This window comes from Pongo abelii, chromosome 8 (assembly GCF_028885655.2).
Source record: "Pongo abelii isolate AG06213 chromosome 8, NHGRI_mPonAbe1-v2.0_pri, whole genome shotgun sequence".
Lineage (NCBI taxonomy): Eukaryota > Metazoa > Chordata > Mammalia > Primates > Hominidae > Pongo > Pongo abelii.
In genome coordinates this window covers 69,207,206-70,327,287 of record NC_071993.2, presented here as the reverse complement: position 1 = coordinate 70,327,287, position 1,120,082 = coordinate 69,207,206, and the positions used below count along the sequence as shown (strand labels likewise).

General features: G+C 41.6%; 13 protein-coding genes, 4 long non-coding RNA genes, 1 other non-coding gene and 5 pseudogenes across 111 annotated transcripts; 10 read left to right on the top strand and 13 right to left on the bottom strand.

Annotated features, from left to right (window-relative positions):
- Positions 1-4,693: 4,693 nt before the first annotated feature.
- On the bottom strand, positions 4,694-20,401 carry MYOZ1 (myozenin 1). Of its 2 annotated transcripts, none has more exons than XM_024253308.3 (6): positions 20,292-20,401; positions 12,978-13,068; positions 10,804-10,982; positions 7,536-7,785; positions 6,953-7,118; positions 4,694-5,201 (listed from the first exon to the last, which is right to left on the bottom strand). In XM_024253308.3, exons 2-6 carry the CDS (start codon positions 13,048-13,050, stop codon positions 4,970-4,972), a joined length of 900 nt encoding a protein of 299 aa, XP_024109076.1. In that variant the 5' UTR covers positions 13,051-13,068; positions 20,292-20,401; the 3' UTR covers positions 4,694-4,969. The 2 variants fall into 2 exon arrangements, with proteins under 2 accessions (XP_024109076.1, XP_002820863.1); XM_002820817.5 differs by lacking the exon at positions 20,292-20,401 and adding an exon at positions 14,447-14,536.
- SYNPO2L (synaptopodin 2 like) lies at positions 17,843-36,654 on the bottom strand. Of its 6 annotated transcripts, none has more exons than XM_063727306.1 (4): positions 36,537-36,567; positions 27,036-27,187; positions 26,064-26,578; positions 17,843-21,831 (listed from the first exon to the last, which is right to left on the bottom strand). In XM_063727306.1, the coding sequence occupies exons 2-4, from the start codon at positions 27,083-27,085 to the stop codon at positions 19,670-19,672; spliced, it is 2,727 nt and encodes a 908-aa protein (XP_063583376.1). In that variant the 5' UTR covers positions 27,086-27,187; positions 36,537-36,567; the 3' UTR covers positions 17,843-19,669. The 6 variants fall into 6 exon arrangements, 3 of the variants coding, with proteins under 3 accessions (XP_063583376.1, XP_024109064.1, XP_024109065.1); XM_024253296.3 differs by lacking the exon at positions 36,537-36,567 and adding an exon at positions 29,630-29,734; XM_024253297.3 differs by lacking the exons at positions 26,064-26,578; positions 27,036-27,187; positions 36,537-36,567 and adding an exon at positions 23,834-24,978.
- Positions 36,655-36,731: 77 nt separating this feature from the next.
- On the top strand, positions 36,732-64,305 carry SEC24C (SEC24 homolog C, COPII coat complex component; the record flags this gene model as incomplete). The annotated part of the gene is given in 24 exon segments (NM_001133256.1): positions 36,732-36,757; positions 38,932-39,018; positions 39,106-39,305; positions 43,208-43,343; positions 51,744-51,916; positions 52,140-52,511; positions 52,834-52,970; positions 55,641-55,752; positions 55,999-56,126; positions 57,595-57,733; positions 57,944-58,059; positions 58,230-58,354; positions 58,494-58,685; positions 58,904-58,997; positions 59,196-59,312; positions 59,991-60,161; positions 60,964-61,060; positions 61,161-61,306; positions 61,501-61,639; positions 61,769-61,887; positions 61,990-62,169; positions 62,429-62,620; positions 62,858-62,947; positions 63,101-64,305. Coding segments are annotated over 22 exon segments (3,288 nt in total). The 3' UTR covers positions 63,242-64,305.
- A 66-nt stretch (positions 64,306-64,371) lies between these two features.
- On the top strand, positions 64,372-72,403 carry FUT11 (fucosyltransferase 11). 5 transcript variants are annotated; one of them, XM_054522485.2, is made up of 3 exons: positions 64,372-65,186; positions 65,307-65,928; positions 70,909-72,403. In XM_054522485.2, the coding sequence occupies exons 1-3, from the start codon at positions 64,379-64,381 to the stop codon at positions 71,003-71,005; spliced, it is 1,527 nt and encodes a 508-aa protein (XP_054378460.2). In that variant the 5' UTR covers positions 64,372-64,378; the 3' UTR covers positions 71,006-72,403. The 5 variants fall into 5 exon arrangements, with proteins under 5 accessions (XP_054378460.2, XP_054378461.2, XP_054378459.2 ...); XM_054522486.2 differs by having other exon boundaries at positions 65,303-65,928; positions 70,909-71,223; XM_054522484.2 differs by lacking the exon at positions 70,909-72,403 and adding an exon at positions 67,613-69,427.
- A 1,766-nt stretch (positions 72,404-74,169) lies between these two features.
- On the top strand, positions 74,170-75,505 carry CHCHD1 (coiled-coil-helix-coiled-coil-helix domain containing 1). The gene is made up of 3 exons (XM_002820814.5): positions 74,170-74,338; positions 74,462-74,580; positions 75,206-75,505. The coding sequence occupies exons 1-3, from the start codon at positions 74,215-74,217 to the stop codon at positions 75,317-75,319; spliced, it is 357 nt and encodes a 118-aa protein (XP_002820860.1). The 5' UTR covers positions 74,170-74,214; the 3' UTR covers positions 75,320-75,505.
- A 1,673-nt stretch (positions 75,506-77,178) lies between these two features.
- Positions 77,179-93,955, top strand: ZSWIM8 (zinc finger SWIM-type containing 8). Of its 14 annotated transcripts, none has more exons than XM_054522439.2 (27): positions 77,888-78,213; positions 80,825-80,978; positions 81,250-81,344; positions 81,521-81,693; positions 81,871-81,978; positions 82,110-82,191; positions 82,326-82,446; positions 83,130-83,331; positions 83,479-83,654; positions 84,015-84,712; positions 84,815-85,011; positions 85,745-85,855; positions 86,024-86,203; positions 86,306-86,489; positions 86,715-86,798; positions 87,714-87,838; positions 88,945-89,185; positions 89,284-89,442; positions 89,547-89,775; positions 89,951-90,240; positions 90,398-90,621; positions 91,170-91,658; positions 92,177-92,360; positions 92,458-92,634; positions 92,798-92,917; positions 93,242-93,352; positions 93,478-93,955. In XM_054522439.2, the coding sequence occupies exons 1-27, from the start codon at positions 78,006-78,008 to the stop codon at positions 93,936-93,938; spliced, it is 5,583 nt and encodes a 1,860-aa protein (XP_054378414.1). In that variant the 5' UTR covers positions 77,888-78,005; the 3' UTR covers positions 93,939-93,955. The 14 variants fall into 14 exon arrangements, with proteins under 14 accessions (XP_024109967.2, XP_024109969.2, XP_024109970.2 ...); XM_024254200.3 differs by having other exon boundaries at positions 77,889-78,213; positions 85,745-85,876; positions 86,700-86,798; XM_024254199.3 differs by having other exon boundaries at positions 77,179-78,213; positions 84,015-85,011; positions 85,745-85,876; positions 92,177-92,336.
- Positions 88,685-90,232, bottom strand: LOC129048273 (uncharacterized). Its single transcript, XR_008510487.1, has 2 exons — positions 89,992-90,232; positions 88,685-89,759 (listed from the first exon to the last, which is right to left on the bottom strand). It is a non-coding gene; the product is annotated as an uncharacterized LOC129048273 (long non-coding RNA).
- Positions 93,956-94,077: 122 nt separating the features above from the next.
- NDST2 (N-deacetylase and N-sulfotransferase 2) lies at positions 94,078-104,014 on the bottom strand. 5 transcript variants are annotated; one of them, XM_063727307.1, is made up of 15 exons: positions 103,621-104,014; positions 102,819-103,051; positions 99,549-100,889; positions 99,273-99,360; positions 98,822-98,976; positions 98,454-98,639; positions 98,065-98,193; positions 97,751-97,933; positions 96,933-97,029; positions 96,060-96,183; positions 95,710-95,917; positions 95,365-95,535; positions 95,148-95,257; positions 94,850-94,952; positions 94,078-94,741 (listed from the first exon to the last, which is right to left on the bottom strand). In XM_063727307.1, exons 3-15 carry the CDS (start codon positions 100,551-100,553, stop codon positions 94,616-94,618), a joined length of 2,685 nt encoding a protein of 894 aa, XP_063583377.1. In that variant the 5' UTR covers positions 100,554-100,889; positions 102,819-103,051; positions 103,621-104,014; the 3' UTR covers positions 94,078-94,615. The 5 variants fall into 5 exon arrangements, with proteins under 5 accessions (XP_063583377.1, XP_054378420.1, XP_054378418.1 ...); XM_054522445.2 differs by having other exon boundaries at positions 95,743-95,917; XM_054522443.2 differs by having other exon boundaries at positions 99,549-100,885; positions 102,948-103,051.
- Positions 104,015-104,628: 614 nt separating this feature from the next.
- On the bottom strand, positions 104,629-166,822 carry CAMK2G (calcium/calmodulin dependent protein kinase II gamma). Of its 50 annotated transcripts, none has more exons than XR_008510480.2 (23): positions 165,395-165,760; positions 165,183-165,277; positions 153,059-153,118; positions 145,408-145,462; positions 144,470-144,535; positions 141,500-141,572; positions 141,252-141,354; positions 140,735-140,818; positions 140,197-140,291; positions 139,434-139,556; positions 134,689-134,772; positions 134,400-134,442; positions 131,769-131,831; positions 129,697-129,740; positions 120,195-120,227; positions 117,389-117,457; positions 116,149-116,193; positions 113,787-113,835; positions 111,658-111,771; positions 109,605-109,680; positions 109,146-109,248; positions 107,133-107,377; positions 104,629-106,639 (listed from the first exon to the last, which is right to left on the bottom strand). XR_008510480.2 is itself a non-coding variant. In XM_054522450.2 (23 exons), exons 1-22 carry the CDS (start codon positions 166,653-166,655, stop codon positions 107,145-107,147), a joined length of 1,767 nt encoding a protein of 588 aa, XP_054378425.1. In that variant the 5' UTR covers positions 166,656-166,771; the 3' UTR covers positions 104,629-106,639; positions 107,133-107,144. The 50 variants fall into 50 exon arrangements, 46 of the variants coding, with proteins under 46 accessions (XP_054378425.1, XP_054378430.1, XP_054378428.1 ...); XM_054522450.2 differs by lacking the exon at positions 165,395-165,760 and adding an exon at positions 166,591-166,771 and having other exon boundaries at positions 109,154-109,248; XM_054522455.2 differs by lacking the exon at positions 165,395-165,760 and adding an exon at positions 166,591-166,771 and having other exon boundaries at positions 109,154-109,248; positions 117,431-117,457.
- Positions 166,823-202,510: 35,688 nt separating this feature from the next.
- On the top strand, positions 202,511-210,816 carry PLAU (plasminogen activator, urokinase). Of its 2 annotated transcripts, none has more exons than XM_024252942.3 (11): positions 202,511-202,593; positions 204,816-204,903; positions 205,331-205,358; positions 205,505-205,612; positions 206,234-206,408; positions 206,600-206,691; positions 206,849-207,068; positions 207,290-207,438; positions 208,086-208,226; positions 208,557-208,705; positions 209,705-210,816. In XM_024252942.3, exons 2-11 carry the CDS (start codon positions 204,847-204,849, stop codon positions 209,879-209,881), a joined length of 1,296 nt encoding a protein of 431 aa, XP_024108710.2. In that variant the 5' UTR covers positions 202,511-202,593; positions 204,816-204,846; the 3' UTR covers positions 209,882-210,816.
- Positions 210,817-290,957: 80,141 nt separating this feature from the next.
- On the top strand, positions 290,958-412,458 carry VCL (vinculin). Of its 2 annotated transcripts, XM_024254070.3 has the most exons (22): positions 291,086-291,449; positions 335,589-335,659; positions 363,616-363,766; positions 363,921-364,029; positions 365,681-365,803; positions 367,703-367,863; positions 375,414-375,504; positions 376,331-376,478; positions 381,811-381,964; positions 382,647-382,822; positions 386,850-387,040; positions 388,257-388,456; positions 389,813-389,941; positions 393,555-393,704; positions 396,181-396,289; positions 397,413-397,715; positions 399,520-399,644; positions 401,274-401,459; positions 404,224-404,427; positions 406,503-406,706; positions 407,115-407,219; positions 410,315-412,458. In XM_024254070.3, exons 1-22 carry the CDS (start codon positions 291,282-291,284, stop codon positions 410,459-410,461), a joined length of 3,405 nt encoding a protein of 1,134 aa, XP_024109838.1. In that variant the 5' UTR covers positions 291,086-291,281; the 3' UTR covers positions 410,462-412,458. The 2 variants fall into 2 exon arrangements, with proteins under 2 accessions (XP_024109837.1, XP_024109838.1); XM_024254069.3 differs by lacking the exon at positions 404,224-404,427 and having other exon boundaries at positions 290,958-291,449.
- LOC129048270 (uncharacterized) lies at positions 313,732-329,659 on the bottom strand. Its single transcript, XR_008510477.2, has 3 exons — positions 329,478-329,659; positions 328,318-328,370; positions 313,732-313,796 (listed from the first exon to the last, which is right to left on the bottom strand). It is a non-coding gene; the product is annotated as an uncharacterized LOC129048270 (long non-coding RNA).
- LOC129048272 (uncharacterized) lies at positions 321,578-324,670 on the top strand. Its single transcript, XR_008510479.2, has 2 exons — positions 321,578-322,337; positions 322,507-324,670. It is a non-coding gene; the product is annotated as an uncharacterized LOC129048272 (long non-coding RNA).
- On the bottom strand, positions 370,019-382,675 carry LOC129048271 (uncharacterized). Its single transcript, XR_008510478.1, has 3 exons — positions 382,556-382,675; positions 370,631-370,688; positions 370,019-370,099 (listed from the first exon to the last, which is right to left on the bottom strand). It is a non-coding gene; the product is annotated as an uncharacterized LOC129048271 (long non-coding RNA).
- A 1,602-nt stretch (positions 412,459-414,060) lies between the features above and the next one.
- On the bottom strand, positions 414,061-443,381 carry AP3M1 (adaptor related protein complex 3 subunit mu 1). 6 transcript variants are annotated; one of them, XM_024253129.3, is made up of 11 exons: positions 443,050-443,273; positions 442,630-442,790; positions 431,099-431,224; positions 430,404-430,679; positions 428,917-429,088; positions 426,301-426,438; positions 422,175-422,260; positions 421,377-421,510; positions 418,447-418,654; positions 416,678-416,822; positions 414,061-416,208 (listed from the first exon to the last, which is right to left on the bottom strand). In XM_024253129.3, exons 4-11 carry the CDS (start codon positions 430,674-430,676, stop codon positions 416,108-416,110), a joined length of 1,257 nt encoding a protein of 418 aa, XP_024108897.2. In that variant the 5' UTR covers positions 430,677-430,679; positions 431,099-431,224; positions 442,630-442,790; positions 443,050-443,273; the 3' UTR covers positions 414,061-416,107.
- Positions 443,382-443,472: 91 nt separating this feature from the next.
- Positions 443,473-1,007,963, top strand: ADK (adenosine kinase). 11 transcript variants are annotated; one of them, XM_024253824.3, is made up of 12 exons: positions 443,486-443,638; positions 493,198-493,272; positions 510,815-510,868; positions 553,640-553,783; positions 606,526-606,604; positions 689,663-689,835; positions 693,986-694,094; positions 815,344-815,514; positions 887,630-887,665; positions 898,752-898,866; positions 968,685-968,771; positions 1,006,992-1,007,963. In XM_024253824.3, the coding sequence occupies exons 1-12, from the start codon at positions 443,574-443,576 to the stop codon at positions 1,007,114-1,007,116; spliced, it is 1,233 nt and encodes a 410-aa protein (XP_024109592.1). In that variant the 5' UTR covers positions 443,486-443,573; the 3' UTR covers positions 1,007,117-1,007,963. The 11 variants fall into 11 exon arrangements, with proteins under 11 accessions (XP_024109597.1, XP_024109594.1, XP_024109592.1 ...); XM_024253825.3 differs by lacking the exon at positions 443,486-443,638 and adding an exon at positions 468,237-469,240; XM_024253826.3 differs by lacking the exon at positions 553,640-553,783 and having other exon boundaries at positions 443,474-443,638.
- On the bottom strand, positions 634,919-635,342 carry LOC112135185 (mitochondrial import inner membrane translocase subunit Tim9-like; annotated as a pseudogene).
- LOC112135381 (U6 spliceosomal RNA) lies at positions 638,123-638,229 on the bottom strand. The gene has a single exon (XR_002916662.2). It is a non-coding gene; the product is annotated as a U6 spliceosomal RNA (small nuclear RNA).
- On the bottom strand, positions 720,312-734,352 carry LOC103891657 (ras-related protein Rab-5C-like; annotated as a pseudogene).
- LOC129048269 (large ribosomal subunit protein bL35m-like) lies at positions 816,390-818,410 on the top strand (annotated as a pseudogene).
- LOC129048268 (DNA-directed RNA polymerase III subunit RPC4-like) lies at positions 951,959-958,899 on the top strand (annotated as a pseudogene).
- Positions 1,007,964-1,040,677: 32,714 nt separating the features above from the next.
- On the bottom strand, positions 1,040,678-1,045,188 carry LOC100457964 (protein FAM32A-like; annotated as a pseudogene).
- Positions 1,045,189-1,071,398: 26,210 nt separating this feature from the next.
- On the bottom strand, positions 1,071,399-1,072,060 carry LOC134762056 (large ribosomal subunit protein uL11-like). Its single transcript, XM_063727606.1, has one exon. The coding sequence runs from the start codon at positions 1,071,971-1,071,973 to the stop codon at positions 1,071,476-1,071,478; it is 498 nt and encodes a 165-aa protein (XP_063583676.1). The 5' UTR covers positions 1,071,974-1,072,060; the 3' UTR covers positions 1,071,399-1,071,475.
- Between the last annotated feature and the right edge of the window lie 48,022 nt (positions 1,072,061-1,120,082).

The window sequence follows — 1,120,082 nt, the reverse complement described above, 5'->3', positions numbered from 1 at the left end:
CCCCATCTCTACTAAAAATACAAAAATTAGCTGGGCGTGGTGGCGTGTGCCTGTAATCCCAGCTACTCGGGAGGCTGAGGCAGGAGAATGGCTTGAACCAGGGAGTTGGCGGCTGCAGTGAGCCAAGATCACGCCACTGCACTCCAGCCTAGCGACAGAGCGAGACTTCGTCTCAAAAAAGAAAAAAAAAAAAAAAAAAGAGCCGGGCGTAGTGGCGCGCGTCTGTAGTCCCAGCAACTCGGGAGGATAAAGTGGGAGAATCCCTTATGCTGGGAGGTGAAGGTTGCAGTGAGCTATGATCACACCACTGCACTCCAACAAACAGAGCCAGACTCTGCCTCAAGAAAGAGTGTGAGAGAGATCAAAATATCATTTCAACATATAACCAATGTTATTAGCAAGATAGCTTACATTCTTTTTTTCGTATTAAGTTTTCAAAATTTGGTGTTTATACTTGGAGCACATCTCATTAAGGACTGGGAGCATTTAAAGAGCTCAAGAGCCACATGCAACTAGTGACGACAGTATCGGATAGCGCAGACCTAGACTCTAGAGTAATGAATGAGCTCTCTAGATGTCTGGGGGGTGGTATCATGGGTGTGTGGTGTATGTAAAAGAAACCCTTGAAATAGCTAACTCAAATGGCTGCAGAGGCTAGGCAAGTGACAATAAAAGATGACCTGACATAGGGACTAGGACCCACTGGAGACTACAAACTCCTATCTAAAAGAGCCACTTTTCCTGAGTTTTAAAATACAGTGATGCCAAACAAGATGTCTGTGAGTAGGACACACAGCTAACTCTGCGGCCAATGTACTGCCTCAGTGAACCGTGGTACTCAAATGTATGAAACACAAGGATTTTTTGTTGTTGTTGTTGTTTATTTTTTTTTGAGACAGGGTCTCTCTAGTCATCCGTGATCTCGGCTCACTACAACTTCCACCTCTCCCACTCAAGCGATCCTCCCACCTTACCTCCCAAGTAGCAGGGACTACAGACACCTACCACTACACCTGGCTAATTCTTGTAGAAAGGGTATTTTAATAGAAGAATAGTAATTAGGCAAAGGGATGGCAAACCTTGAAAATCTGACCAGATTTCTTGCTGGGTCCTGTACAAGTGTGTGCACTTTAAGTCACCATTGCAATTTAGGATTATAATTTGACTTCTAAGTAGAGTTTCCTACTGAGGAGATAATTTTACAACCAACCTGGGCTCCCTATAAATTAATAAGCTGATATCATGATTTTTATTATAGTTAAAATTTTAGACATTCTGAGCTTGAAAAAATTATTTCCAGGTTTTCAAAGCTGTTCACTAGCAGACTCCAGACATTTTTTTTCTCCAACTTTAAGAGAAGGCATATACATATATATATATATATATATTTTTTTTTTTTTTTTTTTTTTTTGAGACAAGGTCTCACTCACACCCAGGCTGGAGTTCAGTGGCATGATCTCGGTTCAATACAACCTCCACCTCCCAGTTTCAAGCGATTCTTTTGCCTCAGTCTCCAAAGTAGCTGGGATTACAGTCACGTGCCACTGTGCCCGACTAATTTTTTTTTGCATTTTTAGTAGAGACAGGGTTTCGACATGTTGGCCAGGCTGGTCTCGAATTTCTGGCTTCAAGTGACCCGCCCACCTTGGCCTTCCAAAGTGCTGGGATTAGGAGCGTGAGCCAGCATACCTGGCCTACGAGAAGGCATTTAATTATTTTATGGTTGACTGTGAAAGCTCTTTGTCACAGGAAAGTTATTTGTCTTTGTACTGCTTTTGCCTGATACAGTACCTGGTATACAGAAGGCACATAATAAACCTTTGTTAAAGGGATATAGTCCTTAAAACTTTTGAGGGGCTCACAGACTTAAAACCTGAGAATCTGATGAAGGCTAAGGCTTATTCAGATCTTAACTGTGCCCTATCCATATTCCCTCAAACTACCCCAGAGTTCACCTCAACTTTGGTAGACAGATCTTGTACAGGCCCAGAACTTCTTACCTCAAACACCTGAGTACCTCTATCTGGAAGTGCTAGCGGAGTTAACATTATGAGAGACAATCTACAATCAATGAGAGATGGGATTTGGTAGCTAAATATTCCAGTTCCTCATCCCCTCATTCAGAATGGCTTCAGAATGGAGCCATCCTGAAGCATATTCTACTGTAATGTTTCTCAAAATTTTCTAGCATATGATAATCACCTAGAGAGATTAATATGACACAGATTCCAGCCAGGCTCAGTGGCTTACACCTGTAATCGCAGCACTTTGGGAGGTTGAGGCAGAAGGATCACTTGAGCCCAGGAGTTCGAGACCAGCCTGGGCAATATGGTGGGACTTTGTGAGCACGGTGGCACACATCTGTGGTCCCAGCTACCTCAGAGGCTGAGGTGGGAGGATCACTTGAGCTTGGGAGGTTGAGGCTACAGTGAGCCAAGATTGCGTCACTGCGCATCAGCCTGAGTGACAGAAGAGTCTGTCTCCAAAAAAAAAAAAAACAAAAGAAAAACAATAGAGATTCTTGGGCCCAAGAGTTTGCATTCTAACCACGCTCCTAGGAATACTGATGCTGCTGCCAATCCATGGACCACATTTTGTTTTTTGTTTTTTTTTGAGATGGCATTTCACTCTTCTTGCTCAGGCTGGAGTGCAATGGCGCGATCTCGGCTCACTGCAACCTCCACCTCCCAGGTTCAAGTGATTCTCCTGCCTCAGCCTCCCAAGTACAAGTAGGTGGGATTATACGCGTGTGCCACCACACCTGGCTAATTTTGTACTTTTCGTAGAGATGGGGTTTCGCCATGCTGGTCATGCTGGTCTCGAACTCCTGACCTCAGGCGATCTGCCCACCTCAGCCTCCCAAAGTTCTGGGATTACAGGCGTGAGCCACCGCACCCAGCCTAGACCACGTTTTGAGTAGCATTGTTTATAAGACTCCCTAGTGGGATTCAGCCCCAATAGCTCAAAGGGACTTTTGGCTTTCCTCTCACGCCCTTATACTGTTTGGATTTCTTTGGATCATATTCCAAATGAACTGGTCTTGCATCCAAATCTTTCTTTCAGGGTCTGTTTAGGGTGGGTGGGAGAATACAAACTATGACAACCCTCTCCTTAGGAAAAGGTACAGAGGGGTGGGCGTGGTGGCTCACGCTTGTAAGCCCAGCGCTTTTAGGAGGCTGAGGTGGGTGGATCACAAGGTCAAGAGGTCAAGACCAGCCTGGCCAACATGGTGAAACCCCGGCTCTACTAAAAATACAAAAAATTAGGTGGGCGTGGTGATGGGCGCCTGCAATCCCAGCTACTCGGGAGGCTGGAGCAGGAGAATCGCTTGAACCCAGGAGGCGGGGACTGCAGTAAACTGAGACGCGCCACTGCACTCCAGCCTGGGTGACAGAGCAAGACTCCATTTAAAAAAAAAAAAAAAAAAAGGAAAAGGTACAGAGTTTTGTATACACATTTAAAGGAGGTAGGCCAGGCACGATGGCTCGCGCCTGTAATCCTAGCACTTTGAGAGGCCGAGGCAGGCAGATTGCTTGAGCTCAGGAGTTCAGGACCAGCCTGGGCAACATGGCAAAACCCCATCTCTACAAAAAAATACAGAAAATTAGCCAGGTGTGGTGGCGAGCTCCTGTAGTGCCACCTACTTGGGGGTCTGAAGTGGGAGGATCACTTGCACCTGAGAGGTGGAGACCGCAGTGAGCTAAGATTACACCACTGCACTCCACTCTGTCGCCCATGACAGAGTGAGGCCCTATCTCAAAAAAAAAAAAAGAAAGAAAAAATTCTTAGAGGGGGTATGAATTCTCTGGAATTTGCTCATTAGATTTTAAGTGAAGATGACCAGGGTAAATGCCATTTGACCCAAAGTGCACTAAAATATGATCCATCTAATGCAGATTCTGGCAAACTTAATCTAACCATTAGCAGCTCATGGAGTTAGAAGTTATTTTCTGAGAATCTTATTGCCATCTTTTCATTCTTCCTGATCTGCATTATTCTTACTTTGTGGAACATGGCAGTAAGCCTGGGACTCTTAGAGAGTCCGCATCCTTGAAATGAGCAAAAAGAATATTGTTGCGCATTCCTATCGGGCTCTTAAGATTTCTTCCCAACCATACTGCTTTCTAGGTACCACTGTAGTGCCCTTGTAACCCTTAGATCTTTTCTTGCTGTGTTCAACACAGAGCCTGGCATACTATAACTGCAGCTGGTTTCTCCCATTTCCTTCTGGATTCTACATGGCCCCCTATTCTATTTCATCCTTTTGGGAATGTGTAACCTTTGAGACATATATTCCTAAACCCACTTTGGTGTAATCTGGAAACTTTATGGCATGCTGTAGTCTGTGACAATCAGGATAACCCTGATTATACCAGCTTCTAATCAACTACATAAAGAGGGTGAACACCAGGGTCACCAACACCTATTTCCCAACTGCGGTGCACAGCAGCTTTTTAGCTTTGCCGGCACGTGTGTTTGTGCGTGATTATTTGTCTCATGTACTATTGAATAAACATCTTTGTAAGTAACTATGAATGTGGTTTTGTGCGTAAGGGTGTAGGTGTGTAAGCAACTGGAGCTCAGGTCTGTCTTAAAGTTTGCATAATTAATGTTTAGTATTTGGCTTTAATTAGTCTCTGTGCATTGTTAGCCTCAGCTTTCATGTGCCCTCAAATATCAGAGGAAGAATGAGTTCATTTTCCTTGAAGTTTATTGACTGTTACTGGTGGCAGAGCAAATTCCATAAACGAGCAGGTTCCATATGGAGCAAGTAGAAGGGGAGCTCTGAGTTGGTGAGGAAGGATGCGTGGAGTGGGGACTTTTAATAAAGGATGGAAAGGTAGATCTCTCCTTTTTCCCTCCATTCCCATAAGGATACTGGATTAACAGTGGGGGCTATCTGCTCAGCATTCCCTCTCCAAATTGGAGCCAGAGAGGGGAAATGATGCAAATCAGAGGAGGAAACACCTCACAGCTCCTCTGTTTCTCCATCCAAGGGGATGCCAATATCCACGTTGTAGTCTACAGGCTCCCCAGAGCTCAGCCAGGGAATAGGGGTTCGATTGAAAGAAGGCCTGTTGGAGAGGTTTTGGTTGTAGAGGACCAGGGGTTCACTCAGCAAGGGCCCCAGGTCAAACTTGGGCATCTGGAAGGTCATGCGTTTGGAGGCCTTCTCATATCCACCATAGGGCATTGCCGTCCTGAGAAGGGGACACATTATTTAATTAAGAATCAGAATAAAAGAAACAGAGCCTTATCATGAGATGCTGCCCTCTTTGAGAATAGGGAAGTCTGTGAATTCTAGTTTGGGATTGCATCTGTACTCCTTCTTCCTTAGCATCCCATTTTGCCTTCCTGGTTAGCTTGTTTCCCCAAAGCTAATAATGAGAAAAGAAGTCTAGTGTGTACTAAATAGAGACTCTTGGATAGCTGTGACCCAGACCAGCATTTCAGAGAAAGTGACCCCAAATACTATAGACCCAAGGGTCTGAGGTCACCTTACATGACAATGTAGAAAGGCCAGGTGTGGTTCAGTGGCTCATGCCTGTAATCCCAGCATTTTGGGAGGCCAAGGTGGGCGGATCACTTGAGACCAGGAGTTTGAGACTAGCCTGGCCAACGTGGTGAAACGCCGTCTCTACTAAAAATACAAAAAAAAAAAAACAAAAAAAATTAGCTGGGCATGGTGGCGCACCCCTGTCATCCCAGCTACTCAGGTGGCTGAGGTATAGGAATTGCTTGAACCCAGGAGGTGGAGGTTGCAGTGAGCCGAGATTGCACCACTGCACTCCAGCCTGGGCGACAGAGCAAGACTCTGTCTCAAAAAAAAAAAAAAAAAAAAAATTGCAATGTAGAGACCCCCTCCCTCCAACCCTAGTGGACAGTGGATATCCTGGCTAAGAGTAATTATTGTTGCCTGGAAAATCCAGGCTCCTTAGGACCAAATACAAGAGCACCTTTCTAGCTCTTCCCTATCCTTTCACACAGACCTCCTCTCCATGGGCTAGAGAAGCCTAATTCCAAAAGAACAGATACTTAGAGCCATCTAAAGCAGGGTGGCCAGGCATGGTGGTTCACGCCTGTAATCTCAGCACTTTGGGAGACTGAGGCGGGCAGATCACCTGAGGTCAGGAGTTCGAGACCAGCCTGGCCAACATGGTGAAACCCCCATCTCTACTAAAAATACAAAAATTAGGTGGGCGTGGTGGCAGGCGTCTGTAATCCCAGCTACTAGGGAGGCTAAGGCAGGAAAATCACTTGAACTCAGGAGGCGGAGGTTGCAGTGAGCCAAGATCATGCCACTGCACTCCAACCTGGGCAACAAGAGCAAAACTGAGTCAAAGAAAAAGAAGAAGGAAAGAAACAAAGGAAAAGAAAAGAGTATAAGGAAATAGAACCATATTACAGGGAGAATAATGGCATCCTAACCTTGAATGGAAGAGAGCCTCAAGAGGCCTTCAGACATGTAAAATGTTATTCCCATTTAACATTCAAAGCAGGCCGAGCGCAGTGGCTCACGCCTATAATCCCAGCTCTCAGGGAGGCAGAGGTGGGAGGATAGCTTGAGCCCAGGAGTTCGAGACCTGCCTGGGCAATATAGCGAGACCCCATTCTCCACAAAAAGGAAGGAAAAAAAAGACAAAAAATAAATAAGTGTAACATTCAAAGCAACCCAGGCTCAGAGGTAGAGTGATTTTCCTATGCCTACACAGCTAATAAATGACCATTGAGCTAGAATTCAAATCCTGCCTCCCAGAAAATTTTTTCCTTCATCACACTGCTATGATGAAGCTGAGATAGAGTGAAAAGAACAGGGCCTTTGATTAGGGCCCCCATATCCCTGCCATCTCTCCTTAGCCTCCTTCTGAAACATTTGAATTAGTCTCCATCCTAACTAAAGACACAGTGCCTCACACTAGAATGCATCTGGTTCCTTCCTCACCACCCCTACCTGTTGAAGGACTTATATTTGGGAAGTTCAGCTTTGGCCCCATAGGCCAGCAGGTCAATGCCAAGTTCCACTTTTTGCTGGGGGTCAACCCCCATGGCTCGCTCCCATGGGGAAATATAGGTCTTGAACACAGTGATATGTTTTCCTTCTCCGCCTGCCTGGTCTCCTGGTAGCCATGGGAGAGAAAAGTTAGTCAAATAATAGCAGTTAGTAGCCAATGAAAGGTAATCCCATGCCCCTACACTAGGGAAATTGCAAGAGCCAGGGACTAAAGATATAATATCCTGGTAATTGTATAAGGTTTGTGGCATAATGATAGTCTGTGGGCAGATCTGTGACTGAATCCAAAAAGCCAGGAAAGTAACTGAAAAACAAGGCTTCTGGTAGAATAGACACATCTCTATATACTCCTGGACCCAGGTAATTCACCAAGATATTTATGATATTTAAACTGATATTATTATATTTAATATTAAGATATTTAAACTGGCCTCCTCTGCTCAACACACTCAGTGTAGACATCATTCCTGGGACAACTCTGCTCTAGGGACCAAACACATTACTCTCGGGTGAGTGTACTTGCCTGTTCCTGTCTCAACAACCCCTGCTGTGCCAGCAGCTCCTCCTCTGCCAGCCTGGCCCGCAGGACCACCTGTACCCCCAGCTCCAGACCCAGAGCCCAGATGGTGCTGCTGATCAGAGCCATACTGTCCGGCAGAGCCACTGCCCCCTGCCTGGCTGCCGCCTCTGCCGTTGCTCTTGCTGTAGGAGAATCCCTGACCAGCTGTGCCCAGCTGTCCCCCCACTGTCGGAAGGAACTTCTGGAAGTGATCCTGAAAAGAAGACAAAGTGAGGGGAAGGTTAGCAATGGGTATTGAAAATATACAAAAACAGAGGTATGTTTAGCAAAGGCAGAAACAGTGGCTAACCAGAAGACCATGTATTTTCTGAGATTTCCCCCTCCAGTTGATGGGTAGTACTTGGGCTGACTAAGAGAATTAAACTCTTCTTTTTGTTTGTTTGATTTTTTTATTGTTTTTTTAGACAGAGTTTCGCTCTTGTTGCCCAGGCTGGAGTGTGATGGCACGATCTCGGCTCACCGCAACCTCCACCTTCCGGGTTCAAGCAATTCCCAGCCTCAGCCTCCCGAGTAGCTGGGATTACAGGCATGCACCATCACACCCGGCTAATTTTATATGTTTTTATTAGAGATGGGGTTTCTCCACGTTGTTCAGGCTGGTCTCAAACTCCCGACCTTAGATGATCCGCCCACCTCAGCCTCCCAAAGTGCTGGGATTACAGGCGTGAGGCACCGCACCCAGCCCGAATTAAACTCTTCTTAAGAGGTAGGACCCCCTTGGTTCGTTTCCTCCAGTTATACCTAGGGTAAGGGCAGCGTGTTCTCCACTCTCCCCTTTCTCATCTTTAACAAGTCAAAAAAGACCAAGACTCCTACCCAGCTTTAAAAAAAAAAAAATGAAAAAAATTATTTTGCTTTTTGAGACAGAATCTGGCTCTGTCACCCAGGTTGGAGTGCAGTGGCACAATCTCGGCTCACTGCAACTCCACCTCCCTGGCTCAGGCAATCCTCCCACCTCAGCCTCTCAAGTAGCTGGGACTACTGGCATGCCACCACACTCAGCTAAATTTTGTATTTTTTTTTCCTAGAGACAGGGTTTGCCATGTGCCCAGGCTGGTCTCAAACTCCTGGGCTCAAGTGATCCATCTGCCTCAGACTCCCAAAGTGCTGAGATAACAGGCATGAGCTGTGCCCAGCCCCAACTAAAATTTGGGAGGATGGGGTTGCCATGGAGAACCCAGTCTTAATTACAAGGACTAGAGAAATTCTGCCTCCTCCCTTCCTCAGCTTGTCCAACAGTCAGAACTCCCTTCTCTCTCCTTCTTTCTCTCCCTCTCTCCTCTTGGTGCCTGTTGGACCAGGACTTCCTGACAGTGAAACTGTAGCAGGTGGGGGGAAGTGTGGCCAAAAGGGCAACATTAGATGCAAACCCAAAGCCTAAAAATAACCCCACCAACTTCTTCAGGAGGCTCTTCTGGCCATCCCACCACGTACACCCCAATGCTCCCCCCAGTGTAACCAGACCCAGGCAGAGAAGAGGGCTTTTGGCCTCCTAAAGTTAGATATGAGCAGCTCAGCACTTTTACTCTGCTCCTATATGAGGACCAATGACAGACACTTCTGCCCCCGGCCCCATGCAGGCATCTATTTCCACTCTCCCCCAGCCACTCAGAGAGGGTGGAGGAGGAAGAAAGGAAATGGAGAAGGCCCTTCTTCCTCAGCTATACCATCCTGTGCCTGGCCCCTCTCCAGTCTCCTCTTTCTTTGGAGAAGGAGCCTGACTAGAATATATCTTGAAGGACCGTTTCAGTCTCCACACCTGGGGCTTCTTAGGGAATAGACTGACCCTTTAAATGAAAGAATGGCTCAAATGGGAGATGGCTGTAAAAACTCAATTAACTCTTTCCAGGATTGCCAGATTTAGCAAATCAAAGATAGGATACCACTTAAATTTGAATTTCAGATGCACAACAAATTTTTTTTTTTTTTTTGAGATGGGGTCTCTGTCACCCAGGCTGGAGTGCAGTGGCGTGAATATGGCTCATGTTCATGCAGCCTCTACCTTCCAGGCTCAAGCCATCCTCCCACCTCACCCTCCAGAGTAGCTGGGATTACAGGTGTGCACCACCACACCCAGCTAACTTTTTAATTTTTTGTAGAAACAGTCTTGCCATGTTGCCATGGTGCCAGGCTGGTCTCCAACTCCTGGACTCAAGCACTCCTCTTGCCTTGGCATCCCAAAGTGCTGGGATTACAGGTGTGAGCTACCACACTTGACCCAAATACTTTTTTAGTATAGATATGCCCCCAAATATTGCTTGGGACTTACTTATACTAAAAAATTATTCATTTGCATCTGAAATTCAAATTTAAGTGGACATCCTTTATTTTTATTTTAATGTCCCAAATATTGCATGGGACATATTTAAAAAAGAATTCATTGTGCATCTGAAACTCAAATTTAATTGGATATTCTGTATTTTAAAATTTCAATTTTATTCTTTGCCTTATCTTCTTCCTTTTTTCTTTTTCTTTTCTTTTTTTTTTTTTTTTTTTTTGAGACAGAGTTTCACTCTTGTTGCCCAGGCTGGAGTGCAATGGCACAATCTGGGCTCACTGCAACTCCGCCTCCTGAGTTCAAGTGATTCTCCTGCCTCAGCCTCCTGAGTAGCTGGGATCACAGGAACCCATGACCATGCCCAGCTAATTTTTTGTATTTTTAGTAGAGATGGGGGTTTCACCATGTTGGCCAGGCTGGTCTCAAACTCCTGACCTCAGGTGACCCACCTGCCTTGGCCTTCCAAAGTGCTGGAATTACAGGTGTGAGCCCCCATGCCCGGCTGCCTTATCTTCTTTCTAAAATTTTTTTAAATTTTTATCTTTATGTCCCAAATATTGCATAGAGCATACTTCACTAAAAAATTATTCATTGTGTATCTCAACTTCAAAATACAAGACTGGACTGCCCCACTGGGCATCCTGTGTTTTATCTGGCAACCTATCTTTAACACTTACCTTTACTGGGAAGGAGTTTTCTCCCTAAGGGTGTGGTATTCGCCAACCCTTCAGTGGCTCTATGACGGAAACTAGGTTTCAGAGGTGGGCTGGAACTCACCCTGGAGCTGCTGGGGGCTCAATATATCTGGGGGTTTAACAAATTTATAAATTTTCAGGGAGGGGATGTTGACCGCATTTTGGAGCTTCAGGGCCTACTAACAAGCTGTCAGAACAGGCACCAGGCTTTGAGATAGTGATAAAGTTCCAGACTCACCATTGAGCTGTCAGAGAAAACATCAGGGTGGTTCTCATAAATAAACTTCTCCACCCTCATCTGCCGCAGTTTGAACATCTTGGAGCCCCGGTTGGTAAGCAGCGACAGTTCCTCCAACATCACATCCCTTGGGACACTGATCTTTTTGCCCAGGTTCAAGCCTGAGCTCTCCTGTCCACCTTTCAGGGAGGCAAAGAAGAAGAATCAAGGGAAAGAGGAAAGTAGGGTTTTCTGGGCTCAGAATGCAGACTTCATCCACAACTAAGTGTGTATGTGTGTCCTGGCAGAGGTCATTTAGGGGAACAAATGCTGTCTAGTTTGTGAGGGATTTTGATTTCCTGGGACTTGGAGAGAATGCATGGGAACTGGGGTGCACTGTGGAGATAATGGGAATACTAGAGTGGAGAGGCCAATGGGGTAAAAGAGGCATGGGCATGGGGTACAGAGCAAAAGGAGTAAAGGAACATCATAGATGGAGGCCATTGGAGAAACCATGGCATCAGGAAAAGCCCAGAGGCCAATCTTGTGTGGAGTCCAAATACAGATGCCATATATATATATGTTTGTTTTTATTTTTTATTCTTTTTTTTTATTTTTTTGAGACAGAGTCCTGCTCTGTCATCCAGGCTGGAGTGCAATGGCGCAATCTCAGCTCACTGCAGCCTCCGCCTCCCAGGTTCAAGCAATTCTCCTGCCTCATCCTCCCAGGTTGCTGGGATTGCAGGCCCGCACCACCATCCCTGGCTAATTTTTATATTTTTTGGTAGGGATGGGGTTTCACCATGTTGGCCAGGCCGGTCTCAAACTCCTGAGCTCAACTGACCTACCAGCCACGGCCTCCCAAAATGCTGGGATGACAGGCGTGAGCCATGGTGCCCAGCCTACATTTTATTTATTTATTTATTTATTTATTTATTTATTGAGTCAGAGACTTGCTCTGTCGCCCAGGCTGAAGTGCAATGGCGTGATCGCAGCTCACTGCAACCTCCATCTCCTGGGTTCAAGTGATTCTCCTCCCTCAGTCTCCCAAGTAGCCAGGATTACAGGCACCCGGCACCATGCCCAGCTAATTTTTCTATTTTTGTAGAGACAGGGTTTCACCATGTTGGCCAGGTTGGTCTTGAACTTCTGACCTCAGATGATTGGCCCACCTCAGCCTCCCAAAGTGCTGGGATTACAGGCATGAGCCACCACGCCTGGACTTTTTTTTTTTTTTTTTTTTTTAATGGAAATGAGGTCTCATTATGTTGTCCAGGCTGGTCTTGAACTCCTGGGCTCAAGTGATCCTCTCACCTCAGCCTCCCAAAGTGCTGGGATTACAGGTATGAGACACAGCCCCAGCCCTATTTGTATTATTTATTTTGAGACAAAATAAATATATCTTAGGGTGAACTCTGTCACCCAGGCTGGAGTGTAGTGTCACAATCACGGCTCACGGCAGCCTCCACCTCCCGGGTTCAAGCGATCGTCTCACCTCAGCTTCTGGAGTAGCTGGGACTCTAGGCACATGCCACTACACCTGGCTAATTATTGTACTTTTTGTAGAGACGAGGTTTTACCATGTGCCTAGGCCAGTCTCAAACCCCTGAGTTCAAGCAATCCACCAGCCTTGGCCTCCCAAAGTTCTGGGATTACAGGCGTGAGCCACTGCACCTGGCCCAGACTTGTCTTAACTACTTTCCCTTTTCTTTCCCTCAGTGAGCTCAGAAGAGTCTCTAGGTATTGAAGAGCTCTTCACATGCATGCACTCCTGCCCACCCCCAGGAAACATGCCTGTGCAGTTTTCCATTTTAAGTACTTACACAAGCTCCCTAGCTCTGGGGAAAGAAGTAAGGGAAATTAACCACTTATTGAGACCTGAGTCTGTGCCAGTCTCCATTATATTTTCTTCCTCAAATTTACCTCACTGACTCATGGGTCCTGTGGTCCTGGACCTGTGCAGGTAACATGGCAGGGTATTGTCTCAGATTATGAAGTGAAAAGGGTAGAAGGTGTTAAATCTTTTCTCTCTTTCTCCTTACCCTTCTTACCCTTCCCTCTCCCACTCCCCATCACCCGCCTTCCCACCACTTAATTTCTCTTGTTTGTTCACCCTAAGATATATATTTCTGGGACTCTTGGGTTAGGGATGCTCTTAATAAATCCCACACTAGGGAGATGCAAACATGTCCTACCTCCAGTGAGTTCCATGATCAGCTTGCTGGATTTCCTCTTCTTATTAGGGGCCGGGGTTCCTGAGAGTGGCATTGTGGAGGTGGATTCAGCCTGGACAGGGTGGGAAGGAGGAGTTGGTGGATGGACAGGGACTGGGAAGAGTGAGTGTCTGTAGGAGAGCACTACTTCTTAACCTGGGTTTAAGGGCTTGAGGGGACAAAAAAATTTTTTTTTTCTTTTTTAGAGACAGGATCTCACTCTGTAGCCCAGGCTGGAGTGCAATGGCACAATCATGCCTCACTGCAGCCTCAACCTCCCTGGGCTCAGGTGATCCTCCAACTTCAGCCTCCCAAGTAGCTGGGACTATAGGTGCGCACCATCATGCCTGGCTAATTTTTGTATTTTTTGTAGAAATGTGGTTTTGCCATGTTGCCCAGGCTGGTCTCAAACTCCTAGGCTCAAGCAGTCCTCCTGCCTCCCAAAGTGCTGAGATTACAGGGGTGAGCCACTTCACCTGACCCAGATTTTCAAAGAAGCATGTATTTCCCCAAAAGGTGAAAACTTGCGCTTTAGGGCTTCTCTTTTCTTGGGATACAGGAAAGGAAGTATAGATGCACACCAGCCCCTGTTGTCTACCAACCTGTTGTGAGCTGTTTTTCATAGAGTCAGTGCAGGAATTAGGAACATAGCTAGGGGTGGGGAGTGTTTAAAAAACAATAACGCAAGCAGGGCAATGCACCCAGGTTTCATCAGCTTGGCATGATTTGAAGTTTTTATTTCAGACTGGGATATCAGACTGGGGCTGTGATTCCAGGCTCTGGTCTCTCCTCAGTCTTCCCCTAGTCCCCAGGAGGACAGAGAAATGTTCTGCCAGGGTTGAGGAGATTCAGCCAAAAACACTCTCCATAGGAAAGAGAGGTTGTTGCTCCTTCATCAGGCCAGCTGGAACATGGCCTGGGAAGTCATGGCCCTGCTCCTGCAATCACTCCCGCCACAGACCCCAGAGTGGAGGCAGGTGTGGAATTGGGACGGGTAGGGAGCATTCAAATCCCGACACATGTCAATTCAGCAATATCATAGCAGTGGGGAATTGAGGTGGGGCAGAAACATAGTAATAGGATCTGGCAATGGAAAGCGACAAACTGGAATAAGATAGACTCCAGTCCCTTCTTAAGAGAAGTTGGCACTCAGTGAAATGCTGTCCTCTTCTAAGTCCTGTCTCAAAAAATACATCTGCAACTCTACTGACTTAGTGGGGTCTCCCTTCCCATTCTTCCAGTGCCTCCCCTGACATCTCCATTCCCCCCAACCTCCTGGGCCCCTCTCCTTCCAACTCTCCTTCCCCTCTCCTTCCAACTGGACAGCTGGGAGCTGAGCATAGATGAGGAGAGGGGAGACTCCCCCAGGATCAAGAATCACATTGTAGACACAGACACAGAAGTCAACAGAGTGGGCTCCAGCCTTTCTAACGATAGAGCTGGAGACTTACCGGCTGCTCAGGCAGTGGTCAGCTCTCCCTGGGGTCCAGCAGCTTTGGAGGACTGAGCTGCTGTGACCGGAGAACACGAGCTGGGCAGGCGTGGGGGCAGCACTGGCAGTGGGGGAGGGAAGTTGGTTATTAATAGAGATGATGAGCGCAAGCAGCTCAAGTGGCACAGGGGGTACTGAGACCTGGAACCAAGATCCCTCCCTCCTTGTCCAGAGGCTCAGGAAGGAGGGAAAAGGCCTTTGGGATTCTCCCACTGAACTGTCTGAGCCAGGGATCAGTCTGCCCAGGGACTCCCCTTCACATTGCACCTAGAGCCTGAGATCCAAAGAAGCAATTAGGGAGAAATTGAAGACTGAGAGGGAGACAGGAAGTAGACAGCAAGTATTGGATAGGAATTCAGTCAGAGAGAGTCTGGGGAACATGCCCTGAGGGCCACACAGAGCCAGTCCAGGGCAGAGTGGAGAGACCTGTGGGTGCATTTGGAGCAGGGAGGGCTTAAAGTGCTATATTTGTGGACAAAAAGGGAAGTCTTCATCGTGGAACTGCTCTTTTAAAGTTCCTGGATAGGTTGGTCTTTTCTTGGTGAGGGCTAGATCTTGGTAGGTTAAGGGACCAAATTAACCAAACCCAGTACCTCCTACAAAGGAATGATGTGGGGAAGACTTGACAATTACTCTGTCTGCCTTACTCTCTATTCTTTCCTCTTGAGCTCTGGCAGTTTTAAGAAAAGGCAAACACTTGCATCTGCCTTTTTTTTTTTTTTTTTTTGAGATGGAGTTTCACTCTTGTTGCCCAGGCTGGAGTGCAGTGGTGCAGTGGTGCGATCTCGGCTCACTGCAACCTCCACCTCCTGGGTTCAAGCAATTCTCCTGCCTCAGCCTACTGAGTAGCTGGGATTACAGGTGTCCACCACCATGCCCAGCTAATTGTTGTATTTTTAGTAGAGACAGGGTTTCACCACGTTGGCCAGGCTGGTCTCAAACTCCTGACCTCAGGTGATCCACCCGTCTTGGCCTCTCAAAATGTTGGAATTACAGGCGTGAGCCACCGCCAGGATCTGGTCTCTAAGGAGTTATTCTCTAGCCACCACGCCCAGCCAGGATCTGCCTTTTAACCTCCATTTGCTGTTGAGATGCTCAGTTCAACCTGCTGTGCGGGATAGACATCGATGTCTCCCTGAGAAGCACATATAGGCTCTCTGAGGTTTCTTTTTTTTTTTCAGATGGAGGCTCGCTCTGTTGCCCAGGCTGGAGTGCAGAGGCGCAATCTCGGCTCACTGCAAGCTCCGCCTCCCAGGTTCACGCCATTCTCCTGCCTCAGCCTCCCAAGTAGCTGGGACTACAGGCGCCCGCCACCACTCCCGGCTAATTTTTTTTTGTATTTTTAGTAGAGACGGGGTTTCACCGTGTTAGCCAGGATGGTCTCAATCTCCTGACTTCGTGATCCACCCATCTCGGCCTCCCAAAGTGCTGGGATTACAGGCTCTCTGAGGTTTCTACTTGAGATTTCCTTCAAAGGGAGCACATACCACATAGGATCTGGACTGTGCCATTTGTACTGTTCCAGCAGAGTCTCTGGGCAGGGCCACAAGCTCGAGAGCCCCCCTGGGGAAAGCCTATCATTTGCCCAGCCCCCTCTTCAGTAGCTGCATGATCTTCCTCCACCTTCTGCTTAGATTCTGGAACCAGTTGCTGCAGCACTTCTGCTGCAGCCACCACAACCCTGTTGCTGCTACCTGAGGAAGTGGCTTTATTTATTTATTTATTTATTTGAGACAGTGCCTCAAATAAATTATTATTCTGTTGCCTGTGCAGAAGTACAGTGGCACAATTTCGGCTCACTGCAACCTCAGCCTCCCCAGGCTCAGGTAATCCTTCGACCTCAGCCTCCCAGGTAGCTAGGACTGCTGGTACATGCCACCACGCCCAGCTAATTTTCATATGTTTTGTAGAGACGGGGTTTCGCTATGTTGCCCAGGCTGGTCTCAAACACCTGGGCTCAAGCAATCCTCCTGTCTTAGCTTCCCAAAGTGCTAGGATTACAGGCGTGAGCCTCTGTGCCTAGCTGGCTTTTTAAAACATTATTTATTTCCTACCTCAGCCTCTGAGTAGCTGGGACTACACGTACACACCAGGAAGTGGCTTTTGTAGCTTCCTTTGGCCCTTTCTGAGCTCTTTACTCTTCCTGACCATGTCCTTTTTCCATCCTGTGGAGACCCTAAAAGGTATCCCCTCCCAGTTGGCTTCTGCCCAGGCCAGTTATGCCTCCAGACCCCTCATCTTTTGTCCTCCTCCATCCCCTCCCAACCCAAGGAAGCAATTAGAAGAAAAAATGGGCCGGGCACGGTGGCTCATGCCTGTAATCACAGCACTTTGGGAGGCCAAGGTGGGTGGATCACTTGAGGTCAGGAGTTCAAGACCAGTCTGGCCAACATGGTGAAACCCAGTCTCTACTAAAAATACAAAACTTAGTAAGGCATGGTGGTGCGTGCCTGTAATCCCAGCTACTTGGGAGGCTGAGGCAGGAGAATCACTTGAACCCAGGAGGCAGAGGTTGCAGTGAGCTGGGATCGCACCACTGCACTCCAGCCTGGGCCACAGAGGGCAACTCCATCTCAAAAAAAAAAAAAGAAGAAGAAATATAAATGGCAAAAGGTGACTTCATCATCACTACCACCCCCACCCTCAAAAACAAAAACAAACTAGAAGTTTGATCTCCTTCAACTGAGAACCCAAAACGACTCAGTGGGTGAAGACAGGCTATTTAGCCTATGGTCTCTGAGATCTTTCTTTGGAATTCTAAGTGCACTTGGAAGAGTCTGTGGCCTGGGTCTGATTATTGGCACAAATGTGCCCTCTGCTGGCAGAATCAGAGCAATGGCACTTTCCTTCTCTGAAGTCTTTAATTCTCACCTACCTCCAATGCCCTCCCTTCTTTAGTAGTCTCAATTCAGCTTTCTTCTTCCCTCTCCCATCCCACCTTCCCCTCCAGCTGTTGCTTTCTCTTCATTTACTTCCCAGAGACTGTTTAATATGGTTGCTTCCTCTAAGGAGCGAGGAAATGTTGATAGCAAAGGGCTCAGAAGGCCTTTCCAACTTCTCTGAGTTCTATGAACTGAAGCCTTACCTAGAAAGTATGAGGCAAGGGAAGGAAAGGGGAGAACTTGGATGAAGACTGTGGGGAGAGGGAACCAAGAAGAGTGAGGGAGGTGGCTAAATCAGAGCAGGACAGAATTTGTAGAAAAGAGCAAAAGACCTGGGAACAAAGGGCAAAAGGATGAAAAATGGGAGGGCAGGAATAGAGACAGATCAGAAATCAGATCAGGGGAATGGGTTAAAGAAGATCAAGGAGAGATCAGGATTTAGGTATAAAACTAGAAGATAACAGCAACAGAAGGCATGCGGCATAAATTTATTCTTGTGCACAAACCAAAGTATTGTGACTTACACCCAACAAGCAAAGGAAATTATCACTTTCCAGATTACACAGCAAACGTAGCTGGTGGTGGTCTTGGTGAGAAGGGAGTCCATACTGAGATTGGAGATCAGGACCTGAAGCTGAAAAGAAGCAATAGCTGGGGTTTTGACGGATGGGGTGGGACTGAAAAGAGGTTTTGGCTCTGGGTATTTCCCTGCTCTGTCCCAGGTAGTCATGGCAAGCTGCAGAAGACACACTGAAGAACAGACTCAAGGAAAGTCACACAGACACCAACCGTTCTTTCAACACTCAGCACACACCCTCACACCTCCCTTCCACCATCATCCCCTTCCATTCTAACATTCTTCTCCCTCAAATTTTTTTCCAATCCCCCTCTCACACACGGTTGGTTTCTTGTTACTCAACTTTACTTTCTCCCAATATGGCATTGTCCCTCACCATACTTCTGTCTGTGGCTCAATCACACTCATTTCTGCCATGCTTCTGGTTTTGGCCTCACTTTCCACACTCTGGCTCTTTTCTCCTTTCTCTCAAGCTCATGAGGCAATGAAGCCAATGATCTGTTCATTCTCGGAGGGAATTTTCTTTCTTTTTTTCATTTCCTGGGTACTGGGTTGCTCAGCACTGGCCTCTCAAGTTGCTAACTTTTTGAAATCCTGAGGAATAGAATTCTTTCTTCTATTCCTGGTCTAGCTGGTATAACTCAGCCCATGCAAACTGTCCTGGCCCTTCAGTCTTTTCATGCTCCATAACTTTCACAAGATGCTGTACACCTGCTACAGACATTGGTCTCTAAGGAGTTATTCTCTAGTGAATCTCTTTCTCCCACTCAACTCCATGTGGGGATATCTGACCCTTCTATCAGTACAATGATAAGACTCAGATTGGGTCTTTTGTTTGTTTGTTTTGAGACAGAGTCTCGCTCTGTCACCCAGGCTGGAGTGCAGTGGCACAATCTCGGCTCACTACAAGCTCTGCCTCCCGGGTTCACGCCATTCTCCTGCTTCAGCTTCCCTAGTAGCTCGGACTACAGGTGCTCGCCACCATGCCCAGCTAATTTTTTGTATTTTTAGTAGAGACGGGGTTTCACCGTGTTAGCCAGGATGGTCTCGATCTCCTGACCTCGTGATCCGCCCGCCTCGGCCTCCCAAAGTGCTGGGATTACCGGCGTGAGCCACCGTGCCCGGCCTCAGATTGGGTCTTTACTTTGACCTCCCCTCTTACTCATGCCTTAGACGGAAGAGCACACACACACACACACACACACACACACACACACACACACGCCTAGGTATATGCCAGCCAAGCTTGGGAAAGCAGAGTGGGGGGTGGGGGTGGCTTAGTGCAAACAGGGGTCAGTTCAGTCCCTTTGCTGTGTGCCTGGTGGTGAGCTTCTTGCCTGAGGTCCCAGTGGTCACTTCTGCTCTGTTTACTTCTCACTGAACATTAAAATGAGGCCCAGGGAGAAAAGCACAAATGTCAAGGAAGAGAGACCTGTGGAGGAATATGGGTGGAGAAGCCTGGAAATAAAGACAGCGATCCAGGCAAGGAAATGCAGAGACAAAGAGAGGCAAAGATACCAAAGCAGACATAGTTGGTTGGAAAGTGGCAGGGAGGTAGAGAGTGAGGAGGAAGGTGGGGGATGGGGACATCAACTTGGAAACCATCTCTGGCAGGAGGCAATTTAGCTTCCAGATGCCAGTGACAGGGGGTAGGATAGGGTAGGAGATGCAACTTTAGGAACTGGATGTTCCACCTCTCCTTGGTCCTGGGACCTGTGCTTGTTCACTGGTGCCCTGCCCCAGGCCTCCACACATGAGCTTGCAATCCTGTTCTGGTGGCTGAAAATCGGGGCCTGGCTACCTGGAAACCACAGGAGCTGGGAGAAGCCCCAAGGCCCCTGGGAGCCTCTGGAGGAGGGGCTGGGCTAGGAACAGGGGCTGAGGCCAGTTCTGTTCTCCAGATGGGCTCATCCAGTGTAGTGGCTGCTCGGGGGGCAAGCACAGTGGGAGCCAGGGGTTCTGCAGTGGGCTGGGGCGCCGGAGTGGAAAACCGGCGAATCTCCTGGACTCGGGCAGTTTTGGGGGGCCCTGAGGCGGTAGGGCCAGGAGTCGGGGGAACCTCATCAAAACAGAACATGGCAGTTTTAAGTTGATAGGGCTGATGACGCATAAAATCTAGAGCCCTGATGCCCTGCTTGGGTGTTGCCCGAGGCCCCTGGGATTGGGCCTTAGGGAGAGTTCGGGCCGCCTGGGGGAAAAAGGGAGAGAGCAGTGGGTTGTAAGCAATAGGAGGCGGGGCACGGATGTTGGGTGAATATTTCCAGGAAGAGGGCAGAGACGGGGTAGGAGAAGGACTTCTAGGCCGAGGGCCAAGACGAGGACCAGGTGTACCTTCCACCACATACCTGTCCGCACGGCTCTGCCGCTTAGCAAATAGCTCCCCACCCCTGCCCTGCAGCCTTGGTGGCTCAGGGATTCCAGCCGAAGGGGCTGCCCCATTCACGAGCCCATCAAGGAGCCCTCGAGATGGGGGCTTAGGAGCCACTGGGGGTGGAGCCTTAGGAGTCAAAGGGGGCGGGGTCTTGGGAGCCATTGGAGGGGGGGTCTTAGGTGTCACGTGAGGCAGGGTCTTGTAACTCTTGGCCCCTACTGGCTGCATGAAGTTGCAGGCTTCAGCCCCGAGGCTCAGAGCATCCTCTTCAGGACCAGATTCTGCACCCCCGGCCCGGGGCTTTTCATCCAGGTTCTGTACCAGCGACAGCAGCTCGGGGTTGGGCGAGTTCTTCGTCTCCTCCTTTCCCGGCCGAAACATCTGCTTCCGGGTCCCCCGGCGCCGGGCCTCCTGCAGGATACCCGTGCGGGCAGCTGGCACAGAGATGCGCTGCTCGCGAGCGCTGGGGGGCTCAGGAGCCCCTGGGCCTGGGGCAGGCGCCTCTGGGTGCGCAGAGGGTCGCAAAGGCGCAGATAGGAAGATAGAAGCCGTGGAGGTCATGGCAGCTGCGCTAGGAGGAGCGGGGGGCTCTGGGGCTCCGCCTGGGGTGACAGGCCGACTAGGGGCTGGGATGTACAGGGAGCTGGTGGCTGTCACAGGGCCCGAGGAGCGTGGGGTGCTGGGGGAACCAGAGACTGGCGCGTGGCTGGGAACCCCCGAAGTGAAGCTGGGCAGAGGGGTGGGCCCCTGCGAAGACAAGAAGGGGGGTGGGGCGGGGCTGAGGCCCCCCAGGCTGTCGTTCGCCCTCTTGGGGGCTAAAGGCCGGAAAATAACCGAGGTGGTAGTTGGCCGCTGCCCTTGTAGGCCCGGGGTAAAGGGCCTGGCTGACCGGTTAAAAATGCTTGGAGCTGGGGTCGGGGCTTCACCACCTGGTTGGAAGGGTCTGGGGCTGGCTACAGGGGCCGGCAAGGGGCTGGGTGGGAGCACAGCTGCCTCTGGGGGAGCACTCTGGGCCCGAGGTGGTGACTGCAGGCCCTCTCCGTTGAGCATAGCTGCTGGTTCGGCCCGCGCCAGTTCCTGGGTGCTGGAGTCTGCGCGCTGGCGCTGCTGTTCAAAGAGCTGCACCCCTCGCCCAGAGACCTCACTCAGCTGCCTTCCCAGCCCAGAGCCCTGGCCGTCTGATGCTCTTGAGCCCGCCCTGGCAAGCTCCATGTCCAGATAGGGGCTGTCCCAGTCAGATTGATTGGTGAGGCTGCGGGCGTCAGAGAAGGCTTCTTCGTCCAGCTCGGACTCACTCGTGGGGGGAACACCGTCCTCCTCCTCAGCGCCTGTCCCAGCAGCAGCCCCGAAGCTCACCAGGGTGTACTTCTTGGCTCTCTGCCGCCGTTTCTTAAACATAAGCACCCCTTTGGAGTGGGGGTTGGGGGCTGCAGTGAGCAGGGAGGCAATTGTCCTGCATTTGGTCTTGGCCTCTTTTATGCTCTTCTCTTGGAGGCTCTCTGCACGTTGCAGTTCTGGGGAGGCCAAGAGGTAAAATGGTCAGTGGGGCTTCCCAGCCTCTTTTAGTCCTATTCCCCAAGGCTTTCACCCCCCATCCCAGCAAGCTCCCTCTTGCACTGACCCGACCCACAATGTCCCCTGTGACAAAGTCCTCTGACTTAGGGGCAGAGTGGAGCGTGAAAGGTGAAACCAAGGACAGTTAAAGATAAGGCAGAGTCCAGTTGGCTGCCCTGACACTGCTCTGACCACAGCTCTTCCACCCCATTTTACTGCTATTCTGCTCCTATCTTCCAAGAGATGTGCTCTTATCCACCCCACACACATTCCTCACCTGCCTCCCATTCCTGACTGGCAATGGGAGGGGGAGGAGAAGGATGTCACTCTCCATGGCAGACAGGGAGATAAGCAGGTCCCAGGGAGAGGAAAGATGAGAAGGATCACTTTCCAGCCATCATAGGGACCATGTCAGGAGGCTTCTCATGAAGCTTAGGACGCATCCTCTCCGCTACCCCTTACCCCTGATATGGACACAAAGAACCCTTAGCAATGAGGATCTTCATTCACAATTCCACCCTCCTCCTGCAATCCACATCATACACATTCACAGAAATAACTCCCACCACACAGCACTTCAACAAGAATATCCATCTAGTGAAAGCCAACTGTAGGCGTACTTTCTATTTACTTTTCTCTCTCATTCACATATACCCCAGCTTACATACAGCTCCATTCACATACACATATGTAAATACACATGTGCACACATCAAAACACCATCACTCAAATACATTCACACACCTTACATGCTCTAGGTGGCCCTTCTTCCCAGAGACCTCCCTGCAGAGACCCTGTTACTAACAGTTTAGACAGAATTTAAAGTTTATCTCGGCCTTCCAACTGCCAGGGCAGTCCTCTGGGCTTCACACTCCTGCTACTCACAGTCAGGGGTAGTCTCCATCCAAGATGCAGGAAAAGTTAGAGTGTTGTGTTCCCCAAGGCAACACTCCAAATCTTTAGAATACCTCAAGGTCACCAGGTAAATATATTATTTACCCCAAGCTGGGGATGGTAGTGGGGTGGGCTTCTTCAGGGGTCAGAACTGTCTCTACGTAGAGAGCTCAGGCAGCCACTGCCAGCCAGGCACACAAAGACTATGTGCTAAAGGGAACCAGAGCAGGGCTTTCCATGCCATGTGGGGCCTGGGTAGGTGGGGCCAGGAAATGGGAGAGGCTACCCTGCTGCGAGGACCCCGCCTTGCACATGGATACTCTCTGGTCCATGGTCCCCAGTTCCTCCTGAAAAATTATTGAGATTCCATCTACTTTCCATTCAAGGTACCATGCTCCTTTGTAATGAGCTCCTTTGTAATGAGCGTGGTATCTTGAGTGGAAAGTAGATGGAATTTTTTCATTTTTGTCATTCCTCTCATCCCAGCGTTTATACCACAGAATAGTGCTATGGATGAGACAACAGGCCCTAGAGTCAGAGTTCAGTTCAGGTTTTTGGTTTTTGGGATAGTTACCTCACCTCATTAAAGTTTGGTTTCCTCATCTGTAAATGAGGGTAGACAATGGCTACCTCATAGGATTGCTGTAAGGATTAACTGAGATAATATAGTAAATTTAGCACTTAACACAGTGTGAAGGCCCACTATAACCATTACTATTGAAGTCTTCTTGACACTATACTTTCTTGATATATATGGATACTTTCTTGTTCACACACATCTTCTCCCACGACTCACACACACATGCCTTCATGTATTCATAATGTACTCACACACGCTCTGTTCCCATGAGTTTTCTACAGCTCTTGTGGTCACAAACCCCTTTGACATGTGACCACAGCATCACTGAGAAAGGGGCAGTGAAACTCTCCTGAGAAAAGGAGGAAGAGGACAGCAAAAAGGAAGGAACAAGAGAGTAAGACCTTTCCCAAAGACTGCCCTTCCTAAACTGTTGACATCTTCCCCTCCACTCTAGACCCCAGACTCTCATAGATATGGGAGGGTAGTACCTGCATAGAACGAGTCTTGGAGCTCAGGAACTGGGTCTGGGGCTTTGTCGTAGCTGGCTTGGCTGAGGGGCTCTTGGCTGATGGGCTCAAAGGTCTCCATGCTGAGAAAGGCGGTGTTGGCTGGAGCAGGACCAGCTTGAGCCACCCCCCATGCCTTTTAAAGCCCCTTTGTCTTGTCCCCAGAGCTGGCAGCTGAATGAGCTCACTGTGCTATTTTTGGAGCCTGGCCCTCTCCCTTCTCTGGGCTGCCCCACAAGTGCTGGTGTGATGGACGTGGGCACCTGCCTTCCCTTCCCCCAACCCCACCCCAGTAGACAATGAGGTCTGCTTGACTAAAAATATCTCTGAGCCAGTAGTTACAGTCTCATCCAGCCTTATGGGAAGGGAGGGGGAGATAAGTGGAGAATTGAGGAAAGCATGGGATCCTAGGCACGCATCTGGAATTCCTGGGATATTGGACACTCAGGGATGTCAGACTCTCAACTCTCATGTCCTTAGCCTCCACTCCAAACTCAGACACAAAGTTCTACGGATCAGGAATCAAAATGGTGGAGGAGAGGGAAGAAATATAACTACAGGGGGAATCCTGAGATTTTGGAGGTAACAAGAACGGTCTCTGGGAAAGCACAGGAGGCACAGAGCAGGGAAAAAGTTTACCCTTAGACCTTGTTCTGTAGCTCACATCAAAAATAGCAAAGCCTGAGATAAGTGGAATGGGCTTTTTCTGCCCAGGCCAACATTCTTGCCTGAGATAAGGAGCCAAAGCTCCCTCCCTCTGCCACTTCCTCGGGATCTCATGATCATCCCATAGCCTCTCAGTCCCCAGGAATCCTAACTGAACTTGCAAATGTCAAAGGTGCCTGCAATTAATACTATAAAGAACCCCTTGGCCAGTGGCTCATGCCTGTAATCCCAGCACTTTGGGAGGCCGAGGCGGGTGGATCACAAGGTCAGGAGTTCGAGACCAGCCTGGCCAACATAGTGAAACCCCGTCTCTACTAAAAATACAAAAAATTAGCCAGGTGTGGTGGCGGGCACCTGTAATCCCAGCTACTCGGGAGGCTGAGGCAGGAGAATCGCTTGAGCCCAGGAGGTGGAGGGTGCAGTGAGCCAAGATTGCACTCCAGCCCAGGTGACAGTGCAAGACTCTGTCTCAAAAAAAAAAAAAAAAAAAAAAAAAAAAAAAAAAAAAAAAAGAACCTCTGTAGCTTTGACCCACTTTTATTTATTAATTTTTATTATTTATTTATTTATTTATTTTTAAGACAGGGTCTTGGTCTGTTGCTCACGCTGGAGTGCAGTAGCGCAAACATGGCTCACTGCAGCCTAAACCTCTCAGGCTCAAGCAATCCTCTTGCCTCAGCCTCCCAAGTAGCTGGGACCATAGACATGTGCCACAGTGTTTGGCTAATTTTAAAATTTTTCCTGGAGATGAAGTCTCACGATGTTGTCCAGGCTGGTCTCAAACTTCTGGCTTCTGCCGGGCATGGTGGCTCACGCCTGTAATCCCAGCACTTTGGGAGGCCGAGGTAGGCAGATCACCTGAGGTCAGGAGTTCGAGACCAGCCTGACCAATATGGTGAAACCCCATCTCTACTAAAAATACAAAAAATTAGCCAGGTGTGGTGGCAGGTGCCTGTAATCCCAGCTACTTGGGAGGCAGAGGCTGCAGAATCGCTTGAACCCGGGAGGCGGAGGTTGCAATGAGCTGAGATCATGCCATTGCATTCCAGCCTAGGCACAAGAGCCAAACTCCATCTCAAAAAAACAAAAAACAAAACAAAACAAAAATCCTGGGTTCATGCTATCCTCCCACCTCAGCCTCCCAAAGTGCTGGGATTACAGGTATGAGCCACGTTGCCCAACCTTCAACCTGCTTTTAAATACTCCCCTGTCCTGTGTCTGTACTCTGCTTTCATCCAATCATGACACACAATAACGATTATCACTACCACCAAACCCTTCATCTATTTGTGTCCCTTTCCAATTTCTCTACTTACCCTGTTCCTGGGTTGAACTGAATCACCTTATCCTTTTGCCACATTGGTTCAAACAGCAAAAATAATGGGGGCCATGAGAATAATTATGCTCCCCTTCTACTCATTACTCCTCCTGTCCCCAAGACTGTATCCAAGGGTCCCAAGGTAGGGAGAATGTATGGCTATAGAAGGGTGGATTTAAGGCTCAGATTGAAGGATCCTGGCTGGGGAAAAGGGGTTCAGGCACTCACTGGCTTGCTTGGCCTTCTGAGTGTAGGTGGTAGTAAGATCTTCTGCCACTGGGTGGGGAACAGGCCCCACCATAGGGATGAGATGAGGACCAGGTCGGAGGGGGCCATGGGGTAACAGCAGAGCCTCAGCTGGGGGTGGCTGAAGGGCTGCCCCATCCTCCCAAGACGGGGAGCTCACACGGCTGTCACCCTGGCTGGGAGGGCCAGGGATAGTAGGTGCTGGCTCTGCAGGGCTGTCAGACAGGTAGACCTCATCAGGTGGGGCACCCGGAGGGGTGGGCCTTGTGGGGCCTCGGCGGCGAGGTCGGCGTGGCTTCTCCTGGGTGGCAGGGCCATCAGCATCACTGTCAGTCTCTCCGTAGTAAGCCTCACTATCAGGAGGTGAACGAAGGCTCCCAGGCTGAAGAGGCTGAGAAATTGGAGCACCAGGGGGCTCAGGACTCAGTGGAGATAAGGGTGATAGCACCTGAAGCTCATGGGGAGATGGAGATTGCACAGGACCCTCGTCTGCTAACCTGGATAGGAAAGATGATAGAGCTTGAGAGATGGGCTGGGTACTGACAGCTAGAGAGATCTGGAAGGGATGGAGGGAAGAGGTAAGGGAGAGAGAAGGCTGTCATACAGTTGGAATGGGTGGGCCGGGAAGAGTGGAGATATGAAGACAAACTGGGAGGCCAATGTGTTTGAAGGGCTGTGAGTGGAAATAGGCTTAGAGGAAGATGTGATGAGGAGGAGACAGGCCAGAGGTTGAAGTAGGCCCATCAGTCAAATACCCACTGACATCCCCATCCCTTAATTGCAGATATGTTCAAGCCTTCTGGGAGGCAGACACAAACCATCTGCACTCCAGCAGAAACGCACGAGCAGAAATAGGTACCTGTTAGTTGCTAAAGCCAGGCCAGTGAGACACAGAGCTGAGACAGGCAATGGGAGCCCTGGATTAGGGGAAGAGAAGAGGAGGGAGGTCCATACCGCTGCACAGTGAGGACAAGCTGATTTCCTGAGGCATCGATGAGGCTCATGGCACTGGCATGGGAGAGGTTGGTGCAAGAGACCCCATTGATTGCCAAGAGCTGGTCCCTCTCTCGGAGTCCTGCTCTGCCAGCCTGGCTCCGTCTTCGAATCTGAGATGTTAAAGGAGACACTGTAGGTAAGAGAGGGCTCCAAAGGGAATAGAATGAAAGGAAAAGATGGGAAGGACCCACAGGAGGGGATTTTACTTTGCAGGGTAAGAAGGGTGGGGAGATGCATGGAAGTTGCTGCAGTTGAAGTGGCCTGTCTAGAGGGAAGAAAATATACAGACTGGAGAAAGAAATACATCATATGGTGGGAAATAGGGTAACCATTGAATGAAAGAGGCTTGGGAAGAACTGCATGGGGTAGGTAACTAGAAATGGATGTTATTGGCTGGGCGCAGTGGCTCATGCCTGTAAGCCCAGTGCTTTGGGAGGCCTAGGCGGGTGGATCACTTGAGATCAGGAGTTCAAGACCAGCCTGGCCAATGGGTGAAACGCTGTCTCTACTAAAAGTACAAAAATCAGCCGGCCGTGGTGGTGCGCGCCTGTAATCCCAGATACTTAGGAGGCTGAGGCAGGAGAATTGCTTGAACCCAAGAAGCAGAGGTTGCAGTGAGCCATCGTGTCACTGTACTCCAGCCTGGGCAACAGAGTAAGACTCTGTCGCAAAAAAGAAAAAAGAAAAACGGAAAGAAATGGTGGTTATCTCCACAAGCTTTTTCTCCAAGGGCAATATCTATATTGGCTGGTAATTCTCTACTAGGCCTTGGAACCCCAGGTGCCATTACACAGTCAAGATTTTAGAAGAGTACTCCGGGTTGGAGGGAGTCCAGTGGTATTCTGGAAGATTGTGATTATTTGGGTATATGTGTGCCATGTGTACACACAAATGTATATATGCCAAAGTAATAATAGTAGTAGTGGCTACCATTTATTGAGTTCTTACTAAGTGTTGGGCACTGTGCTACATGTATTATTGCATTTAATCCTTAGAATGGTTCCATGAAGTAGGTATAAGTACTATTATTACCCACATTTTACAGTTCGGAAAACTAAGCCTGTAGGGTGAAACCAAAAGGGTAATGACTTCATCTGTGAGGCCAGATCTTGCCATAACCCTCCTAGCACCTAAAAAGTCTTGCCTAGTGGGAGAAAGGATCTGACCTAGGGAAAGAGCACTGAAGGCATGGGCAGGGCAGGGTGAGGCAGGGTAGGGCTGGGCTGGGCTAGGCTGTGCGAGGCAGTTTCAGTTCATCACATATCAGTTTAGTCAGAGAGAAATTAGAACCTTCCCCGTATTTCTGGAGTTTGGAGTAGTGGCACATACCCAAGAGAACAAACACTGGATGACCAGAGCTGGGCCTCTGATACCACAGTGCTGCAGGGAACTGAAATAGAGCATTTCTTTTTCCTCTGCTCCCTGGAAACCACGAATTCTCTTTTCTAATAGACCCCCACAAGAAGCCTGTGGTCAGACGCTACTCCCACTATGAGACTTGAGCATACTTCACTGCCCACCACCCACCCCATCTTCACAGCCTCCCACCCCCCCAACGCCTACCACACCACCCCCCCAACCCCCACCACACCACCCCCCAACCCCCACCCTACCACCCCCCCAACCCCCACCCTACCACCCCCCCCACTCCCCCACCCCCCCACCCCCACAACACCACCCCCCAACCCCCACCACACCACCCCCCCAACCCCCCCAACCCCCACCACACCACCCCCCACCAACCCCCACCACACCACCCCCCAACCCCCACCACACCACCCCCCACCCCCCACCCCCCACCACACCACCCCCCACCCCCCACCACACCACCCCCCCCAACCCCCACCACACCACCCCCCCAACCCCCACCACACCACCCCCCAACCCCCACCATACCACCCCCCAACCCCCACCACACCACCCCCCACCCCCCACCACACCACCCCCCAACCCCCACCACACCAACCCTCAACCCCCACCACACCACCCCCCCAACCCCCACCACACCACCCCCCCAACCCCCACCACACCACCCCCCAACCCCCACCACACCACCCCCCCAACCCCCACCACACCACCCCCCCAACCCCCACACCACCCCCCAACCCCCACCACCCCCACACCACACCACCCCCCCAACCCCCACCACACCACCCCCCAACCCCCACCACACCACCCCCCCAACCCCCACCACACCACCCCCCAACCCCCACCACACCACCCCCCCAACCCCCACCACACCACCCCCCAACCCCCACCACACCACCCCCCCAACCCCCACCACACCACCCCCCAACCCCCACCATACCACCCCCAACCCCCCCAACCCCCACCACACCACCCCCCCAACCCCCACCCCCCCACCCCCACACCACCCCCCCAACCCCCACCACACCCCCCCCAACCCCCACCACACCATCCCCCCAACCCCCACCCCCCCCAACCCCCACCATACCACCCCCCCAACCCCCACCACATGACACCACACATCTCTTCCCAGGATCCCTTGGGTTCCCTTTCCCTGAAGCTTCATTTCAGGGGCTCTCCCTTACCTTAGACACCTGTAAGGGTTTCCTCTGCTCGGCCCCCCCCTGAAGTCGGAAGCCCCAGGGGGCCCCCCCTGATAGTGTGACCAGCACCTCCTCCTCAGCACCCATCGCTCAGCTTGGCCTATGGCCCCCGGAGTTTGAACAGTGTCCCAGGAAGAGAAGTTGAGGTGCTCGAACCCCGTCCGGCCTTCCTGTCCGGCTGTCCTGCTCCTGCTGCCCCAGGCCTCCCCCCCACACCACACACCACAGGCAGGCAACTTGGCCCTGGGATCATTACAGTCCAGCACACGTGTCCCGTCAATCGCAGATGTGCTCAAAATAGATGCCGCTTGTACTCCCCTCCCTCCCCCTTCTGTGTTACTCCTAGAGCTAATTATAGTACAAACTTCTGCCCTCCATGTTCCCCATTCTCCTGCATGGGCCTTTTATTCAGGACTCAGAATACAAACTCTCTGGGCTCTATAACCAATGTACACCCTTTCAGGAACTGTGCCTTCTCTAATAGGACCATGGGCTAATCTCAACTGCTTTCCTCCAAAGACCCTTTCAAAGTGGCAGCAGCAGGGGCTTCAATTCCATAGCTGGCAAAGAATGGCTGGGCTTGCTCCAAGATCCCAGGAAAGAATGCATTCTCGCTGTATAAATTTATGTTAATTAATAAATGGTGGGCCAGGCATGGTGGCTCACGCCTATAATCCTAGCACTTTGGGAGGCCAAGGTTGGTGGATTGCTTGAGTCTAGGAATTTGAGACCAGCCTGGGCAACATTGTGAGACGCCCCCCATCTCTATTTTCTTATTATTAAAAAAAGTAAAAAAAAAAAATTAAAAAAACAAAAAAAAACTATAGGCTGGGCACGGTGGCTCACGCCTGTAAACCCAGCACTTTGGGAGGCCAAGGCGGGCGGATCATGAGGTCAGGAGATCGAGACCATCCTGACTAACACGGTGAAACCCCATCTCTACCACAAATACAAAAAATTAGCTGGGCTTGGTGGCAGTTGCCTGTAGTCCCAGCTACTCGGGAGGCTGAGGCAGGAGAATGGCGTGAACCCGGGAGGCGGAGCTTGTGGTGAGCCGAGGTCGTGCCACTGCACTCCAGCCTGGGTGACAGAGTGAGACTCCGTCTCAAAAAAAAAAAAAAAAAACAAAAACAAACAAACAAAAAACTGTAAGAAAATAAATTACCTATTACAATACATACGTGGTCACGGAAAGGTGTGTAGGTGTGCGTAAACATACCAACCCATGTTAATACAATCTCTACTTGTCTCTAGGTTTCCATTACGAGAATGTCTCTGTTACAAGGCATAACATTATGGTGCTGTAACTGTGATTATCAAAGGCTACAGAGTTTCATGAAATAGCTTCCCACCTAGTGTATGCTAAATACTGTTTGCCTTGGCATATGCCTCTATGTCCTAGAGACACTTGGACTGGGTGCAGTGGCTCATGCCTATAATCCCAGCACTTTGAGAGGCTGAGGCAGGTGGATCGCTTGAGCCCAGGAGTTCAAGACTAGCCTAGATAACATGGTGAGACCCTGTTTCTACAAAAAATACAAAAAAGTTTAGCCAGGCCTGCCTGGTCACATGCTCCTATAGTCCCAGCTACTTGGGATATTGATGTGGGAGGGTTGCTTGAGCCCTGGAGGTCGAAGCTGCAGTGAGTCATGATCCTGCCACTGCACTCTAGCCTGGGTGACAGAGTGAGACCCTGTCTCCAAAAAAAAAAAGAAAGAAAGAAAAAGGGGAGAAAACACTTGGAGGCAACAGAGGGAGACTCGATCTCCAAAAAGAAAATACTTGGGATTTTGGTGTCAGAAGAATTGAACTTGGGTTTTTTTGAGACGGAGTCTCGCCCTGTCGCCCAGGCTGGAGTGTAATGGAGATCTTGGCTCACTGCGACCTCCGCTTCCCAGGTTCAAACGATTCTCCTGCCTCAGCCTGAGTAGCTGGGACTACAGGCATGTGCCACCACACTTAGTTAGCTTTTTGTATTTTTAGTAGAGACGGGGTTTCGCCATGTTGGCCAGGCTGGTCTCAAACGCCTGACCTCATGATCTGCCCATCTTGGCTTCCCAAAGTGCTGGGATTACAGGTGTAAGCCACCGCGCCTGGCCCCCCCCCTTTTTTTTTAGACAGAGTTTCGCTCTTGTTGCCCAGGCTGGAGTGCAATGGCGTGGTCTCAGCTCACTGCTACCTCCACCTCCCAGGTTCAAGCGATTCTCCTGTCTCAGCCTCCCAAGTAGCTGACACTACAGGCACCTGCCACCATGCCCAGCTAATTTTTGTATTTTTAGTAGAGACGGGGTTTCACCATGTTGGCCAGGGTGGTCTCGAACTGCTGACCTCAGGTGATCCGCCCACCTCGGCCTCCCAAAGTGCTGGGATTACAGGCATGAGCCACCGTGCCCGGCTTGAATTTGGGTTCTTCCATCACTTACTAGCTGTGTGACCTCAGGCAGGGCAGTCACTTGGCCTCACCAGTAAAAAGAGGATTTAGGCCAGGCTCGGTGGCTCACGCCTGTAATCCCAGCACATTGGCAGGCCAAGGTGGGTGGATCACCTGAGGTCAGGAGTTCAAGACCAGCCTGATCAACATGGAGAAACCCCGTCTCTACTACAAATACAAAAATTAGCCAGGCGTGGTGGCACATGCCTGTTATCCCAGCTACTTGGGAGGCTGAGGCAGGAAAATCGCTTGAACCCGGGAGGCGGAGGTTGTGGTGAGCTAAGATGGGGCCATTGCACTCCAGCCTGGGTAAAAAGAGCAAAACTCTGTCTCAAAAAAAAAAAAAAAAAAAAAAAAAAGAGGATCTAAATATCTATTCATTCACTATTCAAACATTTATTGAGCGTTAGCTACATGTCAGCCATTGTGCTATACCAATGGATTTCAATTAACCCTCAGTGCATATTAAAATCACCTAGAAAACGTTTACAGCTACTGAGTCCCTAAAAAAAGACAGCATATCAGCATATAGGATTAAATGATGATGCAATGAAGTTTTACACACACACATATCCAGGTCTCATCCTTAGGGACAGATTTTATTGGTCTGGTACCTGGTAGTGGCATTTTAAAAAGCACCACAAGGCCGAGTGCAGTGGCTCACGCCTGTAATCCTAGCGCTTTGGGAGGCTAAGGCAGGTGGATCACCTGAGGTCAGGAGTTTGAGACCATCCTGGCCAACATGGTGAAACTCCATCTCTACTCAAAATACAAAAATTAGCCAGGCATGGTGGCGCATGCCAGTAATACCAGCTACTTGGGAGGCTGAGGCAGAAGAATCGCTTGAACGCGTGAGGGAGAGGTTGCAGTGAGCCGAGATCACACCACTGCACTCCAGCCTGGGCAACAAGAGCGAAACTCTGTCTCAAAAAGAAAAATAAAAAGCGCCACAGATGATTCTAATGTGTAACCGAGATTGAGAACCACTGAGTGCAGATACAGAAACCAATAAATTGTAACACATTAGTCTCTAACCTCAAGAAACTATGGTACCGAGCTGGGCATGGTGGCTCATGCCTGTAATCCCAGCACTTTGGGAGGCCGAGGCAGGCGTATCACTTGAGGCCAGGAGTTTGAGACCAGCCTGGCCAACATGGTAAGACCCTGTCTCTACTAAAAATACAAAAATTAGCCAGGTGTGGTGGCACACATTTGTAATCCCAGCTACTTGGGTGGCTGAGGCAGGTGAATCGCTTGAACCCAGGAGACAGAGGCTGCAGTGAGGAAAGATAGTGCCACTGCACTCCAGCCTGGGCAACAGAGTGAGACTCTCAAAAAAAAAAAAAAAAAAAGAAAGAAACTATGAACTATGGTCCGGGCATGATGGTTTATGCCTGTAATCCCAGCACTTTGGAAGGCCGAGGCGGGCAGATTGCTTGAGCCCAGGAGTTTGAGACCAGCCTGGGTAACATGGTGAAACCCCATCTCTACAAAAAATACAAAACTTAGCTAGCTAAGAGTGGTGGCACATGCCTGTAGTCCCAGCTACTAGGGAGGCTGGGTGGGGAGGATCACTTTAGCCTGGGAGGCGGAGGGTGAAAGGAGCCAAGATCATGCTACTGCACTCCAGCCTGGGTGACAGAGATCGTCTCAAATAGAAAAAAAAAAGGTGGGGGAAGGGGGAAGAAAGAAACTGAATCTAGGATCTACCACTTACCAGGGGTGCAACCTTTTTTTTAAGACGGAGTCTGGCTCTGTGTCCCAGGCTGGAGTGCAGTGGTGCAATCTTGGTTCACTGCAACCTCCGTCCCCTGGGTTCAAGCGATTCTCCTGCCTCAGCCTCCTGAGTAGTTGGGATTACAGGCATGCGCCATGACATCCAGCTAATTTTTGTATTTTTAGTAGAGACAGGGTTGGCCAGGCTGCTCTCAAACTCCTGACTTCAGGTGATCCGCCTGTCTCGGCCTCCCAAAGTGCTGGGATTACAGGCATGAGCCACCATGCCGGGCCCTAGGGGGTGCAACCTTAAGCAAGACAGAAGATATTTACTTTCCTATATCGATATGAGGCAAGTGGGATGAATCATGTGAAAATGCTTAGCAGAGGACCAGTTTAGGTCAGGTGCTCAACATATGTTAGTTGAATTAGGCAAATTATTCATCTAGACTAGTGGTTCTCAAATCAGCAATGGAATCACCTGGAGGGCCTTAAACCATAGCTTGCTGGGTCCCACTTCCAGAATTTCTGGCTCTTATCTATGTAAAGTGGGTCTGAAATTTGCATTTCAAGCAAGTTTCCAGGTGATACTGATACTGCTGATCACACTTTAATCACTGACTATAAACTAACAGGTCAGGTGTGGTGGCTTCACACCTGTAATCTCAGCAATTTGGAAGGCTGAGGTGGGAGGAATTTGAGACCACCCTGGGCAACACAGGGAGACCTCACCTCTACAAAAAATTAGCCAGATGTGGTGGCACATACCTGTAGCCCTAGCTACTCAACTACCCAGCTACTCCTGCTGAGGTAGGAGGACCACTTGAGCCCAGCCTGAGCAACATAGCAAAATCGTCTTTAAAACAAAACAACAGGCTGGGCGCGGTGGCTCACACCTGTAATCCCAGCACTTTGGGAGGCCAAGGGGGGCGAATCACAACGTCAGGAGATCAAGACCATCCTGGCCAATATGGTGAAACCCTGTCTATACTAAACATACAAAAATTAGCTGGGGTGGTGGCGTGTGCCTGTAATCCCAGCTACTCGGGAGTCTGAGGCATGAGAATCACTTGAACCCAAGAGGCGGAAGTTGCAGTGAGCCAAGATTGGGCCACTGCACTCCAGCCTGGAGACAGAACAAGACTCTGTCTCAAAACAAAAGAGAGGACAAGAACAATCTGCTTGTTTAGTAAAGCATGCTCAATGCCTAATATATAGTTTCCAGCACAGCCTAATGTGCAAATTTTTCAGTGAATAAACCACTCTGTGCCTCAGAATAACTGATATTTACTGTCCATAATATGAGAACAAACACTTTTGTTCACTGCTCTATTTCCAGAACCAAGAACATGGCTTGGCACACAATGTAAGCGCTCAATGGGTTCACCCTGCCTGCTGCCTTGACAGAGCTGATTTATCAAGACCGGGGAATTGCAATGGAGAAAGAGTAATTCACAGAGAGCCAGCTGTGTGGGAAACCAGAGTTTTATTATTACACAAATTAGTCTCCCTGAGCATTTGAGGATCAGCGTTCTTAAAGAAAATTTGGCGAGTAGGAGCTTGGGAAGCGGGGAGTGCTGATTGGTCAGGTTGAAGATGGAATCACAGGGAGTCGAAGTGATGTTTTCTTGCTGTTTTCTGTTTCTGGGTGGAATGGCAGAACTGATTGAGCCAGGTTACCGGTCTAGGTAGTCAGCTGATCCAATGAGTGCAGGGTCTGCAAAATATCTCAAGCACTAATCTTAGGTTTTACAATAGTGATGTTATTCCTAAAAGCAATTTGGGGAGGTTCAGACTCTTGGAGCCAGAGGCTGCATGACCCCTAAAGTGTAATTTGTAATCTTGTAGCCAATTTGTTAGTCCTGTAAAGACAGACTGGTCCCCAGGCAAGAAGGGGGTCTTTTCGGGAAGGGGCTATTATCAATTTTGTTTCAGAGTCAAACCATAAACTGAATTCCTCCCCAAAGTTAGTTCCACCTACACCCAGGAATGAATAAGGACAGCTTAAAGGTTAGAAGCAAGATGGAGTCGGTTAAGTCTGATTTCTTCCACTATCATAATTTCCTCAGTTGTAATTTTGCAAAGGCAGTTTCAACAGCAGTGCTCGAAAAATTATTAAATCAATAAATAGTAAAGTTCAAATGAAGTCATATATATGAAAAAGAAATGCTAGCATTGTTAACTATAATTACTTAGCCATTAAACGGGGTACTAATAATTACTGCAGGAACTATAACTTTTCCAAGAGAGCTGAGATCTTTTGGCTCTGATAAAGCTCTGCACCTAAACGAAGGCACTGTATAAAAATGGTTAATAACAACTGACCTTTACTGAGTGCTTACTATGATGCCAAGCGGCCTGTGTGGCCTAATTTCATCCTCTCAAGTTCTTATACGGGCATTATTATTATTTCCATTTTACAAGCTGTAGAGCCAGACCTCTGATCCCCACATGCAGGTTGACAACAGTTGGTGCCCTTTACCACCACCACACGTTCCGCAAATCTCATGACCAGCAAAGGCCATGGGTGAGATCAACCTAGCCGACGGAAATCAACGGGGTCAAGGGTCAGCAGGAAGTGACTACAAGACTCTAGCTCAGAGGTCACTAATACGTCACAGGCAGAGTGAAGGGGCATTATTAAAGATAGTTTGACAAATTCTTTTTAATCTCATTTCTATTGGTGAGGCCATAAAGTGACCGGAACATCTGAAAAAAAAATGTCAGGAGGGAAATACATACGACTCAGCAGAAGCGCCCAGGCGGCGGCCATGATGGGAAGATGAAAGAAGCGCATGCGCCGCATCCGGGTCCCCGAAATGCAGACGTGGCAGAAGGAGTGGCCCGGCCCTAAAGCGTGGAGGAGGAACTTCCGGGGGTGACGCGACGGCCCCCTCGGAACCGGAAGTGGAGCCTGGGAGCCTTGACGTTAGGAACGAAGTCTAACCTGGATCTGGAGCCGGGTAAGGAGTGGCATCGGGAGGTTGGCGGGTAGGAAAGCAAAGGAGAGGTCAGGGTATTACTGGCCAGATTGGGGTCCGGTTTCAGAAAGAAGGGAGGAGCCTGGGGGCGGGGCCTGGGAAGAGACCCTCACCTCACGCATCCACCATCCAGGAGCAGGTCCTAGACCATCCCTTCGTCTCCCGGCCCAGATTCCGGCTCCTGCTTCCTGCCCCAAGCGTGTTAAAAGGTGCAAGACGCTTGGTCTCTGTGCTTAACAGAGCAGCCCCTTCTCTTAACGTGGCCCTAGAAGCCGACTTGGCTTCTCGGTTTTGATCCTCGGCTCTCCGAGGCTCCATGGCTTGACTACTTGCAGAGTTCTAGGAAGCTTGCCCCGCCCCCTTGGGTTGTCACCCTCGACTATCCACCCAGAATAGAGTCGAGACTTCAGTCTGACTCCAAGCTCTTGAATGTGTTTGAGGGGATTATTTTCTGGAGAAGAAGCTCCTTTCTTTACCCCTCCCCCCGGCTTTGGAAACATAAAGGGAGGGGACATATTTTAAACTTAGTGTCAGTGACCTGTGTGAGGTTTAGGGTTTGGAAGAACAGCTACTGAGATAACTTTGAGTTTAAAGAGTTTTAGACCAGGAATCAGCTCCTTTTCAATAGTCAAGGTGGCCCTTCTAGCAAAGGGGGAGAGGCCCATTGTTCCCTTTGCAGCAACTCTTGAGTGCTCCTGCTTCCTGGGCCCCTTCTGTCTATAGGATAATTGGAATGATACAGCTGTTGAAAGTAGATGTGATGAGATAGTTTTCTTGGAAAGACCCTATTTAGAAAAGGCCCTCTAATTCATCCCTGTGTTGGTGAGCAAGGTTGTAATACTTTTGATGGTGGCTGAGATTCATAACAATCGTAAGGGGAGCAGAAACAGGAGAGTTGGAGAAGTGCATTGGAATTTAGAATATTCATAGTCTTCTGCTTGAGGGATGAGGTGAATGATTTTTTCCATGAAATCTAACTCTAACTTTGCCCCTGATTCTTGAACTGTTTCCTCAGATTACGTGAAGAAGTTTTGGTGCCTGTTCTGCACTCGATTTTAATCTGTTACCTTGCTAGAGTTTTCAGGTGTCCTTTATTTTTTATTGAAAGGGAGTCTTGCTCTATTGCTCAGGCTGGAGTGCGGTGGCGCGATCTCGGCTTATTGCAACCTCCGCCTCCTGGGTTCAAGCGATTCTCCTGCCTCAGCCTCCCAAGTAGCTGGGATTACAGGCGCGTACCACCATGCCCGGCTAGTTTTTGTATTTTTAGTAGAGACTGGGTTTCACCGTGTTGGCCAGGCTGGTCACCAACTCCTGACCTCAAGTGATCTGCCCGACTCGGCCTTCCAAAGTGCTGGGATTACAGGCGTGAGCCACTGTGCCCAGCCAACTTTTATTGATTTTAATGCTTCGGTTTTGGCCGGGCGTGGTGGCTCACACCTGTGATCCCAGCACTTTGAGAGGCCAAGGTGGGTGGATCACGAGGTCAGGAGATCGAGACCAGCCTGGCTAACAGGGTGAAAACCCATCTCTACTAAAAATACAAAAACTAGCTGGCTGTGGTGGCACGCGCCTGTAATCCCAGCTACTCGGGAGGCTGAGGCAGGAGAATCGTTTGAACCCAGGAGGTGGAGGTTGCAGTGAGCCGAGATTGCGCCGCTGCACTCCAGCCTGGCAACAGTGAGACTCCGTCTCAAAAAAAAAAAAAAACCTTCAGTTTTAAGGTCCATACACTCTTTTGGTGGAAAGACTCGGGTTGGAGTATCATTTGTATTATGGCAGTTTAGCTAAAGAATGTCATTTCTGTAACTCAGCCTAAATTTTGTCAATGAGGGGGAAGGATTTTAGCAGATCTGTTTTAGATTTTTAGCCTGATTGATTTTAAATCAGTTGTTTGGCACACTAGAGGGTACTCGATGTTTGCTGAATGAATGGATGCTAGAGTGAATGAATGGAAAGTGGGAACATTGTTTCTTTTACCTGTAACATCAAGGTAGTTCATCAGCCACAAGACTCTGTGTGACTAGACACTAGAAATCATACCACTGGGGAATGGAGGCTGCTGCTCCATTTCAGTGGGTCTGTCTGAAGTTGAAATTTATACTATTTAGACAGTGACAAAGGGTGGGTGGTCAGAATAACAAAATCCTTGCTTTTAGGAGATAACCTGAATGCTGGCTGGGGCAGAAAATGACTAAGATCCTGTGGAAGTGTGAGGATTATTAAACTGATCACTGTCTGATAAGGTCAATTTCTTTTTATCTCTACTTCTGCCCTGAATAGTTGCTCTCTTTGGAAAGTTCATTTTGACTAATTTCTCTTCTCTCTAACAGGTGAGACCAAATTGGGAATGCTTTCATAATGAACGTCAACCAGTCAGTTCCACCTGTGCCACCATTTGGGCAGCCCCAGCCCATCTACCCAGGCTATCATCAGTCCAGCTACGGTGGGCAATCAGGGTCCACAGCCCCCGCCATTCCCTATGGAGCCTACAATGGCCCAGTACCAGGCTATCAGCAAACACCTCCCCAAGGTATGTTTCTGTTTCTGTTTCCTTTGAGCTAGGGAAGGAAATCAGCAGAGTCTTCAGGTTGGGTTGTATTGCTCTAGCTAAGCTACCTGAGAAGTTTGGGTGACTGGGATTGAGGACATAAATCTGGCCCTGTGTAGCTGAGAGCCCCGTGGGTGCCCTTCCCTTCCCTTTTTTTATTATTATTTTAATTTTTTTTTGAGACAGAGTCTTGCTCTATCACCCATGCTGGAATACAGTGGCACGATCTCAACTCATTGCAACCTCTGCCTCCTGGGCTTAAGCACTTCCCCTGCCTCAGCCTCCCCAGTAGCTGGGATTACAGGCATGCACCACCGCGTCCAGCTAATTTTTGTATTTTTAAAATTTATTTTGAGATGGAGTCTCTCTCTGTCGCCCAGGCTGGAGTGCAGTGGCACCATCTTGGCTCACTGCAACCTCCACCTCCCAGGTTCAAGCAGTTCTCTGCCTCAGCCTCCTGAGTAGGTAGGATTACAGGCACCCGCCACCACACCAGCTAATTTTTTTGTATTTTTAGTAGAGAGGGGGGTTTCACCATCTTGGCCAGGCTGGTCTTGAACTCCTGACCTTGTGATCCGCCCGCCTCAGCCTCCCAAAGTGCTGGGATTATAGGCGTGAGCTACCATGCCTGGCCTGTTTTTTTTTTTTTTTTTTGAGACAGAGTCTCACTCTTGTTGCCCAGGCTGGAGTGCAGTGGCACGATCTCGGCTCACCACAACCTCCACCTCCTGGATTCAAGTGATTCTCCTGCCTCAGCCTCCTGAGTAGCTGGGATTACAGGCATGCACCACCACACCCCGCTAATTTTGTATCTTTAGTAGAGACGGGGTTTCTTCATGTTGGTCAGGCTGGTCTTGAACTCCCAACCTCAAGTGATCCACCCACCTCGGCTTCCCAAAATGCTGGGATTATTTTATTTTTTATTTATTTATTTTTTATTTTTTGAGACAGTCTTGCTCTGTTGCCCAGGCTGGAGTGCAGTGGCACAATCTCGGCTCACTGCAACCTCCGCCTCCCAGATTCAAACAATTCTCCTGCCTCAGCCTCCAGAGTAGCTGTGATCACAGGCGCCTGCCACCATGCCTGGCTATTTTTTGTATTTTTAGTAGAGACGGTGTTACACCATGTTGGCCAGGCTGGTCTCGAACTCCTGACCTCAAATGATTCGCCCATCTCGGCTTCCCAAAGTGCTGACATTACAGGCATGAGCCATCACCTTTGGCCTTATTTTTAATTTTTTTTGAGATGGAATTTTGCTCTTGTTGCCCAGGCTGGAGTGCAATGGCACAATCTCAGCTTACTATAACCTCCGCCTCCTAGGTTCAAGCGATTCTCCTGCCTCAGCCTCCCAAGTAGCTGGGATTACAGGCATGTGCCACTACACCCGGCTAATGTTTTGTATTTTTAGTAGAGATGGGGTTTCACCATGTTGGCCAGGCTGGTCTCAAACTCCTGGCCTCAGGTGATCCATCCGCCTCAGCCTCCCAAATGCTGGGATTACAGATGTGAGCCACCACACCTGGCCTTATTTTTTTTCTTTTTTATTTTTGAGCCGGAGTTTGGCTCTTGTTACCCAGGCTGGAGTGCAATGGCACAATCTCAGCTCACTGCAACCTCTGCCTCCCAGGTTCAAGTGATTCTTGTGCCTCAGCCTCCTGAGTAGCTGGGATACAGGCGCCCACCACCACACCTGGCTAATTTTTCTATTTTTAGTAGAGACAGGATTTCGCCATGTTGGCCAGGCTGGTCTCGAACTCCTGACCTCAGGTGATCCACTTGCCTCGGCCTCTCAAAGTGCTAGGATTACAAACGTAAGCCACCGCGCCCAGCTGTCTTCCCTGTTTTTAGATAAGGTACTGTGTTTCTGCCTTAAGCCATCTAGTGGGAACACATCTCCCAGGTTCACTGACCGCTCACTTCCTGTGGGTATCACCTTGTGCAGCCTTACCTGGTCACATTGTTCAGAGCTAAATGGAAGGGTTGTGGTCCACACCCCTCTAGATCCTGTGACCAGGACCGAATATTTCCTGTTGACTTGTAGTCTCCTTGAAATAATTTATTCCTCATATATGTTGAGAAAGCCTCTTGTTGCACTGCTGATTCTTATGTATAAATGACCCTGGGACAGTGTAGTTTATGGGGACGAAAAGTGTGATATTTGTGTGCCTGACTTTTGGTGCCTCTCATGTCTTTCTTCTGATATCCATCCTTTTCCTTTGCTTGAGTTTCCTCTGCTTTTTAGATGCTCTGTAATGTCATGGTAATAAGAGAATACTAATCTGATGCTGCTCTAGGTTCAATGTTTGGCTTTTAACCTTACTTTTTCTTTTTCTTTTTTGAGACAGAGTCTTACTCTGTCACCCAGGCTGGAGTGCAGTGGCACGATCTTGGCTCATTGTAACCTCTGTCTCCTGGGTTCAAGCAGTTCTCCTGCCTCAGCCTCCCGAATAGCTGGGATTACAGGCACATGCCACCAGGCCTGGCTAATTTTTATATTTTTAGTAGAGACAGGGTTTCACCATGTTGGCCAGGCTGGTCTCGAACTCCTGACCTCGTGATCCACCCGCCTTGGCCTCCCAAAGTGCTGGGATTACAGGAGTGAGCCACCATGTCCGGCCTTACCTTACTTTCTCAAGAAGAGCAGCTAGTACTCTACAGATTCTCCAGAGGGGCTTTTTGGAAATAGTTAACAATAGATCTTTGCTTAGGCTAGCCGATGATTTAGGGTATGCCAAACTCTATGCTTTCATAAAGGGATATGGAAAAAAGGCATCAAGGAGGTACTGGTAAGATTTGGGAAATAATGAAGTATGATGATTTTAACTGTGGGGAAAAAAATATTGTGATGAGATTAGGCCCCAGGTCTTTGGAAGAAGCTTAATTCTAAGGTGAGACTTTGGCTGGACAGAGTCCACCTCCGCTTTGTCAAGTGCTCGATTTTGGCATTCTCTCACGAGAAAGCTTTGTTAGAGGAAAACATATCTGATTCTGTCACGGTTGGTGAGCAAGTTTAGGTTAATCATGTTCCTGTAGGCAGGTTCTATAATGTCTAATCTCTACTGAGGGCAGAGCAAAAGAAAAACATTCTTTGAACAGAGGTCATCCACGTTTCAAAAGTGATGTGCCAAGTAACTAATTGCTCTCTCCCTGAACTTCATATTTGAAGAATGGCTAAGGGTAGTGTAAGTAGCTTTGGTGGTCGTTCTAAGGAATAGGAAGGATGGAGTACAGCTTTTGTGAGGACATAGGTGGCAATGCTGATGAGAGGACAGGCCAGCTGTCCTTACTGAACTGTTGGGCAGAAACAAGGTCTCCGACCTATAGGAACACGTTCCTGAATCATGTGCTGTTTGACGTTTTCACACTTAGAGGTGGATGAAAGGATATAGTTAGTATAAGCAGAGTGAATGAAGAAGAAGGTGGCAGAATAATCTCCCCAAGAGGTGCCTTTCTTTGCAGCCTAGTTCAGTATATTACTTGGTCATCTTCGGAGTCTCCTTTTTCATATATGCTCCAAGTTTCTGAGTTCTGGAGTAAGATCTTTTCCTTAAAAGGGTTGGCTTGTTGTGTAGGGTAAGAATATTAGGCAGTCTTGGATTGACTGAGAGTATGGTGATCAAAGGAAGGCCCTACATTCTTGTGCCTCTGGCTACAGCTTCACCCCTAGTATGCTTGTTTAGGGGAGTGTAGGCCCCCTGTTGGGAATCTGTGTTTAGAATACTGCTGTAGCTACAGTTGTATGCTGGTAGTGTCCTTTTCACTGCCTAAACTGTGGTATTGGGCCAGTGAAGGTCTGAGTTTATTGATCCTTGCTTTGCATTCCTGACTCAGGGTGGAGAAGAAAGTTATTTCCCAATCACTTAGTTTCTGTCCTTTACCCTCAGGTATGTCAAGAGCCCCACCTTCCTCGGGGGCACCTCCAGCCTCAACAGCACAGGCTCCTTGTGGCCAGGCTGCATATGGCCAGTTTGGCCAAGGAGATGTACAGAATGGGCCAAGCTCCACGGTTCAGATGCAAAGGTAGGTACTTGGTCAATCTAAAATTGGTCTGATGAGGCTGAGTGCGGTGGCTCATGCCTGTAATCCCAGCACTTTGGGAGGCCGAGGTGGGTGGATCACCTGAGGTCAGGAGTTCGAGACCAGCCTGGCCAACATGGCGAAACCCCGTCTCTTTTCTAAAATAAAAAATTAGCCGGGTGTGGTGGTGTGCACTTGAAATCCCAGACTTGGGAGGCTGAGGCAGAGGAATCATGAGGCAGAGGTTGCCGTGAGCCAAGATCGTGCCATTGCATTCCAGCCTGGGCGATAGAGTGAGACTCCGTCTCATAAATAAATAAATAAATAAATAAATAAATAAAATAAATTGATCTGATGAAAGTAGAAAGGTTAGGAATCTATGGGGGTTTGTGTTTTGTTTTGTTTTTTCTCTCCTTTGCCTTTCTTGTAGATCACTTTTTCTCTTCCCTCTACCCTTTTGTACTTTGTCTTCTTTTTTCCAGGTTACAGGTACTGCTGACGTCCAGCCCTGTGGATTATTGACCCATCTTAGTACCTGGGTTCCTTTGCATATTCTTCATTTTCTGTGAACTTGAGTTTCTTGCTTTACTAGACATACATCTTCAATAATGGTTGCAGTCCTATTGAGCCTACCCTAAGGGAGAAATGGGAAGAGGGAACCTCAGGATTATTTGCATCTCTTTTGACTTGCCCCTTTCCTTTAGATCAGGCACTTAGTAAGACTGACTGGTTAAGTTTGGGCATGGTGAGTTATGAACTGAAAGATACTAAAAGGGAAACCACATAAATGGTGAAAACTTCAGTGGTACAATGACCCAATAAACCCATCTTAGCATGAAAGTCCATTAAAGGAGGGCAGTCATCTGTATTAGAGTGCTTTTTTAAATTTTTTAAGTTTTTTTGAGACAGGGTCTCACTCTGTGGCCCAAGCTAGAGTGCAGTGGCAGGATCACAACTCCCTGGAGCCTGGACGTCTCAGGCTCAGGTGACCCTCCCACCTCAGTTTCCCAGGTAGCTGGGACTACAGGCATGAGCCACCACACCCAGCTAATTTTTTGTATTTTTAGTAGAGATGGGGTTTCGCTGTGTTGCCCAGGCTGATCTCAAACTCCTGAGCTCAAGCAATCTGCCCACCTTGGCCTCCCAAAGCGCTGGGATTACAGGCATGAGCCACTGCACTTGGTCAGGAGTGTTGTTTGTTTTTGGTAAATAAAGAGTAAAATATAACTGTGGGAAAGGGGTATGATAATAGAAAAGTCACTTTCTGACACTTTAACTGGGTGTCCAGAATACACATTTTTAGCGTTGAATGTAAGCCTGGGTAAGTCAAACAAGTGGGGTACATAGAAGATAACAAGTACACAGATGTACATAAAGTTATAAAACAGGGTGAGGATATAGTGAGGCGGTAGGGAGCTGTTTTAAATACATTGGTCCGTGCTGGGTGCAGTGGCTCACTCCTTTAATACCAGCACTTGGGGAGGCTGAGATGGGAGGATTGCTTGAGCCCACAAGTTGAAGGCTGCAGTGAGCCATGATTGTAGTGCTGCACTCCAATCTAGGTGACAAAGCAAGACCCTGTCACAAAAAAAAAAAAAAAAAAGCCCATACAAAACAAGTGTATGCCTTAGTAAATTATTATATAGCAAACTCTTTTGTAACTACAACTATGACCCAGATGAAGAAATAGAACTTTGCCACTCACCCCAAAAGCCTTTTCCATGTGCCCCAATTCAAACATTATTCCCTCCCTCCCCTCATAAATAACAGTTATCCTGCATTATCCTGACTCTTACAGTAATTACTTTCTTTTTCTTTTTTTTGAGTCCTGCCCTGTTGCCCATGCTAGAGTGCAGTGGTATGATCTCAGTTCACTACAATCTCCAGCTCCCGGGTTCAGGCGATTCTCCAGCCTCAGCCTCCCGGGTAGCTGGGATTGCAGGTGCATGCCATCACGCATGGCTAATTTTTTTATATTTTTAGTAGAGACAGGGTTTTGCCATGTTGGCCAGGCTGGTCTTGAACTCCTGACCTCAATTGATCCACCTGCCTCAGCCTTCCAAAGTGCTGGGATTACAGGTGTGAGCCACCATGCCCAGCTGACTTTGTTGTGGTTTTTTTAAAAATAGTTTACACTTGGCTGGGTGAGGTGGCTCATGCCTATAATCCCAGCACTTTGGGAGGCCAAGGTGAGAGGATTGCTTCAGCCCAGAATTTTGAGACCAGCCTGTGCAATGTAGGGAGACCCCCATCTCTACAAAAAATAAAATGTTAGCTGGGCATGGTGGCATGCTTGTTGTCCTAGCTACTTTGGGAGGCTGAAGTGGAGGTATCGTTTGGACCCAAAAGGTTGAGGCTACACTGAGTGTGATCTCGCCACTGCACTCCAGAGCTTGAGAAACAGCGAGACTGTGTCTCAAAAAAAAAAAAAAAAAGTTTACACTCAAATGTACAACCCCACATACCACAATTTAGTTTTACCCACAGGAAAAACACTTGGTGTGTCTTAAGTCTATAAGCTCCACCTCTGTCTTCTTTTTCTTAGTATTTATCTGTTGAAGAAAACAGTTAACCCAAAGAATTTCCCACAGTTTGGACTCTTCATATATAACATTTACATCACACTTGTCCAACTCGTGGCCCACAGTCTGCATGCCCCAGGACGGCTTTGAATGTGGCGCAACACAAATTCATAAACTTTCTTAAAACATTATGAGTTTTTTTTTTTTTTTGAAAGTTCATGACCTGTCATTAGTGTAGTGTTAGTGTATTTTATGTGTGGCCCAAGACACTTCTTCCAATGTAGCCCAGGGAAGCCAAAAGATTGGACACCCCTGATTTACATTGTATTAGGTATTATAAGTAAACTAGAGATGATTTACAGTACATGGGAGGAGGCCGGGTGTGGTGGCTTATACCTGTAATTCCAGCACTTTGGGAGGCCAAGGTGAGTGGATCACCTGAGGTCAGGAGTTTAAGACAAGCCTGGCCAACATGGTGAAACCCCATCTCTACTAAAAATACAAATATTAGCTGGGTATGGTGGCGGGCACCTATAATCTCAGCTACTTGGGAGGCTGAGGAAGGAGAATTGCTTGAACCCGGGAGGCAGAGGTTGCAATGAGCCAAGATTGCGCCACTGCACTCCATCCTGGGCAACAGAGTGAGACTTTATCTCAGGAAAAAAAAAGTATATGGGAGTTTATATGCAAATATGATGCCGTATAACCCACATCCAATTCTATTGATTCCACCTTCAAAATGTATCCCAAATCTCACTACAGGCATTCCTCAGGATCCATGGGGGAATGGTTCCAGGACCTCCCCTGACCAACAGATACCAAGATCCACAAATGCTCAAGTCCCTCATATAAACTTTATGCAAGTAGAGATGTTAGGCAGGCAGGTGCATATACATATATGCAACTCAAGACTGATGCTAGGACTGGAGATAAAAATTTGGGAGTCCTCAGTCTATAGATATTTAAAGCCATGGGACTAGATGAAATCATTTAAAAAGTGAGTATTGAGATTAAAGAATGGAATTGAGGACTGAGACTTGGAGCTTACCAACATTTAAAAGTAAAGAGGAGCAGCCATTAAAAGACAATGAGGGGCCTGGTACGGTGGCTCACGCCTGTAATCCCAGCACTTTGGGAGGCTGAAGCAGGCAGATTGCTTGAGCTCAGGAGTTCGAGACAAGCCTGGGCAACATGGCGAAACCCTGTCTCTACCAAAATACTAAAGTTAGCCGGGTGTGGTGGCACATGCCTGTGGTCCCAGCTTCTTGGGAGACTGAGGTGGGAGGATGGCTTGAAACCAAGAGGCGGAGGTTGCAGTGAGCCGAAATTGCACCGCTGCACTCCAACCTGAGTGACAGAGTAAGACTCCATCTCAAACAAAAAAAACAAAAACAAAAGATAATGAGAAAGAGCAGTAGTGAGGTGGGAGATAAGCCAGAAGAGTGTGGTGTCCTGAAATCAGGTGAAGAGAGTATTTCAAGAAGGTGAGAGAGTAATCAGTTGTGTCAGGTCCTGCCAAATTGTAAGATGAAGACTGAGAATTGACCATTGAATTCGGCAAGGTTGGCGTCATTGGTCATTGGTAAAGGCAGTTTCAGTGTAGAGATAAAGAAAACTACCCAGTTGGAGTGAGTCAGAGTTTCAGGCCAGGCGCGGTGGCTCACGCCTGTAATTCCAGCACTTTGGGAGGCCAAGGCGGGTGGATTACAAGGTCAGGAGATCGAGACCATCCTGGCTAACACGGTGAAACCCCATCTCTACTAAAAATACAAAAAATTAGCCGGGCGCGGTGGTGGGCGCCTGTAGTCACAGCTACTCGGGAGGGTGAGGCAGGAGAATGGCGTGAACCCGGGAGGCGGAGCTTGCAGTGAGCCGAGATCGCGCCACTGCACTCCAGCCTGGGCGACAGACAGCGAGACTGTCTCAGAAAAAAAAAAAAAAGGAGTTTCAACTGGGTGGTGGATTGACATAATCTGAAAACCCTCTGCTACCAAAGTCTAGAAAGGAGAGAGAAAATAGAAACAAAAAAAATTTTTAAGTGGAAAGTTAAGCTTAAAAGAGAATGTGAAATTCTTAAGTTTTAGAGACCAAGGGAGGACTGAAAATCTTTTTTTTTTTTTTTTTTAAATACAGAGTCTTGCTCTGTCACCCAGGCTGGAGTGCAGTGGCGTGATCTCTGCTCACTGCAACCTCCACCTCCCAGGTTCAAGCGATTCCCCTGCCTCAGCCTCCCGAGTAGCTGGGACTACAGATGTGGGCCACCATGCCTGGCTAATTTTTGTATTTTTAGTAGAGACGAGGTTTCACCATGTTGGCCAGGCTGGTCTCGAACTCCTCGCCTCAGGTGAACTGCCCACCTTGGCCTCCCAAAGTGGTGGGATTACAGGCATGGGCCACTGTGCCTGGCCATCAAGTGAGGACTGAAAATCAGAGTGGTAAATTGACTCTGGGGCTGCCTGTAGATTGGGTGGATTCATTATCTTGAGAAGCCAGGGCCTTAAATTTAAACAGGTACTGGGGAAGACAGATGAGTCCTTGGGCTTTCCTGAGAGTAGTTGTGGAACTGAGACATTGTTTATAAAGTTTGGACCTGGGCTGTACCTTCATTGAACAAGCCGACTAGGGGAAAAAAAGTCTGCAGTCTGGAAGAGGGAGATAAGGAGTCCTGTTTCTCTCAGGCTGGTTGTGGATGGGTGAAAAAAAAAGTTCTTGGGACTGCAAATGGACGTGACATCTTTTTGGAATGATGAAAATGTTTTAAAATTTGATTCTAGTGATGGCTGCATAACTATAAATTTACTAAAAATCATTGAATTGTTCACTTAAAAGAAGTGAATTTAGTGGTATGGAAATTACATCTCAATAATAGTTTTTTTTTTTGAGACAGAGTTTTGCTCTTATTGCCCAGGTTGGAGTGCAATGGCACGATCTCAGCTCACTGCAGCCTCTCTGCCTCCTGAGTTCAAGTGATTCTCCTGCCTCAGCCTCCCAAGTAGCTGGGATTCCAGGCATGACCACCATGCCAGGCTAATTTTTTGTATTTTTAGTAGAGACAGGGTTTCACCATGTTGGCCAGGCTGGTCTTGAACTGACCTCAAGTGATTCACCTGTGTTGGCCTCCCAAAGTGCTGGGATTACAGGTGTGAGTCACTGTTCCTGGCCAATTTTTTTTTTTTTTGAGACGAAGTCTCACTCTGTCGCCCAGGCTGGAGTGAAGTGGTGTGACCTTGGCTCACTGCACCCTCCACCTCCCAGGTTCCAGTGAATCTCCTGTCTGAACCTCTTGAGTAGCTGGGATTACAGGTGTGCACCACCACGCCTGGGCTAATTTCTGTATTTTTTTAGTAGAGATGGGGTTTCACCATGTTGGTCAGGCTGGTCTTGAACTCCTTAACTCAAATGATCCATCTGCCTCGGCCTCCCAAAGTACTGGGATTACAGGCATGAGCCACTGCACCTGGCCTAATTTTTTTTTTTTTTTTAAATTAGAGGCCAGGTGCAGTGGCTCATGCCTGTAGTAATCTCAACAACTTGGGAGGCTGAGACAGGAGGATCACTTGAGGCCAGAAGTTTTAGACCAGCCTGGGCAACATAGGGAGATCCTGTCGCTATCAAAAAAAAAAAAAAAAATAGCTGAGCATTGTTAGTGTGCCTGGGAAGCAGAGGTGGAGGCAGGAGGATTGCTAGAGCCCTGGAGGTTGAGGCTACAGTGAGCCATGATGGCTTTACTGCACTGTAGCCTGGGTGACAGAGTGACACCCTGTCTCAAAAACCAAAAAAAAAAAAAAAATCAATCTAGGGTGACACTGTCATTATTGGAGTACCTTCTGGAAACAAATGTAGAACAACTACACCTCAGTCCGGGCTGGAAGGGATTATCAGAGAAAGGCATTTTGATTAGAGTTGGGCCAGGTACAGTGCTCATGTTTGTAATCCCAGCACTTTGTGAAGCCAAGGCGAGAGGACTGATTGAGCCCAGGAGTTCAAGACTATCCTGGGCAGCATAGCAAGACCCTGTCTCTACAAAAAATAAAAAAATTAGCTAGGTGTGGTGGTGCGTGCCTGTGGTCTCAGATACTTGGGAGGGGAGGCTTAGGTGGGAGGATTCCTTGAGCCCAGGAGGTCAAGGCTGCAGTGAGCCACAGATAGTGAGTGCCACTGTACTCCAGCCTGGGTGACAGCGAGACCCTGTCTCAAAAAAAAAAAAAAAGTAAGGCTGGGCATGGTGGCTCATGCCTGTAATCCCAGCACTTTGGGAGGTTGAGGCGGGCGAATCACGAGGTCAGGAGTTCCGAGACCAGCCCGGCCAACATAGTGAAACCCCGTCTCTACTAAAAATACAAAAATTAGCCAGGCATGATGGTGGACACCTATAGTCCCAGCTACTCGGGAGGCTAAGGCAGGAGAATCGCTTGAACCCAGGAGGCGGAGGTTGTGATGAGCCGAGATCGCACCACTGCACTCCAGCCTGGGCGAGAGAGCAAGACTCCGTCTCAAAAGAAAAGGAAAAAAAAAAAAAAAGTAGAGACAGAGTATAGACCTATTCTTTTGTAATGTTTGGCCAAAAGGGGAGCAAAAGTTTGAGGGGGCTGTGAGGTAATTTGGTTGGATTTTTTAAAAGTTTTTTGAGATATAATTCATATACTGTGCAATTCACCTATTTAAAGTGTTTTTGTATATTTAGTGGTTTTTAATATATTGACAGATATGTGCTGTCACAATTTAGTATATTGACATATCACTACAGTCAGTTTTAGAACATTTTCATCATCTGAAGAAGAAATACTGCATTCTTTAGCTACCCCTGTTTAGCTATTCCCTCATTCCCCTATTCTTCCAACCTTAAGCAACTCCTGATCTACTTTCTGTCTCTAAAGATTTCCCTATTCTGGACTTAGAATAGAATCATATACTATGTGATATTTTATAACTGACTTCTTTAATTTAGCATAATATTTTCAAAGTTCAACTGTGTTGTAGCGTATATTAGTACTCCATTCCTTTTTGTGGTTAAGTGGTTTTTCATTGTATAGCTACATGCCACATTTTGTTTATCCATTCTTCTGTTGATAGACATTTGGGATGTTTCCACTATAGTTGGTTTTTGGTTTTTTTGTGTGTGAGAGATGTTTGTATGTTTTTGTGCTGATGGGAATAATCAGAGAGGGAGACACTGAATGGAAAGTATATTGGAAAGACACTGTGGTAGACTGAGGCCGGCAGATTCGTTGAGCTCAGGAGTTTGAGACCAGCCTAGGCAACATGGCAAGACTCCGTATCTATAAAAAATACAAAAACTAGCCAGGCATGGTGGCGTGTGCCTTTGGTTTCAGCTACTTGAGAGGCTGAGGTGGGAGGATCACCTGAGCCTGGAAAGTTGAGGCTGCAATGAGCCGTGATCACACCACTGCACTTCAGCCTGGGTGGCAGAGTGAGACCCTGTCTCAAAAAAAAAAAAAAAAAAAAAAAAAGCTGGACAATTAATCTGCATTTGTTTGATTTCATATTTATTAAGGTTCATGCATGCTTATGCGTGCCTTCCCTTTCAGTGCTTTCATGGCTTCAGATTACAAAACTGAAGAGGTTTGTCAAAGAATTGAAGCAGAGGAAGCGGTAATTTAGTTAGCAGAGTAAATAGTACTTGACCTGAAGGTGCTTGGTTTATGTTTGTGGAGTGAGCCTAATGGAAAACAAGATTTGCCATGAATAATCAGGAATATAATTTACCCACAAATATACAAAAGTATGAAGCCATAAAAGAACTCAGGGTGAGAGTAAGATGTCACAAAACAATGTAGCTTCCTGTATGATGCGACGCTTCTGCAGACTTCAAAGGGTGTTCTGGCCCCACTAGTCACCTCTGCTTGCTTTCTTTTCACAGACTGCCTGGGTCTCAGCCATTTGGGTCCCCATTGGCCCCTGTGGGCAACCAGCCAGCTGTGCTTCAGCCCTATGGCCCTCCCCTGACAACTGCACAGGTGACTACGCAGCTGTCTGGAATGCAGATCAGCGGTGCTGTGGCCCCAGCCCCTCCTTCTTCAGGGCTGGGCTATGGTGAGTGGCTGTGAACACAGGAATGTTACTGTCCCCTGTTGAGAGGCATCAGACTCTGGGGTTACACCTGAATCTCTTTTATTTCTCTTGTATTTCCTGTGCCTCTGAGCCTCAGAAGATGGGACAGTCATATTTGCCCCTCTTGTGTGGAAAGGGAAGTGATTTACCGAACAAGGAGGCAGAATGACTGGGCTTTTGACTCTACCTTTATTCTACTTCTCAGGCCCACCAACATCGCTGGCTTCAGCCTCAGGAAGTTTCCCTAACTCTGGTCTGTATGGCTCCTATCCTCAGGGCCAGGCTCCTCCCCTTAGCCAGGCCCAAGGTCATCCTGGGATCCAGACTCCCCAGCGATCTGCCCCATCACAGGCCTCCAGCTTCACACCCCCAGCTTCAGGAGGTCCTCGGCTGCCTTCGATGACTGGTCCACTCCTGCCTGGACAGAGTTTTGGAGGGCCCTCAGTGAGCCAGCCCAACCATGTGTCTTCACCTCCTCCTCAAGCTCTGCCCCCTGGCACTCAGATGAGTGGGCCCCTGGGACCACTGCCACCTATGCACTCCCCGCAGCAGCCAGGCTATCAGCCCCAACAAAATGGTGAGTCTTTCCCAAGGTCTATCTAGAAGCTAGAGGCTTCAGCTACTCAGGTGGTTTTTGATGTTTTTTATTTGTTTGTTTTTAATATTATTTGCTAAGTGGTGAATTAGATGGGCAGCTTCAGGGTATTATTCCTAGGATATGGGGTTTATAAGACATTTTTTCTTGTAGTTCAGATAACATGGTATTTTTCTGAATGGCTTGGCCAGGCATTAGTGTACGTCATAGTTCTATGTTTGTAGGAGTCTAGTCATTTTCCTGAGGCCTTAAGAAGAGATAGGGATGGGATTTTGAGTTCATCAACCTTGTGTCCTTGTTTCAGGTTCCTTCGGACCAGCCCGGGGCCCTCAACCTAATTATGGAAGCCCCTACCCAGCAGCACCCACCTTTGGCAGTCAGCCTGGGCCTCCTCAGCCACTGCCTCCTAAGCGCCTGGACCCTGATGCCATCCCAAGCCCTGTAAGTAGAAACTTACATGGTCCTGAGGAAGGGTTTGTGTCTGCCAGATAGGCAGGTCAATCTAGATGAAATGTTTGCCTAGCATTTTCTGATAATTTTCCCTTTTTGTTCGTCTTCTTGGAGAACTTACATACAATTTGATTCTGAACTGGAACTTGAGGTTCTAGGAGTCTTTGGGGGGGCTGTTTTACTCTATAGCTGGGCAGAGAAGGAAGGGAAACCAAGAGTGAGCAGCAGCACCAGTAGATGTCTGAGTTGAGGGCTGCACTCTGTCACTACTGTACATACATAGTATAGTAGCCTTTGTCTTTCTGTGGAGCAGTGACTGGGTCTTGTCCCCTTAGATCTAGAAGGATGGCATTCTTCCTAATGGGTAGAGCAGGTGGGAATTCTCTGATGTTAGATGTTAAGAGAAGGAAAGCCTCACTGGTTTCTCTGCTCTTACTTGGACAGTTTTAGGAGGAAGTCCCCAGTACTTTTGTTTGGTAGGCTTCTGTTGTGTGGATGGGGAAGAGTGAATGACAGTTTATGAGGGCAGTGGGTATCTAAAGTCCCACTGGAGAGCTGCTTTTCCCAGGAAGAGGGTGAATTGCACCCTTGGAGCCATCAGAATCCTCAGGCCCTCCTTATCAGACTCAGAATAGAGACTAGGATTGTACTGCCAAGTAGGGGCCACTTTATAGTTCCGTCTGTAACATTTGCTATGTCAGTTACCTTGCCATGCTTAGCCATTGTCATATTCCATTCTGTTCTCTTCCCTCTTCCTCCTTTGGGTAACCAACACAGTGAGGGAGCCTGTTGGCCAAGGAGAACTCAAGAGGATTAAGCAGCCCCTCCTTCTTTCCCACTCCTTCAGTGAGAAGGAGAGTCTGGTTGAACATGAAGGGAGGCTTCTTTCAGCATAAGATAGTCCTTAGAATGGGAGGTTTGGCCTTTTAGGGGGAACACTCCTCTTCTTCTTCCTTAAGGTTTCTTCCATTCAGCCTCAGCTCCTCCCTGTATAACTCCTGCTTGCCTCCTGTTTGCCCCTTTCCTTATCTTTCTACATCATAGTCTGAGCCATTAAAGCCTCTGTGTTGGGCCAGAAAGACTTGGAATTTCATATCTAGAGGGGGCTTGATTTCAGCAATATGAGCTGGGCTCCAGCTGTTCATGTCTAACTCAACAGGGTTGAGAGAAGTAACATCTGCCTCTTGTTCTTTTGTCTCCCTCCTTGTATTCCCCTGCTGCCTTTATTATTAAAACACTAAAAGCAACTCAGTGAGCTGCCTCCTCAGCAGAAAACCAGGCACAGAATAGACCCCGATGCCATTCCTAGTCCAGTAAGTTCAGGGGGTGGGTGTTTGTGCATGTCATTCCTGTGTTAGTGCCATCCATGCATGCCTGTGACCTCACCTTCACCTCATCTACCATGTCCATTCCTCTCCATTCTCTTCCTTTAGCCCTAGCCCTTCTAGATACTCACTTATACAAGCTAAAAGGATATGCATGCCTCAAGTAACCAGGTAATGAAAAGGTAGCAAGCTGTTTGCCTTGAGTATGGGGTGGTGGTGGAAGGTCAGGCTCTAAGGGTGGGGTCAGGTGGCATGTCAAACTTTGGCTTTAGTTCTGCTGGCTCCTCCAGGAGCCTGCAGGTGATGTGTGATGGAAGAGGACAAAGTTGAACAGTAGATCATTCCCCTTTGGATTTGATTTGTCTGTAGCCTGTTGTGGAGAAATATTGGGGTAGGAACGTACAGATTCATAGTATCCCAAACTGGCATTTCTTACAGGAGAAGGGACTGCTGGTTTGGGAAAGTGTGGGTACTTTCTCATCTGAAGAGTCTTTTTGACTCTGATATATTTCTAAGCTTCCACCTTTCTGCTATAGGATACAGAGTCTTATTTGCCCTTTGCTTTTTCTGGTTTTCCAAACCCATCTTGAAGTAACTGACCAAAGGTCATGAGCCTGCATAAAGGTCTGAATACCAGCTTTGCAGGTCCTTTATTTTCCTTTGCTGAGTCTGTCAAAATGTGGAGGACTGAGGATTGAGCTATAAGGATTGGATACTTCTCATCTCCTCCTATATATACACATTGATGCTTACCTGAAAGTAAGGCAGCATCTGCTTCCTCACCTTACTTGATCATTTCTGGCTGTTTAAATCTCTCCTCACCCTGTCCCTTGTAATTTCATTGAGTGTAGAGTCATTCCAGGTAGATTCATTTTTACGTGGTTACTGTTGTCTGTTTTCCTGCTCTGACTCAGAATGTGTCTTGGGGAGAGGATCGGGGAAGGCATGATGGGGGAGGGGAATGGAATCTAATCATGTTTGAAGTTTTGTGATCAGAGCTGGGGCTTTTCCTGGAATGGGAGCAATGAGAGGGTGTTCACCATTGATGGGGGGTAGGGGGCAATTCATAAAGAAGCCCATTCTCATGTTGCCTGCCCAGCAGGCTGCTGGGAGTGAAAGATTGGCTGCTGTAGAGTGACAGATTGGCTGCTGTAGAGTGAAAGATTGGCATTGCAGCATTTTATATGATCTCCAGGAGAATAGGCCTGGTGCATGAGGTGTTCCTTGGCAAATTTTTAGTTTTTGTGTTACAGCTCTAGCCTTTTTTTCTCTTGGCACTCTGGGACCTCACACTTCCTGTTTCTTCTGTCACATCACTCATTGCACTTCTCTGCAGATTCAGGTCATTGAAGATGACAGGAACAACCGGGGTACAGAGCCATTTGTTACTGGAGTACGGGGCCAGGTGCCACCCTTAGTCACTACCAACTTCCTGGTGAAAGACCAAGGTGAGAATGGAATTAGCTCCTCCCACAGGGGCTTTTTCTTCAAGATTATCAGCTTATGGTTGGGGCTTTTTTTTTTTTTTTTTTTTTTTAAGTTTTTAACCAGAGACAAGTTCCCTCTAGTCCCTCTGGGGGAAAAAGCCACCATCACCTCTAGCTTTGTGGAGTTGATGGTGTGGATCACCAATGGAGAGCTGGTGTCTGGAAGAATTCTGTGATCTGACTCGGGTCTTCTGCCTCCTTCTTCAGGGAATGCAAGTCCCCGATACATCCGATGTACATCCTATAATATCCCTTGCACATCTGACATGGCTAAGCAGGCTCAGGTGCCCCTGGCAGCAGTCATCAAACCACTGGCAAGGCTGCCCCCAGAGGAGGTGAGTCAGGGAAGGGGCTAGAGTGTAATGAAAGGGAGGGAGGTAGAGAGGGGACTAAAGCGTCTTCCTGGATGTGATTCCAGCTTCACAATGGAAGATATTTTAGTTAGGCAGGAGAGGAGACTATCTTTAGTGGCTTTCTATCCCAGGGCCCATGCCTGGAGAGGGGATGGTAGGCATGAGAGCAAAAGCCCAAGACATTGCTGGGAAGGAACAGAGTCCCTAGAGGGAACAAGTGGGATGAAAAGAGGTAGGGCCAGGCCGGGCGCGGTGGCTCACGCCTGTAATCCCACCACTTTGGGAGGCTGAGGTGGGCAGATCATGAGGACAGGAGATCAAGACCACCCTGGCTAACATGGTGAAACCCCGTCTCTATGAAAAATACAAAAAAATTAGCCGGGCATGGTGGCGGGCGCGTGTAGTCCCAGCTACTTGGGAGACTGAGGCAGGAGAATGGCGTGAACCCGGGAGGCGGAGCTTGCAGTGAGCCGAGATCGTGCCACTGCACTCCAGCCTGGGCAACAGAGCGAGACTCTGTCTCAAAAAAAAAAAAAAAAAAAGAGGTAGGGCCAAATTGTAGGGGAGAAGACAGCTGAATGTAGGAACCTCTCGTATCATGGTCATCTCCAGATGATGAGAAAGGACATCATTCCATGTTTTCCTGACTGTCCTGTCATCCCAGGTTAGGGCTGTTAGAATAGCATATAAGAGAAAAGGGAGATTAGGATCCAGTGATCCTTCTGTCACCTGTTTTGGGACCTGATCTGTCACCCCAGTACCTGATACCAGCATGAAGAGAGCGAGCTAGGCAGCTGCTCCACCAGGCCTTGGTAGGATACTCATATTCAGCCTTGCTTATCTTACGATAGGGTTCTCTATTACTAGAAGCCCAAGGCTCAGTTTATATTCTGCTTATCTCTCCGTCTTTCTCTGTGTGTTTGTCTATTTCTATCTGGGTCCCATTGGGGATAGTTGGGCACTGGTCTCTTATGTGTAGGGTGACATTTGCCTGGGGCATCAGTAGCTGGCACAGAATCCCAGGGATAGGGGAGGAGGTGTTATAGATATTTGGTTAGGGAAGGAGCTGGAGTCCAGATTCTTAGAGCAAGAGTGAAGGGCATTAGAGATGGGGCCAGAAAGGAGAATCCTAGATAATCTTGGCTTTCTCCCTCATATGCCCATGGCAGCCCCTGGTCTGATATGGCCGGTTTTGCATTTCCTCTTCTCTTTCAGTGAGAAATGCAGCTCTGGGGGTGGGATGTAGGAAGAGGGAACTATATAATTTTTACTCATAGGAACATTTTCCTGTGATTTGTCTTTACTCCCTTTCATCATTGTGCTCCCTACTCCCTCTGCAGACAGAATATCTGCGCCATACGCCTTCTCCCTCCGGTTTTTCTTCCTCATCTCCTGGCTGAACCTACTGTAGTTTTCCTTTATGTCTGATCTCCTCCCCTTTGTGCCTTAGGCTTCACCGTATGTTGTGGACCATGGGGAATCTGGCCCTTTGCGCTGCAACCGCTGCAAAGCATACATGTGTCCCTTCATGCAGTTCGTTGAAGGAGGGAGGCGTTTCCAGTGCTGTTTTTGCAGCTGTATCAATGATGGTATGTTCATGGAAGCTGGGATTTGGGGGAAGGTCTTGATTGTATCTTCCTTGTTCTCTATTAAATAGTTAGAGAGATGAGGGTCCATCTTTCAGGAGCTGGGGAAGTAGGGCACATGGGAATGAGGGATAGTGGCGTGAGCTCAGCTAGGGCCAGAATACTAAGATTGAAACTGGATCTTCGAGTAACACACTGCCATGCTTCCCACAGTTCCCCCCCAGTATTTTCAGCACCTGGATCATACCGGCAAACGTGTGGATGCTTATGACCGCCCTGAGCTATCCCTGGGCTCTTATGAATTCTTGGCCACTGTAGATTACTGCAAGGTGAGGGAAGGTAGCATGGGAGGAGCAGTGAGTGGAGGATAATGAGACAGCTGAGAATGGCTGTTATCATTTCCCTCACCCCTTTTTTGTCCCTTTTTGATGCTGACTTCTCTATAGTCAACTGGCCTGCTTACCATTACCCCTCTCCCCAACATTTTCTTCCTCTGCAGAACAATAAGTTCCCCAGCCCTCCTGCCTTTATCTTCATGATTGATGTCTCCTACAATGCCATCAGGACTGGTCTTGTTAGGCTCCTCTGTGAGGAGCTCAAGTCACTGTTAGACTTTCTACCTAGGTGAGAGTTACAGAACTGAGGTGTTTCCTGGGGTTAATGATAGGGTGTCTGGGTTGACTGAAGAGATGTAGCTTGATGTCATGAAGTTGTGGGTGGTGGAAAAGGTGGCAAGTCTAGGTAACAATGTCACCTTCTACAGGGAGGGTGGGGCAGAAGAGTCAGCAATCCGCGTTGGCTTTGTCACCTACAATAAGGTGCTCCACTTCTATAATGTGAAGAGCTCATTGGCCCAGCCACAGATGATGGTTGTGTCTGATGTGGCTGACATGTTTGTGCCACTGCTGGATGGCTTCCTGGTCAACGTCAATGAGTCTCGGGCAGTTATCAGCAGGTAAGAGTCAGATTGTGGAGGTAAAGGTTGGGGGTGGCATGGGTACCACCATACAAGGTCATGGAGTTGAGCAGAGGTGTTGGACAGTAGATGGAAAGGGGTTGTGGCCCAGGAGTTGTCAGATTCTAGAGGCTTGATGACTCTTCAGGGAATCGAGAACTGAGGTATCTGGAATCTGGATAGCAATTTTGGTTGTTTTCCGTCACCTATCTCTTTAGCTTATTGGATCAGATTCCAGAAATGTTTGCAGACACAAGGGAAACAGAGACAGTATTTGTCCCAGTTATCCAGGCTGGGATGGAGGCTCTGAAGGTAAGGCTGGAGTATCGGGCAACCTTCTCTAACTCATTTTCCTCTGACCATCTTATCCCCTGGGATACAACCTCTCTTTCTTCATTGTGGGTGACTGTCCAGTATGTTAGACTGTCTGACATAGTTGGTGCTTAATAAATGACAAGGGAAGGGATGGATGAATAAAGAATAAACAAGTAGTCCTCTCTTTTTTCCTAGGCTGCTGAGTGTGCAGGGAAGCTCTTTCTATTCCATACATCCCTGCCCATTGCAGAGGCCCCAGGGAAACTGAAGAACAGAGATGACAGGAAGCTGATCAATACAGACAAGGAGAAGGTGTGGGACTGGAAAATGGGGGAGGGGAAGGATTTTTCATTACAGAGGAAGTGGGGACTACTTTCTTGATGGGGGCTAGGACCAGACACTCCACCCTTTCAAATACCATATCTGTGACTGCCAACCTCCACTGCTGCCATACTTCTCTACTCCATCCGATGCCACAGCTGTTGGTAGACTCTTGTATTTATTTATTTTTTAAAGAAGAACTTTTGGCTGGGCATGGTGGCTTATGCCTGTAATCCGAGCACTTTGGGAGGCCAAGGTGGGCGGATTTTTGAGGCCAGAAGTTTGAGACCAGCCTGACTAACATGGCAAAACCCTGTCTCTACTAAAAATACAAAAATTAGCCAGGTGTGGTGGCACACACCTGTAATCCCAGCTACTTGGGAGGCTGAGGTAGGAGAAGAGGCAGAGGTTGTAGTGGGGAGGCACTGGGAGGCAGAGGTTGCAGTGAGCTGAGATCATGCCACTCTATGCCAGCCTGGGTGACAGAGTGAGACCCTGTCTCAAAAAAATAAAAATAATATAAAAGAATGTTTTACTATTGGAAAATCCTTGGAAGTAGATCTGAAGTCTTCCATGAATTTGAATATCCCATGCTAGATATACAGTTTTCAAATAGGACGGAGCTGAGATATTTGAACATTTTCTTCTCCCCATTTTTTTTCCCCCTAGACTCTGTTCCAGCCTCAGACAGGTGCCTATCAGACGCTGGCCAAAGAGTGTGTGGCCCAAGGCTGCTGTGTAGATCTCTTTCTCTTCCCTAACCAGTATGTGGATGTGGCCACGCTCTCTGTTGTGCCCCAGCTCACCGGTGGCTCTGTCTACAAATATGCTTGCTTTCAGGTATGGTGTGGGATTTGGGGTGGCAGGTGGCAGCAGGGCTGGGAATATCTGCTTATAGATGGAGTGGCTGACTCATTAATAGAAATAGTGTTGGGGCCGGGCACGGTGCCTCACACCTGTAATCCCAGCACTTTGGGAGGCTGAGGCAGGCAGATCACCTGAGGTCAGGAGTTCAAGACCAGCCTGGCCAACATGGCAAAACCCCATCTCTACTAAGAATACAAAAATTAATTGGGTGTGGTGGCGGGCGCCTGTAATCCCAGCTACTCAGGAGGCTAAGAATCCCTTGAACCCGGGAGGCGGAGGTTGCAGTAAGCCGAGATTGCACCACTGCACTCCAGCCAGGGCGACAGAGTAAGACTCCATCTCCAAAAAAGAAGAAATAGGGTTGGAAAAGAAGACTGCATAGTCTGAAGAAGTGAGCCCGAGAGTGTGGCAGTTAGTAACATGGGTCTTGTAATCAGTCCTGCATTGATATTCTGGCCCCACCACTTACTAGCTACGTGACCTAGGATAAATTTCTTAAGTACTTCCTCTTTTGTTCCTTCATCTGCAAAATGGGGTTAAAATACTTAAGTAGGATTTGTCTGCAGAATTAAATAATTACATGTAAAGCACTCTGTGTGGTACCTGGCATGCAGTCTAAGTGTTTAAAAGCTATTATTGTCATCATCATTATCATCTTCACTGTTAATGATGATGATAATTAGGTGGCCTTGTAGAGTGGAAGGGTACAGGGAGATTGTCTGCAGGATGAGCTATGTCTAGTCAGTGACATGACTCTGGGCCTGGGGGCCTGCAGGTGGAGAATGACCAGGAACGGTTCCTGAGTGACCTGCGTCGTGATGTCCAGAAGGTTGTTGGCTTTGATGCTGTGATGCGGGTCCGGACAAGCACTGGTCAGTCCTGGTCGAAGAGCAGGTGGGGGTGCTAAATCTGGAAGGGAGGCATGTGGCACTTGTCATACCTTTTGCCCTGACCCTGTCCATGTGGCCTCAGGTATCCGTGCTGTAGATTTTTTTGGAGCTTTCTACATGAGCAACACGACAGATGTGGAGCTGGCTGGGCTAGATGGGGACAAAACAGTGACTGTGGAGTTCAAGCATGATGATCGGCTCAATGAAGACAGCGGAGCCCTCCTACAGGTGGCAGGCGGGAGGCGGGGCTGGGCAGGAAGTGTTTCATTCACTTGGTATAGAAGAGGGTGAGGAGTGGGTAGAGAGCACTGGAAGAAGAGACTGGGCAGGGGAGTGGCTTATTTCTCTCTTCTAGTTTAATGATGTAGCAAAGGGCCTTTGTGAGGGAGGGGTGTGAGTTCCCCCTTTCTCCTTTCCCCTAGTGTGCCCTGCTTTACACCAGCTGTGCAGGGCAGCGTCGGCTCCGCATCCATAATCTGGCCCTGAACTGCTGCACCCAGCTGGCTGATCTGTATCGAAACTGTGAGACTGACACGCTCATCAACTACATGGCCAAGTTTGGTGAGGGTAGAGGCAGGGCAGGGTGGGATTGGGGCTGAGAGGTCCAGGATGGTGAGTGGGTAGTTGTGATGGTGGGAATGCGCACATGATGGGCAGCTGACCAGTGACTATCTTTGCTTTCCCATCCAGCATATCGGGGAGTCCTGAATAGCCCTGTGAAGGCTGTTCGTGACACTCTCGTCACCCAGTGTGCCCAGATCCTGGCCTGTTACAGAAAGAACTGTGCTAGCCCCTCCTCTGCAGGACAGGTGGGGCAAGTATATTAGTGGAAGGTGGGGTTGTTGGGACAAATGTTTGCATTTGGGAGGGATTTCTCATGATCATCGACTTTATTTTGATAATCCCCTCAGTTGATCCTTCCTGAGTGCATGAAGCTACTCCCAGTTTACCTGAACTGTGTGTTGAAGAGTGATGTCCTGCAGCCTGGAGCTGAAGTCACTACTGATGACCGTGCCTATGTCCGACAGCTAGTTACCTCCATGGATGTGGCTGAGACCAATGTCTTCTTCTACCCTCGGCTCTTACCTTTGGTGCGATTGAGGGTTGGAGTATGATATCTTGCACAGAGCAAAGGGCCTCTTAGGAGGAGGAAAGGATAGGCTAGTATCAGTCTGACACTAGAGGAATTTGTTTTTATGTATTTTAGCTGATGTAATTTTCACACTGAGTTACTGTGACCCCAGAAGGAGTGGTGTCTGAGGACTTAGCTTTCAGAATTTTGTGTGTGGTGAGGGGGGCAGACTTGTCTTATGGTCCTTGGTAACCTTTTGCTCCCTTCCTTTTGTCTAGACAAAGTCTCCCATTGAGAGTACCACCGAACCACCAGCAGTTCGAGCCTCTGAAGAGCGTCTAAGCAATGGGGATATATATTTACTGGAGAATGGGCTCAACCTCTTCCTCTGGGTGGGAGCAAGCATCCAACAGGGTGTTGTCCAGAGCCTTTTCAGCGTCTCCTCCTTCAGTCAGATCACCAGTGGTTTGGTGAGGGCAGGGAGTCAAGGAGAATATGGGTGTGGAAGTATACTTTGTGAAACAATTGGGAGCCAATAAAGTTAGTGTGCTAGTCCCCTCAAATATCAGGGAACACTTGGGGACAAAGGCAGTTGCTGTCATTCTTCCCAGGCTTCCCTGTTTCAGATGATGCATACATGTATGCTGCCCCACCTTGACTGAACTCAGAGTGCCTTACCATAAGGATAAATGAATTTTGTGTTCTAGGGTGTTCTGCCAGTTCTGGATAATCCACTGTCCAAGAAGGTTCGAGGCCTCATTGATAGCTTACGGGCACAGAGATCCCGGTACATGAAGGTAACACTGATGTGAACCCTGGATTTACCTTGTCAAGTCCTCACCTAGAAGTGGGGGTTGGGTGGGGAATGAGTAAGTGACTGCCTAATGAGATTTCTGGGCATGTTTAATTTCCTTTGGCCTTGCCTTATGAACCCTGAATTCTGGCCATAGCTTATCGTGGTGAAACAGGAGGACAAGCTGGAGATGCTGTTCAAGCACTTCCTGGTGGAAGACAAGAGTCTGAGTGGGGGAGCATCTTATGTGGACTTTCTCTGTCATATGCACAAGGAGATTCGGCAGCTACTGAGCTAAAGCAAGTGGGTAAATGGCATAGGGCCCAGGCCAGCTTCCAGAAAGCACCCCAGGATGTCAGAGAAATTGGGACAGTAACATATCTTATGTAAGCTGACCTCAGTCTCTTTGGGGGGAGGGGGAGATATAAGGAGACACCTTCTTTCTGGGCTCAAGTATCCTGCCACTCTGTCATGTCCTGCTGATGGAAGGTGCCCCTGTTCCCTCACTCTACCCTCTTTTTCCTGCTAATCCTGTCATAATGAATGTAGTTTCTCAGTTCACTGTATATGATTTGGTATTGGGGGTTTGGAGGCACCCAGACCCTGGCAATATTATGTGTCCCTTTGGACCAGTCTCCCAAGAGGAGAGGAGCAGGCAGGAAAAAGTGGGGATCCTAAGGTTACTACAGGGGGGCTCAGTGTCATCCACAACTTCCTATATTAGGGATAAAACATACAGGTGCACAAGAGCTGGGGTATAGCCCATAGGTGGTGGAGAGAAAAGTGGTCAGTCCTTGGGCCTGGAGGTTAGCAGTCAAGTTTCTCTGCTTTCACTGCTCGCTCGCTCTCTCCTGCAATGATTGATGATCACTCCGTGGATAGAGAGGCACACTGTCAGAGATGACCTGGGAACTGAGTTGCAAAATATATTAGGATCTGGTAGAGGTACCAGCCTCCTTTCCAGCTGGAGAGGCCCCAACACTGGATGGTTCTGTAGGGAGCCTAGGGAGCCTGGTCATCAACTTGCAATACCTCACAGAGCCAGTTCACATCCCACTCTGAGCTCCCACGAGAAACACTGCTTCTCCAGGCCTGGGGTTGTTGGGGAGAGAGGCAGAGGCAGCTGGAGCGCCGTTCTCTCCTGCCGGGACACCGCTTGGGCTTTGGTATTGACTGAGTGGCTGACAGTTATCTTCCAACCCCAACTGGCTTGGGGGCAGGACAAGGGCTAGGCTTAATGGTGGCCAGGCTTGCCTGCTTCCCGCCTGGGATGCCCCTACTCTGGACCTCTCATTTCTCTTCATTGGTTTATTTTTCAATGCATCTTTAATTTGTAAAGAAATAAAATAAATTAAGATGTAACCATTAGCCTCATCTTTACTCCCGAAAGCTCACTTTACTTTTAGTCCTGGCCGTCGGCTGAGCGGAGCTGCGCATGCGCCGCGTGCCCCCGTGGCGTAGAGCCTCGTCCCGTCACGACTATCCGCTGGGCGGGGTCCGTGCTGGCCGAGGGTGCGCCGGCTGCCGGAGTGGATATGGCGGCCTGCCCCACTGGGGCGGTGCTGGTCCTTCTGGGGGTGCTCAGTGTCTGTGCAGCCAGCGGATATGGGCCCGTGGCGGAGACGGAGGCTGGCGGGGAGGCGGAGTGGGCGGAACCGTGGGATGGCGCGGTTTTCCGGCCGCCCTCGGCGCTGGGCGCAGTGGGTGTGACGCGCAGCTCCGGGACGCCGCGGCCAGGGAGGGAGGAGGTGGGGGACTTGCCGGTGCTGCTGTGGTGGAGCCCAGGGCTATTCCCCCACTTCCCGGGAGACTCGGAGCGTATCGAGTGTGCGCGCGGCGCGTGTGTGGCGTCCCGGAACCGCCGAGCGCTGAGGGACTCGCGGACGCGCGCGCTGCTCTTCTACGGCACAGACTTCCGCGCGTCGGACACGCCGCTTCCGCGCCTGGCGCACCAGAGCTGGGCGCTCCTCCACGAGGAGTCACCCCTCAACAACTTCTTGCTGAGCCACGGCCCGGGCATCCGCCTCTTCAATCTTACCTCCACCTTCAGTCGCCACTCAGATTACCCGCTGTCGCTGCAGTGGCTGCCTGGGACCGCCTATCTGCGCCGCCCGGTGCCTCCGCTCCGGGAACGCGCGGAGTGGCGCCGCCGCGGCTACGCGCCGCTGCTGTATCTGCAGTCACACTGCGACGTGCCCGCGGACCGGGACCGCTACGTGCGCGAGCTCATGCGCCACATCCCGGTGAGTGAGGGCGGGCCAGAGGGGAGGGAAAGGAGAGGGCGGGCTGAGGCCAGGACTCCAGGTGTCCAGGCCTCCAGGGCCGCACCCTCATGACAGCCTTACTCTACCCGGTCTAGGTAGATTCCTACGGGAAATGCCTGCAGAATCGGGAGCTGCCCACCGCGCGGCTACAGGACACAGCCACGGCCACCACCGAGGATCCAGAGCTCTTGGCTTTCTTGTCCCGCTATAAGTTCCACTTGGCCCTGGAAAATGCCGTCTGTAACGACTACATGACGGAAAAACTGTGGCGTCCCATGCACCTGGGCGCTGTGCCCGTGTACCGCGGCTCTCCCTCTGTGAGGGACTGGATGCCGAACAATCACTCCGTCATCCTGATTGATGATTTTGAGTCTCCTCAGAAGCTGGCAGAGTTTATTGACTTTCTGGACAAGAATGATGAGGAGTATATGAAATACCTGGCATACAAGCAACCTGGGGGCATCACCAACCAATTCCTTCTGGATAGTCTGAAGCATCGGGAGTGGGGAGTGAATGATCCTTTGCTGCCTAACTACCTCAACGGCTTCGAGTGTTTCGTCTGTGACTACGAACTGGCTCGGCTGGATGCCGAGAAAGCCCACGCGGCCTCTCCCGGGGACAGCCCCATCCTTGAGCCCCACATTGCCCAGCCCTCACACATGGACTGCCCAGTGCCCACACCTGGCTTTGGCAATGTGGAAGAGATTCCTGAGAATGACAGGTAAGAGTGCTGGGGTCCCCTGCAGCCATCAAATCATTTACTTACTTGCTTACTGTGGGCAATTAAGTAGCACTAGGTGCTGAGTAGGTGCAGGAGGAAATTATCACATGGCCTCACTGTCTTTAAGGTGTCAAGTCTAGTTGGGGGGATAAGACAAGCTGAAAAAGCTGAATAGATGTAAAATATAATTCGAGGCAACATATGAAAATCAGCTTATGTGAACAATGTTTCCAGTAGTGGTTCAAAAAGATTGAACCAGAGCACAGGGCCTGTGCGGACAGGGGAGAGAGAAAATGGGGCAAATAAATAGGCACAAGGCTATAAATATCATTAATACCAGGCTCAGGAGTTTGCACTGCACTAAAAATCAACTCAGCTATTTGAGCACCTTTTATAGAGTGGAAATGGGGGTGGGCAGTAGAGAAGAGCATTTTGAGGGCGGCTTTTCTGCAATAGTCAGGGGTTATACCTGTTAACCAGCCATTTTTTTTAAGCGGCTGTACTGAGGATGAGCCCCATGTAGTTGGTGCATGTGGGGACACACTGCCTGTATAACTAGAAAAACTAGGCATGGCCGGGCACGGCGGCTCACACCTGTAATCCCAGCACTTTGGGAGGTCAAGGTGGGAGGAACACTTGAGGCCAGGGGTTCCAGACCAGCCGGGACAATATAATAAGACCCTCTCTGTACAATTTAAAAACTAAAAGCCTGGGATGGTGGCACATGCCTGTAGTCCTGGCTACTTGGGAGGCTGTGGCGGGTGGATTGCTTGAACCTAGGAGTTCAATGCTGTAGTGAGCTAGGATCGTGCGACTGCATTCCAGCCTGGGTTGGAGTAAGACCCTGTCACACACACACACAAATAACAATGCAATGTGCATCAGAAGGGAAGCGAATAGGCTACTGTCGTAGGTGGCAAAAGGTGGTGGTATTGGGAAAAAAGGCCAGCATGAGGTGTGGGGTGGGAAAATGTTGAAACCACTTGTAGCAAGCCACACCCGTTGGGGGAGAGGTGATAAGATTATTAAGCTGAAGTAAGGCTGCTAGAATGGCCTATAGAAACCGACTTGGACAGTGGATGGCAGCAGAAGGCCATTTATTAATACATGCTGCTGGCAGTTTTGTCCAGGTGGTTGGAATCCTTCACCGAGTAATTTGTATCTAATTACAAATTGTTTGTCTCTGAACATAATATGATTTACTAGAGGAAAAGTATGAAAAAATATGAAACATTAAGAAAATATTCAGGTTATGTCTTTTCTAGATACTGGATGCTACTTCATTTTGATGCACCTTCATTTTGATTATTGGTATAAAGGTGAAACTTAAAAGATAATCATCTAAAGACCCCTGCCCCCTTGCTTTCCTTATGGAGACTGCCACTTCCAGTCTGGCCTCTGCTTTGCCTGCCTCTGAACCCCCTCCACATTTTGGAGCCAGAAGCAGGCAAGTCAGGAATCGTAATTGATTGGGTTGTCTGTGTGATGTCTTTGTGTTTGTGGCTTACTGCCTGTCGCTTGGGCTAATATTGGATTTACTTCACGTTGTCTTCCCTTTGCAGCAGTCTTGTCCAAGTTAGAGACCACTGTATCTGCTTAAGATTTCTTTGGCCCCACTCAGAAAAAGGCAGGACTTATAACTATGCTGCAGTTTCATAATCCAACCCCCATTTTGGTATTTCAGTTGGAAAGAGATGTGGCTGCAAGATTATTGGCAAGGTCTGGACCAGGGGGAAGCTCTCACTGCCATGATCCACAACAATGAAACAGAGCAGAGGAAATTTTGGGATTACCTACATGAAATCTTCATGAAAAGGCAGCATCTCTAAGTGCCCTTGCAAGAGTCTTTACCTTGGCGGAGCTAAGGAGATCTTATTCTACCATGGGACATAAGGAGCATCCACTGCACAAACCCTTAACGAACACTGTCTTTTCATGGATTCAAGGAATTCCAGTTTTATCTATTAAGATTTTATCTTAATGATGAGTAGCCAAGGTCTAACATAGGGCCTCTCCTCAAGGAGAGATGGAGGCATACAATTCTTCGTTCAGTGGGAAACAGAACCCTAAAACATCCATTTGATTCAAGGTGCTGGTCCAACAGAGTTTTTAAATTACTCACTTCTTTATTTCATCCTTTCAACTGTACTTGATTACCAGTGAAGTAAGATGGGTCAGGTTACGATTTACAACTTTTGTTCTATTCCCCAAACTCCTCATTATTCAGTACGTTTCCCAATAATTGCTTTTTCTCATCTCTTGCTTTATAAATTGTTATGTTGGTGGAGAAGCAAAACATTTGGTGAGTTGTATTCTGCTTTTCCGGAGTTGGATTTTTTATATTATATACTTTGCTTTCATGTCAAACTTCTATTTTAATTATTATTATTATTTTTTGTATTTTTTGTAGAGATGAGGTTTTGCCACGTTGCCCAGGTTGGTCTCCAACTCTTGGATCAAGCAATCCATCCACCTTGACCTCCCAGAGTGCTGGGTTTACAGGCATCAGCCACCTCACCCAGCCCTAATTTTTTTTTTTGGCTTTTTCTGGCCAGGCGTAGTGGCTTATGCCTGTAATCCCAACACTTTGGGAGGCCGAGGAGGGGCGACTGCTTGAAGCCAGGAGTTTGAGACCATCCTAGCAAGACCTTGTCTCTAAAAAAAATAAAAGAATTAGCAGGGCATGGTGGTGCACACCTGTAGCCCTAGATACTTGGGAGGTTGAGGCAGGAGGATCGCTTGAGTCCAGGAATTTAAGGCTGCAGTGAGCTATGATCATGATCACTGCACTCCAGCCTGGGTGACAGAGCGAGACACCGTCTCAAATTATATATATATTTTGAGATGGAGTCTCGCTCTGTCACCAGGCTGGAGTGCAATGGCATGATCTCGGCTCACTGCAACCTTCACCTCCCTGGTTCAAGCGATTCTCCTGCCTCAGCCTCCTGAGTAGCTGGGACTGCAGGCATGCACCACCACGCCCAGCTAATTTTTTGTATTTTTAGTAGAGACGGGGTTTTGCCATGTTGGCAAGGATAGTCTCGATCTCTTTACTTTGTGATCCGCCTGCCTTGGCCTCCCAAAGTGCTGGGATTACAGGTGTGAGCCACTGCACCTGGCCTCAAATACATTTTTTAAATGGCCTTGTCTTTACTGGTTTTAGGCCCTTTTCCACAATTTCTGATGGAAATACAGAAACCTTGCCATCATTCTTACTGCTGGTTTGCATCTTATTTATGGTGTATCTGGGATTCCTTCTCATGAACAGAAAGATTCAGTGGCTGTTATATGCCTTGTCAATTTAATGTATTGCCCTGTCCTCTTTTTGATCAAAGATGGAGAGTAAGACTGGGAATCATGACAGAAAAAGTCATATTTTTCGTTAAATGATTTTGAAATGTTAAAATAGGCCAATATGAGTCAAAGTGCAAATTTTTCGGTGAGAAGGTTGACAAAAAAAAAAAAATCCAGGAAAAAAAGTGCAAATTTTTATAGGTCCTAATTCTTCTGTTTGCCTAATGAAGTGTTCCCTCTATTTTATTGTTTTTATATGCTACAAAGTCCCATCTTCTGCAGTTATGGAAACAGTGTAGCAGTATGTTTTAGTAATTATTTCATAATCTGTAGCACTTTTCACTTCAAGTGCAATGAATAGTCCAGCTTCATTCACTGTATTACTAATAGGCTTCCCTATGACTTTTTTTTTTTTTTTTTGAGATGGAATTTCGCTCTTGTTGCCCAGGCTGGAGTGCAATGGCGAGATCTCAGCTTACTAGAATCTCTGCCTCCCCAGTTCAAGTGATTCTCCTGCCTCAGCCTCCCGAGTAGTGGGGATTACAGGCGCCTGTCACCACGTCTAGCTAATTTTTGTATTTTTAGTAGAGATGGGGTTTCACCATGTTGGCCAGTCTGGTCTCGAACTCCTGAGCTCAGGTGATTCACTTGCCTTGGCCTCCCAAAGTCCTGGGATTACAGGTGTGAGCCACCGTGCCCAGGTGCCCCCACCTTTTTTTTTTTTTTTTGAGGCAGAGTCTCACTCCATCACCAAGGCTAGAGTGCAGTGGCGTGATTTTGGCTCACTGCAGCCTCTGCCTCCCAGGTTCAAGCAATTCTCCTCGTGCCTCAGCCTCCAGAGTGGTGGGATTACAGGCACACACCACCACGCCTGGCTAATTTTTTTGTATTTGTTTTAGTAGAAACAGGGTTTTGCCATGCTGGCCAGGCTGGTCTCAGACTCCTGAGCTCAAGTGACCCACTGGCCTCGGCCTCCCAAAGTGCTGGGATTACAGGAGTGACCCATCGTGCCCAGCCTGAGGCTACTTTTTGATGGAGCCCACTCAAGGGGATGAGGAGGTTTAAGCCACAAGTGGCTGGCTAAATAAAAGCTTAGTCAGAGCCGGGCGCGGTGGCTCACACCTGTAATCCCAGCTACTTGGGAGGCTGAGGCAGGAGAATTGCTTGAACCTGGGAGGCAGAGGTTGCAGTAAGCCGAGATCGCGCCATCGCACTCCAGCCTGGGCGACGAACGAAACTCCATCCCCTCCGCCCAAAAAAAAAGAAGCTTAGTCAGATTTGGGGATGCAGCCAAACCCTTCTATTGCTGTGATTTGAACATACAGTCTAATGAGCAGGGAGACCATTAGCTCTTTCTGGGGCAGTGGGACAGGAAAGAATACCTTGGACCTTAGAGCTACTCTAGTTGTAATGTATTAATGAGTTATCACTAGAGAAGTTCCACAGTTTATCAATATATTATCTATACCTATATCTACATATCTATCTATATAGATAGATATATGTTAGATGCTTCAACAACTAGGGTCTACACTTAATATACTGACATCTAAGGATGTGGCCAAGAAAAGCTGTAATTAGGCTGAATTTTATTGCCAAAGTTGTTCTTTTTTCATTTAGTCCTTTAATAAAAGATGATCTTCATAAATTACAGAAAGTTTGCTTACCCTGTTTGACCTTTTGCAGAAAAGAACAAGAGGGAAGACAGACCTTCAGGCTGGGTGCAGTGGCTCATGCCTGTGATCCCAGCACTTTGGGAGGCCAAGGTAGGAGGATCGCTTGAGCCCAGGGATTCAAGACCAGCTTGGGTAACATGGCAAAACCCTATCTCTACAAAAAACAGAAAAAATTAGCTGGGCATGGTGTGTGTGCCTGTAGATCCAGCTACTTGGGAGGCTGAAGTGGGAGGAGCGCCACTGCACTCCAGCGTGGGTGACAGAGTGACACCCTGTCTCAAAAACAGAAACTAAAAAAAAAAAAAACCTTCAAAAATATATCTAAGCCAGATGTGATGGCATGGGTCTGCAGTTCCAGCTACTCAGAAGGCTAAGGCAGGAAGATCGCTTGAGCCCAAGAGTTTGAGGCTGTAGTACGCTGTGAGTACGCCTATGAGTACCAACTGGGCAACACAGTGAGACCCCTGTCTTTAAAAAAAAAAAAAAAAATCTGTTGGGCTGGGTGAGGTGGCTTATGCCTGTAATCCCAGCACTCTGGGAGGCCAAGGCGGGTGGATCACCTGAAGTCGGGAGTTCGAGACCAGCCTGACCAACATGGAGAAACCTCATCTCTACTAAACATACAAAATTAGCTGGGCGTGGTGGCATATGACTATAATCCCAGCTACTCAGGAGGCTGAGGCAGAAGAATTGCTTGAACCCAGGAGGCAGAGGTGGTGGTGAACCGAGATCACGCCATTGCACTCCAGCCTGGACAACAAGAGCAAAACTCCATCTCAAAAAAAAAAAAAAAATCTGTTAAAATTTGATATAGTAGACACTGACAAAAGAGGTCAAATGCAGGACTGATTTCTAAGCTTGCAATCTATCTAAATGCAGATGCTAATTTAGAGTGCATAATACATATTACACAAGTACAGACCTAGATTAGGGCTTAAATTTCATTATGTGCAATAAAAAGGTTAAGTGATGGTTAAACAAGGTGTAGATTATCGTTACCTCTCCTAATGACATGAGCTCACACTGGCATTCCTTTGGTACTTTTACATATAAAGTGGGCAGTTGTTTCTGAATGACTGTTGCTGGAGCCTCAGGCCTGCTTTGTGCTTGGTGCTGTCCAGACTTTCTCCTTTATTCCTATCACCATATACATACTCACAAAAGAGCAGTGTAAACCAGGTGTTACATTTCCACAAGGTAAAGTAGAACCCACAAGGGAAAGTAGAACCAGGAATAGTCACATGATACTTACTGAAAGCTTCACTTTCCCTATAGAGAAAGCAAGCAACATGAATCTTCTGATTTGGGGCCCAGCCTGCTCTGTATACAGCAGCAGGCTCACTCACTGTAGGTTGGCGTTATTGGTGATAGAAATGTCTGATAGGAGTCTTTTAATTATACTCTGGAGTGTGGAGGTGGAGTGCAAGGCTGCTTCCTTTATTACTGCAAGTGTTATTTTCTATTATCTCAGGTTTCGTTTTGTGTAATAAACTGCTTCTTGTTAATGTCTTCTGCTTCATTATTTTTTTGGGGGTGGGTGTAATAAAGTTGGAGATTTGTAAAAAAGTTTCAGGTCGGGTGTGGTGGCTCATGCCTGTAATCCCCGCACTTTGGGAGGCCAAGGAGGGAAGCTCACGTGAGCCCAGGAGTTCAAGAGTAGCCTGGGCAACATACTGAGACCCCATCTCTACAAAAAATAAACCAAGCCAGTCGGGTTTGGTGGTGTGAGCCTGTGGTCGCAGCTACTCCAGCAGCTGAGGCAGGAGGATCACTGGAGTGAGGCCAAGGCTGCAGTGAGCTAATCATTCCACTGCACTCCAACCTGGGTGACAGAACAAGACCCCAAATCCAAAAATAAATAAATAAAACATTTGCTCATTTAACAAGTATTTATTGGTACTATTCTAGGCACTGGGGATTCAGCAATGAACAAGATAGACAACGTTCCTTTCATGCTTACGTTTTTAAATGGGTGTTAGGGATAGGTAAGGCCATAAACAATAAATAAGACAATTCAGACTGTGATAGGTGCTATGGAGAAAACAGGTTGATGGTGGTGGGGTGTGAGAGGTCAGGGAAGCCCTCTGTGACATGAACTGAGACTTAAGGGAAGAAAAATAACCAGCCATACAGAAATCAGTGGGAAGATTCAAACATCTGTGATAAGTGATTTTTTAACACACTAAATTTACAAATCCAAATAAATGTTCCTCCCCCAAAGCAGTCATGAAGTACAGGCTTGTTTCTGCTTCCATTACCAAAAACATTTCTTGGAGCTTATTTGGAAATGCTTTGAGAATACGCTGCACATCTTTGGAATGAGTTTTGTAAATAGCCAGAAGTCACTTGAGAAACAAGTCTGGCTGGGCGCAGAGGCTCACTCATGTAAAGCACTTTGGGAGGGCGAGGCAGGAAGATCGCTTGAGCCCAGGAGTTCGAGACCAGCCCGGGCAACATGACAAAACCCCGTCTCTACAAAAAATAATTAGCTGGGCGTGGTGTCTTGCACCTGTGTTCTCAGCTACTCAGGAGGCAGAGGCGGGAGGATCGTTTGAGTTCAGGAGTTTAAAGCTGCAGTGAGCTATGAACGTGCCACTTACACTCCAGTCTGGGCAACCAAGAGAGACCCTGTCTCAAAAAAAATTTTGATTAAGCATCACAACTGAAGGTCCAAGTCTATAAGACTGGCGAGAGGACTAAAAAAGACGATGAATGCCAAGTGTTTAGGCTTCATCCTACCAACTGAAATTGTTATAAATGAGCAAACGGTATCTAACTAGTAGCAGTAGTAGCAGTTGTTGTTATAAAATGAAACAAGTCTAATTTTTCTTTGCGGCTTTGTAGTGGTCCTATAGGTAGTGAAAAACGACAGTTCTTGCAGGTTTATTAAAGTAAAACACGAATCTTTCCCAACCCAACATCTTAAAGTCTCAAATTTTGATTCGCCACCCCCCCCCCCCACCCCGCCCTATGCTAATCGCCCCTAGACCAAGCCGGCTACCACCAGAGCAGTGTCCACTTACCAGGGCCCTTTCCTGCATGTCCCCGGCCCCGTACTGCCCCCAGACTTCGGGGCCCGGAGCCCATCAAGGAGAAGCCTCAGTTGGCGTACGAATCCAGAGTCTCCCCCTAATCTGCTGACAAGTACGACCCCGCCGCTGTTCGAACCCAGCGTCGCCGCAGCCCCGGCCAAGAAAGAGGTGGCTGCCAGCAAGCCAACAAGCCTTCCCCGAGCTCCGCGCCGATTGGTCCAGCCCGTAGGGGTTACGCGAGGTCACGCACGGAACCGCAAAGCCTGCCGGGAGCTTAGTGCGCTATGGCGACACCCAGCCTGCGGGGTCGCCTGGCGCGGTTTGGGAACCCGCGGAAGCCTGTGCTGAAGCCCAATAAACCTCTCATTCTAGCTAACCGCGTCGGGGAGCGGCGCCGGGAGAAGGGCGGTGAGCAGTCGGAGTCAGGACGGCCCCGGAGCGGAAGCCGGAGCATGAGCAGGGGCGGGTGGGTAGGAGGGCGGGAAGGTGGGTCTTCTTGTGACTGAAGGTTCCCCGGATCTGCCCCTCCAGAGGCGACTTGCATCACGGAGATGTCGGTGATGATGGCTTGCTGGAAGCAGAATGAATTCCGCGACGATGCGTGCAGAAAAGAGATCCAGGGCTTCCTCGATTGTGCCGCGAGGGCTCAGGTGACCGATGGCTCCTGGGGTGCTTTCTCAGGAAAAGAATGGGGGAGATAGAAGTAATGATTCTCCCTGCCTTTTGCTAGGAAAGGCCCTTTCATTCATTTGGGAGGCATATTATTTACGCCAAAGTGGGAAAAGTTACAGTTTTGAAGGCTGTGTGATCTTGACGGATTTATTCATTGCTCTGAACTTTAGAGTTACTATACGTAAAATGAGGCTAATACCACCTTAAAGAATGTTGTGAGTGTCAGATGAAGTAATGAATGGGAAAACCATTTTGAAAAATGTAAATTGCTGCTCAAGTAGACATTATTGTCTGAAATAGAACTAAAGAGACTAAAACTAAATAATGACAATTGTTTGGTTTACAGCCTAGGCTTAATTGCTAGCTGAGATAGTAGCTTCTGAACATAGTCTCATTTGTAGGTCCCAACGCCCTTTTGTTGAAAAGAGGCTGACATAGATCTCTCCAGGCTGGTTAACATCTTCATGTGCTTTAGGGCATTGTGAGAACTATGGGCCTACGTCAGGACAAACTTGATTGATTGATTGATTTTTTTGGGTTAGATCTTAAAAGTCTGGACTAGACAAACTGTAGAGCTGTCATTCTTGTATTCTGTGTTTTCAGGAAGCCCGAAAGATGAGATCAATACAGGAAACCCTGGGAGAGTCTGGGAGTTTACTTCCAAATAAATTGAATAAGTTGTTACGGAGGTTTCCTAACAAACCGCACCTCAGCTGAAAATGGACAAGTATTTTCAATGACTGAAATATAGCTTCTGACAACTATGCAGAGGCATTTTAGAGACATTGGCATTGCCATGCCCTCTTTGGAGGGTAGAAGAGGCAAAACACTTTTTTCACTCTTTGAAATCATAGTATGGGTAGAAGTTGTGATTTATCTTGAAATAAAATCCTCTGAAGAGAACTTGGCCTTTTATTGTGAATTAGGTACTCTCTTCATTCTTGAGCCGTTTCCTCCCCTAGACCCTGGAAATTCTTTCCTTCCTGATTTGCCCTAGGAGCCGGATAAATACCGTTGTCTTGTCTTTCCCTGCATTTGAAGTCTTTTACACCATTTAGTGCCCTTGCTTTTGGATGCAATAAGGAAGTTGAAGTTGCCATCGTCTGTAAATACTTAGTGATTGCCTGTTTTGTGCGTAGTCCCTGCAAGGTGCTCTCTGAATAATCAAGTTAACAAACTGGTGACCTAGAGGTTCTGCAGATGTGTTTTATTTGACCCATGCAGTTAAAAAAAGTTTTAAAATTAGCTGGTCACGTTCAAAAATAGGAAAAAAAGTCATTACAATTTCACATTTTAGCGTTATTTATTTGTTTAAGATGGAGTCTCGCTCTGTTGCCCAGGCTGGAGTGCAATGGCACTATCTCAGCTCACTGCAACCTCTGCCTCCAAGGTTCAAGTGATTCTCCTGCCTCAGCTTTCCGAGTAGCTGGGATTACAGGCACCCACCATCATGACGGGCTAATTTTTCTATTTTCAGTAGAGACGGGGTTTCACCATGTTGGCCAGACTGGTCTCGAACTCCTGACCTCAAGTGGACCACCCGCCTTGGCCTCCCAAAGTGCTGGGATTACAGGCATGAGCCACTGTGCCCAGCCACTTATTTTTTTTTAATAAAAAAAATTAAAAGCTCTGGCAGCCCTATTTTCTTATTTCCACCTGGCAGTAATTAGGTAGAGCTGGTTATCATTTGTCTGCATTCTCCAGTGACCTCACCACTGGACTCTACAAAATGGTGAAACAGAATTAACAAATGTCTACTTTGTTTATTACCTGTTTACTTCTCTCAAGTTATCTGCCTAGTTGCTGAAGGCATTCGCTTTTCTGATTCCCCTGATATTAGGAAAAATTGCATAGCATTTTATGTATACTCTGCCCTTTCAGGCATAATTCAGTTAGCTTTTTTTTTTTTGAGACGGAGTCTCGCTGTCGCCCATGCTAGAGTGCAGTGGCGCGATCTTGGCTCACTGCAAGCTTCCCAGGTTCACGCCATTCTCCTGCCTCAGCCTCCCAAGTAGCTGGGACTACAGGCGCCCACCATCACGCCCGGCTAATTCTTTGTATTTTTAGTAGAGACGGGGTTTCACCGTGTTAGCCAGGATGGTCTCCATCTCCTGACCTTGTGATCTGCCCACCTCAGCCTCCCAAAGTGCTGGGATTACAGGTATGAGCCACCGCGGCTGGCCTTAGGAGTTCTTAACCTAGGTCAATAGACTCCAGTTAAGACGTCTGTGAACTTGGGAGAAAATTTATATTTCTAACTCCGACTGAAATTTAGCATTTCAGTCAGGGTTATGGAAAACAAACCACAGTAACATTATCAAAACCTATATGAAATCATGGTATTTTCATATCATGTTACAGTTGGTTGCAAATATGTCAAAAAGCATTTATACTCATCACTAGCTTCAAAATTGTGATAGTTACTACACTTCCTCCTAGATCTTGTCATTTAATGTGTAAATAAAGGAGCACTATTACATTACAGATTTGTTCTATTAATAGTTTAATAATTGTATTTAAACAACTGGTTTCCTTTGTAATTCTTGGTATTTTGTGCATTTGTAAACAATCTGAGAAGGGGGTCCAGAAACCTACCTAGACTGCTAAAGGGTCCATGGCACAAAAAAAGGTTGAGTTACTAGACCCAAAGGCCGTATGGACAAACAGTACAACCATTTCCTGAAATCAAATGCATTCTTTTGTGATGTTTCCCCAGTTAGACCCTATAAAAAGGTCGGCTGGATTGCAGACTTCTGGACTACGATTCCCAGAAGGTGGTGCGGACCTGGGACCTATCCAGAGTTAAGACAATAACTCCATCCAATAGTTCCTGTCCTCTCCTGACAGCCTACAATTCCCAACATGCACGGCGGCTGTTTATTCCTTGGGGACATTATGGACTCCGAGTTATTGCTGGGATCTGTAGTTGCTTCGTATAACGTTGGGGGTTGGCTTCTTCTTATGGTGTCTGAGGGTGGGCTCGAGAGAAAAAAAGCAAATGCAGCAGTTAAATAAACGTGTCCCCTACATCCGCCCGTACCCGATCCGGATCCCGAGCGCGCGAGGGCGGAAGTGGTGGTGGCCCGCGCGGCCGGAAGTCCAGATCAGCTGATGGGGGAGGCGGCTCCGCAGCCGCCTAGAGGCCCCAGCCGCTGAGCGCTTCGTCCCGGCCTTAAGTCTCGGAGACTGGCCAAGATCACCGCTTGCACCGCGCTGTTGGGCGAGGCCCGGTCCTGTCTCTTTCCCAGGCCTGAGATTCTCGCCCGGCACGGCCGCCCTGAGCGCCCCGGCCACCCCCAGCCCCGGCTCGCCCCTCAGGCCCCGGGCCTCCCCTCAACCCCCGGCCGGCGGCCCAGGCCCCGGATCCGCGGGGGGGGACCCGGCCCCGGGGGGTGCGGGCCCCATGGAGCTGATGTTTGCAGAGTGGGAGGACGGAGAGCGCTTCTCATTCGAGGATTCGGACCGTTTTGAGGAGGATTCGCTCTGTTCCTTCATCTCTGAGGCCGAGAGCCTCTGCCAGAACTGGCGGGGATGGCGCAAACAGTCAGCGGGGCCCAATTCCCCCACTGGCGGCGGTGGCGGAGGTGGCAGTGGCGGTACCAGAATGCGAGGTGAGAGTGAGCTGGGGGGAAGAGGAGCGGCAGGCCTTGCTTGGGCCTAGCTTAGGAGCTGTCCGGGACCAGGAGCTGTCCCCGACCAAGAGCTCTCTTCAACTAGGGGAAGAACGGGGAGCTGTCCCCGGCCGGGAGCTGTCCCCGACTGGGAGCTGTCCCAAGCTTAGAACAGACTTCAGAACTCGCTTTTCCGGCCTTCCTGGGGTGGGCTGGCTTCTCCACACCTCTCTGTGTGTGTGTGTGTGTGTGTGTGTGTGTGTGTGTGTGTGCGCGCGCGCGCGCGCGCTGTGGCAGGGAGATCCTATGGACAGAAAGTAAATCTTTCGTCACTCCTTTGCCTTAGAGATGGGATAAGGCATCCCATCTCTAAGGGAGAATAATCTTGTCTTTGACTTGGGAATACTTAAGTGCGTTCAGTCGGAGGCATACTGGAAAGTAGAGAGAAGAGAATGTGGGTAGGGGGCTGATTGTGAAGAAGTGACCACTTGTGGCTTGTCACCGCATTGCAAAGTGCATTGGGAGCTTTTTGCTTCTGGGTGATGATCTCTGATCCCAGAAACACCAAGAAGGGATCCCACCCAGAGGAAAATAGAGGTGAACTGGCCTGCCAGAGATTCCATAGTTCATAGGTTTAGATCATAGACTTTGCTTCTGGCCATGTCAAATATCTGTCAGAAGCCAAGGCTGGGACTTGCCTGCTGTGCCTTCCTCATGGCACAGTTTTTGTCCTGGTCCTCAGTGGAAGCTGGCTTTTTTCAGCAGTTGAGATGTTTAATTTGTGTGATTCTACTCAGGCCTTTTCAAGAGTCCTGTTTTCCAAACTGGCTTGTGGAGATTTCTGGTGCTCCTTTGGGAAAGAGAGAAATTTACATATATCACTTTTTTTTTTTTTTTTTTTGAGACGGAGTTTTGCTCTTGTTGCCCAGGCTGGAGTGCAATGGCACAATCTCGGCTCACCGCAACCTCCGACTACCCAGTTCAAGCGATTCTCCTGCCTCAGCCTCCCGAGTAGCTGGGATTACAGGCATGTGTCACCACGCCCGGCTAATTTTTGTATTTTTAGTGGAGACCGGGTTTCTCCATGTTGGTCAGGCTGGTCTTGAACTCCCGACCTTAGGTGATCTGCCTGCCTCGGCCTCCCAAAGTGCTGGGATTACAGGCGTGAGCCACCGCGCCCGGCATATATATCACTTTTTAGGAGTGGCGGAGTGGTGGCATTCAGCCTCAGTTGGAGAGAGGATATGTCCTGTGTACATACACACAAACACACACAGATCATAGGCAGTTTTACCGTGGGTCTTCTGTGGCCTTCCGGCTTCTTTCATATTTGAGTATGTGGATGGTCTTGGGGCTTAGTGCTCCCTCACTTTGAGGGAAGTAACTGAAGTCATAGTGATGAAGATTGTTAACATATTGGTATCTTCCTGGTCAGGTTAAAATCTGGGAAAACATGCCATATTACCCCAATCCCCCCACTTCAGTCACTCACTTGTAAAATAAAGGGGTTGGCCGGGTGCGGTGGCTCGTGCCTGTAATCCCAGTACTTTGGGAGGCCGAGTCGGGTGGATCACTTGTGGTCAGGAGTTTGAGACCAGCTTGGCCAACATAGTGAAACCCCGTCTCTACTAAAAATACAAAAGATTTGCTGGGTGTGTTGGCATCCGCTTGTAATCTCAGCTACTTGGGAGGCTGAGGTGGGAGGAAAGTTTGAACCCAGGAGGGAGAGGTTGTGGTGAGCCAAGATGGCACCAGTGCACTCCAGCCTGGGTGACAGAGTGAGACTTCATCTCAAAATAAACAAATAAAAATCAAAAAAATAAAATAAAGGGATTAACTTTTTAAAAAAGGTTCTTTTTAATTCTATGATTTTCTGATCTATCAATGTGACTAGCAATTTTGTGAGATGTACAGTTTGTCATGTTATCACTACTTTTTGATTAAAACACTGTGGAAAACCTTGAGTGGTAACTTTATCTTAGTCCAGGTGATTCCAGTTGCAGCAGTAGCTAGGTCCCTTGCGATAACTCTCTCCCCTTGAGGGTTTCCAGTGTGGGAAGTTGTCATTTAGGTGTGCCAAAAGTGGTCTGGCCTCTCGTGCTTCTTGAGACCCCTTCTGGGCTCTGGTCTATCTTTTCTCCTTAGCTGGGGGCCTACAGTCATCTAGAGTTAAAGGGATGGTTAAAAAAAAAAAAAAAGGCAATCAGAGGCAAGAATGCCAGAGGAGAGACATTAACCATGTAATTTGAATTTAAAATGCTCATGGAATATGGGAAATTCAGTGCTGAGCCATGTGAGCAGGGTTACTTGCTAGGGTCCTGGAACGCACCTGTCTGGCCAGGAGTTTCTTAAGATATGTCTGGTATCTTCTGTTCTAGACCTTAGGTGTCGCTGGCTGTGGGCTGGGGATTGTCCATCTCCCCTTTCCCATATGGAGCCTTAAGGCTTAGTGTATCCTGATAGGGGGATCTCTAGGACCTTCATCCAGGTCTCCTCTTTCTTTCATAGTGAAGGTGAGACCCAGGATGTTGCACTGGCATGAGTGCCAAGAAACCATGGCCCTTTTCATTTCCTATTCTCTTTCCCCTGATCCCAACCATTGTTTGCAAAGATGGACTGGTGATCCCATTGGTGGAGCTGTCAGCAAAGCAGGTGGCATTTCATATCCCATTTGAAGTGGTGGAGAAAGTTTACCCACCGGTGCCTGAGCAGCTACAGCTCCGAATTGCTTTTTGGAGCTTCCCTGAGAATGAAGAGGACATTCGGTGAGGCCAAAGGACTGATGATGGGGAGTGGGGTCCTGATACTCCACACTGTCTGCTGGGTTTCCCATAGAACAAAGGAGACATTGTATTTGGGGCAGTGGTAAGAGGAAGACAAGGGAGGGATTGCCTGGGATTCCACTCCCTCCCCCTACCCCCCGCCCCGGGGAAGGAGTGAGGCTGGGGAGAGAGTGCCTAGGGCATTGTGGTCTCTGACAGGATCTGCCAAAGGTTATTTGCTGAGTTGTGACTGTGTCCTCTTCTTCACCCCCAGGCTGTATTCGTGCCTGGCCAATGGCAGTGCGGATGAGTTTCAGCGAGGGGATCAGCTCTTCCGCATGAGGGCTGTGAAGGACCCATTGCAGATAGGTGAGTGGGCCATCATGCCATGTGGCACATCCTACTCCTCCCACCCCCTGGCTTATGAAGTAAGAACACACCGCAAGAAGCTGGAGCATGTTGTCTGAATAACTGCAGGGCCAGGGTCAAGGGCAGAGACCCAGGTCTTGACAGCACTCCCTGACCACGCCCCCATTTCTCCCCAGGGTTCCACCTGAGTGCTACAGTGGTGCCACCTCAGATGGTCCCTCCTAAAGGGGCCTACAACGTGGCTGTGATGTTTGACCGCTGCCGGGTCACTTCCTGCAGCTGTACCTGTGGGGCTGGGGCCAAATGGTGCACCCACGTCGTGGCACTGTGTCTCTTCCGCATCCACAATGTGAGGCCCTCCCAATTTATCCCGGCCCTATCCTACACTCCATCCCCCCCTTCTCTGCTGCATGCCTGGCTACAATGTGAGCCTCCTCACCTCCCCTACTCTGCCTGTCTATCCCCCAGCTCCAGCTCCAGCAAGCCTGTTCTCAGATTGTTCCATTTTTCTCTGTGTCCCCTTCAGGCTTCTGCAGTCTGCCTGCGAGCCCCAGTCTCAGAGTCCCTGTCCCGGCTACAGAGGGACCAGCTGCAGAAGTTTGCTCAGTACCTCATCAGTGAGCTCCCTCAGCAGGTGGGTGAGGTTGGCACCCCTTCCTGCAATTAGCTCCGGGCCAGGCCGCATAGCAGCCTTCCTGTTAGGCCCAGGCCTCCATGGGTTCACCTAGGCCGTGTTCTGCCTGCCTCTGTCTCTTTCTCCCTCAGATCCTCCCCACAGCTCAGCGTCTCCTGGACGAACTCCTGTCTTCCCAGTCAACAGCCATCAATACAGTGTGTGGAGCTCCGGGTGAGTGTGGTGAGAAAGATTGGCCGTAGGAAGAAAGCAAGCTGGTAGTGCAGAGCGCCATTTACTCAAGGCTTGCTGTTGTCAGGCGAATCCAGGCCCCTATCTCTAGGTGACTGACTGCCTGTCATCCTCAGACCCCACAGCAGGGCCCTCAGCATCGGACCAGAGTACTTGGTATCTGGATGAATCGACACTCACTGACAACATCAAGAAGACACTGCACAAGTTCTGTGGCCCCTCGCCTGTGGTCTTCAGGTAAATCGGATCTCTGCATACCTGTGTCTGTGGTGGAGGGGGAGCGTCCCTCAGACTGATGACAGATCCTTTCTTCTATTCATGCTTGTGACCCCTACCTTTTATTCCCTGAACTGGCACAGTGCCTGACACACAGTTGTCACTAACGAATTAATGGAAGATGATGACCTTGTACAGTCACAGAGTGGTCTGCTCTTAGCTAGCAAGAGTTCCTTTTCTTCCTTTGATAGATCAGGAAATGGAGGCAGAGAAAGATTTAAAGAGTTTTTGTGGCTGGGGGTGGTGGCTCATACCTGTAATCCCAGCACTTTGTGAGGCTGACGTGGGCAGATCACCTGAGGTCAGGAGTTTGAGACCAGCCTGGCCAACATGGCGAAACTCCATCTCTACTAAAAATACAAAAATTAGCCAGGTGTGGTGGCGGGCGCCTGTAATCTCAGCTACTTGGGAGGCTGAGGCTGGAGAATCGCTTGAACCCGGGAGGCGGAGGTTGCAGTGAGGTGAGATCGCACCATTGCACTCAAGCCTGGGCGACAGAGCAAGACTTGGTCTCAAAAAAAAAAAAAAAAATTGTTACAGATGTCCTTTTCCCTCTATCTTCTGTATTTTGGGGCCAGAAGCCCTTTTAGGTTTCATTCAACCCCGTCTTACTGTCATGGTTTTCTGTTCCTCTGCTTTTACAGTGATGTGAACTCCATGTATCTATCTTCCACGGAGCCGCCAGCCGCTGCTGAATGGGCATGTCTGCTGCGCCCTCTGAGGGGCCGTGAGCCAGAGGGCGTCTGGAACCTGCTAAGCATCGTGCGGGAGATGTTCAAGCGGAGGGACAGCAATGCTGCCCCCTTGTTGGAAATCCTCACTGACCAGTGCCTCACCTATGAACAGGTAATCACCCAGCATTGGGGAGACCCATGGTGGCTCATTCTCTCCCTCCCCCTGCCTCATCCTCCTCTTGCTGAAATGGACTCTGGGAGGGCTACTCTGCCTTTCTCTGAGCTCTCAGGTGTAGCTCACAGCCTTCTTTGTCTCCAGATAACAGGTTGGTGGTATAGCGTACGTACCTCAGCCTCACACAGCAGTGCCAGTGGGCACACGGGCCGTAGCAACGGGCAGTCAGAGGTGGCAGCCCATGCCTGTGCCAGCATGTGTGACGAGATGGTCACACTGTGGAGGCTGGCCGTGCTGGACCCTGCCCTCAGCCCCCAGCGGTGAGTCTCCCCTGAGGCTCACCACAGAACTGAGCCTGGGCCAGCTCAGGACAGACTGAGCCTTCATCTCCTTGTTTGCAGAGACATACCATGATTTTAGTCCTCGGGAAACGGGAGGTGCTGAGCGCTGGTGTTAGCAGTGATTTATGAGTCCTTTTTCTGAGAGGCTTTCATCCTTCTCTCCCCTAAATAACACCCACTTTTCAAAATTCTCCAGTGTTTCAGTGATGCTTATGGGGCTGGGTCAAGAAGTACTTTCCTGTGTCCTTTCCCCGTGCCCCTCTTTGGGGTGTATACCTACTCTATGCCCATCCTTTCCCAGTAGCCCCTCAGCAGCCTCCTTGCCCCTTGTTCCCACAGGCGCCGGGAACTGTGTACGCAGCTGCGGCAGTGGCAACTGAAGGTGATTGAGAACGTCAAGCGGGGCCAACACAAGAAGACGCTGGAGCGGCTCTTCCCTGGCTTCCGGCCAGCGGTGGAGGCCTGCTACTTCAACTGGGAAGAGGCCTACCCACTTCCTGGTGTCACCTACAGCGGCACTGACAGGAAGCTGGCACTGTGCTGGGCCCGGGCCCTGCCCTCTCGGCCAGGTGCCTCCCGCTCTGGGGGCCTGGAGGAATCCCGGGACCGGCCCCGACCCCTTCCTGCTGAGCCAGCTGTGCGGCCCAAGGAGCCTGGGACCAAGCGAAAGGGCTTGGGTGACGGGGTCCCCTCATCACAGCGGGGTCCCCGCCGCCTCTCAGCTGAAGGGGGAGATAAAGCTCTACATAAGATGGGTCCAGGTGGGGGCAAAGCCAAGGCACTGGGTGGGGCTGGCAGTGGGAGCCAGGGCTCAGCAGGTGGCGGAAGCAAGCGACGGCTGAGCAGCGAAGACAGCTCCCTGGAGCCGGACCTGGCCGAGATGAGCCTGGATGACAGCAGCCTGGCCCTGGGTGCAGAGGCCAGCACCTTCGGGGGATTCCCTGAGAGCCCTCCTCCACCCTGTCCTCTCCACGGTGGCTCCCGAGGCCCTTCCACTTTCCTTCCTGAGCCCCCAGATACTTATGAAGAAGATGGTGGTGTGTACTTCTCAGAAGGGCCTGAGCCTCCCACAGCCTCTGTTGGCCCCCCTGGCCTACTGCCTGGGGATGTCTGTACCCAGGACGACCTCCCTTCTACAGACGAGAGTGGCAATGGGCTTCCCAAAACCAAAGAGGCAGCCCCTGCAGTTGGAGAGGAGGATGATGACTACCAGGCGTACTATCTCAATGCCCAGGATGGGGCTGGGGGCGAGGAAGAGAAGGCCGAGGGCGGGGCTGGGGAGGAGCACGACCTGTTTGCTGGGCTGAAGCCACTGGAACAGGAGAGTCGCATGGAGGTGAGGGGATGGAAGGAGGGAGGGCTGGGTGCTCCTTAGCCACAGCTGGGAGGGGCTATCTAGCTCTAGTTGGGAGTGTCAGGACCATCAGCAGGACTGTGAGAACCCTCTTGCAGGTGCCGAACTGGCCTCCCTGCTTTCAGTCTACTCACTTTACTGCTTCCACGTGATTTTCCTGAAATGTGATGGTGTCACTCTGCTGCTTAAAACCCTTCAATGGGTTCCTGTTGCCCTTACGATAAAATGAAAGTACTTGGCATGACCTATGAGGGTCCACTTGATCTGGTCTTTGCCTGCTTTGCCAGCCTTACTTGGCTGCTCTGTCCTTTGCACTCCAGTCAGCTGAACCACTCATGTATCTGCCATGCTCTCTCTTGCCTCCAGGATTTTGGACAGATTGACCTTTCTGCCTGGAATGCTCTTCCCCATTAGCCCGTGTTTCTCCTTCAGGTCTCAGGGATCTTAAAGATCACTTCCTCTAGGGAGTCTCTCTGATACTGTCCCTGTGCCCCAAGATATCCCACCTGCTTCCCCTTGACCTTTCCCTGTAATAGCTGGCATCATGGTGGCGTGTGTGTTTATGTATCTGTGTCTCTAACCAGAGCTCCTATGGAGCGGCACAGGGCCTGGCATGTAGCAAGCGTTCAAGGAATGTTGGCTGCATGAGTGAGCATGATGTCCTGCTCCTGGAAGTTGGGACTTTAACCTTTCTGGTCCCATGTCCTCCCTCCAGGTACTGTTTGCCTGTGCTGAGGCCCTGCATGCGCATGGCTATAGCAATGAGGCCTCCCGTCTCACTGTGGAGCTTGCCCAGGATCTGCTAGCCAACCCACCCGACCTCAAGGTAGAGCCGCCCCCTGCCAAGGTGAGACAGACCCCCTTCCTCTACCTTCCCCTCCTCCACTTACCCCCAACCTGCTCCCATGCCCCACCCCAAGTGAGAGCCTCCTTCTACCTCCACCAAGGTAAGTCAGAATCATCTGCCTGTCTCCTGTGTTTCTTCCCTTTCTAGGGCAAGAAGAACAAGGTATCCACGAGCCGTCAGACCTGGGTGGCTACCAACACCCTGAGCAAGGCAGCCTTCCTGTTGACAGTGCTAAGTGAGCGTCCAGAGCACCACAACCTGGCCTTCCGAGTTGGCATGTTTGCCTTGGAGCTACAGAGGCCTCCAGCTTCTACCAAGGCCTTGGAGGTCAGAGGCTCCATCTTAGCCTTGTACTTCAGTCTCTTTAGAGCCTTGCACCTTGATCTCTATTGACACACCAGAGGTCTGAGCTCCTTCCTGTGCCCTCAGGTGAAGCTGGCATACCAAGAGTCTGAGGTGGCTGCCCTGCTCAAGAAGATCCCTCTGGGTCCGAGCGAGATGAGTACCATGCGGTGCCGGGCAGAGGAGCTTCGGGAGGGGACACTCTGTGACTATCGGCCTGTGTTGCCTCTCATGTTGGCCAGTTTCATCTTTGACGTTCTCTGTGCTCCAGGTATGGTGCCTGACCCTACAGTAAGTGGGGAACTGGGGTAGGGGTAGCTTTCTCTAAGAAAAACCAAGAGCGCCAAGGTTCTGAATCACCTTTAGGACCCATCAGGCAGCTTCATGGGTAGGTCTGTGATGATGAGGATTTTGGGTTCCCTTGCATTTTTTCCTGTGCATGATACTTCTGTCTGCCTGACTTACCCCAACTTTTATACAGTGGTTTCTCCCACAGGTTCCCGGCCCCCAAGTCGCAACTGGAACAGCGAGACACCTGGGGATGAGGAGCTGGGATTTGAAGCAGCAGTTGCTGCCTTGGGTGAGTCTTAAGCACATCAACGAGCTAAGCCTGGTTCAGGTCTTGAGGGACATGAGACCTGTGCCTTGTTCTGAAAGGCTGTATGGTAATGGAAAGGTCAGGATGACATGTGTGAGCCAACTAGTGCCTGTAAGACAGGAATTCAGGGCAAAAATGTGTGCTATATGGCTGGGCATGGTGGCCCATGCTTGTAATCCCAGCACTTTGGGAGGCTGAAGCAGGAGGATCATTTGAGCTCAGGAGTTCAAGACCAGCCTGGGCAACCTAGCAAGACCTCATCTCTACTAAAAAAAAAAAAAAAAAAAAAAAATTAGCCAGGTGTGGTGGCACATGCCTTGTGCTGCCAGCTACTCCAGAGGCTGAAGTGGGAGAATTGCTTTAGCCTGGAGATTGAAGCTGCAGTGAACCGTGATTGTACCACTGCCCTCCAGCCTGGGCAACAGAGTGAAACCTTGTCTCAAACAAAGAAAAAGAAAATTGTTTGCTATGAGTTTTGGGTATTGTAAGGGCAGCAAAACAAAAATCTAGGGAAAGGCCTAAGGGAAGTGGTAGAATATGGAATGTGGGTTAAAAGATCAGTAGGTCCTAGACCAGTGAACACCATGAGTAAATACACAATGCAATCAAGTTTTCATGAGAATGAGAAGGCCAGCTTCCCTAAAATGATAAGTACATGCTGGGTAAGCAGATTGGACCTGGTTATGAAGGTTTTGAAAAGCACACCAGAGCTTAGGCTGGATACACCAGAGCTTAGGCTGGATATAATAGGCAACGAGGATTTCTATAGGTGATGTGGGTTGGACCAAGGGAACCCCTTACTTCATATGCTGATGGCTTGGGAACCCTGGCCTCTCACCTTTGCTGTCTTGGGAATTATGACTACTCTCAATCCCCATAAGGTCCTCTTTCTCACAGGCATGAAGACAACAGTGAGCGAGGCAGAACATCCCCTCTTATGTGAAGGCACACGTCGGGAGAAGGGTGACCTGGCATTAGCACTAATGATCACTTACAAGGACGACCAGGCCAAGCTTAAGAAGGTAAGAGACTGGGGCTGGGTGCGGTGGCTCACGCCTGTAATCCCAGCAGTTTGGGAGGTAGAGGCGGGTGGATGGCTTGAGCCCAGGAGTTTGAGACAAGCCTGGGCAACATGGCGAAACCCTGTCTCTACCAAAAAATACAAAAAATTAGCAGCTGGGTGTGGTGGCACATGCCTGTAGTCCCAGCTACTCGGGAGGCTGAGGTGGGAGGATTGCTTGAACCCAGTAGGCAGAGGTTGCAATGAGCTGGGTTCACGCCACTGCACTCCAGCCTGGGTGACAGAGCGAGACCCTGTCTCAAAAAAAAAAAAAAAAAAGGTAAGGTACTGGGGCCTTTGACAGGCAGAGAAAGAGAGAACATTTTACTACCTTTCTCAGGGAGTTTCCAGTACAATGAGAAAAGTGCTATTTTAGGCTGGGTGCAGTGGCTCATGCCTGTAATCTCAGCACTTTGGGAAGCAGAGGCGGGAGGATCGTTTGAGACCAACCTGGCCAACATAGTGAGACCCTGTCTCTACAAAAAATTAGAAAATTAGCCGGGCATGGTGGCGCGCGCCTGTAGTCCCAGCTACTCGGGAGGCTGAGGTGGGAGAATTGCTTGAGCCCAGGAGTTTGAGGCTACAGTGAGCTATAATCATACCACTGCACTCCAGCCTGGGCAACAGAGCGAGACCCTGTCTCTTAAAAAAAAAAGAAGAAGAAGAAAAAAAGAAAAGTGCTCTTCTGCCCATAGGAGGTAAGTAGGGAATCTTGGGGACATCTCATAAAGAATAAGAGAAGACCAATGGTTCTTATAGGAGTGCTTGGGCATGGGGTGGAAGAAGAGAAGCAGAGGGCATAAAGTCATTCATTCACTTATTTCAGTATTTATTGACTATCAGTATATTCTGCCCTGTGGTGTTAATGGAGGATACCAAGATATGTTGGGGTTGAATAAGTTACAAAAAGACATGTAAACCAGGAGGTCATCCTGTGGTTGTAACTGGGGAAGGCTCCCTGAGGATGTAGCAATTGGCCGTTTCAAGGAGAAAGGAAGGTAATAGAAGTCAGGAGCTAAAGGGCATCCTGTCACTGCTTCTCTGGAGGTCACTGCTTCTGTCTTCCAGATCTTAGACAAACTCTTGGACCGAGAGAGCCAGACACATAAGCCACAGACGCTGAGTTCTTTCTACTCATCTAGCCGCCCAACCACAGCCAGCCAGAGGTCTCCTTCAAAGCACGGGGGCCCATCTGCCCCAGGGGCCCTGCAACCACTGACCTCAGGCTCTGCAGGGCCTGCTCAACCAGGGAGTGTGGCAGGGGCTGGGCCAGGCCCCACTGAGGGCTTCACAGAGAAGAATGTGCCTGGTGAGGTGGGGGCACTGGGCAGGGGGGATGAATGGTGTGGACCTATGTTGAGGTCCCCTTTCCTGGGCTCATTCCAGCGTCCTGTTTTCCTCACCTAGAGAGTTCCCCACATTCCCCCTGTGAGGGTCTTCCATCTGAGGCAGCTTTGACCCCAAGGCCAGAAGGGAAGGTTCCTAGCCGCTTGGCACTTGGCAGTCGTGGAGGCTATAATGGACGGGGATGGGGGTCCCCAGGACGGCCTAAGAAGAAGCACACAGGTAGGACAGCCTGTGGGCTAGCATAGAGGGAAGGATAATCCTGAAGGTTGGAGTCTAACATCTGGGACTCCTGACTTCTGAGACTGACTTCTCTTGGGGGTTAGGCATGGCCAGCATTGACAGCAGTGCCCCTGAAACAACATCGGATAGTTCCCCCACCTTAAGCCGGAGACCACTTCGAGGGGGCTGGGCCCCCACCTCCTGGGGTCGAGGTCAGGACAGTGACAGCATTAGCAGCTCTTCTTCGGACTCCCTGGGCTCCTCATCCTCCAGTGGAAGTCGCCGGGCCAGTACCAGTGGAGGAGCCCGGGCGAAGACTGTTGAAGTTGGCAGGTCAGTGGGAAGAACTCCCCATCTTCCCTGATCTGGCCCACCCTCAGAGCCACACCCCTAGTGCAATCCAACCATTGTCTCCCAGCATCCTCACTTTCCCTGGTCCTTCCCAACGTACCTGGATACCCATTTCAAAGAAACCCCAACCCCCGTCCCTACCCCATTGCCCCTTCAGGTACAAGGGCCGCCGCCCCGAGAGTCATGCCCCTCATGTACCCAATCAGCCATCAGAGGCAGCTGCACACTTCTACTTCGAGCTGGCGAAGACAGTGCTGATCAAGGCAGGGGGCAACAGCAGCACTTCCATTTTCACACATCCATCTTCCTCAGGGGGCCACCAGGGTCCTCACCGCAACCTGCACCTTTGCGCCTTCGAGATTGGGCTTTATGCCCTTGGCCTGCACAACTTTGTTTCTCCCAACTGGCTCTCACGTACTTATTCTTCCCACGTTTCCTGGATTACAGGTAAATCATGTGACCTGACTTGGGTATGGGAGGGGGATTAATTGGTGGGGATAAGAGCCTTATCTTTGTGGGGTTACTGATCTGATAAAGACATTATTCTCACACCCCAGTGGTGCCCACACTAACCCAACTCTGCCCTTCTCTCCTTTCCCCTAAGGCCAGGCCATGGAGATAGGCAGCGCAGCCCTGACTATACTAGTAGAATGCTGGGATGGGCACCTGACACCCCCTGAGGTTGCATCCCTGGCTGACAGGGCATCACGGGCAAGAGACTCCAATATGGTGAGGGCAGCAGCAGAGCTGGCCCTGAGCTGCCTGCCTCATGCCCATGCATTGAACCCTAATGAGATCCAGCGGGCCCTGGTGCAGTGCAAGGAACAGGTATTTCTATGGGCAATCTGGGAACAACTTCTGGGGCATCTGGGCAGGGAGGTTGGGCATGGGAAAGCTAAGGGCCCAGCTCTTGATTCCCATATCCTGGAGTTTACAGATGATTGTTGGTCCTCTCATGGCGACATTTTCCCCATTAATGTGCTTTCACACCCATCTTTCCTTTACCTTACAACTCAAAGGTTAGGTTTATTTCTATTTTACAGATAAGGAAATGGAGGCCTACAGTTTAGGGACCAAGATGATCACTCAGGATAGAAAACTTAGGGAAGGCCTCATACATGTAAGACTTGAATGGGAGGGGGCTGTTAAATTAGTTTGAAACTGGGACTATAACCTGGGTCTTGACTCATTTTGGTCAGTATTTATTCAGTGTGTGAAGCACTCACTGCTCTGATAACGGACTCTAAGCATTGACACTGACCTCTGATGCCTCCCTGGGAATGAGACAGCTCTGAGGGAGACACTGGAATCTCATTTAACACCATCCATGTGGTAAAGGCCTTTCCACCTTAACACTCTGTGCCCCTCTCTTCCAGGACAACCTGATGTTGGAGAAGGCCTGCATGGCAGTGGAAGAGGCAGCTAAGGGTGGGGGCGTGTACCCTGAAGTGTTGTTTGAGGTTGCTCACCAGTGGTTCTGGCTATATGAGCAAACTGCAGGTGGCTCATCCACAGCCCGTGAAGGGGCTACAAGCTGTAGTGCCAGTGGGATCAGGGCAGCTGGGGAGGCTGGGCGGGGTATGCCTGAGGGTAGAGGGGCCCCAGGGACTGAGCCGGTTACAGTGGCAGCGGCAGCAGTGACAGCAGCAGCCACAGTGGTGCCTGTCATCTCGGTGGGGTCTAGTTTGTACCCGGGTCCAGGACTGGGGCATGGCCACTCCCCTGGCCTGCACCCCTACACTGCTCTACAGCCCCACCTGCCCTGTAGCCCTCAGTATCTCACTCACCCAGCTCACCCCGCCCACCCCATGCCTCACATGCCCCGGCCTGCCGTCTTCCCTGTGCCCAGCTCTGCATACCCACAGGTGAGACCAGTGTTCTGCTGGGGGGGTAAGGCATGGGAAAATACTGGGAATTCATAGGGGGTTGGAGTGGGGTACTCTGGGAATATAATTGGGGAGTCAGAGAGTCCTGGTGAGGTGGTGGGAGTCTGGGGGACTCAGCCCAACTAAAATAAGAAATGACGGCTGGGCATGCTGGCTCATGCCTGTAATTCCAGCACTCTGGGAGGCCGATGTGGGTGGATCACTTGAGGTCAGGAGTTCGAGACCAGCCTGGCCAACATGGGGAAACCCCGTCTCTACTAAAAATTAGCGAGTGCACGCCTGTAATCCCAGCTTCTTGGAAGGCTGAGATGGGAATCACTTGAATCTGGGAGGCAGAGGTTGCAGTGAGCAGATATCGTGCCACTGCACTCCAGCCTCGAGGACAGAGTGAGACTGTCTAAAAAAAAGTCAGGATAGCAGCTTGTGGGGGGTGAAGCAGGAGAGCAACATCCTAATCAAATTTGGCATCTTCCCCCTGTTCTTCTCCCTGCCCCTAGGGTGTGCATCCTGCATTCCTGGGGGCTCAGTACCCTTATTCAGTGACTCCTCCCTCACTTGCTGCCACTGCTGTGTCTTTCCCCGTCCCTTCCATGGCACCCATCACAGTACATCCCTACCACACAGAGCCAGGGCTTCCACTGCCCACCAGTGTGGCCTGTGAGTTGTGGGGCCAGGGAACAGGTGAATGAAGGGGAGGCACACTGGGCAGGGGAGGTGGGGAGGGAATGTTCTGTCTCTTTGGGCTCTGAGTTCCTCACATGGCTCTCACCCCACTTAGTGAGCAGTGTCCATCCAGCATCCACGTTTCCAGCCATCCAGGGTGCCTCACTGCCTGCCCTGACCACACAGCCCAGCCCTCTGGTGAGCGGAGGTTTTCCACCGCCCGAGGAGGAGACACACAGTCAGCCAGTCAATCCCCACAGCCTGCACCACCTGCATGCTGCCTACCGTGTCGGTGAGAGGACATCCCTTTCTGTGCTCCTACCTGCAGTTGTGCCAGTGGCTCTTCAGAGGACCCTTCCTCTAGCTCTTCATTTGTTTACTGTGGGGTCAGGTGGCAGGTTGGGGTAAAGGGTGAAGAGGATACACCCTACCATGTGCCCACCCTTATCTCCCAGGAATGCTGGCACTGGAGATGCTGGGTCGCCGGGCACACAACGATCACCCCAACAACTTCTCCCGCTCCCCCCCCTACACTGATGATGTCAAATGGTTGCTGGGGCTGGCAGCAAAGCTGGGTAACACCTCCCCTCCCTAGGACCATTGCCCCCCCCCACCTGCTCTCCCCACCTTCCTTATCCCAGACCTCCTTCCTAGCTCTTGCTCAGAGTTGAGGCCTTGGTCGGGTATGTGTGCGTGCGCGGGGGGCGGAGGGTTACCTCAGCTCCTGGGGTGGAGGGAGGCTCTCTGCCAGGCCAGAGCTGAGATCTGTAAGTTGGGTCCCTAGGGCAGAGGTGGCCACCCCCGTCTCATGCCCCTCCCCCTGCCCCCCAGGAGTGAACTACGTGCACCAGTTCTGTGTGGGGGCAGCCAAGGGGGTGCTGAGCCCGTTTGTGCTGCAGGAGATCGTCATGGAGACGCTGCAGCGGCTGAGTCCCGCTCATGCCCACAACCACCTGCGTGCCCCGGCCTTCCACCAACTGGTGCAGCGCTGCCAGCAGGCATACATGCAGGTGACAACCTAGAATTATGGAGCAGGGTGGAGCACTTCCTGGGTGGTCTTGGACCAGAGGGAAGGGAGGCAGGGCCTGGTTCTGTGCTTTGTACTAAGGCTCATCCTGCACACATCCTCCTCCAGTACATCCACCACCGCTTGATTCACCTGACTCCTGCGGACTACGACGACTTTGTGAATGCGATCCGGAGCGCCCGCAGCGCCTTCTGCCTGACGCCCATGGGCATGATGCAGTTCAACGACATCCTACAGAACCTCAAGCGCAGCAAACAGACCAAGGAGCTGTGGCAGCGGGTCTCACTCGAGATGGCCACCTTCTCCCCCTGAGTCTTTCACCCTTAGGGTCCTATACAGGGACTCAGGCCTGTGGCTATGGGGGCCCCTCACACAGGGGGAGTGAAACTTGGCTGGACAGATCATCCTCACTCGGTTCCCTGGTAGCCCAGACTGACAGCTGCTCTTGGGCTGTAGCTTGGGGCCAAGATGTCTCAGACCCTAGAAGCCTAGGGCTGGGGGAGACAGCCCTATCTGGGAGGGGGCGTTGGGTGGCCTCTGGTATTTATTTGGCATTTATAAATATATAAACTCCTTTTTTACTCTAGTCGACCTGGGCCTTTCCCTTCTTTCCAAACTCCATGTGCAGATGAACCTTGAACTGCGGGGGAAACTTCTGACACTTGCTTTAGTCTAGGTTTTTCCCACTCCAGGGAGGCAGACAAAACAGAAAAATAAGGATGTTTATTAAGGACATTTCTAGCCCACAGCTAGGGCTCATACTTAGCTCTGTGAGCCACTGTCCGACCTCATCCCCATTCAATGTGAATGACATTAGGGAGGCCGGGCCACAGGTAGATCCCACTGCCTGGCTAAAGGGGCCATAGCAAGGGGTCCCTCCCATGCAAGGGGTCTCTCCCATAGCCAGGTATAGATAGACAGATACACTGCTGTGGATGAAGAGGGAAATCTCACTGGACTAATACATTCCCCTACACCCTGCTTGGACCCTTTCATTCCTCCCCACCTCCCAAGATGATGGGTCAAAGGTACCTAGTACTATTATGTGGGGTACCAAAGGAAGCCCCTTTATTTGCCCCAGAACTATGGGAAAAGGATACCCTTCCCTTCTCAGCCATCTCAGGCCTGGGGGCTACTGAGGTAGAGGGGGAGGGGCCAGGCCACTCTAATCCCCCTTGTGGGCCCTGCTCTCAACCTGCCCCTTAGGGAAGCAGGGGGCATTTTGCTGGTACGGGAGGCTGGGACATCAGCCCAGACTGGAATGCTGCAGTTCTTCCCGAAGCCATGAGGGCACTGGCTGTCCAAGCCGGCTCAGCAGCTTCGACAACTCCAAATTATGGTTCCGGAAAAAATCCATAAGGAAAAGACGGGACTGACAGGAGAAAATGAAGGCAGAAATGGTAAGAAGTGGGACACTAGAGGGACACAGAATCAGATCCTGGAAGTGGAGAGGGATTCCCCTGCCCCTGGCTTTACTTACCTCAGTGTCCATATCTGGATACCTCCGGCCTTTGCTCCGGCCTAGACAGCGAGTCTTACCACCTTCAAGTCCCTGGCACCAAAATCCCTTATCGTCATCAAACCTGCTCAACAGGAAGAGGCCATGAGGTGGCAGGGAAAAGAGAAACTCAAGTTCCATAAATGCACAATGCCCCTCACTGCCCACAGGGACATGTCTCTCCTTGTGAGACAGAGTAAATCTATGTCTCTAACAGACATGGTCAACCTGCTTCCCCATTTCCCATACAGTACTCCGCCCCTGGGTCATGCTCTCCCACCTGAGGGTCCGTGTGTAGTTCAGAAAGGGTGTGATACCCAGGAACTTCTGGATGCTCTCCATTGAGGCTGCTGGGTTGGTACGCAGCTCTTGCCCATCCACAATCAGCAACTAAAGGGACAGGGATGTGGTTCCCTCTATATTCCTAAGAAGCCTCTGGGCTGAAGGGAAGAAGAGGGGAAGGGGAACCCCACTGAGGGCTCTTGTGGGGATTATACCTGTCCAGAGGGGTAGTAAGTCAGCCAGCGTTGTAGATGGGTAGAATAGTAGCCAGGGACAAGACAGCGGTTCTGCAGGGAGCGTAGTGCCAGAGGGGTCTGGGAGGAGGCTGAAATCACCTGATAGAAGGTATAGTTCAGAGCAACTGGGTCTCCATGGGCTCGCTGATGCTGAAGGACAAAGAGAAGGAAGGTGAAGGTCTGGTGATTTGACAGTATTCTGCCCTTACGCTTGGTCTAGTGACAGACAGCACAGCATGGGTACCCGTCCCCAAGGCACTAGTTAAGTTTCTCTACCCTCACTCCTTTCTCCCTCTCTAGCAGTCACTGTCCCCTCCCACCAACCTTTAGCCTGTGTGTCCCTAGCTTCAGGCAGACCTGGTACCAGGAGTAGGCCCTGTCAGCAGGGTTGGTGAGCACTGTGATGATCTTGGCTCGTGGCAGGAGGGCAGCCCCCCGCCGTGGTACAACCTCTGAGTCAAAGTAGGTGGCACTTTTTTCAAACAGGAAATCAGTGCTGGCATTGGAAGGAACAGGGAAGAAATCCATGTACCTAGAAAGTATCACAGAAGAGAGAAGCAGAAAAATATGCAGAGTGAAGTGACCAGAAGTCTGTGCTGAGGGAAGCTGGAATGGGGTATTTTGGGGGAAGGGAGTGTTGCTCTGAGAAACATTCAAATGGGGCCCAGTCTCACCAGTCAATACCCTTGTGGTAATTAGGGCCGTTGAAGAACTGAATCTCCTCAAATGTGCTGGGGCTAGGGAAGCTGCTAGTTACAGCTGGGTGCAGGCTCAGGAAGAAGTGAATAGCTGTAGTCCCTAAATGGGAGAGAAAGACCAGGCCATTGTGGGAGGGAAGCCAGCTCAACAGCATAAGCTTGAAGGAAGTGAAAAAATAACCACTCTGGGTAGGAAAATCCCCTATAGCCAAACTACAATGATAGGAGGCAAGTCTGAGAGAGGCCTAGGGAAGGGCTAAACCAGTGGTTCTCTGCTTTAACTGCAACAGAATGACTTGTGGATCTTGTAAAAACACCACAGATGATTCTGATATACAACCAGGGTCAGGAATCACTGCCTCAAGAGACTGGATCAATGAGGGGCGGGTATAAAAGGAGTTCCTTTTTTTCTCTCTTAAAAATTCAAATTAAGCCCGGGTGCGGTGGCTCATGCCTGTAATCCCAGCACTTTGGGAGGCCAAGGCAGGCAGATCACTTGAGGTCAGGAGTTCGAAACCAGGCTGGCCAACATGGTGAAACCCCGTCTCTACTAAAAATACAAAAATTAGCCAGGCGTGGTGGCACCTGCCTGTAATCCCAGCTACTGGGGAAGCTGAGCAGAATTGCCTGAACCCGGGAGGTGGAGGTTGTAGTGAGCTGAGATTGTGCCACTGCGCTCCAGCCTGGGCGAAGAAGTAAGACTCTTATCTCAAAAAAAAAAAAATTTTTATTAAAATTAAAAATACTTTTTTCATTCCTGTGATTACCTGGAGAGAGAAGAGAGTTCCCTGACAAAAGGATCCTTTGGGTTTACGGCAGGGCAAGAGAAGTTAGCTAAGGATACTTCACCTGTTTTCTGGGGTCCCACAATGAGGAACTTCGGGAGACGATCACAGGTTTTCTCCTTGGACCAGATATCTTTGTGCCTCTTGTCATCACAGGGATTCTGAAGCCAGGGCCAATAATCAGATAAGGCCTAGTATTTTTTTTTTTTTTTTTTGAGACGGAGTTTCGTTCTTGTTGCCCAGGCTGGAGTGCAATGCATGATCTCGGCTCACTGCAACCTCCGCCTCCTGGATTCAAGCAATTCTCCTGCCTCAGCCTTCTGAGTAGCTGGGATTATAGGCATGTGCCACCATGTCCAGCTAATTTTGTGTTTTTAGTAGAGATGGGGTTTCTCCAAGTTGGTCAGGTTGGTCTCAAACTCCTGACCTCAGGTGATCTGCCTGCCTCGGCCTCCCAGAGTGCTGGGATTACAGGCATGAGCCACCGTGCCTGGCCTGGCCTAGTCTTTTCTTAAACCCCCACCCCGGCTGGGCGCAGTGGCTCACATATGTAATCCCAGCACTTTGGGAGGCTGCGGCGGGCGGATCACCTGCAGTCAGGAGTTCGAGACCAGCCTGGCCAACATGGTGAAACCCGTCTCTACTAAAAATACAAAAAATTAACTGGGCGTGGTGGTGGGTGCGTGTAATCCCAGCTATTGGGGAGGCTGAGGCAGGAGAATCGCTTGAACCTGGGAGGTGGAGGTTGCAATGAGCAGAGATTGTGCCATTGTACTCTAGCTTGGGTGACAGAGCGAGATTCTGTCTCAAAAACAACAACAACAACAACAACAAACACCCCACCCCTATCATGTCTCTCATCAGACTGAGCTCCACCTTTACCTGCCAAAGGGGGCTTCGCTCCTGAGGGAAAAGTTCAAAGTACTTCTGTGCAAGCGGGACAGGAGGAAGGGTCTGTAGGCGCAGCCGTGTCCAACACTGGAGGAAGCGCACCAAGCTCTCAAAGGTGTACAGGCCCAGCCGGTCATTTCCATAATTGGACAGATGTGTCATAAAGATGCTGATCTGTCAGGGGGTACCTGCATGTCAGATATGGAGAGCCTACCCCACCTCTGAATTAGCCTTGGTGAGTAAAGGTCCCAGCCTGCAAACACCTTGGCTCTCCAATCTTCTAGCCCTTCCTCTCAGCACCTTACCGGATTAAGCAGCACCGTCAGAAAGAGCTCTCCACCTCGGATGCTCCGGTCTAGTTCACGAGAGCCTCCAGGATACTCATTATAGAAGATTGTGTGAGTGAAGAGGCCACATGTCTGCCGGGGCAGCACCTGGAGGGAAAAGAAAAAACAGATGAGATTTGAAAGATAGAATGAGAAGTAGATGTAGGACACTGGGATTTATAGAGGACTGAGTCTGAAGTTATAGCAATGAAGCTCTTACTGAGGGTGTTAAAATTTCTTCACCTTTCTACCCCCAATTATGCACCCCCATACTTGGACTGGCAGTTGATAGAGAACATAGGTCAATGCATGTTGAAAGCTGTCTAAATGTGAGCGTTTGATTCAAGCCTGTATTGGGAGTCCCTTACCATAATGCCATTGTGAATGAAGCCACGGCGGTAGCGGGCAGGGCGGAGATGGGGATACTCCTCAGTGCTGGTCACCTGGATGCCCCACACGGATTTCCAGGCCTCATAGAGCTGCGTGTGGATGGGGTACACGCCCGAGTGGTGGGGGGCCACGGCATACCCCAGGTCCGTGGGAATCCCATGCTCCTGGAAATGGCATAGACTTTCACCAGGACCTGGTGAGGTTTGGGGAGTAGAGGGTAAAGAGGGTGGGGAAGCCTCCAAATAAAGAAAAATGCAAAGGATAGGAAAAGGGTAGCCCATTAGGGGAAGGTAGAAAAGGAAGCATGGCTGGGAGAAAGTATGGGGAAGAGATCCAAGGGTCTCACCAGAGCAAACTGTTTGTTGAGCCTCATCTGGTCAGCCAGCACGGAGCGATTGTGGAACAGGTGTGGCTGCATGTGGCTCCACATGTGGGGGAACCACCAGAACTCTTTGCGGTGCTTCAGCAGCATGTCGTCCCCTGCATCCTCCTCCTCTGTCCCTATGACCACACGCTGACCACTGACCACAGCCAGTCAGCCCCTGTTCCCTCCTTTATTTTGTAACAACACTGATCACCTTCCATCCCTGATCCTTGCCTAAGACTTTCTATTTGCCCCACTGCCAACTTGCCATCCAGCCACCCATGCGAACCTAAATTCATGCCCACCACTAGCTCCTCATAGCAGTCTGACCCCAAACCTTGACCCTTTTCTCCAACTTGTCTGCCCAGGGAGGTGGACAGTGAAGGGACAGGTCAAGCTATGATATGCCAAAGGAGTAGGGGAATAAGCTCACCAGTATGATAGAACTTGCCCGAGAAGCCCAAGTTGAAGGTGAAGTTGGGAACTAAGGTCCTGAGTTTGTTCTGGGTGGTCAACAGAGCCTGGGAAGAGTAGCAGGGACAAGAGAAATCAGGAGAGCAGACTGAACAGGAAATACATGAGAAGTAGCATTCTTCCTGCCTGGAAAGGCAGGGAGTGTACCTATGACAAGCTCAGAATCAAGGAAGGGAGTCTGACAGGCCAGAGTGTGAATAGCTTCTAAGAAAAAAATTTAAGTAACAAGACTGACCTCAACATCAGCCACCTTCATGCGGGTCCCTTCCTTGCCCACAAAGATGTCATCGATGTCTACCAAGATGTAGCGGTCAAGGTCCAGGCAGAGGCGCTTGCCAGTGAGGTATGCAACAGCGTCAACGAAGATAAGTTTGTGGAGCCAGAAGGAAAGGCCATGACCAAAGAGCACCCGCTGGATGCCATCATGAAGCCCCAGGTCCTGTACCACAGTGGGAAGCCGGGCCCGACGAAGAACTGGTCCTGGCACTGGGGGCTCAGCTGGCCGAAGGCTGGCAAGAAGCACTGGTTCATATGTACTATGATTGGATTGGAAGATGGTCCAGTCATCACCAGGCAGTGGCCCTGGTTCTAGGCGGCTGGGGCGTGTGAGATGCAGTAGCGGGGCAGAAGGATTCACTTGGTAGTCCCGGAGCCCCAAGTTTGAGTGTAAAAAAAGGGGAAAGCCCTTGAGCTGGGCACTCAGTAGGCTGTGCTCGTGGGCTCGGAAAAAGCCAATGATGCCCACACCATACTCCACGCAGTACCGGTCTAGCAGTTCCCGACTCCAGGCATCCAGGTTGACATACTTGAGCAGGTTCTCATAAATGACCAAGACATAGCGGCCATGGGTATTATCAGTCAATGTGGGCATGTCCCCTCGGCCAGGTGCCAACTCAGTGCTATAACGAAAACGACTAGACTCCAGGATGGCCACAATTTCCTGCCCCAGCTGTGAGTATGCACTCTCCACAAACACAAGGACCACGGGTTCAGTTCGAGCTGTCTCTGGAGGCCTGGGGGGCCGAGGTGGAACTGGAGGCCGTGCAGGGCCAGGACCAGCTGCCCCACCGCTGCTGCAGTCTCCCAAGGGCAGGGGCAAGGGTTCCTTGGCCTTAGGGCTGGTGGACACATAATAAGCCAGGAAGCCCATGGAGCCCAGGCTGAAAGCGATCAGCAGCAGTATGAGGCGGTGCAGTTCCAGCTGCCGAGCTGGGCGTACCACCTTCCACAACTGGAGCATGGCGGGGGGAGGAAGGGAGGGAGGAATGGGGGCCACCTCAGGGGATGGGAGGTAGGAGTTCTATAGGCTAGGACTGTCTTGGAAGGGTACAAGGATAGGAAAATAGGGGACAGGGATTCCCTCGGGGAGTTTTTGAGGTGGAGACGAGTCCCCTTAGCATAGGGTAGGGGAGGTAGAAGGGGAAGCAGGGGGCAACTATACAGAGTCCACTAGTCTCAGGTCACCATGGCCCCCTGGCCCATGGCTTCAGGCTGCAAATCTTGCCAGGCTCTCCCCTTGGCCCTGGCTGAGCGCCTCACATCAAAGGTCAGCAAAGTTCAATCTCTTCCTCTCTACCTGTAAGACAGAGAAATCAGTGGGTTACTCCTCCCTCTGAAATTGTCATTAATCCATTCTCCTCCCCATCCCATCTCTCTTACCTCCTGCTTACTGGATAATCTGTTCTCAAAAAAAAAAAAAAAAGTTTCCTGTAGGAGAATCTACAAGCTGAGTCCTATACCTTAGCTTCACAGCTTGTTCCCTTTCCCTTTCTTAGAATACCCAAATGAACGTCCAAATTCTCCTCTCTAAGCAAAGCTCAGAGATGGAGCAGTATATGCAAATGATAGAAAGGAACAAATCTCCCATCAACAAGAGGCTAAATATCCTAGGAGGCTATAAACAGGCCCGCTCTGAAAGGAGTTCCTAGCCCATGACTGAGCAGCTGGCAGCCAGCAACAGCTCTGATCTTTCTGTGAGCAAGGGATGGAAAGCCCCAGAAGTCTTCAGAAGTCCCATGCTCCAACGAAATATCAGATAAGGAACTCATGAGTCTGTTAATCTTCCTCATCAATCAAACCCAATATCACAGCCAACAGCGTTAACGAACTTGCAGTCAGGTGGACACTATGGTGGGGGAGTTCAAAAGGAAAGAGCAATCCTCATGATAGGTAATCATTCTACCAGTTTCCAAACCCAGAACTCAGGGACTCCCTTACCCGTTGCTTGTGAAACATTACCTGCCCCTGACCTTCACCTCAACTTTGCCAGTCAGGAGATAAAAATGTAACCCCTGAGCAGGCCACACACTGGGTGTTGAGAAAAGCCATACAGCTGAGTCCACTCTACTTCTCCTTCCTAACTTAGCCTAAGTGGTTCTACAACCCTATTCCTAAACAGCTCAGAAGAGTCCCTGAGCTAGCCTGGAGAGACATGAGGTATTGAGTCCAGTTACACAAACAGAACAACTTGAGTAAGGACTGGATGACAGAGAGCAACAGGAGCTTAAGTCACATCCAACCAATGACAGAAGGAAAGAGGACAGTGTGATCAGAAAACAGTTTTAAGGAGGTCTAATTTTGGGGATCTCTTTTATTATTTTTAGATGGAGTCTTGCTCTGTCACCCAGGATACAGTGTGCTGGTGTGATCATAGCCTACTGCAGCCTCAAACTCCTGGGCTCAAGTGATCCTCCCACCTCAGCCTCCCATGTAGCTGGGACTACAGCTTTGCACCACCATGCCCTACTAATTTTTAATTTTTTTTAGAGATGGGGGTCTTGTTATGTTGCCCAGGCTGGTCTTGAACTCCTGGGGTCAGACAATCCTCCGGCCTCAGCCTCCTGAGTCTGTTCTTTTTCTTAAATCGACTGCTTCTGTAAGCTTTATTGTCACTATCCCCACTCAGCCTCCTTGTAAGGCTGGCAATCCCTCTCTACCACCCACCCCCAAACACACACATCTCAGGGGTGATAAGGCAGAGCCGAGGTCCTTCAGAATTGACAAAGATGATTTAAAAACAGTTCAGGACAGGTGTGGTGCCTCATGCCTGTAATTCCAGCACTGTGAAAGGCTGAGGTGGGTGATCACTTGAGGTCAGGAGTTCGAGACCAGCCTGGCCAACATGGTGGAACCCCGTCTCTACTAAAAATACAAAAATTAGATGGGCATGGTGGTGGGCGCCTGTAGTCCCAGCTACTCAGGAGGCTGAGGCAGGAGAATCACTTGAACCTGGGAGGCGGAAATTGCAGTGAGCTGAGATTGTGCCACTGTACTCCAGCCTGGGTGACAGAGCGAGACTCCGGCTCAAAAAAAAAAAAAAAAAAACAGTTCAGCTTTGGCCTAGGTAAAACGACACGAGAAGAGAGCTGGGGGAGAGGATCAAAATGGTGACGGGAAGGGGTGAATGCTAAGAATTTGATGCAACTTTAGAGAAAACATTGTAGTGAGGAGGTCACTGACGGGAAGCTGATAATCAGGGTGTATTACCCCGTATTTGAGAACTTACAACTTGCCAGCCATTCTTCTAAGAGCTTCACATATATTTAATCTTCACACCAGCCCTAAGAGGTAGGGAAAAGGTACATGCTCCATTATCCCCATTTCACATATGAGTAACTCAGAGAAGCTTAGAAACTTGCCCAGGATCACACAGCTCAGTTGGTGGGAGTGCTGGGATTCGACGTCAGGCCTGTCAAGCTCCAGAGCCGCGTTCTTAGCCGCTGCATTTTAGCTTCATACCTGGAAGCAGCAGCAAGGTTTAGGGAAGGGGCGCCGGGAGCGCCGCAGGCCGGATCAGTGAACACTGAGGGCCAGCAGGGCTGGGCTGGGAGGGGTGGGTGTGTGCGGGAGGTCTCTGAGGACGGCGAACCCAGACGGGGGCCGGGCCCGGGTTTGGGGAGGCCGGGACGGCCGGAGCAGCGGCGCGGAAGCTGCGGGCGCCGAGGGGGCCCGGGGCTGGCGGGTGGAGGGGCCCCGCCGAGAGGAGACGGGGGCACAGGTGGATGCGAAGAGCGCACCGGATGTGGGACACCAAAGGGGAAGGGGCCACGGGCGCGCGGCGGCGACTCCGGGGTGACATCGAGACAGCCTCTGGGCTGGGAGAGCCCTGCGGGAAGAAGGGAGCCCGCCCGGTCCGGAGGGGAGCGAGGCGGTTCTGAGGGAGGCCGGCGGAAAGGACCCGGGGCGCGGCGCACGCTGGGCCGCCCGGGACGACCCCGCGGGTGGTGATGGTGGCAACATCCAGGGGAGTCTGTTGGGGGGGCCTGAGCGCGACCGTGGGCGGGGGGGTCTCCTCAGGGGCTGCTCACCCGGAGGACTGGGCGGCGTCCCCGCTGTCCCCGGGCTCCGCCGCGTCCCGGGGCTGCCCGGCTTCCCTGCTTTCGGCGCCACGGGCCGCGTCGCGGCTGCTCCGCCATCTCCGAGCGAACGCTCTGCCGCAGCCTGGCCCAACCACCGCTCCCACCGGGGGAGGCGGCGCGCCGCCGCTGGTGGCACCCGCTCGGATCCACCGGCTCCGGCCCTAGCAGCCGCGCGACCTGGGTGCCGGGAAATCAAGCGGCCCTCCGCAGTGCCGGGCCGAGCCGCGGCCTCCGAGACGGCGGGCTCCGCGCCCCGCCCGCGGAAGCGCACCCCCTCCTCCCCGCGCGATGGCACCGCCGGCCGAGCGTCGGGGACCACGACTTCGGAGCAGGGGCGGGCTCAGGCCTGGGCTCATCCACTCAGCCCCGCGGAGGGGGAGCCGGACCGGCCCACTCGGGGGAGGAGAGGGGAAGAGGCGGAGCGGCCTAACCGGAGCCGGGACCAGGGGCGGGGAGAGGCCCTCAGCCGGCTCCCAGGGAGGGCACTCACCCTCCCTCCCCGCCTCGCCTCCACAGCACCGAGCGCTGGTTGGAAGCTGTTTATGAGGAAGTTTTTTTTTTTTTTTTTTGAGACGGAGTCTCACTCTGTCGCCTGGGCTGGAGTGCAGTGGCGCGACCTCAGCTCACTGCAACCTCCCCCTCCCAGGTTCAAGCGATTCTCCTGCCTCAGCCTTCCGAATGGCTGGGATTACAGGCGCCCGCCACTATGCCCAGCTAAATTTTTTGTATTTTTTAGTAGAGACGGGGTTTCACCATGTTAGCCAGGCTGGTCTCGAACTCCTGACCTCGTGATTCGCCCGTCTCGGGCTCCCAAAGTACTGGGATTACAGGCATGAGGAAGTTTTATTCTCAAAAGGACCCAAAGGGAGTAGGAGGAGGTACTCTCTCCAACCTGGTAACCCAGGCTGCTAAAATCTACGCCTCTGGCCGTAAACCTCCAACAGCAGTAACACAATGGACTGTTTAAAGGTTATTTTATTAAATATCTTCAGTTCAAGGTTTCATTGTAACAAAGCTATGAAGGGTCTACCAACATTTGGAACAAACACTATTTTTAAATTATTTCTATGTTGTCATGCAAAAATTCTGCATCAAATGCCTTCCATTTCTTGTTTAAAAGGTGATTTTTTTTTTAATAGTCTATTGTCTATAGATGCTGACATTAGCCCCAGAAAAGGAGTGAAGAATGCTAAGAAGTGGGGCTGGAGCAGCCATATGAAGCTATGGGTCTCAATGAATTCTAAGACCATTTGTCTTCAAGCCAGCAAAACGAAACCCTGTGGTGAAGGGATCTGCGTGCTGGCACTGCAGACTGCAGGGCAGGAAAGGGCTAGGGCCCAGGGGCTGGGACATGCATGAGGTGCTCGGAGGAGCCTGGCTAAATCCAAGCACCAGCACCTGTGAGTCTGCTCTCTTCTCAGCTGGCTCCCAAGTAAACCTGTAGCTTTGCCTCTTCTCCCAGCTCTCGTGCCTCCTGAAGGTAGTCCAGGGAACTGGAATCTACCCACCTTTCCCCCAAAAGTGGAGATGTTTGTGCAGATAAATCTGCAGCGTTGTTTTGAGGGAAACCAAGGCCCATGACCAATTTCTCCTCCATTATCTTCTTTGCTATCTGCTTAGGGTATAGATCTCTTCCTCCTGGAATGGAACTCCTTGAGCACAGAGAGGGACAATGAAGGTAGAAGCCTTGGCTCTGGATACCTCTTTTGGGTTACATGCGGGGAGGGGTGATGCCCATGCAGATTGTCCAGCAGTAAGTCTATACTTCAGTTGGTCAGTAAAGAGGCCTCTGTAAGGACACCTCTTCTTCTTGCCAGAGCAGTCAGGTCAATCTCAAAGACAGGAAAAGAGATGGACGTGCAGCAAGGAAGAGTAAGAAGGGAGGCAGCCCCAAAGGCAGCCTGAATGCATAGAAACGACCACCACCTCTTCTCCCACTGCCTCACTCCTCCCATCCCACAGGGGCACTTGGCAGAGGGCCCAGGCCCAGATGAGGGTCAGCATGGGGACCACTACCGTGAAAAGGCAAGACAAAGATGGTCCAAATCAGCACAGAAACAGAACTGCCAAAGGCGGCACGGGAGCCCTGACCAGGGCCCGGCTCTCTCCTTGCCGAGTTAGAAGAAAACACGAAGCAAAGCAGCAACAACCCCTCCCCCTTCTAGCTGCAGGTATAAGGCCTCAATATCAGGGCCCACATGCATTGTGCATCCTATAGAAATGGATGAGTGAGTGCATGTCAGACTAACACGAGGTTTCTCATCGGCTTCATGGCGGGTACACTTCTGCAGCACCAATTCTCTTCCCTTCTACACTAAACAAGACAGTACAGCAACGTCCAGGCCCTCAGTCCTGAGGCCACCACTTCTCAGCTGCCTCCACAGCAGGCTGGGAGCTCTGCGTTCTCTCCCAAGTAGGTCTGATGGTCACGATGTTCTCATCAGCCCCATTCTAGGCGCCTATGCAAGTTCCAAAGAAGTCCATTCCTAGACCTGGGGTAAGCAGGCCACCTCAGGAGCTGCAATCACATCACGGCCCCCAAAGCTCTGTCAGAGTTCTTGCCTGGTCCCCCTGAGTCCATGGGGACCAGAGAGGCCAAGCTCACCTCTTCAAGGCCGGTGGGTGAGCCGCTGCTCATGCCAGGATGGACCTCATACATACTCCTGCCTTCTTGCCAACCCAAGGGCTGTCGGTGGTTTTAAAACGCATCATGGTACGGATTCCTTTTTTTTTAAACAATCTTTTTTTCTTTTTCTTTTTTTCTTAAATGTAAAAAACACCTCGGTACAGCAGAGACAGACACGAAGGGCGGGCGGGAGGGCTGCATGCAGGGGCGTGCATTGGCTGCTGCCGCTTTTGTAATTGAATTGTTTTAAACCTCAAACAAACAGGACTGCCGCTGTCACTCAGGCCCTCCAGAGCCACTGGCTGCGAAGGTTCGACCTCTGGCTGGAATCTCCTAATGCCCCTGTCAAACAGGACAGAATGTGGTAACAGAACAGAGGACAATGAGCACACAGATGAGTTTCAGCGACTTTAGCACGCTAAACACATGGCCAAGTCGGCCTGAGAAAGTGGGGAAAGTGGGTGAAGCTAATGCTTAAATACAAAACTGCCTCCCATTTGCTGAACACTAAGTGCTTTACTTATAGTATCTTACTTAATCCTCACAATGATTAAATGAGGTAGGCACCACTCTCTGCCTTTCTTTGACAGCTAAGGAAACAGTTTAGAGAGGGGAAGTAACCTGTCTGAGGTCATCCAATTTGGAGTCACGGAGCCAGACCCCAGTCTGTCTGATTTCCAAGCATAACTTATTGCAACCATTCTGCCAGGCTTTGCCAGTCCTCTGGGACGGCCCACACCTCCTCTCCCAGGACCACCTCCCAGCCTTCTCTTCTTCCTCTGACCCCACCTATCCCAGGCCCTCCCAGCCCCTCTCCCCCGTCAACCAGGTGCACCTGTGGCTGAGCTCACTGCAGCGGTGCGGCAGGGGCCCCTGAGCAGTGATAGTGGACATTGAGCCACTTGCCATCCCGACGGTGCCAGACCCGGGTCTCTTCTGACTGGCTGGTGCGAGGCCGACCCTGCCCGTCGATGTACTGGGTGAGGCGGATGTAGGCGATGCACGCTGCGTCCTCCCCAATCACGTGGACGTGTGGGTTTAGGATGGTGGTATGGATAGGCTTGCTGTTCTTGGACAGGACTGCAGGGCAGGGTGGGGTAGGTAAGAGGACATCAGGCCTGGGCACCTGCATTTTCCTCCCAGCCTGCACTTCCAAGTCTTACCATCTCCCGAGCAACCACTCCCAGAATCTCCAAGTACCCCACCCCCCGAATCCCCGAACGCCCTCCAGGGGCCAGGATGCCACATTACATTAGTCTCCTTTATCCAAAAGGAACAGAACGATGGGTAACAATGACAGTACCTGCTGCTCTTTTAATCAGGCATTGTGCTGGGGTTTTACATGACCGAGCTGTATTTCTTGGTGGATAATATTTTCTTCATTATAAGATGAGGAAATAGGCTCAAGGAATAATTTGCTCAAATCACACACCTGAACTCAGGACCATGTGACTCTTAACTAAAGCCTATAGACTTTCTATTCTGTTAGGCTAAGTTTAGATTTCATAAGGCTCGGCTCACCCCTAGCTAGGGCTGCAGAACAAAATCATGAACTTAAACCATTCAAAATTGATTTGTAATTTTTTTTTAAGGCACCAAAGCTGAAACAGAATCATCAAACCACCAAGCTCAGGATATTCCCAGGATTCTCTGGGGAAAAGGCAAAAGAAGTTGGATTGCCATTATCAGCATATGCTGTGAAAACTGTGTTGCTTTTATTGAGATTCACATTTTAGTTCAATTCAAATGTTAGGGGCTACATGACACCTTCCTAGTACTAATATAAACTCTGGAATTGCTTCTGGCTAATAGCATTACTTAGATAACAGAGAGTTTATATATGTAGCTGAGATGTGATAAGGGTGGGAGTCAGCGGAGAAGTTAGTGACTAACTATAACTCAGGGCAGGATAGGGAAGGCCCAGCATAAAGTGGGAAGAGATAAAAATAAGGAGGGGGAGGGTCTCATAGAGCAGAGGGAAAGATGGGAGGGGGTGATGATTCAGCTTCTTATCCCCTTATTTTCCACAAACTGTCCAGAATGTACACCCCACCCCCCATACAAGACGTCTGCCTTCCTCCATAGTCAGGAAGATTCTAGCCACAACTTCCGATCTCACAAATCACCAACAGTGCCCTGGTTTGCACATTCTTATCCTGGTTTTAATTTCCTCTATTGTGAAACCTGCAGACACAGAGCTTAGTTCTTATGTGCTGAGATCATCTCAACCTAATCTCAAAGGGTTTCCTTCCAATCTGTCTTGGAAAGAGGTGAGGCTTAAAGAAATAATTTTTTTTTTTTTTTTTTTTTTTGAGATGGAGTCTCGCTTTGTTGCCCAGGCTGGAGTGCAGTGGCCTGATCTTGGCTCACTGCAAGCTCTGCCTCCCAGGTTCACACCATTCTCCTGCCTCAGCCTCCCGAGTAGCTGGGACTACAGGCACCGCCACCACGCCCGGCTAATTTTTTGTATTTTTAGTAGAGATGGGGTTTCACCGTGTTAGCCAGGATGGCCTCGATCTCCTGACCTCGTGATCCGCCAGCCTCAGCCTCCCAAAGTGCTGGGATTACAGGCGTAAGCCACCGCGCCCAGCAAGAAATAAGTGAGCTTGACTGTGGTGACTGGCACTGCCACAAGGCAGCTGCAGAATGAATGGCACTTGGAGCTCAGGAGCAGGGCCTTCAAAGGTGCCTGTTTACAACCATCGGGGCACAAGGGGGCAAGCATACAGAGTAGGAGTGCAGCACGAAGGTCAAATAAGGGAAAAGTGGGCAACTGGGATGAGAAGGTGAGCAGGAGACAGAGGCAAAGGGGTGAAGGGGCAGGCAGGAGTATATCAGCAGCACGAACCCACTCACGATTCTCAAAGTAAAACTTATGGAAATCCATCCCCTCCACGAGGTTACCAAGGGCCTCAGGCTCAAAGGAAGTGAGGCCTGGATCACAAATCTTCCTACAGGGAGAAAAAAAAAAGCAGCCTATCAGGCTTCTATGGAGTGACTCGTCTTCCTTATCAGCGGTGTCTATCCAGTAGCAGCAGGCTAGCTGTGGCCATGCCAGACAAGACAGCAAAGATCTTCCAGGCCTGCCTGCTGGGCCACTCAGCCCTGTGCTTTCGGCCCACGGCCAGGACACCATGGGTGAGCTCAGGGAATCTACCTGGAAGGGCTCCCAGCTTAGGAGAGGGTTTAACTCAGATACTTTGCCCAAGGTCCAACCTCCCTTTTCCCAGGGTCCTAATTGTTGTCTGGAAGCAGAGAAGGCCTTGGGAGATGACTTAGGTCACAAAAAAAATGGGTCTCTACATACGTGTAGGCCTCAAAGTCCCCATTGTTGATGGCTTCAATCAGCTGTTCTGTAATCTTAATGATCTCCTGTTTTCGCACTGTGGGGGAGAAAAATCCATCAATTTACCTATTGGGGAACCTCCCAAGTGACACAGAGCCCTCCCCAGTCCTCAGGAGTCCCCTGTGATCGCTTACGACAAAGACATCCCTCTTCTCTGTCTCTAGGGCCCTTGGCAGGAAGAGCGAACACACCTTCCCTTCCATCTCCCTCTCCGCAGTCTGCAGAGACAACGACCACTTCCTCCTGAAGCCCAGCCATTAGTTATGGTTCTTTGGCCTTTGCCTCCCTCTCCATCAATAACCAGGTTGCAGAAAACACGCTTGCCTTTAACAGGTGAGGAGCCTGGTACATCGTGAATGCTGTGAGCCCCTCCCCTGTATGAGCAGCCACTCTCACAAGCATCTCCCAATAAGGCTGCTTCCACCCCCAATTTACTTCTCTCACCTGAAGGGGCTCAGTCAGGTCTCAATCACCATCCCCACTTGTAGCCCTCATTCAGTGGCCAGGACCCAGCCCCGGGCGACAGGTAGCCTGACAGCAGAATCCAGCTAGGACTGGGGTGCCAAAGGACCATCAGAACCCTAGGATGGATGCTTCCCACTGCTCATCAACTCCACAGGGCTTTTCTGGGAGAAATGATCCCAGAATTGTAAAAACTTGGGACAGCCTGTACCAGAGAGGCTGCTCCGTTTACGTCTCGAGGCTTGGGAAAGCTGCACATTTCATGCCAGCTCTCATGCCAGGACGTGTTCCTCAGGAAAACCAGACAGGGCTCAGACTGACAGGCAGGCAGAGGTGGTGCCCTCCAGAGCCCTCCTCCCCAACCCATCCCAAGCCAAGAGACAGCTGGTGATGTCCTGCCGGCATAGGCTTCTCTTATAGGGAATGCCACTATCAGCAGGGGCTGCCACCAGGGTAAGGGAGAGCTTGGGTTGAGCTTGGACTTACCCTAACCCGAGCCCTGGGCTGGGCCAGGCCACAACCCTTTCCTCACAGGAGCAAAAGGCTGCAAGACAACTGCAAGCATTAGAACAGCACCACCACGGCCTGGCCGGGCCAGCACAGCCAAGCAGCACAGTAGGAACAGGGCAGTGCAGCCAAAGGCACGTCCAGGAGGGGGCCCCACAGCCATCAGCCCCGCTAGGCCACAGCTCCAGGTGAGCAAGCAGCAGGTTAAGGGAAGCAAGGAGTTCGATCAGCTTCCTAAAGCAGCAGGCAGGTGTGCACCCACAACACACACACCCTCTCCAACCCCACCAGACCCATCTGGATGACCTGACTGGGGCCCCACGGGCGAAGAGGGTTGTGCTTAGAAACTCTGCAAGGATAGATGGTGGGAGGAAAAACAGCAGACAAAGGCATCCTCCAGCACAGATGTAACTAGAAATATGAGGATGAGCCACTGATAACCCAGCGAGGCACCGTATCAAGACTTCCTACTGCCTCGTCTTTTATCTAACAAGGCTCTGAGGTGCGTGCCATTTTATTTCCACGTTACAGATAAGGAACCTGCAGCTCTGGGAGGTTAAACTTCACGCTCTTGAAGGCAGCATAGCTGGGATTTAAACTCAGATCTATCTTGCCTCTGACCCCATGCTCTTAATATGTTATGCTGAGACTCAGGAAGCACTACATCCCCAACACAGTTCCTCGCTGTCACGATTTCCCCATCACCCCACTCCCACCCCCACAGACCTGACTTCCGACTCTGCCCTTCTTCCTGGCTCGGCGCTGAGGCAAGGCCCACTGCACATCCTGGGGGCTTTCTACTCCCCCCATCCCAGGCCATGTTCTTCCACCCACTCTTCTCATATTTCTTTGGGCCCCAGACTCAGGGGCCCCTGCCTGGTCTCAACAGCACCTCCAATCTACCCCCACCCCTAGCAGAGGCCATGCTCCCGGAGCTTACTACCACGGGCAGCTGGGTGGGACTGACAGCTGTGGTGGGGGTCCCTGAGGGGCTTCAGGACGAGCCAGGGAGACGGAAGCCAGAATGTGCCTCCCTCACACTTACTGGCTGAGGAGCAGAGAGAAGGCTGGGGCTGCATGCCTGCAGAGGGGGCTGTTCTGTCCCGGGAGCTCCGTCCTTCAGGCACCGAGTTGCCATTCCCAGTGCGGAGCGGGGCAGCTAGCCAGCCAGGGCAGGGCAGGGCAGGGCAAGGCAGAGCAGCCAAAACAAACAGAACAAGGCAGGTGAGCGAGCAAGCCGGACAGGACCCGAGCCCATGGCGCTGCAGAGCCGGGGCAAGGGGACGCCTCGCCTCAGGCTGCTGTGGACACTGGACGACATCCCACGCCGCCGCCTCTGCCGGAGAGGCCTCCCAGCTGAGGGCACCAGGCAGATGCCCAGACCTGGGCTGTGGCTTCCAGACGAGCCTTACAACAGCCTGTCCAAGGACCCCTGATCCTGAGGAAGATGTTCCAGGGGGCCAGGCCACAGGGTCCAGAGCCCAGCAGTGACAGCGCTCCTATGTTGCCAGCAGTGCCGGAATCAAAACTGATCTGACCTCACTCACAGGGGCCTGGAGCTACTATGATTCACTTCCTCGCAGCTTTCTGCTATTTTTTTGTTTCCAAAAGGTTTGGTGCCCCCTTGCCACCCAGGGCATGCTTTCTCAGCTCTGTCCTAGAGTGTTCCTCTGTCTTTTCTGATGGCCTGGCCCAAGGTCACTTACTGAATTCAGGCAAAGGGAGCAATTCCAGGAGGCCCAACCAAAGAGCAGGACAGAGATTCCCAGGGGTCCGGCCTGCCATGCCCTCCCACCGCCCTGGCACTCTAGCCAGGCCCAAGCTTAGGCTAGTGGTCCTTATAGGCCCACCAGGACATGACCAAATGTGGCCTCATGGTTGTCAGATTGGTTCCAACTCCATCATTCAGGCCAAAATCTTAGGACTAGAGTGACCAACTCATCCCAGTGTTCCCAGGACTATCTGGGTTTTATATTTATTTATATATTTGTCCTTTTTCTTTTTTTCCTTGAGACAGAGTCTCACTCTGTCACCCAGGCTGGAGTGCAGTGGTGCGATCTCAGCTCACTGCAACCGCCACCTCCCGGGTTCAAGCCATTTTCATGCCTCAGCCTCCCGAGTGGCTGGGATTACAGGACCCCGCCACCATGCCCAGCTAATTTTTTTTTTTTTTTTTTTTTTGAGAAGAAGTTTCGCTCTTGTTGCCCAGGCTGGAGTGCAATGGGGTGATCTTGGCTCACTGCAACCTCCACCTCCCAAGTTCAAGCGATTCTCCCACCTCAGCCTCCCGAGTAGCTAGGATTACAGGCACCTGCCACCACACCTGGCTAATTTTTTATCTTTTTAGTAGAGATGGGGTTTCACCATGTTGGCCAGGCTGGTCTTGAACTCCTGACCTTCAGGTGATCCACCCACCTTGGCCTCCCAAAGTGTTGGGATTACAGGCGTGAGCCACTATGCCCGGCCTTTTTTTTGTATTTTTAGTAGAGACGGGGTTTCATCATGTTGGCCAGGCTGGTTTTGAACTCCTGACCTCAAGTGATCCGCTTGCCTCAGCCTCCCAAAGTGCTGGGATTACAGGTGTGAGTCACTGCACCTGGCCTATTTATTTGTTCCTAAATTCTTTTTTTTTTTTTTTTTTAATAGAGACAAAGTCTTGCTATGTTGCCCAAGCTTGTCTCAAACTCCTGGTCTCAGGCAATCCTTCTGCCCTGGCCCTCCCAAAGTTCTGGGTATTACAGGTGTGAGCCAGCACTCCTGGCCCATCACAGTCTTAAAACCAAAAGTTCTGTGTCCGAGGAAAACCAGGACGATTGGTCACTCTATTTATGACTCATGGCACTTACAGGCTACTTCGGCAGGGACTTGGGGTACCCCTGTTCTGGGATGGCACATCATTATCAGCAACAGGAACAGTTCTCTGAGCCCTGGCCCCTGGAGAATCTCTAGCTTAGCTATTTTAGACTTGGGGTCAAAGAAGAGAAGCCTCTTGCCCAGCTCAGCAGCGCCAGACATATCTTGGCTCGTGGAAAGTAGCTTTTATACCAAGCCCTCTCCTAGGGGCATAGGAGCCAGCATTCCCAGTTCTGGGGACAGAAAAGGCAGGTGCCCCATTGGAGCCCAGGTACCTGGGTCACTGCTGGAGTCCTTCCCCCTCCAAGGACCAGCACCTACCTTTGAGGTCCTCATCTTCTGTGGTTGTGTTGCAGCTCTCTGTGGAGCCCTGTAGGCCAAAAAGAACATGTTTCTATATGCTCCATCCCTTGGAAATCAGAGGAGCAAAGCAGAACAAAAGCAGAGTTTGTGCTCCTACAAGAGGTGCAGGGAGGAATTGTGGAAGGTTCTGCTTCCACCCTGGCTGTCGGACTCTTCCCAAATCCCCTCCCTAGTCTTCCCCCAGTTGGTAAATGCCACCATCTACCCAGTTACTCAGGCTAAAACCTGGAGTCATCCTCAATCCTTCTCTTTCTCCCTTATATTCAGATCACCCAATCTAAAATAAAATCTTTTGGTTCTGCCTCCAAAGTAAACCCCATGTCTTACCTCTTCACTTCCAATGCACAGCTACAACCTGACTCCAGGCCACCAGCATCTCACACCTGAACCATGATAACAGCTTCATGGTCTCCCTAACTTCCACGCTTACCTCCTCCCTAGAGTTTTTCTTTTTTTTTGGAAACAGAGTTTTGCTCTTGTTGCACAGGCTGGAGTGCAATGGCGTGATCTCGGCTCACTGCAACCTCTGCCTCCCAGGTTCAAGTGATTCTCCTGTCTCAGCCTCCTGAGTAGCTGGGATTACAGGTGCCCGCCACCACGCCTGGCTAATTTTTGTATTTTTATTAGAGATGGGGTTTCATCATGTTGGCCAGGCTGGTCTCGAGCTCCTGACCTCTGCTGATCCACTTGCCTTGGCCTTCCAAAGTGCAGGGATTACAGGCGTGAGGCACCGCGCCCGGCCCTCCCTAGAGTTCTTGATCATGAGGCCAGAGTAGTGTTTTAAAGAGTCAACTAGATTCTATTACTCCTGCTAAGAACTCCCAATAGCTTCTCCTTGCCGCTGGAAGAAAATGCAAACTCATACAAGGGCCTCTGCAGCAGGCCCTGCTGCTTCTCCAACCTCATCACTCTCCTATGGTTCTCCCTGTCTCACTCTGCTCTTCCCTCTGCTTGATTACACAGGCCACATCTGAGCTTCAGTTCCTTCTGCCTAGGGCACTCAGCCTCAGAGCTGGCCTGGCTGCCTCCTTCCCACCCACCATTCAGTTTCTAGCTCAGATATCACCTCCTGAAAGAGGCCCTCTCCTGACTACTTAATTCAAGGCCCTGTTCTCTCTCTCTCTCTCTCTAGTTTGGTGAGGTTTTTCTGTTCTTCATTTTTTAGATGGAGTCTTGCTCTGTCGCCCAGGCTGAAGTGCAGTGGCATGATTTCAGCTCACTGCAACCTCCGCCTCCCAGGTTCAAGCGATTCTCCTGCCTCACCCTCCCAGGTAGCTGGGATTACAGGCATGTGCCACCATCCCCAACTAATTTTTGTATCTTTAGTAGAGATGGGGTTTTGCCATGTTGGCCAGGCTAGTTTTGAACTTCTGACCTCAACTGATCCGCCCGCCTTGGCCTCCCAAAATGCTAGGATTACAAGTGTGAGCCACCGCACCTGGCCCTCTCTCTACTTTGCCATTTTCTTCAGATTACCTATCGACGTTAGATTTTATCTTATTTATTTTTTTTGAGAGATTAAGTCTCACTCTGTAGCCCAAGCTGGAGTGCAGTGGCGTGATCTCAGCTCACTGCAACCTCTGCCTCCCAGGCTCAAGCAATTATCGTGCCTCAGCCTCCCAAGTAGCTGGGACTACAGGCACGCGCCACCACACCTGGCTACTTTTTCGTATTTTAGTAGAAACAGGGTTTTACCATGTTGCCCAGGGTGGTCTCTAACTCCTGAGCTCAGGCGATCTGCCCACCTTGGCCTCCCAAAGTGTGAGGATTACAGGTGTGAGCCACAGTGCCCGCCTTATCTCATCTGTTTGCTTAATGGTTTTTTATCTGCCTCCCATCCCACCCACCATTTGAACAGGTAATTTGTCTTGTCACCTCTGTAAACCAGAGCCATGGATGGTATCTGGGCTTAACAGATGTTCAGGAATGCTGGTGAAAACATCAAGGGCACAAAGGGGTCAGGCCATGGAGAACGCTCCAGGGTCTGGAGATGCTCTTGCCTGTTTTTTCAGTGAACGTTTACTCTCATTTAAACTTCCGACATATGGAGGAAGATTCTATTATTATCATCCCTAATTTGCAGATAAAGGATACTAAGGTGCAGGGCCAGGATTCAGACCAGGTCTGTCTGACTGCAAAGCCTGGGCTCCGTAAGGTATAACGCCCTTCCTCAGCATGGAGCAACTGTGGGCACAGGCTATATTCAGCTGAGCCTCTGCAAACACCTTGGCCTCAGGGTGCAGCCTGTAGACCCCTGGGACCCAGCCCACCTGTCTCCTGCTGACCTGGAAAGCAGGAGGCAGGCTCAGGAGCCACTCACCTTGATCCCATCTGTAGCGTTGTGTACCACAGTGGTTTGTGGCTCCTGTGAGAGAAGATGAAAATTACCCTTCCGACTTGGGGACAGACTATGGCTCTTCCCTGAGGAGCCCCACCTGCACCCCAGGACCCCCACAGACCCTATGATGACCACTGAGGCCTGCCCACCAGCCATCTCCAGAAGACAAAATGTCCCGGCTCCACTGGGGTCCCGGGCAGCTGGGATAGCCCTGGATTTTGGCAGCGGCACTGGCCGGTAAGAAAAAGAGGCCTGGCAGGTGCAGATGCCCAGGAGGCTGAGACAGCAAGGGCCTCTGTCCCTGATTCCTGTCAGTGCTGAGGGCTCTTTCCACATGGGGTTCCCACAGGGCAGGTACACTGGAGGAGCTGTGGGACTGAGGGCACAGGCCGGGCCCCGCCCACAGCGTTCATCACGGGGAACGTGTGAGGCAGGAACATGGGCAGAAGAATGAGGTCTCCCAGAAAGAGCCAGGACGGGAGGCCCCCTCAGCAAGCTGAGCCCAGAGAGCCGCCCACTGCGCCCACCTTCTGCCTTCCCTAGGTCCTGGCCCCATGCTGCCACGTCAGGTGGCACGAGGGTCCACAAGAAGGAGGGGAGTAGCAGGCAACATCACCTCTCCCTCTTTCCCAGTCACCCCTCTGCTGACTCTCTAGCCACCACTAAAAGAGGGAGCTCCAAGAGCACACAGAACCCCTGGAGGAGCCTAGAGAGAACTTAGCCAGCACGAGGCACTGCAGGAGCCTGGAGACCTCAGCACCATCCAGAGGTGGGGACCCCAGCCCTCTTTCCTGTTTCTGGCTTTGCAAAGGAGAGGCTGAGGCAGGTTTTACAAGGGGGCCTCCAAGAACTGATGTTCAGGTCCCAAGAAAGCTCCTACCCTCTCCTTTCCTAAGCAACTCACCTTCCCAGCCCCCACAGCAGACCCACTAGGGGTCCTGGGCTGGGCCTGGGAGGTTCAGCTGAGAGCCCTGATCACTCTTCCCCCCACCAGCGAAAGGAGCAGGAGCAGGAGCAGCAGTTCTGCCATGCAGGACGGAGCGCGGCCAGGCGGGACAATGAAGGGGAAGGGGCATACGGGGCGGCACACAAAGCAGTCAGTTCTATGGGGACCAAGAAAGGAACAGGCCCAGGAGGCCAGGGAGGGGGCACAAGAGGAGGAAGAGGGAAGGGGCAGGAGGCAGCCAGGGTCAGAGGCGGAGAAGCTGTAGTCAGGAGGTACCATGGCCGTCTGCAAGGGCGCGGGCTCTTGGGCTGGGCTTACGAGACTGTTTTTGTTGTTGCTCTGTGGCTGAGACAAGAAAACAGATGGTTTAGTTCCTCCAGAGTCCCCAAGGCCACTCAGGTTCAACTCCCAGACCTCCCTTGCCCCCTGGCCTGGCCTGGAGGAGATAGGCCTGAGGTGGCCTCCGTAACGCTGTGTAGATGGGAGCGATGGCTAGAGAGACGATCGGAGGAAGTATTTGTGGGGCCCAGAGACCTAGCTCTGGGGGCACCCTCAAGGTGGGACCAGCCCAAAGCCTTGTTTTAAAGCATCCCTCCAGAAATCTCTACTTATGCCAGGTGCCAGGTCATTGCAAAATCCACACCTGACCCAAAGAAGTTCAAGATCTTCTTCCCACTGTACGGGGAAAAGGGGGGTAGTTTATAAGAAAGCAGAACAAAATTCAGAAACTCTGGTCCCCTATCTGTGGGCAGTCTCCTGCTGCACTTTCAACCCAGCACCTGTATTTCCTTCTTACAACACCAGCTCGAAGCCTGAAACAAAGAGGAAGGAGAAAAGAAAAGTATGCCTGGCCTAAGAGATGGTGTCCAGAGGATGGGGGTGGAAGTCCCTTTCAGACACAAAATGCATTCACTGACCTCAGGGAGCAGAGTCAGGATGTGCTGTTCACCTTTTTGCCTGACAAATCTTAGGCCTGATCAGCTAGAAGGGCAGTGTTCTGGGGAGGGGCAGATGAAACCCAGCGGGGCTGTAGCTGTAGTCCCAGAATCCAGCCCCCAGGACAGAGTAGGCCACACACAGGCCAACATTCCCAACAGCACCATGACCACCAGGGATATCTCCTTGCCTTTCAAAACTACACGGTGGTGGGCGGGCACGGTGGCTCATGCCTGTAATCCCAGCACTTTGGGAGGCCAAGGCGGGTGGATCACCTGAGTTCAGGAGTTCAAGACCAGCCTGGCCAACATGGTGAAACCCCGTCTCTACTAAAAATACAAAAATTAGCCGGGCATGGTGGCGCATGCCTGTAATCCCAGCTACTCGGGAGGCTGAGGCAGGAGAATTGCTTGAACCTGGGAGGCAGAGATTGCAGTGCGCCAAGATTGCGCCACTGCACTCCAGCCTGGGCAACAGAGCAAGACTCCATCTCAAAAAAACAAAAACAAACGAACAAACAAAAACATTACATGGAGGGGCACAGCAAGGGAGGGGGAAGGGGAAGATGGAAGGAAGGAAGAAGGCTGATCTCCAGGGCAGGGAACCATATCCATGTCACGTTCTTTGCCTCTGATAGTTCCCTAACCAGCGTACTCAATCTCACTGAGTTCCAGTGGGGTTGGGGGCCACTGAGGAGCAGCCTGATGCCTGCAAGCTCTTCGATAGGCAGTGAGACAAATGTGTGGCTACCATCCCTGCACAGGGCACAGATGATACATCGACAGCTAGAATGTGTGTCTTCTCTCCTAGGACATACACAGAAAGCATCCTGACTGTCCTGCTTCTTGCCTGGAGGCCTCTTGGACCAGACCTGAAGCCGTCCACTGCCAGCTTGCTGTCAATGGCTCAGACATCCCCAAACCCAGGGCTAGGCATGGAACCTCAAGCCAGGCACCAAGTGACTCCACTGAACCAGACTCCACAGACTGCGACAGCTAGAGAAGAGGGGTCCCAGGAGTAGTGAGACGGTGGGTCTAAACTCACAGGGGCTCTGCTGTCTCTCATTCCCACCAAGAAGCAAAGCCCACCTAGCTGAGTGAATGATGCTGACCTGTTCGGGGTTGATTAGAGAGGGCTGCCCTACCTGTAAATCCCAGCTGAGGCCAAGACCCTTATAGGGGGCAAGGACTCCAGGGTGCCCATAAAACCTGCAGAGGGCTGGGATGTCACCCAAGTGGCCCCACCTCTGGTTTATATATTTTTTGAGACGGAGTCTTGCTCTGTTGCCCAGGCTGGAGTGCAGTGGCGCGATCTCGGCTCACTGCAAGCTCCGCCTCCTGGGTTCACGCCATTCTCCTGCCTCAGCCAGCCGAGTAGCTGGGACTACAGGTGCCCTCCACCACGCCTGGCTAATTTTTTGTATTTTTAGTAGAGACAGGGTTTCACCGCGTTATGATCTTGATCTCCTGACCTCGTGATCCACCCGCCTCGGCCTCCCAAAGTGCTAGGATTACAGGCGTGAGCCACCGCGCCTGGCCCCCACCTCTGGTTTTAATGGATGGTTTCATAATGACTCAGGCTGCTGTGTTGCCCTTGGTGCCCAGTGTCCCATGAGAAAGATGAGTTAGCTGTCCCCCCGAGGGCTGGGTGGGCAGGATGAACCACTGGGCACAGCTAGAGAGAATGGGATTTGCACGGGAGCAGAGCCAGGAGAGCAAGACTCACAAGTGGGAGCCTGCAACCAGCTCCTCTGCCCACCACACAGTTGCCCTCCAGCTGCCAGTCTGTAGGAAGCAGCTGCTCATGCCTGGGAAGCAGGGCCTCTCCTTCTGGGTGACAGAGTGAGGGTCTCTCCCTTGCTTGCCCCAAGTCCCTACCAGCTTCACATCCTACCCTGGGCCGCTGGAGTCTGTCCAAGCTCCACAGCAGGGGGTGCCGTACCACCCCTTCCAATGCCCACTTTTTAGGCTACTGGGTGACCTTGGGCAATGGCCCCCGCCTGGCAGGACAGGCCACACCTGCCCACACAGCACAGACATGCAGTGAGGATGAGTGAGGCACACGCACGTGGCAGAACAGGTTTGCGTGGCTGGCAGGCGGGCACAGGCAGCATGGAGCGGGCGATGGGTGGGCAGGCAAGGCTCACCATTAGGTGCACGCTGGAACTCGACTTCCTTTTCTGGACACACCACAGCAAGAGGGAAAGAGAAGGGGAAAGAGGAGGTAAGAAGAGAAGCACAGAGATGCTGCAGGTTAGCGCACCAGCGTGGGCTCTGCATCGGGGAGAAAAGAGCGGAGGGAGACCCGGAGTCCAGCACCAGAGGGTTAAACAGCACATGGACCGACAGGCACTCACACCCTCCAGACCCTGGGAGGGAAGAACTCTTTTGTGGTCAGGTTCATAGACACAGATTTAGTATCTTCTGAGACGTCTCAGCCTTGCTCAAAAAAAGCCTCTTAAGGCGATTAAGTCACAAGTCTGTGAGGGTAAGTATCATTTTGCTACAAATTTACAGGTCTGGGTTCATAGGGTTAGCTCACCCTGTAATGTTATTTATTTTCTCTCATTACTAGAACTGTCTGAAATTCAAGTGAGCAGCCACCAGGGAAAAAGCAAAAGCTACTATAGGCTGTCCTCAGCTCTAATAAAATTTGACTTCTGACTTCGCTGCACCCCTACTATGCTTTTTACATAAAGATGCTGAGCTTTTGAAAATCACCTAGCAGTTAAATGTTGGCCTTCCTTTGTCAGTATAGCCATGCTTGTTTACAATATTTGAATTTTTTATTGCATTTTGCAATTCGTGGAAAATGGAAACACAGGAGTGCCAGTGATTAAAACTACAGTGATCATACAAATGCAGGGATGTAAGCCACAGGGAATGTTGAAAGCAGTGATTCCTCAGCCTCAACTAGATGCTCACGAACTTTACGTTCACATGTGAAACAGACGCATCAACATGAAGACCACATGGAACACTGAAAATATATCCCAGAAGACTGTGTCTAAAAAATGAAGAGTAATTATCAATGTCATCATTAGCTCACTAGGGGTAAGGTCCCCCTGTAATATGTCCGTTTGTCATTCAACTTTTGCACATTCATTTAACAATGCCCAGCAAACGCTGAGGGCTGTTTCAGGTACAGTAAACACAGCTGATAAACTGCTCCTGCCCTCAAGGGGCCAGCATTCTTTAGAAGGCATTTTCAGGGATTATTATTATAATCAACGAAAGAGGCTACAAATATTGACAATGGTCCATAATTTAGAATTAGATTTAAAGGAAAAGAAAAACCTATAGTTAGGCCTCTTTTACATTGGCCTTTTATTTATTTATTTATTATTATTATTTTTTTTTAGGGAGTCTTGCTCTGTTGCCCAGGCTGGAGTGCAGTGCCACCATCTCGGCTCACTGAAACCTCCACCTCCCGGGTTCAAGCAATTCTCCTGCCTTAGCCTCCTGAGTAGCTGGGATTACAGGCGCCTGCCACCACGCCCCGCTAATTTTTTTTTGTATTTTTAGTAGAGATGGGGTTTCGCCATGTTGGCCAGGCTGGTCTCGAACTCCTGACCTCAGGTGATCCACCTGCCTTGGCCTCTCAAAGTGCGGGGATTACAAGCGTAGGCCACCGCGCCCAGCCTTACAGTGGCCTTTTAAATATGCTCAAATATGAGATTTTACTTCTAAAATTATCCCTCAAAAAGAGGGAGCTCTCTTATATTCATATATATAATATAGGTAGCGGGGGGTGTGTGTGTGTGTCTCCGGTAGCGGGGGTGTGTGTGTGTGTGTGTGTGTGTGTGTGTGTGTGTGTGTGTGTGTGTGTGTGTGTGTGTGTGTGTGTGTGTGTGTGTGTGTGTGTGTGTGTGTGTGTGTGTGTGTGTGTGTGTGTGTGTGTGTGTGTGTGTCCTTATCCCAAAGAGGGAGCTCCCTTATATTCATATATATAATATAGGCAGTGGGGTGTGTGTGTGTATCTCCTTATCCCTTTACCCAACTAAAGTGTTACTGCTTTCAGGAAGGTTCCTATCTTATGTATCTTTACACTTTCCACAGTACCTAGCAACATGCCTTATAGTTAGCATACAGGCGACGAAAGTTTGCTGAGTTGAGCTGGGTTTGCTGACTTTGTTTTTTCCCCAGGCTAAAGAAGAGCACAGGTTTCTAACTTGCACTGAATCACAGCAGCGAGAACTCTGCGCAGGCACTCACTCACCCGGCCCAGTCTTGGTTCTGGTGATTTTCAGGGGCTCGTTGTCAAAGGCCATTGCAGGATCTTGACTTAAAGCAGACTTCTGACTAATGGGGAGTAAGTTCTCAGCCTTCTCCTGGCTTGCTCTCTTTTTCCTAAATTGTCCTGCATGAGAACCTGAGATCACCCTTTTCCAAAGACTGTTTCTCAGGTTAGTGAACATTTTTCAATTTCCTTCTCCATTCAGGGATTTGCCCTTAGCCATGCATAGCTGGGCTCCTTCTGAACCAGCACACTACCACATTGTCTAAATGTGAGGTCTTTTTATTATTTTTTTAGAGATAAGGTCTTGCACTATTGCCCAGGCTGAGGTACTGGCATGATCATGGCTCACTGCAGCCTCAACCTCCTGGGCTCAAGGGATCCTCCTGCCTCAGCCTCCTGAGTAGCTAGGACTACAGGTGCACACCACCATGCCTGGCTAAATGCCAGATGATTTCTAAAGAATCATATCTCACTTTTACTTAAAAACTGTATATTTATTTAAAATTTTAAGCTGGAAAAGGGTTCAAACCTCTTTCCATACTTAATTTAACAAAATAATTCAAATAGTACTTAGGGAAATAACTATAACCTTTTGTTTTTCTTGCTTGCTTTCTTTTTTAAAGATATGATGGCCATTCTGGCCTGGGACTAGCAGGAGGCACAAGTTGTCCTACACTCTCAGGATCTGAGAGTTTGTGGCCTCTTCAGTCATCCTCACAAGTGGCTCTTACTCTTCCACAGATCCTGGGTCACTGGCATCCAGCTTCAAAGAAATCTAAATAGAAGCTAAGTCCCCCAAATCAAGAACACAAGACAGAGTAGCTGCTCAAACCAACGCTAGTATTTTGAACATCTTGCAGAAAGCTTCTGAACAGTGAAAAAGAAATCGCCCTATGGGCACTTAAGCGGTAGGAATTGAGGAAGGGGGAGTTGGGAAGGGAAGATCGGATCTAAAAGAAGAATCCATGATGCTGAAAGCTCAAGACGATCTGAGCTACTTCACAGGCCTCCCTCATAACATTGATCAAAACCTTGACTTTCAGAGAGCCTGGAAAGGTCGAACTCCGCACATCTTGCTTTGTCCTCTCCTTTTCATTTCTCAGCCCTTTGATGCAGCCACAACATAAGTTGTTATTTACCTGTTTCATATTATAAAAGGACTGCAGCCACAATACAAGCAATTTGGAAAACACAGAAGGGGCATGGGAAAACCACTCATACTCCTAGCAATCTTCCAGTCTTTTTAAAAAATGCAATTGGCCGGGCACGGTGGTTCATGCCTGTAATCCCAGCACTTTGGGAGGCCGAGGTGGGCGGATCACAAGGTCAGGAGATCGAGACCAGCCTAGCCAACATAGCAAAACCCCGTCTCTACTAAAAATACAAAAATTAGCCGGGTGTGGTGGCACGCGCCTGTAGTCCCAGCTGCTTGGGAGGTTGAGGTTGGAGAATTGTTTGAACCCAGGAGGCGGAGGTTGCAGTAAGCCAAGACCGTGCCATCGCACTCCAGCCTGGGTGAGAGTGAGACTCCGTCTAAAAAAAAAGCAATCTTTTAAGATATCATTATAGGCCAGGTGTGGTGGCTCATGCCTGTAACCCCAGCACTTCGGGAAGTCAAGGCGGGCAGATCACCTGAGCTCAGGAGTTCAAGACTAGCCTGGGCAACCCCGTCTCTACTAAAAATACAAAAATCAGCCGGGCGTGGTGGCACATGCCTGTATTCCCAGCTACTCAGGAGGCTGAGGTGGAAGAATCACTTGAGCCTGGGAGGCGGAGGTTGTAATGAGCCGAGATCACACCACTACACTCCAGCCAGGGGAACAGAGTGAGACCCGGTCTCAAAAAACAAAAAAAAAGATACCATTATAAGATATAATAATACAAGCACATGCCTTACCTCTTTTCTTTTTTTTTTAATTGAGATGGAGTCTTGCTTATGTTGCCCAGGCTGAACCTCCTGGGATCAAGCGATCCTCCCACCTCAGCCTCCCAAGTAGCTGGGATTAACAGGCATGAGTTGCCACACCTGGTATTATGCTTTACTTTAAAAAAAAATAGTATTAAAAAAAATTCTGATAACAGTAGTGCACAATCTAGATGAAAAATATAGAATACAGAAAAATGTATAAGAAAAAAAGTTTCTCAAATTCCCATCACCTGGTGAAGTTACTGTTGACACTTCAGTGGGCTTTCTTCCAGTCTCTTTTTTATCCACATATTATATACTGAATAAATATCTACAAACACGTTTCTTCAAACCAAATTTAGAATGATAGTGTATGTACCCCCTTTTTTTTTTTATTTTTTGAGACAGAATCTTGCTCTGTCACCAGGCTGGAGTGCAGTGGCGCGCTTGGCTCACCGCAACCTCTGACTCCCTAGTTCAAGAGATTCTCCTGCCTCAGGCTTCCGAGTAGCTGGGATTACAGGCACGCACCACCACGCCCAGCTAATTTTTGTATTTTTAGTAGAGACAGGGTTTCACCATGTTGGCCAGGCTGGTCTCGATCTCCTGACCTCGTGATCTGTCTGCCTCGGACTCCCAAAGTGCTGGGATTACAGGCGTGAGCCACCGTGCCTGGCTTGTCTGTACTCCTTTATGTACCACTTCCTTCACTTAATATAAAACATTTCTGCACTTTATTTTTCACTTAAAACATCCCTACGGTCATGAAAATTAATAACTTTTTAATAGTTTATTAAATAGATTTCCCATAAGTATTTAGTCATTTATTGGCTTTTAAAAAATCTTTTTATTTTTAAATTTAAAAACATTTTTAAGGTTGGGGGTCTCACTATGTTGCCCAGCTGGCCTCGAATTCCTGGGCTCAAGCAATTCTCTCCTGCTACAGCCTCCTAAGTAGCTGGGACTATAGGTACGCACCACTGTGTCTGGCTCCTTATTGGCTTTTCAAATTGTCTCCAATCTTTTTTTTCTTCTCTAGACAGAGCCTCACTCTGTCACCCAGGCTGGAGTGCAGTGGTGTGATCCTGGCTGTAACCTTAGCCTCCTGGGCTCAAGCAGTCCTCCCACCTCAGCCTCCCAAGTAGCTGGGACTACAGGCACATTCCACCACGCTCGGCTAAATTTTTTTTTTTTTTTTTTTTTTAAGAGATGGGGGTCTCACTACATTTCCCAGGCTAGTCTCAAACTCTTGGGTTCAAGCAATCCTCCCAACTTGGCCTCACAAAGTGCTGAGATTACAGGCATAAGCCACTGTGCCCAGCCTCCAATCTTCCCACAGCTATAAATAATGTCATGTTCAACATTTTTCTGCTTTTAGCTTTTTCCTATTTTGAATTATTTCTTTAGGAAAAACTCTCAGAAGTAGAATTAACAGGGTAAAAGAGGTAGAAGCATTTTTATGGTTTTGACACACAGGCTGTTTTAGAAAGGACCATTCTGGTTTTCACTACCATCACTAACTAGAGTCCAAAAATGGCACCTTGTTTCAATTTGCATTTCTCTGATACTGGTGAGGCTAGAAATTTTTCCACATTTGTTATCCAGTTCTACTTCCTTGTTTTCAGGTTGTCAGTTTATTTTCTTTGATCATCTATCTTCCTTTTTTTTTTTTTTGAGACGGAGTCTTGCTCTGTCCCCCAGGCTGGAATGCAGTGGCGCAATCCTGGCTCACAGCAACCTCTGCCCCCCAGGTTCAAGTGATTCTCCTAACTCAGCCTCCTGAGTAGCTGGGACTACAGGCGTGCACCACCACACCTGGCTACTTTTTGTATTTTTAGTAGAAAGGAGGTTTCACCAAGTTGGCCAGGCTGGTCTCGAACTCCTGGCCTCAAGTGATCAGCTCACCTCGGCCTCCCAAAGTGCTGGGATTACAGATGTGAGCCACTGCACCTAGCCTATCTACTGGGTTTTTTTTTTTGAGACGGAGTCTCGCTCTGTCGCCCAGGATGGAGTGCAGTGGCACAATCTCAGCTCACTGCAAGCTCCGCCTTCCGGGTTCATGCCATTCTCCTGCCTCAGCCTCCTGAGTAGCTGGGACTACAGGCACCCGCCACCACGCCCAGCTAATTTTTTGTATTTTCAGTAGAGACGGGGTTTCACCATGTTAGCCAGGATGGTCTCGATCTCCTGACCTCGTGATCTGCCCGCCTCAGCCTCCCAAAGTGCTGGGATTACAGGCGTGAGCCACCACGCCCAGCCTCTACTGGGTTTTAAGAGGGATTATTTGTTACAGAAACTCTTTCAATAAAAATATTAACCCCTCCCATCACAACTGCTGTGAATATGCGGTTGGCCTTTTAATTTTGGGTGATAATTGGCCTCTGGTTCCCACCATGATATTGAAGCTCTTTTCTCAAAAGAATGTGGCATAAAACTCATTTACTGAGCACATATCAGGGTCAGACACACAACACATTGCAGGGCTAGGTTCCCCACGCATGTCTTCATTTAAAGCCCTTACCTAATGATGTGTCTGCCCAGCCCTCATCCTCAGGGTTCCTGGAAGAGCTGCTGCTGCTGCACACGTCTGTTTTTCCCCTACCTCTCTGTCCTTCTTCTGTTTCCTTTGCCGACTCTTGTTCCAGCCCTTTCTTAACACATAACCCCGAAATTTTGCCTTTACCAGACTCTTAAACCTTCATGTGCTTTGGATTCATGAAAGTGTTTTTAAAATTCAGATTCTGCCTCCCAGCCAAGGCCTCCAGAATATGAATTCCAAGCTGGGCCCTGGATGTGCATGGTTTGAGCTGGCTCCTTGGGCTAATCTTACATGGCTGCACATGACCTTCATCTTTGAGACCAGTAGTATCTAGAAAGTTTGGCTAGAAACCTGTTCTGTAATGGTGTCTTTTCCATCCTCTCCTCTCCACCTCAGCAGTCACTGCTTTATTTCAGGTCTCATTTTATGCAATTGCTCTTCCCTTCAGCCATAAAGAAGATACTGAAGTTCCCAGAATCATCATGCTGTTTCAACCTCGTGTATCTTCACATGCGCTCTTCCCTCTGCCTGGAATATCCCTCCCCTCCTGTCTCCTCCTTAACCCAGCAAAATCCAGCTACTCCCTCAAACTCAATTCCTGGCCGTCTCCTTCCAGAAGATTCCTGTCCTGGTTTGGATGTTTATCTGTCTGCTCCCCCAGCACCTGCCAGGTGCACACCTCCCTGAGACCTTAGCAGACTCCATAGAACCAGTAGCTGCCTTGTGTCTCTCCCACTGTAAACACCTTAAAAGGTAGATTAAGTTTTGCCTTCCCAACTCCTAGGGGCACAGCAGGTATCTTTTTTTTTTTTTTTTTTTTTTTTGAGGAAGGGTTTCACTCTGTCACCCAGGCTGGAGAGTGCAGTGGCTTGATCTTGGCTCACCTCAGGCTCGAACTCCCTGGGCTTAGGCAATTCTCTCACCTCAGCCTCCCAAGTAGCTGTGACTACAGATGCACACCACTATGCCCGGTTAATTTTTTTTTTTTTTTTTTCCACAGACAAGGTTTTGCCCAGGCTGGTCTCAAACTCCTGGACTCAAGCAATCCTTTTGCCTCAGCATCCCAAAATGCTGGGATTACAAGAGTGAAGCCACCGCACCCGGCTTGCCAAATCATTTCTATCAGCACTCTCACCATAGCTTCCCTGCTCAGTGGCAGGGTATTTCCCATGGTCTGCCACAGAAACTTCCAATTCTGCCTGATAAGACTGATCCAACCATATTTTTGACATCAATCTACCACACACCCTGTGTTCTCACTGGGCAGAGAACATCAATATGTATAAAAGAACTCATACAAATATAATTTGTTGTTTTTAAGTTATAGAAATGGCATGTTGTTTTCTTTTCTCTTTTCTTTATTTTCAGACGGAGTCTTGCTCTGTCGCCCAGGCTGGAGTGCAATGGCGCAATCTTGGCTCACTGCAACCTCCACCTCCCGGGTTCAAGCCATTCTCCTGCCTCAGCCTCCCGAGTAGCTGGGACTACAGGCACCGGTCATTATGACTGGCTAATTTTTGTATTTTTGTGGAGACGGAGTTTCACCAGGTTGGCCAGGCTGGTCTTGAATTCCTGACCTCAGGTGATCCACCCACCTTAGCCTCCCAAAGTGCTGGGATTACAGGAGTGAGCCACCAAGCCTGACCCATATTTTCAATTTAAAGAAAACATATAGCAGAAAGTAAAACTGCAAAGTGAGTCTCACCTATGTCCCTGCAGCTTTCTCCAGTACGCTCTCTCCTATGAGCTTCCTGGACTAAACCGTCTCACATGGGTCCACTAGCAGCGCTCAGCCGCCAGGTGCGGCCCCCTTCCTATGGCGACTGAAAGCCACACCCCCTCTTACACCTCTGTTGTGTACCCCTCAGAACAGAATGCTGCGTGGACATCTGACTGACAGGTACTTATTAAACACTCTCTCCAACTAAACCTGCCCCTTCTCCTCACCTGGCTGCATCCATGTAGCTCAGGGCAGAGCTTGGGACTGCACGATGCCCCCAGCTCCATGTCAGAGGGTGTGCGCGGAGCCCAAGCTCCTCTGCGAGGGGCGGAAGGACACAGAAGCAGGCATGCAGAGAATGAGGGAAAGAGGAGGGAGTGGGGAGGGAACGGGGCATGTGTGTGTATCTCAGCTGTTGACGCAAGATCTTGGGAAAAGGCCCAGTGAAAATCTAGTCTAGAGTGTAAGCTGGGAGGCTTCAAAATAGCATGAGCTCCTACCCAATGCCCTAGCCCCAGGATCCTTTCTGCCCCCAAAGCATCTACAGAATGTCTTGGGCCCTGTGGGTAGCCCCAGTCACCTCTCCTCTACCTTGGCTAAGCAGCCATTCCCAGCAGGGCTCCTGGTGGGTCCCAGGTCCCTCCTCTTGCCCCAGTCCCATGGGAAAAGCTCCCTCACCCAGTGGGAACAAGCCGTGATCCACCATGGCCTTTGCCTTTTTCTGAGGAGCCTATGTGTCAAGAAAGCTCGAGGCTGTTGCACTCAGTGGGATCTGAAAGTGTTGTAGAGAGAAGGAAAAAGACCAAAAGGAGAGTGGTTTCAGGTTCCAAGCCCTATACCCTGCCTGAATCACTCAGGCAAACTTGGCTTTCATTTGATTAAAAGGATTTGCGCTCTAAAAAGGAAAAAAAGAAAGATAACCAAATGACCTAAAAAACCCAGAGTCAAGCCCTGGAGATGAAGCATCCTTGTGGAAGTCAGGTTCCGGATTCAGCTCTGGTATAAACTATGATTTGGATCACTTCCCCTGAGTCATTCCCATCCAGCGAGGGCCAGGAAAAATACCTCCCTACTTCCCTCTCAGGCCAGCGGAACCTTCTGTTCTGAGCACAAAGGCATCTTGTTTAAAGCAGACCAGCAAGGATAGGAAGATTCCCTGGGAAAGGGGGAACCAGGTGCCAAGAATTCCCATAGTGACTGCGGGGAGAAAGAGGCCAGTCTGTTCAGAGGCTGGAGACACTTACCTTGACACCGCCATCCGACTTCTTGTTCAATAGGCTTTTGGCAGCTGTGAAAACAAAGAGGAAAATCAAGTCTCCTGCATTGTACCCTCTCCCCAACCTGAAGTCCGGCAGCCAGATCCACAAGAGAGTGCTGTGTCTGACAAGGGGGCCAAGGGTCTCCCGAAACCCCCAAAAGAGGCACTTCCTATAGCCTCTCAGCAAGGGGATCTCGAGTGGCGTCAGAGCCCTCAGGGTGGCACCTCAGGATCTCCTCTGCGTGGAAGAGGGCATGGATGCACGACACTTAGAGGAGAAACCATGCTCAGTACTGGAGCTGCCTGGGGCACTGGGGATTCTGCCTTTGACAGCTTCCACCCAGGCCTGGAAGCAGAGTGCCAGGGTGAAAGAGTGAGGGCTCCATCCCTAGGTGCCGTGGAAGTTCTCTGGATGGCCAAACTGCAAGGATGCAAGACATCTCCTGAGTGTTCTCAAGAAGCAGAGTGTCACAGTTCACACAGGAGACCAGAGGACAGACAGACACAGACACAGAAACCAGGACCACCTACAGGAGGGTTTTGCCAGGGGGTTGAAGCCTTCACTGAGCAGGTCCTCACCAGGTTCACTGGGTCCTAGCTGCCACCCTTTCCCCAGTGTCCACTCTCTGGACCTGTGAGCAGGAAGGACTCGGCAGAATAATGAGCTGTCAAACAGATTCTAGCCAGGCATGGGGTGACGCTCCAGGCTGACGAGCTCTGTGCCAGAAGGCTGGTGACACCAGCTGGCCACAAAAGGCCACAGGAAGGCAGCAGACAGTGGGGAGGAGAGTCTAGGAGGCACAGGGAGATGGAATCAGCCCAACTGTCTGATACACCTGGACTGCCTGCTCTGGGTTTGTATCTTGGTTCCACCACTTGCCAGCTGTGTGACCTTTGGTGAGTTACTTAACCTTTCTGAGCCTCAATTTCTTTATCTATAAAATGGGATAAAGTAGGGCCGACATCAAAAAACAGTGGTGGGAATCCAGTGGGATTATGCATGAAAAGCACTTAGCAGAGTGCCTGGCATATAGCAAGTACTCAGTAAGTGTCCACCATCGTTGTCACTATTGCTGCCACCCTCCTGCCCTTTGGGTAGCCATTCTTCCCCAAGCTGTGTTCCATCTCTCTCCAGTGAGAACAGGGGTCCTTCCATTACAAGAATTCTGACTCCAGAAAAAGACCTTTGATCTTATCTTGTCGTGCTGGGTTTGAATGTTGTTTTTTAAATGTGCTGACTCCTGTGCCTGACCTCCTACTGTCTAAGTGCTTTCCATTCACCAGCCAGCTCTCAATGCCGGTTGCCCATTAGGATCACCTGGGAGCTTAAAAAAAGCGTACTACCTATCCTACCCCCGAGGGTCTGATTTTATTGTCTGGGGTGGGGTCCTGGCATTAGGACTTCTTACGAGCTCCCAGGTAACGGCTGTACTGCACAGGCAGGGCTGAGAGCCTTTGACAGGGTGATCTTAAGCACCACCATGTTATTTATCATCCCCATTGGAGAGGTGAGGACATTAAGGCTGGGAGAGCTGGTGTGACTCGCTCAGGGTGTGGCAGGGCTAGGATATGAACCCAGAAACAGCTGGCTTTGAGGCTTCTGCACTCTGGAGCCTTTCAGACCTGGAGGCCAGCAAGCGCCAGACTTCACAATTTTGAGGAGCGTGGCTCCTCTGTGGGGTCTTAAACAGTGCTGCAGAAATCTAGTCCTAGCACCGGGCAGCTCACGGCAATGCCCAGCACTGTCTCTGAGGGCCCACTGTTGGCTGCAGCCCTCCCAGGGCATCGGGCTCTTGGCAAGGCTCCCGCTGCCCGGCTCCATGCCCCCAGGCTACTGCCCCCTGAGAGTTGGCAAGCGCCCAGCATGCATGGCTGGTTAGGGGGCTCTGTAACAACGATGCGCTCGCAGATGCCAAGTTAGGTAGTCTGTCTGGCATGCCCATCTCAGCCCGCAAGCATGGGACTCGCCTCCCTGGTGAGTGGGCCCGGCATGCTGGCCCTCCTGGTGGGGTGGCAGGGGGCCGAGGCAGGCGGTCGGGGAGGACTCATGCCACGTACCTTGCCCGGCCAGGCCGGCGGCGCTCGCGGCAGGCGAGGCGGGGGCGGAGCTCTGCCTGCCAACTGAGGGGATACAGTCTCTCAGTGCACAGAGCCCCGCAAAGCCACGGGGCCATCAGCAGCGAGCATGCCCCAGCGCGAGGCGCAGCCCAGGCGGCGTGGCCAAGCCAGCCGAGCTGGGGGAGCGGAGCGCCAGGGGCAGGCTGAGGAAGTAGGCGCAGCCAGCCCTGCAGCAGTCTGGGGGCCTGGGAGGACCAGGCTGGGCCAGGGCATAGGGAACACTGCGTCCCCACCAGATGGAGAGGGCTGCAGTGCCTGTCTCATGACCCCCTCCGGAGGAGGGTCCACAGCGAAATGCCTGAGCCGGTGAGAGGCAGGTGCCCCTTCTGAGGTAGCCCGGCCCTAGCTTAAGGCTGTGATGAAATGCCCTCCCTTCTAGTCCTTCCCTCCCTAGAAGCTAAATGAGCCCACGATGAGAGAGCCGGGGGCGCAGAGCAGCCCTCTCCCCTCTCCACATCCCACACACTAGAGGGACTGGCGTGGGGGGCCCAGGGAGGGTCTGTGGCCCTTGTGCAGCTAAGTTTACTGGTGGGCCCCAGCTCCACGCCCCCCAGCCTCTCAGAGACACAGGTCCCTGTCTTAAGGGAGGTAGCCGGGAGAGGCAGCGTTCTCAGTCTGTGTGTCACAGTGTGCTGAGGTGAAAGGTGCCCAAGAAATAAGCCCCGAGAAAGAAAACAAAGGCTGCTGAAGCAATATACTCTGGAGGCCCCGATTCGCTGCTAGCCAAACTGCTAGAGTCCAGGATAAGCCACATCTCCTATTGGGGGTCAACTCAAAAAACAGCCCTAGAGAAACACACAGATGCCCTTCCTTCTTGATTGCATCCATAGACACCTCTTTCTGCAGAAGCTTCCGGACAGACTCTGTCCTCACCTGTCCCAGAGTCAGGGCAGAAGAGGCCATCCTGGAATGCTTGCAGCATTGTTTGTCTCCTCTGACCCAAGGCAAAGTGAGCTCAAAGGCCAGTCTAGGTCTGGCCAATAAGAACAGGAGGCTCTACAGGGATGAATAAAATGCTTTGTCCTAACACCCGATTTCCTGAAACCAGGAGGCCAGTTTCCTGAAATGGAGGGGGAGGATGACGTGGAGGCCCAGGGCCGCAAGACAGGGCCCTTGCTATTGACTGGCTGGGCTAAAAGAGAAGCAGCAGCCTGTCTTCACATTTCTTCAACTCAGAGGGGAGAGAGGACAGAGCTTCGCTCTAGGAGCAGCACAGAAACGCCGTTAAATGTCCTCTGGAAAGGCTCGTAGACCCAAAAAGTAGAAGCTGCGTCATTAAAGCACAAGAAGCAAGCGTGGGACTACAGTTGCAACTCCACCAGAGGCAGCCAGCCACGCTTCCCCGTTCTCATCTGCGAGAGGTGGATCCACACCACAGTATGCCCGTCGTGGGTACCCATGACACAAGATCAAGCCCCAAACCAAGGTCAAAGGAGAAGGCCTGAGGCAGGGCACCACCAGCCCCGGGCTCACTATCCAGCCCTGGCCTTCCGGAGCTCCATGGCTCTCACGTTACACCATGAAGCCCTAGGCTCCCTGCCTGCAGCATCCTCACAGCCAAGGCCCTGGGGTTACCTAGAGCCAGCGCAGGCAAGCCCATCAGGACGGGTACTCAGAAGCGGCTCCCACTGAGTGGTGGCTTAGGCTCCCATACAACCCCCTTTCCATGGTGGTGCAGAGGGGAAGCAAGGGAGGGAGTCTTATTATGGGAAGGAGAAGGGGGGTCTTGAACCAAAACAGTGAGGCAAGGGGTTTGAGGGAGGGAGGACCGGGGGAGATGGCAAGCTGGGCAGAGCCCTCTCTGTCTTCAGTCTCGACATTAATCTTTTCCTCACAAAAAAGCCACTGTGCTTCCCAATTGAAGGCAAACAATAATAGGGTCTGGGGTGAGGGTGGGGGCAAGGGGGGAGTGGAGTGTCTTGCATCTTAAAAAGAAATGTCAAGTGTGATTTACAAATTATTGGTCCCACCTCTCCCAATTCTTTATACAAATTTAAGCAAGTTCCTTTCCCTCTCTCCTGCTGGTCTTTATTTCTTCACTTTTATAGCTAGTATCACAGGGAATATTTTAAGCACAAGTCACCGCAAAAGGTTTAAACATCTGGAATAATTTCTATTAGTCATCTCCACTTGGACAAAATGAAGTAAGAGATCGTCCCAGCAGGCAAATGAATGGTGGCAATTTGGCAATTGAGAAGACTCGCTGTACCTCATCTCTCTTTTCTTCCCCCAGCACATTCTCCAAGATCCTAGAATGACTAAAATCTGTAAAGTGCTGAGAGTCTTCAGAGAGTTAAATAAGAATCCAGAGAAACAAGGTACATAGCAAGCTGGGCAGGCTACTCCTTGGGAAGTTCTAGGAAACAGAATTCACAAATGTGAGTCCAGCCCCCTGAACCTCAGGAGCAGGACTCAGCAGCAGCAGCAGCCCCTCAAAACAGGATCCTCACTCGCCCTGGTCAAGGTGTGGCCCAGGACGCCGAGGAAACCCAGCGGTGCCCAGGATGGCAACAGCCCATTCCTGACCCACCCACCTCGGCATAATCAAAGTACACAGCCGGGAAAACATACCTGAGAAGTTCCTGGAGACAAGCATGGTCGTGAGGATGGCACCCTGGGGAAAGAGGAAGGTCCTGTGAATTCACTGAGACCCTAGAAAAGGGCAGGCTGGTCTCAGGCAAAGGCAGGTCCTGGCTAGAGCCTGAAGACATCAGACCTCTGGGCCCCCTCCCCTGCGACATGTACAACTTTCAGAGCCCAGCTCCAGCCAGGAGGGGAGCTTCCTTCTGAAATGGGGCAGGAGCCACGCTGGTGCAAGGCATGATGTTAAGTAGGCTGGCAGCCCAGAAACGACACTCACCTTCAGTTTTCTCCGGGCATTGAACTTGCGCAAACACTCCACAGTCTCCTGACGATGCATCATGGATGCCACCGTGGATCGTTGCTAGAAACCAAACAGACAGGCTGTGAGCTCCAGCCCAGATCCTCTGCGCCTCCCACAGTCCTGGCACCAATACCATGCCCAGGACAGGGTCATGCACTCAGCCACCCCAGAGTTGCTCTGAAGATGAAATGAGGTCACACATGTGAAAACACTTTTAGAATAAAAGCACTACCCCAAACTCAAGGTTACATAAGGACAACATGAACGTGAGAACACCATAACGGATGCTAGACGGGCTGCTGACAGACTGTCCTATTCTTCCTTGGGAAACAGAGGCTACGGAACAGAAGAGTACCCTGGGGGCTGTGATCCTCATTCAGTCACTCCTTAGGCAGCTGTTTACTGAGCACCTACTGCGTTCCAGATGCTCGGCAGTGAGAGAATGGCAGGGTTCCTGCTCTCTACAGAGGACGTTCCTTCCTTCCAAGAGCCCCTCTCCACACACCCCCAGCAAGGTCCTGAATGAAGCCATGATCCCAGAAGCTAAGGATCGTCACCTTGAAGCATCAATTCTTTTCATCAATCTGGATGTAATTTTTTTTTTTTTTTTTCAACAGAGTCTTGCTTTGTTGGTCAGGCTGGAGTGCAGTGGTGCGATCTCGGCTCACCGTAGCCTCTGCCTCCCAGGTTCTCCTGTCTTGGCCTCCCGAGTAGCTGGGATTACAGGCACATCCCACCACACCCAGCTAATTTTTGTATTTTTAGTAGAGACGGGGTTGGCCATGTTGGCCAGGCTGGTGGTCTCAAACTCCTGACCTCAAGTGATCTGCTCACTTCAGCCTCCCAGAGTCCTGGGATTACAGGTGTGAGCCACTGTGCCCGGCCTTTTTTGGATGGAAATTTGTCTTCAATGTATTTACTGCCAACTTCCTGGCCTCCTTCAACAGAGTCCACAGGACATAGTCTATACTTCCTCAATGACTCAGTTGTCAATACCAGCATCATTATGTAATTTCAGAATATAGTGATGTCCTCAGGGGCTCGAGACACACAGGACTGCAGAGGGTAGGGCCCGCAAAAATGACCCCAGAACAGAGTATTTTCCTCATTCTTGGGTGCCTGTTTCAGGCTGTTTGCCCTCTCCCCTTGCTGTTGCTGTCTTCACCAGCCTGTCAGAAAAATCCTGGCACCTGCAGCCAGGTGCCCACAACACTACGGGACCTCCTCGCATCCTTTCCCTCAGCCTTGGCCCACTCCTTCCAGGTCCGGAGGCAACTCTCCCCACCTTCTCTACCTTCCCCAAGTCTCTCATTTCACCTCCTCCTTGGTGTAAATTTCTCCAAAAGCAAAATGAGAGGTCATCAGCAAGAACACCTTTCAGCTCAGACTTCCACTCACAAGCCGATCTTCACCTGCCTCCACCCTAATAGAAGTCTCAGGGGGATCATGCCTCATCCCTGGGGTGGACCCCTTGCCCTTGGCTCAGGAGCCCCCTCTCTTTTTCTGCTGTCCAAACCTTTGCTTCCTCAATTAGCCAGGATCTTCAACTCTTTCTCCTGGACTAGATTATTCTCTATAGATTATAGTTAAGCCTCTCCTTAAACAAAACAAAAATTTTTTTTTTGAAACAGCATCTCACTCTGCTGCCCAGGCTGGAGTGCAGTAGCACAATCATGGCTTACTGCAGCCTCCACCTCTCTAGGCTCAGGTGATCCCCTCACCTCAGCCTCCCAAGTAGCTAAGGCACACGCTACCACAACCAGCTAATTTTTAAAGTTTTTTTTTGTAGAGATGGGGTTTTGCCATGTTGCTCAGGCTGGTCTCAAACTTCCGGGCTCAAGTGATCTACCCATCCTAGTCTCCCAAAGTGCTGGGACTACAGGTGTGAGCCACCGCTCCTGACCAATATAATCTTTAAAAAGAAGTTTTTTTTTTTTTTTTAGAGGCAGAGTCTCCCTCTGCCACCCAGGCTGGAATGCAGTGTCATTATCTCGGCTCACTGCAACCTCCACCTCCGGGGTTCTAGTGATTCTCATGCCTCAACCTCCCAAGTAGCTGGGATTATAGGTGTGTACCAACATACCCAGCTAATTTTTTTGTATTTTTAGTAGAGGTGGAGTTTCACTATGTTGGCCAGGCTGGTCTCAAACTCCTGGCCTCAAGTGATCGCCCGCCTTGGCCTCCCAAAGTGCTGGGATTACAGGTGTGAGTCTTACATTAAAAGCTCCCCTGGCCCATCCTAATCTAAGTAGCACCATTTATTTCCTACCTCAATGCCTAGCTCCCCATGCCTCTCCTCACCCTCACTCCCTCTTCGTCTCACTGAAAACAGGGTTTCATCTTTCTCTCCACTCTCAGTAAAATGATGAAACAATGGCATCTAATGGTCAGAGCCAGGGGATTCTTCCCCAACTTAATCAGGGACTCTTCTGCATCTGATTCCCGATGCTCCCTTACTGAGACCCCCTGTTTCTTAGCTTCTGGGTCTTCTGGAAGGTCTCACTCTCAGTGCCCTTTGCTGGGCCCCCTAACTCTCCCTGTCATTAAATGCTGGTGTGTAGTGGCCGTCTCTTCTCTACTACAGCCAATACAAGCTCACTGTAAGAACTCAACCAGCATAGGAACAGGCCCATCTATAGCATAGGAAGAGGCTATTTCTACAGCCTCACTACCAACTACACAGAAATGACTACAACCTGGATTTCCAATTTTTAGCTTCTTTTCTAATCTCTAGGACCATATTTCTAACCACCCACTGAATGTGTCTGGCTGGAGGTTGCCAGACACCATACTCAGCAGGCACAAAATGAAAACCATCATCTTGGCTGGGCGTGGTGGCTCACGCCTGTAATCCCAGCACTTTGGGAAGCCGAGGCGGGTGGATCATGAGATCAGGAGATCAAGACCATCCTGACTAACACGGTGAAACCCCATCTCTACTAAAAATACAAAAAATTAGCTGGGCGTGGTGGCGGGCACCTGTAGTCCCAGCTACTCGGGAGGCTGAGGCAGGAGAATGGCGTGAACCCGGGAGGCGGAGCTTGCAGTGAGACCGCGCCACTGCACTCCAGCCTGGGTGACAGAGCGAGACTCCATCTCAAAAAAAAAAAAAAAAAAACAAACAAGCTCCTCCTCTGGTTTTCTTCTGGGTCAGTGAGGGTACAACTCTCCACTCAGGGACCAACTTGAAACCTGGCCTCTCTCTTTGCTCCCCCAAATCCAACTGGAGAGAATTAAATCCTTTAGGTTCTCTCAAATATCTCTTGAATTTCAACACACTGCACATTGCCCCATCCTTACCCTCTGCTGAGACCTCACCTGGTCTTGCTTAGACTATTACAACTATTAAAAAAGCTCCCTGAGCTCTCTGTCTCCGACCCTTTTCTTTTAAAAATTTTCAATTCCCTTCCTTTTTTTTTTTTTTTTAAAGAGGTGGGGTCTGACCATATTTCCCAGGCTGGAGTACAGTGACTATTCACAGGTGCAGTCATAGCTCACTGCAGCCTCAAACTCCTGGGCTTATGATCCTCCTGCCTCAGCATCCCCAGCAGCTGAGACTACAGGCACATGCCACCATGCCTGGCAGTTCATTTTCTACACAACTTCCAAAGTGTTCTTACATGCAAATTTCATTCCTTCTTTAAAACCCTTAAATGATTCCCTATCAGAATAAAATCCAAACTCCTTAGGCAGAAACTTGTATGTCAGAGAATCTTTTGCCTCATTCTCTTGCATTCTGATATTTGCAGCCTCATCGACAACCAAACAACTCAACATTCCTTCAACTCACCACAGTTTCCCATAACCTCTCGCTGTGCTAAATGTAAACCTGCAGGTTAACGTTCTGAAGACCACGTTATTTGCCAAGAACAAGGACAGGGGTGTCACCTCCTCCATGCAGCCTTCAGTAACCCCACCACCCACCAGGAACAGTAGGAGCTCCTGTACTCTCATTAGATTCTTGTACCTACTTGTCACATTGTAACATGACTGCCTGTTTGAGTGCCTGTCTCCCTAGATGATCTTTGGGGGCAGGGACCACGCCTCATTCATCTTTGTATCTCCAGCACCCAGACGGTGACCAGCACCAAAAGGTATTCAATAAACACAGAATGGACAGATAAATAATGCCTCGTGGCTGTCAAGATGCCTAACTCTACCAAATCCTCTTCTTTGTCTGAAAGTAGATATTTCAGCTTGAAAGAATTGTGTATGAAAACAGAGTATGTCGACCCACACTGAGAGCCTAGAGGACTCTCCTAGGACTTTAGCACAGAAGCTTTATGCCTCAGCTTTTATGCTTTTAATGACTCAGAGACCCCTTCTGTTGATTTGCTGGATCTTGGTCACCACTCCAGTGGAGTTGAGATCTGAGTATGAACCCCAGCTTGGGAATTCACTTTGGGTTTTGCCAGCTGCTTTCTATCACCGGCTACCTGGAGTCCACAAGGGTCAACCTGAGCCCTCATCCAAGAACAGAACCAATCCCAGACTGACAGCCATGAGTGGGGGAGAGAGGAGCAGCGGCCCACCAGCCCCATCAGCCTCCCAAGCCTCCCTGGTGACATTTATTGACCCTAGCCCTCAACAGTCCTCTGCCCGCCTGCTCAGTTACTGCTTGGGGCCCAAAATGAATCTCTGCTGGTAAGGAGGGGGTGGTGCCGAGGGCACACAGAAGGCTGACACCCCTGAGCTCCTTGGCCACTGGCAAAGACACTTACACAGACCCACGGGTGCTTGAGAGCCTGGTCAGCCGTGATGCGCTTTGCTGGGTTTATGGTCAGCATCTGGTTGATCAAGTTCTTGGCTTCAGGAGTTACCGTGTCCCATTCTGGTGATGGGAACTAAGGAGCAGGAATAGGGAGAAGAATATGGTATTGGTGAGCTTCACACCCTGAAACACTGGCTCTGTCTTCAACTCAACTCCTGTAATTGGGATACTCTGTGGTACCTAAAGCTGTGACTGGCAGAGTTGGAGAAGCCCTGGGGCTATCCCAGAACCTGTGTCAACTTAAAGACTGGGAAAGACACACAGAACAGTCATGTTCAGAATGACAGAACATCAGATCAGAGCAGGAAGGGGACTCCAACATTCTCTGGTTTAAGCCCAGCTCTCTACTTAGGAGGGAACAGAGGCTCAGCAATGTGTCCAAGGTGCCACTGCAGTGAAGGGAGTCTCCAGGCCTTTTGTCCCTGTGTTACACAGCACACCAATGAGGCTGCTCCATTCTTTGCAAGTAAAGATCAAAGTACTTCAGTGGGCTCCTCAATTTTAGTTATGAAGAAGGCTGTGCAAAAGAAAGTTGCTCCCTGGGACATAGAGTGGCAAGAATTGGGCCCTGGATGCCCATTCCTGGGTCCTCAAAGTCCCCTAACACCCCCTGTATCACGTGACACACTAAACAAGCCTGCTCCCTTGGACAGAGCCCGAGGAGCAGGACATCTGCCCTTCCTGGCCTGGCTGCCCGGCTCTCTGGTCCTTACATCATAGGCTCCAGCCTTGATCTGCTGATACAGCTTGTGCTGATCCTCATCCCAGAAGGGAGGATAGCCCACCAGGAGGATATACAGGATGACCCCTACGAGACAGAACACACAGGTCATGGGGGTCAGTCGCCTACTTCCCTGAGGAACCAAGAAAAACCATGCAGGGCTCAGAGCCACCTAGAAAGGCAGGGGCCACACCAGAGTCAGAAGTGGATGCCAGCCGATAATGCTATGCTACCAGCCCCTCCTGCTATGCCTCACACTTCACGTCACCAAGTCACACCAGGGATTTCTTTAGGCACAACCCATCCTCTAAGGCGTGGGCAAATCCCTCTTCAAGAAGGATACAATGTCATCCCAGAAGTATGCAGGGAGGAGGGTGTGATGGGAACAGCTATCCCAGGGGCAAACACCATAATTTCACATACACCAGGCACGTGTGTGACCCGCAAGGAATAGCGATGCCTCTTTCTTGCCATCATCGCAAGTTGAGGGCCCTTAACAGCGAAAAGCTGAGAGCGTGGAATGGGCTTACCGCAGGCCCAGATATCCACAGGTTTTCCATAGGGATCTTTCCTCAAGACCTCAGGGGACAAGTAACCTGGGGTGCCAGCAAAACCTGTAGCAGAAGAGAGGGCAGAGGCATACTGAACCCACTTTCTCTCTCGTTAAATCCACACCAGCCATTTCCCCCAAGTCCCATCTCATTCCTGCTGCTTTTTCTACATAAACTCTCAGCACATGGGCAGCAAGAGCTGACAGGCTGGGCTTCTTGTAGCACCTGGAATCTGAGCCAGAGGGCAAAGCCGTATGCCTACCAGGAACTCCAGCTCCTTCCCAGAGGCAGCAAGAAAGCAGTGCTGACAACAGCTAGACTTGCTGTACTGAGTCACATATGGCCAAGAGAGATCTCTGCACCCTCCCACCCTCCGTCAGTCTCTGAGGAGGTGGGGACCATTAAGGGTCTGGCTTCTAGTTCTAATAGAGGAAGGCAGATCAGGAAGGGGAGGAAGGGCGGGGGCTGCATTCCGGGAAGACAGGGTCACCCTTACCAAACCAAGCCTGCTGCTCTCCCTGTACTTCGATGGCTAGGCCAAAATCAGCCAGCTTGACGGCAGCACCCTTGCATTTACTCGCCAGCAGCAGGTTCTCAGGCTGCAGAAGAAACACAGAGAACCTTGTGAGCACCCACCCTGCAGCCCAGAGGGAGCCTAGTTTGGGCCTACGCAGTACCACTATCTGGCACCAGGTGGCGCCAACACTTCACGAGCAGAGGCAAGGAGGGGAGCTTGGGTAGTACCTTCAGGTCCCTGTGGACGATGTCATGCTGGTGGATGTGGTTAACACTCTCCAGAATCTGATGTATACAGTGGCTAAAAAAGCAGAAGGAAAAGAAATGTTAGCGCAGGGTTAAACCACCTCATCCACATCCACGACCACATGCTGCAGACTAAGGCATGTGACAAGGGGCCACGGATTCACAGAGAATCACTTAACGGCCACTGGAACCTTAGACTCTGCACATCATCTTGTTCAACCTATTTAAAGAAAGAGGAAGCTGAGGCCCAGGCAGATTCAATGGTTTTTCTAGGATCACCGCTAGAACGGGTTCACCTCTTTTGACTGGAAAGGCCTAACACAACCAATTCATTTCCAAGAGATCAGGAGACAGCTCAGAATCCTGAGGACGAAGAGACCATCCAATCCCTTCCTTCTTTCTCTTTCTCCATATAGTAATTTTGTTCTTGGAGAAGAGGCTTGTGCTGGCAACTTAGGAAGGAGAGTCCAACTAAACAACCTAAGCTACTTTGGCGGTGGGTGTACTCATTCATTTCCCTAAATGTTTATTGAGTGCCTAGGATATGAAGATGGACAAGACCCAATAGCTGCCCTGAGGTCTGGCATCCAGTAAGGCAGCTAAAACAAGTGCAAAGATACCTTTAAGAAACAATGTACTTAAGAGCTTCCAAACAGGGCATTTGAGGAGCACTTCTGATGATTTTGCATAGAGAAAAAAACCCAAAGTTATTTTATTATTTTATTTTTGAGACAGGGTCTCACTCTGTTGCCTGGGTTAGAGTGCAATGTTGTGAACACAGCTCACCGCAGCCTTGACCTCCTGGGCTCAAGCAATCCTCCCACTTCAGCCTCCCCAGTAGCTGGGACCACAAGCATGAGGCACCGTGCCCAGCTAATTTTTGTATTTTTTTGTAGAGACAAGGTCTCACCATGTTGCCCAGGCTGGTCTTGAACTCCTGAGCTCAAGTGATCCACCCACCTTGGCCTCTCAGTGTTGGGATTACAGGCGTGAGCCACTGCGCCCAGCCACAGTCACACATGTAAATCAGACTGTCCACATTGCAAACCATCCTGCCATCCCTGTCATCAAACTCCTGACAGGGAGTGGGGGCAGTCTAGAGCAGTGGTTTTCAACTGGGAATGAATTTGCCGCCCCCCCCAACCCCCAGCAGGGGACATTTGGCAATGCCTAGGGAAATTTCTGGTTGTCACAACTGGAGGAGGGGTGCTCCCAGCATTTGGTGGGCAGAGGCCAAGGATGCTTCTAAATGTCTGCCACAATGCACAGGAGAGGCCTCACAACAAGGAAGTACCTAGCCTAAAACGTTAGTAGCACCAAGGCTGAGGAACTTGGCCTAGAGTATAGATCCCCGTCATCAGGCACTATCTGGTATACTGAGCACATCTGCAGAGCATCCCAGTGTATTCGGCTGGGTGGCCTGGACTTACTATTCCTAAAATCTGATGCTGGGGATCCCACAAGAACCAAGGGGTCGTACTGGGTCCCTGGGGGCTGAAACTCGGGCCTCCCCATAGGACACAGCCCAGGAGTGTCTTTAAGACTGAGCTATAGAGGCAAGTCTCCACAGAGATGTATAATTAGAACAGAGCCGGGCTAGCAGGGAGCGCCTTCTGGCCAAAAATGGCAAAAGTGCAAAGTGTCCCAGCAGAGCCAGGCCAAGCCCACTGGTACAGTCACCCCCCTCAGGGCCCCCTCCCTACAGCTCTCCCTCCTCCCCGCAGGCTCCCTGAGCCATCACTGCCTCCTCCGTCCCACAGCCTGGTCCTCCCCTGCTGGCACTGGAATTCATCTCCCCACTTGAGAATTCTTCCCGAGGCTGAAGCATCTGAAGTTGATCAGCAAACATTGGCCTCTCAGGGTTGAGAAATTCGTGAGGAAGCTGCACTCCCCCACTCTCCAGAAGCAGCCAGAGCTGCCACGTAAGCCAGATAAGCTGCAGGCAGGATGATCAAAACCAGGTTGTAGGGACATCACCCCCCGAGAAAAGCAAGGCTGGGGGAAGAGCCAAGGCGGGAAAGGCAGGCTGAACAGGCTCCTGAGAGCGTGGGTGAGGGAGGCACCAGGGATTCCAGGCAGGGCAGAGGCTGAGGCATGTGGCCGGGGAACGGTCCTCAAGTTGGAGGAGCCCCACGGCGAGGCTGGTCTTGGTGGTCTAGGGACAAGGTGACAGAGGCTGAAAGCTCCTGGGGCTCTATGGTTGGATTATTAGCCCAGAACTCTCCACTCCCTCAGGACAGAAACCATGTCTTCTGCACTTCTGCATCATGCCAGAGCCTCAGCACAGTGGCTTGAGCACACTAGAATTTGTCAAAGGAAAGAAAAGGGCAGAGGGGGACATTGGGCATGGTGGTGAGTACACAGTAGTGCAAAAAGAAGTATTTCTGGGGTCACAGGGTAAAGGAGACTTGGAAAAGCTTTGTAAAACATTCATTTGGGAGTGATTTTTTTTGTGGGGGGAGGGGGACACAGTCTCACTCTGTTATGCAGGCTGGAGTGCAGTGGCATGATCTTGGCTCACTGCAACCTTCGCTTGCAGGTTCAAGTGATTCTCCTGCCTCAGCCGCCCAAGTAGCTGGGATTACAGACACACGCCACCACACCCAGCTAATTTTTTTGTATTTGTAGTAGAGACAGGGTTTCACCATGTTGGCCAGGATGGTCTCGAACTTCTGGCCTCAGGTGATCCAACTGCCTCAGCCTCCCAAAGTGCTGGGATTACAGGCATGAGCCACTGTGCCTGGTTAGGAAGTGCTGAATTTTTAACTTCTAATATCACCCACAGTATGCAGCCCTAGCCCAGGTCAACAGAATCTTTCTCCAGACGAGAGCTATTCTGATCTTCCCCAAAGACTATTCAAACAGGTACAATGCTGGCCCCCGAAGGTGGCCAAGACTTCCTTCAGTCCTAAACTCCAGAGCTACATTTGAACTCTTGGGCCCTCATCCTACCTGGCATCTGCTTCACTGTAGTACTCTCTGGCCACAATGTCTTCAAACAGCTCCCCGCCGGTAACACTGCAACCAACGGGAAGAAGAGGGTCAGAGGCAGAAAGCGTCCTTTGCCTAACCCCAATGTCCAAGAAGAAACAGGGTCACCCTGTAGAATGGCTTTCAGAGAAATCCCAACTCCCCATGCATTTCATCTGAGAGCTCAGAACACACTCGATCCTTCAGTGACACCTGGATTCTCCTTGAGGTATCATGGACCCTCCCTTCCTTCCGGACATTTCTTTTTCCAAAATCCACAGATTCACTAATAGTCAGGCAGAGATGAAGATACAGGGATCTAAGAGAAAACAATCAACTACCCCAAAAGTCACAGCTTTGAGACCAACATAAACACTAAAATATCGCTGCCCGGGAAGGACAGAGCTACTACTGAAGTTGAAGAGTAATGAGACCAATGACACAGAGACCCAACCCTGAGAATCCTGGAGAGGAGTGTCCAGGAGGTAAGAGCCACTTTTAAGACATTAAACCACAACCAACGTGGAGGAGAGACCCAATCCAATGGAGCCTGGTTTCCGACTAATGAAAGCTACCTCTGATTTCTCAGGATTTTTAAGGTCATGCAAAGAGCTGTATTTTATTTCCTCACTAAGGACAGCACACTGAGAAACAAGACAAAGGCATCTGTGCAAGGTGTGCTGCTGAACAGAAGTGCGAGAGGAATGCTGTCCTGGGGTTCAGAGCCCTGGGGGGACACTGGGGGAACATGGAGACCCCCTTGGTGGGGGCAGCAATCTGCCCCAGTCAAATCCTTTCCCTCGGACAAAGGAGGGGGCCCTGGGCAGAGGCTGGAGAGCCTGTTTTAGGCCTCTTCCTGAGCCTTTATTTTGAGTCAGCTGGAGGGAAAGGCCCCCACACCCTCAGAAAGTGGCACTTACAGGTCAAACACGAGGTAGTGAAACCCTTCTTCAGAAATACTGTCATGGAGGCGCACTGCAAGAGAGGAGATGGGGACAGAGATTAACAGAGAGAAAACTCGGAAATCCTAGGCTTCTCCTCCTCAGCAGCCCCACCCCTGCCCCATCCTGTCGGGCTCACAGGGCTCTCCAGAAGGAGCAGTGGGGGGAAGTGGCGACGTGCCCAGTGCCCCCCAGTGCAAGGCTATGCAGCCTGGGAGCCAGAGCCTGGCGCTCTGGTTGCCACCTCAGACTCAGGCAAGAGAGAAAAGCTTCATGGCTAAGAAGTCAAGATGGAGAAAAGCCGGAACCTTCCCAGAGGGCTGGGATATGATGCACAATGGTGAGATGCAGCGTGAGCAGCACCTAGCAATGTTGACGGCAGGGGACAACAATGACCAGATGGGAAAGCCAGAGAGCTCTTCCAGAGCAGTAAATGGGAGCAGAACTAAGGGATGGGGAAGAAGGTGGAAAGGCAGAGCTCAGCAGGAAGGCACGTGGTGCAGGATAATGGATGGCGAGCCTGGAAGGCCACGTACACATTCAGGCAATGACAACAATAACAGCTTATTAAGTGCTTACTATGCCAGGCCTTGTGCTAGGCTCTTGCATACATTACTGATTCTGCAAGCATTTATCCAGCACCTACTATGTGCTGGAACCCATGCTAGGCAGTGGGATTCAGGAGGAACAGACAGAGTGCCTGCCTTTGAGGAGTTTATTATTCCTTTCGACCACCTGAGATGAATGTTATTCCTATTCTACAGATGAGGGCACCAGAAGCTCAGGGACACAGTCTCTCAACAAAGGCCAAAGAGCTTCTAAGTGGTGGGTCAAGATGTGAATCCAGTGCTACCTGACTCCAAAGACTGTGGTCTACACCACTGCTTCCCATAAGAAACGTGGGGCAGCCCCCATATTCAGGCAACAAAGCACTGGCGTCCAAAAGAAAGACTGCTTACAAATGTCCCTAAAGCAGCATCGCAGACAGGTCCGGGAGGGTGCCACAGGAAGAAGACTCGGGCGATGCACCAGCTGCGAGAAAAGGCTGGCAGGCGGAATCCCTCCCTGCTCCTCGCCTCCAAAGCTCTTGGGCAAAAAACCAACCTGAAGTCTTCTGAGGTCTCCTCTTCAAGTTTCTGCCCACAAAGCCACCTCTGGGTTAAATGCCAACCCCTGAGCATCATTCTAATGCAGACATGACTCCGCTTTGGCTGACTGTCCTGTCCCTCCCCTCACCTGAACTCTCTTGATGGGGAACCTCTGTTCCAAAGGCCTCCCTCGGTTTGACCTTTGCTCCAAGCCTTGGCAGTTACAGGCGCACCTCATGGAGCACTTCAGGAATGGCCTGACACCAAACTAACCAGTTCAGTGCTAGGAGACAAAGAAACGGCCATGTCTCTTCCTGGGTGGGCCCTGGCTGCTTCCGTTTCCAGTGTCACACATTTCCTCAGGGCTGAGGTGCTTCCCTATGTCCCCTCCCCACGGAGCAAGATCATTCAGAAAGCAAAATATACAACCCAGCCGGCACAGTTCCGAGGCACTGAACCACCACTATAGCCCCCTTGTTCTCCTCCCTTGATGACTGAGGACTCCAAAGCCTGCCAGGGCCGGAGCCAGGGCCTCAAGACTGTTTCCGCATCCCATTACCTACACTATTTGATCTGATCTAGTGACTCAACCCCAAAAATCCCATCCCAATCTCAGTATTTCTGCGAACAGGATCAAAGGCAGGTGATACTTCCAATATCCCTCCCATTATTGGATATAATGTATATATCCAATATACATTCTCTCCTGGGCAAACAAGATGCTTCCCTAGGCCTGCAGATGACAGAGGGGGCTTTTAGGACAGGAGGAAGGAGCCAGCGCCAGGCCCCTGCCTTCCTCCCATAAAAACTAGCCTGGGCACACTCCATATAGACTCAATCAAGTCCTCTCGAAGTCCTGCCATTGCCTCCGCCCCACTCACTTGCGCACCTCTGGTCTAAGTCGGTGCCTCACGCTGAGTCTTGCTGCAGCTGCTGCTCCCTCGCTTCCAAAAGGACTTTCCATTTAATTAAAAATTTGCTATTAAAAAGCATTAAAGTGTGTAATACAAATAATCCCCTGGAAATCAGCTGTCCCAGAAGCTACAGACCAGCTCCATTAGGGAGGTGACTAACAGCAGCAGCATGGGGAATTAACGGGACAGCAGCAGGTATGATGCTGACAACCATCTCAGAGAAGTGGAGCCACTCAGCTCTGCCTGGGCCTGGCCCTGAGCTCTGTCAGTCAGAACCCCACCCCATGCCCAACACCACCCCATGACCCACACCACCCTGCCCCCGCCCAGCACAGCAAGGCCAAGAACAGGGCAAGAAGTGCAGGCACCCAGGCCTCTGCCTAGACACGGAGTCATTGGCATCTGCCCTTCTCCAGGAAGGCCACACACACAGCCCAGGTGGGAGGAAGCCGGGGAAGGGAATTAGAAGAAAGGAGCAGCAAAGGAAGACTAATCCTTCTAGGCCACCCAACGGAGAGAACAGCTTCGATGTGTGCCCCAGAGCAAGGCACCTGCCAAGACAAGGAGGGATGGAGGAAGCTGTATCTGAATAAGACTGCTATCGACATTTTTTTAATTTGTAAAGAAATTAACAGGACACTGAAGACAAGAGGAGAAATGACTGTGCCATTCTAAGTGCCTATTTAGCAACAGCAGATTCATTATTTCTTTTTTTTTTAAGAGACAGGGTCTCACTATGTAACAGCCCAGGCTGGGCTGGAGATCCTGATCTTGAGCCATCTCCTGTCTCAGCCTCCTGAGAGGCTGGGACTATAGCTGTGAGCCACCGTACCCCATTAGATTCTGATAATAACAATCTAAATCTAACAACTAACACTTAGTTGAGCTGTCCGTGTGCTAGCATCATTCCATGGGCTCCACGTGCATTACTGTATTGAACCCTCACACCAGCTCTGCAGGGTAGCTACTTACATATAAATAACTCCATCTGACAGGAGAGGAAACTGAGGCTCCATAAGAAACCTGCCCAAAATCACACTAAGTGGCAGAACCGGGACTTGAAGCCAAGACAAACCAACATCAAGATTCCTGATATTGCAGAGTTGCTTGGGAGTCACCTTCTCAAACTCTTAGGCAAAGGAGCTCCAATTGCTCCCCACTACCTCTGGACATTCTGACTGGCTCGACAATGTCCACTGGGCAGCTACCCTGGAGCAGGCGAGGCTGTACATGCCATGAATGTGGCTGTGAAGAAGAGGAGCCGGCCCTGCCACCTGGAGCTGCCAGGCGAAGAGGGAAGACAGGCTTTAAACCAGCAATTACACAAATGTGTTAACTAAGCACAACTGTGTCATGCTGTGAGGCAGGAGCAGAGGGACTATGGATGCGTGGAATAAAATAATCTGCCACCCAGCCCGTTCCAGAGTAAAGACAGGGCATGAAGGCCAACAAGGGCCAGGCCATGTCCATAGACAGGAAGATCTGGGGAAAGGAGTATAAAGCATTTACTGCATTTCAGCAACAAACCTAATTGCTGTTCTTTAAAAACCATGGAAGACAGAACAGGCCAAAACACCTACAAACCTTTACTTGATATTTCATGTCTTCAAGGACTGAGATAGCCACAACCCAAATGTTGTGGCTATTTCCAATTCTTTAAAAACCACCCAACAATATGCCACATTTTAACTAACAAATCTTTCTCCAAAAAGCACTGAAAAAGTGTTGCTGTTAAAAATATCTGCAGCAATAACACAGTGGGAAGGAGGTCCTGTTGCCATGGGGGCTTGTGGGGGACTGAGCTGCCCCCCAAGAGCTTGCTGTGACAGGGCTCCCCCCACCCCCACGCTGGGGGCAGGGATGTAGGAACTGCTCAGTCATGATTCAATGTTTCTTTTTATTTGCAACCGTTTCTTTGCTACACTCACTGTTAGCTGAATGGGTACTGGGCTCAAGGGTAAATGGTCAGGCTTGAATAACTTGTGAACTGAGTCAAGGCTGGGGGTCTTGAAGAGATCACTTCTAGGGGCTGGAATCTCCGTTTTCATCATCTCCCTCCTAGCCTCCTTTCCTGGCTGAACCCTTTCATAACAACTCCACGAAGGGACCCAGATAACAAAACAGAGGCAGGCACAGAGGAGTTAAATAACTTGCCAGAGGTCACAGTTACTAATTAGCAAATCCCAGATTCAAACCCCAAATCTGGATGCGACTCCAAAGCTGCAAAACTTGGCTTCTCCAAGTATTGACCAGCATGCGGACCAGTAGCATGAGCATCAGCTGGAGACTCAGGTCCTAACCCAGACCCCCTGAATCGGAATCTGAATTTTAACATGATCCCTGGGTGAGTCATAAGCACATAAAAGTTTGAGAAGCGCTGCTCTAAACCACAATGCTAGACTATGATCGAAACTGCTGGGGCAGCTCAGCACGAAGGAAGACAGAGTCTATTCATTAGAGGACTTGAGAGCAGGGAGCAGGCAGATCACAGGTAGAACGGACTTCATTCAGACCTCACACTTCACACCAGCGTCTCCTCCTCTCAACCCCCCACCACTGGCCACACTCCCAGCGCTGTTTGGAGTTCGGCAGTGTGCCTTACACCCAAACAGGCATTTTGTTGTTTGTTTGTTTGTTTTTAATTAATAAACTTTATTTTCAGAGCAGTTTTAGGTTCACAGCAAAATTGAGCGGAAAGTACAGGGTGTTCCCAAATACCCGAGAACATTCCCAAATACCCCATGTCCCCCACATGCACAGCCTCCCCCACCATCAACATCTCCCACTAGAGTGGTAGATTTGTTACTGTCTATGAACCCACACTGACTCATCATCATTACCCAAAGTCCAGAGTTTATATCAGGGTTCACTCTTCCAACAGGCTTTTAACTCCTGGGACAGAATATCTAGCTATTAAGGGGAAACTGGGCATGGCTGGCCCCTAGCACCAAATGCTCCATCTGAATTCAGTGCCTCCGAGTCTGACCACAGCCAGGGCTGACCACATGCTCTCTGCTCTAGCTTCCTCGACTGTGCACTGTTCTTGGGCTGGCCCATTTGTTTCCCTTTGGGATGGAGTTCAAGAGGCCAGAGCCAAAAGGGTCACAGTTCTGAAGGACAGCGCAGTGGAGAGAGGAGAGGAATAGTGAATTAGGGGCACAAAATTGCCTCCTCTCCTGCCACAAGCCAGGTCCAGATCCATGGCAACCACAGCCTCCTGGACCTGCAGTTCCGCCACATCTTCAACAGCCCTGGTTCCCACCGGATGCCGGAGCTCCCGGGACACAGTCTTGACTCCCCCTTCCCTCTGCCCACCCTCAACCCCAGAATCGGTCCTCGGACCAACCTCCTTAGGACCTGGGAGCAGTCATGAAACGGAAGCACAGTTCTAGGAAATCAGAGGCCAAAAGAGTGACTGTGCCCCACCTGGCCTCTGAGCAGACGGCCAGGATATATGGTCCCTCTGCCTGCCTCCGTTCTGAGCCGAGGGCAGATGGTGAAAGCAAAGGGCTACCAAACAGAGTGAAATCTAAGAGGTAAAAAAGTATGTATTTAATTCTAGAAATAAATAAAAAGACGCCTAGTGCTTTTTTCAGCTAGAATTCTATTTTTGTTCTTCCTGCTCATTTCTCAATTGTCTTCATTATACCCTGACCCATCCGTGGTCAACCCATCCATGGTCAACCCATCCGTGGTCAACCCATCCGTGGTCAACCTGCCGCCCATGGTCAACCCGCCCGCGTCGCGGGTGATGCGGACGTGGTTCTGCTTCCTGCATCACTGACCCCTAGCTGCTGTTCTCCTGCCTACATGAGGACAAATTATCACTGCTGTACCAGTTGGTCACAAGGAGCATAAAGGAAAGGAAGTTACCCTCCTCAGATATTGAGACCCGGGTCTGGAACATCAAAATGCTTCTGTGCTTATGGGTGGCTTTAGTCACGCACATGCTTTTTCTTCCTGTTCTGGAACTTCTAGGTTAGAGGTCACAAGCTTGCAAGGCCTACAGGGGCCCAGGTGGGTAATGCAAATGTGAGCTCATAGTGGGTGACAAGGACAGTGGCCAGCGGGCTGCAGGGGCAGCCACCGCTCCTCACAGCTCCTTCTGGCCATGCAAGGTGGGGGCTCAGCGGAGCCGAGCCTTCTGACTGGAAAGGTGGGGGAATAGATTTTTTTTTTTTCAAAATGTGAAATCTCGTTTTTAAATATTGGCAAATAATAAAAATATTTTTAGACCACTGAGTCAGCCAAGCAAAACATGCCTGAATCTGTGACTGCTGTTCTAGGTGTTTCCCTCTGTGGGCCCTCTCCTACCAAAGGCAACATGTCAGTCCCCACTGCGCTGTTTTCAGGTGAAGGCCTAACCTCAGAAACCACCTAGGAGCTCCAGTAGTTCTGAGGCCAGGAACCCATCAGCTGAGAGGTGCTGGCTCTGCAGAACACACTGCATCAGGCAGAGCCGATCGCCACCGGCCACACCAATCTGCTTCGGGTGTAATCAAAGCTGCTGATTGCCATCTAGAAAGCCCTGCACAGCTGACGTTCTGACTACCTCAGAGCTGCTCCTCTCCCAGAGGGCTAGAGCAGGACCTCAGCCCTTCCACGACAGAGCTCACTTTGAGTGTTCTAGCCCGACACCTGGGAGGCCAGGAGCTGGGTAGCTCTGAAGGAAGCATTAGGCTTCAGCAAGTCACCTCACAGCCCTGGCCGCAAACAGAGCAGAGCAGGCGGCCTCCGGGGCACGGTGGGAGCCCCGACATTTAGGCCATGCCTGAGGAGCACAGAACACGTATTGTCTTTTGTGATGACTCAGGGCTTTCAGGGAAAACCTAGGAGATGCTCCTTGCTCTGTCTCATGTCAACACTGGGGCTTCTGCTCAGACACTGCAGCCAGCCCAGTTTCTGTCCCTTCTGCAAGGAGCACCAAATCAGGGCCAATGCTTTTGGCAAAGACGCTTTCAGCTGAACAAAGTAAAACTGAGCCAGAGTGGGTTGAGGCAGGCGAACCTCCTCAGGCTTTAGCACAACCAACAATGTGCTCTTGTCCCCCCAGTCAGGGTGGGAGCAGGGAGAAATCCTCTTTTTTCTCCTTCCCCATCTGAGTGGTTCCTGCCATCCCTTCTCCAGAGAAGCCAGGCAGGGGGGCAGCTTGCTTTCCTGGCTCTGGGGAATACAAATGGGAGCACCATGGAAACCCCCAGAGTGTGCAGGACACTGCAGCAGGAACAAAACTCTTTCAGGTCCACAAACAAAATCCTGACCCTTTCATGAGGGCTGTGGATGGCCCCTGGTGAGGGACGCTGGCAGGCCAGGAGCCCGGAACCTCACACGCTGAGGACCCTGGACCTCAGCCCAAAGACAAAAGGAGAAAGGGAAGAAATAGCATCTGAAACCTATTCTGATGCCTCACACCCCAGCCCTGAGAAGGTGCTGCAGTGATGCAGATACTCAGGTCTCTAAACTAGAATGCCCCAGAATTCTGAGACACAGTTGCTATCCTGCTCATGTAAAAACAGACACCAGGTGAAGGTCCACAGACAGAGGTGATCCCACACACAAAAGCAGTGGATATCTGTTATGCCTGCTTCTACAAAATACCCACAAAATGCTCCATGCCCAGGAACTCACCGATGTTTGGATGTTTCAGAAGTCGACATATCCGAGCCTCACGTTCTAGTTTCTGGTGATCTAAAAGCAGAAGAGAAAAAACAAAAGCCATCAACCATCCATTCTCCTTGTGGTCACCTTGTCATTCATATTCCCACAGTTCAGGTACTAACTATGCACTTGTGATGATTTGCTGAAGTAATGCAGCAAGTCATGGCAATCCTGGGGACAACTTGTTTTCCTTTCATTTTAGGGTCTCACTCTGTCCCTCAGGCAGGAGTGCAGTGGCATGATCGCAGCCTCAAACTCCTGGGCTCAAGCGATCCTCCCACCTCAGCCTCCTGAATAGCTGGAACTATAGGCACCAGCCACCAGGCCTGGGCCAGATAGTTATGACCACCTTTTCCAGATGAGGAAATGACTTGAGGGTTTGCACATTTTGAGCCAGTGAGCAGCAGAGCTGGGATTTGAATCCAGGTGCTCCTTCCACCACAACAGGGTTTCAGTGGTCCAGGGTGTCCAGAATCTCTTTTTCTTTTTGAGACGGAATCTCATTCTGTTGCCCAGGCTGGGGTGCAGTGGTGCGATCTCAGCTCACTGCAACCTTCGCCTCCTGGGTTCAAGCAATTCTACTGCCTCAGCCTCCCGAGTAGCTGGGATTACAGGCACACACCATCACGCCTGGCTAATTTTTGTATTTTTAGTAGAGACGGGGTTTCACCACGTTGGCCAGGTTGGTCTCGAACTCCTGACCTCAGGTGATCCACCCGCCTCGGCCTCCCCAAATGCTGGGATTATAGGCGTAAGCCACCATGCCTGGCCCAGAATCTCTTTCTTGTTAGGAATACTAATAATAGCTAAGTTATACTGAGCACCTAATATATACTTGGCACTGGCTAGGGGTTTTGCATATATTCTCTACATAGTCCTGATGGCAAGCCTGAAACATAATGATGCTGATAATAAAGAGGTTAATCATCAAGATAATGACGACTTAAAATAATAATAGCTAACATTTATTGAGAGCTTACTTCTACACCAGGCAGCTGCCTCTTTTAATTTATCCTCATAACAACTCTAGGAGGTTGGCATTAGTATGATGCCCATTTTATAGAAAGAGAAACCAGGACACAAATCTTGCTTCTCCCCAGGGTCCTCCTGGCCACCACCGCTGTGAGCTTTGACCTCTTCAAATTCAGACTCCAGGATTACTTGGTTTTGGTGGAATAACCAGAAATCCACAAGTCCCCAGATCCAAGTGAGCTGCGTGGGTCAATTCCTTCCACAGGAAGGCAGAGCTCCAGTACGTGGGAAGAGAGGATGCTACTCACAGCACGGAGGCCTCACAGCCCTCCCCCACTGTCCTTCCCTCTTTCTACTTGCTGAAATCCTGCCAAAAGTCACCTCCTTCATGAAGTCTTCCCTGCTCCTCTCGGTAGACTGTGACTTCTCCCTCCTACTCCACCCCTCCAATTTCCCAATGCACTTCTCACGATTCTCACATCATATATTACATCAGTTATCTTTCAGTTGCAAGCTCTTCGAAGGGCGGGGGTACCTTTCCAGGTAGTGCTTTCTAGAGTTCTTTCTGTAACAGGGGCTTAATAAGGGTTTACTAATAACAACAGTAGTAGCCATAACAATCGCTTACTATGCATTGACTACATGTCAGGCAGAGGCATGGATTACCATATTTCATACCTACAGAAACTCTGTGAAGTAGGGATCTGATTAGCTCTATTATATTACAGAGGAAACAGGTTTAAAAAGGTAGAGTAATCTGCCTAAGGTAACACGAACAGGCAGTGATGCAGGTGATCTGAGCCTAGAGCCCTCTTTCTCCACCCCTGTGCTATTATGGCCAGATAAAGAATGGTGAGAGTTAAGACTCCAGGCTTTGGAGGGGGTACAAAAGGAAGAGAGTCCAGTTCACCCTGAATTATCCAGGCCCAGGCAGGGGCCTTCACATCCATAGCTGCCAAGCTATTCCTGTCTCCCTGCCTCTACCCTAAACAGCAAAAAGCTTCTGTAAATCTTCCCGTGGCCCTCACAATGATCCCATCAGGTGAATGCTGTGATTGTCCACATTTCCAGATGATGGAAGAAAGCCCAGGGAAGTTAAGTAACTTGCCCAAGATCCCACAGCAGGAAATGGATAAAAGGGGGATTCAAACTCAGGCCTGTCAGTGTGAGATAATGTAGGGATTATGGACTAGAAGAAATTCACATTTATTGTTTCACTAACCAAACCCAGCTTTGTCCTAAACTTTCCCTCTAGCAACAGCTCTACTTTGTGGAAGGAGGTGGGGACAGACAGAGATTAGTTCCTGCTGCCCAGCTAATCCGTCCCAGCTGCCCAAAGATCTGGGTCAGGCCTTCCTTCCTGTGCCTGGGTTCAGCATGACCACTGACCAGGATGCAGCCAGGAGAACCCCAAGTAACTCCCAACTCCCAGATCACCTGGCATCCCTTGGTCCCAGGCACAGGGATGTGGCCAGTGACCTCCAGAAGCAAGGCACTCAAGGAGGCTGTAACAGCCTTGCCTGGTGGCTGGGGGCTTGCTTCTTCCAGATCTGGCAGGATGTTGACATGACCCCGCCTTCCTTCCATCCCTGGACTTGAGATGGAGGTACCAAGCTAGCCAGCCCCAAAGCTACAGACCCATGGCCCTCTCTCTGGGCACACACCTCACCACCCTCCAGCCCATAACTCTCAGGCTTGGTTGCCTGGGCAGGTGCAGGAGAACAGCATCTTGCAATGCGGAGGTGGCAGCTGAGGGAAGGCCCAGAAGATTAATGTTTATCTCCTTCCTTAAGTCTCTTACTAGCTAATGGTTACAGTCGCACAACAGCAACAGCACTAAAAATAAGGGCACTCTGGTTTACCAGTGACTTCATGTGGAGAGAAGACACACAGACTCAGGCTCCCAGCTCCTCAAAGGAGCTGCCCAGCATCCAGAGGGTCCTTTTTAGCCTCTTAGTTCAGCCTTAACTCCAAGGAGCTGAGCCCTGTGTTCCCAGCAAGGCCCAGGTCTTCTCTGAACCCCAGGACTGCACCTTGATCCTCATTCTGATTCTAAGCTGTAGAGTATGGCAATTAACAACACATTGGTTTTGGAGTCAGACAGCCCTGGATTGAGCCCAACACTGCCACATCCAGCAAGCTATTAAACCCACCTGAGCTTCATTCATTCCTTCAAGAAATATGTGTCGTGGCTGGGAGTGGTGGGTCATGCCTGTAATCCCAGTCCAGTACTTTGGGAGGCCAAGGTGGGTGGATCACTTGAGGTCAGGAGTTCAAGACCAGCCTGGCCAACATGGCAAAACCCCATCTCTACTAAAAATACAAAATTTAGCCAAACGTGCTCACTGGAACCCAGGAGGTGGAGGCTGCAGTGAGCCAAGATTGGGCCACTGCACTCCAGCTTGGGGTGACAGAGCGAGTCTGTCTCAAAAAAAAAAAAAAAAAAAAGAAATATTTACTGAGGCCTACTATGTGACAGACAGTATTCGAGATGCTAGGAAGACAGTGGTGAACAAAACAGACAAAAATCCCTGCCCTCATGGAGCTGACACTCTAGTGGGTTGTGTATGGGGGAGGGACAGACAGTAAGAAAACTCAACAGCACGTTAGATGTCACGGCAAGTGCTGCGTAGAAAAAGCAGAGAAAGTGTGGAGTGCAGATTTAAGTAGGGCAGTCTAGGAAAGCCTCAGTAAGGAGGTGACATTTGATTAGGACCCAAAGGAGGTGAGACAGTGAGCCAGGCACATTATCTTGGGAATGAGGTTCCTCACCTCTTTTTTTTGTTTGTTTTTTTTGCTTTTTTTTGAGACGGAGTCTTACTCTGTTGCCCAGGCTGGAGTGCAGTGGCACGATCTCGGCTCACTGCAAGCTCCGCCTCCCAGGTTCACACCATTCTCCTGCCTCAGCCTCCCGAGTAGCTGGGACTACAGGCGCCCACCACCATGCCCGGCTAATTTTTTTGTATTTTTCAGTAGAGACGTGGTTTCACTGTGTTAGCCAGGATGGTCTCGATCTCCTGACCTCATGATCTGCCCGCCTCGGCCTCCCAAAGTGCTGGGATTACAGGCATGAGCCACGGCAGCCGGCCAAGAGGTTCCTCACTTCTAAAATAGAGACAGCAAGATCTGAGGTTTAACTGAGGTGGTACAGGTCAAGAGTTTTGCATAAGGTCTGGCATATAGCTGCTTTCCAAGGGCCCAGTGAGAAGCCTGACAGGGTCTCCTGGGCTGGGCTTATGGCCACAGCTGTCACCAGAGACACTGTGAATGGGACCCACTGTCCCCTCAGCCCAGGCAGATGCAGGGTCTGCAACACAGCAACTAAGCCCTCCTGCCTGGCTTCTGGGCTCCCCACATGGTCCTCCATTGCAGTCCTGGGGGTGGAGTGTCCCTCCCTGTTTTGGCGGGGCCCACCCATGTCTACAGTCTGCAGGTGATGGGCAGCAACAGGGGCTCCTCAGAGAGAGGGGAACGCTGCATGAAGCGCCACTGTCTGCTTCCCTCCTCTTCCTCGCAGCCGTGGCACCCTGCCATCCACAAGTTCTCCTCAATGAACAGAGCGGTTTCTACCTGCCCCGCTCTCCCCGTTCCTGCTGCCACACACTGCCCGGCCACCACCCAGCCTCTCCAGCTGTTGTTTCCTGTCTCTTCCCCCGACACTTCCTGTCCTGTAGTCACATCCAGGGCTGGCCCATGGCTGCAAAAAAGCAGAGGGTCCATCCCAGCAGCAGCGGCAGCAGAGGGGTTCCAGGATGGAGTAGTGGTTTCTAGATCATCTTTCCCAAAAGCAAGGGCATCCCAGCTGGACGCAGCATCCCCAACCCCAAAAAGGGCGAGGCCACTGAATGGGCTTGGTCCACAGTGGGAGGGCCCTGGCTCGGCATCTCAAGGTGCTGCAAAGGTGTCTCCCCTTAAGACACCCCTCCTTCCAGTAACCACTAGGGAGAGGCTCAGACCTTCCAAGGTGGACCCTCCTCCACGCACCTTTCTACCAGGCTCATCCCCGCCCCTCCCACAGCCCAGCCCCCCCTTCCTGTTTGACAACTGCCACTTCCCGCTTTTGCACAGGGCCACTTCCTGCCTGCCTGTGTGCTACTGCCATGGAGAGACCCACCCCTGCCGGCCTTCAGCCCAGCTCCAACCACAGCCCTCTACAGGTTTTCCCCATCATGAGCAGAGGTGGCAACAGGAGCAGAAAGCAGAAGCAGCTCCAGCCTTTCCCCAGCAGCCTGCCTAGACCAGAGTGGTCTGAGCCCAGGCCAGAGCCAGGCCCTGGGAAACAAGGATCCTAGAAACCCAGCCTCTCCCGCCTTCTGCCCAAGTGCTTCAGGACTTGGTCCAAGGTGCCACGATTTCACAGGAAGGGAAGCAAGAAGTGACCAGATGCACCGAGGGAGGCAGAAAAGAGGAAGCAGATAGGGAGGTGATAGCTTGCAGCCAAGGGGTGCACCAAGCCTGCCCTTGAACCACCTCCCCCTCTGGCCTGAAGACAGAAGCCTACTCCAATGCCCTTTCCTTCCTCTGCTGGGTCAGGGGGCCAGGGAGGGCTGGCCACAGACTCTCCATGGCCCTCTCAGGGATGGGCCTGCTTGACTTAGTGACATTTTCCTAAAAAAAACACACAAATGCCAGCACTAGCTTCAAATAAGATCCTGCTGCCACCTAAACATACAACCCTCTGTATGTGGGAAAGGAGGCACATTCCTACTCTGACTGAGGACTCTCCCAAGTTCCAATCTCAAAGACATTCTTAACTTTGCAAAGGGTATTTTGCCGGTCTGTGCCTGTGACCCTAAACATGGATGTGAGAAACTTCCTGCAGCCCCACTGATTTCAGGGCTCGATGGGAGGCGGCCTCACTTGCTGCCCTCCTGAGTGCCTTTCATCTTCTTCCCAAGCAGCAGAGGCCCCCGTCTGGCCCCCTTGGCACTCTGAGGAGCAGAAACAAGGACATCGCAGGGATTTGGTGTCATAATCCACCTTCCCCAGCTGCTTATGCACAGCCCTGGGCCTGGGGCACTGACCAGTGGGAATCCCAAGCCACGATCCCACCGACCTCACCCTCACACTGTGATGCCACATCCCTTCCTCTTTGAATCTCACTCTAAAGCTGCAAAGTCTCCAATTAAAAGCAAAGTCCATCCACCACACAAGAGTAGGACCATGGTTTCTAATGCCCTCACACATGTATACCTGGTGACTAGCTGGGGGCTGTGATACAGAGGGACGGGGCCTGAAATGTGCCCACGTGACCCCCACCAAGGCTCTGTGCATGTACCCAGCATCCTCCCCTTATCTTCAACCCTCACTCAAGCAGTTTTAACTTGGTGACACAAAGACCTGGGCCCCACTTTGGCCTCTGAATCTCAAGGCAAGGGAAGCTCTAAGGAGAGAGAGAGGCTCCAAGAAATGCCCTACAGCGAAAAGGCCCTAAATCAGCTTTGACGGAGAAAATCCCCAGGGGGTCAGTAGCAAGCCCCAAGAAGGCAAGGCTCTGCCTGGAGGCACTCTGGCTGCTCTCAAGGGCCAGAAAAGGGTCAGCCGTCGTGTTCTCCATGCCGCCCGGCAGGGCTCCTGGTGCCTGCAGCCTTTGCCCACTGTTTTGGTGGCATTTCCTTCATGGTAACCAGCCCCAAGTAAAACATCCCAGGAAGCAGCCCCTAAAAATAGCTCCTCCCAGGGCAGCAGCAAGCAGGGGGGAGGGGAAAGAAAGGGAGGAGAAAAGAGGGGAGCAGATGGGAAGCTGCGGCTGCTGCTGATAGGGCCCAGGAAGCGGAGATGGTGTTGGGGAGGAGTGGCTGGAAATCTCCCCACCGCACAGCCCAGAGAGGTGGGTACAGACGGGAATGGGGCCTCAGCCAGCAACGAGGAGGGATTTGCTCCACCAGGCTTGGAGCTTGGGGCCTAGATGGAGAGGTGTGAGGTGATATGCCAAGATTCATCACAGGAACAAAGTATCCAGAACCTGTGCTTTAAAGAAAGGCGCCAAGGAGTGGGTGGAGGCCACACGGCCTGAGGACACTGGGTCTGTGGCACCTGCAGCGCAAAACCAAAAAAGAAAAAAGAGACCCCAGACAAAGCTTTTGTGCTTTGGTTTCCCCAGCGGTCCTGCGGCAGATCTGTCTGGCCATGGGTAGGTGACAAAGGGGCTCTGCAGAGAGGCATTCAAGAGGTGCAAAGTGCCCATCTCCTCCTGTCACCACCCTTTTGGCACCCATGGGATCAGGCCCTTGTTGCTCTGCCAAAGCTGTTCAGAGAGCAGCAAGCATAGAGATGGGAACAGGAATGGTCACAACCAGCCTCCCCTTCCCTGTCTCCAGCCTCAGCAGAGAATGGGGTCAGCCACTCACCTCTAGGGTTTCAGCACAGCTTCTAACAAGGGTATGGTGACAAGGGACCAGAGGAAGCAGCAGGAAGAAGGCAGGGGCCTCCCTGACAGGACAGCGCAACCTTCCCACCTCCATCCCCACACTGTGATGCAGTACCCCAAGTCACTCTAGGAAGACAGGTGGGAGGGGAGGGGAACAGGCCAGTATTGTGTGCGCTAAGGCCCACAGCTCAACGTGACCGCATGACAAAAGCCGCCTGGCAGAAGCCTTCGCACAGAGGGACCTGCAGTCGGCTTCCATCCCTTCAGGAGAGAAGGTAGAGGCGTTCCATCACTGATATGCAGGATGCCCATTTCTCTGTTTACAGAAATTGGCCTGTTTTATCTTCAGGAGGAAAGCATGGTTTCACACACAGCCTCCTTAAATGCTTCCTCGAGGCCTGTGTTCCAGTGCTGTGTGGATTTCTCTTCCTTCTCCCACTCCCTGCATTGCTGCTTCCCCCTCCCTTCTCTTTCCCTCACTTCACCCAGATCCTTAACAGGAAAGTCTCACTTGGAGATACCACAGGGGACACAAATGTCATGGGGGCTACTCAGGCCAACACTAAGGGGGCAGGGACTCTCAGCTGGCACCATCCAGGGGATCCCATTTCAGTCCCCAGGGCCAGCTGGACCCAGAAAGGGACAGCCTTTACCCTTCTGGTGGCCAACATGCCACAACCCCAGCCACCCAGCTTGCCGCAGCCTCAGACACAGACACCCCAATCCCGAGGCCCAGAACGAGGCCCCTAATCACAGAACAGCCCATGTGCACAGATGGCCACATAGCAGCAGACACACAATCTGGAGAAGGCTGGGCCAAGGTGTGTCTGTTGAATTCCAGAGGGCATGGCAAGAGCAACTGTTGTTGCAGATTTTAGGTGGCATCTCTTAAAGAGTGGCTCATGCCTCACCTGCATGAAATTCACTGGAGCATGTGTTAAAAATGCAGATTCTGCAGCTCCACCCTAGACCTCCTAAAGCAGAATCTCTGTGGCTAAAGCCCAGAAATCTGCATTTTTTAAACTAGTACTCAGGGTGATCCTTATGCACACTAAAATTGAAAATCACTACCTGGAAGAGATCCCAACAGTGGCCCTATAGTGCCATTTAGTGACAAGGAAGGAGGAATCATCAGCTAAATGTCTGCCTACATCTCCCACTCTGCCTTATGCCCCAAGCACGGGTCTTTATCCTCATCTGTCCTCTCTTCCAGCAGCCGTATCAGGTCTGCAGCCTGGCTCCCTGGATCAGAAAGGGAGGACCCAAGTCTGTAGCAGGGTACAAGGGCTCTGGCAACTTGACTCTGAGTTTCCCAGGAGCCAAAGCCAAAAGGCAACCATGATTGGTTACACAGTCCTCTTGACCCATTCATTTAATGCGTATGTGGCTGGCATACGTCAGGCTCTTTGCTAGGGCCTGCCCATGCAGAAGTAAAGAAACACATAAGGACCCTTCCCTCACCTCTCAGGTCCTCACAAAGAGGAAAGCCTTTGCTTACATTTAGCTTCAAAAGAAATTTCTTCACATGGAATGTACAGATTAAATAAATATGTTGAAGTATTACAACAGATTTCAAAACACTGTTTCCGGTAGCATCTCTTAGTAAGGCCAAGGGCATTACCCCCGTATCCGTCTCAGTGAAAGCAACTGGAATCCAGATAAATGGTACATATACAGAAGTTTCTTGTGATGCTGATTGTTCTAGGGATAAATCCTAAACGACATAGAAGAAAGGACCATTTGCCCTTCAACTGTAGCAATATGGGGGAAATGCTTTGGATATAAGCAAAGAGAGCAGGATATAAAATGTTATGCTCCGCGAGGTGAAAATCTGTATGCACATGAATAAAGATAAGAAGGGAATATGAAGATTTAAAAATAAAAAAAGACATAAGGGCTCAGGCTCCTTGAGGGGGGTGCTCTTAAATCTTAAAATAACGACTTATCATTGCCATCACCTGGCCCACTAGCTCCTGCATCCGCCTATTTTAAATGCCTCCTTCGGCCTAGTGGAGCTAAGCTTGGAACCATGGGCTGCCTTAAGAGCCCAGCTCCACTCCTATCACGGTTCTGAAGCAAACGGAGTGACGTTATGTGACTTTCAGTGACTTTATGTAGACAGGCCCACAGACGAAGACAGTGCTCAATGCATATCTGCATGAACTCCCCACCTTGCAACCTAGCCGCCAATGTGGGCCTCTGAGGCCACAGTGACAAGACATAACAGCCCAAAAGAAGGCTTCCTGTCTCGATAGGACCCCCCTAGAAGACCAGGTGATCCCTCTCCCTGCCTCCTAGCCACCTCACCAAGGATGCCAAGGAGAAACAGCTCTATACCCTCTTTTTATCTTTTCAGTTTGTAGCCCAGAGGATCACAAACAAGAAACATAGCAGGCAGGAAGACCCAGTGAACACAGCAAGCCCCTTCAGACCTTCACAGATGACCCTGGTGGGCCCGACATTCCCAGACACAGAAATCCAACACCTGCGGAGGCCTAGACAGACAGTGATGAGTGAAACCCAGCCCCAGTGGCTGCACCTTTATAAAATATATAGTGTAAACTGAGAGTCTGCAGGAAAGCCATGGCCCTCACTCCCTAAACCCATGGGCACCAGCCCTTGGCTACCCTGGCCCAGCTCTCTCCAGGAGTTCACATCTCCCATGCCCACACCTATAGTCCAGCCCCACCTTGTTCCCTCCATCTCCAAGACAGCCCCTTTCCACTTTCCCACCTCCACACAGTACTGGCTGGCACTTACACATTCTGACCCCTCTGGCTGGCATCTGTGCCTATCATCTGTGCCTCTGTCTCAAAGTCAACCTGGCATATGAGGCCACACAACAGAGCCCAGTCTTGGCATATCCATCTTGGGAGAGGGGGAGTTGCTGTCTGAAGCATATACTTTTACTTTTCTTGAGGGGAAAAAAAAATCAAAGAGAAATGAAGTCTCATCCAGTTTGGCCAGGGAAAGATATCCGTTGGGAAAGATGGGACAAGGTTAAAAGGAGATGAGGAAGGGAAAAGGATGCTATCACACAGATCATGGAAGTTTAGGCAGGTAGGGAAGGAGTAGGAAATGAAAGCCCCAGTCAGACAGCTGTAGGAAGTCACCACATCACCTATCCTCACATCCCAGAATTCGGCTCCCAGCCATCTCTCCTTCCCTTACCCGTGGGTCAGAGGACACTGGTGAGATGAAGAGAGCAAAGCATTGCGTCATCAACTGGAGACACGAGACGCCAGCCCTGTTTCTGATGCACCAGGGCTCTGCTGTGTGGGCAAGAGAGGTATCCAGCCTCAAGCCATCGTTCCTGCCTGCACCTTCCATCCTTGGCCAGAAGATGTCTGCCAGAGAGCCCAGCCCCTGTTGTCCCCCGCACCCCCACTCCAGGGGATCTGATTGCCCACATATCTCTATGGCAACCATCCTCAGACTCGAGGTACCCAGAGAGAAAGAAAACAAGCAAGTCCAACTTTATAGGCAATGCACACGAACAGCAAGAGATGGAGCTGGATGGGAGTCAGCAATTAGTGCCCTACTAGGGGGATGGAGAGAGAGTCCCCAGTCAGGGGGCGGACACGGCCCTGCTAAACAGGTCCCAGAACAACTGCCAACATGACAGAAGCCCAATGTCATCTCCGTGGAATTGTAGAGCTTCTCTGAGCATTTGAGACATCTATTATGTCTCTTATCCTAGAGAAACCCGCGTCATTATTGGCCAAAGCCCATGTCTTCCCCAGGGCATGTGTCCTGGCTCCTAATATATTTATGGCATCCTACTGCCCAGCCCTAATTCCTTTCTCTGAGTCTCACAACCTTTGTCCCCCAGCTGCACCCTGCAGCCCTCCAAGATCTGACCTCTGTACTCACCAGACCTGTTCACAGAGCACTTCACACATTGCTAGGTCTACACCTATCAGATGAGGTGAGTTTGGCAAGCACCCAATAGGAGGTTCGGAGAGCGTAGGTTCAAGGTGTGAAAGACAGGCCCTGACCCTCTAAGCCTCAGGTACTTGGGAGGATCTCACAAGTGAGGCCCCAAGGCCTTGGCCTTTATGCTCCACGGACTCGGAGGCAGTGCAGTTCCTACCCAAACTGGGCCTTTGGGATTTCTAGACCATGAGCCATCACCCTCCACCCAGGACAGACTACATCTGCTGCTGCACCACCAACTTTGTAATTTGATCAAAAAAGCAATCAAGTTCATCTGGCAGAATTTGTTCCTGAGAAGCCCTCGCCAGTAGCAGCCTCCCCTGATGTTTACAGATTCCCTTCCCTTGGGAGTCTGTTCTGCCGCCTGGTGGGCAGGGGAGGTGGCTTTGTCAGAGCTGCTCACTTACTGCATTTCCAACCTAAGTCACCACTGGGGCACAGGGACCAGGAAAGGCCTGCAGTAGCCACCACTGCCCCAAAGGGAGAGGCTCCAAATGCCCCAAATTAAGAGCTCCCCATTCCATACCACCCACTACCCCCATATCCTCCACCTTCCTGAAGACCGAACTCCCTTGAGCCTTTGGGGGCCACTGCAGCTACCTGCATCTCTTCCTTCATTCTTTTGTACCTGCGCGCTTCCAGTCCCCCATGCAACTCCTTTTCTGGCTTCAGCCTGACACAAAGTCTAACCAGTCTGAAATTCCAACTCCTCTCCAAGTGCTAAAACGCACAACCCCCAATTCCTGGGGCTTCCTCAAAAGAAACCATGGCCCCTGGAGGCACCCTCAGGAAGAGGTCAAGACAGGGAACACTCACCCCGGGCAGACAACTTCTTGGTATTGATGATTTTTGCTGCGTACTCCTGGGTGGAGGTTTTCTTCACACACCTGCGGACCACAGAGAAAGCACCCCTGGAGGGAGAAGGGGGAAAGAACTGGGACACGGAGCAGGGCAGAGTGACACAGACACACTTCAAGTCTGGGGACGATGATGCTCCCACCACCAGACCTCTAGTCACACTCACGTACATGCACACACACCGGCGCTGCGACCACCACCATCCAACATGAAGCAAAAGGACGCGGCCACCGCAGGACACTGAACAGATGTGGGTGGCGTGCCGCGCTCCCATCCCCTCATCCAGTCCCTGGGCAAGGCAACAGCCTCCACCTCAGGCTGCACATCAGGAACGGGTGGGCGACGCTGAAAACACACACCTGCTGCATCTCAGACAGCCCTGCGGTCCCGGCCAAGGGAACCAGGGCAGAAGGGAGCAGAGAGACCCTGCCCTTCTCTCAGCAGGAACAGTTGAAGGTCGGGGAAGGAAAGATTAAAAAGAGGGTATCATCCCCTGAAAGAGAAATCTCCCTCAACCATGGGGCAAAGTGAGGCTCAAACCCCCCCCCCCAACCGGTTTCATCTCACTGCATCCCGGCTCAACTGACAGCAAGGGAAGAGAGGACACAGTCAGACATCAAGAACTCCCCTTCCCATGCTATTTTCCTTGACGTTCCCCTCAAATGGGAGCTCGCACTCTCAGCTCTGGAAACGTCTAGGGGGGCGGGCGGGGCGGGGGCTGCAGTGGCCGGGCTCGGCGCCGCGGGTGGGGGTGGGGGGCCGGGGCTGCTGCAGCGGCCAGCTCAGTGCGGAGGGGAGGGGGATGCTGCGGCTGCGGCGCGGCTCCCGGGACCACTGCAGGGGTAGGGGGAGGGGACGGGGGTGCCGCAGCACTGCCCAGCCGCTGGGCTGGGAGCCTGGAGCGGCACTCGCTGGGGGCGGGGCCGGGCGCCAAACAGCCCCCCCACGCCCGGGCTCCGCAGCGGAGCTAGGGCTGCAGGGCCGGGGAGGGTCCTGAGTTGAGGCGCGTGGGACCTGGGTTCAGGTTGCGGAGTGAGCAACCGGGCAGCATTGGGAGGTGGTCGGGAGGGGGGCGCCTGAAGGGTGCGGAGGGGCGGGGCTGGTGGGCACCCGGGAGCGGTTCGGGGTCTGCGGTGTCCGCGGCGGCGCGCGGGGAGCAGCGGCCCCGCCAGTTGCTGCAGGGCGCGGAGGCGGATGCGGGGCAGTGCGCGGGGGCGCGGGGACCGAAGGCGGCGGGCGGGAAAGGCGGGGGTGGGGCGGCCGAGGGGGCGCCGCAGCGGCCGGTGCAGGGCCGGGGGGCGGGGCGAGGAGCCGCATAGCGCCCGGGCGGCAGGGCAGGCAGGGGACCGCGGCGGGCGGGCCGTACTTGCCAAGCTCCTCGAAGAGCTGGTAGTCGTCGGTGAAGCGGGTGCAGGTGGCGGTGGTGGCCATGCTGGCGGGCGTGCGGACGCGGCGGTGCAGCCCGCGCCGACGTCGGTGCACAGTCACCGCCGCCCGGCCGAGGGAGCAAGAGGAGGAGACGGGGCTGAGCCCGGCAGCACCGCGAGACTTTACCGGGGAGAGCGAGGGAGGGAGGGACACCCCCGCGCCTCCCGCCCCGCCCCGCCCCCAGCCCCGCCGGCCCCCCTCCCGCCCGGCCCCCGGCCCGCCCCCGGGGAGGGGCCTCCCGCCGCCGGCCCCGCCCCGCCCCGGATCCGCCAGCTCTGGGCCAGGCGCGCGGGGCAGCCGAGGGGAGGGGGTCTCCGCTCCGGGCCACCCGTCTGGGCAGACGGAGCTGGAAGGTTCGCGACTTATGGGCTCGTCCCGCAGCGGACCCCGCGCGGGCTCGGGAATGTGCATGCGAGGGTGCGTGTGTTAGGAGTGTAGGAGTCAGGACCACTGAGCTCTCTGGACGGGTCCTACACGCGGGTCCCGAGCCCCCAACCGGGCTCCTAGCACGTGGGGAGAGAGCCAAGGTCAAGGAGCCTGTGCCAGGCTGCACGCCCGGGAGGCGCCCCCAGCCTGCGCAGAGCCAGCTGCCAGCCGCCTTCCCTCTGGGAGCTGACAGTCTAGACTTGCGCAAGCACCAGGGCCATTATTAGAAAGAAACCCTTCAGGCGCGGGTTGATCAGGGAGACCAGGCCAAGGGCAAGGATACAGGTAGGACTCTGCGTTCCTGCACCATAACTGCAGAGATGAAAGGGTATTCTCTATCCGGCCAGAAATGAAAGGGGTGAAGTGGGAAGACTTGAAAAGGCTTTGTGCAGTGGGGGCTAGAAGAGAAAGTGGAAGAAAGGGGAAGTCCCCATTTTCTTGCAAGGCACCCTCGTACTTTTATTTTCTGGCACCTACCACATTTTGTAGTGATGCATTGACTGGTATAAGGGGCAGTAGAGCTATCTCATAGCTGTCTAAGAGTGAACTTACATCAAACTGCCTGGCTTGGATTTCTGGGTAACTCACTGATCAGCTCTGTGACCTTGGGTAAGTCACTGAATCTTTTTTTTTTTTTTTTGAGACGGAGTCTTGCGCTGTCGCCCGGGCTGGAGTGCAGTGGTGTGATCTTGGCTGACTGCAGCCTCCACCTCCCGGGTTCAAGCGATTCTCCTGCCTCAGCCTCCCGAGTAGCTAGGATTACAGGCGTGCGCCACCACGCTCGGCTAATTTTTTTGTATTTTTAGTAGAGACGGGGCTTCATTATGTTGACCAGGCTGGTCTTGAACGCCTGACCTTGTAATCCACCCACCTCAGCCTCCCAAAGTGCTGGGATTACAAGCGTGAGCCACCTCACCCGGCTGGGAACAATAATATTACCTACCTCATAGGCCTGTGAGCATTAAATGGGCTAAGGCACTTAGAATAGTACTTGGTACCTAATTAGAACTACGTTTGCTGGGCTGGGCATGGTGGCTGATGCCTGTAATCCCAGCACTTTGGGAGGCCGAGGCGGGTGGATCACGAGGTCAGGAGTTCGAGACCAGCCTGGCCAACATGGTGAAATCCTGTCTCTACTAAAAATACAAAAACTAGCTTCCCACTGAATTGTAGGCTCCAATAAAGCAGGGCCTCTGCACCTTTTGTTCACCATTGTACACTCAGCCCCTGACCCTCAGTAAATATTTGTGGGATGGCAGAGGGAGATACCATCCCTTCTCTTGTCCCCACCATCACAAGTTGGTGGGACAGAGGCACATAACTGTCTCGATGGGGGACAAACAGGCTGGGCAGGTTCCTGACCTGCCTGGGCAGCTGTCCCCTGAGGCTGAGGCCAGCCCCAACTGGGCAGGGTGGAGCTCAGCCAGAGGCTGCTGCTCAGTCTTGATTACAGCAGGATGCCCACTGGGAGTCGGGCCTCCGTCCCCAGCAGGCTCGCTCTGCCAGAGGAGGGAGCTGAGAGGTGTCCCAGCCTCCCAAGCTGCCTCCCTGAGGAGTGGGTGGGGCAGAGCTCTCCAGGAGTGCTCCCCTCCTGTCCTGACCCAACAGCCCTGGGAGCTGCTTTGGGAACCAGACTGCCCAGTAGGGGTGATTAGGGAATGAGAGGGCCTGAAGCCCTAAAGGAAAAGCATTAGCAGTTCTCTTGGGAGAAGGGTAGAGAGGGCCAAAGGAAAGGGTAGCAGTGCCAGAGCACCATGCCCCACCCCTCCCCCGGGCAACAGGAAGTAAAGTGGAGAGTAAGGCCACTTCCTATCTCAAAGCACTTGGGTGAGAGCCAGGTCCCAAGTCCCAGTGTGGGGTAGGGCAATGAGATTGCATACATGGGGATGCCAGTAAGTGTTGAGTTTCTGTCATCCATCTTCAAAGCAGAAGCAACCTCGAATATCAGTTGGTCATCAATGTGCCCTTCCCAAGTGCTCAAGGCAACTTGCTTCCTGACCTCCAGGCTGATACTTGAAACTTTCTATTCATGAATGGAAGGTGGAGTGAGGAGACCTGGAGAGGTCAGAACAAGCACAGAGGAGGGCTGCCATGGAGTCCCCTAGGAGTATCCTGGGGCAAATGTAAAACAGGACTACAACCCTGACCAGTCTCATGTGCCTGCTGTGAGAGGAACATCATCCCGACTGAGGGGAGGGTTCAACACTAGGTGTTTCGGGGTAACCATATAAAGCATTTTGCATTGTGTCTCTAGGTAAAAGGAAGAGTGATGAGAAAAATATTGGGGTGAAGCCTCAGGGGTGACTCATAGTACTATATAAGTGGAGCTAGCTGCCTTTCAACAAATATCACTCCCTACCACAGGTTTGTCACTGCCTTTTACTTTTTGAAACATTCAAATAAAGTAAAAAATTAGAATTCACACAATTAGAAGAATCAGTCCATCGTCTTTTTTTTTTCCCCCTCAGACAGGGTCTCGCTCTGTCGCCCAGGCTGGGGTACAGTGGTGCCGTCACGGCTCACTGCAGCTTCAGCCTCCCAAGTAGCTAGGACTACAGGCATGTGCCACCACACTCAGCTAGTTTTACATTTTTTTGTAGAGATGAGGTCTCACAATTTTGACCAGGCTGGTCTCAAACTCCTAGACTCAGGCAATCATCCTGTCTTGGCCTCCAAAAGTGCTAGGATTACAGGCATGAGCCACCTTGTCCAGCCTCCTTTTTCCTTTGTATCTCTACTTCACTTCTCCTTTCCTCCCTCACTACTTCTCTCAACAGCGCAGCCTCTGACGCATCCACGGTGGTGGTTTGGAGCCTATAGACACTTCTGTGTGCACACACAAACACACACCCTCGCACATACACCCTCCTCTATCCCCACTGCTGTAGCGCCCACACAACCTCCAGCTACCCCACAGCAATTAGAGGGAAGATACACACAAATAATAACAAGCTCACCAGCTCCCTCCACTCCAGTGTCTATGGCAACCTCCCGGGGTCTTCGGGCTGGGTTGCTCTGGTTGCAGCCAGTCCCCTGGGCAGCACCAGCACTCAGGCTGTGCTCAGAGCTCAGAGAACGGGGAATGACAAAGATATCAATACCCTGATATCACCAGAGGCATCCCACTGGGTGGGACCTTCCATCATTCAGATCTTTCTCTTTGAAGCCTGCAAAGTCTCATGTCCATGAGGGGTTTTCAATCCATATTCTAAGCAGAATCCATGGGGTTACGAGGCCAGGCCGCAACAGCTAGTCAACATATATATTGACGTTCCACATAAGATTTGGTTGCAGTTAAGAGTCCCTGACTAAAAAGAAGTTTGGAACCCATTAGACTTCTGGATCCTTTCCAACTCTGAGATTCTATGATTAGTTTTGGAGAATTAGGAGTGATGAGATCATGACCTCTCTCCAAGGAACTCTGAGAGAATTATTAATGGTGCGGCATTTAAAACTGGAGAGAAGATGTGATCATGGAGATAGGAAAGAGTGAGAAAGCAAATACAACATTTGTTTTGTTTTGAGACAGTGTCTCACTCTGTCACCCAGGCTGTGGTGCAGTGGTGTGATCCTAACTTACTGCAGCCTCGAACTCCTGGGCTCAAGCCATTCTCCTGCCTCAGCCTACTGAATGGCTGGGACTACAGGTCCATGCCACTACACCCAGCTTAATTAAATTTTTTTTTGGTAGAAATGAGGGTCTTGCTATGTTGCCCAGGCTGGTCTTGAACTCCTGGCCTTAGGCTGTCCTCCTGCTTTGGCCTCTCAAAGTGCTGTGATTACAGGCATCAGCCACTGTAAATACAGTATTTAAATAAGCAATCCTCACACTGGGAGGGAGTGAAGGATGCCCCTCTTTGCCCTGGAAGATACATCAGAAAAAGCCTACCAGTGGGCTTCTCCAAATCACTACTTTTTCCCATCCCTCCTGAGTCTAAAAGCTGGAAAAAAAAAAAACAAAAAACTGAAACCACAGATTATGTCAATGACTGCAGCATTTTTCTTTTCTTTTTTTTTTTTTTAAGATAGAGTCTTGCCGTGTCGCCTAGACTGGAGTTCAGTGGCGTGATCCTAGCTCACTGCAGCTTCTATCTCCTGGGCTCAAGTGATCCTCCCACCTCAGTCTCCTGAGTAGCTGGGACTACAGGCACGGGCCACCATGTCCAGCTAAATTTTTTTTATTTTTAGTAGAGACGAGGTCTTGCTGTGTTGCCTGGGCTGGTCTTGAACTCCTGAACTCAAGCAGTCCTCCTGCCTCAGCCTCCCTAAGTGCTGGGGTTACAGACATGAGCCACAGCACCTGGCCTGACTGCAGTATTTCTTAGAGGAGGGGCTGAGATATTTGAGGTGAGTGGCTGAGATCCTGAAGTTTGGGACATAGGAGATTTTGGAATGAGAGGCTGAGATGTTTGGGGCGAGGGCTACAGCATCTGGTGTAAGGAACTGAGGTGTCTGGAATAGAGTTTGAGGCACTAGGGATGAAGAGCTGAGCTGAGAAATTCAGGTAAGTGTAGAAATGTGTAACGTGAGGAACTGAGGGCCTGATAGGGGGGAACTTCCTTACATTTTCCAGCCATTGGGTTAGTTCCAAAGAGCAATGTGATCCTGATCTTCTCATCCATCAAGTCCAGGGCATGGCCCCCTCTGCCTCTTGACCCCTCTGCCATCCTCCTATAGACTGTGAGCTTCTTGAAGGCAGCACACTGCTGATCTTTCTGCTTGTATCCCCAACACCTACCATTGAAGCCTGGCACATAGTAGGTGCTCAGTCATTTATGGAATGAATGAAGTATTGGGTGCAAGGGGCTGAGATATTTGCAGTGAAGAGGCAGAACCAGTGGACAAATCTGTCATCAGAGACAGTGACAGAGCTGTCATCAGAGGCACAAGGGAGGTACTGATGCGACGACAGGCGGGCGGCATGCGTCAGCATGGACGACCTGGGCAGGAAGAGCGGCATGTGGGGCCCCCTGGTGGGCAAGTGTGAGGGGCGCAGGGAGGGACGGGAAGGGGAGCGTCAAAAAAAATGACAAAGGGAGGTGTGGTGAGGATGACAAAACTCACCAGGGTAGCTAACGTCTACAGAAAGCTTGCTACTTACAAGGCACATGCACTAAGCACTCTAAATAAGCTACTCCATTTAACCCTCACCATCACCCTGCAAGTGTGGGAGTTTTACAGAGGAGGAAACTGAAGTTTAGAAAGGTGAAGTAGCATGCCCCAGGGCAAATAGCTAACACAGTTTATGGTGGAGCTGTGAGAATATGATTGAAGGGCAGTGAAAAGAAAGAGATAGGGAGGTCAGTAAATTGTATGGGGAGCAATCCAGATAGGCTGACACCACCAATACCATCTAGATTGGAATCTTAAACTCAGTGTGGATTTATCTCAATCTAGTCCCAGCCCCCTGAATCCAGGCATGTACCCACAGGGGACATTTGTTCATTCATTCATTCATTCATTTATTTTATTGAGTAGCTCCTCTGTTACAGTCATTTAGGAAACAGAAGAGGAGATTCCAGCAAAACTCTGCCTCTTGTAGCTTACATCCTTGTAGGCAGGCAGTGTAACTGGAAAGAGGTCATTTTGGACTGGAGTTAGGTCCTACTGCAGAGAAAGTAAAATCAAGTAATGGGGATAGAAAGTGATGGGGTAGGGAACATAGAGGGCGCCTTTAACTGAGGTGCTCAGACCTGGGTGCTCTCTGAACGCAACTTTTAAGGGAGACATTTAGGAATAACATTTAGAAATGATGATAAGGAGGTAGTTGTTTGAAGAGCCAAACAAGAGCATTCCTGGTGGAAGGGGCAGTGACAAAGTCCTGAGATAAAAAATGGTCATGGTCCCAGCTACTCGGGAGGCTGAGGCCTGAGGATCACTTAAGCCTGGGAGGCAGAGGATGCAGTGAGCCGTGATCATGCCACTGCACTCCAGCCTGGACAACAAAGTGAGACCCTGTCTCAAAAAAAAAAAAAAAAGGTCATGGCCTATTTGAGGGGTGGAAAGAAGACTGGCGTGGCCAGAGTGGGCCAGGGGGCAGCAGGAGGAGAATAGGGCCCAGAGGCCCTAATAAACCCCACATCCTGGTACAACCACCCTGATGTTCCTTCTGTGGCCCCAAACTCTGTAACTCGCAGGGAGCCCACAAAGACAGGCTACCTCCATGCTCACAAGCAAAGGAGACCTGAAATCCCAGCTCAGTGCAAGAAGACACCTTTATCAAGGACAGACATCAATCTGGGTCTGGAGCTAGAAGTGATGCTGTTCCTTGGCCCCTGGCCACCACAAAGAAGGGTGGTAGAGATGGCCACAGGATGACCTGTCTGCACTCCAGGGACTCTGGGGGTGATGCACTGGGGGTCTCTGCGGAAACAGGCAGTGTCCCCTTAGTCCATTCAAACAACTGTCTCCCTGCCCTGGGCAAGCTTTAGTCTTAACCCCTGCAGCAGACAGCAAGAGGCCAGAAACAGGCCCTGCCTTAAAGAGCTTTACTCACTGGGGACAAGAAGATAAACATGATAATAAAACAAGGATACAAGGCCCAAGATTAATACCACAGGCAGCCTCTGGGTCTTTGCACAAGTGGCTGCCTGACTCACTCTTCCCTCCCCTCTTTGCCTGTCTGTCCTCCAGTTCTCTGCCCAAGCAGCATTTTCTCAGGGTAACTTTCCTTGGCCTCTTGACCAGATCAAATTTGTGTCTTGACAGCCCCAAAACTACCACCTGCCACTTCTTCAAAGCACTTGTCCCAAGTGTATACAGGTGTTTCTATGACTACAGGCCTAACGAGGGTAGGGTCTATTCCTGTTTATGTTCATCCTGGCATCCGCAGGATCTAAAGTGCCTCGGCTGTAGTAGGTACTCAATAAATGCTTGCAAAGTAAAAGCAAAGTGTGATGTAAATGGGAGTAATGGAATCAGTTGGAACCATCAGAAGTGACTTAACAGAGAGGAAGGAGAGGAAGGATGTTGGTGGATAGAGGTGGAGTTGAGGTGGCAATGCCAGTGGAAAACACAGTGTTGAGGTGCTGAGGGCTTGGCAGGTGTTTGGGACACGGGGTGGTCAGGAGAAATGGAGGGGAGGGGGTGAAGAGGGGAGAAACAGGCCATAAAGCTGGGACCAGCCATGTGGAAATCGTGCCTGGCTGTGGGTGGGCCAACAGGCCAGGCAGGGACCTGCCTCAGGAAGGACCCATGTCAGGCCGGGCATGGTGGCTCACGCCTGTAATCCCAGCACTTTGGGAGGCCCAGGCAAGAGGATCACCTGAGAGGTCAGGAGTTCGAGACCAGCCTGGCCAATATGGCGAAACCCTGTCTGTACTAAAAATACAAAAATTAGCCAGGTGTGCGGGTGCACGCCTGTAATCCCAGCTACCTGGGAGGCTGAGACAGGAGAATCACTTGAACCTGGAAGGCGGAGATTGCGGTGGGCCTAGATTGTGCCAGTGCCCTTTAGCCTGGGTGACAGAGCGAGACTCCATCTCAAAAAAAAAAAAAAAAAAGAAGGAAAGACCCATGTCCGTCCAACTCTCTGGACTCCAGGCAAGGTCCAGAGGCTGCTAGGTCCCAGACCTGAGCTACAGATGATCCCCTTCCAGACATTCCCACTTGAATGTCCCACTATCCACCCAAATTCAACATGATCCCCGTCCAAATTAACCACATTGAGAAGCTGGATAACATGGTGGTTAAGAACACACTAGCTATGGGAGCCTGTGAGCATTTCTTTTGTTTTTTGTTTTCGAGACATGGTCTCGTTCTGTTGCCCAGGCTGGAGTGTAGTGGTGCAATCACAGCTCACTGCAGCCTAGACTTCCCAAGCTCAATCTGTCCACCTACCTTGGCCTCCTGAGTAACTGGTTCTACAGGTGTGTGCCACCATACCCAGCTATTTTCTTTTTGTATTTTTTGTAGACACGGGGTTTCACCATGTTGCCCAGGCTGGTCTCAAACTCCTGACCTCAGTGATCTGTCCGCCTTGGCCTCCCAAAGTGCTGGGATTACAGGCGTGAACCACTGTGCCTGGCCTGTATTTTATGATTTGTCTGCGCCTCAGTTTTCTTACTGGCAAAATAGGAATAATAATAGTACTTACTTCATAGACTTTTTTTTTAAATTAGCATCTTATTTATTTTCACTGGCAAAAAGATGTATATATTTATCATATACGACATGTTGTTTTGAAATATGTATACATTATGGAATGGCTAAATCCAGCTGATTAACATATGCATTACCTCACATACTGTTTTTTGTATTGAGAACACTTTAGAATCTACTTTCTTAGTTATTTTCAAGAATACAGTACATTGTTATTAACTATAGTCACCATGCTAACTTATTTTTTTTTTGAGACAAGGTCTCGCTCTGTCGCCCAGGCTGGAGTGCAGCAGCATGATCTTGGCTCACTGCAACCTCTGCCTCCCATGTTCAAGTTGGTATTACAGGTACGTACCACCAGACTCAGCTAATATATATATATTTATTGTAATTTTAGTGGAGACAGGGTTTTGCTATGTTGGCCAAGCTGGTCTCAAACTCCTGACCTCAAATGATCCACCCACCCCAGCCTCCCAAAGTGCTAGGATTACAGGCCACTGCACCCAGCCAATCATTGTGCTATATCTCCTGATAGATCTCTTGAACTTGTTCCTCGTATCTATTGATAGGATTTTATGAGGAATAAATTATCAGTATAAGTGAAGGGCAAAACAGTGCCTGGAATAGTCAGGGCTCAATAAATGTTAGCCATTAGAACTATACCCCTTGCCACCCTTGACCGGTTTTCTTCTCAGGATCCCTTGGCTCTGACAATGACATGACTAGTCTGCTGATGACCTAGGTTCAGAATCTTGGGAGTCAATCTTGACTCATCTCTTATCTCACTTAGGGGGCAGAGCTGGATTTGAATTCTGGGACTGCTGCTTACTATTAATACTTGTGCGACCTGGGCAAGGTAACTAATCTCCCTGAGCTTCATGTTCCTCATTGGTAAAATAAAGATGTTGTAACTTTCACTGTAGGGTTGTTATAATAATTTAATGATAGCATTTGTAGGTGAATGGCTCGATGCCTGATGCTAAATAAATGGTACTTGTTATCATTATCATCCTGTATATCATTAGGAAGTGACACCTATATATCTTTCCCTTTACATGTCCTTGTATCCATCTCTTCTTTTTTATTTCCCTCCCACCATCCTGGACTAGGCCTTCCTCAGCCTCCCGAGTTTCTGCAGTAGCCCTCCTTCTAACTTTGCTGACCCATTTTATTCATTTTCCTCTTTCTTTCTCTACCTTTTTTTCTTTCCTCCCTCCCTCCCTCCTTTCCTTCCTTTCCTTCCCTTCCTTCCCTTCCTTCCCTTCCTTCCCTTCCTTCCCTTCCTTCCCTTCCTTCCCTTCCTTCCCTTCCTTCCTTCCTTCCTTCCTTCCCTATCTCTTTTTCTTTCTTTCTAAGAAATATTGGCCGAGCGCAGTGGCTTATGCCTGTAATCCCAGCACTTTGAGAGGCCGAGGTGGGTGGATCACCTGAGGTTAGGAGTTCAAGACCAGTCTGACCAACACGGAGAAAACCTGTCTCTACTAAAAATACAAAATTAGCCGGGCACGGTAGCGCATGCCTGTAATCCCAGTTACTCAGGAGGCTGAGGCAGGAGAATCGCTTGAACACAAGAGGTGGAGGTTGCAGTGAGTTGAGATTGCGCCATTGCACTCCAGCTTGGGCAAGAAGAGCAAAACTCCGTCTCAAAAAAAAAAAGAAATATTAATGGGACATTGTCTCAGTGCTGGGGATAGAGTAGTGAACAAGGCTGGTCACGGTGGCTCACGCCTGTAATTCCAGCACTTTAGGAGGCTGAGGCAGGTGGATCACCTGAGGTCAGGAGTTTGAGACCACCCTGACCAATATGGTGAAACCCCGTCTCTACTAAAAATACAAAAATTAGCCGGGTATGGTGGCGTGCGCCTGCAGTCTCAGCTATTCGGCTGAGACAGGAGAATTGCTTGAACCCAGGAGGTGGAGGTTGCAGTGAGCAGAGATCACGCTAGTGCACTCCAGCCTGGGTGACAGAGCAAAACTCTGTCTCAAAAAAAAAAGTAGTCAACAAAAGAGGTGATGTCCCTGCCCTCAGGAAGCCACTTTGGGAGGCACTTGAGGTCCCAGCACTTGAGGTCAGGAGTTTGAGAGCAGCCTTGCCAACATGGTGAAACCCCATCTCTAATAAAGATACGAAAATTAGCAGCAGGGCACAGTGGCTTATGCCTGTAATCCCAGCACTTTGGGAGGCCGAGGTGGGAGGATCACGAGGCCAAGAGATTGAGACTAGCCTGACCAACATGGTGAAACCTCGTCTCTACTAAAAATACAAAAATTAGCCGGGCATGGTAGCACATGCCTGTAATCCCAGTTACTTAGGAGGCTGAGGCAGGAGAATCGCTTGAACCAGGGAGGTGGAGGTTGCAGTGAGCTGAGATTGCAACACTGCACTCCAGCCTGGCAACAGAGCCAGACTCCGTCTCAAAAAACAACAGCAACAAACAGAAACAAACAAACACAAATAATAAATTTCTTTTTTTTTTTTTTTTTTGACACAGAATCTCGCTCTGTCACCCAGGCTGGAGTGCAGTGGCGTGATCTCAGCTCACTGCAAGCTCTGCCTCCTGGGTTCATGCCATTCTCCTGCCTCAGCCTCCCGAGTAGCTGGGACTGCAGGCGCCCACCACCACGCCCGGCTAATTTTTTTGTATTTTTGGTAGAGACGGGGTTTCACTGTGTTAGCCAGAATGGTTTCTATCTCCTGACCTCGTGATCGCCCCACCTCGGCCTCCCAAAGTGCTGGGATTACAGGCGTGAGCCACTGTGCCTGGCCACAAATAATAAATTTCTTATGTTGAACATAGATTGCTTGAACAACAACAACAATAATGCCATATTTTCTCCCTACTGTCTCATTTTAATCATCATAATAACCCTAAAGGGTAAGTTTTGGTATTCTCATTTTACAGATGAGAAAACTGAGGCACAGAGAGATTGCACTGATTCTCTGAACTCATCCCTTGAAATGGTTGGCACCTAATTATGGGCTTGCTGTTTGCTTTCTTAAAATTTTTGTTTTGACTTCTCATTTAGATCATAGGTTCCTTAAAAGCAGAGCCCTAGTCTTCTCCTCCTTATATCTCCTTCTCCTCTTATCTTGTGGCCAAGCACTGTGTGCTACACACAGTGAGTGCTTTTTAATGGGTCTGTCCGTTGGATGGATCCTGTTGTTCTGATATGGGCCGCTTATATTGTTGGTGGTGCCATCTTGAATGCTTTCCACTCTGGGCCCAAGGATGGAGAAGCTGGAGATGGTGCAGGCCACAGAAGTGAGGAGGCTGGGCCTCCACCCCAAACGGGCAGTGATTCTGCTTGTCCACTAGAGGCCGCCTTAGACCCAGTTTTAGAGAGCCAGAGAGCTACCAGATTACTCAGCCCACTCCACCCCAGGGGTCATTTCCAGCACCAAGTCTGTCTTAGAACCCAAGGCCCCACAGTCCATAATTAGTGCCTCCAGCTTTGGTTTCTTCCAGTAGATCACTAGATCTCAGACATGGAATGTGCTCCAGAATAAAAGTTGCTGATGCCAGCTAGATAACAGGAGTGTTCTGGCAGGTTCCAGGTGCCCCTCAATGAGCCAAATCAACAAATGTATATGGGGCACCCAACTGAGCACCTTCTGTGTACTAGGCAGAGTGCTATAGTCTGGGACTAGTTTGGTGAACAAGACCTGCCTTCCTACTCTCCCAGCTCTTATGATCTAATGAGGTACACAGACAAATCTAAAATCAATGCATTGTGTGATAAACTGCTGACATGATTTCTCCTCCAGGGTTAGTTCTCTCTATGTCTCATTTCACTGTGAATTATCCCTTGGACACCTACTTGCTTTAGGGCAAGGAAGTAAGGCCAGAAGCAGAGAAAAGAAAATCATCCACATTTGGAGAATCACTGCAGAACCCCTCCTTTCTGGAGGTAGAAGGATCTCCAGTGTCTTCTGGTAGATCTGAGGGCATCTGGGGCTGGAGTGGGTGCTGGGGACAAGGAAGTACCAGGCCACCTCGACACAGCCTTCCTGCTCTCCCTTCTCCAGGTGGCCTGGGAGCTTTGCTTGGGGAGTGAAGCAGATTCCCCAGACTTTGGGTTGCGATCTGCCTGCTTACTTTCTCACTGATTTCTCTTTGCCTCTTTTTGTTTATTTCTTCCTTTTTCTCAGATTATCTGTCAGTCAACATGTTTGTCAAATGAATGTGATATTCAGGGCACTCTTTTTCCCTCAGAAGCATGAGGTCAAGGAAGTCCCAGAGTTGGGAAGAGAAGATACAGAGGGATAGAGACAGACTCCCATGCAGTGCCGCATTTTTGTAAGTGCAAGTTGTGACTGCCTGTGGCCATTTCTAGGAATAGATCCCTGGGGTCTGAGGGGGTCCGGGAAGGCTTCCTTCCTGGAGGAGCTCTCAGCCTGCCCAGTGGTGGGTTTCTGTGTGTGGGTGTTTTCAGAAAAGACAGAGAAGAGTGAAACATCCCTTCCACCCAGTTGTTCATTCCACTGTGCCTGGACAAGGGTCTCAGAGGCCCCAGTGCTCCACATTCCTGAGAAGCAGCTTCTGAGTCAGAGCCCCAGAAACAGCCGAGGCAGCTTCAGGCTGGAGTCTTGGCTCTGTTTTCCTCCATTCTGTCCAAAAGCAACTCCCTCCGTAGCTATTTGGATGTGACCAGAAACCCAAGCAGGGCCCTGGGGTGGGAGCCTGGCTCAGCCAAAGTCTATAAGATGGATTTGTTCCCTGCATTCCCTCCAGGGCTGCAGCTGTCAGGTAAAGGTGGGTGCCCAGTGACACCTGTGCCAGAAAGCCCAAGGGGCAGGGGAGACTCACCCTGTGACTACAAGTTACAGCCCCCAATGCAGCTATTATTGGGTTGCCTCTGGGAAGGGGGTCGTAATTAGGATTTGGCTTAAGTTAAGACAGCAGCATTCCCCGGGCAATCTGCCAGCGCCTCCTCACTGCCTGGGCGTGGGGCCCAGGACATGCCAGGGCAATGCCAGAGAGCTGACTCAGGGGGCGGCATTAGGGGAACAGAAAAACCCTTCCCACCCGCCAGCCAAGAGAGGAGATGAAGCTGCCTGGGGGCCCACTGTGATGGCCCTGCATGCCCAGACCACCAGCAGGCTGTGTATGGGGTCACTTCTCAGGCCACAGAGCCATGAAGCCCCATATTTCCCGGGGCCATCAGCAGAAGGCCAGGGCTCCCCATTCATTCTCTGAGTTCCTTTCTTCCTGCAAAGACCTCTAGCTATGCAGGTATAGGTTCCCCAAACCCCCTTCTACATTGATGCAGGCCCTGCCATTGCCGCTTTCTTAAGACTGTGACCTTGGGCAAGTCACTTACTTGGGTGAGATTTAGATTCCTTATATTTAAGGTGGGATGAAGAATATCTGCCTGCCTCATAGGGCTGCAGTAAGGATCAAATGAGATAATGTCTATGAAGGTATCTTGTATATTATAAAGCACATTTATAAGGGTATTATTGTTGTCATCATTATTCCTGAGACAGAAATTATAGCCTCTGGCTCCTGAAGCTCAAAGTCCTCCTCTTTGCCTCCTTTATTCTGGCAAGTTGCTCTGAAACCCAATGCCGTAATCTTAACCCAGTCTTGAGCCTCGGAAGCATTGACACCCGCTCTTCTGCCTGGTGCTATGGTGCCAGCTCCGGGAAGCAACCCCCATCACCCTAGCTCTGTTAAACCGGTTCTTTCTCTTCTAATCAGACTCCTCCAGTCCAGTTTGCCTGCAGTGATGACAAAGAAACCTAAAATAGCACAGGCTCTGCAAACACCGCTAGAAACTGGGCTTGGGGCATAAGGTGCTGTCTGTCACCCATGGGCCTGTCTGGGCATCCCAGCCAGGTGCAGCCCTCTGCCCTCCAGGGTCTGGCCTGTATTCCTTTATGCAGCCCCAGGATGACAGTTCCTCCTGTCAGCACTTTGTGTGGCTGAATTGGATGACTACCTAGAAAGCTGGCTTGGCTAGAGATGCCAGAGGAGGGGGCTTACTGCTCCCTCGACAAGGTCCTCACCCCTGCGCTCTTGGGAACTTCCCTCGTGCCAAGAGGCCAGTGATATTAGCTGAGCTAATATCACAGGGAACAACAGCTGCAACTGTGGCCCCAGGGAAGGTTGTGGACTGGGTACCGGAAAAGCCTGATTCTGAGGACTCTGTGACCAGCAGGCCCTGGCTTGTCACTGTAACTACAGAACCAGTTTAGTGTGCAGCTGCTGGAGTGTCTGCCTGTGGGCCACTGGGCCTAGCTAGGCTCTGGGATTTCCCATGGGGCCTTCACACTCCCTGGTGGGAGTGGTGGCTGCCAAGGCCTGATTCAAATGAGGAAGCTTGCAGCGGGGAGCCACGGGCAAGAAATGCTGTTCTAGCAGAACACTCATCATTACCGAGCTCTTCTCTAATTGACCACATGTTAAGTCGCCATTTGCATGTGGCACGAGTCTCTACCTTTAGAACTTTCTCATCCAGCTCTTTTCTTTTCTTTTCTTTCCTTCTTTCTTTCTTTCTCTCTCTTTTTCTTTTCTTTTCCTTTCCTTTCCTTCCCTTCCCTTCGCTCCCCTTCTCCTCCCCTCCCCTCCCCTCCCTTCTCCTCCCCTTCCCTTCCCTTCCCTTCCCTTTTTTTTTTGTCTCATCATCTCACTCTCTCGCCCCGACTGGAATGCAGTGGCATGATCTTGGCTCACTGCAACCTCCGCTTCCCAGGCCCAAGCGATTCTTGTGATTCTCCTCAGCCTCTTGAGGAGCTGGGATTACAGGCATGCGCCACCATGCCTGGCTAATTTTTTGTATTTTTAGTAGAGACAGGGTTTCACCATGTTGGCCAGGCTGATCTTGAACTCCTGACCTCAAATGATCTTCCTGCTTTGTCCTACCAAAGTGCTGGGATTACAGGTGTGAGCCACCACACCTGGCCTCATCCAGCTCTTTCTTTCTTTCTTTTTTTTTTTTTTTGAGACAGAGTCTCACTCTGTTGCCCAGGCTGGAGTGCAGTGGCCTGACCTTGGCTCACTGCAATCTCCTTCTCCTAGGCTCAAGCGATTCTCATGCTTCAGCCTCTTGAGTAGCTAAGACTACAGGCGCCCACCACCACACCCAGCTAATATTTGTATTTTTTAGTAAAAGCGGGGTTTCACCATGTTGGCCAGGCTGGTCTTGAACTCCTGACCTCAGATGATCCACCTACCTCAGGCTCCCAAATTGCTGGGATTACTGGTGTGAGCCACTGCACCCGGCCTCCTCCAGGTTTTTCTAAAACACCTTCTTTAGTACGTGTGTTCCTTTGCTGGGTGGTTACTATAAGAAAGACAGATGAAGTCTTAGCTTATGTCAGAATCCCAAACTGATGGTCTGTTGGTCAAATGTAGCCCCCAGACCTGATTTTGTTAACATGTACTATTTTAATTGGGAAAATTTAACATTAAAAAATCCAGGTTTCAGCTGGGCATGGTGGCTCATACCTGCACTTCCAGCACTTTGGGAGGCCGAGGCAGAAATATTGCTTGAGGTGAGGAGTTCAAGACCAGCCTGGGCAACACAGCAAGACCCCACCTCTACCAAAAAAAAAAAAAAAATTAGCCAAGTGCAGTAGTGCGTGCCTATAATTCTAGCTACTCAGGAGGAGCATCTCTTGAGCTGGGACGTCGAGGCTGCTGTGAGCTGTGATTGTGCCACTACACTCCAGCCTTCGTGACAGAATGAGACCCTGTCTCTAACAAAACCAAAATCAAAACAAAACAAACCCAGATTTCAAATATCTTAACATTTGGTGTCCTTAGGTTGGTTTTTCTCAGAAGCAGACCCTGCTACAAGGCTTTAGTACCAAGTAGTTTATTTGGGAGTTAATTCCAGGAAACTGCAGTAAGGGAGTGGGGAAATGAGACAGAGAAAGGAAGCAGGAGCTGGGTGCAGAGGTTCATGCCTGCAATCCCAGCACTTTGAGAGGCCAAGGCAGAAGGCTCGCTTGAGCCCAGAAGTTTGAGACCAGCTGGGCAACATAGTGAGACCGTGTCTCTACAGAAACATTTAAAAATTAGCTGGACGTGGTAGCGCATGCTTGTAGTTCCAGCTACTTGGGAGGCTGAGGTAGGAGAATTGCTTGAGCCTGGGAGCTGTGATTGCACCACTGCACTCCAGCCTGGGCAACAGAGTGAGAATGTGCCTCAAAAAAAAAAAAAAAAGGCCAAGTGCAGTGGCTCACTCCTGTAATCCCAGCACTTTGGGAGACCAAGGTGGGCAGATCATTTGAGGTCAGGAGTTTGAGTGCAGCCCGGCCAACATGGCAAAACACTGTCTCTACAAAATATACAAAAATTAGCCAGGCATGGTGGCGGGCACCTGTAATCCCAGCTACTTCGGAGGCTGAGACAGGAGAATCGCTCAAATCCGGGAGACGGAGGTGGCAGTGAGCTGAGATCACGCCACTGCACTCCAGTCTGGATGACAGAGCAAGACTCTGTCTCAAGAAAAAAAAAATTACAGAAAGGAATTGAGACAGTCAATAAGGGTGAGGTTTCAAGGAAGGACTATATGGGCAGCTGGAGCTTAATTTTCCTGGAGAACTCTGGGAAAAGTGTCCAACATGTATCTCAAAGCTTTCTCACCTGAGAGGCAAGGGCATTAGGGTATTTATCCACCAAACTCATCAGTCACTGGTTGGGCGCTGATGTGGTGTAGGGGAGGAAGGGTAATGGCAGTGGTAACTCCTGGGGAACTTCCAGCCTACTGTGCAGGAGGGAAGAGTGGGCTCCAGAGGCCAGAGGAAGCTGGCACTGACAGGATCTGCTACAATACACAAAATCTAGCAAAACTGGTCTTCAGTTCCTACGTGGCAATAATCAGTGAGAGCTGAGCAGCAGTTGCTCCTTTAGGAAAGTCAAGAACTGCACTCAGCCTGCTTTCCTCTTTATATTACCTGTACAGCTTCGTGGGTGCGCACGTTCACGACTCCTGGTTTATGTCTGTGTGTAGTCTACTCCACTACAGCTCTGAATCCCGCTGTCTCTGTTTCCAATAGTTTGTTTCCTATTCTTCTATGCATTACATGATACAGCTAGCCCAGTGGTTCCAAAATATGTTGCCTTGCTGGGCACGGTGGCTCATGCCTGTAATCCCAGCACTTTGGGAGGCTAATTCGGAGGATTGCTTGAGTCCAGAAGTTCAAGACCAGCCTGCGCAATGTGGTGAAACCATCTCTTCAAAAGGAAGAAGAAAAAAATACAAAACTAGCCAGTCATAGTGGTGCGTTCCTGTAGTCCCAGCTACTCGGGAGGCTGAGGTGGGAGGATCACCTGCCTGGGAGGTCGAGGCTGCTGTGAGCTGAGATTATACTCTAGCCTGGGTGACACAGTGTGACCCTGTCTCCAAAAAAAAAAAAAAAAAAAGAAGAAAAGAAAAAATTTTGACTGATTATTTCTGTTTCTCTAGCCCTGCAACTGAATTATTTAACTCCCTGAATCTCAGACTGCCTTCCCTCTATGCAGTTAAGTGCACTGTGTCAGAGCATGTGAAATAGAGCCTCACTTTGAGGACTGATGAGGGGAGGCCCTTCGTTATCTCTTTGATGTCTTGTACCTGACTGGCTTTCAGTTCCTACAATGCTCCGAGTTCCTTTCTGCCTCAACTCCTCTGCCTGGGAAGTTCCTTTTCCCCTTAGGACAGGCTCCCTCATGGCCATTCTTCAGGATTCAGTGTCAATGTCACCTCCTCAGTGGGATCTTCCACTTCATCCGCTCCTCCGCCCCTCACCAGGTTATGTCCCTCTGCTGTACATTCGCACAGGCCATTGTATTCCTTCTTAGCATATTCACAATCATTACTTACATAGTGGTTTAATTTGTATTTACACTGTGGTTCCATCATGAATGCAGTTCACTTACTCAAACCCGACCACACACTCAGCTGAAAAAGCCCAAAACAAAGAAAATCCTTTATTTAGAGTCACATGCCACAATTAAAGCCAGATCTTGACAGCTACTGCCCCAGGGTCACAACCAAAGTACAAAGAGAAATAGATGTTGTTTCTCGGCTTTTGTGCTTCTGAATGCCTAGGTCCTGGTAATGTAAGGGATTTTCAGGAATAAGTTGGCAATCTTTATCTCCCAGACTGATTTTAGAATCTGCCACTATTCCCATAAATGCAGAAGGTGGAAATCCATTGTATTATCTGGCTCCCCTCTGGATTGAAGCTCCACGAGGACAGGTTATGGGCTTGCCTTTATCATTGCTGGATCCCCAGAGTCTAGCACAGTGCTGGACACATAGTAAGTACTCAGTACATCTTGGGTTGATGGATAAATGATGCTAGGTGGATGACGGATGATGGATGGAAGAGGGATGGTCAGAGCCATGAGGACCAGCACAGTGCAGGATGTCCCTGGAGATAGGCTAATACTTGATCCGACTTAACTACTGGGGGTGGGGAAGGAGGATGAAGGAAATGAGATGGTTGCACTACTCCAGTGGAACTGACTTGCCAAAGGCCTGTACTTTTGCAGATCTCCAAGGATTTTTTAAATCCCACGCTCTACTTTCCCCCAAACTAAGATCATCGGATTAGAGCCTTAACCAAGGCAGTGTAGCCGCCTCTGAGTCACTGCACAGCACTACTGTACCCCCTCAGGGCTCAGACAGTGTGCACCTCCCAGCTTGGATTCCTATCCGGACCCAAAAACCCCACCCAACCCCCTGCTGTGACCTTCCTCCTTATACTTTCCCTGTCCTCGTCCAAAGCTTTGTTTTACCCCAGTGCCAACCCTGATCTTGATCACAATTGCTTTTACAGCCCTGGTGCCAATCCCAGCAATCCCAACCTTGATTCCCATACATACATATTTTTAAAAAATGTTTGGAGACTGGATCTTGCTGTGTTACCCAAGCCAGTCTCAAACTCCTGTCCTCAAGTGATCCTCCTGCCTCAGCCTCCTGAGTAGCTGGGACTACAGATGTGCCACCATGCCTGGCTTTGATTCCCATCTTGACCCTAACCTTGGCCCAGATATGTCTTTGCTTCTGATCCTGAGTACCTTGTACATCTGTGCATCTATGCCTTTTTTTATTATTATTTTTGGCTATTTATAAAGCTTTTGCACACATTATTTCATTTGACATTTACAACTTTACATAATCATCCTATTTTATCCATGAGAAAACTGAGACTTGTGAAAAATGCCCAAGGCTGCACAGCTAGTAAATGGGGGAACCTAGATCAGATTCAGGTCTTCCAGCTTTAAACCCAGCACTACAGGAGCCTGGGTGGCTGAAGCTCCCCATATATAGGTCTCCGTTGCCCTTGTGAAGCCATGAGTTCAAAACTAGCATGGGTAACAGAGTGAGCAAAACAAAGGATCTCAGAGTCCTAATAGTAGTGGTGATAACAATAACCTTAGCTTACTGGGGAATTCCTTCGTGACAAGCAGAGTGCCAAGAAGCTCTTCATGCACTATCTATCTTATCCCCACAGCAATGCTATGGAGCTTGGTAGCCCCATCTCACAGAGGAAACCATGGCTTATGGAGGTTAATGACTTATGCGTTTAAGGTAGCACAGCTAACAAGAGTTTGAGCCAGAGCTTCAACCCAAGTCTCTCTGACTTTAATTGCAGTTCACTCCAATCTTTATAAAGCAATGGGATGGGGCAACAGGAAGTAGCTGGAGCCCGGTCTTCTAACCATGGGCCCGCCATACCTTTTGAACTGTAGTGCCAAATTCCAGGGTATTGTGTTTGATCACCAAAACTGGGTTAAAAATGAGTCAAGCCTTGGCAGAACTGACTCACTGTGGTGTCTGTCAGCTCTAAAAGGAGACAGGAAGCCTCAGAGGGCAACTGCGGACTGACCAGTGGCCAGTGGATGAAGGTCTCAGAAGCATCCTACCGCAAGCCCTGTGGGCAATAAACACAGAAATCCATATGCCTGTTAAAGAAAAAAAGACTCAGACTCAAAGTTCATTTTTAAAATTAGACCTGCCAGTGCCCATTTCTTTCTCCATACTCAATGTTAAATTGTATTAGATGTGATATTATTGTGGTTATTTATGAGAACATTTTTGTTCTTAACAGATATAAGCTGAAGTGTTTGGGGTGAAGTGTCTCAATGTCTTGCTTTCAAATTGTTAAAGAAAAAATAATTAAAATGAGGTGCATACACATGGCCACCCCGTGTGGAGGGGACAGGAGAGAGAGAATGCAATTATGAAAAAAGGTGAAAATTGTCAGCCCTATCTGCAGCAGAACTCCATCTGAGTCAACTTCTCTTTCTTTTTTTTTTTTTTTTTTTTTTGAGACGAAGTCTTGTTCTGTCCCCCAGACTGGAATGCAGTGGTGCAATCTCGGCTCACTGCAAGCTCCATCTCCCGGGTTCACGCCATTCTCCTGGCTCAGCCTCCCAAGTAGCTGGGACTACAGGTGCCCGCCACCACGCCCGGCTAATTTTTTGCTTTTTTGGTAGAGACAGGGTTTCACCGTGTTAGCCAGGATAGTCTCGATCTCCTGACCTCGTGATCCGCCCGCCTTGGCCTCCCAAAGTGCTAGGATTACAGGTGTGAGCCATAGTGCCCAGCTAGGTCAACTTCTCTTTCATCTCTAACACTCACACTTGATCTTTGTCCCTTGCCAGCAGGTTCTTTATCTCCATCCCAGTCCCCACCCCCATCTCAGTTCACATCACTGAATGTTGTTGCTGCTGTCTTCTCATGTCTCTGAGTCTCAGTCTCAAGAGTCTGCTAGATCCTTCTGTTGTGGGATCCTTTTGTTTTGGGCAACTTTTTTTGTAGCAAAATATGTGCAACATAAAATTTACCATTTTAATTTATTTTATTTTATTTTATTTTAATTTTTTGAGATGAAGTCTCAGGCGCTGTCGCCCAGGCTGGAGCATAGTGGCACCATCTTGACTCATTGCAACCTCCGCCTCCCAGGTTCAAGCGATTCTCCTGCCTCAGCCTCCCAAGTAGCTGGAATTACAGGCATCCACCACCATGCTTGGCTAATTTTTGTATTTTTAGTAGATACAGGGGTTTCACCATGTTGGCCAGGCTAGTCTTGAACTCCTGACCTTAGGTGATCTACCCACCTCGGCCTCCCAAAGTGCTGGGATTACAGGCATGAGCCATTGTACCCAGCCAAAATTTACCATTTTAAAAATTATTATTTATTTTATTGTGGTAAATTATACATAACATAAAATTTACTTTTTTTTGAGACAGATTCTCACTCTGTCAACCAGGCTGGAGTGCAATGGCATGATCATGGCTCACTGAAGCCTCAGCCTCCGGGAGTCAAGTGATCCTCCCACTTCTGTCTCCTGGGTAGCTAGGACCACAGGCATGTGCCACCATGCCTGGCTAATTTTTTGTAGAAATGGAGTTTCACTATGTTGCCCAGGCTGGTCTAGAACTCCTGGGCTCAAGCAACCCACCTACCTCGGCCTCCCAAAGTGCTGGGATTACAGGGGTGAGCCACCGTGCCTGCCACCCACCCTGCCCTACTTTTTATTTATTTATTTTTATTTATTATTATTATTTTTTAGACAGAGTCTCACTCTGTTGCCTAGGTTGGAGTGCAGTGGCACAATCAAGCCTCAAACTCCTGGGCTTGGCCGGGCGTAGTGGCCCACACCTTAATCCCAGCACTTTGGGAGGCCAAGGTGGGTGGATCGCCTGAGCGCAGGAGTTCGAGACCACCCTGGGCAACATGGTGAACCATGTATTTCTCTACTAAAATACAAAAAATTAGCCGGGCATGGTGGCATGCATCTGTAGTCCCAGCTACTCGGGAGGCTGAGGCACAAGAATTGCTTGAGCCCAGGAGGTGGAGGTTGCAGTGAGACGAGATCGTGCCACTGCAGTCCAGCTTGGGCTACAGAATGAGACTCTGTCTCAAAAACAAAACAAAACAAAACAAAAACCAACCAACCAACCAAACAAACAAAGAAAACTCCCGGGCTCAAACAATCCTCCACATCTGGCTAATTTTTTTAATTTTTTGTAAAGAGAGGGTTTTCCTCACTATGTTGCCCAGGCTGGTTTTGAACTCATGGCCTCAAGCAATCCTCCCACCTCAGCCTCCCAAAGTGCTGGGATTACATGTGTAAGCCACCACACCTAGCCAAAATTTACCTTTTTAACTATTTTAAAATTTATAGTTCAGTAACATTAAATACATTCATATTATTGTGTAAAAATCACTGATACACATTTCCAGAACTTTTTCATTATCCCAAACAGAACCTCCACCTGTAAGTAATAACTTCCATTCCCCTTAATCCTCACCCCCTCTAACCACCATTCTATTTTCTGTCTCTATAAATTTGCCTATGTTAAGTACCTCATGTAAGTGGAATTATACAATATGTGGCCTTCTGTGTCTGGCTTATTGCACTGAGCATAATGTTTTCAAGGGTCATCCATGTTGTAGCAGGTATCAGCAGGTATCAAAATTTCCTGTTTTTTTTTTTTTTTTTGAGACAGAGTCTTGCTCTGTCACCCAGACTGAAGTGCCATGGCATGATCTTGGCTCACTGCAACCTCTGCCTCCCAGGTTCAAGCTGTTCTCCTGCCTCAGCCTCCCGAGTAGCTGGGATTACAGGTGTGTACCACCATGGCCAGCTAAATTTTGTATTTTTAGTAGAGACAGGGTTTTACCATGTTGGCCAGGCTGGTCTTGAACTCCTGACCTCAAGTGATCTGCCTGCCTTGGCTTCCCGAAGTGCTGGGATTACAGGAACGAGCCACTGTGCCCAGCCCAGAATTTCGTTCCTTTTTAAGACTAAATAATATTTCATGTACGTATATGCCAAGCTTTGTTTATCCATTCATCCATCGATGGGCACTTGGGTTGCTTCCACCTTTTGGCTGTTGTGAATAATGCTGCTATGAACATGGGTATAAAAATATCTGTTTGAGTTCCTGCTTTCAATTCTTTTGGGTAGATACCTAGGAGCAGAATTGCTTGATCATATGGTAATTCTATGTTTAACTTTTTTAGGAACTACCAAAATGTTTTCAACAGTGGATGCATCATTTTACATTTCCACCAGCAATGCACAAGAGTTCCAATGTCTCCATATTCTCACCAGTGCCCTTTTTTTTTTTTTTTTTTTGAGACAGAGTCTCTGTCACCCAAGCCGGAGTGCAGTGGCATGATCATAGTTCACTGCAGCTTCAAACTCCTAGGCTCAAGTGACCCTCCCACCTTAGCCTCCTCAAGTACTGGGATTGAGGCCAGGCATGGTGGTGCACACCTGTAATCCCAGCACTTTGGGAGGCCAAGGTGGCCGGATGACTTGAGGTCAGGAGCTCAAGACCAGCCTGGCCAACATGGTGAAACCCCGTCTCTATTAAAAATCCAAAAATTAGCTGCGTATGGTGGTGTGCATCTGTAATCCCAGCTACTTGGGAGGCTGAGGCATGAGAATCAATTGAACCTGGGAGGCGGAGGTTCTGATTAGCTGAGACTGTGTCACTGCACTCCAGCCTGGGTGACAGAGCGAGACTCCGTCTCAAAAATAAAGTACTGGGATTACAGGTGTGAGCCACTAAGCCCGACCACCAACACTTTTTCTTTTCTTTTTTCTTTTGATAATAGCCATCCTAATGGGTGAGCAGTCATATGTGAGATCGTTTTTGAACACAATACTCCAGATGCCTGAGTGTTTCAGGCTGCAGGGTCTGCTTCTCCCCCTAAGACCCCACCTCTCCCAGCTCTGAGAACTGGCGTTTCCCTGTGGTGGCAAAATCACCCTTGCAGCTGAGCAGCCAACATGGTTCTTTCTCCTGCACCCTCCGGTTTCTTCCAAGCTCTGAAGAACTGGCTATCTCTCTGCCTTTCACTTATGTAGGGTTGGACTGAGAAATAATACAGGCTCTAGGGAGAATACTAACTCTATTTCTGAGCCCACAATCTTCTGAACTTCTTTTTCCACATAGTCTTCCAGACCAGAGGCAACTGTGCTGACTCCATGGAGGCCAGCTATGGCTTTGACCTGCCACTGACCTCAGAACTAGAACAGCATCCAAAGTCTTGGGCAAAACTGTTTCTTGGTCCCATCAGGACCCAGGGGAACATCTTATATTGCTCTGGCTACAACCCCCATGCTATTTGAATCAGCCCCTTCCTTTGCTGAAGCTCATATCTGGGTTTAGGTCTCCAAGACAGACACTGGGTGTGGTGATTCACCCTGTCTAATCCTCATGACTCCTCAAGGGGAACTTGGAGACCTGGAATTTTGGTCAGGAGTCCCTGTTCATATTCCCAGAACCCAGGCTCTCTGGGGTAACATTTGTTTATGTTGTTTAATAGTTACATCCTCTCCATGGCCTTCTGATGTCAAGAGCAGGCCACGTCAAACCTGGCCCCCATGTCCATGTCAAAGCTGGCCCCCATGGGCTACAGACGTCCCAGGCTTTGCTTCAGCCCAGGCCTCACCCCTTTGCTTACAAGTACCTGATGAAAATTTCTTTTTCTTTTAGCTGATTCTGTCTTCTGTGAAAGCAGGTGGAAAAGACGTTCTGCTGCATTCCACAGAAGGGAAAACAGGCATATGGAGGGAAGTGACTCAGCCAGGTTCATGGATGGAGTCAGCCACCAAGCCAGGAATGGAGCTCTGTCCTCTGACTCTGAAACCACAGCCTTCACCACGGCAGTCACTCCTTTCCTCAAGAGGAAGCTTCAGCTCATGCTCGCAGATATGGCCTTTGGACTCAACAGGTGCTACTGGCATTGGGCAGTGGGGCTTTCTACCCCCGGTTCTTCCCACTCCAATCCAGACTACTGGCCTTCAAATATGGATTTCATGGTACAGCCCTTTAAAGAAACTTTCTAAGACTCTTCCTTTTTTTTTTTTTTTAGACAGAGTCTTGCTCTGTTTCCCAGGCTGAAGTGCAGTGGCACCATCTCAGCTCATTGCAACCTCCGCCTCCCCGTTTCAAGTAATTCTCATGTCTCAGCCTCCCAAGTAGCTGGGAATACAGCCACCTGCCACCATGGCTGGCTAATTTTTTGTATTTTTAGTAGAGATGGGGTTTCACCATGTTGGTCAGGCTGGTCTCGAGCTCCTGACCTCAGGTGATCTGCCTGCCTTGGCCTCCCACAGTGCTGGGATTATAGGCATGAGCTACCGTGCCTGGCCTTGAAGACTCTTTCTAAAGCAAAGCACATGACTTTCCAAGTTTGGAAAATCAAAAGCCCCTAAAGATAGGAAAGATGACAGCTGTACAAGTCCTCATGCCTTCCCTTGCATTCTCACTTCCTCTCTCGGAGTCCTCTCATTTCAATTCCCAATTCCATCACTGCACCAAGCTTCTGGGGTTCATGCCCCCACAGCCCAAGCACAGACAAATTTCAAATCACTGTCTTTTGCTTCCTATATTTCAACTGAGATTGATGGGGATTTTCAGTTTTACTAAACTTAAGCACACCCTTGCTCAAGAACCTGCAGTACCTTTCTGGAGTCTATGGAATCAAGTGCACACTTCTAGCTGCAGTAAGACCTTTTATAATCTGACCTCACTCTATTTGTACTTAGCTCTCATGCAATATAAACCTTCCCTAATCAAGCCAGACTTCTCACTGCTTGTGCATACATCTACACACACACACACACACACACACACACACACACAAAGATACTTAAATACATACAGGTTTATTCTCCACAACATGTAAAAATGTTTATTCCTAGCTCCTGTCTCTTTCCAGGGGTCTTACCTGGAATTCTTGTTTCCTGCCCTCTGCCAATCCCAACCTCACCCATCTTTTAAGATTTGTTCATGGGTGAGCACGGTGGCTCACACCTGTAATCCCAGCACTTTGGGAGGCTGAGGTGGGTGAATTACTTGAGGTCAGGAGTTTGAGACCAGCCTGGCCAACATGGTGAATCCCCTGTCTCTACTAAAAATACAAAAATAGGCTGGATGTGGTGGTGTAAGCCTGTAACTCCAGCTACTCTGGAGGCTGAGGCAGGAGAAATGCTTGAACCTGGAGGTGGAGGTTGCAGTGAGCTGAGATCATGCTACTGCACTCCAGCCTGGGCGACAGAGCAAGACTCTGTCTCAAAAAAAAAAAAAAAGATTTGTTCAGGAAGCCAGGCACGGTGGTTCATGCCTATAATCCCAGCACTTTGAGAGGCCAAGGTGGGCAGATTGCTTGAGCTCAGGAGTTCAAGACCAGCCTGGGCAACATGGTGAAACCCCTTGGTCTCTACCAAAAATAGAAAAACTAGCCAGGTATGGTGGTGGATGCCTGTAGTCCCAGCTACTCAAGAGGCTAAGCAGGAGAATTGCTTGATCCTGGGAGGCAGAGGTTGCAATGAGCCAAGATAGCACCATTGCACACCAACCTGGGTGACAGTGTGAGACCCTGTTCCCCTCCCCCCACAAAAAAAAGATTAGTTCGGGAAATCTCTAACTTTAGTGTCTCCAGTCTCTAAACTTCTGCTGCGTTTGTGGCTGATAGGCTGCTTAATGATTAACAACTTTTACAAAAATCTTGGTAAAAATTACATAATATTTACCATCTTTACAATTTTTTTATGTGTGCAGTTCAGTAGTGTTTAGTACATTTCGCTTGTTGTGCAACCAATCTCCAGAACTTTTTTTTTTTTTAAGACGGGGTCTCACTCTGCCTCCCAAAGTGCTGGGATTACAGGCGTGAGCCACCGCATCTGGTCCAGAACTTTTACATTTTGTAAAACTGAAGCTGTATACCCACCCATTGAACAATAACTCATCGTTTCCCCCTTCCTCAGCCTCTGGCAACCACCATTCTACTTTCTGTTTGTATGAATTTGACTATTATATAAAATATAAGTAGATTTAAGTGGAATTATACAGTATTTGCCTTTTTGTGACTGGCTTATTTCACTTACTATGCTGTCTTCAGGGTTTATTGAAGTTTTAGCATGTGATAGGATTTCCTTCCTTTTTAAGACTGACTAATATTCCATGTGTAGATATGCTGCATTTTGTTTATCCATTTATCTTCGTGGACATTTGGGTTGTTTCCCCCTCTTGGCTATTGTGAACAGTGCTGCTATGAACAAAGGTATGCAAATCTCTCATCAAGACCCTGCTTTTACTTATATATCTAGAAGTGGAGTTGCTGGATCATCTGGTAGTTCTGATTTTTTGAGGAACTGCCATATATCAGCTGCACAATTTTACAATCCCACCAACAGTGCACAAGGATTCCACTCTCTCCACATTGTCACCAACACTTGTTATTTTCTGTTTATTTTTTTCTTTATAGTTGCCATCCTGTTTAAAGACTTTTTCATTGTTTCATGTAAATTCATTTTGTCTTCCTAACAGATTTCAGGTGTCTTCAGGGCAGGAATCTTGCCCTGTTCTCCTGTGTACCCTCAGTGCCTAGCACAGTATGAGGCATGTCCTTAGGTGTCTGAAGGTCCTTTCTGGTTGATTGGATGAAATGAACAGTTTGAGTTGAGCTTAATCCTTTTGAGAACTTAGGGTAGAATTCCCTTTAGAAACAGAACAAGCTGACTGCTATGATACAGACTGAATGAATCTTCAGGACACTGCTGCACTGTGGAGCAAAGTCTGCGTGGGGACAGTGTCCCTGTCGCTTCCTCTTTGACTGAAGATGCAATATTGTGGTCATCACACAAGCTGCTGGGTCTACTCTCCCTGCAAAGCATAATGCTCTGGAAACCCAATTCTATGCAGGTAGAACCAGAAGACCTTAAAAATAAAAACAAAACCAAAAACTGACCTTGAGAAGCTCAGAGGAGGGCCAGTACGGGAACTGAGAGGAAACATCACAGATAGACAGATACTAGTAGGTACAGCTATTCTCAACTCTGCTTTGTTCTAATTGCTACTTAATTTCCCTTCGTCTTCCCGAGGTCTTGGGGAGCCAATTTTTTATTCACTGCTATGACTTTGAGGGTTCCTCTGGGTCTCCAAGCTCTTTTTTTTTTTTTTTTTTTTTTTGGAGACAGTCTCACTATGTCACCCAGGCTAGAGTGCAATGGCATGCTCTTGGCTCACTGCAACCTCTGCCTTCCGGGTTCAAGCAATTCTTGTGCCTCAGCCTCCTAAGTAGCTGGGACTACAGACGCATACCACCATGCCCAGCTGATTTTTTTTTTTTTTTAATTTTAGTAGAGACAGGGTTTCACCATGTTGCCCAGGTGGTCTTGAACTCCTGAGCTCAGGCGATCCACCTGCCTTGGCCTCCCAAAGTGCTAGGATTACAGTTGAGCCACTGCACCTGGCCTCCAAGCTCTTTTAGTCTATGTGGAAAAGTCCCTCCATTTAGCCATTTGTTTGGCATTTAAAAAATAAAACTATCACTTGGAATCTAAAAAAAGAACAAGGACAAAAGTGCTGAAGCAATTAACTTTCTGAGAACAGATTCTCTAGAAAAGTCGCCTCGGGGTGGCTTGGTTGGCACAAGGCTCTCAGGTATACATCCCTTTCCTTGATTCATCCCTGTCTGGGGAATGCTGCCCAAAGACCTGCCTTGTAGTCCCGGGCCATCCCCACCTCTGTGTTCTCCTCCGGCCCCCATCTCAAAGGATGGGGTTGAAGTAGAAGCCCCAGTAGATAGACAGTTTGTAGTTTAGTTGGGTGAAAAAAATAAAACAACACTCCCTAGATATATGATGCATTGGCTGACATTTTCCCCACTTGTTTGGTGATGAGAATCCTCTGGGTCACCTATTAAGGTTCCTTCAGATTCCCTCCTATCAGATTCCTTCACTTGAGGCCAGGAGTTCAAGACCAGCCTGGACAACATAGAGAGACCTCATCTCTACAAAAATTAAAAAATTAGCAGGGCATAATGGCGCATACCTGTGGTCCCAGCTACTAGGGAGGCTGAGGTAGGGGGACTGCTTGAGCCTAGGGGTTTAAGGCTGCAGCAAGGTATGATTGCATCACTGCACTCTAGTCTGGGTAACAGACTGACACCCTGTCTCTCTTTAAAAACAATCAGATTTCTAGGCCCCATCTAAAGAATCAGAATTTACAAAGGGGTAACCTGAAAATCTGTACTTCTTCAACCTTCAAGCCAGGTGACTCATCATCAGACAAGTTTGGCAACAATAACATTACTGAGTATTTATTATTTCAGACACCTGGATCTACTCAACAAGGCTTTTTTTTTTTTTTTTCTTTTTTCCCCTTCAAGGAAGGGTAAAGAGACAACGCCATCTTAGTGATGATTATCAACACAGGCTTTGGAGCAGGAAACCTGGGTTTGACTTGTCAGGTATTGGCTGTGTGATCTTGGGCAAGTTATTTAACCTCTCAGTGCCTCAGTTTCTTTATCCATAAAGTGGGGATGATATTGCATCTCCTTCATTGAGGACAAATGAAATAATGTATACAGAACTGTTAGCCCAGTGCCTGCTAAATAAAAGCCATGGTCAATAAATAGATGCTATTGTTATTTCCCCATAGAAGAACCCTAGAGTATCCCCATCATATAAATATGGGTGAATAATTGTGGAAAAGGAAGACTGGCTATGGGTGGTTCCAGGGGCCCACACAGATATATAAGCACAGCCAGAAGGCCCAGTGATCACTACTCTGACTAGACCCAGCAGACACAACTGTGGCTGGCTACATTAGACAAATGGAAGAACACTTTAATCAAAGTCTGGTTCGAGGTGGGCAGGCAGAAATCAAGGCAGACATGACTTGGACGGACATCTGGAGCTATCCTGGGATGTCACCATGGGTTAGAAGTAGGAAGATTCCCAGTTATAAGGACAAGCACCTCCACTTGCCTGATTGAATTTGATACCGTGTCATAGTTCTCCAAACCCTGGAGTCAACCAGGTCTGCATGTGAGTCTCAGTGCTTCCATTTCCCTGGAGTTTAACCTTGTGGAAATTGCTTAAGCCCAGTGAACCTTCATTTTCTCATCCATAAAATGGTGACATTAATAGTACCTTCCCTAAAGGTGTTAAGATGTAAAAAGAAAATGAATGTAATGCAAATAAAAGTTGGTTATTATTATTATTATCTATCTTTAACAAGGGATGAATTGTAAGATTGTATTGTCCCCTTGGAGACAACAGACTTCTTTTTTATTTTTATTTTTTGAGATAGGGTCTCATTGCCCAGGCTGGAGTGCAGTGGTGTGATCAAGGTTCATCGCCACCTCAACCTCCCAAGCTCAAGTAATCCTCCCACCTCAGCCTTCTGAGTAGTTGGGACCACAGGTGTGTGCCACCACGTCTGGCTAATTTTTAAAAAATATTTTATAGAGATGAGGTCTCACTATGTTGCCCAAACTGGTCTGATACTCCTGGGCTCAAGCCATCCTCCCGCCTCGGCCTCCCACAATGTTGAGATTACAGGTGTGAGCCACTGCATCTGGCACTCTTCCTTTTCTTTAGTCCCTGCCACATTCCCCACCATCACTGTCTCCAGAGTAAACAAGGAACACCCATGTAGGAGATTACCCACATACTGTTCCTCCCACTCACTCTGCACACACACCTGCCTCCAGGGATCCCTGCTCCCTCTTCCCACAGATATGCATACATTTAGTCCTCTAGCAGCCTTCTCAAAGGAGACTGTCCCCTCTGCAGGATGTGGCTGCCTCCAAACCCTCCTCAGAGGCTCAGCAAACCAGAGAAAAGAAGCACCTTCTGCAGGAGGGTAGGCGAGACAGATTGAGGATGGGGATGGATGGTGATCGGGAAAAGGGAGGAGCTGAGGATTCAGAATAAGAAAGGAGAGGGTGGAAATGTGTCATGAAGTTCCTCAAAATCTGTGAATCCTGAATCTCATCATTTTTAGTGAATAAACTCAGATGATTCACTTCCCTTCATTAGCCTCTATTTTCCTCTCTGTGTAATGGAAGGGGAAGTGCTTGCTTTGAGGACAGAGATGCATATAGAATCCAGCATATAGAATCCAGCTTGGGAGAGCCATGAACGTGTGGAATTAGACATCATATGGGTTATGAATATTATGTTAGTTTTCTTCTGAATAGGATTTTTTCAGTATTTCAGCTTCTGGCTGAACATATATCCCTAAATATTATTGACTTTTTGGCAGTCTTCAGCAAGCCCACCATTTGCTGGTTAGTCATCCCAGTCCTTTGTTCCTGGGCATGCCCCTTTGCTTCTAGTTAAGCATCTATTGCCACCCAACATGGTAACCTGAACTCTGAGCAGAAGTTTTAGGACCAGGGCCTAACTTTGGTTCCCGGTGAGGGGCTCAGAATCCAGAAGGTCTGGTAAGCCATGACCAACACTACTTTTTTTTTTTTTATGGAGTCTCGCTTTGTCACCCAGGCTGGAGTGCAGTGGCCGGATCTCGGCTCACTGCACCTCTGCCTCCCGGGTTCAAGCGAGTCTTCCGCCTCAGCCTCCTGAGGAGATGGGATTACAGGCGTGAGACACCACACTGGCTAATGTTTGTATTTTTAGTAGAGACGGGGTTTCACCATGTTGGCCAGGCCAGTCTCGAACTCCTGACCTCAAGTGATCCAGCCACCTCAGCCTCCCAAAGTGCTGGGATTACAGGCGTGAGCCACCGCACCTGGCAAACTACTTTAAAGCAGTAAGTTCCTGACTTAGGTAATAACTGGGTTTGGGTCAGGGAGGGACAAAGAAAAATTTGGCCAAGACTCATGACATACATGCAGAAGTCTGAGCTGACTGGCCTGGGTAGGCCTAGGAAGCAGGCCAGAGCTGGTAAGGCAGAAAAAGAGTAAGGAAGATTAGGGGGGTCATAGCCTGATGCTGGAGGGACCAGCTTTAGTTCCCCTTTCATGGTGCTACTGACGACAGTGTAACCTCAGGGTTCAGCCCCTGGACTCTTTGCTTTCCATGAGTAAGGAAGCAAGAATGCTGCCTCCCTCCACCCCTTCCACAGCCCGCTGGGGGCCTGCAGCTCCAGCAATCCCCCTATCATGTTACAGGCCCAAAAGCGGCTTTCAGTGCCTGCTGTGGCCGGCCGGCTTCACCCTTCATGCTAGACACTCAGGAAGAAGGGGTCCCTAGACTCAAGGAAGCTATGTGACCAGCATTCCGTACCTCCTTCCCAGAACTGCTGAAGAGTCCGTCTGCCCCGTGTGTAGGAGGGAAAGAGGCGCTTCAGGCCACACAGGGACACAGACAAGAGGGAGAGGGAGTAAGCATAGGCAATGTGGGAGTGAACAGCACATGCAGCTGTGGGCCCAGCTGCCTGGTTGCTGGGAACTGCTGGCCAAGGATACAGCATCCCCATTAGCCTGGAATCCTGGAAAGGACTCCAGCCTGACTTGGTCTTCTGAGTCAATCCAGCCACAGTCAAAAAGGGGAGGCAGGCACTCGATGTAGGAATTATAGTTTACACAGTTCCTCTTCCTATCTCTAGCATCCAGAACTGTGCCCAGCACACAGTAGGTCCATGATAAATATGGAATGAATGAATACTTTCACATGAATGCATGATCTCAGCCAATCTGCAGAGTGAGGCACAGGCTGGACAGCTGTTGCTTCATTTTGCAGATGGGAGAACTAGATAAAAGAGTTAAGCATAATACCAGCACTTTGGGAGGCCAAGGGAGGTGGATCACCTGAGGTCAGGAGTTCGAGACCAGCCTGGACAAAATAGTGAAACCCCATCTCTACTAAAACTATAAAATTAGCCCGGCATGGTGGCAGACACCTGTAATCCCAGCTACTTGGGAGGCTGAGGCAGGAGAATTGCTTGAACCCAGAAGGTGGAGGGTGCAGTGAGCCAAGATTGTACCATTGCACTCCAGCCTGGGTGACAAGAGCGAGACTCCATGTCAAAAAAAAAAAGAGTTAAGCAACTTGCCTAAGATCATTCAACTTTGATGTAGCAGACTGAAGGCTAGACACTGTGGTCTTTCTATAGTGCCATGCTGAGCATTCTTCATATACAACACAGAATTGCATCCTATGACTCCATGGGAACTTCCTTTTGGGTCAGAAAATAGTCCTTAGGGGCTGAGTTTCCTGGACTTAGTCTCAGGGCCAGGTTTGGATACCCTGCCCCTCCCTGCGCATCTGGCATCAGCCTTCCCTTTTATGAGAATCTCCTGGAAAGGGCTTCTCCATCAGTCTGTGTTGCCACATCTGACTCAGGAGCTCTGTACCCTTGAGACACAGAGGCAGGGGTTGGTGGCTTCACTCTAGGAGTCAGGAAAAGAATGAAATCATACACATTCAGTTCCTTATTCTCTTACCCTCAACAGAAATTTCAGACAGCCTAGACCACAGAGGCAGTTCTTGGAATTCAGGCAAACAACTAATTTGTATTACAGCGGGTGCAGCTTAAGAGCTCAGAGTCCATAGTATGAGCAGTCTTTCTGGAAGGAGGTTTCCAAAGTCAGGAGGAGGGCTCCCCTGAGCTGGATCATCTTAGCTCACTGGCCCCTCCCTTCACAGCGTTCTGTCTTTTATGGAGACAGTGAGGTATAGCGCATAGGAACAAGGATCAGAAGACGCTGGGTTTTAGTGCTGGCTTTGCCGCTCATCAACTGTGTATCTTCTCTCCACTTCATTTTCCATATGTGCAAAATGGGAACAACAATACCAGTCTATATCACAAAGCAGTTATGAGTTTAAAGAGAAATGGTTTACATTAATGTGCCTTGAAGCACAAGACAGAAATACAATATCAAAAATATGGCTGGGGCCGGGCGCGGTGGCTCACGCCTGTAATCCCAGCACTTTGGGAGGCCGAGGCGGGCGGATCACGAGGTCAGGAGATCGAGACCATCCTGGCTAACACGGTGAAACCCCATCTCTACTAAAAATACAAAAAATTAGCCAGGCGTGGTGGCAGGTGCCTGTAGTCCCAGCTAGTCAGGAGGCTGAGGCAGGAGAATGGCGTGAACCCACGAGGCAGAGCTTGCAGTGAGCTGAGATCACGCCACTGCACTCCAGCCTCGGTGACAGAGCGAGACTCTGTCTCAAAAAAAAAAAATATGGCTGGGCGTGGTGGCTCATGCCTGTAATCCCAGCACTTTGGAAGGCTGGGGCAGGAGGATCACCTCACGTCAGGAGTTTGAGACCAGCCTGACCAAGATGGTGAAACACCGTCTTTACTAAAAATACAAAAAAAATTAGCTGGGCGTTGTGGTGCATGCCTGTAATCCCAGCTACTCGGGAGGCTGAGGCAGGAGAATCGCTTGAACCCTGGAGGTGGTGGTCACAGTGAGCCGAGATTGCACTATTGCACTCCAGTCTAGGTGACAAGAGTGAAACTCCGTCTCAAAAAAAAAAGGGCATGCCTGTAGTGGCTCATGCCTATAATCCCAGCACTTTGGGAGGCAGAGGTGGATGGATTGCTTGAGCTCAGGAGCTTGAGATCAGCATGGACAACATAGTGAGACCCCGTCTCTACAAAAAATACAAAAATTAGCTGGGTGCAGTGGCTCACGCCTATAATCCTAGCACTTTGGGAGGTTGAGGTGGGTGGATTGCTTGAATCCAGGAGCTCCAGACCAGCCTGGGCAACATGGCAAAACCCTGTCTCTACTAAAAATACAAAAATATTAGCCAGGCGTGGTTGCACATGCCTATAGTCCCAGCTATTCGGGAGGCTGAAGTGGAAGGATCACCTGAGCTTGGGGAGGTCAAGGCTGCAGTGAGCCAAAATTGTGCCACTGAACTCCAGCCTGGACAATCAGAGTGAGACCCTGTCTAAAAAAAAAAAAAAAAAAAAAAAAGCTGGGTATGATCACACATACCTGTAGTCCCAGCTACTCAGGAGGATCACTTATAAGCTGGGAAGTGGAGGCTGCAGTGAGCCACGATCATATCACTGTACTCTTGCCTGGGTGACAGAATGAGACTCTGTTTCAAAAAAAAAGTACAAGCTGGTACTATTTTTTAAATGACAAGAAAAAAAAGAGGAGGGAAATTTCCAGGGTGCCCCAAAGCTCTTGTTCCTACTCATTCATTAATTCAGTCACAATAAAGCACCTACGTGAATAAGGCACGTACCAAGTGCTGAGGGAGAGACAAAGATATTTAAGATGTGATCTTTGCTCTCAAATGACTGAAAGTCACTGGGCACAGTGGCTCCTGCCTGTAATACCAGCACTTTGGAAGGATGAGGTGGGAGGACCCCTTGAACTCAGAAGCCTAGCAAAACCTTCTCTTTAAAAAAAAAAAAAAAGAACTTTGCACAAAGATTTCAGAGAGTGCTAAAGATTAGCGCATGGATAAGGAAGTTCTGTGAAGAGTTGGAAGTGCTAGGTGAAGAGGTGGCAGCGGGGAGGAGGGGGCGGAAGGGGAGGAGAAAGGGTGTCACGCTTCATAACGGTCTCCAAACCTCTTTGTCCAGGAGGAAATGAAGTCATCTGCTCTCAACAATCAGCATGACAGCCTCCAGCCAAGTAATCTGGAGTCATGAGAGCTGCTAGGGGAGCAACATGAATCATGACGGCCCCTGGGAATTTCCTGATAACTAACCTAGCAGTTTCGGGGTAAGTCCTCAGGCTGCAACATCTCTGTTTACGTTCTGGTCACGTTTATTTACAATTAATGGGTTCTCAAATGCAAACAAAACTGACCACAGTCTTCTAGAGGAAGTAGCAAGGTTGGCTCTGAGGTCTATAGCATCTCTGACTCAGTCTGTCCCCTGGAATGCTGGCAGCTCAACAAGCACAGAAGTCTCTCCAGAAGACAGTGGGTCATCTGCCTCCCAAAAGCTGAAAGGCTAACTTGTACTTTCCCCAGCCGGCAGCTGGCATCCTGAGCCCTCGGCTGGGGCAGAGCAAAGGAGCCTTCCTCCTTCCTACCTTCCTGGCACTCTCCCTGCCTTCCTTCTGTCACTCTCAAGTGGACCCAGACCCAAGGTCCAGATTTGCAAGGCAGGAAAATGCTGCAGGCCTAGGCTGGGAAAGGGACCAAAGCCCCTAGTGGATTGCTGGGACTCAGCCTCCTCCCTCTCACTAAGAACGCGAGTCCTACTGGGTTCAAAATGACCCCAAGCCCTGGTTCCTGACACTAGGGGAAAGAGATGGGGGTGACAGAATCACAGAATCCCTGCTATGTTCCTCCAAGTGTGCCCAGAGATGCGTGTGTGTGTGTATACACAAATGTCTGCTTATCCTCAGGCAGGAAGGGTGGATGGAATCATTTACACATGGTCTGTTTTTCTGGAGGACAATTTTATTTGATAAACAATTGTTTCTATCTGAATAGAATAAACAAGGCTCTATGATGAAGTAAAACACTAAATACACATGCATTAAAAAATGTGTAATTATCTTTTTGGAATGGGCTATACAGGGATGTGCTTTTTAAAATGTTAAGAGTGTAAAATGACAAACAGTGAAAAATAAATCTTCCTCTTATTTTGTCCTCCAGTCTCCCAATTCCTCTACTCAGAGGTGAGAACAGAACTTCCACACCCTCCAAAACCTCCACAGTTAACTGTCTACATGTTTCCATTGTCTTTACTTTTATTCTTGCCTGCACAAATAAATGAATTGCTCATTATGGAAACTTCCCAAAAGACCCGTTAACACTTCAATAGGAAGCACCAACAGTTTATGCCCTAGGACTTTGTTCCCACAATCCTGTAACATCATATCACGACACCTAACCCAATCCTTATCAAGCCCTGTCAAAAACGGACTTTAAACCAAGCTGCAAATTTTCAGTAATCTGGCCTTGCCTTTCCCCCTCTGATAGCACCATCAAACAAACTCCCTTACTGCCGAAAGCAATAAGCCCGGCTTTGTTCCATCCACTGGTTGTGTTGGTGATATCTGGGGACTGCCACTGAACAGAGGCACAGAAGAAGCCCCTACAGGCAGGGGTTTTTGTGTCTGTGTTTCTGGGAGAGTATGTCTCGTACATTTGTCGCGTTGATGAAGACTTCACAGCTCCATCAGCTGCGGGCAAGGGGGTTTGAGGCAGTCTTAGGCAAGTTGGGGCCCAGCGGGGAGAGGTTGGAGAAGAACTGATTAGAGGACCCCAGGAGGCTTCAGAGCTGGGCGAGTAGAGAGTCTCCCGTGCGCCTTCTCTCCTCTTTGCAATTCGGGGACTCCTTGCACTGGGGCAGGCCCCCGGCCAGGTGCATAGGAGGAAGCACGGAGAATTTACAAGCCTCTCGATTCCTCAGTCCAGACGCTGTTGGGTCCCCTCCGCTGGAGATCGCGCTGCCCCCAAATCTTTGTGAGCGTTGCGGAAGCACGCGGGGTCCGGGTCGCCGAGCGCTGCAAGGCAGGGGAGGGAGCCCGGCGGGAGAGGGCGGGGCGGCGCCGGGGCGGGCCTTGATATAGAGCAGGCGCCGCGGGTCGCAGCACAGTGTGGAGACCGCAGCCCTAGATCCCGGGCCAGGGTCCACCTGTCCCCGCAGCGCCGGCTCGTGCCCTCCTGCCTCAGCCACCGGTGAGTGCTGCGGTCCTGAGATCCCCGGGCCGGATGCGCGGCGGCCCCAGCTCCCGAGCGTCTGCCTACCCCGCCCTGGGCTGCCCGGGCTCCCCGGGCTCCCCGGCGGCTGCACGCAGTCACGGCGCCCCGTCCCAGGCGTCCCCCGCGGGTGCCGGTCCAGGCTGCCCGGGAGTCCGGAGCCCAGAGAGGAGAGAGACAGCTGGGGAGCTTGGTCACCGCGGGCACCTCCCCTGCGCTGCAGTCGCCCGCCTGGCCTGCCTTCCCGCTCCTCCGCCTCTTGCCCTGACTTCTCCTTCCCTTGCAGAGCCGCCGTCTAGCGCCCCGACCTCGCCACTATGAGAGCCCTGCTGGCGCGCCTGCTTCTCTGCGTCCTGGTCGTGAGCGACTCCAAAGTGAGTGCGCTCTTGCTTTAACTGATGCTGCCCAAGGACCTCTGATCAGCACCAGGGGAGAGGAGGGGCTGCTCAGGGAGCGGGGGTCCTCCGAATTACATCCACAGCAGGGCCAGGCTCTCCCCAGGAAATGGGACAGGGTGGCAGCGGAGGCTTGAGAACCACGGGGGCTGGCACTGGCTGGCAAGGGAGGAAGAGGCCGCCGGGACTGCCCCAGCCTGCGGGCATCTGGTAGATGAAGCTTGCTTGGGTCAATCCATTTCTCCTGGCTGGAAACCCATGGTCTTCCATTGAGAACTAGATACGAACAGGGTGAGGCGAGAGGGAGAGGGAAGAGTGGGTTTTAGGATTGGGGCCAGTTTACCCTCACCCTGGAGTCCCTGGAGCATGGGACCTTTGATGAAGCCTCCTCCCGAATCTCTTCCAGGGCAGCAATGAACTTCATCAAGTTCCATGTGAGTATCCACCCCTACAACAGCTGGCTGCACAGACATGTTGGGAAGGCTTCAGGGGACATCCCCTCCCTGCCCTCTGCTGCAGGGCTGCCCCAGACCTTACCACTTCCACTCCCCCTCGCTTACCCCCCCTTTGTTCTCTCCAGCGAACTGTGACTGTCTAAATGGAGGAACATGTGTGTCCAACAAGTACTTCTCCAACATTCACTGGTGCAACTGCCCAAAGAAATTCGGAGGGCAGCACTGTGAAATAGGTATGGGGATCTCCACTGCAACTGGGAGGGAGGGGGTACCAGAAATTTGGGGACAGGGAGGGATGGGTGGGAGGCAAGAGCAGGCAGGAGTTAGGAGCTGGAGGTAGGGTGGGTGACATCTTCATCCCTATGTGACAGGCATAAGCACACACACGCTCATGAAACAGTGGCCACACAAATGTGAGGTGGGGTTGGAAGGAGACCCTGTCCACTCTTCTGGCAGGTCTGAAACCACACCTTTAAAATGTCCGTTGGCAGCCGGGCATGGTGGCTCACACTTGTAATCTCAGCATTTTGGGAGGTCAAGGTGAGTGGATCATTTGAGGTCAGGAGTTCAAGACCAGCCTGGACAAAATGGTGTAACCCTGCCTCTACTAAAAATGCAAAAATCAGCCCGGCATGGTGGTGGATGCCTGTAGTCCCAGCTACTTAGGAGGCTGAGGCAGGAAAATCGCTTGAACCTAGGAGGCAGGGATCTCAGTGAGCTGAGATCACACCACTGCACTCCAACTGGGCGACAGAGCGAGACTCCATCTCAAAAAAAAAAAAAAAAAAAAAAAAAAAGCTAGTTGGAATGTTCTTCTCTTTCTCATATTCTCTCATCCTCCTGTACCCTTGTAGATAAGTCAAAAACCTGCTATGAGGGGAATGGTCACTTTTACCGAGGAAAGGCCAGCACTGACACCATGGGCCGGCCCTGCCTGGCCTGGAACTCTGCCACTGTCCTTCAGCAAACATACCATGCCCACAGATCTGATGCTCTTCAGCTGGGCCTGGGGAAACACAATTACTGCAGGTGAGGTGGGGGCAACAAGGACCAAGAGCCCTCCCTACAGCTTCCCAGAAACCTTGTTACCATCTCCTTTTCCCAGAGGGCCAGCCATAGCAGGAGAGAAGCGCGGCCTCTGGTTGAGTCTTCCCTGAGGGGAGGAGGCAAGGAAGGCCCTCTGGGTTGGAATGACATCCCCTATCTTTCTTTGTTGCCAGGAACCCAGACAACCGGTGGCGACCCTGGTGCTATGTGCAGGTGGGCCTAAAGCCGCTTGTCCAAGAGTGCATGGTGCATGACTGCGCAGATGGTGAGCATCACTGACCTGCTGATGACAGTGGGGTGGAAGGGGACAAACTCGCATGTCCCCTTATTCCATCACAGGAGGACTGAGGAGGTGGGGGGCACCCAAGAGGGATGCTTTCTCCTACCTGCCTCCCTAAGACATCCCTCTGTTTGTCCTCCAGGAAAAAAGCCCTCCTCTCCTCCAGAAGAATTAAAATTTCAGTGTGGCCAAAAGACTCTGAGGCCCCGCTTTAAGATTGTTGGGGGAGAATTCACCACCATCGAGAACCAGCCCTGGTTTGCGGCCATCTACAGGAGGCACCGGGGGGGCTCTGTCACCTATGTGTGTGGAGGCAGCCTCATCAGCCCTTGCTGGGTGGTCAGCGCCACACACTGCTTCATGTACGGCCCTGGGTTTCTCCTCTTCAACTCTTCTGCCCCACCCCAAGCACATCCCTTTCTCCTTCCCAGCAAAGGGTTCTGCCTCATTTCTCCCTCATCTGCCCCTCTCCATGCAGCCTGTGGCCTTGCGGACAAGTCACGCTTTGAGGCCTCTAGGGAGGGAAGGAAGAAGTGGCAGATTTCATGGGACTAAGCTGTTTGATGGGTTTCTTCTCCCACAGTGATTACCCAAAGAAGGAGGACTACATCGTCTACCTGGGTCGCTCAAGGCTTAACTCCCACACGCAAGGGGAGATGAAGTTTGAGGTGGAAAACCTCATCCTACACAAGGACTACAGCGCTGACACGCTCGCTCACCACAACGACATTGGTGAGAGGGAACCCCGCGACTGCTGTGGCCATAATGGCTTGGGGAGAGTGGGACCCAGGGAGAGACCGGAGCTGAGGTTGAAGCTGCCCGGTGGGGCAGGGGTGGGGTGGGGGACCTTGAAGCCTCTATATACATGACAAAGGGAGTGGCAGGGAAGAGTTCCATGAAGTCTGAGGGGCCCGGTGCTCCCCTGGAGAGACCCTGAATCTCCCCAACAAGTAGCCTCTTGCGAGTGGAAACAGCCCTGTGGGTATATGGCTTGGGCTGGGAATTCCCTGTTTATATGAATTAGAAAAAGACACACCTTCCTTTGTGGGGTGCAGCCTCTGTCTGTGCTAGGATATAGAACTTGGAGAATGGAGCCTTGGGCTGGATTCCAGCCTAACTACCTCAGCCGGGAGTTTTTGCAGAAATGACCTGTACAGCTGTATGCAGCGGCTCTGGCCATCCAAGCCTTTTTCAACATCTGGAACAAAGCCCTTGGGGCACGGGGCAGGGGAGGTTTCCAGGTGATAAGCGACCAGCAGACCTCCCTGGATGACTGACCTAGGGATAGACATAGCTACTTCCTCAGCACTTGGAGGGGACAGATGGGGACCACCTAACCAGTAGTGATCTTTCTCCTCTGACCCTCTGTCCTCCCCCAGCCTTGCTGAAGATCCATTCCAAGGAGGGCAGGTGTGCGCAGCCATCCCGGACTATACAGACCATCTGCCTGCCCTCGATGTATAACGATCCCCCGTTTGGCACAAGCTGTGAGATCACTGGCTTTGGAAAAGAGAATTCTAGTAAGTGACAATTGGGACTTAGAAGGTCCTGAGGAGTGTTTTGACCTGAAAGTGAGCCCAGCATGATCAAGGGAAGACTGCAGAGTTAGAGGTGGGAGCACTGAGGAGGTGGCAGTTGGGTCCAGGGATGGATGAGGAGTGTTGTTTAGGGAGCGATAGGCTGCAAAGGTAAATAGATGGTAGGGGCTATAGGTGGAGTAAAGGCTCAGATTTGCATGGAAGAGAATAAGGGCCTTCCCTGGTAGAGATACTTTATGGTTCCCCTCCCTGGCAGACTCCCAGTGGACAGATAAATCTTGGTGCAAACGCCTCCCTGTTTTCTCCACCTAGCTGACTATCTCTATCCGGAGCAGCTGAAAATGACTGTTGTGAAGCTGATTTCCCACCGGGAGTGTCAGCAGCCCCACTACTACGGCTCTGAGGTCACCACCAAAATGCTGTGTGCTGCCGACCCACAGTGGAAAACAGATTCCTGCCAGGTGAGTGTTCCAAGCATCTCTCTCCACCTCTTCCATATCTCCCCAGAGCTCCTGGGCTTGTCCCAGCCAGCTTTAGTGTGTCTCTCTCTAGCCAAAGCCCTAAGTAGCCAGAACCAGGAGCTCAGGTCTTTGAGGGTTTAAACCAATCCTTATGTGTTTGCCAAACATTACAAAAAAATCCCAGCTCTGCGCAAGTCACTTCAGACTGGGGGCACGAGATCCTAGAAAGAGGAAACAGTAAAAGACAATGTAACTCAGTGCCCAGGGTGCGTTGTGAATGATAAATGATCAGGTGTTCAGGAGAGGGAGGTGAGTGCCAACCTGAGGGTCAGGGAGGGGAGGCTTTAAAGGAAATGTGACTTGATAGGCATTTGAAGAGGCAGAGGGAAGAAAGGAGGGTGTTTCAGCTGAAAGATACAAAACTGAGAAGGAGGCTGGCATATTCCGGGTGGGGAGGAGAACTAGGGTCTGGGAATGTGGATGGAATAGTGGCAGACGACAGGGCTTTTAAAGCCAAGCAGGGGATTTTAAACTTGATGTGGTAGAAAATGGGGCTGCGTCAGGCACAGTGGCTCACGCCTGTAATCCCAGCACTTTGGGAGGCCGAGGTGGGTGAATCACTTGAGGCCAGGAGTTTGAGACCAGCCTGGCCAACATGGTGAAACCCTGTGTCTACTAAAAATACAAAAAAAAAAAAAAAAAAAAATTAGCCAGGTGTGGTGGTGCATGCCTGTAATTCCAGCTAATCAGGAGGCTGAGACATGGGAATCACATGAGCACAGGAAGCAAGTTTGCAGTGAGCTGAGATCACATCATTGCATGCCAGCACGGGCAACAGAGCGAGATTCTGTCCTCCCCGCCAAAAAAGAAAGTAAATGGGAAGTCGCTAAGGACTTTGACTGGGAAACTCTTCCCTCTCTCTGATATGGTTGGGTAGTGGGATCAGAAATCCCCTCCTCACTTCTCCAGGGCTCATCTTTTGTGTCTTTGGCTTCACAGGGAGACTCAGGGGGACCCCTCGTCTGTTCCCTCCAAGGCCGCATGACTTTGACTGGAATTGTGAGCTGGGGCCGTGGATGTGCTCTGAAGGACAAGCCAGGCGTCTACACGAGAGTCTCATACTTCTTGCCCTGGATCCGCAGTCACACCAAGGAAGAGAATGGCCTAGCCCTCTGAGGGTCCCCAGGGAGGAAACGGGCACCACCCGCTTTCTTGCTGGCTGTCATTTTTGCAGTAGAGTCATCTCCATCAGCTGTAAGAAGAGACTGGGAAGATAGGCTCTGCACAGATGGATTTGCCCGTGCCACCCACCAGGGCGAACGACAATAGCTTTACCCTCAGGCATAGGCCTGGGTGCTGGCTGCCCAGACCCCTCTGGCCAGGATGGAGGGGTGGTCCTGACTCAACATGTTACTGACCAGCAACTTGTCTTTTTCTGGACTGAAGTCTGCAGGAGTTAAAAAGGGCGGAGCATCTCCTGTGCATGGGTGAAGGGAGAGCCAGCTCCCCCGACAGTGGGCATTTATGAGGCCCATGGTTGAGAAATGAATAATTTCCCAATTAGGAAGTGTAACAGCTGAGGTCTCTTGAGGGAGCTTAGCCAATGTGGGAGCAGCGGTTTGGGGAGCAGAGACACTAATGACTTCAGGGCAGGGCTCTGACATTCCATGAATGTATCAGGAAATATATATGTGTGTGTATGTTTGCACACTTGTGTGTGGGCTGTGAGTGTAAGTGTGAGTAAGAGCTGGTGTCTGACTGTAAGTCTAGATATTTCCTTAAATTGTGTGGACTGTGATGCCACACAGAGTGGTCTTTCTGGAGAGGTTATAGGTCACTCCTGGGGCCTCTTGGGTCCCCCACATGATAGTGCCTGGGAATGTATTATTCTGCAGCATGACCTGTGACCAGCACTGTCTCAGTTTCACTTTCACATAGATGTCCCTTTCTTGGCCAGTTATCCCTTCCTTTTAGCCTAGTTCATCCAATCCTCACTGGGTGGGGTGAGGACCACTCCTGTACACTGAATATTTATATTTCACTATTTTTATTTATATTTTTGTAATTTTAAATAAAAGTGATCAATAAAATGTGATTTTTCTGATTACAAATCTCCCTGGTGCTTGTATGGGAAGGAGTTGGAGTACATAAAAAGGAGAAAATAACAAAGATGGACTGCACCCCAGAGTTTCTTGTGGGACTGCATCTCTGGACTTAATGGAGCTTTGGGAGGTAGAGGTTAGGAGAGCTGTAGGACAGGGCCACCACAGCACTTAACGTATACAAAGTTTCCCCAAACCACAATCCCATGGCTGTGTAAGTAGTGTACAGGCTTAGTGTCAGCTCCCAATTGCCTCCTTAGCCTGATGCCTTTATGCAGTGCACATCTTATACAGCTGTACATGGTGGTCTTCTTTAGGGTTAACTCCACAACATTCTCTTCACTCTGCCCACAATCCTTGAGCTGACCTCAAGCAAGAAGAACACCTGTGGCCAGGTGTAGTGGCTCATGCCTGTAATCCCAACATTTTGAGAGGCTGAGGTGGGAGAATCGCTTGAGCCCAGGAGTTTGAGACCAGCCTGAGAAACTTAGGGAGACCCTGTCTCTGCAAAGAATAAAAAAATTAGCCAGGTGTGGTAGCACATATCTGTAGTCCTAGCTACTTGGGAGGCTGAGGCAGGAGGATCATAATAAGCCAAGGAGTTCAAGTTTACAGTCAGCTGATTGTGCCACTGCACTTCAGCCTAGGTGACAGAGCAAGACCCTGTCTCAAAAAAAAAAAAAAAAAAGAAGAAGAAGAAGAAGACCTGTAAGTGAAAATTGCTGGCCGAGCTCGGTGGCTCACGCCTGTAATCCAGCACTTTGGAAAGCCGAGGTGTGTGGATCACCTGAGGTCAGGAGTTTGAGACCAGCCTGACCAACATAGTGAAACCCCATCTCTACTAAAAATACAAAAAAATTAGCCGGGTGTAGGGGTGGGCGCCTGTAATCCAAGCTACTCGGGAGGCTGAGGCAGGAGAATCATTTGAACCCGGGAGGCAGAGGTTGCAGTGAGCCGAGATTGCGCCACTGCACTCCAGCCTGGGTGACAGAGGGAAGACTTCACCTCAAATAAATTAAAAAAAAAAAAAGAAAGAAAGAAAATTGCTTATCCAGAATGCCAGCTTGAGTCTGTGGCATTCAGGAAACAAAAAACATAATTTCTCATCATCTGTGTGTGGGACTGATGCTGGAATTTTCTCAGTGTGTTAACAGAGCTTGTGACCAGCAATTGCTATGCCTATGATTAGGGGGCCCAGAATCTCAAAGCTGGATGATGTCCTAATGGGGGTGACTATATATTTTGAACAAAACATCAAGTTCTGAAAAGCTGGGGTGTAGAAGGCAGGTTGGGAGATAATTGGGTATCAAAAATTAGAATTTCCAAGCTGTGTTAATGGGTTGGGGCAGTGTTTCTTAATCGAGTCATCTGAGGACCTTTTAAAATATGCACACCTACACTCCACCTGTAGAGATTGTGATTCAGGTCAGGGCTGGCTCCAGGTCTTGTGGTTTTAGAAAAGCTCCCTCAGTGTTACTGACATGCACCACTGATTGACAGCCTTTGGGTACAATTGGTCAGAATATATGAAGTGCCCAGAAAAATTCAAGATATGGTCAGCATGAGTTCTCTGCACGAACAGCCAGTTTTCTGCGTGGGGTTTGGTGGCACAAGGTCTCCTGGATTTCCTGGTTAAAGGCTTTCTGGACCGTGCTTCCCTAGAGGGCAAGAACTCCAAGTATTCGGCTTTTTCTTTTTTTTGAGGCAGGGTTTCACTCTGTCGCCCAGGCTGGAGTGCAGTGGCGCAATCTTAGCTCACTGCAGCTTCTGCCTCCCAGGTTCAAGCGATTCTCCTGCCTCCGCCTCCCAAGTAGCCGGGATTACAAGCATGCACTACCACTACCCAGCTCATTTTTGTGTTTTCGGTAGAGATGGGGTTTCACCGTGTTGGCCAGGCTGGTCTCAAACTCCCGACCTCAGGTGATCTGCCTGCCTTGGTCTCCCAAAGTACTGGGATTAGTATTCGGCTTTTGATCCCCATCATCTAGTGTGCTGTTTTACACAGGTTGATGCAGTAGTTTAGAGCACGGATTTTGGAGTCCGGTGGCCTGAACTACAATCTAACACCAGCTGTGTGACTTGAGAAGGATTATTAGCCTCTCTGCACCTAAGTTTCCTCATCTGTACAAAAGAGATGATACAATCTACCTCCCTGGGTTGTTATAAGGATTCATGAAGGCTGGACGCAGTGGCTCAGCCTGTAATCCCAATGCTTCAGGACGCCAAGGTGGCCGGATCACCTGAGGTCAGGAATTCGAGACCAGCCTGACCAACAAGGTGAAACCCTGTCTCTACTAAAAAAAAAACAAAAAACAAAAATTAGCCAGGCGTGGTGGCATATGCCTGTAATCCCAGCTACTTGGGAGTCTGAGGCACGAGAATTACTTGAACCTGGGAGGTGGAATTTGCAGTGAGCCGAGATCACACCACTGCACTCTATCCTGGGTAACAGAGCAAGACTTCGTCTCAACAACAACAAAAACAACAGAAAGGATTCATGAGTTCATAAGTACCTTAGCATAATACTGGCACCTAATAAAAGCATAAAAACGGTGGTTATTATTACAAAGCTAAGTAAATTCTTGTAGCATCAGATCAGATGGGAACCCTCTCCCTTCTCCCACCTCAGAACTGCACTATTTTGTGGGATTGGAAACCAGCTAGGAAGCTGCCCAAGCCGAGTGGCTGCTCAGTTTCTGCCTTCCCCTCAGGGTCCAAGAAAGATCTTGTTCAAACTTGAGAAGCTCCAGCATCAGGACTCAGAGACACTGAAAACAGGAAGTATGAGCCCTACTGGCAGGGTTAAGCAATGAGGCTGTTAACAATCTTCAGGCCATTTCCCAGCCAACACCCCGACCCCCAGCCAGCTGCTGTCTCTTTGCCTAATATTAGATCTCACCCCAGGCTAGCAGGCATCAGCCGCTTCTCCAGCAACCAGTTTCGCAGCTCCAGATTCTCACTCCAGAGACTGCCTCCTACTAGTGCCTCCATGATCAAGCACTATGCTTTTTCCGTTTTTTTTTTTTTTTTTTTTTTTTTTTTTTTTTTTTTGAGATGGAGTATTGCTCTGTCGCCCAGGCTGGAGTGCAGTGGTGTGATCTTGGCTCACTGCAACCTCCACCTCCCAGGTTCAAGTGATTCTCTTGCCTCAGGCTCCTGAATAGCTGGGATTACAGGCGCCCACCACCATGCCCGGCTACTTTTTGTATTTTTTTTAGTAGAGATGGGGTTTCACCATGTTGGCCAGGATGGTCTCGATTTCCTGACTTCGTGATCCGCCTGCCTCGGCCTCCCAAAATGTTGGGATTACAGACGTGAGCCACCGTGCCCGGCCTTTTTTTTTTTTTTTTTTTTTGAGTTGGAGTCTTGCTCTGTCCCCCAGTTTGGAGTGTAGTGGCTCAATCTCAGCTCACTGTGCAACCTCTGCCTCCCGGGTTCAAGCAGTTCTCCTGCCTCAGCCTCCCAAGTAGCTGAGATTACAGGCGCCCGCCACTACGCCTGGCTAATTTTTTGTACTTTCAATAGAGATGGGGTTTCACCATGTTGGCCAGGTTAGTCTCAAACTCCTAACCTCAAGTGATCCACCCACCTCAGCCTCCCAAAGTGCTGGGATTACAAGCATGAGCCACCATGCCAGACCAACACTGTGCTGAATTATTCATGTGTTGTCTGAATTAATCCTCCCAACAATCCTATGAGGAAGGTAGTATCATTAGCCCCATTTAACAGTATAGAAAATGGAGGCACAGACAGATTGAGTGACTTGCACGAGGCAATGCAGCTCCAAATGCAAAGAGTCAGGGTTCGAACCCAGGCAGCCATCTCCAGAGTCCTCATGTGCGGCACTAGGATTTATCACCTCTCAGGAGGGCCCAACTGGGGGAAAAGGAGAGCAGCCCCCCTTTCAAGCTTTCTACTTTATGGTTGCTGGGTTTCTAGGCAACATCTATCAGAATTTTTTTTTTTTTTTTTTTTTTTTTTGAGACAGAGTCTCACTCTGTTGCCAGGCTGGAGTGCAGTGGTGTAATCCTGGCTCACTGCAACCTCCGCCTCCCGAGTTCAAGTGATCCGCCTGCCTCAGCCTCCTGAGTAGCTGAGATTACAGGCACACGCCACCATGCCTGGCTAACTTTTGTATTTTTAGTAGAGACGGGGTTTCACCATGTTGGCCAGGATGGTCTCGGTCTCTTGACCTTGTGATCCACCCGCTTTGGCCTCCCAAAGTGCTGGGATTACAGGTGTAAGCCACCTGCCCGGCCCAGAATTTTTTTTTTTCTTCATACACAGTCTTGCTCTGTCGCCCAGGCTGGAGTGCAGTGGCCAATCTCGGCCCACTGCAACCTCTGCTTCCCAGGTTCAAGCAATTATCCTGCCTTAGCCTCCTGAGTAGCTGGGATTACAGGCATGCACCACCACACCCGGCTAATTTTTGTATTTTTAGTAGAGACGAGGGTTTCACCATGTTGACCAGGCTGGTCTCAAACTCCTGACCTTGTGGTTCACCCACCTCGGCCTCCCAAAGTGCTGGGATTACAGGCGTGAGCCACCGCGCCCAGCCTCGTCTATCAGAATTTTAATCCTCTCCTAAATAACAATTCTTTCCTCCTAGAAGATTCCCAGGCCAGGTGAGGAGACCACACTCAGCCATTGGTTTCAAAGTAAAACTTCACTGTTCTCACGGTAACCTCAGCCTTTCTGCTGCAATCTGGTTTCATTGAAGTGGTTTCCGTTTTCACCAGAACCCCTCTTTCTGAAGTATTCTCAGCCCATTATATTAACAGGACTCAGCCTGCTTTCCAAATATGCCCTATCTTTCCCAAGCCGGCCACAGCAGCACCCCTGCATATACCCCTCCATACTCACTCCCACTGGGTCCACCTTCCTTCCCAGAAGGAAACATTTAAGCCCTCCCTTTGAGTTAGATGAAGTAAGAGGAGTTGCTGAGGTGTTTTTTAAAAATCAATTCTGGGCCAGGTGCAATAGCTCACACCTGTAATCCTAATACTGTGGGAGGCCTAGACGGGAGGATTGCTTGAGCCCAGGAGCTCGAGGCTGCAGTGAGCTATGATTGCACTACTGTACTCCAGCCTGGGTGACAGAGCAAGACCCTGTCTCTAAAGAAAAAAAATCAGTTCTATTGAGATATATTTCATATATCATACAACTTACCCATTTATTCTTTCTCTTTTCTAGAGACAGGGTCTTGCTCTGTCACCCAGGCTGATCTCAAGCTCCTAGGCCAGAGTGATCCTCCCACCTCAGCCTTCTGAATAGCTGGAATTACAGGCTCATACCACCACGTCTGGCACCATTTGAAGTGTACAATGCAATGGTTTTTAGTAGATTCACAGAATTGTGAGACATCACAATCAATTTTAGAACACTTCATCACCTCACAAAGAAATCCTGTACCCACTCACAATCACTCCCTTTTTCTCCCCAACCCCCTCAGCCCTAGGCAATCACTAATGTACTTTCTGTCCTCTCTGTGGGTTTGCCATTTCTGGGCATTTCATATCAATAGAATCCTATAATACGTGGTTCTTTGTGACTGGCCTCTTTCACTTAACATGATGTTTTCAAGTTTTATCCATGTCATAGCATGTGTCAGTGAGGTTGCTGAGTTTTAATAACAAATTGAGGAAAAAGATGGTTTAGGCGAGGTGCAGTGGCTCACATCTGTAAATTCCAGCACTTTGGGAGGCCAAAGTGGGAGGATTCCTTGAGTTCAGGAGTTCCAGACCAGCCTGGGCAACATAAAGAGGCCCTATCTCAAAAAAAAAAAAAAAAAAAAAAAAAAAAAGGATGTTCTAGGTCTCTTTTTGAGGTTGCAGTCACATTGAGATTCATTCAACAACCTTTGTCATTTCTTTCTTTTTTTTTTTTTTTTTTTTGAGATGGAATCTCGCTCTGTTGCCCAGGCTGGAGTGCAGTGGCATGATCTTGGCTCACTGCAATCTCTGCCTCTCAGGTTCAAGCAATTCTCTGCCTCAGCCTCCCGAGTAGCTGGCATTACAGGTGCTTGCCATCATGCCCCACTAATTTTTTTCTATTTTTAGTAGAGACGAGGTTTCACCGTCTTGGCCAGGCTGATCTTAAATTCCTGACCTCATGATCCACCTGCTTCGGCCTCCCAAAGTGCCGGGATTACAGGCATGAGCCATTGCACCTGGCCCTTTGTCATTTTTTTGAAGTACCCATACACAGGACATTATTTTAGATACAAATGAGGCAGTCCTAGTCCTCAAGGAGTTCACCACTTTGCAAAGTCCTATACTAAGTCTGCATAAAATGCATGGAAAAATAATTAAGAAGAAATTGATTCTGCCTGGTGAAGTCAATGACGACTTTACAGAAGAGGTGATATTTTACCTGGACATTCAAATATACACAGAAATTTGCCAAACTAGAAGAAAGGCATTGTAGGCGTAGGGAAGTTCATGGAGGCATGAAAAGGTGAGATGTTCTAAGGAAATGAGGAATAGTCCATTGTGCTGGAGAACTCTGGGGGGCAATGAGTAGGTGGAGATGGTGGGGAAGGATCTGGTGGGATCCAGCTGGTAAGGACCCTGCTGCAGGACTGATTCTCAGCAGCAGGCACCGGTTCTGCTCAATGACTAAACAGATGCTGTCCTGAGATCCTCTCTGCGTGGCCCCTGCCGTTAGCCTCTCTCCACTTCTTCATGATCCAGCAACCACAGGGTTAATGCCTGTGGCACAGCAAAGGCCTCTGAGACCCTCCCTCCTCCAGCTGGCTCAGGTGAAAGTGTCCTACTGGCGTATCTTGCTAGTTAAATATTTTGACTATCACCTCTTGCCCTCAGGCACTATTTTTCAAAATCCAGAAAGTGAATTAAGTTCTAGAAGCCATAAAAAGTTTGGCTTTTTAAACTAAACATTTTTATTCAATTGTAAAAGTAGCTACAAATGTAAAATACTTTCATAGCATTCCACAGCCATTGTTAACATCTCTGGCTTCTTGGGTTTCCTTTGTAATCTCAGCCTCTTTTACTCGGTCTTAAATGTTAGGTTTCCCAAAGCCTGATCTTAAACTTCCTATTCCCACCCTAAGCTTTCTCCCTTAGGATCTCGTTAGCACCCAGGCTTAAATGACCACCAATAAACAGATGACTTACAAAGCTGATCTCTAGCCAGACCTCTCTTCTGCACTCCAGACTCTTATTTTCTGTTGTCTACTTGACACCCCTTTTGGTTGTCACTCACAGGGGACCTCAAAGTCAACCTGCCCCAAACTGGCCAAGTCTTCATGCCCCAGTGTGGAGACATCTCCCATCACTTTCTGTCTCAGATGATGGCACCACATCCATTCAATTATGAAAGCCAGAAACCTGGGGGCCATCCTGATGCTTCTCTCCTGGTTTCCTTCATCCCCTCCATCACCAAATCCTGGGGATTTGACTGATATCTCTTGAAGTCATCCATTTCTCTCCCTCCCTACCATTAGTTGAGCCCAGTCTACCCTACAATAGCTTCCCAGTTTGGCGCCACTGCACTGCAGCCTGGGCGACAAGAGCAAAACTCAGTCTCAGAAAAAAAAAAAAAAAGGACCAAAGGACCACTAAAAGAAGAGCACTCTTTTTTTCTTTTTTGAAGCAGAGTCTTGCTCTGTTGCCCAGGCTGGAGTGCAGTGGCACGATCCTAGTTCACGGCAGTCTCGACCTCCTGGGTTTAAATGATCCTCCTGCCTTAGCCTTCCAAGTAACTGGAACCACAGTTATGTGCCACCACACCCGGCTAATTTTTTTTTTTTAATTCTTTTGTAGAGACAGGGTCTTACCATATTGCCCAGGCTGTCTGGTCTCAAACTCCTAGGCTCAAGTGATCCTCCTGCCTTGGCCTTCCAGTGTGCTGAGATTATAGGCATGAGCCACCATGGCTGGCCTAAGAAGGGCATTCTTAGCACAGGTTGGTGAGGATTAGGGGCTAGAAGAGAACCCAAAAGTTTCATTTATTCACTGATTCATCCTCCACTCATTAATATAACAAACACTTATTGGGAGTTGGCCATGGGCCTGGCATTGTGCTGTGTATTGGGTATAAAGACGAGAGCCCCAGTCTCAACCCCAGTGAGATAAGGGTCAAGTAGGGGAAGAGACACATTGCAAATGAATAGAGTACAGGGTGAGGAAAATTTACAAGATGGGCAGGGAGGGCTAAGACAGCAAGGTGGAGGAGGTGACCTTGGGGAGAATCTTGAAGGGCAAATACAGGAGGAAGAAATGCTTCTCTGAGCAGAGGACATAGCACATGCAAATGTGAAGAGGAGGGAGGAAGCCCAGAGCACCGGAGGGACTGCAGGTGGTTCCAGCTGCTGGGGTAGGGGCTGGCATTGAAGTGATTTGACTGGAGGGATTGGCAACAGCTGGAACCTACGGGCCTAGAGGACTCTGCCTGCCACATGAAGGACTTTGAACTTTCTTGTGATGTGGAATTGTTAAAGATTTTGGAGCAGTGTGAAAAATTGATCAAAGGAAGATTCTTGGGCCTGGGTGAGACTACCAGCAGGGAAAACCAGTTTGGAGACTATTGCAATCAGCGAGGTAGGAGCTGAAGAGTGTCTGAGCCAGGGCTATGGCAGCGGGATGTGAGCAGAGGATACAGATGTGGGAGATTGGTGGGGATAGAATAGACTTGGTGCCTGGCTTGGGGTGGGAAGAAAAGGAGGTATCACTTGGTTTAGTCTCCTGCCTTCGGGTAGATAAGGCAACAGCATAATTTTACAGGTGAGAAACTGAGGCTGCAAGTGATTTATAGTAGGTAGCTGACCAAGCTAGAGTTACCACTTGTAGAACCTTGGGGATCAGTACCTCAGGGCCGCTAGTCCTGCTAATGACCTCCCTGACTCTGTCCACCCAACTGGAGAACTTCCCTATCACAATAATCACCACTCAGTGCTGATATCCAAGCCTGCACAGGCTGATGCTTGTTTCCTAAATACCCCAGGCCTGTTCAGCCCCGTGACTGTGGTTCTAACACCTGGAATTTCTCCCGAACCTGCTGGTCATGTGATGCACTGGCAGTGAGTTAGTGGATAGGTCGGTGGCATGTATACGGAAATCAGCAGATGCTGGATCTAGCCGTCTGCCTTCTGACTTCCTAAAAATGTGACTTCTGGTGTTTCAGCAGATCACATGCCCTTAGCACATCACCAAGTTCTGGCACGAGGTTGAGGAGATGGAGCAGATTTTGTAAGGACTCCAGCTGGTGGGCTTCCTAGCCCAGTCTCTGCTTCCCTCTTTTTGGTGGCTCTCCAGTTGCCCTTAATTTCCCATTCCCTTTTCATATAAAGGGAAGAAAATGACTTTCTCCCTCACCTGGCTCTTCCCATCCTCACCCTACTGTCTTTTTAGCTCTCTCTCCAGAGCATTGTACAAGCTGGGGTTAATGCCATTGGAGGGAGGACTCTGTAGCTCCAGCTTGGCTTTTCCATTTAATTGTCTTGGTGAAGCCAGCCATGGTGGTGCACGCCTGTAATCCCACCTACTTGGGAGGCTCAGGGGTGAGGATTGCTAGAGGCCAGGAGTTCAAGACCAGCCTGGGCAACATAGTGAGACCTTATTTCTAAACGAACGAATGAATGAATGAATGTAACAAGTGTCAGCCCCAGCTTCAAATTTTCTTTTCCTTTTCTTTTCTTTTTTTTTCTTTTTTGAGATGGAGTCTTGCTGTGTCACCCAGGCTAGAGTGCAGTGGCATGATCTCGGCTCACTGCAACCTCCGCCTCCTGGGTTCAAGTGATTCTTCTGCCTCAGCCTCCCGAGTAGCTGGGACTACAGGCATGCACCACCACGCCCAGCTAATTTTTGTATTTTTAGTAGAGACGGGGTTTCACCATATTGGGCAGGCTGGTCTCGAACTCCTGACCTCGTGATCTGCCCGCCTCAGCCTCCCAAAGTGCTGGGATTACAGGCGTGAGCCACTGTGCCTGGCCCCCCAGCCTCAAACTTTCTCTGATTTCTCACTATACCTACACACTCCTCACCACCACAGGCTGAGAGATTCTGCCAGAGAAGCTCTAAGCTCTTGAGTCCCATTGGAACTGGACATATCTGTGAAGTTAACAGCTATTGATCAGGTTACTTCTATTTCCCACTGGAATTTGGCCACCATCTTTGGCTATAGAGAGTTACTAGAATTTTGCCAGTTTCCCTAGTGGTGAGCTCACCAGGAGTCCTTCTCTCAAAGTCCCTTCAAGTCAAGACCTCTTTGAGTGCTTCCCTCTGTCCTTTCTGTCTCCTCGACTGAATTCTGTGCTGGCTGAGGGAATGAGGAGAAATGATGAACTGGAGACAGAGTGGGATAAACACTTTGCTTAGAACATCAATCTTTGATTTTTTGAGACGGAGTCTTGTTCTGTCACCCAGGCTGGAGTTTAGTGGCACGATCTTGGTTCACTGCAACCTCCGCCTCCTAGTTCAAGCGATTCTTCTGCCTTAGCCGCCCAAGTAGCTGGGATTACAGGTGTGCACCACCATGCCCAGCTAAATTTTTGTATTTTTAGTACAGACGGGGTTTCACCATGTTGGCCAGGCTGGTCTTGAACTCCTGACCTCAAGTGATCTGTCCACCTTGGTCTCCCAAAGTGCTGGCATTACAGGTGTGAGCCACCACACCCGGCCCAGAACATCAATCTAAAGAAATTAGGGTCCCCAAAGCAGCAACTCTGTATTACCTGGCACTTGTTAGGAGTTGCAAATTCTCAGGCCCAACCCCAGATAGACTGAATCAGAAATTCTAGAGGTGGGGCCTAGCAATCTGTGTTTTAACAAGCTCCCCAGGGGATTACATTGCCTGCTCAGGTTTGAGGACCACTGTTCTAGGTGTTGATTCTCAAACTTCAGGATGCATCCTAACACCCGGGGCAGCTGGTTATGTAGGATCTGGTTAAACAAACCGGACTGGTGTCTGGGCAACTGTATTTTTAGTAAGCTCCCTAGATGATTCTGATATTCATTGAAGATTGAGGATCATTGATCTAAGGAACTCATCTAATTAGCTGAGTTTCCCGGGAAGGGAGCAGACAGAGGGCAATGGAAGTGTCTCTTAACATTCCAAATGTTACCTGCATCTGAACCTCTGGAGAGCTTGTTAGAAAAGCAGGATCTTGAGCCCCCATCAGAGGTATTGACCCAGACTCTCTGGGCATGGGGCCCTGGCATCTACATTCAGAGTTCTCCAGGTGATTCTTGTGCATACTAAAGTGTGATTACTGCGTAGCAACACGTTGGCAGGTGTTCTCAATGCTGGATGCACATTAGAATCACCTGAGGAGCTTTATAAAATTATGTGATAACTTGAGCTCCACCTCCATAGAGTCTGACTTAATTGGTCTGGGCTGGGACCTCAATGTTTTTTAAATGTCTCACACTGGATTATTTTAATAGGTAGAGTTAAAGACTATCAGGTTTGGTTGGATGTGGGGCTCATGCCTTAATCCCATGGCTTTGAGAAGCTGAGATGGGAGGATCACTTGAGCCCAGGAGGTCGAAACCAGCCTGGGCAACAGAATGAGACCCCCGTTTCTACAAAATAAAATTGTTTTAAAAATTAGCTGAGCACTGTGGTGCACACCAGTAGTCCCAGCTACTTGGGAGGCTAAGGTAGGAGGATTGCTTGAGGCCAGGAGGTCAAGGTTGCAGTGAGCTATGACCACTCCAGCCTGAGCTCTTAAAAAACAAAATGAAACAAAAAACCTATCAGGTTAGGCTGGGCGTGGTGGTACACACCTGTAGTCCCAGCTACTCGGGAGGTTGAGGCACGAGGGTCACTTGAATGTGGGAAGTGGAGGTTGTAGTGTGCTGAAATCGCACCACTGCACTCCAGCCTGGGCAACAGAGCAAGACTCTGTCTCAAAACAAAATACAAAAAACAAAAAAACCTATCACGTTAAAGGGAGATGCAGATCTGGGAAGGGTCAGGAAACAGGAGAAGGCGAAGGAATGCCAAAGAAACAATTTGGTGGAAGCCTGAGGGCAAGGCTAGTTATGGTTTCCATGTGGGAAATCCAGGGGAGATTGATTGGGAAGGTGGAAGGGGCCTCAGGTGGGAGAGTAGGCAGGGTGGCTTGGGTGGTGTGAAGCTCACTGTAGAAAGAGGTTAATGTATTAATTTCCTGCTGCTACTGTAACAAACTTAACGGCTTAAAATAACATATGGGTCAGAAATGTAAAATGGGTCAGCAAGGCTGGGTTCCTTCCGAAGGCTCCAAGGAAGAATCCATTTCCCTGCTTTTCTAGTCTAGAGGCTGCCTGCATTTCTTGGCTCATGACCCCACATCACTCTGACCTCTGCCTCCCTCATGACATCCTCTTCACCCACTCTGGTCCTTCCGTTTCCCTCTCAGAAGGACCCTGAGGATTGCATTGGGTCCATCAGGATAATCTTCCCATCTCAAGATCCTTAACTTAGGCCAGGTCTGGTGGCTTAAGCCTGTAATCCCAGCACTTTGGGAGGCCAAGGCGGGCGTGAGGTCAGGAGTTTGAAACCAGCCTGGACAACAAGGTGAAACCTCATCTCTACTAAAAATACAAAAAAAAAAAATTAGCCGGGTGTGGTGGCGCATGCCTGTAGTCCTAACTGCTCGGGAGGCTGAGGCAGGAGAATCACTTGAACCTGGGAAGTGGAGATTGCAGTCAGCCGAGATCATGCCACTGCACTCCAGCTTGGGTGACAGAGACTCTGTCTCAAAAAAAAAAAAAAAAATCCTTAATCACATCTGCAAAGTCATCTTTGCCATGTAAAGGAGCAGAATCGTTGGCCCCAGGGATTAGGATGTGGACATCTTTGGAAGGATATTATTTAGCCTTCCACAGTTAGCATGGTTTAACTAATGAGAATGGAAACAGTGGCTTGAGGGACCATGAAAGTCAAGCAGTAGGGGTGGAAGGGTAAAGGGGAGGCAGTCAATAGGTCAAAGTTACAGTTAGATAAGAAGAAAAGCTCTTGTGTTCTACTGCACAGCACAGTGACTAGAGTTCATAAGAAGGTATTGTATATTTCAAAATAGCTAAAACAGAGAGAAATAATAAATACTTGAGATGAGGTGATAGTATGCTAATTAGGCTGATATAATCATTCCACAACTTATGCATTATTGAAATATGACATTGTACCCCATAAATATATACATTTATTTTTTGTCAATTAAAAATAAAGCTACAAGTCCAGGTGGCTCATGCCTGTATGTAGAGTCCAGCCCTACGGGGCTTAGTGGGTGTTCTCCCCATGTGCGGAGACGAAAAATTGTAATAAAGACACAAGACAAAGAGATAAAGAGAAAGCAGCTGGGCCCTGGGGACAACTACCATCAAGACGTGGAGACCGGTAGTGGCCCCGAACGGCTGGGCTCACTGATATTTATTGCATACGAGACAAGGGGGCAGGGTAAGGAGGGTGAATCTTCTAAGTGATGGACAAGGTGAAGCAAGTCACGTGATTACAGGATAGGGGGCCCTTCCCTTTTAGGTAGCAGAAGCAGAGAGAAGGCAGTATACGTCAGCATTTTCTTCTCTGCACTTATAAGAAAGATCAAAGACTTTAAAATTTTCACTATTTCTTCTACTGCTATCTACTAGGAACTTCAAAGAGGAACCAGGAGTGCGGGAGGAGCATGAAAGTGGACAAGGAGCGTGACTATTGAAGCACAGCACCACAGGGAGGGGTTTAGGCCTCCGGATGACTGAGGGCAGGCCTGGATAATATCCAGCCTTCTACAAGAAGCTGGTGGAGCAGAGTGTTCCCTGACTCCTCCAAGGAAAGGAGACTCCCTTTCGCAGTCTGCTAAGTAACGGGTGCCTTCCCAGACACTGGTGTTACCACTTGACCAACGAGCCCTCAAGCAGCCCTTATGCGGGCGTTGACAGAAGGCTCACCTCTTGCCTTCTAGGTCACTTCTCACAATGTCCCTTCAGCACCTGACCCTATACCCGCCGGTTATTCCTAGGTGATATTAGTAATGCAACAAAGAGTAATATTAAAAGCTGATGATTAATAATGTTTATAATAATGATTGATAATTGTCCATGATCATCTCTAGATCTAATCTGTATTATGACTATTCTTATTCTAACTATTTTCTTTATTACACTGAAACAGTTTGTGCCTTCAGTCTCTTGCCTCAGCACCTAGGTAATCTTTCGCCCACACCTGTAATCCCAGCACTTTGGGCGGCCAGGGTGGGTAGACCACTTGAGCTCAGGAGTTTGACATCAGCCTGGCCAACATGATGAAACCCCGTCTCTACTAAAAATACAAAAATTTGCTTGGCGTGGTGGCGGGCACCTGTAGTCCCAGCTACCTGGGAGGCTGAGGCAGGAGAATCACTTGAACCAGGAGGTGGAGGTTGCAGTGAGCTGAGATTGTGCCATTGCACCACTCCAGCCTGGGTGACAGAGCAAGACTCTGTCTCAAAAAAAAGAAAGTCAGGTGGGGATCCCCCATCTAGAGTCCAGCCTCCTGGGGTTGGGCTGGTCAGCTCCAGGAAGCCCCTGGTGTGGCTAAAAGGTTTGGGCAGCCCCTGAAGCTGCCTTGGGATCAGACTCTCATTGGTGCTCGTCAGGTCTGGGATTTTCTTCCCAACTCAGATGGGAGAAGGGAAATGACGTTGTTTATTGTGTCTGGAGCTGTGGGGCCTTTACCTAAGCCCTGTCAGGAGGGTTGTGTTTTCGCCAGCTGAGATGCTGGGAGATGCACCACAGGATGGCTGGGTGCCTGCGGGTTGGAGGGGACAAAGCAGAGCGAAGGGAAGAGGTGTTAGACAAGCAAAGGAGCCCTGGGCTCTTGATTTTCACCCCTAAGGCCTTGGTTTTGGCCTGGGACTGTACAACCCCTCACAGAGCAGTAGGGGTTCTTAGCCCCAGGATCAGACATGGAGTGGTCCCTGGAACCCTCAGTGCCTTACCCCCAGTGGCTAACCTCCTTCCTGAACAGGCAGATGTGTCATGCTGGGCAGCACCTCTCCCTCCCTGACACCTGCATGGTGACTCAAACTCCCAGGTAAAGCCCAACCCAATGGGAAATGACTCAGCATTGAAGTTCTCTTCCCTTCATCGGGGAGGGAGCAGGAAGCCCGAAGCTGGGCCTGACGCTCCCCTTTGATTTCTCAAGGTAGTGACGGGGGAAGGGGAGCTTTGCAGGGGAGTTTTGTCTGGCCAACATGGTGAAACCCCGTCTCTACTAAAAATACAAAAACTTGCTGGGCGTGGTGGCGGGCGTCTGTAATCCCAGCTACTCAGGAGGCTGAGGCAGGAGAATCGCTTGAACCAGGAGGTGGAGGTTGCAATGAGCCGAGATTGTGCCATTGCACCACTCCAGCCTGGGCGACACAGCGAGACTCCCTCTCATAAAAAAGAAAGTTGGGGTGGAGTGTTCCCCTAGAGCATCTTCTTCCTACAGCTTCTGCTTTTACACACACTCTCTCTGTGTATGTGTGTGTGTGTGTGTGTGTATGTGTAGACAGTCTAGGACACTTGATGGTGGGCATGCTGGGATCTACAAGACTTCCCCCTTGCCTTCACCCCTGTTGCCTGCCACTTCCTACCCTGCTGCCCTTTAGGGAGAGTTGAAAGTTTATTTCCTGCCCCAGTGAATTATTATTATTATTATTATTGACTAGCGAAGGTGGGATTTGGGCAATAGGGAGGACTTTTGCTGATTGCCCAGATTGGAGACCTGACAGTGGGGTAATGCTTAGGACAGCCCAGTCACTAGATCACAAAAGCGCCATTTAAAATGCACAGTTGGGGCTAGGTGTGGTGGCTCATGCCTGTAATCCCAGCATTCTGGGAGGCCTAGGCGATGGATCCCTTGAGGCCAGGAGTTAGAGACCAGCCTGGCCAACATGGCAAAACCCCGTCTTTACTAAAAACACAAAAATTATCTGGGCGTGGTGGCGTGCAACTGTAATCCCAGCTACTCAGGAGGCTGAGGCACGAGAATCACTTGAACTTAAGAGGCAGAGTTTGCAGCGAGCTGAGATCGTGCCACTGCACTCCAGCCTGGGTGACAGAGTGGGACTCCATCTCAAATAAATAAATAAAAATAAAAATAAAATGCACAGTTGGACTCTCTCTGGAAGGTTGCGGGAGAACCAGAAATGTAGTGACCTCCAGGAAGGAAAATCGCTACTACTCTTTTCCACATATCCTTTGATCACTTTTAAATTGTGTTCCATTTGCAAGTAGTACCTACTCAAATGGAAAGAATAAAACATGGTTACCTGGGAAGGAAGATAAAAAGAGAGTCCTTTTTCATATTAGTGCTAAGCACTTCGTACAGTTAGTCATTAACTGGACAAGAATTATGGAATCTCTATAGGATGATGTCAGGAGCTGTGCTGGATTCTGGAGACTCAGCATTCACAAAACAGCATCCCTTGCCTCACAGTGATCCCAGTTGGGAGAGCAATTCAGACAGACAGCAAGGCAATGACCACGCCGTGTCAGAAGCATGATGATGAGAAGTGCAGACACCAGGGAATTGCAAAGGAGGCTCCTCTGCCCAGACCTGGGGAGACAAGACCTTTCTGGACCCAGTGATATCCAAGCTGAGACCAGGAGTTAGTCGGAGGGGAAGAGAGCTCCAGGCACAGGGAACAGCACAACATACGCAAAGACTGCAGGAGCTGTATAAAACTTGACTGCTTCCTTGGAACTGCAAGCAGTCAACATGTCTGGGGTATTGAGTTTGGAGAGGGTGTGTGGAAGAATGAACCCACAGAGGTAAGGTCAGATCATGGAGTATTTTATAAGCTAGTGTAAGGTCAGTTAGTGGTCACCTTGAACAGGTGTGGAGCCCTGGGGGACAGGGGTTAATAATCTACCCGTATTGGAATGCTCTGTTTTGCCAAGCACTGTAATCTTTTTATGCATTAGCTCATTTAATACTTCCAAAAAGTGCCTGAGATTTTTACCATCATTTTTTTCTTTTCTTTTTTTTTTTTTTTTTGTTTTTTTTTGTTGTTGTTGTTTAGACGAAGTCTCACTCTGTAGCCCAGGCTGGAGTGCAGTGGTGTTATCTCGGCTCACCACAACCTCCACCTCCCGGGTTCAAGCAATTCTCCTGCCTCAGCCTCCAGAGCAGCTGGGATTGTAGGTACGTGCCACTGCACCCGGCTAATGTTTTATTTAGTAGAGACAGGGTTTCGCCATGTTGGCCAGGCTAGTCTTGAACTCCCGACCTCAGGTAATCCACCTGCCTCGGCCTCCCAAAGTGCTAGGATTACAGGCATGAGCCACCGTGCCTGGCCTACTATCATTTTTTTCTATTTAATGTTTTGTAAGTAAGTGAGGAAACTGAGGCTCAAAGAGGTTAAATTTAGTAGAAAATCTTACAGGGTCACAAATGGAATAATATAAATGTCTAGGGGCACAGCTAGCCCAGGGAGAGTAGGGATCTCACCCAGACATGCACTGTCTGCCACGCGACCTCCCCATTCAGATAGAGCACTGGTTGTTGTCAATGAGGGTGGTGATTTTACCCTCAGGAGACATTTGAAAGTGTCTGGAAACATTTTTGGTTGTCACAACTGGGAAGATGCTACTGGCATCTCATAGGTAACTAACATCCTACAATGTAGGATGCTCAAAATATCAACAATGTCACAACTGAGAAATCCTAGAGAATAAGTTGTAGAGGGCAGGCACAGAGAGGTAGTCAAGGGGTGAGCATGAGAATTTTGGAAGGGAGTTTTTTCTTTTTTCTTTCTTTTTTTTTTTTGAGATGGGGTCTTGCCTGTTTGTTGCCCAGGCTGGAGTGCAGTGCTGCAATCATAGCTTACTGCAGCCTTGATCTCCTGGGCTGGAGCAATCCTCCCATGTCAGCCTCTTGAGTAGCTAGGACCACAGGTGTGTGCCACCACGTCTGGCTAATTTTTATATTTTTAATAGAGACAACAGGGTCTCACTATATTGCCCAGGCTGGTCTCAAACTCCTAGGCTCAAGTGATCTACTCACCTTGGCCTCCCAAAAAGAGTGCTGGGATTACAGATGTGAGCTGCCATGCCCCGGCAGGAAGAGACATTTTTTAAAGGCCTTGTAAATACTGTACTTATAGCAGCAAGAGACAGGAGTCAGCTCCAGCAAAGCCTGGGATGGACACAGCACATCCTTTCCTGTTGTGTTCCTGCTGCTTCCAAGCACCAGCCTTAAGAGCTCAGAGGAAACTGCTAATGAATTACCCTAGAGTTACCCAGAACTAACTCTGAAGGGTTTCCTGCCACCTCTCAGGTCCAGGACTGTTAAGGGGTACCAGCCAAGATGTCCAACTCCTCACCAGCATATTCTGCCAGGCCAGGGCACCCGGCTCTGATCATGCTGAGACATGGGACCCAAGCCCAACATGTTTGGTCAATGCATGATTTCAAAGAATTGTAACACCAGCAGCAGAGAAACCGGAGACCCAAAGAATGGATTCAAATGCTTGTTGCCTGAATCTGCTCTTCTCACAATCCCTCAATATCGTACCTGAATATAATACCTTTGCCTGTGTCAAGAGAGGACATTAGGTGGGTCCCAGCTGCCTCTTCAGGGATTTAACAGGCTAACCAGGAGCTCTCGCTTGTCTTTCTACCTGCAAACTACAGAATGGGTGCAGATCTTTCCAGGAAGCTTACAAAAGCTCACAGGGTGAGGGGAAAGTTGGCTTAGTCTCAGAGATTCATTGTTGTTGGGAACGTAGAGCCCTGAGCGCTTTAAGTCCTGAAAATCTTCTAGTTTCAGATCTTTAGCTCAACTTTTAACTGTTTTCCTCCTGATTTTTGTTTGGCTTTCTGATTTGATTCTCTGGTTTGACATATGTATCTGTCTTAACTAGGTTTTCTAGCAGGTCATGGCCCTGTCCCGGGCCCATGTAAACCATCAAAGGCTTGCCTTAGTCATCCCTATACCAGCTTCTCACCTTGCCCAGTCTTAGGGCCTGGGATCTAAGATCCCTCTGGAAGATCTACCCTTTTTCTACATCTGAAAACTCACTATTAGAGAGTTAAAGTCTTCGAAACATTCCATGTTTCCCAAGGGTCCACATGGCAATTTTGTGATATATTAATAGGTAGCAAGTGGAACAAAGGGGTTTGTAACCAAATAAATTTGGAGAATGTTATGTGAGGTTAGTTTCTTGTCTACAACAAGGCTTAATATGCTTTGAACAAGTTAAACGTCCATACAATGAACTTATTCAGCTCACAATCCAGTACCCAAAACCCTTGGAACAAGATGTATTTGGATTTCAGAATATTTCAGGTTTTAATAAGGTAAATGGTGAATATGCTATTTATTCCACTATTTATTCCATTGCACCCAGAAGAGCTGGCAGGCCCTGTAATCAAGCACATACTTCTGCAGCAAAACATATGCATCTTCATACTAAGTAGGCTAAGTAAAAAATCTGAAAAGCCACAACATCAATTTAGGTCAGGTTTTACCCCTAAGTTTTATTTTGATTTTTGAGACGGAGTCTTGCTCTGTTGCCCAGGCTGGAGTGCAGTGGCGTGATCTCGGCTTACTGCAACCTTCACCTCCTGGATTCAAGCGATTCTCCCATCTCAGCCCCCCTAGTAACTGGGATTATAGGCACACACCACCACACTCGGCTAATTTTTGTATTCTTAGTAGACATGGCATTTTACCATGTTGGCCAGGCTGGTCTCAAACTTCTGACCTCAAGTGATCCATCCACATCGGCCTCCCAAAGTACTGGGATTACTGGCATAAGCCACAGCACCCAGCCTGTTATTTTTTAAAACTTAGTTTTTAGCATTTTTTGGACATCAACCTGGTGGATATGGGATGGGGCCATGTAGATGGTGTTCCCAACATAGATGATCTCAGAACTCCCTCTTCCAGGAGCATCTAGCAGGACAGGTATTTCATGGACTCCAAGGATACCCTGAGCTGTTAGTCTATAACACAGGAGAGTGAACACAGTCGGCCATTCTCACTTTAGCCTTATCCTCTCCCACACCAACTAGATGAGGTGAGGATTCTGACAGCCAAACAAGGAGGAGAAGCTGGAGAGCCTGTGCATGTGTGCAGATGTGGTTGGGGAGTCATGGTTCAGCCGTCAGCTTCTGGTGGAAAAGGGACACCAAAAAGAGCGGTATAGTGAACATCCAGGTTATGGTGGTTTTCTTCTGTGTACACTTCTGTGTTTTGCACATTTCCTTTAGAAATGACGAGCTTTTTCTCCCTTATTGCTGTTTTCTACTGCAGGGAGTTGCTACTCTTAGTGTTGCAGTGTGGGGAGGCAGGATGGGGCTGACGCAGAGCCTGAGGGCAAGGCAGGGTTCCTGGGAAGATGGATTCCTGTGATTCTGGCCTTGTGCCTCAGCCAGAGCTGAGGTGGGGTGGGGTGCACGCCTAAGGCCAGGGTCCCCTGGGGAAGGAGGAGGATGTTGGATTTCTGGTGGATTTCCAGGAAGACTTCCTGCTCTGACAAAAACAACACAAACACAGGAAAAGGCTCTGGGGCCTAAGGAGAGGGGATAATGGACTAAGATGGAGACTTCTGGGGTGGAGGCTGATGCAGAGAGCAGCCCAGGAACAGAGAAGCTGCCCCCTCGCTGTCCAACTGTGTTCCCCAAGCCAGCTGAGAGTCTTTATCCACTGCGGTGGCAGGTTGGGAACTAGAGGCAGAGGCCCAGTAACTTTGGACTCCCTGGCTTCTTCTCTACTTTTCATTGAGTATAATATTTCTTGGTGGCCTGGACCATGAGGATGGGGGTGGAGAGTAGGCAGTGGACCAGGGGGGCATTTGGCTAAGGCCTCAGATTATGTAGGGCCTCAGATACAGACCTTAAATGTGCGGGGTCACACACCTGTCAGAGCTACATTCAGCCTCACTGTGCGGGATCAGGTGAAGACATGCATCCTAAACGTGTTCCCATTACCAGCCCTATGGTGTGCTATAAACTCATTATCTTCATATGGCTTGTGAATTGCTGTTATGTTGCATTATATATGTATATATACACATATGTGTGTATAGGACTCTGTGTGTGTGTTTGTTGTAAACCAAAAATAAAAATCTAAGGCTCCCCCCACCATCTGAATAGACTCCCTCCTCTTGGCCAGGGCACTCCAAAGTTAACCTGAACAACTGTTTCAGGCCATGAGGGGAAGTGGGGGTTGAACTTGCCTCATAATGCCCTCCTGCCTTTTAGAATTCAGGAAAAGCTGACCAGCATTAACATCAACATAGACCTTAAGTCTGATAAATAACCTTTACAATCTATTCTCTCCTGAAGCCTGCTACCTGGAGGCTTCATTTGCATGATAAAACTTTGGTCTCCATAACCTCTTATCATAACCTAGATATTTCATTCTAGTGATAACTCTTTTAACCATTGCCAATGAGAATTTTGTTTGTTTGTTTGAGATGGAGTCTTGAGTGCAGGCTGGAATGCAGTGGTGCAATCTTGGCTCACTGCAACCTCTGCCTCCCAGCTTCAAATGATTCTCCTGCCTCAGCCTCCTGAGTAGCTAGGATTACAGGTGCCTGACACTACTCCCGGCTAATTTTTGTATTTTTTAGTAGAGACAGGGTTTTGCCATGTTGGCCAGGCTGGTCTCAAACTCCTGACCTCAGGTGATCTGTCCACCTCAGCCTCCCCAAGTGCTGGAATTACAGGCATGAGCCACTGCACCCGGCCCAGAAAATTTTTTAATCTATCTATAACCTTGAAGCCCTCTGTACCCCATTCCCCATTTTGAGTTGTCCCCCCTTTCTGGATCTAACCGATGTACATCTTAAATGTGTTGACTGATGTCTCATGCCTCCCTAAAATGTATAAAACCAAGCTGTGCCCCAACCACCTTGGGCACATGTTCTCAGGGTCTCCTGAGGGCTGTATCACAAGCTATGGTCACCCATATTTGGCTCAGAATAAATCTCTTCAAATATTTTACACAGTTTGACTCTTTTCGTTCTCTCTCTCTCTTTCTCTGTGTGTGTGTGTGTGTGTGTGAGCTACCGCGCCCAGCCAACATTTTTTAAAATAATAAATAATAATAAATAAAAATAATAATAAAATAATAAAACGGGGCCAGGCGCGGTGGCTCATGCCTGTAATCCCAGCAATTTGGGAGGCGGACGCGGGAAGATCGCTTGAGCCCAGGAGTTCGAGACCAGCCTGGGCAACAAAGTGAGACTTTTTCTCTACAAAAAATACAAAACACAGCTTTGGGTATTTTTTTTTCTTTTTGAGATAGGGCCTGGCTTTGTTACCCAGGCTGGAGTGCAGTGGGTCATCACCACTCACTGCGGCCTGGAGCTACTGGGCTGAAGTGATCCTCCCACCTCAGCCTCCCAAGTAGCTGAGACTACAGGCATGCGCCACCATGCCCAGCTAATTTTTGTATTTTTTGTGGAGATGGTGTCTCATTTTGTTGCCCAGGTTGGTCTCGAACTCCCGAGCTCAAGTGATCCTCCTGCCTCAGCCTCCCCAAGTGCTGGGATTATAGGCGTGAGCCACCATGCCTGGCTTTCTTTTACTCATTTATTTATTTATTTGGGTGTGGGGGTCACAGCTTTGACTTGCTAAGTATACACATTTGAGATATACCCCACTTTCAGTAACTTTCTTTTGGCATTAAAAATCTGTATCTATCTATATCTAGAGCTTTGAAAGGGAAGTAATAAACTTTTTTTTTTTTTTTTTGAGACAGAGTCTTGCTCTGTCGCCCAGGCTGGAGTGCAGTAGCTAGATCTCGGCTCACTGCAAGCTCTGCCTCCCAGGTTCACGCCATTCTCCTGCCTCAGCCTCCCGAGGAGCTGGAACTACAGGTGCTCGCCACCACGCCTGGCTAATTTTTTGTATTTTTTAATAGATACGAGGTTTCACCATGTTAGCCAGGATGGTCTCGATCTCCTGACCTCGTGATCTGCCTGCCTTGGCCTCCCAAAGTGCTGGGATTACAGGCGTCAGCCACTGCGCCCGGCCAACATTTTTTAAAATAATAAAACGGGGCCAGGTGCGGTGGCTCAGGCCTGTAATCCCAGCACTTTGGGAGGCCGACGCAGGAAGATTGCTTGAGCCCAGGAGTTCGAGACCAGCCTGGGCAACAAAGTGAGACTGTCTACAAAAAATACAAAATAAAAATAAATTAAAAATAAAACGGAAGGAGTCTGGCTCAGTCTTCACCTCTGAGAAGGGTAAGGAGAGCTCCAAACCGGAGCCTGAGAGCGCCTGTCCCCACTGGGCACTTGGACCGAGAGTCAAGTACCGAGCACGGCCCGTGGGAGCCTTCCTTCCGCGGCCCGGGCGCGGTTCTGGCTTCATCTGCATCGCTCTGGCGGCCCCTGCTGGGCTGGCGGTGAAAGGCGACCGGGGATGGGGCGGTGCCCCGAGCTCTTGCTGGAGTAGGAGACACTGCATGGGGTGGCCTGGTGGGCAGCACGAAGACGTTGGGCTTGAGGGGACTCAAAGAAGACAAGCTCTGTTTACCGCCGGTTGTTTATGCCACGCTGTGGGCTAAGGGATTGTTCTGAAAGTGCTGCTGAGGAAGGGGGCAAGTCCAGGTCTGAGGGCAAGACTGCTGAGCCCAGGGAGGGAAATGTCTGATTGCTGGGTGGGAATTCATGACCCCATTTCTTCTCTTCTCCTTCCCGGCTCCACGTGGTGACCATAAAGCGCCTGGCCTCTCTGAGCAGGGCAGCCATCCTTCTCCGTGCAGCTGGCTGGCGTCATGAACTCTCAGATTCAGAAAGCGGGAGCAGGATTTCTTGCTAAGACCTCCTGGCCAAAGTCAAGTTCTCTGACCTGCTTTTACTGAAAAACCTTGTTCTGAGGGCATGCAGGAGCCTCAATCAACCATTTAATAAAAATGCTTCCTCACCGTCCTCATGGTCTTTATCCCTCTAGGGTGGAAGGTAGGATTCAGGGCCGCAAACCTTTCCCTGAGCATACTGGTTACCCAGTGGGTCCTAGTGAGTATTTGAGATAAAAATAGCTTATGGGGAGCCTGTGGCTTAGTGCAGCTGCCATGGCTAGTGCCTTGACCAAAGGTGGTATCAGGCGATTGGGAAAATAAGTGCCTTTTGGGTCTGGCAAAGGCTCACTTCAAATAGACAGAGGTTTTAGTCACCATGAGTCAAGCAGTTTATGCCGCTGCAGCTTGCTGGTGCCCATTCACCCATTCTCATCCAACGTATTGCAAATGGAAACTTTAAACTGGAAAAAGCAGCTTCTTTATATACGACCACTTTGTTTTTTAATTCTTTTTTGAGACAGGGTCTTCCTCTGTCACCCAGGCTGGAGTGCCGTGGCACCATCTCGGCTCACTTCAACCTCCGCCTCCTGGGCACAGGTGATCCTCCCACCTCAGCCTCCCGAGTAGCTGGGATTACAGGTGTGTGCCACCACACCTGGCTAATATTTGCTACTTTTAGCAGAGGCGGGGTTTCACCATGTTGCCCAGGCTGGTCCTGAACTCCTGGGCTCAAGTGATCTACCCACCTCAGCCTCCCAAAGTGCTGGGATTATAGGCGTGAGCCACCACTCCCAGCCATAGCCACTTCTTTATATATGGTTCTTCATATTTGTGTGTGAAGTTTTGAGTCCTTAGGTCGCCAGTGGTAGCAGCCTTCCCAGATTCTGTCATCTTTCTCTTGTTTTGTACATGACCCAGAGCCTATCAATAGGGAACTGTGGCCAAGCTAAGCCCTTAGGCTCATGAAGCAGGTTCAGAGGTTCCTGAGTCCTACCCTCCTCCACTCTCAGGCCCAGCATTGGCCTGACAGGTTGACTGCACAGACCCTTGCCATGGCTGTGGATTCAGCCACCAGAGGGTGGTCAGTTTTATCGGTGGACAACAAAGAGGAATATCCGATTTGTAGTAATTGAAAAAGCCCATTTTCAGAGCAGTCTATGTCTGGGAATCAGGTTTGCTTTGACTCAGGGAGAAACTAGATTGTTTTGAAAAATGAATTTTAGGACCGGGCACGGTGGCTCACGCCTGTAATCCTAGCACTTTGGGAGGCTGAGGCGGGTGGATCACGAGGTCAGGAGTTCAAGACCAGCCTGACCAACATGGTGAAACCCCATCTCTACTAAAAATACAAAAATTAGGCGGGTGTGGTGGTGTGCACCTGTAATCCCAGGTACTTGGGAGGCTGAGGCAGGAGAATCACTTGAACCTGGGAGTCAGAGGTTGCAGTGAGCCGAGATCGCACCACTGCACGCCAGCCTGGGTGACACAGCGAGACTCTGTCTCAAAAAGAAAAATGAATTTTAGTCTTGCAAACTGAAGAGCAGTGGAAAATGAAAGGTAACTGAGGGACATATATTTTAATCTTTTATTGTAAAACATGGCATAGAAAAGAAAACCACACAAATCAAATGTATAGCTTAATTTATTATTATAAGGTAAAACCACCCAGATTAAGAAATAAGGCCAGGCGCGGTGGCTCATGGCTCTAATCCCAGCACTTTGGGAAGCCGAGGCGGGTGGATCACTTGAGTCCAGGAGTTTGAGACCAGCCTGGGCAACATGGCGAAACCCCATCTTTACTAAAAATATAAAAAACTAGCCCGGCGTGGTGGTGTGCACCTGTAGTCCCAGCTACTCAGGAGGCTGAGGTAGGAGGATCATCTGAGCTCGGGAGATTGAGGCCGTGGTGAGCCGAGATTGTGCCATTGCACTCCAGCTTGGGCAACTGGAGTGAGACCCTGTCTCAAAGAAGAAAAAAATAAAAAAATTTTCCAGCCTCCCCAGAAAACCTTCTGTGTGCACTGTTCAAATCACAACCCTCCCTCCTCCCACAAACCATCACTATCCTGAGTAATACAGCAATCAAGATGGATATTTTGGAGAACAGCTTAGACATATAAACCCAAACTAACTACTTTTATTTTATTTTATTTTTTAGACTGAGTCTCATTCTGTCACCCAGGCTGGAGTGCAGTGGCCCAATCTTGGCTCACTGCAACCTCCATCTCCCAGGTTCAAGCAATTCTCCTGCCTCAGCCTGCCAAAGTAGCTGGGATTACAGGTGTGTGCCACCATGCCTGGCTAATTTTTGTACTTTTAGTAGAGGTGGGGTTTCACCATGTTGGCCAGGCTGGTCTCGAATTCCTGACCTCAGGAGATCTCCCTGCCTCAGCCTCCCAAAGTGCTGGGATTACAGGTGTGAGCCACCACACCTGGCCCCAAACACTACTTTCCATAAATGGGTTAGAAAAATGGGGAATAGCTTAATTGTTCTTAGATTAGGGAGGGTGATTAGGACTCCAGATTTAGCAGGAGAGGCTGGATCTCAGCAAATGAATTATATTAATTTCCTGACAGTGAGCTCAAACCCCCTCCAAGCAGACTTCTTCCATATAGAAGAAGAGATTTGCAATGTCTAAAGCTACACAAGATTAATATTTGGAATGCTCAAGAAACTCTTGGGGATCAACAAGAAAAAGGCCAGAAATCCAATGGAAAAGTGAGCAAAGAATAAAGTCAGAAATCACAGAAGGGAAATTAGAATGGCTGGCAAGTGTGTGAAGAGATGCCCAACCTTGGCTGGGCACAGCGGCTCACACCTGTTAATTCCAGCATTTTGAGAGGCTGAGGCAGGATTGCTTGAGCCCAGGACATCCAGACCAGCCTCAACAACATAACAAGACCCCGCGTCCACAAAAAAAAGAAAAAAAAAAAAAAAAAAAAAGAAAAAAAAAGCCAGGCCTAGTGATGTGCACATGCAGTCTCAGCTACTCAGAAGGCTGAGGTGGGAGGCTTACTTGGGCCTAGGAGGTGAAGGCTGCACTCCAGCCTGGGTGACAGAGTGAGACCCTGTCTCAAAAAAAGAAAGCTCAATCTTAGAAGTACCCTGAGCAATGCAAATTAAAACATGATATCACTTGGTGTCACCTCAATTGATGAAAGTTAGGCAAGTCAGATAATGCCTTCCAAGTGTTGGAAAGGATGTGGGGAAAAGGGGACAATTGTTGGTGGGATTATAAACTTGTAGAGCTATTCTGGAAGCCATCTGACTCTATTTTGAGAAGTGACAGCATGCTGGCAGCCCTCGCTTGCTCTCAGTGCCTCCTCGGCCTCGGCACCCACTCTGGCCGTGCTTGAGGAGCCCTTCAGCCCGCTGCTGCACTTCGGGAGCCCCTCTCTGGGCTGGCTGAGGTCAGAGCCGGCTCCCTCTGCTTGCAGCGAGGTGTGGAGGGAGAGGCGCGGGAGGGAACCAGGGCTGGGCGCAGCTCTAGAGGGCCAGCACGAGTTCTGGGTGGGCATGGGCTCCGCGGCCCCGCACTCTGAGCGGCCTGCCGGTGCCACCGGCCCCGGGCAGTGAGGGGCTTCGCACCCGGGCCAGCAGCAGCGGAGGGTGCGCTGGGTCCCCCAGCAGTGCTGGCCCGCGGGCACTGCACTGGAATTCCCACCGAACCTTAGCTGTCTCCCCTCAGGGCAGGGCTCGGGACCTGCAGCCTGCCATGCCCGAGACTTACCCTGCCGCCGTGGGCTCCTGGGCGCCCAAGCCTCCCCAATGAGCGCCACCCCCTGCTCTGCAGCACCTGGTCCCATGGACCGCCCAAGGGCTGAGGGGTGCAGGCCCATGGCGCGGGACTGGCAGGCAGCTCCGACTGCGGCGGCGCGGGCGCAGGGTCCAGTAGGTGAAGCCAGGTGGGCTCCTCCATCTAGTGGGGACTTGGAGAACCTTTATGTCTAGCTAAGGGATTGTAGCTACACCAATCAGCACTCTGTGTCTAGCTCAAGGTTTGTAAATGCACCAATCAACACTCTGTATCTAGCTAATCTGGTAAGGAATTGGAGAACCTTTATGTCTAGCTAAGGGATTGTAAATACACCAATCAGCACCCTTGTGTCTAGCTCAAGGTTTGTAAACACACCAATCAGCACCCTGTGTCTAGCTCAAGGTTTGTAAATGCATCAATCAGTGCTCTGTGTCTAGCTAATCTCGTCGGGACTTGGAGAACTTTTGTGTCTAGCTCAGGGATTGTAAACGCACCAATCAGCACCCTGTCAAAACGGACCAATCAGCTCTCTGTAAAACAGACCAATCAGTTCTTTGTAAAATGGACCAATCAGCAGGATGTGGGTGGGGCCAGATAAGGGAATAAAAGCAGGCTGCAGGAACCAGCAGTAGCAACCTCCTTGGGTCTGCTTCAACGCTTTGGAAGCTTTGGTTTTTGCTATTTGCAGTAAATCTTGTTGCTGCTCACTGTGGGTCTGTACTGTTTTTATGAGCTGTAACGCTCACGGCGAAAGTTTGCAGCCTCACTCCTGAGCCAGCAAGAGCACGAACCCACCAGAAGGAAGAAACTCCAAACATCAGAAGGAACAAACTCTGGACACGCTGCATTTAAGAACTGTAGCACTCTCCGCCAGGGTCTGCGGCTTCATTCTTGAAGTCAGTGAGACCAAGAACCCACCAATTCTGGACACAATTTCATGAATTTAAATATACATATAGCCAATGAGCCAGCAATCTCATGTCCCCAGAGGAACATAAACAAGCACATTCATCAGAGGATTATACGTGGAGGCAACCTAGGGGGCCATCACTAGAGAAATGGGGAAGCAAAATGTATAAACGCATACTTCGCTGTACTGTGCAGCAGGCAGCCACAGTGAACTAAAGGTTGTTAGACCCCCATAACAAGCTTAAAAACAGGTGTCACATAGAAAAGAAATACAATAAGATCTAGGGTATAACACCATTTATGTAGGCTAAAGTCACACCTACCCATAAAAGAGCACTGTATATCTTTCAGTAATGTCTAAATACCCAAGGACATGCATTAAACACATGATAGTGAATCTCTTATGGGATAAGGAGAAGGATGAATAGATATGGCATGAATGGGGGAAAAAAATAAAAGAGGATACCTCTTTACCAGAGATGGAAAATGGTATACCTGAGCTGAAGATATTTCTCCAGCTCTCTCTCTATTGGAGGGAAGGAAAATTGCCCTTGAAAAGTTTCACACAGATGGTCAATATAAGGACATCAGGAGAGTACCCTTAATGACTGGAATAGTTGGTGGCTATATAAAACTTGGGTAGCCATTTCAAAAGAAGGACCACAAAGATGCTTCAGGCAATTTAGGGGAATTTCAAGGTGGCACAGGAAATTATGTGGATGAGATAACAGGTAAAGGCTTAGGCTCCCAGAGGACAGGTCCGGGCGTTGTGGGGCTGGAATTACAGTGGCAAGTACAGGGCAGACCCACACTGAAAGGAAGCAGAATGCAGTGGATCCTGTCGAGTCCTGGGGGAAGTGTCCCATGATGGTCAAACCTCCTGACTAGAATGACCCTACCCGGAGAGGGGACCGGGAGCAGGGTTCGTTTGATCAAAGGAGTTTTTAGCGAGACTTGACACTGATGGGTCCCAAAAGCAGTATGTGGAGAAACATGCAGGGAGAGCAAACATTTGGCCCGAAGGCAAGGAGATGGAAAAATGTAGGAAGGCACTCTGATGCATGTGGTGGGGAAAGAAAAGAAACAAAGAAACAGTTGAAATTGGTAAGAACGCATGTGTCTAGGCCGGGTGCGGTGGCTCATGCCTGTAATCCCAGCACTTTGGGAGGCCGAGTTGGGCGGATCGTCTGAGGTCAGGAGTTCAAGACCAGCCTGGCCAAGATGGTGAAACCCCGTCTCTACTAAAAATACAAAAAAATTAGCGGGGCATGGTGGCAGGCGCCTGTAATCAGCTACTCGAGAGGCTGAGGCAGAGAATTGCTTGAAGCCGGGAGGCAGAGGTTGCAGTGAGCCCAGATCACGCCACTGCCCTCCAGCCTGGGTGAAAGAGTGAGACTCTGTCTCAAAAAACAAAACAAAAGTATGTGTCTAAACACAATGCGTGGTATCTTGGAACAGAAACAGGACATAGACGAGGTGCAGTGGCTTACACTATAATCCCAGCACTTTGGGAGGCCAAGGCAGGTGGATTACCTGAGGTCAGAAGTTTGAGACCAGCCTGGACAACATGGCAAAAACCCATCTCTACTAAAAATACAAAACGTTAGCCAGGCATGTTGGTGGGTGCCTGTAATCCCAGCTACCTGGGAGGCTGAGGCACGAGAATTGCTTGAACCTGGGAGGCGGAGGTTGCAGTGAGCAGAGATCATGCCACTACACTCCAGCCTGGGAGACAGAATGAGATTCCGTCTCCAAAAAAAAAAAAAAAAAAAAAAAAGAAAAGAAAAAATAAACAGGACATAAGTGGAAAACTGGTAGAATCTGAATAATGTCTGTAGTTTAGTTAATAGTACTGTAACACCGTTAATTTCTTAGTTTTGACAAATGTGCTACAGTATGTCATGTGTTAATATTAAGGCAAGCTGAGTGAAAGGTATACAATAACTCTCTTTCCTATCTCTGCAACTTTTCTGTAAACTTAAACTTATTCCAAAAGAAAAAGAAAAAAAAAAAAAAAGGCCTGGCATGGTGGCTCATGCCTGTAACCCCAGCACTTTGGGAGGGCGAGGAAGGCGGATCAGGAGGTTAGGAGATCAAGACCATACTGGCCAACATGGTGAAACCGCGTCTCTATTAAAATACAAAAAATTAGCCGGCCTGTAGTCCCGGCTACTCAGGAGGCTGAGGCAGGGGAATCGCTTGAACCCGGAAGACGGAGACTGCAGTGAGCCGAGATCACGCCACTGTACTCCAGCCTGGCGACAGAGCAAGACTCTGTCTCAAAAAAAAAAAAAAAAGAAAGAAAAAGAAAACGAAAAAGAAAAGTAAAAGCTCCAGCTGAAAAGTGTATAAAATAAATGAAAATAGGCAAATACATCAGTCAGGCATCTTATATATTAACATAGATGTGTGTGTACATATGTGTTTCTATGCGTGTGAATTTTAAAGTTTGAAAGAACTTATACCAAAGTGCTATTATCTCTAGATCATATTATTCCTAGGATATAGAACTATAGGTGATTGATTCTCTTCTTTGTGCTTTTCTGTATTGTTTGAATATTCACTATAAAAATGTGTAAATTTTTTTAATTAGAAGAAAAAAACTGTCCTGGCACAGTGGCTCACACCTGTAATCCCAGCACTTTGGGAGGCTGAGGCAGGCGGATCACTTGAGGTCAAGGGTTCAAGACCAGCCTGGCCAACATGGCGAAACCCCATCTCTACTAAAAATACAAAAATTAGCCGGGCGTGGTGGCGGGCGCCTATAATCCCAGCTACTTGGGAGGCTGAGGCAGGAGAATCGCCTGAACTCAGGAGGCAGAGGTTGCAGTGAGCCAAGATCCTACCACTGCACTCCAGCCTGGGCCATCGAGCGAGACTTAATCTCAAAAAAAAAAAAAAAAAAGAAAAGAAAAAAGAAAAAACTCATTTGGGCCTGCCTGAAAGAATAGAGTGTCATGCTCAGAAGAGACTTCTCTGGATGTCTTGCAAATATTCTGACACCCACTGGGTCCTAGGCTCACCTTCTCCCGAGGTCAGGTTTGAGCAAATTTCTTGGAGACAAGCAACTTTCTTCTCCTGCAGCAAGATCCACAAGTCAAAGGAAAAGTGGGGGTGTTCAGGGGAAAGTGTGTATGCTCTTATTGTTGGTCAGAGAGCTATGAACATGTTTACATGTCTACCTGTTACTGTGCATGTATTCACATGTACAGTATGAACTTTATGTGTGGTCCAACAATATTTGTATTTATTCTTATTTATTCTTCCTTTCTTTTCGGTCTTTAGTATTTCTCTCTCTCTCTCTTTTTTTTTTTTTTTTTTTTTTTTTTTGTTGAGACAGTCTTGCTCTGTCGCCCAGGCTGGTGGAGTGCAGTGGCACGATCTCGGCTCACTGCAACCTCTGCCTCCGGGGTTCAAGTGATTCTCATGCCTCAGCCTCTCAAATAGTTGGGATTATAGACGTGAACCACTGCACCTTTTATTTATTTATTTATTTTAAGACAGGGTCTCACTCTGTCACCCAGGCTGAAGTACAATGGCATAATCATGGCTCACTGCAGCCTCGACCTCCCAGGCTCAGGTGGTCCTTCCATTTTAGCATTCTGGGCAGCTGAGACTACAGGTGCGCGCCACCATGCCTGGCTAATATTTGTATTTTTTGTAGAGACAAGGTTTCACCATGTCACCCAGGCTGATCTCGAATTCCTGGGCTCATGTGATCCACCTGCCTCAGCCTCCTAAAGTGCTGGGATTACCGGTATAAACCACCGCACCCAGCCTAGTATTTCTTTTTTTTTCTTTTTGAGATGGAGTCTCACTCTGTCTCCCAGGCTGGAGTGCAGTGGTGCCATCTAGGCTCACTGCAACCTCCGCTTCCAGAGTTCAAGCGATTCTCCTGCCTCAGTCTCCCGAGTAGCTGGGACTACAGGCGCATGCCACCAAGCCCGACTAATTTTTGTATTTTTAGTAGAGACAGGGTTTTGCCATGTTGGCCAGGCTGGTCTTGAACTCCTGACCTCAGGTAATCCACCCGCCTCGGCCTCCCAAAGTGCTGGGATTACAGGCATGAGCCACTGCACCCAGCCCCAGCCTAGTATTTCTTAATTACAAAAGTAATGGGCCCAGCGTGGTGGCTCACACCTGTAATCCCAACACTTTGGGAGGCAAGTGGATCATTTGAGGTCAGGAGTTTGAGACCAGCATGACCAACATGGTGAAACTCCATCTCTACTAAATACAAAATAAAATTAGTTGTGCGTGGTCTAGACAAGGAAGACTGGGGGCCTGGGGGGAAGACTGAGGGGGAAAGAGCCTTCCAGACAAAGGGTAGGTCTGTGTGGAGGCCCTGAGGTGGGACAGAGTGTGCTGAGGTGGAGGAGTATTGGGACCAGTGTGCAGGGAGAGAATTTGGGAAGCCAGACTGAAGAGGAAGGCTGGGTCAGGCCAAGCTCAGCCCTGTAGGCTACAGATTTAGCTTCCCCAACAGTGAACGAAGGGACCTGCACCTTTGGGACCAGCAATATTTAGAGGTGTTTTCTTTGTTCCATTTTATCACTGTGTGAACACTCCTTGATTTTCGATGAAAGCCTTTTTTGAGAAGAATGTAACAACTCACATTAAGATGATCAGATTCGAAAGGCACATCAAATTTACTTTACGATGTTAACCTAATTCCCCAGATCCCTGTGCATCCCAGCATATTTCTTCTATTTTAGGACCTAAAGTATGAGAGAAATTTCCTGCTTCTGCAAAACTAGTTTGTTCTTGTAAAGCAAACTGTGCTTGCTCTGTTCAGCTTGCGTTCCTGGATGCTCCCTCTGGGGGTCCTGGATCCTGCCTTGTCCTGGCCAATGAAATGCAAGTCCTGGTGGGAGGCAGAGCACTGGGCTGGGCAGCTGGTCTTTCCAGCCATGCCAGTTCTGTCTGCAGTGCTGCAGATGCTGCCAAACACAGGCCCCCCAGTCTGTGTCTCCTCTGGGCTCCCATAGCATCCTCGGGTAAACTTGTTATTGCAAGCCCCATACTGTCATTTGATTTCTCCTATTGGTGCTCAATAAGTACTTATTTAATGGATATATTGTATTAGCATAGGGTTAGATGACATCTAAATTATAGTACATTATTCAGTGAAATACTAGGCAACCATAAAAAGAACAATGTATATTGTTCTTTTGATATATATTTGATATATAATTATAATTGATAAATATTTGCAGATATAGAAAGATGCCCATGAGAGCTGGGCATGGTGGCTCATGCCTGTAATTCCAGCCCTTCGGGAGGCTGAAATAGGAGGATTGCTTGAGCCCAGGAGTTTGAGACCAGTCTGAGCAATATAGTGAGATTCTGTCTCTACAAAAAATAAAAAATAAAAAAAATTAGCCAGGCGTGGTGGTGCATGCATGTTGTCCTAGATACTCAAAAGGCTGAGGTGGGAGGATTGTTTGAACCCAAGAGTTCGAGGATGCAGTGAGCTATGATGATGCCACTGCACTCCAGCCTGGGTGACAGAGTGAGACTCCAACTCTAAAAAAGAAAGAGAGATGTCCATGAGTTATTAAGTAAAAAAAGAAAGTTATAGAACATATATAGTACAGTGTTCTTTTTCTTTTTTAAAAGTATGTATATGGCCAGGCGCAGTGGCTCACGCTTGTAATCCCAGCACTTTGGGAGGCTAAGGTGGGCGGATCACAAGGTCAGGTGTTCAAGACCAGCCTAGCCAACATTGTGAAACCCCATCTCTACTAAAGATACAAAAAAAAAATTAACCGGGTGTGGTCGTGGGCGCCTGTAATCCCAGCTACTTGGGAGGCTGAGGCAGGAGAATCGCTTGAACCTGAGAGGCAGGGCTTGCAGTGAGCCGAGATCGCACCATTGAACTCCAGACTGGGCAACAGGGCAAGACTCCATCTCAAAAAACAAAAAAGTATATATATATATATATAATATATACACACACACACGCATATGCTATATGAGAGACATCTACTTTTTAATTTACACATTTCTGTGGTATTTGAATTTGTCACAGTACACAGGCATAACCTCTGTAATTAAAAAGAATAAATGAGTGAATGAATTAATAAATAAATAAGGGATTTTTTTTTTTAGGTTTCTCAGAATGGTGAATTGAGAAGAAAATTCAGTCCTTAAGTTTTTCACTCCAACCTATTTACCAAGTTTTGGACGTGTTCTTTCAACTTTTTATTTTATTTTTATTTTTGAGACAGGGTCTCACTCTGTTACCCAGGCTGGAGTGCAGTGGCACCATCTCAACTCACTGCAGCCTCTATCTCCCAGGTTCAAGCAATGTTCCTGCCTCAGTCCCCCAAGTAGCTGGGACTACAGGCACATGCCACCACAGGCTGCTAATTTTTGTATTTTTAGTAAAGATGGGGTTTTGTTATGTTGCCCAGGTTGGTCATATTTTATTTTATTTTGAGACAGGGTCTTGCTCTGTCACCCAGGCTGGAGTGCAGTGGTGCAATCAGAGCTCACTGCAACCTTGAATTCTTGGGCTCAAGCAATCCTCCTTTCTCAGCCTCCCAAGCAGTTAGAATTACAGGCATGCACCACCATGCCCAGCTAATTTTTTTATTTTTGTAGAGACGGGGTCTTGCTATGTTGCCCAGGCTAGTCTAGAATACCTGATCTCAAGCAATCTTTCTGCCTTGGCCTCCCAAATTACTGGGATTGTAGGAATAATCCACCATGCCAGACCTCAATTTATTTTTGAAAAGATGTTTATGATATAATAAAAAAATAGATTCAGAACAGTATAACCCCAGTTATGGGAAAAATGTATATATATTTATATTTTGGGCAAAAATGTGTGTGTGTGTATATATATATATATGTGTGTATATATATGTGTGTATATATATTATATATATGTATATATATAAAATATATATTTTTTGAGATGGAGTTTCACTCTATTGCCCAGGCTGGAGTACAGTGGCAGGATCTTGGCTTGGCTCACTGCAACCTCCACCTCCCATGTTCAAGCAGTTCACCTGCCTCAGCCTCCCAAGTAGCTGGTACTACAGGCACGCCACATCACGCCTGGCTAATTTTTGTGTTTTTAGCAGAAATAGTGTTTCACCATATTAGCCAGGCTGGTCTCGAACTCCTAGCCTCAAGTGATCTGCCCACCTGGGCCTCCCAAAATGCTGGGATTATAAGTGTGAGCTACCACGCCCGGCCCTACAATATGTACGTATTTCTTTAATTATCAGAGACAATAATAATGGTTTAATTTTCCTTTTTGACTATTTCCATATTTCTTTTTATTTAAGATTCACTCATGCTTCAATAAATGTTCATTGAGCATCTGCTATGTGCCTGAGATGGTGCTTCTTCTTAAGCTCATAGTCTGGGGGGAAGACTCACAAGAAAATAATGTAGTTTGTGAGGATGTATAATACCAAATATTATGGGGTCATCCATCTGCCAGGAGGGTCCAGGGATGACCAGGGAAGGCTTCATAGAGGAGGTGCTGCTTAAGCTGAGTCTTGAGGAATGAGGAGGAGTTTGCCAGTTGGACTGGGTGAGAAAGGGCATTGCAGAAAAAAGAGACCATCTTGCATAAAGTACCTTTTATAACAATACAGAGGAGTGAAAGAGGACATCCTTTTCATGAACATTCAGTTGGTCAATGAGGCAGAAGCACAGTGGACATGGGGGGAAGATGAGCTGAGAAACAGACACTCTAGAAACAGTAAGGAGCCTTTGAGAGACCTTGTATGGAATGGAGTGCAGGCATTGTTGCCCCATTTAAGAGTTGAGAAAACTGAGTCACAGGTTAAATGACTTGCCTAAGGTCATGTTAGGAGATGAGGCCAAGCTGGAATGTAACTTGAGGGTTTTTATGCTTCCAACCACAGTGCTGGGCCAGGCCTCGTCCTCAAGATCCCTCTGATGTTCTGGCTTGAACCACTTCAAAGCTGTTAGGAAAGAAGAAGAGGGCTTACGCCACTAGGCTTTGACCACACTGGCCACACACTTGGCACACCCTTGTATCCAAAGCCACAAGAGAGCATTTTCTGAGAGTCTTTCCCAGAAAATGGCATGTACACATCCAACCTTGAAGTTGGGTGGGTACCCTTCAGAAATGATGAAGGAGGTGGATTTCCACGGCATCCTGCCATGCTGGGGAGCTGCTTTCCATCCTTGCTGCCAGGATTAAGTGGCACTTAGGCCTCTTATTCCTCAGGACAGGGAGTCATGGATGTGGCAGGAGCTCAGATTGAGTGATTTATTTATTATTTTATTTTATTATTTATGTATTTATTGAGACAGAGTCTTGCTCTGTCACCCAGGCTGCAGTGCAGTGGCTCGATCTCGGCTCACTGCAACCTTCACCTCCTGGGTTCAAGCATTTCTCCTATCTCAGCCTCCTGAGTAGCTGGGATTACAGGCACCTGCCACCACGCCCAATTAATTTTTGTAATTTTAGTAGAGATGAAGTTTCACCATGTTGGCCGGGCTGGTCACTCCTGACCTCAGGTGGTCCACCCACCTCAGCCTCCCAAAGTGTTGGGATTACAGGCATGAGCCACTACGTCCAGACTTATTTATTTATTTGAGACAGAGTCTCGCTCTGTTGCCCAGGCTGGAGTGCAGTGGTGCAATCTTGGCTTACTGCAACCTCACCTTCCAGGTTCAAGCGATTCTTTTGCCTCAGTAGGGATTACAGGTGTGCACCACCACGCTTGGCTTTTTTTTTTTTTTTTTTTTGGTATTTTTAGTAGAGACAGGGCTTCACCATGTTGGCCAGGCTGGTCTCGAACTCCTGACCTCAGGTGATCCACCCTCCCGCCTTGGCCTCACAAAGTGCTGGGATTACGGACATGAGCCACCATGCCCAGCCAGATTGAGTGTTTTATGATGCTGCATAGGCTTTGGAATAAGAAAGACCTGATTTCTCACCCTCACTCTAATGGCTAAAATGAAAAGACTGACAATTCCATGTGTTAACAAGGATGTAGAACAACTAGAACTCTTGTACAGAGCTGTTGGGAATATAAAATGGCGCAATCTCTTTGGAAAATTGTTTGGTGTACTTAATAAAGTTAAACATATTTTCCCCTAATAAGAATGTTCATGGCAGTGTTATTCAAAATAGCCTAAAACTGGAAAGAAAAATCTAAGTATTCAACAGGAGGATGGATAAATAAATTGGGTGGTAGATTCATAAAATGTAATACAATTCAGCATAAAAAAGGAACATACTGCTGGTACAGCAATGTGGGAAAATCCACAGACATACTATATGGAACAGAAGAAACCACATACAAGAAGATGATTCTATTTTTTCTTTTTCTTTTTTTTTTGGGAGACAGAGTCTAGCTCTGTTGCCCAGGCTGGAGTGCAGTGGTGCAATCTCAGCTCACTGCAACCTCCGTCTCCTGGGTTCAAGTGATTCTCATGCCTTAACCTCCTGAGTAGCTGGCACTACAGGTGTGTGCCACCATGCCCAGCTAATTTTTTGTATTTTTGGTAGAGATGGGGTTTCACCATGTTGGCCAGGCTGGTCTCGAACTCCTGACCTCAGGCAATCTGCCTGCCTCGGCTTCCCAAAGTGTTAGGATTACAGGCGTGAGCCATCACTCCTGGACAAGAATATGATTCTATTTATACGAAGTTCAAGAATAGGTAAAATTAATCTATGAGAATAGAGGTCAGAATATTGGTTACATTGGAGGCTAGGGGGAGTGAGTATTTGCTGGAAAGGGGAATGAAGGAACTCTGGAGTGTTTTGATCTGGGTGGTGGCTACATGGACATATATGGTATAAGTGTGTACCACATATTATGTGGACAATTATGTGGACATGGCCTAATATATTATATAGTAGGTATATGTAAGTTATAGTTCAATAAAGTACTATGTGAGAGAGAAAGGAGAAGGAGGAGGAAGAGGAGAAAGAAAGAAAAGAAAGAAAGGAAGAAAGAAAGAGAGGGAAAGAAAGAAAGTAAAAAAAAAATCCTGATTTTGATTTTGGTTTCCAGTTCTGCGCCTGTGACCCTTGGACAACTGACAACATTTCTGAGCCCCTTTCCTCACCCATAAAATGAGGATCACAGGCCGGGCTAGGTGACTCACACGTATAATCCCAGCAATTTGGGAGGCCAAGGCGGGAGGATTGCTCGAAGCCAAGAGTTTGAGACCAGCCTGGGCAACAAAGTGAGGCCTGTCTCTACAAAACAAAAAAAATTTTAAATTACCCAGGTGTGGTGGCATAAGCCTATAGTCCTAGCTACTCAGGAGGCTGGGGTGGGAGGATCCCTTAAGCCCAGGAGGTCGAGGCTGCAGTGAGCCCTGATTGCCTCGTTGGACCCCAGTCTGGGCAACAGAGCAAGTCCCTGTCTCTAAAATAAAATAAAATAAAAAATAAATAAATAAATAAATAAATAAATAAATAAATAAATAAAGGATCCTAATAGTACCTCTCTCATAGGGTGGTTTGAGAGTCAAATGAGATAATGCACAAAAATCTCTTAGCCCAAGATCCTGAAGCACCCTAAAAGTTTGGGAAAATGTATTCTTACTGTTGGCCCCTTACCTACCATCTCCTCCACCATGAGCTGGCCCCTGAAGCCTCACCCCAAAAGAATGGTTTCTGCCCCCGGGTTATGTCAGGTCCTTAGGTGGAACTCTGAGCCCCACATCACTAAATGCTGTCATGCCTGCAGAATCCAGGAGGCTCCAGTGACTAGAAAGAAGTTTCATCAAATTTGAACAGGAAGCAGCAGTGGCAGCTGATAATCTGTGACCTGAATATAGCTATCCATTATCTCACTGTGGTTTCTGGTTTCCCTGACAGAGAAAACGCCCACAACTTTCTTAAAGTTATTCTAAACACTCAGTTCCTTGTTTGGCTTTGGCAGGATAATGTTACCCCTGGGTGCCCCTGTGCTTTGGGCTGTGGCCTCCCTGCCAGCCTGAGGCTCCATCTCTTCAGCCAAGCTGTGGGGCAACCGTCCCTTCCACTCAGAGGGCAGTGACAAGAGCAGACCAGGAAAGAGGCCGCCAGTATCTGCAGCCATTGGAAAGGGGGGGGAAAAAAGCAAGAAACCTTAAATACAGCATTCTTGTTCCTCTTCAAGAAACCAGCCAGGCAGGACTGACGTGCCGGGAGTGAGCCACCAGTTGCTTCTCACCATCACTGGTTTCTAAGTTACGCTCCATCCCCAATTGCTTCTCTCTGGTTCTGTTCTCAGGAAAGCAAATCTGCCCTCCTAGTTCCTCCACCTCCAAATGAGGAGCTGACCCCAGGCCCAGGACACAGGTTTGGCAGAAAAGCCCTGTTAACTCTTGTTATTGTAAAACCCAGAGTCCAAGAGGCTCCCAGCCAATGGGCAAAGTAGGCAGTTTGTTTTTGCCTTCTCTTCCCCAGCCAACCCCTGCTCACTGTTGTCTACCAAAGCTTTGATGACACCGTATCACTTATCACTGCATCTTCTGAATTATTCATTCTGAAGAATTCAGGATTTCTTGTGTTCCCCCTCTCAGGAGTACTTATAGGTTAAGAGAAACCTTGAGATAGTAATGCTTACTTAGAGGACCGTGTCTCTAACTGACACCTGTGTTTGGTAGGGAGGGGAGGGCTTTGGGCTCTCTCTGGCCCCCTGGTGGCCACCACTTCTTGGTTAGTGCTCCAGATGTGGATATGTGGATGACATGGCATGACTTTTAAAATATATATATATATATATATATTTATTTATTTATTTATTTTATTATTATTTTTTTTCTGAGATGGAGTCTTGCTCTGTCACCCAGGCTGGAGTACAGTGGTGTGATCTTGGCTCACTGCAACCTCCACCTCAGCCTCCCCAGTAGCTGGGACTACAGGTGCACCACCACGCCTGGCTAATTTTTGTATTTTTAGTAGAGACAAGGTTTCTCCATGTTGGCCAGGCTGGCCTCGAACTCCTGACCTCGTGATCTGCTCACCTCGGCCTCCCAAAGTGCTGGGATTACAGGCGTGAGCCACCATGCCTGGCCAGAATTTTTTTTTTTTTTTGAGACAAGATCTCACTCTTACTCTGTTGGCCAGGCTCGAGTGCAGTAGCACCATCACGGCTCACTGCAGCCTCAACCTCCAGGGCTCAGGTGATCCTCCTGCCTCAGCCTCCCAAGTAACTGGGACTACAGGCACACACACACACCGGCTGATTTTTTTTGTATGTTTTGTAGAGACGGGGTCTCAGTATGTTGCCCAGGCTGGTCTTGAACTCCTGAGCTCAAGCAGTTTGCCTGTCTCGGCCTCCCAAAATGCTGGGATTACAGATGTGAGCCACCGCACCCACCTAAAATCTTGTAAAGATCTTTTTTTTTTATGGCTGGGAGGGGTGGCTCATACCTGTAATCCCAGCACTTTGGGAGGCCAAGGTGGGTGGATCACCTGAGGTCAGGAGTTCGAGACCAGCCTGGCCAATATGGTGAAACTCCATCTCTACTAAAAATACAAAAATTAGCTGAGCGTGGCGGTGGGCGCCTGTAATCCCAGCTACTCAGGAGGCTGAGGCAGGAGACTAGCTTGAACCCAGGGTGGGGCACGGAGGTTGCAGTAAGCCATTGTGCCACTGCATCTTCAGCCTGGGCAACAGAGTGAGACTCTGTCTGAAAAAAAAAAAAAAAAAAGAGAGATAGTTTTTGTTTGTTTCCTGAAGAGGAACAGGAAGGTGAAACTCCTGCAGTTTGGTTAGAACAAAATGGGGAAGCTGTCAAAGCAGGTGGCTGCAGAGCTCGGGAAGATACGGATAATGGCTGCTTTCACATGCCCCAGAGCTTGTGCTCAGAGCAAGAAGGCCTCCCAGGAAGGTCAGAGGAGTAAAGGGTCACTTACGGATTCTGAGGCACAGTGGAAGTGATGCTAGTTGAGCAGGGATGAAACCAGACTTCTGAAGGCACAGCTCTGCTGCCAGCTAGTTGAAAGCTGAGCAGTCATCTAACCTGTCTCAGGCTCATTCTCTTCACTTAAAATACCGCAGGCAGGAAGAAGCACACTAAGATGTCGATAGTGGTCCTCTCTGGGTGTAGAATTACAGGTGAGTTTGGTTTACTTTTTTTGGAGTGGGGGACAGGGTCTTGCTCTGTTGTCCAGGCTGGAGTTCAGCGGTGTGATCACAGCTCACTGCAGCCTTGACCTCCTGGGCTCAAGTGAACCTTCCACCTCAGCCTTCCAAGTGGCTGGGACTAGAAGCATATGTCACTATGCCTGGCTAATTTTTTCACTTTTCGTAGATATAGGGTATTGCTATATTGCCAGGCTGGTCTTGAACTCATAGGCTCAGGTGATCCTCCCTCCTCGGCCTCCCAGAGTGCTGGAAATACAGATGTGAGCCACTGTGACTGGCCTGGTTTCCTTTTCTTTGAGACAGATTCTGGCTCTGTCACCCCAGAGGAGAGTGCAGTGGTATGATCTCAGCTCACTGCAGCCTCTGCCTCCTGGGTTCAAGCCATTCTTCTGCCTCAGCCTCTTGAGCAGCTGGGACTACAGGCGTGTACCACCACACCTGGCTAATTTTTGTATTTTTAGTAGAGATGGGGTTTCACCATGTTGATCAGGCTGGTCTCAAACTCCTGACCTCAGGTGATCCACCCGCCTTGGTCTCCCAAAGTGCTGGGATTCCAGCCGTGAGTCACTGCACTTGGCCATGGTTTACTTCTTAACGCCTATTATTGGTCAAGGCTTAATTAGAGAAGCAGAACTACCAGGCACAGCATAGAGTTAGATGTTTCTTGTGGGGTTTTGATGTTATGCAATGTGGGAACTGGTTAAGCAGTTTGTATACAACTGTTGCTTCTGTTTCTGGTGCTGGGACTGAAGTCAGAAAGAACAGGTGGACATGAAGTATGGGAGAGTAAGGACCAGTGGGAGTCCGAAAGAACCAGGGGGCACCCACAGGATGAATTGGAACCTGTATCAATGTCTCACTGCCTCTAAAACCTCCTACTTCAATTATGTGGGCGACCTGCAGGAATTGCTGAACGTTCGTCATAAAGCTGAACACAGACCTGACTCAGGGACTGAAAATGCTGAAGGAAGAGCTGTCATGGGAGCCGAAAGAGATGTAGGCTCGTCTATCCCATGGCCACAGGGTGAGCTAGCAGATCTGAGATACCATAAGTTAGAACGGTGCCTGCCTCTACACTGACCTTCTGAGCATAAGCATGTTTGCTTCACCTCTGCCCTCCAATCTTGTGCAAATTTTCTGTGGCCAACCCTAGCCCAGAACCATACAGAGAAAGAAATTCTGAAAAACATAGTTTCAGTTTAGCTAAACTGACGTAGTACAAAGCCACTATGTATTTGCCAAAACTTCTTCAATTAGCATGGTTTTGTTTGTTTGTTTGTTTGAGACAGAATCTCACTCTGTCACCCAGGCTGGAGTGCAGTGGCACTATCTGGGCTCCCTGCAACCTCCACCTCCCGGGTTCCAGTGATTCTCCTGCCTCAGCCTCCTGGGTAGCTGGGATTACAGGTGCACGCCACCACACCTGGCTAATTTTTGTATTTTTTAGTAGAGATGGGGTTTCACCATGTGGGCCAGGCTCATCTCAAACTCCTGACCTCAAGTGATTCGCCTGCCTCAGCATGTATTATTTTCATAACAAGGAGAAAGAACACCCTTTAAAACATCTCAAAATACCCAAATGGCTAATAAACATACACAAAGACACCAATTCATTAATTGGCAAGAAAATGCAAATTAAAATACAATAAGATATCCTTGTACATTCACCAGAATGGCTAAAATGAAAAAGACAGACAACACTGAGTATTGATGAGGACATAGAGCAACTGGAACTTTCACATGTGGCTAGTGAGAATGTAAATTGCCAGTTTAGAAAACCATTTGGCAACAACTATCAAAGTGGAACATACGCAAAAAGTGTGATAACTACGTTTCTAAAAAAAATGCATGTTCATATACATAAAAACATCTATAGGAATGTTTGGCTGGGTGTGGTGGCTCACGCCTGTAATCCCAGCACTTTGGGAGGCCGAGGCGGGCAGATCACGAGGTCAGGAGATCGAGACCATCCTGGCTAACACGGTGAAACCCTGTCTCTACTAAAAATACAAAAAATTAGCCAGATGTGGTGGCAGGCGCCTGTAGTCCCAGCTACTCAGGAGGCTGAGGCGAGAGAATGGCGTGAACCCAGGAGGTGGAGCTTGCAGTGAGCGGAGATCGTGCCACTGCACTCTAGCCTGGGCAACAGAGCGAGACTCTGTCTCAAAAAAAAAAAAAAAAAAAAAGAATGTTCATAGTGGCACTATTTGTAAAAGCTAAGAACAGAAACAATTCAAATGTCCACCAGCAATAGAATGGATAAATAAATCATGGTGAATTCATACAATGGAGTGCTACACAGCAACGGGAATAAATAATGTATCACTAAGCACAACCACATGGAAGACTATCACAACCATAATATTACGTGGAAGATATCAGACACAGAAGAGCATATACTGATGGTTCCATTTATGTCAAGTTCAAAAATAGGTAAAATTAATCTATGCTGTTCACCCATGGATAAGAATTACCCTTGGGAGATTAGTGACTAGAAGGGGTCAAGAGGGGGCTTTTGGGGTGCTCGTGATGTTCTATTCCTTCCTTTAGGTATTAGTCACTCGGGAGTGTTTTGCCTTTTGCAAATTTATAGATATTTATGTAATTTGTATATGGTTTGTGCACTTTTCTGTATATATGTTATACCAACAAAAAGTTAATTAAAAGAAAAAACTAGTAGTCCCTGGTTCCAGTAACTAATAATAACTACTCATTATATCACAAGTTGAGGGGATCAAATACAAAAATGTGTATTACAGTGTTTGGAAAAACAGCTGGGGAATACATAGATGTAGGGACAAGGAAAGAGAATAGAATATTGAACCTGGTTTGGTATTGAACCTGGTTTTTTGAGTTTTTTTTTTTTTTTTGAGACAGAGTCTTGCTCTGTCGCCCAGGCTGGAGTGCCATGGCATGATCTCAGCTCACTGCAACTTCTGCCTCCTGGGTTCAAGTAATTCTTCTGCCTCACCCTCCTGAGTAGCTGGGACTACAGGCATGTGCCACCATGCCTGGCTAATTTTTTTGTATTTTTTAGTACAGACGGGGTTTCACCACATTGCCCAGGCTGGTCTCGAACTCCTGACCTCATGGTCTGCCCACCTCGGCCTCCCAAAGTGCTGTGATTACAGGCGTGAGCCACTGCAGCCTACCTTGAACCTGGTTTTTACAAATTGTAGTAAAATACACATAAAAAAATTTACCATTTTGTGGTATCTTTTTTTTTTTTCCAGAGAAAGTATGTGGTTGTGTGTGTGTGGCAGGGAAGTGCTGGTTAGTGGGAAGTGGGAAGGAAAGATGGGTTTCCCTGAGTCCCTAACTAGCTTCTGTCATGGCCTGCCTTGATGTGACAAGCATTCACTCTGCTTGCTCAGCTAAGGTTTCATGACCAGGCACGGAAATGCCACTGCCCTTTAAAGTCAGCCCCTCCATTAGCTACGGGTGGTTCTCCATTCCCCTGAAGCTAGGCTGGCCCAGATGACAGGTGCTCCTGTGAGGTCCAGAAGTGCCACTGAATCCAGGTTTTGCTACAGTAACTTCGCTCCCCCCACTCCCAGAATAAACATATACAACCTGGCCTGTGTCCATCTTTGTCCCCAAAGCTTCCCTCCTCATCAGCAGCCGTGAGAAAGATAGGATTATAAATGCAGCAAGGGCTTTAAATGGGACCACAGTAGTAGAATCAGTTTTGCTCTCTGAGTGATGGCATGCCTGTGTCTTCTAGGCTCACTGGGGCAAGTGGTTCTTTACTTGGCTCCAGCACCAGCACCATCTGGAGGGGCAAAAGAACCCACAACTCTTTTTTTTTTGAGACGGAGTCTCGCTCTTTCCCCCAGGCCAGAGTGCAGTGGTGTGATCTCGGCTCACTGCAAGCTCTGCCTCCCGGGTTCACACCATTCTCCTGCCTCAGCCTCCCAAGTAGCTGGGACTACAGGTGCCCGCCACCACGCCCGGCTAATTTTTTGTATTTTTAGTAGAGACGGGGTTTCACCGTGTTGACCAAGATGGTCTCGATCTCCTGACCTCGTGATCTGCTGTCTTGGCCTCCCAAAGTGCTGGGATTACAGGTGTGAGCCACTGTGCCCGGCCTTTTTTTTTGAGACAGAGTCTCACTTTGTTGCGCAGGCTGGAGTGCAGTAGCACCATCTGGGCTCACTGCAACCTCCGCCTCCTGGGTTCAAGCGATTCTCATGCCTCAGCCTCCCAAGTAGCTGGGATTACAGGTATGTGCCCCCACACCTGGCTAATTTTTGTTTTTTGTTTGTTTGTTTGTTTTGTTTGTTTGTTTGTTTTTGAGATGGCGTTTCACTCTTGTCGCCCAGGCTGGAATGCAATGGTGTGATCTTGGCTCACCGCAGCCTCCGCCTCCCAGGTTCAAGCCATTCTCCTGCCTCAATCTGCCAAGTAGCTGGGATTACAGGCATGCACCACCACGCCCTGCTAATTTTGTATTTTTAGTAGAGACAGGGTTTCTCCATGTTGGTCAGGCTGGTCTGGAATTCCCGACCTCAGGCGATCCGCCCGTCTCAGCCTCCCAAAGTGATGGGATTACAGGTGTGAGCCACTGTGCCCAGCCAATTTTTGTATTTTTAGTAGAGATGGGGTTTCACCATGTTGGCCAGGCTGATCTCGAATTCCCGACCTCAGGTGATCCGCCCACCTCGGCCTCCCAGAGTACTGGGATTACAAGTGTGAGCCATCGTATCCAGCCTTACAACTCTTAAGTATGCTCGTGGGAGCAGAAGCTATGCTCCCTGACAGAAGAACCTGTCCCTGACAATGCAATTGGAGAGAATTTATTGAGTGCTTACTGTGTGCTTGGGATGATGCACCCAGCAAGACACCTGAGCCTCTTGGAGACCAGGAGAGTGGACTCAGTCCCAAGTGCAGATTCCTTGAGCTAGAGCTTCTAAAGGAGAAGAGAAATCGGATAAATTGCACTGGACAGTTCATTCACTCTCTTTCCAGAAGTTTAACCAACCCTAGATTTTATTCTACTGAAATCAGGATAAAACCAGTCATATGTGTATAAAGACAGGTCTGGAAGCATGATAACAATGATTATCTTTAAGTGGTGGGTTGCAGTTGATATTTTTCTATTTCTTGTACCTCTCAAGGCAGCACATGTAGCTGACGCACACAACCTTTGGAAAGCAACCACCGGGGTTTATTTTTTATTTTTATTTTTTATTGAGACGCAGTCTTGCTCTGTCACCCAGGCTAGAGTACAGTGGCATGATTTCAGCTCACTGCAACCTCCACCTCCTGGGTTCAAGCAATTCTCGAACCTCAGCCTCCTGAGTAGCAGAGATTACAGTCACCCACCACCATGCCCGGCTAATTTTTTTGTATTTTTAGTAGAGACAGGGTTTCACCACGTTGGCCAGGTTGGTCTTAAACCCCTGACCTCGAGTGATCTGCCCACCTTGGCCTCCCAAAGTGCTGGGATTACAGGCGTGAGCCACCGCGCCCGGCCTACCACCTGGGTTTAAATCTCAGCTTTGCATGTACTAGCTGTGTGGTCTTGGGCAACTTACTTCACCCGTATGAATTTTAATGTTCTTACCTGTAAATGAGGATGATAATATACTTACTTCGTAGGGATATTGAGAAGTTTGAATTAAATTATGCATTTTTTTTTTAAGAGTCAGGGTCTGGCTCTGTCACCCAGGCTTGAGTGGTGTGCCCCTGTCATAGCTCACTGCAGTCCTGAATTCCTGGGTTCAAGCAATCCTCCTGCTTCATCCTCTTCAGTAGCTGAGACTATAGACATGTGCCACTACGCCTGGCTAATTTTTTCTGCTTTTTGTAGGGATGGGGTCTCACTATGTTGCCCAGGCTGGTTTCAACCTCCTAGCCTAAAGCCATCCTCTTGCCTTGGCCTCCTAAAGCTTTGGGATTATAGACATAAGCCATGGCCCCTGGCCAAAATGATGCACATTAAGTGCTTTAGTATGGTGTCTGATGCAAAGAAAATGCTTTAAATGGGAATGATTATTATTATATTTTTATATCATTGGGTTGTTTTTCTTTTCTTTTCTTTTTGAGATGGAGTTTTGTTCTTGTTGCCCAGGCTGGAGTGCAATGGAGCAATCTCGGCTCAACGCAACCTCCACCTCTGGGGTTCAAGTGATTCTCCTGCCTTGCTTCCCAAGAAGCTGGGATTACAGCCATGCGCCATCACGCCCTGCTAATTTTGTATTTTTAGTAGGTGCGGGGTTTCTCCATGTTGGTCAGGCTGGTCTCGAACTCCCGAACTCAGGTGATCCGTCGCCTCGGCCTCCTAAAGTGCTGGGATTACAGGCATGAGCCACTGAGCCCAGCCTTTTTTTTTTTTTTTTTTTTTTTTTTTTTTTGAGACAGAGTCTCGCTCTGTGGCCTAGGCTGGAGTGCACAATCTTGGCTCACTGCAACCTCCGCCTCCCGGGTTCAAGCAATTCTCCTGCCCCACCCTCCCGAGTAGCTGGGATTATAGGCAACCGCACCACCATGCCCGGCTAATTTTTGTATTTTTAGTAGAGGCAGGGTTTCACCATGTTGGCCAGGCTGGTCTCAAACTCCTGACCTCAGGTGATCCACCTGCCTCAGCCTCCCAAAGTGCTGGGATTACAGACATGAGCCACTGTGCCCAGCCCCAATAAAGGTTTTTTAAGGAGAAGAAGCACAAGGACGGTACAGAAGGGAAGAGAGTTTGCGGGGGTGGAGGGGCTCAGCCATAGCAGGAGGTGGGGAGGTGGAATACTGCCCCCTCCTTCCTGGCTCAGACACAAGAAAAATGACCCCAATCGCTGTGCCCTGGGACAGCTCTATTTCTTAGAGAATCCTGGGGCACCCTGGCTACCAGGAGGTTTCTCACCTGGTTCAGGGTGACCCAGCTGGCCCAGTACAAGGCTTGTATCATCTCATCCAATTCAGAAGTGCTGTGCCTGTGAGGACTGCTCTAAACGCCTCTAAAGGTCAGCCCCTCTTTGGCCCCTGATGCTGGGGATACGTTTTACTTTCAATAAGACATTCACTACCATGACATAATCAAGCTAACTCTAGAAAAGGGCCTTGGGATATTGGCCTCCCTTCCCTTCCCTGCAGTTGTTCCTTCTCCTTTAAGTGGCTGCTGGCTCTGGCCTTCCCCGCACACACCGCAGGTTTTGCCTTTTGTCACACTGAGCATGCCTCCTGCACCCTTGCTGGGGCACAGATTCTCCCATATTTGGGAGTAAGCCGGAGACTCGGCGGCATGTGGGTTTCTGTTTAAAATTCCAAAGCCAGCGGGGCGTATATTATCCATTTCCTCAAATCCAACATGCTGTAAAGCATGAGTCAGAGTCGGATAAGCTTCTTCCCAGGGGAAGTTGTGTCAGTTGGTTAGCGAATGTAATTAAACACAGATAATGTTCACTGGCATTAGCTGCAGATTAATGCAGAGGAAAACAAAATCTCCATCTTGATTTTGCAATATTCCTGCCAAGATAACACAACTTCTCCAAGTCTCCCTGATCAGAGAAAGCAGCCTAAACTTCACGCAATTTGAGGGGCACAGGAAGCCCATTCAATCAACACTCTCCTTCCCACAGAAATGAAGAATGCAGGCCGGGCGCAGTAGCTCATGCCTGTAATCCCAGCACTTTGGGAGGCCGAGGCGGGTGGGATCACATGAGGTCGGGAGTTCGAGACCAGCCTGACCAATATGGTGAAATCCCGTCTCTACTAAAAATACAAAAATTCGCTGGGCTGTGGTGGTACTCAGGAGGCTGAGGTGGGAGAATCATTTGAACCCAGGAGGCATACGTTGCAGTGAGCCAAGATCGTCCCACTACACTCCAGCCTGGGCCACAGAGGGAGACCCCATCTCAAAAAAAAAAAAAAAGAAAAAAGAAACAAAGAATGCAGATTTTAGGACCTTTCACGGGGAAGCACATATATTCAAATTATTCTTAGGGTATTTTTGTGGGGAGGGGGGTTACGTGTTAGCTAATATCAATAAGAGTTATTTTATCTGATTTAATTCATCATCACCCGGGGCCAGGTGGTGACAGCAGACTTCAGGTATGGAGGGTATTAGGCTTCTTATGCTTTGCATACCAATGGGGCTTTTAGGGGTTCGCTCCAGGACCCAGGAAGGGCTGAGGGAGCAAAAGGACCAAGAGGCAAGTCAGAGTGGGTCTAGAGGGCACTGGAAACCTATGTGTTCTATTGCACACCCAAGCCTAGACAAGCCGTTTCCACAATCATGGAAATCACAAAATAGAATGCCCATACTGGGAAGGGGCCAGGCGTAGTGACTCATACCTGTAATCCCAGCATTTTGGGAGGCCGAGGCAGGCAGGTTGCCTGAGCTCAGGGTTTGAGACCAGCCTGGGCAACATGGTGAAACCCCATCTCTACTAAAAAAAAAAAAAAAAAAAAATACAAAAATTAAACAGGTATGGTGGTGCACGCCTGAATCCCAGCTACTCAGGAGGCTGAGGCAGGAGAATTGCCTGAACCCAGGAGGCAGAGGTTAGAGTAAGACGAGATTGCACCACTACACTCCAGCCTGGGTGAGATGCCGTTTCAAAAAAAAAAGAATGCCCCGATACAGGGAAGGCCCTTGGAGGTCATTTAGTCAACTCTTCTTCAGACACCAGCACACTGAGGCCCAGAGAGGTTAAGTCATTTGCCCAAGTTCACCCTGCAAGGGGAGAGTTGAGACTTAAGTTTTCTCTTTTCATCTTTCTAACAAGCTGCTGCTGGGCACAGTTTCCAAGAGTGACAGGAGTGGACACTCAGGTCGACCCCACTGGCCCACCCTGCAAATACCTACTTGGTCTTGTATTTTCAAATGTAACCTCTCCTCAGGGTATTGAAAGCAACGCTAAATCACACCTGAGGAAGTATACTGTCCTGCCACTCAGGCCTCTTCCAACTTCAACAATATGAACAATCTAAAAATGTATATTTTCTTAATTCTAGTAAAAAGTGTGCTAAATTCCATATGACTGAGATTCTAAGCTTATTGCTAACTAGAACAGCTTCTGGGGTTAAAGAAAAAGGAATTCGTGAATGTTCTTTTAACTCTCTGAGCATTCCCCTGCCCCCACCACCTTCCACTTGAAGGGAAGTAGCTAGGAATATACTGGATCTTTTTGGTGTTTGGCTGTGTTTTAGTGTTTTCGAGTGCCCCTTCTGATGTAGGTCAAGGCATTTTGTTTATCTTAAATGTGAGACTGTATTCTTTCTGCCCAAATAGGATGGAAAAGACTTTTCCAAATAAGGAAGTTTTGCCGGAGTGTGTGTGGCCCAGTTAGCAACTGTTGCCGCTGTCCTCACTTAGGGGAGTACAGTAGCTCCACTAAGCTGGAAAGCATTTAGGGACTTATTAGCACTTCTGCACAGCCAAACCATTGAGGGGCGGGGGTGCTGCCAGCAAGTGGTTGTGACAACCAGGGACATGAAAAAAAATGTGTAGAGAAGACAAAGTTTGGCTTCTGCATACAGCCCTACCCTCTCCACCTCCTTCCCAGCCCGAGTCGGCTCTCAATTCAGGATAGAAGGAGGATGCTCTGATTCTCTAGAATCAAGTAAATTTAGGGTAAAATCCCAGCACTACACATACAATCTGCTAAATGGCCTTCAGTAAGTTACTTTTTGAGCCTTTTCCTTTCTTTCTGAGTAGAAATAATAGTGCTTAGCTCATGTAGTTGTTATGAGGAGTAAATAACCTAATCAAAGTAATGCATGTAGCACATTCTAGATTGACCCTAAAATTACTCCTTTCCTATCCTTTTTCAGTATCTCTACATCAGAACCCCTTAGTTTGTGCTGATTTTACTTAAACAGAGATTAAGAGGAAGAGGAAAGCTTGTATTAATTTATGCTCAGAGGCCAGGTGCGGTGGCTCACGCCTGTAATCCTGGCACTTTGGGAGGCTGAGGTGGGTAGATCAACAGAGGTCAAGAGTTCAAGACCAGCCTGGCCAACATGGTGAAACCCCGTCTTTACTAAAAATACAAAAGATTAGCTGGTCATGGTGGCGGGTGCCTGTAATCCCAGCTACTTGGGAGGCTGAAGCAGGAGAATCACTTGAACCTGGGAGGCGGAGGTTGCAGTGAACCAAGATCACGCCGTTGCACTCTAGCCTGGGCAACAAGAGTGAAACTCCATCTCAAAAAAAGAAAAAAAAAAAAAAAAAGAAAGAAAACTAATTTATGCTTAGGTGTGAGTGACTAAAATAAGACATTTATTGGCCCGTCTGCACTTCTAACTGCTGTGAACAGGGATGCTGTTTCAAGTGAAATGGAAAACTTTGTTGCAACATGGAGGGATTATGGACTAAATGTTTATGTTTCCTCAAAATTCATCTGTCAAAGCCCTAACCCTCATTGTGATGGTATTTGGTTGGAGGTGAGGCTTTTTGGTGGTAATTAGGTTTAGAAGAGATCATGAAGATAGGGCTCCCATGATGAGATTAGTGTCCTTATAAGAAGAGGAAGAGAGAACAGAGCTTGCTCCCTGGCAGTCGCTCCCTCCAGCCCACAACATGTGAGGATACATTGAGAAGGTGGACGTCTGTAAGAGGCAAGGAAGAGAGCCCTCACCAGGGAACCGAATTAGCCAACACCTTGATGGTGGACTTCCCCACCTCTAGAAGTATGATAAATAAGTTCCTATTGCTTAAGCCACCCAGTCTTTGGTATTGTGTTATGGCAGGCAGCCAGGGACTGCATAGGTCTACGACGGGAGGACATATTGCAGTCTCCTTTCATTTATACCACTGTGCCTAACTCCATCTACCCCTGAGGCCTACACAGTCACTTAGGGTGAGAAGAGGCAAGTGTTCCATAAGAGGCTAAAGAAATCTGGAAACTTGATAAGCAGAATTACTCTTTTTCTTTCTAGACAGAATACTAATAGTCTTATTTTTTAAAACTGTGGAAAAACACATACTCTTTTAGATTGTTAAATTTGGATCGTGATATAGAGAGAAACTTTGACTTTGACAGAAGTTTCTTACCTGAACAGCAAACCTGTTCCCAAGTCCATAGCCAAATGGAACATCAATTAACCCCAGACCAAGTAAATGTTATAAGTAGCCTTGATGTAAAATGGTGCAGCCATTTTTGAAAACAGTCTGACAGTTCTTCAAAAGGTTAAATGTAAAGTTACCATGTAACTCAACAATTCTACTCCTACATATATACCCAAAGGAAATGAAAACATGTCCACACAAAAATTTTTACACAAATGTTCATACCAGCCTTATTAACAATAGCCAAAAATAGAAACATCCAACTAAATGCCCATCAACTGATGAACAGATAAACAAAATGTGATCCATCCATACAATGGAATATTATTCAGTCTTTTTTTTTTTTTTTTTTTGAGATGGAGTCTCACTCTGTTGCCTAGGTGCAATGGTGTGATCTTGGCTCATTGCAACCTCCGCCTCCTGGGTTCAAGTGATTCTCCTGCCTGAGCCTCCTGAGTAGCTGGGATTACAGGCACGTGCCACCATGCCCGGCTAATTTTTGTATTTTTAGTAGAGATGGGGTTTCACCATGTTGGTTAGGCTGGTCTCGAACTCCTGACCTCATGATCTGCCCACCTTGGCCTCCCAAAGTGCTGGGATTACAGGCGTGAGCCACTACGCCCAGCCTTTATTCAGTCTTAAGACCGATGAAGTACTGATTATGTGCTACAATATGGACAATCCTTGAAAACTTCATGCTAAGTGAAAGAAGTCTGGCACAAAAAGCCACTTAGCATATAATGCCATGTATATGAAATGTCCAGAATAGGTGAATTCAAAGACACAGAAAATAGATTAGTGACTGTAGGGGCTGGGAAGAAAAGGGGAATTATTGCTAATGGGTATGAAATTTCTGTTGCTGGGTAGTGAAAATATTTTAAAATCGTGATGTTGGTTGCACAACTCTGTGAATATACTAAAAATCATTAAACTGTATACTTTAAATGGATGAATTATAGGGCATATAAACTATATCTCAATAAAGCTGTTACACACACATATAACACACAAAGATAATCTGGAACATAGTACTTATTACCTTGTAGGTACTTACAAGTTGATTGGTTAAAAGGCTGCAGGTCTCCCTAGGAATGGAAAATGGCCCCGGTACCCCGTTTGGAGCTCCTGGTGAGTGGCCACTGCTGGGGCTAAGCATGGGTGGGAAGAGCCAGGGCAAGGGCCTCACATGCTCATCATTTGTACTCCTGTTGTTTTGGCCAGAAATATAAATAAAGCATGAGAAAACAGGCCAGAAAATAGATTTGAGTATATTTTAATAGTTATTTCCAGTATTTCTGCCGTTTCTTCTTAACAATCTAATTTCTCTCTAAGCCCTATAAATAGAACAAGCCTTATTAGAAGGATATCATTATTTAAGATTGGAGTCACTAGAGAAATCATATAATTACTAATTCCACAGGCAGTGAATTAAAATGGAATACTCAAATCAGCCATAGAGAAATGAGACAGAATCTTTGGCAAGATGCTAGATTATTAACAGATTTCTTTTGCATGAAAACAAAAAGGCTTAAGGGTCAGAAAGGAGTTCGGTTAGAATTTCTTCACTTCAAAGGTCCAAACTATCAATGGAAAAATAAAATTAACTCTTTGTAGACTACACAATTAATATTCATCTCAGGATCAATTTTTGTGAAAAATGGCACCACTACTTCATGAACTATTTTTTGCCCAGAAAATTCTCCCTCCTGATTTGTAAAATGGAAAAGAATAACTAAAGCATGATACAGGCTTTAAGTAAGCAGTCCCCATTTCCTCAGTAAATCTAAAACACAGACAGCAAGGAAACAGGGTCAAAACACTATTTTCCAGCTTAAAGCACGATTTCATAATGTAAGAATGCATTTACATTAGTAAACACACAGAATTAAGGTTGATTTCATGCATCTTAAAATTATTTTTTAAATTACAAAAGCAATGTATGCTCATTATAAAAATGCAGCAGTGTGTAAATTATTAATAATAATTACTTTTTTTTTTTTTGAGACAAGGTCTTGCTCTGTTGCCCATGCTGAAGTGCAGTGGTGCAATCATGTCTCATGGCAGCCTTGAACTCTACGACTCAAGCAGTTCTCCCACCTCAGCCTCTCAGTGTTGGGATTACAGGCATGAGCCACTGCGGCTGGTCAATAATTACTAACTATTAGTGAACATTACAATGTGCTGGTCACTGGGTTTAGTGCTATCTGATTCAATCCTCACAACAGTCTTATGAGGTAGTTATATTTTTCTCCATTTTATAGACAAAGAAACTGAAGCTCAGAGAGTTAAATAAATTGCCTAAGGCAAACATCTTGTAAGAGGTAGAATCAGGATTTGTTTTGTTTTGTTTTGTTTGAGACAGAGTCTCACTCTGTCACCCAGGCTGTAGTGCAGTGGCGCGATCTTGGCTCACTGCAACCTCTGCCTCCCGGGTCAAGCGATTCTCCTGTCTCTGCCTCCCAAGTAGCTGGGACTACAGGTGCGTGCCACCACACCGGCAAATTTTTGTATTTTTAGTAGAGACAGGGTTTCACCATATTGGCCAGGCTGGTCTTGAACTCCTGACCTTGTGATCCACCTGCCTCGGCCTCCCAAAGTAGAATCAGGATTTCAAACCATGCAGTTTCACTTCACCATCTAAGCTCTTAAATTCCTTTATGCCTTGAGTGAAAGTTCCTATTAACTTCTCCACTTTCCTCACCCCACATTAACTATCACTTACTGTTCTCCATATATCAGAAAGAAAAAGTTTAATGATTGGAAAATAATCATTGACTTTCTCATAAAAATATCAATTTGGCTGGTCGCAGTGGCTCACACCTGTAATCCCAGCACTTTGGGAGGCCTAGGCAGGCAGATCACCTGAGGTCGGGAGTTGGAGACTAGCCTGTCTAATATGGAGGAACCCCATCTCTACTAAAAATACAAAATTAGCAGGGCGTGGTGGCACATGCCCGTAATCTCAGCTACCCAGGAAGCTGAGGCAGGAGAATCTCTTGAACCCGGGAGGTGGAGGTTGCGGTGAGCTGAGATCACGCCATTGCACTCCAGCCTGGGCAACAAGAGTGAAATTCTGTCTCAAAAAAAAAAAAAAATCAATTCATGGACCTATGTACATACCCAAGAGGAATGAAAACACATGTCCATACAAAAACGTGTACATGAATGGCCAGGTACGGTGGCTCACGCCTGTAATCCCAGCACTTTGGGAGGGCAAGGTGGGTGGATCACGATGTCAGGAGATTGAGACCATCCTGGCCAACATGGTGAAACCCCATCGCTACTAAAAATACAAAAATTAGCTGGGTGTGGTGGCACATGCCTGTAATCCCAGTTACTCAGGAGGCTGAGGCACATGAATTGCTTGAACCCGGGAGGTGGAGGTTGCAGTGAGCCAAGATCAAGCCATACACTCCAGCCTGGGCCACAGAGTGAGAGTCTGTCTCAAAAAACAAACAAACAAAAAACATGAATTTTCATAGTAACATTTTTCATAATAGCCAAAAAGTAGAAACCATCCAAATGCCCCATTAACTGGTGATGAATCAGCAAAATGCAATGTAGTCAGATATGGAATATTATTTGGCCATAAAAAGGAATGAAGTACTGATAAATGCTACAACATTAATAACCTTGAAAACATTTTGCTAAGTGAAAGAAGCTGGTCACAAAGGACCACATAGTGCATGATTCCATTTATATGAAATGTCCAGAGTATGCAAATCTATTGTCACAGAAAGTAGATTAGTGGTACCTAGGACAAGGGGTAGGGATGGTGCAAATGAGTAGGAGGACTGCAAATGAGTAGGAGGTTTCTTTTGGGGTGATAAAAATATTCCAAAATTGGCTGGGCATGGTGACTCATGCCTGTAATCCCAGCACTTTGGGAGGCTGAGGTGGGCAGATTGCTTGAAGCCAGGCGTCAAGACCAGCCTGGATAACATGGTGAAACCCCAACTCTAGAAAAAATACAAAAAATTACTGTGGTGTGGTGACGCAGTCCTGTAGTCCCAGCTACTCAGGAGGCTGAGGTAGGAGGATTGCTTGAGCCCAGGATGCAGAGGTTGCAGTGAGCCATGATTGCACCACTGCACTCCAGCCTGTGTAACAGAGTGAGACCCTGTCAAAAAAAAAAAAAAAAAAAAAATTCCCAAATTGATTGTGATGATGGTTGCAACACTCTGTAAACATACTAAAAATCACTGAACCTTGTATTTTAAATGTATACATTTTATAGTATATAAATTATATCTCAATAAAGCTGTTAAAATTTCAATTCATGATAGTGAAAGAACATGATTAAAATACATTTGATTATTTCAACCAGTCTTTGAAATCTAAAGAAATAATACACATGTAAACAAGAAAACTTCATAAATCAAGGTAGGTAGTTTGCTGCTCAGAAATGACAAGGTTATAATAAGAAGAGAAAGCAGATTTTTGAAAACCACAAGAAACAACCACAAAGTTACATGCTGGTCAGATAGAGGGTAGAAGAGATAATTTGAGTAAGAATCTATAGCATGCCTCTAAAAAAATCTTTATTTTGCTATGATCCATATTTGGCTTTTAAAGACTACGTATTTAACATGATTTTGGAATATAACATATTTCTGGCAAGGAGACAAGCAAATTAGCTACAACGGTATGGTAGCTAATCTTTGAAAATGGCCCTGGTACCTGATATACTTCCTGTTGTTTATGTCTTTATGTAATCCTCTCCCATATAGACTTTGGATTGATCCTGTAACTCATTTTTAAAAATTACTAAGAATCGTAATGAGATTTAAGATATCACACAAAATTTGGAGCTATGTACATACAAAAGGCTTATGCACTTTTTGTATGTTTGAACATTTTTGTATGCTTTTGCTTTGTTTTAACCAATAGAATACACTGAAAGTGACACAGTACAAGTTCTGGACCCAAGCTTTAGGACTACCTAACAATTTTGGCTTTTGTACTTCTGAAAACAGTCCTGAACTGCCATGTAAGAAGTCTGGCTGCCGGGCATGGTGGCTCACGCCTGTAATCCCAGAACTTTGGGAGGCTGAGGCAGGAGGATCAAGAGGTCAGGAGTTCAAGACCAGCCTGGCCAACATGGTGAAACCCCATCTCTACTAAGAATACAAAAAAAATTAGTCAGATGTGGTGGCGAACGCCTGTAATTCCAGCTACTCAGTAGGCTGAGGCAGAAGAATTGCTTGAACCCGGGAGGCGGAGGTTGCAGTGCGCCAAGATCACGCCATTGCACTCCAGCCTGGGCGAAAAAAGTTAGACTCCATCTAAAAAAAAAAAGTCTGGCTATTCTACTGGAGAGATCATGTGAAGAAGTGACTTGGAGAAGCAATGCAAAATGGAAGAGGCCCCGAGACTGCATGGGGAAAGACCCAGGCATCCCAGCAGCCCAGCCTTCCAGTCATCCTCACCAAGACACCAGATGTGGGAGTGTGCCATCATGTATGTTCCCCCAGATGACTGCAGCCCCATCTGGCATCACCCGGAACAGAAGAACTGCCCAGCTGAGCCCAATCAATCCAGAGAATCATGAGAGACAATACAATGGTGCTGTTTTAAGCCACTGAATTTTGGAGTGGTTTGTTATGCAGCTATAAATAACTGAAATGTATATTTTTGTTTTGTTTTCTCTAAATCTCCTAATCCACAGGTGTTTGTGGGCTTTGCTATTCTTAGGGCTCTTCAATGAAGAAATTGTCACAATTTTTTATCCTCAAAACTTTTTATTTGGAAATAATTTCAAACTTACAAAAAAAGTTGCAAAATAGAACACAGACCTTCTATATGCCCTTCACCTAGATCCTCCACTTATTATTTTTTCTGAATCATTGGAGAATAATTTGTGATGCCTTATTACCTTTTAATATTTCAATTTGGATTTCTTGAGTGCAAGGATATAGTACAACAATTCAGATTGATAAATTAACATTGATCTAATAATGCCACCTAATCTACAGACCCAATTTAAATCTCACCCATTGTCCGAAAAGAGTCCCTTACAGGTCCAGGATCCAGTCTAGGATCACGCGTTGCATTTAGTTGTCACATCTCTTTAGTCTTCCTCAGTCTGGAACTGTTTCTCATTTTCTTTCTTTCTTTCTTTTTTTTTTTTTTTTGAGAAGAGTCTCGCTCTGTCACCCAGGCTGGAGTGCAGTGGCGCGATCTCGGCTCACTGCAAGCTCCGCCTCCCGGGTTCACGCTATTCTCTTGCCTCAGCCTCCCGAGTAGCCGGGACTACCTGCGCCCGCCACCACGCCCAGCTGATTTTTTGTATTTTCAGTAGAGACGGGGTTTCACCGTGTTAGCCAGGATGGTCTCGATCTCCTGACCTCGTGATCCGCCCGCCTCGGCCTCCCAAAGTGCTGGAATTACAGACGTGAGCCACTGCGCCCTGCCCTTTTTCTTTTGAGACGGAGTTTCGCTCTTGTTGCCCAGGCCGGAGTGCAGTGAGGCGATCTTGGCTCACTGCAACCTCCACCTCCCGAGTTCAAGCGATTCTCCTACCTCAGCCTCCCAAGTAGCTGGGATTACAGGCATGCACCACCACGCCTGGCTAATTTTGTATTTAGTAGAGACGGGGTTTCACCATGTTGGTCAGGCTGGTCTCGAACCCCTGACCTCAGGTGATTCACCCACCTCGGCCTCCCAAAGTGCTGTGATTACAGGTGTGAGCCACTGTGCCCAGCCGTTTCTCATTTTCTGAGTTCTCTTTCATGACCTTGATAGTTTTGAAGAGCCCAGACCAGTTACTTTTGAGAATTTCCTTCAATTTGGCAGGTGGGGATTGTTTAATGTTTATAATTTATGCATTTGGCAGGAATATCACAGGAATAATGCTGTGCTAGTCTCAGTGCAGCATACCAGAAGGCACATGATGTAGACTTGTTCCATTAATGGTGATGTTAACGTTTATCATTTAGATAAGATGGTGTTCGCCAGGTTCTCCATTTTAAAGTAATTAGTAATTATTTTGTGGCAAGAATCTTTGAATGCTATCATGTAAATCTTGTTTCTCATCAAACATTGACCAGTTTTAGCATTGATTAATGATTCTAACCTGAATATTGTTACTCTGATGATTACCAAATGGGAATTTTCTGTCTTATTCCTTCTAGATTTATTAGGTGGGATAGAGTTTCCTTTCTCTCCTATTAATTATTGATATCAGTATGGACTCAAGAATCCTTTTTTATTCACAGAGTTACAATCTGTTATTATCATTATTTATCTTGATATTGAAATTGTCCCAGGCTTGGCCAGTGGGAGTCCCTTTAAGCTGGTTACTGTCTCACAGACGTGTGCCCTTCATTCCTTGAGCATTTCTTTACTTTCTGATGTCATAAAATGTTCCAAGCCCATCCTTGTATTCTCCCTACTTCAGCCCTGGAGTCAGCCATTTCTTTAAGGAGCCCTGGTTCCTTTTAGCAGATAATGGTATTTAGAAACCAAGATCTTAATATGTTTGTTGTTATCAGAATGTCATTGCTTCTAGTCCATCTCAGTGGACAGAACTAGCATGTGCGCGCGCGTGCGTGCGCGCACACACACACACACACACACACACACACACACACCCCCCATATTTGTTGTCTACCTAATCAGACTCTGATACTGATACCTCTAATCCCTATGCAACACTAGAGGGTATTTTCTAGGCTTCCCAGTTTCCATATTTGTACCTCCTTTCTTTGACAGTGAGAAATGTGTATTCATTTATTTGCTTCATCCTGGACATGCTGACCTCCATCCCTCACTGGGCACCAAGGGAAAGCTCAGCACCAGTGAAGGGGAAGAGGGAAAAAAGGCTTTTTCCCCCTTCAATGTGTCAGAAACTTAAGCAGTATATGTTGGCAAACATTTCTGTTTATTCAACTATTTTGACCAAGTTGTTTGCAGACCATTTTTTTTTTTTTGAGACGGAGTCTTGCTCTGTCACCCAGGCTGGAGTGCAGTGGCATGATCTTGGCTCACTGCAACCTCTGCCTCTGGTTTAAGCGATTTTCCTGCCTCAGCCTCCTGAGTGGGTGGGATTACAGGCACCCGCCACCACGCCCGGCTAATTTTTGTATTTTTAGTAGAGACGGGGTTTCCCCATGTTGGCCAGGCTGGTCTTGAACTCCTGACCTCGTGATCCACCTGCCTCGGCCTCCGAAAGTGCTGGGATTACAGGCCTGAGCCACCTCACCCGGCCCATTCATTCTTAAGTAATCGTAGGCCGGGTGCGGTGGCTCACGCCTGTAATCCCAGCATTTTGGGAGGCCGAGGCGGGTGGATCATGAGGTCAGGAGATTGAGACCATCCTGACTAACATGGTGAAACCCCGTTTTTACTAAAAATACAAAAAAATTAGCCGGGCCTGGTGGCGGGCGCCTGTAGTCCCAGCTATTCCAGAGGCTGAGGCAGGAGAATGGCTTGAACCCGGGAGGCGGAGCTTGCAGTGAGCCAAGATGGTGCCACTGCACTCCAGCCTGGGCAACAGAGCAAGACTCCGTCTAAAAAAAAAAAAAAAAAAAGGCCGAGCGCGGTGGCTCACGCCTGTAATCCCAGCACTTTTGAAGGCCAAGGCGGGCAGATCACGAGGTCAGGAGATTGAGACCATCCTGGCTAACATGGTGAAACCCCGTCTCTACTAAAAATACAAAAAATTAGCCGGGCGTGGTGGCAGGCGCCTGTAGTCCCAGCTACTCAGGAGGCTGAGGCAGGAGAATGGCGTGAACCCGGGAGGCGGAGCTTGCAGTGAGTCGAGATCGCGTCACTGCACTCCAGCCTGGGTGATAGAGCCAGACTCCGTCTCAAAAAAAAAAAAAAAAAAAAGAAAAAGTAGAAGCAAGTTTGTTTAAATGCTCTGTATATTATCGTTTACTAAAAGCTTAGCAAACTAGATTTCCAGCAGCATCTCTGAAAGCAGCGGAAAGATGTGATTACGAGTTGGAAAGAGCTGGCTTTAATTTCTATGTCTAACACTTCGGGTATCAACCTTGGGCAAATTTCCTAATTTCTCTGAAATACAGTTTCCTTTTGGAAAATGGAGATTAATGAAAGACATAATTGTTTTCAGGATTAAATGAGACCATGTATGTGCAATGGATTGTTTTTGATAGACACTGGACCTTGAGATTTTAAAAGCAGAATAAAAACTGTTATTTAGAAGTTACAAGCAGTTCCTCCCTGCTAAGTGAAGATTTGGATACACATCAAAAGTCCACTGTTCTCTGTTCTGGGAGAGCCACCACTTTGTGTTTAAATTATGCAAATATACATGAAGTGTCCACCCATTGTTCTTGAGAGAAAATTGAGTACGGTAAAATAACTGAAATACAGTTGTTTTAGGTCAAGAAATTATGTGTTTGATCATATAAATTGGGTGTATCTTTTCACAACTTTGAAGGGGAATCTGTTCTTTCCTTTATGAATTTAGGCTGTGTTATGCCCCTACATTGTTGCTTCTTCTTGGAGAGATTTTTTCCCCCTATTGTTTATGAAGGAACCCTGAGGACTGTAGGAGGGGCCACAGGCATGAATTTTACTTCATGGTGGAGGGAGGCTGTACACAGTGACTGCTCTGGGCTATTCCCTTCGCGTGGTATTTTTTTTTTTAAGACTAAATAATCCAGAATGTATTGATGCTGAATGTGTTAGTCTGAGTCCTCTTAAAAGACAGAATCAAGATGGCGTTAAATGTGCAAGGAATGTATTAGGGAATATGCCTGTGAGAGAAAATGGGGAGGGAACCAAGACAGACCGAGATAGTCATTTTTCATGCTGTGGATGAAAAAATAAAGACAGCTGGACTCTAGAGACAGGGAATGAAGCAAGTGCCCATGAGAGCAAGAGGCCCCAGCAGAAGATGCCGAAATAGAAGGTATTTTCCTTAGCACTTGACCACTTCCTTTTTCTTTTTGTTCTGACTCTTATGAGGCTGGGCTGCAACTCCTTGAATGGTGCGAGATACTCTTCTCTCTGTGCAATACATGGCTTTTTGTTTAAAGTCATCTGATTTCTAAGACGGCCACATGTGGGACAGAGTAGCTATGGGGAGAGCAACACCCCGTTTCCTGACACTAGAGTGTGGGTAACCATGGAGAGAACCAGTGGGAAACAGTAGGGTCTCCTGCAGTGGTCATCTCATGAGGGTCCCTGAGAGAGTCCACAGGGAGAGGAGGCCAGAGCGGCAGAGTCTTACAGATCTATTCCTGACACCTCAATAGATAACTTCTCCCAGCAGGTCACACTGAGAGGTGACTTCTGGCAATTAGAGGAATGAGTATTGAGTCATTGTTTTAGTATTAATGGAAATATGACTGAAATTTGTGGTACGGTACTAGGCTAAAGCCAGGCATTTTGGTTGCCCAGGTAAAATACTTGCTTCACAACAAGACTACAGTCAACACTGATTACTTCTTGCCCACTTTCCAAGATTCTCTGTCATTCCATAAAATACCATGTTCCAGAGTCACTTTATTTATAAATCCACTCGAATTTTTGGAGCAATCATTCCTGAGCACACTTAGTGTAATGCAAAGGTCCCCCTTGCTTGGAAGAATAAATCACATTTTAGAAATATTGCTAGGTGGATTATGGTCTGTCATTATTAGATCATGGGGCTCTAAAGCACTCTAATTATAAATATATTTAGAAGATGTAATAAAATAAAAATAAAACCTTTTTTAAAAAAGCAAATTTTGTATAGATCACATACTGAAAGGAAAACAAAAACTCCTTTGAGCTGGTTTTAATTTCTCTGTCTAACACTTAGGGCAGCAACCTTGGGCAAATTTCCTAATTTCTCTGAAATACAGTTTCCTTTTGGAAAATGGAGATTAATGAAATACATAATTGTCTTCAGGATTAAATGAGACCATGTATGTGCAATGGATTGTTTTTGATAGACACTGGACCTTGAGATTTTAAAAGCAGAATAAAAACTGTTATTTAGAGTTACAAGCAGTTCCTCTCTACTAAGAAGTGAAGATTTGGATGCACATCAAAAGTCCACTGTTATTTAGAAAATTAGAAAATTTTGTAACATATTTATCATAATATCCCAAATTACAGTGCTGTGTTATCCTCAAAATGAGTTCCCAAATACAAATACTAGATGTGTACCTGATGCCAGAGGGGGTGTGTTGTGGTGATGGGTAAAAGGAAGCAATAGCCCTCTTTCTTGGGTGATTTTAATGCCTTTCTCTTCTTCCTAAGCTGGTACAAACCATCTAGTATACTCTGGATTTTCTTTTTCTTCTTCTTTTTAAAAATTTAATTTAATTTAAAAATTTTTTTCCTTTTCCTCCTCTTCCTAATTTTTGTTTATTATTTATTTATTTTTAGAGATAGAGTCTCACTATATTGCCCAGGCTGGTTTCAAACTCCTAGGCTCAAGCAATACTCCCACCTCAGCCTCCCAAGTAGCTGGGACTACAGGTACCTGCCACCATGCCCAGTTCTAGATACTCAGGTGAGGGACATAGCTAAGACTGGGAAATAGCAACATGCATTAACCAGAGCTCTTTAGACTGCAGATGGGGGAATCCTAACTTAACCTAATTAAAGCCAAAGGGAATTTATTGGTTTCTATATTTGGGTGGTTCAGGGTAGTCTCTGACTTTGAGTATAACTGGACTCAGGAGCTCAAACAATTGTTCAAATCTAACCCTCTCTCCCAATCTTTGTGCCATGCTTCTCACAGTGATTTGGTCTCATTTTTTTCTTACTCCAGACTTCTGGGGAAAATGGCTCCAACAGTTCCAGTTTCACATCTTTCAAGGTTAGTAACTCCAATGGAGAATTGTTCTTTCTTAATACCCGTATATTAATTTCTGGGCAGGATTCTGATGGGCTCTTCTAGGGTTACATGTCTATTCTTGAATGGTTGACTGTCACCAAGGAGGTAGGATACAATGATTGGCTAATCCTGGGTCATATTCATTTCACTTTGATAATGTTGCAGGGGAGGCGGTTAGAGAAAAGAGATTCCTGTATTTAGGAGCCCTACAAAGTCGTATGAAGTATGAGAGGATGTCTGTCCTACTGCCTTAGCCTCCCTAGTAGCAAGGAACACAGGCATGCACCACCACACCTGGCTAATTTTTAAATTGTTTTGTACCGATGGGGTCTCACTACGTTATCCAGGCTGTTTTCGAACTGCTGGCCTCAAATGATCCTCCTGCTTCGGCTTTGCAACGCATCAATCTAGAATTGTTTACCTTTGGCCTTTTCTATGCCTCAGTTTATTGGGCTAATAACTATAATTTGTTCAAGTTTGTGAGTATTTTTTGTTTAGCCCCAAATTTCATGATAACATCGTCTTGCTTTTTCTTTCCACAGCATTTGAACTTGCTTTCTAGACCCCTTTGCTCAGTAATATTTATGCAAATATTATACCTATACCTCACTGGCCCATGAATAGAACAGTTTTAAGATAAGACCTCTTTGAAGCAACACACATGCCAATGAAAAGCCCAATTTGGCAGAATGAAGATTAAAAAGAGCTAGAATCCTTGAAGACCAATCAGTTGAATTAAAGTCACCCATTGTCAATCTCCAACCTTTCGCCTATGTAAGGACAATAAATCTTTATTTGTTTATACTTTCATGCATATTTCCCATTTACAATAGAGTTCATTCCTTTGCGTAGATATCATTTTCCTTCTGTTTGAAAGATTTCCTTTAACATTACTTATAATGCATGCACACTAGTTACAAAGTTTTTTAGCTTTCTGCATCTGAAAAAGTTTTCTTTGCCTTCATTTTTCTTCCCTTCTTTTTCACAGGTGTTGATATCTTCATTTTTGAAAGGTAAAATGTTCATGGAATTCTAGGTTAACAGCTTTGTTTTGTTTTGTTTCTGTTTTTTCTTTGAGTACAGTCATGCACTGCAAGACAACATTTCAGTCAATGACAAACCTCATATACAACAATCGTCCCATAAGATTAGATTATAATACAATATTTTCACTGTACCTTTTCTATGTTTAGATATGCTTAGATACACAAATATTTATCATTGTCTTATACTTGCCTGCAGTATTCAGTACAGTAACATGCTATACAGGTTTGTAGCCTAGGAGTAATGGCCATACTGTAAAGCCTAGATGTATAGTAGACTATACCATCCAGATTTGTGTAAGTACACTTTATAATGTTTGCACAATGAAGAAATTGCCTACGAAGTATTTCTCAAAACATGTCCCCATTGTTAAGTGATGCATGCCTGTACTTGTAAAGATGTCACTCCACTGACTTCTTGGTTTCATCGTTTCCCATGAGAAGCCTGCTGTTACTCTTACCTTCTTGGCTTTTATAATTACGTAAGCCAATTCTCATAAGAAACCTCTCTCTATATATGTGTACAGATATATACCTATATAATAATAATCTATCTATCTATCTATCTATCTATCTATCTCCTATTTGTTCTGCTTCTCTAGAGAACTATCACTGGTACAAATATGCTGCTTGATCCCCCATGTATTAAAAGTTTTTTTCCATTCTGGCTCTAGAGAACATGAACTATTTCCACTGCCATCTGATCTCTGTGAGTTATCCCACCTGCTCCTTTCAGATGGTTCTTTTTCCAGCCTTGGGTAGTTTTCTCACATGCATATTCTAAGGAGTGGTCAGTTGAAAATCCAGTGTGATCCTCTGAAAATCTTCAGAGCTCTCTTCATGTGCAGCACTCGGAGCCTCCTTCTGGTACTCTTTATTGTGAATTATACTCTCGTTGAATGCTTAGTACTTTCAGCAACACCTCGTCAGCTCAGGAAGACTGTGGACTCCGGGTTCCTCTTCTCTGAGCTGATGGTAAGTCAGGGCAAACTGAATGCTTGCTTCACTAGCTTCCCTCTCCTCAGGGATCAACATCATGCACTGCCTGTTGACCAATGTTTGTTGGTGTATTTGCCTTTTTTAAAGTTTTTAGACAAGAGGATAAATCTAGTTTCTGTTACTCTGTCTTGGTCAAGATTGGAAGTCAAATTCCTATTTGATTACGCCAGTTTTAGTTAGATTATCTGCTATTTGCAGCTAAAAACATTCTTTTTTTTTTTTTTTTTTTAAGACAGAGTCTTGCTCTGTCACTCAGGCTGGAATGCAATGGTGTGATCTCAGCTCACTGTAACCTCCACCTCCTGGGTTCTAGCGATTTTCCTGCCTCAGCCTCTGAGTAGCTGGAACTACAGGTGCGCACCATCACATCCAGCTAATTTTTTTCTTTCTTTCTTTTTTTTTTTTGAGACAGAGTCTCGCTCTGTGGCCCAGGCTGGAGTGCAGTGGCGCAATCAGGGCTCACCGCAACCTCTGCCTCCTGGGTTCAAGCAATTCCCTGCCTCAGCCTCCGGAGTAGCTGGGATTACAGGCACCTGACACCACGCCTGGCTAATGTTTGTATTTTTAGTAGAGATGGGGTTTCACCATCTTGGCCAGGCTGGTCTTGAACTCTTGACCTCATGATCCACCCGCCTTGGCCCCCCAAAGTTCTGGGATTACAGGCATGAGCCACCACGCCTGGCCAAAATGATATTATCCAATGATTTCTTTTATTATTTTCTTTCTTTCTTTTTTTTTTTTTTGAGACAGAGTTTTGCTCTGTCTCCCAGGCTGGAGTGCAATGGTGCAATTTTGGCTCACTTCAACTTCCGCCTCCTGGGTTCAAGCGATTCTCCTGTCTTAGCCTCCTGAGTAGCTGGGGTTACAGGTGCATGCCACCACATCCGGCTAATTTTTGTACTTTTAGTAGAGACGGGGTTTCATCATATTAGTCAGGCTGGTCTCGAACTCCTGACCTCAGGTGATCTGCCTGCCTTGGCCTCTCAAAGTGCTGAAATTACAGGCATGAGCCACCGTGCCCGGCTGATTAAGCCACCGCGCCTGGCCAATAATTTTTATATTTTTAGTAGAGACAGGTTTTGCCATGTTGGCCAGGCTGGTCTTAAACTCCTAACCTCAAGCAATCTGCCCGCCTTGGCCTCTCAAAGTGCTGGGATTACAGGCATAAGCCACCACACCTGGCCTGCAGATAAAAACATTCTTAATGGATATATGCCATCTTTGCAGTCATTTAGGTAACTCATATGTGTTTTGACTAAAATGTAATCTTTATGAAGAATAAAATTATTTTAAATGGTGATATACTAAAATCATCAGTAAAAAAGATGACTATAATCATCACTGTATTTGACATTAAAGGTTGCAGTTAATGCAATAAGAAAACAAAACATATGGAAAAAAATATTGGAAATCAAGTGGCAAAGTAAATGTGATTTTTCAGATTATATAATTGTATAACAAGAAAACTTAAGATACTCTACCAAAAATAAAACTTTATGTATAATTAATAAGATAATTTATCTTATGGCAAATTTTAAAATAGCTTTTCTTTAAATCAGAAATAACTTCCTGGAAAGAGGAATGGAAAAAAACCGATTTCAGTTATCAGTAAAGTATGAATACCAACAAATAAACTTATTTTATTGTTATTTTTTGAGACAGAGTCTCACTCTGTCACTCAGGCTGGAGAGCAGTGGCACAATAATGGCTCACTGCAGCCTCGCCCTCCTGGGCTCAGATGATCCTCCTGCTTCAGCCTCCCAAGTATCCGAGACCACAGGTGTGCACCACCACACCTGGCTAATTTTTTATGTTTATTTTTATAGAGACAGGGTCTTCCTATGCTACTGAGGTTAGTCTCAAACTCCTGGGCTCAAGCAATCCTCCCACCTCAGCCTCTCAAAGTGCTGGGATTATAGGCATGAGCCACCATGCCTGATCCAAATAAATTTAATAAGATAGGTACATATCGGCTGGGCACAGTGGCTCATGCCTGTAATCCCAGCACTTTGGGAGGCTGAGGTGGGCGGATCACCTGAAATCAGGAGTTTGAGACCAGCCTGGCTAACAAAGTGAAACCTCGTATCTACTAAAAAAAAAAATACAAAAATTAGCCGGGCATGGTGGCGCACTCCTGTAATCCCAGCTACTTGGGAGGCTGAGGCAAGAGAATTGCTTGAGACTGAAAGGCAGAGGTTGCAGTGAGCCAAGAATGCACCGCTACACTCCAGCCTGTGTGACAGAGTGAGACTCAGCCTCCAAAAAAAAAAAAAAAGGCTGGGCGCGGTGGCTAACGCCTGTAATCCCAGCATTTTGGGAAGCTGAGGTGTGAGGATTACCTGAGGTCAGGAGTTTGAGGCCAGCCTGGCCAACTTGGTGAAACCCTGTCTCTACTGAAAATACAAAAATTAAGCCGGGTGTGGTGGCACATGCCTGTAATCCCAGCTACTTGGGAGGCTGAGGCAGGAGAATTGCTTGAGCCTGGAAGATGGAGGTTGCAGTGAGCCAAGGTCATGCCACTGCACTCCAGCCTGGCCAACAGAGCGAGACTCTGTCTAAAAAAAAAAAAAAAAAAAAAAGGTACATATCTAGTGAAAAGAGCAATAACATTTTATATTGAAGGAATGCAAAACAAAATCTTTATAATCTTCATATATAATGTCCATATTTGGAAACACTATTTCCAAACATTTCCTAGAAAGAGATCTTGATTTTCTTTCAAAAGCCACCCAATCACAAAACTAATCAACTAAAATCTGACAAAGATCAATTAATTAGAAAGTTCTGCTGGGTACAGTGGCTCATAATCCCAGCACTTCGGAAAGCAAAGGCGGGCAGGTTGCTTGAGCCAAGGAATTTAAGACCAGTCCGGGCAACATGGTGAAACCCTGTCTGTACCAAAAATACAAAAATTAGCCAGGTATGGTGGCATACACCTGTGGTTCCAGCTACTGGGGAGGAGGCTGAAGTGGGAGGATTGCTTGAGCCTGGGAGGTGGAGTCTACAGTGAATTATGATCACGTCACTGCACTCTGGCCTAGGCAACCGGAGTTGCCTAAAAAAAAAAAAAGAAAAAAGAAAGTTCTGCTGGGCACAATGGCTCACACCTGTAATTCCAATGCTTTGGAAGCCTCAGGCAGGAGGATCTCTTGAGGCCAACTGTTCAAGACCAGCCTGGGCAGCATAGCAAGACTCTGTCTCTACAAAAATTTTTGAAAAAATTAGCCAAGTGCCCGGCGCAGTGGCTCACGCCTGTAATCCCAGCACTTTGGGAGGCTGGGGAGGGCAAATCACCTGAGGTCGGGAGTTCTACACCAGCCTGACCAACATGGAGAAACCCCGTCTCTACTAAAAACACAAAATTAGCCAGGCTTGGTGGCACGTGCCTGTAATCCCAGCTACTTGGGAGGCTGAGGCAGGAGAATCGCTTGAACCCTGGAGGCAGAGGTTGTGGTGAGCCAATATTGTGCCATTGCACTCTGGCCTGGGCAACAAGAGTGAAACTCCGTCTCAAAAAAAAAAAAAAAAAAAAAAATTAGCCACGCATGGTGGCATATACCTATAGTCCTAGCTGCTCAGGAAGCTGAGACAGACAGGAGGACTGCTTGAGCCCAGGAGTTGGAGGTTGCACTGAACTGTGATCATACCACTGCATTCCAGCCTGGAAACAGAGTGAGACCCTGTCTCTAAACAAAAAAAAAAAAAAAAAAAAAAAAAGAAGAAAGAGAAAAAGAGAGAGAGAAAAGAAAAGAAAATTGTGCCTGGATTTCCTAGGTTTTTCTTTTCTTTTCTCTCTTTCTTCTTTTTTTTTGGGGGGGGGTCCCCTTTGTCCCCCAGGCTGGAGTGTAGTAGTAGGATCTTGGCTTACTGCAACTTCCACCTCCCAACCTCAGGTGATCCTCCCACCTCAGCCTCCCAAGAAGCTGGGACTATAGGCGTGAGCCACCACACTCAGCTAATTTTTGTATTGTTAGTATAAATGGGGTTTTGCCATATTGCCCAGGCTGCTCTCAAACTCCTGAGCTCAAGTAATCTGCCCACCTTGGCCTCCCAAACTGCTGGGATTACAGGTGTGAACCACCACACCTGGCCTAGGTTTTTCTTTGGTGATCAAGATAGTGATATTCAACTTGATGCTGTCATTAGCAGTTATTAGCACATTTGAATGATGTCTGTTATGGTTGGCAAAATGCTGAGTTGCTAGATGCTCTGTAGAGTCAAGAGTCAGACTATGAGATACACACAGTTAACGATTTGGTTGGCAAAGATGTGGACAAGATAGAAAGTTGAAGATGATAATGAGAAATTCCTAAATAATATAGGCTGAAAGCTGATGGGAGATAAATGGGTACTATGCCTTGTGGGAACATTTTACTAAATTTACAAACTTCAGGATTTCTTTCAAGTAAATTTTGGAAAATCTTGGAATTCCTGTGCCAGTTAAAGATTTTTTTTTTTTTTTTCTAGAAAGAGTCTTGCTCTGTTGCCCAGGCTGGAGTGCAGTGGTAAGATCTCGGCTCACTGAAACCTCCGTCTCCCAGGGTCAAGCAATTCTCGTGCCTCAGCCTGCGGAGTACCTGGAATTACAAGGGAATTTTTAAAATAGAGGCATAGGAATCCACACAATATCAAGAATTGTACTTGTAGATGGAGTTAGTAACTTCCTAAGTCAGTGTTTATCAGATGCCAGATCTTGGATTGATTTCTTCAGGTTCATGAAGGAACTTTATTGATAATACATATTCTTTGTCCTCACCAAAGACACTTTAAATAAGACTATTCTGGGCAAGGCCTACAATTTGTTGTTGTTTTTGTTTTTTTTGAGACACAGTCTCGCCCTGTCACCCAGGCTGGAGTGCAGTGGCGCAATCTCGGCTCACTGCAACCTCCGCCTACTGGGTTCAAGCAATTCTCCTGCCTCAGCCTCCCGAGTAGCTGGAATTACAGGCACCTGCCATCATGCCTGGCTAATTTTTGTAGAGACGGGGTTTCACCATGTTGGCCAGGTTGGTCTTGAACTCCTGACCTCAGGTGATCTGCCCGTCCTGGCCTCCCAAAGTGCTGGGATTATAGGTGTGAACCACTGCGCCTGGCCTGTTGTGGTTTTTTAATTGTTACAGGGACTTGTTCTGTTGCCTAGGCTGGAGTGCAGTGGCGCGATCTTGGCTCACTGCAACCTCAGCCTCCGGGTTCAAGTGATTCTCCCTGCCTCAGCCTCCCGAGTAGCTGGGACTACAGGTGCTTGCCACCATGCCTGGCTAATTTTTATATTTTTTGGTAGAGACACGGTTTCATCATGTTAGCCAGGCTGGTCTTGAACTCCTGACCTAAGGTGATCCACCTGCCTTGGCCTCCCAAAGCAGAGGGATTACAGGCGTGAGCCACTGTGCCTGGCCACGTGTTACTCTTAAAGTTTTGAAGGTTACAAATGGTGTGCAAATGTTAGTGAAGTGTATTAATCAGAGCTCATTCAGTTGCCAGTGGCAGAAACCCAACTTGAGCAAACTGGCTCACACAACTGAGGAGAGGAAGGAGAGATTTTTCAGTCATGGCATGCTCCAGTGACTCAAATTATATCTCTAAGAATTGGGTCTTCCCATTTCTTAGAAGGTTCTCTCTCTACTTAATGGGCAAGAAAGCCATTGTTGGCCCAAGATTCACAAACCTGCTGGGTGGTTGGAGGCAGAGAGCAAGAGCAAGAGCACGTGCTCCTGAGAGAGAATTTGCTAATAGCCCAGCATAAGAATTCCAGAAAAAACTGGCCAATCATTGGTCACATGCTTACTGCTGAGTTGGAAAAGGGTTGTAGTCAGCCTCATCTGAACCATCTCACATGGATTCTTTTTAAGAAAGAAGAATTTTGTCACTACACAAAGATAGGAGTGATTCTGCGAAGTCAAAATAAGAGATGATTGCTAAAAATGATAAGCATGATAAGGGCAAGGAACTCATCAGCATGTAACTGTGGCTTTCAAGGGGTGGTCCAGGCCACTCTCAGGGTCTCTGAGACAGTTTTACAGGGTTCACATTATCTTCTTTTTTCTTTCTTTCTTTTTTTTTTTTTTTTTTGAGACGGAGTTTTGCTCTTGTTGCCCAGGCTGGAGTACAATGGCTCAATCTCGGCTCACCACAACCTCCGCCTCCTGGGTTCAAGCGATTCTCCTGCCTCAGCCTCCCAAGTAGCTGGAATTACAGGCATGCGCCACTACCCCCGGCTAATTTTGTATTTTCAGTAGAGACGGGGTTTCCTCCATGTTGGTCAGGCTGGCCTCAACTCTTGACCTCAGGTGATCTGCCCACCTCGGCCTCCCAAAGTGCTGGGATTACAGGCGTGAGCCACCGCGCCCGGCCGGGTTCACATTATTTTTATAAAAATATGTTATGTTGGCCGGGCGCGGTGGCTCACGCCTGTAATCCCAGCACTTTGGGAGGCCGAGGCGGGCAGATCACCTGAGGTCAAGAGTTGAGGCCAGCCTGACCAACATGGTGAAATCTCGTCTCTACTAAAAGTACAAAATTAGCCGGGCGTGGTGGTGCATGCCTGTAATCCCAGCTACTTGGGAGGCTGAGGCAGGAGAATCACTTGAACCCGGGAGGCGGAGGTTTCGGTGAGTGGGGATTGCGCCACTGCACTCCAGCCTGGGCAACGAGCGAAACTCCATCTCAAAAAAAAATGTTATGTTAAAATGTGATGGTTTTATTATTTTCAAATAATTTAATCAATATGTTTTTAAATTATCATTTTTTTCTAAAACAGGAAATATTGATTTCTATTTTGTCATACATAATATATACTTGTATTATCATAAAAATCATACATAATTTTATCAACATAATCAATTATGTCTCTTTGGCCAGCAAGTGAAGGAAAACCCAAGCCAAACTGGCCTTAACCATAGGAGGATTTATTTGCTCAGTGTGCTGGTTAATTTTGTGTTAACTGGGCTATGGGGTGCCCACATATTTGGTCAAACATTATTCTGGGTGTTTCTGTGAGTGTATTCTTGAATAAGACTAATTAGGTTGATAGACTGAGTAAATAAGATGGTCCTCGCTCCTTAGTGTGGGTGGGCCTCACTGAATAATTTAAAAAGCCTGAATATAAGGAAAAGAGTGAACTTCCCGCAAGTAAGATAATTCTTTCCTGCCTGATTGTGTATGTTTGAATTGGGTTTTTTCTCCACCTTCAGACTTGAACTGAAACACCAGCTTTTCTTTATTCTTGACGCTGCTCGCCTTCAGACTGGAACTAAATCTCTGTTCTCCTGGGGCTCCACCTTGCCAACTCACCTTTCAGGTCTAGGGCTTGCCTGCCTCCATAATTGTGTACGTCAATTCCTTATTTTACACACACACACACACACATATACACACACACACGCACAATTCAATAGGATAGATGTAATCGCCAATTGATTCTGTTTCTCTGGAGAACCCTGACTACCATGCAATCCTCCTGCCTCAACCTCCCAAGTAGCTGCAATTACAGGATATGCTCTTGATATATTTAGGTGAAAATAGCAAGAATAAAAATTGAACACTATACTTCTAAGGGGTGAATTTTATGGTATGTAAAAGATCTCAATAAAAATCACATGGGGAAAAAAGTTGAACACACACACAAAATACAGATGAACAGGAAAAAGGCTGAAAGAGAACAGATTAAAATGCTAATAGTAGTCATCTCTAGGAGCTGGAATTTTGCATAATGTTAATAGTCTTGTTTGTAGTTTGTCACACAACACAGATTAAAATACAATAAAAAAGTGTACAATTAAAAAAATTGGAAAATGTATAAAGTTGAAAATTACTTAAATCCATGTTGAATTTAAAAAAATTGGTCAAGAAAAGAGAAGAACCACAATTCAAAGTGATGGGGGAAATGGTTGTGGTTTTGGGTGGAGGTGGAGGGTGGGGCGTGGTGTACACGTCAGCATTCGGAGAGAGGAAGGAAGAGCTACTAACGAAGCCGCTGTGTGGTTCACGTGGAGAAGAGGCTGCCATAGTGGTCTAGATAGAGAAGGTTCATCTGTGATGAGCTGGAGAATGCAGTGTGTGTGTGTGTGTGTGTCTGTGTGTGTGTGTTACAGGTTCACTCATGCGGGCCCAAAGTGTATTGGAGTGTATGGACAGATGTAAGTAAATCTAGCCATACAACTGATACTCAGCAGTCCAAAAACGAGGCAAAAGGAGAGCCCCAAAACCTGGAGAGACACTGAGCATCCCAACTAAATATAGAAGTCTCAGGTTTTATAACCAGCTCTATCCTGGATTAAAATTTTCACAAATTGGACTGGGCCCAGTGGCTCACGCCTGTAATCCCAGCACTTTGGGAAGCGGAGGTGGGCAGATCACCTGAGGTCAAGAGTTCAAGACCAGTCTGGCCAATATGGTGAAACCCTGTCCCTACAAAAATACAAAAATTAGCCGGGCATGATGGCGGGTGCCTGTAATCCCAGCTACTCAAGAGGTGAGTCATGAGAATTGCTTGAACCCGGGAGGCGGAGGTTGCAGTGAGCCGAGATCATGTCATTGCACTCAAGCCTGGGCGACAGAGCAAGATTCCATTTCAAAGAAAAAAAAATTCACAAATTGTACTTATAACTGACAGTGGCTGCTTGTCTCAGTTTCCCAGTCTGTATATGAAAGAGCTGTACTTCTTGTTTTCTACATACCTCAGAGAATTGCTGCAGACTAAAACAATAGAAAGTTACCCATGTCATGAAGCCTTGTGTAATAGAGTTGCTACCATCAAAAATTCTTCCCCAATGATTTCTAATTTAGAAATGCTAAATTTAGTGGCTCACACCTATAATCCCAACACTTTGGGAGGCTTGGATGGAAGGATTGCTTGAGCCCAGGAGTTTGAGACCAGCCTGGGCAACATAGGGGACCTTTGTCTCTATTGAAAAAAAAAATTGGCTGGGTGTGATGGCGGCACACACCTGTAGTCCCAGCTACTCGGGAGGCTGAGGTGGGAGGATTGCTTAAGCCCAGGAGGTCGAGGCTGCAATGAGCTGTGGTCACACCACTGTTTACTCCAGCCTGGGTGACAGAGCTAGACCTTGTCTCAAAAAAAGAAGAAAAGAAATGCGAATTTTTTTTTTACATATCTAAAAACATTCCCTATCATTAGTGGTCTCCAAACTAATTACATGGTAAAGAGTAATATCGAGCTAGCCACAATCAAGAGTAAAGGTCACACAGTCCTTTACCTCTGTAGCTTATAATCCTGTAGCAATTTCCCTTTTCTTCCTTATCTTTGAGTTGCATGAACATTCACTTCAGTCTGACTAATCACTCACTGATCTGGAACATTCGCCCACCTCCTGCCTTGTTCATTCTGAAATGTCTGCCCTCTTGCCTGCCTAACCAAACATTATTCTTCCTTTGAGGGCAGATTTAGTTCCACTGTCCCATAGACTCTTTTTTACCCTTAGGCCCATGGGGATCTCCTCCTGCTTGGAATTTGAGCATCACACCCTCTTTGCCACATATTTGCAACTTAGTTTCATGATGATTCCTTAGTCTAGCCCATGCAATGAACTGACCTCTCTTTTTCTATGGTAACATTTCAGTCCTTAATAATCTGTGCTATGTTTAGTGAGACTGAAAACTTTATTATCCCCATTTTAGACATTAGAAACCAGATTTGTAATTTTTCAAGTGTCAAATGAGAACCATGTGGCTAAGTGCCCACATACATCTGGGGTTCTATTACTATGGAGGAAGAGCAGAACAGATATATTGGAGGACATCTAGCAGCCTGTGTCATAGGAGAGAAATGTAAAATGATCATGTCAGAAAAGGACAATTAAAAGGATTAGTACAAACAGCTCATGCCAGGGCCTTGTTGTGGGAAATCATAAAGAACTGAAAGTGGACCTTGAAGGTAGGTGTATTAGTGATCTATTGTTATGAACAAATCACCACAAACATAGAGGCTTAAAACAACACTCATTTATTTTTATTTATTTTATTATTATTATTATTTTTGAGACGGAGTCTCGCTCTATCGCCCAGGCTGGAGTGCAGTGGCGCGATCTCTGCTCACTGCAAGCTCCGCCTCCCAGGTTCACGCCATTCTCCTTCCTCAGCCTCCCGAGTAGCTGGGACTACAGGTGCCCGCAACCACATCCAGCGAATTTTTTGTATTTTTAGTAGAGACGGGGTTTCACCGTGTTAGCCAGGATGGTCTCGATCTCCCGACCTCGTGATCCACCCGCCTCAGCCTCCAAAAGTGCTGGGATTACAGGCGTAAGCCACCGCGCCCGGCCTTATTATTACTGTTTTTTGAGACAGAGTCTTGCTCTGTCACCAGGCTGGAGTACAGTGGCATGATCTCGGCTCACTGCAACCTCTGCCTCCTGGGTTCAAGCGATTCTCCTGCCTCAGCCTCCCGAGTAGCTGGGACTACAGGCATGCACCACCATGCCCAGCTAATTTTTGTATTTTTAGTAGAGACGGAGTTTCACCATGTTGGCCAGGATGGTCTCGATCTTTTGACCTCATGATCCACCTGCCTTAGCCTCCCAAAGTGCTGGGATTACAGGCGTGAGCCACTGTGCCTGGCCACAACACTCATTTATTATCTCACAACTGTGTAGGTCGGAAGTCCTGCATGGTGTGACTGGGTTCTCTGCTCAGTGTCGCAAAGCTGAAATAAAGGTGTCTACTGGACTGAAAACAAGGTGTCCACTGAAGCTCTCAGCTGGAGGAAAAATCTGTTTCCGAGATCATTCTTCTTGTTGGTAGAGTTCAGTTCCTTGTAACTGTGCGACCAAGTTCCCTGTTTCCTTGCTGGCTGTCAGGGGCCACTCTCAGCTCCTAGGAGCTGCCCACATTCCTTGACCCATGGCCTCCCACGTCTTTAATCTAGCAACAGCTCATCAAATCCTCTTGTGCTTTTGAGTTCATTTGTTGTAACTGGCCAGAGAAAACTCTCTGCTTTAAAAGAGCTCATGTGATTAGGTCAAACCCACTTGGATAATCTCCCTATTTTAAGACCAACTGTGCTATATAATGTAATCTGATTATGAAAGTAAAATCCCTTATAGCCACAGCCTGGGGATTATGGAGAGTGTGTATATTTGGAGTGAGAAATCCTGGGGGACATCTTAGAATTCTGTCTACCGCAATAGGTAAGAGTTACACAAGTACAGATAGCTTTCTAGGTGGGAAAGAAATGTGGAGAAAAGCTCAAAAGTGAAACTCTACCAGGAATTTCTGGAGACTGTGAATATGTCAGTTTGTGACTGCTCTAATAATGATAATGGTTTCTTTTACTGAAGGTCTCTTAGGTGCTTTACAAATTCATTCACCAATCCTTACATCAGCTCTATGACGGTGTTATTATCCCACTTTTATAAAGAAAGAAGTTCCAGCAGAGAGAAGAAAAACCACTTGCCAGAGTTATACCTCCATCAAGTTGTGAAGCTGGGGTTCTGGCTTGAGCTCTGGATGGCTCTGAATTTATGCTGTTTGCACTGTTTAACCTGCCTGTCTGTGGGTCTAGGTGGGGAAGCTGAAGGCAGTAAGGTTGGTCTGGACCCAGATTGTGGAGGGCATTGGTATTAACACATGCTAACAGGCACCAAGAAAGATTTTAGAGGGAGCCAGTGAATGTGGAAATGAGGGGGATGGAAGTGGGTATGATTATGGATGTGGGGGAGCACATGGGCTAGATGTGCAATGTGATATTCTTTTTGGGAGGTTAATATGGCCAGTCAGGCATTAAAGATGATTACATGATCAAGTCTCTGAGTCTTCCTGCCAATCTGTAGGAAATACATAGTTCAGAAGAACAAGTTAAACTACACATAAATATACAATCAGCAAAGTGGGGACAGGGTGAGGATTTAAAAAAAATCATACACTTTTTGGGAGGCCATATATACTTTGGGAGGCCAAGGCAGGTGGATTTCTTGAGTCCAGGAGTTTGAGATCAGCCTGGACAACATGGTGAAACCTTGTCTCTACCAAAAATACAAAAATTAGCCGGGTGTGGTGGCATGCACCTGTGGTCCCAGCTACGTGGGATGCTGAGGTGGGAGAATCACCTGAGCCTGGGGAGGTCAACGCTGCAGTGAGCCGAAATCACACCACTGCACTCCAGCCTGGGCAATCGGAGTGAGACCCTATCTCAAAAAATAAAAAATAAATAAAAATAAATAAAATAAAATAATTTTTAAAATAAAAAAATCATATAGTTCCATCACTCAACTTTTTTTTTTTTTTTGAAGAGGGAGTCTCACTCTGTTGCTCAGGCTAGAGTGCAGTGGCACGATATCAGCTCACTGCAACCTCCACCTCCCAGGTCAAGCAAGTCTCCTGCCTCAGCCTCCCGAGTAGCTGGGATTACAGGCGCCTGCCACCACGCCTGGCTAATTTTTGTATTTTTAGTTGAGACGGGGTTTCACCAGGTTGGCCAGGCGGGTCTTGAACTCCTGACCTCAGGTGACCTGCCTGCCTTAGCCTCCCAAAGTGCTGGGATTACAGGCGTGAGCCACCGTGCCTGGCCCCATCACCCAAATATTTATACTATTAACACAAAGTAATGGGCAGAGAAAACAGCTGTGGTGGTTGTGGTAGGACTAGACAAAAATTTTCATTTGATGTGAGGATCTTTTGCTTGGAGGCATTACTGAAAGTGTTTGCCTCAGAATGAGAAAGCTTGGGCAAAAGCGAATTTGAAGTAAGTAAGACGTTTGGAAGATGTCTTTTTTTTTTTTTTTTTTGAGACAGAGTCTTGCTCTGTCGCCCAGGCTGGAGTGCAGTGGCGCGGTCTCGGCTCACTGCAAGCTCCGCCTCCCGGGTTCACGCCATTCTCCTGCCTCAGCCTCCTGAGTAGCTGGGACTACAGGCGCCCGCCACCACGCCTGGCTAATTTTTTTGTATTTTTAGTAGATATGGGGTTTCACCGTGTTAGCCAGGATGACCTAGATCTCCTGACCTCGTGATCCACCCGCCTCAGCCTCCCAAAGTGCTGGGATTACAGGCGTGAGCCATCGCGCCCGGCCTGGAAGATGTCCTATACAAAGCGTGAGGGAACTGGATAATTTGGTCTTACCTATCAAAATATAAAATGCACATACTTTCGGGTTTTTCTCTTTCCTGGTAGGCATTTGCCCTAGATAAATGCACAGATGCACAGCACAGGGGCAAGTACAATTCATGCAGAATTGTTTTTTAATAGTGAAAACCAGAACCCAACCCAAGTCCATGAGTAGGAAATCGGTTCTGTAAATAGTTTTATTTCATGCAATGGAATATCATGCAGTCATTAAGAAGAATGAGGTAGACCTTTACCAACAGTGAAAGATAAGGGCATTTTAATCAAGGGCAGTCATACCTAGTTCCAGGAAAATGTTTACTAATCTCATTTACTTAGAAAAGATATATGTAGAAGTGAATCTATAGACAAGTCTAGAAGGCTACACACCCAGCTGTTGAACAGAATGTCTCTGAGGAGGGCAGGGGGCGGAGTCTGCGTTTACGTGAATGGGACGCTGCTGTTTCTCAGTGCACCTCTACTGTTTGAATCTTTTACTAAAAACCTTCCCACGCATTGCTGGGAGGGAATGGAAGGAGTATTTTGAGGGTTTCGTGTGAAGGGAAAAGTTGAGGAGGGGACGTGGGAGACCCCTTGGTCTCATCAAACTCCAGCGCCGCCTGAGGTGAGGAGACCCCGCCCCGCTGAGGTGATTCTGCAGAGGGGCGGAGCTCCCCAGATCCGAGGCGGGAGGCGGCCCGGGGGCGGGGCCAGCGGGCTCCAGCCGCCCGCTCCGCTCCCACCATGCCCTTATAAGGAGCGGCCGGCGTTAGGGCTCGGGAATCCGGTAGCAATCCCGGCGGCTCAGCCCCAATCCCAGGCCCCTCCCTTGGGAATGGGGGAGGGGCGGGGTTTGGCGGCGCGGTGGCTGGGGCGGAGCATGCCGAAAAGGGACCAGTAGGAGTGGCGGCCCAGGTCTGAGCGGCGCTGCCATTGGGCGCGGCGACGAGAGGGGGCGGGGAGCCCATGAGGCTGGTTACGCCGAGGGAAGCCCCGACTCCGTAGTCGCTGCACAGAGTCTGTCTCTTCGCCGGTTCCCGATCCCGTGGATCCTACTTCTCTGTCGCCCGCGGTTCGCCGCCCCGCTCGCCGCCGCGATGCCAGTGTTTCATACGCGCACGATCGAGAGCATCCTGGAGCCGGTGGCACAGCAGATCTCCCACCTGGTGATAATGCACGAGGAGGGCGAGGTGGACGGCAAAGCCATTCCTGACCTCACAGCGCCCGTGGCCGCCGTGCAGGCGGCCGTCAGCAACCTCGTCCGGGTGAGCGCGCAGGGCCTGGCGCGGGAGCGGGCGCGGGAGGTATCCCCGGGGCCCCGGCCCGCGTCGCGGCTGCCTGTGGCCGGCTCGCTGGCCGTGGCTTTCCGCGTGGGTTCCGGAGCCAGGCGCCGAGGGTTCGAATGGCCTCTTCTCCGCCCTGTGACCTTGAGCGAGTCCTGAGCCTCTCCGGGTCTCAGTGTCCTCATCTATAAAATGGGAGCAGTCATGAAAAAGGCTGCCTTGCGGGCTTGTCATGAAGATCTGGCGAGGTATTATTTGGGGAGTGCCTCGCGCGGCGTGTGGCCCACAGCAGGCACCCAATAAATGAGAGTTGCTGGGATGTCCGAGGGTCCCTGCCTCGCGCAGGCTTCGCCCCCACGTTGACTTCCTCGCTCTCAGCGCCTTTTTAGGCCTCCTGGATCTGGCTGTGCGGGGGAGGGAGAGCGGGCCTTCCCACGGATCCTTTGCCTTCTCTTCTAGGGATCCTTATTTGAGCCACGTTGTCCTCCTTTCTAATACTTCTGCCCCTTACCCTGAGACCCGCCTCGCCCACCCCCGCTCCCCAGAGCTCCCTGTATTCCGCCCTTTTATTCACTTGCCTCACTCTCTGTTGCCTCCTCCTCCCTCCTGAGCATTTTACTTATGCTCACTCCTCTGGCACTCTAACACCTTTATGCAGTCATTCGTGACCACAAGCCCGGTTTTTCCTTCCGCTCAGCCCTGCTGCCCTTCCTTTCATTCCCTCCTGTGGACATTTCCACCTGGCTTTACCTGCTGTCAAACGGCCTCCTCCCACTGGGGCCTTTCTAGACTCGGGGGCCCTCCTTGGCCCCTCCTCCTGGCAGGAAGCAAGATGGAGCTGTTGGGAGAGGCCTGTGGAATCTGGGATCTGCCGCCCCTGCCGGAGAGAAGGCTGGGGCATCCGCTCCCCATCCACAACTTCCCTGGTGGCTCTGCAGACCCCTGTAACCCACAGCTGTGACTCATAACCGAGGTGATTCCTGGAAGAGGTGGAGCCCACGTCTGAAATGGGAAAAAAAGAGGTGCTGAGACCAGTCTCCCAACACTCCTCTGGCTAATGTCACACTTTTTTTTCCCACCCTGGGTGGGTGACTCAGACTGGTCCTGCTTGTGAGGAACAACTTTGGAAAAAGTTCATACTGCTCCCCCACTGAGCTGTGTAAATAGTGTGTGTCAGGGCAGTTGGGCGGCAACTGTGGGTCTGTCTGGGTGGGGCTTGGGTTACTTTTCTGATTTGAGCACTTTAGTGCACTTGGAGGCTCTTTAGCAGCTGAAAGTCTTCCTCAGTCTTCAGGGGTCCCTGGACTGTCTCAAGCAATTTAGGAGACTGGTAGCTACGAAGACAGGGTGACACCACCGACCAAATTCCTGATCTTTCTTCTCTGTAGCTTTAGTAAGAATGTATTCATTCAGTAAGAATGCTGTATTCATTCACAATGTGTACTTGTACATTGTTCTTCTTTTTATAACTAATTTGAACAGAACACTCCAGAGTACATTCTTATGTAGTGTTGTCTAACATGGCTGCATTCCAGGCCTCCATTTTTCAACAAATAGGAAACAATGTAAAGAGACAAGGTAATAGTGTCTCTCCATGTAGTACTTCAGGAAATGAAATCTTAAAACCACATGTTGCACTTGGAACAGAGCTAGTGTAGTCTAGGGGTTGATATCTGGTTAGGCTATTTAGAGAAAAGTTATTTATGGGCTTCCATGCCATGAATTAATAAGCACTGAATGTCTGCTATATGGAAAACACTGCAATAAATCAGTGCTTCTCAGCTTAGAGTGTTCATGAAAATCATCAGTGGGGCTTTTTAGAAATAAAGATGTCCAGCTCCCACCGGTCAAGGCCTTTGTATTTTGCTTTTTTTTTTTTTTTGTGAGCCTGGGTCTCGCTCTGTCACGCAGGCGCTGGAGTGCAGTGGCGTGATCATAGCTCACTGCAGCCTCCATCTCCTGGACTGAGAAAAACCCTCCCACCTCAGCCTCCCAAGTAGCTGAAGGCCTTTGTTTGTTTTTGAGACGGAGTCTTCCTCTGTCACGAGGCTGGAGTGCACTGACACGATCTGGGCTCACTGCAACGTCCTCCTCCCAGGTTCAAGCGATTCTCCTGCCTCAGCCTCCCGAGTAGCTGGGACTACGGGTTCGCACCACCGTGCCCAGCTAATTTTTGTATTTTTAGTAGAGACAGGGTTTCACCATGTTGGCCAGGATGCTCTCTGTCTCTTGACCTTGTGATTTGCCCGCCTCGGCCTCCCAAAGTGCTGAGATTACATGCATGTGCCACCGTGCCCGGCCAGGCCTTTGTATTTTTTAAGAAGCTCCATAGGTGATCGTGATATACCCCCTTAGTTAGGAAACACTGTAATACACACTGTGAGACAAATACAAAAGAAATAAGGTTATAAGATGAAAACAATTATATGTAGTTAAGTTATATACTTTCCAACACATACAAAAGAGGGGACTTGAGATTGGTGGTAGCTATGGGTTAGCAGAGACAAAGTAGGGAGGATTGTGCTGATAAACAGTTAATCATGAACAAAGGTACTTGTGAGTAAGTCACTTCCAGGTTACAGCAAGTAGATTATCTTGATTGCAGTTCAGGAGACAAGTTGGAGAGAAATTGGAGATGAAGTTGGTGCGTGACATATGGGCAGTGTAACATAGGCCTTATCCAAAAGGATGAACAAAGAGAGCAGGAGGGGAAGGAGGATGAGAATAGTGTGTGAGAAAGACTGCGTGAGAATGGTATGTGAGAATAGTATAGTGTGTTTTGGGGAGGCCAGAGGACCCACCCATTGCTTCACATTCTCCGTGCCAATTGTGACCGTTAAATATGTGGATTCTGTACATGCTTCAAGATTGTTCCTGGAGGTCAGGCCTTGTCTGATATTCCTCTCTTTTTAAAAAATTTTATTTTGATTTTAAATAGAGACAGGGTCTGTATGTTGCCCAGGCTAGTCTCGAATCCCTGGGCTCAAGCAATCCTCCCGCCTTGGCCTCTCAAAGTGCTGGATCACAGTTGTAAGCTACTGTGCCTGGTCTGATATTTCTTTACATGGTCCTCAGTTCCTGCCCTCAAAATTGGCACATAGGATCACTCAATAAATATTGTTGAAGGAACTATGGGAAGGGAGACAAATTGGGAAGCTTTTAAAATTGGTTGGTTATGAAGAAAATGAAGGCCTGGACTTGGGAGTGGCAGGGAAAATGGAAAAGGAATTAATCAGAAATATATTAGAAGAAGAAATAATAGAACTGGATAATTGAACTCTGAATTTGCTAGAAAAGAAACATGGTATTAGGGTAAAATAATGAAACTGATTTTAGAACAAATCTTCTGGAATTTATGTAATCTGGGTGAGTATTTCTTGGGAGTTACTTTGGGAGGTTATATCCTTATTCCAGTGCTTTTCTTTGGGAATTTCTTTCAGATTATTTACATACGTATGCCAAATTAGTCTTATTTTGGTCAAGAAAATGAACATTTTGACTGAAGTAGGCATTCTTGAGCTCAACTACTTCATTTACTGTTCTTGAGCCTAAATGACTTTCAGATATTTCCATAATTAAAATTTACTAGATGAAGATGAAATTCTCAATTGTTGTACATAGTCATTCACTTATCAAGCAGGTATTTATTGAGACCCCTTCAAATGTCAAAGCAATAAGTGTGATGCCTGGCACAATCAGTATGATACTGAATTGGAAGTTTTTTTTTTTCTGAGATGGAGTTTCGCTCTTATTGCCTAGGTTGGAGTGCAGTGGCATGATCTTGGCTCACTGCAACCTCCGCCTCCCAGGTTCAAGTGATTCTCCTGCCTCAGCCTCCCTAGTAGCTGGGATTACAGGCATGTGCCACCACGCCCGGCTAATTTTGTATTTTTAGTAGAGACGGGGTTTCTCCATGTTGGTCAGGCTGGTCTTGAACTCCTGACCTCAGGTTATCCGCCTGCCTCGGCCTTCCAAAGTGCTGGGATTACAGGCATGAGCCATCACGCCTGGCTGAATTGGAAGTCTTAAGTGGCACTGAGGAAACAGAGTATGATGGAAAGTCAGAGGAAGATGAGATTACTTTTGATTGGAGAATCAGGGAAGGCTTCATGGAGGATATAACATTGAGTTGGGTCTTAAAGACAGATGGGATTTGAATATTTAGAGATGTGGTAAGAAAGGTATTACTTGGCCAAGCGTGGTGGCTCATGCCTGTAATCCCAGCACTTTGGGAGGCCGAGGTGGGCCGATCATGAGGTCAAGGGATGGAGACCATCCTGGCCAACATGGTGAAACCTTGTCTCTACTAAAAATACAAAAATTAACTGGGCATGATGGCACGCGCCTGTAGTCCCAGCTACTCGGGAGGCGGAGGCAGGAGAATCACTTGAACCCGGGAGGTGGAGGTTGCACTGAGCTGAGATCTTGCCACTGCACTCCAGCCTGGCGACAGAGGGAGACTGTCTCAGAAAAAAAAGAAAGACATTACTTACTTTTATGGGGGCAGGACTCATTAGGATTTGTAATTTCATGTATATTTGCTAAGCAAAGTGGTCTGGTCACTGATATATAGATATATATATATATAAAATTTGCAACTGGGTCATCACTTTTACTCCACGGTTAGGGAGGGGGTAGGGTGGGAGTATTTATTTATTTTGAGATAGAGTCTCACTCTGTAGCCCAAGCTGGAGTGCAGTGGCGTGACCTCAGCTCACTGCAACTTCTGCCTCCCGGGTTCAAGTGATTCTCCTGCCTCAGCCTCCCAGGTAGCAGGGATTACAGGCATGTACCACTTAAAACTCTATTTAAGGCAGTTTTAAACACAGAGAGTGAGTCCAATTCAATAATGAAACAAGGAAGAGGAGGTAGTCAAGGGAAGGGTGAGAAAGGAAAAATAGGTGAGGGGCACAAGAAATTCTAAGAAGGCTTGGATTCAGCAGGCAGTGTGAAAAAGTCACAAGTCTTAGACTGAGTACTTTGTAGCATGGTATATAAATTTTTCTTGTTTTCATTAAAATGGCCCATAGAAATGTGTCAGTCTGTGATGTGACATTACAGTCATGCCAGTTTTGTTAATGGGGCTTCAGATACTTTGCTTTCTCCATTGCATCTGACAGCATGTGTTGTAAGTACTCCTTGGGCTCATGAAATATTTATTTTGGGAGTTTTTTGTGGCCTTGACTTTTATGGGCCTCACTCGTAAATCATATGCTCTTGGGACCAGCTCTGGGACAAATAGCAGTATTATCTTCACTTTACACTGATAAATGGGAAAGACTGCTCTGCTCTTGTTTTGTTGTTGTTTAGAGATGGAGTCTTGCTCTGTCGCCCAGGCTGGAGTACAGTGGTGTGATCATAGCTCACTGCAGCCTCGAACTCCTGGACCCAACAGATCCTCCTACCTCAGCCTCCTTAGTAGCTGGGACTACAGGGGTGCACCTCCACGCCTGGCTAATTTAAAATTTTTTTTGTAGAGATAGGGTTTCACTATATTTCCAAGGCTGGTCTTGAACTCCTGGCCTCAAACAATACTCCTGCCTCAGCCTCCCAAAGTGCTGGGATTATAGGCATGAGCCACTGTGTCCAGCCTACTCTGGTCTTAAAAGGAGATCAGCAGTTAATTTTGTGATTTGTAATTATCAGTATTAACATCTGAAAATATTTTTGCTTTAAAATTTGGTTGATATTAGACTTTATTTCAGTTAAGTAAATAACAATGTTTGGGTGGGTGATTTTTTTCTTCTTAATATTTTTCTGTATTTTCCAATTTTTGAAAATTAATATATAATTCCTATGCTAAGGAAAAAATAGAGTAAATAAAAAGAATATTTATGTGATCATTTATAGCTCATAAAATACTTTAATATTTATAATCTCATGGCAATCTGTGGGTAGGTATAGTGGTGGTCTCTGTTTTACAGATGAGGGAGGATACTGTAGTTCAGATAAATTAAGTAACCTGCCCACAGTGGCACACCTAGTTAACCTGGACTTGAACTGTGGTCTGTTGTTCCAGATCCTCTTTTTTTCACACCACCATTCCACATCTACTTAGAGCAAAGTTGTTAAATATCAGGGGAGGTTTCCCACCTAGAATCAGAAGCAACAGGAATGCTGTTAGTCATAGAAGTTCCATTTGTCCTGGGTTTGGCAACAGTATCTGTTTAGAGCCTGGCTTTAGCATAGCCTGCATGAATGGCCTATATGAGAAGAATGATGTGAAGGTAAGCTTGTTTCATAGCCACACCCAATTTCGTAGCATTTCTTTTCTTTTCTTTTTTTGAGAGGGAGTCTCACTCTCTTGCCCAGGCTGGAGTGCAGTGGTGCGATCTCGACTCACCGCAACCTCCGCCTCCTGGGTTCAAGTGATTCTCCTGTCTCAGCTTCCCGAGTAGCTGGGATTACAGGCATGCGCCACCATGCCCGGCTAATTTTTGTATTTTTAGTGGACAGTAGGTTTCACCATGTTGGCCAGGGTGGTCTTGATTTCCTGACCTCAGGCCATCCACCCTCCTCGGCCTCCCAAAGTGCTGCGGTTACAGATGTGAGCCACTGCGCCTGACCCACAGCATTTCTTTTTTGAGAAATTAGAGTAGATACAGATCAACACAAAAGTATGCCTGCAAAACAGATGAAGAGTTTTTGTGGTATATGTGACTGCTTAGCTTGAAACCTATTAGAATGAAATCATATTTAAAATAACTTTGTAGATTCCTTGGGGAATCATGAAGTTTCATTTGTAAAGCTGTTCCTACATCAAAAGAGAGGTAAGAATGAGACAGATATCTCTATCTATATATAGATATAGATATTTTTCTTTTTTTTCTTTTTTGAGATGCAGTCTCGCTCTGTTGCCCAGGCTGGAGTGCAGTGGTGCGATCTTGGCTCACGGCAACCTCTGCCTCCCAGGTTCAAGCGATTTTCCTGTCTCAGCCTCCTGAGTAGCTGGAATTACAGTCGTGTGCCACCATGTCTGGCTAATTTTTTGTATTTTTAGTAGAGATGGGGTTTCACCATGTTGGCCAGGCTAGTCTCAAACTCCTGACCTCATGTTATCCACCCACCTTGGCCTCCCAAAGTGCTGGGATTACAGGTGTGAGCCACTGCACCCAGCCAGAGACAGGTATATATTTTGTTCCAATCATTTTTAACATTTACTCATGTGGCTGAGAGAACAGAAGATTTTTGGAGATGGGCAGTTATCCGTCAGTATCCATGGGGGATTGGTTGCAGGACCCCCCCTCGGATACCAAAATCTGCAGATACTCAAGTTACTTATATAAAGTGGTGTGGTATTTGAATATAACCTATGCACATCCTCCTGTATACTTGTCATCTCTAGATTACTTATACTGTAATACCTAATATGATGTAAGTGTTATAGTAATACTGTTTTTTGAATTTTTATTTTTATTGTTGTATTGTTTTTTATTTTTATTTTTATTTATTTATTTTTTTGAGACAGAGTCTTGCTCTTTCATCCAGGCTGGAGTGCAATTGCACGATCTCGGCTCACTGCAACCTCTGCCTCCCAGGTTCAAGAGATTCTCTCACCTCAGCCTCCTGAGTAGCTGGGATTACAGGCACCCACCATAATGCCTGGCTAATTTTTGTATTTTTAGTAGAGATGGGGTTTCACCTTGTTAGCCAGGCTGCTCTTGAACTCCTGACCTCAGGTGATCCGCTCGCCTTGGCCTCCCAAAGTGCTGGGATTACAGGTGTGAGCCACTGTGCCCGGCCTAGTTTTATTTTTATTTGTATATTTTTGATCTCCAGTTGGTTGAATCCATAGATGTGGAACTCAAGGATATGCAGGGCTACAGCTATGTTTAAATTTTAATGGAACCACAACTTAAATGTTTGTTTACATCCACACAGTGGAAAATTGGGTTTTTCCAAAGCTGTTTTATAAATAGAGCTGGTATAACTCTAAATGGGCAAAGTAAGAGGGCAAAAGTCCTCTGGTATCAGCAACAGTAGCTTAGATTGGGTCCTCCTGTTACAGTCCTGGAGTAAGGACAACAGTAGGACAAACTACTTTTATAGGACTCATTTGAATTTTACTATTTCTTAGATATTTGTTTAAAAACAAACTAGCCTGGTTATTTCATATACAGGTTGAGTATCTCTAATCTGAAAATCTGAAATCTGAAATGCTCCAAAATCTGACTTTCTGAGTATTGACATGATGCCACTCGTGGAAAATTCCACATCTGACCTCATACGATGGGTAGAAGTCAAAACTTTGTTTCATGCACAGATTATTACAACTATTATGTAAAATTACCTTCATGCTATGTGTATAAGGTGTATGTGAAACATAAATGAATTTTGGGTTTAACCTTTGGTCCTATCTCCAATATAGCTTATGATATATATGCAAAAATTCCCAAATCCAAAAAAATGTGAAATATGAGATACTTCTGATCTGAAGCATTTCAGATAAGGGGTATTTAACCCGTACTTATTTAATGACTCATCATTTATATAGTTATGAAGTGTTTATGTTTTATATATAGTCATTTTATTTCTATTTATTTATTTTGAGACAGGGTCTTGCTCTGCTGCCCAGGCTGGAGTGCAGTGGCACAATCTGGGCTCACTGCAGCATCGACCTACTGGGCATTGATCCTCCCACCGCAGCCTCCCGAGTAGTTGGGACTACAGGCTTACACCATCATGCCCAACTATTTTTGTATTTTTAGTAGTATTTAAACAAATATCCAAATGGGGTTTTGCCATGTTGCCCAGGCTGTTCTTGAACTCCTGGGCTCAAGTAATCCACCTGCCTTGGCCTCCCAAAGTGCTGCGATTACAGATGTGAGCCAGTGTGCCTGGCCAGGATTGTCATTTTAAGAGCCTTCTGACAACTTCCCAGTCTTTCACTACACCCTTAGGAAATGGGTAGGATAGGAATATCCTCATTATCCGCAGCCTATAGTTCAGCATAGCATGGAGATGCTCTGTTATTACACTCATACTTGTTCAGTGTTTGTCATCTTACTAAGTTGTAGGTTCCTCAGTGGCAGGGATGATATGCCTGTCCGGATTATAGGTATGCAATATACTTTTTTTTGAGACGGAGTTTCGCTCTGTTGCTCAGGCTGGAGTGCAGTGGGACAATCTTGGCTTACTGCAACCTCCGCCTCCTGGGTTCAAGTGATTCTCCTGCCTCAGACTCCTGAGTACCTGGGATTACAGGCATGCGCCACCACACCCAGCTAATTTTTGTATTTTTAGTAGAGACAGGGTTTTACCTTGTTGGTCAGGTTGGTCTCGACCTCCTGACCTCAAGTGATCCACCTGCCTTGGCCTCCCAAAGTGCTGGGATTACAGGCATGAGCCACTTTGCTCAGCCAAAATTTTTTTTTTTTTTTTTTTTTTTTGAGATGGAGTTTCACTCTTGTTGCCCAGGCTGGAGTGCAGTGGCACAATCTCCGCCCACTGCAACCTCTGTCTCCTGGGTTCAAGTGATTCTCCTGCCTCAGCCTCCCAAGTAGCTGGGATTACAGGCACCCACTACCACGGACAGCTAATTTTTTGTATTTTTAGTAGAGATGGGGTTTCACCATGTTGTCCAGTCTGGTCTTGAAGTCCTGACCTCAGGTGATCTACCCACCTTAGCTTCCCAAAGTGCTGGGATAGGCATGAGCCACCGCGCCCGGCCTAAATTTTTAAATTAAGTGAACATATGCATAGCATTTATTTTTATTTATAACATATAGTATTAGGAATTATTGTACAATGAATATTTCCCATCCCCAGCTTTCAAATATCTGGTATAGCCAAATTTGAGCCATCTCATGGAATTTATAATGGGCTTTGACTGAAACAAGTGAAATATATACTAAGAGAGAGGAATGAATGGCTAACTGCCCATTGTTTGAGATAACAAAAGTGTTCAGGCTATTTTGGGTTGTAGTTTTTCTGTTTCAGAGTCATTTCAGCTATGCAGATCACTTACTAAATTCATAACGTGAGAGTATGTTGCCTTCTATCTGAAAGTGGCGTTGGGATTTTGCATTCTCTTCTTGGGAGTGCCTTTTTAAAATTTAATGATTTAGACCAGATGTTGATATATTATTTGGAGCCCTGCTGGTTACAATGTAGTCTCATACTATGAGTCAGAATTCCTTATTAAAGGATCTTTATTTCCCTGAACCATATGGCAAGAGACAAAGATATCACAAAGTTGATCTGCTGCTTTTTTGCTTTCTGGCTGATTTGGGCCCAGCCTTTTCATTAAACCTTTAGGTCATGGTTCTGACAGTGGGGTGTATTTTTACATAATAAACCAGCATTAGGGCAGTATCAAAAGAAGTAGCAGTCTTTAATGAGCAAATATCAGAGATTAGCTGCTTTCTTTGTAGAGGTTTCTTTCTAGAATATGCTGTTTGGTCAGAATTCTTGATGAGGAAGGTCCATTCAGTCAGTTCTTGTTGCTCTCAGGCAGGTCAGCCCTTAAACCTTTCCATATAGATAGGAGTAGAATAAAAAACAAACTTCTGCTTTGGCATTTTTAAGCTTCAACAACTTTCAGTGCTATATAATGTAAATCCTTCAGCGTTAACTTTTGGGGGAGGAAAATTCAAGTCTGTAATACGACTGAAAGATAGAGAAGAAATTTGATATATTGGAGGAAGGACCTCCCATTGAAAGCTTTCATGTGTCTTTCTTTTCCTTGTACCTTGGATCTGTAGAAGTCTTGCAGTATATGTTTGAATATAGTGGGCCACATAAGTTCAGGTAACATAATTTTCAAATTGTCTAGGTGGCTGTTGCTTTTTTTTTTCCCCCCAGCCATTTTAGTATTTAATTCTGTTTTTTATTTTTTATTTTTTTTGAAACGGAGTCTCGCTTTGTTGCCCAGGCTGGAGTGCAGTGGCGCGATCTCGGCTCACTGCAAGCTCCGCCTCCCGGGTTCGCGCCATTCTCCCGCCTCAGCCTCCCGAGTAGCTGGGACTACAGGCGCCTGCCACCACGCCCGGCTAATTTTTTTGTAATTTTAGTAGAGATGGAGTTTCACCATGTTAGCCATGATAGTCTCGATCTCCTGACCTCGTGATCTGCCTGCCTCAGCCTCCCAAAGTGCTGGGATTACAGGCGTGAGCCACCGCACCCGGCTTTAATTTTGTTTCTATTGGGAATTGTTATGGAAAGGAAAGCCGTCTTACCTTATTTATTTATTTATTATTATTATTATTATTATTTTGAGACAGAGTCTCAACTCTGTTGCCCAGGCTATGGCATGATCTTGACTCACTGCAACCTCCACCTCACGGGTTCAAGCAATTCTCCTGTTTCAGCCTCCCAAGTAGCTGGGACTACAGGCATGTGTCACCACACCTGGCTGATTTTTGTATTTTTAGTAGAGATGGGGTTTCACCTATTGGCCAGGCTGGTCTTGAACTCCTGGCCTCAAATGAACCACCCCCTCAGCCTCCCAAAGTGTTAGGATTACAGGCGTGAACCGCACCCAGCCACCTTTTTCTTTTTTTAATTTTTCTTTACTTTTTTGAGATGGAGTCTTGCTCTGTTGCCCAGCCTGGAGTGCAGTGGTGAGATCTCAGCTCACTGCAACCTCCGCCTCCTGGGTTCAAGTGATCCTCCCTCTTCAGCCTCCCAAGTAGCTGAGATTACAAGCATGCACCACACACCTGGCTAATTTTTTGTATTTTTAGTAGAGACAGAGTTTTACCATGTTGGCCAGGCAGGTCTCAAACTCCTGACTTCAAGTGATCCATCTGCCTCGGATTCCCAAAGTGTTGGGATTACAGGCTGTGAGCCACTGCACCAGCCTACCTTTTTCTTCTTAACAAGTTAAAAACAGATTTATTAGGGAAGGAAGTTGAGAATATGTAAGTAGGGAATTTTGTTCTTTTGTATTTTTATCATAATTATTTTAGTTTTCATATCGCACTAAAAAATTATACTATTGAACAGTATACTATTAGTAATCACTTTTTATCATGCTGTGTCTTCATATAGCCTGAAAGAATAATTTTTCTTGTTACAAAGTAATGCATTTTTATTGTTGAAACTTTCGAAAATCTATCTTTATTCGCAATCTTCTCTCAGTATTTCTCAGCCTTTTTCACTTCTGTCTACTTGAACTTGATTTACATCCTTTTTTCTTGTTACTCCAAACCAATTTATGTTTCTCTGGGTATAAATACAAATTTAACTGTATATAGATGGACCAGCTCTTATTCTTTTCACCGTTTAAAAAAAAAAACCAAACAAAAACAAAACCCATCTCTAGTTCACTTTCCTGCTCATGAATTTTCAAACCAAGGTGAGGAAACCCACTGTCTTAAAATACCCCAAGACTTTCTCTGCCATTTGGGGAGCTGTGCTCTAGATAGGAAACTGCTGCTTCAGAAAATATGAAATGAAATAACTTCAAGATAATGAACCTCATCCTGAAAGAACTTCTGGTCTCAACATACTTATTAAGACATGGGGGCTGGGCATGGTGGCTCACGCCTGTAATCCCAGCACTGTGGGATGCTGAGGTGGGTGGATCACCTGAGGTCAGGAGTTCGAGACCAGCCTGGCCACCATGGTGAAACCCCATCTCTACTAAAAATTCAAAAAATTGGCTGGGCATGGTGGCAGGTGCCTGTAATCCCAGCTACTTGGGAGGCTGAGGCAGGAGAATCGTTTGAACCCAGGAGGCAGAGGTTGCAGTTAGCTGCGCCATTGCACTCCAGCATGGGCAACAAGAGTGAAACTCTGTCTCAAAAAAAAAAAAAAAGACATGGGGTCAAATAACCATTGATTAAATTAAGTATGTACGTTGCATGTATGCAAAGAGGTAGAGTGGGATAGAGTGTTGGGTAAAAAGGAACTTGTATAATTAGACATAGGAAATGGGGAACTCACTGCCTTCTTTCAAGTCCTTGGTAAATCTGTAGATTCTGTATCCTCATACACTGGATCATCAGTCCTTGGATGATGGATTTCATATCAAATTTTCTTCCTCTTCTCCTCCCTACTCTCCTAGGGTGTCTCCCTTTAGACTGTTGGTTTCTGGAGGGCAAGGACTGGGTTTTATTCTTCATATTATTGGTTCTGTGTTTACCATAGTCCCCTGCTCATCGTAGTTCTTCAATTAAGTGTGTTATGTTCTGATATTTAATATACCAGCTAGTCATTTTAGGTTATTTTATGATAATAAGGATAGCTGATTATCTCTTGCCTCCACTGGAAGGCATGATGTTTCTCTTTTCCTGCCCTCAAATGTTGCTATGTATCAAATATTTATAGTCTTAAAGAGAAACAAAGATTCATAAATGATACTATATTGTGTTGGGTACATATTTTGAACTTTTAGATTCCAAAAAATTCCATGTCACTTCTATCAGAAGTTAGCACACTAGATTGGCATAAGTGTGGGGTGTGTGTATAGAGGAGAGAGGTGGTGAATCTTAGAACTCAGAATGTTTTACAAATGTTGTTAAGCTGCAGAAAATAGAGTCTTTGGCCCTTAGAGAATTTCCCACTGATAAAATTTCCAGTTGAATGACTTTTAAGGGGAAAGTGGCTGAATTTCACTGCACTTCTTACCACAGCTGGTCACCATCCAAGTCAAAGTCATTCCTTCTTTTGAAATAAGCTTAAGTTATTCCCATGAGTAAGCTTTCTGTGAAGAAAGAAATGGCACAGTTGTTAGAGTTGAGAGTTGAGGGACCTTTGTTATATAGCTTCCTTGTGTTTCCAGCCTTCTCTTTGTCCTCTTTCCATCCCTGGAGAACTGGCTCCTCTTTTATCTACCAAGTGGATAACATGTTTTTATTCTTGCAATTAAAATAGATAAGGATATATGAATAGGCTAGTAAATCTTATATAAGAAAAAATGTAGATCAGCAACACTTAAATTTCTCATTCTACAATTCTCCCCAAATAGTAAAATTACTTGTCAAACTCCAGCTATGCACATTGCTAGGTGTTGGGATATATAAGATATGGTCTCTAGCCTCAAGTTGCCTAAAACACAGATGAAATCAATAATCTTAAAAAAGATTTATTCACATTTTCTCCACCAATATAATTATTGCAGAATTTATATATTCTTCTTAAAGAGTCGTGTGTTAACTACTACAAATACAGTGGTTTTTCTTCTTTGGAGTCATGGAGAAGATGTTAAGTGGTAGTGACGTGGGGGAAGAGTGACACACACACAGTGGGCCAGCAGCAGATCGAAACTGGTATGGTATGAGAGGAGTGAGGAGGTGGTGGGCCACCTAGTTAGGAAGAGACCTTTGAGCATTGGCCTCAGCTGCTTTCTGCTTGTGGCTGCCCAGACTCACTGGGTTTTTGTTTCCTCCAAAGCACAGTGCTTCCTGTTGGCTTTCCTTCTGCCTGATGTACTCTTCTGTACTTCTTTACTTGGATAATTTCTACTAATTCTCAGTCTTCATAGTACATGTCCATTTTTCAGGGACACTTTCCCTGACTACCTCTAAGCTAGGTTAGGCCTATCATGTACTTTCTATATTTTTTCCTTATTATGCTTATCACAATTGTAATTAATTATTTGTGTGATTATTCACTGTTTAACATCTCTCCCCACCAGAGCCTCAGGGGCAAATATTGGCTCTGCTATGTTTGTCTCTGAATTTTTAGTGTCCATCATGGTGCTTAGCATATAGTAGGATCTTGCCTTGTGGAGTAAAGTATTTGTTGAATAAACAAATAGGAAGGCCATTTTCTGCTCCGAGCAAAAACTGTTTTAAGCTTCTTTGGAGAAATATATATCAGGCTGTGGTTGAATCTTGGTGAAATTTAACTGCCAATTAGGAAAGTAGCTGTAAATAATTGCTTAACACAGGGCATTACATGCAAAAGGACCATCTAATTCGTGTTCTCTGAGTGAAAAAAATCTAGGCACAGAGTCCTGGGGTGCAGATGGGGATAATCCTGCACAGCCCAGCACAGGATTATACAGAATATGTAAGTGTAAATAAAAAAATAAACATGGATGTAGAATTCTCTATTAGTTTTGATCTTTTGCAAATGAGCAGAATAGCCATCTTTGGCAAAATGCGGTAGTATGAGTTAGCAAATACCAAAGTCACACTTTAGATATAGATACTAGATAAATCAGCATATGATAATCAGCACATGATAAAAATTTTGGGAAGCAGTACAGTAGTATAATGGTTAAGCATTAAACTCCTTGTTTTTAAATTCCATTGTTGACAACTTCGAGATAGGTAACATTGGGGAAGTTATTTAATCTCCATTTCTCACGATCCTCCTGTGTAAAACAAAGCTAAACATAGTACCTGGCTGATAATGTTGTTGTTGTGTGCGTTAAATTAGTTCAGTAAAATGTTTATAGCTATTCCTGACACAGAGCTAAGAGCTTTATGAGTGTTAGATTTTATCATTACTATATTTTCCCATGATTTTAAGTCATATTTTAAACGTTAGTCTAATGAAAAGGCAGTGTTGATTTAAAAAAAAAATGTCTAAGCATAGCTTCTAACTTTTATTCAACAAGGCAAAATGCCAATGAAAGCTTTCAGTAGAATTCCATATGTTGTGGAATATACAGTTTTACCAACTGTGGGGAAAATATCACTCACAGTTTTAGGTGCTTGAACCTTTGATTGCCAGTTTACCATGATTAAAGATAGACATCTAAATTTTTAATTTATATTTATTTTGTTAGAAGCAATAGTGAGGGAAAAAGTATATATATATTTTCCAATTTGAAGCAAGAATTAGGGTTTAGGATTTAGGGTTTTAACTCAAGCATTCATTGTCTTTTCTTTTCTTTCTTTTCTTTTCTTTTTTTGGAGACAGGGTCTCACTCTGTCACCCAGGCTGGAGTGCAATGGCTCGATCTCGGCTCACTGCAGCCTCAACCTCCTGAGTTCAGGTGCTTCTCCCACATCAGCCTCCCCAGTAGCTAGGACTACAAGCAGGTGCAGCCATGCCTGGCTAATTTTTTTGTATTTTTAGCAGAGACGGGGTTTTGCTATGTTACCCAGACTGGTCTTGAACTCCTTGACTTAAGCAATCCACCCTCCTCAGCCTCCCAAATTGCTGGGATTACAGGCGTGAGCCACCATGCCCGGCCAGTGTCCTATTTTCTTTAAAAAAAAAAAGAAAAAAAGCAAAACAAAAATCCCAAAGAGGTACCCAGGCCATTCACTGAAATAATAAGATAGAACCAGCTTTCCAGGTAGAGTTGAGAAATATTATGCATTTGTGAAATACAATTCATCATTCTGGAACACCCAATTTAGTTTTGAGACAGGGTCTCACTCTGTTGTTCAGGCTGAAGTGCAGTGGTGTGATTTCAGCCCACTGCAACCTCCACCTCCCAGGCTCAAGCCTGCATTAGTCTCCTGAGTAGTTGGGACTACATGCGTGAGTAGTTGGGACTACATGCGTGCACTACCATACCTGGCTAATTTTTGTATTTTTTGTGGAGATGGGGTTTCTGCCATGTTGCCCAAGCTGGTCTTGAACTCCTGGGCTCAAGCGATTCTCCCACCTCAGCCTCCCAGAGTGCTGGGATTACAGGTGTGTCACCATGCCCAGCAGCTTATCAAATATTTAATGAGTACATTCTATTCCGGATACTAGACTAACTTAATATCTCTTGCCTGAAAAAAGGGATAGAATCGCTTTCAGATTCCTACCAAATATAGGAGTAATAGAGTTGAAAAGTGAGATTAGGAGACCTTAACTACTAGTTTAGAGGTTATACTCAGTATTTCTAGTCTTTCAAGAAGTTTTTTGCCATGCATATTTAATTTCAAAGTCTTAAATTAATTAGCATCTTTACTATTCTCCTGAGTAATAAAAGGATATTAAAACAATTTTTGGCCAGGCCCTGTGGCTCACGCCTGTAATCCCAGCACTTTGGGGGGCCAAGGCGGGTGGATCACTTGAGGTCAGGAGTTTGAGACCAGCCTGGCCAACATGGTGAAACCCCATCTCTACTAAAAACACGAAAAATTAGCCAGGTGTGGTGGTTTGCGCCTGTAATCCCAGCTACTCGGGAGGCTGAGGCGGGAGAATCGCTGGAACGTGGGAGGTGGAGGTTGCAGTGCCTCTGCACTCCAGCCTGGGTGACAGAGAGAAACTCTGTCTCCAAAAAAAAAAGTTTGTATTTCCCACTTGGTAATTTCTTCAGTTCTTCCAGTTTGCTAATTCTTGTGTAGTAGTTTCTAATATGCCATTTAATCCATTCACTGAATTTTTAATTTAAATGACAGTCTTTTCCTTTTCTTCTTCCTTTCTTTTTCTTTTTTTTTTTTTGAGAGGAAGTGTCACTCTATTGCCCAGGCTGGAGTGCAGTGGTGCGATCTTGGCTCACTGCAACCTCCACCTCCCAGGTGCAAGCGATTCTCCTGCCTCAGCCTCCCAAGTATCTGGGATTACAGTCATCCAGCACTACATCAGGCTAATTTTTGTAGTTTTAATAGAGATAGGGTTTTACCATGTTGGTCAGGCTGATCTTGAACTCCTGACCTCAAGTGACCTGCCCACCTCAGCCTCCCAATGTGTTGGGATTATAGGCATGAGCCACTACGCTCAGGCTTTTTTCTTTTTATTTATTTGCTTTTGTAAATAATGGGGTCTCCCTGTGTTTCCCAGGCTGGTCTTGGAACTCTTGAGCTCAAGGGATCCTCCTGCCTGGGCCTCCCAAAGTCTTGGGATTACAGGCACGAGCCACCACATCCGGCCTAAATGACAGTCTTTTTCCCTTCTATGATTCCCTTTGGATCGTTTTCAAAATCTGCTTCAGTTTTGATAGTCTCTTGTTCTTTTATTATACTTAAAATTGTCATTTCTTGTTCTTGTTGTTTATCTTGGAGTATAGAAACTATAAGAGCTTAATACCAGAGTGAGAATAGCAAGGCACCTTTAAAATCTGGTGAAGTCTGGGTAAGGTGGCTCATGCCTGTAATCCCAGCACTTTGGGAGGCTGAGGCAGGCAGATTGCTTGAGCGTGGAAGTCCGAGACCAGCCTGGGCAACACGACAAAACTCCTTCTCTACAAAAAGTACAAAAATTAACTAGGCGTGGTGGTGTATGCCTTTAGTCCCAGCTACTTGGGAGGCTGAGGTGGGAGGATTGCATGAGCTGGAGATTGTGCCACTGCCCTCTAGCCTGGGCAACAGAGCAAGACTCTGTCTCAAGAAAAAAAAATCTGGTGAAATGTCAGGATAATCTTATTGTTTTGAGACTGCAGGAGTCTCTCACTCCTTTTTAATTTTGGTAAAATGTACATAATATTAGCTTTACAATTTTAACCATTTTTAAATGTATAGATCTGTGGCATTAAGTACATTCACATTGTTGTGCAACCATTACCATCACATACCTCCAGAACCTTTTTATTTTCCCCAACTAAACTCCCCATTTCTCATTCCTCCTAGCCCAGCAACCACCATTCCTTTCTGTCTCTGTGAATTTGACTGCTCTATGTAAATGGAATCATACAGTGTTTGTATATACTGTATAACATACAGTATATGATATGCTCTATGTAAGTGAAATCATATAGTATTTGTCCTTTTGTGATTGGCTTATTTCACTTAGAATAATGTCTTCAAGGTTCATCCAAGTGGTAGCATGTGTCAGAGTTTCCTTCCTTTTTAAGGCTGAATTATATTCCACTGTATGTGCATACCACATTTGTTTACCCATTCATCCATTGATGGAGATTTGGATTGCTTCCACCTTTTGGCTATTGTGAATAATGCTGCTATTATGCTGCCATTTCATCATACGTTTAATACCTTAAGAGGCCTGAACTCTGTCTCTGAAGGGTGTAAGCTGCTGCTGCTTCTTTTTCTTTTTTTTTTTTTTTTTTTTTTTTTGAGACAGGGTCTGGTTTTGTTGCCCAGGCTGGAGTGCAGTGGCATGATCTCAGCTCATTACAACCTCAGCCTCCCAGGCTCAAGCCATCCTCCCACCTCAGCCTCCCAAGTAGCTGGGACTACTACAGGTGCATGCCACCATGTCTGGCTAATTTTTGTGTATATAGGCCATCCTCCCACCTCAGCCTCCCAAGTAGCTGGGACTACTACAGGTGCATGCCACCATGTCTGGCTAATTTGTGTGTGTGTGTGTATATATATATATATATATATATATATATATATATATTTTTTTTTTTTTTTTTTTTTTTTTTTTAATAGAATGGGGTTTTACCATGTTGCTCAGGCTGGTCTTGAACTCCTGGGCTTATGTGATCTACCCACCTGGGCCTCCCAAAGTGCTAGGATTACAGGTGTAAGCCACCGTGCCCAGCTGGAATGTAAGCTTCTGATGGACTTGGGCTAGGACTGTGAACTTAGCCTCTGATGCCAAGGAGCAAACATGGAATGAAAGCAGGCCAAAGGCCCTTTTGCATAATGTGGCAGTAAGGCAGGAAGGGAAGTTCTTTCCACTTTAGAGAGGCAGTGTTTGAAGCATGAGGAAGTTTGCCAGCCAGAGAAAATGGGAATACCTTCTGTGCAGAGTGAATACAAAGTTACAAGGGTGTGAATGTGCAGTTAGGGAATGGGGAAGCTTTAGTAATGAGACTGTTAAGGTGGATTGTGTCCCTTGTGAAGGGACTCAGATGCATAAATCAGTTAAAAAAAAAAACAACTAACTTCAGTTTTTGAATAGGTATAGGATTCACCTGGTTCAAAATTTAAAAGGTAAAAGCATACAGTGAAAAGTCTCCCTTTCCCCCTTGAACTCCAGCCACCCAGTTTCCCTCCTCATAGGAAACCGATGCACTTAAGAAACCCAATGTCTTGGATATGCTTCTAGAGATAGTTTGTGCACAATCTGGCAGTAACTAGTCCCCTTTCATACAAATGAAGACCTGTTATACTGTCTTGTCCTGTTTCTTGATTTTTTTTTTCATCCTTTGCATGTTTTGGGGAACATTTCTTGTTTGTATCTACAGAACTTTCTCTTCTTTTGACAGTTAAATAATAGTCCTTTGATGGTTGTAGATAATTTATTAAACTAGACCCTTATGGAAGGATCTTCGGTTATTTGTGATCTGTTGCTGTTTCAGACAATATGGCAAAGAATGACACAAATATGTCATTTTATGTATGTGTAAGTACATTTACAGGATAATTTCTAGAAGAGGAACATACTAAGCATTGGATGTTAGAAAACAGAAATCTTTTATTATTATTATTTTTACTTTATTTTAAGTTCTGGGATACACGTGCAGAACGTGCGGGTTTGTTACATAGGTATACATGTGCCATGGTAGTTTGCTGTACCTATCAACTCATCATCTAGGTTTTAAGCCCCGCATGCATTAGGTATTTGTCCTAATGCTCTCCCTCCCCTTGTCCCCCATCCCCCTACAGGCCCCAGTGTGTGATGTTCCCTTCCCGAAACAGAGGTGTTTAAGCTGATGTATAAAATTTTGGTAAAATAATCCTGGTAGCAGTGAGGAAGATAGATTGGAGCGTTGGTAAGACACTGGAGTTGGAGAGCCATCCATTCAAGCAAGAGGTAGTAAAAGCTGCCTTCAGGCAGTGGTAGGAGTGCAGATAGAGAAAAAACACATCTGCAGCGTGTGTAGAATACAAGAGGGAGAGGGAGAAAAAAAAAAGATCAATTCTAGAGATAGACTCATTATTACTTAATTGATATTTGGATTCATAGTGTTCTCGATTTTGAAAATGAATCAGTAAAGTAACTGTTTTAAAAATAACTAATTGGCCCGGTGTGGTGGCTCACGCCTGTAATCCCTGCACTTTAGGAGGTTGAGATGGTCAGATCACCTGAGGTCAGGAGTTCGAGACCAGCCTGGCCAAAATGGTGAAACCCTTTCTCTACTAAAAATACAAAAATTAGCCGGGTGTGGTGGTGGGCGCCTGTAATCCCAGCTACTCAGGAGGCTGAGGCTGGAGAATCGCTTGAACCCAGGAGGTGGAGGTTGCAGTGAGCCAAGATCGTGACATTGCACTCCAACCTGGGCAACAAGAGTGAAACTCCGTCTCAAAAAAAAAAAAAAAGAAAAACATTACTAATTTATTTTCAGGGGAGCACTATGTGGTTATTATCTCTATTTTACAGGTAAGGAAACTAAGCTGAAAGAATTTGAGTAACTTGTCCCGAGCCAGTAATTGGTGGTGTCGGAGTGCAAATATTTTTATTATGCAAATGAGCTTACTTTGAGATGCAGGGCAGAAAACCTAGAATTCTTATTAAATCTAAAAGATCTCATCAATGATTTTATTGAAGTTGAATATGAAAGAAGTCATGCCTTAACCTTTTTGATCTCACTTGGAAAAAGAAAAACTAAATACAATAGCTAGTAGCATGGATCCACCTAGAGAGATGCTGCAAGAAAACACAATCTAGTTGAAGTGAGAGCTCAAAGGATGGCACGTAAGGAAAGGGCTTGAATTCAGGAATGCCAGTGTTTTTTAATGACTCTGATATGTATTCCAAGCTGGGAGGGACAGATATCTATGCTGGTGAGAAAAAACAGGGTCAATCACTTGATGGCTCATGCCTGTAATCCCAACACCTTGGGAGACCGAGGTGGGTGGATCACTTGAGCCCAGGAGTTTGAGAGCAGCCTGGGCAACATGGCGAAACCCTGTCTCTACAAAAAATACAAAAATTAGGTGGGCATGGTGGTGCACACCTGTAGTCCCAGCTACTCAGGAGGCTGAGGCAGAAGGGTCACTTGAGCCCTGGAGGTTGAGGCTGCAGTGAACCATGATCGCCCCACTGCATTCTGGCCTGGGCAACAGAACAAGACCTTGTCTCAAGAAAAAAAAAAAAAAAGAGAGAGAGAGAGATAAAACAGTAGGGTAATCTGTTTATGATATTTGTGTGGAAGATGCATACTAAAATGGTGGCGGGATTGAATGTAGGATTTCAGGTTAAAGAATTGTTTTAATGAAAAACTTTTTCTTACCATAGTTTGTGCTTTTACCCTAACAATGAACATGTGCCACTTTGGAAATAAGAGAAATAAGTTCCGTATTTCCCCCCCATCTTTTTGTTGTTATTGTTTGTACTCTTCCCACTGCCTGGAGTTGCCCTTCCTCTCTCATTAGAATGGGCCCAGTGCAGATGTCACTCTCTTCATGAAGCTCTTCCCAGGCTGCTTAGTTGAAATAAATCTCTCCCTTTGCTGTGTTCCTAAAATATTTGACTATGGTTGTTATCATGAATTGGAGCTAATTGTGTTCATGTCTGTTTCCTCCCCTCCTTTCTCTGACCCCCCTACCCAGCTTCCAAATTTGAGTCTGTAGAATAGAGTAGTTACATACTTTAATGTTGAATTGGTTGCATTTTCAGCACTGCAGTTTTTTTTTTTCCCTGTCAGAACAAGAAAAGATAGATAAAAATTCTGAGTCATAGAAGAATGACTTAAAACTTCTGAAGGCAATGATATATCTGTGCAAGCCATATGAATACTCTCCTAATTTGGGAAATCTCTGGAGTAAAAAGGGCCATAAATAAATAAACCGTCTCTGAAACTATCATACCTATTACATCTGTAAAACCAAAACATGATTGCCACATTTCAACTGACATATACCAGAAGACTCTGTCTCTGAACTGGAAGCTCCAACTTGGGCTGTTCTAAAGCTTCCGTAAAAAGGGAAATTCCTCAGTTAGTCTGCTGAAGTTATTATATACTATAATGATGGCACTAGAGAATGAGAATGCAAAAATCTCCTTTTTTCTCCTTCTTGTCTAGAAATTGAACCTTTTACTTATTCTTGCCAGATAAATAAACCATTCCTGTTCTTTTTTTTTTTCCAACAAATGTTCTGTTGATCGTTCCTTTCATGTCTTTTTTCTTCTTTTCGTTTCTCAAAGCAACCAGTCTGGATTAGGCTGATTGTTATCTTCTAATCTTTCCTTCCTTTCCATTACTGCCAAGTAAATCTTTCTTAAGCATAGCTCTGATCTCAAAAGGTTCTTGCTCAGAAACCTATGCCTTGTCCCCATTGTCTTCCAGATTAATTTAAATTCCTTATTCTAGCTCTTCAGGGCTATCACATCCCTAACCCCTTTCTGATTGTATTATTTCTCTATGGAGAGCAGAAGTCAGCAAACTATAGCCTGTGTTTTTAACTGTCCAGGAGCTAAGAATAGTGTTTGCATTTAAAAATATTTGGGGAAAAAAACAGAAGATGAATATTTTGAGACACAAGAAGTTATTCAAAATTAAAACTTCAGGCCAGGCACGGTGGCTCATGCCTGTAATCCCAGCACTTTGGGAGGCTGAGATGGGTGGATCACCTGAGGTCGGGAGTTCAAGACCAGCCTGGTCAACATGGTGAAACCCCATCTCTACTAAAAATACAAAAATTAACCGGGCATGGTGGCATGCACCTGTAGTTACAGCTACTCTGGAGGCTAAGGCAGGAGAAGTGCTTGAACCCAGGAGGTGGCAGTTGCAGTGAGCCAAGATTGTGCCATTGCACTCCAGCTTGGGTGACAGAGCGAGACTCTGTCTCAAGAAAAAATAAAATACAATAAAAATAAATTAATAAATTAATAAAAATAAATTAATAAATAAATAAAACTTCAGTGTCCATAACGTCTTTTTTTTTTTTTTTTTGAGACGGAGTTTCATTCTTGTTGCCCAGGCTGGAGTGCAATGACACGATCTTGGCTCACTGCAACCTCTGCCTCCCGGGTTCAAGCAGTTCACCTGCCTCAGCCTCCCTAGTAGCTGGGGTTACAGGTGCGTGCCACCACACCTGGCTAATTTTTTTTTGTATTTTTAGTAGAGATGGGGTTTCGCCGTGTTGGCCGGGCTGGTCTTAAACTCCTGACCCCAGGTGATCCACCTGCCTCGGCCTCCCAAAGTGCTGGGATTACAGATGTAAGCCACTGTGCCTGGCCCACATTGTCTCTAGATCTCCAGGGACTCTCTGCTGTTATATATCTTACACCTAAACTCTTAGTTTCAGATGGTTTTCATTTATGAACCAAATATAGACTTGTGTTGTTTTTTAATGAATCATTAGAAGTGAACTTGATATTTATTGAGGAATGAAGATAAAAGGATTGTAGCTTAGTGTGTAGGTGCTTTGCCAGCACTGTCTTTAATGCAGTTATGCATAATGAGGTTTCAACAAAAGGCTGCATATGTGATGATGGTACCATAAGATAATAATATATTTTCACTGTACCTTTTCTATGTTTAGATATACCAATACTTAAAATGTGTTACAGATGCCTACAGTATTCAGAACAGTAACATGCTATACAGGTTTGTAGCCTAGGAGCAGTGGCTATGCCATAAAGCCTCGGCATGTAGTAGGCTATACCGTCTAGGTTTGTGTAAGTGTACTCTATGATGTTCACACAATGACAAAATTGTCTAAAAGCACATTTCTCAGAACATATCCCTGTCATTAAGCAAAGCATGACTGTAGTTAAAACAGTAACAAACTAGATAAACCAATGAACTCTCTAGTCTCAATTCTGACTAATTCTGATTATTCCTTTGCCTAACTGGGAATAAGGTATCTGAGATGGTATAGCCTAATTTACTAATGAGTTTGGTTGTCTGTGGCAACTGTTCAATATCTAGGCTGCACTATTGATGTTTTATATTGGTAAGCAAGTGAAACAAAAGGAAATGAAGTTAACATTTCTATAAAAGTCTTTTTCTTGTTTTAGACCAAAGGCTGTGTCTAATCTGTTAATGTTCTATGAAGAGCAGTGATGAAATACAATCTGCAAAAGGCACAAACACAAGCAGTATTGCGGGAGCTGGTTTACAGCTTATTTTCTATCAATACATCTCAGCCAGCATGCTCTGGAAGTGCTGCAGCTCTTCTCTTCTTTCACTTTTCAGCAACTTTAGAACTGAGTCCATGCCCAGCTCATGTGTAGTCACACTAAATTGTGTTTGCAGTAGTTGAAAAGGAAAGATAAAAACATTAAAAAAAAAGCCTAAAGGTATAACTTTGGAAGTATAGATATCATAAAGGTTACTCTTTTCTATGAGCATTTTAATTGGAGGTCTTGCCATTTGACACATGAATATTATAAAACTTATAATATTCTGCCTGTGGCTGCCTGTGAGAAATGTGTTTGTAGCTTGAGCAAAGGAATAGAGTGATTTTGCTTGTAGTCTTAATTTAATGGCTCAGAATGTTTATTATGGCCTGGAGCCAAATTCAATTACTATATTGTAAAAGTGACTGAATAATCTCCAATTAGCAAGCAGGATGGTTAACGTTAGTAAATGCATTTAAAGACTTTTGCCGGCTGGGGTGCAGTGGCTCATGCCTGTAATCCCAGCATTTTGGGAGGCCAAGGTGGGAGGATCACCTGAGGTCAGGAGGTCAGCCTGGCCAACGTGGTGCAACCCTGTCTCTACTAAAAATGCAAAAATTAGCCGGGAATGGTGGAAGGCGCCTGTAGTACCAGGTACTCGGGAGGCTGAGGCAGGAGAACCGCTTGAACTCGGGAGGCAGAGGTTGCAGTGAGCTGAGATTGCGCCATTGCACTCCAGGCGACAAGAGCAACGTGACACTCCATCTCAAAAAAAAAAAAAAAAAGACTTTTGCCATTGTGTTTCCATTTTTCATCACACCTGTAATTTAAAAAAAATGGAGGGTCTACGTTGTTGGTCAGTACTGGTTCAATTTTAAAAGTTACTTAAGGCCAGGCTGGCTCAGTTGATCATGCCTAAGCAAATAACAGTTAAGGAGCTGAAGCCCTAGTTAAGCCTAACTGATCTTGGCTGTGGAAACCTTCTAGCTTCTGGGAAGAACCAGGACAATGGGACATCAGTTGGTTAGACTGCATCTTGATGGTTTATATGTGCCCATTGTGTACTTGAAGTTTTTCTTGTCCTTCTTGCCATCTGATAGTGCTGTAGAGTTATAGAATCACACAATATAACAGCCAAAAATATTAGACATAATTGAATCCTGCTCTCTTATTTTATTTTATTTTATTTCTTTTTTGAGACAAAGTCTTGCTGTGTCACCCAGGCATGGCATGATCTCAGCTCACTGCAACCTCTGCCTCCTAGGTTCAAGCGATTCTCCTGTCTCAGCCTCCCACGTAGCTGGGATTACAGGTGTGCACCACCACGCCTGGCTAATTTTTTGTATTTTTACTAGAGACGGGGATTCACCATGTTGGCCTAGCTGGTTCAAACTCCTGACCTCAGGTGATCCGCCCACCTCAGCATCCCAAAATACTGGGAATACAGGCGTAGCCACGGTGCCCAGCCCCACTCTTCTTATTTTAAAAAGACACAGTATGGCTGGGTGTGGTGGCTCACGCCTGTAATCTTAGCACTTTGGGAGGCTGAGGTGGGAGGATTGCTTGAAGCCAGGAGTTTGAGACCAGCCTAGGCAACATGATGAAACCCCACCTCTACTGAAAATACAAAAATTAGCTGAGTGTGGTGGTGTGCGTCTATACTTCCAGCTACTCGGGAGGCTGAAGTGGGAGGATTGATTGAGCCCGGAAGGTCAAGGTTGCAGTGAGCTGAGATTGCCCCACTGCAGTCCAGTCTGGGTGACAGAGCAAAACCCTGTCAAAAAAAAAGAAAGGGAAGGGAAGGGGAAGGGAGGGGGAAAGAAAGAAAGAAGGGAGGGAGAGAGGGAAGGAGGGAGGGAGGAAGGAAGGAAGGAAGGGAGGGAGAGAGGGAAGGAGGGAGGAAGGAAGGAAGGAAGGAAGGAAGGAGGGTGCAGTATAGTGGTTTAGGATTAGAGTATAGGTGTGCTGAGGTCATCATCACTATTTGAGTGGTAATTGAAGCAATGTCACTTATCTCGGGTAATACCCGAGGTTCGTTGCTGGAGTGGAAGTTTAATAGGCAAAAGAAAGAGAAGAGCTCTCAGCCCAGAGAGGGATGCTGGAGAAAAATGGGTTGCCAGTTCCATGATGAAATGCACGAAGTTTTATAAATGAGCTTGAGGAGGCAGTGTCTGATTTACATAGGGCCCAAAAGATTGGTCGGACCAGGTGTGTCATTTACATAGCATGCAAAGAAGCTGGCCACCCCAACCTAATCTTTTATTATGCAGATGGTTCTCTACCTGGCCTGCATCATGTTGCCTGTTTCTTTATTGTACACATGGTTGAAAAAGAAAAGGGAAGATGGAGCCTCCATGTTGAACATGCCTGGTCCCCAGGTAGCCTTTTCCTATTGGCATAGCTGCTGGCATTCACCCATGCAAGTTTTAGCATGCTTTTCTATGTCTGCAGCTCGATTTTTCAGGGTCATCTTTGTTAGAAAAGAAATGATTTGGGGGCTGCTTTTTATTAAAAGGGAAACCTTGCCGAGAACTCTTTTACCCTCACTAACTGCCTAAATAATTTCTTTCTAGCTTCTGCATCAATATTAGGCAAATTGACAAACTTCTCTGTGACTCTGTTCCTCATCTGTGGCATGGGATAGTAAATGGAACCCACCGCATGGGGGAGTTGTAAAGATTTAATGAGGTCATAAAGAGCTCCTGACTTACAGCATGTGCTGAATGAAAAATAATTTTTTTTTGAAGGAGAAAACTGAAATCACAAATGAATATTGCAATGGCAGAGAGAAGGAAAAAGGGACTAATGTTTATTTAGCCCTTGTTATCTACCAGGCCCTATTCTAGGTGATTTACATATGTATTACATCATTTAGCTCTGAGAGAGATGTTACTTTTTCCATTTTACTGATAAGGAGAGTGAGGCTCAAAGAGATTAAGTTACTTGCCAGAGGACACAGATCTGGTAACAGCAGAGTGAGGTGAGATTCAGATTGCTGCATTCCAAAGCCCCAGTTCTTTTTCCACTATTGCATTACCTTCCAAGATGAGGAGTAGGACCTCATTTTCCTAACATGAAAATGGGTTGCATTTCAAAAATTCGTTTACAAGTTGGTTGTTTGGAGTTACTTTTCCATGGAGACAATGTTACATGGTTACATGCCCAGGCTTATCTGCAAAAGCTATAATGTAATTAAATTCTGCACATTTGTGAACTGAAACTATTAAGGAAAAAATGCATTTGCAGTTCTAGCTATAAGCAGAGAAAGAAAAAATAAGAACGCATTTTAAATTCTGTGGAATGAGAAAAGCGGGTTCGGTTAGAGGGCAGTGAGGGAGAAGATGGGGACTGTTTTGATTCTGATGGGGCTCTGGGATACTTTCATGGACTAGGTATTCACACATATTTCCTTTTAAAAAATAATTACATATGAGAGCGATAGGACATGTGGTAGTGTTGACCTAATTTCTGTTGGCAATATTTAGCTTTCCTTTTTATATATATTTACCCTTTTTTTTTTGTAATGACATGTGGGAGCCCAGCTAGTCACCCTATATAGTCATAGAGTAGTAAAGTTTATAGATGTCATGCCTGTAATCCCAGCACTTTAGGAGGCCGAGGTAGGTGAATCATTTGAGGTCAGGAGTTCAAGACTAGCCTGGCCAACATGGTGAAAACCCGCCTCTGTTAAAAATACAAAAACTAGCCAGGTGTGGTGGCGGGCACCTGTAGTCCCAGCTACTCAGGAGGCTGAGGCAGGAGAATCGCTTGAATCCGGGGGGCGGAGGTTGCAGCCACTGCACTCCAGCCTGGGCGACAGAGCAAGACTGTCTCAAAAAAAATAAAATAAATAAAATAAAAAATAAATGAAGTTTATGAATGTGTTGAAGAAAGAATGAAGATAAAAGAATGTTTTCCTGAGTGAATTGTATAGGAATTTGAAGGAATTGAGGAGCTAAAGAGCATGTGCGCACAGATATGAAAATGATAAAATTAAATTTTCATTTCATCTTAAATCTTCATCATTTTACTTCAGTTGGCACTTAATTTCTGAGCATATGCTATGTGCCAGTCACCATGTGTCATGGCTATGAGGGAAAAAACACTCACAGACCCTTAGTCACAAATTTGCAAAAGAATTTGCTTTGTACTTGAAGCATCTACTAGAGATTATATTCAGATCATCCAGTGATGTTTTCCTCTTCATCAGTATTTATGAATATGTAAAGGTTACTTAATTATAACTAGTGGGAATAAGACTGAGGTTTTGTTTGTTTGTTTGTTTTTGTTTTTTAAGACAGGATCTCTCCCTGTTGCCCAGGCCAGAGTGCAGTGGTGCAATCATAGCTTGCTACAGCCTCGATCTCCTCGGCTCAAGTGATTCTCCTGCATCACCCTCCCAAGTAGCTAGGACTACAGGCAAGAGCCACCACATCTGGTTAATTTTTTATTTTTTGTAGAGACAGGGTCTTGCTATGTTGCCCAGGCTGGTCTCAAACTCCTGGCTTCAAGTGATCTTCCAGCCTTGGCTTCCCAAAATGCTGGAATTATAGGTGTGAGCTACTGCTCCCAGCCTTAAGTAATCTTTTTTTTTTTTTTGAGACAGGGTTTCACTCTTGTCACCCAGGCTGGAGTGCAATGGCGTCTTGGCTCACTACAACCTCTGCCTCCCGGGTTCAAGCAATTCTCCTGCCTCAGCCTCCCAAGTAGCTGGGATTACAAGCATCCACCACCATGCCCAACTAATTTTTGTATTTTTAGTAGAGATGGGGTTTTACCACGTTGGCCAGGCTGGTCTCGAACTCCTGACCTCAGGTGATCCACTCACCTTGGCCTCCCAAAGTGCTGGGATTAAAGGCGTGAGCTACCGCGCCTGGCAAGTAATCTTTTTAATAACTAAGAACACTGGAAAAACTAGAGGAGATTATTAGTAAAAAGTGTTCATTTTATTTTCCCATAATTATTGCTTGATTTCCTGTCACTAGTCAGGACTAAAAGATGGGAGATGTGGGACCTTTGAGTTCTGTTACATAGCATTTGCTTATGTATGTTTGCAACTAAAATGGAAACTTTAGGCTGGGCACAGTGGCTGATGCCTGTAATCCCAGCATTTTGGGAGGCCCCTGGAGTAGTTGGGACTACAGCAGGTGCCACCACGCCCAGTCGATTTTTGTATTTTGCGTAGAGATGGGGTTTCACCATGTTGGCTAGGCTGGTCTCAAACTCTTGGCCTCAAGTGATCCACCCACTTCGGCCTCCCAAAGTGCTGGGATTACAGGCGTGCCTCCATACAGAAGAATTTTTTTTTTTTTTGAGACGGAATCTGGCTCTATCACCCAGGCTGGAGAGCTATCTCGGCTCACTGCAAGCTCCGCCTCCTGGGTTCATGCCATTCTCCTGCCTCAGCCTCCCGAGCAGCTGGGACTACAGGCGCCCACCATCACGCCCGGCTAATTTTTTGTATTTTTAGTAGAGACGGGGTTTCACTGTGTTAGCCAGGATGGTCTTGATCTCCTGACCTCGTGACCCACCCGCCTCAGCCTCCCAAAGTGCTGGGATTACAGGCGCGAGCCACCGCGCCCGGCTCAGAAGAATCTTGAGTTGAGGGGGAGGATGAAGTGTTTGCACATTGGAAGCTTAGTCATGGTACCTTCATAAATGGGGATCTGGTGAGCAAGGCTGCTCTGCTAACATTTATGTAGCCTTAACTGACAGACTGAGTCTCATATTGGGTTAGAATAAACAGCTGCTGCCAAGGAAGCTTAACAGTGGTTCTAAGGAAACTATGTGACATCAGATAAGCTTGCTTGACATCAGAACTTGCCACTGACATAGTTCATCTGCTGCGTAGCCTATGTGATTGTGTTCTCATTGATGCACATTTAAATTAATATTTTGGGCAATTGGTTAAAATTTTGACCTTTAGGCCCTAGAGGTTTCTCATGACTTTATAGATTATTTATGAAGAATATTGTTGAGGCATTTTAGAATTTAATCTGTGTTTTTTTCTGATTATGAAGGCAATACATAGTTGATTTAAAAAAAATACTCTGGAAAAAGTATAGAAAAGGATTAAGAAGAAAATAAAAATCACCTGAAATTCTACTTCCCATGGTATGTTTGCTTCCAGTTATTTTTTCAATGTGGATATATGTTTGGGAGAGAGTGGGATGTTTCCTTATTAGTGAAATAGCTGAGGCTTCAGTAAAATTTCACTTAACACTCATGATATTGAGATGTTTGCCTAATGCACTGTACTAATTAAGGTTGTTTGTTTAATCAGGTGGTACAAATTCTGATGCCTTAGGAGCCAAATAGGCAATGAGCGAATCAGACCAGTTATAAGCACTGGGGAGTGATGGCAACTGTGGTTAACTGGAAAATGCCGGCCGTAACAGAAGAAGTTACTACCATCTTCAACTTACTGTTGTCACATGGAAACAGGGGCTAATGTTACCAAATCTTCCTAATTGTCAAGAAAGTCCCAGAAGTCTGTTTCTTTTTAATGTGAAATTTGTCATGTTAAAAAATACGTGCAGGTCAAACAAAATAGTCTGTGTGTTGCACTTGGCCCATACACTGCCATTTTTTGTCACTCCTGACATAAATGCTTCTCAATCTTTCTCATAGCTCTCACAAGAAGAGCACATTTATTAAAGAAAACGTTGGGAGAGGAGTTTATGCATAAGGAGTTTCTGAGAATGGCTTCAGGAACTTTTCCCTCTGAGAGGGTTGCTTAGTATAGAAATGATAAACTCAGTTACAGGAATCAGGTGGTGACATAAATGAGTAAAATGAATTGGGATTAAGATTATGAGTGTGGACATGGTGCAAATGCCCTGTTTGGGACATTTGGGTTCCAGTAATGTTTTTCCTTCATGGAATGCAGATCCAAATTGCTGCCAGACCTTCTAAGATTTAAGAGATGTCAGAAATTTGGATCTTTGTGAAATTTCTTGATTTTTAACTCATTTATGCATAGTGTTCCATTATTGGAACGCTAAGCTTGTGGGAGTTATTTATATCCTACTGCTCAAGGTCATTGCCAAGGTCTAATTTGTCATACAAAAAATTTGCAACCTCTGGCATAAATGGGTTAAAAATACTGTGTGGACCAAACAAAAACCATCCTTGCCCCAAATTCTACACAAAGTCCACTAATTTGCAGCTCTTGGCCTAGATCACTGTTTCCTACATATGTCCTAGAAATCCTAATTCCATCATATATTAATAGGTGCTAAGAAATAAGGAATTCTTGGTCAAATGAATTTGGAAAATGATGGATTAAACAAAACTGAACACATTTCCTGACTGAAGGTTATCATAGATCCTCAATTATGCTAATGTGCCTTGTAAATTCCTAAGAAGATATAGCCCATTACCCCACAGTTACAGTTAGGTCACCATCTCCACTTGCTTCCCCCACCACCCCCCTTGTCTAGGGTAAGAGTGGCCTTCCTCCTGGTTAAGGTTAGTCTCTGTATCTCTCTCCAGATTCTTATCCTGTCTCTTCAGGGATCTGACTTCAGAAGAAACCTATTTCCTTTCTCTTTTCCTGTAGCCTATCAGTGTGCTTGGTTTTCTCTAGCTTAAAAAAAATGACAACCTTTTCTTATACCATACACAAAAATTGACTCCAAATGGATCACAGACCTAACTATAAGAGCTAAAACTATAAAATTCTTAGAATAAAATATGGGAGTAAATCTTCATGACCTCAGGTTAGATGAAGACTTCTTAGGTGTTACACCAAAAGCACAAGTAGCAAAAGACAAAACAAAACAACAGGAAAAAAGCACAAGCAACCAAAATCACAAGCAACAAAAGAAGACAAGCTGGGCTGCAGTCCCAGCAGTTTGGGAGGCCCCGCGGGCAGATTACTTGAGCCCAGAAGTTCGAGATCAGCCTGGCCACCATGGTGAAACCCTGTCTCTACAAAAAATACTAAAAATTAGCTGGGTGTGGCCCGGCGCGGTGGCTCATGCCTGTAATCCCAGCACTTTGGGAGGCCGAGGCGGGCGAATCACCTGTGGTCAAGGAGTTCCAGAGCAGCCTGACCAACGTGGAGAAACCCAGTCTCTACTAAAAATATAAAATTAGCCAAGCATGGTGGTGTGTGCCTGTAATCCCAGCTACTTGGGAGGCTGAGGCAGGAGAATCACTTGAGCCTGGGAGGCAGAGGTTGCAGTGAACCAAGATCATACCATTGCACTCCAACCTGGGCGATAAGACCGAAACTCCATCTCAAAAAAAAAGCCGGGTGTGTTTGTATACACCTGTACTTCCAGCTACTCAGGGGGCTGAGGTGGGAGGATCACCTGAGCCTGAAGAGGTAGAGGCTGTAGCGAGTTGTGATCATGCCACTGCACTCTAGTCTGGGCAACAGAGACTCTGTTTCAGAATAAAAAAAAAAAAAAAAGAAAAGAAAAAGAAAAAGACAAGCTATATTTTAGTCTTAAATTGGCCTTTATCAAAATTAAAAGCTTGTGCTGCAAAGGACACTATCAAGAAAGGGAAAGACAACCCACAGACTGGGAAAAATATTTGCAAAAGATAAATAACTCAAAATATTGGCAAGGGCAATGAGCCCTTGGCAAGGGCAAGGGCAACGAGCCAGGCACAGTGGCTCATGCCTATGATCCCAGCACTTTGGGAGGCCGAAGTAGGCAGATTACCTGAGGTCAGGAGTTCGAGACCAGCCTGGCCAACATGATGAAACCCCGTCTCTACCAAAAAAATACAAAAATTAGCCAGGCGTGGTGGCTCATGCCTGTAGTCCCAGCTGCTTGGGAGGCTGAAGCAGGAGAATCGCTTGAACCCAGGAGGCGGAGGTTGCAGTGAGCCCAGATTGCACCACTGCACTCCGGCCTGGGTAACAGAGTAAGGCTCAGTCTCAAAAAAAAAAAAAAAAAAAAAAAAAAAAAAAAATTGGCAAGGGATCTGAATAGACATTTCTCAAAAGTAGATATATAAATGGTCAATAAACCCATAAAAAGATGCTCAGCATCATTAGCCATCAGGTCAAAACCACAATGAGATACCACTTCAGTAGGTGGGCTGTAATTAAAAAGATAATAACGGCCGGGCACGGTGGCTCACGCCTGTAATCCCAGCACTTTGGGAGGCCAAGGCGGGTGGATCACAAGGTCAGGAGATCGAGACCATCCTGGCTAACACGGTGAAACCCCATCTCTACTAAAAATACAAAAAGTTAGCTGGGCGCGATGGCAGGCGCCTGTAGTCCCAGCTACTCGGGAAGCTGAGGCAGGAGAATAGCATGAACCCGGGAGGCAGAATTTGCAGTGAGTCGAGATCGCGCCGCTGCACTCCAGCCTGGGCGATAGAGTGAGACTCCATCTCAAAAAAAAAAAAAAAAAAAAAGATAATAACAAGTGTTGCCAGGGATGTTGAGAAGTTGGAACCCTCTCATGTAGCTGCTGCGAATGTTAAATGGTTTAGCCTCTTTGGAAAACAGTCTGGCATTTCCTCAAATGGTTAAACATAGAGATACCGTATGACCCAGCAATTGAATACCTAGATTTATAACCAAGAGAAATGAAAACATGTTCGTACAAAACCTTGTACGCTAATGTTTATAGCAGCATGATTCATAATAGCCCAAAAATGAAAACAATTCAGGTGCCCGTCAACTGATGAATGGACAGACAAAATGTGGTGTAACCATACAATGAAATATGATTTGGCAATAAAAAGAAATGAAGTACTGATACATAGCACACATGAAAGAAGCTAGTCACTAAAGAGCACATCTTATGTGATTCTATTTATATCAGATATTTAGAATAAGTAAATCTGTAGAGAAAAAGTAGATTAGTGTTTACCTAAGATTAGGTGGTGGTGAGGATGGGTTAGGGCTAAATGGGGGTGGTGTTGACTGCTAGTAGTTACTAAGTCTCTTTCTGGAGTGATGAAAATGTTCACAAATCAATTGTGATGGTTGCACAACTCTGTGAATATCTTAACGACACCATTAACTACCCTCTGTGGCAGTTGACACTATTGACTGTTCCTGAAATTCTTCTGGCTTTTATGACACAGTTCTATTGATCCCCCGGCCCCTATCTCTGACATTTTCTTTCCAGCTCTTTTCACCAGCTTGTTCTTCCACCAGCTACTTATCTGTTGGTGGTGTTGGGTCGTGATTTCATTCATTATCCATGGCTTTTAGAACGTCTGATTTGCCTGTTACTTGTGAATCAGTTTTTCTAGTCCAGGTAAGTGAACTGAGGAACCATCTTTTCAGTTGCTTATTGGACAACTCCCTCTGAATATCCCAGTGCTAATTACTTTCCCTCTCAGACCTGGTTTTCTTCCTATGTTACCAATTGACCCAGTCACTTGAGCCAGGGGCTGGGAGCCACCCTAGATTTCTGTCTCACCCTCCACATGGAGTATCATGTAGCTGCCTTTTTTACACCTGCCCTCTCATCTCCATTCACACTGCTGCTGCTTCTGCTACAGTTAATCTGTAGTTTGTCTTTCACTAAGACTGTAAGCTCCATGAGATCTGGGGCCATGTGTGTTTTCTTCATCACTGTCTGTAATGCTTGCTACATTGCATGTTATGTAAGTAATATTTGTTGATTGAATAAATGAATTCACAAATGAGCTTGTCTTCCTAGTTTTCTTCACTCTGATCCATTCTTGCTGCTGAATTTTTCTGTTTGAAATGCAGACCTAACAATGTCTTTTACTTAGAATAATTAAATAATTCCCCATTGTTTGGAGGATAAGTCTATTGCGTTGCATACAAGGCCCTCCATGATGTGGCCCCTTTCTGCTTTTCCAATTTCCTGTCCTCTCCACACCTCCTCTCTACCCAGTACCCCGTTTTCCAGCTATGTTTCCTGAACTGGCCATGCTTTCCCATATCTTGCCCTATTAACTAGAAAGCCCTCCTTTTTACCTTGAATCCCATTACTTCTGGAGAACTCTTATTCTGCCTTCCTAGAGTTTCTCTTCCTCTGTGAAACTTCCTGTACCTCACCTACGCAGAGCAGAAACTTGGATGTAACTCTACTAGAGCATGCATTACACTGCATTGCATTATTTGTTTAAGCATTTGTCAATGAACAACAAGGACTGAGTCTCACTTTTGTATCCCCATCACACAGTGACAGACACAGTGCCTCCCACATGGGAAGTACTCATTAAGTGCTTGATTAAATGAATAAGTTGGAAATCAGAGTAGATTAGAGAGTTTTAGTTTTTCTGGATGTGGCCTCAAACACTGAACTCTGGCTGGCCATCTGTGAATGATGTGCAAAGGATATCAGTGAGGGGTGGATGGATCACAAGTCCATCACCACCCCAGAAAAACAATCAAAAGCATTGCTGATGATGGGTCACATACATTATTATTCTTGTATGACTGAGGCCTGGTACTGGGCACAGCTGCAATCAGAATGGTTGTTCAGTATAATGGATTGATCAGGCTAACTGTTATGCCATGACATTGATTTGAGCCACAGTCTAAGTACAGGCAAATGGGTACACATTCTTAAGTCTGGTCACAATCAGTTGGTCACAACCTATTGTCTAAATACATTAAGAACATCTTCCTACCACCTTTTTAATGTAATGCTCTTTAGTTACGACTTACATTGTACAAATCAGTAACACAAGTCTTCTCAGCTTTGTTTTGTCTTTGTTTTCTTGTACTTAGTCTAGCTAAGGGAGACATCTACATTAACATATTTTTTAGTCTAGGTAGTGACTTGAACCAGCCAACCTTTTTTTTTTCTTTTGCTGGAAAGAAACCAAATCTCTCTACATTACTAAACCAAATTGAGTAGATTGTGATGAAAGGAGTAATAATAACAACAGCAGAAGACAAAAGCCCTCTCACATAGAATTTTGAACTAAAGTCACATATTGAACAAAGGATATTTAAATTAACTACTGAACAAAGTAAGAGCTCTTCAAAAGAAACAGAGCTTCCTGCCAAGCCCCCTAAAAATGCTCCCAGGCCTCTTATTCATTCACTACCATTATTTCAGTTTATATCTAAAGATGTTTTATTTCTTATCTCATTCTCTTCCCACCACCTAGTGGACACATAGTTGGCACTTACTGCTTGTTTATTGAGTTGAATGGAATCAAGCTCCAAGAGTTAAAGGCTATTCTCTGAAGAAGAAAATAAAAGAGAAATAATTTTGTCAGCGAATAGAACTAACAAGTCTGAGTTTCTCTCAGCAATGGAATAAAGTTAGGAAGGGATAACACGTGCAATTGGCTGTCTGTATCTGTGGGTTCCACACTTGTGCATTTAGCCAACTGTGGATTGAAAATATTCAGAAAACAAGGATAGTTGCATCTGTGTTAAACATGTACAGATTTTTTTCCTTGTCTTTATTCCCTAAACAATACAGTATAACAACTATTTACATAGCATTTATATTAGGTATTATAAATAATCCAGAGATAATTTAAAGTATGTGGGAGGATGTGTGTAAGCTATATTCAAATACTATGCTGTTTTATATAAGAGACAAGCATCTGTGGGTTTTGGTATTTGAAGGGGGTCATGGAACCAATTCTCCATAGATACCAAGAGACATGACTATATTTATTATAAAGTTAGATTATGCCAAAAGGGTTGTTTTTAAATACTGACCCAGAGAAACCTAATTAGACTATAACTAAGATCTGTTTGTTCTTTTCTCTGTTTTTGTTTTTGTTTTTTGTATTTTTTAGACGGCATTTTGCTTTTGTCGCCCAGGCTGGAGTGCCATGGCACGATCTCGGCTCACTGCAACCCCCGCCTCCCAGGTTCAAGTGATTCTCCTGTCTCAGCCTCCCGAGTAGCTGGGATTACAGGCGCCCACCATCACGCCCAGTCAATTTTTGTATATTTAGTAGAGACGGGGTTTCACCATGTTGGCCAGTCTGGTCTCAAACTTCTGATCTCAGGTGATCCACCTGCCTCGGCCTCCCAAAGTGCTGGATTACAGGTGTGAGCCACCGTGCCCAGCCACTCTGTTTTTTTTTTTTTTTTTTAACCCTTTAATCCATAGGACTTTTTTCAGAAGGAGTAAGATTTATTTTAAGGCATAAAAAAAATCAGGCATCAGACAGATGTGGTGGCATGCAGCCGTATTCCCAGCTACTTGGGAGGCTGAGGTGGGAGGATTCCTTAGCCCCAGCAGTTTGAGTCCAGCCTGGGCAATATAGCAAGACCCCATCTTAAAAAAAAAAAAAGTAAAAAAGAAGCATTTGTTGATTCTTACTGACCTGTTTGTAAAGTTGTAGTCTACATTGGGAATCATATTTCCCCATACTAAGTTGACCTCGAAGAATAACATTTTCCCACCAGCTATGAAGATTCCTGTTAGTTAACAAAAGACATTTTGTGAATTAATCCCTTTCTTGTTTGTTCTACTTTTTTTTCTTTTTTTTTGATTTTTTTTTGAGATGGAGTCACTTGCTCTGTCGCCTAGGCTGGAGTGCAGTGGCCCGATCTCGGCTCACTGCAAGCTCTGCCTCCCGGGTTTGCGCCATTGTCTTGCCTCAGCCTCCCGAGTAGCTGGGACTACAGGCGCCCGCCACCACGCCCGGCCAGTTTTTTGTATTTTTAGTCGAGACAGGGTTTCACCGTGTTAGCCAGGATGGTCTCGATCTCCTGAACTTGTGATCTACCCACCTCGGCCTCCCAAAGTGCTGGGATTACAGGCGTGAGCCACCACGCCTGGCCATTCTACTCTATTTTTATTTGGAAAAGATGGGTGCTATGGAAATTTTCTGTTTTGATGGTGACAGGAGAGTGCAGGAAAATGCATTTTCTGTCATCAATGGGTTAATGGCTTAAAAATAAAAGATTTGTCTTTGGTTCTCCTAGACAGGCTTTGCCAGTTGTTCTCAAACAGGACATACATTTCTGCTTCTGTAGATCTTTAGAAACTGGTTCTTTGGAAGTTCTCGACTTGTTACTTTGGTGATAGAACACTGAATTGTAAAGATATAGAACAGAGGATGACAATCTTTGAATAAATGGGCAGGTCAAGGTAACATAATCCTCTCTGCCTTCACTTAGCATACAAAGTCCTGAACTAACTGAGCTTTCCTTTCTAGCCTCATTTCCTCTGCTGAAGCCACACTAGCCTGTCTTTCTAGTCCTGGCCTCCTTGTACTCGCATATCTGACTGAACCTTCTTTGCCTGTGCTCTTCTCTTTGGTTGGGCTGTCTGATTCTTCTCTAGTGGGCAGCTTCTCCTTTCCAGGCCTGGCTCCTTTTTTCTAAAAGACCACATAGCAAAGGAATAAATGAAGGTTAATCTAGTAGCTGTGTGAAGAATGAATTGGAAGAGTCTGGAGCAACAAGACCAGTTTTAGGAGACAGTGAAGGTCTCATGGATCTGTGCTGCCTGATATGGTAGCCACTAGCTGCAGGTGGCAATTGCAGGTGCCTGCCACACCCCCGGCTAATTTTTGTATTTTTAGTAGAGACAGGGTTTCGCCATGTTGGCCAGAGTGGTCTCGAATTCCTGATGTCAGATGATTCACCCGCCTTGGCCTCTCAAAGTGCTGGGATTACAGGCATGAGCCATTGCACCGGGCCTATGCTGGGAACATTTCAAGTGGTCAGTACTCACAGGTGGCTAATGGGTACTGTATTGGGCAGCACAGATTAAATAGAATATTTCCATCATAACAGAAAATTATTTGGACAGCACTGCCAAAAATCAATTCCCCAAGAAAAAATGGCATTCATTCTACATAGTCATGTTTTATGTGTTGTACCTTAAAAACAGGGCCATTTGTTGTCCCTAATCTAATTCTGGCCAGAGTATATTGAGCAATCATGGATACTATTGCTTCAAGTATGAATGCAGCTTAGAATAACAAAATCACATTTAGTGTTTATCACTTAAGTATTCAAAAATAGCATTTAAATAAATGCCCTTGAATATATTTTTAATTATCTATTTATCTTTCCTTACCTACTCCTGCTCTTACATAGAGGCATCAATTAATTACATGCCATTCAGTTTTTAGTAATTACCTCTACTGGGGTCAGGATATTTGCTATTTGCAAAACTTTTAATGTTTTTGCCTGGTGTAGCCATGATTGCTTTATCTTTGGATAATAACTGTTTGCCATGTATCAGCCTTCTAGCATTGCTACCTTTGAAGGCTTTTTATTTCATTGATTTAGAAGTGATTTTTTTTTATCTTTTCCTTTTTTTGAGACGGTGTTTTGCTCTTGTCGCCCAGGCTGGAGTACAGTGGCGCGCTTTTGGCTCACTGCAACCTCTGCCTCCCAGGTTCAAGTGATTCTCTTGCCTCAGCCTCCGGAGAAGCTGGGATTATAGGCATCCGCCACCACGCCCAGCTAATTTTTGTATTTTTAGTAGAGACAGGATTTCGCCATGTTGGCCAGGCTAGTCGTGAACTCCCGACCTCAGGTGATCTGCTCTCCTCAGCCTCCCAAAGTGCTGGGATTTATAGGCATGAGCCACCATGCCCGGCCACGTGGTTTTATTTCTTTACCTCAGTCTAGTCTTCATCCCCCACCCCACCCCACCCAGTCCAAGAACAAGTCCTAATAATATTTCTTCCGTAAAAAGGTAATGCAATTCTGTTCTTTTCTCCATTTCTATTTTCACTACTTAAGTAGTGAAACCTTAAGTCACTACTATCACTCTCCCGGCTGACTGCAGTAGCCTCCCTGCAATCATCTAGGAGAGTGATACTGGTTACCCTGCTTTTCCCTCACCACCTAAAAATAGGCAAAATGACCTTTTAAAAAGAAAATCAGGCCAGGCGTGGTGGCTCATGACTGTAATCCCAGCAGTTAGGGAGGCCAAGGCAGGAAGATTGCTTGAGCATGGGAGTTTGAGACCAGCCTGGGAAACATAGTGAGACCCCATCTCTACAAAATAAAAAAAAAAAAAATTAGCTAGGCGTGGTGCCTCATGCCTGGAGTCCTAGCTGCTCCGGACGGAGGATCACTTGAGCTCCGAATCACTTGAGCTATGATTGCGCCACTGCACTCAAGTCTGGGATATGGGGCCAGATCATGTCTCTTAAAAAAAAAAAAAAGAAAATAAAAAGTCAGATTAATCTCTTGTTTAGAACTCCTGCCTCCTATTGTACTGATAAATGATTCCAAATATTTCAAGCTGGCCTAAAAGGCTCTTTATGATGTGGCCATTGCCTTCTTACCCAACCTCATCACCACACCATATTTCCCTCCCTCCCTGAGCTTCAGCCACTCTGGCCTCTTTCCAGTTCCTAAAATACACCCAATCTTTTCCTGCGTTAGGGCCTTTTTCTGGCTGCTCCCCCTAGATTGTTCTTGCCTAGCTCTTTCATGAGTGGCTCCTTCTTAGTTTCAAAGTCTCAGCTCCAATGTTGCTTCTTTGTCTACCCTTTCCAAAGCAGGTTCCTTTGTTTCCAGCCCGTACTCTTTATTATAGCATCATTCTTACCATTATCTGGAATCATACTTGTTTATTTACTTGACTCTCTGTCTCTCCCTAGTAGACCAAAAGTTCCGTGAAGGCAGGAAACTTTTTTTTATTCTCTACTCCATCTCTACTACCTAAACAGTACCTGGCTCATGTTGTTGTGCTAAAAACAATGTTTAATAGCACTGAATAACTTACTATTTTCTAAAGGAGATATAAGAGGAACTCACCTAGTTCTCCCTCCCACCCTTGCTCTCTGTGTCTGTGTTCTTCCTTCCCCCCACATATATAAAAGGAATCTCTCTGTGTCTTAAATGTGAATATCTTTCTAGGCCCTTTATACTGAATGTGAACCAGGAACTTTGTGGCTGAACTTCATCTTTTACTTCATGAAGTCATGGCCATAGCTTTTTGAATGGTTAGTTTCAGTTGGAAAACATAGTGAACAATACATCTGGAAATACTCTGTCATGTTTTGAGCTGAGAAACTCTAGAGAACCAGCTGCTGATTTAAAAGCCTTTTATTATGATACAGACAGTCTATTGTTTATAGAAGCATTGGCTATTACACAGTGGTAGATATGTGTTGCTTTTTCTAGCTATTAACTTGAGAGAAAAAACTTGTATTCATAATTTATGCATGACTTATATTCCCTGAGAATAGTTTATTGTGTTATTTTCTTTAGCTGATTTACTGTGCATTTAGAGATTTTTTGAGACAGGGTCTTGCCCTATTGTCCAGGCTGGAGTGCAGTGGTGAAAACACTGCTCACCACAGCCTTGACCTCCTGGGCTTAAGTGATCCTTCCACCTCAGCCTCCCAAGCAGCTGGGACCACAGGTGTGAGCCACCACACCCGACTAATTTTATGTAGAGACAAGGTCTCACTATGTTGCCCAGGCTGGTCCCAAACTCCTGGTTTCAAGTAATTCTCTCACCTTGGTCTCCCAAAGTGCTGGGAATGATAAGTGTGCACCACTGTGCCAGCCAGGATTTTTCTTACTCCATTTTTTTTTCCTTTAAACTCAATCAAAAGTTAAATGGTTAAATAGTAGGACTGACATATTTTCCATTCTGGGTTTTTTTAATTTCGCAGATTTCTACATTAAAATATGGTTTATAAATATGGTTTAGTACTCTTAGGTGGCTTTATATTGTTAAAATGGGTGAATTTCACCATTTACTATATTAAAGTTTACTCTTATACTTTATAATACATGAATATAGTGGAAGAAAAATTGACATTCAAGACCTGCATAGAGATAATTTTGAAGAAAGTGAGTATGTGTATGATTAGTGGTATAATACACACATAATTTGGTAGTGTGACATTTAATATTTTGATAATTTAAATAATTTCTGACCATTACTATTTGGAAGATCTATATAAAATGACAGATAATTATGTACTGAGATTATTAGGTAGGAAATAATTACAACTAAATAACTTAGGCTGGGAGTGGTGGCTCATGCCTGTAATCCCAGCAATTTGGGAGGCCAAGGTGGGTGGATCACTTGAGGTCAGGAGTTCGAGACCAGCCTGGCCAACATGGTGAAACCCCATCTCTGCTAAAAATCCAAAAAAAAAAAAAGATTAGCTGGGTGTGGTGGCACATGCCTGTAGTCCCAGCTACTTGGGAAGCTGAGGCGAGAATCACTTGAACCTGGGAGGCCAAGGTTTCAGTGAGCCGAGACTGCATCTCTGCACTTCAGCCTGGGCGACAGAGTGAGACTCTATTTCAAAAGCACAAACAAAAAATAACAGAACAACTTACAGTAACATTTTTGTGTTTTTAAATTACAAAAATTACTTTAAAATTTACATTTCAGGAAATTAGAAAATAGGAAATGCAGATACAAATTCATTCAATTTCCTAAGCATTAGTACAACCACTAGAATATTTTAAAAATATTCTTTCAGTGTTGTTGCTTTATTTATACATGTGGTTTTTTTTTTTTGGTGTTGTACTCATAATGTACTTGTTATTTACATTTCTTCTTTTAAGTGAAATATAATGTCATAAACATTTTCCTATAATGCTAAGTTTTTATAACCATTGTTTTAATGGCCCACATAGTACTCAACCTAACAATATATCTTAATTTACTTAACTATTCCTCTTTGTTGGAGGAGTTATTTATGAAGTGTTTTAGCTTTTATAACTGTCATCATGGTGACTACTTTTGTGAATATTGTTTTTATTATCACATTTGGTATTACTGCTTATAAGGTATATTCTCATAAGTGGAATTCCTAGGTATGACTTTTTTTATGTCCCCTAACAAATTCTAGCAAGTGATTTTCCAGAGAGAATACGTCAGTTTATATCACCACCTGCAGGGTGTAAAACTACCTATTCCATTGTTGCATTCAGCATAATATATTCTTTCTTTTTAACTTGCACTATAATTAGGGGAAAATATCATGTTGTTTTAATTTCAATTTTTTTGATTACTAGTGAAGTTGCATATTTTCATGTTTGGTTTCTAGTGTCAGAATCATAATAGCTTCAAATATTTTTCCCAGTTCCAATAACTTCATTTTTTTCTATATAGATATTTTTGTCTGTCTAACTTGATTCATGTACTTCATGTAACATTTTAGAGACGTGGCAGAGTTTTTTGGCTTAAATACACACACTTATATTCTCAATGATGAATTTCTCCTATTATGCTCAATAATGCTTTCAAATTAGTTATTCTGAAGAAGGAGTAATACAACATTATGTTTGTATTCCATATTGTTATTCTAGTATATTGTGAAGGCATATTATGTGAGTAATCCTAAAAAATTTTTTAAATCCAGAAATCTCCCTTAAATCTAGAAACTTTCATGATAGATTATGTTTAAGTATATGTTTCAAATATGCTTAAGTAATAGTTTTTTAAAGTCTGAGAATTTATATTTGAATTATGATTTTTTTTCCTCTTGTAGGTTGGAAAAGAGACTGTTCAAACCACTGAGGATCAGATTTTGAAGAGAGATATGCCACCAGCATTTATTAAGTGAGTAATTAAAATATTCTTCTGTTGCTAAGCAGAATAATACTCTTGTTAGGAAGAAGAAGTAGCTGATTTCAGTAACAACTTTTTTTTTTGGTATAAAACTTTTGTTTACAATTGAAATTTCAACCTTTTGTCTTCTAACTTTTTTAAAAAAACTGTTCATTTTAGTTTTTGATATTAGGCATTTTTGATATAATAATTTTTTTTTTTTTTTGAGACGGAGTTTCACCCTCGTCACCCAGTTTGGAGTGCAATGGTGCGATGTCGGCTCACTGCAACCTCTGCCTCTTGGGTTCAAATGATTTGCCTGTCTCAGCCTCTGGAATAGCTTGGATTATAGGCATGTGCCGCCATCCCTGGCTAATTTTTGTGTTTTTAGTAGAGATGGGGTTTTATCATGTTGGCCAAGCTGGTCTTGAACTTCTGACCTCAGGTGATCCACCCACCTTGGCCTCCCAAAGTGCTGGGATTACAGGTGTGAGCCACTGTACCTGGCCAATTTTTGACATAATAATTTTTAATAAGACCATGAGTTTTGAGTTTTTCTTTCCAAAATGAAAAGTATTCAGAGACCCACTGTGACTATAGCATGCATGAATCTGCATTGTATACTAGGCACCTTTGCTTGGAGATAAGGGAATAATGGTAGATAAAAACTTTAAAAAATTATTGTTTTGGCCGGGCGTGGTGGCTCATGCCTGTAATCCCAGCACTTTGGGAGGCTGAGGCGGGTGGATCACCTGAGGTCAGGAGATTGAGACCATCCTGGCTAGCATGGTGAAACCCTGTCTCTACTAAAAATATAAAAAAAATTAGCCAGGCGTGGTGGTGGGCGCCTGTAGTCCCAGCTATTTGGGAGGCTGAGGCAGGAGAATGGCATGAACTTGGGAGGCGGAGCTTGCAGTGAGTGGAGATCACGCCACTGCACTCCAGTCTGGGTGACAGAGTGGGACTCTGTCTCAAAAAATAAAAAATTATTGTTTCATATTTTCAGTTGCATTTTAAATTTAAGTTATATTTATATATCTCCTAGTATTCCTAAAAATAATTTCCAGGCTTTTTGGGCTATTCTGCATAAAACAAACAGACATACTAATTTTTGAATACTTAAAACTTCTTAGGTTCTTATATTGTCTTTGATTAGTGGTTTTGTTCTATATGGCAGTCAAGTTGTAAGCAAAAGTAAAAGCTGATGTGTAGGACAAAAAAAGTAGAACTCATAGAAGTCAGTAAGAATAACATAAGACTTTCCAAAAAGGTGTGTGAAGGACTTGAATAGGCACCTCAAAAGAGGAAATTTAAGTGGCCAATAAATATTTTATTTCAGTCATCAGAGAAGTGCAAATTATTCTATTATACACCCCAAATTAAGAACCCTGATAATATTAGTTGTTGATAAGATGTGGAGCAACTGGAATGTTCTTACACTGCTGTTGGGAATGTAAATTGGTGCAGCCACTTTGGAAAACAACATGACATCAGTAAAGTAGAAGATAAGCAGTTCCACTCTCAGGTATGTTCCCTAAAGATACTCATCCACATGCACACCAGCATCCATATAAAAAACATTTCTATCAGCATTGCTCATGATGACCCCACGGGTCTATCTAGAGTAGAATGGATAAAACAATCATGGTATAGTCAGAAATTGTAATATTAATCAGTAATGAAAAGGAGTGAGAAATTTTCACTTAAAAATGGTTAATTTTATGCCATATGAGTTTCATTTCAATTGAAAAAAACAATGAGGCCAGGTGCAGTGGCTCATACCTGTAATCCTGGCACTTTGGGAGGCCGAGGAGGGAAGATCACTTGAGCCTAGGAGTTTGAGACCAGCCTGGGCAACATGGTGAAAACTCATCTCTACAAAACATGAGCTGTGTGTGGTGGTGTGAGCCGGTAGTCCCAGCCACCCAGGAGGCTGAAGTGGGAGGATCACCTGAGCTGGGGAAGTTGAGGCTGCAGTGAGCTGTGATTGCACCACTGCACTCCAGCCTGGGTGACAGATGAAACCCTGTATCTAAAAATAAATAAATAAATAAAAAGACAAAAAAAGAGAAATGAATGAATCTCAAAAATAATTGAGGGAAATGAAAGACAGACAGACAGAGAGATGGATAGATAGATAGATAGATAGATAGATAGATAGATATGTAGGTTCCACTTATTTAAAGTTCAAAAATGGCCAGGTGTGGTGACTCACACCTGTAATCCCAGTACTTTGGGAGGCCAAGGCAGGTGGATCACTTGAGGTCAGGAGTTCGAGATCAGCCTGGCCAACATGGAGAAACCCCATCTGTACTAAAAATATAAAAATTAGCCAGGCGTGGTGGCTCACCCTTGTAATCCCAGCTACTTGGGAGGCTGAGGCGGGAGAATCACTTGAACCCGGGAGGTGGAGGTTGCAGTGAGCCAAGATCAAGCCACTGTACTCCAGCCTGGGTGACAGAGTGAGACTCTGTCTCAAAAAAAAAAAAAACACGCAGAAATAAACTATGTTGTTTAGACATGCCTATTTATATGGTAAAAAGATGAAGATGAGTAAGTAATAATGGTCACCACAGCCAGGGTAGTCCTATCTCTAAGAGGGAGGAAGAGGTTTATACTCAGGAAGAGGTACACAGGGGCATCTAAAAGTGATAATAATGTTCTATTTTTGATTTAAGTGATGAGTTACATGGGTGGTTGTTTTATATTTATTCATTATATTATACGTATGTTTATTTTCTCTATGTATGTTATATATCACAACTTTGAATAAAGCTAAAAGTGTTCCTTTATTTTTATCCTCCTTATGTTCTATTATTTTCATTGAACAGATGTGAAATTCTCACCCATATTGAAGTCTTCTTATTTCTACCTAACTTGAGTGGGTGCTTTATGCAACTGTGTTTCTGTTAATTCCATAAAATGTCTTAAATGTCAGGAAGTAAGGTGCTGGAAGCATCTGTTTTTTTGTAGAGCCTGTTTTGTGGGAGTATCTTTTGTGCCCTACCTTCATTGGACTTGGTGATCTCAAGGTTTCTTCCAGCTCTGACCAACATGAGCCTATTTTGTTTACATGCCATCCGATCAGCCTAGTAATATATATATATTTTTGAGACAGGCTCTCACTCTGTCACCCAGGTTGAAGTGCAGTGGTGCGATCCTGGCTCACTGCAGCCTCGATCGCCCAGGCTTAAGTGATCCTCCTGCCTCACCTCCCGAGTAGCTGAGACTACAGGTGTGTGCCACCATGCCCGGACAATTTTTAAGTCATTTGTAGAGGCAAGGTCTCCCTGTTGCCCAGGCTGGTCTTGAAGTCCTGGGCTCAAGCAATCCTCCTGCATTGGCCTCCCAAAGTGTTGGGAGTACAGGCATGAGCCACTGTGCCCCGGCCTTAGCCTGGTAATATTAAGAGGAATCTTATGCTGTCAACTAAACATATTATAATTAAACTTGCATTTACCTTACATTAAAAACATAGCTCTAGCTTGTAGCAGGTTGCCCCTCACCCCTTGGAAGATACAGAGCACGGGGAATGAGTGAGTAGGGATTTCACTATCGGGTGGGTAGTTGGACTAGAAGACCCTACAAACAATTGCTTCCAACCCTGACATTGTAGTCTATGAATATGATTTGATTGGTAAGTGGATTTTGTCAGGAAACTTATTTTTGCTCATTCCCAGAGACATATTCTGAAATATGCTATGTGCTCTCACAGACTTCTTTGGGGACTTAGAAAAATTAAAAATGAGCACACCCTAGTTGTGATAAAAATTTCAAAAAATTTGGTCACTTTAAAACAAAATAAAACTTTATTGATCACCCTGTGTGGTAACTAGGGCATCAACCCCTTACTCTAATAATTGGTAATTTAAAGGAAATTAAGCATTTATCTTGCCTTTCCTGTACAAAATTTTTAGAGTAGCCCAATAGCCCTAGATGTAAGGTGAATTCTAACCAATAAATGTGGAAGACATGACAGACTTAAAAAATCATTGATCGCTGGGCATGGTGGCTCACGCCTGTAATCCCAGCACTTTGGGAGGCCGAGGTGGGCAGATCACCTGAGGTCGGGAGTTCGAGACCAGCCTGACCAACATGGAGAAACCCCGTCTCTACTAAAAATACAAAATTAGCCAGGTGTGGTGGCACATGCCTGTAATCCCAGCTACTCAGGAGGCTGAGGCGGGAGAATCGCTTGAACCTGGGAAGCAGAGGTTGCAGTGAGCTGAGATCACGCCATTGCACTCCAGCCTGGGCAACAAGAACGAAACTCTATCTCAAGAAAAAAAAAAAAACATTGATCATGTAATTGTTGATTTAGGTAAGGATAGTCAATGGATGAAACCATTCAGAGGTTTGAACTTTTATTGTGCCATGGGGAAAAACTCTGGTCTCCATGGTTAATCAGGGAAAAGTCATACGTTATGACCAACTGAAAACTTTACTGAGCAATTTTTTAAAAGTATATAATTTAATATGCCACACTCTGAAATGTTACTTGAAAATAGCCTTGAGTACAAACAACAATACGACTGTGGTTGTCCAGCAAATTTGGGGGCAAATAAATATTCTGTAATTGAAAACATGGTGGAGGGCTAGGCATGATGGCTCACACTTGTAATCACAGCACTTTGGGAGGCCGAGGTGGGAGGATTGCTTAAGCCCAGGAGGTCGAGGCTACAGTGAGCTGTCATTATGCCACTGCACTCCAGCCTGGGTGACAGAGTGAGACCCTGTGTAAAACAAAACAAAATAAAACAAACTGTGATGGATTTTTATGTTTGCTTTTCTTGTTTTTCTATAGAATGCAAAATGAAGCAGAAAATAGTAGATGCCTTGACTTGGAAAAGACAGGGACAGAGAAGGGGGAAACAGATGGAAGCAATTAATGACATCCTTGGAACTATTGAGCAGGACATTCTTTTGAGCTGCTTGGTTGATGTTTAGAAATTTCTAGGGCATGACCGACTGAAACTTCCTCTGTAGTCTACTTTTGCAAGAATTTCTCAAGTGACTGCTTAAGCAACACTAAAGGCTAAAATATTTAAAAATTTATTGTTAGGTCAGTCTGTACTCCTAGAATGTTAAGATGTCAAGGCTAGAGAAAACAGAAGATACTTGGCCTGTAGATAGATTTATACCTAAGCTATCTGATATATATTTAAAGATTTTTCAGGGAAAGATATGATACTTGTAGGATTTGGGGATCTCAAGATCCTATCATAGGCTATTTGTGTGATTGGCAATTAAGGGCATATGGAAAAATGGGTTTAATACATTTAAAATGATACAATTGTCGATGAGGAACTTCCAGTGCTCAGGCAATTCCTTATTGTAAAAGTGAGAGCCATTTTAATATAGAACAAGATTTGCATGGTCACAGCCTTTCTCTTCGGTGGAGCTAAAGTTATTTGATCCCTGGCTGCACTGGCAGATAGAGCTCACAATTTACTAATTTTACCCAAGATTGCAATAATAGCCACAGTGTTGCATAAGAGGTGTAGGGTTGCATGGTGATTGCCATAGAAACTGCCCAGATTGTCCTAAACTTCAGGAGTGCAGCAGCTATGCTGTATTGTTAAAATGTTGGTTAGACTAACCTTATAACCCCATAATAAATCATTTGTTCCTGGCTGGGTGCGGTGGCTCACGCCTATAATCCCAGCACTTTGGGAGGCTGAGGCAGGTGGATCACTTGAGGTCAAGAGTTCAAAACCAGCCTGGCCAACATGGTGAAACCCCATCTCTACTAAAAATTCAAAACTAGCCGAGCATGGTGGCACATGCCTGTAATCCCAGCTACTTGGGAGGATGCGGTAAGAGAATCACTTGAACCCAGGTGGTGGAGGTTGCAGTGAGCCGAGATCATGCCGTGCATTCCAGCCTGGGCAAGAGCGAAACTCTGTCTCAAAAAAAAAAAAAAAAAAAAAAAGAAAAGAAATCATTTGTTCTTTTTGAGACTGTCAGCAGGGGAGTCAGCTACTGTACTCCATGTTTACATTTTATATCACTGTCAGTTGTCATTTTCTTCTTCGTCATCATCATCATCAGACTGCTGTGGCAGTAATGTTTTATATATAATTGATTAATGGGCTAGACATGCTCCTTGGTTAATTATTTACTGATTGCCTTCTAAGTGCCTAGCATGCTGAGTGCTGTTTATAGAATAGTAGTTCCTACCAGTGTGTAATGAATGGTCACTTGTGAGATATATTGCAAATAATATATTAACAGTAATAAAGTGCCAGAGGATACTAATGCTTTGCTTTAAAAAAAAAAATGAATTGAGAGGTCAGGCGCGGTGGCTTATGCCTGTAATCCCAGCACTTTGGGAGGCCAAGGCGGGGGGATCATGAGGTCAGGAGATCGAGACCATGGTGAAACCCTGTCTCACTAAAAATACAAAAAATTAGCCAGGCGTGGTGGCGGGCGCCAGTAGTCCCAGCTACTCGGGAGGCTGAGGCAGGAAAATGCGTGAACCCAGGAGGCGGAGTTTGCAGTGAGCTGAGATTGCGCCACTGCACTCCAGCCTGGGCAACAGAGCGAGACTCCATCTCAAAAAAAAAAACAAAAAAACTTAATTGAGCATATTTAAGTTCACGTGTATAATAATATCCCTCTCATTCCTGCTCATTATGAGTCTATTTTTTTAAAACTTTCATTGAAGTATAATATGCTTGTTATTAGGTTTTCTTTAATGGGAGATAAATTAGTGGAAATACAGCTATTGTGGCTGGGAATTATGCATAATCCCAAGTAGACCCATGGGGATATGCCAAAAACTTGAGTTTTCTTTTTCTATATATGATGGCAGAGCAAAAGTGGAAACACTACTGCAGAGAAATTTTGTAAAAAAGAAATATTTTAAGAAGTTTCCAATTAAAGAGCTATAATACAGACAGACTTTATGATAGGAATTCAGAGAGAGAGCTCTCTCATTGTCAGTAGGAATAGTAGAAAGAGCGTTTATGTAGGAAGTAGGGCTTGGGAGGATGGTTAGATGTAGGGAGGAAGGAAAATACTCTAGGTGCAATGAATGGCATGACCAAGTCATGAGGGCTGGTGGGGAGAGGGGCACATGGTGGGGGTGGTAGGAACTAAGCTTAGGTAGGTAGGTTGGGCAATAGTGAAGGTCCAGGCAAAGGAATTTAGAATTGGGCAGGAGGGAAGCTTTGTAGTTGCTGAGTAGTAGGATGACAATATGAAAGCATCTTTCAGAAGATTCATAACCAAATGCAGAAGGAATAGTAGGTGCTAGTGTTGTAACAGAGAATAAGCTGGATGTCAAACTGACCAGATTTATTTTCTGTCAGTGTAGATTGATTCCTTATTATAGGTGAGATTGATTCCTTATTATAGGTGAGAAATGTTTATAGCAAACTATTTTATTTGCCTTGGAAAAATTGTCATTGCTATATACAATGGAATTTCATTCTTATTTCTGCAATGGAGCAGAAATGAATAAGGAAGACAATTCTTGGACCCGACCCAAGGATGTTCAGTACCGAATGGATCAAAAAGCATCACTTCTGAGGTGGTCTTGTGATACGAACTTGAAAAGGGCATGGTGTGCATTATCTGTTGGCAGGCAAATGACAGCTTCATTTCCAACTGGACAGTGTTGTCACTTTCTGCCTTAGTGCTGCTCTGACAGTCTGCTTGAAGTCAAAACTTGGATTGGTTCACCAGCTTGGACTATTTTTGAAGCATACTGTAATGTCTAGGCTTATTGAATCAAAGAATGTTCCCAAAATACCATGTGAAAGGATGTACTACTGCTACATGATTGCCATTATTCACATTTCTTGGGAATTCTTTGTTTTAACCCTTAAACTTTATTAGTTAGGAACAGTTATGGTATTTACTTGTACAAATTTACCACAATTTATATTCACGCACAAAGAAGAAATTTGAGAAGGATTAAAATATGCTTTATACTTAATTTAGATCTCTTTTGACCTAAAGTAATGATGTCACATTTTTAGGTCATCAAGCCTTGTAGCTTTTTCTTTGCTTGTGATCTTGAACACTCAAAATAATTTGTGATGAAATTTGTATTTTTAAACACACTTGTGGGTGAAAGTGCCCAGAATATCTTTTTTTAACAATTAATTATTTAATCATATCACTTAATACCCTTTGTTTGCCTGGGGCTAATGTGTGATTTGTGTGTGTGTGTCCTGAGTTTTGTGGTCCTTTCCACTGCTACAGTATTAGAAGATTTTTGTCTCTTAATGTGGATGCCCAAGTTTCTGTGATGTAATCATTGACCTCTGCCCACTGCCTTGCTGCATTTTTGACCTAGAGCAAGCACTCAAACTTTAAATAGTTCACCTTTGGACTTGCCACATTAAACATAATTTAGTACTACTGTATTTTTTTTTTTTTTTTTTTTTTGAGATGGAATCTCGCTCTGCTACCCAGGCTGGAGTGCAATGGCGCCATCTCAGCTCATTGCAACCTCCACCTCCCAGGTTCAAGAGACTCTCCTGACTCAGCCTCCCAAGTAGCTGGGACTACAGGCATAAGCCACCATGCCTGGTCAATTTTTGCATTTTTAGTAGAGATGGGTTTCACCATGTTGGCCAGGCTGGTCTCGAACTCCTGGCCTCAAGTGATCCATCTGCCTCAGCCTCCCAAAGTGCTGGGATTACAGGCATGAACTACCGCGCCTGGCCTATCACTACTGTTTTTTGTTTGTTTGTTTGTTTGTTTTTTGTTTTAGACGGAGTCTCGCTCTGTCATCCAGGCTGGAGTGCAGTGGCGTGATCTCGGCGCACTGCAACCTCTGCCTCCTGGGTTCAAGCAATTCTCCCGCCTCAGCCTCCCGATTAGCTGGGACTACAGGCATGCGCCACCACGCCCAGCTCATTTTTGTATTTTTAGTAGAGATGGGATTTCACCATGTTGGCCAGCCTGGTCTTGAACTCTGCTCAATTTCTTAAATACCTTCTATGAGCTGGGTATTTTAAGTTGTGTTATTTAGTCCATTTAATTTTTAGATGAAGGGAAGCTCAGTAAGGTGTTGAAGATTACTCAGTTCATACATGGCAGAGGTAGGATTCTAACCCTGAACTGTTTGATTCCAAGTATGCTCATTCCAGTATGCTAAGGTACTTTCTCATTCTTCTTTACAATAGTCTTTTCTTCTAACATAATAGTTATTGTGAGGTTTAAATGAGTGAAATGATATATGTGAAAATACCTAAAACAAACAAAAAGAAACATTTGGTGATTATGATGCAGGACAGGCAAACCCCAAAATTGAGGTTTAGCCCAAGAGGGTTCTTGGCTTTTCCTAGGAAAGAATTCAAGAGCTAGCCGGTGGTGTTAGCAACTTTTATGAAGCAGCAGTGTACAGCAGCAGCAGCAGCAGAGGCATTGCTGCTGGCAGAGCAGGGCTACCCTAGAGGCAGGGTGCCCAGAGTAGCAGCTCAGAGGCAGTTCTGCATTCATATTTATACCCACTTTTAATTATATTCTAATGAAGGGGTGATTTATGCAGAAATTTCTAGAATGCAAGTGGTAGCTACTAGGTTGTTGGGTTGTTGCCATGGAAAGGGGCAGTAACGGCTGGGTGTTGCCATGGCAATGGTAAGCTGACCTATCACTCTGGTGGGCGTGTCTTATGGGGAAGTGCTTTTACCCTGGACCTGCTTTAGCTAGTCCTCTATGTGGTCCAGTGTCCACGCCCTGCCTCTGGAATTGAGTACAGACTCCTACTTCAATTACATATTAGCTCCCTTCTATAGCTTCTTTTTTTTTCTTCTATAGCTTCTTAATTTTTGTTTCTTAATAGTTTTCTCCAAATAAATGATTAAATTCTTCAGTTAGTTTTTTTTTTTTTTTTTTGAGACGGAGTCTCACTCTGTAGCACAAGCTGGAGTGCAATAGCGTGATCTCAGCTCACTGCAACCTCCCCCTCTAGGGCTCAAGCGATTCTCATGCCTCAGCCCCACAAGTAGCTGGGACTACAGGTGTGCGCCACTACTCCCAGCTGATTTTTTGTATTTTGGTAGAGAGGGGGTTTCACCATTTTGCCCAGGGTGGTCTCAAACTCCTGAGCTCAGGTGATCTGCTCACCTTGGCCTACCAAAGTGCTGAAATTACAGGTGTGAGCCACCGTGCTTGGCCCTTCAGTTACTTTTTAAGCTTTTCTCAGAGATATTTTTTATCTAATTTGTAGTCTTCTGTAGTAAGACTTTTTTTTTTTTTTGAATTGGACCATGATTACTTGTTTTTATTTAATGCCCTTTCTTTCTGTATCTGTTGAGTGGATTACACAATTTTTATCCTTTACTCTGTTGAGATAGTCTATGGTTTACTACATGAATATAGATTTGCTGATAATGAACCATTCTTGCATTTCTAGGATAAACCCTACCTGGCTGTGATGAAAAAAAAAAATATATATATATATAGTGCTGAATTTAATTTTCTAATATTTTAAAAGGATTTTGCATTTTTGCTCATGAGGGACCTTTATCTGTAATTTTCTTTTCTTCTTATATTATTGTCTAGTTTGGGTATCAAAGTTATTTTAGCTTCATAAAATAAGGTCTTTTTCTAGTTTTTGAAACAGTTTATGTAAGATAAAGATTATCTGCTCTTGAAAGTTTGGCAAAACTTGCATCTAAAACTCCCTGTATCTGGTGGTGTCTTTGGGAGGAAGAGATATGACTAAAAACAAACTCACTCTGTTTTGTTTTATTATCTAAATCAGGTTCTAAATTCATTGTGAGGCAACTTTAGTAGTCTGATACTTTTCTAAGAAATTACCAATTTTATCCAACCTTCCAATTTATTAGCATAAAATTCATAATAATCTATTCTTTTAAAAATCTCTGTTGTTTCTAGTTATATCACATTTCCTATTCAGTACTGCTTATTTCTGCCTTTTGTCTTTTTTTCTTATCGCTCTTGTTAGAGATTTATCTGTCTTACCAGCTTTTCCCACAAAGATCTATTTCATTAAATTCTTTTCTCACATTTATTATTGACTTTTCTCAAGTTTATTATTTGAATACCTTATTTTTAATATTTCAGTCTTTATGTTCAATCTTTCTTTTCTTTTTTCTTTTTTGAGATAGAGTCTTACTTTGTCACCTGGGCTGTAGTGCAATGGCATGATCTCGGCTCACTGCAACCTCTGCTTCCTGGGTTCAAGTGATTCTCCTGCCTCAGCCTCCCAAGTGGCTGGGATTACAGGTGCCTGCCACCATGCCTGGCTAATTTTTATATTTTTAATAGAGACGGGGTTTCACTGTGTTGGTCAGACTGGTCTCGAACTCCTGACCTCAGGTGATCCACTCACCTCCACCTCCCAAAATGCTGGGACTACAGGCATGTACCACTTTAATTTTTAAATTAGAAAATTTAAAAATTCTTTAAAATAATTGTTTAAAGTTTTCAAAATTATTTTTAATATCTTTTGTTATATTTCTAATATAATTGTATTCTACCCAAAGACATGGTTGGTATGATATCAATTCTTGGAAATTCTTTTGTTACATACAGCTCAGTTCTAGTGAGTTTTTATGTGTGCTTGAAAAGAAAGTATATTCTCTTTTGCTTGGGTATAGAGTTCTATTTATACTAATTAGGTCAGTATATAAATATTACTAGTCCAATTTTTTATAGCCTAATTTGTCTGTTTCAGCTATCAGCTTATGATTGATATATGTTAAAAATCTCCTATACTAATTGTAGACCTGTCTGTTTTTCTTATAATTGTCAGTGTTAGCTCTATATATTTCAAAGCAATATTGTTAGGTGGTTACAAGTTTGTGATTCTCCTGGGTTCTGAATTCTGTTAATGATTTGTTGCTAATTATCTTTTTTTAGAATGACTGTTGATAGACGTTAGCCTGCTGTTGGCTTGTTTCTCCAGATTGTGTTCTTCTTCTTTTAATCTACATCCTAGTTTTTGCCAGTTTTCTTCATAAGTGAAAATATCCTCTTATTGTATCTATCACTTCATTTTGTGTTTAGGTTGCCACGCCTGTAACTCTTTTATTACATTCTACTGTAGAACAGTGATTGCCTACTCTTTTCAGCATAAGGACCTTTAAGTAATAATAGTGAGATTTTAGGCTGGGCGTGGTGGCTCACACCTTTAATCCTAGCACTTCGGGAGGCCAGGGCAGGTGGATTATTTGAGGCCAGGAGTTCAAGACCAGTGTGGTCAACATGGTGAAATCCTGTCTCTACCAAAAATACAAAAATTAGCTGGGCGTGATGGTGCACTCCTGAGAGTAGGCCCAACTACTCGGGTGACTGAGGCAGGAGAATTGCTTGAGCCTGGGAGGTGGAGGTTGCAGTGAGCTGAGATCACGCCATTGCACTCCAGCCTGGGTGACAGAGCGAGACTATGTCTCAGAACAAAACAAACAAACAAACAAAACACAAAAAACCAACAACAAAATAATAATAGTGAGATTTTAAATTATTTGTTGATTAAGAAATGCATAAAAACAAAAAGATACAGGCCAGGTGCGATGGCTTACACCTGTAATCCCAGCACTTTGGGAGGCTAAGGTGGGCAGATCACTTGAGGTCAGGAGTTCAAGACCAGTCTGGCTAACATGGTGGAAACCCGTCTCTACTAAAAATACAGAAATTAGCTGGGCATGGTAAGGATTGCCTGTAATCCCAGCTACTTGGGAGGCTGAGGTGGGAGGATGGCTTGAACCTGGGAGGCAGAGATTGCAGTGAGTGGAGATCACGTCACTGCACCCTAGTCTGAGTGACAAAGTGAGATTCTATTTCAAACAAACAAACAAACAAACAAACAAATGATACAGTGAATTTCATAATATTTTATTTTATTTTATATAATTTTTTGAGACAGGATCTTGCTATGTCACCTAGGCTGGAATGTAGTGGTGTGATCACAACTCATTGCAGCCTCAGCCTCCTGGGCTCAGGTGATCCTCTCATCTTAGCCTCCCAGGTACCTGGGACTATAGGCATGCATGCTACCATATCTGGCTAACTAAAAGAAAAAAAATTTTTTTTTTTTTTTAGAGATGGGATCTCACTATGTTGTCCAGGTGGGTCTAGAACTCCTGGGTTCAGTCAATCCTCCCAGAATACTGGGATTATAGGCGTTAGCCACCACGCCTGGCCAATTTAGTAATATTTTAAGATAATTTAAAAATTTTATTCATCACAACAGAATTAACATACATTTGAAAACTACTAGTATCTGTAAGACATTCTTGCTTGTATACTCAGTCTATTTCTGCTGTAACCCTAGTGTGAGATGGAGGAAGGACTGTGGAGCTGACGGACCAGGAGGTAGCAGAGTTCTTGATTGAACTCTGCACACTCAGAATCTGCACTGATGCTAGATTTGACAAGAGAGTAAGGGAAGAGGGGAGAAAGAACAGGACTGGTTATTCAGGTTTTAAAGGATTTAAAGATTGTGACTCATACACATCTTTAAAATAAACTACTTACCAAGACTTGAGGAACATATAGCTTGGGCAGCTGTAACGTTTGTTCCTCTCCCATTCATTCCCAACATGCTGCTTCCCCTTCAGTTATCTTTTGACTTGGACAGAGTCCTGTTTTATTTGAAGTCAAAACTGGCTGCATACCCTCCTAATCTCAATAATCTGAAATCAGAGAATTTAGTGAGCCTGTGGGTTTTGTGTGTGTGTGTGCTTATGTCGGGTGTGTGTGTGTGTGTTTAGGCTTTGTTACCTAGTATACATCCTCTAGCAAAGGGTTTGGTGTTTCCCTTGAAATGTTTTGAATGTTTTCAATATGACTCATTGTGGGTTATTTTTTAAAATTCATTTTCCCCTTAGCTTTATTGAGAGATAATTGACAAATGGAAACTCTATATATTTAAGCTGCATCCTTGTGGTTTTATTTTTAGTTTTGGGTGTACTCATGCAGTGTCGTGTACTATCACTGTTTGGCCTTGATAAGAACAAGAAGGCTACTTTGCATTATGTTGTACTTTAAGAGAGTTGGGACAGGGAAAGGAATACTTTGTGGATGAGGTCTGTAGGATCTTTAAGTGTAGGAGTACAGGGTTGGAACAGCATGTTTTAGTATTATCACACAGCGTACACCCGTGTGAGTTGGTGCTGCATACTTGCTACTTGAATTAGATTAAAGCTTGTCATTGTACTCTGTGTTCCTGACTCCCTCCTAAAAACTGTAACTATGCTTGTGGCCTTCAGTCAGGTCTCTAGGTGACTAATGGCTGAGGATCCTTGACCTTTCTCAAAATGGCAACTCCAGGAGCAAAGCATATTAGCTATTACTGGTATGCCACAGAATGCGTCCATCTCTACTGTTTTATAGTAAAATCTGTGCCAAATACTTCATATTAACATAGAAAAGAAAACTTTCTTCACCTATCTCCTGAGTCTTTTGAAATCTTCACATATATTATTTTCTAAATTATTATTATTTAAAATTTTCTTAAAGATGGAATCTTGCTCTGTCTCCCAGGCTGGATGGAGTACAGTGGCATGATCATAGCTCACTGTAACCTCAAACTTCTGGGATCAAACAATTCTCCCCTCAGCCTCCTGAATAGCTGGGGCTACAGGCACATGCCATCATGCATGGCTAATTTTTTAAAATTTTTCGTAGAGATGGGGTCTCGCTATGTAGTCTAGGCTGCTCTCAAACTCCTGGGCTCAAGCAATCCTCCCACCTCAGCCTCCCAGAGCGCTGGGATTATAGGTGTGAGCCACCATCCCTGGCTCTATTTTTATTATTAAAAAAAAATCGTATGTATACACAAATTCCAGTGAATTGATAGAGGCAGTACTTCCTACTTGAAGGATACTAGAATGGCTGAACTCTCAGCTGCTGATGCCTGAAATTTTATATTGGAGTTCATTCCTTAGGTTAACAATTTAAATCTTAAATATCTAATGAAGGGATAATTTGGGGGGCCTTAGCAGTCATTTTCACTTAGATCTTTGACTGAAGGTAGGCTTTTAATATGCAGGAAGGCAGAGAGAGCTTGAGGGCCTGCCTGTACCCCAAACCCCTGTCTTCTCACTCAGGCCTTATATTATGAAGGGTCTGGACTTTAATATTATCTTCAAACAAGGCCATGTATGTAGTCACAGGAAAAAAAGAAGTTTTAAAAGATGTTGTTCATGGCCAGGTGTGGTGGCTCACGTTGTAATCCCAGCATTTTGGGAGGCTGAGGTGGCCGGATTGCTTGAGCTCAGGAGTTCAAGACCAGCCTGGGCAACATGGCAAAACCCCATCTCTATTAAAAATACAAAAAATTAGCTGGGCATGGTGGCATGCACCTGTAGTCCCAGTTACTCGGGAGGCTAAGGTAGGAGGATCACTTGAGCCCAGGAGGTCAAGGCTGTGGTGAGCCGTGATTGTGCCACTGCACTCCAGCCCAGACAAAAGTTGATCATGCAATTAAAATATTAAATGTAAGCACTTAAATAGACCACCATTTTTATGAACCTGTTTTGGCATTTCTTCATTTTTAAATATGATGGGCTTCTCAGACTGGGAAGTGATCTAGGTCTTTCTTGATGTGTGAAAGACCCTGACAGGATGGGAAGGGAAGGGAAGATCTCAACAAGGGCTAAGAAAAGAGGAAGAATAGCCCTGACAATTGATTTTGCCTGCCACATAATTATACTGGGGCCAGACTGGTTGGAGATGACAGTGAGGGAGGTGCTGGGTGCAGTGGCCAGGTGGAGAAAACCTCACTGACCAGCTTCTCATGTTCTCACTTCCTTCCCTCCACCTGTTTCCTTCCCATCTCCCAAGTGTCGTCATAGCCTTGTTTGATCAGATATGTTTGTGGGCTCTGCAACAAGCTCTCTCTCTAAAACAGGGATCGTGGGATGTAAACACCTGTTTCCTTGGGTGTGCTCCAGGAACTGCGACCTCCATGAAATCAAATTTTCAAGTGTTCTGTTCCATAGTACTTCACTCTTAGGCAAACAATGCATCTTTTTGACAGTATTTATAACCTAAAAGGCTATACTGTCTAAGATCAGTTTTAATTTTTTTGTTTTTATTAAAACAGTGAATGTGATATGAGTTACTTCCACTCCTCCCCAACTTTTTTTTTTTTTTGGTGGGAGTGAAAGTTGAACGTGGATGTTTTCAAGTGCTTTCCAGTTTTAATTTATGGACCATATGTCTAAATAGACTTAATCACACTATTTCCTTTGTATTATTTTGTCTAAAGCTCTCCTTTCCACGGCTAAACCAGTGAGCTGACATAGGATGACTGCTTTTTACAGAAGTAGATTGAGATTGTTTGGCTTGAGTGAGCTACCTGCACTTTGTGATGGCAGACTGCCCTCCCTAGTCCAACTAGGCCTATTGCAAGTGCAGGTTATTTCTCACAGAAAGGGTGTGTGTGTGTGTGTGTGTGTGTGTGTGTGTGTGTGTGTGTGTGTGTGTGTATGTGCCTGTGCATATGCGTGAGAGAGAGAGAAAGAGATCTACTGGAAAAAGAGCTCAAAGAGATGCTGCAAAGAGAATCATCTTTATAAGTAGTGCTGAGCTTCTCAAGGCAGGACCAGTGTAGTTGTTACCTTCTCCATCGCAACATTCCTAACCTCTTAGGTAAAAATGACTCCTCCAGGCCAGGCATGGTGGCTCACACCTGTAATCCCAGCACTTAGGGATGACCTGAGGTTGGGAGTTCGAGACCAGTCTGGTCAACATGGTGAAACCCCATCTCTATTAAAAATACAAAAACTAGTTGGGCATGGTGGTGCACACCTATAATCCCAGCTACTGGGAGGCTGAGGCTTGAGAATCACTTGAGTGTGGGAGGCAGAGGTTGCAGTGGGCTGAGATCACACCACTGCACTCCAACCTGGGTGACAGAGCAAGACTCCACTGCAAAAGAAAAAAAAAAGAAAAAAGAAAAGAAAAAATCTCCTCCTGCTTTTGCACCCATACTTTTTTTTTTTTTTTTTTTTTTGAGACAGAGTCTCGCCCTGTCACCCAGGCTGTAGTGCAGTGGTGCCATCTCAGCTCATTGCAATCTCCACCTCCTGGGTTCGAGCAATTTTCCTGTCTCGGCTTCCTGAGTAGCTGGGATTACAGGCACGTGCCACCACGCTCAGCTAATTTTTGTATTTTTTAAGTAGAGATGGGGTTTCACCATGTTGGTCAGATTGGTCTCGAACTCCTGACCTTGTGATCTGCCCGCCTTGGCCTCCCAAAGTGTTGGGATTACAGGTGTGAGCCACCGCATCCAGCCCGCTGGACATACTTCTAAAGACTGATTTGTACTTGTCTCCTTCTACCAAGGTTCCTCTTAGGTAAGGACTTTTAAAAAATATTCCCATTTCTAGGAATCATAGCATGTAATAGTTCCTCAATATATTAGATGAATAAATATATGAAAGAATTTAAAGGAATTTAAGATTAGTGACTCTGCTGGGCACAGTGGCTCACGCCTGTAATTCTGGCACTTTGTGAGGCCAAGGTAGGAGGATCACTTGAGCTCAGGAGTTCAAGACCAGTCTGGACAACATAGGGAGATCTTGTCTGTACAAAACATAAAAAATTAGCTGGGTATGGTGATGTGCACCTATAGTCTCAGCTACTTGAGAGGCTGAGGTGGGAGGATCACTTGAGCCCAGGAGTTCAAGACCAGTCTGGGCAACATAGTGAGACCCTGTCTCTACAAAAAATATAAAAAGTAAAAAATTATCTGGGCATAGTGGCATGTGCCTGTGGTCTCAGTTACTTGATAGGCTGAGGTGGGAGGATCACTTGAGTCTGGGAGGTTGAGGCTACGGTGAGCTGTGATGGTACCACTGCACTCCACCCTGGGTAACAGAGCGAGATGCTGTCTAGAAAAAAATTTAGTAACTCACTTTTTCTGGATATAGTCTAAAAGAACCCTTAAAAAGGACTTGTAGGCAGGGTGTGGTGGCTCACACCTGTAATGCCAGCATTTTGGAAGACCGAAGAGGGTGGATCACTTGAGGTCAGGAGTTGGAGACCAGCCTGGGCAATATGATGAAACCTCATCTCTACGCAAAATACAAAAAAAATTCGCTGGGCATAGTGGTGCATTCCTGTAGTTCCAGCTACTTGGGAGGCTGAGGCAGGAGGATTGCTTGAGCCCAGGAAACGGAAGTTGCTGTGAGCTGAGATCACGCCACTGCACTCCAGCCTGGGCAACAGAGCGAGACCCTGTCTCAAAAAAAAAAAAAAAAAAGAAAAAGAAGAAAAAAGACTTGTGGTAGTCTTTTTATAATCTCTAAATATATTTTCCTCTTATTTGGCATACATTTAATCTTCTTGGTTAGTGATGATTGAAATCACATGGAACTGAGGAATTTGTGCTCTTTTTTTCTTACAAAATAATTACTCATACTCAAGGTCTTCTCCTAAATTGTCTCAAATTAGAGTAGGTGGTAATTCTGGGAAGAATGTATTAGAGGGTCATGAGTGAGCATATTTCGAGATCCCATAAGGCTGTCATTGGTCCATTTTATATATAGCATAAGATTTTTTTCTAGCAATTTAGGTTGAAGATTCAAAGGGAGAGAGAAGTACTAGTTGATTGATTTAAAGTATCTAATTAAATATTATTAGTATATAGTTAAGATATACAATTATTTAGGAAACTGACCTTATCCCTACTTTCATTCTTTAAATGCTTTTTAAAAATTCAGATTTCTATTAAAATATACAAGATCACTTTAAGAAGCTAGGGAGCTTGAAAGCTTAAATAAAATCCAATTTTCCATACACTTGACAGACTTCTTCCTGTTTCTGACTGCTGGTTAGTCTTAGTGGGATTTGTTTGGCTTTTATGAATGCCATTAAATTTTAATGTGCAGATCAAATGTCGTATTGTATAAAAAAATGGTACAGTCTCTGTTTCGGACCTATCATTTTACCACACAAGGGAACCATTAGTGATCATCAATTTTATTCCTGTAAACCTTTTCCATTTCATCTTTTCTTTTTCAGTTTCCTTTCTCCATAATGGTCATTCCTGTCATTTTTTTTTTCCAAATTTGAAAAACTTATACAGTAACTGGATTTCATGAATGGATATATCACAAGACTTGTAGTTGGTGATGCTTTTGTTTGTTGGCTATAATTTCATGAATGTTCAAGTTCCCTGGAAACAATTTCTTTAAATATTACCCTACCACTACCTTCTCTCCTCTGGAAACTTTAATTACACATATATTAGGTTGCTTGGAGTTGTCCCACAGCTCACTGATGCCATTTGTTTTTTAAAATGTTTTTTTCACCCTGTTTTATTTTGAATAGTCTTTATTGCTATGACTTCAATTTCACTATTTTTTTCCCTGCAGTATCTAATCTGCTAGTAATTCACAGTGTATTTTTATATCTCAGACATATCTTTCGTATCTAGTTGTTCTATTTGGGTCTTTTTCTCTATCTTCCATTTATCTAACTAGGGTAACCAATCTACTTTTTTTTTTTTTTGAGACAGGATCTTGCTGGGTCACCCAGGATGGAATGCAATCACGGCCCACTGCAGCCTCAACCTCCTGGGCCCAAGTGATCCTCCCACCTCAGCCTCAAGAGTAGCTGGGGCTACAGGCGCACGACACCATGCCATTACATTTTTTATTTTTATTTTTTGAGATGGGGTCTTACTCTGTTGCCCAGGCTGGAGTGCAGTGGTACAATCACGGTTCACTGCATCCTCAACTTAAACCAGCCACCTCAGCCTCCTGAGTAGCTAGGACTATAGGCGTGCACCACCACACATGGCTAATTTTTTATTTTTTGTAAAAATGGGGTTTTGCCATGCTGCCCAGGCTGGTCTTGAATTCCTGAGCTCAAGAGATCCTCCTGCCTCAGCCTCCCAAAGTGCTAGGATTACAGGTGTGAGCCACCACGCCTGGCCTGATTTTTTTTTTTTTTTTTTTTTTTTGGTAGAGATGGAGTCTTGCTATATTGCCCAGGCTGGCCTTGAACTTCTGGCCTCAAACAATCCTTCTGCCTCAGCCTCCCATACCACGGTATTAGGCACTGTGCCCAGCTCAATCTTTACTTTTGTTTTTTGAACATATGGAGTACAGTTATAACCATTTTAATGTTCTTATCTACTGATTCTGTCATCTTTGTCATTTCTAGGTTGGTTTTGTTTTGAGATAGGGTCTTATTCTGTCACCCAGTATGGGATGTGGTGGTGCGATAATGGCTCACTGCAGCCTTGGCCTCTTGGGCTCAAGTGATTCTCCCACCTTAGCCTCCTGAGTAGCTGGGACCACAGGTGCTTACCACTGTTCCTGGCTAATTTTTAAATTTTTTGTAGAGACAAGGTCATCCTTGGCTGGGTGCAGTGGCTCACACCTGTAATCCCAACACTTTGGGAGGCTGAGGCGGGTGGATCACTTGAGGCCAGGAGTTCGAGACCAGCCTGGCCATCATGATAAAACCCCGTTGCTACTAAAAACATAAAAATTAGCCAGCTGTGGTGTGGTAGCACACACTTGTAATCCCGGCTACCTGGGAGGCTGAGGCACAAGAATCCTTTGAACCCAGGAGGTAGAGGTTGCATTGAGCCGAGATCGCACCACTGCACTCCAGCCTGGGTGACATAGCCAGACTTTGTCTAAAAAAAAGAAGACAGGGTCTCCCTGTGTTGCCCAGGCTGGTCTTGAACTCCTGGCCTCAAGCAGTCCTCCTCTCACCCTCAGCCTCCTAAAGTGTTGGGATTACAGGCATGAGCCATGACACCAGGACCTAGGTTGGTTTTGAATGATTGACTTTTCTCTTCATTATTGGCGGTATTTTCATGCCTTTTTGTATACCTGATAATTTTTGATTGGATGAGAGTTTCATCTTATTGCTGTGACAAGTCACCAGAAACTTTGTGGTTTAAAACAACACAAATTTATTATCTTACAGTTCTGGAAGCCAGAAGTCTAAAGTGAGTCAGCAGGGCCACATTCTTTCTGGAAACTCTAGAAAAGACTCTGTTTCTTCGCTTTTTCCAGCTTCTAGAGGCTGCCTGCTTTCCTCGGCTTGTAGCCCCACATTACTCCAGTCTCTGCTTTCATCATCATACCTCCTTCTCTCCTGCTTCCATTGCCATGTCAGTGAAATATTGCCCTTAGTTTGCTAATAAAATAACTGTCAACTTAGAATTCTGTACTGCTATAATAGTCTTTGAAGAATGAGGACAAAATATACATTATCAAACAAAAACTGATACATTTTGTCACCAGCAGACTTTTACTAGAGGAAATCCTAAAGAATGTGCTTCAGACAAGTAAGCTGATCCCAGATGTAAGCCTGAAATACAAGAGGGAATGATGAGCCAAGATACTGGACAGTTTGTTGGTAAATGTAGATAAGTGTTGATGTATATAATAATGGGATGTTTTTACTCAACGTTTCTGATACCAGATGTATGGCTTTTTTTTTTCCCACACCAACAACCGGTCTTCCAACTCTTCACACACCAACTTGGTATTCAGCAACGCAATTCAATTCTGACACTAACTATCCAGAGTTAGCGTCAGACTCCACAGGTTTAAGTGCTGAGTCCCATAAAACTATCCTCACTTCAGATACCAGTTACAAGTATTGGGTGCCTGGTATACCCACACTTCTGTCTGACTTTACTACAAAGTTGGGAGTTCCTACTCCCAACTCCCAACTCCCCGCTTTCAGGTTTGATAATTCGCGAGAATGGCTCACATAACTCATGGAAATACTTTACTCAAATAGTTACCAGTTTATTATAAAGGATACAACCCAGGAACAGCCAAATGGAAGAGTTTCATAGGGCAAGATATGATGAGGAAGATTTCATGCTGCCTGGGTGCACCACCTCCCAGCACCCGGATGTGTTCACCAACTCAGAAACTCTCTGACCATGCCTTGATGTTTCTGGAACCAGCTCCCGTTTTGAAGCTATCTAGGGTCCCCCAGCCACTAGTCATCTTATTAGCATACAAAAGACACTTTTTTTTTTTTTTTTTTTGAGACAGGGTCTAGCTCTGTCACCCACACTGGAGTGCAGTGGCATGATCATAGCTCACTACAGCCTTGATATCCTGGACTCAAGCAATCCTCCTGCCTCAGTCTCCTGAGTAGCTAGGACTACAGGTGTGAGCCACCGTGCCTGCCTATTTTTTAAAAATTTTTAGTAGCGATGAGGTCTTGCTCTATTATCCAGGCTCCTCTGGAACTCCTGAGCTCAAGTGATCCTCCTGCCTTGGGCTTCCAAAGTCCTGGGATTATAGGCATGAGCCACTGTGCCTGTCCACAAAGACACAAGTGTCAAAAGACACTTTTAGGAAAAATATTTTTCCTAAAATTTGGATCACTCATTCTTTTCAATAACACATAGAAAATTAAACAGTGAAACAAACAAACAATCCTCAGTTTTATTAATAAAAGAAAAATGCAGGGCTGGGCACAGTGGCTCAAATCTATAATCCCAGCACTTTTTTTTTTTTTCAGACTGAGTCTCACTTTGTCGCTCAGGCTGAAGTTCAGTGGCGCAATCTTGGCTCAATGCAACCTCCGCCTCCCAGGTTCAAGCAATTCTCCTGCCTCAGCCTCCCAAGTAGCTGGGATTACAGGCACTTGCCACCATGCCTGGCTAATTTTTGTATTTTTAGTAGAGACAGTGTTTCACCATGATGGCCAGGCTGGTCTCCAACTCCTGACCTCAAGTGATCCACCTACCTCGGCCTCCCAGAGTGCTGGGTTTACAGGTGTGAGCCACTGTGCCTGGCCCCCAGCACTTTAGGAGTCTGATATGGATGAATTGCTTGAGCCCAGAAGTTCACGACCAGCCTGTGCAACATGGCAACACTCCATCTCTACAAAAAATAAACATAATTAATTAGCTGGGCATGATGGTGTGTGCCTGTAGTCCCAGCTACTTGAGAGGCTGAGGTGGGAGGTGGCCGGGAGGTCGAGGCTGCAGTGAGCCATGATTATACCACTGCACCTGCTGCCTGGGCAACAGACCGAGACCCTGTCTCAAAAACAACAACCAAAAAAAAGCAAGTTACAGTCACAATAGTTTATCATTTCACATTGACCAGATTGGCATATTAAAAGTTCAGACGTTGAGGATCAAGTTTGTATACTGCTGGTAGAAGTATTCAATTGATAAAATCATTTTGGAAAGCAGTTTGTCATTCCCTGGTAAAGTTGAATATATTTATTTTCTGTAATTTAGTATTTCCATTACTAGATATATAATCTAAACTCTGTTCATGTGTACCAGGAGCCAGAATAAAAATTTTCACAGCACTATTATTCATATTAACACTATATACAGAAACAAGAACCTAGAACACCTCTAACATCCAGCAGAGGTAGAATGGGTAAATCAATTTTGGTATGTTCTTTTTTTTTTTTTTTTTTTTTTTGAGACGGAGTTTTGCTCTTGTTGCCCAGGCTGGAGTGCAATGGCACAATCTCAGCTCAACGCAACCTCTGCCTCCCGGGTTCAAGTAATTCTCCTGCCTCAGCCTCCCGAGTAGCTGGGATTACAGGCATGTGCCACCACTAATTTTGTATTTTTAATAGAGACAGGGTTTCTCCATGTTGGTCAGGCAGATCTTGAACTCCCGACCTCAGGTGATCCGCCCGCCTCAGCCTCCCAAAGTGCTGAGATTACAGGCGTGAGCCACCACGCCTGGCCAATTTTGGTATATTCTTACAGGGGAATACAACATAGTAACTACAGTTGTTAACATGATGGACTGAACATTATAATGTTGAACAAAAAGAACAGTCACAGAAGCATGTATAACAGTATGATTCTGCTTAAGTTCCAATATAGGCAGAACTCAACAAAAAGTTGCTTAGGTATGTATACATATATAGGTGGTAAAAGTATAAAGAAAATCAAGAAAATAATTAACAACATTCAGAGTAATAATTATCTCTGGAGAATAGGAAGGAGGATTTGGTTAAGGTGGGGTTCTAAAGTACCTGGTACTATTTTATAAAATGATTTTTTTTTTTTTTTTGAGACTGAATCTCACTCTATTGCCCAGGCTGGAGTGCAGTGGCATGATCTTGGCTCACTGTAACCTCTGCCTCCTGGGTTCTACTGATTCTCCTCCCTCAGCCTCCTGTGTAGCTGGGATTACTGGTGCCCACCACCATGCCCAGCTAATTTTTGTATTTTTAGTAGAGATGGGGTTTCACCATGTTGGCCAGGCCAGGCTGGTTTCGAACTCCTTACCTCAGTCCGCCCACCTTGGCCTCCCAAAGTGCTGGGATTACAGGCGTGAGCCACTGCACCTGGCATAAAATGATTATTGACTTTTAGGTAGATGTTGTTTGTTTGAATTAAAATTTATACAATCTTTTACATGTGTTATTTTATTTTGTAACTTAAAAACTATGAAAATCCTCAACCTCAATGGAAATTAACACTATATTGAATAAAGATAACCTACAGACTGGGAAAAATCATTTGCAAATTGTATTTCTGATGAGAGTTTAATAACTAGCTTATCTAAGAAACTCTTACAACTCAGCCCCAAAAGACAAGCTAATTGAAAAATGGGCCTAATTGAATAGACATTTCTCCATAAAAGATGTAGAAATGGACAACAAGCACATATGAAAAGATGTTCACCATCATTGATCATTAAGGAACTGCAAATCAAAGCCATAATGAGATACCACTTCACACCTGCTAGGGTGGCTTTTATTTAAAAAAAAAAAAAAACAAGCATTGGTGAGGATATGGAGAATTAGGAGCCCTTATGTAAAATGGCACAGTGCTGGAAAATAGTTTGGTGGTTTCTCAAAAAATCAAACATGGAATTACTATATAAACTAGCAATTCCTCCCCTAGGTATATAACTAAGAAAAATGAAAACATTATAGCAGCATTATTCATAATTGCTAAAAGGTGTAGACAGCTCAAATGTTCATAAGTAGATTAATGGGTAAACAAACTGTGGCATATCCATACAATGGAATATTATTATTCAGCCATAAAAAAAGAATGAAGTATTGATACAGGCTACAACTTGGATGAACCTCAAAAACATGCTAAATGAAAGGAGCCAGACATAGTGTATGAATTCTTTTGTATGATGTTTCCACAATAGGCAAATCCAGTGAGACAGAAAGCAGATTAGCAGTTATCAGGGTACGGGAGAAGGAGAAAATAGGGAGTTATTACTTAATGAGTATTGCGTGTTTTACTGAGATAATGAAGAGTTTTGGCACCTAGAGAGAGGCAGTGGTTGCACAACACTGTGAATACACTAAATGCTACTGAATTGTACACTTTGAAATGGTTATTTGTATGTTACATGAATTTCACCTCAATTGAAAAGAAACTATGTTTGGATCCAATTTTGGTTTATTATTGGTGAAGATCCAAAATTTGAATTGGTGAGAAGGTAAGAATTGTTTAGTATAACTTCTGCAGATTGCAATATGGCAACATTTGTTAAAAATTATACATATGCATACTTTTGACTCAGCAATTTTATATCTAGAATGTATCCTATAGACATACAGGGTAAAATTACATGTATTCAAGGTGATTCATCACAGCAGGCTAATAACTATTAGCCTGGGCTATTATGTAGCTTTATAAAAGTAGGAGGAGGCTCTTTATGTACTTTTCTTTCTTTTTTTTTCTTCTTATTTTCTTTTTTCTTTTTTTTTTTGGAGTCTTGCTCTGTTGCCCAGGCTGGAGTACAGTGGCATGATCTTGGCTCACTGCAACCTCCGCCTCCTGGGTTCAAGTGATTCTCCTGCCTCAGCCTCCCCAGTAGCTGGGATTACAGGCCCCCGCCACCATGCCCGGCTAATTTTTGTACTTTTGGTAGAGATAGGGTTTCACCATGTTGGCCAGGCTGATCTCGAAATCCTGACCTAAAGTAATCTACCTGCCTTGGCCTCCCAAAGTGCTGGGATTACACGTGTGAGCCACCACGCCCGGCCCTCTTTATGTACTTTTAATAGAACAACACCTAAGTGTAAAAAGCAGAATGCAGCGAGTGACCATAGTATGATCCTATTTGTGTAAAAAACGGGGAAATGTACATTTTTGCTTCTTTGAGGCCTGAAATGTTTTATGAAGACATTTACATACAGAGGAAATACAACATTGGAGGAAACTCAGTATTGGTTGCAAGTGGGATGGAATGAGTGCATGGAAGATAGTGAAGGGAAAGAGATTTCTCATTGTATGCCCTTTTGGTTTAAAATATGTGTATATGCTTGTGTAATATGTATGAATATATATTATATATTTAAAATCAAATTAAAATTTTAATTTTAAAATTAAAAAGAACAAAATATCCAGTCCTCTAAGCCTGATCAAAAGCCACATCAAACAGGTCTTGCCCTTCACTGATATTTATTATGTACTGCCTTATTTTTTTGTTGTTGTTTGTTTGTTTTGCAGACAGAGTCTAACTCTGTCACCCAGGCTGGAGTGCAGTGGCATGATCTCGGCTCACTGCAACCTCCACCTCTGATTCTCCTGCCTCTGAGTAGCTGGGATTACAGATGTCCACCACTATGCCCGGCTAATTTTTGTATTTTTAGTAGAGACAGGGTTTCACCATGTTGGCCAGGCTGGTCTCGAACTCCCAACCTCAAGTGATCTGCCCGCCTTGGCCTCTCAAAGTGCTGGGATTACAGGCATGAGCCACTGCGCCCGGCCATGTATTGGCTTATTCTGCCAATGTTTGTGTCTTGCCTTAGTAAAGTATGCTCCTTGAGAGTTAGAATAGTGCTTTTTACATCTTTATATACATACCTACAGTGTCCACAGCCCAGTGCTTTTTATGTAGTTGAAATTCGTAAGTTGGCTTAATTCTACTTGTTAACAATGTAATACTGCTTTAAACTTGTGGAGTTTCTGTATTACTTCATTTATCCTCAAAAGAACCTGGTGAGATAGGCTTTTATTTGCAGGTGACATTTTCTGTGTTTTCAAATGAGAATGTATAATTCTGGCTAAGCATTTTAACTTTAAGCAGTTTGTTCCTTATCTTTGTAAGTTAGTCACAACATAATGGCTATATTGAATATGAGACTAGAGGAGATGATCTATTAGGCTATTTTCAACTCTGCGGGGATGAATAATTGAATGAATGAATGAATACATTTTATTAATACAAGGAAGGCAAACAGAATACTTGGTGTATGCATTTTGGGTTCCTCTTTTAAATGAATCCCTCCCCAGCTCCCCTTCCGCCACTCAACCTTTGGCTGACCTGGTTACTTATATTAATATTAAACTATTAATAACTGGCTTAGTTACTAATAATATTGACCTTTAATTAACAATATATTTTCATTTTCATTTTTTCATTTTTGTTTTTATTTTCTTTTAACAATATATTTTCAAATGGTCCAATGGATTTATCAAACAAATTTATTTAGCTAGATGAATGAGTGAGAAATTTATGCATTGCCTCATACTTTTTCTTTGTGTTTCTTCCTGTTCCTTTGCTTTGTTTAGTTATTAAATTTCACTTAACACCATGCTTTGGCATTTTATTTCCAGATGTTAGATCTGAAAATGATCTAACATTTCAGCAAAGAACTGAAGGATTTCAGTTCTTTGTGCAGTGTCTTTTAATGGCAGTGTGTATAGGGTGGGGAGGAATAAGGAAACAAAGGCATTACAGAGATAGAGCAACCTAAAGTCAAAGAGCCCAGATGTTTTCTCCTCATTTTTTGTTGTCAGGAAATAAAGAATAAGGGCAGTGCACTGAATGAATGTGCTGCTTTTACCTGTAATTTTGTAATTTTCTTTTTGAAACAAGGTCTCTCAAAATGCTGGGATTACAGGCATGAGCCACTGTGCCCTGCCTAAATTGTAAAACCTAAAAACGTAGGTCCTATTATCAGTTGGTCTTGGCTATTTTTCATGTAGGGAAAAAAATTGTGAATTTACATGCATATTCTCTCTTTGCATTTGCATATGGTATTCTTCTGTGTGGTTCTGCCAGTGTGTTAACCTGTGTTCTTCCCTATAGGGTTGAGAATGCTTGCACCAAGCTTGTCCAGGCAGCTCAGATGCTTCAGTCAGACCCTTACTCAGTGCCTGCTCGAGATTATCTAATTGATGGGTCAAGGGGCATCCTCTCTGGAACATCAGACCTACTCCTTACCTTCGATGAGGCTGAGGTAGGCAATCTGAGACAAAAAGCCTACTCTTAAAGATAATAATGGAAGATTGATGATTATTTAGAATGAAAATATGTTGAATGCTGCACATCTGTGTTACCATGTTTGCTAGTTGTCCACTCATGTGATTGAATACTCTGAAATATATTTTCAGGTCCGTAAAATTATTAGAGTTTGCAAAGGAATTTTGGAATATCTTACAGTGGCAGAGGTGGTGGAGACTATGGAAGATTTGGTCACTTACACAAAGAATCTTGGGCCAGGTTAGTTTTATCCAATTTCTATAACATTTTTTAAGGATTGTCCATGTTGGAGCCAAAGGAAAGGGTACCCTCTTCCTACTTTTTGCAGAAGATAGGTGAAGATGCATTGGGCTTTCAGGTGTCTGCTGTGTTGATGGAGCTGATGCTGTGCTTTGAGGTGATGTCATTATCTCTGGTATCTGAATCTGCTTTCTATATATCCTGGCCTTGTCAAATGAATTAAACCAAACATTGCAAATACTGCTACTGGAGAATGTAGGAAATACTTTTCTGTTACTGTAATGCTGAAGGCCATCCTGCATCCTGACCTCTCCATTCCACATTACACAGCATTCCTTCACTGTCTGCCAGCTGGCCTGTAGTTCTTTATGACCTCTTAGCTTGCTAATTAGCCTGCCTACTATTATGGATTCATGCCCTAACCCAAGGCTGCCTAATATAATCAGACCTAGGAGAGAAGAGCTATTGTGGTTAAATCTTATTTTGAAATGATTATTCAGGCATCTGAGCATTAAATATTCAAAATATATAAATGGATACCAGCTTTTGATGTTACAGACATATAACATGAACTTGAGGGTCTTTAAAGTATGAATGAGACCAATGACAAGATATGTTAGATGTTTAACCTGCTTAACTTGATTTTTACCACTTTATAAAATTCATTTGTTTTATGTGAAATGTTGATTTTTAGTTAACAGCATTTTTATGAAGTTCCAGTGTAGGTGTTCTGTAAAACTTCATGGCAGTTAAGAATTTGAGCCATCACTGAAGATCACCTGGAAATAGGTTTCTCTGGTGGCTTTAGAGTAGTCCTCTTAAAATTTCTCATAATACTGGCAAAAATTATATTTCCCCAAATGGAATCTTATGCAGAATCCCCAAACAAAAAAAGACAAAATGGAGCTACTTTAGGTGAAGCAGGAGCAGCCCCACCTCTGCTTCTCTTTGGTCTTGATGGTCTGTGAGACAACTTGAGAAATCCTAGGAGTAATTTGAAAATCAAAGCTTTAGAGAATCACATAGCGCCTTTGAATAACAACCAACATAAACAAAAAGTGCTAGCAGAGTGATTCCAAAACACCAGATGCTTTCAAACACTGTCATCCCTATAATTATTTTTATAATATTTCTATTTGTTTCTAATTATAAAACTAGTACATGCTTATTTTGGACAAACTGGAAAGTACAGAAAGATAGAAAGATGAAAACAAAACATATCATTGTTATTCTTAGAACTTTTTTCAGCCACTAGATTCAGTACTAGGCTCATGTGAGATTTTTAGCACAGAGTTCAGAGACATGGCATGAAACCTGTATGCATAGAAGCCTGGCAAAATGTTTTTCCCTTACCTGTGAATTTCTTTTTAATAAATATATATATTTATTCATTTAGATGTTTAATATTTGTGAATGTATTTATATCAAAATATGAAAATGTTTATCACATTTAGTGTTTACATTTAATACATTACTTTCGTTGAAAAGAGTAATGTTGCATAAATTAGAGTTTAGTGATGGTGTCTGTTGTTTCAATAAGTGAGCAATCGGTTTGAACTTTCATAGTATTTCATAATGGATTTAGACCGAGAAAGCCAGACCCTGGATTGTTTCACTAGTCACCCTGCACAATTTCTTCTTTGTGCCCCAGGAATGACTAAGATGGCCAAGATGATTGACGAGAGACAGCAGGAGCTGACTCACCAGGAGCACCGAGTGATGTTGGTGAACTCGATGAACACCGTGAAAGAGTTGCTGCCAGTTCTCATTTCAGGTACTTCTTGCCTGTACTTTATTTTATAGGGGGGAAAAAATGTTAGCATGTTCTAAACTCTGAGGTTCATTTTGTTTTCTTTTTTTTTTTTTTTTTTTTTTTTGAGACAAAGTCTCACTCTGTTGCCAGGCTGGAGTGCAGTGGTGCGATCTCAGCTCACTGCAACCTCCGCCTCCTGGGTTCAAGCGATTCTCCTGCCTCAGCCTCCTGAGTAGCTGGGACTACAGGTGCGCGCTGCCACACCCAGCTAATTTTTGTATTTTCAGTAGAGACAGGGTTTCACCACGTGGGCCAGGATGGTCTTGATCTCTTGACCTCGTGATCTGCCTCCCTCAGCCTCCCAAAGTGCTAGGATTACATGTGTGAGCCATGGCTCCTGGCCTAAGGTTCACTTTCTTTTGCGGCATGTCCTTCAGCCTAGGTAAAAATGAGACCTGATTGATTGGTTATCACATGATGGCTGTAGCTGATTTGCTGAGAACCAGTCTTCTTCTCTAACGCTGTCCTTCTCCTCTTCTTTGTTTGAAATTGCCTTCCTATGGCCTAATTCTATTCTCCTAAAGCTCTAACAAGCCCCTTTCCTGGGAGGTGGACTCTCCTCTTTAAACTCTAGCCTAGGATATTAAATTTTCACACCTTTGTGTTATAGAAAAATAATTAGGAGCTGGAATGGATATTATAGAGCATCATATGATAAAGACATGAACTCAGAGCCCTTTTTAGTGTGTATTAATCCAATTTTTCCTAAAAGATATTTAACTGTTCTTTACATCATGAGTAGATCAGTTCTTTAGTCACCAGCTGGGACTATCTTCCCATTGGGCAGCACCCTGAAATGCAAACATGGTAGCTGCTCTCTGGACTAGCAAAAGGGAGTAGCACTTATTGAGTGTCTAGTATATGCCAGACATCTCATGGTTTATATGAATTATCTTAGTCAAGTTGTGGGTTAATTAGTTATTTCTGAGAAGGCAACTTTATTATAAAAATCTGGTGACTCATGTCATTGTGACTTCCAGCTACCTGCTTTGGTGTTTCAAGTAGTAGCTAAAAAAGGACATATGAGTATAAGAGTTCAGGAGGCTGGGCACAGTGGCTCACTCCTGTAATCCCAGCATTTTGGGAGGCCGAGGTGGGTGGATCACCTGAGGTCAGGAGTTCGAGACCAGCCTGGCCAACATGGCAAAACCCCGTCTCTACTAAAAACAAAACAAAACAAAACAAAACAAAACAAAACAAAACAAAAATTAGCCAGGATTGGTGGCGGACGCCTATAATCCCAGCTACTCAGGAGGTTGAGGCAGTAGAATTGCTCGAACCCAGGAGGCGGAGGTTGCAGTGAGCCGAGATTGCGCTGAAAGTGTTGGGATTACAGGCGTGAGCCACCACACCCAGACATTATTTTTTTCTTCTTTATGTTTGGGGGTTAGCAAATCCAAGCTACATGTTGAGAGAAATCTTGGATGATAAACTTGACATCTTGGGATCTTCTGCTGGGATCAGGGGCAGCAGGATATGCCATTCAGAGTATTACTGACGGTTTTCATATTGTCCCATTAGGTTTGTAGTAGATGGAGCCAGGGTGAGGGCCAGGATAACTGATTTAGAAGGATATTAGATATTTTGTGATTGCAGGTCATCAGCATATGCAGGTTCAATTAGTTACTTAACCATGTTGTGATGGTGTCTTTGTACCTTGAGTTTTCTTTTTCTTTTTTATTTTTACAATAAAGGTTGCTAATATTGGAACTTTATTGTCAAACTTGTAGTGTTTGTTTTGTATATTCATTTTAGGACCTTAAAAGCCCAAAACATCCTAAGTGTAGAACATCTTTTGTGAATATTGTTATACAACAAGATTAAATTCCAAGCTTAGCTTCTGATCTTTTGTTTTTACAGCTATGAAGATTTTTGTAACAACTAAAAACTCAAAAAACCAAGGCATAGAGGAAGCTTTAAAAAATCGCAATTTTACTGTAGAAAAAATGAGTGCTGAAATTAATGAGATAATTCGTGTGTTACAACTCACCTCTTGGGATGAAGATGCCTGGGCCAGCAAGGTAAGTGTTCTTAGTGGAGAAATAAGCAAAATCCCCAACTCTCCCCGGCTGGGGGTTTTGATTGGCACCTGTCTCATACTTTATCTTGTAATTTTTGTAGCATAAGAGTACTCAGATATTGTGAAAGTCATTTCTTCTTCATTTTTGTTTCATAGGTTACTTGCTATCTTTGCTAATTTCCTTTGTTCTAAGGTAGAACAAGTAAATAGGCATGTGGGGTAGATACTGGTTTAAGACTGAGATTTATAGCTTTTCCATCAGGCTGAGTCTTATTGGTTGGACTGGTGGAAGAGCATATTCCCGTGGATGGGAGCTCTGCCTTGTATATGGGTGGTTCTTCCCAGCTGACTAAGTAAGATACAGATATGCCTGTAATTCTGAACTTTACGGAAAACTTTTCTTTAACCAATCTTTGATCCAGAGAAATCTACAGAGGAAACTCTTGGCATTTCTAGATGTATCCCTTGATCATTCCATTTTCCCCAAGGAAGGTTTAATTAAAATATTAGTCTTCACATTGGTCAGTTAGTTTGAGGGATCCCTTCACCCTTTGTCTGGAATCTCTTTTAGGACCCCAAAGGGGCTGGCAGATTCCTTCTAGAGCCTGTTAGCAGTGGTTTTGTGTTGCTGCTGCTCTGGTCTGCTGCTCCCTGTTTAATGACTGTGAACCAAGCTTTAAGGTCTGAGGGAACAGAGATACTTGGGTTTATACTTTCCTTGTAGGAGCCCAAGATGTAGGCAGTGGGGGGAACACACTGTCCCCAAGATCTAGCTTTCCCATGTGTGACCCCAGTGTCTCCAGGGCCAGCCAGAAGGCTGGTAGTCAACTAAAGAAGGATTTTGTAGTATGACTTCCACTGGGTGCTCAGTAGAACGGTATGTTCTCCGGGATCTATAAGGTAATGTAAAAGCTGGGGCCTGAAATCACCAGCCCTCTCTCTTGTTGCCCTGAAAGCTAATTTAATTATATAGAGTAAGTTAGCTTATTTTAACTATGGATTTATTTACAAAGACATTTTCTCATTGATGTGAAGTTCTTGAATAGATTCTAAGACTGTATTTTAAATCTATATGGTAAAATCATTTTAACTCTGATATTTTATTTAATTTTGCTTTTGCATAGTTGACAACTTTCACTTCCCTGTTATGACTTCTTTATGCATCTTTTTTTGTTCTTTTGTTTTATTCTTTTTCTCACGTTTAGAAGGTAAGCTTTCTCTTGCCCTCTAGTTTCTTTTTCGCTTAAAAAGAGAAAAGCATGTCTGTGAGGTTTTTTTGTGCTGTGTGCCGTGCCTTATTCTGTGTGTAACACTGTGCTTGAATGTGCGTCAGAATGTGATTTAATACGGGACTCTAGGCAGTGCTGGGGAGACTGACTCTGGCTCATATTGAGTGATTTCTTTGGGGGAAGCTAAAGGAAAGACATTACTGTGGGCTATCAGGCTGCCTATATTTGGTGGGTGCTTTCATTTCCTTGGGTAGGCTCCTGGGATCTTTTTTGGCCTGGTCTTTCCCATTGACTTCATTTGAGGAGCAGGATTCCCCAGGTAGCTGGGCGACCCCTGAGTTACCTGTGGACTCTGCTGTTGGGAAAGGAGACTTCCAGCTGATGCTATCTCTGTATCTGCCTCTCCCACCAGTCTTCTTTGCGGGCTCTGAAATTTTGCTTTTGGAGATGCATCATTGAGGTTTTAAGCCATAATGAAAGAGGGTAGTGGGCTAGAGAGCTTAGATGAGGCACCTGTCCTTCATAATAATCCTAGCCTTCAAAATCCAAAGGAAAACAGAAGTGAAGTGTGTCTAAAGGTCTTCCTAACTTCATTCTGTGGCTCACTGCATGTTTTGCTGTCCAAACTGAATTAGCCGTAGTTCTCCATGACCTCATGTTCCCCTAACCCAAGCTCTTCGCTTATTCTCTTTCTTTTGCTTCTAGCAGATGAGAAAAAGTAATAAGGAGGAACAGGCATTTTAACCTTAATGTTTCTCTATTTTCAAAAGGGAAAAGCTATCCATCATTTAGTGAATAAATGTTATTGAACTTTATTTTGCGCAAGTGCCATCAAGAGCTGCTTCTCTCTTAAAAAAATGTAGTCAGTTGAGTTTTTCAGGGCTAGGATTAGGCACTTGGGGATACAAGTGAAATAGACCTGGTACTCACCGTGTACAGTCTTTTAGCTGGTCCCAGTTTTATGCTGAGGAAAACCAGTTTGTTAGGATGCTACAAAACTAACTTCATCTGAAATGAAAGAAGGTAAATTAAATTAGCTCAACTCAAGTACATGATGACATCAGAATGAACAAGAGATGTTTATTTTTTAATCTACTGACCATAAGAATGAAAAAGAGATGCTTATTTTTTAATCTAATGACATCAGAATAAAAAAAGAGGCTTATTTTTAACCTAATTTTGCTTTTGTTATACATTTATGTGGTTCAAATATCAAAGTGCTGCAAAAAGATATACCTGATAAGTCTTCCTCCTAACCTGGTTCCCATCCACTCTACCGCTCCTCACCGCCTAAGAGTAATCATTTCTATTGGTTACAAAAATAGAAAAAAATTATACCCTGAAAACAGAAATTGGTAGCTAGGATTTTAGCTCTTTTTCAGTTTTGTAGCATTATGCATCTTTGATTGCTCCACTGTAAGCAGCGAATTAATCAGACCTTTTGTCTGACTGTGACTGCTGGGTTCCCATTCTGTTTAATGCATACAGTGTCTTTCACCTCTTCTCGCCCCTACCAATAAATAATTAACTTTGTCTTACCATACTTGTTTCATGCCTCCCCATTGGTGCAGTATTCTTCTGGAAAGTGATGATTCCTCTAGAAAAGTGGGGGAAGAAAGTAAGTGGAAAAAATTCTTGGTAAAAGTGCGTCTGGCCGAATAAGTTAAGATTTTAAAGAGGCAATGCAATAACTGATTATTTTACCTTTTATACCTATATTCAAATTGCACATTTACAAATTTAAAAGTAACTTTGACTTTAAACACTTCACTTATTTTAAAAGTAAAAAGTTTCCTTTTCTTAAATCAACAATCATTTTATAGTGATCATTAAAAATCAGGTTAGCATTTTTTCTGAAAATACATTATTTATTAAAAGAATTTGAGTTAAACACAATTCTAATTCTACCCTTTGTAAATTTAGTGCTCTACATTTAATTTTTTTGGTATTTATATTACTTGTATCTTGATGCATGCTGAGAATTAAGAGGAAGTGAGATAAAAAATTAAAAAAAAATTTCACTGCTAAGACTTTGAACCCTACATAGGCACTCCTGCAGCTTTGCACCTTGAATCATTAAATTCTATTATTCAGAATTAGTTCCTGTGGTGGGTCTGTCCCCACTGTGGTCCTGGGCTGGTGGTGGGTAAAAGTAGTGAGTGACTCAGATGTCTTATACAGAAGATTAGCAAACTTAACCAAGGCAGGAAATGTTGGTTAGAACTTGTGATCGCGTAATACTACCCCCTTACTTGCAGACTATTGGGATTTAAGAGTTGATTTGTTAAAAAAAAAAAGGTCATTTGTGGGCTTTCTATGAGCAAGTGTTCTAGTGTTTTGTTTTTAGCAGCTAATAGAATGAAAGATCTCTAAGAGCTTGAGATAAATAGTTAATTCAGGCATTTATGATATTTTATCTCCCTGCTCCCCATGAGGAGAAAATCCCAAAATAAATTGATGTTTCCCTTCTGATCTAAGTTATCTTTGGTTAGTACATCTGATCATGCACTCATAGGTAGCATAGATTTTTAGAGCCGGGAAGGTATTCTTAGAGATGAGGAATTGAGACCCAGAGAAGGTAACTTCCATGAAGTCTCAGGACTAGATAACTTTCTCTTGTTTAAATGTAGTTTGTAAGATTTTGTTCTGCTGCCCAATCTATACTTTCCAGAAACATCTTAAGCCAGAAACATCTGGTTTAAAACATTGACTTGCAGGTGGAAATGAGGTCAGAAAGGGGATGGAGTGAGAAGGCAGGTGTTAGTGGAGGGAGAAGGGAGAGTATGGTGGGCAGTCATGGAGAGAGGTCCTTATTCCCCATATTTAAAATTTTCAAGAGCCTAGGATTGCAGGACTTCACTTTTTTAACTGAAGTTCCTCTTGATTGTCCATAGAAGGAGGTCATTATTATTCACAGGTGTTCTGAAGCCTAAATCTATATTTAATTTAAGGAGTGTTTCAGTTCCTAGGAAAGCATGTACAAATGGTTTAGCTTGTCATTCCATCTTTTGGTATGTAGGGAAGAGTGCCAAGGCACTGTATTTTTTTCATTTAAAACATAAATTCATAAGAATTTTATGGTAAGAAGGGGCATAACATGGGTGGGGGAGGACCCAGATAGATTCAGGCCAGCTGTCCCCAAAGCCACATGACTAGACCTGGTCTTTTTATACTTCACTCTTTCAACACCCACAAACTCCCTGAAAAACAAACCAAAAACAGATAAGAAATTGGTAGAGACTTTTCTTTTTCCCAAAGTTGAGTTTTTATACAGAAGAATACTCAAATGAAGGTGTAGTTTTTCTCTCTTCTATTTCATATCTGAATTATACTGTGGGTACTTACAGACCTACATGACAAGGTTTAGCAAAATGGTTTGTGGTACAAAGCATGGCTGACCACAAGGGTTATGATTATTTTCACCCTTTATAAATATATCCCCAAATTGACTTCTGTCCTAGTTGTCCAGCGAATTTGTTTATGTCGTATTCATTGTTTGTATACTTATATGCTTATGACAGAATTCTGTCAATTCTATAATAAATATTGCCTTTCAAAAGAAATATATATGAAAGTCTTAGGAGAAAAAAATTCCCTTAGACATGTTTGTTTTTACTAGATATGACTAATATAAAATGATTACTTATAACCTACTGTGTTCCAGAAAGAATTTAAGATGGCTCTTTCAGTTATTGTTTTAAATCTCTGAAATTGTCTAAAATTAATGCTGTTAAAAACTTTGGTAACTTATTGAAAGTCTCAGTTATTAAATGCAGCTTCATTCAAAATTGGCTATTGGTTCCTTTTAGGGGAAAATGAACATCTCTTAATTTTAACTTCTTGATGGTGTCACACCTCCCACTGAGCAGTAAATAACTCTACTCACTTCCTGAGAATTACATTCTTTCCTTGCAGTACTGGCCATTAGAGCTTTATTAAGGAGAAAAAAGAAATGATTTTTGAGGATGCTGAATAGACAAAAACTATTTTTTCCATTGTGTTTCAAATCATTTTTGGGCATTGGAGAATAAAAGCAGTCATTTTTGTTAGTGTAGATTATGAATTTGATTTCTGGAGCTTATTTTCTCTGCAGTATTAACCAAAGTCAAAACTGACAAGGCAGAGATTTGCTGACTATTGTTGGAGATTAGTAGAATCTTTAGCAACTCTCCTTGGTAAAAGAAAAAAAATCTTGTTTCATTTGATAAGCAATGAGGTTTGGAGTCAACAAACCTGAGATCAAATTAGGTTTGTAGGAGTGAGTTCCTGTTTCTTAATTTGTAGTATTATTTAAATGACATTTAAATTTGAGATTCAATGAGGTAAGCAGGGGGAAAGTAGCTAAAACAGAAGCTAACATGCAGGGAATGCATATTAAATTCAATGCATGTCAGTTGAATTTAGTTTCCTAGCTAGTAGCCTTTAATGTTAGAGTAGACATAAAAATTTCTGACCTTCGTTTCCCTTTGAATTTAGATTTTTGAAATGTAATAAATACCTATTGCTTTTCTCACTGAAAATAAAAGTGTGTTAGGAAAATGGTTTAACAGGTTTTAAGTGAAATATTTTTACATTGACATAATTATTCTCCAGGATGTGCACACACTTCCTAAGTAAGAGTTTGTGATTAAAAGAAAACCTATGCCTAGATAACTTGTGTTAGATCCTGAAGGCTACCCAGTTCTCTGAGGTTAGGAGTTGCCTGGCCTCAGATTCTTTTAAAAAGTTATTGATTCAGGCCTTGCTAATTTGGAATTAAGCTAAAGTTGACCTTTGCATTAATTTTGAAGGCAACGTTTTCTGCACAAATTAATTTAAGACACGATAGGAGAGATTTGCTGATATTCAAACCATTTGAGAATCAAAGCACTTAAAAAATACCACATATCTTCTTCTAATTACAAGTGGATTTTGAAATAGATCCTCTTATGACTCTGCCTTTTATTGACAGCTACCATGGTTACATATAACTTGATAATGAAAATATTTTATTTTCAATTTTTTCGGTAATTTAGTTCACTTCTTTTTCATTGCTATAGCTGAGAATTTGCTATTTAGAGCCTTAGATAGCCAGAGATTCAACAGGAGAATCATCCGTGTCTGTTTAGAAGGGGAAGGAGGGGTTCCGACAGTTGAGAGATCTGTCTTTTGAATAGGTGCTTTGGAACAGTTGCGGACCTTGAGCCTAACTATGGGTGCTGCCAATGCTTATTTGTGATAGTGCTGGGTCTTTTTTGAATTGGAAGTGGGGATGCTCCTGGTGCCCCCGTGTGGAAAACTAGTGGTGCAACACCTTTAAGAACCCCAGTTGTGCAGGATTGGAAACTGAAGGAAGCTAGGACATTGCCTAGAATTTTAGAGGTTAACTTTGTGCTTTGATGGCTTAACTCTGTAAGAGTCAGTTTCCTACAGCAAAAAGGAGGATAGATGGTCTTTGAAGATGCTAAATAGAGACTTAAGAGATGGCTGGTGTTATATTGTTCTCTGTGTTTTATGTATTTAAAAAAATTTACTGAAATACTTATATATATTTAAAGTGATTAGTCTATTGTTTCAGCTTCTCCTGGTGTATCCTGGGAGATTTTATGCTAGTTTCCTGATAGTCCTCATGAATCCTGGTTGTAAACAATAAGCTGAGACCCATTTATTCTATCCTGCATCTTCTTCCAGGTGAGGGATGGTAAGGGAACTAAGAAGGAGGAATAGCAGGGAAGGTCAGAAAACACTTCTAAATTATATTACTTTGAGGGGTTTATTTGTAGAATTAAAATTAAATTGCTAGATTAACATTTTCAATTGTTTCTTCCAACCAGTAATTCCAAGTTTTTCAGGTTAATTGAATATAGTGAAACATCATCCAGTGTGTGCATTTCAAAACAAGATGTAAAAGAACTGTGATTTGTGGCACCACATACTAATGAGGCTTCCCTGAAGTGGGAAGGGCTTTGGCAAGGCTGCAGTAGATGAATGTTGACTAGTGGAAAGGCTGATAATGAGGCATGTGACAACAGGGCTTTTTCCTGCTGAAGACATTAAACATATTCTGGCTTGAGCAATTTTACCAGTTTTCGCAGTTTTAGCAATAGGGAACCCAATTCCACTCTGTTTAGCAACAGAGTAGAATTAACTGAAGATTTGCATGCAAGATACTGCATTTTGACAGAAATGAGAATTGTGGTGTGGTGACAAAATTTTTAAGGCCTTCGTAGGACTGACTACCTTAGCTATGTATGTTAATGCTGTAACTTCTTTTCTGTCTTACTTTGTATCATGGTATCTCAACTTTTGCAAAGAAAATAATTATGGGATTTCTTCCCAAAAGGACACTGAAGCCATGAAGAGAGCATTGGCCTCCATAGATTCCAAACTGAACCAGGCCAAAGGTTGGCTCCGTGACCCTAGTGCCTCCCCAGGTAACCCTCTAGTTCTGCTTTTCTGATCGATACAACGATAAGCTAAAAACCAAGCAAATGAAAGAAAGAAAGAAATTCTCCCATAATCTCATCATCTGAGAGAACTACTGTAACATTATGGGGCATACCCCATTATCTGATAGTTTTGAGTAACTGAAGCAAGTAGTAGGCCTTACAAGGATGAAGGAAATAGATTCGATCACCTCTAATCACGGAGGAGTAAGTCACATTGAGCTGGGCATTCTTTGCACAATTATTGGTTCTCCCCTTCCCTGAATCCAAAAGGTAATTATTTTGAATGAAAGTTCTTCTCTTCCAGTTCCCATTGAGCAGACTTCCATTTATGTCAACAGAGTTCTTAATTAAGCAGATTAAATCATGGTGCCAATGAGAATTGGAAAGTTGACTGTATAAAGATAAGACCCAAATAGGTTATTGAACTAGGCTTTATTGATTTTCTAATCTAATATTTATTCTGTTTTAGATTAATATTTGAATGAATATGAAAAACCTAAAGTAGGTTGGAGGTGCTAAATAGTATTAAATTGTTAGAGTCTGTTTTCTTCATCCATATTCTTACTACAAGCTACTTAGTATCTCCAAATAGATATGGTTCCAAGTATCTTTTTTCGTGGTGTCTGTTGTTGAAACCTCACCCTATGGTTTAAGGGCACTGCTTGGCTGTTAGCTATCAGATATGTTGCCTTCTATTCACTCGTCTTGTTTAAAATCATCCATTACTTGGTGAATGAAATGACTTGTAAAGTATCCTCTCTAAATAATGAATGTGTCAACAATGTAGATATTGAATATCTCTTTATTTTAGGGGATGCTGGTGAGCAGGCCATCAGACAGATCTTAGATGAAGCTGGAAAAGTTGGTGAACTCTGTGCAGGCAAAGAACGCAGGGAGATTCTGGGAACTTGCAAAATGCTAGGGCAGATGACTGATCAAGTGGCTGACCTCCGTGCCAGGTAAAGTTCCTCTGTCCTTACAGAGCAGTAGTGGGTAACTCACTCCTAATAGGGTGATTCAGAAAACAAGCCTCTGCCAGTTTTGAGTTATCTCTTTGGCTAGTAGATAACAGAGATATTATAGTCTATTAAATTCTTTTGAGATGGAGGTGAACTTTTCCTTTGCTGACTTTATTTATTTATTATTTTTTGAGACGGAGTCTCACTCTGTTATCCAGACTGGAGTGCGGTGGTGCGATCTTGGTTCACTGCAACCTCCACCTCCCAGGTTCAAGAGATTCTCCTGCCTTAGCCTCCCAGGTAACTGGGATTATAGGTGCCTGCCATCACACCTGGCTAATTTTTTTTGTTTGTTTGTTTGAGACGGAGTCTCACTCTGTTGCCAGGCTGGAGTGCAGTGGCGCGATCTTGGGTCACTGCAACCTCCAACTCCATGGTTCAAGCAGTTCTTTGCCTCAGCCTCCCGAGTAGCTGGGATTATAGGCGCCCGCCACCATGCCCAGCTAATTTTTGTATTTTTAGTACAGACGGGGTTTCACCGTCTTGGCCAGGCTGGTCTTGAACTCCTGACCTCGTGATCCACCCTCCTTGGCCTCCCAAAGTGCTGGGATTACAGAAGTGAGCCACTGTGCCCGGCCACGCCTGGCTAATTTTTGTATTTTTAGTAGAGATGGAGTTTTGCCAGGTTGGCCAGGTTGGTCTTGAACTCCTGGCCTCAGGTGATCCATCCGCCTTGGCCTCCCAAAGTGCTGGGATTATAGGTGTGAGCCACCATGCCTGGCCTGACTTTATTTAAAACATGTTTTAAATTATTTATTTATTTATTTTGAGACGGAGTCTCGCTGTGTCACCCAGACTGGCATGCAGTGGTGCAATCTCGGCTCACTGCAACCCCTGCCTCCCAGGCTCAAGCAATTCTCCTGCCTTAACCTCCCAAGTAGCTGGCATTACAGGCATGTGCTGCCATACCTGGCTAATTTTTTGTAATTTTAGTAGAGACAGGGTTTTACTGTGTTGGCCAGGCTGGTCTCAAACTCTCAGGTGATTCACCTGCTTTGGCTTCCAAAAGTGCTGGGATTACAGGCGTGAGCCACCATGACCTGCCAACTTTTTCTTTTTCTTTTTCTTTTTTATTTTTTTGAGATGGGAGTTTCGCTCTTGTTGCCCAGGCTGGAGTGCAATGGCGCAACGTCGGCTCACTGCAACTTTTGCCTCCTGGGTTCAAGTGATTCTCCTGCCTCAGCCTCCTGAGTAGCTAGGATTACAGGAATGCGCCACCATGCCCGGCTAAGTTTGTATTTTTAGTAGAGATGGGGTTTCTCCATGTTGGTCAGGCTGGTCTCGAACTTCCGGCCTCAGGTGATCCGCCTGCCTCGGCCTCCCAAAGTGCTGGGATTATAGGTGTGAGCCACCACGCCCAGCCAAATTTTTTATTTTTAATGACGTGGTCTTGCTCTGTCACCCAGGCTGAAGTGCAGTGGTATGATCATAGTTCACTGTAACTTTGAACTCCTGGGCTCAAGCAATGTTCCTTCTTCAGCCTCCTGAGTAGATAGAACTATTAGGCATGTGCCACTATGCTTGGCTAGTTTTTTAATATTTTGTAGAGATAAGGTCTTGCTATGTTTTGTGGTCTCAAACTCCTGGCCTCAAGTGATCCTCTCAAAGTGTTGAGATTAAAGGCGTGAGCCACCACTCCTGGCTTGAACTTTTAAAATACACAAATGCCTAATAATAAAGTTGAAACTTGTTCCGTAATTGAAACTGAAACACAAATCTAGTTTCTAATTTTCTAGCCATAGGCTTATGAAAAATAAAGGGGCAGTGGTGAAGTCTGGCATGGGTAAATAAATTTTACAAAGGATGGGGAGAAAGAAACATAGAGTGAAAACATTGGAATTATTTCACTTCATAAAAAAATCATTTAACTAGGTTATCCTCTAAGTTGGTAATTTCTGGGCTTTCTTGAGTTTCCTTTTCATGATTATTTATTCGGATTCATAATTATTTATCTTCCTTTTACCCTCCTAAAGCCTTGGCCTTTGGAGTTTTTCTCCCCATAAACTAAATAAACATAGTTTGCTATTGAGAAAACTCAATATAATATAAATTTGTTTGGAATTCGTACAGATGAACTCATCCATAGTGATAATGAAGTTCTAAAAGATTTTTATAGAATTTTATGGTATGGACATTACGAAAACTTGGAATAGGATGAGACACTCATGAAACATCATGAGATAATTGGGATACACAGGGTCTACATACAAACAGGGCTCAGAAACACTCCTTTACATTGCAGTGCACCATTATACCTGGTCTCCAATATTAGTGCAATAGACATAAGAATGCAGATCTTATTTATTTATTTATTTTATTTTATTTTATTATTTTGAGACGGAGTTTTGCTCTTGTTGCCCAGGCTGGAGTGCAATAGCGTGATCTCGGCTCACTGCAACTTCCGCCTCCTGGGTTCAAGCGATTCTCCTGCCTCAGCCTCTTGAGTACCTGGGATTACAGGCATGCGCCACCATGCCTGGCTAATTTTTGTATTTTAATAGAGATGGGGTTTCACCATGTTGGTCAGGCTGGTCTTGAACTCCTGACCTCAGGTGATCCGCCTGCTGTGGCCTCCCAGAGTGCTGGGATTACAGGTGTGAGCCACTGCACCTGGCCAAGAATGCAGATCTTAAAGGCGTGGTTCTTAACCTTTTTTGGACCAAGATCACTTCTATCATCTGATGAAAACATTCATCCTTACCTAAAAAGATGCATATAAACATGCCCATACAATATTATGTATAATTTCTAGAGGTTCATGGATTCCCTGCAGCCCTGGAAGCTCCAGGAATTTCAGGTTGAGTCTCTATGTTGAAGGGGAAAGAAACAGCTTAAATAAATGTGATCTCATTGAGTTCAGTGAATCTTTTCTCCTGCTGAGAAGCAGGCTCCTCTGTCATGAGCATGGCAAGAACTTTGCAAAAAGGACAAAAAGAAGTTTTGTTCTCATTCGGAGAAATGCCAGCGCAGTTTGATAGGATTCTTGGCTCTTCTGATTTCTCACTTTTGTGTCTTTTGTCTGCAGCCTTTTCCCAGTGTGGTAGCCAGTTTTCACTTGGAATTCTCAAATACACAGTTGTATGTGTTTAGAGAAAGATGAGTATGAGCAAGAGAATGAGGTAGTTATTGTAGGGGTTCCACCATTAATCTGTAAAGAGAAAAGGCTAGAACAGTGAAGGGTAACTATGGTCCTGCTTCACAGTGGAGCCTGCAATATCCTTTCCTGATGAAAGATTAGAAAGTTATCTCCCTGTAGTCCTTTCTTAAGTGTACCCAGCTGTTTAATATTTTAGTGGCTGAAATGCAGTAACAATTTCTTCTTGATACTCTGTTCAGTCACACAGGGTTTCTAGGTTGCTAGTATATATTTTTACCCCCATGGGACTCAATAAAATCTTTCTATTTTGAATGAGAAAACTGTGTAGCCCATAAATAGTTTTGCTCTTTCACAGTGGGACTCTTTTTTTAAAAAAAAAAATTTCTATATTTCCAGCCTCAGAGAAGTTATTATTTTGTAATATACAGTTGGACTCTTTTAACAAAAAGATCTCTCATCATGAAGTAGTAGATTTGAAGAAAAACAGCAAATTAAATCCTAAAGACTATGTTTCCTAAAAGTCTTCCCCTCTTCTGCCACATAAAAGGAAGGCCTCAACTTCAAGGAAAAAGTGTATATATACCTTTTATATACCGGGCAATAAATGAATGATTCATTACCTCAAGTTTTGGTATAGATGAAAAACAGAAGAATTTTAAAAAGAGGCTAGATAGGCTGGGCATGGTGGCTCACACCTGTAGTCCCAGCACTTTGGGAGGCTGAGGCTGGTGGATCTCTTGAGGTCAGAAGTTCAAGACCAGCCTGGCCAACAGTGTGAAACCCCGTCTCTACTAAAAATACAAAAATTAGCCAGGCGTGGTGGCACATGCCTGTAATCTCAGCTACTCAGGAGGCCGAGGCAGGAGAATTGCTTGAACTACTTGAGAGGCTGAGGTAGGAGAATTTTGGCTCGTTGCAACCACTGCCTCCCAAGATCACGCCACTTCATTCCAGCCTGGACAACAGTGAGATTCCGTTTAAAAAAAAATAAAAAAACCCACAGAGGCTAGATAGATGAATGACAGATCAATACTATTATGAAGGGAAGCAAAGGTGTTTTGGAGTTTATCCTAAAAATAGAAGTTCTGATTAGGATAATCAGCCATGCCATTCTACCAAATGGTAAAGTTACTGCCCCTATCATTGAGTTTACCAGGCTGCTTGGATTAAAACAATCTGGACTGTACAATGAGGGTAAATCATACTTTGTGACTTGGAAAGTAAATAAGGAAAACAAGTAAATAGGGAAAATAAATAGAGAAACAAGTTTCCATGAACTCATATCATTTCTGGTAGTAACAGCATATCATTTCTGAGAGAGGAAAATAGTGAAATCAGTTCTTTAGGAACTTGATGGGAAACAGTGGTTTCCTAGCACCATGTGCTCAGTATTAGCTAGTTTCGATTATTTACATATTTATAGATTGCCTAGGAGGAAGGTAGGCGTTTAAGATTATCATTAGCTTCATTATAAAAATGATGATAATTCAGTAATAATGGTAGATTTTTATTGCCAGTGTTTTCAAGTATATTATTTTGATGCTTGAAGCCACTCCATAAGATAAGTGGGGAAAATGTATTACCTACCTTCATTATATGTTACCTTCACTATACAAGTTAGAAAATGGAAACCCAGGGAGGTTAAACATCATAAACAAGGTTCCACAGGTACCAAGAGTCAAGATTTGAACACAGATCTGCTTGTTCCCAGTCTGGTACACTTTCATTAACACTATGCATGCTGCCTCCTGAAATATTTTCAATGTATACTTGCCCATAAGAAGACAATTTAATGGACTATTTATTTCAGAAGCACACATTACTATGGTAACAAAGCCCTCCCTAGCAATAAGATCACCAGCACATTTTCCCACTGAAGTTTAGATTTGATTATGTAATCACTACCAAGAGGAGAATAATTATCAAAATTTGCTGGCCTGGTCTTCAAAGTGGTTATGCAGTTCTGTGAAGCTAATGTGCATTTTTAAAAGAAAAAGTACATGATTTGGGCATCTTGCTTTGTTTATGTCTATTTTCTTGTGCTGTCCCAGATTTACTGGGGAAAAGGAAAAAGCCAAGCATGTTCACGAAAACCACATGTACTGTGCTATTGGGAATGTTTTGTCATTAAGTATTTGAGGGTGTACAATGACAGCATGTGTCTGTTTTGAGCAGAGGACAAGGATCCTCACCAGTGGCCATGCAGAAAGCTCAGCAGGTATCTCAGGGTCTGGATGTGCTCACCGCAAAAGTGGAAAATGCAGCTCGCAAGCTGGAAGCCATGACCACCTCAAAGCAGAGCATTGCAAAGAAGATCGATGCTGCTCAGGTAGTGACAGTGATTTTCAGGAGGGGTGGGAAATGTTTCATAAATATCCTAAATCATAAATATCCTATCTTTCTTCTCTGTCTCTTATCATTTACTGTGGTTGGATAATGGTTTCTAAGTGATGAGTGACTTCCAGCACTTACCAATGTTAACATCTCCTTTACTAGCACAGGTTTAGACAAATGTTTATCTATATTTTGAAATAAAGATCTTAATTTACAGCACTTCAGTTAGGTAAAAGTAAGCTCTCAGAGTACCAAGGGAATCCTGGTTCCTGATACAGATTGCACTACATTGAGACTATTCCTTGTCCCAGAATTCACAACTCTTGGGTCATTGTAATGTTTAGGGGTCAAAGTTTTCCGATACTGTTCTACTATAAAATGATTTTCAAGCATTTCACAAACACACATGTTTGAGGAACTGAGGAACTAATAAGGTGTGGTTAATTCAGAGATGAGATAAAGCTTGGGAAAATATTTTATGCTAATTAATTGATTTTAAAAAGATGAGAGATTGAGTTCATCTTATCTAAGAACCTCCGTATGATAAGAAAGATCAGAATTATAAAAATGATTACTGGTGTATTACTTTTGAAATCCTTCTTCCGGCTTTGTTAAGTTTAGTAGAATGGCATGTGTGAGTAGATCACAGCGTGCTGCTTCTCCGTTTCTGTGTGTAGAACTGGCTTGCAGATCCAAATGGTGGACCGGAAGGAGAAGAGCAGATTCGAGGTGCTTTGGCTGAAGCTCGGAAAATAGCAGAATTATGTGATGATCCTAAAGAAAGAGATGACATTCTACGTTCCCTTGGGGAAATATCTGCTCTGACTTCTAAATTAGCAGATCTACGAAGACAGTATGTATTTAATCCTCACATTGCCTTTTCATATCTTTTCTTCTCTCTCTTTCTCTCTCCCTTCCCTCTCCCTATCTTTCTTTCTTCCCCCAAGAACATACATATTTCAGTTCCCCTAGGTTAAATGCACTTATGATACTCTTCCACTATATTCTCATTAATTCTAGGTCAGATGTTAATTTGTTGTATCAGTGATGTAACTGAGGTTTAATGATTTATTGCTGGTCACATAGTTATAAATTGATAAATTTAGGATGCTAAGAACTCCTTTTTTGAGATGCTTTTTAAATTTCTAAGCTAGGGCTTTCTTTGATACATCATGTTTATGACCTATCTGTTTCCCATACATAAGAGGAAAATAATTTTTGTGGCTAGCTATGAAAAGACTCCTATGTGTATATGGAAGGGAAGAAGCATAAGAATGTACTTTCCTCCTTCCCCAGCAATGATATTTTGTAAGTAGCAAGAATAGGAGATACTTAATTTACATTTCCTGGATGATTTTTCTTGTAACAACAGCCTCCCCACAGCCTCCTCTCCTAAAGGCTCTCATGGCACCCACTTTGATGATATGGAAAAGGGGTATTTCCTCTTTTTTTTTATTTTTTATTTTTTATTTTTTTTGAGATAGGGTCTCACTCTACCACCCACGCTGGAGTGCAGCGGCATGACTGTGCCTCACTGCAGCTTTGAACTCCCAGGCTCAAGCCATCCTTCCACCTCAGCCTCCGGAGTAGCTGGGACTACAGGCGTGTGCCACCATGCCTGGCTAATTTTTTTATTTTTTGTAGAGACGGGGTGTCGCTATGTTGTCAGGGCTAGTCTCAAACTCAAGGGCTCAAGCTATCCTCCCACTTCAGCTTTCCAAAGTTTTGGGATTACAGGCGTGAGCCACTGCACCTAACTGCTTTCTTCTTTCGATAGATATTTTTCACTCTTAAGAAAAAAACCCCTGCAGCACATGCTAAAATAACACTAAGGAAAGGTTTAATGTCAAATGTAAAAGTTGCTCTCTATACTCCTAGGACCTAATGTAAGTCCATATACATACTAGGTACTCTTTAATGTTTCTTAATGATGAGGAGGTTATGAATGGTAATGGTGCTAACAGCAGACCTTCATGTGTGGTCATTCATGCCATCATTACTTAATACTATAGCACACACATAAACATACATCTATGTAACCTCTTGCCAGGAGTAGCCACTATCAGAATCATGTTAAAGACCGTCTTTGTTCAACTTTATAAAGGAGAATGTTATAAAAATTTAGAATCATAAAGGAACTCTTAGGAGAGTATCTAAGCTGGGCATGGTAGCTCAGGCCTGTAATCCCAACACTTGGAGAGGCTGAGGGTGTGTGGATCACTTGAGGTCAGGAGTTCAACACCAGCCTGCCAGCCTGGCCAACATGGTGAAACCCTGTCTCTACTAAAAAAATATAAAAATTAGCCAGGCCTGGTGGTGGGTGCCTGTAACCCCAGCTACTCAGAGGCTGAGGCAAGAGAATAGCTTGAACCCAGGAAGTGGAGGTTGCATTGAGCTGAGATTGTGCCACTGCACTCCAGCCTGGGTGACAGAGTAAGACTCTGTCTCAGACAAAAAAAAAAAAAAAAAAAAAAAAAAGAGAGAGAGAGAGACAGGGTATCTAAATTAGCTGTTCTGGCGGATGGGCTATTATTTTTATTTATGTATTTATTTTATTTATTTATTTATTTATTTTTGAGATGGAGTCTCGCTCTGCTGCCAGGCTGGAGTGCAGTGGCATGATCTTGGCTAACTGCATCCTCCGCTTGCCAAGTTCAAGTGATTCTCCTGCCTCAGCCTCCCGAGTAGCTGGGACTACAGGTGCGCACCACCATGCCCAGCTAAATTTTTGTATTTTTAGTAGCGATGGGGTTTCACCATGTTGTCCAGGATGGTCTCGATCTCTTGACCTCGTGATCCACCCACCTCAGCCTCCCAAGTCCTGGGATTACAGGCGTGAGCCACCACACCTGGCCTATTATTTTTATTTTTACAGATGAGACAGATAAAGTTAGCCTGAAAGTTGCCTTTCTATGGCTGAGAGGACCTGAGATGGAAAACAAGTCAGATTCTTTGGAATAAGGTTTTGGGGGCAGTTTTTTTCTTTGTGATATAATTGTGGTTGTCTTTTTATTTCTGTGTTGATACTTGGTTGAGGTTCTTTGGTTGGAAGGACCTGGTCAAGTAAAAAGTAGAGGATTATGGAAAATAGAGGCACCTCATCAAACCCAATAGCATGAACGTGGCCAGATCTTGGGCAACTGGAAGCCCTTCCCTTCACCTCTTAGTCGCTGTGTGGGATCCTCTATGTCTGTTTCACCCTGTGTGTTGACTTAGTTTATTTATCTGGGGGTTTTGTCTCCGGCTGTGAGCTACCATGGCCCAGGCTTAATCACTTTCTAGCTCCAGATCCCATCACTGGTTGACTATGCAGTGTTTTTGAAGTATGGACCCAGGATTACCTGCCTAAGAATCATCTGAGAAGGTCGTTAAAAATGCAGACCCCTTGACCCCACCCCAGACATACTTAATTGGAATCTGTTTTGATGGTGGGTTTAACAGTCTGTATTTAAAAATAAGATCTCCAGTGACTTTTATCCACACTGGACTTTGAGAACCCCCAGAATCTAATTGAGCGCCTTGCCTGACCATGGGTATGTTGTCCTTGAGGTAGATAACCACCCAGTTTAATCAGTAATGGCAAGGACTGGGGATTATGTGATACCAAATGTATAGTAGTTTATGGATGAAGGCTGGGCACGGTGGCTCACACCTGTAATCCTAGCACTTTTGGAAGCTGACGTGGGCAGATCACCCGAGGTCAGGAGTTCGAGACCAGCCCAGTCAACATGGTGAAAACCCATTTCTACTAAAAATAGAGAAATTAGCTGGGTGTGGTGGTGGGCACCTATAATCCTAGCTACTTAGGAGGCTGAGACAAGAGAATGGCTTGAACCCGAGAAGCAGAGGTTGCAGTGAGCCGAGATCGTGCCACTGAACTCCAGCCTGGACAACACAGCGAGACTGCATCTCAAAACAACACAAACAAAAAAAGAGTGGTGACTCTGAAGTCACAGTGCTGGGTTTGAATCCTGATTCTATCGAAGTAAATAATGGGACATTGGGCAAGTTATCCAACCTCATACATCCATTTTGTTTCTTTAATGATGAGGATAATACTGTTATTTACATCATAGGGTTGTTGTAAGGATTAAATAATATAAGACAACTGCTTATGGCTGGGTGTGGTAGGTCATGCCTGTAATCCCAGCACAGGACTTTGGGAGGCCCAGGGGGTAGGATCACTTAAGCCCAGGAGTTAAGGACCAGCTTGGGAAACATCGGGAGAATGTTTCCTATCTCTACAAAATATTTTTTTAAAAATTAGCCAGGTGTGGTGGTGCATGCCTGTAGTCCCAGCTACCTGGTAGGCTGAGGCAGGAGGATTGCTGCAGTGAGCCCTGGGAGGTCAAGCCTGCTGTGAGTCATGATCTCACCACTGCATTCCAGCCAGGGTGATGTAGCGAAACCCCTCTCGAAAGAAAAAACAAACAACAACAAAAAATTGCTTGCGATGGTACCTGGCAGAATTAGGACTCAAAAGATAGTGCTACTACTAGTTCGACTATAACTACTTCAGCTGCTCCTACAACAAACATGGCTGCCTGGGCCCACCCAGTTCCAGAGGAAACTAGTGTTTTCAGAGGTGGCAGGCAGAGGGTGCAGCTAACCTAGTGATGATTGATTGAGCTCAGCTAACCAAATGATTGATTTGAGCTTTACTGATGCAAACTCATATTTAATGTCTTAACTAGGACAAAATAATCTGAATGTAAATTATTAATTTCTTATGTAAGGGCCAAATAAACCACTCCTTTCAAACCAAATTAATAGTAATCAGGAGCAATTTGTCATCCTATTAGCATTTGTCATTAGCAGCTAAGTGATCTCAATGTAAATAGTGTTTATGTGTGACAGGATGGCTGTCTTTTTCTCTGTAGGGGGAAAGGAGATTCTCCAGAGGCTCGAGCCTTGGCCAAACAGGTGGCCACGGCCCTGCAGAACCTGCAGACCAAAACCAACCGGGCTGTGGCCAACAGCAGACCTGCCAAAGCAGCTGTACACCTTGAGGGCAAGATTGAGCAAGCACAGCGGTGGATTGATAATCCCACAGTGGATGACCGTGGAGTCGGTAAGGGCAGCAGTGCACTAAACCCTCATTAAATTGGTCTCAGTGCAAATAAGCAAGTTGTTGATAGGGGTCCTGTAACATCTGTAATTAGGTAAGGGTTCTTTAGCTGCTGACAAGTAACTGTGATTCCATTTCCAAATGCAGCCAGTAAAATTCCTGTGATGTAATCAAGAAGCGGGCCAGGCATGGTGGCTCATGTTTGTAATCCCAGTGCTTTGGGAGGCTAAGGTGGGAGGATCACTTGCGCCCAGGAGTTTGAGACCAGCCAAGCAACATAGCAAGACCCTCTCTGTACAAAAATAAAAGAGTAAAGAATTGGCTGGGCATAGTGATGCTCACCTGTAGTCACACCTTTCCAGCTACTTGGGAGGCTGAGGTGGGAGGATCGCTTGAGACCAGGAGTTCCAGGCCGTAGTGAGCTATGATCACACCACTGCATTCTAACCTCAGTGACAGAGAGAGGCCACGTCTCTTTAAAAATGAAACAAAACAAAACAAAAGAAAAAAGAACAAAATTCTAAGTTAGTTATACCCAGTGTTGTGAGGAGTTGGAGAATTGGGCACATGTATAATTTACTGGAGAAATAAATTAGTACAAACTTTCTAAATTTGGTATTAGATGTCAAGAACTTTAAACAAAGTTCATACCCATTGACTCAGGAAATTAAGGGTTTTTTTTCTAAGAAATAATTAGAGATCTTTCTAAGAAGTTGCATACAGGAATATATGTATACAGCATAAATGTTTAATAATAACCGACTTGTGAAATAATTATTGTTAATATGATAAAATATTACATAGATTTTAGATCATGATTTTAAAAGATAGCGAAATAAAAATAAAGCGTTAAAAAAAAAGAACTGGCTGGGTGTGGTAGCTCATCCCTGTAATCCCAGCACTTTGGGAGGCCGAGGCGGGTGGATCGCCTGAGCTCAGGGGTTTGAGACCAGCCTGGGCAACATAGTGAGACCCCGTCTCTCTAAAAAAACCAATTAGCCAGGTCTGGTGGTGCACACTTGTAGTTCCAGCTACTCGAGAGGCTGTGGTGGGAGGGATTGCTTGAGCCGGGAGGTCAAGGCTGCAGTGAGCTGTTGTTGTGCCACTGCACTCCAGCCTGGGTGCTAGAGCGAGACGCCACACCGCACCACACCACAGAATGACATTGCAATTGTCTCCTCTGAGTCTTGTAAGCTTCATTGTTTTTCTCTTGGTCCAGGTCAGGCTGCCATCAGGGGGCTTGTGGCCGAAGGGCATCGTCTGGCTAATGTTATGATGGGGCCTTATCGGCAAGATCTTCTCGCCAAGTGTGACCGAGTGGACCAGCTGACAGCCCAGCTGGCTGACCTGGCTGCCAGAGGGGAAGGGGAGAGTCCTCAGGCGCGAGCACTTGCATCTCAGCTCCAAGACTCCTTAAAGGTAGAAGTCAGGAGCACGTATCATTTTACTTTTTATGCTTCCTGTTATTGAAAGATGAGGGAAGGAAGAGAGAGTTTTGAAAAATACATAATTTCTGGGGTCTAGGGAAAATGAAAAGAGTGTGACCAAAGATATAAGGAAATCTAGAGCTTATTAGGAAAAAGCTTGCTGGTATATAGTAGCAACTAAATTTGTGTTTTCCAAATTCCACTCAGTCAAGAGCCCTTTCGTGATTTTTGCTCTATTCACATATCATCTGTACTTTTATTTAGCCAATATTTTTCTTAAAATGGACTTCTTTTTTTTTTTTTTAAATGGACTTCTTTTTAAAACTTAAATTTATTTAAGAGAAAACTCTGTGGGCCGGGCATGGTGGTACATGCCTGTAATCCCAGCTACTTGGGAGGCTGAGGTGGGAGAATCACCTGAACCTGGGAGGCGGAGGTTGAAGATCACGTCACTGTACTCCAGCCTGGGTGACAGAGCGAGACTCCGTTTCAAGTTAATAAATAAATAAATAAGTGAAAGAAAACTTTGTAATCCTGAAATCTTGGATTTGATAAGCTAGTTGTATTTTTTCTATTATCCTTTAAAAGAAACACATAATTATTAAAATAAAAACATTTGCCCATGTAACACCTAAAATTATCTCAGGTATCACCAGCTAGTTTATGCCGCCCACCTTGCGAAACAATGAGGGTGATGGAGACTTCTTTGTATAAATCCAGAAAACTTAAATTGGATTAAATGGGATGACTATGAAAAAGGGCTTGTTCGTGGCTTCTAAGAATACTCTTATTTAGACCCATGTTGAGAAATTGATACAGGTATTTGTTATTGAGTTTTTCTAGAAAACTTAATTGAAAGAACCTGGATTAAAAAATTCCCATTCTTGATTTCTTTCCTCTTAAGACAATGAATTGCTTAGAAATTTGGCATTACATCCACCAAACAATCCTTACAGTTACTGTGATCATTATCAGGCCCCACCAGCACTGGCAATGGTGTGGAACTCTAGCCCATCTCTGGACCTTCTTTGGGCTCAACCTTATGATTCTCAGTATCATTTCATGGAGGCCACCAAGAAAGCAAGTAGGGTTCCTTGATTGAGTGGAACAATCTCTAGGGACATGTGGGTCATGTCTCATTTCTACTACACCACTAATGTCTTACAGGGCAGGATTCATAAATTACACCTGTTCTGTGCTAGCTCAGTGCTTTGTACACAGTTAACAAATAAATATTTATTGAATGAAAGACTGAATAGATGAATGAATGTCAGTGAAGTAAAGGGCATTAGTAGATATGCTTTGAGGATATATCTGGACATTTTCATACGTAAACAATGTTTTTAAGGACCTAAAAGCTCGGATGCAGGAGGCTATGACTCAGGAAGTGTCAGATGTTTTCAGTGATACCACAACTCCCATCAAGCTGTTGGCAGTGGCAGCCACGGCACCTCCTGATGCGCCTAATAGGGAAGAGGTGGGTATCTGAGGTCTTCCATTTTTCTGTTGGCCTGTGCTATAGGTATATGTAAAGGTGAAATGTGATTACAGTGGACATCAGGATCAGTGGATCAGTGGTTGGGAAACTAGATGAAGGGTGGAAGAGCAGAACAGGGAAAGCCCTACCACCTCTACTTTTAGTCTCCACGTATATCAGTGAGGAATATCTTTAGTTGCAAGCAATAGAAGACGTGACCATCAGAGATGAAAACAACCAGGTTTGTTTTCATCACAAACCAAGAAACATGGAAGTAGGTGGCTTTGGCATTGGTTCAGCAGCTAAATATCATGAAAGCTGGCATTTCTATGATTTTCTAGGTCATTTTCTCAGGGTGTGAGATGGCATCATGTTAAAGGCAGGAAGAAATGAATAGGGGTACTCCAGTCACAACTATGCCTTTCGAGTCAGGATGATCTTTTTAAATCAATCGATGTCATTCTTATACTCAGACCCTTCCAGCGACTCCCCGCTATCCCAGAGTAAAACCAGAGTGCTAACAATGAAGAGAATTGCCAGCGATGTGCTGGTAAGCCAACTCTCCAGGAAAACAAAAAACCTTGATTTGTAATGTTTGTTGATTTCCATTATGTAAATACTCCCACGGTGGCTGTTTTAACATGAACTCACTGAAACCTGAGTTGGGAAGAGATGGACATGTTTCGCTCCTGTGAGCTGGCATGAGTCGGTACAGGTGGCTTTAGCACACCACTGGATCTGGTCCCCATTCATTTCTTTGCTCTCGTGTGGTACCACTCTTCCCCCTCATGCTACATCTGTATGTACCTCCTTGAATTGTATTCCTAGTGTGTGTTTATATGTTCTAATCTTGTGGCCTTTGCACTCATTTGTCCAGTCTTCTCCAGATAACTATATCTATTAGTTACTGTCTTTCTTCAGCTTTCTACTGAAATGTCACTTTCGGGTGACCACTAAGATAACAACCCCACCCCAACTACTATCCCCATGGATTTCTTCATCTCCATATCCTACTTTTTTACTTAGCATTTATGAACATTTAATGTATTTACCCATTTTTCATTTTTGGTTTGTCTGTCTCCCTCCCACTACCATGAAAGCTCCATGCAGGGAGGGACTTTATTCTGTCATTGCCTTATTCCCCCTTCTTGGAACAGTGCCTGCCACATTGTTGGTGCTGACAGAGTGAAAATAGAGGCTTTCCTAGAAATTGTCCACGAGAGCTTTGCTATGCCTCATTGGCTTGAACTCTATCTCATGGCCACCCTAGCTACAAAGGAGTTTAGGAAAGCAAGTATTTGGTTTTCCAGCCTTTATAGTATTGGCAGCGAACGAGAAGGGGTTTGGGTCAGGTACCCAAGACAGTGTAGAACTGGTAGGTGGAGGTTTTTGTTATTATGTGCTGATTACCCCAGTTTTCTTTCTGTAACCTGAGTTACTAGGCAGTTCAGCTGATCGTTCCCCTAGGCTGAGATGATTTGCTATTTTTTCATTCCAGACTTCTCTTTCAGGCTAGTAGATACATCTAGGTGGGCCTCTCCACCTACAGCCTTCCTAGTTACCTCAGCATATGTTGTCCTTCCGTTCTCTCTCAGAAATTTGTGAGTTGTCATTGACTTTTCCCTTCCCCGCACCTGTTCATACAAATAAACAACTAAGTCACGCTCATTTAATCTCACATCCATTTTCTGTTCATATTGCCATAGATCTAATTATTTTCCTAGTCTCCTAGTCCCCCTAGAGCTATGACTGCATAGCTCTAACTGGTCTTCTTTGACTCTTTCACTAGGCCATCAATCAAATAAAAATACAACCTGACTCTGACATTCTCCCGCTTAAACCCTTCAGTGGGGCCTGTACTTTCACAGAGGATAAGGCCAGAGCTCTGTGATCTAGCTCTGACACTTCCCATACCTGTTTCCTACAAACCCCTCCCTTTCATTTCTGGCCCTAGCTATACCTAGTTGCTTGTGGTTTCCTGCACAGTCTGTCTTTTCCACGTCTTTGTTTTTTCTGTGTAATTATCTTCCCCTTCTTTTTTGGTGAATTACTATTTATCCTTCATCCTATTATCCTTTGCTTCCTACAGAGGTTAAGTGCTTTTTCTTTTGCTCCTATAACATCAGTGCTTAGCTCTATTATTGTACATAGCACACTGTATTGTAAATCTGTTTTCGAGTGCTTTTTTCTCACTGGGCTGAGTTCCTTGAGATGAGGATATTGTGTCTTACTCATTTTTGTATCCTCAGTACCTGTCTCAGGGTCTGGCACATAGTAGGTGCTCAGTAAATTTTGGTTGAGTGACGAGAAAAGCAAGTTAAGTAGTTAAATCAGAAGGAGCAGCAGTCATGGTCTGGCATTGAGATGGTCAACCAAGGATATTAGGTAGGTAAAAGCCCAGGAGATCCAGAGTGTGGGAGACCAGCTAGGGTAAAAGAACTGAGGCCACGGGAAGAAGGCTAGGAGATCAGGGATTTTAGGCAGAGATTCTCGGCATTAAATGGCAGGAACCCAAGTAGTTAAATCCAAACAAGAGGCTGGCGTGGGGAAGAGACTTGAGAAGATAGACACAGAACACTGGCAATGATATTGGAACTTGCTATTGAACCAAGAGACCTTTAGAGATGGTCTAGAGCCAGAACTGGTCTCTAAGTTAGGCAGAAGTTGACAAAAAAGAGGATGCATTCCACTAGGCAGCTCCAGACATGTTCGTGTAGTGTATAAACCTGACCCAGTGCTGTTGGGAAGCATCAGTTCTAATAATGCAGTAAGTAATTAACTGAAAGTAAAGACTAAATAACCCCCATTCTCAAAAGCTTATCTTCTAGTTTGAAGATAAGAATAGAATAGATTTGCAAGAATCTATTCTAACAAATGACCAAAGATCTCTTGCTACTTTAAGTTAAATAGTCCCCTTCACAGTATGCAACCTTGCACAGTATCCCTGTTAAAGGAAACATTAACTTTTTTAAAATTTGAGAGCTGAATGAACAACTAAGTAGATGGTTTTGCATTTGGGGTTAATAAAAGTCAATCATCCTTGCCCTGAGGCCTGAGTGTGAGCACCAGCTATCATTTTTCCCTTGGAGGTCAAGGGCAGAGTTTTTACAACATTGATGGTAATGGGATACATGAAGGATGCTGCTCTGGGGAGGCTGGAGCTCAATTTAGGACTGTGTGGATGTTCTGGGCTTTTAACATACCCAGCTACCTACAGTAGAGTCTGGAGTGGGTTTGACTGTCTTCTTCAAACTAGAAGATAAGCTTTTGAGAATGGGGGTTGTTTAGTCTTCACATTCAGCAAATTACTGCAGAGTATATAATGCTCCTGCTTGTACCTGGTAAGCACTGGTTGAACTGGAAATGAAGGTTATGTGCGTGTGTGTGTGAGTGTGTTTGTGTGCATTTGCACATGATGGTGATGGCTAAACGTCTGAGGAGATCCATCAAGGCCAGGATTTGGAGTTTGACTGTTGTTTTATTAACTAGGGTTTGATGTCATCTCTAAAGTCTTTGAGCAGTTGCTGCCCTTCTTAAAGGATGAAACTTTTTCTTAGGCTGCCTGACCCATTTTATTGAAATAAATGTTGTTAATGTCTGTTTTTTCCTCAAGGTATTTGATGAGAGGGCAGCTAACTTTGAAAACCATTCAGGAAAGCTTGGTGCTACGGCCGAGAAGGCGGCTGCGGTTGGTACTGCTAATAAATCAACAGTGGAAGGCATTCAGGCCTCAGTGAAGACGGCCCGAGAACTCACACCCCAGGTTGGGTTTTGCTCACTCCTCATACACTGTTCAGTAAAGAAAGTTAATTTCAGAACAGTTCCTATACATTTTTGAATACTTACTGTAAGATGGCATAAAAAAACATATACAGGCCAGCACGGTAGCTCACACCTATAATTCCGGCACTTTGGGAGGGTGAGGCGGGAGCACTGCTTGAGCCCGGGAGTTTGAGACCAGCCTGGGCAATACAGTGAGACCCCGACTCCACCAAAAAAAAAAAAAATTAGCTGGGTGTGGTGGCGCATGCCTGTGAACACAGCTATTTGTGAGGCTGAGGTGGGAGGATTATTTGAGCCCAGAAGGTTGAGGCTGCAGTAAGCTTTGATTGCCCCACTGCACTCCAGCCTGGGGTGACAGAGCAAGACCCTGTCACTGTCTTTATACATTTTCATAACGTTTGAATTTTTTTTACAAGGACTATTTATTAGTTTTGAAAGTAGAAAAAATTAGTAAAGCAATCCCCTTGCCACATACACACATAACTAGGAAAATATTTGGATAATCTTTTTTTTTTTTTGAGAGACAGAGTTTCGCTCTTGTTACCCAGGCTGGAGTGCAATGGCGTAATCTCAGCTCACTGCAGCCTCCACTTCCTGGGTTCAAGTGGTTCTCCTGACTCTGCCTCCTGAGTAGCTGGGATTACAGGCACCCGCCACCGTGCCCGGCTAATTTTTGTATTTTTAGTAGAGACAGGGTTTCTCCATGTTGGCCAGGCTGGTCTCGAACTCCTGACCTTGTGATCCGCCCACCTTGGCCTCCCAAAGTGCTGAGATTACAGGCATGAGCTACTGCGGCCAGCTTGGATAATCTTAAGAGGCTACTTTGTTTTGATTTTGGAGTTTATATCTTTTCTGCACATCTTTGTGAGAGTTTTTTTTTTTTTTTTTTTTTAATTGAGCTGTTTCTATAACTTTCTTTTTTCTACTTATTGTGTAACAAGGCATGGCTAGTAAGTTTGGGAGCAAAAGAAGATTGGGAAAAAAAAAACAAATTGGACAGTTATTAAAAGTCTACTATGTGATAGGTTTTCTTAAAAATATTAGCTCAGCATTATTTAGTGTGATATTTGTGTAATTTTTCTTCTATTCAAATTATAGAAAATTCATTATTTTTTCATTTATTTATTCAGACATTTATTGAGTGCCTATGATACATTCGGAACTATGCTAGGCTTTACAAATTTGTGATACTGGCTTATGTGTGAACTTGTGAGGAGATATGGGGGAAATAAGCATATCTCTTAATCATTAAACTTTTGCCTATGTGGTGTGTTAATAAATTAGATCCTCTTGTCCAACTTTTTAACTTGTCCAACTTTTACACAATTTTTCATAAGCTACAAACATGTCTAACACTCTTTAAAAGCTCCCATAAAACATGGAGCATAAAATACAATTTCAATATGAAACTGAGATTCCTAAAAAAGAGAAACAGGAATCTAGGCTTATAACACCAATTATAGAAAAAATGAGGACTCTGGAGACAGATTTGGACTTGAGACCTCTGTGATTTTTTTTTTTCCCCGAGACGGGGTCTTGCTCTGTTGCCCAGGCTGGAGTGCAGTGGCATGATCTTGGCTCACTGCAACCTCTGCCTCTGGGGTTCAAGCAATTCTCTTGCCTCAGCCTCCCCAGTAGCTAAGATTACAGGCATCCACCACCATACCCAGCTAATTTTTTGTATTTTTATTAGAGATGGCGTTTCACCATGTTGGCCAGGCTGGTCTCAAACTCCTGACCTCAAGTGATCCACCCGCCTCGGTCTCCCAAAGTGCTGGGATTATGGGTATGAGCCACTGCGCCCGGCCGAGTCCTCTGTGCTCTTGATGCTTAGTCTCTCATCTGTAAAATGGAGCTAACTCCTTCCTAATGGACTCTACTTGGATTAAGAATATGCATGTACAGCTTGTATCTTACCAGATACGTAGCAAATGTTAATCCTTTTTTCCCCAAATGCTGTAACTGACTGGACAGGACCTCTTGAGCAAGTCACTTAAATTTTCTGAGACTTGGTTTTTGCATCTCTAAAGTAGAGATATTAACTGTCCTGTCTCATGGGGTTGTTGTGAGGATTTTTTCTTCATATTATTCATAAATCAGTTTTGAGTACTTTTCGGTATCCTTCTTAATGGTGATTTTTAAGATGGAAGAGTTGACATCAAGTGTTTAAACATATGCCAGTTTTGTGTACGTTCTTCTGAAGTATCAAGTGGACACTCATTTACTTTGTCACTTTATTACCTTCTTAAAATCAGGCTGTGATGGTAAAACCTTCCTGTGAAGGGCCCATTCTGGGGAGCTGCTGAGACCAAACCTCATGTGTTCAGCCTGGAAAGAGACTTGCCACTTTCTGGCTTTATAGTGCCATCTGTAGTAAAGAGGAGAAAGCTTGGCTGAAGGTTTGTATTTGGAGAGCAAGGGTGCTCTGGTGTTTAAAGGTGTTTTGTCTTTGTCAGGTGGTCTCGGCTGCTCGTATCTTACTTAGGAACCCTGGAAATCAAGCTGCTTATGAACATTTTGAGACCATGAAGAACCAGTGGATCGATAATGTTGAAAAAATGACAGGTAGAGTTTTCTATACAATTCTTGTTGTCTAATCCATGAAGAATGAGTTCTGAGAAATTGGAGCAGGACTGGTTCTGTTACTCAGCTGTAATTGGATAAAGGGCCGGTCATGTGCTCAGCAGTGTACTTGGCCCTGATTAAGGCTGCTGAGCAGTGGCGGCTTCTCATTCAAGCCTTGCAACTTTGTCAGAAGAGAGACTCTTTGAGTCTCTTTTATTTTAATGCTGCCCTCCTGGCGTGATGTTTATTGTCACCACTCCTATCTTCTCTTTGAATAGTGTCTTTGCCCAGTCTGAGCCCGAGTTTGGTTTCAGAGGCTGGGAGGCGGTGTTTGTGGATACAGTAAGTGTCCCTGTCATTTTCAGTGGGTTCACATTTCAAGGAACCACAATAGCTACTATTTAATACAACTTGTCTCAGAGTTTCCTCCAACTTATCAACTACGTAGTTTTTTTAAAAAGGAGAAACCAACCATCAGCAAACCTGTGTCTGTGCAATTGAAGTGGCACCTCTGAATCGTCTTCATTCTCTGTAAAGGGAGAGATAGGAAAGAAGGAATGAGGAATGTAGGCTTTTTGCTGTCCCTGCAGAACCTGCTGTGACTGGGGTCCATGGCAGCCTGAGATGAAAGTGGAACTCCTGAGGTGTCTGAAGAGAGGTAACAGGAATAAGAAACAGGCTGTTAGGGTTATTGGAATCCTCCGCATGGCTCATCTTGAGGACTACAAGCTGCCAACAAGCAACAGATGGCTGGGGAGTGAGACGGGCAGAGAGAAAATATTATTCACAGATAACGTGGTGGTGATGCAGTGATGGTTTCAGACGTATTCCTTGTTTCCTCCCGATGTTGCATTTCTGGTTGTCTGGGGTGGATACAAGAAGGCTGGCAACCACGGTTGGTATAAATGCTGCAAATCCAGATGGGCTTTTGGGCTATGTCCTCACTTTTTTTTTTTAACTGTAGTGTTTACCTGGAAGCTTTTGATTATGTAGGAAGAGTTTGAGCTGAAGAAGAGAATTCTGGATGTTATACTTTCTCATGAGAAACTTGAGTGGATAACAGTGTTTTGGAGTTTCTATTCTTCTAAATTGAAACTAAATTCCATTTCTGTTTTCCTCACAGGGCTGGTGGACGAAGCCATTGATACCAAATCTCTGTTGGATGCTTCAGAAGAAGCAATTAAAAAAGACCTGGACAAGTGCAAGGTAGCTATGGCCAACATTCAGCCTCAGATGCTGGTTGCTGGGGCAACCAGCATTGCTCGTCGGGCCAACCGGATCCTGCTGGTGGCTAAGAGGGAGGTGGAGAATTCCGAGGATCCCAAGTTCCGTGAGGCTGTGAAAGCTGCCTCTGATGAATTGAGCAAAACCATCTCCCCGATGGTGATGGATGCAAAAGCTGTGGCTGGAAACATTTCTGACCCTGGTAAGCAATGCATGGCACTATGGCTCACCTCTGCTGAGAGGTTAACTCAGGAAAGGTCGTGAGGGAATATGTACCCCACAACCACCACATACAAAGTCTGGGGGCAAAAACTGTAGACACTTAGTTTGAGAATGCTAGATTAATCTTTTTCCATCCAAATCTCTGCAGTTATTGGCAGGCTTGTTGTATGTTAGTTTTTCTGGACCAACTTCTCTGTGCTTTCTTTTTTTTTTGAGACTCTCAACCAGGCCAGAGGGCAGTGGCATGATCTCAGCTCACTGAAACCTCCACCTTCTGGGTTCTAGCGATTCTCCTACCTCAGCCTCCCGAGTAGCTGGGATTATAGGTGTGTGCCACCATGCCCGGCTAATTTTTGTGTTTTTAGTAGACAGGGTTTTGCCATGTTGGCCAGGCTGGTCTTGAACTCCTGACCTCAGGTGATCCACCCGCCTTGGCCTGTCAAAGTGCTGGGATTACAGGCGTGAGCCACTGTGCCCAGCCTCTGCGCTTTTTTTTTTTTTTGAGACGGAGTTTTGCTCTTGTTGCCCAGGCTGGAGTACAATGGCACAATCTCGGCTCACTGCAACCTCCGCCCCCGCCTGGATTCAAGTGATTCTCCTCCCCCAGCCTCCCGAGTAGCTGGGATTACAGGCTCCCACCACCACACCCAGCTAATTTTTGTAGTTTTAGTAGAGACAGAGTTTCACCATGTTGGCCAGGCTGGTCTCAAACTCCAGACCTCAGGTGATCCACCTGCCTTGGCCTCCCAAAGTGCTGGGATTACAGGCATCCAGCCTCTGCTTTCTTAATATGGTCTGGCTAAATAGCTCCTTGCCTTGTTCAGTCGTTATTTTGGAAAATTTTCAAAACATGCATGATAACCAATTTACCATTCATGTAGTTTATGTAACTGGTGTTAACTTCTCTTGGGCTTTTCTTAAAATGCTTTTTTTTCTCTGTAAAGCATTCTCAATTTCTATCAAATCTGGAGGGCTTAAGTTGATCTGTGGTTCTCGTAGGCCTAAAGAAAATCTGGGTTTTCTTTAGGTGAATTTTGATCATATTTTTGGTACTACCATGGCAGATCATAATTGGAGCCGCTCCTTTGGTTGAAATCATCTGAATTCCTTCCTGTTTTGAACATCTGATGTTTTCAGTCTTGTCTATGAGTAGAATGCAGTCAATGCAAGAGAGTAGGAAGGAGGGGCTCCCCTGTCCATCTCTGGTTCAGGCAGAATCTTTCTAATATCCAAAACCCATTATCACTAAGGACATGCTTGGTTTCCTAATTGGAGTTTCTAATAGTAGAGTAGATTCCTGAATTCCAGGCAACTGGACAGAGTAGCACAGCTCAGCATAAGGGTTAACATACTGAATGCCAAGGACAGCAAAGGAGTAGACAGAAAGGTGAGAAGTACTTCAGGGAATGTATGTCCAATCTGAAACTGACATCTCCCATGTTCTGAGTTGGGCAGGCTTATCTCTTGACTGCCTCATCATAAGAGAGGTGATGGATGCCACCTGAGCCCAAAGTGTTCATGCCCAGGGATCTCCTGGGTACTTTTTAGTTGTACAGCCAAGAAGGCACCCTGAACACTAAAAGAACAGCTGGTTTCTGATGCTTCCAATGCTCTGCAGGCCTCAGGGCATCTGCCTTGTCCTGCCTCCCCCTTCTTCAATCACTGCCCGTGATATTTACTGGCAGCTTCACATCCAGCTTTTGTTCATGGAACCAGTTCTTCTGCTGCACAGATAGTGCTTTGGGGCACTGACCCAGCTGAAAGTGAGGATGTCTTGTGTTTAGGACTGCAAAAGAGCTTCCTGGACTCAGGATATCGGATCCTGGGAGCTGTGGCCAAGGTCAGAGAAGCCTTCCAACCTCAGGAGCCTGACTTCCCGCCGCCTCCACCAGACCTTGAACAACTCCGAGTAAGTAAATTCAGAGATGCAGAGAATTGAGCAGGAAGGTGTTGAGACTGCAGCAAGAGAGAGGTAGATTGTGTTTTAGAGCCTCCATCACTAGGTGGCTTCGTTTAGCTTTCATTTGAAGCTTAGCGGGAGGCAGATCTTGATTTTCATTCCTAAATCCAGTGGAGTTATAACCTAGTGCTTATATGCATGGGTTGTGTGTGTGTGTGTGTGTGTGTGTGTAGTACTGGTGTGTGTGGTAGTGGCTTGCTGTGATGGGGAGCGGCTGGAGCAGAGGAGCTGGCTTTGGTAAGTGTGGATGTGATGAGTGATGAGGTAGTGCATTGTGGTAAAATAATCTGCACAGCTTGGAGTAAGGAGATTTGGTGTGTTCTTAGTTGATAATGGTAGAACCGAGGTGGTTGAAATCTTGCGTTGGTTCTTTCCTTTATTTGACTTTTTTTTAAGTAACAAGATACATGCTTTAAAAATTTTTTTCCCCAACTATAATTTAAGATCTTTAGATACCTTCCCCACTACCCCCCGCAAGTACTGTGAATATATTTTTACATGGTGTAGGAAGAAGCTAGCTAGGCAGTATGTTGCAGATACAAATTCCAGAAACAGAAATAGTGATTATTTCTAGACACTTATTCCAACTAACAGTATTAGAAATACCTTGACTTTGTAAATAACTTATCAAGGCAATAATCTGATTTACTTTCCCATATTTAATGTCAGTAAAAGATGTTAAGTTTCTAAGTTGGTTGAGTACAAAATTGGGTCATTGCACACACAGCTAAGGAACAGTGTTTCCCAGTCTTCAACGCGTCTTAGATTCTTCCCAGCTGGGCGCTTGGTGAGTGTTTAGAGTTGGGAGAGAGGGCTATTCCTGGGAATGGCTTCTTATGTGAGCAACAGAGTTATGCCATTTAGAATCTGGATCTTAGAGGTCATTTGGTCTAACTACCCCTCAGTGACAGATGAGGAACCTCAGGCCAAGGGGAGAAGTTACTTGCCTATGTAGCTGCTTTTTGGTAGAACCAAGACCACAACTTACATCATCTGTAGGGATTTTTTGAGACTCCTTCATCTGGTAGCACTGTGTATACTTCCCTGGGATGCAACCAAAACAGTAGCTGCAAGCCTTTTTTTTTTTTTTCTTTTTTTCTTGTTTTGAGACGGAGTCTTGCTCTGTCGCCCAGGCTGGAGTGCAGTGGCATGATCTCAGCTCATGGCAACCTCTGCCTCCCGGGTTCAAGTGATTCTCCTGCCTCAGCTTCTCAAGTAGTTGGGATTATAGGCACATGCCACCATGCCCGGCTAATTTTTGTGTTTTTAGTAGAGATAGGGTTTCGCCATGTTGGCCAGCCTGGTCTCGAATTCCTGACCTCAGGTGATCCACCTGCCTTGGCCTCCCAAAGTGCTGGGATTATAGGCGTGAGCCACTGCACCCGGCCACTGCTAGCTTTTTGTAGAGAAACCTCCTTCTGTTGAGATTGAAGCAGGTGGTCCTTGTGGCTCAGTGTGGGTGGTCTTACATGGAGTGAATGTGGGTGGATTTTCTAGGGATGCTTTTTAGAAGAAAGGAAAGAATTCCAGGGGGAGTAGTTTTAGGACTTTACTTACAACTTGTTTTCTCTTTTTTAGCTAACAGATGAGCTTGCTCCTCCCAAACCACCTCTGCCTGAAGGTGAGGTCCCTCCACCTAGGCCTCCACCACCAGAGGAAAAGGATGAAGAGTTCCCTGAGCAGAAGGCCGGGGAGGTGATTAACCAGCCAATGATGATGGCTGCCAGACAGCTCCATGATGAAGCTCGCAAATGGTCCAGCAAGGTAAGTAGTGAAGCTTTTCTTGTTGAGAAAGGATGTCTTCTCAGAAAGGATGAAGGACCATGAAAGACCCAGAAAGTAGAGTCTATTTGGAGTTACCCTCTCTCTCTCCTGTGGTTCCTGTGTTGCCAATAGCATATTCCTCTTCTTACCTGTGCTTTAGTGAGATGTTTCTGACACCTGATGGTTTCTCCTTCAAGCTTGCAAAAGCCAGAGTCAGCATACCTGTGATTTGAGAAAGGGTTCCTGTCCTCTTTGTCCATTAGAGTGCCAGCTGCCTTGACCTTAGCATTTGGGGTCTTTTAGAAATTGCTTATCTTTCTTGGAACTGCAAATGTTTTTAGATGCTACACTGCTAATGATCAGAGCTCCAAATATGAATTCTGTGGGCTGTGCTAAAGCTAGATGAAATGTTTGCATTTTCTTTCAGTTTTTTTTTTTTTCCACAGAAGCAAGTAGATTGGTATCTTAGAAGCCATGTGCTTTTGTCCTTTCTCAGAACCATTTTACCTCTCAACTCAAGACAGCTCCAGGCTGTCTCTTACTCAGCAAATCTGAAGGTGTAAATATTAATGTCGTTGGTAAAAATATGGATGCTACAGCAGTCTTGCCCTATGAATAACTTTTGCCTATTTTCCCCTAAATGATGAAAAGTGAGCAGTAGCTTTTCTAGATAAGAGGAATATTATTGCTAACCTTGCAGTGAAAGGTAGCTTAGTTCTAAACTGTTTCTAGTATGACTCTAGATCTTTTTTTTTAATGTTTTTATGACCCTAGATCTTTATTCCCACCACCTATTTGCCTTTATTCTTTGCACATCCTCAAAGCTTTCAAGCTCTTGTGTCGATTGTACCTCCTCAGGGACCTCCTGCACCTGCAGCGGATCTTGGATTTTTTCAGGCTAGGAAATTCACATTGGTTTTTAACTCTATTTTGCTGAACTGTTAGCTGTGAGCCCAGGTTCTAAGAAGGAAGGGAGACTTTGCTGGTGTTGCACCTGACCTGTAGAATTATTTATAATGGTATCTCTCCAACTGCATGTGGCAGAGCCCCACTGTGCATGGGGAGTGGGGGAGGGTGACAGTGAAGATTTTAAAGGAAATTTAAATTTCATTACAATGAACCAAAATACACTATGCAGAACAAAAAATATACATGAATTATTTAAAAAAACAAACAAACAAACTTAAAAGCAGACAGCATTGGCCCACATTACTTGCCCCACTTTGCCATTTGTGGCCAGAAGTCCTGAGGTCTGTCTCCTGAAGTGTGCAACATCAGGAGTTTGCTGACTTTGAGTTGTGTGAAGTCAGAAGCTACTTGAACCATGTGTGTACTGGGCTGGGGAGGAATATCTGTTTGTGTGTCTGTCAGCGTGTCTGTCTTTGTACACTGTGGGGCTCTGAGCCTTAGCAGCAGTGAGCTGGCTTTTCTTCTGAGCAGCAGAGATGGGTCTTGGTTGAGTTTAGGCAAAAGAGTTTAGATGGTATCTGAACCCCTTGTTGGCCCTGAATCCTCCAGCATCGTCACCCTTTGGAGTCAGGTTTCGTGTGCAGGTTAAGACTTTTAGGAGTGATAACAACCTCAAAGAAAATTCCATATAAACTACTTCCTCTTGAGTACAGATGTTTGATGTAAAGAACCTGTGTTCACCATTCTTTGTATAAATGGTTTGGCTTCGTTGAGGCAGTTTTTAATTTTCTTTCCATGTTAGTCTATTTTCAGCATCTGGCTTTTATAATCTCCATCCCTGGTTCTAAATTCATGTTCTCTCCATCATGATTCTCATTCTTAAATGAGCACCATTCTTCTGAGCTTCTGTGAGCTCAGCTGCAATCACTTGCCAAGTTCACATATTATTCTATCTGTGAACTAGATAAGCAGAGTTTGGGGTGAGTGAGAACCTATTTTGCAAGCAATTTAGGTTGTACCCAAGGAGAAGCTTTCTGAGTTGGTACTAGCAATGAATGCAAAAAGAGATGGCAGAAGCTTTGCCTTGGAAGACCTTGAGGGGATAGAGAGCTGGTCTGATGTGTGGGTGTTCCCTGAGATGGGTGGCTGATGAGGTGGCTTCTTGAGGCTCCTTACAGCTGGGTGACAGTGGGGTACTTAAGTTCTCTTCAGTCACCATTGTGTTTGTTTTTCCTGCCTCTTTCCTAGTTTGGTATTCGTTACCTCTGATGTATCATTTTTAATTCTGGGACTTTTAACTCATGAAGGAAATAATCTATGTCTGGCAGCTGCAGAGCTGACCCAAATTGCCTCCTGTGTCCCAGGAAAATGTAGAACAGTGACCATATGATCCAGCAGTGTTCACTTTGTTCTGTACAAAGTAACTTGTGTGGTTGCATTTACTTTTTCTCTCCGGATTCCTTTTAAAGGTAATTTGCTACTATCGTTTGGTTGTTTGGCTCCTCAGAAATATTCTGCTGTGAGAATCACTCTTGTCAAGTTTGACTTTAGTATCAAGTATATTAAAGAAATGGATGCCACTTGCTTTCTTGGTGTAAAGATTTCTCTAGAAGCCCTTTGCCATTAGAGTGAGTCCCTTTTCTTCTCTCACCACAACGGTGGCTTGGGCTGAGTGGCGCTGGAGGCTGAGAATTCCCCTTTCTGTGAAGCTTGGTACACAAGGCTCCTAGAGAACATGTTTCTTTCTCATCCTAGGCAGGCTTTGGTTACTAAACCAGCTGAAGCCCAGTTTCCCAAGTTGTATTGCTCTTACTAACACTATCCCTATTTCTCATCCTTCCCGCCATCGACAAAGCCGGGCATCCCAGCCGCTGAGGTGGGTATAGGTGTTGCAGCTGAGGCAGATGCGGCCGATGCTGCTGGGTTCCCTGTCCCCCCTGACATGGAAGACGATTACGAACCTGAGCTGCTGTTAATGCCATCCAATCAGCCGGTCAACCAGCCCATTCTGGCCGCGGCTCAGTCCTTGCATCGGGAAGCTACCAAGTGGTCTAGTAAGGTACTGATCAGCACCCCCAGTTGGGGGCTGCTCCATATGCATCCGGCCATGTGCAGCCTTGACACATTGCATCACTCATGATCTGTGCTGGTCCTGTGAGTCTGAGCAGGGCGGGCATCTGTCTGTCTGCACCATGTTGTTAGGACTGGCTTCACAAGTTTGATAGGTCTGCTAATGCCAGATTAATTGGACTGCATTTATGTTTAGGGGATGAAGCGAGATAGGGGGTCACTTTTTGAAAGGATTCCTTTTCTTACTGATTTGTGGCCATCGCTGGAACTTTAAACCCCTTGGGAAGCCGTGGATGCATCTTTCAATGACTTCCAGGTCAGGAACCATGGTAGACCATTACGAGGTCACCTGGCCTGACCATTGAGCTTTGCCTGCTCCCGACTGACCCCTCACTGATGGCTCAGGGAGAGTTGAGGGGGAGAGGCAGCTTTATAGGGCAGGGTCTCTGGGGGAGGACTGCTTGCTGCCCTGCACTTGGCTATGTGGCAGATGCTGGCCTTGATGGGAGTCCACAGAGAATGGGGCCTCACTGACTGCTTGTCCAGGTATCTCAGCGGGAGGGAATTGGAGTGGGAAACGGAGTACTCAAGGCCACAAGACAGGCCGCCATGGAACTTTGGCCTTGGGGAATGAACCAAAGCTAGTTTGGAGAGTAGGGGGATTGGGGTGATCACTTTTCCCTTTAAAGGTGGCATGCTGCAAGAAGAAAGGCTTTGAAGAGTGATGGGTAGTAACTAACCATGGCACTATGCTATCTTCTAACCAAGGTGATGGGGTCCTGGAATGATCCTAGGTCTGCACTAGAAGAGGACCCAGAGGACCTTGTCTAACATACCCCTTGCTTCTTGACTTCTTCCCATACCTGCGTTCTCTCCGGCCTCAATTACTGCCTGAGATGTTACACCCTTCCAGCATAAATGATGAACCGCTTCATGGTGCCTGTAGAGGCCTCTTGCAGAGCACCCTGCAGTGGTATGGTTTGTGTATGCCTCACTGCACTGTAGCGAAATGAAGAGCATGAGGGGAAAAATGAGTAGGGCCTGAACTTTTAGCTAGTTTTGAACATTGCAGTTGCTATGACTTGGGGTTGTAGCAGCCAAAAGAGGAGCTTTCATGAGAGGGCACAGAATAAATAACTTGTCTGTTTCTTTACTATGACCCGTGAGGGTTTTAGTAAACCAAAATGCCAAGTCTAAGATAAACTGCCATTCCTTGGAGTGAGGGTTCCATTTATAGCTGGAATCACGACTTTTATTTTCCTAATGCCTTCTCTTGCATCCTCTTAGCTGAAGGTTCCTTTAACTGGAGTCTTCACTTAGCTGAGGGGACTGAAGAATTGATTCTTTACCCTTTTACGTGGGAAAAATTAAAGCAACATGTTTGTTCAGGCTGACGGGACAAATAAGAGGCAGTAGAGGGATAGCCAGAGCAGGCTAGATCAGAAAATATCTTTTTTTTTTTCCCTCACCCAGGCTGAGAATAGTTACTTGGGGTTTGAAATTCTAGTTAAGTAGCAAGAGCCCTTGGCTGCTATTTGCAACAAGGGTAAGCATGAAGAGGGTGATTTCAGCATCTGGAAAGGCTCCTCTGTATTTTTCCCCTCAGGCCAGCTCTACTGCTTTCTCCCTATAGAAATGAAAGTGCCTGTTTAACCAGCCCCTTGGCCGTGTCCCCAGTTTATTGATGTGATTAACCTGGAGATGCCAAAGTGCTTGTTCAGTGCTGTGCCTGGGGTGCACATCTTGCCCTTTCAGACTAATATCTGGGTCTTCCTTTTTTTTAGTCAGGAAATGTCTCTCCCTCTCCTTTCCCCTTCCTCTCTCCTCTCTCTTTCCTCTCTCTCTGTTTCTCACACTGACTGCTTGGGTGAGTGCCCTGTCTCATTCTATTTTTTTCCTCCAGTGCTATCCATATCACTCAAGAACGGTCCTTTTCTCCTCTTCTCACCCTTCCGGAGGGATGCTAAGGTGGCAAGCTCCCTCCTCTTCTTTGCGCTTCTCCTTCCTTCCTTAACATGGCCAGAGCGTGGGCAGAACTCACACTGTATCTCTGCTTCCCTCTAGGGCAATGACATCATTGCAGCAGCCAAGCGCATGGCTCTGCTCATGGCTGAGATGTCTCGGCTGGTAAGAGGGGGCAGTGGTACCAAGCGGGCACTCATTCAGTGTGCGAAGGACATCGCCAAGGCCTCAGACGAGGTGACTCGGTTGGCCAAGGAGGTTGCCAAGCAGTGCACAGATAAACGGATTAGAACCAACCTCTTACAGGTACTCGGGGAAAGATGCTGCGTGCGTGCGTGTGTGTGTGTGTGTGTGTGTGTGTGTGTGTGTGTGTTGGAGGGGAGGGTATGAGAGGGAGAAAAGCAGGAGAGAAAAACTAGGTAAAGGAGAAAGAGGCACTTCACCGGGGACAGAAATAGCAGAAAGGGAAAAAAACAAATGTACTGGGAAAGACAGATTCAGGAAAGGTTACTTCCTATCAAATGAATGCTTCCATTTCTGGAGAAAGGGATTGTACTGACCCTAGGGGAAAAAACAAGTGGAATTCTGCTGCTTATTTATTGAGTGCCTTTTCTGTGCCAGCCGCTGGGAATACAGAGACAGATAAGTCTTGCTTTCAAGGAGCTTGTGGGCAAGGCAAACAGAGAAACATACCAAATTAAACTTTCTCTTTAGGTATGTGAGCGAATCCCAACCATAAGCACCCAGCTCAAAATCCTGTCCACAGTGAAGGCCACCATGCTGGGCCGGACCAACATCAGTGATGAGGAGTCTGAGCAGGTAGGTGGCAGCTGTTTTTGGTTTCTGACTGGCAGCTTCTGTGCCGTTTTGCAGTAATTTAACTCTGCTTTGGGGAAATTTTACCTCTTAATCGAGTATCGAGTATTCAGTATGTGGGATGCACTCAGACTCTCTCAGGAGGGGAAAGTCAGTGTTGGATAGATACATCAGAAATTTGGAATTGGGGCCAGGTGCAGTGGCACATGCAGGTAATCCCAGCACTTTGGGAGGCTGAGGCGGGAGGATTGCTTAAGCCCAGAAGGTCAAGGCAGTAAGCTGTGATTGCACCACTGCACTGCAGCCTGGGTGACAGAGTGAGACTCTTGTCTTGAAAAAACAAAACAAAACAAAAAACCAGGAATTGGGAGCCAGGCGTGGTGGTGTGCACCTGTAGTCCCAGCTACTCAGGAGGCTGAGGCAGTAGGATCATTTGAAACCAGGAGTTCAAGACTAGCTTGGGCAAGATAGCAAGACCCCATCTCAAAATAAATAAATAAATAAATAAATAAATAAAGGAATCTGGAATTGCTCTTGGGCAACTTTTGTCATTTTACAGATAGGAAACTGAGGTCTAGAGAGGTTAAGTGTCTGAAATAACACTATGGATCAGTGGCAGTTAGGACTCTACTCAGTTCCTTACCCTTGAAATAAGTTTGGCTCTTTTGAGGCCTCCAGTGCCTGTTCATTTCAACTCACTGTATGTTTCTGGCTGGAGAGAATGTCCGCTTTTCAGCTCTCTGTGTGTTAGTGCCTCAGGGAGGATGAGCAGTGCAGGCTTTTCTGGGGCATGAGGTAGTTTGGCCTGTGCTGAAACTGAAATGACAGCTCAGAGGAGGTGCTTCTCTTATATTCTCTTTAGGTTTCTCTGACAGAGATAGAAATAAGGATGCTGAGAAGGTTCTCTTAACCACTGCTTCCTGCATATACCTTAGCAATCACCCAAGTTTGTCCTCCTTCCCGGAATCTTGGCCCAGGTCTTTCAGGAAACCCTCATTTGAGCACCCGTTACTCTCCTTATTTCCCCTCCGGGAGGCCCTGCTCTGAGCAGGATTCCCACATGGACTGCCCACAAAGGGCTCCTCACACATGGGGTACATAGTTTTGTTGGACTAGCCACACAGGGCTCATCACACATGGGCTAAGGTGAAGCACTATATTAGGTGGTAAGGGAGTTTAAAAAATTAAGAGACACAATTCCCCCCACCCCCCGTGAGGAACTCAAAAATAGTTTGAAAGAACAGCTGTTTCTGATCTCTAGGCCAGGAGATAGGGCACTGGGGCACTTTAGAGGAAATAAGGCGGCCATTCTTCTTGGTGCCATTATTGTTGCTTCTGCTACCATATTCTAATCCAACAACTCTCACCCTAATCCTCTCTTCTCCCAAACTATGGGAACTGTATCTTCACACCTAATTTCCATATATTCTATGCAGCGTTTGCACACTTTGCTGTTTCTATGTCATGTGGTCTCTTCTGTCCAAAGAAAGGTGGAAAAAAATGGGGAAGTAAGGATAAGACTGAGATTCAGGCCTAATCACAGAGTTAATCAATTAACCACTAAAAATATGCCTTGAGAATATCTATTATGTTCCATTAAATATTCCAATTTTAAAAAGGGTAGAAATTGACAGTATGGTAGAATGGAAAAAACACAGGACTGTTTGGGAGGCTGAGGCAGGAGAATCGCTTGAACCTGGGAGGTGGAAGTTGCAGTGAGCTGAGATTGTGCCATTGCACTCCATCCTGGGCAACGAGAGCGAAACTCCATCTCAAAAAATAAAATAAAATAAAATAAAATAAACAAAAAAACAAAAACAAAACCCATAGGACTATAAGTCAGAAATCTTGAGTCCTAATCCTCACTCTATGAATGTCTCTGGGCCTGAGTCCCTTTGCTGACCAAGTGAAAAGAACAACTGATGAGGAATTCCAGCCCACAGTTACACTCATCAGAGCCTGTGAAACTGAGTGTACAAATTTTATGCAGGTGTGCATTTTTTCTGGGGGAGAATTCACCACCTCCATTAAATCCTCAAATGATGTATGACTCAAAAATAGCTAAGAATTACTGGGCTGATGAATTGCCAAGATCCTTGACTTTCTATGGTAGAGTACCAATGTGATTTCAGTCCTATAAGTTTGTGTGTTTGAAAGATTAACCTATTTAGATTTTCATGGGTTTAAGGTGGTTGGTTGCTTGGTTTGTTCATTTGGTTGTTTTTAAAATTTATTAATTAAATATTTATGAAATACCTCCTGTGTGCCAGGCACCATCCTAAATACTGGGGGTATGACAGTGCACAAAATTGACAAAAATCTACTCTGTATAACTTAAATTTTAGTGTGAATACAGAAAAAAACCTCAAAACTCCCAAACAACCTAGGTAAAATATGTAGTGTATCAGTTCGTGATGATAGGTTCAATGGAAAAAATAAGGCCGAGCGCAGTGGCTCATGCCTGTAGTCTTAGCACTTTGGGAGGCTGAGGTGGGCAGATCACTTGAGCCCAGGAGTACGAGTCCAACCTGGGCAACATGGCGGAACCCCATCTGTAGAAAAAATAAAAAAATTACCCAGATATGGCAGCATGTACCTATTGTCCCAGCTGTTCAAAGGCTGAGGCAGGAGGATCCTTGACCCCAGGGGGCAGAGGCTGCAGTGGCCGAGATCACACCACTGCACTCCAGCCTGGATGAAAGAGAAAGACTCCATCTCAAAAAAAGAATGAGCAGGAAATCCTCACCAAGGTGACAAGTGAACAAAGATCTGAAGGTGAGGGGATCCCTGGGGAAAGAGCAGTCCAGGTACAGGAAACAGCAGTCCAGGTACAGGAAACAGCAAGTCCTGAGGGAGAAGCATGTTTGAAGACCAAGAAGGACGACATGCTGTAGGCTATCTGAAGCCACAGTACACAATCAGCAATGGCCAGTTTTGGGTTCTTTTTGCATCTGGGAAAATCCCTAGTGATGCAAGCAAATATGGGGGATGCCAGGTACCAGTGGGGTTAGCTGCATCCCACTCCTGGCTGAAACCTATTTTAGAGACAGGCCTGCATCAGGGACTCTGGGTAACGGAAGGTACCTCTTTTCTTGCAGGCCACAGAGATGCTGGTTCACAACGCTCAGAACCTCATGCAGTCTGTGAAGGAGACTGTGCGGGAAGCAGAAGCTGCTTCAATCAAAATTCGAACAGATGCTGGATTTACACTGCGCTGGGTTAGAAAGACTCCCTGGTACCAGTAGGCACCTGGCTGAGCCTGGCTGGCACAGAAACCTCTACTAAAAAGAAGGAAAATGATCTGAGTCCCAGGAGCTGCCCAGAGTTGCTGGGAGCTGAAAAATCACATCCTGGCCTGACACATCAGAAAGGAATGGGGGCCTCTTCAAATTAGAAAACATTTATACTCTTTTTTCATGGACACTTTGAAATGTGTTTCTGTATAAAGCCTGTATTCTCAAACACAGTTACAATTCTGCACCCTCTATCCCAACAGGCAGACTGGGTTTCTAGCCCGTGGACTTCACATAAGCTCAGAATCCAAGTGAACACTAGCCAGACACCCTGCTCTGCCCTTGTTCCCTAGGGGACACTTCCCTCTGTTTCTCTTTCCTTGGCTCCCATTCACTCTTCCAGACTCCCAAGACCCAGGACCCAGGCAAATCAGTTACTAAGAAGAAAACTGCTGTGCCTCCAAAAATTGTTTTGAGCTTTCCATGTTGCTGCCAACCATGCCTTCCTTCCCTGGGCTGTGCTACCTGGGTCCTTTTCAGAAGTGAGCTTCGCTGCTACAGGGGAAGGTGGCCTCTGTGGAGCCCCAGCATATGGGGCCTGGATTCATTTCCTGCACTTCCTCAGTTTAATCCTTCTAGTTTCCCACAATATAAAACTGTATTTCACTGTCAGGAAGAAATCACAGAATCATATGATTCTGCTTTCACCATGCCCCGAGCAATGTCTGTGCTAGGGAAACTTCCCGTCCCATATCCTGCCTCAGCCCGCCAAGGTAGCCATCACATGAACACACTGTGTCCTGGTGCTCTCTGCCACTGGAAGGGCAGAGTAGCCAGGGTGTGGCCCTGCCATCTTCCCAGCAGGGCCACTCCCGGCACTCCATGCTTAGTCACTGCCTGCAGAGGTCTGTGCTGAGGCCTTATCATTCATTCTTAGCTCTTAACTGTTCATTTTGAGCTGAAATGCTGCATTTTAATTTTAACCAAAACATGTCTCCTATCCTGGTTTTTGTAGCCTTCCTCCACACCCTTTCTAAACAAGATTTTAAAGACATGTAGGTGTTTATTCATCTGTAACTCTAAAAGATCCTTTTTATCCTTTTAAAATTCAGTCCTAAGAATGAGTGCTTGTCCCCTAAGAGTGTTTAATGGCAAGGCAGCCCTGTCTGAAGGACACTTCCTGCCTAAGGGAGAGTGGTATTTGCAGACTAGAATTCTAATGCTGCTGAAGATGAATCAATGGGAAATACTACTCCTGTAATTCCTACCTCCCTGCAACCAACTACAACCAAGCTCTCTGCATCTACTCCCAAGTATGGGGTTCAAGAGAGTAATGGGTTTCGTATTTCTTATCACCACAATAAGTTCCTGCTAGGCAAAATGAGAGGGCAGTGTTTCCTTTTTGGTACTTATTACTGCTAAGTATTTCCCAGCACATGAAACCTTATTTTTTCCCAAAGCCAGAACCAGATGAGTAAAGGAGTAAGAACCCTTGCCTGAACATCCTTCCTTCCCACCCATCGCTGTGTGTTAGTTCCCAACATCGAATGTGTAAAACTTAAGTTGGTCCTGTACACTCAGGCTTTCACTATTTCCTTTAAAATTGAGGATGATTATTTTCAAGGCCCTCAGCATATTTGTATAGTTGCTTGCCTGATATAAATGCAATATTAATGCCTTTAAAGTATGAATCTATGCCAAAGATCACTTGTTGTTTTACTAAAGATTACTTAGAGGAAATAAGAAAAATCATGTTTGCTCTCCCGGTTCTTCCAGTGGTTTGAGACACTGGTTTACACTTTATGCCGGATGTGCTTTTCTCCAATATCAGTGCTCAAGACACAGTGAAGCAAATTTAAAAAAAAAAAAAAAAAAAAAATCCCTGAATGATGATTAGAGACATCACTGCTAAAAAACTACATTTATAAGCTAGGATTTGTTACATGCAAATATTTTCTGCCTCTTCTTTTGTTCTGTTTAAAACAATAAAATGCATTTGTATAAAAAAATGCTTTAAATGATGGGTATGTTACTTTAGCAAGAACTTTTAGGTCAGGTTTCTCCTTTGTTTTGATGACTAGCCAATGAAACTAATCCTCAAGATCTGGAAACTAAAGATTTTTATTTAATCCAAATGTTGCACTGGAAGAAGAAATCAACGGTGGTATATTTACTTAACAAGGATGTGTGTAATACAAGACAACCCTGGGGATTACACACTTGAAGGAATGGAAGTGGCAAAGGTTAACAGTAGGCAGAAAGCAGCTGGATGAAAGTTTGTTTTCATCTTAGAAGATTCTAGCTATCTGTGGAGACCACCACTGTTCCCCGAAAAGCTAAAGTTGTTAAGTTTGTAGGAGTACCACAGGGTCCTTCCCCCCGCTGCAAGACAGAGACTTGCTCTGTTGCCCAGGCTGCAGTGCAGTGGTGCAATCTCAGCTCACTGCAACCTCTGCCTCCCAGGTTCAAGCAATTCTCCTGCCTCAGCCTCCCATGTAGCTGGGATTACAGGCGTGCGCCACCACGCCTGGCTAATTTTTGTATTTTTAGTAGAGATGGAGTTTCACCATGTTGGCCAGGCTGGTCTCGAACTCCTGACCTCAAGTGATCCGCCCACCTTGACCTCCCAAAGTGCTGGGATTACAGGTGATCCACCACGCCCAGCCACACAGGTCCATTTTTCATATTCCAAAGCCCAGTATGGAACAAATAGGGTTTTCAGGGATCCACCAGGGCTATAAGGCAGAGTTAGCTCTTGGGGACATAGTCCTCTTCTTCCTTAAAGAAACACTGACTAAAATAGTAGGAGCAGGTTTTTAGAGTAGAGTTGGGACATCACTTTTTGCCTGATTTTCTAGATCTGAAAGGGGTAACATGTCATTAAAGGGTGATGATATTGATATTTAGTGTTGCCAACTGCTATTATCACTGCTTTATCTTGGAAAGTTGCCAACTATAAAGACAGATTCCAGCCTGCTTGAGTTAAAGGAAAGTCCAAGGCTACTACTGAATTAGCAGTTTCTAAAACTGTCTTGTTTTTGCCATTTACCATATGTTCACTGGTGCTGCCTTCCTGCTGTGGTATAATCATTTTCTCAAATCAGTTGTCTCTCAGGACAAGATCAGCATTTTCCTAGGGTCCTTCTGTGGCACCACTTAAGGAATGAACCTATCACAGGAACCCCCTTTGAATAAACTGATGGTGACTCCCACACGCAGGAAAGAATCATTTACTTCATTTGCTCTTGATATACTCCCTTATGAATTTAGAACAAGTGATCCAGGATTAGCTGTAACTCTGTGCTTGAAAAATATTTTACTACTACTAAGTATTCAGGAATCTTTGTTATCAGTAGGTGGTGGTAGTGATAGGGAAGGGAGCTTTGATCACTAATCTCTCAGACTGTGGCCAGAATGGTGATGCTTAAGCCAAGTATGAATGGCTATTAACATACTGAGGTTAGAGAAGGAGTACTGAGAAGTGCTTTGTAGCAACACTCACAGCTTGTGTGATGATGCAGAAGAAAATCTGATCATGTTCACCCTGCTTTGACAATGAGCCTTGCCCATTGGAGAATGTTCAATCAATAGTAGACCTAAAAAAAATCAACTTGTTGCTTTCATCTTTTTATTGATAGCACAGCCAGAGCTACCGAAATGATTTACTGGATTCTAGCAAATTAATAAATACAGTAATTTGATTGTAAAAGGAAACATTCTACTTGGACATTTTAGTAGAAATTGCTAGAGGGAAGGAGCTCCTGGCATACATTCTACTTGGATAGAAGAGAAGACAGCACAGGAGAAGAACTGGACAGTCCAGGTATAGATTGTTGAGATCAGGGATTCAGAAGAAAGCAAAGCAAATGTTCTCATTGTTCTTTTGAGGTACGAACTCTGAAGAGTCAAGACATTAAAAATAAAAAGCAATTGAACCGGGTAGCCAAACTTACGCAAAAGGAATAAATATTTGGCAACATTTTGACTTTAACTGCCAATCTGAGATTAGTTTCTTCAGAAATTTGGAAGCTGCAAAACATTGCCTTTCTTATTCCATGAAAGGCAGGGCAGGCAAAGGTAAGAAAACTGCTCAGTGGGCTCCTTGTACCAGCACCAACCAGCAGCCCTTGACAGCATAGATGGGATGAGTGTAAGGGCTATCCTTAGCATAAGGGAAAGACAGTTATAAGCTGAGAAGATTGAAAGAAGAATACAGCCACAAAGAGAATAGCATAAATAACAAGAAGGAAACATGAAGAACAAGCACTTAATATCTTAACTTTCAGTCTTTCTCCATTTCTTGATGTCTAATGAGGCAAAATAACTGGGCAAGGACCACCAAGACGAAGAAGTTAAATAAAATGACACAATGAAGTTGAGTGCAATAATACAACTGTGACTGACTTTCCAAAACCACGGTGATTGGTAGAGTATCATCAGTGTTATCGAGGATTTTGTTTCTGCCTCATTATAACTCACTTCCATGTATTTTGTCAGTATAGTAGGTATATTTAAGCACTCCAGTGACAATTATGACAATAGTTTCTGGAAGAAATCTATGACTATAGCTTTGGGAAGCACACAATATGAAAAGGGAATTTCCCCTAAAGACAAGGAATGCAGGCAAATTCAACCCCTTAAGAACAACAACAAAAAAGATTTAAAGACTGATGACTGTGAGGCAGGCACATTTTCCTCCTTTTGCTGAACTGGGGCATGAGGCATTTAGGTTAACCATGGCTTAACTGGTGTTGGGTAAGCTTTATATTATAAAACATGAAGATGGCAAAGGTTTCACTTAAGTTTTTCTTTTGCTACTTTAATTTGCTTAAAAGCACAAATGCTTGTGCTTGCAGTAACTTCCCAAAAGCAGAAGTAATGTTCCCTTTTACTACCTTAATAAAGTATTTGCCCCTTTGATACAAATGATTTTTTTTACTGTGCTAACAGCTGAACCAGTGGCACAAAATTGAGATGGTATTTACTGCAGCAAGGTCCCTGTAAATCAAATTCTAAGCTTTACATAAAAATCTTATTTATAAAAAATACAATACCAAGTACAGTGAGAATGGAGCATGGAGCAGCAATGCTCCCTGCCAGGGCCATGTGGAAGTGGCTTTTGCTACAGTGCTTGCTTAATGGCACAAGTGAAAAGCTGAATAAGGCAAACACTTGAAGAGGCAGTTTTCTGTAAACTTCTGGGGGTGGGGGGAATTTCCTCTCTTGGGACAGATACTGGTTTGAGATGGCTAAGATCAGAAGGTGTCATATTTGGCTGCACCTGACACATCACAGATTTAAGATAGCTTCTGCTGGATGAGACCAGTTAACTTTTTTAGGAGAGAGGTTATCACTATAGCTTTCTGCCTTTACTGTTACAATGTGCAGCCGTCAGATGGTATCCTCCTATGGAAAAAAATCACCTCCAAAATCTTCCTAAGTGAAAAGATACAAAATAAGCTAAGTCACTAAAAGGTTTCCTTAGCTTAAAGCTCATTAAGAATCCTACATTGATAACTAAGCAACTTTGTTAGCGGTGTGTAGCTAGACACAAATGCTTTAACTAGAATATGTATTCCCACCCACTTGGTACCTAATAGTAATACATCATAATGACACTTGGAAAACAAACTGGTCTTGAGGAATTTTGGCCTCTGCTCATGTCCTCACTTGGAACTTTCCAGCTTTCGTGACGTATTTGACTCCTTTAAATGGCTTATATTTCTCCCCATACATGTCCAAACGGTTTACTTTTAAGCCTGTATCAAAAAGAATGAAAAAGAATAAATTATCATCATCCCAACCAATATAATGTTAGCAATGAGCACTATATGGTAAGTCTGACATTAACCAGTGTCCCTTCCACCATTTGGAAGAAATGTCTCTTCTATCATTTACAAATTATTGCACTTTGATGGTATGGTTTTGGTTAAGATTCCCACACAGGCAGGGAATGTCTGTGAAGTACAATTCTACTTTCTGTAAATATGAATAACTCCCTTTTTGGAGCTTAAATGAGGGCAGAGGTGAGGGGAAGCTGTTTGAAATAAGGTGCTCTCCAAAATCATTTGGTCGGTGCCTGGGAGACTGCCCCACCAAGCACAGTGTAAAAGGCAAATGGGCTACTGCTCTTTCTAGAGAAGGAAACTTTTGTTACTCTTCTAAGTGCCTAATAAATGAGCTTGCAAAACTCAATTACCCTTAACTACAAGTCAACCTTATCCTTACCTGAAATAGCAAGCTGCTGGATCTTAAACTGTATGTTGAGGCTCGGATTCTCTTCTGGTTTGGGGGCTCCAGACTGTAAATTTACCAGTCCTTTAAGACTTGGGAGCTTTTGTGGAGTAATTTTTCCCACATCCCATGTTAGTACCTTAAAAAGACAAAAAATGAAAAACAAATAGAACCATTTATTAAAGACAAACCCTCAAAAACAAAGTTCAAAGATATCATAAACTTCTGTACAAACTGAAGTGCAGTCTCTTGAAAACAAGAGATCTGGCATCTACAGTGAGTTTACCTCTGATTAGTTCTCTGACTTTGAATGGGGAGTGAGGGCAGAGAATCTACATTTGTTGAGCATTTTCTTTTGTATTAGCACCGTGCTTAGCACTATTCATATGTTATCTCATTGAGGGCTGTGAAGTAGCTTTTGTCTTCTATTTACAAATGAGGAAATTAAAGCTCAGAGGAAATTAAGGCTCAGAGATCAAATGACTTGCTCAAGGTCACATAGCTAGTCAGAGGTAAGGCTGGGATTTGAACCTAAGGCCCTCTGATTTCAAATGTTCTCCATCATAACCATCTTCACTTTTCTCTGGGCCTGTTTCTTTTTCTTTTTTTTTTTGAGACAGAGTTTCACTCTTGTTGCCTAGGATGGAGTGCAATGGCACAATCTTGGCTCACCACAACCTCTGCCTCCCAGGTTCAAGCGATGCTCCTGCCTCAGCCTCCCAAGCAGCTGGGATACAGGCATGCGCCACCATGCCCAGCTAATTTTGTAGTTTTAGTAGAGATGGGGTTTCTCCATGTTGGTCAGGCTGGTCTCGAACTCCCAACCTCAGGTGATCCGCCCACCTCGGCCTCCCAAAGTGCTGGGATTACAGGCGTAAGCCACTGAGCCCAGCCTCTGTTTATTTTTCTGTAAAATAATTAGATTGACTTAAGATGGTGTTTTTAAAACTTTTAGCTGTGAAACCCATTGTTCAAATGAAATCTTCGATGTGAAGGCTCAACAGCAGATGAGAAAGAAAGCAAAGCTGTCATAGTTGAAGCTGTGGGAAAGGGCCAGGAATCTGAAGCTCCCTTTCTCAGCCTTGTGTGGTCTCCAGGAGGAGGTTCTTTGAATCCTTACAACTGTATTAAATAATCTTTAACATTCTATGATGTTATTCAAAAAACATGTCTTTTCATTTATCAGGTAGCTCAATGACTCTGCTATTGAAAACAATCATATCTACCAGCTAATCAGGAAGCTGAGAGAAAATCATCTGCTACAGTTTCTCTGAAAACCCTGTGTTACATGAAAATTTAAGTAGAGTGAGGAAGCAACTTTCCTAGCCCTGTGAAAGAGTAAGAAATAATGCTTTTAAATTATAAAGGAAGAAAAATGTCTTAATGATCAATTTATACAGAAAACTTAGTAATTCATAGACCATCATAGTATCTTCTTCAATCTACATAATGTTTTCTCTTTTTAAAAAAGCTTTTACTTCTTTCTTATTAGATAGCAGAGTCAGGCTCTGGATTAATAATGGATGAGTGAAGGCACACTCTGAAAAAGGACAGAATGACACACTTTTCTGTTCATCTACTCAGTAGCAGCTGCAGGATTCCTTCTGCAGCCAGTGGCAGAAGCACAGCACAGTATGCTCTCTAGGTTTTGATACGAACTTTAGTTTTAAACAAGGTGCCAAACCTTTCCCTCCATTCCTCCCCACAAATCACAAAATAGATTGCAGAAACACTTGCTCACTCTTGATTTGAAGTGGCTGTACCTTGGTGACTGGATCAAATGTATAGCTGCCTTGTGTGGGTGTCAGGTTCATGTTCAGCACAACTTTTGGCATGTGAACTGTCACTGTAATTCCTTCAATAGTTTTCCCCATATTCTGCTTTGGTCCAATTGTTATATCAAATCTGCCGCAAGAACTGTTCTCCTTAAAGCTGATACTATGTTTCACATACACTGGTATTGCCACTAGACTAAAAAGAGAAACAGAGAAAGATACAAAAGCACAAACACAATTAATGGTGTGGGGACAGCTCCAGAGGTATCCTGAAAACCTCTGTTCAGAGTATCCTACCCTGCCTTTAACTCCACAATAAGGTACTACAGAGTTGGCTCTCTGTAGCCACAGTTCTGTATCCTTGAATTTGACCAGCTGAGGACTGAAAATATTATTTCAAAAAATTGGCCAGGCGTGGTGGCTCATGCCTGTAATCCCGGCACTTTGGGAGGCCGAGACTGGGGGTGGGAGGGGATCACCTGAGGTCAGGAGTTTGAGACCAGCCTGGCCAACATGATGAAACCTCGTCTCTACAAAAATTAGCTAGGGCTGGGCGCGGTGGCTCACACCTGTAATCTCAGTACTTTGGGAGGCCGAGGCGAGGAGTTCAAGACCAGCCTGGCCAACATGGTGAAACCTCGTCTCTACTAAAAATACAAAAATTAGCTGGGTATGGTGGCTCATGCCTGTAGTCCCAGCTACGTGGAAGCCTGAGGCAGGAGAATCGCTTGAACCTGGGAAGCAGAGATTGCAGTGAGCTGAGATCGCACCACTGCACTCCAGCCTGGGCAACAGAGTGAGACGCCATCTCAAAAAAAAAAAAAAAAGTAAAAAATAACAATATAACTACAAAAAACAATAAAAATAAAAAGTCAACATGGTATAACAATCATTTACACAGTGTTTACAGTGTACTATCACAAGTAACTTGGAGATGATTTAAAGTATACAGGAGGATGTGCATAGGTTATATGCAAATACTACACCATTTTATATAAGGGACTTGAGCATCTCCTGATTTTTGCAACTAATCCTCCAAGGATACCAAGATGGCAGTACCTCTAGAACTGCAGATTCAGCATCTACGCAAGGGGGAGCTGAGTACAGCATAATGTTCTGGTACCACTGTGCTGGGAACTGTATACAAATCAAGACAGCAATCTGAAGTTTAATAACAGTATAAACAATTGGGGCGGCTGGGTGCAGTGGCTCACACCTGTAATCCCAGCACTTTGGGAGGCCAAGGCAGGCAGATCACTGGAGGTCAGGAGTTTGAGACCAGCCTGGCCAACATGGTGAAACCCCCTCTCTACTAAAAAAAAATAACAAAAAACAAAAATTAGCTGGGAGCGGTGGCAGGTGCCTGTAATCCCAGCTACTTGGGAGGCTGAGGCAGGAGAATCGCTTGAACCCAGGAGGTAGAGGTTGCAGTGAGCCAAGATCACACCATTGCACTCCAGCCTGGGTGACAACAGTGAAACTCCGTCTCAAAACAAACAAACAAAACAAAATAACATAAAACAAACCAAAAAAAAAAAAAAATTGGGACAAATGGCCCCAGTTTAAAATGAATTACGATCCCGCTGTAAAATATGTTTTATATAAATGAAAACAGTTCCTATGTGATAAGAGCCAAGAAACAGGCCAGGCACGGTGGCTCATGCCTGTAATCCCAGCACTTTGGGAGGCTGAGGTGGGCAGATCACCTGAGGTCTGGAGTTCGAGACCAGCCTGACCAACATGGAGAAACCCCGCCTCTACTAAAAACACAAAATTAGCCGGGCGTGGTGGTGCATGCGTGTAATCCCAGATACTTGGGAGGCTGAGGCAGGAGAATCACTTGAACCCTGGAGGTGGAGGTTGCGGTAAGCCAAGATTTCACCATTGCACTCCAGCCTGAGCAATAAGAGCCAAATTCCGGCTCAAAAAAAAAAAAAAAAAAGAAAAGAGCCAAGAAATAATTTCTCTGTTTTTGAGTCCTGTCATGATGTTACTCAAATAACTTCTGGTATTTTCAAGAAACAAACTACCTATAACTCCGATCCCCAATGCTAAATTTTTTTTTTTCTTTTGAGATGGGTTTCACCCTGTTGGCCAGGCTGTAGTGCAGTGGTGTGATCTGTCACTGCAACCTCTGCCTTCCAGGTTCAAGAGATTCTCATGCCTCAGCCTCCCAAGTAGTTGAGATTATAGGCACACGCTACCATGCCTGGCTAATTTTGTGTTTTTAGTAGGGACAGGGTTTCACCATGTTGACCAGACTGGTCTAGAACTCTCGACCCCAAGTGATCTGCCCACACTGGCCTCCCAAAGTGTTGGGATTACAGGAGTGAACCACCGCATCCGGCCCCTCAATGCTAAACAGTTCCTTAAAAACTCAATGCAGAGAAGACGTACTTGAAGCAGGTAAGTTGGGGAATGTCCTCACGAACTACAGGTAGGTCTGTCTCCTTGTTAGCCACAAAGTCTACAGACTATGGTAAGATTATGGCAATGGTTCATGGTTTTTCCCAGGTTATGCATGGTCCGTTTTGCTCTGCTTGCAAAGTACTCAGCTGTCAGAAGCAGAGCAAAATGGACCATGCATAACCTGAGCAAAGAACCAGTGCCATAATTTGACCATGCATAACCTTGCAAAGGACCGGTACCATAACTTTTGCCCAGGTTATGTATGGTTTGCTTGCTCTTGGCTATAGGTTTTACTCTAGTCTCACTTAGTACCACTCTACACTCATACATTCAAAGTATACTGATTATTTTAGGTGCGTATTTTCACTAGTTCTCACTGGGTCTCCTGGTGAGCTATGGTTAAAGTGAGCAGTGATGACCTCAAGTACTCAACTGTCAGGAAGAAACAGGGAAAGGTGAGTTCTACTTGATATGTATGATGGCAGATTCTGGCTGATGCATCAACATACTTTTGTGAGCTGACACGGTATGATATGAGTCGGAAATTTCCATCTGGAGGAATAAATGACAAAACTCTTTCAGATTCCCAACGCTTGAACCGGATGCAGGGGTGGAAGCTGACATCATCCAGAAGCCTAGGGTTCTGCCAGGAAAACAGAAGACAGTTGTGTTCATAGACTATAATGAATATGGGAACTGTACTCAGATACCTTGACAAATTAATATGTTCCCTGAAGACAAAGCAGTCATGGAAGAGTTTATGACCACATCTACACAACCTTATAGTTTCACAATGCTTTAAAGTCTGTAAATATTTTGTGTACATTATTTTATTTGAATTTCAATAACTATAAAGGAGAAAAGGCAAGTAGTATTATTTCCCTTTAACAGATTAAAAAACTGAGGTTCAGAGGACTTAAGGTCAGAACAAACTGGTGACAACACCAGAAGTCAGTTCTCTTAATTGTTCCTAGCAGTATATCATGCTGACTCTAAAATGATACAAAAGACCAATGTCCTTTCATATCAGCAAAGCAAATAATTATTCAGTAAAAATGATACTGGATATTTGCAGAAGCCAGCCAGCCAGCCAATCTTAAGCCCCTTCTAGCACACTCAGGCAAAGACCTCCCTTAGCCTTTCCACAAAGACCACGCTCATCATGTAAGGGGCTGTCTTGGGAAATTCTGCTAGGAATATATCTGAGACAATCCTTTGCAATCTAAGATGCAAACTTATCTCAATATTTATCATTTCATTTAGTACTTCACATGTATTAGGCTATAAAACAGGAGAATAAAACTTACCATGAAAGAAAGGGAGAGATCAGGCATTCCAGATAGTTTAATGCAAGCATCAATGACCCCCTGAATTTCTGCAAAGACTGTAGATCCTGAAGAAAGAAAGAAAAAGGAAGATAACATCAATGGAATATGAGTCTTAACTAGAGCTATCACTGTATCTTTCTATTTTTATTTATTTATTGTTTTTAGAGACAGAGTCTTGCTCTGTTGCCAAGGTTGGAGTACAGTTGCACGATCATAGCTCACTGCAGCCTCACTCCCAGGCTCAAGTAATCCTCCTGCCCTAGCCTCCGAAATAGCTGGGAATATAGGTGCATGCCATGACACCTAGCCCAACAATCACTACATCTAGAATAATAGAGATACCCTCTGGGTGTCAGATTTACTGAAGCTTTACATCTCTATTAACAGGTCAGGGGACAAGGTCCATACCTAACTCTGGTTGGAATATGGTAATTATTCTTTTTTTATAAGAAATAAGGTCTGACTAGCTAGTCCCAGCTGGTCCCCAGAGTAACTGGGACTACAGGTATGCCACTGTGAATATAATTTTTTTTTTTTGAGACAGGGTCTTGCTCTGTTACCTAGGCTGGAGTGTAGTGGTGCTATGATAGCCAGCCTCAACCTCCTGGGCTCAAGCAATCCTCCCACCTCAGCCTCCCAAGCAGCTGGTACTACAGGCATGCACCTCCATGCCCGGTTAATTTTTGTATTTTTTTTGTAGAGACAGGGTCTTGTTATGTTGCCCAGGCTGGTCTCACACTTCTGGGCTCAAGCAATCCGCCTACCTCAGCTTCCCAAAGTGCTGGGATTACAGTTGTGAGCTACTATACCCAGCCAGAATATGCTAATTCTAAGGAAAATTAAACTGTCTCCTTTATGGAGCCAACCCTGTAAGATGACTGGATATGAGTTTAAAACATATTTGGCAGGACGCAGTGGCTCATGCCTGTAATCCTAGCACTTAGGGAGGCCGAAGTGGGTGGATTATCTGAGCTCAGGAGTTTGGGACCAGCCTGGGCAACATGGCAAAACCCCGTTTCTACTAAAAATACAAAAAATTAGCCAGGCGTGGTGGTGTGTGCGTGTAGTCCCAGCTACTTGGGAGGCTGAGGCAGGAGAATCGCTTGAACCCAGAAGGTGGAGGTTGCAGTGAGCCGAGACCACAACACTGCACTACAGCCTGGGTGACAATGTGAGACCTGTCTCAAAAACAAAATAAAACAAACAAACAAACCAAAAACATTTGCAATAGAATTTTATTTTTTTTTAATTTTGTTTTTGAGACGGAGTCTTGCTCTGTCACCCAGGCTGGATGGAGTGCAGTGGCGCTATCTGGGCTCACTGCAAGCTCCGCCTCCCGGGTTCACGCCATTCTCCTGCCTCAGCCTCTCGAGTAGCAGGGACTACAGGCACCTGCCACCACGCCCAGCTAAGTTTTTATATTTTTAGTAGAGATGAGGTTTCACCGTGTTAGCCAGGATGGTCTGGATCTCCTGACCTCGTGATCCACCTGCCTCAGCCTCCTAAAGTGCTGGGATTACAGGCGTGAGCCACCGCGCCCGGTTTCAATAGAATTTTAAAATGAGGTAAGTGTATTATGAAATGGACTAAGTTAACTTTTAAGAAATAGGATCCATAATAGAAAGATATCTCTTTTTTTTTTTTAGAGACAGGGTCTCCCTCTGCCATCCAGGCTGGAGTACAGTGGTGTGAACATAGCTCACTACAGCATTGAACTCCTGGGCTCAAGCAATCCTCCTGCCTCAGCCTCCTGAATAGGTGGGATTAAGGAACCCATGCCTAGCTAATCTTTTAAATTTTTGATAGATATGGGGTCTCGCTATGTTGCTTAGGCTGGTCTTGAACTCCTGGGCTCAAGTGATCTTCCTGCCTAAGCCTCCCAAAGTGCTGGGATTACAGATGTGAGCCACTGTGCCTGGCAAAAATCTATTATTCTATAAGATGGAATGTTATAATGAAAAGGGGACTCATGGAAGAGAAGATATTGACTATAATGCACAATAAGCAATCATTACATATTAACAAGTTGTGTGACCTGGAACAGTTCACTTAACCCTTCTGGGCTTTCCTTATGTGTAAAATAAATGTAAGGGAAGGACTAGATTTTTTTTTTTTTTTTTTTCTTTTTTTAAGATGGAGTCTCACTCTGTCACCCAGGCTGGAGTGCAGTGGTGCAGTCTTGGCTCACTGCAATCTCTGCCTCCCGGGGTCAAGCAATTCTCCTGCCTCAGCCTCCCAAGTAGCTGGGATTACAGGCGCCTGCCACCATGCCCAGCTAATTTTTGTATTTATAGTAGAGACGGGGTTTTACCATGTTGGCCAGGCTGGTCTCAAACTCCTGACCTCAAGTGATCTGCCTGCCTCGGCCTCTCAAAGTGCTGGAATTACAGGCATGATCCACCATGCCCGGCTACTATTTTTAATAATAAAATTTTACGATTCTTATAGAGTACTATTGTTTTGTCTGGTTAAAAAGGTAATTAGATTGGGTGTGGTGGCTGATGCCTGTAATCCCAGCACTTTGGGAGGCTGAGGTAGGTAAACTGCTTGAGCCCAGGAGTTCAAGACCAGCCTGGGCAACATGGTGAGACCCTGTCTGTACAAAAAAAACAAATAAAAGTTAGCCAGGCATGGTGGCGTGTAGCGTGTACCTCCTGATTGGCTGGGACTATAGGCTACTCAGGAGTTTGAGGTAGGAGGATCACATGAGCTGGAAGTCAAGGCTACAGTAAGCAGGGACTGCACCAATGCACTCCAGCCTGGGCAAAACAGCAAGACCCTGTACTTAAAAAAAAAAAAGAAAGAAAGTGAAAAATAATCAGATAGGGGCTTTTACCAGAAGTACTGCACATAATGTAGTAGCAAAAGCATGGTATATAGTAGATTTTCAATAAATGTTAGAAGGAATAAATAGCAAGGGGTAGAGGTACATAGGGTAATAACTGGCTTAAAGTAAGGCATTATGAGTTCTGATTTACATGTTTGGCAGACCTCAACTAGTGGTTATGAAAATTATATGTAACCTATGGGCAAAATAAACAGATTTATGGGCCAGGTGCAGTGGCTCACACCTGTAATCCCAGCACTTTGGGAGGCCAAGGCAGGTGGATCACTTGAGGTTAGGAGCTCGAGACCAGCCTGGCCAACATTGTGAAACCTCGTTTCTACTAAAAATACAAAAAATTAGCCAGGGCCGGGAGTGGTGGCTCACGCCTGTAATCCTAGCACTTTGGGAGGCCGAAACGGGCAGATCACCTGAGGTCAGGAGTTTGAGACCAGCCTGACCAACATGGAGAAATCCCATCTCCACCAAAAACACAAAATTAGCTGGGCATGCTGGTGCATGCCTGTAATCCCAGGTACTCGGGAGGCTGAGGCAGAAGAACTGTTTGAACCCGGGAGGCGGAGGTTGCGGTGAGCCGAGATTGCACCATTGCACTCCACCCTGGGCAATAAGAGTGAAACTGCATCTCAAAAAAAAAAAAAAAAAAAATTTAGCCAGGTGTGGTGGCTCATGCCTGTAATCCCAGCTACTTGGGAAGCTGAGGCAGCAGGATCGCTTGAACCCAGGAGGTGAAGGTTCCAGTGAGCCAAGATCATGTCATTGCACTCCAGCCTGGGCAACAGTGTGAGACCCCCGTCTCAAATAAATAAATAAATAAACTAACAAACAGATTTAAAAATCATCAGATAATGAATGCCTTTCCACTGAAACCATACTGCCAAAGGACTTCAATTTTCTTTTCCTTTCTTTTTTTTTTCGTTGAGACAGAGCCAGGCTGGAGTGCAATGGCGTGATCTTGTCTCATTGCAACCTCTGCCTCCTGGGATCAAGCAATTCTCCTGCCTCAGCCTCCCGAGTAGCTGGGATTACAGGTGTGCGCCACCATGCCTGGCTAATTTTTTGTATCTTCAGTAGAGACAGAGTTTCACCATGTTGGCCAGACTGGTCTCGAACTCTGACCTCATGTTCCACCTGCCTTGGCCTCCCAAAGGGCTGGAATTACAGGCGTGAGCCACTGCGCCCGGCCAGGACTTCAGTTTTCTATTCATCTGTGTCAGATGAATTGTTTTTCCCCAAATAAGATGACATGCACACAATTACCTGATTTATCTATAATTGCGTCTATTTCTTCAACAACATCAAAATAGGCTTCATTGTTTGTGTACTTTACCCCTGCCCGACGCCATGGTATGTTGGACAGCTGCCCAGTGGGGAGTGTGTCTCCAACATTACTACTGCCTAGAAACCAAAAAAGGAGAACGCAAAGCTGATGTGTAAAACAGTCATGAGAAAATTTATTACTAGGAAAAAAAAAGCTGCTTCTTCAATGTTTGGATTTTTCTTAATGAAGTTGTGGATGGTCACTAGAATTGTCAGACATATCCATACCAACATGATCAAATATCTAGAAGAGAATTATAGGCCATGTGGCCCTCTGTCTACCTGCCAAACCAGGTTAAATTTATTTACTTATCTTTTGCTTCCTGTGTGTTAACAGTAACCTAATCTAATTCCAGTGGCTCAACAACAGAATCTCTGCCACTGATGAAAAAAGAGGTTGGTTGTTTCAAAACCTTCTGCCAATAAAATGTCTCCAGTGAGAATACAGAGTTATAACTAGACCCTTCAGTACTTAACTTTATTTTACACGAGATGCTGCCAAGCAGGCCTCAGTGGAGTAAATGGAATCTGGCCTTTTCCTATTTTAAGGTCAGCATACCCATGTGGCTGCAATATAGCTAGTATTCAGTATCTGGCTAATTTCCTGGTAAGCTGACACATGCCTAAAAATAAGTCTGGTTGTCCAAAACACATATCTTTGAGCTGTGACTTACTCAATATTTTGGTTAATTTATATTTCCCATTCGAAAGTACTACATACTTAACAACAACAACAAAAAGGTAGAGTTCAGAAAGGTGGTTTAAAGAAAAACACCTGTCTTCTTACTAACAAAATATATCTACCATTAACATTTTTGTTAATATTATGGTATTAACATTTTAATATAATATTAACATTTTGGTATATTTCTTTGAATATTTCCACCACCAGAAGGTTGCATTTTTTTCTATTTTGATAATTTTGGCTTTTAATTGCACTTTAAAATATAGTCGCAATCATACTGTATCTACAATTTTGCAGTCTACTTATGATTGGTGTTCCTACCTGCAGCCTATAATCATGTTATCTTCCTGCTCAAAAACCTTCAATGTTTGCTCACTGGCTTTATGATAAAAGCTAAATATTTATCCTAGCTTTGAAGGACTTTCTCTACTTTTTAATTTGATCTCTAACTTCTCAACTGAAAAACAGTTCTGCTTCTGCTAAGGGGATTAATAAAACTTTAGGTTTTTCTCTTTCATGTGTGTTTTTTTCTCATACAGTTCCACCTATGGAGAATGCTCTTATTCCTCCCTCACTTCCTGAATTCTACTGATTCTCCAAGGTGGCCACCCACCACAGTTCAGGAGGGATTACTTCATTAATGGAACCATTCTCTTGAACTTTGTAATACACTGCCTTATGAATCTGTTATGTTTTGCTTTATATATTTTAGTAACTTTTCTCTGACTATAAAATACATGTTTATTTTGGAAAATTAGAAAGTATAAAGCAAAAATAAAGATAATCTGTATTTAGCTGGGTATAATCATTGTAAATACTTTTTTGTCTGAGTGAGTATTTATATATAAGAATAATTTTTTTCAGTTTTGTGCTGACTTTTCAATTTAACATTACACCATGTGTATTTATTTTCCAATGCTATTACATTATCTGTGAAGTATGGAATTGCTTTTTAAAGTCTTACACAGTTATTTACTTATTTTAATTTTTTTTCCAATGTCCCATTCAGAGTATTAAGTTTTAGGAGCACAGACACGCCATCTTATCTTTCTTTGAATTTCTCCTAACATTCATCCTTACACAGAGGATGAATAAAGAGCTGCTGAATGATCTTTTTCTTATAGGCCTCTCTCACCTCATTTTTAGGTCAAGGCACTGGACAGGGGTTTACAATGGTGGACAGTGGAGCTGGAGTGGCATATAACATTTCATAGGAATCTTTGTCTAAAAGACTTTAATGCTTTCGAAAGAATATTGGCATCTGGATGTGCCTAATTTCTAGCTACATTCAAGAATTAAACCCAGCTGGAAGCTTACAACGCAAGTACAGGCCCACAATGCATGAGATCTCATAAGTAAACTATTTCCTATTTTTTCTTAATACATCTTCTGCATGCATAAAAACAAAGACTTGGAGGAGACTGTAGTACTGTGTGGTTAAGTGTCTTAAATTTTCTATTCTCTAGTAATTGTAGAGTAGCAGCATACCAGTTACGTAATGCTATTTTAAATATTAAAATGCCAGTCTATAAATGGACTAAATTCTCTTCTAAGTGGGCTCATATACTGGCTTCTTTAGGAATAACTGGAACAATTTATTCAGTCTTAGTATGTAGTGTTAAATAATGGTAATAATATTGTTGTGGTGTTTTAGAAAAAAAAAAAAGAGTAATAACCAAAAGTTCTTTATCACTTAAGGTCTAGCCTCTTTCCATGAAAATAAATATATAGTACATCCATTTTAACTTTACCAGTAACTTTAATTATGGCCAAATTGTACTACCTTAATAATATGTCAGATCATGAGCAATAATGAGTTGTTTACAAAGTTTTAATTGCTCAGTTACTAGCAAAGTATGTTTTCATCTTACCTGTAATAGAGTTGACAACAGAGCGTAGAATTGTTGGTGGTTTAATCAATTCTTTCAAAATGTTAGATTCGGTAGCCAGTGGAAATCCATTGTCTAACATTTCTTCTAAGAGTTCATATACTATGACCACATTATCCTTAATTGCAGCCTCTGAACACTCACCAAAGTAGTCCTGACAAAATACACACAAAATATCACACAATGGAAGGCACAAAGAAAGGCTTGCTAAATACTTTTTGTCCTGAAGAATAAACTTAGAGTAGCATAATTCATTGCTTAAGATGCTGAACATATATAAAACAGAGCGGGGGGAAAAACCCTCTATAGTCCGGGCATGGTGGTCCATGCCTGTAATCTCAGCAATTTGGGAGGCTGAGGCGGGTGTATAACTTGAGGTCAGGAGTTCAAGACCAGCCTGGCCAACATGGTGAAACCCTGTCTCTACTAAAAATACAAAAATTAGCTGAGTGTGATGGTGCACACCTGTGGTCCCAGCTACTTGGGAGGCTGAGGCGGGAGGATTGCTTGAACCCGGGAGGTGGAGGTTGCGGTGAGCCGAGATCATGCTACCGCACTCCAGCCTAGGCAACAGAGTGAGACTCCGTCTCAAACAAAACAAAACAAAACAAAACAAAACAAGCAAACAAAAAAAACCCCTCTATAGTCCTAACATTATTCCTCAATATTTTCTTGATATTTCTAGATTGAATTTAATTCCTATTACATATTATACCAGAAAGTATTGAAACATTAAATTGGAATTTGAGCTATAAACTTCATTCACCCTGATTAACTATCCCAAAATGCATACAGATAAGCTTAAATTATTTGGTATATTCAGCAAGACAAGAGAAAATAATAAAATGTAAATATAGAAGAGTTCATAACCAATGAAAATCTTGAGACCATTGAGAGAACTGTATGTGGAGGGCATCATTGTTTCCTGATGATATACAGTCATCCCTTGGTATTTGTGGGAATTAGTTCCAGGATCCCCTGTGGATACCAAAATTCACAATTCTCAAGTCCCTGACATAAAATGGCATAGTATTTGCACATAACTTATACACATCCTCCTATATACTTTAAATCACCTCTAGATTACTTGTAATATCTAACACAGTGTAAATGCTATGTAACTATTTGTTATACTGTATTGTTTAAGTAATAATGAGAAGAAGAAGTTTGTACATGTTCAGTTCGATTTTTTTGTTCAAATATTTGCCATGTAAGGTTGGGTGGATTCATGGATGCAGAACCCATGTATATGGAGAGCCAACTGCAATCTGTAATACATATAAAAAATAGTGAATAGAGCAGCCATGTGTGTAACTGTATACCACATAGAAAAGGGTTTATGAATTTACGCTCAAACAGAAAGAGACAGACAGTAGACATCAAAACCTGGGTAATTAAATAATATAATCATGTCTCCCCTTCAGTTAACTTGGGTCATTTAAGTTAGAAAGGTATGATAGATAACCAACCTGAAAAGTGTCAGCAACTCGATGTAGGAACTCAATTACAAAGAGAGGTGGCACTTCAGTCTGTATGACAGATACAAAGAAGAGCTTATCCCGGTAGATACTGATGAGGTAGTGGTGAGGTGTTGAAATGACAGGTGGTACATTTTCAACATCAGCAGCTTTCTCTTGAGCTTCAAAGAAATAATCACAGACAGACTGGCTCACAACGCTCTTCCAGTGCTTCTCTAGAAATATGTCACCGGAACAGTTTATAAGAAATAGACTGTGGATCATTTTCTGTTGGGGCAAAGAAAGGTTTAAATTTATTATACATTAAATATCATTTAACATATACAAAAAGATTATATACCTTGACCAAGTGGGATTTATTCTAAGAATGCAAGGCTGGTTCAACATACAAAAATCAATCAACATGATATACAATAAGAACTAAAACAATCATTTCAAAAGGTGCAGAAATTGCATTTGACAAAATCCAACATCCTTTTACAAAAAAAAAAAAAAAGAAAGCCACTTAAGAACAAAAAGAAACTTCCTCAGCCAGGCTCAGTGGCACATGCCTGTAATCTCAGCACTTTGGGAGGCTGAGGTGGGTGGATTGCTTGAGCTCAGGAGTTTGAGACCAGCCTGGGCAACAGGGCAAAACATCATCTTTACAAAAAATATGAAAATTAGCCAAGCATGGTGGCGCTTGCCTGTAGTCCTAGGTACTCAGGAGGATGAAGCAGGAGAATTGCTTGAGCCCAGGAGGAAGATCGAGGCTGTAGAGAGCTAAGATTGCACCACTGCACTCCAGCCTGGGTGACCAAGTGAGACCCTATCTAAAAAAAAAAAAAAAAGAAAAAAAAATTCCTTAACCTGATGAAAACCCCACAGCTAATATTATATTTAATGGTGAAAGACCGAACACTTTCTCCTTAACAACAAAACCTAATAAGGATGTCCAGTCCCATCATTTCTATTCAACATGGTACTAGAGGTTTGAACCAGGGCAATTAAGCAAGAAAATAAAACAAAAGGCTTCCAAATTGGAAAGGAAGAAGTAAAACTGTATCTGTAGAAGATACAATCTTATATATAGAAAATCCTAAGGAATCCACACACACACACACACACACACAAACCCATTAGAGCTAATAAATTTAGTTCAGCAAGCTTGCAGGATACAAGTCAATATAAAAATCAATTATATTTCCATCCACTATGGTTATAAAATACTAAAAATGGGCTAGGCATTGTAGCTCATGCCTATAAACCCAGCACTGTGGGAGGCTGAGGAAGGAGGATTGCTTGAGCTCAGGAGTTTAAGACCAGCCTATGCAACATAGTGAGACCTCATCTTTACTAAAAAAAAAAAAAAAAAAAAACTGAAAATGAAATAAAGAAAACAATTTCAGGCCGGGCATGGTGGCTCATGCCTATAATCCCAGCACTTTGGGAGGCCGAGACAGGCAGATCACCTGAGGTCAGGAGTTCAAGACCAGCCTGGCCAACGTGTAGAAACTCTGTCTCTACTAAAAAAAAAAAAAGGCTGGGCGCGGTGGCTCACGCCTGTAATCCCAGCACTTTGAGAGGTCGAGGTGGGTGGATCACGAGGTCAGGAGATCGAGACCATCCTGGCTAACACGGTGAAACCCCGTCCCTACTAAAATTAGCCAGGCGTGGTGGCATGCACCTGTAGTCCCAGCTCCTTGGGAGGCTGATGCAGGAGAATCGCTTGAACCCAGGAGGCGGAGGTTGCAGTGAGCTGAGACTCAAGATTGCACCACTGTACTCCAGCCTGGGTGACAGAGCAAGACTCCATCTCAAAAAAAAAAAAAAAAAAAAAAAAAAAATCCCAGCTGCCTTTTCGTGAAATTTGACAGGCGAATCCTAAAATTCATATGGAACTGAAAAAGATCAACAGCCAAAACAATCTTGAAAAGGAACAACAGGGGCGAACGGGGTGGGGTGCGCCATCCCTCCCCGGCCAGGGCACTTGGGAGCAGGGAACCCCACCTGCAGCTGAGCATCCTTCCTGGGAGCCACTCTGCCGTTCCAAGGACCTGGGAGAAGCCCTTGGTCCCCTGGGTGCCGGGGCCCTGGGGCGCACACATCCACCCCAGCCCGAACCTGCATTTCCTGGGCCGGGATCTGGGGCGAGATGGCTGCAGGCAGCCATGCGCCGAAGCCCCACATCCTCGTCTGCCTTGGGGTGCTCCTGGCCAGCTGGTCGCCGTAGGTTAAACTCACCTTACACCTGTAACCGGTGGACTTCCCTACACACCTTTGCAAGCCTTTCCGCGCCAACCAGCGCCTTCACAGCGGGGTCTTCTGCCTTTACTTTTGGAAAAGCTTTTTATTTTGAAATACTTGGCTGACTTACAAAAGACTTCCCCTCACACTTGACATGATTGACAAAAGGTCTGAAATGCTTCATCTATAGTCTGATTTACTATGAAAAAAGAATTGGGGGGATGCTTACAAAAATATGTAGAATTAAAAAGGCTGAAAAAATATATATATTTGAATTAAAAAAAGAAGGAACAACGAAGATGGATAACTCGTGCTTCCTGATTTCAAAACTTACTACAAAACTACTATGTGGTATTGGCACAGGGACAGACATACAGATCAACAGAACATTAACCCTTACATTTATGGTCAACTGATTTTTCAACAAGGGTGCCAAGACCTGGGTGACCAGTTGGAAAGAGAACAACCTTTTCAACAAATGGTACTGGAACAACTGGATTTCCACATACAAAAGAAGGAAATTGGATACAAAAAGCAACACAAAATGTATCAAAGACCTAATTGGAAAAGCCAAAATGATAAAACTCTTAGAAAAAAATATGCATAGATTTTGACTCTGGATTAGACAATATTTTTTAAGATATGATACCAAAAATACAGGCAAGAAAAATACAAAATAGATAACCTAGAGTCCATCAAAATTAAAACTTCAGTGCTTCAAAGGACATTATCAAGAAAGCAGAAATCCACAAAATGAGTGTAAATATTTGAAACCATATATCTTAAAGGGACCCCTATCCGGAAAATATAGAGAACTTTTACTCAATAATAAGAAGGGCCAGGTGTGGTGACTCACAACTGTAATCCTAGCACCCTGGGAGGCTGAGGAGGGAGGATTGCTTGAGCCCAGGAGTTTGAGACCCCGTCTCTACAAAAAAATTTAAAAATTAGCCAGGCATAGTGGCTCACACCTGTAGTCCCTGCTACTTGGGAGGCTGAGGTGGGAGGATCGCCTGACTCCAGGAGTTTGAGGCTGCAGTGAACTATGATCCCACCACTGCACTCCAGCCTGGGTGACAGAGGGAGACCTTGTCTCTAAAACATAAAAAAATAAATAAATAAACAAGCCAATTAAAATATGGGCAAAGGATTTGAAAAGACATTTACTCAAAGAATATATACATACAAACGAATCTTACAAATACGATGTTGAATAAATGAAGCCAGATGCAAAAGAATATACACAGTATGATTCCATTTATATGAAGTTGTAGAACAGGCAAAACTAATCTACGTTAAATCAAATGGTTTCCTTTATGGAGAGTGGAGGGCCATGGGGTTGATCTCCTGGAGTGCTGGTAATGTTTTACTTCTTTTTTATTTTCCTTTTTTTTTTTTTGAGATGGGAGTCTTACACTGTCGCCCAGGCTGGAGTGCAATGGTGTTATCTCGGCTCACTGAAACCTCCGCCTCCCAAGTTCACGAGATTCTCCTGCCTCAGCCTCCCTAGTAGCTGGGATTACAGGCGCACACTGCCACTCCCAGCTAATTTTTTTTTTTTTTTTGTATTTTTAGTAGAGACGAGGTTTCACTATATCTTGAACCAGCCAGGCTGGTCTTGAACTCCTGACCTCGTGATCCACCTGCCTCAGCCTCCCAAAGTGCTAGGATTACAGGAGTGAGACACCGCACCCGGCCAATGTTTTATTTCTTGACCTGCATGATGTTTACAAGCTGTGTTCCTTCTACGATAACCCATTAGGCTTTACATTATGATTTGCATACTTTTCTGAGTGTTAGTTATGCTTCCTATAAGAAGTTTATTGTCCCTGCAATATGGGGGACAATGGAAAAATGTCTAATTATCTTACCTTGTTCCTATCTTTTACGTGTATAAACACCAGTATCAGGTGTTTAGTCTAGTGGCTCAATCATTCCAAGTAATAGTACTACAGTCTAAGAAGAAAGAATTTAAAACCTATGAATACAGTTTCTATGAATGAAGATAAATTCCAAAGAGGAAAGGAAGACTTTCCAGAATTGATTCATTTCATTCTGTTGACACAGAAAACAACATCAACCCTTTCTTTTATGAAAGCAGCTGACATTTAAAGAATATGTGGTGATGATCTCCTCTTCCCATTCGACACATGTTCAGTAGTTATCAAGTAAATAATACTAGTTACTAAGATACGTTTTAGTAATTATTGTATTAATAAAGTATGAATACTGTTAACAGTTTAGGGTTTCTGTTTAATTAGAACCAAAAAATTTATTTGTTTAAAGCCCTCTGTTTAGCCAAGCAATCAACTTGAGTTATTAGCAATAAACTCTGACACCTCAGGGTTGGAACCTGCCAAATTTTTCTACTTTATCTAGTCAGATGCTTTGCTTAGTAGGCTTGCTTTGTGTCTTATATTTCTGTCTGGGTATTAATATAAGTGCCATTAGAATACTTAGACTTGCTATATAGAACCTGCTGATTTTAACTATAATCTTTAGCTGATAAACTTTTCATTTTCATTTTTTAAATCAAAGAGGAATATCCAACCATAAGATCTGCAACTAAATTTTTGTTATTACACCTTTTTCTTGGAATAAAATCAGCATCTGAAATATATAATGTATGACTTCAAGTGGAGCACTGTAATCCACAAGCAGACTCAGATTTGGGCACTTCAGGTGAGTCACATATGGAACACAGCATTCTTTGCAAAAATTAATCTTTTGGCCCCATTCAATGTGGTTATTTTTGGCCAGGCACAGTGGCTCACGCCTGTAATCCCAGCACTTTGGGAGGCCAAGACTGGTGGATTACCTGAGGTCAGGAGTTCAAGACCATCCTGGCCAACATGGCAAAACCCTGTCTCTACTAAAAATACAAAAATTAGCCAGGCATGGTGGCGTACGCCTGTAATCCCAGCTACTCGGGAACAAAGCTTGTTTGTTTGTATGAGCAGAGTCTCCCACTGTCACCCAGCTGGAGTGCAGTGGTGTGATTCCTGCTTACTGCAACCTCCGTCTCCCATGGTCAAGCAATTCTCGTGCCTCAGCCTCCTCAGTAGCTGGGATTACTGGTGTGCACCACCACACCCGGCTAGTTTTTCTGTTTTTAGTAGAAATGGGGTTTCACCATATTGGCCTCAAGTGATCCACCTGCCTTGGCCTCCCAAAGTGAAGCTACTGTACTCAGTCCCCATTCAAAGTGTTTTATTCATTAAAGATAATGAATAATAAATGAATTAATACTATCTAAAATGTATTGAGTACTTATTATGGGCCAGACACTATGCTAGACACTTTATGTCATCTTATTTTCACAATGCTATGCCATAAATACTACTATTATCCCCATTTTACAGACAAGACAATGTCATCTCAGAAAAGTTAGGTCAATTACCTAAGATCACGCAGTAAGTTAGGATTCAAACCTATCCAGCTGAATTCTGAGCTCCTGCTCTTATCTGACTCATACAGACTAATTATTAGGAACAATTCTAATACAGCACTGTCCAACAGGGCTTTCTGCAATGATGGAAATGTCCTTTATCTGTGCTAATATGGTAGCCACTACACCCATGGCTATTGAGCACTTGAAATGTGGCTAATGTACCCAATACTGAAATTTCAATTTTTTTGAAATTTTAATTATTTTTTTTTTGTGAGACGGAGTCTCGCTCTGTCTCCCAGGCAGGAGTGCAATGGCGCGATCTCGGCTCACTGCAAGCTTCGCCTCCCAGGTTCACACCATTCTCCTGCCTCAGCCTCCCGAGTAGCTGGGACTACAGGCGCCCGCCACCACGCCCGGCTAATTTTTTGTATTTTTAGTAGAGATGGGGTTTCACCATGTTAGCCAGGATGGTCTCGATCTCCTGACCTCGTGAATCCACCCGCCTCGGCCTCCCAAAGTGCTGGGATTACAGGCGTGAGCCACCGCGCCCGGACTTTTTTTTTTTTTTTTTTTTTTTGAGACAGGGTCTCGCTCTGTTGCCCGGGCTGGAGTGCAGCTGCATCATCTTGGCTCATTCCAACCCCCACCTCCAGAGCCCAAGTGATCCTCCCACTTCAGTCTCCTGAGTAGCTGGGCTTACAGGCGGGCATCACCACACTCAGCTGTTTCAAATTTTTGTTTTGTAGAGACAAAGTCTACCTATATTGCCCAGGCTGGTCTTGGACTCCTGGGCTCAAGTGATCTTCCCACCTTGATCTCCCAAAGTTCTGGGATTACAGGTGTGAGCCACCAAGCCTAGCCTGAAGTTTTAATTTTAATTAATTTAAATTTAAATAACCATATGTGGCTAGTAGTTAATATATTGAACAGTACATGAATGTGCTGCTTTAGCTTATGATTTTTTTTTTTTTTTTGAGATGGAGTCTTGCTCTATTGCCCAGGCTGGAGTGCAATGGCATAATTTCCGCTTACCACAACCTCCGCCTGCTGGGTTCAAGCGATTCTCCTGCCTCAGCCTCCCGAGTAGCTAGGATTACAGGCATGCGCCACCATGCCCGGCTAATTTTTTGTATTTTTAGTAGAGATGGGTTTCACCATTTTGGCCAGGCTGGTCTTGAACTCCTGACCTCGTGATCCGCCTGCGTCAGCCTCCCAAAGTGCTGAGATTACAGGCATGAGCCACTGCACCCAGCCTAGCTTATGATTTAAGAGGAGGAGGTAAAAGACATTTCTTGTCTAGTTAGGAGGCAAAACACATTCTAGTTGTTATGATGAGGAAGTTTAATAAATTATTTAGAGTGGAAGTTATATTTAAAAGCACCGACACAGGTTACCTAAAATCATTCATCCTATCGAAAGTATAGTTCACAAGGATTTATAGTGCTCCTTTGCCACAATACACTCTGAAAGAGTTGCTTGTTCTGGAAGCAAGTGATTTTGTAGTTACTTTATTTTAGGGCCAGATCTCTACTCATCCTCTTAAGCTGGTGAAAAATTCTTCCAGGAAAGTTTCCACCGAAGTTGTTTTTATTGGCAGTAGTTCAGGTCTCAGAATACAGAAAGTTAAACCAGCCTCCTAGATTTATTGTTGTTATCCTTAGTGCTGAGATGAAAGCATAACACTTGTAAGTTCTCGACTGTGCTTAGCTTTAAAACCCATCTTAACCTTCTATAATAGGAAAAGAGAGCTTACTACTTCTATCCATATTATGACCAAGGTCTAATGCATATAACAACTAAATAATACCATGTTGCAGTGTAAATTAGCCTGTTTCTTTAACTATTTATCGTCCTTTTAGTAGCTGCAGTTATTTTTTTAATTATTATTTTAATAAACTTTCTGAGAAAACTACACACTCATTATTACCACGACCATCATTTTGTTCCTAGTGGCTTTTGAGTAATAAAACAGAATTCTCCCGGCTTATTTAAAAGCCACTAGAAGAAACTCTGTTCAGAGGCAGACCCATCAGAGCTTTGACTGCAGCTTAAATACATCATAAATCCTTTTTACTAAACATTTTATAATCATCCTGGGTAATTCACAAGCAATGCATTTACAATAGTCAAAATGTTCTTGGAAGACAGTGTCTAAAAACAAAAATGTATTCCTTCTATATATAATAGGATGGAGGCACAGAAGGGCCTATACTGAACTTGAGAGAATGAGACCAGAAAAGCATCTACTCTTCTGATTCTCAGCCAATATCTTGACCACATACATATTCATTCAACACAGAGTTTTGAGGCACTGGGTGTATAAGAACAAACAAAATTAGAGTTCCTACACTCACAGCATTTAGAGATGAGCAGAGAAGACAACTTAATACAGTCAGATGTAATTCCTACGATGATACAGGAAATATAGTCTGCTGTGGGAATCTACAAGGCTTAGAGGTGAGAGAGAACACAAGACAAATAAATCCAGTATGAATTTAGCAAATATGGAAGGTGGAGGGAAGAGGGGAGATGAAACTGGAGAAGGAGGTAAGCACAGACTGATTGGTTCATGGAGCATGCTAAACTTGTTAAGGAGTTTGGACTTTATTCTTAGTGCAATGTAAAGTCATTTTATAATTTTTTTAATGGTAATCATGCAATCCGATTTACATTTTTAGAAAGATCATACTAATTACACTGCGGAAACTGGATAACCGGTAACTGAACACTGTGACACCAGTTGGGAGATGAGTGCTGATGGCCTGGTCTAGAGTCTTGACTATGAGGATGGGGTACAGTGAAAAGATAAGAGAAACATTTAGGTTTTGTGCTAAAAAACATTTAGGCTTGGAGGAGGGGGTGTGTGGAGATGAGAGAGATGTGTCACTTGGCCTGGTCCTGTGTAATTTGACCAATTCTGGATATATCTGACCCAAATAAATATGTTCCAAAAACTATTATATACACACTTCTGGTGCTTTAGAGAAGCCAGATTGGAATCAGAATTGTAAGTAATCAGGATTTTTTGTTAATGGGAATTAATCACAAGGAGAATTGAAACAAAAGAAAGAATGTGCATAGTATGAAGAGAGCTTATGGCAGGAACTCCAACATTTGAGTAGCCGGTGGGTCAAGGAAGTGGACCTAAAGAATGACCAAGATGTGACTGAAGAGTCCTAAGAAAAAAAAAGCAGGGTGGTTTTTAGTAACTATAGCATATTAGTGTATTTCCAGAAGAATGGAGTGGTAAATACTGTTACATGGCACAAAGAGGTTAAGCTACGAGAACTGAAAATGTCAGCTGGGCGTGGTGGCTCACACCTGTAATCCCAGCACTTTGGGAGGCCAAAGTGGGCGTATCACCTGAGCTCGGGAGTTCGAGACCAGCCTGGCTAACATGGTGAAATCCCATCTCTACTAAAAATACCAACAAATTAGCTGGGTGTGGTGGTGGGTGCCTGTAATCCCAGCTGCTCTGGAGGCTGAGGCAGGAGAATCGCTTGAACCCGGGAGGTGGAGGTTGCAGTGAGCTGAGATGGCGCCACTGCACTCTAGCCTGGATGACAGAGCGAGACTCCATCTCAACAACAACAAAAAAGAATTGAAAATGTCTGTTGATTTAAGAGCGTTTTTTAAACTTTCTTTTCCTTAACGCCTCCTAAGGAGCCCTTTTAGACTCCATCTTCTCACCACCCTGCCAATCAAATTCCTCACCCATAAAACTTTTTATTATTCTTTCTTTTTCAACTGTAAATTGACAAATTATAGTTGTATATATTTAGGGGTACCAGATGTTATGATTTATGAAATGTGGAGTAATTAAATGAAGCTAATTAATATCACCAAAAAATTTTAATACCACAGAATATTCTGTTTATGTATTGTATTTGTGCTTTATACATAAAAAGAGTATATATATATTTTTCACCTCACAAGAAGCAGTTTTTATCTGCTTTGAGAATGCATGATTTAACACACAGAGGACATTGGTGATCTTGGTAAAAGTAGTTTTGGTGGGCTGGGTGCGGTGGCTCATGCCTATAATCCCAGCACTTTGGGAGGCTGAGGCGGGCAGATCACGAACGAGGTCAGGAGTTCGAGACCAGCCTGGCCAACATGGCGAAACCCTGTCTCTACTAAAAATACAAAAGTTAGCTGGGCGTGGTGGTAGGTGCCTGTAATCCCAGCTACTCGGGAGGCTGAGGCAGGAGAATCACTTGAACTCTGGAGGCGGAGGTTGCAGTGAGCCGAGATTGTGCCATTGCACTCCAGCCTGGGCGACAAGAGCAAGACTCCATCTCAAAAAAAAAAAAAAAAAGTAGTTTTGGTGGTAGTTCAGTGGAATGCTAGAAATAAGACATTGCAGTGGGCTGGGAAATAAATAGCAAGAAGTGTAAAAAAATAGAGATATGTAGAGTAGATTCAAGAAGTCTAGCTGTGGAGAGGATGAAAAGACAGGAAAATAAATGCAGCAGTTCATAAAGTGAAGGAAGAATACATTCAAATGCTGAAGGAAAGGTGTGAGTAGAGGGGGAAAAGCTGACATAGGAGAGAGGGAAAAATGGAAAGCGGACCCTGACACAGCAGGAGAGGATGCTACTGAGAGACTAGGTCAAAGGGTTTGCCTTCTCTAAGGAGAAGGAACACTTTCTACTCTTCAGATTGAAGGGAAGGTTTGTATACTTGACTGCAGGCAGATGATGGCTTTCCTTCTCTGTGTAATGGGAGAGAGGTCATTTCCAAAGGGAGAGAGAAGTCCTCTTCTCTGTAAATACCATGTGCTACTCATGAATTGACATAGTACTGAGCTACTTAAAAATATTTAAATCTGCAAAGAACTCCCATAGCGTACGTGTATATGTATTTTTTTTTAAGAGATAGGGTCTTGCTTTGTTGCCCAGGCTGAAGTGCAGTGGACCAATCATAGCTCACTATAACTTTGAACTCCTGGGCTCAAGTGATCCTTCTGCCTCATTCTGCCTCCTCCTCCTGAGTAGCTAGGACTACAACCACGTGCCACAAAGCCTGGCTAATGTTTAAATTTTTTATAGAGATGGAGTTTCCCTATGTTGCCCAGGCTGATTTTCAGCACCTGGCCTCAAGTGATTTTCCCACCTCACCCACCCAAAGTGCTAGGATTACAGGTGTGAGCCACCGCACTCTATCTGCCCATAGTATATATATATATATTTTTTTTTTTAGATGGAGTCTCACTCTGTTGCCAGGCTGGAGTGCAGTGGTGCAATCTCAGCTTACCACAACCTCTGTCTCCTGGGTTCAAGCGATCCTCCTGCCTCAACTTCCCGAGTAGCTGGGACTACAGGCATGTGCCACCACGCCCAGATAATTTTTGTATTTTTAGTAGTGACGGGGTTTCTCCATGTTTGCCAGGATGGTCTCGATCTCTTGACCTCGTGATCCACCCACCTCAGCCTCCCAAAGTGCTGGGATTACAGGAATGAGCCATACCATGCCTGGCCGTATATTAAATGGTTACAAATAAAAATCATAAAATTAAGTAAGAAAATCTAATCTTGTTGCAAAGAGAGCTTTCCTAAAGATACGTAAGGGTTTTTTCTTTTTTTTTTCGAGGCAGAGTCTCAGGGTGGAGTGCAGTGGTGAGGTCTCTGCTTACTGCAACTTCCGCCTCCCGGGTTCAAGGGATTCTCCTGCCTCAGCCTACCAAGTAGCTGGGACTACAGGCGTGTGCCACCACACCTGGCTAATTTTTGTATTTTTAGTAGAGACAGGGTTTCACTATATTGGCCAGGTTGGTCTCGAACTCCTGACCTCGTGATCCACCCGCCTCAGCCTCCCAAAGTGCTGAGATTACAGGCGTGAGCCACCGCGCCTGGCCAAGATTCCTAAGTTAAGATAATTCTTCATTAACCTCATTCACTCCACTTCTCCTATAGTGTCAATTGAAAGTGTCCCTCTGTCTTTCCCAAATTAATCCTTTCACTTGTAACTTGATCCCATTCCTTTCCTTCTCTTCTGGGAGACAAGACTTTTTCTTGAATCTTCAGATAGTTGCTTGCTTCCTGCCCCCAAATAGATATCTTGTATTCTTTAAAACAAACCCCAAACTTTCCCCCACATTGCCACTCTCAATAATCTTGCTTCATGCCCCAAGTGATGAAGGATTAGTCTACACTTGCAGTCTTTCCTCAGTTACTATTAAAGCATCTCTCTCAAATACCTCAATGACTTTCTAATTATAAAATCCAACGACCTATTCTGATTTCAGCTTCCTCCTCTGACCATTGCAGCATTTTATGTCATTGATAACTTTCTCCTAAACAAAAATACGTCTTACCCTTTTATATGAAACTTCATCTGTTTTGGGTCTCACCTTGAAAGTCTTTCGGACTTAACTCTCACAATTTTTTTTAAAAGTCTTTCTACAATCTCCACGTAAACCACTGTTTCAAATTCGATAAAACTCAAACTCCATAAAATTCCTCCTCCTGTCAGTGGCACCATCTTAATCACATAAGGCTGTAAGCTTCAGGCTCAAACAAATCTACCAAATACAAACAGCCACATCGCCCGTCACTATTCCATACTCACTGCCACCTGCTCAGCTTAGAACCCCGTTACCTCTCTCCTGAAGAACTGCAACACCCGTCTCACTGCATTCCTCACCCCAGGCTCTTCCAGGCACCACCCGCTAACAGGACGTCCGCTCAGGTCCGTTTGGGGTTTTGTCCTCCAAAGCAGAAACCTGGGACTGAGATTCCTGCCGTCTGTTCTCCAGCTCACTATAGAGGGGGAACCCAGTAAGCTTGACCTCCGGGGCTCAGGCGCCTGAGAACACTGGGCTGCAGGTGGACCGCTCCCTTCCGGCCTTGCTGGTGAGAAAGCCCGGAAGGCCGGGAGTGGCGGGGAAGCGAGGCCCTGGCCCACAGCACCAAAGACGCTCCTAGAGCCCAGATCGGAGTCGCGGGCCCCAGCTATTCAGCCTACTCCCGGGTTTGGGAGGTGTCCCCAGTCCACAGATTTCCCGCCCCTCACACTCACCCCGACACCTGTGCCAGTCAGTGATTCGGCGCCGGGTCCTCTCCGACCGAAGCTGGAGAAGCCGAGAAGGCTGCGAGGACCCGCAGCTGGAGTGCCCAGGAGATTGCCTGATTAACAGCTTCAAAGACACCGACTCTGTCTACCATATTAGAAATATTAAATATGCAGGAAGACCGTAAATAAGAGGAAAGACGTCTCTTGAGGCTTAGTATCTAAATCTTCTACATCATCCAGGGCCTAGAAAAATGGTGGGTTTCTCACCATATAGATTCAGGCGGTCATCTGCTGCCTAACTCAGTCTGGGGTCCCTTATGGTCGGGGAGGCGGGGTCAGGAATGGGCGGGGCATTCGATGTTGGTGCCGAGGGATAGAGCCAATGATTGTGGATGACAGCGGCACAGAATGGGCGGAGTCTGGAGGGGCGGGATTTGGAGAAGAGAAGGCGGTGATGCGAAGAGGGGGCGGGGCCAGAGAGTGGATGGCAGAGGTGGGCTGTAGAGCCAAAGTGGGGTGGGAGCGCGAAGATGGCAGCTGCTGAGGAGGAGCCGAAGCCCAAAAAGCTGAAGGTGGAGGCGCCGCAAGCGCTGAGGTGAGCGCTGCCGGACTTGGGGAGGAGGGTGACGGCGCTGCAAGCAAGCCAGGGCCCACGTGGGGTTGCACGGCCCCGGCGCTGGGTGGTGTCTCTCACTGCCAGCTTGGGGCCAACACGCAGGACCTGCCCCTCGGGGAGCTGCCCGCTTGGCCGCGACCACTTACCAGACATTCAGTTTGGCCGAGTCGCCGCCTGTCTGGTGCAGCTCCGGCTCCAGCAGCCCTTCGCCAGTCGTGGCCGGCAGGGGGGCCGAGCCGGCTGTCCGCGCCACCTGCGAGCAAGCCCAGGCCGGGCTGGTGCGACCCCGGAGGGCCGGACCGGAGCAGCATCTGTAGGCGGCCGCCTTCTCTTCCCGGGGGATGGCGGGAAGGAGGCTCGGTAACTGCTCTACTCTGGGGCAAAGTCAGAATTCTTGGGGATTTTTCGGAGTGTTGCAGAAGGGCACGCTGACCTTTTCGTACACATTCTGAAAGCCCGCACCTTTGAGGACCCTCTACCAGGGACCCAGACCTCTCCGAGGCTTTGCAGGGGCAGCATTTGGATGAATGGATAGGAAAGATTGATTTTTCTTTTTTATTTACACTTTTTGGCAGCAACGGGGACAGTGCTGCCCCTAACACCTGCCTCACGTGATTGATGTTGCAACTTTTACTTATGAAGAGTCATTTGTTAAAATATCCCTTCCTAATAAGTATAAAGTGAAGCAGGCAGTCTTTGATGATTTGGAAATGTTCGTTGAAAGGCAGCGATTTTTTTTTCCATCTTAAAATAGACATATCAAACTGATTTAAAACTACTGGGACACTCCTGATTAAACAGGACATGTCCCATTTCTTCCAGTATCACTCTTCTTCACCTCCAAAAGAAGGAATCACTCACAATTGAAAAGAAAAGGACACTTAGGGGCCTGGTGGTGTGTTCATGCTGCTTTGAATGGAGGGTGAACAAATCCTTGCCAGTGCCTTTAATGTATTCCTACTACCCTCAAAGGGTTAGTGTGCCTACCTTATACCAAGAACATAAACTTTAAAATAAAAACCCTCAGGATATTCTATTTTTATTTTAAATATTCCAACTATATGCAGAATAAAGAGCAAGGGCTTTTGAATCAGACCTACCTGAGTTCAAGGCATGTGCTTTCCCTACTCTGCCCTTTATTAGAGTATTTCCTTATAAGGCACCTCCTTCACCAAACTGGAAGACAGATGCAACTTTTCCCTACCATCCTACTGAACATATAACCGTTAGATTTCCTTAGATTTTTCCTTAATAAAAATAATTATATATAATGCTGATCCATTTTCACTGTGTTTTCCTATTTATTATCTTGTTGGACAGTTTTGTGATCAAAGGAAGGCAAGAATTATGCCTATTTTACAATTGAAGATATTGAAGCCCAAATAAAACAATTAGTACAGGAACAGAAATAAGAACTAGCTGAGCATGCTTTCTTATACCTGCAGTCCTGGTGCTTTGTGAGGCTGTGGTGAGAGCATTCCTTAGGCAACCAAAATTCACTTTATACAATATGAACTTAGTGCCACCTGTAGACATGAAGTTAAAAGATTAGACACTTGAGTACTGGGACAAATCTCTAATTTTGTGGGGAGACATTTTAGGATCGGCTATTATTACTTTTATTGTATTAATTTGCTTTCAGACTCAAAGTGTGATAATGCTTGAGTATTTACACTGAATTAATTTATGATGACTTGCTTGACAGTTAGGGGATTGCTACTGGTTTTGGTTAAGGAGAATGGGTTATAGAGACTTAGCATAATTTAATGTGCAGCATCAGTGGGAACAAAGAATGAGATATATTTGTAGATGTCAGGGAAAATATTTAGGAGATTTAGGGATTTGTGAGAATTTGGTCAGCTCTGGGACAATAATTCTCCACCAGGGGAAATTTTGCCCTCCAGGGGACATTTGGCATGGTCTAGAAAGATATTTTTGGCAGGGAGAGCTATTGGCACCTAGTGGATGGAATTCAGGGATGCTGCTAAACATCCTACATAGGACAACCCCCACGACAAAGAATTATCTGGCCAAATATGTCAACGGTGTTGAGGTTGAGAAATCTGTTCTAGAGGGAGCATCTGACAGGGCTACTCTGCCTTTCTCAAATATCTATTATTTTTCTAGGCTTGGTTGCTTTTCAGCATATAACAGTTGCTTACAAAGAAAGAATCGGGCTCTAACATGTTTTCATGTGGGATTAGGGGAAAGAAGGGAACGTTAATTGAGTGCTAAACATTATACTATGTGCTCTATATATGTTATCTCTTTTAACCCTCCCAGTGACCTATGAAGTAGGAGCAATGATTCCTGTGTTACAGACGAGGTATTTTGTGATGAAAGAAGTGGAGAAACATTTTTGGGGACTGCTCCCTAGATGAAGGTGTTCCATGATGATCACTTATATTTAAGACAACTTAGTTTTCTTTTCTCTCCTTTGGAAATCTCATCCAAGTTCATTTCTTTAGCGATCGCCTCTTAAGAGGATACAGTGCCTTCCAAGGCTTGTTGAGCACATGCCAAGTCTTTTCCTTCAGTTTGTCTTTCAAGTACATGCTATTTCAGACATGGTGTTAAAAACTGGATATATATAGAGAGAGAAAGAGGTAAGGCACAGGTACCATCCTCTTGGTGGGAAATAAGTGGGGTTTGGGAAAATGACACCTGAGCTTCTTAAAGATGACTAGGAGTTAACCAGTCATCTGTGACTGTAGGGTGTCTGTGAAGTAGGGTATCTGCCTTATAGGAAAGTTTGTTCGGTGAGAGAACTGGGAGAGAGCTGCCTCTGTTGGGGAAGTGCAGATAGTCTGACTGAAGCAGAGATGTATGGGGTCCAGGCTTTGTATTAGACACTCTCACATGTGTCCTTTCTATCTCTGTGCCTCTCAGTTCTCAGATCTTAATTTAATTTAATTTTATATTTTTTTTGAGTTGGAGTCTCACTCTGGCGCACAGGTTGGAGTGCAGTGGCACCATCTCGGCTCACTGCAACCTCCGCCTCCTGGGTTCAAGCAATTCTGCTGCCTCCGCCTCCCAAGTAGCTGGGATTACAGGCGTGCACCACTGTGCCTGGCTAGTTTTTGTATTTTTAGTAGAGATGGGATTTTGCCATGTTGGCTAGGCTGGTCTTGAACTTCTGACCTCAAGCGATCCGCCTGCCTCAGCCTCCCAAAGTGTTGGAATTACAGGTGTGAGCCACCGTGCCCGGCCTTCCCAGACCTTAATTTTAGCTGTCTGCTGAGTATGTGCTTCTGAGTGACTTTCTGACATTTCGAAGTCATGTATACCAAACTAAATTATCTATTGTCCTGAATCTGTGCATTTTTCCATATTTCCTGCATCTGTTAATGGCACCAGTAACCTCCTTTACTGCAAAGTTTGAGACCTAGATATTTGATTCATTTTACATCCACATTATAATGTCTTTCCTTTTCCATTCCTGCTGCCACAACTTACGTTTAGACTTTATCTTTTGCTTAGATTTTGTTTTGACTTCCTAAGCAGTCTCTTTAACTTCAGCCTCAAGTTCTGCCTACTTTTCTTTAGGCACAGCTCTACTTATTCATCACAGCAAATATTTGTAAACTCTGAAGTTGATGTTAGGAAACGTTGAATCCTGAAAGCCCACATCATTACTTCATCTGACATTAGCAATTAAGGATTATTAAGGATCATGACTTTTAATAGTACTAAAAAGGAAACAAACTACAGTTCTCTAATCAGCAAATACTGAGCTTTTCTCAAATATTGCTTCCTAACTATTTCACTTCCTGGACCCCTTTTATTATTTTCCTCTATCTCCTACCTCACTATGGACCCTGTGTTCTAAAATTAAACCTAGGAGCTGGGTATGGTGGCTCACACCTACAGTCCAGCACTTTGGGAGGCCAAGGTGGGAGGTTTGCTTGAACCCAGAAGTTCGAGACCAGTCTGGGCAACAAAATGAGACCCTCGAATCTTTAAAAAAAAAACGAAACAAAAATTAGCTGGACATGGTGGCATATGCCTGTGGTCCCAGCTACACAGGAGGCTGAGGCAGGAGGATTCCTTGGCTTCCCAAAGTGCTGGGATTACACGTGTGAGCCACCACGCCTGGCCTTAATTAATCTTTATTGCATAGAGTGGCACTGATAACTTTCATTTTTCTAGACCCTGTATTTTTGTTTGTTTGTTTGTTTTTTTGAGACAGAGTCTCGCTCTGTCGCCCAGGCTGGAGTGCAGTGGCGCGGTCTGGGCTCACTGCAAGCTCCGCTTCCCGGGTTCATGCCATTCTCCTGCCTCAGCCTCTGAGTAGCTGGGACTACAGGCGCCCGCCATCACGCCCGGCCAATTTTTTGTATTTTTAGTAGAGACAGGGTTTCACCGTGTTAGCCAGGATGGTTTCGATCTCCTGACCTCGTGATCCACCCGCCTCGGCCTCCCAAAGTGTTGGATTACAGGCGTGAGCCACCGTGCCCGGCGACCCTATGCTTTTAATAATGCAGCCTAAAATTGAGCTTGGCTACTATTTTCTTTTTTCATCATGATAATCTACTATTGAAAGAGTTTGGTTATTTTTGGATGATATTGCATGCCTTTTACTTATATGCGCAAATTTAATCCTTTAAGATTAAGGCTTTGCGCTATGAAGGAATGGAAAACAAAAGTCCCCTGATGCACTTACTATGAATGCCTTAATAAGATCCTTTCCTGGGCAATATATACTAGTGCAGCGTGAGGGTGGTAGAGAGAGCCAGAGGAAAGCCTGCACGGATGGTTCTGGGTATCCAGGGACAAGCATGGAAGTGCTTGAAACTCAGGGAAAGTGGGAAGGGCCTTAGGAAAATGAGGGGCATTGAAGACTATGTTTCTTATTTTGGGTACAGGCCTAGACTGAATATTCAGCCTCAAATAAATCATGAGGCTGATGTGCTGCTTTTTTACCTGGAATATGTCTTTGCTTTACTTCCATCAATTAAAATCCTGGCCACAAGGGGTGGCTTATGCCTGTAATCCCAGCATTTTGGGAGGCCAAGGTGGGAGGATTGCTTGAGGCCAGGAGTTCTAGACTGGCCTGGGCAACTAGTGAGACCCTGTCTCTACAAAAATAAACTTAGTCAGGCATGGCAGCAGGTTCCTGTAGTCCCAACCACTCTGGAAGCTGAGGCACTGGCACTACTACATTCCAGCCTGGGTAACAGCAAGACCCTGTCTCAAAAAAAGAAAACAAAATATCTTTCCTGTGTCCAAAGTGTTTACAGTTAGGTGGGGGAAAAAAAGTCAAAATTTTAAAGAGCATTCTGGTCAGAATGGATCCCAGTAGAGCAGTGGTTAAGAGCATGGTCTCTGGCATCAGCTATCTGGTTTGACCCTTGATCCTTACTAACTAGTGATCTCGGGAAGATTGGCTACTTGCCCCATACCTCTCTTTTCTCACCTGTAAAATGGGTATAGTAATAGTACGAACCTCATAAGGATGTTGAGAGGGAAATGCAGCAATTAAAAATTTAAAAAGGAAAGGAAAAGATATAGATATACTCAAGAACAAGATAAACATCTCCAGGGACCAAGAACAGAAAAGAAACATGCAGTTAGACTCTGGGTTCAGGAGCTGGTAGAAATAACATGTAGGGGACCTGGGGTCAGATACTCTGTATGAAACTGAAGCTGGGCTGAGACTGGATGAAAGAAGGCTGAAAACATCTGCTCTTGGCTGTTGCTTTAAAAAGCTGTGGACCTGGAGTGAAGATACAGAAGTGGCTGAGCTGCCAGATGGCTCAGAGTCAGGAACTGTGGTTTCCCCACTATCAGCTAGTACAAGAGCACCAAGCTTGGAGGTCATGGACTCTGGAAGAGGGGTGGCCTATCACAGAACCCCCCGGGAAAAGAGGGAAAGTCTGAGCCTATAAACACACGAGGAAGACCATTACTTAGAAAATTAACACAATTACCAAGAGATAAATTCACAAAAAATCTGATGGAAATATGGGTAATTTCAAAACAATTGTTAAGTATTTTAAAGATCCTTAAAAAAGATAAAAGAAATAATGGTCATAAAAAAACATGAATCAAAAATAGGTAGATATGAAATAGATGGTTATATTAAAGAAAAATGGAATTATTGAAATTAAAAAAAAATAGGTCAGTTAAACTCTAGACCAGACAAATTTGAAGGGAAAATTAATGAATTGGAAGAAAGTACCCAGATGTATCACAGAGAAATAAATAGGAATTAACAAATATGAGCTGGGCGTGATGGCTCATGCCTGTAATCCCAGCAGTTTGGGAGGCCAAGGCGGGCAGATCACCTGAGGTTGGGAGTTTGAGACCAGCCTGACCAACATGGAGAAACTCCATCTTTACTAAAAAAAAAAAAATACAAAATTAGCTGGATGTGGTGGTCCATGCCTATAATCCCAGCTACTCAGGAGGCTGGGGCAAGAGAATCTCTTGAACCCGGGATGCGGAGGTTGGGGTGAGCCGAGATCGTGCCATTGCATTCCAGCCTGGGCAACAGCGCAACTCCATAAATTGAGAGGCACCAACTTACATCTAACTGGGAGTTCCAAAAAGAGGAAACAATGTGAATGGTGGAGAAGCCGGGTTGGAAGAGTTGATAGCTGAGAATTTACCAAAAGTTAAGAAAGACCAGTTCTCAGCTTGAAAGGGCATTATATATATCTAGTAAGATGGAAACAAAAATATAAACTAAAACTACAGAGATTTTCTTGCTAATTGTATTAATGTATCTATTATAGAAAGACTGTGAAAATTTAGACACTCCAAATTTAATAGTGGGCATCTTTAGGTGGAAGAATTATGAGGTTTAAAAAAAAAATCTTGTATTTTCCAATGTTTCTACACTGAACATATTAGGAATCTTGCTTTTAAGTTGGAGAAACTTGAAGTACACTGAATATATAAGTGGCCAACTGCTGAGTGGCTAAATATCACCTTTACAGAATGGACCTCTGGGATACCAAATACATCTGAAACTTGGTAACATAATTTTTATGACTTTATTGTAGCCTATAATCTTTTAAGCTATATTTCTGAAATCCCAAAGCTCTGGAAGCTGGAAGTTTTTAAAAAAGTTTGAGATGAATTAATTTGGCAGCAAAATTTGAACTGATGTAAAGGTGTCAGTAGTATTTATTTGTCTGACACAAATGTATATGCTTTGTATGGAAATATTAGGCTGTTAATGACATGCCACATGAATTCCTCCTGAGTGTTCTACAGAATATATAGTGCAGTGTTACCTTCCTAAAATCCATAAAATTCTGAATTCCAAAACATACCCTGCCCCAAGGATTTAAGAAAGGGATTGTGGACTTTTATTACTTATTTATAGTTTACTTTTAAAAGTTGGCTACTATGCAGGAACAATAATTTCTTATCAGAGTTAGTTCCTAGATTTTTTTCTCTAGTCACTGTTCTGCACTTCTGTGATACTAAGTAGATGCTCATTTCAAAGATACTTTTTGGCTAGCTCTACTGTAATACCAGTACAGTTGATGTCACTGAGTTTTTAGGCTTTTCTTCCTCTCCAGTAGTAACTGAAAAGACAGACTTCTCTTCAACTTTTGGACTTGAAGATTTGGAAGGCTATTTTACAAAATGGTCTCACAAACTGAAGTTTCACATACTGCTTGAAGAAGATACGTTCTGATGATTTTTCAAAGCAGATTTAGAGTTGTTGCTCTCATTTATGTGTATTATTTCTGATGTTGTTTGTACTTTTGGCTTCGTACCATTTCTTTAAAAATTTGGTTCATAAACTTCAGATCTAGAAGCAATGTGATTAGCCTTTGATGTAAGAACATCTGAGTTTCTATTTGCATTTTTACTTTCATTGCATGCATGCTGACTTTAGTATTTTCTTTACAATTTAGAAGATACATATGTATAGCAATTATGTAAGAAATTCTTGCATTCTGTAAGCACAACAGTTTGGTTACTGTATTAACATGGTCTTACCATTTTGTCAGCAAGCCACATTTGGTTAGTAGTGAGTCCTGCTATTTTACTATGTTACCTGCAAACAGGATTGCAGATGTGAAGGTAGCCTGTGTGATCATTGGTCACTCACTGAATTAGGGATTATCAGAAATTATATTGAAGTAGTCACTTGGCTACTTGCCTTCTACATGCTTAGGCTAGACTTTGGTTCATACTTAGAACCATTTTGAAGTCTCTGGCTCAGTTGACTCAACCTAACTGGAAAGTCCATCTAATTTTTTTCTTTTTTTTTGAGATGGAGTCTTGCTCTGTCACCCAGGCTGGAGTGCGGTGGCACGATCTCAGCTCACTGCAACCTCCGCCTCCTGGGTTCAAGCAACTCTTCTGCCTCAGCCTCCCGAGCAGCTGGGATTACAGGCATGCACCACCACGCCCAGCTACTTTTTGTATTTTTAGTAGAGACAGGGTTTCACAATGTTGGCCAGGCTGGTCTCAAATGCCTGACCTCAGGTGATCCACCTGCCTTGGCCTCCCAACATGCTGGGATTACAGGTGTGAGCCACAGCACCTGGCCTAAAGTCCATCTAAATATGACTCAATCTAGGAGTTCACCGCTTGTCTCTGTTGTCCTTTAGATTCAATTTATCTCTCACATAGGCCATTTCAGTGTAACAAGATGGCAGTTCTCAACTCCAAGCCAAAATCTCATGAGTCCAAAGGAAGAGAGTTTTTCTATATCCTTGTATCAGTTTTGAGAGAAATTTGGTTCTGCCTTTGTTACACACTACCTTGAACCAGTTGAGGTAGGAGGTGGGACTCAACTCTGGAGGTGGGGCTCAGACACTGGACCAAATTTAGGACTAGCTAAAACAGGGACAGAGTGGAATCAGCTTTCCGTAAGTCACTCCTACTAATGTGCCATGTCAGTTTACCATTGCCACGGCAACACCCAGAAGTTAGCGTCCCTTTTCATGACAGTGTCTGGAAGTTACCACCCTTTTCCTAGAAATTTCTACATAATCTGCCTCTTAATTTGTATATAATTAAAATTGGGTATAAATATGATCACAGAACTGCTTCTGAGCTGCTACTCTGGGCATACTGCCTATGGGGTAGCCCTGCTCTGCAAGGGGCAGTACCTCTGCTGATGCTTTACACTGCTGCTTCAATAAAAGTTGCTAACACACCACTGGCTGACCCTTGAATTTTTTCCTGGATGAAGCCAAGCACCGTCCTGGGCTAAGCCCCAGTTCTGGGGCTTACCTGCCCTGCATTACAATCACTGTATCAGAGGTGGAGATTTGGGCTGGCCTTGGATACATTCTCACTGTCTGCCCATCTGTTGTGTGTGTGCATGCAGGTAGGGGTGTGTGTGTGTGTGTGTGTGTGTGTGTGTGTAGGTAGTACTAGGTATATGGGGAGCCAGTGAGTGTAGGCATTGTTCGTATAAGGGGGGAAATGGATGGGTGTTGAGGGGTACACTGTAATCAACAACTCCGACAGGACCTTGTAGAGTGAGGGAGGTAGTGTCATTCCCTCAGCAAGAGAAAAATCCATTTTAGCATGTACAATATTTATTAAAACAACCTTCTTTTTCTCCCCTTCCAAAAAACCCGACAACCTCAGTCTTCAAAGTCTAGCCAAATTCTCTCTTCTCTATAAAACTTTTCTACTCACCAAACCTAGAAATGGTTTCTCCTCTGACTGTTTGTACTTCATACTTTGCATTATTGCAATGTACAGTATGTGCATGTTTTATCTCACCTATTGCTACTTGAAGTTGGGAAACTAGTTGAATAACTCCTAGTGCCTCATAACTGATCACTTCATTGCAATATAACAGGCTCTGAATTTCTGTTGAATCAAGGAATTCCTATTTATTTTTTTGAGATGAAGTCTCGCTCTACTGCCCAGACTGGAGTTCAGTGGCATGATCTTGGCTCACTGCAACGTTCACCTCCCGGGTTCAAGCAATTCTCCTGCTTCAGCCTCCCGAGTAGCTGGGACTACAAGTGCACACCACCACACCTGGCTAAATTTGTGTGTGTGTGTGTGTGTTTTTAGTAGAGATGGGGTTTCACTGTGTTAGCCAGTATGGTCTTGATCTCCTGATCTCGTGATCCACCTGCCTCAACCTCCCAAAGTGCTGGGATTACAGGCGTGAGTCACCGCACCTGGCCTATTTATTTTAAAATTTTAATTAATTTTTTTTCTTTTTAGAGACAGGGTTTCACTATGTTGCCCATGCTGGTCTTGCTCATGCCTGTCTTGAACTCCTGGCCCCAAGTGATCTTCCCTCTCAGCCCCCCAAAGTGCTGGGATTACAGGTGTGAGCAACCATTCCTGGCAGAATCAGGGAATTCTTAACTCTTTTTTTTTGTTTTTTTGAGATGAAGGGGTCTTGCTGTGTTGCCTAGGCTGGAGTGCAGTGGTACAATCATGGCTTACTGCAGCTTCGACCTCCCAGGCTCAAGCGATCCTCCTATCTCAGCCTCCAGAGTAGCTGGAACTACAGGGATGCACCACTGTGCCCAGCTAATTAAAGAAAAAATTTTCTCTTGTAGAAACAGGGTCTCACTCTATTGCTCAGGCTGGTCTTGAACTCCTGAACTCAAGCAGTCCTCCTGCCTCGGCCTCCTAAAGTGCTAGGATTACAAGCATGAGCTGCATGCCTGGCCTCTTAACCCTTTAAAGATTTTTTTGTTTGTTTTTTTAGACAGAGTTTCACTCTTGTTGACCAGGCTGGAGTGTAGTGGCGCGATCTTGGCTCACTGCAACCCCTGCCTTCCGGTTTCAAGCAATTCTCCTGCCTCAGCCTCCTGAGTACCTGGGATTACAGGTGCCCACCACCACACCCGGCTAAATTTTGTATTTTTAGTAGAGACAGGGTTTCACCATGTTGGCCAGGCTGGTCTCGAACCCCAGACCTTGTGATCCCCCCGCCTTGGCCTCCCAAAGTGCTGGGATTACAGGCGTGAGGCACTGCGCCCAGCTGCTTGTAGCATTTAATGGTGCAAAATGGATTCGTGTATTGCCTATAAATTCTTACCAATAATGGGAGTTGATGGAGAGAACTATTACCTGAAAATACTTCACGATTCTTTGGCCTTTCATTTTTTTGTTAAATGGAGTGAGCTTGTGTACAAAATCAACCTGATACTAAAGGATAAGAAAGGTACTCCCGATTGCATTTCTTTTCTTTTTTTTTTTTTTTGTGAGACAGAGTCTCACTGTGTCGCCCAGGCTGGAGTGCAGTGGCATGATCTCACCTCACTGCAACCTCCATCTCCTGGGTTCAAGCAATTCTCCTGCCTCAGCCTCCTGAGTAGCTGGGATTACAGTCATGCGCCACCATGCCCAGCTCATTTTTGTATTTTTGTGTTTTTAGTTTTCACCATGTTGGCCAGGCTGGTCTTGAACTCCTGACCTCAAGTGATCTGCCTGGCTTGGCCTCCCAAAGTTCTGGGATTACAGGCGTGAGCCACCACGCCCAGCCTCAGTTTGCGTTTCTGTTCTTTCTGGTGACCATAGTGAGCTCGATTATAATAGCCATTTATTATATTTGTCTATGGGGAAAAATTCCCTCAGAATAAATACACTTTTTCTACGTGAACAGTAACATTTTCTTTCTTTTTTTTTTTTTGAGACGAGTCTTGCTCTGTCACCCAGGCTGGAGTGCAGTGGCACAATCTCGGCTCACTGCAACCTCCACCTTCCAGGTTCAAGTGATTCTCCTGCCTCAGCCTCTGAGTAGCTGGGACTACAGGTGCCTGCCACCACACCTGGCTAATTTTTTGTATTTTTAGTAGAGATGGGGTTTCACCATGTTAGCCAGGATGGTCTCGATCTCCTGACCTCGTGATCCACCCGCCTCGGCCTCCCAAAGTGTTGGGATTACAGGCGCGAGCCACTGTGCCCGGCCAACAGTAACCTTTTCTTAAGGTCCTGTGGTTGATGTCTTCACTCATTCTTTCTTCTTTTAATATAGTAGAATTGCGTATTTTGGGGAGGAATAGAGTTTCTGAAAGAGTGAATGTACAAAGAAGATCCCAGTGACCTGTTAGAATGATGAATCTCTTTTCTCTGGGTTAGCAAGCCCTTAATTAGTAAGGCTGTTTGCAGTGTAATTAGAACTGCACAAGCATGGAAGGTCAGTAATACTGTTCAGAATTTCATAATGTACTGTGTAACATAACGTACTGTGAAACGAATCCATAATACCACAAAATTTTTTTTTAAAGAAGTTTGTCTCTATTGACTCATCTAGGAGGGGTCACTTAAAAACAAAATAGAGCAAAAAAATCAAATTCAGATGTCTTAGGTTTTCTCAAATTCCTTTAATCTTGATATAGCAAAAGAAACTGTTTCCTTCTCAGCCCTAGAATGGCAGTCTGAAAAATTATCTAAGTTTTTGAGGAAACAAATTGAAATACAAGAAAATTATTTCCTTTACAAATAAACAGTTCTCATGTTTGTCTTTGAACTTAACCACATAGAGATTTAAACAGTTTGTTGTTTTATAGGCTTGACTGAGGAAGTCTTCTCCGAAAATAGAATTTTTTAAAATAGTTTTTTCTCAGCCCAGCTGAGACCTTAGTTATCATTTTTAGTTCTTAGTTTTGTTGAAGATTGAAGCCATTGAGCCGTAGAAGTGATGCAGATTTATGCTGTTGGCTATATCTGTTCTCACCCACTCAGGATGAATTGATTATACTACATTTTATCATGGGATAGCATGTTGATGCATATAAAACATAGTGATGAAATTCTACTTTGTCTTGTTTTACTTATTGCTTGTTGATCCAAATGTATTAAGTTTGATTGTTTAGGTTTGAGATATTATAATAAAACTTGGTTACATTATTAAATTCAGTACATAGTATAAAATGTTTATTAAAAATAGTATTTTAGGCTGGGTATGTTGGCTCATGCCTGTAATCCCAGCACTTTGGGAGGCTGAGGCAGGCAGATCACTTGAGGTCAGGAGTTCGAGACCAGCCTGGCCAACATGGTGAAACCCTGTCTCTACTAAAAATACAAAAATTAGCCGGGCATGGTGGTGGGCGCCTGTAATCCCAGCTACTTGGGAGGCTGAGGCAGGATAATTGCTTGAACCTGGGAGGCAGAAGTTGTAGTGAGCCCAGATTGCTCCACTGCACCACAGCCTGGGCGACAGAGTGAGACTCCATCTTAAAAAAAAATAATATTTTATTTTATTTTTTAAAAAGGAAAAATTTGTCCTTTTTTTGGGGGGGGGGGCGTGTAGGCTCTTCTCTACATAATACATTGACTTCCTTAGGGGTATTCATCTCTGTGTTTGAATATCCTAAGGGTGTTCTGTAGAGAAATATATACATTTCTAGACTTACACTCATAGATTCTTATCTTTGCCTAGTTTCCTCTGGAGGACAAGAATCTCTTCTTTAGCACTATTTCCCCCATATTTGTGTAGCATTCCTACATTTTTCAAATGTAAAAAACACCACATCAGAGACCTTTGACCTCAGTTCTCTGTGAAGTTTCAATAAACTCCATTCCTGAGAAGACGTGTTAGTTTCTTGTAGATATCAAGTCAGACTCAGAGATCTTTAAATGTTTTCTTTGTTCGCCAAGATGTTGATTCTTTACTCTCATAAAACAGGTTAAAGCAGGCTCTCTCAGCCTTTCCCTTTGAGAAACTACTTTTGTATTTCCAAAGACTGCTTGGGAATGCTGGTGGGAGTTGGGATAGGAGCAGTGGAGGGAGGAGATGCCTAAGAGTGCCTATTCCCAGGTAGAGTTGGAAATGTTCCCTCCTAGAGCTGAGATTTCCTGCAAGACATCAAGTTGGGGTGTGAAAGCAGCAGCAGATTTCAGTATCAGCCAGATGTGGCTTTGAAATGGTGGTTCACAGTTTCTTGTGATTTTTGAAAACTCTGAACATATTTTAGACTTTTTAGATTATTAGTGCTTGATGAGGTACTTAAAATCAGAGTCTAATATTTAGGTTGTACAGTTGAGGGTATTAAAGCCCAGAGAGGCTAGGTGGTATCAGTAAGGTAACACAGTAAGTTACAGCTACTAAGTATCCAAGGTGAGATTTGATCCTGAGTCTTAGAACTTACCGTTGCTCTAGGCTCTGGAACAAGAAATGAAGCATTAATTTCCTGGGGAGCTTTTTTTTTTTTAATTAAATTTAATTTTTTAAAGATAAGAATAACATATTTGAAGAAAATGTCAAGTACTTTCACTTACATTTTCTTATTGATCTCCACAAGAAGACAACCAGGCAATCTGTCTTTAGCTGAGGAAACAGACCCCCAAGAGGTTAAGAGTCCCTAAGTAGTAAACATTCATCTCAAGTTCAGGACCTCTGACTCATGCGTCTTGCTGTTTATATTATGTATGAAGATAGAAATTGAGAAGTTGTCAAAGTAAATTCTGTATGTGCTAGATAAGCACACTGTTTAAAGAAATTCTGTGGCAATTGTCAATTGTGTTTTATAATCTTGTCTAGACTTGTGTCTCTCAAGTTTTCTTATTCACACATTTGTAGTTTTATCCCCCCCAAAATAATTATTCTCTTGTGGGATCTACTTAGTGGTATGGTTTGCAAATGGATTAACTCATTGAACTGGAATTTTTAGTAGATTATATTTTCTTTTTTCTCTTGTTTTTTTGAGACAGAGTCGCTCTGTTGCCCAGGCTGGAGTGCAGTGGCCTCCTGGGTACACCTCCACTTCCTGGGTTCAAGTGATTCTCCTGACTCAGCCTCTCAAGTAGCTAGGATTACAGGCATGCGCCACCACACCCAGTGAATTTTTGTATTTTTAGTAGAGACGGGGTTTCACTGTGTTGGCCAGGCTGGTCTTGACGTTCCAACCTTAGGTGATCTGCCCGCCTCAGCCTCCCGAAGTGCTGGGATTACAGGCATGAGCCACCGCGCCCGGCCAGTAGATTGTATTCTCTAATCAAAACTTTAGACAAACCAATTTTGCTTGTGTTTAATTAAAATGTTCTAGTTAAGAACAATTTATTAGTACTATTTTTTGAGATGGGGTCTTACTTGGTTGCAGAGGCTGTAGTGCAGTTGAACGATCTTAGCTCACTGTAACATTCGCCTCCGGGCTCAAGCCATCCTCCCACTGCAGCCTCCCAAGTAGCTGGGACCACAGGCTTGTGCCACCACGCCCGACTAATTTTGGTATTTTTTAAAGAGATGAGGTTTTGCCATGTCACCCAGGCTGGTCTGAAACTCCTGGCATCAAGTGTTCTGCTCACGTTGGCTACTCAGGAGGCTGAGGTAGGAGAATCGCTTGAACTTGGAAGGTGGAAGTTGCAATAAGCCGAGATTGCGCCACTGCACTCCAGCCTGGGTGACAAAGTGAGACTCCATCTCAAAAAAAAAAAGAAATGGTTAAAATAGGAAAAGTCTCAGTTCCTCTTAGCTATTTCTGATTGCTACATGACTTCCATGAAGCTTTTTAAGCTTTCACTCAGTTCTGAGGTGTGTATATGAGCTTGTGAGGAACTTCTGGTTACAAACTGTAATACCTATTGGCTTTTAGCATGGTGCAAGGAAAAGAGCTTTAGATTAGGGATAAGGACACCTGAGTCCTATTAAGGTCTCTGTCTAGATTTGTGAATGCACCTGTGAAGTGAGTTGTAGAGACTAAAATATTTTCCAGACTACATGAGCCTTTTTGAGTATTGCACAAGTGGTATTTTATAAACGAGAAATAGAATAAAAAATATTGTGCACTGAGTGCCTAAGAGGTAAGTATTGCTCTGTGAATCATTGTTTCAGTTATATGTATAGGGTACTGGGTTACAATGTAAAAAATGTATTTTTAATTAAAAAAATATAAATGTAGAAAAATATAATAGAGATGAGGTTTCACTATGTTGCCCAGGCTGGTCTTGAACTCCTAAGCTCAAGTGATCCTCCTGCCTCAGCCTCCCAAAATGTTAGGATTACAGGCGTGAGCCACTGCGTCTGGCCAAAAAGTGTATTTTTTACACAGTTTGGTTTTCTATTCCAAAATTTGGTGGCTTAAAATAACTACTTTATTAGATGTCATGATTTTTGGATTAGGAATTCAGACACAGCTTGGCCTGTTGATTCTGTTCTATATGGTGAATAAGATCACTTGGAGGTGTTTAGCTGACAACAGGTCTGGTCTGGAGAGTCCATCTTATCTTTATTCACTCACCTTATATCCCTTAGGGTAACTGGAGGCTTGGCTCAACTGGGCTTCTCTTAGTGTAGTTTGAGATCCTCTCTGTGGTTTCTTCAGCTGGGTAGTTGGACTTCTCACGTGGCAGCTCCAAGAGACCAAAGCAGGAGCTGGCAGCCCTCTCAAAGGCTAGCTTAGAATCTGGCATAGCATCACTTTCACTATACACTATTGGTCAGAGGAGTTCCAGGCTAGCCCAGATTTGAGAGAAGGGAACATAGACTTCTTGTCTCTAAGATATTGTTCCCATTTTAAGTCTGCCACAATTATGTAAAATAATTTCGAAAAACATGACTGAATTATATATCCAAGCTTTTAATTCTGTTATTGCCCTTTGAAGGATGATCACTTTTAAAGTGTTTTTTCCTCCATTGGGAAATTTGTCTGCTTTTGGTAAATTTTCATAGTTCAGTTTGAATATGTATATTATTTTTCCATGGAATACTGAGGGTTTTATGCTTTTGAAGAAATGATTTAAAGTTTAAAATATCTTTCTCTACATTGATCCGCTGGTTTTAATTCTTTGAATAGCACTTACGATCATTTGATGCTGTTCTTGTTTGTTACTTGATTATTCATCTTTCTCTCCTTAGAATGTAAGTTCTAAAAGGGCAGCACATGTTCTTGATCTTTTCCAAATCTCTAGTGTCTCCTGTAGTAGAACAGATGCTCGATAAATATTTGTTGAGTTAATGAATGAACAATTTAAAAGATTGTGAGCTGGGTGCGCTGGCTTATGCCTGTAATCCCAGCACTTTGGGAGGCCGAGGCGGGCAGATCATGAGGTCAGGAGATCTGACCTGTCTAACATAGTGAAACCCCATCTCTACTAAAAATACTAAAAAATTAGCCGGGCATGGTGGCACGTGCCTGTAGTTCCAGCTACTTGGGAGGCTGAGGCAGGAGAATGGCATGAACCCGGGAGGCGGAGCTTGCAGTGAGCCAAGATCGCGCCACTGCACTTCAGCCTGGGCGACAGAGCAAGACTATCTCAAAAAAAAAAAAAAAAAAAAAAAAAAGATTGTTAAGTGTCATAGATTAGATCTACGTTGAAATGTTAAAATTAAGGAAAATCTTTTTTTAGATGGAGTCTCTCTGTGTCGCCCAGGCTGTAGTGCAGTGGCATGACCTCGGCCCACTGCAACCTCCACCTCCCGGGTTCAAGCGATTCTCCTGCATCAACCTCCTGAGTAGCTGGAATTACAGCTGGGATGTGCCACCACACCCGGTTAATTTTTGTATTTTTAGTAGAGATGGGGTTTCTCCATGTTGGTCAGGCTGGTCTCGAACTCCTGACCTCGTGATCCGCCCACCGTGCCCTTCCAAACTGCTGTGATTACAGACGTGAGCCACCGTGACTGGCCAAAATAAGGAAAATCTTGTAGATAGAAAATATAGGACCGGTGTGGTGGCTCATGCCTGTAATCCCAGCACTTTGAGAGGCTGAGGCAGGTGGATCCCTTGAGCTCAGGAGTTTGATACCAGCCTGGGCAACATCGTGAGACCACATCTCTACCAAAAAATTAGCTGGGCATGGTGGCGTGCATCTGTGGTCCCAGCTACTCAGGAAGCTGGGGTGGGAGGATTGCTCGAGCCTGGGAGGCGGAAGTTGCAGTGAACCAAGATTTCGCCAGTACACTTCAGCCTGCGTGACAGTGGGACCCTGTCTTAAAAAAAAAAGGAAAAAGAAAATATATTTCATAAGGTTAGCAACAAGCTTTTGAGAAGGGCTATTCTTTATTTCTGTGATGTACTTTCTATATTTTTGTATTAAAATCCCTTTTCTGTTGTGAAATGATAGTGATATTCACTGCTATAGTTTAAAAATATGTTCTGTGCAGCATAAATAATTGATAAGCAGTGTTATCTTGTACTTTCAGATTGGAGTTGTCTTTGAGAGTCAAAGATTTGTAGCTCACGGAAAATAAAGAAGTACTGTGTGGGTGTGCCTGGGAGGGAGTTTTGCTAAGAATTCTTACTAAATAAAGTTCAGTCAGTCAAATGTTATCGTACTCTTCAAATTCTCCAGGGAAATAAATTGCCAGCTTCCATTTAAAGATTGTATTTTGTTTGAATATGTGATGTTAAAGTGAAATGTGACATATAAGAATCTAAAGATGATAATTAAAAGCAAATAAACATAATAACATTCTTACAATGTCTTTTGCAGGAGAAAATTAATAGATTTAGCAGTGTTTCTTTGAATAAACTTGTCCATAATGAAAGCTAACTAAAATTGCATTAAAATTTATCAACTCCTTTAAAAAAATTCAATATGTATTGAGATACAAGTAGGCACAGGTATTTTCTTTCATTGTCTAATAAGAACTTAAAGGAACCTGAGATGTCACCTATAACAAACTCCTTTGTGTTTCAGAAAAGGAAACTGATGGTCAAAGAGGTAATGATTTGTCAAAAGTAATAAAGTTATTGGTAAGTCCAGGATTTGAATCCCTCCTCATTCCCAGGCTCCTGACCTTTACATGGCTGCACACTATTTTAGGGAGACAAGTTTTAAGAAGTTTCTCTTTTTGGATATGATACAGATTCTTTAAATAATATTATTTTACTGATTTTTAAATTCATATTAAATGAGGGTTTGTATTTTTAAGTAACATGCAGGGAAAACATTCCACATTCATGTTATGACAGCTGGGCTTGTCAAGGCTTTTTGCAAAGCTCTAAAAGTAGGATACACACTTTTAACTTTTGTCAAGTTGTGATTTAAAATTAATCAAAAAAATCATAAGGACATCTTATTTTTGTTATTCCTGTCTTAAAGAATCTTTATACATGAAAAGATGAAACATTTATAAAATTAGCCCAATTTGTCTAAAAATAAGGGTAGTTTTGACGGTTGTGAATTTATTTAAAAAAAAACTCAGGAACAAGGTTATGATTTTAAAAATGCAAGTTTTCAAAAAGGGCAGGAGTGAGTTTTGTATTTTTAAGCCATTTAAAAAAGATAGGCCAGGCACGGTGGCTCACGCCTGTAATCCTAGCACTTTGGGAGGCCAAGGCGGGCAGGTCACGAGGTCAGGAGATCGAGACCATCCTGGCTAACACGGTGAAACCCCGTCTCTACTAAAAATACAAAAAAAATTAGCCGAGTGTGGTGGCGGGCACCTGTAGTCCCAGCTACTCGGGAGGCTGAAGCAGGAGAATAGCGTGAATCTGGGAGGCGGAGCCTGCAGTGAGCCGAGATCTCGCCACTGCACTCCAGCCTGGGCGACAGAGCAAGACTCTGTCTCAAAAGAAAAAAAAAAAAGAAAAAAAGAAAAAAAAAAGATAGTGGATATTTAATAATAATTATAAAAATTATAACTATAAAACCAGTATTAGAAAATTAATGATAGATGAATGTAAATAAAGTAAAATTATGCATAATCCTACTTTCCAGAGATAGCTAATAATAACATTTAGGTGTATTTCTTTCCAATCATTTTTTTCTATGCATATATGGCATGTATTTTTTTAAACACAGTGAAGTTCATACTCTACTTCCTTTTGTTTTGCTTTTTTCATTTAACATTATATCATGAGCATTTTCTTATGTCCTTAAAAAGTCTATGGAAACATTTTATAATAGTTCCATAACATTCTGTAATTTATTTAACTATTACCCTATTTCTGGTTACTTGGGATATAATAAATTTTTGCTATTGTTAATAAGGCTGAAATGAATAACTGGGTATACAAATCTTTATACACATTGGTCTCTCTTTTAATGATAGTTGCCTAAAAATTGGAATTACTGACACATATTGCCAAAATTCTTTATAGTAGAAATGTACTAATTTGTACTCCCATTAATTTTATATGAGAGTGCTTGTTTTATCGCACCCTTAACAAACTGGTTGTGTTTGAAGAGAACTTTGCTATTATTTTGGGGCTTGAAGCATTTGTTGAAGACATTAGTGGATGGGTCCACATTTTTGTTATGCTATCTGGAGGCACTTAGCTATTTTGGATTATGTATCTGGTTGCTTTTATAGGGCTAGACTAACCATAAGATTAGATAAAGTATATGGAATATTTACATATCAGTCTTACGAAGAGCAAACTATTCAGACCCACTTATCTTGATTCAACTATTCTAATTGTAAAAAGACTACTGAAGGTTAAAAATTTCAGTTGACTATTTTCTCCTAAAGTAGGATAAGCTAGGCTTTTAGGAAAAAAATAGGGTTGAAATAAATTGTTTAGAAAATTGATCAAAAGTGGTAGTTACTCAGTACTCTCTCTCTCAGCACTCACTCTCTGTCTCTCTGTCTCTCTCTGTCTCTCTCTTTCTCTCTCTCTCTGTGTGTGTGTGTGTGTGTGTGTGTGTGTGTGTGTGTGTGTGTGTGTGTGTGTGTGTATTTAGAAAAAGACTAGAATGGAAAGATTAGAAATAGAGCATGAAAGGCTGGGGAAGGGAAGTTGTTGTGAATAAAAGAACTTCTGCTTTTACCTGGAAAAATATATCTTTACTTTTGTCACTACATTATTGACTGTGAAAGATCACATGAGTCCTCTTTCTTGAAATAATATTTTTGTGTTTGTAACTGCTGACATGACTGGTACTTAAATTTTGAGAGAATAAACTTTTTGAAAGTTTTGTTGACCATTAATAAAAAACTTTTTTTTCATTTCCTACAGTACATGGATTTTTTTTTTTTTTTTTTTTTTTTTTTTTAGACAGGGTCTTGTTCTATTTCTCAGGCTAGATTGCAGCAGTGCAAACACAGCTTGCTGTAGCCTTGAACTCTTGGGCTCAAGCCATCCTTCCATCTGAGCCTCCCAGGTAGCTGGGACTACAGGTGTGTGATCTCCCTATGTTGTCCAGACTGGTTTTGAACCCCTAGGCTCAAGTGGTCTTCCTCCCTTGGTCTCCCTAAGTGCTGGGATTACAGGTGTGAGCCATTGCACCTGGCCAGACAGCTGATTGGCTGGGCACGGTGGCTCACCTGTAATCCCAGCACTTTGGGAGGCCGAGGTGGGCGGATCACCTGAGGTCGGGAGTTTGAGACCAGCCTGACCAACATGGAGAAACCCCATCTCTATTAAAAATACCCCATCTCTATTAAAAATACAAAATCAGCCGGGTATGGTGGCGCATGCCTATAATCCCAAGTGAGGCAGGAGAATCACTTGAACCTGGGAGGCAGAGGTTACAGTGAGCCGAGATCGCGCCATTGCACCCCAGCCTGGGCAACAAGAGCAAAACTCCATCTCAAAAAAAAAAAAAAAAGCAGATCACGAGGTCAGGAGATCAAGACCATCCTGGCCAACATGGTGAAACCCCATCTCTACTAAAATACAAAAAATTTGCCAGGCCTGGTGGTGCACGCCTAAGGGATCGCTTGAACCCAGGAGGCAGAGGTTGCAGTGAGCTGAGATTGCACCACTGCATTCCAGCTTGGTGACAGAGTGAGGCTCCATCTCAAAAAAAAAAAAGTTAAATGCAAATATCAAAAATGAGTTAAAAAATATCTTTGGTGTGGCTTCAATTTTATTAACTATTTTAATATTGCAGACCCATATCTTCCCTTAATTATACTGAATTTAGTATATTTGTTAAAAAATAAAGTTTTAATACTACCTGTTTTGGTATCAAAATTAGTTTTTTTTTTTCTTTTCTTTTGAGATGGAGTTTCACTCTGTCACCTAGGCTGGAGTGCAGTGGTGCGATCTCTGCTCACTGCAAGCTCCACCTTGGGTTCACACCATTCTCCTGCCTCAGCCTCTCAAGTGGCTGGGACTACAGGCGCCCGCCACCACACCCGGCTAATTTTTTTGTGTGTTTTTAGTAGAGATGGGGTTTCACTGTGTTAGCCAGGATGGTCTCCATCTCCTGACCTCGTGATCCACCCGCCTTGGCCTCCCAAAGTGCTGGGATTACAGGTGTGAGCCACCGCGCCCGGCTAGGTTTTTTTAATTTGAAAATGTTTTTTTCCTTTTTCTTTTTTTTTTTGAGATGGAGTCTTGCTCTTGTTGCCCAGGCTGGAGTGCAGTGGAGCAATCTCAGCTCACTGCAACCTCTGCCTCCCAGGTTCAAGTGATTCTCCTGCCTCAGCTTCTCAAGTAGCTGGGACTATAGGTGTGTGCCACCATGCCCAGCTAATTCTTGTATTTTTAGTAGAGACGGGGTTTCACCACATTGGCCAGGCTGGTCTCGAACTCCTGACCTTGTGGTCCTCCTGCCTCAGCCTCCCAAAGTGCTGGGATTACAGGCGTGAGCCACCGTGCCCGGCTTTAATTTGAAAATTTTAATGTTACAAATCAAAGGTAGGTGTTACCAAAGTATGTTAAGCATGAGCAAAAGTGCATTTGATTGTTCAGAGGGCCAAGTTCATGTTAGCTTTGGGATCATGCCTCCAGAGATGTAAGTTTAACTATTATGATAATAACAAAGTAATAATTATGCCATGTGCCAAGGATTCTATTAGACTCTTTACTGTAGTTAATTAAATTTTAATCTTCACAGTGCCCTGAACAGCATGTAATGGGTAAACCGAGGGACAGACAGATTAAGAACCAGTTTAAAGCCTGGGTGTGGTGGCTCATGCCTGTATTCCCAGCATTTTGGGAGGCTGAGGTGGGTGGATCACTTGAGGTCAGGAGTTCAAGCCCAGCCTGGCCAACATGGTGAAACCTTGTCTCTACTAAAAACACGAAAAAAAATTAGCTAGGCATGGTGGTGCGTGCCTTTAGTCCCAGCTACTCGAGAGGCTGAGGTGGGAGAATTGCTTGAACCCCAGGGATGGGGGCGGAGGTTGCAGTGAACCGAGATCATGCTACTGCACTCCAGCCTGGGTGATAGAGTGAGACTCCATCTCAAAAAAAAAACAAAAAAACAAAAAAAAAACCAGCTTAAAGTCATACAGGTAATAGGAAGTCAAGCAGAAGTTGCAAACCAGATATCTCTTGCTACCTTTATAGCCTTGCTACTCAGCCTGGCCCACAGACCAGAAGCAACTGGTGAGATGTGGGAACATAAAGAAATGCAAAGTTTTGGTCACTGATACCTGCAGTGCCAAACCTGCATTTTAACAAGATCCACGAGATTTGTATGCATGTTAAAGTTTGAAAAGCACTGATGGTTTGAAATGTGGATTATCTGTCAACATTTTCCACAAGAGAAGGTGGGTAACTCTAGCCAGTGTCTCCACCACTGTGAATTGCTAATCCAGCTGCTGCTTTGCTTCAGATCCTGTTTAATCCAGAGGAACAATTGACTAATTCTGCTTGTGGACCTTAGGTCAAAGTCTTAACCACGCCAAGCGTAGCTCAGTGTTTTAATAGCTTTTACTCATGGACTGAACACATCAGTTTTATAGACCATGGCTTCATTCTGGATAGGCATTTCCCAGATTAAAGAGAACAATGCTAAAAATAGCATTTTCTAAAGAAACTTGAAATCTTTTGGAATATTTGATGTGTTTTATGGCTAGCAAGGAAACAGATTTGCGTAAACTGGTTTCCTTACTAATTTCATTTTGTGAACTTAATTATTCTATCACAGGGACAGTGATAGGGAAAGCTAACTTAGCTATAGAGCAGCACTGTTCTGTAGAAATATAATGCAAGATTCCTGTAATTTTAAATTTTCTAGTAGCCACATTAAAAAAGGTAAAATGAGGCCAGGAGTGTTGGCTCACACCTGGAAGGCTGAGGCGGGCAGATTGCTTGAGGCCAGGAGTTTGAGACCAGCCTGGCCAACATGATGAAACTCCGTTTCTACCAAAAATACAAAAAAATTTAGCCAGGTACGGTGGCGCATGCCTGTAGTCCCAGCTACTCAGGAGCCTGAGGCATGAGAATCGCTTGAACCCAGGAGGCGGAGGTTGGAGATCGCGCCACTGCACTCCAACCTGGGTAACAGAACAAGACTCCAGCTCAAAAAAAAAAAAAAAAAAAAAAAAAAAAAAAAGAAATGTAGTCCAACCAAAACAATACAATTGTGTTTAATGGAAAAATATATTGCTTCAGTTATAAAATTTAAATGAATTAAAATTAAATAAATTAAAAATTAAGTTCTTCAGTCCCATCAGCCACATTTCAATATCTGATGGTACTGGGTTGCTTCTGATGTAACTGATTTCAGACATATGAAATTGATCACCATCCTAGATGGTCAGTAAGTGAATGCCACTGGATATTGTAGTCTATTAATAACATTGTAGAACAGGGCCCAGTCGTTCACACCTATATTCCCAGTGCTTTGGGAGGCCAAGGTGGGAGGGTTGCTTGAGGCTAGGAGTTCAAGACCAGCCTGGGCAACATAGTGAGACCCTGTCTCTACAAAAATAAAAAAATGAAAATTAAAAAAATTATTGCACAGAGAATAAAGGAATAAAGAAAAGCAATTTAGATCATAAAGCATTTACTGATTCCCCCCTTTTCATAGTTGGAGTTAATTTTCCTTTTATTGGTTCACAATTTCTTAACTCTTCAACTGCATTAAACTGTAAGATTAGAGCCAGGAGTTAGGGTGCCATCCACTTTTCCCCTCTATGGTCTTAGATTCTTTTTTTTTTTTTTTTTTATAGCCTGCATGCTTCTTTGGAAAGTGAGGTAATTGTGTCAAATAGGATAGTCTTGAGTGGGGCCCAGAGGTTGTAAAATTTTATGTCTGTACCTGATTCACCTGGTAACTTGCTAAAAATACCGATGTCCAGGCCTACCTTTCTAGATTCTGATACATAAAGTGACACTTTCCGTATTAAATAAGCTGCTCTAAGTGTTTCTGAAGTTCAGGAACGTTTGGGACCATCAGATCCAGCAATTGACTCTCAAAGGCTGCAGACTGGAATTAGTACGTCGTGCTGCCGTTGCCAGGCATTTTATATTTTCCTAGGCTGAGGCTTCCCAGGCTGTTGCTTTTTTTCCCCCCACCTTTGCAGATGGATTTTGCAGGCTGTTAAATCCCACTCCCGAAGACCTGCCCTGACAGCGCCTCTTTCCTAAGTGCTGTTAAAGGGACCTGAGCTTGCCGAGGTAGACAGTGGCCATGTGACTGCTAAACCGGTTGCCAGAGGCGCGGCCATTTTTGGGGTGGGCACCCAATCTCTCGCCCTGTAAACTGCGGGGTGACGGGGACGCTGTTACCAGGACTCAAGATGGCCACCGCGCCCGCTAGTCAGCTCGCTAGCCCGCGCGCCAGCGAGCTGGCACGAGACACGCGGTGGCCCGCGGCGTCTGGGGACGATCTCCAGCCCTTCGCCCGGGGCGGAGCGCCCGCCCTCCCTCCAATCAGCACGCCGGGCCGGCTCGCCAGGGGCCGCCCGCGCGCGGGGTGTGTGAGGACGCGCTCCCAGTCGCTGAGTGCCTGAGCCGGGAAGCAGTTGCTGTGGTACCTGCTGCTGCCGGAGCGGACGTAGAGCATCGGACGCGGGCGCCGTGGCGTGGGGCAGGAGGGCGAAGCCATGACGTCCGTCAGGTAACGAGCGGGCGGCTGCTTCGACTGCTCCGGGCTGGGCGTTAGCCTCCCGAGCGCCTGAGCACTGTCGCTCCTTCTCGCGGGTGGTCTGGAGCCTGCCTCCGCCTCTGGTCCCCCTCGTGTTGGGGGTTCCCTCCGCACTTTTCATTTGGGCATTTCTGCATTCTTCAGAAGTTTTCGGGTCTGTGGCACATTGCGGAGTCCTGTGTGTCGCTGCTTGGTTGCGGTGACCCTCGCCCAGATTCCAGGGTTGCAAGCGTTCTTGGGTGTGTAGTGGATTTCCCATGAAAAATGTGCCCCACCCGCGCCCCCGGGGGCGGCCCAGGGCCCGAGGGAGCGTGGCGTGCACAGTGTGTGTCATGCCTGCGTGTCATGCCCTCTGACAGAACTTCATTGTTGGTCGGGAGCAGACCTGCAAAGTTGGCCCTTCTCTGATGCAGGTATATTGCCCTCAAGTTGTGAAATTGTGTGTCTCTAAAATGTTTGCTCATGACTGGAATTAGGACCCTGGTTCCCGAAGGTACCATCTTGTTTCTTTACTCCTTTTATCTCAGAGTCACAAGTGAAATGAGTTGGGAGATACTGGGCATGTAGCGAAAGCCATGAAACTGGAGACTTTCCCCCCAGTTGCTCTTCCAGTTTGGAAGGTTCTTTTTTTGTTAATGGGGACAGGATAATGGGCTTGTCCACTTTCTCCCAGTAGCCTTGACTGAATGTTTAATTTACGCTCGTTCAACTATTTATAAAAAGAGATAAATTGGCTTATATACCTAGTGTTCTGACTGGCCTTTTTAAAAGCAGAACTTGGGCTTTGTTGTCCCAGAGAAAGGGAGGCCCCAGCACAAAAATGTGAAGAGAAATAAAATAAGCTCATTTTTGGTCTATGAGCTTTCCAGGCTCCACCCGTCCTGGTGATTTGAGGGCTTCTCAATGGCAATTTTTACTACATTGTGCTTAAGAGACAGCTTGGGAACCTAACCCTCAGTAAGATCAGTAAGATCTAACTGTGCTGAACTCGAACATAGTCTGTCTCTTAAATTGCATAATTTTATATATATAATATATTTAAATATATTTATATATATATATTTTATTTATTTATTTTTTTGAGACAGAGTTTCGCTCTTGTTGCCCAGGCTGGAGTGCAATGGCGCACTCTCTGCTCACTGCAATCTCCACCTCCCGGGTTCAAACGATTCTCCTGCCTCAGCCACCCAAGTAGCTGGAATTATAGGCGCCTGCCACCACACCCAACTAATTTTGTAGTTTTAGTAGAGATGGAGATTTCACCATATTGACCAGGCTGGTCTTGAACTCCTGACCTCAAGTGATCCACCCGCCTCGGCCTCCCAAAGTGTTGAGATTACAGGTGTGAGCCACCGCGACCGGCCTAAATTGCCTAATTCTGTACTAACAGACAAAGTACTTATCTCATTATGCAAAGGAGATTCAGGTGCTGAAACATGGAGACCCACATGGAAAGATTTCACAGTAAATTATATTGGGGCATATAAATCTAGCTTTTAAAGCTAACAGTATTTTAGGATGAATTAGAATTAGGCTGTTATACCCAGAGTTAATTCCCCTTCTTCCCATTCCCACTCTTATTATCACAGAATGCTACTAATTAGGTGTAGGGGTCAAATACTTTCTGTGTTAAGAATCAGTTGTTATGTGGATTCAGTTTTAATTGACCATCATCTTCCTGACCGTGCCTCATTGGAGAAACATCCAAATCTAAAGCTTCTGCTGTTTAATAAGTGACAGCAGGATGTATCTTTTAATGTAGGGGTTGATAGTTGTTTTTAAAAGACTGATGTAAAGGTTGACACCAGCCTTACTTGACATGTTTTGAAAGGATGGATAACTGATAATAAAATTTATTTATGCTTGTTTCTTCAGATGTCAGTCTGTATTTTACATAATCTTGAACTATAGTAACATGGCTCGAAAAAGCTGTTTTAGATGTTATTTAAACCAGCTATTACATTTTACACCTGAGGAAACTGAGACAAAAGTTGAGTGCCTTGTGCAAAATCAGCGGCAAAGTTAGGAATTGAATCCAGATTTCCATGATTTAGTGCTCTGCATAGTGCCTTTACAGAAACAATATACTATTTAAATTTCCTGAAAAAGCTGTTTCTGTGGACAGAAATTGTAAAGTATCATGAGAGACAACTATAGTAACTCTTTTGCTTTCTTCTTATCCTGCAACGAACTTGATAACTGGAGTTTAGAAGTAGGCAGGGTTAGCCAAGAGAACACAACTGCTGGGTGTTGGGAAGTGCAGGGAGGCCATTGAAAGTGAAGTGACTCTATATGGTGATAGTTTTGAATGAGTTGGTCATCCTATAGATACCAGCCATTTCCTGGTGAACACTACATTTAATGCAATTATGTCATATCTTTAGTTTTTGCAATAATGATGCCAGACATGTTCCTGTCAGAGGCATTTGAGCTAGAGCGACTTCATCTTGAATAGGGGCTGGGTAAAATAAGGCTGAGACCTACCAGGGTACATTCCTAGGAGGTTAGGCATTCTTAGTCACAGGATGAGATAGGAGATAGAAGATACAGGTCACAAAGACCCTACAACAGGATGCAGTAAAGAAACCAGCAAAAACTCACCAAAACCAAGTTGGTGATGAGGTGACTTCTGGTCATCCTCACTACTTATTATACACTAATTATAATGTATTAGCATGCTAAAATACACTCCCACCAGTGCCATGACAGTTTACAAATGCCATAGCAATGTTCAGACCTTACCCTATATAGTCTAAAAAGGTGAGAGACCTTCAGTTCTGAGAAATCAGAACTGATTTCTTCCTTTCCTGGAAAACTCATGATTAATCCACCCCTTGTTTAGCATACAATCAAGAAATAACAAGATACTTAGTTGAGCAGCCCATACTCCTGCTCTGTCTTTGGAATCATCATCCTTTTGTTTCTTTACTTCTCTAATAAACTTGCTTTCACTTTATGGACTTGCCCTGAATTCTTTCTTGCATGATGTCTAAGAACCCTCTTGGGGTCTAGATCGGGACCCCTTTCTGTTAACATTCCCATTTTGTGCTCAGTCTAACAGTAGCCTAAAAGGTAGGTATTATTGACCCCCTTTTCTGATAAGCTGAATGATTACAAGATATCCAACTCTGACTTTGTGTCCAATGTTCTTGTTTTACACCACCCTTAATTGTTGCTAAATATAGTAGTATGTGACTCTTTTCATAGCAATGGCTATGAAAGAATATAGGATTGGAAATCAATGAGGACCACTGGTCAGAATATCTTGGTCCCCATTGAGCGCCTTTTCTGAGTTACTGAGCTTCCATTTCTCTTTTCTTTTTATTATTATTATTATTTTTTTTTTGAGACAGAGTCTTGCTCTGTCACCCAGGCTGGAGTGCAGTGGCGCGATCTCGGCTCACTGCAACCTCCACCTCCCGGGTTGAAGTCATTCTCCTGCCTCAGCATCCCGAGTAGGTGGGTTTACAGACGCCCGCCACCATGCCCAGCTAATTTTTGTATTTTTAGTAGAGACGGGGTTTCATCATGTTGGCCAGGCTAGTCTTTTTTTTTTTTTTTTTTTTTGAGACGGAGTCTCGCTCTGTCACCCAGGCTAGAGTGCAATGGTGCGATCTCGGCTCACTTGAAGCTCCGCCTCCTGGGTTCACACATTCTCCTGCCTCAGCCTCCCTAGTAGCTGGGACTACAGGCACCCGCCACCACGCCCGGCTAATTTTTTGTATTTTTAGTAGAGACGGGGTTTCACCGTGTTAGCCAGGATGGTCTCGATCTCCTGACCTCATGATCTGCCCGCCTGGGCCTCCCAAAGTACTGGGATTACAGGCGTGAGCAACCGCGCCTGGCTGGCCATGCTTGTCTTGAATTCCTGACCTCGTGATCCACCCACTTCGGCCTCCCAAAGTGCTGGGATTACAGGCGTGAGCCACCGCGCCCAGCCCCATTTCTCTTTTCTATTCTGGACATTTGTTTAATGAAATAACTCAGTAGCGGAGATACTAATATGCATCCTACCAGTGTTGTTGGATAAGTGTAAAAGTGCTTTTAAATTTTAAAGCATTTTAAAAATAGAATAAAAGCACTTTGAGTCCTCTAGAGAATGGTGTCATCTGAGAAAAAAATGTTTAAATCTTAAATTTTTAGACAGGAAACAAACTTACCTATCTAATTTTCTCATTTTACAGTTGAATTAAAGCCCAGAGATAGTGTGACATGTTCAAGTTCACACAGTTACATATCTTGAACTAGATATGAGATCTCTAGAGACCTTGTTCAGTTCCCTTTCTGGTATAGCATTAAACTCTGAGGAATTCCTAAATAATGATTTTTTTTGGGGGGGGGGGTCTCTTTAGGAATTCCTAAATAATGATTTTAAATGAAAACTTTTTTTTTTAACTTAAGGTCTTTGAATTTGGCTGGAGATAGTATTTCATCATTTGTATTCTATTCTACTTAATTACTGATTAAGAGTCTAAATTTACAGCCTCTGAAGCCAGGTATCCTTGGGGAACAACTTATATCCTTTGTTATGTATATCAGATTCCTACTGGTCTTCATTTGGGAAATGATAGAACATATTTGATAAATTGATGCTGTCATTTTAAATTGGCCCAATAGTTAAGTTGGCGCCTGAGTTAAATTCAGGAGATGGAGGAAGATGCAGAATGTCAGGATTCAAAGAGGATCTTAGCATTTTACTTTTTTTCCTTTTCTATACTGGATCTTGTGTCCAAAGTAAAGTGAAATGTCCTACTTAGACCTAGTGGTAGAGCCTAAGATAGAATTTAGATCTTCTGACTTCTAATTTATGTATTTTTCACTGAGCAACACTATTTCAAAATTCACCTCTGAATATTGCATTGTTTTCCTAACATCAGTGTCTAGTCTGGTTTTGGGCATTGCTTACAGCTTGGGTTTGCGCCAGGGAAGACTAGGAAATGGAGTTGGGCAGTATTTGTTGTAGAGCTAAGGAGCCCTATTCTTTGGTCTGCCCAGATAGGTCAGGTTTGGTCTAAAACTATTCTGGGACTGTGGACATCACTGTGCCCTACATGATGATTCTGGAACCCACTTTTGTGGGTTAAGCCTACATTGGAAAATTTATGTGGGCAGTGGGTGGGGTCATGGGGTATTTTCCTTCTAACACTCAAAACTTTTTGAGGTATGTCCAATAGAATCTGCCAAGCCACTCAGAACATTCATATGGAGACTAAAATCTGGCTAAGATTGAAACTGTCTTTGTTGAGTTGGTTTCTTTAGAGCCTTAAAGTTTTCAAACTCATTTTTACCTGTGTTTTTAAAATAAGAATTGTAAATTCACATTACTGCACAATTTTTTTTTATGCTGTGGTATTTTTTTAGAGAGGTAAGTGAGCTTTTAAACTAAAATTGTTTCATTTATGGAATATTTTGAACTAAAAGGAATCTTTCTATTTATTTATTTATTTATTTATTTATTTATTTATTTATTTTTGAGACACAGTTATACTCTTATTGCCCAGGCTGGAGTGCAATGGCATGATACCTGCTCACTGCAACCTCCGCCTCCAGAATTCAAGCAATTATCCTCTCTCAGCCTCCTGAGTAGCTGGAATTACAGGCGCATGCCACCATGCCCGGCTAATTTTTGTATTTTTAGTAGAGATGGGGTTTCGTCATATTGGTCAGGCTGATCTCGAACTTCTGACCTCAGGTGATTCTCCTGCCTCGGCCTCCCAAAGTGCTCACAGGCGTGAGCCACCGTGCCCGGCCAGGAATCTTTTATGTGCAACGTTGTCAGCTGTTAATGCTCCTATTTATAAATAGGTCACCTTTGTTTGAAAAAAGCATATAAGATTTTCTAACTCCAAATCTTTCCAGCCACAATATTGCTACGTTAAGCAGAACTGTCAAAGATAAAACTTGAACCAAAGTGATTTTCTAGACTGTTTGAATGTTAACCCTTTCCTGCAATATTGGTTAACAGTCACGTCTCCCTACCTCTTCATACCTCCTTGGTTTTATTTTATTTATTTTATTTTTTGAGACAGGGTCTTGCCCTGTTGCCCTTGCTGGAGTGTGGTGGTATGAACACAGTTCACTGCAACGTCAACCTCCGGACTTAAGTGATCCTCCCACCTCAGCCTCCTGAGCAGCTGGGAGTAGTCCCACTTGTAGTCCCTACAGTCCCACCTGTAGTCCTGTAGTCCCACCTTTGTATTTTTTGTAGAGACGGGGTTTAACCATATTGTCCAGGCTGGTTTTGAACTCCTGAGCTCAAGTGATCCACCTGCTTTGACCTCGCAAAGTGCTGGGCCTCCCAAAATGCTGGGATTACAGACATGAGCTGCTGTGCCCAGCCACATCTTTGGTTTTAAACTGTTATTTAAAAAATACTGTTGCTGGGCACGGTGGCACATACCTATAATCTCAGCACTCCAGGAGGCCAAGGTGGGAGGATCACTTTGAGGCCAGGAGTTCAAGGCCAGGGAGGCCGAGGTGGGAGGATCACTTTGAGGCCAGGAGTTCAAGGCCAGGGAGGCCGAGGTGGGAGGATCACTTTGAGGCCAGGAGTTCAAGGCCAGGGAGGCCGAGGTGGGAGGATCACTTTGAGGCCAGGAGTTCAAGGCCAGCCTGGGCAATATGATAAAACCCTGTCTCTACAAAAAATATGAAAATTTGCAGGGTATGATGGTATTGTGCCTGTAGTCCCAGCTACTTGAGAGGCTGAGTCAGGAAGATCCCTTGATCCTGTAATGAAATATACTTTTTTTTTTTTTTTTTTTGAGATGGAGTTTTGCTCTTGCTGCCCAGGCTGGAGTGCAGTGGTGCCATCTTGGCTCACTGCAACCTCCACCTCCCAGGTTCAAGCGATTCACCTGACACAGCCTCCCGAGTAGCTGGGATTACAAGCATGTGCCACCACGCCCGGCTGATTTTGCATTTTTAGTAGAGATGGGGTTTCTCCATGTTGGTCAGGCTGGTCTCCAACCCAACCTCAGCTTACCCACCCACCTCGGCCTCCCAAAGTGCTGGGATTATAGGCATGAGCCACCTTGCCTGGCCATGAAATATACTATTAATAAAATGAAATACTGTGATAAAACATAAACATTTTTTTTACTTTTTACTTTTTTAGCTGGCATTCTGGTCTGAGATTATTTTATTTTATTTTTATTTTATTTGAGACAGAGTCTCGCTCTGTCACCCAGGCTGGAGTGCAGTGGCACAATCTCAGCTCACTGCAACCTCCACCTCCCGGATTCAAGCAATTCTGCCTGCCTCAGCCTCCTGAGTAGCTGGGATTACAGGTGTCCACCACCACGCCCAGCCAATTTTTCAATTTTTAGTAGAGACGGGGTTTCACGATATTGGCCAGGCTGGTCTTGAACTCCTGACCTCAGGTGATCTACCCACCTTGGCCTCCCAAAATACGGGGACTACAGGTGTGAGCCACTGTGCCCGGCAGAGATTTTTATTTTTTAAATAGCAAAGCTAGGTTGTGAATAGGATGACCATATGTTCCAGTTTGCCCAGGACAATTCTGGATCATGCCTGTTATCCTGACATTATTATTTATTATTTTTTCTTTTGTAGACACAGGGTCTTGCTCTGCTGCCCAGCTGGAGTGCAGTAGTGCAATCATGGCTCACTGTAACCTTGAACTCCTGGGCTCAAGTGATCCTCCCACCTCAGCCCTCCAGAGAGGCTGGGACTATAAACACACACCACCATGCCTGGCTATGTTTTGTGTGTGTGTGGGGGGGGGGGTGGGGGGGTGGGGGGTAAAGATGGGGTCTTGCCATGTTGCCCAGGCTGGTCTTGAACCTCCTGGCCTCAAACTCTTGGTCAAGTGATCCTCCCGCCTCAGCCACCTAAAGTGCTGGGATTATAGGCATGAGCCATTGTCCCCGGCTATCCTGACACAATTATTAATAGACACATAAATGTGTATCATTTACTCTTAAAAGGGTCCCATTTGGATAATAAATTATCTGGTCACCTACATATGCATTATAATCACTTTGCTGTACTAGGTTTTGTTTGTTGAAATGTTATTTGAACTAGGACCATAAGATAATGGAATTTTGGCCTATTTTGGGTACATTTGGATGTTTTTCATTGGTCAGACATTTTTATTGTATGGAGAGTTCTGAGTGTAAAATGTATATTGAATAGTAATGCACATGATTTGAAATTAGGGATTATTTGTTATCTTTCTTTTGGGAGGTTACATAACCTTGAGGAACCTCTTGTTTCCTCATCGTTAAAAAGAGATAATAGCAATACCTATCCTACATGGCTGTTTTGAAGATATTAAAGAGGTGACATATCAAAAAATGCATTTTAAGTTGAAAATTGTTATATAAATGTTAGTCATGTCACACATATGCCTTTCTGCAATTGAATTTAAAATGAATAATTTTACCTAGTATAGGGGAACTTACTATTTGATAGAGCACTGGTAGTGTTTTGCTGTAAAGGAGAGCAGGGAAATAATGGTAGTTGGAAGTATATGCTGGGCTAAGGTTTTCTGCAGGGAGGGTTTGAAATTTTCACATTTGTGTGCTGAAAAGAGTGGTCCAATAGAGAGCAGAAAAAATAGATGATGCTTGACAGAAGGAAGAAATCAATGTTGAGTAGGAAAGAAGGATAGAATCTAGAATACATATGGAAGGATTGGCTTTACGTAACCAAGAGACACATTTCCCTAGTCTGTTCACTTAAAAAAAAAAAAGCCAACAATAAAAATTTTTTTTTTTTTTTTGAAACAGAGTCATCGGCTGGGCGCAGTGGCTCACGCCTCTAATCCCAGCACTTTGGGAGGCCGAGGCGGGTGGATCCCGAGATCAGGAGATTGAGACCATCCTGGCTAACACAGTGAAACCCTGTCTCTACTAAAAATACAAAAAAAAAAAAAAAAAAAATTAGCCGGGCGTGGTAGCGGGCACCTGTAGTCCCAGTTACTCGGGAGGCTGAGGCAGGAGAATGGCATGAACCCGGGAGGCAGAGCTTGCAGTGAGCCGAGATCGTGCCACTGCACTCCAGCCTGGGTGACAAAAAAAGAAACAGAGCCTCTCTCTGTTGCCCAGGCTGGAGTGCAGCTGCCCGATCTCGACTCACTGCAACCTACCTCTCCTGGGGTCAAGGAATTCTCCTGCCTCAGCCACCTGAGTAGCTGGGATTACAGGTGTGCCCCACCGTGCCAGGCTAATTTTTGTAGAGACGGAGTTTCACCATGTTGGCCAGGCTGATGTGGAACTCCTGACCTCAAGTGATCTGCCTACCTCGGCCTCCCAAAGTGTTGGGATTACAGGCGTTAGCCACTGTGCCTGGCTCTCTCAGTATAATTTACATAAAGTCAAATCAGCCTTCCCTTTCCTTCCCTTCCCTTCCTTTCCCTCCCTTCCCTTCCTTTCCTTCCCCTTCCCCTTCCCCTTCCCCTTTCGCCTTTCGCCTTTCCCCTTTCCCCTTTCCCCTTTCCCTTCTCCCTTCTTTCTCCCCTTTCCCTTCTTTCTCCCCTTTCCCTTCTTTCTCCCCTTTCCCTTCTCCTTTCCTTTCCACAGGGTCTTACTTTGTCACCCAGGCTTGAGTGCAGTGGTGCAAACACGTCTCACTGCAACCTTGACCTCCCCAGCCCAAGCCATCTACTTGTCTCAGTACCCCAAGTAGCTGGGCTACACGTGTGCACCACCACACCTGGCTATTTTTTTTTGTATTTTTTGTAACAATGCCGGGGGAGTGGGGTGGGTGGAGGTCTTGCTATGTTGCCCAGAGTGGTCTTGAACTCCTGAGCTCAAGTGATCCACCCACCTCGGCCTCCCAAAGTGCTGGGATTACAGGTGTGAGCCACTGTGCCCGATCCAGCCTCTTTTTAATTAATTCTGTCCCCCTTCTCACCCAGGCAACCACTTTTGGACTTCTTTTACTATAGATGTTAGTTTTGCTTATTCTAGAACTTCACATAAATGGAATCATACAGCAAGGAGTATTTTGTGTCTGATTACTTTTGTTCAATATAATATTTTTGAGAGTCACCCATTTTGGTGTGTGTATCAGTAGTTTTTCCCTTTTATTGCCAAGTAATATTCCATTATATGTATGTAGCAACAAGTCTTCTATTGATAGGCTTTGGGTTATTTCCAGTTTTTGGTTACTATGAGTAAAGTTGCTATGAACATTTTTGTATATATCTTTATGTGGACTTGGGTAAATATCTAGGAGTGAAATTGCTGTGTACTAGGGTAGATTTATGTTTAACTTTAGAAACCACTAAACTTTTCCAAAATGGAAAATTTAACACTTTTTACATTCCCACCAGTTTTTTTATGAGAGTTCAGTTTTCCACATTCTTCACAATGTTTGGCATTTTAAAATTTAGGCATTCTTCTGAGTGTGTACTTGTATTTCATGGTTTTTGTTTATATTTCCTTGATGGCTAATATGTGATTATTGGCCATTTGCTTATCTTTTATTTTGAAGTGTCATTTCTGAAATATTATCACTGAATAATATTTCATTGTGTAGATATGCCACAATTTATCCATTTATCACTTGATAGATATTTGGATTATTTTCACTTTTGGGCTATTATGAATGATGGTGCTATAAACATTTATGTACAAGTTTTTATTAAACTTTTATGTACAACCCTATTTTATTGGGTTGTCTTTTTGTTGCTGATTTGTAGGAGTTCTTTTTATATCTGAATGCAAGTTGTTTGCCAGGTTTCTCAGATTTTACACACACATACACACACACACACACACACACACACTTTCTCTCTCTCTCTCTCTAAATATTTTCTCCTGGTCTGAGCTATGTTGTTGCATTTTCTTAATGCCTTTTGAGAGCAGAACTTTTAAGTTTTGAGCCAGTTGAATTGTTGATTTATTTTATTTTATGGTATTACCTTTTCTGTTCTAAGAAGTCTTTCCTTACCCTCTGCTAGGCTTGTGAAACTATTTTCTCATGGTTTTTTTCTAGAAGCTTTATATTTTTGTCTTTTGTATTTAGGCCTATGATCTATCTTAAACTACTCTTGCTATCATGTAAGGGTTTCTCAAAAGGATTTTCAATGAATTGATGAGATAGCTATGGGTCTTTTCTTGGATTTGTTCTATTCTGTTGATTTATTTGTATCTTCTTATGTCAATGCCACACTGTCTTAATTATTGTAGCTTTATAAGATTGGTATTGTTACTTTAAATTTTGATAGAATTAATCAGTGCAGCTGTGTGGGCCTGGAGTGTTTTTTGCGGGAAAAAGCAGAAGGTTTTAAATTAGTGTAATTACTTTTACAGGTTTAATTACTTTAGCTGATATGTAAGCATTCAGGTTCTTCACTTTTTCCTGTGTCAGTTTTGAGAAGTTGAATTTTTGAATGAATTTATTCTCAATTGTTGAGTTGTTATAAAGTTCATAAAATTTCCTAATATTTTGTTATTGCCTGTATGAACTGCTGTATTTCTCCATTTGCATTCTTGATGTTGGTACTTCTTTTGAATTTTTGGATCAGTTTTGCTAGGGGTTTAGCAATTAATCTTTTCAAAAACCCAGATTTTGTTTTGTTGAATTTCTGTTTTGGTCATGTATTTTTTATTTTAATGTATTTCTGCTCTTTTAATTTTCTTGCTGTACTTTTTTTTTTTTTTTTTTTGAGACAGGGTCTTGCTTTGTCGCCCAGGCTGGAGTGCAGTGGCGCGATCTTGGCTCACTGCAAGCTCCGCCTCCCACGTTCACACCATTCTCCTGCCTCAGCCTCCCGAGTAGCAGGGACTACCGGTGCCCGCCACCACACCCAGCTAATTTTTTTTGCGTGTTTTTAGCAGAGACGGGGTTTCACCGTGTTAGCCAGGATGGTCTCGATCTCCTGACCTCGTGACCTGCCTGCCTCGGCCTCTCAAAGTGCTGGTATTAGGGGCATGAGCCACCGCACCCGGCCACCTTGCTGTACTCTTTTGGATTTGATTTGCTCTCCTTTTTCTACCTTTTTTGAGTTAGAAGTTTAGATCATTGTTTTTAAACCTTTCTTGTTTTCTAATGTGCATTTCATTTCATTTCATTTATTCATTCATACATTCATTCAGAGACAGAGTCTTGCTCTGTCGCCCAGGCTGGAGTGCAGTGGTACGATCTTGGTTTACTGCAACCTTGGCCTCCCAGGTTCAAGCGATTCTTCTGCCTCAGGCTCCCGAGTAGCTGGGACTATAGGCGTGCGCCGCCACGCCAGGCTGATTTTTGTATTTTTAGTAGAGACGGGGTTTTACCATGTTGGCCAGGCTGGTCTCTAACTCCTGACCCCTGCCCACCTCGGCCTCCCAAAGTGCCACCGCGCCTAGCCACATTTCTTTTATTATTATTATTTTTTCTTTGCCAACCCCCAGTAGTCATTCTAATGTACATTTCTTATGTAGTTAACATTTTCTTCTGAGTACTCCTTTAGCTGCAGCATACAATTTTGGTGTGTTCAATTCAAATTTCTATTTCCATTGTGATTTTTCTGGTCCACAGGTCATTTAGAAGTTTATTGTTTCTTAATATTTGGGGATTTTCTAGCTATTTTCAATTTTACATGGTGTTCAGGGAATGTGTTGTTGACATATTGTGTACATATCTGTACCATATATCTGTAAATGATAAGTTGTTTATCATTTTAATCCTTTGATAGCTACAGAGATTAGTTTTAAGGCCTACCCTGTGATGGTCTGTTTTGGTGAATGTTACATGTGTCTCTAATTCCGCTCTGCAATATTTTGAGGTTTTCAGTGTAGATATTTTATGTATCTTTTATTAAATACAGTGTATACTGCAATTATTGAATTTAGTGTTCTATAATTTATCAATTAGGTCAGATAGTTTTATGTGTTACTATTTAACTGAGATATAATTCAGTTACCGTAAAATGCACCACTTAAAAATTGCACAGCTCAGTAGTTTTCAGTATATTCACAAGGTTGTACAGCCATCGGCACTATTTAATTCCAGAATGTTTTTGTCCCCCAAAATGAAAACCCATACCCGTTAGCCGTTACTCTTCATGTCTCCCTAACCTTTAACCCCTGGCAACCACTAATCTACCTTGTCCCTACAAATTTGCCTATTCTGAACATTTCCTAAGTGGAATCATATAATATTTGGCCTTTTGTAGCTGGCTTTTTTTTTTTTTTTTACCAAGTATGTTTTCAAAGTTCATCCATGTTGTAGCGTGTATCAGTATTTCATTCTTTCTTATGACTGAAACAATATTTCATTGTATAGATATGCCCCAATTATCCATTTATCACTTGAGAGATATTTGGGTTATTTTCACTTTTGGGCTGCTATGAATAATGGTGCTATAAACATTCATGTACAAGTTTTTGTGTTGTTCTATGTTTCTATTTCCCCTAAGGGTAGAATTGCTGGGGCATGTGGTAATTTTATGTTTACTTTTTGAGGAACTGCCAAACTATTTTCCAAAGTGGCTGAATCACTTTATAATTTGCAACAGCAATGTATGAAGATTCCAGTTTCTCCACATTCTTGTCAATACTTGTTACTGTTCTAGTCTTTGCTGAGAGGCTCTGTGTGATTGTTGGAGCATACTTTCAGCACTCAACCAGGCTTTCAGTTCATCCATAGCCTTGACTTCCTGTTTTTGCCAAGCTTCATGCTCAGTCAGTGGTGATTGCTTAGGGCCTTCTCAGGTCTTTCTTGAGTATGCCTATAGGCCTGGGCACACTGTTGTGATCTTCCAGAGTCTTAGGAATTTCAGAACTTTTCAAAACTCCCTATGGACATCTCATTCTCCTACTTTTCCTTTTGTGTTTTTTGGTTAGCTTGTTTGCCCCAGCTGCTTCAGGTAGCTGAAATGTTAAGCAATTGTAGCTGATTGTTTTTGACAAATAAATACCTTGGGGGAAAAGGCTGTTAGCAGTGGGCAAGCTCTGAATCAGGTTAAATATTGGGAAGTCTTGGGAGTGGGGTTTTTCAGGGAATTGCTAGTCAGCTCAAATAATAACTGTACTCTGAAAATGGGACTTTGAAGGAACTCTAGCCCTGTTCTGTCACCTCCACTGGCTGCTAGGCTCCAGGATTCCACGGTTTGTGGTTTGCTGCTTTTCAGGGCTAGCCTGGAGCTGGGAAGAAGGGCATGGGAATAAGGCATGTTAAAATGCCACAAAGCTTGCTATTCTTACTGAGATGCAGCCATCTTTTTTTGAATAAATGCTCCTTGGATTGTTGCAAACTTTTTGGTTAATATTCAGAGTTCTGAAAAAGGCTATTTTTGACTTTTTTTTTTTTTTTTTTGAGATGTAGTCTTGCATTGTCGCCCGGGCTGAAGTGTAATGGTGTAATTTTGGCTCACTACAACCTCTGCCTCCCAGGTTCAAAGGATTCCCCTGCTTGAGCCTCTGGAGTAGCTGGGATTATAGGCGCCTGCCACCACGCCCAGCTAATTTTTGTATTTTTAGTAGCGACAGGGTTTCACCATGTTGGCCAGGCTGGTCTCGAACTCCTGACCTTGTGATCTGCCCGCCTCGGCCTTCCAAAGTGCTGGGATTACAGGTGTGAGCCACTATGCCCGGCCCAAGTCTTGACATTTTTTTGCCAGTTTCTTGTTGCTTTTATGGAAGAGAGGATTTTTGGAGGTCCTTACTCTGCCATTCGCAATGATGTCACCCTAATTTGTTTTTTAAGCATTTAAAAAAATTATTTTAAAATATAAAGACAGGGTCTCACTATGTCAATTACAAAGACAGGGTCTCGCCCAGGCCAGTCTCAAACTCTTGGGCTCAAGTGATTCTCCTGCCTCGGCGTCCCAAAGTGCTGAGATTACAGGTGTGAGCCACCACACCTGGCCTAAACATTTTTAATATATCTGTTTTTATATCCTTTTCCTCCCTTTTCTTTTGAAATACAACTCACAGAAATCACAAAAATAGTACAGAAAGTTCCTGTGCACTATTCACTCAATTTCCCCCAGTGATATATCGTTTATAACTATAGTGTGTTACCAAAACCAGGAAGCTGATTTCGGTGTTATACAATAGTATTAAGTTGACTATAGACTTTATTAGAATTTCACCAGTTTTTGTATATACTGTTTTTAATTGAGGAGGTGGTGGGGTATAGTTCTATAAAGTTTTATCATGTCTGGATTCATGTAGCTATTACCACATTCAGTGTATTAAACTATTCTGTTACCACAAAGAAATTTCTTCATATTATTTCTTTATGGTTATGCTTTTCTCTGAACCCTAACCCCGGCAACTACTGATCTGTTTTCCATCACTGTAATTTTGTAACTTCGAGAGTGTTATATAAATGGAATCATATAGTAGGTAACCCGTAGATACGGCTTTTTTCTCACTTAGCACAGTGCCTTTGAGATCCATTTAAGTTGTGTGTGTCATAGTTCATTCCTTTTTATTGCTTCTCTTTTATGGGTATACCATAGTTTGTTTACCTATTTACCTGTTGAAGGACATTTATTATGTTTCCAGATTTTTACCATTTTTTTTTCTTTCTTTTATTTATTTTTTTTGCTCTGTCACCCAGGCTGGAGTGCAGTGCCGTGATCTTGGCTCACCACAACCTCCACCTCCCGGGTTCAAGTGATTTTTCTGCCTCAGCCTCCTGAGTAGCTGGGATTACAGGTGCACACCACCACGCCCAGCGAGTTTTTCTATTTTTAGTAGAGGCAAGTTTTCACTATGTTGGTCAGGCTAGTCTCGAACTCCTGACCTTGTGATCCACCAGCCTCGGCCTCCCAAAGTGCTGGGATTACAGGCGTGAGCCACCACACCTGGCCCAATTTTTTTTTTTTTTAAACAGATATGGTCTTGTTCTCTCTGTCACTCAGGCCAGAGTGTATTGGCATGATCATTGCACACTACAGTCCTCCTGGGCTTAAAGAATTCTCCCACCTCAGCTTCCTGAGGAACTAGGACTAGAGATACGCACAACTGCACCCAGCTAATTATTTTTATTTTTTGTAGAGATGAGGTCTTACTATGTTGCCCAGGCTGGTCTTGAGCTCTGGCCTCAAGTGATCCTCCCACCTCAGCCTCCCAAAGTGCCGGGATTACAGGTGTGAGCCACCATGGCTGGCCTAGTGTTTTACAAATAAATCTGTTAGGAACATTTGTGTACAGATTTCTCTGTGCACTTAAGTTTTTCTTCCTCTAGGATAAATGCTGTGTAGTGTGATTCTTTAATTTTTGGTGTGTCTGCCTGTTTTACTAATTACTGAAAGAAGGGTGCTAAACTAAGATTATGTATTTACCTATTTCCTTTGTTTCTGAGTTTTTAAAAAAGTATTTTGAAGCCATTTTATTTGGTGTGTACATATTTTGTATTGTTATCTTTAGTATTTCTTTTCTTGATGATTTGACCTATTTTCATGAAATCCCTTTGTATCTGGTGATACTCTGTATTTTAAAGCTTACCTTGTCTGATATTAATATAGCCACTGTAATTTATGATTAGTGTTTTCTTTTTTTTTCTTTTTTTAATTATACTTTAAGTTTTAGGGTACATGTGCACAACGTGCAGGTTTGTTACATATGTATACATGTGCCATGTTGGTGTGCTGTACCCATTAACTCGTCATTTAACATTAGGTATATCTCCTAATGCTATCCCTCCCCCTCCCCCCACCCCACTGTGATTAGTGTTTTCATGGTGTGTCTTTTTGCTAACTTTTTATTTTCAAAACTAATTTGTCTTTATAAAAGTGTATCTTGGGCTAGGCATGCTGGCTCATGCCTGTAATCCTAGAACCTAGGGAGGCTGAGGCAGAAGTATAGCTTAAGCCCAAGAGTTTGAGATGAGCCTGGGCAACAGAGGGAGACCCAGTCTCTACTAAAAAGAAAAAAATTAACTGGGTATGGTGGCTATCGTCCCAACTTCTTGGGAGGCTGAGGTGGGAGAGCTTGGGAGGTTGAGCCTGCAGTGAGCTGTGATTGCACCACTGCCCTCCAGCCTGGGCAACAGAACAGGAGCCTGTCTCAAAAAAAGAAAGAAACAAAAGATCAGAACCTATAATCACAGAATCACTCAAAACCCATGGAATTATCATATGCTAGCCATTGGGAATACAAATGTAAATGAGATTTCAAAAAAAATCTTTACCCTTTGTTATCTAGGTGATTAAGATCAGTTGATTGAGATGAAGTTCAAAGCAACCCCTAAAATCAACTAAAAAGTTCATCAAAGGACTTTTAGAACTGAGCAGGAGGGAATGAATAAATCTTTGGGAGGGAGGGATGCAGTGCCTTGATATACAGTACCAGGAGCCATTTTCTACATTGTTAACAGCACTCCTGAGTGGTGTTGGGGGCAGCTTGTATATCTTATGTGGAAGCCCTTGGGTAGGAGTCGATCAGGAAAAATTTCCCAAGACAGGTAGCATATAGGGAATTTTAAGAAGATGAATGGGAGTTTGCCAGGCAAAGGAAGCAGGAGAAGGACTTTACAGGCAGAGTCTTATTCAAAGAACAGTAAGGCATTATGATTAAAATAGTTTGTATATATTAGAATGGTGAGAGGTAAGGCTAAAGAATTACTGAATTTTGATGATCTTAATGTGCACATTTCTTCCCATTTTAACAACTCTGAAATTGGCATACATCTTACAACTGATTGTGTTTTGCATCACCATTGGAAATTGGGATTATTTTATGAATAATGGCATCTTAGATATGATGAAATATGGTAAGTTTGAGTAGATTCAATGTCCTTTAAGTTATGCTTTTGGATTTTATCCTATTAATAATCAGAAGCTAGGTAGATTTTAAGTAGGAAAATATTATGGCTAGAATTGGTTAAAATAATATGATTTTGGTGATATTGTGCAGGATTTATTGTGGCTAAAACAACTGCTAACAATGTAGAAATTCAGACAATGTCTGTAGAGGGCCTAGTGCTAGTGGGTATATTGTGGGAGATCCAGGTACAGGAAGCGTTTGATAAAACCAAGATGATGTTGTTACTAGTAAGACGGGGCTAGTTGACGTAGAGAGAAGAGTCATATATAAAGCTGAGGTTTCTGGATTTAAAGAGATGACTGGTGTAACAGTTAAAGGCAGTCATTGTTAGTGTTTATTCTGGCATCATAATTAAACGTTTCTGTTAGTGAGAGGGCTAATCAACATTCAAACATTAATATATCAATAGCCAAGAAAAAATTTTCTCAGAAACTCTTACTCTAAAATATAGGTCAGTATAAAATTTGTTGGCTGTCCAACAAAATAATAATTATAGTGTAGGTTTATGTTGGCTGCAAGCCTAAATTATGAGACATTTATAATATTACTGACCCCCCCCCCAAAAAAAAAAGATTGTTCAGAATCTCTCATCCTAGCATCCATTCCAAGAAAAAGATATTGCTAACATTTGGAACAAAAAGTAATCCCAGTACGGGTTAGTCATAGTTTTTGGCTGTAGACTAAACCTCATCTTGTTCACATTCTAGTAGAACAAGATAAAAATAAATGCTTATTCATATAGTATGTTCATTATTTAAGAAGGTCATAGTATTTACTGGCCTGGACACTAGTTTATATGTGTTTGTATTTAAGAAACTAGCCATTATAATCTCAATTATGTGCAGTGAAGGAGAGAGAAACATGACATGAGCAAAGTTTTATTTGCTTTTGAAAATAATTGTATCTTTTTTACTTAACTTACTATTTCAAGATATCTTTTATGTGCTACTTTATTTAATTAATTTGTTTTTAAGACAGGGTCTTATTCTGTCACCCAGGGCTGGAGTGCAGTGGTGTGATCACAGCTTACTGCAACCTCGACCTTCCAGGCTTAAGCGATCCTCCCACCTCAGCCTCCCTGGTAGCTGGGATTGTGGGTGTGCACCACCATGCCTGGCTCAATTTTTTATATTTTTCATTTTCTTTCTTTCTTTTCTTTTCTTTCTTTTTTTTTTGAGGTAATAGCATACTCATGGCTCACTGTAGCCTCAACCTCCTGGGTTCAAGGATTCTTCCACCTCAGCCTCCCTAGTAGCTGGGGCTATAGGCACATGCCACCATACCCCGCTAATTTTTGTATTTTTTGTAGAGATGGAGTCTCGCCATGTTACCCAGGCTGGTCTTGAACTCCTGTGCAGAGGCATTGCGCCTGCCTCAGCCTCCCAAAGTGCTGAGATTACAGGTGTGAGCCACTGTGCCCAGCCAATTTTTTGTAGAGGTGGGGTTTTTGCAGGTTGCCCTGGCTGGCCTTGAACTCCTGGACTCAAACCATCTACCTGCCTCAGCCTCCCAAAGTGCTGGGATTACAGGTGTGAGCCACCACGTCCATCCTGTGCTAATTTAAATTCCTTTCTCCTTATTGCTGTACTAGCCACAACTTCTGCAACCAGTTTCATGCAGGCTTTGGAAAATTGCAGCCTAATAGCATCACTCATCAGGGTCTATGTTGCATACGTTCTCCCTTGGGGAACTGTAGTGTTAAGATTAGGCTGGATGTGGTGGCTCACACCTGTAATCCCAGCACTTTGGGAGGCCAAGGAGGGCAGATCACCAGGTCAAGAGATGGAGACCATCCTGGCCAACATGGTAAAACCCCATCTCTACTAAAAATACAGAAATTAGCTGGGCATAGTGGTGCGTGCCTGTAATCCCAGCTACTCGGGAGGCTGAGGCAGGAGAATCACTTGAACCTGGGAGGCGGAGGTTGCAGTGAACCGAGATTGCACTACTGCATTCCAGCCTGGTGACAGAGCGAGACTCTGTCTCCAAAAAAAAAAAAAAAAAAAGAGCACTAATAATCTTGTCTATATTACAGTTTTATAATAAAAATGCATTACATATTAAACAGATTCACAAAATGAACTAATGACAATTTACATCTGTCCCTATACTTTCAGTTGTAAGTAACTAAAAACCAGCCTCAAATGGAAATAAACAAAACTACCGACATATGTAATTGAAAAGTCCAGATACCTAGGTGATGAAATAACCTGTACAACAAACCCCCATGACACAAGTTTACCTATGTAACAGACCTGCACTTGTACCCCTTTACTTAAAAAAGCAAAACAAAACAAAGAACAGAAAAGTTCAGATGGAGTATAGGTTTCAGGTAAAGCTTAATTAGGTGGTCCAACAACTTCATTAATGACCTGGTTTCTTTCAGTTTTCGCACTGTGCTTTCTGTGGTGTTAAATTTATCCCAAGGCAGCCACCTTGAAGCCATTAGGTTTTTAAGGCTTCTAGCACCTTCTTCATTTATATCTATTAGGGAAAAATATGTTCTGTGTCTGAGCATCATAGAAAAAAATCTTGGGTTCATTCTGATTTTCCTGGCTTAGGTTACATGCCAGTCTCTGAACTGATTACTAAGGCTAGAGAATATATTGTGCTGATTGGCTTAGGTTTTGGTTTGCCCCAGGGATGAATTCCACCCAAATTCCATTCTTGAGTGAAGAAATTTGGGGTAAAAGAGGGAGGATAGCAAGGAAAAGATGACAGACACACATTTCCAGTTTATTATAAGAATGACTTCAAATGACCTTAACTGAACTGTAATATTATTTGGGAACAAGTCAAACATTGTTAACATTTAGGCCCAGAGATAGTAGATGGCTTGCTTAAGCTACCTCAAGAACTGAGACTTGGGCTGGGTGTGGTAGCTCACGCCTGTAATCCCAGCACTTTGGGAGGCCCGAGGCAGGTGGATCATTTGAAGCCAGGAGTTCAAAACCAGCCTGGCCAACATGGTGAAACCCCGTTTCTACTACAAATATAAAAATTAGCCAGGTGTGGTGGTGGGCACCTGTAATTCCAGCTACACGGCAGGCTGAGGAAGGAATTGCTTGAGCCCGTGAGGCAGAGGTTGCAGTGAGCAGAGATCATGCCATTGCACTCCAGCCTGGGTGACAGAGAGAGACTCCGTCTAAAAAAAAAAAAAAAAAAAGAACTGAGACTCAGAAGTGAATTATTTGACTCTTGAATTCTACTTCATTCTTAGAATCAATTATTGGGCTCTCTGTAAGACTGTCTTTACTGAGTTTTTAAACGGAGTATAATAAACTCTTGGGAATGCGGTAATGTTCAAAGGTTTTACTTCTTAAAAAGAGGTGTAACAATTATATTCCTTAAAACTGAGAGGGGACCAATTGAGGGTAGAAGGATTGATGTGGGGACAGGAGGACACTTTTTTGTTGTTATTGGGATGGAAATGTTCAATAGTTTTGTGGTTATATGACTATACATTGAACTGGATGCTTACAAAGGGTGATAAAAAGGGTGAATGAAAATAAAAAGCCAAGTAGCCCAATAACACTGCTCATCCTTTTTTTTGTTTGTTTGTTTTTTTTTTTGTTTTTAAATAACAAGTTCTAGGCGTTTTTATTGTTTGAATAAGAATATATAAGTCAGACAGAGTAGTCCCAGTGAAATCATGGTTAGATTTTACTGTATTTGTCTATTGATCTTTCACCTTCTAAGCAGTTAAAGTACTTTCTTTTTATTAGACTTGCTTTGATCACAAATGCAATTTAAGTGTGAATAAGTAAGTGTATTATCTTTCCCTCCTCCACTCAGCTTTCTTTAAATAGAAAAGGGACAAATGTCTCTTTATTGCATATTCAGCCATAGTTGCTCAATCTATGGTGTTATAAGAGACTGTAATTTTATCTTCTAAAAATCATTACAGATTATAATTATAGGCTGTACCTCATTCTCTTAAAAAAATCTTGGCATGCTAGTCCATTGATATTACTGATAGTCGCCAAATGGTGAGAATGGTAACTGGTTTGGAGGCAACTGAAAGGGAGGGGGATCATCAGTAAACTGGAGACCAATAAAAAATTTCACAGAGACAAATCTTGTTGGATAAACTAGATGAATGTCTCTTATTGAGACTGGTCCAACAGTGTTCACTGGCCCATTTCTTGCTGCTAGATGAGCTTCTGTTTAAGGCATCACTTGTGGTGGAGTTCTTTCTTTTATTTGGATTGGAACCATACTGTGATCTCTTATGGAAAACAGACTTCCTCCAAGTCTGTTAGATATAATTTAAAATTATATCGTTTCTTGTTGATTTGTTTGTTTTTGTTTTGCTTTATTTCATGTTATAGGCATCTCAGATGAATCCTTATATATATAACATACAAGTATATGTATGAGAAGACATGAATGTAAGAAGTATAGGAAACATAAGACATGAATAAAAGTTTTAGCTAGACATTTTTAGATGAAAAGATGTGCATTTAAATTTGTGAAAGTTACAAATCATTCTATAAAAAGTTAGCATATATTTAAATTTTTTGGATACATAATAAGAGAATTATATCACTTCTGATATCCATTGTGAAGACCCTATCACAGTCATTTTTTGTCAAGGGTAGATAGGGTCTTGCTTGGACTCTTCCAGGATGTGCCACGGGCTCCCTAATAACATTCAGGGGAGTACATGTGCAGGTTTGTTACATGGGTATATCATATGATCCTGAAGTTTGGGTTTGTAATGATCTCCATCGTCTAAGTAGTGAACATAGTAACCAATAGGTAGTTTTTGAGCTCTTGCTTTCCTCTCTCTCTCCCTGATTTTGGAATCTCCAGTGTCTATTGTCCCGACATCTTTGTGTCTCTGTGTACCCAGTGTTTAGCTTCCACTTATAAGTGAAAACATGTGATACTTGGTTTTCTGTTTCTATGTTAATTCACTTAGGATAATTCAGCTGCATCCATATTGCTGTAAAGGACATGATTTCGTTCTTTTTTTTATGGCTGCATAGTATTCCATGGTGTATATGTATTGAATTTTCTTTATGCATTCTACCATTGATGGGCACCTAGGTTGATTCCATGTCTTTGCTATTGTGAAGAGTGGTGTAATAAACATATCCCTTTTTGGTAGAATGATTCTTTTTTTTATTTTTTTTATTTTTTAGACAGAGTCTTGCTCTGTCGCCTAGGCTGGAGCGCAGTGGCATGATCTCAACTCACTGCAACCTCCACCTCCTGGGTTCAAGCGATTCTCCTGCATCAGCCTCCTAAGTAGCTGGGACTACAGGTGTGCGCCACCATGCCTGGCTAATTTTTGTATTTTTTGTAGAGACGGGGTTTCACCATGTTGGCCAGGATGGTCTTGATCTCCTGACCTCATGATCCACCCACCTCGGCCTCCCGAAGTGCTGGGATTACAGGCGTGAACCACTGTGCCCGGCCTAGAATGATTCATTTTTCTTTGGGTATATACCCATAATGAGATTGCTGGGTCAGATGGTAATTATATTTTAAGTTTTTTGAGAGATCTTTAAACTTCTTTTCACAGGGGCTAACCTAATTTGCATTCCCATCAACAGTTTATAAGTATTACCTTTTCTCTACAACCTCGACAACATCTGTTTTTTTTTTTTTTTTTTTGACTCTTTAGTAATAGTTATTCTGGGCTGGGCATGGTGGCTCACACCTGTAATCCCAGCATTTTGGGAGGCTAAGGCAGGTGGATCAGCTGAGGTCAGGAGTTCGAGACCAGCCTGGCCAACATGGTGAAACTCCATCTCTACTAAAAATACAAAAATTAGCCAGGCGTGGTGGCAGACACCTTTAATCCCAGCTACTCAGGAGGCTGAGGCAGGAGAATCACTTTAACCTGGGAGGTGGAGGTTGCAGTGAGCTGAGATCGTGCCGTTGCACTCCGGCCTGAGTGACAAGAGCGAAACTCCGTGTCCCCAGAAAAAAAAAAATAGTTATTCTGATTGGTGTGAGATGGTGTCTCGTAGTTTTGATTTGTATCTTTCTCTGATAATCATCTTTTTTTCTAAATGTCTTTATGCTACCTCTAAAATGTCCTACATATAATAGGCAAATCAAATGTTTAATAAACTGGTATGTTAGGTTTATTTTCAGGTTGAAATGAAGATATTTTTATTTTGTGTACCTTTTACATATCAACTTACTTTTAGAAGTATTTCTAACTTGTATTTTGTGTTTTTTTAGAGAAAATATTCTCTTTGGAATGGGAAATCCTCTGCTTGACATCTCTGCTGTAGTGGACAAAGATTTCCTTGATAAGTAAGTATTAAACTCTTCATATGCACTATGTGGAACTTATATTTGAAGAAGAATGGATGAAAACTTTAGAAGTGAATTTACCACCGAACGTCTTCAATTAAAGGAAAACTCAGGAAATTTAAGTCTGGTGATAGCAAGTGTGCTATCATTAACTATTGAATAACTGAGTACAATTTTCCTTGGGAAAACTTACATACATTGCTATTTTTACTTAAAACTTTTTTGCTTATTATTTGGAAGGAGAAAAGTTGATATAATTTACCTAATTATTAAATTCCCCAACTTTTAAACTACTGTCAGTGAACTACATGTATAATGGTATCATAATCTACAGACATTCTACCCTGAGTGTACCCAATCTGGTTTCCTCTCGGAAGCTATAATGGGAGAAGGAAGGTGATTAGAGAAGACAAGAGAATATGCAGGATAGAGTTCAGAGGACATGAAGCTCTGCTGTTTCCGCTTTATTAGTAACTTCCAGTGTTTCAACTTAGCTGAGAAATCAGTTTGTTTATTTACCTAAGTATTTGAGGCCATTTGGTACAATAGTCCCCTCTTTTGTCCTCATTTTCAGTTTCTGAGGTCTCAGTTACCCATAGGACAGTGTAATAAGACATTTTGAGAGAGAGACACACACCACATCCACGTAACTTTTATTACAGTATATTTTAATAATTGTTCTGTTTTTAGTTAGTTGTTGTTAATCTCTTATTGTGCCTAATTTATAAATGGAACTTTATCATAGTATGATGTGTAGGTATGTATGTGTAGGAAAAACAGTGTATGTGTGTGTTTGTGTGTGTGTGTGTATATATGTATGTATGTATGTATCTGTCTATCTCTCTCTCTCTCTCTCTATCTATCTATCTATCTATCTATCTATCTATCTATCTATCAATGATTCAGTACTATCCATGGTTTCAGATACCCACTGGGCATCTTACAATGCATCTACCTCAGATAACGGGGGGACTACTATATGGCAAATTTAAGTAGTAAAAAAGATTAATGATGAGAAAGCAAGATCCCCCTCTCCTCACACACCCCAATTTCTGTACCCAAGAATAATTACTTTTTAAAAAATTGAGGTAAAATTTATATCGCATAAAATTGATCATTTTAACCATTATAAAGTATACAATTCAGTGACTGCCAGTATATTCACAAAGTTGTACAACCATCACCACTATCTAATTCAGGACATTTTCATCACCCCAAAATGAAATCCCATACCCAGTAAGTAGTCATTCGCTATTCCCTCCTCTAGCCCAGTCTCCTGGGAACTACTAGTATACTTAGTTTTTCTCTGAATTTGTCTATTCTGAGCATTTTATATAAATGGAATCATATAATAATATATGATCTTTTGTGTTTATATATATGACCTTTTGTGTTTGGGCTTATTTTACTTATGTAATTCTTTCAAGGTTCATCCATGTTGTAGCATGTATCAGTCCTTCATTCCTTTTAATAGTGGACTATTCCATTGTGTGGATAGACCACATTTTGTTTATCCATTCATTGGTTGATGGACACTTATGTTGTTTTTATTTTTTGTCTATTAGGAACAATGCTTCTTATGAACATTCATGCATAAGCTTTTGTGTGGGAATGTGTTTTCATTTCTCTTGGGTATACACATAGGAGTGGAACTGCTGGGTCACATGGTAATTCTGTGTTTAACTTCTAGAGAAACCACCAAACTGTTTTCCAAAGCAGCTGCACTGTTTTGCATTCCTACCAGCAGTGTATAAAAGGGTTCCAGTTTCTCTACATCTTTGCCAAAGCTTATTTTTTATTTTTTAAATTATAGCCATATGAGTGGGTGTGAAATGATGTCTCATTGTGATTTTGATTTGCATTTTTCTATTGAAAACTTTTGATGTTAGCATCTTTTCATATGCTTATTGGATATCTGTATATCTTTGGGAAAATGTTGAAGCTCTTTGCCCATTTTTTAACTGGGTCGTTGTCTTTTTGTTAAGTTGTAAAAGTTATTTTTATATTCTGGATACTAGACCCTTATCAGCTAGCGTATGATTTGCAAACATTTTCTCCCATTCTGGGGATTTACTTTAATTTTTTGATAGTGTCCTTTGATGCACAAAAGTTTTAAATTTTGATGATGTCCATTTTATTTTTCTTTTGTTGCTTATGCTTTTGCTGTCATATGTAAGAACCTATTGTTAAATCCAGGATCACAAAGATTTGTGCCTGTGTTTTCTTCTAAGAGTTTTGTAGTTTAAGGTCTTAGATTTAGGCATTTGATCAATTTTGAGTTAATTTTTGTATAAGGTATGAAATAAGCATTCAACTTTATTCTTTTGCGTGTGGAAATCCAGTTGTCTCAATATCATTTGTTGAAGAGACTGTTCTTTTCCCCATTGAATGATCTTGATACTCTTGACAAAATCAGGTGACCATAGATATATGGGTAAATTTCTGGACTCCATTCTATTCCATTGATACATATGTCTGTCCTTATGCCAGTATGACATTGGTGTTTTTGTGTATGTGTGTTTTGTTTTTTTTTTTTGGAGACAGGGTCTTGCTCTGTCACCCAGGCTGGGGTGCAGTGGTGCAATCATAGCTCACTGAAACCTTGAACTCCTGGGTTCAAGTGATCCTTCTATTTTCAGCCTCCCAAGTAACTGAGACTATATGCATGTACCACCATCCCTAGCTATTTTTAAAATTTTTTTGTATAAACGGGATCTCCTTATGTTGCCCAGGCTGGTCTCAAACTCAAGCCTGGCTTGATCCTAGGCCCAAGTTGTCTTCCCACCTTGGCCTCCCAAAGTGCTGGGATTATAGGCATTAGCCGTCATACCTGGCCTGTACGACACTGTTTTGATTACTGTAGCTTTGTAGTAAATTTTGAAGTCAGGAAGTGTAAGTCCTCCAACTTTGTTTTTCAAGATTATTATTATTATTATTATTATTATTTTTTAATTTGAGATCCCTCACAATTCCATATGAATTTTTGGGGATAGCTTTTTCATTTTTGTAAAAAAGGCAGTTGGAATTTTGATTGGAATTACATTGAATGTATAGATAAATACATGATTAAGTCTTCCAAGTTATTAAGACAGAATGTCTTTCCATTTATTTAGGTCTTTTTTTTTTTTTTTGGAGACAGAATCTTGCTCTGTTGTCCAGGCTGGAGTGCAGTGGCATGATCTCAGCTCACTGCAATCTCCATTTCTGGGGTTGAAGCGATTCTACTGCCTCAGCCTCCTGAGTAGCTGGGATTACAGGCGTGTGCCATCATGCCTGGCTAATTTTTGTATTTTTAGTAGAGACGGGGTTTTACCATGTTGGTCAGGCTTGTCTCAAACTCCTGACCTTGGGATCCGCCCGTCTTGGCCTCCCAAAGTTATGGGATTATAGGTGTAAACCACTGCGCCTAGCCTTAGGTCTTTTAAAAGTAATTTTAGCAGTGTTTAGTAGGTTTTCAGTGTATAAGTCTTATACTTCTTTGGTTAAATTTAATTTTATTATTTTTGATGCCATTGTAAATTGGGATTGTTTTCTTTTATTTTCTTATTGTTCATTGATAGTATATAGAAATATAAGTAATTATGGGGGACAATAATTTTTTTGAAACTTTTTTTTATATCCTGGGGATTACCCCTGTAAGTATATTTGGCTAAACTCATATGTCAAAGGGTAAGACAAGAATTTATAAATGTGTAAATTTGACTTACGGTAACATAATAGGAAATGTGCTGGGGGTCTAGGATAAACTGGGAGATGTGTTTTGTCCTAAGACATTCAGATAGAAACTTTAAAACACACTTTCCCAGTCAGAAAATACTACTATATACAGTTACGTTAATGATTTTAGTTCTTTTGGTTACCTTGTACTTTTAAATAATATACTATACTTACATTTCTTAAAATTTCTTGTTCTGTCAAATTTCAGGCTGGGCGTGGTGGCTCACGCCTGTAATTCCAGCACTTTTGGAGGCTGAGGCAGGTGAATCACTTGAGGTCAGGAGTTCAAGCCTTGCCAACATGGCAAAACCCTGTGTCTACTAAAAATACCAAAAATTAGCCAGGTGTGATGGCATGCACCCGTAGTCCCAGCTACTCAGGTGGCTGAGGCAGGAGAATTGCTTGAACCCGGGAGGCAGAGGTTGCAGTGAGCTGAAATCGCACCATTGCACTCCAGCCTGGGTGACAGAGTTGACACTCTGTCTCAAAAAAAAAAAAAATAAAAAAAAATAAAAAAAAATAAACCAAGCCAAACCAAACCAAAACAAAAAAACCCAAATTTCAATGGAATCTGTTGACTTCTCATTATGGAGAACGAGATTACTGGTGCCCCTATTCTTTCCTATGCTACTTCTTCCATCTTTCTATCTCCTTACTTCTATTAACTGTGTTTTTAAGGTTGATATTTTCATTCTGTTATCTATCTATAATTGTTTTCCCAACTTTGAATACAAATTCATAATGAAAGTTGAAAATGACTTACCCACATTATCACTCTGTGTATCATTTATTGCAGAATTAAGTCGTGTACCAGGAATGTAGAGCAGGTTAACATTTGAAATGTAATTAGAAGGCTAGGCATGGTGGCTCACGCCTGTAATCCCAGCACTTTGGGAGGCTGAGGTGGATGGATCACTTGAGATCAGGAGTTTGAGACCAGCCTGGCCAATAGGGCGAAATTCCGTCTCTATTAAAAATACAAAAATTAGCTGGGCATGGTGGCATGTGCCTGTAATCCCAGATACTCGGGAGGCTGAGGCAGGAGAATCGGGTGAACCTGGGAGGCGGAGGTTGCAGTGAGCCGAGATTGCACCACTGCACTCCAGCCAGTGTGACAGCCTGAGAATCTGTCTCAAAAAAAAAAAAAAAAAAAAAGAAGAAATGTAATTAGAGTAATTCACTATAGTAAGAAACTAACCTAACAGCCTAAGAAAACTCCATATAATTATCTCAATAGACAAAGAAAAACCTTTTGACAAAATCTAATATCTATTCCTGATGAAAAAAAATAACAAAGCAACCTAGGTAACTATGTAGATAACTTTCTTAACCCTATAAAGGTTACCTTAGGGGAAAACTAGTAGTGTGATGCTTATATGGGTATATAATGTATCAAATTGTATACTTTAAATGTCTACAGTTTATTGTATGTCAGTTATACATCAAAGGCTGTAATAAACAAAATAAAATCAGTTGGACATGAATTCACGAGTTTAAAATTAGATCTCTTTTGTTTGTGTAGTGTGAGATATTTTGTTCAGGAAGTCAACTAATTCATGGTCACTATTTTAAAAAAATCATGATGTATAAAAGTAAAGAGCAACTTAAAAATTTGAAATTTTATTGTGTATTTCAAAAGTAAAATAAAATATAGAGACAAACCCATAAATGTAGAACATTTTATATGGGAAGCAAGAATTGAAATTTGGGATATACACACAGACCAGGTGGTCTTTGCTACGTCTGAAGAAGAAAGATAAGATTGGAAGTTTTATAAAAAGGTGAAATGTTTTGTATTGTTTTGAAAGAAAGCTCATTGGCACTAGTTTTGGGGAGGTGGCAAGCTTTGATTGGTGAGTGACTGCAGTGAGGAAAACTAGTCTTTTAGAGTCACAGCTCATTGTTTCAGTAGCTACTGGATAAAACTGTTTTCAGATTACAACAGGCAGTTTCAGCAGCCAGGCTTGCAGAGAAATACCTTCTTGGAGCAATGTTATGTGTGCTGAGTGCTCTTCCCCGCAGCCTGTCACCTGTTTTAGTCAGATATGACAAGAATGACCCAATTTGTATGATTAGCTTTCACACATATATAATCAGTGTTGTTATTTTGGTGAACATGCCTCCAGTTGTTTGTTAGGCATATATAACTTGAAGATAAATGTTTATGGGCTAATACTATGTGTAGTCTTTGGTAGTGTGCTGTTTTTCACTCAACATTATGTTTTTGGATCACTGTTTTTAAAATTTCAGGCAAATGTGATCAGAGTGATTATGACTTGGCAGCTGTGTGATGATGTCACAGGATTCTTAGGGTGTCGCTTTTCCAGCCAGAAGCCACTATGGTTGGTGGAGCCTTTGCCTGAGGTTTGCTTGTGCCTGCTGGGCTTGTTCTGCTCGTTTGGCCTGGCAGGCTGCATTCAGCTCGTGCTACCAGCCTGGATCCCACACCTACCAAGGGCGAGCCAGGTGCAGAGTGGCGTGGCGAAGGGTGTGTGAGCAAGCGAGTATGGGGTCTGGCCACTGTGTACAGCCACTCATGCCAGCTGCTGCGATGGGGTGGGCATCTCCAGGCGCTGGCACAGGTGCTGGCTTCATGCAAGCCTGCGGCTGGATCTGATGCATCTCGAGTGGCTTCCACTGTAGGAACCCACGTCTGGACGAGGATAATATGGTGGTGCCCAGAAGCTTGGAGATACCAGAAACCACAGAGCCCCAAAGAGAGTGTCACAGCCCTGGATTGGGGACCCCCTAGGTCTGGGCTCTCAGAAGGGCTGCAGCTCTTCTTTCCTTCTTGTTGCCTGCAAGGTGCTGAGTGGGGCGAGGCATATTTTAGCCCTGTTTGTGTTACAGCTGTTTCAGTCCTGCCACTTGGTGGGTCTTAACTTCTTATCCTGCGTCCATGAACAATGAGGTATGGGGACAACTGGAGGGTGAGCAAGGTGGAGGGGAGCTTCATTGAGCAACAGAACAGCTCTCAGGAGACCTGAAGTAGGTAGCTCCTTTCTGCAGGCAGGTCATCCTGACAAGTGTCCACCTCTCAGCGAGATGAGACCCCAAGGGGGTAACTCCTTTCCACAGTTGTTAGTCCCGGGTCTCTTCTGTAAGTCTGGCTGAGTCCAGGGTTTTTATGGGCTTCACAAGGGAGAAGTGTGTGCTGATTGGTCCATGGGCGGCTATGGGTGGGTCTGGAAAAAGCACCATGAGTTCTCACTTCCCTCAGTGGACCCCACCTGGAACTGATAGCCTGGCCCCCATGCTTCATTCAGGCTGTCCCTGGCTTGAAGGTGGGGCTTCACCTGAACCCACCCCTTTTTTCCCAGGAGACTGTTTGCCTCCTGCTGCCATCAGTCATGTTGTCCACAGTGTGCAGGCTGTTGGTGATGAGGGTACTTGCTGGCCCCATTGAGCTGCCCTCAGCCCCACCTTGGCCTCCCTCCCATGCTTCTCTGCACCTAAAGTCCAGAGGGGGGCTGAGGGGCTAGGGGGCTGGTATGTCAGTGCCGCCCTGAGCACATGCACACCCGCTGGGTTGTGACAGTGCCTGGGCTTGGCCACGACTTTGTTCCACCCCAGAGCAGGTGCTGGGATTGAGGAGAGGCCAGGCATGGGAACAGGCACTTCTGAGCCTGCAGGGGAAAGGGGGACTTCCTGGGCCCCAGAGAGCACAGGGATACCTGGGTCCACAGCCATGGCTGGGTGGCTCAGGAGGGTGGGGCTCCAGCCCTGCCAACTTGGAAGTGGGTGTGGCTCCCACCTGTTCCCAGCTCCCATGGGCTCTGTGGAGCTTGCAGCACTGGCTGCATCTCCCCTATTGCAGCCAGTGTCTTTGCAGCAGCTGCTCTAGACAGCCTGCTGCTGCCATCAATGACGCTGCTGGGAGCTCGAGTAACCTCTTTGTTTCACATGTTTTACATGTTTTACTAGCAGCTGGTCCTAAGTGGCTAGCTGAAGTTTTATTTTATATCTGGAAGGTTTTAATCTTTAACTTTGATTTTCAAATAAGTACTTGAAGATAAAAAACAAGTCTTTGGACCCTAACAATAAAAGAGTCTTCTGTATTGTTACTCCTGGCTATTTCTTCCAAATATATTTAAAAATTTACCTTATGATATAAACGGATTGTGTTTAGCCTACATTTTGAGCCACCATTAGATAAGTATTTAGATAAGTACTATGTGTGTGTGTATATACATATATATATATATATTTATTTATTTTTTATTTTTGAGATGGAGTCTTGCTCTGTCACCCAAGTTGCAGTGCAGTGGTGCAATCTCAGCTCACTGCAACCTCTGCCTCCCAGGTTCAAGCGATCCTCTTGCCTCAGCTTCCCGAGTAGCTGGGACTGTAGGCATGTGCCACCATGCCTGGCTAATTTTTGCAGTTTTAGTAGAGACAGGGTTTCACCATATTGGCCAGGCTGGTCTCGAACTCCTGAACTGGTGATCTGCCCACCTCGGTCTCCCAAAGTGCCGGGATTACAGGCATGAGCCACCACACCCAGCATAGATAAGTGGTATATTTCTATGGTTTGAATGATGGTATCCTCTCCAAAAATTCATGTTGAAACTTATCCCCAGTGTAGCAGTATAGGAAGTGTGACTCTTGGGAGTTGACCAAGTTATGTAGGCTCTGCTCTTATGAATGGGGTTAGCACGCTTGTGAAAGGACTCAAGGTTGAAGGGAGAGCTCTCCTGCCTTTACATTCCTTCTGCCATGTGAGGACACAGTGTTCTTCCCCTCTGGAAGATGCAGCAACAAGGTTCCATCTTAGAAGCAGAGAAAAGCCTCGCCAGACACCAATCTTGCTGGTGCCTTAACCTTGGATTTCCCAGCCTCCAGGAATGTGAGAAATATATTTCTATTGTTTATAAATTACCCCAAACAAAATAAGAAAGATAAAACAACAACAACAAAACATAAGTAAATAAATAAATAAATAGCCTGGTCTGTGGTATTTTTGTTATAGCAGCACAAGGGGACCAAGACATATACCAAATGAATGAGATATATACTGATTAGCATCTTACACTATGAAAGTGAGTTCTAATTGTCAAAATTCATTTGATAAAATATTTTTCTGATTCTGATTTTTTTTTTTTAGAGACAAGTTTTTCTGTTTCCCAGACTGGAGTGCAGTAGCACAATCATAGCCTACTCACTGCAGCCTCAAACTCCTGTCCCTCCCACCAAAAAAAGAATTGAAAATTATTAGGAACACCTGTGGCAGAAAGTACATTATTGAAAAGAATCTTTTCTAGTAAACTGTAGGGACACAGTGGGCATGAGGGGATAGGAAATGTGGAACATATGAATACCTCCAGTTAAGCCCTGGTGTATAATTATAGAGGTATGTATTAATAGGGATGAAAAAGGCAGGGAAGGAATGTGTAAGGTAGGTTTGCCTTGGTTTTTCCTGACATTAGATAAATATGAAAGTAAGAGGAATGAGAGAATGAATGAAATGGTAATTGAGAAAGGAAAACCATCAGTAGAAATGAAAATACTCAGTTTTGGCTGGGCGCGGTGGCTCACACCTGTAATCCCAGCACTTTGGGAGGCCAAGGTGAGTGGATCACCTGAGGTCAGAAGTTAGAGACCAGCCTGGCTAACAAGGTGAACCCCGTCTCTATTAAAAATAAAAAATTAGCTGGGTGTGGTGGCGCGCACCTGCAATCCCAGCTACTCAGGAGGCTGAGGCAGGAGAATCGCTTGAACCCAGGAGCGGAGGTTGCAGTGAACCGAGATTGCGCCACTGCACTCCAGCCTGGGTGACGGAGTGAGACTCCATCGCAGGAAAAAAAGAAAAAGAAAAAAGAAAATACTCAGTTTTGTGACGGGAGTAGTTGAGGAAACGTGTTTTTCTCACAGATCTAAACCTTTAATAAAATAAACATACAAACCTTACATGAGTTTTTATTAATCTAAGTATGCATGAAAGATGTTACTTAATGTTCACACCTAAAATGCCTGAAGTAGCTGGCTGTGGTGGTGCTTGCCTGTAGTGCCAGCTACTTGGGAGGCTCGAGCTGTAGTGCACCATGATTATGCCTGTGAATAGCCACTGCCCTCCATCCTAGGCAATGTAGTGAGACCCTGTCTCTAAAAATTAAAAAAAGGAAAATGCTCAAAGTAATTGGCCATAAATTTTAGTGCTGATTATTCAGTGCCAATAATTTACAACTGAATTATTTCTATAAATAAAAATTTATTACTTCTACAAATGGGTGTATGTTAGCTTTGAAAGTGAAAAAAATATTTGGAGTGTCAAGTGAGACTGCATGTGTTAGGTTAAAAGCTAGACATTTAATTGTTTTGCTTTAAAATGAATTGTAAACTGCTCTGACACTTTTATCGTTAATTTTTTTTTTTTTTGAGATGAAGTTTCACTGTCGCTCAGGCTGGAGTGCAGTGGCATGATCTCAGCTCCCTGCAACCTCTGCCTCCCGGGTTCAAGCTATTCTCATGCCTCAGTCTCCCGAGTAGCTGAGATTACAGGCATGTGCCACCACGCCTGGCTAATTTTTGTGTTTTTAATACAGACGGGGTTTCACCATGTTGGTCAGGCTGGTCTTGAACTCCTAACCTCAAGTGATCCACCCACCTCAGCCTCCCAAAGTGCTGGGATTACAGGTGTGAACTACCGTGCCCGGCCTTTTAGTTAATTCTTTGTAAAGCTATTGCCATATTTTTTTCTACAGCTTTCAACATTATGTTTTGTATATTTAGGTCTTTAATTGACCTAAATATTCTGTCTGGGATTTTGTTTAGTATTGTATTTATGGATTAATTTGGAAAAAAGAGATCTTTACCAACAAATTTTCTTATCCCTACAAATATTTCTTTCTTTATTTTAGGTATTCTTCTATTATCTTTTAATAACACATAAAATTTAAATACATTTAATATGGGTTACAAAATGGTTAGGCTGATTTTTTTTTAAAACATATACATCTTATGGTAGTGATCATTTGCTAAATCTGTTAGGTTCAAAAATTATAAAAGTAAATGCTTTTTTAGAAAAAAATTCAGACCATGTAGAAGTCAATAAAGTACAAATGAAATCTGGGGTCAGTATCTTTGCAGCAGTGTTTGCTGTCCACTAGAATGTTTCATGATTATGGAAATGTTGTGTATCTGTGCTATCCAACATGGTAACCACTAGTCACATTTGGCTTTGATCATTTGAAGTGTGGCTAGTGCAACTGATGAATTTCAACATTTTATTTCATGTTAATTAAATTTTAATAGATATAATTAGCATTTATGATATTAACCAGTACAGCTTAGGTTTATTGTAAAATTTTACATTTCTTTTTATATGTTTATATTTTTTAAAAGGTATCTTCAAAAAAAAGTTGTATCTATTGTGTATATGATGTATTTTTCTATAACGTATTCTAGATTATTGGTGGTGTTCGGAAATGCTTCTTAAGTTTGAACATTTTCTCTTATTTGACTACCTTATGACCCACATTAACAGATAGTCTTTGGTTATTCTGCTTCTCTCCTTCAAACTTCTAAATTCTTAGAATTTGAAATAAACTGCTATTTGAATCTTTATGTCATTTCACATATTGAGTGATTGGTCCTGAGTTGCTCTGGGGCTTCCTCAAAAAACAACCTAAATTATGGATACTAAATGAACATAGACTACTTTCCTTCATTTTGCCCAGATAGATGCTGTTCTTTGGGTTCTTTGATGTTCAAACCTAACTTTGAATATTGAAGGAAATGGTACTTCTAAGGATACATAAACATAGATTCTTTTTTAACAGTTCATTTCACAGCTCAACACACACTTTTTGGAGCACACGTTTTATGGTTACTCTTTTGCCAAATACTGGGAATACAATATTAAATAACTGTTTTGCCTTTAAGCAGCTTGTAATCTAATTGAGGAGACAGATGTGGAAAGAAATCACTTACTTCTTCACAGTGGCATTATAGAATAGAGGTTAAGAGTGTGCTCTGGAGCTGTGTGACCTTGGTTATCTATGGAAGCTCAGTTTCCTTGTGAGTAAAATAAGGATATTAGGGTTCTTGTGAGGATTGAATGAGATTATTTGTATGTTTGGCATATGTTAGCTAATATTATTGGCTACTGAGGAGCTTGAAATCTCTCATGCCTCTATTATTGGCAGTGGAGAGCACTTGAGAGATTTAAGCAGGCAGATGACATGGTTGGATTCATATTTTAGGATTATGTGAATTGCTTTGTCTGTAGTGGATCAATAGATTTGAGGAGGCTATAGTGATAAACCCGTTGCGAGATGATGACTTGATCACTTTAGTTATGATAGAATGGTTGGGAGAGAGTGCAATAATACTTTTGTGTTATCAAGGTAAGACTTGATTGATTTAATGAAGAGGGCAAAGGAGTTAGAGATAACATTTGAATTTTTGGTTTTGGTGACTGATGGTGATATTTACAAATGAGTTAGGGAGTATAGGAGGAGGATATGGAAGAGGGGCTTGAAAGATTGAATTGAGTTTTGTTCAAGCTTGAGATAACTGTGATATCCAGGCAGGCATATTCAGGAGACAGTTGGATTTATGTTTTTTGGCGGGTAGAAGAGTCATGGCTGGACTCCTTTTGTTTTTGGTGACAGGGTCTTGCTGTGTTGCCCATTCTGGAGTGCAGTGAGTGGTGCTGTCATGCCTCCCTGTAGCCTCCCAGGCTTAAGCAATTCTCTTACCTCAGCCTCCTGAGTAGCTGGGACTACAGGCATGTGCCCTACCATGCCCAGCTAATTTAAAAAAAATTTATTTTTTAGAGATGGGTCTCACTATGTTACCTAGGCTGGTCTTGGAATCCTCTCACCTCATTCTCTCAAAGTGCCGGGATTACACATGTGAGCTACAGTGCCTCGCCTGGACTCTTTAATTGTATTTAATTTTACATAGTTTGACGCAATATTATTCAATAAATGGTAGCTATTACTAGCACTATTTTTATTATTATGTGGGTGGTATTTAAAGCAACCAGTAGATGAAACTTTCTAAAAAAAAAAAGAGTAAAAAGTAAAAGAAGTGGGCTGGAAGCTAGAACATTTAATAGATGGATAGATAAAGAATGAGTATAGACTGAGATTAAGAAAAAGCAGAACTAAGACAAGCTCTGATGAAATATGATGAGTTTATATAAGAATAGTCAATAATACCTGATGCAACAGAGATATCTAGTAAAGTAATGCCTAAAAGGGTCCCCTGTATTTGAATGGGATGTCAGTGGCGCCCTCTGCCAGGCAAATCACAGTGCAAATATGGAGACAAAAGCCAGAAATAAAATGTATTAGCAAATAAATGGGAGGTTGATATAACATGGGCCGGTTTTGTTGATGTGACCCAAGAGCTAAGCAGTGATATAAATATCTTCCAATTCCAAATTTAAAAATGTCCTTTAATAAAAATATGTGGCTAGTCATTTTGAACAATTATCAATAAAATTTTTAAAATAAAAAGCATAAGAAAAATTAAGAATACAAAGAGTATAGTTCTATTTTAGGTATTTAGGTTTAAATCTAGTTTGATTCTTTCAGCTTTCTCTAATTGAGTTTTAATCCTCATTTACTTTGCTAATGAGATTTAAAAATATTATTTTCATAAACCTTGTAACTTTTTGCTTTTTTATTCTAACCCTGTGATTTACTCTTAATCTATTTCTTTATAAGCTTCTTAAATTTCAGTCCAGCTTTAGTCTCAAACATTGTTGTAGTGATTAATGGTTTTGTCCCCCCATTCTCTTCCTTTCTAATATATTTTAATCAACTTTTTTTAAAATTGGAAGAGCCAATTAAATATGTTGTTTAAAATCTTGCCACATCCACACTGTCTACCTGATTGGTTTTACCAATTCTGTAAAACTTTACTTGATACTGTTGGGATTCTTTGGACTATGTGGCAATATTTGTAGATTTATAGAAATTTTACTGATTTAATTCTTGGAAGCAATTTTAGTTCCAAGTATTTATAGAATATTTTATTGTCATCTGCTATGTACCACATCTTAACTTGACATTAACTGTGCAACATTAGGCATGGGACCCCTCTTATGACTGTCCTATTTCGGAACTTCACAGTCTGTACCTGCGCCTTTCAAGGCACTAAGTTCTGTGCTATGCTGGTCTTCAGAGGAGCAGCACATTTGAATAAAAAGTGTTTGTTTCAGCCTCAATAAAAGGCTCTTATAAAAGTTGTCAACATTTAAAAGTGCCCTTTCCTCCCTTTTTGAGCTAATTGAATTCTTCATTTTATAGGGGTAGAAGATTCCAAGAAGAGGGGGCAGGGATGAGTATTTATCATAATTGTTAAATAATGCGCTGGACACTTTTTGTGTAATGTTATTTGATCTGGATAGCAACCCTGTGACATAGGGAGTTTTATCCTTATTAGAGAAATTAAGTGGCTTGTCCAGTTCAGAAAACAAGTTAATGTCAGAATCAGGATGATATTGCAGGTTTTTTGATTTGTATCTAGTGATTTTTTTCACTCAGTGGTTCTCTTTGTAGGGGCTAGAGGCAGAATAAAGAGGCAGGCTACTTCCCTGTGCTCCCTCTTGCTTCCCCGTCTTCTGTTCTTTGGAGTGTATGTCATTTTTCTCCAGTAATTTAGGGCAGAAAAAAATGTTGAGGACTACCACTGTACCATTTTGTTGTCTCTGATTTTTAGGAACTATGTTCATGGTAAGAATTGATTATAAAAGAATACCTATCTATGCCATTAGGAAACAAAACATCCAAAATATAGGCTGTGCTTTGCATCATTCTATGAAAGGCATAGTGGGAAGTTGAGTTATAGCTTTCTACTAAGTTGAAAGTAGGCCCTGCTGCCTAGGCTGGAGTACAGTGGCACAATCTTGGCTCACTACAACCTCCATCTCCCAGGTTCAAGTGATTCTCCTGCCTCAGCCTCCCCAGTAGCTGGGACCACAGGCGCCTGCCACCACGCCTGGCTAATTTTTGTATTTTTAGTGGAGATGGGGTTTCGCTGTGTTGGCCAGGTTGGTCTTGAACTCCTGATCTCAAGTGATCCACCTGCCTTGGCCGCCCAAAGTGCTGGGATTATAAGCATGAGCCACTGTGCCCAGCTAATGATTTTTAATAACTTTATATAATACTGATAAATCACTTTTTTTTTTCTTTTTGAGACGGAGTCTTGCTCTGTCATCCAGGCTAGAGTGCAGTGGCTCGATCTCGGCTCACTGCAAGCTCCGCCTCCTGGGTTCACCCCATTCTCCTGCCTCAGCCTCCCGAGTATAGGGACTACAGGCGCCCACTACAATGCCTGGCTATTTTTTTTCTATTTTTTTAGTAGAGACCGGGTTTCACCGTGTTAACCAGGATGGTCTCGATCTCCTGACCTCGTGATCCGCCTGCCTCGGCCTCCCAAAGTGCTGGGATTACAGGCGTGAGCCACCACGCCTGGCCTAAATCACTCTTTTTAGTGGACTCTAAATACCATTGTGATTTGATACCCCTTTTATTCATTTATAAAAATACATAAACAGCTTCCTTTTTTGACGTTTAAAAATTTTATAGTCCTTTCTGCCTTGAATTTGCATTTCTGTTATACTTTTCACACCAGATTCTATTCTTATATGATGTATTTTATGCATAAGTTATATTTTGCCTGTAACATGCATACATTATGAAGGTAGTATATTTTTATGCATTACAGTCTTTCATGCATATTGATTACCCTATTATATGTCTTTGCAGCCAGCCAAAATGTAAAATTTAAAATATCTCTTAGTCATTAAATTGTAATTAGCACAAAGTAAAATAACAAATGTATTAAAATGTTGCTAAATTATTTTTTATTTATTAAAAAATTTTTTTTTCTCCTTCTCTGCCTTCAAAATGTTGCTAAATTATTAAACAGAAGAAAATAGTCTGGGTGCAGTGGCTCACGCCTGTAATCCCAGTACTTTGGGAGGACAAGGTGGGCGGATCACTTGAGGTGAGGAGTTCGTGACCAGCCTGGCCAACATGGTGAAACTTCGTTTCTACTTAAAGTACGAAAATTAGCCGGGCGTGGGGGTGCATGCCTGTAGTCCCAGCTATTTTGGGGGCTGAGGCACGAGAATTGCTTGAACCCAGCAGGCAGAGGTTGCGGTGAGCCGGGATTGTGCCACTGTACTTCAGCCTGGGTGACAGAGTGAAACTCTGTCTCAAAAAAAAAAAAAAAAAGTTTTGCAGACAAAATATGAATCATTCCTTGTTTAACACTTAAAAGGTTTTTATACTCAGGCAATACAATAGTGTATAATTTCATTCAGAATAGGTGAGGAGTATGTCATCCTTTTTATATTAATAAAAAGTGAATTTTAGGCCATTTTCTCTTACTTAGAATACCTGAAACTGGGTATTTTGTAAGAAAAGGAATTTATTTCTTACAGTTATGGAGGTTGAGAAGTCCAAGGTCAAAGGGCTGCACTTGGTGAGAACCTTCTTGCTGATAGTGACTCTACAGATTCCTGAGGTGGTGCAGGGTATCATATGGCAAGGGGCCTGAACCTGCTAATATGGTAGCTCAGGTCTCTTCTCTTCTTTTAAAGCCACCAGCTCCCCTCCCATGATAACCCATTAATCCATGAATGGATTAATCCATTTATGAAGGTAGAGCTCTCATGATCCAATTACTTCTTTAAGGCCCCACCTCTCAATATTGCCCCATTGGGGATTAAATTTCAACATGAGATTTGAGGGGGGTCAAACATTCAAACCATAGCAGTGGGTTTAAAGGTACTTGTGAAAGAGGAGACCGGAGAGGAAAATCAACATGACCTTTCAAATGGACCTATGATCCATTTTCAGGCAGATTAATTTTAAATTTTATGAAAGGGTTGAGTATGAATGAGAACTGAAGACCTGGGAATTGTCCAATGTTGTTTATCTATTTCTGTGTACCCTTCAGAAAGTCTGTTTACCTTCAGCAGTATAAATATATGGTACTGTGAAAGATCCCTGATCTAATATTTATAGCAACCTGTATTTTATGAACAGAGAAACTGAGACTTAAAGATGTAGAGTACTTGCCTATGGTCACTTAGCTAGTAAATGGTCAATCAAAAACTCCAAAACTTGAGGCCAGGTACGGTGGCTCATGCCAGTAATCCCAGCACTTTGGGAGGCTGAGGTGGTTGGATCACTTGTGGTCAGGAGTTCCAGAGCAGCCTGGCCAATATGTTGAAACCCCTTCTCTACTAAAAATACAAAAATTAGCTGGGCATGGTGGTGCGTGCCTGTAATCCCAGCTTCTGAGGAGGCTGAGACAGGAGAATCGCTTGAACAGGTTGCACTAAGTCAAGATCGTGCCATTGCACTCCAGCCTTGGTGACAGAGTGAGACTCTATCTCAAAAAACAAACAAACAAACAAACAAAAACACACAAAAACCCTCCAAAGCTTTACTTTCCCTCCTGTGTCATGCTACTTAGTACATAGCCTGGTTCACAGTATATGATTACTATACATTTAATGAATGATTTACATATTATTTGTGAAGTCTAAAATACTTAATGTTGTAGTTGTTGCATCAGTTTTGAACTGCTGAATAAGTGTGACATTACAGATGATTCGCTACAGAAGAATATTGAAGATCTTCAAAGCATGGTTAAGGTGATCTCCTTTTAGTTCCTGGAGCGGTGTTCCTGGAAATGACTAATAGAACAGCAAAAAACCGTCTACTTGGGCATTCTTGGTGTTTTATCAATTAAGTCAGAGACCTATAACAGTGTTGGAGTGCTTGTTTTGAAGAGGTCAGCTAACTTACGTTGATACTGTGTGTGTATGAAGAATGTAATTTTCGTTTCTGTTATATAGGTATTCTCTGAAACCAAATGACCAAATCTTGGCTGAAGACAAACACAAGGAACTGTAAGTGCATTAAACCATTGGTTGTAAATAGTTTACTCTGTCTATGAACTTGATATATGTATATGTAAATTATCTGATTTTCAAAATTATATAATGACAAAGTATAATTAACACTATGACCTTAATCCTAACAGAATTATGATAACCTACACTATATAATTTACACTACGTAAAGTTTACACAGGACATAATTTCTCCTGTATTCACATTAAAAGACGTAGTGTTGTATTCCATCATCTAGACTAAAGTCTTATTGGGAAATATGTCATGTCATTTTCTCTTTCCAGATAAAATATTAAATTGTTCCTATTTTCTTTCTGACTGCTTTACCAGAAAAAAGTAAAAAATAAAAATAAATTGTTACTGTTAATTTTTGGGTCTTACTCTGGTGGATCACCCACCTTCATGATAATGATGGAGAAATATAATTTTGTTTCTGTCACTGGTTTGTGGAAAAGTAAATGTCAGTTGTTTGGTACAAGGTAAAACACTTTATTTTATTTTATTTTTATTTTTTTGAGACAGAGTCTTGTTCTGCTGCCCAGGCTGGAGGCACAATCTCGGCTCATTGCAACCTCTCATTCCAGGGTTCAGGCAATTCTCCTGCCTTAGCCTCCCAAGTAGCTGGGATTACAGGTGCCTGCCACCACGCCTGGCTAATTTTTGTATTTTAAGTAGAGATGGGGTTTTGCCACGTTGGCCAGGCTGGTCTCAAACTCCTGACCTCAGGTGATCCGCCTGCCTTGGCCTCCCAAAGTGCTGGGATTACAGGTGTGAGCCACTATGCCTGGCTGAAGACATTTTATTTTCACATCTAACTCAGGTCTCTCTTGGTTTAGTTTAATGTAACCTTCACTTGTACTCATTTATATGGACAGTAATTTTTTTTCGTAGAGGACTTCAAGACTATTATTTTTTTCTTGAGATTAAGTAATAATTTTTTTCCAAGTACTTTTAAACTGCTTTTTAAAAACTGTCTTGAACCTTTTGTAAATTATTTTCTTCTCTCCTATTTAAGATAACATATAAATTGTTAATTATAAAATAGCAGGACGAATGTTCAGGGAAAGGATTTTCTTATGCATTCTTACCTTTTACACATTCCACTATTATGCTAACCTTTCATCAGTATTTTTATATTTGGCCTATCCTTATTTGAGTATAATCTCCATAGTGGGTTCTCAAATACATATATTGTCAAGAAATTTTTTTGCTGTTTCTTTATTTCCTAGTATAGTCAGTGAGGGCTGGTGATTGTTACTGTAGCATTGGTTGATTATTATTTATAGGTTTGGTAACAGAGCTTCTTTTGCTTTGGGAATTAAGTAGTTGGTGAGCCTTAAAAGTTCCTTTAGTCCTTAGACTATGACCAATATTAAAAATACCAGAAATCTGCTTTTAAAGAATATGTTATTTAATATGTAACCCATTTTAATGTTTTAATTCATTTGAAAGTTTTTTAACTGTCCAAGATATAATTCATCTCTATGGGTATAACTTGGCCAACTGATACTTTTTTCTTACTTTTTTTTTTTTTTTTTTTTGAGACAGAGTCTTGCTCCATCACCCAGGCTGGAGTGTAGTGGCATGATCTTGGCTCACTGCAACCTCTGCCTCCTGGGTTCAAGCGATTCTCCTGCCTCAGCCTCCCGAGTAGCAGGGATTACAGGCACCTGCCACCATGCCCAGCTAATTTTTGTATTTTAGAAGAGATGGGGTTTCGCCATGTTGGCCAGGCTGGTCTCAAATTCCTGACCTCAAGTGATCCACCCACCTCAGCCTCCCAAAGTGCTGGGATTATTACAGGCTTGAGCCACCGTGCCCAGTCCCTACATTTTATTATGAAAAGTTTTAAACATATGTTATGTGTTCACCCATATATTTACCACCAAGGTTTTATCATTAACATATTACTGCACTTGTTTTATCTGTTTATTCTTCTGTTCATGCATTACTTCATCTGTTTTTTGGATGCATTTCGAAGTAAATTGTAGACATCAATATGCTTCTCTCTAAATATTTCCACACATATACCATTAACTAGAGTTTTATATTTCAAAGTTTTTTTTTTTTTGGTTTCACCTGTTCTAAAATTTCTTATAAACTGAGTCATATATGTCCTATTTTGTATAAGGCTTCTGTCACTCACTGTGTTTTTGAAATTCATCAGTGTTGTTGCATATATCAGTTAATTCCTTTTTATTTTTGCAGATTAACATTCTGTTGTTTATTTGTTCTATTATTGCTAAGTATTGCCACTCGTTTGATTTGTCATTAGTTGATGGTCTTGATATTTTTGGCTGCTGGCTCTCTTCCTTGTAGTTTTTGACCTACATACCAAAGAAAACTTTCAGTTGAATATGGCGCCATAAAAGCAGAGTATTAATTTAAAAAAATTAAACAGTTATTGAATTAATGAATTTCATGAATTATGAAAGCTGTTTATAAATAATCTCATTTGTGTCTTTGCAACTCAAATAGCCAAAATCTTAGTAGAGTGGTGGTCATGGAAGTTAGAGTCTGCTAAGGAGTGTATAACAACTCACCTGCTGTATTAAAAGCAAAAAAATCTTTTTGTGTTCAAGACCAAGCTTTAAACAACATAAGAGATATGGATATAAAACAAAATTTTATTATCTAATCAGTAATTCCATGCTGTATTCTCATAAAACATTATTACAACTTCTTAATTGCAGTCTGTTAAAGCTTGATTCATTATAAAATTGTAAAAATGTGTTGGCACCATCACATTGACCTGCTCTTTGAAAATTAACCCTAATTCTATAAGAGTACCAATAAGAGAGTACAGTGATAGCTCTAATTATCTTGATATTAATAAATAAAGCGTGGCCTGGCATGGTGGTTCACACGTGTAATCCCAACACTTTGAGAGGCTGAGGTGGAAGGATTGCTTGAGGCCAGGAGTACAAAACCAGCCTGGGAAACATAGTGAGACCCCATCTCTACAAAAAACTTAAAAAAGGCCGGGCACAGTGGCTCACGCCTGTAATCCCAGCACTTTGGGAGGCCGAGGTGGGTGGATCATCTGAGGTCAGGAGTTCGAGACCAGCCTGGCCAAGATGGTGAAACCGTGTCTCTACTAAAAATACAAAAATTAGCCAGGCATGGTTGTGGGTGCCTGTAATCCCAGCTACTCAGGAGGCTGAGGCAGGAGAATTGCTTGAATCTGGGAGGCAAAGGTTGCAGTGAGCCCAGATCACGTTACTGCACTCCAGCCTGGGTGACAGGGCGAGACTCTATCTCAAAAAAAAGAAAAAAAAAAAAATTAGCCTGATAAGGTGGTGTGTGCCTGTGGTCCCAGCTGCGCAGGAAGCTGAGGCAGGAGGATCTCTTGGGCCCAGGAGATCAAGGCTGCAGTGAACCATGATCATTCCACTGAGTTCTGGACTGGACAACAGAGTGAGACCTTGCCTTTAAAAAAATAAAAAAAGAATACCAATAAGAGAGTACAATGATAGTTCTAATTATCTTGATATTAATGAATATTAAGTATGTTTTCATTAAAACATTTTTAGTTCCTGAAATTTTGTGATTCAGATTTCTTATACACTTAGTTACTGATGCTTCACGAGTATACTTGTTTCTCTGTCTGAGGAAGATTGGCATGGGAAAACAGGGAAATATTGGTCAGCAGTGACACTTGTTTTTCTAAGCAAAGTGGTTTTTTTCAAGTTCCTGTTTTTCATTATTCTACATACTGAAGACCTTGGGGGATGATTTTAAGTAGAGAAAGCTGAGCAATTCAAGTTGTGATGTGATTTATCTAAAACTATAGGATTTATACTTTGTTCTGTACATGATCCAGTAATGAACTGGTTTCATCAGCTTTCTAGTTTTTTTCAGTTTTAGTTTTATAAATGGAATAATTTAAAATAAATTAAGAAAACATCACTATTTTACTATTTTTTCACCTACTTTCCACTGTGCTAGGCATTAAAGAAAAGATAGTGTGCAGCTTTTTATATGTCAATTATACCTCAATAAAGTGGTTTAAGAAAAAGTAAAAGATACTGATTTTATTTTATAAATGGAATCTTACTCTCCAATAGTGGCTTTTCAAAATCTTTGGACACATCTGCAGTTATCGAAAATAGAACCATTTTGTTTCCATGAATATCTGTTTTATGAATATATAAATTTTGTATTACCTTGGATTTTGGGATCTGATCATAAAGATTTAGGTAAGGAAAGTTAAAAGTCGTCTGGAGTTAGGGGTGAATTCCAAATGCAAATATAAATAAATTCAGAAGTATCCATACTACTTAACACAGAGTAACCTGATATCTGAAGATTTTTTTTGTTTGCTATAAGGCAAGGGGAAAATCTCTTTAAAAGGGATTCACATTTATTTACTTGGCTTTTTAAGATAGCTACCAAGGTAAACAGTGAACTTTTGTAAGCAGTGTATACTGTTCTAAATATGAAGTGTATTTTCCCTTCTGATAGTGAATGAATTCCATTGTGATTTTTTAATGTCAAAAATTAAATTATTTTGTCAGAATAACCCCTTAAATTTTTAAATGTTGTCTTATAAAAGTTAATTATATTGTGATATTTAAATGCTTGCCAATTTAGGATTATGATGAGATGGAAGAAAATAAATAAATTATGCAATAGGCATGAACCTTCAAGGGTATTAGGACGTGCTCAGGATATGATCTTTGGTGCAGTATAAAAATGTAATTTCTTAGTGAATAGTGTCAATTTCCAAACCAGCAGGAAAGTTATAAGTATTTAAATGGAATGTTTAGGGATATGTCAGGGAAGTTAGAGACAATAACATCTGGTATGCTTTTTTTTTTTTTTTTTTTTTTGTGAGACGGAGTCTCGCTCTGTCGCCCAGGCTGGAGTGCAGTGGCGTGATCTCGGCTCACTGCAAGCTCTGCCTCAGCCTCCAGAGTAGCTGGGACTACAGGCGCCCACCATCACGCCTGGCAAATTTTTTGTATTCCTAGTAAAGAATGGGTTTCGCCGTGTTAGCCAGGATGGTCTTGATCTCCTGACCTCGGATCTGCCCATCTTGGCCTCCCAAAGTGCTGGGATTACGGGCGTGAGCCACCGCACACGGTATGGTATGCTCTTAAATTAATTGTTAATGCTGTGACTTAGCAGTTCTTTGAAATCATCAAGATCATAGACTGGGCTTGTGCCTATAATCCCAGCACTTTGGGAGGCTGAGGCAGGAGGACTGCTTGAGTCTACCAGTTGGAGACCAGCCTGGACAACATAGTGAGACTCTTGTCTCTACAAAAAGTTAACAAAAGTAGCCAGATGCGGTGGTGCGTGCCTGTAGTCCCAGCTACTTGGGAGACTGAGGTGGGAGGATTGCTTGAGACCAGGAGGTCCAGGCTACAGTGAGCTATGATCTGTGCCACTGTGCTCCAGCCTGGGTGACAGAATGAGACCCTGTTAAAAGAATCTTTTTTTTTTTTGGTAAGAATGATCTAAGAACTGGATATCTATAAAGCTAATAGAAAAAAATCCTGTGAAGCAAAAAGCCAAAATTGAAATAAAGAGCTAGGACCGACAGCAAGGTTAAATGCTTAATTTTTTTTAGTGTTCATAAATAAGGTACAGTTTTAAAAATATCATAAACATTTTTATGATACTATTCTCAGAGCCCAGTTTTTTTTGTATCTTTAAAATTATAGTATTTTGATTCTAGAAATGAACCCTTGAACCAATATCCATATTTTATCATGAATAAGGTGAGAGTAACATTGATAAAATGACTTGCTATAGTTTACATTGCTACTTAAGGACAGTACTAGACCAGAAACCAAATCTCCTGAGTCCCATTTAAGTGCTGTTTTTGTCACACCAAGCAGTTCTCTAAGTATATAGTCTTTTTTTTTTTTGAAACAGGGTCTCACTTTGTCACCCAGGCTAGAAAACAGTTGGTGATCATGGCTCACTACAGTCTTGTTTTTAAAGATGAGGTCTCCTTATATTGCTCAGGTTGGTCTCAAACTCCTGACCTCAAGCAATCCTCCTGCCTCTGCTCCCAAAGTGTTGTGATTACAGGCATGATCTTCTGCACCCAGCCAGTAACTTTTTTTTTTTTGTTTTTTGAGACAGAGTCTCACACTGTTGCCAGGCTGGAGTACAGTGGCGCGATCTTGGCTCACTGCAATCTCCGCCTCCCGGGTTCAAGTGATTCCCCTGCCTCAGCCTCCTGAGTAGCTGGGACTACAGGTGCCTGCCACCACGCCTGGCTAATTTTTATATTTTTAGTAGAGACAGGGTTTCACCATATTGGTCAGGCTGGTCTCAAACTCCTGACCTCAGGTGATCCACCTGCCTCAGCCTCCCAAAGTGCTGGGATTATAGGCGTGAGCCACCGCGCCTGGCCGCCAGTAATTTTTTTTTTTTTTTAAAGGGATTAATATCCGTTGCAAGACTTGGTAACTGATCACAGAGAACTCAGTAGTTAATTAAATCAGTTTCACAGTATTGTGTTTTGGTTTTGGAAATCACTTCAGACCTATAACCAATATTGAGTGAGTTGAAGAGAATTAATTACTTCCAAATACAAGGCACTTTACATTCTTCTAAGGAGAGGATGCAACACAAAGCTGTTTGGTCAAGCTTGATACAAAAGCTCTTAGGTGTGCTCATGGAGTAAGTCAAATGTATACATTTTACAACCACATATTATGTTAAATAGAATTAGTTTTTTCTTTTTCCTTCCCATTTCTTTGAACAGTCTTATTCAGAATCTTCATCATTAGCAACTTTGTCATCACTGGAGCCCTTTTCTCTAGAACACATCAGCCTCTTTCTATGTATGATATTTTCGCTGGAAATTTTATCCTGAGCTATAAATGCCTCTCATGTAAGAAAAGTTTTTTTTTTTTTTTTTTTTTTTTTTTTTTTTTTTTTGAGTCAAGGTCTAACTCTGTTGCCCAGGTTGGAGTGCAGTGGCATGATCATGACTCACTTGCAGCCTTGACCTTGTGGGCTTAAGCGATCCTCCCATCAGCCTCCTGAGTATCCGGAACTACCAGTGTGCACCACCACACCTGGCAAATTTTTGTATTTTTTGTAGAGATGGGCTCTTGCCATGTTGTCCAGGCTGGTCTTGAACTCCTGGTCTCAAGTGGTATGTCTGCCTTGGCCTCCCAAAGGGCTGGGATTACAGGTGTGAGCCACCGTGCCTGGCCAAGAAAAGTTTTTTTTAAAGTTTATTTTTGTATGTAGTCATAATGTTTGTAAGGTAACCTTTTCACTGTATTGCTTTTTAAACTAAGGTTTAAATAGTTCGTTGTAATAAGCGTTACCATTTGTGCTTATAAGGTTGCATCTCCAGGAGTAAGTACTAAATCTGTGTTAGGTTTCTTTGCTCCCTTTTTTTGTTTTTTGTTTTTTTTTTCTTTTACTGATACGGTCAGGTGGTCAGGTTACTTCTGTAAGGATCCAAAACTAGTGTTGATTGAGGTCATTTCAGGCTTATACATAATCTACAAATGATTCTCAACCAATTGAGATCTGAGTTCACCTCTTTTGATGAACTTTTGATTGTGATCTTACTGTAAAATTCTAGGATCTCATAACTTCTATGAAATTTTTATACCTGGATTATAAAACTTTGGAAAGATTTGCTTAAATATTTTCTTGCTTAAAAGAAAATAATTGGCCGAGTGTGGTAGCTCACGCCTGTATTCCCAGCAGTTTGGGAGGCTGAGGCAGGTGGATCAGTTGAGCTCAGGAGTTTGAAACCAGCCTTGGCAACGTGGCGAAACCCTGTCTCTACTAAAAGTATAAAAAAAATTAGCTGAGCATGGTGGCACTCACCTGTAGTCCCAGCTACTCAGGAGGCTGAGGTGAGAGGATTGCTTGAGCCCAGGAAGTTGAAGCTGCAGTGAGCAAAGATGCACAACTGCACTCCAGCCTGGGCAATAGAGTGAGAACCTGTCTCAAAAAACAACCAACCAACCCCCCCCGCTCCCCCCCCCAAAAAAAACAGAAAATAATTAACACTGTCATCAAGGAAGGTAACTCATTATAATGATTTTTTTTTTTTTTTTTTTTTTGAGACAGAGTCTCGCTCTGTCACCCAGGCTGAAGTGCAGTAGCACAATCTCGGCTCACTGCAAGCTCCACCTCCCGGGTTCACGCCATTCTCCTGCCTCAGCCTCCCAAGTAGCTGGGACTATAGGCGCACGCTGCCACACCTGGCTGATTTTTCTATTTTTAGTAGAGGCAGGGTTTCACTGTATTGGTGAGGCTAGTCTCGAACTCCTGACCTCGTGATCCACCCGCCTTGGCCTCCCAAAGTGCTGGGATTACAGGTGTGAGCCACCGCGCCTGGCCTATAAGGAATAATTTTGTGGTTAAACATGGTCTTATATTCATGAATGATAGGTGAATGAAAAATGTGTGTTATTGGTGGTAAAATCTTAAAATCCTTAAAGAATTAATTTAAATTGCTACTTTCTACTTATGAAGCACTATATGGTGCCCTGGACTTAGCATTAGAAGAAACTTAGTTTATGTATGAGTTTTGCCATAGGCTGTAGTCTTGGGTTAGAATTCAATGCCACTATGATATTAAGAAATAAGGAATTTATTACAGGAATTAAACCTTATTCAATCATGAGAAAAACTAGGGATATTAAGGTCCCTAAAATGTGAAAGAAAAGTCGCTAAACTGCCTTTTGATGTAGGTTAATGAATTGCATGTTCTGCTAATAGGGAAACTGTGAAGGAGGTTCGTGTGTTGTAGGCTCTTTGCAACTACCACCTTTTTGGGCCTTTAGTGAAAAATCTGGTGATAGGCTTGGTCCTGGTAGTTGTGGACGTAAGGTAGAGTGGGGATGAGTAAGGACAGATTACAGTTCTGCCCATACCTTTGTGTCTGTCCTTCCTGCCTCTAACCAATGACTGCCTTTGGAATGAAATGGCTACTGCTTCAATTGCATCCCCTAAATTTTATGCAAATTTCTCTTGTGAGATATCTTAAGCTGAAACCATATAGGAGAGGAAATTAGGGGAAGTGTACTTCTTCTTGACACAGTTTAATCCCTTAACTTTGTTTAATCACTTAGTCTTCCAAACTTAAGTTCCTCAAATATCATTTTGGGTTTAGATTAGTGCTTTTCTGTCATTGTCCATTAAACAAATGATTTCTTTCATTACCTACTTCTCTTTTAGTCTGTTCAGTGATCCCTCTGGGTATAGCTTCTGAATTTCTAGCATAAAACTCTTCAACAATAACAAAAAATGATAATGATCTTTCCCATCAATTTTTAGGGGGAAGGATAAGGTGTTTCCTAGAAACTTTATTCAGAGCACTTTAGTCAAAGTGTAGTTCATTGATCCTTAACTGCAATTTACTTGACAAGATATATTTATGGGATGAAATTTATTGAGGGTAACGAAATGGAGAGAGAAACTGCTGGTGTGATGAATTCTCTTTCTTCTTGGTCTACAACAAACAGGAATATTTTGAGAATGTAGCTATGGCAGATTTTAATGTAAGAGTTATGCCAACACTATTTCCCCTTAAGGGTCGAGTCAGACCTTTTGGGAACGATATACACTTGGGGGTCTTGAGTGAACTTTTAGTATTTATTAGCAGCCAGTCTAACCTTGAAAACTTTACTATGTTGATTTATTTTTGGAAAATGTTGAACAATTAAATAATACATGTTAAAGAACAAGGAAGAAGGGCATTGTTTTAATTATTTTATGATCTAATTTAATCCCCACAGCAACTCTGTGAAGCAGATATTGTAATCATTCCCATTTTACAGATGAGGAAGAGACTTCGTAACTTGGCTTATATAAGAAAAGGATAGAACTGTTTAGATCTTTTTGATTGCTTTCCATTTTGTATAAGTTCAGTGACTTAGGAACCTTTTTTAAAAAACTTTTTTGGAGGAGTGATGTTGTTGATTATGAACATATCTACTTGAAAAGTATTTAAAGGTATTTTTGATGAAATTATATTTTATAAGTTTTAGTATGGTTCACTAGAAATATGTCACAGTTTGTAGGTAATACTGTGTTTTATTTTGAGTTGGCTAATTGTTAAGGTAAAACTTTAGAGTATAAAGTGAGCTCATATTGATGAATTGTAATCTGATATTTCCAACAGACTAGGTCTTTTTTTGAAGTTCATGTATTATAACTTTATTCTTTGTGATACTAGCTCCCTCTGTAGAACTTCACTAAGATTGCAACTGGACTTTTTCAATAATTTAGAAAAGTGATCTAAAATTGATCTAATAATTTAGAATTTAGTGATCTAAAAGTGATCTAATAATTTAGAAAAGTGATCTATAAAATTTCCCTGTAAAATTTTACTTTGTATTCTAATCAGTTGCAAGTGGGTTTTTAAAAGTATAAATGTAACCTTTATAAAAATGTTTCACTTTGTACACACAAAGTTTTAATAACATATACAAAATAAAACTTTCTTCTTCAAACATTCCTATAACCTTAATGCTTTTTTATTTAGGAAGGGTAGAGAGAGGTGTGATTTCTAGGTCTGTAGGTCTGTGTTGAGTAAAGCCTGATGGAAGCCCTAAGGGAAAAATAAATTTTGAAGTTTAGCTGGATACTTGAAATTATCCTTTTTTTTCCTGAAACTTTCCGGTTTGACTTGGGTGGGAAAATGTTCATAAGTGATTTTTTTTTTTTTTTTTTGTCTTGTAGAGAAGGGAAAAGCAAACTTCTACAACAGGTAGAAAGAGCAAAGAGAAAATCTTAGGAAGATCCAGAAATTTAGCAAAGAATTGCAGGAAAAAATGCTTTACATACACGGTTTAAAAAAATTTTCCTTTTTCTTTTTTTCTTGAGATGTGGTCTCACTCTGTCTCCTAGACTGTTCAGTGGCTTGATCATAGTGATCGTTCCACCTCAGCCTCCTAAGTAGCTGGGACTACAGGCATAAGCCACCACGCCTGGCTCCTTTTTGTATTTTTAGTAGAGATTGGGTTTTGCCATGTTGCCCAGGCTGGTCTCAAGCTCCTGGGCTCAAGTGGTCTGCCTACCTCAGCCTCCCAAAGTGTTAGGATTACAGGCGTGAGCCACTGCACCCTGCTCACATATATGAGTTCTATGAGTTTATCCTGTTTTTGGAAAATCCTTTGTTATCAAAGTCTACTTCCAATTTTCCTGTGTGGGAGTGAGCTTACTTATTTTACCACCACTTTTTCTCCTTTCTTTCTGCTATGGTTTGAATGTTTGTCCCCTCCAAAACTAATGTTGAAATTTAATTGGCATTGTAACAGTAATGAGAGTTGGAGGCCTTTAAGAGATGATTAGATCATGGGGCTCTACCTTCATGAGTGCATTAATGCAGGAGTGGGTTAGTTATCTCTAGATGGTTGTTATAAAGTGAGTCTGGCCCCTCAAGCACTTGCTTGCTGTTTGCCTTCTGACATGGGATAATGCAGCAAGAAGTTGCTGAGCAGAAGCTGGCACCATACTCTAGGACTTCCCAGCCTTCAGAACTGAGAAACATATTAATATTTCTTTCCTTTATAAATTACCCAATCTCAGGTTTCTGTTAAAAGCCGTAGCAATCAAACTAAGACACTCCCCTAAACCATTTTATATTAAATTGTAAGTTGTATAATTAGCTCTTCAAAGATGTTTTCTCAGACATAATATAAGCTCCATGAAGGCAGAGGAAATATGATTGACTTGCAACATGGAATTTAGAAAAATGAGCGAACTGATTTCAACCATAATGCTAGGGACTAAAACATACAAATGAGGATAAGAAAGAACTGAAGTACATATGCTCTTTCAGTTTCTAAAAATTTAACTGTATTTTCTTCTAAGTAGATTGAAGGATGTTCTTAGGATTATGCTTGAGTAGGCTTTTAAACAATTTTGTGTGGATAATTATCTTTGAAGCCTTTGTTAGTACTAAACATCTTTATTCTGTTAAAATATAATACAGTTTATTCAAACAGATGTACAGTGTGTATTGTGGCACAAAGAAATTCAAGAATGATTCTTATTATTTTTGTTTGTTGGCCTTGACTAAATTTGATATCAGATAATTGCTTTAAAGAATAGATAGGCCAATTTTATTGGTATAACAAATCTACCCTTCATTATCCATAAACCACTTAAATAGTAATCTGGTTTTCCTATACAGACACACCTTGGAGATATTGGGGGTTTGGTTCTAGACTATCACAATAAAGTGAATATCACAATAAAGAGAAATACATGAAGATTGTATTTCCCCAGTGCATATAAAAGTTGTGGTGATATCACACTGTAATCTATTGTATGCAATAACATTGTGTATAAGAAATGTATATGCCTTAATTTAATGTAATCTATTGTATACAATAACATTGTATATAAAAATGTATATTCCTTAATCCATAAAAATACTTTATGGATAAAAATGTTAACAATCATTTGAGCCTTTAGCAAGTTATAATCATTTTGCTGGTGGAGAGTCTTGCCTCAGTGTTGATGGCTACTGACTGATCAGGATGTTGGTTGCTGAAGGTTGGAGTGGCTGTGGCAATTTCTTAAAATAAGACAATAATGAAGTTTGCTGTGTCAGAGCCTTCCTTTCATGAAAAATTTCTCTGTAATATGCAATGCTGTCTGATAGCATATTACCCACAGTAGAACTTGGAAAATTGGAGTCAGTCCTCTCAAACCATGCTGTTGCTTTATCAACTTAAGTTTATGGAATATTCAGAATCCTTTGTTGTCATTTCAGCAGTGTTCACAGCATCTTCACCGTGAGTACATTCCATCTCAGGAAACCACTTTTTTTGCTCGTCTATAAGAAGCAACTCCCTGTCCATTCAAGTTTTATCATGAGATTGTAGCATTTCAGTATCCATCTTCAGGCTCCACTTCCAATTCTAGTTCTCTTGCTATTTCTACCACATCTGCAGTGACTTCTTCCCTGAAGTCTTGAAGCCCTCAAAGTCATCCACGAAGGCTGGAATTCACTTCTTCCAAACTCCTGTTAATGTTGATATTTTGACCTCCTCCTATGAATCACGAATGTTCTTAATGGCATCTAGAATGATGAATACGTTGCAGGAGGTTTTCATTTTACTTTGTCTGATCCATCAGAGGAATCACTGTCTATGGCAGCTATAGTCTTGCAAAATATATTTCTTAAATAATAAGACTTGAAAGTCAAAATTACTCCTTAATTTGGGGGTTGCAGAATGAATGTTGTATTAGCAGCCATGAAAACAGCATTCATCTCCTTGTACATCTCCATCAGAGCACTTGGATGACTGGGTGCATCATCAATGAGCAGAAATACTTTAAAAGGGGCGAGGCATGGTGGCTCACGCCTGTAATTCCAGGACTTTGGGAGACTGAGGCAGGTGGATCACCTGAGGTCGGGAGTTCGAGACCAGCCTGACCAACAGGGAGAAACCCCGTCTCTACTAAGAATAGAAAATTAGTCAGGTGTGGTGGTGCATGCCTGTAATCCCAGCTACTCGGGAGGCTGAGGCAGGAGAATCGCTTGAACCCAGGAGGTGGAGGTTGTGGTGAGCCAAGATCGCACCATTGCCCTCCAGCCTGGGCAACAAGAGTGAAACTCCATCTCAAAAAAATAAAAGCCTAGCCTCCCAAAGTGCCAGGATTACAGGCATGAGCCACCGCGCCCGTCTGTCTGCCCATCTTCTTTTTTAATAGCAAGAAAAGGTTTCCCAGAAGTACTCTGGTAGATTCTCATCACACACACATTCCTAAACCAGTTACTGGCAAAGAAAATAGAATTATCATGATTAATTAGTGTATTCTGAAGTAAATGCTTCCTTATAACTGAACAAAAATTAGAGCTCCACTGGCAACGGGGAAATGGCTGTTGACTTGGCAACTAATAGTGAATTGCTCACAATGTTTAAGTGAAATGGCCTGCCAGATTTCCTGGGAACACAGGAACCAGGGCCAGACTTAGAAACGGCCTCAGTAAGAGGTTTTCTAAAACTATTTTCTGGTATCGTAATTATTCCTAATTACCTTGTGCACTAAAAAAAAATTAAAAATTTTAAATTTAGAATTTTAAACACATTTCCTGACAGTAACCAAGATATAAAAATGTGTAAAATTGAGTGAATATATTTTAAAGCATGGAAGATTGTGTTACCCTCAGACTTGAAAGGAAACCTGCAAAGTTATGGTCTCATGGGAAATACTGTTTCTTTTTGCCTTGACATAATTTTCAGGCTCTTTGGTTTTATTCTAAGCAACCCAGCAGGTCACCTTTAAAAAGAAACAAACAAAATTACTGTCTCTAAACCAAAGAAGATAGAAAAATACACTCAGGAGAATAGTATACATTGAAAACTGCCACTTTAGGTAGTGCATTTTTTTTTTTTTTTTTTTTTAGACAAGAGTCTCGCTCTGTCCCAGGCTGGAGTGTCCCAGGCAGGCGCGATCTCGGCTCACTGCGACCTCCACCTCCTGGTTTCAAATGATACTTATGCCTCAGCCTCCTGAGTAGCTGGGATTACAGGGGCCAGCCACCACGCCCAGCTAATTTTTTCATATTTTTAGTAGAGAGTACTTTTTAACTGAGAAGAGATGCTGTAAAGTTTTAGGAAATCACAGTGGGGACGATAGTCATACTTCTACTTTCTTCTGAATATAATATTGTTTCTTTTTTCTCCTGCAGTTACTAATTTTTTTTTTCTTTTTGCTTTAAGGCTTGGTAGTTCTGAGAATTTTAGATTCAGTTATAATCGACTGTAACTATCAACACATGTTATGGAGTAATATAAATTGTTACTTGATGTTTGGAGTTGTTTTACTCAGTCACTCAGCAAAGGTAAGATTAGATCTCCATTAGATGAAAAGTATTATCTCTTATGCAAAGAGACATTGGTTAGCTCTGGATGAAGACAATGGCTATGGGGTCAGTCAACCTTGTAGAAAGAATAGGCTAGGCACAGTGGCTCATGCCTATAATCCCACCACTTTGGGGTGGTCGAAGCCAGTGGATCACTTGAGCCCAGCAGTTCGAGACCAGACTCGGCAACATAATGAGAGCCCCCTCTCTACAAAAAATTTGAAAATTAGCCAGGGCATGGTAGTGTGTACCTCTGGTACTAGCTATCAGGAGGCTGAGGTGAGAGGATCTCTTGACCTGGGGAGGTTGAGTCTGCATGCAGTGAGCCATGATTGCGCCACTGGACTCCAGCCTGGGTGAGAAAGTGAGACCTTGTCTCAAAAAAAAAAAAAAAAAGACACAATAAAAGTAAAATTGTATAATCTCTGGAAAAAACAAAATAGGCTGTCATGTTCTAATACTCAATATGTAAGGATGTTTAGTATATTAGTGGGTATAATTATTAATAAAATATTCTATTTAGGTATCTTTGAACCAGTTTGTAATAACCAAATCACAAAAATTCAATTTGCTTTGTATGTAAAAATCTTTTAAAATAGAAAGTCTTGCCTTAACTTTCATAAATCTAAATGTGAGCATATATTTATGCTTTTCATTTCTTTGCACAGCTTTTTTTTTTTTTCTCTAAGACAGAGTCTCACTCTGTCGCTCAGGCTGGAGTATAGTGGCACGATCTCAGCTCACTGCAACCTCTACCTCCCAGGTTCAAGTGATTCTTGTCCATCAGCCTCCCAAGTATCTGGGATTACAGGTGTGCAACACCATACCTGGTTAATTTTTGTATTTTTAGCAGAGACAAGGTTTCGCCATGTTGTCCAGGCTGGTGCACAGCATTTTGTTGTTGTGTGAGACTTGTAATATAACAATAATAATGCTGTCATTTCTTAAAGATGATATATAATCCTATCAAAATATTTGTGGGAAGTAGGTATTTGTCAGCCTGTCAATGTTTTCCTTTTATTTTGTGTGTGTGTTTTAGTACATGCTCCCAGATCCTGAAATTTTCCCTTTAAACTGTTATTATGATGTATGTCTTATTTCTTTCTCTTTTTTTGTCCTAATTATGCTCTCAGGAGTTAACAGAGTATAAAATTATGTTTTTTAAAGGAAACTTCATCAAATATTTGGAAATTAGCAAATATTTTTTAGAGGTAGAAACTGTCATTTGTATTCCTAAGACTTGTAGGCCATTGTATTTGTTGACTGATTTGACGAGAACCTAGTATGTGATAATGTGTTACTGTTTCTGTCAACTTATATAATTGAGGGACTTTTTAATTGTTCTTACCTTAGACCACTATATACTTGTGGTCTTATAAAGTATATTTGAAAATTATATGCATTTTCATGTTTTGTCAGGGCCTGGGAAAAGTATTTATTTTAAAACTGTAACATCTTAACCTTTAAAACCCATTGTCGGTTATTTGGAAAAATTAGTATTATATGATATGAAGCACTTCTTTTTATTGCTGATTTCAGGTTTCACTATCTGGGAAACTCCGGTGTGGAGGCATAGGTCTGTTAACTATCTTCTTTGTTTTATCTGGAATGTTTTATTGATACTATAAAACAAAACTTATCAGTAAGACTGATTTGGAATTCATATTGTTTGACAGCATTATCACTGTCAATAATTATCCGTTGTCAGTATTTGTAAAGCAGAATAAAAGAAGCCATTATTTAAGTTTAATTCCTGAGATGATTTAGCATGCGGTGTAATGTCAATCTGTGGGAATTTTATTTTAAACTTTTTCTTAGTAAAGTTTACTTTTTAGAGCTGTTTTAGATTCATTCACAGCAAAATTGAGCAAAGATACAGAGATTTCCCATAATCCTCCTGCCCTCACAGATGAACAGTCTCCCCCATTTTCAGCATCCCCCACCAGAGTGGTACATTTGATACAATTGATGAACCAATATTGACACATCCAAATAAAACTATTTTTTTGTGGGAGGAGACGGAGTCTCTCTCTGTTGCCCAGGCTGGAGTGCAGTGGCGTGATCTTAGCTCACTGCAACCTCCACCTCCCGGGTTCAAGCAATTCTCTTGTCTCAGCCTCCTAAGTAGCTGGGACTACAGGCACATGCTACCATGCCCGGCAAATTTTTGTATTTTTAGTAGAGACGGGGTTTCACCATATTGGTCAGGCTGGTCTCAAACTCCCGACCTCAAGTGATCCACCCACCTCGGCCTCCCAAAGTGCTGGGATTACAGGCGTGAGACATTGCACCCAGCCGATGAAACTCTTAAAACAAGATTAATTGATTGATTGAGACAAGGCCTTGCTCTGTCTCCCAGGCTGGAGTGCAGTGATGCCATCATAGTTCACAGCAGCCTGCAGCTCTTGGCCTCAAGTGATCCTCCTGCCTGAGCCTCCTGAGTAGTTGGGACTATAGGCTTATGCTATTGTTCCCAGAAGTCTCTTATTTAATCTGTCTCTTCTAAAGTATAGACGTACAGCTCATACCTTTAGAAATTTCTGAGTTTTTATGGTGGTTCTGCAAATAAATCTGTTTGCTTCTTATTTCTGCCTTCCCTTCCTCCTCAGCCTTTGGTTTTTGATTTTCTCTTATATGCTGGTTCAGCTATCCTTGTTTCTGTTGCTTTAAAGCCTTCAACATATTATGAACATTTTCCACCAAACATATTGTTCTTATGAGTACATCGTAATTTTAGGGCAAGAAACAGAGATGAACTTTGCTTTAACTCTTTGAAGTATGCTAATGGCAAGCATGTTTTTTAAATATAAAAGTTGTACAAGTTGAGATGTTTAATTCCTTTACTTTAAGAAAAAGCATCATAATTAGAAGGGAGAATTGCTGTTATCTGGAAGGTGTTCAGACAGTTGGGGGAAAAAAACAACCAAAACAGTTACATTGTAAGTTCCATAAGGAAATGGGCTTATATCTTTGTTTATTTGTGTTTGTTTTCAATTGTACACTCAGTGCCTAGCATGGGGTAACACAGTATGTGATTAACCAACAGTTATTGGAAAAATATATTTTAGTGTGTTATTTTAGATAATTAAAAGTACATTTGGGAAATATGCAACCTTTTTGTTTGGCTTTATTAATTTGATCTTACCTTCCTTCTTCATTTCACCTTTAAAATGCTGATGATAGAAGCAGGAGGCAGAGAAATTATAGGCAAATAGGGGTGGGTCCCTGGTGACACCCCACCTCCAAGCTGAAAAGCTTGAAACCAGCGGCCCAAAGTGAGAACTTCTATTCCTGTTTGTCTGCACTGTCCTGATTGGTTCTTTCTGAATAATGTCTTTTTACCAATTGAATGTTGCCTTTTCCAAAGCTACCTATGGCCTGCCCCACCCGCATCCTGTGCCTGTAAAGCCCCAGACTCAGTAGATAGAGAGGAGAGATTCTGCCAGACTTTGGGGAAAAGAGATGGCTTGGCTTCAGGGAAGAGACTGCTATACTTCGGGGAAGACCACCTACCCTTCCCGTCCCCTCTCCATCTCCCCTCTCCACTGAGAGCCATTTCCACCACTCAGTAAAATTCTCCACCTTTACCATCCTTCAAGTGTCTGCATCACTTCCTTCTTCTTGGATACTGGACAAGAACTCAGAACCCACGGAGTGCGGGTACCCAAAAAGGCTGTCATACTGGCCCTTTGCCCTCGCCGGCGGAGGGCAGCCACCCCATGCCCCACGCAATGTGGTAAGGGACCAGCTGAGCTGTTAACACACACACAGACAGATGGCAGAGCTAAAAGACCACTGTAACACTTTCTCTGGGGTTTTGGGGTCATGGGCACCCTCACCTGGGCGCTGCTGTGGGACCTGCATGGAGCTTTCTCTTGCTGGCTCCTGGAGCAGCCGGCCAGGTCCTGCACTCTGTTGCTAACATGCTCCCTCCTGCAAGAGGTTGAGCGCTGTGGCGTGAGTAAACTGTCGCCCTTGTTGCAAGTCCAATGAAGGGACCGAGAAAAATCCTGCATCACTGATATGAAATGTACCAAATTAAGTAACATCATCTTATTTCTTCTGATTTTGTTTATATTCCTTTCCATAGGTATTATGTGTCTGTTTTAGTTCATAAAATTGTGGCCTAATTTATATTTTGACCATTATTCAGCACACTGTTAGTACTCAGGACTAAATCACATCGAAATAAATCACATTTTAAGGCTGGGCGCAGTGGCTCCTGCCTGTAATCCCAGCACTTTGGGAGGTTGAGGCCAGGAGTTCAAGACCAGCCTGGGCAACATGGTGAAATCCCGTCTCTACTAACAATACAAAAGTTAGCTGGGCATGGTGGTGCGCACTTGTGGTCCCAGCTACTCGGGACTCTGAGGCACGGGAATTGCTTGAACCAGGAGTCAGAGGTTGCAGTGAGCCGAGATCACGCCACACTGCATTCCAGCCTGAGTGAGATTCTGTCTCAAAAAAAATTTTTTTTAAACATAAATAAAGACCACCCTATCTTTTTTGAAGATTATGTTCACATTTCATTCTCTCCATTGAACTGTATCGATGTATTACCTGTATATAAAGAATGTAAATTTTTTTGTATTAAAAATTGACACCTTAAAAAAAAACTAATACCACTACAAGGTTAAGCTCTGAGGAGATTTCAGCTTTACAATAATTACAGTATTACAATAATGTTTAACTTCTCAATAATTAAAAACCAAAGCAATGTTGCAACCTTGGTTCAATATTCAAATATATTTTTCTTGGTAACCAAGCTACTTCACTATTTATAGTACTTTATAAATGATTTAGAATTGTTATGCAGTTTTTTCAAAGAAGTATTCATAAGGTAAATGTAGAAAATTATTTTAAAACGAAAGTGATGCCCACCAGATGGTGCTATTTCGCCTGTTTTATCTGTGACAATAAGTAGGAAAAATGAATATAGAACTTCAAAAAAGTGTATGGAAGATCTAGAATATTTGGGCATTGTATTTTGGGTGTAGATGAGCTCAGTGGAAGGAAGCATTCAAATATTCTAAACTTGTGTCAGTAGTGTATGTTTATCTTAATAAAGGTAAAGATGAATTCCCAGAGTTAATATGCCAGATAACCTTTTATTTAGTCTAAATATGTTAAGTAGATTTTTAAAAAAGTTGACCTGTATGCAAATTTTATTAACTTCATAGCTGTATATGCATGCAAAATGAAATTATTTATTAGATATGTGTTAACAAAATTTGTTTCAAGATTTCTTTGTATTGTTAAGTAAACAATATTACTATCTCATTTGAGTTATATTGTGATTTACAAATTAAGGGAAATGTTTTGGTTATTTATGTGTGTAATTATTACCCAGAAACTTAGGCTTGAATTCACTATTTTTACAAAGGAAAGAGATGACTCTTCTAAATTAATTTTTGTATTAGGAAGAGGGCAAACTATGTGGTACAGTGTTCACTTAGATGCAGCCATTGAATGATGATCCAGTAGAGTCAAAATGGTTAGCTAATGAAATATACTTTTCAGTAAAGTTGGAAAGATTTAGCCAGCTCTTAAAAGTGTTTCTAGGATTTTAATGTAGTCTTTTTCCCACTGATTTTATTATCACTCTGTATTTTTCTCTGGTCATGAGATTGAACCATAAAAGTCATGTAGATGCTTGTTATAAGTATTTGCCAAAGTCATCATTGTCAGTGATTTTATTGGCATGTGTGAAATTAGAGATTAAACTTGCTTTTAAATCTTGCATTTGAATTTTTCTTCTGGAAGGGTACATGTATAACTTTCAGTTTAATGTTCAATTATTGGTAACAGAATGAAGCATCTCTCTATAGGCCAGTAAATATGTATAGTAGATTTTATTGTATTCCTATACTGTTTTTGAATGAATATTTTACTAATTATATTAACATAATCCTTATACATACCCTTAAGATTAGGACCTACTATAATGCTTTATTTGAACTTGTTTCATAGCATTTGTCTTTTTTTAACTTTGGATTATAGTTTTGGAATATAAATCAGATCCCTCCTACAAAAACATAAAGTTCTTCATGCTTTCTCTCATTCTACTTATCACAATACTTTACATGTAGTAGATGACCCTATATATTTTTTACATAAATGAATAGTTTTGTCATGCCAAGTGTTGTTATTAGTATTATAGTACAAAGGAAATGATTTAGATAGCTTTTCTTTCTTGAAGGAATTTCCTTAGTGACAACAAGTATTCCTCATTCCATAGTTTTTGTTTTTGTTTTTTTTTTTTGAGACGGCGTCTTACTCTGTCACCCAGGGTGGAGTGCAGTGGCGCGATTTCAGCTCACTGCAATGTCTGCCTCCCGGGTTCAAGCAATTCTCCTGCCTCAGCCTTCTTAGTAGCTGGGATTACAGGCATGCACCATCACGCCCGGCTAATTTTTGTAATTTTAGTAGAGATGGGGTTTCCCCATATTGGTCAGGCTGGTCTTGAACTCCTGACCTCAGGTGATCCACTCACCTCAGCCTCCCAAAGTGGGATTACAGGCATAAGCTACTGCACCCGGTCTCTGTTCTACAGTTTTTTATCTTATGCTTTTCTGAAATGACTTTTTATAGTTGGGTTTAAAAGGATCATCTCATTGGAATCTGATATCACACTTATGATGCATTCTATCATGATGAGGATAAGTGTGTATTTTCAGGTTAAAAAAATCAAAATATTATTGTCAGCCTGCATGAGTATTAGAGATTGTCTGGTCCAGGAGTTCTCAGATTGTGGTTCAAGGGCCTCTTGAGGGAGGGGGGTCAGGGGTCCTTAAGACCTTGACAGAAGTTCTGTGAGGGCAGAACTATATTCAAAGTAATACTAAGACTGTGTTTACCCTTTTCATTCTCATTCTCTCATGAGTGTAGGTGGAGTTTTCTAGAGGTTGCATACCATGCCATACTGATTGAATGCACAAGTTATATGAGACTAGCAGTTCTGTCAAAAGACAAAGTTACAACAAATTTAGTTTAAAGATCTCAGTCAGCTTTATTGTGATTCTAGAATCAGGCAATACTTCATTCCATAAAGTAGAGTGTGTGTGCTAATTAGTTGAGCAGATGGTTGGTTTTATAGACAGAAAGGGCTGAAGAAAGCAGATTGGTCATTTCAAAGTGAATTCTCTTGTAAGGTCTGGATGGGGAGACAGGACAATAGAAAGATTGGTTAATATCAGGTTACTTCAGATTAGGGATTAAAACAGAGGAAACTTCATTATCATGCCCATTGAATACTTCATTATCATGTGCATTGAATATTGAAAACTGTCCTATTTGGGAAATTAGGCTGTTATCTGTCTCTCCTGATTTTTTAGAAAGTCAAGATAACAACTCAGTTTGGGTTTGGTGAGCATGGGTGACTCCATTTTGATTTTTAGTCTGGTCTTCGTTTGGAGCCTAGTGCAGGAGTTTTGTTCAAAACAGTGGCCTATAATTTTGGCTTCATAAGCCAGACATTAAAGAGATTTGCAAAGATTATAAAACAGTGCTTCTCTTGTCACTAAGATTTTTTTTAGTTTGGAAATAGTTATTTTCATAAAATGTTACATTAACATTTAATGAATTTACTCTTAAAATAATAAATATTTTAAAAAGTTATATATTAACTTCTAATATTATAACTAGGGCTAGATATTAAAGCTCCTTGAATTACTCGATACTCTTTTTAAAGTGTAAAGGGGTCCTGAGATGAAAGTGTCTGAGAACTTATGATCCTAATTCTTTATCCTCATTTCACAGATAAGAATACTCTGAGCCCAGAGAGGTTAGTTTAGTTAAGTACACTCATCCAGTTTTTGGCTTAGCTGATTCTTGGATCACTGACATCTGGCTTTTTTTGATTTTTTTTTTTTTTAAGTTTTTTTTTTTTTTTTGAGACAGAGTCTTGCTGTGTCACCCAGGCTGGAGGGCTGGAGTGCAGGAGTGTAATGGTGCAGTCATGGCTCACTGCAGCCTTCACTGCCTGGGCTCAAGTGATCCTCCCACCTCAGCCTCCTGAGTACCTGGGACTACAGGCACATGCCACCATGCCTGGCTAATTTTTGTGTTTTTTGTAGAGATGGGTATTTTTTGTTGCCCAGGCTGGTCTCAAACTCTTAGGCTTAAGTGATCAGCTAGCCTTGACCTCCCAAAATGTTGGGATGAGCCACCTTGCCTGGCCTGATATATTTTATTAGCAGTTTTGCTGTTTAGATATTCTTCAACCTAATACCAACCATCAGCTCGTTTAACAGTTTCTTCATTTGATATTTTAACTAACTTTATTAAGTACAGGAGTAAATTAGGAATATTGATCTACTTTTTCAACAACAATAAAATGGTTTTTTTTAAACTCAAAAAATGTCTAGTATAAGCTTGCTATAAAGCATGAACTTTCTAGTAGGAAAAGGGAATTGATATATGAAACAGTGTAACCTTAGCGTCAAAAAGGATAATGTTGAGGGCAAAGAAATAGGTTCTTGTGTTTTAGAGACTCTTTTACTGTCTTTTTTCCTTTTTTTCCCCCCTTCTTCAACAATAAAACATTGGTTACAAGCTTCCTTGGGCATTTATGGCAGCCCACCTACAGAAGAACAAGTATTCTGTTTTAAAATTTTAAAAATTTTATCAAGAGGATAATAATTACACATATGCTGCTTTTTTGATGGATATGTATTATGTCTCAGGTTAAGCCTCATAGTGGGAGTGGTAGATTCTAACCCCCTCCTTTTAATTGTTGAAGGAATTTAAAACTATGTCATAAAGAAACTGCATAATTTTAATTCAAAGAAAGAGAATTAGGATATACATAATATCCGTCTTCCTTTAAGGGGCTTCCTTCATGTAGAAGACATGGGCTGAATGATTTTTGCTCAATAAAGGAAAACTTTCTAGTAGTAAAGGAATATAAAAATAGAATCAGCTTGTTTTGGAAGTAGTGAGTTCCCTTTCTTATGAGGTGTTAAAGCATAGACCAGATTATTGACTCTTGGTAGGAGTACTAGCAAATGAATCAGTAGATGGAGGGTTAATTGGGTTACATGACATTTCAAATTGCTTTTTTTTTTGAGGTGGAGTCTCGCTCTGTTGCCAGGCTAGAGTGCAGTGGTGCAATCTCGGCTCACTGCCACCTCCGCCTCCTGGGTTCAAGCAATTCTCATGCCTCTGCCTCCCAAGTAGCTGGGATTACAGGCACGTGCCATCACACCTAATTTTTTGTATTTTTAGTAGAGATGGGGTTTCATCATGTTGGCCAGGGTGGTCTTGATCTACTGACCTCATGATTTGCCCGCCTTGGCCTCCCAAAGTGCTGGGACTACAGGCATGATATACCGTGCCCAGCCTTCAAATTCTTTTATCAAGTGTTTGAGTATACTTGTTCAATATAACTTTTTAAACAAGTTTAAAAAGGCAGTTGGTTTAGCAGATGTATTCTACTTTTATATCAGCTGCTCTATTAACCTAAAGATTTTATGGATCTGTGGTCTCACCATGATCACTGATATCAATTTTCTTTGAAGGAGCATGAGTTTTATTTGTTCATTTTATTGCAAACCATTTGAAGAAGATGATGGATTGGTAGCAGAAATTTGGCAGAGAAAAGGATGATAAACATTAGAAAGGAGGATAAAGGCCACTGGAAGACATAAATGAATTGATGATATTTTGGTGTATATTTTCTCATTGCTTTATGATTATAAATATTTTCTGCTGCTTTTTGCCACTATCTGTTTTTCATGTCTTCCAATAAAGTATTCCATGACCAAAATTTGTGTGAAATTCTCTTCGGTTGTTGCTGGTTTTATAAGTTATAGGGTTCTTTGGAATATAATTACTGAAATGATGACTACACTAAAACATATTACTTCTTAATTTAACAGAGTATTTAGTGGGAGGAAGGCTCTAGCTTTTCTTATTTTCTTTAATTTATTTTATGCATGCTAGAGGAAAATAGTGTTCTTACTATTAGTTTTGAACATTTTTTATGACTATAGAGTTGAAAGCCCAAAACACTAGAAGTAAATGGATTATTGCAAAATATTTGTTTTGTTTTCATTTGTGAGTGGGGCATTCATGTGTCACTGTGTCTGTGCTTCTATTTTTCTCTGTATATAGTTTATATCCTTAAGACTTTCAAAAAGAATTTGAGATCTTATGTTGTTTTATTGTATATGCATGTACATGCATACACACACACACACACACACACACACACACACACACAGTTTTATTTGTTCATCATATATTTAAGGCCTGACATAGTTCAATTACTATAGGGCTTAAGTAGGAAATGAATGGTAAAATGAGCCAACTTGAAGCAATAAATACTGATTGATAGATTATCACCTTCTTCCAAATAAGATATGTGGCATTGTAGAATCTTGCTCTTAGATACACAGATATGTGTGATATTTAAATAGTTGAGAAATTCAACCAGAAATGAATGAAACGGTTTTCCCGTTATCCTGTCATATGCAAATTACCAGATCATTCAGTTCTTCAATTTATCAATTCATGTATTTATTCATTTAACTTATATTTGTTTTATACTATGTGTAAAGCCCTATTTTAGACACTGAATACAGTGCCAGACAGTAATTTTCCTTCACTCATAGTTTATACTCTAATAGAGAATGTAGAATTGAGCTTTAAATTTCCTATTCAATAAGTATTTTTAGTAATATGTGAAGTACAAGAGCTTCTGAAGACTTATTGTGCCACTCTCTCCCTATTCATCCATTTACCAGTTGTTACTGAATGTTTACTCTATGTACTAGAAATGCAGAGATGAGTAAGATACAACCTGGCCCTGAAAAAAATTCAGTCTATTTGGAGTTATAGACAGGCAGTAACTAGCTATTTTATAGTGTGATGATGGCTATGATATAATTACAAATAATATTCTGCAAGAACGGTAATTTTCTCTAGCTGTGAGGTATGCAAGAAGCTATCATAGAGAACTAATATTTGAGGATGAGTAGAAATAGTTGGGTATAGGGAGATCAAAGGAGAAGTTACTCATATTCCCCAAATAGAGGGTTCTTCATGAACACACAGAAGTAGGCAAGGTCTATTTGGAGAATGGTGAGATATTGTGTAGTTTGGGTAAAACACTGGGTATGTCATGGAGGGAGAGGTAAAAGAAGAAGCTACAACGTAGGTTCAGGCCGAATTGTGAAAAGTTTTATATACAAGGTTAAAGTTGGCTTTTTATTTCACAGTTAGTTGGGGACCTGTGGAAGATTTTTCAGCAGGCAAACATAGTTAGTCTGCAGTTTACAAAGATAGTTGATAGAATACAGGATGAAGCAGTGAGAAGTTGAGACTGTGGAAAGGCAGGTATACCAGTTTGAAAACTTCATAATAGATATGAATGAAATAATGAGGGTCTCTTATAGGGTAGTAGTAGTAGTGACTTTAGAACACAGGGATGGATTAAAAATCAAATTCAGAGGTATTTTTGTTTTGCTTCATTTTTTTGAGACAGGGTCTTGCTCTGTCACCCATGCTGGAGTGCAGTGACATGATCACAGCTCACTGCACCTAGGGCTACAGATGTGTGCCACCATGGCTGGCCAATTTTTTATTTTTATTTTTATTTTTAGTAGAGACAAGGTCTCATTATGTTGCCCAGGCTGGTCTTAAAATCCTGAGCTCAAGCGATTCTTCCACCTCAGTCTCCCAAATTGCTAGGATTACAAGCATGAGCCACCATGCCTGGCCCAGAGTTAGAACTGACAGGATTTAGTGAGTGATCCATGTGGAGAGAGGGCGTTGAGAAAGATTTTGAAGTTTTGTGTTTGGTGTTTGCATAGTTAAATGCTGATACTATTAACTTCAAAAGGAAAAGCAATATGGTTGAGGGAAGCAATGAATTTGGTTTTGTAATATTGAGGGCAGGAGTAAACCTGAGGGAATGTTGGAGGCATTTAAATTCTAAGTGGAGGAGATGCCTGTTCAAGAGAAAGGAGGAGTAGGGGGAAGAGATAACTGTTTAGTGTGTCATTAAACCTCTCAAATCCTCAGTTTGTTATTTATCATATATTGGAGGTAGAATCAATAATTTTTCTGGTTTTGAAATAACCTGTGTTTTAGTTATCACAAATTCTAAATTAGTAGTACAAAAATTATAATAATTATCGTTTATATGTTATAGACTGATGATAATATTTATTGAGTACTTCCTGTGAGGTTTAGGTAAAATGCTAAGCATTTTGCATTCATCATCCATTTAATTCTCCTAGCAATATGAGTTAAATATCATTACTATCTGGATTTTCAGAAGAGGGAAGATAACTTGACCAAGATTGTTACAGCAAATAAGTGGTGGATGGGTATTCAAACCCAGGACAATCTGACATTAAAATCCAAGCTTTTAACCACTATATTATTTGCCTGTCTTGTAGAACATAAGAGTTGTAATGAATCTAAAACATCATCTAGCCCTTTCCTGTAATCAGATATATGTCATAGCTAAGGTCTGTAATTAATGTCAAAATTAGCTATCCAATTTACTTAATAAGAAGCTTACTCCACAGCCATTCCTTACTGCTGTTGTCCTTGTGGCAGATACTTTTTTTTTTTTTTTTTTTGTCGACTCACCTCTTTACCGTGTGATGTGAGTACATTCTGTATAGTCTAGGCCACTCATGATTATCCCATTTTTCTTGCTAGTCATTAATTAAGACCTGGGCATATGACTGATACCTGACCAATAACTCATATGTGGCCAATGAGACATGAGGGGAGGTTTGGTGGAGGGGCTTCTTGGAAAGGTAACACCTCCTCTCCCCTCATTTTTGGTTTCTATCTAGATAGGTTCTTGGAATTGTGGGAGCTATCTTGTAATTATTTGGGGCCTAGGTCAGGATAAAACCAAAACACTGGATGGCACAGTGAAAAGATGGTGAGAACTTGGATCCTTAATGATCTTGTTGAACTTCTAAATTACCCATTCCTAAAGCTATTGTGCCTTAGGACTAGGTCTTACATGAAATTAGAGGGAATTTATTAGGCTGTGTGAAACAAGGACTTTTTTAGGCTACTAACAGTTTTTTTCTTTTAAACGATGCTTATCACTGAAAGAAACCTAACTGGGATCTGCAGTGTTTATCTTTGTCTGAAGTAAATAGAAAGGCATGGTAGGGCTTGCATTACTGTTGAGACACAATTAAAACAGGAATAGAAGACAATTTTTGTGTCACTGCACCTAATTTAATTGGTATAGAAGTTGGAGATGATCATGCTCTAGAAAATAGATCTTATATATGTTAAAGATAGCAAAGTGTCATTGAGGAAATGAGTCTGATTATTCTGACAGTTTCTGTAGGTAAAAGGAATAGAAAGTAAGTGTTCAGATTAGGTTAGGAAATAGAAATGGATTTAGTTTGTAGACAGTTAACCTACGTTTCAGGGTCCTTCCAAGACTCTGGAAGAATCTCAAGCAATGTGTTAACATAATATTTTGGGTGAGGCGGGGTAAGATTTGCAAAAGTTAGGTATTTTAATCCATTAAAACTGCTATTCCTTTTCACTTAGATTTTCCCTGTATCATACCCTCATATTGGGTGGCATTAGAGTGGCCTGAGCTAAGGGAAAATTGAGTAGAGGATACATTTAGAGAGAGTATATGGTTAGCAGTTGTTTATGTGTCCAGTTATTTTGTAGGCATTACTTCCAGGAATATTATTACTGTCCACTGTGTCTAATTCCCTGGCCTTGTGATACGTAGATGTAGTTCTGCAGGGCAGGTGAGCCCCAAAGTGGGGCTCAGCCCGTGAGGGTTCTTGGCTTTGCCCAGGAAAGAATTCAAGGGCAAGCCAGAGGTAGAAGAAAACAGATTTATTGAACAGGCAGTGTTACAGCTCTGGTGGTTATGATATATAGCTCCATGACTGCTCCTGCAGAGCAGGGCTACCCCGTAGGCAGAGAGTAGCAGTTCAGGGCAGTTATTAATACCCGTTTTTAATAACATGCAGATTAAGGAGTGGTTTATGCATAAATTTCTAGGGAAGGGATAGTAACTTTTGGGTCATTGGGTCATTGCCATGGAAAGTGGTGGTAACTCCTGGGTGTTCTCATAGCAGTGTTGACATGGCACACTGGTGGGTGTGTCTGATGGAAAGCTTCTTCTGCCTAACCATCTTTCAGCTAGTCCTCAATTTAATTGGGTGTCTGAACCCCTCCTCTAGAGTCAAGTCCTGCCTCCTAACTCAGTAGGGGCAAGGGTCTTAGAGTATTATAAATATGTTCTTTGTGGTAGAGGCAGAGGAAGAGAAACATTGTTTAAGTGTTTAGAGTGAGAAACTAGTCTGGAAAATTTTTCTAAATCTTGGAACTTGATTGTGGTTTCCGTAAATTTGATAATATTCCTAAGAATATATATGACATTATCAGTAATAAGTTATAAAGAAGTTATAAAGCTGATATAAACTCTCTACACTGCCTTTTTTTTTTTTTTTTTTTTTTAAAAGATGGAGTCTCCTCTGTCACCCAGGCTGGAGTGCAGGGGTGCGATCTCTGCTCACTGCAACCTCCGCCTCCCAGGTTCAGGCGATTCTTCCGCCTCAGCCTCCTGAGCAGCTGGGACTACAGGCACGCGCCATCATGCCTAACGAATTTTTGTATTTTTAGTAGAGACGGGGTTTCACCATGTTGGCCGGGCTGGTCTCGAACTGCTGTCCTCAAGTGATCTGCCCGCCTCAGCCTCCCAAAGTGCTGGGATTACAGGCGTGAGCCACCGTGCCTAGCCTACACTGTCAATACTAAAAACTGATCAAACACAGTAGTAAAAAGATAAAATTATCTTTCTATTCTCTTAATGTTGCAAAATTGTTATATGAAGAGGAAATCAAGAAATGCAGCCAGAAATGTAAGAAAATAAGAGCATTGTAGAGATAGATTAGGCAATTTATAAAGATATGCTCTTCTTTTTGAAATTTATGTTTTTGGCATTTATTAGCCTTTTAAAGTTAGTGATTAGTTGTAATTTATTTTCTCATTCCGGATATTTACTTCACTCCTAATTTTGTATTCCTTTCCTTAAATAGAGTCCCCCAAATTGTAAAAAAGGAATTAGCTCACCAAAAACACCAAATGCAGTATTTTTAATATTTACCTTTCAGGTTCAGTTGCTGGATCTAGATATGCCTCTTTTTTTTATTTCTTCATTTTTTCTTCTAAAAAGAAAATTATGTATTTTAATGTCAGATTGCTTTTGATTAAAATGTTTCGTATTAAAATTGTATACCTGAAAAATATTATTCAATAACACACTTCAAAAAGTTGACAGTTAAAAAAAAAAAGGCAAGAAGAGCCCTTGTTACTTTTCTTATCTAATCACAGAGTTTGTGTAGTGAATGTAAAAAGAAAAAAAAATGGTTACAAGTTTGGAGCAAGGAGCTCTGTGTTTAAAAGGAATCTCCTTCTTTTTTTGTGTGTTTTTCCTTTTGTACCAATGGGGAACCTAAATCTGTTTTAGTTGCACAGACACAATGGACAGATAGTCATTTTGTATTTGCCAATTGTGGTACCTTCCTTTGTTTATTTGCTATTAAACTGTTGACAGTTTTATGGCTAGTGGATAATCATTGTTCAAACTTTTTAATAGCTACAGTGAATTGTGTTAATATAAAATTATGCTGTACAGTATTTTCTTGTTATGTTGATGGTCAAAGTGAACATCAGATATTAAAAATTTAGATGAGTAAAATATTAAACAGCCTATTTTTGTCATGTAAAAAAAGACCATGAGATCCATAGAGGAAAAAAGGAGAGCTTTATTTTTCTATAGAAAACAACTGTAGATTGGGGATATGCAGCCTGTGGTGTAAAATGAAAATGAGCTCCTAGTTGGGGGTTGGAGAGTTAGAAATTATAAAGGCAAAAATTGTAGGACAGGGGAGGGGGGGTCAGGGAAGTAAGGAATGAAGTCTTGATTAGATGACCTTTAATCCCCAAATCACCAGTGTCTCTTAGCTGGTTGTTTCCAGGTGGTTGGTCAGTTGGCACCAGGTGGTCTTTTGGTGATCATTTGGGGAATTTCCAAATGATCACCAAAAGGAACTGTTCTTTGACTTGGTGGCAGAAAAACAGGTTTTGCAACACTTTTAAGGACACAGGGTATAATTGCTCCCTTACCCTGTCATTGCCTCTTGGTTCTGCTTTTACTTTTGAGCCACAAGGAGTCTATCTTGTCTACTAACTGGGGGCATAATTTGACAGTCCAATATGTATAATGATGACAACAGCTCCACTAACATGAATGACATTCTTAGAATTTCTCATAGATCCTGGCATTTGGTACATCTGAGTTGAATAAATAAAAGTCTGGGGAATGAATAAAAGAAAAATTAGTTCAATGTCCTATAACTTTAATTTATTAGAATTGCCACCAACAAAATTAGCTCTAGCATTTAGATACTAAAAGGAATTTGTCAAGCAAACTTACTTTTGCAGTTATATTTCCATGGACAGTCAGAACAGGTATTCTTCATTTCTAAAACATACTGCTGTTCTTTAAGACCATTCTTTGGCACTGTGGAACTATAGTCATTTTCTAGACATTTGTTAGCCACTAAATGTCTCATGCCAGGAACTCATATTTGTAAATAATAGTGTCGGCCTTTGAGAAGCTCATAACTAGTGGATAGTCAATGAACAGTCACAGTGCAGATCTGGAATCAGTGTTGAGGGAGTACAAAATCCTTTGGGTGTTGTAATCAGAGTCAAGAAAAGCTTCATGGTGGCGATAGGCTTAAGCTTAGTTGAAGGAAGAGGAAGCTTTCAAGTGGAGGTGGCAGAGAAAGCATTCTGACATGTGAAAAGGCAGGAAAGCCTGCGTGCAGCATATTTATTAGTTTTGTCTCCCTTGGAGCATTTTGTAAATTTTATTGAGTATTCAGAGTTGACAGAAAGGCAGTCAGGGATCATTTCATGGAGCGCCATGCTGAGAAGATTAGAGGATTTTAAGCAAGCGATGTGGTCAAATTTGCAGTTTTGAAAGAGTACTTAACATTATTCTGGTTTTATGTTTAGCAGATTTGGCAAAAACTGATTGTTATGATTTGATAGTTATTTACTACAAAAAGGAACCTGGAATGCTCTTCGTCTTTAGTGAACATTATATAACCTATCTTCATGGCCTACTTAGTGAGGTAAACATTTTTTTTTTTGAAATTGTAAAGATTTAAACTTTTTGAAGGGTAACTTTCTCAGATAATTGTGCTTAGTTGTGAGCAGAAGTAAAATCATGTTTTTACAGGCCAGAGCATTTAATTACCAGTGTAAGACTGTCCAGACTACTCTTTCCATTTACCATAATAACTGGTAAAATGTGAGATGGTGATTGCTCCATCATCTTGGGTACTGAGATGAATAGATGTGGGGTGGAGTCCTCAAATGACTTATGATGAACAGCTAGTGTAAGCAAGAAAATGACCTTATTGTTTTAAGCCACTGATATTTTGCAGTTCTTACCTGATAAATGGTACATGAACCTAACGTGTTTTTATTGATGCAACCATATATCAAAACAGTATTTTTGAAGGAATCATTGTAGAAGTACAGACATTTATAGAAAATTTTTTACCTCTCTGATTTAGAGAAATTTTTGAAATCACAATAACTTAGGTAACATAGTAACATAAAAGTTCTCATAATATGTGTAAACCGAAATGAGTTACTGCAACTAAGAGTCATTTTGAAAGAGACTAAAATTGACTTATCTTTAATTTGTTGAATAAAAGTGTGATATTAAATCCATTACAAAAATGGGTAAAAATTGAAGACAACTGCAATTTTATAGGTTACTGAACTTTACATTGTACATGATATTACAGTCATCCTTCAGTATACATGGACAGGTGGTTCCAGGACCCAAGTCTACAAATATGTAAGTCCTACAGTGGGTGCTGTGAAACCTACGTAAAGGAAAATTTGGCCCTCTGTATGCGCAAGTTTCGTATCCTGTGAATACTGTATTTTCAGTCCACATTTGGTTGAAAAATTTCAGCCTGTAGGTGGACTTGCGCAGTTCAAACCCACTTTATTCAAGGGTCAACTGTATTTTACAGTCAGTATTTGCATAATAAGGAAATCTAAATGGTACTTTGGTATTCAAAGTTTCACAATAATCTATATGTACGTTTTAAAGTGAGTGTGGTGATATTAATACTTAAATGAAAAATATGAGTTACTAAAGCAATTTATAATTTTATATCAATTGAGCATATTGTTTTTGAAATTTAATTTAGAATAATCATCTATACATAATCTATAGATACTTTAATCTTTCTATATGACATTCTTATGGTGGTTTATTGATTATCATAACTATGAATAATGAGTAAAAATTATACAAATATACAAGCCAATATATGCTTGAAATTATTATTTATTGATAGTAAATTAGATTTTCACATGAAATGATTTCTGTTTAGGCAATAAATTTAAACTATAGAAAAAATGCAGTGTAACTTGTACTGTAAATAAACTATTAGCAATGAACATTACAGTGAGAGCTGATAGTATATGAATTATTCACTACAAACTTATTGTCTCTGTGTCATTAACATGTAAGATAATGAGCCTAATTACCATGGCTTTAAACTCAGGGGAGTTAGCAATTTATGTGTAAAAGTTTCTGGGCTGTAGTTACCACCCACAAGGGTATCGAGAGAACTGCAGACACTACTTCTGTGTTTTGTTTCAGAAATGTTCTTTTTCCTCACTTGCTTCCTTCTTAATAAATTAGTTTTTATTTATTTTTATAGTGACAATTATGAGCTTTTCCTCTTGCTTGAATACCTTTTTAAAGGAGTTATGAGAAATATTTAAGTATTTTTTAAGTGTAGTTTAGTGTTGTAAGTAGACAAAATATTATTAGATGTATTCTTTTATTTGCTTACATAAGTTGGCATCACTTATTATAGTAAATTATCACAAATAGTGTAATTTCTTGGAAAATCTAGCCTAAAGGTCAATATTAATATTTGGTTTTCTCCTCTAAAAGGATTTGTACTATGATTTACTTTCAAAGTACTCAGTATTAGCCTATAGCCTTTTTTCTAATCTTTAATATTGTATCTTTGATCTTAATTTCAGGTTTTGATGAACTTGTTGCTTCTATTTTCTCTCTTATAGTATAAATTATCTGTAATAAGCCACCTTAATTAAAGTTGGTAAATCTACAACTGCTTCAATTATACACTAATCAATTATATACTAATTTAATTCTACTTAGCAGAATACGGTACATCATTAATCAGTTTTAGACTTAATACAACAGATTTAGAAGTAATCAAAATTGAAGCATTTTATTTAGCTGGGAAAAAATGAAGGGTCATAATATCTAGTAATTCACATATCAATTCTGATAAAAATCAAAGATTCTTTGCTAAAAATGAAGGAATGTAGCTGTTATGTTTACTGTTGAGTGCCATGGGCTGAAGTTGTGATTATATAATATCTTTAGATGTTAATAGCATAATAGTTTTGTGCTCTACCTTTTTCTTTAAATTGTTATTCATGTTATTAAATGGGTTGTTTTCTATAACATGGTTGTTTAACGTGTACATAAGAATTCCTTGAGTGAATATCTTTTTTGTTGTTGTTGTTGTTTGTTTTTGAGTTTTTTTTTTTTTTTTTTTTTTTGAGACGGAGTCTCCCTCTGTCGCCCAGGCTGGAGTGCAGTGGCATGATCTCGGCTCACTGCAACCTCTCTATCCTGGGTTCAAGCGATTCTCATGCCTTAGTCTCCCAAGTAGCTGGGATTACAGGCATGTGGCCTAGCTAATTTTTGTATTTTTAGTAGAGAAGAGGTTTCGCCATGTTGGCCAGGCTGATTTCGAACTCCTGGCCTCAAGTGATCTACCTGCCTCAGCCTCCCAGAGTGTTGGGATTACAGACGTGAGCCACTGTGCCTGGCCTATAGAATATTTACTAGTAGTTTGTTTTGAACATGTAAGCATGTGCACAAATGTATTTTTTTCAGAATTATGTTAAATAAGATGATTAGATATAATTAACCGAAAATCTTTAGCAAAATGATCTTTGTTTTCTGTGATTGAGGTGGTGACAAATTTGCCTTAGAATTCTTGGGAATGCATTATAAACTCGATGTAATCATTTTTCTTTCTTTTCTTTCTTTTTTTTTTTTTTGAGACGGAGTCTCGCTCTGTCACCCAGGCTGGAGTGCAGTGGCGCGATCTCGGCTCACCGCAAGCTCCACCTCCTGGGTTCATGCCATTCTCCTGCCTCAGCCTCCCAAGTAGCTGGGACTACAGGCACCCGCCACCATGCCTGGCTAATTGTTTTGTATTTTTAGTAGAGACGGGGTTTCACCATTTTAGCCAGGATGGTCTCGATCTCCTGACCCCGTGATCCGTCGACCTCGGCCTCCCAAAGTGCTGGGATTACAGGCGTGAGCCACCGCGCCCGGCCCGTTTTTCTCAATTATCTGCTCACTGAATTAAATGACTCAGATTGAATTTCATTACTCATTCTTTCTATACGTGTTCATATTATTGGAAACACTTCTTGTCCTGCTCAGCTTTCTTTCCAATAAATTAGTATTTCTTTGCTCACTCATCTTGTATTCCTTTATAAGAATGTTCCAGATAGGGATATTCTAAGTTTTGAAGACTTATGTATGTTAAGTGCATTTTACCCTTTTGAGAGAGTTTTAGTAACAAGTTTCAGGGAACTCCTAGGACTCTGACCCATTATAGCTTAGGCCATTTAAAAAAAAAAAAAAAACCCTCAAAGGTAATATGTGTACATGGTTAACAATCAAATAGAACAGATGGTCTAATAATGAAAAACAAGAAAAATCTTGCCCTATGTTTCTCTGTTCCCACTCCCCCCAAAATCAGCCACTTGTAACTGATTCTGTTTTCAGTGCTTATTGTGGTTGTCTCAACCTGTAGTAGAATTATAGATTCTTTTGTTTGTTTGTTTGTTTTGCTTTTTTAATTAGAGACAAGTTCTTGCCCTCTCACCAGGTTGGAGTACATTGGTGCGATCATAGCTCACTGAAGCCTTGAACTCCTGGGCTCAAGCTATCCTCCTGCCTCAGCTTCCTGAGCAGCTGGGACTGCAGGCATGCACCACTCCGCCCAGCTAATTTTTTAATTTTTTTGTAGAAACAGGGGTTCGCTATGTTGTCCCTCGAATGCCTGGCCTCAAGTGATCCTCCTGCCTTGGCCTGTGATTATAGGCATGAGCCACTGTGATTATAGTGCTGTGATTATAGGCATGAGCCACTGTGCCCAGCCTTAGAAATTATTTCTCGATGCTTTTGCTCTTCTGTGTTCTGTGATTAGGTACTCTTTATCTCACACCACTTCTACCTTTTCTCCATCCTTCCAAGTTGTGATCACTGTTTTAGTTCCTAAATTGGTTATTTTTAAACTTCAAATAATTCAGGGAAATTTATATTTTATGTTTTGTTAACTGTGTTCCCTGCTTACTGTTTCTTCTATTAATTTAAATATCATCAAAGTTGATAATACTAAGAACTTGTTTGTGTTAAGGTAATTCTCACATGTGAATAAAAACTGATTAGTGCCAAAAGTTTACAATAAAATATAACAGTCTCCTATCCTACCCTGGGTTCTCCAGAAGCGGCAACTTATAATACTGTTAGTTTGTTCCTTCTGATACTAGCTTATTCCTAAATAATGTGTGTATTCAGCTTTTCTGATTAACCAATTTTAGATGTTATCTATTGACCTTCTTATTGGGGCCTGGGATACAGATCATATTATATACCTGTGCACCCAGTTCTGAAAAGTTATATAATAATTTTGGTTCAATCTATAAGCAGTTTTTAATCGTTATTTATATTATAGTGACTATGTAAGTATTGAGTGCTGTAATATAGCACATTACATTCATTTGCTTAAACAAATATTTGGTCCCCCTTTCCCACCACATTATTTATAGCCTTGTTTATTCATTTGCTTGGTTTCCTATTGGTTAATTTGCTAATCTCCCCCCTCAGTGTTTCAGCAGATCTCTCCAGCACCTCTCATTAATTTTTCTTTGTTTACCATAGGTTTAAAACTCAATAATTTTTTTTCCTGGAAATCTCTCTCCTTCAGCCCTCTATTCTACTTTAATAAGGAGTTGTCTTACTCTTTTCAGCTCTGATCCTGGGACTTCCCTTTGTTGCTCTTTTGGGGGACAATTTGCTTTTTGATTATTTTTAGTCTTATTAGTTTATGCCCTTGTTTTGCTCAAGCATATTCTCCAGAGCTTCCTGAGAAAAGAATATGTGAGAAATAAAATTTTTCAGTACATGTAGGTCTAAAATATCTTTATTCTACCTTTACATAGGTTGGTATTTCAATTAAGTGTGGAAATGCAGATTGAAAATAATTAATCCTCAGAAACTTGAAGGCCTTGCTCCATTAGTAACCAGTGTTGCCTATGTGAAGTTTGATGCCACACTGATTGCTGATTCTTTGTATGTGACCTATTTTTTTCTCTTTGGACATTCTTAGAATCTCCTCTTTCCTCCTGGTATTCTGGCATTTCTCAATGTGATTTTTCTTATTATGGCTCTTTTTTTTTTTTCATTGTTCTGAGCATGTAATGGGCCCTTACAGTCCAGAGACTTAAATGTTCTTCCTGCCATTCATGCAGGTTTTTGAAATTTCTTCTCTACCATTTTGTCTAGAGCTATGAGTTATTTTTATTAGCCAGTTTTCTATTAATAGACACTGGATTTTTCAAGTTTTCCACTACAAAAAACACTCATGGGCTGGGTGTGGTGGCTCACACCTGTAATCCCAGTGCTTTGGGAGGCCGAGGTGGGTGAATCACCTGAGGTCAGGAGTTCAAGACCAGCTTGGCCAACATGGCGAAACCCTGTCTCTACTAAAAGTACAAAAATTAGCTGGGTATGGTGGCAGGCACCTGTAAATCCCAGCTACGTGGGAGGCTCAGGCAGGAGAATCGCTTGAACCTGGGAGGCAGAGGTTGCTGTGATCACGCCATTGCACTCCAGCCTGGATTACAAGAGCGAGACTTCATCTCAAAAAAAAAAAAAACAAACGAAAACCACTTGCATTTATTATCTTTTTTGCATGTACTTTTATATAATTGTGCCAGTTCTTCTGTAAGATATACATGGCTTTTATCTTATTACTTTCTCTGAGAGGTAGAGGGTGGGGCAGGGAAGGCAAGGAGAGGAAGAAGCTTTGAGATTCTCCTACCTGAACTTCAGATTCTGGTGTGATACCTCAATATTGAGTTAGAATGGCTTTATCAAGCATGTTTATTTCCAGTTTTTCATATTATTTTTGTCTTAGTCACGAAACACAACAAACCAACATAGAACCCATTTCATACTGATGAATAAATAGGTAGCTTCATTCATGTATTCATTTATTCATTCAGTCATGTTGTGATACTCTTTGGGAATACAAAGGTGATACTGTACTTGCTGTCATGGAATTTACAATTCTAGGGATTAGTAGGAGTGTAATTGATAAAACATGTATTTGTGCTTTTCAATAGTAATATTGACTAACTCAAGAAAACTTTTGGAGACAGGCTTTCTTTGAATGGAATGTGATGCTTGCTTATGTTTTCATGAATACATTTATTAGCTTTTGATTTTTTTATATTAGGAGAGAACAGGGTGTCTTGCTGTGGCAGGAAGACCTAATATGTAATCCTCTGAATTTTTCAATTGTTGTAAAACATAAACATTTAATAAAGAGTTCAGCAGAGTAGATTAAATGTTATTTAAAACATATGTTATATTGACCTCATGGCTAAATGGCCTGGTTTAGGAATCCATGAATTATCCCACAGGTAATAGCAAAGTTTTCTCCCTGCCTCGTCTCCCACCCCAAATATTCGATTTCCACATATACTGCACAGGGGAATTGAATTCGATGTCAAAAGCCATAAGAAAAAGAGAAACTTTGCTTTTTACTGCTTTTACTAGGAAATAGAACACATTTTTAGTGACAGGCTGTGCTTCATCATGAAAATACAGTTGGGTGTTTTAGGCCTTCACAAATTTGATTTCATTGTACTTAGTGATGGATGTTAGTAAGCTGTGTGAGATGGAGAGAAATTAAAGAATACACAGGAACCTCTCAAACTTGCTAGTGATGTTCTACAGTTTGTAGCATGAATTTTCTTACTTTTAGTTTTTCCTTATGAAATACTTTATGTAGAACAAACTAGCAGTACTAAAACAAACACCCATGTACCCAATCTCTCAACACTTAGATTTATTGAAGATTTGGGTGGGCAGAGTCTTCCACCCAAATGGTAAAAGGGGAATACATTACAGGTACATCTGGGGTTCTCTGTATACCTGTCTTCAGTCCATTTTCTGTCTTATTTCAAAGTTCACTGGTGTTCCAGTGTTGTTTTTAGCTGTAATGCTTTTCTTAGTGCTTAAAATATATGTGTATATGTTCGTAAGCAATATGAAGTATTGATTTGCATGTTCTAAAACATATTTTACAGTGTCTCTCCTTTGGCTTGCTTTTTTGTGTAACATTGAATTTTTAGATTTTTCCATGTTAATGCATGTAATTTATATGTAATTTATTTTCACCTGTATAGAATTGTATGAATACATCACAATTTATTCTTTGGTTGAGGAATTACAGGTTTTTCAGTATTAGAAACACTACTGCGTTTAAGGTTCTTGTACTGATCTGTTTATGCATATATGAAAGATTCTTGAGGACTGTATTTTAAATATGTGGATATTTAAATTTCAATTAATTAAAATTAACTCAGTTCCTCAGTTGCACTAGCAACATTTAAAGTGTTTAATAGCCACATGTAACTAGTGAGTAATGTATTGGATATTGTGAATATGGAATCATTCCATTATCATAAAAAGTTTTATAGGCTGGTGCTCCTTGGGGTTTATACCTGTGTGTGGAATTGTTGTGTCATTGGGCTTGCACATGTTGCACTTCAGTAGATGTTGCTGAGTTGTTCTTTCCAGTGGTATCTGAGCATTCCCTTTCTCAATTGTCTTGCTAAGAATTGGTATAAACAGAAGTTCTAATTTCTATTTTGTAGGTATGAACTGTATCTCACTGTGGTTTTAATTGAATTTTGAAAATATATAGTGAGGCTGAGCCTTTTTTCTTATACACATATTTACCTTTTACAGTTCCCATCTTGTGATTGCCTCTTAGTGTCCTTTACACATTTTTTTCTTTTGAGATATTTTAAATTACTGATTTGCATGTTTTTTTGTATTTTATGGATACAAATTCTTTGATTATATTTGCCATATATCTGTGCCTAGTATGTGACTTGTCTTTCATTTTGTGGTGTCTTTTGCCTCATACAAGTTTTAAAATGAAATGTAATCAAATTATCAATTTTTAAAAATGCTTTATGTTCTTATGCCTTATTTAAGAAATTACTTCCTACTGTAAGGTCAGAATTTCCTATATGTGCTTTGCAGAGGTAGATCTTTCATCTGGTAGTATGTAATTTTTGTGTATGGTGTGAGGTAGAGTTGGAGACTTGAGTTTTTTTGCATATGGATAACCAATTATCTTTGTATAATTTTCTGAAAAATTTATTGCCTTAATAGTTTTTTGTTTGCATGGGGGTCAATTTCTGGGTTCTAATTCTGTTCCATTGGTCTATTTGTCCCTATACCAATGTTTCAGTTGAATTTTCTTTTTTATCAAAATACCTATTTTTTTCTTTATTTTTTGTAGAGACGGGTTCTTGCTTTGTTGGGTAGACTGGTCTTGAACATCAAATGATTCTCCTGCCTCGGCCTCCCAAAGTGCTGGGATTACAGTTGTGAGCAACCACACCTGGCCAAATTTTCTTAAAATGAAAATAACAGTGATAATTAGGTCCAAGCCCTCTTCCCAAAATTGATTTAGCTGATGATAAGCTATAATATTGGAATTTATAATATAAAATACTACAAATTTTTTTTTTTTTTGAGACGGAGTCTTGCTCTGTCAGCAGGCTGGAGTGCAGTGGCGCGATCTCAGCTCACTGCAACATCTGCTTCCTGGGTTCAAGCGATTCCCCTGCCTCAGCCTCCTGAGTAGCTAGGACTACAGGTGCGCACCACCATGCCCAGCTAATTGTTTTTATTTTAGTAGAGACGGGGTTTCACCATGTTGGCCAAGATGGTCTCAATCTCCTGACCTCGTGATCCACCTGCCTTGGCCTCCAAAAGTGCTGGGATTACAGGCGTGAGCCACCGTGCCTGGCCTAGAAAATGATATTATAACCAGCAGATGTGAACAGTAACATTTTTTTCTGTGATGATATTTGAGAAAAGCTCAACTTAATTACAAAAGAGTGAAAAAAAAATCACTTTTTCAAAGTCAGAACTTCTATACACTTTAAAGTGAAGTGAGCCTCACTTAAAATCTAATTTTCACTTTTAATGCCATTTGTTTTCTTTTGAGATATAACTTATTCATTTACCACCAATTTTTATAAATTGGATTTGTAGTTTGGCCATTGTATGAAAATATTTTTTTTAAAACGTACATGGGTCATATGGGTAGTAATTAGGCAAATTGGTTTTAGATTCGCACTGCCTGTTATAATTATCTGAGATTTAGGGGATCTAGGGCATGTGAGTAGAGGTTCTATTAGGTTTATAAAGTGCTTGTGATGATAATATAGGTTAAGGACCAAGTACCTGGCAAAGATCAAGGGCATACTAAATAGTTGTTCCTAAAGTAATGGGACAATTGCAGAGAGAGGGATGAGAGAAGGAGACTTAAGGATGATGTGTTGATGTGTATGTATATATAAATGAGACATAAATGACTTTTGGAAGGATTACTAAGAAAAACAGCAATAGAAGAAGACTAGCCTATGTCAAGCAGCAAAAGGAAGTAGACAGTGAGTCAGATAGTGACCAGTACAGGACACTAGGTGGTGCCATTAGTCTTAGACTGCTTATTTGAAGTCTCTGGAGGCTCAGTAACCTCAGAATAGAAAGATCGAAAGGCGGCCGGGCACTGTGGCTCATGCCTGTAATCTCAGCACCTTGGGAGGCCGAGGTGGGTGGATCACGAGGTCAGCAATTCAAGACCAGCCCGGCCAACATGATGAAACGCCGTCTCTACTAAAAATACAAAAATTAGCCCGGCGTGGTGGCGGGCACCTGTAATCCCAGCTACTCGGGAGGCTGAGGCAGAGAATTGCTTGAACCGGGGAAGCAGAGGTTGCTGTGAGCGGAGATCGCACCACTGCACTCCAGCCTGAGTGACAGAGCGGGACTCTGCTTCAAAAAAAGAAAAAAAGAAAAAAAAAGACACTGCTTGTATAGTAAATGAGTGAATTGTCTTATTGAGTATAACCCATAGTATATTATAGTTCTTGATATTTTCTTCTCCAGTGATCATTTTGAAAAATTTTCTGGAATTTGCATTGTAAAGAAGTTTGTCCACCAAATAAACTGTGTTTTAAAAGTAATAGTTCATTTCCTTCTAATTTTAAAGGTTGTATATAAAAAGGTATTTTCATTTAAAATTCATATTAAAAAAGATAATTGAAATATTGAAATTATTTCATATTGAGATTATATAATTTCAATATTGAAATTATATAATCAGAAGGAACTTGGTGTTTTAATAAGCTTTAGTGGCCTTTTCCTAGGTCAATGTACAATTCCATTGAATTTTTTTGAAATACGTATCCATGGGTTCTGCATTGGTGGATTAAACCGTGGAAAGAAAATATTAGGGAAAAAGAAATTGCCTGTGTACAGAGCATGTACACTTTTTTCCTTGTCAATATTCCCTAAACAATATGACAAAAGTTTACATACATTTCCGTTGTATTAGATATTATAAGTAATCTAGAGATGATTTAAAGTTTGGGGAGGATGTATGCAGGTTATACACAAATACAGTTGACCCTCAAACAGCACAGGTTTGAACTGCATGCACCTACTTATATTAGTTTTTTTCCAGTAAATACAGTTGGCCCTCTATATGGGTTGGTTTGGCATCTACAAGCAAAAATGGATGGAAAATACAATATTCAAGGAATGTGAAAGTTGTGTACATGGAGAGAAGGGCCAACTTTTCGGATCTATGGGTTCAACGGGGCCAACTGTGAGTATGTGTGCATTTTGGTATCCAAGTTGGGTCCTGGATCCCCCAAAGATACTGAGGGATGACTGTATTGAAGATGATTCCTTGATTCCTGTTACATTTTTTTTTTTTTAAGATTCCAGACTGTGAATAATTAAGTGCATTATTTGATTACTGGAGATGAGTTACACCATTAAATTTTTGTTGATATGTGTATTGTGCAGGTGACAGAAACCATAACTCATACTGGCTTAAGTAAATGGAAATTATTGGATCACATATCTAAAAAGATGTTGGTATGGCTGATTTTAGGTGAAGCTTGATGCAGCGGTTCAAATAATTTTATTTGGACCCTCTTCACCTCATCTTCTAGAGGTAGGGTACTGCCATCAGCTATTGGCTTATATCCTTATTTGTGTGTGTGTGTGTGTGTGTGTGTGTGTGTGTGTCTGTCTGTTTTAGTGGTTCTAAAAACAGGTGTGGGATTATGTCATATTAGGCCTCTTTGGCTTGTTCGGGTTCCATATCTACTCTGCAACTGGAGATAGAGTTAACACTGCTGGAAATTTATGGATTAAGAATGTTGAAGGGATGATTCCCCAAAGAAAATTTGGATCTTATTAGGGAAATAAAGAATGGTTGTAAAATTGCACTTATTTCTTTAAGGAAGTAATCTTAAAGCTGTTTTTCTTTGCCAGGTATGGTGGCTCACACCTGTAATCCCAGCACTTTGGGAGGCTGTGGTAGGAGGTTCACTTGAAGCCAGGAGTTTGAGACCAGCCTGGGCAACATAATGAGATCCCATCTCTATAAAATATTTAAAAGTTAGCCAGAGATAGTGGCATGAACCTGTAGTTCTAGCTACCCAGGAGGCTGAGGCAGGTGGATTGCTTGAGCCCAGGAGTTCGAGGCTGCAGTGAGCTATGATTGCGCCACTGCACTCCAGCCTAAGCAACAGAGCAAGTCACCATATCTTTAAGAAACAACAACACCCCCCAACACAGGAAAAACTGTTTTTTTTTTTTTTTTTTTTTGGCTAATCTGTTCTTACGCTATTGATTTTATTTCACTAGAATTTGGTTTTACTTTCATTTCATCTGTGCTACTTATTAGTTGTGTGACTTCTCAGAGTCCATTTCCTCACTGGCAAAATTGTTGATACAACTATTGATATAGTTATGGTGATGATAAAATAAGATAATGTGTGTGAAATACCTAGCCTAGTGCCTGGCATATATTAGATATTACAGAAATGTTAGTCCACTTATAAGCATGGTTATTACCCAGACATGTTTGGATTTTATCAGTCTTTGCTATATGTTTTAAATTAGCCTATAATCCGTAAGTATCACAAATGTTGTAGAATGATCAATATTCAGATTATCAATTTAATTTATTGATTACCACTTTCAGTGCTGAAAATGACCGTTGGTAGATATTGTCCTATTCATGACTTGCCAGTATGTTTATCCTAGTACTTAATGTGCAGATTTAGCTTCTGCAAGATTTTTACTATTAATTTATGTGGGGAAATATAAATTATCTTTAAGGAGTAGCAGTAAGTATAGTGAAATTATGATAAATGGTTTTATTGTTTGGGGAAATAATATCAACTGCTTCATGTGTTTGAAGAATAAAAGGAAGTTGGCAGCAAGGGAGAAAGATGAATGATTAAGTGTGGTTTAAACTTGTTTTTTAATTAAAGTGCTTCATTGTTGTACACAATATTCAAATTATATTTTAAATGTAACATTAATTTTTCTATTAACATTCATCTTTATTAGAAAATATTGCTTGTATTTATCATAATTTTTTTCCCCACCAACTATAATGCTCTTATAATCTATTTGGGTTAATGTATGTGTAGTCTCAAGAAAAGAGCCTCCTTAATTGTTTTTAAACTGTTTGAACATTAGAGATTTAGTAACCTACATTTCCAATAGCTAGCAATACATATGAAACTCTTGATAGTGATGGAATAGAACTAATCATTTCCTTATAATATAGTGATACATCATTATTTGACTTATGGCATATTTAACTCTGGTTAGCTACAAGCAGCTTTATACTGGCGTCTTTTATTCAGATTTGAGAAGTATCAGTGTAACATATAAAGAACTTATTTTTACTAATTTTCACCATATTTTATAGACACAAATCACATGAGACCAAAAATAGTGTATACTGACCTGGCTGGTCATTTTATGGTTGGTTATTGTGTTTATTATTCTGTACTATATTTGTTGTATTTGTGCTTTAGTCGCTATTTATTTTTAAGAATATTGTGTTATGTAGGTGTAAAAGTGATAAGAATGTGCCAGGTGTGGTGGCTCACTGTAATCCCAGCACTTTGGGAGGCCGAGGCAGGTGGATCACTTGAGCTCAGGAGTTCAAGACCAGCCTGGCCAACATGGGGAAACCCTGTGTCTACTAAAAATACAAAAAATTAGCTAGGCTTGGTGGCACGTGCCTGTAGTCCCAGCTACTCGGGAGGCTGAGGCAGGAGAATCGCTTGAACCCAGGAGGTGGAGGTTGCAGTGAGCCAAGATCATGCCACTCCACTCCAGCCTGGGCAACAGAGCCAGACTTCATTTCAAAAAATAAATAAATAAAAGTGATAAGAATGTGACATGTTAATAGGGAGAGATATTAGTCCGATGGTAATTAAAAGTAGAGAAAGTTTTAAATAAACTAAATGGTGAAGAATTGGTTTGTTCAACAATGGGAGTTATTTTGAAGAATAAAGCAAGTGATTAAACATGTGAAAAGTAATGTGCCTATGCCCCAAAGTGCTATTGCTTAGTGGGTTATATCCATTGATAATTACCATATTAGAAATTAAAATGGAAACAGTTGAAAATATTCAATACATTTAAAGATAACTATAATAAACCCAGTATTTGCTAGCATAAACACATTTTTGTGGAAAATGATATTTTCTAAACCAGAAAAAAATTGTTAAAAGAATGGTATTACTTTTTGCAAATCTCTTTAATGTCTGACTTAGTAGAAGACAGCTGGATTTTCATCTGCTTCTGCCTGCAATCTGTTGTAATGTATTGAACTGATCCAGAACTCCTGGTCTCAAGCCATCGTCCCACCTCGGCCTCCCAAAGAGCTAGGATTACAGGTGTGAGCCACTGCACCCAGCAAAGCAAATTGTTTTAACCTTGTGGATTCCCTGAGAAGATTTTGTGGGACCGTTGTGGTCCCTAGACTATGCTTTGAGAACTGCTGGCCTTAGCAATTGAAAGTAAGTACAGTAGGAGACATTGGTAGAAATGCTTTTGAATTTACAGTAGAGTCTGGGCATCAATATTAGATGTCTATTGATCTTTTGTTAAAAGACTAAGAGTTTGAGAATTTAAAGGCTAAAACATTATAGGTCCTGCTGATCAGACTTTTCATAGCCAGATAGTTCTGTAGACTTAAGGCCCTTTAAATCCAGATAATGTCCAAGTAATTGTCAAGGCAGCAATTGTGGATTCCATAGCTGCTAAAAAGTTTCTTACGGCATTTGTACATAGATCATTAAGAAGATCACAACCAATTTTTAGTGTAGACAAAACTGGAATATTTTGGAGAAAAATGTCTTAATAGAATGCATATAGCGGTAATGTAGTCTTCTATTTGGCAGGAATATATATAGGGATGGTCACTTTAGATTAAAGAACAAATAAAACTTAACCTACTTATAAACAGAGGCTTCTGTATTGAGAATTTTTCTTAGTATAACATATATTCACCTTAGTATCAAATTGTGGGGGTTTTTGATACCCCCAAATTGACAGTTATTCAGTTGAAACTTGGAGATAGGACAGACCTTGATTAATATTTGGCAATAATTGTCAGTTCTAATGTTGGAAATTTTTGCTCTAACCTTGTTGATTAAGCATTTGACTTATTTACATTTTTATGCTTAGGAATTAAAAGTATGTCTACTTTACATTTATATTCAGGTATATTTTAAGGCAGTTTTTAAGTATATCTTTTTTCTTTAATAGTATTTGTCAAAAATGTAATTATTTGATATGACAAAGCTGCTTGATATTTTCATATTAGCTTGAACTTTCCATTGATATGTCAAGCAAATAAATACTTAGTTTTTTTCTGAGTTTTTTTCTGTACTGCAAACCCATTGATAGTAAATTAATTGCAGGGGATTTAACATGTAGGGAAACCTTAATTATTCTGAATATACTTATGTTATGATGTGTAGATGATTTGTTTACTGTCGTTAATGTGACTGAGTCAAAATATGTGTAGTTATTTGCATAAAAGGGAAGTGTTGCTAATATATTTTGCATTATTTGATGTTATATATAAAATTAATTTTCCTTGTAAGGGATGTGAGAAATTTTTTTACTCCTCATTTCTGTTTATTCTCATCTATTTCTTTGAAAATGTAGATTTAATTTATTTAAATACTGTGTGATGAAAACATTACAGATATGTTCTTGCTCTCTCTCTTTTTTCTTTTTTTTTGAGACAGGGTCTCACTCTGTCATCTAGGCTGAGTGCAGTGGCATAATCAATGGCTCCCTGCATGTCAACCTCCTGGGCTCAAGCAGTCCTCCCCCCTCAGCTTCCTGAGTGTTTGGGACTACAGGCGCGCACCACCATGCCGGGTTAACTTTTGACTTTTTGTAGAGATGGGGTCTCACTATGTTGCCCAGGCTGGTCTCAAACTCCTGGATGCAAGCAATCCTCCTGCCTCAGCCTCCCAAAGTTCTGGGATTACAGGCATGAGCCACCACAGCCAATATGCTTCATTTTCTACATCTGATTATAATTTAAAGGATAGTATTATAAATGCTTAATTTTATAACCTCCAAATAGTGATATTGTATTGTTCTTTGTTGTGATGGATAAATTATAAGACATATGTGTTTAGCTGGTTTGGTGGAAAGTCTGTTTACAGAAATTTGCTGTTAATTTCTCTGTTGTTCACATGAACTTATTTCATTTATCGCTTTGGCCAGCAATTTACAAAGAAACTTCAGTCCGTAGGGCTTCCTGTTGCTCTGAGTGGGGGCTCCTTCTACCCCTGTTCAACTTCAGTCAGCCCATGGTGTATAGTATACCTCTCACAAGGTCCTTATACTGCAGATCCTCTCTGCTACAGATGCTTGGGCTTTTGCCTTAAGCACACTGGTGTAATTAGAAGAAGTAGAAAAGAAGAGAAAGGGTGAATAATAAGAGATGAGAGGATTTAAAAATGGTTGAAACAGGAGTTGTGAAGTTTGAGTGTGGTGGATATGGAGATGTGCAGCCCTGATCCTCCTTCAAGGAAGAATTGCGGCCCAGTTGTGGGGAGGTCAGTCATCAGAAAGCCTTCAGCTGTCTGGCCTGCAGAGGACAGCCAAAAAAAACCAAAAAAAAAATCGCCTTAAGCTGTCAGCTCCTTCGGGCTCTACCTCAGTTGCGGAGAGCCTCCTTGCTTAAGGTCACATCCTTTCCACGGCGGCACTTATCCTGCAATCAAGCAAGACATGTTTAAAGGCCCAGCCATTTTGTTCAGGCCTGAGACAACTCTGACAGGTGATATACCACCAGAGATCTGCCAGGTTGCTTGAGGCTTTGTTGGGCCTGAATTGCAATTTGATTTTTCCCTCTGCCCAATCTGGCTTTCTCCCCAAATCTCTTCTTCTTTTTTTTTTTTCTTTGAGATGAAGTCTTGCTCTTGTCCCCCAGGCTGGAGTGTGATGGCGTGATCTTGGCTCACTGCAACTTCTGCCTCCCAAGTTCAAGCAATTCTCCTGCCTTGGTGCCCTGAGTAGCTGGGATTACAGGTGTGTGCCACCACCCCTGGCTAGTTTTTGTATTTTTAGTAGAGATGAGCTTTCACCATGTTGACCAGGCTGTTCTCAAACTCCTGACCTCAGTGATCCACCCGCCTCGGCCTCCCAAAGTGCTGGGATTACAGGCGTGAGCCACTGTGCCCGGCCTCTCCCCGAATTTCTTTCACAGGGATTGACTGCTAATAAACATCATATACCCAAAACTACTTCAGTGTCCATTTTCAGAAAATCCAGCTTGCAACAGGCAGGCATATGGGCTTCATGTTGTCCTAAACCTTACGTAAAGTTCTATGCAATTCTTTTTTGTGAATTTGCATTTTTCTTAGGAGGTCTGTAGCTTCCATTATATTCTTTAAGATAGACTTGAAAATTAAAGGTCTTTCTCATCAAGGACTTAAGAAGGAAAGGCTTAAACATTTTTTTTTTTTGACTCAAGATCAAACTAAATACACTTGGCCCTTGAACAATATGGGGGTTAGTAGTGCTGACCCTTTGCACAGTTGAAAATTGACATATGACTTTTTACTGTCCCAAAACTTAACTATTAATGATCTACTGTGTACCAGAAGTCCTACCAGTAACATAGTCTATAAACACATATTTTGTATATGTATTAAATACTGTATTCTTACAATAAAGCTAGAGAAAATGAAGTGTTATTAAGAAAATCATGGCCGGGCGTGGTAGCTCACACCTGTAATCCCAGCACTTTGGGAGGCCGAGGCGGGTGGATCACCTGAGGTCAGGAGTTCGAGGCCAGCCTGGCCAACATGGTAAAACCCCATCTCTACTAAAAATACAAAAATTAGTTGTGTGTAGTGGCAGGCGCCTGTAATTCTAGCTACTCAGGAGGCTGAGGCAGGAGAATCACTTGAACCTGGGAGGCAGAGGTTGCAGTGAGCTGAAATTGCGCCATTGCACTCTAGCCTGGGTGACAAGAGCAATACTCTGTCTTAAAAAAAAAAAAATCATAAGAGAAAACCTGTTTACTATTCATTGAGTGGAAGTGGGTCATCATAAAGATCTTCATCCTTGTCATCTTCATATTGAGTAGGCTAAGGAGGAGGAGGGGTTGCTTTTTAAGAGGAGGCAGAGGTGATTAGTAGGAGAAAATTTTTTTTTAATGTATATATATATAAAATTTTTTGTAGAGACAGGGTCTTTCTTTGTTGCCCAGGCTGGTCTTGAACTCCTGGGCTCAAGTGATCAGCCTGCCTCCTAAAGTGCTGGGATTACCAGCATGAGACACCGTACCTGACTGGAGGAACTATGTTTTTGATATGGTACTCAGAGAACCGAGTGCAGTACAGAAGCTTATACACCCTTTTTTTAAAATAGGAAAGTGGGGAAATGGGGAATGTAGACAATTCTTTTGAGGGCCAGTAAATCATTAGGTGGGAGGCAGACATTGTGGGAAGGTGAGAGGTGAAGCTGCACAGGAGCATAGGTTGTCTTACCATGCAGATGAAGGCCCCCTGGGTAATCTGTTGGAGCTGCCCTGGGAAGAATAGATGAAGTCTTTCTGGGCAGTAATGATCATGACTTCCAGCTTCTTCTCATGTAGTTGACCTTTCCTGATCATTTGATGAGATCCCTAGGAAGGGGGTTTAAGACCATTGCATTTCTTTTGGAAAGAAGCTTTTTTGGGCTGATAAGGAAATACCAGAGAGAGCCCCTCTCTGCGCTGGGGTGGGGGACATGACAAGGTTAGAGGGATCTTGATTGTGAGGCAGCTTCTAAGGCCTTTAAGCATGTCTAAGTGCCAGTCTTTGGGGGTGTGGTTTGAGAGACCAAAATAAATGCCCCTTTATCAACCAGGACAGATCTTAAGGTTAAGGAAACAAAGTTACCTATTAGTAGAAAGTTAAGGGCTCTGCTGGTGTGGCAAATTTCTAAATTCCTATGGCTACAAGAAAAATCACTCTTATTAAACTCTCTAACAATATGAGCTTTCAGACAAATTATCACAATTCTGATTTACAACCCAGACCACTACAACTCTGGACAGAATTCCCAACTTAGAAACATTCTTTTCTTTTCTTTTTTTTTCCTTCTTTGACACAGAGTCTCACTCTGTCACCCAGGCTGGAGTGCAGTGGCACGATCTCGGCTTACTACAACCTCCACCTCCCATGTTCAAGCAATTCTCCGGCCTCAGCCTCCAGCGCGGACCACCATGCCTGGGTAATTTTTGTATTTTTAGTGGAGATGGGGTTTCGCCATGTTGGCCAGGCTGTTCTTCAACTCCTGACCTCAGGTGATCTGCCTGCCTCAGCCTTCCAAAGTACTGGGATTACAGGCATGAACCACTGTACCCGGCACTTAGAAACATTCTTTTCTGATAAGTTTTATAGACCTTGAGTTTCAATCAGCTTTAGAGGCTGGGCACAAATTGTCTTTGCATCCTATAGTTTTTATCTTTTGATGTAAAGAGCCAAATTCCACCTTATTTTAATGCTAAAGCCCCACCCCAAAGTGAACATAGGATGTATATTACACATATGTTTACCCATTGCACATGCGCTCAGCTCTTCTCATAAATATGAATAGCTTTCCCCTAAATCTGCTGAATATATATCATTCTGTTGTGTAATATGGGCCCTGTGAGGCATAAAACCCAACCTATCCTTCCGCTGTTTGAAGACAGAGCACCTTTGGTTCGCGCTGGAGACTTTTTCTTCCTTGGTTGCAAACCCATATTCCCAGTAAAGCTCTCCTTTCTACTATGTAGCTTCTGGTTATCTTTTGGATGACAGGGGTATTGCTTTCTGGGCCCCAACACTGGGAAGCAGCACTTAACCATTGTAAGCAAGGAGAAGGGTGTATTAATTTTCTGTTTTTCAGATAACAAATTGACACAAATTTAGCAGCTTTAAAACAATACCCTTTTATTATCTCATAGTTCTATAGGCCAGAAATCTGATACAGTGTGTCTCACTCAGCTGGTTCTCAGCTCCAGGTTTTTACAAGGCAGAAATCAAGATGCTAGGAGGATAGTGTATGTTCCTTTCTGGAGGCTCTAGGGGTGAATGTTTCCAAGCTCTTTCTGGTTGTTAGCTGAATTCAGTTACTTGCAGTTGTAGGACTGAGGTTCCCATTTACTTGCTGGCTCTTTGGGGAGTGGTATTTACCTGTTTAATCTCAGTGGTGTTTACCTGTTTAATCTCAGTGGTGTTTACCTGTTTAATCTCAGGGGTGTTTACCTGTTTAATCTCAGTGGTGTTTACCTGTTTAATCTCAGTGGTGTTTACCTGTTTAATCTCAGTGGTGTTTACCTGTTTAATCTCAGTGGTATTTACCTGTTTAATCTCAGTGGTGTTTACCTGTTTAATCTCAGTGGTATTTACCTGTTTAATCTCAGTGGTGTTTACCTGTTTAATCTCAGTGGTATTTACCTGTTTAATCTCAGTGGTGTTTACCTGTTTAATCTCAGTGGTGTTTACCTGTTTAATCTCAGTGGTATGTGTAGTTATATGGGATTGTGTGTTTTAAATTGATCTCTTTTGTACCTTTCCTTTCTATTCCTTTGATTTTTGTTTTTTCTCATCTCCTTTTACTTTCTTTGGGGTTATCTGTTGTTCCTTTTCAAATATCTTTTTTTTTTTTGAGACGGAGTCTCACTCTGTTGCACAGACTGCAGTACAGTGGCACGATCTCGGCTCACTGCAACCTCCACTTCCCCGGTTCAAGCGATTCTCCTGCCTCAGCCTCCAGAGTAGCTGGGATTACAGGCGCCTGCTACCAAGCCCAGCGAATTTTCCTATTTTTAGTTAGAGACAGGGTTTCACCATTTGGCCAGGCTGGTCTTGAACTCTTGACCCCAGGTGATCTGCCCGCCTCAGCCTCTGAAAATGCTGGGATTACAGGCATGAGCCACTACACCCGGCCTTTAAATATCTTAATAAGAATACTTGGCTCATTCATTTATAGGCTTTTTTCATTTCTAAGATGAGCACTTAAGTCTATACATTTTTCTCAGAATACCTTTTTTGTGCGACCTGGACTGTGTGAGATAGTTTTTTACTTTTTCATTTTGAAGTGTTTTAAATTTCTTTTCTTTTCTTTTTTTTTTTTTTTTTGAGATGGAGTCTCACTCTGTCGCCCAGGCTGGAGTGCAGTGGTGTGATCTTGGCTCACTGCAAGCTCCCCCTCCCGGGTTCATGCCATTCTCCTGCCTCAGCCTCCCAAGTAGCTGGGACTACAGGCACCCACCACCATGCCTGGGTAATTTTTTTTTGTATTTTTAGTAGTGACGGGGTTTCACCGTGTTAGCCAGGATGGTCTCCATCTCCTGACCTTGTGATCCGCCTGCCTCGGCCTCCCAAAGTGCTGGGATTACAGGCGTGAGCCACCGCACCCAGCTAAATTTCTTTTATGGTTTCTTTTTGACCCGTTGATTGTTTGGGAATTGTTTAGAAATACCGGTTTTTAAAAAGCTATTTGTTCTTTGATTGTACATTGTGGTCAGAGAATAAGTTCCATGTGATATCTATGCTTAGAAATTTTTGAGATTTATGTTTTGCCAGTACATGACTACTTTTGTAATGTTTTATGTATATTTGATAAAAATATAGATTATCTAATTATTGGATGCAGAAATTAATATATTCCATATATCATTATATGATCCGTACATATTCAAGCTTGTTAATTATTATTTCCTGAATATAATGTTTGTTTATTTATATGCTTGACTGGTCAGTAATAGAAAAATGTTGTGTCAAAATCTACTGGGAGGGCTGGCGACGTAGCTCACCCCTGTAATCCCAGCACTTTGGGAGTCTGAGGTGGGTGGTCTGCTTGAGCTCAGGAGTTTGAGACCAGCCTGGGCAACATGGCAAAACCCCATCTCTACTAAAAATACAAAAATTAGGCAGGCGCAGTGGCAGGCACCTGTAATCCCAGCTACTTGGGAGGCTGAGACAGGAGAATTGCTTGATCCTGAGAGGTGGAAGTTGCAGTGAGCCGAGATTGCACCACTGCACTCCAGTCTGGGTGACAGAGTGAGACCCCATCTCAAAAAAAAAAAACAAAAAAAAACCCAAAACAAATCTACTGTGATGTTAGGTTTGTCCATTTTTTTCCAGATTTTTTTGGCTTGATGTATTTTGAGACTATTTTGTTAGATGCACATACTTTTAAAAGTACTTTGTCTTACCGGTAATGTGAACTTAAATAATTTTGTTATGATCCTTTCTTTCCTAGTTGATCATCTGTTAGTTTAAAGTTTATCTGATAACAATTACATGTAGTTAAACTTCTTTCTTTTGGTCAACATTTGACCAATATGTCCTTTTTCCTTTCACTTTTTAAATTTTTATTTTTAGAGTTGGGGTCTGGATATATTGCCCAGGCAGAAGTACGGTGACTGTTTATAGGCATGATGATAGCACACTACATCCTTTAACTTGTGGCCTTAAGTGATCTTCCTGTCTTAGCCTCGTGAGTAGCTGGGACTACAGATGTGAGCCATCACACTCAGCTTCTTTCACATTTATACATTAGGAGTCCTTTTGCTTTTTATATGTCTTTTATAATAGCCATTAGTTGGATTCTTTAATCTTATAATCTTTATTTTTTAACATAATGATTTTTGATTTTTGTTCATCCCTCTTGTTCTTGGCTTTATAAAAAAAACTGAGGCTGGCCAGGCACGGTGGCTCACGCCTGTAATCCCAGCACTTTGGGAGGCCGAGGCAGGTGGATCACGAGATCAGGAGTTCAAGACCAGCATGGCCAAGATGGTGAAACCTCATCTCTACTAAAAATACAAAAATTAGCTGGGTGTAGTGGTGAGCACCTGTAATCCCAGCTACTCGGGAGGCTGAGGCAGGGAGAATTGCTTGAATCTGGGAGGCGGAGGTTGCAGTGAGCCGAGATCGCGCCACTGCATTCCAGCATGGGTGACAGAGCGAGACTCCATCTTAAAAAAATAAATAAATAAAAAATAAAAATTGAGGCCGGGCGCAGTGGCTCATGCCTGTAATCTCAGCACTTTGGGAGGCCGAGGTGGGTGGATCATGGTCAGGAGTGTGAGACCAGTCTGACCAACATAGTGAAACCCCGTCTCTACTAAAAATACAAAAATTAGCTGGGCATGGTGGCTCACGCGTGTAGTCCCAGCTACTTGGGAGGCTAAGGCCAGAGAATCGCTTGAACCCGGAGGTTGCAGTGAGCTGAGATCGTACCACTGCACTCCAGCTTGGGTGACAGAGTGAGACTTCATCTCAAAAAAAAAAAAAAAAGTTGAGTGCCTTTTACCCAGAGCCTCACCAACAGAATTGCCAAACTTTTGATTTTTTCTTTTTTTGCCAGTTTGATCACTAAATAGTGATGTTTCATCTTACCTCGAATTTTTTTTTTTCATGAGTGAAGTTGAGCATCTTGTTTAAAAACATTTGTGGCCAAGTGAAGTGCTCAGGTCTGTAATCCCAGCAAGTTGGGAGGCTGAGGCAGAGGATTGCTTGAAACCAGGAATTTGAGATCAGCCCAGGCAATGTAGGGAGACCCCATCTCTAAAAAATAAAAATTAAACTGGTGTGGTATTATGTGCTTGTAGTCCCAGCTATTCAGAAGGCTCAGGGAGGAGGATCACTTGAGCCCAGGAGTTTAAGGCTGCAATGAGTTATTATTGCACCACTGCACCCAACCTGGGTGACAGAGTTAGACTAGATCTCTTAAAACAAACAAAAAGTTTACTTTTCTCTTTTCTGTAAAATGTCTGTTCATATCGTCTCTACCACACTTATTTTTTTGGTGGGATTGTGTCTTTTTAGTGATATCTGTGTTTGTGTTTTTTTGTTTTTGTTTTTTTTTTTTTTGGAGACAGGGTCTTGCTCTGTCACCCAGGCTGGAGTGCAGTGGCGTGATCTCAGCTCACTGCAACCTCCACCTCCCTCAAGTGATTCTCCTGCCTCAGCCTCCCAAGTAGCTGGGACTACAGGCGTGTGCCACCACGCCCGGCTAATTTTTTGTATTTTTAGTAGAGGTGGGGTTTCACTGTGTTAGCCAGGATGGTATGGATCTCCTGACCTTGTGATCCGCCTGCCTTGGCCTCCCAAAGTGCTGAGATTACAGGCATGAACCACCGCTCCCGGCCTTAAACAAGTTTAAATACACACACACATACACACACACACACACACACACACACACACGTTTTTTAGAGTTGGGGCCTTGCCTTATAGCCCATGCTAGTGTCTAACTTCTGGCCTCAAGTATTTCTCCCACCTTGGCCTCCCAGATAGTTTGGATTATGGGTGTTCACCCCTATGCCCAGCTCTAAATAAGTTTTAATGCCAACCATCACTTCTATTTGTAGAGATTCCTAATGTCACCCAGTGTAATGCTTTTGGGGCTATGGCAGTGTAAATTTGGGTTTCTCACTGCTGTTTAGAATTCAGCTTTCTTGGGTCTATTGAGTTGATCACTGCACCTCACTCTGCTTTCCACTGTCCAAAATTTTGTCACCATTTTTTTGTTTTTCTTGTCTTTCAGAGTTTTAGTGAGGTTTCAGGAGGAATCAGAAGTCCATGCATGTATTGAGTCCTTTGGTTTTACTGAAAATTTGACACATATTTTGAATTGTAGTTATTTTGTCTGTCCTAATTTAGATGCAAAATTAAGTTGTCTAGTGAGATACTCAGTTAATCAAGTTGAGATATTAAGGGTTACAAAAAGGTTTACCACACTGGTGTATATACAGGTTAAGTATCCATAATTTGAAAATTTGAAATTCATAATGCTCCAAAATCTGAAACTTTTTGTGAGCCGACAAGAGACTCAAAAGAAATTTTGAATAAGGTATACTCAACTTGGATAATATTCATTTAAAGCATGTAAAGGAAATAATGGCTGTCATGTGTTAAACACAATATGTGAAGATAGTGTTGATTTGATGCTTTACTTTTGATAATGTTGATCTGATGCCCTGGTTTTGATCACTTATCTGATACCCATGTGCTTTATGGGAAGCTGAGTTCTTCTTATGCTCATGGGCTGAGCCTGAGTTAATCCAAATCAATAATGGTAATTTTATGTCCTCTCCCATTGATTTGATAGTGAGTGGCCTTGAGAGCAAGTTCATTGGGGGAAGTTCCCCACTTTTTTGGTAAAGAAACATAAGCAAGGGGAAGGCAGTCTCTCTTATGATCCTAGACATTAAATTGTTACTTGCAACTAGTATAGCTACTTTGAAACCGTTAGGGGATAAAAAGTCATCACACTAAAGATGACACAGGAAAAACATAAAGAACTTAGGTCCATGATCTTGATGAGGCATCATAAATTACCTATCCCTGGAGCTGCTGTAGCTCTGGACTTTTTGTTATATGAGATAATAATTCCTCAGATTGACTTAGAATACCAGTCAAAATAACTATTACTTTAGCTAGCTAAGAAAAAAAATCTGAATAAATACCGTAAGGTTCAGATTACATAAATACGAAGATCAAAACTGCAAGTTTTCTGAGAAGTTAGTTATTATTGTTTTTTACTAATATGGGCTGCATTGGAAATTTATTTTCTTTTTAAAAAATTATTGCTGTCTTTGTCCATAACTTTTATGGACCTGACATTTTAGTTGTTTGGAAAAACTGGTAATTTTAATCTTTTGTTTTGGTATGATTCAGGTTGACCTGACATTTTAATACATCTGGCTCCTAGGACTGATTAAAGAGACATTTTATTTGTTGAAATATGCACATTTTCTTCATGAAATTGGTTTTCTTTTTTATCTGTGACTTTTCTTGCAAAAGCTTACAAGGCACATGTTTTTGATAGCAGTGTTACATTTTTAATTAATATTTTAGATGTAAAAGGTGACAGTTTAAAAGATTGTTTTGTTAGTGGGTTATCCTTAAAAGCAAGTGGCATTTGGTTTTATTTTACAATAGAATTTAATCTTACATGTTTTTTGTTAAAGTAATGTTACCAAAAAATCTCTTATTGAACTATTTGTGGTGAGCTTTTTAAGGATGTTTAAGATTTCACATGCAGTTTAACTGATCACAGATGAAGTTGTAAATTAATACCTCATGAGAGTGTTTGACTGCAGGGCATTGTTGTGAATCAAAATCGCTTTGTTCCTGTAAACTGTGAAAGGAGTTTAAGCATATGGATTAAAATTGCATGGCGATACCAAAGTACTTATGAAAAGACACAGTAGTTGGATCATTTAAAATGTACTAAAATATTACGAATAGCCATAAAATATAATAATTCCCTTAAGCTTTTAAGAGTGGTAAGATTTAGTTTTATTTCTTTGTTGGATTTAACTACTTTAATAAGAAATTGTTTTGTTGCTTTTGGAACTATACATAGTAATGAGAATAACCATGATGATGAGAACAGTGGAAGCTTCCCAGAAAACATGTATTTCTTCAGAAATGTTCTTGGTTGTGACAAACATATATATGAAGTTTTTTCTTGTTCCCATCGGAGTCATTCCCTTACCAGAACCTTTAGAATGAAAGGTTTAATGATATCTTCTGGTATAAGATTATCAAATGAGCATTGTTTAGTGTAAAATCAGATTTTTCTTTTGCTGTTATTTTTGTCTTATAGTATATGAAAATCACCTGGTGTAGAATGTATTTTTCCTGCCATAAGAAACTGGCAAGAATCTATTGAAAAAATACCATGAGAGTAGTTGTTCTGGATGACAATGGTAGGTTCTGATTTACTGACGTAGAAGCAAGCTTCAGTTAGCCACATTAGTCATAGGTAAACACTAGATTAGCCTAAGGAAAAATTGTTGGGAAGCTTTTGGAGTTCTCATCTGTGTCACTGTTTTAGATCTCTTCAAGTTCTTTGAAAACTTTGGTACCTCCCTGTTTTACAAATATTCTGTTTTCTGCTATCTCATTAGTTCTCATGTAGATGACATTTCTAATACTAATTACCACACTTTCTTGGACTCCTCTTTCATAACGACCTTTATCTCCATTCCATTTGATCAACTGTTTTTTATGACTATGTTCTGAACCTACTTCCTACCCAGGACTGCTTTAAAAAAAGTAATCTATGTTAGCTTCCTGTTTAGCTTCTTCCTAGTTTGACTTTACTCTCTCTATACAACCTGAGTGGCATGCTCAGTTATTTCAGCTACATCTTACCATTACTCAGTTCTCTCTCCCTTTTGACCTTGCCGGTTTCTAAATCTGGGTCAATTTGTGTGCCTTGCTTCTTGACTTGATATTACAATTAACTTATTTTGTCATACTAGATGTTTTCAGCCATCTTTGATCCCCAGGTTGCTCACCAACTCTTATTATCATTTGAAATGACTCTCAAATCTCACCCCTCTTTTTGACTTTTATGTTTGTTGCCCTCATCTTCATCTCTTTTTTTTTAAATGAGACGGAGTTTCGCTCTTGTTTTCTTTCTTTCCTTTTTTTTTTTTGAGACAGAGTCTCACTCTCGCCCAGGCTGGAGTGCAGTGGCGCCATCTCTGCTCACTGCAAGTTCCGCCTCCTGAGTTCACGCCATTCTCCTGCCTCAGCCTCCGGAGTAGCTGGGACTACAGGTGCCCCCCACCACACCTGGCTAATTTTTTGTATTTTTAGTAGAGATGGGGTTTCACTGTGTTAGCCTGGATAGTCTTGATCTCCTGACCTTGTGATCCGCCTGCCTCGGCCTCCCAAAGTGCTGGGATTACAGGCATGAGCCACTGTGTCCAGCTCACTCTTGTTTTCTTGTTGCCCGGGCTGGAGTGCAATGGTTCGATCTTGGCTCACTGCAACCTCCGCCTCCTGGGTTCAAGCGATTCTTCTGCCTCAGCCTCCCGAGTAGTTGGGATTACAGGCACGTGCCACCATGCCCGGCTAATTTTTTGTATTTTTAATAGAGACAGGGTTTCTCCATGTTGGCCAGGCTGGTCTCGAACTCCCGAACTCAGGTGATCTGCCAGTCTTGGCCTCCCAAAGTGCTAGGATTACAGGTGTGAGCCACCATGCCTGGCAAATTCTTTTTTTTTTTTGAGTCGGAGTTTTGCTCTTGCTGCCCAGGCTGTGCAATGGCATGATCTCAGCTCACCGCAGCCTCTCCCTCCCAGGTTCAAGTGAGTCTCCTGCCTCAGCCTCCCAAGTAGCTGGGATTACAGACATGTGTCACCATGCCCGGCTAATTTTGTATTTTTAGTAGAGACGGGGTTTCTCCACGTTGGTCAGGCTGGCCTGGAACTCCCAACCTCAGATGATCTGTCTGCCTCGGCCTTGCCAAGTGCTGGGATTACAGGCGTGAGCCACTGCGTCCAGCCCTTCATCTCTTACATTAGGTGCCATAGCATTCACCTCTCTGGCTCTGTTTCTTCTATCCCAACAGCACATGAGGGATTGGGTCCCCTTCCATCTCTCCAACTCCCTACTCCTACTACCACATATATTAACAGAAACTCCCTTTAGTAGTAATTCTCAAATGAGGTGCCAAATCTTGGTCTGTATGGAATGTGTATTTGGTTTTAAAAAAATTCTAAAAGTGATTCTCTTCTGAGGTCCTAAAGGGTCTTTTGCAGGACTTCGTCAAATTCATCTTTTACAATGCTATAGAAGTCATCTTTGTGAAACATAGATTTACTCATTTTACAACTGTATAACAACTTATTTTTTGCCAAGTATTGGGATAGCTACTGGAGTTAGTAAAGTGAATATTAGGGTTCTTACTTTGAGAAAAATGCTAATAATATAGTATAGCCATCATTTACTGGAACTTTTTTTAAGTGCTAGGCACTTCATGTATTTATCCTTATAATAGTCCTTCAGTGTAGATATTATTAACCACTGTACAGATGAGCAGCCATTCTCAGAATTCTGAGGACTCACGTAGTAATTCATTAGGCAAGTGATAAGCTTTATGATAAATACTTGAAAGGGACCTCTAAGAGCATAGAGGAGGGATATCTAGTTTAGAGTTGGAAGATTAACAGTTAGAATAGGCTTCACAGAGAAGATGATGTATTAAGCTGAGTATTTAAAGACAAGTAGGAACTTAGACAAAATGATAGATTAGAAAATGAGTGTGTGGCATGGTTATATTTGTGAATAGTCTTTATACAGAGACATGAGAGAAGCATTTTATGAGAACACCTGGTGCTCACTTAGGCAACACATATACTAAAGTTGGAGAACAGCTCAATATGACTGAAGCATAGTATGTGAGATGGGGAATTTAGAGTGGTTTAGATATAAAGACATTAAACTAGGTTGTATTTTATATATATCTATATCTATATCTATATCTATATCTATATCTATAATCTATATGCATCTGTGGTCCCAGCTACTAAGGAGGCTGAGGTGGGAGGATCACCTGAGCCTGGGAGATCAAGGCTCCACTGAGCCGAGATTGCACTGTTGCACTCCAGCCTGGGTGACAGAGTGAGACCCTGTCTCAAACAAAACAAAACAAAACAAAAACCCAGTTAGACTGCTGGAATAGTCCAAATAAGAAATCAGGAGGCCTTGAAACGTGTCAGTGGGATTAAAGAGGAGAGAGGTGGAATTGAAGGTTATCTGGTAGGTGCAATCAACAGACTTAGTGGTTTAAAAAGTGAGTGAGAGGTTATAGTCAGGTTGGGAGGGTATTTGTCAACCTGAAATAAAGGATATTAATGATAATACATAGTACAGTACTATGTATTAATATCCTTTATTTTTAAAATTTACTGTACTGTACTATGTATTATTGTTAATATCCTTTATTTCAGATTGACATATATGCTTTAATATTCTTAAGATCATATCCTTAAGGTCTTAATAGTCTCTGAATAAATATTGGTATAAGCTGCTTCCTAAATGATTTCCCATTTATTTACCGGTGTTTTTATATATCTATTTAGAGACTGAATCTCACTTTGTTGCCCAGGCTAGAGTGCAGGGGCATGATCATAGCTTACTGTAACCTCACACTCTTGGGTTCAAGTGATCCTCTTGCCTCAGCTTCCCAAGTAGCTAGGACTACAGGTGTGTGCCACCACACCTGGCTCAGTTTTTTAATTTTTGCAGAGACAGACTCTTGCTATGTTGCTCAGACTGGTCTCAAACTCCTGGCCTAAAGCGATCCTCCCGCCCCTGCCTCCCAAAGCAGTGGGACTGCAGGTGCGAGTCACCATGGCTGACTTGAGGAGTGTTTTTTAAAACATCCTGGCCAACTGTGAGCATTGAGACATCAATTTATCAAGGCTTTACTGAGTGCTCAAGGGCCCAGGCACATTCTAAGTCCTGGAAGAGGGAGCACAGTGGAAGTTCTAGGACTTAGCTGTCTAGTTAAATATCTTCAGTTTAAACAGATTTACTCATTTTACAACTGTGTAACAATTTATTTTTTGCCAGTTTCTGAACTTCCAGTTTTCACATTCTCTAGTAGTGACAACAAGCTGATAATCTTACTAGACACAACAGACTCTTGAGGAAGGAATTATTCATTGTGGTTTATAGACAATGATATTTGAAGTTAACTTGCCCCAGGGCAGGAGTATGGTTCTTATATAATGTAGGAAAAGGCCAGTCAACACTAGACCTCAGAGCTACCATTTATGCATTGTGGCAAATGATTTGCATGTATTATCACACTTAATGCTCACAAGAATACTACCATGAAATAGTTAACATTAAAAACAAATTTTTTTATTTTTTAAGGAGACTGGGTCTCACTATGTTGCCCAGGCTTGTCTCAAATCCCTGGACTCAAGTGATCCTTCCACCTCAGCCTCTTAAAGTGCTGGGATTACAAGCATGAGCCACCGCGAGTGGTCTTTATCATTATTATCGCTGTTTTACAGATGAGAAAACTGAGGCACAGAGACCTGCTTATGGTGACACAAGTAGGAATTGAAAAGATGAGATTTGAATCTAGCTGGTCTAATTTATCCTGAAGTTCAAGATAGCAATACAAGAATTATGAACATATAAATGGAGTGCGTGGATATGATCACTCAAGATAAATCTCTTGGCCGGGCGCAGTGGCTCACACCTGTAATCCCAGCACTTTGGGAGACTGAGGTGGGCAGATCACGAGGTCAGGAGATCAAGACCATCCTGGCTAACATGGTGAAACCCCCTGTCTACTAAAAATACAAAAAATTAGCGGGGCGTGGTGGTGTACGCCTGTAATCCCAGCTACTCAGTAGGCTGAGGCACGAGAATCACTTGAACTCAGGAGGCGGAGGTTGCAGTGAGCCAAGATTGCGCCACTGCACTCCAGCCTGGGTGATAGAGCGAGACTCCGTCTCAAAAAAAAAAAAAAATCTCTTGGATGAGAAAACTAGGTTTAGGATTTAAGGAAATCTATGTTAATGGACTGGCCAGAAAAACAAGTCATAAAGGAAAATTAAGAAGTAATCATGAGATAGGGGAATGTTATGTCCTATTACCTGAAGCAGAAATATAAATGGAAAACATATCAGTGTTATTGACTGAAGGGAAAAGAAAATATAAAAATATATCTGTTATAAAATATATTCTGTATAAAACTCGAATACCAGATTGTTGTTTGCATTGACGTTGCCTGTAATCCCAGCATTTTGGGAGGGCGAGGTGGGAGAGCTCAGGAGTTCAAGACCAGCCTGGGCAACATGATGAAACTCCATCTCTACAAAAAATTAGCTGGGCATGGTGGCACATGCCTGTAATCCCAGCTACTCAGGAAGCTATAGTGGGAGGATCACTTGAGCCTGGGAGGTTGAGGCTGCAGTGAGTCATAATGGTGCTACTACACTCCTGCCTGGGGCGATGTACTGAGACCCTGTCTCAAAAAAAAAAAAAGAAAAGAAAAAAAAATTTTTAAGTACTTTTTTACTTAGAACCTTTCAAATGCCATGTTATGTGTCTTTATATACAGAAACCCTGGGCAAAGACAGTATGGCTCTTCTTTTAAGAATTAGGAGACATGAATGTAAAGCATATTTGTAAATAACGGGCAATAAAATTAATGCGGAAGGTTTGGCTTACATTATTTGGGGAGGGAACATATAAAATTCAATATTCAAATTGTTTCATCAACCTCAAGTACAGTGAATCATGACTCAGAAAATGTATGAAGATGAGACAAGATAGTTGCCTATTGGAATCTCAAATGATACTTTTAGTAGAGATCATGTAAATCTGTGTTGATGTTAAAGAAAAGTGAACATAGGCTGGGCGCAGTGGCTCATGCCTGTAATCCCAGCACTTTGGGAGGCTGAGGCAGGCGAATCAGCTGAGATCAGGAGTTTGAGACCAGCCTGGCCAACATAGCGAAACCCCATCTCTACCAAAAATACAAAAATTAGCCGGGCGTGGTGGCAGGCACCTATAATCCCAGCTACTCCGGAGGCTGAGGCAGGAGAATAGCTTGAACCTGGGAGATGGAGATTGTAGTGAGCCGAGATCGCACCACTGCACTCCAGCTTGGGTGACAAGAGCGAGACTCCATCTCAAAAAGAAAAGTGAACATAAACTTTTAAAACTTCATTACAGAGTAAAAAGTCTTATTGGGTTTTTCTGGCCAAAATTTATAAACTTAAAATATTTCAGTGAAGTTGAGCTATATTAGAGGTATCTATGTACCTCTGGAATGGAACTTCGATAACTGTTTATTATAGCAGAAAATAGGATCTAAAATGGGTAAGTTCATTATTTCACTTAGCTTTCTTAATATTCCTGGAAGGTATTTTGCCTGAAATTATTTTTGGAGAGTGTATGAAAAGTAAGTAATATTTTATAAAACTGTATTGCAGCTGATTTGGAGAATGAGTGGATACTTTGAAAATTGTCAGTAGATAGGAAATAAAAATAACAGAATGAAGCAGCTCACACACTTCAGAGTTTATTGTCAGTATTGTTGAATTGGGCCATAATGTAGCATAAAGCCTGGTTAAACTTTATTGCAATTCAAACATCACACCAGAAATAAATTTTTAAAAACTATATCAACAAATAAATTCACTGAAGTCTGTCTATAGCTTCTTCTAGGAACAATTTATTTATTTGTTTATTTTAATATTATCTTTTGTAGAGACAGGGTCTCACTTTGTTGCCCAGGCTGGTCTTGAACTCCTGGGCTCAAGTGATCAGCCCGCCTCCGAAAGTGCTGGGATTACAGGCACGAGCCACCGTACCTGGCTGAAGGAACTACATTTTTGATATAGTACTCTGCTTTAAACGCAGTAGGTACTTTGCTGAATTGGGCTAAATAAACATTTCACCTCTCAAAACTATGTGAATATTTGGCTTAAGCAAAGATAGCCTGCGACCACGAAGAAAGTTAAAACACTTAAAAAAAAGTACCCTTATTTAAAAAGTAGCATGTTTCTTTCTGATTTGGAGTGTTATGTTTTTGTTGAAAAATTAGAAATTGCATAAAACCAAAATGAAAAATATAGAGATGATCAGTAATTTCACCATGAATATAATACTCCTCTTATCATTTTGTATTCCCTTCCAACTAATTTTTCTCTTAAAAGTGGCACTATGTTTTCGAAAAAGCTGACTACTTTAAGAAAATTTCTCTCAGTTTACTTTCTTAATCGTGTGCTTTTCTGAAGAGTTGGCTCTGACGTTGACTACTATAGTAAATCCAATTTTGATGAGTTTTTCTTTTTTAGTGGGCCAAAAAAAAAAGGAAAGAAAATTCTCTTTTGTAGAAAAAGGAGGGAGGATGGAATGTATATTGCAGTACACCTGAAAATCCATACCTTTTCTTAGCCATATACACAATTAGTTTACTCTTTCTCAAGATAATATTTTTATAGTAAATTAGGATTCTTTGTTACAAGTGATGGGAAACCAAACTAATGCTATGCTAGGTTAAAAAAAGGAGTTTAGTGACTCAAGTCACTAAACTACTCACACACACACACACACACTCACATAGGGGTTCAATTGGGCCTTAGGAATGACTAAATCTAAGGTCTCAAAAGCTGTCAGATTTTTTTTTTCTTCGGTTCATTCTTTGTCTCTGAGAGTTAGCTTCACTTTGTCAGCCTGCCTCTTTATACTCTTCCTCTGTTTTTCACTCTGACTTCCTGTGTTTATAATTATCTTGGGCTAGTTTTTCTTATTGCTCATTTGGAAAAACTATCAGTACTTCTGATTAGTAATTTCAGATGTTTTTATATTTTAATTTTGTATGCAAAATAAGTATCCACAATATTTTAAAAATATTTACTAAGTATTTCCCTAGTCTTTCTCTGAAGGGTAATCTCAAATGAAACAACTGGAACTGGTTTCTTATTTGTGTAATGACTGAAGAAGTCTTCCAATTACACTACAAACCATCGATAACTTTTGTTATTTGTGACCAGTATTCATCTAGTAAGATGTTAAATGCTTTTATGAAAGAGACAAGTGTTTTACCTAAAGAATGAGGGAAAAAAAACCCTAATTTTATTTTTTGTGAAGTTTTCTCCTATTTTGCTGAGTGCTTAAAGAAAAAAAGTTTATGTTGTTTTAGGTTTTTCTTCTTGCTTATCACCCTAGCAACTAATTGTGTTATTTTTTAAATTTTTTAATTTAATTTTTCCTGTCCCTTCCCCATGCTTGCTAATTATGTTTTTTAAAGGTGACCCTTTAAGAAGGCTCTTATAGAATAAAGAGAGACACTGAATTTTCTAATCTTGTGGAAGAGGTTATATTTAGCCATTGGTATTTTAAGTTGGAGCATTTCATTCTACTGTGCCTTTAGTTTATGAGTCATCTGGAGAAAATGGGCTGCTTCTTGCTTTTAGGAAGAGTCTGTAGCAAATAATAATAATAAGTTAAGCACTATGGGAGATTTTTTGCCAAATAATTTAAAATGGAAAATGTTTTGTAATATATTTTATTGCCCATATGTATAATATGCACTAAAGAATATAGGAGTTTTTGGCTCATTATTATCTTTAGCTCATAAAAATAAACAAAAGAGGCTGGGCGCGGTGGCTCACGCCTGTAATCCAGCACTTTGGGAGGCCGAGGTGGGCGGATCATGAGGTCAGGAAATCGAGACCATCCTGGCTAACACGGTGAAACCCTGTCTCTAATAAAAAATACAAAAAATTAGCCGGGTGTGGTGGCAGGCAGCTGTAGTCCCAGCTACTCGGGAGGCTGAGGCAGGAGAATGGCGTGAACCCGGGAGGTGGAGCTTGCAGTGAGCTGAGACCTCACCACTGCACTCCAGCCTGGGTGACAGAGCGAGACTCCGTCTCAAAAACAACAACAACAACAACAGCAACAAAACCCTAATGTCACATATAACAAAAAGAAAGCATTTTCTACCAAAACATTATATAGATTGTTATGAGTTATAGGGAAGTGGAAAGCAAGCATAAACTATATGAAATTATTTTATATGCAGGATGTACAGCAGTGGTCAAATCTTAATGATAATTGTCAGTAACTGGGGAGAATATTGTGATTATTGAAGTATTGATTTTTTTCAAATATTTTTATATTACATGTGGTAACTTTTTATAATCTTGTTTTATATCTACTTTAGTATGATAGCTTTACCATACTAGATATTCTATGAGGGGTAGATAGTTGGCAAAGGATGTGATAATGATTCTAATTTTGGCTACCTTTGTATTATGTGTATCATAATGATTTCACGCTTCAGTTTTCTCATCTGTACAGTATTTTGTTCTTCATGACTTTTCTTGCAGGAATGAAAGGAGGTAGCATGGAACAAAGAAAAAAGTGTATCATATTGTAAAACAGGAAATTTTAAAGTCCTAGAGTTCAGATTTTAAATCCAAGATGTCATTTTTGAGGTAAATTTGTCAGGTCTCCCTGGGACACAGAATGACTGCATCACTAGAATCATGAGCTGTGGGATTGTTTTTTTCTTTTTCTCGAATGTATTTATTTAACATCTCTCTCCCTCTCTACTTACCTACCTGCCTACCTACCTACCTACTTACCTCTGTCGTGAAACTTTTGGGAGCTCAGTATTGTCTACTATACCAAGAATACCAGTCCTTTACTCATTTTTTTGCATTACAAAGATCATATGGAATATACTGGAGGGGAATTTGGGTCTTTTGGTTCTGTCTTAGAAGAGCCCATTTTGTTTTTCCCTGCATGTGGTAGTCGGTGTATAGGCCTGTTTCTGTGATGGGAAGATGACACCTTTTGTCAAGTCTCTATCCTTTTTGTATGTCAAGGAATCATTTCTTTGCGGTGAAGTAGAGTGTGCCCTGTAGTATAGCACTCTGTGTCCTTAGTCATAGCAATATTGGAGGATTGGAGAGTTAATCATGTTTGAGAAGTTAGGGGACTTGTTCTTTCAGCATTTATTTAATGAATCTGCTTGTATTTTTGATATCCTAATGTGTCCCAACACTGAACTCCTAATCTTTCCTCTAAAACCTGTTCCACCTGCAGCCCTCTCTATTTCACTTGATGGCAGTTTTATCCTTCTCGTTATTCGGGATAAAAACCTGAGACTCATTCTTGATTTTTCTCTTTCTCTTATATCCCACATCTAATCCTTAAGGAAATTATACTGGCACCACTTGTGAAATATATCCTGAAATCTGATCACTTATACCATCTAAATCGCTAAAGTCATCTGTACCCCCACCTCCTTTTTGTGTCACCATCATCCTTTGCCTAGATTGTTGCAGTAGCTTCTGAGTTACTTTCTTTCCACCTTTGCTGCCTTCAGTATATTGTCAGCACAACAGATTGGCTGACATTTTAAAAACGTAAATCAGATAATGACACTCTAATAAAAATGAGAAAGGTGTAAAAATAGTAAAGATAGGAAGCCTGGACAACATGGTGAAACACCATCTCTACAGAACTAGCTGAGTGTGGTGGTGCACGCTTGTTGTCAGCTACTCAGGAGGCTGAGGCAGGAAGATTGATTGAACCTGGGAGGTTGAGGCTGCAGTAAGCTGTGATCGTTATCACTTCACTCTAGCCCCAGTGACTGATCGAGACCCTGTCTCAAAAAATAAAAAAAAAAAAAGGAAATATTATTTGCAGGTGAAATGGTTGTATTTAGAAAGAAGAACATTTATGTGGCAGGTAGTTACAGAATTGATACACACAAATATATTTTTTATACTTTTGTATGTTTAAAAAAGCCACAAATTACAAATTATGTTAACAGCAATATAAAAAGAATGAAACATGAGTGGGGTTTATTCTAAGCTGAGTTGTTCAAAATTAGGGTATCTATTAACATAATTTATGATGCTTCTCAGAGAGTTTCTGTTGTTCACTCAGTGACTCCAGACCCACTAGTACTAATGAACTTCTCTACTAACTTGTTACTGAACTACACCTTCTCCAATGAGTCTGAGTCTTTAACATTGCATACTCTTTTAATCTGCCTTGGGGCGCTATATGGAGCTTTCTTATATCTTATAGTTACTCTTTTATTAGAGTTAAAATACTTCTTTATGTTAAACTTCTGTTTACCTTACTCTGTGATTTGTATCTTTTGATTAGAACAGACTAATGTACCATATTAGTAGGTTTCTGGATAAATTTTTATATTATTTTCATAGATGCTAGAAGAGCATTTGCCAAAATTCATCATTGATTCTTTTATTAACTTCTTGTGAAGTAAAGTATAACATACATAGAAAGGTATACAAATCATAAGTGTACAGGTGAAAGAATTACTGCAAAGTAAACATACTTGCTAAACTACCATTTAGTTCTAGAAATAGAACTTGGCCAGCAGCCCAGAAGCACCCCTCACCCCCACCTTCTTCCCCAAATGTATCTTCTGTCCTGACATCTAACATTGGAGATTACCTTTGCTGTTTTAAACTTTAAATATATGGAATCATATAGTGTGTACTTTTTGTCTCTGGCTTCTTTGGCTCATCATTATGAGTTTTATCCACATTGTTCAACATAGCAGTGTTTTTGTTCATTTTCTTTTCCATGTCCTATTCCATTATATGAATTTATCTCAGTTTATTTTTATATTCTACTGTTGATGATGATTATTTGGGTTGTTACTAGTTTGGCCATATTACAAGTAATGTTGGTATGTGAACATTCTTGTGTGTGTCTTTTGGTGCTCATATGCACATATTTCTTTTCTTTTTTTTTTTTTTTTGAGATGGAGTCTTGCTCTTGTTGCCCAGGATGGAGTGCAATGGCACAGTCTCGGCTCATTGCAACCTCCACCTCCCGGGTTCAAGTGATTCTCCTATCTCAGCCTCCCAAATAGCTGGGATTACAGGCACACGCCACCATGCCCAGATAATTTTTGTATTTCTGGTAGCAATGGGGTTTCACCATGTTGGCCAGGCTAGTCTTGAACTCCTGACCTCAGGTGATCTGCCTGCCTTGGCCTTCCAAAGTACTGGAATTATAGGCATGAGCCACCACCCCTGGCCCAAAGTGTTATCTTTAGAACAGCAGAAATGGGAGTTCCAGTTTTTCCACTGTTACTTTCTGTCTTCAAACAAACAACTGTTTAGTTATACTAGTAAGTTGGCAGTGGTATATCATTGTAGTTTTAATTGTATTTCCTTGACCATGACCACTAATAAAGTTAAGCTTTTAAAAATTTATTTATATGTTGATCAATTAGATCTACTTCTTTGTGAATTACTTGTTTTTTACCCAGTTTTCTATTGGGTGTTTAAGAATATTTTATATTTATTTATGTATTTATTTTTGTGACAGGGTCTTGCCCCATTGCTCAGGCTGGAGTGCAGTGGTGTGATCTTAGCTCACTGCAGCTTCCACCTCCTGGGTTCAAGTGATTCTCCCACCTCAGCCTCCTCAGCAGCTGGGACTACAGGCGTATGCCATCATGCCTGGCTGATTTTTGTACTTTTTGATAGAGCTGGGGTTTCACCATGTTGGCCAGGCTGGTCTCGAACTCCTGAACTCAGGTGATCTACCCACCTCAGCCTCCCAAAGTGCTGGGATTCATGTGCAAGCCACCACGTCCGGCCTGTTTAAGAATTTTTAATGAATTTGGCTGGATGTGGTGGCTCACACCTGTAATCCCAGCACTTTGGGAGGCCAAGGTGGGCAGATCACCTGAGGTCAGGAGTTCGAGACCAGCCTGGCCAACATGGTGAAACCACGTATCTACTAAAAATACAAAAATTAGCCGGGCATGGTGGCACGTGCCTGTAATCCCAGCTACTTGGGACGCTGAGGTGGGACAATCACTTGAACTTGAGAGGCGGAGGTGGCAGTGAGCCAAGATCACTTTATTGCACTCCAGGCTGGGCGACAAGAGCAAGACTACGTCTCAAAAAAAAAAAAAAAAAAAAAAAATTTTTTTAAATGAAAAATCTCTGTACTCAGGGCTATGACACTTTTTGGTTGGCATATGTCTTTTTGGACTTGCTCTTTCATTCTTTAAATGGTGTCTTTGATGAACCAGTGTTCTTCATTTTAATATGGACCCTCTTTTTGGTGCTCTTCCCTTTTTTTAGTTTTCAGAAGATTTTGTCTATGATTGGTTTTACTTCTATTGGTTTTATTTCTTAAATGTTTGGTGGAATTCACTGGTGATGCCCTTGAATCCTGGAGTTTTCTTTTTAGGAATGTTTCATTAAAAAAAAATACTTAAAGGGCTTTTTAGATTTTTTTTCACTTCTTAAATCAGCTTTGGTAAAATTTCTTTTTCTAAGTATTTGTACATTTTGTCTTAAGTGTTAAAATGCGTTAGCATAACCTTTTCCCTATAGTATCTTTCTGTGATTTTTAAATATGCATATGACCTATCATTTCTGCTAATGATTTTTTGTGCTTTCTTTGTAGGAGTTCATCAATTTTATAAGCGTTTCAAAGAACTAACTTTGGCTTTGTTGTTTCTCTGTAGATCATGATGTATGTTTTCTATTTCTACATATTTGGCTCCTTTTTTTTACTTTCTTTGGGTTTCATTTGCAATTTTTTTCCTTACCCTAACCCTACAGTTGTTTTTAAAAAAAGATTCTTGAGATGGATACAGGACCATATAAAAAATTTTTTTTATGCATGGCAAGAAGTTTGCATAAAGTCAGAAGACAAATTACAAACTTGTAAAAAAAAATTTAATACCAATTACATCAAAGTCCAAGGCCTAATTCTTTAATATGTAGTGAGTTTCTAAAAGTCAATAAGAAGGAAATAATTATGTATTAAAAATGAGCAATGTTTGTGAAGAGTTGATGTGTAGAAAAGTTAATATTAATGGCAGTAAAACATACTGCCATTATGGATGAAAGGATGTTCATCCTCTTATGAGGAATTCAAAATAAACCTTCTATTAAATTGGCAAGTATTTTAAAAATCAGTAATAAGTAGTATGGGCAAAGTTATAGAGAATAGGTGCTTTCATAAGCTATCGTAAGGATATAAATTGCTACAACCTATTTGAAGGACAAGTTTACATTATTTATTAAAATTTTAAGTATTCTTTTTTTTTTCTTTTTTTTGAGATGGAGTCTTGCTCTGTCGCCCAGGCTGGCATGCAGTGGCGCCATCTTGGCTCACTGCAAGCCCCGCCACCCAGGTTCACACCATTCTCCTGCCTCAGCCTCTGGAGTAGCTGGGACTAGAGGCGCCCGCCACCACGCCGGGCTAATTTTTTTTGTATTTTTAGTAGAGACGTGGTTTCTCCGCGTTAGCCAGGATGGTCTCGATCTCCTGACCTCGTGATCCGCCCGTCTCGGCCTCCCAAAGTGCTGGGATTACAGGCATGAGTCACTGCGCCCGGCCCTTAAGTATTCTTTAATTCATGAACTATATGTATAAAGATGTTTATTTCCGTATTACCTATAAAAGCCAAAAAACTAGACATAACCTAAATGTTTATTCTGGAGACTAGGTTGTAGCCACCCAATGGAAAACTATGTAGCCACTAAAAGGCAATAGACTGTTGGTACTGGTTGTTACAGAACAAGCTCCAGGAAAGGTTTTTGCAGAAATACACATTTTATTAAACGAGTTTGTGGGTGAAGTGTTTGTATTTTGTGTGTGCATAGTAAGTTTCTGAAGTGCATAACTTTGTGTATCACACTAGATAAATTTGAGTGTTGTATTATATTTATGGAGTTGGATTTACAACATCTGGTATTTACTATTCAGTATCACTTTAGGTTATGTTTTGTTTTCTCACTTATATTGTAAGCTCATAGAAAATGGAAGATATGGACTGTGTTTTATGCTTCATAATTTTCTCCACATTGCCTAGCATAGTATATTGAGTGTGAAACAGACTTGGTTTTTAAAAAAGAATTTAAGAACAAATTTAACACTAATCATTTGTTTTCCAGTTTTGGAACCTGTTCACATTATCTTTGGTGAGCTGTATTGTAGCTCTCTGTAGTAGATAGGTATAATAATCATTAATTTATTCATATGTTACCATAGGGTGAACTGAGCCCAAGTGAATAAGTGAGTTATTTAAAGTAGGGGTTGGCAAACTATGAGCTGTGGGCTAAATTTGTCCCACCTCTTGTTCTTTATGGCCTGGAAGTTAAGAAAGGTTTTTATATGTTTTAATGTTTGGGAGAAGAAAGCATATTTTATGACACATGAATGTTATAAGAAATTCAAATTTTAGCATTCATAATTAAAGTTTATTAGAAGACACTGATGCATATTCCTTTATGTATTGTCTATGGCTGCCTTCCCACCACTATGGCAGAATTGAGTCGTTGCAGCACAGATTGGAGTTGGCATTTTCATTGCTTCACACTGCTGCTTGGCATACTACACATCTCAGTAATGCAGTTATAATTCAATAGTGTTTCAAGTGCCATATGTATTGCTGTGCTATAACACTGTATTTTTTTTTTTTATTACTAGGGCATACCTATATGTCAAAACAAGAAAAGGAGAAAATCTCATGGTTTTAAAGCACAGTGGACTGGGGATTATTTTATCCAATTAGATGGTAAAGCATTAGGTTTATTATGCCCTTCTAAAGAAATAGAATATGTATTGCCATTACCAGGCTAAGCACTTACAGTATTCCAAATTCATAGGAACATAATTCTATAAAAATTCAAAAATTTAAAACATAATATAACAGCAGAATTTTTCATGCACTCACTTTTTCTCTCACTCTCACACTGAAAAAGAGGCTGGACTTAATGTAAGATTTTGAATGGCCCATTTATTAGCAAAGCAAGGAGAGCTATTTTCTAATGGTAAGTTAGTAAATTTTCATTGTAGCAGCTAAAGAATATTTTCAGAAAAAAAATACATTTTAAAAAATATCATTAGCCATTTGGTGATCATAGTTGCCTTAAGAATTGGGGACATTAGGCTAGTTGCAGTGGCTCACACTTGTAACCCCAGCATTTTGGGAGTCTGAAGCAAGAGGATCACATGAGCCCAGGCATTCAAGACCAGTCTGGGCAACATAGTGAGACCCTATCTTTACAAAAATAAAAATAAAAAGAGTATTGAGGATTTTAGGCCAGGTGTGGTGGCTCATGCCTGTAATCTCAGCACTTTGAGAGGTGAAGGTGGGAGGATCCACTTGAGCCCAGGAGTTTAAGTTCAGCCTGGACAAATGGCAAGACCCTATCTCTACCAAAAAAAAAAAAAAAAACCCAAAAGAAACAAAAACAAAAACAAACCAGAATTGAGGACATTGACCAGGCATGGTGGTGTGCACTTGTAGTCTTAGCTTCTTGGGAGGCTGAGATGGGAGGATCTGCTTGATCCCAGGAGTTTGAGTTCAGCCTGGGGAGCATAGCAAGACCCCATCTCTAAAATAAAAACAAAAAAGTGAATTGAGGACATTGAGTGTAACATCGGTAGTCAATTAAAGAAGATAGTGGTTTTACTTGGCTCTGATGAACCAACAGATGTTACTGACACTGATCAGTTATTCAAAGAGCCAATGCTGAGTTGGAAGTGACTGAAAAATTAGCTTTCATGAAAAGTCGATGAAACATCTGCAGACGTGAATATTTTCAAAAAATTTGAGAAAACACTAATTCAGCATAATCTGAAGTAGAATCTGTTAAGATGTGTTGCTACTGATAGTAGTAAAAATAGATGTGGAGGCTGGGCACAGTGGCTCAAGCCTGTAATCCCAGCACTTTGGGAGGCTCAAGATCACTTGAGGTCAGGAGTTCAAGACCAGCCTGGCCAACATGGTAAAACCCCATCTCTACTTAAAAAAAAAAAAAAAAAAAGAAAAAAGAAAATTAGCGGGATGTGGTGGCTTATGCCTGTAATTCCAGCTACTTTAGGAGTCTGAGGCAGGAGAACTGCTTGAACCTGGGAGGTGGAGGATACAGTGAGTCGAGATTATGCCATTGCACTCCAGCCTGGGTGACACAGCAAGACTCTGTCTCAAAAAAAAAAAAAAAGAAATATATATATATAAAAAATATTAAAATACATATTATATATATTTATATCATAAACTTTGTGAATTTCTCCAATTAACTTTTTTGCTCCATATATATTTTAAATATATATTATATATATATATGGATCAGAAAAAAGGGTTCATTGGAGAAATCTACAAAGTTTGTGAAACTATAAGGTTGTAAAGCCTATGGCTATTCATTGTATTATTTATTAGCTGCTATTTTGTAGACAACATTTGAATCTATGATTTATTATTTGAATATCATTTATTATTGAACCAGTATTATCAATAGTGAACTTCATTTGCTGTATGAAGAGATAGTTCTGTAAGTTTTTATCAGAAATTTAAGCTGGATATTTGACTTGCCTGACCACCCATCAGTTTGATTACTGCAGTTGTTTGAGCTTATGGTCAAGATTCAAATTTTTCTAAACAAGGAGAAGCTCCTTCAACTACTGTTATTGCACATGAAATGGCTTTGAAAATTAGCTTTTACTGAAGACTTTATATTGTTTCTTTTCTTTTTTCTTCTTCTTTATTTATTTATTTTTTTTAGAAACAGGATCTTGCTATGTTCTCCAGGTTGGTCTTGAACTCTTGGCCTCATGTGATCCTCCTGCCTCAAACTCCCAAAGTGTTGGGATTATAGGTGTGAGCCATCATGTCCCTGGCTACTACATTATTTCTTAATGATACTGATATTGTTGTTTGTTTGTTTATTTATTTCTTTCTCTCTCTCTCTCTCTTTTCCCTTCCTTCCTTCCTTTCCTTCCTTCCTTCCTTCCTTTCTTTCTTCTCTTTTCTCTTTTCTCATCAGGGTTTTACTCTGTCACGCAGGCTGGAGTGCGGTGGTGCTATCTCAGCTCACTGCAACCTCCACCTCCACCTCCCTGGTTCAAGCAATTCTCCTACTTCAGCCTCCCAAGTAGCTGGGTCTACAGCCTCATGCCACCATGCCCAGCTAAGCTTTTTGTATTTTTAGTAGAGACAGGATTTCACCATGTTGACCAGCTTGGTCTCAAACTTCTAATGTCAAGCTATCCACTCACTTTGGCTTCCCACAGTGCTGGGATTACAGGTGTGAGCCACTGCAGCAGCCTTTATATGGTTTCTTAATTTTGAGGCATACCAGTGCTTATATGTAAAACTTATACTATGGTAAAGTTATTTGACAGCAGCTAATGTAGTTTGAATCACAAGTAATGTCAAGCTGCTTTATATACAATGTCCCATTCTGTCAAAAGTTAAAACAAGAAGTGATACTTCTATTTCCACACACATTTGTAGCAGATGTTTGTGGGTTCAAACTGTAGTTTTAGCAATATTGATGCCAGGGCAGAGATAACTTCTTTATTTCAAAATCCATCTAACACTGCAATCGAGGAGCTTCTACCTTATGTTGCATTAGAAGTGATTAATCTGCAATCTACATGCTAAAGGGGAAATATCAAGAAAAAGCTCTGATAGAATTCTATAAATGCTTTCTAAGTGATAAATATGCTTAATTTAAATCATATGCTATTGGATTTATATCAGTATTTGGGAGTATCTATTTGTACATGGAGACATTCAAAGTTGAAATATGTGAAATTATTATAGATCAATGTTAACAGATGAATATTTGTGATCAATTTTGATTGATAACAGTAACTTTGGCCGGGCATAGTGGCTCACACCTGTAATCCCAGCACTTTGGGAGGCCGAGGCGGGTGGATCATGAGGTCAGGAGTTCAAGACCAGTTTGGCCAATATGATTAATCCCCATCTCTACTAAAAATACAAAAATTAGCTGGGCGTGGTGGCATGTGCCTGTAGTCTCAGCTTCTTGGGAGGCTAAGGCAGGAGAATCACTTGAACCCGGGAGGTGGAGGTTGCAGTGAGCCCAGATTGCACCACTGCACTCCAGCCTGGGTGACAGAATGAGACTCTGTCTCAAAAAAAAAAAAAAAAAGTAACTTTAAACACCAATTAAATGAAATGTTATTTCCCCTAAAATAATTACATTCTTCTCATTACTAAACCTGATAAACAAAAAATTTTGTTATTAATATTCCTAAATTTGTCAGTAAAAGTTTTTTGTTTTATAAGTACCTAGATAATGTCCTTGGTTTTTTTCTCATTACCCATAGAGCCCAAACTATTTACTACCTGGCCTTTTACAAAGAAAGCTTTCTGACCCTCATCTTCTTCTAAAAGAATAATAGATGTCTAATTAGAAACCAGTTATGCATTGGGTTGACTATCCTTTATTAGCATTTTAAAGTTCTTGCATTTAGAAAATACTAAAAATACTCAAATTTAGAAAAGTTAGTTGTCTTCATAATGTAATTTAAATGTTTGAAGTGTTACAAAAGAGATTCACCTGCAATTAAATATCAGCAGAGTGTGTCCTGTACCCTTAACCTGCAACACTTTTCTCCTATAGTAACTGAATGGCTTTGGAATTCAGGGCTTTGCATTTTTACCTTTTTTTAAAGCTTGTTTTTGCTTTCTTTTCTTTTCTGTTTTTTTTTTTTTTTTTTTTTTTTGAGATGGAGTCTTGCTCTGTTGACCAGGCTGGGGTGCAGTGGTATGATCTTGGCTCACTGCAACCTCTACCTCCCGGGTTCAAGCGATTCTTCCACCTCAGCCTCCTGAGTAATTACAGGTGGGACCACCATGCCTGGCTAATTTTTTGTATTTTAGTAGAGATGGGGTTTCACCATGTTCCCTGGGCTGGTTTCAAACTTCTGAGCTCAGGCAATCAGCACACCTTGGCCTCCCAAAGTGCTAGGATTATAGGCATGAGCCACTGCCCCCAGCCTGTTTTTGCTTTCAAATGGACTGTTGATGGTTTTCTCAGAGTGCTTTACTTTTGAAGTCCAGTTTGTACTGGAAAGAATTTATATTCCAGGCTGGGCACAGTGGCTCATGCCTATAATCTCAGCACTTTGGGAGGCCAAGGCAGGTGGCTCACTTGAGTCCAGGAGTTCAAAACCAGCCTGAGCAACATGGCAAAACCTCGTCTCTTAACAAAAATATTTTAAAATGAGCTGGTTATAGTGCTACATGCCTATGGTCCCAGCTACTTGTGGCACTGAGGTAGGAGGTTGGCTTGAGCCTGGGAGGCAGAAGTTGCAGTGAACCCAAATCGTGCCACTGCACTCCAGCCTCCATTACAGAGGGAGAGCCTGTCTCAAAAAAAGGAAACGAATTTGTATTCCACATTTTACTGAGTGTAGTGTGAGTTTTTGTTTAAACAAAAAACAAACCAGGAATAATTTCTTCAATTCATAAGCATGGTAGGCAGTTTTATTTTAAATTCTGTGGGAAATATGAATTTAAGGATCTCATGTACCATGCCTTGTTATCATTTCTCTATAATGTATATTTTGGCAAATGATATTGTTATGAAACATACTTTTGCATTAGTATTAACTTTATGCATAATAAAGATGCATCTTCAGTTTTTTGTCTTATGAGAGTTTACAGCTGGGGACATCTTTTACAAAAGTATATTTATAACCTGTTCAGAAGATATGAAGCACAATAATGAGATAATCACCTGTGTATTTTTCAGTTAGCAGTTACAAAAGGATTATTGACACTTATAGTTGTTAATATCTCAGTAAAAACATACTCTTGTGATTATTTTAAAATTGAACGCTAGTCTGTATTTTTAAAATTTCCTTTTATGGAATATTTTGTCTTTCGGCACTTTGCATCTGGATTATAGTTCCCCCATTTAAGAAAAAAAAAAGCCTGTTTATATTCAATAGGATTAAAAACACACTTTCAGTTTTAGAGCAGATTTATCATCTACGCTTCAGGCTATTCTTTAATATGGAGCTCTTAAAAATGAGTATCTTAAGATAGTCCCCAGATGTTTCAAACTTCAGCAAATTTGTGGTTTTCTTTATTTGTAGTATTTGGAAGATGAAAGAAAGTATCTCCAGTATCTAAACACTTTTCATATTGGTTTTAATGTTTTTTTTTTTTTTCTAGAAAGGCATGCATAAGATAAAGCTTCTACACTGACAAATTTTCAAAATCCTTGCTTTTAAAATATCAAGCTGGGTGCAGTGGCTCACGCCTGTAATCCCAGCACTTTGGGAGGCTGAGGCGGGTGAATCACCTGAGGTCAGGAGTTCGAGACCAGCCTGGCCAACATAGTGAAAACCTGTCTCTACAAAAAATATAAAAAATTAGCTGGGTGTGGTGGCTGGTGCCTGTAATCTCAGCTACTAGGGAGGCTGAGGCAGGAGAATCGCTTGAACCCGGGAGGCGGAGGTTGCAGTGAGCTGAGATTGCGCCATTGAACTCTAGCCTGGGCAACAAGAGTAAAACTCTGTCTCAAAAAAAAAAAAAGGTATTGTCAAAATGAGAAATTTATTAGCAGTAATGTAAAAATAATATTGTATGTCTGTATACTTTTGAATTTACATTGTTATGTGATTCATATTTGTTTTGTATAGCTGTAACATTTGGTTAATTGTTTAGTGGGTTATTGAATAGATTATTTTCTTCATTACTTAGTACAGTGGGGATTGAGAATGCTTTGTATCAAGTGTCTTACAAGTATTGGGAAGTTTGAATTAAAAATATTAAAGATGTCAGTCATTTACTTCTTTTTTTTTTTAAGGTGGTAGCCCAATTGAAAATTTTCTGCAAAATCAGTAACTAAGTTATTTTTCCACAATTATAAACTTAGTTGATGGCATTTATTGAGTGCTTACTACGTTCAAGGTAAATGAAATGAAAGAGTGGAATAGTGCATTATACACACACACACTCAAGGGAAGCAAGTATAAGCACCTTATTTTATCTCACTTGTTTAGAAATTTGATTTTGTTTTTTCTTGCTGGATAACATCATATCTGTGTTAACTGAAAATTTATGACTTAGAGTGGAATTTCTCTAAAAAGCAGTAGGTAACATGGATACAAGATAAAGAATTTCATCAGAGAATAGAAATTCTTTTTTACAATGGATAAAATTGTGCTTGTAACAGAGATACAAGCATAAACCAAATTAATGTTTAATTATTTAAAAAATATTCAAGGGAAATCTAGTTTTGTTAAAATTTGTATAGGTTGGTAGTGTACATGTTCTTAAAAATCCAAGAACAATAGCAGCAGCAATTCTCATTTAATCCTTCTTTAGTGTGTCCATTCAACCATTCATTCATCAATTTTTTTTTCTGTGTACCCATTATCCATCAGGCACTATGCTTAAATATTGTGGAACACAAAAAGAAGTAGTCTTTAATGCTATGTTTTACAAATGAGGAAACCTAATCTCAGAGAACTTAAATTACAATTGTCCTTTGGTATTCATGGGGGATTGGTTCCAAGAACTTCCTCAGATACCAAAGTCCAAGGATTCTCAAGTCCCTGATATAAAATTCTGTGGTATTTGTATATAACATATGCATATCCTCCCATGTACTTTAAATAATTTCTAGATTACTTATAATACCTAATATAATGTAAATGCTGTGTAAGTAGTTGTTATACTCTAGGGAATAATGTCAAGGAAAAACACTCTTTACATGTTCAGTACATATTTTTCCAAATATTTTCAATCTGTGGTTCGTTGAATCCATGGATGTGGAACATACGGATATGGAGGGCCAGCCGTACTTGCCCCATGTCATACAATTAGATGAATATGGAATTAAAGCCAGGTCTGTCTGACACCAGAGCCTTTGCTTCTAACCATTGAGGAATGTTGCCTACCCTGATGACTCCACTATAGGAAATCATATATTGATATCAAATTTATCTTATATGTCTGTAGTGAGGAACTTGGCCATGTTGGACCTATCCCCTTCCCTCCATCCTCTGCTCCTTTCTTCCTCCCTTACCCCCACAGCTTCACCCCTCCCTTAGCTCTGTTTTCTGACAGGTGGCTGTTTCCATCCCTCTTTGCTGGCACCTTCTCCGCTTAACTTTTGGTATATCCCTTGGTTCCTCTCTCTGTGTTCTTCTCTTGTGTATGAGTGTGGATTTTGTGTTTGCTTATCCTGTGTGGAGTTTCTGAGCTTGAATCTGTTAAGAGTATGTCATTAATCAAATTTGGAAATTTTTAAGCCATTGTTTTTTTTTTTCTTTCTTTCCTTTCCGTTTCCTTTTTTAGAAGCAGGGTCTTGCTTTGTGGTTCAGGCTGCAGCGCAGTGGCACAATCTCAGTTCACTACAGCATCAAACTCTTGGACTGAAGTAATCGTCCTGCCTTAACCTCCTGAGTAGCTGGGACTACAGGCATGCATCACTATGCCTGGCTATTTTTATTTTTTTGTAGAAGTAGGGTCTCACTATGTTGCCCAGGCTGGTTTCAAACTCATGGGTTCAAGCAGTCCTCCTGCTTTGGCCTCCCAAAGTGCTGAGATTATAGTTGTGAGCCACCATACCTGGTCAAGCCATTATTTTTCAATTTTTTTTTTTTCTGCACCGCACTTCTTTTATTCTGTTACTCATGCACAAATTTAGATCTTTTAGTATTGTCTTATAGGTCTGAGTCTTTTTTCATTTTTTTAAAAAATCCTTTTTCTGTCCTGCAGATTGGAAAATTTTTATTGATTTATTTTTAAGTATACTGATTCTTAACAGTCTTCTTCATTTTATTATTAAGCCCATCTAGTTAGTTTTAAATTTCTAGTTATTGAATTTTTAAATTCTAATATTTTTAATTTATCTTCTTTATCTTCTGTTTCTTTGCTGAGTCTTTTCACTTTTTCTAGATGTCTGAAGAATCCTAGTAGTTTGTGGTTCCCTGGAGCTCTCCGCCTTGGTAATCCAGCCAGAGAACTGGGGCTTTATTTTCTCAGCTCTGCACATACTTCCTGTGACTATAACCATGTCTGGGTCTAAGTAGTAGGCAGATACTCTTCTCTTGCTTTTTGTTTCTTGTGTTTTAGTCAGATTATTTTACCTCTTGTTATAACTTTCAGTTTATTATTATTTACCAACACTTTATATACGAATTGTAGATTATTCAGATTGTATCTTCTACCAGAGTGTTCACTCTTTTCTGTATGAGGCTGATATGGAGTGAGGGGAGAGCTTATTACCTTAATAAAAATTAAGGGTTAAGCTAGGTCAAAGGTGATTTTTCAGTGTTGACAGTTCAGTCGAGCCTGTTTGCTTCTGTTCCTAGAGCCTGAACCTCTAGGACTTTTAATTGATACCAGTGGTCTCAGCTCTGAAACAGTCCACCAGAATGAGGGTGGAAACCTCAGAGGTTTCCAGCTTAATTCAGAGGTTTCTAGCTTAATTTCTTTCTGCCTTCAAAATTTGGCAATTATGTCAAAGGGGAAAATGATCTTTTGTTTTAGGTTTTCAGTTTCCAATGTTATTACTTCAGCCTTATGTAATTGCTAAAATCCCTACTGTTTTCCCCCTATTGCCCCCTTCCTTATCATTATCTTCTGCTAATCACAAAGTGTGAATTTTCAGGTTCCACATGTAACCAGTATAAGTATATCCTTCCCCCCAAACCCCAGTGGAAATGTGCCACGGATCCTTATTTTTATTCTCCACTCCTTCTAGGGCTTTCATTTCTTGCCTATTATGTTTTTAGTTGCTCTTTTCTTGTCCTGTCTTTGTAAGCACTGATAGAGAACTTTCTACTTTTGGAACTATTTTGGTTAACCTCTTTAACTTAGCATTCAGTTTCAGAATTCAGCAAATGTGTTTTGGGGCAAACTAGGTGTGTGTTTTAGGTTTGGGAAATGTCAAATTTTGTTTCTCTGTCTTCATGCTTCTGGCTGCAAATGTTGGCAGGTGGAACAAAAAGCTGCCAGTTCTGGCCTGCCTCTGTGAACAGGTCTCACCTCTCCGGAAATTTATCCACTGTGTCCTTGTTGCTTCAGAGCTCTTTGGTACCATTAACAATGTGACTTATGATTTATATGGCCTTCCTAGGTGTTATCAGTAGGAATGTTGGCTGTGATGCAGTATATGCTACCCAGAATTGGAAGTTCCATATGTTATGTTTTGATAAGAGATTTTAGGTGTTTGAGTATTTCTGATGAGTGACATTTTTTGAAGTTTGGTAGAGAGAAATAATTAGCTAGTTATTGCTTAACTACTCTCTATATCTATTATATATGTTTCTGGAATATTTCTATGGTCAGAGAAACTCAGGCCCATTATAAACCATGGACTCTGGTAGAAATAACAGCTGAAAGCAAACCAGTAAGGGAGGTGGAGTATATAATTTGTGTTTTGGAAGTACCTGCCTGTGGACGTGTGGGTGATGCTCTAGGTTTACCATGAGATTACCCATCTAATTTTGAGAACCAGTGTCCTGCAGTATTTTTCTTTTGCTTACATATGACTTTTTCTTTTTATGATTTAAAACTAAATGTCAACCAGTTACTATTTAATGAAAATCATAAATTGGTTTAGTGAAATTTTGTTGTGTTCTTACAATGGGTAGAAACCTAATGCACTTATCATGCATCTAAATTTAGGAATAATTCATTTTATTTTAATCATCTATACTTATATACAAAATGCTTTTCAGCAGTATATTTGATTATCTTAGGTACAATGATCTTCATGTTCAGAGTTATAAATGGGAATAATTAAACCTTTAAACATATTAGAGTTGTAAGGGCTTATCTAAGCAATACATGCTTAAAATTGCTTTCTTATCAAAAAAATAAAATTGGAGGTTCAAGAAATGTCTTTAAATTACAATCCTTATGAACTAATAGCTTAACCTTAGTTTTGAATAACTGTTACTTTTCCGTAACTTTTAAAAATATGCTTAAATATAAACGCATGTGGAAAATGTTATTTTGGCTTTTAGCAAACTGACATTTGAGTTTTTTAAAACCTCACCAAACATTTGTGGTAAAAGATTTCAAAGCTTTGAATTTTACAATTTGCCTGTCGATTCCCCCCCCGTGTTATTCTATTAACATTTGATCTTAATAAGTATAACCTGTTTAGAATTACTTATGTTTTTAATTATTTGTTTAGATGAGAAGTTTAAGGAAGAACTTCATCAGAAATTCTACTTGGCAGTTATGAATGCTTTCTTAAGGAAGTTAAATTTTTGGAATTTCACTGTAAAGATTTTAATCACATGTCCTGTTCTTCATACATCAATCTATCAAATGTTCAAAAATTATTAATGCTGTTTTTACGTTGTGCTGATGTTAACACAACGTGAGGTCTTCTTTCTTCTCCTGATAATATGCTGAGCGCACACACACTCTCATGTGCTCACTCTCTCTCTCTCTCTCTCCTTCCCTCCCACCCCTGAGTTTGAAATAACTTAGTGGCTTTAGTTTCTGTGAAAATAGAAAGCAATTGCCCTTAGGTAGAACTAGAAATTGTAAAGTGTTGGTTTTGTGGACATTTTCCTGTTCATAATTCTTCTTATATCTTATTTATAAGTACTTTTATTCATATAGGAATAAATGGTTCTATGTTGAAAGGTATAATCATGAAGTATTTTTTATTCGTGTTAGATAAGGAGAAAAATGACACATTAAAAATTACAGTGCTATTTGTGTTTTAAAATTTCTTCTCTCCCTTTTGTATTGCTTATTGTTCTCTTCACTTTTTCTACTGTTTTTCTAGCTTTTCAGGATACATTTTCTAAATGCATCCTAAATATAACTTACAATAGTTGCCTTTTATTTAAAAGTAATTCATTTAGTTTCCAACCACAAGGTGTTTAATTCTACATATTTCTATTTTTATTTTACATGGTCTTAATATATCCTTGATTACTGTGTTGATCTTCTAGTTTTTAGGCTGCCACTTATACCATCAAAAGCCATTTAAACTGCACTTAGAGGATAATGAATCTAAATTTTCTTATCTTCCTCAAAACAACAGATACAATTAAAGTCACAAATAAGCTGTACCTTCAGAATTGCTAGGAGACAGAACATAGTAAGAATTCAAATCTCTTATAAGCAGAGTTATAAACATCATATTCCAATATTGATTCTGCTGCTTTGTCTGTACATTTGGAGAGCAGAGGTAGTGGGGAGGTTTAAGAGACTGAAAAAAGGGAGAGGGGTGTATGAAGTGTAGATCAGTAACAAACACCATCACTCTTGAAAAGAAAAAGTCCAACAGAGGTCCTAAACCTGTGTTTTAGACAGGTGGGAGAACGGTAAATTAATTTTTAAAGACAAAATAATTATATTGAATGAATTTATTGATCATTTTGTTGAACAGTTAGTATAAGAACATCCCATATTATATTTCAGCTTTCATAAACTATAAGTGTTTATGTCTTATATTTTGTGTTCTTTCAACTTTATCTTAATTTGCTTCTCTTATTTTTAATGCCATTTTTGTACATTTAATATTACTATATTCATATCTTTGTTATAATTTTTTCCTGTAATAATGTAACTTATAAATAATTATAATATTACAAAGTTTATTAAATTTCTTCCAATGATAATTACTATAGTAGGCTTGTGGTGGAAAAATGGATCAGGTACTGTCCTTCCAATTCTGTCAGGCTTTTGACTGAGGTGTTTATATGGCCACCCCATTCAGACAAAGAATGTCAACCAAAAGGAGAAAGTAAGAAGGAATCTATAAATTACTAAAATTCCCATACTTTATTTCCTATGGAAAAAGTCATGTAAGGAAAATATATAGAAGTTTCCCATAAAATGTAATGATATCATAAACTCTTTCATCCTTAAACACCTGTTAGTCTTGCCATAGCACAATCAGTTCCCTAAAGATAAATATTTCTTGGTTTGTTAGTTGGCTACTTAGGAGTTCCTTTTCCTTCTTATGAGTTTTCTTCTCTCCTGTATTTCTTTTCTAACACCATTCAACTGGTTATCCAAACTAGCAACCTCAGAATTATCATCCCTCTTCCACATCTTACACTTCTTTATCACATCCTGTGTCTTCAACTTCGGAATGATTCCTTACTTTGGTCTCGTCTCTCTATCCTGTCTTTCATATGAGCTATTCTAAAGGCAGGTGGTCTGCTTCTCTTTACTCTGTCCAGTGTTATCATTTTTAAAAAGTCTGCTTTTCACACTGTTGCTAAATAGAGTTTAATAATTTCTAGTAGCCTTCAGAATAATGTCTACACTTATTAGCCTGATAGTTACCTTTTCTTTGTCAGTTTTTACTACTTTGATTTTGACCTGCATTTTAGTCTGTGTTTAACTGGTTTTTCTGAATACGTCATGTTTATTGTTTTAGCCTCAACCCTGAATTTTTTTTTCTCCCTTAAGTGTCAAATTTCAATTCAGATGTTAAACTTTCCCTGCCTTTTTCGTTTAGAATCACTTCTTTCTCTGCTCTTGTTTTTTATTCAGCTTTGTTCTATATATGGTTCTTTAAAAATAATTGTATGGAAAATTGCTATGTTCTTTTATTATAAAATGAAGTTGATTTTTCATTACAAAACAGTTTATATGATTATTGCACAATCTAAACAGATGTATAAAAGAGCCATAATTGTTCCTAATTTGGCGATAACTACTGTTAATACCTTGGTTGTATTCTTCCAGGTTCTTTTCAGTAGACATGTATATTGGGTAATTTTGTTTACACAAAAAGATTACATTGTGCATAAGTTTTCATAAATTAACACTTCTCATTTGAAATAACATGGAAAATACCTATCAATAGACATAAATCTATTTTAAATCTGTAACATTTAAAAATGTTTAACACTTAAGTAGAAGCAGAACATACACATAGTAAAACTACATCAAGGTGGAAAATTAAACCCTTATTTGAAGACTTCTAATTTTGGGAAATTGACTAATTCTGCTATTCATCAGAATTTCTCAGGCCAAAATTCAGAACAAGACTAAATTTGCCCATTTCCACCTACTATTATTTATTCTCTATTTATATTATGCTAGAGCTTGTAGTCTCTCTACTAACACAAGAAAGGGGAGGAAAAAAATTGTCCTTATTCACAAATGATAATTATGTTTAATTTATTAAAAACACATGAATCATTGGAGTTAATTAAATATTAGAAACTTGGCTGGAAAAAATTGATATAAAGAATGTTTCTAAATATCAGCCACAAATAAAAATTAAGTTTAAACAATATCATAATAGTATTAAAACATAGGAAGTATGAAGTAGTGAACAGAATAAAAGATGTGGAGGCTTTGTGGCAAACATTATGAAACTTTGAGAGATACTGTAATCATGGATTAGATGATTTAATATTGGAAATATATCACTTTTCCCAGCATAGATTTAGATAATCAGTGCAATCACTGTTAAAATCCTAACAAGTTGGGCTGGGCGTGGTGGCTCACACCTGTAATCCCAGCACTTTGGGAGTCCGAGGCAGGCAGATCACGAGGTCAAGAGATGGAGACCATCCTGGCCAACATGGTGAAACCCCATCTCTACTAAAAATAGAAAAATTAGCTGGGCATGGTGGGATGTGCCTGTAGTCCCAGCTACTTGGGAGGCTGAGGCAGGAGAATCACTTGAACCAAGGAGTTGGAGGCTGCAGTAAGCTGAGATCGCGCCACTGCACTCCAGCCTGGCAACAGAGCGAGACTCTGTCTCAAAAAAAAAATCCTAACAAGTTGGTTTTTGGAGTTTGACAACTAGTTGTAAATTTATATGGAGTGCAAAAAACCAAGAACGGCCAAAGCACTCATGAAGAACAACAGGGTAAGGACACTTGAAGATAGAGAGAGAGTGTGTGTGTGTGTATATATATTGTGTGTGTATATATATTGTGTGTGTATATATGTGTATATATTATATATGAGAGATAGTTATAAGATACAGGGGTTTCTAAGTCAGTCCATTGTGTTTTTTCTTAACCTGGGTAGTGGTTACACAGACATTCACTTTTTTTTTTTTTGAGAACAGAAAGTTTCTAAGAATTTATAGCACCAAGACATTCATTTTTTAAAAATTGCACATTTATTTTACTTATCCTAGAGAAATTTATAAAAAACAAAAGTAAACTATAAACACCAGTTAAAAAAATCCTTTTATATTAACTCCGTAGAGATGCAAATACTGTTAACAGTTAATGTTTTCAGGGGCCTGGATCCATGGCTCACACCTGTAATCCTAGCACTTTGGGAGGCTGAGGTGGGAGGATCGCCTGAGCTCAGGAGTTCAAGATCTGCCCGGGCAACAGGGTGAAGCCTGTCTCTAAAAAAAAAAAAAAATACAAAAAAATTAGCCAAGTCTGGTGGTGCATACCTGTATTCCCAGCTATTTAGGGGACTGAGGTGGGAGGATCCCTTGAGCCCAGGAGGTGGAGGCTGCATTGAGCTATGTTTGCGCCACTGCACTCCAGCCTGGGTGACAAAGGAAGATTCTGTATCCAAAAAAAAAAAAAGTTAATGTTTTTAGCTTACCATTATAAGTCTAAATAATGAATTTATGCTTATTTTTAATTAACAAATTTATACAATGTCTGTGAACTCTATACTGGAAGATGAAGAATGTAGTGCACTTACACTGTTTTACCTTTTTATTCTTCCTTATATTTCCTTTAGTTTGATATTTTATTGATTGACTTTATGACTTCAACAATATATTTAAAACCTTTTTAAAAACTTGATTTTTGACATTTGAGATATTTATGGAGTCCTCTCCATGAAAGGGAGAATTTTGCATGCAATAATGTATGATGGGCACTTTTAACTTTTTTATGGCTTTCTTTTTCAAAGTCATACACCACTCTACTTTTCTTTTAACCTCATTCCATCTTTCTTCTGTTTTTTTTGGGGGGGAGAGGTTGGCACATCTCCTTAGTAATTTTTTCCACATAGGATAAAGGATTATTAAATATTACTTTGCCTTATTAACCTGATAATTTGAGTACATATTGAAAATTTCTAGTTTCAAAAATTTCCTCCCTTCTCAGCATAGAATATATTACTCCATTATATTTTTAGCATCCGGTATTCTTTGAGAAGTTAAGTATTAGTCTGATTTTTGTTCCTTTTAAGGTAATTATTATTTTTCACATTATATGCTTTTAGGGTTTTATCTTAATATGAGAGATTAAACAAGATGTGTCCAAGTAAGGGGTCCTAGTCCCTAATCCCTTGTAAAACTGCTTGATGTTTGGAAACATCTGACCATATTTATGTTTCACCTTTTTTTTTTTTCCAACATTTCTGTCTTACTCTTCATAATCTCTATTTTCCCTTTCTGTATTTCCTGTTAAATAGATCTCGGACCACCTAATAAATTCTCTACACCTTTTAATTTTTATTTCATATTTTCAATTTCTTATATTTTCTCTCTACTTTTTTGGTCTTTTCAAAAATTTCAAGTTTTCTATTTTTATTTTAGTTTTTACTCATGCGTATTTTGATTGATCAGGTAATCCATCCAACTATTGATTTTTCAAAAATTTTTCAATAATTGTTAAGTTAGTGTATAGAAACTGTGTCATTCTCTAGCTGCATCTTTTCATATAATTAGATAGGTCTGTTTGTGGCATCTTTTTTTTTTTTTTTGCCCTTTTTTTCAATTTTTTACCTACTTTTCTCTAAGGAAGGTAAAGTCATAAAATGGTTTAGTGAGGTGGAGCTAACTTTCTTTTATTTATTTATTTATTTATTTATTTATTTATTATTATACTTTAGGTTTTAGGGTACATGTGCGCAATATGCAGGTTAGTTACATATGTATACATGTGCCATGCTGGTGCGCTGCACCCGCTAACTCGTCATCTAGCATTAGGTATATCTCCCAATGCTATCCCTCACCCCTCCCCCCACCCCACAACATTCCCCAGAGTGTGATGTTCCCCTTCCTGTTTCCATGTGTTCTCATTGTTCAATTCCCACCGATGAGTGAGAACATGTGGTGTTTGGTTTTTTATTCTTGCGATAGTTTACTGAGAATGATGATTTCCAATTTCATCCATGTCCCTACAAAAGACATGAACTCATCATTTTTTATGGCTGCATAGTATTCCATGGTGTATATGTGCCACATTTTCTTAATCCAGTCTATCATTGTTGGACATCTGGGTTGGTTCCAAGTCTTTGCTATTGTGAATAATGCCGCAATAAACATACGTGTGCATGTGTCTTTACAGCAGCATGATTTACAGTCCTTTGGGTATATACCCAGTAATGGGATGGCTGGGTCAAATGGTATTTCTAGTTCTAGATCCCTGAGGAATCGCCACACTGACTTCCACAGTGGTTGAACTAGTTTACAGTGCCACCAACAGTGTAAAAGTGTTCCTATTTCTCCACATCCTCTCCAGCACCTGTTGTTTCCTGACTTTTTAATGATTGCCATTCTAACTGGTGTGAGATGGTATCTCATTGTGATTTTGATTTGCATTTCTCTGATGGCCAGTGATGGTGAGCATTTTTTCATGTGTTTTTTGGCTGCATAAATGTCTTCTTTTGAGAAGTGTCTGTTCATGTCCTTTGCCCACTTTTTGATGGGGTTGTTTGCTTTTTTCTTGTAAATTTGTTGGAGTTCATTGTAGATTCTGGATATTAGCCCTTTGTCAGATGAGTAGGTTGCGGAAATTTTCTCCCATTTTGTAGGTTGCCTGTTCACTCTGATGGTAGTTTCTTTTGCTGTGCAGAATCTCTTTAGTTTAATTGGATCCCATTTGTCAATTTTGGCTTTGGTTGCCATTGCTTTTGGTGTTTTAGACATGAAGTCCTTGCCCATGCCTATGTCCTGAATGGTAATGCTTAGGTTTTCTTCTAGGGTTTTTATGGTTTTAGGTCTAACGTTTAAGTCTTTAATCCATCTTGAATTGATTTTTGTATAAGGTTTAAGGAGGGGATCCAGTTTCAGCTTTCTCCATATGGCTAGCCAGTTTTCCCAGCACCATTTATTAAATAGGGAATCCTTTCCCCATTTCTTGTTTTTGTCAGGTTTGTCAAAGATCAGATAGTTGTAGATATGCGGCGTTGTTTCTGAGGGCTGTGTTCTGTTCCATTGATCTATATCTCTGTTTTGGTACCAGTACCATGCTGTTTTGGTTACTGTAGCCTTGTAGTATAGTTTGAAGTCAGGCAGCGTGATGCCTCCAGCTTTGTTCTTTTGGCTTAGGATTGACTTGGCGATGCGTGCTCTTTTTTGGTTCCATATGAACTTTAAAGTAGTTTTTTCCAATTCTGTGAAGAAAGTCATTGGTAGCTTGATGGGGATGGCATTGAATCTGTAAATTACCTTGGGCAGTATGGCCATTTTCACAATATTGATTCTTCCTACCCATGAGCATGGAATGTTCTTCCATTTGTTTGTATCCTCTTTTATTTCCTTGAGCAGTGGTTTGTAGTTCTCCTTGAAGAGGTCCTTCACGTGGCTTGTAAGTTGGATTCCTAGGTATTTTATCCTCTTTGAAGCAATTGTGAATGGGAGTTCACTCATGATTTGGCTCTCTGTTTGTGTGTTATTGGTGTATAAGAATGCTTGTGATTTTTGTACATTGATTTTGTATCCTGAGACTTTGCTGAAGTTGCTTATCAGCTTAAGGAGATTTTGGGCTGAGACAATGGGGTTTTCTAGATATACAATCATGTCATCTGCAAACAGGGACAATTTGAGTTCCTCTTTTCCTAACTGAATACCGTTTATTTCCTTCTCCTGCCTGATTGCCCTGGCCAGAACTTCCAACACTATGTTGAATAGGAGTGGTGAGAGAGGGCATCCCTGTCTTGTGCCAGTTTTCAAAGGGAATGCTTCCAGTTTTTGCCCATTGAGTATGATATTGGCTGTGGGTTTGTCATAGATAGCTCTTATTATTTTGAGATACGTCTCATCAATACCTAATTTATTGAGAGTTTTTAGCATGAAGAGTTGTTGAATTTTGTCAAAGGCCTTTTCTGCATCTATTGGGATAATCATGTGGTTTTTGTCTTTGCTTCTGTTTATATGCTGGATGACATTTATTGATTTGCGTATGTTGAACCAGCCTTGCATCCCAGGGATGAAGCCCACTTGATCATGGTGGATGAGCTTTTTGATGTGCTGCTGGATTCAGTTTGCCAGTATTTTATTGAGGATTTTTGCATCAATGTTCATCAAGGATATTGGTCTAAAATTCTCTTTTTTGGTTGTGTCTCTGCCTGGCTTTGGTATCAGGATGATGCTGGCCTCATAAAATGAGTTAGGGAGGATTCCCTCTTTTTCTATTGATTGAAATAGTTTCAGAAGAAATGGTACCAGTTCCTCCTTGTACCTCTGGTAGAATTCAGCTGTGAATCCATCTGGTCCTGGACTCTTTTTGGTTGGTAAGCTATTGATTATTGCCACAATTTCAGCTCCTGTTATTGGTCTATTCAGAGATTCAACTTCTTCCTGGTTTAGTCTTGGGAGAGTGTATGTGTCGAGGAATTTATCCATTTCTTCTAGATTTTCTAGTTTATTTGCCTAGCGGTGTTTGTAGTATTCTCTGATGATAGTTTGTATTTCTGTGGGATCGGTGGTGATATCCCCTTTATCATTTTTTATTGCATCTATTTGATTCTTCTGTCTTTTTTTCTTTATTAGTCTTGCTAGCGGTCTATCAATTTTGTTGATCCTTTCAAAAAAACCAGCTCCTGGATCCATTAATTTTTTGAAGGGTTTTTTGTGTCTCTATTTCCTTCAGTTCTGCTCTGATTTTAGTTATTTCTTGCCTTCTGCTAGCTTTTGAATGTGTTTGCTCTTGCTTTTCTAGTTCTTTTAATTGTGATGTTAGGCTGTCAATTTTGGATCTTTCCTGCTTTCTCTTGTGGGCATTTAGTGCTATAAATTTTCCTCTACACACTGCTTTGAATGCATCCCAGAGATTCTGGTATGTTGTGTCTTGGTTCTCGTTGGTTTCAAAGAACATCTTTATTTCTGCCTTCATTTCGTTATGTACCCAGTAGTCATTCAGGAGCAGGTTGTTCAGTTTCCATGTAGTTGAGCGGTTTTGAGTGAGATTCTTAATCCTGAGTTCTAGCTTGATTGCACTGTGATCAGAGAGATAGTTTGTTATAATTTCTGTTCTTTTACGTTTGCTGAGGAGAGCTTTACTTCCAAGTATGTGGTCAATTTTGGAATAGGTGTGGTGCTGAAAAAAATATATACTCTGTTGATTTGGGGTGGAGAGTTCTGTAGATGTCTATTAGGTCCGCCTGGTGCAGAGCTGAGTTCAATTCCTGGGTATCCTTGTTGACTTTCTGTCTCGTTGATCTGTCTAATGTTGACAGTGGGGTGTTAAAGTCTCCCATTATTAATGTGTGGGAGTCTAAGTCTCTTTGTATGTCACTGAGGACTTGCTTTATGAATCTGGGTGCTCCTGTATTGGGTGCATATATATTTAGGATAGTTAGCTCTTCTTGTTGAATTGATCCCTTTACCATTATGTAATGGCCTTCTTTGTCTCTTTTGATCTTTGTTGTTTTAAAGTCTGTTTTATCAGAGACTAGGATTGCAACCCCTGCCTTTTTTTGTTTTCCATTTGCTTGGTAGATCTTCCTCCATCCTTTTATTTTGAGCCTGTGTGTGTCTCTGCACGTGAGATGGGTTTCCTGAATACAGCACACTGATGGATCTTGACTCTTTATCCAATTTGCCAGTCTGTGTCTTTTAATTGGAGCATTTAGTCCATTTACATTTAAAGTTAATATTGTTATGTGTGAATTTGATCCTGTCATTATGATGTTAGCTGGTTATTTTGCTCATTAGTTGATGCAGTCTCTTACTAGTCTCGATGGTCTTTACATTTTGGCATGATTTTGCAGCGGCTGGTACTGGTTGTTCCTTTCCATGTTTAGTGCTTCCTTCAGGAGCTCTTGTAAGGCAGGCCTGGTGGTGACAAAATCTCTCAGCATTTGCCTGTCTGTAAAGTATTTTATTTCTCCTTCACTTATGAAGCTTAGTTTGGCTGGATATGAAATTCTGGGTTGAAAATTCTTTTCTTTAAGAATGTTGAATATTGGCCCCCACTCTCTTTGGGCTTGTAGAGTTTCTGCCGAGAGATCCGCTGTTAGTCTGATGGGCTTCCCTTTGTGGGTAACCCGACCTTTCTCTATGGCTTCCCTTAACATTTTTTCCTTCATTTCAGCTTTGGTGAATCTGACAATTATGTGTCTTGGAGTTGCTCTTCTCGAGGAGTATCTTTGTGGCGTTCTCTGTATTTCCTGAATCTGAATGTTGGCCTGCCTTGCTAGATTGGGGAAGTTCTCCTGGATAATATCCTGCAGAGTGTTTTCCAACTTGGTTCCATTCTCCCCGTCACTTTCAGGTACACCAATCAGATGTAGATTTGGTCTTTTCACATAGTCCCATATTTCTTGGAGGCTTTGTTCATTTCTTTTTATTCTTTTTTCTCTAAACTTCCCTTCTCGCTTCATTTCATTCATTTCGTCTTCCATCCCTGATACCCTTTCTTCCAGTTGATCACATCTGCTCCTGAGGCTTCTGCATTCTTCACGTAGTTCTCCAGCCTTGGCTTTCAGCTCCATCAGCTCCTTTAAGCACTTGTCTATATTGGTTATGCTAGTTATACATTCGTCTAAATTTTTTTCAAAGTTTTCAACTTCTTTGCCTTTGGTTTGAATTTCCTCCCGTAGCTTGGAGTAGTTTGATCGTCTGAAGCCTTCTTCCCTCAACTCGTCAAAGTCATTCTCCGTCCAGCTTTGTTCCGTTGCTGGTGAGGAGCTGCGTTCCTTTGGAGGAGGAGAGGTGCTCTGCTTTTTAGAGTTTCCAGTTTTTCTGCTCTGTTTTTTCCCCATCTTTGTGGTTTTATCTACTTTTGGTCTTTGATGATGGTGATGTACAGATGGGTTTTTGGTGTGGATGTCCTTTCTGTTTGTTAGTTTTCTTTCTAACAGACAGAACCCTCAGCTGCAGGTCTGTTGGTGTACCAGGCCGTGTGAGGTGTCAGTCTGCCCCTGCTGGGGGGTGCCTCCCAGTTAGGCTGCTGGGGGGTGCCTCCCAGTTAGGCTGCTCAGGGGTCAGAGGTCAGGGGCCCACTTGAGGAGGCAGTCTGCCCGTTCTCAGATCTTCAGCTGCGTGCTGGGAGAACCACTGCTCTCTTCAAAGCTCAGATGGAAATGCAGAAATCACCCGTCTTCTGCATCGCTCACGCTGGGAGCTGTAGACCGGAGCTGTTCCTATTCGGCCATCTTGGCTTCTCCCCTGGCATCTTTCTTTCCTTGCTTTACAGGCAGTGGTGTTATACTTTTGTTTATTTTTATACATAAAACATATTTTTTGACGTTTAGTAAGATGTGGAAGAGGAAATGAACATACACTTCATCTCTTTTGAAGTGTAAGGTCTTATAATTTTCATACTTCTTGAACTGATTCCAAGGGTAACATTAAGTGAAATTTTGTTTAGTTTCTATAGAAAACTCTCTTAGTTGTCTGGAGTGAGGAGAAATACACATTGATTTCTGTATGTTTGTAGTAACAAGTGATTCTGAGACTGGGATTCTGATTTTGACTTAACCAATTTGCCACATGACCTCCATTTGGCAATCTATTAATTATTACTTTTACTTTCTGTTTAGTTTAATGGCCAATTATAGACAGTCTGTTTTAAATTCTTAAATTCTTATAGTTGTACACTTATGGAAAACATTTCTTAAATGTGGAAATTTAGTATTTTTGTTATAAGGTATTTCAATTCATTTATTCAACATACTTAATAAAAACGTTTTACTATTTGTGTTTGAATACTCTTCTGCTCAGAAAAGTTTACTTTGTTGCAACTCACAGAAGGTAACTTACTTTTTTCTACTGTGATTTCCTTATAGGTTTGATGAACTTGTGAAAAAATTCAAAGTTGAATATCATGCTGGTGGCTCTACCCAGAATTCAATTAAAGTGGCTCAGGTTGGTTAATTATTTTAAAAGTTAAAAGGATTCAAAATGATTCTAGACCCATGTCTATTTTGCATAATTGTTTCCATTTATATTGCGTTGCTGTAGAATAGTTTTGTTCATTTGAATTGGGATTTTAGTAGTCATTGCACATCTAATCAAAAGTTATTTTAATTGGTATTTCTTTGGTTATTGGTAAGCTTGAACTTTTAATATGTTTATTGTTCATTTGTGTTTCTTCTTAAATTGTTTCCTTTCACTATCATTTTATAATTTTTCATATGTTACAGATTTGTAGAAACTTCATATTTTATAGATAGTATTCCTTTTTATTTTATAAGTTGAAAGTATTTATTTTTTGTTATGTGTACATTATCTCTTATAGTGTCTTTTACTGTGCCTTAGTTCTTAATGTAACTTTCAAAGTTTTTAACATAATTAAACTTAATGGCTTCTTCATTTCCTGCATGTCCCCCTTAGGAAGGACGTTTCTGCCACAAGATAGTAGAAATTGCTCTGTATTATATATAGATATCTATATACGTAAATATACATTCATATATTCATACCTAAATATCTATGTATAGACATATATGTTGGTAGATATGTATATGCATCTATATATCTATACCGGTGTATATCTTTTATAAATCTATATATCTGTCTCTATTCCCATATCTTCCAATGAGTGATTGAATGAACCCATTAGGCATGTACTCTTTGAGTTACCAGCTTAACCTAATCTTGATTGAGAGAGTTAGTGATCTGTTTAATCTTCCAGCTTTGAAAGATATGAACAAGTTTTACATACCTTTGGTTCTTACCTCTGCAGTTTGAAGCTAGCTCAAAATTGTGCTCATTGCAATCATGTGTCAGTTCTGCTAGACTAGATTTCTTTTTCTTTTTTATAGATTAATGCTTTCCCCTTGAATTCTAATTAACTTCAAGAACTGGGGAAGTGGAAAATTGACAAATAAAATCCAGAATGATTTCTTTTCAAGTAACTCTTAGTTGATTTAGACATATAGTATGATTATTCCACATACTTCCAAGCTCACATTTAATCATAGTTTTAAAATATTTTGTAAAAATGAATCTTTAAGGTGGTCATTAATATGAAGTGGCCTGAGTCTTCGTATTGGTCAATTGATTTGTATTGTTTTTGGTAAAACATCCTGGTGGTCACTTTAGGAACTTCCAGAGTAATAGAAAAAGGATGATTTATGGCCAGGCACAGTGGCTCATGCCTGTAATCCCAGCACTTTGGGAAGCCAAGGTGGACGGATCACTTGAGGTCAGGAGATCCAGATCAGCCTGGCCAACATGGTGAAACTCCGTCTCTACTAAAAAAAATACAAAAATTAGCCAGGTGTGGTGGCATATGTCTCTAATCCTAGCTACTTGGGAGGCTGAGGCCAGAGAATCGCTTGAACCTGGGCGGTAGAGGTTGCAGTGAGCCGAGATCATGCCACTGCACTCCAGCCTGGGCAACAGAGTGAGACTCTATCTCAAAAAAAAAAAAAGAAAAAAAAAAGGATGATTTACTAAAGCCTTAATTTATCAAGGCACATTTTACATTTTGCAGTTTTCAGTCTTTTCTCCTACCAGAACTGGGGGTGATATGGTTAGGCTTTGTGTCCCCACCCAAATCTCATCTTGAATTGTAATCTCTATAATCCCCATATGCCAAGGAAGAGACCAGGTGGAGGTAATTGAGTCATGGGGGCAGTTTCCTTCATACTGTTCTCCTGATAGTGAGTGAGTTCTCACAAGATCTGATGGCTTTATAAGGGGCTCTTACCCCTTTGCTCGGCATTTCCCATTCTTGCTGCCTTGTAAAGAAGGTGCCTTTCTTCTCCTTTGCCTTCTGCCATGATTATAAGTTTTCAGAGGCCTTTCCAGACATGCTGAACTGTGAGTCAACTAAACCTTGTTTCTTTATAAATTACCCAGTCTCAGGCAGTTCTTTACCGTAGTGTGAAAATGAACTAATACCGGGAGGCTATTAGCTGTTCACTAATAAATTGTCTCCTTTCTTGGGGATCTTCATCAGTTTCTGCCTTCTAAAAGTCTATTAATTATATAATTAAGTTCTCCCTCAGCTTTCTCCCTGATATTAGTCTCATAATAAAACAGTCATTGCCTACTTTTATTCTTTTGCACTTTTTTACAATATTTCACATTCATTCTAACAACGTATTCTAGTAGTGGTTTATTTGTTTCTGTCTTTAGCAAGGTAATAAAAGGAATTTGAAGTTTTGGGTAACTTATTCTGTCAGATCTTACCAGTAATCATACTTTCATGTATCAAGTGATATGGCAAATTATGTCAACAAAAAAATGTCCCCAAAGCTCTTAGGTATTTTGATATGTCAAATCATGTTTTTGAAGATTTTAATGAAACCATAGGCAACAAAAACAAGTATGGTTGATATCTTGTCCAAATACAATTCTAGATTTATTTGATACACAGTACAAATGTAAATTTTGGTAAATTTCATTTGGTCTGAACTTCTTACTAATGAAAGTGAAAAGTTCTTATCTGCTCAATATCTTGCACAGCATGTATATAACACTGCTAAAAAGGGGTATAACTTGCTTAAATTTGATAATTGATGCTTTCTTAATGAACACTTTTGGTTACTTTGTCAGTTTTTAAAAATTTTGTAGAAGCACTTAATATGATTTTTGACTTGAAAGAAATGGAAAAAGGCCAGCATTGTGATTCATGCCTGTAATCCCAGCATTTTGAGAGGCTAAGTTAGGAGGATCGCTTGAGTCCAGTAGTTTGAGACCAGCCTGGGCAACATAGTGAGACCCTGTCTCTAGAAAAAAAAAAAAAAAGACAACCCCATCACAAAGTGGGCGAAGGACATGAACAGACACTTCTCAAAAGAAGACATTTATGCAGCCAAAAGACACATGAAAAAATGCTCATCATCAGTGGCCATCAGAGAAATGCAAATCAAAATCACAATGAGATACCATCTCACACCAGTTAGAACGGCAATCATTAAAAAGTCAGGAAACAACAGGTGCTGGAGAGGATGTGGAGAAATAGGAACACTTTTACACTGTTGGTGGCACTGTAAACTAGTTCAACCACTGTGGAAGTCAGTGTGGCGATTCCTCAGGCATCTAGAACCAGAAATACCATTTGACCCAGCCATCCCATTACTGGGTATATACCCAAAGGACTATAAATCATGCTGCTATAAAGACACATGCACACGTATGTTGATTGCGGCATTATTCACAATAGCAAAGACTTGGAACCAACCCAAATGTCCAACAATGATAGACTGGATTAAGAAAATGTGGCATATATACACCATGGAATACTATGCAGCCATAAAAAATGATAAGTTCATGTCCTTTGTAGGGACATGGATGAAATTGGAAATCATCATTCTCAGTAAACTATTGCAAGGACAAAAAACCAAACACCGCATGTTCTCACTCATAGGTGGGAATTGAACAATGAGAACACATGGACACAGGAAGGGGAACATCACACTCTGGGGACTGTTGTGGGGTGGGGGGAAGGGGGAGGGATAGCATTAGGAGATATACCTAATGCTAAATGGCGAGTTAATGGGTGCAGCACACCAGCATGGCACATGTATACATATGTAACTAACCTGCACATTGTGCACATGTACCCTAAAACTTAAAGTATAATAATTAAAAAAAAGAAATGGAAGAAAATGACTTCCTTGGATATGTGCCTAAAAGATGGCTATTATTGTTGCTGGACATAGTGCCCTGCAGTACAATATTAACAAAATATGGGACCAAAGGAATGCCCATCTCTGATTTGGCAGTACATTGAGAATGAGAATGGAAAAAGAAGATTATAGTAAAACAAATATTTTTATGGTGTTTCTGGTTTTTTTTGTTTGTTTGTTTGTTTGTTTCAAGACGGAGTCTCACTCTGTTGCCAGGCTGGAGTGCAGTGGCGCAATCTCTGCTCACTGCAACCTCTGTCTCCCGGGTTCAAGTGATTCTTCTGCCTCAGCCTCCCAAGTAGCTGGGACTATAGGTGTATGCCACCATGCCCAGCTAATTTTTGTATTTTTAGTAGAGATGGGGTTTCAACATGTTGGCCAGGATGGTCTCGATCTCTTGACCCCGTGATCCACCCACCTTGGCTTCCTAAAGTGCTGGGATTACAGGCATGAGCCACCGTGCCTGGCCTGTTTCTGTTTTTGAAGAGGCCACAAGTAGGCTAGAAAAAACACATACCAAAAAAATACACAAATAATTTTATTTATTTATTATTTATTTATTTTTTTATTTATTTATCTCTTGCTCTGTTGCCTAGGCTGGAATGTAGTGGTGTGATCATAGCTCACTCCAGCCTTGAACTGCTGGGCTCAAAGGGTCCTCCTTCCTCCATCTCCACTTCCGTCTCCTAGGACTACAGGCACACCCTGCCATACCTGGCTAATTTATTTGTTGTAGAGACAGGGTCTCTGTATGTTGCTCAGATTGGTCTTGAACTTTTGGCCTCAAGTGATCCTCCTGCCTTGGCCTCCCAAAGTGCGAGGATTACAGGTGCGAACCATTTTACCTGGCTCAAATGGCTCATTTTTATACATTAAGAGGGCTTCAGAACTCAAGTAAAAAAGTCACAGAAAAGAGCAATGAGGTTAAATAAAACTTTTTTCAGTTTCTTTACTAAAACTGTAACTTACTTGGAATCCAGTTTTGACATCAGAAATTCAAATTCAGGTGTTTTAAAACCATTTCTGCAAGAAAGAGAAATTTAAGTTAGGATGATAGCTAATGTCTTTCAGAGTGTTTTAAAGTGATGGACGTTTTGAACATTGATATGCCTATATAATGAATCTGTAAACACAAGGGATATGATTCATAAGGAGCTGGAATGCCAAAACTTGCATTTAGCTAAAAGATAGATGGATATTTTTATAGAACTATAAACTAATTCCTATATCTAAACACCTATTATTGATAGTAATTAAAATCCTAAGTATTCTGTGTTTACATGCTTTTGTTGAGAGGATATTTACCTTAATGTCATTGCATTGGACTGACACCAAGAATGTGGGCTTGATGCATCAGAGGTATAAGTCACAGTGGATTTTACCTTTGACTGTATTAAGTTTTACCACACCTACAAGAAGAGTTGACCTAATGGCTCTAGTCAAGTATAGAAAGGAAACATAAAAGTAAAAATATTTTATTATTTCATAGGCAAAAAGAAGCATGCCTTTATTCTTTTTAATTAAATATTGGTAAAATGTTTAATCCAACTGTGGTTACATTATTTTTTTAAAAAGTGTGATAGAAATAAATAATACAGAATAATATATGATTTTGAATAAGTTCAATATTAGTTTGCTAGGGCAGTCTTAACAATTTCAGAGACTAGGTGGCTTAAACAACAAAGATTTATTTTCTCACAGTGTTGGAGTCCCAGATCAAAGTGTTGACATCTTGATTCCTTCAGATGCCTCGCTTCTTGGCTTGCAGGTGGCTACCCTCTTTCTGCCTCTTTGTGTTATGGTTTCTGTGTACATATGTACCTCTGGAGTGTCTCTGTGTGTCCTAATGTCTTCTTATAAGGACACCAGTCAGATTGGATTAAGGCCTACCTTACTGCCCTCATTAATTTAATTACTTTGTTAAAGACCCTGTCTTCAAATGTAGTCACATTGTGAGATACTGGGGTTTAGAGCTTCAACATATGCATAGTGGCAGGAGGATCTGTGGAGGGGTGTTTATAATTCGGCCGATAACAACTATGTGTTTTTAAATTTTTGTGTCTAAGTAATAAAACATGAATAAGTTAATTTTTGGTAGTGTTCTTTTTTGATACCTTCTTCCTTTTCTTTCCTGTATATGTTTTAGTTACTTTTATTATTTACCATTTGAATTACAATGAACATTCTAAACTCATAACAACCTAATTTGAATAATACCAATGTAGTTTCAATAATATACAAACACTCTGCTCCTTTACATCTTCATGCTCTTCTTATATATTATTACACTCACTGATTACGTCTTTGTATATTGCATGCCCATTAACATAGATTTGTAATTATTCTTTTATTCATTTGTCTTTTAAATCATATAAAAATAAAAGGAATTACCAACCAAAAGTTCAGTGATAGTGACATTTATATTTACTATGTAGTTACTTTTATCAGAGTTCTTTACTTCTTCATATGGCTTCTGGTTACTATCAAATGTCCTTTCATTTCAGCCTGAAGGACTCTCTTTAGCATTTTGTGTAGGGCAGGTCTATTGTTAACAAACTGTCTTAGCTTGTGTTTATCTGGGAATGTCTTAAATAGCCCCTTTATTATAGGATAGTTTTGTTGGATATAGAATTCTTGATTAACAGTGCTTTTCTTTTAGTACATTAAATATGTCAACTCACTGCTTTTTGGACTACATGGTTTCTGATGAGAATGAGTTCTTATTCTTATTGAGAATCCTGACTTGTGACCAGTTGCTTTTCTCTCACTGATTTCAAAATTCTTTCCTTGTCTTTGTCTTTCAACAGTTTGACTATAATGTGTCTTGGTTGAATCTTTTTGTGTTTATCATGTTTAGGGCTTATTAAATTCATGCTTCAAGTTCATGCTTGGATGTGTAGATTCATTCATTTTATGAAAGTCGGGAAGTTTTGGACCATTATATCTTCAAAAATTTTTTTCTTTTATTTTCTCTTTGTTTTCCTTCTGGCATTCTTATAATTAATATGTTGGTCTGTGGTGATTGTTTAGTGATAAGGATTCTGATTAAATAAGATAGAAAAAAACACCATGGTGAGTAAGCAAAGCAGAAATAGAACCCCACTGTTTTAACTAGTAACCTCAGCTTGCTTTTTTTACCAGAGATTTTTCTCTCATCCTGAGAAGACTTCAATTTTTACTTCTCTTAATGTTAGAGATTTTGAGTAGTGTTTCACATGCTTTCTTCACTTCTTACTGTCTTCTTCAATTTGGGAGTAATTGTAGGTTGTCAGAGAGAGTGTCAAATATGCATCACTTTAAATACAGTTATCAGTAAATGGACTCTTTCATTCATGCTTCCCAGGGATGACAGTTTTCCATGGTGCCTAGATACCTTTTTGTTCCTTGGAGATTCATAGTATTATGTGACTCATTGAATTTTTCAGAAGCCTGATGGTGAGCTACGTGAGGTATTTCTATTTAAGTTGTAAGTTCACTTGTTTTTAAGCTTCCTGCAATTTAATTTATCTATAGTATTTTAAAATGTATTTTAAAAATGCCATCTTGGGGTATATTCTGGGCATCTCAAACATTTTAAATACCATCTTATTCTTTGTTAACTGGAATATAAGCAGGTAATCATTTGAATCATTTTTTTTCCTGTGATTATTATAACATTGAGGCCATATGGATTTTTTTTTAATTTTTTTTTTTTTATTTGAGGCAGAGTCTCACTCTGTCCTCCAGGCTGGAGTGCAGTGGTGCGATCACAGCTCACTGCATCCTTGACCTCCTGGGCTCAAGGAATTCTCCTGCCTCAGCCTCCTGAGTAGTTGGGACTATAGGTGCACACCACCACACCCAACTTATTTTTAACTTTTTTGTAGAGATTAGGTTTTGCCATATTAACCAGGCTAGTCTTGAACTCCTGGGCTCAAATGATCCTCAAGACATTAGCCTGGTCTCCTCTCAAATTAGCAGATACTTATTTCTGTCTTATAATTTCTAATCTGCTTTTATGATTATTGGCTTACATTCAATCTCCCAGTTTTTCATGTCTCTTCCAATTAGATAAGCCTCCATATTTGTATTTAACTTCCAGTAAAATTTTAACCGTGTTGTTGTTTCGTTTTTAATTAAAATTTGAGAAGACTGCCTAAATGCCAGTGTGTTTATGTTTTATACATCTCAGGGGAAGCTTTTAAGTGTTTTCTTGATGTAAAACATCACATAATAAACTAGTGTTCATAATTGTATTTTAAAGCTTTCCAAAATCCTATGTAAAATGAGTTTCTAAAAACACTAAACAAAAGAAGTTTTAGGAATTATGTTTGAATGAAATAGAAACATTGAACTCAAAATTGTAAAGCTGATATTTCAAGAACTACCAATTAGTGTAACATTACTAATTGAGTTACAGTATTTAGAAGTTAAAACTGATGTAAATCAAAGGACTCATGTTGTTTATCTATTTCGAATCCTTTTTTGAAAAGTTAATCTTTAAAGTTTTTCTGTATTAAAAAAAATCTGATTGTCTCTTGTGACCTATTTTACCTAGAAAAGCTAGTTAGAGGTTAAAAGGTTTTTTATGAGACATACTTCTGTGCATCAGAACAGTCCAGATGTAAATTTAAAAAGAAGAAATGACAATGAAGTGATCAAAGAGAATTCTGTGTTCAAATGCTTTCACCTGGAGCAGCTGTAGAAATGTCAGTAGCGCAACTGTATTTATAATTATAGCAGGATGTGGCAGATGGTGATGCAACACAGTCTCGTCAATTCTTTGTGTCATTGAAGAAAGTAGTATTAATTCTGCCAATTTTATGATTAGTGAATAATTTTAAGTAACACAGGCCCTACAAATAAGGTTGACTATTCAAATTGTGATACCTCATTATAGTTTTTAAAGTTTAAATATGAATTAATAATCCTCTTTGTTTGCCTTTCTGATCTCTTTCCTTTTCAAATTAGGTTGTAAAGTTTTCATAGCTAAAATAAGATGAAGGAAGCAGTGGCTTGCTGTCCTCAATTATATTTTTGATGTGTTTGTGAAATTATTCTAACTTAGATCAGATTCTTTAATGTGAAGAAAAATCAGTATTTCATTTTTCCCTTCCTCCCTTTTCTCCCTTTCTCCTTTCCTTGTCTCTCTCCTTTCCTTTCTCTCTCTTCTTCCCTTTACCCCTCCTCTCTCCTTCCCTTCTTTCTCCTCCTCCTCCCTTCCTCACATCTCTTTCCCTTCTCCTCCTACCCTTCCTCTTCCCTCCTCTCTTCTTCCTTTCTTCCTACTTTGTTTTATGCATTATGTTAAGAAATTGTTTTACTGCTATTAGTGATAACATGCTTTTAGTTCTGTCTCAGCAGTTATGGTTGTGCTCTCCAGGATAAATCTACACATATCACAGTTATCCACTTCATAAAAGAATGACATATCTCTACTCTTGTGGGCCTAATGTCATGCAGTGTTCCTGGTATGACATTAAACTGGGTACAATTTGAAATTGTATTTTTCTGTCTAAAAGCAAAACAAATAAAGCTTCAGCAAGAAATACAACAAGCAGTGTAGTATTTCTACACTAATTTCATCAAGGGGATAAAACTCTATTCTTTTTTATTCTATTTTGGAATTGGAATTCAGAAACATTTTTTTTTGGTCCTATGGATGGTATATTCACTTACTTGAAGTGAAAATTGAACTCAAACTTTTCTGAAAGAGTCTCATTTGTTAATTGGTTGACAACGATGGTCTTTGCCATTTAAATTATACAGTGGTACTGTCAGCTGTCATTGTTTTTGAAAGCAAAGAAAATATTTAATTGTATTGGTTTTCTGACTTACATTCAAATTAATACACATTTCCTTCTTTAAGCAGCTTTATTGGAATATAGTTTGCATACAATTCACCTGTTTAAAATGTATAATCTTGTGGCTTTTAGTGTGGTCACAGATCTAGCTAGCTGTGCAACCATCACCACAGTCAGTTTCACAATATTTTATTTCTTTTTTTTTTTTTTTTTTGAGACGGAGTCTCGCACTGTCGTCCAGGCTGGAGTGCAGTGGCGCGATCTCGGCTCACTGCAAGCTCCGCCTCCCGGGATCACGCCATTCTCCTGCCTCAGCCTCCCAAGTAGCTGGGACTACAGGCACCTGCCACTGCGCCCGGCTAATTTTTTGTATTTTTAGTAGAGACGGGGTTTCACCGTGTTAGCCAGGATGGTTTCGATCTCCTGACCTCGTGATCTGCCTGCCTCGGCCTCCCAAAGTGCTGGGATTACAGGTGTGAGCCACCGCTCCTGGCCCCACAATATTTTCATTATCAAATGAAGAAACTCTATAACCATTAGTAATCATTCCCCATTTCTCTCTCACCCCCTCATCTTCTGTCCATTCAACCCCTTGGCCCCAGACAGTCACTTATCTAGTTTTGTTTCTATGTGTTTGCCTATTCTAGACAATTATTTTTATTTTTGGAGATGGCATCTTGCTCTGTCTTCGAGGCTGCAGTGCAGTGGCACAATCATGGTTCACTGCAGCTTCCAACTCCTAGGCACAAGTGATCCTCCCACCTCTGCCTCCCGAGTAGCTGGGTCTACAGGTATGTGCCACCATGCTCAGCTAATTTTTAACTTTTAAATTTTCTGTGGAAATGGAATCTTGCTTTGTTGCCCAGGCTGATGTTGAATTCCTGAACTCAAGCAACCCTCCTGCCTCTGCCTCCCAAAGTGCTGGGATTACAGGTGTGAGCCACTGTGCACAGCCTTTAACCAGTTATCAAAAACCTATTCATATCTGTGATTGTGGATTCTTTGACGAACATCTCTCCATCCTTCTACCCCTCTAATTACCCAAGCCTCTGATAAATGCCATTTTACTCTCTCCTTCTATGAGATTAGCTTTGTTATAGTTCACACGTGAGTTGAGATTATGTAGCATTTGTCTTATTTCTTTTAACATGATATTCTCCAGGTTCCTCCATGTTATCGCAAATGAGAAGATTTTGTTCCTTTTTTTTTTTGTGGATGAATAGTATTCCATTGTGTATATATACCGCATTTTATTCATTCATTCATTGCCTCATAAACTCTTAGGCTGATTACATATCTTGGCCGTTGTGAATAATGAAGCAATAAATATGGACGTTCAGATATATCTTAATCATTTCCACTGAATATGTACCCAGAAGTGGGATTGCTGTGTCACATGTTGTACCGTTAATTTCTTAAGGAATCTCCATACCTGTTTTCCATAATGGCTGTGCTAGTTTACATTCCCATCGGCAGTGTACCGGGTTCCCTTAATATTTCGGGTACTATAGCCTTTTGTAATATATTTTGAAGTCAGATAGCATGATGTGTCTTTGTCAATTTTGCTCAAGATTGCTTTTGCTATTCGGGATCTTTTGTGGTTCTATATGAATTTTAGAATTTTTTTTCTATTTCTATGAAGATTATCATTGGCATTTGAGAGGGTTTACTTTGAATCTGTAGATCACTTTGGATAGTATGGGTGTTTTAACGATATTCTTTCATTACATGAATGTAGGCTATCTTTTCATTTATTTGTCTTCTTTAATTTCTTTCATCAGCGTTTTATGCTTTTCATATTAGAGATCTTTCACCTCCTTGGTTGAATTTATCACTAGGTATTTTAGCTATTTTTATAGCTATTTTAAGAGGAATTGTTTACTTGATTTTTGTTCTTTTCAGATAGTTTGTGGTTGATGTATAGAAATGCTTTTGTATGTTTATTTTGTGTCCTACAGCTTTACTGAATGTGATTATTAGTTCTGACAGTATTTTGGTACATTCTTTAGGGTTTTCTGCGTATGAGATCATGTTGCCTTCAAACAAGAACAATTTAATTTCCACCTTTCCAATGTGGATGCCTTTTATTTCTTTCTCTTGCCTAATTGTTCTGGCTGGGTCTTCTAGACTATGATGAATAGAAATGGTGAAAGTATACATCCTTGTCTTGTTCCAGATTTCAGAGGAAAAGCTGCACAAGTAACAAACCTGCACATGTACCGCTGAACCTAAAATAAAAGTTAAAAAAAAAAGTTGTCTACTATGATTGTTTTGTACTCTATCTTTCCCTTTAGATTTATTGGTATTTGCTTATATCAGGTTATTTTAAAGTAGTAACAACTTAACTTTGATTGCAAAAATGTTTAATAAACACTGTGTACTTTAACTCCTCTTTTTCTCTCACATTTTGAATTTTTTTCTGAGATACAGTCTCACTCTGTCACCTAGGCTGGAGTGCAGTGGTACGATCTCAGCTCACTGCAACCTCCACCTCCTGGGTTCAAGCGATTCTCATGCCTCAGCCACCCGAGTAGCTGGGATTACAGGTGTGCACCACCTTGCTCAGGCAATTTTTGTATTTTTAGTAGAGACGGGGTTTCACCATGTTGCCCAGGCTGGTCTTGAACTCCCGACCTCAAGTGATCTGCCTGCCTCGGCCTACCAAAGTGCTGGGATTATAAGCATGAGCCAACTTGTCCAGCCACATATTTTGAATTTTTGATGTTACAACTTACAACTTTTAAAACTGCATATCCCACTATCAATTGTTGTAGTTATAATTATTTTTAATAGTTTTGTCTTTAATCTTCATATTAAAGATATAAGAGGTTTACATACGTACTATGCTTACAATAGGCCGAATAGCCACTTCCCACTCATTTTTTCCACCATAGAAACTTGCATCCAGGGGACTTCTGCATATGTGGGCTTAGGGGAAGGGTGTTGCAGTCAAAGCACCATTTCCCTTACTGTCTGATATGGTTTGGCTGTGTGTCCCCACCCAAACCTCATCTCTAGTTGTAATCCCCATAATCTCCACATGTTGAGGGAGGGATCTGGTGGGAGATAATTGGATCATGGGGGTGGTTTCCCCCATGCTGTTCTCATGATAGTAAGTTCTTACGAATCTGATGGTTTTATAAGTGTTTTGCAGTTCCTCCTTCACTCTCTGTCTTTTTCTCCCGCCACCATGTGAAGAAGGTCTTTACTTCCCCTTTGTGTTCCAGTGTGATTGTAAGTTTTCCAAGGCCTCCCCAGTCATACAGAACTGTGAGTCACTTAAACCTCTTTTCTTTATAAATTACCCAGTCTTGGATATTTCTTTATAGCAGCGTGAAAATGGACTAATACACTGTTCCCAGATTTTTCTCAGCTCTGTGGTACAATGAGACATCATCCTGAGTTCCAAGAGATCCAGGGTAGTCGTCTTGCCACTGAGGAGATACTAATTGAACTTCTATAGGGTGTGGAGAACCAGACAACAATTCCTACCCTTCCATTTTGCAAGCATCACTCTGCCATCTTTTTTAAAGAATAATGTTTTTAGAGTATTTATGTTCTTTGGTACTTTTGCTGCTGAGATTCTTGGGATAACAAAGTAAAAAACCAAATAGTCTAGATTGTAACATACCACAGTGATTTGGGGCAAGAAGGATGTGCCATAGAATTAAGCCGAGCTGGGCAAGTATGAACTTGGGACTATCACCAAACTCTTTCTCATTCTTTTCTCCTTATTTAATTCTTCCAATATCAAGCATTTACAACCCACTATGTAAAGGTCCATACACCTTGGCTTATAGACTTCACTTGGTAGTTACTGTTGCCCACCTATCTATTAACCAGAATTTTCATTTAAAAATCTCTACATAAAAGTTAGCAGTTATGCAGTGGAGTTTTCAAATAAGGAAGAAGATTGGTTGGATGGATGGATGTTAGGTGACCACTGGGAAACTATGGTTTTAGAACGAGTAGCTGGTAGGTTGCAGGTGGCATGTATTTTAATACATGTAGCAGAAAACTGAAAATTTATGAGCATTTTAGAAATTAGAGCACTGTCAAAATAAGAGAAAAACTTAGATTTAATTTTATAAAAGCAGTACTAATGACTTTATGAAGATGGCATATGATTTATGTATGTATGAACAATTATATGTATCATTAAATAGATCAGATAAATTTTTTGTTCTTTTAAGAGTAATAGGCCAGACGTGGTGGCTCACGCTTATAATCTCAGCATTTTGAGAAGCCAAGGCCAGAGGATCAGTTGAGCTCAGGAGTTCAAGACCAGCCTGGGCAACATGACAAAACCCTGTCTCTACAAATAATAAAAAAAAAAATTAGCCAGGCATGGTAGTACATGCCTGTCATCCCAGCTAGTCAGGAAGCTGAGGTGCAAGAATTGCTTGAGCCTGGGAGGTTGAAGCTGTAGTGAGCTGTGATTCTGCCACTGCATTCTAGCCTAGGCAACAGAGCTAGACCCTGTCTCAAAACCAAATAATAATTTTTAAAATATTTATTATCTAATGTGGGTTTTTGCTTTATGTAACAGTTGTCACCTACTCTAATATGAAAAATGAAAAGAAAGCAAGGTGTGGTGGTGCATACCTGTAGTCCCTGCTACTGAGGAGGTTGAGATGGGAAGATCACTTGAGGCCAGGAGTTTGAGGTTGCAGTATGCTATGATTGCTCCTGTGAATAGCCATTTTACTCTAGCCTGGGAAACACAGTGGCATCTTGTCTCTTAAAAAAATTTTTTTTAAAAGAATGTTCACAAGTTATTTAATACTTCTCCATTGAAAAGGTAGAACCTAATTTCCCCTCTCTTGAATATGGCCCAGACTTAGCGACTTGCTTCTAATAAGTACAATGTATGTAATGATGGTGTGCTATTTCTGAGGCTAGATCATTAAAGGCATCATTACTTCCATATTATTTTTTCTTGGGACACCCATAATGGGGAATTCAACTGCTATGTCTTGAGGATACGCAGTCAACCTTTGAAGAAGCCCACATGGGCAGGAACATAAGCCTTGCAGCGGCAACCAGCACCAATATGCTGGCCTTGTGAGTGCAGCCAGCTCCAGTCAAATCACCAGATTACTGGAGCCCTGCCTTACTTAACCTACTACAACCTGATGAGACACCCCAAGAGAGAACTGTTCCACTAAGCTGCTCCCAAATTCCTGACCCACCAAAACTGTGTGAGATAGTATTTCTTATTTATAGCCACCATGTTTTGAAACAACAATGACTATTAAAATAATAAAATAACTTTCAGACATTGTTTTTAATCCCTCTTTTCTGTAGTCCCTGTACCTTCCCACCCCAATTTATATTTCCTGTTTCTATTTGAACTTTTTTCCTTTTTGTTTTCATTTCTTTTATACATAATCATTTTGAGCTATAAGAATAATTTATGCCAAAAATTATGCAGCTAATATTTTACACCAGTATTGTAACCAGTATACTGGTATAAAACTAGATAATAAACTACTATGGCTGTGTTTTGCCTCTTACAGATGGAAGGAAATGCCTAAAATTTAATTTTATATACCACAATGTGTTTTGAAAGTTTTGAATAATGTTCTGGTTTTGAAAACCTCTTTTGATTTTTTTTCCTCACAAACACGATACTCTTAAGTAAAATGGAGTGATTTATGATTAATAGAAATAATGAAGATTGTGCAAGTTATTTTACTTCAATTGAAATAGCAAGGCCAGAATAATTTAATCACGTTTTCCAGAAGAATAACAAAATAGAATCAGTGGCAATACTAGTAAACATTAGTCTACATTTCTATTTATTTATTTATTTATTTAGATGGAGTTTTGCCTTTTTACCCAGGCTGGAGTGCAGTGGCACGATCTCAGCTCACTGCAACTTCTGCCTCCCGGGTTCAAGTGATTCTTCTGCCTCAGGCCTCCCGAGTAGCTGGGATTACAGGCACCTGCCACCACACCCGGCTAATTCTTTGTGTTTTTAGTAGAGATGGGATTTCATCATGTTGGCAAGGTTGGTCTCAAACTCCTGACCTCAGGTGATCCACCTGCCTTGGCCTCCCAAAGTGCAGGGATTATAGGCGTGAGCCACTGCACCCAGCCAACATTTATATTTCTTTAACTTCATATCATTTGCTGTAGTTAGCTGGATCATATTTCTTAAATTTTACTTTATTTATTTATTTTTGAGACAGAATCACGCTCTGTCACCCAGGCTGAAGCTCAGTGTTGTGATCTTGGCTCACTGCAAACTCTGCCTCCTGGGTTCAAGGAATCCTCCTGCTTCAGTCTCCTGAGTAGCTGGGATTACAGGCTCCTGCCACCATGCCCAACTAATTTTTTTTTTTTTGTATTTTTTGTAGAGACAGAATTTCACCCTATTGACCAGGCTGGTATTAAACTCCTGATCTCAAGTGATCCACCCACCTAGGCCTCCCAAAGTGCTGGGATTATGGCCATGGGCCACTGTGCCCAGACAAATTTTACTTTCATAGTAACATTTTGCAAATGTAAAAATTTTATAATTTGATTAGTAATGTCATACTCTATCAAGGTGATGCTCTCTTAAAAGGTGTTGATGATAATATTAGATGAGAGGTGTATGTAGTTATGAAAGACCCTGAAATGATTGTTTTTTTTTTTATTTGCGTACAAAGTTTACTCACATTTCTATGTCTAGCCATAGCTATTCTAGGCCATAGCACAAAGAACTGTATTATGATGGTGAGACTATAAAAAGGTAAATTTAGAGAAAGCTTCCAGATCTGCTCTAGAATTTATTACCATCTGGTCTCTTTGGAGACTAGTATAATTATTCATGGGAATGTTTTCAACACAAAAAAGCATGGTTTGTATATTGGCAGAAAGTAAAAAGTACCGGTGGTTTAAACCATATGTAGATTTTTTAGAGTTAGGCAAGGGAAATGAACTGAAGACCTAATTGAGAGTCATCAGTAGTGATGCAGTTTGTCTCAATTTTGTCAGAATCTGTTCATAATGAACAAAATATTGCACAACAAGAAAAACTGAAGGTATTAGAAATATAACTCAATTTGAAGAGTATTACTTTATCTTAATTTAACCAATGAAATGTAAGATGGTTTCAGCTAAGTATTTGTGTAAATCTCTGAAATAACATAAGGAATATATGTCAAATTTTGATGACTTTTAAAAATGAAAACACTCATGTTAAAATAATTTTAAGCTCGAACACTGGAAGAATGTCTTATTAAGGTTATTTTTCTTAAATTGAATATAAATGTATTATTTTAAATCATTTTAGATGTGGCATGGACTTACTACTATTCCTCTTAAGAAGTAGAAATATTTCACAGTCTTTCTTAAGCTTAAATTGATTTTATAGAAAAAGGAAAAAAGACTAAATATCTTTTCACTTTCCATTCTAACAGTTACTTGGAGAGAGTCTATAAAAAATGAGATGACAAATCAAAAGATTGAAATCGTCTATTTTTTCAGCTATTTTAAAGGAAAAATGCCTAGTGGGCTGGGAATACACAAGAAATTTAAATTTGCGATTGAGAATAAGAAATGCATTTGTGGTTTTAAAAAAGAAATACCAGCATGTCACATTAAAAATATGGCATCTACAGTATTGTACAGTTAAAAGGAAAATGTATTATATTAGGGGGTATGTTGTACTTTATTTAGAGAGCTAGTGCAGGGATACGAATGAGAAGTATAACGCCATAGAAGGCATGAGCATTAGTAATCCAGTCAGAGAGGAAGAATTTTGCTGCCTCCCATGTAACATAAAACAGATGTTCCATTCTATTAGAACCTTACTAAAATGAGAGTTCAGATCATTGGTCAATAGGAGAAACATGAACAATGGCAATTTAATAATTTTGAGGGTTTATCTTATTTGTGAGTTAATATCCATGGTGGGGAGTATGAAGGGATGCCTGCCAAATGTTATTTTATTTTTGATATCTTGATTGAGAGAGCTGAAAGGCAACAGTAAACTATACTAATTTTTAATTTATTGTTTTGCAAATTTAATCTATTTTCTTTATCAAAAACTGTTGTAAGAAAAAAAAGATTTAGAAATTATAAGTCCTGATTTATTGCTTGAATAGGTGTTGAAGCATATCTGAAAGTATAATTAATTAACTTCAAATAAATACTGTAAACATTAAGTAGCTGTCAACTGAAAGTAGACATATGCAGAAAGGGACACCAGGGATGGTACCAGAGGGTCCTGGGTATATTTTTGTTTTTTTTAAGGGAAGATTTACTTTTTTCTAGAAAAGAAATTCTTTTCAAATAAATTTATTTTTTCCATTTTAAAATTAAGTTATAATTTATATACAAAAAAGTGATCTTTGTAGTGTATGTTTCTGCAAGTTATGACACATGCACAGTCTAGCAACCAGTATCAGAAATAAGATAGAGAATAGTTTCATCACCCCAAAACTTTCCCTGTGTCCCCTTTGTAGTCTTCCTTTCCCCCACTTCAGCCCTTAGCAATCCCTGCTCTGTTTTTGTTGACAGAGACAGTTCTCACTTGTTGGTGAAGACTGGAAGGTTCTGACTGCCCTTTTTCCTGGGACATTTCTCAGGGTTATATATGCAGCTCATAAACTTGAGACATGAGATAACATCTCTTCCCAGACAAAAAGCAAGCTTATTTACTGCTTGCTATAAAATTGGTGGATTCCCTGAGTTCAGTGCTTCTCATTTGCTGATGCAAACTCACTACAGGCAAAGCATCCATCTGAGCATCCCCAAAGGACTTGGGATGAAGGGAACTGATGCAAATGTGCTAATCTTCTTCTGTTTTGTCATAAGTAATGAAGTGTTTTTTCTTTGACTGAGGAGTCTTGTGTCTTCTGCCTGCATCCATGAATTAGTTAAGAGGCTTTTGTGTTAGCGTTTATTAAATAGGGTAAAATCAAATCCCATTCTCCGTGATTTTTTGTTTGTATAGTTTTGCCTTTTCTGGTGACTTGTATTGAAGGTTCCTGCTTCTGGCCAACAACCTATGAGTGATTTTTTAGGTCTGATCATAAGGCATTTACAGAGGTTTTCCTGGCAGGCTTCATAGGGGGAGGGCTGGTCTCCAGAGCAGACTTGGTGCAAAGCTTTTATAGTCTCTGAGGGGAATTGCAGTCAAGGACCCAGCCATCCTCTTATGCATATCTGCATTCCTAGCCTAGGTGCCTTAATTCAGAGGCCTCTTTATGTGGGGCTTTTGGAGAGACTTTCCTTAAGTGTCTCTGTCAAGACTTTATTGGGGAAAAGACGGGAAGACACTTACCAACTCTTTCTCTACTATGACTTGTACTTTTCTGTTTCTAACCCTTCCCTTTCTAGCCTTCACTCGACTTCTGGGTCTGTAAAACTGCCAGAATCTTTTGTTGGGGGTTCCCTTTGGCAATGATGCAACCCTCACATTTGTGCTGGTCTACCTGCCCTGTGACCAATGTGCCATGCCACAGGGGAAAATGGAATGGGGGGGTAGCTGGCACTTTCTCCAGTTTAGCCTCTTATACTGTCACAGTAAGTGATTACAGACCTATTCTTTATTTAATTTAATTTAATTAATTTATTTATTTGGTTTGTTGCCATTGGCTGTGCCAAAACGTGGCAGCCCAGCTTTCTCCAGCTCTCCTGAGGTACTGATACACACAAATGGAATCATGTTGTGCATAGCCTTTGAATCTGACTTTCTTCAGTTGACGTAAGTTCATCTTAGATTCATCCATTTGCTTTGTCAATAGTTTTTAAATTTTAATGGCTGAGTAGTTTTCTATCATCGTGATGTACTGCACCTTGTGTCTCTATCCACTCTAGAGGAATATTTGAATTGTTTCTGGTGATTATGAATAAAGCTGCTAAAAATATTTATACGTTTTTGTGTTAACATAAATTTTCATTTTACTAGATGTATTGCCAAACTCCTTTCCAAAGTGGCTGTGCCATTTCACATTCTCACTAGTGATATATGGGAGGTCTAGTGGTTCCACATCCTTTCAGCACTTGATATTGTCAGCTTTTATTACTATATCAATTATTAGGGAGAGAGGAGCATTTCATTGTTTCTACTTCCGTAATTATGTGAAGCACATTTTTATATGCTTATTTGCTATCTGTATATGTTCTTTGAAGAAGTATCTCTTCAAACTCTTTGCCTTTTTTAAAAAAAATTGTGTTTATTTTTGTTAGAGTTTTGAGAATTCTTTATCTGTTCTGCAGACAAGACTTATCAGATGTGTGATTTGCAAATATTTTCTCCTAGTGAGTGGCTTGTGCTTTCATTTTCCTAACAATGTCTTTCAGTGAGCAGAAGTTCTTACAAATTTATGTACTTTTAAAATGGGTTATGCTTTTGTGTCATATAAGAACTCTTTGCCTAATCCAGGGTCAGAAAGATTTACTCCTATATTTTCTACTAGAAATTTCATAGTTTTACTTTTTACATGTAGATCTGTAATCCATTTTGCGTTAAGTCTTGTGTATATTGGGTGAGGTCGGTAACAGAGTTTTTGATTATTGTTTTTTGCTATTTTTTTTGTTTTGGCATATGGATATCCAATTGATCCATCACTCTTTCCTGAAGTCTATTTAAATCTCTTTAATTGCCTTTGTACTTTTTTGAAAATCAATTGTGTGGTTGTATATCTATATTCCATATTCTGTTTCATTGATCTATATGTCTCTTCTTTCTCCAATATCATACTTCTCTGATTACTGTAGCTTAATGTGTTTGCTTTTTTTGCTGTCTAATCATGGAAGTTGAATTTACTGCATTTTACAGGTCAATATTTTTTGCAGTTGTAGACGTCTGTAATTTTGCACTGTTAATTTTAATGTAATGGACATATTAGAAATTAGGTTTTCAATATGCAGGGGAAATGTTGTTAATTTACAATTGAGGAGAGTTATGAAATAATAATAAATAGAAAAAGTAAATAGAGAAAGGAAAGTACAGTCATCCCTTGGTGCCCATAAGGGATTGGTTCTAGGACCCTCTGTGGATACCAAATCCATGGATACTCAAGTCCCTTAAATGGCATAATATTTGCACATAACCTATGCATATCCTCCCATATACTTTAAATAATCCCTAGATTACTTATAATACCTAGTACACTATAAATGCTAAGTAAATACTTGTTATACTATATTATTTAGGGAATAATGACAAGAAAAAAGTCTGTACATGTTCAGTACAGACTCAACAACCATCCATTTTCCCCACTTCCAAGTATTTTTGATCTGCTGTTGGTTGGTTGGTCTGCAGATGCAGATCCCATGGATATGGTGGGCCTATATATATGTCTTATTTATTGTCACTACCTTTTGCTTCCAAGTATTTTTTATTTTTAATGAGAGTTATTTTGTTGCGGTGGGTGGTTTAACATACAGAAGTTTTCCCAGCAGCAGAACCTGAAGCAAGGATTTTAGAACAAAGCCTACTTTGGAGACGTATGTAACAGGCAAGAATTGATGCAAAGAAAGCAAGGCAGCTAATGAAGACTTACTAACTAAACTACCACAATAGGCTGCTGGAGCTTTATCTTGTGGGATAATTCTGGGAAAGTCAGTGTCAAATTTAGTTTCAGGACTAACTCACCTGAAGTGTGAGAGAGTGAGTATATTTCCTGTTACTGGTTGTGGACTGCCATACAGAAGACATTGCACCTGCCTGGTGCTATGGTGGGCAGAGTAGCATTCAGCCATTCTGAGAAAAGCCCTGAGGCATACAGAGGAAGATACTGGCTATTGGAAGTAATTTGGAATGGTGGGAAAGGGTTAGGTCCAAAGGATATTGTAGGGACACTGACATTATCTGACTCATGCCTTGTGAATTTTAAGTGCCTTTCCTGGGTTATCAAAGTGAATAGCTTTAATCAAATCATCTCTATAAAGACATTTCTAAGTAAATTTTCTATACTTACACTCCTCTACTTTTTATTACTACAGCTGGCTTCATTAGCTTTTTGTATATTAATCTGGGTTGTCCTACTATTAGCTAGAAGAGCTTACTAACCCTGAACTTGAAAATATTATTGTATATTCCCTCTTCGGATGATTTTTTTTTTTTTTTTGAGTCAGAGTCTTGCTCTTGTAGCCCAGGCTGGAGTGCAGTGATGCAATCTCGGCTCACCGCAGCCTCCGCCTCCTGGGTTCAAGTGATTGTCATGCCTTAGCCTCCCGAGTAGCTGGGATTACAGGCACCTGCCACCACGCTGAGCTACAGATGTATTTAAGAATCTTAAATGAGCCATGATTGCACCACTACACTCCAGTCTGGGTAACAGAGCGAGACCCTGGCTTCAAGCAGTCCTCCTGCCTCAGCTTCCTAAAGTGCTGGGATTACAGGCATGAGCCACTACCCCTGGCCTAAATTCCTTTTCTAGCCTCTATACAGAATTTCTAGGATAACAACAACAACAAAAACTTAAATGATAAAAATGAATATATAAAATAGCAAGTAAGCCATGTAAAATATTTTCAATATTCTTAGCCATTAGAGAAGTGCAAATTAAAACTATAAGATACTGCTGCATACATATGTGGATAGCGAAAGTAAAAACTGGTGAGAATACAGAATGAATGGATTTCTCATCTGTTGCTGATAGGAAAATGACACAGCCACTCTGGAAAACAGTTTGGCATTTTTAATAAAATTAAAGATAAATATTCCATATGACTCAGCAATCATATTCCTGAGTATTTAACATAGAAAAATGGAAATTTATGTATATGTAAAAACTTGCTACACAAATATTTACATCAGCTTAATTTGTAATTGCCTCAAACTGGAAACAATCCAGATAACCTTCAACAGGTGAATAGATAAACAAACTGTGATATATCTATCGAATGGAATACTAAGCTTTGTAAAAGAATAAATTACTGGTACAGTCAACAGTTTCCATAGATCTTAAAGGCATCACACGAAGTAAAAAAAAAGCTAAACTCAAAATGTTACATACTGTATGATTCCAATTATATAGTATTACTTAAATGAAAAAAATTAGTTTTGGAAAATTAACCTGTCATTCCAGGAGTTAGAGATAATGTGGGAGAAGGGGATAGGTATGACTATAAGGGAGTTGCAGGAGAGGGCTTCTATGTGGTGATGGAATAGTTCTGTGTCTTAATTGTGCTGGTGAGTACATGAATCTTTACAGCTGGTAAGATTTTATAGAATAGTACACACACACTAAGAAGAATGCATGTAATGTCTACTTTGGGGAGGTTTTTTTTTTTTTTAATTTCTTTTAAGAGACAGTGTCTTGTTCCATTTCCCGGGCTGGAGTGCAGTGGTACAATCATAGCTCACTGTAGCCTCAAACACCTGGGCTCAAGGGATTCTCCTGCTTCCAGCCTCCCAGGTCACTAGGACTATAGGTGCATGCCACCATGGCTGGCTCATTTTTTTATTTTTATTTTTTGTAGAGATGGGAGTCTCACCATGTTGCCCAGGCTGGTCTCAATCTCCTGGCTTCAAGCAGTCCTTCTGCCTTGGCCTTCTAAAGTGCTGGGATTACAGGGGTGAGCCACTGCCCTGGCCTAAATTCCTTTTTTAGCCTCTTCACAGAATTTCTAGGATAACCAATATAAGTAAAGTAGATGTTATTTTCAAAATGATCCACTTTATACACTAAATTAGAAGACAGTCTTGGTTTCTTCAAAATTCTTTACTGTAAAGTGAAACATTTGGTAATCATATATCTTGTTGACATAAACATACAGATTCCTCTGTGTGTAACATTCTTTTCCTTCACTTTACCAATTTGTGCCCATTTCACATATCTCAGCTTATATATCCCTTTTTCATGATCATCTTACCTCTGACATACCTCTTTCACCCACCAAATCTGTGTTTGGTGTCATTTCTGTGATGGTCCCATACAAAGCTGGACTCATTTTACAGATGCAAAAAGTGATGAAATAATGAACAAGTTAATGGCCCAACTGAAACTGTGGTGTTGGACATAAAACTTTAGAATAAATCCTAAATCTTAAGTGTGCAAATAAATTATTCAAAACATGAGATTACCGAACCTATTCTAGTGATATTTAACAGAGATATGTTTGTAACTGGTGGAAGAAGAATCACTCCCTAGGTACAAGATCAATTGCTGTTCATTTTATTCACCTGAAGATAAATCACTTTCACAGATTTTGCAGACTACTTCTTTTCCTGAAAAAATGATTTATTAAAGTGGAAGTTTCTTTACTATATGAACACTGGCTTACTCTTTTCTTTATAATACTTCTATATTGAAAGAAGCCAGAGGCCAAAAGTAGTCTTGTCTGTGCTGCTCTTTATTTCATTGTTATTTTTAAACCAGATGATGAAATTCCCTTCCATTTTGAAGGGAATTCATGTATATAGGAGGGAATTTAAACTGTTTGAGTTAATATTAACATATTCTATTACTATAAATTGGTTTTAGTTTGATATTAAAATAGCATATTAATTTACATTTGTTTAATTTTAGTATTCAACTCTGATCAGAAAAGTAGTATTTTGGGTGTAGGGGTAAGGAAAAGGTGTGAAATTCCAGTTAAAAATCTAAAGTACTGTGTTTATTGTTTCATTGTGTGTCTGCATTTAGTATTGTTTGTATGAGAAAAAGTCAGTTGTTTCCTTATATTCCCATATAATTTTTGAGTAGTATGACAATCTTCATTTATATACCTGATGACTTTTAATTTTTTAAATGTTGTCTAAACCAGGTTTCAGGTGATATATCTTGCTTCCTAATTTGACAACTCTGAATATTACTATTGAAACTTGTAAGCAAGTAGAAATTAAAATGAAGCCATACATAGCATTTGCTTTGATTGAAAAGAATAGAAACCTAGACTGTTTTGGAAAATTCAGTGTATATTTCAGTGTATATATATTATGTGTTTATATATTGAGAGATCTGGGCATCAGAATAGAGTTGAGAAATAACATAAATAGAAATTCAGTAAGAACACATATGAAACTGGAAACCAGTGGAGGAAAACTGAGGAATTGCTGTTTGTGAGAGACTTGTTTTTCACTCAGTGTACTTTTTTTTACTGTTTTAGTTATCTATGTAGCATGCTGCGTATTACCAATTTTAAATACTTAATTTTGAAAGATTAAAATGGCTGGCAAATTTACTGCCCATTTGCAAAGTACATTTATATCAGGAGTAGTACAATATGTAGAATGTTATTGGAACATTGTCTCTGAAATACTTTTTTAAAAACTTCATAAAATATGAAAATACTTCTTAATGATTTCAATATTAACTCTATTCATTAGACATCTATCATTATCCTTTATGTCAGAAACTTAGAGTGAAATCTTATTAGCTTGATTGAAGAACACTTGTTCTCATTTCATTGTGCTATAGTTAACATTCAAAGTTAAAGTTATTTTTCTTCTCCTTGATAGTATACTATAATAAGTATATTCAAAGTGATGCTCTAGATTTGTTTCCTTCACATTTAGACTTGCATTTTTACAATGTTTATACTAAGGTTTCTTACACTTGCCATAGTATATCTGTGCGGTGGCTTACTCCTGTAATCCCAGCACTTAGGGAGGCCCAGGCAGGTGGATTATGAGGTCAGGAGTTTGAGACCAGCCTGGCCAACATGGTGAAACCCTGTCTCTATTAAAAATGCAAAAAAAAAAAAAATTAGCTGGGTGTGTTGGTGGGTGCCTGTAATCCTAGCTACTCGGGAGGCTGAGACAGGAGAATCGCTTGAACCTGGGAAGGTGGAAGTTGCAGTGAGCCGAGATTGTGCCACTGCACTGCAGCCTGGACAACAAGAGCGAGACTCCATCTCAAAAAAAAAAAAAAAAAAAAAAAAAGGATTTTTGCAATCATTAACTTACTTCTTGCTGTCTGTTTTTGTTGTCTTTTGCTGTCCTTCTTAACTTCTTCAAAGATTTCTAATATATTTACACTCCTTAATCCTAAATCCAGTGTATGTTGGCTCTCATGGTAGTTTTCCATTTCATGTACTTGCTTATATAATATAAATCCCTGTTCTTGGTGTTTTGTGTATTTATTTATTTGGCTGCCATGGTATTGAAAATTGTCTTGACAATTCATTTATGAACATCATTAGTACAGCAATATGTAATTCAAAACCAGCATGCTCAAATTTGTACTATTCTGGTTAATTATTGCTATGTGTGTATTTTCAAATTTTTAAAGACTTAGAGAATAGTAAAACATATACTTAGCACAAATGATATCACTTCTTGGTACCTTTCTGTGAGTCCTTTTTCCCATAAGGAAATTAAATTGTTCTTCGTTTTCATGCTAAGTAGCATGAAAAAAAAATCTTTATTGAGATAAATCAAATTTAGAGCATTTTTATCACCTCAAAAAGAGCCCATATACATTAGCTATCACCCACTCAATTCTCCCTCCTTGACTATTTTGGGTCCATTGCAATTCCAAGTGAATTTTAGAGTCAGTTTGTCAGTTTACACAATGAGTATAGCTTGGATTCTGATAGGGATTGCGTTGAATCTCTACATCCATAATAGGTAATATTGCCAATCTTAATAAAATTTTCCATGAATGTGAGATGTTTTTCCATTTATTTGGATCATCTTTAATTTGTTGCAACAATGTTTTGTAGTTTTCAGAGTATAAATTTTACACTGTAGAGAAAATTTATTCCCAAATATTATTTTCTTTTTGATGCTATTGTAAGTGGAATTCTTTTCTTAATTTTATGTTCAGATTATTCATTGCAGATGGCTTAGAGATACAATTGTGTGTGATTTTTGTTGTTTTGTTTTTGAGACAGGCTCATGCTCTGTTGCCCAGGCTGAAGTGCAGTGGCACAAACATTGCTCACTGCAGCCACAACCTCCTGGGCCCACCTGATTCTCCTGCCTCAGCCTCCCAAGTAGCTGAGACCACCAGACATGCACCACCATGCCTGACTAATTTTTAATTTTTTTTGTAGAGACAGAGTCTTGCCATGTTGCCCAGGCTGGTCTCGAACTCTTGGGCTCAAGCAATCCTCTGGCCTTAGCCTCCCAAATTTTGGGATTATAGGCATGAGCCGCTGTGCCTAGCCCAGTTGTGTGTGTGTGTGTGTGTGTGTTTTAATATTGATCTTGTATCCTACAGCCTTTCTGAACTTATTTAGCTCTAATATTTTTTAGTGGGTTCTTTATGATTTTCTATAAACAAAACCATGTCATCTGTGAATATAGTTTCGTTTCCTTCTTTCTTTCTAATTTGGAAGCCTTTAACTTTTTTTCCCCTTCCTTAATTGCTGTGACTAGTACTTGTAGTGTAACAGTGAACAGAAGTGGCAAGAAGAGATGCCCCTAGTCTTGTTTCTCATATAGGGGGAAAATATCTAATCATTCACCACTAAGTTTGATGTTTCTCTGCAGTTTTCTTAGATGCCCTTTATCAGATTGAGGAAGTTACCTTCTATTTCTAGTTTTTTTTAGTGTTTTTATCTTGAAACAGTACAGTTGACCCTTGCACAACATGGCGATTGTGGGTGCTGAGCCACTGCATAGTCTAAAATCCATGTATAACTTTTGATTCTCCCAAAACTTGTCAATTAATAGCCTACTGTTAACCAGAAGCCTTACCAGTAACATAAAGTCAATTACCACATATTTTATATATGTATCATATAAAGAATACATTATTAAGAAAATCATGAGAGAAAATGTATGTACTATTTATTAAGTGGAAATGTTTCATGAGAAAAGTCATCATTGTCTTCATGTTGGGTTGGCTGAGGAGGCAGAGGAGGAATTGGTTTTGCTGTCTTAAGGGTGGCAGAAGTGGAAGAAAATACTGGTGTAAATGGATTTGTGAAGTTCAAACCAGTGTTGTTCAAGAGTCAATTGTAGTGGATTTTGCCAAATGCTTTTTTGTTTGTTTGTTTTTTGAGATGGAGTTTCGCTCTTGTTGCCCAAGTTAGCGTGCAATGGCATGATTTTGGCTCACTGCAACCTCTGCCTCCCAGGTTCAAGCAGTTCTCCTGCCTCAGCCTCTTGAGTAGCTGGGATTTAAGGTGCCCAGCACCACGCCTAACTTATTTTCGTATTTTTAGTAGAGACGGGGTTTCACCATGTTGGCCAGGCTGGTCTCGAATTCCTGACCTCTTGTGATCCACCCGCCTTGGCCTCCCAAAGTGTGAGATTACAGGCGTGAGCCACCATGCCTGGCTGCCAGATGCTTTTTCTATGTCCGTTGAGATGAGCATGTAATTTTGTTTTCTATTCTATTGATATGATGCATTGAATTAATTGATTTTTAGATCTTAAACCAACCTTGCATTCCTGAGACAAACTCCACTTGATTATGTTATATATAATTTTTAAGTGTTGCTGGATTTGTTTTGCTAGTATTTTGTTGAGGATTTTTGCATCATTCTCATATGAGTATTGGTCTGTAGTTTTATTTTCTTGTGACTTTGTCTGATTTTAGAGTATCATAGTAATACTGGCCTCATAACATGAATTGGGAGATGTCTTCCCTCTTCTAATTTTTGGAAGAGTTTGTGGAGAATTGGTATTAATTTTTTTAAAAGAAGCAGCAATTGCTTATTTTTCTAATCAAGTGACTATGCTGCTGAATCTTAAGGCCTCAACAAATGTTGCACCTTATTATTTCATTGAACAATAAGACCTTCTATTCTGATTATTCCCAGTAAATGGGAATAACCACGGGTTTCTCCAGTGGTTTCCATTTGCCAAAAACTCATGACAGATGGCTTAACAAGGTGGCACTGCTTTCAGGAGATTGTATCAGATGCATACTCATTTCCAGTGCAGCAGCTGTTGGCAATCTAGGACTTGTCTATCATGGTTGGCCAAGGAGTCCTGCTTTGGCTGCCAGAGCTTCATTCTGCTGAATATTACATTCCTGAAGTCTCATGGATATTCTTTTTGTCATTTAAAAATATTTCCATAAAGTGTTCTGAACAGGCTGGTCTCTTCAGGTTTTACATCTCTTGTGCAGTCTTAACACAGTCCAAAAAGCAGATTTCTGTAAGTTTATTGTCAGTCCCAAGAAATTCCTTCAACTGAATCTGATCAGATTCTGGTATTTGTGCACCCATATTCTTTTGGTACATTTATTAGTCACCTTTTCTGATGCATGAGTTTCCTTTCTGTTCTGGTAAAGTAGTGTTCCAACCTTTGTTTGAATGTCTTCAGTGAGACGTGATTTCTTACCTAAGCACAGGCTCTCACATCTGACATCAGTACAAGGCTGGAAGCCTACACTGTCAGTCGAGTCTGAGGATGGAGGATCAGGTTAAGGGCAAGCATTGCAGCTGCTTTATCTAATTCTTTAAACGTTCATTAGAATTCAATAGCGAAGCCATTCGGGGCTAGGCTTTTCTTTGTGGGTAGTTTCTTTTTTTTTTTTTTTTTTAGCTTTTTGGAATTCACATTTATTATTATTATTATTATTATTATTATACTTTAGGTTTTATGGTACATATGCGCAATGTGCAGGTAAGTTACATATGTATACATGTGCCATGCTGGTGCGCTGCACCCACCAACTCGTCATCTAGCATTAGGTATATCTCCCAATGCTATCCCTCACCCCTCCCCCCACCCCACAACAGTCCCCGAAGTGTGATGTTCCCCTTCCTGTGTCCATGTGTTCTCATTGTTCAATTCCCACCTATGAGTGAGAACATGCGGTGTTTGGTTTTTTGTTCTTGCGATAGTTTACTGAGAATGATGATTTCCAATTTCATCCATGTCCCTACAAAGGACATGAACTCATCATTTTTTATGGCTGCATAGTATTCCATGGTGTATATGTGCCACATTTTCTTAATCCAGTCTATCATTGTTGGACATTTGGGTTGGTTCCAAGTCTTTGCTATTGTGAATAATGCTGCAATAAACATACGTGTGCATGTGTCTTTATAGCAGCATGATTTATAGTCCTTTGGGTATATACCCAGTAATGGGATGGCTGGATCGAATGGAATTTCTGGTTCTAGATCCCTGAGGAATCGCCACACTGACTTCCACAGTGGTTGAACTAGTTTACAGTGCCACCAACAGTGTAAAAGTGTTCCTATTTCTCCACATCCTCTCCAGCACCTGTTGTTTCCTGACTTTTTAATGATCGCCATTCTAACTGGTGTGAGATGGTATCTCATTGTGGTTTTGATTTGCATTTCTCTGATGGCCAGTGATGGTGAGCATTTTTTCATGTGTTTTTTGGCTGCATAAATGTCTTCTTTTGAGAAGTGTCTGTTCATGTCCTTTGCCCACTTTTTGATGGGGTTGTTTGCTTTTTTCTTGTAAATTTGTTGGAGTTCATTGTAGATTCTGGATATTAGCCCTTTGTCAGATGAGTAGGTTGCGAAAATTTTCTCCCATTTTGTAGGTTGCCTGTTCACTCTGATGGTAGTTTCTTTTGCTGTGCAGAAGCTCTTTAGTTTAATTAGATCCCATTTATCAATTTTGGCTTTGGTTGCCATTGCTTTTGGTGTTTTAGACATGAAGTCCTTGCCCATGCCTATGTCCTGAATGGTAATGCCTAGGTTTTCTTCTAGGGTTTTTATGGTTTTAGGTCTAACGTTTAAGTCTTTAATCCATCTTGAATTGATTTTTGTATAAGGTGTAAGGAAGGGATCCAGTTTCAGCTTTCTCCATATGGCTAGCCAGTTTTCCCAGCACCATTTATTAAATAGGGAATCCTTTCCCCATTTCTTGTTTTTCTCAGGTTTGTCAAAGATCAGATAGTTGTAGATATGTGGCATTATTTCTGAGGGCTCTGTTCTGTTCCATTGATCTATATCTCTGTTTTGGTACCAGTACCATGCTGTTTTGGTTACTGTAGCCTTGTAGTATAGTTTAAAGTCAGGTAGTGTGATGCCTCCAGCTTTGTTCTTTTGGCTTAGGATTGACTTAGCGATGCAGGCTCTTTTTTGGTTCCATATGAACTTTAAAGTAGTTTTTTCCAATTCTGTGAAGAAAGTCATTGGTAGCTTGATGGGGATGGCATTGAATCTGTAAATTACCTTGGGCAGTATGGCCATTTTCACAATATTGATTCTTCCTACCCATGAGCATGGAATGTTCTTCCATTTGTTTGTATCCTCTTTTATTTTCTTGAGTGGTTTGTAGTTCTCCTTGAAGAGGTCCTTCATGTGGCTTGTAAGTTGGATTTCTAGGTATTTTATTCTCTTTGAAGCAATTGTGAATGGGAGTTCACTCATGATTTGGCTCTCTGTTTGTGTGTTATTGGTGTATAAGAATGCTTGTGATTTTTGTACATTGATTTTGTATCCTGAGACTTTGCTGAAGTTGCTTATCAGCTTAAGGAGATTTTGGGCTGAGACAATGGGGTTTTCTAGATATACAATCATATCATCTGCAAATAGGGACAATTTGAGTTCCTCTTTTCCTAACTGAATACCCTTGATTTCCTTCTCTTGTCTAATTGCCCTGGCCAGAACTTCCAACACTATGTTGAATAGAAGTGGTGAGAGAGGGCATCCCTGTCTTGTGCCAGTTTTCAAAGGGAATGCTTCCAGTTTTTGCCCATTGAGTATGATATTGGCTGTGGGTTTGTCATAGATAGCTCTTATTATTTTGAGATACGTCTCATCAATACCTAATTTATTGAGAGTTTTTAGCATGAAGGGTTGTTGAATTTTGTCAAAGGCCTTTTCTGCATCTATTGAGATAATCATGTGGTTTTTGTCTTTGGTTCTGTTTATATGCTGGATTACATGTATTGATTTGCGTATATTGAACCAGCCTTGCATCCCAGGGATGAAGCCCACTTGATCATGGTGAATAAGCTTTTTGATGTGCTGCCGTATTCTGTTTGCCAGTATTTTATTGAGGATTTTTGCTTCAATGTTCATCAAGGATATTGGTCTAAAATTCTCTTTTTTGGTTGTGTCTGTGCCCGGCTTTGGTATCAGGATGATACTGGCCTCATAAAATGAGTTAGGGAGGATTCCCTCTTTTTCTATTGATTGAAATAGTTTCAGAAGGAATGGTACCAGTTCCTCCTTGTACCTCTAAAAATATGGAACGCTTCACGAATTTGCGTGTCATCCTTGCTCAGGGGCCATGCTAATCTTCTCTGTATCGTTCCAATTTTAGTATATGTGCTGCCGAAGCGAGCACGTGGGTAGTTTCTTGATTACTAATTTAATCTCTTTTATATAGGTCTGTTCAAGTTACCTATTTTTTCTTGAATTTTTTTTAGTCATTTGTGCCTTTCTAAGTATTTGTCCATTTCATCTAATAAATAATCTAATTTGTTTAATGGCTATTCTTTCTGACATTAATATAGCCACTTTGTCTTTCTTGTGGGTGTTGTTTGCATCATATATCTTTTTTTTTTTTTTTTTCAGACAGGGTCTTGCTTTGTTGCCCAGGCTGGAGTGCACTGGCAAGCAGAGGTTGCCACTCACTGGAACCTCTGACTCCCAGGCTTAAGTGATCCTCCCACCTTAGTCTCCTGAGTAGCTGGGATTACAGGTGCATACCATCATGCTTGGCTAATTTTTAAATTTTTTGTAGAGACAAGGTCTCACTGTATTGTCCAGGCTGGTCTTGAACTCCTGGCTCAAAGTGAAACCCCTGCCTTGGCCTCTCAAAGGTTTACAGGTGTGAGTCACCACATCCAGCCTGCATGATATATTTTTCCACCCTTGTACTTTCAATCTGTTAGTAATTTTCTATCTACAGTGTGTCTCCTGTTGACCCACATAACTGTCTTTTATGTATAATTATTAGAACTAATGATACGAAAATGTGAAAGTATAGTCCCATTATTTGAGTGGAATCAATAGACTATTTCATAAAATATGTTCTAGTTTATAGTTTAGAGTAGTTTGTTTTTCATGGCTTTTGAGAAAAACATTTGAATGAGCTTACATTTCGTTGCATTTAAAATTTCTGGGTTTTTTTTTGTTGTTGTGTGTTTTTTTTTTTTTTTTTTTTTTTTTTTGAGACACAGTCTGTCTCTGTTGCCCAGGCTGAAGTGCAATGGCGTGATATTGGCTCACTGCAACCTCTACCTCCCAGGTTCAAACAATTCTTGTGCCTCAGCCCCCTGAGTAACTGGGACTGCAGGTGCATGCCATGACCTGGCTAATTTTGTATTTTTAGTACAGATGGGGTTTTGCCCTGTTGGGCAAGCTGGTCTCGAACTCCTGACCTCAGGTGATCTACCTGACTCAGCCTCCTAAAGTGCTGGAAGTACAAGTATGAGCCACTGCACCTGGCCAAAATTTCTGTTTTTTAATGAATCCAAAGTTCATGTTTTTTTTTTCTTCCCAATGCCATGGTACATATCATCACCAAAAAAAGTGACTTTGCTTCAGTGAACACTGAATTTTAATATTATTGATAGAATGGCTATATCGATCAGGGTTTTACACTTATAGTACAGTATACTTGCAATGTAGGTAGGCCTCATCCTTTGTAATTAATTAATTAGCTTGTAATTATGTAAGCTAATCTAAATTTTCATATTTTCAGTTTTAACAGTTGGACGTTTGAGTTACATTTCTTATATTTTGATTTTTTTCTATAAATTTTAAAACCAGAAAGACAACACTAGTATCAATTAAATGCAAGATTGAAAGGGTTTCATAATGTAAAAAAGCAATCTTGTTTTTGAAATGTTCAGTTTACAGTAAGGATCGAGTAGCTCTGCAGCCACCGATTTGGGAAATACCTGAGGTTTTTTTTCCCCTTGCACTTAAAGGCTGTTTTAGCCCTGAAGCTGGCTAGTAAGGACACAAGACTTTAGAGTGCCACGACAGTTCCATAACAGGAGTGAATTGAAGAAGAGAAGCAGTGGAGTCAGGAGCCTCACAAAGTAAAGACAACTGGTGAAGAGAAAAACCATTTATTTTCGATACTTAAGATGGCTGAGCCTGTAATTCCAGCAGTGCTTTGGGAGGCTGAGGCAGGTGGATCATGAGGTCAGGAGATCGAGACCATCCTGGCTAACACGGTGAAACCCTGTCTCTACTAAAACTACAAAAAATTAGCCGGGCATGGTGGGCACCTGTAGTCCCAGCTACTCGGGAGGCTGAGGCAGGAGAATGGTGTGAACCCGGGAGGTGGAGCTTGCAATGAGCAGAGATCACACCACTGCACTCCAGCCTGGGCGACAGAGTGACACTCTGTCTCAAAAAAAAAAAAAAAAAAAAAAAGATGGCCGAATAGGAAGAGCTCCAGTCTGCAGCTCCCAGCAAGACCAACACAGAAGGTGGGTGATTTCTGCATTTCCAACTAAGGTACCCAGTTCATCTCATTGGGACTAATTAGGCAGTGGTTGCAGCCCACAGAGGGTGAGCAGAAGCAGGGTGGGGCATCACCTTACCTGGGAGGTGCAAGGAACCGGGAGACCTCCTTCCCCCAGCCAAGGGAAGCCATGAGGGACTGTGCTATCTGTCCCAGATACCATGCTTTCCTATGGTTTTTGCAATCCACAGATCAGGAGATTCCATCATGTGCCTACACTACCAGGGCCTTGGGTTTCAAGCACAAAACTGGGCGGCTGTTTAGGCGGACACTTAGCTAGTTGCAGGAGTTTTTTTTCGTACCCCAGTGGCACCCAGAACCCCAGCGAGACAGAACTGTTAACTCCCCCGGAAAGGGGGCTGAAGCCAGGGAGCCAAGTGGTCTTGCTTAGAGGGTCCCACTCCCACGGAGCCCAGTAAGCTAAGAACCACTGGCTTAACATTCTCACTGCCAGCACAACAGTCGGAAATTGACCTGGGACCATCGGGCTTGGTAGGGGGAGGGGCATCTGCAATTACTGAGGCTTGAGTAGGTGGTTTTTCCCTGACAGTACTAAGGTGGTGGGGAGGTTTGAACCAGGTGGAATTCACCACAGTGCAGCAAAGCAGCTGTGGCCAGACTCCCTGTCTAGATTCCTCCTCACTGCACAGGGCATTTGTGAAAGAAAGGTGGCAGACCTAGTCAGGGGCTTATGGATAAAACTCCCATCTCCCTGGGACAGAGCACCTGAGGGAAGGGGTGGCTGTGGGCGCAGCTTCAGAGGACGTAATCTTTCCTGCCTGGTGGCTCTGAAGAGAACAGCTGATACTGACAAGGAGGATTCTCCCAGCACAGTGCTTGAGCTCTGCTTAGGGGCAGACTGCCTCCTCAAGTGGGTTGAGGAGACTCCGTGCCTTCTCACTGGGAGAGAACTGCCAACAGGGGCCAACAGACACCTCAAACAGGAGAGCTCTGGCTGACATCAGGCTGGTGACCCTCTGGGACGAAGCTTCTAGAGGAAGGACCAGGCAGCAATCTTTGCTGTTCTGCAGCCTCCATTGGTGATACCCAGGCAAACAGGGTCTGGAGTGGACTTACAGCAAACTGCAGCAGACCTGCAGAAGAGGTGCCTGACTGTTAGAAGAAAAACTAGCAAACAGAAAGCAACAACCTCGACATCAACAAAAAGGACCCCCACACAAAAACCCCATCCAAAGGTCATCAGCCTCAAAGATCAAAGGTAGATAAATCCATGATGATGAGGAAAAACCAGCGCAAAAACGGTGACAATTCCAAAAACCAGAATGCCTCTTTGCCTCCAAATAATTGCAGCTCCTCTCCAGCAAGGGCACAAAACTGGATGGAGCAACCCCAAGACACCTAATCGTCAGATTCTCCTCTGAGCTGAAGAACCATGTTCTAACCCAGTGCAAGGAAGCTAAGAACCTTAATAGAAGGTTATAGGAACTGCTAACTAGAATAACCAGTTTAAAGAGGAACATAAATGACCTGATGGAGCTGAAAAACACAGCACGAGCACTTCATGAAGCATACACAAATATCAATAGCCAAATCGATCAAGCAGAAGAAAGGCTATCAGAGATTTAATATCAACTTATTGAAATAAGGCATGAAGACAAGATTAGAGAAAAAAAAAATTAAATGGAATGAACAAAACCTCCAAGACATATGAGACTATGTGAAAAGACCAAACCTATGATTGATTGGTGTACCTGAAAGTGACAGGGAGAATGGAACCAAGTTGGAAAACACACTTCAGGATATTATCCAGGAGAACTTCCCCAACCTAGCAAGACAGGCCAACACTCAAATTTGGGAAATATGGAGAACACTGCAAAGATACTCCTCAAGAAGAGCAACCCCAAGACACCTAATCATCAGATTCTCCAAGGTTGAAATGAAGGGAAAAATGTTAAGGGCAGCCGTAGAGAAAGGTCAGGTTAGCTACAAAAGGAAGCCCATCAGACCAATAGCAGATCTCTCTGCAGAAACCCTACAAGCCAGAAGAGAGTGGGGGCCATTATTCAACATTCTTAAAGAAAAGAATTTTCAACCCAGAATTTCATACCCAGCCAAACTAAGCTTCATAAGCTAAGGAGAAATAAAATCCTTTTCAGAGAAGGAAATGCTGAGGGATTTTGTCACCACCAGGCCTGCCTTACAAGAGCTCCTGAAGGAAGCACTAAATGTGGAAAGGAAAAAGTGGTACTAGCCACTGCACAAACACACCAAAATATAAAGACCAATGACACTATGAAGAAACTGCTTCAACTAATGTGTAAAATAACCTGCTAACATCATGATGACAGGATCAAATTCATATATAATAATATTAACCTTAGCTGTACATGGCCTAAATGCCCCAATTAAAAGACACAAACTGGCAAATTGGATAAAGGGTCAAGATCCATCGGTGTGCTGTATTCAGGAGACCCATCTCACTTGCAAAGACACACATAGGCTCAAAATAAAGGGATGGAGGAATGTTTGTCAAGCAAATGGAAAGCAAAAAAAAAGCAGGGGTTGCACTTCTAGTCTCTGATAAAACAGGCTTTAAACTAACAAAGATCAAAAAAGACAAAGAAGGGCATTACATAATGGTAAAGGGATCAATGCAACAAGAAGAGCTATTGTAAATATATATGCACCCACTACAGGAGCACCCAGATTCATAAAACAAGTTCTCAGAGACCTACAAAGATACGTAGACTTCCACACAATAATAGTGGGAGACTTTAACACCCCACTGTCAATATGAGATCAATGAGACAGAAAATTAACAAGGTTATTCAGGACTTGAACTAAGCTCTGGACCAAGCGGACCTAATGGACATGGGGTTGCTACAGAACTGTCTACCCCAAATCAACAGAATATACATTCTTCTCAGCACCACATGGCACTTATTCTCAAATCAACCACATAATTCAAAGTAAAACACTCCTCAGCAAATGCAAAAGAATGGAAATCATAACAAACAGTCTCTCAGACCACAGTGCAATCAAATTAGGACTTAGGATTAAGAAACTCACTCAAAACCACCCAACTACATGGAAATTGAACAACCTGCTCCTGAATGAATATTGGGTAAATAATGAAATTAAGGCAGAAATAAAGAAGTTATTTGAAACCAATGAGAACAAAGAGAAAACATACCAGAATCTAGGACACACCAAAAGCAGTGTTAAGAGGGAAATTTATAGCACTAAGTGCCCACTTCAGACAGCTGGAAAGATCTGAAATCAAACCCAACATCACAATTAAAAGGACTAGAGAAACAACAGCAAACAAATTCAAAAGCTAGCAGAAGACAAGAAATAACTAAGATCACAGCAGAACTGAAGGAGGTAGAGACATGAAAAACCCTTGAAAAAAATCAGTGAATCCAGGAGGTGATTTTTTGAAAAGATTAACCAAATAGATAGACTACTAGCTAGACTATTAAATAAGAAAAGAGAGAAGAATCAAATAGACACAATAAAAAATTATAAAGTGGATATCACCACTATTCTCAGAGAAATACAAACTACCAACGGAGAATACTATAAACACCTCTATGCAAATAAACCAGAAAATCTAGAAGATATGGATACATTCCTGGACACATACACTCTCCCAAGACTAATCCAGGAAGAAGTCGAATCCCTGAATAGACCAATAACAAGTTCTGAAATTGAGGCAGTAATTAATAGTCTACCAACCAAAAAAAGCCCAGGACCATACAGATTCACAACCGAATTCTACCAGAGGTTCAAAGAGGAGCTGGTACCATTCCTTCTGATACTATTCCAAACAATTGAAAAAGAGGGATTCCTCCCTAACTCATTTTATGAAGCCAGCATCATCCTGATTCCAAAACTTGACAGAGACACAACAAAAAAAGAAAATTTCAGGCCAATATCCCTGATGAACATCCATGTGAAAATCCTCAATAAAATGCTGGCAAACGAATCCAGTGACACATCAAAAAGCCTATCCACCACAATCAAGTCGGCTTGACATGATAAGGCTGGTTCAACATATGCAAATCAGTAAACGTAATCTATTACATAAACAGAACCAATGACAAAAACCATATGATTATCTCAATAGATGCAGAGAAGTCCTTTGATAAAATTAAACATCCCTTCATGCTAAAAACTCTCAAAAAACTAGGTATTGATGGAACATAGCTCAAAATATAAGGGCTATTTATGACAAATCCATAGCCAATATCATACTGAACAGGCAAAAGCTGGAAGCATTCCCTTTGAAAACCAGCACAGACAAGGACGCCCTCTCTCACCACTCCTATTCAACATAGTTTTGGAAGTTCTGACTAGAGCAATCTGACAAGAGAAAGAAATAAAGGGGTATTTAAATAGGAATAGAGGAAGTCAGATTGTCTCTGTTTGCAGATGTCATGATTGTATATTTAGAAAACCCCATCGTCTCAGCCCAAAACCTCCTTAAGCTGATAAACAGCTTCAGCAGTCTCAGGATACAAAATCAATATGCAAAAATCACAAGCGTTTCTATACATCAATAATAGACAAGCAGAGAGCCAAATCATGAGTGAACTCCCATTCACAGTTGCTACAAGAGAATAAAATACCTAGGAATACAACTTATAAGGGATGTGAAGGACCTCTTCAAGGAAAACCAGAAACCACTGCCCAAGGAAATAAGAGAGGACACAAACAAATGGAAAAAAAATTCAATGTTCATGGATAGGAAGAATCAATATTGTGAAAATGGCCATATTGCCCAAAGTAATGTATAGATGCAGTGCTATTCCCATCAGGCTTCCATTGACTTTCTTTGCAGAGTTAAAAAAAAAACAACAAACTTTAAATTTCATATGGAAACAAAAAGGAGCCTGTGTAGCTAAGACAATTCTAAGCAAAAATAACAAAGCTGGAGGCATCATGCTACCTGATTTCAAACTGTACTACAAGGCAACAGTAACCAAAACAGCATGGTACTGGTACCAAAACAGATATATAGACCAATGAAACAGAACAGAGGCCTCAGAAATAATACCACACATCTACAACCATCTGATCTTTGACAAACCTGACAAAAACAAGCAATGGGGAAAGGATTCCCTGTTTAATAAATGGTGTTGGGAAAACTGGCTAGCCATATGCAGAAAACTGAAACTGGATCACTGCCTTACACATTATACAAAAAGTAACCAAGATGGATTAAGGACTTAAATGTAAAACCTAAAACCATAGAAACCCTAGAAGAAAACCTAGGCAATACCATTCAGGACATAGGCATGGGCGAAGACTTCATGACTAAAACACCCAATGCAATTGCAACAAAAGCCAAAATTGACAAATGGGATCTAATTAAACTAAAGAGCTTCTGCACAGTGAAAGAAACTATCATCAGAGTGAACAGGCAGCATACAGAATGGGAGAAAATTTTTGCAATCTATCCATCTGACAAAGGTCTAATATCCAGAATCTACAGAAACTTAAACAAATTTACAAGAAAATAACAACCCCATCAAAAAGTGGGCAAAGGATATGAATGGACGCTTCTCAAAAGAAGACATGCAACCAACAAACATGAAAAATTGCTCATCATCATTGGTCATTAGAGAAATGCAAATCAAAACCACAATGAGATACCATCTCATGCCAGTTAGAATGGTGATCATTAAAAAGTCAGGAAACAACAGTTGCTGTTGAGGTTGTGGAGAAATAGGAATGCTTTTACACTGTTGGTGGGAGTGTAAATTGGTTCAACCATTGTAGAAGACAGTGTGGCAATTCCTCAAGGATCTAGAACCAGACATACCATTTCATGCAGCAATCCCATTACTGGGTATGGACCCAAGGGATTATAAATCATTCTGCTATAAAGACACATGCACACATGTGTTTATTGTAGCACTATTTACAATAGCAAAGGCTTAGAACCAACCTGATGCCCATCAGTGATAGACCGGGTAGAGAAAATGTTGCACATAGACACCATGGAATACTATGCAGCCATAAAAAAAAGGATGAGTTCATGTCCTTTGCAGGGACATGATGAAGCTGGAAACCATCATTTTTAGCAAAGTAACACAGAAACAGAAAACCAAACACCACATGTTCTCACTCATAAGTGGGAGTTGAACAATGAGAACACATGGACACAGGGAAGGGATCATAACATACCTGGGCCAGTTGGTGGGTAGGGGTCAAGGGGAGGGAGAGGATTAGGACAAATACCTATTGCATGCAGAGCTTAAAACTTAGATGATGGGTTGATAGGTGCACCAAACCACCATGGCACATGTATACCAACATAACAAACCTGCACGTTCTGCACATATATCCCAGAACTTAAAGTTAAAAAAAAAAAAAAAAAAAGCCGGGCGTAGTGGCTCACACCTGTAATCCCAGCACTTTGGGAGGCTGAGGCAGGCGGATCACAAGGTCAGGAGATTGAGACCATCTTGGCTAAAATGGTGAAACCCCATTTCTACTAAAAATACAAAAAATTAGCCAGGCGTGGTGGCGGGCATCTGTAGTCCCAGCTACTTGGGAGGCTGAGGCAGGAGAATGGCATGAACACAGGAGGAGGAGCTTGCCGTGAGCTGAGATTGCGCCACTGTACTCCAGCTCTGGCGACAGAGCAAGACTCTGTTTCAAAGAAAAAAAAGAAAAAAAAAGTTCAGTTTACTTGATTTTTGCATATAGAGTTCTTTGAGAATTTAAATAATCCTTTCTGAATTACAGAAAGTCATAGATTAGAAGTGTAGCTTTAAAATGCTCCAAATCACTCTGAATTAAGAAAAAGGGTTTCCTTTGTCCAGAATAAGCATCAACTTAAAACAGCATTTAAAAATAAGTATTCAACAAATTGGTATATGAATTGTAACACAAGCAACTAAATCACTGACTTTGATTAGTCTCTCTGCTGATTACTACTGTTGAACAGAAGTTGTGTGTAAGAATAGGAGAAGGTGAACTCATTGTCTTGAACATGTGGAATAAGTTCTTGTCTGAGGCCAGATAGCAATTTTCATCTTATTTTCAGTATAGCAGATCCTATGCTGCCCTGATAAGAATCACCTACACAGCCTCATTGACTCTCACAGAAGTATTCCAGTAACTCTTTGAATTTTTTCCTAGAAAAATTGGCATCTCTGTTACCCCTACACAATTCCTTCATAAACAGCAGAAATTTCTCCCATGAAACCTTTCCTTTAACCTTAACATTCTTTGATAATTATTCATGAAGTCCTTAAATAATTATTAAAACAAGTATTGGTTTTGAATACATACCAGCTTTGGAATACTGCTTAAGGAAACCATGATAAACTCCAACTCCTTTATGGTTATTTAGAGGAATATATCTATTTGTTATAGTCTTAAGGAAAACTTTGTCAACATATTAGATGATAGAAACAGTCATAACCAGCGACCACCAGGTTTGGTGGAAACTCATGATATGAAGGGTCTACTCCATGTTCTGCCAACCAAGTAACTAAGTCATTTTGGGCAAATGATTCAGCTGACTTGATCTGTTACATGATTCCTAAGGTCTATTGTAGCTCCAATATTTCATGGCATCACTCCACTTTAATTTATTATCTATCTTAAAAAAGTTAAACAGAAAGATCAATTAGCACTTATATTAAATTTGAGTTGCTGGATATTTTATTTCTTCTCACTTCCACTCACTGCTTCCACTCTTTGGGATAATGATTGTTGGAGCTGTATGCATTTATAATGCATTAAGCAGAGTGTGGTATATCACTGAAACTTCATTACAAATATTCATTCCATACATTTATCTGTACTGGGGTCAGTTTTTTTCCCCTTCTTCTTCTTTTTAAAGACAGGGTCTTGCTCTGTCTCCTCCTGTCTTGGTCTCCCAATGTACTAGAATTACAGGCGTGAGACACTGCACCTGCTCTTTTCTAGTTTTATATGTCTATCTGAAGAGTTTATTACTTGGCCAAGCTCACATGGCAAGGTAGGTATCATGAAGTGTTCAAACCCAGCTTTTATGCTAATGTTCTTGTAAGATAAACCAACTATTAGTAAAGATACTTGCTTCCTAATCAAGATTACTTGGAATTGTTAAGAGAGTAGTAGGTATGTATGTATAAGTTAACTTTTTAAAAACTTCTCTGCTGCCTGGAGGAATAATGAAATGACCCAAAGGGATAGAAGCAAAATATTTCAGATAGTACATAACGTATATACTTAGCCTTGTGCAATCAAGAATTAATGATATAATGTGTATGGAGTAATATTTAACTTTATTTTGTTATAAGCCCTTTTGGGATAGTGGTTATTCCACATGGCTTTTATCTTCTTTAATACTTAGTATCTGCTAGAAATGTAGTCTGTGGGATCATAAGAGTTGGGGAAGATTTACAGATAGCATTTTCAGAGACTGAACAGAAAAGCATATTGTCATTTGGAAAAATTTTAAAAGTGTCTAACTTTCTTATTAAGATATTTAGCCCTTTTCATTCAGGACCATTTGCTTTTATTTTCCTGTTGTGATTTATTTCTATTATCTTGTCTACAGTTGAAATTTGGACAATTGGTCTGTATCTTTTGTAATTTTCATTATATATAAAAACTCAGGTTTCCTCTTTCGTTATGTGTTTGTTGGTAAACATTAGGTGCTATTTTTAAGTTTTCAATTCTCAGGCATAGTGCTACTTATCTATGTTATTTATATAAGCAAATGAGCATATTTGCCAATCAATCCACGGTAAGAAACACAATTTAAGTTGCTACCAAGGGTACCTCTGTGTGTGTGTATGTGTGTGTATGTATCTTAAATATTTCACTAAATAATTCATATTGTTAATACCTCAACCATATTTTGATATTCTGTTAGCTTTTTAAATGATGGTTGTGACCAACTACAGTTCACATTTTTCACTAGTGGATCACACTCTGCAGCATTAAAATCACTGTGAAATAGATTAATTAGAATAAATGAAGTGTTCTTTTTTCATTCTGTTTGTACAGTAGATATTATTGAATTATTTTATAAAATAGCCATTTTATAAATTGGATGGTATGTTATAAATGGATAGTAGGATTTTTCCTTTCTTCATTTTGTACCAAGAGAATCAAAAACACTCCTGTTCAGTACATCTCTAGCAAGCCTATTCCAACATCCAATGTCTCAAATAATTAATTTTTCTATACGTTAGTCACCCTTACACCTAAACGTTACAGTGCTTCAGTATAACTTCTATGTATACATTATTAATCCCATTTACAGATGGGAACCAGAGTGTTGGGAGACAGGTCATGGATTTCTCATGTTCCTGCACAGTCTGAGTGTTCTAAGGAAAGGCATTTACAGTGCCAATTGTATAAGGAGAAATTTCAGGACAGTAGAACTACTGACATGTCCCTCCCTGGAGACATCTAAGGATAATAAAAATAAAAGACCTTCTCTTCCTCTTCCCAGAGGAGATTTGCTTATATTTGAATGTAATGAGTGATCTTTCTGGGGGCAGAGCAGAGTAGCAAACCAATAGAAGATCAGAGTTCCTTCATTTGGGGGTTACTCTTCTGTGATGCTCTCTTCTGTATGCACTAGCAACATCCATCCCTTACTGCATTGCCTCATGGAGATTGGAGCTCAGGGAACTGGTCTAAATATATTGTTCTAGCTGCTGCTTTTGCTACGAGTAATAAATTGTCTTTGTTTCTGATCCACAGTTCTTGTGTCCTTATGTCATTGTGTGTGTGTGCGTATGTGTATGCAGGAGAAAGAATGCAGCAGATTGAAAAGCAGTTGAATATCAGACCTTTGTGGGGTGGTGGTGGTGGTGATGGTGTTGAGACAGAGTTTTGCTGTGTTACCCAGTCTGGTGTGCAGTGGCGCGATCAAGGCTCATTTCAACCTTCAAACTTTCAAACTCCATGGGCTCAGGTGATCCTCCCAGCTGGTACTGAAGGCACACCCCACCGTACCCAGTGATTTTTTTTTTTTTAAGAGACGGGGTTTTGTCATGTTGCCAAGGCTGGTCTCAAACTCTTGGGCTCAAGCAATCCACCCACCTCCGCCTCCCAAAGTGCTGGGTTTATGGGCATAAGCCACCATGCCTAGCCCTTTGTGGTTTTCTTAACTCTGGCTCACACAATTTAACTGTAGGTCTGTTTGTAAACCTGAAGCCCTTTCTATGCTTCCTTCCTTACACAGACAGATAAAATAAGTAGAAAATATGGTGCTAATGACTAGTATTTGGTATAAGTAGATAAATGTTTTATATCACATTTGCATGCTTATAATCTGTGATCAATGAGCAGTCTGAATATTTTTCCCTCCATCCTCATAAGTTAAACTAAAAAAAAGTGATAGATTGAGGCTGGGATATCTAGTGGTGAAATTATATTTATATGAACAGAGTTTGTGTATATACATATATATTTCAGAATATATTGAAAAATAAAAGTGTAATGACCTTGATGAAAATGAAGTATTCACTTAAAAACTCCATTTAATAATGCCCACAGGAAAGAAATGCTTCTAGAATTTTTTAATTAATCATTTTTCTCAGTACTTTTGATTGTCATGAAAACTAAAGAAATGGACTTAGTGAACAATTTAGTTACAATAATAAAATTTCAAAAATTCTAAATTTACCTCATAATTGCAACAGATGCAAAATTATTTCATATCTTTATACTTGTTATGAAATTACCTCATATCCAAAAATATCTATGTCAAGTGACAGGCTTTTTGTAGCATTTTTGATATTATTAACCTTGTAATATATAATTAACTTTGTAAATTAACCTTGTGGAACTTTTAAGGGAAATGCATTAACTTAGCATTAATATAGACTTCTAAAATTCACTGTGATGTAGAACAGTTGATTTAAGGTTGTCTGTGTCTAATACAAAATAACTGTGGTCCACTTATTTCAAATTTTATTCTCAAATGTACCTACTAGATTATGTGTGAAGAAGTTTGTGATCAAAGTAATATAACTGATTCTGTTTTGAAAATCTAGAATAAAGTTTATGCAAAAGCATATGGATTATTTCTTTGTGAATGCAGTTTTATACTAAAAACTCCTCCAAACCCACATAAGTAGATACATTCTCATAGTGATGTAGAAAACTGATAAAACTTTTCATCCTCAGAGCTAGGAATTCTTGTGTTTGGCCACAAGGGAAAGACAAAGGTATTAGAGTTTTAAATAAGCTATCATCAACAAATACTACATCTCTCCAGATCCATTCATAAATATAGCAACATTCTGGAAGTGCAGATGAATCGAACATAGTTAATTGAGAAAAATTTTTAGTAACATACATAATTTGTAAATATTGAATCGTTTTTTAAATGATACTCTGAGTCATAATTATTTCAAATTGTACATAATGCTAGAAGAAACTAGGATAATAGGAGAATAAGTTACAGTGACTAATATCATAGGCTTTTTTAAGAGATTGGGGAGTCTCTATGGTGCCCAGTCTGGAGTGCATTGGTGCAATCATAGCTCACTGTAACCTTGACTCCTGGCTTCAAGCAATCCTCCTGTCTCTGCCTTCCTTTTGTAGTTTCAGGTCTTAACATTTAAGTCTTTCATCCATTTTGAGTTGATTTTTATGCATGGTATAAGATGAGGATCTAGTTTGATTCTTCTCCATATGGATATCTTTGGTCTATATATTTAGTTATATGACAGTACCATGCTGTTTTGGTTACTGTAGCTTGGTAATATAATTTGAATTTGTGTAGTGTGATGCCTCAGCTTTCTCTTTTTGCTCAGGATTATTTTAGCTATTTGGGGTCTTCTGTGGTTCCATGTGAATTTTAGGATTTGTTTTTTCTATTTCTGTGAAGAATGCCTTTGGTATTTTCATAGAGATTGCATTTAATCTGTAGCTCACCTTGGTTAGTAAAGATATTTTAACAAGGCCGAGCATGGTGGCTCATGCCTGTAATCTAGCTCTTTGGGAGGCTGAAGTGGGAGGATTGCTTGAGGCCAGGGATTCAAGACCAGCCTAGGCAAAATGGCGTGACCGTCTCTACAAAAAAATATTTTTTTAATTAGCTAGGCATGGTAGCACACACTTGTAGTACCGTCTACTTGGGAGGCTGAAGCAGGAGGATCCTTTGGGCCCAGGTGGTCAAGGCTGCAGTGAGCTATAATCATGCCACTGCACTCTAGCCTGAGCAACAGAGAGAGATCTTATCTCTGTGTAAAACAAAAAGAAATGTAATTAAGGGAAAAAACATTTTAACAATAGTCTTTCAATTCCTGAACATGGGATGTCTTTTTTTCCTTTTCTCTTCAGTTTCTTTCATCATGTTTTATAATTTTCCTTGTATAGCTCTTTCATCTGCTTGGTTAAATTTATTTCCTGGTTATTTTATTTTTTTGTAGCTATTGTAAATGGTTTGCTTTCTTGATTTCTTTTTCAGGTTGGTTGCTCTTAGTGTATAGAAATTCTACTGACTTTTGTATGTCGATTTTGTATCTGACAACTTTACTAAATTCATTTATCAGTTCTAATATAATATGGTCTAATTAATATATTAGACTAGAAGTATAAGATCTCTCCTGGAGAATGTTCCATGTACCGATGAGAAGAATGTGTATTCTGTGGCAGTTGGATGAAATGTTCTGTAAAGGTCTGTTAGGTTTATTTGGTCTAGAGTATAGTTTAGCTTCACTGTTTGAAGTTAAACACTGATGTTCTTACATTTCTTATAAGAACATCTTATGTTTCTTATGTATAAGGACACTGATGTTTTTATATTTCTAGTCTAATAATGTATTATTAGACTAAAAATATAAGATTTCTCCTGGAGAATGTTCCATGTCCTGATGAAAAGAATGTATTCTGTAGCAGTTGGATGAAATGTTCTGTAAATGTCTTAGGTTTATTTGGTCTAGAGTATAGTTTTTTACTTCAGCGTTTGTTGATTTTCTGTTGGGATGATCTGTCCATTGCCAAAAGTAGGAAATTTAAATCCCCTACTATTATTGTATTTATCTCTTGCTCTTGCTCTTATGTACTCACACTCGCTCTCTCTCATGCTCTCTCTCTCTTTCCCTTTATATCTAATAATATTTGCTTTATATATTTGGGTACACCAATGTTGGGTGCATATATATTTATTATTATTATATCCTTTTGCTGAATTGACCCCTTCATCATTATATAATGATCTCCTTTGTCCCTTTTTACAGTTTTTGACTTAAAGTCTATTTTGCCTAATGTAATTATAGGTATTCCTGCCCTTTTCTGGTTTTTATTTGAATAGAATATCTTTCTGCATCCCTTCACTTTCAGCATCTATGTGTCTTTACAGGTGAAATGAGTTGCTTGTAGGCAGCATGTATCTGGGTCTTGTTTTTAAAATCCATTCACCCACCCTGTGTCTTTATTTGGGTTTTATTTGAGATGGAGCCTCACTCTGTCCCCCATGCTGGAGTGCAGTGGTGTGATCTCGGCTCACTACAACCTCCAACTCCCTGGTTCAAGCGATTCTTCTGCCTCAGCCTCCCAAGTAGCTGGGACTACAGGCGTGCATCACCATGCCTGGCTAATTTTTGTATTTTTAGTAGAGACGGTTTCACTATGTTGGCCAGGCTGGTCTCAAACTCCAGACCTCACGATCCACCCGCCTCGGCCTCCCAAAGTGTTGGGATTACAGGCGTGAGCCACCGCGCCCGGCCTATCCTGTGTCTTAATTGGAGCGTTTAGTTCATTTATATTCAGTATTATTGATAGATAAGGTTTTACTACTCTTATTTTGTTACTTGTTTTCTAGTTGTTTTTAACTTTTCTTCTGCTTTTCTTACTGTCTTTCTTTGTGGTTAGGTGATTTTCTCTTAAGAGTACATTTTAATTTATTGCTTTTTATCCATTTTTGCTCTGTGGTTACCATGAGGCTTATAAATAAACATCCTGTAGTTATAGCAAGTATTTAAAACTGATAATCAACTTAACTTTGATTGGAAAAAAAACACACAAAAGTGAACATTAACTTCCTTCTCCCCCTTCATTTTGAATTTCTGATGTCACAGTTCACATTTTTGTATCTTGTAACAAATTGTTGTAGTTATTATTTTTGATAGTTTTGTCTTTTAGTCGTCTTACTACAGATATTAGTGTTTTAAACACTGCAAATACAATATTAATATAACACTCATTTTAGTGTTTCTTTCTTCCAGTTTGAAGAAGTTTTTGAAGCATTTCTTATTGGACAAGTCTGATTATGATAAATTCCCTCAGCTTTTGTTTGTCTAAGAAAGTCTTTATTTCTCCTTCAGTTTTGAAGGATAATTGTGCTGAGCACAGTAATCTTGGTTGACAGTTTCTTCCCCACCAGCATTCCAAATATATTGTTCCACATTCTCCTGGCTTATAAGGTTTCTGCTGATAAGTCTGCTACCAGGCATATTGGATCTTCCTTGCATGTTATTTACTTCTTTTCTTTCAGTGATTTCAGAAGTTTTTCTTTGTGCCTTCGATCTTTGTGAGTTTGATTATAATGTATCCTAGAGTAGTCTTCTTTGTGTTTAATCTAATTAGTGATCTTTGACCTTAGTCTACCTGAATATTTATATCTTTTTTCAGGTATGGAAAGTTTTCTGTTATCATTTCCTTGTATAAGTTTTCTACCCCTTTGTCTTTCTCAGTCCTTCTTTGACTTCAATAACCTGAATATTTGCTCTTTTGATGTTGTCCCATAGATTTTGTAAGCTTTCTTTCTTCCTTTTCTTTTTTTCTCTTCTCACCATATTTTTAATCATTTTTCTTTGAGCTCACTGATTCTTTTATTTGGTTAATTCTGCTTCTGTTGCTCTCCATTGCGATTTTTGCTTCATTAATTTTTTTTTTAGTTGCAGGATTTCTGGTTTTTTAAAAAAGTTATTTGAGTCTCATATTTCTTTCATAATTTTCTGAATTGATTCTTCATGTTTTCTTTAAGTTCTTTGAGCTGCCTTCAAACAGGTATTTTGAATTTTTGTACCACTTTCAGGTTAGTCTGTGGTACCTTATTTTGTTCTTTTGGTGTGATTGTATTTCCCTAAATGTTCTCAGTGCTTTAGAAGTGTGATGATGTCTGTGCATTGAGGGATTTGTAATTTATTTTAGTCTTCCCAGCCTGGCTTTGTTTGTGCCTGTCCTTCTTCAAGAGGCCTTCCAGGGATTCTAAAGCTGACTTACTATTGCATTCCCTGAGCCTCTGACCAATTACAGCCATCTCAGCACTAGAGGATGCTTTAAGCCCAGGTTTTCTGAGTCCTGCAAGGGCTCCAAGGTTGACACAGCTTTCTGTCCCAGATGGACCTCGGGAAGACCCAAGGGAGGTACTTGGGCTGCCTGGGATTGCTGTCCAGACACCTGAGGCCAGAAGACTCTCCTAGTGGTCCTGATGGGTGTGCCTCCCAGCAAATCTCTGCACAGATAGGATAGGTCCCTGACTACAAAGAGAGTGGCTGGAGTTGAGACTGTGTGTCTTTGGAATCTACTGTGGAAAGGAGGCTGATTGGCTCACCTCATTGGCTCAGATTGGCATGCATCACCCAACAGGTCCCAGTATCTGGGCAGTTTCTTGACTGCAGCAAGAGGGGTTGGAGCCAAGACTGGGCCCCTTCAGTATCTACTATGGATATGCCTGTCACATGGATCCAGTTGGGCGTGTGTCTCCCAGCAAGTCCCTCCATAGATGGAATGATTCCCTGACTACGGCAGGAGAGGCTGGAGGTGTGACTGTGCCCTCTTGGGATTTGCTATGGGACAGAGGATTGAGAGCCTGGTCTTGGCTCAGAGGGGTGTGCATCACCCTGAATGTTCCTGCACATACAGGATACTTCCCCAACTGCAGTGAGAGGAGCCAAAGCTGAAACTGCACCACCCTGGGATCTGCTGTTGGATAGAGGTTGATGTGCTTGTCATGTTGGCTCAGATGGGCGTATGTCTCCCAGCAGGTCCCTGCATAGACAGGAGAGTTCCCTAACAGCAGGAGGAGGGTCTGGATCTGAGACTGGACCCTCTCAGGATCTGCTGTGGGATGGTGGCTTGAGAACCTGGTCTGAGCATGCATCTCACCGGTAGACCCTGTAGACAAGATAGTTTCCTGGTTGCAGCAGGAAAGGCTGGAGCTGAGACTGGGCTCCTTCAGGATCTCCTGTGTTGCAGAATCTGGAGAGCCTGTCTTGTTTGCCCAGACAGATACCCCTCTTACAGCAGATCTCTGCACAGAATTATTTTCAGACCACAGCAAGAAGGGTCAGAGCTGAGAATGGACCACCTGAGGATCTGCTGTGGGATGGAGGTTGGTGTGCCTGTCTCATTAGCTCAAATGGGCACCCATCTCCCAGTAGGTTCCTGTTTCTGCACAGATAGGATGCATCCCCTACTGCAGCAGGAGGAGCTGGGGCTGAGTCTGGGGCCTCCCTTGGGATCTGTGGCATGGAGTCTGGAGCCTCTTGTCTCACTGACTCAGAGACACACCCATAGGAGATAACTTTTCAACTTCTAGTAAGCAATCATTTGAATCATTAAGTATTTTTGGTGTATTATACATAACCACACTTAATTACAATTCATACCTGTACCTTCTTATTGCCACCCATATTTGAGGAATAGGTCTTTCCCTTCTTTCCTTCTATATTTAAAACCTTTTATCTATATTTTCTTCTCATGCCTTGAGTCTAATCTCAAACCTTATTCTCTTCTTGATCTTTGCTAACTTTGTTGTAAATGTGCTCCTATCCCAATATTGAAACAAACAGGCAAACTCTCCAACATTTGCCTTATCTATCCTCATTTCAGCTGAGTTTCTTGACAGTGTAGTTCACACTTCTTTATCTCTGATGCATTCAGCTGCTCTCACCACGTTTTTAAAATCCAGTGGGCATGAGTCACCCATGACCTTTTGGTTGCCAAATCCAGTGAACACTTTTCAGTTCTTGTCTGTTTGACTTATCTCTGGCATTTATCAGTGTTGACCTTACCATAACTCTGAAACTTTTCCTCTGTCTTGCTTAGCTTATGTGATACCTTTTCCCTCAGGTTTTTCTTCTTTTCTGGCTCCTCTTCTTCCTTTTCCACAGCTGGCAATTCCTACTCTTACAGCTCTTCTAATGTTTTCCTTTCCTTTCCTTTATTTTTAGGCGAAGGCTATGGCGTGTGTGTGTGTGTGTGTGTGTGTGTGTGTGTGTGTGTGTGTGTTCTCGCAACCTCTTTCAAATGAATTCCAATGGATTCTAACACTAAGCTGGAGTGTCAGGTACTACTTGTGATTTCTTCTCTTTTATCTTCCTGGGAGTTTTACAGAATCTACACTAGTGATCACTACTTCCCACAATCTTTTCCTGACACTTTCTTTCTCCCTTTCTCCAGTTTATTCACTTCTCTTTTAGATTACAGAACAATTTTCCTCTGTTCTCCCTACATCCAGCCTGGCTGTCCTTCAGTCTGTGTTCCATAGAGCTACTGAAAAACCCTACTAAGAAACAAATTTTGTAATACCATTTCCTTACAATGCTTCAGTAATTAATGTTAACATTTAGGTTAAAAACAGCCTTATCTTTAAGAAAACTTTTAAACTGATTTAAAATTTATATAATGTGAAATAAATCATTTTAAGGTATACGATTCAGTGGCATTTACTGCATTCACAATGCTGCACAACCATCATTTCTAAATAGTTCTAAGTTTTCATCACCCCAAAGGGAAACTCCATACCCATCAAGCAGTCATTTGTCATTCTCCCCTCCAGCTAGCCCCGTTCATCCATTAATCAGCTTTCTGTGTCCATGGATTTACCTATTCTGGAGGTTTCATATACATGAAATCATCACTATATGTGACCTTTTCTGTCTGGTCTTTTACTTAGGATAATGTCTTGGAGGTGCATCCCATTTTGTTGCATATATTAGCACTTCATTTTTTTTTGATTGAATAATGTTCCATTGTATAGCTATACCACATTTGTTATTTATTCATCAATTGATGGACATTCGAGTTGTTTCTGCCTTTTGAATGCCTGATTTTGATTCATTTTTGTAGAGTCCGTAGGTTTTCCTAAGTATAAGATCATTTCATCTGGGAACAAGGCTAATTTAATTTCCTCTTTTTCAATTTGGATGCCCTTTATTTCTTTGTCTTACCTAAATGCTTTGGCTGATTCATTTTGGGCAAATACCTGGGAAGAGTGTTTAATTGCTGGGTTGTATGGTAATTCTATATTTAACTTTTTAAGGAAATGCCAAACTGTCTACTACAACATCTACAATAAGATAAATTTTCACCAGCAACTTGTGAGAGTTCCAGTTTGTGTACATCGTCACTAACCCTTGTTATTTTATTTTCCAGTTTTAAATACGATTAATATCTAACTCAGTGGGTATAAAGTTATATCTCATTGTATTTATGATTTGCCTTTTCCTAATGACTAATGATATTGTAAATGTTTTCATGTGCTTGTTGTCCATGCATACATCTTTTTGGGAGAAATGTATATTCAACTTACTTTCCTGTTTTTTATTTGATTTTTATTTTTAACTAAGAAATACCTTTTAAGTGATCAGACCTGGAACCTTGCCAGGTTTAATGATTATCAAAGCAGAACCATATTTTGACTTTTGATGTTATCTATTATTATAGTCTTGTTTTTCATAATTACTTGAATATTATCAGCATCTCTAGATCCTTTGTACTTAAAACATAGTAAACTATTTTAAGTCTTTGTACTAAAATAGTACATCTTGAAAGTTTTAATATAGAACACTCCACTTAGCATTTCTTTATATCCTAAAATGCAATTATAAAAAGGGTGTCATTTCCTCTGCCAATTAAGTAGCCTTCATTGGTTGATATTGAACAAATTGCTGATACTTGTTTCTGTGATGTTTACCTTTTAAAAAAAATATTTTTTGCTTTCTTTTTAATACTTCCAAACAATTGCTAGGTTAATTTGTCAGTTGCAAATCTGAAATAAAATTGTTTTTAGCAGTCTTTCAAATAAAATTTTCGTTGAGACTAAAGAGATCCTGGATTGCAATCAACATTTGTAGATATGTCATATATAGAGAACCAAAAAAAAATTATAAATCTGATATAAATATCAGTGTGCCATACAGGCATGGTGGCTCATGCCTGTAATCTCAGCATTTTGGGAGGCTGAGGCAGGTGGATCACTTGAGTCTAGGAGTTTGAGATTAGCCTGGGCAACATGGTGAAACCCCATCTCTATAAAAAATACAAAAATTAGCCAAGCATGGTGGTACACACCTGTAGTCCCAGCTGTTTGGGAGGCTGAGGTGGGTGGATTGTTTCAGCATGGTAGGCAGAGGTTACAGTGAGCCAAGATTGTGCCTCTGCACTCCAGCCTAGGTAACAGAGTGAGACCCTGTCTCAGAAAGCAAAACAAAAACACCCAAATATCAATGTGCTATGAAACCACACATTGTATGTGTTCATTCCCACAAACTGGAGCATTTTAAGAAGCAAGAATAGCGCTCTAAATTAGTTTATATCTTGCTTTTCTTCTTATGTTCTGTAGATTCTTTAGTACTCCATAAGAAAAATTTGCTCTAGAAAGCATAAAAACTGCAAATGCATTATATCCTCTATGAAACCAGCTTTAATTTAGTTGCTAAACCCTGATCATTGTTGCACTATACACTCAGAAAATGTATAGCAGTGACTATTTTGTAAATATGAAGAGTTCATATTCAGCACATTCAGCAATGGTTTATATCTAAAATGGTTTTTGAAGAATGCTTTAAAACACTTCTTTGCCTAGAGTCTTTAAAGCTGGCACTTTAAAACTATGTTTCATGGATTGTCAGTTGGAATGGACTTCAGGAGGTCCATAAGCCCATGAAATTACAGTTTTTTAACATGTGAATTTTTCCGAGGATACATAATTTTTATCATATTCTCAAAAGAATCTAAAACTCAAAAATGATTAAAAGACACTTATATAAAATGTTGATAAAGGCCATGGTCATTGATTCTCGTTCTTCAGAAGCTTTGCATGTGTGAGTTTACCTACTCACTAAAATGTACTTGTAAATCCAAAACCAGTACTCGGTGCTTTTGCAGTCATTTGTAAACATATTTGGAGAAGCAAAAATTTTGAGTCACCTTATGTGTTCATTCCTCTCTGAGGTCAAAGAAGGTGATGGTTTGCCTTGTTTCAGCTGTCATACTGTAAACAAGTGTCCTTTTTAATGCGTATTTAGTGCCATATTAATCACTTTTTTTGTTGTTGATTTTTCTGTTTAAAATGGTTCCCAAGCATAGTGCAGATATGCTGTCTAGTGTATCCAAGCACAAGAAGGCTGTGATACACCTGAGAGAATAAAAATCTGTAATAGACAAACTTGGTTCAGGCATGAGTTACACTGCTGTTGACTGTGAGTTCATTGTTAATAAATCAAATATGAAGTATCAATATCTGTATAAATAGTTAAATATAATTATATATAGATGTAAATATGAATTGTTAAAATACAGAATCTTTAAACAGAAACATACATTTTAGAAATTTTGTATTGGCATTGGTTGACCAAGATGATGTTTGGAGAGGTTTGCAGGAAACTAACCCTGTCTTTTTCCCAGGAACAATAATTCTGCAGGAGGCAGAACCTGTTTTCCAGGTTGGAGTACAGTGGCATGAACATGGCTCACTGCAGTTTTGACCTCCTGTGCTTCTTCTGCCCCAGCTTCCCAAGTAGTTCAGACTACAGGCACATGTCACCATGCCTGGTAATTTTTGTATTTTTTGTAGAGACAGGGTTTCTCTTTCCCAGACTGGTCTTGAATTTCTGGGCTCAAACAATCCTCCCATCTTGGCCCCCCAAAGTGCTGAGATTAGAGATGTGAGCCTCCATGCCCAGCTATAGTTAACCTTTTGCAGTGTTGTTTTTTTTTTTACCTTAATGTTTCTAAATTTCTTCTAGGGTAAACATTTACTACATAGATGCTGTGTGTCATTTACCTCTTCATGGTATCACACATCAGATACTTCTAACATAATCATGATAAATGTTAGTGGTTTCATGGTCTTATTTATACTCCAGCTCTACCAGAATTCACTAATCTACTTCAAGTTTCTGTCTGAAATTTTTTTTTTTTTGATACAGAGTCTCACTTTGTTGCCCAGGCTGGAGTGCAGTGGCCCCATTTCAGATCACTGCAAACTCCGCCTCCTGTGTTCAAGTGATTCTCCTGCCTCAGCCTCCCAAGTAGCTGGGACTACAGGCACACGCCACCACACCCAACTAATTATATCTTTAGTAAAGACGGAGTTTCACCATGTTGGCCAGGCTGGTCTCAAACTCCTGACCTCAAGTGCTCTGCCTGCCTTAGCCTCCCAAAGTGCTAGGATTAACAGGCACAAGCCACCGCGTCCGGCCTCTGTCTGAAATATTCTTATTGTTCGTCATACAGTATATTGGGCTGTAGTACTATATTTTTCTCCAGGGTGTTGGTAACCATTTATGCTGAGTTTAGCCATTTTACTTAAGAGTCTACTAATTCATTGTAGATAAAGAGTTACTACTTTGGCATGGTGGAGCATGCCTGTAATCCCAGCACTTTGGGAGGCCAAGGCAGGTGGATTGCTCGAGTCTAGGCGCTCAAGACCAGCCAAGACAACATGGCAAATTTTATCTCTACAAAAATTACAAATATTAGCCAGGTGTGGTGGTGCATGCCTGTAGTCCCAGCTACTCAGGAGGCTGAGGTGGGAGGATTATTTGAGACCGGGAGGTAGAGGCTGCAATGAGCCATGATCGTGCCACTGTGCTCCAGCCTCAGAGACAGAACAGTACCACAAAAAGAGTTAGAAGAGTTCTTTATCTAACAAATATGAGTTGTATATTTGCATAGTTGATTGCATTCATGAAGTCTAAGTATTTTTTTATTCATTAAATCTAAAGGAAGTTGGGGCTCTCTGCTTTTGATAAGATGAAATAACAAGTACTGTACTTATCCTTCACCTAAAATAATGATTAAAGAAAATTTGTATATTTATCTCTTAAGACACAGAACAAGCATTTGATAAAATCCAACATCCATTCCTCATAAAATCACTCCTGAAACTGGTGATAGAGAGGAACTTCCTCAACCTGATAATTAGCATCTATAAAGAACCAATGGTAACATTATATTTACTGGTGAATGTCTGAATGCTTTCTCACTAAGATCAGGAATAAGACAAGGATGTCTACTTTCACTACTTCTGTTCGATACTGTACTGCAGGTTCTAGCCAGTGCAATTAGTTAAGAAAAAAAAGTGCTTCTAAATTAAAAAACAGAAGTAAATCAATCATTATACTTCAGTGATACGATCATCTAGGTATATTATTCTATAGAATCTACAAAAGGGTACTAGAATGAATAATTGAGTTTAGCACGCTTGCAGAATACAAGATCAGTATTTAAAACTCATGTAGTTTTCTGTATTAGGAACAAAAATTTGAAATTAAAATTTAATAACAGAAATGTTTTCTATCACATAAATAATAGGCTATACTTGGGGACAAATCTGACAAAAGATCTGGAAGACCTTTACTCTGAAAACTGTAAAAACATTACTGAATGAAAATAAGTGTGCAGATTCTTTACATACGATACTAATAGAATGATCCATTTAAAATTGATTAATTGTACATCAGCTATATACATAAGCCAAAACTTAAACAGTTGTATACCTTAAATATGTACAGTTAATTTTGTTAATTCAAATCCCTATACTACTGTTAAAACAAATTAGAAAAACAAACTAAAGGAATTTATGTTCATATGACAGTAAATGAGTTGTCTGAACTCACCTCAATTTTTAATCCTAAGATGAATCCATCTCTAAAAAGTACTGAACATCTCTGAAAAGTCATGAATGTGGTGTATATTTTCTCCCATAACCTCCTGTATATCAATTATTGTTATTAGGAAATCAGAACTAGCTTAAATAGTCGTAACATTGACCATCTGCATTCCTTGTTAAATATATTTGACTACTAACTTAATGTTTTCAGTTAGCCCTCTAAAATTTGAGAAAGCAACATCTTTTTTACCTTTTTGCCTGATTTCTACAGGCTTTCTGATATATAGTTGGCCCTCTAGATCATTGCTGGCAGTTTGAAATATGTGTGATTATGAGAGTATTTAAAATATTTTATTATAAATATTTGATCAATTTTTTATCATATAAATTTTCTTCTTTTAAAAAAAATTTAATTTAGAGATGGGGGTCACACTATGTTGCCCAGGTCTTGAACTCCTGGGCTCAAGTGATCCTTCTGCCTTGGCCTCCAAAAGTGCTGGGATTATAGATGTGAGCCACTGCACCCAGGCTAGAGTAAACTTTTGATAAATATTTTTGATTATGTAGAATAATTTTATGGTGAGTTCAAAGTAAGCTTTTGCAATTTTTATTGTGGAGATGTATTTATACTGTTAGTTTCAGGATATCTTTACTGATCATCTCGTGTTTTTAATCATGATGTTTCCTTTTCAAACAACACATTACGATGAAAGATCAGTTTTCAATGAAATCATTTATAAGTATATACCAGCTATTGCAACTTTGGGGTTTGGAAAGGAAAAATTAAAGTGTGTTATGTTTACATGTTGGAAACATGTTGGAAAAATCAGTCTAGGATTGGAAGGAGATGGGAAGATTTAGGAGTAACTGCTAATGGGTACAAGATTTCTTCTTAGGGTGAGAAAATTCTAACATTATTTGTGGTAATGGTTACACAAGTATGATTATACCTAAAATCATTGAATCATACACTTTAACTGGAAAAATAAAAGGCATTTATATAGGAAAGGAAATAGTAAAACTGTATCTGTTTGTAGATAACATGATATTATATACAAAACAAAAATCTTAAGGAGTCCCCTAAAAATCTATTAGAAGTAATAAATGGCTTTTCACACTACCCACATAGGCGTCCATATGGCGTTCTTTCTGGATTCCCATCGTAGCTTAAAGCGAAACTTTTCACCATGTCCGGAGCCCTTGATGTCCTGCAAATAAAGGAGGAGGATGTCCTTAAGTTCCTTGCAGCGGGAACCTGCTTAGGTGGTACCAATCTTGACTTCCAGATGGAACAGTACATCTCTATAAGGAAAAGTGATGGCATCCACATCATAAATCTGAAGAGGACCTGGGAGAAGCTTTTGCTGGCAGCTTGTGCCATTGTTGCCATTGAAAACCCTGCTGATGTCAGTGTTATATACTCCAGGACTATTGGCCAGAGGGCTGTGCTGAAGTTTGCTGCTGCCACTGGAGCCACTCCAATTGTTGGCCACTTCACTCCTGGAACCTTCACTAACCACATCCAGGCAGCCTTCCAGGAACCACGGCTTCTTGTGGTTACTGACCCCAGGGCTGACAACCAGCCTCTCACAGAGGCATCTTACGTTAACCTATCTACCATTGCTTTGTGTAACACAGATTCTCCTCTGCTCTTTGTGGACATTGCCATTCTATGCAACAACAAGGGAGCTCACTCAGTGGGTTTGATGTGGTGGATGCCAGCCCGGGAAGTTTTGTGCACATGTGGCACCATTTCCCCTGAACACCCGTGGGAGTTCATTCCTGATCTCTACTCTACAGAGATCCTAAAGAGATTGAAAAAGGAGAGCAGGCTGCTGCTGAAAAGGCTGTGACCAAGGAGGAATTTCAGGGTGAATGGACTGCTCCAGCTCATGAGTTAACTGCTACTCAGCCTGAGGTTGCAGACTGGTCTGAAGGTGTGCAGGTGCCCTCTGTGCCTATTCGTCAGTTCCCTACTGAAGACTGGAGCGCTCAGCCTGCCACAGAAGGCTGGTCCACAGCTCCCAGTGCTCAGGCCATTGAATGGGTAGGAGCAACCACTGAAAGGTCTTAAGCTGTTATTGCACACGCTTTTAAGCAACATGGAAATAAGGTTGACGGAAAATAAACGTCAGTTAAAAAAAAAAAAAGTAATGCATTCAGCAAGGTTGACAGATAAAATATCAAGATAGAAAAATATATTGGATTTTTGAGCAATATTAATGGGCAAATTGAAAATGAAGTTATGAAACAATTTCATTTAAATATCTTAAAAAGAAATAATGTACTTAAGTATAAATGTAACAGAAGTGTGGAACTTATACTCTAAAAACTACATAACATTGAAAGACATTAAAGGAAACTAAATGGAAAGACATTAAATGTTGATATTTTGAAAAGATTTAATATTTTTAGGATGGCAGTTCTCCCCCAAATTGATCTAAAATAAATTTCCTACTAAAATCACAGCTAAATTCTTTGCACAATTTGACAAGCTGCTCTTAAAATTAATATGGAAATTCAAGGGACCCAGTATAGCCAAAACAATCTTGAAAAAGACCAAAATTGTGTTTCTCACTTCCCAATTAAAAAACGTATGATGAAGCCATACCAATATGTAGTTCTGGCATAATGATAGACATATCTATTAATGGTATAGAATTGAGAACAGAAATAAATCTTCACATTTATGGTAACCTGTCTTTCTATAAGTGTGCCATGGCATAAAGAATAGTCTTTTCAATGAAGGGTGCTAGAACACCTGCCCATCCATATGGAAAAAAAAAAAGCTGGACCCCTATCTCATATGCAAAAATTAACTCAAAATGAATTAAAGACTTAAATGTAAGAACTAAAACTGCAACCGTTAGAAGAAGACATAAGGATACATGTTTATGTCCGGGCATAGGATATGAGCTGGCAAATGATTCTTAGATAGGTCACCAAAAGCATGAGCAATAAGAGAAAAGAATAAATAAATTAGATTTCGTCAAGTTTTGAAAGTTTTGTGCTTAAAAGGACACCATCAAGAAAGTGAAAAGACAACCCACAGAATGGGAGAAAATTGCACTCACATATCTATTTTATCTTGAATATATAAAGAATTATTTAGACTCACTAATGATGAAAAGACAAATAACTCACTTTAAAAAATGGGCAGAATATCTGAATAGGCAATTTCCCAAAAGAAGATATACAAATGACTAAGGAGCACATAAAAAGATGCTCAACATAATTAGCTATCAGGTATATTAAAGTCAAAACTACAATGAGATACCATTTCACTCCTGCTAGGATGATGGGTATAATCAGAAGGACAGAGTTTTGGGAAGGATTTGGAGAACCCTAAGGCATTGCTGGTGGGAATGTTAAATAGTGCAGCCTTTTTGGAAAAGAGTCTTGCAATTCCTTAAATATTTGAACATAGAGTTGCCATATCCAGCAATTCTGCTCCTAGGTATATACATAAGACAAATAAAAATATTTGCACAAATGTTTATAGCAGCATTATGTATAATAGCCTAAACATGGAAACAACCCAAGTGTGTTACTGGTAAATGAATAAACAAAATTTGGAATATCCATACAATGGAATATTATTTGACAAAAAAGAAATGAAGTACTGATACATGCTACAACATGGGCAAATTTTGAAAATATCATGCTAAATGAAGGAAGCCAGTCATAAAAGTACACATGTTTTATGATTCCATGTCTAAGAAGTGGCCTGAACATGCATATTTTTAGAGACAGAAAATAAATTAGTGTTTGCCTAGGACTTGTGAGGATGAGGTTTTTGGAAGTGATGACTCAAGAGTGAACTGGTTTTTTTGGGGGGTGTTGAAAAATGTTCTAAAATTGATGTGGTGATGCCTATACAACTCCAAATGTACTAAACACCATTGAACTGTACACTTCAAAGGGATGAATTGCATAGTATGTGAATTATATCTTAAGAAGCTGATAAAGAATATATATTTATTGGTCTGTTTTACCCTTTGAATGGATTTTACCCATATGTGATGTTTTTACCATGATACATTGATCATTTGCCAGAGTTTTTGTTCCTTAAATTATGCATATCTTACAAATGTAAAATGTCTTATTTGTCAATATCACTACTAAACAAGAAAATAGTCTTTAAGCATTGGGAACCTCACTGGTGGATATGAGTTTTACAGGGTCATAATTTTCAGAGACCCAGGGAGAATTATCTCCCACTTTTTGGTTAGTTTTCTGTACACTGTTGCCTAATTGTCTTTCTGAAATACAGATTTATCAGGTAACGCTCTGATCCCAGCCTGCTTGTCATTGTCATGCATGGTTAGTCCTTCATAAAATATGCTATTATGGACCCCATCTTTTACTAAATTCAGAGAAAGCATGCCCATGTCTGTCTGTATTTTTTTTGCATATGAGTTTCTCTATGTATAATTCACTTTAGTTTATTTTTCTTCTTTTCAGCCTGGTAAAATCTTCAAACTTCAAGAACCAGCATATCTGTCATTTACTCTTTGACCTTTTCATTATGCCCCATATTCCTTGGTGCTTTCCAAGTTTTTTGTTCGTACCTTTATTATAACACTCCTTGTATGTTGTTTTCATGCTTACTCCTCCACTAGAGCTATGAACTTCTCATGACTTTATTTGTGCTTCTATTCCCTCACAGAGTACTTTAGATATAATAAGAGTCTCTTGGATTAACAAGTGCCTAATTTTATTGTGGGTGCTCAGTAACATTTTTATTTTGATGATGTTATAATTGAGGTACGAATCAGACTCCCCTTACACTTTCTGCATATAAATCTTCTTTGTAAAAGAACTCTATACATTTTAATTATCCTATAAAAACTTAATTACCAATATTGTTTGTAGATGTCTGTTGCCAGATTTTTAAAAAATGGTGCATTACCATCCCCATAAATGATATTGCCTTTTGCCTTTTTTAATATAAAAATGACAACTTTGCCTGTCAAATTGTAAAAAATGGTTTCTCATTATTTTCATTTGCCATTCTTCAGTTACTGTGCTAGAGAATATATATGTTTATTGTTTGTTAGTGTTTATATCATTGCCCTTTAAAAAAGTTGTAGTTGTGCAAAAATGGATGTAGGCAGGCTAAAATATGGACTCTTCAGAGATGTGGATATGCCTGGGAAATTGTCATTTGATTTACCTGTCTTCACAATCAGCATTTTGGACCGTGATACAGTTGTTACTACCTATTTACACTTGGCTGACAGGCAGGCTCAAAGATGTAGCCTCTTATTAGAGTCAGTCAAGGGGGGCCAGAATGGCAAGAGCCATTTTTTTTTTAAACTGCTGGTCCTACCTCAGCAGCACCAGGAGAGTGGCAAAGGGGGCTTCTTCAAAGATTTTATGGTGTCTTCACTTTACGTCAAAGTCTAAGCTATCAGTATTTTTCTTTGTAGTATTTGGTGTATGTGCCATAGTTAGGAAATCTTTGTCTGTCTTAGTTATTAAAATAAGTGGCTGAATTTTCTAATACCTTTATGGGTTCTGTTTTGTTTTGGTTTGTTTTTTCATTTGTGTGGGGTTTTTGTTGTTGCTGCTGTTGTTGTTTTTACACTTTTGGTTAAAGTGTGACAGGAAAAACTTTTCTTTTTTTCCCTGAAAATGGTTCTATTTTTATGCCAGCTTAATGTACTAATTCCCTCATTTTCATCTAAAAAAAAATCACCTTTATTTTAATACTATATTGCCGTAGGTACTTGGATCTGTGTTTGAACTCTGTATTTTTCTGTTGATCTGTATATTAGTATCAAATTGTTTCTAAAGCAATTAACAAATAATACATTTTAATACCTGGTAGTAAACTGCTCCCTTAATCCCATCATTATTACTCATCTATTTCAGAAGGTACTTTCTTATTATTCTTCCACATGAATTTAAAAATCATATTGATATTTTCAAAATATCACATTGGAATTTGTAGATTCTTTGGGAAGAAATAACATTTTAGGGTACATTTTTGTTTTCTTATCATATATCAAGTTTTTCATTTTAATTATTTACTTCATAGCTTTTTATTATCGAAAGTTTCAAACATACACAGAGAAAGAATAGTAGGTATAATGAACTCCATGTTCCTATTCTCTATCTAGCTTCAGTAATTATTTACATTTGCCAAACCTGATTTAAGTACCTCTCCTATGAAGCAAGTCTCAGATGTCTTATTATTTCATCCTCAAATGCTCTAGATTGCCTGAGAATGGTCTCAAAAAACCCACCATCATATTATTCACAATGGTAATTTCTTACTGCTATTTAATATCCAATTTAGATTTGCATTTCATAATTGTTTCAAAAATAGCCTTTTACAGTAAGTTTATTTGAATCAGCATCTAAAGAATTCAAACACTATATTTGTACCTTGTGTCTTTTATTATTACTGCTTTTCTCTCTCTCGTCTGTCTGTCTTTTTTTTTTTTTATACTGTCATTGACCTTTTTTAAAAAGAGAAACTGGGTTATTTTTCCAGGAGAATATCTCACTTTCTGAATTTGGTTAGTTGCTTCATATTTAGTATTTGCTGAGAGTTTGAGCTAGAGATTTGGTTAAACTCAGGTTTTATTTCTTTAGGCAAGAATCTTCTTAAAGTGATGCTCCATCATTTCCATTTTATCTCATCTGTGAGCCATCATATCTGGTTGTTCCACTTTTAATGATGCTGAGATTAATCAATATGTTCAGGTGTAGGTTTTTTGTTTGTTTGGTTTTCTTTCTGCTATTGTATATAGAACATTTTCCTTACTATTTTTCTAATAGGTTATTATTGGTATCTGAGAAGATTTTTAAAGCATGTGTTTTAGTAACTGGACATCTGACCAAACTCTCATTACTGTGTCAACTTAAAAATCATGAGATCTGTAAATCTGGAAAAGAGAACTTTATTTCTGAGAAGGGTTACAACCTGTAGGCTGGGAAGCACAGCCTCTGGATTAGATCAAAAGTAGCCATTTCAAAGACGATGGGTGAGAGAGGAGTTTTACACTAAATGGGTTAGCTGAACATACATATTTAACAGGTTATAGGAGGAGCTATGAGTATTCATGAAAGGGGTTACATGTATGTATGATAAGCAAACATAACATGTTACATATGTCCCATGTTCGCTTTGGAATGGAGACTTAACATTAAAAATGTGGTAAAATCAGACTCTATACATCAAAGGTGAAACTTAGGACTCAAAGGTGCTTTGTGCACGTTCTCTGTAAACTGACCAGTCCATGGTCAATTGTCGTTTATCAGGAAGGATTGCTTTGTAAGTTGGTCAGCAGTCCTATCAAAACCATGAAAAGGGAGGGGAATCTGGCCACAACATCAGGCAGTTGGTCAGTGGAAGAATTTTCCATTCTTTCTTTTCCAGGGCTGGTGTTTGTTTAACTCTTAGGAAAAAAAGTCTAATGACAGGTAGTGAGGAAGAGGGTATACTGAGACGTGACCAACCTCCTATCTCATCAAGGCCGGGAAACTTCGTTTTTAAAGTTTTTCTGGGGCCTTCTTAGCCCACAGACGTCTGTTCATTAGGTTGGGGCGCTTAGGATTTTACTTTATCTCACAAATATCTAATAAAATTTTTGGTTGATCCTCTTCAGTGACTAGTATAGAATTGTCACACTTGAGCTTTGGAGTTGAAGTGTCTCAAATTAAACCCTAGGATGGTTATTTAGTCTTTCTGTGCCTCAGTTTTGTTTTTTTTTTTTTAATCTATGAAATGGAGATCATGTATCTACCTCACAGGTTTATAATGAAGATTGAATCACGTCCCATAATAATCAGAAACTACATATTTGGGCTGGGAGCAGTGGCTCACACCTGTTAATCCCAGCCCCTTGAGCCCAGGAGTTTGAGGTTATAGTGAGTTATGACCATGCCAAATGCACTCAGAGTGGGATTCTGTTTCAAAAAAAGAAAGAAAGCAGATGTTTGTTTTTTAATTTTTCCATATCTTTTGCAGATTGTGATATTGTGCTTTCCCTTTTTTCATGATTTAGGCCTTTAATTTTAGGATGTAATTATATAGGCCATAACAGTTAAAAAATAGCAGTGATAATATGTATCCTACAATAACATGAATAGCTAATATTTATTTTAGTATAATTTTCTTCTTGTATAATTATGTTGTTTTAGTAGTATGTTTTGAATATCACCAGAATAAATTTTTGGTATCTGTTAAAATAATACTATAATTTCTTTCCATTGATCTTTTAAGATACAGTTTATCCAATACTTATGATACCAGGTTCCAGAATGCATTAGAAGGGTGCTTGTGGCATAGGGAATGTTGGAACAGAAGCAACACTTTATATTGTTAAATAGTTTTATTGAGAAGGTGAGATTTGGGTAAAGACTTTCAAGATCAGTGAGGATCCATATGGGTTTCTGGGGGAAATCCAGTTCAGTGGAGGGGTTGGCATTTGCTAAAGGAGGGCATGTTTGGTGTGTTTCAAAATCCAGCAGGGAGCCGGGTGCGGTGGTGTGCTTCTGGAGTCCTAGCTGCTCAAGAGGCTAAGGTGGGAGGATTGCTTGAGCCCAGGAGTTCAAATCTAGCCTGGACAACATAGCAAGATCCCATCTCTAAAATAAAATTAAAATTAAAAAATTGTTTAAAATCCTGTAGAGAGTTCAGAGTGGTTGGAGCAGAGTAATGGAGAATAGTAGACAATGGAGTTAGAGAGGCAATAAGAGGTAAAGGCAAGTGACTTGAACCTGTAGGGCCTCATAGACTATTGTAAAGATTTTTGCTTTTTAGTGAGTGGTGTTGGAAGCACTACAGGGTTTTGAACAAAGGAATGACATACTTCGGCTTGCATTTAAAAAGGACAGCTCTATGTGCATGGAGACAAGGATGGAAGCAGAGAGGTTAGGAAATCATTGCAACAGTCTAGGCATGCAATTATGGTAACTTGGATGGGTGGTAGCAGTGGAGTTAATGAAAAGTGGTTGAAATCTGGAAATAGTTTGAGGACAGGCTTTTCAAATGGACTGGATGTGTTATGTGAATAACACTCTTCTCACTGGTCTTGTTGCCTCTCCAATCCAGTTATACACAGTAGCAAAAGTGATCTTACTTTACATTTGATAATTTCACCTTCTTGATTAAAATCCTTCAGTGGCATACTATTACACTGAATAAAATTTATCCTTAATATAACCAACAAAGCCCACATAATCTAGAACCTGCATATTTTTCTAACCGTTTTTATCTCTCTGAGCTCCAGCTATACAGGTGTTAAATTGTTTTAATATGCCAAAGTTTTTCCTGCCTCAGATGCTTTGCATTGCTCCTCCCTCTGGAAACTTCCTGTAACCGTAAGGTCACTCTTTACCCAGTCAGCTCATTTGCATGTTTCATGTCTCAGTTTAAATGTCCTTTTGTCTATTTAAAATAGATTTTAGCTGAGTGCCTTTAATCCCAGCTACTTGGGAGGCTGAGGCAGGAGGATACCTTGAGGCCAGGAGATAGAGACCAGCCTGGGCAACATAGCGAGACCTGGTCTCTGAAAAATTGAAGAATTAGTTGGGTGTGATGGCTTGCACATGTAGTCCTAGCTACACAGGAGGCTGAGGCAGGGAGGATCACTTGAGCCCAGGAGTTCAAGGTTACAGTGTGCTATGATTGTACCACTGCACTCCAGTCTGAGTGACAGAGTGAGACTCCATCTCTAAAAAAAATAAATAATTGGTTCCTTCTTTGCCCGCCTCCCACTCATTGTCTTTCTCAAACATTTTTTTCTTCATAGCATTTCTTACAATTATGCATTTTATTTCTGTGTAATGTTTTTGTTTGCTATGCTTTGCATTTTATTTTGTGTGGAATCTCCATGAAAATAAGGAGCAGCCTGACTTGTTCAAGTTTGTGGTCAAGTAACAGGATGGTACCTGGCCCTTAGAACTATCTTTATAAATATCATTAGATTGGATTGACTGACTCGATTAATGAACAAATGAACAAACAAAATAAATCATTATATGCTGAAGTAGCAGTCCTGGACATTGTATCTAATTTAGATTTTAATTTAACCTTGTTATTTTGATACTCGCTTTCCTTAATCAGTCATTGCATGTTCGTTATTGTAAGGTGGTTGTTTCTTTATCACGAAAAGAATAGTTCTTCTCCGGGCGCGGTGGCTCACACCTGTAATCCCAGCACTTTGGGGAGGCTGAGACGGGCGGATCACAAGTTCAGGAGATTGAGACCATCCTGGTTAACATGGTAAAACCCCGTCTCTACTAAAAATGCAAAAAATTAGCTGGGCGTGGTGGCACACACCTGTAGTCCCAGCTACTCGGGAGGCTGAGGCAGTGAGGCAGGACAATCGCTTGAACCCGGGAGGCAGAGGTTGCAGTAAGTCGAGATCGTGCCACTGCACTCCAGCCTGGGCGACAGAGTGAGACTCTGTCTCAAAAAAAAAAAAACAAAAAAAAACAAAAAAAACATTTTTTCATTTAGCTATTAGCTTCTAGTCAAACTCTTAAATTTCAGAAAATAATTATACTCATATAGTCATACTACCTGTCAGGGAAATGTGTCAAAGGAAATATGAAACAATAGCTTTAAAGTTGTCCTGCACCCTCACCCTGTTTTTCTTTTGAAGGTATTATACTAAAGGAAGAAAGGGAAAAAGAGAAATCTATGGTGTGAGTTCAAGTTTACTACTGTAAGTGTTTAAGAAAGGGCTCTGTTACCATGACAACAAATGCATGAATTTCAAGTGGAAAATTTTCAGTGTATGGGACTGATAAAATTGTAACATTCTGATCTTCTCTGGTATAAAATCGTTCTTTGTCAAGTTAAAAAAAATCTGTTAATATATGTTAAAATTAAATTTTTAAATGTTTTATGATATTGTTTTCAAATTATTATAACTTAAAATCATAGCCAAAAGAGTGTACTTTCATAGATCTGTCAAGCAGAAAGTTAAGTATTTGATTTGACATTAAAAATTACTTTTCTAATCTGTATTAGATTTTTGCTAAATGGTAAATAAAATGGTAAATAGTTTCATGTATTGGGAGTTCTTGACAATAGAAAATGACCTGCCACTTTATAGATTCCTTTGCCTTAAATGCTTACTAACTCAGGTAGAGGAAAGCTGTTAAGCTTTAAGTACTTTATCATATTTGCAGGCTTTTATAGTGGAAGAGAACAGCAGTCAGCAATGATGATGGAAAACTATGGCAGGTAGACTTAAAACACCATAAAGCACAGACGATTGTGTGTAATGCCTTGAATTGAATCCTTTTTGAATGAAATGATCAGCCATATGTGCCACCCTTATGGACCCTGTAAGAAGAGTAGAAGAAATGTGCCCTAATGCTAACTGTGCATGAAATTGCAGTGTTAGGAGATATTGACCAGATGTTTCAATCTCAACAAATGGCTTGTTATGTGACTGAGTGAAAATATCTTTGCTGCTTTGATCACATACACCTTGAAGGAAGGGGTAATTTAATAGAGGCTGTCATAGTTCATCATTGTCAATAAACTTTGACTTGACCTTTGCCTTACGTTTTTGATGTTGCTGCTGATAAGTGTTGATGGGCAGATGTTTACTGCCTTGAGGGATTTTGCTTTTTATAAAGTGTATACTAGAAAAAGTAAAGGAGAAGGATTTTCTCAATTCTTTTCTTATTCTTTGGTTATTAGTTGGCATGCTTCTCTGTGGATTTTGTAGAATTTCTGGGCAGATGCATTTGAGTGACATTCTTATGTCTAAAGATCACTGTGGTGTTTCTCTAAAGATTTCTTCCTTTCCTCACCTTCCTTTTTCTTTTTCTTTTCTTGAGACATGGTCTCACTCTGTCACTCAGGCTGGAGTGCAAGTGATGTAATCTTGGCTCACGGCAGCCTCTACCTCCCAGGCTCAGGCGATCCTCTCACCTCAGCCTCCTGAGTAGCTGGAACTACAGGTGCACACCACCACGCCTGGCTAATTTTTGTATTTTTTCTGGAGATGGGGTTTTACCACATTGCCCGGGCTGGTCTCGAACTTCTGAGCTCAAGCCATCTGCCGGCCTCAGCCTCCCAAAATGCTGGGATTGCAGGTGTGAGCCACTGCACCTGGCCCTTTCTTACCGTTTTTTTAAAAATTTATTTTATTGTATTTGTATTTATTTATTTTGAGACAGGGTCTCACTCCAGTTGACCAGGTTGGAGTGCAGTGGCACGATCTCGGCTCACTGCAACCTCGACCTCCCGGGCTCGGGTGATTCTCCCACCTCAGCCTCCCAAGTAGCTGGGATCATAGGCCTGCACCACCATGCCCAGCTAATTTTTTGTATTTTTAGTAAAGACAGGGTTTTGCCATGATGCCCAGGTTGGTCACAAACTCTGGGCCTCAATCAATACACCTGCCTTGGCCTCTTAAAGCGCTAGGATTACAGGCTTGAGCCACTGTGCCCAGATGAAGGGCTATTTTTTTTTTATTACTATACTTTAAGTTTTAGGGTACATGTGCACAATGTGCAGGTTAGTTACATATGTATACATGTGCCATGCTAGTGTGCTACACCCATTAACTCGCAATTTAGCATTAGGTATATCTCCTAATGCTATCCCTCCCCCCTCCCCCTACCCCACAACATTCCCTAGAGTGTGATGTTCCCCTTCCTGTGTCCATGTGTTCTCATTGTTCAATTCCCATCTATGAGTGAGAACATGTGGTGTTTGGTTTTTTGTCCTTGCAATAGTTTACTGAGAATGATGATTTCCAATTTCATCCATGTCCCTACAAAGGACATGAACTCATCATTTTTTATGGCTGCATAGTATTCCATGGTGTATATGTGCCACATTTTCTTAATCCAGTCTATCATTGTTGGACATTTGGGTTGGTTCCAAGTCTTTGCTATCGTGAATAGTGCCGCAATAAACATACGTGTGCATGTGTCTTTATAGCAGCATGATTTATAGTCCTTTGGGTATATACCCAGTAATGGGATGGCTGGGTCAAATGGTATTTCTAGTTCTAGATCCCTGAGGAATCGCCACACTGACTTCCACAATGGTTGAACTAGTTTACAGTGCTACCAACAGTGTAAAAGTGTTCCTATTTCTCCACATCCTCTCCAGCACCTGTTGTTTCCTGACTTTTTAATGATTGCCATTCTAACTGGTGTGAGATGGTATCTCATTGTGATTTTGATTTGCATTTCTCTGATGGCCAGTGATGATGAGCATTTTTTCATGTGTCTTTTGGCTGCATAAATGTCTTCTTTTGAGAAGTGTCTGTTCATATCCTTTGCCCACTTTTTGATGGGGCTGTTGGTCTTTTTCTTGTAAATTTGTTTGAGTTCATTGTAGATTCTGGATATTAGCCCTTTGTCAGATGAGTAGATTGCGAAAATTTTCTCCCATTCTGTAGGTTGCCTGTTCACTCTGATGGTAGTTTCTTTTGCTGTGCAAAAGCTCTTTAGTTTAATTAGATCCCATTTGTCAATTTTGGCTTTTGTTGCCATTGCTTTTGGTGTTTTAGACATGAAGTCCTTGCCCATGCCTATGTCCTGAATGGTAATGCTTAGGTTTTCTTCTAGGGTTTTTATGGTTTTAGGTCTAACATTTAAGTCTTTAATCCATCTTGAATTAATTTTTGTATAAGGTGTAAGGAAGGGATCCAGTTTCAGCTTTCTCCATATGGCTAGCCAGTTTTCCTAGCACCATTTATTAAATAGGGAATCCTTTCCCCATTTCTTGTTTTTCTCAGGTTTGTCAAAGATCAGATAGTTGTAGATATGCGGCGTTGTTTCTGAGGGCTCTGTTCTGTTCCATTGATCTATATCTCTGTTTTGGTACCAGTACCATGCTGTTTTGGTTACTGTAGCCTTGTAGTATAGTTTGAAGTCAGGTAGTGTGATGCCTCCAGCTTTGTTCTTTTGGCTTAGGATTGACTTGGCGATGCGGGCTCTTTTTTGGTTCCATATGAACTTTAAAGTAGTTTTTTCCAATTCTGTGAAGAAAGTCATTGGTAGCTTGATGGGGGTGGCATTGAATGTATAAATTACCTTGGGCAGTATGGCCATTTTCACGATATTGATTCTTCCTACCCATGAGCATGGAATGTTCTTCCATTTGTTTGTATCCTCTTTTATTTCACTGAGCAGTGGTTTATAGTTCTCCTTGAAGAGGTCCTTCACTTCCCATGTAAGTTGGATTCCTAAGTATTTTATTCTCTTTGAAGCAATTGTGAATGAGAGTTCACTCATGATTTGGCTCTCTGTTTGTGTGTTATTGGTGTATAAGAATGCTTGTGATTTTTGTACATTGATTTTGTATCCTGAGCCTTTGCTGAAGTTGCTTATCAGCTTAAGGAGATTTTGGGCTGAGACAATGGGGTTTTCTAGATATACAATCATGTCGTCTGCAAACAGGGACAATTTGAGTTCCTCTTTTCCTAATTGAATACCCTTTATTTCCTTCTCCTGCCTGATTGCCCTGGCCAGAACTTCCAACACTATGTTGAATAGGAGTGGTGAGAGAGGGCATCCCTGTCTTGTGCCAGTTTTCAAAGGGAATGCTTCCAGTTTTTGCCCATTCAATATGATATTGGCTGTGGGTTTGTCATAGATAGCTCTTATTATTTTGAGATACGTCCCATCAATACCTAATTTCTTGAGAGTTTTCTTACCATTTTGTCTTGGTTTTAATTTACCACAATAAACTTCCTTGGTGATTTTTCTTTCTTATTTTATGTACAGCCTATTCTTTTGTTCTGATGAAAGTCACATTGAATTAAAACTTGACACTTATTGTAACACCATACCAGGTGCTGTGTTATTTTTTTATCCCTAGTTTTGGAGACCTTTGGAGATAAATCCATGCTATTTTGTAATCCATTTTTGTTAATCTTAAGAAATTGAGTGAAAGTTCCAGTAATATAATTTTTTTAAAATTATAAGATACAGTATTTTAAAATTTTGGTAAATAGCGTTGGATTAAATGAGTTTCTTGTTTAATTTGATGCAGTTCTATAACCTTTTTGCTCTTTTTCTTGAAAAGAAAAAGGCTTCCTCACTGGCTATATCTGGGTTCTGCCTACACTCTTCCCTCACCTCCCCTTGGTGTAGGTGGCCTAGACCGTGTTAGTCACCTAATGAAATCTGTGAATCCTCTCTTGAAAAACACGGCAAAGTTTCCTTACAATTTCAGGATGTTCATTGGATTTTTACCCCCTCCTCTCACACATACCCTGCAATGATAGGGGCCCCTGGACTTCAAGCAGACTAACAAAGCTTAGAAAATAAGATTCATACTCCTTCTTAGTATTCTAGATATCTAACAATTTGACTTAGAAGTAACAATAACAATAGTATTAGTAATACTGCTACAATAATTACAACAGTAATAATAATAATAATAATTAAAATTTACTCTCTGCCAACCTTATGCCAGATTCTATGCTGAACCTTTAACCTGTATTACTGGTTATATTGTTAATGATACCTCTAGATAGAGTATATGCAGCATACTTTTATTCTGTACTTTAGGAAATACTGTATCTTTAGAATACAGATTTGAGTAAGAGATTATAAGCATTTTGATCCTAAGACTTTTTGGAATACTGAACTTTTAGTTTTCTGATTCCAATAGTCAGTCTGTCTGTCTCTGTCTGTGTGTGTGTGTGTGTGTGTGTCTCTCTCTCTCTCTCTGTCTTTCTCGGCCTCTCTGCCATTCATCATCTTCTGAAAATTAGCTATCCCACCTAAGCCTCATATATCCCCTAATTCCTATTTGTAGTTGTGAGGGAGGAAAAATATTTTCCTTCTAAGTTCTCTGCTGTAAGACTCTTGTAACAAAAGACAGATTAACAAAAGTTAATTAAGTACACTAATTTATATTCTAAGTTTTATGTAACATGGAGGGAAATGAAGACTTGAAGAAACAGTTAAACCTGGTGTTTTTACATTAGGTTATATGAAGAGTGGAAGGGAAAGGCAATAGGACAAAAAGGGGTATGAACTAAGAGTAGTAAACTAAGGGGACCTTAGCAAGACCTGTTTGTTTAGATTCATTTCATGTCCTTCCATCTTCTGAGATAAGGATGTTCTTTTTTTTCTGCATATAGTAAACATCCTCTCACATGGATGGTCTTATGATTTGCTTCAGAGGACATCAGAAAGTCCTTCCTGAACCTGCTGTTCTCAAATTCTTTCAGCTTAAAATTTTCAGTGTGTCAAGTGCCATATTTTGGGGGTAGTGTGTCCTGATCTCCGTCATAGTTAAGTGTCAGCTTGGACACAGTTTCTCATATTTATCTTAGGAAATCTTCTTTGGCCACTCTGCAAAGACTAAGTTAGGTGCTACTTGCATGTTCTGCAACAACTCCTATTATATGTATATCATCTCTTATAATAAATAGTAACATATCTTGTATGTAAGCTTTATGTACCCTTAAATTGTAAGTTTTAAGAAGATACAATCCTAGCTTTCCTGTTCACTTATTTGACAATTATTTAATTGCATGGAATGTAGCAGGCACTCTTCTAGATTTGGAAACACACCCTACAACTCTTTTAAAGAAGCCAAGAAAACAGTCTTGAACAGCAAATTACCATTAAGTGGAATTAATTCTGTGATAGGAATGATACAGTTTGTTGCGGCAACATAAAATGCAGGCATATAGGCTGGGCATGGTTGCTCACACCTGTAATCCCAGCACTTTGGGAGGCCGAGGCGGACGGATCACTTGAGGTCAGGAGTTCAAGACCAGACTGGCCAACATGGTGGAACCCCATCTCTATTAAAAATGCAAATATTAGCTGGGCATGGTGGCGTGCGCCTGTAATCCCAGCTACTCAGGAGGCTGGGATAGGAGAATTGCTTGAACCTGGAAGGCAGAGGTTTGCGGTGAGTCGAGATTGCACCACTGCTCTCCAGCCTGGGTGACAGAGCAAGACTCCGTCTCAAAAAAATAAAAAATAAATAACAATGGGCATATAGAACAGAGTTTAGGACAACATTGTCTCAGTAAGTGAAACCTTAAACCTAAGTAGGAAGCTAGAAAGAACAAACAGAAACAGAATGAAGTATTCAGTGTACTGGAACATTGCATTCAAGAGTGTTAATGCTTAGGATGAACTTGGAGAGGAAGTTAATGGTTCCATCATAAAGTTGTTTATGTTGAACTTTGCTTAAGATACTTGGGTAACAATTGAAGGACATTTTAGGAAGAGCACTCAAAATGCAGTGGATTGGAGAAAAACAGAACTAAAGGCAGGGAGATGATCTAAGAAGCTTTTGCAAATGGTTGCATGGTTGGGAGGATGGAGTGACAGAGAGAATGGGAAATGACATCCAATGGGTAGAGGTTTCTTTTTGAGATAATGAAAATGTGATGGTTGCACAGCTATGTGAATAAACAGGAAACAACTGAATTGTACATTTTAAAGTGGCAAATTGTATGGTTATATGAATATATCTCAATAAATTTTTTAAAAGAGACTTTTATAGTAGTCTAATTGAGAGTAGATGGTGGCCTGTACTAAAGTGGTGTTAATAGAGGCAGAAGTAAAAATGTGTCAATTTAATAGGCAAAATAGGGTTGAGTAGCTATTTGGATATTCAGATCAGTCATTTGAAAACAAGTATAAGCTAAAATGAGGGGGTCTCAGCATATAGATGATAATTGAAACCATGAGAGTGGATTAGATCATATCCAGAGAGAGTATATAGGGTAAGAATTGTAGGTAACCTGGGAATCCAGGCCTGAGAAATGCTAAGGAATGGGGAGAAGGAAAGAAGCCTACAAAAGAGTTAGAGAAGACTTCTTTATCCATTATTAATTACAATAATGTCCAACAAATAATAGGCGATCAACAAATATTGGTGGAATGAATTGAATAAATATACACTAAAAATTCTGCATTTTATCATAATCTCAGGGCACTGTTGTCATCGTCATCTGTACTCTGTAATAGGCACTGCCTTGAACACTTTGCTTACATTATCCTATTCAATCCTCACAATAATTCCACAAGAAACATAATCTCTGAAATAGTAGCTTGTTTACCATGACATGACTGGATGAACTTGTATATCTGAGTCTAAAGTTTATTTTTTCTACTAGGCCTAATATTCCCCAAATCTGTTCTGAGAATGTTAACAGATATTTACTAACAAAAATAACAATAGAACTATTTCGGGGAAAGAATAGGATTATTAGAAATTGATTTTTATTAATAGGATGTTGCTGGCAGGGGCAATGGAGCAGTTTTTTAAGGAAAGAAGCATAACATACTACTTATTCAGTTAGAATGGATTCTTAATATTTATGAAAATCCTGTGTTTTACCCTGTCTCACTTAGTGGTATTGTAATCATCTGAGAATCTGTGATGTAAGTTATGTGATATATGCTATTTTCCTAATCAATCTATTTCAGTTTTGATTTCCTCATCATCCTTTGCAGTCTGCTTGTTGCTGTTTCTCAGTTTTGACGTTTAATTTCTTTTAGTTGTGCTTTACAGTTTTTCTGAGATGCCTCATTGAGTTTTCTGTATAAAATTTCATGTCTTTGGCTTATCTTGCAACTCTTTTAGTACCTAGGTGTCATTCTTCATCATTCTATTATGAATTGAATTAAAGCATATGGCATTATTTCAGAAGAGACTGCCTCTTGGGCATCATTGTCAGTTATATTGTCCTAAATATTGCATTTAGGTAATAAAAAGGAAATCTGCCTTGAAGGTAAAGTTAATATTAACAGAAATCTTTCCATATGTTGTTAAAGACTCTTGTTATGAAGTTTAATATGTCATTTATTTAGGCCTTATTTAAATTCAGTTGTAAATTTTTTGCTTCTGGTTCCTTACCTTCATGAACCATCATCTCTTATCATCATACTCTTTGCTTGAAAACCTTCATGTGTTGCTTTCTACTCTCAGGATGTTGCCTAAATTTCTTGAAGTGGTATTTAATGATCTGGCCTACATCTACCTTTCCCATTAGTCTCTTCCCTCCCACATAGTTGCTCTGTCAGTATACTCCTAATAGTCTTTTATTTCTGTTTTTCATTCTTTTTGTTAATATTATATTCTTGTTTCCCAATCTGTGCACTAAGTCCCCCTGGGGTGCTGTAGCAAACCCACAGAGAGTCTTCAGGGTATTTCAGAATTTCAAGGTAAACACAGTGACGTCTATCAGACACAGCATGAACTACTAGCTCCAGATTTTTTAGTTTTTTGTTTTTGAGATGGAGACTTGCCGTGTCACCCAGGCTGGAGTGCAGTGGCGGAATCTTGGCTCACTGTAACCTCCGCCTCCTGAGTTCAAGCGATTCTCCTGCCTCAGCCTCCCGAGTAGCTGGGATTACAGGCATGTGCCACCACGCCTGGGTAATTATTGTATTTTTAGTAGAGATGGTGTTTCACCATGTTGGTCAGGCTGGTCTTGAACTCCTGACCTCGTGATCTGCCTGCCTTGGCCTTCCAAAGTGCTGGGATTACAGGTGTGAGCCACTGCGCCTGGCCTGGTATTTCAGTTTTAACATTAGATTACTACATTCCTTTTGGTGGCATTATACTGTGCAAAACTGGATCCTTGATGGTTTCTGTGATAAAAAGCAAATCAGTGTGAAACAAATGAGGGTGATGGTTACCAGTCTGATTCCAAGATTTGAGAATTTTGCAGTGCCTAACAGGTAGAAAATCGTTAGGAAATAAACACTTTTGGCTGAAACGAATTATTTAATAAATGGAATTTCTTTCATCCTAGGGGTACCATGATAAAATTTCTAACATAGGAAAGGAGGCATGTGCTATATGCTGTATGACTCTTTTTTCTTTCTAGTTTGTAACCATTTTGGAAGATCATACCCATCCTTCAAAGACCAGTTGTACTGCTACCTGTCTTTGGAGGCCTTTCCTGATCCCCTCCACTGCAATTAATCTCTTTCATGGGTATTTTCCAGTAATATGCTGCTTTTTTTACTGTTGCTGTTTAAGTTAAACTAATTGAAGTATTTATTTGAAGTTACCAATAGTGGCTGTGGTTTTCCTATTCCTCCAGTTAGGTATAATTACATAAAGTATAACAAGAGCCCTTTCCTTCTTTGTATAAAAGTGATACAAATATAATAATAGAAACCCTATACTGTACTAAACTGCAGGGGTTGTTAGTCAATTTCTTTTTATTTCTTTTTTTTCTTTTTTTTTTTTTTTTTTTGAGAGGAGTTTCACTCTTATTGCCCAGGCTGGAATGCAATGGCGCAATTTTGGCCCACTGCAACCTCCGCCTCCCGGGTTCAAGCGATTCTCCTTACCTCAGCCTCCTGAGTAGCTGGGATTATAGGCATGCGCCACCATGCCTGGTTAATTTTTTGTATTTTTAGAGATGGAGTTTTTCCATGTTGGTCTGGCTGGTCTTGAACTCCCGACCTCAGGTGATCTGCCTGCCTTGGCCTCCCAAAGTGTCGGGATTACAGGCGTGAGCCACTGTACCCGGCCTTGTTTGTCAATTTCTAATTCTTACAACATCCTTAAAAGATCATAAGTTATGTTATCCACATTTTATATTTGAAGAAATTGACGTTTATTTAGCAGTGTTAGTTTTTCTGACACCCACGTACCTCCTAACCTTTAGCTATTCTAGTTCCTTTTCCTTTAATATTGTTTATAGAATCAACTTTTTGATATCCTCAAAAATCCATTGAGAGTTTGGTTGGGATTGCATTGAACTAATGAATCAATTTGGGGAGAATTAATGTCTTAAGAATACTGAGTTTTGAAATCCATGTACATAATATAGCTCTTCATTTATATAAGTTGTTTTTTTCCCTCAGCAATCTTTTGTAGTGTTCTATGTATATGTCTTGCACATATTTGGTTAAATGTGTTCCTACATGTTTCAATTTTGGTGGTATTGTAAATATTGTTTTCTTAATTTTAATTTTCAACTCTTCTTTGAAAATTTATAGAAATACATTAGATTTTTATATATTGATCTTAAAGTCTGAGACCTTGATTGACTTACTTTTAATTCTAGAGCATTTATGTGGATTCCTTATGATTTTACATATATTCCTTAAACGTGCACAGATTGGTATCCAGCCATAGCCTCAAGGGTTGCTCTGTAGATTTCAACTCATTCTTCTCTGAAAATCTTTTTCACAATTTCTAGTCTCCTGGCTCTCCTTGAACACTTATCTCTGTCTCCTCATTTTAGTGAGAATGCCAGGCTCTGTTTGCCTTCTTTCTCCCTCTCCATGGTGTGGAACTTGCCTCCTGGCAGAGTACCTGCATGATGTCAGGGCACACCTTGTTTCTTTGCTATCAGAGATCACAGTCCTACCATGCCTGTTATTCAATGTCTGAAAATTCTGTAGGTGTTTCCTTTTGGTTTTCTGGTTTACAGCACAACAGTAATTCTAGACCCTGCTACTCACTCATGGCCAGAGCAGAAGTTAAAGTTTTTAAGGTGTACTGTACATATATGAACCAAGGGAAGGTGGGGAGTTTATTTTAGCTAAAAGAAGGAGCATAATCAAAGGTTATAAACAAGGTTGAATCTCCATCCTGGAGAAACAAAATCTAGTAGTTGTGACTTTGTATTAGGAACATCATCATTTTTATCTTTTTATTCCCTGGCAGACATGCATTAAATGTTTGTTGATTGAGTATCAAAATGATAGGAAATAGATTAGTTAGATGTTGGTGAAACATTGTGTTTTAGATGCTTACAGATGTACTAAAATTTTAACAGAAATCTTTGCAAATTACTTGTTAAATTTCCCTAAATTGATTTTTAAAAATCTATTTAATTCTCAATTATAACATCTTTACTGAGATTATTAAGTGCTTTGAAGCAGTTAACATGGCTTTTTTTTTTAATGGCTGTAAAAAAACTGAATTTTTAGGCTTGTTAAACTCTGGTTTTAGAATGACTTTTGAGTGGAAATCACTGATCAAAAGCAAAGTTCTCACATTTTGTCAATATCTGAATATCAGAAATAGAATGTCAGGCAGTTTCCCATGTTGAAATATTTGATAGTAAAAGGATACCAAAGCTGCTGAATATTTCTACTATTTATCAATTTTTGCCTTGCAGGTTCAAATAATATTTATTTGTAATGGAAATATTTCAATTCATTTAAATCCTGATTATGGAGTAGTTAGTAAATCAGATTTAAGCCTGACAGTGAGTTGATATAGCTCTTATTTCAGACTGTAGTTTGAACGTGTAGACTGTCTGATTATAACTAGGCTAAATTATATAATAATGACTTTATTTTCACTGAACAAAGTTTGCTATTATTTTGATGACAAATTAGTTAATTAACCATAGTAAAAGTTGCTATTGGCTCTGGGTTTTATTTATTTTGCTATATATAGTAGACATGGTTGATCATTTAATCATGCCTTATAGATAAATAAAAGTAAGTTATAGAATAACACAGAAATTTTCTGCTAAATTTATACTTTTACTAAATTTAATAACATAGAAATTCTCTGTTAAATTTATACTTTCACTAATTGTAGAATAAAGTATTTTAAGTTAGGCATTTATACTGAGACATTTTATGATATTAACTGCTTCATGTTATTTACTCCTTTTGATAAATGGAGTGATAATATCCAAAATGGAATAAATTAAGTTTAAATTATTGTTATTCTTTTTATTTTATTTTATTTTATTTTATTTATACTTTAAGTTTTAGGGTACATGTGCACAATGTGCAGGTTAGTTACATATGTATGCATGTGCCATGCTGGTGTGCTGCACCCATTAACTCATCATTTAGCATTAGGTTATTCTTTAAAGGAATGATTTAGCTACAGTATGTTTGTCCCAACTTTTAATTTTGAACATTTTCTAACTTACAGAATAGTAAAATGAACTTTTCTATACCCTTCACATTGATCCACCAATTGTTAATATTTCAACACATTTGTGTTCTCTCTTTAAATAAATATATGTGTGTATATTTTCCTCAGAACCATTCTGAAGTATTTATTCCTTATTCAAGAAATTAAGCATTGATACTGTTTTCTGATGTGTGATCAAGATTCCAGATGTAGCAATTATTCTGATAGTGTCCTTGATAGCTGTTTAATTTTATTCTCAGTCCAGGATCCAATAAGAATCACACATTACATGTATTAGTACTATTTCTTTAATATACTTTCCTCCCACCTTTTTGGTTAGGGCATTTTCTTCTTTTAAGAGTCCAGCCCAGTTGTTTGTAATATGTGCCACCTTGTGGACTTATTCTCATGATTTTAGGCAATAATAGTACGTAAGTGACACTGTGTATTTCCCACATCATAAGGTTTATGGTTTTATTGATAATGCTAATTGATAATGGTTAAGATAGCATCCCTCAGATTTCTTGCTTAGAACCTTCTTCCCTTTTCCCATTCCATGTTTGTGTTTTCCTTATCCTGTTCAGCAAACGTAGTTCCCAACAGCATCAACTTTATATTCATTTGCTCTATCCTACAATACACACAAAATAGTTTCACCAATAACATAACCAACAATAAACCTACTAAATAAAGTTTGATTTTTGTTCCTTATAATTATTCCATCAAGACTGTATTGTCATAAGAGCATACTGAAAAATTATTTGCATTATTTTTTCTATGTGCTTATGTTACAATTTGATACCTTCTTTGATTTTTCATTCTTGTTATATTCAATTTCATAATTTGTTTTTCTTCTAATGGAATTTGGAATTCAAATTAAATTTTATTATTTGAAAATGCAAAATTTTAACATGTTTCAGAAGTCAAATTTGTATGGAATGCTATATTCAGAGAACTCTTCTATTCCTATTCCTCTACTCCTTTCCCACTCACTCATAGAAAAGCATTTTTCATTTCTAGTTTATTCTTTCTGTGTTTCTTTTTATAAAATTAGCAAACACAAAATTATATATACGTTCTAATATATGTATATAGTATAGTATCTATACTAAAAGAATATATATGGCTGAGTGAGGTGGCTTGCACCTGTAGTCCCAACTACTCAGAAGACTGAGCTGGGAGGATCTGTTGAATTCAGGAGTTCGAGGCAAGAATATCTATATATACATACACACACACACACATACATTCTCTTTTATGTAATAAAAACCATAACATTAACTCTACCATCTTAACCATTTTTAAATGTACCAATTAGTATACGAGTGTTGTTACATAGTCGACCTCTAGAACTTTTTCATCTTGCAACACTGAAACTGTACCCATTAAACTCTAATTCTCCGACTTCCCTCCCTCAAGTCCTTGGCAAACAACTTTCTACTTATGTTTCTATGATTCTGACTACTTCAGATACTTCCTATGAATGGAATCATACAGTATGTGTCTTTTTTGTGACAGACCTTATTTAACTTAGCAAGTTCTTGATGTTCGTCTATGTTGTAGCATGTGACAAGATTTCCTTCTTTTGTTTCTTTATCCTTTAATTGTTGATAGACGTCTGGGTTGCTTGTACTTCTTGGCTATTATGAATATTGCTGCAGTGAACATGGACATGCAAATATATCTTTGAGATCCTGCTTTGAATTCTTTTGACTGTATACCCAGAAGTGAGGTTGCTTGATTATATGTTAATTTAATTTTTAATATTTCTTTTAGGAACCTCCATACCGTTTTAGTAGTGGTTGCACCATATTACATTTCCACCAACACTGCACAAGGGTTCATTCACTTCTTCACATTTTGCCAGCATTTTTTGTTTTCTGTGTTTTCAGTAGTGACCATCCTGATCAGTGTGAAGTGATATCTCATTGTGGTTTTGATTTCCCTGATGATTACTGATGTTGAACATCTTTTCTTGTGCTTATTGGCCATTTATATATCATTTTTGGAGAAATGTCTATTCAAGTCCTTTGCCCATTTTAAGATCATGTTGTTTGTATTTTTATTGTTCATGTAGAATTTCGTTATATATTCTGGATATTAACCTTTCATTGGATATATTGTTTGGAGATAAGTTGCTTTTTCACTCTGTTGATTGCCTCCTTTGCCATGCAGAAGTTAAGCTTGATATAATCACATTTATCTATTTTTGCTTTTGTTGCCTGTGCTTTTGTTCCGTATTTATGAAATCATTGCTAAATCCAATGTCCTGAAGCTGTCCCCCATATTTGAAAATAATATATATTATTAAGTTTTATTCTTTTTTAAACAAAGCTTTTGTACCTTTGAGACTTGATTTTTTTTTTGAAGTTAACAAAATATCCTAGAAATTACTTTATATAGAAGGAGTGTTCCATAGAGCTTTTCCTTTTTTTGTGTTGTTTTGCTGGGATTTTTGAATGGCTGTGTGGTATTCCATTGTGTGGATATATCATAATTTAATCGACTGATCTTCTACAGGTGGACTTCTAGTTTATTTCCAACATTTTGCCATTACAAATAACATCTTGATACTTATATATGTGTTGTTTTATATTGTGAATGAGTCTCTAGAAGTGGGATTGCTAGTCATTAAGCTGTTACTATGTCTCATTCCTACAGTTTTGTCTTTGTTACTTTTTTCCTCTCCTCATCCTTTTACCTCTCAAATATGCGTGTATTTCTTTTCTATTCCAAATATTTGAGAACAGATTTTTATCAAAATCTATTTTGATATCTTTTGACTTTGTATGTAGATTATTTGTAGGTTATTTTGCTACCTCTAAGTCTTTGAAACTAAACAGGTGTTAGCTATAGAATCACTATAGAATATTAGAACCCTCAGGGATTTGAGCTAATTATGAAAGGTAAAAAGTTCAAATCTGTGAAACATGCATCTTACAAGAAATCCATTGTCATTAAAGCTTATAATAATTACTTCAATGAAAAAATGAGATATTTGTAACTAGAACTATAACACTATTTCTGAATTTTTAAAAGAATTTTTTAGATATGAGCATGTTTTAGCTTAATTTATATATGAATTACTACAATAAGTATGACAATCATAGTAACAGCCACAGCTAATATATGTTGTTTACTATGTGCTGGGTACCATGCTCAGCAATGCATGTACATTAATTTACATCATTTCAATTAGTCCTCGATGACCTTATGAGATGTATTTGTAATTATATCTCCACTTTAAACATGAGTGAAATGAGAAATGTTAAGGGATATGCTCTAACATGCTCTAACTCATGCAACTAGTAAGTGGCAGAAGCAAGATTTGAACCCAGACAGTCTTCAATCAAGATGGATTCTGCTCTTTTTATGACAATGCTAGACTTCTTATATTGGGACCCACTATTATTTTCCTATATCAGGCCAGCATTTGTCTTAAGGTCTGTATGATTTTAGCTGCTGAGTCCTTAACAACTTTATGTACTTTATTTCTCTCCCCAAAGCAGTATAAGATATCACATGGTTGTTATATTAAGTTTTTTTATGGTAAGTGATAGTACAGAATTGAAATCCCATTCATAACAGCCACAGTTTCTCACAAAGCATTCTTGTCAACATCACTATCCATGGCAGAATATTAAACTATGTGTACCATTTTTTTTGCCTATTAAATTATTTATGTTCCTGTTTTACAGTGGATGATTCAACAGCCACACAAAGCAGCAACATTTTTTGGATGCATTGGGACAGATAAATTTGGGGAGATCCTGAAGAGAAAAGCTGCTGAAGCCCATGTGGATGCTCATTACTACGAGCAGAATGAGCAGCCAACAGGAACTTGTGCTGCATGCATCACTGGTGACAACAGGTCAGTGTAATTCCAAGGGAAGCACTATACTAATTGACTATTTTAACACTGGTAAAATCTGAATTCCAATGTGAATTTGGAATTTTGACTTTATAATTCCTTTTAATGTTTGATAAATGCTTATTCCTTATATCAGTTTTCCTGTGTTGTTTTTAAATTTACTTTTGTTAAACATGCAGTTGAATTCATGAGGCATAATGGAATAAAAGTTTGAGGTTATTTAGTTCAGTCTCTATTTTTTATAATTAGAATCAGAAAAGGCAGATAGCTTGCTCAATGCCTTGTAGCTTGCTCAATGCCTTGTAGCTAATTTGTTGCAAAACTTGAATTAGAAAGAATGTTCTTTTCACCATATCCTGAGGTTGGAATATGAGAGAGAGAGAGAGAGAGAGAGAGAGAGAGAGTGTGTGTGTGTGTGTGTGTGTGTGTGTGTGTATTTTATGTATATAAAATACAACATTACATTCAGGCTCATATGACTTAGTCATCTAAATGGTTATCTAAACCATTTCTGGCAAATAGTAATTCATTCATATTAAATAAACTCAGTCGTGGGTAGTATACCACTAACGAAACAACCAAGTATATTTCTATACACCCTTACTTATTCGAAAAGTATTCTTTATATGAACTTGAAATATCTCTCTCAGGCCCCTACATATATTGGTTGGTTGTTCTTTTGTACCCACATGGAGATACTCCTTCAGTGTATTCATGCATTGCTAACGTTATTACCATATCAGCACAGGCTTTTTTCCCCTTTGCAAGGGAAAAACAAAATAACTGCCCTAGCTATTATATTGTTGGAATAATCAAAGATGACCTCTTTTTAAATAGTGATTCACTAGAAATTTTGCATTACTTATAGTTGGAAATATGTAGTCTGTCCTCCTCCATTCCCTATCTCCTTTCTTTTCCCATCTTCTCCTCCTTTCTTTTTTCTCTTTTCATCCTCCTTTATTTTCTTCCCCCTTTCCACCACGACCTTGCTCCATTTCTTCTATTTACCCACTTTATTGCTCACTACTTGACCTTTAGCAGAGGTATATTAAGGAATGGACTATTCTGGAGACTGGAGATCAATAAACACAGTATTTACTAAATAACCAAAATACAATATTCAAAAATTATTAGGGTATGAAAGGCATTATCAGATCTTTCCTTTAATTTTGTTTTTTATATACAGGAGAACTTTATGGTTTTAAGATTACAGTAAACATTGAAATATGGGATTCAAGGATTAAAAAAAACAACTAAAAATGTTGAAATATGTTTGTTTAGACCTTTGCCCTTAGTTTTCCCAAGACCAGCCTTAATCTGTAGGTGCAAAGTTTTCCCATTAGTGAGAAGTAGGTCAAATTTTCTTCTGATATCACTTAGGCTACAGTAAAATTACTAAATTGTTTTAGTATGCTAAATTGCTGTCTTAAAGAACAGTTATGGCTGGGTGCGGTGGCTCATGCCTGTAATCCCAGCACTTTGGGAGGCCAAGGTGGATCACCTGAGGTCAGGAGTTCGAGACCAGCCTGGCCAACATGGTGAAACTCTGTCTCTACTAAAAATACAGAAATTAGCCAGATGTGCACCTGTAATCCCAGCTACTTGGGAGACGAAAGTAGGAGAATTGCTTGAACCTGGGAGGTGGAGGTTGCAGTGAGCTGAGATCGTGCTACTGCACTCCAGCCTGGGCAACAGAGCAAGATTCTGTCTCAAAACCAAAGAGAGAGAGAGAACACTTATGATAATATTAGATCTTCTAGATGTCAAAAACTTAACTTTTATACTAATTTTATGGTTATAGTGATATTGTTGAGATGATATGGGAATCAAAAATTGGGGAGAAATCTTCAGTATCTAAATTCTGGAAGCTAATACATTTGGATCAATTGTTTTGGATACGTCCAGTAACCTTTGCTGCCACTATCAAAAACTCAGAAATTGGCCGGGTGTGGTGGTCACACCTTGTAATCCTAACACTTTAGGAGACTGGAGTAGGCTGATCACTTGAGCTCAGGCTTAAGACCAGCCTGGGCAACGTGGTGAAACTCCATCTCTACAAAAAATACAAAAATTAGCTGGGGATGGTGGCGTGTACCTGTGGTCCCCACTGCTCGGGAGGCTGAGGTGGAAGGATTGCTTGAGCCCAGGAGATTGAGGCTGCAGTGGACTGGGGTCATGCTACCCACTGCACTTCCGTCTCGGCAAAAGAGTGAGCCCCTGTCTCAAAAACAAAAAACAAAACAAAAAATTTCAGAAATCGAAGTGTTTGGGTAATGCAGTATCTTTCTTGATCCAGGTTCTTCCTCTTCAAAGTCAGAATCAAATACATTGGGATAATAAGAATACTCATATTTTTCTGGTCAGGCATGGCAGCTCATGCCTGTAATCCCAGCACTTTGGGAGGCCGAGGCGGGTGGATCATTTGAGGCCAGGAGTTCGAGACCAGCCTGGCCAACATGGTGAAACCCTACCTCTACTAAAAATACAAAAAAATTAGCCGAGCATCATGGCGGGCACTTGTAATCCCAGCTACTTGGGAGACTGAGGCAAGAGAATTGCTTGAACCCAGAGGCGGAGGTTGCAGTGAGCCAAGACGGAGCCATTGCTCTTCTCTAGCCTGGGCAACAAGAACGAAACTCCATCTGAAAAAAAAAAAAAGTATACTTTTATTTTTCTTTTGGAGAAACTGTGTAGTTTCCCATCAAAAAGTAGTTTTATTATCAGAATAGAGTTTAGTATCTGGTACCAGAAATGTTTGCTTTTATTTGGTAGCCATTTTGTCAAAATTTTCCTAAAGTCATAATTACTAAAGTATTTTTATAAATTAGGTCTAAATTTTCTTAAGTTTGTAATATAGTTATTTTGTATATGAATATGTTGATGCATATTACTCTTTCTTTCCTTCATTTACTTGAACATAAACAGATGTATCCTTTAGTAGTAAATTGGTAGATGGATGAGTGGATATACGTTTTGGAAGAGAATTGAGGGTTTTTTTTGAACAGTGTAATCGAACATATTACCAAAGTCTGAAATGATAAGATTTTTTTGTAAGCTATAACTGTTACAATTGAATTAGAAAAAGAAAAATTGGCAAGTAATCTTTTAAATTCTGGAGCAGTATGAGGAAGGAAAGTATTTTTATTTATAATGTAAATAATTATTGTATTTATTTTTAATTAAACAGGCCAAGTGACACTTGTAGCAGGATTTTATTTATTTATTTATTTTTTAGAGATGTGATTTTGCCTTGTTGCCTAGGCTGGAGTGCAGTGGCATGATCATAGCTCATTGCAGCCTCAAACTCCTGGGCTCAAGCAATCCTCCCACGTCAGCTTCCTGAGTCCCTAGGACTATAAGTGTGTACCACTACCCCCAGCTAATTTTTAAAATTATTTTGTAGAGACGGGATCCGGCTGTGTTGCCCAGGCTGACCTCAAACTCCTGGCATCAAGCAATCCTCCCGCCTTGGCCTCTGAAAGAGCTGGGATTTCAGCTTTAAGCTACTGCACCCAACCTGTAGCAAGATTTTAAATGCAGTATCCTGCTTAGATATTCCATTTCTAAAACTGAACTAGTCAGGGGACTTTTCAACTATAGAAAACAATTCTAATTGATTTCTGTCCTTAGAATGTAATGGTTTACAAATTAATTCCTCTTAGTGAATATGGTCTACATGTATAAGTGTCTTTTATTAAATTAATTCCATACTTGGCTTTTAAAGCCTTTGATTAAATAGACAATTATAGTATGTTGATATTTATTTTTATAAAGATATTTTTCTACTATAAAAAATGTTTTTAGTTGCATAGATTTCTTTTTATATAATGAGTTAGCCTTATTTCTTAACTGTATTTTGAACTATTAAGGTGTAAAAAGTAGGTCCTATTTTACTATCAAAAGGCAACTTAAATGCCAGTTTCTTTCTCAAAATACCAGGTGTTGTTTAGAACAAAAATTATCATAGATGCCTCAGAAAGTTCTCAAAACAAAATTAGTATTTATATTTATTTAAAAATCAATAACATTAGTTTTGAAGTATTAATTAAAATGTAAATTTTAAACTTTGCAAAAAATATTGGTAATTATCTATAGAAATATATGCTAAGTTTGACTATAATATTACTTGCTTATTCTTTGGTTGTTTTAGGTCCCTCGTAGCTAATCTTGCTGCTGCCAATTGTTATAAAAAAGAAAAACATCTTGATCTGGAGAAAAACTGGATGCTGGTAGAAAAAGCAAGAGTTTGTTATATAGCAGTAAGTACTTACCTAATTCAAATCTCTGGTACATATTTACATGATGGATTATAGTTGTTGTCTGATATATATTTTAAAATAATTATCTTTTATTTACCCTGCAAATTATTTACCTCTCTCAAAGCATATGTTAGATTCACTATTGTGAATTTAGAACAGAAATCATTATCTTTCTATGGGTAACATAATTTGTATTATTTATTTTCATGTCTACCTATTTTTGGATATATTATGCATAGGTGCTTCCCAACCAAGCGCAGAATTCTATATTAAATCAGTTTCCTAATATATTTTAAAATAATTCTACAAACTTACATCTTACATTTGTAGGCAACTTGCGTTGTGCAGAAAAATATTAGTAGTATAAATATGCACTGCAAATAGTTTGAGCTGAATTGCTTAAAAAACTTAATTGCTACTTATTCCATAGTAATTACCATGACACCTCTTAATTTAATATTTCAGAAACATTAATCGTGACAAATCTCTTAAATCTGGGAATAAGGGCAGGGTGTAATTTGAATTATTAAGTCTTCTGACACAAAAATAATTGGTTAAGAATTTATTTCTAAAATAGGACTGTACTAAAAATTCTGAATTAATCACCCCATGATCACCTTGTTTTTATTTAATATGTGTTAAATGTGGCTTTACACAAATAAGTAGATACCTATGAAAAATTAAAAGCATCTCGTATGCATGTAATATATGGTTTTGGTATAACAGCTGCTGCCATTTCACTACCTGAGCTCTGTGAAATAGCTGGTAAGATGGGTAAAAAATTGATTATCCTACTAGGAGGAACATGTTTATTGAAAATATAATTATTTCTTTCAGTCTAATGTTAATGTCTCCTACAGCATGTTTGTGTGCACTGTTCTAAGCTTTACAACATTGTTATTGATTCCTCTGTATACCAAATCCTACCCCTTTATAACTGTCGAATAAATGCTTACATTGAGAAGATGATATAATGGAAAGTTATGCTATCTTTTCTGCCAGTATGTGAGAAAAAATTTCAAGAAGTAAAAATTTTACCCCTTTATTATTTCCATTTCATTTTATTTCTCAAATTGGTCTCATGTTCATTCCATTTTTCAAATCTTGATACTATATTTCTTGTAGTGTGATTCTTTAGAGGGGATTTATGTACTATTTCAAACCATCTTACACTTGAAAGTCTGATTTTCAAAAAGCACCATGTTTAGAGTTTGGCATAATTTATATATACTTGTTGACTATGAAATGAGACAGTGTATTCTGATGAAAAAGTATATTTAACTTGACAATTACAGTCTTCTATGTTTCAATATATAGTTGTTCAATCCTGAATTGTGAGCCAACTTGCAAACAACTCATAGTTGTAATGATTATACAGTATAACACGTCTAGCCAACTTTGGGTGAATGGAACTTTTATGAAAGTATAGATTCAACTTGCAGACAACTCCTAGTTTTAGCATTTATACACTATATTGTATCTAGCCATATTTGGGTGAATGGAGTTTTATAGTAGTATTAAATATTTATACTTATGTGCAATTTTGTACAACATAAAGTGATCAGCTTTGGTGAAATTAATAAGGCAAATGATGTTATTTTTGAGATTTGGGTGGTGTATTCAGCCAGAAGAAATAACAAAATGGATTTCAGTTGTTATCTGTGATACAAGTGTTAGCTTGTAGCTTCTGTTTCAGCAGTTTCATAAAAAGAATGATCTCTTACATTGCCAGGTAAATCTACACTCTTCTCATGGCTTGGCTTATTCCAAAATAGTTCTGAAAATAGTAGACTCATATTGAATACCTGGGATGCTGTATATTCTTAGTGAACATTCAACAAATATTTACTTGGTGAATAACTAAGAGCATAATTCGTATTCATTGAAATCTGTAAACTTCCTTTTGAAATACAATGTTATTTCCACAAAGACACTGCAGGTTTTGCAAATCTGTAATTCCCTTTGATTTCAGAGCATTCCGAAATGATGTGTAGTCTAGTCTAGTTTTTTCTTAGCATATGGTCAAACCATAAATTAAGTGGGCTGCCCCATACTTTCTGGTTCTATGAGGTCAGCAGTCTCATTACATTATCATCATAAACTAATGAGGTTTAAGAAGTTAAAGTTCTGGGGGCTCTTTAATTCTAAAATGTTTTTGATCTAAGGAAGCAACTCAGTTTATCTATTCAACAAATTTCCATAACTAAAACATCTGTCTGCATCACATAAGCTAAACCAGATCTATATACTCGGCTTTGCTTCTTCACACTATTCTCTAAACTAGCAGTGTTTCATGAATACTAAGAAAATTGCAAACCTTCTTCTTCATTTTCTTCACCATATAATTTACTGAGTAAGTTCACACTGGAAACCTTCCTGATTGAAAAGCTAAAATTGAATATGGATACACCAGCATCCTCTTTTGGTTTAAATACAGTGTCAACATCTTTTAAAATTTATTTTTTACCTTTCATAATAAATGTCTCATTTTATGCCACATAAACTCAGTTTTTCCATGTTTAAACCAGCTTCTCAGATTCTTTGTTAGCAGGTAATTAGGGACTACTGGTTATGGTGACTAGGTAATTATGTTTTCGAAAACATAAGTCTCAGGTTCTCTTCACCTTAGAATCAGATTGGGATATATCTGTTTTTTCTCACTTAAGAAATAATATTTCCTGGCATAGTGATTTATGCCTGTAGTCCCAGTGCTTTGGGAGGCCAAAGCCAGTGGATTGCTTTTGGCCAGGAGATCGAGTCCAGCTTGGGCAACAAGTAGGTCTCTAAGGACTTGCTTTATGAATCTGGGTGCTCCTGTATTGGGTGCTTTATGAATCTGGGTGCTCCTGTATTGGGTGCATATATATTTAGGATAGTTAGCTCTTCTTGTTGCATTGATCCGTTTACCATTTTGTAATGGCCTTCTTTATCTCTTTTGATCTTTGTTGGTTTAAAGTCTGTTTTATCAGAGACTAGGATTGCAACCCCTGCTTTTTTTTGTTTTCCATTTGCTTGGTAGATCTTCCTCCATCCCTTTATTTTGAGCCTATGTGTGTCTCTGCATGTGAGATGGGTTTCCTGAATACAGCACATTGATGGGTCTTCTTGACTCTATCCAATTTGCCAGTCTGTGTCTTTTAATTGGGGCGTTTAGCCCATTTACATTTAAGGTTAATATTGTTATGTGTGAATTTGATCCTGTCATTATGATGTTAGCTGGTTATTTTGCTGGTTAGTGGATGCAGTTTCTTCCTAGCATCGATGGTCTTTACAATTTAGCATGTTTTTGCAGTGGCTGGTACCTGTTGTTCCTTTCCATGTTTAGTGCTTCCTTCAGGAGCTCTTGTAAGGCAGGCCTGGTGGTGACAAAATCTCTGAGCATTTGCTTGTCTGTAAAGTATTTTATTTCTCCTTCACTTATGAAGCTTAGTTTGGCTTGATATGAATTTCTGGGTTGAAAATTATTTTCTTTAAGAATGTTGAATATTGGTCCCCACTCTCTTCCAGCTTGTAGAGTGTCTACAGAGAGATCTGCTGTTAGTCTGATGGGCTTCCCTTTGTGAGTAACCCAACCTTTCTCTCTGGCTGCCCTTAACATTTTTTCCTTCATTTCAGCTTTGGTGAATCTGACAATTATGTGTCTTGGAGTTGCTCTTCTCAGGGAGTATCTTTGTGGCGTTCTGTGTATTTCCTGAATTTGAATGTTGGCCTGCCTTGCTAGGTTGGGGACGTTCTCCTGAATAATATCCTGCAGAGCGTTTTCCAACTTGGTTCCATTCTCCCCGTCACTTTCAGGTACACCAATCAGATGTAGATTTGGTCTTTTCACATAGTCCCATATTTCTTGGAGGCTTTGTTCGTTTCTTTTTACTCTTTATTTTTCTGTAAACTACTCTTCTTGCTTCATTTCATTCATTTGATCTTCAATCACTGATACCCTTTCTTCCACTTGATCGAATCAGCTACTGAAGCTTGTGCATGTGTCACGTAGTTCTCGTGCCATGGTTTTCAGCTCCATCAGGTCATTTAAGGTCTTCTCCATGCTGTTTATTCTAGTTAGCCATTCGTCTAATCTTTTTTCAAAGTTTTTAGCTTCTTTGAGATGGGTTCGAACATCCTCCTTTAGCTCAGAGAAGTTTGTTATTACCTATCTTTTGAAGCCTTCTGTCAGCTCGTCAAAGTCATTCTCCATCCAGCTGTGTTCTGTTGCTGGCGAGTAGCTGTGTTCCTTTGGAGGAGAAGAGGCGCTCTGATTTTTTGAATTTTCAGCTTTTCTGCTCTGGTTTCTCCCCATCTTTGTGGTTTTATCTAGTTTGGTCTTTGATGATGGTGACCTACAGATAGGGTTTTGGTGTGGATGTCCTTTCTGTTTGTTACTTTTCCTTCTAACAGTCAGGATCCTCAGCTGCAGGTCTGTTGGAGTTTGCTGGAGGTCCACTCCAGACCCTGTTTGCCTGGCTATCACCAGCAGAGGCTGCGGAACAGCAAATATTGCAGAACAGCAAATGTTGCTGCCTGATCCTTCCTCTGGAAGCTTCGTCTCAGAGGGGCACCCAGTTGTATGAGGTGTCTGTCAGCCCCTACTGGGAGGTATCTCTCAGTTAGGTTACTCAGGGATCAGGGACCCACTTGAGGAGGCAGTCTGTCCGTTCTCAGATCTCAAACTTCGTGCTGGGAGAACCACTACTCTCTCCAAAGCTGTCAGACAGGGACGTTTAAGTCTACAGAAGTTTCTGCTGCCTTTTATTCAGCTATGCCCTGCCCCCAGAGATGGAGTCTACAGAGGCAGGCAGGCCTCCTTGAGCTGCTGTGGGTTCCACCTAGTTCGAGCTTCCTGGCTGCTTTGTTTACCTACTCAAACCTCAGCAATGGTGGGCACCCCTCCCCCAGCCTCGCTGCTGCCCTGCAGTTTGATCTCGGACTGCTGTGCTAGCAGTGAGCAAGGTTCCATGGGCGTGGGACCCTCCCAGCCAGGCACGGGATATAATTTCCTGGTGTGCCGTTTGCTAAGGCTGTTGGAAAAGCGCAGTATTAGGGTGAGAGTGTCCTGATTTTCCAGGTACCATCCGTCATGGCTTCCCTTGGCTAGGAAATGGAATTTCCCAACCTCTTGCACTTCCCAGGTGAAGCGATGCCCCGCCCTGCTTCGGCTCACACTCCGTGGGCTGCATCCACTGTCCTACAAGCCCCAGTGAGATGAACCTGGTACCTCAGTTGGAAATGCAGAAATCACCCGTCTTCTGCATCACTCACACTGGGAGCTGTAGACTGGAGCTGTTCCTATTCCTTTTTTTGTTTTGTTTTGTTTTGAGACGGAGTCTTGCTGTGTCGTCCAGGCTGGAGTGCAGTGGTGCAATCTCTGCCCACTGCAACCTCCGCCTCCTGGGTTCACACCATTCTCATTGCCTCAGCCTCCCAAGTAGCTAGGACTACACGTGCCCACCACCATGCCCATCTAATTTTTTGTGTTTTTAGTAGAGACGGGGTTTCACCATGTTAGCCAGGATGGTCTCAATCTCCTGACCTCGTGATCCACACACCTTGGCCTCCCAAAGTGCTGGGATTACAGGTATGAGACACCACGCCTAGCCTAATTGTTTTTGTTTTTGTTTTTATCAGCTTTGTTAATATATGTCTCACAACTTACAATACATACATTTTACTTCTACATATATATTATAAACATCGTAACTTTGCTGCTATTTTTGTTTAAATTGTCAAATATATATTTTTAAAGACTTAATAAGAAAAAGTTCATATTTTTACTCAGGTATTTATCATTTCTAGTTCTCTTTATTCCTTTTGGTTAGAATTAGATTTCCATCTGGTATCATTTTCCTTCTGCCTAAAGGGCATTCTTTAACATCTCTTGTGTTTGGATCTGTTGGTAATAAATTCTTTCAGCTTTTGTATGTTTGAAAACATCTTTATTTCACCTTCATTTTTGAAAGACATTTATGCCAGATACATAGTTCTAGTTTGACAGTTTTTCAGTACATGAAAAATGTTACCCCATTGCCATCTTACTTGCATAGTTCTTGATAAGAAATCTGACATTCTTTTGTTCTTCAATATTTCACATCCCCCATTCCCCAAATTTTGTTGCTTTTAAGATTTTCCATATGAGACCAGGTGCAGTGGCTCACACCTGTAATCCCAGTGCTTTGGGAGGTCAAGATGGGAGGATGGCTTTTGAGGCTTGGAGATCAAGATTAACCTAGGCAACATAGTGAGACCCCATCCTTACAAAAAATACACACACACAGAAAATTACTCATTTTGATCAGTTATGATGGGCCTTAGTGTATTCTTCTTCATGTTTCTTGTGCGTGGGTTTTGTTTAACTTCTTAGAGCTATCGGTTTTTAGTTTTTATTATGTTTGGTGTATTTGCAGCCATTATACATCTTCAAATTGGTTTTCTGACCCTTTTAGGCCACTTGAAGTTGTCTCATAGCTCACTGACACTCTTTTTTTATTTTGTCTTTTTCTCTATGTTTTATTTTGGATGCCTCCTTTGCTGTGCCTTCCATTTCACTAATATCTTCTTCTGTAATACCTGAACTGTTATTAATCTCATCAAATAAACAAAGTTAAATATTTCTTACTATTGGGGCAAGACTTTTCTTAGTACTCCATGGCACAGAGCACTAAGGGGTCCCTAATCCCTGGTACTGCAACTGTATCAGTTCCTGTTAGGAACCAGGCCACACAGCAGGAGGTGAGTAGCAGGCCACCAAGCATTACCACCTGAGCTCCACCTCCTATCACATCAGCGGAGGATTCTTTTTTTTTTTTTTTTTTTCAAATGTGAAAAATCTAATTTTATTCAGTTTAGGTTAATGTATAACTATACACTCTGGACTCTTAATGAAATCTTTCCCATTCATTTTTTAAAAATTTTATTATTATTATACTTTAAGTTTTAGGGTACATGTGCACAACGTGCAGGTTTGTTACATATGTATACATGTGCCATGTTGGTGTGCTGCACCCAGCAGAGGATTCTTATAGGGATGCAAATCCTATTTTGAACTGCACAAGCGAGGGATCTAGGTTGTATGCGTCTTATGAGAATCTAATTAATGCCTGATGATCTGAGGTGCAACAGTTTCATCCTGAAACCATGCCTCCTACCCCTGTCCGTGGAAAAATTGTCTTCCACAAAACTAGTCCCTGGTGCCAAAAACGTTGGAGACTTTGATGAGAAAAATGGTGAGTTTTTCTGCTCTAGGTCTTGGAAACAGCCACTATTTCCAAATGTGTATGTGCCTCAGGTACTGTTCCCTCTATTTTTTTTTTCCTCTTAATACTTTTGGATGTTTCCTTCCCAGGTACTGACCTTAAGAAAAGACCCTCTACAGAATTCCAGGTTTCTCTGTAAATCTTTCTGTTCTCTGATATTGTGGTCTTTCAACTCTTAACTGCTCTGAAATTCCCAGACTCTCAGTTGTATTTCCTCAACTCACTGGAATCTACTACAGTTCTCCTCCTTATACCATATTCTGGAAACTCTTGCAATAAACTGCTGTAGTCATATGGCTGACCTCCATTGTTTCCCATCTCTCAGAGATCCGTATTTTTTATTCTTGATGTCCAGTGTATTAAAAACCATTGTTTCTTGCATTGTTTCTAGTTTTGCTATTGTTGTTTCATGATAGGGAGTAAATCTAGTTTCTGTTCCTCTACTGTCTTCTGCTTTGCATTGTTTTTGAAAGGAAGCCTGCTGCCATTCTTATAATTGTTCCTGCTTACCTAATATGTCTTTTAACCTCCTCTGTCTGCTTTTAAGATGTTTATCACTGATTTTAAACAATTTTATTATGATGTACCTTGGCATAGTTTTATATTTTGTGTGGTTGGGGTTTGTTATAGTTTCATTCACTTTGGAAATTATTTTATGATAAATTTTCCCTTTCCACCTCCATCTACCTTTGGGACTCTGATTAAAATAATAATAATAATAAGAGGAAGAAGAAGAAGCCACTTGTAGTTGACCCATGTCTCAGTGATTCTGTTTTCAATATTTTTGTTTTTCTATCTCTTCTTCATTTTGAATAATTACTCTCTCCCCTATTTTTTCTTTTCTTTTTTATTTTTATTTTTATTTTTTGAGATGAAGTCTTGCTCTGTCACCCAGGCTGGAGTGCAGTGGTGCAGTCTTGGCTCACTGCAACCCCCGCCTCCTGGGTTCAAGTGATTCTCCTGCCTCAGCCTCCCGAGTAGCTGGGACTACAGGCACGCCTCACCACACCCGGCTAATTTTTGTATTTTTAACAGAGATGGGTTTTCACCATATTGTTTAGGCTGGTCCTGAACTCCTGACCTCATGATCCGCTTGCCTCGGCCTCCCAAAGTGCTGGGATTACAGGCATGGGCCACCATGCCCGGCCTCTTTCTTTTTTTTTTTTTCAGACAAGTTCTCATTCTGTCGCCCAAGCTGGAGTGCAGTGGCACAATATTGGGTCAATGCAAACCCCGCCTCAGCCTCCCAAGTAGCTGGAACTACAGGAGTGCACCACCATGCCTGGCTAGTTTTTGTATTTTTTCTAGAGACAGGTTTTGCTGTGTTGCTCAGGCTGGTCTCAAACTCCTGAACTCAAGCGATCTGCCTGTCTCGACCTCCCAAATTGCTGGGATTGCAGGCATGAGCCGCCACGTCCGGCCTTGAATAATTTCTATTACTCTGAAGTTTACTAATTATTTCATCTACAATGTTTAATCTGCCATTAATCTCATCCAGTTGACATTTTATCTCTGACATTATAGTTTTCATCTCTTGAACTTTGATTTGGACCTCTTTTACTCATGCCATATCTTCTCTACATAGTATGCTTATGTTGTCATGTGTTTATGGAATGTTGTTATAACAATTGTTTTAATATCCATGTCTACTAATTCTGTCACTTTTTTTTATCTGATTACCTCGGTATTGGTTTTTCCTGATTACCTGGATATTGGTTGTTTCCTCATACATGTGTACTGAAGACTCCAAAGGAATCCCTTGCATATCTCGAGTTCTCACTTTCCACCTCTTTCTTCTCCAAGCAGCTCTCTCCTCTCCAGTACTGTGCCCCAGCATGTGGTAGCCAGCTTGGCCTCCCTGAATGGAAACTACTTGACTCTATTTAGGTTCTTCCTTCCTGCTCTGCAGCCTGGGAACTCTATTCAAGGTGTAAGTTTGAGTAATTGTAGCACTTATCTTATTGTGCCCCTTCTTTGATTATTATCCTGAAAATTGTGTTTTCATATATTTTGTTCATTGTTAGTTGTTTAAGATGGGAATATAAATCTACTCCCCGGTCCTTCATAGTGGCTGGAAGCGCAAATCTCTAGGTTGATTTTGGTTTTTCCCTTTTTCAGGTAACTCGCTTTTTTTTTCAAGGTTGCCTAATTTTTTTATTTGGATTTGAGTCTCGGTCTGTTGCCCAGGCTGGAGTGCAGTGACACAATCTCGGCTCACTGCAACCTCCATCTCCTGGGTTTGAATGATTCTCCTGCGTCAGCCTACCCAGTAGCTAGGATTACAGGCACCTACCACCACACCTGGCTGAGTTTTGTATTTTTTTTTTTTTTTTTTTTTTAGTTGAGATGAGTTTTCACCATTTTGGCTAGGCTGGTCTTGAACTCCTGACCTCAAGTGATCCACCCGCCTTGGACTCCCAAAATGCTGGGATTACAAGCATGAGCCACCGCCCCAGCCTGAATTTGAATTTGATAGTAACTATGATTTATCTCTATGCGAATTCTGTATTGAGTTTTCCTCAAACAATGTATTCATTTTAAACTGTAGATTTCATTCCCAGTTAACTTTCTTGTCCCCAAATATTGTTTCTCCTTTACTTGACCTATTGGAGTGTCAGAAAATGATCATAACCATCACTGATAAATGTGTTATGGGGAATATTAGAGTAAAAGCAGAAATTCCAAGTTGTGGTGAGAAAGTACAGTAGACCCTTGAACAATGTGAGGGTTCTGGGCACTGACCCCTTTGAAAATCCGCATACAACTTTTACCTCCTCAAAAACTTAACTACTAATAGTAGTTAATTGGAAGCCTTACTGATAACGTAGTTGATTAACACATATTTTGTATATGTATTATATTCTGTATTCTTACAATAAATTAAGCTAAGGAAAAAATAATGCTATAATATCATATGGAATGAAAATATATTATTATTCATTAAGTGGAAATGGATCATCATAAAGGTCTTTATCTTAGTCATCTTCATGTTGAGTGGGCTGAGGAGGGGAAGAAGAAGAGGAGGAGGGATTGGTCTTCATGTCTCAGAGGTTGGCAGAGGCAGAAGAAAATCTATGTATAGGTTGACCTGCAGAATTCAAATTCATATTGTTATAGTATCAGTTGTAATCTTAAATTCATCTTCAGGTTGATTTAATGTCAAAATTCCCTCAAATATTATTCTAGATTCTATAAAATGTTCTAGATACCATTTTATCGCTTAAAAATAAATGTGAAAGCTCTCAGGTAAGATATGGTTGTTCATCTATGTGTAATTACTAGTTTTGTAATTTTTTTAATTTCTTAGTCACCTCTGCGTAGTGTTTGGATTACATTGTGAGTACAGTAGGATTTTGTTTAGAAATCTATGCATTATTTCAAATAACATCTCTTTATGATAGGAAAAAAGGTTCCAAGTTTGAAATAACACTGTAAAGAACTAATCACCTTGAAAGTTTAGGCTTATTATGGGGAAATTTTTAAACTTTAGATATTAAAAAGATTTTTAAGAAATAGATTTTAACAAACTTTCAGTACCTTGTGACTTACCCTGCATAAACAAGGTCAGCCAAATTTGTACCCTGTTTCATGGATTAGAAATTAAACACTATAAGTGAAAGAATAATAAGTCATATCTTGTCAATAATTTTGTGAGAGTATGAGACTTGCGGTGAGTTTTCCTTTAGCACTCATGCCTATTTTATTTTTTAAATTATTTTTTCAGTTCCTGCGTCTTATTACAGGTCTTCTCTTTTCCTCTCTTCATTTATTTATAACTCTGTCTTGACCACTTATATCTGTTTTCAGCCTAGAATTTTACTACTTTGGAGAATGTGGTTTTTGTGAGGGTGGAGTTTTCAAATGTAACTAATGTTTGCTTCTGGAATAAGGGAAGTATGATTATAGGTCAGTACAAGAAACATGGTATGAAGAAATGTACAGCCTTGATGGTAAGCAATAGAATTCATACTTACAAAGAAACAGAAGTATATGTATATTAAAGGCAAGTAAAAATCACTACCAAATGTTTACATTTTACATCTCCTGCTTTGTTTGCCCTATAGGTTTTTCATACCTATGCCATGAGTAACAATTTTTCTTAGTAAAACTTTCATTTATACTCAGTTACAATTAAATATCTTTATCAGTAATCTAAAAGCAATAAAGCCCTTAAAATTAGGTAATGTGATAAATTATAAGAAATCTCATCTAAGAAATCATTTGTTTGAAATTTTACGTGTCAGTAATGTGATTTGTGTCCGTTGAATTAACAAGTTAGAATGAATTTATAATTAAATAAATAATTTCTATTTTTTTAGGATTTGGTTATCTTTTGGCAGTATTTACCAAAAGATATGGTTACACTAAAACGTGACTAGAAATTTAAAAAGATTACTCAAAATTTCATGCTCAGAATTTAGAACGTGCCATCTAGTATTTGCTCTGTCATGAAAAGATTTGAGAAAGTTTCAGTGAAAGTGAATTAAGTTGTTTTGTAATGGTAACCTAATAGAAATTGAAGTAATATTTTTTTTAAAAAAGGTAAGTATTATTTAGGCCAGGCACAGTGGCTTATGCCTGAAATTCCAGCCCTTCGGGAGGCAGAAGTGGGTGGATCACCTAAGATCAAGAGTTTGAGACCAGCCTGGCCAAAATTTTTGGTAGAGACCAGACCATCTCTACTAAAAATACAAAAATTAGCCAATCATGGTGGTGCACGCCTTAGTCCCAGCTGCTGGGGAGGCTGAGGCAGGAGAATCGCTCGAACCCAGGAGGCAGAGGTTGCGGTGAGCCAAGATCACGCCACTACACTCCAGCCTGGCTGACAGAGTGAGACTCTGTCTGAAAACAAACAAACAAACAAACAAACAAAAACTTACTTAAAGTGATAGCTTTAAACCTTATTAGACCATAGAACAAGGCTTTGTAACATAATCTATACTGTTACAATAAGTACACTTTGGCACAGTAAGTGAACTAATGATTTTTTTTTATAATTTAAGCTAGTCTGTGAATGACAGTTGATTAAATGTCACAGCTCTTTATATATAGCATTAAATAGAGTTCAAAGTATTTTTGAAATTTATTAATTTATAATATTCTTCTGAGATTATTAAAGAGGTGGGATAGCTAAACTGTGTCTCACCTTTTATCATTGTTCCAAGTGTAGTTTTGAACTCGTATGTGTTAGAACTCCCATTATATTGGTCAAATTGATGATCACCATATGACTTTATTCCTGCATTTTTGCCTCAAATTTTTAACTATCCTATTCTGGACTGCTTCATTAACTTCATTAGGGATTAACTATGAATGTTTAAGCCTTTATTTTACAATGTCCTTGCAGGTGTCCTTAACTATTTCATTTATAAATACAGAGAATAAAATGAAAAAAAAATCTGTAGAGTTGTTTGTTCTATTTGGAGCTTTTCATGTTGGTGTAAAATTCCTGACACTTAACACATATGAATCTTTTTCATTCATGTTTTTTTTTTTTAAATTTTTTTTTTCTTTTCTTTTGTTATTATTATTATTATACTTTAGGTTTTATGGTACATGTGCGCAATGTGCAGGTAAGTTACATATGTATACATGTGCCATGCTGGTGCGCTGCACCCACCAACTCATCATCTAGCATTAGGTATATCTCCCAATGCTATCGCTCCCCCCTCCCCCCACCCCACAACAGTCCCCGAAGTGTGATGTTCCCCTTCCTGTGTCCATGTGTTCTCATTGTTCAATTCCCACCTATGAGTGAGAATATGCGGTGTTTGGTTTTTTGTTCTTGCGATAGTTTACTGAGAATGATGATTTCCAATTTCATCCATGTCCCTACAAAGGACATGAACTCATCATTTTTTATGGCTGCATAGTATTCCATGGTGTATATGTGCCACATTTTCTTAATCCAGTCTATCATTGTTGGACATTTGGGTTGGTTCCAAGTCTTTGCTATTGTGAATAATGCGGCAATAAACATATGTGTGCATGTGTCTTTATAGCAGCATGATTTATAGTCCTTTGGGTATATACCCAGTAATGGGATGGCTGGGCCGAATGGTATTTCTAGTTCTAGATCCCTGAGGAATCGCCACACTGACTTCCACAAGGGTTGAACTAGTTTACAGTGCCACCAACAGTGTAAAAGTGTTCCTATTTCTCCACATCCTCTCCAGCACCTGTTGTTTCCTGACTTTTTAATGATTGCCATTCTAAGTGGTGTGAGATGGTATCTCATTGTGGTTTTGATTTGCATTTCTCTGATGGCCAGTGATGGTGAGCATTTTTTCATGTGTTTTTTGGCTGCATAAATGTCTTCTTTTGAGAAGTGTCTGTTCATGTCCTTCGCCCACTTTTTGATGGGGTTGTTTGTTTTTTTCTTGTAAATTTGTTGGAGTTCATTGTAGATTCTGGATATTAGCCCTTTGTCAGATGAGTAGGTTGCGAAAATTTTCTCCCATTTTGTAGGTTGCCTGTTCACTCTGATGGTAGTTTCTTTTGCTGTGCAGAAGCTCTTTAGTTTAATTAGATCCCATTTGTCAATTTTGGCTTTTGTTGCCATTGAACAGAGCCGTCAGAAATAATGCCACATATCTACAAGTATCTGATCTTTGACAAACCTGACAAAAACAAGAAATGGGGAAAGGATTCCCTATTTAATAAATGGTGCTGGGAAAACTGGGTAGCCGTATGTAGAAAGCTGAAACTGGATCCCTTCCTTACACCTTATACAAAAATCAATTCAAGATGGATTAAAGACTTAAATGTTAGACCTAAAACCATAAAAACCCTAGAAGAAAACCTAGGCATTACCATTCAGGACATAGGCATGGGCAAGGACTTCATGTCATTCATGTTTAATAATTTTATTTGAGAGTCACTTCAAGTAAAGCCCAAACTGTGTTAACATTTGAGTTAAGCGAAGACATCTTTGTTTAACAATAAAGCAAATATCACAGTAAAGCAAGTCACATGAATATTTTGGTTTCTGAATTCATATAAAAGTTATGTTTACACTATACGGTACTCTAAAGTGTGCAGTAGCATTATATCTTTAAAAATATACATACTTTAATTAAAAATACTTTGTTGCTAAAAAGTGCTAATGATCATCTGAGACTTTAGTGAGTAATAATCTTTTTGCTGTTGGAGGGTCTTGCACCAGTGTTGATGGCTGCTGACTGCTCAGGGTGGTGGCTTCTGAAGGTTGGGGCAACTGTGACGATTTCTTAAAACAAGACAACAATGAAGTTTGCCACATCAATTGACTCTTCTTTCATAAAAGATTTCTCTGTAGCATACAATGCTGTTTGATAGCATTTACCTACAGTAGAACTTCTTTGAAATTGGAGTCAGCCTTCTCTAACCCTGTTGTTGCTTTAGCAATTATGGTTATGCAGTATTCTGAATTTTTCGTTGTCATTTCAGCAGCATTCATAGCATGTTCACCAGGAGTAGATTCCATGTCAAGAAACCACTCTCTGTGTTCATCTATAAGAAGCAATTTTTCATCCATTCAAGTTTTATCATGTGATTGCAGCAATTCAGTCCTGTCTTCAGGCTTCACTTCTAATACTAGTTCTCTTGCTATTTCCATCACATGTGCAGTGACTTCTTCCACTGAAGTCTTGAAGCCCTCAAAGTCATCCGTGAGGGTTGGAATCCACTTCTTCCAAACTCCTATTAATGTTAATATTTTGACCACCACACATGAATCATGAATGTTCTTTTTTTTTTTAAACAGGGTTTTACTCCTGTCAGTCAGGCAGGGAAGGGCAGAGGCACAATCACTGCACATTACAGTCTCAACCTCCCAGGCAGGCTCAAGCAATCCTCCCACCTCATCATTTATTTTATTTTTGTAGAGATGAGGTCTCACCATATTGGCCAGGCTGGTCTCAAACTCCTGGGCTTAAGTGATCCTCCCACTGCGGCTTCCCAAAGTGCTGGGATTGTAGGTGTGAGCCACCATGCCCAGCTCATGAATGTTCTTAATGATGACTAGAATGATGAATTATTTTCAGGAGGTTTTCAATTTACTCTGCCCAAACCCATCAGATGAGTCACTATGGCACCTATAGCCTTATGAAATATATTACTTAACTAAGATATGAAAGTCAAAATTACTCATTGATCCATGGGCTGCAGAATGAATGTTGTTTTAGCAGCCATGAAAACAACATTCATCTCCTTGTACGTCTCCATCAGAGCCCTTGGGTTACCAGATGCATTGTTAATGAGCAATAATATTTTAAAGGGAATCTTTTTTTCTGAGCAGTAGATCTCAACAGTGGGCTTAAAATATTCTGCATACTGGCTGGGCGTGGTGGCTTATGCCTGTAATCCCAGCACTTTAGGAGGCCAAGGCGGGAGGATCACCTGAGGTCAGGAATTCGAGATCAGCCTGGTTGACATGGTGAAACCCCATCTCTACTAATAATACAAAAATGATCTGGGCATGGTGGTGCACACCTGTAATCCCAGCTACTTGGGATGCTGAAGCAGGAGAATTGCTTGAACCAGGAGGCGGAGGTTGCGGTGAGCCAAGATTGCGCCATTGCACTCCAGCCTGGGTGACAAGAGTGAAACTGTCTCAAAAAAAAAAAAAAAAAAAAAAATTCAGCAGACCATACTCAAACAGGTGTGCATTCATCCAGGCTTTGTTATTTCATTCATAGAACACAGACAGAGCAGATTTAGCATAACTCTTAAGGGCTCTAGGATTTTTAGAATGGTAAATGAGCATTGACTTCAACTGAAAGTCACCAGCTGCATTAGCCCCTAAAAAAAAAAGAGTCGTTCCATCCTTTGAAGCTTCGAAGCCAAGCATTTACTTCTTTTTAGCTGTAAAAGTCTTCAATGGCATCTTCTGCCAGTAGAAGACTCTTTTGTCTGTGTTGAAAACCTGTTGTTCAGTGCAGTCACCTTCATCAATGATGTTAGCAAGATCTGGGTAACTCATCAGCACCTGCTACTTTACCTTGCACTTTTATGATATGGAGATTGCTTCTTTCTTTCAATCTCACAAATTAGCCTCTTTTAGCTTCAGACTTTTCTTGCACAGCATCCTCACCTCTCAGCTTTAACAGAATTGAAAAGAGTTAAGGTTGTGCTCGGGATTAAGCTTTGACCTAAGAGAATGCTGTGCTGGTTTGATGTTCTATACAGACCACTAAAACTTTCTCCATGTCAGCAATAAGCTTATTTCACTCTTTTATTCATGCGTTCACTGGAGTAGCACTTTTAATTTTCTTCAAGAACTTTTTCTTTGCATTGAGAACTTGCCTGTTTGTTGTGAGAGGTCAAGCTTTCAGCCTGTCTCACCTTTCGATATGCCTTCCTCACTAAACTCAGTCATTTCTAGCTTTTGACTTAAAATGAGAGACATGCAACTCCTCTTTTCACTTGAACACTTAGAGACTATTGTAGGATTATTAATTGGCCTAATGTCACTATTGTTGTGTCTCAAGAAATAGGGAGGCCTTAGGAGAGGTAGAGAGATGGGGTAATGGCCAGCTGGTAGAGCAGTGAAAACACAACATTTATCAGTTAAGTTCACCATCTTCTATGGGTGTGGTTTGTGGCATCCCAAAACAATTACAATAATAATACCATAGATCAGTGATCACTATAAAAGATATAAAAGTTTGAAATATTGAAAGAATTACCAAAATATGACAGAGATCCAAGTGAGCACATTCTGTTGGAAAATAATGACACCATACTCATGGCAGGCTTGCCATAAACCTTCGATTTGTAAAAAAAATAAAAAATAAAAAAAATGGTATCTATGAAGTGCAATAAAATAAGGTATGCTTATACCAAAACAGACTTAATTATGCTATTTCTTACCATTAGTGTTAGAGTTCAGTTTCTAATGTTTTTCATTTTCCATATGTTATTGATGTTCAGTGAGTTACACAAATTATTTACTGTTGTTACTTCCACCTTAGTAGGGAGAATCTTTGATTTTTGCTGGATAAATTTTCAAACAAGGGTGTGATTATAGGCTGGGCGTGGTGGCTCACGCCTGTAATCTCAGCATTTTGGGAGGCCAAGGCGGGCAGATCACTTGAGGTAAGGAGTTCAAGACCAGCCTGGGCAACATGGTGAAACCCCCTCTCTACTAAAAATACAAAAATTAGCCGGGCGTGGTGGCACATGCCTGTAATCCCAGCTACTTGAGAAGCTGAGGCAGGAGAATGGCTTGAACCCGGGAGGCAGAGGTTGCACTCCTGCCTAGGTGACAGAGTGAGACTCCATCTCAAAAAAAAAGAAAAGAAAGAAAAGTGTGATTATAGATATCCTATTTGTGTTTATTTTTAATTTCTCTAGAATTTGTTTTCTTCAATAAGTAAAATTCTAATACCAGTTTTTTTTTAGTAACACTGTGATTTTTATACAGAAAGACTTTCTCCAAATTGGAGAATGCACTCTTTTATTCCTGTAATTTTTCTTAAGTCTTATTTTTGGCAGCTACCAAAAGTAAAACTCTCTACCAAGACAGAGAAGAAATCTTTGGGAATATTAAGTAATGTTATTTTTCATTACACGGACTAACCTTTTTACTAAGAAGAATTGGGGTAGTATTGGTTATGGGAGCTTAGAGCCTTAAAGATAAAGATTGGAAGATTTTGTGTTGTGGACTTGTGGCACTGTAACAAAGTCTGGGAATTTTATGTGAGATTGGAAACCACACTATGTGCTAATTGCCTCAGAATGGTAAGAAAATAAGCATATGTATAGCATTTAGTTGTTAAGACAGTAGGCACTTATGCAGAGCCCCAAATGAATTAACAAATCATCTACTGAAATATTTTCACTTCTGTTTACTTTATGTATTTTAGACCAATCAGCAGTTGCTTGAGAAAATGAAATGTTTACTAAATCTCTTTAATAAACATGTTTAAGAGAGGAAAAACTTATAAACATTCGGATGGCAGTGTACATTTTTATGTGCTAGTTGTCATATCTTTGAAATTGTATGTAAACTGGACATAAACAATCAAGTGTCTACAGAAGGGTATCTGTCTTCCAACATATTTACTGAACATGTTATAGAATCTTTATAGTTTAATATGATTTACCCCACATGTTCTGTTGTTGCTATCTTTTCAGATAAAGTTGAATTTAATCTTTCTTAACAGCTTTTATTGAGGTATTTATGAACCATTGAGTTCACCCACTTAAAAAATATCATTCAGTGGCTGTTAGTGTATTTACAGAGTTCTGCTACCATCACTGTAATCTAATGTTAGAACATTCACATCACCACAAAAGGAAATGTTATACCCATCAGCAGTAATGCTCCATACCCCCTGGATTTAATCTTATATCCACATCTCTCATAATAGTTTCAGTGACATCTAGTTATTATGACTACAAACAATACAATTGTTCCTGATTACACAAATAATGTATTTATGTCTTTATTGTTGACATGTAATGGAAGACATAATAAGTCTACTTTGATCTCTTGCTCTTACCTATTTCTCTATTGCAAGTGTTATAGAGTCTTTTAAGCTTTTGTTCATATATAAAAATATATATATACATACATTTATATATACACACACACATACATATATATATATATACACACACACACACATATATATGTAATGCTACCATGTTTGAGGGTCATGAGGTCAGTTCTTTGAAATACCAGTTTTTTTCTGATTTGGGTGGATGACATGGTACATGAAGCCTAAAAAAACCATTTGGTAAATTGGTATGAAAAAATGAGAGAACAACATTTTTCCTTTCTGGTACTTAGCAGGAAGGCAAGTTCTTGTATGAACCCATATTTCCTGTTACCCATTTTCAGACCAGTATTGGTTTCTCATCTATATAATAGGGATCTTTTGACTCTAACCTCTTAAATCTATCATGTGTTTTCTTTCTTCACCTTGGAAATAGCTTCTTGAAGCCCCAGACTTCTAGGGCACATTCATATTAACTAACATTTTCCTGGTTTACTAGTTAGGGATATTAGTAAATCCTAAATAGTTGAAGCCGTTCTGAAAGATATATTGCTGCTTTTTAAAATTTTATTTATCTTGTTCTCTATACAGATTTCTGGCACAAGGTTGTTGTTTTTTTTGTTTTTTTTTGTTTTTTTTTGTTTTTGTCAATTGTAGTAAGTCCATGGATGCTTTTCTGTATAACTTTCCCATTTTCCCTTATCACATCCTCACTGCAAACATCTAATTTCTGTCCAGTCTCTCACTCTTTTCAGCTCTGCTGTCCTAACTAATCATTTTTTGTATTCATCTTTCAAAGTGTTTGTTTCTGTCTTCATTCTATAAGTAACAAGATTATTTAAGGTTATTTTATATTACAGAAATAGTAAAAATCAAATAAAATATAAAATGTAGAATAGTCCACCAAAAATATTTTATTTCATCTTTTCCAGAGAGGTACACATATGATAAAGTAAATGAGCATTGTATATTTTATTATTTATCCTCAATAATATTTTTTCACAGGTATGTTGCTTCTTGTAAGTTTACCTTTTTTAATGTGAAAACTACAATAAACTAAATTAAATTTTAAAAATATTTTACTTACTAAAGTCAACTGATGTTTTCCTGGTAGATTGATAGGCTTCTTGTAGTAGTTTTTAATCATTTGCAAGTTTTGAGCCCATTTCTAAAACTTTTCTCATTGTAAATATGTATTTCCTTTCTTATATTAACTCAGAATTTGTTTTTATAAAAATATAGTGGGGAATCAGACTCAAGGTGAAATGTTGTAGACTTAGTGCCAGCAATAAGCAGAATTATTTAAAATCATTCAAATATCTTTAATTCCTTTGTTGTCTTTTTCAAAAACTGTACATTTTAACTACATTAATATAACTGAAGACTTTTTAAGGCTTAGTTTTCCTTTATAGATATTCCCTAATTTCATTTTTATTTCAGTCTGTCAGGGTTGTGATTGTGATGTTTTAAGGTAAACTGTAGTGTTTTCACATCCTCAGATGAACTGAATTGGGACAATACTTTGTAGGAAGTTTTTTTATATAGTATGTAGACACATTGGTAAAAATCAGTATGTCCGTTGGCTTAATAGTTTCACAGATGCTTCCATAATTCTTAGTGTACTCTTGGGTATTTTAAATTATCATATCCTGACAGCAATCCTGAAACATGCCAGTCTTATAAAGCCTTATTTCTGAGAACTAAAGCAAGGCATCAGCGAACCATATCTGACATGCCATGTTAATTTCCATAACTATCATTTCTGGGAGGTGGTAGGATTTCTAAGGCATGGAGAATCTCAGTAAATCTACTTTAAAAAAAAAAAAGCAAAATATCTGTTTTATTACTGGGTTTCCATTCACGAGCCCTGACTGCGTCAGTCCCACTTAAATGATTTGAAAAATAGTGATAAGCATATTTTTTTCTTATAGATTATTAAATATTTACTCATGTGCACAATATGTCAAAACATATTTTGAATTGTATATTCTTAGTGTTGGGTGTTCATGTTGTGAATGAAAACCTCATTCTGTTATCTCATAGCATATTTATATATACAAATAATTTTTGCCTTAAGTAGGAAAGAAACAGCTAAAACATACATAGGTTATTTTGCTTTTTAAAATTTTAGCAAACTATTCTGTGAATCTTTTGTGTGTTTGGGGCTGTTTGTAGAGGAAAATTTCATCAAGCAACATTTTGGGGACATTGGCCTTTTGTACTCTTTCCTAAATAAACTTAAACAGAAACTTGTACTCCCCAAAATAAAATGTTTCTTTGTATATTGTTACCTGCAAGTTATTGATAATGGAAGGAACACCTTTTCAATCCTTAGTCCCCTTTCCCCCAACACAGCTTTTAGATTGTAGATAAACTTCCCAGCTCAGTAATTAACTGAGCTCAGTCATTGCACCCTGTATCATGTGATTTTTTTTCCAGTAGAATACATTATTAGAGCACTTACACAGCCAGTCTAGCTGCAGCAGCCCAGGCGGCAACAGCAGTGCCATTTTTCACAAAGAAAATGTTGAACAGGAGCCAAATGTTTGGTGGCAGTCTGTTGCTAGGAAATCAAGGTCCTGAGGCGATTAATGACAAAGCAAGCAATAACAAGAAGGCAGAATTACAGATTTAAAAGAGAAAAAAGTGGTTGGTGTTATAATTACCCAAAGAAATCCGCACTCATTAAATTGGCTGTTTTTATGATTGACTTTAATTGGAGGTTAGCTCAGATATTTAGCTCCTTTCCCACCCCTTTAAACACACACAGGCACATAATCTGTAGAACTGCAGACTTGTTTTTCTAAGCATTGAGAGGAGCTTGCCCTGTAATTTGATCCCCACTGACAGATGCATTTTCTATGCTGCCATTTTGAATTAACCTATTGTAGAACAATTTTCTTCAGCCCTGTTGAATAAAACATCCAGTCTGATTACCTCCGATGGATTTGATAGAGTAAAAGAATGTACTTCTCATTGAAGTAGATTGTTTGCATGGACTCTACTGATTTTGAACTCTGCCAGTAAGCACAATCATTTGTAATAAATTTTCAAAGAAATTTGTGAGGAAAAGGTAATGAGAGTCACCCTTTTATAGTTTAATGTTTGGGCACCTCCATCAAAATAATATAATTCTTATAAGACAGTGTTATTTTTCCAGTAAGCTTTTCACGTGGTTTTAGAAAAAAATTCTGAATCTTCATTTAGACTATTCATATATTTAGGAATAGAGTCTTGTATTTACACTCTAAAATGACCATTCTTCCTCCCCAACAACAGTATTTTAGTGCAAGACTCAATATGCAAAGCACTCTATTGCAAAAATATTTTTGGTATGTACAATATTTAAAGTGATTTTAAGATTGGCCTATTTCAATCTTTTAAGTATTTCCCCCCCCCAAAAAAAAACCCCTTATTTAAATTTTTTAGGGTGTGATAAAGCATATTACTAGAAAAGCATCAAGCAGTCTTTCAGGTACAATACCAGAGGAACCATCACAGTTTATTTACCTTTCAGAAGCTTTAAAAATAAAGTTATATGATGCCTCTGCTCTCCAGATTTCTAATCAAACCCTGGAACAAAAGAGCCAAGCACATTCTATCTGACAATGCACACACTGCTAATCAGATGCCAATGCCAAGCTGTCTGCTTTGTTAAATACTTAGCTTCCTAGAGGCAGGAAGACAGCTGCTATAAGTATGATGAAATTTTGTAGTTCAATCTATTTTTGCTACCCTTGGGCTACCAAGATGCTGTTAATTTAGACCACCCCAATTGGTACATTTTAGGGAGTTTTTTAAAGAGTTTGTAATTAAAATGATAAAACATCGTTATTACATTGAAGACCTTCTGTAAGTTTTACATTTGGCAGATACCTACTGAGATAACCCCAGCATGTAATTTACAATGATGTAATGGTTATAATTGCATTTTAGAAAAAAAGAACTATAGGAGGCAAGTGCTTCCATTAGAAGAGTTTTTAAATCTGCTTCTGTTTCATTTAAATCTACTTCTATCCCGAAATTACTTACCTATAATTGACTATAGCAGCTATAAACCTTAAGATGCTATCTGAATATTTTTAAAAAGTTATCACCCCAAACACTGCCACCAGGGGGAGGAAGCTAAAATCTTAACGTTCTTAACTGATGATGATACTGCCAGTAGGTAGATTATATTGCTTAGCCCTACATAGTTAACTACTTCCCCCAGATAATACCGCCTTTTGGGACATGATTCTCACAACCTGTAATATGTGAAGCCTGTAGACTTAGCACACTATTAATTGTAAATAAAATGGAAACTTTCGTACTCTGGTGGTTGGGGTCAGGAAGGGGAAAGAGGAAGTACAGATAAGCAACCTGGACATTTTTATTGTTTTTCTCTTATCTGTTAGTCTACTCGAAGAGCTGTCCTTGAAAGTGAATGCTTTAGATCTATGAAACTGGGCAGCTATCATAGCACATCTATTAAGATCTAATAATCACATAATTAATATAGCAAAATGAATAGACTGTAAGATAGTTTTCTATTTTTTGTTACTACACTGTGATTTTGTTTTTAATAAATAGTTTTGGCTTTATTTTAAACAATTAAAAATTCAAAACATTTTTATGACCAAAGCTTGTAGGTTCCATCCCTGGAAAATATTTTATAAATGCAGAAAATAGTTGCTTAGGATTGGAATCCAACTCTGTTTACCATGAACAACTTCAAAGTTGATCTCATAATCTTGCATGTTGTGGAATAATACCACGAAAAAGTTAATTAAAGAATTTAGATGTTTGTTCTCCTGTCTAGAACTCAATAACTTTTAAGTAGTAACTCTCCCTACAGTTTAACTGTTAAGCAGTAACTCTTCTGACAGTTTTAGGTTTTATTCTGTGAAGACTCATTATTTTTAATTTTTGCATCCTAATTTTTCAGTTATTTCAGGTATTGAAATTACAAATGATGGGAAAGAAAAGTGGTTGACTACAAAGGGGATACAAAAGGCAATTTTTAGGGTGATGTACTGTTCTGTATGGTACTATGGTGGTGGATACATGATTCTATGCATTTGTTAAAGCCCAAAGAACTGTACATCACAAAGGGTTAATTTTAATGGATGCAGGTTTTTTAAATGTTAGGGATTTCAGGATGGAATGCAAGCTGTAACAAATGAATCTCTAATTGTATTACAAATGTATGGCATAACTTCACTGAATGGGTAGGGTAAAAGGAGCTGACCTAAGTAACTTTGGAAAATGGTGTTTTGATTGGACAATGTAAAGCTAAAGACTAAGGAACACTATAGAAACACTCTATTCTAGTTGGTAAATTTGTTTCTCATAACGGTATGGGTTAACAGTTCTGAACCTCTTTACATGTATCCTGGGGTTGAACAAATAAGTAAATGGATGATGAATGGTGGAAGCTAGATTTCTCACTGTCAGGAAGGGATGTTACAGATAAATAAACAAGAGGGGCGAGCCAGAATGAAACCTGTGGTACTGGATTAGAGTTGGAGATATAAGTATTTACTCATGTTTAGCTTAATATGTGTAGATGGATAGATGCAGAAATAATTATAGATACATGTGTATATGTGGATTAGTATACATGCATATGTTTCCTAGCTGTGTTTACTGAGAAGGCCTAGAAGCAGTGATACCCCAGTAGCCACAAACACATCCAACGCTCACATCCTGGTTTGTAAATCCTATTCTCCAATAAAAGGATCCAGGACTCCTTTTAAATATGACTGATTCTGGGCCTGGTGATGGGAAAATACAACATAAGCATGGAATATCTTGTAGTGCCAGAAGGCAAGAGATTTCTTAAAAATAATAAAGATTAAGCATGCCAAAAGGGACACATGAGCCAACATGAAAGAACTCCAAGTGGCCATAGCTGGAATAATTAGAGCAACAAAATAAAACATGTAGCATTGGATTAAGGATAAATTATTGAGTAAATATACATGAGTTCACAGTGTTATGTATAAATTGTATAAATAAGTAAATGGAGGAGAAGAGATAAATCTCCCTGACAGAAGAATTCCAAATAACATATTGCCCCCTCCAGAAGGGGGATCCTACTTCCCTTCTCCTTGAGAGTATGAGCTGGATTGAGTGAGTCATATCCAAAAATTGAGTTTGGAAGACAGCGAAATACTGACTTATTCCATTGGAGAAAGCTGGTAAACAACTATGTTAACTAAGTGATCAAGGTTAACATCACAAATGGGAAGTCATGTTGACGTGAAGAGGTGGAAACTTCATCTCTCTGATATTCTTTCCCTAAACCTGTAGCCTCAATCTAATCATTAGGAAAACATCAGACAAATCCCAACTGATGGACATTCTACCACATAAGTTGAGCATTCCTGAAAACTGTCAAGGTTGTGAACAATGAAGAAAGACTACGAGCATCTCACTGACAAGAAGAGACTACAGAGTCATGACAACTAAATGTTACATAGTTTCCTGGATCAGGTCCAGAATAGAAATAGGGTATTAGTGTAAAAACTGGTGAAATCTAAATAAAATCTTGACTTTAGTCAATAATCCACCAACACTGGCTTCTTGGTTTGGACAAATGTACCACAGTAATGTAAGATGCTAAGATAGTGACATTAGAACAAATTGAATGAGGGGTACATAGGAAGTCTGTATATTAAACTTGCGATTTTTCTGTATATCTAAATTCCCAAATATAAAAGAAATTTATTTGAGGTTGATCAATGGGCTGACTATACTGACAAGATACTGATAGGTTACATGTTGAAGAAAACATACAATATAAAATAGAGAAAAAGTCAGTTCCATCCCTTCCACTCCCCCTTTACCTACCTACTCCCCAGTACTCATCATTGTGATTTAGTCAGAACAGGGTTTAGTGCCAGGGTGACTGAGGGTGGAGGAGTTGTGGGCAATGGGTTCATGGCTGTCACAATAATGCTGTGGCAATTCTGTGGTTTCCCAGCTGGGAGTTAGGAGTTGGGAGGGGGCTGCAGCCTGATGACGGCCAGCTGAAGGAAGAGCTACCTTTCCCTTCCCTAGCTGCTCATCACCTGAACCCAAGACCATGCCAAACAAGGTATGGATGTGGATGCTCTTGCTGAGTCTGTTCTGCAAGAGGCAAAGAAAGGGTAGCTGCTCCAACCCCGCCGTCCTCATATACAAGGGTGAGGGGAACAGAAGCATGTGGTTGCTACCAGCAAAGGAAAAGTAGGAGAGCAATAGAAAAGGGAGGAAGTGTGAAGAGCAGAAAATCAATATTATTTAAAAAGTGACCTAAGACTTAAAATTGAATTAGTATTTGTACAGAAAGATGCAGGTGGAATAACTCACTCTGGCCCATGATCAAAATTATATGGAGAAATCATGGTGGGCCCCTTCCCCTGTCCCCAGTGGTGGCCCCAGTTGCTGAGTGTGATTGGTTAGAATGGATTCCAGTCTAGTCGTTTAGGCAGAGGAAGTAGTTGCAGTGGGCAGGCAAGAGGGGTTCAGTTGCTGCAGCACTGGCTCTTGCTGGCTGGGTGGTTCTCCTGGAGGTCCATACCTCAGTTTTGGCCTGGAGCACCAGGTGCACTCTGGGGCTTATTCTTAGGAATCTTCTTAGCTCTCGCCATATAAACTTCATTCACGTTCATTGCAGGCTTTGCTGATGTCTCCACAGTCAACTGTCATCGTCTGCATAGTCCTGTGCTTCGTGGAATTCCAGGGCTCTCTTGCTGGCCAGGTCTGCCTTGTTACCCACAAGTACAGTGACAATGTTGGGACTGGCCTGCCTCTCTAGCTCCTTCACCCCTTTCTTGGCTGGTGCAAATGTATCTTTTTTGGTGATTTCATAGTACTAGGGGGCTGGGCTATGATACTACTCCTGTCCAGCGCTGCCCCAGATCTCAAACTTGACTATTGTGTCGTCTAAGCAGACAGTCTGTGTAAGGAAGGCTGCTCTGATTATGCTCTCCTGGTACTCTTGAAATTGTCCCTTGACAAAGCGGAGGACAAGGCTAGATTTGGCCACCACAGACTCATTGTTCCCAGTGGCTGGTCCACTAGGTCATGTGCTGTGCCTCGCCAACCTGCCACTACCTGTCCAGCTGTCGTGGTACCAGAGAGCATAGGGATGGGAGCCATTGCTATGCAAAGAGGCACTTAGTTGGGAAGGGGGTCTCCAAGACGACGCAAGGGCAGTAGCATTACTTGGGGCTGGGGCTCAGACAGGCTCCACTTCTCTCCCCCCACCCCTGGTGGTGTCTCCAAATAAAAATTTTACTTAAACCCAGAGACCATATATGTACTTAAACACCTATCTAAAGAAATAAAATATGGCTGGGCATGGTGGCTCATGCCTGTAATCCCAGCACAGAGGCCGAGGCAGGAGGATCACCTGAGGTCAGGAGTTCATGACCAGCCTGACCAACATGGAGAAACCCTGCCTCTACTAAAAATACAAAATTAGCCAGGCATGGCAGCACATGCTTGTAATCCCAGCTACTTGGGAGGCTGAGGCAGGAGAATTGCTTGAACCTGGAAGGTGGAGGTTGCGGTGAGCCAAGATCCCCACCACTGCACTCCAGCCTGGGCAGCAAGAGCAAAACTCCATCTCAAAAAACAAAAAACAAAACAAAACAAAAAAAATTCCCCTGCCTCTCTCCACCCCAGAGGGTAACCATTATCCTAAATTTTATTATTATTATTCACATGCTTTTCTTTATAGCATAGCTATACATGTATCACTAACTGTTCTACCACATCTCATAACCTCTTATATAGTTTCCCTTTTTTGTCATATTTGCTATGTTCTGGATAATTTCTTCAGATCTATCTTCTGATATTGATAAGTGTATCTTCAGCAGTGTCTCATATTCTGTTTTACCTGACATTGAATTTTATGTAATAATCATTACTTCCATTTTCATTTCTTCCCCTGAAATCAGTTTACTTGATCATTTTGATAAACTCACTTCATTCTCATATATACAAACCTCTTATTTATTTAAATATATTAAACTTATTTTCTATTTTGTGCCTAGCCTAATATTTAAAGCTTCTGCAGTTCTGATGTTGCTGTCTGTTGTTTCCGCTGGCTGTTACTCAAACTGCCTTATTTTCCTGGGTGTTAGCTTGTATTCGTTATTTGTGGTGATTTCTGAGACCGAGATGAAGATATGTTTCCAAAGAGAGTATTTACATTTGAATCTGCCAAAAGCCTGGGGATACTGTCAACCTGGGAACACATTCAAATAAATGTTGGGCTTAAAGTTTTGTGGGCTGCATAGGTAACATGAGTTCCAGATCCATAAACCTTCATGAGGGTGGGCTTGTGGTTAAATTTTCAGGGAAGATGTATTTACCTGCACCCAGCATCAAGTTTGAAAGAGGTTAATTTCCTTGTTTATTCCTTCTGTAGGGTAGACATCATTCTATCCAACTCTTACACTAAACATGTATGTAGCTCTTTAGGATCCCAACTTTATGTGGAGAGTCTAATTAGACTTCGTATCTTTAATATACCCTAGAATTTATCCCCTAAACCTTGGGTTCAGTAGTGTCCTGGTAAATATTTTAAAACTGGCTGTCCAGGGCAAAAAAAAAAAAAAAAAATCCTAATTTCTCACATTTTTCTATTTCACACTATGGCTGATTTCATGATACCAGCCTGAAGTCATTGAACGTGGAGTTGGGAAAAGATATGTACAGTTAGCTTTCTCGAGTCAACTCTAGTGTATCACTGCCAGTTCTGTACATGGCTGTGAAAACTGAAGCTCAATGCACAGGGCTTGGCATATCCCTCAGAATGAAAGAATCTGAGTGTTTGCCTAACCCCCCTGGATTTCCATTTTTACTTTGTTTTAACCTTTTGAGTATTCTGTGTCAACTCAGCAATATACTTCAAAAAAAGATTCTTTTGTTTTCTTTTTATTTTAACCCAGCATTTGTTGTTGTTTTTAGCAAAAGTCCTGTGTTAGAGTACCTATTTAGTCAGAAATAGAAGTCTCTGTTCTTGTTTGTAAGTATAATGTATTATTTTTCTTTTTGGGGAAATATAGAAAGAAATAGAAGTCTCTGTTCTTGTTTGTAAATTTAATGTATTTTTCTTTTTTGAGAAATAGAGAAAAGTACAGAGAATATTAAAACACCAATAATGCTATCATATATGTTCATTTTATGTGCATGTATGTCTCTATACATTTTTATATAATTTGCATTATAGTATATCTACTATTTCACTATACGATTTTTGTTAATATATAATGAATGTTTGCTCATGCCATTAGCTATTCCTTTAAAACAGCCCCCATTATATATGAGAGTAAACATAAAATGCTGCACACATAGGAATTAGTATAATTCAGAAATTCAGTCTGTATTGCATTTGGAAATAATTTTGTGAAGGTTATTCATGCAGCATTATTAATAATTGCAAAATATTGGAAACCATTTAAATGACCAGTTCTAGAAGATTGGTTGAATATACTCTGGAACATACAATAGACTGTGTTTATAAAAGCTATCTGTTTTTATAAATATATGGAGTAATTTCCAGGAAATATTACATGAAACAAAAAGCAGAAACAAATACCCATAGTGCTACTTGTCATACAAGAAAAAGGGAGAATTAAAGAATGTGTATGTTCAGGAAGGATAAAGCAGAAAACAATAAAATTAGTTACAAGAGGTAGAAGGGAGAGTGAGGTGGAAGGGATGTGGGAGGGAGTGAGACTTGGATATTGGGGTATACTTTCTTGGCATAGTTTCAACTTTTGAAAGCATGTTAATGTCCAACATATTCAAACAGTTAAATAAAAATGATATCACTGGGACAGGGATCTAAAATTGTAAACAAACAAATGAACTTAATTCATTTTTTATTTTTTCTTTTTACTTTTTTTTTAAAATTATACTTTAAGTTCTGGGATATATGTGCAGAATGTACAGGTTTGTTACATAGGTATACAAGTGCCATGGTGGTTTGCTGCACCCATCAACCATCACCTACATTAGGTATTTCACCTAATGCTATCCCTCCCCTAACCCCCCAAGCCTCAACAGGCCCCTGTGTGTTATGTTGCCTTCCCCGTGTCCATGTGTTCTCATTGATAAACCTAATTTTAAAGTAAAATGAATACTATATCCATACTGAAGGGGGATAAAGGAGAAAGAAATGAAGGAAGAAGGGAGGACTAATTTATGAACACCAGATTCAACTATATGTCCTTAGCTTGGGGTGGGTGGGAGAGAAATGAAGAATTGCAAACAAATCCTGAACTCATTTTTGTAGGTTTATTTTATTTTATTTTATTTTTTTGAGATGGAGTCTGGCTCTGTCGCCCAGGTTGGAGTGCAGTGGCGCGATCTCGGCTCACTTCAAGCTCCACCTCCTGGATTCACGCCATTCTCCTGCCTCAGCTTCCCGAATAGCTGGGACTACAGGTGCCCGCCACCACGCCCGGCTAATTTTTTGTATTTTTAGTAGAGACGGGGTTTCACCGTGTTAGCCAGAATGGTCTCGATCTCCTGGCCTTGTGATCCACCCACCTTGGCTTCCCAAAGTGCTGGGATTACAGGCGTGAGCCACCGCACCCGGCCTGTAGGTTTATTTTAATGGTATGGGCAAACTAAATCAGAGACTATTTTGAGCAAATGAGTAAGCCTGGGTTCTCACTATGGAAGAAGGGACAAACATAGACAGGAGGAAGACAGGTAAGAATTCTGTATAGAGGAATTGGATTGGAGATGTCTGTGTACATATGGACATTTCTGTGTGTGTATGTATCTGTTGATGTGTGTGCATGTATTTTTGTATTTGTATATGTATATATATGTGTGTGTGTGTGTGTGTGAAGAGACATTCATATATTTCTTAGCTGTATTGCTGAAAGAGCAAAAGGAGCAAAGTCACAATAGTATTGACACACCTAGCGTTATTTCCCACTGTTAGTTTCCTAAGGCTGCTGTAATAAATTACCACAAACTTAACAGAAATTTATTCTTTCATAGTTCAGGAGGCCAGAGCTCCAAACCAAAGGTGTTTGTGGGGTTGGTTCCTTCTTGGGGAGGCAGAGGGAGAACCTATCCATACCTCTCTCCTAGCTTCTGGTGGTTGTGCATAATCCTTGGAGCTTGATGGTTTGTGACATTATAACTTCAATTCCTGCCTTCATTGTCATATGACATTCACCCTATGTTTATCTGTCCAAATTTTACTCTTTTTATCAGAGTAATCCACTCATTAGGGGCCACTCTAATTCATTGTGACTTTATCTTAACTTCCAAAGACCCTGTTTCTAAATAAGCTCACATTCACAGGGTTAATACCTGATTATGACTTTTTGAGGAGCGCAGTTCAGTCCCTAATGCCTACTAAAACTAAAGCTCTTCGCTCAAATGACTGGCTTCAGTCCGGGACAGGGTAGGTACAAGATGAACCTAGAACATGTTGTAATGCCAAAAAGTAAGGAAATGCTAAAAAGTAAGATAAGTTGTTTCTTAAGTATACAGAATCTAGCTTGAAGAGTTCCCCACTGGTCAAATCTAGGACCACTTGAGCATCAAGTAATTAAATACAGTAATGAATTATAAGCTGTTGGAAATAAAGAACTTTATAAGACCATTCCAATCACTAATGGGTGGATGGATAGAAAATGAAGATATTTTACTTACAGTGGCATGCTGAAAGTTGACCAGCAAATGTGGAGATTGTGCTAGAGTTGGAAAAAAACAAAACAAGAAAACCTCATTTTGCAGTCATCATGTTAAAGATTAGATCAGGCAAAAATCATCAATGGTTGTAACATCTAAGAGGACAGACATGTTGATGAAGAACAGAATATTTACATGGTCTTGAAATGTTGTATGGGAGAAGAGAAAAACAGCAACAATGCAGTGGAGAAATCAGACAACACATTGACAGGGTGATCACAATTATCACCTCCAGTGAGAGTCAAATGAACATTGTTTGCCTCCTTATGTGTTTATCTGTCCCTGAGAAGTACACAACATCATCTATGCAGTTTCTGGCCCAGAATGCATCTCAACTCAATCACAAGAGAATATTATGCATACATACAGAAAAAGAAATACAACTGAACATAGATAATAAAGAAAATGAGGTAAAAATGTGACAACAGATGAAAATGGATAAAGGTATTTTCTGTGTTTTTATTTTTGGAACTTTTTGTACATTGAAATGATTGCCAATGGAAAAGTTTAGATAAATTGTCCTAAAGTTACAGAGAACTTGCAGGGAAAAACATCTTAAAGTAGACTAATAGTGGAGAGTCATAAAAAACACTTTGCAAATCTTCTTAGTTGAATATTATTCAAACTATTCAATCAGGAAACTGATTTTGTGCAAATTATGAAATGCATTATTGCATTGACTTTATGTCTCTTACAACATTAAATTATGTTACCTAGAATCAATTTGAGATTCAACACATGATAGTAGTTTAATATAGTGAAGTTATAACTTGCAACAAACTATCCCAATTTTAAGAATTAATTCTGAGCAATTTGTGTATGCATGAAAAAGATGGTTAGAATTATTTGCAGACACTTGCATATTCTTTAGTCAAGTGGTATAATTCATATCCATCGTGGGAGTAGGGAAGGAAGAGATTTAAAAAATATCTATCAGTTCTTTCAATCAAGTTAGGTATAATATTAATAGACTTTGAGCTAAGAAAGTTTTCATGACCAGAAGAGGAGCAGGAACTGTCTAATATAGAAAATTTTTATGGTATGCCATAATCAGTTATACAAATATAAAAGGAAAAAATGTTTGACTAGTGATACTCTCAAACTTGGATATCCAGAATAGTGATTCTATCAGTACATTAAAAGCAAATTCATCTATCAGGAGCTTTCATGTTTTCATTCAACAAATATTTATCCAGTGCCTATTATGTACCAGATAGTGTTATACTGTGAATCGGGAGCATATGTTAAAATAGACAATATAGCAGACTTTATCCTTGGAAAAATCTAATTCAGTAGATTGAATTTTTAGAAAAGAGTAGATAAACTGATGTCTAAATATTTAGGTATTTGTCTATTCTAGAACCTTTTTGCTTCATGATTTTTCTTTTTTACTTTGCATTCCTGAGATTTCCTTTCATGAACTGGAAGGCTTTACTTTACAAAGTGACTCAGCAGTAGCTCTATGTATCTTTTAGTTGGAAATGCCTTTGGCTGTATGCATGCAAACACTGCCCATTAATTAGCAAACCAACATAGAATCATCTGTTGATGACAAAATTACCAAAATGGATCATCCATAAGTGTTTATACTGCAAACAGTGTATCAGAAATGTCATAATCTCATTCATTAAGAAATTTACATACACACCAGATTTTAGAGTGCTCATTCATGATGAATGTCTACTTCCACACTGTTTGTTTGGAAACATTCAATAGCCAGTCTTGAATTTAAAAAATTTAATTGAATGCTTAAAGAATTACAAGTGTTCCTTTCCTTGGCTCTAATGCTAACCAAAGTGCTTTTCTAAACTGCTAAGAATGGACTGAAGATTCTGCTGAGGGCTGTAGATACTTATCTGCCTAATTGAGCCATCATTTGTTGACATGAAGAAAACCACGTGACCTACTTTAATGCATTTCTCAGTAGCAGCAGGAGGCTAGAATGTAGTTCATCCAACAGTAAAACTAGCAGCAGTATTATTAGACATGTGAAAATAGCATTGGTTATGGGATAATTTTTGTAAAGTAAGAATAGTAATATAAAGGTATATAGTCATGATATAAACAGTATAGAGTGATTTTTTTATTTTCAAAATTGTTTGAATCCAATAATCATTTAAGTCAGTCATTCAGTAGCTATTTACCAATGTTTACAGTTGCCAGCTATATTAAAGGAATTGCTGACTTGTCAAAGTTGATTCATATGAGAGTAACAGTGGTAAAATTTGAAACTGGTATGAATTGCTGAAACAATGAAGTACTTTGAGTACACAGGGAATTACTATGATCAAAACTATGCTGGATACATTAATTTGACCATGTGTCTTTAAATTGGAGGTGAGGAAGATTAGTTACAGATACATTAGTTAGAAAGGTGTTATATTAGTCTAGGTTGAGGCTGATATAAGTAAGAAAGTAGGAAAGGATGCAAAGGCCCTTGGAAATGAATATTTGTGTGTGGTGAAGTAAAATGAGGTAGAGGTTACCCTTTTACCTGGCTTGAGAGAATCATGGCTCCTTTAGTAAATCCAGAGGGAGAAATGATTGTCTATATACATAATGAGTTTGGAATACAGGAAGAATGCCAAAAATAACATCTTAAGGAATGCTTCCTAAATAGTGAAGAAAGAAATTAATATCAACAGAAGAGACAGAAAATGATGATTATGAAAGATAGGAGGTCATTGCTGTCTAAAATGACTAATGGGTTTTGATTACACCACTGGTGACAGAAAAAAAATTATCAGAGAAAAGTGTAGTCTGGGAACTATTTGATCTTAGTCTGTAATGAATGAAATATAAAATTTGAGACTATTTGGAAACTGTTTAACAAGTTTACACCCCCTTCCAGCAAATACAAAATTACAACAAATTTAAAGATGTTAATTGGTTTTTATTTGCAATTCTAGAATCGGACAACAACCTCATTCTATTAAATAGAATGAATATTCCAGTAAGCTGAGCAGAGGAAGTTGACTTTATAGACAGAAAAGGGCTGAGGAAAGCAAAAACAGAAAACAAAATGTGGATTGGTATTTCCAAAATTACTTTTGTTATAAAGGTTAAAGCAGAGGGGACTTCCTTATACCAGCTAAAACTGGTCTGTTTGGGGATCTGGCTATTACCTGTTTCTCCTGATTTCTTGGGAAGTAAGATAAACAGCTATGTTTTAGCTTAGTGATGTGGAACTTCAGCTTGAGTGACTCCGTTTTGGTTTGGTCTGGTGGGCCTAGTGCAGGAGCTCTGTCCAAACTAATGGGATCCTATATATTTTGTTTAACACTGCCAATATCCTGGTGCATGATCATCAGATTTCTCATTGAACAGGGAATGGACGACTTTGAATGTTGGAGAGCACCTGTGGTGAGTTGTTTATATATAATCTGTAAGCTAGTTATGCACAGTAGCACTATATATGGGTCTGTGTTGGACTAGAGGATAAAAAATAACTTGGTCTTCACCTCAGAGAGTTTAAGAATCACTATACCACCAGAAAGATGGTAGTAGTAGGCAGATTACATAGAGTGAAGACTGTTGGGTGAGAGGGAAGGTTTGCTTAAAGATATAAGAGATTTGAGTTTGTATATTGTCTAAGGAAGATATGATAGAACAGAAGACTGATAATGCAGTGTGGAAGAGTGATAACTGCTAGATGGAATTGAGATCAAAGGTTTATAGATGAAGACTTTATCCTTGGAAAAATACATTTACATTTATTTAATGTTTAGTTTTTAAATTAGATATTATGTAACTTGAGCCTCACAGTAATCCAGTGAATTAGGTGACATATGGTTGGTATAATTCATCCCCCTTTACATGTAAGAAAATTGAGACACAAAAAATGTTGTGTGTTATCCACAGTCATGTGGTTAGTAAATGGGGAGATATTTTCATGCCCAGTTCTATGCTATAACTACTATTATGTCTGAAAATAAAGGCAGAAAAAAAATACTTGAAGAAAAAATGGCAAAAAACAGCCCAAATTTATTGAAAAACATTTGTTTATACATCTAGGAAGCTCTTTGAACACCAAGTAGGATAAATGCAAAGAGATGCACACCTGGCCTCATAATAGCAAAATCTTGACTATTTGACAAGGACAAAAGGAAAATCTTAAACTCAGCAAATCACAACAGGGGAACACGAAATTAACAGCTTACTTCTCACCGGTACCAATGAAGCCAGAAGGTAATGAGATAACATATTTAAAGTGCTGAAAGAAAAAAATTATCAGCAAATAACCTTATGTCCAGCAAAAATATGTCAAAAATAAAATGAAATATTTTCCTAGATAAGCAAGTCTAAGAGTGTTCGTTGCTGGAACATCTGCCTTACCAAAAAATACTAAAGAAAATTCTTTAAGCTGAAATTAAATGAAAACAGATAGCAATTTAAATCTATACACAAAAAACAAAGAGCATCAATAAAGGTAATTATGCAAGTAATTACAAAAGACAGTATAATGACATATTTCTTCACTATTCTCTCAACTCATTTAAAAGCAAATACATGCAACAATTTGTATATAATTGTATTTTGGCCCTATGACTTATTAGAATGTAATATATATGATGATAACAGCAGAAAGGAGGTGCATGGCAACAAAGCTCTATTGGAGTGAGTAAGAAAAGGACACCAGATGGTAAACTAAATTCACAAGATGAAATGAAGAAAACCAGAATGGTAAATAAGATTAATATAATAAACTCTTTAAATGCTTGTAGTCCTAGCTACTTGGGAGGCTGAGGCAGCAGAATCGCTTGAACCTGGGAGGCGGAAGTTGCAGTGAGCCAAGATCATGCCACTACGCTCCAGCCTGGAAATCATAAGGAATAGAAAATATATTTACTATTCATTAAGTGGAATTGAATCATCATAAAGGTCTTCATCCTCTTAGTCTTCATTTACCGTCTCCAAAAAAAAAAAAAAAGTTTTCATGACTCTTAAGTAGATTATCATTAATTAAGATGTATATTGTAACCTTAGTGCAACTAATGAGAAAATAACAAAAAATTCTAGTTAAAAATTATTAAAATGCCCCTATAAATATGCTTAACTGATTTTTGACAAAGGTATAAAGCCAACTAATTGGTGAAAAGATAGCCTTTGCAAAATGTTGCTGTGACAACATGACATCAAAAGTGAAAAGTGGCCAAAAGACCAAAAAGTGAACCTTGACCTGATACAAAAATCGAGTAAATGGATCACAGCCTTAAATGTAAAACGATGAAACTTTTATGAAAAACATAGGAGAGAATCTCAGGATCTAGAGGTAATCAAATTTCTACTGAAAATTATAGTAGCCACAGCAAATAAGCAATAAGTAGAAATGGCATTAAGGTTGGAAAGAAGTGAAACTACTCCTATTTGTAGATGACGTTTTGTATATAGAAAATCTTAAGGAATCCACTAAGAAAAATAAAGGAGGACAGGTAGTGATAAATACAAAAACAGAAAGTAATGAAAGAGAAAACAAGAAAATAGAATTAAATCTAAAGCCTTTTTAAATAAAATTAACAAAATAGTCCAAGTGGTCATAACACTAAGCAAGTGAAAAAAGAAAAGATAGAAGCAATATTATAAGTGAAAAACAATGTTTAATCAGTAAACAATTCTAAGAAATTTGGACCAATAAAAGTTTGACAAAATCTGAAGTTCTCTAATTTGTTTATATATTTTTGGTATTTATGTATTTATTGTCATAGGTTTCTTAGATTCATGGCCAAAAGTACCATCCAAAAAACTATTTCCAAATGTTTATTTTTAGCGCATACCTCTTTTCTGATCTCCAAACTTAATGACCAACTGGTTATTTTGATTATTATATGCAAATAGACATCTTAATATACAGTGTCAATCCTGTTTCTCTTATGTTTAATACATCTCTGTATATGGTACCACTGTAGGGTTTGACTCATGTGCCCTAGCCAAACCCTAGGAGTCATCCTTGATTTTTTCTTTTCCTTCAATAAGTCCCTATCTTTATATCTGGAACCCATTTACTCTTCTTTTATCAGCAATTACCATTCTATTACAGACCATTAGTATTTTTCTCCTGCCCTATTGCTATAGCCTCCTGACTGATCTCCTTCTACTTTTTAACGCTTTCAAACCATTCTCCACAGAATAGCTGGAGTGGCCTTTTAAAAATGCAAACCAGCATAAAACATTTTGATGTTTAAATCCCTCTCATGGCTGCCAATGATTGCTCATAGAATAAACTCCAAACTTTCTGCCATGGTGTATAAAGCCCTACATGTCTTACATGGCTTTTCTCCTACCTGTCTAATATCATCTTATTCTAGTTCTTTCTCATTGATTATTCCTTTAACAACCAAGCCCTTTTCCTTCGAAAGTCCTTCACTCTTACTCCTTCTTCCTGGAATGCTCTTCACTGTTTTCTAAGGGCTGACTCATGTATAACCTTCAACATTCAACTCAAATGCCATCCTCTTAGAGAGTCGCTTTCTGGCTAGCCATCTAAAATAGCTTTCCCTGTTCCTCCATGAGCTATTGTGATAATATCCCTCCAAACCCCAACCCCCACTTTATATAACCATGCTTGTCTCCTTTGTTGCAGTTATCTCCATTTGGTAATCAACTTGTTTAAACCCTCCTAGAATGCCAGCTAATAAGAAGGTAAGGTCCTTGCCTCTCTCTCTTTTTTTTTTTTTTTGAGACAGTCTCCCCTGTCACCCAGGCTGGAGTGCAATGGCGCCATCTCAGCTCACTGCAACCTTCACCTCCCGAGTTCAAGCGATTCTCCTGCCTCAGCCTCCCAAGTAGCTGGGATTAGCCCTCCACCACATCCGACTAATTTTTTTTTTTTTTAATCTTTAGTAGAAACGGGGTTTTACCGTGTTAGCCAGAGTGGTCTCGAACTCCTGACCTCGTGATCCACCCGCCTCGGCCTCCCAAAGTACTGGGATTACAGGCATGAGCCACTGCGCCCAGCCTTGCCTCTCTTAATAACCATATTACCTCTGGCAACCAGCATAGTGCCTGGTATTTGTTGTGCTCAGTATGCATCTGTTGATATTATTATTTTGTATACTCTATAGTGATGAGCATGTTGTAAGCAATCCGATATGCATAAATTCATAGATGGTGTTCTCTCTCTAAATTTTCTTTATTGTTTTCATGGTGGATTCATTTCCTCCTTTACCCCCTCTTTTTAGGTTGTATAATCATGAGTTTTATTTTCATCTCTGATTTTCTATGGACATGTTTCAATGCATACAGACAGTTAATATTCTTTTCCTCCTAATTATCTATTATATATATCATCTTCAGTATCATCACCATTCAAAAAGCTCTTTTATATGTTCTAGATAATGTGGCCTATTTTTTACATCAGACTACCTGATAAGGTGTCAACTGAATTCGTTGCCTTTGATCTACATTCTGAACCAAAATTTAATTCTAGAGTTTGTAGTCAGCATTTTTCCAAATGTGTAAAACTGTAATCCTTCATAAAATGTCATATGTAAAAGAGTAAGCAATTCTGTGTGTACTAAAATGTGAGAAAGTTATTACTTTAGCTTTCACTGGGAAGACTTAAAGAAAGTTTATCAAAAAGGATTATAGAAAGAACAGATTTATAGCAATTGTCTGATATATGACCAGAATCCTTATGTTCCACTGAAACAGACTTGCCCTAGGCTTTCTAGAGCATAATGCCCTTAGCAAGTAGCTTTCAACATCTTTTTCAGGAAGCAATATTTTCCTTCAGTAAAAGGGTCACTGTACTGTTTTTCTTTTTCCTTCTCCTGTCTTATCTTTTGAGTTCAGGAAGTACTTTAAATTTACAGGCAGCTTTGAAGACATGAAGCAAGTTCAGCCCCAGAAGTATTTCCTGTTATGGCATTAATCTAATTCCATGAAAGTAGAACTGATTTTTCATCTGTAAAGTAGATAAAGTGCCTAGAGCAGCCGACCATTATTCTGGGTTATCATGATAAAGAGGCTTAGTTTTGACACGAAAGAGTTTATCAGCCTACCCAGTGGAAGATTTCATCCTTTTTGTTGAAAGATATATTAATGGATTATAATCTGTCTTGGCTTCCAAAAGAAAGTTCACCTTTATATTGAAAATGATTAGTTAAATCAGCAAATATTTTCCTGAATATACATTTTATAATATACGATAAATCAAGCAAACATTCTAGGGATATCACATATAATTAAATAGCTAATGTTAAATCATTTTATGTTATTTTAATGTTTAAATTATTGTCTCAATTTGAAATAATCACAGATTTTCCTTATAAACCAACTTGATTTAATTTTAACATATAGACTAGCATAATTTCTAGTAGGCATATATGCTTCATTTTAGAAGCCCCTGTTATTAGGTTATGTAATTTCTCCTTACAACTTATAATGTAGAAATAGTTTTCTTATAATAAGGTATTTCTCTTAATAGTTAATAACTAAACTTAGTTGATTATTTTAAATATATGGTACATACAAATAATATATAATTCAAAAGCTATAATATATTTTTCCTATCCCTATTTCCTGGTTCCTCTCTAAGCTAAGGCATTTAGACTAATCCTAGTGGCTTAGTATTGTTTAAAGAATTTTTTTATTTGAAAATTGATTCCACATTGGACATATTTACAATATTTCCTTGAATAATAATAGCTTGCCACATAGTAATACATTACATATTTAGTTCTCTCAGTAGCCTTCTGAGTTAAATTCTGTTATCCATTTGAAAAATGCAGGAACTCAAGGTTAGAGAGGTTAAATAATTGGCTAAAATTCACCTGGCTGATAAGTGACAGATTTGGGCTGGAACTCAGGTCCTGTAATACCAGAGCCTATATTCATGGCCCATACTTAGGATTATAGAAATAAAGTTATTCCCAGTTGTGCCTTTTATACTTGAAAAGAACAAAAGATTCCACTGAATGCTTATTTTACAATTAATAAATTAAGTTAGGCTTTATCATACCCTAATGAGATATCTCATTTGTTTAAAATAAATGATCTACCATTATGTTCATAAATAAAAATAAAGATATTGTTTTATTATAGATGTTAATGTTTTAAAACTTAGATCATCTAAACATGAAAAATCTCTGGCCTAGTCAAAGGCACACTGAGAACTAAACTTGGGATTGGAAAATTTGGAGTTTTCAAATGGCCCTACCAATTCAGCACATAATTGTATATGCTTATCATTTTTCCAAAGAGGGTTGAATAGTATTCTTCCATTGTATATCTTAGGGAGGCATTATAAAGGTAATATGACATCAGATGTTAAACTTACTCATTTAACCATCATTCATTGAGTCTGCCTACTATACGTATCCTGTGAAGCAATGTGACCAATACAAAGATGAAGAAAACATGGGTGCTGTCTTTAGTGAACTACCCATCTTCTAGGAAGAATAAGATCTATTGTAATATAAACAAGAGTGATGAGTCCTTAGTATGTGTGAAGGTCTCCTCAGCTAAGTTCCAAAAAGTAACAAGCTAACTGTAATTTCACGACCTTAGTATTAATCTTAGTTTTTACGAACTCAGGGCCTTACCTCCACTTTATGAAAACACGTATACACAAAGCAAGGAGTTTTAATAAGCACTTGAAAAGATGCTAATCTTAGCCATCAGACAGTGTCATAACCACAGTGAGCTTCATCTTAACACCCACTAGGATGTCTATAATCAGGAAGACAGATAATACCAAGTGTTGACAAGGATGTGGAGAACTTGGAACCCTCATGCACCACTGGTGGAAATATTGGCAGTTCCTCAAAAGGCTAAACACAGAGTTACCATACGACCCAGCAATTCCACTTTTAGATATATACCAAAGAAAAATGAAAACCTGTGTTTACACAAAAATGTGTATATGAATGTTTATGGCAGCATTATTTGTAATAGTCAAAAGGTAGAAATGACTGAAATGTTCATCAACTGCTGAATGGATAAATAAAATTAGATTGTTATTTTACATCAGACACAAAAATGAACTCAAAACAGATTAAAGATTTAAACATAAAACCTGAGACCTTAAAACTCAGAAGAAAACGTATTAGAAAAGCTCTGTGACACTGGTCTTGCAATGAATTTTTATGTATGACACTAAAAGCACAGGCAGCAAAAGCAAAATTAAACAAGTGTATCTATATCATCAAACTAAAAAGTTTCTGCACAGCAAAGGAGACAACAAAAGAAAAGGCAACTCACAGAATGGGAGAAAATATTTGTAAACCCCATATATGCTAAAAGGTTAATTATCCAAAATATGTAAGGAACTCATACAACTCAATAGCAGAAAAACAACCCGATTAAAAAATGAGCCCAGGACCTGAATAGACATTTTCCATAGAAGACATACAAATGACCCAGGTATATGAAAACATGTGCAGTGTCCCTAATCATCAAAGAAATACAAATCGAAAGACCACAATGAAGCTGGGTTCAGTGGTGGTGGTGCATACCTATAGTGCTAGCTACCTAGGAGACTGAGATAGGAGGATCAGTTGAGCCCAGGAGTTCAAGGCCAGCCTAGGCAACATAGGAAGACCCTGTCTCTTTAAAAAAAGAAAAAAAAAAGAATTAGCCCCCCCACTTTCCTCTCCCTCACAATGATATACCACCTTAAATTTGTGACTGTTATCAAAAAGTCAAAATCGTGGAAAAAAGGGATACCTTGCTAGTGGGAATATAAATTAGCACAGAGATTATGAAAAACAATATGAAAGTTCCTTTAAAAACAGAACTACTATATAATCCAACAACCTCATTTTTGGATATAAATCTAAAGGAAATCGGCCGGGCACAGTGGCTCATGCCCGTAATCCCAGCACTGTGGAAGGCCAAAGTGGGCGGATCACTTGAGGACAGGAGTTGGAGACTGGCCTGGCCAACATGATGAAACCCCATCTATACTAAAAATATAAAAATTAGCTGGGCATGGTAGCAGATGCCTATAATCCCAGCTACCTGGGAGGCTGAAGCAGGAGAATCGCTCAAACCCAGGAGGTGGAGGTTGCAGTGAGCCAAGATCATGCCACTGCACTCCAGCCTGGGCAACAGAGTGAGACTCTATCTCTAAATAAATAAATAATTAATTAAATAAACGGAAATGAAATCAGTATGTTGAAGAGATATTTGTACTCCCGTGTTCAGCTGCGTTATTCACAATAGTCAAAATAGGGAAATACCCTAGGGGTCTGTCAACAGATGAATGGATAAAGAAAGTATATGTATATATAAACAATGGAGTACTATTCAACCATAAAAAAGAAGGAAATCCTGCCATTTGCAACAACATAGGTGAACCTGCAGGACATTATGCTAAGTGAAATAGGCCAGACACAAAAATATAGATAGTGTGATCTCATTTATATATGAAATCTTAAAAAGTCAACCTCATAGAAACAGGGTAGAAAGTGTGGTTGAGGGAGGGAAGAAGGTTAGTGGAATGATGGGGAGATTTTGGTCGTGGGGTGTAAACTTTTAGTTATAGGATGAATACGTTCTGGAGACCTAATGTACAACATGATAACTATAGTTTATAATGATGTATTGTATACTTGAAATTTGTTAAGAAAGTAGCTCTTAAGTCTTCTACCACACACAAAAAAAGATAAATTTGTAAGTTCATGGATATGTTAATTGGCTTGATTGTGGTATCATTTCACAACATATACATATATCAAAACATATTTTGTACTGTGAATAATGTAATTTTTGTCAGTTATAACTCAAGAAAATTGAAAGAAAAATGTATTATATCCACACAGTGAAATATTATTTAGTAATAAGCAGGATGAAGTACTTTCATCCATGCTGCAACATAGATAAACCTTTAAAACATTGTGCTAAGTGAAAGAAGCCATTTATAAAAGGCTGTCTATTGTATGATCTCATTCATGAGAAGTCTTAAATAGGTAAATCAATAAAGACAGAAGGGATATTGGTGGTTGTCTTAGGCTGAAAGTGTTGTGGGACAATGCTACACTCCTAATAGATACAGGATTTCTTTGGGAGTTAGACAACTAATCTAAAATTGACTGTGGTGCTGGTTACACATCTCTGTCAATATACTAAAAATCACTGAATTGTATGCTTTAAATGCAATTTATATGTGAATTAGATCTCAATAAAGCTTTTATTTTAAAAAACAGATGGTATTAACAAAACTTTTAGACTACTGTGACCACTTGGCACACCTAACAACAAAGCATCCAAAGAGATTAATATTTAAATGTACATTATAATATGAAAGGCATGAATTTAGATAGGGGCATGTAACCTCTTGAAGAAATATATAATGTAAAAGTGTTATTATTGCTATTTTATTTCTTATTTTAATCAAACACTGTGATAGTATTATTCACTCCACTGTAACCCCTATTGGATAAATACATTATAGTATTTAGAATAAAACTCATGTGTTGGTAAGCCAGTGAGAAAGAATCATACCAGAGCTTTATAGATCACCAGTTCTATCTCCTGTCCCTCCATTTCAGGTATATGCAACTGGCCTACCTGTTCAGAGGATTAACTCTATGGTGCTTCATCAGTCAGACCATCCACTATGCCCAAATGAGTAATATGTCCAAACTCTATTTGCAAAATGCATTTCTCCACAGAAATTAATATCCTGTGCAAATGCCGGCTAATTGATTATTACTCTTTCATAAAGGCTTAATTAGGTAGGAAACCCAGTACCTGCAGCAAGAGAGGAAGAAAAGTCTTTCCTAGGGCTAGATCCTGACCCAAGGTTTTGAATTTTAATGGGGCACAGTTGTCTGTTTTCTGTTAAACACATACTTGGGAGTAAGTAGACTTGCCCATCTCCTGTTTTATACTGATCTTTTCACTAATGTGAACCTTTTTCTTGAAAGAGTAAATATCTTTAAATTTTTATGTAGCCTTCCCTGTTACAAGTTAAATGTTCCTACTTCTCTATAGAGTATTTTGAAGTGTTTATTTAAATAAGTAAACATGGATAGATACTATTTTGTAGCAAGGGGTTGGGGGAGTATACTCTAAGAAGCTTCTCTCTGACAACTTATCTTTCTTATAAGTGTAGTGTAAACATATAATTTATAATGTGGAAAAAGAGGGTTTGGTCTTTTAACAAAGCCGTTTCTTTTTGTTTCAGAGTTAAGGAGTTTAAATTCTTTTTCTTTAGCATCTAGCAGTGAGTTCAGGGGTGATGGTCATTAATATCTTGATCCATTACTTTTCCTAAAAGATAAGATTTTTTTTCCCATAATGGTTCATTTGTCTGACTGCTTTATTTCCCACCAGAAATCACAAATCCATTTTTCCTGTGACAGTATAATAATTTTCACATCTGATTTTAGTGGCACATACATACAGAAGATTAAAGGTGTAGGTTAGAAAAGAAGCAGTAAGAAGGCATTGAGAATAAAAACATGGTAGAATTTATTTCTTTAATGTCATAATAACTAATTTGGAAAAACAAATATAAACAATGGGTTGTAAATACATTATTCAATATTTTAATAAAGAATTAATTCATTACATGTACACTTATTTTTACATACTTGCCCAGATTTCTTACCAAAAAAATTTTTCTCGCCCTATTCTCAAACAAAATTTGTAGACATTATATACAGCCTCTGTTGAAAAGACCTTCTGTGAAAATCAGCTGCCCTTAGCTTGACATATCTTGAGTTCTTAGTGATTAACATGTTAATAACAAGTGTGAATGTCATTAATGTTCCTATAATTAATTTCAGTATTAACACCTTATGTTTCTTATTATTCATTCCTCAAATGAAGGATTTTTCCATTTATAACTAAGTGGCAATTATTATATCATTTTTATTTAATGAAGCAATAAATTGTATCTGATGTTATTAATAGTAATTCCTACATTCCTTATAACATACTTTTATACTCATTCTTTTATATATTCCTTCACTGTTATATAATACTTTTTAAGTGCCTTTAAGTGAAGAGAAGTGGTTGAAATGTAAAAGAAGCTACTTGGAATGTCTGTAATAACAAATGTGTTAGTATATTTACACCTGCTTGAAGGAAAGAGTAAAGTATTTCCTGAAAACCCCACAATTATATAGGTAGTTCAACCTCTGATCTGCACTGAGGCATTTAACCTCTCTTAACCTTGGCTTCCTTATTTAAAGGAAGTGGCTGTTGAGCCTTACCTAAATCATAAAGTGAGTGCAAGTAATTGTTTACTGAGAAATCTAAGAAAGGCTAATGGAAAACATCAAGTATAAATGAAACAGTTATAACTGTTTTCCCGTTTGAAAAGAATTGCTGTTCACACATTGAATTTCTATCATGAATCTAACTCTTTTTAAATGAGCTATTTAAATTTAAATACATAAATGGATGTTATAATATTTTGATTTTAATTACTTCAGTAGTGATTCAGAATTAACTGAAGCTACAGCTTAAACATATTTTTATTACATTTAAATAGTTGGGAAAAAATAAACAGTTGGTTAGCTAAAACCCAATACATAAATTGGGAATAGATTCTGCTAGTTGAATGCTGAAATGAATAGTATATACTTTAAAGGGCTTTAATTTTTTCTTTCATACTGATTTAAGACTGATAATTTATCTCTTTACTTATTCTAATTATTTGACCCTTTTTGTTGGAGGAGAGGGGGCAATCTTGTCACTAATTGTGTAACCCTTGTTTAATTTACTCTTTCAGGAACCCTTCCAACCTGCCCCCTCTCCACCTTAATACACTGATGTTCATTTTGGATTTCCAAGAGGGAGATATGATATGCAACTTTAAAAAATCTATTTTGCAGTCAAGCCATTTTTCAAAGAGAGCTTATTAACCTCTCCTATGGATCAAATTGTGAAATACTAAACTAGGTTGCCTGTGGAAGAATAGTGAGAGACGACGACAGGAAAGAAGATAGGATGGGGTCAGAAGAACCTTATATTCCATGCTTAGGAGTATAAACTGTATACAATAATCAGCTGGGAACCATAAAATCCTTTTAAGAAGTATTGTGATGTAAGACTAATTTGAAAGAATAGTGAGAAGGTGGATAATTGTACATTTGATTTTATTCCTTTATGCTAATGATTCCCATGTACATACAGTGAATGAAATATAGGAGACAAATATCTTCAACTATTCTCATTTCTTATTGGTTTTAGAGCTTGGAAATATGTTAAAAAGACATGTAAACTAGTTCCATCAATTGTATTTCCTCTTATTTAGATAGTACAGTGATTTTGAGCAAACTGTTAACATTGATTTTAAAATCCAAAATATATTATTAGTTTATAAATCACTGCATGGTTCTCATTCATTGATTTTCACTTAGGAAGCTTTGGGGTGTTGTTTTGTTTTTATAATGCTTTACCCAAAGCATTTTAAATCTTCTACTCTCCAGTAATAGTTTTAGTCAAATATATTTTGATATCTGCTATACTATTTGCTATATTTACTTAAACATCTCTCCACTACGTAGAGCAGGTACTATAGGAGGAAAAACTTTTCCTCTACCCTCTTATGTTCAGTAGTTGGTGCTTGTAAATTAAACTGACAAAAAATTAGGAGGATAAAAGGTTTATTTTGTATGCATGTGAGAAGCCTCGCAGAAAAGAATTGAAAACCCTAAAAAGCCAGTGAGACCAAGGGGCTTACATACCATTTTAACAAAGAGTGATAAAGTATGGAGAAGAGACTAGACAAAATGGGGGTTTAGACTTCTGGTGGGGTGAGGGTGGGCGTTAACGATAGGTGACTAAGAAATGAGTGGTAAATAAGGATTGTTTAGTAAGGTTTATTATGCAGACTCAAGTGAGAAGAGTCTACTTCTTTTCCTGGTACTGGAGAGGAGGACGCCATTACAAATATGAATTTCCTTTACAAAAGGGAAATTTATGCCCTATTTTTAGGAAGTAAAGGGGAGAGCAGAGAGCTCCTCCTATGTTTGCTGTTTTAATTGCCTGTAGTTCAAAATAATCCTTATGCTGAAGTGGCATATTTGAGGGTGTCATACTCTGATCCCTTCACTACAGACTACTCTCTAATACCAGGGTATTGAGTTAAGATAATTCTGAAGGCTTGGCTAATAATCTACTACTCTTTGTCAATTTCCTATCTTAGTTTTCTCATCTGTAAAATGGAGATCATGATAGCACTTACCTCAAAAAATGATAAGAAGTCAATAAAAAAACACCAGAAAATGCTTAATAAAGTGGTCTGACACATAGTAAATTCTCAATGAACAATGTATATACTGTTAAGGAGTCATTTCCCTCTAAGAGTACAAAGTGCAAAAGAAAAAGTTGGAGCTTAAGATTTAGGTTTGGCTGGCTGTGGTGTATCACGCCTGTAATCCCAGCATTTTGGGAGGCTGAGGGGGGTGGATCACCTGAGGTCAGGAGTTCGAGACCAGCCTGGCCAATGTGGTGAAACCCCATCTCTACTAAAAATACAAAAAATTAGCCAGACGTGGTGGTGCATGCTTGTAATCTCAGCTATTTGGAAGGTTGAGGCAGGAGAATTGCTTGAACCCTGGAGGCAGAGGCTGCAGTGAGCTGAGATCACGCCACTGCACTCCAACCTAGGCAACAGAGTGAGACTCTATCTCAAAAAAATAAATAAAAGAGTTAGGTTTAATCCCAGCTACTTGGGAGGGTGAAGTGGAAGGGTCTCTTGAGCCCAGGAGTTCAAGTCCAGCTGGGGCAACCTAGTGAACACTTACCTCCACTCCATCTCTTAAAAAGGGTGGGAGTGTTCCCAGTGCTGATTATGCCACCTATTAGCTGTATGACCTTGGACAACTGTAAGCCTCAACTTTCCCATCTATGAAATAAGAATCATTTTTACCTCATTAGATTGTTATGAGGATTAAATGAGGCAGCATGTATATATGTGTATATATATATAAATGCATATATACATATAGTATCTTGTATATAATAAGTATTTATTACATGCAATTTCATCTTTTATATAGACTTTCTAGACTCTCACCTTGCCCCAGGGAGATAAGTGACTTTTACATTAAGCCATGTTCTCTTTTTCCTTCATGACATTCCTCAATGCTTAATGAAGAACTGTGGCTACACAAAAAACTAAAGTATAATGTTGACAGACTGCTTTTTTCTACATCTGGGCTCCTTTAATTGAAAGCTGACATTTAGGCCAAGAATTGTTAGGAATTCCTATTTAGGTTTATACCAGTTCTCGCTTATATACAAGATGTATACTTGTGTATACGTGTTATATACACACATACAATAATATATACTGGCTTTCTTTTTTTCCCTCTTATCCCATAACAGGTAGTATACTGCCTTTTTTAAAAAAAAAAATGCCCACTTTTCAAATTAAAAAACAGAGGCACGCATTCTTTCAAAATGTATTAGTATAATAATTATATAATTTGAAATAATGAGATTGTATTAATAGGATTCAGCCACAGAAACCAACCCATTAGGGAAGATAAGAGTGAGAATAAGATTTATTTGTTGGTTGATCGATTTCGAGGAATTGGCCTGTCATTGTGGAGACTGGCTAAGTAGTCCAAAACCATAGGGCAGGCAACCAGGAAGGGGAGAAAGTCTTGAACTTATTAGGCATGGGCAGAAGCTGTCATTCATAGGTGGAATTTATTCTCTCTGTCAAGGAAACTTAAGCCATGCTTTTTTTAAAAAAATTTTATTATTATTATACTTTAAGTTTTAGGGTACATGTGCACAACATGCAGGCTTTTAAGGCCTTTCAACTGATTCAATCAGGCCCCTCTAGATTATCCAGGATACTCCAGTACTAGAAGTCAACTGACTGGGAGTTTTAATTACATCTGAAAAATACCTGTATAGCAACACCTAGATTGGAACTTGATTGAATAACTAGAGTCTGTAGCCTAGTCAAGTTGTCACCTCAAAAAAGCCATCTTGGGATAAAGTTTTTTGAAAAAAGAAATAGAAAGTTCAGGGCATTTTGGTCATTATTTTTGTGTATTGTGCCTATTATATGTTTTTATTTTTTATTTTTGAGAATCTGTTTAGTGCCCAGTATTTTGCCAAGAGTTATAAAGGAAACAAAGGTATCTTAATGTTTTTTTCAAATCTTAACCTCTTAAAGTTGTTTCAAGCATTTTCCCTGAATTCATTGATTAAGTATTGTTAGAAGAGGTGGAACATGGATGATGCATATGCTTTAGATTGAGGCAGGAGTATGTGTGGTGACTAAGAGGATAAGAAATGATGATCTCGAGAATACTAGACTGTGAGCTTTCTAAAAGCTGGTATCATGTGTTATTTATCCTTGTATTGCCATGGCCTGGCACAGTAATTGAAAAAGTTCAACAATGGTTTGTTGTTTAAGGTGGATTAAGGAATGAGCAAAAACGTGACTTAAAAGCTATCTGTGTTGAAGTGTGATCTGTTATATGCATTCAGATCTGATTATACTTGGAGTCGAAATCACTGTATCTAAATTAATATTAATACTCAGGGCCAGGTACATTGTCTCACATCTATAATCCCAGCACTTCGGGAGGCTGAGGTGGGAGGTCAGTTGAGGCCAGGAGTTTGAGACCAGCCTGGGCAACATAGCGAAAAACTCTGTCTCCACAAAAAATTAAAGAAAATAAAAATTAGCCAGACATGGTGGCATGTGCCTGTAGTCCTAGCTACTTGGGAAGCTTAGGTAGAGGTTCACTTGAATCTAGAGGTGGAAGCTGCAGTGATCTGTGATCGTACCTCTGCACTTCAGCCTGTGTGACAGAGTGAGACTTTTTCTCAAATAAATAAATAAAGGAATCAATACAGCAATACAGCCCCATTTTCTAAATTGGAGAAAGTTATTTTCTATTTCATCTCCCTCTGTTCCTCCACTAGATTGTAAACTCTTTGAGGGTAAGAATTATGCAGTTTTATCTGCTCTTCAATGTTTTATTGCCTTGCATTAAAAAGATAATAAATACTGCTTGATGAATTAATTAAAAACAGCATACAGAAGAGATCCAAATTTAATTTTGTAATAAATCACCTCCGAGAATAATAAGAAAACCAGAATATTTGAAATACATCATTTAATTGAATAAGGAACAGTAAACTGATTTTTAATGTTCCTGTTTTTATGTATTTGAAGTTAATGTTTAGTTATTTTGTTTTAAAATCTTTATAAAAATTCTCTGCTTTATCTTCCAGTGAACAAGACATATTAATAGCTTTTCTGTAGAACAAGGCATATTAATAGCTTTTCTGTTGAATATGAAAGAAAGCAGCTGTAGTTTTATCCTACTGAGTACAAATATTTGTTGGGGAATTAAAGATTTATTAGATAAATGGCTTAAAGATTAATTAATTAACTATACTATCTTTTTACCTTCCTATCTTATCTGTAGGCCATTGGTCTGTTAATATATAGAAATTGATATATTTCCTGGTATCTTTCCATTTCTTAATTAAATATTAGAAAAATGCCCAAGGAAAAACAGTACAACTGAGCTTCCTTTCTGGTTTTCATGCTTTTAAAATTTATAAAAATTGTGGCTCTGCTGCCTTTTTTTTTTTTTTTTTTTTGTAGTTAGATGAATTTGGCCTGGGATTCTATGAAAAAAATAAAACAATAGTTTTTATTTCATGATTTTTTTTCAGGTTGTTCTGATTTTATAATATTTAGTCAAGTAATGACATGCAGAGACTTTGCTGTGAGGAGAGGGAGAGAGCAAAAAGTATTCTGGCCTGATTGCTTTTTAGTGATTTTATTACTAGAAAGATAAACATTGCCTTGTTATTTTAGCCAGTAAAATTGTCTGCAAAGTAGGTAACAAAATGCAAAGCAGTGTATTTTCTTTTCCACTTTTTCCCAAAGGTATGATAAAAGCAGGGTTCCAGTGGAACAATTTGCTGAGTTCTTTCCTAGGGAGCACTGGTAGCCCGTATTAAATGATTATATTTTGGAAAATGCTAATGATGAAAGATGAGAATAATTTATATTCTTTGAAATGTGACTAAAAAGTTGGAAATGAAACCTATCTTTCTGAGGTGACATCCACATTTGTGGTTCATTTTCATCACACCTGATCCACTTCTGCCAGCAATTCAGAAAGAAAGGTGGAGGTGGGAAAGCACATACGTAGCTAAGCTACTTAAGTGACTATTTGAGTATTTCATTCCATCTGTCAAAAGATTCAGTGGGATAAAGAATTTGGCATAAATGGATGTAATTCATTCTCTTTTTACAAAGAAGTGAATGATAGAAGAAAATCATCCTAGAATGAAGGAACAAAATACCAGAAAGTGAAAGAAAACAAAATTTGTATTTTTTGATAGAATAGTAGCAGAACTCAATGTAAAAATAATGATTATATTAATAATTATTTGCTCACTTTTTCCTGTGTTTGATATTTTGGGAAAGTGGGCTTGAAAAACAGCAGATACATTGATGAAACATTTCAATTTTCAGTTGCCTGTTGTGTTTGCTCATGTTAGACAAACTATAACTTCTCAGTGTATAGATATGATGTACACAAAATTACACAGAAATTAAGCCATGTATAATAATGCATGACTAAAAGAAAGATATACCTCCCTTGAACAAATAACAGTTATTTTAGTAAATTTGCAACAGAGAAAATAGGCTTGATTAACAAAAATATGAAAGATCTTTTAAATAAATGAATTTTGAATTTTCAGAGTAGCCTAGAATTTTATCTAAATTTGTATTATTTCATTAGCTAGAACATGAAAATAGGCATTTATTCTACACACCTACAGCGTCTGTAGTACTAAATTTATGGAATGAGGCTTTGTGGTGCTGCCTTCAGAACTCAATGATTTGCTTTTTCTGAATTTTGGAAGTCTGTCTCTAATTGATTGACACATATGAATGTAGTGGGAAGAAATGAGATTAAGCATACAAGCTTTCTTTTTCATTTAAACATCATTGAAGCCATGAATTTGTAAATTGATATAAAAACACAATCCTTTGGATCTGTATTAGGAAATTTACAAATGGGAGCTTCATTTTGCTCCAGAAATGTGATAATTAGAAATACATTCAGGTGATTTTTTTCCCTTTGGTTTTTGTTGTTTTTTAATTTATTTTTCTTTCTTATTTTTACCAAAGGTTCAAGCCATCTGTAATATTCAGGTGTTTTTAAGAATTTCTCATGGCAAGCTATTGGACTACCAGATGTACTTTGTAGTTATAACTTGAATAGCTTCAGGTTTTTTTGTGAACAAGTAATAAAACACATTTCTGGTTTGCTTTCTGCCATAGAGTATTAAGAGTTTAACACTTTTTAAATGTTACTTTAATCTCTGAAATTTTCAACAATGATTAGTGGCAGTATACTCAAAAAAGGAAATGTGTAGGCTTTACTATAATAAACATAAGAACAACTTATGTAAGCTCCACACTTTATAGATTTGTATGGATACACAATCAAATGTACTAATTTTTAAATTATCCTCATTTTGCAGTAATTTTACATTTTGCTCATTTGTGCAAACCATGGTGATAGTAAAATATTTAACAGAAATTCAAGCACATTCTTTTAACTCTTTCTGAAAAATCTCACAAATGAGATTTTGTTAAAACAGTTAAGAATTTACTAAATTTAAAATGTATGTATACCTGATGCCATCCAGATGTTTTATTGAATTTCTAAAATAAAAGTCCACCTAATGAATGGCTAATTTACTCAACACTTAAGACAAAGATGTATTTCTGTGTTACTAAGAACATGCATCCTATCTCCTTGACAATGGCTCTAATTACCTCAGCTTGGACTGATCAATATTTGATCTTTTTCCCACCATGCAAACATGTTACTTTGACTTTGTCTGTTTCTCTTCTTTTCAGATAATTTGCAGCCATGTGAGAATGGTTCATTTTGTTTGTTCTCCCTGGCTTGAGGCCAGGGGTCTCTTACTAGTATAATGCAGTTCATTGATGTGAATTTGTTGATCTCCTGGGTAGGTTTTCACAAATTTAAGGCAATCAAAAGCTTTTATATGGCATTTCACTTGAAGTTATTAGTGGCCTTTCAGTGATTTTGCTTTTAAAAATTACTTCATCATTTTATGATTATTTCCTTTCCTTCTCTTTACCCTCCCCATGCTATAAAATTCTACAGTAAAGGATTGAAACAACTATTTCACTGATTTCATTAAAAGTAATAATTTATAAACTTATAATTCAATAACTTAATATTTTAATTACTGCAATTTTTAAAGGACTAATGAATTTTTTGTTTTGTGTTTTCAAGAGCTGATTTGTTTTAAGCATATAAATATTCATGATAGAAGCCATAATTTGGAGAATAATAAGAATTGAATCTAAAAATTATTAGTAATTGCTAAAAAATTCAAAAAGCACATAGTGTAAACTTTGTGTATATGAGACAGAACTTTTTCTAAATTGCAGTTTCATTAACATCTTAAAATTTTCTCGTAGCTAACAGATGTCCATGATATTTTTGCTTCCTTAACTTTTACAGTCAATGGACCATTCTCCAGCAGGTCATAAGTAAGAATGTTAAATAACGGCCACCTAAATCTTAAGGAATGTGACAACATTGATTAGATTAAAATCCTTTGACTTCATTGACATATCTTTTTTCTTTCCCCATTTAAAAAATTGTTTCAGTTGTTTTCCTACTGTTTGTTGGTGGCATACTTTGTTACAGTACTTGATCCAGTTTGTTTCATTGGTGTGCTTGGTAAATTTGAAGAAATGATCACTGGAGAGGATTTGAAATAACTAGCATCTACAGATGCTAGTTATTTCATCTACAGAACATCTACAGAACTCTCCACCCCAAATCAACAGAATATACATTCTTCTCAGCACCACATCGCACTTACTCTAAAATTGACCACATAATTGGAAGTAAAACACTGCTCAGCACAAGCAAAATAATAGAAATCATAAAAAACACTTTCTCAGACCACAGTGTGATCAAATTAGAACTCAGGATTAAGAAATTCACTCAAGGCCAGGAGCAGTGATTCACGCCTGTAATCCCAGCACTTTGGGAGGCCGAGGCGGGCGGATCACAAGGTCAGGAGATCGAGACCATCCTGGCTAACACGGTGAAACTCTACTAAAAATAGAAAAATTAGCCGGGCGTGATGGCGGACGCCTGTAGTCCCAGCTACTCGGGAGGCTGAGGCAGGAGAATGGCATGAACCCGGGAGGCGGAGCTTGCAGTGAACCGAGATGGCGTCACTGCACTCCAGCTTGGGCGACAGAGCGAGACTCCATCTCAAAAAAAAAAAAAAAAAAAAAAACTCACTGAAAACCACCCAACTACTGCTCCTGAATGAATATTAGGTAAATAATGAAATTAAGACAGAAATAAAGCAGTTCTTTGGAACCATTGAGAATAAAGACACAACATACCAGAATCTCTTGGACGCAGCTAAAGCAGTGTTGAGAAGGAAATTTATAGCACTAAATGCCCTCAGGAGAAAACTGGAAAGATCTAAAATCGACACACTAACATCACAATTAAAAGATCTAGAGAAGCAAGAGCAAACAAATTCAAAAGCTAGCAGAAGACAAGAAATAACTAAGATCAGAGCAGAAGTGAAGGAGATAGAGACACGAAAAACCGTTCCAAAAATCAATGAATCCAGGAGCTGGTTTTTTGAAAAGATTAACAAAATAGATAGACTGCTAGCCAGACTAATTAAGAAAAGAGAAAAGAATCAAATAGACACAATAAAAAATGATAAAGGGGATATCACTACTGATCCCGCAGAAGTACAAACTACCGTCAGAGAATACTATAAACACCTCTACGCAAATAAACTAGAAAATCTAGAAGAAATGGATACATTGCTGGTACCTACCCCCTCCCAAGACTAAACCAGGAGGAAGTGAATCCCTGAAAAGACCAATAACAAGTTCTGAAATTGAGGCAGTAATTAATAGCCTACCAACCAAAGAGTTCAGCAGGACACAGTTTGGTAAATACTAGTATAAAAAGTTAGGCTCAGCTGGGTGCGGTGGCTCATGTCTGTAATCCCAGCACTTTGAGAGGCTGAAGTGGGCAGATCACGAGGTCAAGAGATCGAGACCATCCTGGCCAACATGGTGAAACCTCGTCTCTACTAAAAATACAAAAATTACCTGGGCGTGGTAGCACACACCTGTAGTCCCACCTGCTTGGGAGGCTGAGGCAGGAAAATCGCTTGAACCAGGGAGGCGGAGATTGCAGTAAGCCGAGATGGTGCCACTGCACTCCAGCCTGGCAATAGAGCAAGACTCCATCTCAAAAAAAAAAAAAAAAAGAAGAAGAAAAGGAAGAAAAAAAAAATCAGGCTCTCTGTAGTCAAAAGTCAAACATTTTTACTGCTAAAATAAGGCATTATTTTTTTTCCTTGCTTAATTGCCATGCCAACTTTTATTGGTTCTTTCCTGTCTCCCAATGAGTTAAAAAAGAAAAAAGTATCCAAATGTGTTCCCACCCCAACCCAAGCCTGTGATTACTTCTTTGTTTTCTTGCTTCCCTCTAAGGGTATTTCTCCCCATAATTATACTCACACTTTAAGAAGTAGGAGCCATTATACTTTATTTTCAAATTTCAAATTAGAAAGTGATTTGGGTTTGGAAGCTTGTTTCTGTCTCTGGCTATCCAACTGTTTCTCGGCCCCAAGATGTGAAACTGTTTCTTCACCCTAACGGCAAAAGAACACCTGCTATTGAGCGTGCTTTGAGCGTTATTCTCCCAATCGTACCCTAGATAGATAAGACATTTTTGAAATAAAAAATAAAAAAAAAGTTATTGTTGTGATTTCTCTGTGTACCAAAACATCCTCTTGACATAAACTGTGTTATCCTAATGACACAGACAAACACAAATTATCTTCATTTGGGTTGCAGAGATTGGGAGTCATTTCTTGTGCTTATGAGCCTGCTATTCTGCAACTGTGAGATTTCAGACATGTTCAATTTGTGAATTTTATTTTTTATTACACACACATGTGTAGTAGTATTGCTTTTAATACCTTCTATGAATATAAAAAGTTTGTCATTTTTCCGGTGTATATTAACTTCATTAATTTTTTACAATTCAAATGATGGAGAGATTCCTATTGAAGGAAGGATACTTAGTTTTTTCTAATAATTCAGTTATGATTTTATATTCAATGTAAATGATTCTGTCTCTCTGGGGCCAGATTATCCTATTTACCTTGACCCCCTACCATGACAATTTAAATACTGCATTTAACTGTAGTATATGTAAGATTGTCCTTAACAAATATGAGACTTGAAAGGTTGTTTTTGTTTGTGTCCTCTCCTCTGAAGTTTTCCCTTTAGGATGACAGCATATGATAAATATGTTCTAATAAAGTGTTTCTTTGATTCATGAATTACAAATAGCTTAAGAAAATGTTTAAAGTAAAACTATAATGATTAGTCCTGGTAGTCTCCATTTTATTCAGAATGTCTCTGTCAGAAATTATGTCATCACTATGGACTGTTAGCCAGGAAGTTCTGTCTAGCAGATGAATGAATAAGGAGTACTGAGTTTTCTAATAAAAGACACTATTGTAATATTGAAATACTGCTAATGGAGGTTGCCAGTTTTCTGTTCTTAAATTTACAGGACATCTTCTGTGATTAAAGTAAGGAATACTTAGAGCAAGTCCTTAGAGTAAACCAACTATAAACTTAAGAAACCAGAAATAGAATTTTTTTTTTAAACAATGCCATTTAAGTCCCTAACTTGTCTTGGTTCAGCTGCTAGACATTTGTTCCTTTGTCTCAAAAACATTAGCAGAAAGCAATAAATATACTTCTTGCTTTACTCAGCTAACATCTGATTTTATCTGCACATTGCTTCAATTTTAAAACTTTCTTACCTTACTAGTCTGAATGGCTTATGTAGCCCAATACTGATAATTGTCAGAACAGAGGGTTTGATTATTTTGGCAAGGGAAAAAGCCTGGTAATAGTATTTGCATTTCAATTAATTGTTTCATTCTGATTTGAAATGTGACTTATGTTAGATACATCTCTGACCCTTCCCTATCTCAGTACTAATACTAATATGTTGTAGTTCCACTACAATAGCATTACATCTTACAAACATTTATTTCCTTTATAACTGACATAGAGCTTTCCACATCGTAGGTATTTAATATAATTGATGGTTTGGAATTCATACATTTTGTAGGCTAAGTATAACTCTCCTGCTGTTTCACCTACTTCCTAAGCTAGATTTATCTTTACAGGTACTAGACTTTATAGAATTAATGGTAAATTCAGTATGCATATCTTCTATAGTAAACATAGAAAAACATTTTTGTAATGGTGCTCCCCAAATTTTAGTTTCTTGACTAGTAATGAAATATCTTATCTGTACTAGAGTTTTATTATACAATAATGGCAGCATTTTCATGTGCTATGTTATGGCCAGTTAACTAAAAATAAGTGGGTTTTTTAAAATGGAAAATGAAATTATCCTGTTGCCTGAAATATCTTGACTCAGGTTTTATTACAGCTTGCATATGGTATCTGTTAGAGCTTTGAATCTATGTTGGTTGTTGAATTATTATGTGGATTAACTATTGCATTCAAAAGTTCTTTAAAAGCATATGTCTGTTTTAAATCTTATACAAATTCCTTGCAGGTTTTGAGAGCAGTCTTTTTGTATGTCTTTCTTGTTTGTTGTTTTGTTTTTATATCAGAGCACCATGTCCTAAGCAGCAGTAAATTTAAAACATTGCTTAGGATAGTTTTATAATATCATTAATAGATTTTTATATTAGATAGTTTCTCTGAATTATTGACCTATTATAGGGAACATGGAAAAATTTAGAAAAATTAGAAGTTATACGGAGTATTAAGAAAAAAACTTTTTATTTTGGTACTCCCAGGAAAACTAAAACCTCTTTCTAAGAGTATATTTTAGGAAATTTTCTAAAATTTTGTAAATCAACCTACAGAGAAAAAAAGTATAGAAAGTATTTTGAAATATTTGTGTGTATATGTGTGTGTGTGTACACAAGCCACATTTTCTCCTAGAACTCACTACTGAAGTTTCTGAAAGTGATTCAATAAGATATATATTTCATATCTGGTTTTTAAAATCCATAGAATTTTTGTGTTTTGATCATCAGGTAGAGTCTTACAGTTTAGTCACAGTGGAGTCATCAGCTTCAAAATGAAAGAACAAGATAGTCTCTTGGCATTCAAACATTTAGCATACTTTAACTCATATTTGCTGTGATGTTAGGTAGTGAATTATTCTTGTTAACTATCTAGCATCCAATGTGACATGTGTTTGTTGTTACCTATCAAATAAACAGTTACCCTCTGGAATGATAAGAACTTGGGCTTTTTATGAAAAATAACCTCTAAATGAGGACAGAAATCTATATTAAGGATAGGCTATTGATTAAATTTAGAGATACACATAAAGATGACTCTCATATAAAATTTAGAATAAACATGGAAGTTTTAGCATGTCCAAACTTTAGGGATTTAGGCTTTATGAAGGTCTCAAGCCTGTCTCCTGGAATTCCAACATTGTGATGACTCAAATTTTATCAGTAAATATGCAAAAATAAGCTAAAGTTCTTGAGAAATTGCTATCTAATAAGTGATTATTTTAGTTTTTTCTAGTTTTAAAATAAAAAATCTTCACTATTTATTAGATTCACCAGTATTTTATACTGGGGGTCCCCAACCTTTTTGGCACCAAGGACTGTTGCATGGAAGATCATTTTCCACAGGGCGGGGTGGGTGAGGGGTGGTTTCAGGATGATTCAAGTGCATTGCATTTGTTGTGCACTTTATTTCTATTATTATTACAGTATAATATATAATGAAATAATTATACAACTCACCATAATGTAGAATCAGTGGGAGCTCTGAACTTGTTTTCCTGCAACTAGACAGTCCCATCTGGGGGTGATGGGAGTCAGTGACAGATCATCAGATTCTCATAAGGAGCACATAACCTAGATCCCTCACATGCACAATTCACAACAGGGTTCGCATTCTAATGAGAATCTAATGCCACCACTTATCTGACAGGAGGTGGAGCTCAGACAGTAATGTGAGCAATGAGGAGTGGCTGTAAATACAGATGAAGCTTCACTTGCACATCTGCCACTTACCTCCTGCTGTGTGGCCCAGTTCCTAACAGGCCATGGATTCATATCGGTCCATGTCTGAGGGGTTGGGGACCCTTGTTTTATACAATTCTAATTGTGCATTGAATTTCTTTTTTCTTTTTTCTCATTGTTAGGAGGCTAAAAACAAACTTGTCTTGTGCAGATTCTTCTTCTTTACCACCAAATTTTTGTCTTAGTATCTTGTCTTTTTTTTACGTCTTCTAAACTGCCTTAATCCTTGTAAGGGAGAAGGTAAGGTGTAAATATAATTAATAAGATGCAAGGAAATGTTATTAGAAAGAAATTAGATTGTTATTTGAAAACATACAGAGCCTAAATGTAAGAGAAATGTCCTAAGCAAAACTTCTTAACAGGAAATTTACTGAATTGGAAAGTACTCTTGATTTTATGACTAATTGGAATTGAGATATTCTTATAGACACTCAGAGATTCCTGTACACATGTTACTTGTATTTTTCCAAAAGTATATACGTATAGTCTTTGTACAAATAAACAGTGGCCACCAAGAAAAATTTCAGCAGTACACATAAGACATATCTTATATATGATACTCAACTTTGTCTATATCCTTTGTGTTCAAGTTTCTAGAAGTTTTCATCTTTGTAAGGATATCATGTGAGTGTGCTCAAGGTTTGTTCTAAGAATCTAGCTGAGCACAGTGGCTCATGCCTGTAATCACAATACTTTGAGAGTCTGAGGCAGAAGGAACATTTGAGCCCAGGAGTTCAAGACCAGTCTGGGCAACATAGGGAGACCCCCATCTCTATTAATTAAAAAAAAAAAAATTACCTGGGCAAGGTGGCGTGCATCTTTGGTCTCAACTACTTGGGAGGCTGAAGCAAGAGGATCACTTGAGCCTGGAAGGTCGAGGTTGCAGGGAGCCACAGTCATGACTCTGCACTCCAGCCTTGGTGATACAGCGAGACCATGTCTTTAAAAAAATAAAATAAGAATCTATACACAATTCATGGAATGATATTGTTTCATAGTTTTACTGTATATTTGTTTCCGTCATAACTTCCAATATCTCAAAAACTTTTAAATTATTTTTATTCAAGACATACATACAGAAGCAGGACAGGCACAGTGGCTGATGCCTGTAATCCCAACATTTTTGGAAGCCACGGTGGGTGGGTTACTTGAACTCAACAGTTTGATGCTACAGTGAGCTATGATCATGCCACTGCACTGCAGCCTGGGCAACTATTTAAGAAAAAGAGAGAAAAAGAGAGAGAGAGAGAAGCAGAAATTCAAAGGAGACTTTTTGAAATGCGCTTAATGTAAAGGCTGTTTTGCATGGTTAATTTATTCCTATTAAAGGAATACTACATTCCTGCCACTTTTCTAGGTGGTGAATTTATAGCAGCGACCAAGTAAATATTGTTGTCCTCAGGGTGCTTACCTTTCAGTGGGTAATGCTTTAAACAAAATATCTAGTATATTAGATGGTAATAAGAACCTTGGAGAAAAATAAAACAGAAAAGAGTGTTCAGGTCTAGCATGAAAGGTTACACTTTCAAATCTGATCATTAGGGAAAGTCTCACCCAAGACAGTGATGTTTAAAAATATTTCAAGAAGCAAGTTGTGCACATATTAGGGAGAAAAACAATCAGTGAATAAATAGCAAGTATAAAGTCTCTATGCCAGGAGCATAGTATGTTTAAGGAATAGCCGGAGATTAATATGGCTAGAGTAAAATGAGCAATGGGAAAAGTAAGTAGGAGATATAATTATACTGGGAAAGAGTCTAGGGGCATATTAAATAAGACTTTATAGGTCATTATAAAGACTTTGTTGTTTTTGTTTTGTTTTGACTCTGAATGAGATCAAAAGCCTTTAGAGGGTTTTGTGCAGAGGAGAAACATAACATGACTTATATTTTAGTAGGGTTATTCTCACTGTTATATGGACAAAACTGAATGGGGCAAAGATAGAAATAAGGAGATCACTTTGGAGGTCACTGCAATAATCCAGTGAGAGAGATGATGACTTGGACTAGAGAATTAGCAATGGAGGTGTTAAGATACAATCAGGCTCTGGATATAGTGTGTAGGTAGATTTAATAGAAATTGCTGTTGAATTGAAGAATAGTTTACGAGAGAAATGAGTCAAGGGTGGAAGCTTCATTAACTAAGAGGGCAAATGGGGATAATTTGGTCTAGTTTTGTATAAATTATGGGGAAAGTCTTGGTCTCATAGTTTAGTATTCCATAGTACCTTCTCCACAGTGTATAAGTGATAGGTTTTACTAATTTAATAATTTTTTTGTCTCAAACTTGTGACTTAGACTTTGATAAACTTCTGTTTATGATAGATGGATTTTTAATTGATTTTATTGTTTGTATTTTATAATGGATTTTAAAGCATATTAGTGAAAACACAACTTAAAATTTATTTTCTTACCTTACTAACATTCAAAAAAATGAACATATACTGTATAATTTTTTCTGTCTCACTAATATATTCGTATCCCTCTTCCCCCTTCTTGGCAAACTTGTCTGAAAGTATACTGTTGCATGTTATGTCATGGATGTACTGGAGCATGTGTGTAAAATACATGTCATAAATGGAAGCAGCTGGTTTCCTATGCAGTTAAGAGAAGGCATGCATACAGCTGAGCTCTTCAAACTTCAGAACTCATTGGATTCAGTTTCTATCCTGTGTAAGCATGCTATGATTTCAGTTAGTACAAATGTATAACAAGTTACCTTAATAGCTTAAAAAATTATTTTGTTTCAGTAGTTGAACTACTAAATCTGTTTAATTTTCTTTCCCTCTGCCTTCAGTCCCTACTTACCTATCCTACCTCTTGAAAAGAACATTATACCTATAGTCTTAGTTTTAAATTCGAATCTGAAAAGGCCCTGGCAAGAGTCGGGAAAAAGTTATCATCTCAAAGGGAAAAGCTGAATTCATACACAGGAACTGCAGGATTACTCTGGCGTTTTACTAGTCCCTTGTAGCACTCGCAAGTCCCATAAATACCTAATGGAAAAATAGCAGAAAATGAGATCTGCAGCAGCCTTTTGAGATCAAATTTATGTTGCTGAACATTTTTTTGAGGTTGAGTGTAAAGGTCAAAAGAAAGTGGGTAGATTAAAGTTGCTGATTTTTGCAAACTTAAGGCCATTTTTAAAGGTTTCTCTTTCTGTAGCAAGAAAATTTCAAGATAAATGGCTTTGCTTCATTAGCTGAAATGTCATGTCTTCCTTTAATATCTGTTACCTGAGACATTTAGTGATTTAGTTGTATTTATATACAATAAATAAAAAAATCCACTTTAACAAATCTAGATAAATTTATGAAATTGCAGATCTTTCCAAGAACAGCATGATGATAAATTAATGTATATATACATATTTGTATTGCCATGTATGTATGTATTTTAAATGACATATTTTAGATATTTTTGTATGATATAGAAGGAAAAGATAATAATCAAAGTTTTGTATTTTTAAAGTATAGGTTATTGATCCAGCAGTGTAATTATAACCATCTTTTTTAAAAATCATTTCTTATATTAAACTATTACAATGAAGATAAATGACTTCAAAGAAAAGGTCGTGGCATGTAATAGCATTAAAACAAAATTCATAGATGCTTTTAATGGTCTCTTTACCTTTTGAACAACATTTTAACATGTTGTTACTAGTACAAGCCTATATCTAAGAAACTGTGAGTTACTAGGGTACTCCAGACTTGATGCAGTGAAGAGCAATAAACTGCCTTTTCTGGACATCTCTATCCTGAGTTTATAGTACAGAAAGCCACCACATATGTTAACGTGAATTTATAGATTATTTATATCTCCAGGGCTTTCTTTGTGTCTTTGATTTCATAGTTCAGATTACCCAGTTATTAATACTTAGAATTCAAAAGAATAAGATAAAAAATTTTTACTTAATACATTCATTTCTGCATCACAATAAAAAGTTTTCATGGAAATTATCCAGATAATTTCATAGTAGAATAATATATGAAATGAAATCTTTTCTTTTTTATGGTAGTTGATAATAGTAAAGCTATTCAGTTTATCTCTAAGAAGTCAGATTATGGGAGACTTGTCTCTATTTTTCTCTTTAATGTTCCCAAAAAAATTCATAAGGAAAATATTAATTTTCATTTAAATCTCTATATTAAACATTAAGTGATCTTTTTATGCCTTGGAATCACAATGAATATAAATGTTATTTTTTATTATAGTTGATTTTGCAGTTTCAATTCATTTCTATTAAATATTTTAATAAACATTTTTATGAAACTAGGTAGAGGTCACAAATCTCATTAGTCACTGACAGCCAATTCTCAAACCCAGGTCTTTTCCTGTATACCACATTTCCTCATTAGTTCTCACTACACTGTATGGCTATTTCCTCCTCTTAACTTTTTGTATTTTATTACACTCTTAAAGTACAACTGTACTTCTCTTCTCAAGTGCCCTTTTCTATTCAGTAAGGGTCCCAGGTGAGCAATGATTCTGACTGGGGAAGAGGGAGAAGATGGTGTTGTAGCAAGTAGTATTAAAAGGCCCTTAGGAAGGTAGATAGATGTATAATTTTCTCTTTCTTCTCACTTTTCGTAAAGACAAAGGCTATGCCTTAACTTTTTTGCCATTCTTATTTTTGAGACCACCCATTAGGGATTGTTTTTGATGTTGTTGAGTTGAAGTATTTGGTGAAGCCAAAACCTCCTTGACTTTTATAGTTTTAATAAATTTGTGCTCTCCAAACCTTCATAAAGTAATGTCTAGTGATCCTTTCAGATATGGCATGCTGTCTTGTCAGTTTTAAATAATTGTTAATGGCATGATTTTTAATATTTTACCTAGTTAGAGTCAGTAAAATTTATTATATGTACTCTTTGCTCATCAGTAGAGCCTCTTATGAAGGAGTCAGTATGATGTACTGGATAGAGCATTAGATGGCAAATTGGCTCTCAAATATTATTAGGCATAGTTTTGCCACTAATTTGTATAATGTGCAAGTTTAATAACCTTTCTGGGCCTACAGTTCTCTTCTGAAATGGAAAGATGAGTAGGGTTATCTCTAAAGTCTATCCAGATCTAAAGATCTATTTTATTATAGAAAATTTTAGTCATACACACAAAAATAGAATAAAAATAAATGGCATAATGAATCCCTGTGTACTCATTACCTGTCCTCATATGTTATCAATAGTAACCCCTTAGTATCTTCTAATACCTAGTTCATATTAAAATTTCAATTAAAGTATCTAGTCCATATTAAAATATCATCTCAGTAATAATAGTTTCCAGTTGCTTTGTTTTGTTCAAATTATAATCTAGACAAGGGGTGTGTGTGTATGTGCATGTGTGGGGGGGGGTGTGTGTGTGTGAGAGAGAGATTTAGTTGTGTTTTTAAGACTTATGGTCAAAAATACGTATCATAAAATTCCCCGCTTTAGGCTGTACATGGTGGCTCACACCTGTAATCCCAGCACTCTGGGAGACCAAGGCAGGAGGATTGCTTGAGCCCAGGAGTTTGAGACCAGCCTGAGCAATGTTGCAAAACCCCGTCTCTACAAAAAAATACGAAAATTAGCCGGGCATGATAGTGCGCACTTGTAGTCTGAGCTACTCGGGAGGCTAAGGTGAGAAAATCACCTGAGCCCGGGAGTTCAATGCTGCAGTGAACTGTGATTGCACCACTGCACTCCTGCCTGGGTGATAGAGTGAGCCCTTGTCTCAAAAGAAAAATATTTTTTAACCTTTTAATTTATTTTTTAAAGGTATGAGTCTCACTGTGTCACGCAGAACTGGAGTGTAGTAGTGCACAGCATAGTTCACTATGACCTTGAACTCCTGGGGCTCAAGTGATCCTCCTACTTCAGCCTCCAGAGTAGCTAGGACTACAGGCACACACCACCACACCCAGCTCATTTTAAAAATTTTTTGTACAGCTGGGGTTTTGCCATGTTGCCCAGGCTGTTCCCAAATTCCTGGCCTCAAGTGATCCTCCTATCTTGGCCTCCCAAAATGCTGGGATTATAGGCATAAGCTACCATGCCCAGTCCATCTTAACCATTTTTAAGTGTAAAGTACAGTAATTAATTGTATGCACATGGTGTACAATAGATTTCTTGTACAAACACCTTGCAAAATGGAAACTCTGTAGCCATTGAACAGTAATTCCCCTTTGCCCCCTTCATACAGCCCCAGGCAACCACCATTCCACTCTGATTCTGTGAATTTGACTATTTTAGATATTTCGTGTAAGTAGGATCATGGTTAATGGCTGGCTTTTTATGGCTGGCTTATTTCACTTCCCTTACCATGATGTCCTCAAGGTTCATCCATCTTGTAGCATATGACAGGATTTCCTTCTCTCTGTTTTTTAGGCCAAGTAATATTCCATTTTGTATATATACCGCCTTTTTTTTTTTTTTTTTTTTTGAGATGGAGTCTTGCTGTGTCACCCAGGCTGGAGTGCAGTGGTACAATCTGAACTCACTGCAACCTCCACCTCCTGGATTCGAGCAATTCTCCTGCCTCAGCCTCCGGAGTAGCTGGGACTACAGGTGCACGCAACCACACCTGACTAATTTTTATATCTTTAGTGGAGACAGGGTTTCACCACATTGGCCAGGCTGGTCTCGAACTCCTGACCTCAGGTGATCCGCCTGCCTTGGCCCCCCAAAGTGCTAGGATTACAGGCATGAGCCACTGCGCCCAGCCACATTTTCTTTATACATTCATCTGCTGATGGACATTTAGTTTGCTTCCACTTCTTTGCTATTTTGAATAATTCTGCAATGAATATGGGTGTGCAAATATCTCATCAACATCTTGTTTTCAGATCTTTTGGATATATTTCCAGAAGTGAGATTGCTGACATTTTTAATTTTTTGAGGATGCTTCATAGTGTTTTCATAGTGGCTTTGTCATCTAACATTGTCAGCAACAGTGCACAAGGGTTTCAGTTTCTCCACATCCTCACTAGCACTTGTTATTTTTCTGTTTTTTTTTTTTTTAATAGTGGTCATCCTAATGAGTATGCAATATCTCATTGTGGATTTGATTTTCATTTCCCTAATGATTAGTGATGTTGAGCATCTTTTCATATATCTGTTGGCCATTCTGTATTTTCTTTGAAAAATATCTATTCAAGCCCTTTGCCAGTTTTTCAGTTGGATTCTTTTGGGGGTGAGGTGTTGTGGAGTTCCCTATATATTCTGGATATTGATCCCTTATTGGATATATGGTTTGTAACTATTTTCTCTCACTTCATAAGTTGCCTTTTTACTCTGTTGTTTCCTTTGCTGTGCAGTAGTTTGTAAATTTGGTAGTCCCATTTGTCTTATTTTTCCTTTTGTTGCCCATGCTGTTGGTGTCTTATCTAAGAAATTATTACCAAATTCATTGCTGTGAAACTTTTTTCTCCAGTGTTTTCTTCTCGGAGTTTTGTAGTTTTAGGTTTTAAATTTAATTGTTTAGTTCATTTTGAGTTTATTTTTATATACCCAATAAGGTAAGGGTCTAACTTTATTCTTTTGCATGTGGATATCCTGTTTTTCCTACCACCATTTCTCAAAGAAACTATCCTGTATGTATTATCAGTACTATACTTTTTTTTTTTTTTTTTAGATAGATTCTCGCTCTGTTGCCCAGGCTGGAGTGCAGTGGTGTGATCTCTGCTCACTGCAAGCTCCGCCTCCCAGGTTCACACCATTCTCCTGCCTCAGCCTCCCGAGTAGCTGGGACTACAGGCGCCTGCCACCACGCCCAGCTAATTTTTTCAGTTTTTAGTAGAGACTGGGTTTCACCATGTTAGCCAGGATGGTCTCGATCTCCTGACCTCGTGATCCACTTGCCTCGGCCTCCCAAAGTTCTGGGATTACAGGCTTGAGCCACCATGCCTGGCCTATCAGTACTATACTGTTTTGATTGCTGTTGCTTTGTAATATGTTTTGAAATCAGGAACTCTGAGACCTCTATGTTTGTTTTTCTTTCTTGAGATTGTTATGGTATTTGGGGGCCTTTGCAGTTTTATATGAATTTTAGAATTTTTTTCTATATCTGCAAAAAAATGTCGTTGGGATTTGTATAGGAATTGCATGTACAAAGGAATCTGTACATTCCTTTCAGTAGTATGGATATTTTAACAATATTAAGTCTTCCAATCCATGAACACAGGATGTCTTTTCATTTATTGGTGTCTTCTTTAATTTCTTTCAGCAATGTTTTGTGGTTTTCAATGTAAAAATCTTGTGCCTCCTTGGTTACTCATAAGTATTTTATTCATTTTTAATGCTATTATTAATATATTTGTTTTCTTAATTTTCTTTTTGGGTTGTTCATTGTTAGTATTTTCAAACACAATTAATTGTTTTATGTTTATTTTGTGTCCTGCAACTTTGCTGAATTTATTTATTCCTCCTAACAGGTTTTTTTGTATGTGCAGTCTCTAGGCTTTTTATACGTACAAGATTGTGTTATCTAAATAAATAATTCTACTTCTCTATTTCCAATTTGTATGCCTCCTCTTTCCTCTTTCCCTTCTTCTCTTTTCTTTCTTTCTTTGGCTGACTGCTCTGGATACAACTTCCAGCACTACTGTGTTAGGCCTGGTGGTATGTCCTGTAGTCCTACATACTTGGAAGGCTAAGGCAGGAGAATCATGAGTTCAGGAGTTCAAGGTTACAGTGAGCTGTGGTCGTACCACTGCACTCCAGTCTGGGTGATAGAGCAAGACCCCTTCGGTAAAAAAAAGTGGCAAGAGGGGGCATCCTTGCTTTGTTCATTGTCTTTGAGGGAAAGCTTTCCGTTTTTTACCATTGAGTATTATATTACCCATCGGCTTTTCATATACGGTCTTTATTGGGTTGAGATGATTTCCTCTATGCCTTTTTAAAATTTAATTATAAAAAGGTGTTGAATTTTGCCAAATAGTTTTTCTGCATCAATAGAGATGTCATCTAGTTGTGATGTCTGATAAGATTCTTCTTTCTGTAAGTCATTTTCCTCCCCTCCCCTCCATTTTTTAGCTTTCCTTTGGTTTGTCAGAGAAGCCAGGTCTTACATTTGTCTCACATAATGTTCTACAAGGGTCAGTGCTTCCTTTTGTAGTGTTGTTCCTCTATCACCTGATTTCCTAATAAGACCTAGAAATGCATTGTCATCTGGTAGCTACTAGCTACATGTGGCTCTTTACCTGTACATTTTTAAAACTTAAAGTTTAAAATTTTCAGCCATTGTAGCCACTTATCAAGTGCTCAGTAGCCAAATATGGGTAGTGGCTACCATATTGGATAGTGAAAAGGAACATTTCCATCATCGCAGAAAGTGGTCTCATATAAAGAACTGATATGACAGTGTTTTTTCCATACTCTATTTTGTCTTTTTCCACATGCCAGCTATCTCAACACCATTTGGGGCTATTTTCAGATGTCATAATTTTAGCCAGTACTAATGGGTATTTATTGATATCTCATTGTGGCTATTTTTTCATCAATAGTTTTTTGTTTGTTTTGGGAGGCAGATTTTGTTTGTTTGTTTTCATTTTTTTGAGATAGGGTCTCACTCTGCCACCCAGGCTGGAAGACAGTGATGTGATCATGGCTCACCGCAACCTTGAACTGCTGGGCTCAGGTGATTCTCCCACTTCAACCTCCTGAGTAGCTGGGACTACAGGTGTGCACCACCATGCCTAATATAAATATAAAAATATATATATATATATATACACACACACACAGACACACACACACACATATAGAGAGAGAGAGCCACTGCGCCTGGCCTAAATAGTTTTATTTTGAAATAATTTTAGATTTATAGAAGTGTTCTAAGATAGTGAAAATAAGTTCCATGTACTCTTCACCTAGCTTCTCCTAATATTAACACCTTAAATAACTGTAGGATCTTCATCAAAGCTAAATTAACATTGATACAATACCATTAACTAAACTACAGGTTTATTTTCCCAGTTTCTTAAGTAATGTCCTTTTTCTGTTCCAGGATCTGTTAGAGGATACTACTTGACATTTCATTGTCATGTTGCTCTGTCTTGCCTTCTGTTTTGTGGCCTTGACACTTATGAAGAGTAGAGGTCAGATAGTTTGTAGAATGTCTTTCAATTTGAGTTTATCTGTTGTTTCCTTATAATTAGACTGAAATTATGGGTTTTTGAGAATACCACCACTGAGGTGATTTTGCTTTCTCAATGTATCACATCAAGGTGTACATAATATCAATCTGTTACTGTTAGTGTGAACGTTGAACATCAAGTTAAGGTGGTGTCCATTAGGTTTCTCCGTTGTCTATTTGTTCCTTTCCATATACAGTTCATTAGAAATGAATCACTAAATCCACCCCACACTTGGGGATGTGGGGGTAAATACAAAATGAATAGTGTTTAGAAACCTCATAGAGGAAGGATATAGCCACTACAGTAATTAATAAATATTAGTGGAGAGATATTGTGAAATTATGCAAATATTCTAATTATTTAAAGTTTTACCCCATTTTTAATATTCTTTATTTTAATTTTTTTTTGAGATGGGTTCTCACTCTATATCTCAGGTTGGAGTGCAGTGGTGTGATCATGACTCACTGCTGCCTCAACCTTCTGGGCTCAAGTGATCTACCTGAGTAGCTAGGACTATAGGCATGTGCCACCATGCCCAATTAACTATTTTTTTTAAGAGGCAGGGCCTCACTGTGTTACCTAGCCTAGTTTCAAACACCTGAACTCAAGTGATCTTCCCTCCTCAGCCTCCCAAAGTGCTGAGATCACATGTGTGACCCACCACACCTAGTCTGTATTCGTTTTTTACAAATTGAATAGTCTTTTCTTTTCTTTCTTTCTTTTCTTTTCCTTAATTTTCTTTCTTTCTTTTTTCTCTCCTTTTCCTCTCCTTTCCTTCCCTTCTCTTCCCTTCCCTTTCCTTCCTTTCTTTCCTTTCTCTCCTTTCTCCCTCCCCTCCCCTCATTCTCACTGTGTCATCCAGGCTGGAGTGCAGTGGCGATATCATGGCTCCCTGAAACCTCAGCATCCTGGGCTTAATTGATCTCCCACCTTAGCCTCCCGTGTGTGTGTGTGTGTGTGTGTGTGTGTGTGTGTGTGTAGATAGAATTTCACTGTGTTGCCCAGGCTGGTCTTGAACCTTCTAGGCTCAAGCAGTCCTCACACCTCAGCCTCCCAAAGTGCTGGAATTACAGACATGAGCCACTACACCTGGTTTGTTTCCATTTTTCATAAATTCTGCCCGGTGCGGTAGCTCACGCCTGTAATCCCAGCACTTTGGGAGGCTGAGGCAGGCAGATCATGAGGTCAGGAGATCAAGACCATTCTGGCCAACATGGTGAAACCCTGTCTCTACTAAAAATACAAAATTAACTGGGCGTGGTGGCATGCACCTGTAATCCCAGCTACTCGGGAGGCTGAGGCAGGAGAATTGCTTGAACCTGGGAGGCAGAGGTTTCAGTGAGCCGAGTTCACACCACTGCACTCCAGCTTGGCGACAGAGCGAGACTCCATCTCAAAAAAACAAAAAACAAAGCAAACAAACAAAAAAACCCCAAAAACCCTCAATTGTCATTTATATCAATAGGGCTCATGGATATTTATTTAGTTCTTTGGGTTATAATCTAAAACTGTGTACTTTTACTACTCAAATTCGAGATTTAACTATTGAGAGCTTTGTCACATTGGCTTCTGTATCATTGTGACAGACCTGTCATCTTTTTATTACTTTCTTACTTTCTGGCACTACAAGATCATCTAGACTTTCTATACCCCAACTTGTTTCTCCAAGGATCACTGGTTCACTTTATCAAAGAAAAGGACCAGTCATGGTGACTCAATTCTCTAATCCTAACACTTTGGGATGCTGAGACAGAAGGATCACATGAGGCCAGGAGTTTGAGACCAGCCTGGACAATGTAGTGAGACCCCCATCTCTTAAAAAAAAAAAATTAGCCAGGCATGGTGACATGTACCTGAGACCTACTTGGGAGATTTAGGCAGGAGAATTGCATGAGCCCAGGAGGTTGAGCCTGTGTGAGCCATGATCATGACACTGCACTCCAGCCTAGGTGACAGAGCAAGGCCCTGTCCCTAAACAGAGAAAGAGAGAGAGAGGAAGAGAGAGCGAAGAGAGAAAGAGAGAAATAAAAGAAGAAAGCAGGAGAGAGAGAGAGAGAAAGAGAAAGAAAGAAAAGAAAGAAGAGAAGAGAGAAAAAGGAGGGAGAGAGAGGGAGGGAGGGAGGGAAGGTAGGCGGGAAGGTGTTTCAAAACCAGCATCTGAGAACTGTTTGCTCGTAAGCTACTGGCAGTAATTGCTTCTAGGTTCTCTCAGCAGATAGAATTAGGAAATATGCTTATGTCTGCTAACTCATGTATACATAGACACACATTGTATTTAATCCTGTTACCTATGTGTGTTTATAATATATATAAAATCATGAGTTTATAATGGTATCTCTTACTCTAATTCAGTACCACAGAGTTCATGCTAGCATTTCCCTTTGACTTATTTTAACTTCCTTCTCTGATAGTGAGAAAGCTGGCTCTGATTATTTGACATGTATTTACTTATTTATGCAAACCTAGTATACATATAAAGTAGTTTAAAAATTGCTGGCTGGGCACAGTGGCTCACGCCTGTAATCTCAGCACTTTGGGAGGCTGAGGCAGGCAGATCACCTGAAGTCGGGAGTTCAAGACCAGCCTTACCAACATGGAGAAACCGCATCTCTAACAAAAATACAAAATTAGCCGGGCGTAGTGACACGTGCCTGTAATCCCAGCTACTTGGGAGGCTGAGGCAAGAGAATTGATTGAACCTGGGAGGCAGAGGTTGCAGGGAGTCAAGATCGCGCCATTGCACTCCAGCCTGGGTAACAAGAGCAAAACTCCGTCTCAAAAAAAAAAAAAAAAAAAATTGCTGAATCATACCTCTGTGATAAACCAGTTAGAGTACAATGCTTATATATAGTTCTTTTTGTCTTTAGCCCTGTAGTATGTATAGGAAATACTGTTGGCTACAGTTATTTCGGGTCTTTTCATTCCCACCACTTTCAGTAAGTTTATTTCGTACATATTTAATACATTTAGACTAATTTGTCACAGTTTGCATTCCATCTTGGGTTCCCTCAACATCCTAATTGATATTTTTAAATTAGTATTCACTAAAAGAAACTTAAAATATTGCTCCTTTATGGTAGTTGGTCCCTTCCACCTGCCAACCATGGGAAAAGTTAATCTGTTTTTCATCTCTGTAGTTTGGTATTTTCTAGAATGTCACATACATGAAATTATAAAATATGTAGACTAGTGGTTCTGGCTTTTTTTTACTTAGCAGAATTCATTTAAGATTAATTCTTACTGTGTGAATCAAGTTTGTGTTTATTATGTAAAATATATAGTTTAAACCAGATATTTTGGGGCTGATTTCTGTTATTGTATGGTATGCTTTCTGTTCTATGAGGATTTTTTAATTTGTTTCTATCTTTTGCCATATCCTCCCACTTTGGTTTGTGTGTATGTTTCTTTCAATAATTTGTGAGACTTGTATTTTTATTCAAGTGACCACCTTTAGATCTGTAACTTCATGTAACATGATTAAGATTTTTTTATTTAAAAAAAGTTTTTTTGAGACATGGTCTCACTTTGTCACCTAGGCTGGAGTACAGTGGCACGATCTCAGCTTACTGCAGCTGCAACTTCCCAGGCGCAAGCGATCCTCCCACCTCAGCCTCCTGAGTAGCTGGGTTTACGGGTGCATGCCACCAGGATTGGCTATTGTTTTACAATATGTTTTTAGAGATAGGATTTTTCCATGTTGCCCAGGCTGGTCTCAAACTCCTAGGCTCACGTAATCTACCTGCTTAGCCTCCCAAAGTACTGAGATTACAGTAGTGCACCACTGCACCTAGTCAAGATTTTTAAAAAGACATTAAGTATTCTTTTTTGGGGAATTCTTCATTCTCTTTTCCTAGAAGATTTTTCTTTCCCTTAGTGTTTTTAAGAATACTTAGACCTCAATTACATGATTTATCAGCTTTTCAGGATCTCCTTGACCCCGGCTATAAAAGATGAGGAAATCTTTGTTACCCTCATAGTCTCACACCTTCCCTCTCCCAATTACTCTATTTTATATATTTATTCCCGAGATTTATAACATTTATATTGTTCTGTAACCATACATATTCTCCTCCTCCCTCCTGCAAATTTTTGATCTTATTCATAACAGTTAAAAGGCAATGAACAGAATCAATGTTTATAACTAAGCCTTTCATAATATTTTATCTCTTGGTTTGCTGAGGTTTGTTCTGGTGGTTTCTTCAGGAAGTCACATTGAAACAATATTTCCCTAATTATTTTATGTTCTAAATTTTATCTCTTCGTTTATACTTACATGGTAGTTTGACCAGATACAAAATTAACTAGGCTATCTTTCCTTGAGGAGGTAATAGACATTGCTCTTTTATTTTAGGGTTTTTTCGTTTGTTTGCTTTAATGAGATAGGGTCTCACTTTGTTGTCTATACTGATCTCTAACTCCTGGCTTCAACCAATTCTACTGCCTTAGCCTCCCAAAGCACTGGGATTATAGGCATTAGCCACTATACTCAGCCTATCTTAGAACTGTATTTATTTATTTCTAGAGACAGTGTTTCACTGTCACTCCCAGGCTAGAATGCAGTGGAACCATCATAGCTTATTGCAGCCTCAACCTCCTAGGATTAAATGATCCTCCTGCCTCAGCCTCCTGAGTGTCAGGGACTCCAGACATGTGCCACCACACCTAGCTAATTTTTTTAAAAAATTTTCTTAGAGATGTGTGTTGCTCTGTTGCCCAGGCTGGTCTTGAAGTCCTGGCCCCAAGCAGTCCTCCCACCTTGGCCTCCCATAATGCTGGGATTAAAGACCTGAGTGACTACACCTAGCAATTCTTTAAATGATACTTTGAAGAACCTGAGCATGCACATATATTTCTTCCCTCTTTGTTAGTAACTCTCAGTTCCTTATCTAGCTTTATTTTTCTGTCACCTGGTGTATATATTCCTTGGATTATTTGTTTACTGTCATCTCCATCTATAGAATGCATCTATCAATAGTAAAAGGATTTGGTCTGATTTGTTCTCTGTTGAATTCCAAATAGCTTAAGTTAGTGTTTAATACTTAGCATATAGCTAATAAACATTTATTGAATTAATAAGGTCAGAATTCATGATTCTGCCCCATTCTCCATCCTTATAAGTACTTTGATCGTTTCGATTGCTTACAAAAAGATTTGTTTTAAATTTTGAATTCCCGTGCCTTTACTCAGATATGTCTTTGTCTTCACTACTGTGTGTCAGTGTTGTGCTCTTTCCAACTATATTTTTCTGTGCTATTTCTAGAAAGTTCTTCCACATGTATCTTTTTTTAAAAAATATTTTTTTGAGACAGGATCTTACTCTGTCTCCCAGGCTGGAGTGCAGTGGCATGATCTCTGCCCACTGCAACCTCTGCCTCCTGGTCTCAAGCGATTCTCCCACCTCAACTTCCCAAGTAGCTGGAACCACAGGCACGTACCACCACACCTATCTAGTTTTTGTATTTTTTGTAAAGATGTGGTTTCACCAGTTGCCCAGGCTGGTCTCAAACACCCAGGACTAAGCAGAGCTCACCTCGGCCTCCAAAAGTGCTAGGATTACAGGCATGAACCATCGTGCCCAGCCTCACATATCTTTATATTAGGATTGCAGCTTCTGTTTCCTACTATTCCCACTGGCCTGGTTTATCATTCTCTATCTCTTTTAGCCACTTTGTTTTTTGTTGGTTTTTTTTTCTTTTTTTCATTTTTTTTCTCCCTACCCCTCTCTTTTAGCCACTTTGAATTGGTTTGTTTTAGTGTCTCTTTGCCATACAGCAGAGAATTTTCTTTTGCTTCTTGAGGCAATCTGAATATACTTTCATGTCAATAAGCTGCTGATATATTTGGCCTCAAACCTGTCATGTTATTCTATAATTACTAAATATATATGTATACTGTTTTTCTATGTGATTTATTATCTCTGCTGTTTTTAAATTTTTTATTCTGGCATTTTGGAAAGGTTTATATTTCTTTTCTAGCCATTAGCTTTTCTTTTAAGTGTGCTTTTTATGGTGGCCTTAATCCCCATTTTTCTTATAACATTCTACTTTCTAATCAGTTTTAAATGATATCCTTTGATTCTCACCTATTATCTATACAACAGTGATTTTATGCTGCATTTTTCTCTCACTTCTTTGTTTTAAAATTGTATTACTTCTGCTTTGTCAGAATATGCAATGCTTACAAACTATCTTCTTTCCATTCTTTTAATTTATAATTATAATTATCTTCTTAAATGTAATGAGGTTTACCAACAACAGTCCTGTGTTTGAGTTTTTCCCCAATCATGCTTGGATGAAGCTTATCTTCTAATGCATTTCTCAGGAAAGGCGTATGTGTACAGTATCCTCTGTGTTCTCTTTTTTCTATTACTTTATACTTTGTCCTACACAAAGACAGCTTGGCTGCATATAAAATCCTTGACTTTATTTCTTGGAAATAATGTTCTAGTTTTGTCTTGCTTTGTGTATTGCTCTTGAAGTCTAAGGCAGCCTAATTTTCTTTCTTTCTTCTTTCTTTTTTTAGAGAGACAGAGTCTCACTCTGTCACCCAGGCTGGAGTGCAGTGCAGTATGATCATACTTTACTGCAGCCTTGATCTCCTTAGCTCAAACAATCATCCAACCACAGCCTCCTGAGTAGCTGGGACTACAGGCATGTGCCACCATACCTGGCTAATTTGTTGTTTTTTGTTGTTTGTTTGGTTGGTTGGTTGGTTTTGTTTTTGTTTGTTTTTTGTAGAGACAGGGATCCTGCTATGTTGCCCAGGCTGGTCTCAAACTCCTAACCTCAAATAATCCTCCCACCTCAGCCTCCCAAAGTTTTAGGATTATAGGCATGAGCCACCACACCCAGTCCCTAGCCTAATTTTCTTATTCTTACTTTTCTAATTTCTTACTCTTAATTTTATCTTTTTGCCTGTAGGCCTGAAAATACTTTTTCATCATTAAGGTCTAGTAATTTTACCAGGATGTGTCATAGACCTTTCTTGTTTGGGGTCAGTTTTTCCAGGTATGCAATAATAAGCTGGAAATATAGTTTCTAGCTTATAGAGTAATATGGTAGCTCATGCTTTGCACATGCTTTTACACCAGCAGCACATCTTTTAAATGTGTAGATTTAAATTTTCATCTATTTCTGGAAAGTTTTCTTAGACTATATTTTATATATACTATTCCATTGCATTATTTTTTCCTCAAGGATTCTGTGTTTATGTTGGATCTTCTTTGCCTGTCTTCCATTTCATCTACTTTCTCTTTTTGTTATGTCTTTCTTCTCTCATTTTCATTCTTTTTGTTGCTTGCCTTCATTTTTTCAGTGTACCTTTTTAGATTTTCACTTTATTAATGTATTCAGCATTGCACACTTTGTAATTTATTTCCGGGATTTTTTTTTCCTTTTATTGCATTTCTTCCCTGATTACTTTGTCCTAGTAATGTTGAAGACATGGTCATATATTGTTTTATTTGTACTTCTTGTGGCTTATTGAGAGAATATGAAGATAAATTTGGTTTCAGATTATTGCCATTATCCTGAAATAGATTTTGAACTGTTTTTCTGTGCTACTACTTTATTACTCTAATTTAGGAATGTCATTTATATTATCTTAGATTCACTTTTCCTCTTGTTCTGTCCTTTTCTCACTAATTTATTTTATTACCTTTGTTAGTTCCTATTTCATTTTGCTTGCTTTACACAGTCCTGACCTCCATTTTATTTACTATATTTTTATCAGTGTTTTTTTCTCCATTTCTTTGATGGTCGCATTTTTCTTTCACACTCTCTTGAGCCCAGCCAGTTTGTGTTTTACCATCTGTTAATATGTTTAATTATAACTTCTCTATACTTTAGTGTCTCTACTTAATAGGGATAATTGCTTCATGAATTTTGTCCATGCATTTGCTTATAATTGATGTGTGTTCCATTACTATATATTTCTGTTAAATGTCTTGTATGTGTCATTTACTTCGCTACTTTTTTTCTTCTGTCCTCATACAAATTCTGTTCTGATTCCTTTTTCATTTCTCATCTTTAAATATAGTGTTTTCCTACATTAGCTATTTTACATGAGGTTTAATTAAGGAAGGGGTTACACATGTATTTCATACTATGAAGAATTGTCCATATGATGCACATATACCAGTTCAATTAATGGTCTTAACTCAGGACAATACAAATAGTACCTATTGTTTCCTACCACTATTCCTAAGCACCTTATATCAGATTTTCTTTTCCTTAACCCTTGGAGACATCTAGGGAAGATTCATCGTAGTTTTTAGTCACTTTCAGCTATTAAGGAAATTGCCCTGCTTTTGGTTATTTAAACAAATTTTAAGTCTGTTGTTAAAAATGTCAGTCTTAAGCTGTGTTTGTATTAGTCCTTTCTTGCACTACTATGAAGAAATACCTGAGACTGGGTAATTTATAAAGAAAAGAAGTTTAATTGGTTTATGGTTCTGCAGGCTCTACAGGAAGTGTGGCTGGGGAGGCCTCAGGAAACTTTCAATCATGGCAGAAGGGGAAGCAGGCACATCTTACATAGCTGGAGCAGAAGTAAGTGAGACAAGGGGGAGATGCTACACACTGTTAAACAACTATAGCTCATTGAAAACTCATGCACTATCACAAGAACAGCAAGGGGAAAAAAATCCACCCTCATGATCCAATCATCTCCCACCAGGCCTCTCTTGCAACATTGGGGATTACAATTTGACATGCAGCTTGGGTGGGGACACAGAACCAAACCATATCATTCTGCCCCTGGCTTCTCCCAAATCTCATGTCCTTCCTACCGTGCAAAATAGAATCATCCCTTCCCAACAGTCCCCCAAGACTTAACTCATCTCAGCATTAACTCAAAAGTCCACAATCTGAAGTCTAATCAGAGACAAGGCAATCTCTTCCACCTCTGAGCCTGTAAAATACAGTTAGTTACTTCCATCATACAATGGAGATACAGGCATTGGGTAAATCCCTGTTCCAAAAGGGATAAATCAGCCAAAAGAGAGGGGCTACAGGCCCCATGCAAGTCCGAAACCCAGCAGGGCAGTCATTAAATCTTAAAGCTCCAAAATAATCTTTGACTCTATGTCTCACATTCAAGCCACACTGATGCAACGAGTAGACTCCCAAGGTCTTGGGCAGTTCTGCATCTGTTGCTCTGCAGGGCTCAGCTCCCATGTCAGCTCTCAAGGACTGGCGTTGAATGCCTGCAGCTTTTCCAGGTGCATGATGCAAGCTGTCGGTGGACCTACCATTTTGAGGTCTGGAGGACAGTGGCCCTCTTCTCACAGTTCCAATAGGCAGTTTCCCAGTGGGGACTCTGTATGAGGGCTCCAACCCCACATTTCTCCTTTGCGTTGCCTTAGTAGAGGTTCTCCATGAGGGTTCACCCCTGCAGCAAACTTCTGCCTGGACATCAGGTGTTTCCATACATCCTCCGAAATCTAGGCAGAGGCTCCCAAGCCTCATCTCTTGCCCTCTGCATACCCACAGGCTGAACACTAGGTAGAAGCTGTCAAGGCTTACAGCTTGCACCCTCTGGAGCAGTGGCCTGAGATGTATCTGGGGCCCTTTTTTCCATGGCTGGGACGCAGGGAGCAGTATCAAGGTTGCACAGGGCAGCTGGTCCCTGAGCCTGGCCTAGGAAAGCACTCTTCACTTTTATGACTCTGGGCTGGTGATGGAAGGGGCTGCTGCAAATGTCTCTGAAATACCTTAGTGGCATTTTCCCCACTGTCTCAGCTATTAACATTTGGCTCATCTTTACTTAATGCAAATTTCTACAGCAAACTTAAATTCCTGCCTAGAAAATTTCTCTTTTCTGCCACATGGTCAGGCTGTACATTTTCCAAACTTTCCAAATTCTGTTTCCCTTTTAAATATAAGTTCCAGTTTCAGATCTTATCTTTGCTCACATATATGAGCATATGCTGTTAGAAGCAGACAGGATACATTTGAATGTTTTGCTGCTTAGATATTCCTTCTCCCAGATACCATAAATCATCTCTCTCAAGTTCAAAGTTCCACATTTCCCTAGAGAAGGAGCACGATGCTGCTAGTCTCTTTGCTAAAGCCTAGCAAGAGTGACCTTTACTCCAGTTCCCAAGAAGTTCCTCATCTCCATCTGAGACCTCCTCAGTCTGGACTTCACTGTCCATAGCACTATCAGCATTTAGGTTACAACCATTTAACAAGTCTCTAGGAAGTTCCAAACTTACCCGTATCTTACTATATTCTTATGAGCCCTCTAAACTGTTTCAACCTCTGTGTGTTACACTGTTCCAACATTGCTTCCACATTTTCAGGTATCTTTATAGCCATGCCCAGTCATAGGTACCATTTTTCCGTATTAGTTTGTTCTCGTACTGCTATAAAGAACTACCTGAGACTGGGTACCTTAGAAAGAAAAGAGGTTTAATTGGCTCATAGTTCCGCAGGCTCTACAGGACATGTGGCTGGGGAGGCCTCAGGAAACTTACAATCATGGCAGAAGGAGAAGCAGGCACATCTTAAATGGCTGGAGCAGAAGGAAGAGAGACAAGAGGGAGATGCTACACACTGTTTAACATCCAGATCTCATTGAGAACTCACTCATTATCACAAGAACAGCAAGAGGGATATCTGCCACACTAGGCCCCTCTTCTAACATTGGGGATTAAAATAAACACGTGATTTGGATGGGAACACAAATCTAAACCTATCAGTGTTTACATTTTTTATTTTTATTATTTTTATTACAAGGCTCAGCTTTCCAATATACTCTGCTTATAAACTGAAATTTTTAATATTATTTAAAATGTCAATTCTCCCTACAGTGAGCCATAGAATCAATGCCTTTCCAACCAAAAAACAAGATTTTTGTGAAACTTTACCATACATTTCTGTGGAAAAGCAAAACGGCAAGAATATTCAAACTACTCCTGAAGAGGGACAACAAAGAGAAGTGGGATGTAGCCTACCATATATCCGAACATTCTGTGATTTTTGTAATATAGTAGTTCACTATTAGGACAGTGGTAGACCAGTGTAATGGGACAGAGAGGACAGAGACAGATCCCTTCATTTCCATAAGGAAATGGTTGATTATTCAATAAATGGTGCTGAGATAATTATTTTTTCATAACAAAAAAATGAAATCAAATTTCTGTTTATACTATACACAAAAATCAATTTCAGGTGAATTATAGATCTAAATATTAAGGTAAAATGACAGAGCTTTTGGAAGGTAACTTTTGAGAATATCTGTATGATCTCGGAGTGTGGAAAAATTTCTTAAGCAGGACACAAAAGCATAAAGGCAAAGACTAATAAGTTATACCACATTAAAATTAAGAGCCTTTGTTTATCAATAGGTACCTTTAAAAGATTAAAAGGCAAGCCACTGAGTAGGAGAAGACATGTGTGATACAAATAACGAAGAAAGAATTAATATCCGTAATGTATTTTTAAAATTTTAGTAATCAATATGGAAAAGACAACACAGAAGAAAAATAGTCAAAAGATACCAACAGGAAATTTACCTTAGAAGAAAATCACATGTGTATTGAAGGAATGAAAAATTGTTCTACCTCATCATTAATTAGGGAAATGCATTAGCCGGGCATCGTGGCACATGCCTGTATTCCCAGCAATTCAGGAGGCTGAGATGGGAGTATTGCTTGAGCCCAGGATGTCAAGATTGCAGTGTGGTATGATCTTACCACTGCACTCCAGCCTGGGTGACAGAGTGAGACTCTGTCTCAAAATAAATAAATAAATAATCCTTTGAAAAATAAGGGAAATTCAAATGTAATCCACAAAGAGGTATCATTTTATACCAGTTGATAAAAATTTTAAAGTCTAAATTTCAAATGCTGCATAAAATTAGAATTACTGACTCTTACACACTTGAAAATACAAATTCCCTACTATCCCCAGAAAATGTTATTGCTTTTAGACACTAATTATATCCAATATCTAGAACTTAGTCTAATAAACTATGAACAAGGCCTCTACCAAGAACATTTAAAACATAATTGTGAGAACTTAAAATGTAAATGGAGGTGTGTTTTAAAGATGTTTATTTATTAGAAGACTCAATACTGTAAAGACTTAATATTGTCCATTTTAGTCTGTAATTTCAATGCAATTCTAATTAAAATCCTAACAAGTAGGGTGTATATGAGTGTAAATTGACAAACTCATTTTTATATGTTTTTGGGAAGTCAAAGGACAATAATAGCCAGGACCATCTTCAAGACAAATAAGATGGGAGAATTTACTGGTGATATGGTTAGGCTTTTCCCCCCATATCCCCAAATCTCATTTTGAATTGTAATCCCTATAATCCCCACGTGTCAAAGGAGAGACCTGGTGGGAGGTGGTTGGATAATGGTGGGAGGTGATTGGATCATGGGGGTGGTATCCTTCAGGCTGTTCTCTTAATAGTAAATGAGTTCTCATGAGATCTGATGATATTATAAGTCTCTGACAGTTTTCTTTTACACATTTGCTCGCTCGCTCTCTCTCTCTCTCTCTCACCTGCCACCACGTAAGACGTGTGTCTTCCCCTTCTGCCATGATTGTAAGTTTCCTGAGGTCGCTCTAGCCATGTGGAACTGTGAATCAATTAACTCTTTTTTCTTTAGAAAATACCCAGTCTTGGGCAGTACTTTATAACCGTGTGAGAACAGACTAATACAACTGGATATTGAATCATCTTATAAAGTTAAAATAATAAGACATTGTGACATTGGTGCAGTGATAAATAATGGAACAGAATAGGAAACCCAAAAACACACCAACAGATATAGTTTTCCATTTTGATTGTTCCTTTCATTAGATGTTTAAAAATTTATAATGAATATGTACTTTTAGTCAAAATTTATTGACTTGAGAAGCAAAGTGATGTTGTGGATTATGGTCTCTGAGGCTATAATGTGAGTTTGACCCAAATAATGATCCAAATGTGAGTTCCAGTCCCAGTTCTGTCCTATACTACTAGCTGTTTGAGCGTATTCAACTGGTCTGTGATTCTTAGTTTTTTTTATCTTTAACACAAGATAATAAAATTACCTCTCAGGATTATGGTGAGAATTTGACATAACAAGTATAATCCTGCTGGCACATGCTGTTCCCTTGATGAGGGGAATTTGTTATTACGTTTTTTAGGAACACAAAACTTCTGTTTATTCTTGGTAAGAATTCATGTTTCCCAGATCTATGTGTACTATGTGTTATATTTAAGGTTATCAAATTGTATCCTTGGTAATGGTTGCCACTGGATCTTTTTTGGAATATGTACAACTCCTTATTCAGAGTGGTTTTCTAATCATCATTAGTTTTTGTAGTGTTGGAAGAGCCATATTACTGCCCTGTATTCATAAAGCAGTCTTGTAAACACTGATTATGATAGCATTTTGAAAAATTAAAAGCCTCCAAAATCATTAATTTTTAAAAAATAATGCAGTTAAATATAGAAAAGGATTAGCCATAGATATTTTGTAGTTAACCCTATTATCATTAACCTAAGTGAGTAGAACCTAATTTTTGTACTTGCTAATAATTGCTATTAAGAATTTTGTTAATCGTGTGTGGCTTCGTGCTTGAGTTCAGAATGAATGATTGATAGGGGACAACTCTAAGAAATATAGCACTTACATTAATTTTTTTATTATACAGAAAAAGCTTTATGAGTTACAGTCTTAAAATCTTTAGTATTTATTTTATGAAATATTTCATTTTGGTTTTTTTCTGGGCACTTAAAAATTGAGATGAGGATGGTAGAATTTGCCAGTTTATTTTTTGGCTATTATTTTTTTAACCCATCTTATTTTGAAAACAAATTTAGTAATATTTTTCTCAACATCCTAAAATTGTGTAACCTGTAGAAACTTCCCACTGTCTTTTTAAACTTATTCTTAAATACCACATTTAATATAGGATAAATAAGTCACAAAGCTTGCTTATCAAAACAGAATATTGTATTTAGCTTTCCATCAGAGCTTTTGGGGAAGACATCACGGTATTGTACTGTCTCCCAAGATGCAAAGTGTCAGGCTTTAAATAATGAAAATAAGGGAAATGCCAATAGAAAATTAGAAAAAATGTTAGAACAGTTAAAAACAGCATAGTGAAGCCTGCATTATTTGGCTTATCTAAAAATCATATGTTTTCAGCCAATCAGTACTTATAGTCATTCTATTTAATCTTTTAAGAAGGAGACATAATCCACCCTCACCAAGTGATTCAGTGTAGCATCCTAACTAATAATGACTTAATGTGTGTCCAAATGGCATGTAATGAGAAATATGAAACATTGTCTGTATACTTTCTTGCCTAAGATACTTAACTGAGTCTAATCATAAAGAAAGTTCAGACATATCTTCACTGTGGAACATTTCTACAAGACAATGGCCTGGACTCTGCAAAAATGCCACTGTCATGAAAGACAGTAAGGAGAATGGAAAGAGACTGTTTCAGATTAAGGGAGACTAAAGAGACTTAAGCAAATGTAATACTAGATCCTTGACTATATATTAGATAATACTACATCACTGCCACATTTTGTGCTTATATAGGAAAATGTCCTTGGTCTTAGAAGATACATACTGAATGTATCATAATAGGGTCATAATGTCTGCAACTTATTTTCCAGTGGTTTGAGGGGAAAAAAGACGTGTGTGTTTGTGTGTGTGTGTGTGTGTGTGTGTGTGTATAAAGAATATGTTCTAATTGATACATATAGGTAAATAGCATAGGAGTGTTCATTTGTACTACTCTCAATTTTTTCTATAGGCTTGGTTTCAAAATGAAATTTGAAAAACCTTAAGGGAAAATATGTTTAAAGTGTGATAATAACAAATTAGCACACTAGATAAACTTTTTATAGCTTTCGTGAGTTTTTTTCTTCAGAAAATCATATTTATGTAGATAGCAGGATTTTTCTCCTCTTAAAGAAAACTTTTCTAAATTTCAGATGTCAGAAATGGAGACATCTAAATTGTTTTTCCATTTCATCTCTAAATGCTAATGAAAACTGGACTTTTAAGACATTAAAGACATTTAATTGATCTCTGTGGAATTTCATGTTTAGCTTTGTTCAACAGCTATATATTGAACATTTAGGTGATGAGATTGAGTAGCTAATCTTAGAGGCTCTCTATTGAGATTGTCCCGATTCCAACCCTGATCCCATAACTTACCACCTTTTTGATCTTGGACAAGTAATTTGAGATATCTGTGCCTCATTCTCCTCAAATATTCAACAGGATAATAATAATACATACCAGTTTCTTAGGATTGTAGTAATGCTTAAATGAATTAATATATTTGGAGCACTTAGGAAAGAGCCAAGTACATAGTAATTTTCTAAAAATTATACGTACTTATTATGTGGATCTTTGCTGAGGAAATATGAGTAAGCATATAAGACTGGACAGGCTTTGAGCAGTGAAGATGTTTTACTCACAAGCAAGGTAATTATGCCTTTTATATTAAAAGAAAGTTCATATGGAACACTTTGCTCATATGCTTCATCTTCTTTTCAATCAGATAATAAGTTCTCCAATGTAGAACGGAAATGTCAGCCTGACACATAAAAATATACCTGTCAGAGATTATATAAGTGTCAAAATAATACTATCTAGAGAAATTCAGGACATCTGGATAAATAAAGGAATGTCATGTAGTTTGGATAGAACATAGAGAAGTGAGAAAAGGAGACATTCCCAGCTAGAATAACAGCTCAATGACTTGAACAAGGATACAGATGCATGTAGTATACACAGTGGACTAGATCATTTGTGTGTGTATGTACATATGTGAAAAAAAGTCTTTGAAATGTTTGCATTTCAATTAAATTCTGATTTTAAGAACTTATTTTCCCCCTGTATCCTGTGTTTGCTAGCATTCTGTTTCCTAAGGCATTCTTTCAAACAGGCATATACCTAGTCCTGAAAATGCTGCTATTATTGTTCCAGATACAAAGCAGGATGTCATAATTTTTTTTTTTTTTTTACTATTCCAACTGGAATAATATGGCTCAACTTAAGTTCTGTACAAAACTACTTAATGATAACTCACAAAATTAAACCAATTTATATTTTCTCCAGTTAAAATAGAATGCACAGATTTTTAAAGACCTAGGACACATTATTATATCTAGTTCCTGAAATCACGAAATGTCCATGGGGAAGAAAAAAACTTGTGTAAGTAGGAATAATATAATGGGATTTGGAATGCTCTCTTTTAAGAGATTCTTTAAAATCATGTGAAATAATTAGAGTTTCTATGATTTTTTAAAAATCACAAATAGCATATATCTGTTTTATCTTTAATAATGTTTGAGCCCATAATTTTGAAAGCATTGGAGCATTTAACCAATATTTCTGAAAATGAACCATGGTTCCAGTCATAATCTATATGCTTTAAAACTCCTTCCCTTTATTCTTTCTTCCCAAATCATGACATCTGAATTTCAATAAGGAAGAAAATAAGCATGTTTTTAAAATGTTTTAGAAAAGATTTTCAAAATTAGATTAAAATGTCTGAGGAAATAAAAACTTCTTTATGTATTCATTGTGATACTGATTTTTATCAATGTCTTTTTGTAAAAATACCTATATACTAACTTTGAGTAGGTTCAACATATGGTATGTGTTATGCAATTAATGATAATGTAGAACGATGTTAAACCCACACAATAGTGCCAAGGATTTACCAACAACCAAAAATGTAATTATATAGAAGAAAAGTGTAGTTACAAATGCAGTCTTTTGTCTTTTTACATTCTCTATATGTAGAGGGTACCAGAAATACTGTATCACTATGCAGTATATGTTCTCCCAGAATAAGTTGCCACAATTAGAACAGAGTTTAGGAGCCTACATTAAGCTTTAATAGTTATGGTTATTTCCATAGTGCTAGTAAATAAGAGAAAAAAACTTTTTGAACCCATGTCTCATTGTAGGTCTCCTAAAGGAAAGTGGCCCAAAGTCCAAATACTTCAATACTGTTCGTCTCTGCCTGATAACAAAGTGTTTTGTTTTTGTTTTTACCCTTGGACAAGCCAGTCAGTTGACCTTTGTCTTAATTTGTTCCTGTTAGGATTGAACAAGATGTTTGCAAAAGCTTCCTCTAGTTTGAAAATTGTATTGATTTTTCTTTTCCCCATAGTAACTTACAGATGGCTTCTCAGGTTGGAAATAATGGTGTCCATGTTTAGGTACCACGTGTTAGATCAGATTTGTACTCATGGATCTGTGATTATTTTAACTTTTTCTTGTTGTTTATAAAAATAATTATGTACTTCTCTCTGGGGTTTAATGTGTCTTTTTATTCTCAAAAAATGTAGTACATTGATCAGCCACCTAAAATACTAGCCCTATAGAATTCTAATAGTTAGGTTTTATATACAACCATTTGTCGATTAAATATTAAATACTGGATCAGCTTAAAATGGACACGCAAAAAAATGCTACCACATAAGCTATACAGTGCCTTTTTTCACAGTGTCTTATAGGTGGAAGATACTCAATGAGTGTTTGTTGAGTGAGTAAAGTATCTTCACTTGGTGCATCCCATTTCCTTACAATTTATTATTTTTTATTTTACTTTACTTTGAGTCAGGATCTCACTAGGTTGCCCAAGCTGGACTTGAACTTTTAGGTCCAAGTAATCCTCCTGCCTCAGCCTCTCAAGCAGCTGGGACTACAGGGATATGTCACTATGTTTGGCTTTAATTTTTATTTTATTATGAAAGTTTTCAAGTAGCAAAAGCGATGTAATGAACCCCATCTACCCATTACTGAGATTCAATAATTACTAAGATTTTGCCACGCTTGCTTTATCTAGTCTTTAAAGGAATTTCTCCACTGAATGATTTACTTTAAAACACTTGACCTCCTGGCCTTTTACTCTGTATTTTAAAGAAAGCTGTAGTAATTTGTGACATAAACCAATAGAGAGCAGCTAAATTTTGTTATATCTTTATAGCAATTGACTATATTTTGGTTTGTCTTACCAGTAATTTGATGAATGACCTTTCATTTTCAATTTATGTTCGGTAACTAAGTAGATAAGTGGGAGTGTAGGTTTACTTATTTGAATTCTTTGAATTTGTGTGTGTGTGTGTTGCTTTTCCCCCCCATAGAAACTATAAATGGTAGTGTTATTGTGGTTAGGAGTATGAGGCTATGGAGTTGGGGAAAACGTGTATGAATCTCAGTTCTACTACTTTACCTTTTGAATGTGGGCAAGACAAGTCTCAGAGTTGTTTTAGTTTTTTAATTTTTTAACTTTGAAATAATGGTAGAAAAATAGCAAAACTAGTTTGATGAATTCCCGTATGTTAATATTTACCACAGCTATCGTATGTATGTATGTATGTATGTAGAGTTTTTTTCCTGAGTCGTTTGAGAGTAAGTTGCAAAAATAATGCCTCTTTAACCTCTAAATACTTGAGGTGTAGTTAGTAAAAATTCACATTTTGTTACATAACCACAGTATATTTATCCAAAACAGGAAATTAACATGGATAAAGTATTACTGTCTTATCTAGAGATCTTATACAAATTTTTTCAGTTATACCACTAATACCCTTCATGGCAAAAGAAAAATTATTTTATTCTTAGGTTGAATCCAAGATCACATATTACATTTAGTTGTCATATCTCTAGAAACTGCTGGTAGTCCTAGCTATTTGGGAGGCTGAGGAGGAAGGATCACTTGAGCCCAAGAGTTCGAGTCTGACCTGGGCAACATAATAAGACTCTGTGTCTTAAAAAAGAGAAAGAAAAGAAAAGAGAGAGAAGAAGAAAACAGAATAAGCTCATGGACTGTTATAAAGGCAATAAATGTGACGTAAAGGATGCTAACCAAAACAGATAAATAGTAAAAGGTTAAATAACAGAGGACTTAGCTATTTGCAAGTACTGACAAATTTTCATGATCGGGCAATGAATGATGTGACGTTAACACATCTGACTTTATCTTTCATGACTTAGATATTTTTGAAAAGTATAGGCTGTTTATTTTGTAGAATGTACCTTAATTTTTTCTTATGTTTCCTTATGATTAGATTTAGGTTATGCCTTTTCATAAAATACTATGGATATGACCTATCCTTCATGTATCGTATTAGGAGGTACATGATACCTGTTTTATCCTATTGCTGATGATGTTACCCTTTGATCATAAGATTATATTTTCAAATTTCTCTACCATAAAGTTACCATTTTCCTTTTGTAATGGATCTCTTGTGGGAAGATACTCTGAGAGTACCTAACTATCCTATTTCTCGTTACATGTTCACATGCTAGTTTTGACATCCGTTCTTCCTAGAGACAGTTATTACTATGGAGATTGCCAAATAATGATTTTTTTTTTCATTCCATCATTTTTTCTGCATTTGTTAGTTGGCTTTCAGCTTCGATTTTTACATCTGTAAAATGAACCTAATTGATGTAAAATTGGTTAATAACACCCAAATCACGTAGGGTATAAGATAATGCATTTTATTTTATTTTATTTTACTTTACTGAGACAGAGTCTCAGTCTGTCACCCAGGCTGGAGTGCAGTGAGTGACATGATTATGGCTCATTGCAGCCTTGAACTCCTGGGATCAAGTGATCCTCCCACCTCAGGCCTCCCTAGTAGCTGAGACCACAGGTGTGCACCAACACACCCAGCATGTATGCATGTGTGTGTGTATATACATATATATGTATATACATGTATATACATATATATGTATATACATGTATATACACACATACATACATACACACACATCTTTACATATATAGACCTCATCTATATATACATATATCTCATCTGTATATCTATAGATATATATATAATCTGTATATATATAGATGAGGTCTCCATATGTTGCCCAGGTTGGTCTCGAAATCCTGGGCTCAAGTGATCCACCCACCTCAGCCTCCCAAATAATACATTGATTTGGGACAATTCTTAGCACATAGCTCTTTAAAATATTAGATATTATAATTTTTATCATGTTAGTATCTACTTTTCAGTTAAATAGATCATTTTAAAGATCTTTGAAAGGTCATAGGAAATATCATTGAGATATTAAAAATATCAAGTATTTTATGTGTACCTACCGTGAATGTTTTACCGCATCTTTGGTAAGGTCAGAAGTGAGATGATGTAACAGACATCATATGTATGTGTATTTTTTTTATTGACCTGAGACAGTTTTTGGTTATTTAATGCAGAAAATATATTTGCAGTGTACTTCATATGATATGCAGTACTTTAAATACTTGTTGTAATGTCATTTAATAGGAGAGAAACATAGACATATGGTAAATTAAGTTTTGATTTAGTATACTGAATGATGAAATAGAATTATTTATGGTTATTTTAATTCTTTAAAATTTTTTAAATTAGTATTTTAAAATAATATATGTACACAGTTTACTGATTTTGTCCTTAAGGGTATACTGTGGAAAAGAGTAATACCCTGCCCTGTACTTTGACAACCCTTTTAGCTATTTCTTCTTTTACCTACCTCCATATTTTTATCACCTAATCCATCCAGGTTAGATATTATGTACTTACCAACTTCCTACTATGATAAGATAAATATTTATCTCTCTTATACACATACATTCTGTCCTCTCCTCCTCTCCAATTCTCCAGTAGAGTTTTTGATAAATCAGTTTTCAGCATAAATAATATTATACAGATGTATGTACTATTTATTTCTGAGACAAATTATATTCAATGGTGTTTTACAACTTTTAGTTTCTCCTGGAGTTTAGAATTCCCTTATCTTTTTGTTTCCTTAGGTTTCTTTATACCTATGGTGACTTCCATACACATATCTTTCAATAGCTTCTCACATTTATTTTGTGCATAAAAGTGTGAGTTTTAATTTGTAAAGGTAATTATAAACCATGGGCTCTGAAAGCTTTGTTTTTCTTATTTTTTTCTTTCTCTCTCTCTTTTTTTTTTTTTTTTTGAGACATAGTCTCACTCTGTTGCCCAGGCTGGAGTGCAGTGGCGTGATCTCAGCTCACTGCAATCTCTGCCTCCTGGGCTCAAGCAATTCTCCTGCCTCATCCTCCCAAGTAGCTGGGATTACAGGCGTGAGCCACCACACCCGGCCAGGTTCTTTTGATGGCTCACATCCTTCATTAACTTTCTGAGAAAAAATACAAGGGAGATAAATATTTTGAGAACCAAAGTGTCTCAAAGTATCTCTATTTACTCACTCTGGATTAATATATGGGCTCCATGTGGAATTCTAGTGAGAAAATTTATTTTCTTATATTATATTCTAAACTTATATATTGTTTCTGAGAGGTCTGGTTCTTTTTTTTCCTAAGCCTTTATATATGATCTGCCTTTTCTCTAGAAGCATTTATGATCTCTCTCTGGTTTTCTAAAGTTTCATGATAAATAATAATGATGTAGGTCTCTTCATTAATTCATGATGTTAATACATTATTCCCTATAAATTTAGACAATAAGTCAGTTCTGTGAATTTTTAAATGAAATTTGACTTCCTGGGTTGATCCTCTATTTTTCTTTCTTTTTGATTTTTTTTCCATTTTTTTCTCTTTCATTGGAGTTCAGCTTTTTGCATACTCTTCTCAAGTGTCTGGTAATGCTGGTTGTGCATTTATATTTAAGAGTGATGCACTAGACAATGTACAAAATGAGACCTTTCAACTTCCTTAGGGTATTTGAGTAAAAGACAGCTTTTTCATAGGGGAAGGAATTTACATGCGCCTTCTCCAGGGCTATTTAATTTCTCCAAGAAAAAGGGATTCTCTAATTTTCTTTTTGGGTGAACTTAAGCCTGAGAACTGGTCAGGAAAAGGGTCAGAAGGGCTATTTGGTATGTAAGTGTTCACATACCCAGCCCAGCCTGTTCTTGTTCAGCGCTTCACTCATTTCCCTATCTTCGTTTGTGCTTGGAGTTCCTGAGTCTGAAGCCTTTCCAATTCTTTCCTAGCCTATCTTCCCTCCCTTATTCTGCAGAGGTAAGAAAAGGACACTTGTCAGGCTCTATGAGGTGGGAATGGGGTCTGAAAGTTCTGCTGTTAATTATCTCCCTATTTTCAGCTCTACTAATTACCTGGTACCACCATTTTCTGAATTTTCCAAGTTTGGAGGGTGAATCAGCTTGATTTTTGTTGGAATCTCCTCTTAGTAGGCTTTTATACCTTAGCTTTCTTCCCCCTGCTAATCTAATTACCTTTTCTCCATATACTATCTGACCTCAGAAATTGTAATCCAGGATTATCAATATCTTCTAGTTTTTTTACTAATATGGTTAGTTTTAATTTTTCATTATTGTCTTTAGATGATTTTTGATAGGAGAATGTGCAGAAATGTTTATATTTTGGCATCAGAAATATCACCTTTGGAGGGGGCGAGGGGGTCTTACCCAGGCTAGAGTGCAGTAATGCAATCACAGCTCACTTCAGTCTCTACCTCCTGGGCTCAAGCAATCCTCCTGCCTCAGCCTTTCAAGTAACTTGGACTACAGGCATGTGCCACTGCCATCGTTTGGCTCTGTGTCCCCACCCAAATCTCACCTTGAATTGTAATAATCTCCACGTGTCAAGGGCGGGACCAGGTGGAGGTAATTGAATCATGGGGGTGGTTTCCTCCATGCTGTTCTCATGATAATTAATGAATCTCACAAGATCAGATGGTTTAATAAGCATCTGGCATTTCCGCTGCTTGCATTCATTCTCTCTCCTGCCACCTTGTGAAGAGGTACCTTCTGCCATGATTGTAAGTTTCCTGAGGCTTCCAGCCATGCTGAACCGTGAGTCGATTAAACTTCTTTGCTTTATAAATTACCCAGTCTCAGGTATTCCTTCACAGCAGTGTGAGAATGGACGAATATAGCCACCATGCCACACTATGTTTTAAATTTTTTTGTAGACACAGAATCTTGCTGTGTTGCCCAGGCTGGTCTCAAACTCCTTGGCTCAAGTGATCCTCTTGCTTCTGCCTCCCATAGTGCCGGGATTATAGGCGTGAACCACCATGCCCAGCCAGAAATACTATCTTAAAATCAACTCTGCATAATTCACTGACCCATCATTAAAATTTGTCAGTACTTAAAAATAGCTAAGTCCTCTGTTCTTTTATTTAACCTTTTACTGTGTAGTTTATTTGTTTTGGTTGGTATCATTTAAGTCTCATTTATTGCCTTTACAGCAGTCCAAACAGAGCCTAGTCTGTTTTCTTTCTCCTCCTCTCTCATTTTCTTTCTCTTTTTTAAGAGACAGAGTCTTACAATGTTGCCCAGGTTGGACTCAAATGCTTGGGCTAAAGTGATCCTCCCTGCTTAGCCTCCCAAGTAGCAGGGACTACAGGCACTACAGGCGCCACCTTGCCTAGCTCCCCCTCTCTCTTATCTTCTTTACCCTAGTTAAATAATTTCTGCTTTGTCCCAAAAAATAACATTTGTACATTACTCTCCACATGGCTTTATGGTGGAGTAAGGGTGATGCTTGAGTGTAAGAAGTTTTACACTGGGATGTGGTACTTTTCCTTTTTTCACTTATAGTTGTTTTGAAGTTTGGGCATTCTTTTTGTCTTCAAATTATGCTGAAGGCATGGTGTTTTTGTAGATTTATTTTTCTGTCCTTGTTCTGTATTCTTTTGGAGAGAAACAGGGCTTAGGTGGCAACCATTGCTTCAGCTATCTGGAATTCCTCAATTTATTTTAACTTTATATACCATCTTTTCTCCCACCTCTCTCTTCATTATAAGCAGACTCATTCATTCACAGTATGTTTAGTGAGTGCTATGTGCCAGGCATGGTTCCAGGGATATAGTAATGAACAAATGTCTTTGCCCTCATAAAATATTCTGGTGGTAGAGACAAAGAATAAAACAAAAAAGTGAATATATATTATAATGTTAGGTAGTGATTAATGCTATGTTTAAAAAAAAAAAAAAAGATGTGTGCAGTGGTATACTCCTGTAGTCCCAGCTGCTTGGGAGGCAGAGACAGGATGGTCACTTGAGCCCAGGAGTTTGAGTAGCCACTGCACTTCAGCCTGAGCAATAAAACAAGACTGTGTCTCTAAAAGTATAGATATATCAGTCAAGAACTTGGGGAAGTTCTAGTGCTACCTACAAGAGTTGAGGAAGACCTTTTCTTTCTTTTTTTTTTCTTTTTTCTTTTTTTTGAGACGGAGTCTCACTCTGTCACCCAGGCCGGAGTGCAATGGCCCGATCTCGGCTCACTGCAAGCTCCGCCTCCCGGGTTCATGCCATTCTCCTGCCTCAGCCTCCCAAGTAGCTGGGACTACAGGCCCCTGTCACCACATCCGGCTAATTTTTTGTATTTTTAGTAGAGATGGGGTTTCACCGTGTTAGCCAGGATGGTGTCGATCTCCTGACCTCATGATCCACTTGCCTCGGCCTCCCAAAGTGCTGGGATTACAGGCATGAGCCACTGCACCTGGCCAAGGAAGACCTCTTTGAAAAAGTGTTACATTAGCAAATTTTGTTTTGTTATAGAATAGTAAGTACATCTTTTTATACTAGCATTTACCTTATGTAAATCAGTAAGATTTTACCACTGATGAGGTTTCCATGATAAATAGTTTAATTTTAAAACTTCTGTAGTAGAATGGGCATGTGGTGTTATGGAATTCATACCAAATAAGAAGAATTTTGCAGAAAGTAAAACCTCAAGCTGTCTACTATTCAACTCTTCTCATTCTGCTTTAGAGAACTGCTATTGATAAAGATTATTTGAGAAACATATAATCTATCCTTTTCTCTAATAACTCTACATTTTATTTTTTATTTTTATTATACTTTAAGTTTTAGGGTACGTGTGCACAACATGCAGGTTAGTTACATATGTATAATGTGCCATGTTGGTGTGCTGCACCCATTAACTCGTCATTTAACATTAGGTATATCTCCTAATGCTATCCCTCTACCCTCCCCCCAGCCCACAACAGGCCCTGGGTGTGTTGTTCCCCTTCCTGTGTCCATGTGTTCTCATTGTTCAATTCCCACCTGTGAGTGAGAACATGCACACTATTCATAATAACAAAGACTTGGAACCAACCCAAATGTCCAACAATGATAGACTGGATTAAGAAAATGTGGCACATATACACCATGGAATACTATGCAGCCATAAAAAATGATGAGTTCATGTCCTTTGTAGGGGACATGGATGAAGCTGGAAACCATCATTCTCAGTAAACTATGGCAAGGACAAAAAACTCTACATTTTATGCTTGGACTGTCAGAAAAACTGTTTACTTGAAAACAGTTTACAGAAAAACTCTTTACCCTGACATGTATTGATTCGTTGCTTTCTGTTTTTTGAGACAGGGTCCCACTCTGTCACCCAGGCTGGATTGCAGTGATATGATCATAGCTCACTGCAGCCTCAAACTCTGGGGCTCAAGCAATCCTCCTACCTCAGCCTCCCTAGTAGTTGGGACTACAGGCGTGTGCCACCACATCTGGCTAATTTCTGAGTTGTTTTTTATATTGAAGCCTTAATCTTTCATTGAGGAATACTACAATAAACAGACTGAGCTTGCTGTTGAGAAGTTGTTGAGGACAACATAGTCTTCTGTATTAATGTTTAACATATCAAAGACCCTATGAAAAGTTTATTTTAGAATCATGTGTTTCTTATAAGAAAGTGATATTTTTGGCCGGGCACGGTGGCTCACGCCTGTAATCCCAGCACTTTGGGAGGCCGAGGCGGGCAGATCACAAGGTCAGGAGATTGAGACCATCCTGGCTGAAGCGGTGAAACCCCGTCTCTACTAAAAATACAAAAAATTAGCCAGGCGTGGTGGCGGGCGCCTGTAGTCCCACCTGCTCGGGAGGCTGAGGCAGGAGAATGGCATGAACCCGGGAGGCGGAGCTTGCAGTGAGCCGAGATCACGCCACTGCACTCCAGCCTGGGTGACAGAGTGAGACTCTGTCTCAAAAAAAACAAAAACAAAACAACAACAACAAAAAAAAGTGACATTTTTATCTCTTCGAGCATGAAAAGTAGAAAACTAGGCATGTCTTACTTTTTGCTTTCACTGTCAAGAAATTAGAAACAAATTCAGAGCTAATTCAAGATGCCTCTGCCATGTATTTCTGTTTCTCCCCAATCTTATACTGTTCTGTTTTCTCTGATCTTTTTTTTTAGATTGTCTCACTAATTATGGAACAATGGCAGGGATGTGTATGAAAGAGTGAGCAGGTAGATAAGTCAATAGATGAATGCTGTTGCCTTCTCAAATCATTAGTTTTATGAGCTTGGGTGAGTTAGGCAACCTTTCTGTGCTGTTAATTTCATCTGCAAAATGAGAGGATTAATAGATCAAATATTTTTAGCTGCAGGACTCTGTTTTCATAGGAAATAAGTTGGAAGCCCGAAATATAAGCCAAGTAGTAGCAGAACTGTTGTGGTCAGGCCAGTGCCATAGTGGCCGGGAAACTAAGCCTCATTTTTTATCCAGATCATATTAGAACTGCCTCTTGGAACAAAGAAACACTACCTCTAGTGTTTCTGCAATACAGTGTTCTGTATTACAGCCTTGACTACTCTTACTTTTTCCCCCACTCCAGCCAAGTTTTATGTTTTGTAGTAGGCCTCCTTTTGGCCATCTTCGTGACGATGCTGAATTTTCCTGGATGGATAAAAATCATAAGGATAATAAATGGATATTTCAGTGTTATTTTAATCAGTGGTTTGCAAAACCACCTGGAGGGCTTGGGAAAACACAGGTTGCTGTGTCCTACCCACACAGGTTTCTGATTCAGTAACTCTGGGATATGACCAAGATATTGCATTTTAAGCAACTTTCCGAGTGATTCAGAAATTATACTTTGAGAACTACTATCCTATGTGAGTATTAAAAATGTATTTTAGTCACTTTTCTTATTTTAAAAATTACATCAAATCATGTAACTTAATAAAGCTCAGAAAACAATGTCTGAGTAATATATGGCTTTTGAAAAGTAATATTTAAACGACATATTCCAATGTCATGGAGCAAGTGAGAAACTGGTTTGAAATGTTTGCTATCTAGTGTCAAAGGCTATCTATCCCTTTTTGACTTCTTGTGCTACTGGTGCAGATGGATAGATATTAATCCTGCAGCAATCAGGATTTGCTTCAGCAATAAAGAAATTATTGATGTCTGAAAGCAATCCTTTCTTTTTGACATGTTGGCAGCACCTAAGAAGAAAATGTCAGGGTCAATATAAGTGCATTTACTGACAGTTTGGCTCTTTCCTATGTTACAGAAAATGATTTCACATTTAGCTTTTATCAAAAACAGAAACACTGACCACTTTGAAGGATATAAACAATAGCTTTCAGCTTAGTCATTTTCCACTTATAAAGTGATACTTTCATAGAAATAAACAATGCAAACTTCAGAGAGCCAAAACAATTACCAGAAAAAAAATCATTGCATTTTTGCCATTTTTAACTCAGATTTAAAACAACTGTGTTGGTAGTAACTGGAGAAAAATCACTGTTTTGTGTTGTTAAGTTAAAACTAGTTAAAATCACTTTATGATAAAATATGGCCAAAAAGAGCAATCATCTTCAATTAGGTACTTCAAGATCACTTGTATTCTCTGCTTCTCTTTCAGAGCCTCATCCATGTATTTCTTAAGCTTCCTCATCATATATAAAATTTCATGTTTATAAGATTTCCACTAAAACCTCAATTATTAGTTTCATGAATGAGAAGTTACAATTAGTTTCATTTCTGGCTCACCAAGATTTGTCAATTTCTGGATAAAAGGGACTCCCTATTCAGAATATCCCTTTAAATATTTTTTAAAAGTACACCTTTGATGTGTACATGTTTTTATGTTATTTATGGCTTCTGAAAATGTTATGCAAAAAAATTGTTACGGAAACAACCCAAATGTCCATAAGCAGGAAGATACATTGTGATAGATCCATACAATGGAATATCATTCGTTCATAAAAAAGAATAAAGTACTGATGTATGATATAATGTGAATGAATCTCAATATCAAGAAAATGGAAGAAGCCAGACATAAAAGATCACATATTGTATGATTCCATTTATATGAAGTATCCATAATAGGTAAATCCATAGAAACAAAAGCAGATTGGTGGTTGCCAGGGGATTGTGGGGAGTGAGGAATGGGGAATAACTTTTTAATGGGAAGATAGGATTTCTTCTTGGGGTGCTAAAAATGTTTAGAAGTAGATAGAGGTCATGGTTGCACAACACTGTGAATATAATTTTATGTGAATTTTACCTCAATTTTTTAAAGAAATCAGTTAATTTAAGACTTAACTGAATTCTAGAATTTTTGAAATGAAGGTGTCTCTCAAGGTCATCCAACCCAATCTCCTGTCTATTTTTCACAAATGAAAAAACTAAAACTCATCAAGATTAAATACTATATATCACTAAGATTGCCTAGTAGCTAGTCCAAACCCAGGCCAGAATTTGAGTATCTGGATTTTTAGCCCAGTGATTTCTTTTTAAACTACCACATGCTGCTTTATTATCAATCGCTATTTTTTTTTAATTTTTTCTGGGAACATACTACAAGTGTTAGTTTAAAAGTAAACTAACATAAAAGTAAATACAAAAAGAAGCATAGCTTCCTTTGTGCCACATACAAGAAAGGTAGACATAGAGAGTGTTTATTGCAGTAATTTGCCAAAAAGCAAGCCAGAGTTTAAATTAGAAGAGATTTGTTCCCTGCAGCACTTTCACAATCACAGAAGGCACCTATATTTTAAATGTAGTCTACATTGGCCTGGCTTATGAACTGCAAACTTCTATGATTACAATTCACTTTTTTAAATTAAAAAAATTTTCAAAATAATTTTTGCATAATTATTAGCACATTCTACCACTTGATAATTTTTTGTTTCTTTCAATAGACAAAAGCACTCACATTGTAAAAAAATTATGTAAATGACCTTGTCTTGTTGGTAAAGCTAGAAGATCTATTTTCAACAAAACTATCCTCAGAGGCATCTAGGGAGAAACATTTGAGTCAGATTGGGAGTTAGAGATAGAAAGCAGCAGCAATTAAAGCAAGATAATGTAGTACCCCCTGGAAATTGGGTGTTATACTCAAATATAAAGGACTTGTATTGATTTAGTGCTAGCCTCAGAAAATAGTCAGATGTCCTCATTTTAAGGGAAAACTTTAGGAAATGTAATTATATCGTTTCTTTCTCTCTAAATCTGCCTTAGTTTTCAACTTCTTTGTGTACTTCGTTACTAAGAGGAAGCTACACTCTCATTACCACACTAAATGGATTTTCTATTAATATTTATCTCCAATGTTATTTTTATCTGGGTTGTTGTTTTCATTTCTACTTAGTGTGTATTTCCTTCTTTCCTTTTAGTTCAGAGGTCAACAAAGTATGGCCTATGAGCCATACGCTACAATAGCAGAGTTGAGTGGTTGCAACAGATACCATGTGGCCTGCAAACCTAAACTATTTGTTGGGGCATTTTACAGAAAACACTTGCCAGTCCTTGCTTTAGTTGACCCAAGTAGAAAAGGAAGAGCAGATTCTATAGAGTGATAAATATCAAATATCACCAGCAAAGAAAAGGATATAGAAAGGTACAGGATTTATACTTAGGCTAGCTAGAAACTCCATATTGTCAAAGTAAGAGTTTTCTGGATGTGAGTCATCAGAGATTATATAGGAAAGATAGATTACTGTCAGATTTAGAGGATTTTTAATGCCACTTCAGGAACTTGAGCTACTATTGTTTAGGAAATGAGTCATTTAAGGTTTTTTGAACAAAGGAGCTTTGCCAGAACAGGAAAGTGTTGCAGTAGGGTTTACAAAGTAATGAGAGTTATCAACTAAAGTTATATTAATAGGAAGGATGACATAGTTCCAGGAGTTGCTGTATAATTAAAATTGATAGGATATTAGACACTGAATTTTGAGACAAAGAGATAATAGTTTAAAGATTAAAACTTCATTGGGCAGAAAAATTATTATTTATACACATATTAGGGAGGTAAAGAGCTAATTTTTATGGAAGGTTTAAGTTGATGGAGAAGGATTATAACACTACATAGGATAAGAAACAAAACTGATTACTAGTTATCAGCATTACTGAAATTGTTCACTCATCCCAGGCACAGGCAATTTTTTACTCGCCATATTTTATCTCCAGGGCACCCAGCTGCCATCATCTTGTCAGGGTCCATCTCTTTATAAAATCCTCTTACTTTGCTCTCCAGAATCCCACCCTGATACACAGATTTACTTATGCTACCTCATACAGAATAAAGTACTTCCATTTTCCAAGTACTCTGAACCATGCTCAAAAAGGGCTTTAGCTCTCTCAAATAAAAAGACTTATCTCAAGGTATTTAATTCAAGTAGAGCCACAGTTCCCAAACTGTGCACTGACACCCCAGGGTACTGCAGCAGACTCACAAGAGTGCTACAGGATATTTTATATCAGTTTCAAAATTAAATTTTGCTATGTTCCTTTTGGATGATGTCTTTTTTAAAAATAATTATTGTTGTGGTTTTTTTTTTAAATATGTACCTCCTGAAAAATCAATGCAGAATGGGAAATGAAGGTAGCAGTATCCACTTGGAATACAAGGCTTGAAGAGTGTGCAGTATTCCATAAGCATACATATTCCTTTAGTAAATACAGTTAACCCTTGAACAGTGCGGGGGTTGGAGGCACTCCCCTCCCCCGGGTAGTTGAAAATCCATGTATAACTTTTGACTCCCCAGAAACTTTACTAAGAGCCTACTGTTGACCAGAAGCCTTACCTGTAACATTAATAGTTGATGAACATGTATTTTTTATATTATATGTATTATACAGTGTATTTTTGTAACACAGTAAGCTAGAGAAAAGAAAATCATAAGGAAAATATATTGATTGATATAGTTTGGCTCTGCATCCCCACTCAAATCTCATCTCGAATATTAGTCCCCATAATCTCCACATGTTAAGGGAGGGACCTGTTAGGAGGTCATTAGATCATGGGGGCCGTGTCCCCCATGCTGTTCTTGTAATAGTGAGTTCTCATGGGACCTGTTAGTTTTATAAGTGTTTGACAGTTCCTCTCTCATGTGCCCTCTCTCGCCTGCTGCCATTTATGACATGCCTACTTCCCCTTCTGCCATGATTGTAAGTTTCCTGAGGCCTCCCCAGCCATGCAGAACTGTGAGTCAATTAAACCTCTTTTCTTTATAAATTAGCCAGTCTTGGGCAGTTCTTTATAGGAGTATGAAAACGGACCAATACATTTATTATTCATTAAGTGGCGGTGGATCATCATAAACATCTTCATCCTAGTAGTCTTCACACTGAGCAGGCTGAAGAGGAGGATGGGGAAGAGCTGGTCTTCCTGTCTCAGGGGTAGCAGGGGTGGAAATGATGAAGGCGGTGGAAAGGATGGCAGAAGAGGTAGGCATACTCAGTGTAACTTTACAGAAATACATTGTAATTTCTGTCTTATTTTTCATTTCCCTAAAAATGTTACTCTAAAAATGTTTCTATATGGCACCTATCCTTCCACCTTTTGCTTTTGTTTCAGTGCCCGTATCATAGAAGGGTCCATGTTGTAAAAGAAGTCAAAAGCAATCTTTTGAATAACTGGAATCATTCTGTCATATGGTCTAATATCAATTTGTTTCTGGCACTACTTATTCTACATCTTCTTTCTCATCATCTGGCACTGATTTGGAAGCACTCATCTCCATCAAGTCATCTTCTGTTAATTCCTGTGATATGGTGTCTGTTAGCTCTTGAATTTCTCCAAGATCCATATCTTGAAACTCTTCAACTTCCCCCCACTTTTTTTTTTTTTGCCATATCCACAGTCTCTTTTATGATATCCTTGATTGACTCTGTTGTAAATCCTATGAAGTCATATACACCTTGGACAGTTTTTCTCTAGCATCAATTTATTTTTTTGGGCTTGATGGCTTTCATGGCTACTTTTGTAACAATGGCATTTTCCATGATTTGATTCTTTCAGATATCCTTGGCGTTCTCTAAGTTGAGGTCTACTTCCATAGCATTGACAATCTTTTCTATAGATTACCATGTGTAATGATCTTTAAAGTCCTTATGACCCCCTAATCTAGATCTGAATTAGAGATATTGTGTTTGAGGGCAAGTAGACCACTTTGACACCTTTGTTGTTGAATTCCTGGTGTGGGTGACCCGGGGCATTGTTCAATATCTAAAGAACTTTAAAAGACATTTCCTTACTGACGAGGTACTTCTTTGTCAGCAGAAGTTACTTCTCCTCTTAACCATTTTTTGAAGCCAAACCTCTTTCTAAAAATGTCAAGCCATCCTTTGCTGACATTAAATTTTCCAGCTTTAAATCCTTCACCTTCCTTTTGCTTTAAGTTGTCATATAATGACTTCAAGTCTTACTAGAGTATGCCTTTCTTATAGCAATTCTGTACTCACATTGTATTTTAAATATAAGATAAAAAGATATTTTACAGAAATTTCAAGATTTTCATGCCTGCTGTCGTAGCTGCAGTGATGGCTCCACAAAGTCCTCCCCCAACCACCATGGTCCTTACTCTGGATTCATCTATCTTGAAATGGTGGGCAACCACAGCTGCAGACCTTAATCTACGGTACATATCAAGCAATTCAGCTTTTTTTGGTAATGATTTTTCTCTGCTTCTTGGGAGCACTTCCAGCATCACTAGTGACATTTCATATGGGTCCCAGGGTGATGTTGAAGGTTTACAGTATTGCACTAAACATGATGAAAAATAATTCAAGAACCATGAGAGATCACTTTTTATTGCAATATGCAATTTACTGTAAGATGTAGGGTTCACTCAGAGATGATTAGCATCACATGGCATTTTCAATGGATACTCGCAACACGAGCTCACTGCAAAAGCAACAGGTGGTAGTTACAACGTTGTTACAATAGTACAGTATTTACTGCATTTCATTTTATGCAGTTAGGATTTAATACTGAATTTTTACATTTGTTTACATTTCTCTTGACTCAAATGCTGCCATATATGGTCTGTAAGTGTTTGCCTGTGTAAGTTTTGATAGATTTTACCTTTTTATAATAAATTTTTGTAGTTTTATGATAGTAAGTGATAAAATAGTATCTACATATATTTTATGCATTCATGACGTACTTAACAATTTTTATCAATATTTCTAGGCTACACAGTTTGTCTGAAGAGTATTTCAAACTATCACAACTTTCCAAAAAATTTTCTGATATACTTCTTGAAAAAGTTTTTACACACAAGTGGATCCATGCAATTCAAACCCAAGTTGTACAAGGGTCAACTGTATTGTAGTTATTTTTTTAATGAGATTTTTAAAACTTTTTTCAATTTATATGTATTTTTCTTAACTATTAAATTCTGAAGCTAGTACTTATTAAATTGTTTGGACTTAACATTAAACAGAACTGTTAGGCATTTGTTAGCATACCATGAAAAATGAAAAAATAACAAAAACACTAAAAACACTGTAAACTGGGAAAGTTTCAGATTCTCTGAATTTGAGAGAGTTGTTCAACTCTAAAATGAATGCATTCTTCCATAAGCATGTGAAAAGGCAGCAGTCTTTCTTTTTTCTCTTTTTTTCAAAATAGCTTTCTAGACTGGGCACAGTGGCTCAGACTTGTAATCCCAGCATTTTGGGAGGCTGAGGTGGACAGATCACTTGAGCCCAGGAGTTTGAGACCAGCCTGGGCAACATGGTAAAACCGCATCTCTACAAAACATCCAAAAATTAACCAGGTGTGGTGGTGCACACCTGTAGTCTCAGCTTCTGTGGAGGCTGTGAGGTGGGAGAATCACTTGAACCCAGGAGGCAGAGGTTGCAGTGAGCCGAGATCGCGCCACTCCACTCCAGCCTGGGTGACAGTGAAATCCCCTCTCAAAAAAAAAAAAAAAAAAAAAAAAAAAAAATTTAAAAACACATTCTAGTGACATGGGATTTTGTGTAGCATCTTAACAAAAATGTAATCACATATTTAAAAATTTTCTGTGCCTTTTGCTGTATCAAACAAAAAAAGTAAGAAGTGCTCGTCCCCTTAAGGTTATGGTCAAGTCAGAGTGGTAAGACAAATACAAGTTGCTTATATCATTAAGTAAAATAAAATAATTACCCTCATTTATTTCATAATATCACATATTATGGGCATTCAAAGAAGAATGTGTACATCTGTTAGTGGGAATGAAGAAAGAATTTGTTAGATTTTAAATGGGCATTGACATGTTGGTAAATTCTAACATGTAGAGGTAGTGGACATTTCAGATAGAAGGAAAAACATAAAAACTCAAGATTTATTTTGGGAGAAGCAAATTATTCTATATGACTGAAGCAAGGACATATGTTATGAAGTAATGTAGATTACAGCTGGTTTACTATAAGTGGGAGTACTATTGTGGAGCACTTTGAATGCTGGGGTGTGAGGCATTTGGATTTAATTTACTAGGAAAAGAAGAGTGATTAGGGTGATTAATCTGTCAGCAAGATATAGGATGATTAAATCACGGAGAGAAAGGAGGCAGGGATAGCTTTTTAAAAGGGAATGATGGATTTTGCTTTATGTATTTGTATTTCAAAGGAAATACCAAACTGTTGATCTTTGAAGAGCATACTTTTGTTCAGCACTGTAACTAACAGTTGTAACATAAAACTCACTTTTCTGAGGGGAGGCAGAAGACTTTCTAACTTTCTTTTTATTTCTAGAGGAATAATATCAATACAATGTAAATATGTATGGAATGCATACTACAGGCCAGGAACTATATTAATCATTTATTTAATTCTCACAACCCTTGAGAGACATTATTATTCCCATTTTACAGGTGAGAACAGTAAAGCCTAGTAAAGTTATGTTGTCCAGAGTCACATAGTTAATAAGTAGACAGATTAGCAAAAATTTTTAAAAGAAGTTTACTAGTTGGTTTAAACTAAGGAGAATCGAGTTAATTCTCCTTGGGTCTTATCAAATTGTCTTCATCTGACTTAGGCATAGTGTCTCTCTTTTTTTATTTTTCATATCGCTCCTGATCTCTTCCCACCATGGGTACTCTTAATGTGTTTGATATGCGCTCTTACATTTGGATGTGTCCTTTAAGACTGTATTGTGTTATTTTAGATGCATGCATATGTGTTTAAATTATACATAATATATAAAAGGGTAAATTATAGCTTGTCTGATTTGATATATATGTTTCTACTCTATTGCTTTTATATTTTTATTTTATAAGAAACACACATTTTTCTTTTATAAGAAACAAGGTCTTGCTATGAATATGTTACCAAGACCAGAATGCAGTAGTTATTCACAGGTGTAATCATTGTGCAGATAGCCTTGAACTCCTGGCCTCAACCTATCCTCCCACTTGAGCCTCCTAAATAGCTGGAACTACAGGTACACGCAGCTGGGCCTGGCTTAGTTTACTGCTTTTTAAAAAATAATTTACAAATAGTAATTGTACATATTCATGGAATACATTGTGATTTTTTTTTTTTTTTTTTGAGATGGAGTCTCGCTCTGTCACCAGGTTGGAGTGCAGTAGCGTGATCTCGCCTCACTGCAACCTCCGCCCCCGGGTTCAAGCGATTCTCCTGCCTCAGCTTCCTGAGTAGCTGGGACTACAGGTGTGCACCACCATACCTAGCTAATTTTTGTGTTTTTAGTAGAGATGGGATTTCACCATGTTGGCCGGGATGATCTCGATCTCTTGACCTCTTGATCCACCTGCCTCAGCCTCCCAAAGTGCTGGGATTACAGGCATAAGCCACTGTGCCCGGCCCATAATGATGTTTTGATACCTGTAATGTATAGTAATCAGACAGAGATAAATAGCATATCCATCATCTCAAACATTTATCATTCTTTGTGTTAAGAACATTTAATATCCTCCATCTACCTATTTAAACTATTTAATATATTTTTGTTAGCTAAATAGTCATCCTGCAGAGGTATAGAATTCTATAACTTATTCCTTTTATCTAGTTGTAATTTTGGTATCCTTTAACAAATTTTTCCCTATCCTTCCTTTCCCCCTATTTTCCCAGCCTCCAATATCCTCTGTTCTACCTTTTACTTCTGTAAGATCAACTTTTTTTATCTTCTACTTATGAATGAAAACATACCATGTTTAACTTTCTGTTCCTAACATTTCATTTAACATAATGTCCTCCAGTTTTATCTATGTTGCTGTGAACCACAGGATTTTATGCTTCTTTATGGCTGAATGGTTTTCCTTTGTGTATGTATTACGCATTTTCTTTATCCATTCATTTGTTGTTGGACACCTAGGCTTGTTCCATATCTTGGCTATTGTGGATAGTGCGGCAGTAAGCATAGGGGTGCACATGTCCCTTAAATATAATGATTTCCATTCCTTTGGATAAATTCTTAGTAGTAGGATTGCTGGATCATGTAGTAGTTCTACTTGTGGTTTTTAGGAAACTCCAACTATTCTCCATAGTGGCTATTCCCACCAACAATGTATTAAGAGTTCCCTTTTCTCCATCTCACCAACATTTTTTTTTCTTTTTGATAATAGCCATCCTAACTGGGGTGAGATGATACCTCATTGTGATTTTGATCTGCATTTCTCAGATGAGTAGTGATGTTGAGCACTTTTTCATATATTTGTTGGCCATTTGTATGTCTTTTGAGAAATGTCTGTTCAGATCATTTACCTATTTTTTAATAAGATTGGTTTTTTGCTATTGAGATGTTTGAGTTCCTTGTATATTCTCAGTATTAATCCCCTATCTGATGGGATGAATAGTTTGCAAATATTTTTTCCCATTCGGTAGGTTGTCTTTTCACTCTATTGATTGTTTCCTTTGCTGTGCTAAAGATTTTCAGTTTGATATAATCTCATTTGTTTATTTTTACTTTTGTTGCTTGTGCTTTTGAAGTTGTATTCATAAAATATTTTTCTAGATCAATGTCCTAAAGCATTTCACCTGTGTTTTCTTCTAGGAGGGTTATCCTTTTAGGTCTTATATTTAGTTATTCGATCATTTTTTTGAGACAGGGTCTTGCTGTGTCACCCAGGCTGGAGTGCAGTGGTGCGATCATGACTCACTGCAGCCTTGATCTCCTAGGCTCAGGCAGTTCTCCCGCCTTGGCCAGCTGAGTAGCTGGGACTACAGGCACATGCCACCATGCCCGGCTAATTTTTGTATTTTTTTGTAGAGATAGGGTTTCGCCATGTTGTCAAGGCTGATCTCAAACTCCTGGGCTCAAGAGATCCACCTGCCTTGACCTCCCAAGATGTTGGGATCACAGGTGTGATCCACTGTGCCCAGCCTCTTTGATCCACTTTGAGTTGATTTTTGCATGCAGTCAGAGGTGGAAGTGTAGTTTCATTCTTCTGCATATGGCTATCCAGTTTGCTCAGGACCATTTATTGAACAAACTATTCATTCCCCAATGACAATTCTTGGCACTTTTGTCAAAAATCATTTTGCTGTAGATAATGTGGATAAATTTCTGGGTTCTCTATGCCTTTCCATTGGTCTATATGTCTGTTTTTATGCTGGTACCATGCTGTTTGTGTTATTATAGCTTTGTGGTACATTTTGAGGTCTGATAGTGTGATACCTCCAGCTTTGTTCTTTTTACTCAGGATTGCTTCAGCTATTCAGGGTCTTCCATGTTTCCATACACATTTTAGAATTTTTTTCCATTTCTGTGAAAAGTGTCATTGGTAGTTTAATAGGGATTGCACTGAATCTGTAGATGTCTTTCCATTTATTTGTATGCACTTCAATTTCTTTCATCAGTGTTTTGTAATCTTCCTTGTAGAGGTCTTTTATCACCTTGGTTCAGTTTATTCCCAAGATTTTGTTTTCTTTTCTAGCTATTGTAAATGAGATTGCCTTTTTGAATTCTTGTTCAACTACTTGTTGTTTATGTACAGAAACACTACTGATTTTTGTGTGTCAATTTTCTATCCTGCAACTTTATGGAATTCATTTATCAGTTCTAAGAGTTTTTTGGTAGAGTCTTTAGGCTTTTTAATACGTAGAATCATTACATATGCAAATAGGGACAATTTAACTTCCTCCTTCTCAATTTTGATATGGTTATTACTTTCTCTTGCCTAATTGCTGTGGCTAGTACTTCCAGTACTATGTTGAATAAGAGTGGTGAGAGAGGGCATCATTGTCTGTTCCAGTTCTTAGAGGAAATGCTTTCAGGTTTCAGTAAGATGCTAGCTATGAGTTTGTCACGTTGAGGTAATTTCAACATGTTATTATGTTGAGGTACTTTCCTTCTATACCTAATTTATTAAGAGTTTTTATGAAGGAATATTAAGTTTTATCAAAAGCATTTTCTGCTTTTCATTGAGATGATCATATGGTTTTTGTCCTTCATTCTATTGATATGATGTAAGACATTCATTGAGTGACATATGTTGGACCATCTTTGCATTCTTGGGATAAACCTCACTTGCTCATAATCTTTTTGGGATGCTGTTGGGTTCAGTTTGCTAGTATTTTGTTGTGGACTTTTGCATCTATGTTCATCAGGGATATTGGCCTATCATTTTCTTTTTTTGTTTTGTCCTTATCTGTTTTTGGTATCACAGTTATGTTGGCTTCATAGAATCAATTAGGAAGAATTTCCTCTGCTTCATTTTTGGAATAATTTGGGACAAATTGGTTTTAATTCAACAGTGAAGCCATCCAGTTCTGGACTTTTTTTTTTTTTTTTTGGTGTTGGAAGACTTTTTGTTATTAAATCAATCTTGTTTCTTGTCATTGGTCTGTTTAGGCTTTCTATTTCTTCTTTCAGTCTTGGTAGGTTTTATGTATCCAGGAATGTGTCCAATTCCTCTAGGTTTTCAAATTTGTTGGCATATAGTTGTTCACGGTAGTCTCTAGTGATCCTTTGTATTTCTGTAGTATCTTTTGTCATGTCTCCTTTTTTGTTTCCTATTTTAATTATTTAGATCTTCTCTCTTTTTTCTTATTCTAGCTAATGGTTTGTCAATTTTGTTCAGAAGCCAGCTTTTTGTTTTGTTGATCTTCTGTATTTTTTGTCTTATTTTTGTTTATTTCTGCACTGATCATTATTATTTCTTTCCTTCCATTAATTTTGGGTTTAGTTTATTCTTTTCTAGTTCTTTGAGGTTTATCATTAGTTGTTTACTTGAAATGTTTCTTGTTTTTTGATATAAGCATTTATTCCTATAAACTTGACTCTGAATACTGTTTTTGCTGTGTCCCATAGGTTTTGGTATGTTGTGTTTCTGTTTTCCTTTGTGTCAAGGAATTTTTAAATTTTATTCTTAATTTCTTTCTTCATCCATTGGTCATTCAGGAGCGTATTGTTTAATTTTCATGTAATGGTATATTTCTAAATGATTCTGTTGTTATAGATATCTAAGTTTACACCATTGTGTTCAGATAAGTACTTGATATTTTGATTCTTTAAGAACATTTTGAGACTTCTATTGTGTCCTTACACATGATTGATCCTGAGACTGTTGAATGGGCTGATGAAAAGAATGTGTATTCTGCCACTGTTGGCTGAAATGTTCTGTAAATATCTGTTATATTTAGTCTATGGTGCAGTTTAACTCTGATGTTTCTTTGTTGACTTTTTGTCTACATGATCTGCCCAGTGTTGAGAGTGGGATGTTGAAGTCCCCAACTATTATTTCACTTTAGATCTAATAATATGTGCTTTACATATCTGGGTGCTTCAGTATTGGGTGCATATATATTTACAGTTGTTATATTCTCTTGTTGGATCAATCCCTTTATAATTATATAATAGCCCTCTGCTGTCTTTTACAGCTTTTGACTTGAAGAGTGTTTTACCTCATATAATTATAGCTACTCCTGTTTGCTTTTAGTTTCCATTTGCATTGAATATTTTTTCCATCCACTTGCAGTCTGTGTATGTATACAGGTGATATGAGTTTCTTGTAGATAGCATATAATTGGGTCTTGTTTTTTTAAAATCCATTCAGCTAGTATGTATCTTTTAAATGTGGAACTTAATCTATTTACAATCAGGGTTATTATTGATAGGTGAGGACTTACTCCTGTCATTTTATTGATTGTTTTCTGGTGGTTTGTATATCCTTTGTTTATTACTTTCTCTCAATGTTATTTTTGCAGTTGAATGATTTTCTCTAGTGAAAAGGTTTGATTCCTTTCTCCTTCTCCTTTGTACAGCAGCTCTATCAGTGTGTTTTATAGTTTCACATATTTTCATGATGGTGATTATTGTTTTTCATTTCCACATGTAAGACCCCCTTGAGCATTTCTTGCAAGGCCAGACTAGTGGTGATGGATTCCCTTAGTTTTGCTAGTCTGTGAAATATTTTATTTGTCCTTTATTTCTGAAGGTTGCTTTGCTGGGCATATTCTTGGGCTAATAATTTTTTTCTTCTAGTACTTTGACTATATTATCCTGTCCTTTCCTGGACTATAGGATTTCTGCTGAGAAATTCACTGTTAGTCTAGTGGGGACTCCCTTATATGACTTGATGCTTTTATCTTGCTGCTTTTAGAATTCTTTCTTTGTCTTTGACTTTTGACAATTTAACTGTAATGTGCCTTGCAGAGGTCCTGTTTGAGGTGAATATATTTGAGCTTTCTCGACTTGGATGTCTCTCTGTCTTTCTGTTATTATTTCATTAAATATGTTTTTCTCACCTTTCCCTTCACCTTCTGGAGATATTTGTTTGCTTAATGGTATCCCATAAATCCTTTAGGCTTTTTCATTCTCTTTTATTTTTTTAAAGTTAGTCTGCCTGTGTTATTTCAAAAGATCATTCTTCAAGTTCAGAAATTCTTCTTCTTGATCTAGTCTGTTGTTTAGCTCTTTATTGTATTTTTTATTTCATTCATTAAATTCTTCAGCTCTAGGATTTCTGCTTCATTCTTTTTCATGATATCTATCTTTGTTGAATTTCCCTTTCAAATCATAAACTGTTTTCCTGACTTTGTTGAATTATCTATCGGTATTCTCTTGTATCTTATTGGATTTATTTAAGATGATTATTTTGATTTTTTTCCCACATTTCATATATTTCCTTATAGTTTGGAGTCTGTTACTAGATAATTATTGTTTTCCTTTTGTCATTACATGTTTTCTTGCTTTTTTTCCTTCTTCTTTTAAGATAAGTTCACATTCTGTTGCCCAGGCTGGAGTGCAGTGGCACAATCTCGGCTCACTGCAGCTTCTACCTCGTATGCTCAAGTGATCCTCCCACCTCAGCTCCCCAAGTAGCTGGAATTACAGACACTCACCAATATGCCCTGCTAATTTTTGTGGTTTTTAGTAGAGACAGGGTTTCACCATGTTGCCCAGGCTTTTTCTTGCTTTTTCATGGTTGATGTGTCCCTGTGTTGATTTCTAATGCATGTGGTGGAAAAGTCACCTCTTTTAATTTTATGGAGTAGGTTTCATAAGAAAGAATATGAATGAGTCTTGGATTGTTGGTTTGGTGGGGTACATTAGCCTCATTTCTAGATACATGTAGTTTTATAGTCTCTGAGTAATTTCTTCAGCTGTAATCCACTCTAGTGGCATTTGTGAGTTTCTCAGTGGCATGGGCTGAGAGAGTTTGTGGCAATGGTGATGCCACTTTGCCAGGGGTGGGCTCACTAGACTGTTTCTCAGGTCTGGGGTATGTACGTGCACATAGTAGGTCAGCCAACTTGGTTGGTGAGATTGGCTTGCTGAGATTGGGGCCACAAGGCTGTTACTCTGACCAGAAATACAAGTATAAGGTTGCTTGGGCAACCTGGGGACATGCCTGCCAGGAGCAGCTTTCAGGTCTGGGACACGGGCTTTTGGCCACTTGGCTGGCTTGGAAATATTCCTTGTGGCACAGGGGCAGTCTGTGGGACTATCTCTCAGGCCCTTATTGGGGCCTTACAGGACTGTTGGGCAGGCCAAGGGCATGCCTATGGGGGAGCTGTGTGTCTGTTTCTCAGGTTCTGATTGCTTGCAGGTAGCCCTACTCTGCTGGCCCTCGGCCATATCACCTTCTCAGAGTCTCAGGGAGATCTCCTGCTTAGAGAAGGGAGCCCAGCACTTTGGCCAGCTTAAGAGCAGACTTGCTGTGGGTAGGACTGGCAGACGGGTTTCTCTGTTGGTGGTACAGCCATGGTACTAGGTTTTCTTGCTGTGCAAGACCAGAATAACAGTCAGTCCAGGGTCCAACCTTCACCAGCTTGGATCATGGTGTTCAGAAACTTGTTTGGAGTTGGCATAATGAAGATGGAGCCTCAGTTCTGGAGAGGTGCAGTGGCCACTTTCCCCCCAGAGGAGGGCATACTACACAGGTGGCTATTCTCAAGATGGCGCCATGTTACAGCAGTTTGGCTCACAGTGGTGGGATGGGGAGTACACACCTTGTGCTCTTAATCCAGGTCAGTGCAGTTGCATGAATTCTTGGCAGCTCTCCAAAATGGGCTCAGGGCTTGTGAGGACTATGGGATTCTTGTGTAGTAAGGACTTCATGTGTTTGTGGTGGCAAAGAGGGCTGGTAGGGATCTTCTGCTGACTTTTTTCCCTGCAATAGCAATTCTCTCCTGTCTCCAGGCAGATCTGATCTAAGTGGGGAAGATGGGACCACGAGTTTGAGTGCCTCTATGCTGCCTTCCTAGACTTCCAATCGCCACAGGTGCATCTTCATTCCATCAGTGCACACCACTACTCTTCCTTCACACTCCAGTCAAATCTTAGCTGTTTGTTGCCTTGATCCTTTTTTTTTTTGTGGGTTAGACAAGCACCAGGTATCCCTACTCAGCCATCTTGCTGATGTTACTCCTTTATTGCTTTTTTTTTTTTTTTTTTTTTTTTTTTTTTTGAGATGGAGTCTCGCTCTGTTGCCCAGGCTGGAGTGCAATGGTGCAATCTCAGATCACTGCAACCTCCACCTCCTTGGTTCAAGCGACCAAGTAGCCTCAGCCTCCCAAGTAGCTGGGACTACAGGCACCCACCACCACACCCAACTAATTTTTGTATTTTTGGTAGAGACGGGAGCTCACCATGTTGGCCAGGCTGGTTTTGAACTCCTGACCTCAAGTGATCCGCCTACCTCAGCCTCCCAAAGTGCTGGGATTATAGGCTGGAGCCCCTGTGCCCAATTCCTTTATTGCTTTTAATCTCTGCATAGTAGTGTGTGTATTAGTCTGTTTTCATGCTGCTGATAAAGGCATACCTGAGACTGGGAAGAAAAAGAGGTTTAATTGGACTTACAGGTCCACATGGCTTGGGAGGCCTCAGAATCATGGTGGGAGGCAAAAGCAGATACCCCTGATAAAACCATCAGATCTCGTGAGACTTATTCACTACCACGAGAACAGCATGAGGGAAACCACCCTCATGATTCAAATTATCTCCTACCAGTCTCTCCCACAACACGTAGGAATTATGGGAGCACAATTAAAGATGAGATTTGGGTGGGAACACAGAGCCAAACCATATCAGTGTGCATTCACCACATTCTCATCTTTTCTCCTAGAAGTAGACTTCTAGGATTCCTCACACTTTGTTTTATGTTGAACAGAGCTATATAAATATGCTCCTATGTATTCCCTTAAAGCCCATTTTATTTCTACTATATCTTTTTCCTCATTTTACTTCCTTTTTTGAGGGAGTTATGTGGGATAGAAGAAAAATGGACTTCTTCATTTATAACATACCTGAAGTTGGGTGTATTTTAATCCTTAAACAGATTAAAATGAGCTGGGTGTGGTGGCTTACACCTGTAACCCCAGCACTTTGGGAGGCTGAGGCAGGCGTATAGCTTGAGCTCAGTAGTTGGAAACCAGACTGGGCAACGTGACAAAATCCTGTTTCTACTAAAAATACAAAAACTAGCTGGGCGTGGTGGTGCATGCCTGTAGTCCCAGCTACTTAGGAGGCAGAGGTGGGAGGATCACCTGAGCCCAGGAGGTCGAGGGTGCACTGAGCTGTGATTGCACCACTGCACTCTAGTCTAGGCAACTGGGCGAGTCTCTGTCTCAAAAAAAAAAAAAAAAAGATTAAAAGATATGTAGACTATGTGATTTTCTGCTTCCAAAAGGAACCACATAGGCAGGAAGAAGATCCAGGTGAATTATTCTCTTCTATTTCTTTACATTGCCTTCTGTCATTGGTAACATAACCTTTATGGCATTCACAAGTATATTTGTTCTAGCTTTCTTCTTTTAGTAATTCTGTTGCTGTCGTTTGTATGAAATACTGCATATTATAGCATTGTAATTATAAATTATTTATACATTATCTTAATCGTTGTCAGGCCAACATTTTTCTTACAAGCAGATAGGAACTATGGTTTGTCATAACTCTTATTTGATCGACTCTGAGAACAAAATATATTTTATACTTTCTGGGAGATTCACAAAACATGTAGGACCCATTAAGAGGAAGAAAGCATGCTATATGGTTGTTATATTTGTTATTTTTGACTTGTAATTTATTCATTCTCTCAGCCCTGTTCTCTGACTAGTGTTACTATGGCACCTAAGTTATGGCATGGAAAACAAGCTAATTATGTTCTTTAGAACAGACGACAGTGATACATCTTGAGACACAAGCATCTGGTAGTCTTAGCCCTTTCCTCATCAGTGCTAGTCTAGGCTTGGTTGGGCTCTCTGGTTGTCCAAATATTTTTCTGTTACCACACATCTTTCTTTATTTTATTTTTCTTCTATAAATAGTGGTTTATGCTTTCTAAAGCTGCTAGTCTCGTATTTAGTTTGTTCCTTTTTGAGCCTTCTGTCTACTCAAAGAAGTAATATAGACTTACTCCCAGCTGTGTATGATCTACTCTTACTCCTGTTTATTGAGTTAAGCTTCTTACTATTTGTAAACATCTCTTGTTTGTGTAGACACAAATACACCAAAACTAAAAATGGTTAAATTGGGGTGAAAACTTACGGATATTTCTTACAATTTATTTTTCAAAATTCAGTGATGTGGTTAGATGGCTCTCCTGATAAAAATTGTTTAAGAGATATGAGTAATCAATACTTTTTTATCAGAAGTGCCATCTACCCATATTACCAAATTTTGAAAAACAAAGAAAATATTAGAATTATCCACAATTTTTGTACCTAAACTTAACCAGTTTTACTTTTGGTTATTCTCTTATAATCTTTTTTACTATTGATTTAATGTAGGTTATAATCATACTGTGTACACACTATTTGTATGTCTTCTATTTAATTGAATATTTATGTGCCATAAGCATTTTCTACTTTACTACTTAGTTTTCATCATCATCATCATTTGTAATATCTTTAAAATATTCTCTGGAGTGGTGCTATTCAATAGAAATATAACTTAAAATTTTCCAGGACCCATATGAAAAATGTAAAAAGAAACAGATTAATAATGTATTTTATTTAATCTAATATATCTAAAATATTTATTGTTTCAACATGTAAAAATTATACACCATATTAGATGTAAAAATTATTAGATTTTAACCTTCTTTTCATAGTACATCTTTGAAATGTACCTATTTTACGTATATACCAGTGAATTATGTCACTAAACTTTCAATGTCAAAATAAAATGTAGTCCTACCAAAACAATAAAGCTTCAGCAGAAAAATATGAAATGCTTCAATTTTTACATTTAAATTAATGAAAGTAAATTAAAAAGATAGTTTCACAATCATACTAGCCACGTTACTTATGCTCATCATCTACATGTAGCTTCTTCATTTAAATTTAAATTAAATTTAAAATTCAAGCCCCTCTTTGCACTAGTCACATTTTAAGTGATCAGTAGTGAGCTTTAGAGTATATAGCCAATTCTTGACTGTTCCTCTGTCATTTTTTACATTGATTTCAATGAAATAAATACACTGATAAGTTTATGAATGTGTATTTTCCCATGTTTTGGATTACTTTCTTAAAGTAGACTCTCAGAAGTAGAATTATTGGGTCAAAGAGTATAAATTTGTTTATGGTTCATCTTGTGTATTTTCAAATTATTTCCTGAAAGACTGTTGTCAGTTGCAGTACCATCAGCAGTATTAATATTTGTTTCTTCAACCCTTCTTCATCATTGTTACCATGTTGTTTCTTTAGTTACTAGAGAGGAATATTTCTCTACAAATTTTATTTACTATGTATTTCTCTTTTAGTGGAATACTTTTTTATGTTATGGTTTATTTATCTATTGGTGTCCTAATGTTTGTTTAATTTTTAGTCTACTTTTAAATTTCTTTGTGGACTAAAGATACTAACCCTTTGTCATGTTTTTCCTCATCTTTTGTTTATTTGTTTGTTTTTTTCCTTCTGAGAGTACCAACTGAACCCTTTACTTTTACTATAGCAAACAATTTAGATAATACTTCCTCTGTAAGTTTGAAAGTTTTTCCCGCTCTAGAAGTTTGATATTTACTTCTCTTTTATTGTAGATTTTCTATGTATTTTTAAAAAATGTTTTTATCAAACTGGAATATATGATTATGTAATTGTGAGAAAATAAACTAAATTACAAATTCTTAACCTTCAGTTGAATCCAGTGCTTACCCATTATTTTTAAATAAAGCCTCATTATGTATAGTTGCTGACCGCCACTGCATAGTTTTATGCATATGTGTAATCAGGAAGTAGATAGACCCAAATAGATTAAAATCTACTGTTTCAAATATTTCAAAATAATACCATATATTCTTCCCTATTATATTCTGATCAGAATATTGTTCTCAATAAAAACAAAGGCTTTTTTTTCTATATCACCATGTATCCACAGTTGATTAATTATAGTCATGGATATTTTACATAGGTTTATTTCCTTTTGAATTAATATAGACTTATACTTCCAAGAGTTATAAATGCCTGAAATTTACATAGGTGTGCGTGAACACATACACATACACATACCCCTATTCCTCACATAATTGGTAATAATGAAAAGAGGTTGTGCTCTTAGGCAAGGACAATTTAAAAGAACCCCAAATGATTACCTTGAATTAAGGTAAACACTGGTAAAAAAAAAAAAGAGCAAAAAGGGCAATTTTTTCCTTTAGTATATTAAACAATGTTGTTTCTAACATTCCCTCACGTTTAAACTACTCTGAAAAATCCTTAGAGTGGTTGTGTAATGTGTTTAAGTTTTTTCGATTTCCAAGCATTAAGTCTTGCTCCACTAAAACAGTTCTTTGGTTCTGTCCCTATCCGTCCTACTGCTACCACTTTGTGTTGTTTTGTTTTCTGTTGTAATGAATACAACAGTCCCACTTCATTCTCAGTTCTAATTAATGTTATCCAGCCTCTAAGTGTTAGCATCTACTTTGCTTTTGGTTATAGGATCAAAGATAAACAGCTAACTGTTGTGCAGACCGAAATCCCTAATTAGTAAAGCACAAGATTTTATTGGTTATATATTTTTCTAAACTATAGACTTGATTTTGTTGCAAACCTTACATGTAGAAAAAAAATTTTGTAATGGCACTTTTTATTTTTGGTGATACTATAGTCTGGAACATGTGGCCTAGCAAAGGTTATAAATCTAGCAAGAAAAATTATGGATGGCATCAATTTTAACAGTCTTTGCGATCTAACAGAGCATAAACCCCAAATTGTTTAAATACTAAATATTTACTTAAAGAAAAACAAGAGATCATTCAAAAATAGAATTAATTTAAATAGTGAATTTGCCTTTTATTTAAAAGTTGACGAGTTTTGTATATTTATAAAATTAACAAAATTGACATCATACTATCCATATCACAAGACTCTTGTGTTGTATTTTAAAGGAAAACACACACACAGCATACATACATTTGGATTGGGGCCAGATTTAGACTCCAGGGGCACAGTGTTCTGTACCTTAAATTACAATCAGATGTATTTTAGCACAGATCAAATTTTCAGTCTGAAGTTGGTGAGAAGCCTAATTATTTGACCAGGTTACTATTTATGTAGACCATTCTGTGGCTGGCTGTGGTTAATCCACAGCTGGCAGAATGCTAGCTATGGGAGGTTTTTATTTCATGCTGCAACAGTTTGGGGAGAAATAGAGGGGGAAAGCTTTAAAATCTTCTCATTAAATGAGAGACTAAAAAGCAAGACAGTACATCCATATTACTATGGAGACAAGATGCTGTATAAACTGTTCGTTTTAATTCTCCAAGTGACAGAAATAGCAAAGCAGCAGCTTGGATGCTCATAGTTTGCAAGTGATAGGATACTTGATTAAAAAAGAAAGATAAAAACATTTAAAAATAATAACTAAGACTAAGATTTGTTGCCTCTTAGAACACTTGAATATTGGTAAAGAATTAATGGATTCAATTTTTAAATGATGAGAAATATTGTTATTATACAAAAACATTTTGCATTTCACTAAACATACTAAAACATTTAGAATTTCACTAGCAGTACTTTAAAGTGATAAGAGGCAGTTGTAGGGGAGAAAAAGTAACATATTTTTCTCATCCATCGCAAGGGTCATGACTGAACCCTCTGTAACGAAAGAGATTAACAAGAGAAAAGCATAATTTATTTAACAAAGTTTTACATGACACAGGAGCCTTCAGAAATTAAGACCCAAAGACCAGCAAAAACTGTATTTTTATGTGAAGTCTGATGAAAGACATGGATAGTTGTAGAGAAACATTAGACAAAAGGGGTATGATCTAATGGTAATAAACCTAGAGCTGGAGGATGTGGAAGCCAGCAAGTCCTGTCTGTTAGATTATTCTTGGCCGCCAGGTATAGGGCAGGACCCCTTTGGAATAGGGTTTTTTGGCCAGCTTTCACACAGAAAGGTGGGAGAAGGTCAGAGTGACCTTGCTTCTGCGGGTTTTCTCAATTGCTAGGGGGCCATATTTTGGGGTATTGTATTCTGGGCCCTGACACAATTATAGTAGACGATTCTCTCTTAATGTCTCAGAATATATATAAAGGCAATAAACCCTTCCTTAAAAGATGGATCCCAATACACATGGCTCCTGCCACAAAATTAATTTTTTTAGTCTTCTTATTGTAGTCTATTTGAAATTTGAAAGTAATATTTTAAAAGATTTTTTTTCTTTTTAAACTTTTCAGAGTTTGCATTATGGAAATTGTTGGTCCCTCAGTTATAAGTGAAGATCTCAGTAGCATTTTTGTAACTTTTAAAAGAAGTTTCTTTTATATTTTCAAGGTTATTTCTTCCATTTATAAGCCAGTTTTTCTCCCCTTCTAGTTTCCAGTGCTCCCACTTCCTCTAGTTCTTTGCTCTAATTATCCTCTCTCTCTTGCCTCTTCATTCTTCTATTTCTCCAATAGATCCTTTTCTTTGAACAGCAAAATCTTTCCAACTTTCCCTGCCCTTAAAAGCAAATCTCTTATTCCCTCCTTTCCCTGCCCACCCTCCCCCGCAAAAAAGCATTTGTGCCTTTTCCTCCTCTTATTATCTGCTCAAACTAGCAACATATCTGGAGCCGTGTGAATCCAGGCTTCATCACATGTAAGCTGTGTGTCCTAAGAAACATCTCTTAACTTCTCTATCTTGCTTTATTTATCAAAAGAAACTAATAAGTGTCCACCTCATAGGTTTGATGTAAGGAAAAAACAATAACTGAGTTGCTGTATAGTATAGTACCTGGGACACAATAATTACTCATTACATTTCAGATGGTTTTATTATCATTACTGATGAAGCTTTGAAAATAATTATTCTTACCTTACTTTCTCACCATTCCTTTTTTAACAACTACTTCTACCATCATACTAAGGGCTTTCTGTTAATCATCAAATCTTATGACTTTTACTCATTCCTTTCTTTCTCTACTTCCCCATAGCACCTTCTTAAAATTTCCCTTGCTTAGTTTCTCCACCATCACTTCTTCTCTCCTCATTTGGCCTCCTTTTGTTTTCTCCTTTTCCTTTTTTATTTCCTCTAATTTTTGTTCTCCATTTTTTCCTTCGTCCTCTTTTGTTCTGTGTTCTCTGCCTTGGGAATTACAACACCTCTTTGACCTCACCTCCTTCATGGCCTTTCCTCTAAGTCCAACTTTCTGGTAGATACTTAGAGATCCCTTAGAACCTCAAGTGTAGTATGACCACAACTAAACAGTCTTTACCATCTAAGCCAGATCTTATTCTGGAATTTTCCACTTTTATTAATGGTAGAACCAGATTCAAAAATCTCAATCATCTTTTGACTCTTTTCTTCTTTGCCTTCCACATCTTAAACAATTGCCAAGTCCTGTATGTAGTACTCCTAATATGGTTTTCTTTTACACAGCCAAATGTAGACATTTACTAACTGTTGCTGAATTGTTGCTGCCCAGGTTAACTTTGCTTTAAATTTTCCCATAAGCTTGTTATTCCTTCCTTTCACAGAAATATTCATTACCCATGATCCACCCGTACCCCTCTCGCACATTGCCCACCAAATAGATTCCTACCCTGCCACCCAAGGCCCTTTGTGTTCTTAACTTCGCCGACCTTTTCAAGTCTCTATTATTGCCCTTTGTGTATTCCTTTACTTGTTTGTGCACCATCCAAACTAATTTCCTGTATATACATGTATGTCTTTGCTTATGCTTTCATCTAGAAAGCATGAATATGTTTTAATAAGACTTTCATTAATATTAAAACTGTAGATAAATAGCATTTTAAATGCAGCTTTCCTGACATGAAATTTTAATTAAATATTTTTCTTTTGCATTACTGAATTCTTTTCTCATTATTTGAAAATTCTAATTCAGAATCTTCCTCAAAAATCAATTTAAATATTTCTTAAGGTAACAAGTTATGATTGATTGATTGATATAGAGACAAGGTCTCCCTGTATTTCCCAGGCTGGAGTGCAGTGGTGTGATCTTGGCTCACTTCAACCTCCACCCCCTGGGCTATAGCAATCCTCCCGTCTCAGTCTCATGAGTAACTGGGACCACAGGCACACACCAACACACCCAGCTAATTTTTGAAATTTTTGTAGAGACAGAGTTCTGCCATGTAGCCCAAGCTGGTTTGGAACTCCCAGACTCAAGTGATTGGCCCACCTTGGCCTCCCAAAGTGCTGGAATTCCAGGTGTGATTCATTGTGCCCAGCCAGAAGTTATGATCTTAATAAACAGATTATTTTAAAGTCACTTACAAGAATACAAACTCAGCCAGGCTCAGTGGTGCGCACCTGTAATCCCAGCTACTTGGAGGGCTGAGGTAGGAGGATTGCTTTATCCCAGGAGTTCAGGACCAGCCTGGGCAATATAGTGAAATCTTATCTCAAAAAATATATATTCCAAACTGTTTGTAAGAAGCTAAAAGGATTCAGTTTGCCTTCATAGTACAATTTCCCTAATTCAAATGTAATTATTGTCTTGAATGAGACCTTTCAAATATTTTTTCTTTCATGAATTTCCAGAATTCTTTAGTATTGAGCATATAAACCTAGTATGAAATAAGTAATGCTTTATTCTCTGAAGTAACGGCATGTATCAAGCATATGGTACTCATATGATCAAATATCCTTCCAGTCAAATGTTGCTATTTTCTGCCTTGCATCTTATAATTGTATTGTATATACTTTTGTATTTTGTATAGGTTTCTTTTATTCTCACTGAGAGTGACTGTGGAGATGGCATTTCTAATTTTCCCTCCTTTTTTCTTCATCCAGGGCTTTTTTCTTACAGTTTCCCCAGAGTCAGTATTAAAAGTGGCTTACCATGCTTCTGAAAACAACAGGATTTTCACTTTGAATCTATCTGCACCGTTTATTAGCCAGTTCTACAAGGAATCATTGATGAAAGTTATGCCTTATGTTGACATACTTTTTGGAAATGAGACAGTGAGTTACCTTTCCTTTTTCAAAAGAACCTGGGGGTTTTTTGTTTGTTTATTTCTGATGTGTGTATATATGTTTAGAAATATATAAATTAAATCCTAAATTTTTGTGTAAATATCCTTGAGAATTGTGCAACAAAAATGCCTCAATGTCAACTGCTCTCAGTATTTTCAATATTTCCTTCAGTATATACTAACTTCTTTCTTAGTGAAGCATTTATTTATTTATTTATTTTTATATTTTTATTTTTTTGAGGTGGAGTTTCCCTCTTTTCATCCAGGCTGGAGTGTAATGGCATGATCTTGGCTCACTGCAACCTCTCCTTCCCGGGTTCAAGCAGTTCTGCCTCAGCCTCCTAAGTAGCTGGGGTTATAGGCACATGCCACCATGCCCAGCTAATTTTTGTATTTTTAGTAGAGACAGGGTTTCACCATGTTGGCCAGGCTGGTCACGAACTCCTGACCTCAGGTGATCTGATTGCCTCAGCCTCCCAAAGTGCTAGGATTACAGGTATGAGCCACTGTGCCCGGCCCAACATTTATTTTTTAAAGTTTAGGTGTTTGAAGTTTAATTTACTTATAGTAAGAGTCATCCTTTTTACTGTAATTTCTGTGAGTTTTTACAGACGGATACCTGTCCTGTTACTATGACCACAATCAGGATAAAAAGCACATTCATCACTTTTTTAAGTCTCTTCAGAGTCTAAGTCCATTTGATATTTGTTTAATAAATTATGAGTAAATTTTGATATATTACATTTATATTTCTTTATTAATAATATCATTTAAAAATATTGTTTGTTATAGTTGAAGGTGATAAAATGGAATTTCATCTCAACAATTACAGTTTTTTCTTTCTACCAAGAATGTATTTTCTTCCATTCTAAATTATGGAAATGCTTATTTACTTAAATGCTTATTTACTTTGATTGCTTATTTACTGTTTATACCTCTTATTTACTGTTTATGCCTCTTTAAAAATCCATGAAAGAGGAAAAAACCTTCAGTGTATCTTCCTGTGACTTGGCCATGTCACTTGATGGTTTAATGTATACAATGAAGGTATTGTATTAATCATCCCAGAAGTTCATTCTGATTCTAATTCCATACTTCTAACATAGTTTGAATATATTCATTAATTTTATATCTAATAACTGCCGTCTGCCTAGAATAACATAAAAATTGACCTGGAAGTTTATGAGATCACCTGGGTAAAGAATAAAGGATGACCCATACAAATAATATGATAGTGTATCTGCAAAGGTGATGGTTACATTGGTTATAAATGGTGACATTGGAAAGAAATGCTATATTCTTGATAATTCACAAATTGAGATACTGGCAAGAAATAGTGGTAATAGCCAAGTGCCATATAAGCACTGCTAGAAGCCTAATTTGACTAAGATCTACCATTTAGTTTTTCCTTATTAACAGTTTTATTTTCTAAAGGGTAAAAGAAGTAAATGGGAAAAGTGCTATTCAAGCCCTTTGAATAACATTAAAGCATTGGTCTCAGTACTCTTGAGAATCATTGGGAGAAGTTAACACTTGGTCTCAGAGTTCTAAGTAGTCAAGAAAGATCAGACTGGCAGCACTTAAATAAGTTCTCTAGAGTTTAAGAGACAAATCTTAAAACTTTTAAAAAAGATAAATATGATTCCAAAGAGGCCGGGCGCGGTGGCTCACGCCTGTAATCCCAGCACTTTGGGAGGCAGAGGCGGACGGATCACGAGGTCAGGCGATTGAGACCATCCTGGCTAACACGGTGAAAGCCTGTCTCTACTTAAAATACAAAAAATTAGCCAGGCGTGGTGGCGAGTGCCTGTAGTCCCAGCTACTCGGGAGACTGAGACAGGAGAATGGCGTGAACCCGGGAGGCGGAGCTTGCAGTGAGCCGAGATCGCGCGACCGCACTCCAGCCTGGACTCCGTCTAAAAAAAAAAAGAAAACAAAAAAACATAAATATGATTGCAAAGAATGGGACTTTGGAAGTAAAGAAAGCGTAGGGAGATTGAATGCCATAAAAAATGCTATTCGGACTTTATAGTCACAAATGATCTTAATTAAGGAGAGAATGTGGAGGGACCTTTTTAAAAAACATAGCAGAGCAAGCAGAAAACTCTTTAATAAGAGCTCAAATTTGGAGGACGACAAGATAGCTGCCTCTGCCTTTGCCGGTGCAGTGAGAGCAGCTTCAGGAATCTTATGGCCTCTGAATATTTTGGCATCTTCAGCCTACCGAAACTGTGTCAAAAATGCCTCTCTTATTTCTGCATTGTCCACTGGACGTTTTAGTCATATTCAGACACCAGTTATTTCCTCCACTCCCAGACTTACCACATCTGAGAGAAACCTGACATGTGGGCATACTTCAGCGATCCTTAATAGAGTGGCCCTCTTGCTTCCAAGTGCCTTGAAGCTGCCAGTCAGATCTCTAACATACGTCAGTACACGAAAAGGCAAGAGAAAGATTGTGAAAGCTGTCATCTATAGTTTTCTTTGACTTCATTGTGGCCTTTGGATGAGAAGGGCTGGTTATAAGAAAAAATTATGGAAAAAGGCACCTGCAAGAAAAAAGCGATTGAGGGAATTTGTATTCTGCAATAAAACCCAGAGTAAACTCTTAAGATAAAATGACGACGTCCTTCTGGAAGAGGTGAAACTGGTATGTCCATGATCCTTATCAGAAGTATCATGATCGAACAAACCTGAAAGTATAGATCAGAAGTTTCACTTGTTTCTCATTTATTGAATGTGTATCTTTGTGTACATATCTTTGCAAAAATGGATAAGTAAAAATCTCGATGTAAATTGTACCAATGAATATGTAAACATACAGTGACAACATTGAACTTATAAAAGTTTTAAAACTTAAAAAAAAAAAGCTCAAATTTGTAAAAGACATGTAAAAAGAAGGTGGAAAATGTATTTAGAATCACGGAATGATGCTAAAAGTTTGGTAGAGACAAAAGAGAAAAGAATAGTCCCAAAAGTGGTTTAAGTTTGCAGCAGATGCTGATGATATCAAAACAATCTTCACTTAAAAAAAAAAAAAAGACTCCAAAGTACAAGCAACAAATGGAAAAAATAGATAAATTAGACATCATCAAAATTAACAATTTTTGTGCATCGAAGGACATTATCAAGAATGTGAAAAGACAACTAGTGGAATGGGAGTTAATATTTGCAAATCGTATATCTGGTAAAGGATTCATATTCAGAATATTTAACACAGTAACAACTCAACAATAAGCAAACTAACAACATAATTCAGTAATGATCAAAGGAATTTAATAAACATTTATTTGAAGAAGATATGCAGATGGCCAATAAACACATGAAAAGTTGCTCAACATAACCAGTCAAGAAGTGCAAATCAAAACCAAAATTAGATACCACTTCACACCCATCAGAATGACAATTGTTTTAAAAAATGGAAATTAACAAGTATTGGTGAAGATGTGGAGAAATTGGAAACACTTGTGTATTGCTGGTGGGAATGTAAAATGGGAATGTAGAAGACAAAAATACAAAAAAGCCTGGCAGGGTGGTTGTGCGCCTGTAATCCCAGCTACTCAGGTGGCTGAGGCATGAGAATTACTTGAACCTGGGAAGCAGAGGTTGCAGTGAGCCAAAATTGCACCACTGCACTCCAGCCAGGGTGATTGAGACTGTCTCAAAAAGAAAAAAGAAGCGTAACTCAAGTAGAGCCTTGCAGTCTCTTTTAATGAGGAGTTGGAGCTGGAAGTTCAAGGAGTCTAAGATAGCTAGTGTTTATAAGTTAAAAGTACCAGAGAAGAAATAGCTGAATAGAGAGAGAACACAGGACATTTGCAGAATCCCACCAAGTCTTCAGCTGAGTATGAATCAGTGCATTTTTGTGAGGAAATTAAGGAAGACCAGGGAAAGAACCACCTAAAAAGATTGTAGAGGACAGTTCTCAGTGCACACGTGAAGACCTATAACCATTCCTATCCTACTAGTCAGAGTGGATAACCTCGTAATTCACGAGGCTTCAAATAGAGCATTAAAAGGAATTTTGTCCCATTAGCGGGTTAAAATCAGCTCTAGACTAGATGTTCTGGTCCCTCCTGTCAATATTATTACAATATATTTGACAACCTTTATGAAATGGACAAATTTGTTAAAAGACACAAAGTACTAAATCATACTCAAGAAGAAATAGAAAAAGTCTGTTTAGATTATTAAAGAAATTGAATTTGTAGTTAAAACCCTGCTACAAAGAAACCTCAAAGGCTGAATTGCTTCATTGTTTAATTCTTTTCTGTTTGTTTGTTTGTTTGTTTGTTTTGAGACAAGGTCTCACTCTCTCACCCAGGCTATAGTACAATGGCACAGTCATGTCTCACTGCAAGCTCAAACTCCTGGGTTCAAGTGATCCTCCTCCCTCAACCTCCCGAGCAGCTAGGACGACAGGTGCAAACCACCACGGCTGGCTAATTTTTAATTTTTGTAGAGAGGAGGTCTCGTTTTGTTGCCCAGGCTGGTTTCAACCTCCTGCACTCAAGCGAGTCCTTCCACCTCAGCCTCCCAAAGTGCTGGGATTACAAGCATGACCCACTTCACTTGGCAGTGTTGAATTTTAACACAGATTTCAGAAAGATGTAATACCAATTGTATACAAACTGTCCCAGAAAATTGAAGAGGGAGAAATATACCTATCTTATTTCATGAGGTCAGCATTACCTTCATACCAAAAACAAAGTATTGCAAGAAAAGAAAACTACAGACCAATATCCCTCATAAACACAGATGTAAAAATTCTTCAAATAATTTTAGCACATCAAACCGAACAATATATTAAAAGAGTAATTCATCATGACTAGGAGTGTACAATTGGTTTAGCATTTTAAAATCCATCAATGTAATTAAATATATTAAGACTAAAAAGAAAAATCACATGATTATCCTAAAAGCTTCTGAAAAATCCAGACATCTATTTCTGTTAAAAGCCCTTGGAGGCTGGGCACGGTGGCTCATGCCTGCAATCCCAATAGGGATTGGTGAGGGTCAGGAGTTTGAGACCAGCCTGGCCAACATTGCAAAACCTCATCTCTACTAATAATACACAAAATAGCAGGGCATGGTGGCGGGCACCTGTAATTCCAGCTACTTGGGAGGCTGAGGCAGGAGAATCGCTTGAACCGGGGAGGCAGAGGTTGCAGTGAGCCAAGATCATGCCACCACACTCCAGCCTGGGCGACAGGGTGAAACTGTGTCAAAAAAAAAAAACCCTCGGAATAGTAGAAGTAGAAGCATGAAAAACATCCAGATTTAGAAAGAAGGAAGTGAAACTGTCTCTATTATCAAAAGCATGATCATCTTCATACAAAATCTGATGTCATCTTCAAAAAGCTATGAGAACTGGCTGGGCATAGTGGATCACGCCTGTAATCCCAGCACTTTGGGAGGCCGAGGCTGGTGGATCATTTGAGGTCAAGAGTTCCAGACCAGCGTGGCCAACATGGCGAAACCTCGTCTCTACTAAAAATATAAAAATTAGCTGGGCATGGTGGCACACGCCTGTAATCCCAGCTACTTGGGAGGCTGAGGCAGGAGAACCTGGGAGGCTGAGGCAGGAGAACCCAGGAGGCAGAGGTTGCGATGAGCCGAGATCATGCCACTGCACTCCAGTCTGGGCAACAGCAAGACTCCGTCTCAAAAAAAAAAAAAAAAAAAAAAAAAAAAAGCTATTAGGACTAAGTGACGTAGCAAGATTGTAGCATACAGAATAAAAAATTTAAATCTCAAATGTATTTTTCTATATTAGCAAGAAACAACCAGAAATTTAAAAATATGATTTCCAATACCATCAAAAAGTATAACAAAGTATTTACTTTGGGATAAACCAGACCAAAGATGTATACACTGAACACTACAAAACATTGTTGAAAAAATTTAAGAAGACCCAAATGGGAGATATATCATGTTCATACATTAGAAGACTCTGTATTGTTAAATATAAATTCTACTCAAAATAATCTATAGTTTAGTGTAATTCAGTCAGAATTTCCGAAGTTTTTTTTTAAAGTCAAGTTGATTCTAATATTTATATGGAAAAGCACTGGACTAGAGTAGCCAAACCAACGTGGATTTTAAAAACCAAATCAGAGGACCTTTACATGATTTGAAGACTTATTACAAAGCTACAGTAATCCAGACAATGTGGCATTGGTGTAATGATAGACAAATAGTCAGTGGAACAGAAGGGAAAGTCCAGAAATAGACCTAAATTTATTTTTCAACAATGTTTCAGAGGCTTTTTCATGGAGGAAGAAAATAGTCTTTTTGACAAGTCGTTCTGGAGCAATTAAATATCCATATCCAAAAATGCAAACTTCAACCCACATAACAAACAACTGCACAGCTATTAGAATGTCTAAAAGTGTGACCATACCAAATATTGGTAAGGATATATGGAGCAGCTAGAATGTAAAATGGTACAACTACTTTGGAGAATGGTGTTCTTGTTTCTTACAAAGTTAAATATACATCCTCCAAATGACCTAGCTATCCCACTCCTAGGTATTCACCCAGGACAGATGAAAGCATCTGTCCATGTAAAGACATACACAGATGTTTATAGCAGCTTTATTTGTAATGGCCAAAGTCTGGAAAACAAACCAAACATCCACAACTAGTAACTGGATAAACAAATTGTGATATTTCCACAGAATAGAATACTACTCAACTATAAAAGGATTGTACTATTGGTAAGAAATGAACCAACAGCATAGAAGAATTTTAGAATACCTATGCTGAGTGTAAGATACTATAAAGTACATTCTATATGATTCTATTTGTATTCTAGAAGATGCTAACAAATTTATAGTGATGGCAGATCCATTGTTGTCTGGGGACAGGGTTATGCTATGAGGCAGTGATCACAAACGGGCATGAGGAAACTTTTAGGAGTAATAGATGTGTTCCCATTGAGGTTGCGGTTGCAGTACTTAATACATATGTCAAATTTTATCTAATTATACACTTTTAATTTGTGCAGATAATTGTATGTCAGTTATACCTCAGTAAAGCTATTAAAATGAATATATACTTTATGATTCCATTTATACGTTTAAAAGTAGGAAATATTATTCTAGAGCCATTAAGTTCCAAAAATACACTGCTAAAATGAGGAAGTGCCAATTTTTTATTTTTTGATCACCATATATTAAATTTCTGTTATTTCCATAGAAGATCCCCTTATATTTAAGTAGCAATTTCAAGCCAGAGGAAGAGTGTTTTGATAGTCCTGGGTTCTAATCATGACAACTAAAAATTATCATAACCTACCATTAAATAATGCTTTAAAGTTAAAAAGGGTATTCACAAAAACCGTCATTTAATCTACAAGGCAATTCCATGTGTTTTTCTAATGCATGTAAAGTTTCAGCTTGGCTCATGGAATATATTCTCAATTTTTGTTAGGTAATGTTGGTAGTAGTTTTAGGAGTGTTGATCATGTTATCTATTAAGTTTCACTTCACTTTAACTTGCTTTGATAACTCACACTCTTCATTCATCCCTGTTAAAACATAATGAATAGTGCCAAGTGCCTGAGGGAAAACTCACAGCTATTGGGCTGCTCTCTGCTATACCACCTTACTTTTGTTCCAACAAAGTTATTTGCTTACAAAAAGTTAATTATGTTTTTCCCAAACTTTGTGAAATTTGTGTTCATTATTTAATTATTCAACATTATATATTCTGATGAAATATGAATGCAAGTAGAATGAGAATTAGTTTAATGAGTTAAGGTTGGTTCCAAAACTAAATACATATGAGTTATTTTTAATGTTGCTATTGAATTGGATGTGGGCATGAAAAGTGTAAAAGATTAAAGGCAGTAAAAAGCTATAAACATCTGTATTCAGGAGTGCTTCATAGGTGTTTTTATGTTTTCTCTCTGTTTTAAAGAAGTTGAAACTAGGCCGGGCACCACAGCTCACACCTGTAATCCTAGCACTTTGGGAGGTTGAAGTGGGAGGATTGCTTGAGCAGAGGTGTTCGAAACCAGCCTGGGCAACATAGTTGGACCCCATCTCTCCAATTATTTTTTTAAAATTAGCCAGGCATAGTGGCACACACCTGTATTCCCAGCTACTCAGGAGGCTAAGGTGGGAGGATTGCTTGCACCTGGGAGGTTGAGGCTGCAGTAAGCCGCGATCATGCAACTGCACTCTGGTCTGGGTAACAGAGTAAGACCCTGTCTAAAAATAAAATTTTTAAGAAAGTAAAATGAGAATTCATAAACTATGAATTCTAGATGTGGTTCTACAAGAAAAACTCTAGATTGTCAGTCTGTAGGCATGCTCAAAGGTTTTGACCCTATTTTTTTTTTTTTTTTTGAGGCAGAGTCTTGCTCTCATTGCCTAGGCTGGAGTGCAGTGGCACCATCACAGCTCACTGCAACCTCCACTTCCCAGGTTCAAGCAATTCTCATGCCTCAGCCTCCCGAGTAGCTGAGACTACAGGCGTGCACAACCATGCCTGGCTAATTTTTGTATTTTTAGTAGGGATGGGGTTTTGCCATGTTGGCCAGGCTGATTTTGAACTCCTGGCCTCAAGTGATTTTGAAATGCCTGCCTAATTTTTGTATTTTTAGTAGAGATGGGGTTTTGCCATGTTGGCCAGGCTGATTTTGAACTTCTGGCCTCAAGTGATTTTGAACTGCCTGTCTCTGCCTCCCAAAGTGCTGAGATTACAGGTGTGAGCCACCGCACCCAGCTGACCCTACTTTAAATATTAGCAAATGATGTATCTTTATATATTAAAATAAAATGTTTAGATTATGAAAGCTATTTTTTGTTCCCTTAATTTAATCATCACTCTGATTTATTCATCAACTACTATTCCGTTTCCTCATCTGTAAATTGAGGGGATTTGCATAGAAATACTAGATAATCTTTTAAATTTTTTCTTATAGCTTAAACATGATCCATTTTTTTCCCACATTCTAAGATTAATACTGTTAGATTTTATTATAAATTAATGAAGTTCCTCTTTTGAAATCTAAAATAATGCCTGACATTTCTTTTAGGTAGTTCTTATTTTTTATTATGAGTGTAGCCTTAACTGTAGTGCCTTTTAAGCTGAATTCTCCCCATTTGTGACCCCAGTATTCCTTTTTTGTTTAGTGAACCCATGGGAAATGATATTTCTCTCCAAAAAATTTCTGAAAATATTTGGTTAGACACGTGCTGGGACAAAAAGTGAAGTATCCACAGTAATACGATTGCTATATTCTTGTGATATAACCAAATTATAATTACTAAATGATACGATTTACTTTCTTTTTTAAATTCTGGTAAAAAACATACACAATATAAAATTTAGACCATTTTAACTATTTTTAAGTGTACAAATCAGTGGCATTAAGTAGATTCGCAATGTTGTGTAGCCATCACCACTATTCCTCTCCAGAACTTTTTTTTTTTTAAATCAACCCAAGCAGAAGCTCTGTACCCATTAAACAATAACTCGCTATTTCCTGTTTCCTCCTCCCCCCTCACCCTTGGTAACTGTTTTACTGTCTATTTATGAATTTGCCTATTTTAGGTACCTCATACAAGTAGGATCATACAAAAGTTGTCTGACTTAATTTCACTTAGCATAACCTTTTTAAACTTCATCCATGTTATAGCATGTTATCGGAATTTCATCTTTTTAAGGCTGAATAATATTTCATTGTATGTGTGAAATTTTTTTTTTGCTTCATTTTGTTGATAGACATTTAATTTGTTTCCACCTTTGATTATTATGAACAATGCTACTGTGAATGTTAATGTACAAGTATCTGTTTGAGTTCCTGCTTTTAACTCTTTTGGATATATACCTAGAGGTGGAACTGTTGGATCCACAACAGGTACACCATTTTACATTCCTACCATCAATACACAAGGGTTCCAATTTCTCCACCTCCTCACCAACATTTATTTTGCATTTAAAAAATAATAGCCATCCTGCTGGGCACGAGGTGGCATCTCACTTTGGTTTTGATTTGTGTGGTTTACTTTCAGCCAAGGTTCAGAAATACAGTGACAAATTTCTGTTTCTTTAATTTAAAATCTTTGGTAACCTGTTACATTGCATTTTGTACTTTTAAATTACACATCTGAATTGATTGGTTATCCTTGTTAAAGTAGTTCCAAAATTACTGTAGTATAAAAACTCTTTAAATATTACATTGTAGTTTTAATTTGTTTCTGACATCTTCGAAGTTTGAAATTTTCCCTTCAGCAACAACCATTTGTTAGCTATACTCACAGGGAAAGCAGCTTAATAAAGGACATTCTACACAAAGGTAATTATAATCCATTGATGCCCCTTAATGCAAGCTGCTTTGTAGTCATTATCTAGCAGTAGATGACTAAAGAACTTGATTATTCTTGTTTTTCATTTTTATTAAATTAAGAAGTTTTTAAAAATTATGTCATTTTGCAAATGGTTCTTAGGAGTAATGCCTTTCAAGGCTCCATAATCACTAGATAATTAACCTGCCAGGATTAAGTACACTCAACTTTGCCTCAGGATGCTTAACTCTCAAATACGGTCAATTATCTCATGATAATAACTGCTTTGTCAAGAGTTACCACTTAATTCCACAGTGAAAAGTCAAATCACCCATACCATGCACTTTAAGATAGTTTCAATAATAAAATAACAGTTTGAAATGGGGCAGAAGAATTCAGTTGAATTTTTTCATAGGGATAAGAATGATATGCTTTAGATAAAGCTCCCCCTCATATCTAGTATTTTGAATCTCACAAATGACTTCAATTTATAAATATAATATAGGCCGGGTGCAGTGGCTCATGCCTGTAATCCCAGCACTTTGGGAGGCCAAGGTGGGCAGATCACCTGAGGTCAGGAGTTCCAGAACAGCCTGGCCAACATGGTGAAACCCCATCTCTAGTAAATACAAAAATTAGCTGGGTGTGGTGGCACGCGCCTGTAGTCCCAGCTGCTCAGGAGGCTGAGGCAGGAGAATCCTGAGAACCCTGGAGGTGGAGGCTGCAGCGAGCCAAGATCGCACCACTGCCCTCCAGCCTGGCAATAGAGCGAGACTCCGTCTCACAAAAAAAAAAAAAAAAAAAAAAAAAAAAAAGATAATGTATTGCTCTGCTTCGTCAGTCCTTTTGCTGGCAGTGTTCCCTCATTGCAAATTTTCTTATAGGGAAAGCCATTTTGTCTATTAACCTCACAGAGGATTCAATATATTAAAAATCTCTAATATACACCAAGAAAATGGAAATTACTTTCTTTACTGAGTATTGATTTAACTTTTAAAAAATCTAGTTTATCAACAAACGAATTACAAAACAGTGAGCAAAATTCTGCAGTTTGTTGTGGTTGTTTTTTGTTGTTGAGTAGCTTCACTCGTATTTGGACAGGATGTGCCAAAAACAGAAAGACTACTAGATAGATCAGGACATTTTGAAAGAAACTATAAAAATGTCTTTAGGTTTGTTATCCATGTCCTCTAAGCCTGAATGATGCTTGTATCTCTTTATAAGTAAACTATCATCATCTTTTTACTAAACCAGATGGGATACATTGGCTTTTTCTTCTGTTATATATTTTACTGCCATGGGGATGGGAAGAGACTTTATTGATATTTTGTTTACACTTTTAAACCCATTTTAATGTTTCTAATAATTAATAATTTGAAACCATCAATTCTTTAAATTGTAAATAACTTTGATACAGGTATCTTATTTTTCAGTTTCTATACTTCTGTAAAATAGAAGTCATTTGCTATTTTAAGATAAAAAATCTGTGTGAATCTATGTGTAATTATGTACACCAAATAGTGCTATACATGCATACAACTTCTTTCAGATATTCTTCTTTTGGTTAAGAGCCTTTTTTTTTCTTTGTAAAGGTATTATTTTAATTTTTAGAACTATTTTTCTGTGCACTGGAGCACATGTTTGGGAGGAAAAAAGAAACTTTCTATCAAGTCCCTATACATAGAGAATTCTTGTTTGAATTTTTTAAAAATTTTGTCAAGTCTAGTTCTTTTATTTATTTATTTATTATCAGTTAGAGACAGGGTCTCACTGTATTGTCCAGGCTGTTCTCAAACTCCTGGCCTCAAGCAGTCTTCCCGCCTTGGCCTCCGTAAGGTTCTGGGATTACAGGCATGAGCGACCAAGCCTGGCCAAGTCTAATTCTTTAAAGGATGTGATTTCCAAGTATTTCCAGGAATTCAAGACTGTTACCTAGATCCATATTCTAACAAAAGAGATGATCTTTTCTTTCTTCATATCAGAATATTTCCCCCATGAATGGAGGGAAATGGTGCTGTATCTAAAAATGGTAATTCTGCCCTTTAAAGTATACGGAAGTGCCCTGTTTCTTCCTAAGAGAGGTGGAAGTCACCTTTGTGAGACTGTGCATATAGATCTCTTTATTCCCCTTTTTCTGCTATAAGCGATAAGAGGAGCTATGTAGACAAAAGGTTGTTTATAAGGTTGTTATAAAATCGTCAAGGAATTGGGAAAGAAAATATCGGAGGATATACGTAACCCCTTCAGAAAAAAAAAAAAAAAAAACTTATGGTGCTTTTTGGAAGAAATTCTGACATAGTTGTATTTTCTGAGGAGGATAATGAAATTTCAGTTAACATAGAACTGTAACTTCGTAAAATTGCTGCTCAGCTCCTAGATTTAACTTTCTCCCTAGGGTTGTTCTGATATATTTACTCATCTGAAAAAAGTGAGATTGACTGTAGCACAAGGGAGACTTCTAATGTCAGTGGCATGTTGTAAAGATGTGCTATGGGAAAGATTCAGAAAATGCAGAGGCTATTTAACTATATGCCCTGCATCTCCCTTCCTTTCTACATAGCTCTCTCCTTTCTTTCTTACTCCTTCATCTCCCTCTTTACGTCAACTACATTGCCTCTCTGAAGATGAAATGCTTTTAAATCATCCCCAACCTAACATCCATCACTGGTAAAAAGCCATCTAATTATTATGTGTTGATTTTTAAAAATTAAAAAAAATTTATTAGAAAATTAAGAAGAGCATTTAAATGTTTTTAATTGCAAGGAGAAAATAAATACACTCAAGTAAAGAAAAAGACTGTGTAATTTGAAATAGTTTGAATTACTATGGAGATAATCATATTTTATGCAGTAATGTCTTTCTATTTTATTCACTATTTCTATTAATCTTTATTTGTTTCAGTTACTGTACTATAAATTTGTAAGGGATTATTTTGGTATTATTTGTATAGCATGCCATAATATAAAAATAATGAAAAATATTAAATATATATTTAATGTTCTTATTTAATGCCTTTAATTTTTTTTTTTTTTCTTTGAGACAAGGTCTCACTCTGTCACCCAGGCTGGAGTGCAGTGATGCAATCTCGGCTCACTGCAAACTTCACCTCCCAGGTTCAAGCGATTCTCAAGTCTCAGCTTTCCACGTAGCTGGGATTACAGGAATGAGCCATCACACTCAGCTAATGTGTGTATTTTTGGTAGAGATGGGGTTTTGCCATGTTGGCCAGGCTGATCTTGAACTCCAGGCCTCAAGTGATCCACCTGCCTCGGCCTCCCATGTGCTGGGGTTACAGGCGTGAGACACCTCACCCAGCCAAAAATTATTGTTTATTAAAAATCAGTTAATGATATTGACTTATCCTTATAAATAAAAACTGTAAATTTATATCACAGTAGAAAAAGTGCTAGACCTAAATTTAGAAAACCTGTCTTTTATCCTAGCTCTTGAGTTTCTCACAGAGAAAATAGGAGCCAAGAAGCCAAAATTCTGACATGAGGGAAAAAATTAGCAAAATTTAAATAGGTGCCATTGATTAGTCAATGGTATTTTATCAACATTAATTTTTATTTTATTATTTATTTATTTATTTTGATATGGAGTCTTGCTCTGTCGCCCAGACTGTAGTGCAGTGGCATGATCTCGGCTCACTGCAACCTCCACCTCCCGGGCTCAAGCGATTCTCCTGCCTCAGCCTCCTGAGTAGCTGGGGTTACAAGTGCCTGCCACCATGCCTGGCTAATTTTTGTATTACTAGTAGAGACGGGGTTTCACCATGTTGGCCATGCTGGTCTCGAACTCCTGACCTCAGGTGATTCGCCTGCCTTGGCCTCGCAAAGTGCTGGGATACAGGCATGAGTCACCACACCCAGCTTAACATTAATTCTTTTAGTTTTGGTAATTTTAATATGGCTATATAGAATGTTTACATTTGGAAAAATCCTAATATCCTTTTTGACTGATCCAGATCCAGTCCAGGATGCTCACATTGCATTTAGTTACCACATTTCCTTAGTCTCTTTAATCTAGAACGGTTCTTCAGTCTTTGTTTGTCTTTATGACCATGACAATTTTGAAGAGTCCTGACTGGTTTTTTGTAGAATGCCCTTCAGTGTGGAGTTTCCTCATGATTAATACATTTTTTATAGGAATACCATAGAAACAGCCTGGGCAACATAGCAAGATACTGTCTCTACAAAAAGTAAAATTCACCAGGCATGATGGCACATTCCTGTAGTCCCAACTACTTGGGAGGCTGAGGTAGGAGGATTGCTTGAGCCCAGGAGTTTGAGGCTGCAGTGAGCCATGATTGCCACCCTGGACTCCAGCCTGGGTTACAGAGCGAGAACCCCCACCCCACCCCCCCAAAAAAAAAAAAAAACACAACACAGAAATGCTATTGTGTCTTTTTTCATGCATTATATTAAGATTTTAGTATGTTTCATTACTGGTAATACTAACTTTGATCACATGGTTAAGAAAATGTTGGCCCAGTTTATTCACTTCAAAGTTACTATTTCTGGCCAGGCATAGTGGCTTTCGCCTGTAATCCCAGCACTCTGGGGAGCCAAGGAGGACAGATCGCTTGGGCTTAGGAGTTCAAGACCAGCCTGGGCAACATGGTGTAACCCTATCTGTACTAAAAATATAAAAATCAGCTGGGCATAGTGGCATGCACCTGTAGTCCCAGCTACTTGGGAGGCTGAGGTAAGAGGATCGATCGCTTGAGCCCAGGAGGTCACATGGTGACCTTGGAAGCAAATGCTCCCTCAAACATGAGATGACTGCAGCCCTGGTTTACATCTCAATTTCAGTCTTGTGAAATCTTGAGTCAGAGGCACTCAGCTAAACCGTGCCTGGATTCCTTATCCACGGAAACTATGGAGATAATAAGTGTTTGTTATTTTAAGTCACTAAGTTTTGGAGCAATTCGTTACACAATAATAACTAATATGCTGTGAAAAACAAATTTACTAAGTAGAGCTCAATATCTGTGTACAATTCTTTTTGTCTTTAGCCTTTTGTGTATATTGTCAAAACACAGGCTTTTAAAGTTAGTTCCTTTCCCCTTCAAGTATTTTAATTTTTTTTAAATATGTGAAACATTTATATGGTTCTTAACATCAGAACTATATGAAAAGGTTTACTCAGTAGTGTCGCTCCTCCCTTATCCCTCATCTTCCTCATTCCCCATTCTCTCTCTATTCCTACCCTGTTTCTTCCTACCTACCCTCTATAAATAATCTCATTAGTTTCTGGCTCACATTTCTAAATTTCTTTTAGCACAAATTAGCAGCTAAATGCATATTTTATTGTATCTTCTTTGTTACATGAAAGGTAGTACACTATAGATAGATCCTCTTTGAACTTAGCTTTTTTTCAATCAAGTATATCTTAGAAATCATTCCATAAAAGCTCATAGAGATCTTCCTCATTTTTAATTTAATTTAATTAATTTATTTTTTTTTTAATGAGACGGAGTCTTGCTCTGTCACCCAGGCTGGGGTGCAGTGGTGCGATCTCAGCTCACAGCAACTTCCACCTCCTGGGTTCAAGGGATTCTCCTGCATCAGCCTCCCAAGTAGCTGGGACTGACTACAGGTGCCCGCCACCACCCACGGCTAATTTTTTGTATTTTTAGTAAAGATGGGGTTTCACCATGTTAGTCAGGCTGGTCTTGATCTCCTGACCTTGTGATTCTCCCGCCTTGGCCTCCCAAAGTGCTAGGATTACAGGCGTGAGCCACCGTGCCTGGCCTATTTCATTAAAAAAAAAAAAAACTGTGACAGGGTCTCACTGTGTTGCCCAGGGTGGTCTTGAACTCCTGGGCTCAAGCAATCCTCCTGCAATCCTTCTGCCTTGACCTCCCAAAGTGCTGGGATTACAGACATCCAGCCACAATCATCCTCATTTTTTATAGTTGGATTTTCCCCATTGTGTGAATGTACCATATTTTACCCAGTCACTCTCTTATGTATGGACGTTAAGACTGTTTCCAGAGTCTTGCACTTAAAAACAATCTTTCAATGAATAATCTTGCTCATACATATTTCTTGTGTTGCTAGAGGTATTTCTTCAGTAAATTCCTTGGAATGGAATTGTTGCGTCAAAGGATAAGTGCATATAACGTTTTGTTAGATGTTGCTAAATTCCTCTCCAAAATAATTAGAAATGTTTTCATTCTCAGCAGTAGTGTAGGTGAATGCCTGTTTTTAACGGGGTTATTTTAATATTTGGTTATCAATTATTTATGAAGCATTGCTATCAAATGGAATTCACTAGAAGCGTGTAAAATTCTAGCTTTATTTCAAATACTTAGTTGCACCAGCCAATTCATTTGAGCACAGTAAAAGTAATCCAAGAACTAAAAAGTGATCATTCTTTAAGGTACAGATTTTAAAGACTCTTTTATCTTTTTTTTTTTTTTTTTTTTTTTTTTGCTATTTTATCAGACACATTAGAGGAATATGAATTAATCCCAATTATACACCCTTTAGTTTCATTTTCTGGCCCTATATTTTCATCTTATACTTCTCTCTACAAGCACCTCTTCCTTTCTCCTGTACTGCCTAACTATTCATGTTTTCTTATCATCAATACTCATTTCATATATTCCCTACCTCACATTCTCCCCTCTTTTCCCTCCCTTCTCCACTCCCATTCAGTTGGTTATTTTATAAATGTGATTCTGTGATCTTGTGTATACAATTACAATGCTTACATGGTTTCTTTTACACCAGAATGTGTTCCTTTACAGCAGTGACTTTCATTCTTCACTGCCTTCTGGCCACTTGATTGGTGGTCAGTTTCTGACCGGAAGTTCCAATTATCTAATCACAAAGTTGGACTTTCTGGTGACCACTTCCCATCCTGGGGCTGACAGTGAGTCGCCCCATCAGCATAACAAAGACACCTTTAACAATCAGGAAATTCTGAGGGTTTTTGAAGCTCTGTGCTAGGAATCCAGACAAGGACTCGATATATTTTTTACTATACCAGTTTAAGGGTGTAATGATACCATGTAACAGCTTTATTAATAGATTACTATTTATAGAAACTTGATAAATGTGGTGAGAGGTGGTGCAGAATCATGTGATATAATCAATTAGAAATGAAAGAAAGCACAGATAAACAAAATTTGAAATAATAAGAGAGAAATAAGAATGAAGGTAGGCCACGGTGGCTCACACTTGTAATCCCAGCGTTTTGGGAGGCTGAGGCAGGCAGATGACGAGGTCAGGAGATCGAGACCATCCTGGCCAACATGGTGAAACCCCTTCTCCAGTAAAAATACAAACATTAGCTGGGCGTGGTGGTGCATGCTACTCGGGAGGCTGAGGCAGGAGAATCGCTTGAACCCAGGAGGTGGAGGTTGCAGTGAGCTGAGATGGTACCACTGCACTCCAGCCTGGGAACAGAGCGAGACTCTGTCTCAAAAAAGAATAAAAACCGAGGAGTTTTTTTTTTCTTTTTTTCTTTTTTTTGAGATGGAATCTTGCCCTGTCGCCAGGTTAAAATAAACTTTCAATTCTCTTCTCTTGAATATCTATCACCCAACAATGTTTTTTTCATGTTGATCACTTTACTAAAGCGAACAATTAGGGTTTTACCAAAATTGTGAAGGTTTTATTCTTCCATACTTATGTCTGTGTTCAGGGTCATACAGATTCTACTTTTTCCTTTTTGTTTAAGGTATTCTCTTGGAGATTTAATGTACTTAAATTTGACCACAATTTATTGAGAGCATATTCTGTGTCAGACATTGCACTGTGCACTAGATATTCAGGGATTTCTAAAAAGAATGTTAACATTGCTGTTACATAGTCAGTTACTGATCACATTCTTTTCCTGTCAACTTTTTTCAAAATAGGAATCTGCAGTATGTTTTCACATATGGAGTTCAGGTCAGGCTTAGGGGTCCCTGACAATGTGAATAGTTTTAAGTTGGGCCTCTATTTGTGGTACCCTTATACTAATTTAACAAGCCGTGGACTCTAGGTTCCACCAAAAATATTTTGTTCTCATCCTCTCTGGTTTCAGTCCATGGTGTACAAAAAGAAAGCTAAGGAACTTCAGCCCCAAATTGTCAAATTTTGCTACTTAAGAAACAGAAGATTTAAATCTATCATTTTGTCTTATATTCCAGAGTTGACTGGTTCCTCCTATCTTTAACTTCTTGTCCTTGAAGCGTATTCTAATTTTCATTCAGAAATATGACTTCTCTTAGGGTTTGTGTTAGATATTTTCAGGGCCAGATGGATATGATGTTCCCATTTCTGTTTTATTGTTAAACTACTATTCCTTTTGAGCTGTAATGAACAATTCATTCTGAGAGGCAATATATGTTTTCAGTAATTGACTTGAATAAAAGTAAGTGTTAAACATGGAGTTATTAAGTTAATACAGTGAGTATTAGTACTAATTTGTTCAAATTAAGATAGAATTCTTAGTTTGATAAATAGAATTCTTATATTACAGCATCAGTCCAATTGGATTGATAGTTTGTGGAAAGGTAATTTCTTACATGAGGAAAGACAGGTTTTCTTTCTCTTAGCAAGGTATTAATGCAAAAATGACCTCTTCATTTCCTACCAGCTTCCAGAAGGGAAATGCTGGTTAGGAGGTAAATTCAATTTACTCTACAATCAATCTTCACATCTGTTATGCTGAAGTCAGAGTTTATCTTTCTTGTTATGTGGAACCTAGAAATATACCATGAGGAATACTGAAAAATCAACTGGCAGAAATTTTGCTTGATGCTGAGGATTTTTAGATGGCTGCAAAATGGGTGAAAGTAATATAAACTTAACAAAGAATGTTGTCACAACTCACTGGAACTTAGTACTGTTTTTCAACTAACAAATGGAAGATTTGTGAGACTAGGTCGACTTAATGTGATTTCCATGCAGTAATTACTGTGTGGCATGGGCATGGTAAGAGATAGGCCTTTTCTAGAAATATTCTCATCTCTGTCTTTGTAGTTGCTCTTACTTAGATTTATATTAACTCAGCTACAGATTTTCATTCCTTTTTATTTTATTTTAAACAATGAGAAAAATACTCCACGATGTCACTGATTTAGTTATCAGATTTGCGTTATTTCTGTGTATTATAGGTAATGTGAGTACAGGAAATATATCTGAAAAGGTTGCTTGTACCTAAATTTTAAGTTAGATCATTTAAAAATTACTCATAAGTCGATTGAGTGTTTTATTTAGTAGGGCAGATGGAAAAACTTATTTGATATTCATTTTTGGTACCTCTTAGGAAAATAATTGGGAATGTATTCAGTTGGAAAAAATGTTGAGAAGAGTATATTTTATATAATGATTATTTAGTAAAACATTAAAAATAATTTCTTATTCTGGAGGTTTATAGACATCAAAATTGACAAAGATTCATGGATTATACATTTCATCAAGGTACCTTTAAGCGATTTTTTAAAAAAAATTCCAACTGTAACAATGCATGCTCATTGTAGAGCGTTAAAGATACAAAAACATGCAAAAGAAAAAATTAAAATTAACATTTGTTGTATCACCCAGCATTAACTACTCTATAATTTTTCCTGTGTTTCCTTGTAGGGTTTTTCCCATACATTTTTATTTGTTTTTATCATATTTATTTTTATTCCACATGCTTTTTGTTTTGAAATGATTTACAATCTAGGAAAGAATTGTAAGAAGAGTACAGAGTTCTCTCCTACTACACTTTTGAGCATTCTTGCTTTTTCTCTGTCTCTGTCTCTCTAAATATATGTGCCTAACCATAGTACATATTCAGATTTTTCTAGTTGTCCCAAGAATGTTCTTTCTAGTGATTTTGTTTTCCAGGATCATGGATCATGCATTGCCTTAACTTGTCATGTTTCTTTGGTTTCCTTAATCTGGAGTTCCTTGGTCTTTCTCCTTCATGCCATTGCATTTATAAAGAGTATAGTCAACTGTTCTGTGTATGTAAATTCTTAACCAATTGAAATAGATCTTATGTCATTTTTCCCACTATATATATATATATATATATATATATATATATATATTTTTTTTTTTTTTTTTTTTTTTTTTTTTTGAGACAGTGCCTTGCTCTGTCACCAGGCTGGAGTGCAGTGGCACAATCTCGGCTCACTGCAACCTCCACCTCCTGGATTGAAGTGATTCTTCTGCCTCAGTCTCCCAAGTAGCTGGGAATACAGGCGCACACCACCATGCCCAGCTAATTTTTTGTTTTGTTTCGTTTTGTTTGGTTTCGTTTGAGACAGAGTTTTGCTCTTGTTACCCAGGCTGGAGTGCAATGGCGCCATCTTGGCCCACCACAACCTCTGCCTCCCGGGTTCAAGCGATTCTCCTGTCTCAGCCTCCCGAGTAGCTGGGATTACAGGCATGTGCCACCACATCCGGCTAATTTTGTATTTTTAGTAGAGACAGGGTTTCTCGATGTTAGTCAGGATGGTCTTGAACTCCCGACCTCAGGTGATCTCCCTGCCTCGGACTCCCAAAGTGCTGGGATTACAGGCGTGAGCCACCGCGCCCGGCCTCATTTTTGTATTTTTAGCGGAGACCGGGTTTCATCATGTTGGCCACGATGGTCTCGATTTCCTGACTTTGTGATCCGCCTGCCTTGGCCTCCCAAAGTGGTGGGATTACAGGCATGAGTCACCACACCCGGCCACTTAATATATTTTCAACATTTTCCAATGTCTTTAATTATGTCAATTATAATTTTGGATCGCTGTATAATTTATTTTCATTAGTCTTCTAGTGTTGGACATTTTTACTGTTTGTTTTTTCTTCAGTATTGCAAATACAATTGGGAAATAAACTTTGTAAATAAATCTTTGTTGTAATTTTAATTTCTGAATCTATCAAGTATTTGTTAAAACATAAAGCAACAAAACAAAAATCCTACAAAGACGATAATTAAATGTCAATCTTTTTTATTCTGAATACAATTAGAATGGAAATTTGGAAAAGGGGGAAATTGCCAGACGAAGAGGTTGCCAGATTTAGCAAATAAATATACAGGATGCCCATTTAAATTTGAATTTCAGAAGGGACACATGATATCTGGGACATACTTGTACTAAAAAATTATTCATTGCATATCTGAAACTTAAATATGACTGAGCATCATGTATTTTATCTGGCAACCCTACCAGTGGTTTGAGTATTCAGGAAGACTTCATGGTAGAGATAAAGAGAGGGAGTAAAGAAGATGTTTTACACGAAACGAATGGTTGAGATTACCTCCAAAACAAGAGTGAACATAGTTTATGTGAAATAGTCTCCATAAAGATAAAGACTTTGTGTCTCATTCACTGCTGTATCCCCAATCTCTTAAACAATCTGTGTACACTGTAGTCACTCAATAAATATTTGTTGAACGAGTAAATGAATTTGCACTATAAATAAAGCCAGGCAACTTGGGACAAAGATTACCTATTGTAACTAAGTAGATAAAGATAAAATTTCCATGAACGTGGAAAACCTGGCAGAAGAATTTGGACTTCCTGCCTTCCCTTATTTATTTTATAATGATTCATTAAGTGACTGTTATGTGCCACATGCACAGGATACTTTAGAGAACAAGAACAGACATGGCTTCTACCCTCATGGATTTTATAGTCTGTATTAGAGGCAGACATTCAATTTATAATTCAATTATTCATTTAATATTCAATAAATTTCAATTCAATTATAACTTACAACTTATAAAACTGAATTTTTAATCATTCAATTTATAAGTATGAGTACTGTGAGGGAAAAGTATATAATACTTATGTTCTAAAATCACACACAGTGAGGGGGTATTCTTGAAAGAACCTGATCAAGTTAAATGTGCATGGTGTTGTGTCTTAGGGATAGATCCAATCTTTTCTTTGAAATCTTCATTCATTCACTAATTTTCTCTCGAATTTATAGAACACTCTTTGGACTATTACACTTATACATCTTTTAAAATCTTTTTACATGGGCAATTTAGTTTACTTACTAGATTGTAAATTAATTAATTAATTTAGAGACAGGGTCTCACTCACATCACCCAGGTTGGAGTACAGTGGCACAATCACCACTCAGTGGCAGTCTCAACTTCCCAGGCTCAGGTGATCCTCCCACCTTAACCTCCTGAGTGGCTTGGACTACAGGTACACATCACCACTCCTGTCTTATTTTTCATATCTTTTGTAGAGATGGGGTTTTGCCATGTTGCCCAGGCTGGTTTCAAACTCCTGGGCTCAAGTGATCCGCCTACCTCGGCCTCCCAAGATCCTGGGATTACAGGCATAAGCCCTGCACCTGGCCTAGGTTGTAAATTCTTTAGTGAGCTGGGGCTATTTCAATTTACTTTTATCCTGTATTGTTTCATGTATGTAAAATATACACAGGCGTTCATTATTTACATGTTGATTCATTGAAATTATAATGGGGCTTTTAATAGCTATAGATATGCCATGAGCACATAAAAAATGATTTCCTGATTCTTTGACCCTCTTAAAGAAGTTTATGATGCCTAGTTGTCATTCTTGGGTCCTTAGACCTTCTGTGGCAATATTAGGTTGGGGATAGATGTCTAATGATTTGCAGTCAGGGAGCTTTGATAACCATTGTCACATATTAGCATAAATCAGAACCCAATCACTTCTTTTTTTTGAGTCTCGTTCTGTCGCCTAGGCTGCGGTGCAGTGGCGTGATCTTGGCTCACTGCAATCTCTGCCTCCCGGGTTCAAGTGATTCTTCTGCCTCAGCCTCCCAAGTAGCTGGGATCACAGGCGCCCACCACCATGCCCAGCTGATTTTTGTATTTTTAGTAGAGACAGGGTTTCACTATGTTGGCCAGGCTGGTCTCAAACTCCTGACGTCAGGCGATCCTCCCGCCTCAGCCTCCCAAAGTAATGGGATTACAGGTACGAGCCACCACATCCAGCTGAGAACCCAATCACTTTTGACTCTGCCTTCAATATATATTGCAAATCTAACTACCTTTTACTACCTCTACTTCTTCCCTTCTAGTTCATTATGCCATTATCACTTGCCTAGATTATTACAGTAGTCTCATAATTGCTCTCCCTGCCTCTGGTTTTGCCTCTCCCCTCCAGCAGTAATAGGAAATAATGGAAGTTTTTAAGTAAGCATGGTAGTATCACTGGATCTGTTCTTTGACACAGCTGGCTATGTAGTGTTTGGTAGATTGGAATAGGGGCATAGTAAATGTGGGTTGACATGGTATAGTAGGTAGTCAAGACAGTCCAACAATCAATCTTAAAGACATTTCATTTTCTTGATAAAGAATATAGGTCTACCAGTACTTGTAATTTTAATTTTAATTGATTTATATCATTTTACTTATTAATATTCATTTGAATCTTAGTTTATAATATCTATAATCATATGCTATGCTCAAATATAATTGAGTTACTTTTTAGAGACAAGGTCTTGCTATGTTGCAGGTTTCGCCATGTTGTCCAGGGTGGTCTTGAACTCCTGGGCTCAAGCAATCCTCCTGCTTCAGCCTCCCAAGTAGTTGGATCTGCAGGGATGGCATGCACCATCATACCCAGCTCTGAACTATTTTTTAAGTAAAATTTTTTTTAGATGAAGACAAGCTTGTATACAAGAGTAGTTAAGACAGTGTGGTACTTACTCAAGGATGTACTAATAGACAAAGGATAGAAAACAGACCCACACACATACAGTCATACAGTTACAGCAAAGATGCCACTGGGATATAGAGGAGAAAGGATAGTATTGGGGTCAGTGGATATTCATATGCAAAAAATTAACTCCTACCTTATACCACACACCAAAATTAATTCTATATGATTATACATAAATGTAAATGTAAAATAGAACAATAACACCTCTAGAAGAAATCGTACGAAAATATCATGGTCTTGGTTAGGCAAAGCTTTCTTACAAATAATTTAAAAATGTTAACAATAAAGAAAATATAGTCTGGTCCAAATGCAGTGGTATTTACAACTAATTGATCACAACCAGTTACAGATTTCTTTGTTCCTTCTCCACTTCCACTGCTTTACTTGCCTTAGGAAAAAACAATTTTTCAGGAAAAATAAATTGGATGTGTCAAAATTGAGGACCTTTCACCAGAAGACATTGTGAAAGTGAAAAGGCAAAATATAAAGTGGGCTTAAGAATTATGAGAAGTTCAGCACAGAGGACTAGTGGAAGAATATATGTTTGTACATAATTTTTTTCCCTATAACCAATACTAAGAATAGAGAACCCTATATTTAACTAAAGGCAGAAAATATTTTGAGGCCATATTTGTTCTCATTTTATGCTATTTACTTAGTAAATGTACATACCTTATAGATTCATGCATATAATATACAGTCCTCCCTTGGTATTTTCAGAGGATTGGTTTCAGGACTCCTCTCACACATACACAGGATACCAATACTCAAGTCCCGTGCATAAAATAGCGAAGTATTTGCATATAACCTATGCATATACTCCCATGTACTTTAAATATTAATCTCTAGATTCTTTATAATACCTGATACAATGTAAATGCCATGTAAATAGTTGCTATACCATGGTTTTTTGTATTATTTTGTATTATTATTATTTTTTGTTGGTTTTTTTTCATATTTTCAATTCATAGTTGGTTGAATGTGGATGCAGATACAGTGGGCCAACTGTATACATATTTTGGGATCATTCTAGTGGGTAGTAAAACTTGGTTTTCCCCAACTGTTTCTGTTAATTCACAGCCAGCTATGAAATATGCCACATTTGTCCTGATTAAATAGCAAAATGTCTTAGCCCTTTCCACTGATTATATTGATAGAAAAGATTAAAAAGTGGTGGATAAACCTAACCAAAAAAAAAATGTTTTCATAAGCCACTGCTGTCAGCACTTATTTGAGATTTTAAAACATTTTGTAGTTCTTTATTTTTAAATGACCTTACATTTTCAAAAGGGTTTGTTAATTCAAAAGGTCTCCTATGGTTAAGGCAGTTCAAATAGTAGACTGAGGGTAGAAGAGGGATTGACTGTAAATAGGCATGGAGGTATCTTTTGGGGGTGAGGTAAATGTTCTAAAACTGGATTGTGGTGATATTTGCACAAAATTTGCACAAAAGCATTGAATTATACACTGAAAGCATATTTTGTAGTTTGTAAATGAATGCCTTAATAAAGCTTTTTTTTTTTAAGGATACCATTAAGATAATGAATTGTCCAGCCACAGATTAGGAGAAAACATTTACAATTCATGTATCTGACAAAGTTTGTATCCAGAAATCAATAATAAGACAAATCAATAGACAAATAGCATAATTTTTAAAAATTGGGCAAAAGACTTGGGACACTTCATAGAGGGAAATAATCTAATGGCCAAATAAGCACACTAAAAGAGGCTGAACATTATTAATCATTAGGAAACACAAATTAACATCCCAGTGAGATACTGACCCATCACTCATCCACTTGAATAGTTAAAATCAAAAGGACTACTAATTGTTGACAAGGATGCAGAACAACTGGAACTCTCATTCTTTGCTGGTGAGACCATGCAGTGGGACCACACATTTGAAAAACTGTATGGTAGTTTTTAATTTTTTTTCCCAGTAAAAATTAACCGTACATCTACCGTATGATCCAGCAAGTCATTTACTTGAGAAGAACAAAAACATATATCCACGAAAAGAGTTGTGCAAGAAGATTCATAGCAGCAAACAGAGATGTTCATTAACAAGACAATTTTTCAGCACATTGTGTATTCTTTTTTTTTCTTTTTTTTTTTTTTTTTTTTGAGACAGAGTCTCACTCTGTCACCAGGCTGGAGTGCAGTGGCACAATCTCTGCTCCCTGCAACCTCCACCTCCCAGGTTCAAGCGATTCTCCTGCCTCAGCCTCCCAAGTAGCTGGGACTACAGGCATGCGCCACGACACCCAGCTAATTTTTGTATTTGTAGTAGAGATGGGGTTTCACCCCATGTTGGCCAGGATGGTCTCGATCGCTTGACCTCATGATATGCCCTCCTCGGCCTCCCAAAGTGCTGGGATTACAGGCATGAGCCACCACGCCTGGCCTGTGTATTCACTTAATAGTACGCTACTGGGCAATAAAAATAAATGAACTACTACTACCCCCAACTACATGGATAAATCTCAGGAACATTATGTTGAACAAGAAGAGTCAGATGCAAAACAGTATTTGTGTTCTACATTATACCATTCAAACAAACAAAAACAATCTATAATAGAAATCAGAAAGTAGTTTCCTTTTTGTTAGGGGGTATAGGGATTGACTGGTAAGAGACAGTAGAAAACTTTCTGGGATTATAGAAATGTTCTATGTCTTGTTTTGGATAACCATTTAAGATCTGTGCATCGTATTTTATGTGATCATACCTCAGTAATAAGAATGCAAAATGCTACAAAAGTCAATCGCAAGTCAACCCAACATCTCTACTAATAAATCTCGCCATTTTTAAAAGAACAGTAAATCCTACGTGTCTATTTTGAGAAAAAATAAAATATTATAATTTTATTTAATGCTATTTAACATATGCTTATATATGACATACAAATTGTGAAAAGATTATTTAAACAAATTGGCTAAAGAAACATCATGAAGAAGGTGAATCTTTTGCCTTATTGCATATGCTTTTATAGAGTAAAACCAAAGTGATTTCCCATGGTAGCTTCTTACACTCTGTTCTCTTACTCTTTCTTGTGATAAAATGGAAACTAATGTTCTTCCCATGAAAGGGTAATTATACATTAATGTACTCTTTTTCTCTCCTGTCCTTTTTTTATTATGAAATATTTCATATATCAAAGAATATGTCTAACATATGTGTATTACAAAGTATATCCTTTGCTTCCCTCCTCATTTGAAGATCCTGCCAATCCTCTGCAGAGCTAATGCTTATTCTGACTTTGGGGTTTTCATTTCCTTTCATATATCCCTTATATATGTAGTCCTAGTAGATGTATACATATGTATATCATGAATAGTTGTATATATAATAATTGCAAATACATCCTGTTTATTTAATGGGTTATGTTTCTTTAAGTTCCAATATAATATTTTCTAAATTAGAAAGGTATTACAATTTTAAAAAATGTTCCAGGACAAAATGAATACCAAATTACAAGAATGGTAAAGCTTAGAACATTGTCATTCACTATAAATAATAGCTGCAATTCTAGTGGTGGCTTCTTTTTTCACTAGTGCATTTTGATATTAATATTTCTTGTTGTGGCCAGGCACAATGGCTCATGCCTGAAATCCTAGCAGATGGATCGCTTGAGCTCAGGAGTTCGAGACCAGCCTGGACTACATGGCAAGACCTTGTCTCTATTTAAAAAAAAAAAAATTGTTGTAGTGAAGCAGTGTTTTATTTCCCACAGAATTTCGTTCTTCATTTATTTATAAAAATATAATTTGGTATATATGCAAATGTAGCTTATTTTATATATAACCATACTGTAATAGTCTCTGTGGTAAGCAATTCAGTTAATATGACTACAGGTTTAAGATATAATGTGAAATTTGGAATAGATTTTAACTTTTAAAAAATAATTTATGTTAGGCTGGGCACGGTGGCTCACACCTGTAATCCTATCACTTTGGGAGGCCAAGGCAGGAAGATCACTTGAGCCCAGGAGTTCAAGACAAGCCTGGGCAACATAGGGAGACCCCATCTCTACAAAAAAAAGAAAATGAGCCCTGCATGGCCCATGCCTGTAGTCTCAGATCTCCAGAGGTTGAGGCTGCAGTGAGCCATCATCATGCCACTGTGCTCCCACTTGGGCAACAGAGCAAGACCTTGTCTCAATAATAATAACAATAATAATATAACTTATGTTAAGGGCTGATCTTTCTTTTTCTATATTTAACTGGTTAAACTGATTAACTGTTTGTTGTTTTTTTATGTCATAGGTGTCAGATCCAGCTAGCAGTGCCATAAGCCAGAATTATAGATGGAAGTGGGGGAGAGAGAGAATTGTCAGAAAAACTTACTAAGATTTCTATCCTGGCCAGGTGTACTGGCTTATGCCTATAATTCCAGCATTTTGGAAGGCCAAGGTGGAAGGATCCCTGGAACCCAGGAGTTCAAGGCTGCAGTGATCTATGATCATCCCATTGCACTCTAGCCTGGGATACAGAGCAAGACCTTGCCTCAAAAAAAAAAAAAAAAATCTAAGTGGCATCATACAGAAAGTTTAAAGTTAAATGTATACTGTTATAAATATCTTATTAAAATGCAAGACAATCAGAGACTGATCTAAAAGTAATCAATGATGATCATGTCTTGGGAGTATCCTGTTTCTCAGTCGCTCTGGACAGAAAGCACCTAGAAGGTTGAGATAATTTGATGCAAAATCAGAGATTTCCCCCCATGTAATCAACCTCAGAACTTGAGTTGGTCCTAGCAGTAGACTCAACCCCTTGGAAAAGACTAGGCAGAGCAATTTTCCTATTGACTACATCTGAGATGCCATTCATTCTTGTGTCACATGAGACATAGCATATACTTTTTAGGTCTCTAATAATAGCAGTTCTCTAAGAAGCAAACTGGGATGAAAGACACTATTCACTTATTTTCTCAAATGGGGGAAGGCATTAAAGGGAGTGAAGGTTTATTAATGCCACTTTTAAATATATAAATAGTAGATTTTTATTCTAATAAGTCATACATCAATAAAATTTGTTATTGCAGCTCTGGGGCAGCAATTACTTATATATTGACAACTTATACATGTTTTACATGCCCATTTGCTCTCCTTTTCACTACTGAAATGTAGTTACCATAGCAATGAACACATCACATGGTTCCTGTGCTAGTTCTAAAATAGAGAACAGCAATATGCCATATGAGCTCTGCTTATTTTCTATGTAAGGACTGCATATACAACTTGAGGCTATTCCATAACCTTCTCAATGCAGATAGTTTATCATTGATTTAGAAAGCTTTCAAAGCAAAAAGCAATTGGCAGTAATATATTTCAAGTCTCTAGCTTCTCTTGTACTGTTATTTGCCACTGAGCTAAAAGAACAGTTTCACTAGCTTTGACCAGCAGGGACTCTGCTGTTGTATATTTAGCCATAGATCTTCTATGGAATAGCAGTGCCACTTAGAAGATTGGTGGGAGAGGCATATATAGCATTCATGGACACATTTTCTAAGTCTTACTGAGCAATTCTTAACCAATCTTAGCTTTTCTCCTACTGTCTCCCTTAATGTTTCATGTTTTTAAAAATATAGGACTCTGTTTTGGAATTTCAGGAAAGGAAGATGCCAGGCACAACTGGAGGCATGCTATTAGTTCCTTTTATGTCCATTATTGTTGTGTAAGATTTCAAAATGCATTGGTTATATAGCAGTTTATCTATAGAAAAGGACTTCAAATTTCAGTGCCTGGTGGTATCAGGCCCTATTTATGCCTTACTGTCACATTTAGAGTGTGTTGTAGGCTGTCAGACCTCCAGAAATAAAGCAGGAACATACCTCTCTTACTGTGACTCTTACCAAATACTTATTTGAAACAGTCCAAGCACTATGGCATATTAGGAAATGGTGCTAACTCTTTCTAACCATTAATACGCAAAATAAATTTCAATGTGAGCTTTTGGCTATACTATACCTATGGTCAAGTGGCACTACAAATTCAAATTTTTAAATATTCTTTATTGAAACTACTAGGAACAACTGTTTTATATATAGTAGAGGAAACCAGGGCTTTATTCTCTTATTACTGTATATTTTTTATTTTACTTTATTTTATTTTATTATTATTATACTTTAAGTTTTAGGGTACATGTGCACAATGTGCAGGTTAGTTACATATGTATACATGTGCCGTGCTGGTGTGCTGCACCCATCAACTCGTCATTTAGCATTAGGTATATCTCCTAATGCTATCCCTCCCCCCTCCCCCCACCCCACAACAGTCCCCGGAGTGTGATGTTCCCCTTCCTGTGTCCATGTGTTCTCATTGTTCAATTCCCACCTATGAGTGAGAACATGCGGTGTTTGGTTTTTTATCCTTGCGATAGTTTACTGAGAATGATGATTTCCAATTTCATCCATGTCCCTACAAGGGACATGAACTCATCATTTTTTATGACTGCATAGTATTCCATGGTGTATATGTGCCACATTTTCTTAATCCAGTCTATCATTGTTGGACATTTGGGTTGGTTCCAAGTCTTTGCTATTGTGAATAGTGCCACAATAAACATACGTGTGCATGTGTCTTTACAGCAGCATGATTTATAGTCCTTTGGGTATATACCCAGTAATGAGATGGCTGGGTCAAATGGTATTTCTAGTTCTAGATCCCTGAGGAATCGCCACACTGACTTCCACAATGGTTGAACTAGTTTACAGTGCCACCAACAGTGTAAAAGTGTTCCTATTTCTCCACATCCTCTCCAGCACCTGTTGTTTCCTGACTTTTTAATGATTGCCATTCTAACTGTTGTGAGATGGTATCTCATTGTGGTTTTGATTTGCATTTCTCTGATGGCCAGTGATGGTGAGCATTTTTTCATGTGTTTTTTGGCTGCATAAATGTCTTCTTTTGAGAAGTGTCTGTTCATGTCCTTCGCCCACTTTTTGATGGGGTTGTTTGTTTTTTTCTTGTAAATTTGTTTGAGTTCATTGTAAATTCTGGATATTAGGCCTTTGTCAGATGAGTAGGTTGCGAAAATTTTCTCCCATTTTGTAGGTTGCCTGTTCACTCTGACGGTAGTTTCTTTTGCTGTGCAAAAGCTCTTTAGTTTAATTAGATCCCATTTGTCAATTTTGGCTTTTGTTGCCATTGCTTTTGGTGTTTTAGACATGAAGTCCTTGCCCATGCCTATGTCCTGAATGGTAATGCCTAGGTTTTCTTCTAGAGTTTTTATGGTTTTTGGTCTAACATTTAAGTCTTTAATCCATCTTGAATTAATTTTTGTATAAGGTGTAAGGAAGGGATCCAGTTTCAGCTTTCTACATATGGCTAGCCAGTTTTCCTAGCACCATTTATTAAATAGGGGATCCTTTCCCCATTGCTTATTTTTCTCAGGTTTGTCAAAGATCAGATAGTTGTAGATATGTGGCATTATTTCTGAGGGCTCTGTTCTGTTCCATTGATCTATATCTCTGTTTTGGTACCAGTACCATGCTGTTTTGGTTACTGTAGCCTTGTAGTATAGTTTGAAGTCAGGTAGTGTGATGCCTCCAGCTTTGTTCTTTTGGCTTAGGATTGACTTGGCGATGCGGGCTCTTTTTTGGTTCCATATGAACTTTAAAGTAGTTTTTTCCAATTCTGTGAAGAAAGTCATTGGTAGCTTGATGGGGATGGCATTGAATGTATAAATTACCTTGGGCAGTATGGCCATTTTCACGATATTGATTCTTCCTGCCCATGAGCATGGAATGTTCTTCCATTTGTTTGTATCCTCTTTCATTTCCTTGAGCAGTGGTTTGTAGTTCTCCTTGAAGAGGTCCTTCGTGTCCCTTGTAAGTTGGATTCCTAGGTATTTTATTCTCTTTGAAGCAATTGTAAATGGGAGTTCACTCATGATTTGGCTCTCTGTTTGTCTGTTATTGGTGTATAAGAATGCTTGTGATTTTTGTACATTGATTTTGTATCCTGAGACTTTCCTGAAGTTGCTTATCAGCTTAAGGAGATTTTTGGCTGAAGCGATGGGGTTTTCTAGATATACAATCATGTCATCTGCAAACAGGGACAATTTGACTTCCTCTTTTCCTAATTGAATACCCTTTATTTCCTTCTCCTGCCTGATTGCCCTGGCGAGAACTTCCAACACTATGTTGAATAGGAGTAGTGAGAGAGGGCATCCCTGTCTTGTGCCAGTTTTCAAAGGGAATGCTTCCAGTTTTTGCCCATTGAGTATGATATTGGCTGTGGGTTTGTCATAGATAGCTCTTATTATTTTGAGATACGTCCCATCAACACCTAATTTATTGAGAGTTTTTAGCATGAAGGGTTGTTGAATTTTGTCAAAGGCCTTTTCTGCATCTATTCAGATAATCATGTGGTTTTTGTCTTTGGTTCTGTTTATATGCTGGATTACATTTATTGATTTGTGTATATTGAACCAGCCTTGCATCCCAGGGATGAAGCCCACTTGATCATGGTGGATAAGCTTTTTGATGTGCTGCTGGATTCGGTTTGCCAGTATTTTATTGAGGATTTTTGCATCGATGTTCATCAAGGATATTGGTCTAAAATTCTCTTTTTTGGTTGTGTCTCTACCCGGCTTTGGTATCAGGATGATGCTGGCCTCATAAAATGAGTTAGGGAGGATTCCTTCTTTTTGTATTGATTGGAATAGTTTCAGAAGGAATGGTACCAGTTCCTCCTTGTACCTCTGGTAGAATTTGGCTGTGAATCCATCTGGTCCTGGACTCTTTTTGGTTGGTAAGCTATTGATTATTGCCACAATTTCAGAGCCTCTTACTGGTCTGTTCAGAGATTCAACTTCTTCCTGGTTTAGTCTTGGGAGGGACTGTGTCGAGGAATTTATCCATTTCTTCTAGATTTTCTAGTTTATTTGCGTAGAGGTGTTTATAGTATTCTCTGATGGTAGTTTGTATTTCTGTGGGATCGGTGGTGATATCCCCTTTATCATTTTTTATTGCGTCCATTTGATTCTTCTCTCTTTTCTTCTTTATTAGTCTTGCTAGTGATCTATCAATTTTGTTGATCTTTTCAAAAAACCAGCTCCTGGATTCATTGATTTTTTTGAAGGGTTTTTTGTGTCTCTGTTTCCTTCAGTTCTGCTCTGATCTTAGTTATTTCTTGCCTTCTGCTAGCTTTTGAATGTGTTTGCTCTTGCTTCTCTAGTTCTTTTAATTGTGATGTTAGGGTGTCAATTTTGGATCTTTCCTGCTTTCTCTTGTGGGCATTTAGTGCTATAAATTTCCTTCTACACAATGCTTTGAATGTGTCCCAGAGATTCTGGTATGTTGTGTCTTTGTTCTCGTTGGTTTCAAAGAACATCTTTATTTCTGCCTTCATTTCGTTATGTACCCAGTAGTCATTCAGGAGCAGGTTGTTCAGTTTCCATGTAGTTGAGCAGTTTTGAGTGAGTTTCTTAATCCTGATTTCTAGTTTGATTGCACTGTGGTCTGAGAGACAGTTTGTTACAATTTCTGTTCTTTTACATTTGCTGAGGAGAGCTTTACTTCGAAGTATGTGGTCAATTTTGGAATAGGTGTGGTGTGGTGCAGAAAAGAATGTATATTCTGTTGATTTGGGATGGAGAGTTCTGTAGATGTCTATTAGGTCTGCTTGGTGCAGAGCTGAGTTCAATTCCTGGGTATCCTTGTTAACTTTCTGTCTCATTGATCTGTCTAATGTTGACAGTGGGGTGTTAAAGTCTCCCATTATTATTGTGTGGGAGTCTAAGTCTCTTTGTAGGTCACTCAGGACTTGTTTTATGAGTCTGGTTGCTCCTGTATTGGGTGCATATATATTTAGGATAGTTAGCTCTTCTTGTCGAATTGATCCGTTTACCATTATGTAATGGCCTTCTTTGTCTCTTTTGATCTTTGTTGGTTTAAAGTCCGTTTTATCAGAGACTAGGATTGCAACCCCTGCCTTTTTTTGTTTTCCATTTGCTTGGTAGATCTTCCTCCATCCTTTTATTTTGAGCCTATGTGTGTCTCTGCACGTGAGATGGGTTTCCTGAATACAGCACACTGATGGGTCTTGTCTCTTTATCCAGTTTGCCAGTCTGTGTCTTTTAATTGGAGCATTTAGTCCATTTATGTTTAAAGTTAATACTGTTATGTGTGAATTTGATCCTGTCATTATGATGTTAGCTGGTTATTTTGCTTGTTAGTTGATGCAGTTTCTTCCTAGCCTCGATGGTCTTTACAATTTGGCATGATTTTGCAGTGGCTAGTACCTGTTGTTCCTTTCCATGTTTAATGCTTCCTTCAGGAGCTCTTTTAGGGCAGGCCTGGTGGTGACAAAATCTCTCAGCATTTGCTTGTCTGTAAAGTATTTTATTTCTCCTTCACTTATGAAGCTTAGTTTGGCTGGATATGAAATTCTGGGTTGAAAATTCTTTTCTTTAAGAATGTTGAATATTGGTCCCCACTCTCTTGTGGCTTGTAGAGTTTCTGCTGAGAGATCCGCTGTTAGTCTGATGGGCTTCCCTTTGTGGGTAACCCGACCTTTCTCTCTGGCTTCCCTTAACATTTTTTCCTTCATTTCAACTTTGGTGAATCTGACAATTATGTGTCTTGGAGTTGCTCTTCTCGAGGAGTATCTTTGTGGTGTTCTCTGTATTTCCTGAATTTGAATGTTGGCCTGCCTTGCTAGATTGCGGAAGTTCTCCTGGATAATATCCTGCAGGGTGTTTTCCAACTTGGTTCCATTCTCCCCGTCACTTTCAGGTACACCAATCAGATGTAGATTTGGTCTTTTCACATAGTCCCATATTTCTTGGAGGCTTTGTTCATTTCTTTTTATTCTTTTTTCTCTAAACTTCCCTTCTTGCTTCATTCATTTCATCTTCCATCACTGATACCCTTTCTTCCAGTTGATTGCATCTGCTCCTGAGGCTTCTGCATTCTTCACGTAGTTCTCGAGCCTTGGTTTTCAGCTCCATCAGCTCCTTTAAGCACTTGTCTATATTGGTTATTCTAGTTATACATTTGTCTAAATTTTTTTCAAAGTTTTTAACTTCTTTGCCTTTGGTTTGAATTTCCTCCTGTAGCTTGGAGTAGTTTGATCATCTGAAGCCTTCTTCTCTCAGCTCGTCAAAGTCATTCTCCATCCAGCTTTGTTCCGTTGCTGGTGAGGAACTGCGTTCCTTTGGAGGAGGAGAGGTGCTCTGCTTTTTATAGTTTCCTGTTTTTCTGCTCTGTTTTTTCCCCATCTTTGTGGTTTTATCTACTTTTGGTCTTTGATGATGATGATGTACAGATGGGTTTTTGGTGTGGATGTCCTTTCTGTTTGTTAGTTTTCCTTCTAACAGACAGGACCCTCAGCTGCAGGTCTGTTGGAGTTTGCTAGAGGTCCACTCCAGATGCTGTTTGCCTGGGTAACAGCAGTGGTGGCTGCAGAACAGCGGATTTTCATGAACCGCGAACGCTGCTGTCTGATCATTCCTCTGGAAGTTTTCTCTCAGAGGAGTACCTGGCCGTGTGAGGTGTCAGTCTGCCCCTACTGGGGGGTGCGTCCCAGTTAGGCTGCTCAGGGGTCAGGGGTCAGGGACCCACTTGAGGCAGTCTGCCCATTCTCAGATCTCCAGCTGCGTGCTGGGAGAACCACTGCTCTCTTCGAAGCTGTCAGACAGGGACTTTTAAGTCTGCAGAGGTTACTGCTGTCTTTTTGTTTGTCTGTGCCCTGCCCCCAGAGGTGGAGCCTACAGAGGCAGGCAGGCCTCCTTGAGCTGTGGTGGGCTCCACCCAGTTTGAGCTTCCAGGCTGCTTTGTTTACCTAAACAAGCCTGGGCAATGGCGGGTGCCCCTCCCCCAGCCTCGCTGCCACCTTGCCGTTTGATCTCAGACTGCTGTGCTAGCAATCAGCGAGACTCCGTGGGCGTAGGACCCTCCGAGCCAGGTGCGGGATATAATCTCCTGGTGCACCCTTTTTTAAGCCCGTTGGAAAAGCGCAGTATTAGGGTGGGAGTGACCTGATTTTCCAGGTGCTGTCTGTCACCCCTTTCTTTGACTAGGAAAGGGAACTCCCTGACCCCTTGCACTTCCCGAGTGAGGCAATGCCTCGCCCTGCTTCGGCTTGTGCGCGGTGCTCTGCACCCACTGTCCTGCTCCCACTGTCTGGCACTCCCTAGTGAGATGAACCTGGTACCTCAGATGGAAATGCAGAAATCACCTGTCTTCTGCGTCGCTCACGCTGGGAGCTGTAGACCGGAGCTGTTCCTATTCGGCCATCTTGGCTGCCCTCCTTACTGTATATTCTTGACTGAAACGTGTAAGAGGTGATTCATAGGTCTTCAAACACAAATTAGTAAATTTAGGAAGCTAAAAAGGCATATATATTTGACTACTGATGGGGGCAATATGTTGATTGTGTAATATTTTTATCTACCCTTTCATCTCAGTTATAATTTAAAAACCATTTATATACTACATAAACTATGTAATATTGGATACTTCTGTGTCTGTATAATTTGCAACAACGTAGAATAAATGGCCAGAGATGTTATTGTAATCTTATGCTTGAATGTTATTTCTTTTTACTAGGTCATTGTTTAAAATCTGGACATCATAGAAATAGATAATGCAGAAAGAAAATTCTTTCATAGTTCTACCACATCTCAATCTTTGTTATTAGTTTTAAAATATGTCCTTCTAGACATATTTTATTGTAAAAAGTATTTAAAATACTCATTTTATTTTATTGCAGCAAGAGAGAGAAGGGCATTTATTGTAGGGCACCAAGCAAGGAGGATGGGCAGCTCATGCTCAAGACCTGACCTCCCTGCTGGCTTACAAGCATGGGTTTTTAAAGGCAGGGGTACATTTCAGGAAAGTAGAAGTTACAGGCAAAATTGTTAATCAATACATGGAGGTTATACATGGGTTGGCTCAGAAAGGAGGAAGGTTTTGAAGTGGGGGCTTACTGGTCATCGATGGATTAGGAGATTCTTTGATTTGCAGTTGGTTAAGGAAGAAAGGCTTTGTCTAAAAACTTGGGGTCAGCAAAAAGGAGTGTTGAGGTTTGGCCTTAACATAGGTTAAGTTAGGATAAGGAAACCTGTTAATCATTATGGGGTGCTATGTCAGGGTCAAGGTATGAGAGCAAGCCACGATGCACTGGGTCAGAGTGACCAGTTTAGGAAATTGATAGCCCACAGGTGTGACTCTCTTCAGGCCCCTCAGAAAGCAATTTAGAACTAAGAGCAGCAGTCAGAGTTCAGTCTTCAGTTTCCCCTTATCAAAGGTCTATGTGACAGCAGTTGACATTTTCTTTTTTCTGTTTTCTTAAATTTATTTATTAAAAGAAGTGTCTCATTCTGTTGCCCAGGCTGGAGTGCAGTGGCACGTTCATAGCTCCCTGCAGTCTCGAACTCCTGGCCTCAGGCAATCCTCCTGCCTCAACCTCCTGAGTAGCTAGGACTACAGGCATATGCCACTGTGCCCAGCTCATCATTTTCTATCTGGTGGGTATCCTGGCGTGTTGGGGGAAGGACCTGGCGAGAGGTGATTGGATCATGGGGGCAGTTTTCCCCATGCTGTTCCCATGATAGGAGTAAATTCTCACAAGATCTGATAGTTTAAAAGTGTGTGGCAGTTTCCTGCTCATGCTCTGTCTCTCTCCTACCACTGTGTAAGATGCACCTTGCTTCTCCTTCACCTTCAGCCATGATTATAAGTTTCCTGAGGCCTCCCCAGTCATGTGGAACTATGAGTCAACTAAACCTCTTTTCTTTTTAAGTTACCAGTCTCCAGTAGTTATTTCTAGCAGTGTGAAAACAGGCTAATACACCTGGTTTCTGAAAAGTAATTTGGCTGGCTTTGAAGTGGGGATGGGCCATGAGCCAAAGGATGCAGGCACTTCTGGAAGCTAGAAAGGCAAGAAAAGATTATCCCCTGGAACTTCAAAAGGAATCAACCCTGCATATACCTTGATTTTACCCTGGTGAGGCCGGGCTGGACTTCTGATGCTTCAGAGACAAGGGTTCCTCCCTCGCCTGTCTCGGGAAGACTTAGGACTAACTTTAGGCTTCGAAGTAAACAGAAGCTGAAACATTTGAATGTTTGATTTTCATGATCCAGAACTCAAGCCTCATAGGTCCCATGCATTCCCTGAACCCAACAGGATGTCACAGTCTGCATACCTTCACACCATGGCAGTCTGGCTTCTTCCCTCTCAGGCCTGCAGCCTCATGCTCTGGGCTTCCCTGGAAGCTGGTGTTGTGGGGGCCTGCAGTTGTCACCCTGCTGTGTGTCAGCACTGCTCCCTGATGCTGTTCATCCACTGACCTCCATTCCTTGGCCCAGCTGCCCAAGCATGGCAGACTACACCCAGCCTGGGTTGTGGGGACCAGGCGGAGCCAGCAGCACTAGGACCTGATGGCCAAAATACTCATTTTAATGAAATCATACTTTAATTCTGTTCTGTATCTTCTCACATAAAATAGCTAGATCTCTTTTCCTAGTAGTACAAACTTATCTATCTGCCTTATTTTCTATAAGAGTGGTATTATATGAATACATCATTGTTTATTCTTCTATTAAAAGCTTTTATCTTGTTTTCTGGGTTTTTGTTATTATAGTTCTGTAGTAATATGTCTTATGTACTTTTGTGTAAATAGTTCTATAGGCTGAGTCTCCAGAACTGAACTGCCAATTCTTAGTAAAGGAAAATTTAACTTTTGGTACATTTTACCAAACTGCCCTTCAGGGGATTCTACCAAATCATATTCTCTGTTTAAATGTCTTTTTAAGCTTTGCCAAACTGATATATTTAAAATGGTATTTTATTATTTCAATTTGCAGTTTTAAAGGTAATGTTGTAATTCTATATCTTTTCATGTTATAGTCCATTTATATTTTCCTCTTCTCTTAACTCCTTGTTTGCCTAGCTTTCTTTTTCTTTTGGTTGGTTCAATTTTTCCAACTAAGTTTTTTCTTGTTTTTTTTTTTTTTTTTTTCTTTTTCCCCTGTATTTGGGAAATAAATCCTTACTTGTAAATACTTCTTGGAGTTTGTCCATTGACTTTTTTTTTGAGACAGGATCTTGCTTTGTTGTGCAGGCTGGAGTGCAATGGCATGATCTCAGCTCACTGTAGCCTCAACCTTGCAGCCCTCTGGCTACAGGCTCCTGAGTAGCTGGGACTACAAATGCACACCACTATGCCCAGATAATTTTTTTTAAAAAAATTTTTTTGTGGATAAGGGGCCTCACTATGTTGCCCAGACTAGTCTCAATCTCCTGGGCTCAAGTGATCCTCCCTCCTTGGCCTCCCAAAGTTCTGGGATTGCCGGCATGAGCCACCATACCCAGCCTGTCTGTTGATTTTATTTTCGGTGCTTTTTTTGTATATGGAACTTTTTCTATTAGTATTTAGTTATATTTGTTTTTCTTGTCCTTTATCCCTTCTAGCCTTTACCTTATTTAGTAATATCAGATGATGTGTTTCATATGGGTCTAATTTATGCATTCATTCACTTACAGAAGCTAATCATTTGAGTCCTAGTGTACCAAGTATCTTAGATGATGGGTCATTGCTGACTGTACAATCTAAGAAGAATCTTATTTGCAACAATGATGCTTTAGCCTAGCAGCAGACTAAATTCTCTAGGATGATTAGCAGCTACTTCTGAATATTGCTGTAAAGTCATAGTAGCATGTAACATGTACAGCAATAGTAAAAACATGTAACAGTTTGTTCCTTCCTAAAATTTTGTTAATTTAGTCTTTTATGTGTCCTTATATTTATAAATATTAGTTTTGTGGCTAAAATGTGTACATTTTTCCAAGTTATAGTATTGAGAAGCATAGCTAGTAGCATTTCACCCAACAGAAAAAATTCCTTTAGACAAAAGCCAAATCACAGTTGGCCTCATTCTACATACTGTTCTACAAATTACAAAATCAGTAAATGTTTGTTGGGTACCAGTTTTTATTGCTAAGCTCTTGCAAGAGAAAGAGAGAGGTGGTAGGATTTTTTTTAAGGTGCGAGCTATTATCCTGTTTTTAAAGAGCTCATAATCTAGTTTGGAATATTTGGCATAAGTCCATCCAAAGGTAAATAATAAAACAAATGATAATTGCTCAACAATGTGTAAAGACCCCCCTCTCCAAACCAAAACAAAACAGAACAACAAAAGTGTCAGTCTCTTCTGTGAGCAGTGTTATCTGCTGAGGACATGTTACTGGTCGAAGAGCTTTGGCTGCAGTCATTCCTAGAATGCAAAATGAAATCATCCAAAAAACTGAGAGTGGCCAGTTTTACCAGTCAAATGGAATAAGTGGTCATCTGTGAGTTTGTGAATTTGTCTGCCAGAATATATTTATTTTCTTGCTTATTCCACCAGTTACTCCTTCTTGTTAAAGCTTTCACCGTTATTAAAGAGAAGTACCTCCTGGAAATTTTAGTCTGCTAGATGTTGTCAAACCTGATAGCACAGTGTGATAGGCTAAGATTCTTTGTTCATTTGTTTTGGATAGGGAAGGAAAGAGACAATGAAAAGACTAGGAGTCTGAGGTGAGGGAAGATGATGAAGAATATGAATCAAGGGATCAGGCATCAAGATAACCATTCATTTATTTAAATGTAGACTTTATCTGTCTTGATCAGGCATCAAGATAACCTACATTTATTTAAATGTAAACTTTATCTGTCTAATGTATGTGTTCCTAATCCCTGAATCTATTCATTTCATTGAAATTGATGAGTACTTTCAATACAAATAGTTACAATATTTTAAGATGTTCACTGTTTATAACATCATTACATGAGTCCACGTTAAACCAGAGAAGCAGAACCAGTAGAAAATATAGATTTAGAGATTTTTTACAAGGAATTGGATGATGGAAGTATGGAGGCTGGCTAAGCGAGTCCAAAGCCCAGTCAAGAGGAAAGCAGGCTAGAAACCCATGGGCATAAGCTGTTTAGAGTCCCTCAGCTCAGGGAAAGCCTAAGCTCTCTTTCAAAGGGCTCACCTAACTTTGCCTTGTAATTTTCTATAATGGATTCCTAGAGTTTACCCACTAATATGATGGTCTAGAGTTACATTTAAGTGAAATTTGATTGTGAGATTGTATTCTTAACTGTCTATATCTGGTGCTCTTCAGTACATATAGAACCTTCTCGCCTTCTCTAGGTCCCTAAAAATCATTTCTTAATTCAAAAAATATTTAAATGCCTGCTATGTACCAAGCACTTCTCTTGATAGAGTGGTGAGCATGACAATCTAGTAGAAAAGTGAGACAGGGAAACACCAACATTACTGTGGAAAACATAGTTACAGGGGAAGTAGAAGGACATTAGTCATGTTTTTTTCTTCATGACCCACTGCCTGACACATAGTAGATGCTTAATAAATGCTTTTTTAATAAATAAGACCACACGGCATTTTTAAAGGAGTAAGGACCTCTTTAAAAATAAGTATATATGGGGAAGGAAAGAGATGATGAGAAGACTAGGAGTCTGAGTCTTGATACAGAACTAGGGTAACTGGAGCTGGTAGAAAAGCAAAGAAGCTTCTGATTTGGGGATGGATTCAAGAGTATATTGGGATGGGGGCAAACACACTTTCACTGATTAGCAGTTTGCATATTTCCTTTAAGGATAGTCTTACTCTTGTCCTAACTTTTAACCTTTGCTTCAAATTAGTTTAGCAGTTTGTACTAAGAGGAATTGCCAGTGACCAAGTGAATATGATATACATATAAAAGAACAGAGAAAATCAAGTCTTTACTATGTTGCTGTATCACTAATTCAGGCTTCCAGCTAAATGCCAGAACATAAATTAGGTCCCTTATCAAATCTGGCACAAAAATATTTAGGATCCTTTTTAATATAGTACATGTGCTTTCAATAAATGCCTGCTCTGGCAAAAAATAAAACCAGTGTTTTTTGTGTCAAGTACAAGCTGTTGTACTCTGTAACTTTTAAACTGTCCTTGTGAACCAGGTCAAGGGTAAAATTAAATTTGGATTTTATATTCAGTTTTACAATCAACAAATACCACTTTTTCTTTGTGTTGTGTTGTCTTATAGGTATTTGTTTTATTTTGGTTTGGTTTTGGTTTGGTTTTCACTTAGAACAAAATTCAAAATCTACTAAATATTCCCTAGCCACACTGGCCTGCTTTCAGTTTGGGATTTTTTTATTTTTGATTTTTTTTAAAGATGACATCCCACTGTGTTGTCCAGGCTGGAGTGCAGTGGCTATTCTCAGGCGTGATCATAGCACAACTACATCCTTGAATTCCTGGGCTAAAGAGGTCCTCCTGCCTCAGCCTCTCAAGTAGCTGGGACTACAGGCTTGCACCTCCATACCTGACTTCTTTCTGTTTTTAAGACAATTGAGCTCTTTCACCTGTCCCCTCAAACTGTTTGTAAATGCTCTTCCCTCTGCCTTGACCTATTTTTACATCATGTTCAGTGTTACTCACCCATCTTATTCTGACTAATTTATTAAGTCTCAAATATTTTCTCAGAGATTCTTTCTTCACCCATGCCTCCGTATCTCAGTTAGATCTCCCTTAAAAATCTCTTCTGTGTTACTAGTTCCTAGCATATAGTGGATGTGTGGTAAGTGAAAGGATGGATTGAAACATTGAGCACATACAATAGGTATATTCTAGTCATTATAATGTCCTCAAGGAATTTTCTTAAATCTGAGTTCCAAAGGGCCATGTTATTTTGTAAATAATATTCTTACTTTTACTTTAGGGAGCAAAATCAGCATTTTTAAATGAAATAGAATTAGAAATATAGGCATGTACATTATATAAATGCATGTATACATATGTCTGAATATGGCAAGTTGCAAAGTAACATGAATACCATGATTGCTGTCATAAACGTTGAAAGCCACTGTGTTAGTGGATACTGTTGTATAATAATCTCCAAATAAGCACGTCTAGAAAACAACCTGTTTTACTTATCGATTTCCCCAAACATCTCTCTGGTGACTGCGTCTTTGGCTTCTAAGAGTTCTTTGCTGAGAGTCAAGAGCCAGAATCTCAGAAATCCCCCAGAAAGACGATTTAAGTTAAATGCACCCATCAAGCTTTGAAGGAAGGCTACTTAAAAAAAGAAAAACACTATATTACATTCTACTTTTAATTTTCAAAACCTGAAAACCTTCTCAAACCCAGGAAAACTAATGGTATTTCCATCTATTCTCTTTGATAGCCCACAATTCCTATGATTTTCTTAGCATCCCGTAATACATTTTGCTTTTATCCTTTTACTCTGTTTTTCTTCCTAGAATTTTCTTTCAAGGTCCAACACAGAAATCCTTTTTCTCAACAAACCTTTCCTGACTAACCCTGTTTCCTTTTTTTTAATTCTTTGAATTTTCTCAACAGTTTTTGGTATTTATTTTTCAACGTGTGTATACAATACTATAATACAGTCAGTTATTTATAACTTTATTTTGTGTTAGAAGTAGGTTTTTTGTGTGTTTGCATTCTTCCTAATTTTACATGTGCAAAAAGTCACTTTAATCTTATTTTTCTTAAATGAAATAATCCAACTTTAAATCCCTTTACTGGAGAATTAAATGTAAGTCATTTTGGGGGTGCTTTCCTTCACCTCCCCCAGAATCTCACACAAAGTAAAACATTCAGAGAATTAATCGCCCCTGCCCCACCCCACCCTAATCTTCTGTCCATGTTGGCTGTCCTGAGTTGTCCACTGTTAAACCATATAATCCCTTATAGTTCAGTGGCTGTGTTGCTTCTTAGGACATGAACATCTTGGCCAAGGCTTCAATAGCTTTCTGTGTTGGATATTTTCTCCTGGCATCTCCAGATAGACTTTTTACTCTTTTCTTTCCCTATTCTGTGCCCAAGGGCCCTGAGAAAATTGCTAAGTATTAGTAACATGGAGAAAAAAGCAATATAGTTTCTGGGACTCTAAATTATTTAAAGGATAGTTTTAAAGCTCTGGGAAAGTTCGGTGAAAGTTAAAAACGTGTTCAGAGAGGAGGAGTTGGAGCCTAGTCAAGTCACAAATCTTCAAATTCAGCCAAGCTCTAGTAGCACTCCTGAAACATTACTCCTATATCCTTAACATGTGCTTTTTTAGTTCATGAAACAATATTGGTGTAACTGTTCCCCTAACAACTTAATGAGAAAGTTAAAGGTTTTAACAACTCAAGATTGCTGCCTATGATACTTATGATTTTTAAACAAGTTGTCATATCAATAATAATAATTAAAAAAACCATAAACCTAGCCGGGCACGGTGGCTCATGCCTGTAATCCCAGCACTTTGGGAGGCTGAGGCGGGCAGATCACCTGCCTGACCAACGTGGAGAAACTCCATCTCTGCTAAAAATACAAAATTAGCTGGGCATGGTGGCGCATGCCTGTAATCCCAGCTACTGGGGAGGCTGAGGCAGGAGAATCGCTTGAACCCGGGAGGCAGAGGTTGCAGTGAGCCGAGATCATGCCATTGCACTCCAGCCTGGGCAACAAGAGGGAAACTCCGTCTCAAAAAAACAAACAAACAAAAAAAAACCATAAACCTTCCTTTAGGAAGTAGAGAAATGTAGTATAACCCCACTTGCAATTTTATTTTTCAGATTAATGAATATGATTAAAATTAAGATGGAATAAAAATTAAGACAATTAAATAAAATACAAATTGGTTGTATAATAAAGACCAAATTGTTATCTTGAGACACATGTTGCATCTTTCCATATGTTCTAAAATTCCTTAGGAACTTGGTACAAGTGCTGCTGAAATAATTTCTGACTCATAAGTGACAGATGCCTTATCTTTTATTGTGATATTAATTCTAAATCCCATCAAATAAGACAATGCATGATACAAAAGATGAATTTATAAGCATTTGCCTCCCAATTTAGCCACAGAATCATTATCATAGTATGTTCAGTTTCAACTTGTTTCTATGTTCTTTCTCTCCTTCACATCTGGCCTCTTCATGTTTTTATTTTCTCTCTCTCTTTTTTTTTTTTTTTTTTTTTTTGGAGACAGTCTCACTCTGTCACCCAGGCTAGAGTGCAGAGGCACGATCACAGCTCACTGCAGCCTCCAACTCCTGGGCTCAAGTAATCCTCCCACCTCAGCCTCCTGAGTAGCTGGGACCACAGACGTGCACCAGCACACCCGGCTATGTTTTTGATGTCTTGTAGAGACAGGGTCTCACTATGTGAGAGGCTGGTCTTGCACTCCTGGGCTCAGGCAGTCCTTCCTCAGTCTCCCAACATGCTGGGATTACATGCGTGAGCCACCATACCTGGGCCTGTTTTCTCTTTCTTTTCATTCTAGCCATAATCACTTATCTATTTATGGTTTTTGTTTCTATTTCTGAATACATTTAAATGCCAGTTATAAAATCAGTAATTCTTATTTGTTAAGTTGCTTAAACATAGTAAGATTTAGCAGTAGTTTGGACGTCAACATAATTATTAAATGTAGATTTTAATACTAGTGATGATTCACATTTTCCAACTTTTATACTTTACAATTTGTTATTCTTGATGAGAGTTTAGGTATCTATGAATGAGGAGAAAAGTTAATTGAATTTTGGCTTCTAGAAACAAGTAATTAATCTTTTCCTGTTACCTTTTAAAAAGATACTTTACTTTTTATAGAAAGATAGCAGTAGAAAATAACAGGTATTTAAATCTACTCACTGACTTAGACCAATTATTTCATAATGGAATCTCTGCTTCTGTGAATATGTGTTTTGCTTAACAAGACCTCCTAAAAACTCATTTTTGTGGTCATTGAATTTTAGAGTTAGAAAAGACTTTAGAAAGTGTTATTAGCCTCTCATTTTTGAAAAAAAGTTTGTATCTTGCCCAAAGTCACACTAGGGGTAAAGTAAGAGGCAAAGGAAGAACTGGAATTCAAGTTTCTAGATTCCAAATCCGGGACTCTTTCTTTTTATCTCATTATTTTATGAAACATGGAGAGCTAGCTGATTGTTCATTTAAGTTCATTACATTGTATCTTGGAATTTGTCATTTCTGTGCTTCACTATTTAAATTAAAATATTTTATGTTTATCACCTGTTTTTTGATCTGCCATGTAAGAATTTTCACTTATTGTCTTCCCTTTAACATTGAGTCTGCATACTGCTGCTAAATAATCTTTCTACAGTATAGTCCTAATTATGTCACTCAAAAACCATAATATATCTCACCCCTTCTATCAGCCACATAGTTAAATAAATTGAATTCAATCATTTAACCCATTGCAGACTAAATCTACCTTTCAAATCTTAGTACTTTCCACTTCTCTGCTCATATTTTATGGGCCAGCCAAATGGACTACTTACTTGCTGTTCTCAGGACACACATCTCATTTTTCATACCACTCTATCCTTCCTTATATAACAACTTTGCCTAAAATTGTGCCCATTTTTTGAGACTTAGATCAAATTTCCCATTTCCCATTTCTTTTGTTTTCTCTCTCTCTCTCTTTTTTTTTTTTTTTTTGAGACGGAGTCTCGCTCTGTCACCCAGGCTGGAGTGCAGTGGTGCGATCTCAGCTCACTGCAACCTCTGCCTCCCAGGTTCACGCCATTCTCCTGCCTCAGCCTCCTGAGTAGCTAGGACTACAGGCGCCTGCCACCACGCCCGGCTAATTTTTTCGTATTTTTAGTAGAGGCAGAGTTTCACCATGTTACCCAGGATGGTCTCAATCTCCTGACCTCGTGATCCGCCCGCCTCAGCCCCCCAAAGTGCTGAGATTACAGGCCTGAGCCACCGCGCCAGGCCCTATTCTCTCTCTTTTTAATTCCAATTACAGTGTACTACAAGCTTGTCCAAACTATGACCCATGGGCCACATGCAGCCCTGGATGGCTTTGAATGCAGCCTAACACAAATTCATAAACTTTGTTAAAACAGTGTGAGGCGGGTGTTGCTGGGTGTGTGTGTGTGTTTAGCTCATCAGCTGTTGTTAGTGTTTGTACATTTTTTGTGTGGCCCAAGACAATTCTTTTTAATTGTGACCAAAGGAGGCCAAAAGATTGGACATCCTTTATGTACTATATTCTGACTTTAAATTTTGCTTTCCCCTTAATTTTTTTTTTCATTGTCATCTCCTCACTTTATTGCAAGTACAGTCAGCATCAATGTTGAGAACTTTTTCTCCTAGGAGGTACGGGATGTGGCTCTGATACGGTGTTGCTTCCACAGTTGCTCAGAATCTAGGCTCCATCTGTTACAGGAAAGGGGTCCTAATCCAGACCCCAAGAGAAGGTTCTTGGATCTTGCGTAAGAAAGAGTTCAGGGCAAGTCCACAGTGCAAAGCAAAAGCAAGTTTATTAAGAAAGTAAGAGAATAAAAGAATGGCTACTCCATAGACAGAGCAGCCCTGAGGAATGCTGGTTGCCCATTTCTATGGTTATTTCTTTTTTTTTTTTTTTCACATGTTCTCTCTATTTTTTAATAAAAATATTTATTTGGTCTTATGAATACAGAATTGATTATTTTATTTTTATTTCAAATGCCTAGGTATTATAGTTGTATAAAATAGTTATTTCTACTTTTTATATTTATATATATTTTTTATTATACTTTAAGTGTTAGGGTGCATGTGCACAATGTGCAGGTTAGTTACATACGTATACATGTGCCATGTTGGTGTGCTGCCCCCAATAACTCGTCATTTAACATTAGGTATATCTCCAAATGCTATCCCTCCCCACTCCTCCCACCCCACAACAGGCCCCAGTGTTGATGTTCCCCTTCCTGTGTCCAAGTGTTCTCATTGTTCAATTCCCACCTATGAGTGAGGACATGCAGTGTTTGGCTTTTTGTCCTTGCAATAGTTTGCTGAGAATGATGGTCTCCAGCTTCATCCATGTCCCTCTACAAAGGACATGAACTCATCATTTTTTATGGCTGCACGGCATTCCATGGTGTACATGTGCCACATTTTCTTAATCCAGTCTATCATTGTTGGACATTTGGGTTGGTTCCAAGTCTTTGCTATTGTGAATAGTGCCACAATAAACATACGTGTGCATGTGTCTTTATAGCAGCATGATTTATAGTCCTTTGGGTATATACCCAGTAATGGGATGGCTGGATCAAATGGTATTTCTAGTTCTAGATCCCTGAGGAATCGCCACACTGACTTCCACAATGGTTGAACTAGTTTACAGTGCCACCAACAGTGTAAAAGTGTTCCTATTTCTCCACATCCTCTCCAGCACCTGTTGTTTCCTGACTTTTTAATGATTGCCATTCTAACTGGTGTGAGATGGTATCTCATTGTGATTTTGATTTGCATTTCTCTGATGGCCAGTGATGATGAGCATTTTTTCATGTGTTTTTTGGCTGCAAAAATGTCTTCTTTTGAGAAGTGTCTGTTCATGTCCTTCGCCCACTTTTTGATGGGGTTGTTTTTTTCTTGTAAATTTGTTTGAGTTCATTGTAAATTCTGGATATTAGGCCTTTGTCAGATGAGTAGGTTGCGAAAATTTTCTCCCATTCTGTAGGTTGCCTGTTCACTCTGATGGTAGTTTCTTTTGCTGTGCAGAAGCTCTTTAGTTTAATTAGATCCCATTTATCAATTTTGGCTTTTGTTGCCATTGCTTTTGGTGTCTTAGACATGAAGTCCTTGCCCATGCCTATGTCCTGAATGGTATTGCCTAGGTTTTCTTCTAGAGATTTTATGGTTTTAGGTCTAACATTTAAGTCTTTAATCCATCTTGAATTAATTTTTGTATAAGGTGTAAGGAAGGGATCCAGTTTCAGCTTTCTACATATGGCTAGCCAGTTTTCCCAGCACCATTTATTAAATAGGGAATCCTTTCCCCATTGCTTGTTTTTGTCAGGTTTGTCAAAGATCGGATGATTGTAGATATGCAGCATTATTTCTGAGGGCTCTGGACTGTTCCATTGGTCTATGTCTCTGTTTTGGTACTAGTACCATGCTATTTTGGTTACTGTAGCCTTGTAGTATAGTTTGAAGTCAGGTAGCGTGATGCCTCCAGCTTTGTTCTTTTGGCTTAGGATTGACTTGGCAATGCAGGCTCTTTTTTGGTTCCATATGAACTTTAAAGTAGTTGTTTCCAATTCTGTGAAGAAAGTCATTGGCAGTTTGATGGGGATGGCATTGAATCTATAAATTATCTTGGGCAGTATGGCCATTTTCACGATATTGATTCTTCCTACCCATGAGCATGGAATGTTCTTCCATTTGTTTGTATCCTCTTTTATTTCCTTGAGCAGTGGTTTGTAGTTCTCCTTGAAGAGGTCCTTCACATCCCTTGTAAGTTGGATTCCTAGGTATTTTATTCTCTTTGAAGCAATTGTGAATGGGAGTTCACTCATGATTTGGCTCTCTGTTTGTCTGTTATTGGTGTATAAGAATGCTTGTGATTTTTGCACATTGATTTTGTATCCTGAGACTTTCCTGAAGTTGCCTATCAGCTTAAGGAGATTTTTGGCTGAAGCGATGGGGTTTTCTAGATATACAATCATGTCATCTGCAAACAGGGACAATTTGACTTCCTCTTTTCCTAATTGAATACCCTTTATTTCCTTCTCCTGCTTGATTGCACTGGCCAGAACTTCCAACACTATGTTGAATAGGAGTGGTGAGAGAGGGCATCCCTGTCTTGAGCCAGTTTTCAAAGGGAATGCTTCCAGTTTTTGCCCATTGAGTATGATATTGGCTGTGGGTTTGTCATAGATAGCTCTTATTATTTTGAGATATGTCCCATCAACACCTAATTTATTGAGAGTTTTTAGCATGAAGCATTGTTGAATTTTGTCAAAGGCCTTTTCTGCATCTATCAAGATAATCTGATGGTTTTTGTCTTTGGTTCTGTTTATATGCTGGATTATGTTTATTGATTTGCATATGTTGAACCAGCCTTGCATCCCAGGGATGAAGCCCACTTGATCATGGTGGATAAGCTTTTTGATGTGGTGCTGGATTCGGTTTGCCAGTATTTTATTGAGGATTTTTGCATCGATGTTCATCAGGGATATTGGTCTAAAATTCTCTTTTTTGGTTGTGTCTCTACCCGGCTTTGGTATTAGGATGATGCTGGCCTCATAAAATGAGTTAGAGAGGATTCCCTCTTTTTCTATTGATTGGAATAGTTTCAGAAGGAATGGTGCCAGCTCCTCCTTGTACCTCTGGTAGAATTTGGCTGTGAATCCATCTGGTCCTGGGCTTTTTTTGGTTGGTAAGCTATTGATTATTGCCCCAATTTCAGAGCCTGTTATTGGTCTATTCAGAGATTCAACTTCTTCCTGGTTTAGTCTTGGGAGGGACTGTGTCGAGGAATTTATCCGTTTCTTCTAGATTTTCTAGTTTATTTGCGTAGAAGTGTTTATAGTATTCTCTGATGGTAGTTTGTATTTCTGTGGGATCAGTGGTGATATCCTCTTTATCGTTTTTTATTGCGTCTATTTGATTCTTCTCTCTTTTCTTCTTTATTAGTCTTGCTAGTGGTCTATCAGTTTTGTTGATCTTTTCAAAAAACCAGCTCCTGGATTCATTGATTTTTTTGAAGGGTTTTTTTGTGTCTCTGTTTCCTTCAGTTCTGCTCTGATCTTAGTTATTTCTTGCCTTCTGCTAGCTTTTGAATGTGTTTGCTCTTGCTTCTCTAGTTCTTTTAATTGTGATGTTAGGGTGTCAATTTTAGATCTTTCCTGCTTTCTCTTGTGGGCATTTAGTGCTATAAATTTCCCTCTACACACTGCTTTGAATGTGTCCCAGAGATTCTGGTATGTTGTGTCTTGGTTCTCGTTGGTTTCAAAGAACATCTTTATTTCTGCCTTCATTTCGTTATGTACCCAATAGTCATTCAGGAGCAGGTTGTTCAGTTTCCATGTAGTTGAGCAGTTTTGAGTGAGTTTCTTAATCCTGAGTTCTAGTTTGATTGCACTGTGGTCTGAGAGACAGTGTGTTGTCATTTCTGTTCTTTTACATTTGCTGAGGAGTCCATTACTTCCAACTATGTGGTGAATTTTGGATAAGTGTGGTGTGATACTGAGAAGAATGTATATTCTGTTGATTTGGGGTGGAGAGTTCTGTAGATGTCTATTAGGTCTGCTTGGTGCAGAGCTGAGTTCAATTTCTGGATATCCTTGTTAACTTTCTGTCTCGTTGATCTGTCTGATGCTGACAGTGGGGTGTTAAAGTCTCCCATTATTATTGTGTGGGAGTCTACGTTTCTTTGTAGGTCTCTAAGGACTTGCTTTATGAATCTGGATGCTCCTGTATTGGGTGCATATATATTTAGGATAGTTAGCTCTTCTTGTCGAATTGATCCCTTTACCATTATGTAATGGCCTTCTTTGTCTCTTTTGATCTTTGTTGGTTTAAAGTCCGTTTTATCAGAGACTAGGATTGCAACCCCTGCCTTTTTTTGTTTTCCATTTGCTTGGTAGATCTTCCTCCATCCCTTTATTTTGAGCCTATGTGTGTCTCTGCATGTGAGATGGGTTTCCTGAATACAGCACACTGATGGGTCTTGACTCTTTATCCAATTTGCCAGTCTGTGTCTTTTAATTGCAGCATTTAGTCCATTTACATTTAAAGTTAATATTGTTATGTGTGAATTTGATCCTGTCATTATGATGTTAGCTGGTTATTTTGCTTGTTAGTTGATGCAGTTTCTTCCTAGCCTCGATGGTCTTTACATTTTGGCATGTTTTTGCAGTGGCTGGTACCCGTTGTTCCTTTCCATGTTTAGTGCTTCCTTCAGGAGCTCTTTTAGGGCAGGCCTGGTGGTGACAAAATCTCTCAGCATTTGCTTGTCTGTAAAGTATTTTATTTCTCCTTCACTTATGAAGCTTAGTTTGGCTGGATATGAAATTCTGGGTTGAAAATTCTTTTCTTTAAGAATGTTGAATATTGGTCCCCACTCTCTTGTGGCTTGTAGAGTTTCTGCTGAGAGATCCGCTGTTAGTCTGATGGGCTTCCCTTTGTGGGTAACCCGACCTTTCTCTCTGGCTTCCCTTAACATTTTTTCCTTCATTTCAACTTTGGTGAATCTGACAATTATGTGTCTTGAAGTTGCTCTTCTCGAGGAGTATCTTTGTGGCGTTCTCTGTATTTCCTGAATTTGAATGTTGGCCTGCCTTGCTAGATTGGGGAAGTTCTCCTGGATAATATCCTGCAGAGTGTTTTCCAACTTGATTCCATTTTCCCCGTCACTTTCAGGTACACCAATCAGACGTAGATTTGGTCTTTTCACATAGTCCCATATTTCTTGGAGGCTTTGTTCATTTCTTTTTATTCTTTTTTCTCTAAACTTCTCTTCTCGCTTCATTTCATTCATTTGATCTTCTGTCACCGATACCCTTTCTTCCAGTTGATCGAATCACCTACTGAGGCTTGTGCATTCGTCACGTAGTTCTCTCGTGCCTTGGTTTTCAGCTCCATCAGGTCCTTTAAGGACTTCTCTGCATTGGTTATTCTAGTTAGCCATTCGTCTAATCTTTTTTCAAGGTTTTTAACTCTTTGCCATGGGTTCGAACTTCCGCCTTTAGCTTGGAGTAGTTTGATCGTCTGAAGCCTTCTTCTCTGAACTCGTCAAAGTTATTCTCCATCCAGCTTTGTTCCGTTGCTGGTGAGGAGCTGTGTTCCTTTGGAGGAGGAGAGGCACTCTGATTTTTATAGTTTCCTGTTTTTCTGCTCTGTTTTTTCCCCATCTTTGTTGTTTTATCTACCTTTGGTCTTTGATGATGGTGACGTACAGATGGAGTTTTGGTATGGATGTCCTTTCTGTTTGTTAATTTTCCTTCTAACAGCCCGGATCCTCAGCTGCAGGTCTGTTGGAGTTTGCTGGAGGTCCACTCCAGACCCTGTTTGCCTGGGTATCAGCTGCAGAGACTGCAGAACAGCGGATGTTGGTGAACAGCAAACGTTGCTGCCTGATTGTTCCTCTGGAAGTTTTGTCTTAGAGGAGTACCCGGCCATGTGAGGTATCAGTCTGCCCCTGCTGGGGGGTGCCTTCCAGTTAGGCTACTCGGGGGTCAGGGACCCACTTGAGGAGGCAGTCTGTCCGTTCTCAGATCTCCAGCTGTGTGCTGGGAGAACCACTACTCTCTTCAAAGCTGTCAGACAGGGACATTTAAGTCTGCAGAGGATTCTGCTGCCTTTTGTTTGGCAATGCCTTGCCCCCAGAGATGGAGTCTCCAGAGGCAGGCAGGCCTCCTTGAGCTGCGGTAGGCTCCACCCCGTTCGAGCTTCCTGGCTGCTTTGTTTACCCACTCAAGCCTCGGCAATGGCGGGCACCCCTCCCCCAGCCTCACTGCTGCCTTGCAGTTTGATCTTAAGACTGCTGTGCTAGCAATGAGCGAGGCTTTGTGGGCGTAGGACCCTCCGAGCCAGGTGCATAATATAATATCCTGGTGTGCCGTTTGCTAAGACCGTTGGAAAAGCGCAGTATTAGGGTGGGAGTGACCCGATTTTCCAGATGCTGTCTGTCACCCCTTTCTTTGACTAGGAAAGGGAATTCCCTGACCCTTCGCACTTCCCGGGTGAGGCAGTGCCTCACCCTGCTTTGGCTCATGCTCAGTGTGCTGCGCCCACTGTTCTGCACCCACTTTCCAACACTCCCCAGTGAGATGAACCCGGTACCTCAGTTGGAAATGCAGAAATCACCCGTCTTCTGGGTCGCTCACCGTGAGAGCTGTAGACTGGAGCTGTTCCTGTTCAGCCATCTTGGCTCCGCCTCCCCCTTAATTTTTTTACCTTATTTTTGTTTAATCAAATGAGCCTAAAAGACCGCAACATAGGCCAGGTGGTGGCTCACGCCTGTAATCCCAGCACTTTGGAAGGCTGAGGCAGGCGGATCACCTGAGGTTGGGAGTTCACAACCACCCTGACCAACATGGAGAAACCCCATTTCTACTAAAAATACAAAATTAGCTGGGCGTGGTGGTGCATGCCTGTAATTCCAGCTACTCAGGAGCGGAGGCAGGAGAACCACTTGAACCTGGGATGCAGAGTTTGCGGTGAACCGAGATTGCGCCATTGCACTCCAGCCTGGGCAACAAGAGCAAAACTCTGTCTCAAAAAAAAAAAAAAAAAAAAAAAGAGTGTAACATAACTGAAGAAATAGTATCTGATATGATGATTGATTATTAAGATTCTTGAAGCAGGTGAAAGATAGTTATTGCTACCCTCTTTTCTTCCTACGTCAAATAATAAAAATCTGTCCAGGTCACAACCAAGAAAAATCCTGTACCTCCCATGCGTATCCAACACTGAGTAGTATCTCAATAATATTGTTACAATGGTCTCATGGAGACTGGAGATATCCATTAACTATTAAACACCTACCCTGGGTCTAGCACAGTTACCAAATCTCACCATTTAGGCATTACCTACAGAATACACAGTGTATACATTTTGCTTTGACATGCTAATGACATAGTATGCCTTGACATCCTAACGACACACTAAGTACGTATTTTCTTAGGTAATTACACAGAAAGCTATGCCATATTTTTTAGCATTTGGAGATTCAGGATGCTTCTGAAAACCTTGGCTAGAACAGACCTTGAGACTCTTGACATTCTCTCACATGCATGGTTTATTGTTTTCTTCCCAAGATAAGAAATGTAGATTATATAGGTTACTGTCACCTACTGATTAGCAAAAGATAGTGTGAAGGTAGCAGAGGAGAAAGAGAAGTTTCTGACAAATCAAAATCTCTATACTGACAAAACCACTTTTATGTGTTGGTTGTCCAGGTGAAGGTTAACCATGTCGGAGTAATAGTGAGTTTTTCTGTTTGAAGTAATGATGGGGGACATTGAGCCCTTCCCTCCAACAACCCAGTCCTAAATCTAGATTCCTTTCCTTTAGTCCTGTTACTGCTAACCCAATACTGCCTAATTACCAGGATCTACTGGGATAGTGAGCACCTCTCAGTCCCCCAGTTGTGTCTAAACCATCATTAATCTGCCCTAGCTAATCAAGAATTGATTTTCCTTGTTTGTAAGGTAAAATTCATGTTCATTAGAGATGTAACTCAGATCATTCCTTTCACAAGATGTTTAGGATTTTTACCATAAAAGCTGCTAGCTTCTGTTTCCAAGGGGTTCACTATGTGAATCAGGTCTTGTCCTGTGAACACCTAACAAGTAAGATCAATGTATTGTGTGTAATCTCTTCTGAAGTAAGAAAATTTAGCAGTGCATCTTGAGCTACACCTGTGGTGGTGTCTATAATGATGTGTATACTGGCATTTAAAAATGACATAGATTACACTGGATACATATTAGCATTTATTTACTAGACAGAAAAAAAGGAGTCATTTTAAAGCTGTGAAAGTGTATCGTAGCAGGTTATTGCTGATTATAAGCTTATTTAGAGTTATGTTTCTATCCCACATGCTGTAGATTTTCTAATTATATTGCATGTCAGCACAGTAGAACAGTAGCTTGTCATAAAATTGCTCTGTTGATAATTTACCAAGTGCTCAAACTGAGTCAGGACTTACTATTTACCCATTATTTTGTCTGTATGTAGGGTGTTTTATGATTTTTGTTTAGTTATTTTTGGTTTTGTTTTGTTTTTGCTATTCTTGCTACTTTCTTTCTTTCTTTTTTTTTTTTTTTTGAGACAGATTCTCGCTCCGCCACCAGGCTGGAGTACAGTGGTACGATCTCAGCTCACTGTAACCTCCATCCACCTCCCACATTCAAGTGATTCTCCTGCCTCAGTCTCCCAAGTAGCTGGGACTACAGGCGCATGCCACCACACCCTGCTAATTTTTGTATTTTTAGTAGAGACGGGGTTTTACCACGTTGGCCAGGATGGTCTTGCTCCCTTGACCTCGTGATCCGCCTGCCTCGGCCTCCCAAAGTGCTGGGATTACAGGCATGAGCCACTGTGCCTGGCCATTCTTGCTACTTTCATAGCAAAGCATTTGGCTTTGGCTTTGTTATTCTGCTTTATTGTACTCTTTGATATCCAGTATCTACCAGTAATGTCTGGACTGCATCCATCTTTGAAAATACAACTGTAATTAAAGATTTAAATATAATATTCTTTCAGGAAAATCTCTTTCCCTGATTTTGTTTGATATTGGAAATGAAACAATACCAGAATCCTTGAGGATAACTTCCCACAGCAGGACAACTTCAGGAATGGCACAAAATATGGATTGCATAAGTACTCTTATAGAACACATCAGACCAGTACTTTCCCAAGTCTTTAGCCAGATCTTTGCTACCATCCCTGAAACTCTTAATGCATATGAGTAGAAAAATTTTTTACCTTTGTAAGCAAAGATTCTACTACTAGAATAATCAAATTAACTCATTCTAATCCACATTTACTTAATTCATACTATGTGTGAGGCAGTTTTAGGATGTGATAGAAAACTTTGTTTTGAAGAAGCTGATAAACTAGGTTGGGGGGCAACAGACTACAAATAAATTTAATGCAACATAAGAAATAGCATAATAGAAGAATATTCAGACCACTAAAGTCAGTCAACTCTGATCCCCAAAATTAAGTATGAACCACAAAAAAATCAAGTCAGTGTCAATCTAATGCAGATTTCTTTGAGGGCTTCTCTTTTCTTCTTTGCTTAATGTAGGTGAGTGCTTTATCCTTGCTATTTGGTAAATCAGCGAGGACTTATTATCTATTCTGTGCAGAGTAGTATGTTAGATGCTTTGAGGATACTAAATGAAAAAGAGTTTCTGCACCAAGAATGTATAATCTAGTAGAGGAGATAAGCTATCTATACAAATAACTATGTCTGCAGTCTGCACATAATTGTTATAAAAGAAGCCTTTACAACTTGAGCCAAATTCTTGTACAATGCAGAAAGCCACTCCTGGAGGTAGAGAAAGGAGAAAACATGAACAATTCAAGAGGACTTCTGTTATGCAAAAGATGGCTGAACTAACCCCGGAGGGATGGGTAGGATTTTGACAAGAGTGGTTGAAGGTATTCTAATTCACTTAGTGCCTACATGTGCGAGGCAGCATGAAGGCAAAAAAGCCTGGGGCATGTTCAGAGAATAGCAAGTATTCTAGTTTGACTGGCACCTGGTACATGTGTAAGGGAATAGTAAAAGATCTGGCTGGAAAGGAAAAGTAGGGGCAGATTATGAAGGACCTCTGAAAGTCAGACTGTGGAACTGGAACTTTTATCAGGAAGCAGTAGTTAGTTTTTTCAAGCAAAAGCTAATCAGAGTTGATATTTAGGAGGATGAATCTAACAGTTGTGTGCAAGGATGCCTTCAAACTAAGTGAGACTAGTACTGGAGACTGGTTAAGAGACTACAACAATAACCTGAGTAAGAATTAATACAGGCCTGACCTAGTTTTGAGTGAGTAGGATTGGAAACAAGAGTTTTAGGTATTATAGGGGTTATGCATATAAAATGGACTTGACAGAACTTAAAGAAAGAGAAAGTGTCAGAAGGATACAGAAAGTGAGGCAGGATATCTTACAATGTTAAAGGAAAGGAATAATAGAAATTACCCCCCACCCCAGAGAAAAAAAAGTAAAGAGAAAAGATTGGAAAGTTAAAAACTGAACTTTTAGAGAAAGACTGCATTTAGGGAATGTAGCAAATAAGATAAGCAACAGAAAAGTGAGAGAATGGGAATAAAGATATGCAACAGAAAAGAGGGGAAGAGAGTTCCTAGGAAAGGGTGGGGAAATTCAAATTCTAAAATACTCATAAAGTCTCATTTTTCATGTATTAAATTATCCAGTGGAGTTGGAAGATCCAAAAGAGAGAAATTAAATATGCTAGAGTGCATGGGGAAAATTGACAAAAGACCTAAAAGAAAGAAAATATTTAGCCACAAAATGAAAAGTAATAGGAGATGCTAAGAAATTTTGGATGGGAGTTAAAATTAAATCTCTGAAAGAATAAAAGGGAATTAATACTCAACTTATATCTTAAATAAATATTTCTAAACGTTACACTATGCAGAAATCCTTCTTCCCTGGAAAAAATGAGATCAAGTCCTATTCAAAAAGGTCAAGAAGAAAGACTGAGGTTGGTAACCCGTGAGAAAAGTTTCTGAGATAAGTGTAGGTGGAATTTGTAGTATTATTTATCATAAGTCAGATGGCTGTTAACAAAAAGTTAATTTTACATCTCATCTCTTAGCCCAGTCGCTTTATAATGTTCGGTACAATAGAAATGCCACTACTTTGTAACTACCTACGTGCTGTATTACCTTCAGTTTCCATTGTGTTGTTGATACCCAAGCAGAACTCATTCTTTGTCATGGAGACTACAGAAAATCACAAGCAGGCACTAAGGTTGGATAATGTGTTATCTCACATTCTGAAAGGAGGGTCTACATGGTAGATACATTTCTTGATTCTGTTTTGAGATAATTGGCTCCTAAGATAATTGGCTATTTCATTATTAAATGCATTATGAACTTTGCAGAAGTATTCAGTATCTCTTAAAACCTATTTCTTTCCCAGCACCATTTATTAAATAGGGAATCCTTTCCCCATTGCTTGTTTTTCTCAGGTTTGTCAAAGATCAGATAGTTGTAGATATGTGGCGTTATTTCTGAGGGCTCTGTTCTGTTCCATTGATCTATATCGCTGTTTTGGTACCAGTACCATGCTGTTTTGGTTACTATAGCCTTGTAGTATAGTTTGTAGTCATATGTAGAAAGCTGAAACTGGATCCCTTCCTTACACCTTGTACAAAAATTAATTCAAGATGGACTAAAGACTTAAACGTTAGACCTAAAACCATAAAAACCCTAGAAGAAAACCTAGGCATTACCATTCAGGACATAGGCATGGGCAAGGACTTCATGTCTAAAACACCAAAAGCAATGGCCACAAAAGCCAAAACTGACAAATAGGATCTAATTAAACTAAAGAGCTTCTGCACAGCAAAAGAAACTACCATCAGAGTGAACAGGCAACCTACAAAATGGGAAAAAATTTTCGCAACCTACTCATCTGACAAAGGGCTAATATCCAGAATCTACAATGAACTCAAACAAATTTACAAGAAAAAATCAAACAACCCCATCAAAAAGTGGGTGAAGGATATGAACACACACTTCTCAAAAGAAGACATTTATGCAGCCAAAAGACACATGAAAAAATGCTCATCATCACTGGCCATCAGAGAAATGCAAATCAAAACCACAGTGAGATACCATCTCACACCAGTTAGAATGGCAATCATTAAAAAGTCAGGAAACAACAGGTGCTGGAGAGGATGTGGAGAAATAGGAACACTTTTGCACTGTTGGTGGCACTGTAAACTAGTTCAACCATTGTGGAAGTCAGTGTGGCAATTCCTCAGGGATCTAGAACTAGAAATACCATTTGACCCAGCCATCCCATTACTGAGTATATACCCAAAGGACTATAAATCATGCTGCTATAAAGACACATGCACACGTATGTTTATTGTGGCACTATTCACAATAGCAAAGACTTGGAACCAACCCAAATGTCCAACAATGATAGACTGGATTAAGAAAATGTGGCACATATACACCATGGAATACTATGCAGCCATAAAAAATGATGAGTTCATGTCCTTTGTAGGGACATGGATGAAATTGGAAATCATCATTCTCAGTAAACTATCGCAAGGACAAAAAACCAAACACCGCATGTTCTCACTCATAGATGGGAATTGAACAATGAGAACACATGGACACAGGAAGGGGAACATCACACTCTGGGGACTGTTGTGGGGTGGGGGGAATGAGGAGGGATAGCATTAGGAGATACACCTAATGCTAAATGGCAAGTTACTGGGTGCGGCGCACCAGCATGGCACATGTATACATATGTAACTAACCTGCACATTGTGCACATGTACCCTAAAACTTAAAGTATAATAATAATAAAAAAAAATTTCTTTTCCATATAGCAGTGGTACCTACTTTCAATTTAGTGTTTATTCACCATCTACTACATGCTCTACTGAGTGTTTTGTATTATTTCTCTCTGTGTGTGTGTGTGTGTGTGTGTGTGAGTATAGTCTAACTTGTACATTTGGCCAATTTCTTTTTCATGCATGTAAGATTTTTCTCTCTGACTTCTTTGTAGTTGTGGGGCAGTTTTGTTTTTTACTTAAGAGACCTGTATTGATTATTTCTATGGTTGTCCTTGCTAATTCCCACTGGCCATTGTGAAAAATCTTGTCTATGTTGGATTTGTTTCTAAGACAGCCACATTACAATACACTCTGTACATAATTACTAAGAATCAGCTGGCAAGAAAGAAGAAAATAATACAGGTTATTGGTAATATTTGTTGATTTTATATGTTAGCTTTTTTAAAGTTTTTTTTTTTTCTTATCTTTTCTCTTTCAACTATTGCTACCTCTGAAGAGGCTTTTGGTAGTATTTAGATGGGTTGTGCTATCCATAGGTAAAATTTCTGACCTGGGGGATATTACCTTTATTTTTCACTAGATGTAGGAAAGTAGATGCTGCTCTGTTTTTACTCCATTTTGTTACATTAAAAAAAAAAAATTACAATGTAGTCCTATAAGTTTCTTTTTTTATTTTATCCAGTACTATTTTAGACTGTGAATATTACTGGAATTTCTAGTTCTGTTCCCTCTTCTCCCTCTAAAAATCAAAAGAGCCAAAGAGTGGTAGACCTTTTGTGATATGTTCTAGTCAAAATAGCTAAAAACTAGTGCTCTCTCTTTAAAGTTCATATTCATCTAGCACATCTCACACCTTACTCTTACCACTTTACTCACAGTAGTTTAAAAAATAAAACTGTACCCTGTATATTTGTTCATTTTTTTGTTTTATGTATAGTTTTCATTTTGTTTTTACTTTTTTTCAAGAGTGAATTTTGTAAAACTTCCAGAGTAAAGTAAGTTAGGGCCATTAGAGTAGCCCTGGAGGGTGAGACTTATAGTGGCAATGATTATCACACCTTGACAACTTGGGAAGGGCCATGGGATGTGGATGTGGAAAATATAAAGGACATTGGTTCACATTTGAACAAAGTGGAAGGAATTATTAGAAAAGCACTTAACAAGGGTGCTGATCTCTCCCCATCTGAGGTCTTCTTTCTTCTTTTCATCTAATTTTAAGCACTGATCAGTGAATTCTTTCTCATTATTCTACATAAGCAGGTATCTAAACTTATTAAAAATTGGTTATTTATCTTGTCTTTTAGTGCCTTTTTATTAATATAAGTTATTTGGTTTTTAAATTGTGTTGCCAATGAATGAAGGAAGCCCTGTCAAAAGATATACATTTTACTTATCTTAAGGCTAACAGCCACCATGTCCAGCCTAGCAAACATTTTTTTTTAATGAAAGTCCAAGTAGTATGGTCTCTGTTAAGCTACTCTACTTCAACTCTGTCCGTGGTAGCATAAAAACCAACCATAGATAATATGGAAACAAATAGGCATTTGCTGTATTCCAATAAGACTTTATTTATAAAAACAGGCAGCAGGATGAATTTGTCCTATAGGCTGTAGGTTGCTGATCCTAGCATAATGTATTGATTATACATTATGGTAGAGCCCTCTGTTGGTTGGAAGAGAGGACCAGGGAAAAAAAAGTGAAGATGTATTAGCTATACAGAACTTTCTAGTTGGTAAGACAAAAAGCAAGAAAATTACAGTAATATAGAATATGTAAAATAAAGGAGGATTCAGAACTGAGTAGGTAATTCTTCAGAGCGTGTCAAATGTAGATTATGGTAAAGTAGAATGTTTATGGTTTAGTACATCAAGAACTATATCCTTCATAAAATAAAATGTAGCTGGACATGGTGGCTACATCTTAGCCACCATGTTTTTTACATGTACATGTTTGGTACAGGCTCATGGTGGCATGTAATTCCAACATTTTGGGAGGCCAAGGCAAGTGGATCACCTGAGATCAGGAGTTCAAGACCAGCCTGGCCAACATGGCAAAACCCCATCTCTACTGAAAATACAAAAATTAGCGGGGTGTGGTGGCATGTGTCTGTAGTCCCAGCTTCTAGGGAGACTGAGGCTTGAGAATCACTTGACCACCAGGGAGGCAGAGGTTGCAGTGAGCTGAGATCATGCCACTGCACTCCAGCCTGGGCAACAGAGTGAGACCCTGTCTTTAAAAAAAAAAAAAAAAAGTGAAGAACAAGGTAAGACACATTTAATATATCTGATCAAGTGGTCTTGTCCAAAAAATGTCCTGATACATTTTTTAAACTAATAAATGGAGGATTACAGACTTACTGAATATGGCAGGATCCTTTAGCATCTATACTTTAAAATGGGTCCACACTGAACTTCTGCTGGATGTACTGGAGTAAGAGCAGCCAGATTTATCCTCCCTCCTCAAACAATGCAAAAACCAGACAAGGTATATAACATAAGAGTTTTTAGACACTAGACAATACTGGGCAGTGATCCCTGAGAGAAAATGAATGAGGCATGCCTACAATTTCCATAGCATTCTGCCTAGATAGCTTGCAGTCTGTAGTCTGCAGGAAGGAGATCCAAAACAGAACCCAGTGGCCCAACTGAATGGAGACAAAGCCAAGGTGGCTAGAATTTGCATGAGACAGTGCCAGAGAAGACAGAGCTTCACAGAGATAGAGCACACACACTGGATATCTGCAGAGGGCTCCCACTTGATTTTTAAGCCGAGTACTGACCCACATAAGTATGCTAGGAAACTACTCAGGGACAGGGATAAAACCACTGGAAAGGAATAAGCGGAACATTTCCTGAACTCAGATAAGATTAATAATAGTTTATAGCACCAATAATCACAGTGGAAAAGCCTCTAATAAATTGGACATCTTTTTTAGTACTCAAAAGAATATTACATCAGTTGGGGACAAGATTAGCTCTAGATTAAGAGCTGCTCTCATCTCACCTAGCAAAGCTTCTAAATAAGCTTGTAAAGAATCAAGTTGTTTTTGAGTAACCAACTGAATTTCAGAATAAAGTTAGGGCCGTTAGAGTAGCCCTCAAAATATATAATGAGAAACAAAATATTTGATATAGTTTGGCTGTGTCCCCATCCAAATCTCACCTTGAATTCCCACATGTTGTGGGAGGGACCCAGTGGGAGGTAATTGAATCATGGGAGCAAGTCTTTCCCATCCTATTCGCATGGTAGTGTATAAGTCTCATGAGATCTGATAGTTTTAAAAAGAGGAGTTCCTAGCCAGGCACGGTTGCTCACACCTGTAATCCCAGCATTTTGGGAGTCCGAGGCAGGTGGATCACTTGAGGTCAGGAATTAAAACCAGCCTGACCAACATGGTGAAACCCCATCTCTATTAAAAATACAAAATTAGCTGGGCATGGTGGCACATGCCTGTAATCCCAGCTACTTGAGAGGCTGAGGCAGGAGAATTGCTTGAACCCAGAAGGAAGAGGTTGCAGTGAGCTGAGATATCGTGCCATTGCACTTCAGCCTGGGCAACAAGAGCAAAACTCCATCTAAAAAAAAAAAAAAAAAAAAAAAAAAAAAAAAAGAGAGAGGAGTTCCCCTGCACAAGCTCTCTCTCTTTGCCTGCTGTCATCCATGTAAGATGTGACGTGCTCCTCCTTGCCTTCTGCCATGATTGTGAGGCTTCACCAGCCACATGGAACTATAAGTCCAAATAAACCTCTTTCTTTTGTAAATTGCCCAGTCTTGGGTATGTCTTTATCAGCAGCATGAAAATGGACTAATACAGTATTCTACACCCAAAACATAAAATTCATAATGTCTGTTGTCCAATCAAAAATTACCTTTCATTACCTGAGAAAGGCATTGTTAAAAAATAAATAAGTAAGCCAGGCACAATGACAAATGCCTGTAGTTTCTAGCTACTTGAGAGGTGGAAACAAGAGGCTGGCTTGAGCCCAGGATTTCAAGGCCAGCCTATGCAACATAGCAAGACCCTGTCTCAGTCAATCAATAATAAATACACACACACACGCACGCACACGTATACATAACCATTCATGCAAAGAAGCAGGAAAATACAACCCATAATGAGGAGAAATATTAATAGAAATGGATTCAGAAATGATACAGATGTTAGGATTCATTGACAAAGATGTTAAAACAGCATTTCTAAATATATTCTGTATTTCAAGAAGGTAAATAAAAACATAATCCTATTAAAGAGTAATGTGGGAAATGTAAAAAAGACCTAATTTCTGGAAATAAAAAATACCATGTCTGAGGTGAAAAGTACACTGGATAAGATGTGGCACTACAGAAGAAAAGATTAAGGGTCTTGAAGACGTAGCAATAGCAACTGTTCAAAATGAAACACCTAGAGGGAAAAAAAGACTGGAAAAACAAGCAGTGTCGCTGCGAGCTGTGGGACAACTTTAGATGATCAAATATATAAAGACTAGGGATGGGGCAGGGGGACAGAAAAAATATTTGAAGACATAAGGGCTGAAATTTTTCCAAATTTGATAATAACTGTAAACCCAGAAATCCAAAAAGCTCAACAAACCAAAAGCAGAAGAAACACTGAAAAGCTACACCAAGGAACATAATCAAATTGCATAAGATCGGTAATAAGGAAAAAAAAACTTAAAGTAGCTAGGTTTCTAAAAACAACAATAACAACAACAACAAAAATACATTACATACAGAGAAACAAAGATAAGAATAGCAGCAGTCTCCTCAACAGAAACAATGAAAGCTAGACCTTGGAACACAGAAGGAAAGAGATTATTAACCCAGAATTCTAGACCCAGTGAAAATACCTTTCAAAAACAAAAGCAGAATACTTTTTCAGACATATAAAACCTGAAAGAGTTCGTCAGCAGGAGACCATTCAGAAAGCCTCAGATCTAAATGCTGCCTATAACAATTACCTGCTGTATGGTCTTGGACATACTTGAATCTCTCTGAACCTTCAAATTTTCATCTGTAAGATAAAAATAATGCTAATTTTTAGGGTTTTTGTGAGAATCCAATGATAGAAAGGAAAAGAACTGACATTTGTTGAATGTCTTCTTTATACCAACCATATATTATCCATTAAAAATGGAAATAACCTGCCTGGGCAACATGGCAAAACCCTGTCTCTACAAAAAAATACAAAAATTAGCTGAGCATGGTGGTGCACACCTGTAGTGCCAACTATTTGGGAGGCTGAGGTGAGCCTGGGAGGTTGAGGCTAGAGTAAGCTGTGATCCTGCCACTGTATTCCATCCTGGGCAACAGAGTGAGACCTAATCTCAATAAATAAATAAATAAATAAAAATGGAAATAAAATTCCCAATAATAGGGCTACTATCCTAACATTTTTCTTATGCTAGCCTCTTTCTTCTTGTTCTTTAATACTAAAAACTTGGGTTGTTCTGAAAGAAGTTAGTCTAAGTAGCTCGTCTGTCTTAAGTTTTGATGAAGCTCTTTTTCCTGACTTAATTTGTTCTTTAGTTACCAGATTAAATTTGCCTAAAAGTGGGAATGAATAACTCTCCTTGCTAGAATAGACAAGTCAGTTAATCACTTTGTGAAACAGTTAAGTTTCTTGTAAACTACACTTTATTTTTTTGCCTGTGTTTTGGCTGCTTAATTTTTTTTCAGTTATGTTTATTGAGGTATAATTTATATACTATCTAAGTTTTATTATAAACCTATTGGATAGAGGCATGAGTGTCTTTATAAACCTATTGGATAGAGGCATGAGTGTCTTTATAGCTGTACATTGCCCCATAGAGTTTTTGGCACTCAATAAAATGTTAAATAATATTTTTATTCAGCATTCTGTAGACGGGAAGCATATGGTAATAAATGTCAGAGCACAGGTTGAAAATCTCCAAAAAGTTATATGATAGATTCTTTGGAAAAGCTAGTAGAGATACTTTTGTGAATGAAATTTCTTTTAAAAGGGGTTCCCAGACTCACATTTTATGCAACAATTTTCTCCAGCCTTCAGTTACTTTATTTACAAATTAAAGTTTTTCCTTATCAGAAATAATGCATAAGTTAAAATAGTATAATACTAATGTGGGATCATAAGAAAGTATATAAATGGTTTGATAGATAATATAAAGTAAAGGTAACTCATAGTTTGAAGGACAGCATGAGAAAATATTTAGAAGCTTTAGCAATATAAGTCTTTATGTTGTGATATATTGTATGAAAAGAAATACACAGTGGATAGTTCTTTATTGTTAAATTTCAGCATGACTTAGAGTTATGTCACTGCTACAGCTGTTGCAGACATTCTAGTGGTAGGAGACTTTGACTCAGTATTGTTTTTCTCACCTGAGGATTCTAGCACTACTTAATACTCTTATTTTAGTGTCAGAAACAATCATTGCTTCAGAATAACAGAAGACAACGTGAATTGAAACTTCAAATAAATTTCATGCGAAGGATAATATCTCCTGGTTAATCTGTATTGAAGAAATGGTTGACCATAATCAGGTATACAAAGCCATTTAGATAGCATATATCTAAATTTTCTTTCCAGAATTTGCTTACCCTCTGATCTGCTGACCACACTTGCTTTGAAGTTTTGGTTTTTGTTGTTTCGCTATGTTGCCCAGGCATGTCTCAAATTCCTGGACACAAGCAATCCTCCCACCTCAGCCTCCCAAAATGTTGGGATTACAGGCATGAGCCACTGCACCTGGCCACTTTGAAGTTTTTATTGACGTAATTTGAATGTGAAATTACCTGAGTTTTTCTTGTTAACCTCATATATAAAATGTGGGATAGGGAATCCAGGCACTGCTTACTTAGCTTGGTGCCTCTGGCTCTCATAAGACTTTTAATAAAGGTGTCAACCAGGTTTGTAGTCATCTCGCTGCTCAGCTAGGGGAGGATCTTCTTCCAAGTCCACTCGTGTCTGGTCACAGGCCTCAGATTCTCATTGGTTATTGATAATGCACCACTCCATAGTCCTCACAACATTGCAACTTATTTCTCGTAGAGTGAGGGCTCAGAGAGAGAAGGCTTGTGATCAAGAAGATGAACAAAACATACCATCACTTTTGTCATATATTTGTTAAAGCAAGTCACTAGGTCTAGAGCACATTCAAGGGGAGGAGAATGTACAAGGATTTGAATACCAGGTTCAAGGATCATTGAAAACCATTTTGAAGACTGCCTCCTACACGTATAATCCACAGATAGGACAGATCATTAAAGTACTCTAGGTGCTCTGACACTCATTTGTTTATCCTGAGATCTTAACAAGAACTTGAATTCAATAGGCAAAATGATTTCAGTTTCACATAAAGTATTTCATTTATTCCTAGCAACAATGCAACGAAATAGGTATGGTTAACCCCAATGTTATTGATGAAGAAATTGATGTACTGAGTGACTGGCTCAAGATTACATAGCAAATAATCTGTAAAACTGGGACCTTAGTGCAGGCCTTTTGATTCTAGACCCTGTACTCTTTCCACTGGCTATAATTGCCTCCTACCAGTACTATGTTGCACTTAAAGCCATTCAAGGAGAATATTATACCTCTAAATTTATATTCAATTATATGAATTTTTATTATACAGAGATTTTTATACATATATATAGAGAAAGAGAGACAGACACCCCCCTGTCTTAAACTCTCACCTATACCACTCCATTTAGGAGTTATAGTATTATTGAGTCAAAGTCCAATATTATAAGGCCTGTAACAGCTGTAGCAATGATACAGATGTACACAGATGCTAGCAGCCTAAAACTACACTTAGGAGGTAAATGTTTGTTACATGGAGAGATGAAGAAGCAAAGTAAAAAAACAGACCTGGTCTGGTGGCTCCATTCCCCCTTAGCTTGTCAGTATACAGAAATCATTGTATTTCCATATAACTAGTAACAAATAATTGGAATTGCAGTGAGTATGGGCAAGTTATGGTTTTAGTTTAATATTGATTATAGATAATTCTACTTTATAAGTAAGAACTTGTGTTATCAGATGAAATATAGAGAAAGTTTTCTCCTCCATAGTTGTCTTTCATATACACAAACATGCACTTGAGTTTCTTTCCTTTCCTGCATAATCTGAGGATTGTGCTTTTTAATAGTTGCTTGCTAATCCCTTTAAATAGCTCTTAATGTAAGTATTCCATAGTTTTCATTAATCTGATTAACATAGTTTTGCCCTAACCTCCATTCAAAAACTATATTTGGTTGTTGTTTTACCCCGGTTGCTGAAGCAGCAAGCCTACTGCAAAACCTAAGTGGTGTGGTATAGATGAGAGTCTAAGACTTTAATTATATGTCATTTTATTCACAACACTCAATTCCAGGAAGGAAAAAATGGCTCTGTTTTTGTAAAGGACATATTATGTGAGTATCATTCATTGTAAACCAAAAATGATACTGTATTATAGCATAGACAACAATGAGAACTGATTCTGAAAATGTGACCTGACTGAGAAACTGAGTAATAGTGAAAGTTATCAAAATGGAAAAAAAGCGTTAATGTGAAATCCAGCCTTCTCAGAAATACTCTTTCCTGGCCTGTTTAGTTTTGCTTTTGTTGCTTGTCATGCATGAATGAAAGTGCTATACTCTCAGGGGAGCAGGAAAGCCTCTGTGTCGGTTGTTTATTTCCTTAATCCCTCCTCCTTTGTGATTTTTGATGTCAGATCTAAAATGGAAAGCCTGTAAATATAATGATTATCACACGGATAATCACCTGCATTAGAAACCGCCCTGCTTTTCTATTTTAACCCGAGCTGTTCTCCACATGTCACATCCACTCTGTGGTTGGATTTTAACCTGACTGCTTCATTAGATTTGTGAAACTCAGTACGAGGCGCCCTGGGGCAGCACAGATGGGCACTTGCTTGTTTTCTTTTCTCACTTTTACTGCAAAGGCACACTAAAAAGTCCTTTTCAATTTAGTGCGATCAGTTCACTTGGAATTATCTCTGATATTTGGAACCCGTCTTACTCTTCTGCCCACCATGTATGCCTATTCTTTCTTCCTTACTTTCTGACCTAATGTCTTTTCTTTCTGCCTCTGCATGTCATGAATCTGACAACTAAAATTCTGCTTAAAATTCTTACTAGGTCAAACTGTTCCCCTGTGTTGTTTTGTTTGTTTTGCTGACAGGGAAAAATAAATGTTGTTCCATCATTGTACCTACAAACACCTTCAGATCAGAGGTTAGCTGTGGGAAAGTCTGCAGTGATACGAGCCAGCTGCCTTCTCTAATGGAGTGACTTGGGGCACCAGTCCAAGATCAAAGGAAGGTGGGAGGAAGTCAGAAGATAAGATCATTTTAAGCCACAGAACAACAAGCTTAGCTTTTCTAGTGATAGGGCACAGCTCAGCAAACCTGTGTGAGGGGGCACTAAGACAAAAAATTGAGTTGACTTTTTTTAAGTACATCTTTCCTCAGTCAGAAATATGTTGATGCTTGAAATAGTTTACAGACATGGAAGTGTCCTAGGGCCTGGTTTCCTTAAAAGTTAATGATTTGACATTTATATGTGTGTTTTCTTGCAGTTAGTCAGCTCCATACCATAACAGATCACAGTTAATTTTTTAAAATAAATTTTGGGTTGGGCATAGTAACTCATACCTGTAATCCCAGAACTTTGGGAGGCCAAGGCAGGTGGATCACCTGAGGTCAGGAGTTCGAAACCAGCCTGACCAATATGGTGAAACCCCGTCTCTGCTAAAAATACAAAAATTAGCTGGGCATGGTGGCACACACCTGTAGTCCCAGCTACTCAGGAGGCTGAGGCAGGAGAATACCTTTAACCCAAGAGGTGGAGGTTGCAATGAGCCAAGATCGCATGACTGCACTCCAGCCAGGGCTACAAGAGCAAAACTCTGTCTCAAAGAAAAAAAAAAAAAAAAAAAAAAAAAAAAATATATATATATATATATATATATACACACACACACACACATACACACACACATATATAAATTTTTTTACAGTTAATTTATTATATTTGAGCAAAACTGGACATTAAAAAATTTTACTGTATGTGAATTTTGAGTGTTTATGGCTTAGTGCAATTTTAGTCCTACAGATTCTTCCTTTGAACTTTGTCTTACAGTCCCCTGGGGTTCTCTCATGTCTCTGACGAAGTTCCATATAAATAAGTGGTTCTAGTATGGCTTTTTTGTTGTCTTTTTCATATAAGAATTTGCTTGGTTCAGAGTGACAGCTTGGGAAGCACTACATCAATAGCTTTTGAACCTTATCCTATTCCTTGATATCACCGCCAGCAAATGTTACTATGTGATGTACCAAGTTCTAACCTTGCTTGCACAAATTGACCAGTTGTCAAGATCAATATTTATTTGCTTATTTTTGTCTACATGAACTAAGGGTAACTTGGTCAGGCTTATGTTTCTCTAGTAAATAGCGTAAGGAGTTGTGCTTTCAACTTATCACTTTCTGTTGACTTCAGTGTTTAGCTGTAATCATACATTTTGACCTTTCTAAATCCTCAAAATGGTTCTCTAACCTATATGTTATTAATATATTGGACCATAGGTGCATACATGTATTTTTTTCCCAATGTTTTCCCAAATTTCTGCTGAAGACACTGACTATACTTTCTGCCTTAACATGGCTTGATGCTACAGTCGTTTTAGTTGAGTTGGATCTGCTCACTACTCAGGCTCAAATCCCATCCTTCTATTAATATCTCTTGGCAAAGATAATTTTGGAAGAATGTAAGTTAAGATGTAGAGACTCTTGACAGTTGTCTGCAGTTTTTTTTTTTTTTCATTTTCAAGAGGGAAGTAGAGTTGAAAAGTAATATTGCCTCCCTTTTCTATCTGTCCCAAAATTAAAGTATATGCACAAAGAGTGAAGAAAGGGAAAGGATTTGATTACACATATGTATTTTTGTCATTTAGTAACCTGTTATAAGAGCCTTAGGGTATATAATAATCATTAGATTGTGTCCTTAAGATATTTAAAATCTAGAAGAACTTTGCATATTAAAATTTTTTAACCATACATATTTTTAATGCTCAACTATTGTTACCCTGTCATCTTACATTAAAGAGGATTTTTGGACTGTTTATTATAAAAAATTTCAAACAAAAAAGGAGACATTGGACCCCTACATAGCACATACATCTAGATTTAACACTTGTTAACATTTTGCCACTTTTGCTTCATTTTAATTTTTTTCTGCAGTATTATAAAATAAATTACATATATCATGACACTTCATTTCTAAATACCTCAGGATTCATCTTAAGAATTAAGGACTTTTAAAATCAAACTGATAATTCCTAATATTACCTAATTTTCATTTCAGATTCAAATTTCTCCCCTTGTCCCAAAAATGTCTTTTATAGCTGGTTTGTATAAACCAGTTAAGATTTATACATTGTTCTTGGTCATTTTCCCTTTTCTACTTTATCATTACATTGACTTGTTAAAAACATTAAGCTAGTTATCCTACAGAATGTCCTACCCTATGAATTTTTTCAATTGCTTTCTCTGTGTATACTTTAACTTGTTCCCCTATCCTCTGTATTTCTTATAGACTGCAAGTTACTGGACTAAGGTTTTGATTAATTCATGTTAAAGTATTTAGGTTAGAATACTTTATAGGTAATGCTGTGAACTTCACACTGCATCATAACAGAAGGCAAAGAATATTTGGTGATCCCACTATTAGTGATGAAAAGTGATAGCATCGATCACTGGGTTAAAGTGATGACAGCTTGATCCTTCCATTATAAAGTTATGCTTTGCTCCCGTGACCAGCATATAATCTGAGATACTTTGATTCCATGGAAATACCCAGTTCCCTATCATCCTTTTTACCCAATGAATTTAACATCTACTGAGGATCCTTGCCTGCATAAATTTCATTACAAGGATTGCAAAAAGATGATTTTTCTGAATTTATACATTTATTAGCAGGCATTCTTCTCTACGTAAGAGCTTTTTGAGAGGTATTGTTTTAATTAAAAACACAACCACCAGCATATTCCTTGGATTGTCTTTCTTTGCTGAGGTCAGAACACCTGAACTCACTGTGGCAGCTACAGTAAAAACATGTACTACATCTTCTTTATTCCAACTTGTGAAGTGTGTTGACATTAGGCTGCCTTTTTTTATTATTATTATTCCAAGGGAAAAAAGAAATCTTTATTGCTGTGAGAATAAAAATTGAACTATGTGGGTATATTGAGATAATTGTGTAAAAAAGAAGACTGAATGAGTTTCAAAAAATGGATTATTTCTTCATTACCGAGCACTTTATAATTAACTGTTCTTTTTTTTTTTTTTATTTCAGGAAGCTGCCACTTTTGCTAGAGAGCAAGGCTTTGAGGTGAGTTAACCCACAATTGCACACTAAACAGATCCTAAAGGTTTTTTCTAGCTGATAATGAAGTTCTTTTGGACAGTGATTGATGTGCTATTATACTCTCAGAGCCTCGCAGCAGTTGCCATGGAAACTTGGCAGTCGTCATGGTTTCTTTGTTCTGCCAGCACAGTGTTATGACGCACTCTGCTAGGTCTGCACCCAACATCGCCTACAGATGTTATTTATTGAATTTTGAAAAGCCTCTTGGGAAGCCAAGAGGTTGGGCACGGTTTCAAGCTGCCTCTGCAGATATGGGGCCTGTCAGTTTGTTCAGCTAAAAAGCTACCTCATTAGCTGCATTACATTTCATAAGGATTCACTGCTAAAGCAGTGGTGGAACAAGACTAAATAATGAAATATAATGTCGTTTAAATAATTTCAGCCCTATCACATGTAGATTATCATTATGCAAATTAATTTCTAAAAGGTTGTACTTAACAGTTGTTAGGAACTGATTAATTTAAATCCTGCTTTTATAAACTTACTGTTTGAACCTATCTTTTCTTCTCTCTCCCTCTTTTTTTTCTGGGGAGAGGGAGGTAGCATAAAATATACATACATTTTCCGAAATAAAATATCAATAATTGGATTTAATTTATAGGTCCTAATTCTGTTTTCCTGATACAAGTGTTATCCTGTCAAGATTCAAAGCTCCACGTGGTTGTTGTTGGCAAAACTGAGATAACCGTGTTTTTTATCTGTATAATATCCCTCTTCCAACTGATTGTTAGAAAACACTGACTAATATGAACCCAGGTTAACTGACAGAGAATTAACTAAGTTGGAGTTTTTTATGACTATGATATTTATTGAGTGAACTATGTAGAATGCTGTGTCCTTGCAGCAACTTAAAATGTTACAGGGTAGTAATTTTTTAAAATTTAATCTAACCACAGCCGAAATGTAGAAACTTTCTTTTTATTTGCATATTCAGTATTGTCTATCAAACAGGGAAGAGGTGAGTGGTGATTGAATAGTATCGGTAAGGACTAGTAAGCTCACTTTGAACTCTAGAGAAAGATATTATATGAGTTTGTGAAACTCTATTTAAAAGTAGTAAAGGCAGATTATCAAGCAACAAAGTAATACATGTTCATGTTATTCATGTCATCAGACTTGACAAACCAGACATAGAGCTTCCTCTTCATAGAGGAAGACAAGGAACATGTGATACAGATATTCTATTCTGAAGATCCTATAAAAGAACTACTCCAGAGTAGGGAACCTTGCTTCTTTGTACTCAATTATTAGGAACTGTGATAGTTTCTTACAAGTTTGCTTTTTTGTGCTTTACCATATTACAGTAAATCTAGGGTTAAGTCACATATAGAAAAAGGATTTCCAAGTGGTGGGTTTTTTTCTAATTTAAGTTTCACATTTTAATTTCCCAAACTGGCAATTATATGCAGAACAAAATGTAAACACGGGAATATTCAATTAAAAAGTCAAATGTTTTGATCATGAGAATATAAATAAAAATTCCCAGGAATTTTTTAAAGTTTTACTTATTTTAAGTTTTAATATTAAAAAATTATATTATCTGTTGACACATCAGAATTCTCCATAGAAAAAAACTTTCAGAACATACATTTGTATCCTGTCAGTTTACTGTGTTACCATAAAAAATGTATTTTTGGTTCTACAAAATAACCAATTTTGCAGATACTTAGAAATATAATTTATTGTATAACAAATGATCATGATCCTGTAGTATCTACATAGCAGTTTTTAAAAAATAGTTTATTAAGCCTGATTAATACTTTTATTTCCCCCTTGAGCTACTTGCTTTTCATATGCCTGGTTTACATTCAGTCATAGCAACAAACTACTTTTTCTATTTTCTATTAGCTAGCACTATATTCACCTTTCCATTAGTTCTTACTTACTGATTCTTGAATTGTTTTTGCCATAAATATGCCATAATTGATTACAGCATATAAGCAAAATTATAATGATTATAATCACATACCTTATTACCTCCTGACATAGCAAAACTGCTCTGTCAGTGATATTGACAGTGATATGTTAGATTAAATAAAGCACATAGTGTCTTGATGTGTCTCTTCGTAGATTCCCAAAACCATCACAAGCATTGCAGAATATATTTGAACCATCAGTAGGGTACCCTCAAATAGATATTTTTAATCAAATGTAATCCATGTATGGAACACTATCTAGAGAAATTCAATGATTTTATAATGTCACTAAAGTTTCCTAGGTCATTAGACAGAAATGGGAAAGCATAGGTTTGAAACTTGGTATTCTTAAGGAATAAAACAAAAATAAATCACTTTATCTTAATAGTTTTCTGTGTGAAAATGCGTTAAATACTCTTGGCTAGTGTGACAAACTAGACAAAAATCTGCATTTTATCCCTTCTAACTTTAATTTTGACTCTAAATTTGGAGCATGAATAAGAAGAAAGAAGTGAAAAGATTAAAAGAAAGGAAAGGTGAGTATTTTTTCCTTCCATCAGTGCCGCTGTCCTACCCTCATTTTCTACTATAAATCCCAATCAGTTCCAAAAGCCACTGAGTATTGCCACTAGTGATCTGGCTGCTGACAGACCAATCCAAGCGCCTCTAAAAATAACCAGTGTTTATTCATCAGGAAATATTCTCAGTGGCATTGTTTTTTTTTAATTTATTATTATTCTGGTTAGCTTCTCTGCAAATTTTAGATATTCTTTACTTTTTTTAAAAAAAAATATTTAAACCGAATTCAGCAATTTTCAGTGAGAAGCAGCAGCTTAGGAGAGCACTGGAGAATGAGATAAAAAGTGGAGCTGGGCAGAACACAAAGCAGAAGAGAGGATTTTATATATATATATAGGTGATGGAAAATTGCATTGTGCCTGATTTAAATGACAGACCTGCTAAGAATTTAAAATGACAATTCTTGGGGTAAAAAGTTTTATAAGGCCTTTTATTATTCTAGAAAATCAGTTCAGACTGGAGTGTGTTTTTAAATCTAGCTTTTCTTGAGCTGAACCGATTAAATGTTCGTATTTTTAGAACATAAATAAAAATAAGGTGCTCAAAAGCATGTTTCATTATAAAGCCTTTTTTAAACTATTGAAAATTGATTTAAATAAAGTGAAGAAAATACCTCAAAACCTAAATATATATATTCTCTATATTTTCATTGTCTCTGCAACTGAGTAAATGCCAAATGATGAAGAGAATTCATACCTTCTCTATTGGATCATTTATTTCCTTTTACTCCAAGTAATAAATTTTCATTTTTTTTTTATTTTAGATCTCTAAGAATAATACTTCTGCCCATAGGGGAACAAAGCAATCCTTTTCCCTTTTTTCACTTCCTCCATAGCCCCTGACTACCCAGAAGATCCTAGACTTGTAGTCTTTCTCTGACCAATGAGGATTCTTTTGTCTTACACCACTGAAAGAGAAAAGTATGGAATTGTGCTATCCAATACAGCATCTACTAGCCACATGTGGCTATTTAAATTAGGATTAATTAAAATTAAATAAAATTTAAAATTCATCACTTCTCGGCCTTTTGGCTAAGATCAAATGTAAAATTTTAAATTCAGTCTTTCAGTCATACTAGGCACATATTGAGTACTCTATAGACTATGTAGCTAATGACTACTTTATTGGATAATGCAGGATAGAACATATGCATTATCACAGAAAGTTTCATTGATCAGCATGGATAGAATTCTACAGAGAATGTATTCAGGTGGTGTTGATTACCAAAGAATTACCTTAGGTGATTTTTAGGTTCCTGTGTTCTTCACAAATATAAATAGTGCAATGAATGATCACTCAGAGTTTCAGAGTTTCTGAAAATAAGACCCTAAATCAGGCCCTGCTGGCTAAGAGAGTGCAGTGGTGTTTTTGTAGGTGCCTGAACCCCAAAAGAGGACAATTTTAGAACAGTCCAGTTAAGGGAAAGCAATAAGCCTAGTCTTCTAATTTTCTTCATTTAATCATTTATTTATTCAACAAATATTTACTGAACTCTCACTATGTACATACCACTTTGACAGACCCCAAGACAAGGTGGAAGTGACCAGAGAGTGTACCGTGAAAGAGAATGTGGGAAGGGTTCCCATTTTAGCTGTGACGGCTATGGAATGACCCTAAAAATATGAATATCTAGCAATGACAAAAAAAAAAAAAAAAGCAAGACAAACAGCAAAACAAATTTCAAACAGAGAGAACAGGACTATAAAGGTCTCTGAACGAGAGAGAACTTAACGTACTATGTACTCCAGGAACTGACAGAAGGCCAGTGTGACTGGAATGGAGTTAGTGGGGACGGAATATGAGATCAATCTGGCACTGACACATCATATAAACAGCATAACTATTAAAGGAGTTTCTATTTGGATAACAAAACAAAATGGTATGGCTAGATGACTCAATGTGTGGAAACACTACAGTTGGTTTTCTACAGAACTAGGTAGACTGTGACAGGATTGCTTAACCTTTGTATAACCAGCTGGTTAAAAATAGAATGAAGATTTTCTTTATCCAGTCTATCATTGATGGGCATTTGGGTTGGTTCCAAGTCTTTGCTATTGTGAATAGTGCTGCAACAAACATATATGGGCATGTGTCTTTATATTAGAATGATTTATAATCCTATGGGTATATACCCAGTAATGGGATTGCTGGGTCAAATGGTATTTCTTGTTCTAGATCCTTTAGGAATCCAGTTCATGTTCTTTGCATGGACATGGATGAAGCTAGAAACCATGATTCTCAGCAAACTATCACAAGAACAGAAAGCCAAACACTGCATGTTCTCACTCACAAGTGGGAATTGAACAATGAGAACACATGGACACAGGGAGGGCAACATCATACACCGGGGCCTGTTGTGGGGTTGGGGGTTAGGGGAGGGATATCATTAGGAGAAATAACTAATGTAGATGACAGGTTGATGGCTGCAGCAAACCACCATGGCACGTGTATACCTCTGTAACAAACCTGCACATTCTGCACAGGTATCCCAAAAATTAAAGTATGATTTTAAAAAATTTCTAGTAATAGTAACACTACTAGTAATTAAAATGAAATGTAGTTCTACCAAAATAATAAAGTTGTGTGTAACAGAAAAAATAAAAAAAAGAAATTAAAATGCTGCATCGGAAAATACCTATTTCATACAAAACAAGGCAGTAAAGAAGGGATAGAACTTTTTTTTAAAATATGACATATGGAAAACAAATAGCAAATGGCAGATATTAATTCAACTGTATTAATAATAATGTTAATCTGGAGTAAATAACATGATAAAAAGGCAGAAATTCTCAGACTGGATAAAAAAACTGAGGCCTAACTATATGCTGTCTAAAAGAGATGTATCTTCAATTCAAAGATACAAATAGGTTAAAAAAAAAAAAAAAAAAAGAATGAAGAGAGTATGTTCTTTGATTTGGAAGACAATGTGATCACCAATGACAATAAAAGCATAATTCTACATTTATAAAAGGCTTCACAGTTTATAAAACCTTTCCCAACATATCATTAATACATTCATACTTGCACAAACCTTGAGAGATAGGTAGGGCATGTATTGCCATATCAGTTCAACAGATTTAAAAAATAGGCTATATGGCTGGGTGTGGTGGCTCCCATGCCTGTAATCCCAGCACTTTGGGAGGCCAAGGTGGGTGGATCACCTGAGGTCAGGAATTCGAGACCAGCCTGGCCAACATGGTGAAACCCTGTCTCCACTTAAAATACAAAAAAATAGCCAGGTGTGATGGCAGACACCTATAATCCCAGCTACTTGGGAGGCTGAGGCAGGAGAATTGCTTGAACCAGGATGTGGAGGTTGCAGTGAGCTGAAATTGTGCCATTGCACACCAGCCTAGGCAACAAGAGCCAAACTCCATCTCAAAAAAAAAAAAAAAAAAAAGGCTCTATGGCTAATACATTATGTAGCCCGAACCAGAGCTCAGCTCTCTATGTCTGGTGCTCTTTACTATAAAGCACACAGCTTTCTCTCACACATTCTAACATGTTGGAAGAGGAGATTAGATTTCAAAATGACTTTGAGAAATGAAAAATATCTTTTTTTTGTTTGTTTTTTGAGACGGAGTCTTGCTTTGTCATCCAGGCTGGAGCGCAGTGGCGTGATCTCTGCTCACTGCAAGCTCCGCCTCCTGGGTTCACACCATTCTCCTGCCTCAGCCTCCCGAGTAGCTGGGACTACAGGCCCCTGTCACCACGTCCAGCTAATTTTTTGTATTTTTAGTAGAGACGGGGTTTCACTGTGTTAACCCGGATGGTCTCGATCTCCTGACCTCCTGATCCGCCCACCTCCGTCTCCCAAAGTGGTGGGATTACAGGCATGAGCCACCATGCCCAGCGAGAAATGAAAAATATCTTGGAACTCAAAAATTAAAATTCAACCAGGCACGATGGCTCACGCCTGTAATCCCAGCACTTTGAGAGGCCAAGGCACACAGATCACCTGAGGTCAGGAGTTCCAGACCAGCCTGGCCAACATGGTGAGACCCCATCTCTACTAAAAATACAAAAATTAGTTGGGTGTGGTGGCGGGCACCTGTAATCCCAGCTACTCGGAAGGCTGAGGCAAGAGAATCACTTGAACCCAGGAGGCAGAGGTTGCAGTGAGCCAAGATCACACCATTGCACTCCAGCCTGGGCAACAAGAGCGAAACTCCATCTCTAAACAAACAAACAAAAAAAACCACTGAAATTCGCTGGAGTAAAAATATCAGCCAAGTTAATTAAGAAAAAATAGCAAACTTAAACACAAGATCAGGAATGACTTGTGAATGTGGTAGGAAAATGGTTTAGGATGAACATGCTGTAGTTTTGTGATAAAAAAAAACAACAAAAAGCACATTGCTAGCATTTATAGAAGCACTATAATAATGGTTAAGTGTATTATCCTTGGAGTCAGGCTGTGGGTGCTAGTCTATTCTCCACTACTTATATTTATGACCTTAGGCACATTACTTAACGTCTCTGACTCAGTTTCTTCATCTATAAAATGGTATATTGTATTAGTACCTACTGCCTAGAGTAGTTCAGATTTAATGAGTACTTTATTTTATTGATTGGTTGATTGATTGTTTTGAGACAGCCTCACTCTGTTGCCCTGGCTGAAATGCAGTGATACGATCTCAGCTCACTGCAACCTCTGCCTCCTGGGCTCAAGCAATCTGTAGATTCAGTGCAATCCCTATCAAAATTCCAATGTCATTCTCTCTCTCTTTTTCTTTTTTTTTTTTTTTTTTTGAGACAGGGTCTGGCTGTGTCGCCCATGCTGGAGTGCAGTGGTGTGATCTCAGCTCCCTGAAACCTCTGTCTCCCAGGCTCAAGCCATCCTCCCACCTCAGCCTCCTAAGTAGCTGGGACTATAGGCACATGCCACCACACCCAGCAAATTTTTGTATTTTTTTGTAGAGATGAAGTTTTACTACGTTGCCCAGGCTAGTCTCAAACTCCTAGGCTCAAGCGATTCACCCGCCTCCGCCTCCCAGTGTGCTGGGATTACAGGCATGAGCCACCACGCCTTACCTTAATGAATACTTTAGAGCTTTATACATGGCTTTTAGTTTCTTCATCTATAAAATAGGGATAATAAGAGTACCTACTGACCAGAGAAGTTAAGATTTAATGAGCACTTTAGAGCTATGTACATGGCTCATAGCTCAATTTTATGAGCTTTCAACTCATACTTCTTACTCCTCCCTGTCTTCATCTTCTTCCTTGTAGATACTGTAATTGAATGTTCCATACTCAAAACTCTTGAAGCCCTTTCTAGCGATTTTGGAGCAACCTAAGTATGTAACCATTTTAGAGAGTATTAAAATGAGAGTAATTAGAGGAAATAAATTAATATTTAAGTTCTTAGCATGTGCTAAATATTGCATTAAGCTATTTCACTTACCTCATCTTCTTTCATCCTCACAACAATTTTTAACTTTTTATTTTAAAATAACTTTAGTCTTAGAAAAATTACAAAAAATAATACAGAATTCCCACATACCCTTTACCCAGTTTCCCCTAATATTAACATCTTACATAACCAAAGTATAATGAATAACAGAAAATTAACATTGAACTACAATAACTGAACTATATACAGGCTTTATTCTGGTTTCAACTGTTTCTTCTCTAGTTTCCTTTTTCTGTTCCGGAATCGAATCCCACATTGCATATTTGTCATGTCTCCTTAGTCTCTTCTAATCTGTGACAGTTCCTCACTCTTGTTGTTCATGAACTTTATACTTTTGAAAAGTATTGGTCAGTCATTTTGTAGAATGTCCTTCCATTTGAGTTTGTCTGATGTTTTCTCATGATTACATTGAGATTAGGCATTTTTGGCAGGAAAACCACAGAAGTGATGTTCCTTTCTTGGTGCATCATATCAGGGAGGTACACAGTGTCACAGTTTCTTATTGTTGGTGATGCTAAACCTTTATCACGAGGTTTAGGTGGTGTTTGCTAGTTTATCCTCTGTAATTCCCATTGTATTTAATAAATATCTTGGAGGAGATACTACTTTGGGGCTATGGAAACATTCTATTTTATCGACTAATTTTAGCATCACTAAACTGATCTATCTGGGTTAAGGTGATGTCTGTCAATTTTCTCTACTATAACATTATGATTTTTCCTTTTGTAATGAATATCTTAGGGGGACATACTTTGAGACTGTAAATATCCTGTTTTCTTTAATTTTTGCCCACTAATCTTAGCATACTTATCCCTCAAAATCTTTTAAAGTGAACATTTTCTTAGTATTGTAGATGAGGAAATGGAGCTTAGAGAGGTTTATTAACCTGCCCCAAATCATACAAATAGTAAATCCAAGCCTGTCATATTCTAAAAGTCCTTGTGATTTCATTGTTTGTTAAGATGTGTGAGCTTAAATGTAAGGGAGAAGAACCTATTGGGGACAGACGAGAGGAATTACTGTATAAGGAGAAATAAAGTTTTACATACATCTGGGAAGAATTATGTTTTGTACTTGGAAAGTTTATTTTGTCCTTTAATTGCCGTTTTATGAGGTTTAATTTGAGACATAAGAAACGTTTCTTTGATTAAATTACCAAAGCTCTCAACAAAGTATGTCTTCTCACAGGGTTGGTAGAAAGCAACCATGGAATCTTATTCTTTTTTGTTGAGATGGCGTCTTGCTCTGTCACCAGGCTGCAGTGCAGTGGCATGATCTCTGCATGCTGCAACCTCTGCCTCCTGGGTTCAAGCGATTCTTCTGCCTCAGCCCTCCCAAGTAGCTAGGACTACAGACACGTGCCACCATGCCCAACTAATTTTTGTATTTTTAGTAGAGACAGGATTTCACCATGTTAGCCAGGATGGTCTTCATCTCTTGACCTCGTGATCTGCCCGCCTCGGCCTCCCAAAGTGCTGGGATTACAGGCGTGAGCCACTATACCCAGCCAGAATCTTACTCTTAATTTATTCCTTATATCACCTTGAAGAAAGACTTTCTTTTAAAGAACGTCTAGTACATTCATAAGATTCTGCTTTCAAGATGATAAAGTGAATGTGTTTGTCTCTTATCTTTATTAAATATGAGCTGTACTTAATCACAAGCACAAATCCTATAGTAGTAAAATATATTTGTGCTAAGGAAATTGCCAAAATATACATGAGTCATTTTAATTATGTGTGTACACTTATTTAGGTGAGTGAAGACATTACATGGCATTTTTTGGTCCTTTCAGCTGTTACTAGTCATTTCTAAAAGTCTGTCTCCTGAAACTGAGGGAATTTCTTCTCATCTTATCAGAGTTCAGGCTTAGTTCTGTTCTAAAATAAGCAACCGAAAGCGAAATAGTCAGCATGTTTGAAAAGTCAGCAGCACTGTCCTACTACAAATGGCTATTCTTTTCAGAAACAACTGTCCTCTAGAAGTCATCCTGTTAGGTATATTAGAAGCTTAGTTTCATATATTGTCTGGAATTTATTAAATATTGAGTGAACAAACAATATAAAAATATTTCACCACAAATTGTCATCCCTTTAAAAATGCCAGTTTCTGGTGATGTTTGTAACCATTGCAAACCATTGTGACTTGTCTGCTTTGCTTGCCTAAATGTTCTCTCTCATATACTCTATTTGTTCTCTTATATATACTTTATTTATGCTGCTCAGCTATATTTCCCCTCTGATAGGTGTTTCTTTCTCTATAACTGTTGGAAGTTTGCATAGTGATAGAATAAACTAGTTTTGTTAGCAAAGCCCAAAACTATGGACAGTTTTAAAAAGCCCACTGAATACAGACATGGATTTTCAAATTATCCAAAATGGTTGAAAAGATGATCTAAAACCTCTGCCTTTAGCTCAAGAGTTAGGTTTCAAGATTTCAGAAAACTTCAATAAAGATTTCAGTAAAACTTTATGGCCTATATGGTGTGAAAAACAGCATCAGAGTTTGACAATTAGTTTGTCATTTTTTAAACTTTATCTTTTTTAAAGAAAAGTAAGTCTTTGTAGGAAAGGATTAGCATTTCTTTCTCTCAAATCAGTCCTTTGAAAAATTGACATTATAAGAACTGTATTTTTTCCAAAGTCAGCATAATTATGTTCTGTAAACGTCTAAAATAATTAAATTTTCCTCTTTATAAAAACCTCTTTAATTGGGAATTTGAAAACTGCCTGGATATTTGCCGATACTTAGTCATTGTTAATAATTTTTGAAGTGTGATAATAGTTTTGTGGTTATGTGTATCATTGCCTTTCAAAGATATATACTAAAACATTTATAGATGAAATTATATATAGTTCTTGGGGTTTACTTTAGAATAATCTGAAAAGCAAGTGGATGAGGATATAGGTGAAATAAGATTCATCATACATTTTAAATTTGTGTAGATCATTAATGGGTTCCTTGGAAGTCACTGTGCTATTCTATTTACTTTTGTATATGGTTAAAGAAATTTTTAATGTCTCTTAATAGACATGCAGGTCTCTTATTTTGATCACTAGAAGCTAAATTGTTAATCTACTGATAAAGTTTTGTTTTATTTTATTGGTCATGAGAATTTTTTCCTTCCTTCTATTAATAGACTAAAGACATTAAAGAGATAGCCAAAAAGACACAAGCCCTGCCAAAGATGAACTCAAAGAGGCAGCGAATCGTGATCTTCACCCAAGGGAGAGATGACACTATAATGGCTACAGGTACATGTGGGAAATGTGTGATGGATCTAGTATTATGGAGATTAATCAATTACAAAAAAATTCTGTATTCTTTCTATTATAATATATACAATATACATATACAATATATAAAATAAAATATTTTATTTTAATAAATATTTCTACCCTGTATCTCAGTAGAAAAGATTTCATGTTCAAGAAGATAGTTTATTAACATTTAGTTAAATAAACCACTTTGATATAATTTATTTACTTAGTTATCTTGGGGATTTTGTCAATCAAGAAATATCTTTCCTGAATAAAAGAATATATTTCATTTATAAAATACCTACACTAGAGTAAAATAAATTTACTCAATTATGAACAAATGAAATCCAGAACTAAGTTACATTTTCCATTTTTCCTTCAAGAAGAAAATTTCATTTTTTGTTTTATTTTACCATCTATTTTATAGCACTCATAAAACAGGAATTTCATCTAGTAAGCAAACATGTTATTGATTAAAATGATTAATAGTGTTAATATGGAGCTACCCACTATTAAAACCAAAATATAAATGTTTTAATTCTGTCTGTACCATTCAGATTAAAACCAATCAGTTGATTAGTTATTGTAAACTGGAGCAATTTAGTATTACCTATGTGTTTGTTCAGTACTCTGCTAAACACTGAAATATAAAATAGGAACCTTAAAGATCTAACTGGGAATTAAAATAATATTTATAACATATAAGTACAAAGTAAAATATAGTTCTTATCTATTGGTGCAAACTATATGGATTGTATTGACTCAGAAGATCAGTAAATCTTGAAAAAAGATGTTATAGTGAATATGAAGTACATTTGTGTTGAATTAAATATAAAGCCTGAAACAGGCCAAAGATGAAATTACTGTCAAGGTATTTTCTTTCTTTCTTTTTTAAAATAAATTTTATTCTTTATATTTGAGGTTTGTAACATGATGTTATAGGATACATAGATACATATGGATCAACTTTCTTATTTCAGAATAGTCAAAAGCAAGATTCAGAGATTTGTTTCAAAAAATATTTGCTTCAAAGTAATTCATTGAGTGGTAGATAAAGTGAGGGTATAAATGAAATGAGACTGGTAATGAATTAATGGTTGAAGCTAGACAGTGGATATATGGGGGCATCATTATGCTATTATCTCCACTTGTGGATATGTTTTAAATTATCCATAATTAAAACTTTAAAAAAAGAAAGAAAAGTTTTCTAAAAAAAATTTCAAACAAGATTCAGAGATGTTGAGTGGCTTTCCCAAGATACATTGATATCCTTGCTAATCCTTACATTCTAGGAAGGATTAAAAGAAAGGAGGACAAGTGGGCACAGTGGCTCACACCTGTAACCCTAGCACCTTGGGAAGTCAAGGTGGGAGGATTGCTTGATCCCAGGAGTTGGAGACCAGCCTTGGTAACAGCAAGACTTCATCTCTACAAAAAAAAATTTAAAAAAAAAAATTAGCTGAGGGAGTAGTGACACATGCCCATAGTCCTGACTACTTGGGAGGCTGATGCAAGAAGATCACTTGAGCCCAGAAGTTCGAGGCTGTGTTGAGCTATGATCTCTCCACTGCACCCCAGCATGGGTGACAGACCAAGACCCTGTCTCCAAAAAAAAAAAAAAAAAAAAAAGAACGGAGGGCAATGGAGTCAAAGAGGATCAAGTAAGCAAAGGCACAAGTACTAGCAATCTTTTATTGTGGTGGCAAGAAGAACCACCTTGTTAATTTGTACAAGAGAGAAAAGAAACCATGAAAAGATATCCCTGCACTGATACAAACTATCTGAATTGCTTTCTTCCTATAGTATAAGGATTATTCCTGTCTTAGCAGTGGACAGTTTAGGAAAGTGAAAAACATACAGGCTTCTTATAGGAATTGTAGTACTACCTTCAGATTTACAAAATATTCTTTGGTTGCTCTTTGTGGAGACATTCATTTTAAGTCTTTGTATATTCTAGATATACATACTGTACAAGTGTCTTCCTTATTGTGAATTTGCAGTTTTCCCAAAATTGAAAATTAACCTCCCCATCCTGTGACTGTATTTCCTTGTGAACTCATTTTATTCTTTATTAAATCTATTAAGCCATTCTTAGGAATGCTTACAAGCTGGAATTTATTTGAGGAAAGACACTGGCTAATCTTTGCTGTTCCTACCATATGAAAATGAACTTAAATCAGAGGATGCACTATATCTGCAATGCATGATAAATACAAGATGGATAGAGAATCTGTTCAGTGGTGTCAGCTACAAAAGCAAACATGATAAATGTTAATGCAGTTTTGAGCCCTGGGATAAGCTATTCAGTGCACAAGCATAGCCGAATCTCTTTGCTATGTTGTTATTCATTGCAGCCAAATAAATGTCAATAATAAAAGAGAATTAAAGATTTTCATTTCCCAGAGGCAGTCCTCTAATACGGCTTGATCTTTCATTTCATTTGTAATTCGTTCTCATGTCAGGATGCAATCATTCGCCAGGCTCTGGGTGTCATGTTAAGCCATTTAATAATGATTAAGAACATAAAAATGCTTGGCCTGTGGGGCAATTCACAAAAGAGATGCCAATTTGTTATTGTTTTCCCTCCTTTCCTCTTGAATATGGATCAGCTTTTTCCCACCTCCTAGCATTAAAATACTAATGGAAGATAGGGAGGGAAAGTGTCCCTTAATTTACCATAAGTGACATTCCAGAATGGCACAAGGCAGTGCTAACACACATATTAAAAGACTAATTAGGAATCATTGTGCCTTAAACCTATTTTTTTTATTATACTTTAAGTTCTGGGATACATGTCCAGAATGTGCATGTTTGTTACATAGGTATGTATACACATGCCATGGTGGTTTCCTACACCTATCAACCCATCATCTACATTATGCATTTCTCCTAATGCTATCTCTCCCTGAGCTCCCCCACCCCCCGACAGGCCCTGGTGTGTGATGTTGCCCTCCTTGTGTCCGTGTGTTCTCATTGTTCAACTCCCACTTATAAGTGAGAACATGCGGTGTTTGGTTTTCTGTTCCTGTGTTAGTTTGCTGAGAATGATGGTTTCCAGCTTCATCCATGTCCCTGCAAAGGACATGAACTCATCCTTTTTATGGCAGCATAGTATTCCATGGTGTATATGTGCCACATTTTCTTTAGCCAGTCTATCATTGATGGGCATTTGGGTTGACTTTGCTATTGTGAATAGTGCTGCAATAAACATATGTGTGTATGTGTCTTTATAGTAGAATGATTTATAATCCTTTGGGTATATACGCAGTAATGGGATTGCTGGATCAAATGGTATTTCCGGTTCTAGATCCTTGAGGAATCACCACACTGTCTTCCACAATGGTTGAACTAATTTACACTTCCACCAACAGTGTAAAAGCATTCCTGTTTCTCCACATCCTCACCAGCATTTGTTGTTTCATGACTTTTTAATGATCACCATTCTAACTGACATGAGATGGTATCTCATTGTGGTTTTGATTTGCATTTCTCTAACGACCAGGGATGATGAGTTTTTTTCCTATGTTTGTTGGCTGCATAAATAATCTTCTTTTGAGAGGTGTCTGTTCATATCCTTTGCCCACTTTTTGATGTGGTGGTTTGTTCGTTTTTTGTAAATTTGTTTAACTTCTTTGTAGATTCTGGATATTAGCCCTTTGTCAGATGGATAGATTGCAAAAATTTTCTCCCATTCTGTAGGTTGCCCGTTCACTCTGATGATAGTTTCATTTGCTGTGCAGAAGCTCTTTAGTTTAATTAGATCCCATTTGTCAGTTTTGACTTTTGTTGCCATTACTTTTGGTGTTTTAGTCATGAGTCTTTGCCCATGCCTATGTCCTGAATGGTATTGCCTAGGTTTTCTTCTAGGGTTTTTATGGTTTTAGGTTTTATGTTTAAGTCTTTAATCCATCTTGAGTTAATTTTTGTATAAGGTGTAAGGAAGGGGTCCAGTTTCAGTTTTCTCTATATGGCTAATTTTCCCAGCACCATTTATTAAATAGGGATTCTTTTCCCCCATTGCTTGTTTTTGTCAGATTTGTCAAAGATCAGATGGTTGTAGATATGTGGCATTATTTCTGAGGCCTCTGTTCTGTTCCATTGATCTATATATCTGTTTTCATACCAGTACCATGCTGTTTTGGTTACTGTAGCCTTATAGTATAGTTTGAAGTCAGGTTAGCATGATGCCTCCAGCTTTGTTCTTTTTGCTTAGGATTGTCTTGGCTATACGGGCTCTTTTTTGGTTCCATATGAAATTTAATATTCTCTAATTCTGTGAAGAAAGTCAGTGGTAGCTTGATGGGGAAAGCATTGAATCTGTAAATTACTTTGGGTAGTTTGACCATTTTCATGATATTGATTCTTCCTATCCGTGAGCATGGAATGGCTTTCCATTTGTTTGTGTCCTCTCTTATTTCCTTGAGCAATGGTTTGTAGTTCTTGAAGAGGTCCTTCACATCCCTTGTAAGTTGTATTCCTAGGTATTTTATTCTCTTTGTAGCAATTGTGAATGGGAGTTCACTCATGATTTGGCTCTCTGTTTGTCTATTATTGGTGTATAGGAATGCTTGTGATTTTTGCACATTGATTTTGTATCCTGAGACTTTGCTGAAGTTTCTTATCAGCTTAAGGAGATTTTAGGCTGAGACGCTGGGGTTTTCTAAATATACAGTCATGTCATCTGCAGACAGAGACAATTTGACTTCCTCTCTTCCTATTTGAATACTCTTTATTTCTTTCTCTTGCCTGATTGCCCTGGTCAGAACTTCCAATACTGTGTTGAATAGGAGTGGCGAGAGAGGGCATCCATGTCTTGTGCTGGTTTTCAAAGGCAATCCTTCCAGCTTTTGCCCGTTCAGCGTGTTATTGGCTGTGGGTTTGTCATAAATAATTCTTATTATTTTGAGATACATTCCATCAATACCTAGTTTTTTGAGAGTTTTTAGCATGAAAGAGTGTTGAATTTTATCGAAGGCCTTTTCTGCATCTATTGAGATAATCATGTGGCTTTTGTCATTGGTTCTGTTTATGTGATGGATTACATTTCTTAATTTGCGTATGTTGAACCAGCCTTGCATCCCAGGGACGAAGCCGACTTGATCATGATGGATAAGCTTTTTGATGTGCTTCTGGATTCAGTTTGCCAGAATTTTATTGAGGACTTTTGTGTCAATGTTCATCAGGGATATTGGCCTGAAATTTTCTTTTTTTGTTGTCTCTGCCAGGTTTTGCTGTCAGGATGATGCTGGCCTCATAAAATAAATTAGAGAGGAGTCCCTCTTTTTCTATCGTTTGGAATAGTTTCAGAAGGAATGGTACCAGCTCCTCTTTGTACCTCTGAAAGAATTCAGTTGTGAATCCGTCTGCTCCTGCGCTTTTTTTGGTTGATAGGCTATTAATTACTGCCTCAATTTCAGAACTTGTTATTGGTCTATTTAGGGATTCAACTTCTTCCTGGTTTAGTTTTGGGAGGGTGTATATGTCGAGGAATGTATCCATTTCTTCTAGATTTTCTAGTTTATTTGCATAGAGATATTTATAGTATCCTCTGATGGTAGTTTATATTTCTGTGGGATCAGTGGTGATCTCCCCTTTATCATTTCTTATTGTGTCTATTTGATTCTTCTCTCTTTTCTTCTTTATTAGTCTAGCTAGCAGTCTATCTATTTTGTTAATCTTTTCAAAAAACCAACTCCTGGATTCATTGATTTTTGGAAGGGTTTTTTTGTGTCTAACTCCTTCACTTCTGCTCTGCTCTTAGTTATTTCTTGCCTTCTGCTAGCTTTTGAATGTGTTTGCTCTTGCTTCTCTAGTTCTTTTAATTGTGATGTTAGGGTGTCGATTTTAGATCTTTCCCACTTTCTCCTGTGGGCATTTAGTGCTATAAATGTCCTTCTTAACACTGCTTTAGCTGTGTCCCAGAGATTCTGGTACGTTGTGTCTCTGTGCTCATTGGTTTTAAAGAACTTATTTATTTCTGCCTTAATTTCATTATTTACCCAGTAGTCATTCAGGAGCAGATTGTTCAGTTTCCATGCAGTTGTGTGGTTTAGAGTGAGTTTCTTAGTCCTGAGTTCTAATGTGATTGCACTGTGGTCTGAGAGACTGTTTGTTATGATTTCCATTATTTTGCATGTGCTGAGGAGTGTTTTACTTCCAATTATGTGGTCAATTTTAGAATAAGTGTGATGTGGTGCTGAGAAGAATGTATATTCTGTTGATTTGTGGTGGAGAGTTCTGTAGATGTCTATTAAGTCTGCGTGGCCAGAGCTGAGTTCAAGTCCTGAATATCGTTGTTAATTTTTGGTCTCGTTTATCTAATATTGACAGTGGGGTGTTAAAATCTCCCACTATTATTGTGTGGGAGTCTAGGTCTCTTTGTAGGTCTCTAAGAACTTGCTTTATGAATCTGGGTGCTCCTATATTTGGTGCATTATTTAGGATAGTTAGCTCTTCTTGTTGAATTGATCCCTTTACCATTATGTAACGCCCTTCTTTGTCTTTTTTGATCTTTGTTGGTTTAAAGTCTGTTTTATCGCAGACTAGGATTACAACCCCTGCTCTTTTTTTGCTTTCCACTTGCTTTGTAAATATTCCTCCATCCCTTTAGTTTGAACCTACGTGTGTCTTTGCACATGAGATGAGTCTCCTGAAAACAGCACACCAATGGGTCTTGACTCTTTATCCAATTTTCCAGTCTGTGTTTTTCAGTTGGGGCATTTAGTCCATTTACATTTAAGGTTAATATATTATGCGTGAATTTGATCCTGTCATTATGATGCTAGCTGGTTATTTTGCCCGTTAGTTGATGTGGTTTCTTCATAGTCTTGATGGTCTTTACAATTTGGTATGTTTTTGCAGTGGCTGGTACCAGTTTTTCCTTTCCATATTTAGTGCTTCCTTCAGGAGCTCTTGTAAGGCCGGCCTGGTGGTGACAAAATCTCTCAGCATTTGCTTGTCTTTAAAGGATTTTATTTCTCCTTTGCTTATGAAGCTTAGTTTGGCTGGATATGAAATTCTGGGTTGAAAATTCTTTTCTTTAAGAATGTTGAATGTTAGCCCTCACTCTCTTCTGGCTTATAGGGTTTCTGCCGAGAGATCCGCTGGTAGTCTGATGGGCTTCCCTTTGTGGGTAACCCGACTTTTCTCTCTGGCTGCCGTTAATACTTTTTCCTTCATTTCAACTTTGGTGAATCTGACAATTACGTGTTTTGGGGTTGCTCTTCTCAAGGAGTATCTTTGTGGTGTTCTCTGTATTTCCTGAATTTGAATGTTGGCCTGTCTTGCTAGGTTGGGGAAGCTCTCTTGGATAATATTCTGAAGAGTGTTTTCCAACTTGGTTCCATTCTCCCCATCACTGTCAAGTACACCAATCAAATGTAGGTTTGGTCTTTTCATATAGTCCCATATTTCTTGGAGGTTTGTTAGTTCCTTTCCATTCTTTTTTCTCTAATCTTGTCTTCATGCTTTATTTCATTAAGTTGATCTTCAATCTCTGATATCGTTTCTTCTGCTTGATCAATTTGGCTATTATACTTGTGTATGCTTCACGAAGTGTTCATTCCGTGTTTTTCAGCTCCATCAGGTCATTTATGTTCTTCTCTAAACTGGTTATTCTAGTTAGCAATTCCTCTAACCTTTTTTTCAAGGTTCTTAGCTTCCTTGCATTGGGTTAGAACATGGTCCTTTAGCTCGGCGGAATTTGTTATTACCCACCTTCTGAAGCCTACTTCTGTCAATTTGTCAAACTCGTTCTCTGTGCAGTTTTGTTCCCTTGTTGGTGAGAAGTTGAGATCCTTTGGAGGAGAAGAGGCATTCTGGTTTTTGGAATTTTCAGCCTTTTTTCACTGGTTTTTCCTCATCTTCGTGGATTTATCTACCTTTGGTCTTTGATGCTGGTGACCTTCGGATGGGGTTTTTGTGTGGACATCCTTTTTGTTGATGTTGGTGCTATTCCCTTCTGTTTGTTAGTTTTCCTTCTAACAGTCAGGCCCCTCTGCTGCAGGTCTGCTGGAGTTTGCTGGAGGTCCACTCCAGACCCTGTTTGCCTGGGTATCACCAGCAGAGGCTGCAGAACAGCAAAGATTACTGCCTGTTCCTTCCTCTGGAAGTTTTGTCTCAGAGGGGCATCCGGCAGATGCCAGCTGGAGCTCTCCTGTATGAGGGGTCTGTCAACCCTTGCTGGGAGGCATCTCCCAGTCAGGAGGCATGGGGGTCAGGGACCCAGAGGCAGTCTGTCTGTTAGCAGAGCTCGAGCGCTGTGCTGGGAGATTTGCTGCAGAGCTGGTAGGCAGGAAAGTTTAAATCTGCCGAAGCTGTGCCCACAGCCATTCCTTCCCCCAGGTGCTCTGTCCCAGAGAGATGGGAGTTTTATCTATAAGCCCCTGACTGGGGCTGCTGCCTTTCTTTCAGAGATGCCCTGCCCAGAGAGGAGGAATCTAGAGAGGCAGTCTGGCTACAGTGGCTTTTCCAAGCTGCAGTGGGCTCCACCCAGTTCAAACTTTTTTGCGAACTTTGTTTGCATCTTTGTTTACACTGTTAGGGGAAAACCGCCTACTCATGCCTCAGTAATGGCGGTCGCCCCTCCCCCCACCAAGCTTGAGCATCCCAGGTCGACTTCAGACTGCTGTGCTGGCAGCGAGAATTTCAAGCCAGTAGATCTTAGCTTGCTGGGCTCTGTCCGGGCAGAATCTGCTGAGCTAGACCACTTGGCTCCCTGGCTTTATCCCCCAGTGAACAGTTCTGTCTTGCTGGCGTTCCACACGCCTCTGTGGTATGAACAAAAACTCCTGCAGCTAGCTTGGTGTCTGCCCAAACAACAGCCCAGTTTTGTGCTTGAAACCCAGGGCCCTGGTGGTGTAGGCACCCGAAGGAATCTCCTGGTCTGCGATTTGTGAAGACCTTGGGAAAAGTGTAGTATCTGGGCCGGAGTGCACCATTTCTCACAGCACAGTCCCTCATGGCTTCCCTTGACTAGGGGAGGGAGTTCTCAACCCCTTGCACTTCCCTGGTAAGGCGACGCCCCACCCTGCTTCCGCTCGCCCTCTGTGGGCTGCACCCACTGTCTAATCAGTCCCAATGAGATGAGCCAGGACTCTCAGTTGGAAATGTAGAAATTACCCACCTTCTGCATTGATCTCGCTGGGAGGTGCAGACCGGAGCTGTTCCTATTCAGCCATCTTGCCAGCCACCCAAACCTATTTTTAAATGATCACACTGTTAAGTTTGCAGTACTTAGCAATAATGTATCAAAATGTTTCCTTGGAGTTTTATTCTACAGACCTATCTCCTTTTGAGATATGATATATATAAACTACTTTCTCTTATTTTATAAATTTAATTCTTTAAATTGCCTGTAAATCTAAAGTATTTTCTGCTCACCCTGTTTTATGGGTCATACCTCTTTTAGATTGAGTTTCCACCTACCCTAGAGGTTCTGTCACATACCAATCATTGTTTCAGTCCTTGCAGGTTAATCGAGTTCCAAAAAAATTTTCAAGGGAGTGCTGGGCACTGAAAAATATTAAGAGTAACAGGCTGGGCAATTCCACAGCTGAGTATATGTCCAAAATAATTGAAGCAGGAACCTAAACAGATATATGTCCACCCATCTTCATAGCAGCATTATTCACGATAACCAAAAGGTAGAAGCAATCCAACTGTCCATCAACAGATGAACAGATAAATAGAATGTGATATATACATACAAAGGAATATTATTCAGCTTTAAAAAAGAAGGAAATCCTAACATGCACTACAACATGGATGAACCTTGAAGACATTATGCTAAGTGAAATAAGCCAGTCACAGTGGGATAATTACTGTGTGATTCCATTTATGTGACATACCTAGAGTAGTTAGCTTTATAGACAAAGTAGAATGATGTTAGCCAGGGGCTGGGGGAGGGGCTGAATGGGAAGTTATTGTTTAATGGGTAAAAAGTTTCAGTTTTGCAGGATGAAAAAGTTGTAAAGATGGGTAGTGATAATTGCACAATAATATGAATGTACAATGGCACTGAGCTGTATATTCAACAATGCTTAAAATGTTAAATTTTATGTATATTTTTATTTTTTAAGCTTATTTTTCAATTTAAAAAAAATTAAACATAACCTAAAGAGTAAGATGCTGGGGGTGAAGGCAGAGAAGATAACTGTCCATTTTGATCCTCTTTATAAATGTTGAATGAATCTGTTGAATAACATGGCAGTAAGGTGAAGGAAATCATTTCTGTGTTTATAAACTGGAAAAACTAACAGTGTTCTTTACCTGTTGGAGAGAAACTACTAATGAGATCTTCATACAATAAAACCTTATTATATTAAGCATTGTAGTAAAAAAGTAAATATATATGTATGTAAATACATATATAGTGCTTTATAGAAAGTTTAAACTTCCCCAAGTTTCTATACTAAATAAATCACCAAAAATTGGAGAAAGCAATACGACTTTTGTTCTGAATTGGAAATAATGTGTTTCCAATTAAATAGGTCCACTGAAAAATAAATTGTAGATTTTTCTGTTTTGTTTGTTTTAAGACCAGGCCTCGCTCCGTCGCCCAAGCTGGAGTACAATGGCACAGTCATGGTTCACTGCAACCTCAACCGAGCTGAAGTGATCCTCCCTTCCCAGCCTCCTAAGTAGCTGGGACTACAGGTGCCTACCACCCTGCCCAGCTAATTTTTTTGTATTTTTTCTTTGGTGGAGACTGGGTTTTGCCATGTTGCCCATGCTAGTCTCAAACTCCTGAGCTCAAGGAATCTGCCTTCCTAGGCCTCCCTCCTAAAATGCTAGGATTACAGGTGTGAGCCACCACACCTGGCCTAAATTGTAGACTTTTCTGAACACTCAGAATTCTTGTTTGAATTGTAATTTTTCACAAAGGGAGAAAATATATTAAGTCAAATGTTTTCAACTGGAAGACTGGTGCTGTCACATCAAAATCACCTAGTGAGTTTTTGGTAAATACAGTCCTACCTTATTTATTTTTTTTTTTAATTTTAGAATTGGGGGAGGGTGTGATACTTTTTCAGGGTTGTTACATGGATGTATTACATAAGGCTGGTGTTTGGGCTTCTATTGAACCCATCACCCAAATAGTAAATATAATACCCAATAGGTAGTTTTTCAACTCACCCCCACCCACTTCCTGCCTCCCCCTTTATGTCCATGTATACCCATTGTTTACCTCCCACTTATAAGTGAGAGTGTGGAGCATATGGTTTTCTGTTTCTGGGTTAATTCACTTTGGATAATGTCCTCTGGCTGCATCTATGCTGCTGCAAAGGACATTATTTCCTTCTTTGTTATGGCTGCATAGTATTCCATGGTGTATATGTACCACACTTTCTTTATCCAGTCCGCTGTTGATGGACACTTAGGTTGATTCCGTGACTTTGCCATTATGAATAGTGCTGTAATAAACATAAGAATGCAGGTATCTTTTTGGCAGAACAATTTCTTTTACTTTGGGTAGATACCCAGTAGTGGGGTTGTTGGATTGAATGGTAATCCTGTTTTTAGTTCTTTGATAAAGTTCCAAACTGCTTTCCACAGGGGCCGAACTAACTTACATTCCCAGCAACAGTATGTGTTTCCTTTTCTCTGTATCCTCGCCAACGTGTAATTTTTTGACTTTTTAATAATAGCTGTGCTAACTAGTGTGATGATATCTCATTGTGGTTTTAATTTGCATTTATCTGATTATTAGTGATGTGGAACATTTTTCGTATGTTTGTTGGCTGCTTGTATGTTCCCATTTTAAAAAATTTTATTGATTTATTTGTGTTTTATAGAGAAAGGGTCTTGCTATGTTGCTCAGGCTGGTCTCATACTTCTTGAGGCTCAAGCAGTTCTCCTGCCTCAGCCTTCCAAAGTGCTGAGATTACAGACGTGAGCCACCGTGCCCAGCTGTATGTCTTATTTTGAAGTGTTTGTTCATGTCCCTTGCCTACTTTTTAATGGAGTTATTTGGGTTTTTCTTGTTAATTTGTTTAGGTTCCTTATAGATTCTGGATGTTAGTCCTTTGTTGGTTGCATAGTTAGCAAATATTTTCTCCCATTCTGTAAGCTGTCTGTTTACTTTGTTGATAGTTACTTTTGTTGTGCACAAACTCTTTAGTTAAGTTACAATGGTCAATTTTTATTTTTATTGCATTTGCTTTTGAGGTCTTAGTCATAAATTCTTTGCCTAGGCCTATGTGCAGAATAGTTTCTCCTAGGTTTTTTCTAGGATTTTTATAGTTTGAGGTTTTATGTGTAAGTCTTTAATCTATCTTGAGTTAATTTTTGTATATGGTGAGAGGTAGGGATCCAATTTCATAATTCTGCATATGGCTAGCCAGTTTTCTCAATATCATTTATTGAATTGAGTGTCCTATCATCACTGTTTATTTTTGTTGACTTTGTGTAAGATCAGTTGGTTGTAGGTTTGTGGCTTTACTTCTGGGTTCTCTATTTTGTTCCATTGATCTATGTGTCATATTTTTGTGCCAATACCATGCTATTTTGGTTACTATACCCTAGTAGTATAGTTTGAAGTCAGGTAATGTGATGCCTCTGGCTTCGTTTTTTGCTTAGGATTGCTTTGGCTATTCAGCTGCCCTGCCTTCTTAAACGCACCTTTCTTTCAATCTGATACAACCCTGTGAGGAGTATTAGAAAATACATCTTCAAGGAGATGTTTGAGAATGCGGGCAGTACAGTCTGGGGCAAGGGGAGTGTAGGATTGTGTATGGTTGAAAATGTTCCCTTAGGTGATATAGCAATGCTGTCTATCCTCCACCTGTCACTTTGAGAATCACTGGATTAGGTGATTTAATAATGCTGCAAGTTCCGTGATCCAGTGGAATAACGAAAACAGAACCTTTTAACAGCTAACTGTCTAGTTCTTCAATAACTCAGGCCTTGGGAAATGCTTCTTTTTTCAATCCTTCAAAATCCATCCACACTTACAGGCTATCTACAGTTTACTTTAGTCTCCTACCTTTGAGGTGCTTATAATTTAACATAGTTACATCCCAATGCCCTTTGTCATTTTATTTTAAGTAAATGGGGTTATTGACGTTACTTGTCTTCATGTTCCTGAGTCCTTAAAGAAACGCGTGACCTCATCTGCTAGTTAAGTTTTCATGTTCTATGAAAACACTCAATGCTGCCCATTACTGTGTAAGAAAAGGTCAGTGTGATTTGCAATTCTGGTAGACGTAAAGTTCAGAAAATGTGCATTAGAAAAAGCAAACTCTAAAGGAAAACAATCTCAGTATTGGAAGAATAATGTCAGCACATGATCCCAACTCAAAATATTAATATAAATCATTTTTAAAATGTCTCTACTACAGCCAAGTCAATTTTAAATGATAATCTTGTTGGCATAGATTGGTGATGGTAAAGATAGAATAAACTAAGTGGCATTCTTTTAAAATGTCTTGTATGGCATTCATAGAAAAAAGTTCTTACCAGGTAAGATCTTAGAGAAAATATATTTCTCACCTATGAATGTAAGTTACTAAGTTATTAGCTCATGTTCCATTTTTAGATTATTGTAATCACAAAAGATAAACTCCTTTAATTAATTGGTCAAAAATAATTTTAGAATAATATGTGCACCTGTCACATTTTTGACAAAGTAATATCTTTGGGATGTGGTTCATTTAGTTCAGTGATCTCAAGCCTGAAGAAATGAGACTTCTTTCAACTCCCACCTTTTTATTGAAAAGGATCCTGCTAGAAGGCAAAATAAGAGGCAGCCTATCCTAAGCAGATATGAGCCCTATTATAGCACTGATTTCTGGAGGGATGTTTAAGTCAGATTTGTTGAGATATAGATTACATATGGTAAAATCCGCAAATATGTTACTAAATAACATGCAACAACCACCACAGACTATAGACCACCTTGTACAGTTTGTATTGAAGTATAATGTGCATACAAAATTGATACAACTTTTCATTAAGTTGATGGACCTGTGTAGCTATAACCAGATCAGGAAATACAATACTTAATAGCACTTTAGAAGCTTCTCCTTGTGCCCCCTCCTAATCTTTATCCCCACTGAAGGTAACCATTGTCTTAGCTTCTACTACTGACAGTTAGCTTTGCCTGTTTTTGAAATGGAACCACTCAGTATGTAGACTTTTGTCTGCTCTATCTCCATCCATTTTTGTGCACTTTCTTACTTTTTGACAACATAAGATCCCCCAGGCTCACGTTGTATTTTCTCCACTTCAGTCCTGTAATCAACTATTTCTTCAAGGAACCCTGGTTCCCTTTATTGAAGAATGGTTTTTAGAAACCTGTAACTGTGCTCTAGATATGCTCTTTGTTCCTTGAGTGTCTTTGCTTCTAGGCCCTCTTAGCAAACAGAACTTGGCAATATATGTATGTATAATAACCTATGTATACTCAGTCATCTATATTTATTTCTGTATCTATATGTTTATATATTTTTAAAACATGAAGTCATACTGATAACTTTTATTTCAGTCCAGTAGCACAAGGTTCATTCTAGACTTCATTCTTCCTTTTTTACAACTTCTTCCCTTGACATTGAAAATTCTGGCTCTCATTATCTAAAATGTATTTACTTATTTGTTTTATCCTAAAGTAGTTTTGAATTGCTCACCCATACCCTTGTATGAGAAAGAGATTTACCCTTTAGAGTATAATATTTGCTTACAGTTCTTTTTTTCTGTAGCCCAATAGTGTCCAGTCAATATATAGTTATCCAAAGTAAATTAGCTCTTTTATTTCATCCACTTATTATGGTTACATTATTCATTTGTAATAGAGGTAGGGTCACTTGTTAAGAGTATTCCATTTTAGTTTCTTTTCACATCCTGATTGGGGTTTTATTTTCTCAATAAATAAAATTCACTTTTTGTAGTGTCAAGTTCTGTGGGTTTTGACAAATACATAAGATCATGTAACCACCACCATAGTTATGATACCAAAGAGTTACATTTTTCAGTTCCAGATTTGCAAGGATGGTACCAATATAAACTCCCCCAATTTTATGAGACGGCACTAATTGTTCCACATCTCTACCAGTATTTGCTACTATCCATCTTTTTAATTTTAGCCATTCTGATGAGTATGTAACAGACCTTATAATGATTTTGATTGGAATTTTTCTGATGTGTAGTGAGATGAAGCTCCTTTTCATCTGCTTACTGGCATTTGTTTTTTTGTGTGTAGTTTTGTTTTTTTTTTTTTGTTTTTTGAGATGGAACCTCACTCTGTCGCCCAGGCTGGAGTGCAGTGGCACGATCTCGGCTCACTGCAATCTCCACCTCCTGGGTTCGAGCGATTCCCTTGCGTCGGCCTCCCGATTAGTTGGGACTACAGGTGCCCACCATCACGCCCGGCTCATTTTTTTATTTTTAGTAGAGACGGGGTTTCACCATGTTGGCCAGGCTGGTCTTGAACTCCTGACCTCAAGTGATCCACCTGCCTCGGCCTCCCAAAGTCCTGGGATTACAGGTGTGAGCCACCGTGCCTGGCCTTGCTTACTGGCATTTGGATATCTTCTTTGATTGTACTGCTGTTGGAGTCTTTTGCCCATATTGAGTTGTCTTATTGACTTAGAACTCTTTTTTCAGCCTGTATGCAAGTCTTTTGTTAGATAAATGTATTGTAGATATCTTCTTCTACTCTGTGGCTTGCCTTTTCACTCTCTTCATGGTATCTTTTGATAAACAAAAGTTCTTGATTTTAATATAGTGCAATGCATAATGTTTTCCCCTTTTGATTAGTGCTTCTCATATTCCTTTAAAGAAAATCATGGCAGATCTCAAACTTGTGAAGATATTCTTCTGTTGTTTTTTTCTAAAACTTCTATTCTTTTACTTTTTTCAACTAGCACAATTCATCTAAGATTAATTTTTATATATATAAGGTGTAGTAGGGTAGGAAGACTGATTCATTTATTTTGCCCATATGAATAACCAATTGACCCCGCATCATTCACTGACAGGAATATCCTTTCCCTAACTGCATTACACTGACACCTTTGTCATGTTTCAGATGACCTTATATGGGCGAGTCTTTTTTTAGGCTATTTCATTGTCCTCATTCTCTATCCTTTACCAATTGCACTCTCCTGATAACTTAGGTTTATAATCAGTCTTTTTATCTGGCAATGTCAGTCTTCTGAGTTTGTTCTTCAAGATTATCCTGGCTTTTCTTGGCTCTTTGCATTTCTACTTAAATTCTAGAACTGGCCTGTTAATTGTCACCAAACAAATTTTAAAAAAATTCTTTACTAGAATTTTTTCAGATTATATTGAATCTGCAGTCAATTTGGAGAAAACTTATTTCTTTACAGTATTTTGTCTTCCAATCCATATTTTCCTCTATTTATGCAGTCTTTAATTTTTCTCAGGATTTTTTTTCTTTTCAGTGTAAAGGTCTTGTATATGTATCTTTTGTAAGATTCTTAGGTTTTCGATGCTATCTATTTTTAAATGGCATCCTTTTAGGTTTCTGTTTCTATTTGTTTTTTACTGGTATACAGATTTTTAAATGATCTTTTTCACATATTAACTGCAATAACATATCAGATAATTATTTTGGATTTTCTATGCATATAATTATACCATCTGTGAATAAAAATAATGCATTTCTACTTTTCCAATTGTCATACAGTACTTTTTTTCTTACTACACTAGTTAGCACAGTAAGACATGTAGAATACAAGTGAATTGAAATGGTTATAGTGAGCACCTTTGTCTTATTCCCGATATCAGTTGAAAAACCTTCAATATTTTATCAAAAAGGATAATGTTTGCTATAGTCTCTTTGTAGATACTCTATCAGATAAAGGAAATTTCTTCCCATTAATAGTTTGCTGAGAGTTTTTTTTTGTTCTTAAGAGATTTTTAAAAAATCATGAATAGTTGTTGTATTTCATCAGATAATGTTTTTGCATGTAAAATTACTATATGATTTTTTTCCCTTTTTTCTTTTAATGTGTGAATTACAGATTGATTATGGAAAGATATTTCACCTTTGCATTCTTGGAATAATGCCAACATTGACATATCTTTTTAATGTCTTATTGGATTTGATGTGATGTTATTTTGTTTTCTGTTCATTTTTTTGAGAGAGGGTCTCGTCCTGTCATCCAGGCTGGAGTGCAGTGGTGCTATCCAGGCTTACTGCAGCCTCCACCTCCTGGGCTCAAGCAGTCCTCCCACTTCAGCCTCCCAAGTAGCTAGAATTACAGGCACGTACCACAACGCTAATTTTTTAAATTTTTTGAAGAGACGAGGTCTCACTGTCTTGCCCAGGCTGATCTTGAACTCCTAGGCTCAAGCAATTCACCCACCTTGGGCTCCCATAGTGCGGGGATTACAGGCGTGAGCCACCATGCCAGCCTTGCTTTATGTATTTTAAAACTATCTTACTAAGTGTATATAAATTTAGAATTCTCACGTCTTCCTGATGCCTTGAACCTTTTACCTTATGAAATGTCCTTCTTAATCTCTAATGATGCATCTTGCCTTGATATCTATGCCAGCTTTCTATTGGTTAGTGTTTACGTGTTACCTCTTTTTTCATTCCTTTATTTTCAACCTTTCTGTGTTCTTATGATATGACTTTTGTTGTTTTTTAATTAATTCTGACAATCTTCATATTTTAATTGGCCTGTTTATATTTAATATAAGTTACTAATGTATTTGTGTTCATATCTTACATCTTACTCTTTTTGTTCTGTCTTACATGTGTATCTTCTTTTTTCTCTCCTTTCCTGCTGTTTTTGGATTGATCAAGTATTTTTTTCTTTTTCCTCTCTTTTAGCTTCTCAGTCTTGCCCTGTTGCCCAGGCTGGAGTGCAGTGGTGTGATCTCAGCTCACTGCAGCCTCCACCTTCCAGTTTCAAGTAATTCTCATGCCTCAGCCTCCTGAGTAGCTGGGATTACAGGCATGCGCCATCATACCCAGCTAGTTTTTGTGTTTTTAGTAGAGATAGTTTTGCCACGTTGGCCAGGCTGGTCACTAACTCCTGACTTCAAGTGATCCGCCTGCCTCGGCCTCCCAGAGTGCTGGGATTACAGGCGTGAGCCACCGTGCCCAGCCTGAATTCTCAGTTTTTGTTTGTCTGAAAGTTTCCTTTTGGCTTTCAATGTGTATAGTTCTCTATGTTGGGAGTTATACTTTTTGAGTTCTTTATAAATGGCCTTCCATTATCTTTTGGATTCTCTTATTTTTGTTGAGAAGTCAGCTGTTACTCTTATTCTGCTCTTTTATATATAATATTTGTATTTTCTCTAGCTGCTTTTTAGAATTTGTCAAACTTTAACTTTATCCTTAGTTCTGGTTTTCCTTTTATTTATCCTGCTGGGATTTTTAGTGCTTCTTGAATCTGTGATTGATGACTTTCATCAGATTTGGAAAATTCTCAGCCATTATCTCTTTAGATACTAGAACTGTTTATACTTGGGAATCTAGTTATACATATACTAGGTCTTTTCATTGTATCCCATATGCCTTTTATGCTTTTTTTGTTTTGTTTTGTTTTGTTTGTGTGTGTGTGTGTGTGTGTGTGTGTATGTGTGTGTTTACCCCTTTTCCTCCCCAAGCTTCAGGCTGTATATTTTGCACTGACCTGGCATTTAGTTCCCTGATTCTCTCTTCTGCTTTGTCCCATCTGCATTTCAAAACATCCAGTGCGGCTGGGTGCAGTGGCTCATGCCTGTAATCCCAGCACTTTGGGAGGCCAAGGGTGGGCAGATCACTTGAGGCCAGGAGTTCAAGACCAGCCTGGCCAACATGTTGAAACCCTGTCTCTGCCAAAAATAGAAAAATTACCTGGGCATGGTGGCAAGTGCCTGTACTCCCAGCTACTCGGGAGACTGAGGCAGGAGAATTGCTTGAACCCAGGAGGCAGAGGTTGCAGTGAGCCAAGATCGCACCACTGCACTCCAGCCTGGGAGACAGAGCAAGTCTCTGTCTCAAAAAAAAAAAAAAAAAAAAAAAATCTAGTGGATACTTTATTTCAATAGTCCCTTTTTTTATTTTCTAAAGTATCTGATTATTTCTTATTCATCCTAGTTCTATAGTATAGTCCTCTACCTTGTCATCTATTTTTTTCTAACATATTAATCATAGTAGTAATAAATTCTGTGTCTGAAAACTACAATATCTCAGTCATTTGTAGGTCTGGTTTTTAAAGATTTTTTTTAATTTCCACATAATAATTGCAGATATTTATGGGGTACATAGTGATGGGTTTGGTGTTTTAAGAGAGGGTCTTGCTTTGTCACCCAGGCCAGAAGGCCAGAGTCCAGTGGTGTGATCACAGCTCACTGCAACCTGTGTCTTCCAGGCTCAAGATATTTTCCTACCTCGGCCTCCTGAGTAGCTGGGACTACAGGCACGTGCCACCACACCTGACTAATTTTTTTTATTTTTATTAGAGATGAGGTCTCGCTGTGTTGCCCAGGCTGGTCTCAAACTCCTGAGCTTAAATGATCCTCTCACCTTGGCCTCTCAAATTGCTGGGATTATGGGTGTGAGCCACGACGCCCTGCCCATTGTGATGTTTTGATATATATAATGTATGGTGATCAGAGCAGAGCAATTAGCATATCCATCATCTGAAACATTTATCATTTCTTTGTATTGGGAACATTCAATATCCTCCTTCTCACTATTTGAAACTATATAATATATTATTGTTAACTGTAGTTATCCTACAGTGCTGTAGAACACTAGAATTTATTCCTCCTATCTAGCTCTAATGTTGTATACTTTTAAAAATCTCTCCATATTGCCTCCTTCTTCTTACCCTTCCCAGCCTCTAATATCCTCTGTTCTACTTTTTACTTCTGTGAGGTCAACTTTTTTTGGCTTCCACGTACGAGTGAGAATACATAGTGTTTAACTTTCTGTTCCTGGCTTATTTCATGTAACATAATGTCTTACAGTTCCATCCATGTTACGGTGAATGACAGGATTTCATTCGTCTTTATAGATAAGTAGTATTCGATCATGTATATAGACCACACTTTCTTTATCCATTTATCTGTTGTTGGACATTTTGGTTGATTTTATGTCTTGGCTATAGTGAATGAGCTGTAGTAAACATGGGGGTGCAAATGTCTCTTTAACGTACTAATTTCCTTTCCTTTGGAGAAATACCCAATAGTGGGATTGCTGGATCATATGGTAGTTCTGTTTGTTTCTTTTCTCTGCATCCTCACCAGCATTTGCTTTTTTTTTTTTTTCTTTTTAATAATAGCCATTCTTACTGGGGTGGGATGATACCTCACTGGTTTTGATTTGTATTTTCCTGATGATTAGTGATAATGAGCTTTTTTCCCATTTTTTTGGCCATTTATATATCTTCTTTTGAGAAATGCCTGTTCAGGTCATTTGCCCATTTTTTTAAACAGAGTAGAGTTTTTTGTTTTTATTTGTTTGTTTGTTTGTTTACTGTTGAGATGTTTAAGTTCCTTGTATATTCTGGATATTAATTCCTTATCTGATTAGATGAGTAGGTTGTATGTATTTTTTTCTATTCCATAGGTTGTCTTTTCACTCTGTTGATTGTTTCCTTTGCTATACAGAAGCTTTTCAGTTTGACATAATCCCATTTGTTTATTTTTGCTTTTGTTGCCTGTGCTTATAAAAGGTTGTACTCATAAAAGTTGTACCCATAAAACATTTTCCCAGACCAATGTCTTGAAGTGTTTCCCTTATGTTTCCTTCTAGTAGTTTTATTGTTTTGGGTCTTACATTTAATCCATTTTGAGTTGATTTTTACAGAGGGTGAGAGCTAGGAGTCTAGTTCCATTCTTATGCATATGGCTATATGCATGTTTAGTTTTCCCAGCATCATTTATTGAAGAAACTGTGCTTTCTCCAGTGACTATTCTTGGTGCTTTTGTCAAAAATCAGTTGACTGTAGATACGTGGATTAATTTCTGGGTTCTCTATTCTGTTCCATTGGTTTTTGTGTCTGTTTTTATGCCAGTAACATGCTGTTTTGGTTACTATAGCTTTGTCATATATTTTGAAGTCTGATAGTATGATACCTCCAGCTTTGTTCTTGCTCAGGATGTTTTTACCATTTAGGGTCTTTTCTGATTCCACAGAAATTTTAGGATATTTTTTCTATTTCTGTGAAGAATGTCATTTGTATTTTGATAAGGGTTGTATTGAATTGGCAGATCACTTTGGGTAGTACATAGGTCTGTTTTTTTGTTTTTGTTTGGTTTGGTTTGTATTTCCTTTTGGGGCTTGTTTCTTGGTTTGCCTGATAATTTTTTATCAAATGTTAAACATTGTCCATAATAAATTATAGAGCTTCTGTTAGTGTAGAGTCCAATTAGATCTAGGACTAAGCCACCTCAAGGTTGGGTTATAGTTTTTGTAAGACCCAGTCTACCTCTCATTTGCTTCCACTTCTATACCATGGCCCTCCTGGAATCTCAACTGAAATCCTGGTGTGTTTATGAGATCCCTACTCATTAATGGGTTCTGAACTCCAAATTTTATCTGTTTTATGTACCATACAACTAGCATAATCACCACTCTGCCTTATGGATGCCTTATACTTGGTGTCTTGGCCTCTTGTCCTGCTTCCTGACAAATGTGGCAAATACCTTGAGTAGAGTATTTCCTCTCCTGAGTTTCAGGCCTATTTTATTGTTTTCCCCTCCTCTTCAGGATCATGACCCTCAGTTCTGTCTGTCTTGACAGTCCCAAACTCAAATTTTTGTCTCACCACCCACTAGAGATTGCAAAAAGTTATGTTGGCTTCTCTGCCTCTTAGTAGTAGTCCATTGCCCAGATTCTCAGCCTCTTACCCGACACAGGAATTTGCAAATACCCTAGGGAGAAAACGACTTTTTGAATGTCAGTTTAGCTCTTTAAGATCCTCTTCTCTCTGAGACCTTCTCTTGTCAAATTTTGACTACCTTGTCAGCTCTCTCATCCCTTCTTTATTTAAAAAAAAAAAAATTAAGCTTTTCTACCTTTTTGTGGTCTGGGAATTGGTTTACTACAAGCTATGGCATTACAGCCTAACCAAAAGGTCCCTATTGAATACATTTTTTTATTATTAAATAGAAAAATACATAGCCCGAGAAAGTTAAGTGGGCTTATCTGTGTATTAAGGAATACTGTTTTTAGGAATGTGACTTAGGAATACTGTTCTTCATACTGCACTTTGGGAACTGCTGGATTAGGTCACTTTCCCAAGGTCTCAGAATTAGAAACAAAAGCAGCTAGATTAGAACCCAGCCTCGGCCCGGTGCAGTGGCTCACGCCTATAATCCTAGCACTTTGGGAGGCCAAGGCGGGAAGATCACCTGAGGTCAGGAATTCGAGACCAGCCTGCCCAACATGGAGAAACCCTGTCTCTACTAAAAATACAAAATAAGCCAGGTGTGGTGGCACATACCTGTAATCCCAGCTACTCGGGAGGCAGAGGCAGGAGAATCGTTTGAACCCGGGAGGCGGAGGTTGCGGTGAGCCGAGATCACACTATTGCACTCTAGCCTGGACAACAGGAGTGAAACTCCGTCTCAAAAAAAAAAAAAAAAACCAAAAAAAAACAAAGAACCCAGCTTCTTGAATCCCAGATTAGTCCAATCTGTTCCATACCATGTTAACTCATTGGCTTACATCTGTGGTTTTCAACCAGAGACAACTTTCCCCCTTCCTTTCAGTTATGACAACTGGCTGGTATGGAAGAGTTGGGTCTTCCACTGGCATTTTGTGGGTAAAAGCCAGGGATGCTGCTATATATCCTATAATGCACAAGACAGCCAATCCATAACAAAGAATTATCTGGCCCAAATTATTAATTGCATCAAGATTAGAAAAGCCCTGTCTTACAGTATCCCTCAAAATTTGTATATTTAAAGGATCACTGGCTGATTCCTCTTTATACTTAATCATAAGGTCAACACCAATAGGCTTTAGTAGGATAAAGCATCTTTATCCTACTAAACTACATCCAGAGGCCCTTTGACCCAAGAAAATGTCCATATATGATCTAGTCCATACTTGGTTAACTGTGTTTCTCAAGGCTTTTGCCAAATCTGCTCCAATTCTAAGACTTCTCTTTAGTTAGAATTTGTTAGAGCTGGAAAACTTTCTGGTGTAGAATTGTGCGTGCATATCTTGTAAATGCATTTTGTATGCATGAATGGATATCTAGATGATAGTGACATTTACCTACACATTTATAGATTTTATTTATATATATACACATATATACATAATATATATGTATTCTAGGCATATATATATATATACACACACACACACATTAGTCTAAATGGTTCTTAGAGAATGTATTCATTTTGGTTTATAACTCTAATCAATTTCTATAATCAAAAGCTCTTGAAAATGTAATACAAATAGATATTTAATTAAAGAGGTATATTACAAATGTTTTTCAGAATAATTATTGTTTGTACCAGTGAGTATTTCTTTCAGAAATTCAATTAGACTCTAAAATTCATTTTTCAGAGCATTACAACTTGGCGGCAAAATTTTCTTTTGGCTGAAACACTGCATGCAAGCTTTTGGCTCAGATAAAAATCTTTGGAAGTATAGCTGAAAAGTCTGATTCAGATAGCTGAATGGCTAAAATTTTCCTTGTTTAAAAAGAATAAACTGGTTACACGTGAAATATTAAAAACTGTATTTAAATGGATAGTTAACTATTGCCTTATTTCTTTTAAGTCTTAACCAAGCTGGCTTATCCTATTCAACTGCTTTAGAACTCACATCATTTTTGATTCATTGATTTTTTTTTTTTGAGTATCCCAATAGAAGCCATCATTTCTAAGGTTCCACCCCAACTTTACTGAGCCTTGGCCCAGAAAATTTGTTTATCTTTTCTCTGCTGTTGTTAAGCTATTTTAAATTTTAAATTTTTGTGTTTTTAAACCTTTCTGTGTTTTTAAAGCCTTTCTGGTTTAATAAACGATTCTAAAATCTCAAGAAAATATCCAAATTCTTTTGTTAATAATTTGGCACTTAGCCATCTATTCAATTTATTTATCATGGTAAATTTTACTTATACTTAATTATTTCCTCTAGTCCTAGAACTCCACCCCTTACCATAATGAAGGAGCAGTTTAAAAAACCGGTGTTTTTGTAAGTAATTCACATGGTTTAGTATGCAAACAGTACAATAATAGAGCTGTTTAGCTGTCAGTACTTGTGAGGAAGTAAGCAGTTTTTTCGTTATTAGGATGACCATATAACTTATTAGAAAAACTCAGATGCTTTTGAGAGTGAAAGAGGGGGTGCTATTAATAATACTAGGACAGTTCTGGGCAAACCAGTCCATATGGTCACACTAATCATTATAGATATTTAAACAAAAATATTTGGTAAAATGAATTTGTGTATTGGTTGAGGTTTTTGGCTGTGTTTATTTCTAACATTTCTTCCAGTGAAAAGATTCTTGATCATGTGCTAAGTATATGCCAGGTAATATAGAACTTAAAAAAAAAACGTGAGAATCTCTAATATCAAGCAGGACAAGTTGGAGAGACAAGATACTTATAGATAATGCAGTAATGTAACAGCACAAATAAATTCAATTCATTATGGTTTTATTGAGTGCCTACTGTATGTCAAGAATTGTGGTTATAAAGATGAACAAAACAAACTCCTTTTCTTGAAATCTAGAAGAGACATACTTAAATAATATGATGTGAAAAATGGTATTACTTTCATGAACTAATTTTTATAGAACAAAAGGAACAAGAAGTTGGGGAAAGCTTTTCAAAGCAAGTGATGTGTGAACCAGGCCTTGAGGAATCCTTACAATTTTGGCAAGTTGAGATTACAAAGGTATTCAAAGTTAATGAGGTAATAAGGGCAAAAGGCAGAGTCCTTCATATGATTTGTTACAAGGAATGGCAGAAGGGAGATACGGGGCAAGCATCTCTGAGATGGTAATTGTGGTGGGATTTAAATGCTATGCTGGGCAATACATTATTAAGTGCTTAAAGTATATATATATAGAGAAGACATCCTTTGGACTGAGAAACATTTTGTGGTCAGTTTACCATAATTCCATAAAAGAAAGGAATCACACTTCTATTTGTTTATAAAGCCCTGTTTCAGAGGGATCAACAAATACTAAAGATGAAAATCCTTTTTTTAATTAAATGCTAAAGAATAAAAGCTGCAGTAATCCCTCTAAAAAGTATTAGTGATGAACAATCCCATGGGGTTATAGTGAGACAAATGTGATAGGGTTAGAAAAATTGTAGAGAAAAATTATGGTAAAAGCACTAGGGAAATGCCTTAGAAAATTAATAAAGATTGGCTTGGTTTAAAGACGGTAAATAAAGACTAATGCAAAAGGCTAATGAATTCAGTCATGGAGAAAGTTTATACTATAGTGTTTGCTAAAAGAATTACTACTAGATGGGATTTTATTAAGCATTTTTTTATTTAAAGAAAAAGGGTAACTCATTAATAAAATGTGTAGTTGATACTAAATAAATAAATCAACTAGTGTAGTTGATACTAAATTAGGAGATACTGTAGCTGATACTAAATTCTAGAAATTCTGATAATAGACTCTAGAAATAGATGTTTGAAATAGGTGTTTAAAATAATATTTTAAAGAAAATCTATTCACCCCATTTTAAATCCACATAGAAGCAGCAGTTAACATTAAAAACTTGCGTCCACTTCCAGGACATAGTCATGGTTTAAGGGTCCAGAAGTCAATGGTAGAATCACCTGAAATTTAGAACAGTAGAAATACGTCTTTACTAAAGAGTCTAAATTTTTTTTTTTTTTTTTTTTTTTTGGAGGAGTCTTGCTCTGTCCCCAGGCTGGAGTGCAGTGGCACGATCTCAGCCCACTGCAACCTCCACCTCCTGAGTTCAAGCGATTCTCCTGCCTCAGCCTCTTCCAAGTAGCTGGGACTACAGATGTGTGCCACCATGCCTGGCTAATTTTTTGTATTTTTAGTAGAGATGGGGTTTTACCATGTTTACCAAGCTGGTCTTCAACTCTTGACCTCAAGTGATCCACCTGCCTCAGCCTCCCAAAGTGCTGGGATTACAGGCATGAGCCACTGCGCCTGGCCCAAGAGTCTAAATTTATAGGATGTATATGATTGAAAGTGACTTTTGTGAACATTTAAATAAATATTTGTGACTGAATTTTCTATGGAACATTTTTCCTTCAGTGGCTTGCATTTTAATGAAGGAATTATTTTAAAATTACCTTATTCCCTCCGGATGTTGTTTAAATATCTAGAGGGTATCTAGGGCTTAAGGAAGATTGGATGTGGAACAATGAGTGGAGGCCTAGAGAACAAGGGTAGTTTCGTGCAACAGTTATATGGATCCCTAGCAAGGTTCATATTTCTGTTGATACTGCTGGTTAATCTGAATATTCCCATAAATTGTGGAACATAATCCATGGCCTTGGTTTTCTGTTTCTTGTAGTAAGATTTATCATTTTATTTCTACCATAAATTAGAGATCATTACATGATTACTATGAAGGATCTACATTGCTATTTGTTATGATCACATAAACAGTATTTTTGCAGTTGACTATTCAGGGATCTGTTAAAGCATTTAGACTTTAGGCCCTCATAGCATATATATATAAGCTTTTTGGAGACTTGGCTCTCACTACTTTGAGAATTTGGCACACAGGGTAATCAAAAAAAAAAAAGCTTTCTTGGCTCTTGCCTGTAATCCCAGCATTTTGGGAGGCTAAGGCAGAAGGATCCTTTGAGCTCAGGAGTTCAAGACCAGCCTGAGCAACATAGCGAGACCTCATCTCTACTAAAAAATAAATAGTAAAAAATTAGCCCAGCACAGTGATGCACGCCTGTAGTCCCAGCTAATCTGGAGGCTGAGGTGCAAGGATCACTTGGTCCAGGGAGTTTGAGGCTGCAGTGAGCTATGATTGTACACACTCCAGCCTGGGTGACAGAGTGAGACCCCGTCTAAAGAAAAAAAGCTTTCTTTCGAAATGGCCTCAGGTTTATCGGTTTTTACTTTAACATGGCTCTACAGATTTATTTTGTTGAGTGTTGTTTTTTTTTTAAGTACTAAGAGTGTTTTGGGCAGGGGAAAGAAATTCACAGTGGTTTTTTTGTTGTATTTTGTTTTGTTTTTTGAGACAGAGTCTCGCTCTGTCACCCAGGCTGGAGTGTGCAGTGGCGCGATCTCGGCTCACTGCAACCTCCGCCCTCTGGGTTCAAGCAATCCTCCCACCTCAACCTCCCCAGAAGCTAGGATTACAGGTATACACCACCTCACCTGGCTAATTTTTTTTGGTATTGTTAGCAGAGACGGGGTTTCACCGTGTTGGCCAGGCTGATCCCAAACTCCTGACCTCAAGTGATCCACCTGCCTCGGCCTCCCAAAATGCTCGGATAATAGGTGTGAGCCACCACACCCGGCCTACCACAATGTTTTTTAACTGAACAGTTGGCTGCAGTAAGCTTTTGGAAGCCTACATGTTGGTATTTGAGCATACGAGGTGGATCATAATGGGGATCATTAGGTTTCTTTGACAGGTGATATTAAGAACCCAACCCAGCATGCCACTTGTAAACAATCTATACATAGAGACATTTGTCACCATTGACAGTTGTGACATTTAATCTGGGATCTATTTGCAACTGAGCTTCCTATGTATTACTGTGTATTTAATAGTCTCAATTCAGGCTCAAAGCATCAGCTTTTTTCTAGTTTTTCTAGGTTTTACTTAACAAGGGAAAATAGAAATATCTGTTTACTATTGAGGTGATCATTTCTCTTCAGATGAGTCATGCCAGTCACGATTCTTGGATGTTGACCTCTTGTGCTGTTTTTGTAGTTCACAAGCCAAAGCTGCACTAAATAGGATTATAGAAATTGATTAATGGTCCAGGAATGAGGCATAGTGCTTTGGTTGAATAGGAAAGTCTGTAAAATGGAGCCAGTAGTACCTGAAAAAAACTTAATCCAGGTGAGGCAGATGTTCTGAAGAATCTCACTCGTCTCACCTGGATTAAGTTTTTTTCAGGTCCTGCTGGCTCCACTTTACTGACTTTGCTATTCAACCAAACCACTATGCATCCTTTTTGGAGCACTAATCTAACTCCAAAGGGGTGCAACAACCTCATCACTTCTAATATGAATACAACCAAGATATTGCGTGAGCTGAGAGTGGCAGAAGAAAACTGGAAAAAGCTCTTTCTTAGACAACCAGTGTCACTTGGAGAAGTCTATTCTTATGTAAAAGGAGTCATATTGGTCTATATATATAAGAAGTTATATATAAGAAGAAAGGTTATCAGGAACTGGCAAGCACTAAAATGCCTAACCAACACCTTGGTGTTAGAGCAGTCTAGTTTTAGAAGGCAGAGACTAGGAGGGATAATCAGTCATAGCTAAAGATAGGGAATCTAGACCAAAGCTCATTCCAGTTCCTAGGATTAGTGCAGAATACAATTTATCAAGCTAGAACAGACGCTTTGCAGTCACAATTAGATCATCACAACTTACATCTGGATGTGAGAAATAATTCTGCACCCTACTCTCTTTTTTTTTTAAGTTAAAGAGACTATCTCCCAGGCTGGAGTAGAGTAGAGTGATCTTAGCTCACTTCATCCTGGAACACTTGAGCTCAAACAATCCTCCTGCCTCAGCCTCCCATATAGCTGGAACTACAGGCACATGCCACCATGCTGGCTAATTTTTTCTATTCTTTTAGAGACAGGGTCTTGCTGTGTTGTCCAGGGTGGTTTCAAATTCCTGGCCTCAAGTGATTCTCCTGCTTTGGCCTCCTGAGTCACTGGGATTGCAGGGCACCCTATTCTTGATATGTATTCTTCGCTTGTCAGGACTAGCTTAGAGCTGTTACCCCAACTCTATAAGTAAGTGCATCCTTAACTATCAAGACCCAAGAAAGATATGAGCCGAGCAAAATGAGGAGCTCACGCAAGCAAAATTAAGACTTGAAATGTCAGCAGATAAGGTATCTGAACATGTCTATGACAGGAAGCCAGTTGCAACTTTACTACTTCAGTGCTAAATTAAACCACTGCTATGTATACCATATTTGAAGTAATAATTGGATACAAAGGTATATGGCCCTTACTTCAAAGAGCTTATACTTGTGAAGTGTACACTAGAAGACAGTATGTAGAAAGGATTATGTGAATTTTACCAAAAAATGCACTATAGAAATAATGCATGACTTCACATCACACTGGTGATCAGAGAAACAATGTATTTTAAAGGTGACATGTGAACTGGTTTGTGAAATACAAATGAGATTTTGATGCAAAATATAACTAGAAATGACCTTAGATATCAGCTGGTACATCTTAGAAATTTGAGAAAAATTAAGACCCACTACTAGTGGGATAAATGTTGGTGTACAGTTTTTCTTGGTGACAGCTTGAGAATACATATCAAAAGCCTTAAAATATGCATATCCTTTGACTCAGTAACTTTACTTACAAATTAATCCTATGGAATAATTTAACATATGCACAGATTTACATGCAAGAATGTTCTTCATAGCATTGGTCTTAATTTTTTTAATTTTTTTAACTTCTCATTTTGCAGCAAAAAAAAAAAGTTGTAAAAATAGTAGATATTTTCCATATATCCTTCATCCAGCTTTCCCAAACATTAGCATTTTATATAACCAGAGTACATATATCAAGACCAAGGAGTTAATAAATAGGTAGAATTTTTGTCAAATAAATAAATAAATAAAATTTTAAAACCAGCAAACTACTATAGATGTGATACTATTATTGAAGCTACAGACCTTTTTCAGATGTTCCCAATTATCCCACTTTTTTTTTTTTTTTGGTCCAGGATACAAGCTAGGATTCTACTCTGTGCTTAGTAGGTAATCATATTCTTTTATTCTGTTACTATCTGGCATAATTCTTCAGTCTTTTTTTCTCCTCCTTAACATTAATGCTTTTGAAGAGTACTGGCCAGTTATTTTATAGAATGTCTCTCAATTTTTGTTTGACTAATGTTTCCCTGTGATAAAATTCAGATTATGCATTTTTGGCAAGAATACCACAGAAATAATATGCTCTTCTCAGTGAATCATATTCAAAGACATGTGATACCAATTAGCCTCGATAGTAGTGATGTTGACTTTGATTCACTTTACTTGGTTAAAGTGGTGCCTGCCAGTTTTCTCCATTGTAAAGTTAGTATTTTTCCTTCCTTAATGAATAAATATCTCATGGGGAGGTACTTCGAGATATGTCTTCCATACATACATGGATTAATCTTGCCTGAAATAATTATTACTGTGGTATTAGCCAAATAATTATATTTTATTTTTATTATTCCTTATAAACTTCTCAATTCAAAATTATACACTTATTAATAGAGAAGAGCTTTTTCTTCCCCTTTTTTTATTAATTTACTTATTTATGTCATATGGACTCATGAATATTTTATTCTATTATTTAAAATATATTACTATCACTATTTATTGTGTTTCTCAAATTGTCCTAGATTTGACCATTGGAAGTGCCCTCAAGTTGGTTCTTATGAACTTCCAATGTACTACAGTTATTTTCTGACTTCCTTACATTCTGCGACCACAGAATCTCCAGGTTCATCTTGTGTTTTCCTTGCCCCAGACATGAAATAGGAATTTTTCCAAGAAGCCCTGGTTTCTTTTATTGTATACTAAGAATTTATACATACATCTATATCTGTGTCTATATTTAACCTGTGTGCATGTATGTGTGTGTATGTGTGTGATATATATATATGATTTTTTTTTTTTTTTGAGAAGGAGTTTCGCTCTTGTTGCCCAGGCTGGAGTGCAATGTCGTGACCTCAGCTCACTGGAACCTCTGCCTCCTGGGACCAAGCAATTCTCCTGCCTCAGCCTCCCATGCCCAGCTAATTTTTTGGGTTTTTTTTTAGTAGAGATGGGGTTTCTCCATGTTGGTCAGGAATGGTCTCAAACTCCTGACCTCAGGTGATCCACCCGCCTCAGCCTCCTAAAGTGCTGGGATTACAGACGTGAGCCACTGCGCCTGGCCCTGTGTATATATTTTTAAAACATGAGTACACAGTAGTATCACCTATTGCAATCCAATACCACAGAGTTCAGGACTGGCTTAGAGCTGTTACCCCAACTCTCTAAGTGCAGCCTGAACCATCAAGACCAGGGAAATATATAAGTAGAGCAAAATGAGGAGCTCATACAACCACACATCCTGGTTAATTTTAATTAAGTTTTTTAAATATATAGAAAATTACCATGGTTCTAAAAGTCAAGAACTATTCACAAAGATATAGTAAAAGAAGTGTCACTTCCCTGACACTACTTTTTCGCCATTCTTGTTTTAGCATTCTTCCCACCCTGTTCCCACCTACCTCTTGTAGGTAACCAATCTCAGTTTTTTACTTATCTTTTCTGTATTTCTTCTTTTTTTTTTCTAACAGCTTCACTCAGATATAATTCACACACCATACAATTTCCTTATTTAAAGTATACAATTCATTTTTTTTGTATATTCATAGGTTGTGCAACCGTCACCACAATCAATTTTAGAACATTTTCATCATCCCAGAAACTGTCTCTCTCCAGCTTCACCCATCTTCTCCCAACCTTAAGCAACCATTAATCTACTTTCTGCCTCTATGCATTTGCCTTTTCTGGAAATTGCATATAAATGGACTCTTACAATATGTGGTTTTCTGTGTTAGGCTTCTTTCACTTAACATAATGTTTTCAAGGTTTATCCATATTATAGCATGTGTCAGTTTTTTACTTCTTTTTATTGCCATATAACATTCTATTGCATGGTTTATTCATTTCCTAGGGCTGCCATAACAAATTACCACAAAGTGAGTGGCTTAAAAGAACAGAAATTTATTATTTCACAGTTCTGAAGGCTAGAAGTCCAAAATAAAAGGTATCAGCAGGGCCTTGTACCCTCTGAAAACTCTAGGAAATTGTTCCTTGTCTCTTCCTAGCTACTGGGCTCCTGGAAATCAATTCTTGGCATTCCTTGGCTTGTAGCTATATCACTTCAGTATTTGCCTCTGTCTTCGCATGGCCTTCTTCCCTGTGTGTATCTTTCTGTGCCCACTCCTTTTATTTTAAAGACACCAATAATTGGATATAGGGCCTAATCTAATCTAGTGTGACCTAATCTTAACTAATTAATCTGCAAAGACTTTATTTCCAAATAAGGTCACATTCTAAGGTTCCAGATGGACATGAATTCAGGGGCAACACTATTTAGCTCTCTACATATAGACATACAACATTTTATTTACCTATTCTTCAGTTAATGGAATTTCATTCCTGTATTTATTTATGCCCAGATGAGCAGATACATGAGCATTTTCTTATTTCTCCTTCCTTTTTATTTGAAAAGTGGCATACTGTTGATATGTTTGTTTTTTCCTTTTTTCACTTTATAATATATTCTAGAAGTTTTTTCATATCACTTCACAGAGTTCTAGCTCATTCTAATCTAAATGTTCAGCCATAGAGAATTTATTAATATATACATATGATGGAAATTGATTTAGTATTTTAATTTTTATGAACATGGAATGATGTACACAATATATTGGGGATGTTTTCTTCCATAGGTTTTTTAATCTGTGTTTTCAAGGTATTATATTCACACAGTATGAAATTCCTCCTTCTAGATGTTACCTATCTAATCCAGCCCTTTCCCAGACTGAACCAATCCACTGAATGTCAGCTATACACATTGTTCCACACCTTGACTTTTTGCTTAATGTATCTTAGAGATTGTTCCATTTTTTATAGCTGCATAATATTTCATTTTCTTGTCACATCATACTTTATTTTACTAATCCTCTTTTGATATACATCTTGGTATTTCTAGTCTTTTGCTACAACAAATATAACAGCACTATTTGCAATGACCAAAATAATTGGAAACAACCCCAAAGGTCCATAAAGAGTAAACTGAATATATTATATACTTATGTGATAGCATACATAATGAAGAGAGAATGAATGGATTACCACTCAACTCAACAATATGAATGAATATAACAAACATAATGTGGAACAAAGTCGGACCCAAAAGAGTATATACAGAATTCCAAACTAAATAGGGTAGGAATAGCTCATGTCAGAACAGCCCTTCTTCACGTAGCAATTATAACTCTTAACAAAATATTACAAAGCCAACTACCTGGAGACACTGGAGAAGAATGAAAATCAGGCAGAAACTGAAGGAGAGTCTATACTTGGAGGAGGAGAATGGCCTTGAGTACATTTCCTATTTTTATGACTCTTTCTCTAGGGCCAGCCCAAGTTGGCACCAAGTAGCATGCCTAAAAGTTGGTAGAAAACATGCAGTCTTACTGGCTTGAAGATCCAGAGGAAGAGTTTAGGTAAAAAGTGAGTGAGGAAATTTCAGAAAGGAGAAAAACCATACAGAGGTAGCCCTAAATTCTACATACAGACCTTGTCCAAATCTCTGGATGACCCTTGAATTACGCATATGCAGAGTGGATTCCTAGCAGCCCAGCTAAGGCTAAAAGAACTTAATAAAGATGTCTCATTGTCTATTGCTGGGGTGCAGAGTTTGGAATTTAAGTCTAGCCAAGTTTACTTGTCTGCTTAAAAAATAATAATAATCCCCTCCTTAGAAACATATTTGAGTAGACTGTACAACAGAGGTCAGCATTTTTTTTTTTTTTTTTTTGAGACTGAGTCTCGCCCTGCCTCCCAGGCTGGAGGGCAGTGGAGTGCAGCGGCGCGATCTAGCCTCACTACAAGCTCCGCCTTTCCGGTTCACGCCATTTTCCGCCTCAGCCTCCCGAGTAGCTGGGACTACAGGCTCCCGCCACCATGCCCGGCTAATTTTCTTTTTCTATTTTTAGTAGAGACGGGGTTTCACCGTGTTAGCCAGGATGGTCTCGATCTCCTGACCTCGGGATCCGCCCGCCTCGGCCTCCCAAAGTGCTGGGATTACAGGCGTGAGCCACCATGCCCGGCCGGCATTTTTTTCTTAAAGGACCAGAGAGTAAATATTTTAGGTTCACAGGGTACTCTTTCAGTAATTTAAATATGACAAGGAGCAAACTTGAATATAGGTATGTAGAAATTATCAAGTGTGGAAAATGAAGAGGAAAAAAACAATGAACATGGCCGGGTGCAGTGGCTCACACCTGTAATCCCAGCACTTCTGGAGGCCAGGGTGGGTGGATTTCCTGAAGTCAGGAGTTCAAGACCAGTCTGGCCAACATGGTGAAACCCCGTCTCTACTAAAAATACAAAAATTAGCTGGGCGCGGTGGCACAGGCCTGTAGTCCCAGCTACTTGATAGGGTGAGGCAGGAGAATCACTTGAACCTGGGAGGCAGAGGTTGCAGCAAGCCAAGATAATACCACTGCAGTCCAGCCCAAGCAGACAGAGCAAGACTCCATCTCAGAAAAAAAAAACAATACAAAAACAGTGAACAGAGCTTCTGTGACCTTTAGGACAACAGCAAAGGGCCTAAAATGATCATAATTGGAGTCTCAAAAGGAAAGGAGCTAGAGAATGAGGCAAGATAAATATTTGATGAATAATGGCTGTAAGGTTTCCCGCTTCTGGTGAAAGACATGAACTTACAGATTTGGGAAGCCCTGTGAACCACAAGCAGAATAAATACAAAGAAAACCACACCTAAACATATAATTAGACTACTACTGAAACCAAAAGATGAAGAGAAGATATTGAAGAGCAAAGTAGCACATTGCATAGAATAGGAAATTATATGAACAACTACAGATTCCTTACAGTGGAGATCAAAAGAAAGTGGAACATCTTAGAAGTGCTGAAACGAAACTGCCAACCCAGAATTCTATCTCCAGCAATATTTTCCTTCAGTGATGAAGGTGATATTAAAACATTGTTATATAAACATAAGAGTATATACTATGTGATTCCATTTGTATAAAGTCAATGGAAACAGGCCTCAAGTTACTTTTGATGGGGATTAGTAATTGCAAGGAGGGAATTTTTCACCATAATGGACCACCCCATAAATTAGTAACATAAAAAACAGCAGTTTTATTTTCTCATGATTGTCCAATCAAGGCTAGGCTCAGCCGAGTAGTTCTACTTGTCTTGACAGTGGTCACTTGTTGGCTACCTTAAGGTAGTATGTTGGCTGCAGGCTAGACTCATTAGGGATGTTCAGAACTCTCTATTTAGTCTAAAGGCCAACATTTCCAGAGTCAGACTTCCAATTTGTACTCTTCTCTGTATATGTCATACCTCAATTAAAAGCCTGCTTTCAGACCAGGTGCAGTGGCTCACACCTGTAATCCCAATACTTTGGGTGGCCAAGGCAGAAGAATTGTATGAGGCCAGGGATTGGAGACCAACCTGGGCAACACAGCAAGACCCCATCTCTACCAAAAAAAAAAAAATTAGCTGGGCACAGTGGCACATGCCTGTAGTCCTAGCTACTCAGAAGGCTGAGGCAAGGAGGTTCGTGGAGCCCAGGAGTTCAAGGCAGCAACAGTCAGCCGTGATCACACCATTACACTCCAGCCCGGGCAACAGAGTGAGACCCTGTCTCAAAAAAAAAAAAAAAAGGTCTACTTGAAGGGCAATAGATAATTATTTTTTAATTACAATCTAACAAAAATAGAATAATAAAAATAGAAACTACAAAATGTTCCAGAAAATGTAAGTATTCCTGTGTGACTAGTGTAGAATTAATATAAGAAACATTAATAGGTGATAAAGTAAAAAAAGATAACTTAGGGTTAGATTACACTGAGATTTGAGTGCTTGGCTACAGAGCTGGGTCTTATTTGAAGGGAAGTGGGAAAGTATTGAAGGGTTTTGAGCAGAGGAATGATATGTTCAAAACAGTGGTTTAGGAATATAATCTCATGCTAGTGTACAAATTAGACTAGAGGAGGGAGAGACTATTATCAAATGGATCAATTTGGAAACAATTTAAATAAGCACCAATAGGAATTGAATTAAAATAATAGCAAGCTAATGAAAAAAAGGTAATAAAATGTATTGATTCTACATCTACAGTGATTGAGAGCCTACTATGTTCTATGTACTTGGTAAAGGACTGTATATATTTTTGTCTTTATATTCAGGGAATTCACAATATGTGAAATGTAGAAGTGTGAAAAAATAATGACAATTTGTTGTAATAAGAACTACAATAGATGAATATTTAAGGCGTTAAGGACACAAGAAGAGGAAGCAGCCAATAATACAGAGGAGTCTAAGACATGCTTTACATAAGATTTAACCTTACATGAGTAGTTGCAGTTTACCAAACAAAGAAGGCAAAGAACAACATTCTAGCCAGAAGAAACAGCACATATAAAGTCACAGGCAAAGAAGAGTAGAACATGGTGAATTGGGGGACATAGTTCAGTATGTCTACATGTGCAAGCTAAGCATAGGTACAGAAGCTAGAAAGATAAGGATCACATCACTGAGGGCAAAAGACATGAAAAATTTGGTGACTATATGGGATGAAATAGGATTTAGTGACTTTATAAGAAGACAAGGATGACCTTAATATTTTGAATTTAAGTGACTAGAAGAATAATGATAAACCCAATATTAAGAATTGTGTAACTTATAGACACTTTTCATCTGAGTGGACATTAAATACCTAGGAGATCTTTTTGTATGTGTGTGAAGAATAGCACTAGATGTGTTTCATCAATGAAATTCTGAATATAAAATAATCATCATAGGTTCTTAAAGCCAGTCAACAACCAAGAATTGATACTGACCATTGGCACAGTTTTTTTCAAAAATGACAAACTTTAAAAGAAAAAAAAATGACTTGAATGAATGTTTTTCTTAACTCAGAAGAAAAGAAAAATCTTTAACTACATATAGCATAACTGAAGAAAAAATAGAATTGCATAATTGCTGGTGAATGTTCTAAAGACCTGGTTCTATATAATCAAGTTAATTCCTCTTTCATGTGTTTTAAAATATTGTTGATCCAAGAACCAACCATCAGCTATGCTGGAAGTCTATAATTACACATTGATATATATGTGAGAAGGCTGTCAGTCTCTACAGAAGACTGGTACCGTCCTTAGCAGAATACTTGAGGCTGCTTTTGGTTTAGGGAATCTGTAGCTCAGAAATTTTCCTAGAAAGTAACCTCTGTTGTTCAAATTAGATAGCCATTTGTGGAGACAAAACCCACTGGGTATAGGCAGTATTACCTCAATCACTAAAAGATAATTGATTAGAAATCCAAATCAAACCTTGAGACTGCTGAGTCTAGATGAGTGGCTGCCTAGGGATAGGCAGGAAGGGGTGGGACCTTACAAAGACACATGAAGAAACTTTTAGAATTGATATGTATGTTTGTTGTTTTGATTGTGGTGATGGCTTCATGAGTAATACCTATTCAAACTTTTCCAATTGTACACTTAAATAGTGCAGTTTATTGCATGTCAATCATGCTTCAATAAAGATGTTAGCAAAGGAAATGACTTTCATCTTAGAATGGTCAGATAAACTATTTTAAGTCCTACACCATTATCCATATAAAGAAGAGATGGCCATTTAAAAATATTTATACAGGACTTGAAGCAATGTGGATAACCTGAGGTATAATAAATTGAGTGTCTTGATATTTAGAGTCCTGATGTAATACACTTTATTAAGATATAGATTGGTAAATTTATGCTAATTCTGGATAATTATTTTTCTTGAGTTGGTTTCTATGGACTGAATGTTAAAGTGGGTTTTAAGCAGGTTTTATATAATATATCAATACCACATTAGCTTGATTTTTTTTTATTGTGAGAGATGCAGAAAGATCAATATCTTACATGCTCTATATCATCATAAATACTTTCAATAAAGCTTTTTTGGCCTGGTAGGGTGAGTCACACCTGTAACCTCAACACTTTGAGAGGCTGAGGCTGGAGAATCACTTGAGGCCAGGAGTTCAAGACCAGCCTGGGAACATAGTAAGACCCTGCAAAAAAAATGTGGAAATTAGCCAGGCATGGTGGCACACGCCTGTAGTCTTGGCTACCCAGGAGGCTAAGGCAGGTGATCACATGAGCTGAGGAGCTCGAGGTTACAGTGAGCTATGATCATACCACTTGCAATGTAGCCTGGGCAATAGAGTGAAACCATGTCTCATTCAATCAAACTTATTTGAACCTTCATACATTTTTGCTTTTATTAATGAGCTTTTCTTTTAAAATCAGGCTTTTAATGGCTTTCTGGCAGTGTCATCCTGGTTGTGGTTGAGACTAATATGAGCTCTAGTTTGTGTTTTTTGTTATTGTTTTTGTTTGTTTTTTTGAAACAGGGTCTCTCTCTGTTGCCAAGGCTGGAGTATAGTGGCACAATTACGGCTCACTGCAACCCCTTCTTCCTCCCAGACTTAAGTGATCCTCCCACCTCAGCCTTCCAGGTAGCTGGGACTACAGGTGCACGCCACCACACCTGGCTATTTTTTTAATTTTTTTGTAGAGACAGGGTTTCACCATATTGCCCAGGCTGGTCTTGAACTACTGGACTCAAGTGATCCACCCACCTCAGCCTCCCAAAGTGCTGGGATTATAAGCATGAACCACCATGCTCAGCTGAGCTCTAGTTACTGAAGATTAATTCTATAGGTTGAACCTGGATATGTTAGAAGACATAGGGGACTTTCATAAAGAAGTTCAAATTAGAATATGTGGATAGGAGAATTTTTTAAAAGAATTGTTATTTGATACTTAGGGTGTAGTCATATACTCTTAATATTGCTAGAGTGTAAATTGGTAAAAGTTTTCATATCCTTTTATACAGCAATTTCAGCTCTTGGAATTTAAATAATCAAAAGTCTGGGAACATCTACATGTGAAGACATTCATGTCACTTTTATGTATAATAGTGAGAAAAATGAAAGCAAACTAAAAATAATACGTTAAGTATGTTGTTTACTCAAGCCATCATTAAAAATAGTGTAGCAACTTGAAACTATATATATTATGTTACATGAAAAATAAACCAACACAGTGGGTTCATTCACTTTGTGAAACTTCATCACTTATTTGAGGACTTTGAGTATAAACAAATCAGAATATAAAATTACCTGCTATTACAAAGTAGCAAGAGAGGCTGGGCACAGTGGTTCACACCTGTAATCCCAACACTTTGGGAGGCCGAGGCGGGCAGATCACTTGAGGTCAGGAGTTCCAGACCGGCCTGGCCAACACGATAAAACCCACCTCCACTAAAATTACAAAAATTAGCCGGACGTGGTGGCATGTACCTGTAATCCCTGCTACATGGGAGACTGAGGCAGGAGAATCGCTTGAACCCAGGAGGCAGAGGTTGCAGTGAGCCGAGATCTCGCTACTGCACTCCAGCCTGGGTGACAGAGCGAGCAAGAGCAGGAAAGCAAGTGAGACTCCATCTCAAAACAAAAAACAAAACAAAAACAAAGTAGCAAGAGTGAGTATGCCAGTGTGCTGGGGGTAAGATGTTAGATACTCTGTATTTTCCATGTCTTATTTTCATACTTTAAAAAACATATCAGTTGTTTCTAAAAGAACATATTCCTTTTAGTTACAAACATATACATTCAGCAACCCTAAAGTAACATAGACTACTACTGACTGAAGCTCTGGGGTTTTATTAGTACTACAGTGATGACTTAATTAACAAATCCTCTTTGAACAAAGCCTCTTCACTCAAGACTGGCCTTGGTGCAGTAGGCATGAGGGAAGGACCATTTTTCTCTGAGCTAGATCGGTAGCAGCAGGGACTAATGAGGCAGGGCCTTGAAAGTGGCTCTCTCTCAGATCTAACTCCTCAGGGATTGGCTAAAGCTGAAGCTGAGGGCACTGGTGCACTCCTGGGACCTACACAGCCTGGTTACCCAGGTGTTGAAAAAACAGTTTCTGTGCCAACACCATATGTGGCTTTTAAGAGACTCGGCAGGACTCTTGCTTTAGGCAGAGCATTCCTCGTGTGGAATGAGTAAGCTGGAAAATAACAAAGAGGGAATCCCATGTGCTAGGAAGCTTCCTCTTGTCTTCTGTGTGCTCTGTGTACTGCTTTTTCAATTCTCTGGGCCTCATTTTATTCAACTATAAAGTGAAAGGAGTAGCTAAAAAAATCTCTAATGTATCTTTCAGTTCTAATAGACTACATGTTTAAATCAGGAATCGGCAAACTTTTCATAAAGGGTCAAATAGTAATTATTTTCTGCTTTGCAGGCCATACTACCTCTGTTGCAAGTGCTCAACTCTCCCTCTGTAGCATGAAAACAGCTATATGTAAACAAATGGGTGTGGCTGTATTCCAATAAAACTCTATTTATAAAAATAGGCAGCTAGCCAGATTTGGCCCACAGGCCATATTTTAACCAGCCCAAGTCTAGATGTTAATGTAACGGGAATGTCATATTAAGAGAATTATTTGATGAGTAGGATATAATTCTTATTTCATAGAGACCATTCTCTCAGACTTCTTATTTTTAAAGAGTAGGCAAATATAAAATATTATTTCACTGTCAGGATATAATACCATGGGAAAAAGATTAAAAATACTCTGGCACCAAACTGTTGTAGTAAATTATCTGAAATAGAGCCTTTGACTTCCCAATTAAGGAGGAAAATGGTGTCTGCAACACCTGTGACTAGGTTCTTTTAAGTCTTCAAAAGTTAGGGGTCTAGTAGGAGAGTCTCAAGGGCTTGTTAATTTTCTTTCTGATCAAATGGGCTAAATCATGCCTTTCATAGTAGAAGGTAGGCTGTGGACCCTTTACTATTTTATTTCTAAATATTTCTGTTGGCTAGGCATAATGGCCCATGCCTAAAATCCCAGGGTGAGGCAGAAGGATCCCTTGAGCCCAGGAGTTTGAGACCACCCTGGGCAACATAGCAAGACCCCATCTCTACTAAAAAAAATAACTTTTTAAAAATGAAAAATAAATAAATAATTTTTTGGTGGTCCAGAAAGGGGCAGGTGCCATGCTTTGCAGGTTTCAGATCCCCATCTGTCTTGGGTTGGGTTTCTATCTTGGTCTTAAGTTATCAGTATTCTAATATGGAGATAAGTCTGCCTTCACTTCGGAGACCTTTGTTAGTTCTTCCATGTCAGGCTTCAGCTAGTATAGTTTGTCTAATGCATTGATATAAAACTTGTTTCCAACAATGAAAAAGCAATTACAGGTTGGGATATGTAATTCAGGCCCATTACTACATAAAAGGATCAGGTACTTTATCTGACTAGGGAAGTCTAAAATATTCTTGTTGGCCAGCTTGCTTTCACATAAGCACCGTTCAGGATCTTTTCTAAGTTGCAGAACATGAATTCCTTATTGGCCTATCCCACTAGCCACAGCTGTGAGCACAACAGAACTGACACATTCCTAGTAATTATACCTTATCTAGAGTGAACAGGGCCACCTTCCCAGCATAGTGACGGCTATAGCCCTTAATCTAATGCAGTGGTTCTCAAAGTATAGACTCACTGGGGGTGCCCTTTCTGAGGCTCTTTCAAGGAATCTCTTCTATGAAGTCAAAACTACTTCACAGTAATTCAAATATATTATTTGCCTTTTTGACTCTCAATGACAGTAGAGTTTTCCAGAGACTACATAATGTATGATATCACAACAGATTGAATACTGAAGAAAATATAAGAATCCAGCTGACTTCTGTTAACTGGATATTAAAGAGATTAGCAAAAACTTAAATGCCATACTCTTTATTAATATTTTTGTTTGGAATATATAGTTATTCTTATTAAAATATGTTAAAATGTAGGTTTATTCAGAAATTTTTTGAGATCATTTTAATTTCTAATACAGCAAATATTAATAACTATGACTAACACAAAATCTATTTGGAGTCCTCAATTTTTTTTTCTTTTTTTTCCTGGCTTACATTTTTTGATGGACTCAATTTTTTTTTTTTTTTAATTTTAAAAGAGACAGGGTTTCACTATGTTGCCCAGACTGGTTTCAAACTTCTGGGCTCAAGCAATCCTCCTGCCTTGGCTTCCCAAAGTACTGGTATTACAGGTATGAGCCAGTGCACCTGGCCTCAATAATTTTTTAAGAGAAAAAGTTTGAGAACCCCTCCTCTAATGTAATATCCTTAGTTGCAATACTCTGATCTCATGGTTACTGATATCATCTTTACCATATTCCCTCTTATAAAATATTTACTAAAATTCTCCCAAGAGATAACCCTTGTTAACAATTTAGTGATTACTTGTAGACATCTTTCTACTGAGTGCTTACATTCACACATAATATTACTTTTACATTTATTGGATCATACTATGGTCTTTCAAAACCTATTCTCCTGAGTTTAATTTTTCTACCTGATCACTCTCTGAATTCTTATAAAATCTTAAGTTCTTTTTTTTTTTTTTTTTTAAGACAGGGTCTCACTCAGTCACTATCACCCAGGCTGGAGTGCAGTAGCATGATCATAGCTCACTGCAGCCTCAAACTCCTGGGTTCAAAGGATCCTCTCACCTCAGCCTCCTGAGTAGCTAGGACTACAGGTGTGTGCCACCATACCTGGCTAATTTTTTTTATTTTTAGTAGAGACAGGCATCTCACTATGTTGCTCAGGCTGGCCTCAAGCAATCCGCCCACCTCAGCCTCCTAAAGTGCTGGGATTACAGGCATGACTCACCATGCTTAGCCTAAATCCTAAGGTCTTAAAATTGAAAGGGACAGAGGGATCATCTTATCTCATTCCCAACTCAAGTCAGAAGCCCTCTCTAAAACATTCACAACCTGAGAGGTCCATTTAATTTGGTTTTATAAACCCTAAATTGTTAGAAACTTTTTCCTTCTCTTGGACATAAATTTGCCTTCTTGATCACTTTTACCCATAGGTTCTAGTTCTACTTTGGGTGGCTATATAGAATGCATCTTATCTGTCTTCACTGGGCTTCATTGTGGGTATTTTCTTCTGTTCTATCTTCTAGTTCACTAATTCTTTTTTAAGTTGTGTCTAAGCTTCTAGTAAAACTATCCACTAAATTTTTACTTTCAATTTCCATTTAAACCTGTCTGTTGCATTCTAGTCCTCTGTTAAAATTCTCGATTTTATCTTTAACTCTTGCTATTTCAAAGTTTCTGTTTGTTAAGTTCAATATCTGGAACTGCTTTATTAAGCTGTAATTTCTGCTGGTTTTAATTTCCTGTTTGCCTCTTTATATTACTGTTTATTTTTTTTATTGTGGGTGATATGTTGTATTTGCAAAATTGCTTATAGAAATAATTTGAGGTATAGGATGATTCATGTTTGCTTTTGGCAGGCATGGGGACATTGGCACACTGTATTTATCTTAATCTAAGTTTAAAGACTTAGATGATTAGAGGCTAAGCTACAATCCCTTGTCTAGGTCTTTCTACTGCCTGTTCACACACCCTTAATCCTTTTGATTCCCACCCTGAGATAAGGAGATTTTAACTAGGCCCATTACTCTTGACAGACTGGGTTCCAGACTTTGTCCTCCTAGCATCAAACACCAGACTCACTTCTCTGGGTTTCTATCATCCTCTGTATTATAGCCTGGTAATTCTTCATTCTTTTGTTAGGACTTCAATGCCTTCAAACAGATTTTTTAAAAATATGTGCAGATGTTCTAATTCTTGATAAGACAGTTGGTCTGAATTACCTAGGCTGCCATTAGTACCTGCAACCTACTTAAATCCATATTAATATTTTTCTGTCCTTTTGGATTGCTTGGGAAACTGTTAAAGAGCACAAATAACCCTGACCAGGCATCTGTACCACATTCAACTGGATGCTCTGTGAGAGCTCCTCTTGAAGGTTTAATCTGATATTAATCAGATAGGAAGTACAGTCCTTATGAACAGATTCAGTCTTCCCACAGGGATGAGTTCAGTTAAGAGGGGCAATGGATACGGTGTACAGTGGCCCCATTTTCCTTTATGTTTATATTCTAGTCCTGTAATAAAACTAATGTTCAGAATGAAAGGTCTCAATTTAGGATTTAAACCAAGTATAAACAAAAAGTTAAAACAAGCTATTGTTCAAACTTTGACTTAAGTGAAAGAATTGTTTTTTTTATTTGTTTGTTTATTTTTGAGGCAAGGTCTTGCTCTGCCACCCAGGCTGGAGTTCAGGGATGCAATCATAGATAACTGTAACCTCGAACTCCTGGGCTGGAGCAGTGCTCCCACCTCAGGCTCTTGAGTAGCTAGGAGAACAAGTGCCACCACACCCAGCTAATTTTTTAATTTTTTTGTAGAGATGGGGCTTTGTATATTGCCCAAGCTGGTCTCACCTTCTGGCCTCAAGTGATCCTCTTGCCTTGGCCTCCCAAAAGTGCTGGAATTGCAGGCATGAGCCACCATACCCGGCCTGGTTTTATTTTAAAAAACACTTTTGCTGCCCTTCTTTAAAACGTTAATTATATGTTTGCACATTTTCTTTTATCTGGTGCTTCTCTAAATTCCTTTAGCCCATGTCTTATCCAACTAGTCATGTGGGAATTTGCTCTTTGGGGAGTTTAATATTAACTTCTAGGTAGTACAGAGCAGCCCACTGTGTTTCACTTTTGTATTATACCTTTGTTAGCACTAAGTTTTCTATATCAGCTTGTCTAGAATTTTTGTTTCAAAATTGTATTCTTCTAATTTATTTGCAGTTTTTCTCTTCTAATTGTTTAATTGTCCATCCCCTACCCCCTGCCCCAAGGCAAATGTATTGTCTTTTATCCATATGTGCCCATAAATTCTAAACTCAAAGATTTCTGGTTCTCCCTTATATTTATGGTATTTTTCTACTTCTCTGTTCGGTATATTTTTGCAGGTATTTCAGTTTTCTTCAGTGTTTGAGGTTCTCTAGTGTGTCATTTCATTTTCGTGCATCAGAGTAATTCCTACCATTCTTATACGGAGTCTCTTACATGATGATTTTTTTATTAGTAAAGTGCAATATTGAACAACACTGAAGATTTTATTTCTTAATCTAAAACATAATATTTATTTAATAATGAAATGGAAATATAGGTTTTGTGAAAGGGAGAAAGGTGTTTCTCTAAATATTGTACCTGTGTCAAAAAGCTGCAAGTGCTACTACCAACTGTTTTGTGACCCCTGAATGATTTCTGCTTTCTTTATATTAATACTCTAATAGTAATTGAACTCCCAAAAAGATCACAAAGTCCCCAATTGCTAGCTTTATAAATACATTCATGTGTACCTTGTTTGATGAGATAAAAGCTTCAGTAAGTGATATCCCCACCTGTGTGGTTAATTTCAAAATATTGTTTGTCTAATACATTGTTGTCAGTGACAACTGAACAAGAACTTTTAGAAGCAGTTGGCTGTCCATTAATGGCAGATTTCAAGGCTATGCAAATTGTGCCAGTTCAGCCCTGCATTTTTTCGATATTATCATATCAATTGAGTCAGTTCAGAGTAGACAAAGCAAGGTTATGGGAACCACCTAGAGCATCATGCACCATTTAACATCAATGCAGCATACATGAACATCTGCAACTTCAATCTTATTAGCAGAGGATAGAATGGAAGGCAGTAAACAGCTTTCTTCATCACTTAATTGCAAAATAGTATTTCCTAATGTTTGCATTGTTTATCAACAGGAACTTCATCAATAATTGTATAATTATGGTTGCCTAGATCACAGTGCCCTCATGCATCTTGTTACTTATTATAGAGTGGTCTGAATTTAATTTGAATTTGAACACATGATACAAGGATAATAATACAAGTTCCTTGAAATGTGAGTTGCATAATACAAAAATTTTGTGCAGTAGGAGAATGGCAAGTTATGATTCTTCAGTCACTTTGGGGATTAACACAGGGAAAAGAAAGACTGAAAGTCAGTGAAAGATGAGGGGAAGCCACTAGTTAGATTCAAACATAGACCCATTGAACATGAGAGTGGGTTATGTTCCTTAGAATTAATCATGAGTAATTCCATGTTTGCTTTAGGCCCAAACTGAGTTGAATTAAAACAGGATTATTATGCTTAGGTCTTCCCTTCAGTCTCTGTAGTTAAAGAGAGAAAATGGCAGAAAACTACAAATATAGTGAGGAAAAAGCTATGGTGGCCAAAGTTAAAAATACCACATGCTGAGGAAAGCCTTGACATAGCTGCTCAGCCTTCACTGCTGTTGCTTTTGAAGCCTGATAATGCCACTACTCCTAATTAGCAAATGTTAGTATTACAGTAAGCAATCAAGTGCAGTCTTCAGGCTTTGTGGCAGCAGTTTCACAGTGCAAAATATTGAAGAAAAAACGAAGGAAAACAATATAAGCTCAGCCACAGTTATTGGTGTGGTCAGTGGGAGTTGTCTCACAAGAGAGCAGGAAAAGGAAAATGTGAAAAACAGTGGGTGCATTTAAAGCATGTAAGACAAGAGCTGGCTAGTCTGAAAAGTTTGTCTATTTTAATCATGAAAATCTCACGTTTTTACTTAAATCCATTTTATATTTAAGGAAAAATCTAAGGCTTGTTCATGAATTTACACTTGAAATATTTTAATTTGTGGTTAGAGTCTCCTCCCCATCCCAAATTAAAAGGTATTAAATTGTATATTGAGTGAGCTCTGTTTGTACTCAGCTCTTCCCAATTAATAAACATAGTCATTTCCTTAAAAAAAAAAAAACAGCTCTAGAGTTAGAATGTTTTCTCTCCCTAATTTGTCTGTATTTATGCCTTTAATAATTATCTATTCATTTTCTAGCAGCAAATGTTTGTTCTCAGATTAAATTGGAGAAGGAAGGAAAAAAAGATAGCTACCCACAGTATAGTATCCACAGACAATATAGAGTTATGTCCCTTTTTGTGTGGTTCTTGAGTATAATAGACATAACAGAAGCTTTCTTAGTATGATAGTTAATCTATTATTTTCTCTATTTGGGGGATGCTAAGAACTGGTTTACTAGAGGTAATAGTTTGATCTGTAGTTATTCATGTTAAAATATTTTTTTAAAAGGTAATTACAGCTTCTACTATAAACTTGAAAAAGTTGGTCTAACTCTGTGCCGAATGAGCGGGGAGATATTACTATATACATACATATAAGCGTATATGCCTCTTATCTGAATACCTCAGGGAGCACAGTTTTCTGAACCAGGGTTTTGTAATAAATGTGTGTACTGCTAACTCTGACACATGTATAGTTCTCCTTTAAAGAACTTGTATGCAAACGTTATTCAGGAACGTCTTCTAGGAGCTATTTATCAAAACTGCTGTGATAATAACTTTGTCCTAATGAGTTTCAGTCTCTGTTTAGGGAGTAATCAATAAAATACAAATTAATGTTCCATAATTCACATTATAATGCACATATAATTATTTTGAGATGAGGCAAACCCTATGCATTTAATTTACAGCTATAATTAAGTAAGCTCATTTGATACTAATTAAGTAAGCCTAAAAGGATCATAGGTTTGTGTATTTAATTATCAAGGTACAATCAGCAACTAATTTCTTGAAAAGCTTTCCTATCTTTAGTTCAACACTGATCTCAGCCCACACTACAGTTTATCTTCTTGCATCTTCAATAGATTAAAATGCATTGTGAATTGTGGAGAATCTACTTGGTAAGTTAGCTTCTTTGTTTAAAAAGTATATATATGTATATATACACACATACGTATATGTATATATATGTATATATATACACATACGTATATGTGTATATATACACATACATAGGCTTAAGAATACAGAAATTCTATAATCTGGCAAAACTGTCCTTAAGAAGTGAAGGAGAAATTAAGACATTTCCAGATAAAAGTTAAAGAGGTTTATTGCTAATAGACCTGTCCTACAAGAAATGCTAAAAGGGAATGCTTCAGGATTAAATGAAAGAATGCTAGACAGTAACTCAAAGCCACATAAAGAAATAAAGAACTCCTGTAAAGGTATCTACATAAGTAAATATAAAAACCAGTATTGCTGGTTTGTAACTCTTCTTTCATTCATGAAAGGAAAATGCCTAGGCCGGGTGCGGTGGCTCACGCCTGTAATCCCAGCACTTTGGGAGGCCAAGGCAGGCAGATCATGAGGTCAAGAGATCAAGACCATCCTGGCCAAAATGGTGAAACCCCATCTCTACTAAAAATACAAAAATTAGCTGGATGTGGTGGCACACGCCTGTAGTCCCAGCTACTCGGGAGGCTGAGGCAGGAGAATCGCTTGAACCTGGGAGGCAGAGGTTGCAGTGAGCCGAGATCACACCACCGCTCTCCAGCCTGGTGACAAAGCGAGACTCCATCTCAAAAAAAAAGAAGAAAAATGCCTAAAACAATAATTATGTTAATGGAAACACATGTAAAATATGTAATTTATAACAACAACATAAAGAGGGGAACAGAGCTGTATAAGAGCAAGGTTTTTTATACTGTCCAGGCTAAGTTGGTAACAATTCAGACTAGATTGTTATGAATTTAGGATTTTAATTGTAATTGCCATAGTAACCACTAAGAAAATAAGAAATAGGTCAGGGCGCAGTGGTTCACACCTATAATCCCAGCGCTTTGGGAGGACAAGGCAGGCGGATCATGAGGTCAGGAGATCAAGACCATCCTGGCCAACATGGTGAAACCCCGTCTCTACTAAAAATACAAAAATTAGCTGGGCATGCTGGCGCACTACCTGTAGTCCCAGCTACTCGGGAGGCTGAGGCAGGAGAATCACTTGAACCCTGGAGGCGGGGGCAGGAGAATCACTTGAACCCAGGAGGTGGAGTTTGCAGTGAGTCAAGATCGCACTACTGCACTCCAGCCTGGATGACGGACCGAGACTCCATCTTAAAAAACAAAAAAAGAAATAAAATAAGAAATAATGAAGTTTTCTCTATTTTTGTTAAAGTAGTATATAAAAATTAGATTATTAGAAAATACACTTAATTGCTAGCTTAGAAGTCTTTTAAATTCTACTGTCAGCCGGGCACAGTGTCTCACCCCTGTATTTCCAACACTTTAGGAGGCCAAGGTGGGAGGATCACTTGGGCCCAGGAGTTCAAGACCAGCCTCTGTAACATAGGGAGACCCTGTCTACAAAAAATTAAAACAATTAGCCAGGTATGATGGCAAGCACCTGTCGTCCTAGGTACTCAGGAGGCTGAAGTGGGAGGACTGCTTGAGACTGAAAGATTGAGGCTGCAGTGAGTCTTGATTGCACCACTGTACTCCAACCTGGGCGACAGAGTGAGACTCTATATCAAAAAAAAAACAAAAACAAATTCTGTCAGTCAATCGACTAATATTTAAGTATTTAATATGGTAGGCTTCCTGCTAAGTTTCAACAATTGTCTCCATTTCTTCCCACTAAATTTTTTAATGTATAGTCAAGAAGGAAGAGCTATCTGATGTCTAGAGTGACATTCTAGTGTTGGGAAATGCTAGATAAGATGTTCACATTTTCAGATTTCCCAGCCACATTTAAGCTCAAAAAATATGAATGCTTGTCCCCATGACTTTCCTGAAGGTCTAAAAGATATTTCTGTCTCCATCCCTTCAAAACCAAGATACCTGATTGTGAGGAGTAGAAGACTCCTATATGGTCCAGTGTATGTTCTCTTCAATCTCAAAGCGTGTTTAGAGTATTGCCATTGCTATCAGAAATGTGAACTTTCCCCTCAGATCCTAGATTTTCAGATTAAGCTAATCAGAACATGGGCTTTCCCCCTTATCAGAGGGCACTGTGGTGAAATATTATAGAAAGTAATTGTTGGCCAGGTGCAGTGGCTTATGCCTGTAGTCCCAACACTCTGGGAGGCTGAGGCAGGCAGATCATTTGAGGTCAGGAGTTCAAGACCACCCTGGCCAACATGGTGAAACCCTGTCTCTACTAAAAATACAAAAATTAGCTGGGTGTCATGGCCGGCGTTTGTGGTCCCAGCTACTCGGGAAGCTGAGGCAGGAGAATCACTTGAACCCGGGAGGTGGAGGCTGCCAAGATCTCGCCACTGCACTCCAGCCTGGGCAACAGAGTGAGACTCTGTCTCAAAAAAAGTAATAATAATAATTGCTAATACCTAATGTTGTGCTTTACAGCTCACATAGAACATTTACTTATATTATCTAAAATGAGGTATTAAAATAGATGAACAAACTGATATCTGGGCTGGGAGGGAGTTGTTGCTTCTTTTATTTCTTTGGGGTACTACTAGCACAGCTTGTCAGTACATTAAAAATAGAGACTTTTTGGCATTACTTTGTTTTTTCCAAGATTAACTAGCACAACACATATTTCTTGTGCCTAGGTGTAACCAGTGTTGAGACTTCACATACCACACACAATTAATGACACCAACCTTGCAGTACTGACAGCGATATCATGCCCAGTTTGTATATGGTGTCTGGGTCATCTGAGGAAGTTAAAATAGTATTGTGATCTGTGAACAGGCCAAGTCTAGCAGGTGCCATTTGCATAGACTAGAATATAAATAGTATCCTCTAAAGCTGTATGATGTAATGTCCCTAAAATGAATTATCTCCCATCTTCTTTCATTCTCAGAAACAAAAATACTGATTCTTGTATTGTTTGATATTGTTTGATGGAAAACTATTAGTTGTTCAACATAACTAGCAAAGTATAAAGACTTGACACCTAATGGCTTCTGTTTTCTCTGAGAGTTACAATTAGTATGTAGCTTAAGAAGAGCTGTAGGCATTTAGAATGATATTTGGGGTGGTGGGGGGGATATGGAGGCATCAGCTAGGGATAGTTTAGAACCAGTTCTGAGTGGAATTGCCAAAATTCCGTATAGTATTGGATAACAAATATGGCCTATTTTGACACAGGGTCTTAATTTTTTTTTTAATAGGTTTGTGCCATTCTTCTTAATCTAATAGGCATTGGCAATCCCGAATTACGGAGAACTGGTTTGTCTAGTGACATCCCAAACATAGGAAGAATGTTTCCTTCTTTAAAATTTTTTGATAGACACTTGAGTCAAATGAAGAAATCCCAGATGAAAAATTTCAGAAAGGACATTCTACTCTCTTGTTTGGAAAATTGTCCCATTCAGCTAGTTGTAAGCCAAAGGAGAAAACTTAAGGGGTTGTATTATGCAGCTACATTTTTGAACTGATAACAGTTACCCTTCCCTGTCCTTTCCTGCCTAAACAGATCCTGATGCTGCAAACCAACATTTCTTTCTTTTTTTAATCACTGTTGACGAAAGTTATTTAAAACAGAATCAGTGATATGTTAGCAAATGTTTTATGACTGGCTTTCAGGAAAAAAGAACATAGATTCATAGCAATTGTTTCATGGTTTAAATACTCCCACCATCAATGTGAGGTCACTGAATGTAGATTTGAGAAGAGCTTTGTATATGCAGAATTAATTCTCATTAGCCAATCTGAGCAGGCTCCAGCACACCACTGACAGTTAAAAGAGGTGGATGACTGATGTGAGTAACCACATGAATGACTGTCAAAAACATTATTCTAAAAAAATGTGCTGAGGTAAGAAGCCGGATATAAAAGAACATATACTGTATGATTACTTTTATTTGAATTTAGAACAGGCAATATTAATTTACAGTGATAGAAATCAGATCAGTAGCTTTTTGGTTTTTGTTTTATTGAGAAGGAATTTGGCTATGGAGGGATATGAAGGAACTTTCTTTTTTTTTTTTTTTTTTTTTTTGAGACAGAGTCTAGATCTTGTCACTATGCTAGTAGCGCCATCTTGGCTCAACTGCAACCTCTGCCTCCTCAGTTCAAGCAATTCTCCTGCCTCAGCCTCTCGAGTACCTGGGATTACAGGTGCCCACCACCACGCCCAACTAATATTTTTGTATTTTTAGTGGAGACAGGGTTTCACCATGTTGGCCAGGCTGCTCTTGAACTCCTGACCTCAGGTGATCCACCCACCTTGGCCTCCCAAAGTGCTGAGATAACAGGTATGAGCCAGCACACCTGGCCAGGAACTTTCTTAGATGAAAATATTCATAGCAGCATTACCCAATAGAACTTTCTACAGAACTATCAACATAACAATTGTATTTTCAATCTCTGCTTAGCAAAAATAAAAAACCAAACAGCAATTTAAAGATAGCCTAGTAGGCCAGGTGTGGTGGCTCATACCTGTAATCCCAGCATTTTGGGAGGCCGAGGTGGGCAGATCACTTGAGGTCAGGAGTTTGAGACCAGCCTGGCCAACACGGTGAAACTCCGTCTCTACTCAAAATACAAAAATTAGCCGGCTGTAGTGGTGGGCGCCTATAATCCAAGCTACTTGGGAGGCTGAGGCAGGAGAATCACTTGAGCCTGGGAGGCAGAGGTTGCAGTGAACTGAGATCGCGCCACTGCACTCCAGCCTGGGCGATACAGCGAAACTTAGTCTCAAAAAGAAAAAAAAAGCCTAATAGTAAGATGGAACCCAGTATGCTAATATGTATTTAACAGTCAGCTCATAGCAAACCAAGCCTTAGTTTGTTGTGTTTTCTAATTTCCATGGTGTAAATACTCTCACCATGACTCACCATTCAAACTACCAAGATGAAGGCATTGAATGGTGAGTTGGGAAGAGAAATGTATAATCAATTCATAAGCTGGTGTGAACTCAGTTTCTGAACTGCTTCTACCCATCACTATTATTGAGGGACTGAATTTTCTTGGTTTTGGTTTAGTTCTTTAGATTATTCAATCTTTCCCAGAGCTGTATCTTTGCCCAGAGACTTTATTGAACCTCAGATATGTCTGGCTAGACTGTAGCTCAACTTTAGATCCTTTAACAGAAGGAAGAACACGAGGACTGAGTGCAGTGGCTCACGCCTGTAATCCTAGCACTTTGGGAGGCTGAGATGGGCAGATCACTTGAGATCAGGAGTTCAAGACCAGCCTGGCCAACATGATGAAACCCCATCTCTACTAAAAATACAAAAACTAGTTGGGCATGGTGGTGGGCACTTTTAATCCCAGCTACATAGGAGGGTAAGGCAGGAGAATGGCTTGAACCGAGGAGGCAGAGGTTGTAGTGAGCTGAGATCATGCCACTGCTATCCAGCCTGGGTGACAGAGCAAGACTCCATCTCAAAAATAATAATAATAATAATAATAATAATAATACTAATAATAATAAGGAATAACATGCATATGATCCTTAAAGTATTTCTGCAACTTTTTTTTCCCCTGGTGCTGCAGCTTCTATTCATAAACAATGGTGAGGAATACAACCAAGCTTTAAAATCAGTGTACTTGAGAGGTTTTGTTGTTGTTGTTTTTACAGGTAATTAACCATATGTTACACATTTTAATCTGCTTTTAAGTGCAAGAGAGATTGGCAAATGACTCAATAAAGAAAAGACTTCTGCTTAAATTGGATAAAATGGTTGTTTACTGGTGTTTATTGCTGTATTCCAAGTAGACAAGTAATCTGTGAATCCAGTTTAGTTTATTGGACAATAAATAGTACTCAGAACTTTTATCAGTGTTTGATTGTCAGGATGCCCATTGAAATTGACTTCATACTTTAGGGAACTTTAATTTTATTGTACAGTATACACCGTTAAAAAAAAAATCCTTGTCTTTCAGTATAAACCTATGACATTGCCTTGTGGCATTATCATCCCTGAAATGCTTTCTTGCTCTAAGATTTCTTCTATGCCATAAAGAAAAAAGGAACTTTTGGTTCCTTCATATCTAATGCAGGTTTTTTTTTTTGTAAACTCTAAATATTTTCCATTGCCACCATCAACAATTCAAATAACAATCTTACTGATGGAAAGTCCATGATTAGAAATAGCTGCTTCTTCAAAAATAAAGAACTTTGTATGTACATATCCATTTTGAAAATCTTGACCATTGTGCTCAGAAGGAGAGAGATGATTTTAAGAAGGGTCACATTTAGAATACCAATAATGTCCTACTTCTGCAATAATTGGGACCAGGCCACTAAAAAGAAAGCACCTGATGTTTGGCCTTTCAGTATTTTCTATAACTATGATGCCTTGGTCCAAATTATCTAATAAATGCTTCTTCCTATTCTCCCAGCCCTAAGAGTCCATGGTCTCTTTATAAAGAAGAATCATATACATACAGATATTACTTGAATTTATATGCCATCCTCATGAGGTGAATCCCACCTATGTCACTAGGATACATTTGATTGCCCTGGTTTGATCCAATTCAAGTATTAATTCAGGCCAGGTGCAATGGCACATGCCTATAATCCCAGCACTTTGGGAGGCCAAGGTGGGTGGATCACTTGAGTTCAGGAGTTCGAGGCCAGCCTGGCCAACATGGGGAAACCCCCGTCTCTACTAAAAATACAAAAATTAGCCGGGTGTGGTGGCAGGTGCCTGTAGTTCCAGCAACTTGGGAGGCTGAGGCAAGAGGATTGCTTGAACCCGGGAGGCAGAGGTTGCAGTGAGTAAGCCAAGATTGCACCACTGCACTCCAGCCTGGGTGACAAGAGTGAGACCCTGTCTCAATAGAAAAAAAAAAAAAAAAGGCCAATATGGGCCCAGGGCCTGCCATTCAGACTTCCGCTTGTTGCAGAGACCAAGGGCTGGCAGCAGGTTACTCGCAGGTGAAGTCATGACAAGTGGTGTGGAGCTGCACCTGGGCAACATGTTGGAAGGAAATGCAGTGAGCAAACCCAACACTCTGCAAGGGCCCCGACCTCTCCTGACTGGAGCCCAGGAGCTCAACAGGCATCAACTGGCACCCCTTCATCCCAGGCCACCTTCCCTTCATCTGCTCTGGGAACCTTACCCTGGGGGTTGAGGTTGGGTGTCAAGAAGAAAACCATCACCCCAAATATCATCAGTCAGAAGAACCCAAGGAAGAAGTAACCGTCAAGAAGGAGAAACATGAAAGGGACAGAGATGGACACAGAGAGGTGCATAGACAGGGATGAGGCCACCCAGAAGTGATCCAGTCCCACTCCATCTTTGAGAAGGGCCCAGCTGAAATGATGAAGAAAAATGGAACTGGAATAAGAAAGTGAATGTGTCAGACATGGGACCTTCTCATATTGTCAACATCAAAAAAGAGAAGAAAGAGTTGGACGAAGACATGAAACATCTCACCATGCTGGAGAAGGACAATTTCATCGATGACCCTGGGCTGAGGAATGACACTCGAAACATGCCTGTGCAGCTGCCACTGGCTCACTCAGGGTGGCTTTTTAAGGAAGAAAATGATGAACCAGATGTTAAATCTTGGCTGGCTGGCCCCAAGGAAGAGGTGGGTGTACCTACTGTGAAACTGAAAGAGGAGCTACAAGATGAGGAGGAGGAGGCCAAGATGCAGGCTCCTTCCAGAGCAGCCAGGAAGACCCCTGGGCCTCCTGAAGGACATACCCGTGGCAGAGCTGCCCAGGGAGCTGAGCCTCACCAAGGAGGAGGAATTGCTGTTCCTCCAGTTGCCAGACAGCCTCACTGGCCACCCACCTATCCAGGACATCAAGCCTATCAAGGCAGAGGTACGGGGCAAGGACGGACAGGTGGTACTCATCAAGCAGGATAACGACCAGGAAGCCAGGCTGGCAGAGAATGCTTCTACCCTAGCTGACCTGACAGAGGGTCAGGTTGGCAAGCTGCCCATCTGCAAGTCCGAAAGGGTGCAACTCCTCCTGGGCAAGGTGACTCTGGACGTGACCATGGGAACGGCCTGCTCTTTCCTGAAGGAGCTGGTGTCTGTGGGCCTTGGAGAGAGTAGGACTGGGGAGATGATAGACCTGGGACATGTGAAGCACAAACTTCTGTGTTCTCCCGATTTTGAATCCCTCTTGGATCACAAACACTGGTAAAATGATCAGATGGAGGAGGATGGCGGCTGCTGTCTGCTCCAGACATTTTGTTCTCGAATCTCTGCAACCCAGGAGAGGCCAGTTGAGCCCACCCACTCCAGCCTTTGGCAGCCATTGTCCCAGTTTCCCCCAGGGCCCACAGAGCTTCCTCCCACAGCAGCTGTGAATGGCACAGTGACCTTCCCACAGTGTGAAGATGGTACATCCTTGCTGCTGGGGACTTGTCCATGCTATTTATTTTTGTATTTATGTCTTAATCTCTTCAATTGACTGCATTCTCCCAAGGGAGGAGGGAGGATCTGTGGGAAGGTGCAGGCTTTTGGGTGGCTGTTGGGCCGTCAGACAGCAAGTGTGAGGACTGCAGCTTTTGCTGGTGCTCCCTTCTTCCTCCCAGAGGCAGCGTAGGAGAGAGAGCAAGGATTGAGTCTGAGACTTAAGCATGGGGTCCCAGCTCATCAGTTCCTGGTTCTGTATCCTTGGACAAACTATCTAACCTTTCTGAGCCTCCTGTTCCTCATCTGACAAAAATGGGGATGATACCTACTTCACAGGGTTGACGTGAGGATTACATGGGATATTATAGATGAAAACTCCTTGCACAAGGCCAGAACCAGTAGCCACTCAATGAATGTTAGTTTCCTTTTAAGTAAATAAATAAATAATCAAATGTTAATTCAAAGTCCCACATGAGAGCGTTCTGTGTTTTGGGGTTTTTGTTTTGTTTTGTTTTGCTTTAGAGACAGAGTCTCATTCTTTCACCTAGGCTGGGGTGCGGTGGCACAATCACAGCTCACTGCATCCTCGAATTCCTGGACTCAAAGGATCCTCCTGCCTCAGCCTCCTGAGTAGCTGGAACTATAGACATGTGCTACCATACCTAGCTAATTTTTTTTTTTTTAATCTGTAGACTGCCTCTGTGGACAGGTTTTCAAATTTTTTGTAGAAACGGGGCCATGCTTTGTTGCCCAGGCTGGTCTTGAGCTCCCGGCCTCAAGTGTTCCTCCCACCTTGGCTGAGATGACAGGTGTGAGCCACTGCACCTGGTCAGCCTTCTATCTTTAAACAGGATCTGAATCTAGATTCATCAACTCATAAATATGTCCTCATTTTAAAATGATGGAATGATGGAAAGTGAAAGCACCAATCAAATCATATTTTCATTATTTCCAGAATGTGTTCAGCACAGTTAGGTCCGGAAAGGTTTTTGGGAAAGGTTGTGCAAGGTTGAATTTATTCACTATTGAAATAGCACCTCTAAATTTCAAGCAATTGCATGATTTACTTTTATACAAGCGTCAGAAATGCTAAATTATTAAATCCTAATGGCAGGATCACTGACAACTAGAAACTTGAGTTTATTTGCTTCTGTGGTTTACTAAACTAAGTTAGAGAAATATAGTACAGTTATTTACTACTTAAGATCATCCAGAAAATGTATAGTGAGTTCATACCATACTAGATTCTGGGAGATAATCAAATGTAAAACATACACCAGTCTCAAGGAACTCAAAATCTAGTAGGAATAATCATTATATTCAGCAATAATTGTTAATTGAGCACCTACTCTGTACTAGATACAGTACTAAGAGCTGGGAATAAGATTAAGTCATAATTCCTACCTATAAGGAGCTCAAAGTTTAGTTGAGAAGACATTTGTAAAGAAGTAATTATAACTATGATAGATACCTTCCTGGAAGTATGTGAAGGTTATAAGTGATGGCATAAAAGAGAATAATCAGTTCTGCTTGGAGGCCAAGGACTATAGCCAAGAAGACATGCCTTATTTGGAACTAAGAGTGCAAGACAATTTGAAATGTAGACTTGATACATACACAAGAATAAAAGATCATGGCACATTTGGGACATCGTGAGTATGACCAAAGAGTAACTGACTAAAGTTACTCTTGGTCAGGGAAAGATAAAGTTTGAACAATAGGCTGGATTCATATCCTAGAGTTAAGAGTTCATTCAATAGAGAACCATTGAAGAGTTTTTAACAGGGGAATAACATCAGATCTGTATTCATGAAAAATTACTCCGTTTATTCATCATATATTTATTGAGCCCCTATAATATACCAGGCATAGTTCTGGATGCTAGCGATTATCAGAAAAAAATATTGCCTTTTCTATAGCTCCTCTTACCTAGGAAGCCAAGTTTTGTGCCCTGAGCCCTAGCTCCTTTCCTGTGCTCAGCTGAGTGAATCAGGGTTAGGAACCTAACCAAATGTAGACAGTCCATAGATGGTCAGTGAGCTATGAGCTAAAACAGCAGAGGTAACTAGTTTTTTGTTTGTCTGTCTGTTTTTGATGTAGGATCTCCCTCTGTCACCCAGGCTGGAGTGCAGTGGTGCTATCATGGCTCACTACAGCCCCAACCTCCTGGGCTCAAGCAATCCACCCACCTTAGTTAGCCTCCCAAGTAACTGGGACTGCAAGCACGCACTCCCATGCCCGGCTGACTTTTAATTTTTTTTATAGAGACAGCCTGTTGTGCAGGCTGGTCTCAAAACTCCTTGGCTCAAGCGATTCTCCTGTCTCAGCCTCCCAAGGCTCTGGGATTACAGGCATGAACCACCATGTCTGGCTGGAAACCAGTTCTTCAGATAAGAGAGTGCAGCATGTAACATTTAAAGAAGTAGAGACCAGGTTGAAATGAACAGCTTTATAGTAAGATTAAAGTGATATGCTTCATTTAGTGAACCTATTAAAGTTAACAGAAACCTCGTTAATTCATTATATACACACACATACACACACACACATATATATAATATATATATACACACATGCATATATATATGTAGATATATATAGTCAGGTGCAGTGGCCCACACTTGTAATCCCAGTACTTCGGGAAGCCAAGGTGGGAGGATCACTTGAGCCTAGAAGTTTGAAACCAGCCTAGGCAACACAGGGAGGCCCATCTCTATAAAAAAAATAAAAATAAATTAGCTGGGCATGGTGGTGCATGCCTGTGGTCCCAGCTACTTGGGAGGCTGAGGCAGGAAGATCACTTCAGCCCAGAGCTCAAGGCTGCAGAGAGCTGTGATGGCACCACTGCACCCCAGCCTGGGTGACAGAGAGAGATCCTGTCTCTAAAAAATTTCTTAAATGCAGTCACACACACTAAACAAAGGGGAAATAAGGTTTTAGAGCAGTAATTCCATCTATCATTGTTTTCTTGGTCATTTTTCCATGGAAAGCTATTTTTGTATTCAAAGTCAACACTCATTCTCTTATATGTTTATATTCAGAACTGAAGACCTTGACTGGAATTAACTTGAAACATTTGTAGAAAATCAGATGCAAACATGAACAAAGAGATTTTACCACAAACAATGATGTAGAGGCAGGTAGTCTGCAAGATCAGAACCATGCCTTCAGAAGCAGCAATTTTAAGTGAGACCTGAATCTCCTATACTCAAAGGTCTTGCATTAGTCAGGATTCTCTAGAGGGATAGAACTAATAGGATAGATATATATCTATATAAATGGGAGTTTATTAAGTAGTATTAACTCACACAATCACAAGGTCCCACAATAGACCATCTACAAGCTAGGAGCAAGGAAGACAGTCCGAGTCTCAAAGCTGAAGAACTTGGAGTCCGACGTTCCAGGGCAGGAAGGATCCAGCACACGAGAAAGATGTAGGCTGGGAGGGTAAGCCAGTCTGGCCTTCTCATGTTTTTCTGCCTGCTTTATATTCTCTGGCAGCTGATTAGATGGTGCCCACCAAGATTAAGGGTGGGTCTGCCTTCCCCAGCCCACTGACTTTGGCAACACCCTCACAGACACACCCAGGATCAATACTTTGCATCCTTCAATCCAATCAAGTTGACACTCAGTATGAACCATCACAAGTTTCATTTCAAGATTAATAATATCCTTGTCCATTTAATCATAAAAAAGAATGCTTATTATGTGCCAACTTTTAGTCTAAGTGCTTTATATGTATTAACTAATTTACTCCTTACAAAAATCCTATAAGTACCTACAAATGCTATTATTGTTCCTTTTTTCTTTCTTTCTGAGACAACATCTGGCTCTATCACCCAGGCTGGAGTGCAGCAGCACGATCTCGGCTCACTGCAATTTCCGCCTCCTGGACCCAAACCGTCCTCCTACCTCAGCTTCCCGAGTAGCTGGGGCTACAGGAATGCACCACCACACCTGGCTAGTTTTTTTGTATTTTTTGTAGAGATGGGGTTTCGCCATGCTACCCAGGCTGGTCTTGAACTTATTAGCTGAAACAATCTGCCCATCTCAGCCTCCCAAAATGCTGGGATTACAGACATGAGCCACCGTGTCTAGCCTCCTATTTTAAATATGAGAAAATTGGCCTGGCACAGTGGCTCATGCCTGTAATCCCAACACTTTGGGAGGCCGAGTTGGGAGGATTACTTGAGCCTAGGAGTTTGAGACCAGCCTCGGCAACATGACGAAAACTCTTCTCTACAAAAAATCAGCTGGGCATGGTGGCATGCACCTGTAATCCCAGTTACCTGGGAGTCTGAGATAGGAGGATCACTTGAGCCAGGGAAGTTGAGGTTGCAGTGAGCCGAGATTGCACCACTGCACTCCAGCCAGGGTGACAAAGTGAGACCCTGTCTCAAAAAAAAAAAAAAAAAAGAGGCCGGGCGCAGTGGCTCATGCCTGTAATCCCAGCACTTTGGGAGGCCAAGGCGGGCGGATCATGAGGTCAGGGGTTCGAGACCAGCCTGGCCAATATGGTGAAACCCCATCCCTACTAAAAATACAAAAATTAGCTGGGCATGGTGGCACGCACCTGCAGTCCCAGCTACTCAGGAGGTTGAGGCAGAAGAATCACTTGAACTCGGGAGGCGGAGGTTGCAGTGAGCTGAGATTGTGCCACTGCACTCCAGCCTGGGTGACAGAGCAAGACTCCGTCTCAAAGAAAAAAAGGAAAAAAAAAAGGAGAATTTGATTACCAGATTGTAAATGGCAAATCTGGAATGTGAACCCAAGCAGTCTGACTTATACACTTAACCACAGTTATATTCCCTCTACTCTCTATGGAGAATTTATCAACTTAATTTAGTCAAATTTGGTTATCAGTACCAGGCTTAAGGGAATTTAAATGTCAGTTAATTGCTGTGTAACGATGAATCAAAATCTATTTATTCCATGATCACCTTTTTTCAGAAAAATCATAGCAACATTACTTGAGTGACAACTTTGGGATCATATTTTACTACTTCTCTTTCATTCATTTGTCTCAAATTCCTGCCTTTGCCATGGGACTCTAGGCAGTTGACAAACTCTGTGAGCCTGTGTCATCATTTATAAAATAAGGTTAGTGATACCTTACTCATGTGAGAATTAGATGAGATAAAGTATACAAAGCATTTGATGCAGTGCTTTTTCACTCAGATAACTACCATTGCATTCCATTGCCTGATGTATCAAATCCAAACTTTTGCGTGGCTTTCAAAGTCTCCCTAGAAATGGCTAGATCCCACCCATCTTGATTTATTTCTTGCCTTACTTGGTATATAAACTTTCTTCTGTCGCTGTTCCTCTTGGGACATACACAATTTTCTTTTCCTCTCTTCTTCATTATCCACATCTTTAAGACCTAGCTTAAGTTCAGTCTTCTCCGTGAAAGCATCTCCAGTTAAACTATATTGTTCTTTCCCTTTTTTGAACTCCTGTTGCAGTTATAATAGATATTACATTGTGTGATATTTCACAAATTCTTTGATATATGCTAGGTTTCTCTTTCCATCTAGATTCTAAGCTCCTTGAGAAGATAGATCATGTCTTAATATTTTTCCTGTATCTCCCCCAGAGGATCTAACAGAGTGTCATAACTATTGTTCTATGAGATCTAATGAGCTCATAGCTATTGTTCAACAAATACTTATTACCTGATTGAAGAAAATAAGCTCCTAAAAATACCTTATAATATTATATAGGTCTTTATATTGTCAGGGTGTTTTTATAACACTGTTAATACTTAATCCATATAATAGTCACAGAAAATAGGTAGAACAGATATTATCTTCATTTTTCAGGTAATAACACTGAGTTTAAATTACATTGTGGCTTGCCCAAGGATTCTTGGTAAGTAGCATTATTGACCCCACCCTCAACCCCTGCCATTCCAGTCCATTGTCCATTCTCTATCAGGCTGCCAAAATAATTTTCTTTTGAGACAGGGTGTTGCTCTGTCACGCAGGCTGGAGAGCAGTGGCACAATCATAGCTCACTGCGTCCTCAACCACCTGGGCTCAAGCGAGCCTCCCACCTCAGCCTACTGAGTAGCTGGGAATATAGATGAGCACCACCACATCCAGCTAATTTTTCCATTTTGGGTAGAGATGAAGTTTTGCCATGTCTCCCTGTCTGGTCTCAAACTCCTGGGCTCAACCAGTCCTCCCGCCTCAGCCTCCCAAAGTGCTGGGATTACAGACATGAGCCACTGTGCCCAGCAATATTTTCATATCAAAGATGAGATTGCATCACTCCCTTATTTAAAACCTTCCAACAGTTTCCCATTTTACATAGAATGAAATCCTGCAAAACCCCCACATTCAGTATACTCCAGGTACAGTGGCCTTCTTTAGCTTCAGCAGTCTTAGTTTGCCAAGCTTGTTGCTAGTCTGGGGCCTCTGTACTTGAATGTTCTACCACTGGAACTTCACATGTCTTGTTCCTTCTTACCCTTGAAATCTCAACTCAAATATCACCTCCTCAGTGAGGAAGTAATACCTGTGTAAATTAACTCCCCTCCCTTGTCACACTTCATCATATCATCCTGTTTTATTTTCTGTATGGCACCTATTAATATGTCAAATTAGGCCGGGCTTGGTAGCACATGCCTGTAATCCCAACACTTTGGGAGGCCAAGGCGGGTGGATTATGGATCACTTGAGCTCACAATTTCAAGGCAAGCCTGGCCAACATGATGAAACCCTATCTCTACTAAAAGTACAAAAAGTTAGCTGGGCATAGTGGTGCACGCCTGTAATCCCAGCTAAGAGTAGCTGAGGCACAAGAATAGCTTGAACCCAGGAGGTGAGGTTGAAGTGAGCCAAGACCGCACCACTGTACCCCAGCCTGTGCAACAGAGTAAGATGCTATTTCAAAATATATATATATATATATATATATCTCAAATTAGCTTGTTTATATATTTGTTACTTGTGTATTGTCTATCCCCACTAGAATGTTGGCCTCATAAAAGCAGAGTTTTTATCCTATTCACATCTGTATTCCCAGTCCCTAATAAAGTACCTGACACATGGTAGAGTCTTAATAAATATTTATTAAATAAAATAGCTAAGCCCAAACTAGACTACAACTATGGCTTTTTTGCTCCTAATCCAGTGTACTTCCCACGAACATTTAATTTTTCCTACTTTTTGTGGAAGCACTTATACCTTTGGAACTACAGTAAGAATTGATGTTCAGAATAACGACATTAAGATGTGCTGTAGGATTCTCTATTACCAAAGAAAAATTTTATTCAGTTCAATAAACTAAACTAATTAAAGCAGGGATGTCATGGCATATTATTATATTAATACATTTAGAAAGATTTCCAAATAAAAAGACTTTCTGCTTTTTCTTTAGTTAACTAGAAAATTAAATTAACTCAGAGCTCTTTATGCCTCAAAAGTCCTTGTTAATTAGGATTGTTCTATAAATCTCTATTATTAGCAGAGTTCATCATCTGTTTTATTGCCCTGTTTATTAGGGCAGTCTGAGCAGGGTGTCTTTGCTCATATCCTGATATGTGTGTCCTAGTGAAAAGAAAAGCATTTCCGGATTCTCATTTTTTCCCTATTCCTTGATATAGGCATATTTCATGCTGTTAGTATAACAATTTAGTTTCCTTCTATCAGTTCTCTCTATAAAGCTAGAATGATATTATTGACCTATGAAGCAAAATAATTAAATATAAGGTCTGTTTAAAAGCATTAATGGTTTGTGACATTGTTTATGATAATAGAAGATTGAAAATAGCCTAAAAGTCCATCAGTAAAGGATTGGTTAAATAAATTATACTATATCCCTGTAGTGGACTATTATGCAGCAATAAAAAATAATGAGGACATTCTCTGTTTACCAATATAGAAAGATATCCAAGATTTTAAAATATGATCCAGAGTAGCCTAGATAGTATGATACCTTTTTTTGTGTGGGTGAGGGGAGGAAAAAAATAAGAATGTAGTTTATTATATATGCATAGAAAAATTCTAGAAGGATATATAAGAAAGCAATAACAGTGATAACCAGATTGGGAAGTAGAAGGAGCAGAAACCAGCTGAAGGGGAGAGATGAGGAGAGGGAGATTTTATAGCGTAGCTTTTCATATGTTTTATATTTTTGAATCATACGAATGCATTACCTACTCAAAAAGTTAAATTAAAAACAAGCACAACTAAAAGTAATATGTGGCCAGGCGTGGTGCCTCGCACCTGTAATCCCAGCACTTTGGGAGGCCAAGGTGGGCAGATCACTTGAGGTCAGGAGTTCAAGACCAGCCTGGCCAACATGGTGAAACCCCGTCTCTACTAAAAATACAAAAATTAGCCAGGCATGGTGGTACGCACCTGTAGTCCCAGCTACTCAGGAGGCTGAGGAAGGATATCGCTTGAACCTGGGAGGTGAAGGTTGCAGTGAGCCAGGATCGCGCCACTGCACTCCAGCCTGGGTGACACAGCGAAACTCCATCTCAAAGAAAAAAAAGTAATATGTGATTCTGGACTGAATTCTATACCAGATGAAAAATATTGTTATAAAATGCATTAGGACAATTAAGAAAATTGGACTGTGGACTATAGATTAGATTAAAAATGTTGTTTTCTGTATTTATCAACTATAACCTGGCTAACAGAATATCATCACTCTTAGGAAATACACACTGAAGTATTAAGGGGTAAAAGGCATAATATATACCACAAATGCTAAAAAAGTTTGAAAGAATAAATAATGTTATATATATGGGAGGAATGATCAACTAAATGTGGCAAAATGTTAAAAAATGGTAAATCTGGAAACTGTTGCATAGAAGTTGTCTGTATTTTCTGGGAACTTTTCTGTTAATGTAAAATTATTTCTAAATAGTTTTTTAAAAGAAACAAACAAAAACATTTTAATACTATGGAGATTACCTTATTATAAGCAATGGCCAAGATACAGGAGCCTCTTATAAGAATGTGAAGGGTTCTGGTTTTTACATAGTCATACTTTTCACTTTCTGGAGAAATTTTTACTATCACTTTTCTGTTTCTTCCATGCATATTGATGCTGGGTCAGAGGCAGTGGCAGGGGTAGTGACTGCATTTTACCTTGAGGTTGAAAAACACCAGGCCAAGTGTGGTGACTCATGCTTGGTGTTTAGGAGGCTGAGGCAGGAGGATCACTTGAAGCCAAGGGCTCAAGACCAGCCTGGAGAACAAAGCAAGACCCCGTCTCTACAAAAAAATTTAAAAATTAGCCAGCCATGTTGGTTTGCACCTGTAGTCCTAGCTGCTCAGGAGGCTGAGGCAGGAGGATCCTTTTAGCCCAGGAGTTTGAGGCTACAGTGAACCATGATCATACCACTGCACTCCAGCCTGGGAGGCAGAGTGAGACCTTAGCTCTTGAGAGAGAGAGAGAGAGAGAGAGAGAGAGAGAGAGAGAGAGAGACAGAAGGAAAAGGAAGAGAGAGAGAAAAGAAAGAAAGAAAAACACCTGCCTACCTGCCTTTCAACCTGCTGGATCACCTTCAGTTGTATCTTCTCAACAGTTTAGGACATCAACAAAACAGTAACAATGGCATTTTAAAAATACTTTGAACAAAATTTTCTAAGGATATCGTGAGGTTGTGTGTATCTAGTGCTAAAATATATAGTTAATTTAGTGGAGGTAAACCTACAGAAACATTTAATTGTTTGGCATTGAGTGACTGGATTTTCATTATTGTTCAATTAGATATTGTGGCAATTGTAGAAACTTAACCATCTCTACTATAATTGACTTTCATTATTGATGCATGAAGATGTTTTTATTCTAATTAGATTGGCCTCTTAAGTGATTAGATAGTGAAGCTTGTCTCATATTTAAGTGAAGAGTAAATTATTTGTATGAAGTGTCTAGAGAATGCCTAAAATTGATTATTTTGTATTCTAGGTAAGCTAAATTTTATTGTTTTGAATGAAGGCACTCTGCAGTCTTATCTAATAAGTGACACAAAACAAATCTGTTATCAACTGAATTGTTAGTGTTTGTTTCCTGTCTGCTTGGGGAAGCTTATGATTTAGTGGTTTTTTAGAAATCCAGAAAGTAGGAATAATAATTATTCCCAACCCTTTTCCTTCTCACTTTACAAAAAGTTTGTGAAGAATTGAGAAATAAATGCTATGAATAACCTTAAGCTCATAGGTAGAAGTACTTGATCAAAACTAACCAGGTCATTTTTCTACAATTAATGCAGAAAGCTAGTTTTTACTAATTGTTCCCATAGCTACTCCAGGCCCATTTCATGCCTAAGAAAACTGGGTCCCAGTGAGAGTCATGTGAGTGTCGTAGGCGTCATTGGTTGAATAACGTCCTTACCTGTAAGCGTATATTCAGATTTAGTGAATGTACTTCATGTGTTCATATAATAAATTTCCTAGAATAGCTATGGAATAGGTCATGCCGGTAAAAACTGTTAGTTTTGTGACTTTTTTTTTTTTTTTTTTTTGAGACTGAGTCTCACTGTTGCCCAGGCTGGAGTCCAGTGACATGATCTCTGCTCACTGCAACCTCTGCCTCCCAGATTCAAGTGATTCTTGTGCCTCAGCCTCCCAGGTAGCTAGGATTACAGGCACATGCCACCATGCCCAGCTAATTCTTGTATTTTTAAAAGAGACAGGGTTTTACCATGTTGGTGAGGCTGGTCTCAAACTCCTGACCTCAAGTGATCCATCCGCCTCAGCCTCCCAAAGTGCTGGGATTACGAGCGTGAGCCACTGTGCCCGACCGTGACTTTTTATAATAGATCTGTAAACCAGCTTAAGTCATTTGAAAATCAGAGCATACTGAAAATGTAATAAAACATAAATATTATTGAAGATTTTTCAGAGTCATCATTTTGAAAGGAGTTCTTGTAGTTCTTTAGATAATAGAAAATAATGAAAACTGAGTTTATGACACATCTTTTGCATATATGATATTCTTATATACTTATCTGTACTGATAAGTATAAAAAGATAGAAAATAATCCTACTTTGTATTTCAGGAAATTGAACTTCATATAACAACTAAGGATAAAGTATCTCAATGATGTGTGTGTGTGTGTGTGTGTGTATATATATATATATATATATATATATATATATATCCAGAAAAAATCATTATAAAGCTGCATTTATGTAGAATTTTCAGCAATTTAGATCAATAAGTCATGATTCTTTTTTTTTTTTTTTTTTTTTCTCCGAGAGGGAGTCTCACTCTGTCGCCCAGGCTGGAGTGTAGTGGTGCAATCTTGGCTCACTGCAACCTCCACTTCCTGGGTTTAAGCAATTCTCCTGCCTCAGCCTCCAGAGTAGCTGGGATTTCAGGCACACGCCACCATGCCCGGCAAATTTTTTTTTGTATTTTTAGTGGAGCCGGGATTTTACCATGTTGCCCAGGCTGGCTGAACTCCTGACCTTGTGATCCGCCCACCTCTACCTCCCAAAGTGCTAGGATTACAGATGTGAGCCACCATGCCCCACCAGAAGTCATGATTCTTAAGAATAAAATTCAAAATAATCTCTTCCATTGTCGATTAGGTAATGTTCATCAATAAATATTTACGCAGTCAAAAATAAATAATTGTTTTCAAACTAGGAGCTCAAAGAATTCTATGTAATTTTGGTTTACTTACCATTTATATATAATTATTTTCCAATCTATAAATCTAGTGATTAATTCTTATATTACCTAAAATGTTTTATAGACATGTTAGATTATTACATAATGTAAATGTATTATAAATAGTAATGGTTTCATTAACTTGAGCTCATTTTACTTATTTAGTACCTGTTTGGTTTTAGTTTATAGTTGTTATTTCCCTGTATAGTGTAGCTTGCACTTGGAAGTAGTAAAACCAGATTTCTTTATAAGTATTTATGGTACAGACCTTTTCCTAAATCAGACTGCAGACCTTTCCCGAGTATTTCTAATAAAGTCTGCTTACTTTTTTTTTTGGCCTGCATAGTAGTTTGTACTATATACACTCTCTAGAAAATGTAATTCTGGATATTTGTGCCATAACTTTCAATTAATCAAAATCTTGTCAACTGCCATATAGGCCCTCATGTTACAAAATGTGGAAAGTTCAGTTACTTAAAGAGTTTGGCCGGGCATGGTGGCTCACGCCTAATCCCAGCACTTTGGGAGGCTGAGGCAGTCAGATCACTTGAGGTCAGGAATTCAAGACAAGCCTGGCCAACATGGCAAAACCTGTCTCTACTAAAAATACAAAAATTAGCTGGGCGTGGTGGCACACGACTATAATCCCAGCTACTTGGGAGGCTGAGGCAGGAGAATCGCTTGAACCAGGAGGCAGAGGTTGCAGTGAGCTGAGATCACACCACTGCACTCCAGCCTGGGCAATAGAATGAGACTTCGTCTCAAAGAAAAAAAGTTTAAACCAGATGCAGTGGCTCATGCGTGTAATCCTAGCACTTTGGGAGACCAAGGCAGGAGGATTGCTTGAGCGCAGGAGTTTGAAACCAGCCTGGGCAACAAAGTGAGACCCTGTCTCTACCCACCCGCCCCCCAAAAAAAAGCAAAAAATTGACCAGCTGTGGTGCTGCGTGTCTGTGGTCTCAACTACACGGGAGGCCGAGACAGGAGAATCCCTTGAGCCCAGGAGGTTAAGGTTGGAGTGTGTTATGATTACACAACTGCACTCCAGTCCAGCCTGGATGACAGAGCAAGACCAAAAAAAAAAAAAAAAAAAAAAAGATTTTTAAAAAGATTGACTAAGTAAATGAGTCCTCTTCTTGAATATCAATCGTTCCAGGAGAGTATTTTCATTAACATATTTATGTCTCTTGTTGAAAGTATCCATTAAGAGCAAGTAGCAAAAGCTAGACAGAATATGCTTTTGAGGATTCTCTATGCTCTTTATTAATACCTTTCTTAAGTTTCTCAAGATCTCCTTTTGCCTCCCTCTTGATCTTAAACGAGACTGAAGTTTACGAGTCTTTAGCCACTCTGTCCCCATAGGGATGCAAATTTATGATTTCAGAAGTTCCAGCCCCCAATAAGAAGCACTGTCCAATCATTTGCAGATGTATCTTGTAAGCCAGATTTCATCACAGATAAGTCCATTCCACTGTCATGTGCCATGTTTAAAGTACTAAATTAGGTTACTCTGTAGTCAAAACAAGTAAGCCCTGGTCCTGACTACTCTAGGGCAAGATCCCATTGCACTGTCCCTTTTGTTCTGCCCATGCATTCAGTAGTAGCTTTCCCTTTTGCCAGTTGACAGATAGTGACTTCTTTGCAAAACATAACCAGATTAGGTTATTTTTAATGAACCAACTAAAATTAAAAATTCTTGACATTGGGAAGAAGTATTTTAACAGAATAATAGTAATGTTTTTATTGTGCCATTGTGATTTTCTATAAAGAAACACCCAATATTCATTATTTTTTTTTTTTAATTTACAACTCTTTAACTGTATCCAACATTTCACTGCCAGGAATATAGTCAGGCTTGAAGCTTTATTAGAAACCCATGATCCAATCCATACCAACACTTCCTTTAGTTTATGGCTTCTGTTCATTTGCACTGTCCAGAAAGGTACTGCTACCATTTGTAGTCATTCCAAAAAAAAATGTGAACTACCTAGGTATAACTCTCATAAGACGTATACAGCAGCATCTGTATGCTGAAAGTTACCAAAAAAGTATTACTTGCAGATGATTTTACACCTTAGTTCCCAAGTGCCCCTGTACAGAATATGGAGCTTATGTCCTGTCTCTCTTGGAATGATGAGTGATGAAGGAGCTTCAGACGTTACTGGGTGAGCTTGTATTGAGTGTTACAAAGAGAAGTCATTCTGCCTTTCTTTGGCTCTAATTGCAGAAAGTGAAGTCACTGCTTTTGCTGTCTTGGATCAAGACCAGAAAGAAATTATTGATACCAACGGAGCTGGAGATGCATTTGTTGGAGGTACAGACTAATTTATTTCATTCTTACTTACAAGTAAAACATTTTAACACTTGTTTCTACCATATAACCAAGATTTATTCATTTAATAACTTCTAATTTCTTCTTTTAAATAATTAACTTCTGAAGTTCTTTCCATATACTTCTATCATTGTCAGTATTATAAGAGGGTTTTACCACAGGAAAAAATATGTGTTTGGAAAAGATAATTTGCTACTATGCTATACCCCAGTCATTTTCACAAGATTAATTGTATCTGTCAGAAAATTGCATAAACAAACCGCATCAAGTACAGTATATAGTATATTCATAGCCCTTCAGGCTTAAATGTTAAAACATTTTTGTTCTTTAAAACATTTTTGTTCTTTAAAACAAGTTGTGATGAATATTAAACAGTATGCTAATAACTAAGGATGATGTCTTTGGATGATAATCCTTTGGTTAAAACATCTGTTTCAAACACAATAGTGGTTGTTTGTTATACTAAAAAGGGTTAAATTTTTGCCTATTTTTGGCTCAATAAGAACTGGCAAATTTTATATGAACTAATGATTTTGGTAATGAATACTCAAAATCAAGACAATAGAAGATTTTTGGCTTGATGACTTAGATTGATCTAAAATCTGATTCAAAAATTCTTTTGATAAGTCTAAATTCCTTCTAGTTAAGTGTAGTTAATTAAGCTAGTTTATAGTCTCTAGAAAGCTTTCGCTTCCTTAAAGATACCACAAAGGGATCTTTCCTGGTCTCTGTTTCTTTCTCTTAACATCAAGCCAGACCAGGTTAATTAAAAAAAAAAAAAAAAAAGCAAGCAAGTGGAGCTGACCATTGTCCCTTTTTCTCTGGAGGATAATTTGAATCATGGGAAACTTACTTAAGTTTGTTTGATGGTTTTAACTTAATATTTTTTTTTAATGGTCTTTTACCAACATAAATTTTTATTTTTCTTTCTCTAAAACTATTCATGCCCAGTCTTTTCTTTTTTCTTTTTTTTTTTTTTTTTTTTTTTGAGATGGAGTCTCACTCTTTCTCCCAGGCTGGTGTACAGTGGTGCAATCTCAGCTCACTGCAACCTCTGCCTCCCGGGTTCAAATGATTCTCCTGCCTCAGCCTCCCAAGCAGCTGGGACCACAGGTGCATGCCTCCACACCTGGCTAATTTTTGTACTTTTAGTGGAGACGGGGTTTCGCCATGTTGGGCAGGCTGGTCATGCCCAGTCTTAAATGAACTATTAACCATTAGGATGCCCATGCCCTGTATTCTTTGGAAAGAGTCTGTACCACAGACAACATTCTACTTCACTGTTATGATTGTGTTTTTTTATTTCCTTGCTCGGAAAGTCTTCATTATTGATAATATTACTTAGCAGCCAATTTTCCTATTTTTTACTCTTTAGAGCTATAGATGTATGTAGGCTAAAAATATTTTATTCTGAATTTAGCCATATTCTGTAATACATTAAGAAAACCCTAGTGATTTCTTGGTTAAAAATTGGTCAAACCAGGAATCTTAGTCTAGAAACTTTTAAACTTATACACTGTATGTACATTACTTAAGTACTTTAAAATCTTTAAAACATGAAGTATTCTATTTCTTTGACATTCAGTAGAGGACACATAATGAGGCCATCATAGATTTGATGGTGACCTAAATAGCCACTACCTCTGGCCTTGGGTTACTAGGCTTCCTGGCCCTGCAACAACAGATTCTGTTACAGACACCTAACTATCTGTAATGCTACCGATACTAGGTGAGAACATACAGACTTTTTGAGGGAGGGAGAGGCCATTCTTAGGATACTGAGGTAGGAACAGCTAGCTACCATTTGTATTGTGGTTACAGCGATAAATAAACTACTTCATCAAAGCAATTGGGATTTTTTCTTAGAGGATTTTTCAGCCTCTTTTTATCCTACTTCATTATATTTATTGTTGGGGTATAGTTAGGTAAGCAAAAAAGAAAAAGAGTATAGAACAGGGATCCACAATCTTTTTTTTTTTTAAAGGCCAAATAGTGACTATTTTAGGCTTTGCAAGACATATACAGGCTGTATTGCATATCTTCTTGTTTTGTTTGCCTCCTTGTGTTTTGTGTTTTTACAGCACTTTTAATATGTAAAAACGTTTCCTAGCTCTCCAGCTGTACAAAAACATACCATAGGCCAGAGTTGGCCTACAGACTATAGTTTGCCAAACCCTTTTTTAATCATGGCAGCTTCCTCACTTTATTCATTTCTAGCATTTCAAAGCTCCAAACACTGGATTTCACTACACATTGTTGAAATCAGAATAGAGAAAGTGGAAGGCAGGTAGAAACTAGGCAGGACTTTACTGGTAATACAATTAGATAGCCATTTTTCTCACTTTGAACCTACTCAGTTCCCAGGGTAATCAGATCCCAAAACACTGGGTCATGCAATGAGATGAACATCCTAATGTCAGTTTATTAATGGAATACTTATGTTGCCATCTTTAGCACATTCTGTCAAATGTGAGTCAAGCTACAAAGTAATAGCAATAGATAACCTTTATACACTACCTACTAACCAACCAATATCTTAAACACTTTATAGTAACTAATTTAGTGTTCACAAAAGCTTCTTGGGGTAGATTATTTTTACCCCTATTTTACTGATGAAAAAAACAGAGACAGAGAAAGGTGAGATAATGTGCCCATAGTCTCATGGCTAGAGAGTAGCAGAGCCAGGATTCAAACCGAGAAAGTCTGGCTCCAAAGTTAGTGCTTTTACTCACCACACTAATACTGCTTCTCTAAACATTTATGTAAATCTCACCATTAGAGCTGAGAACCACAGACCAGCCTTCCTGACAAAGGCTGGTTTTGCCAGAGAATCTTCCTGTTATCTGAGTAGATGACTTCCTTTATTGAAAAGGATCTTTTGTAATCTGACAGGGTTCTGAGGACTCTAAGGTAAGATTGTTGAGGAAAAGAAAGAAAAACTGAAAGGGAAGAGAATCCAAGAACTGTAGTCCCTGGTGAGTTTGAACTAAGAGCTTTTTGCTAAGCAGTAGAATCGATTGCACTACAGAGATACAGAAAGCCAGATGATAAACTTGCTTGGTTAGCATGGACTCCAAATAAGAGAGTTATATGAATCAGCTGTTTAATAGTGAAGCAGGATATTTCCCTAAGCCCTTCTCAGGCAGAAATTGAGGTGTGTGGGCACTGGAACTAGCCGGCTGGCCACTTTGGTGCCAGCAGGAGCGAACTTCACTCACTCGCTTCTCCACCACTCACAGGAAAGGGAGCACACGTGCGCAGGTGCAGGAGCTGGGCTGAGCACTTTTGGGCACTAGTAAGAGCGAACTCCATATCAGACCAGTGGCAGCGTCTAAGGGAAGCTGCCCATGACCCCCGGATCCACAGAGGAAGCGTTACAGTGCCCTTTTAGCTTTGCTGTCTGTAGACAGCTTAAGCTTTAACAGCTCGGTGGAGTGACCCTCCATTGTCACCAGTGTGACAGCCCTTTGCACCCACACTCATGGCACCCGAGTTCTTGTCCAGCATCCAGCATAAACGAGGTCACACAAACGAATTGGAGATGATAAATGGAGGGGATTTTATTGCCGATGAAAGTGGCTCTCAACAGGAAGGGGAGCTGAAAGGGGGATGAAGCACGAACATAATCCCCTGGAGTCTGGTTATCCCCAGCCAGACTCCTCTCCAAAGCTGTGCCATCAAGCTGTCCCTCTGAAGTCAAGCTGCTTCTCTCCGATGTCCAACCATGATCTCCAACATCCAGCTGCTTCTCCTCTTCTCCTTTCTCTGTTGGCTGAGCCTGGGGTTTTTATGGGCACAGGATTGTGGATGGGGTGGGCCATGGGTAATTTTGGAAAAAGCAACATTTGAGCAGGAAAACAAGGATGTAAATTCTCACTTTGGGCCGTGGTATTAGACTTTTTGGCTTTAGGACGGGGCACTCACCAGAGACCTACCCTCTTCTGCCCAGAAATTTGCCTGCCTCCTGTCCCTATCAATAGCACCCATCTAACAACCTGATGCATCTACCTTACAACAGAAATGGTCTTGTTAGTTGGAAATACTAAAAGATCCATTGGCTAAAACCCCCTGCTCCCTCTCCACACCAGCAGGAGCCTTTCTACTGGGATTAGAAATAACAGCTGTTGGCTTGACACAGTGGCTCACACCTGAAATCCTAGCACTTTGAGAGGCCAAGGCAGGCGGATCACTTGAGGCCAGGAATTTGAGACCAGCCTGACCAACATGGCAAAACTCTGTCTCTACTAAAAATACAAAACATTAGCCGGGCATGGTAACATGCACTTGTAGTCCCAGCTACTCGGGAGGCTGAGGCCCTGCCCATATGGAAAAATTAACAAAATGGATCAAAGACTTAAATGTAAGTACTAAATCAGCCAGGTGTGGTGGCTCATGCCTGTAATCCCAGCACTTTGGGAGGCTGAAGCATGTAGATCACTTGAGGCCAGGAGTTTGAGACCAGCCTGGCCAACATGGTGAAACCCCATCTCTACTAAAACTAGAAAACTTAGCCAGGCATGGTGTTGCATGCCTGAAGTCCCAGCAACTTGGGTGGCTGAGGCAGGAGATTCACTTGAACCCAGGAGGCAGAGGTTGCAGTGAGTCAAGATCTTGCTACTGCACTCCAGCCTGGGTGACAGAGTGAGACTCTGTCTCAAAAAAATTAATTAATTAATTAATAAAATTCATTCCCACCTTGGGAATGAATCTCAGGCAGTGGCAACTTTTACATTTACTATGCAGTTTATTTTTCTTTGCTTCATTGCCCAATTAACATATCTTCTTTCTGATTGACACATTCTATCTTTGGATGGTTAATATATTCATCCTGTAACTTTCAAGTTTTGCTGGCCTAAGAGTATTTCTGTCTTTTGTGACTTTGCATATCTATATTTTAGTCCACTTTGTGGTAATTTAACTCTCTGAAGGGCAATAATTTTCTTTGCATAAATTTCAAGTTTTGGATAAAGTATCACTCCAGCTACCATGTGCTAATTATCTATATCAGTACCAGAGTGCCATGTGTTCCTTTAGCCAGCTAAAAAGATATATGACTACATCATGGATTTTCATGTATAATTTAAAAATGAGTAACCCAAATGTACATAAATTAAATTAAATTAAATTCATAGTTCCATCTCACGGGTTTAGTGACAGTAACAAATCCCTCCAGCCTCTACAAGCATTGCTCCTTGTTCTATTTGGAGGTCTTAAGCACTTTGTGATATTTGCTCTTTATTTGTCACTGCTCAGCCCTGATAGAACTAATGTTTTCACATTCTTCCTCAAAAGCCCAAGTTACAAAAGCTAGGATTGTACTCTTGGAAATGGAGACAATTCTATAATCTCTAAGTATGATTTCCTAATTTCCTAGGTCAGGAAAAAATTTCTTCCTGTTGTCCTGCTGTGCTTTGTCACAGCAGGTCTGCCTTTTCATTTGGAACCCTCTTTGTCACTGCTATAGTAACAAATGGAAACATTGAGAACATTTTGTGACAGGCACTGTCATTGTTCCCAGTGAAATCTTTTCCCCTGTGTCTTCCCAGTAAATGAAACTGAGAAGAAAAATCATAACAAATAACATGAAAGAGGACCTAATCAATATGTTCCCACTGGGCTGTCAATACCAGCCTGTGTTAATCTAATATGATTTAGTCATAGGTTTTATGGCAGCTGTAGGAATATGGACAGGACCTACAAATCATCTTTAGACTGAAAGTGAGTACACCTTTGACAGATTATGTGTAGGCACTTATATACAACTCTCAGATAAAAGACTAGAGACTTCACCCAAAAACCAACATTCTTAGAATTTAAAAAAAAAAAAAAAAACCTTCATTAAGTATAGTTAAGAGCCACATATAGATTAGAAGATTTTATTTTGTTGGTTTTTTTTGTTTTGTTTTTGTTTTTGTTTTTGTTTTTGTTTTGAGATGGAGTCTTGCTCTGTTGCCCAGGCTGGAGTGCAGTGACAGAATCTCGGCTCACTGCAACCTCTGCCTTTCAGGTTCAAGTGATTCTCCTGCCTCAGCCTCCCAAATAGCTAGAATTACAGGCATCCGCTACCACGCCTGGCTAATTTTTGTATTTTTAGTAGAGATGGAGTTTTGCCATGTTGGCCAGGTTGGTCTCGAACTCCTGACCTCAGGTGATCCACCTACCTCAGCCTCTCAAAGCGCTGGATTTACAGGCATGAGCCACTGTGCCTGGCCAGAATATTTTATTTGGAATGATAATAAAGTAACTGTGCTGACTCATAATACTTTTTTTGGAGGGGGAGATGGGGTCTCACTCTGTCACCTAGGCTGGAGTGCAATAGCATGATCATAGCTCACTGCAGCCTCAAACTCCTGGGCTCAAGCCATCCTCCCACCTCAGTCTCCCTAGTAGCTGGGACTACAGGGTTTTTTTTAAATTTTTTTGTAGAGACAGAGTCTCACTCTGTTACCCAGTCTGGTCTTAAACTCTTGGCCTCAAGCAGTCCTCCTGCCTAGGACTCCCAAAGTGCTGGATTACAATTGATTAAAATGACAATTCATTTGGAATTACAGACATGAGCCACCACCCCCAGCCAGAATACTCTTTATTTTAAAAATCCTCCCAACAGCTTCAGCAGAGAAAATGTATTACCCTTAAAAATATTACCTATGATATGCAAATGACTGAAAACCACTCAGCAATCACAATGCAAATAATTCTCCTATTTCCCATCTAATAAAAAGGAACACTAATTACATTCTCTAGGCTGGGAGCAGTGGCTCACACCTGTAATCTCAGCACTTTGGGAGGCCAAGGTAGGTGGATAGCTTGAGCTCAGCAGTTCAAGACCAGCCTGGACAACGTAGCAAAACCCCATTTCTACCAAAAATAAAAAAATTAGCTGGGCATGGTGGCATAAGCCTGTGGTTCCAGCTACTCAGGAGGCTGAGGTGGGAGGATTGCTGGCACCTGGGAGGTCGAAGCTGCAGTGAGCTGCGATTGCACCTCTGCACTCCAGGCTGGGTGTCAGAGCAAAACCCTGTCTCAAAAACAAACAAAAAACAATTTCATTCTCTAATTCATGTTTAGAAAAGAACATTGGTTTAAAAAAATTTTTTTAAGAGTTGTTTTCAGAACAAGGATGCCACTTCCTCTTCACGTGGCACCTATCTATACTTCTGAGAACCATAAAGACTCTCTAATTATCTTCATATTTTCCATCCTCACCTTGTTTCTTTGGTCCCAACATTTATAGCTTCCTTCCCCATTCTTCTTAATTGCTGCTTCATTGTGCTATGCATAGAAGTGGTGCAGAATTCTTGGGATTTTTTTTCTACACTACCCCCTTCGTTTGCTCTCCATCTCAGAAGACTAGAAGACAACTTGTTAAGTGTTAAATATATTGTTTCTCAGACTTCTTCACTCAAAAACAAAAACCTTCATATGACCCATGTCTGCTGAGGATTTACTTGATGGTGACCAAGATGACAGCTGCCCACTGCTAAACAACCCGATGTCAACAACTCTTTTTCTTGTCTTTCTGCTCTAATGGGACATCTTCTCTGTTTTATTTCTTGAGCAGAAATTTTTCTTAAAACCATCAAATGAACTGTGGAATTGGCTTGGTCATTAGGAATATGAAACAGACCAGGCATGGTGGCTCATACCTGTAATCCCAACACTTTGGGAGGCAGAGGCAGGAGGATCACATGAGGCCAGGATTTCAAGACCAGCCTGGACAGCACCGTGAGACCCCAGTCTCTACAAAAAAAAAAAAAATAGCCAAGCAGGGTGGCATGTGCCTGTAGTCCCAGCTACTCAAGAAGCTGAGGTGGGAGGATAGCTTGAGCCCAGAAGGTTGAGGCTGCAGTGAGCTGAGGTCACGCCACTGCACTACAGTCTGGGCAACAGGGGGAGACCCTGTCTCTACAAAAAAAAAAAAAAAAAAGGATATGAAACATTCACCACAGATAGTAGTTCAAGTTCATGCAAGAGAAAGGAAGAGACAGCTATACCATGTTGGTGTGCTGCACCCATTAACTCATCATTTAGCATTAGGTATATCTCCTAATGCTATCCCTCCCCACTCCCCCCACCCCACAACAGTCCCCAGAGTGTGATGTTCCCCTTCCTGTGTCCATGTGTTCTCATTGTTCAATTCCCATCTATGAGTGAGAACATGCGGTGTTTGGTTTTTTGTCCTTGCGATAGTTTACTGAGAATGATGATTTCCAATTTCATCCATGTCCCTACAAAGGACATGAACTCATCATTTTTTATGACCAGCACCAAATTTCATAAACACTATCTATGATTATTTGAGCCTTCGTTAATTAAAAAAATGTAAAGATTATCCTCTCCAGCCATGATTTAAAAAAAGAGAGGGAGAAATCACTTTAGTTCATGTGAAATACAGGATGATTTTAGAGTGAAGCCTGTAATTTCTCATCAACACAGATGTTCCCTCAAAGACCTAATATCCTGAATGGTCTTCATCTAGAAGCAATTGTAAATAGATAATGGAATTGAAAGGACTTTATCTTCTGGAAATGTGGATAAGACACAGTCTAAACCATGTAGGCTATCATACTCCAAAGCTCAGATGTGAACCTTAGGTTTCTTATATTTGACGATTATTGAGAAATATTTATTCTAAGAAAATGATGTTGATATGGAAATTTTTATTTAGTTGCAGAGGTCCACAGGAAATGTCATAAGTAAAATTTCTGAAGTTCATTTTCTTAAACAGAATTGTGGCATAACAAAATATATGTGTGTTAGTTCCCTGACCTAGAATTTTGGTGAGCCAATTGGAAGTAATTTGAATCCTATAATTCTCTCAGCTGCTATTACATGAATCTGGTCAATTTTACCTGTCATGTCTGTCTGATACATCCAACATGTATCAGTTAGTTTTTACTGCATAGCTAACCACTTTCAAAACCTAGTTACCTAAAATAACAACTCATTTATTTAGCTCCACAAATCTGTGGGTTGACAGCTGGGCCTGTGCTTACCTGGACAGTTCCTCTGGCCTTAGATTGTTGAGAGATTAAGTAATTTGCCCAAGGTTATATTGAAAGCTAGGATTCAAACTCAAAATTTGGCCTCAAAGTTCTTAGCCCTAGCCATTTTGCTATACTCTCTTTTATTACTACAACATCTTACCTTCCTCTCTAAAGGAGGAGAAATAGCCAAAGTGATTTTATAAACACTGGTCTGTAGACTGTTACCAGTCTATGACATAAGAGTTTTCATCAGTCAATATCAAAATGTAAAAAAGCAGGGGCAAGAAAGTAAATTTCCACAAAACTAAATGTATTAAGTTTTAAATCTTGCCCTTCCTACTTTGAGGGAGTTCAATTTTCTTTCTTTATGAATAATGTTGATAACAGTGGATTTTTAAAAAATGTTCTTATCTAGCAGAATTAAAGTGTGCCAGCTCTGTGTTTATCCCTAAAATCTTTTGGGCAAGTTTCAATGTTCTATGAAATCCCAAAGTCTGGGATTCACTGATCAACCATATTTTTTCATAAATTCTACAAAATTATTTGGCCAGGTTTTTTTTTTTAATGCCACTAAAAGATTACTGACGACTTGAATGCTGTTCATGTTGGGCTTTTCTAATATCTGGCCCATTTCTTCATATAAAGAAGACGAATATATGCCAGGCGCAGGGGCTCACACCTGTAATCCCAGCACTTTGGGAGGCTGAGACAGGTGGATCACTTGAGGTCAGGAGTTCGAGACCAGCCTGACCAACATGATGAAACCCCATCTCTACTAAAATACAAAAATTAGCAAGGTGTGGTGGTGGGTGCCTATAATCCCAGCTACTCAAGAGGCTGAGGCTGGAGAATCGCTTGAACCCAGGAGGCGGAGGTTGTAGTGAGCTGGGATGGCACCACCACACTCTAGCCTGGGTGACAGAGCAAGACTCCATCCCAAAAAAACAAAATAAAAAGTAAAGAAGACAAGTATAGAACTGTAAGTTCTATACTTACTGTTAACAGATGAGTACAGGCCAGGCATGGTGTCTCACGCCTGTAATCCCAGCACTTTGGGAGGCCGAGACGGGCAGATCATGAGGTCAAGAGATCAAGACCATCCTGGCCAAAATGGTGAAACCCCGTCTCTACTAAAAGTACAAAAAAATTAGCTGGGCATGGTGCCGGGCACCTGTAGTCCCAGCTACTCGGGAGGTTGAGGCAGGAGAATGGTATGAACCTGGGAGGCAGAGCTTGCAGTGAGCCAAGATTGCACCACTGCACTCCAGCCTGGGCGACAGAGCAAGACTCCATCTCAAGAAAAAAAAAAAAACAACAGATGAGTACAGAGCAATAAGTGTAATATGAAGTGATTTGTATTTTGTTAAAAATGGTCTTATGTGTGTATGTTGTATGTATACTTATAAAAGCATATAAAAGTTCCAGGAAGAAACACTCCAAACAGCTAACAGTGGATGTACTTGGAGGTGGATGAATGAAATAATCACTTTCTACTCTGTATGTCTGAATTTTTTTTTTTTTTACAGCGTGCCCTTATTGGCTTTGTAATTAATGTAATCTTTAAATAAATAAAATCACATGTGTGTAGCACTGATGCAGAGCCTAGCCAACCTTAGTACCTAGCAGAAATCTTCACTGTGGTAAATAAGTCATCAGACACAACATTTCAAACTATATGATAATTTACATGAAACATAACCTCTGATGTTTTAAGGCTACTTAGCAGAGGTCTGAATAAAACAAAATTAGCAGCATGATTGTCAAATTAACAGCTACTCTCTCTTCAGATATATAAGTTCTGAAACCAGGGCTATAAACACAGGCTTTTAATTTATTTTTCATTTAATTATCCAATTAATGTTGACATTTTATAGAGTTTAGATATATTTCTTGCCCACAAAGTAAATGGCAAATTAAAAACTGATTTCTGTCATCAAATGCTCTTAAAATTTTAGAACCATCCTGCTATGAGAAATTTTCAGTTGATCAAATGTAGGTTTTTGAATTGAGTTAAATAATAACAAAATTTAATAACAAAATGATCTTGCTTATGAATTAGGGCCTAAGCACAGCTTCACATAAACAATGTTACCATCATCTTATCCCAGCAGCTATTTATTACTTTGCCCCATTGAATCTTTTGTTTTTAACTATATCGTTTAGAGTGTTCGTGCTGAAAGGAAAATTTTAAAAAATCATATTTTCTGGTTTTCAATTTCCAGTAGTGAAACTCTTTTCAAATGAGATCTTATCTGAATCAGAATGAAATGAACTCACAAAAATTAAAAATTAAAAATGTTTTTAAGAAAGAATGAAATGAAATTAAACAAACTCCCATTTGTCCCTATCCACATTTTATTTGGTGGCTCATGATGTCAGGTAGGAAAACCATGACCTATTCAAAAGACCCCGTTTGATGAATGAAGAAAGTAAGGCCCAAAGAAAGGTAAGAGGAGTTGTCCAAGGGAGTTAATTGCAAATACGAGACAAGAAGCCAGATTACTGAATTCATGATGCAGCAGTTACTTACGTTCATAATCCAAATGAAAGTTGTCAGTTAAGGCTGAGCGCCGTGGCTCATGGCTGTAATCCCAGCACTTTAAGAGGCCAAGGTGGACAAATCACTTGAGGTCAGGAGTTCGAGACCAGCCCGGCCAACGCAACATGGTGAAACCCCGCCTCTACTAAAAACACAAAAAATTAGCCAAGCATGATGGTGGACACCTGTAATCCCAGCTACTCGAGAGGCTGAGGCAGGAGAATTGCTTGAACCTAGGAGGCGGAGGTTGCAGTAACCCAAGATCACGCCACTGCACTCCAGCCTGGGCGACAGAGTGAGACTCCATCTCAAAAAAAAAAAAAAAAAGTTGTCAGTTAAGCCATCTGTTATTTAGTCCTCTTGGAAACGTATAGGTCAAGAGTCAGTATCCCAAATGCACAGGAGGGGTTTTTTGTTTTGTTTTCTTTTTTTGTCTTGATATTTGACTTTAACAATAAACAGAAGCATACGCTAAACTTTTATTTTGGGAACCACATCAAAAGATCACACATTAGCTTTAAAATCAAATTCTGACTCAGTGTTGTACATCTATGTTCCATGAAGAAGAATGACTTTTAAAGCAGTGTTTTGAAAGGGATTAGGGTGAAAGGGCATCTTATCTATATGAGTGCAAAATACTGCTTAGCAGTACTCTTCAAGAGCTTTCCTCTGAAATTAAGATCATTTTTAAATTGATGGGCTTTTGGTTTTGTTTTTAATTCAAATACAATGTCCCATACCATGTTAATAGAACTTAGTAAGTTTCCATTTTTAGCCACCACAAAGAAGGAATAAGAAGTTATTCTCATAGCTGTAGCTATAGGACAATAAAGTTATTCTTTCTTAGAGCTACAGTACTGACCACTTGCCTGTATATTACACATTGCTTCTCAGTTGCTCACTTTATGTGGGAGGGTGTGTTGTGCTGAACTATCTTAAAGGAACCTTTTCTCTAAATTGACTTCCTGTACATGTCAACAATTAACACCATCTGACACCACTTAAGCTTTAGTTTTCTTTTCTTTTTTTTTTTTTTTTTTTGAGATGGAGTCTTGCCGTGTCGCCCAGAATGGAGTGCAGTGGTGTGATCTCAGCTCACTGCAACCTCTGCCTCCCAGGTTCGAGTGATTCTCCAGCCTCAGCCTCCCGAGTAGCTGGGACTACAGGTGTGCACCACCACTCCTGGCCAATTTTTGTATTTTTAGTAGAGACAGGGTTTCATCATATTGGCCAGAATGGTCTCTAACTCCTGACCTCAGATGATCCACCTGCCTTGGCCTCCCAAAGTGCTGAGATTACAGGCATGAGCCACTGCGCCCGGCCTGGTTTTCATTATGCAAATACCTGCTAGGTCAGACTTTACCCTGGCAGGCGCAGTAGCTTTTTCAATTATTTCAAAATTTCATATTTATTATTTTCCCTGAAAAATCAGTTTTCTAAAATTTGGGTCACAAGTTGTTACTTGAGTTCATGACTAATTGGTAGTCAATATGAAGTCAAAACAAAATTTTACTAACTAGACTACATAGAAAATACAAAAAGTTTACATCTGAGCACTTTTCAGCAGGGGGAAACCATTACTTTGTCACATCTGGACATTCTAAGCTAGCCAAATTGAAGTGGGAATTTCCTGCCAGATGTTAGTTCTTTGAGCAACCTGTGAACATCTAAGTAAGTGAGGGGTTATGAGTCCTTGTTTGGTAGAGCTATACCCAGTATGGAGGCTTGCTCCTAACAGTCAGCAGACGTTTTATATGTACTACCACCAGTCAAGAGGTTGTACAACCTATTTGAAGTCAATATGATGTGCTCTTGTTAAATGTAAAAACATCGAAGGCCTCATTTTGAATGTACAACATCAGTCTTACAGATATTATATCCAGGGTGAACATTGCATTGAAATGTCCTCCCAAATGTAGATGACAAAAATTTTGTTTCATTAATAGAAAGAAGGTAAGACTGAAACACCACAGGTATTCCAGATAACTTGGGTAGGGCCGTTTTGTAAAGTCAGTGTAGACCAAAATATGTCTCTAAATATGAGGGAAATAAAGAATCTGAAATGACATGAAAAATACCAAGTATTTATATCAACCTCCGGTTCTAGATGCACATGGGAATTAGGAAGTGAAAATTTCATTCAGAAGAGCTGTGCACAAAAAGTGGAAATGCATTATTCAATTGAAACAAGTAACATTTTTAAGGGGGATAAAATACTTTCTACATGGTCTCACTGGTTTTGTCGTCCTGTGTAAGGGAAAATATTGACATTTACCAGACTGTTTGCTCCAGCTTTCTGATCTCCTGCAGTTTATTTTTATAACAACCTTATCGATGGGCCTCTTACCCAGCTCTCTAGGTTTAACTGAGTTGAGTCGATTTGTTACCACAGCTTCAAGTAGCTGTTACAGAACAAGCAAGACATCCTAATAAAGCTGTAAACGTGTTTACTCAAACAGAGTATTGATTTTACTTGGAGAGGGAGAAGCCGGTTCTTAGCAGTGTCAGGGTGGATGAATTTCACTGCAGTTTTTCATTGTCATCTGTCATGGTTGTGAAACACTAAGTAAAGCCATCAGAGGATAATTAGAAGTACCAGAAATTTAGCCCCTAAAATCAGTTAACCACTTGGGAGTTTTGTAGCTTAATTAGCTTTTATTAAAACTTTCCCTAGTATTAATAGCCAAGCACTTTTAATGGTATTTCCAGGTAGATCAAGATATCAAGATTGTGACTTGTTAAATATATGAATTTAATGGCTAAGGGTTTTTCAGACTTTTTCTCACTCTAAATTAGGCTACCACTAGGACACAATTAGAACCAAAACCAATGTAAAGATACAGTGATCTGTACTTATACCAGCAGAATAAATGCATGATTTTTTTTTCTGAAAAATGAACTTAAAAGAAGTAGTAAAACAATTATAAAATAATTTAAGCCAGGCGCAGTGGCTCATACCTGTAATCTCAGTACTTTGGGAGGCCAAGGCAGGAAGATCACTTGAGCCTAGGAGTTCAAAATGAGCCTGGGCAACATAGTGAGACTCCCGTCTCTACAAAAAATTAATAAATTAGCCGGGCATGGTGGTGCACACCTGTAGTTCCAGCTACTCAGGAGGCCAAAGCGGGAGGATTGCTTGAGCTCAGGAGGTCAAGGCTGCAGTGAGCCGTGATCACACCACTGCACTCCAGTCTGAGTGACAAAACAAAGCCGTGTTTCAAAAAATAAAAATAAAACATGTCTTTGTAGAAAAATCCAGTTTGCGTCTTTATTACATTTAAATGTTTTTTGTAACACAACGTGATCTAAACACATAAAACTGTCAATGCCACCCTTATTTCTAAATACCTTGATTAAAGCAGATTCTAAAGTATTCTAGCTTACTTTAAGTTAGTCATTGTCTTAACAATAAAAGTTGATGCACGTGGTGCAAAAGGCAAGCATCAGAGTAAGGAGTTGCTTACCTTCTATAGAAACTGCATTAGCTACTGAGCTTCATGAAAAGCATTCATCTGAACACTACCTGATCTCTTGCAAATGTCTAGAAAAACAAATCACAGTTGAAAAAAATCACCCACCTAGAAAATGAACAAAAAAACTGGAAATTTATTAAAAATAAGTTTGACCTTCTCTCATGATGCTGCAGTCAAGCAAAAATGAAAAATGTTTGACCATTATATTTAAAGTACGTCTTCCCATATCTAAATAATTCATTTAGTGCTTTATGGTAAACTTTTTATGTCTTCTTGCACTACTGCCTCGGCCTGTCTAAATGACTAATAAAAATTATGATATCTCTGGGACGACCAGTTCTAAAGCCTAAGAGTAACAGATTCTGTCAGAAAGAACAGCAAAAGATGTTGGGTTTTCTTTGTCTTTCAAATGCTGTGTCACATGTTTATCTGTGCATATAGTTCTAAGCCAAATTCTACCCTGAATTGAATCTTTAAGCCACAAAGTAGCAGGTTGTAAAATACTGTTACATAAGAGGGCACCTCTAGAGCTTGCTCTTCTGATTTTTCAAAAGGTAGAAGAAATTGACTTTTCACAATTGTATTTAGATCATTCTTCCATATTAAGGTATTCAAAACCAAAACATAAAGGATATGGATTTATGATTATATCATTTTTATGTGCATCTCAAAATGCCCACAGTACAGTAATTTATTTTATTCTATGCAATTTTCTTGGAATGACAGCATGTGAGAGAGCTTGTTGGATGGGGAGGGGCAGGATATAGTAGGGTAGCCATATTTGAGCTTCAAGGCACTGTTTACTCTGGCTCCTTCAGTCAAAAGGAGCATAAACCCATTTCACCTAGTTCATGTTAAGGAATTTTTTTTTTTTCTAAGGAAGATATTATAACATAGTGGTTAAGACACTGGGTCAAAATATGTGGGTTTTTTTGTTTGTTTGTTTTGGTTTTTTTTGAGGTGGAGTCTCGCTCTGTCGCTTAGGCTGGAGTGCAGTGGCACAATCCTGGCTTGCTTCAAGCTCCGCCTTCCGGGTTCACGCCATTCTCCTTCCTCAGCCTCCCGAGTAGCTGGGACTACAGGCGCCCACCACCACACCCGGCTAATTTTTTGTATGTTTTAGTAGAGACGAGGTTTCACCGTGTTAGCCAGGATGGGCCTCAATCTCCTGCCTCCTGATCTGCCCGCCTGCTGCCAAAGCGCTGGGATTACAGGTGTGAGCCACTGTGCCTGGCCCCAAAAGATGTGGTTTTAAGTCCTGGTACCACATTAACTAGTTGTGGGACTGTTGTGGTTTGAATGTGTCCCCTTTAAAATTCTAGCATGGTCAGTGTGATAGTATTAAGAGGTGGGGACTTTAAGAGGTGATTAGGCCTTGATGGCTCCTCTCTTATTAATGGGGTTAAGGCCCTTATAAAAGAGGCTTCATGCAGCATTTGGCTAGCTTGCTCTTCCACTCTGGCTTACCCTTCCACCCTCACAAGACACCAAATGCCAACAGTTTGATCTTGAACTTCAAAGCTGCCATAATTGTGAGACAGTAAGTTTCTGTTCTTTATGTATTACCCAGTCTCAAGTATTCTGTTGTAGCAGCACAGACTATGAGACAGCCTATGGACAAGTTACTTCTCTTTTTTGTTTGTTTGTTTTTTGTTTTTTGTGTTTCTTTTTTAGATGGAGTCTTGCTCTGTTACCAGGCTGGAGTGCAGTGGCACGATCTCTGCTCACTGCAACCTCCGCCTCCGGGTTCAAGCGATTACCCTGCCTCAGCCTCCCGAGTAGCTGGGACTACAGGCGTGAGCCACCACGCCCAGCTAATTTTTTGTATTTTAGTAGAGACAGGGTTTCACCGTGTTGGCCAGGATGGTCTCTATATCCTGCCCTCGTGATCCACCTGCCTCAGCCACCCAAAGTGCTGGGATTACAGGAGTCAGCCACAGTGCCTGGTCGCTTCTTAACATCTCTAAGCCTCAGTTTCCTCATCTATAAAAATGAAGATAATGAGTACCTATCTCATTTGGGTTATTATGAAAGGCAAATGAAGTAATATTTATAAAACACAACACCTGATACATAGTAAGGATTCATTAAGTGTTACATATTATAAGAGGGGTCTCAAAGAAGTCTCAAACAACAGCCAGAATGACAAATTTTCACTGAAAGTATAGCCAGATGGTGATTGTAGGTTCAAGTCAGTTCTAGAGACCTCAGCAACAGATACTGGATCTTCACTCCAGTGCTTCACTAATTAATGCTACTGAGCTGCATTACGTGTCTGCATCTTGCTGTCTCACAGTCAGCTTCCCAGCCTGTCTTTGTTTTACATTCTGGCTCCTAAAAGAGAACACTGGGTTATTAGCTCAATTCACTTTTTATACAATGTCATAAGTAGGACACTAGGAGAACCATAAGTTGTTTGCCCTTGAACAAGATGCCTACCCTTTGTTCCATTTAATAGTAAAGGTTGAATTTACGTGCACAAAACATTCTGCAGTGCTGGAAGTGATTTTTCTTAAAAGGGTAATACGTGGATGGGCTCTATAAACATTGTGTTTGCATGCCTTGTCCACTACCTTCTTCCCATATTTATAGTTCTGAAAATGTTCCCTACAACGTGATCCATCTATCATACAATACGTGGAACATCAAACAGCTTGTATCTCAAGCTAGAAACCTAGACGCCCTTCATGAGTCCTTCCATTCCCTCTCTCCAAACTGTCAGGGCGTTCTTTTGATTCCGTTTTAAGTATATATCTCACATTTGTCCAATTCTATTTCTCTGTCATGACTTTAGCTTAGGCCTGTTTTCCACTTACTGTAGTAGTTTCCTAACTGATGTTTATGCCTTCACTCTTTCTGGAACTTTATTCCATTTTCTGTATAGTAGCCAAAATAATCACTTTAGGAAGAAGTTGAATTACTTCATTCCCCTGCTTACAACCTTTCCGTTGCTTCTCACTGCACTTAGCCTAAAAATCCAAGCTCCTGTGGTGATTTAAAAAAATCTATATGATCTGCTATGTTTGTATCTTTATTTCATTCCATTTTCACCTTTGCCTGCATGATGTAGCTATACTGTTAGTCTTCTTTCAGGCCTTAGACACTTTGTACAGTGGAGTTTACTTTGCCTAGAATGTTCCTCCCCTACTCTTTAAAAGTCAACTCTTCTCTAATCATTCTATCTAAAATGGGTCCCTTGACTATTTTTCTCTCCTGTTACTCAGTTCTTTTTCATAGTAGCACTTAACATTCTGGAATTGTCTTATTTACTTATTTGTTTACTTGTTTTTGTCTATCTCCCCCATTACAATGTAAGTTTCAGGAGAACAGGAACTGTAAGTGTCTTATTCACCAGCGTATCCCCAGGACCCCACAGTGCCTGGCATAGAGTACTCAGTAAATATTAGTTAAATAAATGAATATATCAATCACATGCACAGCTGCAAACCGATTTGCCCCTACCATCAAGTAAAGACCATTTAGTCAGTATTTCTAGGAATTCGGTTATTGAGGTATATCATAAGAAGGGGTTAGAATGAGTCAGGAAATAGAGTAGGCCATACTTTAAGATCAGGTCAACTTGGTTTAAGAGTAACCCATGCTAGGCCAGGTGCAGTGGCTTACGTGTGTAATCCCAGCACTTTAAGAGGCTGAGGTGAGACAATAAGTTGAGCCCAGGAGTTCAAGACCAACCAGACCAATATCGTGAGACCCCCATCTGTATCAAAAATTAAAAAATTAGCCAGACCTGGTGGCAAACACCCGTAGTCCCAGTTACTCAGGATGGTGAGATAGGAGGATCTGTTGAGCCCAGGAGGTCAAGGAAACAATGAGCCATAATCGTGCCACTGCACTCCAGCCTGAGTGTGTATGTGACTAATCCAGAAACAGAGAGACTGATCCTACTACCTTTAGTGTCACTTAAAATAAAGGATGCTGGGCTGGGCATGGTGGCTTAGCACTTTGGGAGGCCGAGATGGGCGGATCATGAGGTCAGGAGATCGAGACCATCCTGGCTAACACGGTGAAACCCCGTCTCTACTAAAAATACAAAAAATTAGCTGGGCATGGTGGCGGGCGCCTGTAGTCCCAGCTACTCGGGAGGCTGAGGCAGGAGAATGGCATGAACCTGGGAGGTGGAGCTTGCAGTGAGCCGAGATCATGCCACTGCACTCCAGCCTGGGCGGCAGAGCAAGACTCTGTCTCAAAATAAATAAATAAATAAATAAATAATAAAATAAAATAAATAATAAAGGATGCTATGGAGAGAATACATGTGTTAGGAAAGAAGGTGGTATTTAATAACAATTGTACTAAGTAGTTATAGTACAGATATGAAAAATATATTCTCAAGATCATAATCCTGAACATCAGTTCCTGCTGTAATAGGCAGTAACAGGTCAGAGACTCCAGTCAAGATTTCATAAAATATATTAAAGTTATTCAGTAGATCTCCAAGTTGATTCCTGACATCACTCTCAAGTCCCCTAATACACACATCACACTCTCAAACTTACAGATTTGGTTTGCCAAAATGTCCAGTGGGAAGGGTTTAATTCAGCAGATAATAGAACCTTGCCCTATCCTACCTAGGATCTTTGCTGCCATTCCTTCATTTATAGGTGTGAGTGGGGTAAAAAGTACCTCATCCATAAAGGAGGCAGTGAAAATCTCTAGTGAAGAGCACTGAGCCTGGGACATAACCTGTTTCATTTTCCACAGCTTCTTTACCTCAAGCCACGGAATTGTTCTTAGCACTTTAACTTTTGTCAGCACCCACATCAAATCAACAAACTTGTTTATTTTTCTTCTTCCCTTACTATCTATCACCCAGAATAGTGGTTCTCAAACTTGAGCGTGCATCAGAAGCATCTGAACACTTGTTAAAAGATCTATTGCAGGACCCTCTCCCAGGGCTTCTGATTTAGTAGGTCCGTGATGGGGCTTAAGTGATACTGAAGCAGCTGGTTCAGGGAACACACTTTGAGAACCATTTCTGGAAAGAATTTTGCAGTAGATTCCCATTTGATCTCTCTGCAAGCAGTCTCTTTCCTAGTAAGTTCATATTCCACACTTCTGCCAGGGTTAGCTGCCCAAAAGCAATGTAATATGCCTCCCCTGTATCAGAGTTTGGTTGGCGCTCTATTTATTATAGTATAAAATCCAAATCAGGCCGGGTGTGGTGGCTCACACCTGTAGTCCCAGCACTTTGGGAAGCTGAGATGGGTGAATCGCTTGAACTCAAGAGTTTGTGACCAGCCTGAGCAACATGGGGAAACCCCATCTCTACCAAGAATACAAAAAATTAGCCAGGCATGGTGGCACACACCTGTGGTCCAAGCTACTCAGGAGGCTGAGGTGGGAGGATTGCTCGAGCCTGGAAGGCAGAGGTTGCAGTGAGCTGAGATCACGCCACTGTTCTCCAACCTGGGTGATAAAATGAGACCCCGTCTCAAAAAAAGTCCATATCACATCATACAAGATCCTTGACAATATGTCCCCATTTTGTCTTTCCCGCTGTGTCCCCAACTCAGCTGACCTTTGACTATATTGCAAAATAAGCTTTGTCCTGTCAACAGCATGGCTTTTTTTTCTGCTTATAATATCTATCTCTGCAAAATGTTGTTCATTCAACACCCAGCTCATGTCACCTTCTCCAAGATGCATTTCTAAATGTCCCCAAATTGAGGTGTTATGTTATTTTTAAAGTGCATACGTGGCTTTCTCTCCTAAAGCTATAAAACCTTCAAGGACAAACACTGTGTTTTATCCATCTTTGACTCCTTTGGTGCACCCAAAGCCCAGTACCTAGACATTCAATAACTGTTGGTTGATGGAATGAATCCAGGTACTTCTGATAGATTCCAGGTTTTTACTTTCTTTTGTTTCTTATAATAAAAATGTAGTATAGAAACAGTCATCGCATGAGTCTAGTAAACTGAGGATTCAGATTAGTGAAAGTTATAATTTGTATCTTATTGCCTTTCCTAAAGCAGCTAGAGATAATGAAAATAAAACCTTTAAAAAGAATGTAGCACCTTTAAGTTGACTGCCTCGTGTACACTGTGGCAACAGATATCTGGTAATCATTGGTATAGGAGGTAAGTTTAACAGGCCAGTTTAAGACAGCATATAAATCATCACTAAAGGACAGATAGCTAAGAAAGACGGAAAATAAACAAAGAATTGAAAAACCAGATTGACCCAGAAATGACTAAGAACACAGTTTGTGCAGGGAGACAGGGAGAATTGAGTTTAGTACTGTTAGTTGCTGTAAAATATATCAGGTTTGCTTTAATTACATGGTAATGCTTCTAAGAACAAAGGTAATTACATGATAACTTATGTTACTACTCCCATATTATCTCTAAATAACTATGTAATTAGCTTGTCACTACTATATAGTGTGAAGTTTGATATTACTCATGGATAAAGAACATTGGTAACTTAAGTGAATGAGTGAGGGTGGGGTGAGGGATGGAGGCAGCAGGGAAATCATAGGATTATTGCAATCAGGAATGCAAATGGTTAATTAGATCATTGCACCCAGTCCTTAAGGATCTGAGCCAGAGCCATGGAGAATACCAAACGAGTCTGAGGTAAATTCTCCATGGCTTGTCACAGTGTCTTCTGAAGACCATAAACATACAACAAAGTAAGTTGACAAAGCACTGCAATAGATCAATGAGTTTGGGATATAATGCATGTAATTTTAAACAGTTCCTTTTATTTGGGGAGGTTTTTCTTTTAAGTAAATATTAAGAATTTTTTTAATTGAAAAATATTTCACTCATCTCATTTTCCAGCATCCTGAGGTTATATGTGTGGCCTATGGGGTGAGGATGTGTAGCACTGGGAACTCTCATTCATTGCTGGTAAAAAATACAAAATGGTAAACAACCACTTTGGAAGACAATTTGGCAATCTCTTACAAAACTAAACATACTATTACCATATGATCTAGCAGTCAGGCTCCTTGATTGCCCAAATGATTTAAAAACTTACGTCTTCACAAAAACCTGCATGCATATGTTTATAGCAGTTTTATTCATAATTGACAAAACTTGGAAGTAGCTAGATATCTTTCACTAGGTGAATGGATAAACGTTATTGATACAATGAAATATGATTCAGCCAAAAAAAGTAATGAGCTATCAGCTGGGCATGGTGATCGCAGCACTTTGAGAGACAAAGGCAGGCAGATCACTTGAGGCCAGGAGTTCAAGACCAGCCTGGCCAACATGTTGAAACCCTGTCTCTACTAAAAATACAAAAATTAGCTGGGCATGGTGGCAGGCGCCTATAATCCCAGCTACTTGGGAGGCTGAGGCAGGAGAATTGCTTAAACCCAGGAGGTGGAGGTTGCAGTGAGCTGAGATCGTGCCATTGCACTCCAGCCTGGGCAACAAGAGCAAAACTCCGTCTCAAAAAAAAAAAAAAAAAGAAAAGAAAGAAAGAAATGAGCTATTAAGCCAAGAAAAGACATGAAGGAACCTTAAATGCATGTTGCTAAATGAAAGAAGGCAGTCTGAAAGGCTACATACTGTGTGATTCTAACTACAGTCATGTACCACATAACAACATTTTGTTCATTGACAGACCACATATATGGCAGTGGTCTCATAAGATCATAATACCTTATTTTTACTGTACCTTTTCTATGTTTAGATATGTATAGATACATAAGTACTTAACATTTTGTTACAATTACCTACAATTCAGTAGAGTAACAGGCTATACAGGATTGTAGCCTGGGAACAATAGGCTATACCATCTAGGTTTCTGTAAGTACACTCTGATGTTTTCACAATGACACAATCACCTAGTGATCCATTTCTCAGAATATATCCCCGTTGTTAAGCAACTCAAGACTGTATATCACATTCTGGAAAAGACAAAACTATGGAGACTGTAAAAAAGTCAGTAGCTACCATGGACTGGAGCTGTGGTGCAAGGAGAGAGGGATGAATACGTAGAGAGCACTGAGGATTTTTAGAGCAGCAAAACTGTTTTGTGTGATACTTTAATGGTGTATATTATTATCTTTGTCAAATCCCACAGAATATACAACACAAAGAGTAAGCCCTAATGTAAACTATAGACATTATTTAATGATAATATGGCAATAATGGCTCATCGATTGTATCAAATATACCCACTAACTAATGTAACAGGTTAATCATAGGCAGAAATGGGGAATAAGCGGATGAGGGAAGATTTGGGAACTCTGTATTTTCTGCTTAATTATTTTGTAAACCAAAAACTGCCCAAAAATATAAAGTCTATTAATTTTTTTAAACCCAAGTGGAAAAACCTTTCTTCCATCCATCTTATTCTACCGACATCTTGGGTGTGTATGATGGTCTGTGTTTCCCAGTGTCATCAATTTCACTGCCTTAAGGTGCTATGGCTTAGACTTGTGTCCTGTGGCCAGTGACCTCACAGTTTTTACCAAAATACTTGTTTTCATTGCTATCACGTGATAGCCACTCTAAGTGTGATTATCCTTCTTAATTCTGTTAGGAATCCCCCCGGCATTCCCTGTGAGGGAAGTATTAGTCCTTGATTTTCCGTTTCAAAAGATGCGTACTGATTTACTTGGTATATAGCTTCTGTAAGAGGAAGTTTCATTTGGGAAAGAAAGGTTGTGCTAAGGTTCCCTCAGAAACTTTCTAAATTGCCTTCTCTAAAATTGCCTGTGTTTCCCTAAGCCTAAGAGTAAAATACAGGAAATAGTGATGATTTTTATGTGCTTGAGGAATCTTCTAAGAAGAGTGACCAATTTCATTCTACTTATACTGATACTTGTACTGATTTACCTTGTGGAAAACTCATCCAGTGGCTACAATTACTAACTCACTCCAAAGGCATGAGTGGGAAACTATTAAAATAAAACATCACTTAGCTGAAACTCTTGAATGGTTGCTCTTAATAACCATTTTTCTGAATAGTTTAAAGTTCCCATGTTATTTTTTTAAAAAGGTTTATTGACTTAGATCTGATTTTAAAAGTATAATATAGCTTATTATAGAATATTTAAAACATAAGACAAACAAACAAGAAAAAAGTCATCCCAACTCTAGAAACTTAACTTTTTTCAAACACTTTTTTTTTTTTTTTTTTTTACCATTTCGACTAAACATGTTTCTAAATGTACTGCGTGGATCTGACTAAAGACTAAAAATGGAAGGAAACACAAGTAGAAATTATAAAGTCAGGATCAGGCCAGTGTGGTAGCTCATGCCTGTAATCCAAAAACCTTGGGAGGCTGAGGTGGGAGGATCACTTGAGGCCAGGAGTTGGAGACCAGCATGGGCAACCTAGTGAGGCCCCATCTCTACCAAAAAAAAAAAAAAAAGAAACTTATTTGTTTAATTTCCTCTCTTTAAAGGTATCATATGCAAAACAGAAGGTTTGGGGGTTTTTGGGTTTTTTGTTTGTTTGTTTTTTGAGACAGGGTCTCCCTCTGTAGTCCAGGCTAGAGTACAGTGGCACAATCATAGCTCACTGCAGCCTCAAACTCCTGGGCTCAAGCAGTCCCTGCTACCTTAGCCTCCTGAGTAGCTAGGACTAAAGGTTTACACCACCATGCCCAGCTAATTTTTCTATTTTTTGTAGATACAGGGTCTTGCTGTGTTGCCAGGGTTGGTCTCAAACTCCTGAGCTCAAGCAATTCTCCTGCCTCAACCTCACGAAGTGCTGGGATTACAGGCATGAGCTGCTGTGCCCAGCCAGAAGTTTTCATTTTAGCACAGTTTAATCTTTCACTTTCTGGTTTCTGCTTTTTTTGTGTCTTATTTAAGAAATGTTTTCTACCTCTAGGACATAATGATATTTTTTATTTTCTTCTAAAAGTCTTACTATTTTTCCATTTACATTTAACTCATTTATACACCTGGAATTCTTTTTTTTTTTTTAATATAGAGTGAGGTAATGTTATTTTTCCAAATTGAAAACACTACTTTTCTAAGAAGCCATCTTTTCCCCACGAATTTGCAATGGCAACTCTGTTGTAGCTCAAGTTTCCACCTTTTCCCTATTTATTTATAGCTATGCCAACAAACACTGCATTTATTATTATAGATTTTTAGAAGTGTTTAATCTGGTAAGGCTAGTCTCTCCTATCATTTTTACTTCAGTAAGTATATATGCCTGTTCTCGATCCTTTGCTTTTTCATATAAATTTTAGAATCAATTTCTCAGGTTCCCGAAAACATTGTTGAGACTGTGATTGAATTGTTATTGTATTGAATGTTATCTTCTTCTCCAATAACCCAGTATATCTCTCCATTTAGGTCCTTTGTAATATCTTTCCATAAACTTCTATAGTTTTCTTTATTAGAGGCTGGCATAACTTGCATCGCTTTTGTATTTTTACCAAATTACATTTTTAAAACTTTGGCTCTCATATATATATATATGTGTGTGTGTGTGTGTGTGTGTGTGTGTGTATGTGTGTATGTGTGTATATATGTGTGTATATATATGTATGTTCTATATACAAAGCTGCTCTCAATGAAAATACTGACAAATTTATTTCTTCTTTTACAATTCCTGTGTATGTGTGGTGTGTGTGTGTGTGTGTGTGTCAAGATCTCGCACCATTGCCCAGGATAGAATGAGTACAGTGGCATGTTCACAGCTCACTACAGCCTCGACCTTCTGGGCTCAAGCAATCCTCCCACCTCAGCCTCCCAAGTAGCTGGGACTACAGTCATGTGCCACCACGCCCAGATAATTTCTGTATTTTTTGTAAAGCCGAGGTTTCACCTTCTTACCCAGGCTGGTCTTGAACTCTTGGGCTCAAGCAATCTGCCCACCTTGGCCTCCCAAAGTGCTGGAATTACAGGCACAAACTACTGCACCCAGCCTCCCTTTACAATTCTTAAATTTTTTTTAGTCTTGTTACTCTTGTTAGGGCTTCCCCACTATGTTAAATAGTATTGATTTTTTATTTTATTTTATTTTTTGATACAGAGTCTCACTCTGTCACCCAGGCTGGAATACAGTGGCACAATCTCAGCTCAACACAACCGCCACCTCCCGGATTCAAGCAATTCTCATCTCTCAGCTAACCGAATAGCTAGGATTACAGGCACACACCACCACACCTGGCTAATTTTTGTATTTTTAGTAGAGATGGGATTTCACCATGTTGGCCAGGCTGGTCTCGAACTCCTGACCTCAAGTGATCCACCAGCCTCGGCCTCTCAAAGTGCTGGGCTTACAGGTGCAAGCCATTACGCCTGGCCTGATTATTATTATTTTATTTTAACTTTTTATTTATTTATTTTTGTTTTTGTTTTTTTTGAAACGAACTCGTTCTGTCGCCCAGGCTGGAGTTCAGTGGCCCGATCTCGGCTCACTGCAATCTCCACCTCCCGGGTTCATGCCATTCTCCTGCCTCAGCCTCCTGAGTAGCTGGGACTACAGGTGCCCGCCACCACGCCCAGCTAATTTTTTTTTTTGTATTTTTAGTAGAGACGGGTTTTCACCATGTTAGCCATGATGGTCTCGATCTCCTGACCTTGTGATCCGCCCGCCTTGGCCTCCCAAAGCACTGGGATTACAGGCGTGAGTCACCGCGCCTAACCCTGATTATTATTTTTAATGGGACTGTGTATGTTTTCTATTTATTCGTAATTTTACTGTTTCCCTTTTTCCACATTTTCTGCAGTTATTGGGTATGACCTTCATAATCAGAAAAACAATATTTTCACTTGCTTTCTTAAAAATAAATAATCTGTTAGTGAAGGCCTGAGGGGTCCTTATAGGTGTAATATGGATGGCCATGGAGCTGCTATGGCTTCAGGCTTTCTATATATGAGGTATTGCTATCTATTCACAGTATTCTCTGACCTTTAAATTTATGTGGCTTAAAATCTATTTTCAATGCATAAACATTTGTATATTTTTTCCAGGTGAACAATGTACTACCTAGATGTATAATAGTTTAAATTTAGTGTAAAATGAGATTTTTTTAGAACAAATTATATATATATGTATTTCCAAAAACTTAAAAATGTTTAAACTCTACATAGGCATTTGGTGGTCTACTATATATAAAAGGTTTCTGGGAACTATTTAAGAAGATAAAAATAGAGCCACTGACATGTATTTGTACTGTATCTTTGGGAAAACAATTTCAGCATAATATATACTTGTAAAAAGTGAATTAGTAAAACTGTATTCTGGCCGGGCACAGTGGCTCACACCTGTAATCCCAGCACTTTGGGAGGCTGAAGTAGAAGGATTGCTTGAGCCCAGGAGTTCAGACCAGCCTGGGCCACATAGTGAGACTCCATTTCTACAAAAAATAGAAAAGTTAGTCAGGCATAGTGGCACACACCTGTAGTTCTAGCTACTCAGGAGGCTGAAGTGGGAGGATTGCTTGAGCCCAGGAGTACAAACAAAAACAAAAAAAAACTTTATTCTTCCAAGTTTATAAAGTGCAGCTTGCTTACTTGTTGACAAGCTGCTGAATATAGAATGAACAGTAATAGAGTCTACTGTGTTTTAAGTTCCAGCTACCATGAAAAACTATTAAGGAACTATAAATAGAAAAGAAAAAATGGACTCATAAAGACTTTATTCATTTCCTTCTAAAATACCCCCAGCTCTTATTAAGTGTCTCCATTAAGGCTTCCATACCCACTGACAATATTTCTCGATTCTCTGTAAATGACACTAAGAAAATTCTAGATGCTATATCTCTTCTACAGTAACTACATGGAATAGACAGCTTAAGTTAGGAAATTACATTGCCTTTTGAGCACACCAGCAATGCAACCTCTGTATGATTTGAGGAAACTAGTGTAGCACCTCCTCTTTTTGTACAACTTTAACATATGTTTCAGGTCTCATGTCAAATACTAGATACAATTTGACAATTTATTGATCACACTTTGTAACATCAGTAAAAGTCTAAATAAAATCAACCAGAAGATAATAGGCTGCACCAGTTGTTAATGAACAGATGTTTATTTGGAAAGATTGTTCCAAGATTCAGAGCCAGCTAACAATAACCCTAGGAACCCAATTTATTGTCGATGAGAGATTCTCACCTTATGCCTCATCAGCTAGAGGACCTAAAGTCTATAACGTCTCCTAAAGCTGGGAAAAGCCTGAGAGGCCCAGGTTGATATGCCTGTGTGTAAAAGGATGGAGAGAAGGAACCAAAGTAAAAAGGCAACAACAACTGCCTTGGCATATGAGTTCTTGATTTGGAAAAACCTGCACTGATGGTTCTTGTTCTCTGGTGTAATGCCTCCTATGCCTGCTCTCTTGGCTGTGTTGAAAAGCATACATACAGAGCTGTGCTCTTCATTTTCAAGATGATGTACTGATAAGGACCACAAGCCAGTGGCACTGGGAAAAAGGGATCCTAAGAGACTTTTTCTTATTAAACACACATTCGAAGTCAGTTATTTAAGATTTTGCTTTTTGGACTCTTGGTAAGCCCAATTCTTGTTCTAAAAAGAGCAGACTTTTTGTTTTGTTTTGTTTGAGATAGTGTCTCACTCTCTCTCCCATGCTGGAGTGCAGTGGCGCGATATGGCTCACTGCAGCCACAACCTCCCAGCCTTGGGTGATCCTCCCACCTCAGCCTCCTGAGTAAGTAGCTGAGACTACAGGCATGCACCACCATGCCTGGCTAAATTTTCGAATTTTTTTGTAGAGACGGAATTTTGCCATGTTGCCCAGGCTGGTCTCAAACTTCTGGGCTCAAATGATCTGGGTGCCTCAGCCTCCCTAAGTACTGGGATTTACAGGCATGAGCCACCACGCCTGACCTGTTTTTGTTTTTTTGTTGTTGTTGCCCAAACTAGAGTACAGTAGGCTCAATCACAGCTCACTGCAGCCTCAACCTCCCAGCTCAAGCAGTCCTTCCACCTCAGCCTCCCAAGTAGCTGGGATTGCAGGTGCATGCCACCACACCCAGCTAATTTTTTTTTTTTTTTTTTTTCTGTAGAGACGAGCCTCCCTGTGTTGCCCAAGCTGGTTTCCTGGGCTCAAATGATTCTCCCATCTCAGCCTCCCAAAGTGCTCAGATTAGAGGTGAGGCATGAGCCACCCCACCTAGCCTTTTTCTTCTTCTTTTTTTTTAAATACCTGCAAGCCACATTTATCTGCTATAGTGTTTACCAACCACGCTCTGAGGCCTGAGGCTGTGTTTCAGTGAATGAAATATTAAAAAGTACTTTGTTTACTTGCTGACACAGTACAGTATTTGTATCTATTAATAGCATATTGTTATTGTTGGTTTTTTTTTTTTTTTGGAAAAACACTTTATTGGAATAATATGCCTAAAATGCAGGGAACTTTTAAAAATAGAGAGTGAGGCCAGGCATGGTGGCTCACACCTGTAATCCCAGCACTTTGGGAGGCCGAGGCAGGCAGATCACCTGCAGTCAGGAGTTCAAGACCAGCCTGGCCAACATGGTGAAACCCGTCTCTACTGAAAATACAAAAACTAGCTGGGTATGGTGGTGCACACCTGTAATCTCAGCTACTCAGGAGGCTTAAGCAGGAGCATCACTTGAACGCTGGAGGCGGAGGTTGCAGTGAGCCAAGATCACACCACTGTACTCCAGCCTGGGTGACAGAGGAGACTCTGTCTCAAAAACAATAATAATAATAATAAAATAGAGGGTGAAAGACCAAACATCCTATAGAAAAATAAGCAAAAGATAAAAATTTATTCACAGAGAGATTTGTTCTTTAAAGATATATAAAAAGATATTCAGCTTCACTTAATAAGAGAAATCCAGATTAAAATTATACTGAAATATTTCTAACCCATCAGACTGGCAAAAATTCAAAAGCTGGACAGTGTACTATATTGGTGAAGTTGTGGGGAAACGGGCACTCTTACATTACTAGTAGAAATACAAAATCCTTAAACCTCTGTGAAGGAGAATCACTAATAAAACTATATATGCATATAGGTACTCATTAACCTAGCAGTTCTACTTCTAGAATTTATCCTGAAGATACACCCCTAACAACACAAAAATACATATGTAAAAGGTTATTCACTGTAGCATTGTTTATATTTTCAAAACATTGGAAACTATGTAGCTGTAAAAAAAGAATGAAGAAAATCTCTACCAATTGATGTAGAATGATTACCAGGAGATTTTGGTCTCTGACTACAGGAGGAGTCTCGCTCTGTTGCCCAGGCTGGAGTGCAGTGACGTGATCTCGGCTCACTGCAACCTCTGCCTCCTGGGTTCAAGCGATTCTTCTGCCTCAGCCTCCCACGTGGCTGGGATTACAGGCACCCGCCACCATGCCCGGCTAATTTTTGTATTTTTAGTAGAGACAGGATTTCACCATGTTGGCCAGGCAGGTCTCAAACTCCCAACCTCAGGTGATCCACCTGCCTCAGCCTCCCAAAGTGCTGGGATTACAGGCGTGAGCCACGGCACCCAGCCTCCAAGAGATACTTTTAAGTGGAAAAAAAGCAAAGTAAAAGAGAGCATATATACTGTATTACCTCCTTTTGTGTTAAAAAAGAAAAAAAAAGAAAGAAAAGAAAAAAAGGAAGAAAATGTACATACATCTGCTTACCTTTACTAAAAGAATACAGGAAGATAAACCAGAAAACAGTGTAAGTGGTTGCTTACAAGGGATGGGGAGGAGGATATGGTAAAGAGAGTGACTCTTCTTTGAGCATATCTTTTATAGAATTTTTACTTTTAGAAACATGTTAATGTTCTACATATTTTTTAAATATTAAATCAATAAGGATAGAATGTAAGAAATGGGACTAAAACTGAAAGCAAACTGAAAAACATGAACCCAACTTTTTCCAATCTTTTCTTAAGTAAAATGAGCTCCCCAAAGGGGGTAAAAAAGAGAACCAATCTAAGTTACATGCTGAACACAGTATTTGACTACACCAGAGAACAGAAAATTAACCCTAAACTCTTTTTAGTAGATTTGGATTTTTTTTCTTTTAAAGTTAGGGATGAAGTGACTTTGAAACTACTTTAGATGTATTACAAAAGTGAGTAAATAAATAAATTTGTTGATATTGTTGAGAGCTAGGTTCTCACTATAGAAGAAGGAACATACAAATAATGGGATGAGGAAAGGCAAGAAAGAACCCTGTGGAGATGGACTAGAATTGGAAGTACTGGTGTCAGCTCAATTTCTAAAATAGGTCTCTGTACACATGTATACGTATACAGTTATGGATGTAAGTGTGTGTGTGTGCATGACTATGTATACATGCATACTTCCTAGCTCTGTTCATTAACAGGGTCTAGAAGCAAAGAGCACACCTGCCACCCAGATCTTGGTCTCTAATACCATTCTATGCTAAAAAAAAACCAGTTATCCTCAGATAAATGGCTGACTCCAGGTCATAGTAGAGCCCAGAACATTATGCCAGAACATAAAGAAGAGATCAAAAATAATGTGATGGCATATCCAAGGACACAGGAGCCACCAGCCTGAACGGCTCCCACTGGCAAAAACTGTAATATTTTAAGGACCAAATTAATTAAGGGCTGCAAGGGATTATAAACCATTGATTTAAAAAGAATTGTGGGCCAAGCGTGGTGTCTCACACCTGTAATCCCAGCACTTTGGGAGGCTGAGGTGGGCGGATCACCTTAGGTCGGGAGTTTGAGACCAGCCTGTCCAACATGGTGAAACCCCATCTCTACTCAAAATACAAAAATTAGCCGGGCATGGTGGCTCATGTAGTCCCAGCTGCTACTTGGGAGACTGAGGCAGGAGAGTCACTTGAACCGGGGAGGTGGAGGTTGCAGTGAGCCAAGATTGTACCACTGCACTCCAGCCTCGGTGACAGAGCAAGACTGCACCACACAAATAAAATAAAAATAATTGTGCATTTTTATTGATAATAAATAGATTTTAAAATAATAAATGGGAGAAGAGATAAGCTCTTGTTTATGGTAGAATGGTGAGGGCTGACTGGTAAATGTGAAAATTATTTCACAGCTGGAGTTGGAAAATCATCACAGTATGAGTTGTTTCAGTTAAAAATTATGAGTGGATACTCAATCTGGGAGGGGGTTGGGACTTTTGATAAAGAACAGAATATTTATGTGATTTTTTTTTTTTTTTGAGGTGGAGTCTCTGTCACCTCGGCTGGAGTGCAGTGGCGCGATCTCGGCTCACTGCAACCTCTGCCTCCCGGATTCAAGCGATTCTCCTGCCTCAGTTTCCCAAGTACCTGGGACTACAGGCACCTGCCACCATGCCCGGCTAATTTTTGTATTTTTAGTAGAGACAGTGTTTCACCATATTGACCAGGCTGGTCTCGAACTCCTGACCTTGTGATCTGTCCCCCTCAGCCTCCCAAAGTGCTGGGATTACAGGCATGAGCCACCATGCCCAGCCTAATTTGATTTGAGGATTTGCTCAGTCTGTCTGTCTTCCTTCCTTCCTTCTTTCCTTCCTTCCTTCCTTCCTTCCTTCCTTCCTTCCTCTCTCTCTCTGGTCTCTTTCTTTCTTTTTTCTTTTTTTTTTGAGATGGAGTTTTACTGTTGTTGCCCAGGCTGGAGTGCAGTGACATAATCTTGGCTCACTGTGACCTCTGCCTCCTGAGTTCAAGCAATTCTGCCTCAGCCTCCCAAGTAGCTGGGATTACAGGCAAGTGCCATAACACCTGGCAAATTTTTGTATTTTTAGTAGAGACGAGGTTTCACCATGTTGGCCAGGCTGGTCTCAAACTCCTGACCTCATGATCTGCCTGCCTTGGCCTCCCAAAGTGTTGGGATCACACATGTGAGCCACCGTGCCTGGCCTATGTGATCTTAAATTGTCTATTCACAAGCTGCTTGTTAGATGCAAGGGAAAAAATAGGTACTATACAATGGAGAAGTAGGACAACACCTTGATCAGGTGATCAGAATTCCTATCACCAGTGCACAGCAGATGGACATGATGTGCCTCTAAATGTGACACTTTGAGAAGGATCCATCATAATGTGTGTAGTAGTCTGCCTGGGAATGCATAGTCTGAATTTAATCATGAGAAAATATTAGACAAATCCAAAATTAGAATCAGTCTAATTTTAGGAGGCCGAGGCGGGTGGATTGCTTGAGTCCAGGAGTTTGAGACCAGCCTGGGCAACATGACAAAACCCCACCTACTAAAAGTACAAAAAAATTAGCCAGGCGTTGTGGTGTGCACCTGTGGTCCCAGCTACCCGGGAGGCAGAGGTAGGAGAATCACCTGAGCCTAGGGAGTTGAGGCTGCAGTGAGCCAAAAAAAATTATGCCACTGCACTCCAGCCTGGGCAATCAGAGTAAGACCCTGTCTCAAATAAATAAACAAATTAATTAAAAATGAGGTAAGGGATGACTATATTCTTCAAAAATGTCCATATCTCAAAAGTCAAAATCTAAGGAAATGTTCCACATTTTTAAAAACTATAAAGATACCACAGTTAAATCCTGAACTAGATTCTGTTCCAGAGGAGAAAATTTCTATAAAGGACATTATTGGGTAATTGACTAAATTGAAATATGGACAGTAGATTATATAACAGTGTTACTGAAGTTGATGTTGATGTCCACACTGTAGCTATGTAAGAGAATATCCTTATTCTCAGAAAAGATACACTGAAGTTTTCAGAAGTAAAAAGACATGATAAATGTAACTTCCTCTCAAATAGTTCAGGGAAATAAAATTGTATGCAGAGAAAGAGTACATGCAAATGGTGCAAAATGTTAACAATATTGTGCACCTGGGTAAATGATATGCAGATGCTTTTTGTACTATTTTTATTCCTGCAACTTTTTTTCTGAATTTGGAATCCTTTTCAAATAAAATACATTTTAAGCAGGCTAATAATTAAAAGTCCAAACTAAAATTATATTGGGAAACATTATGCTAAGTGAAATAAGCTAGACACAAAAAGACAAATATTGTATGATCTCACTTACAGGAGGTACCTAGAATAGGCAAATTTATAGAGACAAAAAGTAGAGTAGCAGTTACCAGGGGCTGGAAGTAAAGAGGAGTGGGGAGTTATTGTTTAATGGGTACAGAGTTTCTTTTGGGGTGATGAATAAGTTCTAAAAATGCATAGAGGTAGTAGTTGCACATTGTGAATGTACTTAATGTCACTGAATTGTGCATTTAAAATTTGTTAAAATAGTAAATTTTATGTTATGTATATTTTTCAAAATAAAAAAGTATCTTGGGGATGTTTACTTCCATTATAAAAGGATTCCCTACAATTATTTAAATATAAGCTCCCTTTGTTTATTTAAACAATTTTATACAGCTTTCAAGATTCACATCAGCTACTTTTTGAAGATTCCACTTATAGCTGATTATGTAGTATCTGTATTTCATTTTAGTTGGTTTTTAAAAATAGATTATTTTTAAAATATTCTATTCACCTTGGGCAAAGGTCTTAGCTTTTTTCAGCATCCGGGTTCTCCACTTGTCAAAGCAAAAGACTCTTCAGAATACTTACTTCATTCATCATCTAGTTCTCTTAGAAAAAGGATGCTGGTGGTTTTGCTTCACAAAAATATTTCATAAACATAAGCTTTTTCTTTTTCTCACAATGATCATACCAGGCGGAATGAAGAAAACAGATGTTGCTTATAAGGCGTCTAATAGACATGTTTGCATTGTAAGCTGATCTGACTCTGAATTTGGCATCTGCTCCATTCACTGTGTGGACTGAGCATTTTTGCCTCACAGTTTGGCAGAAAAGTTAATATTGACTTTTGACTGTTACCTGAAAACTCAGTGATAAAATACTCTTACTAAACCTCTTGAGAGAGTGATTTTACAGTCTCAGCAAATGTCTTTAAAATACATCATTCTATTAACCATTTTAATTTTATTCTTTGGTTGGGAATACTTATTTGTTTCATCTAATACAGAGCATTCCCCAAATCTGACTGGGAAAAGTCTGTGTAGTCAGAATGGTAGAAGAAGGAGGACATAAATCACTTATAATGTTCTCTACAGGTCATTATACCACAGCTTCTCAATTAACCTTCATCCCCCTCAGGCTGCCCAGGGCCTCAGGGAAGGCCTAGAAGCCTAGCTGCAGCACAGTTTCTCGTTATTATCTGCTCTTCTGAGTATTTGAGTGTTACTGCAGCAGTTCAGGGTTCCCCTAGGGGGGAGGTAGCCCAGATTCTTCTGCTCTTGACCTGTCTTATTTGCAATTATCCTTTTTTTCTTTTTTCACAGTTTTATTGTGGCATAATAGATATACAATAAATTGTACAAATCTAAAGTGTACAATTGTATAACTTTGGACATATGTGTACACCCATGAAACCATCACTATGGACATATCCACTGCTCCCATGGCCTTTTCTAATCATGCCTTCCTGCTCCTTCTCATCCCCTTTTGGATTGTTTCCAGTTTGGGGCTATTACAAATAAAGCTGCTGTGAACATTCATTTACAAGTCTTTGTGTGGATATGTGCTTTCACCTACCTTGGGTAAATACCTAGAAATAGAATACGTCATATGATATGCGCATATTTAGCTTTTTAAGACTGACAGATGGTTTTGGAAAGTGGTCTTACCATTTTACATTCCCACAATTAGTGTATGAGAGTTCCGGTTGATCACACCCTTGCCAACACTTGTTATAGTCAGTCTTTTCAGTTTTAGCCATTCTGTGAGTGTGCAGTGGTATCTAATTGTGATTTTAATTTGCATTTCTTTAATGAATAATGACATTGAACATTTTTTCATTTGCTTATTTGGCATCTATCTTCTTTGCTAAAATGTTAAATACTTTTGCCTACTTTGTATTGAGTTGTTTCTTGTTATTGAGGTACCAAGTATTTAATTGTGACAAAGTTCAGATTATTTTTTCTTCTATAAAAGTTGTATTCTTAGCCAAGTGTGGTAGCTTACACATGTAATCCCAGTGCTTTGGGAGGCCAAGGTGGGCAGATTACTTGAGCCCAGAAGTTCAAGACCAGCCTGAGCATCTCTACAAAAAAATGCAAGAATTAGCCAGGCATGGTGGCACATGCCTGTAGTCCCAGCTACTAGGAAAGCTGAGGTGGGAGAAGAGCTTCAGCCCAGAAGGTCGAGGCTGCAGTGAGCCATGAGTGTGCCACTGCACTCCAGCCTGGGTGATAGTGAGACACTGTCTCAAAAATAAATAAATAAATTTTTAAAAAAGAAAAGTTTGTACTTTTTACATCTTACTAAGTGATCTTTAGCAAACCCAAGATCACTAAGATTTTCTCCTATGTTTTCTCCTCAAGAGTTTTAGGATTTTATTCCTTACATTTATGTCTGTGATTCATTTCAAGTGAATTTTTGTAGATAGTGTAAGGTAAAGGTTGACATGCTTTTTTTTCACACATGGTATCCATTGTTCTAATACAATTTGTGGAAGTGTCCTTTCTCGATGGGATTGTTTGGGCACCTGTGTCAAAAATCAGTTGGCTATACAGAAGTAGGTTTATTTCTGGACTCTGTTCAGTTCCATTGATCTATTTGTCTATATGCTAATACCATAGTGTCTTGGTTATTATCATTCTATAATAAATTTTGAAATCAGGTAGTGTAAATCCTCTGGCTTTGTTCTTCTTTTTCAAAGTTGAGTTTTTGCTAACCTAGGTCCTTTGAATTTCCATATAAATTTTAGAAGCAGCTTGTCAGTTTCTATAAGAAAAATCTGCTGGAATTTTTATTGGTATGCCAATGAATTAATAGAAAAATTCCTGCAGAACTGATAATATTGAATCTTCTGACCTTTGAACACTTTATGTCTCTCTATTTATTTGGGCTTCTTTTATATTTCTCAATTGTTTTGTCACTTTCAATGTGCAGGCCCTACACAACTTCTGTCAGATTTATTCTAAGGTACTTCAAATATTTGAAGTATATGAAGTACCTTAGAATAAATATGGATAAATATTCTTAATATTAACTTTTTAATCAATTTTTGTTTTTGAGACAGGGTCCTACTCTGTTGCCCAGGTTGGGGTGAAGTGATGTGATCATAGCTAACCACAGCCTCAACCTTCCAGGCTTAAGCAATCCTCACACCTCAGCCTCCTGAGTAGCTAGGTCTACAGGCATGCACCAACATGCATGGCTAATTTTTGTATTTTTTATAGAGACAGGATTTCACCATGTTGCCCATGCTGGTCTCAAACTCCTAAGCTCAAGCAGTTCACCCATCTTGGCCTCTCAAAGTGCTGGGATTATAGGCGTGACCCACAATGCCTGGCTTATTCTTAGTAACTTCTAATTGTTCATTGCTTGTATGTATAATTATATATACACATTACCAATATAGATAATTTATTTTTGTATTTTTAGTAGAGACGGTGTTTCACCATGTTGATTTTGAGACCCTATCAACACATGCTTCCCTGGCCGGGTGCGGTGGCTCACGCCTGTAATCCCAGCACTTTGGGAGGTCAAGGCAGGCGGATCACCTGAGGTCAGGAGTTTGAGACCAGCCTGGCCATCATGGTGAAACCCCATCTCTACTAAAAATACAAAAATTAGCTGGGCCTGATGGAAGGCACCTGTCCCAGCTACTTGGGAGCCTGAGGCAGAAGAATCGCTTGAACCTGGGAGGCAGAGATTGCAGTGGGCCGAGATCATGCCATTGCACTCCAGCTTGGGCAACAAGAGTGAAACTCCACCTCAAAAAAAAAAAAAAAAAAAAGAACAAATTGACTTGATGGCAAGTTGTTGTGTCTCAACTTGAGCTCTTTAGAATAAATTTTAGGGGAAGCTCATGATGTTTGGGAAAATATCTCCCAGCCGGGCACAGTAGCTCAACGCCTGTAATCCCAGGCCAAGGCGGGCAGATAACGAGGTCAGGAGTTTAAGACCAGCCTGGGCAGCATGGTGAAACCCCATCTCCACTAAAACTACAAGAATTAGCTGGGCATGGTGGTGCATGCCTGTAGTCCCAGCTACTCAGGAGGCTGAGGCAGGAGAATTGCTTGAACATGGGAGGCGGAGGTTGCAATGGCCAAGATGATGCCACTGTACTCCAGCCTGGGCGACAGAGCAAGACTCCATCTCAGGGGGAAAAAAAAAAAAAAAAAAAAAAAGACCTCCCTAACGGTAATGCTCAAGACTTTCTCTTACTGTCAAGGCTGAAGAATGAGACAGGTGCTTAGATCATATATTGGTCTGACCCAATATGACATTTCTGCTGCTGTTATACAATACTCATGTTTTTTTTTGCCTGTGTTCTAGGTTTTCTGTCTCAACTGGTCTCTGACAAGCCTCTGACTGAATGTATCCGTGCTGGCCACTATGCAGCAAGCATCATAATTAGACGGACTGGCTGCACCTTTCCTGAGAAACCAGACTTCCACTGATGGAAGAGCTGAAAATACAAGCCCAGGAGTGCAGACACTGCCCTGATTGCTTCCTGAGAATTCCCATATTAATAAGAAAATTATCTGCCATTTTTTCCTACTATAATAATGCTGAATCTTAATTTAGAGGGTACAAGGGTACGGTAATGCTTGTAGAATCTTTATTATCTCAACAATCTAAAAAATGATGTTTATTTCCATAGTTTGATAGTGCCACTTAAATGCCAATTAAACAAGAATATAACATTTCAATAGAAATTTTTATTTCATTTTCAATTACTTTGTAAATTCATGTGTATTTAGTACACTGATTTGTTTTTTTACATTTCTGCTTTGAATGCAGATGCAATTTAATATAATAGGTTTTTTAATGAATTAATCTTAACATAGTAATCTTTAGCTTTTTATACAAATATATTTAATTTAGGAGTATATGTGTGTCTATACACACACATACATAAAATATACCACATATATACCTGATAGTCAAATAAGGTACAGAAATTTTATCTTGTCAATTACGCCAAATAATGTCTTTAATGTGCACTCAAACATGTAATAAACTTTGGATAATTAAATAATGTGCCAAATTTAAGTTGCATCACAATATTCAAATCATAGTCTTATGGAACTCTGTAATTGGATACAAACAAAAACTTGTCATATAGGAATTTTTTTCTGTCTTTTTCCTGTGTACAGCAAACTGAGGAAGAAAGATCATTATTTAATACTGGGCCCTGAAATGATACCCAATTTGTTAATGGAATTATGAAGAACAGCAACATAATACACTGAAGAATAACTTAGTATCAGAGACCAATAAATCATTTTTTTAAGGATGACAAAATGGTATAATTGGACTTCTGGATTCAGACTTAGTTACCTTTGTATGACCTTAGGTAAATCTTCAAACCTCAGTTTCCTTTTTGTAAAATGGGATAATAACCCTTACATTAGAAGGTCATTGAGATGATTTGAGAGAGATTACCAAGTATAAGATATTTGTTATAATGCCTTGTAAATGCTTAATAAGTAGCTGCTATTATTATCATTATGATTATTTTCTTTTTGAAGAAAAAAAGATAATGTTTGTAAAACTGAATTCAAATCATAGGAAAGGATTTGGCTAGGCGCTGTGGCTCATGCTTGTAATCCCAACACTTTGGGAGGCCAAGATGGGAGGATCACTTGAGCCCAGGAGTTCAAGACCAGCCTGGGTAACAAAGTGAGGCCCCACCTCTACAAAAAAAATTTTAAATTATCCAGCCACAGGCTGGGCACGGTGGCTTACACCTGTAATTCCACCACTTTGGGATGAGGCAGGTATCACTAGAGGTCAAGAGTTCAAGACCAGCCTGGCCACCATGTTGGTGAAACTCCATCTCTATTAAAAATACAAAAATTAGCCAGGCATGGTGGTGGATGCCTATAATTCCAGCTACTTGGGAGGATGACACAGGAGAATTGCTTGAACCCAGGAGGCGGAGGTTGCAGTGAGCCACGATCACACCACTGCACTCCAGCATGGGCAACAGAGTGAGACTCCATCTCAAAAAAAAAAAATTTACCTGTGGTGGTTTGCACCTGTAGGCTCAGCTACTTGGGAGGCTGAGTTGGGAGGATCGCTTGAGCCCAGGAGTCTGAGGCTACAGTGAGCCATGATCACACCACTGTACTCCAGCCTGGGCAACAGAGCAAGACCTTGTCTCAAATAAATAAATATATAAAGTCAAAAACTTGTATGTTGAACTATAGAAAGTTGAGGACTATCTGTAGTGCAATTAATTTAAATATAAAGTAATTTGATATTTTACAGTGGTGCCAAAGTGATCCAATGGGGAAAGGAAAATCTTTTCAATAGATGATGCTATAAAAACTTGATATTCATGAGGAAAAAAGTGAATCTTTGACCCTGACCTCATACCATACAAAAAATTAGAGATAAAACATGGTCACAACATAACAGCTAAAACTATTAGACTTAAAGAAGAAAACAGGAGAATATTTTAACAAGTTGGGGTAAGCAAAAGTTCTTGGAAAGAACCATGAGAGCATGAGAGCACTAACCATATAACAAAAATATTGATAAATTAGATTTCAAAAAATTAGAACTTTATGATCATCAAAAGATACCATTAAGATACCCCATAGGCCAGGATACAATAATCACAACACATATATCTGAACTTATGTGCAGAATGTATCTTAATACTCTTACAACTCAAAAATACAGATACTTTACAAAAGAAGATATATGAATAACTAATAAGTACATGATAAAGTATTCAACATTGTTATCATGGGAGAAATGAGTTTTAAGACCTCATTGAGAATACTACTACACTAGAATGCCTAAAATTAAAATGACAACACCAAATGTTGGAGAGGACATGGAGCAACAGTGCCGATGGACTGAACAACCACTGAACATTGCTGATGTAAACTGAACAACCACTTTGGGAAAAGGCCCTTAAGTTTTTCATAAAAAAGTAAACATACACCTATTCTTTCATCCAGTTGTTTCACTTCTGGATATTTACCCAATGGAAGTGAAAGTATATTTCCACCAAAGGACTTGCAGCAGTTTTATTCGTCATTGCCAAAAACTGGAAGGGGATAGTTGTCCATCAACAGGAGAGCAGATAAACTAATATATTCATACAGTGGAATAATACTTAGCAAAAGAGGACCGAGTGTGACGGCCCATGCCTGTAATCCCAGCAATTTGGGAGGCCGATGTGGGAGGATCATTTGAGCCCAGGAGTTAAGACCAGCCTGGACAATATAGTGAGGACTCCATCTCTACAGAGAAAAAGCAAAATTAGCTGGGCATGGTGGTGCACACCTGTATTTGCTACCCAGGAGGCTGAGGTAGGAGAATTGCTTGAGCCCAGAAGGTCAAGACTGATGGCTCACTGCACTCTAACCTGGGTGACAGAGGGAGACCCTGTCTCAAAAAGAAAAAATAGCAAAAGGAAGAAATTAACTGCTGATAAAACAACATGAATCAGTTCAACAATAAAAAAAACCTTACTGAGTTAAACCAGATACAAAAGCATACAAACTGTGAGATTCCATGTATTTGAAAGTCTAGAACAAGCAAAACCAACCTATAGTGAAAAAGAGCAGTGGTTGCCTTTGTAGGGGAGGAGGAAAGTGGAAACTGACTAGAAAGGGTCGTGAGGGGACTTTCTGAACTGATGATGATATGCTGCATCATAATAGGGTTACACAGTTACATGCATTTGTCAACGCTCAGGAAATAGCCCACTTAAGTTGTGATTTCATTATATTTAGGTTTTACCTCACACACACAAAAAGAATTATAGGCTGGCCATGGTGGCTTACACCTGTAACCCCAGCATTTTGGGAGGCCAAGGTGGGTGGATCACTTTAGCCCAGGAGTTCGAGACCAGCTGGGCAACATGATGAAACCCCATCTCTACAAAAAAAATACAAAAATTAGCTGGGCATGGTTGTGCATGCCTGTGATCCCAGCTACTCAGGAGGCTGAGATGGGAGGATCACTTGATCCCTGGAGGTTGAGGGTGCAGTGAGCCTTGATTGCACAACTGTATTCCAGCCTGAGGGAAAGCCTGCCTCAAAATAAAAAAAAAAATAAAAAATAAAAAAAAAAAGAATGATATGCAAATAATGAAGTCTAGTTAAATAAAATACATACTGATAGAGATAAAGTGTACTGAGGTTTTCAACCTATGGTAAAGTGCATCAAGAAATAAGAAACACAAAGAGGGAGATGAGTAGATGAAAGATAAGGTAAATATAACAAAATTTTTTGAGATAGGGACTTACTCTGTTGCCCAGGCTGGAGTGCAGTGGCACCGTCTCAGCTCACTACACAACCTCCGCCTCCTGGGCTCAAGCAATTCTCATGCCTCAGCCACCCTAGTAGCTGGAATTATAGGCATGTGTCACCACACCTGGCTAATTTTTGTATTTTTAGTAGAGATGGGGTTTTGCCATGCTGGCCAGGCTGGTCTCACTCCTGGCCTCAAGCGATCCTCCCACCTCAGCCTCCCAAAGTGCTGGGATTAAAGGTGAGAGCCACTGCACTCAGCCAATTTCCTATTTTTTAAAAGGCTGAATAATATTCAATTGTGTATATAGATCACATTCTAAAAATTCATTTATCCATTGATGGGCACTTTGGTTGTTTCCATGTCTTGGCTATTGTGGATAATGCTGCTGGGAGCATGAGAGAACAGACATATCTGTGACATACTGATTCCAATTCCTTTGGGTATATGCCCAAGAAGTGGGATCATTGGATCATGTGGTAATTATATTTTTAGTTTTTTGAGGAACCTCCATGCTGTTTTCCAAAATGACTGTACTAATTTACAATATCACCAACAGTATGCAAGGCTTCCCTTTTCTCCACATCCTCACCAGCATTTCTTATCTTTCGTGTTTTTGATAATAGCCAATCTAACAGGTGAGAGGTGATACCTCATTGTGATTTTAATTTGCATTTCTCTGATGACTAGAGATCTTGAGCATTTTTTCACATATTTGTTGGCCATTCATATGTTTTCTTTTGCAAAATGTCTGTTCATGTCTTTTTCACATTTTAAATAGGGTTATTTGTTTTCTTATTACTGAGTAGTTTGAGTTCCTTATATATTTTGAATATTAGCCTGTTATGTGATGTATGATTTACAAATATTTTCTTCCAATCCATGGGGTGTATTTTCACTTTATTAATTCTTTACTATGCCGAAGCTTTTTAGTTTGATGTAATCCTATTTTACTACTTTTGTTTTCATTGCCTGTGCTTTTGGAGTTATATTCAGAAAACTGCTGTCCAGATCAATGTCATGAAGTTTTTCTCCTCTTTTCTTTTAGTAGTTTTATAGTTTCAGATGTTACATCTAACTCTTTACACTCGGTTGCCCAGGTTGAAGTGCAGTAGTGCAATCATGGCTCACTGCAGCCCCAACCTCCCAAGCTCAAACAATCTTCCCACCTCAGCCTCCCAAGTAGCTGAGACCACAAGCATGCACCACCACACCCTGCTAATTTACTTTTATTTTTTGTATAGATGGGGTCTCCCTATGTTTCCCAGGCTGGTCTCAAACTCCTAGGCTCAAGTGATCCTCCCACCTCAGCTCCCCAAAGTGCTGGCATTACACAGCACCTGGCAAAGTTGTTTATTGTATGAGGTGAGATAAGGAGCTATTTTCATTCTTCTATTTATGGATATCCACATATGGAAGAATGGAAGTTTTCTCAGCACCATTTATTGAAAAGACTGTCCTTTCCCCATTGTGTGTTCTTGGCACCTTTGTCATAAATCAATTGACCATAGATGTATGGATTTATTTCTGGAATCTCTGTCCTATTCTGTTGGTCAATAAGTCTGTTTTTAATGCCAGTACCATACAGTTTGGTTAATATAGCTTTCTAATAGATTTTGAAATCCAGTAGTGTGATGCCTCCTCCTTTGTTCTTTTTAGTCAAGATTGCTGTGGTTATTCAGGTCTTAGGTGCTTCTATATAAATTTTAGGAATTTTTTTCCTCTTTCTGTAAAGAATAGTATTGGAGGCCAGGTGTAGTGATTCATGCCTGTAATCTCAGCACTTTGGGAAGCTGGGGCAGGCAGATTGCTTGAGCTCAGGAGTTTGAGACCAGCCTGGGCAACAAAGTAAGACCCCGTGTCTACAAAACATACAAAAATTAGCCAGATGTAGTGGCATGCACCTATAGTCCCAGCTACTCAGGAGGCAGAGGTGGGAGGATGGCTTGAGCTTGGGAGGCAGAAGTTGCAGTGAGCACTCCTGCCTGGGCAACAGAGCCACACCCTGTCTCAAAAAAAAAAAAAAAAGACACTGGAATTTTGATAGGGATTGCATCACTTTGGGTAGTATGGACATTTTAAAAATATTAATTATTCCAATGCATGAACAAAGGATATCTTTCCACTTATTTATGTCCTCTTTAGTTTCTTTTTTAACATATTTAATGTTTCCAACTGATTCTTAAATTTCTTTCATCAATGTTTATAGTTTTTAGTATATAGATCTTTCAGTTCCTTGGTTAAATTTACTCCGAAGTAATTTATTCTTTTGTTGCTATTGTAAATGGGATTGTTTTCTTATTTTTTTTTCAGATAGATCATTGTTAGTGTATGAAAGTGCTACTCTTTTGTATGTTGATTTTGTATCCTGCAACTTTACTTCATTCATTTATCAGTTCTAATATTTTTTGGGTGGAATCTTTTGGATTTGGTATATATAAAATTCTATCATCCACACAGACAATTTCACTTTTTCCTTTCCTATTTGGATGCCTTTTATTTTCTTTTCTTGCCTAATTACTCTGGCTAGCATTTGTAGTACTATTTTGAGCCAAAGTGGTGAGAATGGGCATCTTTGTCTTGTTCTTGATCTTAGAGGAAAATCCTTCAACTTTTTATCACTGAGTATAATATTAGCTGTGGCCCTGTCATATATGGCCTTAACTGTATTGAGGAACATTCTTTATATACCTAACTTGCTGAGAGTTTTTATCATAAATAGATCTTGAATTTTGTCAAAGGTTTTTTCTGCATCTATTGAGACGATCACATGGTTTTTGTCTTTCATTCTGTTAACATGATGAATCACATTTATTGATTTGAATATGTTTAATCAGTCTTACATCCCAGGGATAAATCCCATTTGATCATGGTAAATGATCCTTGAATATACTATTGAATATGCTTTGCTAGTATTTTGTTGAGGATTTTTTGCATTTATGTTCATCATTGATATTGGCTGGTAGTCTTATTTACTGTAGTGTCTTTGTCTGGCATTGATATTACGTTAATGATTACCTTGTTTAGAAGTATTCCCTCCTCTTCAATTTGGTGGAAAAATTTGAGAAGGATTGGTATTAGTTCTTCTGTAAATGGTAAAATTCAGCCATGAAGTCATCTGATCCTGGGCTTTTTTTTATGGGAGACTTTTAATTACAGACTGAATCCACTTACTCATTGGTCTGTTCAGACTTCCAATTTCTTCATGATTCAGTCTTGATAGGTTATATGTTTCCAGGAATGTACCATTTCTTCCAGATTGTTCAATTTTTTTGGTGTTCATAGCACTCTTTTATGATCTTTTGTATTTCTGTGTGTGTTATCAGTTGTAATGTCTCCTCTTCCACTTTTATTTTCTTTTTTGTGACCCAGGCTGGAGTGGAGTGATGTGACACAACGCACTGTAACCTCAAACTCCTAGGCTCAAGTGATCCTCTGCCCTGCATTAGCCCCCCAGTTGGCTAGGACTACAGGTGCCCACTACCACACCCAGCTAACTTTTTAATTTTTTGTGGAGACAGGGTCCTGCTATGTTTCCCAGGCTGGGCTCAAACTCATCTTCCCACCTTGACCTCCCGAACTGCTGTAATAACAGGCATGAGCCACCGTGCCTGGCCCCATTTTGTTTATTTGAGTCTTCTCTCTTTTATTTCTTTTTTTGTTTTTGTTTTTGTTTTTGAGACGGAGTTTCACTCTTGTTGCCCAGGCTAGAGTACAATGGCGCAATCTCAGCTCACTGCAACCTCCGCCTCCCAGGTTCAAGCGATTCTCCTGCCTCAGCCTCCCTAGTAGCTGGGATTACAGGCATGTGCCACCACGCCTGGCTAATTTTGTATTTTTAGTAGAGACGAGGTTTATCCATGTTGGTCAGACTGGTCTCAAATTCCTGACCTCAGGTGATCTGCCGCCTCGGCCTCCCAAAGTACTGGGATTACAGGCATGAGCCACCGTGCCCAGCCCTCTTTTATTTCTTATTCTAGCCAAGAGTCCATTTCATGGCTGGGTGTGGTGGCTCACGCCTGTAATCCCAGCACTTTGGGAGGCCAAGATGTGTGGATCACCTGACGTCAGGAGTTTGAGACCAGCCTGGCCAACATGGTGAAACCCTATCTCTACTAAAAATACAAAAATTAGCCAGGCGTAGTAGCGGGCACTGTAATCCCAGCTACTTGGGAGGCTGAGGCAGGAGAATGGCTTAAGCCTGGGAGGCAAAGGTTGCAGTGAGCTGACATTGTGCCATTTCACTCCAGCCTGGGTGACAGAGCGAGAATCCATCTCAAAAGGAAAAAAAAAAAGAGTCCATTTCATTTAGCTTTTCAAAAACCAATTTTGTTGGTCTTTTCTATTGATTGTCTAGTCTCTAATCATTTATTTCTGCTCTGATCTTTGTTATTTCCTTCCTTCTGCTAGCTTTGGGCTTAGTTTGTTCTGCTTCTAGTTCCTTGAGGTGTTACATTTGTTTATTTGATAACTTTTTTCATTTTGAAGGTAGACATTTTTTGCTATAAACTTTACTCTTAGAACTACTTTCACTGTATTGCATAAGTTTTGGTATGTTTTGTTTTCATTTTTGTCTCAAGACTTTTGAAAATTTCCCGTTTAATTTAGTATTTGACTTAAAGAATGGGTAGAATGTTCTTTATATGTCAGTTAGGTTTATTTGGTCTGAAGTATAGTTCAAGTACAATGCTTCCTTGTTGATTATCTGTCTGAATGATCTGTCTGTTGTTGGAATTGAGATATTAAAATCCCCTACTATTATAGTGTTCCTCCAGTCTGTGTGTTCCTTCAGATCTCTTAATGTTTGCTTTATATATTTAGGTGCTATGATGTTGGGTGTATATGTATTTACAATTATAATATTCTCTTGATTAATTGACCCCTTTATCACCATATATGACCCTCTTTGTCTCTATTTACAGTTTTTTATCTGAAGTCTATTTTATCAGGGCTGGGCACGGTGGCTCACATCTATAATCCCAGCACTTTGGGAGGCCAAGGCAGGCCAATCATCTGAGTCAGGAATTCGAGACCAACCTGGCCAACATAGTAAAACCCCATCTCTACTAAAATACAAAAATTAGCCAGGCATGGTGGTGCATGCCTGTAGTCCCAGCTACTCAGGAGGCTGAGGCAGGAGAATTGCCTGAACCTGGGAGGTGGAGGTTGTAGTGAGCCAAGATCATGCCAGTACACTCCAGTCTGGATGACAGAGCAAGACCCCATCTCAAAAAAAAAAAAAAAAAAAAAAAAATTATATTTTATCTGAAATAAGTGTAGCTACCCCTGCTTTCTTTTGGTTTCCATTTGCACAGAATATTTTTCCCATGTCTTCACTTTCCATCTATGAATGTCCTTTAAGGTGACGTGAATCTCTCATAGGCTGCATATAGTTGCGTCTTGGTTTTTTTGTTTTTTAAAATCCATTCAGCCATTCTATGCCTTTTGATTGGATAATTTAATCCATTTATATTCAACATAACTTTATTAGGTAGGAATTTACCAGCACCATCTTGATCATTGTCTTCTTATTGTTTTGTAGATGCTTTGTTCCTTTCTTCCTCTATTGCTTTCTTCCTTTGTGGTTTGATGGCTTTCTGTAGTGGTATGCTTTGGGTCTTTTCTTTTTATCTCTTTTGTATCTGTTGTAAGTTTTTGCTTTGTAATTACCCTGAAACTTACATAAAACATCGTATAACTGGCTACTTTAAGCTACTGACAATTTAACTTTGATTATTTATACAAACTCTACACTTGTACTCCCCCTCCTCCCATGTTTTATGTTTTTGTCAAAATTTACATCTTTTATTATTTGCATCTTAACAAATTATTGTAGCTCTAGTTGTTCATACTTTTGCTTCTTAACTTTTATACTACAGATATAATTGATTTACCCACTGCCCTTCATATTAGAGTGTTTTGGATTTCACAACGTACTTATTTTTACCAATGACTTTTATGCTTTTATATGTTTTAATGTTACTAAATAGCATCCTCTTCCTTCAGCTTGAAGAAGTTCCTTTAGCATTTCTTGTAAGCCAGGTCTAGTGGTGATAAACTCTCTCAGCTTTTATTTGTCTGAGAACATCTTTATCACTCCTTCATTTTTGAAAGGTAAGATTGCTGGCTATAGTATCATAGGTTGACAATTTTTTTTTCTTTGAGGTTTTTGAATATGTCATACCACTTCCTTCTAGCCTGCCTTTGCTGCTTCCCAAACTCTCTCTTTGTTTTAACTTTTACCAATTTGATTATGATGTGTCTCAGCATGAGTCTCTTTTGATTTATCCTATTTGGTTTCTTTTGGGCTTCCTGAATCTGGATTTCTATTTTCTTCACCCAGGCTTAGGAAGTTTTCTGCTATTATTACTTTGAAAATGTTTTCTGTCCTTTTATCTCTTCCCTCTCCTTCAGGTATACCAGTAATGCTTATGCTGTTACATTTGATGGTGTCCCGTAAGTCCTTTAAGCTACCATTACTCTTTTAAGTTTTTTTTTGTTTTTGTTCTCAGATTGGATGATTTCTAATGATCCATCTTTAAGTTAAATGATCCTTTCTTCTGCTTGATCCAGTCAGCTGTTGAATCCCTCTATTTAATTTTTCAGTTCAGTCATAGTATTATTCAGCTCTATGATTTCTGTTTGGTACTTTGTTTTCTTTTGTTTTTTGTTTTGTTTTGTTTTGTTTTTGAGACAGGGTCTTGCTCTGTTGCCCAGGCTGAAGTGCAGTAGCACAATCATGGCTCACTGGAGCCTTGACCTCTTAGGTTCAAGCAATCTTCCCACCTCAGCCCCCTGAGTAGCTGGAAACACAGGCATGCACCACCACACCTAGCTAATTTTTTAATAAAAATTTTTGTGAAGATACATCTCTCTGTGTTGCCCAGGCTGGTCTCAAACTCCTGGGCTCAAGCAATCCTCCCACCTTAGCCTCCAAAAGTGCTGGGATTACAGGCATGAGCCACTGCTCCCACACCCTGATTGGTACTTTTTAATACTCTCTCTTTGTTGAAATTCTCAGTTTGTTCTTACATTGCTCTCCTGACCTCAGTGAGCATCTTTATGACCATTATTTTCTATTCCCTGTTGGGTAAATTGCATCTCCACATCACATCAGTTCTAGAGATTTATCTTGTTCTTTTTTTTGGAAATATACTCTCCTATTTTTTCATTTACCATTCCTTTTTGTTGGTTTCTATACATTAGATAGGAATTGCCTCTCCTAGTCTTGTCAGACTGGCCTCATATAGGGAATCTCACCAATCCATCTGGCCAGAGATTTTAAATTTTCTCTCAAACCTTTATGTTCATCCCAACTGCTGTTTCTGGTTTTGGTGGCCCCTTGGAGATTAGAATGTGCCATGTCCTGGCCAGGCACAGTAGCTTATGCCTGTAATCCCAGTACTTTGGGAGGCCAAGACAGGAGGATCACTCGAGCCCAAGAGTTTGAGACCAGCCTGGACAACATAATAAGGCCCTATCCCAGTTTTATAGCACAGTGCCCAGAATGCTATCCATGCCTGAGTGTGGCTTGGCTTCTCCTACCCACTCAATGTGGATGTTTTCTCAGTTGCCCAGTGGTGTCTCTCAACTGGTCCCTGACTTTCTCTCAAAGGGAATTGATCTGTAAATAGATGTTGATTTTGTGTATCTGTGAGTGGAGGAGAGTCTGGAAATTCCTATTCCACCCTGTTGCTGACATCATTCCTTCCTGTATATCTAATTGATCACTAAGTTCGGTCAGCAATACCTCTCTTAAATCTCTTCCTCATGTCTCCATCTCCTTTGGTGTAATTTAGAGCATTATCATATATATTTCCCCAACTCTGGTTCTTCCCCATCACCAGTAAGTCCTCTCTCAACATGGGGATGCCTTATTAAAGAGGAAACTCAGTCACATTCCCTGGTCTGTTTAAATCCTTTGACCTTCCACCCCTTAACCACTTTAACAGCTTTCCTACTGCCATCCCTCCTTATAACCCCCACTTCAGCCTAAACATACCTTATAACTACACTCATGCTTCTAACTGGATTACCACTTTTCCTCTACAACTACTCATATTTAAAGATGCTATTCAAAAGTCAGGTCATCTGTAATGTTTTATTCTGTAATACCCAAGCAATTAGTTGCTGCTTCATCCGTTTTTCTCTCATAGTACATTGCATATTTCCTTATCATAGTTTATGCAAATGTATTGTGTCATATAACTATTTATTAATGTATATGTCTTCTTCTAAGGCAGAATTATCTACTGCCACATAGTAGATGCTAAATAAATGTTTGCTCAGTGAAGACCTTTCTCACTTCTCCAGATTTCTGTAGTGAGTTAGAGACTTAGGAAAGGCAGAGTCACCAGGGATTTTGGCTGCCAGAAAAACTAGCTCTTCGTATTATCTGGCTTTACTTCTGCTCCCATCTTCTGTACTAAAACTCTTCCTTCTTCTCAATGTAGCTTCATTCTTAGAAGTCTGTCCCTTGGCCAGGTGCAGTGGCATTGTGGCATTTAACCTGCCCTAGTTCCATGCCCTACATTCCAAGAAATGCAAGAAACAAGAAAGTATAGCCTATATGTGGGGGGAAAATATCAACAAAAAATCGTCCCTGGGGTAGCTCAGACATTAGACTTACTAGACAAAGATGTTAAATCAGCTATTTTAAGTATGTTCAAACACCTAAATAAAACATGTCTAAAGAACATCAACTAAAAGGCCGGGCACGGTGGCTCATGCCTGTATCCCAGCACTTTGGGAGGCTGAGGTGGGCAGATCACCTGAGGTCAGGAGTTTGAGACCAGCCTGGCCAACATGGTGAAACTCCGTATCTACTAAATATACAAAAATTAGCCACGCATGGTGGTGTGCACCTGTAGTACCAGCTGCTCGGGAGGCTGAGGCAGGAGAATTGCTTGAACCTGGGAGGCAGAGGTTGCAGTGAGCAAAGAAGGTGCAATTGCACTCCAGCCTGGGCGACAGAGCAAGATTCCATCTCAAAATAAATAAATAAACAAATAAATAAAATAAAGAACAACAACAACCAAAAAAGCTTGATGTCTCACCAAATAGAGAATATTAATGAGGAGATAGAAAATATTAAAAAGGAACCAAATAGAAATTCTGGAATTTAAAATTATACTCAGGCCAGGTACAGTGGCTCATGACTATAATCCTGGCACTTTGGGAGGCCGAGGTGGGCGGATCACTTGAGATCAGAAGTTCAAGACCAGCCTGGGGAGGTGAAACCTCATCTCTACCAAAAATATAAAAATTAGCAGGGTTTGGTGGCCAGCACCTGTAATCCCAGCTACTTGGGAGGCTGAGGCTCAAGAATCTCTTGAACCCAGGAAGCTGAGATCACACCACTGCACTCCAGCCTGGGCACAGAGTGAGACTCTGACTCAAAAAAAGTATAATTATAATAGCTCAAATGAAAATTTCACAAGAGGGGCTTAACAGCAGATTTGAACAAGCGAAAGAAAGAATTGGTGGCCTTGAAGATTGAGATTATCCAATCTGAGGAAGAGAAAAAATAAGAATGGAGACAAATGGGCAGACTAACATATAACCAACATTACACTTATCACACACAATGAAAATCCCAGAAGGAGAGAAGAGAAAGGGACAAAAAGAATATTTGAAGAAATAATGGCTGAAAACTCCCTAAACTTGATGGCAAATATTAATTGACACATCACATAAGATCAACAAATTCCAAGTAGGATAAACTTAAAGAGATCTACATTGAAGCACATTAAATCAAACTGCCAAAACAAAGAATCCTGAAAGTAGCAAAAGAGAAGCAACCCGTCATAAACAAGAGACCCACAATAAGATTAACAATTGACTTCTGATTAGAAATCATGGAAGCCAACAGGCAGTGTGCATCAAGAGAATGAGAAAACAAGCCACAGACTGGGAGAAAATATCTGCAAAAGATGTATTTGACAAAGGACTGTTATCCTTAATACACAAAGAATTCCTAAAACTCAACAATAAGAAAAGGAACAACCTGACTTAAAAATGGGCCAAAGAGCTGAACAGACACATCACCAAAGAAATTATACAAATGACAAGCATATGAGGCCAGGCACAGTGGCTCACACCTGTAATCCCAGCACTCTGGGAGGCCGAGGCAGGTGAATCACATGAGGCCAGGAGTTCAAGACCAGCTGGGTCAACATGGTGAAACTCCATCTCTATTAAAAATACAAAAATTAGCCAGGTGTGGCAGTGTGCACCTGTAGTCCCAGCTACTTTAGAGACTGAGGCATAAGAATCATTTGAACCCGGGACATGGAGGTTGCAATGAGCCAAGATTGCACCACTGCACTCCAGCCTGGGCAACAGAGCGAGTCTCTGTCTCAAAAAAAAAAAAAAAAAAAAAAAAAAAGCATATGGAAAGATGCTCAACCTTATATGTCATTAGGGAACTGCAAATTAAAACAATGAGATAAAAAATAAAAAGACAATGAGATACCATTATACACTTATTAGAATGGCCATAATTTAGAATCTAACAAACATCAAATACCAGAACAACAGAAACTCTCATTCATTGCTGGTGGGAATCCAAAATGGTACAGCCACTCTGAAAGACAGTTTGGTGGTTTCTTACAAAACTAAATGTACTCCTACCATATTTATATTCTTTGGTATTTATCCAAAGGAGTTGAAACTTACATTCACACAAAAACCTGCACATGGAGGTTTACTGCAGCGTAGCCACTTTATTCATAATTGCCAAAACTTGTCCTTCAGTAGGTTAATGGATAAGTGAACTGTGGTACATCAGATAATGGAATATTATTCAACACTAAAAAGAAATACACTACTGGTGAGGCATGGTGACTCACACCTGTAATCCCAGCACTTTGGGAGGCTGAGGCAGGAAGATTGCATGAGGCCAGAAGTTTGAGACAGCCTGGGCAACATGGTGAAACCCCATCTCTATTTTTTAAGATTAAAAAAAAAAGAAAGAAACAAGCTATCAAGCTATGAAAAGACATGACATGCAGGGATCTTAAATGCATATTATGAAGCAAAAGGACCCAATCTGAAAAGGCTACATACTATACGATTTCAACTATTTGACATTCTGGAAAATGCAAAACTATAGAGACAGTAAAAATATCAATGGTTGCCAGGGACTGGGGAGAGGGAGGGATGATGAGGTAGAGCACAGAGGATACTTAGGGCAATGACACTTCCCTGTTGATGTTATAGTTGTAGATACATGTCATTATACATTAGTCAAAACCTAGAGAATACACAATACCAAGAGTGGACCCTAATGTAAACCATAGATTTGGAGGGATAATGATGTGTCATTGTAGGTTCATTGACTGTAACAAATATACAACTTTTGTGCAGGACGTTGGTGGTAGAGGAGGCTGTGCCCGTTGGGAGTCCAGAGGTATATGGGAACTCCTGAAATTTTCTGCTCAATTTTGCTGTGAAAATTGTAAAACTGCTCTAAAAAATCAAGTCTATTTTAAAAGAAGGCTGTGGGGTGTCATATTTAAAGCTCTGACAAAAAAAGTTAACCAAGAATCCAACAAAAATATCCTTCAAAAATGAAGAAATTGAGATATTCCTAGATAAACAAAAGCTAAGGGAGTTTATTGAAGAAACTTCTCTAAAAGATATGCTAAGTGGCATCCTCTGGGCTGAAATGAAGGGACACTAGACAATAATTCAGATCCACACAGAGAGATAAAGAACACTAGTCAGGCGGGGCGCGATGGCTCATGCCTGTAATCCTAGCACTTTGGGAGGCCGAGGCGGGCTGATCACCTGAGGCCACGAGTTTGAGATCAGCCTGGCCAACATGGCGAAACCCCATCTCTACTAAAAATACAAAAATCAGCCGGGCGTGGTAGTGCGTGCCTGTAATCCCAGCTACTCAGGAGGCTGAGGCAGGAGAATTGCTTGAATCCGAGGAACAGAGGTTGCAGCGAGCTGAGATCACGCCACTGCACTCCAGCCTGGGCGAAAGAGCAAAACTCTGTCTCAAAAAAAGAATAGAAAAGAAAAGAACACTAGTCAGGGTAATTACATAAGTAAATATAGAAGATAATGTTTACATATTATTATTGTAATTCTTCTTTCTTATCTGGTTTAAAAGGCAACTGCATCAAGCAATAATTATAAATATTTGCATATAACCTATAAAGATATAATTTGTGACAATAAAAGCATAAAGAGGGAGGTGAAGCCATATAGGAGCAAATATTTTATATACTATTGGAACTAAGTTGGTATTAATCTGAATCATAGAGGAAAAGCAGATGAGTGATTACCAGGAACTGGGAGAATGGGAGAAATGGAGAGTGACTATTAATGGTTATGGAGTTTCTTCTTGGTGGGTTGATGGTAGTGAAATATTCTGGAATTAGTGGTGGTGGTTTTACAACCTGAATATATTAAAAATAACTAAATTGTACACTTTAAAAGTTGAGTTTTATGGTATATTAATTATATCTCAATAACAATTACTTTGAAACAAACAAAAAGATGGCAGGAGTTGCCCTGTATATCTTAAAGAAATTGAATTTGTAAAGTTGAAAACATTCCTACAAAAACACCTTCAGGCCCATATGGCTTTACTCATGAAGTCTACCAAACATTTAAGGAAGAAAGAATCCAATTCTATGTATACTCTTCCAAAATAAATTAAAGAAAACATAATTCTTTCCAACTCATTATTTGAGGCTAGAACCAAAACCGGATTAAAACATTAGAAGAAAATACTCTGGAATCCCAGCACTTTGGGAGTGGAGACGGGTGGATCACCTGAGGTCAGGAGTTCCAGACCAGCCTGGCCAACATGGCAAAACCCTGTCTCTACTAAAAATACAAAAATTAGCCAGGCATGGTGGCACACATGTGTAATCCCAGCTACTCGGGAGGCTGAGGCAGGAGAATCGCTTGAACCCAAGAGGTGGAGTTTGTAATGAGCTGAGATCACACCACTGCACTGCAGCTTGGGTTACAGAGCAAGACTCTGTCTCAAAAAAAAAAAAAAAAAAAAAAAGAAGAAGAAAATAAACCAATATCTCTTGTGAACGTAGATTAAAAATTCAAAATAATTCTCAGCAAATCAAATCCAACAATATATTAAAAAGTTGGCTGAGCACTGTGGCTCACACCTGTAATCCCAGCACTTTGGGAGACCAAGGTAGGTGGATCATCTGAGGTCAGGAGTTTGAGACCAGCCTGGCCAACATGGTGAAATCCCATATTTATTAAAAATACAAGAATTAGCTGGCTGTGATTGCAGGCGCCTGTAATCCCAGCTACTCGGGAGGCTGAGGCACAAGAATCGCTTGAGCCCAGGATGTGGAGGTTGCAGTGAGCAAAGATTGCTCCACTGCACTCCAGCCTGGGTGACAGAATGAGACTCCATCTCAAAAAAATATCAAATTAATTTTTTAAATATATATATGTATATGAAAAATAACTGGGCATGGTAGTGCGTGCCTGTAGTCATGGCTACTCAGGAGGCTGAGATAGGAAGATCACTTGAGCCCAGGAGGTTAAGGCTGCAGTGATCCATGATCGTGCCACTGCACTCCAGCCTAAACAACAGAGCGAGACCTTGTCTCAAAAATAATAATAATAATAATAATAAGTTAATGTATCATGATCAGGTGGAGTTTATCCCAGGAATACAGGGCTAGTTTAATCTTCAAAATCAGGCCAGATGTGGCAGCTCTCACTTGTAATCCCAACACTGGGAGGCCAAGCTGGGAGGATATCTTGAGGCTGAGAGTTTAAGACCAGTCTGAGCAATGTAGCAACACCCCATCTCTAAATAAATAAAATATTCAAAATCAGTAATTGAGCAAGTTGCAGTCGTTTATGCCTGTAGTCCAAGCTACTCAGGAGGCTAAGGTGGGAGGATCATTTGAGCCCAGGAATTCAAGGCCAGCCTGGGCAACAACAACAAAAGATACCATCTCTAAAAGAAAAATCATTCATTATAATTCACCATATTAACAAAGTAAAAAAGAAAACCATATGATTATCTTGATAGACACAGAAAAGCATTTGACAAAATCCAATATTCATTCCTAATAAAAACCAAATAAATCTGGAATAGAAAGCGATATCCTCAACATAATAATGGACATCTACAAAAACCCCACAGCTACCATCACACTTAGTGGTGAAAGACTGAATAGTTTTCCCTAAGATTAAGAACAAGACACCTTCTCTCCCGTTTTCTATTCAACGTGCTGGAAGTCCTGGCCACTCAATCAGGCAGAAAAAGAAAGAAAAAAAAAACCAGCCAAATTGAAGAAGTAAAATTTTCTCAATTTTCAGACAACATGACTGTCTATGTAGAAATCTAATGGAACCCAGAAAAAAGCAACTAGAACTAATAGGCAAGTTTAGGAAGTTTGAAGGATACAAGATAATACACAAAAATTAATTGTATTTCTATATGCTAACAGTGAAAAGTCATAAATTTATTAATTTATCAAATTAGTAAAATGCCATTTGTAGTAGCATCAAAAATATAAAATACTTAGGAATAAGTCTGACGAAATACGTAAAAGTCCTCTAACTGGAAACCACAAAATATTGCTGAAAGAAATTAAAGAATATCTAAATAAATAAATAGTCTGGGCACAGTGGCTCACGCCTGTAATCCCAACACCTTAGGAGGCTGAGGTGGGCAGATCTCTTGAGCCCAAGAGTTCAAGACCAGCCTGGGCAACACGGCAAACCCCGTCTCTACAAAAAAAAAAAAAAAAAAATATATATATATATATATAATTAGCCAGGTATGGTGACACACGCCTGTAGCCCCAGCTACTTGGGAGGCCAAGATGGGAGGATCACCTGAGCCCGTCTCAGCCTCCCAAGTAGCTGGGACTACAGGCATGTGGGAGGTCGAGACTGCAGTGAGCCATGATCAAGCCACTGCACTCCAGCTTGGGTGACAGAGTGAAACCCTGTATTAAAAAAAAAAAAATAGATATGCCTTGTTCATGGGTCAGAAGACTCAACAATGTTAAGATATCAATTGTCCCTGAATTGATCTATAGATGCTGATGTGGTTTGGATATTTATTCCCTCTGAATCTCATGTTGAAATGTGATCCCCAATGTTGGAAGTGGGGCCTAGTGAAAGGTGTTTGGGTCACAGGGGTGGATCCCTCCTGAGTGGCTTGGTGCCCTTCTGCAGTAATGAGTGAGTTTTTGCTGTATTAGGTCACACAAGAGCTGGTTGTTTAAAAGAGCTTGGCATCTCTCTCTTGCTCTCTCTGTCACTATGTGACACACCTACTCCCTCTTTGCCTCCTGCCATAAGTAAAATCTTCCTGAGGCTGGCCAGGCATGGTGGCTCACACCTTTAATCCCAGCACTTTGGGAGGCCAAGGTGGGCAGATCACTTGAGGTCAGGAGTTCGAGACCAGCCTGGCCAACATGGTGAAACCCTGTCTCTACTAAAAATACAAAAATTAGCTAGGCATTGTGGCATGCATGGGTAGTCTCAGCTACTTGAGTGACTGAGGCAGGAGAATCTCTTGAACCCGGGAGGCAGAGGTTGCAGTGAGCCAAGATTGTGCCACTGCACTCCAGCCTGGGTGACAGAGCGAGACTCTGTTTAAAAAAAAAAAAAAAAAAAAAGCTTTCCAGAGGCTTCACCATAAGCTGAGCAGATGATGGTGCCATGTTTGTACAGCCTACAGAACTGTGAGCCAAATAAACCTCTTTTCTTTATAAGTTACCCAGTCTCTGATAATTATAAATTACCCAGTCTTTTTTTTTTTTTTTTTTTGAGATGGAGTCTCACTCTGTCACTCAGGCTGGAGTGCAGTGGCACGATCTCAGCACCACTGCACTCAGTGGGTTCAAGCAATTCTCCTGCCTCTCAGCCTCTCGAGTAGTTGAGACTACAGGCATGAGCCACCACGCCTAGCTAATTTTTGTATTTTTAGTAGAGACAGAGTTTCGCCATATTGGCCAGGGTGGCCTCAAACTCCTGACCTCAAGTGATCCACCCACCTCAGCCTCCCAAAGTGCTGGGATTACAGGCTTGAGCCACCGCACCTGGCCAAATTACCCAGTCTTTATAAATTTATAATAAAGGGAGCCAGGTGCTAATATTCAAGACAATAGGGAAAAGACCCAGAAGGCATTTCCTCCTTAGCAATGCAAAACAGACTAACACAGAACATTGATACCAGGAGTGTGATGTTGCTATAAAGATACCTGAAGATGTGGAAGTGGCTTTGGAACTGTGTAATGAGCAGAAGTTGGAAGAGTTTGGAGGGCTCAGAAGAAGACAGGACGACAACGGAAAGTTTGGAACTTATCAGAGATTGGTTAAATGATTGTGTCCAAAATGCTGATAGAAATGTGGACTGTGAAGACCAGGCTGAGGAGTTATCAGATAGAAATGAAGAACTTGGCTGGGAGCAGTGGCTTACGCTTATAATCCCAGCACTTTGGGAGGCCAAGGTGGGCAGATCACCTGAGGTCAGGAGTTCAAGACCAGCCTGGCCAACATGGTGAAACCCCGTCTCTACTGAAAATACAAAAATTAGCCAGGCACGGTGGTGGGTGCCTGTAATCCCAGCTACTCGGGAGGCTGAGGCAGGAGAATTGCTTGAACCTGGGAGGCGGAGGTTGCAGTGAGCTGAGATCGCGCCACTGCACTCCAGCCTGGGCGACAGGGTAAGACTCTGTCTCAAAAAAAAAAAAAGAAAAAGAAAAAAGAAAAGAAATGAAGAATGTAGTGAGAACTGGAGTAAAAGTCACCCTTGTTAAACCTTAGCAAAGAACTTGGCTGCATTGTGTCCATGTCCTAGAGCTTTGTGGAAGGCTGAACTTGAGAGTGATGACTTAGGGTAACTGGCAGAAGAAATTTCTAAGCAGCAAAGCATTCAAGAAGTGCCATGGCTGCTTTTAACAGCCTATGATCAGATATGGGAGCAGAGGAATGACCTAAGTTTGGAACTTATCATTAAAAGGGAAGCACAGCATAAAAGTTTGGATAATCCACAGCCTGGCCATGTGGTAGAGAAGGAAAGGGAGTTTCCAAGAGGGGAATCCCAGCAGGCTGCAGTTTGGAGCAAACGCTTGCTAAAGCAATTAGCACGTCTAAAAGGGAGCCAGGTGCTAATATTCAAGACAATGGGGAAAAGGCTTAGAAGGCATTTCAGAAATCTTCCAGGACACTCCTCCCATCATAGCCCTGGAGGCCTAGACAGACAGACTGGTTTTAGAGATCAGGCTAGGGCGCTGCTGCCCTGTACTGCCTCAGGACACTACTCTCCCAATGCTGGCCACTCCAGCTCCAGCCTTGGCTCAAAGGGGTTCAGGTACAGCCTGGGCTGCAGCTCCAGAGGGCACAAGCCGTAAGCCTTGGCAACTTCCACATGGTGTTAAGTCTGCAGGCACACAGAATGCAAGAGTGAAGTAGGCTTGGCAGCGTCCACCTAGATTTCAGAAGATGTATAGGAAAGCCTGGGTGCCCAGGCGGAAGCCTGCCACAGGGGCAGAGCCCCCACAGAGAGCCACAACTAGGGCAGTGCTGAGGGAAAATGTGGGGTTGGAGCCCCTGTGTAGAGTCCCCCAGTGAGGCACTGCATAGTAGAGCTGTGGGAATGGAACTACCACCCTCCAGGCCCAAGAATGGTAGAGTCACTGGCAGCTTGCACCCTCAGCCTGGAAAAGCTGCAGGCACTCAACTCCAACCTGTGAGAGCAGCCACTTGAGCTGTGCCCAGCAAAGCCACAGGGCCAGGGCCACCTGAGGCCTTGGGAGTGCATTCTTCACATCAGTGTGCCCAGGATATGGGACATGGAGTCAAAGGAGATTATTTTGGAGCTTTAAGATTTAACGTTTGCCCTGCTGGGTTTCAGACCCACATGAGGCCTGTTGCCCACTTCTTTTGGCCAATTTCTCCCTTTTGGAATGGGAATGTTTACCTAATGCCTGTACCATCATTGCATCTTGGAAGTAAATAATCTATTATTGGTCTTACAGGCTCATAGGTGGAAGGGACTTGCCTTGAGTCTCAGATGAGACTTTGGACTTTGGACTTTTGAGTTGATGCTAGAATGACTTAAGACTTTGGGGGACTATTAAGGAGGGGTGATTATATTTTGCAGTATGAGAAGGACATGAGATCTGGGGGGCCGGGGTGGAATTATATGGTTTGGATATCTGTCCCCTCCAAATCTCATGTTGAAATGTGATTTCCACTGTTGGAGGTGGGGACTAGTAAGAGGTGTTTGGGTCATGGGGCAGACCCTTCATGAATGCCTTGGTGTCCTCCTATGGTAATGAGTGAGTTATTCATAAGAGAGCTGGTTGTTTACAGGAGTCTGGCATCTCTCATTTGCTTCCTTTTTTTGCCATGTAACACACCTGCTCCCCCTTCACCTTTCCACCATGAATGAAAGCTTCCTGAGGCCTCACCAGAAGCCAAGTGGATGCTGGTGCCATGCTTAAACAGCCTGCAGAACCGTGAGCCAAATAAACCTCTTCTGTCTGTAAATTACCCAGCCTTGGATATTCCTTTGTAGCAATACAAAATGGACTAATACAGATGCTATGCAATCACAATCAAAATTCTAGCTGGCATTTTTGTGAAAACTGACAAGCTACTGATTCTCAAATTCATATGAAAACACATAGGACCTAGAATAACCAAAACGCTTTGAAAAAGAAGAGCAAAGTCAGAGGATTTACATTACTTGATTCAAGACATATAAAGCCACAGTAATCAAAACAGTGTGGCATTAACATAAAGTTAGAAACAGATAAGTGGAACAGAATAGAGAGTTCAGAAATAGACCCACATAAATATGCGCAAGTGACTCTTCAAGAGCTTTATGAGATATAATTTACAAACCAAACTATTCACCCATTTAAAATGTACACTTTTTACATTTTTAATTTTATTTAATTTATTTTTTTCTTAGGGATAGGGTCTCACTCTGTTGCCCAGAATGGAGTGCAGTGGCATGATCATAGTTTGCTGTAACCTCAAACTCCTGGGCTTAAGGGATCCTCTTGCTTCAGCCTCCCATGTAGCTAGGACTACACATGTGCACCACCATGCCCAGCTAGTTTTTAAATTTTTCTGTAGAGACAGGGTCTCACTATGTTGCCCAGACTGGTCTCCAACTCTTGACCTGTAGTGATCCTCCCTCCTCAGCCTCCCATAGTGCTGGGATTACAGGTAGCATGAGCCACCTCACCCGACCTAAGTCAAATTTTTTAAATAAGTTCCCTGGGTTGGACAACCATCACCACAACCTATAGAAAATTTTTGTCCACCCAGAAAGAAACCTTGTACTTATTAGCAATAACTCCTCATTTCCCCTACTGTCTCCTCCTCAGCCCTAAGCAACAGCTAATCTTTCTGTCTTTACAGATTTGGTTCTTATGGATATTTTATAAAATGAAAGCATCCAATATTTAGTCTTCTGTAGCTGGCTTCTTTCTCTTAGCATAATTTGTTCAAGGTTCATCTATGTTGTAGTGTGTATCAGTACTTCATTCCTTTCACTTGCCAAATAATATTCCTTTGTAAAGATATATCACATTTTGTTTATTCATTCATTGGTCGATAAATACTGGGATTATTTCCACTTTGGGTCTATTACAATAATGCTGCTAGGGACATTTGTGTACAAGTTTTTGTGTGAGCATATGTTTTCATTTCTCTTGGGTTGATAGGTAGGAGTGGAATTGCTGGATTGTATGAAAATGACATGTTTAACTTTTTAAGAAACTGCAAAACTGTTTTTCAAAGCAGCTACAAAAGGCTACATTCCTGCCAGTAGTTCACTAAGGTTTCAATTTCTCCATATCCTTGCCAACACTCATTACTGCCCGTCTTTTTTTATTATAGCCATGCTAGTGAACATGAAATGGTATCTCATTATGCATTTGTCTGTTTGCTTATTGTGGTAAAATAAATGTAACATATAATATGTCATTTTAACCTTTTTTTTTTTTTTTGAGACGGAGTCTCGCTCTGTCGCCCAGGCTGGAGTGCAGTGGAACGATCTCGGCTTACGGCAAGCTCCGCCTCCCAAGTTCACGCCATTCTCCTGCCTCAGCCGCCCAGCTAAATTTTTCTATCTTTAGTAGAAACGGGGTTTTACCGTGTTAGTCAGGATGGTCTCGATCTCCTGACCTCGTGATCTGCCCGCCTCCGCCTCCCAAAGTGCTGGGATTACAGGCGTGAGCCACCGCGCCCGATCGTCATTTTAATCATTTTAAGAGCACAATTTAGTGGCACTAATTACATTCACAATGTTTTGCAATCATCCCCACTATTTCTATTTCCAAGACTTTTCCAGCACCCCGAACAGAAACTCTGCACCTGTTAACTACCCATCTCTCCTCACTCCCAAGCCCTGGTAACCTATTATTTACTTTATGTTGCTATAAATTTTCCTATTATAGATATTACAAGTGGAATAATACAACATTTGTCTAGCTTATTTCACTTAGTATAATGTTTTCAGGATTCACCCATGATGTAGCATGTATCAGAATGTCATTCCTTTTTTATGGCTGAATACTATTCCACTATATGTGTGCACTACATTTTGTTTATCAGTTGATGGACACTGGGTTGTTTCCACTGTTTGGCTATTGTGAACAGTTCTACAATGACCATTAGCATACGAATATCTGCTTGAGTCTCTGTTTTCAATTCTTTTGATTATATGTCTAGGAGTAGAGTTGAAGAGTCATCTTGTAATTTTATGTTTAACTTTTTGAGGAACCATCAAATGGTTTTCCACAGTGACTGCACCATTTTACATTCCCAGCAATGTACAAGGTTTCCAGTTTCTCCACATCCTCATTAACGAACACTTGTAATTTTCTGTGTTTTAAAAATTATTATAGCCATCATAGTGGATATGAAGTGGTAATTCATTGTGGTTATGATTTGCATTTCCCTAATGACTAATGGTGTTGAGCATCATTTCATGTGTTATTCACCGTTTATATAACTTCTTCAGATGTACTTTCAAATCCTTTGCTCATTTTTAAATTGGGTTTTTTTGTCTTTTAATTGTTGAATTGTATTTTTGTATGTTCTAGACGCAATTCCTTCATATGATCTGCAAATGTTTTCTCCAATTCTGTAAGTTGCCTTTTCAGTTTTTTGATGGTGTCATTTGTTGCACAAAAGTTTCTAACTTAGCTATAGACTTTTTTTTTCTTTTGTTATTTGTGTTTTGTCATATCTAAGAAACCATTGCCTAGCTCAAGGTCATAAATATTCTGCATTTTCTTCTAAGTGTTTTATAGTTTTACCTCTTAAATTTAGATCTATAAGTAATTTTGAGTTAGTTTTTGTGTATGGTGTGAGTTAGAGGTCCACATTCTTTTCGTATGTGAATATCCAATTTTTCATCATTATTTGTTGAAAAGGCTATTTCTTGGCACCCTGGTTGAAAAACAGTTGATCATAAATCTATGGGTTTATTTCTGAAATTTTAATTATGTGGCAATTGATTGTTAAAAATCTAAAACTATAAAACTACAGAAACAAAAACAGGAGAAAATTTTGGTCATCCATTAGGCAAAAAAAAAAAAAAATTTAGATATGACATCAAAACACAATCCTAAAAAGGACAAATTGATATTTTGGACTTCATAAAAATTGAAAATCTCTGCTATTCAAAAGAAACTGTTAAGAATATGAAAAGGTAAGCCACAGAATAGGAGAACATTTTTGCAAAGCTCATATTTGATAAAAGACTTGTATCAGTAATGTATAACACCCAGCACTTTGGGAGGCCAAGGTGGGTAGGTCACTTGAGGTCAGGAATTTGAGACCAGCCTGGCCAACATGGTGAGACCCTGTCTCTACTAAAAATACAAAAAATTAGCCGGTATGGTGGCGCGCCGGTAATCCCAGCTACTCAGGAGGCTTAGGCAGGAGAATTGCTTGAACCTGGGAGGTGGAGTTTGCAGTGAGCTGAGATCGCACCACTACACTCCAGCCTGGGCAACAGAGACTCTGTCTCAAAAAATATATATATATATATACACATACATCTATATAGTTTTATATATAACATATATTTTGTTTTATATATAAGTATATTTTTATATATATATAACATATGTATTGTTATATATATATAAAAAAACTCTCAAAACCAAAGTTTAAAAAAAATCCAATTTTATAAATAGGCAAAGATTTGAATACATATTTCACCAAATAAGTACATGAAAAGACGCTTGACCTCATGAAGTGCAAATGAAACCCACAGAGAGGTACCTCTTCACACCTATTAGAATCAATAGAATTAAAAATACTGGGCTGGGCGCAGTGGCTCACGCTTGTAATACCAGCACTTTGGGAGGCCGAGATGCGCAAATCACTTGAAGCCAGGAGTTCGAGACCAGCCTGGCCATCATGGTGAAACCTCGTCTCTACTAAAAATATAAAAATTAGCTGAGCATGGTGGCAGGCACCTGTAATCCCAGCTACTCAGGAGGCTAAGGCAGGAGAATCTCTTGAACCCGGGAGGCAGAGGTTGCACTGAGCCGAGATCATGCCATTGCAATCTAGCCTGGGCAACAAGAGCGAAGCTCCGTCTCAAAAAAAAAAAAAAAAAAAGAGAGAGAGAGACTGGCCGTACAAAGTATTGGTGAGGATGTGAAGGAATTGGAATTCCCGTTCACTGTGGGTGAGGATATATAATGGCACAACCATTTCAAAAGCAGTTTGGAAGTTTCTTAAATGCTTAATATTAGTGTAGCTATCACATAACAGAAACATTCCACTCAGGTATTTACCCAAGAAAAATGAAATATATGTCTACAAAAGACTTGTGCATGAGCGTTCATAGCAGCTTCATTTGGAATAGCCCTAGATTGGAAACAACCCAAATGTCCATCAACAGGCGAATGAGTAAGCAAATCGTGGTATATACATTCAATGGAGTATTACCCATCAATAAAAAGGAATGGATTATTGAGATAGTCAACATCTTAGGTGAATCTTAAAACAATTACACTCAGTAGAAAAAGCCAGACAAAGAGGAAACACACAGCTAGACCAAAAAAATACTATAGGATTGCATTTATTTAAAACTTTAGAAAATGCAAACTAAACCATAGTGACAGAAAGATCAGTGATTGCTTGGAAATAATGGAATGATGGAGTGGGGAGAGATGGTCCATTTGGAGACAATTTTTTGTATATGAGATAGACATGATACAGATTGTGAGACCTGAGTTTAAGTATTTGCTGTTGTTGTCGTTTTGCATAGGACTATCCAAATGGTGCTGGAACAATTGTTTTCCTATGAAAAACAACAACAGTAACAACAAATACTCAAATTCAGGCCTCACAATCGTATCATGAGATACGGGAAGAATGAATTTCAAAGGGGTACAAGGAAAATTTTGGAGTGATAGATGACTTTGAAGTGATTGTGGTGATGGTTTTATGGGTGTATTCATAAGCCAAAACTTAACAAATCACACATTTAATATATGTGCATTTTATTGTATGTCAATCACATGTTAATGAAGCCATTTTTAAAATTACGTATGTGTTGATCATGTAAAATGGTGCAGCCACTTTGGCAAACAGTTGAGCGGTTCCTCAGAAAGCTAAAAGTAGAGTTGCCGTCTAACCCAGAAATTCCACCTTTCCATATCGGCTCAGAAGAAATAAAAACATATGTGCACACTCAGAAATAAACTCGTGCATGAATCTCTATAATAGCCTTTTTTTTTTTTTTTTTTTGAGACGGAGTCTCACTCTGTCACCCAGGCTAGAGTGAAATGGCGCAATCTCGGCTCACTGCAACCTCCATCTCCCGGGTTCAAGCAATTCTCCTGCCTCAGCCTCCTGAGTAGCTGGGATTACAGGCATGTGCCACCACACCAGGCTACTTTTGTATTTTTAGTAGAGATAGGGTTTCTCCATGTTGGTCAGGCTGGTCTCGAACTTCTGACCTCAGATGATCCACCCGCTTTGGCCTCCCAAAGTGCTGGGATTACAGGCGTGAGCTACCGCGTCCGGCCTGAATATTTGCTCATTTTAAACACAGGACAAATGCTGTGGCCAGGCATGGTGGCTTACACTTGTAATCGCAGCACTGTGGGAGGCCAAGACAGGTGAATTGCTTGAGCCCAGGAGTTCAAGACCAGCCCAGGCAACATGGTGAAACACAGTCTCTACAAAAAATACAAAAATTAGCCAGACGTGGTGGCATGTGCCTGTAGTCCCATCTACTCAGGAGGCTGAAGTGGGAGGATCACCTGAGCCCAGGAGGTCGAGGCTGCAGTGAGCTGTGATTGCACCAGTGCCCTCCAGACTGGGCAACAGATCAAGACTGTCTCAAAAAAAAAAAAAAAAAAAAAAATTACACACACACACACACACACAGTGATTTTTTGATGCCATGCTTTTTTTTTTTTTTTTTTTTTTTGAGACGGAGTTTCGCTCTTGTTGCCCAGGCTAGAGATCTCGGCTAACTGCAACCTCTGCCTCCCGGGTTCAAGCAATTGTCCTGCCTCAGCCTCCCTAGTAGCTGGGATTACATGCACCTGCCACCATGCCCAGCTAATTTTTTGTATGTTTAGTAGAGATGGGGTTCGCCATCTTGGCCAAGCTGGTCTCGAACTCCTGACCTTGGGCAATCGACCCGCCTCAGCCTCCCAAAGTTCTGGGATTACAGGTGTGAGCCACCATGCCCAGCTGATGCCATGCTTTCTTAAAATATCATGTGTAAAAGCTTTTAAATAGTCTATTTACAGTTGCTAAGTAATATCTAAGTTCTCTAAAGTCAACTTGAATTACAAATTACTTTCAAGTCTTGGACAGTTTTTGCCTGTGAGGACTTCCCCATAATCACTAAGAACCTCAGCCCTACTCTGCCCTTGACCTCAGAGTTTCCTTGCCCTCTTGTTGGACTGCTGCCTTGAAAAAGTTCAGACAGAAGCAAGCTTTCTAATCAAGTGCCACCTAATGGTGTGTCAAAATTTGACTTCCTCAAGTCTTAAATGCACAAATGAATTTTCCTGAGTTTAAGGCCAGAATCAAGGACTTATGGTCGGAGGCTGAATCCATGATGGCTGTGTGAATTTGGGGCCTGACGGTGTCTGGCAGTTCATTTTTTCCAAAAGGATGGAGCTGTCTTCTACTTCCTCTTAAATGGAAAAAATTGGCCAGGCAAGATAGCTCGTGCCAGTAATCCCAACACTTTCGCTGGCGGATTGCTTGAGCCCAGGAGTTCAGGACTAGCCTGGGCAACACAGAGAGACCCCCGTCTCTACAGAAAATACAAAAATTAGGCAGGCGTGGTGGCATGTGCCTGTATTAGTCCTAGCTGCTTGGGAGGCTGAAGTGGGAGGGTCTCGAGCTTGGAAGGAAGACGTTGCAGTGAGCCGTGATTGCACCACTGCACTCCAGATGGGTGATAGAGGGAAATCCTGTCTCAAAAATAAAATAAAAACATAAAGGGAAAAAAATTATCCTAAAATATTCTATCTGGAAAACAAAGAGATAAAAGCTCTGATAGGCATAATGGTCCCACAAAGATATCCATGTCCCCATCCCTGCAACCTGTAAGTACATTACATAACATGCAAAAGGGACATTGCAGATGTAATTAAGGTGACAGTTCTTAAAATACAGAGATTATTCTGGGTGATCCAGTGAGCCCAGTCTAATCACATGAGCCTTTAAAAGCAGAGAACTTTCTCCTGCAGGAGGCAGGAGAGATAAGGCAGAAGTCAGAGAGATTCGACGCTTGAGAAGGAGTCAGTGAGCCATTGCTGGCTTTGAAGGTGAAGGGGCAACGTGACCAGGCGCACAGGAAACCTCAAGAGGCTCGAGGCCAACAGAAAGGAAACGGGACCTCAGCCCTAGCACCACAAGGAGCTGAATTTGACCAACAGCCTGAATAAGCTTGTTAGCAGTTTCCTTCCCAGAGCCTCCAGGAAGTAACAAAGCCCTGCTGTCACCTTGATTTCAGCATTTAGAGACCCTAAGGACGGTACCTTGCCAAGCCCACCCACCAGACTTCTGACTACAGAACTGTGAGAGGCCAGGCGCGGTGGCTCATGTCTGTAACCCCCGCATTTTGGGAGGACAAAGCGGGGGAATAACTTGAGGTCAGGAGTTTGAAACCAACCTGGGCAACCTGTCTCTATTTATAAAAATCGTTTGTGCATGTAGAACTGTGAGATAATAAATGGGTGCTGTTTTAAGCTACTAAGTTTGTGGCAATCTGTTACACAGCAATAGAAAACTAATATATGAGCTGCTTGCAAGTAGAGACCCCAAGTACTTAAAAGGTTCTCAGATAAGTAAGAGGGATGATTCTTAAATTTTAAAGTTGGGGCTGGGCACGGTGGCTCACATCTGTAATCCCAGCACTTTGGAAGGCTGAGGGAGACAGATCACTTGAGCCCAGAGGTTCAAGACCAGCCTGGCCAACAGGGCTAAACCCCGTCTCTGCAAAAAGTACAAAAATTAGCTAGGCATGGTGGTGTACACCTGTAACCTCAGCTATTCTGGGGGCTGAGGCAGGAGGATTGCTTGAACCCCAGAGGCAGAGGTCGCAGTGAGCGAAGATTGCAGCACTGCACTCCAGCCTGGGCGACAGAGTGAGAACTAGTCTCGAAAAAAAAAAATTAGAAGACACATTTAGGGATATAAATAAAAACATTATGGGAGGTATTATATTAGATCACAGAATCAGGACTTTGGGGCTCACATGTTGGCCCTGATGTTGCACTCTGCCGTGGACATGGAACTAGCCTGACAGATTCAGCTGTAGTTATAGAAATTCAGAAAGACACAAAGGCTGAAGACAAGTGGGAGATATGGGGCTCTTATTTGTGTCGGCTATCTGCAGGTTCTGTGAGACGGGAACAGTAATGGTGCTGTGTTTTGCCCTCAGCTTGCTGTCACTGGAGTTTTCTACCTACCTTGTACAAAGCCAATCCGTTATCCCCTGCCTCGCAGCGTCAGTCCAGTCCTGCACTCGCCAGGAGTATCAAACAGCTGGAAGATGAGGGCACACTTTTCCACCCTGGGAAAAACGTCAGTCCTTTCAAGAAGTGAACATACAAGGCCGCTGGTCCCCTTTGAGGGGACAGGACCAAAACAAGAAAGACATGTCTTGTCATCTGGTGTCTTGTTGTGTAAACCTCCATTCTATCCCATTTCTGTAAATTCTTTCAAAGGTTTGAGATGTAGGACAACTGGGGCCTTTTCTCAGTTTGAGTCTTCTAGTTTGAACATTATAATTTAATGTGATTGTTAAGGAGTAAGAATGAAACAATTCCAATGTACCTTGGGGAAAATTAAGCTGGAGTCCCCACTGCATGCCAATCATCAAGGTAAAGTTACAAATAGATCAGTTATTTTTTTAAATACTATAAACAGAATAACAAGAAAATATAGAAAGTGTTTCTATAATCTTGAGTGGTAAAGATTTTTCAAAGCATAATACCTAAAGAAAAATATAAGAGATGCATAGATTTGCCTACATAAAAATTTAAAACTTAAATTTGATTTTTTAAAAAATAACAAGGCAAACCACAAACAGGGACAAGATGTTGGCAGTGTAAAAGATAGATAAAATATTAATAGCCTTAATTTTTTTTATTTTTTAATTTTTTTGAGTCAGAGTTTTGTTCCTGTCGCCCAGGCTGGAGTGCAGTGGCACGATCTCGGCTCACTGCAACTTCTGCCTCCCAGATTCAAGCAATTCTCCTGCCTCGGCCTCCCGAGTAGCTGGGATTACAGGCATGCGCCACCACGCCTGGCTAATTTTTGTATTTTTAGTAGAGACTGGGTTTCACCATGTTGGCCAGGCTGGTTTTGAACTCCTGACCTCTGGTGATCCACCTGTCTTGGCCTCCCAAAGTGGTGGGATTATAGGTGTGAGCCACCATGCCTGGCCTAATATCCTTAATTTAGAAAACACCCTTGCAAAGCAGAAGGAAAAAGGCATACATTCCATTTGGAAAATGGACAAAAGGCAATTCACAAAAGAAGAATACGAATAAAAAAGAAATGTTTCTTTTTTTTTTCTCTGAGACAGGGTCTCACTCTGTTGCCCAGACTGGAGTACAGTGGCTCCATCTTGGCTTGCTGCAACCTCTGCCTCCCAGGCTCAAGCAATTCTCTTGCCTCAGCCGCCCGAGTAGATTACAGCCATGTGCCACCACACCTGGCTAATTTTTGTATTTTTGGTAGAGACGGGGTTTCACCATGTTGGCCAGGCTGGTCTTGAACTCCTGACCTAAATGATCCACCCACCTCAGCCTCCCAAAGTGCTGGGATTACAGGCGTGAGCCACCACGCCCTGCCGAAATGTTTACTTTCAATAATAAACACAGAAATGCAGATAAAATAGAAAAAGATTAAATACCTTTTAATATCTCCTGGGTTACCAACAATTTACTTTTTTGTGTGTCTTTTTTTTTTCCTTTTTGTGGAGAATTGGGGTCTCACCATTTTGCCCAGGCAGGTCTCAAACTCCTGGATTCAAACTAGCCTCCTGCCTCTGCCTCCCTAAGTGCTGGGATTACAGGCGAGAGCCACTGTGCCTGGTCAGATTGTCAGCAATTTAAATAATGATAACATAAGCACTGTAAACAAGGACTTCATATATTTAGAAGACAGTCAAGGCTTTAAAAATATGATCTGGAAATACTGTGTCTAGAATTGTTTCTTTTTTCTTTTTTTCAATAACTGGTTTTTGCTTTATTCTGTAGTTCACATAGGACAATCCCAAATTCCACACTTGGCTTTTCTCTTCGGTCTTTGTTATTCTTTCAATATCTATGTCAACAGAGACCGTTTCTCCCAATAGCATATGCAGCCTCATCCAGGACACATGGGCCCTCAAAGATCCTAGCCCTCTAGCACTGCCACCTGGGCCTCCCAGGTGACTGCACCCATGCCTGTGCTGGGGCTTTGCCCTGGTCCTGTCACCCTGAGGTGTCCTTAGGGCAGGAATGCCAAACGGGCTCCATGTCATGTACCAACTCTGAGTAAATACGAGAGGCTGCCTGGGGCTGAGGGTTGAGAGACAGTCTGTGTCTGGCTTCCATTACAAAGAAAGCTGTGATCCATGAGCAATGCCTGCCATGACAATACCCATTAGAGGTACCTGGAAGGGTGTGGGGTTTAGGGGGAATGGGCTCAGAAAGGGACAAGGTATGTAGCCCATCCTTGCCTTAGGTGGTTGTTCTGCTACCCAGGCTGTGCCGTCCCACGGCCAGGTGGCTGAGGAGGAAGTCAAGGCCGCAAAGTTGCAAGTGACTTCCCCGTGTCCTGCAGGAAACAGCATAAGCTCCAAGCTGGATGGAGCTTGGAAGGGTGCACACGCTAGGCCCCGTGGGGGTCCGCACACTGCAGGCCACGCTGGCATTAGCTCCAATCCTCTGGGGTCCGTCTCATCCAAGCAAAGACAGCTGGCTGGCCTCAGAGCGTTATTATAGATGCCACTAGCAGGTAAAATATTTTTACATGGCCCGGACGCAGAAACGGGCTGTACCTCTGGATAAACGTTTAGAAACTTTCCATCCAAACCAAAAGGATACATCTTCTAGGTGTTACCAAGAAACCTAAACTGAGTAAAAGGACAGGCTTACTTTAATCAAGTTCCAGAATGGGGTGCATGGCTTTGAAAAGCACTTTGTAGCAGAAGATGCAGGGGTGTGTGTAAAGCAAAGTTTCTAGAAAACACCAGAAGAAAACGGATGCAAACCGACTTGACCTTTGCTTCCCCCTGGATGCTGCTCTGTCCCGGCAGTGGGTGGTTACTGGGTCCAGCTGACTTTGGGGGTGTCACGATGCTCCATGTGGGTGTCCAGGTGTCTGCTGAAGTCCTCCTCTCTCTGCTTGTGGGTCTGGGATGCTTTCTTCAGGATCCTTTCCATTTGTCGCTTCTCCTGCACTTTCTCCTGGGCTGGGGTCAGCTTGTCCAGGCCGCACCACTTCTCCTCATTCTTTTTGCTTGTTCCCATCGCTTCCTGAGTTGTGCCTTGCCTTTGTGCTTCTTTTTCTTCTTCTGCTTGGTCACTCCAAGCTCTGTGATGCCTTTCGGCTTCAGGGGTCCCTTCTGGACCTGCTTGTAGGCCCCCAGGTCACTAGTCTGCAGTTTGGTAGGTAGCAGAATTTTTTCTGGAGAAAAGATCAAGCAACATATGTGGAGATTTATGTCCAAGGATGTGCATCATAGAATTCCTCAAAAAATATATATACAGAGAGAGGCAGACTCTCACTATGTTGCCCAGGCTGGAGTGCAGGCCCAAACTCCTGGGCTGAAGCAATTCTCTTGCTTCAGCCTCCTAAGTAGCTGAGAGTATAGGTGTACTACCATCACTGGCTGATTTTTTAATTTTTTTTTTTTTTGTAGAGATGAGGCCTTGCTATGTTAGCCAGGCTGATCTCAAACTCCTGGCCTCAAGCAATTATCCTGCTTTGGCCTCCCAAAGCTCTGGAATTACAAGCATGAGCCACAGCACCCGGCCTTTAAAATATATTTTTTAATTTTTATGTTTTTTATTACATGTATCTGCTGATTGTTTTTTATTTTTTTTTACTTAAATATTTTTAATGGAAATATTTAAATGTTCTCCAACATGGCAAAACCCCGTCTCTCCTAAAAATACTAAAATTAGCCGGGCATGGTGGCATATGCCTGTAATCCTAGCTACTTGGGAGGTTGAGGCACGAGAATCGCTTTAACCCTGAAGGTGGAGATTGCTGTGAGTCCAGATTGTACCACTGAGCTCCAGCCTGGGTGACAGAGCAAGACTCTGTCTCAAAAAATGCATATATATATATATATATATATATATATAAAATAAATGTTCAGAATAGAAGACCACTTTGGTAGGTTATAGTCCATATGTAATCCCAGCACTTTTGGAGGCCGAGGTTGGGAGGATCGCTTGAGCCCAGGAGTTCAAGACCAGCCTGGGCAATATAGTGAGATCCCATCTCTACAAAAAATGGAAAATTAGAAAATTAGCCAGGAATGATGGCATGCACATGTAGTCCCAGCTACTCAAGAGGCTGAAGTGGGAGGATCACTGGAGCCCAGAAGGTCGAGGCCACAGTGAGCCATGATTGTGCCACTGCACTCCAGCCTGGGTAACATGCCAAGACCCTGTCTCTAAAGGAAAAAAAAGTATGTTCTGACTTGGTAAATATTAGAATATTTAAGCTATTAGGCTATGAAGTCAGAGCTGGATTTAAACCCATCTCTTCCTAGCCGTGTATTGTGAGACAATTCGCTTAACCTCTCTAAGCCTCAGTTTCCACACCTATCTATTTTATTTATTTATTTTTTTCAGAGGCAAGGTTTACTACATTGCCTTTGGCGGTTCTCCACCTCAGCCTTCTGAGTAGCTGGGACCACAAGCTCGCACCACCTTGCCCAGCTACCTTTTAAAGTTGTGGGATTAAATAAATCAGTTTCTATGATGTGCTTATAAACACAGTGCCTGGCATTCAATAAGTATTCACTGCATATATATATATATAATGATTGAATACTAAATCTTGAAGTCAGTGATGCTGGCATGCAAAAGACATTTAATAAACATCTGAATAAATAAAATACGATGAATGTGATAGGAGATTAGACTGAGGAAATTGTGTTTAGGTCAAAAAGAAAATTTGACCATAAAGTAAAGAGACTTTGATTTTCTATGACTAATTAATGAACTCAGGAGGGAATGCCAAAGGATATCTTTTAAAAGTGTTTTGAACAGTAGCAGCATACTGAAATAAACATACATAGCCTCACAAGGTGAATTATTTGGAAGGCAAAATGCATTTAGATGTAACCATTCTATTAGTATGTATGTTGTTTTCTTTTTCTATTTTTTTAGACAGAGTCTTACTCTGTTGCCCAGGCTGGAGTGCAATGGCGCGATCTTGGCTCACTGCAACCTGTGCCTCCCAGGTTCAAGCAGTTCTCCTGCCTCAGCCTCTGGAGTAGCTGGGATTACAGGTACCCGCCACCACGCCCAGCTATTTATTTTTTATTTTTTCATTTTTAGTGGAGATGGGGTTTCACCCGGTTGGCCAGGCTGGTCTTAAACTCCTGACCTCAGGTGATCCACCCGCCTCAGCCTCCCAAAGTGCTGGGATTACAGGCGTGAGCCACCGCGCCCAGCCAAAATGTATGTTGTTTTCTGTGTGGTAACTTTATAGCCATTCTCTACATGGCCCACTTCAAAACAGCCCTGGGAGCAGCCTTTCCTTTATTCAGCAAAGGCTCTCTGAGCCCCTAGGATGGGCTAAGCACTGCCACGGGCCCAAGGTCTTTGCCTTCATGGAGCTGCCTCTGTGGACTGTGCTGGGCTGTGATGGGGGACGGTGACGCAGTCTCGCCTCCTGTGGACGACTCGGGAGGTTCCTAGTGGTCTGGAAACACCCAGGACAGCCCTGAGCTCAGGGAGGAAAAGGAGGCATCTTCGGAAAGGAAAAGGAGGCATCTTCGGAAAGGAAAGGGAGGCATCTTCGGAAAGGAAAAGGAGGCGTCTTCGGGTTCTGTACCGCATACCCAATTGTGAAGCCTGGGCAACTACGCTGAGGTTCTGGGCCTCAACTCTCCATCTATGAAATGAGAGCATTACACAGATGACTTCAGAGTTGTGTTTGTTTTTTAATCCTATGACCAGAAAGAAATTCACTGTGACCAAACACACACACACACACACATGAATACACGCACATGGACACAACTGGAAAACATGCTCACGAATGCCAAGGCCACTCCCACTCTGAAACACGTGGGGGATTTTGGTCGTTTTGTCTTTGTTTTTTTTTTTTTTGAGACAAGTTCTTGCCCTGTCACCCACGCTGGAGTACAGTGGCTCAATCACAGCTCACTGCAGCCTTGATCTCTTAGGATCAAGAATTCTCCCACCTCACCCTCCCAAATAGCTGGGACCACAGGCACAGGACACTATGCTGTCAGCTAACTTTTGATTTCTTTTAAGTAGAGACGAGGCCTTGCCATGTTGCCCAGGCTGGTCTCAAACTCCTGGGCTCAAGTAATGCTCCTGCCGCAGCCTCCCAAAGTGCTGGGATTACGGGGGTGAGCCACCGCGCCTGGCCTGAAACACCTGCTTTTCTAGTGGAAAAAGGTCTGGCAAGGAAGCAAAGTCCCTGGTTGTTGGTGGCTGCCAGCCTTATGGGATCTCAGGCAAATTGTGTCATCTCTTTAGACCCTTTGCTGTAATGTAAGGCGTCTGGCCTAATGATGTCTGAAGTCCCTCCATTGCTAAAATTCTGTTTTATAATCATTCTATTCCATTCAGTGGTCCTATATTGAGCACATGTGCCAGGCACTTCTAGGCCCAGGGGCTGCAAAGGGGAATGACTTGTAGACCCCACCATTGAAGGACCCACCACCTTACTGAGTGAGCCAGCACGGGAAGCACAGAGATGGAGATGGGTGTGTGTGGGCTTGTTCCGGAGCTGGACGTGCCTAAAGACCCTTTACTGAGGCCGTGGTCTCCACCTGGCTCTCATTTGGGCCTACGCCATTTTTTTAGACTTTAAATGGGTAATGAATATACTAGGTGTCACCAAACACATATTTCCACCACATTTCCACCCCTACCCCAGAGGGGTTTGTTTCAAAGGGAAGCGTCTGGTCATCCTATGTGGCCAGACTCTGCGTAGGGCAAGCTCTGGCTATAGGGCCAAACAATGCACATGACAAAGGACAAATGCAGAATACAAAATATAGCTAATTGCTGTGTTAATTATCTTACTCAAGTCTAAATGTTTTTCAGCCCTCACTCTCCACCCCTGTGAGTTGTTTAATTTTATCAGTTAAATTTTTAAAAATTGATGTCATGCAAAACATAATTATATTCCTAGTATTCCAGTTCCTCATTTTAGACCCATGGCCATATCCGTTTGGTCACTTTCCATCACAAGATACTGTTTGAATTATCAGCTCAAAAGCTCCCACTGCCCAACAAGGCCAAATGCCAACACGAAAAAAACCCCACAAGCCAATGGAGTTTATTTCTAATGCCAGACACAGCTTTGAAATACAGGTTTAGACAGCATGAGAACTGGCCGGTGAATAATTGCTTCAACAGCATCAGCCTTTTAAGGGCCCAAGGAGTAAACATGATCTTCCATGTGAGTAAAATGCAATGGCTGTGCAGAGAGGAGACATACGAAAGGTTTACCTTGGGCAGCACAGTCAAGAGCTGACTGTTTCCTTGCTCGAGTGTGAAAGCCCATCTATAAACAGCTTTCACAGCTCTGTGGTGCCAGACAATTGCACCATTGAAAGACGGGACTGGTAAGTGCTCCCCACTTCCAGGGATTATTCTGTGTGTCTCAGTAGAAGTAGGGTGCTTTGTCCTACTTCCCCTTTGTGTGAGTAAATGTATTTTTATTCTAGGAGCCTCCGTTCCTGCTCTTGGCCTCTTGCTGTTATTGTTTAAACTTATCGGCACGAGGGAAGCCAGAGGCAGAGGGAGTCGGCCACAAAACCTGCCCATCTCAGTGCCTGGTGAGGAGGCATTACCTCTCTAGAAGTTGTCCACTCGCCACAGACCCATTCCTCAGAATGAACTCAGGCTGTTTGGGATATAATTTTCCTGGGAAGCAGTAAAGCCATCCAGGAAGGCATAGTGAACTACACGATCCAAAAACGTTTATTGAGACCCACCACACACCAGCATGTTCTAAGCCCTGGGGAAAGAGCTTTGCTTATAGCCAAGTCCCTGCTCTCCTGGAGCTCGCTGTCCATGAGGCATGATGATAACACGCAGATAAATACCTGGAATGTCAGATGGTATGGACGGCAAGGAGGAAGGAGTGATCAGGGCAGGGAGAGACGCTGTTCTAGATGGGCCCCTCTGGACAGTTCCTCCAATGAGGCCATATTTGAATGAAGAAAGAGATTGAGTCACACAAATATCTGAGGCAGGAGGGCCTCAGGCAGGAGAAACAGCAATGCAAAGGCCCTGGTTTGGGGTGTGCCTGGCATCTTGAAGGGCCCCCAGGTGGCATTTTAAGGAGCTGGTGACAGCAATTCCTCCCAAAGAGCCTCTTCCAGGAGACACTGAGTGAGATGGCAAACGAGAGGCTTTTCTAGTAAAACTGCTAGTGAAGGCCGCACGTGGTGGCTCATGCCTGTAATCCCAGCACTTTGGGAGGCCAACTGGGAGGATCGCTTGAGCCCAGGAGTTCGAGATTGCAGTGAGCTGTGATCATACCACTGCACTCCAGCCTGGACAATAGAATGAAACCCTGTCTCAAAAACAAACAAACAAACAAAACAAAACAAACCTGCTAGAGATGATCATTCCATGTGAACAACTTGTTGATCCTGCCCATAATTAGAGCTCAAGTCTTCTAAGCCCTCCCCACAGTCTGCTCACATGTGTTTTCTTAGAGGCCAAAGCTGCTGAAATCCAAGCAGCCCCACAGGCAAAGACACAACAGGACGAAAGAAAGAAATGGGCCAGGAGCGGTGGCTCACACCTGTAATCCCAGCACTTTGGGAGGCTGAGGCTGGCGAATCACCTGAGGTCGGGAGTTCGAGACCAGCCTGACAACATGGAGAAACCCCATCTCTACTAAAAATACAAAATTAGCAGGGTGTGGTGGTGCATGCCTGTAATCCCAGCTACTTGGGAGGCTGAGGCAGGAGAATCGCTTGAACCTGGGAGGCGGAGGTTGCAGTGAGCCAAGATCACACCATTGCACTCCAGCCTGGGCAACAAGGGTGAAACTCCATTTTAAAAAAGAAAGAAAGAAATGTCTGAGCCAGGTGCAGCAGTGCACACCTGTAGTCCCAGCTACTCGGGAAGCTGAGGAGGGAGGATCACTTGAGCCTGGAGTTCAAGGCCAGCCTGGGCAATGTAAAATTTTTTTTTTATAAAAAGGTCTGGTCTTAAAAATGTTTGTGAAGAAAACTGGGTCTTTGATTGCTTTCTGTCAATCGCCTACTATTATAAACACTTCATGTATATTAGCTTTTATGTAGATGTGATTATCCTCATTTTACACAGGAGTCACCTAAGCCTCAAAGAGAGGAAGCAAATGGCTCTAGACCACACGGTGCTAAGAATCCGTGAATCGCCCCAGCTACTTGGGGAACTGAGGCAGGAGGATTGCTTGAGCCCAGGAGGTTGAGTCTGCTGCGAGCCGAGATCATGCCACTGCACTCCAGCCTGGGTGACAAAGTGAGAGAGAACCTGTCGCAAGAAAAAAAAAAAAAAAGGCAGTGAATTGGGATTTGAACCCAGGCTGCCTGCTTCTGGAGCCTGTATTCTTTCTATGGCAGAGCATCGCCCTGTGCATCACAATGATATGCATCCAGTACCACGGAACCATTGCTAACCCAGCTTACAGAGCCCTGTCTGGGAGCAGACTACCAGCCTTGGTTTGTGGCCGTATGGGGACTCCCCATAGCTGGCAATTTGTTTATGCAGAGTGGCTGTCACTTAATTCGGTAAAGCCTACATTTCCATGTCTCTGTTTCAAGTTTGGCGGAACCACAAACCTAGGGGGTGGCTCGCTGCCCCACCCTCAGCCCTCTCCACATCTGAAATGCCATGGTCGGTGCTCAGACAGTAAGACCGAGGGGGGCCCCCCAGCTTTTGAAGATACCCCCGTGTGCTTTCACAGTCAACCAATGCTTTCTTTCCGGAGGCTTCACTTCTGCACTAATGCTGCAGGTGTAGCTCTCACACCTGAAACGACACACAGAGGTTTTCACTTTCCTTTCCCCAAAGAGACTTCTAGCACATGGAATCATGGAACATGAGGGTCAAAATGGACGTGAAGTTCTTTGAGCCCAATCGTCTTCCAATGGTTCCCTCACTACTCCATCTTTCTGCCAAGCGGCCATCGTGTTCGAGCCTGAGCATTCCAGTTTCCAGGGAACACACCGGCTCTCGCCAGCTATTCTTTCTGCTATTTCATCTGGGCACCTCTGAGCAGCTTCTGTATCCTGTGCCAAACTCTGTCTTCCCTTCGTCTCTACTCTGTGCAATTAACGGATACTCTTCCTGGGAGCTACATAGCACACCTTGAATACCTTCTATGTGGAAGCCAAACAATTGCTTCGTAATTCTATTAATATAGCCCGCAGTCACAGCTTTTTTTTTTTTTTTTTTTTTTTTGAGATGGAGTCTTACTCTGTCGCCCAGGCTGGAGTACAGTGGTGCCATCTTGGCTCACTGCAACCTCCGCCTCCCAGGTTCAGGTGATTCTCCTGCCTCAGCCTCTTGAGTAGCTGGGACTACAGTCACGTGCCACCATACCTGGCTAATTTTTGTATTTTTAGTAGAGACGGGGTTTCGCCATGTTGGCCAGGCTGGCCTCGAACTCCTGACCTCGTGTGTCCTCCCACCTCGGCCTCCCAAAGTGCCAGTCACAGCTTTTTTTTTGATATTCATATAACACTGTTGATTCATATTGAGATTTTCATCAACCAAAAGTTAAGTGTTTGTTTCCTTTTCTTTTTTTTTTTATGGCATCACATTAGTATTAAGCCGTACCCCTGTGTCCACACTAGTACAGTGTGGTGATTTCATGGACCATTACAAGATTTCGCATTATTCCTATTAAACTTTCACTAGATGCTCATCAATTGACTGGATCTTCCTGGATCTTGTTGCTGTGATCCATCTGCTTTATCCCTCCCACCTTCACTTCACCTGTGAGTAGTCAGGGAAGCATGTGTTTTGCTTTATTTTTGTTTTGAGACAGAGTCTCGCTCTGTCACCCAGGCTGGAGTGCAATGGTGCAATCTCAGCCCACTGCAACCTCCGTCTCCAGGCTCAAGCAATTCCCCTGCCACAGCCTCCCAAGTAGCTGGGATTACAGGCACCTGCCACAATGCCCGGCTAATTTTTGTAGTTTTAGTAGAGATGGGGTTTCACCATGTTGACCAGGCTGGTCTCGAACTTCTGACCTCAGGAGATCCGCCTGCCTCAGCCTCCCAACGAGCTGGGATTACAGGTGTGAGCCACCGTGCCTGGCCAGGGAAGCGTGTGTTGATAGGGTCTCAACATCAAATACCTGTAGAAGCCAAGGAAGTAACGTAAGTGGACCCCCAGGGCTGGGTGGACAAGCCCGAGGGCTTCTTCAGCACCCTCTGGACACGGTCCTCCAACCCCTTACTAAACCATCTCCCCAGGTTGAGGTCCAACCTCCCACTGCCCATCCTGCCCAGATACACTGGAGAGTGCTTTCTAGAGGAAGTGCTGCATCTCAGAAAGGGCTATAGTGGAGGGGAACAGAGCTCAGGCTCTGGAGTCAGACAATACTGGGTTCTTGCCTTCCCTTTTCCATTCCCTGGCTGTGTGACATTGCACAAGTGCATTTACTTCTCTGTGCTTTGGTTTTTCTCATCTGTAAAATGGGGAAAATAATAATGTCTACTTCATAGGGTTGATGTAAGTATTTTACACAATCATTCATGTAGTGTATTTAGCTCAGGGCCTAGCACATACAGATTACTTAATACAATTCACCTATACTGATTATTTTTGTGGTTACTATTATCATTGCTACAATGATTATTAGGAATCACACTGTTATCTCTGACATCTCCTACAGATGGTGGCAGCAGGACAATGGAAACAGCCCGGTGAGTACAAAAGAGATGCTCTTGAACACACACCCAACCCTCTTCCTTCATTCATGCCCCCCAGCCTGATATCGGCGGCACATCGCTATGCTCCTCTTGGAGAAAACTCCTCTCGTGTTGATCATAGAAACACCAGCTTGCCTTCACGTGACATGGAGCGGGTCATGCCACTCCTCTCCTCAAAAACTTTCAGTGAGGTCCCTTGTATCTTACAGAACGAAGTCCAAACTCTCTCCTGTCATTGAAGAGTCCTCTCCCAGGTGGCCGTGCCACATCTCCAGTTTGTCTCTCAGGAGACCTTCTCCAGGGCCCTGCCTGTCCACACATAGGATTCACCACTCCCTGGGGGAGCCTGGGCCCTTCCCCACCCATCCTGTGCTTTGATTCCCCAGGGGAGGTGCCGTTGCCAGACTCTTCATGGACTAAATCCCACTCGTCCTGCAAAACCTGGCAAAATTCAAGGCCACTGGAGGAGCTCTTCCTTTGAGACTCTCCAGAAGGACTTGCCGCCTCTGCGCGGGGTGCGTAGCAAGCCCTGCTTGCCATTGCCACTCCGTTGCTGCAGAACGAGTGGGATTTGGTCTCTTTCGTGACTCCCCCAACACACACACACCCCACCCCCACCGCATAGCACAAGGCTGAGAACACTGGGAACGCTCAATAAAGAAATATTTTTGGCCTGAATGAATGGCCTGAAGGACTGCTCTTTTCAACAATTATGGCCCAATAAATTATACCGACATTGCCTCCTGGAGGGAAAGGCCACACCAAGGCTCCCACAGATGGGGAAACTGCTCTGTCTGCCAAAACCCAGATGCAAGGCAGCCTTGGCCCTGCTTGGCTGTCTACCTGAATCTGGGTTTAACAACTTGGCCTGCAGTTTTACAGCCTGAATCACCAGGCTCAGCACAACAGCATGAGTTCTTTGTCCACATGCTGCTGCCAGGTGTTGAAGGAATGGGCTGCAGTGACTTACCCAGCTCAAGGAGACCTGCAGGCGGGGCAGACGGGTGCCTGCACCCCAGGCTGGGAGGCCAGGGGACTTGTCTGCAAAAGAAACCCTTGTCTGGACCCTAAACAGAAAAAAAAGAGGTGATGAAAGTTTACATGAGGACCCAGCGCTGGGTGCTGCAGGGGGATGCGTGCTAGCTTGGAGGTTGGGGGTAGGGGCTGTGGAACATAGAGTGACCTTCAGGTCACTGAGCAAAGCTTTGAGGGCCTAGACTCAGTCAGATTTTATTTCTATAGCTGTAAGAGTTGTGTGGTCCTAGGAAGCATGCAGGAAGCCATCAAATTTAAGCTTTTAGAGCTGGGGTTACATATCTTAAGAGCCAAAGAAATGCAGTATCCAAACAAGTAATATAAGGCATGAAGACTCATGCATGGAGAGGTTAGAAGGGTCTCTGGCTGTATGAGCGTTCCCTTCTTGGGTTATGAAGTCACTGATGCAGCATCTATAAATAGAGCTCACGGCAATGGCGTGCTGGTGACGGTTTAACCACCAGTTCTTCCAAGAAAAAGCCCTGACTTGAGGCATTTGCAGATTTCTGTGGTGTAAATACACCCACCATGGCCAATTTCAAACTACCCAGAAGGTAGGCCCAGAATGTAGAGCTGGGAAGAGATTGCACAGCCAGCTCTTGTGAGCCTGGGCAAGCCAGCTCCCGTACACCCGGATTCCCAGCAGCCTGTCAGCATCACCAGCAAGAATCCTACCAGTAGCCCACTTCTTTGGTAGTTTTGCAACCTCAAGCAGTGCAAGTCAATGAGGCAACCTCAAAAATAATATGAGACAATAACCCCCAAAATTGTATGAGATAATATAATAATTCCCTTACTGGGTAAGCATTTTTCAAACTTGCTACTATTTATTTTATTTTTTATTTTTATGTTTTATAGAGTAGAGGTCTCACTACATTGTCCAAGCTAGTCTCAGACTCCAGGGCTTAAACAGTCCTCCTGCCTCAGCCTCCCACAATGTCGGGATTACAGGCATAAGCCACCATGCCCTATTTATTTATTTATTTTAATTTGTTCAGACAGGGTCTTGCTCTGTGTCCCAGGCTGGAGTGCAGTGATGCAGTCATAGCTCACTGCAGCCTCAAACTCCTGGGCTCAAGGGATTCTACCTCATCAGCCTCCGGAGAAGCAGGGATTACAGGCTCATGCCAACATGCCCAGCTAGTTTTTTTTTTGTAGAGATGTAATCTTACTACATTGACCAGGCTGGTCTTGAACCCCTGGCCTCAATCAATCCTCTCGCCTCGGCGTCTCAGAGTGCTGAGATTATAGGCATGAATCACTGCACCCGACCCACAATGCTTTTGCAGATATTCACCAACATGCACAGAGCAGCAAAAAATTTGAGTCAACCGACAAGCACATTTCTAGCAGAGGCTGAACAAGGCAACGCTCTGACTTCCTGTTTCAACTGTCATTTTGTGAAGAAATGTCCTTTTCACAGTCCATTTAGTGCCAGGTTTTTCATATTTTTGTCCTTTTTCTTGGGGATCGTGCTGTGTAAAATGGTCCCCACGCACATGGCTGAAGTGCTGTCTGGTGATCCTAAGTGCAGAAAGACTGTGATGCAACTTCTGGAGAAAATACATGTGTTAGGTAAACTTTGTTCAGGCAAGAGCTATAGTGCAGTTGACTTAATTCAATGTTAATGAATCAACAATATTTATTAATAAGGCATCTTTAAACAGAAATACACAGCTAGGAGCAGTGGCTCATGCCGGTAATGGCAGCACTTCGGGAGACCAAGGCAAGAGGATTACTTTAGCCCACGAGTTCAGGACCAGCCTGGGCAACATAAAGACTCCATCACTACAAAAAAATTTAAAAATTAGCTGGGTATGGTGGTGCACACCTGTGGTCCCAGCTACTCAGGAGGCTGAGGTGGGAGAATCATTTGAGCCTAGGAGGTTGAGGCAGCGGTGAGCCATAATTGCACCACCACTGCATTCTAGCCTGGGCAGAGCAAGACCCCACTTCTCCAAAAATAAAACAGAACAAAACACAAAAAATCATAAATACATGTAAAATAAAGTCATATATTAATCAATTGACAAAACTCTTGTGACCAGAGGCTCTCAGGAAGCTAACCCTGTATCTCCCCTAGGCGCAGTGGTTCAGTATTCACCAATTCAGTATCCGTGGTGACCTTATCAAATGCAGTTGCTATGAGCAATGGAAACCTACTGTATCTGCAGCAGGAGAGCGAGGAACTGCCACGGCCCAGCCCAGAGTGTCAGATCCCAAGCAGGGTAAAGAGGGGAGGAGAGGATCCATGCAGCGGTGGTTCAGAGTACTGAGTCAGAGTGCACACAGGGAAAAGCCAGTGGCAGCCCAGGTGGGAGATTCATCACACACATAGGTGGTGATGAAATAAGTAAACATGGCCCGGCGCGGTGGCTCACACCTGTAACTCCAGCACTTTGGGAAGCCAAGGCGGGCAGATCACCTGAGGACAGGAGTTCGAGACCAGCCTGACCAACATGGTGAAACCCCGTCTCTACTAGAAATACAAAAATTAGCCTGGCATGGTGGGGTGCACCTGTAATCCCAGCTACTCAGGAGGCTAAGACAGGAGAACTGCTTGAACCCAGGAGGTGGAGGTTGTGGTAAGCCGAGATCACACCATTGCACTCCAGCCTGGGCAACAACATCAAAACTCCATTCCCCCCCACAAAAAAAAGAAAAGAAAAGAAAAAGGAAAGAAAAAATGAAATAAGTAAACGTATTGAGGGCAATGGAAGCCAGGGTGCTCTCTGTTTCTGTCACTGAGGGGACCCAGGAGGAGCATCACTCCAGTAACAATGGGCCCCCCTGGAGCACAGGTCTTGGCCTTAAATACTATTTTCCACAGCTCCTTGGAGAAATGGATGCTTCCAGGGTTAAGGCAGGCAAAGTGCAATATAAACCTGAAACATCTTATTTTTCCAGAAAGCACACAATTACTCGAAAACAAAAAAAATTATGGGGGCATGTCAAAAGGAACAAGCCAAGCTGGGTTCGGTGGCTCACACCTGTAATCCCAGCACTTTGAGAGGCTGAGGCGGGCAAATCACTTGAGGTCAGGAGTTTGAGACCAGCCTGGCCAACATGGTGAAACCCCATCTCTAATGAAAATACAAAAATTAGCCGGGCGTAGTGGCATGCATCTGTAATCCCAGCTACTCAGGAGGCTGAGGCACGAGAATTGCTTGAACTGGGAGGCAGAGGTTGCAGTGAGCTGAGATCATGTCACTGCACTCCAGCCTGGGTGAGAGAGCAAGACTTCGTCTCAAAAAAAAGGAACAAGCCAGATTGATGAGAGACAATATGAGATTCAAAATAATGATAGTAGTAGATTATAACCCAAACATAGATTAATTAATTGAAAGTTTATTTGCATTTTTAGTAAAAATGGGATATTTGCATAGCTTCAAAATACATCTTTGCAAAATACTGATTAGTCACAAAGAGAATAAAAAGTTAAGTTTACAGCAGAAAGAAATGACAGACACCATCTTAATCAAATGATCTAAGTCAACATCATTAATAATGAGAAAAACCGAAATCATGCACCAGTCGATAAGATGCAATAAAGAATACAGCATCATTTCTGTCATTTTTCTGCCTGACAGATAACCTGAATCTGATCATGAGGATCAGACATACCCAAAGCGAGAAATATTCTGCAAAATAATTGGCCTGTAACTTTCAAAAATATCAAGGACATGAGGCTGAGGAACTATTCCAGACTGAAAGAGAAGGGAGAGACATGACAATTAAATGCTACATGGGATTCTGAGCTGGATCTGCCTGCTGTACAGGGGCATTGTTAGGACTAATGGTAAAACTTGGATGTGGTATTAGGATCTAATGATAGTAATGTATCATGTTAATCTCCTGATTTTAACGGTTGTGTTGTGGTTACACAGGAGAATGTCCTTGTTTCCAGGAAAACAGACACTATATATTCACAGGTGATGGAGTATTAGGTTAGCAATCCTCTCAAATGGTTCAGATAAAAAGTTCTTTCTAAGCCAGGAGCAGTGGCTCACACCTGTAATCCCAGCATTTTGGGAGGCCGAGGTGGGAGTATCACCTGAGTCCAGGAGTTCGAGACCAGCCCGGGAAACATGGTGAAACCCCCATCTCTACTAAAAATACAAAAATTAGCTGGGTGTGATGGCGGGCACCTGTAATCCTAGCTACTCAGGAGGCTGAGGCAGGAGAATAGCTTGAACTTGGGAGGCAGAGGCTGCAATAAGCCAAGATGCACTGCCCAGAGTGAGATTCCGTCTCAAAAAAAAAAAAAGTTCTTTGTACTGTACTTTCAACTGTTCTATGAGTTTGTGTTTGTATCAAAAACGTGTCATCAAGTAATTGATTTGTGTTTTTTAAGTAAAAACCTTACTAAATTTATATACAGTAGTGAAACATTTCAGGGAAATTAGGTTCACCATACCGCTGTATGTTTAATTTATTAGATTTATAAAAATTAGGTACTTGGGAGCATTTGTCAGTTAGACAATTGAAGTATGTACTTTTTTTTTTTTTTTTTTTGAGACAGAGTCTCGCTCTGTCACCTAGGCTGGAGTGCAATGGCGCAATCTCAGCTCACTGCAGCCTCTGACTCCTGGGTTCAAGTGATTCTCCTGCCTCAGCCTCCTGAGTAGCTGGGATTACAGGCACGCACCACCACGCCCGGCTAATTTTTGTATTGCAGTATGTACTTTTAAAAGGAAATTGAATATATTACATTTATAAATTAAGTTTTAAATGATTGAAGGCATTTAACTGAATGAGTAAATGGGACCAAATTATTATTTTAAAACTCCTCAAAAGTAATTGCTAAAATTACCTAGAGTTGTAAATAGAATATGGTTTTCAACTGAACTTAAAAGTCTACCGAATATTAACATTTTAAAACCAGAGTAAATGCAAATAGTTTTGTGTTTTTTTGTTTTATTTGAGATGGGGTTTTGCTCTTGTTGCCCAGGTCAGAGTACAGTGGCACCATCTTGGCTCACTGTAACCCCAGCCTCCCGGGTTTAAGTGATTCTTCTGCCTCAGCTTCCTGAGTAGCTGGAATTACAGGCACACACCACCTTGCCCAGCTAATTTTTTGTATTTTTAGTAGAGACGGGGGTTTCATCATGTTGATCAGGCTGGTCTCAAACTCCTGACCTCAGGTGATCCGCCCGCCTCAGCCTCCCAAAGCACTGGGATTACAGGCGTGAGCCACCGCACCCGGCTCACCTTTCATCTTATAACTTCACCATCTCTGATCATTGCTTCCAAACTACTACAACAAGGAAAAAGAGAGAGTAGAGAACTCATACTTGCTTTTAAATGCCTCAGCCTGGAAGTTCCACTCACAGCCCATTGGTTACAAATGTAGCATAGTCCCACAAGGGCAGTTCCTCCTCTGTGACCAGGGAAGAGAAGAGAACCAAATCTGTTTTCTTTTTTTTTTTTTTTTTTTGAGACGGAGTTTTGCTCTTGTTGCCCAGGCTGGAGTGCAATGGCGCGATCTCGGCTCACTGCAACCTCCGCTGCCTCCCAGGTTCAAGTGATTCTCCTGCCTCAGCCTCCCAAGTAGCTGGGATTACAGGCATGCGCCACCATGCCCGGCTAATATTGAATTTAGTAGACACGGGGTTTCTCCATGTTGGTCAGTCTGGTCTCGAGCTCCTGACCTCAGGTGATCTGCCAGCCTTGGCCTCCCAAAGTGCTGGGATTACAGGTGTGAGCCACCGCATCCGGCCCCAAATCTGTTCTCTATTGACAACAGCGTATCTGGAAAGAGTAGAGCAATTAGGAACACAGATTTTGAAGTCAGAAGACCTGGTTTGAACCTAGATACCATGGTTAAAATAACTGTGTGACTTTCAGCAAATAACTTATCTGTGCTTCTCTGAAAAATGGAGTAACAATGACTCCCTCTGATAGTTGTTAAGAGTTAGAAGAAGATCTTACCACAATATAAGGGCTCAAAATATAGTGGTTATTATTGTTATTATTATTATTACCAAGCCATCCACTAATCAAATACATCACTTAGAAATTAATGAGATTCAGGCTGGGCATGGTGGCTCACACCTGTAATCCCAGCTACTCAGGGAGGCTGAGGCACGAGAACTGCTTGAACCCAGGAGCCAGAGGTTGCAGGTGATCTGAGATCACGCCACTACACTCCAGCCTGGGTGACAGAGCAAGACTCTGTCTAAAAAAAAAAAAGAAAAAAAAATTATATCTATATATAAACACTGTAACATAATCAGGCAAAAAATTATTAGCAAATGGTACTATTTATTTATTTAGAGACAGGGTCTCACTCTGTCACTCAGGCTGGAGTGCAGTGGTACGATCTCGGCTCACTGAAACCTCTGCCTCCTGGGTTCAAGTGATTCTCCTGCCTCAGCCTCCCGAGTAGCTGGGATTACAGGCGCCCACCATCACGCCTGGCTAATTTTGTATTTTTAGTGGAGATGGGGTTTCACCATGCTGGTCAGGATGGTCTCGAACTCCTGACCTCAGGTGATTTGCTCGCCTCAGCCTCCCAAAGTACTGGGATTACAGGCATGAGCCACTGTGCTCTGCAGCAAATGGTACTCTTTAAATAAAAGAAATTTTAAAATTAAAATTTAGCAAGGATTCTGTGTGCTTGCCAACAGTGATGTGTCTGTCCTCTCTTGCAAAGGATAAACTGTGTCTCCCTGTTGCTACTCCAAGGTTCAGAACAAGACCACTGCCACCACAGGCATCCGATGCTGCTCTGACAGCCATGGGCAGCCAGGGAGACCTCTGCTCTGGAGATGCAATTACAGAGAAAAAGTGTCCACAGCCGGGCACGGTGGCTCACACCTGTAATCCCAGCACTTTGAGAAACTGAGGCGGGTGGATCACGATGTCAGGAGTTCGAAACCAGACTGGCCAAATATGGTGAAACCCTATCTCTACTAAAAATACAAACATTGGCCGAGCGTGGTGGCACGTGCCTGTAGTCCCAGCTACTTGGGAGGCTGAGGCAGGAGAATCGCTTGAACCCAGGAGGCGGAGGTTGCAGTGAGCCGAGATTGTGCCACTGCACTCCAGCCTGGACCACAGAGGGAGACTCTGTCTCAAAAAAAAAAAAAAAAAAAAAGAAAAGAAAAGTGTCCTCCACTTCCAATGCCAAATTTAATAGTCACTAAAAATTGTTTCATATCACCACAATTTGTGTTTCTTTTTGATGTGTGTCCATTTAAAACATGAGCACATAGAGAGAAGCCCTCAGGGGCTCCCTCCCAAAGACTCCATTTTCTTGCTCTACCAAGGCTGTGGCAGGGATATTGTCCCTTCTTGGCAGGAATAAACCAGAAAATGCTTGGCCACTTAGATCAAATCGAGAAAAGAGCAAGCACTCTGCACACTGCAGATGAACGAGGGACTGTGGGGCATTGGGTCGCCACCCTGCTCTGCTTGGAACCACTTGGGGAGCCCATCAAAATCACCAGTGCCTGGGCTCCACCCTATTTATTCATTCAACAAATATTTATTATTTATTTATTTATTTATTTATTTATTTTGAGATGGAGTATCGCTCTTGTTGCCCAGGCTGGAGTGCAATGGCGCGATCTTGGCTCACCACAACCTCTGCCTCCTGGGTTCAAGCAATTCTCCTGCCTCAGACTCCCCAGTAGCTGGGATTACAGGCACCTGCCACAACACCCGGCTAATTTTTATATTTTTAGTAGAGATGGGGATTCCTCATGTTGGCCAGACTGGTCTCGAACTCCTGACCTAAGGTGATCCACCTGCCCCAGCCTCCCAAAGTGCTGGGATTACAGGCATAAGCCACCGTGTGTGGCCTCAACAAATATTTGTTAAGTGTCTCTTTTGTGCCAGGCACTGTTTTGGACAACAGCCTGGAGAGGCTGTTGGGGTCCAAGACACAAAACCACAAAATTTCCTGCTTTTGTAGTGCTTATGTTCTAGGAAGGAGGGAAAGAAACAATAACCATAATAAATTAGGAAATGATACAATGTGTGCTCAGGAGACGGTGCTGTGGAGGAGACACAAGGCAGGGGATGCAGAGCCTTAAGCAGAGTGAGGGAGCAGTTGCAATTTTAAATCTGGGGGTCAGGGGAGGCCTCACTGGGAGAAAGGGCTGCATTTGAGCAAAGCCCTGAGGGTGGGGGAAGCCCAGGCAGCCGGGGCCGCACTCCAGGCTGAGGGGATGAGGCCTGGTCCATGTTAGTATCTGCAAAGACTCTCCTTGCCCAGATTCCAGGCATCTGTCCTCTGCCCCTAAATAATGGCCACACAAGTTTCCCTTCCTCTGTTCTGGGTATGTGACCACAAGGGGCCCTTCTAACTGGAAATTCTAGTGGCACATTGGCACGGGGAAGAGAAAGATGAAAGATCAGAGAGGTGACACCAGTTGAAACAGGCTGCTGAATTATTACAGTGAGTGACCATGGGATGATGGAGCCGGGGGCGGCCACCCCCTGCTGGCTCAGTAGGTCAAGTCAGTGTGGTGTCCCAGCAGAGGCGGCTTGAGCTTAAGGCGAACTTAACAATCAGTGTGGTCCCTTAAAGAAACCTAACTTATTTACTCATTAAGTATGGAACACACATTGCTTTCGCCCAGGTTAGGTTTGTGTAAAATATGCTATCGATGTGCATATATTTTCAACCATTGTTTGAAGAGAAACCTATTGCTTTCGGGCATTTCATTTGCAATGTTTATGGAAATGGATATGTCAGCTATTTACTTATAAAAACTCATGCCTACTTGAAATATAAAAGGTGCTAAATAGAGCTTCACTTCGCACGAGTCAGGTGCAAACAGCCCCAACCTCAGTGGTTTATAACAACAAAGGTTTATTTCTCACTCAAGCTCTGTGTGTATCATGGGTTGGCTGGGGCCACGGTGTCATGTCTCCTCATTCTGGGACCCAGGCTGGGGAAGCAGCTGTCATCTCAAACACTGCCAGTCGCCATGGAAAAGGGAGTCTTGGAAGGCTCTTGCATGCAAATTAAATGCCACAGCCCAGGGACACACAGTACTTCCTTCCACGCGGGACTCATTGGCCAGAACAAGTGACACACCCCACCCAACCACAAGAGGGTCCAAAATGCAATTCTACCATGTCCCAGGAGATGCAGGGGGCTGGAAGTACTTGGTGAATAATCTGAACAACTCCCCTAAACTGCCAGAGGCGACTGGCATCCAGACAAGAGGGCTCAGCCACAGCACCCCCACGCAATTGTCAGGCCATCTCTGAGAAGTAGGTTACTTCTTGATATAACATGATAGGAACCATTACCTAAGAACAGAGACAAATAGGCCAGGTGTGGTGGCTCAGGCCTATAATCCCAGTGCTTTGGGATGACGAGGTGGGAGGATTACCTGACACCAGGAGTTTGAGACCAGCCTGGGCAACGTAGTGAGATTCCCATCTCTGCAAAAAATTAAAATGTTAGCCAGGTATAGTGGCATGCACCTGTGATCCCAGCTGCTCAGGAGGCTAAGATGGGAGAATGGGTTGAGCTCACGGGTTGGAGGATACAGTGAGCTATAATGGCGCCACTGCACTCCAGCCTGGGTGACAGTGCAAGAAAGACCCTGTCCCTAAAAACAAAACAAACAAAAAAAGACAGAGACAAATAATCAAACAGTATAGTTATGTTTATCACCAAGGAATGTCTGTGAGTAGAGAGAACATGGCTCAGGTAGACTTTGTACTGGGTTGTGTAAAAAGACAGAAGCCAGCGGCAGTGCCTTCTACCTGATTCCAGACCCGGGCTCCGGAACATAATCACGGTTACCTGAATGTCTCAGGAGCAATAACTCAGAAGAGAAATGCCACAGTCTATTTCAGATGTGCTGAATCGTGAGGAAACAGCATAATGTCTGGAGGAAGCTGGATCCAGCCTGCTGTTAGAATGTACCCCTGGCCCTTATAGGAGAAGCCTGGGGCTTGGAGACACAGCGAGAAGTCACCTGCATTGAGGTGAGAGTCCAGCTAGGGAGGAGGACCAGGTCCAGGACAAAACCTTGCCAATGTTATTGACACTGAAAAAGACCAAGAAGAGCAGGAGGGTGAGAGGGGAGAGCAGGAGGGTACAGGACCTCTTGGGGACCAGACTCCAGCTTCCAGGAGTCTCAGCCTGGACACTGCCTGCCCTGGAAAGCCTCCTGCCTTCTCCCAGTGGATCTGCAGCCCCTCCCACAGTGGGCCCTGTACTCCCTCCCAGCTCTCACCTTGCACTGGGGTCTGCTTGGCACCTGGGACAGAGTTTTGTTCACTGGAACCTCCCCAGTGCCTAGACCGGTGCCTGACCCTTGGAAAGCACTCAATACATGTTCCGTGAATGAAGAGATGAATGAATAGAAAGTCCAGAGTAGTGATGATCAAAACTAAGGTTCAAATGGGGAAACAATAAGTAAGCAGAAATGGATGCAATTTGGTTTAATTCAACAAATGATAAACTCAGCCCCCTGGGGGGGAATCCAGGACAGAGGTGACACAGGTCTTATTCTCGGGGTGCACACAGCCCAGCAGGTAGATCACAGAGTGAGGGAAGGTGTAGCAGAAACGGGAGGAGGTGGACATTTTGAATCTGAGATTCAAAATCTGAGATTCAAAAACAGGAGGAGATGGGCATTTTGAATCTGAGATTGGCAGTTGAAAACAGGAGTGGGTTTTTCCAGATGAAACAGAATGAGGAAAGGCACCAGCCCAGGAAACTGCAGCTGCTGCAACACCTAGGACTCCGGCATCCAGAGCAGGGAGAAGCAGGAATCGCCAGGGTGTTAACAAGCAGAGGAATTATTCCTACATGAACACGAAAATGGCTCAGACCCCAGCAGAGCTGCGGCTGTCCCTTGTCCCTTGTGCAGTCATTGAGCTGCTGTGCCCGAGGAACAAAAATGCTCAAAAGGATAAACGAAAACAAAAGGTGTCCGGGGCGCCTCCCCTGCACACCCACCTGGGAACACCCACACCAGGGAAGCAGAAAACCACTTTATCACGGGCTTCATTGGAGCCCTCAAGAGAAACTTCTGGCTAACATTTGTTGAGAGAGTCTGGATGAAATTCTTAGGCTTTATATTTCAAAATTAGTGACTGTGGTTTTTGTCTTTGTTTTTGGTTTGAGACAGGGTCTCACTCTGTCACCCAGGCTGGAGTGCAGTGGCACAATCATGGCTCACAGCAGCCTCTACCTCCTGGGCTCAAGTGATCCTCCCACCTCAGCCTGCCGCGTACTACAGGTCCCTACCACCACGCTTGGCTTTTTTTTTTTTTTTTTTTTTTTGGTAGAGACGGGGGTCTCACTATATTGCCCAGACTGGTCTCGAACTCCTGAGCTCAAGTGATCCTCCTGCCTCAGCCTCCCAAAGTGCTGGAATTACAGGCGTGAGCCAGCACACCTGGCCTGATGGAGTGTGTTTTATTTACCACAGTCACTGGTCACTTGGGGACACTGGCAGAGTTACTAGCCACTCAGGTTGGTCAGAGGATGATGTGTCCCTCTCACAAGGGCCCCTAAAATCCTTCTAGCCAAACTCTGCAGAAGTCAAGGACCGAAGATGTGGGAGTCTGGAGGGTGTGTGGCCAAGAGACCCAGGCTTGCTGACATTTCAGACCACCCCATGCTAGCGCCGAACTGCAGTGAGCTCGGCCAGGGAGCAGGGAAGAGCCAGAGGCACATCTCAGGCTTCAACTCCCCCTAGGCAGAGTGCAGGATAGCAGGTTCCCAGCCACCTGTCACCTGGCAGCTCTGCCCTCAGCATCCCAGAGGAGAGGCACCCTCCAGTTTTCAGCAGGGCTTACCCCTGGGAACCAGTTTCTCCTGATAAAATAGCTGTGTATAGTTATGGGAAGTGGCAGGACCAAAAAGCGTCTGTACTCTCTCCAAAAACGGATCAAAATCCTTCCTTGATCTAAATAAAGTGACTTAACAAGTTCTCACTTAATTTAGAGTGAGGATTTGCATCCAATTCCACTCGTACCTGCCAAAAAGATGCTTTATGAAAGCTAAGGCAGAGTTATGAACCTCTCAGCAAACTTGTTTATAATGAAAATTACAAATCAGCAGCAGTGATATAATTATGCAGTGTATTGTACGAGAAGTCTTTCTAGACTGTTTAGAGATACTTTGTGTTCTATAACATGCAACATGAATCTCGGGCTAATTGGAAACAATTGCATGGTATATAATAACAAAATGTTTCATTGTGTTTTTCTTTTACAGATGGGTCTGAGTATTCACCTGCCTCATTATCCTGGTCTTCTGAGTAGTTAAATTTACAAATCATAAAAATTGAATGCTGGCCGGGTGCAGTGGCTCACGTCTGTAATCCCAGCACTTTGGGAGGCTGAGGTGGGCAAATCACTAGAGGTCAGGAGTTTGAGACCAGCCTGGCCAACATCGTGAAACCCTGTCTCTACCAAAAAATACAAAAATTAGCCATGCATGGTGGTGCACACTTGTAATCCCAGCTACTCAGGAGGCTGAGTGGGAGAATTGCTTGAACCTGGGAGGCAGAGGTTGCAGTGAGCCAAGATCAAGCCATTGCACTGGGTGACAGAGGGAGACTCCATCTTAAAAAAAAAAAAAAAATTGAATGCCTGTGCTCAGAGGTAGGTTATGGTGGACTCACCCTGGAGTGGGCACCCAAGCAATGCAACGGAATGAGAACAACCACAGGCTCCACCCCAAGAGCAGCCCAGGGCACACCTGGGCACCCAGGGGCTCTGCTGGAGCCTTCTGAGCTGACCCAAGATAAATTCACATTAACCAGGACTGTTAAAAGAAAAACTTCAGCAGAATTAAAGGAGTTCAACTGAGCAATGAACGATTGGTGTATCAGGCAGCCCCCAGAATCACAGCAGATTCAGAGTGACTCCAGGGGTGCCTCATGATCAGAACAAATTTATAGATAAAAAAAGTAAAGTGATGGGCAGAAATCGGAAATGAGGTGCAGAAACAGCTGGATTGGTTACAGCTCAGCGTTTGCCTTATTTGATCACAGTTTGAGCACTCATCAGTGTATGACCGGTTAAAGTATGGCCACTGGGACTGGACAAGATTCAGCGATTGTTACAGGGGCATACTCCTAAGTTAGGTTTTCAATCTTGTCTACCTATTAAATTAGGTTGCAATTCATCCACAAGGACTTACATATAGAAGTATGGAGTCCTTCTCAGGCCATATTTAGTTTCCTTTAATAGAACAGAGGGAATTTCATTTTCCATAGGACACAGCATGTCAGCACTTGAGAAGGGGAAGGACAGGGAGAATCAGAAATTCTTGTATGCCAAGCAAATGGCCAGTGTATTAGGTGAAGAAAGTGCTGAATGAGAAGTAATGTTTCCCAAAAGATGGTTCCCAAGATCATACTAAAGGATTCACAAAACAATATTTTTTATTTGGAATATTAATATGCTTAGTTCAATCAATAAAGGCAAATGACAGTGGTTTTTCTATTTATAATATTGATATAAAATTTCCCTTTTGGGCCGGGCACGGTGGCTCACACCTGCAATCCCAGCATTTTGGGAGGTTGAGGTGGGCAGATCACCTGAGGTCGGGAGTTGGAGACCAGCTTGACCAACATGGGGAAACCTCATATCTACTAAAAATATAAAATTAGCCGAGCATAGTGGCACATGCCTGTAATCCCAGCTACTCGGGAGGCTGAAGCAGGAGAATTGCTTGAAACTGGGAGGCAGAGGTTGAGGTGAGCTGAGATGGAGCCATTGCACTCCATCCTGGGCAACAAGAGTGAAATTCCGTCCCAAAAAAAGTAAATAAATAAATAAATAATAAAAATGTCCCTTTCGATTACATTTAAGTAAAACAGCAAGTTTCTTTAAATAATTTTTTTTTTTTTGAGACAGAGTTTCACTCTTGTTGCCCAGGCTGGAGTGCAATAGCACAATCTTGGCTCACCACAACCTCCTCGTACTGGGTTCAAGCGATTCTCCTGCCTTAGCCTCCCAAGTAGATGGAATTACAGGCATGCGCCACCACACCCGGCTGATTTTTTTTTTTGTATTTTTAGTAAAGACGGGGTTTCTCCATGTTGGTCAGGCTGGTCTCAAACTCCCGACCTCAGGTGATCCGCCCACCTCAGCCTCCCAAAGTGCTGGGATTACAGGCATAAGCCACCATGCCCAGCCTAAATAAAATTTTTAATTTTTTAAATTAAATTTAATTTTAAAAAAACTTCTTTAGAGACAGAGTCTTGCTCTGTTGCCTAGGCCAGAGTACAGTAGCATCATCATAGCTCACTGCAGTCTAGAACTCCTGAGCCCAAGTTAGCCTCCCGCCTTAGCCTCCTGAGTAGCTGGGATTAGAGCCACATGCCACTATACCTGGCTAATTTAAAGAAATTTTTTTTGTAGAGACTGTAACTGCCCATCGAGTTCTCCTTGCCCACTGCCTAGACAGAGCCAATTTATTAAGACAGGTTAATTGCAATAGAGAAAGAGTTTAATTCATGCAGAGCCAGCTATATGAAAGACTGGAGTTTTATTATTATTCAAATAAGTGTCCCTGAGAATTCGGGGATTAGAATTTTTAATAATTTGGTGGGTAGGGGACCAGTGAGTTGGGAGCACTGATTGGTTGGCTCAGAGATGAAATCACAGGGAGTCGAAGCTGTCCTCTCACGCTGAGTCAGTTCCTGGGTGAGGGTCACAGGACTGATTGGCAGGTCCAGGTGGGGCCATCAGGCTGTCAGAAATGCAAAAACCTGAAGAGACATTTTAAAAGGCCAATCCTAGGTTCTACCATGTTATCTTCAAGAGTAATTGGAGAAGTTGCAAATCTTATGATCTCTGGAATAATGGATGGTATTATTTAGAATTCAAGTCCCTCTCATCCTTACTTGGTAGCCTTTCATTAGTTTTACCAGAACAGTTTAGTTTTAGGGAAAGGCTATTATTTAAACTATAAACTAAATTTCTCCCAAAGTGAGTTTGAGCCATGCCCAGGAATGAGCAGATAGCCAACCCGTGAGGCTAGAAACAAGGTGGAGTTGGTTAGGTCAGATCCCTTTCACTGTCATAACTTCCTCAGTTATAATTCTTTTGCAAAGGCAGTTTCAAGACAGGGCCTCGCTATCTTACCCAGGCTGGTCCTGAACTCCTGAGATCAAGCAATCCTCCCAAAGTGTTGGGATTATAGGCATGAACAACTGCATCCAGTCATTTTTTAAAACTATATATATATATTTTTTAATGAGACAGGGTCTTTCTCTGTTGCCTAGGCAGAGTGCATTAGTGCAATTATGGCTCACTGAAGCCTCTACTGGCAGGCTCAAGAGATCCTCTCACCTCGGCTTCCTGAATAGCTGGAACTACAGTCATGCTCCACCACACCCAGCTAATTTTCTTTTTTGGAGTGGTGTTGCCCAGGATGGTCTTGAACTCCTGGACACAAGCAATCAAAAAATGCTGGGATTACAAGCATGGGCCACTGCACCCAGCCTTTTTTTTTTTTTTTTCCTTTTTTTTTTTTTTTTTGAGAAGGGGGTTCTCACTCTGTCACTCAGGCTAGAATGCAGTGGTGTGATAATGGCTCACTGCGGCCTTGATCTCCCCAGGCCCAGGCGATCTTCCCACCTCAGCCTGCTGAGTAGCTGGGACCACAGGCACATGCTACCAGGCCTGGCTAATTTTTGTATTTTCAGTAGAGACCTGACTTTGTTGGCCAGGTTGGTCTCGAACACCTGAGCTCAAGTGATCCACCTGCCCCAGCCTCTCAAGACTGAAGTGATCCACCTGCCCCATGCCTTGGATTACAGGCATGAGCCACCATACCTGGCCATTTTTTGTTTTGTTTTGTTTTTTGAGACTGGGTCTGGCTCAGTTGCCCAGGCTGGATTACAGTGGTTTGATTATGGCTCACTGCAGCCTCTGCCTCTGGGGCTCAAGCCATCTTCCCACTTCAGCCTCCTGAGTAACTGGGACTACAGGCATGCACTATCATCACATTCAGTTAATTTTTGTCTGTTTTATAGAGATGGGTTTTCACCATGTTGCCTAGGCTGGTCTCGAACTCCTGGCCTCATGTGATCCACCCGCCTCGGCCTGCCAACCAAATGTGTTGGGATTACAGGCATGAGCCACCTTGCCAGGCCTTGAAATTTAGTTTCTAGTTTAAATGATAATTAATAACCCTTCCCAAAAACTAAGCTGCCTTCATAAAACTAATGAAAGGCCACCAGGTTAGGAGGGTGAGAGGGGCGTGAATTCTGCTAAGATGTAGGTATAAATAATTTTTTTTTTTTGAGACAGAATCTTGCTGTGTCGCCCAGGCTGGAGTGCAGTGGCGTGATCTCGGCTCACTGCAACCTCCGCTTCCTGGGTTCAAGCGATTCTCCTGCCTCGGCCTCCCAAGTAGCTGAGACTACAGGTGCCCGCCACCACACCAGGCTAATTTTTGTATTTTTAGTACAGATGGGGTTTCACTATGCTGGCTGGGCTGATATTGAACTCCTGACCTCGTGATCCACCCCCTTCAGCCTCCGAAAGTGCTGGGATTACAGGCATGAGCCATCAAGCCCGGCCAATTTTTTTTTTTTTTTTTTAGTCAGGATCTCACTCTGTTGCCCAGGCTGGAGTGCAGTGGCTTAATCATGGTTCACTGCGGACTTGAGCTCCCCAGGCTCAAGCAATTCTCCCACCACAGCCTCCTGAGAAAAGGGACTACAGACACATGCCACCACGCCTGGCTAACCTTTGTACTTTTTGTAGAGATGGGGTCTTGCTATGTTGCCCAAGCTGGTCTTGAACTCCTGAGATAAGCCATCTGCCCACCCTCCTCCAGCTTCCCAAAGTGCTGACATTACAGGTGTGAGACATTGAGCCAGGCCAAATGATTTTATTTTGTTTTTTTTTGAGACAGAGTCTTGCTCTGTTGCCCAGGCTGGAGTGCAGTGGCACAATCTCAGCTCACTGCAACCTCTGCCTCCCGAGCTCAAGCGATTTTCCTGCCTCAGCCTCCTGAGTAGCTGGGATTACAGGTCCACCACCACACCCGGCTAATTTTCGTATTTTTAGTAGAAACAGGGTTTTGCCATGTTGGCCAAACTGGTCTCGAACTCCTGACCTCAAGTGATCCACGTCGCTCAGCCTTGCAAAGTGCTGGGATTACAGGCGTGATCCACTGCGCCCGGCCAAATGATTTTTTATTGTCCCAGAGATCATAAGATTTAGAACTTCCCCAATCACTCTTATAATTTACATTGCTATTGTAGAATCTTTTGAGATGTCTTTTGCATTTCTGATGACCAGATGGTCCCACCGGCCTGCCTGACCAGGACCAGCGGCCCCTTTGGTGGCTCCCACTTAGAAGCAGGGTCAGCACAGAGTGAACATTTTCCACACCCACATGACTGCATCCCCAAGCAATCAGCATGCCCCTACTCCGTAGCCCCTACCCGCTATCCTTGAAAAACCCTAGCCTTCAAATTTTTGAAGAGACTGCCTTGAGTAATGTAGTGTGGCTGGCCTTACCTCAATTAAACTCTTTCTTTACTGCAATGCCATGGTCTCAGTGTGTTGATTTTGTCTGTGCGGCAGGCGGGAAGAACTCACTGAGCAGTTACATTCTGATATACATATACGTAGTGAAATGGCTACTACAGTCAAAAAAGTTAACATATCCATCACTGTGATGCTGTGACATACATATATATTTTGTCTTGTGAACCCCAGAAATCTGAGACAGGTCTGTTAATTTAGAAAGTTTATTTTGCCAAGATTGAGGACACGCACCCATAACATAGCCTCAGGAGGTTCTGATGACATGTGCCCAAGGTGGTTAGAGCACAGTTTGGTTTTATACATTTTAGGGAGACATGAGACATCAATCAACATATGTAAAATGAACATTGGTTCAGTCTGGAAAGGCAGGACAACTCACAGCAAAGGTGAGAGAGGGGGCTTCCAGGTCATAGGTACATAAGAGAAAAATGGTTGCATTCTTTTGAGTTTCTGGTTAGCCTCTCCAAGGGGGACAATCAGATATGCATTTATCTCAGTGAGCAGAAGGGTGACTTTGAATAAAATGGGAGGCAGGTTGGCCCTAAGCAGTTCCCAGCTTGACTTTTCCCTTTAGTTTAGTGATTTAGAAGCCCCAAGATTTATTTTTCTTTCACATTTCCCCCCCCCCCCACTTTTCTTTTCAAAAATCTTTTGGAGAAAGCATTTTAGAAGAAAATGAGTCTCTGGTCTCAGGTTTTGTCTGATTTCTCATGGCTAGGATAGTTTATTCCTAGATGGGTAGGTCCCAAGTTAAATGGGTTAAGAAAGCTCATTTTTTAGGAGGTTGTGAAGTCTCATGTCCTATGAAGAGAAAATAGGGAGAGGAAGAGAGAAAAACAACAAAAAACAAAAGAGCAGTCCTGGAAAATCAATATAGGCCACATTACTCCGAAGTCCATACATCAGTAGGCAGGTATGAAAGTGGCTTATGTATATATATAAAATCGGTTGCTGCTATTTTCTTCTAAAGTTTAAGTTATCCAGCTTCGGTTCATAGGACTTTACAAAAGCACAGCTTAGTTTTTGGTGACTCCAAATTAGGAGAAATGGGAAAAAAGAAGGAAAAAAAATTGAAAGCATTATTTTGCAGACTCATAGCCAAGAAAAAAAAATTAGAATTCAGTCCAAACTGTAGAAAATAATAAAAATTGAAAAACATTAGGCAAGACCAGAATCTAACAACAGGTATACTATAGTTTTTGAAACATAATTTTTCTTTCTCCAGTTTCTCATTTTTACTAAAGATAAATCATGGTAGGACTAATTTGCTTTATTGTACTTGGCCTGATTATTTGTATACAGTGCAACAAGAATAATTATTTTCTTTTATGTAGGCTTTTAAATGGGCTTTGATGGAACTTTGTTCCATAGAAAGAATCTTAGATAAGATTTTAAAAGCCAACCCCAGCAATCGATTTGTACCATCAAATACCTATGAGTTGGGTGAATTCCTCTCCTCTAGAGGTTCCAAGACAAACTTGGGCTCCTGGGCCTGTCAGAAAGTGACATTCTTTACTTAGCACAGGTCAGAAACCCTGTACAGGGACTGTGGAGACAAGACATGAGGCCAGTTTTCTCAAGGGGCTTTTATTGGCTCCATAAGTCAAGTTTGGTTCCTTAAAGACAAGCACACCATTCCAGTCAAAGCTTTGGTAAAATAACCAGTTTCTTCAATTGTGTCCTGTTACAAATGAAAACTGACTCTTATGGCACTTATGCAAATAACTACATTGCTGTTTAAGTTAAGAATACTCACAAATAGTTTCAAAATTCTGTAGAAATCAGGTAGAGAGAAAAAAATATGCTCCAAATTTTGTTTATAGGAGTATACTAAATTGCTAAAAGCCATCAATAGCTCCAAAGGAGTTTTCTTGACTCTGAAAAAATTAAGGATTAGCAACATTTTAAGCAAAAAGTCCAAAAATTACTTCAGTTTTCTATTACTTCAGTCCATACAGTTAATTCCTATTCTGCTTGATATTCATGAACATTTCAGCTCTCCATGAGTCCTACAGTTTTTCCTCTATTCTGATGTCACAATCTTCAAAGTTATCAGAAATCTGCATTCAAGAGCACCTGTTTGAGTTTCATAGCTGATTATAAAGCCACCATCTAAAGAGGACCAAAACAACAATTGTCCATGGATGACAAAAGTTTTAAAGATAATAATACTGATTCTTGCAAAATACAGTAATTAAGAAAATTAGCTGGGCACGGTGGCTCATGCCTGTAATCCCAACATTTTGGGAGGCTGAGGCAGGTGGATCACAAGGTCAGGAGTTCGAGACCAGTCTGACCAACATGGAGAAACCCCATCTCTACTAAAAATACAAAAAATTAGCCGGGCATGGTGGCATATGCCTGTAATCTCAGCTACTCAGGAAGCTGAGGCAAGAGAACCACTTGAACCCAGGAGGCAGAGGTTGCAGTGAGCCAAGATCCCGTCACTCCACTAGGGCCTGGGTGACAGAGTGAGACTCCATCTCAAAAAAGAAAAAAGAAAATTAATCCTTTATCACAAACCCTTGTAGCAGAGCACATCTCCCCATATATACCAGCATTGTACCTAGGGTGGGTGCATTCCTCCTCTTACTTTCAGGAATGTCCTGAAGTCACTATAGCTATGGAGTAGCTGTTCTTTCACCACTTCACTTTCTTAATAAACTTGCTTTTGCTTTGCACGGCGGGCTTGCCCTGAATTCTTTCTTGCATGAGATCCAATAACCCTCTCTTGGGGTCTGGATTGGGACCCCTTTCCTGTAACATATTTCTGGCGACCACAGAAGGGACTATAGTGCAGAAACCCTGACCCAATGGCTACCTTTGGGTAAGTGTTGGGGTCCTGTAACATCTTTCTGGTGAACCTGAAGGGACGGTACTGAAGAAACCCTCCAATGCAAAGGAATAGACTGCAGCACTGATTGGGTAACTTTGGGTAAGTGGTGGGGTACCTGGGTAAAGAATGGGACTGGGTTAGAGACCCAACTTAGGAGAGTTAGAGTCTCTCCTAAGACAGAGTGGGTTAGAAACCCTTCTTAATAAAAGGCAAGGATGCTTGACCAACCTCAGGTTAGAGGCCTGACTTAGGAGGGTTAGAGTCCCTTCTATGATTTAGGGGTTAGAGGTCCCTCTCAGTAAAGTCCCTCTTGGCTAAAAATGTGGCACCGCAGGCTATGCTCTTTATATTAATCTGCCTTGTCCTCTTTGCTGCATAAATCAATTTCTTAATTGCTGTCTCTGTTTCACTGTCATTTTCAGCAGACTTTATTTAACTAGTCTTAGGAATTTTAACTTACTCTTTTTCTTTTTTTTTTTTTTTTTTTTTTTTTCCACCAGTTGTCAAAAGATCCTTTATTGAAATATTTTCCTTTGTGCTTAACTGGCTGGGCATTCCACAGCACCACTATTGATGTCATCTATGATGTCATGAGGGTGGGGGCCATCAACATTACAGCCCACAGACTGGGCAGTCCCCAGGATCTCTTTAATGGTTCCAGAGAGTTCTCTGGCTAAGGATCGGTGCCGCATCTGTCGAGCAATGTTGACGATCTCATCAAAAGTGATATTCCCACTGTGTTTAATGTTTTTCTGTTTCTTTCTGTCTCTTGGTGGTTCCTTGAGGGCTTTGATGATCAGGGCAGAGGCAGAAGGCACCACCTCAATCTGGGCCTGTCTGTTCTGAATGGTCAGTTTCACTGTAATCCTCAGGCCCTTCCAGTCACCTGTTGCCTTGGCAATGTCATCACCAACCTTTTTTGGAGACAGACCCAGGGGGCCGATCTTGGGGGCCAGGGCAGAAGTGGCACCGACTTCACCTCCGGTGCACCTCAGGTATACGACTTTGATCTCGTTGGGGTCGAACTTCGGCGGCATGGTGGAGGCGGCTGGTGTCGGATGAACCCGGATTCGGGACGACCGAAGAAAGTTGCACCTTGGCCTCCTCCGAGCCGAAAGCCAAGAGCAACTTACTCTTTTTCTAAGCGCCTCCCAATTTCCATCCGTCTGCTTGTGATCGAGAAGCATTATGATGAAAATCAGGGGAATTTTATCCTTGCCGTTTCGTTTCACACTAAAAAATCTTCTTTCCTTTCTTGGATTTGGGTAAACTGGCTTTGCTTGTCCAATCCACACTGCTGCTATTGCCCAGACCTGTTTGCTCTGGCCATTCCCATCTAAATCCTCTTCATTTCCCTTTCCTTATTTGACATTTTTGTCGAAGTCCATGTTGTGGTTTATCTAAGATTCATGGCTCGGCTCACTTATGTTATTTGGAAAATGTGAATAAGAGAATTGAGTTTTCGGCAGGGATACCCTCATTAATGCAGCTGGCCTTAATAACCTCTCTTTTTAGTGGAACTCTGCCAGTGGCAATACACTCTCGCAGGCTTGGAACTTTTCTTTCAACATCACCTGCCTCCTTCATGGGAACCATGGCATTGATTCCAAAGAACTCACCACTAGGATGCATTATTGAACATTGGGACCAGTTTAAACTGAATGGGCTTAAGAAGAGAAAACTGGTGAGGTTTTTTGTTTTGTTTTGTTTTGTTTTTTGAGACGGGAGTTTTGTTCTTGTTGCCCAGGCTGGAGTAGAATGGCACAATCTCAGCTCACCGCAAACTCCACCTCCCGGGTTCAAGCAATTCTCCTGCCTCACCCTCCTGAATAGCTGGGATTATAAGCATGCACCACCACGCCCAGCTAACTTTTGTATTTTTAGTAGAGACAGGGTTTCACCGTGTTGGTTAGGCTGGTCTCGAACTCCTGACCTCAGGTGGTCCACCCGCCTCGGCCTCCCAAAGTGTTGGGATTACAGGCGTGAGGCACCACGCCCAGTGAAAACTGGTGTTTCTATGTAATACTGTTTAGCCTCAGTATTATTTGGAAAAACAAGAGAAATGGCCTCCTACTGGAACTACGGCCTTTAATACTATACTTCACCTAATTTTTTTTGTAAACGGGAGGGAAAATGGTATGAAATACCATATGTTCAAGCATTTTTGCAGCTCAGTCAGGATAAAACCCTGCAGCAGGCATGTGCATGTTTGATGAGAGGAAAAGAGGAAAAAGAAGTAGTCATACTAGATGATCCTTTAATGCAAGACCCCCAGGTTCAGCGGGGAGTTTTGGGTGGAGCAGAACTTCCTTCCGTCAGCTCTGAAGGTTCAGATGTGTCAGTACTTTCTCCCTTCAGTCCACCTGAAAGTTCTGTTGAGAACCCTTCGTCCCCTCCTCCTTACAAGTCTAGTCCCATTCTATACCCACCATTCCCTGAGGAACTTAGCCCAGTGAGGACTACTCATAGCAGAGCCTCCCATCAACCTCCAAAGGGAAATCTTTGTCCACTTAGAGAGGTGGCAAATGGGGAAGAAGGCACTGTGAGAGTACATGTCCCCTTTTCTATGTCTGATTTGGTTCTATGTAAAGAGAAGTTTGGTCATTTCGCTGAAGTTCCAGGAAAATTCATAGATGAGTTTAAGAAGTTAACTCTGACCTACAGTTTCACTTGGCAGGATCTTCATGTTGTGTTGTCTCTGTGTTGTACAGTGAAAGAGAATCAACACATTCTGGGGACAGCTAGGACCCATGGAGATGAGGTATTGGTTCACAACCCAAACCATAATATATATCAGGCAGGAGGTATAGCAGTTCCAGATCAAGATCCAGAGTGGAACTATTGTTAAGGTACATGGATGTGCTTTGGTCAACAATAGGCTGAGGCAGACATCTGGGCCACAGTAACTCAGCAAGTTTAGGGTGCAGGCGCATATTCCACTTGTTATATAACCTGTTTGTGTAAGTTCATACTTGCCTTGGAGCCACTATTTTCTGTGAAAGGTGTAACTGCCTTGTTAACGCTGTACAGGCACTCTTGGGCACGACTTGACATGGCTCTCATGCAGGCGCGCTGGCGCCCAGACAGAGAGAGAGAAAGAACCAGAGCTGTCCATCTTGCAGACAGAGGGGAGCCAGGGCACAGCTCGGCATGGCACAGCACGGCTTGTGCTCGTGCCCAAAGAGAGAAAGAATTAAGCTGCTGACCCTGAAGGCAAGGAAGGGCTGGCCACACAGCTGTGTGTGGGAGCGGCCAGCTCAAGCAGCCGAGACAGGGCGGACAGTGTAAGTAAGCTGCTGAAGTGTGAGAGCTAGTCTGAGAAAGCTGCTCATGAGACAGCTGCTGAATAAAACTACATTTCACCTGCTTATGGCCCTTTGAATGTTCTTTCAGCTCCCTATCCCCTGTCCACTCACTCCCCTCGGACCTCAGATGGGTCTGGAACCTAGCCCTGGGCATAACATTTGGCGTAGTCGTGAACCTAACAACTATCAAAGGGGTAGTGAGGACTTGGGAAGGAGAGATCATATGGTCACTTGTTTGTTGGAAGGGATTAAGAAATGTATGAAAAAGCCGGTTAACTATGAAAAGGTTAAGGAAGTTTCTCAGGGCAAAGAGATAAGAATCCAGCTTTTGTTGAGGCAATCAGGAAATATACTAACACTGGTCCTGCCTCAAGGGAAGGACGAACCATTTTAGGAGTATATTTTATAACCCAGTCTGCTCCTGATATCCACAGGAAACTACAAATGGCAGCTATTGGTCCCCAGACTCCTATGGAACAGCTTTTGGATATGGCATTTTTAGGTTTTAATAACAGTGACAAAGCAGAGGAAGGAGAAAGAGCAAGAAGGACCTCTCACGAGGTGCAGCTCTTGGCTGCAACCTTAAGCTCACCTCCCACATGGGGCTGCCCTCCTGGCTGTTAGCCTGAACAAGGGAAGCTGAAAGGCGGGAAGCCCAAAGCTGGGCATCTGAGTCAACGTGCCTTGGGCATCAATCAGTGTGAACACTGTAAGAAAACTGGCCATTGGAAGAGGAATTGTCCAGTGTTCCAAAGGGGGCCATCAGCACCTGAACCAATGATGGCTGAAATAGCCAGTTGAGCCCAAGAGTGACAGGGCCCGAGACCTTCCACCACACTCCCATCGGACAACTAGCTGTATCTCCAGGGGAGCCTCGGGTAAACCATGACGTCGCAGGTAAGAATATTAACTTCCGGGCTGGGTGCAGTGACTCACGCCTGTAATCCCAGCACTTTGGGAGGCCGAGGTGGGCGGGTCACAAGGTCAAGAGATCGAGACCATCCTGGCCAACATGGTGAAACCCCGTCTCTACTAAAAATACAAAAAAATTAGCTGGGCATGGTGGTACGTGCCTGTAATCCCAGCTACTCGGAAGGCTGAGGCAGTAGAATCGCTTGAACCCTGGAGGCAGAGGTTGCAGTGAGCTGAGATCATGCCACTGCACTCCAGACTGGCGACAGAGCAAGACTCTGTCTCAAAAAACAAAAAAGAATATTAACTTCCTTCTGGAATGCTTACTCCGTTTTGACTCATAATGGGCCTCTGTCACCCCAAAAATGTATGATCAAAGGGACAGATGGACAAGCCCATAGACATTTTACCAATCCTCTAAGAGCTCTTCGGGACTTTGGTTTCCTCCTGAATGCCCCACCCTTGTTGGGAAGGGATTTGTTAACTCAGCTGCAAACAGTAGTATCATTTGGAAATCACAAGGCAGACAGAAATTGCTCCTTCTCCTTTCCTGTGAATCAGTATCAGGCTTTGTTGCTAAACATCCTGATATAATACTTAAAGTATGGTTGGGCACGGTGGCTCACACCTGTAATCCCGGCACTTTGGGAGACCAAGGCGGGTGGATCACCTGAGATTAGGAGTTCAAAACCAGCCTCGCCAACATGGTGAAACCCCATCTCTACTAAAAATACAATAATTAGCTGGATGTGGTAGCAGGCACCTGTGTAGCTACTTGGGAGGCGGAGGCAGGAGAATTACTTGAACCCAGGAGGCAGAGGTTGCAGTGAGCCAAGATCATGCCATTGCACTCCAGCCTGGGAGACAAGAGTGAAACTCAGTCTCAATAAATAAATAAATAAATAAATAAAAATAAAAAATACTTGAAGTATGCCAAACTTTGAATCCAGCTATCCGTTTGCCTGAACCCACAGGCAACCTAGATTATTCTTGTATCCAAGTTATGGAGCAAGTTTACTCCAGCGGTCTAGATTTAAAGGATGAGCCTCTAGATAATCCTGAGGTAGAATGAATTACAGATGGAAGTAGCTTTGTGCACCAGGGAAGTAGGACAACAAACTCTTACTACCAGGTGCTAATCAGTGGGAAATAATGAAGCATTTGCATGATTCTACTCACTGGGGAAGAGATTCCCTGTTTCAATTCATGTCTTGGCTTTTTTATTGGAAAAGGCTTACTTAAAACAATAAAGCAGGTAACTCAAGCCTGTGAACTATGTGCCTGGAATAACCCAAATAACCAATCTTTACCTGCTCCTCTAGTAAGGCCTGATCAGCATAGGGGAACGTACCCTGGTTAATAGATTATACTCAGATGCCCCCATGTAAAGGGTTTAAATATTTATTAGTATTCGTTGACACCTTAACGGGTTGGATTGAGGCTTTTCCTACCCAGTCTGAAAAGGCAATTGAAGTTTCTAAACTCCTGCTAAAGGAAATAACTCTTAGATTTGGGTTGCCTAAGAGCTTACAGAGCAATAATGGCCCATCTTTCACACCGACAATTACCAAAACACATCTTCAACCCTAGGAATTCAGTACCACCTTAACTTGGCATGGAGGCCACAGTCTTCAGGGAAAGTAGAAAGAGCTAATCAAACTCTAAAAAGGACCCTTGCTAAACTATGCCAAGAGACATCAGAAACCTGGCTGTCTTTATTACCTGTAGCCTTATTATGGGTTCAAGTGGCCCCTGAGAGAAATTTGCAGCTCAGCCCTTTTGAAATAATGTGTGGAAGGCCTTTCTTAACTACAGACCTCCTAATAGACATAGATACTTTCAAGCTACAGAATTATGTAATCAGGCTGGACGCAGTGGTTCACACCTGTAATGCCAGCACTTTGGGAGGCTGAGGCGGGTGGATCGCCTGAGCTCAGGAGTTCAAGGCCAGCCTGGCCAACATGGTGAAACCCTGTCTCTACTAAAAATACAAAAATTAGCTGGGCGTGGTGGCGGGCACCTGTAATCCCAGCTACTCAGGAGGCTGAGGCAGAAGAATCGCTTGAACCTAGGAGGTGGAGGTTACAGTGAGCTGAGATTGCGTCATTGCACTCCAGCCTGGGCAATAAGAGTGAAACTCCATCTGAAAAGAAAAAAAAAAAGAATTATGTGATTAACTTAGGACAAATGCAAAATGCACTCCTTGAATATGGAAATCTAAGACTCCCTTCCCCTACTAAGGAAGACAATCTTGTTACAACAGGAGACTGGGTCCTGTTAAAAACTTGGAAGGGTCCCCAGCAGATCAACTTTCCCCCAAATGGGAGGGACCCTATCAAGTTCTCCTTAGTACCCCAACTGCAGTTAAACTTCTGGGAATAAACAGCTGGATCCACTTATCTCAAATTAAACAGGCCGATGGAACACAAGAGACTGATTCCATTTATTCCTGTGAGCCAATCAGTGACCTCTGACTCCTGTTCAAAAGAAATGAAAGGGATAGATATCACCTTTTGTCGGAACTCAGAGTTATAAACAACCTTCACCATACCAATGTTCTCTGACTGAGCTTCGCTCTACCCTGAATGCAAGAGATCCTAATAGTTAGGAGTATCATCACCCCATTCAACCTGAAGAAGTTACAGAAAACAGATCTTCATCCCTGTGCAACCCTTAGGATTCAGGGTTTTCTTGCAAAGGAAGGGGGTGATATGTCTGAGCCATCTGAACCAGAGCAACTCCATTTTGAGTGAGGGCTAGGAAAATAAGGCTGAGACTTGCTGGGCTGCATTCCCAGAAAATTAGGCCTTCCTAGCCTCTAGATGCTTATGGTTAAGGGAACAAATTAATAATGTTTACTAAACAGACCCAGACTTGGAGGTGTCCAGATATCCCAATATCTGGAAAACAAAGGCATTCCTAATTTTGCATAATATTGATTATTGCAAAATATAGTAATTAAGAAAAGTAATCCTTTATCACAAACCCTTGTAGCAGAGCACATCTCCCCACATATACAAGCACTGTACCCAGGATGGATGCGTTCCTCCTCTTAATTTCAGGAATGTCCTGCTCTGTCTATGGAGTAGCTGTCCTTTCACCACTTCACTTTCTTAATAAACTTGCTTTTGCTTTGCACTGCGGACTCGCCCTGAATTCTTCCTTGAGCGAGATCCAGGAACCCTCTCTTGGGATCTGGATCGGGACCCCTTTCCTGTAACAATAATTTGGAACTTTGATCAAGTTGGATAGAGTTGGTCAAACCCAATGGGAAAAAGATCCAAACAGCCAGGCGAGGTGGCTCATGCCTGTAATTGCAGCACTTTGGGAGGCCAAGGCAGGTGGATCGCCTGAGATCAGGAGTTCAAGACCAGTCTGGCCAACACAGTGAAACTCTGTTTCTACTTAAAATACAAAAATTAGCCAGGCATGGTGGTGGGCACCTGTAATCCCAGCTACTTGGGAGGCTGAGGCAGGAGAACTGCTTGAACTCGGGAGGCAGAGGTTGCAGTGAGCCCAGATCGCACCATTGCACTCTAGCCTGGGAGACAGAACGAGACTCCGTCTCAAAAAGAAAAAAGACCGAAACAACAACAAAAAAACAGTTAAGCAAAAGAAATTAATTGCACAACTTATATGATTACTGAGCCCTCTAATGTAAGGAGAAATTAAGATCAGCTGATTGTTAAACTTTATAGCCAAGACAAAACCCCAATTCAGATATTTACTTAGGGATGGGTCTCAGGCTGAAGACTGCACTCTGCCATCCTAGAAGCAGGAAAAAAACAAAACAAAACAAAAAACCCCCAAATTCATCTTCCCTGCTGGGAGCGAGCTCAAACTCCATAAAGAAGTTACCTGCCTTCCATCGTCATGGAAACAGGAAATCTTGCCTTTCTTGTTGGAAGCAAGTAAAACCAAAAAAAAAAAAAGAGGAGTTGTATAGCAAAATAAACTTTAGATCTTGACCAAATTTTGGGAGATAAGGGAATTTTCTGGAGGGGATGCTCCCACACCTCAGCAAATTGTCCTATTGGTTTGAGCCATAAAATTAGCTCGTGCTGGTATCAAGCACCAATAGGAGATTTGTCAAAAGTCAGGGATATCTCCACTCAGAATACCTTTGTGATTACCAAAATGTGAACCCTGAAAATCTGAGACAGGTCTCAGTTAATTTAGAAGGGTTATTTTCCCAACGTTGAAGATGTGCACCCATAACACAGCCTCAGGAGGCTCTGATGACATGTGCCCAAGGTGGTTAGAACACCTTGACATGAGACATCAATCAAATATATGTAAGATGAATATTTGTTTGGTCTGGAAAGGTGGGACAACTAGAAGCAAAGGTGGGAAGATGCGAAGTAGGGAGGGGAGGGGCTTCCAAGCCATAGGTAGATAAGAGACAAATGGCTGCATTCTTTTGAGTTTCTGATTAGCCTCTCCAAAGGAAGCAATCAGATATGCATTTCTCTCAGTGAGCAGAGGGGTGACTTTGAATAGAATGGGAGGCAGGTTGGCATTAAGCAGTTCCCAGCTTGACTTTTCCCTTTAGTTTAGTAATTTGGGGGCCCCAAGATTTATTTTCCTTTCACAGTCTTCATCCCCATTTCCTGGCATACAACTCCTACAATCCTTGAAATCCCCAAAGTGCTGTCTTTTTTTTTTTTTTAGATGGGGTCTTACTCTGTTGCCCAGGCTGGAGTGCAGGGGTGTGATTATAGCTCACTGCAGCCTCCAATTCCTGGGCTCAAGGGATCCTCTTGCCTTAGCCTCCCTGATAGCTGGGACTGCAAGTGGGAGCCACCATGCTCAGCTGTGAAGTGCTGTCTTTCTGTATGCTAATGTTGACTGATAGTTTCAGGATGGAAGACCAAGGCATAATTAGAGGGTTGGGACTTTCAGCTCTGCCCTCAACCTCCAGGAAGAGGAGAGGGGCTGAAAATCAGGTTAATCATCAATGGCCAATGGTTTAATCAGTCATGCCTATGTAATGAAGCCTCTATAAAAACCCAAGAGGACAGGTTTCAGAGAGCTTCTGCATAGCTGAACACATGGAGGTTCCTGGAGAGGGCATGGAGGCTCTAAACTCCTTCCCTCACACCTCAATGTACACATCTCTTCATCTGTATTCTTTGTAATATAGTATATAATAAACCAGTAAATGTATTTCCCTGAGTTCTGCCAGCCATTCTAGCAAATTAATTGAACCCAAAGATGGGGTCGTGGGAGCCCCAACTAGAAGCCAGTCAGTCAGAAATTGCAGAGGCCTGGACTTGCCACTAGTGTCTGGAGGAGGGCAGTTTTGAAGACTGAGCCCCCAACCTCTGGGATCTGACACTATCTCCAGGTACATAATGTCAGAATCGAATTGGAGGACACTCCACTGGTGTTCCCTGCAGAACTGATTGCTCACTTCGTGGTGGGGAGACCCCCCATACACATTTGGTCACAAAAGTCTTCTTCCGTGTTGATGTTTGTTGTTCTCATGGTCGTGTGAGAGCAGAGATAAAGCATAGCTCGAGTTTTTCCAAACAATCACCTTCCATAGTTACTTTCTGTGTGTATATGTGCATGTGATAACAGCACCTAAAATCTCCTATCTTTGCAAATATTTAGTATACAACATTATTAACTATAGTCCTCACGCTATACATTACATCTCTACACTTATTCATCCTACCTAACTGCATATTTTTAAAAAATAATAGCACAGGCCGGGTGCAGTGGCTCATTCCTGTAATCCCAGGACTTTTGGAGACCGAGGCAGGCAGATCACCTGAGGTCGAGAGTTTGTGACCAGCCGGGCCAACATGGTGAAACCCCCGTCTCTACTAAAAATACAAAAAAATTAGCCGGGCGTAGTGACGCGGGCCTGTAATCCCAACTACTCGGGAAGCTGAGGCGGGAGAATCGCTTGAACCCGGGAGGCAGAGGTTGTGGTGAGCCGAGATAGCGCCACTGCACTTCAGCCTGGGTGACAGAGTGAGACTCCATCTCAAAATAGTAATAACAATAATAGCACTGTTGGACCTCAGCTAATGGTAAAATAGTGAAGCTGATGCTTTGCCGTGAAGTTGAGGAAACAATAAACAGTGGTAGGTGTTCTAAGCCTGCTGGGCACTTCCTTCTGTCCCAGGATGCGAAGAAGTTCATTCTGTTAGTGGAAAAACCTTAGACAAATTGAATTTAAAGAGTTTAATTAACCAAAAAACGATTCACAAATTGGACAGCCCCTGAAAGAAGAATAGGTTCAGAGAGACTCTGGTGCTGCCACGTGGTCGAAGATTTAGGAACAGAAAAAGCAAAGTGATGTATAGAAAATGGAAGGAAGAAAGGTGCAGAAATAGCTGGATTGGTTACAGCTGAGTGTTTGCCTTATTTAAACACCGCTTGAACAGTTGGCCACCTTTGATTGGCTGGAACTGAATGCTTGGTAGAAGAGTAAGTTACAGCCTGTTTACACATCCAGTTAGGTTACAGATCGCTATGTAAGAAGAAACTTTTAGGCTGAACTTAAAATATCTAAGGAGGCAGCTTTAAACTAAACTTAATTTAACCATTAATTCATTTGATTTTTAGCAACTGTTTAATTGGGTCCCCGTCTTATGCAAGACACTGTTCAAGGCCCTAGGGATACAGACAATTCAAGAAACAAGGCAATATACCATGGTAAACAAAGAAAGGATGGAGACATGAAGCAACAGAAGAAATAGATGGCTAAAAACAATAGATGGGTTGGGTGCAGTGGCTCATGCATGTAATCCCAACACTTTGGGAGGCCAAGGCGGGCAGATCACCTGAGGTCAGGAGTTCGAGACCAGCCTGGCCAACACAGTGAAACCCATCTCTACTAAAAATACAAAAATTAGCCAGGCATGGTGGCACGTGCATGTAGTCCCAACTACTTGGGAGGCTGATGTGGAAGGATGGCTTGAGCCCGGAAGGTGGAGGTTGCAGTGAGCCAAGATTGTGCCACTGCACTCCAGCCTGGGGGACAGAGCGAGACTCTGTCTCAAAAAACAAACAAACAAAACACACCCCCCTCCCCCACCACCCACCCCAACAGGATAGCAAATTATACCCATATTTTTAAAACAAAAACAAATAACATAGTCTGCAGAAATAATGTTGTATAATATCTTTGTTAATAATAGTTTTCAATGATTGAGCATTTACCACGTGTTGATCTTTGCTTATGTTATTTCTTGTTATTTCTTTTTTTTTTTGAGGCAGTCTTGCTCTGCCACCCAGGCTGGAGTGCAGTGGCACAATCTCGGCTCATTGCAACCTCCATCTCCCGGATTCCAGCAATTCTCCTGCCTCAGCCTCCTGAGTACATCGGACTACAAGCGGGTGCCACCATAGCCGTCTAATTATTTTTGTATTTTTAGTAGAGACAGGGTTTCACCATGTTGGCCAGGCTGGTCTCAAACTCCTGACCTCAAATGATCCACCAGCCTCGGCCTCCCAAAGTGCTGGGATTACAGGTGTGAGCCACCATGCCCGGCCTGTGTATATTATTTCATTTAATCCTCACTGCAATACTAAAGCTAATTGTTATTAAATCCATTTTACAAGTGAGCAAACATAAAGACATGCTCAACTGCATGTAACAGTTTTGGGATTCAAACTGAGATCTCCTGGTGCCAAGGCCTGAGCATGTTCAGTAAGTCATGTTGTGTCACTGAAGCAGATGCGGGAAGAGCAGGGGAGAAAAAGGGAAGTGGAGCGAAAGTGTAAAGAGAAGGGAGAGAGAGGAGGAAAAAGTGAGGGGACAGATGAGATTAATAGGGAAGCAGGCGAGGAAGGAGAACAAGGCAGGGAAAAGAAGCCTGTGTCTCTGAGATGGCCTCACAAAGTGGGATAACTGGTTCTGTTTGAGAAGCAGATGGTCTGGGTTTGGTGATTAGGATAAATCTATTCCTTAGAAACCCTTAAATTGGAAACATGGGGTTGGGCATGGTGGCTCACATCTGTAATCCCAGCCCTTTGGGAAGCCATGGTGGAAGGATCACTTGAGGCCAGGAGTTCCAGACCAGCCTAGGCAATATAGTGCAACCCCATTTCTGTTAAAAAATGTAAATATTGGCCGGGCGCGGTGACTCTTGCCTGTAATCCCAGCACTTTGCACTTTGGGAGGCCGAGGCGGGCGGATCACGAGGTCAGGAGATCAAGACCATCCTGGCTAACACGGTGAAACCCCGTCTCTACTAAAAATACAAAACATTAGCCGGGCGTGGTGGCGGGCGCCTGTAGTCCCAGCTACTCGGGAGGCTGAGGCAGGAGAATGGCATGAACCCGGGAGGCGGAGCTTGCACTGAGCCGAGATCGCACCACTGCATCCAGCCTGGGTGACACAGTGAGCCTCTGTCTCAAAAAAAAAAAAAAAGTAAATATTTAGCTGGGCATGATGCTTTGCACCTGTAGTTCCAGCTACTCTGGAGGCTGAGGCAGGAGAATAACTTGAACCCACGAGGCAGAGGCTGCAGTGAGCTATGATTGCACCACTGCACTCCAGCCTCAGTGACAGAGCAAGACCATGTCTAAAAAAATAAAGAAAACATGGAGTGTCCGCAATAGAAAAATATAGCAAGAAGGAGAACAGATTTGTGATTGTCCACAGCTGGGGATTTAGAAGTAAATGTGTAGTGACTGCTAATGGGTACAGGGTTTATTTTTCAGTGATGAAAATATTTTATAATCAAATATAAGTGTTCCACAACTTTGTGAATATACTAAAAACCACTAAATTGCATAATTGGAGTGATTAATTGTACATATGTGAATTATATATCAATAAAGTTATTATTTTAAAAACCAAGAGGATATTGATTGTTCCTAACACAAAGAAATGATAAATGTTTCAGATGATGGATATGCTAATTACCTAATTTGCTCACTATACATTATATGTGTTGTAACATCACTGTGTACCCCATACATATTACAATCATTATGCGTCAATATAAAGTACTTATTTATTTATTTATTTATTTATTTATTCTTTTTTGAGACAGAGTCTCACCATGTTGCCCAGGCTGGAGTGCCATAGCTGGCTAATTTTTTTGTGTTTTTAGTACAGACAAGGTTTTGCCATGTTGGCCAGGCTGGTCTTGAACCCCTGGCCTCAAGTGATCCACCTGCTCTGGCCTCCCAAAGTGCTGGGATTGCATGTCTGCAATTTATGTATGCCCAGACTAGTCTGGGCAACATAGTGAGACCCTATCTCTACAAAAAATTTAAAAATTAGCTGGGCATGGTGGCATGTGCACCCAGTCAAAAAAAAATTTTTTAATCACTGAATTTGAAGATAGGTCAATTGAGATTATCCAGTCTCTCTTTCCAGAACAAAAAGAAAAAAGGTGAAAATAAGGAACAGAATCTCAGAGACCTGTGGGAAACCTTTAAACATACCACTGATGCATAACAAGAAGGAGAGGAGAGAGAGAAAAATTGAGAAAGAAATTTGAATCCACAATGGCCAAAAATTTCTAAAATTTGGAAAGAGAAACCAATCTACATATCCAGGAAGCTCAAAAACTAACAGTAAGGTAAATTCAAAAGGATCCAAAATGTAGACATATAATAATCAAACTGCTGGAAGTCAAAGACAAAAAGAAAATCTGGGCCAGGCATGGTGGCTCATGCCTGTAATCCCAGCACTTTGGGAGGCCAAGGCAGGTGGATCACCTGAGGTCGGGAGTTCGAGACCAGCCTGATCAACATGGAGAAACCCTGTCTCTACTAAAAATACAAAATTAGCCGGGCTTGGTGACACATACCTGTAATCCCGGCTACTCGGGAGGCTGAGGCAGGAGAATCACTTGAACTCGGGAGGCGGAGGTTGTGGTGAGCTGAGATCGTGTCATTGCACCCCAGCCGGGGCAACAACAGTGAAATTCCATCTCAAAAAAAAAAAGAAAGAAAGAAAGATAGAAAAAAGAAAAGAAAATCTGGAAAGCAGCAAGACAGAAGCAACTCATCACATACAAGAGATCTTCAATAAAATTCACAGCTAATTTATCAGAAATCATAGAGGCAGCTGGGTACAGTGCCTCATGCCTGTAATCCCAGCACTTTGGCAGGGCAAGGCAGGAGGATTGCCTGAGTCCAGGAGTTCAAGACCAGCCTGGGCAACATAGTGAGACCTTGTCTCTACAAAAAATAATTTTTAAAAATTAGCAGGCACCTTTAGTCCCAGCTACTCAGGAGGCTGAGGTGGGAGGATTGATTGAGCCTGGGAGGTCAAGGCTCCAGTGAACTGAGATTACACCACTGCACTCCAGCTTGGATGACAGAGCGAGACTCTGTCTCAAAAAGAAAACAAAACGAAACAAAACAAAAAAACAGGCCAAACATGGTGGCTCACGCCTGTAATCCTAGCACTTTGGGAGGTTGAGATGGGCAGATCACCTGAGGTCAGGAGTTTGAGACCAGCCTGGCCAACATGGTGAAACCCTGTCTCTACTAAAAATACAAAGATTAGCCGGGCATGGTGGTGCACGCCTGTAATCCCAGCTACTTGGGAGGCTGAGGTAGGAGAATTGCTTGAACCTGGGAGGCAGAGGTTGCAGTGAGCCAAGATTGTGCCACTGCACTCCAGCCTGGGTGACAGAGTGAGACTCTGTCTCAAAAAAAAAAAAAAAGAAAAGAAAAGAAATTATAGAGGCTCAAAAGGCAGTGGGGCAAAAACTGGCAACCAAAATTTCTACATCCAGCAAAGCAATTCTTTAAAAATTAAGGGCCGGAGCCAGGCATGATGGCTCAGGCCTATAAACCCAACACTTTGGGAGATTTAGGCAGGCAGATTGCTTGAGCTCAGGAGTTTGAGACCAGCCTGGGCAACATGGGTGAAGCCCCGTCTTATTTTATTAAAAAAAAAAAAAATTAAGGGTTAGATGTGGTGGCTGACACCTATAATCCCAGCACTTTGGAAGGCCGAGGCAGGAGGTTTGTTTAAGCCCAGGAGTTCAAGACTAATCTAGTTAACATAGATGAGACCCTATCTCTACAAACAACTTAAAAATTAGCTAGGCGTGATGGCATGCATCTGTATTCCCAGCATCTTCGTAGGCTGAGGTGGGAAGATATTTGAACCGAAGAGGTTGGGGCTGCAGTGAACCATGATAAGGAGAACTAAACAGAAATTTGCACACCAATAGTCATAGCAGCATTATTTACGATAGCCAAAAGGTGGAAACAAACAGAGTGTCTATCAACAGACAAACGGACCACCAAAATGTGATATATTAATATGCTGGAATATTATTCAGCTGTAAAAATGAATGAAATTCTGAGACATGCTACAACATGGATGAACCTTGAGAACATTATGCTAAGGGAAATAAGTCAGTCACAAAAAGACAAGTACTGTCCACTTTATGGGGTACCTAAAGTAGTTAAATTCATAGAGATAGAAAGTAGAATGGGGTTGCCAGGGCTCAGAGGAGAGAGAACTAGGAAGCTAATCTTTAACGGGTATGGGGTTTTTAATTAGAGAAGATGAAAAATTTCTAGAGATGGAAGGCAGTGATGGTGGCACAACAATGTGAATGTACTCAATGCCCCAGAACTGTACATTTAAAACTGGTTGAAATGAAGCATACAAATATGCACTTAGAAGACACAAGCCCTGGCTGGGCCCGGTGGCTCACGCCTGTAATCCCAGCAATTTGGGAGGCCGAAGGCAGCAGATCATGAAGTCAGGAGTTCAAGATCAGCCTGGCCAACATGGTGAAACCGTGTCTCTACTAAAAAAAAAATACACACACACGAAGACACAAGACCGCTCAGCATGATGACCTATGCCTGTAATCCCAGCACTTTAGGAGGTGGAGGCAGGTGGATCACTTGAAGGAGTTCAAGACCAGCCTGACCAACATGGTGAAACCCCATCTCTACTAAAAATACAAAATTAGCTGGGCGTGGTGGCTCACGCCTGTAATCCCAGCACTTTGGGGGGCAGAGGCGGGTGGATCACCTGAGGTCGGGAGTTCGAGACCAGCCTGACCAACATGGAGAAACCCGGTCTCTACTAAAAATACAAAATCACCTGGGCATGGTGGTGCGTGCCTGTAATCCCAGCTACTCAGGAGGCTAAGGCAGAAGAATCGCTTGAACCTGGGAGGCAGAAGTTGTGGTATGCCAAGATCAAACCATTGCACTCCAGCCTGGGAAATAAGAATGAAACTCGGTCTCAAAAAAAAAAAAAAAAAAAAAAAAGGCCAGGCACCGTGGCTCACGCCTGTAATCCCAGCACTTTGAGAGGCCAAGGCAGGGAAATCACTTGAGGCCAGTTCAATACCAGCCTAGCCAACATGGCGAAACCCCATCTCTACTAAAAATACAAAAAATTAGCCGAGTATGGTGGCATGCACCTGTAGTTCCAGCTACTTAGGAGGCTAAGGCACAAGAATTGCTTGAACGTGGGAGGCAGAGGTTGCAGTGAACCAAGATCATGTCACTGTACTCCAGCCTGAATGACAGAGTGAGACTCTGCTCAAAAAAAAAAAAAAAGAAAAGAAAAGAAAGAAAGAAAGAAAGAAAAAAGAAGAAATAGATAAAAACAAGAAATGTTTAAAGGTTAAAATGGTAAATTTTCTGTTAGGTATATTTTACCACAACAAGAAAAGATAAAATGTTAAATAAAAACAGCAACTGAAGAGAATTTAAGTCTAGCACATCCATCTTTCAGGCTGAAATGAAAGAACAGGTGACACTAACTCAAATCCACATGAAGTGAAGAGCATTGGAAAAGATAACTAAATAAAGGCAAATATAAAAGACAGTACACATGTATGTTTTGTTTGTGACTCTTTTTCTCTCCTGTCTTACTTCAGACAACTGCATAAAGCACTAATATAAAACATGAAATATATATTGAGGGTCATATATTCTATAAACATGCATTTGCTTGGCAATAATAGTACAAAGGAAGGTTGAGGGAATGGTCCTTTGTAGGAGCAAGTTTTGTACACTATTGAAATTAAATTGGCATGGTTCCAAACTGTATTGTTTTAAGTTAAGATGTTAATGGCAACCACTAAGAAAATAACTAAAAATATATACTAAAAGAATGACAAGACAATAACTATAGTATACTAGAAAATATTTACTTAACAGAAAAGAAGGCAGAATGGAGTATTAAATAAGACTTAAAATGTATTTTAAAATAGCAAAATGGCTGTTATATATCCTATGTTATCAGTAATTAAATGTAAATGGACTAAACACTTCAATCAATAGGCAGAGATTTTCAGAATGGATTTTAAAAATAAAACTATATGCTATTTACAAGAGACAAAATTCAGATTCAAAGACACAAATAGAGTTAAAAGAACACAGATGGTCCAAGTGTGGTGGTTCATGCCTGTAATCCCAGCACTTTGGGAGGCCAAGACAGGCAGATTTCTTCAGCCCAGGAGTTCAAGACCAGCCTGGGCAACATGACGAAACCCTGTCTCTACAAAAAATACAAAAATTGGCCAGGCAAAATGGTGTGTGCCTGTAGTCTTAGTTACTCAAGAGGCTGAGGCAGAAGGATTGATTGAGCCCAGGAGGTGGAGGCTGCAGTGAGCTCTGATCACATCACTGCACTCCAGCCTAGGTAACAGAGGGAGATTCCATCTCTAAAAGAAATAATAATAATTGAAGACAATAGAATCAAACCTTTCAGCTTTGCCAAGTCTCATGATTTTTCATTTTTCTCAGATCAGTTTTTTAAAACAAAACATGAAAAATTTATTGCAATCTATCCTACTCACTCCCAACAGCCGGAGATAATTACTATCTTAAATTTGGTGTTGACCATTCCCTTATGTTTTTATACTTTTACTATATATATAATATATGTATTTTACTATATATAATATATATTTTACTATATATGATATGTAGTATACTATATATTATATATATTTTACTATATATAATATATAGTATACTACATATTATATTTGTAATTATACTTTATAATATATTATATATTATACTATAAAATATATTATATTTGTGGGCCGGGTGCGGTGGCTCACGCCTGTAATCCCAGCACTTTGGGAGGCCAAGGCGGGTGGATCATGAGGTCAGGAGTTTAAGACCAGCCTAGCCAACATGGTGAAACCCCGTCTCTACTAAAAATACAAAAATTAGCTGGGCGTGGTGGCAGGTGCCTGTAGTCCCAGCTACTTGGGAGGCTGAGGCAGAGAATTGCTTGGACCCGGGAGGCAGAGGTTGCAGTGAGCTGGGATCGTGCCACTGTACTCCAGCCTGGAAGACAGAGTGAGACTCCATCTCAAGACAAAAAATATATATATATATAAAATATTTGTAACTATACTATATAAAATATTATATAGTATATATATTTTAAGTATAGTAAAAGTTTTTTATACTTTATATGTAGTAAAAGTATAAAAACATAAGGGAGCCGGGCACAGCGGCTCATGCCTGTAATCCTAGCACTTTAAGAGGCCAAGGTGGGTGGATTACCTGAGGGTAAGAGTTCAAGATCAGCCTGGCCAATATGGTGAAACCCTGTCTCTACTAAAACTACAAAAATTAGCTGCGCGTGGTGGCACGTGCCTGTAATCTCAGCTACTCGGGAGACTGAGGCAGGAGAATAGCTTGAACCCAGGAGGCAGAGGTTGCAGTGAGCTGAGATGGTACCACTGCACTCCAGCTTGGGCAACAGAGTAAGACTCCATCTCAAAAATAAATAAATAAATAAAAATAAGGGAATGGTTATATATATAGTATTGTTTTACATCTTAAAACTTTATATAGATGATATCATACCATAAACATCCTTCTGCAACATGATTTTCTTGGTTAACATTATGATTTTGAGATTCAGCCATGTTTGTTCACTCTGAGCATCTGGAATGCATCAATAAACAAAGCTGACAAAGATCCCTGCCTTCACGAAAGGAGATCAGGCTAGAAAAAAAGGAAAACAGGACCGGGTAGGTGAGCTAGTGACCATCAAGAGAAGGAGGCTTTGCAACTATAAACAAAGTGTGTGTCAGGTAATGTCAGAAAAATAATTGGGTAGGTGGGGGTGGGTTGGGGGATGTTGGCCACAGAGAGGGTTGTAGGCCATTGTGAGGATTTTGCTTTCACTGAAATGAAATGAAGAGTTTTGAGCAGAGTAGAGATATGACCTGACTTACATTTTTGAAATGCTGATACATATAGCTCTGGTTCATTAATTTTAACTTTTGCACAGTGTTCTATTGTAGGATCATACATTAAAGTATTGATTCATTCTCCTATTAGTGGCCAATTATGTTATTTCCATATTCATTATATATAATGCTGCAGTGGACACTTTTGTATTTGTCCTTTAGGGACTACTGGGAGAATTTTCCTAAGAAGGAAATCTTTGGATTGGAGGGTATTTGCCTTTTTAATATTATTTGTAATAACTATTATTACTAATTATTAGTAATATTATCAGTAATAACTAATAATTGCCAAACTGCTCTAGGAAGAGGATGTCCCACTTTACACTGGCACCAGCATTTATGGAAGTTTCATTTGCCGCCCAGCCTCACCAGCCCTTTTTTTTTTTTTTTGAGACAAGGTCTCACTCTGTCGCCCAGGCTGGAGTGCACTGGCGTGATCTCGGCTCACTGCAACCTCCTACCTCCCAGGTTCAAGCAATTCTCCTGTCTCAGCCTCCCAAGTAGCTGGAATTACAGGCTCACACCACCATGCCCGGCTAATTTTTGTATTTTTGTAGAGACGGGGTTTCGCCATGTTGGCCAGGCTGGTCTCGATCTCATGACCTCAAGTGATTCGAATCCCAGCAATTTGGGAGGCCAAGGTGGGCAGATCACTTGAGGTCAGGAGTTTGAGACCAGCCTAACCAATATGGTGAAACCCCATCTCTACTAAAAATACAAAAAAAAATTAGCCGGGTGTTGTGGCAGTCACCTGTAATCCCAACTGCTCAGGAGGCTGAGGCAGGAGAATCGCTTGAACCAGGAGGAGGAGGTTGCAGTGAGTGGAGATCGCGCCACTGCACTCCAGTTTAGGCAATAAAGAAAGGCTACTTCTCAATAAGAAACAAACAAACAAAAATAAAAACAAAGTGCTGGGATTACAGGCTTCAGCCACCACCGCGCGCCTGCCCCTCACCAGCCCTTGAAATAGCTCTTTGTGGTTTTAATTTGCATTTCCCCATCCCTGGTGAAGTTCAGCACCTTTTTCATGTTTATTTGTGGTTTGGTCTTTTCTTCTCTGATTGCCTCTTGATGTTCTTTATCCTTATTCTATGGAGCTATTTCTCCACCACCCCCCTTTTTTTTGAGACAGAGTCCCCTTCTGTCTCACAGGATAGAGTGCCATGGTGTGATCTCTGATCACTGCAACCTCCGCCTCCCAGGTTCAAGCAGTTCTAATGTCTCATCCTCCCTAGTAGTTGGGATTACAAGCCTGTGCTACCACGCCTGACTAAGCCTGGATAATTTTTGTATTTTTAGTAGAGACAGGGTTTTGCCATGTTGTCCAAGCTGGTCTTGAACTATTTCTCACTTAAAAAAAAATTTTTGTTTGTTTGTTTTGAGATGGGCGCTCTGTTGCCCAGGCTGGAGTGCAGTGGCACGATCTCAGCTTACTGCAACCTCCCCTTCCCTGGTTCAAGCAGCGATCCTCCCACCTCAGCCTCTTGAGTAGCTGGGATTACAAGTGTGCACCATCACGCCTGACTAATTTTTGTATTTTTAGTAGAGATGGATTTCACCAAGTTGGCCAGGCTAGTCTTGAACTCCTGGCCTCAAGTGATCCACCCCCCTCAGCCTCCCAAAGTGCTGGGATTACAGTCATAAGCCACCTCACCCAGCCTAAAAGTTGATTTTCAGATGTTCTGTATATATTCTAGATACTGATATTTTGTTAATTATACACAATCCATTGCGGATTGTATGTAACACAAACATCTTCTCCCCTTCTCTGGCTTGTCTTTTTTCTTTTCTTTTCTTTTTCTTTCTTTTTTTTTTTTTTTTGAGATGGAGTCTCGCCCTGTCGCCCAGGCTCGAGTGCAATGGCACCATCTCGGCTTACTGCAACCTGTGCCTCCCGGGTTCAAGCAATTCTGTCTCAGCCTCCTGAGTAGCTGGGATTACAGGCATGCATCACCACGCCTGGCTAATTTTTGTATTTTTAGCAGAGATAGGGTTTCACCATGTTGGCCAGGCTGGTCTTGAACTCCTGGCCTCAAGTGATCCACCCGCCTTGGCCTCCCAAAGCGCTGGGATTGCAAGTGTGAGCCACTGCGCCCGGCCGTCTTCATTTTTTAAAACTGACATCTTTTGTTGCACAGAACTCTTTCATTTTTTATGCAGTTGAATATTTGATTCTTTTTCTTTCAAGGCTTGTGATTTTTGCGTTTTGTTTAAGAAATGTTCCTCTACACCAAGATCATAACATTTTCTCATATTCATTCCTCCTTTAAATTTGTTAATATGATCAATCTGGATTGTGTTGAGAGGGAAGGGGAAGTCTGATCTGTCCCTTTAGAGGTGACTTTGCATATCTCACCGGGATTCTTTGGTGTTGACTTCATGGCTTAACTCTGTAGATAGTCCTATTCTCCTTATTTACAGGTTGCAAGGAAAGCTTTATTGAAATGTCCAAATCTTAGGCAGACTTTTATTTAATGGACCTGTGGCAGGGCCCAAGAACCTGTATTTTTATTTGCAACCCAGGTGATTTTGATGAAAGATGTTTCCTTTTAAATTATTGATAGTGCTGAAGCCATCTTCTCAGGTGTCCAGCAACTTGGAAATGAACCTACTCTTTGTTGGCTGTTGATTGAGCCTTGCTCTGCCTTGGTTTCTCTTTGGTCAAAGTGGATGGCCAAAGTCCCTTCTGGGAGATGGGGAGTCCCATGATGAGTGGGATGACTCTCACATATAAAAGTTTAGCCCGCCTTGCATGTGTCAGACACTCAGTAAAACAGTGGACCTTCCTTAACTCCTGAGGTCCCAAGCTCTGGGTTGAGCCTGCCCTGCCTCCCTTCTAGACCATCTCCCACCGTGCCCCCAACTTGGGCAAGTCCCATAACCCCTCACAGCCTCAATGTCATCATCTGTAAACTCATTAATTTGCTGGCTGGGCACAGTGGCTCACATCTATAATCCCAGCACTTTGGGAGGCTGAGGCTGGAGGATTGCTTGAGCCCAAGGGTTTGAGACCAGCCTGGGCAACATAGTGAGACACTATCTCTACAAAACACTTTTAAAAATTAGCAAAGTGTGGTGATGAACATCTGTAGTCCCAGCTACCGCGGAGGGTGAAGTGGGAGGATCACTTGAACCCAGGAGGTCAAGACTGCAATGAGCCATGACTGCGCCACTGCAGTCCAGCTTGGGTGACAGAGTGAGACCCTTTCTCAAAACAAACAAACACACAAACAATAGTCTTTGGGTTACAAGGTTGTTGTAAGGATTGAAGTGGCATATAAATGCCCAGGACAGTGCCAGAATGCAGTATCACTACAAGAGACTGTGGAAGCTGAGCAGTTGTGTTTTTAATCCTGGAGAATCTGAAAGATTCCTGGGGCATCTCCCATGTTGCTTCCCAATGCCTAGAACAATATTGGACATTCTGTAAAGGTTTGGTAAATTCATGTTCTTTCCATTGCAGGACACAATTCTCACATTCCATCAGTGTCTCCAAAGAACCTACAAAACTGGAAAAATATTTTCAATCATTTTATTTAACAGGTGTTTATATAGGGCTTGCAGTACATCAGGCCCTGCTGTAAGTGCTTTATAATAATTAACTCATTTAATCTTCATAACAACTCTATGAGGTAGATACTATTATTATTATCATTTTACAGATGAGGAACTGAGATGAGGAGCAGCCCGGACTGAGTGAATTGAACCCTCTGGGTGTGTTACATTCAGGATGGTGGAACAAGACCCCTGGGAAGAAGGTAATTCAAACCCTGGTTCTCCTGGATGCTTTGTGTTTCAGATGGGGGAAACCTTTGGAATTGAAAATCAATTCAAACTGAGCAATATTAGTTGTAATTCTTGTATTTTAAAACCATCCTACCACAGCATCCCCATTTGGATGGTTACTATCAAAAAATAAAAACAGGGCTGGGCGTGGTGGCTCATGCCTGTAATCCCAGCACTTTGGGAGGCCGAGGCAGGCGGATCACAAGGTCAGTAGTTCGAGACCAGCCTGGCCAATATGGTGAAACCCCGTCTCTATTAAAAATACAAAAATTAGCCGGGTGCCTATAGTCCCAGCTACTCAGGAGGCTGAGGCAGGAAAATCACTTGAACCTGGGAGGCGGAGGTTGCAGTGAACTGAGATTGCGCCACTGCACTCCAGCAGTGACAGAGAGAGAGACTCTGTCTCAAAAAATAAATAAATAAATACATAAATAAAAATAAAAATAGGCCGGAAGCAGTGGCTCATGCCTGTAATCCCAGCACTTTGGGAGGCCGAGGCTGGTGGATCATGAGGTCAAGAGTTCAAGATCAGCCTGGCCAAGATGTTTCGTGAAACCCCATCTCTACTAAAAATACAAAAATTAGCCGGTCGTGGTGGCAGGCGCCTGTAATTCCAGCTACTCGGGAGGCTGAGGCAGGAGAATCGCTTGAACCCGGGGGGCAGAGGTTGCAGTGAGCTGAGATCGTGACACTGCACTTCAGCTTGGGCAACAGAGTGAGACTCCATCTCAAATAATAATAATAAAAACAAAACAGAAAATAACAAGTGTTGGCAAGGATGTGAAGAAATTGAAACCTTGTGCACTGCTGGTGGGAATATAAGATGGTATAGCCTCTTGGAAAACAGTATGGCAGTTCCTCAAAAAATTAAAAATAGAATTAGCACATGACCCAGCAATTCTACTTCTGTGTATATACCCCAAAACACTTGAAAGCAAGGATTGGAGGAGATACTTGTATTCCTATGTGTACAGCAGCATTATTCATAATAGTCAAAAGTGGAAACAACACAAGTGTCCATTGGTGGATGAATAGATAAAGAAAACATGGTATATTCACACAATGGAAATGACTCATCCTTAAAAGGAGGGAAATTCTGACACACGGCATAACATAGATGAATGTTGAGGACGCTGTGCTAAGTGAAATAAGCCAGTCACAAAGATAAACACTGCACGATTCCACTTATGTGAGGCACCTAGAGCAGTCAAATTCATAGACAGAAAGTAGAATACTGGCTGCCAGAAACAGTGGACAGGGCGGGAGGGGGAGTTCCTGTTTAATTGGTATAGAGTTTCTGTCTTGCAAGATGAAAAGAGTTCTATGGATGGATAGTAGTAACAGCACAACGATGTGAATATACTTAATGCTGCAGAACTGTACTCTTAAAAATGGTTAAGGGCCAGGCATGGTGGCATAAACCTGTCATCCTGGCACTTTGGGAGGCCAAATTGGGAGTATGCCAGTTAGAATGGCTATTTTTATTTTTATTTTTATTTTTTTGAGACAGAGTCTCGTTCTGTCACCCAGTCTGGAGATCAGTGGCGCGATCTTGGCTCACTGCAACCCCCACCTCCCAGGTTCAAGTGATTCTCCTGCCTCAGCCTCCCGAGTATCTGGGACTACAGGTGTGTGCCACCATGCCCAGCTAATTTTTGTAATTTCAGTAGAGACAGGGTTTCACCATGTTGGCTAGGCTGGTCTTGAGTTCCTGACCTCAGCTGATCTGCCTGCCTTGGCCTCCCAAAGTGCTGGGATTACCGGCGTGAGCCACCATACCCGGCCAGAATGGCTATTATTAAAAAGACAAAAAACAACAGATGTTGGTGAGGATGCAGAGTAAAGGGAATACTTCCACACTGTTGGTAAGAATGTAAATTAGCATAGACACTATGCAAAACAGTATGGCTGGGCATGGTGGCTCACACCTGTAATCCTAGCCCTTTGGGAGGATGAGATGGGTGGATTGCTTGAGGCCAGGAGTTCGAAACCAGCCTGGCCAACGTGGTGAAACTCCATCTCTACTAAAAATACAAAAAATTAGTCGGGCTGCTGGGTGTGGTGGCTCACACCTGTAATCCCAGCACTTTGGGAGGCCGAGGCGGGCAGATCACCTGAGGTCAGGAGTTCAAGACCAGCCTGACCAACACAGAGAAACCCCGTCTCTACTAAAAATACAAAATGAGCCGGGTGTGGTGGCGTATGCCTGTAATCACAGCTACTCGGGAGGCTGAGGCAGAAGAATCTCTTGAACCCGGGAGGCAGAGGTTGCGGTGAGCCGAGATCACGCCATTGCACTCCGGCCTGGGCAACAAGAGCAAAACTCCATCTAAAAAAAAAATTAGCTGGGTGTGGTGGTGTGTGCCTGTAATCCCAGCTACTCAGGAGGCTGAGGCAGGAGAATTGCTTGAACCCGGGAGGCAGAGGTTGCAGTGAGCTGAGATCACACCACTGTACTCCAGCCTGAGCAACAAGAGTGAAACTCCATCTCAAAAAAAAAAAAAAAAAAAGAAAAGAAAAAAGAAAAATAGTATGGAGATTTCCTGAAAAACTAAAAATATTAATAGAACTACCATACAATCCAGTAATTCTACTACTTGGTGTTTATCCAAAGGAAAAGAAATCAGTACATCAAAGGGATATCTGCACCCCCATGTTTGTTGTAGCAATATTCACAACAGCAAAGATATGGAATCAACCTAAGTGTCCATCAATGGACTAACAGATAAAGAAAATATGATATATATACACAACGGAATAGTATTCAGCCATAAAAAGGAATGAATGAAATCACATCATTTGCAGCAACATGGGTGGAACTGGAGGTCATTATGTTAAGTGAAATAGATCAGGCACAGAAAGACAAATATCACATGTTTTCACTCATATGTGGGAGCTAAAAAAAAGTTGACCTCATGGAGGCAGAGAGTAGAATAATAGATACTAGAGGCTGCAAAGGATGTGTGGGTGCGAGGAAGGGATGAAGAAAGATTGGTCAATGGGTACAAACATACAGTCGGTTAGAAGGTGTAAGTTCTAGTATTTGGCAGTAAAGTGAGATGACTAGTTAGCAATAACGTATTCTATATTTCAAAATGGCTAGAAGCGAGGACTTGAAATGCTCCCAACATACAGAAACGATAAATACTCAAGTTGATGGACACCCCTAATACCCTGACTTGATTTTTACCCATTCCGTGCATGTGACAAAATATCACGTGTACCCCATAACTGTGTAAAATATGAGGTATCAATAAACATTATTATTATTATTTTAGAGACAAGGTCTTGCTCTGTCACCCTGGCTGGAGTGCAGTGGCATGATCTTGGCTCACTGAAGCCTCAAACTTCTGAACTCAAGTGATCCTCCCACCTCAGCTTCCTGAGTAGCTGGGATTACCAGCATGCACCACCATGCCTGACTAATTAAAAAAATTTTTTTTTTGTAAAGAAGGGGTCTCACCATGTTACCCAGGCTGGTTTCAAATGATCCTGGTCTCAAGTGATCCTCCTCCCTTTGCCTCCCAAAGTGCTGAGATTACAGATGTGAGCCACCATGTCCAACAATATATATATTTTTTTGAGACAGGGTCTCACTCTATCACCCAGGGTGGAGTGCAGTTGTGTGATCATAGCTCATTGCAGCCTCCAACTCCTGGGCTCAAGCAATCCTCCTGCCTCCACCTCCTAAGTAGCTGAAACTACAGGTGCATGCCATCACACTTGACTAATTTTTACATTGTTTGTAAAAACGAGGTCTTGCCATGTTGCCCAGGCTTGTCTCAAATTCCTGGCTCAAGTGATCCTCCTGCCTTGGCCTTCTTAAGTGTTGGGATTACAGGTGTGAGCCACCATGTCCAGCCCCTTTCGCTGCTTTTTTTTTTTTTCTTGAGACAGAGTTTCACTCTTGTTGCCCAGGCTGGAGTGCAATGGCGCAATCTCGGCTCACCTCAACCTCTGCCTCCCAGGTTCAAGCGATTCTCCTGCCTCAGCCACCCAAGTAGCTGGGATCACAGGCATGCACCATTACGCCGTCTAATTTTGTATTTTTAGTAGAGATGAAGTTTCTCCATGTTGGTCAGGCTGGTCTCGAACTCCCGACCTCAGGTGATCCGCCCGCCTCAGCCTCCTAAAGTGCTGGGATTACAGGTGTAAGCCACTGGACCCGGCCTCCTTTTTCTGATTTTTAAATAATGTTTCTCTTTTTTTTTTTTTTTTTAAACGGAGTCTCACTCTGTCACTCAGGCTGGAGTGCAGTGGCGTGATCTCGGCTCACTGCAACCTCCGCCTCTGGGTTCAAGCAATTCTCCTGCCTCAGCCTCTCCAGTAGCTGGGTTTACAGGCATGCACCACCATGCCCAGCTAATTTTTGTAGTTTTAGTAGAGACAGGGTTTCACCATCTTGGCCAGGCTGGTCTTGAACTCCTGACCTCAGGTGATCTGCCCGCCTCAGCCTCCCAAGGTGCTGGGATTACAGGTGTGAGCCACCACACCCAGCCAGATTTTGAAATAATGTTTCTGATAAAACTTTCAAACATCACAAATGTTTTGAACAAAGAACGTGACTGCTTCCCATAACCTCATATTCTTTTTTTTTTTTTTTTTTTGAGACCTGGCTGGTATCAAACTCCTAGTCTCAAGCAATCCTTCTGCTTGAAAGTTGGTTCTTTCAGTGAAAGAAATGTGCTGTGCATTTTTTTTTTTTTTTTTTTTTGAGACGGAGTCTCACTCTGTCACCCAGGCTAGAGTGCAATGGCGTGGTCTCGGCTCACTGCAACCTCCGCCTCCCAAGCTCAAGCAATTCTCCCACCTCAGCCTCCCAAGTAGCTGGGACTACAGGTGCATGCCACCACACCCAGCTAATTTTTGTATTTTTACTAGAGACAAGGTTTCACTATGTTGGCCAGGCTGGTGTCAAACTCCTGACCTCCTGATCCGCCCGCCTTGGCCTCCCCAAGTGCTGGGGTTAAAGGTATAAGCCACCATGCCCAGCTTGTGCATATATTAACCCATAAAGTAATTAATATTTTCACAATATTAATAACCATGTCTAATCTATTTTGACAGCACAGAGCCAGCCTTTTCCTTCATTTCTGGGAGAAGTCCTTCCCCAGGAAAGCCAAGCTTCCACCTTCCACCTTCAAATCAAATGCACCAGTGCTCAAATGGGGTTCCAGGCAAAGATGGTGGGCTTGAGGCTCACTGGAAGATGGAGAAATATTATTAGAAGCAATTTTGCCAGCCTGCACAACAAGGGAGACTATGTTTCTACTAAATAAGTAAATAAATATATAGGCCGGGTGTGGTGGTTCATGCTGTAATCCTAGCACTTTTAGAGGCGATGCAGGAGAATCGCTTGAGGCCAGGAGTTCATGACGAGCCTGGGCAACAGGGCCAGGCCCTGTCTCAATTTAAAAATATATAAATATATGTTTTTTTTTTAAAAGAAAACATTGAAAAAAAAGAATAAAAATTAGCTGGGTGTAGTGGCGCACGCCTGTGGTCTCACATACTTGGGAGGCTGAGGTGGGAGGATCACTTGAGGCAGGGATGTTGAGGCTGCTGTGAGCTATGATCATGCCACTGCACTCCAGCACTCCAGCCTGAGTGATAAAGCAAAACCCTGCCTCAAAAAAAAAAAAAATTTTTTTTTTTTTTGGTAAAAATGTAATACCTGGGCTGGGCACAGTGGTTCACACCTGTAATCCCAGCACTTTGGGAGGCCAAGGTGGGCAGATCACTTGAGGTCAGGAGTTTGAGACCAGCCTAGCCAACATAGTGAAACCCCATCTCTACTAAAAATACAAAAATTAGCCAGGCATGGTGGCGGGCGCCTGTAATCCCAGGTACTTGGGAGGCTGAGGTAGGAGAATCACTTGAACCTGGGTGACAGAAGTTGCAGTAAGCAGAGGTTGCAATGAGCCGAGATCACGCCACTGTGCTCTCCAGCCTGGCTGACAGAGCAAGTCTCTGTCTCAAAAAAATAAATAAATAATGGCCAGGCCTCCCAAGGAGGCAGAGGTGGGTGGATCACCTGAGGTCCTGAGTTCGAGACTAGCCTGACCAACATGGAGAAACCCCGTCTCTACCAAAAATACAAAATTTAGCCAGATGTGGTGGTGCATGCCTGTAATCCCAGTTTACTCGGGAGGCTGAGACAGGAGAATCACGTGAACCAGGGAGGTGGAGGTTGCGGTGAGCCGAGATTGCACCATTGCACTCTAGCCTGGGCAACAAAAGTGAAACTCTTGTCTCAAAAAATGAATAAATAAATAAATAAATAAAAAATGTGGCCTGGCGCGGTGGCTCACGCCTGTAATCTCGGCACTTTGGGAAGCTGAGCCGGGTGGATCACGAGGTCAGGAGTTCGAGACCAGCCTGACCAACATGGTGAAACCCCGTCTCTACTAAAAATACAAAAATTAGCCAGGCATGGTGGCAAGCCTGTAATCCCAGCTACTCAGGAGGCTGAGGCAGGAGAATCGCTTGAACCCAGAAGGAGGAGGTTGCAGTGAGCCAAGATCGCACCACTGCTCTCCATCCTGGGTGACAGGGTGAGACTCTGTCTCAAAAAAAAAAAAAAAGTAACACCTAATTCCTATACTTCTCAGTATGTACAGTGATTAATATTAACCTAAACTATTCCCTGAATAAGACCTCAATTCAGAAAATTCAGGGTGTTTGGATGCTGTCTTCATTCATTCAGTCAATCAATTCAGAAATCAATATTTCCCCAATGCTTCTTAAGCCATGCCAGATTTGTTGCTAGACATAGAATCCCACAGAAAACAAAAAGAGACTTGGTTTGGGGGGAAAACAACTTATTTAATTTTCTTATTCTTAGAGACAGTGTATCACTCTGTTGCCCAGGCTGGAGTGCAGTGGCATGATCTTGGCTCACTGCAACATATGCCTCCCAGGCTCAGGAGATCTTCCCACCTCAGCCTCCTGAGTAGCTGCGACCACAGGTGTGCAACACCACGCCCGCCTATTTTTTGTATTTTTTTTGTAGATACAGGGTTTCACCTTCAAAAAATTAGCTGGGCATAGTGGCGCATGTCTGTAGTCCCAGCTACTCAGGAGGCTGAAGTGGGAGGATCACCTGAACCTGGGAGGTTGAGGCTGCAATGAGCCATAATTGTACCACTGCACTCCAGCCTTGGCAACAGAGGGAGATCCTGTCTCAAAAAAAAGTATTTTATCAAAAATGCAGCTGGGCGCTGTGGCTCATGCCTGTAATCCCAGTACTTTGGGAGGCCAAGGCAGGCAGATCACATGAGGTCAGGAGTTTGAGACTAGCCTGGCTAACATGGTGAAACCCTGTCTCTACTAAAACGCAAAATTAGCTAGGCAGGGTGGTGTGCACATGCAATCCCAGCTACTCAGGAGGCTAAAGCACGAGAATTGCTTGAACTTGGGAAGCAGAGTACTGTAGTGAGCCAAAATTGCACCACTGTACTCCAGCCTGGGCAACAGGGTGAGACTCCATCTCCAAAAAAATACAAAAGCATGACCAGGTATAGTGTGGCTCATGCTTGTAATCCTAGCACTTTGGGAAGATGAGACAGGTGGATCACTTGAGGCTAGGAGTTTGAGACCACCCTGGCCAACATGGCAAAACCCCATCTCTAATAAAAATACAAAAATTAGCCAGGCATTGTGGTGTATGCCTGTAATCCCAGCTACTTGGGAGGCTGAGGCACGAGAATCACTTGAATCCGGGAGTCAGAGAGTGCAGTGAGCAGAGATCACGCCACTACACTCCAGCCTGGGTGCTGGATGATAGAGGAAGACTCTGTCTCAAAAAAAAAAAAAAAGCGTAACCTAAATCAAATCATAAGGAAGCATCAGACAAACCCAAACTAAAGGGAATTCTACAAAATGACTCGCCTGAAAACTTTAAAAACATCAAGTTCATAAAAACTAGGAAAGGCTGAGGAACTCTTCCAGATTAAGAAGGAAATTAAGCAAACAGGACAAATAAATGCAACATGTGATCCTGGACCGGCTCCTGGTCTGGAAAAGACAAAGCTATAAAGGCCTTTAATTGGACAATTAGTGAAATTTGAATATGAATTTCAACTTAGATAACAGCAATTTAACAATGTTAAATTTTCTGCATTTGATAATTGTACCGTGATTATTTAAGAGGATGTCCTTCATGTTAGCAGTGAAGATGGAAATATTTAAGGGTAAAAATCTATGACTTGCTCTCAAATGTTCATTTAAACTATAATTTTAGGCTGGGTGCAGTGGTTCACGCCTGTAATCCCAACACTTTGGGAGGCCGAGGTGGGCGGATCACCTGAGATCAGGAATTTGAGACCAGCCTAGCCAACATGGTGAAACCCTGTCTCTACTAAAAAATACAAAAATTGGCCAGGCGCAGTGGCTCATGCCTGTAATCCCAGCACTTTGGGAGGTCGAGGCGGGAGGATCACGGGGTCAGGAGTTCAAGACCAGCCTGGCCAACATGGTGAAACCCCGTCTCTACTAAAAATACAAAAATTAGCCAGGTGTGGTGGCACGCGCCTGTAATCCCAGCTACTCAGGAGGCTGAAGTAGGAGAATAGCTTGAACCTAGGAGGCAGAGGTTGCAGTGAGCCGAGATCCTGCCACTGCACTCCAGCCTGGGACAATGCGAGACTCTGTTGCAAAAGAAAAAAACCCAAAAACTACCCGAGCGTGGTGGCGGGTACCTGTAATCCCAACTACTCAGGAGGCTGAGGCAGGAGAATCGCTTGAACCCAGGAGGTAGAGGTTGCAGTGAGCCGAGATCGCGCCATTGCACTCCAGCCTGGGCAACAAGAGTGAAATTCCATTTCGAAAAAAAAGTGAAAAATAAAAAATAATTTGGTAAGCAGGTTGATAAAAAAAAAAAGATAATAGCGATATGTATTGTATACAGAATGCTAAAGTAAATGCAGCAAAAATATGAATGATGAACCTAGGTGAGGCGCGTATGGGAGTTCCTTAAGCTGTTTTTGCAACTTTTCTATAAATTTGACATGCTTTTCAAAATAAAAATTTGAGAAAGCCTGTTAAGATATGTAAAGGAAGGGTAGGGGTGATTGCTGAAAGGGGCTCCATCGAGGACTAACCCTGTCAATAGAATGGTACTGTATGCCAGAGCACAGCCACACCGATGTCCCTCCAGTGCCACACTGATGTCCCTCTCTCCTGGAAAGGGCCTCTTTAGAAGATGATACTGGGCCAGGTGCGGTGGCTCCCGCCTGTAATCCCAGCACTTTGAGAGGCTGAGGCAGGTGGATCACCTGAGGTTGGGAGTTCAAGACCAGCCTGACCAACTTGGAGAAACCTTGTTTCTACTAAAAATACAAAATTAGCCAGGCGTGGTGGTGCACGCCTGTAGTCCCAGCTACTTGGGAGGCTGAGACAGAATCGCTTGAACCCGGGAGGCAGAGGTTGCAGTGAACCGAGATTGCCATTGCACTCCAGCCTGGGCAACAGGAGTGAAACTCTGTCTCAAGAAAAAAAAAAAAAAAAAAAAAAAGAAGATGATACCAATGGCTGGGCTCCAAAACTAAATCAGTCTGGGGGACAAGGGTTCACCTTGTACTTTGTCCCAGATTTGCCCCTAAACAGCAAGCAACATATGAGAACATATGAGACTCTGTCAGCAATGCCTGGCCTGACCCTCCTCTGTTAGAAGCTGGAAGTTATTCTGTACCTTCTCGCTTTATCTTTTCTTTTCCTTTCTTTTTTTTTTTTGTTTGTTTCTTGCTGTTGAGGCCAGGAATACTCTAACGTTTCCATAGATGAGTTAACATTTGCATAACAATCTGGGCGACCCTGTTCTTTCCTGTTGGAAAGGGACTTCTCTTGACTCCTGACAGGATAAGTTGAGGGTCTTTTGAAGCTGCCCAGGCCCTATGGGTGGGGACGTGCCTGTCAGCCCACCAGTGGAGAGCTGGAGCCCAGTGAGTCTCAGGGGTTGGAGGTGTGGCGGGCCAGGAGAGTGTGTTGAATATGGGGCTAGGAAGTAGGGTTGGCCCCGGCCAAGGTTGGGGGTGAACTTGTCCACACTCACTCATGTCCCCTTGAAACCTATTATATAAGGCTAGGGTAATACTTGGAAAATTCACTACATTTTGTCACCAGTTGAACACGACTGTTTCGTGGCAGAACTTGATAGAATACAAGAATGTTTTCTCCTTGTGTACTATGCAGATTTGCCTAGGAGACCAGAAGTTCTTGGCATTCACTTACAAAACAGAAGTGCAGTCATGAAGTATCCATTGGGTGCCTGCTGGAGTTCAAATGGTAAACTAGGTTGTCAAGGTTCCTGCCCTCAAGGAGGTAGAGAGCAAGAAAGGTCAATGGATTACAACAATAGAGTCTAAGGACAGAAAGAGAAATTACCTAGGCCCTAGACAATAGTATTTTGAGTTAAAATTTTTTTTTTGGCCATGCCTGGTTGGCTCATGCCCGTAATTCCAGCACTTTGGGAGGCTGAGGTGGGAGTATTGCTTGAGCCCAGGAGTTCCAGACCAGCCTGGGCAACATAGTGAGACCTCATCTCCACTTAAATAAATTTAAAAAAAAAGAAAAAATATGTATTTTTTCTTGATTAAAAAAAACCTTGGAAGCCGGGTGTGGTGGCTCATGCCTGTAATCCGAGCACTTTGGGAGGCTGAGGTGGGCAGATCACCTCAGGTCAGGAGTTCAAGACCAGCCTGGCCAGCATGGCGAAACCCAGTCTCTATTAAAAAATACAAAAATTAGCTGGGCTTGATGGCGCATGCCTGTAATCCCTCAGAAGACTGAGGCAGGAGAATTGCTTGAACCCCGGAGGCAGAGGTTGCAGTGAGCCGAGATTGCGCCCCTGAACTCCAGCATGGGTGAAACAGTAAGACTCCGTTTCAGAAAAAAACAAAACAAAACAAAAAAAACAAAAAAAAACCTTGGCAAAAATTGCATATGTGTTAGCTGAAGGGCTAAGTCAATTAAAAATTAGACTCGGCCAGGTGTGGTGGCTCACACCTGTAATCCCAGCACTTCAGGAGGCCAAGGCAGGCAGATCATCTGAGGTCAAGAGTTTGAGACCAGCCTGGCCAACATGGCGAAACCCCATCCCTACTAAAAATACAAAAATTAGCCGGGCATGGTGGCAGGTGCCTGTAATTCCAGCTACTCGGGAGGCTGAGGCAGGAGAATCACTTGAATCTGGGAGGCAGAGGTTGCAGTGAGACAAAATCGTGCCATTGCACTCCAGCCTGGGCGAGGATAGTGAAACTCTATCTCAAAAAAAAAAAAAAAGAAAAAAGAAAAAGGAAAAAAGAAAAGAAAAGAAAAGAAAAATGCAAATTGAAATTTCAACAGGATACTACTTTCACATTGGCCAAGAGCAAACTGTTGATAATGTTTGCGGAGGGCTGGGGAAACAGGCTCTGCCCTATATCTGAGGGAAGTGTGCATTGGGCCAGCCTCCATGCAGGGCAAGTTGGCTATAGCTGTCGAGATCTAAAATGCACATGTTATGACCCAACAACTCCAATACTAGGAACTTATCCTACAGACACAGTAAAAACTTGCAACATGTCACACTGTTAAGTGAAAAAAGCAAGCTACAAAGCAGTGTATATCATATGCTATCCATTGAATTTATATGTAAAATCCCGTGGTTAAGCCATAATTTTCTTAACTTTCTCCTGTTGCTGGGTATGTTGTTTTCGTGTTTTTGTGATTATATCATAATGCTGTGATAGACATCTTTTGTGCATGAATTTCTGTCTACACCTAAAGCTGTTTACTTGGGACAGTCCAGATTACTGGGCCAAGGAGATAGCAAAATGAATTTACGATAGCAACCATTGCAGCAACCATCACCATCTGTTAAGCAGGGTGTTTTGTTTTGTTTTGTTTTGTTTTGTTTTGTTTCTTCATCTTCTCAACAGTCCTGTGAGGTAGGGAGGAGCACCTCCGTTTTGTAGTTGAGGAAAGGGGTTTAAAGGAGGTGAAGTGACTTGTTCCAGGGCACACAGCTGGAATGGTGAGAGCAGACCCCGATCTGCTTGGCTCTGTTGATGAAATGAGTCAAATTCCTTAAAATATTTGGATTTATTCTGAGCCAAATATGAGTGACCATGGTCCGTGACACAGCCCTCAGGAGGTCCTGAGAACATGTGCCCCAGGTGGTCGGGGGGCAGTTTGGTTTAATACATTTTAGGGAGGCATGAAACATCAATCAAATACATTTAAGAAATACACTGGTTTGGTCCAGAAAGGCCAGAAAATTCAAAGCGAGGGGTGGGGGTAGAGGGGGTACTTCCAGGCTGTAGATAAATTTAAACATTTTCTGGTTGACAATTGGTTGAGTTTTTCTGAAGTCCTGGGATCAGGCCGGGTGTAGTGGCTCACCTGTAATCCCAGCACTTTGGGAGGCCGAGGTGGGCAGATCACCTGAGGTCGGGAGTTCGAGACCACCCTGGCCAATATGATGAAACCCCATCCCTACTAAAAATACAAAAAATAATCGGGCGTGGTAGCAGGTGCCTGTGATTCCAGCTACTCGAGAGGCTGAGGCAGGAGAATGGCTTAGATCCAGGAGGTGGAGGTTGCAGCGAGCGGAGATAGCACCATTGCACTCCAGCCTGGGCGACAGAGCAAAACTCCATCTAAAAGAAAAAAAAAAAAAGGCTGGGCGCGGTGGCTCATGCCTGTAATCCTAGCACTTTGGGAGGCCGAGATGGGCGGATCACCTGAGGTCGGAGTTCCAGACCAGCCTGACCAACATGGAGAAATCCCATCTCTACTAAAAATACAAAATTAGCCTGGCATGGTGGCTCACACCTGTAATCCAAGCTACTTGGGAGGGTGAGGCAAGAGAATTGTTTGAATCTAGGAGGCGGAGGTTATGGTAAGCTGAGATCATGCCATTGCACTCCAGCCTGGGCAACAAGAGCGAAACTCCGTCTCAAAAAAAAAAAAATTATTTTTGGTTTACAGCTCCCAAACCCCTGCTTTAGAGGCCCTTCAGGGCTTTCTTTGAGAGAGAGAGGGTCTGGCTCTGTTGCACAGGTTGGAGTGCAGTGGCGATCATGGCTCACTGAAGCCTCTGTCTCCTGTGCTCAAGTGATCGTCCTACTTGGGCCTCCCAAAGTGCTGGGATTACTGGCATAAGCCACCGCACAGGGCCTACTTGGTGTATTTTTAAGGCTCTTGGTGGCCGAGCATGGTGGCTCACGCCTGTAATCCCTGCACTTTGGGAGGCTGAAGTGGGTGGATCACCTGAGGTCAAGAGTTCGACAGCAGCCTGGCCAACATCATGAAACCTCGTCTCTACTAAAAATACAAAAAAATTGGGCAGGCACAGTGGCTCACGCCTGTAATCCCAGCACTTTGGGAGGCCAAGGTGGGTGGATCACGAGGTCAGGAGTTCGAGACCAGCCTGGCCAACATAGTGAAACCCTGTCTCTACTTAAAATACAAAAATTAGCCAAGCATGGTGGCATGACCCTGTAGTCCTAGCTACTCGGGAGGTTGAGGCAGCAGAATCGCATCGCTTGAACCTGGGAGGCAGAGGTTGTGGTGAGCCAAAATTGCGTCACTGCACTCCAGTCTGGGCAACAGAGCGAGAGACTTTGTCTCAAAAAAAAAAAAAAAGGAAACATCCAAAAAATTAGCTGGGCGTAGTGGCACGCACCTGCTGTAATCCCAGCTACTCAGGAGGCTGAGGCAGGAGAATCACTTGAACCCAGGAGGTGGAGGTTGCAGTGAGCCGAGATTGTGTGCGCCACTGCACTCCACCCTGGGTAACAAGAGCAAAACTCGGTCTCAAAAAAAAAAAGCGGGGGGGCTCTTCATAAACAATGTCAAATTACTCTCCAGAAACCTAGTATCAGTTTATGCTCCTCACACTCCCACAGAGATTGCCAAACTCTCCACACTCAGGTCAGTGTGGAGAATGGCAATATTTTCATTTTGCCAACTGGGAGGGAAAAAAATAGCCTCTCATAGTTTTGATGATCTTGTCTTTGGTAACTAATGAATCTGACCATTTTTCATATGTTTATTCACTGTTTGTACTTTTATTAACTGTTCATGTTGGACTACGTATTTTTAAAATATGCAAAACATTCTGAAAACTGTAACATGTCGATTCTTTTTCTTTTCTTTTCTTTTTTTTTTTTTGAGACAGAGTCTCGCTCTGTCACCCAGGCTGGAGTGCAGTGGTGCGATCTTGCTCACTGCAGCCTCCGCCTCCCGGGTTCAAGCAATTATCGTGTCTCAGCCTCCTGAGTAGCTGGGACTGCAGGTGTGCACCACCACGCCCGGCTAATTTTTGTATTTTTAGTAGAGACGGGGTTTCACCATGTTGGCCAGGCTGGTCTTGAACTCCTGAGCTCCAGCAATCCTCCTGCCTCGGCCTCCCAAAGTGCTGGGATTACAGGCGTGGGCCACCGCGCCAGGTAAACTGTTGATTCTTAATAAACCTCAGTAGAGACGCGCGCTTGCGTGGGCAAAAGCTCCTGCCGAGGCCATCAGACGCGTTGTTGAGGCTCTGGGTCCTTGGCTTTACCCTGGAGACCCAAGTCCAGGAGGCCTTGGGTGCACTCAGATGGAGAAAGGTGGCAGCAAGGAGTTGGATGTGCCACTGAGACGAAAACCAACGCTAATACTCACCATCCGTGCATTGCCTTCTGTAAGGGTAACAAATGTCTGGGGCCACGGTCACCGGAAAGCCCCTCTCCTTGTCCGCGCCTGAGGTGGCCTCGGGGCTCGCCGCTGAGACGCGGGGCCAGGAGCGAGTCTGGCAACTTCCAGAGCCCTCCGCCCGCCTTGCCTGCCTCCTGCTCAGGTCGCTGCTCCGGCGGGGTGAGGCCGGGCGGGAGCGGGCAAGCTGGGCACGGCCCGCGGGGCCGGGTAGCCGGCTTGGCGCGCAGAGTCCGGAAGGCAGGCGCGGGGAAGGAGGCCGAGCGCGCCGGCCGGGAGAGCGAGAAGGAGGCGGCGGGCAAAGCCTGCTTCGCTCAGTTTTGTGCGCCTGACAGCAGCCCTTCAAGCAAGGTGAATTCTTTGAGGAAGGGTCTCATTCACACGCTGCCAAGACATCCGCGACCTATTCTTGAATTCACACAAAAATTAAAGGAAAAACAACAGCCTGACTAATTTAGCAACTTGCAAGAGGCAGCTGGTGCTCCTTTCCGCGCCCCTGGGGCCCAGTCTTCCCCTCCCCACCGCCCCCCGCCCCCGCCCCCGCCTCGCCTCTGAGAGGTCTCCCCTGAGTTATTTTGTATCCTGCAGCTCCAGGCCTCATTGTGACAGCTGAGTGACTTAGCTGGCACCGTGGGATGCGGAATGACAAAGGCGCAGAGCATCGGAGGCCCGGTGGTAGCAGGGGATGGCAAGGGATGGCGGAGGCTTGCAGCTCTGAGGACCCCCCATCCAGCAGCCGCCTGAGGTGCCCAGTCGCCCATTCCACCTCCCTATAAAATAATGCTTCTATGAATTAAGTGAGAGGCTTTTGCAGTCCAAAAATTGGTACTTCCAGTGTCCTCGCAGGCTGGAGGTGGTGGGGTCTCAGGCTTCTGCGTGTCCCGGCCCTGACAGTTCTTTTTCTGTCGCTGCCAGTAGCACCTTCTCTCTATCTCATCCATTAAGTGCCAGGACTCCTGCCTTCTGTCCCCGAGGCCACTTCGCCCTCCCTGGCTTCCCCATCTTTGTGCTTCCTTGGTGGTGCCAGCTTCCTCTCCAGCCTGGGAGAGGTCATGGGTTCCAAAGGCCTGTCCTGGCAGTGCCGGCCTGGACTCCTGAACCGCCCCCAAGGGCCATCCTTACAGAACAGTGGCTTCAGGCCTGGACTCTGAATTCAGACCTCACTGAGGGGCAAGTGGAGTGCTATGATCAACTGCTCAGTTGGGAATTCTGACCTCCCTGAAACTGCTTAACACCTCAGAGCACAGTTTTCTTGTCTGTAAAATGGGGCATAATAGCAATATTTAAAGAGAATGGTTATGAGGATTACATGAGCCAATTCAGGGAACTCACTTAGGTTGTAAGTGCTCCAAAAGTGTTAGCTATTATTAATAATATTGTTCTACCAAACACTAAAGGCATGTTCAGCAAACATGCTCCCTCAGTCCACTTCAGCATCTTGAGTTCCCACACTATCTTCCTCAGAGGTTTTGAGTGGAGCCGCAGAATTACACAACACCATCCCCAATATCAGTCCCCAACTCCTTTAATTGGCGGGAATAAAGTGTTCTTTCCCTAGCCACCCTGTAAATCAGCTCATAGGTCATTAACTGTTACTAAGAGCTCCAGACTAGGCTTAGGAAGCTGCAAAGAGGCCACTGAACAGATACTGGGCAGAATTTCTTTCTTTTCAGATACAGCTGTACTCCCAAGCAACATCCTTGTTTCCAAAAAATTCAACTTACACTTATGAGAAAGCTAATTATTTGGAAGCCAATAAGCCAATTTCTGTCTTAGTCCATTTTGTGTTGCTATAACAAAATATCCAGGACTGGGTAATTTATACAGAACAGAACTGTCAGTTCTGTTATTTCTGACAGTTCTGGAGGCTGGGAAGTCCAAGATCAAGGTGCTGGCGTCTGGTGAGGACTGCTCTCTGCTTCCAAGATGAAGCCTTGGTTGGGTGAGGTGGCTCACGCCTGTAGTCCCAGCACTTTGGCAGGCCAAGGCCAGCAGATCACCTGAGGTGAGGAGTTCGAGACCAGCCTGACCAACATGGTGAAACCCTGTCTCTACTAAAAATACAACAATTAGCCGGGCATGGTGGTGCATGCCCGTAATCCCAGCTACTCGGGAAGCTGAGGCAGGAGTATCACTTCAATCTGGGAGGTGGAGGTTGCCATGAGCCAAGATCACACCACTGCACTCCAGCCTGGGCAACAGAGCAAGACTCCATCTCAAAAATAAAATAAAATAAAATAAAATAAAAGATGAAGGCTTGAATGCTGCATCTTCTGCAGGGGAGGAGCACTACGTCCTCACATGGCAGACAGCAGAAGGGCAGAAAGGTATGGCTTTAAGACAAATATTTGGGTCAGGTGCAGTGGCTCACCCCTGTAATCCCAGCATTTTGGGAGCCGAGGCAAACAGATCACCTGAGGTCAGGAGTTCAAGACCAGCCTGGCCAAACTGGCGAAACCCTGTCTCTACTAAAAATACAAAAAATTAGCCAGGTGTGGTGGAGGGTGCCTATAATCCCAACTACTTGGGAGGCTGAGGCAGAAGAATCACTGGAACCCGGGAGGTGGAGTTGCAGTGAGTCGAGATCACACCACTGTACTCCAGTCTGGGTGACAGAGTGAGACCCCATCTCAAAAAAATGAAAAAGGAAGATATTTGGGTTGTATTGCATTTAGGGAACGCAGTGGTTCTCCCTGCCATCCATGGCTTTGCTTTCTGCAGTTTCAGTTACCTGAAGTCAATGTGGTCTAAAATATTAAATGAAAAATTCCAGAAATAAACAATTCATATGTTTTAAACTACACACTGTTCTGAGTAACATGATGAAATCTCACACCACTCCTCCATCCTTTCTTATCACAAGAAGGGTACAATAAAATATTTTGAGAGGGAGACTACTTTCCCATAACTTTTAGTACGGTATATTATTATATTTTTTCTGTTTTTAAGTTATTAATAATTATTTTGAGATAGAGTGTCACTCTGTCACCCAGGCTGGAACACAGTGGCATGATCATGCTCACCACAACCTCAACCTTCCAGGCTCAAGCTGTCCTCCCAACTCAGCCTGCTAAGTAGCTGGGATTACAGGCATGTGACCAGCTAATTTTTAAATTTTTTGTAGAGATGCTACAATAAATTTTGTTGCCCTGGCTCTATTTTATTATTAATTATTGTTGCTAATCTTTTACTGTGCCTAATTTATAGATTAAACTTTATCATAGATATGTATATATAGAAAAAAACATAATATATATAGGATTCAGTACTATCTGTGGTTTCAGGCATCCACTGGGAATCTTGGAACATATCCCCTGAACACTACTGTTTGTTAATTTAGGTTAAGCAACACCACCTGCTATAGCAGAAAAACTTCAGCATCTCTTCGGCTTAACACAATAAGGTGTATTTCTCCTGTTACGTATCAGAACAAGTGGGAGGAGTCTGCTCCATGCAGTTACTTAGGGGTCCAGGCTAATGGCAGCTCTGCTAACTTGTAGCTTATCATCTGGAACACATGGCTTCTGAGACACTACCAAAGGGGAAGAAACGAATGGAGAATGACTCACTCTGGTTCTTAACTCTTTGAACCAGAAGTAACACATATCATTTCAGCTTCTCATCCATTGGCTGAAACTAGCCACATGGTTCTAACCTAATGGAGGGGAAGGCTATGAAATGCAGGGGTGCACAGGGACTATTTGGTGAACACTAATTTTTCTGCTACAGAGAAAGATATTACAAATAAGCTGAACTTACAGTTATTTCATGTCATCAGTTGCAATTCAGGAAACGAAATCTAGGAATTATTACAGACTGTTTACCACAGGTTATGACTCCATGTGTGGCATTGGAATTGGTAGAAAACAGATCTCAGTCTCGGTAACAGATATGCCAAGTCACACTGGCCATGGAAGTGAGGCACATGGAGCAGATGAATAGGCTGCAAACACCAGAAGGGGCAGCTCAGATAAGAGGTCCTCAAAATATGATACTTGATTTTGGAAAGAGAAAAGGTACAATGGGAACAGTTCCAAGACTATGTATGTACATATATACCACAGAAAAAAATAGCAAATGTAGTACATGTAATAAAAATAGAACACTCCATTGGTCAAATGCTAAGATGCTATGTGTTTAAAGTCACTCTTCAACAAACATACACAGAGTAGAAAAAGTGGTTTTAGACTGGGTAACAGGAAGTACTACTTTACAATAGTTAGGAAATATATTCATTCAGTCTTCATGTATTTAATGAATGTCTATAATGTGTTTGACACTTACAAGAAATCTGTAAGCATATGAAGTTTACAGTCTAATTTCTGAATTTAGAAAGATAGATCTTAGATAAACAGATAACAGATCCTTAACCTTTTATTTTTCTTAACATTATTTATTACTACTATGTGCAAGACACTTTGGAGAATATAAAGACGAACCAACCCCAATCCCAACCCTGAAGCAATTTATAGACAAGGTTGTAGGCTGGGTGCGGTGGCTCACTCCTGTAATTCCAGCACTTTGGGAGGCTGAGGTGGGCGGATCAGTTGAGGTCAGGAGTTCAAGACCAGCCTGGCCAGCATGGTGAAACCCCATCTCTACTAAAAACACAAAACTTAGCCAGGTATGGTGGTGCACGCCTGTAGTCCCAGCTACTCAGGAGGCTGAGGCAGAAGAATTGGTTGAGTCTGGGAGGCTGAGCTGAGATTGCACCACTGCATTCCAGCCTGAGTGACAGAGCAAGACCCTGTCTCAAAAAAAAAAAAAAGGCCCAGGTGTGGTGGCTTCCGTCTGTAATCCCAGCACTTTGGGAGGCTGAGGTGGGTGGATCACGAGGTCAGGAGTTCAAGACCAGCCTGGCCAAGATGTTGAAACTCTGTCTCTACTGAAAATACAAAAATTAGCTGGGTGTGGTGGCAGGTGCCTGTAATCCCAGCTATTTGGGAGGCTGAGGCAAAGAATTGCTTGAACCCGGGAGGTGGAGGTTGCAGTGAGCTGAGATCGTGCCACTGCACTCCAGCCTGGGCAACAAGAGCAAGACTCAGTCTCAAAAAAAAAAAAAAAAAAAAAAGACAAGGCTGTACGAAGCTGAGCTATGCCCTCTTACAAGCAGTCTCTTGTTACTGATACCAGTAGGTATCAAGCTGGTGAAATGGTTCGCCAGCCTGATCCGCTTGGCCTTCCTTGGGATGCAACTTGAAAGATGAACTTTAACCTGAAGTTCAATAATGAACCTGCCACTTTGGGAGGCCAAGGCGGGAAGTTCGCTTGAGCTCAGGAGTTCAAGACCAGCCTGGATAATATAGTGAGACCTTATCTCATTTTTTTTTTTAAGCCGGAGTCTTGCTCTGTCACCCAGGCTGGCATGCAATGGCGTGATCTTGGCTCACTGCAAACTCTGCCTCCCAGGTTCACACCATTCTCCTGCCTCAGCCTCCCAAGTAGCTGGGACTACAGGCACCTGCCACCATGCCCGGCTAATTTTTTTGTATTTTTAGTAGAGACAGGGTTTCACCAGGTTAGCCAGGATGGTCTCGATCTCCTGACCTCGTGATCTGCCCGCCTCGGCCTCCCAAAGTGCTGGGATTACAGGAGTGAGCCACTGCGCCCGGCCAATGTTATCTCATTTTTAAAAAATACATTTAAAGAGGAAATAATGAACTTGCCAACTTGAATGACCTGATGCTGTCTGCATTGGTTACCTTATAGCTGGAAAGGCAAATTCAGGGCCCCTGTCTGCAATTATGGTGAAAAATTGGCCAGGCACAGTGGCTCATGCTTGTAATCCCAGCACTTTGGGAGGCTGAGGCGGGCGGATCACCTGAGGTCAGGAGTTCAAGATTAGCCTGGCCAACATGGCAAAACCCGTTCTCTACTAAAAATACAAAAAAATTAGCCGAATGTGGTGGCACACGCCTGTGATCCCAGCTACTCAGGAGGCTGAGGCAAGAGAATTGCTTGAATCTGGGAGGCAGAGGTTGCAGTGAGCCGAGATCGCGCCACTGCACTCCAGCCTGGGCAACACAGCGAGACTCCGTCTCAAAAAAGAAAGAGAAATTGGAATATTTCCAGATGTGGAATGATTATAATTCATGCAAACCATCCGAGGAGACTTGACATTCTTGTAAGTTCTAGTAAGTTACTTTTTTACTACTCTAGTTTCCTTAGCTGAAAAATTTAGTTCGACCTTCAGCCACAAGAGAGAGATTAACTGAGGCAAAAAACTGGAATACACGCTAAAATATTATCATTCAGTGTTAGTACCTAGAACTACTTCTTCTCTCTTTTTTTTTTTTTTTTTTTGAGACGGAGTCTTGCTCTTGTTGCCCAGGCTGGAGTGCAGTGGCGTGATCTTGGCTCACTGCAACCTCCGCCTCTGGGTGCAAATGATTCTCCTGCCTCAGCCTCCCAAATAGCTGAGATTACAGGTGTGTGCCACCACAGCCAGCTGATTTTTGTTTTTTTAGTAAAGATGGGGTTTCCCCATGTTGGCCAGGCTGGACTTGAACTCCTGACCTCAGGTTTTCCACCCTCGGCCTCCCAGAGTGCTGGGATTACAGGCATGAGCCACCACGCCTGGCCTCTTCTCTTTTTATTATACAAACCTTTTTTTTGTTTTTAATATGGGGTCTTGCTCTGTGTCCCAGGCTGGAGTGCAGTGGTGTGATCATAGTTCACTGCAGCCTTGATCTCCTGGGCTCAAGCCATACTCCTGACCTTAGCCTCCCAAGTAGCCGGGATTATAGGCACAGGCCACCATGCTCAGCTAATGTTTTAGTTTTTGCAGAGATCAGGTCTTGCTATGTTGCCCAGGCTGGTCTTGAGCTCCTGGCCTCAAGTGACCCACCTTGCCTTGGCCTCCCAAAATGCTTGGATTACAGGCATGGGCCACTGTGCCCAGCTATACAAACTTTCAATGACAAATATGTTTGAAAATTTTATAATTAAAAAAATGCAGGCCAGGTGCGGTGGCTCACGCCTGTAATCCCAGCACTTTGGGAGGCAGAGGCGGGCAGATCACGAGGTCAGGAGATCGAGGGCCATCCTGGCTAACACAGTGAAACCCTGTCTCTACTAAAAATACAAAAAATTAGCCAGGCGTGGTGGCGGGCGCCTGTACTCCCAGCTACTTGGGAGGCTGAGGCAGGAGAATGGTGTGAACCTGGGAGGTGGAGCTTGCAGTGAGCGGAGATTACACCACTGTATTCCAGCCTGGGCGACAGAGCAAGACTCTGTCTCAAAAAAAAAAAAAAAAAAAAAAAAAAGCAGTATGGCTTTGGTTACTCGAGGGAAAGGGTGGGGGGGGCGGTGAGGGATAAAATACTATATATTGGGTACAGGGTACAGGTGTTGGGTGCGCCAAAATCTCAGATATCACCACTAAAATCTTATTCATGTACAAATAAATAAATAAGAAAAAAATGCAGTAACAAGAAAAGAAAGTAATTCAGAAGTTTCACTCTTTCATCAATTCTTTTGTTTTCTTCCATCAATTCTTTAGGCACAGTACAAAAATATTGACCGTTTGGGAACCAAGGGTAAATGAATAAATTACTCAGGGCAAGGATTTGTGATTTACCATTTAAATAAGTTGTAGGATTTGAGGCCTGGCTAAGATGATATAAAACAATTCCCTTGATTAGATCTATTCATTAATTTAACAGTTACTTATTAAGCATTGGCTACGTATCAGGCACTGTACCAGGCTCTGAGGATATAACTGTCTGCATAGGGCTTCCTGCTTTGTGGAAAACCCAACTTTAAGACAAGGCCACTAAGTGATTTGCTCAAGGCTTACACACATTAGTTGGTTACAGAGATGGATACAAATAAATCTGAGTGTCCTACTCTTAATTTGGCACTCTGTTCCACATTCCTTTGCCACTGTCCCTCTGAGCTGTGTGTTTTCCTTCTGTATTGAAGACAGAACAAGAGGCTGGGCACAGTGGCTCACGCCTGTAATCCCAGCACTTTAGGAGGCTGAGGCGGCTGAGGAAGGTGGATCACTTTGAGCTCAGGAGTTTGAGACCAACTTGTGCAACATGGCAAAACCTCATCTCTACTAAGAATACAAAAATTAGCCAGGTGTGGTGACACGGGCCTGCAGTCCCAGCTATTTGGGGGGTTGAGGCAGGAGAACCACTTGAACCCAGGAGGCAGAGATTGCAGTGAGCTGAGATCGCACCACTGCACTCCAGCCTGGGTGACAGAGTAAGACTCTGTCTCGAAAAAAAAAAAAAGAAGAAGATGAAAAAAAAACCCTTTCCAGTTAGATGAGCACATTAGGTTGCAAAAACTGGAGAAAATTGTTAGTAGTTAAATTAAACTTGACTTATACTTCCTTACCCCTGGAAATTTATAAAGTAGTCCAGTGATTCTTAAATGTACTCTGGTCAGTTAACCAGACACGAAGATAGTTTCACTGTCTATATTGAAATGGAAAATAAAAAAAGATGAAAAAAGTGAGAAAATGAACATGTTGATATAAAGTTGCCCACTCTTTTTTCATGGGAAGGGCTATCCTTTATTCAGGGAGTATGTTCTTCTTACTATTTTGGGGGATAAAATGTCCTTTATTCTATGAAATGATGCTGATAGTAGATAGCCATTAGTTCTTTTTAAAAATGTCCTTATTATCAAAATTAAAAGTTGGTGGCCGGGCATGGTGGCTCGTGCCTGTAATCCCAGCACTTTGGGAGGCCGAGGCGAGCGGATCACCTGAGGTCAGGAGTTCGAGATCAGCCTGACTGACATGGAGAAACCCTGTTTCTACTAAAAATACAAAATTAGCCAGGCATGGTGGTGCATGCCTGTAATCCCAGCTACTTGGGAGGCTGAGGCATGAGAATTGCTTGAACCCAGGAGGCAGAGGTTGTGGTGAGCCGAGATTGTGCCATTGTACTCCAGCCTGGGCAACAAGAGCGAAACTCCGTCTCAAAAAAAAAAAAAAAAAGTTGGCAACTGTCAGTTTCCTCAAATTCTTTTTGAAGTGTTACTCTCCTACAAAATCCAAAAGACTGTGAATCACAAAGTTAAACACTGGGGTGGTTCAAATTTTTTTTTTTTTAGAGACAGGGTTCTACTCTGTCACCCAGGCTGGAGTGCAGTGATGGAGTCATAGCTCACTGTTGCCTCCAACTCCTGGGCTCAAGTGATCCTCCCACCTCAGCCTCCCCAGGAGCTGAGACTACAGGTGTGTGTCACCATGTCTGGCTAATATTTAAATTTTTTATAGAGATAGGGTTCTGGCTATCTTGCCTAGGCTGGTGTCAAACTCCTGGCCTCCAGCCATCCTCCCATCTCAGCCTCCCAAAGCACTGGGAATACAGGTGTGAGCCACCATACCCTGTCCAAATTTTCTTTTGTATAGCCTGGTGCTAAAAACTGTCTTTATTAAGACTATTTGGACATCACTAATTGATATGATTAGTGAAAGGCCACCTCACCTTTGAGTCTCAAAACAAAAACCAAAAGATCCCCAACAACTTTGTTCTTCAACAATCTTTAGCTAATTCTACAATCTCTTACCACTCTCCTGTCTTCCTCAGAATCTCTCATTTCAGGCTGAGGCATGTTTCTGGTTTATAGAAATCAATGGTGGGGCTGGTCTTGACCTCCTGGGCTCAAGCGGCCTCCCAAAGTGCTGGGATTACAGGCCCTGTAATTCCAGCACTTTTGGAGGCTGTTTGAACCCAGGAGGTCAGCCTGGGCAACATGGTGAAACCCTGTCTCTATTAAAAATTCAAAAAATTAGCCAGGTGTGATGGCATACTCCTGTAGTCCCAGCTAACTGGAGGCTGAGGTGGGAGGATCGCCTGAGCCTGGGAAGTTGAGGCTGCAGTGAGGCATGATCGTGCCACTGCACTCCAGCATGGGCAACAGGAACAAGACCCTATCTTAAAATAAATAAATAAATAAGAAATAAATCAATGGTTGTTCACCCTGACTGCACAGGGTGCTTTGGAAAAATGCTGATGAAGGGCCCCTCTCCCCAAATATTCTAATTTAATTGGCCTTACGTGGGACTTAGGCTCTAGGCTGGTTCAAGAGCTCCTCAGGTGATTGTTACGTGTGGCCAGGGAGGCAAACCACAGGTATGAATGGTGTGTCTTCATCAAGTAGCTTTTGTGGCACTAGGGCAGTTACACAGATGAACAAACTGGTCCATGCAGTAGAAAAGCTAATTAGGAAAACAGGCAAAATATGACAATAGAGTAGGGTAAATGCTTTTATTTATTCCATAATTCAACAAATATTAGCTAAGCACTTAACAAGCACCAGTGCTGGAGTGAAGCCGTGCTCTCAGTCCTGTGGGCTACCTGCAAAAACCAGGAAAACTTCACAGAGGAGGCAGCAGCCAAGCAGGAATTTGGAGGAGTGCTTAGCCAAGGTCTTTATCAGATAAGGCAGGGAGTGAGGGCATGGCAGTGAGGACAGGGTGTGCTGGGCACAGACAAGTGGCAGGCTCGGGGAAGCTGGAGATGAGATACTGGTGAGGTGCAGATACGCATACCTTTAGAGGACTAAGGGGTTTAGGCTTGGTCCAGAACGCATTTAAAAGACGTTAAAGGTTTTAAAGCAGGAAATGCACAAATTAGATGTGGGTGCAGAATACTGGTATTTGAGATAACCCCAGCTGTTCATAAAGGTAGCTGTAACTAGAATTTCCTAACCAGTTTAATGCTTTGAATGATCATCCCCCATCCCCTCTGCCCTTGACTGAAGTAGCCAGACATTGTGACCTTGTGGGGTCAGTTTCTAGTCAATGAAGGGAGAGGATTCCATGTGGCAGTTGGAAGGGAGGTGTAGATCAATGTTTTTTAAGTGACTAATTGAATGTAAATAGAATTCACCATGGGCTGGGCCCTGGACAAATACGTTTAGCGTTTAGCGTCCTTGCCTGTGCCTCCTTACCCAATTTCCTTTAGAAGGACTTGGTAGTGCCTCTGTGGATGTGGTACCTCTTATCAGGCTGTTTGTCTGACTTGCCTCAGAGCAAGTAAACAAACCCAAAAGATCAAACCATCTGGGTTCCCAGAGGTTCCTGCAGCTCCTCTGCACTTTATTATTCTTGTTCAGAACTCAAGGACAAATAGGTCAGATCATGAAATCAGCCCAGTACTAGGGACTATAACTTTCTGGCTAAGACACTCAGAGAAGAAGTAACTTCCTCGGTTGGGGAAGAAGAAGATTTAGCCTAGGCCAGTGGTTCTCAAATTTAGTGACTGTAAGCTTCAAGACTAGTCATGAGCTAAAAATATATTTTTGGGAGACTCGCTTCAGAC

Excerpts from the sequence above, each read along its gene's own strand:
- MYOZ1 (XM_024253308.3), bottom strand. The coding sequence starts at position 13,050 with ATGCCACTCTCAGGAACCCCGGCCCCTAATAAGAAGAGGAAATCCAGC. Across the intron at positions 10,983-12,977 it reads GATCATGGAACTCACTGGAG|GTGGACAGGAGAGCTCAGGC; the intron begins GTAGGACATGTT and ends CCTCCCTGAAAG. Across the intron at positions 7,119-7,535 it reads GGTTGTTGAGACAGGAACAG|GAGACCAGGCAGGCGGAGAA; the intron begins GCAAGTACACTC and ends CATGGCTACCAG.
- SYNPO2L (XM_024253296.3), bottom strand. The coding sequence starts at position 29,734 with ATGGGTGCTGAGGAGGAGGTGCTGGTCACACTATCAGGGGGGGCCCCC. Across the intron at positions 27,188-29,629 it reads AACCCTTACAGGTGTCTAAG|ATTCGAAGACGGAGCCAGGC; the intron begins GTAAGGGAGAGC and ends TTAACATCTCAG. Across the intron at positions 26,579-27,035 it reads CTTGTCCTCACTGTGCAGCG|GTTAGCAGACGAGGGTCCTG; the intron begins GTATGGACCTCC and ends TTTCCTATCCAG.
- FUT11 (XM_054522484.2), top strand. The coding sequence starts at position 64,379 with ATGCGCCGCGTGCCCCCGTGGCGTAGAGCCTCGTCCCGTCACGACTAT. Across the intron at positions 65,187-65,306 it reads AGCTCATGCGCCACATCCCG|ATTCCTACGGGAAATGCCTG; the intron begins GTGAGTGAGGGC and ends CGGTCTAGGTAG. Across the intron at positions 65,929-67,612 it reads GAGATTCCTGAGAATGACAG|TTGGAAAGAGATGTGGCTGC; the intron begins GTAAGAGTGCTG and ends TTGGTATTTCAG.
- CHCHD1 (XM_002820814.5), top strand. The coding sequence starts at position 74,215 with ATGGCGACACCCAGCCTGCGGGGTCGCCTGGCGCGGTTTGGGAACCCG. Across the intron at positions 74,339-74,461 it reads GCGGCGCCGGGAGAAGGGCG|AGGCGACTTGCATCACGGAG; the intron begins GTGAGCAGTCGG and ends CTGCCCCTCCAG. Across the intron at positions 74,581-75,205 it reads ATTGTGCCGCGAGGGCTCAG|GAAGCCCGAAAGATGAGATC; the intron begins GTGACCGATGGC and ends CTGTGTTTTCAG.
- ZSWIM8 (XM_024254195.3), top strand. The coding sequence starts at position 78,006 with ATGGAGCTGATGTTTGCAGAGTGGGAGGACGGAGAGCGCTTCTCATTC. Across the intron at positions 81,979-82,109 it reads TCAGTGAGCTCCCTCAGCAG|ATCCTCCCCACAGCTCAGCG; the intron begins GTGGGTGAGGTT and ends TTTCTCCCTCAG. Across the intron at positions 89,186-89,283 it reads CACAGAGAAGAATGTGCCTG|AGAGTTCCCCACATTCCCCC; the intron begins GTGAGGTGGGGG and ends TTCCTCACCTAG.
- NDST2 (XM_063727307.1), bottom strand. The coding sequence starts at position 100,553 with ATGCTCCAGTTGTGGAAGGTGGTACGCCCAGCTCGGCAGCTGGAACTG. Across the intron at positions 95,918-96,059 it reads TACCACAAGGGTATTGACTG|GTACATGGATTTCTTCCCTG; the intron begins GTGAGACTGGGC and ends GATACTTTCTAG. Across the intron at positions 94,953-95,147 it reads AACTACACACGGACCCTCAG|GTTTGATGACGATAAGGGAT; the intron begins GTGGGAGAGCAT and ends CCTGTTGAGCAG.
- CAMK2G (XM_054522447.2), bottom strand. The coding sequence starts at position 165,498 with ATGGGAGCGCGGCACGCCACCCACATCTGTTCAGTGTCCTGCGGTGGC. Across the intron at positions 134,773-139,433 it reads TCAAGCACCCGTGGGTCTGT|CAACGATCCACGGTGGCATC; the intron begins GTAAGTGTCTTT and ends TTTGGTTTCTAG. Across the intron at positions 107,378-109,153 it reads TAAGTTTTACTTTGAGAATC|TCCTGTCCAAGAACAGCAAG; the intron begins GTGAGTGGGTTC and ends CCTGCCCTGCAG.
- PLAU (XM_024252942.3), top strand. The coding sequence starts at position 204,847 with ATGAGAGCCCTGCTGGCGCGCCTGCTTCTCTGCGTCCTGGTCGTGAGC. Across the intron at positions 205,359-205,504 it reads TGAACTTCATCAAGTTCCAT|CGAACTGTGACTGTCTAAAT; the intron begins GTGAGTATCCAC and ends TGTTCTCTCCAG. Across the intron at positions 208,706-209,704 it reads GGAAAACAGATTCCTGCCAG|GGAGACTCAGGGGGACCCCT; the intron begins GTGAGTGTTCCA and ends TTGGCTTCACAG.
- VCL (XM_024254070.3), top strand. The coding sequence starts at position 291,282 with ATGCCAGTGTTTCATACGCGCACGATCGAGAGCATCCTGGAGCCGGTG. Across the intron at positions 388,457-389,812 it reads AGCTCCAAGACTCCTTAAAG|GACCTAAAAGCTCGGATGCA; the intron begins GTAGAAGTCAGG and ends AATGTTTTTAAG. Across the intron at positions 404,428-406,502 it reads CTACCAAGTGGTCTAGTAAG|GGCAATGACATCATTGCAGC; the intron begins GTACTGATCAGC and ends GCTTCCCTCTAG.
- AP3M1 (XM_063727166.1), bottom strand. Across the intron at positions 426,439-428,916 it reads TGTTGTCAACTCTATTACAG|GCAGTAGTAATGTTGGAGAC; the intron begins GTAAGATGAAAA and ends TTTGGTTTCTAG. Across the intron at positions 418,655-421,376 it reads TACCGTGTCAGCTCACAAAA|TCTAGTGGCAATACCAGTGT; the intron begins GTATGTTGATGC and ends TTCTCTTTTTAG.
- ADK (XM_024253824.3), top strand. The coding sequence starts at position 443,574 with ATGGCAGCTGCTGAGGAGGAGCCGAAGCCCAAAAAGCTGAAGGTGGAG. Across the intron at positions 553,784-606,525 it reads TGGGTTCAACGGGGCCAACT|GTTTGATGAACTTGTGAAAA; the intron begins GTGAGTATGTGT and ends ATTTCCTTATAG. Across the intron at positions 898,867-968,684 it reads TGACACTATAATGGCTACAG|AAAGTGAAGTCACTGCTTTT; the intron begins GTACATGTGGGA and ends CTCTAATTGCAG.
- LOC134762056 (XM_063727606.1), bottom strand. The coding sequence starts at position 1,071,973 with ATGCCGCCGAAGTTCGACCCCAACGAGATCAAAGTCGTATACCTGAGG.